The sequence below is a fragment of the Sminthopsis crassicaudata genome, chromosome 5 (genome assembly GCF_048593235.1).
Source record: "Sminthopsis crassicaudata isolate SCR6 chromosome 5, ASM4859323v1, whole genome shotgun sequence".
NCBI classification, from domain to species: domain Eukaryota; kingdom Metazoa; phylum Chordata; class Mammalia; order Dasyuromorphia; family Dasyuridae; genus Sminthopsis; species Sminthopsis crassicaudata.
Window position 1 is genome coordinate 253,944,426 of NC_133621.1, and position 1,082,901 is coordinate 255,027,326.

General features: G+C 34.1%; 2 protein-coding genes and 2 long non-coding RNA genes across 14 annotated transcripts; 1 reads left to right on the top strand and 3 right to left on the bottom strand.

Moving 5' to 3' along the window:
• The first annotated feature begins 108,040 nt into the window (after window positions 1-108,040).
• On the top strand, window positions 108,041-770,797 carry SYT1 (synaptotagmin 1). Of its 9 annotated transcripts, none has more exons than XM_074270840.1 (13): window positions 108,042-108,477; window positions 202,497-202,558; window positions 250,674-250,793; window positions 331,054-331,114; window positions 497,543-497,631; window positions 502,442-502,627; window positions 576,734-576,918; window positions 585,253-585,375; window positions 590,375-590,542; window positions 596,762-596,929; window positions 661,171-661,288; window positions 762,128-762,261; window positions 767,275-770,797. In XM_074270840.1, exons 6-13 carry the CDS (start codon window positions 502,459-502,461, stop codon window positions 767,479-767,481), a joined length of 1,272 nt encoding a protein of 423 aa, XP_074126941.1. In that variant the 5' UTR covers window positions 108,042-108,477; window positions 202,497-202,558; window positions 250,674-250,793; window positions 331,054-331,114; window positions 497,543-497,631; window positions 502,442-502,458; the 3' UTR covers window positions 767,482-770,797. The 9 variants fall into 9 exon arrangements, with proteins under 9 accessions (XP_074126947.1, XP_074126948.1, XP_074126941.1 ...); XM_074270839.1 differs by lacking the exon at window positions 497,543-497,631 and having other exon boundaries at window positions 108,042-108,241; window positions 108,359-108,477; XM_074270846.1 differs by lacking the exon at window positions 497,543-497,631 and having other exon boundaries at window positions 108,041-108,477; window positions 585,262-585,375.
• On the bottom strand, window positions 562,323-611,192 carry LOC141544539 (uncharacterized). Its single transcript, XR_012482644.1, has 3 exons — window positions 611,135-611,192; window positions 563,775-563,876; window positions 562,323-562,399 (listed from the first exon to the last, which is right to left on the bottom strand). It is a non-coding gene; the product is annotated as an uncharacterized LOC141544539 (long non-coding RNA).
• A 43,436-nt stretch (window positions 770,798-814,233) lies between the features above and the next one.
• Window positions 814,234-846,112, bottom strand: LOC141544538 (uncharacterized). The gene is made up of 2 exons (XR_012482643.1): window positions 845,597-846,112; window positions 814,234-815,502 (listed from the first exon to the last, which is right to left on the bottom strand). It is a non-coding gene; the product is annotated as an uncharacterized LOC141544538 (long non-coding RNA).
• Window positions 846,113-872,145: 26,033 nt separating this feature from the next.
• Window positions 872,146-1,001,377, bottom strand: PAWR (pro-apoptotic WT1 regulator). 3 transcript variants are annotated; one of them, XM_074270850.1, is made up of 9 exons: window positions 1,000,659-1,000,732; window positions 1,000,204-1,000,513; window positions 999,677-999,975; window positions 911,419-911,547; window positions 893,535-893,569; window positions 879,644-879,679; window positions 875,894-876,023; window positions 874,387-874,491; window positions 872,146-872,359 (listed from the first exon to the last, which is right to left on the bottom strand). In XM_074270850.1, exons 2-9 carry the CDS (start codon window positions 1,000,316-1,000,318, stop codon window positions 872,273-872,275), a joined length of 936 nt encoding a protein of 311 aa, XP_074126951.1. In that variant the 5' UTR covers window positions 1,000,319-1,000,513; window positions 1,000,659-1,000,732; the 3' UTR covers window positions 872,146-872,272. The 3 variants fall into 3 exon arrangements, with proteins under 3 accessions (XP_074126951.1, XP_074126950.1, XP_074126949.1); XM_074270849.1 differs by lacking the exon at window positions 1,000,659-1,000,732 and adding an exon at window positions 1,001,246-1,001,377 and having other exon boundaries at window positions 999,677-1,000,513; XM_074270848.1 differs by lacking the exons at window positions 879,644-879,679; window positions 1,000,659-1,000,732 and having other exon boundaries at window positions 999,677-1,000,459.
• Window positions 1,001,378-1,082,901: the final 81,524 nt, after the last annotated feature.

Below are 1,082,901 nucleotides of genomic sequence, written 5' to 3' on the forward strand. Positions count from 1 at the left end.
CAGCTCCATGCTTAAGTTGGCCCTGAGTTGAATCACAACAGCTGATTTTATGTAGTCACAAAAATACAGACATAACTTGGCTAGAAAGTGATGAAAGCTATTTCCTTACGTGCTTCCTAACCTGTGTTTAAAATTATTTTCAAGGAGGAACAAAAATGATCCCTTGTGTTACAGCAGAATTACTAGGACAAATGCACAACTTCCTGAAGTAAGTACTTCAAAGTACAAAGTACTACAAATTAACAAAGACCATCTGTGCTTGGCCAGGGTGCCAACATATTGATGAGTGATGGTTCTTTTTCCTTCCAAGGTAAAAAGTGAGTGTGTGTGTGTGTGTGTGTGTGTGTGTGTGTGTGTGTGTGCACGCGCACTTGTTGGGAGAGGTAGTACACATATAACATAAATGAGTAGACAACAAAATAAGGACATGTCTGTCCTCTGCATGATGCCTTCTTTCAGGGGAAAAAAGTAGACAATCTAAACCATCTTACAAGGTCCCATTACCAGAATGACAATACCATCTTCCTCCACTGCCAGGACAAAGCAAATGTATCTAACAAGAAAAGGTTTCTTGTATTGAGGATTCAAATCATGCATGATAGATAAAAATAAATGGTAGTAGCAGCACAAAACAGTCTTTGGTCATCCAAGAACTCTGCATACCTAACTCCCTTCAATGGAATTTGTCTTAGTTTAAAGTATTCCCTGGTTCTCTTCCAATTCTAGGGACATGTTTCTTAGATATAAAACTTCTGGGCGTATTTATTAAAAGAAATAGAAATTTAGCAATATATAATCACAATGAATATGTTGGAATTAGGCACTGCAAGTCTTTGAAAAGGACTATAGGATATAGTATTTGAATGTAATAGAAAATTATTGCATCATAAGAAACGATGAAAGAGATCCTGGGAAGCATGGGATAATTTATTTGAACTGATGAAGAGTGAAATGAATAGAACAAGAAGATTCAAAATAGTGACAATAGGAATAATGGAAAGAGATACAATGTTAAAACACATTCCATCTCTGAACAAAGGAGCCACAGATCATGCCTTCCAAAGGAGACATGATGAAACAAACATAACTCCCTAAAATAAGGAGAATCATATCCATGTTTCATTGGGTGATCTTACTGGAGAATTAAACACATGACTCACAAGTTTAAACTAAACAATTGTGGAATTCTGTTAGCATCACTGGGAAGCTGAGCATGCCATAAGGATCTCAGATTCAACAGACACAGCCATGCTGATTTCCCCAAACAACAGGATCAGCTCTCTAGGGACTGAAAGCTGCCAGTTCATCCTCCAATCTCTCTTGGTAGAAAGGAGGCGGTAGCAACAATCCACTTGTGAGGAAGCTGAGAAAATGGAATAATCAAATATAGGAGGCAGGGAAGGCAACCTGAGCACATGCACCTGTGGAATAAATGACACAGCCTGAATTCAGCTGTGCTTCTATTTCTGTTTTTGGAGCCATAATGTGTATGACTTTCTTGTTGCTTTTCTTTTTCTGAATTAGCAAACATAATTTTTGTGGAGTACCTGACTACTTTGTTCTTGGACTACAGAGGTTTCATTCTCCTTTCACATATCATTCTAGTACAATATAAATGCATTTTGAGAACCACATATGGAATTCTAGCAATGTTTTGCCAAAGACAAAAACACTTAAAAATACATTTCAAAGTCACAATATCTAGCATTGTAGTACTAAGAGACCAATGACAAGAATAACCAAGCATTTTAGAAAGGAAAAAACCTTGCATAACTTTCAAAAGGAAACATTTTTAAGAACCTGTTTTTTACATGAAGCCATCTTTTAAATACTACAGAGTTATGTTGTTTTGTGTTAAGTTGCATATCTTAATATAATATCTTCACATAACTTCATCTTATAGCCTAAAATAAATCTTTATTTTGAATGACTTGAAAACATCCCTTGCCTAAATCTTAGAACACAGAATTTTTTTTCTTACTTTGATTGTAAAGAAAAAAGAAACTAATTCAGCAAACATTTTAATTATATATACTTTTAGAGAGCTATAAAGAGATACCAAACCCCTTTGTTGTCCAATATATATCACCTGCCCTTTATATATCTATAATGAATAACATAAATGGTTTAATTCCCTTTGGGTCCTTATGTGACTTCAGTCCAACAACCTGAAGTTTTTTTTTGTTTGTTTTTGTTTTTGTTTTGTTTTGTTTTGTTTTTTTTTGCCTCATTTCTATTTGCTGTAAACATTCAATTCCCAGAGTAAATGGATTAACACTTTGAGAAAGGACAGTCCTCAGTATTGTTTAGACACTGGAAGATTAGGTTATGTTCAAACAGTGACCTAGCAAGCCCTTTCATAACTAAATGTACAAGGCATTTACAGTATAACTCTAGTTTTTCACATGAAATCTATATTCTTCGCAGGGTCATTTGCTCTCTTCCCTATCACTGTCTTTTGACCTAGGTATGACATTTAATGGATTGAATTTGTTGCTTCTTGCCCATGTTGCTATGTGAGTGGCAGGGGCTGCTAACTTCCAGTTTCCCTGATATTTGCAGAGCTTTATAGACAAAACACACTGAATCAGAATCATCTGTTCTTCACTTTCTCATATCCCCTCATCTAGCTAGTGTCTCTACTCTGAGTGAACATGAAGATACACAGAGTTAAGGAGCCACAATAGCAAGGCAGTATGTCAGTGGTAATACACAGAAGCAAATTTTTAACGTCTCCCTGGATCTCTTCACCTTTATTTTCATCTACCTAAGCAAAAGAGAGTAGGCAATTGTGAAAACTATTTAGCTGGGGAGGAAATACAGCATTTTTGCTTTGCTTTAATTACTAGATATTTCAAGGCAAAAGAAAAAAATAGGGTTTTATAGGAATTTGCTACTATAATTGTGTACATGATTGTGAGGGTGGCTTAATTTTAATTCTCTACTCCTGCTTCTATTATTAGGTATGCTTTCTATTGAAATTATTTGCAATGTTTGAAATTTATAATATCATTAATAAAATTAAATTCTCATTAATATTTTAAATGTGACGATGTGTGAAAGGGAAGGTTCTTGTCATTTGTGGGCGACAGAGAGAGAAAAAGAGAAACACATAGAGAGAAACAGAAACAGAGAGAAAGAAACAGAGAGAAACAGAGGGACAGAGATACAAACACACACACACACACACACAGAGAGAAACAGAGAGAGACACAAAGAAACACAGAGAGAGAGAAAGGAGAGAGACTGAGAGGAGAGAGAGACAAAGAGGAAAGAAATAGAGAGAGAGAAAGGAGAGAGAGAGGCAGAGGCAGAGACAAAATCATATAGACCAAGAGACAGAGACAGAAAAAAATAGTAAAAGACAGATATAGAGCTTTAAAGATAGGCACAGGCAGAGATGGAGACAGAGAGACAGAGACAGAGAAACAGAGAGGGGATAGAAAGAGTAGAGGGACAGAAAGAGAGAGGCAGAGATAGAGAAACAGATAGACAATAGAGAATCTTCTGAGAAAAAAAAAAAAAAAACAAATGTAAGTCAGACATCAAAACATCAGACCACTAAACATGGAGCCGGGAAGACTGGAATTTAAATCTAATATCATACACTTATTAGCTATGTGGCCCTGGACAAGTTACTTAATCTCTGTCTGCCTCAATTTCCTCATTTGTAAAATAAAATAACAACAGCATCTGGTTGATTGGTTGTTTTTTTTTGTTTGTTTGTTTTTGTTTTTGAAGAAGATCAAAATGATATCACTATGCTGGAATCAAGTTAATGTGTCCAACTGTAGCTGATCAGACCAATATGAGTTTGGAATACTTCACTACAGGTTGGACACAAGTCCATGTGAACTTTGGATTGGGTTCACTAAATTTGCACATCTCACATTTCTTTTGAGCTATTTCAACTCTGCTTTGCTCACAAAAGATGGTCTTTTCTTTGATGAGTACATGCCATATTGGCTGTGCTAGTATCTCCCATGTCATGCAATCAATTCCAAAGTTCCTCAGAGAGAAGTTCAAAGAGAAAATTCTTCAGAGAACAATAGCACCTATTATGAATGATGTTATTTTGTTGCTGTTACCAGCTGTTGTTGTTTTGGTCTGATTGTAACCCCATTTGCTATTTTCTTCCTCAGCTCATTTGACAGAAGAGGAAACTGAAGCAAAAAGCCTAAGTGTCCAGGTACTATATGATCTCACTTCCTTTTTGCTATAGTTTTCCTGATAGATGGATGACTTGATTGGTCTGATAAAAGAAAATATTATTTGTGTGGGGGATCAGGCTATTATTTGCATGATTAATTACTTTAAGTAATTACATTAAATCTGAGAAAAGTAATAAATACCTGCAAAAAAAGAAGTCTCAGGTTTTAGGAATCCTATTCTTACACATAATAATAAATAGAGGCTAGAATATGTGTGGAGTTAGACTATAAGGGCAATTCATAGGAAGCTTATGACAAAACTTCCCTGGAAACTTTCAGCATCTCCAGGATAACTGGATAACTCAGCAGTAAAGGACTTGGTGTTTTTAAATGATGAAGAAATTCTCTCATTGGTCACCTAACAAGAAGATTCAACTGATCTTTAAATACAGTGGCCTAATCTTAGTTGTTCTTTTCTTTTCTCAGCTATAGAGTATATAGAATCAGTTCTATCTCTGGAAGAGTGGAGGAAGAATGTTGCCCCTCTTCCTCTTCAGACAGAGGCAGAGTGACTCAACAAGGTTTAATATGGACCTCTTGTCTTCCTTTTTATATTTTGTGCTTGTTCTTTCTTGTGCGTTGTAGACTAAACAGTAATCTTAAAATGGACATTTATAACCTTGGAGACCACTTAGTGAGTCTCCATTGGGTGTTAAATTAATGTTCTTTATATTTTGGAAGGCATTCTGATAATTACTCTAGTGGTTTTGTAGAAGATGACTATCACGTGGAAGATATATCCAAGTGCTTACAACTTTCCAGAAACCCTATTGCAAGGAAGATACAAAAAACCCAATTTTGGAGTATAAAAGACAAATATCCTTCTCAAAGAATGCAAAATATTGTGCACTAAGTGTTTATTAACTCTCATCATTGGGAAACTCTCATGTATGACCCAGAACCTAAACTTTAATTAATGTTTTTCTCCAGATGACTAGAGCCAGGATGTAGAGAACTGTAGAATATGAGAACAAGACATCTATTACCTCTCATTAGAGGGCAGGCATAGGACTGAACCCAGTTTGTCTTTACTTCAGTCCAGAGATGAGATGGGGGCTCTTATAGAAAGAAATTCCTGCTTTTCGACCCCAGCATTATCTTTTATTAGTCATATATTTATGTCACAAATATTTTATACTTTCTATTTCCATGTTTAAGGAACAGTTTTCCCTCTAAAGATTGTAACATCTTTTGAGTTAAACTTCTGTTATAATAATATAATAAAATACAAACAGTGCTATATTACTACAAAATCTGAAACAGTTAAGTACTGAGGTCTTGGAATCAACACTTATTACTGAAATGACTTCTAAAAGACCTTCCTTCAATTCAATCTAGATAATTTTTAGTTTTCAAAATAGGAAGACCATTCAAAGACAGCATTCATACTTCCACAAAACTTCATCTAGACACAATGTATGCCTCTTATGAACTGTAAATAAAAATTAAAAGTTAAATTAGAAGAGATTAATTGCACTTCTCAGTTTAGAACATCAGAGCTCTAGGTTGGGGAATTAATATATGCCTCTTGGTAACAAATGCATGAAACTGATGATTATCCAAGAACCTCTGTGATTAAGTCTAGAGGGAATAGTTGTTTACTAAACCTATGTCTTCTGATTTATACCACTGCCACATGTAACTGGCCCAAAGGAGTAACCTGAAATATTTGATCTACAAAAAATTATATAAGACTAAGAGTTGGAGAAAAACAACCCAAAGTCCGGGAAATTATACAATCTATACGTGGTAGGGGGGAAATATCAAAAGGATTTGAGACTTTATTTATTCCATAGGAAAAAAGAAGTAATGAATGACTCAGCAAGTTTTTAATTAGAGTTTTTTTCATTATCATGTTAAATGGATGAAATATAATCTGAGACATCATTGAAAAGGTTCTAATTATGAAGTTGTTCCAGTTATGAAAAAGTCAGAAAGTGATTAAGTTCTCTCCCTACCTAGGCCTAGAAGAGACTTTCCTAAGGAAAGAGGAATCAGACACTGATCTGATTGGCTTAGCAAGATTGTGATTAAATAGCTGAGAGCCTTTGAACTCAGGGGAAGCCACTGCAACAATTCCCTTTGGTGTCTAAATTAACACAAATTCTGGGAGATATTCAGTGATTGCTGGGGATTTAAGAGAAGGTAACCTCAACTCCCATCTATGCTGGAATGATGCCAAGAATCTCTTTCTTTCCCCTCTAGAGTCTAGGTTGGAAGAGTATTTAACTAATCTGTTTTCACACATAGTTTAAATTTTCAAATATAAATTATTCACTTCACTTTAGAAGTTGACCATATAAGAGACAATCATCTGAATTAACCTACATTTAGAATAATTCAGGGTGGGGGAAGACTTGCTGGAAGACTCCACTCTCTTTTCTAAAATGACTATCTTCACATGAACACATTTTTTGTCCTTTAATCTGCATTTTAATTGGAGTAGAGAAGTCACAATAGAATAAGGTAAACTAGTATAGGGAAGGATGGGGGGAGCATTTATTAAGCACCTACTATGTGCCAAGTTATTCCAATTATTATAAAATATTATTGTTCTATAAGAAATTATGAACAGACTTATTTCAGAAATGCCTGGAAAGACTTATATGTACTGATGCTGAGTGGAGTGAGCAGAATTAGGAGAACATTGTACACATTGTACACAGCAAGATTATGTGATGATCAACTATGATTGGACTCTTCTCAACAGTACAACAATCAAAGATAATTCCAATAGACTTGGAATAGAAAATTCTATCCATGTCCAGAAAGAGAACTATGAAAACTGAATGTCATTTGAAGCATAATATTTTCACCTTTTTAATTTTTTGGTTGGTTTTTCTTTCTCATTACTTTTTTTTTTCCTTTTGGCTTATTTTTTTTTTTTTGCACAACATGATAAATTTTGAAAGTATTGTACTCCCTCCCTCCCTTCCCCTCTCTCTATCTCTTTCTGTGTCTCTCTCTGCCTGTCTCTGTCTTTCTATGTCTTTGTCTCTTTCTCTGTCTCTCTCTGTCTCTGCCTGTCTCAGTGTCTCTGTCTTTCTGTCTCTCTCTTTCTCTTTTCCTCCCTTCCCCTCCCAACGTAAGGCACTAAAAGATTATGCAAACTTTTTTCCCCCCAAGGAGCCCCTATTCTCTGAACCCAGGTATAACCTATATCAGATTGATCATTATCATGGGGAAGGTGGAAGAAAAAAAGGGAGGAGAGATAAAATAAATTGGAACACAAATTCTTTCAAAACGAATGTAAAAACTATCTTCCTTGTATTTGAAAAAAATAAAATACTATTGAAAAAAATTATCCCATTCAATCTTCAAAATAACTCTAGAAGATAAGTACTATTTGCATCCCAAGTTTATATCAGACAGGTAAAAATGACTTGCCAAGCTCATAAATGTCTGAGGTAGGATTTGAATGCAAGTCCTCTAACAGCAGGCCCAATACTCTATTCACTGTATCTGTAACTTTCTAAGTAGCTTCTCTATTTCAAGGGAAATTTTACATTTAATAAAGTGATAATTAAGGCATGGACACCTGCTCTCTACTTTCTGTGATTATATGAGTTTGCTTGGCCTGCAGGCATACTGGAAAAGACCTACATGTTTCTATACATTCCATGAGTTGCTTGGCAACTCTAGAAGGAAATTCCATACTAGCGGATTTCCCATACTTATAATAAGGCAGATCCAGAAAAAAGCAATTAGGGGGAGGAAAGGAAGGAATTAGTATTTATTAAGTGGCTGCTACTATGTGGCTTTACATATATTATTCTATTGCTCCTCAAAACAAAGTAAGTACTATTATTATATCCATTTTATAATTGAGGAAACTAAGGCAGATAGAGATTGAGTGAGTTGCCCAGGGTCATTCAACTGATAAATGAAGGCTAGATTTGAACTCTGGTCTTCCTGAATCCAGGTTCATAAATATTCACTGTCCCAACTAGATGCAAGCAAATTTAAGTATTTGTATTCTTTTCTTTTTGAGATGGTATGAGGAAGATGACAAGTCTTTCACATATCTCTAGGTTTCTTTATTATTTAAATATATAATGTACTTGTAAGTACTATTAGTTCTCCAACAGTTTCATGTGAATTACATTTCCTACTAACATTTGATCTCTTCAAGGTCAACAAATCTGTCTCATACTTTTCTTACATACTTCATTAGGCCTAAGTACATAGAAAACTCTCAAATGCAAATGATTTTTAGAAAACAAAAAAGTATCACCTAGCTTTAATAGCTATTAAATGTTCAGACTAAAAATCAGACTCTTATGTTTTTTACTTCCATAGAACTATACCTGATGCTAAAACAGGCTACCTTAAAGATAAGCTGTGAACGGCATTTTAGTAGAAAAGAGTGCTGTTATATTGGCTATCAAAACTTATTTTCCCCCTAAACTACAGTTGTATAAAATCCTTTTCCAAAACTGATCAAATACCCTAATGATCTTAAGACTCAAAAGACAACTTGGTACTCATTCAATCAAATTTCCAGTGAAACGCACTCCCTCTCGTCATTCAGCACAAATTAATTTCATTGCCTTCATGTTAAGCCTGAGCTGAAAATTATTTAAATAAGTTTGTGATTTTTAAATCAATTCCTTCAGTTTCTTTTGTTTGCCCTAATGGTGTTTAGGATAGTCAAGTCAGCTTATTTGCTAGAAAGAATGCAGGACTTAAAATTTTTTTTTTGCCTTTCTATAACAATTACAAAACAGGAGGGAACACAAGTTTTTGTCTAAATCACTTCCAATTGGATAGTATAATGTGGGAGTATTGCTAATTTGAGTTTTACCTCTGGAACATTACAAAGACTCATAACCAGATGGAATGTTTTTTCATGGAGAATTCCTCATAAATTGCAGCTCTGATATTTTGATTGCACAGTGTAATCTTAGCAAGTTACCTAGGTTTACACATTAATGCTACAAGAAAAATAAATATTCCTTTGAAATAACTAGAAAGATAAACTACTGCCATATTAATCACTTTGACTGAATCATCACGCAAATAAACCGTTCAAGTGTGGCACTGTTACACTTGAAAAAAATAAATAAACACACTCAGAGAAAGTCTGATGATTGGATAGATTTTATTTAGAACAATAAATAACTCTCAAGACAAAAAAAATAGAGTGAGGTATAATCTGCATCAGTGGAGGGAATGCCAACATCAACAAAGTCACATATACATTGAATTATCAAAGGAATTTAAGAATTTTGCTTTCTTCTTGCTTTCACATTAATGTAAAAAACTCAATTCCCTAAGCCTCAGTTTCTTCAGAGATATTATAATGCTCAAATAAGATATTATTTATAAAGCACTTTATAAATTTTCAAGTACTACATAAATGTTAGTATTGCTCATTTAATTTTCTTGACTATTATCATAATTATTTCTTTTATCAAAAAGAATAACTATTCAATGATTATGAATAGTGAAACATAAAATTAGAAGATGTAGGCTCATGTGCAGCAAAGAATTCAAGTTCAAGATGGATTTCAATTTGAATAACCAATTTGGTCTTCTAAATACTCCATTTGTGGAAAATATTGCTGATTCTTTTACCCTGCTCCCCTCCCCAAAATGAAATGTCTCCTAAATCAGATCCATAATCATTCAAAAGAGTATGACCTTACTATCAACAAAGAGGTAAAATGAGTGAATAAGGGGTAGTGGGGAAATGATGAGAAGGGGTATGAAATCCATTAGAGTATAGAAAATGGCTTACTTTTCACTTCACTATACTAGTCAACTATGGAGCTTCTTCTGTTTTGCAATTTTCCCCCTTCACAATATAAAAGAAAGGTGGGGGGGGGAGTAAGTGGAGCAGGGGAGAAGTAAGTGGAGGGAAATGGAGAGGAAAGAGAGAAAAGGAAAAAGAGAGAGGGAGAAGGAGAGAAGGAGGGAGAGAGGGAGAGAGACAGAGGGAGATAGAGAGAGACAGAGAGAGTGGGGGAGAGGGAAAAAAGGAGAGGGAGAGAAAGAAAAAATGGATAAAGAAAGAAAGAGGGAAAAAGAGAGAGATAGGGAGGGAGGGAGAAAAGGGGAAGGAGGGAGAGAGAAAGAGAAAGAAAGGGAGAGAAGAAGAGGGAGGAAGAGAGGGAGAGACAGGGAGGGAGAGAGAGGGGGAAGGAGGAAGGAAGAAAGGGAGAGAAATTTGTGTGGGGTGGCTGTGTATACACACACACACACACACACACACACACATAGATGCATAAATTGATAACTAACCTTTCTATGTTCTAGGCATTATGCTAGTTAATCTTTGGGAATATGAAATGCAAAAAATCAAGATAGTACCTGCCCTCAAAGAGATTACATTCTAAATGGGGATCACAACACATAAAAAAAGAGAGTTGGAGAACAAGGAGCATCTGGGAAGTGAAGCAGAGATCTGGTTTCAGGTAAGCTAAGATGAAAATTTATTAAGATTTCTGTGATGAGAACACTGGCTCAAATATCAGAGCCATCCAGGGGTAGTGACAGGAAGTCATTTGAAGGTAGTGGCAGAAAAAAAATAATAAAAAATTTAAAAATAAATGAAGGTAGTGGCAGGGAGTAACTGTGTCTCCTAGGTGTCCACTCCAACAAGTGCCTCCACTCCTTGCTCTCCATATCACCTTTGGGCAGCAGCAGATGTCCTTAGAAGATAAGCTCTGCACTGAGTATCTTTGGGCAGTAAGGAAGATACCCCTCCCCATCCCACACAAATACTTTTTTTTTTTTTTTTCATTTTAAATAAGTCAGAATAATGAATTGAAGGAGTAGGTAAAAATGGGTTGAGTTATGCATTGCAAATTTCTGCCAGATTGCTATCCTTCCAATAAAAGGTATTCATCCTCAACTTCATTTTTGATTTCTAACTCATATTGACCTATTGCCAACATTCAATCCTTCTCCATATCTTCTCATTTCTATCTCCACACCACTTAAGGCTTCTTCTTTCTCCTCATGAATGCATGTCTGTGTGTCACATTTTGATAATTCTTAAACTTTTTTTTTCATTATTATTATGTCTGTTATGTGTGATCTATGATTACTGATCTTTGAGGTTACTAATGTAATTGTTCTAGTGAGTTATAAACCTACCTAAATAAGATGGTGAACTTAATTATATGGTTAAGTTAATTTATAAATGTTTTTAGAGTTCTGACTTTCTGATAGTATCTTTGTGTATCCCTCCATTTTGTTTCTTCTCCTTGAACCTCCCTATTTCCTAAGATATAATTATATGAAGTAATAACACAAAATGGCCTCTAAATGTCCAAGGGAAAATAAGAGTCTACTGATGTTGCAAACATTGTTTTAGTATAAAACATTGTCACAATCACGTCATCTTTCAGCAACCACGACCTTGATCAGTCAACAGGTATCACCACTAAGGCAAAACCTTCCAGCAATATATATATATTACAACTTGCTAGAGTCTCAGATTATAATTATCATTTTTAAGACTAAATTATTTTTTCAATTAAGGCATGTACCTTGGAAATATAGAGTTGGTATCACATCACAATGTAAATGAGGTGAACTCTCCCATAAAATGGAAGCAAATAGCAGAGTGGATTTAAAAAAAAAAGAAGTCTACAATCTGTTGTTTACAAGAAACACATTTGAAACAGAGAGGCACATATAAAGTAAAGGTAAAAGACTGGGACAGAATTTATTATGCTTCAGCTGAAATTAAAAAAGCAGAGGTAGCAATCTCAAATAAAACAAAAGTGAAAAAGAGAAAAGGAGGGAAAGCTCATCTTGATAAAAGGTACTATAAATAATGAAGTAGTAAAGATATTTAATATGTATGCACTAAATAGTGGAGCTGCCAAATTCCTATAAGACAGCAAAACTATCCTAGTGAGGGACCTCAATCTTCCCCTTTCAGAATCAGATAAATCTAACAAGAAAATAAACAAGAAAGAAACTAGAGAGATTAATAGGCTTTTAGAAAACCTAGATATACTAGACCTCTGGAGAAAATTGAATAGGGACGGAAAGGAATACATCTTTTTGTTGGCAGTATATGGCACCTACACAAAAACTGACCATGTATTAAGGCATAAAAACCTCATAATCAAATGCAAAAAGACAGAAATAGTAAATGCTTCATTTTCAGACAACAATGCAACAAAAATTATATTCAATAAAAAGCCATGGGAAATAGACTTAAAACCAATTAGAAATTTAATAATCTAATGCTAAAGAATGAGTGGGTCAAACAACAAATCACAGAAACAATCTTGGATGTTGTCCAAGAAAATGACAATTTGAGACAACATACCAAAATCTATGGAATACAGCCAAAGCAATTCTTAGAGGAAATTGCATATCTCTAAATAGGCACATAAGTAAAATAAAAAGAGGAGATCATTGAATTGGGCCTGCAACTAAAAAAGCTAGAAAAAGAACAAATTAAAGATCTCCAATTAAATACAAATCTAGAAATTCTGAAATTCAAAGAGAGGTTAATAAAATAGAAAACAAGAAAACTATTGAACTCATAAACAAAACTAAGAATTGGTTTTACGAAAAAAGCTAATAAAATAGGTAAACCTTTGGTTAATATGATCAGAAAAAAAGAAAGACAAAAAATTGCCAGCATCAAAAATGAAAGGGTTGGGGGAGAGAGGACAGAGCCAAGATGGCGGAGAAGGTACAAGCGACTTTCTAACCTCCTCTCATACCCTCATGACCAATTATTAAACTCAGCCTCAAAAATAGCACTTGACTGGGAAAATTCATGAAGATTAGAAGTACAACAATTTACCAGCTAAAGATAATCTGGAAGTTCATCAGAAAAGGTTTTTCCTGAGGGGTGGGAAAAGACCAGCACAGGTAGGGATAGAACTGGAGGCTAGCATATTAAGAAGACCCGGCGGGGGTGGCCTCTGTGGTTAGAAAATCTACAGAGAAGACTCTGCCATAGGCTGACTGCTCTTCTCTGCTTGCAAAGCAGCAGAACAGCAAAGAAATCAATGCCAAAAGCAGAGGGTACTACAAAAAAACGCCAGAACCTAACAAGATCTGGCTACACCCATCCAAAACCAGAAGTTTTTAAAATCAGAAGGATTTAAACAAATTTATTCTAATAAATCTGAGAAACTTCACCTATCATACTTAAAGGAACATCATACACAGTAACAGCAATATTGTATGATCATCTACTGTGAATGACTTAGCTATTTTCAGCTATCCAATGATCCAAGACAACAGTGAAGGATTTAGGATTAAAATTGCTGTTTGCCTTTAAAGAATGAATTGATAGTCTGAATGAAGATCAAAGTATACTTTTTAAACTTTATGGTTTTTTTGGTATGTTTTATCATAAAGTACAGCATAGAGCACAGCATAGTTGTGCAGCTGCATTCTACAACACTGCCGGGTTAACCAAAAATCTGTATGACAGTGGGGCACAGCCCAGGGAGAGCCTCTAATCTGCAAAGTGGGGGGCTCAGCTCGGAGCAATAGAACTTCCACAGAACAACTGTGCTTCCCTGGGCAGAGACAGTTCTGGTCCCTGCGGATTCACTGGTCGGCTGCTAATACTCACAGCCCCACAGTGGGCTTTGGCTTGAAGCAGTGACACTTCCCTGCTCAGTCTCTAGCCCCAGGTCAGTAGCTAATTCGCACAGCTGGGTTCTTCACTGGGCACTTGACAGGCAGCCCAGGCAGTCCTGAGTCACTTCTGGTGGGGAACTTTTTCCCAGAGCACTCCCATGACTCTCTGGCCTTTGCAGCCCATTTGCAGGACAGCCACTGTCCATGCATCTATCTATTTTCTGCAAAGGAAGCTGGTAACATTTATGTCTAGGATATACTATCACACATTTAACATATATGGGATTGCCTGCCAACTAGTGGAGGGGGTAGACGGAAGGAGGGGAAAATTCAGAACAGAAGTGAGTACAAGGGATAGTGTTATAAAAAATTACCCATGCATATGTACTGTCAAAAATTATAATTATAAAATTAATAAAAATATTTAAAATATATATTTAAAGAACAATTAGCCCCAATGTTATATAAACTGTTTTTAAAAATAGAGAATTAAGGAGTCCCACCAAATTCCTTTTATGATACACACATGGTACTGATACCTAAACCAGTAGGCCGAAAACAGAGAAAGAAAATTATAGACCAATCTTTATAATGAATTTTGATGCTAAAATCTTAAATACAATATTAACAAAAAGACTACAGAAAATTATCCCCAGGATAATACACCATAATCAAGTAGTATTTATACCAGGAATGCAGGGCTGGTTCAATATTAGGAATACTATTAGTATAATTGACCATATTAATAACCAAATTAACAAAAAAAATTGATCATCTCAATAGATGCAGAAAAATCATTTGATAAAATCCAACATTCATTCCTTTTAAAAACACTTGAGAGTATAGGAATAAATAGACTTTTCCTTAAAATAATCAGTAGCATCTACTTAAACCCATCAGTAAGCATCATATGTAATGGGGATAAACTGAAACCATTCCCAATAAGATCAGGGATGAAACAACATTGTCCACTATCTCCATTACTATTCAATATTGTATTAGAAATGTTGGCTTTAGCAATAAAAGTTGAGACACAGATTAAAGGAATTAGAGTAGGTAATGATAAATCAAATTATCACTCTTTGCTGATGATATGATATACTTAGAGAACAGCAGAGATTCTACTAAAAAGCTATTAGAAATAATGCACACCGTTAGCAAAGTTTCAGGATACAAAATAAACCCACATAAGCATTCTTATATATCACTAACAAAATCCAACAGTTAGAGTTACAAAGAGAAATTCCATTTTAAGTAACTACCGACAGTATAAACTATTTGGGAATCTATCTGCCAAGGGAAAATCAGAAACTATATGAACAAAACTACAAAACACTTTCCACACAAAGTCAGATGTAACCAATTGGAAAAAATATTAAATGCTATTGGATAGGGTGAGCAAATATAATAAAGATGACAATACTACCTAAACTACTAATCTATTTATTTAGTGCTATACCAATCAGACTCCCAAAAATCTATTTTAATGACCAAGAAAAAATAACAACAAAGTTCAGATGGAAAAACAGAAGGTCAAGAATTTCAAGGGAATTAATGAAAAAAAAAAAAAAGAAAAAAAAAAAAAAAAAACAAATGAAAGTGGCCTAACTGAACCAGATCTAAAATCATTTTATAAAGCAGTGGTTACCAAAACTATTTGGTATTAGCTAAGAAATAAACTAGTCAATCAGTTGAATAGGTTAGGTTGAAAGGATAAAACAGTCAATAACTTTAATAATCTAGGCTTCGAGAAATCCAAAGGCCCCAGCTTTTGGGATAAGAACTCACTGTTTGAAAAAAAAATTGCTGGGAAAATTGGAAACTAATATGGCAGAAACAAGGTATTGACCCACTCTTAACACCATACACCAAGATAAGGTCAAAATGGGTTCATGACCTAGGCATAAAGAATGAGATTATAAATAAATTAAAAGAATATAGGATAGTTTACTTCTCAAACCTGTGGAAGAGGAAGGAATTTATGACCAAAGAAGAACTAGAAGGGGGCAGCTAGGTGGCACAGTGGATAGAACATCAACCTTGAATTCAGGAGGACCCAAGTTCAAATCTGGTCTCAGACACTTAACACTTCCTAGCTGTGTGACCCCAGGCAAGTCACTTAACCACAGCCTTAGGAAAAAAAGAAGAAAAAAAAAAGAAATAGAGATCATTATTGTTTACAAAATAGAAAATTTTGATTATATCAAATTACAAAGGTTTTATACAAACAAAACTAATGCAGACAAGTTTAGAAAGGAAGCAATAAACTGGGAAAACATTTTTACAGTCAAAGGCTCTGATAAAGGCCTCATTTCCACAGTATAAAGGGAATTGACTCTTATTTATAAGAAATCAAGCCATTCTCTAATTGATAAATGGTCAAAGGATATGAACAGTCAATTCTCAAACGAAGAAATTAAAACTATCTCTAGCCATATGAAAAAAAATGCTCCAAGTCATTATTAATCAGAGAAATGCAAATTAAGACAACTCTGAGATACCACTACATACCTGTCAGATTGACTAGATTAACAGGGAAAGATAATGCAGAATGTTGGAGGGGATGTGGGAAAACTGGGACACTGATACATGTTGGTGGAATTGTGAATACATCCAGCCATTCTGGAGAATGATTTGGAACTATGCTCAAAAAGTTATCAAAGTGTGCATACCCTTTAATCCAGCAGTGTTGCTACTGGGCTTATATCCCAAAGAGATCTTAAAGAAGGGAAAGAGACCTGTATGTGCAAGAATGTTTGTGGCAGCCCTCTTTGTAATGGTCAGAAACTGGAAACTGAGTGGATGGTCATCAATTGGAGAATGGCTGAATAAATTGTTGTATATGAATTCTATGGAATATTATTGTTCTGTAAGAAATGACCAGCAGGATGATTTCAGAAAGGCCTGAAAAGACTTACATGAACTGATGCTGAGTGAAATGAGTAGGACCAGGAGATCATTATATACTTCAACAACAATACTCTATGATGATCAGTTCTGATGGACATGGTCCATGAGATGAACCAAATCAATTCCTATAGAGCAGTAATGAACTGAACCAGCTACACCCAGGAAAGAACTGTGGTAGATGACTACGAACCACTACATAGAATTCCCAATCCCTCTATTATTTCTGCCTGCATTTCTGATTCCCTTCACAGGCTAATTGTATTTTTATTATTTTTGTAATTTCAAAATCTGATTCTTTTTGTACAGCAAAATAACTGTATGGATATGTATGCATGTATTGTATTTAACTTATACTTTAACATATTTAACACATATTAGTCAACCTCCCATCAGGGGGAAGGGGTAGGGAGAAGAAGAGAAAAAGTTGGAACAAAAGGCTTTGCAATTGTCAATACTGAAAAATTGCTTATGCATATATATTTAATAAAAAGGTATAATAAAAAAGTGCAAATAAAATAAAATTCATCACCTTAAAAAAGAAAAAGAAAAGAAAATCTATAGCAAGGGCATGTTTAGAACCTGGAGAAAATTTTTTGTGGCTTTTGGAGTATAATGAACTCTGTAGAATACAAGAGCAATGAAATAGGTAAAGTGGAATTAGTATAGAAATCACCTTTGATGAACTAGCAGGTGTAATGTCCTGTCGTCTCTCAATTGTAATACTTCTCTGGGAGGAGGTTTCTTTTCTGTTAATCCTTTTCTCTGTGAGCAGGTTTCTTGGGAAGCTTCTGGAGCCTCCAGCCAGAGCAAAGGTAGAATCTTGAATCCTCTTCTTCCTGAACCTTGGCTCTGAATCTCCTCGAGCTTCCCTGAAGTTCCCTCGGGAAGTCTTGTCCTTCCCTAATCCAGACTGCTCTCCAGGCTCAATGTTGCCTCTTTTTATCCTCCCAGAGAATGGGCGTGGGATAACGCAAGGGCTTCTGGGAAACATTACTTCAACCAATGAGCTTGTTCCTCTTAGAATTCCTAAGGTGTAAACTCCCTTTAAAGGCCTGAACTAAAGGTCTGAGCCAGAGAACTGTCAAGTCAACCTGAGTTCTCACCTTGTAATTGTCCAGACAACCTGAATTCTCACCTTGTCATTGTCCAGACAACCTGAGTTCCCACCTGGTTATCCTAACAAGCAGATATAGGTCATTTTGCAGACACTTTAGTGCAGATTAATTACCCTTTGACAGCATATAAGCAAATTGCTGCTGCTGCTGCTGCTATAAAAGTGTGGAACACCCTCCCAGGAAAACAAGATAAAGGGGAAGCCTTCACAAAAATAGGGCAAGGTTCAAATGAACCCTTTGCTGATTTCGTGGGACATGTGCAGACAGCCATCATATAAACTACTGGTGAAAATGCAGCAACAGGAATAATGATAAAAACAACTTACTACAGAAAAATGCTAATGAAGTCTGTAGAAGAATTATATTAGAACTACACAAAGATGCTCTGTTAGAAGAGATCATAACACCCCATGCCACAGTGGGCACAAATGCCTTTTATCCTCAGACTATGATGCAGAATTTGGGAAAACAGGGTCCCTCTTGACAAGAGACTTCCAGAGATACTCATCAATGTTTTCAATGTTGTAGAGTAGGGCATCTGATAGCTCAATGTTGGCATAGAGATAGAATGAGAAGACAGGGTGAGAGAATAAGACCCAGAATTCTATGTCCAAAATGTAACACAGGCTTCCATTGGGTCTCAGAATGTAGATTGACTCAGAGAAACGAAAAGTGAGATCCAGCTCCAGGGCCCTAGTGGATATCAGAATGTAGATTGACTCAGGGCTCCAGGAATAAAACAGGTGGGGGCATGATGGCAGTGATGTTATACCCAGAGTGTCTTTAAACATAATCAATTAGCCAAGAAGCAATCAGATGGAGAAAGAGATTACATTTGGAGAGAATACAGGTTTTATTACTTGACAGAAGGGCAATGTCCAGTGTGAGCAGCTTCAATATAATCACCAGGTGATGTAGAGGGATCCGGATAGTGATAAATGGAAAGGAGCAGATAGGTTAACTGCTTGGGGCAGAAGGTTTACTTGTATCTCTACAGAAGGAGAAGGAATCAGATGAGCCATATTCGCCTTGTCCATTTGAGAGAAACAGAAACAGAAAAGGGAAAAACCTTGAAAGAGGAGACAACTCAAGAAACATCAGGTGGCTCCATCTCTGACTACATGTACAACTGAAAAAGCATGACTTAATTCAATATGTATGAAAATTGACTCATGAACATCAAAAATTGTTGATAAGACTGTTGCAGAATTTCAAAACTAGCAGGAATCATTGGATTCCCTGAAACATAATGAGACTACAAGACTTCAAAACTTGCAGGAATTATTGGATTCCCTGACAAATGAAGTAATAGACAATAGATTGGTTTTTTACTATCTCTTAGCTGCTAAAGGAGGTATATTTGTGATTGTTATTTATATATTCTCTGGAGAAATGTACTTGAAACAAGGATTCTTACAACAAGGTGTTAACTCAGTGGAAATGATAAGACAATGATTATCTAGTTTAGCATGTGAGCTCTCTAATTCAGTATGATTGATTTAATCCCACAACAAGGTGCTAACTCAGTGGAATTGGTAAAACAATTGTTATCTAGTTTACATATACTTAGTACTCAATATGGTGCTGTAATAGTTCTATAGTTGATGTAATTGTAATAGAGTATTTAAACTAAGGACAAAGTCAGACACAGAGATTCCATCTTTAATCAGACTCTTAGTGACTCTTCTGTCTCCTGCACTATGAGAGAGACTGGTTCAGACTGGGACACTGAAAGACAATAAAGACTTTGGACTCTATACCTGACCATTCTTATGGTATTATTCTGCTGAGACCAAGGCTAGTCCCAAGACCTCTAGAAAGCTAACATTATAGTATTTTACTGACCTAGAAAAAATAACAACAAAATTCATCTAGAATAACAAAAGGTCAAGAATTTCAAAGGAATTAATAAAGAGAAAAGCAAATGGAGGTGGCCTAACTCTTCCAGATCTAAAAATATATTATAAAGCAGCAGTCATCAAAACCGTTTGGTACTGGCTAAGAAATAGACTGGTTGATCAGTGGAATAGATTATGTTCACAGAACAAAAGAGTCAATGACTATAGCAATCTAGTATTTGACAAACCCAAAGGTCCCAACTTTCATAAGAATTCACTATTTGACAAAAACTGCTGGGAAAATTAGAAACTAGTTTCGCAGAAAGTAGGCATAGACCCACACTTAACACTGTATACCAAGATAAGATTGAAATGTGTTCATGGTCTAGATATAAAGAATGGTATTATAAACAAATTAGAAGAACATAGCATAGTTTACTTCTCAGACTTGTGGAGAAGGAAGGAACTTGTGACCAAAGAAGAACTAGAGATCATTATTAATCACAAAATAGACTATTTTGATTACTTTAAGTTAAAAAGTTTATGTATAAACAAAACTAATGCAGACAAGATTAGAAGGGAAGCAAGAAACTGGGAAAACATTTTTGCATCCAAAGAATCTTATAAAGGCTTCATTTCTAAAATATATAGAGATTTGACTCAAATTTATAATAATTCAAGCCATTCTTCAATTGATAAATGGTGAAAAGTTGTGAACAATTTTTAGATGAAGAAATTGAAATTATTTGTAGCCACATGAAAAGGTTCTCCAAATCACTATTGAACAGAGAAATGAAAATTAAGACAACTATGAGATACCATTCCACACCTCTCAGATTGGCTAAAATGGCAGAAAAATATAATGACAAATGTTGGAAGGGATGTGGGAAAACTGGGAAACTCATATGTTGTTGGTGGAACTGTGAATGGACCCAACCATTCTGGAAAGCAATCTGGAACAATGTTTAAAAAGTTATCAAATTGTGCATACTCTTTGATCCAGCAGTGTTTCTGCTGGGATTATATCCCAAAGAGATCTTAAAGGACAGAAAGGGACCCACATGTGCAAAAATGTTTGTGTCATCCCTTTTTGTAGTGGCAAGAAACTGGAAACTGAATGGATGCCCATCAGTTAGAGAATGGCTGAATAACTTATGGTATATGAATGCTATGGAATACTATTGTTCTGTAAGAAATGATGAGCAGGATGATTTCAGAAAGGCTTGGAGAGACCTATATGAACTGATGCTGAGTAAAAAGAACAGAACCAGGAGAGCATTATACATGGTAATAACAAGATTGTGCAGTAATTAATTCTGATGAACTGGCTCTCTTCAACATTGAGAAGATCTTTGTTGCGATTTGCTTACATTTTGTTTTTCTTGCTCAGTTTTTCTTTTTCTTCCTTCTTGATCTTATTTTTTTGTGGAGCAAGATAACTGGATTTAACATATATTTCAACATATTTAACATGTCTTGGACTACTTGCCAACTAGGAGAGAGGGTGGGAGAAAGGAGGGGGAAATTTGGAACAAAAGGTTTTGCAAGGGTACATATTGGAAACATTACTCATGCATATGCTTTATGAATAAAAAGCTTTAATAAGAAAAATAGATTTCCTTATACACTTATAGATAGCTTTGATTTCTTTTATCTGTTCATATCATTTGACCATTCATCAACAAGGAAATGGCTTATGTTTTGTTTTTGTTTTTTTTTTTTTTTTTTTATAAATTTGACTCATTCTCTGAGAAATGAAGCCTTTATCAGAGGCACTTGCTATAAAAATTGTTCTTTCCAATCATGGGTCCATTGGCTTTGTTTGTGCAAAAGCTTTTTAATTTCATATAGTCAAAATGATCTATTTTGCATTTTGTAATGCTCTCTATCTCTTGTTTGGTCATGAATTATTCTTCTTACTATAGATCTGACAGCCTATTCTTTCCTTTTCTAATTTGCTTAAGGTGTCTAATATTCTCACCTCCTTAGTATCTTTATTCTTTATTTTTTGGTTGGATTATCTGAAAGGGGAGAGTTGAGGTCCCCCACTAATATAGTTTTACTATCTATTTCTATCTCTTTTGTTCCCTATATCTAGTCATTGACTTTATTAAAGTTTTTTATTCTTCAAAACATATGCATGAACAGTTCTTCAACATTAGCCCTTGCAAAACCTTGTGTTCAAATTTCCCCAATCTTTGCCCATGCCTTCCCTAGATGACAAGTAGTCCAATGTATGTTAAACATGGTAGAAAAATCTGTTAAATCCAATATATGCCTACATATTTATTCAATTATTGTGCTGCACAAGGGAAAAAGATAAGTAAAATAAGCAAGCAAACAACAACAAAAAGAGTGAAAATGCTATGTTGTGAACCACATTCAATTCCCACAGTCCTCTCTCTGGCTATAGGTGGTTCTCTTCATCACTGAACAATTGTAACTGGTTTGAATCATCTCATTGTTGAAGAGAGCCATGTCCATCAGAATTGTTCAATTGATCAGATATTGTTACCATGATCTCCTTGTTCTGGTCATTTCACTTAGCATCAGTTCATGTAAGTCTTTCCAGGCATTTCTAAAATCATCCTGCTGGTCATTTCTTACAGAATAATAATATTCCATAATATTCATATACCATAACTTATTCAGCCATTCTCTAACTGATGGGCATCCATTCAGTTTCCAGTTTCTTGCCACTGCAAAAAGGGCTGACACAAACATTTTTGCACATGTGGGTCCCTTTCCGTCCTTTAAGATCTCTTTGGGATATAATCCCAGCAGAAACACTGTTGGATCAAACAATTTGATAACTTTTTAAACATTGTTCCAGATTGCTCTCCAGAATGGTTGGGTCCATTCACAGTTCCACCAACAATGTATCTGTACCCCAGTTTTCCCACATCCCCTCTAACATTGGCCATTATCTTTTCCCATCATCTTAGCCAATCTGAGAGGTGTGTAGTGGTATATCAGAGTTTTCTTTGCATTTCTCTGATCAATAGTGACTTGGAACACCTTTTCAGGTGGCTACAAATAGTTTCAATTTATTCATCTGAAAATTGTTCATAACTTTTCACCATTTATCCATTGAAGAATGGCTTAAATTATTAAAAATTTGAGTCAAATCTCTATATATTTTAGAAATGAGGCCTTTATAAGATCCTTTGGATGCAAAAATGTTTTCCCAGTTTCTTGCTTCCCTTCTAATCTTCTCTTGCATTAGTTTTGTTTGTACAAAAACTTTTTTAAACTTAGTTTAATCAAAATTATCTATTTAGTGATCATTACTGATCTCTTATCCTTCTTTGGTCACAAATTCCTAACTCTTCCACAGATCTGAGAGGTAAACTATTCCATATTCTTCTAATTTTTCTATAATATCATTCTTTATGTCTAGATCATGAACCCATTTCAACTTTATCTTGGTGTTCAGTGTTAGGTGTAGATTACTGCCTAATTTCTGCCATACTAGTTTCCAATTTTCCCAGTTTTTGTCAAATAGTGAATTCTTATCCCAGATCTTTGGATTTGTCAAATACTAGATTGCTTTAGTCATTTGTCAAGGAATAGGTCAATATTCTGAAAGCCTCCACAACTGTGGATCATAGATAGCATCTGAGGGAGTTGCAGGGCAGCCTCTGCTGACACAGGTGTTGCAGACTGGGAATAAAATAAATTGGAGCCAGAAGGAAGAGGAGAGAGGTCAGACAATGCAAAGGCCTCTCAGTCAGAGAGGTTAGAGAACAACAACTGCCTCTCAGTTTCCTTGTATCATCCTCTCACAGGAAGAGATCCATTCTGCAGGTCTGAGTTGGAGCTCCAGCAGCCACTGCCAGGTGGCTCCCATGAAATCTACAGCGCCCATGAATTCCAACAGTCACTGACTATTTTGTACTATTCCACTGGTCAACTACTCTATTTCTTAGCCAGTACCAAATGGTTTTGGTGATCACTCTTTTATAATATAATTTTAAATCTGGTACAGTTAGGTCACCTTCGTTTGCATTTTTTTTCAATAATTCCCTTGAAATTCTTGACCTTTTGTTCTTCCAGACGAATTTTGTTGTCATTTTTTCTAGGTCAGTAAAACACTTTCTTGGATGTTTCATTGGTATAGCACTAACTATATTGATTAATTTAGGAAGTGTTGTCGTTATTATATTTACTCGATCTATACAAGAGCACTTGATATTTTTCCAATTGTTTAGATTTGACTTTATTTTTGTGAAAAGAGTTTTGTAATTTTGATCATATAGTTCCTGACTTTCCCTTGGAAGATAAATTCCCAAACATTACATACTACTGACAGTTATTTTAAGTGGAATATCTCTTTGTATCTCTTGATGTTGGATTTTGAAAGTGATGTATAAAAATGCTGATGATTTATATGGTTTTATTTTGTATCATGCAACTTTACTAAAATTGTGGATTATTTCTAATAGTTTTTTAATTGATTCTCTAGGGTTCTCTTAAATATACCATCATATCATATGCAAAAAGTGATAATTTGGTTTCCTCATTACCTAGTCTAATTCCTTTTATCTCTTTTTCTTTTCTTATTGTTAAAGCTAGCTTTTCTAATACAATTTGAATAGTAATGGTGATAGTGGGCAACCTTGCTTCACTCATGATCTTTTTGGGAATGGTTCATTTTATTCCCATTATATATGATGCTTGCTGATGGTTTTAAATAGATGCTACTGACTATTTTAAGAAAAAAGTCCATTTATTCCTATAATCTCTAGTGTTTTTAATAGGAATGTATGTTGGCTTTTACCAAATTCTTTTTCTGCATCTATTGAGATAATCATATGGTTTTGTTAGTTTGGTTATTGATCTAGTCAATTATGCTAATAGTATTCCTAATATTGAATGAGCCCTATAAATCCTACTTGGTCATGGTGTATTATCCTGGGGATGACTTTCGGTAATCTCTTTGCAATTTTTTTTAAAGATTTTTGCGTCAATATTCATTAGAAAAGTTGGTCTATAATTTTCTTTTTCTGTTTTCATCTTACCTGATTTAGGTATCACTACCACATCTGTGTCATAAAAGGAGTTTGGTAGGAGTTCTTCTTTCCCTATGTTTTCAAATATTTCATATAATATTGTTGTTAATTCTTAAATGTTTGGTAGAATTCACATTTAAATCTATCTGGCCCTAGAGAGTTTTTTCTTAGAGAGTTTATTAATAGCTTGTTCTATTTCTTTTTCTGAAATGGGACTATTTAAGTAATTTATTTCTTCTTCTGTCAATCTGAACAATCTATATTTGTATAAATATTCACCCATTTCATTTAAATTACCAGATTTATTTACATATAGAATGCAAAAACCTGCAAAAAACAATGCAAAAACAATCTACTGATATTTTGCTATGTATGTTTACAGAAATATACATAGATATCTATGTATAGGTGCACATATACAAGTATCTATGCAAATATCTCTATGTAGATACATATGTATATATACATATATATTTATATATTATAGTTATATGTGAGTGTCTGTGTGTGTACACACACAAATGTATATTGTTATTCATTCATTTCAATTGTTTCTGACTCTGTGTCCCCATCTGTTTTTCTCAGCAGAAGTACTGAAATGGTTTCCCTTTACCTTTTCCAGCTCAATTGAGGCAAATGTGGTTTAAATGACCTACACAGGGTCATCCAGCTGTTCCAAATTTGAACTCAGATCTTCCACATCAATTATCTCTAATTTGATTTTTTTTAAAAATAATGGTCATATCCTTGAAGTTTTTTATACTATATGTCTTACAATGTAATAATCAAGACAAGAAGTTTTTGCTTCATCTTTAAGCAGAGTTCTGTAAAATTCCTTTCTCTGTTTTCTCTATACAATACTACATCCAAAGGAGAAAAAAAGAATTTAGCAGGGCAGAAAAAGTCACCATCTTCTTCCAAATCTAAGAGAAAAGTAATAGAGGCCAAATGAAAGTATTGAGCATAATCATGCAGAAAAAATTATGGACTTTCTTACCCCTTAGTCACTCTAAAAAAGGAGGCTCTGCATCTTAAATACAGTTCAATGATACAAATTTATTTGGCATAATAGTCACTCTTTGCCCTACAGCCTGATTGATACTCAGAAGAGAGAACTTCACATATGCAAAGATGTCAGCTATATGCCCTTCATTCTTCTCTCATTCAGGTTAATTACTTCTTGGTTTTTTTCCCCCCAATAAATCTCTAGTATAAACTGGAGGACGTTCACAGTCTTTGTTTCTTGACATTTCTTGGTTTATCAAAGAATGAAAATCCACCTTTATGTACAATCATCTAGCTCAACTTTTCTCTAACTTTTCTTAAAAAAAAAAAAAAAAACCATGAGAGGTTTTGTACTATTTAGTTAAAAACTCACAGTACTAATCTGATATGCCAGCCCGGTAACCTTGTCCGAAAAGGAAAGAAGGTTTCACTGGTATGACCCATGCTGTGTGGCTTCTTTTTGGAAATTTTCATTAATTATTATGAATAACATGTCCTCAAATTTTGCCAGGCAATTAATTCAAATGTAATAATTTGTATTCTTGACTCATTCCTTTTTTTTGAAAACTGTGGCATCTGCCCTCCTCCAATTTACAGCACTTTGCCTATTTTCTATGATTGTTTAATGATTAGTGTCCTATAGTTAGTTTCAGGAAAATCTGGAATCAAAACCTGCCACAAAAACGTATTGTTATACTCAGGTCAATTTTTAAAATTATTCCAGGTTTCAGGTCACTCATTTGTAAAATGATAGTTGTACTTGGTGACTGCAATAGTCCTTTTAGCTCAAAATTTGTGTTCTTTTCTTCCTATAATCTTCCAGGGATCAACAAAATGTCTCAACAATAGCATTTGCCTTTAAGCACTCATGTGTGCTCTTTATAATCTGCTTATTTATCTTAATTTCAAACTCTATTTGTTATATTAATTCTGCCTTTCTTGTCTGGAGATTCTTTTTATTAATAGAGAAAAGAACTCCATATTTTGTCTGTAGTTAGTCATCATTTTTACAAGAAGGAATTCCTACACCTTTTTTGATAACCCTCTTTTCCTCAATAGAAATAAAACAAAACAAAGTAAGACAGCATTTTATACCCTTTCTTACTTTCTCTTAATAGCCTCAGCCCATTCAGAGCATTATCACTCCAGATATTATTGTTCTGGTCCTTTGCCAGGATTTACATTAATTCTGCATCCTAGTTCAGGCCCCTCCCACCTCTTATTTACCTCTCTCTCTTTGACTTTTTCAAGACTCACTTCTTTCCAGACCAGACCTTTATCCATATGTTTGCTAAAGTGATTCCGAAATAAAAATCTAATCACTTGCTTAGATAGTTCTACTAGATATTTTACTTGTAGAATAAAAGAAAACTCATCTGTTTGACTCTTCAAGCTTTTCACAATCTGGATCCTATCTACCTTTTCTGACTCATTAGATATTCTTCATGTGTGAACTCACCAAACCTACTTTCTACTATGCATACATAACATTGCATTTTTAATCTTGGTCCCTTTGCAGTTACTCTCAATTTCTAGAATATACTCCTTCTTGACTTTCACTTCCCAATATTCCTAATTCCCCCTAAAGTTAATTTCTTTTTTATAAATTTTTTATTAATCTTAAAATTATAACATTTTTGACAGTACATATGCATAGGTAATTTTTTACAACATTATCCCTTGTACTCCCTTCTGTTCCAAATTATTCCCCTCCTTCCCTCCACCCCCTCCCCTAGAGGGCAGGCATTCCCATACATATTAAATATCTTATAGTATATCCTAGGTACACTATATATGTGCAGAATCGAATTTTGTTGTTGTTCTTGCAAAGGAAGAATTGGATTCGGAAAGTAAAAATAATCTGGGGAGAAAAACAAAAAATACTCACAGTTTACACTCATTTCCCAGTGTTCCCTTTCTGGGTGTGCCTGATTCTGTCCATAATTGATCAATTGGAATTGGATTAGCTCTTCTCTATGTTGAAGATATCCATTTCCATCAGAATACATCCTCATTCAGTATCATTGTTGAAGTGTTTAATGATCTCCTAGTTCTGCTCATTTCACTCAGCATCAGTTGATGTAAGTCTCTCCAAGCCTCTCTGTATTCATCCTGTTGGTCATTTCTTACAGAACAATAATATTCCATAACATTCATATACCATAATTTACCCAACCATCCTCCAATTGATGAGCATCCATTCATTTTCCAGTTTCTAGCCACTACAAAAAGGGCTGCCACAAACATTTTGGCACATACAGGACACTTTCCCTTCTTTAGTATTTCCTTGGGATATAAGCCCAGTAGTAGCACTGCTGGATCAAAAGGTATGCACAGCTTGATAACATTTTCGGCATAATTCCAGATTGCTCTCCAGAATGGTTGGATTCTTTCACAACTCCACCAGCAATGTATTAGTGTCCCAACATTCATCATTATTTGTTCCTGTCATCTTAGCCAATCTGACAGGTGTGTAGTGGTATCTCAGTGTTGTCTTAATTTGCATTACTCTGATCAATAGTGATTTGGAACACTCTTTCATATGAGAGGAAATCGTTTCAATTTCATCATCTGAAAATTGTCTGTTCATATTCTTTGACCATTTATCAATTCGAGAATGGCATGATTTCTTATAAATTAGAGTTAATTCTCTATATATTTTGGAGATGAGGCCTTTATCAGAACCTTTAACTGTAAAAATGTTTTCCCAATTTGTTACTTCCCTTCTAATCTTGTTTGCATTAGTTTAATTTGTACAAAAGCTTTTTAATTTGATATAATCAAAATTTTCTATTTTGTGATCAATAATGATCTCTAGTTCTCCTTTGGTCACAAATTCCTTCCTACTCCACAAATCTAAGAGGTAAGCTATCCTATGTTCCTCTAATTTATTTATGATCTTGTTTTTTATACCTAAATCATGAACTAATTTTGATCTTATTTTAGTATGTGGTGTTAAGTGTGGGTCCATGCCTAGTTTCTGCCATATTAATTTCCAGTTTTCCCAGCAGTTTTTGTCAAATAATGAATTCTTATTCCAAAAATTGGGGTCTTTGGGTTTGTCAAACACTAGATTGTTATTTTTATTCACTATCTTGCTCTGTGAACCTAACCTATGCCACTGATCAACTAGTCTATTTCTTAGCCAATACCAAATGGTTTTGGTGACTGTTGCTTTATAATATAGGTCTAGATCAGGTACAGCTAGGCCACCTTCATTTGATTTTTTTTTTCATTACTTCCCTTGAAATTCTCGACCTTTTGTTCTTCCATATGAATTTTGTTGTTATTTTTTCTAGGTCATTAAAATAGTTTCTTGGGAGTCTGATTGGTATAGCACTAATTAAATAGATTAGTTTAGGGAGTATTGTCATCTTGATTATATTCGCTTGGCCTATCCAAGAGCAGTTAGTGTCTTTCCAATTATTTAAATCTGACTTTATTTTTGTGGCAAATGTTTTGTAGTTTTGCTCATATAATTGCTGACTTTCCTTTGGTAGATATATTCCCAAATATTTTATACTATCGACCGTTATTTTGAATGGAATTTCTCTTTGTATCTCTTGCTCTTGGATTGTGTTGGTAATGTATAAAAATGCTGAGGATTTATGTGGATTTATTTTGTATCCTGCAACTTTCTAAAATTCTGAATTATTTCTAATAGCTTTTTAGCAGAGTCTTTGGGGTTCTCTAAGTATACTATCATGTCATCTGCAAAGAATAATAGTTTGATTTCCTCATTACCTACTCTAATTCCTTGAATCTCTTTTTCGACTCTTATTGCGGAAGCTAGCCTTTCTAGTACAATATTGAATAGTAATGGTGATAGTGGGCAACTTGTTTCACTTCTGATCTTACTGGGAATGGTTCCAGTTTATCGTCATTACATATGATGTTTACTGATGGTTTTAAATATATGCTCCTTATTATTTTAAGGAATAGTCCAATTATTCCTGTACTCTCAAGTGTTTTTAGCAGGAATGGATGTTGGATTTTATCAAATGCTTTTTCTGCATCTATTGAGATGATCATATGGTTTTTGTTAATTTAGTTGTTGATATGTTTGATTATGCTAATAGTTTTCCTAATATTGAACCAGCCCTGCATTACTGGTATAAGTCCTACTTGGTCATAGTGTATTATCTTGGGGATGATTTTCTGTAGTCTTTTTGCTAATATTTTATTTAAGATTTTAGCATCAATATTCATTAGGGAGACTGGTCTATAATTTTCTTTCTCTGTTTTCAGCCTACCCGATTTAGGTATCAGTAACATGTTTGTGTCATAAAAGGAATTTGGTAGGACTCCTTCAATCCCTATTTTTTCAAATAGTTTATATAGCACTGGAAATAGTTGTTCTTTAAACGTTTGGTAGAATTCACATGTAAATCCATCTGGTCCTGGGGAGAAATGGGACTATTTAGACTATTTACTTCTTCCTCTGTTAATCTGGGCAAGCTATATTTTTGAAAGTATTCTTCCATTTAAGTTATCGAATTTATTGGCATAAAGTTGAGCAAAGTATTTCCTAACTATTGTTCTAATTTCCTCTTCATTAGTGGCGAGTTCTCCCATTTCATTGTTAAAACTAACAATTTGCTTTTTTCTCTTTCCTTTTTTTAATAAGATTTACTAAGGGTTTGTCTATTTTCTTGGTTTTTTTCATAGAATCAACTCTTAGTTTTATTAATTAGTTCAATAGTTTTTTTTTTTTTGTTTTGTTTTGTTTTTACACTTTCAATTTTATTAATCTCACCTTGTATTTTTAGAATTTCAAGTTTCACGTTAGTCTGGGGTTTTTTAATTTGTTCCTTTTCTAGCATTTTTAGTTTTAAGCCTAATTCATTGACCTTCTCTTTCTCTATTTTATGCAAGTAGGCCTCTAGAGATATAAAACTTCCCCTTATTACTGCTTTGGCTGTATCCCACACATTTTGGTATGATGTCTCATTATTGTCATTTTCTTGGTTGAAGTTATTAATTATGTCTATGAGTTGCTGTTTTACCCAATTATTCTTTAGTATAAGATTATTTAGTTTCCAATTATTTTGGGTCTATTTTCCCCTGGCTTTTTATTGAATGTAATTTTCATTGCATTGTGGTCTGAAAAGGATGCATTTATTTTTTCTGCCTTATTGCATTTGATTTTGTGGTTTTTATGTCCTAGTATATGATCAATTTTTGTATAGGTTCTATGAATTGCTGAGAAGAAAGTGTACTCCTTTCTGTCTCCATTTAGCTGTCGCCACAGATCTATCATATCAAACTTTTCTAGTATTCTATTTACTTATTTGACTTCATTCTTATTTACTTTGTGGTTTTATTTATCTAATTCTGATAGTGCAAGGTTGAGATCTTCCACTATTATAGTTTTGCTGTCTATTTCTTCTTGCAGCTCTCTTTATTTCTCTTTTTAAGAATTTAGATGCTGCACCACTTGGTGCATATATGTTTAATATTGATACTGCTTCATTATCTATGCTACCCTTTAGTAGGAAATACTGTCCTTCCTTATTTCTTTTAATTAGATCAATTTTTGTTTTTGCTTGATCTGAGATGAGGATGGCTACCCCTGCTTTTTTTACTTTGCCTGAAGCATCGTAGATTCTGCTCCACCCTTTTACTTTTAGTTTGAATGTATCACCCTGTTTCAGGTGTTTCCTGTAAACAACACATAGTAGGATTCTGGCTTTTAATCCAGTCTGCTAACTGCTTCCTCTTTATGGGGGAGTTTACCCCATTCACATTTATGGTTAGAATGACTAATTCTATATTGCTTGCCATCCTGTTAACCCCTGCTTATGCTTTTCTTCTTTCTTACCCCCCCTACCCAGGATTAAACTTGTGAACACCACTTGCTTTTCGCATCCCTCCCTTTTTAGTATCCTCCCCCACCTTAAAGTTCCTCCCCCTGTTTTACCCCTTTTGCTCACAATTTCTGTATTCCCTTCCCCTTAACTTACTCTTTCCATCTCACTTTTCAATGAAGTGGAAGAAGTTTCACCATAAATCAAATCTGTCTATTGATACACACTGTGTTCATCCCCCTCCTTTCTTTCTCTCAGATATACTAGGTTAGTACCACCACTTTTTTATGATATAATTTCCTTTCCACCTCTAGTTTCTAGGACAAATTATACCTGTGTTCTTTACATATCTTTATGGCAGAAATATAGTTGTCAACATTTCTTTTTACCTTTTTAGAAATCTCTTGAGTTCTGTGTTTGAAGATCAAACATTGTGTGTAGATCTGTTTTGTTTTTTTGTTTTTTTGTTTTTTCAACAAGAATAGATGGAATTCATTTATTTCGTTAAATGCCCATCTTCTTCCCTGGAAAACAATGCTCATTTTTGCTGGGGAAGTTATTCTTGGCTTCATATCAAGTTCCTTAGCCTTTTGGAATATCATATTCCAAGCCATTCGTTCCTTTAATGTGGACGCTGCTAGTTCCTGTGTTATCCTTATTGTGGCTCCTCCATATCTAAATTGCTTTTTTCTAGCAGCTTCCAATATTTTTTCCTTCATCTGATGGTTCTTAAACTTGTCCACTATATTTCTTGGTGTTTTGATTTTTAGGGTCCCTTTCAGTAGGTGATTGATGAATTTTTTCAATGTTTATTTTACCCTCTGTTTCCAAAACGTCTGGGCAGTTCTCTTTGATAATTTCCTGGAAAATAATGTCTAGGCTCTTTTTTTCCTCACATTTTTCAGGGAATCTGATTATTCTCAAATTGTCTCTCTCCTGGATCTGTTTTCCAGATCTGTTCTTCCCAATAAGGTACTTGACATTCTTTTCAGTTATTTTGTTTTTCTGGTTTTGCTTGACTACTTCTTGGTTTCTCCTTGAGTCATTCATTTCTACTTGTTCGAGTCTAATTTTCAATGATGTATTTTCTTCACTCACTTTTTTTATATCTTTTTGTAATTGTCCAATTGAGTTTTTATCTTCTATGGAATTTTTTCCCATTTCATCCATTTTATTTTTTAGAGAGCTGTTTTCTTTTTCCAACTCACTAATCCTTTTTTCCGTGGAGTTGTTTACTTTTTGCAATTCACTAATTTCGTTTTTCAGTTATTTTATTTCTTTATCCACTCTGTCTTTAAATGCGTGGGCTGACTTCTCCAGACTCTCTTTTTGTTCCCTTTCCTTTTCCCATTTCTTTTCTATCTCTCTTGTGAGAGCCTTTTTGATTTCCTCTATGAGAGTTTTGTTTATTGAGGAGCAGATCATATCCCCCTTAGGGGATTCCTCTGAGACAGTCTGCTTTTAGTTCCTCAGGGTTTGAAGTCTGCTAGCTGTCAATGGTTAGAGCTTTTTTAATTTTTTTTTTCATTTTGTCAGAGCGGGAATCGAAGAAAACAAATTGACAAGAAAAACAATTGGTCTGTTTAGGGCGGGCGGAATGGGGCTGGATGGTGTTACTGGGCTTTCTGTACAGACTTTGGGAGACAGCAGCGAGGCACTAACAGGACAGCGATGGCTGTGCTGCGTCTGTGCTCTGAGGCTCTAAGAACAGGCTGAGTCACTCCAGGTGGGGGTGCAGGTGGCCAGGTCCAAGAGAGGAGAGACACTAGTTTTCCAGGTTTTTATTCTAGGGTTTTATTCTTTACCTCCAGTGTTTACACCTTCTCTTCTGATCCTGGCTTGCTGCCAAGAGGGAATATCCACACTGAGTTAAAGGTCATTTCGCAGAAATAGCAGAGATAGCACCCTTCCCCCCTGAGGTCTGCACAGTATGAGCTGCCTTCCTCCCTCTTGCTGCTTGCTCTCAGTCTGCACCCAGTCTGTTTGTCCCCTCCCCTGAGCAAATACAGACTTTTTCTGGTGAATTTCAAGGATGTCTTCTGTTTGTGATTATTTATGGGTTTTTTTTCCCAGTCAAGCATTAATTCCAAGGCTTGTTATGATCTAAATTCTGAGAGAAAACGCGGAGCTCAAGCAGCTATCTGCCTCCACGCCACCATCTTGGCCAAAAGTCCTCTAAAGTTTATTTCAATGGCACTTTCTTCATGGAGCTTTTTCCTATTTTTCTCCTAGCTGTTTGTGTTCACTCCAAGGTTCACCACAAATTACTTTTCATTCAATGTCAGTCATTTTGTAATCACTTATTATGTGCCAGATAATTTGCTAATTAAGAAAAAAACACATAAAATCCAAAAATCAATTCCCTCCCTGAAGTAGATCACATTCTAGTAGAGGAGATGTGTATTACTCTGTGAATACTCTTTTAACTTATGTCTGTGTTGTTTCCTCTGGTAGACCACAGATCCCTTGATGGCAAAGACACCTTTATTTTTTATTTTTGAATTCTCAATGTCTTACCAATTGACTTTCATATGACTGGGGCTCCTTCCTAAAATTCTTTATATATATTTTATGTTTTGTATTTGTCTAATTCTATAATGTTCTGTATATCTCTTTATAAAATGTAAGCTACTTGAAGGCAGAAATTGTTTCTTTTTTGATTTTGTAATGCAAGAGGCAGTGTGGTATTGCGAATAGAAAAGTATCAAGATTTGGGTTCAAGTTCCACTTCTGACAAGTACTCACTATGTGATTCTTGTCAAATCATTTAACTTCTGAGTAACAACTAAGATTACAAGCTACAATGAATTAATGCAAGAAAAATTGATTGGTCATTCATTATGTGTCAGGCACTATGACATGGGGATCTACGTATACACACATTAATGGGCATGCATATGCATACACACACACACACACACACACACACTCACACACACACACTAACAACATGCAGGGATGAGTTTTCTCATCAGAAACTTCCCTGGATCAATGAAATCACAGGCCCAATTCCTATGGTCATCACTTAGCACAAGGTATGAGCACTTAAGAATTGACTGTTGAATGATTCTTGACTTATTGTTCCCTAGGATATAATTCTTCCTAAAATATCATTCTTTGTAGACTATAGGAAAATTAAAAATGTCTAGGGAAATCTGACTCAGCAGTGCCTTATCTCTTCTTCAATAGTGTCCTCCCAATATCTCAGTGGGAAGGTTTATAATGCCATGATACTTAAAAAAAAAAAAAAAAAGATATATTGTGTATACATGTACACATGAGTGTGTATATATGTATGTATATATATAGTTCTATAATATATTTTATATATTTATATCATATATTACATAGAATAATATTCTATAATATAGAATTTATTATGGTATATACAGATATAAATAACACACAAATATATGTGTGTATACACACATACATTAAATTGATAGGATCATAGATTTATAACTGGAAGTGAACTTAGAGGTCATCAAGTCTTATATTCAAATTTTATAAATGAAAAGACTGAGGTACAACTACTAAGGACCCCAGTTCCTCCAGACTCCTATTGTGATTATTTAGTCATTCAGTCGTGTTGGAGCTTCATGACCTTATGGACTTTTTGGCTTTCTTGACAAAGATACTGAAGTAGTTGGCCATTTTATTCTCCTGCGTGTCCCCTATTTTATAGATGGAGAACAGAAGCAAATAGGGATTAAGTGATATGCCCAGTGTCACACAGCTAGTAAGTACTTTAGACTGATTTTGAACTCAGATTTTCCTGACTCTAGGCCAGATCCTCCACCTATTGCTGTCCCATCCAGACTCCTAGACTTGTGCTTTATGTACCACATTTGTAGATGAGAAAATTGAAATACAATTTGTAAGTATCTGAGGTAAAATCTGAATCTAAGAAGTCTAGACTTCCAGTGTAGTATTCTCTTTACTACACTCTACTGCCTTATAAGCACTATGCTTTTTTCTGAGTATATTTCATGAGTGGAATATACCAATCAATTAGGCATTTTACAGTGAAATCAAATGTGTATAATAATTATCAATAACAATGAACCCTAGCCAAAATGACATACAGATTTTTCTGTTTTACATAAAGATTTTAAATTTACTCATTAAAGACTCCATTGTCTGGTTTTAATTAATACTACATAACTTTTTTTAATAACAACATTTTTCAGCTCTATGATTTTATTCTATCTAAGGCACTGGTTAGAATTCTCTAATATTAATTTAGTGGAAACTTCCAATGGCATTCGATTAGATTTTCCCAGTTAAATTAGCATGATGAACTTTTAATGGCTCTTTTAATAGACACTGCAATGAACCAGAATAATATAAAATTTAAATCAGTTTCTCAATGATTTCTTTAACTTTCCACAAAAATAATCTAAGAAATCATTGATACGGTTCCTGTGAGAAATCACCAGAAATGCATTATCCATTTAATTTAGCAATATTAACAAGGATGGTGACAAAATGAACATGAACATGCCTGTGTTGAACAAGACTGTTTAAAAAAATAATATTTTTTTTCATAGGATTCTAGTGTTATACCTGAAAGGGATGTTAGAGATCAGCTACCTAATCTGAAGTGCTCATTTTACTGAACACTCAGAGTGAGGCAGTGATATGTCTAAAATCCCCAAAGGTATTAGCTGAAAAAACTAATATTTTAACTTTGGGCCCACAACTCCAGATCCAACATTGTTGCCACAAAAATAGATAGTAGTCACCATAATCCTCTACACCCATTTTTCCTAATCAAAATACATATACAAGAGGAAGATTCCTAGAATTAGAAGATAATAATAAATAGACTACATGTTTCACATCCTGGAGTAGTGTGATCAGTGACTAGAATCCCTTACCTAGTCAGTCTTGGAGCCATTAATCTTGACAAAAAATCAGAAGGTATTTGATGGAAAGGTATATATATATATATATATATATATATATACATGGAGGGAGGGAGGCCATTCAAGGACTTCTTTTGCTGGGAACAAATCCCTTTAATGAGATTCACCATTCTCTGAATTAAATAAAGGAAGAACATGCTTGAAGTTAGCCTGTTTTTGTTTTTTGGGGGGGTTTTTGTTGGGTTTTTTTTTTTTTGTCTTGGGGAAAAAAATTGTAAAGATGTATTTGGGAATTCTCTTGGGATACATTTTAAAGAGATTTTTGCAGAAAGATGAGGTAGCTGTTACATAGAGTTGGTAATGGAATATAAATTACTCTGGGAATGAGAGCTGTAACACTGTTAAATTATTTGTATGCTGCTAAATCGTATTGCAGTGGGGATACAAAGGCCCAATACTATATTCCCTTTGCATCTCCTATTTGCCTCTAATAACTTGGAAAGAGTATTTCAAAATAATTATCTAAGATGCATAATGTTTATTTATTTACTCAACCACATTTATTGAACTCCTACTACGTGTCAGAAACACAGATTTACAAAGAATTCAAATCTATTTGAGAGTCCATTGTATGGAACTCAAAACAAAATTTTCCCTATGGAACCACATTATCAAGGACTTCAATGTTTTTGTGTGCTGTGTCTCCCTTTGCCAATCTGGAGTGAGGCCTATGGATCCCTTCTCAGACAAACCTTTCTAAATGTATTAAATAAAACTTAGAGGATTATAAATAAAGGCAATTATATGAAAATACACTTTTTTAAAAGTCTAAACACTTTACGTTAAGAATTTGTACAACATAGATATTTGGTTCCTCAGTGTTAATTACTATTAATCCATGATTATACAAACTTATAATATTACATTATTTATGATTTTTTTAAAAAAAAATGCATTCCAACTTCAAGTCATCAAAGCAAAAGTGTATCTCCAGCTTTCCCAACTTTATTCTACTTTCTCCAATTCCATGTAGCAGGAAAGCAAATTCTGCTTATTTTTAAATAAGCCCAAATAAAGTCACTGCCCAAATAAATTTTTAAAAAAAGAAAGAATATGAAAATTTATGATTCAAATCTGTAAGAACACAAGCCCTTTTCCAATTGATAAATGTTCATATTATGGGATATGAACAAACAATTTTCAAATGAAGAAATTAAAATCATTTCTAGTCATAAAAAATGCTCTAAATCATTATCAATGAGAGAAATGCAAATTAAGACAACTCTGAAGTACCACTACCTATCTCTCAGATTGGCTAAGAAGAGAAGAAAAGAATGATAAATGCTGGTGAGGATGTGAGAAAACAGGGACACTAATACATTGTTGGTGGATTTGTGAACTGATCCAACCATTCTGGAGAGCAATATGGAACTCTGCCCAAAGAGCTATCAAACCGTGCATACTCTTTGATCCACCAATGTCTCTATTAGATCTATATCCAAAAGAGATCATATAAAAAGGACAAGGATCATAAAAATGTTTGTGGAAGCCCTTTTTGTAGTGACAAGGAACTGGAAGTTGAATGGATGCCCATCAGTTGGGGAATGGCTGAATAAGTTGTGGTATATGAATGTTATGGAATATGAACTTAGGCTAAGTGAAGTGAGTAGAACAATATATATACAAGATTATGTGATAATCAATTCTGATGGACATGGCTCTTTTCGACAATGAGATGAATCAGGCCAACTCCAATAGTCTTGTGATGGATAAAGCTATTTGCATCCAGAAAGAGGACTGTGGGAACTTCATGTGGATCACAATATAGTATTTTCACCTTTTTGTTGTTGTTTATAGTTTCTTCATAATAATTCTATGAGTTAATAGGTAGAACCAAAATTATTGCCCTCTTTTTATAGAGAATAAAACTGAGACCCAAAATAATTTAATTATCATTTAGCCTACTAAGTGTTAGAATCCAAATCTGACTCCAAATCTCATGATTTCTAGTTCAGCCCTTTATCCACTACAACATGTTGCTACATGCTAAAAAGGAATTATGATTTGGCTATCATTTCCATGAAAATGGGATATCACTACAGCCGGATTTAATACACAGAAACATTCATATCATGGACTTGTCCACTTATTCGAGTACTTCTTTTTAAAAATGCTATGCTTCAGCAAATCCTCATTTTAACAGTTGCAGCTATTACAAACTAGTATTCTCAGATTAAAGGAAGCATCCTCTAAGCCTGTCAAATCTAATAACAAATAAAGTCACAGGTAGGAGACTTTGTCCCAGCTGTGTTCTAGAAATTTGTTCTCGTAGATTCTGTCAATGTGACTTAAGTACATTATTGGAACTAGAGAAAATTACATTTTAATCCTAATTATGATATTGACTTCTTTAGAGACAAAAAGAAAGTTACCAAACCTCTAGAACTCCTTTCTGCAAATGAAGAATGGTTATTATTTGTAGCAATGTTTGAAAGCAAGGTTTGTTTTTTTTTTTTAATCAGTAGTTCTAATTGTAACTGGAACTGAAGTCCTTTGAATATGTAGTATATTTCTTTCTGTATAAATTAAAATGCTTGGCCACATGAGGTAAATTAATTCTTTGAAGGTAGTAAACTGAAAATGTAATTAAGGTGGGTTTTTCTTCTTTCTCCCCAATAACTTTCATGATTTCTTACATTCTTAAATATTTCTTGTCAGAGTGCCTAAAGAGTTATAGTCAGTGTCTTGAAAAGCAAAACTAACTTTTTCCTAAAATAACAATATAGTAGACTAGAGGAGTGCCAGATAGAAAGTCAGGAAACTATGACACTTCTTACATCTGTGGCTCTGGCCTACCTAAATCTCTTAACCTCTCAGTAACCTTAGTTCAATCATTTGTAAAATGGAGATCAATAATATTTATATCACTTTTCAGAGAAGGAAACTGAGGCAAATACAGTTAAGTGATTTGCCTAGTCATGTAGCTAACAAACTTCTCTAGTATATCTGCAAAGAAAAAACAAATGGGTCATAAAGAGTTGAACATAAAAAAAAAGAGTTGAACATATCTGAAATAAACTCAATAGTAATAATTTTATCTTGCAGGCTATTACAAAGATCAAAATAGATAATTTATATAAAGTGTTTCACAAACCTTAAAGCACTATCAACATAAGTTACTATTATTATTGTTATTATTGATGTTATTGGTGTTACTACAATAGTAGCTATTCCATGGAGTTGCTGTGAAATTAAACTGTGCTAATAACTTACTTTGTGAACTCTAAGCTAGCTACATAAACATTATTTGTGATTATTAAGTATTTGTTTAATTTCTGTTTCCTGTTATTCCCATTCACCTCCTCTTTTCTCCACAGGAATTTCCTATGGTAAATTTCAAAGGGTAATGTGGCATAATAGATAGCATTTGGCCAATGAAAAATCTAGGATTTTATTTTAACTTATGCTTCTGTCTGTGGAGCCTTATTAAGTTATAAAGTCATATTTATATAAAATATTTTCTTTTCTTTAAAAAATCTTCAGAAGCTATTTCAAAATATCTACTATAGACATTTTCCCCTTTAGTTTAAAAATGACTTACAAAACTCAGTTATCTTTAAGCATTTTCTCTTGTTGGATAAATATTTTATTACATTGTTATGTCTGATGGATAGATTGTAAGTATATCACATTCATCTATATAAGATGTTTACAAAGAAGAGGGAATAGCTGTGTGCACTTTTAAATCTTAACAAAAATAATAGCATTTTAATGCTTATATATAATGTCATAATATTATTTGATAATAATTTATTATTACGTAATTCTTTAAGGTTTGCAAGACATGTTTATCAAAATTATGTCATTTTTATCCTCACAGCGATCCCAGGCGGTAGATGCTACTATTATTTATGTGTGTTTATGTGTGTATGGGCAGATATATTTATACATACATACACATACAATTATCCATATACATGTAGCTTAAAATAATTTTGAACAGGATTACACAGCTAGCAAATGTCAAAGATAGATTTTGAACTTAGATCTTCCTAATTCCAGATCTAGTACTCTACCCAGTGTACCACTAAGTTGCCTCTAGAATAGAGCATTAGATCAGGAGTTGAGAAGATTTGAGTTCAGCTTTATTCTTAGACACTATATGATCTTGTATAAATTATTTCACCTCTGTCTGACTCAGTCCCCCCATCTGTAATGTGGAAACAATAATAATACCTACCTCCTCAGGTTTTTTGAGAAGATAAAATGAGATAACATTGGTAAAATATTTTTCAAATTTCAAAATACTGTATAAATGATTATTTATTATCACTGTTTTATTGCTGGTGGAAAACCAGGTAGAAAAATGCATGGTAATAAGTAACTCATTCTTGAAGTATTATTTATTCTTTATTCTTTAGAAAATGGTGAAAGCCACTATACAGAAATGAAGTGTTGAATAAAAAAATGAAAACAAGAATAAAAGTCATCAGTGTGAATTAAGTGGGAAAAGCAGACAGCAGTCTGTGTTCTGACAACAAGAATTTTAATTGTATTTTAACATACACTTTTTAAAAAGCATATGTCTAAAGATTTCATAGGAGAAAATACTTTGATAATCATTCTGAAACTAAAGAAATTCCCACAATGCGCTGAAATATAAAAAGACATTAAACAAACATCACCATGTACTATAAGCAGAGAAGGTGAACTCCTACACTGTTCAGTATTTAAAAACTAAAAGAACTTTTCAGAAACCATTCTTGAAATAAATTTTGAATGAAAATAGTAAGTCCAGGAGAGCCATTAAAACTAATTTTTGAGAGCTATGTCTCTAATCCTGTTCATTTCTCTCTGAACCACCCAAAAAAACAAACTATCAAAACAACTTTCAAAGAAAATTTGGTAAATCTAAAACTTGTGAATCCTGAGATTTATATCTTTTTTTTAACTGAAAAAAATCTGTCCAACAAAACCAAAATTTTTAGCTTGCCTTTGAAAAAAGCCTAACAGTAGTCAAAGCTTCCAAAAGTCCTATTTAAGAAGCATATGGTCAATGAAGAGAGCTTTGAGATGATTGGAAAATACAGTTATTCCTTCCACATTGCCACTTTCCTCACTGCAGTTTCAATTTAATGGGAATTTAGGGGGAGTTTTGCAGAAGCCATAGGTAACATGTGAAGGCCAGGAGATGACATTAAAAAGTTTAGAAACTCAGAAATGCATAAAATATATCTTCAGTATTATGTAATTTCAACATATTTTATCTTTTAATACCATAATAATTTAGGCTTCTTCCCTGGTACAACAGGAAGGCCAAAAACTTTTTTGTTGATTTTCCAGATTGCAGGGACATTGCTAAATGAAATGAGCAGAACCAGGAGATCATTATACATGGCAACAACAAGATTATACAATGATCAATTCTGATGGATTTGACTCTTTCCAACAGTGAGATAATTGAGGCCAGTTCCAATGAAGAGAGCCATTTACACCCTGAAAGAGGACAGTGGGAATTGAGTGTGGACCACAACATAGCATTTTCACTCTTTTTGTTATTGTTTACTTGCATTTTATTTTCTTTCTCATTTTTTCCTTTTGATCTGATTTTTCTTGCGTAAGATAATTATATAAGTATATATACATATATTGGACTTAACATTTTAACATGTTTAACACATATTGGACTATTTGCCATCTAGGGGAAGAGGTTAAGAGGAAGGAGGGAGAAATTTGGAACACAAGATTTTGCAAGGGTCAATGCTGAAAAATTATCCATGCATATGTTTTGAAAAAAAAAAGCTAAAAAATAATAATAGCATTTATATAGGACTCTAAAGGTTGCAAAAGTTTTACATTTATCTCATTTTACATTGGGTGTAAAATGGTTTACAATGGGTGGCTAGGTGGCATAGTGGATAGTGCTGGGCTAGCAATCAGAAAAACTCATCTTCATGTGTTCAGATCTTCTTTATTGTATGACCCTGAGTATATCACTTAATCTTGTTTATCTACATTTCCTCATCTGTATAAAAAGATGGAGAAGGAAATTAATCACTTCAAAATCTTTGTCAAGAAAACCCCAAATGGGATTATGTACCTAAAAATCACCAAATATTTAAATAGTATAATTATATAATAATATGCAAATATTATCTCAATTTATCCTCACAATGACTCAGGGATGTAGGAGTTATTATAGATGAGGAAACTAAGACAAATTTTAATGGACTAGCCTAGAGTCATACAGCTAATATGTGTCTGAAGGAAAATTTCAACTCTATTCTTTCTGACCCTAGATTTAGTGCTCTATATATTTTGCCATCTAGCGCTCTCTCTCTCTCTCTCTCTCTCTCTCTCTCTCTCTCTCTCTCTCTCTCTCTCTCTCTCTCACTCTGTATATATATATATATATATATATATATATATATATATATATATATATATATATATATGTAGAAATTGTAGATGGGTAAGTTGACATCTAAGTGGTAATGATTAATGTTTTTGCAGGCATCTCTCTCGTTTTATATTAAAGGTCTGTGATGTTTTTAATGCCCAAATATGAGTTACAAACTTGGATTTGAACCCTATCTCTGTCACTACCTGTCAGCTTATTCAAGACCCTTAATTTCCTTGAGTTATTAATTATAAAGTAGAAGGAGGGTTAGATATCATCTGAGGTCTTTTTCATTGCTCAGTCCATGATCCTCTCCTCCTAAATTCCAAATGTCCCTTAAACCCCATGATGTAGAAGAACTGTAATACTAGTAGGTAAAGGCCAAAGGAACAAAGATAAAGAAATGTGGAAAAGATTTGACCTAGGAATGACTTAGGAATTCTATCATATTTCTCCATGTGTTTATGACTGAAAAACAAATAAGGATACTTTACAGGAAAGACAGATTCTCAGAAGTATAAATCTTTGAGCTTTGAATTAGTCCCATACCTTAATAAAGAAAAGGAAAAGGAATGATCATCACAATAGAACAGTGATTCTTCTTACCAGTCAGCATAGTACAACATTTGTAAAGAGGACAAATCTTGTTCTTTTATGCATTAGAGACTTTACCTCTTCAAAGTACTGTTTCTTTTTTTTTAATTTAGAATTTTTTTCACAGTATATATGCATGAGTAATTTTTTTATAATATTATCCCTTGTATTCATTTTTCCAAATTATCCCCCCTCCCTTCATTCCCTCCCCCCGATGACAGGCAATCCCATACATTTTACATGTGTTACAATAAAACCTAGATACAATATATGTGTGTAAATACCACTTTCTTGTTGTACATTAAGCATTAGATTCCGAAGGTATAAGTAACCTGGGTAGATAGACAGTAGTGCTAACAATTTACATTCACTTCCCAGTGTTCCATCTCTGGGTGTAGTTATTTCTGTCCATCATTGATCAACTGGAAGTGAGTTGGATCTTCTTTATATTGAAGATATCCACAAAGTACTGTTTCTTTCCACATGCATGCAACTTTAGATTAGTTTACCTTTGTTTGACTTTGAAGAGATTATATAGTTACTACCTTCTAATGGATAATGAGGAGAATCAGTTTAAACACATATGATTTCACTTGCACCCTCATTACTCTACTGAAATGATTTTCTTAAAGGTCATAAAATGCCTCCCATGGCATCTAAATGTCCAGCAATTGGAGAACAATTGAGTGTCAGTAAATGACTTTAATGCAATGTTATACTTTGATGATCTTTGAGTAACACAACAATGCAGGTAACAACACAACTTTGCTTTCCTGTCCTGTGCAACTCAACCCACATCCTCCCTCACATCCTTCATAGGAAGCACATCTGAAGTTTGTTGTTTTTGTTTGTTTGTTTGTTTGTTTTTTAACATCACATGGAAACCAGTGGAGCATGTGAACAGTCCCTCTATTATTCTTCATTCTCAAATCAATGGCCCATCTTCCTTTCTATTTATAAATCTCTTTGATGACAATCTTTATACCTTTATGCTATATCTCATACACAGCTCTTGATTGGTTATAGGATTATAGATAAAAGGTGAATGTCAGATGCAAAATTTTCTCCCCTCCTCTCCCCACACAGCAAGCAATCAAATATAGGTTAAACATGTTCAATTCATCTATAGATATTTTCATTTTCATCATGTTGCACAAGAAAAATAAGATCAAAAGGGGAAATGACAAAAAATAAACAATAGAATGTAATAGATTCCTCACTTTATAAATGAAGAAAATTATTTGACCAAAGTCACAGAAGCAATGTGAGAAGAGAAATTTGAATGAACATCTTACTTTCAATGAAATGCCCTGTGTATTGTACCATAATATGAATGTGTTATAGTTTACTGAATATACCATTTGTCTCTCCATTGCCTCTTGTAAAATTCACATTTGTAAATGTTTGAAGACTATAGTATTCAGTGGCTTCTAATCACATATTGAAATATATTTTTATATAGAGTCTGGACTTGAAATTTCATTAGGAAACTCGAACTTGAGAAAACTCCCTCTACCAGTGCATTTTCTCTATAGTTTATAATCTAAGAGAGTTGAATAGGGCCCAGCCTCTTAACTTGTGGGTTATATCCTATATGGGATCATGTAACTGAATATAAGGGTTGCAAAATTATGGTTTATTATAAGTAAATATTTTTATATACCTATATACCCAAAGTTAGGTAAAAATTTCTCAGGTAAAAAGGGGTTATAAATGGAAAAATATCTAAAGTCCTGAACTTGAGCACTAAGATGAAGTGACATGCCCAGAGTCACTGAGATATTCTATAAAGTTCTGTATTCTATGACTATTATATGAGGAATAGCTTTTATTGTTATAAATTTAAATAATTTTCTAATCTACTTTGCTTTCTATGAAATCATGAAAGAAAATTGCACACATATAAGAATTAAATGATTAAGTACTTTTTGTATGAACAGAAACAATCCACCAATGCAAGAACCAAGAGTAAAGAGAGAAGGGGTGGAATTATAGCAAAGAAATCATGGTCAACAAGATTTAGCAGCCACAATCATCAAGAAATAGAGGTTATCTAATATGATACACATAAGGGAAAATTTATTTGATTACAGATAAGAATAACTTACCCAGCAAAACTGAATATTACAGAAGAAAAAAAAATGAAACTTTAATGAAACAGGACATCTTTGAGTCCCACCATATTCCTTTCTGTGGCGTGAGACTTGAAGCCAGCAACAGTTAATGTCAAGTCAAATATCTGATATATACTAGTTATGTGAACATGAGAATATTATAACCTCTTCAGTGGTTTGGGAAACTTTCTAAGATTTTGAGATAACAGATTATTTTTACTGTGAATGAAAACAGTTTCCATAGCAGAAGCCCAATAAGATTACAGGTCTGGTCCCAAAACAAGAACAAAAACAGCAATAATAACAACAAAAATAACTCAAATACTCTTCTGTAGCATGGGTTCTTCACTTAGGTAGGTAGGTAGATGATAGATAGATAGATAAATAAGATATACAAACAGATAGATAGATAGATAGATAGATAGATAGATAGATAGATAGATAGATGATAGATATTTTAACATAATTTTACGTGTTTTATCTTTTACATTTAAAAACGTCATTCTGATAAGACTTCAATAGTCTTCACCAAGCTACCAAAGAGGTCTGTGGCATACAATCAAAAAGTTAAGAACCTATGTTCTTTTTTTAAAATGGTATTTTATTTTTCCAAATACATGCAAAGATAATTTTTTGAAAGGAAGGAAACAGCCATTTATTAAGTGCCCACTGTGTTCTAGGCACTGTGCTAAGCAGTTTATAATTACTCTCTTATTTGTTCTTCACAAAAGATATGGGAGGTAGAAACTATTATTATTTCCATTTTATAGTTGATTCTTTTACAGTTACTCTGAAGTAGGTAGAGGTAAAGTGACTTGTTCAGGCTAACATAGCTAGTAAGTGTATAAGGCTGGATTTGAATTTGGATCTTCCTGATTCCAGACCACCTCTTCTAGCCACTGAACTTCCCAGAGACATCTGTGCAGAGCACAGCAATGACAATATTGACTTTACAAACTTGGATTTGAACCCTGTCTCTGTCACTACCTGTCAGCTTATTCAAGACCCTTAATTTCCTTGAGTTATTAATTATAAAATAGGAGGGTTAGATATCATCTGAGGTCTTTTTCAGGGCTCAGTCCATGATCTTCTCCTCCTAAATTCCAGTTTTTCTCTACTTGCCTCCTTCAATTTGTATGTATTGTTGGCTTCCAAGCAAAACAGGCCATTTGCCTTGCTTTCAACAAGGTTTCTGTTCCTTGTTTTGGATGCTTCAGGAAGCAACAGAGAGCTTAGCCCTGGACCTGCCTTAAAGAGCAAGAGACAGCCTAATATCTAATGACAACTCATATTTGGGCATTAAAAACATCACAGACCTTTAATATAAAACCGAGAGAGATGCCTGCAAAAACATTAACCATTATCACGTAGATGTCAACTTACCAAACTACAATTTCTACAGAGAGAGAGAGAGAGAGAGAGAGAGAGAGAGAGAGAGAGAGAGAGAGAGAGAGAGAGAGAGCGCTAGATGGCAAAATATATAGAGCACTAAATCTAGGGTCCGAAAGAATAGAGTTGAAATTTTCCTTTAGACACATATTAGCTGTATGACTCTAGGCTAGTCCATTAAAATTTGTCTTAGTTTCCTCATCTATAAAATGGACATTAATAACTCCTATATCCCTGAGTCATTGTGAGGATAAATTGAGATAATATTTGCATATTATTATATAATTATACTATTTAAATATTTGGTGATTTTTAGGTACATAATCCCATTTGGGGTTTTCTTGACAAAGATTTTGAAGTGATTAATTTCCTTCTCCATCTTTTTATACAGATGAGGAAATGTAGATAAACAAGATTAAGTGATATACTCAGGGCCATACAATAAAGAAGATCTGAACACATGAAGATGAGTCTTTCTGATTGCTAGCCCAGCACTATCCACTATGCTACCTAGCCACCCATTGTAAACCATTTTACACCCAATGTAAAATGAGATAAATGTAAAACTTTTGCAACCTTTAGAGTCCTATATAAATGCTATTATTATTTTTTAGCTTTTTTTTTTCAAAACATATGCATGGATAATTTTTCAGCATTGACCCTTGCAAAATCTTGTGTTCCAAATTTCTCCCTCCTTCCTCTTAACCTCTTCCCCTAGATGGCAAATAGTCCAATATGTGTTAAACATGTTAAAATGTTAAGTCCAATATATGTATATATATATATATATATATATATATATATATATATATATATATATATATATACTTATATAATTATCTTATGCAAGAAAAATCAGATCAAAAGGAAAAAATGAGAAAGAAAATAAAATGCAAGTAAACAATAACAAAAAGAGTGAAAATGCTATGTTGTGGTCCACACTCAATTCCCACCGTCCTCTTTCAGGGTGTAAATGGCTCTTTTCATTGGAACTGGCCTCAATTATCTCACTGCTGGAAAGAGTCAAATCCATCAGAATTGATCATTGTATAATCTTGTTGTTGCCATGTATAATGATCTCCTGGTTCTGCTCATTTCATTTAGCATCAGTTCATGTCTCTCCAGGCTTCTCTAAAATCAACCTGTTGATTGTTTCTTACAGAACAATAATATTCCTGGATACCCATCAATTGGAGAATGGCTGAATAAATCGTGGTATATGAATATTCTGGAATATTATTGTTCTGTAAGAAATGACCAACAGGATGATTTCAAAAAGACCTGGAGATACTTACATGAACTGATGCCGAGTGAAATGAGCAGGACTAGGAGATCGTTGTATACTTCAACAACAATACTATATGATGATCAATTCTGACAGACGTGGCCATCTTTAACAATGAGATGAACCAAATCAGTTCCAATAGAGCAGTAATGAACTAAACCAGTTAAGCCCAGCAAAAGAACTCTGGGAGATGACTATGAACCACTACATAGAATTCCCAATAACCCTATTTTTGCCTGCCTGCATTTTTTATTTCCTTCACAAGCTAATGGTACACTGTTTCAAAGTTTGATTCTTTTTGTACAGCAAAATAATTGTTTGGACATGTATACATATATTGTATTTAATTTATACTTTAACATATGTAACATATATTGGTTAACCTGTCATCTGGGGGAGGTGGGGGAAGGAGGGGAAAAATTGGAACAAAAGGCTTGGCAATTATCAGTTCTGTGAAATTACCTATGCATATATCTTGTAAATTTCAACAAGACAACAAATTAGAAACAAGACAATTACCCATGCATATATCTTGTAAACAAACAAGACAACAAATTACAAACTCTCTTTCTTTTAGAAACTTCATTTCCTTTCTGATTCTTTCCTCTTTAGTTCTTATCTATGTTTTATTATTTTTAAAAGTTCTTGCTCTGAAAAATTGAAAATAAGTTGATAAATGACATGAACTGATACTGAGTGAAGTGAAAAGAATTGGGAAAGCTTTGTACACAGCAATAAGAAGATTGTAAAAAGATCAACTAGATTAGACTTGACTCTTCTCAGCGATTCAGTGATCCAAGTCAATTCCAAAACATTTTGAATGGAAAAATGCCATCCACATCCAGGGAGAGAACTATGGAAACTGAATGTGATTGAAGCATACTGTTTTCACTCTTTTTCTTCTTTTTTTTTTCTTTCTTGTGTTTTTTCCCCCTTAGTTCTGATTTTTCTCTCCTGAATATAACTTTATATGGAAATAGCTTTAAAAAATAATTTTTAAAAAAGCTCTTGGTCTATTCTTGTCAATCATATGTCAAATCCATGATTTGGGACTTTACTTTTTAGAAGATCTGGTGTTACTCTTTTCTTCTGAATTTGGAGACTAGAGTCCTGGCTCCATTCTATTTTAGCATCAATGATTTTTTTTTCTTTTATGTACCTGTTTTTCTTACTTTCCTACCTGAATTGGAACTTTTTATCAGAGACTGGCTCTGGGCATTTCTGGAGAGGTGAGGACTTTTGTCTTGCTTTCTCTTTTCAGAAGCTCTCCACTACTTTCAGGTATTGTGATTTGTTCTTTAAAGACCTCCAGGGTAGCTCAGGTCATCATGTTGTACCAAAATAATATGATCCAGGCTACTGCTGGCTTCTCACCCTTTTGGTCTAAGCCCTTGAGGACCATGAGCCTTGTAGAATCCCAATCTAGTATCTGTGATCAGAGTTAAGAAAGTAGATTTTGCTAGCTTGTTTTACTCTTAAAGTTAAAAGGCACTTCACTCCAGGGCTAAACTTTTATTGATAGAACCCATCTCTCATTCCTGCAGGATTCTGACTCTCTCTTTGTACCAAGCCAGAGAAGTAACATTTATTGAATATAGTTTCTCTTTGAATTTATTTAACATTATTTGCTCTGCTGCTCTTTATTCATCTTTGCTAAAGTAGGCATGAGAGAGCTTGGCTACTCTGTTTCTGTTTATTCTGTCATCTTGATAACCCCCCAAAAATATTAGTTTGCCAGTGGTATGAACCTGCAAGGCTTATTAGGAGGTTATTACAATAGGCCAGATGAACGATAATAAGAACGTCTTCTTTGAGAGTGACAGTAAAGATGGAGAGGAGGGGATGAATGTAAAGAGAAATTGCAGAGGAAAAATTCCCAGAATTTACTAATAGATTAGACATGAGAAGTAGAGATAAAGAAGTGTATTTTCCAAAAAACTCAGCTAGCAAATATTATAGAATTCTACTTAACTTGTATGGGACATAATGATCCCAGTTTCTCCCCTGTGCATATCCCTTTGATAATTTTGTATTCTTGGAATCATTTATTTATGTCACTGTTCTGTTGTTTTTCAGTCATGTCAGACTCTGATCCATTTAAGTTTTTTCTTGACAAATATACTGGAATAGTTTGCCATTTTCTTCCACAGATTATTTTGCAATTGAGGAAACTGTGACAGGGTTAATTTGACTTGCCCAGGATCATACAGCTACTAAACATCTGAGATCAAATTCAAACTCAAGAAGATGTCTTCTTGAATCTAGGCCCAGGACTCATCTATTGTGCCATTTAGTTGTACCATTTATTTACATATTGTTTAATTTTGTTGTTCCCTCTATTTTACTTAACAATAAAATTGAAGTCAATTTTCCTATTGTGGCTGGTTCATAAATCTATAATTTATCAAGTTGCAAAACTCCATTTGCATTGGGCCATTCCTCAGTTCTATGAAATTTTGTAGAATTTGTGCTAACTCACCATACCTACAGACCTGCATACCTGGCAGAGATTGGAGCAATTCATCTGTAGGAAAATTTGTGCAAGAATTTAATAGACTGAAAAACAATCAACAAAACTTTAATTAAGCATCTATTATGTTCCAAGTATTATTCTGTCCCAATTTTTCCCCTCCTTTGACAATATTAGTTTTTCCTAAATGGAAACAAAATTGATTGGTCCCTACTTCCCTGAAGCAACTTGCTAATGATCTAAAGGCATAAAAAAGTATTATCCACATATACTCTGGATCCTTTCAACCTGGAGGATTTTTGAAGAATATATGAGTTATCATGTCCAGTTGATCAAAATACACTTCTATGGGAGTAAAGGTAGGGCAGAGCCTTTGAAATGGAGTCCAAAGAGTTAAATACATACATAATTTTTAAAAAGTAAAAAAAAAAACTAAAGGCTTGTGATCCCTTTACATTTTTTCTTTAAGTAGAAGTACTTATTTGTACTTCACTGTCTTATAAAAGTAGTGACACTGTTGGATCAAAGGGTATGCACAATTTTATAACTTCTTTGGGCATAGTTCCAAATTGCTCTCCATAATGATTGGATGGGTTCACAACTGTGAAGTATAACACTCACATCTACCAGATTGGCTAAAATGTCAGGAAAAGATAATGATAAATGTTGGAAGAAATAGGGAAAATGGGGTAATATTCCACTATTTTCACATATTTATTCACTCTTTCAGCTTAGTCACAACTTATTCATCCATTCCTCAATTGATGGGCATCTATTCATTTTCCAATTTTTTGCTACCACAAAAAGAGTTGCTACAAACATTTTTGCACATGTGGGCCCTTTTCCCTTCTTTATGATTTCTTTGGGATACAGACCCAATCAAGGCACTGCTAAGTCAAGTGATATGTATGCACTGTTTTATAGCATAGTTCCAGATTGATCTCTAAAAATGGTTGGATCATTTCAGAAGTCCACCAAAAATGCATTAATGTTCCATTTTCCCCACATTTCCTCCAACATTATCATTATCTTTTCCTCTATCTTAACTAATCTGAAAGATCTGAGGTGGTACCTCAAAGTTGTTTTAATTTGCATTTTTCTAATCAATAGTGATTTAGAGCATTTTTTCATATGACTAGAAATGGCTTTAATTTCTTCATCTAAAATTGTCTGTTCCTATTTTTTGACAATTTGTCAATTGGGAATTGACTTATATTCTAATAAATTTGACACCGTTTTTAAATATATTTTAGAAATGAAAGCTTTATTAGAAACACTAGTTGTAAAGATTATTTTTTCCAAATTTGTACTCACATGTTTCTGCTGGATTTGTTTGTGTAAAAGCTTTTTAATTTATGTAATCAAAGTTGTCCAAAGGGACAAAGTATGTCCCTTTCATAATGCTCCATAGTTCTTTGGTTATAAAGATCTGATAGGCAAATTATCCCTTACTCTCTTAATTTGTTTATGATATCATACTTTATGCCTAAATTATGTACCATTTTGACTTTATTTTACTATGAGTTATGAGACTTAGGTATATGCAAGTTTCTGACATATAATTTTCCAGTTTTCTCAGTAACTTTGTCAAATAGTTACATCTATTTCAAAAGCTGGAGTTTGGGAGGTTTATCTAATACTAAATTACTATAGGCTTTGATTATTGCATCTAATCTCTTCCACTGATCTACCACTCTATTTCTTAGCCAGTACCAAATGGTTTTCTTGACTGCTGCTTTATAATATAGTTTTAGGTTTGGTACTGCTAAACCACTGTCCTTTGAATTTTTTTTTCATTAACTCCCTTGATATTCTTGACCTTTTGTTCTTCCAGATGAATTTTGTTATTACTTTTTCTAGTATTATAAAATATTTTTGATAGTTTGATTGATATGGCATTGAACAAGTAGATTAGGCAATGTTGCCATTTTTATTATAATATTTTGGCCTAGTCATGAGCAATTGATATTTTTCCAATTGTTTAGATCTGAGTTTATTTGTGTGAGTAGTGTTTTATAATTGGGTTCATCTAGTTCTCAGATTTATCTTGGCTGGTAGACATCCAAATATTTATTTTATTGATAGTTATATTAAATAGAATTTCTCTATCTCTTGCTAATGGACTTTATCAGTAATATATAGAAATGCTGATTATTTGTGTGGGTTTATTTTATATCCTGTAACTTAACTCAACTTGTTAATCATTTCCAGTAAGTTTTTGGATGATTTTCTCAGATTGCCTAAGTATATCATATCATTTGCAAAGAGTGATAGTTTTATTTCCTCATTGCTTATCCTAATTCCTTTAGTTTCTTTTTCTTTTCTTCTTATTAAAGCCAACATTTCTCTTACAATGTTGTAATTATAGTGATGATAATAGGCATAGTTGTTTCATCCCTGTTATTATTGGGAATGCATCCATCTTCTCTGCATTACAAATTATGCTGTTAGTTTTAAATAGATACTACTTACTATTTTTTAAGGAAGGAAACTACTATTTTTAAAAGAAAAGCTAAATTGATTACAGATGGAAATAGATAGAAAAAAGTATAATAATGGGACACTTCAATCATCCCCTCTCAGAACTAAATAAATCTAAAACAACAACAACAACAACAACAACAACAACCATGAAACAAGGCAAGGAAGTTAACAGATTCTAGAATAGGTTAGATATGATAGATATCTGGAGAGAACTGAACAGAAATAGAATAGAAAGAAATATATCTTTTCCTCAGTACTAGATGCTACCTTTATAAAAATTGACTGCTAGAGCATAAAAACTTTAGCGTTTTATGGAGAAAAAGAAGAAATATTTAATATATCCTTTAAATATTATCATGCAATAAAAATTATAGTTAATAAAGAACCATGGAAGCACAGATTAAAGATTAATTGAAGACTAAATAACCTAATCTCAAAGAATGAGAGGAGAATTAAAATCAAGTCATATAAATAATAAATAATTTTATTGAAGAGTATTGTAATAGAGACAACTTAACAAAGTCTATGGGATATAATAAAAGCAGTAATCAGAGAAAAAAATTCTCTAAATGTAAGTAAAATATCAGTAAAATAGAGCTTTCTCTATTTTATTTTTGCAGACCAATAAATTGATATGCAATTAAAAATAGAAAAAAGGGGGAAGTATAAAACCTCAGTTAAAAAACAAATTGAAAGTCCTAAAAATCAAAGTTAAGATTAATAAAATTAAATGTAAGAAACCATTGTATTAATGTATAACTCTGAAAAATTATAAATAGGTAAACCATTGATTAGTGATTTAAAAATAAAGAGAAGGAAAGCAAATCACTGCTATCAAAAAATTAGAAGGATAAATATACCACTAATAAAATGAAACCAAAGGAATTAGGAATTATTTGCCCAATTAGATATCAATGAATTTGACAGTTTAAGTGAAATAGAAAACCATTTACAAAAATATAAACTGCTTTGATTAACAGAAGAGGAAATAGAATATCTAAATAAATCTATTTTAGAAAGAGAAATTGAGCAGGCCATACATTAGCTTCCTAAGTAAAAAAAAAAAAAAAAAAAAAAAAAGAATGAGATGGATTTACTGGTAAATTCTGTGAAACACTTAAAGATCAACTAATTCTAATGTTAAATTTATTGCAATAGGCAAAAGGGAAGTCCAAGTCATCATAAAACAAATATAATAATGATATCTAAAATAGGAAGTTCAAAAATGAAGAAAGAAAATTATAGGACAATATGGATGCAAAAATCTTGAATAAAATGCTAGTCAGGAGACTGCAATAATATATCACAAAGATTATACATTGTAACCAAGTGGGCTTTATTCCAGGAATGCAAGGATGTTTTAGCATAAGGAAAAATACTAACATAATAGAGTATATTAAAATAACAAAAGAAACAAAAATAATTTGATTATATAACATATACAGAAAAGGGATTTTGACCTAATACAGTACTTATTCCTATTTAAAAAAGTAAAATAAAATTGAAGGCATTGGCACAAATTGATATTTCCTTAAAATAAGAACAAGCACTAATAAGCACATTATAATAAGAACAAGCACGAATAAGCACATCAGCAAGAATTATTTGCAATGAGAATAGGCTAAAAGTCTTCCCAATAAGTTTAGGAGTAAAAAAAGGATATCCATTTTCAATATTGTATTAGAAATTCTAGCACTAGCAATAAGAGGGGCAAAGGGAAATTGGAAAAAAAAAATCAGACTGAACAATAAAGTACTAAAAATGTCTTTGCAGATGACATACTTGGAAAGTGTCAGATATTCAATTAAAAAACCGGTTTAAAACAATAATTCTAGCATAATATAAAACAAGCCCACATAAATCATCAGCATTTCTATATTTCTATATAGTCTATATATTACCAATAAAATCCTGAAAGCTGGATAGTAAATGATAAGTGATTTAAACTGGTATATAACTGCCAAGAAAATCCAGGAATTACATGAATATAATTATATTTATCTTTGCATATAAATACAATATAATTATATTTATATTATATAACAATTTCTATGCAAATAAATATTTTAAAAATTGAAGAGATATTAATTGTTCATGGATTGGCAAAGTCAAGATAAAATGATAATTCTATCTTAATTAAACTATTTTTTCAATGCCATCCCAATTAAATTACATTTTTTTTTGGACTAGCAAAAAACCTAATACAATCCAGGAAAAGAAAGAAGGGGAAGAGTATTATCTAAAGCTTGACCTCATAAGTTTTGATTTTAGTAGGAAATAACTTAATCATTCAGTTGAGAATAGAAATTTATCTAACCTCATAAAAAGAGGAAGAGAAAGAGGAAATACAGAGGAGGGGCAGGATAAAGGGGATGGCAGAAACCACTAAGGGAAAAATTAGAGAAAGGGGTAAGGGTGATGCAAGATGAGATAGTAGATAGAGGATGTTAAAAAAAACACTACTAAGAGAAGAGCAGAAGGGAGATAGGAGATAAGTTAGGGGTAAGATGAGTAAAAAAGCACTAAGGACAGGGTTTAAAGAGAGAACAAAAGTACATATGGGGAGAATATAGGATGGAGGGAAAAGCAGAGCTGGTAATCATAACTATAAATGTTAATGGGATGAACTCTCCCATAAAACAGGAGCAATTAGAAGAGTGAATTAGAAAACAGAATCCTACAATATGTTGTTTACAAGAAACACATTTGACACAGAGAGATACACAGAGTAAAGATAAAAGACTGGAACAAAATGTATTATGCTTCAGCTGAAGATTGAGGAGTAGCAATTTTGATTTCAGATAAAACAAAAGCAAAAATAGATCATATTAAAAGAGATAAGGAAGGAAGGTATATCTTGATAAAGGGTAGAGTAAACAATGAAGTAGTAACAATATTACATGTATAGGTACCAAGTAGTAGAGTAGGTAGACTCCTAAAGATTTTAAGCAAGTTACAAGAAGAAATAGACAGCAAAAATATACTAGTGGGGAACTTCAATCTTCCCTTCTCAGAATCAAACAAATCTAATTTTAAAAATAAGAAAAAAGCTAGGGAGGCTAATAGAATTTTAGAAAATATGATATTATTTTGATATGATAGGCCTATGAAGAAAATTGAATACAGACAGAAAGGAATACACATTTTTCTAGGCAGTATATGGCACCTATATAAAAATTGACCATATATTAGGGCATAAAAACCTCACAATCAAATGCAGAAAGGCAGAAACAATAAATTATTCATATTCAGACTACAATGCATTAAAATTATATTCAATAAAAAACCAGGGAAAGATAGACTAAAAAATGAGTGGGTTAAATAATAAATCACAGAAAAAATACATCATTTTAATCTAAGAGAATGACAGTAAGGAGACAATATGGCAAAACTGTAGGCTATGGGCTATCTCCCTGGAGGGTCTTAGGGTCAGCCAGAGTAAGGATAAATTAAAATCATTGGTCTTTAGGGGGAGAAGTGAAAGAGGCAGGCAAGCAGAATCCTGGATTTGAGAGTCCAGAGTCACCAATTTCTCTCCTCCTGGTCCTGCCACCAAGTGCCTCTCTGGCCCCTCTCCTTCTGCCCCCAACCTTTGCCTATCATTATCTTAACACCAAACATTCAGCAAGCTTCAATGGTGAGAAGAGCCATTTATCCAAACATATGCTAATAGAGTCGCTGCCTCACATAGAATAGGCAATTAGCTTTAAGTGCTCTATTGTCTGATTCAAGGATACCTTTTTGGAGTTTCAGCCCTCTACACAAAACCTATTGGATACAGCCAAAGCAGTTGTTAGGGGAAATTTTATATCTCTAAATAGCTACATGTATACAATTTTATATCTCTAAATAGCTACATAAAGGAGAGATTGATGAATTGGGCATGCAACTAATAAAGCTAGAAAAAAGTTAAAAAACCCAATCAAATATCAAATTAGAAATGCTGAAATTCAAAGGAGAATTTAATAAAATTGAAACTAAGAAAACTATTGTACTAATAAATAAAACTAAGAGTGATTTTATAAAAAAAAAAATAAACCAACTAGATAAATCTTTAGTTAATTTGATTAAAAAAAGGAAAGGAAAAAAATGAAATCTCCAGCATCAAAAATGAAACAGGTAAATTTACCACCAATGAAAAAAACTAAACAATAATTAGAAGCCATTTTGTTCAACTGTATGGCAACAAATCTGACAATCTAGCCAAAATGAGTGAATGTTTACAAAAATATAAGTTGCCCAGATTAACAGAAAAGGATATAAATTACTAAAATAGTCCCATTTTTGAAAAGAAACTGAACAAGCCATTAATGAACTCCCTATTAAAAAGTCTCCAGGGTTAAATGGATTCAGATTTGAACTATACCAAACATTTAAAGATCATTTAATTCCAATATTATGTAAACTATTTGAAAAATTAGGTAAAGAAGGAATACTGTCAAATTCCTTTTATGACATAAAGATGATACTGATGTCTAAACCAGGAAGAGCCAAAATGGAGAAAGAAAATTACAGACCACTGTCCTTAATGAATATCAATGCAAAAATTAAAAAAAAATATATTACCAAATAGATTATAACTTAGCAACAGTATGATACACTATGACCAGTTAAGATTTATACCAGGAATGCAATACTGACTCAATATCAAAAAAAAAAAAAAAACTATTATCATAATCAATTATATCAATATAAAATTTAGATCTTTTTAAATCATATGACAATCTCAATAGATGCAGCAAAACCTTTTGACAAAATATAGTATCCATTCCTATTAAAAAAGCAACAGAGAGCATAGGTATAAATGGAGCTTTATTTAAAATAAAAAACCCAGTATTCATCTAAAGCCAAGAATTATTTGTAATGGAGAAAAGCTAGATAATATCAGGGAGAAACAAGAATGCCCATTATCACCAATATTATTCAACATGTTACTAGAAATGTTTGCTTTAGCAATAAGAGAAGAAAAAAAATTAAAGCAATTAGAATGGGCAATGAGGAAATAAAACTAATACTCTTTGCAGATGATATGATGATATACTTAGAACATCCTAGGAAAACCCACTGGAAATAATTAACAAGTTGAGCAAAAAATGCAGGATATAAAATAAACTCATGCAAATCATCAGTATTTATAGAAATTACTGCTTCAGCAAGACATGCAAAGATTAATTCCACTTAAAATTGCTGTTAACACAATAAGATATTTGGGAGTCTACCTACCAAGACAAACCCAAGAACTATATAAACACTGTTACAAAACATTTCTCACACAAATAAAGTAGAACTGAACAATTGGAAAAATGTCAATTGCTCATGGGTAGGCCAAACTAATATAAAAAAGTGTCAATTCTGCTGAAATTGATCAACTTATTTGCTGGCATATCAATCAAACTATCAAAACATTATTTTATAGAACTAGAAAAAATAATAACAAAATTTATCTGGAAGAACAAAAGGTCAAAAATATTAAGGGAATTAATGAAAAAAATACTAAGATGGTGGCTTAGAAGTATGAAATCTAAAACTACATTATAAAGCAACGGTAATCAAAACCATTTGGTACTAAGAAATAGAGTGGTGGCTCAGTGGGATAGATTAGCACATGACACAAAACTCCAGCTTCTAGAACAAGAAGTCTGTATTTGATAAAAATTTCTGGGAAAGTGTAAAATAATGTCAGAAACTCTGCATAGACCTTTATCTCATACCCCATTCCAAAACAAGTTCAAAATAGATACATGATTTGGATATAAAGGTTGATACCATGAATGAATTAGGAGAGCAATGGATAATTTACCTATAAAACCTTTGGAGAAGGGAGGAATTTATGACCAAAGAACTAGAGAATATTATGAACAGTAAAATAGACAACTCTGGTTACATTAAATTAGAAAGCTTTTGCACAAACAAATGCAACAGAAAAAATGGAGAGAACAAATCCAACAGAAACAATGGAGAGAACAAAAGGGAAGTACAATGATGGGGGAAATTTTTTACAGCCAGTGTTTCTGATAAAAGTCTCATTTCTAAAATCTATAAAAAACGATGTCAAATTTGTTACAAGTCATTCCCCAATTGATAAATGGTTAAAAGACAGGAATAGACAATTTTCAGATAAAGAAATTAAATCCATCTATAGTTATATGAAAAATGCTCTAAATCACTATTGATTGAATAAATATAAATTAAAACAACTCATACCTCTTAGATTGGTTAAGATGAGATCAAAAATTAATAATGTGTTGGACTGCATGTGGGAAAACTGGGATACTAATGCATTGTTGGTAGTGTTGTGAAATAACCCAGCCATTCTGGAGAACAATTTGTAACTATGATCAAAGGGCTATAAAACTGTGCATACCCTTTGACTCAGCAGTGCCATTACTTCTTCTGTATTAGAAGAAAATCTTAAAAGGAGGGAAAAGGATCCAAATGTGCAAAAATGTTTCTAGTAGCTCTTTTCTGGTAAGCAAGGAATTGGAAATGCCTATCAATAGGGGAATGGCTGAATAAGTTGTGGTATATGAAGATAATGGAATATTATTGTTGTATAAAAAAGATGGACAAGCTGATTTTAGAAAGTCCTACAAAGATTTATATAAACTGATGCTAAGCAAAATAAGAAGAACCAGGAATACATTGTACATAATAACAACAAGAATGCACAATGCTCAACTCTGAAAGACTTGGTTCTTCTCAGTGGTTCAGTGATCCAAAGTAATCCCATTAGACTTTGGACAGAAAATGTCATCTACATCCAGAAAAAAGCTAAGGATATTGAATGTAAATCAACACAAGCTACATTCACTTCAAATAAATAAATAACTCTTTAAAAAAAACAAAAACAAGAAAGAAAGAAAGAAAGAAAGAAAGAAAGAGAAAGAAAGAAAGAAGAAGAAAGAAAGAAAGAAAGAAAGAAAGAAGAAAGAAAGAAAGAAAGAAAGAAAGAGAGAAAGAAAGAAAGGAAGAAAGAAAGAAAGAAAGAAAGAAAGAAAGAAAGAAAGAAAGAAAGAAAGAAAGAAAGAAAGAAAGAAAGAAAGAAAGAAAGAAAGAAAGAAAGAAAGAAAGAAAGAAAGAAAGAGAGAAAGAAAGAAAGGAAGAAAGAAAGAAAGAAAGAAAGAAAGAGAAAGAAAGAAAGAAAGAAAGAAAGAAAGAAAGAAAAGAAAGAAAGAAAGAAAGAAAGAAAGAAAGAAAGAAAGAAAGAAAGAAAGAAAGAAAGAAAGAAAGAAAGAAAGAAAGAAAAAGAAAAACCCAGATATATGCTTTCTTGGATATAAAGAGAAATATTCTAAGTAAATTAGAAGAACATGGAATATATTCCTAATCATGGAGAAGAAGAGAGTTATACAAATGATACTAATGTACACAGGATTAGAAGAAAAGAAAAAATTGGTGGGTGGGTGGGCAGGATTTGATAGATTTTTTAAAATAAAAGGTCTCATATTTCAAATGTATAAAAATTTTGTCTAATTTATGAGTATATGAGGCATTCGTCTATTGATAAATGGTCAAAGGATGTGAATAGTCTGTTTTTCAATGAAGAAATAAAAAACTGATGGTCATATAAAAATGCTCTAGTCACTATTGGATAGAAAAATACAAATTAAAACAACTTGATCTCACACCTATTTGATTAGCTAGAATGATAGAAGGGGGAAATGATAAATGTAGGATATGGGAAAATGGGAAACTAATATAAGGTTGGTAGAACTATGAAAAGATGTAACTGCAGTGTTGTTGTTTGGTTTTCTGGAAGTCTTGGAGCAGCTTTCCTTTCAGTTGAGTAATCACCATAAGAATAGCCAGGTGTTAAAGTCCACATTCTTTATTGCATCCCTCCTTTCTTGGGGCCCTTTAGGAGTCTTAGTTTCAGTGGAGAAGAAAAGGAGGAGAGCCTGCCACCATGGTGGTGTGAGAGGGAGTGAATGAATCTAGCTCTGAGTCCAAGGGTTTATGCTTCAACCTCCAGCTATCATAAAGGTGGATGATGGAATGAAACTGTCTCACAGTCCCCCTTCCCCCCAATCCCGATGAGTTTGTCTTACCTTTATATGCTGTATTTTAATTACATAATAGGTATGAATCTTGTAGAACTATATTAAGTACTAAGTACATGTATTGAATTAGAGAACTATTAAGCACCATGCTAAACTAGATAACCACTGTTTTTTATCATTTCCACTTAGTTAGCACCTTGTAAGAATCCTTGTTTTAAGTACAAGAGTTCTAGCCCATACCATGTAACCATTTTGGAGAGTTATCTGGAATCATGTACAAAAATTGATATAACTGAGTATATTATTTGACTCCATGATACTATTATTAAAGGTAATCAGGGGGAAAAGAATAGAACTTATATGTTTTTAAATATTTGTAGCAGTTTCTTTGTAATATCCATGAACTGGAAATTTGAGATGATGTTCATAAATTGAGAAATGACTGAACAATTTATAGTATATAGAAAATGATGAACAGGATGATTTTTGGAGGGGGGAAAACTTGGGAAGATTTGCATGAAATAATGAATTGTGAAATGAACAGAACCAAGATAATGTTGTAAAAATAACAGCACTATTGTTTGAAGAATAACTGTAAATGACTAAATTATTCTGAATAGTATAAATTCTCAAATCAATTATAAAGGACCTGTGAAAGAAGATGCTATCCCCTTCCAGAGAAATAACTAGAGAGTGTGTGTGTGTGTGTGTGTGTGTGTGTGTGTGTGTGTGTGCAAGAAAGGGGAAGGGATTCAAAGAGTGTGGGAAGGATTCTAAAGAGGGAGAGCTGAAGCAAGTGCTGCTCATAAGTTTAATACTGGTGAAGGGGGGAAAAGGGGTAAGAAAAAGAAAAGCATAATCTGGGGGATAATAAGATGGCAGGAAATACAGAATCAATAATTTTAACAGTAAATGTCAATGGGATGAACTTTCCCATAAAATGGAGGCAGATAGCAGACTGGATCAAAAGCCAGAACCCTCAATATGTTGTTTACAGAAAACACATTTAAAGCAGGGAGATACATACAGGAAAAACGTAAAAGGCTGGACAGAATCTATTATGCTTGAGGTAAAGTCAAAAAAGCAGGGGTAGCCATCCTTATCTGAGATCAAACAAAAGCAAAACTTGATCTAATTAAAATAGATGAGGAAGGAAACTATATCTTGCTAAAGGGGAGCATAGGCAATGAAGCAATATCAATACTTAACATATATGCAGCAAGTGGTATAGCATCTAAATTCTTAAAAGAAAAATAAAGAGAGCTGCAAGAAAAAAATAAACAGCAAAACTATAATAGTGGGAGATCTCAAACTTGCACTCTCAAAATTAGATAAATCAAACCATAAAACAAATAAGAAAGAAATTAAAGAGGTAAATAGAATATTAGAAAATTAGATATGATAGATCTTTGGAGAAAACTGAATGGAGACAGAAAGGAGTACACTTTCTTCTCAGAAATTCATGGAACCGATACAAAAATTGACCATATATTAAGACATAAAGACTTCAAAATTACCTGCAAGAAGGCAGAAATAGTAAATGTATCTTTTTAAGATCACGATGCAATAAAATCTATATTCAAAAAAAGTCAGAGGTAAATAGACTACAAAGTAATTAGAAACTAAATAATCTTATCTTAAAGAATGATAGGGTGACTCAGCCCATTCTTAGAGACTCAGAATGCAGATGCAGCACAGCCATTGCTGTCCTGTTAGTGCCTCTCTGCTGTCTCTTGCTGTCTGTAGAGGAAGCCCAGTAACACCATCCAGCCCCATTCCACCCCCACCCACCCAAAGCAGAGCATTTGTTTTCCTTATTAATTTGTTTTCTCTGATTCTACTCTGACAAAATGAACAAAAAATCTAAAAGGGCTCTAACCATTGATAGCTTCAGTATGGATAGAGGGCAGACTTCAAACCCTGAGGACATTAAAAACAGACTGTCTCCAAAGGAATCCCCAAAGGGGGATATGATCTGCTCCTCAATACACAAAAATGTCTTAGAAAAAATCAAAAAAGCTTTCACAAGAGTTAGAAGAGACATTGGAAAAGGAAAGGGAAGCTTGGAAGAGAGTCTGATTAAGTCATTCCACGTATTTAAAGACAGAGTGGATAAAGAAATCAAATCACTGAAAAACAAAATTAGTGAATTGGAAAAGGTAAACAACTCCAAGGAAAACAGAATTAGTGAGTTGGAAAAAGAAAATAGCTCTCTAAAAAATAAAATTGGAAAAATGGAAAAAAATTCCATAGAACATACAACTCACTTAAAAACTCAATTGGACAATTACAAAAAAAATATTAAAAAATGAGTGAAAAAATACATCATTGAAAAATAGAATCAAACAAATAGAAGTGAATGACTCAAGGAGACAACAAGAATCAATCAAGCAAAACCCAAAAAATGAAACAATGGAAAATAATGTCAAATACCTTCTTGGAAAGACAACAGACCAGGAAAATAGATCCAGGAGAGACAATCTCCAAGTTCAAGAACCATCAGACAAAGGAAAAAATATTTCAAGCTGCTAAAAAAAGCAATTCAGATATGGAGGAGTCACAATAAGGATAACCCAGGATCTAGCAGCGTCCACATTAAAGGAACAAAGGGCCTGGAACATGATATTCTGAAAGGCTAAGGAACTTGGTATGAAGCCAAGAATAATTTACTCAGCAAAAATGAGCATCATTTTCCAGAGAAGAAGATAGACATTTAACAAAATAAGTGAATTCCATCTATTCTTGATGAAAAAAACGGATCTAAACAAAAAGTTTGATCTCCAAATACAGAACTCAAGAGATTTATAAAAAGATAAAAAGAAATCTTGAGAACTATATTTCTGCCATAAAGATATATAAAGAACACATGTATAATTTGTTCTAGAAACTAAAGGTAGAAAGGATATTATATCATAAAAAGGGTAAAGTGGTGGTACTACATCCCATGAAGAGACAAAGGTAACCTATTATATCTGAGAGAAAAAATGGAGGGGGATGAACATAGTGTGTATCATATTCTCATTAGCATTGGCTTAAAGAGAAAAATATAGACATATTCAAATTATGGTGAAATTCCTTCTACTTCATTGAAATTCTAAAGATAAAAGGAGAGATTAATAAAATTGAAAGTTAAAAAAAAACTATTTAATTAATTAATAAAACTTAGAGTTAGTTCTATGAAAAAACCAACAAAATAGACAAACCCTTAGTAAATCTGATTAAAAAAGGGAAGAGGAAAAGCAAATTGTTACTCTTAAAAATGAAAAGGGAGAACTTTCCACCAATGAAGAGGAAATTAGAATAATAATTAAGAGTTACTTTGCTCAACTTTATGCCAATAAATTCGATAACTTAAATGAAATGGAAGAATACCTTCAAAAATATAGCTTACCCAGATTAACAGAGGAAGAAGTAAATAGTCTAACTAGTCCCATTTCAGAAAAAGAAATAGAACAAGCTATTAACCAACTCCTTAAGAAAAAATCCCCAGGACCATGTGAATTCTACCAAACATTTAAAGAACAATTAACTCCAAAGCTATGTAAACTATTTGTACCAATTTCCTTTTATGACACAGACATGGTACTGATACCTAAACCAGGTAGGTTGAAAACACAGAAAGAAAATTATAGACCAGTCTCCCTAATGAATATTGATGCTAAAATCTTAAATAAAATATTAGCAAAAAGACTACAGAAAATCATCCCCAAGATAATACACTATGACCAAGTGGGATTTATATCAGGAATGCAGGGCTGGTTGAATATTAGGAAAACTATTAGAATAATCGACTATATCAATAATCAAATTAACAAAAAAACATATGATGATCTCAATAGATGCAGAAAAAGCATTTGACAAAATCCAACATCCATTCCTACTAAAAAGACTTGAGAGTATAGGAATAAATGGACTATTCCTTAAAATAATAACAAGTATATATTTAAAACCATCAGTAAACATCATATGTAATGGTGATAAATTGGGACCTTTCCCAGTCAGATCAGGAGTGATGCAAAATGGTGCCTACTATCACCATTACTATGCAATATTGTATTAGAAACACTAGCATATGCAATAAGAGCTGAGAAAGAGATTAAAGGAATTAGAGTAGGTAATGAGGAAACCAAACTATCACTCTTTGCAGATGATATGATGGTATACTTAGAGAACCTCAAAGATTCTGCTAAAACCTATTAGAAATAATTCATAACTTTAGCAAAGTTGCAGGATACAAAAGAAATCCACATAAATCCTCAGGATTTTTATACATTACCAACAAAATCCAAAAGCAAGAGATACAAAGAGAAATTCCATTCAAAATAACTGTCGATAGTATAAAATATTTGGGAATCTATCTACCAAAGGAAAGTCATGAATTATATCAGCAAAGTTACAAAACACTTGCCACAAAAATAAAGTCAGATTTAAATAATTGGAAAGATATTAACTGCTCTTGGATAGGCCAAGCAAATATAATAAAGATGACAATACTTCCTGAAGTAATCTATTTATTTAGTGTTATACCAATCAGACTTCCAAGAAACTATTTTAATGACCTAGAGAAAATAACAACTAGATCCATATGAAGAGCAAAAGTTTGAGAATTTCAAGGGAATTAATGAAAAAAAAATCAAATGAAGGTGGCCTAGCTGTAGCTGATAACTATATTATAAAGCAGGAATCACCAAAACCATTTGGTATTGGCTAAGAAATAGACTAGTTGATCAGTGGAATAGGTTGGATTCACAGGACGAAATAATGAATAAATATAGCAATCTGGTGTTTGACAAACCCAAAGATCCCAACTTTTGGGATAAGAATTCATTATTTGACAAAAGCTGCTGGGAAAACTGGAAATTAGTGTGGCAGAAACTAGGCATGGACCCACACTTAACACCAAATATTAATATCAAAATGGGTTCATGATTTAGGCATAAAGAATGAGATCATAAATAAATTAGAGGAATATAGAATAGTTTACCTCTCAGACTTGTGGAGGAGGAAGGAATTTGTGACCAAAGGAGAACTAGAAATCATTATTGATCACAAAATAGAAAATTTTAATTACTACATCAAATTAAAAAGCTTTTGTACAAACAAAACTAATGCAAACAAGATTAGAAGGGAAGTAACAAATTGGGAAAATATTTTTACAGTTAAAGGTTCTAATAAAGGCCTCATCTCCAAAATATACAGAGAATTGACTCTAAGTTATAAAAAAATCAAGCCATTCTCTAATTAACAAATGATCAAAGGATATGACCAGACAATTGAAACTATTTCCACTCACATGAAAGAGTGTTCCAAATCACTATTGATCAGAAAAATGCAAATTAAGACAACTCTGAGATACCACTACACACCTGTCAGATTGACTAAGATGACAGGAAAAAATTATGATGAATGTTTGGAGGGGATGTGGGAAAACTGAGACACTGATGCATTGTTAGTGGAGTTGTGAAAGAATCCAATCATTCTGGAGAACAATCTGGAATTATGTCCAAAAAGTTATCAAACTGTGTATACCCTTTAATCCAGCAGTGCTACTACTGGGCTTATATCCCAAAGAAATATTAAAGAAGGGAAAGGGACCTGTATGTGCCAAAATGTTTGTGGCAGTCCTTTTTGTAGTGGCTAGAAACTGGAAAATGAATGGATGCCCATCAATTGGAGAATGTTTGGGTAAATTAAGGTATATGACTGCTATGGAATATTATTGTTCTGTAAGAAATGACCAGCAAGATGAACACAAAGAGGCTTGGAGAGACTTACATCAACTGATGCTGAGTGAAATGAGCAGAACCAGGACATCATTATACACTTCAACAACAATACTGTATGAGGATGTATTCTGATGGACGTGGATATCTTCAATAAAGAGAAGATCTAGAGCAAAAACGAAGATGGTGGAGAAGATGCACATGACTCTGTGAACGTCCTTATTTCCTCACAACCAATTAGATAAATGAGCCTCAAAAATGGCACTGGACTGATAGATACCACAAGGACTGGAAGCACGACTTACCAGCTGAAGAGAATCTGGAGTTTCAACAGGAAAGGTCAGTTCCCAGGGGAGGAAGAAGAGAGGCCAGCACAGACAGTTGGGTGCTGGCACACTGTGCCGATTGCGCTGGGGAGGGCTCTGGGATCAGAGAAGCCACTGAGATAGAAGAATCTGGCACAGGCTGTTAGCTCTTCTCTGCTTATAAAACAGCAATTCAGAAGAGAAATCTAAGCCACTTTAAAAAAAAATTTAAAGCCAGAAACTTGATCTTCTCGATCCCGGAGGTGACTCAGCAGATCTGTGGGTGCGGGCCCTAGCTTTCACTTGTGAGTAGTTAAGAGATTGGGAAGTGGGCAGATACGGCCAAAGGCAACACATAGTGCCTGGCTCAGCTGGAGCCTGTGGAACACAGCCCCGGAAGTCCCAGAGAAGCGGAACCTTTGAACTAGGGACCGAGGTTTCTGGCAGACACTTCCAGTTTGAGCGCAGGGGCTTTTCACGTCACTTGCTGCTGACATCCACACCCCACCGGGATGCATAGGCTGGGCTTTGTGTCGCCTTTACTGTTCAATCTCAAACTTCAGGGAAGCCGCTAGGCCAAATAGTGCTGCCCTCAAAGCACAGCAGTGCTAATAACCTGTGAGGCACCTCCAGGGAGGGGGTGGGGAACTCTCTCCCAGAGCTCTCTCTTAACTCAGGCTCAGGGGCCACTGCATCCATCCAGTCTGGGAGGAAGCTGGTAAAGAATTAAATAAATAATTTCCTACCCCAGGGACAGACCCCAAAAGATTTTTTAATCATGAGCAAGAAGCCAAAAAGAACTATTAACTCATTCTACACAGAGAAAGAGTGGGTATCCAACCCCGAGGAAGTTAATAGCAGAGAGTCAGCAGATAACAACCTAAAGGGGAACGATACCTGCCCCCCCATCACATAACTCTCTCCTAGAAGAGACTATTAAAAAGTTAAGAGAGTTTGAAGAAAAATGGGGAAAGGAAAGGGAAGCTATGATAGAGAATAACAACGTTCTGAAATTGGAGTTGGAAAAAATAAAGGATTCACAGGAGATGCAGGGAAACAAAATTTGTGAATTAGAAAAGGTTAAAAAATCACAGGAAAGTAGGATTTCTGAATTGGAAAACATAAAAAAGTCTCAAGAAAATAAAATTTCTGGATTGGAAAAAGAAAATAATTCTCAAAAAAAATTAGGGAAATGGAAAAAAATTCAATAGAGCAAAATAATTCATTTAAAAATGAAATTGGGCATTTACAAAAAGAACTAAAAACTGTGAAAGAAGAAAATAACTCCTTAAAATTCAGGATGGAACAAATAGAAATGAATGATTCACAGAGAACCCAAGAATCAGTCAAACAAAACAAAAAAAAATGAAAAGCTGAAGAAAAATGTCATATACTTACTGGGAAAATCTATAGACCTGGAAAATAGATCTAGGAGAGATAATCTGAGGATCATTGGACTTCCCCAAAAACTATGAACAAAAAAAAAAAAAAAAAAACAGTCTAGACTCTATTTTACAGGAAATTATCCAGAGATAATAGAAACAGAAGGGAAAGTAGATGTGGAAAGAATTCATCGAACTCCTTCTGAAATAGACCCTAAAAAAAGAACACCACGGAATATTGTGGCTAAGCTGCAGAATTACCACACAAAGGAGAAAATCTTGCAAGCAGCTAGAAAAAAACAATTTAAATACCAAGGTGCCACAATAAGGGTCACACAAGATCTGGCTGCCTCCACATTAAAAGATAGAAGGGCCTGGAACCTGATATTCCATAAGGCAAAAGATCAAGGACTGCAACCAAGAATGAACTACCCAGCTAAGTTTAGCATCTTTTTCCATGGAAGAAGATGGTCATTCAATGAAATAGAGGAATTCTATATGTTTCTAAGAAAAAAACCAGACTTAAACCAAAAATTTGATCTACATCCACAAGACTGACGAGAAACAGAAAAAGGTACACAGAACCCTTGAGAACTGTAACTCTGTTGTGGGTATATAAAAAGTACTCATGGATAATTTGATTTTACTGATATAAAAGAAAAAAGGGGGGTTGTAGTAAAGGGAAGGGGGTAGTTTCAGAAAAAGGGGAAGGAGTGATAAAAAGAGGGAAACTACATCCCAGGAAGAGGCATAGAAAATACATCATATCTGAGGGAATTTAGTGAGGAGGAGAATCATTGTGCAAATCTTACTCTCATCAGAAGAGGCTCAAAGAGTAAATAATTGACATATTTGTTTTTCAGAGAATTTTCTCTCACCTCATTAAAAGGGGGGAGAGGAAAAGGGAAAAGGAAAAGGAGAATAAGGAAAGGGATTTGGAGGGAGGGGGGAGGGATACTAAAAAAAGGGAGGGCTGCGTGTCACAAGGGAGGTCTATAAATTAAATATCGGGGAAGGGGATCAGGGGTGTCAAGGGAAAAAGCATAATATGGGGATAATATGATGGCAGGAAATACAGAATTAGTAATTTTAACTGTAATTGTGAATGGGATGAACGATCCCATCAAACGAAGACGGATAGCAGATTGGATCAAAAAGCAGAACCCTACAATATGTTGTCTTCAGGAAACACACTTAAAGCAGGGAGATACATACAGAGTAAAGGTAAAAGGTTGGAACAGAGCCTATTATGCTTCAGGTAAAGCCAAAAAAGCAGGGGTAGCTATCCTTATCTCAGATCAAGCAAAAGCAGAAGTAGATCTAGTTAAAAAAGATAAGGAAGGAAACTATATCCTGCTGAAAGATAGCATAAATAATGAAGCCATATCAATACTAAACATATATGTACCAAGTGGTATAGCATCTAACTTTCTAAAGGAAAAGTTAAGAGAATTGCAAGAAGAAATAGACAGTAAAACTATAATAATGGGAGATCTCAACCTTGCACTCTCAGATTTAGACAAATCAAACCACAAAACAAACAAGAAAGAAATTAAAAAAGTAAATAGAACATTAGAAAAACTAGGTATGATAGACCTTTGGAGAAAACTGAATGGCAGTAGAAAGGAATATACTTTCTTCTCAGCAGTTCATGGATCCTATACAAAAATAGACCATATATTAGGACATAAAGATCTCAAAATTAAATGTAGGAAGGCAGAAATAATAAATGCCTTCTTCTCAGATCACAATGCTATAAAAGCTACATTCACTAAAAAGTTAGGGGTAAATAGACCAAAAAGTAATTGGAAACTGAATAATCTCATCTTAAAGAATGACTGGGTGAAAGAGCAAATTATAGAAACAATTAATAATTTCACCCAAGATAATGATAATGATGAGACATCATACCAAAATCTTTGGGATGCAGCTAAAGCAGTAATAAGGGGAAATTTTATATCTTTAGAGGCTTATTTGAAGAAAATAGAGAAAGAGAAGATTAACGAATTGGGCTTACAACTTAAAAGACTAGAAAAAGACCAAATTAAAAACCCCCAACCAAAAATTAAACTTGAAATACAAAAATTAAAAGGAGAAATCAATAATATTGAAAGTAAAAAAACTATTGAATTAATAAATAAAACCAAGAGTTGGTTTTATGAAAAAGCCAATAAAATAGATAAACCTTAGGTAAATTTGATCAGAAAAAAGAAAGAGGAAAATCAAATTGTTAGTCTTACAAATGAAAAGGGGGATCTTTCCACCAATGAAGAGGAAATTAGAGAAATAATGAGTTACTTTGCCCAACTTTATGCCAATAAATTTGATAACTTAAGTGAAATGGATGACTTCCTCCAAAAATATAGGCTCCCTAGATTAACAGAGGAGGAGATAAATTGCTTAAATAGTCCCATTTCAGAAAAAGAAATAGAACAAGCTATTAATCAACTCCCCAGGAAAAAATCCCCTGGACCAGATGGATTCACATGTGAATTCTACCAAACATTTAAAGAACAATTAGCCCCAATGCTATATAAACTATTTGAAAAAATAGGGGATAAAGGAGTCCTACCAAACTCCTTTTATGACACAGACATGGTACTGATACCTAAACCAGGTCGATCAAAAACTGAGAAAGAAAATTATAGACCAATCTCCTTAATGAATATTGATGCTAAAATCTTAAATAAGATATTAGCAAAAAGACTTCAGAAAATCATCTCCAAGATAATACACTATGATCAAGTAGGATTTATTCCAGGAATGCAGGGCTGGTTTAATATTAGGAAAACTATTAATATAATTGACCATATTAATAATCAAATTAATAAAAACCATATGATCATCTCAATAGATGCAGAAAAAGCATTTGACAAAATCCAACATCCATTCCTACTAAAAACTCTTGAGAGTATAGGAATAACTGGACTATTCCTTAGAATAATCAGGAGCATATATTTAAGACCGTCAGTAAGCATAATACGCAATAGAAATAAATTACAACCTTTCCCAGTAAGATCAGGAGTGAAACAAGGTTGCCCACTATCACCATTACTATTCAATATAGTACTAGAAATACTAGCCTCGGCAATAAGAGCCGAGAAAGAGATTCGAGGAATTAGAAGAGGAAATGAGGAAATCAAACTATCACTTTTTGCAGATGACATGATGGTATACTTAGAGAACCCCAAAGACTCTGCTAAAAAGCTACTAGAAATAATTCAAAATTTCAGCAAAGTGGCAGGATACAAAATAAATCCACATAAATCCTCAGCATTTTTATATATCACTAACAAAATGCAACAGCAAGAGATACAAAGAGAAATTCCATTCCAAACAAATGTTGAGAGTATAAAGTATTTGGGAATCCATCTACCAAAGAAAAGTCAGGAATTATATAGAAAAATTACAAAACACTTGCCACAAAAATAAAATCAGATTTAAATCATTGGAAAGACATTCAGTGCTCTTGGATAGGCCGAGCGAATATAATAAAGATGACAATACTCCCCAAACTAATCTATTTATTTAGTGCTATACCAATCAGACTCCCAAGAAACTATTTCAATGACCTAGAAAAAATAACAACAAAATTCATATGGAAGAATAAAAGGTCGAGAATTGCAAGGGAACTAATGAAAAAAAAACTCAGAGGAAGGTGGTCTAAGTGTACCTGATCTAAAGCTATATTATATAGAAGCAGTCACCAAAACCATTTGGTATTGGCTAAGAAATAGACCGGTAGATCAGTGGAACAGATTAGATACAAAGGACAAAAAAGGGTACATCTATAGCAATCTAATCTTTGACAAACCCAAAGATACCAACATTAGGGATAAAAATTCATTATTTGGAAAAAACTGTTGGGAAAACTGGAAATTAATATGGCAGAAATTAGATATGGATCCACACTTAACACCATATACCAAGATAAGATCAAAATGGGTCCATGATTTAGGCATTAAGAGGGAGATAATAAATAGATTAGAGGAACAGAGGATAGTCTACCTCTCAGACTTGTGGAGGAGGAAGGAATTTATGACCAGAGGAGAACTAGAGATCATTATTGATCACAAAATAGAAGATTTTGATTACATCAAACTAAAAAGTTTCTGTACAAATGATACTAATGCAAATAAGATTAGAAGGGAAGTAACAAATTGGGAAAATATTTTTAAAAGCAAAGGTTCTGACAAAGGTCTCATTTCCAAAATATATAGAGAACTGACCCTAATTTATAAGAAACCAAACCATTCTCCAACTGATAAATGGTCAAAGGATATGAACAGACAATTCTCAGATGAAGAAATTGAAACTATATCCACTCACATGAAAGAGTGTTCCAAATCACTACTGATCAGAGAAATGCAAATTAAGACAACTCTGAGATACCACTACACACCTGTCAGATTGGCTAAGATGACAGGAACAAATAATGATGAATGTTGGAGGGGATGTGGGAAAGCTGGGACACTAATACATTGCTGGTGGAGTTGCGAGAGAATCCAGCCATTCTGGAGAGCAATCTGGAATTATGCCCAAAAAGTTATCAAACTGTGCATACCCTTTGACCCAGCAGTGCTACTACTGGGCTTATATCCCAAAGAAATACTAAATAGCAGAAAGGGACCTGTATGTGCCAAAATGTTTGTGCCAGCTCTTTTTGTTGTAGCTAGAAACTGGAAGATGAATGGATGTCCATCAGTTGGAGAATGGTTGGGTAAATTATGGTATATGAAGGTTATGGAATATTATTGCTCTGTAAGAAATGACCAGCAGGAGGAATACAGAGAGGCCTGGAGAGACATCAACTGATGCTGAGTGAAATGAGCAGAACCAGAAGATCACTATATACTTCAACAACAATACTGTATGAGGATGTATTCTGATGGAAGTGGAAATCTTCAACATAAAGAAGAGCCAACTCACTTCCAGTTGATCAGTGATGGACAGAGGTAGCTACACCCAGAGAAGAAACACAGGGAAGTGAATGTAAATTGTTAGCACTAATATCTGTCTGCCCAGGTTACATGTACCTTCGGAATCTAATGCTTATTGTGCAACAAGAAAATGGTATTTACACACATGTATGGTATCTAAGTTATATTGTAACACATGTAAAATGTATGGGATTGCCTGTCATCGGGGAGAGGGAATAGAGGGAGGGGGGGATAATTTGGAAAAATGAATACAAGGGATATTATAAAATATATATACATATATATATAATAAAAAATTATTAATAAAAAAACTCTGTATGTGTGTCTCTCTGTCAAATTGTTTCTTCTATACAACATATTGTAAGATTCTGGTTTTTATGAGATAGTATATACCATTTACATTAATAGCTAACTTTAACACCTCTCTATTTCCCTTCATCTTATTTCTCCCCTGTATATACTTTTGTTCTCTTTCCACTCTCTCCTTATTATGTATGTTATTTTACCCACCCATCCCAATACCTTATGTTCTATCACTCCTCCCCTCTTCTTTTTCTAAAGTTTTTTTTACCCATGCCACCCATTCCCTTATCTTTTATCAACATTTCTCCCCTTCTCCTTTTCCCACTAGTGTTTTTGCCTTCCCTTCTATCCTGTCCTTCCCTTTTCTTTTTCTCTTTTTCCTTCCACTTCTTTATTTATAGGGTTAGATAAATATCTATCCCCAACTGAATGATTAAATTATTTCCTCTTAAAGCCAAAACTGATGAGATCAAGATTCAAACAATGCTCATACCTCTCTTTTTTTTTTTCCTTGAAGTAGCAATAGGTTTTTTGTGCCGCTTCATGTGAACTAATTATCCTATCATAACTCCCCTTTCCTCTTTTTTCAATACAGGCTTTCTCCCACCCCTTAATGTCTTTTTCTTTGATGTTATCACATCAGGAACCATTCACAACCACATCCTTAGTCCATGTGATGCCCCCTTCTGTTTAGCCCAGTGACAGAGTTCTGAGGAGTTACAGATACTGTTTGTCTCTCTAGGGATGTAAACTGTTACACCTTTGTAATAGAAATGATTGAAAGTTTCTTACTTCCTTAAAAACCCATCTCCTCTTCTGAAAGATGATACTGACTCTCCCTGAGTAGTCAATTCTTGGTTGTAACCCTAAATCCTTTGCCTTCCAGAATATGGTATTCCAGCTCCCCTCCCTGTGTAATCCTGATTTTTGTTCCTTGATATTTGAATTGTTTTTTGTTTTGTTTTGTTTTGTTTTCTGTCCACTTGCAGTATTTTCCCTTTGAAGTTTTGGAGTTTTGCAACAATCTTCCTTGGGATTTTCTTTGTGGGATCTCTTTCCAGAGGTGATCAGTGGATTCTTTTAATCAGTATTTCCCTCTTTGTTTCTAGAATATTGGGGCAAATTTCCTTAATGACCTCTTGTAGAATGCTATCCAGCCTCTTATTTTTAGTTATGACTTTCAGATACACCAATAATTGTCTCTTCTGTATCTATTTTCCAGGTAAGCTATTTTGCCAATAAGATATTTCACATTTTCTTCCATTTTTTCATTATTTTTATTTTTTTGAATATTCTTGCTGCCTCACAAAGTCATTAGCTTCCATTTGTCCTGTTCTAATTTTTAATGTGTGATTTTCTTCAGTTACCTTTTGTACCTTTTTTTCTCCTATTTCCATTTGGTTTATTCTAATGTATAAGGATTTGTTTTCTTCATACAATTTTTTTCCTTCCTTTTCTAAACTGTTGACTCTTTCATGCATACTTCTCATTTCTTTTCTCATTTTTTCTTCTACCTCTCTTATTTGCCTTTTGAAGTCTTTTATGAGCATTTCCAAGATGTCTCTTTGGGCTTGAGACCAATTTATCTCACTCTTTGAGATTTCATCTATCTGTTCCTAGATAAAGTTGGAGCTCTCCCAAGCTTCCTGTGCAGCTCTGAGCCTTAGCTTTGAGCACAGGGGCCCCTTGTAAAGGGATGGCTTTACCTGCTGTCTTCAAGAAACAGCCTGGTTTCCCAGCATTTGTCTTCTGAACTGGGACTCAAAGCTGTCCCACTGATTTGCTCCTCTACTGAACCAGAACTGAAGGTCTTAGTTGCTGTGTTGCTGTGGCTTTCACAGTCTATCTGACCTGGGCTGAACACCTTTTTTACTTCAGTGAGACTAATCTCTGTTGAAGTTTTTTCAATCTATCTTGAGCTGGAGTGTGGTTTCATTCCATCAGACTCAGATCAGAGGCTTGATTTCATGTGTTTTTTGAGAGAAATTGGGAGAACTTGAGCAGCTTCCCAACTTTACTGACTTTACTTCTTAGCTCCACCTCTACTACATTGACTACATTGACTCTCAGTAAATACTTACTGATTCAATTATTATTTAACTTCTTACCTAAAAGTTAATACTGTAGTGAGTGAAAAATAAAATGACTGAGGAAATAAAGATTTGAGTTTCTGAGTATTTAATTTTTTTTTTCTGAGACTGGGGTTAAGTGACTTGCCCAGGGTCACATAGCTAGGAAGTATTAAGTGTCTGAGACCACATTTGAACTCCGGTCCTCCTGAATTCAGGGCTGGTGCTCTATCCACTGCACCACCTAGTTTCCCCTCATTTTTTTAAGCAAAGTATGCCCATTGCCTAACAATTCAAAACTAGGCATCTTCCTCAGCTTGGGGATATAGAGACTTCAATACAAATGGAGAAACACTTGTATACACTAAGAACAATTAATCAAATAAAACTGATTAATCAATATGGAAATAATACAATATCATTCAATGTGATTTCTAATTAGATGAAAGATTCGAGACTTTCCAAGTTGGGAGAGGAAGAGTGAATAGGTACAATTCTCTGAACTCAGAAAAAGAAATACCCCACTCCCTAACCTGAAGTATCTCTAAACAATCAAAATAGCATGGGAACAATAACAGATGGATAAGTGCAGGGCTTGTTTCCAAATAAGACATATGAGTTGCTTGAAATGTATACTTGGGAGAAAATTCCTCATATTAGACTGGGTTTCTGGTTAGCATAATCTAGGTCCTTATTTAAGTGGATCTAAATATTCCTTTAAAAAATTCCCAACAACATAATACAATAGCTTCAAACAATACAATAAGGTTTTCTCCCAATTTTCACAATTACATAAGGTTTTCTTCTAAGACAGAAATTGGACTAGATCTGTAGTTAAATAAAAAGGAAACTCCAGAATAGAGTTATGAGATCCAATCAGTAAGGTTCATTCAATTCCCACATTTAGCCACTTGCTGCTCCAATTCCCTCAATTTCCTCAGTATTACTTTAGTTTCATTCTTACTTATTGTGATAATTTTGGCTCATGTCGCTATCAGTGTCCAGTGTAGCTTAGCATTAATTGTAAATTAACAGCATGTCTCTTTCTATGCAGTCCAAATCTAGGAACAGTTTTTTTCACTATGATGGCAAACTCCCACTGTAACAATCCTATTTAGAATTATCAGATATATAATAACATACAGAATGTTCTTCCAAATGCCGTAATTTTATTACTTGATTTAAGAATATTTTACTTTCTTTTTTAAATATTGGCATGATTTAAAGACAACTATTAAATTTCTTCTTGGCTATTTAAAAAGTGTAAAATGTTTTCAAATGGTTTCCTTCATTTTCTCCTTCCTCTACCCCACTTTGCTTTTTGTTGTTATAAATTTAACAGTGATGAAAAATCACAATTTTTAAATTAAAGGTTTTTTTTATTTTTCAAAACATATGCATGGACAACATTAGCCCTTGCAAAACTCTGTGTTCCAATTTCCCCACATCTCTCATACCCTACTCTAGATGGCAAATAGTAAAATATATTTTAAACATGGTAGAAGTATATGTTAAATCCAATATATGTATACATATTTATACAATTATCATGCTGCAAAATAAAAAAGAGAAGCAAAATAAAATGGAAGCAACAACAAAAAGAGTTGAAAATGCTATGTTGTGAACCATACTTAGTTTCCACAGTCCTCTCTCTGGGTGTAGATGACTCTCTTCATCACTGAACAGTTGGAGCTGGTTGAATCATCTTATTGTTGAAGAGAGCCATGTCCATCAGAATTGATCATCATTTAATCTTTTTTGCCATGTATAATGGTCTCCTGGTTCTGCTCATTTCACTTAGCACCAGTTCATGTGAATCTTTCCAGGCCTCTCTGAAATCATTTTGTTGGTCGTTTCTTACAGAACAATAATATTCCATAACATTAATATACCATAATTTATTCAGCCATTCTCCAACTGATGGGCATCCATTCAGTTTCCAGTTTCTTGCCACTATAAAAAGGGCTGCCACAAACATTTTTGCATGTATGGGTCCCTTTCCCTCCTTTAAGATCTTTTTGGGATATAATATAAGCCCAGTAGAAATACTGCTGAATCAAAGGGTATGCACAGTTTGATAACTTTTTGAGCATAGTTCCAAATTGCTCTCCAGAATGGTTGAAATCACAAACTTTCAATAAGGAAAAAAAGAAAAATGTTTTCTCCATTTTTAGTGTTTTGTGAAGTATCTATACAAATATTTCTTTGATTCTTTTAAAAATAAAATTTCTCATATGCAGGTCTTCTCATATACTAGAGAATTAGCAAAAAATTCTCTTCCTTTTCTTTATTTTGTGACTTTTCCACTGTAGGTGCTTTTTTTTTCTTCTGACATAGAGTATATATACAATGAACCATTTATTTTTTAGCCCTTTGATTAATATTAGCTTAAATTGATTTCATTTTGCCCTTGAGATAGATTCACCTAAATAATCTTTACCAAGTTAACCTTGACACAGTTTCTTCTCTTTTGGGTTGCTACCTTTCTTTTCATTTCCAATATTTTTTAGCTATAACTGTAAAAGGAGTTTCATAATGTCATAAAGTCATACTGAATATCACTTATTCCTTTCTTTCTTTACTCAGAAAATGTGAACGATTGGACTTTGAATAAAGAATCCTTGCCTCTGAACATCATTTCCCATCTCCACCTTTCTTCTCCCAATTCCAAGTTTACTATAGATATTCAAACAGAGAATTTGTATATGGCCAATTTCTCTTTATCTAATTCTCAGCAATAGAATTCTGATTCCCAGGGAACAAGGAGCCTTAGTTTTCATAACAGTCACTTGATATCCAAATTGGTAGCCATATTAAAAGTAGAAATGGTATTGAAAGTACTTTGATAGAATTAAAACTAAGGGTTTTTTCTAGGACTTTTCTAGGACAAATGAGCATGGATAGGGCTGATTTTTCTTCTGTCTGGTCTGCTGCAATGGTTTACATATCAATTTTCCTTAAGCCTTCACCAGTCTATTCTACATAACTGCCAAAATTTTAATCCTAAATCATAGGTCTGACCATATTACCCCCTCCTCAGTGAACATAGATGATTCCTTATTACCTCTAACAATAGAATTACCCTTCATTTCTGAAAACTATTTTCTCTTCACCGCTTAGATTCTGCAATTTCTTTCAAAAAGTTCACTAAAATGCTTACACTTTGCATTTACTTATTTAATATAGAAATACATGAACAGGATTCCCATATGTATGTGTCCTCTTATAGAATGTAAGCAACTTGAAGAAAAGAATTGTTTCATTATTGTTTTTGCCTCCTAAATACTTAGAATAGTAACAGTTATGTAACAGGTGCTTTAATTAGTAAGTGGCACTGTTGGTAAGATTCCCTTGGAATCAGGAAGACCTGAATTCAAATGCTGCCTTAAATACTGAGCAGCTGAGTGGTGAAATAGTAAAGAACAAATCCTTCCATCTTTCTCAGCCTCAGCAACTCTATAAAAGGGGAAATAATAATACCTACTTCATAGGGTTGTTATGAAGATCAAATGAGATTTTACGTGCACATTTGTTTATAAGTATGTATACATGTATGTACATGTATATGCAAATATACATGCATATGCATATACATAGTTCCTTAAAGAGCTTAAAGCTTAAAGAACTATAGAAATGTTCAGTATTAAGATGGATTCCATAATATATAATTCTCAGAAATAGTATTTATAAGTATCTAATGTATCTTCCCCCCCCAAAAAAAAAAAAAATCAAGAAAAAAATTTCCAAATAAACTAGCATTGGGTAAATGAAAAGAGATACCTTTCCAAACTTGATGTATAATGGAAAATGAAGAACTTAAGTTGGATCGTGGGATAAATGGCAGAGGATAATGCATTACAGAAAAGGTTGATGAAAAGTAGAGAATGCGATAATAGAAAAAGGAAAAAAAAAAGAGGGCACAGAGTTTAAAAATAATGGTTCTCTGAACCAGGCCTAATGTAAGCCACTCCAGGAAGTTCAAGTTGTGAACTGGAAGAAAATGAGCATCCATAGTTCATCTAAGATTTAATAGAAAAACTTTTCCTAAAGAATATGTTTCAGAAAGACTGTTCAGCAAAAATACAGCATTGATCCAATTTTTCTTCTGTCTGGTCTGCTGTTGTTGTGGTGATTAGAAGTATAACCTGAAGAGTTCTAGCTACTAATGTACTGGGCTTTTGTCCAGGAACCTATCTCAAAACTTCAAACCTAAGTCCCTTATACTAATAAAGTCTCAAGAACAGTTTCATTATTTTTAAGGAAAAAATATTAGCCTAGCCTACATGGCTTCCTTAAAAGATGTGCCTCCTATCACCCCTTTTTTCTTGCCAATATCCTAAAAGTCTTTATACAACACCTTCTTCACTTAAATGGTTTGGGGACTATTACAATTTTTTTTTTATTTTAAGGGATTGAATAAGGTGGACAATAGAGAAGGAAGGGATTAATTAGTATCTGCAGGTAAAAGGTTAAAAAATTATTGCAACAGCTTTCTACAGAAATTGTTAAATATGGAATATAATGAAATACAGTTATCTCAGGTCTTGTTGCCACAGAAAGACTAAATCCTTTAATTTAATGATCTTATTTCACCTATATTGATACCTATATTGAATAAAATATTCCGGGTTTCCAGCCTCTCTCCTTCTTATCCTGCCACCAAGTGTCTCTCAATTCTTTCTCTCCGCCCTCCAGTTCTTGCCTACGAATATCTTACTGCCAAACATTCAGCAAGCACCAATTGTGAGGAGAGTTATCATCTAAATAAATGCTAATAAAGCCATTGTCTCACATCGAATAGGTAATTAACCTGAAGTGCTCCACTGTCTGTTTCAAGCATACATTTTTGGAGTTTCAGCCCTCTACATATAGTTTTCTTTTTATTATTAAGCTTTTTATTTTCAAAAGATGTTTTCAACATTCACCTTTGAAAAACCTTGTGTTCCAAATATTTTTCCTCCCTTCCCTTTACTTCCTTCCCTAGATGGCAAGTGATCCAATATATGTTAAACATATGCAATACATATTTCCACAATTATCATGCTGCACAAGATAAATCTGATCAAAAGGGAAAAAATGAAAAAGAAAACAAAATGCTAGCAAACAATAACAAAAAGTGAAAATGCTATGTTGTGATCCATACCTCAGTCCCCACAGCCCTCTCTCTGGGTGCATTTGGCTCTCTTTATCATAAGACCATTGGAACTGACCTGAATCATCTAATTATTGGATAGAGCTACATCCATCAGAATTGGGCATTGTATAATCTTGCTGTTTCCATATAAAATGATATTCTAAGTTCTACTTACTTTACTTACCATCAGTTATTTAAGTCTCTCCAGACCATTCTAAAATCATCTTGCTGACCATTTCTTATACAACAATAATATTCCATAACATTCATATACCATAATTTATTGAGCCATTCTCTAACTGATGGGCATTCACTCACTTTCCAGTTTCTTTCCACTACAACACAGGCTGCCACAAACATTTTTGTACATGTGGCTCCCTTTTCCTTCTTTATAATGTCTTTGAGATAGGTCCAATAGAGATTCTGCTGGATCAAAGAGTATGCATAATTTGATAGCCCTTTCGGCATAGTTCCAAATTGATATTCAGAATTGTTGAATAAATTCACAACTCTACCAACAATGTATTAATGTCTCAGTTTTCTCACATCCCCTCCAACATTCATCATTATCTTTTCCTGTCATCTTAGCAGTGTGAGAGATATGTATTAATACTTCAGAGTTGTCTTAATTTGCATTTCTCTGATCAATAGTGATTTACAAAATGGTTTCAATTTCTCCTTCTGAAATTCTCTGTTCATATCCTTTGACCATTTATCAACTGGAGAATGACTTGAATTCTTTTTTTCCTTTTTTTTCTGAGGCAATTGGGGTAAAGTGGCTTCCCCAGGGTCACACTGTTAGGAAATGTTAAGTGTCTGAGACCAGATTTAAATTCAGATCCTTCTGACTACTATGTTCTATATGCCACCTAGCTGCCCCTTGAATTCTTATAAAACTGAGTTAATTCTCTATATATTTTAGAAATGAGGCCTTATCAGAAATCTTGCATGTACAAATTTTTTCCCACTTTATTGCCTCCCATCTAATTTTGTCTGCATTGGTTTTGTTTGTAGAAAAGTTTTTTAACATAATATAATCAAATTGTACATTTTGTATTCCATAATGTACTCCAGTTCTTTGGCCATAAATTCCTTCTCCACAGAACTAAGAGGTAGAGTATCTTTTGTTCTTCTAATTTGCTTATAATATCATTCTTTATGTCTAAATCATGAACCCACTTCAACCATATCTTGGTATAGGGTGTCAGGTGTGGGTCAATGCCTAGTTTCTGTCATACTAACTTCCTATTTTCCCAGCAGTTTTTGTCAAATAATTGAGTTCTTACCCCAAAAGCTCGGGTCTTTGAGTTTAAAATACACTATATTACTATAGTCATTGACTATTATATTTTGTGAACCTAACCTATTCCATTGATCAACTAAAACCAAATAGTTTTTGATGAGGTCTAGCCAAATGATGAGGTCTAGATAAGGGATACCTAAATAAAATTAGGATTAATTGAGGTCTAGTGCCAGGTTTGGGGTACAGGGAGTCAAATGGAGCTCCCCTAAAACCCCTTTGAATTCAGTGCAAGGATACAGAGTTAAATTGTTCTAATGGCAGCACGAGTCCCCTGTAAAGGAATTTACAGGCCCGAAAACCTAGATTGATAAAAATGAGGTTTATTGGAGGGTTTGGAAGCAAGGTTAAAGTCTGGTTAGTAAAAAGTATTAGATAGAGGAAGAAATACACCAAAAGTGGCATACAGAGGGTCTGTGATGGAAAGCTTGGTGCTTGTATGTTTCAACTCTCTTCAAAGAGAGGATTCCAGTTTGGCTCTTTTATTTGCTTGAAGGGGCCTATGGGTAGAGTCCCAGGTTGATTCCTGGAGAGCCAGAACCCACCAGGTGGGAGTTGGGAAACCTGAGCAGGTCATTAGATCTGGGGGCTGGATACAGCCCAAATTAGCTCAGATACGGATCTCTCTCTTTGGAATACAAAAGGGTAGTTTTGACCAGATCTTGTAAATCAAAGGTCAGTCCCAAAGGGGATTGAAGATCAGGAAGGAATCTTAAAGGAGGTTATGCCCTCATCATTTTGATGACTGCTGCTTTATAATATTGGCTTAGGTCTGGTACATGTAGGCTACCTTCAATTGCATTTTTTCACCCTTGAAATTCCTTTTTTATTTTTCCGGATGAATTTTGTTATTTTTTCTAGTTCTGTGAAATAATTTCTTGGGAGTTTGATTGGTATGGCACTGAATAATTAAATTAATTAAGGTAATATTGTCAAATTTTTCATATTAGCTCAGTCTACTCATGAGCATTTGATATTTTTCCAGTTGATTGGATCTGACTTTAATTATGTGAAAAATGTTTTATAATTGTGTTCATATACTTTCTGACTTTGTTTTGGCATATAGACACCCAAATATTTTGTATTATCTATAATCATTTTAAATGGAATTTCTCTTTGTATCTCTTGCTGCTGGACCTTTTTGGTAATTGTGTCTAGGATTCTCTAGGAACACCATCAAATTATCTGCAAAGAGTTATAATTTGGTTTATCTAATTCCTTTAATTTCTTTTTCTTTTCTTATTGCCAAAACTAACATTTCTAATACAATATTGAATAGTAATGATGATAATGGGTACCCTTGTTTCATCCCTGATCTTATTGGGAATGGTTCTAGTTTATACCCCATTATATATGATGCTTGCTGATGATTTTAAATAGATGCTACTGATAGTTTTAAGGAAAACTCCATTTATTCCTATACACTCTACTGTTTTTAATATATGTTGTATTTTGTCAAATGCTTTTTCTGCATCTATTGAAATAATCAGAGGATTTTTGATAATTTGGTTATTAATATAGTCAATTATGCTAATAGTTTTTTTTAAATATTGAATGAGCCCTATCTTTCTGGTATAAATCCTACTTGGTAATGGTGTATTAAGCTGGGGATAATTTGCTGTGATCTATTTGAGATTTTTTAAAGATTTTTGCATTAATATTTATTAAGAAAATTGGTCTATAATTTTCTTTCTCTGTTTTCATCCTACCTGGTTTAGGTATCAGCACCATATCCATGTCATAAAAGAAATTTGGTAAGTACTCCTTCTTTTGCTATTTTTTCAAATAGTTTGCATAATATTAGAATTAATTGTTCTTTAAATGTTTGACAAAATTGACATGTGAATCCATCTGGTCCTGGGGATTTTTTCTTAGAGAGTTGATTAATAGCTTGTTCAATTTCTTTTTTCTAAAATGGGATTATTTAAGTAATTTATTTCCTCTTCATTTAATCTAGGCAATTTATATTTGTGTAAATATTCATTCATTTTGTTTAAATTACCAGATTTATTGATGTATAGTTGGACAAAATGCCTCCTAATTATTGCTCTAATTTACTCTTCATTGATGGAAAGTTCTATCTTTTCATTTTTGATGCTGGTGATGTGGTTTTTTTCTTTCCTTTTTCTTTTCAAGTTAATCAAAGGTTTATCTATTTTGTTGGTTTTTCTACAAAATCAACTCTTAGTTTTGTTTATTAGTTCAATAGTTTTCTTAGTTTCTATTTTAAATTTATTTATTACTTTTATTTAATCCCCCCTTTTATTTTCAGAATTGAAAATTTGGTATTGTTTGAAGATTTTTGATTTGTTCTTTTTATAGCTATTTTTCGTTTCATGACCAATTCATTGATCTTCTCTTTCTCTATTTTGTGCAAGTAAATATCTAGAAATATACATTTTCCCTTAAAAACTTGCTTTGGCTGTATTCCAAAATTTTTGGTATATTGTCTCCAATTGTCATTCTCTTGGATGAAATTATCAATTGTATGTGTGATTTATTTCATCCACTTATTCTTCAGGATTAGATTATTTAGTTTCCAATTAATTTTTTAACATTTTAATTTATTATGTTGGACATTATTTTTTATGTTTTAAGTTCTAAATGATCTCTCCCTCCTTTCTACCCCTCACCTAATGAGAAGGCAAGCAATATATTAGGTATAAATGTGAAATCATATAAAACAAATTTTCCATATAAGGGATATTTTTTTTAAGGTAAGAGAAATATAGAAGGTGAGAAAATTATAAATTGACACTACGAGTTCATTGATTCTCTCTCTGGAAGGGGATAGCATTTCTTTCCCCAACCATTACCCTATTTGGCAGGTAATCCAGTACATGTTAAATATGTTGAAATACATATTAATGATCCAGTATGTGTATATATGTTTATACAGCTATCTTGTTGCAGAAGAAAAATCAGATCAAGAAGGAAGAAAAAGAAAAACTGAGAAAAAAATGCAAGCAAATAACAATAGAGAGAGTGAAGATGCTATGTTGTGTTCTACACTCTGTTCCCATGGATCTCTCTCTGGGTATAGATGATTCTCATAAAGAGACTTCATGACTACATATGTGAAACTGGTTTGAATCATCTCAATGTGGAAGAGAGCCATGTCTATCAGAAGTGATTGTCATATACTCTTGTAGTTGCCATATATAATGATCTCCTGGTTCTGTTCATTTCACTTTGCATCAGTTCATGTAGATTTCTCCAAGACTCTATGAAATCATCCTGATAATCTTTCCTTATAGAACAATAGTATTCCATAGCACTCATATACTATAATTTGTTCAGTCATTCTCCAATTGATGGGCATCCACTCAGTTTCCAGTTTCTTGCCACTACAAAGAGGGCTGCCACAAACATTTTTGCACATGTGGGTCCTTTTCCCTCCTTTAAGATCTCTTTGGGATATAAAACCAGTAGAAACATTGCTGGATCAAAGGGTATGCACAGTTTGATAACGTTTTGAGCATAGTTCCAAATCTGCTCTTCAGAATGTATGGATCCACAGTTCCACCAACAATGTATCAGTGTCCAAGTTTTCCCACATCCCCTCCAACATTTATCATTTTTTCTTGTCATCTTAACCAATCTGACAGGTATTTACATTTTTTTGATCAATAGTGATTTGGAGCACCTTTTCATGTGGCTACAAATAGTTTCAATTTTTTCATCTGAAAATTGTCTGTTCATATCCTTTCACCATTTATCAATTGGAAAATGGCTTCAACTATTATAAATTTGAGTCAATTATATATATATATATATATATATATATATATATATATATATATATTGGAAATGAGACCTTTATCAGATCCTTTGGATATAAAAATGTTTTCCCAGTTTATTGTTTCCTTTCTAATCTTGTCTGCATTAGTTTTGTATGTACAATAACTTTTAAACTTAATCAAAATTATCGATTTTATGATCAATAACAATCTCTAGTTCTTCTTTCCTTCCTCCTCCACAAATCTGAGAAGTAAACTATCCTATGTTCTTCTAATTTGTTTATAGTATCATTCTTTATATCTAGTTCATGAACCCATTTTGACCTTATCTTGGTATATGTTGTAAGGTGTGGGTCTATGCTTACTTTCTACTATACTAATTTCCAATTTTCCCAACAGTTTTGTCAAATAATGAATTCTCATCCCTGTGGAGCTTTTTGGTTTGTCAAATACTAGGTTGTTATAGTCATTGGCTATTTTGCTCTGTAAACCTAACCTATTCTACTGATCAATTTCTCTATTTTTAGCCAGTACCAAATGGTTTTGATGACCACTGCTTTATAATATAGTTTATCTGGTCCAGTTAGGCCACCTTCATTTGCATTTTTCCATTAATTCCCTTGACATTCTTGACATTTTATTCTTCCAGATGAATTTTCTTATTTTTTCTAGTTCTGTAAAATAATTTCTTGAAAGTTTGATTGGTATAGCACTAAATAAATAGATTAGTTTAGGTAGTATTGTCATCTTTATTATATTTGCTTGGCACTTGAGCACTTGATATTTTTCCAGTTGCTTAGATCTGACTATTTGTTTGGAAAGTGTTTTGTAGTTTTGCTTATATAGTTCTTGACTTTCTCTTGGCAGACAAATTCCCAAATATTTTATATTATCAACAGTTATTTTAAATGGAATTTCTCTTTCAGTCTCTTGCTGTTGGATTTTGTTAGTGATGTATAAGAATGCTGATGATCTATGTGGATTTATTTTGTGTCCTGCAACTTTGCTAAAGTTGTAGATTATTTCTAATAGCTTTTTAGGTGATTCTCTGGGGTTCTCTAAGTATACATTATATTATCTGCAAAGAGTGATAATTTGGTTTCCTTATTACCTACTCTAATTCCTTTAATCTCTTTTTCTTCTCTTATTGCCAAGGCTAGCATTTCTAATACAATATTGAATAGCAATATAGTGGATAATCTTGTTTCACCCCTGAGCTTAATGGGAATGCTTCTAGTTTATCCCCATTACATATGATGCTTGCTGATGGTTTTTAAATAGATACTACTTACTATTTTAAGGAAAAATCTATAATGTCCAGGCTAGCTCCCTGGAGGGCCTCAGGATCAGTTAGAGTCAGGATAACTCAAAGTTCTTGGTCTTTAGGGGGAGAAATGAAGGAGGCAGGCAAGCTGCCACACAGATTGCCAAAGGCGTATTCTGGATTCTGGATTCTGGAGTCTCCAGCCTCCCTCCTCCTCGTGCTGCAGCCAATCCTTGCCTACAATTACCTCACCACCAAACATTCAGCAAGCACCAATTGGGAAGAGAGCCATCATATCACCATCTCATCTAAATATATGTATATAGAGCCATTATCTCACATCAAATAGGTAATTAGTCTTATGTGCTCTGTTGTCTGATTCAAGCATACCTTTTCAGAGTTTCAGCCCTCTACAAAAGTCCATTTATTCCTATACTCTCTAATGTGCTTAATATGAATGGGTGTTGGATTTTACCAAATGCTTTTTCTGCATTTGTTTTGATAGTTATGTGGTTTTTCTTTATTTGGTTATTGATATGGCCAGTTATGCTAATAGTTTTCCTAATATTGGACCAGCCCTGCATTCCTAGTATAAATCCTACTTGGTCATGGTGTATTATCCTGGGGATGATTTTCTGTAATTTCTTTCCTAATATTTTATTTAAGCTTCTTGCATCAGTATTCATTAGGGAGATTGGTCTATAATTTTCTTTCTCTGTTTTCATCCTACCTAGTTTAGGTATTAGTACCATATCTGTGTCATAAAAGGAACTTGGTAGGAGTCCTTCATTCCCTATTTTTTCAATTAGTTTATATAGTATTGAAGTTAATTATTCTTTGAATGTTTAGTAGAATTCACATGTAAATCCATCTGGTTCTGGGGATTTTTTCTTAGGGGTTGATTAATAGCTTGTTCTATTTATTTTTCTAAAATAGAACTATTTAAATAATTTATTTCCTCTTCTATATTTTTGTAGGCAATCTATATTTTTGTAGGTATTCCTCCATTTCACTTAGGTTGTCAAATTTATTGGCATAAAGTTGGGCAAAGTAACTCTTGATAATTGCTCTAGTTTCCTCTTCATTGGCAAATAGTCCTCTCTTTTCATTTTTGAGACTAACAATTTGATTTTCATCTTTCCTTTTTCTAATCAAATTAACTAAAGGTTTATCTATTTTGTTGTTGTTTTTTTCATAAAATCAACTCTTAGTTTTATTTATTAATTCAATAGTTTTTAGTTTCAATTTTATTGATCTCCCCTTTTATTTTTAGAATTTCAAGTTTGGCATTTGATTGGGGATTTTTAATTTGTTCTTTTTCTAAAATTTTTAGTTGTAAGACCCATTTTTTGATCTTCTCTTTCACTATTTTTTTTGGCAAGTAAGCCTCTGGAAATATAAAATTTCCTTTTATTACCACTTTGGCCATATCCCACAAATTTTGGTATATTGTCTTGTTATTGTCATTCTCTTGGATGAAATTATTGATTGTGTCTATGATTTGCTGTTTTACCCATTCATTCTTTACGATGAGATTATTTAGTTCCCAATTTCTTTTTGGTCTATTTTCCCCTGCCTTTTTATTGAATGTAATTTTTATTGCATTGTGATCTGAAAAAAAATGCATTTACTATTTCTGTCTTTCTGCATTTGATTTTGAAGTCTTTATGTCCTAATATATGGTCAATTTTTGTATAGGTTCCATGAACTGCTGATAAGAAAGTGTACTCCTTTCTGCCTCCATTTAATTTCTCCAACATATCTTTTTTTTAGTATACTATTTACCTTTTTAACTTCTTTCTTACTTGTTTTGTGGTTTGATTTATATCGTTCTGAGAGAGTAAGATTGAGATCTCCCACTATTATAGTTTTGCTGTCTATTTATCTTCTGGCAATTCTCTTAGCTTCTCCATTAGGAATTAAGATGCTACACCAGTTAGTGTATATATGTTTAATATTGATATTGCTTCATTATTTATGGTATCCTTTAGCAAGATATAGTTTCCTTCCTTATCTCATTTAATTAGATCAATTTTTGCTTTTGTTTGATCTGAGATAAGGATGGCTTCACCTGAAGCATAATAGATTCTGCTCCAGGCTTTTACCTTTACTCTGTAGGTATCACTCTGCTTTAAATGTATTTCTTGTAAACAACATATTGTATGATTCTGGCTTTTAATCTAGTCTAACATCCACTTATGTTTTATGGGAGAGTTTACCCCATTCACATTTACAGTTAAACTTGATATCTTATTAACCCCAAATTTTACTTTTCTCTTTTCTTTCCCCTTTCCCTCCTCCCCAGTAAGTTACTGTGAGCATTATTTGCCTCAAGCAGTCCTCCCCTTTTAGAGCTCCTTCCCCTTTCTTATACCTTTCCCCCTACTATTTCTCTTTTCCCTTCTATTTAGCCTACCCCTTCCCTTTTCCCCTTTCCCTTCCCACTTTTTTATAAGATGAGAGATGTTTCTTAGTGAAACTAAACATATCTAATATTCTTTCTTGGGACAAATCTGATAAGAGTAAGATTCACACAATATTTGTCACCCTCCCTTCTTTCCCTCAATTATAATATGTTTTGTCTCTTCCTGAAATGCTATTTCCCTCATTTTCCTCCACTTTCCCATGTTTTTCTATAATAGTAAAATCAGATTATACATGTATTTTCAATACCCATAACAGAATTTCAAGAAGTTCAAGTTTTTTTTTCCTCTTTACCTTTTTATGCTTCTCTTGAGTTTTGTATTTGGAGGTCAAATTTTTGTTTAACTTTGGTCTTTTCATCAAAAATACATGGAATTCACCAGTTTCATTGAATGTCCATCTTCTTCCCTGAAAGAAAATGCTCAGTTTTGCAGAGTAATTTATTCTTGGCTGCATTCCAAGATCCTTTGCCTTTTGGAATATCAGGTTTCAGGTCCTTCAACTCTTTAAAGTAGAAATCTGTTAGGTCCTGAGTAATCCTTATTGTGGCCCTTCAGTATTTGAATATTTCTTTCTGGCTGGTTGTAATGTTTTTCCCTTGGTTTGATAGCTCTCAAATATAGCCACAATATTCCTTGGGGTTTTAATTTTGGGGTCTCTTTCAGGAGGCACTCGTTGAATTTTTTCAATGGCCATTTTACCTTTTGTTTCTATGATATCCCAGCAGTTCTCTTTGATGATTTCCTGAAAGATAAGTGTCTAGGCTCTTTTTTTCATCATGTATTTCAGGGAGTGCAATAATCCTTAGTTTTTCTCTCCTAGATCTATTTTCCAGATTGGTTGTTTTCCCAATTAGTTATTTTACATTTTTTTTCTATTTTTCATTTTTTTGGGGTTTTTTTGACTGATTCTTATTGCCTTATTGAGTCATTCATTTCCATTTGTTCAATTCTGAATTTTACTGTGTTATTTTCTTCATTTACTTTTTTTTTTAACTTCTTTTTGTATTTGTCCAATTAAATTTTTAACTGAGTTGTTCTGTTCTATGGAATTCTTTTCTGTTTCACAAATTCTGTTTTTTTAAGGAGTTATTTTCTTTTTCTGTTTCACAAATTCTGTTTTCCTGGGAGTTGCTTTCTTTTTCCATTTTATCTTTTAACCAGTTATATGTTTTTTCCATTTCATTAAGTTTATTTTGCAGTGAATTTTCTTCAGATAGCTTCTGTGTTACCTATTCCAAACACTCTTGCAAAATTTTCATTTCCTTTACCCATTTTTTCTTCTAGCTCTCTTTTAAGATCCTTTTTAATTTCTTCCAGGAGAGCCTTGTGTGACCAGGTTATATAGCCCCTTTTGTGGCTTCATTTGGAGACAAACTGCCTTCAGTCTCCTAAGTATTTGAAATCTATTCTTCTCTTTTACCATAAAAGCTGTCAATTGTTAGGGAAGGCTTTACTTTTTTACTTATTTTTTTTTACTCATTTTAGGATGGGGGAGATTTTCCAAATGGCACAGCTATGCTGGATCAGTGCTGATTCACTCCTAGTCCTGGATGTGCATGGCCAGGTCCCTTGAGATTCTGGTGATTATGGGTTCACTACTAATTTTTTGTGTTTGTGTGGGATGTTTTATAACTTCTCTGCTGATCTACTGGCTTAAAACCAGGGCAGAGTGACCAATACTGATGTATATTCCTGTAGTTTCCTCCCCATAGATTCTCTGCCATGCAGAGGCCATGGAGTCTGCAATGCTGGAAGGGTTGGCAACACCCTGCGACTCTAGACTGTCTGCACTGGTGTTTGTGGTCAGCTTTTTGTGTTAGGCTGCTTCCCTCCCATTTCAAATAGAAACAGACCTTTTCTGGTCTGCTTTCTCCCTTAAATTCTCTGCCAGGTGGAGTCTGCACTGCCCCTGGACTGTGTTATCTGCACTGGCGTTTGTATTCAGCTGGTTGGGCTGGCTGTCTCCTTCCTGTTTCAGATAGAAACAGACCTTTTCTTGTCTGTTTCCTCCCATAATTCTCTGTCAAGCAGAGTCTGCAGTGCCCTGTGATTCTGCACTATCTGCGCTGGTGTTTGTACTGAGCTGGTTGTGCTGACTACCTCCCTCCCGTTTCCAATTGAAAAAGACCTTTTCTGGCAATCTTCAAAATTATCTTCTACTGATAAGTTGTTGCACTCCCAATATTTGTGGATTTTGCCAGTCCAAAGCTATTTCAGAGGCTGGATTTCATAATTATTCTGAGGGCTGTAAAGTGGTCAGACAGAAACATGTGTTGTCTCCTCCATCTTGGCTCCGCCCCCAGGATCCCAATTAATTTTTTATCTATTTTTCCTGGTCTTTTATTGCATGTAATTTTCTATAATATCATGGTCTGAAAAAAATCACTATTTCTGCATTTCTGCATTTAGTTTTGAGGTTTTTATGCTCTAATACATAGTCATTTTTGGGTAGGTATCATGTACCATGTAGAAAAAAAGTATATTATTTTCTGTCTCCATTCAGTTTTCTCCAAAGGTCTATTATACCTAACTTTTCTAAAATTCTATTTATCTCTTTAGCTTCTTTCTTATTTATTTTATTGTTTGATTTATCTAGTTCTGAAAGAGCAAGTTTCTACTAACACCATTTTTAAAAATTACTAAACTAATAGTTGAGTGGAATGCTAAAAAAAGGGGGGGAGGGAAAGAGGAAGGGAGGGAAGGAGGGAGAATAAAGTATGAGTAGCATGTCTTTGTATCACTGCTTCACTTTCAAAAAAAATCATCAACCATCACTTTCATGATTCATACTATAATTTTCCAAGGAAATCAAGGAGTAGCCCTTTTAGCTTTTTCTTAAAGATGTGCCCATTTCCAATCTTGTTAATAATGTTCCCATTTCCCATGATCTTTCAAATATTACTAAAAATGGCTCATAAACAATAATGATCACAAAGAAATGGAATACCTTTTGACTCTGTGATCAGTTAGGCAAGCCATGTTAACAATTTCCTTTCCTTTTCTTTTTTTTTTTTTTTTTTTTTTTAATGGAGATAGTAGAATGGCAGAGTAGGGAATCTATAGATAAATATATTCTTAGATTTTTGCAAAGGGTTTGATAAAGTCTCTAAGGCTGCTCTTGGATACAAAATGGCATAGATAATAGAGATAAATAGATTAGGAAATGGTTAAAAGGAGAGAACCAAAGTAGAGTCATCAATGATTCAATGTCAGCTTAGAAGAAGTTTTTCAGTGGATTTTGTCAGGGATATATCTATACTTGGTTCTTTGCTATTTAATATTTTTATCAATTACTCAGATAAAGGCAGAGATGGTGTATTTATCAAATTTGATGATGACTCAAAGCAAGAAAGCGCAGCTAAGAAGCTATATGACACATTAGGGATTCAAAAGAGATTTTGACAGGCTTGTATGCTGAGCTAAATCTAATAAGATACAATTTAATTAGGATAAATTTAAATTTAGTTTTATACTTGAGCTCAAAAATTTCAGTTCGCAAGTTCACAATGAAGGAAGCATGGTTAGACTATAATTCACATTAAAAAAAATATCTAGGGTATTTAATGGACTTCAAGATTGGCAGTAGTCTATCTGGAAAAAAAAATAACAGCAATATGGTAGCTTTTTGGGTATTGTGGTTGAGGAATCTAGGGGCATCTGGGAGCTGTAAGCTTTTATAAACATATAACAACTCTAACTGGAGCAATTAATAGACAACATTATTAGAGCAGACCTCTTATTAGAATTAACCTTGTCCCTCTGAACAAGGAAGTTTTAAATTTGGTTTTGGGAGGAAGAGTTCCTAAGACTTTAGGGGAGTCTTTGCTTTTAATTTTCTTCCTGGTAACTTTTACCTTCTCAGGCTGCTTCTTATCATCCCTGAGGATTGTTTTTACCAGAGGTTTATGGAGCCATTTTTAATTTAAGAAATTGAATATCTTATCTTAGTTCTCAGGCTCTGAGTGAGCTATTAAAGCAAACATTGAATCACAATTTAGACTTTAGATATAGTTCCAATTTGTTTTCCAGAACAATTAAATCCCTCCCTAGTTCTACCAACTGTGCTTTAGTTTTCCTTTCTTCTTACAATTTCTATTTTCCTCTTTTGACATCTTTGTCAATCAGATAGGTGAGGGGGTGGAATGTCAGAACTGTTTAAGAATTATAATGTGTGTATATATATATAATTTATGCAAACAAGTGACACTCATATACACATATCCACTGTAGGGATACAAATCTGTGTTTGTGTATGTACTTTTCTTTCTCAAAAGGGGAGCATCAAACAATGTTTATAAAATTATTTAGTTTTATTAGCAACTTTTTCTGGCTCAAATTAGTAACACTAGGAGGTCCATATTTGCCCATCAGTTTACATTTATATAGCAATTGCTACTATATTATTAGTTTAAAATTTCAATTGGAATTTAAAATTGACTTAAAATAAAGACAGCCCAAGCTTATGACAAGAAAAATAAATGATTGTAAAATTCATTAATAGCTTCCTGAAATATTGCCCCCAAGAGTCTGTCTTATTTTTTCCTTCTATGTTATGTTAAATTCATGATAAAATACTTTTAAAGAAAGATAGGTTTTTTAAAAACCAAACAAGCTCAATTTAGCAGACTTCAGCTGTATTTAAAAAAAAAAAAAAAGCTTATCTAATTTCAATGGTCTTGTGATGGAAAGAGCCATCTGTACCCAGATAGAGGACTGTGGGATCTAAGTGTGAATCACAACATAGTATTCTCACTTTTTTTGTTGTTGTTATTTTCTTGCATTTTGTTTTTCTTCTCATTTTTTTCTTTTTGATTTGATTTTTCTTGTGCAGCATGATAATTGTGGAAATAAATATAAGAATTACACATGTTTAATATATATTGGATTGCTTGGTCTAAAGAAGGGGTGGGGAGAAGGGAAGGAGAAAAAAAATTGGAATACAAGGTTTTGCAATCTAATAATTAAAGGATCAAATTGTGGATGTGGCGTCAAATTTGTTTTACTTACTCTTAGGAAATGAAACTTGTAGGCATTTGGTGGAAGTTCTAAGGAATCAAATTAATTTTGAAGTATGGTAAGTACAATGTTGAAAACTATCTATGCATGTGTTTTGAAAATCAAAAAAAAACTTTTTAAAAAATAAAAAATAAGAAAGGCCTATGATCAAGCTGTTTTAAGAGGATCCATGACTAAGATGGTAGCCTTAGTTCACCTTTATGTTACAGATCATGTCTTAGATATTTGTGCTCAGTTTTGGTTCCCCATCATTCAAAGGATATTGATAAGTTGGAATGTATACAGAAGATGGTAAAGAGCCTTGAGATCATTTGAAGGAACTAGGTGGTTTAGCTTAAGGGAAAGAAGACTAAGGAAAGCCAAATCCAAAGTGGAGGAAGTGTTGGTACATGAATTTGTTGTTGTTTGCAAAAGATTGTGCATTCAGTACAGCCTCTGAAGCTGAGATGCAGCAAAGTATGGATCTTCTCTGCTGCTTGTGCTAATTTTGATCTAACAATTAACACCAAAAAAAAAACAAAAAAACAAACAAACAAAAAAAAAAAACAGGTCCTCCATCAGCTAGCACCACACTAACCATATATTAAACCATCAGTTACAGAAAATGGTGAAGTTTTGAATGCTGTGGATAATTTCACTTACCTTAGTAGTATACTCTTTAGGAATGTCCACCATAATAATGAAATTGACTCACATCTTGCCAGATCTAGCTCAGTGTTTGGGAGGCTCTGAAGAAAGTCTGGGAGAGGAAAGGTATTAGACTGACTAACAAACTAAAGCTCTACAGAGCCATCATGCTGACCTCATTGTTGTATATTTGTGAAACCTCCCAGTGCCATGCCAGGAAACTGTCAAGTAACTATAACAATAATCATCATAGTAATAATATTAGCACTTACATAGTATTTTAAAGTGTACAAAATGCTTTATAAATGTTATTCTATTTTATCCTCACAAAAATTACCTTCATTTTACAGATGGGGAAATTAAAGCAAAGAGGAATTAAATAACTTGCCCAGGGTCATTGCTCCTAAAATATCTAAATTCAAATTTGAACTTAGGTGTTCCTGGTTCTAAGTCTAGTGATCTAACCACCATGCCAGATAGCAAACTGTGGATGTGTCATCAAATTTGTTTTACTTACTTTTAGGAAACGAAACTTATCAGCATTTGGTGGAAGTTCTAAACAATCAAATTAATTTTGAAGTATGGTAAATATTTCTAACAATTAGAACTATCCAAAGGTAAAAGAGTCTTCCTTTAGAAGTTTACAACCTGGTTAGCTGCAAAAAATGAGCATTTAAAAATTCTTGCTGATTCAGTTTGTTTTGACTTGTTAGTTATGTAATAGAAAATATTCCTCTTTTTTCTACAGGTTGAAGTAAAATACCTCTGAGGTTTGTACTAATTCTGGGATTCTGTAAAGATATGCACTGTATCTTTTAGGGCCTCAACCCAACTTAATACTTCTCATCCTGTTGCCTGAAAAAGAAACTAAATCCCCAAAGAAAGCAGAAAAAACATTAAAGGCCTGAATTAAAAAAAAAAAAAATTAGGGAGTTATGAGTAAACAGAACTGTTGTTCAATTGCTACTGATTTTTTGTGATACTGATGGGGGTTGAGGTCCCTTTAAGAACTCCCCCCCCCACCATGATTTACAAATCTTGGTTACCAAGCTGTCCCAGCCCCCAACATGGTATACTTCCCGCCATGTAAGGGTTCCTGCTAGCCCAGCGACCACCTCTGACACTGGTGTCTTCCTACCTTTAACTTTATTTCCAAATCCCTACAATAAACCTTTTTATCAATCTAAGTTTTCAGGCCTATAAGTTCCTTTTATAGGGGACTCTTCACCATCATTCGACTATCTTTGTGCAGACCCCCTTCCCTAACTCTCATAAACTCTAATAGGGTTTTCTTGACAAAGATACTGGAATGGTTAATCATTTCTTTCTCCAGCCCATTTTGCAAATGAGAAACTAAAGCAAACAGGTTTAAAAGTGACCTGCCCAGGGTCATATAGTTGCTGAGTATCTGAGGCTAGATTTGAACTCATAAAAATGAGTCTTCCTGATTTCAGGCCCAGAATTCTATCTACTGTGCCACCTGAGGGCCAAAACAGAATTGAATACCATAAAATAATCTCAAGGGAAGGAGATTAGGGATAAAGAGATTTGGGAGTTTTAAAAGGAATTAAAAAGGACTTTGAAAATAAGGTATTGCTAACTAGAAAAATAAGAAGATCCACATTGTGACTATATCAGAGATAAAAGAAAAAAAAGGAAATTTTAAGGAGGTCATCTAGTTAAGTCAACAGACATTTATTAAGGGCTATCTCTGTTCCAGACAATGAGATAAATGCTGGGACTTCAGAGAAAGGTCAAATAAAGCAATCTAACAAAACAACCAGCTTTTGCTTTCAAGGACTTCACCTTTGATGGAGGAGTCAACTTGTAAACTACCATGAAAACAAAAAGCAAGCAAACTTTGTGTGTATATTCCATTCATCTATATCTAGATGTGGGTGAGTGTATGTATATAGGTAAGTAGGGCAGCTAAATGGTACAGTGATGTGGAAAAAAGAAGGCCTGAGTTCAATCTGGCCTCAGATTCTTACTAAGTATGTGATGTCTATCATTTAACCTTGTTTTTCTTAGTTTCCTCGTTTGTAAAATGAGTTGGAAAAGAAAATGGCAAAACATTGCAGTATCTTTACCAAGAAAACTCCAAATGGGATCACAAAGAATTGGACACAATTGAAATAACTAAACAAATATATACACATTATATATATGAGAGATAATCTCCAAATTATTCTGATATATATATATATATACATATATATATATATATATATATATGTATGTATGTGTATGTGTGTGTGTGTCTATATATACATCAAAAAAAATCTTCATTGTATATATGCTTATGTAGGTTCACAGTATATATGTAGGTATATATGTATGTCTGTACAATTTCAAAGAAACACAGATTGGACAACTGATGTATTTTATTGTATTTTAAAAGAGAAGAAGATCGCAAAAGAAAGAGAAAAGGTTTTATGTTTATACAATATAGATCAAGTTATCATATAACTATAAAATACTAGAGCTAAAAGGGAACATTAATATAGCAGGGTATAGTTCAATTAGTTCTATAATCATACAGATGAGGAAACAGGCCAAAAGAGCTTTCGTGATTTTCCAAGATCACTAAGTCTATAGCCATACTTCCCCTCAGTACTCTAAACCATGCTGCCTCCTTTCTCCTAACACTCAAATAATGTTCTAAGGAGTTCTCAAAGTGCACGGTGAGCAAGATTTACAGGAAAGCAGTCCTTCCCTTGAAAAGCTGAGAGAATGAGATGCTTCTTAGTTGTAAAAAATACTAGAAAGTCTATCAACCTCCCATTTGTAGATATATTATCCATAATCAGAAATCCTATTAATACTGCAACTAAATCTAATTTGTATAGACAGAATATTTGTTCAGTGCTGATGATGTAAACTTAGATCTTTTGGGGGAGGGAATGATCTTTTGGGTGAAACCTGAAACTGTCCCCCTTCTCAGGGGAAGTTGCTGAATCTCAAACTCTCCTCTGAAAGAGGCCCGCCCTCAGGGAGCCCAGTTGAGTGGTCTCATTCAGTTGGAGATCTTGGGCAGGGACACACCCTCTATTGGGTTAAAGATTAGTTAGGAACCACTCCCAGTAACTCAAATTCCTAAAATAAGTAATCTCTTTTAAATTGGAAATCTAAGCCTGGAGCATAATCAGCATTGAGTGAATCAAACTCCCAGTTAAGTAATTTCATTTAATTTTGAATTGAATTGAAGCCCCAAGCCTCAGAGAGCTAATAAAAGACAACTCTGAACCCCGACTTCCAAACAGGACCTTGCCCACTTTTGAAAATATCTTCTTCTCAGTGTAACCCACTTTTGCTTATTCTCTTTCCACTAAGAAGTCTGACTTCCTAGTAAACTGTCTTCTTGGAGGAAATAAAATTCCTTTTTGCCACACAGATTTCAGGTTTGTGAATTCTTTCACATAAGATCTGCGGCTCTGACCAGAGGGGATCTCACACCTCATCATTTGGTTTCCTGACCTCATCACTAAGAACATGAGAGAATACTCTTCATCATGCCTAGCAAGCCTCAAAATTAGGCAGCAATGGGACACAGGAACAATGAGATCCAATAGTGTATTATTGGTTTACCCTAAAGGTGTTTGCTTTTTTGAAACAATACTAACTGGCATGCATATGCAATCAACAATTTGCCTAAAATTATTTTTATTTGCATCTGTGAAATTGTTATGGATATTTGGGAAGACCATATATATTTCTAATTATTAGAGCCTAGTAAAATTCATGAACATTCTTTTCTTTTAACTGGCAAAGTAGTAACTGCCAATTATTTCATAATAATAATTCCAATGATCATAATAGCTAACATTTATATGACCCTTATTCCTTGCCAGGCACCATGCTGAGCTTTAGAATTATTACCTCATTTGATCCTCACATCAATCCTGAGATAAATGCTTCCATTTTACAGATAAAGAAGCTGAGGCATAGTACTGACTCTTTAATACCAGCTAACTCTCCACAAGCCATATGCAACTATACATAGTTTGAACTGCAAGGAACATGGTGTTCCTTGAGCCAAGTACCCATTGACGTTCCTCTCCTTTCCAGCTTCCTTTTGTGTTTTTTTCTGCCACCATGGAATTGTAAACTCCTTGAGGACAAATTTATTTATCCCATTTCTATTACCAACACTTAGTAAAGTGCCTGGCATATAGTAGGCACATAAAAATGTTTGTTGCATTAAACTGACTTGCCCAGGGAAGTAAATGTAATAAATGTCTGATGCCTCATTTGAAATCAGGTCTTCTGATTCCCAGAGATACCTGACAAATTCCTTTATATCATTTCGTCCCCCTATTTTCAGCATTACAATTACCATATGAAAAGTCTGAGTCTATTAAGGATTCAACACAACTTGAGCCTTGGGCAGATAACAATCTCTTAGAGTTTCCATTTCTCTTTTGTAAAATAAGGAGATCATCTGTATATGCAGTGGATAGAGCAGCAGCCCTGAATTCAGGAGGACCTGAATTCAAATCTGGTCTCAGACACTTAACACTTCCCAGCTGTGTGAACCCCAGCCTCAGAAAAAAGAAAAAAAAAAGTTTCAAATTATTCTCTAGAATAGTTGGATCATTTCACAACTCCACCAGCAATGCATTAGTGTCCCTGTTGTCCCACATTCCCTCCAATATTTATCATTATTTTTTCATGTCATTTTAGCTAATCTGAGAGGTGTGAGGTGGAATGCAGTCATGTCCTAGTTTTCCTATATCCCCTCCAATATGTATCATTATCTTTTCCTATCATCTTAGCTAATCTAAGTGGTATAAGGTGTACCTCAGAGTTATTTTAATTTTCATTTCTCTAATAAATAATGATTTAGAGCATTTTTATATGACTATAAATTACATTAATTTCATCATCTGAAAATTGTCCATTCATATCCTTTGACCATTTATCAACTATAGAAAGATCTGATCAAAGACATGTATAATGTAATGGCTTACATTTTATAACACTTAAAGTCCAAAAAGCAATTTACATACTTAATTTATTTCAATCATCACAACAACCTATAATGTAGTATTATCTGCATTTCTTGGAAAATAGAGTATGGGAGATTAAGTGACTTTACTTAGTTCACACAGCTAGTGTCTGAGTTAGGATTTGAACCTAGGTCTTCCTAGCTTCTTTTTTTAAATTAATTTTATAATTATAATTTTTTGACAGTATATATGCATGAGTAATTTTTTTAACAACATTATCCCTTGTATTCATTTTTCCAAATGTTCCCCTCCCTCCCTGTACTCCCTCCCCTAGATGACAGGTAATCCCATGCATATTAAATGTGTTACAGTTTAACCTAGATACAATATATGTGTGTAAATCCAATTTTCTTGTGGCACGGTAAGAGTTGGATTCCCAAGGTATAAGTAACCTGGGTAGAAAGACAGTAGTGCAAACAGTTTACATTCAATTCCCAGTGTTCCTTCTCTGGGTGTAGCTGTTTCTATCCATCATTGATCACCTGGAAATGAATTGGATCTTCTTTATGTTGAAGATATCCTCTTCAATCAGAATATATCTGTTGTTGTTGAAGTGTATAGTGATCTCCTGGTTCTGCTCATATCACTCAGCATCAGTTGATGTAAGTCTCTCCAAACCTCTCTGTATTCATCCTGCTGGTCATTTCTTACAGAACAATAATATTCCATAACATTCATATACCATAATTTACCCAACCACTCTCCAATTGATGGGCATCCATTCATTTTCCAGTTTCTAGCCACTACAAAAAGAGCTGCCACAAACATTTTGGCACATACAGGTTCCTTTCCCATCTTAAGTATTTCTTTGGGATATAAGCCCAATAGTAGCACTGCTGGATCAAAGGGTATGCACAGTTTGATAACTTTTTGGGCATAGTTCCAAATTGCTCTCTAGAATGGCTGGATTCTTTCACAACTCCACCAACAACGCATCAGTGTCCCAGTTTCCCCACAGCTCCTCCAACATTCCTCATTATTTTTTTCCTGTCATCTTAGCCAATCTGACAGGTGTGTAGTAGTATCTCAAAGTTGTCTTAATTTGCATTACTCTGATCAATAGTGATTTGAAACACTCTTTCATATGAGTGGAAATAGTTTCAATTTCATCCCCTGAAAATTGTTTGTTCATATCCTTTGACCATTTATCAATTGGAGAATGGTTTGATTTCTTTTAAATTAGAGTCAGTTTCCTATATATTTTGGAAATGAGGCCTTTATCAGAACCTTTAACTGTAAAAATATTTTCCCAATTTGTTACTTCCCTCCCTCTTGTTTGCATTAGTTTTGTTTGCACAAAAGTTTTTTTTTTAATTTGATTAAATCAAAATCTTCTATTTTGTGATCAATAATGATCTCTAGTTCTCCTTTGGTCACAAATTCCTTTCTCCTCCACAGGTCTGAGAGGTAGACTATCCTCTGTTCCTCTAGTCTATTTATGATCTCATTCTTTATGCCTAAATCATGGACCCATTTTGATCTTATCTTGGTATATGGTGTTAAGTGTAGGTCCATGCCTAATTTCTGTCATACTAATTTCCAGTTTTCCCAACAGTTTTTTCAAATAAGAATTCCTAAAAGTTGATATCTTTGGGTTTGTCAAACACTAGATTGCTGTGCCCTATTTTGTCTTGTGTACCTAATCTGTTCCCCTGATTGACTAGTCTATTTCTTAGCCAATACCAAATGGTTTTGGTGACTGCTGCTTTAGATCAGGTACAGCTAGACCATCTTCATCTGACTTTTTTTTTCATTAATTCCCTTGAAATTCTCATACGTCTTCCTATCTTCAAGTTCAACAATCTAGTAATTAATATGTGAATAGGCTTCTAATGTCTTTTTGCACAAAGATAAAAAGAAAATAGTCTGTAAAAAAAAAAACTTACATTGCACACTGAGTTTTAGACTTTTTTAATTGCTTTTTCAACTTTTCACCCCTTACCTAATATGCCTAAAGTGCTACACTAATCACCTTATTCTGCTGGTTTAGACACCTTTAATGGCTAATATTTCCTTTTTCCTTTTTTAAAAATTTGTATGTTTCCCAGTTACATGTAAAAAAAAAGGATTTTTTTATTATACATGCAAATTCATTTCTTCTTTTACATATTTCCTTTTGAATCATGTTGGGAGAGAAAAATCAAAACAAAAGGGAAAAACCATGGGAGAGGAAAAAGAAAAAAGAAAAAAAAAGTTAACATAGTATGTGCTGATTTATATTTAGTTTTCATATTTTTCTCTCTGGATGTGGATAGCATTTTCCATCCAAATTTTATTGGGACTGCCTTGGATCACTGAACCACTGAGTAGAACCAAGTCTGTCATATATGGTCATAGCACAATCTTGCTATTGCTGTATATAATGTTTTCCTGGTTCTGCTTGTTTCACTCAGCATCAATCCATATAAATCTGTCCAGGCTTTACTAAAATCAGCATGTTCATCATTTTTATAGAAAAATAATATTCCATTACTTCCATATATAACAACTTGTTCAGCCATTTACCAATTCGTTATGGGCCAGAACTTTTGTACTTAAAACAAGGATTCTTACAAGGTGCTAATTCAGTGGAATTGGTTGTTAGGATTCTTACAAGGTACTAAGTCACTGGAATGATAGAAGACAATAATTTTCTAGTTTAGCATGGTTCAGTATGATTGATCTGATCCTGCAAGGAGATGTTATGAGCCAGAACTTGAGACAAGGTAATGTACTTAGTTCACACCTTTAAAGGAGTTCATTCATTGAACTTCACAGCTTTAGAGAGCATACTTAAGGAGGAAAGGAAAAGCCTGCTCATGGATTTCCAGGAGATTCACAAGCCCACTCTCTGGGAGGAGGAGTTAAGAATCATTCCAATTTCTCTGGCTGGAGACATTCGGACAAGAGCTCTTGGGAACCAAGGAGAGAGATAGGACTCTACTAAAGCTAACTGGGCCCAAGGAAGGAGACAAGACTTCAGAAGAGACAATAAAGGATTTAGACTTTAACTCCTAGCTGCATTTCGGGTGATTTTTGAAACTGAACTGAAGCCAAGGCTGCTTCCAGAAGCTCCTCTAGAAACCTGCTCCCAGAGAATGATTTTAATTTAGAGAAAAGAACATTACAATTGATGAGACAATGGTTATCTAGTTTAGCATGGTGATTTATAGTTCTCTAAGTTCAGTATGATTGATTTAATCTTACAACAAATAATGATTTCCTAGTGTTATAATTATTGGTTTATACTCAGGGTAGAGCATAAACTGGGCCTCTGAGTCAGAGACAGACTCAGAAGGGCCAGAAACAGAATTCATTCCATCATCCACCTTTGTGGTGGCTGGAGGCTGAAAGAGCACAAGCTCTCCAACTCAGAGAGATTCATTTCATCTTCATCAGCCTCGTGGTGGCTGGCCTGTCCTCCTGCTCCCCCCACTGAGACCAAGGCCAATCTAAAAAGCTCTCAAAAAAGCTAGTTGGGCCCCAGGCAAGAAGACAATAAAGCAAAAAATAACTCTGGACTTTAACATCTGGCTATTCTCCTGGTGATTACTCTACTGAAAAGAAAGCTGCTCCCAAGACCTCCAGAAAACCCACAGAGAACATTACACCAATTGATGGGTAACTACTCATTTTCCAATTCTTTGCTACCACAAAAAGAGCTACTAAAAACATTTTTGTACATGTAGATGTTTTCCTCTCTTTTATGATTTCTTGGAGACAGAAGGCAGAATACTGGCCCTGATGAATCAAAAGGTATGCACAGTTTGCTATCCTTTTGAGCATAGTTCCAAATTGCATTCCAAAGTGGTCAGATCATTTCACAACCCCACCAACAATGCATTAATTTCCCAGTTTTCCCATATCTCCTTCAAATTTTACCATTATGTTTCTTTCCTTATCATCTTGGCCAATCTGAGAGGTATGTAGTGGTACCTCAGAGTTTTAATTTACATTTCTCTAATCAATAATGATTTCAAGTATTTTTTCACATGAGCATAGAGGACTTTACTTTCTTCATCTGAGAATTATCTAGTCATACATATCCTTTGACCATTTATCAATTGGAGAATCAGTGGTTCATCTTAATGTAACTTATTAGCTGCATGATCCAGCAAAGTCATTTTAACATTTAATGCCTCGGTTTCCTCAAATAAAAAACAGGGATAATTACAGCATCTACTTTTTAGAGTTGTAAAAATCAAATTCCATAATATTTATAAAGTTTTTAATACAGTGCCTGGAACATTATGCTATAGAAGTGTTATTTATTGTTATTATTATATAATGATCCCATTTTATATTTTGTAAAGCTCTTAGTACAAATGACCTAAATGACAAACATTTAGAATATTCTTGTTTCTTTTCTTTCTCCTGGAATATAAATTCTTAATCCTAATTTTTTTTTTTGCTCCTCAATCTCATTCCAATCTTCAAACTTTCTTTGTACAGCTTAAACTAATCTACTTTATGTTAAAATAATATTATCTATATAATTTAAACTAATCTAATTTGTTAAAAGAATATTTTTTCAAAATTTGATCACAGCTTTTATAATCATATAGACAAAATATTCTTTGTCCTGTCCTCTTCCTTTTTTTTTTTTCCTTTGCTTGTACTATTTGTCCCCCAGGCAGAACCCTCAGTCATTCCATATCTGTTTAAAAACAATACTTCCTGATTCACAGGATCATAAATTTAGATCCAGACTCAATCAACCAACAAGTATGGAACCAGAGAGGTCATCAATTCCAAGTCTCTTATGTTACAGTAGAGAAACTGAGGCATAGAGAGATTTGTCCAAGGTCACATGGATAATATATATATATATGTATATGTATATATATGTATATGCATATACATATATACATACACACACACATATATATATGTGTGTGTGTGTGTGTGTGTGTGTGTGTGTGTGTGTGTGTGTGTGTGTGTAAAATACTCCAGGAAGCCACCCAAATCATTTCTGTCTCATGAAGATATCTCCCTGTTGAAATATATAGACCTTCATCTGGAACTCTCCTTTGCAGTTACCACACACACATACACACACACACACACACACACACACACACACACACAACTTGTGTATATGTTGTAGCCTCAAATCCAAGAAAAACTGGGGATCAAGACCTGCTTCTAGAACATACTGGATGAGAGATTTTTTTTTCCATTTGATCTCAGTAACTCTTTTACCAATTCTCTAAAACTCTTAAGTTGTGGAGAAGTTGTAGATAGATAAAGGGAATTTCTTTAAATAAAAATGCCCAGGTCTCTCTCCCACTCACCCATCTCCTCTTCAAGAGAGAAAAAAAATTGTAAATTATTTGAAAGTATCTATTTTGAAAGCATCTTTGTGCTCCTCCCTATTCTTACATTTAAGTAAGAATAGCAAATTGTTTGTAAATTGAAATGAAAAAAAAAGTGAATACAAGTGTTTTGCTGTCTACCATTTTATTCAGAGGAGAAAGATCTGGGATTTACCAGATACTACAAGAGAAAGCTCTCTCTAGCTCCCAGCACACAGCAAATAATCTGTGTATTCAAATTAAATTTAGTTGTAGTGTTAATAGATTTGTGGATTATGGATTTTATGGATACAGATGGATGGTTTGAGAACCTCTAATGACAATGATGTGGCCATGTGGGAAACTCTTAACTCTGGTCTCAATTCTCTTAACTCTTAAATAGGAGTGATACTTTGAATAACCATTTCTCAAACGTTTTACAAGAATCAAAAGGAAAACTGAATGTAAAATTCTTTAGTAAACCTGAAAATCTTATGTACATGACACTATTGAATTGAATTGCTTCCTTCACATTTCACCGCACATCTAATAATAGATATTATTATTACTAATAAAAAGAAGACTTTTTAAAAAAAGTTTAAAAATCATTTAATTTGGAGTCTGAAATATATAAATCAAATCTGTACTTCTGTGTAGGTCTAATTGTAAGAGTAGGACAGTAGGGTACAAGGACCCATGCAAAACTAGGATGCTACAACTCTCTTTTAAAATGCCCAGAGATTTAGGAATTTGTTATTTAAAGGAACAAATAGAGTTGTCTTCTTTCCCCCTCAAAAATAGACCTGGGATCTTTATATTAAACATAGGCAAATAGGAGAAATGTAATTAAAAGTTGCAGAAATGTGTTACTGTTAATTGAATCCTTACTATAGTTACATTTTGCAAACCAATGTTAATAAAAGCTCCAGTTCAAAGTGGATGGGCTTGGGGAATTGGGATAGGTATTTATTGCCTTACCTGAATCACCAGGATAATCTTCTCCGGAAAATAAAGAAGCCAATTAGGAGGCTTCTCATTTGCAGGTATTGATCAGGTTTACATAAACTGCTGGGATTCCCGAGCATAACAAATAAGGCTTTCAGAAACCATTAGCCTAGGTCAGGCAGGGGAAGTAAGCCAAGTACCTTTTTGCATTTTGAAAGGTTTTCACCTGTAGAGGGAATTAAAGGGCTGTGTTTTTGTGCCCCCCCCCTTTTTTAAAATTTATGTAGTTCCTACTTTCCTCGCCGATCCCATCCCCCACTCTCTATACCTCCCTGCTTGATATTACCCAGTATTACTGTGCTATAAATTGCCTGAGAGCTTAGAAACAATCAGGTCACCACCCAATGCGAAAGACAAAAAAGCTTCTTACTTAATGACTGAGGAAGCATAGGAAGAAGCCACTGTCGGGCTTTGGTGCACTCAGAGTTGACAAACCCAAAGAGCAGGTTGACACAGATAGGGAAAGAAACAAGGGTTGGAAGAGAGGAGGAAGCTGTTAGGGAAGCATCCCCTACCCACCGCCACACTTTCACTGCATCCCTAAACTTGCCAGATTCTGTGTTGGAAACTCGTGATGCTCACAGAGCTCTTCTAAAACCCCGAGCTGGGAATGGGTGGAGCTCTGTTTCCTCAGCCCCACCTATGGGAGCTAGCTTCCTCAGCACCTACTGCACCCCTTACTAGCGGCGTGTAATCACCCCATTGTATAGAATTCGCCACCCCACTCCGTACCCCAGCAAGCTCAGATCGTTTGTATTCCCCTAGCTGTACACTCCTTATGGCACCTGCAGCCCAGGGGGACAGAAAGACAGTACCCCTTCCTCCCCTCTAGCTCAAAGCAGAGCCGGGAACACTTTGCTTTCATCTTCCCACCCACCCTCCTCTTCTTGTACTGTCTGGTTTCCCACTCTCAAGTAAAATGCCCAAGTATAACTTCTGCCTCGTCTTCCTTTCCACCTTCTTCTCTCCCCTCTTTCCAAAGCTCTGGAAGAGCGGAATGCACACAGAAACTTGGAAGGTATGGGGGATATAGCAGACTGGGCATGCTCAGTCACTGAGAAGGTTTCGATGGAAAGTATAAAAAAAGAGAGAAGGAGCTTTGTATTACGCTGTCTTCCTCCTGTGAGTGGAGCTTGTAGAACAGGTTGGGGGGTTTCCCTTCTGCCTTCCCAAAGGACTTATTTGATGTCCTTGATTGTCATTCCTAGGAAGCCTTTCTCCTCCCCCTCTTAATTCCAAATCTCCCCACCTCCCCTTCACCGCCCCCCTCTCATCTCTCTTTCTAGGTCCCCCGTCCGCTATAGGGATGGAGAGAGACTAACAGTACTGGGATGGGCAACGTTGGCTGAACGGATCCACCTATTATTGGTGCTGCTTGATTGGCTCTTTGGGGCAGCGTACCCACAAGCCAGCCAATCAAGCAGACGGGGCTGGGGGATGATGGGCTGCCTCCTCCTCACTGGAGGGATTCCTGGAGAAGCTGCAGTGTGGGGATGCTCTAGCCCGTGCACTGCCCCCAGTGTCTTTCCACCTTCTCCTGCAGCAGCAGCAGTAGGAACAGAAGCAGCAGCAGAAGCAGCGACAACTTGCAACTGAATCCCTGGGCGAGCCCCCTGGGCGTTGTTGCGCTGAGGGGGACTCAGACCCTATTGGGGTGTGAGTGTGTGTGTGTTTGTGTGTGTGTGTGAAGGGCGGGGGCGGCCAGCTGGGACCGCTGGTGGCCCTGGAAGACCTCCCACACACCCACACCCACACACCCCTTTTGTGTTGCAGGCTCTCCTCCAAAGAGCTGGAGGCAGGGGGAGAAAGCGCGTGTATTTCCTACTAGTCACCGAAGGGAGAACCCTGAAGGACAGAGACCCAGTACCATCTCCTCCAATTTCTCTTCTCAGGTAAGGCGAGAATGTTGATGTGGCTGCCACTGCTTGTTATTAGCTTAGATATCCATGCAATGTTTTCTTCCCTATACACTTGGGTTTGGGTAGTAGAAGATGAAGACACGGTGAGAAAGACCTGAGTGGCCTATTGTGAGGATGATAAGAACACATGTGCTGTTAAGGGAAAAGCACTTTGTACAGCGCCAGTCATTTAGAGCCTGGAGTTGATGTTGGGCACCCCCCCCCATCTTCTCTTTCTCTCTCTCTCTCTCTCTCTCTCTCTCTCTCTCTCTCTCTCTCTCTCTCTCTCTCTCTCTCTCTCTCTCTGTCTCTCTCTCTCTCAGTCTCTCTGTCTCTCTCTCTCTCTCTCTCTCTCTCTCTCTCTCTCTCTCTCTCTGTCTCTCTCTCTCTCAGTCTCTCTGTCTCTCTCTCTCTCTCTCTCTCTCTCTCTCTCTCTCTCTCTCTCTCTCTCTCTCTCTCTCCCTCCTCTCTCTGTCTTTCTCTCTCTGATCTGTCTCTGTCTCTGTCTCTGTCTCTGTCTCTCTCTCTCTCTCTCTCTCTCTCTCTCTCTCTCTCTCTCTCTCTCTCTCTCTCTCTCTCTCTCTCTCTCTCTCTCTCTCTCTCTCTCTCTCCTCCTCTCTCTCTCTCTCTCCTCTCTCCACCTCCGGCCCCTCTTCCTTCCCAATCCCTCTTTCTCTCTTTCTTCCTCTTTCGCTATGCCGGTGCAGGGTTTCTTTCTCATCCAGGAGAGGATTGCCTTCTGTTAAATGAAAAAATGCGGAGTAAAGGAAAGAAAAAGGATTTCGTTATACAATAAAAAGTATAACCTGTATTAAATGGAGAGTACTAGCTTTAGTAAAACGCTTGCAAGGGGAAATCCACAAATCTTTAAACTCCCAGTCAGTTAAGAAAAGCAACCCTTTGACATTCTTCCTCCCTCCCCCAAGTAGATCTTTCTCTCACTTGACTTGTTCAGATTGAACTGAAGTGTGTGGGTGGGGTGTACAGAAGGCTTTTGATTGCTTAATTGCTGTTGATTTTAAGTGTCAGCCATCTGACTTAACCCTGCTCCAGCTGCCCTGTATAGCTAACAGTTTGACACTACATAATAGTAGTAGTTCCTTATCAACTTTCAAGTAAAAACAGGAAAGACTACTTTCCTGGGGTTTATTGCTGTGACCTTTCCATGCGAGGGATAGGGATTCCCACACATAAAGTTTTATTACAGTATCATCAAGAAATCTTTATCATCAAGAGAATCAATCTTCAACTGTGCAAGACTCATCTTCTTTTGGTCAAGATGGAGATACCATACTTTCTGAAATTACAGACCTTTTAGAGCTATCCAATAAAAAAGAAGACGCTTTTTGCATAGTTCAGTCTACAAGTGATAGTTGATTTTTCTTAATTCTCTTCTGCCTTCGTAGTGTTTATTCTCACCTCTCCTATCTAGATAGCCTCTTCATTTTCTTTTAATAACTCAACAGAATTCTTAGGATCTGGATTCATTGTGTGTACTCAATTTCAGCACTTCCTTGAGGAGGCACATGTAGATTGCAGCTGGCTAAGGCTCTTGCTGTATTGGCACAAAGTTTAGGGAGTAATGTTTGAAAGTAGCCAAAATATAAATTCCACACAAGGAAAAATACATATTTTTTTCTTTTTTGCTACAAGAATGATAAAGATATCAAAACAACACCACTCCTTTGCTGAGTCTATAGTAGGGAAATTAAATATTCTTATTGGGAAAAGCCTCAATGGCTTTTCCATTGAAAATTACAGAATTAGAGTCTGTAATTCAATCATCACTGATACAAGCTGCCTTTAACCATTATTCATCAGACCCAGCTGAGTGATTTCTGTCAAATGGGAAATGGTAGAGAGAAGTCTCTAGGTAAATTTATCTGGAAAGCTTTCCAAGCAAAGTCCTAAATGAGCACAGAAAAGCAGGCAGATGTTCATTTCCAAATAAATCTTTTCCTTTGATTGTTTAGGGGGGTTTGTGGGGGAAGGGGAAACAGAAGCTGTCAACTTTCATTTTCTTTACCTAACTTCCATTTCTGAAATGACAATGGGAATTTACTTTCATTAGACACTTTTGACCTTATATTATTTAGTAGCTACTAAGAAGTATCTCTTAATTGTTATTTTTCCATTCAGATATCAGCCACTTTGGAAATCCATGTGTGATGACTTTATAACTGCCAAGACTCTAGTGCTCAGTACTGTAATGTTATGATTGGGGGATTAACTGATTTAATTTGCAATCACTGTCTTTCCTGTTGTTTTCTAACATGTTTGGCGATTCTTCTCCATTGGATAGTTTCCCGTCCTTTTCATGCAGAAATTACTTTTGTTTTAGGAGACCCAATTTCTTGTAATTTGGCATTTTAAAATACTTGGTTTTTCTATGCTACCTTCCTATTCAGAGCTTCCTCTAATCTTTCACAGTGCCACATTTTGGTTGCAAGGACAAAAGGACAATTCCTTAATTATCTCATGGATATAATTGAATTTTGAAGTTTGAGCTTAGATAAACTCTTCAGTTTATCTGGATAAGCAAACCAACAGCTTTTTATATGTGGGCAATATGAGATTCTCTTTTTGTTCATCACTTTCATAGAAAAACATGGAACTTTGGCTTTGAATCCAGGTATGTTTTGCCTGAGAATTTTCTTTTTTAAAGACATTGATTACAGTGATAGTATCTAAAGAAAATGATTGTGAAAACTTAGGTTTTCACTCAATTCTCAAAAATTAGGCACAGAGAGCATTTGTTTTTAAAGTTTAAATGGCTAGTTTAAATTTTGTGGATACCTTGATTTGGGAAAGGACTTTTTAAAAGCAACTATAGGACAGATGATAATGACATACTGATAGTGACATATTGTGCTGTTGCCCTTGCAAAAAGCAACAAATGTTTGAATGCTGCTATTTCATTTAAATGTCATTTTCTTTCCTTCTTAAAAAGATGTTAAAGGGGAGTCTCAATAATGTTTGATATCAAGGGTGTTAATTAGATTATATTTCTATGTAATAACAGACATTTCTATAAAATAAAAGATTGTTAAATCATCAAAAAGACTTAATTACAAATTTTCTAGATAAATTATATAGCTAGATACATGTATACATATATAATGTCTATATGACGAGTGATTGTTCACAATGTAATATCCTATCTTGGCTTGTAAATGGTACATGTAAGTTACCACATTTGACAAGACTATTGCTTTCTCTCAGCAGAAAGTATGTAATAGTACATTATGTTTATATTATAAAATTTGCACATGTTAGATTTCCTTTGAAAATTTGAGGAGCTAGAAATCAGCATTTTGTTTTTGGTTGTATTTGTAGGATTGCAAGTAAGATAAAGAAACTATTATTTATTAGAAGTATGGAAGATGATATGAATTTCCAACTAGCTAAATGATAACCATAAATATAAAATCAAATCTTCATAAACTCCCTTTCTCTCAATGTATTGAATTTAGAATGGAAATTCTTAAAGGAGATTTGAACAGTCTTCTAGTCCTAAGGAACTCATATATAATTTTATTATCCTTGTTTTTTTTCCCTACTAAAGCAAATATAAGAAACTGATATAATATTTTAGTTTATTTTAGGATAAGTTTCCCTGTTTGGTTCATTTTCTAGCTGAAAAATAATGAAATTATTTATGAAGGCATTAAAATGACAATATTACTTTAGAGAGGACTGGACATATTGTTTAATTTTATAGATGACTAGGATCAAAGTTAGACTTAATGTTTAGCATTAACATTAATGCACAACCATTAGGATTAAAGCCAAATATTTATGCAGTTGCACAGTGAAATGTTTTGCCTTCTAATTCATGTCTTCCAGTATTTCCAAAGTTTTTGTAGTTAAATTTCTTTACAGTTAACTGCGACATGAATTTCTATGAATCTAGAGATTTTACTTTTAATAATCATGCTTACATCAACAGCTTAACAAGAAATATACATGATTGATGCTTCCTAATCAACTTTAAGTCTTTATGTGCTAAAGGAAGAGGGTAGTAGAGAGAGGTAAATAGAAATAAAGAAATTTTGACTGAATAACCAAATCATTGCTTTAATTGTTATTTTAACTTTGATTTTGTAACATTTTTGTTGAAATGATGCATTTGAATAAAAGGATAAAACATTATTCACTTTTAATATTTTTTTAAAAATTAATGATATTCTGGGATTTGAGGACCATTTAATGTTTTTTAAAGGGGAGATGATATCTTCTACTGTTTATCATTCTTTGTTTGAAAGGCTAAGAATTTCAAGAGGCACAGTACTAATGTACTGTCTGTCCAAATCTTTCCCATTACTCTAGATTTATGAGGATTTGGGAAGATATAATCGTAAAAACCATTGGTGAAAAAGACTTTCAGTCCAACCAGATGCATATATATATATATATATATATATATATATAATATATATATATATATATATATATATATATATTATATATATATATATATTCATTTATTAAGTTGGAAGCATATTTTTGCATGTGAAACTTTGATTTAAAAGTAGTAACCACTGGAAAAGGCTAATTTTCAGCTTTTCTAATGCTTTTTGTGGCTGTTGAAATCAGTATTTATATATAGGAAAAGTTGTTCTTGATTTTTAAAATGATTTAATGACTTTAATGTCATCTGTTAGAGGGAATTAGGCCTTACAGTTTAATTCCTCAAGGGAGAGTTAGTATTTTTCTTGGTGGGTTTAGAAAACAAATAAAAAGATCAGAACTTATACCTATTTGAGGACTCTCTCTAAAATGTATCTCTTTATTAATAGAAGATTTATCTTCCTTACTAAAGAGAGGCTGACATTTTTTCTTTAGGCTCCCTGTTTGACATTCCAAGATACTTCCCTGAAGCTATACTTTATGCATTACCCAAAAGACAAATTAAGGTATATCATGGTCATCACATGGGCACTTATTATAGAAAATCTGAGTTATATAGATTTTGAAACTTAAATTCTTTATACTCATGGGAAAGAATGCTTGGTTTTCATTCTACTGTGAAGGATGCCTTGGTGCTTACTGGAAATAATTGATGAGGCTGTTTAACTCCATGTCTGATTAAATACTTTGGTTTATTGAAAAAAGTAATTCTTTTTAATGGACGGTAAGAAATATTGCCCTACTACAAAAAATGGTAAACTTTGATCAGTAAAACAGGATAAGAAATAATTTCCATATATATATATATATATATATATATGTGTGTGTGTGTGTGTGTGTGTGTGTGTGTGTGTATTAGTGCATAAGCACACAAATATATGAAAGGAAATGATAATCCATATTACAAACATGTATATACCATATATTAAAATATATGACAAACATATTTGTATAAACATTTACATACATAGTTTTATCAGAGGACTTTAAAGCATTTTCTAGAAACCCTTTGAGAACTCCAACCCTATTTCTAGTATTTTTAAAATTTAGATTAAATAAACTTTATTACTACTTAATTTAGGATGGATCAAGGAAATCATTTTAATTGTTTTGCATATTATATAATTTTAATCTCTGTTTACTTGATATGCATCTTCAAGTATGCCTAGTGGACCCAAGAACTGGAGATTGAATAATTCTCTAGCAATACTAATACATAAAATGAAGGAAACACTGGGAATTGACTTTCCCAGTTCAATAGTCCCACTATTCAGTTTGCTGTTATTGATCACTGTCAAGATAAAGAGAATTGATTATTTGCATTCCCATCATCTAACCATATCCCTCATCTTTATACCTTGAAAAAATAATTTTTCCCCATGGAAAAAGCTTTGTTTGTTTAAAGGAGCAGATGTGGCAAATTGGAAGAAAGATTTTTGAGAACTAAGTAGACTTTTTCTGTGCTAATATTTAGAAATCATGGTTAGAGAATTTGGGAAAAGACAATAAATAGCCTCTCAAGTCATTGTAGTCCTTTGGTAGGAGGTGGATTTGGGGCTGGAACCCTGAGTCATTTGAACAAATATATGCCCTCTGGTGCCAAATGAAGATAGCCATACATACAGTAAATAGAAAATATAGAGGGGGAAAAAGCTTTAAAATGATGCATTTTTTCTTGTTTTTCATTATCCAGTTAGACATCTTTAGCTATCCTTAGACATCCTTAGATGATTATTTCAAAACTGCTTAAAACCTATTTTAAACAAAATGTGCTCTAAACTAGTGGAACTATTTGTTACCTTTTTACATTCTTAGTGACCCAAATGATGGTACTCATTTTTCTTCTTTAAATGGCTTAGTTGATTAATCAAGGGGAAAAACTCATGAGAGCAAGTCATTTACAAGAGTCTTAAGAGATTGATTTTAGTGTGAAACATTATCCAAGTATTAGACAGCACATATGAGAATATTTCTCTTCCCCTTCCTGACCAAATCTATCTTTCTGAATTCAAATGGGAACATGGAAGTTTCAAACAAAAATGTACTATGAAACTTGCTCATGATCTAGGCCATTACCTAGCTTGCAAAGACGTTCTAATTATATCTCTAGGTCCATTTCTATTTCTATATTTTAGTGTCCTTATTATATGGAGAATATAGCCAATAATAAGCCCTTAATAAATATTTGCTGATAATAATATTTCAAGAGAAAACTTTAGACTTTTGGCATCATAGATCTTTAGTTTGAATATTAACTCTTCTATTTCATATTTCTGAGTCTTAGTTTCCTCATCTATAAGATGACATAGTTGGACCAGATGATCTCCAAGTTTCTTTCTAATTTGAAATCTAGTATATTACGATCCTAAGAATTAGTTTGAACTTTATAGGTTTCTGTTGATTCTTATGAAAGAAAGGATGGGGAAAAACACTAAAATTATCTATAGTTATGAATATATCTTGTATTACTTGGTTTTTCAGTACTTAGAAAAAGTATGTCTAGGGTAGGATATAAGAAAAATGAATCTTGGGTCAATGCCTGGTATATTTTCTTGTTCCTTGGGATATATATATGTGTGTGTGTGTGTGTGTGTGTATATATATATATATATATATATATATATATAGTATGTATATATGTATATGTATGTATATTTCATTTTATGATACATTAATAAGAGACAGAACAAGCCAATCATTTATCATACATTTTATTAAGTATCTCTTGTGTGCTACTTTCTTAATTAAGCTTCAAGAATACAAAGTTAAAAGTGAAAGACTCTGCCTTTTAAGAGGTTAGCCATTTGCCAAGAAATACAAAGAAAAGTATGTACAAAACGAATTCAGGACAAAATTTTTTTTTTTTTTTGAGAAGAAACACCAGCACTTAGGATATTAAGGAAAGGATCGTGTAGGAGGAGACAAAGAGCGTGCTTTGAAATAATTAGGGATTCTAAGAGTTAAAGGTAAGGAAGAGAGTCATTGTAGGTTTGAAGAACAGTCTCATTATAATACAAAGGCATAATGGTGTGACTATTCCAAAAGAATTTAGTTTAGAAATGCCATTTATTGACAAGATTTGTAAAATGTTATTAAAAGAGGAGCAAAAGTTTCTTCAGTAAATAAAAATTAGATATTTACCATTCTTTATTTTACTTTCCTCCATTGACTCTTCTGCTTCTCATAGAGATATTTTATTTCATGTTATAGTAAAACTCTTTAAATATTATGAAAAAACAATTATTTTGCTCATTATGAAATTTAATTATTTTATTATTTTCATGTTATGTTAATATTATTGAAGAGTTATTAATGTTATATCTACTTATATCACCAACTTTTCCTAGAAAACAAAATAATTTTAAAACTTTTATGAAAAAAAGGGGGAAAAATCAAGCCAAGTTTAAAGGAAGGAAGAGAATAGAGAAGCAAATAATTAATGGAAACAATAAAAATGTAGATGCATTTCTTCTGATGTGTCCATTTTTTAAAAAATCTAAGTTTTTATTTACTTACTCCATGCCCCAATTCAAAAACCTCCTTAGTCACTGCATTTTCTATGTTCTATATACCTTTCAATCATGGATGTCTTTCTTTATCTAGAAAAACTGAGTTTTTGTTCTTATAAGTGTTTATTCTCGATGAAAGACAGTGAACTTCATTTTTAATTAATGACCTCAGTGCCTCTTTTTGGAAGGGTAAGAGGCTTACCATTCATCATAAAGCCACTCTTTGTTTTAGTAAAATTATTAGAAAGAAAAACATCAACATGACTTCCTATAAATAAGACAATGTAAAGAGAAAAGACAAAGTAGCAGAACAATAGAATGAGCTTCTAACAAAATCTTTGGAAAATAATGCTCCCATGTCTGGCTCATTGGCAAAATCCCGATCTTTTCAGTAGATTTGAGAGATGATGAAATGAAATTGAGACATTAAAATTCATTGTCTAAAGAGTGAAACCTATTTCTGAAATGAAAAATAGTACAATTCAATGATAATCAATGATAATCTATATCAAAACTTATATAACCTAAGGCAAGAGTTTGTTTTCCATATATGCTGTACAATAAAATCCTCAATGATTGATGAGTTGCTAACATGAAATAATTGAAAAGCTATTGATGATCTTATTACCTCAGTGTTTCATGAGTTATTAATGTTAATTAATTGATAACTATTGTGGTTTCATTATTTTAATTCACTGAGTCCTAGATTTAGAATTTTAATCACAAGCCAGGGAGATCACTGGCTTTTAACTAAGAAAAGTGGCATGTTGACAAAAATAGCAATATATCTTTAGATGAATTGAAATTGATTGCTTCTGTGAATACTACTTTTATGTATAAATATGAGATATGAAATAAATACACAAAATTCATAAACTCCTAAAATACATTGTAATATCATAAATACATTTTGATTTTAGAAAGATTGCTCAAAGATTTATTTCCCTCCCCCCAAAGTTTCAGATTTCAATTATAATGGCTATATTATCTTTTTTTAAAATTTTTTTAAAAATTTTATTTTATAATTACAATTATTTTATAATTACAACTTTTTTTGACAGTACATATTTTACAACATTATCCCTTGCACTCACTTGTTTTTGATTTTTCCCTTCCTTCCCTCCACCTCTTCCCCTAGATGGCAGGCAGTCTTATACATGTTAAATATGTTATAGTATGTCCTAGGTACAATATATGTGTGCAGAACTGAATTCTTGTTGCACAGGAAGAAGTGGATTCAGAAGCCATGCATGTCTAAGTACACACGGCCGGTACAGTGAAACTGTGAACAAAAATGCAAACAATTTACACTCATTTCCCAGTGTTCCTTCTCTGGGTGTAGCTGATTCTGTCCATCATTGATCAATTGGAACTGAATTAGATCTTCTCTTTGTTGAAGTGTATCTTCTGATTCTGCTCATTTCACTTAGCTTCAGTTCATGTAAGTCTCTCCAAGCCTCTCTGTATTCATCCTGCTGGTCATTTCTTACAGAACAATAAAATTCCATAACATTCATATACCACAATTTATGCAACCATTCTCCAATTGATGGACATCCATTCATCCAGTTTGATAACTTTTGGGGCATAATCCCAGATTGCTCTCCAGAATGGTTAGATTCATTCACAACTCCACCAAGAATGCCTCAATGTCCCAGTTTTTCCACATCCAACATCCATTATTATTATTTTTTTCCTGTCATCTTAGCCAATCTGACAGGTGTGTAGTGGTATCTCACAGCTGTCTTAATTTGCATTTCTCTGATCAATAGTGATTTGGAACACTCTTTCATATGAGTGGATATAGTTTCAATTTCATCATCTGAAAATTGTCTGTTCATATCCTTTGACCATATAATGACTATATTATCTTAAAAGAGGTGGAGAGGCAGTCAAGGAGAAATTAGATTCTGTATATGACTCTCACCAACAAAGAAGTTGCTTACAGAGATGATTAGTAAAGGGACCTTCAAACGAAATTTAGAATTTGTGATAAATATGAAAGAATCAAATGTTACTTTATTAGTCACCTAGATTTGTGGAAGGAAGATTGCAAAGGAGGATTAAATTAGTTAAGATACCACAAAATTCTATGATGTTTCATCAGCTCTTTAAGGTAAGAGAGCTGTGAGAAATGTAATTCTTCTAAAAATATAAGAAGAATGATGAATTCTTTTTTTTTTATTATAGCTTTTTATTTACAAGATATGTGCATGGGTAATTTTATTGCATTGACAATTGCCAAGCCTTTTGTTCCAATTTTTCCCCTCCTTCCCCCCACCTCCCTCCCCTAGATGGCAGGTTGACCAATACATATTACATATGTTAAAGTATAAATTAAATACAATACATGCATACATGTCCAAATAGTTATTTTGCTGTACAAAAAGAATCAGACTTCGAAATAGTGTACAATTAGTCTGTGAAGGAAATTCAAAATGCAGGCAGACAAAAATAGGGGTATTGGGAATTCTATGTAGTCGTTCATAGTCATCTCCCAGAGTTCTTTCTCTGAGTGTAACTGGTTCAGTTCATTACTGCTCTATTGGAACTGATTTGGTTTATCTCATTGTTGGAGAGGGCCATGTCCATCAGAATTGATCATCATATAGTATTGTTGTTAAAGTATATAATGATCTCCTGGTCCTGTTCATTTCACTCAGCAGCAGTGGATGAGTAAATCTCTCCAGGCCTTGCTGAAATCATCCTGTTGATCATTTCTTACAGAACAATAATATTCCATAACATTCATATACCACAGTTTATTTAGCCATTCTCCAATTGATGGGCATCCGCTCAATTTCCAGTTTCTGGCCACTACAAAGAGGGCTGCCACAAATATTCTTGCACACACAGGTCCCTTTCCCTTCTTTAAGATCTTTTTTGGGATATAAGCCCAGTAGTAACACTGCTGGATCAAAGGGTATGCACAGTTTGATAAGAATGATGAATTCTTAAGATGTGGTTATGTAAGGAACTCTCCAAACAATTTACATTTTTATGGCACTTGTAAAGAAATGGAAACAAGTTCATGTTGTGGAGAATAAATACAAAGGTGAAGTCGAATAGTTCTTTTGCTTAATAATGGTCAGTCGTAGAAGTCAGAATTGGCTGAATTTATTTCAGTTTAGGAGGAGGTCTTCATGGTGTGCCCCAGAGATCTGTGTTTAACCTTATTTGGTTAAAATATTTTTATTAATGACTTCAGTTAAGGAATATATGTAATACTTATCAAATTTTTAGAAGAGGAAAAAACCTGGGAAAGATAGCCAGCAGATGAATTATCAAATCATGTTGATAGGCATGATCTTTGGACTAAATTAAAAGAAAGTCAATTACACTACATGCTAAGTATTGTACTTGCTTTTTAAAAATCGCCATAAGTATAATGTAGTATGCATAATTAGGCATTAGTTCTTCTGAATTTGTTCTGAATCCCACTTCTGGGATTTTTAATGAACTTCAAGTTCATTGTAATTTAAGGTTGATAAGATGTTTTAGATTCAGTTTGTGACAGCATTAAAAGAAATATAGTATCCTGGAATTGGGATGTAATAATCCTGCTTTATACTGCCCTTACACAACATCTGGTATATTGTGTTCAGTTTAAGGTATCATATTTTATTTTATGACGAGCCTGGAAAAGGCAACCAAGATGATAAAGATTCTTGAGGTCTTACCATATCAAGATCAATTGAAGTGCTTATGAATGGTTAGACTGAAAAAAAGAAAACTAAAAGTTTTGTTGAATACTGTACGAATTAACTGGAGTGAAGTAAACAAATTAATACTTTAATAAAACCTTCATAAAATTTTATATCTTCAGGATTTTCCAATATGTAATATTGTCACTTTTATTATAGTGACTTGTTTCACACAAATTCAATGAATTTTTTTCACTAGACTTTAATAAATGATCTTTAATAATTTATCCTGATACCTAATTATTTTATTTACTTTTGATAAACAATCTATTCTCTTAAGTCTAGTCTTGATTATGACTCACAGAATTTTTTAAATTATAATTTCTCTATTGAAGTATATATTCCCATATTTTGGATACATCTTTTAATCTTTCCTCATATATGACATAGTACAAAGTCATGTTGCAGGATTACATTTTTGGGGGTTAATATTTATAATTCTGAGCAAATTATGCTTCTCAGTGTATTAACATATTTATCTTGAATTCACCTTTCACTCAATTGGAATAAAATTTGTAACTTTGAAAGAATTAAAATACTCCCACCAAGGATTTTTTTTTAACTTTTTGACAAAGTTTTTAAGATATACTCTTATCTGACTTTTTCTGATAATGATTTTGGCACAGCCATAAATACAAAGTGAACTATATCTGTAATAACTGTATATATCTTTTACCAATCTTCAGTAGTCCATTAGTTCTTTTGTTTTTCCTTGGACAAAGATTGATTTTGTTCATAATAACACTTTTGTAGCTTCTTTTTTTTTTATGAGTCTTCTTGTTGATCTTTCAAATTCAAGAAACCTATAATACACTGTTAAAGAAGCAAAGACAGCTTCCACTACAGCCAGAATAGTATAAGAATATTTATTTGTTCTAAGGATTAATTAGGGAGTTTAGCAGAAAGATTATGCCAATCTTGGGGGGGGGAAGGGGGTTGGCTGTACTTTTCATTTGGTGAGACTGATCCTTTTAATTGTAGGCTGGAATAATCCTTGAACTATTTGACACCCTCACATCAATTATTGTTACAATTTCTCTAGTGCTCAGAAAACCTCTCTTTATAGTGAAAATACTAATTTATCTAGCTATCTAAATATAGGTAGATAAACACTTTATAAATACAAGGTGGTATTATGTGTACAAACTAAATATAAGAGGTATTTGACATCATTTTTTTTTCTTAGTACTTATGGCAATTTACTATTAAATTGAATTCATCATATATCAGTCTGCATTTCAGCCATCTCTTATAATAAAAGAATAAAAAGGACACAGGCCAGTAAAACTGATGAACACAAACACTTAATTTAATCATGAATGCAATAGTCTATACCTATAGTATATTTTCTCATCTTTTCTTCTCTGAGGTTTAACATAGTACTAAATAATATCATAATATTCCAGCATTGTTGCATTTTTATTTTCTGCTTATATTTTTGCAGTCATTTTGTATAATATTTTCCTAATATCTCCTTATATATAAGATCATGTAAATCTCCCTATGCTTCTCTGAATTTTTCCTTCTTTTTGACATTGTGATTGATCAAATATCTGTAAAGCACTATCTATAAAGCACTTCATTCAGTTCTTAGCACATTGTAGGCATTTAAACAATGATCCTTGCCCTCCCCTTTCCTTCTCTTCCATGTACCAATATTTGCTTAGCCATCTCTAATAAATGAGTATCTGCAATGTATTAAGGCTTTGCTACCCAAAAAGGGATTTCAAAACTCTCATTTTTAAATACAGAAACTTAGGTAGGTTTTAAATAAGGAGTTTAGGTGGTTTCTCTAAAATCATATAAATAGTACAGAGTAGAACACTAGGATTTGATTCCAGATTGCAGAATTTTTCATCTCATTCTTTTTCCGAGTACTCTACCAACTGCTCTCTCTAGTCCACTAGACCTCCTGAGACCATGCTCTGGGTTATTTAATGCATTTAGGATTGAAACCACAGTCAAGTCCACACATTCTTCTCTGTATCCAGCAGATCTCAGACAGAGCTTTAAATCCTATCTGACTATCCACTCCCTAGTATCTCCTAAGGACCCCCCATTTGCCCTACTGCTGTGTGAATGTTTTGCTCTAGGAATAGCAATCTTGTCAGTACTAATATTTCTTCTTAAAAAAACAAAAAAAAAAAAAAAAAAAAAAAAAACCACAGTTCATTTGATTCCCCAGTGATTCTACTCAACATTCTTACTACTTTCTAAACAAAATCCTGATTACTACTACCCATATATGTTGTATCTCTCTACTGGATAAGTATTTTGGTGACAGAGACTTTGGCTTTTGTGTTTTTATCTCTAGGACTTACAGTTCTTACACTTAAGTACTTAAGTAAGTTCTTGTACTAAGCACTTAATTAAATGCTTAATAAATGCTTTTCATTCATTTATACATATAATAAACTGCCTAATCAGAATTTATTGTTCTATCAAAAGCATTTTTCAAGATTTATGACAATCTTTATGATATGCATAACTTTTGTTCTCTTTACAGGGATAATTAGTTTTGAATAGTTAGCATTTTATGAAAGTAATTACTGTTATACTTATGCAAACTTCTTATTTCTGAGGTTAGCTAGAGATAAGAGGAAGAGGTTGCTGAAACTTCTCTTTAAATCCTAGTTCTATGACACAGGAGGATTTATGTGACCTTGCCATCTTGTATCTGTGGTTCCAGGAAATTGGAAATTTAGGGATTTCTCTTAGCTTTGCAACTAAGAGGATTGTGGATGATCTTAGTAATGGGAAGAACTGAGTCTCTAACAATGACAAATTTTGACTACTTTATTATTTTGTCCAGACCTGGATGGAGCTTGTTTTGATGGAAAGACCACAGAATCATAAAACTAGAAAGGACTTTAATGGTCAACAAATTAATCCATTCCTGAACTGGTATCCTTTCTTCAATTTCATTAATAGGGATTTTCTCTGGATTATTATATTAGTTCGAGGCATCCTAATTTAAGAAAGACATTGGCAAGTTGAGGAGTATCCAGAAGGAGGGAACTAAGACACCTCAAATTCACATCATATGAGATTTAGTAGAAGGAACTCAAAGAACTTTAGCCCCAAATTGAAGAAGAGTCAAGGGGGATGTAATTGCTGTGTTCATTCAAATATTTGAAAAACTGTCATGTCATTGTTCTGATTGGTCTTAAAGGTACCAGGAGACAGGAGCTACATAGAGGCAAGTTTAAATATGGTTGGTATCAGGCAAAATTTCCTAATGATTGTAGCTGTCCCAAAGTAGATGAACATGTATCAAGAAGTAGTGAGTTTCTTTGAGCTCTTGTGATGTCTTTAAGCAGAAACTGGATAACCACTTATTAGATATGTTAGAGGAGGTGAGAATCAGAGGAGAAATTGAGACAAATAGAGTTCAGTGACTTGCCCAGGATCACACAGCTAGTAAATGTCTAAGACTAAATTTAAACTGATGAAAAATAACTGCTTAATTCAAAGTCAAAATATGGACTAGACTAAATAATTACCAGCTCTAAATTTTTGTGATTTTATGACTTTTGGATCTAAAGACTGTACTGCTTTTCATTATATTCTTTGGCAACAAATTATGTGGCTACATGTTTCCTATCAGATGGGCAGCTATGTGGCAGTGACATCAGGAAGATTCAACTTCCTGAGTTCAAATCTAACCCTCAGACACTTAATAGTTGTGTGACCCTGGGCAAATCACTTAACCCCTATTTCTCTCAATTTCCCCACAAGTAAAATGAGGTGAAGAAGAAAATGACAAGGCATTCAGTGTTTTTGCCAAAAAATAAATAAAATTATGTTACAGAGTCAGACATGACTGAAAATAATTGGACAATGATAACATTTTCCTATAGGAAAAAAAAACTCCTCTACTATTTAATATTTAAACTACTTCAAAATCTAACTCTGGCTCACCTTTTCATCCTGATTTCACATTACTCTTTAGGTGGTCCTGTCAAATCAGGCTTATGACTGTTCCTGAGACTCAATGTTCATTTCTTCCCTCCATAAATTTTCATAAGCTATTCCCCCATGCCTATAAAATATTCCTTCTTTAGCCCAACCTTTCAGAATCCTTATCTTTATTTAAGGCTCAATTTAGGTGTGACATTTTCTAAAAATCTGTTCTTGAAGTTCTTTGCTACCCAGTTGGCAGTGTTCTGTTCCTCCTCACTTTATCTATGCATATATGTCATATCCCTTGAAGGGAAAGGTAAGCATCTTGAGCAAAAGGACTGATTTTTTTTTTTTTGTCTTTAAATTTTCATCACCTTCCAGAGTGTCATGTACATGGCATGTAAAAAATCATTCAATACACATCTTTCTCTCTTCTTAAATAGTAGTCCACATAGTTGTACTTCAATAGTAACATACAGGATGTACCAAAAATCCATCGTGCAGATTTGAGATTGCATTTTCCACTAATATTGAAGCTATTAAATTTGATTAATAGCTACTGTAAGTAATTAGACCTCAAAAAATGCATTGACTTCTGTACCACCCTATAGGTAGGTAGATCTGTAAGCATCATGGACTCAAGTAGAATCAACTTAAAGTCAGTTTGATAGTATTATTTGTTTCTCTTTTGTTGTTCTTGATGTGTTTGTCATACCTGGCTCTGTGACCCTATTTTGGAGTTTTCTTAGCAAAGATCGTGAAGTGGTTTGGTATTTTCTTTTCTGGATCACTTTACAGATGAGAAATTGAGATAAACAGGGCTAACTTGCCCACTGTCACATAGTTAGTAAATGTCTGAGGCTGGATTTGAACTCATGAAAATAAGTATTCTTGATCCAATGTATTCCAATGCTGTATCCATTGTGCCAACTACTTTGTTCCTTGCTTATCACCAAAATGAAGTTGAATTGGCAAAGATTTAAATGTCCAACACAATCTTTTGGATGACTCATTGGATGACTCGATGTTTAGTTATGTTATTTGCCAGGTAATAATAAATTTCAGGTAAAGGTTAATGAAAATAAAGATATAATTTTTTTTCCAAATCCACATCTATCCATGAGCCATGTAGGGGGTCAGTAGGTTCCAGGAAAAGAACTTATGCTAAAGTGAGTGCGTATTTAGAGATGCTTCAGTAAGAGATAATGAGGTTGTAGAGATAAAAAAGAAATGAGCCATCAAGACTCTCATGGTAGGAAATTGCAGAGTGGAGGGGAAAGAACAATGGATTTGTAAACAGAAGAACTGATTTAAATCATGGACCTACTATTCAATCCCATGATTATATTGTTATAAAACATTAATTTCACAATACTAATAACCAGTAGTATTATGAAATTCATATTTAAAGTTTTATTTAATACCTTTTAATATTTATTTTTAATATTTTAATTTTTTAATATTTATTTTAATATTAATATTTAATACATTGCTAAAGATATTTCATAGGAGTGGTAAGGATTTTGAAAGGGTAATGCAGTGAAGAAAATTCCTACAAAAAGTGGTTTAGAAGATTCATTTCCTCATTTTTAACTTCCTATCTAGATTTTTTTTCAAACTATAAAGTTTAATTAGTGTAGTGGGGAAGAGAAATGTTTATCTCTCAGAAATTGTTAATCCCTTTCCAAGACCCTACATCTGTTGAGAAACTAGTATGTAGTAAAGTGTTGCCCACCACAGGCCACATTGATCACTCCTGCTGGAGAAATGGGGATTTCTTACATTGTTATTTCAACTACAGATCTTAGGATCTTCAGAAAAGTTTCAAAGCACCTTTCTGCTCTGCTCTCTTCCTCCCAGATAAAAGAACAAAGTATTGTCTACTTGAAATTTTAACAAAAACTTATTTTCACTGTTTTTTTTTTCTTTCTAGAGGACAAAATCTTTGTCATTTAACACTTTCTCTCCCTAATCCCAATCACTGAATACCTGGACCTTGACTATAATATTATGTCAAATTAAAGATGTAGTTCATTAGCATCAGGCAGCTAATTTCATGTTTTCCTGGAAGAGAAATCATGCCCAATAAAGAGAAATGTACAGAAAGATATTATTTTATATCTCAGTGTACATAGAATGAAGAAACTGTGGTACTGAATATTTGGGAAAGTAGAAAGATACCAGATTTAAAAGAAATAAAAGATGAGGTGTAACTACTTATATGAACTCACTTTGCTATTGGCCCAATTTTAGAGGTGAAAAAATTGAGGTTCAAAGAGAGATTGAAGAGATATTTTGCCATTTCTGCACATTTTCATAGTTTGGTAAGTTGGATTTAAATCTACCTCTCTGGACTTCAAATCCAACATATTTTGAATGAAGGACTAAATGAATGAAAAATCATTTGTCAAGCATTTTGTACATATCAAGCATTTTGCCAAGTGTCGGGGAAACAAATACAAATAACAAAGAAAGCCCTTGTCCTCAAGAAGATTACATTCCAGTGTGGAAAATATATGATAAGGGAAGGTGACTAGGGAACATAGCTGGACAATAGAATTGAAATGTGGCTAGTTTTTCCTGGGGAAAAAAAAAAAATAGGTCAAAAAAGGTAGTCACTACTCAGGATTTCCTACTATACCTCACGGGAAGTAATTATAATTATCTAGGTGAGAAAAACAAAACAAAACAAAACAAAAGTCAGGAGTCTTTGTGATTAAATTTGCATTCAATAACACAAGGAGTAAGGTACTCCTGGAATTTGTGGACAGGTACCAGAATTGGCAATCTTAGCAATGTAAGGAATTGGACCAACTATTTTAAAAATAATCTACATTATTCAATCTTGCTCTATTATAGAAAATGTGATATGCCTATTTCCAAAATCCTTCAGACCTGTCAAAAATCAGGAAACTTTATGTACTTGAGAGATATTTTGATGGCAATTAAAACTTTCTTTGTTTTTAAGGAACTGTTAGAAAAATTAAAGTTGTTATAACTCTAAATGTTATCATAGACATTTTTAAAAAAAGCTTTTAAAGAAGATATTCATAAATATATATTTTACAAGTAAGGATATATTGATGGAGACTTTTACAACATTTAAGTTATAGAACATTTAGGTGGGTTCTAGCAACATTAAGTAAATTTTATATATTTAACTTTTACTTTGAGGATTTTTTTTCAGATGATGCCTCTAACATGTGATTTCTCAAAATCATGGCATCACAGTTTTGTTTTCTTTTTTAAAAAAATGGGAACAGACTGTGATCTTACAGCCTCTAGGTGTGAAAACACATTTTTAGAATAGTTTGGGGAAAAAATGCCGTGAAAGAGCTCTTCTCTCTAAAGATAAAACTGCGAGCAAAGACAAAAATGTGGAGACAGATTTTTGACTTTGCTTTTTCAATCTCAGAATCTGTATCTGATTATATCATAATAGTGTGCAGCACATACTGCAAAAGTATTGTGAAATTTCCATATTTTTCTCTCAAGCAATAAAGTATTGTTAGTACAATACAGAAAAGAACCCTAAGTTTCATGTGTGAAAATCAGAAGAAAATGGATATCAACTTTGTCCTCTTTACTTATGAAACAGTCTTACTCAATTTCCAGCTTCTTTCAGACCAATAGTTATAATATATGGGAAATTGGGAAATTAATAAAAAGTTTATAAATCAGAAAGTAGTAAGAGATAATTTTGTTTTCTATGTGGATTATCCAAGGTGATTTTGAAATTGTGGCTCAGTTTCTTTTTACCAATGCCATAACACCCTTGGGCAACGTCACCAAAATTCCCAGATGGTGTGTACTTAGCAAATGGGAGCTAATTTTAATATTAGCTAAGTGAGACATAATTAGGAGAGAAAATGTACTGCAACAATATTATGCTATATTTATATACCAAGTACATGTGACCAATCCTTTAGATTATCTGGGTCACTGCTACCAATTTGCCATCTAAATGAAAAAGCAAGAAAAAAATTGCTTGTTCTGAACCCTAGAATGTTAATGTAAAGGTAAAATGTAAATTAAGTATATTAGAACCCCAATTTAGGGATTATTTGTAATATCTCTAAATATTCTTGCTTCATGCTGCCCATATACAACACAACACACACACATACATCTTTTTTTTTTTTTTTAATAGTTTTAAATGAGAAGTATAAGCTCATTTGTATAGTAACTTCCTGACGGCAAACTTCCTCTATATAATACAAATTAGCAGCTGCTTTGAAATGTTTAAAATTTGTTCTTAAAAAAATGGAGGCATCTTACAAAACTGAATGTTGAAAACTATTTTTACATGTAATTGGAAAAAATAAAATATGATTAAATGGAAACCATGTAGACATTAAAGTGTCATGATTTGCAAGCCATTAAGCATCAGAGGTAGACTTTTAACCCTGATTTTTCTTTTATTCAAGGCAAGCTTTCTAGCTAGTGTTACTATCCTCCTTTCATGTTCTGTTCTCTATAATTTGAAATCTACCTTGTTCTCAAAGGGAGGATGGGTAATATAACTGGTCACTTTTCACTGGCCTTGTTAAAAACAAAATGAAAAGCAATTCTCTATATCATTGGAATTCAAATGATTTTACCTAAAATATTTTGTGAGGCTAGAAGGGCATTGAAAAAAGCACTAACCCTGGAGTTAGAGGACATGGATAAAAATTTCCTTTCAGACTCCTTGAGCTAATTTTTCTTGTCTGTAAAATAAGAGGGTAGGACCTGATGGTCTGTGGAACACCTTAAAACTTAATTTTTACTCATTAATAATGATGGCAATTAGACTTTTGCTTTAGGAGTACCAATTGAAGGTCTCCTATAAGAAAAAAAATTGGAGATGATAAAAACAAATTATATATTCAGATATTTTGACTTTTTCCTTTCTATCTAGGTGACTCAGTTTTATATTTTAAATGTGTTTTCAAAGAATAAGTCATTTCTTCTATGATCACATATACATTGGGGTTTTCAAGATTGTGGATTTCTTTAATTTTTCAACATGGAAAATTTCCCCTGGGACATACTAGCAGATATGGTGAATGTGACACACCTTATATATTAAATTGAATGGTATTTATATGAACTGTGAAAGGAAAATCTATTAGATAAATTAAAGGTTACAGTTACCCAGCAAATGTTCAATTCCTTGGTATGCTCAGCCAGCCACTATTACAAATCTGTTCTAGAAAACTGAACCTGAATTCTATTACTTTTTAATTTATGGCTTCAGCAATCTGGTTTTTTTATAGGTTTTTTTTGAGGGGGGGACTTTTCAAATAGTTAAATTCAATATATATTTTTAAAAGAATATGAAATAACATTTTAAAACATCTGAAGACTGTGAGATTTATAAAATTTGTATGTTCAATATTAAAGCAGTTAACTAACTTTAGAAAATACAAGAAGGTATTTAATATTTAAAGCCTTCATCTTTTTGATATCAATTGATCTTGAAGGTAGATTTTTGAGCTGGGAGTAGCATTATGACATTTGTTGTATACATAGCTTATTGTTTATGTTTTGACTTAATTTTTAATTTGTATTTGTCTTTGGCTGCTGCAGAAGTTCAATTAATAACAACTTAGTGGAATGAAATATTCCTAGCACCTGACCATGAAAAAAATATATAGTTTAAATGATTTTACTGGAAAATAAATTTTTAACAAAAGAGAAATACCTAATAGAAATTAATATGAAATTTGTAATAGTATCTGGAGATAAATTTATCTTCAGTATTTTCCCCTACATTCATTTATTTTCTAAAAAATGAATGCCAGATTATAATTATATTAGTTTGTCATATTATAAAAATGCTAAAAGTAAAAGTAGTTAGAACTCTTATGTTATGTGATTATTACTCTAGAATAATGAGGGGGATCTCATGTGAAAAAAGAGTATCCACTGTTATTTCTACATCCCATTACATCTCAATATTTGGGTAATCTATTCGGATGGCAATTTGACCTAATATTAAAAAAACAAGAAAAAACTGAGGAGGCAGCATGGAGTCACCAAAACTAATCTGAATTACAACATTGCTACTAACTTTGCTACTGCATGATATAATCTTAAATCTCTCTTCAGAATCATATTTACATTTTAATTTCATTTATATGTAAACAAACAAGAGAAAAAAATGACCTGTCATTTGTATTTTGAGTTCTCTATGATACTTTTCATTAAATCCAGACTCTTGTAATATACTCAGTTCATAACAGCATTGGAAAAGTAAGTCTGAAAAACCTGTCATTGTTGGCTGCTAGTCTTGCAAATCTTTTTTTCTTAAATTATCTAAATGGATCATTGTTAATCAGTTTTTGTTATGGCCAATCTCCCAGAATTTATTTGTGACATTCAAATCAATCCTAGAATTGACTTTATTTTCTAGGTCTAGTACATAGTAGATACATCTTAGTATTGTTTTGAATTAAGTTGATATTTGAATGGCAAACAACATCCCTTATAAAACAGTAAAACAGAAATGAAGGATGTTCAAATAAATAATGGAGTAATTCAATTCTACAAGCATTTAAATTCTTGTTAGGAAGAAAGTATTCTTCTAGGAGTTGTGATAAAAGATTCAAAAAATGCACAGGCTCTGTCTTGAAAAAGGTGTAGTTGGGGTGGTGGTGAAAGACATGTTTTTATACAAATAAACATAATTCAAAGGACAAACTGGAGGTGTGTGACACAAATCCAAGTAGCTAGAAAGACATCACTTTCACCTAGGAATCTCAATATGAGAGGGATGGGGTTAGGCAGAAATCATGCATAGCTTCACAAAGCAGGATGCATCTCTGTTGCAATAGGGAGGGGCCTATTCCAAACTTGGGCCACAACTTAAGTCAAAAATACATCAGCAAGAGAGGACAAAAGGAAACTGGATAACATAGAAAGTACCCTACTTTGGCAGGAATGAAAAAAAGTAATAAAATGATTATGAGTGGAAGGGATGGTCTACAATTTAAGCTAATTAGACTGGAGAGCCATTGAACATTTTTGAGAAAAGATGTGGTATGATCATCACTTAACATTTGGAAAATTCAGACAATATTATTATTGAATATTCTTCTGCTTACTTCATTCCAACAGCAAACTCAGACTATTTAACTATTTTTAACTAATAAGTTACATCAGGTACAACACAATAGTATTGCATTGAATTTTTAGACTATAATTTGTTCAGCTTCTTCCCAATTAACAGTTTGTAAGTTTTAAGAACTCTGCTCAAGAACCAATGAACAACCAAAATCTCAAAGGACCAATGATGGAGAATAATACGAACTTCCTGACGGAGAGAAGATAAACTCAGAGTGCAATTTTTTTTTTAACATGGACAATTTGGGAATTTGTTTAGCTTGACTGTGTGTATTTGTTTTGAGAGGTTGTTTTTTTTTCCTTTTTCATTGTGAAAAAGAAATAAAGAGGAAGAGAAATAAATACTTGTTAATTTAATTATACCAAAGGATTGGAGAGGGAATGGACTAAAAGTGAGAAGACCATTAAAGAGGCTGTTTATTATATTAGTCAAGGCAAAAAAGGATGAGGAGGACGTGAACTAAGCTAATTATGTAGAGAAGGTTTTCTGTTGTGAATACTGATTTCATCTAAAAAATTCATGATTTAAAAATTACTTCCACTAATTCAGACATGGCCAATGAGTTGACTTATTTTGCTTCATTTTTACATTCAAGTCCAGATCTTGACTTCACTAATCATTTATACCTTATGCAATATTGCCTCTCCTACAAAAAGTAGGACTGCTTGTCATATTAAAAAGAAAAATAACTTATTTTTCTCCAATGGCATTGAGAGGTCAGTTGACTTGCCAAGAAAACAATAGTAAAAGGCTTCAGAATTCTGACCAATGCAGCAACTAACTGTGAAGTTACAACTAACTTCCTGTCCCTTGGCAAAGAGATGATGGACTGTGGGTACAGTATAAGCAATATCTTTTTTTCATATCTAATAATTTTTATTTACCAGATATTTTCATGGGTAATTTTACAACAATGACAATTGCCAAACCATTTGTTTCAATTTTTCCCCCTCTTCCCCCCACCCATGGCAGGTTGACCAATACATGTTAAATATTTTAGAGTATAAATTAAATACAATATATGTATACATGACCAAACAGTTGTTTAAGCAATATCTTTTTAAACATGATGAATATAATAACATATATTTTATTTGATTGTATTTGTTCATTTAAAGGAAGAGTTTTGAAGTGAGGAAAACAGGGAAGAATTATTTTAAAAGATAAGACAAATAGAAAATTGACTTGCCCATAGTTGGTAAACTAGTACATATCAGTAAAGGATTGATTCTAAAACTTGATTTTAAAGCTTGCTTTCTATATACACTACACTCCCTCTCCTATGAAGGGCATGGATGCTAGTGCTATTTTCCCCCTTTTTTCTTTTTTTTCTTTTTCCTCTTTCACCCTTTCTCCTCCCCTCTCTCTCCTTTCCCTCCATGAAGGTTGCCTTAGCCTTTTTATGGGCTGATGAAAAATACACATGCCTTCCAAAGGTTAGAGGAATAAATCCAGTTAGTAATTTAATCTGAGATTCTTTAATCTTTTTAGGGAAAAACTGTGATTTTCTTTCCTATATAGCATCCAGCACAGTGTCTTGCTTACACTACTAGATGATCACACCTTTCTGGAAAAAAGATATATGCTTCACTTTATTATCCAGTGCTCTAACAGTTAGACTATTTCCTGAATACACACTTAAGAATATTATTTTGGCTAAAATGGGTGCATGCCTTAATAGATAATCTTCAGGAATTATTGTAGCCAGCAGTTCATCAACTGATGGTCAGCTTTCTGATCATGAGCCTCTTTGAACATAACTAAGCTGGAATTTTGTCAGAATAATCTGTGAAAAGATGGGATTGTGTCCATATAACAATGACTCATGCCAGTATAGTCGATATAACCATTAAAAATGACTGGCATGAGTCACTATTATATCATCAAAAATGAACAATGAACATACTTCAGTCTTTGTCTTTATCGATTATCATGTACAAGGGTTTTCTTTTGGTTTGAGTCAATCTTTTCAAAATAAATTTATTTAAATAATTTATGCAAAAAATATTACATTAAAAGTAATAGGACTTTAATAGAGTCTAGGAAGGTATTGTATTTTTCTTCAGAGAACGTGTCCATAAGAAAGAATTTGTTTATTTATTTATATTTTTAATTATGAAAATCATTTTTTCATGGTTCTTATACTTTTCAGTAGATGTATTTTAATAGGTTCTGGCTCCTATGGGATCAAGCTTAAGATATTCTTTGGCTGTATCTATCCTAATAAATGTCATGGCTGTTGTGAGGGTTTAAATTTTAGCAATATTTTGCAAGATTATTGAACCACAGGATGGTTTGAGTTTACCAGGGATATCAGATGAACTTTTTCCCACTATAAATGGGCTCAAAATTAGTAATCACAAATTCTACAAATCTATTCCCAGTATACGTTTTCAGGCTGATTTATTACTATTATAGATGCAGATACTAATGAGTTGTCTACTCACCACTGGTCCTGGACACTGATCTTTTTCCTCTATAAGATAATATCTCTCTCAACTCCTTATAACTTCACAGGGATTTCTCATCTAACCCAAGGATAATGGTCACTTGAATTCCTACATCCAGCAGATCCCTAGAGGTGTCTGACCCTTGTTTTCCACCATCATTTAGGCATGTGATCTTTCAACATCTTTTGATCAGAAGACAAGAACTGAATGAGTTTGGGGAATTTGGTGCCAGTTGTGATGGTTTTTAAATCCTCTGGGATTAAGTTACAAGGGAATTAGTACAATCTGAGAAAGTATTGAACTCTAATCCCTACTTCCTCTTTCTTATTTTTCTTATATGTCTTAATCAGGATGCTATTGATCTTTTCAATCCCATCTTTTAATGCCTAAATTTAATACCTAAACTTAAAGGAGACCTTTTTCTTTACATCCTTTTAGAGGAGGCTATCCAAAAGGGCAGAAGCACTCAAGTCAGTTTACCATTGAGGTCCATGCTTTGTTCAAGTTTCAAAAATGCATCTACTGAGTCCTGAAGTATAACTAATGATATTGAGCTATGGTGGCTCCCAGTTAAGAGGAATACTCTCCAGGCTATCAAGATAGAAACATATTTATATATATATATATATAAAGAGACTGCAAGTTATTCAGCTGCTCACTATTACATAGCAAATCTATAATTCCCTATTCTTTCTGATGGCTTTCCTCCTTTACCCATTTCCAGATTAAAACAGGGAAGGCAGAGAATTTATATCTAAAGACTAAACCTTCCAAGACCCACCTAAACAAAAATGTAGGACTTTTATCCCAACTACATAAGATTTCAAAATGCCCTTAAAACAGAGTTTTCAATTAATTTCTCCTTCTGAGTAAAGATCAATTAATATTAAACAGTTAAATTAGAGGCAGCTGGTAGATAGAGCAGTATTTGAGTTCAAAAGTGACCTCAGACATTATCTGTATAATCCTTTGTAAATCACTTAGCATCCATCTGCCTCAGTTTCCTCAAATATAAAGTGGAGGGGAAGTTCCCAGGAGATAATAGTAACATCTACTTCCCAGGCCTTTGAAAGGATATGTCTAGGTAACATTTATAAAAAGTGCTTAGCAGAATGCTGAGCATAGAAAGTACTATATTAATATTTTTCTAATACTTTCTAAAGTATTAATGATGGATCAATCATAAACAACCATAAAGGATTTTCATGATATGCATTGGGTAAATCAGGCAAATATAGAGTTCCTCCCCTCAAGGATCTTATATTTGAGTTGAAAAGAAAGAAAAAAGGGAAAGAACGATTTGACAAACATTAGGGTAAGAATTCCTATCAATAATAGGAAATCATGGAGTTGTCTTCTGAACTTAGTTTAGTGGCTAATTAAGATTTGGATTGATGAAGAGAATATTTATTCTGTGCTCTCAAATAAAAATATGAATTTTACTTAAATTTGGGGCAATGGATGTAATGAAGAAGATATAGAGATAATTTATAAAAATTTGAATTATTAAAATTGCTGTATATTTTAAATAGCATATACACTGATGAGATTCCTGTGCAGATAATCTTTTACCTTGAATCGTCAACTCAAGAGATAGATCCAGATCCATTCCAGAGTTTTGGATTGTTCTTTTTCTATTACTCTTTTTGCTAATTACACCTTTGTAGAAGCTCATTCTAACTTTCTCCCTTTTCTTTTTTTTCATATTTTAAGCTTATGTGACCTAAATCTTGACCACTCCTTCTGGAATCTATTTTCTATTCTGTGATAGCGTTTTTATAGAATAACTGCCTGTTAGAATATCGCATCTTGTAAAGCCTTGTTTTCACTGAGTTAATTGATAGCCCTACACACTACACAAATATATTTTCTTACATATTCAACACACTTGTATATGAAAATTTTCCCTTAAGAAATGACTGGATAATGAATATAAGGTTTGCATATCATTTGACTCTCTTAACACTGATTTTAAGATTAACTGAGTATGAGACTAGAAGTAATTGGTATGTACTGCAAATAGATAAGAAACGTTTTAGGTGACTTTTTAATTTTTAAAATTTACAAACACCTTTCTTCATGGGGGAAGAGGGAAAACATTGTCAAAAGTTTGTCCTGAAAGTCACAGACATTTAAATGTATTCAAGAGGAAGTAGAAGTTCACGAATCACCATCTTAAATGAGTTACTATTAAAAAAAAAAAAAAGAAAGAAAGAAAAGAAAAAAGAAAGGTTGTACAGTGTCTTCCTTTAAAAATCAAAATACCAAAATAAACTGGAATGAATGCACATCATCTCATGTGTATCTGACAAAGTTTGTCAAACCAGTACATTAGCCCTAAAGCTGAAGAGCTGAGTCTCCTACACATGATATATATTCTCATCACGTATATAGGACAAAAGAAATGGGAATACTCTTGCACTGTAAGAAATAATGGATGAGATAAATTCAAAGAAATGATAAAATGTGTGTATAAGATAATTCAGAGCAAAGAAAGCAGGGCCCAAAGAACCATATAGATACAGTTAAATTAGCAAAAACACATAAAAAAGAACATTAAGAGGTATCCGAAATACAACTGAATGCAAGAAAATACAGATTAAATATGCAGTCTTGCTTCCAAAGGATAAATGATGAGACATACCAGTTTTCTTTCCAGAAAGAGGTGAGGAATGCAGGTGAGGAATGAGGTATGAGGTGTCAGACAAAGCTACCCTATTGTTTGAGTTTATGTAACTTTTTCTCTGTAATGAGGGAGGATTAAATGGCAAAGGTATAATGATATATGACAGAAGTATAAAAAACAAAGGAATTGATTAAACTTATTAAAATTGAGGCAAGGTTCAGCAGAGAAATAAGATTATTTAATAATATTTCTGTGTCTTAGTATTTCTATAGTTCTTTTGACATATGTTGTGTCTTGTCTTGATGCCTGTGAGTTGAAAACTGAGGTGTCTGAATTTACTCTCACATCACTTATGAGGTACATGAACTCTGCAGATTTACTGAATCCCTCTGGAGCTTGAACTAGGATAAGCCTTTTAAATGGGATATAACTTTATGTGATATGATAAAATTGGGTCATGCCTTTTCAGTTTAACCTCTTCTGAGTACACTAGATTAAAAACGATGGTACATGAGTTCTGTGGAATAAAAACAACCCATCTACCATTACTTTTAAAAACTGAACTTTTCATATTAAAAAACTTATAAAAGGTAGAAATAGAATTAGAGGGACTATAGGAACATAGGTACACCATTGTACTATTGATAGCATTGTAATTTGGTCCATCCATTCTGGCTAACAATTTGGAGTCACATATAAGGGGGGAAAGTTACCAAAAATTTCCAGACCCCGTGACTTAGAAATCTTACTACTAGTCTTATAATCCATAGAGGTAAAGGATAAAAAAGAAAGATACTATCAATACCCAAATAATCATCACACTTCTTTTTATGGTAGAAAATAAAAATAGAAACAAAGTAAGTATGAGTTGATTAGAGAATGTATACATGAAAGTAATGGAACATCATTGTACTTTAATAAGTGGCACATATTTAAGATCTGGAGAAATGTGTGAGAATTTGTATTAATTGAGGCAAAGTAAAGGAAGTAAACGCAGGAAAACAACATACATGATGACTGCAAAAATGTAAAGAGAAACATCTCTAAAGCAAACCTGAATTCTTTAGAATTATAAATTCTTATATAGTATTATGCTAGATAATATATAACTATATTTTATAAATTATGTAATTTGTTATAGATCATTATGCATTTAATAATATATTATAAATAATTATATGTAATAAATTATACTTATGTGATTAGTGGTCTCCAAGAGACATGAGAAAAAGTATCTCCATCCATTCATAGGAAAACTAAATTGGATTATACCCATGGAATGTTGCATCAGATGTAGTCAGATATATTTAATCCCTTGATTCTATTTTATTTATTTATTTTTTGATCTGTATTACAAGAGAAACTGGATAGGAAAGAGGACAGTATTTAACATAAATTGACAAAAAAAAAAGACATGATTAAGTTTTTTTGAAAAAATCTCATCAGTTCTTTTATAGTGTATTGAATTAAATTTATATAGCTAGATAAGCCATAAGACTAGAAAGTGCATGCTAAAAATTCAAAAATAATTAAAGCTTTATTATATAAATAAAATCTTTTCTCAATGCATTATTTTAACAACACATAAAATCATAAAATTAAATTTAGTTTTTTCTTTAATGGTTGTATTGCAGTGGAAAAAGTGCTGCATTTTGAGTCAGAAAATATGACTTTGAATCCAAGTTCTGTCCTCATACCACATGTATGCTGGACTTTAAGAATGTCACTTTTGCCTTTGTGATCCACAATTTCTTCATCTCTAAAATTATGAAGTTGTGCTTGATGATCATATTTCCTTTTTATTTCTCTCTAGAATCCTATGCAGATCACCATCATTATTTAACCATGTATCCATAGAATTTTAGCTCCCTGTTTTATATTGCTTGTTATGTTGAAGTCATGGACCACTCTTGGGACATAGATTTTCAATCTATCAATCAAACCTGACTGCACGTGCAATGTTACACAACCATAATCTCTCAGCCTCTTCAAGAAAAGAAGGGAGGTACATTTTTCTCATTGTTTCTTTGACATAAAATTTAGCCTTTTCAGTAGAGTCTCACAATATCCTTTGAGATTATAGGAGCATCCTCTAACATAGAAAACAAAGTTGGAAAGGAGTCCTAGTTTTGGATGTTCAGGAGAATCATCATGAAGTTAATGACTTGGAATAAAAGAATTGTTCAGTTAATAACACAAACTGTATTTTTTATAGTTTGAACTCATTGGTGGTTGAATTGCATATTCCAATCTTCAGAAACTTCTGCATAAGCATATATGTGTATATGTATATACAGGCCTGCAATATGTACACATTCATATACACATATGAATCTTGATATATGTCAATGGATTATGATATGTGATTTTATATATACATATGGATTGTAATGGGCCAGAACTCTAGAGAATATACTTGAAACAAGGATTCTTACAACAAGGTGTTAACTAAGTGCAATTGATAAAACAATGGTTATTTAGTTTAGCATGTGAGTTCTCTATTTCAGTATGATTGATTTAATCTTATAACAAATAATGGTTCCCTAGTGATATAATGATTGGTTTATACTCAGTATGATGAACTGATTTAATTATTATAGAGTATATATATATATATATAAACTGGGGACAAACAGCCACAGAGAGAAGACCTATCCACCATCCTGGTGACCGGCTCTCTTGCCTCCTGCATTCCTTCACTAAAACCAAAACCCATCTGAAGGTCCCCCAGAAAGCTAGGCTGGCCCTAGGCAAAGGAAACAGACTGTGAAGGAGATAATAAAGACTTCAGACTTTATCCCTGACTATTCTCATGGGTATTATTCTGCTGAGACCAAGGCTAGTCTGAAGGCCCTCAAGAAAGGTAACCAGAACATTACAATGGATAATTGTATCATATTCCAATTCCAAGAAACTGAAAAATCCAAAGAATACTGCATCAGCAGCAAAAAAACCAAGTGCCTCTTACGAATGAACTTAGGGTAAAAACCCTTGACATAATGTATTTAAGTGAAGTTTGGAAGCTCAACTTCTCTGGATGGCAGCTTTCCCAATTTTTGATACATTCAGGAAAAAAAAAAAAAACAGGCAAGATTGTATGAACAAATGTGAAAAGAAACCCAGAGAAAAAGTTTATAGAATGGCTACAATATTATGAAGAAAAAACAAATTTGTCATACTTAAGAATTCTAATTAGGGCAATAGCCAAAAAAGATGATTCCTACCTCTTGAAGGAGAGATGATGTATTACAGTTGCTAAGAGAGACAGACTTTTTGGGTACAATCAATATATATAATTGCTGTGCTTAATTGTTTATATATATATATATATATATATATATATATATAATTGCTATGCTTGTTAGAGGAGCAGGCTTGGGGGTGAGGTGAGTATTGGAAGAGTATTGATAGTAACACCACACATCCAGAGAAGAAAAGAATAAAAAGTTTTCACAAAGTTTGATATTAACATATTCAATTTGTTATATATTGTATAAATTGTATGTTATAGAGATTTATACTTTCATATATAATCTTCTTTTGCTGTTCTTTGTATATGGAAACATTAGGTTTACAAATATTTATTAAATTCATCAAAGTAAAACATAAAAAATAAAATTGAACTCTGTTTTAAGAGATTAGGGTTGTCATTTTGCTTTTTATATTGTGTAGTAATAGTTTTGATAATATGTATGTTTGAATTACTTTCTCTTAAACTTTTATTTAGTATGCAAAATTCTAAACATTCCCACTAAAACCAATCCATCCTATGTATCCTAAACTCTGAAAAGGCCTAAGAAAATTTAAGTTTCTATGTTTTACAAATAACAGTTCATATTTATACCTTTCTCTATAGGCTAAAAATAAAGAAAAGAAAGTCAAGAGGGTTTGTAGACTTCTCATAAAATCTCAGCTAAAAAGAGAAACAGAGTGGTGAAATTGAGTTCGTTAAATTTCATTTGGCTTCCTGTCTTACTTCTCTTCAGTTTGGGCAAGTGAGCTGATCCTGATGTTATGTTGATACTCTGGTATTAACTTGAAGTTAATATGACTGATAAATAATTAAATTTACCTATTGTGCAGTAAGTGAGTTAAAGCCACAATTGCAGTAAGGTAGTTAAATCAAATCTGTGTGTGTGTGTGTGTGTGTGTGTGTGTGTGTGTGTGTGTGTGTGTGTGTGTGTGTGTAGACAATGTATAAAGAAAAATTGCATGCTGTTTCTTATTAGAAAGCTTGCCTTTTTAGTTTCAACCTTTTAAGGTTATGTCTAGTGATGAGATCATTTTGAATTAGCGCGTGAATAATGACCAAAAAAAAATCCCCTCAAAATTAATTCATGACATTCAGGATTACAAGATAAAGTAATCAAGAACATATTAAACAGAAAGATCAGAAATTCCTCAACTACAATGTTTATACTGTTAATCACTAAATGCAAAATAATATTTGTTTTGGAAATTATCGAGTGCCTGGCATTCATGCTTCCTCCCACATAATGAACAGACTTCAGAAAATCACATTTGGTAGGTTAAACTCTAGCATTTTCATTTGAAAAATAAAACAGAGAAACATTTGTAACATAGAAATAATAAATACAATTAATTCTAAATCATCTCTGCTTATCTGGGAGTTTCAATAAGACTATTGCCCCCCTTTTCCCCTGAATCTCTTTCACTGAGAAGACAACTCAGAGTCTCCATAATCAAAATCAATTTCTCTGTATAGCTTGTTGGTATTTAGCATGTCATCTTCTCCTTTAGCTCACAAGATCCTCAATGAGAATAACTATCTTTTACTTTTCTTTGTGTCCCCAGTACTCAAAATGCCTGATACTGGGTACCTAATAAATGTTTACTGACTTGACTACATAAAATTGTAATGCTATAGAAACCATCATATTGCTTGGCATGCAATTATTTTTTATCTTTTCATCAGTGAGAGGAATATAATAACAGCTGTAATGATAAAAAATAATGATAACTTATTTTTATATAGCTTTTTGAGATTTTGAATTTATATCTTCTCTTATTTAATCCTATTGAAACACTTAGCTTAATAGAGCCTGGACTTCGGGTCAGAGTTCAAATATTGTCTCTTTTACTTAACAAGCTGTGTGACAATGAAGAAGTCATTTTACTTACCTCTGCCTTGTTTTCTTTATTTGTAAAATGGGGATGATAATAGCAGCTATATCCCAGGATGGTTGAGAGGATCAATTAACTTTTTAGAAAATACCTCGAAAACATTAAAGTAGTATGTGAATATTATTCATTCTTAATCTTGTATAATGGGGAAACTGAGTCCAAGAGTCCTTAAATCACTTGACCAAGTCATATAATTAAGTATCTGAGGCAATAATAGAGCTCAGGACTTCTTGACTTTTGTGCTACGTCAATTAGAGTACTCATTGTACCAATCTGTCAAGGGGGAATTTTTTGGTTTTGTATTTATTGTTTATCGTTGTTGTGATGGTTCAAAGTCCTCTAGAACTACATTTAATGGGGAAAACTATATTGGTTCTTTTTTAGCCCTGTGCTAACTCTTCTGCTATTGCTTCAGGCAGGATACCTAACTGAAGCTTTCCTTTTTATATTTTCTAAGATCAAATTTTCTGTTGTTATTAGTAATAGAAGAAAATTAAATAATATTTACATGCCACTTTATAGTTTAAATAACCCTAGAGTAAGTGTGTATGTGTATATATAACTATAACTACATCTATCTACACGCATACACACATTAACATACACACATATTATATATATATATATATATATATAATTTACACATATACAATGTATGTGATCTATAAATGATATATGCTCTATATGCAATATAAGTTTATGTGTATAAACCTACACACACACATATATATATATATGTATGTATATATATACACATATATATACATATATATATATATAAAAATCTCTTGGTTATACATAATCATACATATCAAATCTATTATATGTATATAAATACGAATAGTGTATATACACATATGAGCTGCATAACTGTTGTCTTGGGGCAGTCTAAAAATGATCTGAGTCAAATTTGAAAGAGATAAAACTATCCTGAGAAGAAACATGGCAAAGACTGCTAGGGACAGTAGGGAGTTGTATTATAATTGAATTATGTAATGAAAAAGACTTAGGTTAAACAATAAAGGAAAGCAATATTTACACCCATTTCCTGGACAGAAAATAGTTGTGGTTTTTTTTTCAGCTTTCCAACTTGCCTCATAATCATTTATAGGAGAGGAGCTATGAGACTTAAAAGCAATAACAGACACATAATAGGAAAGCAAAGGTATTCTCTAACTCAGGAAAAGTCAAGATGCTGATTAAAAAAAAAAAAAAAAAAAAAAAAAAAAAAGGAAAGGAAAAAAGTTTCATCCCTATCCCCACAATGAAGTAGTATAATGGTTCCTATCCTGAATATAAATTAAATTATTTCTAATATAAAGTAGTGGTACATTTGAGAGACCTACAATTATGAAGAAAGAATCTGTAAAGGAAATAGCTATATTTGAGCTGCAATCCACTGTTAGAAAATTCTTGTTTTTCTTTACTTTTGGATTTGATTATTAGGGATGGGGAAATGTGTTCGTTTGTTTATCATTGTGTCTTTAACTCCATAAGAATATTCCCTGAATATTTACATACATGGATACTAATTTTTTTTAGTTCAGGCTCAATGTAAATTTACTATTCAAAATAAATGCACAGGTTTTCCTTTTTAAAAAAATTTTTTTTAATTAAAAGAGTTCCTCTAATGTCCTAAAACAGTGTTTTTGTAGAGAGACATTTGTCTGTTTTTTTAGTTCAGGCTTAGTGTAAATTTACTATTCAAAATACATATACAGGTTTTCCTTTTTGTGATTTTTTTTTAATTAAAAGGAGAGTTCCTCTAATGTTCTAAAACAGTTTTCTTGTAGAAACACATCTTATCAATTCTTTTTAATGAGTTTTATTTGAGACTATATTATTGCCATTTCCTCAGAAGTTCTGTCTAAATGTTTTAACAAAGGGGGTGAAAGGATTGTTTTCTAAAGGGACCAATGAGAAGAAGAGGGAACATTCATGGTTATTTTTCTTTCAACCTTTTTCTTTAGAAATTGAAATTACTTAAAACCCATCCTTTGTTTCAGGAAAGTAGTTTATAAGCTAGACATTAGATAGTATGGGGCCAAGAATTTGACTTCTAAGAAGATTCAATGTTCTTACATTTATTTTTTCATTTATTTTTTACATTTATTTATTAGTGCAACTGAGAAACCAAAGTGAAATACTATTTATGAAAACAATACAAAGTGTTTCTAACACACTTGCTCATTTGTTACCATTTTATTCTGCATTGTCTGGGTTAGTGCAGGAAACATAGGTTGCTTTTAATCAATGCTTGTTGATTAAAAGTTAGAATTATGTTGTAATGTATCTATTACCAGTTACGAAAGAGAAACAATTTTCTGGAATTTGCTCTTATTTTGTCATTTCAGTAATGTCTGACTCTTTGTGGCCCCATTTGGTTTTCTTAGCAAAGATACTAGAGTGGTTTGCCATTTCTTTCTCCAGCACATTTTTCAGATGAGAAAACTGAGATAAACAGAATCCTGTGACTTAACCAGGGTCACATAGCTAATGAATGTCTGAATGTCCAAAGTTAGATTAGAAAGTTAGGAAGAAGAATCTTCCAGAGCTCTATCCACAGAGCCACTTAGCAGCTTTTCTGAAATTACATTTCCAAATAACTGACATTAGGTATGAAGGCCGTAGGACTGAAAATATTTTGCAAGCAGTCATAATACACAGATTCTATTGTGAAGAAAAAAATATAGATGTTTACTAGGTGAGAGTTTTTTTTTTTAAGTGAACATTATTTTTTAGTAAAATATTGTATAATTTAATGTTTTGTGCTGTTATGGAAGACTGTGCTATTAATTTGAAAATTAAAGGTTTTACCTTGATACAGATTTTACAAATTAAATGTGATCCAGCAAAAAAAAAAAAAAAAAAAAAAAATAGCCTAGGTTGAGAATCCAGTGTCTTTTGAATTAAAAAGCCAGTTGACCAAAAACAAAGTGTTTCCTGTGTAAATTGAAAATTGATAAACTTCTAAAAAAAATCTATGATTTATGTTGCTTTGTTGAAAATTCTATTTAAGGGATGTTGTTATCTTAAGAAAAATTGAATTAAAACTATTTGGGAAAGGGGGAAATGACTACTTAACATTCAGGGATACTATAAATTTGTGTTACCAGATTAATTTTTGTATGTGTATGTATATCAGATGAATACAGAACAGAAAAAAAAATGTAAATAACTTCTATTAACCTCTTGGAATTGGTTTGTTCCACGAATTTATTTCACATATGTTTTAAAGTGCCCAGTAATGAATTTTAAATTTTTACTTGTTAAAAATTAAGTAAAACTTTTCCTACAGTATTATATCCTCTCTTCAGAAAAAAAAATGTGAATTAAGAAACTTTTCCCTTTAAACTCAGAACAGAAAAACTCTTAAGAGTGAATTCCAAAGTTGTTTTGTTGTTTGTTTGTTTTATTTTGGGGGGGGGCTCACTGAGATTTTCTTTGATTATGAAAAATTGCATCAGTTCATAGATGTAGAATTTTAAGGGAGGCCAGCAACAATCTAGTCTAATCCCCCTCATTTTTACAAATGGAAAAACTGAGATTTGTGGTGGTTAAATGGCATACCCATGGCATCAGAAACATTATTTGAGCTCAAGACCTTTAAACTATAGAACCAATCATCTTTCTAATGTTCCACACTTCTTCAATCCCATGATACATCTATTATAGAAAGGTCATTAGATGCAAATGACTCAAAAATAACAGATTTTAGGAAAAGATTACGCATATTTCTTGAGAAGTGAAAAGCACTTAGAACATGATAAGGATATAAAATTTTATCTATATATGTAATTAAAATAAAAATAAGAAATTAAAATGGATTATAAAATAACAAAAATGCATAATTGGCAAGATAGGGGATTGAATTCCCCTTCTATACTAGAAATTCTCTCTTTTCAGATTATTGCTTAGTTGTTATTTGTCCTTCATTTTCAAAAAAGACCAAGACATCAGGGAGGTGATACCATGACATGCAAGTGACTTGGATTTAAATGAGGGAGGACTGGGCAAGGTCCCATTCCTCATTTTCCTCTCCAGAGTCATCTGGGTTCAGTGGTCAAATGCAGATCAAGATGACTGGACATGGCCCTGGACAAAATAGGAGACCTTGGTCTTTTTAAGCTAAGACTAACAGGTCTCAGTTTGACTGAATCTGCTCCCATTAAGTGATTAAGGCTAGGTAACAATTGTGTCAAAGAACCTCTCTCCTCTTTCACCTAGTCAAGAAAATCACATATAAATGAATGAATGAATCTGAGAGGGGAAGACCCTCAGGATTTCTGGCCAAAACAAAAATGACTGCTATTTACATTCAATCTGAGTCAATGAGGACCCTAACAATGACCAAGTGGGGCTTGGCCTGGGATCTATTGGTGGCCTCAATACCCCCAATCCTAAATCTGATAGAATTGTAGCAGAACAGGTCTTCAGGAAGTTGAAGAGCATTCATACAGAAACCGATTAGATGCGTTTTGTTTGAACTGAGAGGGCAAAATTAGGAACTGTGGGTGGAAGCTATATTTAGACAAAATTAGGCTTTCTGCAGGAAAAGGGAAAAAAAAGAAAAAGAAAAATATACTTCTTACCAGGTCCTTTCCAGGCTTTCCTCCTAACATTTTCTATAATGCTACAGGAGCATTCTTACTTGAGGAGTTCAGTTTTTTCTTGGACTTATATTCTGCTGTTTGACCCTTTCCTCTGATTGAGAGAGCCCTCCAAGAACTTCTGTTTTTAAAGGAAAGAACTTCATTCCGCTGTGGACTGCACTTCTGACTTTTTGGACTTTTTCTACCAAACCCCAATATGTACCTTATCTTCCCTGCTGCTATTTTTTTCTCTTTTCTGCTATATTTTTCCCCTTCAATGGGTTATCTTTCACCATGAGAATATAAGCTCCTTGAGGGTAGAAATTGTATTTCTTTCTTCTTGTTTTTACATTCCTGGCACAAAGCACCTTGCCAAGTACATAGTAAGCATTTAAGAAATGATTGTTGATTTGACTTGACCAATTCAAAAGTGGAGGATTATTTCAGTAAAGGTCTTCAGCCTATGTTGTGTTTTCTTTTGATGGGGAATCACTGTCAGAATTGAATTGATCCTTTCAGAAGTTATCTGATTCTGACATCATTAGTTTCTAAGTGATAAGCAGAGACACACAGTGTAATAATTATGAGGATGAAATGCTTTTTGTCTGCTTTTAGCTTTATAATTAGGAAAACGAAGATAGTTGGAGTCTAGATTCTAATGTGTTCTGCTTCTTCTGAGGGAGGTGGGTGGGTAGAGTGTTTTTTATGGCTGACATAGCTTTTATTCTATCCACTATTATTTACTGCTGCTAAATACCCATCCAGGAATAAGTACCCTCAGCCTTTCAGGAGAAGGACCTCTAGATGCTCTTTGGAAGAAGAGGGTTGAACAAAAGAACTTATGAGGCTTTTTGTATATCAGAATGTATATAATGTACTTAATTTTCCTACTTGGGTGCCCTACTACATATTGGCATGGGCTATTCTTGTGATCAAGTGGACTAGATCTAAATATAAAGACAGGCACACAAGACTCATTTGCCAGTCCCATAAGCTTTCTTCTATCTTTATGTCTCTGAGTGTGAGATGGAAGAGCAGTGCATGCAAGTTAAAGAAATCTTGAAAAAAAAACTCCTTTTATATTTGAAGTTTTATATTTTAAGCTTCATGTTTGAAGCTCAACTTGATTTTTTCTTTTAAAAAAGGATATCATGTTTTTGTGTTCTATGCTTTTCTTGTCTTTTAAAAAATCATGCATTTTTTCACCATCCGTAGTAAAAACAACAAAAAATTAAAGTCTCTGTAATAAATATTGTCAAACAAAACTTGCTTTTCTTATTAAAAAAAAAAGAATGGCTCATTTTGCATCTTGAGTCTATCACCTCTTTTTTTAAAAATTCATCACTTCTCTATATTTATATCTTAATATATCCTGACCTCTTCTCTACCCAGTAAGCCTTTCACAAGAGATTTAAAAGTACAAACAGTTCTAATAACACATTAATTCTATTTAATAAATATAATTTCCATGTTTATATCTGTATCTCACTCTGTGTGTGTATATATTTATATATTCATATATGCATGTGTATATATATAGAGAGAAAGTATAACAGTTTAGTTTTTGATCTCTAATGAAGTGAAATATATTTTCTTATTTCTTCTCTGGGTCCAAACTTAACAATTATATTTGCATAACTTTCTTTTTTTAAAGGATATCTGACACTAATGCTGTTTCTTTTTGTTCTAATAAATTTGTTTATTTTTAATACAATTTTAATTGCTTTATAATCATGTTTGGAAAGAAAAATCAGAGTAAAAGTGAAGAAACTTGTGCAGATAGCATTTTCTGTCCAAAGTCTATTGGGATTGCTTTGGATTACTAAACTACTAAGAGGAACCAACTCTTTCTCAGTTTATACACATTCTTAAAACAGCACATTCTTGTTGGTATTGTGTAAAATGTATTCCTGGTTCTGATTTTTTGCTCAGCATCAGTTCATGTAAATATTTCCAGGCCTTTCTAAAATCAGCTTATTTGTAATTTTTATATAACAATAATGTACCATTACCTTCATATACCACAACTTGTTCATCCATTCCCCAATTGATAGGCATCTGCTCATTTTCCAATTTTTTGCTACCAAAAAAAGAGGTGCTACAAATATTTTTGTACCAGTGGGTCCTTTCCCCTTCTTTATGATTTCCTTGAGATTTAGATCCAGTACTGGCACTTCTGGGTCAAATGAAATGCACAGTTTGATAGTCCTTTGGGCATAGTTCCAAGTTGCTCTTCAAAATGGTTGGATCATATCATAAATCTACCAACAATGCATTAGTGTCTCAATTTTCTCATATCCCCTCCAACATTTATCATTATCTTTTCCTGTCATTTTAACCAATCTGAGAGGTGTGAGATGGTACTCAGAGTTGTTTTAATTTGTATTTCTTTAATAAATTGTGGTTTAAAGCATTTTTATGTAACTATACACAGTTTTAATTTCATCTGAAAATTGTCTGTTCATATCCTTTGATCATTTATCAATTGGGAAATGCTTGTAAAAAATTGACACAGTTCTTTATATATTTTAGAAATGAGACATTTATCAGAAATACAGGCTGTAAAGATTTTTTTCACTAGCTTTGTACTCCCCTTCTAATCTTGTTTCTGTTGGTTTTGTTTGTACAAAACTTTTTTTAACTTAATATAATCAAAATGGTCTATTTGGCCTTTCAAAATATTATCTAGTTCTTCTTTGGTCATAAATTCCTTCCTTTTCCAAAGATCTTATAGGTAAATTATTCCTTATTCTCCTAATTTGATTGTGGTATTATCCTTTATGCCCCAATCATGTATCCCTTTTGACCTTATTTTGGTATGGGGGTATAAGATGTAGGTTATTTGCATAAATTCCAATTTTGCTTTATTACTCTTTCCATTCTCATTGATGTAGTTATTGCTTATGTTATCATTCTGATTTTGTTTATTTTACTTTGCATGTTTCCCCATGCTGCTTTGAATTCTTCTTATTAGAACTTTTCCATAGCATAAGTTTCTTATATATTTCTTATCATTCTAAAAGGGGAGGAGACACAGGGGATAGACCTATAGCAATACATCCAAATTTATTATTTATTGTAAGTTTAGTTTAAACTTGATGAAAATTTGGTTCAAGATTTAGAAAGTAATTTAATAATGATATTTCTAAAAAAAAAAAAACTTACAAGAACAAAAATAATTTTTATACTTTCAGAGAGCCCTCAATTTGCTCTACTCAGAGTAGAATGCTTTTGAATGCTCACATGACCTAGTTTGTTGAAGTTTATTTCTAACAAGAAAACTTAGGTATTTGTTATATATGAAATCATTCTTTCATATTCCTATATTATTTGCTTGGAAGTAGAATCTCAGAATCAAAGAGTTTAGGCATTTCAGATACTTCTTTACTTAACTATAGTTAAAAATTTCTCTCCAGAAAAGTTTTATCATTTCATAATTTTGTAAACAATGTATCAGTAAGGCTATCTTCCTTTATGTTTTATAAGGTATATACTTTAAATTAGATCATAATGAAAATATTTTGACATATTGCTATAATATTTTTGATATAATTTTATTTTAAAATTTTTCATAAATGTAACTATGTGAATTAATATGTTTCTCATTCTTTGCTTCATTCTTTAATAAATTATTTTGCTTTAATAAATATTCTATTCCATTCTTTTGTCCATCTGATTTTGACTGCAGAGAAATTTTAGGTTATTGAATTAGAATTCTTTTGTAAGTGAAGGACTTTTTTTTCCTGTTTGCTAAAACTTTTCATTATGAAAATTGCAAAGTATATTTATTATTTTTTGTAATATAAATTTTTTTATAATTCAAAAACCTGTAAAATTAATATTAAATATTTTATATATTTTCTTATTATTTCCTGTCAAAGAATTAAGTATATTTCAGTTATCATGTTCATATACATTTGAAACATTATTTCAAAAATGTCTCTGCTGAATTTTCTTCTACTTATGTATTTTTATGTTCTACATTTGTCATTCTCTGTTTCAGATAGTCTACTTTTAAAAATGTATTCTTCATTGTTAATTTTTTAAAAATCCTGTTGTTTGTTTTCTTTAATTGTGCTTCAAAAGTTCTAATTCCTAATTTAATTTCTAATTTCTTTTTTTTTTTTTATTTCTCCTGAACTATTTTGGAGTTTCTATTATTTTGTATTTAGTGGGGGTATATAGAGCTCCCTTTCTTATTTGAGGCTTTTAGTTAATTTTCCTTCATGTAATACTTCTTTATTGTGCTCTAGTTGTTATTTTTAGTTATTTTTCTTCAGTTTGGGATATAGGCAAAGTTCTGGGGAAAGTGAAATCATACCAGCTACATTTCTAATCTTTTTTTTCCTTGGGAAAAAATGGTCAACATGACCTTTCCCAGTTAGAACTATAGTGTTTCTGTCAATGACTTTTTTTTTCTGTAGCTAACTTTTCATTATAGGGAAATATGTGCCACATCTTACATAACATGGGAGATATAAATTTGAATCATTACCATGGGATGTATTTAACAGAGACCCCAATAAATGAGCCCTAAAGCACAAACCTGCCAAGTTATTTGTGTTGGCTACACCACACAAGGTTGTGGTATGGACTGGAGGTTTAGCCTGCTTTAAAAAGGCATTACATATATTATTATTGCCAAAAAAAGAGGTTTATTTTTGAGGTTTTTCTACCTTCTTAACATATGAATTCAGTTTAGATAATCTTTATGTGACTCATTTCTTTTCCTAAAGCTCTGGAGTTGGAAAAAACAAACAAATAAAAAAAACAACTATACTCCTAATATGTCAATAAAATGGTCCTAGATGCTTGATTTTTATTAATGATTATTTATAAACCATTTAAACAATCACACATAGATAATCTTTAGAACATACCAAAATAGATCACTTACTTCATTGAAGAGAATTGATCAAATTGATACTTTGACTTATTGTACATTAGTTTTTTTTTTTAACCTGGGATTCACTAATTTGTGATTTTAAATATATATATATATGTAAATATTTTGATGTGTTTTTGTTATGTATTTAAAGTTATTAATCTAAGGAATCTATAGGCTTTACCAGATTGCCAAAGAAGTCCATGAAAGGGGAAAGGGATGCCTACTATATGTTAGGACACTATGTTAAGCACTTTACAAATATGATTTTATTTAATCCATGAAAGAAAAAATGATTAAGATCTTCTTGGGTAGGTAAAACAAGTATTTGGTCAGTTGACTATTTAGATGTTATTTGGTGCGGGGATTTTTGTTTTTCTTAATATCAAAGAATGACAAGCCACATAATCCCTAGTCTCAAAACTTCTGTGATACAGTGATCTTCCTAGAGGAACAGAAAGTTGAATTTCAAAGGCTTTGTTCCAGCCTCTGTCTCAGTAATAAAGCCACAAGTCCAGTGAGAAACAAATGTCATTCTGTGGCTTATGTTAAACAGAACTCATGATTGTTGTTTCCCCCAGGATTGAACTGCAACCCCAGATGAGAATGGCAGCCAGCCAGTGTATTCTGCCAGCTGGCTTCCCTCTGGACTCTGGATCTGAGAGAACAGAAGCATGGATGCTTTTGATGTTATAGGCCACTTTCAGATACATTTTCCAGAGGAGAAGAAGAGAACTGACAAAAGTCTGTTCACATGTAGTAATCTCTTCAATATTTTTTAAAATTGCATTTTTCTGTAGTTCCAATGTCCACCATAATTCTAGTAATCTTGGTCAAATGGATTGTAAAGTGTGAAGTTTATGAAAAATAAATGTACCTTTAAAATAAGTCATCAGCAATCTGTAATTTTCAAGACTATCTGCACACTTTACAGATTAAGTCACATGGCAGTGACCAAACAACCAGATGGTATCTGATTAAGGAATGGAATCCCAGGTCTTCCCAATTTCAGAAATGGCTCCTTTCTTCATTAAATCAAGTTGCCACTTAATAATTGTTAAGGATAAATTGGGAAATAATTTTATAGTGCAGGTTGGTATAAGTTTTTGATGGATAGTAGAAGTTTTGTCTTGTTTGTTTGTTTGTTTTTTTGGGGGTTTTTTTGTTTGTTTTTGTTTTTGTTTTTGTTTGAACAGGAAGATGGCATTTTAAAATTCTGCTGAATTACCTGACCAAAAGCTTTGATTTAATAAGAGCTGCTACATTCATGATAATATTTTGTTAAGTCGGATTCTAAAATTCCTTCTAGCTGAGCCCAACCTTTAGATCTCTGAAGATTTATATATATTTATATTGCTATCACTAACAGAAAAGTATAGTGCAGAAAAGCACTATAAAATTAGATGCTAATAAAGTCAACCATTAGGAAAACATACTACCTATGTTTCTATAAGCCAAGTCTTTTTAATCATCTTGTGTCATAGGACGTACTCTAAGAATATAAGTTAGAGTTGCTGAGCCAATTCTTGGGGCTATGTTTGTAACGATAAAATTGCAAATTTGGACCAATAGAATTGAAAGATAAATATGTATTTAACTCTGGTGTTCATATAGTTCTTATAAGCAATTTTTTCTGAGCAAGTATAAATAAGATTGATTTTTTAAAAATAGAAACTAAGAGGCAGCTAGATGATGCAGTGGATAGAGCACCAGCCCTGAAGTCAGGAGGACCTGAGTTCAAATCTGTTCTCAGACACCTAATACTTCATAGCTGTCTGACCCTGGGCAAGTCATTTAACCTCAATTGCCTCAGCAAAAAAGAAAAAAAAATAGAAACTCACTTGCAAAATGAATTAGCAGTTATCTAATAGACATATCTTAATTATGAATTTTTGTTTGGTGATTCAAAAATAATTTAAGAATGCACGTAGTTAATGATCTTTCAAATTTTTAATGATACTTTTAAAATGTGTGCTCTTGGAAATTCTATTTAATAAGAATCTCAATATGATTTTTAAAATGCAATCAGAAAACTATATTTACCTCAGATCTCTATTATGTAACTGATAATTTTTAGATACATATAAAATTATTAGGTAAATTGAGTAGTGATCAGTAGCTGTGGAATAGTGAAGAGAGAGAGAACCAATAAATCAGGAAGATTTAAGGTTGAGTCTCATCTCTTACACAAATTACCCTGATGAATATTTTTAATCTTCTCAATGTTCATACTCAACTCTCTGAGATTATAAATGGCAAAGCAAATGCTGATCTCTATTGGTAAAAAGGTCTTTCCTTACCTCAAAATTTCCTGGATCAATGAAATCACCTATTCATCTAAAATGTTTAATTTTGTACAGAATCAATTTTGATGAAAACTCTAAAAGTTTTATAATGTTATGTTTGTAATGTAAGATTTATGAAACCTTCTAATATGAAAGCCATTTGCCTGGAATTTTTTGGTATTATTTGGAATTATTTGGTATTTTTGTGTATAATTGAACTTAATTCTTCTTCTCTTTCCCTTATAATGTACTCTCTGTAAAGAGTTAACCAGGAAAATTGAATTCCCAGACTAAATACCATGATAAAAAGAGCATATATTGAACAGAAACACCTTACACACACATACACACACACACACACATTAAATCTATAGTTGTTGAGAAAACTAATTTCTTAATTGATACAAGGGCAAATTAAAAATGATCTATAAAGGAAAAATATTTCAGTTACTTAATACATTAAATCTACTGCAGAAAATTTAAATAACTCAACTTCTTATCCACAAAAGGCTAAATATGTCCCTTATTGATTATGTTAATTCAGATCATACATATGTCACACAAAATACAGTGTATTTCTAGAATTAAAGCATTTAGAAATATATTTAGAGGTAGGATGGACCTTGAAGATCATCTGGTCTAGCCTCCTTCCCCCCATTTTAAACTAAATATCCAATTCTCTATCAAGAGCAAAAATAAGTATCTCTCATTAGTTTAAATTTGATATTCAAATTTTACTACATCTTATCTTTTGAATTTTTAAAAATCAATTCATTGACTGAAGGAGGCAAGAGAGTACAATGTAAATTGTTGACTGGACAGAAAATCTGATTTCAAATCTTGACTGATACAGTTTTGTTGTTGATTGCTTAATTTCTCCAAGTCCAACCTTTTGTGATCCCATTTAGGGTTTTCTTGACAAAGATGCTGGAGTGGTTTGCCATATCCTTCTTCAGTTGTCCCCATTTTACAATTAAGGAAAATGAGGTAAAAAGAGGATTCTCTCCACTGTGTCACTTAGCTGCCCTGGATTAATACAAACTACCTGTTTAAATGCTGCCTATGATACATACTACATCATAATACTATCTTGGGCTAGTCATACAGCTCTCTGGATCTCATTTTTTCTCATCAACAAAATGAATGAGTTGGATTGCATGGCCTCTGAAGGGTCTCTGAGTTATTGACTTGCATCCAGCTCTTGCCATTCAAACACTAGTTAGGTGTGATCTTAAAACAGGTCAGCTTAACTTTTCTTGGTATCAGTGTCTTTACTGTAAACTGAGATGAACTAGTAACTTCTGCTTTTCTTCCACCCTATATCTATGAGACTATGATCTTAAATCCATAAATAGAAATATACTTTTTCCTAAAATCCTATATATAGGAATTGATATGCTTAAACACACATTTTTGGTTGACTATGTTTGAATCCCTTACCTTATATAATCTAATCGCAATAATTTTTTTATTAACCAGTTATGTTTGAGTATATTTATTTTATTAGAAACATAAAACTTAAATTTTATTTGATTCCATTTTTAGAAAAAAAAAGCTTTTCTTCTATTTGAGACATAAAACAACATGAATAATAAGGTTTGATGCTTTAGGAATATTAATGATTTTTTGCCATCATCCATTTTCACTGCCATCTCTTACTACCATTTAAAAAATATTATATAGGTCATAATCTGCCAAGCAAACTCTATATTTAAACAACTGAGATGTTGAAAAGGGATTGAAGATAGTAAATGGAGCTCTTTTATATTTCATTATTCTCTGTAATTAGCATTTATATATCAGCATTAATAAAACTAAGCTTTTGATGCTTTTGATTTTCACTTCAGTCATTAAGGCCATTATTATTTGTGTGAGAGGACAATCGAACTGTTAAAAGTAACACAAGTACAAATTGGAGGGTAGTTGGAAGAGATAATTTGCTGTTATGAAAACATGTCCAAATATTTGTTCACTTAGTTCTTACAAAATGATGACTGAGAGGTCATTTCAATGCTTCTTTTGGACCAATATGCCTTTAATTTTCTAGGAAACATGGCTACCATAACAAATCTTTATATGGCCAGACTCTATGGATGAATTGTAAAGTTAATCTTTAAAAATCTCTCAATGAAGTAAGTGATTGTCCTATCAATCTACTTTAAGTTTACAGGGAAAAAAGTAACTCTAGTCCAAGTTTTTCAATCTTAAATTGCTTATTGCTAGGAAGCAATAACTTTGGACAAGGCTTTTTAGATGACTTCAATGCAATGTATATAATCCTTTCATGGCACCTCTATCCTGCTTAGACTAACTAGACCTGACACCTAATACAGCTTCCAAAGGATAAAAGGAGAAGTTGAATTCTCATTTTTTGCTTATCTCTATAGAGATGTGAGCTAGTGAGCCTTAATCATTTAAGTCAAATATTTGATGTTAGAAAAAGTCCTCTCCCCTAAGTTCTGGTATATAGAATCAAAAGAAAACAAGGATATTTTATTTGCCTGTACTTTTTATTGATGAAATATTTCCAGATAGAAAATATCTCAATTGCCAATCCCTTTCACATTCAATGGATGAATAATTGCTTCTTTATGATCCACAAAGGAATACAATGTTCTACATTTCTGCCCAGATTAGGGCAAGGTCAGACGAGGAGAAAGATAGTTGCCTTGAAAAGAAGTGTCAACTTTGCCTTCTTACCTAAGGGAGAAGGCAACCTACAGATAGAAATTTAACTGTTCCTTGAATTCACCGAAAATGAAAACCAAAAATGCTTCTAAAAATCAACTCTAAGTCTCTATGATTTGGCCACACTCTTTATAGGACATTTATAGACATTTTTTTTTTTCAGAAATTGGATTAAAACAACTAAGCTATGCACTTCTCTTTGCTTGCGATGAATTATAGAGGCTTATGTTCAGTAGGATAATAGACTTAGATTTGGAAGGAATTTCAGAGTAACCTTTTACAGATGAAGAAACTAAGGCTCCTGGAGATTTAGCAATTAATTTGAACTTAGGTTTGCTGATTTAAGGGGCATCCATTCCACTGGACTTAGCTTTATTTTCAAGATATATTTGAAACTGAAGAACCCTTAGCACACAAGAACTTCTTACTCTTTAACTGCAGGCTAGGAATACAAATATAAGCACACACACACACACACACACACACACACACACACATATATATATATATATAATATATGACATATATATGCTTGTTCCCTCTCTACATATATATATATTCTTTGTTCTCTAGGAGCTTATATTCTAATAGGAGAGAGCATCACCTAAAAAGGAGCTGAAAAGTAGGGAGGGTGTAGGTGTTTCTGTGAAGATGTAGTTGCAAATAGAGAATGAAATGTTCTAGTCTAGATGCTTCTTCAAACTGGTACTTCAGGGTCAAATTCACCAGTAGGAGAAAGGGATTGCACAGATGGAGGAAGAAGACAGCTTTCTTTAAAGATGTTTGTATTATACAATTCCAGTCCTTAGGACAGTTTTTGGAATATCATAAGTGCTTATTAAATAAATAAATACTCATTCTTGACTTAATCTTGTGTTCATGAACTTAATTTTTTTTTTTGGTTAATTGTAATTTTTTTAGACAAGCAGAGTTAAGAGACTTGACCAGGGTCACACAGCTAGTGACTAATGCCAAGTAATATATTTTTATATAGTTGACTTCCTTTTAATCTCTTTTAATTACTTCATTTAAAACATTGTTCTGAAGAGGTCTGTTTTATCAGACAGCCTCAAGAGTGAGAGACAGATCAAAAAAATGTTAAGAACATCAGCAAATGTTTTCAAATGAGGATATTTGGATATCTGGGTGGTGCAGTGAATAAAGCACCAAGCATGGAGGCAGGAAAACCTAAGTTCAAATCTGGATTCAGACACTTATTAGCTATATGACCTGTTTATGTCAGTTTCCTCATCTGTAAAATGAGCTGGAGAATGAAATGGCAAATCATTCCAGTGGCAGAGACCTGCCAAATTGGAGTCACTAGGGATTGGACAGGACTGAAAAAAAAAAAAGACTGAAAGTCTCAGAAAAGTGAAAGTACTTGACCAAGATCACACAAATAATAAGTGGAAAAAAAAAACTTTTGTAAATTGAAGTTCTCTGGCTCCATCTTTATTGTTCCTTTCTCATACATTAAGGCTTTATTATTAGCCAAGAGAATTTTGCTCTTTTTTTTTTTTTTGCTTTATTTTTAAACCATTTATTTAAAAGTCTATTTCTTTTGTAGGATCTTAGAAAATCTTTAAAATCCTATTAATTTTTTTTACAAATCTTATTTATTATATACATTTTTCTTGTCCTTTAAAATTATTTTGTTTAAAGTGAGCCTTAGATAGGAAATGACATTCATATGTTCAAGTATATTTCAATATGCTAGAAAATCATTTTCAGCGACAGGCTGATTTTGGGAATCTGGGGCTCACTGATGCTACAATATTCTGAAAAAAAAGCTCAAATACAGAAAGTTTTAGGTTTAGATTTTCATTAAAATAATTCTCATGGCTCATAATGTTATTATAAGTATAGATCTGCAAGGACTTAGAGGTCATACAGTCAAATATCTTTATTTTAGAAATGGCAAAACAGATGCAAAAGAATGAAATGACTTGTCATCTCAGTTAAATGTCCTTTCCACTGTATCATACTGCCTCAGTAGGGCAGACATTTGGTCCTGGGTCCACAAAACCTATACCCATAGGCATTAATGCAAGAGCTCATAAATTAGAAAATGCATATATCTATATCTAAGGACCATGATAGGTAAGTTCAGAGAGGTCCATTGGCACAGGTTTAAACAAAAAGTGTTCAGATTTCTTGTAACTTTATTAGTTGAAGGATGGTCTTCAATTCAATTGGACAATTCAATTCAAATCATGAATCTCTGAAAAAATTCATGTAAGTAGATATTGCATATGTGATATTTAATTCACATATCTCATATAGAGACATATATCTTAAAACTTTATTGAGGAAAAACAAACAAATAATAAACACCTTGAATGAATATGCAATTGTAGGGAAATTTCCCTAAAAATAAACTGCTCTGCTACTGGAGTCGATGTTAATATTTTATTGATGTGTAATTATATTGCTTTAGAATTAACGAAACATTTAAAGCACTGAATCAAGTAAATGAAATGGAGAAATATATATTAAAACTAAACAATACATAAATTTGTTTAAATATTTTATTTGAATGTCTGAATTTTCTATATTGAGTCTCCTTGCAGGGTATCTAAAGATGAACTGATGAAACCAACAACACATAATCACATATATATATTGTGTTGAGTTTTTAGTCATATTTTTATCTGTCAATTTTTTAGTACCCCATTTATAGTAAGACTATGCTTTATATTAGTATAAAACTATATAAGCCATTTTTTAACTAGAATTCCCACAATATCTAATGTTGGGCCCTAAACATAAAATCAGGGAAATAAAGTTCTGATTCTAGATTTGGCAAGAATTTGGAATTAATCTTTGGTTTTTGTTGTTGTTGTTTGTTTGTGTTTTTTTTGGTGAGGCATTAGGGTTAAGTGGTTTGCCTAGGAAGTGATAAATGTCTGAAATTGCATTTGAACTCAGATCCTCCTGACTCCAGGGACAGTGTTCTGTCCATTGTGCCAATTAGCTACTCCAATCTGCTATTGATCTTGGGTAACACATTTTCTCTCTTTGCGCACAACTCTATTAAGAAATCATACTCAGAGATAGAGCCAAGATGGCAGAGAGGACACGCACATCTATCTAAGTTCTCTCTTGCCCTTAGACTACTTCTTTTATGAAACTACCTGGGAATTAATGCTTGACTGTCAAAACCAAGGAATATTGGGAGTACAACACATTTTCAAGAGAAGATAATCTCGAAAATTGCCAGAAAAGGTCTGTTTTTGCTTGTGGGTGGGGATGGTTAGGCCAGGTTCAGCATCAGGCAAATTGGCAGTGAAAGCATGGAAGGCAGCTTACACTAAGCAGAATTGGTGGGGGGGGGGGGGGGGGAGGTGGTCTCAGCTAGTGAAAAATTTGCTGGGTGAACTTTACCACAGTGTTGGCTACTTTGCTCTGGCAGCAAGACAGTAAGTAGATCAGTCTATAACCCCAAAACGCTAGAGTCTCTTGGGACCTGGCCACTCCCACTCAGCACCAGAGGGACTCAGCAAGATCTCAGCTCCCAACTACTGACTCAGTGCAAATGCTGATCCCAACACAGCCTTTGCAGTCCCACTACTGCATTACTGCTACTTTGTTGTCTGTAAAGGAAACTTGGTAATACCACACTACCCTAAAAGCAGACTGCAGGGGCAGCCAGGTGGTGCAGTGGATAGAGCACCAGCCCTGAAATCAGGAGGACCCAAGTTCAAATCTGGTTTCAGACACATAACACTTCCTGGCTGTGTGACCCTGGGCAAGTCACTTAACCCCAATTGCCTCAAAAAAACAAAAAAAAAAAAGGCAGACTGCAGTTGTTTTTTGTTTGTTTGTTTGTTTGCTTGTTTGCTTGTTTTTGTCAGCTTTTGATAGCTTCTATACTGAGAGAAGACTTCAAACTTTGAGGAGCCTAAAAACAGATCGCCTCTAAATGAAACCCCAAAGAGGGATATGTTCTGGTCACCACCAGACAAGAATCTCATAGAAGAAATTAAAAAGGCTTTTAAAAGAGTGCTAGAAGAAAACTGGGAAAAGGAAAGTGAAGCTTTGCAAGAGGGTCTGGATAAGTCATGTTACTCATTAAAAGAGTGGATAAAGAAATCAACCCCCTGAAAAACAGAATTAGTGAATTAGAAAAAGAAAGTAGCTCTCTTAAAAAATAAAATTGGCAAAATGGAAAAAAATAGCAAACTAATTTAAGTCCCATACATCATCATTTATAAAAATGAGTAAGCTATACTTCAGCTTTTTGTACTAACTATAGCATTTAATGAGGGAATTTCTTGAGTCTCTGAAAATGGCTATTTAATGAACTATTCAAGTTTACTTACTTTTTGATGGAAGGGCCTTTTGTAATGAAACATTACATATTATTTATCTTTTCCTCCTTTCTTTTAGATGTTTAAGAGTTTAATATTTTAATCTTTTAATTGCTGAAACTCAGTACTATTTTGAGTTGCTCAGTTATAGATTACCAAAAGATCTTTGGCCTTTCTCAGTGGGCAAGAAAAATTCTCTAAGGTAGTTATACATCTGTTTGAGATCCTGCAGAAGTAGAGATTACCTTTGATTAGGGAATTGCTCCTGTCTTAGATAATGTACAGTTTCGAGATTTTCACAGATTCTTAAGGCTGAAAAAGAAAGGTAGTACTTACTTGCTATATCCACTTAACCATTATATAAAAACCATTTTAGGAAAGCAACATCTAATCTTCTATAATTTAAGGCTGTCCTAAAATTTCACAATACTTCATTGGGTGGCAGAAGTTCCTTTAGCCTTTCTTTAAAAGTTCTCACTTTTTTATTTGTTCTTTTCATACATTAAGAAAAGTTTAATCACCATGGGATATTAAGAACAATAGCTCCTTGGTTGGAATATAATATCCATTTTTAGAGATTATGTGATATTTTATATAGCTTGTTTATAGTCACTTGTAGGAAATTATTAGCTAAAATGAATTATTTTTTATATTTTGATATTGTGCAATATTAGAACAATAATTCCTTAGACCTCAAAGAAAGAGAAGCAGAGGAAGAAAAAAGTATGTATTGCATCTTTCCATTACTATCAACCAGTTGGTTTTCCAAAATGCTTAATTTTTTCAGAAAGTCAGATTTTAAAAAAGGTTTGTAGAGAAAGCATCTATTAGGACTTCAATTGAGAACGAGATACACCTAGGAAAAATGTGTGTGTATAAGTATCCTTTTCTTAGTAAAATGAATCCATTCCTGAAGGTGACATTTTCATGGATGGCAGGACTCTGATGAAATGTAAAGTAAATGAACTTCAAAATAGAAATAGATAACAAAATTAATCTCTTTATTAAATGAACCAACTTAGCCATTTCCAAGGTACTATAAAATTTTTATTCAGTGAATGAAATATTATTCATTGGTACACTGTAGTCAGTAGAGAAGACCAGATTTAGAGTCAGGAATACCTAGATTTAAATCTTATCTTGGACACACATGTAGGAAAGTCAAGTTCAGGAGCAGGCTTTTCCTTTAGGCTTGTGAATCTACTGTACTTGCGAATCCAGTGAATCCTGGCTTTCTGAATCTCCTCAGGCTTCCCTGAAGTTCTCCTGGGAAGTCTACTCCTTAACCTAATCCAGACTGACTTCCCCACTCAGTGTTGGCTCCTTATATCCTCCCAAAGAATGGGCTTGTGGGCACTTCATGGGCTGTGGGAACTCCTTACAGAACCAATGAGCAAACTCCTTTAAAGGTGTGAACCAACTACATTACCTTGTAATCCTAACAGTTATTTTTGTGTGAATGTGTGTGTATAAGCATCCTTTTCTTAGTAAAATGAATCCATTCCTGCAAGTGACATTTTCATGGATGGCAGGACTCTGATAATGAACTTGTCTCTGGAGTTATTTCAATAATCCTTCCTTTGGGTCAAATTAGTTGATGCTTCTCCATTAGATTTTTGTGTTTCTAAAATTAGGTGTTGAGAAGCAAAATTTGCCTTATATTAATTAAAGGAGAAATTAAGTTATCTAGGAACTTGTTACTTTATTGCTCTTTATGGTAATATAACTGTGATTAATTTGACCTTCCCAAGTTATATTTCACCTTCTCCTAATTCTTTATTACTGAGAAAGGTTTAACATGAAAAATATGGGAAAATAGAATGCTATTCTGAAGAACTGTTTACATATTCCACATTACAAATTGATAAGGGCAGAGAAGGGAAGGCGACTAAGTATCTGTATTTCATTTGATCTTCACCATAACTCTTGATGTGAGAGAAGGTGCTATAATGATTTTCATTTTAAGTTGAGGAAACTGAGACAAATAGAATTTAAGTGGTTTATACAAGGGTACCAGATAAATATCAGAAGCCAAATTCTAACTCTGGCTTAGCATTCTTAACTGTAATACTCAACTGCTTACAATGAATTCATTATGATTACATAAAAGAATGCCACTATTTCTTTTGTTTCAAGATGCTTTATTTTAGGTATCCTATGTGGTAGGATATAGCATACATTCTGAAGTATCCTACATGGTACTTCAAAATAGAAAAAGGTAACAAAATTAATCTCTTTATAAAATGAACCAACTTAGCCATTTCCCAGGTACTATAAAATTTTTACTCAGTGAATGAAATATCTTTCACTGGTACACTGTAGTGAATAGAGAAGACCAGGTTTAGAGTCAGGAATACCTGGATTCAAATCTTATCTTGGACATATATGTAGGAATTACCAGTTCCCCTGGTAAGTCTTTAAAAATAAAAGTCTTATAGAGGTTGCTGAGTTGCATCTTAAAAGGTCAATCCCATACCAATGAAATCATGTCTGGTCCAATACTAATTGTAATAATAGTTTTAAGAACTTCAAAAAAAATCCTGTAGAAGAGAAGTCCCAAATAGCAAAAACAAGAACAATTCAGAAAAGAAAATACTACATTTCAATGTTGTTTAATGTTTCAATTTTTATATTTGTACATGCATTTGTATAACTACTAATGCATGGGGAAAATAACTGAAAAGAGCCCAGGAAACTATACACTCCTAGTGAATGTATTCCCCCAAGGAAAAAATACAGCTTTCAAAAGTGCCTATCTTTTCAAATTTCAGGATATGACTTAGTTCATATATAGATATGTGTTTTAATTTTGTGTAGACCAATGCTGAGTGACAAATGATTGACTAAGCAATTTTTGTGCTTGAAGGAATATGTATGTGATTGATTTGTGATCACATTATGAAACAGCAATACATAGATAAGAAAAGTGAATTAGAATTACAAATTTTCAAATCTGGCATCTCAGAGAATTTTCATTCAAGTGATTTACAGTGATCCTTTAGTTTTTGAAGATTTGTGAAAAGTGGAATTGTTACCCATGCTGTCTTTATTGAGTTTACATGGTATAATTTTAAAGTTAGGAATCAATTAGGTTTTAATATGTTTTGTAGAACTAGTTCTATTTATAAGCTTAATTATAGCCAGTAAAAATTCAATTATAATAATAACAATAACAATAGCTCAGCCTTAAATATTTGCAAAAAAAACCCTATTCTATTCTGAGCTTCATAGAAGGTTCTAAATAAAACATCAAATTTAGATAAGACATAGTTTTTGCTCCTTAGAGTTTACCCTTTGTCATATTAGTATTGCTAATAAGTGAATGAGCAAATAATAAACATTCCTCAGTACTCTAAAAGCTTTTTTAATGCTTTTCTGGATTGCAAGCATGATTTAATTCATATTTCATATTTATGTAGAGTTCTTTATTTTACAAAATTATTTAAATATATTTCCAATTGATTAATAAGATAATCAGCAACTAGATGATGTATTTTTATTTATGATAAAGAATTTCAATTTCTAAGAGGTTAAGTAAACTGCCCATGATGAAATACATAATAATTATCATACTAATGCCATATGGGTAATCAGCTTGTTTGCCATTGCAACTTACTGGCTCTTCTAGATTACCTTTTAAGTAGCTCTTATGCATTCTTATAGCCAAACTCAATAGATCTAATTCTAAAACACAAATTTCTAGCATGGCAATAAATGCAATTGTTTCAATCTTTGGACTAGTCCAAAGGGCAGTTTCATAGAGGCTTTAATATTATTGAGAAGAGAGGTATGATTTATGTCATTCAAACCTTAGACTATTTCTAGTCTATTCTGTTACCTCAATTCTCCCTTTCCATTCTAATTCATCTTTTACTGAGTTGGTAAAATATCTTTTTTCTAAATCATAGAAAAGATGCATGTCACTTATAAAATAAAATTCAGTGGTTACTTACTGCTGACATGATCAAATATAGAATCATGTTTGGTGTTTGAACCTTTTCAAAAATCAAGTCAATAAGATTTTATTAACAACCTGTCCTCCTCCTACTTTTCCAGTCTTCTTACACTTTACTCCTACTCCAACATCCAGTTGTTGTTCTTGCTCTCTCTTTCATAGAACTCTTCTCCTATCTTCATATTTTTTTTTTCTGGCAGTCATTCACACCTGAAATTCTCTGCCTCCTCATCTCTACCTCTTAATTCCTTTGGCTTCCTTAAAGATTCAGATGTTCCAATCCTGCTATCTACAAAAAGCCTTTTTTCTACTCTTCTCTCACCCCTAGTTATTAGTGCTATTATCTCTTATTCATCTGTGTGTATCATATATACCGATCATTTACCTGTTGTGGCCTTCATTAGAATGTAAGATCCTTGAGGACAGGGACCGTTTTTTCTTTCCTTTCATTCTGTCAAAAGCTCTTAGCAGCATGTCTGATATAGTAAATTCTTGATAAATGCTTGTTGACTTATTGATACAGCTTAATTTGAACAAGGGCAAAGAATCCTCTATGATTGTGTCTCAAGAAATGAGATTATTGATCTAGAAAAAGGAAATTTGAAGGGACCATATAATGGATATATTACATCTATTGAGTAATAGATGTTGATCTGATGTTTATGAACTTGTTTATTTTTTTTAAAAGAAATGCAGTTGCATTTCAGTATAATTAATATCTTTCGTAATATAATACATTTTATTTTATGCATTTTTCTTAGTGTTACAGGTCTTGTTGAATTTTTGTTTTTATTTTTATTTTTTTTTTATTTGAGCTCACTACTGTCTTTTTTTCTCATGACTGCCCATTCTCTCCAGAGAGATCAGTTCTTGAAGCAAATGGTGCTATGCCTAACTCTGGAATGCCTTTAGAGTTTTTGCCTGGATTGAGATAACGAATTTATTTATTACTCTGTGTGATGGTAATATTCATTAAGCATATTTATTTTGGTTTATGCATAATCTACTGAGAAATGTTTATAGAGACATCTCTGCCCAGATACAATAAAGGAGGTTTTAGCAAATGGATTCTGAATATGATGTAGGTAAAGGAGTCAATGTAGGGAAAATAGCTTCTGAGTTTCTACCATCCAATCCATTGTACAAAGTTAATAGTCTTTCTCATTGAAGAACAAAAAGAAAGTCTTAAGTTAGAGAATTTTGTAGCGCATGCAAGGACCAAATATGGACATGCTATTGGCTTCTCTGATTTTAATGAAGCAAGAGGATTCATATTAATTGAAAAGCCCTGCAGTCATTTTTTTGGCCTCTAGAAGTATTTTTAGGGGGATTCTAATAACGATAATTTCTGGAAAATGTTTTTTTTTTTTTTTTTTTTAATTTTTAAATTTTTTATTTTATTTTATAATTATAACATTTTTTGACAGTACATATGCATGGGTAATTTTTTACATTATTATCCCTTGCACTTACTTCTATTCAGATTTTTTCCCTTCCTCCCCCAACCCCCTCCCCCAGATGGCAAGCAGTCTTATATATGTTAAATATATTACAGTATAATTTAGATACAATATATGTGTGTAGAACCGAATTTTTTGTTGCACAGGAAGAATTGGATTCAGAAGGTAAAAATAACAGTTTACATTCATTTCCCAGTGTTCCTTTTCTGGATGTAGCTGGTTCTGTCCATCATTAATCAATTGGAATTGGATTAGTTCTTCTCTATGTTGAAGAAATCCACTTCCATCAGCATACATCCTCGTACAGTATCATTGTTGAAGTGTATAATGATCTTCTGGTTCTGCTCGTTTCACTCAGCATCAGTTGATGTAAGTCTCTCCAAAACACTCTGTATTCATCCTGCTGGTCATTTCTTACAGAGCAATAATATTCCATAACATTCATATACCATAGTTTACCCAACCATTCTCCAATTGATGGACATCCATTCATCTTCCAGCTTCTAGCCACTATGAAAAGGGTTGCCACAAACATTTTGGCACATACAGGACCCTTTCCCTTCTCTAGTAGTTCCTTGCTAAGCCCATTAGTAGTATGGCTGGGTCAAAGGGTATGCACATTTTGATAACTTTTTGGGCATAATTCCAGATTGCTCTCCAGAATGGTTGGATTCTTTCACAACTCCACCAACAATGCATCAGTGTCCCATTTTTCCCACAGCCCCTCTAACATTCATCGTTATTTGTTCCTGTCATCTTGGCCAATCTGACAGGTGTGTAATGATACCTCAGAGTTGTCTTAATTTGCATTTCTCTGATCAATAGTGATTTGGAACACTCTTTCATATGAGTGGAAATAGTTTTAATTTCATCATCTGAAAATTGTCTGTTCATATCCTTTGACCATTTATCAATTGGAGAATGGCTTGATTTCTTATAAATTAAAGTCAATTCTCTGTATATTTTGGAGATGAGGCCTTTATCAGAACCTTTAACTGTAAAAATTTTTTCCCAATTTGTTACTTCCCTTCTAATCTTGTTTGCATTAGTTTTGTTTGTGCAGAAACTTTTTAATTTGGTGTAATCAAAATGTTCTATTTTGTGATCAATAATGGTCTCTAGTTCTCCCTTGGACACAAACTCCTTCCTCCTCCACAAGTCTGAGAGGTAAACCATCCCATGTTCCTCCAATTTATTTATGATTTCGTTCTTTATGCCTAAATCTTGGACCCATTTTGATCTAATCTTAGTATGTGGTGTTAAATGTGGGTCCATGCCTAGTTTCTGCCATACTAATTTCCAGTTTTCCCAGCAGTTTTTGTCAAATAATGAATTCTTATCCCAAAATTTGGGATCTTTGGGTTTGTCAAAGATTAGATTGCTATTTTTATTCACTATCTTGTCCTGTGAACCTAACCTATGCCACTGATCAACTAGTCTATTTCTTAGCCAATACCAAATGGTTTTGGTGACTGTTGCTTTATAATATAGCTTTAAATCAGGTACACTTAGACCACCTTCCTCTGACTTTTTTTTCATTAGTTCCCTTGCAATTCTCGACCTTTTATTCTTCCATATGAATTTTGTTGTTATTTTTTCTAGGTCATTAAAATAGTTTCTTGGGAGTCTGATTGGTATAGCACTAAATAAATAGATTAGTTTGGGGAGTATTGCCATCTTTATTATATTCGCTCGGCCTATCCAAGAACATTGAATGTCTTTCCAATTATTTAAATCTGACTTTATTTTTGTGGCAAGTGTTTTGTAATTTTGCTCATATAATTCCTGACTCTCCTTTGGTAGATATATTCCCAAATATTTGATACTATCGACTGTTATTTTGAATGGAATTTCTCTTTGTATCTCTTGCTTTTGGATTGTGTTGGTAATGTATAAAAATCCTGAGGATTTATGTGGATTTATTTTGTATCCTGCAACTTTGCTAAAATTCTGAATTATTTCTAATAGCTTTTTAGCAGAGTCTTTGGGGTTCTCTAAGTATACCATCATGTCATCTGCGAAAAGTGACAATTTGATTTCTTCATTTCCTACTCTAATTCCTTGGATCTCTTTCTCGGCTCTTATTGCCAAGGCTAGAGTTTCTAGTACTATATTGAATAGTAATGGTGATAGTGGGCAACCTTGTTTCACTCCTGATCTTACAGGGAAAGGTTCTAGTTTATCACCATTACATATGATGTTTACTGAAGGTTTTAAATATATGCTCCTTATTATTTTAAGGAATAGTCCATTTATTCCTATACTCTCAAGCGTTTTTAGTAGGAATGGATGTTGGATTTTATCAAATGCCTTTTCTGCATCTATTGAGATGATCATATGGTTTTTATTAATTTGATTATTAATATGGTCAATTATACTAATAGTTTTCCTAATATTAAACCAGCCCTGCATTCCTGGTATAAATCCCACTTGGTCATAGTGTATTATCCTGGGGATGATTTTCTGAAGTCTATTTGCTCATATCTTATTTAAGATTTTAGCATCAATATTCATTAAGGAAATTGGTCTATAGTTTTCTTTCTTAGTTTTCGATCTACCTGGTTTAGGTATCAGTACCATGTCTGTGTCATAGAAGGAATTTGGTAGGACTCCTTCAATCCCTATTTTTTCAAATAGTTTACATAGCATTGGAGTTAGTTGTTCTTTAAATGTTTGGTAGAATTCACCTGTAAATCCATCTGGTCCTGGGGACTTTTTCTTAGGAAGTTGGTTAATAGCTTGGTCTATTTCTTTTTCTGAGATGGGACTATTTAGACTACTTACTTCTTCCTCTGTTAATCTGGGCAAGCTATATTTTTGAAGGTATTCTTCCATTTCATCTAAGTTATCGAATTTATCGGCATAAAGTTGAGCAAAGTAGCTCCTAACTATTGTTCTAATTTCCTCTTCATTAGTGGTGAGTTCACCCTTTTCATTTTCAAGACTATCAATTTGCTTTTTCTCTTTCCTTTTTTTAATCAGGTTTACTAAGGGTTTGTCTATTTTGTTGGTTTTTTCATAAAACCAACTCTTAGTTTTATTAATTAATTCAATAGTTTTTTTACTTTCAATTTTATTAATCTCACCTTTTATTTTTTGAATTTCAAGTTTTGTGTTTGTCTGGGGGTTTTTAATTTGTTCCTTTTCTAGCAATTTTAGTTGTAAACCCAATTCGTTGGCCCTCTCTTTCTCTATTTTATGCAGGTAGGCCTGTAGCGATATAAAACTTCCCCTAATTACTGCTTTGGCTGTATCCCACACATTTTGGTATGATGTCTCATTATTGTCATTTTCTTGGGTGAAGTTATTAATTATGTCTATGATTTGCTGTTTTACCCAATCATTCTTTAGTATAAGATTATTTAGTTTCCAATTATTTTTTGGTCTATTTTCCCCTGGCTTTTTATTAAATGTTATTTTGATTGCATTATGGTCTGAAAAGGATGCATTTACTATTTCTGCCTTACTGCATTTGATTTTGAGGTTTTTATGCCCTAGTATATGATCAATTTTTGTATAGGTTCCATGAACTGCTGAGAAGAAAGTATATTCCTTTCTGTCTCCCTTTAGCTTTCGCCAAAGATCTATCATATCAAACTTTTCTAGTATTCTATTTACCTCTTTGACTTCTTTCTTATTTATTTTGTGGTTTGATTTATCTAATTTTGAGAGTGCAAGGTTGAGATCTCCCACTATTATAGTTTTGCTATCTATTTCCTCTTGCAGCTCTCTTAATTTCTCTTTTAAGAATTTAGATGCTGCACCACTTGGTGCATACATGTTTAATATTGATACTGCTTCACTATTGATGCTTCCCTTTAGCAGGATATAATGCCCTTCCTTATCTCTTTTAATTAGATCAATTTTTGTTTTTGCTTGATCTGAGATGAGGATGGCTACTCCTGCTTTTTTGGTTTTGCCTGAAGCATAATAGATTCTGCTCCACCCTTTTACTTTTAGTTTGAATGTCTCATCCTGTTTCAGGTGTGTTTCCTGTAAACAACATATAGTAGGATTCTGACTTTTAATCCAGTCTGCTAACTGCTTCTTCTTTATGAGGCAGTTTGCCCCATTCACATTTATGGTTAGAAGGACTAATTCTATATTGCTTGCCATCCTATTAACCCCTGCTTATGCTTTTCCCCTTTCCTTCCCTCTTATCCCTCTACCCAGTATTAAACTTGTGAACATCACTTGCTTTTCACAGCCCTCCCTTTTTAGGATCCCTCCCCCACCTTAAAGTTCCTCCCCTTATTTTATCCCTTTTCCTCATTTTCCCATTTCAGAATAATAAAATCATAGGTCTTTCTGTATTTAAGCCAAGTGGGAATCTGTCTTTGATGTCTAGAAGACCTAAGTTCAATTCCATCTCTGATAGATACCAAATGAGTTTGTTTTTCTGAGCAAATAATTTAACCTCTCACTAACCCAGGAAAACTCTCCAAGAGTACTAATTTCAGAATAGGTGCAAATATGAGTTGATTAAGGCTCTTTCCTAAATGAAAATTCCCTAGTCAATTTTACTTCAAATCTTCCCCCACCAAAAAAAAAAAAAAAATCCAAACAAGTAAAACTAAACAAAAAACAAAACACATATGTGGCCACACCATTTCTTTTGATTATTCAAATCTTCATTAAGGACCAAAAAAAAAAAAATCACTTTTTCAAAGTAATTTTGGTGATACTTAGAAATTCATATCTACAAAGTGGTTATCTTTACCAGAATTTGTTAGAATATCTGCTGCTACTTTTTAAATGGAATGATGGATATCACAAAGGATGCACTAAATCTGAAATACATTAGGTCATGCATAGTTAGGTCAGACACAATGATGTGTGTCCTAGTTATTACTGTCATGAAACTATTGCTTATTTTAGACAAGAAATTCAGTTTTCCTGTTGTTGCAGTTAGGAAAATATTTTTTTTACTATCTATTTTATTGTTACCAAATAAGGCATTGTTGTACTTGTTATGGATTTATGTAAAAAAAAATAGAAATCATGTTCAGTTATTGAAGGCAGTATAGAAGGAAGAAAATATTCTTTCTCTTCTACATTTTTCAGCCTGAGTTTGTGTCAAAAATAAAATGTTTCTTATGAACAAAGGCAACAATAATTATTCTTAGGGTAGTCTTGTGTACAATAAAGTCATTAATATTGACTTAATTTTATTTTCCTTGATTAAAAATACCTACTATAACTGCTTCTCTTTGTTAGAGCCACAGAAGTGAAACAGGGCAATGTTTCTGACCTTAGGGAGCTTTAGTTGGAATTAAATTCAACAAACAGGTATTAAGCTGAAGTACTATACCATACTCTTTGAGTGCAAGTACAAAAAATCAAGACTATCTCTGCCAAATGGGGGCTTATATTCTATTTGGAAAAAATATACATGTGAAAGTAAATAAGTAGTTATATTTAGACATATTACATGCATACACACACATACACAAACTCACACATATATATTTATATACATGCATATTTAGTCACATGGATATGACCAAAGTGCCTTGGAGAATGAATGGAAAACAGACAGAAAATGAAACTAACTAACTCTCTCTCTCTTTCTTTTTCCCTCCTTCCTTCTCTCTCTCTCTCTCCCCCTCTTTCTCCTTCTTTTCCTTTCCCTCTCTCCCTCTTTCTCTCACTTTCTCATATGTAATATAATATATATGTATTATACATACATTTATATATATACACACATACATATATTTCTTTTCCCCTCCCTTCTTCCAGACAAGATTGTGGTGATGGGAAATTTTTAAATATCAAACATACAGTGTATGTGCAATATATATAACAATATAAATGATAGTGACCATTTATTTATCTCTGACAAGAACACAGGCAATCCACTTTAACTACTTGGGAAATAAAAATCAGAAGGTTTCCTGATGAAAGTAGAATTAAATTAACAGGAATTGAATAATTACTGGGAAATGCTTCATGTTGAACGATGATCCTTGGTCAACAATAGTGTGCATCCAAGGCACTAATAGCTTTAGTGATCCCTTTCATCTATACATCTGTGATCTAGTAATCCTACTCAAGTCTGTTGGATAGTGGAGAAATTTCCATCTCTTCTTAGTTCACTGATAGATTAAAATATGTCAAATTCTTAAATTCCCATTTATTTATTTTAATTCCAAAAAGATCACCATCTTTCCATTTGTGTATCATTATTATGGTATAATTTGTAAGATAATGGTACTGATGGTTAATATTCATGTGGAATTTTAAGATTGACAAATGCTCTATCTGTATTGTTTGATTTGGAGATTTCATTTCATCTTACAGTAGTTGGTACTGACTCGATTTACAAAGCTTTTTGCATCTATTATTCAATGTTGATCTTCATAACAATCTTGGGAGTTACAATTACATGCATTTTATAGATATAGAAATTGAGGCTCAAAGATTTTCAATGAGGAAGGCAGTTTGATATCATAGAAAGAGCTGATTTTAGTTACAGGATCTGCTTTCAATCCTAATCTCTTATGATTATTACCAGTGTGAAGTTGGCAGGTTGCTTAATCTTCATGAACCTCAGTTTTTTCATGAATAAAGACTAGATGGTCTCTTGAATTGACTAGACCTTGGCCCAGAGCAGTTATTAAGGGTCTGAGGCAAGATCTCAACTCAGCTCTTCCTTTTTTTTTCCCATTGCTTCTAGTCCCCCACATTCTAGCAGTGTCTATGCTAACTCCTGATTACCATGTAACCTTATTAGATTCTGTCTAAAGAAATTTTGTAGGACTTGAGGGTCTCAACCAACCATTTTATATAATTAAAAAATAGATAAGATAAGGAAAACTTCCTATAAAGATATGGAAGCTATCCTTTTTTTTTTTTTTTTTTTCTTTTTTCTTTACCTGGAGCAACAATTTCCTCATATGTAACTGTCTCATTAGAAGCCTATTTTTGCTTATTCTGTCCCCAGTGTAACTCAGAGATAATGACCATCATCTACATAATAACCACTTTTATCCCTGAAATTATTTGTCCCTATAACTCTACTCTGTAGTTCCTCAAACCTTTGGCCCATTTTGATTTTGCTGTATTTCCCAATTTTCTAATAATTTTCAGTATAGTTCTGTTTCATCAGGTGTAAGCTTTCATACCTAATATGTGATTTTAAATTTAATAAGACAGGTTTTAATTCAATTTTCACTAAAGACAGTAAATAATAAATTCCTCTAGAACATGATTTGCTTTGTCTGATTTCCCATTCCACCCACTTTGGACTTCTCCACGAACAAATTCAGGTACATAGCATCCCAATAACAACTAGTTTGAGGGAGTAGGTGTAGATTTGCTTATACTAAGGAACATTGCTTTATCCACAGGAATCAACATAAAAAATAAGTTCTTCTAGAAATCATTTACTGTCAAATATTTTTTATCAGAGAGACAGGGCTGAAACACTATGTCTATGATGGCCTGGACAAGTTTTTATGTTAGCCCATCTATAGGATAGAGAGCCTTGGGATTTTTGGTCATTTTGGGGAAGAAAGAAAAGAGGTTTTCAAACTGAAAATGTACGGCTTTTGATGACTGATTTGAGGAGGAGTCTGAGAGCTTGCTGGAACCCTTTTCAGGGCTGCTCATCCCAACTTTCACCTTTGGACAGATAAGAACAATTTATTCAAATGGCCATTCTCACCAGACACCTCAAGCTTGGTCAGACACCAGACTTCAAAGTCATCCACAAGCTATCTCCTGTCTGCTTGTTTTTTTTTCTTTCCCTTGGATTTCCATGATTTTGAAAAAGAGTGAAACTGAATTCTTTGTCTAACTCTGCATCTCTTAAATCCATTTATGTGTATTGGTCCTCCTTGAAAATTAAGGATAAACAATAATGATCTTTAAATTATCCACTCTCTGAGCAAAGACTTGGGGGCCCTTCCTTAGTTACTTAGGTTCTGGACCTTGAGGTCAAACCTGCTTTGAACTTCCTTCTCTAATCTACATCCATTTACTTCTTCATTCAATAAGAATTCACTGAATGTCTACTGAAGATACTATACTCTACACTAAGAGATACATAAGGAGTTTAATTAGTCTTGTTTTTTTAAAAAGACTTAAGTGTTTAAAATGGAGAAAAGCAAGCATGCTCTAATGTGGTGTGATCACAATGTACAAAGTTCCCTACAGGAACCCTAGGGACTAATTAGAGTAGGGTGAAATTAATCAACATAATCTTCATTGGAAGAAATGACAAACACAAATTGCTAGAGAAAAGGCATGAAGATCTTCCAGATAAAGAAAATAGGATAAGTGAAAATATACAGTAAGGAATGAAATATTTAAATAATCATAAGCACAATGAATAGGATAGAGCAGAAGAATTCTACTTTTCAAAAGAGATGATGTTAGATACCTTTAAACATTAGATTGAGATATTTAGATTTGATTTATTAGTCAATAGAAGAAAATTAGGATTTTGTGAACAAGGGATCATAGTTTTTAAAGTTTAAAGCCTAAAGAACAGAAGGTTCACTGACACAAAATAGAATTGATATTTGAACTTAAATCCTTTGATTATAAATCTGTTTTTCCTTCTATCACAGCAACATGATGAAATACTAAAGGACTGACATGAGAAAAAGTATTTGAAAACAATTCTCCTTTTTACAGGTTCAATTATTATAAGGATTCTTATAAGGAGCAGAGAAAAGCTTATTGTGGTATTTCCCTATTTAAGGTAGTGTCAGTGTCTTTACATAAGAAAAGAATTGATAAGATGTAATGAGTCATGTGCTTGGAGGGAGGAGGGTTCCCAGCTAAAAATGGAGATAGGAGGCAAAGATAAACCTATTTTAAATATGAAGGGTCTCATTAATACTCTTCCTATTCTGAAGAGGTTACCAGGTATATATCTATGTATCTATCATCAGGGGCTTCTTAATTATAACTAGACTGAACCAGGAATGGCTAAGACCTGAAGATTACATATACTATTCAAGTGACAGGAACCACTCAGGACAGTTATCAACATCAGAACACAGAAAAAGCTAAATTCAAAGGTATGGCTTTGAGTTTTGACCTTTAAAAGCCTATGTGTCTTTGGTTTAATGATTGGCCCACTAAATCTGGAGAGGTTTATGACACTGAAGACTAGCTATTCACTAATAGAAAGACTATACAATTGTTAGCGGATAAAATGCCCACGTGAATTAAATCATTGATCTTACAAAAAATGGATTGAATGAATTCATCCAATAGTATCAAACTAGTTATTTAATAAGGGCCTGTGGGGCAAAAAAAACAATAATATTATTTTGAGGAAAATGTTAAGACAAACCCAGCACAGGAATATGGGTCCTAGCTATCCAGGAAGCACCGGGAGGGAAATCCTATGGCAAAATTTAAGAATAGGGCACCAAAATGTGAGACATTGAAAAACACCAGATATATATATATATATATATATATATATATATATATATATATTTTTTTTTTTTTTTTTTTTTTTACTTCATAGAGTACTTGCATGTATGACTCTCTGTGTGTGTGTATGTGTGTGTGTGTGTATGTATTTGTAGGGTAGACCTAGATTTTGAGTTTGTCAAGAGACTATATATATATATATATATATATATATATATATACATAATCTTGTTGAATTTAACCAGCACATAGAATGATTAAGACTTTCTGTGACAGCTACAAATTATTAAATGAGTTTTAAAAATTGATATATGCAGTCTCCATGTCTCAGCTCTACTGTCTGTATTTACATAAGCCTAAATAGCCCAAAAGCTGATAGGTAGCTTATACTTTCTAATGTATATCTAAAGAAAACCTTCTCTTTGAACAAATATAGCCAAATATTTTATTTTGAAACATCTTCTGTTTATAAATTTTCTTGATATAAATTTTAACAAAGATGTTTTCTGTTTTCATAGTTTTTTTTTTTTTTAATACATTCATTCAACAACTATTTAGTAATTTAAAAACTATAACTTCAACAATTTGTTCAATTTGCCTGATTTTTTGTGATCCCATTTGGGATTTTCTTGGCAGATAGTGGAATGTTTTACTATTTCCTTCTCCAGTTCACTTTACAAATAAGAAAACTGAAGCAAAAAGAATTAAATGACTTTCCCAAAGTCACTTAATTAATGTGTCCGTGGTCAGATTTGAATTCAAATGTCTTTTTCTCTCTCAGCCTGGCACTGTATCCACTGCAGTACTACCTAACTGTCCACCACTTCAACAATAGTTATTGAAAACAAATTCATTGAGGAATCTCCCTTTATCCATGCAGGTTGGAGATTTCTCTGCAGTTAATCATCTTAGAGTTGTCTTGGGAGACCTGAGATGGGAAATATATTATCCAAAGCCAAACAGCTTGTACATGCCATAGCTGAAACTTAAAATTCTAATTTTGTGATGCCAAGGCAACCTCTTGATTCCTGACTATTGGAAATACAGGCAATTGGAAATGGAAGAAATTCTTTAAAATGATGGTTTTTTGATAAACTGATTAAAAATATACGCAGAACAAATATATTGCCAGATTTCATATCTTTGTTAATATGAGGTACTTTATAAGACTGTAGCTTAGAATATTTTCAATAGATGTTTGTATTTTGTAAGTATAACTTCATGCTTTTTATACAAAGTAACCACTTATTCTTTTAGCACAGATTAATAATCACATCAATTAAAAGATAAAAAATACCATAGGTGGAGAAATAAACAGAAAGGAGGGAAACACTTGGAGATTAAAATTATGTAAGTGGCTTTGGCAAATTTTATAGCTCAGTTATCTGGTGAGCTTACCTTACCTAAAAAAGAATTATTTTATTAGCAAGACCCCTGCATTGCAAGGTAGAAAGTCTGGATTTGAATATAAAGTATGCCTTTTAGCTGTACATTCAAAGGCTAAAAGTAATTTAATCCTTCTGAGCCTTGTTTTCTTTATCTGTACATTGATGAAAATAATACTTAGATTATCTCGGCTTCATGGAGATGTAATGAAAACATTTTGTTAAATATAAAGTGCCATACAAGCATGAATAGTTTAGTATTAAGTTTAAAGGATATAGTATGGTTATAGGCCTTGTTTTTGTTATCCATTTCATTGGGTTATGTAAAATCCTTTGATGTAAACATTTTGAGTCCTAGCAATAGAAACTGGATGGACAGACAGAAATATAGATAGAGAGATCGAGAGATCTTGATATACAGATATAAACACACACACATATGTATAATTACTCAGGGAAATTCTTTGAAATAAGCTCATGTCTACAGGCATTTTCAAATGTTCAGAAGATATTTGAGTAATCCACTACTGTATTAAAAGGAAAACTTTCTTTCTCTTTCTCTGTCTGTCTGTCTCTCTCTCCTTTTCTTCTTTCCTTCTTTTATCCTTCTCTTTTCTTCTTTCCCTGCTTCTCTCTTTTCTATTTGATTCTTGATTCCTTCCTCTCTCCTTCCCTCCCTCCCTTCCTTTCTTCCCTCCTTTCATTTTCTTTCTTCTGGTTAATTTGCCTTCCTATCTTATCCTTTTTGTGCAGTAAGCACAGTCATATATTTTTAGTTGATTACTCATTTATTGACCTTTTCTCTTGAATACACCAGTTTTATTTATTTTTCTCTTTTATTTACACACAAAAATGAACAGGATGTGCTTTGATTAGATAGAAACTTGATTAATCTTCCCCTGATAAAGCAATCAAGACCCCCTTTTAATTACTTCTAAAGTAGTAAGTACTCTTTAAGGAAGTCTGCATGTTTTGTTTAATCTCTGCTTGAGGGGAGTTTTTAATTGGCCTGTTTTGAGGAATGTCACTAATTTGAAGATTTAACCTTTTACAATTTACTTTTAAAAGCTTGAAAATATCCACAAAATTAAAAAAAAAAAAAAAAAAACACCTTTTTTCTTTGTTTTGCCTCTGTCCAGTTTTCAGTGTGACCTGACTGCTTTCTATTTTTCTTTTGCTGTTTTTTCACTACTATACAAATGCAATACTTTCATTACTCATACAGACCTGTGCTTCAGATAGTCAGTTAGCAAGCATTTATTAAGTATCTAAATAAGAGGTATCAGGCATTATGCTAAGTGCTAAGGACACAGAGAATGGCAAAAGACATTGGCAAAACTCATAGTCTCATATGGGGAAGATGACTTCCATATGACTGTACAAACATACAGAATAAATTTGACCTAATCTCTGAGGGAATGCAATAGTTTTGAAGGGGTTGAGGAAAGGCTTCGTGTAGAAGGTAGATATAACTACAGTTTGAAGGAACCTAGGAGGCAGAGATGAGGAGGGAGAGAATCCCATTATTTCTGGAACAGCAACTCAACCAATGTGAATGTTGGGGGTATAAGACTTTTAGATTTATGTAATCTTAGCATTTATATTCCTTAACGCTTGCCTTGGAAAAACTCTTCTTTTAGTTGAAATGAAATGTCAAAAAAAAAAAAAATACTATGTAATGTTAGGCAGTGAAAAGATAAAGATAGAAGAGAGAACATTCATAAAGACAGCGGGAGATGGAGCCAAGATGGCAGAGTGAAATCAGGAAACTAATAGAACTTTCCCAATTTCCCTTTAAAACCACAAAAAAAAAAAAAAAAAAAAAAAAAAAAAAAAAAAAAAAAAGCCTCTGAACTGAGTCTGCTGGAATGAAACCAGCTCTTGCTCAAGATAGATTGGAAAAACTTCAAGAAAGGTCAGCCTCACTAGGGTGAAAAGGGTGTTCCTCTCAGTTCAGCTCAGCTCAACTCAGCTCAGCTCGATTCTGGGCAAGCTGATGAGAGGGTTTTAACCACAACAAATTAGGAACTAAGACTGTCAGTGCTGCCTCAGTAGAGGAGCAAACCAGTGAGGCAGCTTCCAGTACCACAAGGGGCCCCTGTGCTCCAAGTCAAGGCTCAGAGCTGCACTGAAAGCCTGGAACAGTCCTCCTTTTACCCCAGGAGCAGAGCTGCAATTCAGTTATCAAGGAGCAACATTCGGGATTCCTCAGGATCTTGTTTCTAAAATAAAGCTTCTAAAATAAAGAATCAGAGGGCCTGGAATACCATATTCCAGAAGACAAAGGGCCTGGGATTTCAATCAAAAATTAACTACCTAGCCAGATTCAGAATCATCTTTCAGGGGAAACAATGGAGTTTCAGTGAAGTAAGAGACTTTCAATCATTTCTATTGAAAAAAACAGAATTAAAGAGAAAAACAAAAATCTCAAGAGAAGCATAGAAAGGTAAACAGGGATATATATATATATATATATATATATATATATATATATATATATATATATATATATATATTTAAAGGTTAAACTGTTAACATTCTTACATTGGAAAACAATATCTTACTCTTGAGAACTGTATTTGTTGCTGGGGCAGACAAAGGGATCCATAGCATGCACACAGGGTGTGGTTTGAATAGATTCTTATGTGATGACATCAAAGAAAAAGATATTAAGGAGTGGAATTCTTTAATGTGGAAAAAGTCTGTACTGGAAAAAAAGAGGAAAGGGAAGGTATAATGGGACAATTGGTTCACATGAAGAAGTCCAAAAGATCTATTACAATAGAGGGGGAAAAAGTGAGGGGGATGAGCATTGTCTGAAGTTGAGCACATCGGTTGATTCTAAGAGGGAATAACATAATCATTCAAGTGAGTATAGAAATTTAACCTTATAAAGATGTAAGAGAAGAAAGAGAAAAAGGAGAGACAGGATAGAAAGGAGAACAGAAATAGGAGGAAAAAAAGGTAAGAGAAGTGGGGAATGGGGTGATAGAAGATAAGGTAGTGGATGAAGTGGGTTAAAAAAATACTATTAAGGAAAGTGTAGAAAAAGAGAATCAAAGTCTATACAGAGGAAAAAAGGATGGAGGGAAATACAGAGCTGGTAATCATAACTGTGAATATGAATAGAATGAATTCTCCCATAAAATGGAAACGAATACCAGAGTGGATTAAAAAAACAGAATCCTACAATATGTTATTTACAAGAAACACATTTGCCACAGAAAAACACATACAGAGTATGTGCCATAGAAAAACACACATACAAGTAAAAGGCTAGAAGAGAATTTATTATATTTTGAGGTTAAAAAAAGAAAAAAAGCAGGAATAGCAATTCTGATCTCATATAAAGCAAAAGTAAAAATAGATCTTATTAAAAGAGATAAGGAAGTAAAGTATATTTTTTAAATAGTTTTTATTTACCAGATATATGCATGGGGAATTTTACAATATTGACAATTGCCAAACCTTTTGTTCTAATTTTTCCCCTCCTCCCCCCCCTATGGCAGGTTGACCAATACATGTTAAATATGTTAAAGTATAAATTAAATACAATATATGTATACATGTCCAAACAGTTGTTTTGCTGTACAAAAAGAATCAGACTTTGAAATAGTGTACAATTAGCCTGTGAAGGAAATCCAAAATGCAGGCAGACAAAATTAAGAGGGATTGGGAATTCTATGTAGTGGTTCAAAATCATCTCCTAGAGTTCTTTTGCTGTGTGTAGCTGATTCAGTTCATTACTGCTCTATTGGAACTGATTTGGTTCATCTCATTGTTGAAAATGGCCACGTCCATCAGAATTGATCTTCATATAGTATTGTTGTTGAAGCATGCAACGATCCTCATCTCTTCAGGCCTTTCTGAAATCATCCTTCTGGTCATTTCTTACAGAACAATAATATTCCATAACATTCATATACCACAACTTATTCAGCCATTCTCCAATTGATGGGCATCCACTCATTTTCCAGTTTCTGGCCACTACAAAGAGGGCTGCCACAAACATTCTTGCACGTCCCTTTCCCTTCTTTAAAAGCTCTTTGGGACAGTAGTAACACTGCTGGATCAAAGGATATGCACAGTTTGATAATTTTTTGAGCATACAGGATATCCTTTATAATACAAGATAACACCACAAGTGAATCTTGTGCTTTGATTGATGCTGGGTACTTAACACACTGAAGAGTTAAGTGGCATAGTAGAGAGAGCCCAGCCCTGAAGTCAGGAAGATTCATCATTGTGAGTTCAAATTTGTCCTCAGACATTTCAAATCTATACGATATGTCACAATCCCTGTTTATCTCAGTTTCCTTTTCTGTAAAGTAAGCTGGAGAAGAAAATGTCAAAGCTGCTCCAATATCTTTGCCAAAAAAAAAATTTAACTAAACAAAACAGAAACTTTAAATAATGTCATAAAGAGTCAGACACAACTGAAAAACAACTAAACAATGACATGGTTGCTATTTTATCGCAAAATCTTGTAGGCTTGATTGGGTGTCACCTTAAATACCTCTTTTTGCTTTATAGTGTTGCATCCTGTTTTGACATCAATCACTAATCATTTATTAAGTGCCCTCTATATCACATGCACTTTATATGATGCTGGAAATATAAAGAAAAAGTCAGTCCCTCACAGAATTTATATTCTAAGTGGTAAATCAACAGATAATTATCTAAGCATATACAAAACATACAAAACACCCTCTTAAAATGAATTTGCAACTGGGGAGACCAGGAAAAGTCCCATGCCGAAAGTGGCACTTTTAAGAAAACCAGAATTTTAAGAAAGACAAGTGAGAAAGGCATGTATTTCTGACATCATGTAGAGACAGGATAAAGGCAGGGAATTTGGAAGGTGCAATATTTTCCACTAAAGCCAATTTAACTGGATCATCAAGGAATAAAATATAATTTTGGAGAAGTAAATGAGAGCATGGTTTTTGAAGTCTTTTCAATGTTAAACAAAGAAGTTTATATTTAATCCTATAGGATATTTTATTAAGTAGAGGGATAAAGTGATATGAATACATCAAAATGAAAACTTTATATTCTTCTCAGTTATTATGAATATACAATATGTTCAAACATGGGTCAATTTAGTTAGCCATTCACTTAAATAATTATGTACTTTTGTGAAAGGCAATAAGCTGAGCATTGGAAACACAAAAATGATGAAAATAACAGAATCCCTAACTTTAAGGAATTTACAGCCTGTTAGGTTAAAAGAAAATGTAGAGGCAAAAATATGAAACTGAGAAGAATAATATCTAGGCAAAACCCACAATGTACAAGAAGAAAATTTAAGCAGAGGAGAGCAAGAGCTATCTTTAATCAGAGAGAATACAAGGGCATCTTTAAGGAAGAGGTGATTCTGGAATAGAATCTCTTCTGAATTTAACTCATGCCAAGGAATAATTACACCAATAATCCCAAGTGGGGGAATTGTTTAGTTTCTGGCACTAGCATATTCCCAGGGTTTTCCAGTCTGAAATCATGACCCTAAAGCAATTATTCAAGTCAGAAGTAAATCTTTCTTTACCTTAAATGTCTATTAAATGTAGTAACATCCTATTTTCTGGATATCCTGTTACTATTCAATCTTTTAATATCATTTGACATAGCAGCTTTTCCCTTAAGGCCGGAGAACCCTGAGAAGAGAAAGCCACTCTCCTTTCAAATCTTCCTACTTCAGAGCTACCAAAAGCTTCCCCACTACCAGTACTCTTCTGCATATAGCTGCCAAAGCAAGCCTATTATTGAATGTATTTAAGTGTGTGGAGCAAAGCTTCCTAAAAAAGCAGTTATGGACAGAGCTGATGGAGTGCCAATTGACAGTATGTCATGAGCCTATATAGAATAACATGGTCAGATGGAAATGTAGCCCATATAGGCTACTGTCCAGGCTAAAATATTTAGGAATTTGGCACTCTTGGTATGTTTAAGGGCTCTCATGTCAGGTTTTATTATATCATTATCATTATTATTTTTATTAGTTATTAACATGCCATATTGCAAAGTGGTGTGCCTTGGTTGAGAATAAGAATTTTTTTTATTATTCTTCACATTTGCACATAGACACACACATACGGAGAGAGAGTGAGTGAGTATAAATGTGTATTTATATCATTACATATATTGTTATCCTTAACCAAGATGTACCACCATTCTCTATGGTATAATAATAAAACTTAATATGTTATAAATAGATAATAGTTAGTACATAGTAAATACTATATAATATTATGTTAAATGCTTTACAAATATTGTCTCAGTTGATTGTCACAACAACTTTGGGAGGTAGGTGCTATTAGCATTCCCATTTTATAGATGAGGAAACTGAGAAAAACAGGTTAAATGACTTGCCCAAGATAGTAAGTATTAAGTGTCTGAGGTCAAATTTAAACTCAAGTCATCTGGATTTCTGGGCTGCTGCTCTATCCACTGTACTCCATCTACTCTATCCATCCAGCTACTCGAATTATATTCTTAAAGAGTCTACTTTTTAGAGCTTAGAACTAAAGAAAGTGATCACTAAGAGGTAGTGTGGATTTAAGTACAGGTGAAACCAAATTGAGCATTATTTTCTTTTATTTAATAGCATGTCAAAGTAATGTCACAGAAATATCACACTGTATCAGATTTTTTCTGGGTTTTGATAAAATGTCTTGGTAGATAGGTTTATAGGCAAAATTGAAAGATATCAGTTGAATGATGTATAATCAGATGTGTCTGGAGCTGGTTGAAAGACTCAAAAGAGTGGTAATAATGGACTATTGTTTCTCTCAATATTTTTAGTGTAGTATTCTAGGGATCAGCTTGTGAAGTTGTTCTGATCATTATGTCTATCAATAAAGATCTAGATGCAGATCTTTGCAGATATATGGAGATGTATGTCTATCGATAAATAGATATTTGGAAATATGTATATATAAACATATAATGCAGATAAAATAAAGGTAGAAAGGATAGATAATACATCAGATGATGAAATGTAAAGAAGAAAAAATTTTTCAGGCTAGAATCATGAGCTAAAACTTAGTAAAATGAAATTAAATAGGAATAAATATAAAATTTTATACTCAGATTCAATTATGGCTAAGGAATAGTTTATGTGAAAAAGTCCTTAGGGGTTCTAAGTACATGGTGAACTTAATATGAGTCAAACACATGATGTAGCAGTCAAAAGAATCAATGCAAAATTAGACTTAATTTTTAAAAAGTGAAAGACAAATCCCCAGAGGGAGGTAGGGGTGTGTGTGTGTGTGTGTGTGTGTGTGTGTGTGTGTGTGTTGTTTTTCATTTTCATTTATGCCTCATACTTCAAGTGGTTTGACATTTCCTTCTCCAGTGGATTAAGACAGATTTGCTCAGGGTCACATAGCTAATAAATGACTGAGGCCAGATTTTTAACTTAGGTCCTCCTAACTTAAGGCCCAGTGGCTGTCTTCTAGTATCTATATCTATCTAAATCTATACTAGATTTATACATATAGATTAATATTTTTTATTCTCTAGAAGTTCTTAGATTCTATTGTGGGAGCATGGAAACACTTGTGCTCAAGTCTGTGTTCCATATTTGGAAGAGACATTGAAAAGGTCCTTATGCAGATCTAGGAATTGTGCTATGAAAGGATCAGTGGAGAAAATAGATAAAAAGACTTAGGGAAAACAGGAGAATCATATTCAAATATCTAAAGAGCTGGCTTTTGAAAAAGAAATTTTAGTTGTACCAATGGGTAAGAGATAAAGGAAAGTATTAGTGATTAAGAGATACAAGGAAGGTACAATATTGTGAGAAACATTCCTAATAATAAAAGCTAGCTAAAATGGGAACATTCTGGTTTGGGGCATGGACTGGAGTATAATGGGAAAGAAACAGAGTTTGAATGTGTGAATTATCTTTAAGATGCTCTAAAAAAAAATCATGGTTTAACTAGAATTTGGTCTCAATAACTTCCAAGAGCCTTACATAAAATTCACCATTATTTCAATAAATAGCACTATTATATAGATGACAAACAGGATGATAGTTGGAATCCAAATAGATTTTGCCAGTATTGGAAGCTAGTCAAAAATATTGAGGCAATACTTAATATGAATAGTTAGACAGTCCTCCTTTTAGGTTTAAAAAAGAGGATTGTTAAAGTTCAGGTTGGAAAAGACCTGACTTATAAGCATTTCCCCTGACAAATCATTGAAATTGTCTTCATGGGTCAGCAGAATGACATCATTGCCAAAAAACTAATATAATCTTTAAATTGTACTAGTAGAAAAATAATGTCCAGAATATTGAAAGTAATGGCCTTGTTACACTCTACAAGCCTGCAGTTTCATTTTCAGTTGTGGACATCATGTTTTAAGAGAGACATTAATAATTTGGAGCTTGTCCAGAGGCACTTGGCTACTGTGATGAAGACAGCCACAAGGATGATTAATGGATGAAGGAAATGAGAATTGGTAAGTCTGAAAGATTTGGGAGTGAAACATGGTAGTTTAAAAAAAATCAGTTATAACACCTAGAAATGAAATTTTTTGGCATATATCCATAAGGGAAAATTAGTACCAATGAATACATGTTATAGATGGACAGATACTAGCATAATATAAGGAATGACTTTCAAAAAGTTAGAGATGGTCAGCCAAAGAAGTTGGGTTTGGTAACTTCATGATCCCCTGCCAACTCTGTTTCTATACTGAGATACTTCAGACAGGATCAAAATGTACTACATTAAGAAAGCAGGAATTAGCTGATTTATAGATGTACTGCTTTGGTTCCTGTGTCATATGTTGGGGTTAATATACAATTCAGCATTTCTTGGGATTTGTTGCAAGAATTACACTATTGATCAGTTTTCCAGTGCTGATACAGTCTGAAAGAATGGATTCTCAAACTGATTATAAAAGCCAAATGGAATAAACTTTAGACTTTATTTCCAGGATATAATGTAGAAAAACTATTTAGTTTATTAATAAACATTAAAGAAAGAAGTATTAGATTAAAATTAAAGTCACAGAAAATCATAATTAGGTTAATACTGTAGTGACAGTTCATCAGAATATTTAGATATTCATCAATTAAATAGTATTTATTAAGGTGTTCTATGCATTGCCTTGGAATGAGCTTTTGAGATTAAATCTGACTCATCTAACTACAAATGTTCAAATAAGTCACTTGAGCTCTTTAGGCTTCAGTTCTTAATCTGTAAAATGGGAATGTCAGAGTGGATAAACTATAAGGTCATTTAAAATAATATATAAATTATGACCACATGATTATATATAAAAAACAAAATAGTGTTGGAAGAATACTTGTATTAACCCCCAAAATTAATGAATTTAAAAGTTTGATCAAGATTAACCGATATCCCCCCACAAAAAATTTACCAAGTTAAATCTAATTAGGAATCATTCAGCACTGGGTCAGTCCCTTAATTAAAGAGTCTTATGGATACTTTTTCTTTCTGTTTTGGCTCTTCCTGGTTTAGGTATTGGTGCCATATTTATGTCATAGAAAGAATTTGGCAGTACTCTTTATCTATTTTTCCAAATAGTTTGCATAGTGTTGGAATTAATTTTTTTAAATGTTTGGCAGAATTCACTTGTGAATCCATCTGGCTCTGGATTTGTTTTTCTTAGGAAGTTCATTAATGACTTATCCAATTTTTTTTTCCAAAATGGTGTTATTGAAGTAATTTATTTGCTCTTCTGTTAATCTGAGGAATTTATATTTTTGTAAATATTCATCCATTTTGGAGACTTTTTAACATTAGGAAAATTATCCTTGAAATCAGGATTTCCCCCTTTGTAACTTCCACCTATTGCTCTTGGTTCTGCTCCTTGTGATAAAGAAAAGAAGAATAATTGCTTATCTACTTTTGGCAAATTAAACCTGTAGTAAGAAAGACCTTATTTGTTTTTTGTTTTTTTTCTTTTTTTATTTATATAGATTTTTATTTACAAGATGAATGCATTTTCAGCATTGACAATTGCCAAACCTTTTGTTCCAATTTTTCCCTCTTTCTCCCCACCTCCTCCCCCAGATGGCAGGTAGACCAATACATGTTAAATATGTTAAAGTATATGTTAAATACAATATATGTGCACATATCCATACAGTTATTTTGCTGAACAAGAAGAATCAGACTGTGAAGTAGTATACAATTAACCTGTGAAGGAAATAAAAAATGCAAGTGGATAAAAAACAGAGGGATTGGAAAAGCTATGTAGTGGTTCACACTCATTTCCCAGAGTTTTTTCACTTGGTATAGCTGGTTCTAATCATTATTGAACAAATGGAACTGATTTGGTTCATCTTATTGTTGAAGAGAGTCACATCCATCAGAATTGATCATCATGTAATGTTGTTGAAGTATATAATGATCTCCTGGTCCTGCTCATTTCACTCAGCATCAGTTCATGTAAGTCTCTCCAGGCCTTTCTGAAATCATCCTGCTGGTCATTTCTTACAGAACAATAATGTTCCATAATATTCTTATACCGCAATTTATTCAGCCATTCTCCAATTGAGGGGCATCCACTCAGTTTCCAGTTTTTGGCCACTATGAAGAGGGCTGCCACAAACATTCTTGCACATACAGATCCTTTTTTCTCCTTTAAGATCTCTTTGGGATATAAGCCCAGTAGTAACACTGATGGATCAAAGGGTATGCACAGTTTGATAGCTCTTTGATCATAGAGGAATACCTGATTTCAAATTTGTCTTCAATCAGCTACTAGGTCTAAGATTTTAGATAAATAATTTGATCTTTCTTATCTCAGTTTTCCTCAGTTTCTCCAATTTTTACAATGAGGATAGCACCTATCCAGCGATACTGTAGAGATAAAATAAAATAATAAAATAATAGTTTTTAAAAAATAAAACAATAGTTGTAAAGTGTCTAACACATTGTCTGACACTATATATATATATATATGTATATATATACATATATACGTATATATGTATATATACGTATATATATATACCTACACACACACGCACACATAAATGCACACACACACACACACACACACACACACACACACATATATATATATATATATGTATATATATATATATATATATGTATGTATATATATATATGTATGTATATATACTTAAGAAATAATTCCTTCCTTTTCCTGCTTCCATGTGACAGATCTTCAGATATTTGAAGACAAGTTATTGTGAATCACATAATAAGCCTTTGCTTCTCTATGCTCTTATTTTTCTACTTCTAATGCTTATTCATCATTAGTATGATTAGGACAAGTAACATTTCTGAACTTCAATTTCTTCATCTATAAAATTATAGAACAATAGCTTCACATGTTTGTTTCAAGAATGAAATAAAATAGTGATTACACATGCTTTGTAAACTCTAAAATATTATATAAAGGTAAAATGTCATTGATTATAAACTAATAAAGGTAGATTAATATATAGGTCCTGACCTAAATTTTTTATAATTAATAGAAAATATAGAATTACATATATGTATGCAGTGAAATATATGCACAGATAAATATATTTATACATGTGTATAAATACACATGTGTATATATGCATGCAATATGTGTATGAGTATTCATATATACATTATATATACATACATAAACATATACACACTGTTTTATGGGGGAAAACAGTTAATAATTTGGGTGTAAGTCAGAAAAGGTTTTACCTAGGAATATGTTGCTATGGAAATATTCAAAATGGAGAATTCCCCCTAATTGTGACCTTGAAAGTAGAGCTTGGCAACTGATTTCTTTTTATGATTGGTTGGGATATGACAGAAACAGTAAAATGTGCTTCTGTGATTGTACTCTTAAGATGAATAGCATAGAAGTGAACCCATATACAAAGTGACCCAAAACTTTTAGTTCTGTTTTAAGCTATTAAATTTATCCCATCCGTGAGATTTTTGGAACAACCTTTTTTAAAGAGTCAATGTGACTTGATCATTTTAGACTGGAATGAGGCTAGCCCAAGATGGAATCGTTTTTGCCAACCAAGATCTCTTTCTTTGATCTTCCATGCAAATTTCCTGTACATAAGGGCTAAGGAATGTTGGGATTACTGTTAACAGTTCTAGAATGAATTGACTGGAAAAGAGATATGAAATTTAGGATTGACACAATTTTATAGAGAAGCAAAATAGTAATACATTCAGGAAACTAAAGTTATGTAAATTGTGACAATCTACTCATTCCTGTAAGCTTGCTTATTATTAATAATAACATTTTTGTTATTATCATTTCAATCTTGGTCCACTGGCAAATCCTAAATTCTAAGAATTCCATTCATATGGCACTAAGGAGAGCATTTAAGACAGTTGCTGGATTTAAAGTCTGTTTATATATTTCTTCCTGCAGCTGCAGCTTGAACTATCCTGTCTTGATAGTGAATATAAGAAAAACATATGGATCATAAGAAGATGAAATGGGAGCTGGAGCTAAGCAGAGTTGCAATTCACTTGCTATTATCCTTCTTAGAGCAATGAAAAAAGAAGAGAAGCAAAGTTAGGGATAAGACAAAATTATTACATTTTCCAACGAAAATGTTTTTACCTCTTTGTGGTTATTTCATTATATTTTGTGTTTCTTAAAGTTCCTTCTTTACATTTCTTCATAAAAAGCCTCATTGAAGTTGCACAAATATCAGTTTCATGTACACTCTATTTGAAAGGTGTTTGAAGCTTCTGAAATAAATTGAACTCCTTGGCTTCTTTTGTTTGTATGTTTTTATCTTTTAGCTGTTGTTGTTATTGATGTTTTTTCCTTTCTGAACAAGGAAACTGGTGGCTGTGCCTTTTTTGTTCTGTGGTCAAGTAAGTCTTCTCTCAGTTTGTCCTATCACTTGTTCTTTCCTTTTCTGGCCATAGGGAGAAGAGATCTCTTTATTTTTTATATCTTTTTCTTCACAAAACTATAGAATGTTACAATGTTTCTTAAAGCTAACTTATATATCATCTGGGTTTTTTCTCAGTTTCCCAATCAAAGTTTTAAGGTGATTTGTTCAAAGTCATATAATTAATAATCACCAATGACAAAAAATGATGCAATTGACCCATTCTTGCAAGCAGAATATAATTTTTTCTAAAGTCTGAATGTTAGGAAACTGGCTATAGTCAGGTCATTTTTTGGTGCCACTTAAGAAATGTCTGTAATTCTCTGTGAAGCCTCTCGATCATTAGATTTGGAATTAAAGAAATGAGGAGATGTGAAGCATGTCAGAAAAAGGAGCACATTTCATGCTTAAATAATTTTAGAAGATACAGCCCTTCTATTAAGTCAGACTCCAATAGCTTTACACAAAATAGGGAACATTACATCATTTAAATCAAATCTGATTAGAATTCATTATTTTCAAGGCAGTTCACACTGTTTCAAGAGTCCTTTAAAATTGCTTCCTTATCTGTGTGAATTCTTATCACATCCAATTATGTCACTAGTGACATTATGTAAATGTTCCAAAAAAGAAACTGATTCTTTGGGTTACATACATATCACAAACAAAAATACATGTAAGCCCATGCACACACTTTCCCCCAACAAGATTCTATATCATTAAAGTTCATATGTTTGTTCAGATAGGTCTACTATATTTTTTTGTTGTTATTCATTTGTTTCAGTCATGTTTAGCTCTTTATAACCCCATTTAGGGTTTTCTTGGCAAAGATACTAGAGTGGTTTAATATTTTCTTCTCTAACTCATTTGATAGGTGAGGAAACTGAGGCAAAAAGGGTTAAGTAATATACTCAGGGTCACAAAACTAGTTAAGTTTCTGAGGCCAGATTTGAACTCAGGAAGATCACTCCAGGCTTATCAATCTATCCTGTCTAGATTCAGTATATAATCTTAGCCAAATATTCTAAGAGTTTCTTTGAATACTACATATAAGCCACATATTACCATATATAAAAATGCATTATTGAATTTTAAAACATAATTTCACAATAATCTCACATATACAAGAACTAAAAAGGAAAATAGATAATTCAAGACAAACTGCAATAATAATCATATTCTGTAAACTCTAAATATTCAGTTATAATATATTAGTCTAGGAAGTACAAATAAGTTTATTGCTCTAAAAAACAAATTTTCTTTTGGATGATAATATAGGTAATTATTTGGGCTAGTAGAGATAACAATTTTGGACTCCCTGGGGGGAAGTAAAAGTGATAGCAAAAGCTTTCAGGCATCAGTTTATGGTTGGCAAATTTTGGTTACTTATCAATTTGTTATTGTTAAATAGATAGATATATATGTAGTGTAATGAATAGAGTACTGGGCCTGGAATCAGGAACACTCACTCATCTCCCTGAGTTAAAGTCTGGCCTCAGACTTTTTTTCTATGTGACCCTGAATAAGTCACTTAACTCAGTTTGCCTCAGTTTTCTCATTGGCAAAGTGAGGTGGAAAAGGAAATGAAAAACCACTCCAGTATCTTTGGCAAGAAAACCCCAAATGGGGTCATAAACAGTCACATCCAACTAAAAAATGTTTGAACAACAGCAATAGCAAAGAATTTGACTGTCTTAAGTTTTTTATTCTGATTTATAATTTGACTTAAGTAATTGAAAGGGGATTGAGGAATGCTTATGGGAGATTCTGGACTTGGGAGAGACCAAAATATAAGAATGGGAAGAGTCATCTTCTGCTTTGAACATGTCACTTCAAAATCAGGGACTAATAAATTGTCTTGTTTTTTTCCTCCTCCATCTCATAAGTATTATTAAAATGCTCTTCTCCAATGACTTGCATCCTTTATTTCATTTAAGACATAATTGAAATTTCACCATCTAGTAGAAGCCTTCCCAAACTCTTCTTAATTTCTTTGTCTTCCCTTTCTTAATTATTTCCTATTTATCATGTATATAATTTGTTTTGTGTATGTTTGAATGTTGCCTCTATTATTAGAATGTGACGTTAGGGCAAAGATTGTCTTTTGCCTCATTTTATATCCCCAACCCTACCACAGTGCCTGGCACATAGTGCTTAATAAATGATTTTTGATTGATTAATTCCAAAAGATCTAAATCCTTTGCTGTTGTAGGGATACTATTATAATTTTAATTTTAACATGAAAGAAATTATCTAAACTGTGGTACTTATTTCATGAACACTTTTTGAGACTTTAGAATCTATTCACACTGTACATTTTTCAAAGTTAACATTTCCTGTGGGCTTTCCCCTTAACCTCCACCCCTAGCTTATACACATGCAGATACAAGTTGAAGCCTTGAAAGAGAAAGTGATTCCTATATTCTTCAATGTTCTAAAAGTAAGCCTGGACAACCTGGGAGTTTTAGCATTGTTGCTCAAGCACTGGTGTGCTTCATCTAAACAATATACCAAACAGACTCCATTTAGTTTTATTGGCAAAGGTATTTATCAAAGTGGTAAATGAAGAATAGCTGGCATATGACCCTTTCTTCCCTAGTTCAGACCTTCCATTATTTTTTGTCTGAATAGTTATAATAGTTTTCCATTTGTTAGTCTTTCCTCAAATCTCTTCTCATATGAATTCATCATCCATGTAACTGTCAAATTGATTTCCTGAAATATGTTTAGCCATATTACTTCCCTGTTCAGTAAAATTCTATACTTCTATTTTGCCTACAAGATTAACTATAAAGTAGTTTGTTTTATATTTAAATTTTCTTTACAACCTAACTCCTTACCTCTACAGTTTCTATTTCTTCCTACATATTGAATAATCCAGCTATACCGAATTGCTTGCTGTTCTCACACAACATACTCCCAGAATCACTCAATTCTGATTCTTAGCTTCCCTAGCTTCCATCAATACTCAGCCCAGATCTCATCTTCTGCAGCACCTTTCCTGGATGTCCATCTCTAAAACACACAACTGTAATGCCTTCCCTCTGAGATAGCCTCTCATTTGTATTCTACTATCCTATATGTACATAGTCACTAAACTGTGTGTAAATCTTTTGAGCCACTAATTACCATAATTAGGATTATCTCACCAAAAAACATTAAAGAAAGAAGGGTTCCTTCCTGCCTAATTGCTCTTTTCATAGTAACAAAAAAACTAGCAACTTAGAGGTTGCTCATCATTTGAGGAATAGCTGGACAAACTACAATGTATGAGTAGAGTGGGATAATGTTACAACAAGAATTTTTTTTTTTATTAATCAAGTATATAGGTTAGCAAGGATATATATTTTCCTTTCCCCTTGAGAATAGGCAGTTGAAGGGAAAGAAAGAAAAAATAGGATTCACCTTCCTCCAAAATGAAAAGAAAAAGAAAACCAAAAGGAATCAATAAAAAGAACAGCTTTGAAATTACACTAATTCATTAAGTAACTAAAAAAGAAAAACAACTTCATAATGGAGAGTCATAGTTTCATGTACATTTTTGTTTTATAATATATGTAGGACTATTCATTTTATTTAGTGGTTTTGTTAATTTTTTTAAATGGAGGAAAAATAAGTTTATAAACTAAAAATAAATAATAAGATAAGATAAAGGGTTGGACTCCATGACCACTGGAGTCCCTTTTGGCTTTAAATCTATAATCTTATCATCCTCCTATATTGAAATTATTGGACATTTGAAATCAGGCTGAATATATGAAGGTCTCACAGTGAATAAAGCTTTAGACTTGAAGTCAGGGAGATCTGAGTTCAAATGCAGCTTTATATCCTTTTCATATCCTTGTGTGACTCTGGGCAAGTTACTTAGCCTCAAAGACTCAAGTTATTCAGGTAGCAAATGAGAATAATAATAATATGATCTATTCCCTATAGTTGTTGTGAGGATAAAATAAAATAATATTTGTAAGCTCTTTATAAGTCTTATAGAATACCAGTTATTATGAAAATATGGGCCTGGTATAGATTTAAATAATTTTCTCTTGTGAAAATCATTTCTTTTTAAAATTTTTATCTTTAAGCTTTTTTGGTGTTTCATTTTGGGGAAATTTTTAGATTTTGAATAAGGAGATTACATGGATGATTATACCAATTTCTTCATCTTTGCCAACTTCTAATACTCTGCTCCCCCTGCTGGCAAACTCTTTTCTGCCAATCTGTAATGGCCCAATTTATTTGCTGACTGCCACTGGCGAAGAAAAAAGGTCTTCAGATTCAGGTGTGCTTGCCAAGCATATGATTTTCCCTTTGCCAAATGACCTGATGCAGGTAGACAACTGATTACCATCAAAAGGAGAAGTTTGGCAGATTCATCCATCCTCTCTACCTGCTCCCACCCCCAAACCCACACTCCCATTGTTCTAATATGAGCAAATCAAAGAATCATCTTCCTCTACTACCACAATTTGGCCTATTATCAAAGATGATACCACTGGCATCATGGTTATGAGCTATGTGACTGAGCATCACTTGCTCATATTTGCTCATAATTGCTAGCATGGACTGAAGTGTTTTTTCATTTTATGTTGCACACATTTCACGTGGTACAGTTTTGTGTGCCTGTCCATAAGCTGTAACTGGCAGAACCCCCTCTCAGTAATGACAGAGGAATAGGTCTCACTTTTTAGCTAGGCCTCTGAATCTACCAAAGTAGGGGAAGAATTATGTCCTGGGTACATAATGGTGGAAGGGTATGAAGAAGAAAATAAAGGAGGAACTAACACATAGTTTTGATATTTAATTATAGAAAATGAGATAGTAAAATGATTGGGTTAATTTAACTGTTTGCTAAACTTTAAAAATTATTTTATTTGCCATAGTTTCTTGCAAATACCAGAAATCCTGTCTTTATTTAATATCTTAAACTGTTTTTTCTAATTCAAAAGTTATATAGTCCCTGGAGACTATAACATATAGTTTTATGTTATAATATATAATCATGGAGAATGTATGAGGAAAATAGGCTTTTGAACCTACATATAACTTTAATCCACGGAAATGTTTGTCTTCAAAAACCCTATTTCCTCATTTTAAAACATCTCCATGGACAGCTAGGTGATGCAGCACTGGGCCTGGAGTCAGGAAGACTTGACACTCCTAACACATTTTAACTCATACGTGTACTAAGATGTGTGACCCTTGGCAAATCACTTAACTTCATTTGCCTCAGTTTCCTCATCTGTAAAATAAGCTGGAGAAGGAAATGGCAAACCACTCCAGTATCTTTGCCAAGAACCTCATACACAACTGAAAAATAGCTAAAAAGAAGAAAGAAAAACATCTCCATTTCCCTTTATTCCTTCCTAAGTTGGAGCCAACATGATTGTGTCTCAGTAAAAATGTCTAAATTATTCCTTTATTCCTTCAGAGAGAGAAAATGTGCATTAAAATATAAAAAAAAAGATTAATTCAATACAACTTCTATTATAATTAAATTTATACATTAAAACTGCTGAAGTCCTTAATCTTTTTTCTAAAAATTCTATTGAAGCCAAATATCCTGCAAATTAGGTTTGCTATATGAAGTTTTTGCATTTAGGTAAATATTAATCTCCTTAGGAATCATGGTTTGTTAAATTTTATAGCCATCATTTATTTTTTAATCTATATTTCCTTCTAATTTTCTTTTCCGTCTGCCTTCAGGGAACAATATGAGAGCTCTTCAAGAACTAATTTAACACCTATCAGTTTCTACCAATGAAAATCAAAGATTATACAATGTAATACAAACATTTTATTCATGAGGGTGAGAGTGTGGGGGAGGGACACAATTCATTTCTGTTGTCTGTTCTCTTATTTAAAAAGGAATTATTTCATGTGATCCTATCCATGCAATTGAAAGCTAATACTAGTCTCTCTAAAACATGAAAATATAGCCGATTTTATTCACAATGAGAAAAAAGGAGAAAGGGGATTACTTGGATTTATATTCTAACTGGGGATTTATTGCTTGATTTGTCTTTTAGGGACTATATAACCTTGTGCAAATTTACTTCGTTTCCTGTTTTCCTCATCTGTTGTAATGCCAGAGAAACTGAGGCAAGATAGAGATTAGAAAGTTTTAATAATTTATTTGAAAGGGAGAGATTGTGCTGGGGGCATGTTGCCCCCAGGGCTGATGTCCAAAGCATCCAGCAACCATTGTGAGTATTCAATGACATATATATTCTGATAAGTGGGGATAAAGAACAACAATGACAGAATGGGGGGTAGGACCATAAATTCTTGCTGACAGAAGTTAGGAACCAGGAAGCCTGAACTTCCCCTTATCTTGAGTTTACACATTGACTATTTATAACCTTAGAGCAAGTAGCCCTGAGTTATATCAGTCTTTTTTTTTTTTCCTTTTCCATTCTTTTTTTAAAAAATTATCATAGCTTTTTATTTACAAGATATATGGATGGGTAATTTTTCAGCACTGACAATTGCAAAACCTTTTGTTCCAATTTTTCCCCTCCTCCTCACCCCCTCCCCCAGATGGCAGGTAGACCAATACATGTTAAATATGTTAAAGTATATGTTAAATACAATATATGTATACATATCTGTACAGTTATTTAGCTGCACAAGAAGAATTGGATTTTGAAATAATGTATAATTAACCTGTGAAGGAAGTAAAAAGTGCAGGCAGACTACAATAGAGGGATTGGGAATTCTATGTAGTAGTTCACATTCATTTCCCAGAGTTCTTTCTCTGAATGTAGCTGGTTCTCTTCATTATTGAACAAATGGAACTGATTTGGTTCATCTCATTGTTGAAGAGTGCCAGGTCCATCAGAATTGATCATTATATAGTATTGTTGTTGAAGTATATAATGATCTCCTGGTTCTGCTCATTTCACTCAGCATCAGTTCATGTAAGACTCTCCAGGCCTTTCTGAAATCCTCCTGCTGGTCATTTCTTACAGAACAATAATATTCCATAATATTCTTATACCGCAATTTATTCAGCCATTCTCCAATTGATGGGCATCCACTCAGTTTCCAGTTTCTGGCCACTATAAAGAGGGCTGCCACAAACATTCTTGCCCTTCTTTAAGATCTCTTTGGGATATAAGCCCAGTAGTAGCACTGCTGGATCAAAGGATATGCACAATTTGATAACTTTTTGAGCATAATTCCAAATCGCTCTTCAGAATGGCTAGATGTATTCACAATTCCACCAATAATGTACCAGTGTCCCAGTTTTCCCCCATCTCCTCCAATATTTAGCATTATCTTTTGCTGTCATCCTAGCCAATCTGACAGGTGTATAGTGGTGTCTCAGAGTTGTCTTAATTTGCATTTTTCTGATTAATAACGACTTGGAGCATCTTTTCATATGGTTAGAAATACTTTCAATTTCTTTGTCTGAAAATTGTCTGTTCATATCCTTTGACCATTTACCAATTGGAGAATGGCTTGATTTCTTATAAATTAGTCAATTCTTTATATATTTTGGAAATGAGGCCTTTATCAGAACCTTAGATTGTAAAAATATTTTCCCAGTTTATTGCTTCCCTTCTAATCTTGTCTACATTAGTTTTGTTTGTACAAAAGCTTTTAAATTTGATATAATCAAAATTTCCAGTTATATCAGTCTTTAATGAACTGGAGGAGGAATTGCAACTAAGGGGATTGAGGCAGAACAATTAGAGAAACTGAGTCAGAACAATAAAAGGGAACTGTAGCACAATATGTTAAAAAGGGCAGTTGTGTTGAGAATTGTCCTGTATTTTGGATAAGATCCTATTTAGTGTCTAGCTTTCTATGATTCCATGACTTTATTGACATGTAAGAATTGGTGTTCTTAATCTTTTTTTTTTCAATCATGGACCCTTTTGGCAGTTTTGTGAAACTTATGGAATCTTTCTTAGAATATTTCTTTTTTTTATTAATAGTTTTTATTTACCAGATATATGCATGGGTAATTTTACAACATCGACAATTGCTAAACCTTTTGTTCTAATTTTTCCCCTCCTTCCCTCCTCCCCCAAATGGCAGGTTGACCAATACATGTTCAATATGTTAAAGTATAAATTAAATACTATGTGTATATATATATATATATATATATATATATATATATATATATATGTATATGTATATATATATATATATATACATATATATATATATATTCATGTGCAAACAGTTGTTTAAGAATCGGACTTTGAAATAGTGTACAATTAGCCTGTGAAGAAAATCCAAAATGCTGGTGGACAAAAATAGAGGGATATGTAGTGGTTCATAGTCATCTCCCAGAGTTCTTTTGCTGGGTGTATCTGATTCAGTTCATTACTGCTCTATTGAAACTGATTTGGTTCATCTCATTGTTGAAAATGGTCACATCCATCAGAATTGATCATCATATAGTATTGTTGCATCAGTTCATGCAAGTCTCTCCAGGCCTTTCTTAGAATATTTTTTGCCTAAATTCATAATTGAATGAAATGTTACATTTTAATTAGAGTATATGAAAATAAAGATGCAATCTCTCCACCATACGCTTGTATTCACAGACTTTCTAAAATCTATCTACTGAACATTTAAGGTTTCAAGGAATCCAGTTTAAGAACTCCTAAATTTAAAATTAAGGACTGAATTTATGATTTCCTTAATTTAGGGAGCTCCTAGGTAAATATTCTATCTCCCAATGCAAGTTAGTAGTGTCTTAGTTCTCCAGAGTATTGAGAAATTTTTGTTTTTATTTTTCTAGGCTTATTCAACTCATTATGTATCAGAGATGAGGCTTGAATTTAGATCTTCCTGGTTTCCTGAATTCAGTATTTCCTAGAGCTATCTATTAGATAGTACATTGAATAAAATGCTAGGATTGGAGTTAAGAAGGCTTATCTCCCTGTGTTCAAATCTGGCATTAACATTTACTTGTGCAAGTCACTTTTGCCTCAGTATCCTCATTTGTCAAATGAGTTAAAGAAGGAAATGGCAATCTACTTTAGTATCTTTGTCAAGAAAACCCAACAAAGGGGATTACAAAGTGTTGGACATGACTAGATGGCAACAACTCTATCTGCTTTGACATAGCAGCTTCTTCCATTGTTTTAATAAAATATCTAAAATATGAGGTTGTCAGGATGATCTCCTGATACTTTTAAAAATTATTGCTTTGTTTCTGAAGAGCCTTTCACGATTCCTAGTCCTGCATTGCTACTGTTTTCTAGACAGATGAGCCCTAAGCATGTGCTATAGACATCTCTAACTTGCCATGTCCCAAACATAATTCATTATATTTCTCCACAAATACTACCTGCCTTCAAAGTTCTGTAAGTCTGTTGAGTGTTTCATCACTCAAGTTTGTTACCACAGAATTATCCTTGATTCTTTCCTTTCCCTTCCTTAGTCTATACTTCTATCCCATCAATTGCCAATTCTCGTTGATTCAAATGCCTTTAAAAAATGTCAGGAGATATCTAGGTGGCTCGGTGGTTAGCATACTAGGCTTGGAATACAGACCTGATTCAAATCTAACCTCAGACACTCCTAGCTGTGTGAGACTGTGCAAGTCATTTAATTTTTGTTTGCCTTAATCCACTGGAGAAGAAAATGGCAAATTCCTCTAGTATCTTTGCCAAGAAAACCTCATGCAAAATCATGAAAAGATATGGTGAGGTGTGAGAAATGAGGGTTGAGAAATCCTCTGACAGCAATGGGATCCCCTGGTGGGTCCACAGACTTTGTGGAAGTATTCACAAACCCCAATGAAAACAGCCTCAAGGTTTGTCACAAGAATGGGTTTATTACACTAAGAGAACAACTCTTTTAGCAGGCAAAATCCTATTAGGACTTTTGCAAAGGTATGGACACACAGGTTTTATGCCTGGAGTTGGGGAACCTTTCAATAGAGAGTGGTGATTATGCCCCTGACCAAGATCTCCAATTGAATTGAATGAGATTACTTCTCTGGGAGTTTCCCCTGTAAACCGGAGGGGTTGAGATTCATGACCACTCTCCAAAGATTAAAGGGGATACAGTTAAGATCAGGGCCTTTCCAACCATTCCCCCTAAAAGATCAGGGCAACAATTTTCATCAGTTAGACATATCTGAATGGAACAACAAAAAAATCCTCTTACATTTATCTATTATTCTTTTCTGGGCTCAGCTCTACTCAAATTTAGATCCTCTCCCTTCTAAAAGATTCCTAAGTGGTTTTTCTGCTTCCAATCTTTTCCCTTTTCAATGATCTTTTTTCTTTGCTTTGTCCTCCACCAGAGTTTTGTTTGTTTTAACCCATTTGAAAGGGGACATTGGCCAAAGGCAGCCAGCCAGAAGTGGTAACCTAGTCCTAACAAATAGTTGTGCTGTTATGAGTTTTTTTCCAAATTTATTTTTATATTTATTTGCATGTATTTCTTTAACTTCAGGGCGAAAAAGGACAGAATCTATTTTGTCTTTACCATCTTTTGTGAATATATCCGTCAGTGAGATTCTCTTTATGGTTCATGATGCTTTAAGGGGAAGTCGGAAGAGGTGGTCCCGAGAGCTTTCTATCCCGGGAATTCAGACAAATCAGTCTCAAAAACTATACTATCTCTCTATCTTTCTCTCTCTGCCTCCCTTTCTCCCACTTTCTCTCATTTTCTCTCTCTGTTCTCCTTTCCCTCTTTTCTTTGGCCCCCTATCTCAATTTTCCCCTTTTCTTTTCCTCCCTCCTCCCTATATACATACATACACACTATATATGTGTATATATATATATATATACATATATATATATGTATATATATATACATATATTATCTATACACACAAACACACATGTATATGCATAAACATATTAGCCATTGTTCCTCCCTGATGAAACTCCACATTCACAGAAATGAAGCAATAAATCAAAACAGGCATAAATATATTTTTTGTTTTTGTTTTTGTCTTTTTTTAAGGCTAGCAACAGTATTATTTTAAACCAAGCTTATAAACTAACTTTAAGGGACAAGAAGCCTTTAAAATTGACATTTGATTTCTTATTCAGAGAGAAAGGCAAGCAAGACAGGTCCTTCACTGACTACATGAGTTGGTGGATCAAGAAGGGAAATTCACCATAATCAGATCTTCCTTTTCACTTGATCTTCAAATAGGTCTCAACTAAACATCTAGGACAGAGGTGGCTCTGGGATCTGGACTGTTAATTAAATCCTAACCATGCTCCAGTCTCTCTACCTGTTATTATTTGAGAAGGCAAAATGGAAATAAATCAATAAACATCAAGTATCCATTATGAATGCCAGATACTCTGCTAAGGGATAGGAATAAAGAAAAGGCAAAAGACAGTACCCTGCCCTCAGGGAATTTACAGTCTAATTAGCAGGAAAACAAGCAAATAAATATATATGAAGCAGGGAATGCATTTTAAGAAAACTAGAAAAGTAGGAGGGGTCTAGATTGTAAAGGACTTTGAATGTCAAACAGAACATTTTTCATTTGTTCCTGGAGGCAGCAGGGAGCCTGGGGAATCTATTGGGTTAGGAGTATGACTTGGTTGAATGTATGTTTTCAAAAAATCCAGTCAAATGGAGCATGGATTGGATTGGGAAGAGACTTGAGGTAGGCACACCCACCAGGAGAATATTTAAATAATCTAGCAGTTAGATGAGTTCTTGTACTGGAATGATTTTGGTTTAAAGCCAGCTTTGGATATTTATTAAATGTGACATCTTTCTGTCCCAGTTTTCTCAATTGTAAAAAACAGATGGTACTAGTTCCTATCTTACAGATTTTTGTGAGGATTAAATGAGATATTTATATTTATCACATTGCCTGGCACATAATAGGTACTTAATAAATACGGAGTTCCTTCCCTTCCCTGGATGGCTCTGAACTAAAAGTGAAAAGATCACATCTCTGACTGAAGTAGATGCACTCTATTAATTTTTTTTTCAATTCAAAACTTGTTCAGTTCTCTCATTCACCAAATTTAATCTCCAGTGCAAGAGGAAAAAAAAAAAAAAAAAAAAGAACAAAAGCATCTTTTTGAGACAGTATGATCCAGTAGATAGGGATATGAACTTGGACTCAATTTTCACTTCACTTCACAAATTTCTCTTCAAACGCTTATTAACTATGTAACTTTCGGCAAATTAGTTTTTTTTTTTTTCCTCATTTGTAAAAGAGGGAGGTTGGATCCCAATGCCTCTAAAGTTCATCCTAGCTCTAAATTATTGGATCACACTTCAGTCCATAGTTTCTTATAAAGCAAAGAATTCTATTCGAGACAGTAGAACATTATTCCCTGTATGAAATTTCCCCACATCAGAGAGGAGGTACCAAGAATAGTATTTGTCTTTAATTAATAAATATATAAAACCCAAGATGTTATGGTCCTCTAGAGGACAAGAAAGAATAAATCAGAGACCAGGAAAAGATACAGCCGAGCTATATAAAGAGCTGTGCTCTCCTGTCTTTAATTCCAAAGACTCAATGGTGGCTAGCTATATATTTTAAGTTCATGGTATTATTCAGAAGGATGCTATTATCCTTAGATTCTCTTTGCATTGGCTTTGGTTTCAGAGCCCTTCCAGTTCAGAATTCTAAGCACAATGAAAAGTAGATTTTTATTTTGGTAGCATTGTTGAATACAAAGATGGTAACAACCCCCATTTAGTGCCTATACAAAGAAAGAAAATATGGATAGTGAATGAAGAAATATAAATTAAAAAGGAAAACATTCTTACAAGAAGCTTATGTAAAACTAACCAAGTTCATCTCACAGATAGACTGAGAAAATAAAAACATGTCCATGTATTTTCTTTTGAGAAGACATTGTGTGGGGAACAAATGTTTTTCTTCCATTTTTGGAATTTATAATTTTTTTTAAAAAGGTGAGATCCTTTCTGTAAAATTTTGTATGAGCCAATAATCTTTTTCCTAAGAAGATAATACATTCAAAGAAAAATAGTGATAATTAACCAGAAGCCTTTCAGTCCTCTGAAAATATCCAGTGCCATTATTTTATCTCTGGGAAATCTAAATTTCATATTTTTCTCTGATTTTCCCATGATGTGTAGAATAATTCCTAAGGTGATAATTGGGCACTGAGTGTGGCACTGATCATGGGAAGAAAGATGAAGCTGGTATACCTTCTAGTAGATATAAAGCAATTGACAAGGGAGTTTCTTTAAGCCACCTCTGAACCAGAGAGAGCCAGGGCTAAAAGACAGATTTAGCTTTACATCCCTTTTTATTCCTTTCTCCTTAGTTCTTTTCACCTTTCCTATCCTGGCTCATCTCCTTGATGACCCTTTTTCCCATCCTTTTCACTCATTTTCTTTCTCTCTTTTTTCTTTTAAAGCATTCCTACAGTTGGGAGACAGAATACGGCCAGAACATCTAACTTCAGACAGCCATCAGGGAGTAAGTACTAATCATCCATCCTCACTAAGCCATTTCTGAAGACTCACTCCTTCTTCTGGACTTAATAGGATAAAGCTAGTAGTGAAAAAAATTGAGAAATGTGGTTCTACTGATAAGGGAAACCCACCATACAGTGTGAATTAGCTGCTGTGCACCAGATTAGCTTCTGGAGTGTTTCATTACTATTATAATACCTCTTTTACACTTTAGCTCTCTGCAGACATATCACCTGAGATAATGACCCTTCATCTATTTGAACAGGTGCAAGAAAGAAACTAGCTTTTAAAAATCCATTCATGTGTACAACACACATACACACACATACATATACATACATAACCATCTAAATTATAGAATAGAATATGTCATCTCTAAAGTAAATGTTATGAAGTTCCCTGCTTGACTCCATCATTCATGATTTACTCATATCACAAATTTAAAAAATAATTTTGAAATAAGATGACAGATTGGACCAGAGGCATAAATCTAGGCTATCTATCCAGGAAGTGTAACTGTGCATAATAACGTTATAGGAACAGCTGCTGTCTTTGTGTAGCTCACTACACAGGCTGCTTTTGTAGACCCTAACGAGGACAAAACCAATTAGCAGATTAGAAATTGCCAGAAATCAGAGATACTCAGCTAGAATAACAGTAAAAATGAATGGTGCTTTTTGCTTTATGTGGATATCCGATGCCAATCTGTGGACTGGAGAGAAGGAATGTCTCATACTTCACCATGCTCCACAAACAGCTGGCTCTTACGTATAATATGCTTAATGCAGTAGTCAAATTAAATAGGTAGAGGGTATGTTACACATTTGAAAATACTCTTAAGATGTATGGCATTAGTTCTTATCACTGATCAAAGCCAGCCATCAGAGGTTTTGGAAAATAAGTCTAGCTCCCCTTAGAACATTTTAATAGTTTCAAGTAACATGTAATGGATGTATTTCAAAGAAGATTCATTTAAATGTGAATGGGAAGTATGTATTATCAAAAGAAATGGTTTTTTTCAAATTCTCTTTTTTTTCTAGAGATTTAGGATCAAAGACACTTCTTTTGGAACTTGAAAAGTAAATATCCCCAATTTGAATCCTTTTTCCCCCTCAAATTGGAGCTCTTTGTTTTTTCCTTGGAAAACAAAAGCTATCTATTACATGGTAATTTCCCATTGAAGACTGGATTAACTGAATTAATGGGAGATGGGTTGTAAAACTCTAGGTAATGTAGACAGTTTCAATCAGTGTATAATTAAATAAAAGGGCAATAAAACATCCATTATTATTATTAATTATGGTCAATACACAGTAATTCTTAGGTCAGAAGAATCTATACACATTTCATTTTGTCTCTTACCATGAAGAAAGGCTTACCACTCTCTTTGGGGTGTTTTTATGAATTTTAGAACCTTCATTTGCTTATTTAAATTTATATAAAACTTTACTCAGCAGGAAATTCTACTTGAAATATGATTCATGTCTGATTTATATGATTATACATGCATAACCTATAGTGAATTGCTTGCTCTATTGGGGAGGAGAGAGGAGAGATACGGAACCAAAGTCTAATAAAACTGGGATGTTGAAAACTATTTTACATATAGTTGAAAAAATTAAATACTATTAAAGTATGTGTGGGGGAATAAATAGTCATCACCATTCTCTGCCTTTTTAAAACTCTCTTTTCCTTAAGGCCCAAATCAGATTCCTTTTAATGGAAACTGGGGCCATTGAACCATATATCAAGATTCCTATGGTCTGCATATTGACTTAAGAAACTATATATTAATGTTATCTGAGTTTTATTTCATTTGTTTAATTAAATATTTCCTAATTACATTTTATTCTTGTTCAGGCTATTCTTCTTTTTCATTGCTTCAACTCCCCTCCTCCCTCACCCTTAGTCCCCATATCCAATATTTGCCAAGTCTTGTCAAGCCTTTTTTCAAAGCTGTCAAAGGCTTGCATTAATGAATCACATTTCTTGCCTCTGTTTAAAATATCTATATGTGTATGTCTATGTGTACTTTACTTACGTCACAGGCATACAATCTCGTGTATCCTAAAAATCAAGTAAAACATAGTCTCAGTCTTAACAATGAAATCAAGTCTGATCTCCCAAATTCGTCTTAAAAACAATTACATGTTCTCATATATATATATATATATATATATATATATATATATATATATATATATATATATATATATATATATATATGCACACACATGTACATATATAGCAATATTCATATACAAATATCAATTAATGAAAATATGTATTGTTTCAGTCATGCCCAACTCTTTATGACCATATTTGAAGTTTTCTTGGCAAAGGTATTGTAGTGATTTGCCATTTCCTTCTATAGATCATTTTACAAATGAGGAATTGAAGCAAAAAGGGTTAAGTGAGTTGCCTAGAATCACATTTCTAATAAGTATCTGAGAGTGTGTTTGAACTCAGGGAGACATTTCAATCATATCCAGCTTTTGAAGACTACATTTTGGGTTTTCTTGACAAAAACATTGGAGTGATTTGCCATTTATCATTTTACAGTGAGGAACTAAGGCAGAGAGGGTTAAGTGAGTCGCCCAGGATCACACAGCTGATAAGTGTCTGAGACTGTATTTGAACTTAGGGAGATGTCAGCCTTACTGGAAGGTCTGACACTTTATCAGCTGCGCCACCTAGCTGCCCTTAATAAAAATATGTTGTTTTCAAATAATTTAGAAAAATATACTCTTGGATTTATGGTTAGTATGGGAATGATTCTGCAGCTATTAAAGAGATTAATTCAATTTGATTGTGCCCTGCAGATGGAGTCTGACTATAAGGTGGTAATATTTTTGATGAATGTTACAACAAACAAAACCATTTTCTTTTTAAGAGTAGGATAAAAGTACAAATTCAGCCTCAGGTTTTCAACATTATTGGCCATCATAGCATGGTGTGTTTAGATGGATCACGGATTTATACTGGAAGGCACTTTAGAGATCATCTAATCCAGCTATCTCATTTAATAGAAGAAACTATGGCCCAGAGAGATTTAATGGATCATCCATATAACACAGGTACTAAATGTCAGAGTTGAGACTAACAGAAATGCTCTGACTTCAAATTCATTCCATTGTTGGAGGCTTTGTGTTGTTCAACCATTGTTTGTTTTTAGAGGTAGAAGATATGTCTATAGGAAATTTAAGAACATGTTCTTTGGGGAATCTGATTGAATTGGAAAATTAAAAATAGTTGGTCCTTGAAAAGAGTTGGCCCAAATTGTCTCCAGTCTTTACATTTATATTTTTAAACTAAATCAAAACAGCCTGTATTTCTATATGAAAACAGAGAAAAATGTAGTTATATAATTTGTTATGATTATGGAGCAGATTGGCAAATTGAAGAATTTCATCTATTTTTGCTAAATATTTACACAAAGGCACCATGTATATATATATATATATATATATATATATATATATATATATATATATATATACACATACATATATACATATATATGCATATAAGCATCTATATTTTACATATATGATAAATAATATATATATAATCATCTTTATTTTAAAATTTGCTGACTTCTCGGTTATGGTAGAAAACATAATTATATTTATTTGCAAACAGCTGCAAAAAATTTTCATTAAGAGTATTTTCAATAACTTTTCTTTATCATGATAGCAATATTATTAAATCGATATTCTAATTATGTATTCTGTAATAAATAGCATAAAAGATGTCATGAGATATATAGTTGAAAAGATATGGCAAAAAGTAGGAATAATTGGAGGAGGAACAGCTTTATTAATACCAGTATCATGTCAGAAAATGTATGGCAAAATGGTCTCACTATGTTGATTGGACTTTCTGTGGAAAGGCTGTAGACAAGTATCACTTAGGATAAATGGTCATGCAGTGTTATCTAAATTGTAGGAATTCATATAAATAAGATCATAGATTTATTGGAGTGTGTTATTTAACTGATGATAGAACATTTTTGTCAGAATTCTTTCTGATTAACTTCAAGATATAATTACTTAGATGAAATTTATAATTGGGAAATTATATTCATAGTCTGATTTCTTATAAGACATTCTAAGCACAAAATAGTAGCACTGATATTTAGAACAATTCTAGCAAGGGTTTTAGAGTCCACCATTACATGTGTTGCCTTTTTTGAGAATTATCACCTCTTGCTGCTTGCTAAGGAATATTTTCTTTAATCATTCTCATCCAAGTTCTCAGGTAATTAAAGAGGTATTTTCTGATATTTTCATATTAATTAATACAATTACAACATTTTTCTAATTGATTAAACAATTAGCTCTGAATTCCCATACCAATTTATTATCATCTATTTTAATAAATAAATAAATAAATAAATTGGTTGATTGATTGATTATTTATTTTGCTGAGGCAATTGGGGTTAACTGACTTGCCCAGGGTCACACAGCCAGGAAGTATTAAGTGACTGTGGTCAAATTTAAACTCAGGTCCTCCTGACTTCAGGGCTGGTGCTCTATTCACTATAACAACTAGCTGCCTCCAAGTTTCCTTATCTTAAAGTTATTTCATCTCTCTTTTTGATTGTTATTTTCCTTTCCGAATAGATTTTTTTTCCCCTTAAGGTTAGGTATTTATGCAAATATCAGCCAGAACAGCCTTCTTTAATCTCACAACAAGATTAGTTGGACTAATATGAACCATTCCTGAAAGAATCCTTCTTTGGTCCTAATACATTTGCAAAAGTACATATTGCAAAAAGAATTCCTTAATATTGTAGGCTCTCTGAAAGTTCAACTCTAAAGATATTACACAAGAAGAGAGGGAGATGGAGAAAAAAATGAAAGGAGAGAAGAGAGAGAGAGGAGGGAAAGGGAGAAAGAGAGAAAGGAAGGGGAAATAGTGATGAGAGGGAGGGAGAGAGAGAGGAAAAGGAGAAATTCCCTAACACCTATAGCTATTCATACTGTAAGCTGAAAATATTCCTTGATTAGCTATTTTGGTCACCCACTCGGCTCTTCCCCCTCTACCCCTCAACATTATTTAATAGAAAACAAGTAAGGAGGGGGGGAGAACTCCAAGACCTACAAAAAAAAAAAATCATCACAATCTTGCCTACAGACAAAAGTCAAGAGAAGCATTTTCTTTTCCTAAGATTCAAAGTTCTGAGAAATGGCTGAAAATTCTTGCTACTTTGTTCATTTTAGTTACTAGTTTATTTATTTAGGATTTATAATCAAGCCATTTTGAAAATAGCCTGAAGCTGATTCCTGTCATAAGGATGGATTCCAGGTCTAACTAAGGAAAAACATCTTTAGTTGAAAGAGAAAGAAAAAAGGGCTGGTGAGAAAACCAAGACACCGACTTGCTTTTCTTTCTCTGTTTAGCTTCCCAAACCCCCTAACTCCCAACTACTTTGAACTAACGCTGTGTTGCATGTGTTATAAAACTGATTAAATAATTATGAAACTCAGCTCTTTGGGAAAATAACTTTTCTTTTCAGTTCCCCAGGCAGCTTTCTTAAGATTAAGTTACAGCTGAGTTGATATTTTGATTCAGCTGAAAACTCAGATGAAATTTCAATTTAGAGTTTTTACCCCTAAGGGCTCCTTACACTTGATAAAATAACAGATCTAGTCTAAATATGTATGAGATTGCAGGACAGAATCACTCTGCCTATCATGTTTGATCTATTTGTGCAAGTTCTAAGACCTACAAAAATGACACTGTCATAAGCAATGCCCTTTCAATATTTTAGGTTGTTGATCACCAAATATAGGAGTGGCATCAACTTTCAAAATTAGCTTTCCTTCGTAGGCTGGAAAAGCTATTGATCTCAGTGCAGTCATGTCCCAGAAGCCATTATGCCAAATGTCCATTGACTGCAGCTTCCTACTGATGGCCATTACTTTAAAACAATCTAATCTATAATGAGAATATAGTTCTGTGGTTTAGCTAAAATAGCTTTATTTTTGGTTCCCTCCCCCTCAAAGAGTTGAATTTGTCATCAATGAGTATTAACAATGGTTAATTTTTATTTTAGACAAATTTCAAACACTCTACCTCTTTAATAAACAATCCAGGAATAATCATTATTTCTACATTATATCAAACATCCAGAAAATGTAAATCTATAAACTAGTCTGGGCTCATTCCAGTCTAGAATAATATATTTTGTCCATTGACAAATAACATAACTGATGAGAATAGTCTATGAGCTTGCTCTTGCACATTCTCTCTCTCTATATCTCTCTCTTTCTCTCTCTCTCTCTCTCTCTCTCTCTCTCTCTCTCTCTCTCTCTCTCTCTGTCTCTCTTCTCTCTCTCCTCTCTTTCCTTTTTCTCTCTTTTCTCTGTCTCTCTCTTTTTCTGTCTGTCTTCTCTCCCTCTCTTCTTTGCTCGCTGTCTCTTCCTGTCCCTGTGTTTTTCCCTGTCTCTGTCTCTGTCTCTGTCTCTCTCTTTTCTGTCCCTTTCTCTCTGTTAGAAATTTTAAAAGTTCTCTATTCAAATTTAGAACATGAAGCTTGACAAACAACGAGGCAGGTTCTGCCTGCCTTTCTGTCTCTGTCTTTCTCTCTGTGTTTCTCTTTCTCTGTCTTTTTTTCCCTCCCTCTCCCTTCCTCCCACCCCCATCTCTGTCTCTCTATCTCTGTCTCTTTTGCTCTGTTAGAAACTTTAAAATTTCTAATCTAAAGGTAAAGTTTGACAGACAATGAGGCAGGATCCTGTTAGTTTGATGCTACTTTCCTTCACTCCCTTGATACCCCATGTACCTTTTCTGCCACAGTCTCTTTCTGCTCAAGTTGCAGGTGTATGAAGCAGGAAACTAAGAAATAGCTTCTGAAGAGCCATTTCATATGCTTCTGTGACCTGTGGCCTTACTAACCCCATGCCCATTTTTCACTTGGCAGAGCAGAACAAAGTGAAAACAACCTTGCTGCCTCTTTTAGTTGGAGTGAAAAGGAAAGAGAAGGATTTTTTTTTTCAAATTGAGATTTTTCACTGTTAAAAGCCATCTTATGAAAGGGGCATTACTTGTATTAATGGACAGAATTTTCAGCCTGGACTAGAATTAGATTCTACTGAATAGAGGCTGAAGAAAGACAAGTCATATGATTTTGGTTAAAATAATGGGGATTTTATACTATCCATCAACTGAAGACAGCAGAGTTTGCCAAGATTTGAACTGAATTTAAAAGAAACCAAGTTTTAAGATTTATTATTTTTTAAAATGTATTTATTGGCATAGTACTTGTTCAGGCTATAAATGCTCACTTCCATCAACAAATATCTGAAATGTCGAGCATAATGAACAATTTTTTTCTATTCAAGAGATTCCTTAGAAACTGCCATTTCCAAAATCATGTATGTTATTTGAGTTGTTTTGGAAAAATCTCAAGTTCCTCACTAAAGATTTATTATTGTTATTTAATTGGAAAATATATCAGACTGAATTTCTTTGTTCCTGACTAGGAAAGTTTAAGGTCATGTGTGTCTTTGATCTATTATTCATAAGTTGGAGTATTTCCCTTCAATTCGCTTCAATTAAACAAATATTTATTTTATATAAGATTTTAATTTTTCCCAATTACATGTTAAAAATTTTTAGTTCCAAATTTTATCCCTTTCTTCCTGCCCTCTGCCTTCCCGGAGATGGTAAACAATCTAATATAGCTTATACAATCATGTAAAACATTTCCACATTGTTCATTTTGGATAAGGAGACTTTGGGGAAAAAAAAGAAAGAAAGGAAAGAAGGGAGAAGGAAAGAAAGAGATAAAGGGGAAAATATCATGCATCAGTCTGAATCCTTTCAGCAGCATTTCTTTCTCTGGAGTATAGCTGAGTTATCATGAGTCCTTTGGGATTGCCTTGGATCACTAAATTGCTGAAAACAGCTAAATCATTCACAGTTCTTCATCTTACAATATTGTTCTTACTGCATACACAATTCTCCTGGTTCTACTCTCTTCACTTTGCATCAGTTCATCTAAGTCTTTACAATTTTTTTTTCTGAAATCATCTTACTTATCATGTCTTGTAGCACAATAATATTCCATCCCACTCCTATACTACAACTTGTTTAGCCATTCCTCAGTTGATGGGCATTCTCTTGATTTCCAATTTTTAGTCACCACAGAAAGAGCTGCTATAAATATTTTTAAATAAATATTTATTAAATTTCAATTTTATGACAGATAATTTTGCCTACTCTGAGAATACAGAAACAAAAGCTCACCTTACAGGAGTTTTTATTCTGTTGGAGGCGTAATAAATGTAAGATAATGAAATATAAGATTACATTCAAGAGAAAGACACAGCAGTTGACAAGAGGACACTAAAAAGTGGATTAGAACAGACCTAATTTAAGTGATGAAACTTGAATTTAGTTTTAAATAGAGGTAGGAATTCCAAGAGGGAAGAGTGGAACAAGGGAGCATTCAAAGGTCTAAAAAACATCTTACTCAAAGACATCAAAGCAGAAGATGAATTGTTCCATGACACAGATAGAACTTATATATTCCTTTAAGTGATCCTCGATTAAGAATTCATCCAATGCCCTGAAAGCTTTTCTCTGATTCCTTTTAATATTTCTCATTTACCAGTACAGCATTCATTCTATCCATTGGTTATCCTTGGCTCATGAAAAGATGGCACATGAGAATTTTTTTTTTTTCTATTCATGGCCATACTGATACATTTTGCAAAGTCAGCATTGGTAGTATATTACAATCTGTTGTTATTTTTTCCCCTACCAAGTCAAATCAGTTACTTTTCTTTATTTCTTTTCCTTCCTTTCTTTCTTCCTTTCTTCCTTCCTTCCTTTCTTCCTTCCTTCCTTCCTTCCTTCCTTCCTTCCTTCCTTCCTTCCTTCCTTCCTTCCTTCCTTCCTTCCTTCCTTCCTTTCTTTCTTTCTTTCTTTCTTTCTTTCTTTCTTTCTTTCTTTCTTTCTTTCTTTCTTTCTTTCTTTCTTTCTTTCTTTCTTTCTTTCTTTCTTTCTTTCTTTCTTTCTTTCTTTCTTTCTTTCTTTCTTTCTTTCTTTCTTTCTTTTCCTTTTTTTCTTTCTTTCTGTCTGTCTGCCTGTCTTTCTTTTCCCCTGAGGTAATTGGGGTTAAGTGACTTTCCAGGGTCACACCACTACAAAGTATCAAGTGTCTGCAGCCAGATTTTGACCTCAGGTCCTGATTTCAGGACTGGTGCTCTTTTCACTGAGCCACTTAGCTGACCCAAATCAATTACTTTTGAAATAGCACAATGGATTTTAAAAAGTCTTGTATTCTCTGCATCTCTCTATCTGTGACTGGTAGGTCGTATCACTTGTATTGAGATCTCCATGGAGCTAAAGATTCCAAAAAGCAGAGTGAGGAAAGAGAATCATTTTAGACTAGAAAATTTGGAAAGTAAGAAGAGATGCTTTTGCAAAAGAGACAAGAAGATGGAATGCTGGGTACCCATAATTACAGATTGACCAATGTGGCTATAACAAAATGAGAGAGAGTATGAAATAAATTTGAAAAATCATTGGAGGGGGCAGTTAGGTGGCGCAGTGGATAGAGCACCAGCCTTGAATTCAGGAGGACCCGAGTTCAAATGTGATCTCAGACACTTAACACTTTCTAGCTGTGTGACCCTGGGCAAGTCACTTAACCCCAGTCTCAAAAAAAAAAAAAAAAAAAAAAAAGAAAGAAAGAAAGAAAAGCCATTGAAGTCAAATAGATGCCAAACAGAGAATTTTTTTAAATTTATATTAGAAGCAATTGGGAGCCACTGTTTTTCATTGGGGAGTGGAATGGCAAATCCTTTGTGTGTGTAATTACAATTTCATAGTTGAGTATATAATGGATTAGGAAGGGGAAAACCTGAAGGCTTAAGAAAATATACATATATACATATGTTCATACACGCATACATATATACATATATATGCATATACACATTGTATGTGTGTATAAACTAATTAAGTTTAAAAAAAGATAAATGCTTTGCACAAAATTTTATCCAATTAACTTATTTTTTGAAAAGAGATTTTATAATTTTAGTTAAATTTAGCAGTACAATAAAAAAGCTATGGTTATATAGGTTTTATTTTTTTTCTCAGAAGACTAGCCTTTTTCTTCTTTATAATTACTGCCTTGTTAAGTGTTCTTTTTTAACTATCTTTATATCCTTACTCATAATTAATATGTGATTTAGAGAATATATTATTTAATCCAGAGATTACCAAATGCTGTGCAAGAAACAATTGAGTCAAATACTGTACATTATTTAAATCCTCTGTTTTGGTGGAAGGTTAATGCTGATAGAAGTATTTACCTTGATCTATAACTGAGACTTTTTTCCTGACAAAATGCTCATGCTATAAGAAGGTTTATGTAATTTATTGCTGATCATTCCATTTTGACTCTGTGTTATTTTGTAAGTATAGTCAGTAGCAGGCTTCATATTTCAGCTTTTATCAGAGGGAAATAATTTGCATTCAGTCTATGCATGTGTATACAGGGTTATGTGAATTTAATCAACAAAATATCTTTAAAATGCATGATAGTGAGATTTGACTGACGGTTTTTCAGGATTCTGATCTGGTCAAATAATTCATTTTCCTTTCCTCTTATCAAAGTAATATGAGTATCTTAAATTAGACTGAACATTTTAGCATTTTAAGTAGCATCCTTGCAAAAGGCTGCATCCTTTTATATGCACAGTGCCAAAAACCAGATAAATTTTTGCAGTGTCAGTGAAGGCATTTTTTTTAATGTGCAGTGATACCTATATGCCTGATCTTTATTTCTTCCAGGGCTAAAAATTGTTGTAGGGTGAAGTATTCTAAACCTCTAAGAAAAATAGGAGATGTTCTTGTTGAAAAGTATGCAGTTGATAAGAGGACCTCCCACTCCTTCTTCGGGCCTTATTGAGGTCATTTAAGCAAATAATCAGTCTAGCATTTGAAATACCACTATTTTAGAAAAGATATAGAATGTTTGTAGACGCTGAAACATCTTTTCTATCAAAAGCTTTCTTCTTCGGAGGATTTACAGAACTGGAGGGAGGGAGGAAGGGTGAGAAGGAAAGAAAAAGGGAAGCAAGAGAAGGAGAGAGGAAGAAAGAGAGGAGAGTAGGAAGGAGGGGAGGGAAGGAAAGGGAAGAAAGAAAGAAGGAAGGAAGGGAAGGAAGGAAAGAATGGAGGGAGGAAACATACATACATTTATCAGGCATGTACTGTATACCATGCACTGTGCTAAGAATGAAATATATTACAAATATCTCAGTTGATCCTCCCAACAACCCTGGGAAATAAATGTAATTTTCAACTCCATTTCAGAGGTGATGAACTGAGGCAGAGAGGATAAATTATTTGCCAAGGGTTACAAAGCTAGTAAGTGTCTGAGGTCATATCTGAACTTAGTTATCCCTGACTCTAGGATCAGTGATCTATTCATTGTGCCTCCAGCTGCATTGCTGCAATGCAATATCTGTTTCAAATTCTCAAATAACAGTGGTTCTATTAAGATTAAAATTTATAGATGAGTGTATGGAGTGTGCCAAGTTTTCCTCGGACTGTTTGAACATAATTTCAGTTCAGAGTCATTACAATTCCAAATAACATTTTTAATTTAAACTAAAGCTTATCATTGAGATGAATTGATTGGATATCTTATAATTAAATAGGTATTGAACAAATTACTCAATCCTATTCTTACTGAAAGAATGAATAAAAATGTTTATTCAAACATTGTGTTAAGTCCTGGCAATACATATATAAAAATTAAGATAGCCCCTGCCCTCAAGGAATGTATACTTTTTTATTTTTTTTATTTTTTTCTTTATTAAAGCTTTTTATTTTTCAAAACATATGTGTGGACAATTCTTTAACATTAGCTCTTACAAAACTGTGTATTCCAATTTTCTTCCCCTTCCCCCATGCCCTCCCCTAGATGGCAAGTACTATAATATATGCTAAACATGATAGAAATACATGTTAAATCCAATATATGCACACTTATTTATAGAATTATCTTGCCACACAAGAAAAATCAAAGCAAACCAGAAAAAAAGAGAAGCAAAATAAAATGCAAACAAACAACAAAAAGAGTGAAAATGCTCTCTCTCTGGGTGCAGATGGCTCTCTTCATCACTGAACAATTGGAACTGGTTTGAATCATGTCATTGTTGAAGAGAGCCACGTCCATCAGAATTTATCATCATATAATCTTGTTATTGCCATGTAAAATAATCTCCTGCTTCTGCTCATTTCACTCAGCATCATAAGTTTGTGTAAATCTCTCCAGGTCTCTCTGAAATAATCCCACTGGTTGTTTCTTATAGAACAGTAATATTCCACAATATTCATATGTTCATATGAATTCATATTATTCAGCCATTCTCCAAATGATGGGCATCCGTTCAATTTCCAGTTTCTTGCCACTACAAAAAAAGCTGCCACAAATGTTTTTGCACATGTGGGTCCCTTTCCCTCCTTTAAAATCTCTTTGGGATATATTCCCAGTAGAAAAACAACTGGGTTAAAGGTTATGCATAATTTGGTAACTTTTTGAGCATAGTTCCAAACTGCTCTCCAGAATGGTTGGATCCATTTACAATGCCACCAACAATGTATTAGTATCCAGGTTTTCCAACATCCCCTCCAACATTGGTCATTATCTTTAAGGAGTTAATATTCTAATAGGAGAAGACAACAACTCTATGGGAAGTCATATGAGTGGTAACTTGAGCCAAAAGTGATTAAGCTGACATCCAGCAGCACTGGAAGATTATAGTTCCAAAACTGGATAATGGGGAAGGGAGGAATTGTATTGCATGGTAGCAGAAAAAATATGGCAAAAACATAAAGCAAGGCATGACTGTGCCTAGTTAGGAATATTGGCCCACAGAAGGTGTTCATTTAACAGGAAAGCAGAAATCCCAGAACTGAAAGAGTTAAGACTTCCAAAACATAACATTGTATGATAAAATAATGAGAAAATTAAAAAATAAAGTGTTATATAAACACTAAAAAGAAGGGGTAAAAATCATGTTTACACCATACACATTTACACTTTTTCCTTGCAATAAGTTTGATTGATCTGAAGCTCAGAAAGTCATCTGATCACACAATTGGAATGAGTATACATGTTCTCAGCTTCCAACTCTGCTGCTAATATGTGACCTTTCCACTATGACACTCTTCTTTTGAATAATGATTTTGAGTATTGGAACATGGTCAATTTGGCTTAATAGAGTTTCCAACTAACAAAAAAACCCCATTAAGATAGGAGATATTATACTGCTAGAAATTACATCTGTTTCTCAGGTTTTTAAAAACTTACTAAATTTTTGGTTTGAAAACATTGTCTAAAATGTAATAGTTCAGTAGAGATAACAAGCCATTAAAGGTTAAGATGAAGTCTTATTATATTAAGCTATATTTATGGAACATGGTATAAAGGTTGATGGAACATAGACTTAAATAAAAGTATGCTCAATGAAAAAAATTTTTTTGTGGGGAGGAGGCAGATGAGGTTTAAGTGACTTATCTAAGATTACACAGCTAGTAAATGTTAAATGTCTGAGGCTGGATTTGAACATAGGTCCTCCTGATTCTAGGGTCAATGCTCATCCACTGTGCCATCTAGTTGCCCCTCAATGAAATGTTTCAGGCTTTATCTTCATTATGAAGAAAAAGATAAATGTTTGATTTTTATAGTATTTACTTTATAGAAAGTCAGTGTAGTGAAGAATAAACTAGCCTTAATGTCAGGATGACCTGGACTTATGGTTTACCTTTGACATATACTAAAACAAACAGTATAAAGTTTCCAAGTCATTTTAGCCTCTCAGTGGTGTAACTGGTCAGTTTTGTTTCTATCCCATTCCTATTCTCCCAATATAATGTAAGCTTTGAGATCAGAGGCACAGGTGTGATTTTGTTGTTCAGTCATTTCAATTGTGACCAACTTTTTGTGTTTCCTATTTGAGGTTTTCTTGACAAAGATACTAGAATAGTTTGCCATTTCCTTTTCCAGCTCATCTTACACATTAGTGAACTGAGGCAAATAGGACTAAGTGATTGGTTCAGGTACCAAGTTTCTGAAGCTGAATTTGAATTCAGAAAGATATCTTCCTGACTTCAGGTATAATTCTCTATCTAATGTTCTATCTAGCTGTCTCTAAAGAGTATATAATTGTTGTTGGTTTTGTCCTTGGTTCTACAAGAGGACCAATAACATCAGAATGACATTGTCTTGACTAACAAGTGAATTGAATTTCTTGGAATGAATTGAATTGCTCCACACAAAGGAGTTCATTGTTAGAGTAAGCAGATGATGAGTGTAGTGTCATGGACAGAAAAGCCAGCCTTTAAGTTGAATGGTAGAAGTTATTGCAAATCTGACTTAGTCAAGATTAAAACCACTGTGACAAATGATAAGCAATATCACTGTAAGTGAAGTCTTGTCATTTCTGCTTTCACCTTTTATAAATTCTCTCCATTCAATCAATTGCCATCCAACTGTGTCCTCTCTCATCTCACACTTGGACTTCTACCAAACTATTCTTGTTGTCCTTGGCTCAAATCTCTCCCTGTTCTGATCCATCTTCCACTCAGCTGCAAAAGTAATGTTACTAATGTGCAGATCTTATTGCATCACTCTCCTACTTAATAAAAACTTCAGTGGTTCTCATTACCTTCAGGATCATATATTCCTCTGAATTTAAAGCTTTCACAACATGGCTTCTTCCTATTTTTTCTCTCTTCTTATTCTTTACTCTCCTTTATAAACTCTGTGATTTAGGGACAGCAAACTGCTTTTTAAATTAAGTTAAAAGTTTTATTTTATTTTATTTTATTCTTCCTCCTCACTTTAGAATAAACTAAGAAAACCCATATAATAAATATGCATATAAAACATTAGCCTATTCTATCTCCTAACTATTTTATACATTCCTCTCAAATATAGAATATTGTCTCTCCTCATTTCTACCAAATGGCTCCTCTGACTTGCAGATGCAGCTCAAATCTCACTTTTGAAGGAGATATCAGCACTTCATTGCTAATGCCTTTCTCTTGCAATTTACCTTTTATATCTACTGAGTATAATTTGTATATAGTTTGTTGTTGTTCTTGGTTCTGCTATTACAATAAGAACTCCTTCAGACCAACTACCTTGTCCTTTTTTTGCCTTTTCTTTGCATCACTGGTATTGTAGATACTTTCCTTTTTATTGTAATAAATTTATTTATTTTTAACATATGTTAATTTATGAATCATATTAGGAGAGAAAAATTGGAGCAAAAGGGAAAAACCATAGAAGAGAGAAAAAACAGAAAAAAGAAGTGAACATAGCATATGTTAATTTACATTCAATTTCCATAGTTCTTTTTCTGGATGCAGATGGCATTTTCTGTCCAAAGTCTATTGGGATTGCCTTGATCACTGAACCACTAAGAAGAACTAAGCCTTTCATAGTTGGTCATCTCACATTCTTACTGTTATTGTGTACAATAAGCTCCTGGTTCTGTTTGTTTTGCTCAGCATCAGTTCATATAAATCTTTCCAGGCCTTTCTATAATCAGCTTGTTCATCATTTTTTATAGACAATAATATCCCATTACCTTCATATATCACACCTTATTCCAGCCATTCCCCAACTGATAGGCATTTACTCATTTCCAATTCTATTATACCACAAAAACAGCTGCTACAAACATTTTTGTACATATGGGTCCTTTTCCCTCCTTTATGGTTTCCTTGGAATACAGACCCAGTGATGGCATTGCTAGGTCAATGCTATCCTCTTGATAAATGTTTATTAAGACTATAGCAATCTAGTATTTGACAAATCCAAAGGCCTCAGATTTTGGGATAAGAATTCATTATTTGACAAAAACTGCTGGAAAAATTGGAAACTAGCATGGCAGAAACTAGGCATAGACCTACACCTAACATCATATACCAAGATAAGGTAGAAATGGGTTCGTGATCTAGACATAAAAAATATTATAAACAAATTAGAAGAACATAGGATAGTTCCATACAGTCAGTAGGGAAACTTTGGGTAAGGTATAAAACTCTTCAGCCCAGAAGGAACCTGCTAACATGACAACCTGTGTGGAGATTGAAGCATAGTGATAGCAGATGGAAGAGTGATACTAGTGGCAAACTACATACAATAGCATGCTCTTTATTTGGTCCCACATGCTCAGTGTTGTTTTTGTTACACTACAAAAAAAGGGAAAGCCCTTAAAATAAATGGACTCCCTTTTTCCACCATCCTCAGGAGTCCTACCTCATCACTTCTCCAATAGGAAGGGATATCTTAATCACCCTAGTGTGGGGGCTCTAGAAAGAAGGACACAACAGTTTATATCTCAGATTTGTAGAGGAAGAAATTTTGGACCAAAGAAGAACTAGAGATCATTATTGATTATAAAATAGATAATTTTGATTATATTAAGTTAAAAGGTTTTTGTACAAACAAAATTAATACAGATTAGAAGGGAAGCAGTAAACTGGGAAAACATTTTTACATCCAAAGATTCTGATAAAGGCTTAAAATATAGAGGTCTAAAATATAGAGATTGAATCAAATTTGTAATATTATGATAATAATTTATAATAGTTCAAGCCATTTTCCACTTGATAAATAGTTAAAGGATATGAAGACAGTTTCCAGATAAAAAAAATTGAAACTATTTTTAGTCACATGAAAAGGTGCTCCAAATCACTATTGATCAGAGAAATGCAAATTAAGACAACTCTGAGATACCACTATACACATGTAGATTGGCTAAGATGACAGGAAACAATAATGACCAATGTTAGAGGGGATGTGGGAAAACTGGGACACTGATACATTGTTGGTAGAGTTGTGAAAGAATCCAACCATTCTGGAAAGCAAATAGTTATCAAACTGTGCATACCTTTTGATCCAGTTGTTTTTCTACTGGGTTTATATCCCAAAGAGATCTTAAAGGAGGGAAAGGGACCTACACGTGAAAATATGTTTGTGACAGACCTCTTTGTAGTATCAAGAAACTGGACACTTAGTGGATGTCCATCAATTGGAGAATAGCTGAGTAAATTATGGTATATGAATGTTATGGAATATTATTGTTTTGTAAGAAATGTCCAACAGGATGATTTCAGGCTTGGAGAGACTTACATGAACTGATGCTGAGTGAAATGAGCAGAACCAGGAGATCATTATACACAGCAATAAGAAGACTATACAACAATCAATTCTGATGGATGTGACTCTCTTCAACATTGAGATGATTCAAATAAATTCCACTTGTTCAGTGATGAAGAGAGCCATCTACACCCAGAAAGGGAAAACCCGTGGGAACAGAGTGTAGACCACCACATAGTATTCTCACTCTTTCTGTTGTTATTTGCTTGTGTTTTGTTTTTTTTTTTTTCTCACTTTTTCTTTTTCTTCCTTCTTGATCTGATTTTTCTTGTGCAGCAAAATAACTGTATAAATATGTATACATGTATTGGACTTAACATGTATTTTAACATATTTAACATGTATTGGACTATCTGCCAGCTAGAGGAGGGGATGGGGGGAAGGAGGGGAAAATTTGGAACAAAAGGTTTTTGTAAAGGTCAATGTTGAAAAAATTACCCATGCATATGTTTTGTAAATAAAAAGCTTTAATAATAATAATAATAATAATAATAACTATTTATTGATTGACTGATTAAGATGAGGGACATGAGGAACTAGCCAGGATTGCGCTTAAAGTAGTTTGATACAATAGCAGAAAATTTGGGCCAAAACATGGCCTTTTAACTCAGCAGTTCTTTAAAAGGTCATGCCTGTCAAGGTAACTCTTCTTCCTAGTCTACAATTGCCTCTTTTTTGTCCATGAACTCTCAGCAGAGCCTCTGAATTCCTGTAGTCCTCCCTCCTGAATTCTCCCTTGCTGTTGACACTAAGGTCTCTTAAGCGGAGCTCTTGACAGGGCCCTGACAAAATGTGTTCACCAGCCTGTCCTTTCTTCAGCTTTTAGGAAAGCATTATAATACTTTGTGAAACTGCTTTAAACCTCAGTTTTTAAAAACTTTGTCAAGTTTTCTGTTTGAGAACTATGCCCTAAATCTAATTGTCTAGTAGAGCAGTGCAATATTTTCTCTTGAAAATCTTCTGACAATCTTGCTTCTAGAATTGTTTACCACACTTGTCCAGATCTCTGCCAGGAATAATTTCTTCTTCTAAGGAACAAATCTGTGAAGCTGCAAATAATTGCTGACATTTATATAGAACTTTAAAGTTTATTTAAAAAAAGAAAACAAAAGAAAGAAAGAAATAAAAAGAAAAGAAAAGAAAGAAAGAAAGAGAAAGGAAGGAAGGAAGGAAGGAAGGAAAGAAGGAAGGAAGGAAGGAAGGAAGGAAGGAAGGAAGGAAGGAAGGAAGGAAGGAAGGAAGGAAGGAAGGAAGGAAGGAAGGAAGGAAGGAAGGAAGGAAAGAAGGAAGGAAGGAAGGAAGGAAGGAAACAGTTTCATAAACATGAGTCCCTTCAATCCTCAGAAGAATCTTGTGGGGTAGATGGTACAGGCTAATAGTAGCTCATTTTCTGGATAAGGCAATTTAAGGTCAGGAGGATCATGCACCTTGACCACCATAAGTGTCAAAGACAAGAAGTTAGCTATATGATTAATATGTTTTCTTGTTTTGTTTTGTTTTTGGCTTCTACTGCTTTAGGAAAAAATATAGAAGAGGAGAGCATAAATTTATGAAAGAATGCTTTTGTAGCAATTTGAGGCCAAGTCTTCGTCTCCCAACTGTTGCCCTCACAGATGGATTATATCCTCCCAGAGCAGGCCTCTAATCTCCTTCCTCATGATGTATCCCTAAAGGTCTCTGGAGTGATTTCTTTAATGATATTGGCTCAAACCTTCAAGGCAGTATGTTTTATCTATTGTTAACTCTCATCACTTAGCATTTCAGTTTCATTTTATCCGTTAATATCAAATATCTTTTACAAAGTTAGTGATATTGCAAATAGATTATGAATCAATTTCAGTACCAGGTATTCCTAAAAATTTCCCAAGGTAATAGCAGAATTTTTGTTGCAGCTTGTTCACATCCACCTTATTCCTTTCAACTATCCATTATAGTGTTTCTCTTTAATTTTTTAGAGGTAGTGAATTCCCATATATTGCTATTACAAAGAAGGAAATCTTTGTATTATAGTTAGAAAACCAGGGTTCAAATCTTGACATCACCATATATTAATTTCATGATATTGAACTAATTCACTTTCCTACCTTGAAATTCACTTTTCTCTTTAGTATGCAGGATACTGGACCTAGCAATCAGAAAAATGCAGTTTCAAACTTTTCTTCTGATATTAGTTGTTTGTAAATGTTAAATCTCTTAGTCGCCTAATTTTTAAAAAACCAATAAAAAATACTTTTGTTCATATCACAGAATTGTTGTGAGGTTTAAATGGAATATAAAGCATGTTTTAAATTTAAAATGTTAGATAAACATGTGTTATTAGTATTAATAATAATTACAATATCCTTAGAAACATACAGTATAGGACTCACTATACCTAATCAGTAGGATTGTTAACAGTTTCAAAAGGGAGGATTCATATAAAGCATAAATGGGAGTGTTAATGGTAAAGGATTCTGTGCCTTTAGTGCTAAGTTAAATAATGAGAATTAACAGAGAATTCTTGATTTAAACAGAATGGAATTCACTTTTATGGACTTAGAAAACATCATATTTAACTATTTATTTGTTTTTCATTTGAATTTAGTTCCAACTTTTGGGGGATACTCTTCAAATCTATAGTTTGACATAGAATCACTTTCCATTCATATTGTTAAATATATTTCCCCCTATTTATTCTGTTTTTTCTCTCCTTTCACTTTGTCCTCCTCAAAAATGTTTTGTTACTGACCTCTCCTTCTCCCAATATTCCATTGTTTCTATCCCCTTCCCTTTTTCTGTATCTCCTTCCTCTCCTACTTTCCTTCAAGATAAGATAGGTTTCATAGAATCACTTTCTAGGAAATCAATATAATATCATCAGTCTCTGACTTTCTACTTTAAATAAATCCTCACAATTATTAGTAAATCTGGGTTTCAATGAGTTTTATTTGTCCACAAAAAAGATTTCCTTTTCCCATTGATTTTTCACTTTAAATATCTGAACCCCAAGTTTTTTATTGCATTTTCAAACCAAAATTTTTATTGAATGCTACACCTTTTTTCTAGTCAGCTGTGTTCACAACCTGAGTCAGCTTTTCATCCTCACTCCTCATTACCTCTATATCCAATGAACTAATTGTTGATTCCACCTCTGCACTATCTGGCCCCCTTTTACACACACCACAGCCACTGGAATCTCAGTACTCATCATCTCTCACCTCGACTATTGCAGTAAGCTCCTAATTGGTTGTCCAGCAACCAGTCTGATTCCCACACCACTCCATCCTCCATATAGTTGTGAAAATGATATTGCTAAGGCACAAGAATAATTCTGCCATATCCCTTCTCAAGAAACTTCAATGACTTCCCACTGGCTTTAGGATAAAAAAATAAACTCCTCTATTTGGCGTTTAAAGTACTTCACAATCTGGCTCCAGTCTGCCAGGCTGATTATTTATTACTCCTCCTCATGTACTCTGGACTCCAGTCAAAATGTCTCATTGTTCCCCATAGATTTCTTTTCATTTCCTGTCTCTATGATTTTGCCCAGGCTGGCCCCCAAGTCTGAAATACTCACCTTCACATCTTGGAAACCCTTGAACCCTTTAAAGCTCATTTCATGTCTTCCCTTGTTTCCCAAGTTGCTAATCTTCCCACCCCAATTATTACATATTTTTATTGTCTAGAATCTATATTTGCTTATCTGTGAATATGTTGTATCCTCCCAGTAGAATGTAAACTTCTTGAGAGCAGGGTTTATCTCACTTTTGTATTTGCATCCCAAGCAGCCACTGTGCTGCCTGCTTGCTTACATGGCAGGGGCTCAATAAATGCTTTTGACTGATGTGACATAGTTATTTATAGTCAAAATGTGCAGCAAACAGCTAGTTATACATACATATACATAGACACACACAAACACACATACACACATACATATATTTCTCATCTTGTTGGTATCTGGAAATTTTCACAGTACATCATGAGGGAAGGTAGTGTGCCTGCCAGAAAAAATGCTGGATTTGGAAAAGTGCCTTATGTTTGGTATTTCATATAATTTTCACATCGGCCCTATGAAGTGAGTGCCTTTGTTAGCTGTATTTTACAGATAAATAAACTGTTTGGAAGGAAAATTAAGTGACTTGCATAAGATAACAGAAAATATAAGCTCTCTGAAGACAGGCATTGTTCCACTTTGATCTTTGTAACTTTAATACCCAGCACAGTTCTTGACACATTGTTTTTTGTCTCAAAGGAGACATAAATTTATCTGAACAAGGAAATCCTGTTGAGACAATTTCCTGTAGCAGTAAAGATCAGCATTTGCTCAATAACTTATAGCAATATTAGGGAGTTGCCTAGTGATACCACTACATATGTGAACTTTTCTAGCATTAACCTTTGTATATTAAAGGCACAGATTAAACCCATTTTTTTCTGACCTCAAAGTTACTCTGTATCCAGTATGTCATGATACCTATTTTTTTGATTGAATGATTTATTGATTTATATATCTAAGGCATTTTTTGAACCAATTCAAGAGTTTATTCTTTTCTTTTTCATTATTATTCTAAGGATTTTTTTTCTCTTTTTAAAGTTTCCAGTGGGGGAAAGGTAGCAGAGAGAGAAAGTAGATTTTTGTTCATTGAAAAAAATTACCTTTAGTTTAAAAAAAACTATGAAATAATATTCATAAGTATTCAGTTTAATGCTGTAATTTCTCCAGACATGGTCTTAGAATCCCAAAGTAGTCTATGTGATTAAAACTATTTTCACAATAATACTGACTTTTTATTTCAGATGTAGTAAATATGAGTTGATATAACTCACAAACAAAAGTACTTTGGATAGGGTCCTTATAAATCTAATATTTGATATCTCATATATACAAAACAGATGAATAATTCACAATTTTGAGTGTAGGTTTTTTTGGGAAGTGGCAACTGACTGGATGCTTTGGTATCATGTGGCTGTGATCTCAATGCAATTCTTCCTTATTTGACTAAGAGATCACTTGCTGCTGCCTGTGTCCAGCAGTCCCTGGGCTCTTCCGCCTTGCTGTCTTCTCTAATGACTATGCTCAGCAAGCCCAACTTTGGAAAGGAGACTCCACTAATTAATTAGCTTTGCCCATCTAGCATTTGGTAACTAGTTGGTGGGTCCAACAACATCAACAACAACAATCAAAACATTCTTCAAGGAAAATACAGACAACTATATTCTCTAGGCCAGGAAGACCAAAATGAAATTACTTCCACATGACTTAAAGCCATTAGGAACTTGATAAATCCAGATTAGCAGTGTCTGTTTGCTGAATCCTTAGCCAGAAAGATAGATAATTGGAATTACACAATACTCAGCACTTTGGTTTGGCCTCTATTTTATAATATAATAAAACTTATCATCTGTAAGCTTGTCTGGTTTTTAGAACGAAAAAAAAAAGACCAAGGACAATTTGATCTGTTCTGCTTTTGCAGACACTGATGCAGGTGCTTTAAAAACAAAGCATTTAATCAGGCAGGTTTTTACTTAAACTACCTGATGATTCATCATCCAGCCCTTGCATATTGTCTATTGTACCCCTTAGGGCTATTATTTATTGAATATTTAAAGAACCTGAACTATATGTGCTACTGTCTTAAGTTCTATTGTGCTGTAAATTATAGCTCTAATTTCTTTCCTGTTCAGCTGAGATTGTCAAGACTCCAGTGAGTCATACATGGGTTGAGATGAATACTCCATGGCTGCTATACTGGAAAGCAGTCTTGCCCCATTAATTTATTGGTAATTCTAGAATGTTCCTAGACTGCAGTTTATGAGCTTTGTCATTACTCCCTGCCTTGACTCTTTGCTCTGCCTTTCACTACTCTCAATATACAACCAAAGGAAAAGAAAGGAGAAAAAAATGAAAGAAAGGAAAAAAAGAAAAAATGAAAGGAAGGGAAAAGAAAGAAAGAAAAAAAAAACCTTCTTTTCTTCTTATCTCTTTGCTTTACCTAAAAAGGATAACTCTTGTCTCCTAAACAAAACCTGTCAGATTAGTGCTTTGAAGCAAACTGTACATGGTTACTTAAATAGACATTTACCAAGTGCCTACTGTGTGCCAGGCATTATCCCGTTTTGGGGACAAAAAAAAAAAAGAGACAGCCCCTGACTGCCGTCTTACATTCCTGTTAACTTGGATTCTACAATAGGTATAGTTAGTAAATACAAAGTAATTTGGGAAAAGAGAGAGCAATGGCGATCAGAGAAAAATTGGTATATTGCTTTCAGTACTGAATGGATCATATAAAAGAGATGCTTCAATGATCATCAATTAAATACAGGCTATGTGCCAGACACCATTCTCTGGCTTAGAGATTCAAAAATAAGACTTTCCTTTTTCTTTAAGAAGTTTACTGTCTAAGAGAGACTATGCATATGTCTGTACATTATACACATATAATATATTATGTGTAGTAGTATATTTATGTTTATAATATTAACATAATGTTATATGTTATAATATGTATTTAAAAGGATTAGGAAATTGCTTAGAATACTGGGAGACTATGTGACTTGTCCATGGCTCAGAGCAAGTCTTTTGCCAGGGGTGGAATTTGAATCCAAGTCTTTCTTGTGTTCAAAGCCTGCCTTTTTCAAGATATTTCATTTGAAGTATCCCATTTGTTCTCAAGGGAAAACACACACACACACTAGATATAAATACATGTATATGCAAATATACATATAATATAAATAGAAACACGTACATATTATATGTATGCACATTAAATACATGTGAATTTTTTATATATATATGCATTTACATGTATATTTATATATATATATATATTTATGTATACATGTATTTTATGTAGGAAATATATAGACAATCAGATATTTACTAAATATTATGTGCCATTCTTAGGTTGCTATGAAAGGTAAGAATATAGTCCCTAATTTACAGAATTCATATTCCAATGGGGAAGACAATATGCAAGTATGCAAATAACTACTATAAGCAGTTCATATATGCAATGTACAACTAGGTACTAATAAAAAATTCCTAGGAGTAGTCAGATAATTTAAATTCACACTGTATATTACCATTGGGGTGGGACCAATAATCATATTTTACATAGCTATAATTCTAAATGGTGTGAATTTAAATGAATGTGACCAATTCAGTATAATTTATCGTTCATAGTAATCATTTTCTTATAGGATATAGTTCTATACTGTGTAAATGGAAGGTAACCTCAGAAGGTTGGTGTTAGTATGGAGAAGTGAGGGATAGATACTGGGAAAAGCTTCTTGAGAAAGGTTGAAGCCAAGGACAAAAAAATACAAAGTCATTTTGGAAGAGAGAATATTAGTATTAATTTGTGCCTAAATAGCTATATATAGAAGGAAAAGGGTAGATGGACTGGATTTATGACCATGCATCTGGAGATTTCCTCAATAAGCCAATTTCCTTGACCAGAAGAGATCAGTACTTTGCTACTTAAAAGCCTTAGAAAATTGCTTACAACATTGAGAGATTACATGAGTTGTTTAAGGTCTCAGGGTTAGTCTTTTGCCAGGACTGGGTCTTAAACCCAGTTCATTTTTGGTTTCAAAGTCAAGTAACTCTTTTGAAGTATCTTATGAGAAGTATCTTATTTGCCCTCAAAATGAGAGGATACCAATATTTAGTGTAGCCACAGTGAAATTTGTATCTTTGTAGGATTGATGCAAAGCTTCTGAGTTATTTTCATACTGAAGAACTTTCATTTTATGAGGGATAGAGGAAGCAAGTAAGGGAATCAGTGGTCCTTACTGTAATACGTGACACTTATATTTCATTGAAATGTCATCTAGTAACTATAAATATGTATACATATTTTGGATTTAATATGTATTTTAAATATTTAACATGTATTGAACTACCTGCTAGCTAGGGGAAGGGGTGGGAAGAAGAAGGGGAAAATTTGGAACAAAAGGTTTTGCAAGGGTCAATGTTGAAAAATTATTCATGCACATGTTTTATAAATAAAAAGCTTTAATTAAAAAAGAAGAAATGTCATCTAGATGGGTTAATAAATAAACATTTATTTAAAATGCTTACTTATAAAAAGTATTTATTTAAAATACATATGGCAGGCACTCTGCCAAGTGTTGTAAACACAAAGCAAGCTAAAAATTAGTCCCCACTTTCAAGAAGCTCACTGTGTAATGAGGCAGATAACAATAATAACTATATATTTAATAAGTTTGAAATAATCAGCAGAGAAAAGACTTAAGAAGATTTAAGATTAAGAAAATGACATGTGTAGATATGTATAGGTATACATATGCATACAAATAGGTGTACATACCCATATATACAGAGTTACACATGTAAAAACATGCAAATGTGTGTATATGTTTGTGTATATAGCTGAACTAGCCAGGAAATGGAGAAATTGGAATCCAGGCCAATGGGAAACATGGATGATCTTATATATATATATCAGCATAGTATGCATGTACAACTAGAACTACTTTAAAGTTACCATCTGCCAAAGAGTTATAATTGTGAATAATATGCCCATTATCTTTTTGCTAATATTTTATTTAAGATTTTAACATCAATATTCATTAGGGAGATTGGTCTATAATTTTTTTTCTCTGTTTTTAACATACCTGGTTTAGGTATCAGTACCATGTCTGTGTCATAAAAGGAATTTGGTAGGACTCTTTCAAACCCTATTTTTTTCAAATAGTTTATAAATATTGGAGTTAATTGTCCTTTAAATGTTTGGTAGAATTCACATATAAATCCATCTGGTCCTGGGGATTTTTTCTTAGGGAGTTGGTTAATAGCTTGTTCTATTTCTTTTTTAAAAACGGGACTGTTTAACCAATTTACTTCTTCCTCTGTTAATTTGGGCGAGCTATATTTTTGAAGGTATTCTTCCATTTCATTTAAGTTATTGAATTTATTGGCATAAAGTTGGGCAAAGTAACTCCTAATTATTTCTCTAATTTCCTCTTCATTAGTGGCAAGTTCACCCTTTGCATTTTTAAGACTAACAATTTGATTTTCATCAGATTTACTAAGGGTTTGTCTATTTTGTTGTTTTTTTCATAGAACCAACTCTTACTTTTATTAATTAATTCAATAGTTTTTTTTTTTACTTTCAATTTTATTAATCTCTCTTTTTATTTTTAGAATTTCAAGTTTAGTGTTTACACAGGAGTTTTTAAATTTGTTCCTTTTCTAGCATTTTTAGTTGCAAGCCCAATTCATTGACCTCTTTATTTTATGCAAGTAGGCCTCTAGAGATATAAAATTTCCCCTTATTACTGCTTTGGCTGCATCCCACACATTTTGGTATGATGTCTCATTATTGCCATTTTCTTGGGTTAATATGCCCATTATCAACAGAACTTATGCTAATGCCATAATATTTTATTTTTTTTTAGAAAAGAAGTGAACTATTTTGAGGAGTAATATGTTTAAGGATTCAGTTATTTTTTAAGTGCTTCCTATATGCCAGGCATTGTATTAAGTGTACAAAGAAAGGTAAAAATGAAAAGGAATTTATCTATTAAATTATGATTTTAACCCCAGTTGGGCACAAAAGCCAGAGATTAAAGCCAGAATTAAATACTTAAAATTATCTCATGATTGGAATTGTATGGGGAAAAAAAAATTAAGCCCCAGGCAGTGTCAGGAGAGTGGGTTTGAAAGAAGGCATCAAATAGGTTATTAAATGTTTCACTGAATCCTCAGCCTAGCTCTCATTAGGGTTAACATACTTTCATTTGGATACTAAGGTGACACAGTGAATAGAGTGCTGGGCCCAGAGAATTCAAATCTGATCTCAGTCACTTAACTGGCTGTATGACTTTGGGAAAATCACTTAAGGGAAATCCCACTTCAGCTCATTTTATAGATCAGATAACTGAGTTATCTGATCTATAAAATGAGCTGAAGTGGGATTTCACTCCAGTATCTTAGCTAAGAAAATCCCAAATGACATCACAGAGTCAGACACAAATGAACAAAGGTTCTTTTAGGTTCTGTACCAGAAATTATTTTTATAGTTTTGTACTAGACTGTGAGTTCCTTGAGAGCAGGTCTTGGTTTTTTTTAATTACTTTTTTTGTGTGCCTAAAACAGTACCTGGCATGTAATAGAAGCTTAATTTGTTGAGTTGCTGACTGGTTTGAACTTCATGGAACAGTTATTTATGTTCCAAAAGCCATTTATTTTTGAGAACGAATTGTATTTTATGCGTAATTATATGCAGATGAACTCCTCATCTACTTGGCAGATTAAAAGACTCAAGAGATTTCAATTCTTGGGTTACTTATAGACAATAAAGCAGGCCTGAAAATGTAGTTATTTGAGTTGCTTCAATTTGAGGCCTTAGAGAAATACTTAATCTACAATTAAATCACATCAGCTTTCAGGATGTTTAGCAAAGGTGAAATGTGTAATTAGACATTTTAAATTGCATGTCATCTGCACCCACAGTGTTGACATATGCTGTGTTTTTTCCCCCTTTGGTACGGTGCTGTGTAAGACTTCATTCAATATAATCTGAAGCCAATAGATCCACAAAAGTAAACTTGCCAGAAATTACAACTAGAACTTTAATTCTGATATTTTCTTATGAATTGTATACCCAAACTTCTTCAGTATGCAAATGATAAATCTTGTTCTCAAAAAAATAAAATAAAATAAAATTCACTGGTCCCTTTTCCTATTGTAATTATATCCTGTGCATGTTTCCCTCCACCCCCACACCCTGAAAATCCATTATCAAACATCTCCCCATCAACATACTGGAAATCTTCCTTTTGTTCTTTTAGCACCTCAGGGAGCCCATGTGTCACACATGCGATCCATCTGTCCCTTTCCCACTAGAGGATCATCACATCATCACTTTTTCCAGTTATAGCTTTTATTCATCATCCCTTTTTCTTCTACAATCTAAAAATGCTGTAGTCATGCTTACCATGTGTTTTATTTTTTAATATCTCACTTTAAAATTGCTTTGTTTTTAATTCTTGTTGGAATGACAAACATATAATGTCACTAATGATCACTTTTTTTTTCTTTTCTCCTTAATTCTTATTTATCAGTAATGTTTTCCAGGATATGCATAGTAATGAAGATACCTTACCATATGAATAATATAATAAAGGCAACACCTCTTTTTTCATCCATTTTACTTTTTTATGGTTGGAGCAATTGTTTTTATTTTTTCATTGGTATGGCTTTAGGAATTTCTCAGGCTTCACACAATTATTATAAAATACTTTGTGGAGTTGTTTAGATATTATATTGGATATCTTCCATAACGCTGGCAACCTGCCAAAACAATGGCATATTTTTTTTTATTTAAGGTCTTCCTTGATGTCATTTCAATTAATATTAAGAATCATCTCCATTGTTATATATATGAGAGCTTTATATTATAGCATACTTTGGGGAGATACCTTATCTAAGGAAGAATGATGTAGATAGAAAATATTCCATCTTCTCTGATGATTATATTTGTTTTTTAAATTTTTTCTAATCCAGTTTATTATAATATTTTATGTATGGATACATATTTCAATTATCTTCCAATATTCTTGTAGAGCTCCTCTGATCTCATTGATGTGAGCACTACTTTTAATAATTCAGATTGTAAAATATCTATGCTGTGATGTTCTTATCTATGTCCTCCCAGAAGTTTGCTGTAGGAAGTCCACTTAACATGTTAGAGTCCTTTCAATTCTTCTAACATTACAAAGGAGAATAATCAGTCACATGTGTTGTCCATCATTTTATTCATCCCTCTGACTATAAGACTAGCTCTCCTTTTGTTTTCCAGCCATGTAATATTCTAATCACATCCTTTATTTTATGATTGTACTACTTTTGATTATTTTCCTTAGTTTATTTGAAACTGCTATGTTTATTATTGAAAACTGCTTTTCACAAATTTTCATTAACTGATATGATTTTTGTTTCTGATTTAAGAAATGAATTATCTAATAGTAAATTAATATTTAGTAATTAATTATTTATACCTAGGCAACACAAACATTAAAGACTATGATCTACTTTTAATATAAAATGCAGCTAAAACAAGTGAAGGAAATGGCAAACATTTATCAAGATTCTACATTCTCTATTTTGATATGTTATTATCCCTAACACAGTGTGAAAATGGTGATGGAAATATGATTTTAGTGTAAACCACAGTTTTCAAGGGAGCTAATTAAAATCTTTACCTGAACCTTAGCTAGGTGTAAATGTGAGTGATAATTCTTCCCCTTTGGGGTTTACTTTTCAATGTACAATTTCATTTTTTTTTCTTCTTGCTGATATAAAAAACTATAGCTCTTAAAAAGAAAAATGCAATGGAAATATTAAGAAAATTTTATATGCATTATGTAAGATAAGGTGGGAAAATCTCATCTTTGCTAGCCTTACTGATAATTGAGTGATTATCTTAAATATTGCCTAGCATAGTGTGTAAATATATCAATATATCTACTGTGGAATATGAGTTCCTAGTGGGATCATGGGGGATGAAAAAAAGAATTTACTTATCAATTATGGAACACAAATTTATGTAGTTCTAAAATAGATGTAAGGTGGCAGTATATCATTTAACATAATCAGGAATCAGATGTTTATGCTGCTGCTTATAAAATGATGACTAGTCATTTTGGTTTGTTTTAGTATTTTGTAATCAAACTTCCATAGTGATCAAGAAAACCAAGCCATCATAAGCTGATTTCTCCCTCACAGTTTACTAGCCGTAAATATTGTATTTCTTAATCCAAAACCCTCCCCCCCAAACCCAACAATCTCAAATTCTTTATGTTTTGTTTTGTTTTTTGTTTCTTTCTACACTAGAGTGTTTTGCTAGCAGATTGATCATATTTCCTGAAACCTCTCATAAATCCAAGGTCAAACTTATAGTTTAAGCTTGAGACTTCTTTGACAGCAAAAAATTAGTTGATTGTTATGGAATTGGGTTGTAAGAGAAGTCAGAGTTCGTGCTTATGGACAAAATTTGTTATGATATGAGGAAATAATGGCAAAAATTAATGCATGAGTATAGTAAACCAGTGTTTTGCCTTGAGGTGGTTGCTGCTTGTTGCTTTTTGTAACCTTTGTAGAGCCCTAATATTAAATGGAATATCTCAGAAATTAAGTTTCTCTACAGATTCCTTCTTCTTCATGAGGGTCATAAAACTTTTAATTATAATATATAGCAATTTTGAGCTTGTCTATTATCTTTCTATACATGGGATATTTTCCTTTGTTTGCCAAATGCATTTCTTAAAAAGGGAATCTTACCACTATTATATAGATGATAAATAATTTAATTTAAAGTGCATATTGAAAGAAAGAATTTTTGATAAGTTAATAATTCCACAACTAAAGAGATAATGGGCTTGATGCCATAATTAATGTAAATTGGGAGTCACCAGATGAATTTATGGCAAATAGTACTTCCTATGTTTATAGCATACTGATTCCATAGAATCATAGAATTAGAACTGGAAGGGCTCATCATCTAGTCCATACCCCTTGTTTTATAAATGGGGAGATAGAAGCCCAAAGTAATGTGACATACCTGATCTCTGATAATAGTCCACAGCAAAGATAGTATTTGATCTTGCATCCTTAAGTTATAAAACATTGACCAATCTATTATGTCACAATTCCTTTATGGAAGGAAAAGGAATAAAATACCACAGATAGATATGTGGATAGACAGATAAGTAGATGAATTAGATTAACAAGTAGATGAATAGATAGTAGTTATTATAAACATATAAATAATCTGAGGGTAAATACTAGTAATCATCAGCTAAGCAAGTGATTTTAGAACCTTTCCTTTATAATTTAGTGATAATATTAAATAGAATATGTGAAAGTGATAACTTTTGTTAACATTATGATTGTTCAGCTAAATCTCATGATTAACATTTAAAAAAATAATATTTAACATTCATGTAGCACTTACTGTGCCAGCCACTATGCAAGGCAACTTACAATATTATCTCATTATCTTAATTTTATAGGGGAGGAAGTTGAAACAGGTTAAGTGATTTGCTGAGAGTCACACAGCCAGTAAGTATCTGACTGAATTGAACTCAGGTTTGCCAGAACCAATGTTCTATCCACCATACCACCTAGCTGCTCCTCCTTAAAAAAAAAAAAATCAAGTTCATTTGTTTGTGCCAGTAATTTGAATTTTTAATATCATGAGATTAATTCATTCGCACAATAGTATAGAACCTATGTGAACTGCCTAGTTTTATATAACACACACACACACACACACACACACACACACACACAAAACTTATTTCAGAGACTAGCTACCCCCATTCAAAGATGTGGTGAAAGCAGTAAGTTCAGTAAAGATAATTTGGAAATGTGTTTTGCATGATTGCACATACATAGCCTATATCAAATTGCTTATCCTTTCAGGGAGGGGGGGAAAGAAGGGAGGGTGAAAATTTGTAATTCAAAATTTTTTAAAGATCAATGTTAAAAGTTGTCTTTACATATAATTGGGGAGAATATTAAAATGTTGGCAAGCAATCCCATGGCTACAAGACCATTGAGAAAAGACTCTCAGTTAAGTATATCTCAAATCTGTGGTGATTGAAAGCTATTGCATGTAACTATATTATATTGACATTCTGTGACACATGTCAAATAAAGCTTCAAATTTCTAGTGATCCAAGCATCTAACTCAGTAGAACAACTGATGATTGACAGCCTCATCAGCAATCACTTCTGAAAGGTAAAAGAATAAATGAGAATAAAACTAAATTTATCTTTTCATTTCCCAAGACAGCTACAACTGGTTGGATTTAGAGTCCCATTAACTCAAAATTGCTATCAGTATTTTATATAACCTTGTATACTTAAAAAAGATGAAACCTTGATGGAGACCTAAATATGTGTTCTATAAGACTTTAGTGAATGAGTTGAAAAATGTCAGGACTCCATAGATTAACTTGACACTATATTTTCTACAAAGAACTCTGTGCTTTGCCTATATTTGGGCATTAATAAATATTTGTTGAATGAGGATTAATTAACTTATTCATGGACTTAACTGTATTATAGTGCAAAGAACATTCAGAAGATCTGCTCCTGGATTCCATCTCTAGACTCAATCACCTCTGTAATATCAAGCAAATCCCATAGCCTCCCTGACTTTTAGTTCCTTCTGTAAAAAGTGGGGACTATCCTTCTCCTATTTTTAGAGAATAATTCAACTTAATTTAAAAGTCGATAGGGACCTCAGTAGCCACCCAGCTCAACCCATATACAAAAAGAATCTCCACTATAACATACTGAGGATTGATTATTTTAAAGAGCTTTAAGAAGGCCCCACCTCTTGAAGCAACTCCCTGTTCTTAGGGATGGATCTAATTTTCAAGATCTTTTTTCTTGACATCAAGTTTAATTTGGTCTCTTCAATTTTTATCCATTGCTCTTGATTCTCCCTGAAGTAATATAAAATGAAAATAATCTGTCATTCTTCTTACAGCCCTTTAGATTTTTGAAGACAGCTGTCTTGTCATCCCTCACTCTTTGTTTTTATCAAAATAAACCTGTTCTTTTCATATAAATGAGCCTCACATGACTTGAACTCAAGATCATTCACTATCCCCGTCACCTTCCTTTGGACACTATCTTACAATTGCCCTTAAACTGAATCACCCAGATCTGTTCAGAGATCTGACAAGAAGCAACACACATACTATCACATCCTTACTGGAAGTTTTCTTTCACCTAAGGCAAACCAAGATGGCAGTAAATATCTGGCTGCCACAACAGATTACTGACTCACATTGACCTTATGGCCAATGAAATCACTTCCACCTTGAGCTCTATCTTTCAATGATACTTCTTCATCCAGGCTTTACTGTCTGTTGGGGAAAGGGCCTTTGAAAAAAAATCTTTTGTTATTTCTCATACTAGTGTGCATACCTTGTTCGAAATTATAATTGCTCCAACACTCAAAGCACAACTGACAGCCCATTTTGGCTCCAAAGCCTTTCCCAATTGGAAAAAAAAATTAATAAATATTAGCTCCAGATCTGTGATATATGAGTAAAAATACAACAGAGTGAACACTATAATCTTTGAATATGCCCCCTGGTTATTGCAGCTGCCAACTGAGGAGCTGCTCTAGAAAATGCTCTTTAGTAGAAATTGAACAAGAATGGAAAATATTTGGATAAATCCCTTTCTGCTTGGCATATGGGAAAAAATAACTGCTGTCTTTTGGTCTTAAAATATAAGGCATACACACACACACACACACACACACACACTTGTGTGTGCCCAGACTGAGAAGCCAGAATACTTGAAGGGCATCAGACCTCATTGCAAATACTTTTTTCTTTTTATGAGATAAAATGTAAATGGTTTCTAAAAACTCTCATAGCAAATGAGTTTTATTAGTCTTCTCTGAGAGTATAAATTCTCCAAAGAGACACAAACCATTTTTGGTTCTGTTGAATCAGAGATGGCCTTCTATTACTATCCAGACTTATATTGATATTAATATGTGATTTATGTCTATATAGTATGTAATATACATAGTATGTATATATATGTGCATGTATATATATATATATATAGTGTGTATATATGGATATATGTCTATATAGTATATAATATATATAGTATGTATTTATGTGTATTTCACACACATACACAATTTCCCCCAAAACCTTAATTTAAATTGTATAGATAGCTTCCAATGTTGGAAAAACTCTTTATCAACCTAGATTGGTTATTTTTCTATATTTGATAGTCAGTTAGATTTGCCTGGTACACTAAGGTTAAATAAAATATCTTGCTCAAAAACATATAACTTGCATTGGTAATACAAATGGTTATAGCTTGAACTTGGATCTTCCTGATATTCACAACCAGCTCTCAAACCATTCTGCTACTTTGCCTGTCATAAAAAGTATAATAATAATAAAGGTAAATTATTTTCAAAAAAAGATTTATGTAACACAAAATAAATGTCATAGAAGAGATACAAAAAGGATAATTCAGTAATGCTTTCTTACATTGTCTTAAGAAATCTAATAACCTCAAAATTCCAAAGAATTTACAATCTCATGAATTTGGAAGTCACTTTCAAATTGTATCCCAATGAAGTTTGAAGGACATAAAGCATAAAGAGATAGCCTTGACAAATAACTTCTACTTCTTCTTTCTGCTTCTTCTGCTTCTTCTGCTTCTTCTGCTTCTTCTGCTTCTTCTTCTTTTTTTTTGCTGAGGCAATTGGGGTTAAATGACTTGCCCAGAGTCACACAGCTAGAAAGTGTTAAGTGTCTGAAACCAGATTTGAACTCAGGTCCTCCTGACTTCAAGACTGGTGCTATATCCACTGTGCCACCTAGCTGCCTCATCGAAGCAACTTTCTAAGATTCTGAGACAATCAGGGCATTATATATCAAGGTGCAGGGATTAGAGGGCTGTGATAGCACAGTGTTTAGCACCAGTTTGTCCATATAAGTTAAAAAAGCTAGAAGATGGAATACCCATTATACCTGAGGTCAGCTTTTCCCCTCTCTTTCCTCTCTGCCCCTTTAGCAGCCTTCACTGTGTCCCTGGGTCTCTCTCCCATTACTATACTATTGGTATGCTATACTACTATTGCTATACTATATTACTATACTGCTGGTATACTATATCAGTACTATTACTCTTTCCTCTCTACCCTTCTAGGGTTAGCCTTCTAACTGAATTTGTCTTAAAAAGTTGATTTGAGGGCAGATTTAATAGAGAATTCCCCAAGAGCATTTATGAAACTTGCCCTGTATCTGAAAAATTGTTTATTATAGTTCAGGGTTTGCCCATCTGTTTCTTCCTTTAGCAAATTTCTCATCTGACAAATTCTTGACAGTTGCCTTATATACCTTTTAAAGGGATTGCCTAATTTCATGATTTACTATGTCTAAATAACTTTAAAGTTGTAATGTTCACGCTTTCTTGATCTCATTTGCTATGAACTATTCTAGGATCTATTATACACACACACACACAGGCACACACACACACACATACATATATATATATATATATATATATATATATATATATACATGCACATATGTCTATATAAATACAATACCTATACACATATGTATATATAAATGGATACATACATAGATACATAAATACATTTAATACCCATGTGCATATATATGTAAATGTCGCTCACACAACATTTATGCATAAATATATAAAATATATTTGGATACACATTTTACTCTTTATGTCTAATGTGTATTGCAAAAAGATAAACCTTTTTAGTTATTAATATTCTTTGTTTTTTTTAAACCTGATGCCCTCCCAGAAAGCCACCGTTAATTGCTAATTAAAAAAGAAAAAGAGGAAGAAGAAATCATACAAAATAATTCATCCAAAAAATTTTTGACATCTGCAATTTTCCACACCTATGTAGTACTTATATTAGGCAAAGGAATAGATAGAGCTGCTTCTCGTTTCTTTTTTTTTCTTTTTGGCAAAGTTGTCCTTTATAATTTTACATCTTTTAAAATTGTTTTTTTTTCTTTTCCCATTGTTGTGGTCATTGTACATGTTATTTTATTGGCCCTGCTCACATTAGTGGGAGACTTTTAAAGGTTTTTAACTAAAGCAACAAATGTTTTGACTTGCCATTTTAAAAACTGTATATATCAATGTCAAAAAATTCTGGATATACTGTAAAGTTAATTCCAAAACCTAAAGAGAGGATAAAGACCTAGGGATAATCTTTGTAAGTTACATGGCATATAAATGTTTATGTTCATAATGTGTTAATTTACAAGCATCTTCAGTAAATTAAAAAAAGAGAAAAAAAACCCATGCTACAAGCCTTTGCTAAAGAGGAGTGGCTAGGTTTTTGTTCAAGTTTAGGCTGATGTTCAAAGTATTAAATCACCTGGCAGGAAGGTGTTTTTTTTCTGAATAAATACAGAGAAGTTTCATATGTTATGTAATTTTCACTGTGTAAACCATGGTGTTAAAATACTTGAACATATTTAGCTAGTTTTTTATTTAAGATAAGAAACCCATTAAGATGAATAGTAATAAGAAAACTCAATCTCATAACACAAGTGGATTTCCTAGTGCAGTTGAATCTTCTTTAACCTTTCTTAGCCTATTCTGTCAGCATCATCCTATAAAATTAATTACCATCTGTTTGGAGGTAATTCTGCTATGATAATGTAGGGGGAAGTATCCATATTATTTGGCTGGGGTTTCTCAATACCAATCCACAAAGGACTTGGGAGGATGTGACAGCACCATGAGAAAGATACCTGAAGGCTAACCTACATTACATTTCTACTTATCACCTAACAAAGATAGTCAAATATAAAGGTCTTAGGATATAAGATAAATTTCTAGGCCCTGATTCAAAGACTTCCTTTGAAGAATGATACAGTTTTACCTAAATTCAAAGCCTTTCTTTTTTTCTTTTTGTAAAATGATACAGTTTTATCTAAATTCAGGTTACTAGAAATGTTGTTTCAAGGCTCCACACATAGACATAGAAGGAACTTAGTGGAAAAGTGAGATAACAGCTGGAGATACTTTGATGCCTTTTAGAATTGTAAGAGTATTTGAGTGTTAGTCCTTGATCAGCTGAGCTGCATGAAATGATTTCATTTCTAAAGAATATGCTTCTCAAGATCTCAAACCGTGGGCAGGAAACAAAGGAGTACAACTCGTGATTCTGGTATGAAAATAAAACCCAGCTTGAGAAAGGATGCCAGGCTAAAAAAGATTTTAAATGTTATAGAAATTTCAAATAGAATCAAGGATCTCTGGGACCATCTCACTATTTTACATTGACCTGATTATTTTAAGAAAATGTTCATCACCTTGGTGGAAATTTCCAATTGAAAATTGAGATTTCTAGATGCTTTGGTGAGAATTTCACAGGATCAAAAAGGAAATGTGTTTACTAATTCTTCAGTTTTTGCCTTTTATTATATCCTCTGTGCTTGGCACAATGCTAGGCACATGGCAAGGACATAACAAAAGCTTTTTGATTGACTTAAATTCAACATTGCTCAGATTTATTCTCTTTGAACAAGATTGGCTTGTAGGTTGATTTTCATCTTACAGGCTTTAGATTATGAATTCTTGCTTGTTTAGATATCTGATTGATAAAGGACTAGACCTGGAAGAGACTAAAAGTGATGCTTTGAAAAATCTTTTAAAATTATTCTAATCACTTCTCATTGAGCATCTGAATTTCATAATATGGTAAAATAGTAGGTGATCACTTGACTGGGTGAATTTTAGAGTATGAAAAATCTCAACAGCTCTAATCTCAGTTTTCCAGTTAGTTATTGGATCATTTTTGCCTTTATCTTTGAGGGCTTAACATTTCACAATAAAGCATTAAAATTTAACTCATTGGAAGTACTGAGGTAGTTAGGTTGTATAGTGGATAACATGTTGTACTTGGAATCAAAAGAATTCAAAGGGCATATTTCATATAGCAGCCATATACCTTTCTCCATATACCATAACCTCTCCCCTTTATTTTACTTATCTGTAAAATGGGGATAATGATAACACCTACATTACAGATTTGTTGTAGGAATTGAAAGATATAACATATGTAGACTGCTTTTCCAAATTTGAAATTTTTGTACATGTAAATGTTGTAAATTAAAAGCAACATTATAAACAAATCACTTTGAAAGTCTTAAGAATTTTAATCAATGCAATTATAAACCATGATTCTAGAGGCCTAAGGATGATGCATGATAGATTCTGCTATAGAAATGATCGACAAAAGGTGCAGAATGAGACATATATTGTTAGTATGGTCAGTACATAGAATTTTTTTTCAATTATGCATATTTGTCATAAGGTTGGCTTTTGTTTTTGTTTTTGTTTTTTTTTAATAATTTCCTTCCCTCCCCATTTAGTGGAAGGCGAGAGGGAGAAAAAATAAATCCTTTTTAATTGAAATAAAAACTTGGAAAAAAAGAGAAAAAAAGAACTTAGATTGATCCATAGATGATAAATCCATCATTGAATCCATTTTCAAATTCTTTATATGTTGATAGAACCTGCTGGAGTTTGTGCTCTGTTGGCATAGCCAATAGAGAATTTGGAGTCATTACCATGAGAAGTCAGACATCCATCAGAGCAGATCTTTAGTCAAAGAAACCAATTACCCTCATTGGAAAATTGGCTTGAATATGGCATGATAACTGGCTCTTCATCAATAGTGTCATCTTTGTAAATGCAGAGCAAATACTCATTTCCCTAGGCCAATTCTGAATAGAATCTTCAAAAAAAAATAAATTATATTTAAAACTAATATTTTCAATAATAAAATATATGGCTAGAAGGAACTATGAGACCAATCCATCAGGATTCATGAGCAACAATTATTTAAATGTGCCAAACAGTGTCATATGTCTTTCCTATTTCTACAGCTCCCTAGGGAAGGAATATGTGCAACTTCTCGCAATAATTTGTCCCTCTCTAGTTTTCACTAGAAAAACTTCCTATTTGGCTCAAGCATAATTCAGCTTTCTTTTTGTAATTTGTAATGTAACTGAATTTAAAAGTGATTGTTAGGAATTTAAGGGAGAGAATGACTGAATTACCTACAATAGTTTTGTCCTACATACCTGTAGTTAATAAATGAATCAACTAGGAAAATGTGTTGATTCCTTATGTGAAAGTATTTTGGAAGCTGTGGAACTAATAGCTAAATAAATTAATGGCCACATAAAGTAATGGGTTATCTGGCAATTCTAATCTTAAAGTGAATAATGCATGTCACACTTTTAAATAGATTCTGCTCTGAATGTGAAAAAAATAGAACTATTCTTATGATTTTAATATCAACAAGAGATATTGTACATATATGGACATTACAAGGGTAATAAAACATAATCAGAAGCTGTGGGGGTTTGTTTTATTTTTAATGTAGAAGCTTTCCAGTTTTACTATTTTTCTTTTCTCCCCTATTGCTCTCTTCCTTCTTTCCTCCAACCCATTCCCAACTCTTTTGATTTAATGTCTTTGATTTCTCTGAGAAATGAAATATAGAATGGAGAAGATTTCTTTAGAAAAGAGAGAATGGTTCAAAATATTCATTGAGTTTTTAATCATTATGTAGAGTAGCAAAAAGAGTAAATGTTGTTTGATTGGAGGGAAATTAATTCTAGGTTTTCCTTCCCCATTTGAGATTCAATGAATGAGAGAAAGGACATATGAGAGTCCGATACTAATTCTTCCTTTATCTAGTTGAAAATGATCTTTGAATCTTTATTTATTTCTAAACTCTACTAATTAGTGTTTAATACAACATCCATCTTATCTATCTTACCCACCATAAAAAAACTGTTGTGATTAGAAAATAATGTGTCAGAACCCTTTGAAAAAATTAGTATCACTTTCAAACAATAAAGTCAAATTATAATATCCTGTGGAATTGAGATTTCATCTTTCTGAACTAAAATAAGTTCTCTGTGTTCTTGTTTACATACGTTAAAAAGGAGAATAATCATAATATATGTATATTATATGATGTATATATATGTATATATACATATACTCATATATATGTATATATACATATACATATATATATCTTGTTCAGAATGTTGCATTTAAACCAGAGAGTATCCTTTTTCAGAATAAGATTATTATCTTTTTCATAGGTAATCTAATAAAACCTATGGACCCCTTCTCAGAATAAGGTTTTTGAATACATGATATATACAAAATTATCAAAAATTAAAAAAAAAATTAATGGATTCCACATTAGGAGTCTCAGTAATTTAAACAATATTCATTTTTGAAACAATTAAATTTGCTTGGGAGTTATCTCTCTACCATATTGTAAAAGTTGTGAGAGACTTCATTATGTACTTTGTGCTACATCAGACATTCAACATTCCTTTTCTTTGAAGACCATACCTTTAAATGAGTGTTTAAAGTCCATGTTTATTGACTGGCTTCTTGGAAAATTAAGGGAAAAGATGTGTTAGTTGCTGATTTTGTTTTGACAAAAAATAGCCCCGTGTTTGTATGTATGTGTGTGTGTACATAGATATGTGTGTGTATAAATATATAAAACAGCTATTTAGATCAGGAAAGTAATAAGAAAAAAGGTCAAAGTTCATGCCAGAAGAGCTGTAACTGCCATGTTCTACCAAACCGAATAACTTTGAGAAGATTATGTCAGCTTTTAAAACTGTCTAACTAACCATATGAAACACTGAATCCTTGGTCTGGGCAACCTCTAAAACAACAAAAAATGGAATTTAGATTTGTGACCTCTTTTTACTTCTTCCATTAAAAATGACAGGTTAGTAGGAAAGGAGAGGGTGCTAAAATTCACATAACTTTTAAACTTTCTCTAAATACCTTTGGACAAAATGAATCATATCAATATTAATATTCTCAAACCTTCTATATGATTTTAGTTTATTTGTAAAATGAATGAATTGGACATTCATATGCTTTAGCAATAAGAAAATCAACAACATTTATAAAGCACCTTAGCATTTGCAAAGTTATCTCATTTGTTCCTCACAAAAATCCTTTGAGATAGATGCTGGAAACTGATCTTTACAGAAATTAAGTGACTTGTCATACAACTAGTATTAAAGGCAGGGTTTGAACTAAAGTCTCCCTAATCCTTAACTCCTACTAGTTATAATTAAGAATTAAATCTATAATTTAGGCCAGTTAGTGATCTTAGAGATTATTCAGGCTGACCCTTTCATTCAATAGGTGGAAAAACTAAGAAAGATCTATATGATTATTTTGAGAAAAGTGCCTTTTCCTTACATAAACAGGCAAATAGAGACTTTCATATTAATGATGTTTATCAATTTACCAACACATGTACAAAATTACATTGGATTAAAAAGAAATAAGTCTCTAGAATGTTTCTGAGTGGAAATTATTTGGCTATTACCATACCATCATAGAACAGCTAGGTGGCCCAGTGTGTAGAGTGCCAAGCCTGAAGGGAGGAAGACTCATCTTCCTGAGTTCAAATGCAGCCTCAGACACTTAGTAGTTATGTAACTCTGGGCAAGTCATGTAACTCTGTTTGTCTCAGTTTCCTAATCTGTAAAATAAATTGGAGAAGGAAATGGCAGATCTTTCCAGTATCTCTGCCAAAAAAAAAAAAAAAAAAAACCCAACCCCAAATGGGGGTTGGATCACTACTATAAAAATGACACACTTAGAGTTCTACTGGTCTCTTGTCTTTTGTCCAAGGCAAATAACTTCCTCTTCTAGAATATTGTGAGCTTTTCAGAAGATGTATGTCAAACATTTCTTTTACATCCATTGTGTCAGAAAAGCCCAAATAAAAAACATGATAATTTAAGACATATTTATTTGTATACATTTATCTGTTTACAGTACCTGATTAGGAGGCAGTCTTCCTAGACTTACTATCTGAACAGACAGATGATTCAAACACTCCAAAGTAGAATTTTCTTTCCTTCAATGTCTTTTTGTTATGTATTTATATAAATAACTTGTCCTTTTCCTTTCTTTTTTCATGTGTAAGATAACATGTATAAAATTTGTCATTTCATTTTAGTCAATTATTAAAGTGATGGCAGTAAAATATTATTTTACTAATATAAAGACTAAAATCAACTTTCAGTGACGTCAAGATTAAACTATGAATTCCAAATTATTAACAATCATTTATTAAGTGTCTACTGTATATTACATATTGGGGAAACAGCCAAAAGTTATATGAGTAACCAATCTTGGGAAGCTTATATTTTCCTGATAGGGAAACAACACAAATCATAAAGCACAAAATATGTGCAAAGTAAATAAAATATAATTTTGTTGGAGGAGTGGGAAGTATAACAACTGGGGGAATCAGTAAAGGTATATTTTGGGAGGTAGCACTTTAATTTAATGTGTCTAAATAGTACATGTAGTTTAGTCTTAATGCAACTATCAAAATGGGAAGAATTTAGCTTTATCATTTTGTAAATTGATCATTCATAGAGGCTAGTTCCTTGCATTTTATTTATTGAACTTCTGTAACTCAATTTTATCTAAAATGAACCAATTAAGAAGCGTCCATAGTCTCTTAGTTTTTAGTCTTCATTTTTGTTTTCTTCCTGTTGCCCATATTCCCTTCCCAACAATCCCCCCAAGTCTATTTGCTTACTCCTCTCTCTCTCTCTCCTGAGATTATGCCTTTGTTAGGGAATGTTCTACAGAAGATTTCTAAATTTGGAGGGAGGTCAGTCTAGATGAATTCCAAGGTATCTTCCAACTCTGAGAGTTTCAGATTGTTAGCAATGTAAGCTACACATGCTGTGTGCCCTTGGAGAGGCTTATGAGCTGAAAGAAACAAAGATTGCGACATGGGAGTAGGATCTAGGCAGAGCTTTTTTGAAAAATAATAATTGTTAATAGGCATGAAGGAGAGAGGATACTCAGCATGAGAGAAGGAAGAAGAAGAAAAAGGAGGAGGAGGAGGAGAACAGGAAAGGTAGAGCTCTGATAGGACAGGAGAATTGTCTTGAGGAGTATTGGTAAGCCTGGATTAATAGATCAAGTCATCACTCAATCAGCAAGCATTTATTTGCACACCTGCTGTGTCCCATATATTATAATAGGTGCTGGTAATGTAAATACAAATACTAATAATGAAACAATATATCCTACCCAGGAGTTTACATTCTTGTGGGAGAGAGAAAAGGTTTATAAGTAAATATATGTAGCAGGTGGATAATATAGGAAGAATAAATATAAAAAGAATAAATACAGATAATGTGGCTAACTTACAAGGTAGTTAGATGAGGGAGGTATAAGCAATGGATAGGGGAAAAGAGTGGATCAGGACATGCTCCATATAAAAGCGTGTAGAAGAATAGGTCAGGGCATTCAACACTAACTACAGGAATATTTCTATAACTATAAATGTAGAATATTAGAGATTTTTGAAAATTAGTAGTTAAGAGAGATTAATCACATGAAACTTGGTTAAGAGGACATTTTCACAATTTAAATGTGAAATGTCAAAGGCGGAGCTTTAATACTAATATTGCCTCTTACTAGCTGTTTGACTTTGAATAAGTCTTTAAAAATGCCTCCATCCCCAAAGTGAAATTGAGCCATGACTATAAGTATTTAAAGATTTTGTTCACCCTAACAGTACTTTTCAATTGTTATAAGATCATTTATTACATAATTATAGTTTTGTTATATGTTGTAATTATATACTTTAAGTAATTATCAGCATTTTATTTATATTATCATGATTTAATTATAGTCATTTTCATTATTTCTGTTGTTATTTTGAAACTGGATCTCTGTATCCTATCCCAGTATCTTCCACAGTGGTAATTCATGACCTCTCTATTAACATTAATCAGCATGGAAGCTTTAACCTGCTGTTTTTATGACCCTATCTGGTTTTGCTGCTTGGGAATTCTGTTGGCCCTTTCACTGGTAAGGGCTCACTATATTGATGCTGCATTTAATGAGAACACCCAACTGCTGAACTCTAGAGATTTACCTATCACAGAACCTTCAGTAGCAATGACTATAGATGTGGCCATATGCAACTATAAACAATCTTCTCATTCTTCTTGTTCTTCTTGAGCTTGTTCTTCTCTTCTTCCTTCTCCTTTGCCATGCCCTTTTCCATCTCCCTCCTCCCCATTCTCTTCCCACTTCTTTCTTCTCCCTTTGCTTCTTCCTTCCTCCTCTCCTTTCTTTTTTCCTTCCCTCTTTTTTCTTTCTCCTCTCCTCCTCCCCTCTGCTTCTCTTTTCCATTCTTCTATTACCATTTCACATTAATTGTTTTAAAAATGTAAAAGGCAGTTAGCTATAGAGGATAAAGAAGCCATACCAAGTAGCCAAGAAGACTTAGTTTGAATCTTACCTTATCAGCTGTGGAATGCTGGCAAGTGAGCCTAGTACCCTAGGCATTTCTCGAAAGATAATTTACAGAGAAGTACCATCCTACATTGGTAGAAGAAATTTCCCTAACTTGAAGTTTGCTGTGACATCAAAATCACAGGTCCAGCCTTGAAGGGTTAAAAATCCCTTCTTCATAATAACACTTTAAGTTAGAGAGTAAAGGTATTGCCACTATATAATGAATGCAGAAATTGAAACTCACCCTGCATGCCTTGTTCTTAGCCACAAAGCATTAATTGTCAAATGGGACTTAAACCCAAATCTTCCCATTCTAAATTCAGTGAGTAAATCAAGGCCTTATCAAGAAGTAAGATTTCTCTTGTGTGACAGATAAGGATACCCATCACTCTACTCTTAGCACAGTTTAGTATTAATGATCATTGAACAATTTTTTTTCATTGACCTAATAATAAATTAGGATTCTACAAGGGTCATAGAATGATAAAATAAAGCTGGAAATCAGCTTAGGGGTCTCTGAATATAATGTTATTATTTTTATAGATTAGGAAACCAAAATACTAAAGGTAAAGTTACTTTCCTAGAGTCACATAATGACTAAGATTTCTTTGACAGAATTTAACCATGGCCTCTTGACCATAAGGCCAAATGACATATTTATTATACTATAACTGTTTTCTATGTGAAAACATTTGTGGGTTTGTGTATAGAGATTCAAATTTTCCCCTATTTATGGAAAGCAGACATGCCATATGTTTGATTTTCTGTATGAAAATACCTTTTTTAAAAAAAACCTTATTATAACATTCATCAACACTAGAGATAGTGTGCCATAGAGGAAGTATAGCCAGTGATACATTGATAAGTATTTAACAACTGACTTCTCTCTTCTTTGTTCTCCATCAAAATAGAAATAGGTAGGACATTTTATCATTTTCTTAAGTCTATGCAACCAACAAGACAATACCTCAAGCTATGATTTGTATCATTCCTGGTATATAGATGTTTGGATTGAAAATTTCTAATTGAAGAGTTGGTTGGAGCTAGCTAGCACATCTCTGAAAAAACAGAACCATCTCTGAAAAGTAAACAGGAGACTGGGAAAGAGTAAGGCATGAACCCAAGCACAAACTCCATCTTTTATCAGTTAGGGTATCTTAAAAATCTTTTTTTTTTTCTGAGTCTGTTCCTTTTTTTCCTAAATAAGGATAATGCTTGTAAAAAAAAATGTAAAATCATTATTTGTTTTATAAATAAGTTATCATTATTTAAATAAATGAATAAATAAAATTATTTAAATAAATGATAGATATTTCCTATTCATAGATGAATAATAACATATTCTTGAAAAATAAATATTCAATTAAAGATTAATTTAAAGCAAGAACTTTAAGAAATGAACTCTAGATGTAATTAAGGCCTCAATTCATGCTATATTTAGTAAAGTATTTCTAGATTTTACAAATTTATTTAGTAATCTCATTGATAGTAAAAATCAGGAGTCCTGTGTGAGCTTGGAATGTTCTTAGCCATTGTGAACTTTCATCTATGCTATTTACTAAATAATTCCTATGGTCACTTTTTTTTTTTTCCCTGAGGCTGGAGTTAAGTCACTTGCCCAGGGTCACACAGCTAGGAAGTGTTAAGTGTCTGAGACCAGATTTGAACTCGGGTCCTCCTGAATTCAAGGCTGGTGCTCTATCCACTGTGCCACCTGGCTGCCCCCTATGGTCACTTTCTATCATAATTATTTATATTTTGATCATATCCTATAATAGTCTTGGAGCTAGAAGTGGCTTCCACATTTGTTCAAATTCTTCAGCTTCCTCAGATGAAGAAACCAAGGGGCAGTCAGTTTAGGTCATTTGTCCCAAGTCAAAGACATAGTAAACAGCAGAACTGTAATATTAAAAAGTGCTGAAAATAGTTCACAAAATGTTAATTAACTTAAAAAGTAGAGTTAAATAGACTTACAATCTTCCTATTTTATCCCAAGCCCTCCAATCCTCATTACCTTCTTTCACTTCTTTAAAGTGCTTTTTAGACTCATTCACAGCTATATAAATGCCAGCCATTATTATTCACTTACATTCCCACTAGGCAACTAGAGCGAACATGCACTTTAATAATCCTTTTCTTTAATTCTCTGCTTTTAAAAATGGACATTAATTAGCCTTTCTTCTCATAGTAATTAGCTGGTGTTTAGTCTGCAATGTGATCATTTATAAAATCAGCTACCTAGATCATAAACCATCATAATCTCTATTTTCTTCTAATATCTTTGAGCCAAACAGCCTTCCCAGACAAATGGACTACAGGGATAGTAATGTATTGGTATTATTGGTAGAAGTTGCCTTCATCAGTATCACAGACCTGGGCCAAAACAAAAGCAAAAAAATGGCTATTAATTGAGCTGAATAAGATCATTGCTTCCGAATTTAGTATTCCTTCTACTATATAATATCCCATGTTCTTGTTATATCTCATTACAGTATGAAGGTGACTGAATGCTCAAAGGAAGGCATTGATGATTTATTGTTCAAAACAATATATTATTTCTCCTTTCCTTGATTCTTTCTCTACCTTTCCTCCTTTCTTTGTCTTGCAAAAGATAGAGCAACAGGACTGGAGTCAGAAAAATCTGAGTTCTAATACCATCTCAGACACTTAGTAATTATATGACTGTAGGCCTTTGTGCTTAAGTGCCCCCCTCTACAGATCTTGTATTGGCAGGGATATTTATTATTATTATTATTATTTTACTTTGTTTTGTTTTTTGCTGAGCCTTGATTTTTACCTTAGCTATGTGTCAAAATACATAATAATGCTATAACTTATACATTAAGTTAAGTAACTTAACCTCTGTCTAAGTATAACTCAGTTACAGAATGAGTGTAAAAAATAGCACCTACTTTTCCACAAATGTTATAAGGATCAAATGCAATAATATTTTTAACGTCTTAGTACAGTACCTAATGCACAGTAGACATTTAAATGCTTGTGAAGTTACCTACTTGGTTTTAGCCCTCCTGCAACTAAGAACTTTGAAATCTACCATAGTTATGCACTATTCTGTCTATCAAATGAGTTATCAGATTATTCAGCATGATAATTTATTATTTTAATAATTATTTTACTGAATATAAGAAATATCTGCTTCTAAATAAATTTACTGTATATTCTCTTTCACATAGTGGATAAACAAAGAGTTCAGAAAGGGATATCATTAAATATAGACCTTGTGTTAAAGCCATATGTATATATTTTGATCATTAATTTTGTGGTATTTAGCGCTTGACTTCAAGGAATTCTCCATTTTTGAAAAGATAATATGATTTTTATTGTGTTTTAACACATATATTTCATATTTAATATATTTGCATTTGTTATTTTTTAACAATTAAAAATTTTTACTTCCTGCATTTAATGAAAATTAAGAAAAAAATAGGAGTCCAAAGAAAATGATAGCCTTTTTAAGTATCTTTACCTCTCAATTAATTTCCTGCCTAGGTAAAATAGGCAGACATTTGCTATTGACAAAAATAAGAAAAGTTTCATAAATAATAGTGAGTTCAGTTGACTTTTCAACAATTATAAAAAGAAAGGCAAAACTGCCTGACACTGAGGTATCCTAACATGGAGACTTGTTAACAAAACAAAGTGGGAATTGCTTAGAGATAATTCCCCAGGGTTATTAATTCCCAGGGGTTGCAATCTATGACAAGGACTAGCTATTTTTCCTTTTAATACTTGTGCCAGTGCATAGGAAGATGTGTGTGTGTGTGTGTGTGTGTGTATGTGTTTGTGTGAATATGATTCATACCTAATAGCTCTTAGTCTGGAGCACCTAACACAACCAGGAACTGAGAAGCCTGTAAATAATAAATTAACATTTTAAACAACAGTCTTGTGTGTGTACAAGGAGTTAATAGTGAAAGCAGGTGGAGAGTAGCAAGCCAGCTTTTTCATGAGTTCTCTATCTTTCTGTCACTCTCTTTCTCTCTCAAGGGACAAAGAAAGAGGAAAAAAGAAGAGCTTGATTGGCAGACAGTCTAGACCCATATTGGAAGACTATTCATTTGGTGATCAAGCCTTCTAGTAAAATTACTCTGGTGCTGCCCACAAAAGGTATTTGAAACATATCAGAACTGTTTGTCACCTTTTGAAGTTGGTGGTGGTTGTGCTAAATTTTTAGTGTTCTTTCCACATTCTCTATCTGTGAAATGCAAAAGAAAGCAGGATGCTTTTGTGCAAGAAAAATGAAGATGATCTATTTATTTTCCATGGAAGAATATGTCTTTGATATTCAGGGATTTGTCAAATTACTTCAAGCATTGAAGCCATACCATTAATGGTTTTGAAGAGATGATTCATTTTACTGGTGAATTTTCTCATTATGTAGGAAATGTTTGCTTTTTCTTACTATTATTTTGTGCTTCATCAGATGCCAAGTTGTTTTGCTTCATTATCCATAGATGATCTTGAGCAGTCTTGCATCATTAAAAAAAATATGCTGTGGCATCTGCCTTTGTCCTTGAGTGCCCCCTCTACAGATCTCCCTTAGCACAAGTGTTTATTATTATTATTTTGTTTTGTTTTTGTTTTTGTGTTTTTCTGAGGCTTGATTTTTATTTTAGTTATGTGTCAAATGGATAGTAATGCTATCACTTGTGCATTAATCATTATTAGAGTTATATAAATATGAATGCAATCTACTATTATGTCTCTCTACTGACCTATCTTTTTCTATATCTAAATATACACACATATTTGTATAGAGGACTGATCTCAGAGTGAAGAAGGCTTAGATATATATCCTGTCTTTGCATATAGTGTCACTTACTATTCTGTAATATAGGAGATAAAAGTTTGTTCTCATATAACATGAACTATGAATTGACACATACTAAATATTTATTTATGGCAGGTGGGTGGCACGTAAGATAGAATACCACATGAAGTCAGGAAGATGAGTTTTCCTTAGTTCAAATTTGGCCTCAGACACTTACTAGCTATGTGATATCCTGGATAAGTCATTGAACCCTGTTTGCTTCAGTTTCTTCATCTGTAAAATGAACTGGAGAAGGAAATGGCAAACCATTCTAGTATCTTTGCCAAGAAAATGGAGTCAGAAAAAAAATTAGACAAGACTGAAAGAACTGAACAACAATAAAATTTTAGGAAAACAAAGCTCCTCTCCAAGATTTTCATTGCTTATTTGTAAAATAAGGCAATTTTCTTTTAAGTCCATCTATGATCTTATAGATATGGGCTAGAAATTCCTGAGTTACTATTTTTTGCAGGAATTCTTAAAATCCTTTGAATGTTAAAGGCTGCTGAACCCTATGAATCCTTCTTACAATCATGTTTTTAAATTTATAAAATAAAACAAAGGATTAAAAAGGAAACCAATTATATTGAAATGAAGTTAATCAAAAAAATAATAATTTTATAGATGAAGAAGCTGAGCCTCCAAGAGGCTCTTAATCTTATCATAGATAGCAAAAATAAGAGTCAGGATTTAGGTTTCCCAAAGTGTGCATGGCTAGTAAGCTTTAGTATTGGGAATCAAACAGACCTCATGGCTCCAAATCTATTAATCTTTCTATTTGATTTTTTTTGCCTCTAATAAATAATTGTATAGATGTGTGTGTGTGTTTAAAAGCCTCAACTATTCTGACAGACAAAATCAACTGAGCTTTATTTTTTTTTTTGTAAATAATTTCCATAATGATGATGTAGAATTGTTGAGGTTTTCAATCATTTGGTAATAAAGAGCTTCACTATAGGCCTTGACATTATTGAAATGAGTTGTGCTTTGTGTTATGCAGTTTTTGCAATATTTCTATTCTATTCCTTTCTGTTTGGATGCCAAATGGTGCTTTCTTCTATTAGGATTAGTCTCAGAAAGTTAGAATTAGAAATCAGGTGACAGGCAGATATTTATAAAAGAAGGACATGAATAGGATAGCAAATAATTGGTCAGAGAAAAGTCAAAGATAAAATATATTTTCATAAACAACCATATTCCCTAGGAAATTAAGCTGCTTATTCTGGATAACCTCCTTCACTCTCTTTCTTCATGAGATTATTCTTGTGTTCTGATGCCAAAATGGTAGTTTTATCAAGATGTGCAATATGAAGACAGCTCAGTGTGATTCATGAGAGCTAGTAGTTAAATTTAGGACATATTTAAACCCCAGAAATCAATAAATGCTACAAATCAGGACTTTGCTAATTGCTAATTGTTTTGCTAATTTTCACAACTTAAAGTTATAAAGAAAATGTTAATAATGCAGTTTAAACTTAAAAAATATCTTTTGTCTTTTTTTGATGAAGCAGTTGTTAAATATGTACAAGCATACTATTGATTGTGGTGTTTTCTAAATATATTGATATCATCTATCAATATCACTATCATAGAGCTAGAGCAAGTAGATGTCCCATGGATAAAGTACTGGGCTTAGAGTCAGCAAGAACTGAGTTCAATCCCTGCTTCAGACATTTACTAACTGTATGATCATGGACAAGTCATTTAACTAGGTTTGATTCGGTTTCATCAGTTTCTCATCTCTGTTTTTTTGTTTTGTTTTGTTTTGTTTGTTTGTTTTTTCCCAAAGCTGGATTAATGACCTAGTAAGGACTGAAAATTTTTTCTCCTAGGCTTTCCTATATCTATATCTATTTGTATGTATATGTATGTATATATGTATGTCTATGTAATATGTATATTGTGTGTCTGAAGACATATATGGAAGAAATTTTAAACAGAATATAAGCTTAGAGAATTAGTAGCCCTTGGTGTTTTTAGTTCAAATGAAATAGATGTTATCTGTTAGGTTTTGATAGGCCAATCTTAAATTAAATATGCATTTTCAAGAGACATATGGAACAAAGAAATGTCTTTTGAGCCATGCAAAGTCAGAATGCTATCACCTCGGGCACTAGGAAGGAGCAAACAGCAGCTTTCATTCTGCTTAGGATGGTAAGGAGGAAGGTGAGTGACCTATAAAATTAAATCTTGCTGCCTACATGGCAGATTCTGACATATCCAACAGCAGTTAAGAAAGTGAAAACTGTCAAAGAATTGCTTGTTTTGTTTTGTTTTGTTTTGTTTTATTTTTAGTGATGCAGGGTTACCTCATTCTAAGTAACCCATATTTTCAGGAAAGATAAATATAATTCAAAATCTATTTCAGACTTATAAGGCAATCTTTTACTTATGGGAACCCCATGGTGAATTATTTTTATAAAGCAAATGATATTTGTGTAGTATGGATAATTATTCCTGAATTATCTGATTTTTAATTTGATTTTCTTTGTTGTACTCAGCAACAAAAGTTTGTGTGTTTAGAATTCTGAATACATTTTTCAGGAGGAAAAATCTGTCTATATAAGAATTTCTTTTTTTCTGTTCTATGCTTAATTGTTATGAGGTCTCCTTTTCTAATGCATAGGGGAGAATTGGGGCAGTTAGGTGAGACAGTGGAAAGAGTCTAGGCAGAGAATCAGGAAACCTTATCTTCATGAGCTCAAATCTGACTTCAGACACTCATTAAGTATGTGGCCCTGGACAAGTCAGTTAATCCTATTTGCCTCAGTTCTTCACCTGTAAAATGAGCTGGAGAATAAAATGAAAACTACTCCAGTATTTCTGCCAAGATAAGTCTAAATGTGGTCATGAGAGTTGGACAAGACTGAAAAATAACAACAACCAAAAAAGGTACTTAAGAGGCAAATAGATATTTATTCGTTAAAAATGCATGCTTTTCAAAAAGTTTGTCAGGTTTGCCAATTAGGCCCACAAAATTCTATTTATTATATTTCTTACTTGGAGATTCTGTAATTTCATCAGTGTAGGTTCTCCCTCAAGCTCCTAATGGCACCTCTTCCATTCCTTAATAGACTGCTTTAATAAATTTCCATGGCTCAAACTTTTATCTGGCAGTTTGGTCTCTATCAATGAGCTTCCTTTAATTTAAATGAGCTAGTTGTCCAATAACAAACATAGAGCCCAGTAAACCAAATATTTCCTAGCTTATTTCAATTCATGTCTAGCATTAAGATCACTTGTTAACAAAAGACCAATGTCCAAGGAATTAGGCCTGTTTTTCATGTAGCTACCTGATAGAGGCAAAGGTGTCTTTCTCGGGCGTATAATTGGAGTGGAACAACTGGAGTTTTACTTACAAGAACAAAATTTTGAGGGTCGGATAATATAACTGCAAGGTGTTTTTTTTGCCCTCCTGTCTTTGATCATACTCTTTTTGTGTTCTTCTTCTGCCTTACTTCAGCCTGGCTTTCTCTTGAGTATATTTTCTCCTCTATGTGATCACATCTCCCTTTCTTCTTACAAATGGTAAACAAGAAATCTCATCTTAATCTAGGGTGGATATCTTCACTTTGGTGATCATATTTCAGGTAAGCCTTACATATCTTACCACATGTAAAAGAATTATTATGGCTCTGGATTAGCCAATCAGTGATTCATCTTATAGTAACAACAGGACTTAGCATCTCAGTGATGAAAATGAAAAATAATGGTTGTCATATTGCTGAAGGCATCAGAAAAAATTGGGTTGTGAGGACCTCTTTTTTTTATACACAAAATAAAGTTTACACCCAAAATAGATAGAGGAGAAATAGGTCATATGTTTATGAATTTTAAGCTCTATTTTGTGTAACTCTCTCATCTGTTAATCCCTTTATGGTATTGGAGATGGAAAGGATCTTTGAAGTCATTGACTCCAATCCTCTCATTTGACAAATGAGGAAACTGAGACTTCAGGAAATTATGTGACTTGCCTACAATAGGATGACAGAATTTAAATACAGTTCTTCATGGTTTCAACTCCAAATCCAGTGTCCTATCAACTCAAAGAATAACTTTCAAAATATTAAAACCTTTAGAGCTTTTTTGTTGTTATTTACTCATATATTTAGTTCAAACTCTTCATGACCCCATTTGGGATTTTCTTGAAAAAGATACTCAATTAATTTGCCATTTCCTTCTCCATTTTATAGTTGAGAAAACTGAGTTGAGTAAATTGACTTGCTCAAGGTCACAAGCTAGTAGTTGAGATCATTTTTGAATTTCATTCACTGTGCCACCTAACTGCCTTAGATAAGAAATAACTAGTATTCAGAAAACAACCCAGATTAGATATAATAAATGATAATTGCAGTAGAAGAAATCTGCCTTGAATAATTAAGATAATTTTCACATGTAGTGGTATTTATAGTTGTTTTTATTATGTATGATTTTTTTTAATGGGAATATAAAATACTTCTGATTCTAGTGAGGAAAAACAAATACGTCATCACTTTCAAGCTGCTTTATATACTTTAGATTTCTTTTCCATAAAATCTAAGTATGATTTTGCACAATTTGTGTTTGGATGTTGAAGTTTAAGCAGTTGCATTAGATCCTATATGCACATCTCATCCCACTCTAAACCCCAGGTAATTTATGACCAAGCAAACTTTACAAATATACACAGGATCTATTGTAAAGATCATTTGACCATAGATCAACAATTATTGTTTATAAGGGAAACAGATAATGAAAAGCAAAGAAAAAAGTATATTAAAAAGGATAGTGATATTTTTAAAAACCTGTGAGGGGAAAATGAGGATGTGAGACAATGCAGAGATGGGTTAAATGACAGAAATGTATTTCAGATGCTAGAACACTGAACTCTGGATAGCTGCCAGTTTCCAAACATCATATAAGTCTTGTCAATCTTCTTGTAATGGTGCCATTTCTAATTTTGTGCTAAGTATTTGAATTAAGTGTGGCTCAGTAATTCATTTTGCATCAACAATGTGGTTTTCATAATTTTTACTATTGTAGGGATTATTTTTGGCTGAAGCATTATACATTCCTGACCTTAAAAATGTTTGTGACATGGAATTTTGTGTCTAGTTGCCAGTAAACTGGACTTAAAGAAAGTTCCACCTACTCAGCTATAAAGGCTTTATCTACAACTGAGTGGAGTTAAAGATCAAATTTATTGCCAGCATATCTTTACACATCATTGAGGTGAACCATTTATGATTCCAGATTGATATTTGGAGATAGGTGATTACATGGCTTGAAAAATAGAGGCTATATTCATCATTTAATTATTTCTCTATCTAAACTATAACACTGCCTGAGTTTGGAAAGTAGCTTTAGAAGTTAAAGCATAGTTTTCTTCAGAGACCTTTTTTTGATTAGATTCTTTGTATTCCACTCAGTTACATATTCCGTATTACATAGAAGGTTATATATCTTTAAAGTGCAGCTTATTCTGTGATTATTCAAGGATATGAACAACAACCAACCTAAGATACTTCTTTGGGAGAAGCAATTTGATGTAGTGGGAAGTGCTGAATTTGGAGTGAGAAGACAGTTATCTCTGCTGATTCATACCTGTTTGATCTTGGATAAGTCCCTTATCTCTGGGACTCACTTTTTTTTTTTTTTTTTTTTTTTGTAAAATAAAGGAATTAGATTGAATGGCAAAGGAAATACTTTCAAGCCTTTTCTCTGTGATCTGGTGAAACTCATTTGCCGTGATGAATAACCAACTCAAACATTTATTAAGTACTTATTATGCATAAAATATTATGCTACACAATGGTGGTATGAAGATTAAAAAAAAAAGTCTCTATGCTCAAAAAGCTTGTTATTATTTAGTCCTTCCAGTTGTGTCTGACTTTTTATGATTGCATTGGAATTTCCTTGGTAAAAATACTGGAATCTCTTGTCATTACCTTCTCCAGTTTATTTTAAAGATGAAGAAACTGAGGCAAATAGGATTAAGTGAGTTGCTCAGGGGCAAAAGGCTACTTAATCTGAGACTTGATTTGAACTCAGGAAGATGAGTATACCTAACTCTAGGCCTGGCACTCAATCCATTGTACCACCTCACTGTCCTTTTCAGCTAATTTATGTGTGGAAAATACAATTTAAATGTGGTAGACAAATAAGTATTCCATAAAGCAGATTATAAAAAGTAGATAGCTAGGAAAATTTCCATCAAAAATTTGGGAGGCAGAGTTGGGGGTATGGAAGGGCTTCATGGTACTTAAATTGGACCTAAAAAGAAGAGAAAAGTTTCAATAAGCAGAGATAAAGAGGGAATGTATTCCAGGTGTGGGAAATGTCACATAAATATATACTGATAGAACAGGGTGAGTGAGATACAAGAACAAACAGTACAATTTGATTAGAGTAAAGCTTGTCTGATGGGACTAATATTTTAAGTTATGTTACTACTGTGAGGGATGTAGAAGACCCTTACCCAAAATGACTACTCAGAGATCACTCAGTAGAAGGCAGAAAAGTTGTTTATTGAAAAATCTCCAGAGGATGAGCCGCCCCATCACGAGATAAGAAAGAGAAAGCATAGGAGGGCTAAAGAAGTAGTAAAGATACATAGCTTTTATATAAGAAATTACATCACAAGTAAGAGAGAATTGAGAAGGGGAGGGGGAGGCATCTAATTGGTTGTTGCTATCTGGAGAGATTGGAATGGAAGGTTTCAAACTGTTTCCCCAAAATCACCTGATTTCTAGGAAATAGAAAATCAAGCCTTCAGGCTTATTCAAGCAGATAGTGGTCCAGCTAATAGACTAAATATGGATAAATGTCAAATACTGATAAATGTCATCAGCTCAGGTTAAATAAATATGGTTATAGCTGGCCAAGGCTCAAGTAAATACATATTATACAGGACATAGGGGAAACCCAGAAATAATGAAAATAAAAGACAGAAAAAGGATTCATATATTCTTGTAAGTTTTTCACCTTATCTCACTCTATTCCCCACACTACTAATGAGGAGAGGAAGCCTTTTCAGTATATTTTTTTAATATTGACCCAGTTTTCACAGGCCCATAAAGAGGTCCAGGATCATAGGTTATACATCTGGAGATGAAAAGGATTTCAGAGGTCATCTGATGATATAATCAATGTATTTTATACTAGGGGAAACTGAAACATGGCTGTTAAGTGACTTGCCTTAAGACACACACATTAATAAGCATCTGAGGTAAAATTTGATTCCAAGTCTAACTCTTGACCCAACTCTCTACTTACCTAAACCCTATAAATTGTTTCATTAAGAAGTATATCACTACTTAACCACAGTGTGGTCATTCTCTAGGGAAATCGATACATGTTATAGTTCATCTGAAGCTATTCAAGGGAGCTTCTTAATTCTTAGGCATAGCATGCTTGAAATGTGACCAAGGCAATTAATTAGACATTTATATGGATAATTACACCACACCAGAGATACCATGTCTCTCTGATTTTATACAAAAATATAGGTGTGTGTGTGTGTATATATGTAAATGTGTAAAATATGTATAACATTCCCAGGGCCTAACTACGTATAGTTCTACAGAGTAGATACAACTGTTCAATGATTAAAAGGAAAAGGTCTATCATAATTAAAAAGAAACAATTTTTTTTTTGTAAAAACCCCAGAATATCTGCCAACCTTTCTCATGTCCAAATAGCACTGTTAGAACTAAAGTATTTGTATATTAAAGTGATTATGTTCTGGAAAAGATTGAAAGATAGCATTCAATAGAAACAATTTAGAGAAAAATAGTTATGGAGAAAGCAAATGGGCCATAAAAAGATGAGATAACATTACTTAAAACAAAAATTTCTGTTCAAATTTTTTCTCACTCCCTTCCCCCCACCCTTGGACAGCAAGTAATCCAACATAGGTTAAACATGTTCAATTCTTAAACATATTTCCACATTTATCATGTTGTACAAGAAAAATCAGATCAAAAAGGGAAAAGAATAAGAAAGGTGTTATGGGCCAGAACTTGAAACAAGGTGCTAAGCAGAACTGAAGAGACAGTGGTTAAAATGAGTTTAGCTTTGATTTAATCCTACAACAACTAATGGTTTCCTAGTGATGTAATGGTTGGTGCATACTCAATGTGGAACATATAAGGAGGAGCTGTCAGGGCCAGAGAGGACAAGCCCACTAGAAGCTCTCTGAGTCTGAGACATATTCATTCCATCTTCAACTTTTGTTGTGGCTGGAGGCTGAAGCAGAAACCCTTGGAACTAAAGGACAACTAAGGAAGATAAAGAAGTCTTCCTTAGGCTGTCTTCCTTCACTTCTCCACTGAAACAAAGATCTGGAAGACCTCCAGAAAAACTAGCTGAGCCCTAAGTGAAAGAGACAAGACTTTGAAGGAGACAGTAAAGGATTTGGACTTTGACTCCTGGCTGCATTTGGGGTGATTGCCTTGAACTGAAAAGAAACCTGCTCCCAGAGAAGATTATATTTTTAGAGAAGAATATTGCAGAAAGGGAAAAAAGCAAGCAAACAACAACAAAAAAGGTGAAAATACTATGTTGTGATACACTTTCAGTCCCCATAGTGCTCTTTCTGTATGCAGATGACTCTCTCTGTCACAATTCTATTGGAATTGCTTTGAATCATCTTATTGTTTAAAAAAAAAAAAAAGCCAATTCCGGGGGCAGGTAGGTGGTGCCCTAAAGTCAGGAGGACCTGAATTCAAATTTGACCACAATTACTTAACACTTCCTAGCTGGGTGACCCTGGGCAAGTCACTTAACCCCAATTGTCTCAGGAAAAAAAAAAAAAAAAAAAAAAAAGTTCATCACACCTGCTAATCACATACTGTGTACAATGTTAGATTAAGTGATTTGTAAGCACTTTCCAACTATGATTCTAAAAATCTATTGAGTAAATTGTTCATAAAGTTTCACAAAAGATAATGGGTAATTTCCTTTAGGGATATTTTTTTTTCTTGTATAGCTACTATATTTGAATTTGACTCAATTTGAAAATTTGAATATGACTCAATCTCATTAAATCTTGAAGCTAGAAAGGATCTGAAGGGAAAGTTATTGAGTAAGACTATGATGAAGGGCAATGAAAAAGGCCTGAAGCTACAGGGAACATGAAGACAGAACTCAACAACAAGTCAACAAGTTTCTTTTCAACAAGTCAGGTTGAAAAGAAAAAAGGTATTATCTCTTTTAATTCTTTTTGTCTGGGTGTGATAAGGAACTTCTGAGACTTCCTATTGTCTCTAGGATGAAATACAAATTCCTTTAATTTGTGGAGGATTAACAATAGTATTCTTCTAGAGACCCAGTACAATCTTATTGTCTTTCCTATACCAACTGGGGCTCACAAAATCAAATATTAGTACAGCAAAGCAGAAAGAGGAAAGATACTTAAATTTGGATAGGAAGACCAAGGGTTAAGTACCACTTGAGCCTTTTTTAAGTTTTAATGTTTGTTTTCATAATAGCTTGCCTTTACTATATTACTATGATATGGAGCATAAATTGCATTTGAAATATCTCCGTCTAAATTCCAAATGACTAAAAATATTTTCAGCCTCCTGAGAAAGAATTGATAACATCTGAATACAGACCAAAGCTTATACTGTTTTTCTTTTTCTTTCCTTCCTTCCTTATTGCTTCCATTTCTCCTTTTTTTCTTCTCCCTTCATTCCTTCCTTCCTTCCTTCCTAGAGATATTTTTCTTCCTTTCCTTCCATTCTTCCTTCCTTTCTTTTTTTTGGTTCACAAAATGACTAATATGGAAATATATTTTACACAATTGTACATAGATAATCTATATCACATTCCTTAGCATCCCAGGGAGGAGATAGGAAGAGATAGAATTTAGAACTCAAAACTTAAAATAAAGAATGTTAAAATAGTTTTTATATGTCATTGTGGAGTAAAGAAGATATTATTAAAAAATAAAAGATAGAAGGTTAAAATGGTCCAGTCTAGTTCTTTCATTTACTCACCTGGTGACTTACTTGCCCAGGTTCATACACCTAAGTGTCTGAGAGCAGGTTTAAACTCAAGAAGATGCGTATTCTTGACTTCAGACCTGGTACTCCACTACAGTACCTAGCCACCCATTGATTTCAATAGATGGAGAGGATTCCCCATATGGATAAAATCTTATGAGATTAATAATAATAATAAAACTTGTACTACCTGTATGAGCAGGTTCTGAGAAAAGTACTATCAAAGCCTACATAAAAGTGATTAATTATTAGTAGTAATAATATAATGTTGTTATGCAGAGCCAATGAGATAATATATGAAAGGCATTTTGCAACAATGAAGTTCCATATAAATATGAATCATTTTCATTACTACTGGGGAGTGTCTTTTCCAAAAGGGGAAAAAATGTAATGGACTTTTTATGTCTTTGTATTCTAGCTTTTTGATTCTAAAATAGTGTTATAGTTTTAGCTAATTGATAATTTTTGAGTGAATAGCTAATGGAATTCTGTTAATTAATTTTGACCTTTTGTGACTGCTAGATGTTACTGTGTATAACAGTATATCAGTTTAGAACTTCACAGTGGATAAAAATTGTTTAGATTTGATATACTTCACAAGTCTAATAGTTTCTTTTAAAAATTTCATTTCTACTTTTTAAAAATCTCACATGAACATTTCTCCAAAAAACAGAAAAACAATATTGTATATGAAATCAGGAGTTTTATGTATAACTTTTAAAAATATTTTGTGACTTCTAATGAATTCAGAATGTTACTCTAATTCAATATTATACCTAGTGTGTGTGATATATTGTTAGGCACTAGATATGCAAGGTTTAAAAAATAATCTAATTTAAGGTTTCAGTCTAGTAAGCTTATAAAATGTATTTCTGATTAATAAAAATTTCATATTTATCAGATAATTTTTACAAAAATTGGTTTTGTAAAGTTTTTCCCCCCCAAATAAGACAGGATTCAGTAGGCCTATCCACTTCTCTAGTAGGATAAAAAACAAATTACTCAATTTGGTATTTGAAGCCTGTCTCCATCCTCTCTTTCAAGAGTGATAGTACATGATTCCCCCATCATACACTGTACATTCCTGCCAAGCTGTTCCCTTTTCCACCTATGTACACTTGCAAAGCTGTTTTTCCCCCATGCCTGTACTGTTCTTCCTATTTGCCTTTACAAATTCAATGTTCAGTTAAATTACCACATCCTGTTTATGATTTCCCAACTGGTGTCATTGCCTCCCCTCTCCAATCACTTCAATTACATTAGGGTGTGTGTATGTATATAGGCTTTAATAGATAAGAAGGGGGAGGCAAAGAGAAAGAGAGGGAGGTAAGAAGAGAGAATGAGAGAGGGACACACACACACACAGAGACAGAGAGAGACACACACACACACAGAGACAGAGAGAGACACACACACACACAGAGGGACAGAGAGAGAGAAAGAGAGAGAGAGACAGAGACAGAGACAGAGACAGAGACAGACAGAGAGAGGGGAGGGACAGAGACAGACAGATAGAAAGAGACATTTCTGGCACTCAGCAGACTGGCAGGCACAATGTAGGATGCTTGTGTTGAATTGAATTAATCCATGTGGAACTCAAGGACAAACCAGACTTTTCCATAAATTTAGAATAATAATAACCCTAGTTTGTACCTCACTAAATTGTTGTGAGGCTGAAAAGAAATAATGTCTGTAAACTGCTTTGCTAGCTTGAACAGGATATATAAAATGTCAGTTATTATTATATCTAAGTGGCAGCAGTGAATGGCATTGTCTAGTTTCTCTATGGAGGCCCTCTATAGGAATCACAGAGTTGTAAAGATTCTCCTCTCTCAAAACTATTCAGAACAACACTGATAGAATGCCTAACATGGATCTTGAAGAGGCAGAAGTGCTATAATGGAAAGAGTTCTAGATTTAGAATCATGCATTCTGGATTCAGCTGCCTGTTGTACCACTTAAAGGATTTCTCATTTGTCAAATGAGGATAGTGCTAATACTTTGTATTATCTATGTTCAACTGTTATTGTGAAGCTCAGATAACCTGACATTTGGCAAATACTTTATAAACTGCCCAGTCTTACGTTGAATTTTAGACTTAGAACACAAAAGAATCTTACAGGGCTTAGAATTCAACCTTCTCATTTTATAGGTGAGGAACAAGAAGATCAGAGAAATTAAGTGGTTTGCCCAAGATCACTTAGAAAATGCCAGTATTGTCATTTGAATCTTTGTCTGGAGCTATTATTATTATCCCTCCTCAAAATTCTTTATGGGTTCTTATGAAAAACTCATGTATTGCAGAAATAGAACAAGCTATTAATCAACTCCCCAGGAAAAAATCCCCAGGGCCAGATGGATTCACATGTGAATTCTACCAAACATTTAAAGAACAATTAGCCCCAATGTTATATAAATTATTTGAAAAAATAGGGGATGAAGGAGTCCTACCAAATTCCTTTTATGACACAGACATGGTACTGATACCTAAACCTGGTAGATCGAAAACTGAGAAAGAAAATTATAGACCAATCTCCTTAATGAATATTGATGCTAAAATCTTAAATAAGATATTAGCAAAAAGACTTCAGAAAATCATCTCCAAGATAATACACTATGATCAAGTAGGATTTATTCCAGGAATGCAGGGCTGGTTCAATATTAGGAAAACTATTAATATAATTGACCATATTAATAATCAAATTAATAAGAACCATATGATCATCTCAATAGATGCAGAAAAAGCATTTGACAAAATCCAACATCCATTCCTACTAAAAACTCTTGAGAGTATAGGAATAAATGGATTATTCCTTAGAATAATCAGGAGTATATATTTAAGACCGTCAGTAAGCATAATATGCAATAGAAATAAACTGCAACCTTTCCCAGTAAGATCAGGAGTGAAACAAGGTTGCCCACTATCACCATTACTATTCAATATAGTACTAGAAACGCTAGCCTCGGCAATAAGAGCCGAGAAAGAGATTCAAGGAATTAGAGTAGGAAATGAGGAAATTAAACTATCACTTTTTGCAGATGACATGATGGTATACTTAGAGAACCCCAAAGACTCTGCTAAAAAGCTACTAGAAATAATTCAAAATTTCAGCAAAGTGGCAGGATACAAAATAAATCCACATAAATCCTCGGCATTTTTATATATCACTAACAAAATGCAACAGCAAGAGATACAAAGAGAAATTCCATTCCAAACAAATGTTGATAGTATAAAATATTTGGGAATCCATCTACCAAAGAAAAGTCAGGAATTATATGAGAAAAATTACAAAACACTTGCCACAAAAATAAAATCAGATTTAAATAATTGGAAAGACATTCAGTGCTCTTGGATAGGCCGAGCGAATATAATAAAGATGACAATACTCCCCAAACTAATCTATTTATTTAGTGCTATACCAATCAGACTCCCAAGAAACTATTTTAATGACCTAGAAAAAATAGCAACAAAATTCATATGGAAGAATAAAAGGTCAAGAATTGCAAGGGAACTAATGAAAAAAAACTCAGAGGAAGGTGGTCTAAGTGTACCTGATCTAAAGCTATATTATATAGCAGCAGTCACCAAAACCATTTGGTATTGGCTAAGAAATAGACCGGTAGATCAGTGGAACAGATTAGATACAAAGGACAAAAAAGGGTACATCTATAGCAATCTAATCTTTGACAAACCCAAAGATTCCAACATTAGGGATAAAAATTCATTATTCGGAAAAAACTGTTGGGAAAACTGGAAATTAGTATGGCAGAAATTAGATATGGATCCACACTTAACACCATATACCAAGATAAGATCAAAATGGGTCCATGATTTAGACATAAAGAGGGAGATAATAAATAGATTAGAGGAACAGAGGATAATCTACCTCTCAGACTTGTGGAGGAGGAAGGAATTTATGACCAGAGGAGAACTAGAGATCATTATTGATCACAAAATAGAAGATTTTGATTACATCAAACTAAAAAGTTTCTGTACAAATAATACTAATGCAAACAAGATTAGAAGGGAAGTAACAAATTGGGAAAATATTTTTAAAAACAAAGGTTCTGACAAAGGTCTCATTTCCAAAATATATAGAGAACTGACCATAATTTATAAGAAACCAAACCATTCTCCAATTGATAAATGGTCAAAGGATATGAACAGACAATTCTCAGAGGAAGAAATTGAAACTATATCCACTCACATGAAAGAGTGTTCCAAATCACTACTGATCAGAGAAATGCAAATTAAGACCACTCTGAGATACCACTACACACCTGTCAGATTGGCTAAGATGACAGGAACAAATAATGACAAATGTTGGAGGGGATGTGGGGAAATTGGGACACTAATACATTGCTGGTGGAGTTGTGAAAGAATCCAGCCATTCTGGAGAGCAATCTGGAATTATGCCCAAAAAGTTATCAAACTGTGCATACCCTTTGACCCAGCAGCGCTACTACTGGGATTATATCCCAAAGAAATACTAAAGAGCGGAAAGAGACACATATGTGCCAAAATGTTTGTGGCAGCTCTTTTTGTTGTAGCTAGAAACTGGAAGATGAATGGATGTCCATCAGTTGGAGAATGGTTGGGTAAATTGTGGTATATGAAAGTTATGGAATATTATTGCTCAGTAAGAAATGACCAGCAGGAGGAATACAGAGAGGGTTGGAGAGACTTAAATCAACTGATGCTGAGTGAAATGAGCAGAACCAGAAGATCACTGTATACTTCAACAACGATACTGTATGAGGATGTATTCTGATGGAAGTGGAAATCTTCAACATAAAGAAGATCCAACTCACTTCCAGTTGATCAATGATGGACAGAGGTAGATACACCCAGAGAAGAAACACCGGGAGGGGAATGTAAATTGTTAGCACTAATATCTGTCTGCCCAGGTTGCATGTACCTTCGGATTCTAATGTTTATTGTGCAACAAGAAAATGATATTCACACACATGTATTGTACTTAGACTATATTGTAACACATGTAAAATGTATGGTATTGCCTGTCGTCGGGGGGAGGGAATAAGGGAGGGGGGGTAATTTGGAAAAATGAATACAAGGGATAATATTATAAAATATATATATATATATAATAAAAAAAAAAAAAAAAAAAAAAAAAAAAAGAAAAACTCATGTATTGTAAAGCTTTCCAACATCTGGTTCCAACCTACCTTTCCATTGTCATTTCAGCTTGGAAAAAAAATTAACATTTCTTTCTGCTCACTTTGACTTCATCTTGGCACATATTATCCCCCACAAAGATCCTGATGTTTTTATATCTATCTTCTTTCATCAAGGCCCAGTTCAGGGCCTTTTCCTCTTTAGGGGAATCAATAAGCCTTCCCTGATTTCTCTCTCTTCTAAGTATCAGTGATATCTCCTTCCTTTCACCTTCCAGATGGCTCTGTTTCTACCTCTCCTGAAAGTTAATGGCTATCAATGTACTATCTCATTTAACTGTTATTAAATGATAAGCTCCTTGAAAGTAGAGAATGGTTGTTTTTTTTTTTTTCATTTTTGTCTCATTATCAAGATAAAATGCATGGCACATCTAAAGTAGTGGTCATCGTGGTTTGTGAATCCACATGTGGAAAATCACTCCATCAATCTTTGTGAAATGTGTAGACTTAGTGTATTTTATGAAAACCTCAGAGATTGATGCACATGGTTACACAGCTGGTATTTAGAAGAGATTTGAACCTGTGTCCTTGAATCCAAGGATGGTTCTTTATCCTTGATGCTAATCTACCTCTCTTAATATTCATAGTAAGTGCTCAAGAAATAAGAACTTAAAGAAAGCTTGGTTGAGGATATATGAGACTGAATGATAGTGGACTTTGACAACAGAGTTAACTGGTAGAACAGAGTTCTGAAATTTTTATAAAACTGAGGAGATTACAGTGAAAAGATAATAAATCTGTAGAGTTAATAGATAAACAAACTGATAATTTTACCTGTATTTTCATATTTTTTATAAATGATAATCAAACAATTCATTGACTTTTTGTCATGATAAATGGACTTATACCAGTCCTCCCAGAAAATCAGATACTTTATTCTATTTGTTATAGAAAAGACAATATGCCTTGAAATCTGTGTACTTTTTAAAAGTACACATTCTTATCTGTGTCTGACATATCGCACCATATTGTGAGAGGTCCAAAATTTGCCATCCTTTCTTAGATTTAATTATCTAGCACTTCCCACCAGCAAGCTGTCTGCTATTGACATGCAGAATTTCATTTTGTTCAAATATCTTTTTGTGTGTGTCTCCTTGATATTGATAACAGCAGCTCCTGTTAGAGCTTATCTCCTTTTGATTCTAGAAATGTAATAAAGCAAGGAAATACAAAGTCACCACTGCATGTTCTGGTTTATTCAAACATCCATCAAATTTTGGGATCAAGCTAACATTAGGGGAAATGTGGTATGCATGTTGCAACTTGGCTGCTCTGATCAAATGATAACATAATTTCAAGGGATACCCATTCCCTTACAAATATAAGAAAGAATAAATTAGGAAAACAAAACTAGCAAGGGTAGTCTTAGGAGAGTCTGAATTTTCTTTTTCAGAGATTTTTTTTTCATTTCATTAGGCATAATATTATTTGTCCTTCATTCTCGAAGAGAAACATGACAGCAGGGAGATGATGCCATGACATGAAAGTGAATTGGATTTAAATGAGGGAGGGCTGTGTACTTTCTTCTCCACAGCCATCTGGGTCCAATGGCCAGATATAGATCAGGAAGACTGGAGACGGCTCATTAGGCATAATGATGTATTGAATGGTTGGTAGCCTTGTAGTAAGGAAAACCTGTATTTATATCCTGCCACTAATACTTTACAATTGTGAGACCATGAAAAAAATCATATAACCTCTTTGGATCTTAGTGTGACCATCAGTAAGTCATCCCTGGACCACATCTGTAAAATGAGGAGATTAGACTAAAATGTTTCCTGAAGTCCCTTTCATTTCTAAAACTCTGGTGTTCTGACTCCTACTAATATATACATTGTTTATATGGAAAATGTCCCCACCCAAGAAGTTTCCCATGATAATGAAATTGCAAAATTAGCCTGTATATTTAAATCTGTTTATTTTCTTTCCTCATTATAGTATTTTTATTCAAAAATGAATTTTGTAAATTGTAAATTAAATTCTCCAGAATGATGACAAATAGAAAAATGCTACGTTATATGTGGGCAGCTAGGTGATAATGTGGATAGTGTGTCAGGCCTGGAGTGAGGAAGACTCATCTTTCTGAGTTTAATCTAAGTTTAAACTCTGGGCAAAGCACTTAATTTCTGCCTTGGTTTCTTCATCTGTAAAATGGAAATAACAGCTCCCTGATTTCCAGAATTGTTGTGAAGATCAAGTTCTTTGTACTAAAACTTATATAAATACTAGCTATTGTAATTAGGGGCATTTTAAAGGGAGTGTCATAGTGCATAGAGCACCAGGCCTCCAGTCAGAAACAGGCATCTTTCTGAATTCAAATCTGTTATCAGACTCTATGACTCTGGGCAAGTCACTTAACCCTATTTATTCCTTATCTTAAAATAAAGTAAAGAAGGAAATAGCAAACTGCTGCTACTACTTTTGTCAAGAAAATCCCAAATGGGTTTACAAGTAGTCAGATACAAACAAAAAAATGACTAAACAATGTACTAAACAAATTGTATCTTCAGAAATGTTTTCAAGTGACCAATAAAATGAAAAATAATTATTTTGGGGACTGGAAGAAAATGATCTGAAGTTCTCTAATTTGATCCCTTGTGTTTAGGCAAAATTATAAAATTTTAAAGACACCCAAAAAGATGTCATATCTTCCTTACACTCTTGTGAAATTCTTTATTATATCTGACTTCAATCACTTAAACATTATCATAAACAAAATTATGATTTTTGTCTTTGATAAGGATAAATGATATTAAGCATAATTACTTCCTCAGGGGGAAAAAATACCCTAAAAATGAAATGTCTAAATCACTAATACAGGCATTTGTAAATTTATAGATCCATAAATACAGTGAAATTTTTGGCATGATGATGATGATAAGCCTAAGTGATATTTTTAATGAGGAAGCAATGAGTATTTGTATAAATCTCTCATAAAATGCAGAGCACAAAGATATTATATTTACTGCAACATACAGATAAGGTAGAAAGAGGAATTTTAGAGTTAATAATTTGGCAAAGATATTATAATGCTGATATTTTCAGTTGAGATTTTAGTTGGTTAACAAAACTATTGTGAAATGCCCCTAGTTTTAATATTAAAAATGATAATTAAAATGCAAATATATTAATCCAATGTTATTATTGCCTTTCATCCACATTATTCTTTATGGAACCAAGCCTTTTTTTGCCATTTTAAGTGAAAATAACATTCATTTACTTTTAAAAGATAAATGTGATCTGAAAATGATAAAGCTGAATGCTTACTTAAAAAGCCTTCAAAATTCAATATGAATAATTTGCATTTTTAAAAGCCAGTGAAATAAGATATAAAATTATATACCATCATTTCATCAGTGTTTGAAATCTGGAAGTGTTTATCACATTAAAAAGCTAATCAAGAAATACTCCTGGAAATATACCAAGTTGGGTATAGAATATATGATGATAACAGTAAGATGATGTGATAGCCTATCTTTATTATGCAGGTGTCCCAGGAAAATCTGAGCAAGGCTTTAGTCTAAAGTCAGGAGGACCCTGCATCCGGATGTAAATATTGGGAAGAAGTATAATATTCTCTGTAAATTACAATGTTAGTGTTTATGAATTTCTGGAAAAAACTTGTACCCCATCTAACCAGCATCACATGGTTAGAAAGAATTAACTCAAATATTCTCACCTAGATTCAAGCTGGCAAAATGTAAAAGGGCATATTTACAAATTATAGAGCACACAGAGAAGGAAGAGTCAAGAAGGTAAGATATTTATTTAGAACCCGCTATCATATGAGGAACTGATCAAGGAAATGGAGATATTTGATCTAGAAAGGAAAATACTTGGTGGAAAGAACATTCTTCAAATATTTGAAGGACTGTTATTTGAAAGGAACGCATTTTGTTATAGGATCTAGATTAGAACTGAAGGGAAAATTTAGAAATAATCTATTCCAAATCCTTCGTTTTACAGAAAAAAGAAATTTAAAGGAACAAAGATTTTTGGCTTTCATATTGGCAAAGAGTAATTGTGAGAACTCATGCTTAGTTTTAGTTATATCCAGAAGAGAATATCCAGAAACAATGGATGCTTACTACAGCATAGAAGGTTCAGGATGTAGTGTTCTTGTTGATTTTCTGGAGGTCTCTGGGGCAGCTTTTCTTTCAATAGAGTAATCACCACAAGAATAGCCAGGTGTTAAAATCCAAATTCCAAATTCTTTATTGCCTCCTTGTGTGGGGCCCGGCTAGCTTTCTTAGATGCCTTCCTGAGTCTTAGTTCCAGTGGAGAAGTGCAGGAGGCCAGGCCAACCACGGTGGTGTGAGATGAAGTGAATGAATCTGGCCCTTCTGAATCTGTCTCTGCCTCTGACAGGCCTTGGTCTCAGTGGGGGGAAGTGCCAGCCACTATGCTGATGAAGATGGAAATGAATCTCTCACTCCTTGGCACCGAGAGCTTGAGCTCCCACTTCCAGTCCGCTTGTCTTCTCTGGCTCTGAATTTGGCTAAGGCTGGCTCCCAGCTTATGTGCTCTCTTATAATTACATTATCATACTTGCAGAAGTATGTTAAATACTAAGTACATGTACTGAACTAGAGAACTATTAAGCACTATGCTAAACTAGATAACCATTCTCTTTATCAATTCCACTGACTTAACACCTTGTAAGAATCCTTGTTTCAGAGTTCTGGTCCATAACATCAGTATAAGGAAAAGAAATTTAACAATTAAACCTGACCAGAAATGAAATCATTGATTTAGTCCCCTAGGTGATGAGTACCTTGCCACTTCAAATGCTTTAAAAAAGAAACTATTGGGGATAATATTGAGAGAGGTTTTGAAATAGATGGTTTCTGAACTCCTTTCCGATTATGAGTCCATGATTCTATAATTTCTTGATTCAATTAGTTAAGAATTAATTTTAAAAAGGGAATTCACCAAATTATTTCCTTATTCATAGTCTCTATTTATAGGTCTACATCTATCCTATATATTTGCTCCATTCCATCCAAGTGTAATTGTATTGATTTATGTTTGTCTCTGAAATCATTGAGGGAAAGGAAGTGAGAATGAGATAAAGTCAGAAAGAAGAAAAGGAAAAGGAAGAGAAAGCCCTATTTGATATTAGGAATCTATTCCAGAGATGAATTTAGCACTCAATTGTGATATTGGTTCTGAAACACAAAGGTTTAAAAATGCCTTCCAAAATCCTCCAAAACAGTGAAAAGTGGAGATATGATTGGCAATCTAGTCTTCTGACATTGTTTTAAGCTATTGGTTTTTTCAGTGACATGAGGCTTTATGCACCATATTTGCTGTGAAATTTGACCATCAAGGACAAGGGTTTTTGTTGTTGCTTTTAAACTGAACTTGGCCTTCAGTCATACAGATAGAGAACTTTATGAAAAGCTGAAGGAATGAAAATAACACTGACATCTTGGATGTACATGACTTTTTTTTTGGCAGTTCCATTGCCTTCATATTACTGTATATGCTGTAAGGTAGTTGCAGTTAGCATTTATATATGACAGCTAGAAGCTCATCCATATCTATTTAGACGCATACAAATTGAAAGAAGATAGTAAGTGTAATGGGCAAATTGCCTTTCAGTAAATGTGAGGACACTCTGTTAGACTGTAGTAAAAACTGAATATGATTTATAGGTTGTTTCAACACTATCTTTTGGAAAAAAGGCATCCACATATGTTTTGTCTGAGCATAAGTGGTTCTGAATTATATTTCTTTGATTTATCTAGATGATAGTAATTGTTATAATTATTATATAAATATGCCATAATCATCATATATATTCTATAATTATTATCTATGTAATAACATTTAATAATAACATTTTAATACCTACATGTGCCAGATACTATACTAAGGGCTTCAAAATGATTATCTCATTTGAGCTTTACAATAATCCTGGAAAGTAGATGCTATTACTGTCCCTGTTTTTACAGGTGAGGAAACTGAAGCAGAAAGAGGATAAGTGATTTGCCTAGGTCACATACCTAAGAAGTGTCTAAAGCCTGGTTTGAATTTAGGTCTTTTTTTAAAAATTAAATTTAATTTAATTTAATTTAATTTTTAATAGTTTTTATTTACCATATATGCATGGGTAATTTTACAACATTGACAATTGCCAAACCTTTTGTTGAACTCAGGTCTTTTTGATTCCAATATTAATCATCAAAAATAGACAGCTACCTCCAGGCATTTGGTATTCCCTGTAGAAAAATGTAACCCTCTCCATCTTTTTTCCCTAACCTAGGATAGTGGAAAGACTATGGCTATGGAATCAGAAGAATGTGGTTTTAATCAATTTCGGATAATTACTACCTATGTGAGATGCCATAGTGTATCATCTCTTCATTTTACAGATTAAGAAGCCGAGACCCATTGAGGCTGCATTATTTGTCAAGAGTTACATAACTAATTCACATTCAGATCTTCTTGATACCAAATTTAATATTTTAGTACTGTGCCACTTGCTTCTTCAATTTTATAACCTTCTTGGGCCACAATTCCCTCATCTATAGAATGAGGACATTTAACTAGATTTGTTCTAACATCTCTTTCAGCTCCTGATATGTGATCCTATAATCATTTCCCCTTTTTATCTCTTCTTAATTCATTATCTCTTGTGGTTATACCTAGGCTCATTGTGGGAAGAAAAAAGGATAAATTCCAAAGTTATTCCTTCCTCAAGCTTCCTTGTCACTGTCCCATATCCAGCACAGGTGTTATCTTGGTTTCCTCAGCTAGGCAACCAACTCTACACTATGTCTTAATCCCTTATCTCTACTGCAGACCCAGTATATTTTATATCTAAAATCTTTGTACCATCACCATGTCCATGATGATTTAAATGACTTGTGTATTTCCCAGTGAAAATGTAGGTAAAATCTACTTAAATTACTAAAACTATTTAAGCCCTTACAAAAGTACAGAAGTATCTAAATACAATTTTCTTTTCCCCCTTGTTTATTTATTTTTGATATTGGCTTTTCATTTTCAAAATACATAAAAAATAGTTTTCAACATTTACCCTAGCAAAACCTTGTGTTTCAAAATTTTATTCCTCCCTTCCCTTTACTCTCCATCCTAGATAGTAAGTAATCCAATAAGGTTAAATATGTGCAGGTCATCTAAACATATAAACATGCATAAGAAAAATCAGATCAAAAAGGAAAAAATGAGAAATGAAAAAAAGCAAACAATAAGAAAGAAAGTGAAAATCCTATGTTGTTATCCACATTTAATCCCTGTAGACCTTTTTCTGGATGCAGATGGTGCTCTCCATCACAAGTCTATTAGAACTGGCCTGAATCACCTCATTGTTGAAAAGAGCCACCTCCATCTGAGTTGATCATCACATAATCTTCTTCTTGTTTTGTACAATGTTCTCTTGGTTCTACTTACTTCACTTAGCATTAGGTCATGTAATCATCACTTCCCATTCCATCATTTGTTAAATATGAAAAAGGTAAGTGGGTGATGGCCACTTCCTGGGACATAGCAAGAAAAAAAAAGATATGATTGCTGAACTAATCTAGGACAGAAGGGTCCCTGGACAGTTATACTGAGCAGATACCATGCTTTTGTTATTAACTGCCGTCTTGAGTTCCCATTCCATACCTTACCCCATTATCAACCCTTGAGGTTGTTCAGTTGTTCATTCAGATATGAGTTTTCGTGATAAAGATATTGGAGTGGTTTGCCATTTCCTTTTCCATTGGATTAAGGCAAACAAATTAAATGACTTGCTCAGAGACACAAAGCTAGTGTTTGAGGCTGAACTTAAGTCTTTCTGACTCCATTACCAGCTACCAGCTCTCTATCCACTGAGCCATCTAGCTAGCTGCCTCCTAGTCCTGAGTAAACTCCACAAAGTCTTTCCTCTCTTACATCCTTTCCAGTCCCCTTATAAATCTTTCCAGAATGCCTACCCCCATCCCTTCTCCATCCTACTCCCTGAGGCCCAAGCAAAATCCATAAATAATAGATTTGAACAAGAGGATTCCATGCTCACAGTACTAATGTAAAGTACATGGAATATGCCTTCTAGCATCCAACACAGAACTCTGCCTTTTCCCAGTGAAATGAAAGTTGGATTGTAGTTTATCTTTAGTGTGATGATAAACTTTGGTTATGTTATGGGTTTTATGAATCATCTATAAAACAATCTATCATATATAATATTGTTTAAATGCCAAAATTTAAGAAAACTTTTGGTTTACAATGTATTTGTAATTTGCAAAATTCCTGAATGGTTCTTTTTGAATAACACAGACAGTTATCATCTTCATTTCCAAATATATTCTTTTCTTTCTCTTTTATTCCCTTTTATACTTTAACTTCCCTATCTTTATAGAGTTATCCCTTGGAAAAAAGATTATAAAATTTTTAAAAAGTTGGGGAGTAGGGGGAAGATCAGGAAACCCAGCCAACATATCAAAAAGATCTAAAAATATATAGAATATTTCACATCCTTAGCCCCTACTTCTGAAAAGAAGTGGCTACTTTGATGCTAAAAACTCATCATGTGCACAGCTTGAACATTGCTATTCTTATTGCTCCATATCTATGACTTCCAACCTGTATTATGTTTTCCATTTATAAAGTAGAATATGATATATTCAACCTTAGAATGCCCTGAGCTCTAATTTATAAGTAGTAGTTCATATAGGAGAAAGATAGAGAAATGTATCGCTTATCTAAGTCAAAAAATCTCTTATGCTTATTGTGTCCAGTAGAGAAAGACAATACTAAAAATAAATATACCAATTTTATTCATTTATTTATGAATCTGTCCATTTGTGACTCCTTGATTTTCTTTGAGTTGGCTGCTTTCCATTCAAGGACTTTAAAAATTCAAAATGAAAACAAGTTCAGATGTTAAATTCCTATATATGATTTTTTTTTCAATCTCTCTGTATTTATTTTCTTTTCATACTGCTTGACATTTTACTTCCTGTTTGTGTGTGCTCGGTGAAAAACTCAGCCGTTCCATTGGGATGTGGCCCATTTTTTGGATCTTGGGGCATGTGCATTTTCCTTCTGGAAAAAGTTTTCAGAATCAAACTTCCTAATCTGAATAGATAAAAACATAAACCTATTCAGTCCATTTGTTAAGATAAAATAGTGTCACAAGTCCCAACATGACTCCTTTTAATTTGTCCCAAATGTCCTCAGATATGCCTGAAAGAAGAGACCCAGTTTTGTTTACCTGGGTAATGAGGACTTTTGGAAGGTTTATACAAGACCTATCTGCTCTGTACCTACAATGCACAAAAGTTTCATCCACATGTTATTATGAATGCTTATAAAAGCCTATTTGTCCTGTGGCCTCCAAAATTGAATATGTAGATATAGCTAATAACAATTTAATCATTAGTCTTCAGTTTTATAGTCCTAAGATTTCCTCCTATTGCTTTCAAATTTTTTCTAAATGGAATCTCTTTTAAAATAATTTTACATAGTTTTCAGATGATTGCCTGTATTTGCCTTTGTTTACATTCTTTTTCTTCTTTATGTACTAGTTAAATCACCATAGCTAGACAGAGTATTGATTGGCCATGAAGTACAGATGATAAAATTCTAAGATCAGGATTTAATCTTTTTTATGTGTGTAATAAAGACTTTTATATTATAGCGAAGCGTATGAACCCTTTCTCAGAATAATGTTTATACATACATAAAGTAGGATCAAAAAAAGGTGAAAGTTACTAAAAATAAAGATATATTGTATCTCCCACCACCATTCCCTGGAATCTATCCACAGGTCCCTGAGGACATCTGTGGAACACAGATTAAAAACTCTTGTTTTGAATGAAATTAGACCTTTAAAGTGAACAACTGAGATCTTTAATGTTAAGTTGCGAGTGAAATTATTTATTGTCATTCCTATCAAGAGACGAACAAGCATTGAAGTTGAAGTGTTGAACAATTTGTAAAATGCAATCCATTATGAGATATGTGTAGAAAGAAGCACATGAAAGAAAGAGTTTGAACTTATGTTTAAAAGAGCTAGGTAAAGTTTTTAGTCTCAGTTTCCTCATCTGTAAAATAGGGGTAATAATAGTGTTCCCACAGGGTTATTATAAAGATCAAACTGAATGCTTTGAAAACTTCAAAAAGCTATGAAAATGTTTGCTGTTATTATGTAATTCCTAGTTGCTGTCATAGTTACATTCCATCTCTGGCCTCCATATTTTTACAAAGTCTGAGTGCAAAATATACTTTCCACCCTACTTCCCTCCCTCACTCCTTATTTTCATAATCAAACTTTCTATTCTGTGCTATTCTACACAAATAAAAAACCAACCTATTCAGTTCATTTGTTAAGGTGACTCCTTTCAATTTTTCCAAGATGTCTTTGCCACTTCATCTATGAATACTTTTCTGATTTATCCCTCACACAGACACACTGCTAGGAGACCAGTGCCTCTCTTCCCCACCCAAAATCAACATATATTTATTTTGTTTATATTTATATTTATTTATTCAGGTATGTTTAATTTTTCAGTATGGAATATCAACTACTTGAGGGTATTTGTGTTCCTGATATTTGGCATATAGTACTGCTTTATAAAAGCTCTTAGTCAATTGATCCTTTAAAGGATCTGTTTCTGTTTGTACTAGCTCACCATGCACAGAAAGAGTTGGCCAAGTAGTTTAAAAAAATAGGGACAGGTGGCATTTGGACAACAATGTACCTATACTCTCATCAAAACATGGTATGAATCCTTGCAACTAAAAGGATCTATATGTCAGGAACCTTCAGTCCAGCAACACTAAGAACACATTTTCTTATTCCAGAATCCTTTTTAGTAACTCATTTCAGTATTTAACTGGCTTACTTACCAACATATTCTTCATACCTAACCTAAATCTTGAATTCTGCAATAATATTCTCTGATCTCAGCAGAGGTGGGAACATCTGGTAATACCTATATCATAAATAAATCTTCATAGTCCTAAATGCTGTCATTAAATCATTCTTTGGGAATGAATGAAATATTATTTGACTGGCCAATGATTTGGGCATTCTTCCACCAGAGAGTAATTAACATCTGTGTAAAGAGCTATATAAGCAAAAAAGAATCTCAAGAGTTTTCCTAATGGCAATGAAATTGTATTATAGTAGTATTGCATATCCATATTGTTTCAGGGCATCATTATAATCAGTATTAGGAGAATGAGGCACTGAGGGACTAAATAACAGAAATATTAATTTCTCTTCAATATCTACATCTGTTGGCTCTCTAAAGTAGATTAGCAAAGACAGTCTTATGCGTAGTTTGCCTGATTTGTTCATCGAAGTCTTTTTTTGCTTGTGTTTAATATTCAGCCACAAGAATACATAAAAAAGGGAGATGCTTCTGTGGCCATTATGTATATTTGAAAAAATATAATTAGGTCTATAAGAATTGACTGGAATAATGGTTATTTGGTATTTATTTTTAATATAAATGAAAAATATAATATTTCATTGAAAAATAGTTTCCCCCCTTAGGATCATTCACCTATAATTGGAAAGCTCCTTAGCAATGATCTACTGTAAACCCTTCATTCATTAGATTTTAAATTTTTTAAGAGCAAGGACTTTCTCTTGCCTGTTTTTAAGATTTAAATGGATGATAATATATAGAGGAAGAAATATGTGTTTTACTGAACAATTTTGCCATGGTTTTATCCTAGTGATAAATATTTGTATTTAGAACAATTGTCATTGTGCTATAGGTCAGTATTATGGCTAAAGTGTATAATGGAGTTACATGAAGGACAAGGGAGTTGAAGAGAGTGTTGTTCAGGGGAATCCAGAAAAGCTTTTTGTAAATCTGCCCAAGCGAAAATCCCTTTCCATTTCATCCCTGATCTTAGTTTTACGAATCTGATTCCCTTCTCTGCATCATTGTATATTTTTTTTCTCTGTCCTTCCCTTTCTCTGTTCCCTCAAAAATGCTTTGTTTAGATCCCAGTCTTCTTTCTTGATCTCTTCTTATAATCTTTCTAACTCCTGTCATTAATGGAAGATACCACATCTTATAACTTCTTCCTTTGAAGATAGTTCTTTCTTTCATGTTCCCCAGTTTATAGATAATTCACAAGAACTAGGTAGGAACCATCAGGTCACTTTTTAGTATTGTCAATAGAACACAAACCAGCTCTCTGCACTAATACTTTGGAGAATCCCCTATGTACTATCAAAGAAAAAGGTGTCCCAAGAAGATGGCGGTCCTCGCACCAAAAACTTGACCTTAATTGTGGAGTAAGCCACTTAGAAGCCCTTATCCCACCAGTGCAGAGGTTGTTTTATTGACCTCTGTTCCTCATTCAGTGGTCCTGAATGAGTGGGCCCTAGTAAAGTGGGCACTAAATTTAAGCTTTTCAAGGGTGGAATATGAAAATAAAGATTCAGTAATGAACCAGCTTCACTACTAAGTGTGTTTTCCCTATCTTTGGATCTCTAGTGTCTTAATTGCATAGGAAAAAGTACTTGCTCCAGAGTAAGAAGATTTGGGTTTAAGTTCAACCTGTGTACTTATAACTTGTATTTTCCTGGGTATTATTAACTTAATAATTAACATTATTATTATTATTATTATTATTCTCCATGAAACTCACTTTTCCTTAGTTGTAAAATGAGTTTAGACTTTATAATCTCGGAGGTCTTGTCATTTATAAATTTATAATCTTATGTATTGTTAAATTTCTTTGATAAGCATGAGTTTTTTTAATGGTAGGGATGATAAGCCATAGGGAAAAGAAGGATTTGATGGAAACTCATTATTTATCGAAAAATAAAAGAAACGGGTTTTGGGTAAGGGGAGAAAATGGTGGATGAACCATCTGCTTGTTCATGAATAAAACATTTAAATCCTGGAATGTTGTCACCTTGTGGTATATTAATAATACAATGTGCTTTACTTGGGTTAGCTTGTTCTATAAAAACTGGTAAATCTAGTAGGCTTGATTACAATATTACAACCCTGGCAAGCAACAGTAATCTTTAGCATGAGCAGCAGCAGTTGATAACTTTCACCTGCTTGTGGTTTGTCAATTATCAAGATTGCTGAAATCTCATTTGCAAATCCTAGAAAGAAAGACAGTGTATGATTTTAAGACAACATGATTGGGGATCATTAAAGGTAGGACTTTGTTTTTACAGCATTATTTTTGGAGGTCTAACAAAAAGGCAATGTCTGGAGCTTTGACATTTTTCATATTTGTTGTCCTGAAAGTGAGAAACTAATGGTGTTGATGAGGACTAGGATAACTGCTGTGCAAACTGCATCTGACAGCCCTTCCAAATGGGAGTTCAAGTTCAATTTGTGTTACCTTACCCTTGCTATTTTTGTCCTTCCCTGTCTCTCAGTCATTCTTTGCTCATCTTGCCTTCTGATGGGAACCTCTACCCATAAGCTAGAATGATGCAACTCTCCCATACTCAAAATGTTAAACTGGTTGCTTCTGAGGAAGTGTAGTGTATTGACTTTAGTATCCAGTAATGATTCTGTTTTCTAGCTTGCAAGAGATTACTTAGGGAGTAGCTCTTAAGGAATCAGTCACTTGTCAGCAATTAATGAACTCAGTGTTAGGAAGAGGAGATGAAGTAAAGAGGCTGGTCAATATTCTTACAAAGTAGTCATTTACTTCAACAAGAGGTGATTTGAGGCAAAGGGTTGTAATCACCACGTGTTTTAAATAAGCAATAGCAATGAACAGGTGCCAGGAATAGGAGAGCTAAAGGTTTCCATTAGTTAATTGAATATTTCATTCTTGGAAATGGGGTGGGGGTATATGTATATGTTTTTATATGAATGACCTCTAACCTAAATTCAGCGTGTTCCTGACAAGGAAAATTATGCCCTAATGGGGCACTCAAGTCCAGCTTTTCGGAGGGTGGTAAATGACAGAGAAATTTAAATAGTGAATTTGCCTCAGCTGAACAGAAGGAGCTGTAGTTAAATTAGGCCACTTTATCATTGAGTGGTACAAGATGTTGCTAATTCAATGAAACATAATTTTTTTTCAATTTTAGAATTTTTAAGTCTCTCCATGTTAAAGTCAACCCTCTAAAACTGTAAGGTGCCAGTTTTAATTGGAATAGTGACTTTTCTACATTGGGACTCCTCCATGCCAATGAAGTCATAGATCTTTTCGCTATTCCTGTCTCATAGACTGTCTCAACCAGCAATACATGCATATTTCTTGAACCAGAATCATAGAATTTACAACTGGAATATATCTTAGGGATTAGCTAATCCAACTCTCTCATGTTACAAATGAAGAAATTGATACTAAGGGATCAGTGACTTGTGCAATGTCTCATAGGGAGTCAGCTCAGATAAGGTTTTGTATCCAGGTCTTATTTCAAGTCCAACATTCTTCTCACTATACTATGATACCAGGGAAATTTCAGAAGCAGCAAACCACTCTTGTCCACCCAATAACGTGCATCCCCTTTTCAAATGCAAAAAGTATTTTATCATCATTACATAGGACCTGAGCTGATTTTCATTTAACATCTGGGGTAATTAAATCCTGATTTTTTTTCCTAACAAAGGGAGAACTAGATGGTACAATGGGAAGAGTATCTGAGAAATATGAGTTCAAATCCAGTCTCAGACACTTTTAAGTCATCTAAACTTCTTTTGCCTCAGTTATTCATCTACAAAATTATCTGGAAAAGCAAATGACAAATCACTTTTAAATTAAAAAATAAATTTAAAGTATTTTAAAAGTATTTCTGCCTCCCCCCCAAAAAAAATCAAAACCCGAATGGAGTCACAAGGAATTAGATATGTCTGAAATAACTCAGCAATAGCTTATTTAGCACTAAAAATTTTATATTAATGAGAGGAAAAATTCATACTAATTGATCATTGACAAAGTTGAGAGATCATTCTGGAGTGTGATTATTTAGGAAACTTTTGCCTGAAAATTTAAGGCAAATTCAATACAAAATGAAAGCTTATTCCCCTATAAGTGAAGATATCACTTTTATTTTGCCATATATAAGAAGCAAGTCGAAACAGGTTATTTTACAGAGACAGTGTACCTAGTGCTTAAAAGAACAGGATTCTTTCTTTTTATACTTTCTCTTTTGTTACACTGATGCCTGAGCTATTAGTGGCTACATAATGGCTACAAGACAGCTTTGGTAGTCAGCACACTACCATTATCCAACTAATTGCTTTGTGAAGTGCTTTCAGAAAAATTGGATCTGAAAGGCACTCTATACTAACAATTTGTAGTCTATTCTTAGGTTTCAGTGATGCTGGAAGAGCAATGAATTATAAAGTCTGTAAAAAAAAAGAATATTTTTGTCATAGTGACGCAAGTTTAGAATGTTGTTCATTGGCTGAAATGTGGAAAGTGATATCTTTTACTCTTAATATCAAATTCATCATCTGGAATGTTACTTGCATTTAATTACCTTCCTAAATATTCTTCTTTCCTTCCTTCCATTCTTCCTTCCTTCATTTTTCTTTTTCTTGATTTCTTTCCTTCTTTCTTCCTTTCATTCCTTTCTTTAGAACTCACTTCACATTTAAAGGATCAAGTAGAACTTAACACATGGATTAATTTCAGAGACTGAATTAATCGAGAGAGTCGTTGCTTTTGGTAATTTTCAAGGTTTTGTAATTCTGTTTTAAATATAAGCTCAACTTCAATCATTTGTATGGTGGAACAATTTAAATGCCAAAGACAGACTGCTGCAGAGTATATTATAAGACCAAACTACTATCTCACAGCATCTAAATGTGCTACTTGATCCTTCAGTTTACTCTCCAAGTTGACTAAAATAATTTCACAATCAAGATTCTCACCTCTGGAAGAGAAATTGTGTGGATGAAGGAAATTTAATGGAGGATGAAGTCTGTCAATGCCTTTTGCTGCTGTGTTGGAGAGAGTAGTAAATTAAAAGTCTTCATGGCATATGCTTTCTAGCTTATTCATTATAATTTACATTCATAAATAACATTCTATCTTATAGCTGTGATTTTTTTTGGCAGAAGAAGTAACAATACATTTCCAATCTCAGGTTGAAAGATTCAGCATGTTTGGGCTAATCCTTTCTACCAAGTGTTTCTGATTTGGAAAGGAAAAAAAATGTGTTTAGAATGATATTTCCAGATTATTTTTCTTGCCCCTCCTCTTCAGTTTTTGCGCTACTGAAAAAAAATTTGACTTCTGAACCATCAAGTTCATAATCCAGGTGGTTATACAGTAAATGCTCTGATGTGGTATTTATTGAGATGCTTGAACTCTTGCCTCTAGCTTCATTCAATTTATATTCCACATCTATTCCAACTGTCTATCTAGTTTAGCATTACTAAACACATAACATTTGCTTAATGACTATGTGCTTCTTGCATTTAAATTTCTCTGAGTCATCCTTTGGAAATTTCTCTATTATTATAAAAGTAGGAAAAGGGGTGAGGCAAAGCAGAATGGGGAAATCTGGGTAAAGTCATCCAATCTGGACCTAAATTGACTTTGCTAGGAAAACTGTTCTTCTGGTGCCAGTGTGACTATGTTTGCAGAAATCCATTCACATGGATATGTAGTTCCCTCTTAAAAGGAATAGCAGGAGTATGTATTTATCTAGCACCTTTCAACCCCTGTGGAGTGTGGCACAAACTAGAGATAGTATGGAAATTACTTTGCCCACTACTGGAGTGGAACAAAGCAGCTGTTTAACAGCATACAACAATGCTGCAAAACCATTTAGAAAAGGGATTGAATGAGGGGAGTACATCCAAAAAAGAACTACAGGGGGGAGCTAAGGGAAGAAGAATTTGGAATTTGTCCAGATGTTTGTTCAAGGCCAAATATCTAAATATCTCAATCATTTCTCACTTTCCCCCTTTCTCTCTCTCTCTCTCTCTCTCTCTCTCTCTCTCTCTCTCTCTCTCTCTCTCTCTCTCTCTCTCTCTCTCTCTCTCTCTCTCTCTCTCTTTCTCTCTCTCTCTCACCATTCCTCTCTTCCTACCCCTCCTCTTTTTCTTTCCTGCTCCCTCCTTCCCACATTTACCACTAGGATCCCAGTTCTAGACTTTCATTTTCTACGTCAGACACAAGACCCAGCTGGAATTCAACCCCACGTTAATTACTTACTTACTGTTTCAGGACTAACCCCAGGGAGGACAATTCCACCTGTTACATTACCAGAAACCTCATGTGTCAAGGGCTCAGATCCTTTCTGCCCATTAATGATCCAATGTGAAGTTTCCATTGCCCAGCCTATTCCAGAAATACAGACATTCAAGCTTCAGACTGTAAGATGGAGCTTCTAATTTAATGGATATGTTGTGGCATAGCTTCAGTATTAGAAGACTATATGTAAACAGGGAAATTATTTGTTAATAAAATATAAAAATTGTGTCAATGAGAAATTATTTTTTCACTCTTTCTGATTATAGTGGGGCTTCCTTTAATTTGTACCACATTGAAAAGCTTTACCACCTCCTAAGGGGAAGTATTCATCTGAAAGATGAATAGTGGAGATGTAGGGGAGAAAATTCTTAATTTATTTCATTATATTAATCTTATAAAGTAGTGGTATACATTTTCATAATTGTTTATGAACTACATCAGATCTGACTTTTCATAAAGCATTTTTATATGATATACTCTCTGTACATGTGGTATATGTATGTGTATTAAGCAGTTCTATTTCATACTATTCTGCAGCTACTATTCCTTTTTTTCCTTGACAAAAAAAGTATATTCTTTGAAGTTATATAAGTACTATATTTTTATCTGACAGGTTTTAATTATGACTAAAAGGATTAATTTTTCACCTTCTTTTAAGGTAGCAATTATTACTCTTTTAAAGCATTTGTTCTCCCAAATACTGTCATGACAAGAAATCATAATAAGATAGTTAACCTTGAAATTTAGAATGTTAGTGAATCTCGTTAGCCATTATGGTCTCTATCTTTCAGAAAGCTAATGGCATCAGACTCTCTCTACACTGCACTTTAATAAGGAATACTCTTTGTATTCCTTATTATCCCTATATTGTAGATACCACCTAACTGAATTCACCATAGTTAGTATAAAATTAAGGAATTGAAATCACCTCAATAATAATTACTTATTCTATCATTGTTTATTCTTCTTGTGAGTGGTCACATTTATTTTTTGAGTTTTTTTCATTTTTTTTCAAATTTTTTTATTAATTTTATAATTATAACATTTTTGACAGTACATATGCATAGGTAATTTTTTTACAACATTATCCCTTGTACTCCCTTCTGTTCTGAATTTTTCCCCTCCTTCCCTCCACTCCCTCCCCTAGATGGCAGGCATTCCCATACATATTAAATATCTTATAGTATATCCTAGGTACAATATATATGTGCAGAACCGAATTCTGTTGTTATTGTTGTTACAAAGGAAGAATTGTATTCGGAAGGTAAAAATAATCTGGGAAGAAAAACAAACAAAAAAAATGCTCACAGTTTACACTCATTTCCCAGTGTTCCTTTTCTGGGTGTAGCTGATTCTGTCCATCATTGATCAATTGGAATTGGATTAGCTCTTCTCTATATTGAAGATATCCACTTCTATCAGAATACATCCTCATACAGTATCATCGTTGAAGGGTATAATGATCTCCTGGTTCTGCTCTTTTCACTCAGCATGAGTTGATGTAAGCCTCTCCAAGCTTCTCTGTATTCATCCTGTTGGTCATTTCTTACAGAGCAATAATATTCCATAACATTCATATACCATAATTTATCCAACCATTCTCCAATTGATGGACATCCATTCATTTTCCAGTTTCTAGCCACTACAAAAAAGGCTGCCACAAACATTTTGGCACATATAGGTCCCTTTCCCTTCTTTAGTATTTCCTTGGGATATAAGCCCAGTAGTAGCACTGCTGGGTTAAAGAGTATGCACATTTTGATAACTTGTTGGGCATAATTCCAGATTGTTCTGCAGAATGGTTGGATTCTTTCACAACTCTACCAACAATGCATCAGTGTCCCAGTTTTCCCACAGCCCCTCCAACATTCATCATTATCTTTTCTTGTCATCTTAGCCAATCTGACAGGTGTGTAGTGGTATCTCAGAGTTGTCTTAATTTGCATTTCTCTGATCAATAGTGATTTGGAACACTTTCATATGAGTGGAAATAGTTTTAATTTCATCATCTGAAAATTGACTGTTCATATCCTTTGACCATTTATCAATTGGAGAATGGCTTGATTTCTTATAAATTAAAGCCAATTCTCTGTATATTTTGGAGATGAGGCCTTTATCAGAACCTTTAACTGTAAAAATGTTTTCCCAATTTGTTACTTCCCTTCTAATCTTGTTTGCATTAGTTTTGTTTGTGCAAAACTCTATAATCTCTAGTTCTCCTTTGGACACAAATTCCTTCCTCCTGAGTGGTCACATTTCAATGTAGAAAATTGGGTGAGATGAAGGACTTTGAACTTTCTGAAGTCATATAACCTATAAATGTATATTTCAAATCCATAATATTTATCAAAGAATAAAGTTTTAATTATTATATACAAAGGAAATTGTAGGGTTAAGTAAGGAATGGACTTGTGATTTCCTTGGTATAAGAAGTCTCTAGGTGAGTTCCTTCCTTTACCAGTATAGATTGATATCTTCCCTGCCACTTTTATTCTTAGGGAGTTACCCAGAAAACTGAGAGGTTAAGTGGCATTCAATGTCTTTGAAACTTGATTGATAATTAAAAACAGAAGTGTAAGTTAGAAAAAGAAAGAATAAGAAGAAACTGGATTTATAAATAATACAATCATGTATTTACATTAGAAGAATAATTATTAATTTCCTAGAGGCTAACTCTTCTTGGAAAATATTCCAGGAAACTATAGTATTCTAGGAAAATTTTTAAAACTATAGAGGAGAAAACTACTTAGGAAGATCACCATATCTAGGTGCTATTCTTTTCCATTAGACCCACTATGTGACTCAGCAGAGCTTCTTAATGGTTGTCAGTTCATTGAAATATTTCATACTGTTTGTGGGTAAAACTGTGCTATAGGCCTTTTTTATCTTTAGGCTTTTCAGCTACAAATGATAACTGACAACTTTTACATCTAAGGTTAAATAAGAGATACTACTGATTATCTGAAGATAGGTTCTTCTGAAGAAGGTTCTATCATAAAAAGGTCTGCTTGAAACAATGCAAAGATCGCTTGGGTAAAGCATTAGGATTTATTGTCTAAAATTTTGTGTTATTTTAGGTTTTTTTTTGTTATTTTAGAAGCAATGGAAAGTTCTTTCAGCATTTTTTGTGGTGTCATTCAGTGTTTTTTCAGTTGCATTTGACTTTATAACCCCATTTAGGGTTTTCTTGGAAAAAAAAAAAAAAGTAGTGGAATGGTTTGCCATTTCCTTCTCCAGCTCATTTTACAGATGAGGAAACTGAAGTAAATAGGATTAAGTGATTCACCAAAGGTCACTCAGTAAGTGCCTGAGACTAAATATGAATTCAAAAAGATGAGGCTTCCTGACTCCAGGCCTTGCCATCTACCCACTAACTGTCCTTAGCATTTGCTATGGTATAATCTGTGAACTAACATTTGTAGGATCAAAGCAGCTAGAGCCAAGTGGTACTTATATAAACATAAGTGATTCTCCAAACTACTCTCCTCTTCTAACTTTCCTACTTTTCCCCTATCTATCCTCTAGCCCCAGCCAAAGTGGACTACTCCTTGTCTCCAAATCTATTTTGAATTATTTTGCCTCCTTGCCTCTCTTGGATTCATCCGTTCATTGTCTAGAATGCCATTCTTTCCCCTTTGTTTTTTATCTCCTACCTAAAATAGAAAACACTTTTCATGAGCTGTGTTTATCCTTAAGCAAAATATTTTGTTTTCTTCTTTTCAGTGGTATATTTAGAGACTTCAGTTTCCCTACAAACATGCTTATCTACTGTTCTCAAGATGACTTAGACTATTAACTTTCTAGTGGGGTCCAGGCATGTGAGTCAAAGCTCATTTTGTTCAGTTTTATTGGCTTCTTGACTTGGTGTTTGAAATCGTGAATACAGCTCTCTTTGTTCCCATCTGTCAGCTTCTGTTGTGGGATTTGTGAAAGGCAAGGTCCTTCTAACAGCTGCCCAAGCTTTTAGTCCTTTTAATAAAAGTGATTATACTTCTATAAATATAGCAATAAACTCCAACAGCATGATAAACTCTGAATTAAGTGAATAAATTCTGAATACTCATTGTATATATTCTGTAAAGACTAATTATATGTATTCTATAAAGATGGCGATATTTATGATAATATAAATATATGATAATATTTAAGACAACTTTTCAATCGAGTTTAATGAATATTTTAAATAGTTATTTTTATATATTATACTTATACTTATTACTTATATATTATACTTATTAAAATACTTAATACACACAAGGGTTGCTATGATAGATAAAAAAGCTAAAAAGAATAAAGTTCATAAGCATATTATCAGTATGCTGATTGATTAGTAGAAGGGAGCATGTGAACTTAAGTACAGACTTGAAAATTTGAGGATGATCATATTAAATTTAAATTTAAAGATCTCAAAGGTTATCAAATCAAAATTTAGTCATTTTGCAGAAAAGAAAATTGAGTCCCAGAGAGGTTAAATGATTTACTCAGGATTCTACATATTGCAAACAATAGAATAAGGGATTCATATCCAGCACTGTTCCTTAGTATCCTGCAATTTGCTCTTCTGGGGCTTACAAAAATAAATCTAATTCATCTTCCTTGAGACAAATCTTCAAAGGAGTTAGAAAGCACTAGCCAACTATTACCCATGTGATCTCAGTAAAATTATTTCACCTGTCTGAACCTCAGTTTTCCCATCTGCAAAATGGGGAGGAAAGTATTAATGACTTCTAAAGTCTCTTCCAATTCTGGACCTCTAATCCTATGACTGCTCCCCAGTGGGATCATAAAAAATTTCAACCTTTAACTTAAGCAGGTTGGGAAGTTTTAATCATTTGATAAGAGAACATTCAATTTTCCATGTATATAAGTGTTCCCTCAAATCCTGAATGAGAGTCTACTTTTATTTGTCTACTCAAGGATATTTGATTTGTATCTTTGACACCATGTGATAATAATGGTTTAACTTCTTCGCCATCCAGAATGCTCCAGTACATATGTATGAGTATTTTTTTTACATTATCCCTTGTATTCATTTTTCCAAATTTTCCCCTCCCTCCCCTAGATGACAGGCAATCCCATACATATTAAATGTGTTACAATATAACCTAGATACAACATATGTGTGTAAATCCAATTTTCTTGTTGCACGGTAAGAATTGGATTGCGAAGGTATAAGTAACCTGGGTAGAAAGACAGTAGTGCAAACAGTTTACATTCAATTCGCAGTGTTCCTTCTCTGGGTGTAGTTGTTTCTGACCATCATTGATCAACTGGAAGTGAATTGGATCTTCTTTATGTTGAAGATATCCACTTCATTCAGAATATGTCTTCATACAGTATTGTTTTTGAAGTGTATAGTGATCTCCAGGTTCTGCTCTTTTCACTCAGCATCAGTTGATGTAAGCCTCTCCAAGCCTCTCTGTATTCATCATGCTGTTCATTTCTTGCAGAGCAATAATATTCCATAATGTTCATATACCATAATTTATCCAACCATTCTCCAATTGATGGACATCCATTCATTTTCCAGTTTCTAGCCACTACAAAAAGAGCTGCCACAAATATTTTGGCACATATAGGTCCCTTTCCCTTCTTTAGTATTTCTTTGGGATATAGTCCCAGTAGTAGCACTTTTGGATCAAAGGGTATGCACAGTTTGATAACTTTTTGGGCATGGTTCAAAATTGCTCTCCTGAATGGCTCGATTCTTTCACAACTCCACCAACAATGCATCAGTGTCCCTGTTTTCCCACATCCCCTCCAACATTCATCTTTATCTTTTCCTGTCATCTTAGCCAATCTGACAGGTGTATAGTGGTATCTCAGAGTTGTCTTAATTTGCATTTCTCTGATTAGTAGTGATTTGGAACACTCTTTGATATGAGTGGATATAGTTTCAATTGCATCATCTGAAAATTGTCCGTTCATATCTTTTGACCATTTATCAATTGGAGAATGGTTTGATTTCTTATAAATTAGAGTCAATTCTTTATATATTTTGGAAATGAGGCCTTTATCAGAACCTTTAATTGTAAAAATATTTTCCCAATTTGTTACTTCGCTTCTAATTTGTTTGCATTAGTTTTGTTTGTACAAAAGCTTTTAAAATTTGATGTAATCAAAATCTTCTATTTTGTGATCAATAATGATGTCCAGTTCTCCTTTGGTTATAAATTCCTTCCTCCTCCACAGGTCTGAGAGGGAGACTATCCTCTGTTCCTCTAGTCTATTTATGATCTCATTCTTTATGCCTAAATCATGGAGCCATTTTGATCTTATGTTGGTATATGGTGTTAAGTGTGGGTCCATATCTAATTTCTGCCATACTAATTTCCAGTTTTCCCAACAGTTTTTTTCAAATAATGAATTCTTATCCCAAAGTTGGTATCTCTGGGTTTGTCACACACTAGATTGCTATAGTTGTGTCCTATTTGTCCTGTGTACCTAATCTGTTCCACTGATAGACTAGTCTATTTCTTAACCAATACCAAATGGTTTTTGTGACTGCTGCTTTTTAATTTAGCTTTAAATCAGGTACAGCTAGACTACCTTCATCTGACTTTTTTTCATTAATTCCCTTTAAATTCTCGACCTCTTATTCTTCCATATGAATTTTGTTGTTTTTTTTCTAGGTCATTAAAATAGTTTCTTGGGAGTCTGATTGGTATAGCACTAAATAAATAGATTAGTTTGGGGAGTATTGTCATCTTTATTATGTTCGCTCAGCCTATCCAAGAGCAATTAATGTCTTTCCAATTATTTAAATCTGACTTTATTTTTGTAGCAAGTGTTTTGTAATTTTGCTTATATAATTCCTGACTTTTCTTTAGTAGATGGATTCCCAAATATTTTATACTCTCACCATTTGTTTTGAACGGGATTTCTCTTTGTATCTCTTGCTGTTGCATTTTGTTGGTGATGTATAAAAGTGCTAAGGATTTATGTGGGTTTATTTTGTATCCAGCAACTTTGCTAAAGTTGTGAATTATTTCTAATAACATTTTATTAGAATCTCTGGGGTTCTCTAAGTATACACCATCATATCATCTGCAACGAGTTATAGTTTGATTTCCTCATTACCTACTCTTATTCCTTTAATCTCTTTCTCGACTCTTATTGCCGAGGCTAGCATTTCTAATACAATATTGAATAGTAATGGTGATAGTGGGCAATCTTGTTTCACTCCTGATCTTACTGGAGAAGGTTCCAGTTTATCTCCATTACATATTATACTTTCTGATGGTCTTAAATATATGCTCCTGACTATTTTAAGGAATAGTCCATTTATACTCTCAAGTGTTTTTAATAGGAATGGATGTTGTATTTTATCAAATGCTTTTTCTGCATCTATTGAGATGATCATATTTTTTTAATTTGATTATTAATATGGTCAATTATACTAATAGTTTTCCTAATATTAAACCAGCCCTGGTATAAATGGTATAAATCCTACTTGATCATAATGTATTATCCAAGGGGTGATTTTCTGAAGTCTTTTTGCTAATATCTTATTTAAGATTTTGGCATCAATATTCATTAAGGAGATTGGTCTATAGTTTTCTTTCTCAATTTTCAACCTACCTGGTTTAGGTATCAGTACCATGTCTGTGTCATAAAAGAAGTTTGATAGGACTTCTTTATCCCCTATTTTTTCAAATTGTTTATATAACATTGGGGCTAATTGTTCTTTAAATGTTTGGTAGAATTTACATGTAAATCCATATGGTCCTGGGGATTTTTTCCTGGGGAGTTGATTAATAGCTTGTTCTATTTCTTTTTCTGAAATGGGACTATTTAAGCAATTTACCTCCTCCTTTGTTAATCTAGGAAGCCTATATTTTTGGAGGTAGTCATCCATTTCACTTAGGTTATCAAATTTATTGGCATAAAGTTGAGCAAAGTAATCCCTTATTATTTTTTCTAATTTCCTCTTCATTGGTAGAAAGATCCCCCTTTTCATTTTTAAGACTAACAATTTTATTTTCCTCTTTCCTTTTTCTGATCAGATTTATCAAAGGTTTATCTATTTTATTGACTTTTTCATAAAACCAACTCTTAGTTTTATTTATTAATTCAATAGTTTTTTTACTTTCATTATTATTTATTTCTCCTTTTAATTTTAGAATTTCAAGTTTAGTTTTTGGTTGGGGGTTTTTAATTTGGTCTTTTTCTAGCTTTTTAAGTTGTAGGCCCAATTCATTGATCTTCTCTTTCTCTGTTTTATTCAAGTAAGAATCTAAAGATATAAAATTTCCCCTAATTACTGCTTTAGCTACATCCCATAAATTTTGGTATGATGTCTCATCATTATCATTATCTTGGGTGAAATTATTAATTGTTTCTATAATTTGCTGTTTCATCCAGTCATTCTTTAAGATGAGATTATTTAGTTTCCAATTACTTTTTGGTCTATTTATCCCTAACTTCTTGTTGAATGTAGTTTTTATTACATTGTGATCTGAGAAGAAGGCATTTACTATTTCTGCCTTCCTGCATTTAATTTTGAGATCTTTATGTCCCAATATATGATCAATTTTTGTATAGGTTCCATGGACTACTGAGAGAAAAGTATACTCCTTTCTATCACCATTCAATTTTCTCCAAAGATCTATCATACCTAATTTTTCTTTTTCTTTTTCTTTTTTATTCATTTTTCCAAATTATTCCCTCCCTCCCTCCACTCCCTCCCCCCGATGGCAGGTAATCCCATACATTTTACATGTGTTACAATATAACCTAGATACAATATATGTTTGTAAATACCATTTTCTTGTTGCACCTTAATTATTAGCTTCCGAAGGTATAAGTAACCTGGGTAGATACACAGTTGTTCTAACAATTTACATTCGCTTCCCAGTGTTCCTTCTTTGGGTATAGTTATTTCTGTCCATCATTGATCAACTGGAAGTGAGTTGGATCTTCTTTATGTTGAAGATTTCCACTTCCATCAGAATACATCCTCATACAGTATTGTTGTTGAAGTGTATAGTGATCTTCTGGTTCTGCTCATTTCACTCAGCAACAGTTGATTTAAGTCTCTCTAAGCCTCTCTGTATTCCTCCTGCTGGTCATTTCTTACAAAGCAATAATATTCCATAACCTTCATATACCACAATTTACCCAAACATTCTCCAATTGATGGACATCCATTCAACTTCCAGTTTCTAGCTACAACAAAAAGAGCTGCCACAAACATTTTGGCACATACAGCATACCTAATTTTTCAATGATCTATTTACCTTTTTAATTTCTTTCTTATTTGTTTTGTGGTTTGATTTATCTAATTCTGAGAGTGCAAGGTTGAGATCTCCCACTATTATAGTTTTGCTGTCTATTTCTTCTTACAACTTTCTTAACTTTTCCTTTAGGAAGTTAGATGCTATACCACTTGGTGCATATATGTTTAGTATTGATATGGCTTCATTGTCTATGCTACCTTTTAGCAGGATATAGTTCCTTCCTTATCTTTTTTAATTAGATCAATTTCTGCTTTTGCTGGATCTGAGATAAGGATGGCAACCCCTGCTTTTTTGGCTTCACCTGAAGCATAATATATTCTGCTCCATCCTTTTACCTTTATTCTGTATGTATCTCCCTGCTTTAAATGTGTTTCCTGTAAACAACATATTGTAGGGTTTTGTCTTTTGATCTAGTCTGCTATCCACCTCTATCTAATGGGAGAGTTCATCCCATTCACATTTACAGTTAAATTTACTAATTCTGTATTTCCTGACATCATATTATCCCCTGATTATGTTTTTTTCCTTGTCTCCCCTGAACTCCGTCCCCAGTATTCAATTTATGGACCCCACTTGTGACACACAGCCCTCCCTTTTTAGTATCCCTCTCCGCATCTTATAAATCCCTTCCCCTTTCTTGTACCCTTCCCTTATTCCTCTTCCTTTTCCTTTTTCTTATCCCCCCTTATAATGAGGTGAGAGAGAATTCTCTGAAAAACAAATATGTCAATTATTTCCTCTTTGAGCCTACTCTGATGAGAGTAAGATTCACACAATGTTTCTCCCCCTTTCTAAATTCCCTCCGATGTGGTAAATTTTCTATGCTTCTTCCTGGGATGTAGTTTCTTTCTTTTTATCTCTCCTTTCCCTTTTTTTGATACTATCCCCTTCCCTTTACTATTCCCCCCCCCCTTTTTTAAAGTTATCAGTAAAATCAAATTACCCATGTGGACTTTCTGACAACAGAGATACAGTTCTCAAGAGTTCTTTTTACCTTTTTCTGCTTCTCTTGTGTCTTGTGGATGTAGATCAAATCTTTTGTTTAAGTCTGGTTTTTTTCTTAGAAACAAATGGAATTCCTCTGTTTCATTTCAGGACGTTTTTATTCTCTATCATAGCTTCTTTTTCCTGTCCCCATTTTTCTTCAAACTCTCTTAACTTTTTAATAGTCTCTCCTAAGAGAGAGTTATGTGATGGGGGGGGGGCAGGTATCATTCCCCTTTAGGGTGTTATCTGGAGACTGTCTACTGTTAGCCTCCTCGGGGTTGGATACCCATTCTTTCTCTGAATAGAAGTTGTCAATCATTCTCTTCAGTTTCTTACTCATTGTCAACACTCTGTGTGGGGTCTGCCCTTTGGGTAGGAAATTTATCAGCTTCCTCCTAGACTGGGATAGATTGCCGCTATCCTGTGTCTGAACTAAGAGAGAGCTCTGGGAAAGAGTTCCCTTCCCTGCCGGAAGTGACTTAGAGATGGTTAGCATGGCCACGTTGCAAGGTGTGCCCAGGGAAGGACCCTTGTTGTGTGGCCTAGCGACTGCCCTGAGACTAGAGGCTCTACAGTTAAAAAGTCACAAACCCTAGCCAAAGCCTCCTGTGGGGCTGTGGATATTAGCAGCTGAAGCGAAAAGCCCCTGTACTAAAACCAGAAGTGTCTACCTGGAAAGCATAGTCCCTGCTGGGAAAGTTCCACTATTATGAGAGTTCTTCTGCTACTGGAGTTTCACTACAGGGAGAATTCCACTGCCTCAGGCTGAGCCCCTCACTATGGATTAGAGGCTGCCCCAAGCTGTGTCCCCCTCTGTTCAGGTTCTTAATTGCCCCAAGGAAAAGCCCCGGACAGCAGCAGGCAGCTGCACAGCTGTGCTGTTATCTGTTAGGCCACTTCTGGTTTGGGGTGATTATATTTTCTGGCTATTGCTTTAACATGGCTTTGATTTCTCTTCTTATCTGCTATTTTATAAGCAGAGTAGAGTTATCAGCCTATGCCAGATTCTTCTATCTCAGTGGCTTCTCTGATCCCAGGGTTCTTTACAGCCCGTTTGGCATAGTGTGCTAGCCCCAATCCAACATTGTTTGTGCTGATCTTTTTTTTCCTCCCCTCAGAACTGACCTTTTCTGTTGAAATTCCAGAATCTCTTCAGCTGGTAAGTTGTTCTTCTAATCCTTGTGGTTTTTATCAGTCCAGCGTTATTTTTGAGGCTGATTTAACTCATTGGTATTGAGGGAAGAAAGGAGCTTAGAAATTTGCCTGTATCTTCTTCGCCATCTTGGCTCCGCCCCTACTCTTCTCTCTCTTGCCTTAATCTAATAACTTTCCCCAGAGCCAGCATATTTCTTCCTGCTTTTAACATTCATTTATCTATACTTCAACAAATATTCTATATTTTACTCTTAGAGTAATCCAGACAAGAAATAATGAATGCCTTTATTAGCCTTAGAATGGCAAAATTGGGAATGAAAGAGCAAGAATGAAGAGATATTACAGGGGTGTTACCATTAAGATTTGGTTATGCTGTAGGGACATGTATACATATATACCAAAACAGCTAACACCAGGGATTATTATTTTTTTTTACTTAAAGATTTTTAAAAATTAATTTTATAATTATAACATTTTTAACAGTACATATGCATAGGTAATTTTTTACAACATTATCCCTTGTACTCCCTTCTGTTCTGAATTTTTCCCCTCCTTCCCTCCACCCCCTCCCCTAGAGGGCAGGAATTCCCATACATATTAAATATGTTATAGTACACCAGGGATTATTTAAATGTTATTTTTTACCTACAATTCCCAGAAATTATTTTAAAATTGACAAGTGAATAAAAACTATGAGAAATTCAAATTTTAAAAAATTGGTTATGGAAGAAGTGAAAGAAAGAAGAGTCATATATGACAAGGATCATTACAAAAGTGAAATTTTCATGGACATAATCAGTTATGTTTGACATAGTGTATTTGAGATGCTTGTAGAATATTTAGATAGTCCAGCAGGGAATTGGAAACATGAGTCTGGAGAAACATCTACATTGGAGATATAGATTGAGTAATTATTTTACAGGTTCATAATCTGACCCAACATTATCTATCCAGCTTTGTTTCCCATCAATTTCTTTTACTTAAACTTAATAACTTAGTAAAATGAATGCTCCCTGCAGGGAGAGATTTTTTTGTTTGTTTATTTTAGTCTTTGGAGTCTCAACTCTTAAGATAATATCTGGCAGACAGTAGGCAGTTAATAAGTTTTTGTAAATCAAATTAGGCATGGGTTAAATCATAATACTTGTCAACATTTACAATGCATAGTGTTATATGTCTACAAAGTACTATTTCATACATCATCTCAATTTATCCTCACAATCACTCATCCAAGAAAGGCTTACAAGAATTTTAGTCCTCACTTTACTGGAGCCATGGGTTGAAGTGAATGGGGTGGGGAAGAAAAATCAATCACAGTATGACTGATTTTTCATATGTTTAAATAACTATAGAACTGGGATTGGATCTCAGTCTTTCAAGCTCTTTATTCCAATTAACTCAACCCACCCCTCTCCCTGCACTAGCATGATTATAAAGTAAGGAGCTTGTTATATTTCCATTGACTATTTTTTAAAAGTAGATTGTATTAAGAGATTGGGATTCAACATTAGGAGGAATTTTTAGACTAATGTTAACAGTAAGATATATAATAGAAATCAACTATAAGGAAGATAGTTTTTAGAGGCTTAGGAATAGATTAGAGAGATGACTTTTCATTTTACCTAAGTAGCTAGTTTCTATTCATGTATTCTAGATCCAGCCATCAAAGATGGCTTCCTAGGAATGGAGGTAATTGAGAAAGGAATAAATTCTCTAATGTGCTAAAGGAAATGTACTATCTTTGTTTTAAAAAAAAATAATTATAGATGCAAAACTTTTCAAGGTATATGTACAATATTAGACCTGTCAGGTATTCTATTTTCATACTATGCGATTCATACAGCATCACTGCCATTTCCTAGTCCTGTGCCAAATAGAGTAGGAAAAGATTACCTTGACTGATCCCATCTACCTTTTATGAGATGGTAGGAACATAAACATATATATGTATATGTGCGTATAAACATATACACACATATATATGCATATATATACATATATTATATATGCATACATATATATGTATGTATGTATGTGTATATATATGTATATATATATATATGTGTGGGTGGGTGTGTATATATATATATATATATATATATATATATATATATATATATATATATATATATAAAATGTTCCAGGATTTAGAGGACAAAGCAAAGGAAGGAGATGTTAAAGTAATCTCAAGATCAGAGTATTTATTTATTTTTCTAGCTACAGCTATAATACCTTTCAACTTGGCCAACTGGTATAAAGGCATAGAAGACTTAGAAGAAATTGGATTTGAATTCCAACTCTGATATTTACAAATGAAAAAAAAATCAATTAAATAAAAGGTTTGGGCTAGGTATCTGCCCTTCTTTTTAGTTCTTAAATTCAGTCTATGGCTATAGTCATAGAGAACCTATGGCTTTTCTGAACCTGTGTGTGTAGCATCCATCAACAATTGAATCAATCATTAAACACTTATTGAGTGCCTACTGTGCCAGACACAAATACCTAAAAAGCAACTTGAAGTAGGGATATAAAAAACCATCCTTGGAATCAGGAAGACTCTTATCTCAGATGTTCAATGGCTACATGCATGATCCTGAAAAACCAATTAATCTCTCAATATACACAGGCCATTCCTTCAGACAAATTTGAAGTTGCAAGTGGCAAACTACATTCCTAGTGGGAGATTCTTAACTGAAAATTCACTACATGAATGAAATTATACGTCTTTACCACTCCCTTTCCCTTTCAAAAAATGTCCAAAGCACTGTGTGAGGCCTTGTAGGTTTTCTTCTAATTTTTCTTCTCCTCTTAAGCCCTCTCCAAAATCTGCCTGACTTAAGTTTCAGGACCCAGAAATGAGTAGGGCACTCTGATAGAGGTCTATATTACACAGCAGATAAAAGAAACCTTATCTCACACAATACCAGACCAAAATCTTATTTATAAACTCTAATATTATACTTGTTTCTGAATGACAACTCTACCTCACTAGCTTGTTTTGTTTCTTCTTTCTTGTTTATGTCATGTACCTACATGCCTCCTTGTGTCCCCAACCCCTGCTTAGTAATGAGTATCAGCAATAGTTAAATGTGAATTGACTTACTAATAGAAGTGACCCTCCTGAAGCTGTCAAGGCCAATGCAATGAATGGTTCTGGTTGAACAGCTGTTTTGTTTACATTTTCCAAAATTTGATGCATCTGTCATGTCTATATAAAATTTACTAAGACAAACACCAAACCAGTAATTGGTCCCCAGTCTAAGAATATGCTGGTGAGAAGCAACCTGTGCCATATGATGGCAGGTTCCTGAATTGGGTGATCACATTAGTCTTCTGCCATCATGTTGACCCATTCTATCAATATTTAGCGGTCATATATTTTTAATGTATTCAACAATCCTTTATTGCTGCGCTATGAGGTAGGTCAGGATTAGCTTCATTTTACATATGAAAAATATAAGGCAGTGGTAGGGTTAAATGACTTTGCCAAGTCAAACAACGAGTTGATGGCAAATCTAAGATTAGACCAGTCTTCTGACTGAGAGTGAGGGCAATGAGCCATGAGATCTCCCTTTCTTTGAAATAATTTATCAAGCACTTATTGAAAATCAAGACAAATTAGGTTTGAGGCTATCTTTTCTTTTCAACTAAGCCTTTATAGGGAAAGTGGCCTAGAAATATTATTTTTCTGTTGTCAAGAGAGTGCATAATAAAACAAATAGCATGCATAATGAGGTCTTGTGCGTGAATAGATAAATGAATGTTGAATTAAGTTGAATGTTTTATGGAATTGCATTTAGAATTAAGAAGAGACTATTCTCTTATGAACCCAATTTTTATAATGGAAAACTATCTTCTTTGTATAGTTGACTACTTGAAGTCAATGTTATACAGTGGAAAGATGTCATAGTAAATTGACATTTTTTCAGGATTTGGGTATAATTTAACCTAAATTTATATTTTTCAGGTTTTTGGTATAACTTAACCTTTACCTTATCCATTTGTGACACACCCTGTATATAAGGTTCAGGACAGAGAGGTGCACTGTCATTTATCACAGTATCATACCTATATGAAATGGATAGGTTCATATTCTCAAAGTTCTGATCTCATGTTTGTATTCTGAAGCAATGACTTTATTTCACATTTTCCTAAGCATTTGTTCTGCCTTCAGCAGCTGTTTTGTTTACATTTTTCCAAATTTTATGCATCTGTTATGTCTATATAAAATTGACTAAGACAAATACCAAACCAATAATTGGTTCACAGGCCACATTGTCCATATTTAAACATGGTAAGCATTTTTAGGAGCCTACTGTAATTCAAGCATTTTGCTAAACCATAGGAATATAAGGAAATTCAAAAGAGTTCCTGCTCTTGAGATACATATGATCTGATGGGAGGTGTCCTTGATGATCCTGTTTTTGTGCTTGTTACAATTGTAGATCTGGGCAAATTTGGTATGTGGCATTAGAAGCAAAACTTTCAAAGAAAGGAAGATAGAATTTTGAGAGTTAATAGAAATCTTATAATTTAATATGAGTAGTTGGATCAGAAACAGTATCCTATAGCAGCTTCATATATAGTTGAAGTAAAAAATAAACTCCTTCACAAAAATCTACAAATACATGCATATGTATATCTACAAATATATATATATATATATATGCATTTATTTTCAAAACATATGTATGGATAATTTTCAATATACACAATTTGAGTTCCAAATTTTTCCCTTCCTTTCCCCATCTCCTCCTAATGCTGTGTTAAACATGCGCAATTCTTCTATACATATTTCCACAATTATCATGCTGCACAAGAAGAATCAGACCAAAAGAAAAAATGAGAAATAAAATAAAATGCAAGCAAACATCAAAAAGAGTGAAAATATTATGTTGTGATCCCCACTCAGTTCCCAAGTCTTCTCTCTAGATATAGATTGCTCTATTTATCAAAGATCATTGGAACTGGTCTGAATCATCCCATTGTTGAAAAGAGCCACTTCTATCAGAATTGATCATCAGATAATCTTGCTGTTGTCATGTACAAGATTTCTTGGTTATGCTCACTTCACTTAGCATCTGTTCAATAGATATATATTTTTTTTTTGAGGATTTTTATAAAGGATTTTATAAACACTGTTTAGTTCAGTAAGTATTCATTAAATAACTACCCTGTGCAAAGTAGCGGGTATAAAAGTAAAAAACAATAGTATTTTCTAGTTTTTCAGGGAGTTTACGTTCTACTATATATCTCTAACATTCACACAAATAACTAAATGCGAAGAAATTTCAGATAGGAGGAGAGACACTAAAAACTAAAGGAAACAGAAAAAGCTTGCTTGGGGTAGGAAGTAGTATTTAACTTAAGGCTTGGAAGGAGCTAGGGAATCTAAGAGGTGGAAATGGGCTGGAAATGCATTCTGAGAAACCAGGACAAGCTCTAAAAAAGGCAAAGAGGCAAGAGAGGAGCTTAGAAGAAAACATTCTTAAGTATAACTTCTTTGTATAATTAGACTTTGAATTAGGAATGCATAATTCAAGTAGATTGAACATTTTTTAAATGATAAATCATTTTCTTGGCGCAAAAATAATACTTTGGTTCAATATCCTGATGTCCCTGCGGATGCTTTGGATCTAATCTCAACACTCACAGCTTACAGGTGGCATTGTTTTCAGTTTATGATCCTTTAGTCAATAAACTTCTAAAGCAATGTTGAAAAAAGGGGGAAAAAATCTACTTTTATAATGGAAAACTATTTTGCTTGTATAGATATTTTATAGTGGAGAGAACTGTCTCTGGGTTCAGGAACACTGGGTTCAATTCTGCTTCTGATATTCACTACTAGTATGATTTGAGGGGGAAAAAATCACTTAATCTCATCCATCCTTAGTTTTTGCTATAGCATTAAAAAGTTGAACTAAATGTCTCTAGATCTATGATTTCAAACGTACATAATACACACATAAATATATGTATACAAGCCTGTGTATGTACACACATGCAGACAGACAATATAATGTGTGTATACTCACATATAAATATGTGTGTATATGTATACACATACATATGTATGTATTACACATTGGTAGATTTTCTTTGAATATCATAAATCCTCTTTTGGGTTTTTTTTCTATCTGGATGTTTATTTAATTATTAAATTTCTTATTTTCTAATAATAATTGACATTTTTTCAGAGTTTGGGTATAATTTAACCTATTAATGTTCCTTACTGCTAAAATCAAAGGTAGCTTTTGATTACTTTCACTTTGTTGGCCTCAAATATTCAGGTAAATTAAGGATAGATACATCATTGATCTTTCTGATTTTCTCTCAGTGATGACAAACAAGGTTTAATGTATTCATAGTGATTCCCTTAGATTCATTTCTTTGGGATGATTAAAGAAGGTAGTAGTCTTGGTTCACCTATTTCAAAAAAGACTATAAAAGGTGTTAATACAAGAAGTAACTTTCAAGAGCTTAGTTGAGGTTACAGATTCTTCTGCCACTGAATTGACTTAGGTGCTTATCTTTCCTTTAAATTGCTATCATGTGGTTCCTCATTTGTAACAGGGAGACAATAATAGTCCAAGTGGACTTCACCATTATGCTCTATCCCCTGTACCTTGGTTAGGCTAGCAAAGAGACTTCATGAGTCATTAGATACCCAGAAAAAGCAATTTTTAAAAACTGAAAGGTGTTTCAAGCAGGGTGCTTTTTAGACAAATGTTATTCATTTCCTAATTTAAAACACCTGAAAAAAAGTTTTGATTTTTTTTTTTTGTTGTTGTTGTTGTTGTTGTTGTTGTTGACTATAGTATATAAAGAACATTTAATGAAATGGGGCAACAGAGAAAATGAAAAAGGAAACAGGTATTTATTCTTCAATTTAGCCTTCATTAAGGCCAATTAATCTTTTTTTCTGATTTTTTTCATATATTCTGGTACAGCACTGGAGTCACCTGAATTATGGAAAGCTACTTGTTCATCTATTGATTAAATCTCTTGGGAATATACATAATTTAAAAAGCAATTTTATGGCATTTAAGAACTAATCCTTTTGTCTTAATTGTAAAGAAATCTCCAATGTGACCTTTTTAAAAACTTTTTTTTTTAGTTTGTATTTTAACTTCTTTTATTCTTTGTGTCAATCTGTAAAATGGGGATTAAAAACATCTGCAAAAATCTTTATGAAACAATGGCAATGTTTACATGCTAGCCTGTAGCTTTTTAAAATACAAAACAAAACAAAAACTCATTACTCAAGATATTAAAGAGTTAAGTTACTGATAGCTGACTTGACCTATTTTATGGAAACCCTTATTGCTGGAGAAGGCAATTAATTAGTCCATAAAGACTTATTAAATATCTAGTAAATTTCTGGCACTTGACTAGAATAGAAATATAATCATAAAATGACAGTTTCTGCCCTCAAGGAGCTTCCATTTGATTTAAATCCATTCCTATGTAAGTATCTGCAAAATATATACAATGTTAAGAAGATAAATTGTCAGAGTAAGGTTCTAATGGTTAGGAAAGATCAGCAAAAGTTTTATGTAGAGGATGGATTTTAAGTTAAGCTTTAAAAGAATTAAAGGATTCTAAAAGGTAGAGATGAGGCTGCTGGCCAAACATGAGAGAAAAGCTATATACAAGTTCAGCCATGGGAGATGAAGGAGTTAAACCCTAAAGAAGGAAGGAGAGTACAAAGAAACATGAGTAAATAGTACAGGAAAAACAGAAGAGTGAATGAAGAAACCACAAGAAGGATCTTAAATTTGTGAAATCATAGATCTAACCTCATTTCACAAAGACAGAAACCGAAGTCCAGGAAGATATTTGTCCTACTTTGATTGGGCAAAACTCGGGCAGAGGAAAAGCAGGAATAGCTAGCTTTGCCTTCCAACTGTTGTTCCAGCACTTTTCAATGAATACATTTGGATTTTTCTTGGCAAAGATACTGGAAGAGTTACCATTTTCATCACCACTGCCTTCAAATAGAGGTAGTAATGTTATAAGAGATTCATAGGATGTTGGTTTTTTGGGGGAAAGCATTTGAATTGCCTGTAAAGAGGCTATTTTAGATATAATAATTTTTATTGAGAATTGGAAGCAAGCAGAGATAGATACCTGGAGAATTTTTAGGTTTTCAATTTATTAATTTCTGTCTTAGCCTAAATTATTTTTTGAAAGGTAGTATGTTTCTGAAGAATAAAGAAATCCATATTTTAATTAAATAATTATTAAAAGCAGCAGAAATAAGCTAATTATAGTATTGATCAACATTTAAACTCAAGAAGTACTTACTGAATACCAACTCTGTCAGGTATTATGTTAGGTGCTAGAGATAAAAAACATAAGATGACACAGACCTTCAAGGAACTTAAATTCTACTGAATTGTCTATTTAAACTTTTTCTTCAAAATGTACTTTATATTATAATTTCTGCTACATACAAATCAAGTATGTTTTATTCATATATATATATATATATATATATATATATATATATATATATATATATATATATATATATATATATATATATATATATATAAAAGGGGGGGGGGGAAGTATTTTCTTAAAGGTACTTTGGGAGACCAAGTCAGTTGAAGAGACATGGGTCAGAGATTTCAACTACCTAGGAAACAAACATTGCCATCTAGTGACAGCTCATTGAAATTTCTGTCAGAAACTGGAAAAGTGCAATTATATGGAGGAGTGGGGGAGGGAAGGGAAGGAGAGAGAAAGAGCAGATTCCTAGAACCTTCCATCTTTCAGTTAAAATATCTGCCTGCCTTGTCTCTGTCTCAAAGAGATAACAGAATAACATCAAAGTTTTGTTTTAAGATGCTGAATTTGCGCTTAAGAAAATGAACAAGAAGCAAGCAGACCTTTTTTTTTTCCTCTTTTAAACATCTTTTTGTAAAAGTTAAGTGGGAAATCTATGGCTAAAAAATCCAATGTTACAAGTTATAAGGAAGATAATACCAATTGTTCATCAATTCATTTTATTTGTATAATTTATTTTATAATTCATTTTGCAAATAAGTGCTCCCATATAAAACAGAATATTTTTCTTTGCCAAATTCTTATGAATTGATTTTATATGATGCATTGCACCCATAACCTATTAATAACCATGAAGTGGATTTTAAAACTCATTTGGGGAAGCAAAATCAGCACTACTCTCTTAATCAGGTGGTTATAAGATTCTTAGAATATATAGGTCTGAAATTTAAGAACTAAAATATAAATTATTTGGAACTTTTTCTCTCCCCTTCCCTGATCTTTGTAGTAAATAACATTTCTCCTCCTGGATACAAATGAGTAAAATTTCAAAGACCTCTTGCTTCATCGAGGCAACTAGAAGGCGATTGGGCCTGAAAGTCCCAAATGTTAATTAAAATGTGATTTCAAATATTTGCTGACTGTGGATCCAATACTAGTCAGCTAAATAATATCACCCCTCCCTTCCAAGGTTGTTATGAGGATCAACTAAGATTATGTTTGTGAAATGCTTAGCACAATTCCTGGCTCATAGTAAGTGCTTAACAAAAGCTTGTTTCCTTGCTTCATCAGGATGAATTAGCAGTTTTTAATTTATGTAACTATGCCCTTCAGTTTATTTTCAAACATGGAACTTCTCTCCACCTAAATCAGTTTCCCCAGGAACAAGTGAAGAATATGAGTCATTTCATCTGTGCCTGTGGATCTCATTCTGTTACTGCCACCAGAAACACCTGACAGATTTCAGAGCCTAGGAAGCTGTCCATTCCAATTAACAGTAGGCCCAGGACATTCCTTTCTCAGAATGGCAAAAAGCAATGTGTTGATTTGCTTTTCTTTTGTTTAAGAAAGCTGTTAATATAAAGTTGATTTTTTTCATGGAAAAGAAAATCATAGCAGGAGACATATAAATAATAGGAAATTGGGGGAGATATTCCAGAGCCTAGAGTGATTTCTTTTTCTTTATGTATTATGTTTTATATGACTCTCATTCCTTTTCTGGCACTATTTCCCCAGTAACAGAATAGATGGACACATCCATGAATTTATATTGCAGCAATTGCCTGCTGTTACCTGTCCTAGGGGATAGATAGTTGTTTCATTTGCTCTTGAAGAGAAACACTTTAAAAGAAATGAATTATTCCTATGTTTAAGTATTGTTTACTCTGTGGACCTCCTGAAGAAACCTATAGTGTTTATTTCATAGAACACTGGGAAACATGGCTTCTTAATGGGCAACTAAGTAAAAACATGTTGCAAAGAGGACTCTAGATATTTTGATGAAGTAGTTTGGGGTTTTGATGCTTAAACCTAAGCACCATGAGCTGCAAGTACATATACCTATGCAAATGCATAGAACCAACATGCATACATGGGTTCTCATATTCAAATACACATTTGACATATAGCTTATTGTGTAAATATATATTCTGGAACTGGTATTAATTTCTTTTTGATTTATTCTCAACATGTTTTTCTTCCTTCATTAACAGATAGGATAGAAAATCCAAAACAGAAAAGGGGAAAAGAAGATAACACAAAATGAACAAAACAAAGTCCCTTTGATCTCTTTTTTTCCTAGTAAATTTATTTGTTTTTAATACACATTATTTTATGAATTATGTTGGGAGAGAAAAATCAGAGCAAAAAGGGAAATACATAGGAGAAATAAAAGAACAGAAAAAAGAAATGAACATAGCATATGTTGATTTATATTCAGTCTCTTTAGGTTTTTTTTTTTTTTTTTTTTTTTTTTTTTTTTTTTGGATGCAGATAGAATTTTCTGTCCAAAGTTTATTGGGATTGCTTTGGATCACTGAATCACTGAAACATCAAATATTTCATAATCTATCATTGCACATTATTGTGTATTACTGGTTCTGCTTGTTTCGCTCAGCATCAGTTCATGTAAATCTTTTCAGGCCTTTCTAAAATCAGATTGTTCATCATTTTTTATAGAACAATAATATTCCATTCCCTTCATATACCACAACTTGTTCAGCCATTCCCCAATGAGTCATTACTCATTTTCCAATTCTTTGCTACCACAAAATGAGCTGCTGCGAACATGTGCATCCTTTTCCCTCCTTTATGATTTCCTTGGGATACAGACCCAGCAATGGCACTGCTAGATGAAAGAATATGAACAGCCAGTGTTTCTGATAAAGATTTCATTTCTAAAATATATAAAGAACTCTCAAATTTATAAGAATACAAGTCATTCCTCAATTAGTAAATGGTCAAAGGATATGAACTGATAATTTTCAGATAATGAAATTAAAGCCATTTATATAGGTGAAAAAATGTTCTAAATCACTCTTGATTTCTCTAATTGATTAGAGAAATGTAAATTAAAACTCTAGGTACCACCTCACACCTCTGAGATTGACTAAAATGACAGGAAAAGATGATGATAGTGATAAGTGGACTTCAACTTATCATTCATTACATCCTTTTATGATTAATTCCTGACCAAAGAAAGAAAGAAAGAAAAATTCCTGTCCTCAAAAACCTTCAAATCAACAGAGGTAATAAGAAAAATAGATATGACTATGATCAAACAAATTAAATTTTTTAAATATTTCCCATTTGTCAGACACTGTATTAGTTGCTGAATATATAAAGGAAAGTTTAAAAAATAAACTCTGACACCTTGAGGAACACGCGTTCTAATGGGATAGAAAAAACATAAAAATAACTAGGTACATACAAGATATAAGCAGATTGGATGAAGATACTGAAAGCCTTCTTTCTTTTTTCTTTCTCATTCTTCCCTTCCTTCATCCTTCCTTCTTCCCTTACTTCTTTTCTTCCTCCCTCCAAAGCCTTTTCAGCTTGCAAACATCAACCAGAATTTATGCTCCATTTGAACAGATGTAGAGAATATAAGATCACTTCTGGACCAAAATGAGATATCAGAGTATGGTTTAAGTAGAGTACCTGATTACATGAATCCAAAATAAGTTTTAATGGAGAAAAATCTAATTTACAGTGAAATAAATTATGTCACTTTGAATTGAAATGGGAAGTTTTTAGTTGTTTTTTTTTTAGATGAATAAAAGAGTCACACTATGCTTTGATAATTTTAATAATATAAAACTTAGGAAATAAAATATATATTTTCCATTTCAGTTAATTTCTAGGAATATAAGCATTCTGTTTGACTGCAGTGATAAGAGAAAATGTATGAAGGTTTGGGAATGGTAAATTTGAGTTGCTTTGCAAAACATTGCTCTAAAATCTGTGGCTTTCATTTCAATCTCCATTTCAGAATTTTTAATGTGTTATTTTGTTTTTATTTCCAAATCCTTTAAGACCTTTTTGAATGTTTCTTTAACCATTAAAAGCATTTTCAGATTAGACTTGCTAGGGCTTATTTTCTACTAATATTGCCTTTATGAATGCAGGGTCACCTCCATACCAAAACAAGGCAATGGAGTATGACATGAATGAAGGCCTACAACTCAATGTACAAATCAATTCTATGCTGTGTAATTTTAAAAATGAAATAACTGAGTAAATGTAATGCCATTTCCAGTTATTTATAGATCTGCATTACATGTCTATTGATCGAAGAACTACTATTGGTGCTTCTTTAATAAGAAGAGTTGGTGTGGGGGGTTGGGGGTGTGTGTAGTATTTTATAGTCTGAAAAAATGCTTTGTTTACATTATCTCATTTGAACCTTAAAACAGTTCTGTTGTTGATTTTGGTCAATGGCAGAGCTTTGGGTATGGGGTTACAAAGACCTGCTGTACATTGTTGTCCTTTATTAATTTGTACTTTTCTTTGGAATTTTTAAAAGCACTTTGATATCATAAAGTAAAACACATTTTACATGAAACAAATGTTTAATACAAACAAACACTTTTAATGCCTGTATTTCAAAGCATAAGTTGTTTCTTTTTATTTAGAACTTTCTGTCTCAAGGAAGATGACAGTCCCTCCTCAGAAAACTTTCTAAGTTTTCATGAATAGATGTGGCCAAAAATATTTATTAATTGTTGATAGGCCAATCCAAATATTTGTGCATGATTTGAGTAGAGGTCCAAATCCAAAGGTATTCTGGAACCATATCCAACTGCCTTGAAAAAGTCCACTGGCAAATTTTCAGTGGAAATATTTATACCTCAAAAATCAACAAATAGTACAAATACAGACTTGATTTATTTATGTTGTTATTTATTATCTAGACTTAAAGTGATAATAAATAGTTAATAATAAATAAACAAATAAATGAAAATTCAAAAGGCACAAAAAAGTGCCTAATGGGCAGTTGTTTTTTTTTTTTTTGGTTTTTTTTTTTTTTCCAGAGAGCTGTTAAATATTTACCTGTATAACTCTTCCTATGTTTTTGTACAATTGATTCTATTATTTATGTGATATGCAATGTTATATCACTTCATAGACTGAATGTGATCCTTGATTCTTAAGTTCTAGAAGTTCTGAAGTTTCTCAGTGTGAGAAAACAGAAAATTATTGATATAATATAGAAATAAATTAAATATCTAGCTTTATAGAGAATGTTTTTACAGTTACAGTTGTAATTCACTCAGATTTCTTCATTCCATATCAACTGGCCTATTTGTATTGCAATTAAAGGGAGAGAAAGAGAGACAGAAAAACAGAGACACAGAGATAATAAGAGGAAAGAAATTTTTATTTCTCATAACTTAGCTTGCCTACTTTATTAGGGTAGCCACAATATGCAAGATCACTCTTCAGTGGCCTATTTATATCTGTCCTCTTTCCTTTTCCTGCTATTACCATCAACTAAAACTGACATTTTATTTTTACTAAACATCAAGTGGATTAAATTTAAGAACGCAAATCTAGTATAACGATACTCAACAAAATGACAGTACTTCAGGATTTTCTGTTTCTCTTCTAAAACTGTTTCAATGGAGATTGTGGCTGGGAGACCACTTGGGAAAAGAGGGTAGAGGTAAGGTTATCATACAAAATTTAAAATATATTTGTATTTTCATGTTTAAAAATGTTTGCATATATATTTTATATTTGAGCTTTTGATTATTTTGTATTTCAGAATAAAATACTGCTCTAGTTAAGAAAAATGGAAAATAATTATTAAGAATAAAAGATATTCAAATCATTAATGCTGTTGACATGATATCATAAAAAATTTAATTTTAAGAGCTTGATTTGTTAATTTTATGCATCATTTCCTTGGAAGTCTCATAGGTCTTAGTTTACTATCCATGCATTTTAAATAACATTTTTGTGGTACTCTTTTAAATTATACCTATAAAAATGTATAATCTAATTTTAATGTTCTTTAGCAAGGAGGGAAATCTTCTTCAAATTATCTGAAAGACAAAAATCATATTTTTCCCCTTATATCCTCTAATGTCTTATATATTGGATAATGGATCTAAAAGATATATGATAAAAATGTATAGAGAGACTAAAAATTATAATTAAATTCATATTGTCATTTTCTCTGGGGAAGGAGGTGTCAATAGACTACCACATTATTTTAATCACTATTTTTGTGACTGTCTCTATCAGCATTTTTTCCCTTCTCTACATTATCTTCCATCTTAGAATGTTAACTTTCAGAATCTCACTTTTGTATTTTAAGGCTCAGAGTGTTTAACACTCATTAAGTATTTAATAAATGCTTTTCATTCATTTATTCATTTATTTACCAGTTATAACTGGAAATTCTAGCACCACAGTTCTTCACATCCTACCCCAAGTAGTCTACATCCTAGGCATCCACTCTATTCTGAAGATGTCATCATTCCTAGTAGACATAAACTATTTTTCTTTGATGAAACTACTGGAATTTTTCCTCCTTTTTTAGAAAAAAAATTATTATAGCTTTTTATTTACAAGATATATGCATGGGTAATTTTTCAGCATTGACAATTGCAAAACCTTTTGTTCCAATTTTTCCCTCCCCCAGATGGCAGGTAGAACAATACATGTTAAATATCTTAAAGTATATGTTAAATACAATATATGTATACATATCCAAATAGTTATTTTGCTGCACAAGAAGAATCGGACTTTGAAATAATGTACAATTAACCTGTGAAGGAAATCAAAAATATAAGCGGACAAAAGCAGAGGGAAATGCTATGTACTGGTTCACACTCATTTCCCAGATTTCTTTCTCTGGGTGTAGCTTGTTCTATTCATTATTGAACAAATGGAGAAAAGTTAAGGAGGGACTATATTCCAGGGAGAGAAGAATGTTCAATGAGACTGGAAAAATAGAATAGACTCGTTTTGTATAGAATTTTACAATTGTCATTGATGGTAGAGGCCATAAGAAGCTCCTGGAGTTGGTTGAGGGATGGAATCACATGTTCAAACCTATGCTTAAGGAAAATCATTTTGGGAACATTACAAATGATATTATGGATGAGACACTCCTCATTGTGAGAGTGTTCTGGATTAGTCTCTTCTTCCACAAGTTATAGCAGTATATGAACTAAAGTAAAGATGTACAAATTTGACAATTTAAAAAATAATGAGAATTAGTGCTTTTATTATATTTTAACCTTTTAATGGTACTGTTTTTTTTACACATCAATTTGTATATACCTCCTATGATGTCAAGTACAATTCCTCTTTACCTTAGTTAGTAGTTTTCAGGTTTGGGTTTGGCTGAAAAAGAAATCCACCACTTGCCAGTAACCTGATACATTCTTTTTCTTGGTGGTGTAGCTGGGTCTGATACTAGTATAAGGATTTTGTCATTCATATTTGTGATTTCACTGGTGTAGGGCCCCTCTGTGGAGGGGATCTGTAAGTTATTATTATAGATAATTGCTCAGAACACTGAAAAGTGAAATTCCTTGTTCTGTATCTCACAACCAGTATATGTCAAATATGCCTACTGAAGGTAAAGTTGTTATTCACATTACTTCACTTCTACTCCATGCTGCTGACCTAATGAACTTCTCCAAATTTAGTTTAGCTGGTTCTCAGTCAACAAATATTCAACATACTAATAATCTAAGCATTTCCAAAGTGCTAAGACTTCACTAGAATTTGTACTCCATTAGCAGAGATTTGGGGAACCCAATATCACCTCCATGCCAGATTCAGATGAGAAACCTTAAAGGTCTCACTGAAAACAATCACATCTGTATTATCTTGCTTATATATTGTGACACATTTTGATGTGGTTCATTATATTTTTTTAAAGATATCCCCATGATAGTTCTTAGAATAGTATAATGTGACAGAAAACTTCATAAAGGTCATGGACTGTTTTATTTATAAGCTATTTCATATTTCCTTTTTCCAAAAATTAATATTCATGTTCTGCTATTTTTGTCAAGCTTTATTCAGATATTTTCTCTTTGGAATGAAAAAATACATTTTTAATGTATTTTTTATTCAGAATTATCCTTCTTTGACTTTTTTTCACTTCTGACTGCTATATAGTATAATATATATGATTATGAGCATAATAATATATTTCTCTGTGGTAAATACACACATATCCATTGTACCTATTAGGGAAGCAGTGACAAGGTCCAGGAAAACTGGGTCAGTAGTGATTGATATGACCTGACTGCTATAGAAATGAGTGTCCCAAAGAGGAAATTAGAAGAGATGGACCTTTGTGTGTGTGTGTGTGTGTGTGTGTGTGAAGTCTCAGGATGGGGTGTTTATTATATTTCATGTTTTCTGTCCTTGAAGGGGAGAAAGTATTTTTCCAAGTATAGAAAAGAATAAACATTCAAATATGTTTTATTATAACCATAAACAGAAATATAAATATTTATAAGGCAAAGGGCAAATCTTAAAAAAAAAAAACATTGTTTTTACAGAACCAAAAACAAATAAAAGAAAAAATACTTTTGTTTTATGTTCTTTTGTAAGCCTAACCGAAATCCTGATGTCTTTGATTGTCTCTTTCATGATTTATTTACCCTTCCTTTTCCCTTTTCCCCTTTAACTATATCTCTTCTATTTCACTCTTTTCTTCTCTCTTTTCCTCTCCTCTCCTCTCTTCCCCTTCCTTTCCCTACTCTCCTCTCTTCCCCCTCTTCTCTGCTCCCTTCTCCTCTCTTCCTTTTCTACTGCCATATGTACACAGTTCCAATTGTACCATTTTTTCTAAGTACATATAGGTCTTTCTATATTTCTTCATATGTTTTATATTGATCAGAATAACTGCAGTTTTAGAATACTTATTATCCTTAATAATAAACATTATGTGGTAGAAAGAACAGTAGATTAGAGAAAAGAAAGACAAAGTTAAATACCCCTTTAATACTCACTAGAAATGTGACCATGAATCACACATCTTTTCTGAACTTCAGTGTCCATACTTGTAAAATGGAGATAGTGATGGAGCCTATTGTCACTATGGACTGTTATGAAGATCAGTGACTGATGTGAGGATTAGATGACATAATGTATGGATAGCCCTTTGAAAGCCAAAAAGACAATATAACTGCCAATAATTACTATTTGCGATTTCCATTATTGTTTTTATATTTCTGTGGCATATGCAATGTTTTACTTTGAATGTCATATTATAGTAGAAAAAATTAACTAGATTAAAGATTGTTGGTGAAGCCTTCAGTGTTTCAGCTCACCTAATTCTTCATACTTATTTGCTTGCTTTTTTATGATAGGATTACCAAAAGACAAAATAGGACAAAAATTCTCTAATCAAAAAAAATTTCCTGATTCCTTCTTAATCAGAAGACTTGCATTTTAACTGATGACTATGACTAGAGAGCCACGAAGAAGCAGAAATTGGAATAAATGATAAAAAACATTTGCTGGTTTCCGTTCTATTCAAGTTGTGGTAACAACATAATTTGATTTTTTTCTAAGAGTATAATTTTAAAGAAGCCTTTCTTTCATTAAAAAAAAAAATCACATGATTTTTCTTTCTTTCATTTCCATGAATGAACATCATATTCTCTCTTTCAAGGAACGGAGCAAGATGTATTTGACTCTCTTATGCATGGGGATAGAATAAGTTTGAGTTCTTGGATGATTTGAACTAATATAGACATAAATTATGTTTTCAAACTTCTCAGCATCCTGCACTTCCACGTTATGGGTAGTGAAGATTGTTTTTGTTTTATAGCCTTTGTTAATGTGTTTGCAGATTGCATTGAAAGAGTCTGAGAAAATTACCCCATAAATCAGAATTGACAGTCTCAAGTAATTTTTTTCTTTTGATTGTTCTAGTCTGCTGCTTCACTCAATAAGAAGGGCATAGGTATGTATGTGCATGTGAGTGTGAGTGTGTGTGTGTGTGTGTGTGTGTGTGTGTGTGTGTGTGTGTGTATGTGTGTGTGTGTTTAGGTGTCTAAAGTAAGGCTAACCTTTTGCAGCTGATCTGATCCTCAGTTCATTGTTTCTAAAAGCTAAACAGAAATAGTGAATTAGACTGAGGGCTAGGTCAATGACATCACTCCATAAAGATTGAGAAACATTACTCCATTTCTAAATTGGTCATTCATTTGGCATCATTTACGAAATTAGAGAAATGGAGATATTTTCCATGTGACTTGATGCTGTTCTTAAAAATGTAGAACTTCAATAAATTTTGTTTTATAGAGATGTTTCATAGCATAATTAATTATAGATATAATAAATGTTCTTTTTAGATGCCCCATGGTAGCATGTAAAGTAAAAAAATACTTTTATAGCCAAACTCATTGTCTAGATAGTACATTTCTCTTTTACTCAGTCATATACAGAATAGTAACTATAACTGGACTTTATGATTCTAATCACCTGCAAAGAGGCAAATTAAAATATATAAAGCAATAAGTGGTGCTTTGAGTTGGGACGTCAGACTTGCCTTTATTTATTATTCCTTCTTGCAGATTATTTGGCCTTAAATTAGCTTTGTGAAATGCACTTTATAGGAAAAGAGATTTTTTTTTTATTCAAGAAATGGCTTCTTCCCAATTGGTGTGTCATAACTTTTAATGGAGGCAGCACCTTAAGGAAAAAAAATGAATTAAAGTTGATTCCCTTCCTAATCTTTTCCCCTTGGAACATGAGCTCATCAAGGGTAAGGACTATTTGGGATTTTTTTTTGTCTATTTTCCCACTGCATAATAACTGTTTAATATATGTTGGTTGGGTTGAAATGAATTATATATTCTGTTCTCTACCTAATACTGCCTTTTGGCAGTATTAATGGCTTCTCCTGAATATGTCTCCTCCCTCGGTTTTTTGGCTTATTTCTCTTGCTTCTCTTTCTACCTGTCTTGTGTCCTTCTCAATATCCCTTGTTGAATCTTCAGCCATGTCTCTCCCAGTTAATTGAAGGAGAAAGAAAGGATAAGAAGAAGAGGGAGGGAAGGGAAGCAAGGAGAGATGGGGAGTGACAGACAGAAGGATAAAGAGAGGGGGAGAGGGAGGGAGTGTGTGTGTGTGTGTGTGTGTGTGTGTGTGTGTGTGTGTGTGTGTGTTAGTTTCCATATGATAGATAAGGACTCATAATCTCAAAGAAGACAAATGTGCAAAAAAGTTAATTGCATAGGTTATCTAAGTCATAAGGTGTTTTTTCCAATATGAGTGCGGCAGGCAAAAGCAAAAACAAAAACAGAAAAGGCTATTTTTGTCAAAAATCCAAAAAAGTAAAATTTAACTTTAAAAAGTTAAGAGTATGAAATAATGAAAGATAACTGAGTAGAAACAAGAGAATATTTTATATAGTAACAACAATTTTTAAAGAATGACAGCTAGGTTGTGCAGTGCATAGAGCACCAGCCCTGAGGTCAGGAGGACCTGAGTTCAAATTTGATCTCAGACATTTAACACCTCCTAGCTGTGTGACCCTGGGCAAGTCACTTAACCCCAGTTCCCTCAGGGAAAGAAAGAAAGAAAGAAAGAAAGAAAGAAAGAAAGAAAGAAAGAAAGAAAGAAAGAAAGAAAGAAAGAAAGAAAGAAAGAAAGAAAGAAAGAAAGAAAGAAAGAAAGAAAGAAAGAAAGAAAGAAAGAAAGAAAGAAAGAAAGAAAGAAAGAAAGAAAGAAAGAAAGAAAGAAAGAAAGACTTTGAATAAATAACTTATTTTGACTATTATAAATACCCAAATTAACTATAAAGGACATATGCAGAAAGATACTATCTGCATCTAGATAAAGAACTGATAAATAGAAGTATTATATAGAATAATTTTACATATTTGTGTCTAATAGTATCCATCTTGGGGGAGAGGGCTAGAAGAGAAAGGGGGAAAAAGAAATAATTTCTTAGAAATTTACATGATAAAAAAGGAATGCAAGTTGTATAAAATAGATTTATAATTTACAATAGATTTATAATCATTTTTATCATATCTATTGTAAAAATACATGTTTTATTCCATAAATTAAAAATAAAATAAACAATTTTGCTGTGTGCAAAGTTTTCCCAATTCCTTATACTCTCTAGAATACTAACATTCTTAAGAAAAGATACCTTGTGTCAAGCTGCTACCTAGTCCCCAAAATATTCTAGGATAAGAACTCACCTATGACTTAATTGATGATACAGAATCATGGATTGTATATTGCTGACAGGGTTTGAACCTAGCTGGTTTGAACCTGGCTTTTGATTCCAGAACCATTGTTCTTCCCATTGTACTATTATACTTCATCCTCATGAATTTCTTGAACCATAAAAAATGTTAGGATTTTGCTTAGGAACAAACAACTAATTAGTAGCAGAGGTGGGACTTGAAGCCCAGCACATCATGTCCTCTAACTTTGCATCTACTATTCCATAAATATATTTTTAAAAAAAATTTCCAATACAGAGTAAACGATACTCTTACAAAGATAGATTTCTTGGCTTCATTGGAATGGAGTGTAAAGATGTTTAGTATCCTGTTCTAACTCTTGGTCATTTTGAAGATGAATGGAGACCACCTTTAAATACCTTGCTATGTAGACATCCATTTCTCCTCTGTGTAAATGTCAGTTTACTAAAACTGTTAACTAAAATGTCACTATTTATTGATAGTATTACTCAGATTCCATTAATATTTATTAAGGCAAAATCTTTGATGCATTTTCTTAATATATTTTCTCCAATTTCACACTCAGAAGCACAAATTTAGATTTCAAATCAATTTCAGTTATCCAATTTAAAGCCCTTATAATAGGGATGAGGAAATTGAAGTCTAGAAAAGTTAAATGACTTGGTTAAGGTCATCTACTTGTTAAATGACCAGAGTTGTTTCATTCCACATTCAACACTCTTTTAATTGAACCAGGATATCTATCACAAATATGATACAACAATTTTGAAGTCATAATAAAATTTTTAAAGAAAGTGAAATTGTTGTGATATATAGGTACATACATATATATAATTATACTGATTAGTATTCTGATATGTTCTTAGGCCTTAAATCAAAGAAGGATTAAATTTATTAATTCTCTGAACAATGAAAATTCAGACAGGAAAAGATAATTATAAATGTTGCAGGGTATATGGGAAAAACTGGGACACTAATACATTGTTGATGGAGTTGTGAAATGATCCAAGCATTCCAGAGGGCAATCTGGAAGTATGTCCAGAGGGCTATCAAACTGTGCATACTCTTTGAATCAGCAGTGCCATTACTGGATCTGTATCCCAAGGAAACCCTAAAGGAGGGAAAAGAACCCACATGTACAAAAATGTTTGTAACAGCTCTTTTTTGTGGTTGCAAAGAACTGGAAAATGAGTAGATGCCCAACAGTTGAGGAATGGCTGAATAAGCTGTAGTATGTGAAGGGATTTTTAAGTTTAGAAAATTCAACTTAGAAAGACCTGGAAAGATTTGCATGAATTGATGCTGAGTGAAACAAGCAGAACCAGGAATATGTTTTACACACTGATAGCAAGAATGTGTGCTGATCAACTATGAAATACTTGGTTCTACAGAGTAATTCAGAGATTCAAAGCAATCAGAAGGAAGGAAGGAAGGAAGGAAGGAAGGAAGGAAGGAAGGAAGGAAGGAAGGAAGGAAGGAAGGAAGGAAGGAAGGAAGGAAGGAAGGAAGGAAGGAAGGAAGGAAGGAAGGAAGGGAGGGAGGGAGGGAGGGAGGGAACAATGAGAATACAAAGCATCATAAAGAATAAGTCTACAACATGCCAAAGAATTGAAATAACATCCAATTTTCAAATGGAGAATTTCAGATATATCTCTTCAGATATATATAGAGAGAGATAGATCTAGATCTAGATCTAGATGTAGATGTAGATCTAGATCTAGATCTATCTCTATATCTATATATATGGATGGATATTCCAGGACCAGATTAGTTTAGAACCTTGATCTATGCCTATGAATTTAGTGATTTCTTGTATGGAAGACTGAGATGAGCAACTGATATGATACCAAAGATTTATATGATTGCCTGAAAACACTATGGTTAAAAATTTACCCATGTTTATATTGCTAGTATATGGGAAGCAAGATTTGGACTTACGCCTTCCTGGCTCTAAAACAAAGTTTTCTATCTGGTTTTACCACCCTGCCTTTTAAAAGTGATAGATAGTAAAATATGTGTTAAAGTTCCTGGCATTCTAGCATTCAAACCCACTGGTCTGCAACTAAGAAATTGCTCTAAACTTGAATGAGTAAAGATTTATTTGGGGGTTTTTTGTTGTTGTTTTTATTTGTTTGTTTGTTTTGAATGGGGATTGCAATGAACATTACTTAGCATTTTATTTTTAAAACTTAAAATCCCAGAATAGATTCTGAGAAAACAGCTCATCCATATGATTACTTCATTAATCAGGTGGTGTCCTTTCCACTCATTAGATTATTTGGTGGCTGAACTAACTGCTCATTTTGAGATTTCATTGTAACACAGTGTTAAATTTATTAAGAGAAAACTTTCTGAACCAATTAAAATATGCCTTTCAAATGTTTTATCAAGGTTTTCTTAACTTGGAGTCAATGATATTTATTTTCTTGACATTTTCACAATTATGCTGCATTATAATTAATTTCTTTTGTAATTCTATATAAATAAAATATGCATTTTTCTGAGAGGTCAATACACTAGACTGCCAAAAGATTTCTGACACATAAAAAGGCAAGAATTTCTGCTTTAAAATGCCTTAATATTTTCTGAAAAGAAAAAAAAAACCAGGATATAACTGCACTGTCCTATGATTAAAAATGATTATCTTTTGGACAACTTAAAGCTGTTATCAATTAGTATGAAAGAAACTGACTTTACTATAGAAAAGCAGATGTAGACTATCTTCCTTGAAAATATTAGGGAGGTGTTTCATGCTTTCCATTTCTGTCTTGAATAAATCATTGATTTGGAATCACATAAGGTCACATGTTATACTCACATTCTTCCCTAGGAGAATGTTTGTTTGGGTCAAAAATAGGTTGCAAGTAACTAAATAGCAGCTCTGTTCAGTTGACCTCACTTTCCTCAGCCTTTCTTCCCATCTTATACCATCCCCAATTCCAGTATCATCTAGTGAGGTAGTGGGCCAAACAGAAAACTGGCACTTTTCTGCCTTTGTATCATAATTGCTTCAGGGATTTGGGGACCAAGAGATTAATTGGCCTCTTATATTGAACTGGGGATATGTGAATGGTTCCTATTGCTTTCCCCAACTGCTAACCATGTCCAAAAGGGATGGGGACAGGAAGTTATTAATGCTGAGTGTAGGAAAAAATGTAGTTGTTCTTGTTCAATTGTTTCAGCTGTGTCCTCTTTCTTGGTAAAGATACTGGAATGGTTTGCCAATTTCTTCTACAGCTCATTTTACAGATGAAGAACTGAGACAAACAGGGTCAAGTGACTTACGCAGGGTGACACAGCTAATAAGTGTCAGATTTGAAATCAAGACGATGAGTCTTTTTGACTGAGGCTTGACATTCTATCTACTGTGTTACATGTTACATAGTGCTTAATAAAAGCTTTTAAGAAAAATTTTTTTAAATTTAACTTCATTTTTAAAATAATGATGCATATTTGATGAAATCAAGAGGCTACTATATCTACATGCCTCCATTCACTGATGCAGTTTCCAATTTTGTATATCTTCTCACCATGTGTGATTATTGCTATTTTTGTCCACACCTTTTTGCAAATTCTCTTGGTTAGACTTCTTACTGTTTTCATTGCATTTCATGGATCCCAGTGCATCACATGGGCTGATCATCTGCTGCCTCTTTTCATCATTAGATGACCAGAATGGACAAGGTCAAAGTCTGGACATCCGAATTTCCTTGTTTATAAGTAAATCATAAGTGAGAGAACTTCCCCTGACAGTGGAATTTCTTAAGTCTGGGTGAAGGGCATATGGTATAAAATTTGAAGGTTTAACCCACATAGGCAAAAATGTTTGTTGCAGCTCTTTTTGTGAGGAATTAGAAATCAACTGGATATCCATCAGTTGAGAAATGGTTGAATAAGTTATGATATATGAATGTAATGAAATATTATTGCTATATAAGAAATGAACAGACTGCAAAAAAGCATGGAAAGACTTACATGAATTGATACTGAGTCAAATAAGCAGAACCAAGAAAGCATTGTACACAGCAGCAGCAAGATTGTGTGACAATCAAATGTGAGAGACTTAACTCTTCTCAGCAATTCAGTGATAAAAGAGAATTCCAATAACTTAGGATGAAAAATGTCATCCACATCCAAAGAAAGAACTATTGACACTGCATGTGGATTGAAGCATATTATTTTCATCTTTTTTTCTTTCTTATGGTTTTTCACTTTTGTTCTGGTTTTTCAACATGAGTCATATGAAAAATATGTTAAAAATGAATGTACATATATGACCTGTATCAAAATGCTTGTTAACATGAAGAAGGGGGAGGAAGAAAAAAAATTTGGAACCCCAAATCTTACAAAAATGAACATCGAAAACCATCCTTGTATGTAATTAGAAAAATAATATAATCTTAAAATGGAAAAATGCATTGTAGTTAACCCTCCTCTCCAAAAATTTGAAGTTTTAACCCATGGAAGATAGGGAGTTGCAAAAGCTAATAAAAATCACTGAAGCCCAAAATTTGAGCATTGGAAGGGATTTCAGTGTTCATTTAATCTAGTCCATCCACCCCATTATATCATAAACAACAAGTGGTTATTCAGTCTTTACATGAAGACTTCAAAGAAAGGAAGACCCAGGAACAAATATACTCCAGTACTTAACCATCCCTCTGCCCTAATTTTTCCTAGATTGGAAACAAGTGTGTTACTTCTCAAGTCTTGACCTCAGGCATTTCTGATGTCAATACAATTCTTTTTAATAATATTTCATTTTCCAAATACATGTAAAATATTTTCCAACATTAATTTTTATAAAACTTTGTGTTCCAAATTTTTCTTCCTCTCTCCCTTAGCTCCCTTCTCCCCAAGATATCAAGCAATTTCATATAAGTTAAATATATGCAATTCTTTTAAACATATTTTCATATTTGTCATGTTGTACAAGAAAAATCGACTCAAAAGGGGAAAAACATGAGAAAGGAGAAATACAAGCAAAAAAACCCCCCCAAAAATCCAAGAACAACATAAAAGGTGAAAATACTATGCTTTGATCCACATTCAGTCTAGATAGTTTTCTTTTTCTGGGTGTGGATGGCATTTTCCATCCCAAGTCAATTGGAATTGCCCTTGAATCACTATATTGTTGAAAAAAGCCAAGATACAATTCTGTAAAGAAACTTCTTCCAAATATTGAACAATCAATTCCTTACTCTCAATCATACTAGATTTCATGTACTAGAAATGTTCTTCCAAGTTGATTGCAACAGAAAAGGCTTTGTAAGAGATGCTAAGCCTGGACTTGGCCCTAATCCCAATACTTGAGGAATCTTTTCTACAAACTAGGAAAGCTAAATTTCATATCTATCTTAATAAGTCTTTTTAAGCAGTTTGGAAATACCTGAGTTCAAATCCTGCTTGAGATATTTATTCATTGTGTAAGATAGCTGCTCAAGTTGCTTAACCTCTTTCAGTCTCAGTTTTCTCAGCAGCAAAATTAGGATAAAAATTGCACTTACTAATCAGGTTATATTGAAGATTAAATGAGATAAACAACAGAACATGTTTTGCAAGCCTTTAATGCCAGTTCTTTCTGTCAATTTTGCAATTACTTTGGACTTTTATTTTCCTGAACATGCTACCTTCCTGATAAAGTAGAATCTAGGACTGAAATAGTTAGGAGAGCTAACTCTTTTTTGACTATAGTGGAAGAATAAGCTTAAGGTTCCTCTAATCTCTTCTGCATAAACATCTTTATATTGATAATATATTTTAAAATAACTCTTCACATATGCAAAAATATTGTCACTTGTGGATGTTCTTTTATTTTTTTATCTTTCAATTTATACTCTATAGGTTTTTGATTTTTAATATGTCCTCTTTTAGTGTTTTCTATAAATTATTTTATAATATTCTAGATATTTTTGTTACTCTCTTAATGACACTTTCCATTTACCTCAGTTATCTCTTTCTGTGGAATTCACAAATAGTCATTGTACCTTAGGAGAATCAAAAATATTAATTATATTATTTACAGGACCATAGAATTTTAAAACTAAAAGAATTATAAAGACAGAGTAGCCATTCTAGCCCCTCTTCCCATCTTTTTTAGACATGGAAGTGAAAGTGATTTTTTTCCCTAATTTCATGGCACTAGTGTATCAAAGTCAGGAACAGAACCCCTGACTCCTCTATAGATATATCACAGTCTTATCAATGTGTGTTTTGTATCCACCTACTTTGTCCAGTATGAATGTTTTGTTTTGTTTTTACTCTGAAGTGATTTATTGAGGAGACTTTAATATGCTGGAGTTTGATACAAATACAACTATTTGGAAAACCTTCACACATCCTTAGGGAATTCTTCTATTTGATCTTTCCATAGAATATCTTCCATGACATTTAATGCGGTAGTCTGGGCTCAACTGAAGTACTAATTCTGTAGGTCTATCAGTCCTCAAACCACATTTTAGATGCTGAGCTTTTAGAGTCTACTGTGTGGTTCCAATTTTGACTGATGAAAGTAGATAATGTTATGGCACATTCATTGTGTTTTACATCTATTACAGACCTCCTTATGGTTTCATCTACAGTATAAATAGATTTTCTTTGAATGATCTGGCTTAGTTACTTCTTAAGTCAAGATCCCAGCTATAAACTTATTTCACTTCCATTCCTTCTCATTATTTTTAAGGCAATACTTTAATGTTTTATAAATTCACTCTAAACTTTTGTGGCCTTTGACTGCCATGTATTTTCAATTGGTTCAGAGATTAATTATTTTTTAGTTCGTTCTGCCTCATTGTGGTGGTGATTGTTTTTCCCTTGTTAAGACTTCACTTAGAAATGGCAATAAAATAAAAATCTTTCCTTTGTTGACAACTTGTCCAAATTTCTCTTTGTTTATAGCTGCTAAAAATACTGACAGGGTCATCTTTGTTCTCTTTTATGTGGTCGTTTACTTTGATTTTTGTGTCAACTGGTCTGTTTTAAGATGGGGTAAGATCATATCAATATGGAAACATTAAATAGCATGTAAAAATTGTGTCTTGTCACAGGTACAAAATGACTAGATGGTAAATAATTTAATATTTTACATTATAGAAGGCATGATTGTAAAATAGGAATGAATTCTTGTGCGCTCTCTCTCTCTCTCTCTCTCTCTCTCTCTCTCTCTCTCTCTCTCTCTCTCTCTCTCTCTCTCTCTCTCTCTCTTTTCATTTCAGTCTTTGTTAGTAAATATTTGCCTTGGCCTTATCAAGAAGATTTTCTGAGATGTAAGCCTCCTAATTGTTTTTCAATTTCAAAGAAGCTAACAGGACATTATAAGACAAAGAGTAAGATGCACTTTTAATGTATCTCACTACTTTTCTCAGAACTTTATGTTCCATTATTTTCACTAGGTTCCATTATTTCATTATTTACACACTTTTCAGTATAACTGGTGAGTATCACTTTCAGAATAACAGAAGTTTCTTCATAATTTTAATTCTTTGCTTTCTCTTCCTCTCTAATATTATCACTATTTATCTATCATTATTGTTCAGCAATTAAACTGGAAAATGTTTTGTACTCTTACTAATGTTCATAAGAAATAATGCAGACACATTTAATTGTAACCCCATTGTATAGCAGTGTAGAAATACAAGGTTTGTTTTGTGATTAAAGGCCTAAGTTCAGGAAGTAGTGACCTGAATAGGGCCAGCTTTTAATGTAATCTCTGTCTGCTGACTGCTGTTCCAAGAATAAGAATTTAAGCCAAAAGATTTAATGAAATCCCTATGGATTAATGCCACCTGGGCTGAGGAATTGGCTCACTTCATAGCTTTGCTAAAACCAAGAGGTTTCCAGTCTCAATCAAGGAGTATCCAAGAGAGGCAACTCTGAGTTCATCAATAATTTACATTTTTTGTTATTGTAACTGACAAACCTAATACTTATGATTCGGTTGTCCGTCTGGGTCTAAGGTAATCACTTAGGCACTCACAGTGTATGCTGGAAATCCAATGCTAAACAGATATTTAGCTCTGTGCTATGACTTAGTTAAAGCTTAGCTAAAATCAATAATTCAATTAAAATGAAATCATTGAAATGTTGGAAAGGAAAGTTTGGCTGTAAGCATCGGTTGTTATATCCCTTTAAAATTATTTATATTCTTTTGAAGAACAAAGTTTAGTTGTATTAAGTGTATTAATATGTTTTAAAATTTCAGAAAAAATGAAATTAAAAATATGTCTAAGCCTCCCATATTCTATTCTATTCCATGCTTAATTCTGTGAATAGAATTATGATTTGGAGTTCTAGTATCAGAGGTTTACATTTTAGCTTCTGTAGAAACATCAATAATCCCTGAGTCTCAGAGTAATTTTCTGTTATTTTTGTGTTGCGTCTGGTTCTAAGAATAGGTGTGGGAATTTTAAGGCTCCATCTGCATTATTGACAATGGATGCATATGATAGTTTATGAAAAATATGAATATCTGAGTAAATTAATAATAAAATATTTTTATGAAAAGACATAAAAAACATAGTGATCCTGATGGATATAATCTGTGCCCCACCAATACTATGGAATGAATGACTGCAAAGTCACCTGAATGTCAGAGGTATGAGATAAACCTAAGTATTGTCACAGATATCTTTTGAAAAAAAAAGTCATTATAAGTTTGAGAGATTCTGTGGCAAATGGGAAAAAACCCTGCATATTTATATTCAATAAACAAATGGAATAGCTATGTGTTCCCTATAGCAGAACAAGTCTACCTATCCATCCTTTTGATAGATGCCCATGTAAAAGAGAAATGAAATTAACTCCCAAAAGATGGCCTTGCAAGTCCTGAAAAATGTTTAATTATTTGACCTTATCCCTTCAGAAAACTGGTCCCTTGATAAGTTATAATAAATTAATTACAAGAGAATGATTGTTTTCTTCCTTTTTAAATGGAAACTTTAAAAATAAACTTTAGAGAGGGCTTTATAAAGATGAATTTTTTTTTGAGGAAGGGGTACAATCAATCAATAAAAATTGAAATATCTGTTATTTACCAGGCTCTGGGAAATATAAATATGGGGGAAAAAATTAAAGCCTCTGACTTTAAGGAGCTTATGTTCTGTTAATGAAGACAATATACATATATAGCAGTTAAATTGGCTTAATGCACAACCTGAGTTGAAATCCTATTTCGGATGCTAACTAGCAGCTATATGATCTTAAGCAAACTACTTAACCTTTTTTCATTCTCTTTGTCATCATGCATAAAATGGGAATAATCATGGCATCTAACACAGAGGGTTGTGTGAGGACTAAATGAAATAATACTTGTAAGGCATTTTGCAAACCTTAAAGGATTGTGCAAATTCTAATTATGCTTATTATTTACAAATCATGCAAAATGTATAAGGGATAACCTTCATGGAGAGGCAGTTGCAGCTGGGAGGACCAAGTAAAACCTCATGCTGAAACTTCAGTTAAGGTTTAAAGGAAACACAGCATTTCCAAAGTGAAAAGAGAGGGCGTTCCAGGAATGAGGAATAGTCATTTCAAAGATAAAAGGTAACAAATAGAATGACATATAAGAGAAACATTAAGAAGTCTAGGTTGACTGGAATAAAGCATGCTAGATATTAATTTAATATTGATGCCCAGAAACTGAGTAGTGTTTACTAGTAGGTGTCATTTATTAAAATGATGTATTAGTATTTTATAGGAAATTCAATGATAAAGATGAACATATACAAATATGTATATGTATATATGATGGTTAATAAAACTAAATAATTCTAGGAAGTAGTCTACTATGTAGTTGTTAGTGGGGTTTTCTAAAAATAATATTACAAGTTTTATTGATTTTACCAGAAAATTGTTGACTTTCAAGAAACACTGACATAAAGTCAGATCTTTCAAGTCCCGTCATGAATCAATTGAACCTTTGGAAATAAAGTTTTCATTTCATAGACATTCTACTAAGACACTTCAACATTTTAAAGCCCATATGGAAAATAATACTAAAACTTTGTAAGAATTTCTAAAAGCATCATGGTATGCCAATTGTCATCACATTATTAAAGGTTAGTATTTGTAATTCCGTTGATTTTTTTATTCTATTTTTACATCTTTCTGCCAACCTAAAAAGAAATTTAAGAATAATTACTTATTCAGTGCTTTATATCATGTGTGTGAACACAGTACATTTGTGTAATACATGATAAATATAATGTGTAATAAATGATAAATATAAAATATATGTAAGATATATACATAAATAATATATAAATAAATAGTATATGTGTATAATATTATTGTTAAATTTATAACTTGATGTCATGTCAAACAAGATCAGAAATTCTTGACCTCTAACAGTTTAGAAGAATTTAGTATGTGGATATTTGGGGAGGACTTAACTTTTATTGCTTTAAATGAAGATTTTGACTTGGTTCTTTTTAAGATGGTTATGTTGGTTATGTTCAAACCCTTAAGTAGCTAATGTTGAATATGGGGAAGTTAGGGAATAAGAATTTATAGCCCCAACTACTCTTTTACAGGGTGAAGAGGTACATTAGATGTCACAAATCCTTCTTATCTTGATACCTCATCTTGGTGAGATAACTCATTTCTAGTGTTGGCATCCATTTAAAAACAATGCCTGAATAGCTATGATATTAACTGTTGCATTACAATGAATTGCCCTTCCCCTTTAATGTCACATTAGACATGTATGATATATGATATGGAATAGTTAACTCTATTATTTTCACTCAGAATCAACTTTTCAACTGCAAGATGTGTTTGTTTAGAATTTTTTCTCCTTTTCCTCAATTTGTTTATTTAAGGTCAAAATGAACATTGTCTTATCCCAGTTTGAAATATAATTACAGCTTCTTTTCTCTATTTGGGAGTCATAGTTGAGGGAAAGAAGGAAATCAAATTATGGAGAATTTCCACAGGAGTTGAACATAGCGACACTCAAGAGATGTCATTATTTGTTTAGTAATGGTGGCACTCAGAATTATTCCAACTAACTCTTTTTGTGCCTGGATTTTAAAAGTTCCCTCTAGGAGGTGCTCACCTGGGGTAGAGGAAGGACATACCATCTGTTAGTTTCCTATTTGAACTAATTATTTTTGCTACCTGGGGGCTAAGTTCAGTTGTTTCTAAGCTACAGAAGGACATAAGGCATTATCAACCTCCACTAAATGTTAGGCTGGAACAAAGTTCTGATCATCCAACCTTGGTTACAACTCTAGTAGCCCAAGTAATAAAATATTTTTTCCAAGGGGTGAGCAAGACTCTTTTCTCTCTTTTTTGGTATTTTTCCATATGTTTTCCCTACCAAACTATTTTGTTCTAGAAAAAAAGTTAATCATTATTTGAAACTTCTTAGCTTGCTTTACAAATGGTCACTACTACTACTGCTATCACTCTCTCGCTACTGTTCCATTGTTTTACTTCTGCCAGGCAATTTCTTTTCCACCTTTTTATTTTTAATTTCTTGTAAATGTTTATTTCCTATTATTGTTCCAAATAAAACACTTCTCTTCCCTAACTTACAGTGAGATGCATATTTGGAAAAGAAAAAGATGAACAGTACATTTTAATGAAATAAGATTTACCCAATCACATGTTCTGTACATTTTAGGGTGAAGAAAATAAAGATCTAGAAAGATAACGGCATTTGCTTCATTATAATAAGTTGTAGAATTGAGATTTGAACTCAGGTCCTGTCACTCCAAGTTCAGAAATCTCTGAAGTCATTCCTCTTTTTTTTAAACTTTTCTCATTCTCCTATCACATCCAGTGTTTCTAAGCTAACTCCATTATGTCTTTTTACATAAGTTCCTCCATCTCTATCCTTACCATCAACACCACCCTGGTTGAGATACATTGATGTATTATGTAGAAAAGATTAACCATGATGATAAAGGATCTTGAGATCATCCTTGAGATGAGAACCCTTTGATGAAATAAGATATTTAGGCTGGAAAATGAGTCTACAATGTCTATCTTCAGTTAGATAAAATCATTTCATGTGAGAAAGACAAAAAGTTCGCTCTAATATAATTTAGAGCTAACCAAAAAAGGTAGTGGTGGTTCCTTTGAAAGTTATTGAGTACCCATCATAATGAGTCTTCAAGTCAAAAGCTAAAAGGAATAAGAAACTATATACTGTTGTTTTTGTTTTGTTTTGTTTTGGTTTGTTTTTTTGATGCTGATAGTCGGAAAGTGAGGTAAAGGCTGCATTCTTGTCTAGATGAAGTAAAAACTCACCTTAGGTCAGAATGATTTGGGCCAGAGTCCAGCTTTCCACAGGGAAGAGCAGATGGCTGTCCACTGGTTTTTTCTCCTTTTAGGACATTTACATTTTTTGCTCTTTTAGTTCTCTGATGATGCATAAGCCACAATTACATAATACTTAATAAATTCAAAAGCACTTTCCCAAACCTTCCCTATGAACTGTTTAGTCAGTTTTATAGTTGAGACAATTCAGAGAAGGAAGGTGGTGTAAATCTTGCTCATCTGACTTCCAACAATGTTATTTTCACTGTATACTCCAGAGAGCTAAATTTCTTTTTTTTTCCCATTGGGAGACAGTGGAAAAAGCATTGGTGATATGAGAAAACCTGGATTCAAATTCTGTTTCTGTTATTGTTTGTATTAGCTAGTAACCTAATCTTGCCTGTCAAAGAGCCTCCCTAGGCCTCACTTTACTTTATTTGTACAATAAATGGATGAGACTAGCTGTCCTCTGAGAAATCTTCCAGCTTTAGAATTAGGATCCTATGAATATATCCAGAACTTCTCCATGCCTTTGCTCAGGCTATCCAATGTCCTATGCTGCAACCACTACCATAAATTACAATCGTACTCCTTCATAGAACAGTGTAATTTCAGTCAATAAGAAAACAATTAAGTGCCTACATGTTCCAAATAGTCTATTAAACATTAAGGATTTAAAGAAAAGCAAAAAAATCCCTAATTTCAAGGAACTTGCATTCTATTGGGGGAGACAGCATTCAGACAATTATGTACAAACAAGATATATAAGGAAAATATTGGAGGTCATCGCACTAGCATCTTAATAAATAACTCCAGAGAGGACAATTAGTACTTATTTATGAAACCCCTAAAAGTATCACTTGTAAGTGGTTATCCAGACCCTGCTTGAAAACTTCCAGAAAGTAGAATCTACCATCTTGGGTCCATTCTACTTTTGGATAATTTCTAGGAAGGGATTTTTTCTCCTTTAGATGAAGTCTCATACTCCCTATCTGCAAATTCCATTTATTCCATTTCTGTTCCCTAACATAGAATACCTTGTATATAACTCTCCTTCAAAATCAAACATAATTTTCTTAACCTTTCTATGTCTTCTTTTCTCTTGTTTAAATATATCTAGCACCTTGTTGGACATATACTTCATTCCTTTAATCTTCTGATAACCATCCTCTAGAGGGATCCAGAATCTATGCTAAAATTTAGCAAAAACAAGAGAACATTCCACCGTAGATATTATCTGACCAGGACAGTGTACTGAAATATTAGCTACTCCCTGATACTTTTTCCCACAACTTACATTTTGAGGAAATTATGCAGGCCAGCCATGTTTTTCCCTTCTTACCTCTCTAGTTCTACTCCTGACTTGCTGAATTTCTTTCTCTATCATTATGCAGTAGCCCTCTTGCCCTGGAAAATCATTCTGCCTATGTAGTCCTTTCTTCTGATTGGTGAATTTTTCTTGGAAACTCCATTTTTAAGAAAAGTACCCAGACTAGCCAGGCTTAGTCCTTTATTCCTCTCTGTACTCCATTCCTGACTTTCTCCTGTCAGTTATGTTCCTCCCTTTCCTCCTTTTCAAATTCTTTATAATTGTTTAATCCTTTAGACTGTAAGCCCCTTAAAAGCTAAGGTTTTCTTTCTTTGGCTTAGATTTGGATTCCAATATTTGTCAGTTTGATTCATACCAAGTACCAGAGTAAAAGCTTGTTGATTTCATTTGACTTTTTCAGATTATTTTCACTAATGTACCTGAATATTATATGAGATTTTTGGTACCATATTGTCAGCTCATGATGAGCTCATACAAGCTCATGATGAGCTTGTAAATGCACTTGCAGTAAAGTTTTTGATCACATGACATATTTTCATATGCTGCCTCTCCTATCCTGTGATTTTATGGCTGGTTTTCTAAAATCAAAATTTGCATGTACCTATTTTATATTTTCTGTTTTTCTTAAAGATACATCTCAAACACCACCACTTCAAAGAACTGATCTCTATAGTTTTAACTAATTTGTCATTATTTAAAACTATTACATAATTTTGCACTTATGCTATATATTATACTTCCTTAGTATAGCTATTCATATATTTGTCTTTATAATGTTTTATGTATACATTTTGTTATTAGTTTTAATATATGCATATATGCATTTGTGCATATGTGTATATTTTAGTGTTATATATAAAAGAATGTTTCATAATGTTTTTGATGAATGAGTAGAAATTTCTGAAAGTTCAATATGGGGCTTTGTAGATTATCAATAGAACTATATATATATATATATATATATATGTGCATATATATACATATATATATATATATTACTCAATTGAATAAATCCTGGATTGAATAAATAGAATGGTTTTGCCACATTCATTATTAACTACATTTTAAAAGGCAATTTTTTATCTCTGTCTGAGTAGTTACTTTAGATATTTCTACAGAAAGGTCTAAATGTAATTTTAAAAGAAAATCTCCATGCTTCAGAATTTCTGTAGAGAATTAAGTTGTGTTCAAAATATCCAACTGGGAGAATTCACCTGCTTTGGGAAATGTACAAAGGATTATATATTTAGATACTCACCAGCTAAGTAAAAAAAAAAAATACCAAATTGCAAAATCTGTATGGGATGCAGAATAGGTTGATTTATGCAACTTAGTTATGCTCCATAATAACATACTTCACCTTGTGTTAACCAGTACTTTTATAATACCTTTCTTGAAAGGCTATAATTACTTGGAGATAATACTTAGTAATTGATCAAATATTAACTAAATTTAAAATAAGAAATATATAGACATATGTAATTTGAATCTATATTAATATGCACACACATATATGAACCTCAAATGTCTGTATAATGTACATAAAATATATGCATGTATGTGTATGTGCATATATATTTCCCATTTACAATATTCCCTTGGGGATGGGTGGAGGAATGGAACCTTACAGCTATAGATATACTTTTAAATAAAAAAACAAATTATACAAGGAAAATGGCATTTTGAAATTATTATTAAAAATGTTTTCTTCAGCTAACATCTTTAAATGATGTTTTTCTTTTTAGTAAAGTGCAACACTGAAGAAAGGATAAAGAACAAGAGATCTCAGGATTTGTAAAGTGAACAGTAAGTACTTTAATAGAAAAATAATGATGTATCACTGCCATAAAGTTCATCTCTTATATACACACTTCTATTAGACATATGCATTCCCCTTCCCTTTACCAAGATGAGAAGTTGATAATGTAAGCAATCACAGCCTTCTCTTAAAACTCAATTTCATTTTACTGGAGTGGATTGTGAATCATTTATCCCATAATCTTCTTAGATCAGAAGACAAGATAATCCTTGTGATATATCTTTATGGCACTGAATACTGAAAACTTTAATAATGAATTCAGAATTGTCTTTTTAAAAAAATTCATTATTTTGAATGTTAGAAATTCTGGCAGAAACAAAGTTATTAAATTTGGTCATCTCGATCTTAGTGAAAATGAATTGGGTTTTTTTTCCCTCATTCATACCATAAAAACACATTCAGTATAAATTGAATTTGTGGTTTTCTTATCTCTTTGTAATAATCTAAATGAAAAAAAAAAAGGGATAGAGTTAACTATATGCATCAGCCTCATATCTGTTGCTTGATTAGTCCTTGATTTCTGCTACTTTAAATTAAATTTAATTGATTAACATATCTATGAAATCAGATGACAACCATCTTTCATAATTCCTTATTTAGTAATCATGTAGTAGAAATAATTTACATCTTTTTCAGTTGAATTATAAAGAATACATAGATTCAGATTCAGTCATCTACATTCTGAAGATGTATCTGTTGTAAATAAAATGGCAGATGGCCAATGCAAATTCCATAATGCTGAGTCTTATTGAATCATTTTTTTCATATCATTGATAATTTAAAATTTTGTCATGTGTCTACAAATGCAATTCTTGAAAAATTGTGACCAACATCTTTTAAACACAAAGAACGTGGTATTGTAGAGTGGATCATCACAGAAGGATATACTGGAATTTTAAGATGAGATTAAAGAATTCAATTGAAAGAAAAGTCTGTGAGACTGATACAAAGGAAGCTTCATTCCTTTTTGTAGACCTCTATTAAATAAGTTCACAAAATGAAATTTCTTTATCCCAGAAAACCTCTATTCACCAAACCAACATGAAGCTATAAGTTATTATAAGTTAATATGATTGACAGCAGCTTATTCATTGAATTGTGGATCAGTCCTTATCTTTGTTGTTGCAAATGATTATTCATTTTCCATGCTCTCAATTTAATACTGGGGTAAATGTAAAAAGGTAGGGTTAAAGAACTTTTCTGTGTTACCCATGTGAAATAATGTTCTTGTCTAGTTTGGCAATATATTAAGAGTTTTTTTTTTTTTTTTCATTTACCCTATCTGAATCCATAAATAAGGCTTAACCTTTTTTACTTTTTTTTGGCCTCTTCATTTTTTTTTACCCTCTTCCACTTAATAAATGAGAATTTAAGGAATTGTTTTAAAACATAATTGCTAAACTCAAGTTTTAAACTAAGGAATTAGAAAATTTTAAGTGCAAGTTTCAATGTCCCAGCTGTACTTTGAAAAGGAATGTGGACAAATTTTTATTTTTAAAGGATCTGATTGAGCATATATTGGCCTTTTCCACAAAATGTTTGGCATCAATAGTTGAAAAACTTAAGAACTTTTTTTACATTTTATATTTCTATATAAGGGCAAAAAAAAATTTGTTTTTTAAGTGTGCCAAAAAGGTCTTAATTAGATTAGATTGTAAAGTCTAAGTAAGTAAAGATCTATTTCTTTTCTAGTTGTTTAGTCATCTTACTCTTGTGAGTGAATCAAATTTTAGTATCTATTTGCTATTATATCTTTGATATCATAACTAAGCAAATAACTTGCCAGCAGCTAGATTGATAAATTCTTTCTTTGTTGAGTTTATTAATTTCTTAGGAATCTTTTCAAGTACATTAGTATGACTATAAGCATAAATTACTTTTTAATGAACTGAGGTTGGGTGTTATTCCAAAAAATTATGTGTTGGATTAGGTTTCCTCTAAGATATTCATTATTCTGAGATTCTATGAAAATTATAATTTTATGTCATCTTATGTATTTGAAATAATCTCTTCTCAGTTCCAAGTTTGTGTTTACTAGAATCCTTCAATGGAATTTTAGAGCTAGAAGGAACATACAGATTATCTAATCCAACTTCCTCATTTTACACATGAGGTAACTGAGACACAGGGAGATTAACTGGAATGTGTCAAGTTGCACAATTAGCAAACAACCTTTACTATACACAAAGTTTTCTTTTAATAGAATCATCAAAATCAGTTTGGCTCATTGGGGGGAAAAATAGTATGGGACTTCTAATCCAAAGGAATAATCACAAAATCAGATTCTGCATTTTATTAACCAGGCAATTACAGCCAATTAATCTAGTCAAGTCATAAGTCAAATAGATAAACTATTTATACTCAAAGTTGTAACTTACATGGAGCAAATGGAACTTGACTTAAAATTACAACAGATTCTAGTAATAAATATCTCAGAGGCTACCTAATCTAATACCCAAGGTCCAAAGAACATAACTTGCTAAGTTACATGAGTAACTTGTAATTTGGGTAATTTAACTTGCTCAAGTCACAAACATTAATCCATATTTTACCAAGAACCCTTTCCAAAACAAATATGTCATCATTATCATCATCATTAACATTTACATAGAACTTTACATGTATTTCACATGTTCCCAGTAGTTGGGACTACATGACAACTAAAACAATGTTTGTATATGAAAGTTATTTAGATGTCTGTGTGTGGTGATATTGTGATATTTAAGTAATTATCAATAAATTGGGGCCTTGTCCAAGAAGAAGAAGAAAAAAAGAATCTTACATGTATTATTTTATTTGAATTCCCCTATAAATTTGAGGAAGATTTTGTTATATAATAATCAGAACTGAACACAGTACTTCAGATGGGCTCTGATCATTGATAAATTGACTAAAACTAAATACAGTTGTATTATTGCCTTCCTCATTATGAACACTATCCTGAAATTGATGCAGAGAAAAATGAAGATTGTGTTATCTTTTATGAGTATCATAATTTATATTTGATACAAATTAAACTTCTATTTTACTTTGAAAAACTCCATGTTTTGTTTCTTATTAACTCTAGTCTAACCACACCTTCTCCATTTCATTAGCAGCTAGCTCAGTGCTTAGATGCTTTAAGTCAGAAAGTCTTGGGTTCAAATCTTTCTAAATCATTTGTTAATTCTATAGTCCTGAGGAATTCACTTAACCTTCAGGGTTTCAGTCTGCATCTGAAAGATGGAGTTATTAATAATAGCAGTCACCTTACAGAGTTGTTCTGAAGATAAAATATGATAATATTTTTATTAGTCTTAAAGAATTTATAGGACCTTATAAAGAAACTGATAAAGTCTTAAAGAACAATACAGTTACTATTTATTATTCTCATTCTTATCTTTGCATACTTTTTCCTCCAATATTGGACCTTTTGCAAGTTCTTGTTACTAAGTTAAACCCTACTTATTCTTTTTTTGCTCTAAATGCTTTTAAATAGTTTAACATGCATTATCTTTACAACAACCCTTTGAAGTAGACAGGGAAGATATTTTTATAGCCATGTTACAGATTATAAAGAAGAAATAACAATATTTAAGTGATTTGATCAAGGTCACATAAAACATTAATGAAAAAGATAGAGAGATGGGATGGGGGGAGAGCAGGAGAAAGAAACAGACATAGGCAGAGAACATGAATATTAAGTGCTAGCAGTGTGCTAAGCACTTAGGATACAGATATAAACAAAAAATAAAAAGAGTTGAGATTGGAATCCAACTCCTAATTGCAAATCCCATTCTAAAAGACTATATGACTATTTTAATCTAACTAACCTCTCTCAAGAAAATAACCTTTGAAATTGGGAAACGACTTGCCTAATTATTCTACATAATAATTTATTCATGTTTTTATATAATTTTAGTGCCCCTTTGAGGTAGACAATTTACTGAAATCATTGGTATTAAAATTATTACCATGTCAAAGTATATTAAGTTAAATACTAAAATGATGGATGTTACTTAGGTATGTAAATAATTCTTATTTCAATCCAGGGAACACATTCATTTGTAAGCACTGAGTCATAAGTCTAATCGTTGATTTTTAGAAATACCTTTACATAGCTTCCCTAAATTTACCTTGAGTTATAACCATTTTTTAAATAGTCATTTAGACTTCTCGTTTTCTGTCTGTTTGATTTTTTCTTTTTTCTTTCCTTTTTTTGTTCAATGGGGTAAGAACAAATGAATTTGAAAATGTGTTACTTAAAAAAAAAAAATTCAAATCCAGCCTTTGTGTCTATATGTGTGACCACAAGTCATTATAAGCCTTAGTTTTTTTTCATGTATACAATAAGAGTAATATCCCTTGTGTTAACTTGAAGATTATATAGAAATGGCAGCAAGGTTGTTATTCACAAAGTATCCTTCCTTTTTGTTCAGATAGGGAACTAGAATAAAGATGATTCAGGTGTCTTCATCTTAGTCTACAAAGTCTTTGATAACCTTAATCAACTCCATCTGTCCTATTAATGAAGGATGTTGTGTTTATTAAGATCTCTTAAGGCAGCTAACTTGGTGTTTCTAAACAAAAGGGGAAGGGAAAGTTAATATTTTTATAGGTTTAGTGTTCTGAGGATAGGTACAAATTATATAGGAAAATCATTAATGAACTTCCTTCTCAAAAATGAAACTAGGGTATGGATGGAGGCAAAATGAAAATTCAAGGTGTATGTGTAAGAGAGAGGGAGAAGGGAGAAGAGAAGAGAGGAGAGAAATTCCAAATAAGTAGAATAAATCAATTTGAAGATATCTTGTGAAAAATGTTATGTGAGCACTATAATATACTGTCATGGACAAAAGTGAGGAAGAAAGTAAAGATTGGAAAAAAAATGGAAGCAAATATACCTAATAAAACTTTTGTAGTTTAGGAAAGTGGTCTATTTAGAGAGCAAGAAAAAATGCTTCAATGTTTCAGATGACTACAGCTGTAATCACTGGTTATTTTGAAGGGGTGCTGCTATTGTTACTGCTTTTATAGTTTTTTGGGGGAAGAGAAGATATATTTTTGTAAGAGGAAATAAGCATTGCTTATATGAGGGATTGATGCAGAGGGACTAGGGAAAAGATTTTTATCCCTGAAAAATAAGTGTACTTAAAGCAACAACAATCAACAACAAAAATGATCATAGCAACAATTTTAAGGTTGTTAAAGCATATCACATGTTTATCTCTTTTGATCTTCAAACAACCCTTTGATGTAAATTCTATCATTATCTCCAATGTTTTTCTAAGACAACTGGCTGAAAGAGAGAGTACCTGATTTGCCCAGGGTCACACAACTAGTGACTGCCTGAGGCAGAATTTGAATTCTAATCTTCCCTATTCCAGGTATGTTAAACATTATTATTGAAACCTAACACAAAATATATAAATCAGAGTACTCTATGTTTATGTTAGAAATTGTACTCTTTCCTTTAAACCTCTGCTAGTAAACATGTGCTGATTCCTAATCAAAGCAGCCAGCAGAAAGAACGAAGAAAATTGGGAAGTGGGAACAATACTCACATTTGATAATGAACTTATAAAGGAACACAAAGATGGAAGGTCAGGATCTGGAACCTATAACAGCTCAGGAGTCAATAAATAGATTTGCAGGTTCTAACATCATCTATAATTGATATTGCCATCTTTGAAGAACAATGAAATATGGAATTCAATTGTGATCAGGTTGCTTGGTATGACAAAGATATGCAAAAGATTAGTAAGCAAAAGGTTCATCTTTTTCTTAGCTTGTTTTTGCTCCTTGGATACTACTAAAACATAGCAGAGTGACTTAAGCAGATGGATTTGTTTAGCATGATCATCATTTGTCATGTGATTCATGATGTCATGATCCATAATCATACAACTCATGAGAAGATTTTTATCTAATTCTTCTCTGACCTGTTGGCTAATCTACCAAGTCCTACTAACCTCATCCAATGTTTTTTTCAGTTGCAGTAGTGAGGAAATTTCATAGTGTGGTCATGCTTTTGGTTATATAAAACCAGAGAAAGACAATTCTGATAGTGTCCTATTGATTCAGATGTTGGGTTTTTTTTTTTCTTTTTTGACAGGAGCTGCATAGCAGGTTTATCTTCATTGACTTTTCAATGTTCTGTTACAAATAACTTGCATGTACAATTTGATATTGAATGGTGCAGAAGGCTTCCCACTGTGCATGAAGTTAGAGCAGTCTTGAGCCATGGGGTGGTGAGTGTTTATTATTCTGAAAACCATCCAGGTATCTTGGGCAGTCTTCACAGAAAGGGCTGGAATTTTTTGTTTTGTTCTATTTTGTTTTCTGGCAGCTCTTATTTTCTTTGAAGCATTCTAGCATACATTTCATTATTTAAAGATTTAAATTTCATTCAGAGAAGTTCTTGTCTGTAAGAAACTTGAAATGTGATGTCTGATTTTAAAAAATACAAAATAGAAAGTACTTTGAATGCAGACTTTGTATTTAATAATTCAAGATGTTACATATAGAATGCCCCTTCACACACATGTACACACTCAGAGAGAGACACCCAAGGAGTAAGTATGTCATGGATTAGATCTGACACAAAAAACCAAGGTCTGAAAAGAGATTCTCTTTCTCACTTTATCCTTGCTCTCTCTAGAAGTTACTCCAGGAAAATCTTCAAAATATCTCCTATCATCTCTTTCTGCCTATCACATACCATCTTTTAAATGTCTATCATCTAGCTAGTCAGCCATCTAGTTATTCAAGAAGGTGGATTTTTAAGCCTCAAAGAATGCTTCATTTTAACCAAACAAATATTTATGAAATACCTACTTTATGAGAGCCAGTGTCCATGCTAGGCATTGCATATATAAAAGCAATAAAATAATATCACTGGACCTTTCATCTTACCGGGATGCAATACGCACTTAGATAAATGCAAAATAGACAATTCAGGCTACTGTCATGAGGAAGATAGCCAGAACAACTGAGGGAAATCAGAAAATCCCTTGTATTGAAAGATGATTTGTGAGCTGTATGTTGAAGGAAATCGGGCATTCTAAGAAGGTGAAGAGGAAATGTCTTCCAGCAAGGGGGGGATGCTCCATAGAAAGGCTGAGGATAAAATAGCATGTAGAGAGAACAGTAAACAAGTCAGTTTGACTGGAATGGAGAGTACAAGGAAAATTATGAGAAAAAAAAAGGTTTTCTCAATATATTTTCAAATCAGATGATAATTTTCCTGGAAGGTAGGCTTTCTCAGTGCACAAGACAAGGACGTCTGTATATTTATGTTCATTATGTAAAGAATATAGTACTTAAGGGAGATTAGTCTGCCTCTCATACATAAGTTGTATTGAAATAGGAAAGCCCATCCTTTATTATCTGGCAAATAATGATTCTAGTATTCTTTGTAATTTCCATGCTGTTCACAAATACTTTGGGGGAGCAGAGGGCATGTGATGTCCTTGTAGTATCTGATAATATTGCGCTTATCCATGCAATATCTGCCTGAAGGAAAAGAGTAATAATGCTTTTGAAACCTAACTTCAGAGCTCCACAAAGCTGTTATTTCCTGCAGGGCGACTTCATTTCCTGTGATGACCCACTATCCTGGGATCTCAGCCACAAGGCATCCTTGCCCTTTGCTGTCTTTCTCACCCCTAAAATCTATTCTCAAATCATCTGGTAGTTTTCCTAAAGCTCTGTCGGATATAGAACTGAAGGCATATGTACATCTGTTTATGTTCACTGCTCACAGGCCTCCAGTGAAGCTGAGGCAACATTGAAATGGGCAATCAGCTTCAATCTATCCTCTCTGACAATCTGCAGACTTAATGAAACTATTCAGTGGAAGGAAGGGACAATTGAGGAGAAAGAACAGGCATAAAGTTTGGGAGATTAAGTGGGAAAATATATACGCAGCATACATATGTACAACATAAAAGCAGAGAAAACTACATCTTTTGCTCTGTTTAGAGATGGAATAAGGATTAGGTCTATGATTTCATTGGTATAGAGAGCTCCCCACCCTATGAGAAATCCTTTATTGATGCAGATTGATCCCTTCTTGGCAAATTATAATTTTGGAAATTTATCTAGGACACTGAGAAGCTTAGTGATAGTCCAGGATCACACAGTCATGATCTGTTAGGCAGAACTTAGACTTAGATCTTCCTTGCTCCAAAGCCAACTCTATCCACTGTGCTGGCTCATGCTGGCCACTCATATAGTATAGTCTCTTTTAAAAAAAAGAAAATAGTACGGATAAACCATGTTTCAATGTTTCATCATTAAAAAGAAGAATTATTTTATGTGTATATCCATGTATATGTTTGCACAGTTGATGTTAAGGAATGATTCAGTTCAGCAAAAGAAAAGAATAAGGAACAAAATCTATTTCCATGACACCAGAGAAAAGATAGAAAATGTGTTGAAATAAGAGAGGTAATGGAAAATAGATCAATAACAAGGAAGGACTTGGTTGCTTATTTCTAAACAAAAGAGCTGCTGCTTTACATTTATATCATTAACTTTTCTACACACTAATGTATTGTAGAATAGATTATTAAGTGCTGGATTTGGAATAAGAGGGCTTGAGTTTGTATCCCATCCCTGTCATTTGTTACTTACATAATACTCCCTGGCTCTCAGATTCCCAATCTATAAAAGAAGTGGGGTTAAAGAAGATACCCTCTGAGGACCTCTTCTAGTTCTGGGGTCATAATATAGTGTTGCTTTTGTTATTGTGTTTTGATTTTTGTTTTAGCCTGTTTTTATTTATAGCATATAGCTTAATATAAATGATTGATATCCCAAATTTAATTTTTCCCAAAGATGTATCAGGGATTTTCTTGCATTCTGCAAATTATTACATTTAATTACTTGCAGGTAAGACCATAAAACCTAAATCTCCATAATGGTTTGTTGATACTTAAATGCCTGTGTGTGATGAAGTACATAAGAATAATAAGAGGGAATGGTCCTTTTTCTTCTCTAATCTTGTCCTCAGATGCTCTATGCTATATTTCCTCCCTTCAAGTTACCCTGGATCCTCTGCCCATCACTTCCCTCTCCCCTCTCACCCATCTTCACTAGCATTCTGGAGGAGACAGTGCTAGTCTGCTCTTCCATAGTCACTCCAATTAACATGAAGCAACCAGGACAAGCTGCTGAGCCTGGATCAGAGGAGATTTTCTTGTTCATCTTTAATGTATGCAATTTTTTCTTTGATTGGTGCTTGATTTCAAGCTCAGACATACCTTGCGGGTAGGACAAGTACCAAGCATGTTGATAACACAGGATAGATTTTTTTTAATGCATATCCCAGTACTAGTAGTGAGCAGGCACTGCAGGGTAGCTCTAGGCAAAGAAGAAAGAAAAATAAAGTTCTGAAAAGAAAAAGTAGAAACAAAATCCTGAATATTCAGTACAATACCTTAATACTCTTTCCTAATCTTTTCCCAGCCTCTGGCCAGAATTCTTTTCACTGACTTTCTTTGGGATTGTCAGGCAAATACATGCTTTCACAATGAGGGAGAAGACATATTTGCTCTCCTACCCCTAATATTTCTCTGGATAGCAAAATCTTTTTTTTTTTTCTTTTTTGTCATTTTGATCAGAGTTTGTTACTGGAGACTACTTTTTTGCCTGGTAGAAGACAGGAAAGATTTTAAAGAGATTAATAATAGAGCCTTGCCAATTTCAGAGGGCAAGATTAAGTCTTGCTGGAGAGAACACACTCAATTCTAGAGACCCATGGCACTATAGAGTAGATTTGAAGAGATAAAAAGGCACCTGCCACTCTGGATACTTAGATGCTTCTAATATGGGTGTTTGATTTTCTTTCTTTGACTTCATAGGGCCCACATAATTGAAAGACTGTGAAATGTTTGACCCAAGGAGAATTGTAAAGTTGATATCCTAACTTTTGATGCAAATGTACCAATATTCCTTTTAATTTCTTTCAGTCCTGGTTCTGATCACAAGCCAGTCTCCCCTTGGGTTTGTTTATCTTCAGTGACTATTGATAGCCTGGGAGAGTCTATCTGGCATAGTCAAGTCTTTTATCAGAGCCAGCTCTTGATTATATGAGCACAGATTGCAAATGATGTGGGATGAGACAATAATTCCCAAGGAGTAGAATCTCTGCCATTCTAGAATTCCAGTGCCAGCTATATTAGGATCAATGGACATGATGTACCACTACTTCCAAATCTGTGTGAAAAAATTATTGGTATTTAAACTATTATTTAAGTAGAACTAATCATCTTAATGATTATTCTGTTTTTGTGTATTTCTAGGTTGGCACCTAGTTTTAGGTGGTTATGGAAGCATATTTGCTAAAACATAATAAGATACATAATTATACACACACGTATAATAAGACATAACCTGTTAACTGATTTTTCAGGATTTTGAACCAGTGAATCATATAGGATAAGATAGGCCCATTGGACACCAATTATCGAAGTAATAACACCATATTGTTATTGACAAGGATCTGACACTTTACTTTTAAAATAAAAAAAAATCTTAGTTCATTTAGCATAATGAATATAATAAAAATAATTCATTTGTTAATTTGTAAGTGAATCTTAACATGACATTAATTTGTTATACATTTTGCTCTGAGTTTTATTTATCTTTCTTTTATTTACTCTTTTTTCCCTTTCTTGTTTAATTTGACTTTCTTCCTCTTGCCTCTCAATTTCCCTTTGCCAATTTTATGGTAGCCATTCTGTCCTATTATAAGGTAATTTTTTTTTTTTTTTTTTTTTGGTATCTCTTATCAATTAGTGGGTTAAGAGAAGATCAATACTCAAAGCATGATTTTATCCATCAGGCAATCTGAGATACTTATGGAAATTACTTGATTTTTTTTTTCTATTTATAATTTGTGTTGATGAGCATTAAATTGATAGAAAGCAGGAAAGAAAAAAGAGAGTCTCTCTCACTTCACAAATCAAATCCCTGTCTAAGACCAGGAAGTAAATTTGATTCACCAATAATTATTAACACCAAACAAAATAATGAGTTGCCCTCTTCTAATTTAAAAATGAAGATTTTGAAACTGAATTTGAAATAAAAAAGAAATACAAAATTCTTGAGTTCCCATGTCCAAGAAATGTTACTTCTATAAATCTTGTTGAAAGTTAGCTTGCTAATTTTTCCATCTATTCATGCAGATGTTATGCTCTCATCTATCTATTTCCCCCCAAAATATAGCTTTTTATCTGCCTTGAAATATGCCTAGCTGACTTACTATACTATAACATCCTGTAATATTCCTTTAAATGATGAATCACAAACTATAGAAGCGGGATTTGGAAGAATAGATTTGAGTGTAATTAAAAAATTAAGACTATGAAGTTATAAACATAAAAAGAAAATAAAATTCAAGCTATTTTGAATTCTACTTTCATAACTTTATCTACTCCATACTTCACTAAAGTTCCTTGGAGAAGACTTTGATACCCCAAGGGAGATGTGACCTCCAACAAAGCAGGTTGCAACGCATGCATACCTATACATCCTATTAAAATGAAATAGAATAGAAATATATATTTGAAATACTTACTATATTCCAAGCACAGAGATAAGCAATAGAGATAAAATGGACCCAAAAAAAGTTTTCATTCCAATTAGAAGGGAAGGCTAATATATATCATGATGTTCAGCTGCAAGTCAGTTGGAAAGACCATATGTCTCTTAGAATATAATTACAAAGGAAAAGATCTTCTTTTCCTTGGTAGAACAAGAAGGCAAATGGGAAGGCCTAGTGGATTTCAGAAACAATAGAAGGGTAGATGTTAAGACCAGGTAGTCAACCATCTTAAAAGGATTATAGTCATTTATAAAGGATTATTGTCATTTATACTCATTCAAATTTTATGAACATACTTGCACACAAGTAGATTATTAAGAAGGGACTAATGGGCAAGGATTAAGGGATAGAGTAAAATGAGAATAGGAATTGAAGGGTAAAGGAAAATCATTATCATATTCTTAATGGGCATACAGGGCATTATAAAGATAATGTATATATAGCACTTACTTCACGATATTGTTGACAGAATCACATAATTAGATGTGGAAAGTACCTCAGAGACCATCAAATTTAGATTTTCATGGAAGACATTTAGATTTAATGGAAGACATGAAAACTATATGTATTTTGGCATCATTTCACAGGTCATCCACTCAATATTCTAGGATCATCTTTATTTTCTCTCAACATCATGATCTCAATAACTGGCCTTTCATTATAACTCCAATCTTACTATTTGACCAATATCTTTTTTTTTTTTTTTTTTTTTTTTTTGCTAATATGGTCTTTTGAGTAGAGAATGATGTAAAAGCTTAAGAAATAATGTCATATGTATTATTAAGCTATCAGTTATTAATGACCCTAGAAGTTGAGAAAGATGCTTTGTGGGGATAAACTATATATTCAGAGTGGTCAAATTCTTCTAACCCTATTATTAAGGAGAAGAGAATTAGATGTGTTATATGTGACCCCTGAAGACAAAAGCTAGGAAGGAAAAATGAATGGAAGTTGTACTGCTTGCAAACAAACACTAAAATCTAAAAAGATTTTTAGAATTAATCAATTCAGCAAAGCTGAGAAAAATATGATTTCTTTTTGAATCTCTATTAAGAATTACATTATGTTGAGTTTAATCAATGATACAATCATATAAATTATTGTGTAGGTAGTTTGCTTTCGATGTATTTCAGCATATAAGTATGAACATTCAAGAAAAATGGGGTAAAGCCAAAACTCAAGCAAACTTTTTGGGAAATCTCAAAACCTGGATGAGTTTAAAACAAGCACTCTGGCTGTTTTTGAAGGCTTCTGAAGTCAGCATGACTTAAGTTTTCAGTTAGATAATTTTTATCTACATAAAGCTAGATTCAAACAATATTAATAAATAATAAACTATTTTTCCCATAGTTTTTAAGAGGCACATAAAGCTCAATTAATCAATCAATATACATTTTAAAGTGCAATCTATGTGTCAGGCACTGATTTTAGAGGAAATTTCCTAATGGTTTGAGCTATCCAATAATTTAAGAGATAATCAAAAGACGGATTATGTAATGTCCTGGTTAGCTTTTTGAAGATCTTGGGATCAGCCTTCATTTTAGCAGAGTAATCACCACAAGAATAGTCAGGAATAAAGTCCAAAGTTTTTATTATCTCCTTCACAGTCTGTCTTCTTCACTTAGGGCCGGGGCTAGCTTTCTGGAGGCCCACCAGAATGGGTCTTGGTTCCAGTGGAGGAAATGCAGGAGAGCCACCAGGACAGTCTCTATCTTGAAGTCTCTCTCTGGATGAATTTGTCCCAGTTTATGTACTACATAACAATTACATCATTACAGTATACTTAGTATAAACCAATCATTATATCACTAGGGAACCATTATTTGTTGTAAGATTAAATCAATCATACTGAAATACAGAACTCACATGCTAAACCAGATAACCATTGTCTTATCAATTCTACTGAGTTAATACCTTATTGTAGGATTAAATCAATCATACTGAGTTCCTGCTCTTTACAGGAGTATATCTTCTCTAATCAGAAAATGTCACACTAAAGTCAGATGATCACTGGAAGTATACTATGGAAAAACTTCTTAGTTAGGTTTTGCATGCACTAATTGATCTTTGGAATTTCAGTTCTAAGTTAATATGATATTAGTACACTGGAATAAATACAAAGCCGTATGTAAATTGGTCTAGCCAACATTAAAAGGAATTAAGAGCCATGCTCAAAATCTTACTAAAATAAACAGATCAGTAATATTACTACTAAACCTCTACCACAAAGAGATCAAAGAAAAAAAGGCCCCATATATACACGGATATATAGAACAGCTCTTTTTTTATGGTAGCAAAAAGTTAGAAACTAATGGTGGGGTGCCCATCAGGTTGGGAATGGACTAATTTTGCAGTGTGGATATATTATAATGATTTAATATATGTGCATGTTATAATTACATGTATGTATAATATTACCTAAATCAATGATATTATAATGATGAATATGATTATCTCTTAAGCAATTACAAAAGGGATAGCTTTAAAGAAACCTGATAAAAATTTGAATGAACTATTGCAGAATTAAGTGAGCAGAACCAGGAGGAAAAAATACATATACATTACTAAAAGTAGTGTAATGAAATTCAAGTTAAAACATTAAAGTTAAAAATTAAATTTTTAAAAGACTTAAGAATTCTTATCATTGTAATAGTGACTATATATTACTCCAGAGTATCTATAAGGATACCTCCTGAAAGAAAGATAATGGACTCAGGGTGCCTAATGAAATGTACATTTTTGGACGAAGGCCAAAGTTGTAATTGATTTTGCTTCACTATGAAAACTTGCTACAAAACTTTTGTTTCTCTTTTTAATTAAGAAATGTGGAAGTATAAGAAAGACTTCAGATAAGAAAATAGAAGGGTTACTAGAAGGAATAAGAAAAAAGAGGATATCATTGAAAGTTATATTTCAAATTTATTATATACTTAAAAGCAATCTGTCCATAATAAGATTTGTAGCTTCATGTGCTACTTCTTCACTTAGTCCTATATGTTTATGAAAATGATCCGTTTGTTTGATTTTTGTTAACTTCAGAAAAAAAATATATAAAACCAAATGATTTTTTAAAAGCTTTATCTGAATTTAGAGCCCCAAAGCTTCAAGATGAGAATTCAGAAGTTAAGTTTTGTTCCCTTCAACTAGCATTTCTTTGGGACATCACCATATAACAGAAAGTGGTGTTGAATGGTGGGATGGGTGTAATTAAAAAGTATAGTTACCAGGTTCTAAGCTTTAAGGAGGCTAATAAACTTTATTAAATTCTTCCAATTCCCTTTACACTAAGTGCTTTCAATTAACCCAGTACCATATATAAGTACACCAAGTAGGAGTAGACAATGGCTTGATCTACATCCTCCCATGTTTCTAGAATTGCTAATTATCTTAATATTGTAGGACTTAAGAGATGCATGAGATCTCAAATATTATTTAATACAGGAATTCTTAACCTAAAAAAAATAAATGAACATTTAAAGATATATATTCTGATAACTATATTTCACTCTAACTCATATTCTTTGTAATCCTTTGTCTTCTTTTTCATTTTTTTTATAATTCTTTGTCTTCTATGTCATTCATTATTCTGAAAAGGGGTATAAAGATTTTCTTAGATTCCTGAAAGGGTCCATGATGCAAAAAAAAAAAAAAAAAAAAATTCAGAACTCCTTATTTAATCCAATCTGCCCATTTTACAGAAAAAGTAGCAAAGCCTGCAGAAGTAACATCTTGCCCACACTCACACTCTGCAAAAATAGCAGGGCTGGGTTCCAAAGCCAGCTTCTCCAAATTCATTTCTTGTTTCATCACATTATAACACCTCCCAATCATCTGGCCATATGGAAATCAAGATCCAGTTTCAGGTTAATGTCCTAACAGCTCAAATTAAGTCCACTTGGATTTTGGTTGAATGCCAAATGGAAAGAAGCCTCAGGTGGGATGGACAGCTCTATCTCCTGCTCTCCAATTCAGAGAGCCCAATTAGTAAATCAAACTTTTAAAACTGCCTAAACCAATTAATTAGTCTGTAATTATTCAGAAGGAGATTTTATAGTGTATTATAATCTAGTATCTGATCTAAATGCTTGAGAAGGGTGTCAAACTTGTTATTAAAACATTAATTATAAGTGCCCTTAATCCTTTAGTGATGGAAGTTGAGATAGATGTTCTCTGGGGATAAACTATTCACATATTCAGAGTGATCAGATTTTTCTCAAAGAAATGGAACACTATTAATGAAGAATGCTTGAGGTTATTTGGTCCCAGAAGTCAAAGTAGGGGCAGGAGTGAGGAAGTAAAAACACTGTGATGTACTTGAAGCAACTGAAGCTTAAGCCTGCACTAAGACTTTTGGGACAGTCTATAGTAGACAGTGCTAGATCTAGAGTCAGATGTCTTGATTTTGTGTTCCTACTTTGAACTCATGAGCTCTTTGACCTTGACCAAGTCACTTAGTCTCTATAAGCCTTGGTATCCTTATTTCTAAAATGTATTGATTGGACTAGGTACCTTTCACCTTTAGATTTGTGATCCTATATTCACATGGAATGACAGGGAGGCATATAATCATAGTTGTCTGTCCTAAAAGAGTCATTTCTTAAATTAAAAAAAGAGATTGGGGTTGGCGTAGAAGATGAGTTTAAGTACTTGTGATAGTTTTGCAGTATTTAAAATGTCCTGAACTGAATGAAGCTATGACAGAAAATGGTAAAGGGGAGAGAGTAGGATTGTTATTAGTTCAGACTACCCAGCTTCATTTCCGCCATGTTGGCAGTGTTGTTTCTTAGAGGACTCTCAAACATAATGCCTGCCTGAACACAAGAAAAAGATTTAAGGGAAAGCACAGAGATTTATCTTTCTCAGAAGGAGAAGGGAAGGAGTGTATTAAGGCAGGAACAATTTGAATGTGATCAATCAGTAGATTTACCTTACCAGAAATTATAGCATTTCCAACAAGATGGCATCAGTTAAGAATTGAAGAACATTTTGATAACTTATAGGTAGCTAGGTAGTACAACTGATACTGGAGACAGGATGATCTAAGTTGAAATCTGCCCTCAGGTATAACTGGCTGTGTGACCTTGGCAAATCACTTAACCACTATCTGCCTCAGTTTTCTCTTCTGTAAAATGAAGATAATAATAGTACCTAGGTCCTAGGGTCACTGAAAAGATAAAATGTGATATTTCTAAAGTATTCTGCAAACCTTGCAACACTATAATTATTATAACTCTAATAATGAATTGTAATTTTATTTGATATAATTTGCAACCTATGTGAGTTTCTAAGAAGAGCAATGATGCAACCACATATAAGATTTAGAGAAGATGATTCTTGTTATTACATATTTTAATAGTTTAAAATTTTGTTTTAGTAGTGTTTATTTGCGTCAATTTTACATGCATTTTAAATAATTTTAAATAATCATGGAAAACATGATAATATCTATTCTCAGCTGGAGCAGTATGTCTTTTCTTGATAAATAGCTTTTCTCAGTTAACTTCAATGCCATATTCCCAGGAAAATTGCAGAAATACTAAATAAAGTTTATGTTATTAAGGAAAAAAAATTTTAAATGGTTTTCACTTGAATTAGAATGACTGAGATGTCAGAGATACTTATCTCATATCAAAAATCTCTCCAACAAAAGAAATTTAAATTATCACCAAAAAATTTATAAAATGTAAATGTATTCCATTTTTTTTTAATTTTTTATTTTATTTTATAATTATAACATTTTTTGACAGTACATATGCATGGGTAATTTTTTACAACATTATCCCTTGCACTTACTTCTATTCAGATTTTTTCCCTTCCTCCCCCAACCCCCTCCCCCAGATGGCAAGCAGTCTTATATATGTTAAATATATTACAGTATAATTTAGATACAATATATGTGTGTAGAACCGAATTTTTTGTTGCACAGGAAGAATTGGATTCAGAAGGTAAAAATAACAGTTTACATTCATTTCCCAGTGTTCCTTTTCTGGATGTAGCTGGTTCTGTCCATCATTAATCAATTGGAATTGGATTAGTTCTTCTCTATGTTGAAGAAATCCACTTCCATCAGCATACATCCTCATACAGTATCATTGTTGAAGTGTATAGTGATCTTCTGGTTCTGCTCGTTTCACTCAGCATCAGTTGATGTAAGTCTCTCTAAGCCTCTCTGTATTTCTCCTGTTGGTCATTTCTTATAGAACAATAATATTCCATAACATTCATATACCATAGTTTACCCAACCATTCTCCAATTGATGGACATCCATTCATCTTCCAGCTTCTAGCCACTATGAAAAGGGCTGCCACAAACATTTTGGCACATGTATTCCATTTTTTAAAAGATGTTATAGCACCATTGCTTCTAAAGCCATAGGAGCATTAGTCAGATTCCCTCATTTCAATGATGAGAAAACTTGGACCCTGAAAGATTAATATCTCTTATAAGAAAAACAAAATAGATCCAACTCCCTCCTCTTTAGCTTTGAAAAATTGAGTTTCAACAAGATTAAGTAATTCACCCAAGACCACAAAAGGCAGTAAGTGGTAGAATTTGCACTCAGATCTTTTAACTCCCAAATTCAGGCTTCCAAGTTTAGCACTCTTTTCCCTCTACCATACTTCTTCCTTGCAGTTTCAACCTCAAAGTCAATTTTCCTTCGGTATCATTTCCCTACCTGTCAGCAATCAACTCTGGTGCTTAACAATTTTGCCATTAAGAATTATTTATAACAGAAAACCCAGGAGACTTGGAATTTAGCATTCAAATCTTAGCTGACTAGCTAGCTCCATTATATTGGATGAGTGATTTCCCCATCTTTCCATCAAAGATCAATTATTGGTTCTTCAAGGTCGCTTGCATCTCTAAAAGCTATAATCTTGTAATATAATATAATACTTAGCTGAAAGAAGGTAGGATTATTCAACCTATAGGAGAAAATGCTCAGAGCTGCTTCAGGAATTTAAAAGGTATCCATTTGGAAGCAAAATTATAGTTGTTCTGTTCACCTTAGGCAGGGAAAGTTAGGAACAATCCATAAGAGTTACAAAGAGGCTGGTTAAGTCATTTCAGGGAAAAGTCTTTGATAACTAAAGCCATTCAGGGGAGAAGGGGCTATGTTGGAAGATCATGGGTTTCCAATACTAGAGACCTTCAGAGGCACATGTTCAATTTATTCCAATAAAGGTATTGCTTGTTTTCAAATATAAATTAGAATCTAAGGCTGTGGAGACTCTATGATTCTGTAAGTAGCTTACTTCTGAAAATCCCCCCCAGCTCTTATTTTTCTTCAGTAAGTTCTTCTTGATCATTACACACCCAAAAAAATAAATAAATAAATAGCTTCATATTGTAATTACAATGCCATTTTTTTTTTGTTTTCTCTTCTTAGTATTTACCATATTCTAGAATAGGGATCCTTGAAGTAGCTGCAGACCATTATGAAAATGACCTTCAGAATATTAAAAAGATGTCATTAAATCCAAGATTTTCCTTTGAACAATCAGCAAATACAGGCCCCTTTCTTTTTCTATTTTTCTATTCTATGCTCTTGTCATATGATTAAAAACCTCTAAAGTTAAATTTCTCATTAACATTACCTATAACTAGGGGTAGCCAGGTGGCGTAGTGGATAGAGCACCAGCCCTGATGTCAAGAGGACCCGAGTTCAAATGTGATCTCAGACACTTAACACTTCCTGGCTGTGTGACCCTGGTCAAGTCACTTAACTCCAGTTGCCTAAAAAACAAACAAACAAACAAAAAAAAAACCCATTACCTATAACTAAACCTTGTTGTGATCAATCAAAAACAGAGCCCAAGAAGTAAATATAGAATAGATCCAATAGATCCCATGTCTGTCTGTCTTGTAACTGAAGAAAAAAAGTAATCTTATTGAACTCTCTATAAAATTAATAAAGGAAGAATTATTAATAATGTATTTTTATTTATCATTAGTGAATAAATGTGTTGTCTAGGAGAAAATACAGATGACATAGCATCTGTAAACTTCTTTGAGTAATGAAAACCCCAGAAAACGATTAATATTGCTCATAAGAACTTTGTAACAGTATTAAATCAAAGCATCTACAAAGACTTAGTTTGAAAGTATACATTTTAATCAAGAATAGCTTTTTATGGATTTATTTTTCCATTGATTTTCTCAGCTTCAAATGACTTTTGGGCATCTTTAAATCTCTCCTGTTCATGAAATTATACATATTAGATGTTAGAGGATAAATGCTCTGAGCTTTTGAAAGGTACTAGGCCAATATGACTAGTGATTGAATATAATGTTTGAAGAAAATTGAATATAGTGTTGTTATTATTTTGGTGAAGTTGACTGAGATAATTCAGTCTTTTTGTCAACACCAAAGATGTTAATTGGAGGATTCTGCTTCATTCTTCATCTTTTCCAAAATCTCATGTGGCTTAGAGAACACAATAAAGAAAAGAAACAGATAATTGTCGATCTCCTTTTTATTCACATTTCTAAGTAGTAAATAAAAATAAGCAAATTCAAAAATTGTTTATGGAAAAGTGAATATTATGGATGTGTTGAAAGATTATAGATGTTCTCAACAGTGCTGAATTTTTAATTTTCTCATTTGGTTTTTCCAAAAATATCTAAGATACAATCCATTTTTGTCCATTTTTCTGGAGTCTGATATTTTGAAAGCTTTCACTTTCACATTAAGCATTTAGCCTATTTTAAAATGAACATTGAAGAAACATTTTGAGTGAGCCATGTACATATATTATGTATTCTATAAATGAAATATCACAACAGTGAGGAACAAAACCCATGATGCTGGAGAGGTATGATTAGCAACAGCAAGATTCTGTCTTTAAAGCCCTCTAGCTAGCTTGGTAGAAATTTCCCAGTGTGGTCCTTCTCAGGATGGTTCACATTGAAATGTTAATGTCACTGCTAACTTGTGGTTCTACAAATAGATTAAAAGTGAAGAAACTTCTCTTTTTATAGAAGTGTTTGTTTCCTTTCTTTTCAAAAGGAAGCTAGGAGAAAAAAAAGACAGAGAGGGAAAAGAGATAGAGGTGGGGGGAGGAGGGAGGGAAGGAAAAAGGAAAGAGGCAAGGAGACAGAAACAGAAAGTCAGTCAGAGACTAAGAAAGAGAATCCAAAAATGGCTCTAGCCAGACTTTTGCTGTGCCTTATTGGTTTCTTTAATTTGTCACTGGATTACTGATCCAGCTGACTTTAGAGGTCATTTAGTCTCTTCTTCTATAGTTGAAATAGATACTGCAACTCAGAGAATTGAAGTGACTTTTTCAAGGTCAAGTTATGAGAAACTAAGTCAATACTACTTGAATCTAAATCTTCTGTGTCTAAATGCAACACATCTCAGATAAATATGTGTGTAGTAAGTACTAGTATATCAAATGTTTTTCAGTATTACTGTTATTATTCTAGAGTTTCTGCAAAATAGTTATTGTCATCATTAATTAAACTGCATTGGATATTGGAAAGGTTCTCTATGTGCTCAGTAATGATTTTTTTAGCCAGGATTTTTTGAAGGAGCTGGGGTAGAAAAAGATTTATTCTGGTGATACATTCTATGTTTTCTTTAAATGGCATATTCTTGAAAGACAACTCATTAGAGAAATTCTAAATAACTCATACTTGTGAATGCAAAGTAATTAATAAATCTTAACCACCATAAATGTCCCTAAAATATGGCAAGAATTTTTGAGAATAAAAAACTTCAAAATATAATTTTACATATACACATACGTACAAACACACAAATTTCTTTGTGTCTAATGGTAGCCATCTCTAGGGAAGAGGTTAAAGGAGATAAGGGAAAAAAAGAAATTTGCATGATAGTTTTGTTATGTATTTGAAAAGAATAGTAAGTTGAGCCTAGTAAATTTGCAATTTCACTTATAATTACTTTTATTATTGTACTATTTTGGAAAGTCTTACTTTACTCCATAAATTTAAAATAAAATAAAAATTTAAAATACATTTTACCTTATGTTCTTGACCATGACACATGAAACTCAAGTCCTTCTTCAGACCCAAAGCACAAGTTCCTCTATAATTATTGCTGTGACCTGAGGTTATGGTACAAGGAAATAAGGGTTAGGTTTTAGTATTTCCAAATTCTTTTCAAAATTTACACTTTTCCAAAATTAAATTGCTTTGTTTGAGAGGAGACTCTGTTCCCTTCAATGAACAGAATCTAAAAGCTTTCTATGGGATCTATATTATAAAATATTTAGAAACTGATATGGAATAATTCTTAACAAAAATTATATATTTTAACAAAAAATATCTTAACACATATATATAACAAAACATATTACATATAAATATATTAACAATATATCTATAACAAAAATATATAACATAAGATTATATATTATATTACTATCTAAAGGTGCAAAAAGGGCCACTTTATGTTTTTGCTATCAAAGGAGTAAGGAATGAATAATTTCATATAATAGAATATGATTTTGTGACCACAAATTGCTCTTGAATAGCAAGGTCATCTTACATTTCTGGCCATTTTATTTTTTGTGTCATTTATTTCTGGCAGATAATTATTATGCTCCTTTGACAGAATAAAGAAAAATCAATTCACTTGCTCAAAAGCTCTAAGATAGTATTTGTGTATTAGCTGAAATTCTGCCTAAAGATGCTTCAGACTCCCCAATGAATGCTTTGTAATCTGAATAAACTTCATGGAAGAGGTGAAATCTCTGAGAGGATTTGGACCCAGATTAGTCTTATCTAGGGTGATTAATGTACCAGCCTACCATGAATGGCTCTGGTAAGTCCACATGCCACATCAGAGATGTGTAATGATTCAGAGAGTAGTAATGATTCTTACCTCAAGACTTTTGTCTTCAAAATGCTTTACAAGCATGCAGTAATTCTAATTCCCCGTGTGGTAATTACATATTACCCTCATTTTATGGTGAGGAAGTTGAAAGCTTACTGATCAGCCTTGCCAGAGTCCAGTTGTGAGTCCACTAGACTGGATCTTGCATTTCTAGAAGTGAGGTAAGGTTCTTTTCTTGAACAAACTGACATTACTTGTTATTTAAAATCAAACTTGTCTTTGAGATGGCATTTCCAATTTAAGCATTTATTTTCAGCCTCTAATGATTTTCTTCTAAAGCTTTCCCCCTCTGCATTTAATGGTTTTTAGAGGGGAGAAAGGTAGATATTTCCATGTTTGATTTCCTCCTAAAAATGAAAGTTAGAAGTTTCATTAAAATTTGTTTGGTCACTTATACGATAAAATTATGTAAGTTATAAATATCATGTAAAGAAATATTTATTTCAATTTTTAGAGAAATTCTTAAATTTAGCTTCTAAGCTAATTCAAAATTTATTTGCTTTTAAACTCTAAGCTGGACATAGTCCTGAAAATTGGTGAAGGATTTTGATTTTGAAAAAAAAATGTCAAGAATGTGACACCTCTTTTCCTAGCTTTCTTCATAATAATAATGAGAACAAACCCTTCCCTCCCCTCTGAATAAAACAATCACCTATTCCATGAAGCTTTTCCTAATTCCCTTAATTTTCAATGCTCTTCTTTTACCTCATCTTTCTAGACCTTAAAAAGAACCTGGTTTAGCACATCTCTAATGTACTTAAACTGTATTTATGTGTGTGCATGTGTGTATATTTTATACACATAAACATACACACACGCATGCGTGCACACACACATATAAGTATTGAGACAACATTTATCTTTTTCTAGTACTATGGATTCTGTTCTTGAAAATCTTTCAGACTATTACAGATTTTTAACATTAAGATATTGTACAATAAACTATAACAAATTTACAATATAGGACTTTAATAGTTTGTGTGTGAGAGAAATGAACATTGTTCCTGATGTTATTATTAGTTTAGAGGCCAATGATGTCTCTTGAAGGAAATGTTTCTTCTTGTGTTTTTAAATGATGAATACTCTTACGATAGTTTCAATGGCTTTCAACTGGTTAAATGGAGAGGATGCTGGATTTGAATTTTAACATTTTACTACCCAGATGACTTTGGTAGATCCCTACTATGTTATAGTCCTCCAATTTAAAAAGGAGTTAGTTTATAAAGTGTCTAAAACTGGGGGCAGCTAGGTGGCGCAGTGGATAGAGCACCAGCCTTGAATTCAGGGGGACCCAAGTTCAAATCTGGTCTCAGACACTTAACACTTCCTAGCTGTGTGACCCTGGGCAAGTCACTTAACCCCAGTCTCAGGGGGAAAAAAAAGTGTCTAAAGTCTTTTTCTGATCCAAATTCTATGATCCACCAACAGGATGTGTTAATGTAATAATCCAACAATTCAGATGCCTTCTTTTCTATAATTTTACATTTCAAAATACCAGGTAGATATTCCTCCACCCCATACTCCTCTGTCAACAGTGAGCTGATAGTATGTGTGTATATGTGTAAATATATATATATATATAATTTTCTTTCTTTAAATGAAAGGTTATTCTATGATAAGTAGCTGTTCTCTATCTCCACTGCAGAAGGAAAAATAGAAAACAGATTGAATTTGAAATGAGGGATTGAGGTTTGGAATGAAGAAGAAAATTTTAGCTGTAGGGATTTCAGATACTATAAGAGATATGGATAAAGAGGGCTATGGAATGGCTTTCCCAAAGGATGTTTTAAAATCACGCTGATAATAGATCATTTAAGAATAATCTTGCCTGTAGCCAGGGAGTTATATTAAATGACCTCTAGAGGTTCCTTCAAGATTTGTAAGTTTTAAATGTGATAAAATTTGGGATTTGTGAAAATAACATAAAGCACAAGCAGAAATTATTTGCATTAGCTTCAGGATATCTAAAATGTCCTATATAAAAATGTTTACATGTCCATCTGGATATGTTTTCTTGGGACAGGTTTTGCTGTGTTACATTTTCCCATTTTCCTTGAACTAGATATTTATTAATCTTGTTGATATGTTGCAACTAGTTCAATTGAATATGTCTGAATCAACTATATATATATGTAAGGATATTTATGTGAAATTTATTCATGTTTGCATCAATTTTTCCACTTTGAATATTACATAGGATTAAATAGTTAATATGAAATTTATTTCCACTCCCTCCCCCCAAAAAAATCTACCATTTATTTATGGTGTATCTACTGCAACAAAACACAATGTTAGGTGCTCAGAGTAATAGAATTTATATAATTCTTGCTAGCTAATATTTATAAAGAGTTGACTATATATCAGGCACTGTGCTAAGTGCTTTACAATTATTATCTCATTTGATCTTCATAACATCCCCATTTTATAATGAGAAAGCTGAATAAACTATATTGCTAGTAAGTGTCTGAGACCAGATTTGAACATAAATCTTCCTGAGAAGCTAAGTCATACAGTGGATATTCTGCTTGCTGGGCCAGGAATCAGGAAGACTTATTTTGTGAGTTCAAATCTGGTCTCAGATGTGTCTCTGAGTAGCCATGTGACCCTGGACCTTGTTTGACTCAGTTCCTCATCCTTATGAACTGAAGAAGGAAAAAGCAAAATTTTCCAATACCTTTGCCAAGAAAACTACAAAAGGGTCACACAGAGTCAGAAATGACTAACATGACATGAATATTTGTTTTCACTTATTTCTTTGTACTTGTTATTTGCTTTTTCTCTATCTCCTCAGTTTATTTCCTTATTCTATTTCTTTTATTTGGAATTTCTTCTATCAACTCTTAGTTCCAATCTCACTTCTTGAACTAGAACTTTGGCCAGGATCAGTATTTATCCACTCTCATACTTTTGGATGAGTTGGTGGGCATTATTTGGTCCTGTAACTTCTGAAGTGTGACTGTTGTTGTCACTGGTAATGTGACTGATACAAAGACCCAATCTCTGCCTTAATTCCTATTTCAGTCTTTTAAAGGTCTACTCTGAATGATAACTTCAATTCATCTCTTTTGTCTATAATCTCCAGCCCAGAATAAGAAAGGAATTCCTAGGATACCACAATTCTCGATAAATTAAATCTGTCTCCTTTTCCTTCCCTATTCCTCGTAGGATTTGACTCTTTTCTTAGTTGTGTAGTCATATTTAGGTACTTAAAATCACACAGGTCTCAGGACTCTTACAAGGCCCTTTTTCAAAGCTAGGTATCTAATTTTGTTTCTCTTCTGTCTCCTATAGCCCTGTCTCCCTGTGTAGCTAATAGTCCTCAGAACAGTGGACAAGCTTTCACTGATTCTTTTGTTGGGGCTGGTTCTCTCCTGGGCACTGTTCCCATAGGCTAAGGACAGGATTTGGCTTTATGCCCTGATTATCAGATTTCACAATGGCTTGCTACCCTGGAGAGAGAGTCCTCCATCAGTGCTCCTGCTGGTTTTAGGAGTGTTTATTGGAGCTTTCATTGACTTCCCTGGGGCTACTCTCCCCAGTGTTAGCAAGCTCCAAGCATATTTTCTTGGGTTTGTACTAGCATCCCTCATACAGTTCTTCTCCCAGCAATCACAGGTATCTGACTCATTTATGAAGCTCACTGTAGCTTCCCTGATGAGAACTCTTTTTTAACCTTCACAGATTCTAGCCATCCTTTTTTTTTTTTTTTCCATTTCTTATCTTTTTTTTCTTTACCTTTATTCTATTTCAGGGCCTTTTCCAATATTTTCCTCTCTGTATGTCTGTCTATCTGTTTCTCTTCCTGCCTTCCTCCTCTCTCCTCTCTCCTTCCCCTTCTTCCTTTCCTCTCCTCTATGTGTGTGTGTGTGTGTGTGTGTGTGTGTGTGTGTGTGTTATAAAACAGCACTTATATTCAAGAGCTTTGAGAATCAAACAACACCTACATTCAAGAGTTGTGAGAATCAAATGTGAAATACCTGTAACATATTTTGTAAATCTTAAAGTGATATATAAATGCAAGCTAGTACTTGCTAAACTGTAAATTTATATTTATTTATATTATTGATGTGGTTGCAATTGCTATTGTTTATGAGAGAGAAAGTTGGTTTCCTTTCTAACTTTTCATATTTTTATCTTAACTGGAAATTGCATTTTAATAAAACTCTAACATAGGATTCTACAAACTACAGCACATAGACCAAATCCAGCTTGCTGCCTGTTTTAATACATCCTGTGAGCTAAGAATGAGTCATACAGAAGTAGTTGGTGAGCTTCATTTGGCCCAAAAGTAATAGTTTGCTTACTCAGGCTCTAAAGAATTCTTAAAGAAGACCATTGTTATCTGGAGGATTACATTTTGACTTGTAAGTGAGTTGAATTTAAGTGAGGCACAGTTGTGCGGTCATCAGTCTCATTCCTCAGAATCATCCAGGTCTATTGACAAGACATTGGTCAAGATGACCAGCAATGATCCTGAATATGATGAGGTTTAGATTTGGAGAACCCGGATGAAATTAGGGTTTCTGGTGGTCAGATAGTTAAATGAGGTCTTAGTGGCAGGTTAGGGGTTCAGGGAATCAAATGGAGGGTTTTGGCTTCCCTGCAACCCCTCAGGATTTGGTGCAAGGGTAGGGAGTTTTGGGGAACTCCCTTCTGGCAGCACAGAGGCTCCCTGTAAAGGAATTTACAGACCTGAAAACCTAGATTGATAAAAGAGTTTTATTATGGGGACTGGAAGTAAGGTTAAAGTCTAGTTAGGAAATAGGTGAGAGTAAAGAAAGGTAGCACTGGAAACAGTATTTCAGTGAACAGAGGCCCTTGGCGTGCCAAGCATAGGGCTGGCATGTTTGGAACCTCTGCAAAGAGAGGGTTTTAGTTTGGCTCTTTTATAATAGGGGTCTTTGGCTACAAGCTGAAGGGGGCTCGTGGGTGGAGTCCCAAATTGGCTCCTCCCTGGGTTTCAGTTTCAAACTAGAATTTGAATTGAATTTCAGGGTTTCAGGACTGAACCAACCCACCCAGATAACAAAGATGAAAGTGATTGTCCTTGCAGCTGTATCCATCACTGAGGCAGAGTTGAAGGAGATTTTCTCTCTTAAGGATTTTCAGAGTTTCGGGGTCCTCTCTTCATCCCCCCCCTCAAGCAGTCAAAACTTAAATTCATTTAAGGGAAAAAAGACTTGGGGCCGTGTCCCTTATTGAGGCAGAGTTGAAGGAGATTTTCTCCTTCAAGGATTTTCAGAGTTCTGGGGTCTTCTCTTCAAATACAGTTGGAGACCTTGGCCTTTTTAAAATAAAACTTTTTAGTTTTGCTCTAAAAATGGGTTCACATGAAACATAGGAGGGAAAAGGAAGATACTCCAGGAATTGGTAATAGAATTTGCAAAATCATTAAGGTTTGGAAATGTCAGGCTATGTTTGGGGATAAAAAGTAAACTTTTGCCTTCATGGTAGAATACAAAGAGGGAAGATAGTTCAGTAAAGGATTAGAAAAGTATGGTGGCAAGTCTTGAGTGCTAGACAAGGGAAATTCAGTTTTTCTTAGCAAATAATTAAGAGCTACTGAATATATTTTAAAAGAAGAATGGCAACCATATTGTGCATACGATGTGTTTGTATAAAATCAGTATGGCTTCTGCCTGAAGGCTGTATTGAAGTGAAGACAGACTAGATGTGGGAAGGCCTCTTAGGATAGTGGTAATGAGGCCCTCTCTATAGTGCTAGAAAGGAGAAAACAGAACCCAAAAAGGAAGTCATTGAGAGAAAAGTAAGAGAAGGCAATGAGGAGAAAGCTAGGACAGTCAAGATAGTGTAGCATTTCAGAAGTTAGAGAAACAGAGTCTAAACAGAAGGAGGAGGAGTATTAAATGCTTCAGAAAAGTCAAGGAGGTTAAGGACTTAAAATGACTATTGGGTAAGCAGAAAGGCTAGTATAATTAAACTGAATGCCATTTACTTATAACACAAACCTGGCTGGAATAGAGTTGAAAAAATATACCTCCCTTCTTTTTTTTAAAGAGGTAGCAAAATATAGGTGAAGAATATCAAATATCAAGGGGAAATCACTGGGTAAAACAGAGGAGAGGAATAGTTTAAAGAATAATTTGTTACAAGACATTGATTTTTTAAAATTGAAGTAAAAGGAGTATTGGAAATTATGATTAAGAAGTCATTATTTGAGAGAAAAATTTTGGTAGATTAATAATTGTGGAAAGGAGATTGCAAGGAGTTAAAGAAAAGAGTCTAAAGGAAAAGAAATGGAGACATTGAGGATAGACAATGATTTTCCCCCCAGAATATTTGCAATGAATAGAAGAGAAATGCATAAAGGTTAAATGAATCAAGTTTTGTTTTTTTCTTTTTAAACTGAACATGTTTGCAGATGTTAAGTAATAATGGAAACAGGGATAATGGAGAGAGCATAGGAGAAAGGGGACTGCTGTTAAAACATGGTTCTGGAGAAGCCTGAAGGATGGAATCATCAAAGTGTCAACCTAATCTAAGCTATCTCTCCCTTTGAAAAGAGTGAGTGGATGACAGATGGATGATGGATCTGTGGAAGTAGGAAGCTAACACATATCTACTCTAAATATGTGTGGGAAGGGGAGTAGGAATTAAAGGGTAAGAGACAAAAGTTGAAACAATTTTGTTAATCATTATGATCTGAATTAGACAGATGTATTAATTTTGTCAGTACAAAATGGAACTCAAAACCTAAAGAATATTGCTTGGAGAATTTTATGTAATCCTATGTGAGAGGTACCAGGAAGTCTCCTTGGCTACCTTCATTCTGTTTTTCCTACCTCCCTGGACACCTCAAAAACTCTCCAAAGGACAAACCAGTAGGATGACCTCAAATTGTATCTATTCTAGCCAAAAAAAAAATTTCATTAAAATGAAAGAATGAATGAATTTGATCTGTTCTGCAAATTAATAATTTAAAATAATGCCTTCAAAGCTCAAATCATCTGCCACTTCTATGAAATTGTTTTCCTGATTCTGCCAGGTGTTCATTATTCTCTCCTTAAAATTACTTTGCATTTCTCTTGTCTGCGTATATTTTGTATTTATTTCTCAAATATAATCTACTTGTTGACACTATTAGGACCAGGAACCATGACTGCCTCTGGGGACACAATGTGGGTAGAGGTTGTTATAGTCCCAACCAACAGTGGTCATCATGGAGTAATTGGGTAAAATAGAGTAGATAAAGAATCTTGAGGCCAAGAATACCTGGATTTAAGTCCATGTCAGCTATATAACTTAGGACAAAGCACTCATCATTTAATGCTCTAAAAAATAACTCTTTAAAGATTATAAGTTACAGAGAAGGTGACAACTTGCATGGGATAAAGGAGTTTTCTCACTCTGGAGGTCACTATACAAATGAAATGAGAGTCCCAAGCTCCTAACCCAGATATTATATTCTCTTAGAATCTTTGGATCACAATTCTAGAAATCCCAGTAACCATTATTTCACCACTAACTTTTTGTAGATGAGCAATCTGAGACCATTGTTTATAAATGTTTTTTTTTTCCCTAGTAGAATATAAGGACAGGGCTTTATACTTAGTAGGTGATTAATAAATCCTCAAAGAGTTGAGTTAGATCTAATTGAATCCAATTGAATCTCATAACTCAATCTTCCCAAATATCATTTATATCAAATTACAACATCTTTGTTGTTCAGTCATTTTAGTCATGTTTGGTTGTTCATGACCTCATTTGAGGTTTTCTTGGCAAAGATACTGGAGTGTTTTACCATTTCTTTCTCCAGCTCATTTGACAGATGGAGAAATTAAAGAAAATATGATTAAGAGAAGTTCCAATATTAAGGGCTGTATTTTTTCTGCCTCCAATAAAGGGGGCTTTTTTAAACATTATATCAAAATATCCCAGAAGATCACTTCTCTGCTGTCCTTGCCTTTCCTTGACCAATAGGAGAACCCTGTTCCCTTTGAGTACACTTTGTGAGAGTACAGAGAATCTAGAAATTCCATTACTGCTTAGAAATTGTAGTTCACTCTTTCAGAGTTCATAAGTCTTAACAATTAAGTAAGACACTCCCTTTTAGACTAATTTCTACATAAGTACAGGACCAGAGCCTTTGGGACATACATCTAAAAATCCATCCTAGTTCAAAAACTATGACCTTTTGATATGTCAACTTTTAAGGAAGAGGGAAAATCAGAGGTGAAATTAAAAAAGTAAAAGTAAATCAGAGGTAAAAAAAAATTACATGCTACCCAAATCCAGAGAAAGAACTGATAAATAATAGTATGTATAGAAAAAATTTATGTATGTATATATATATATATATGTATATATATTTATTTGTGTCTAATTATCACCATCTCTAAGGTAGGAGGGGAAGGGAAAAAAGGAATTTGCTTGATAAATTTAATGATAAAAAGAATAGCATGTTATACATAGTAGATTTGCAGTTTCATGGGCAATCATCTTTTGTATTATTATGGAAGTGCTTTGATACAATAAAATTTTAAAATAATAGCTACCAACTATACAGTGTGCTTTTTTATTTGCTATCTCAGTTGTTCCTTGCAAAAATACTGTTGAGATAAATATTTTTATTATTTTTATTTTAATGATGAAGAAACTGAACCTGAGGTTAAGGGACATGCCCATGTATCTGAAACAGGATTTGAACTCAGTCCCTCAATTCCAAGTTTTATCAACTATTTCATGTAGTTGCATAGATAACTATACTGGGCCATATATGTATATAATTCCTGAAGAGAAGTGAGGCCTGGGAAAGGTATTTTTTTAACCTACATTGCTTGCTTACATCTTCTGCATAAGGATGTACCACTAGCACTGTATGGAGCCAGGGAAAGTCTTCAAACCATAGCATCCCCTCTTGGCTCAGCAGTAAACAACATGGAGCCAGAATGGGTAACCTTTTTGGGCCAGCAATGTAGTATAATAAAAGTACTGAATTTTGGAATCATAAGACCTGGGTTCAAGTCTCAACTTTGCCATATGGCAATCAGGGATATGCTGGTCCAAGATTGAAATAACTTACCTTGGAAATTGGCAGATGCTACCAAGGGTTTGATTTGTTGTTTTGGTGATTATCTAGACATAAGAAATTCATGGAAAAATGTTAATAATCCAAATTAAACTTAAATGTATGTCAGGCTTTATGGAAAGTCAGTTGTTAAATATTTATCAACAAACCATCACATCCAATCATACACCTAACAGGATCCCTATTACCACTTATCTAACAAATAGTCATAGAGACTTGAAGAATTTCACTGAAGGGGAGATCTCACTGCTTTCCAAAACAGCACATTCCCTTTTTGTTTGCCTCTAATTCTTAGGATTCTCCCCTTTATACCAAGCCTAAATTTGCCCCTTTTCATCTTCTCTTTATTTTTGTTTAGGCTTTCTGGGTCCAAAAAAAAAAAATTGAATCCCTTTAAAGTTCTTGGTGAATGCTACCTTCTCTCCTTTGAATCTTTTTTTCTCTAAGCTAGATAACTCAGGCTCTATAAGTTAGTTCTTGTATGGCACTGACTCAGTCCCTTAACTATTCTGAACTTTCTCCAACTTATTAATGCCTTTCTCTTACTGTGGAACTCAAAATCGAACAATACTACAGCTATGATGTAACAAGGATAGACAAGAGAAGTCATCTGACCAGCAGGACTCTTATTCCTAGATGCATTGATTTTCTCATTGGAGTCCATTAGTTTTTGGGTTGCCATAATCAATCAATCAATAAATATTTATTAAGTTCCTACTATGTTTCAGGCATCATGCTAAGTAACATATCCTACCATTTGTAGCCATAAATGTTTATTGTCAGACTACTATTTAACAGTGTTTTTTTCTGTTTTGTATTTCTGAAGCTTATTTTTTAACTCATTTAACTAATCCAAATACATTTAAGCATTTGGCTTCATCTAATAAGATTTTACCCAATAAACTAATATGTTATGATATTTTTGGATCCTGACTCTATCATCTCAGTGTATTACCCATTACTATCAGGTTTCTGTTAATTATAAAACTGTTAGCAATTCCTTACTGTTTCTGGACTTCAGCTTCCTCATTGGAAAAATGAAGGAGTTCATGCTAAATAACCTCTAAGATTTTAAGTACATGATCATATGATTTCTATCCATTCTAAGTCAAAGTTCTGTGATATTATGTGCTAAAGAATGTCACTTTTTAGCAGTATACAAATTCACTAGTCACCTATTACTCAACTAAAGTATCCTAATTATTTTTATCAAAGGGTATAAAAGATCATATTTCTATAACATGAACATAATACTGCTAAATCACTCCTGTCAAGATTTTAGTTTGGATTTTTTTTTATTGCTCTACTCAAGTCAAAATGAATAATCCAGTGGGACTGTATAGATATGGAATGATCTGTTAATATTCAAAATATAATTTATTCATCAAATACAGTATTCAAAAGTCAATATTCAAGTATCAAATGAGATAATACTTAGAAAACTCTTAGAATGGTGGATTGAAGTGATGTGGGAGATAGAGCACTGAGCCTGGAATTAAGACCCGTCTCCATCAGTTCAAATCCAGTTCCAAATACTTAATGTGTGCCCTGGGCAAGCCATCTATCCTTTTTACCTCAGTTTCCTCATCTATAAAATGAGCTGGAGAAGGAAATGGCAAACCACTCCAATATCTTTGTCAAGAAAACCCTAAACAAGGTCATAAAGAGTCAAATATGACCAAAACAACTAAATGACAACACCAGAACAATAATTGGAGTCATGGTAGTCACTTCATAAATGTTTGTTCACTTCCCATATTCTTATATCCTGTGATCATAACATTCTTAATTGGCCCTTGTAATAGGACCCTGAATGTATTCTTTCAAATCTTTTGTCCTACAGAAACATCCTTTAGCATTGGAAATATCTGTTGAAAGACATTACTGTATTATACTGTAGACCTTGCTATACCTGTAGTCAATAATCTAAAGTCAGATTTGTGCCATTTTCCATCATTAAATTAATTCTTGGTCCTGGAAATAAAAATATGATTAGTATAATCAAATACACCTACCATTCTGTACCTAAACTCATACCCTAAACTGAAATTTTAGTGTTAAATGTTAGTTTATTTCTGAGACAAGAAGATTCTTTAGTTCAAATCTCTCCTCCATACATACGTACTTTCTTCTTTTGACTATGGCTTTCATGTATAGATAATTGAATATAACAGTTCAGTGTTATTAAAATTGTTTTCCACTTTGTGTTGTCTTTCCATTTCAGAACTTGAGGAACAACATAGTCACAGTGGTCCTGTGATTTCAATATGATCATTATCCTAATTATCAAAATAAGGGCACAAGTTAAGCCCACTGCTTCAGGCTTCCTAAGCAACATCAGTATCAATAGTCACTTCTGGAGTTAAGCTTGCTATAAGGCAAAACCACATGGACCCTTCCGTAGAGATTAAATTTGTTTATCTTCTGACCGTCGGTTTCTGCTTACTGTGAAGGGAAAATAATAAATGCTACCCTTTCATGTCAACAGGACTGTCAAGACAAGATGGCAGGCTTTTCATTTAAAAAAAATTAAATACATAACTCATTTAGCCTAACAAAGGAAATCTTCCTAATAAACTTGTTTAGCAGGGCATTTCTAGACTTTAATGATGCCATCATTTACCAAAGCTGCTGTGTTCTCAATTCAATCTCTTTTCTCAGTAGGTAGAGACTTACTTACTCTGTCAACTTTTCTCATTGGCCCAGTAAGAGATAGATTTTCTTCATGAAGTATGCATAAAATTTTAAAGACATATTACAAATAAAAAATGTGGAATGAATGCAAATGAGTTGATTATATAATTAGAATAAGTTGTATTGAGATGAAGCAAGGATCACTCAGTGACAAGGACACCTAGCACATTGTCCGAGATGAGATTTAAATCCAGATGTTCCTGACTCAAGTACAGCACTAATCCAATTTACCATGCTGCCAAAATGTTGGAAGTTTTCCTTTCATTTTTACGTGTGTGTGTGTGTGTGTGTGTGTGTGTGTGTGTGTGTAAGCTATCAATATCACAATTCAGCTGTCCATCAACTATCTCATACTTTCACCACATTATCTCCTGGTTTTGATCATCAATTTCCAAAAAAACATGAACAATGTCCTTAATATTCCTTATTGCCACAATATTTTTAATGTTCCTATATCACTTCATAGATTGTCATTGAGTAAAAAGTAATGTTTTTCAAAAATGTTCTTGAATTACCATTTTATTAATGTGAATGCAAGTTAACAAAATCTATGGACTTTTTGGAATATATATATATAATTTAGTCATATACAAAAAAAATTATTCTGGTTTTTAAAGATTTGTTAAGCACATTGCTATTATGTATGTATTCCTATATTAAAGCTAAGGCTCATGCTTTGTTAATCTTTAGAAAAACATGGAGGGTCTACTTATTGTCTAAATTTTAAGAGGTATTGTTTACATATTTTAAATGGTAGTAATTGCAGTAAGTGTTGATTTTCTTGTAACCACGTTAGACATTTCTGTGTTCCTTTCAAGATTTGCCAATCCTCTCTCTATTGACATTACCTGAGTTCAGAATAAGATCTATCACATAGATAAGACATGTAACATTTAAAGACCAAACTGAAACTACCTCCATGAGGAAGGCAAGTCTGTTTCCTAATTACAATAGTTTTGCCATGTCTAGCAATTTACTTTGTTGAACTAAGATTCTCCATTTCCATAGATTGAAATTTCATATATTATACTTCCCAGATATTTCTAATCCATACTATGTTTTCTCATTTCATATATTTTCAATCCCCACCCAAAACCTTGGATTCTCATTAAGGACTTTGTACTCTGACAAGTGAACTTTTATCTTACCTTACTTCCTATCCATTTCCAAAATCTACCTCAGGATTTATTATCCTTCCCACTAACCTTTTATATTTCCCCTTCATTGTTCTTTATGGACAGCTTTGCTTGCTTCTATTTATATATCCAATTCTCAGCATTATTTCTAGCATACTGTAAGTACTTAGTGAATCTTTTTTTTTCATTCATTCATTCATCTTTGGGGAAAGGATTCAAACAACAGTTCCACCTACTGAAGGGCATGACATTGAAATTAAAGTAATTTGGTTTAAATCAGACACATTCTAACTGTAGTAATAACACAAAAATTTAATTCACAAATTTTGTAATAGTTCTTTCCTATTATGAACCTAATCTTCCTTTTATAATTAATATTAGCATATGTATATGTATATGTATTCATATATAGATTTATTTATAAGTACATATGCTTATCCTTTCTATCCAGAGTGAATGCTACTCAAGTTGCTGTCCATATGTTCAATTATGACAGAAAAAGACTTATGCTTCTTTCCATGATATTTGCATTTTGGCTTTCTTTTAGTTTTTAATCAATGAGAATTATTTTAATGACAATAAGGGAAGGTATATTTTACTTCTTTCATTTTTTTGAACTGTCAATTGTATATTAGAGTTGGATATTAACATTCATTAATTTTAGCAGTCTCATTTTAGAAAAATGGAGGCTTCTTCACATCTTAAATGTGATCTAGCCCTTGACATTCATTTTGTAAATAAAGAAATCAAGTCCCACAAAAAGGAAGGAAGGAAGCAAGGAAGGGAGGGAGAGAGAAAGAAAGAGAGAGAGAGGAGAGAGAGAGAGAGAGAGAGAGAGAGAGAGAGAGAGAGAGAGAGAGAGAGAGAGAGAGAGAGAGAGAGAGAGAGAGAGAGAGAAGAAAAGAAAAAGAAAGAGAAGAAAAAGATAAGAGGAAGGGGGGAAAAGAGGCAGAAGGAAGAAGGGAAGGAAGGAAGGAAAAGAAAAAGAAAAGAGGAAGAGAGAAATGAAAAAAGAGAAGAAAGAAAGAAAGGAAGCAATGGAAGGAAGAGAGGGAGATAGAAAGGGAGTCTTTGGGATTATAAACCACTATGCAATACTGTCTTTCATATCGTCAAAGTATAGCCTTTAAATCTTGTTGGAACATCTTAAAGCATTTGGAAATTGCATAGAAATGACCTGAGTCAGTGGCTACCAATAGCAAAGGATATTTTTATTAAGGTCATTCTAGAGCTAATTGTTGCATTTCTTTCATATTTTATTCACATCATAGATTATGTCTGCAAGACAGAACTGTGACACAAAATCATATACCAATTCTAATAGCATAATGGAGATAAAATATGGTCGCTGATGCAGAAAGATCATGACCCCAAGAAGAATGAGTTGCAATGGTGAATTCTCCTAAACTTATTATCCATAATGATGATCACTTCTTTAAAAACCAATACAATTACAGAATTTCTAGCCATCAGGATATTCCGACACTACCTAGTTCTATCTCTAACCGAAAAAAAGGAAACTTCTACAACATTATTGAGCAAAATCCAGTCTCTTCTTGGATATGTCCAGGAAATTTCTTTCTTAAGATAAATTCTGTATGCATTAGTTTACTTTTCAAACCATGTCATGGTTTGTCTCCAATCAAATATGAATGGCTTTATCAAATTAAATACAATCTAATAAACATTTTTTTAGGTTTCTATTGTGTTCAAGGTGTGGTAGCTGTTATTTATTTGTGTTCTCTCTCTATTGATTCTGTGTATATCTGTTATTATTGTCTTTCTAATGATTCTAACATATATATATATATGTTATTATTGTCTTTCCAATAAAAAGCTTTTGTTTTTGTTTTTTTCTTTGTATCTTCAGTACCAAGAAAGTGGTCCGTAGTAGGCACATTTCATAAATGGTTAATGTTTACTAGGTAATAGGGCCTATCCTATTTAAACCTGACTTTTTACTGTTCCTCAAACATTTTCTGTAATTCTGTAAAATTTCTTTTGGTCATATTTCTTTTGTCTGGAATACTTTCCCTCCCACTTTTTTTCTCATAATTTAAATCCTACTCATCCTTCAAGAGATAATTAAACACAATAATTCTTTAAGGAATTGTCTCAGAGCCCCTGAACTTAGCATTTTTTTTCTTTCTCATTAAACTCTATGTGCAAACACTTTTCTCCTCTAATATTCAATTCAATTCACTAGGGCAAAGCCCAGTTGGGAATAAAAAAATGAAATACAGATTTTGTTTTCATAAGGCTTCTAGTCTAATATTGAAGATTGTACTTGTGTTCAAATAATTATAATAGGCATACTTGAAAAGGGCAGTGAGAAGGGGAAAGTATTGTGTTATTTCAGAAGAGGACTGTCCCTTGGAATAGAGGAAGTCAAAGAAAGTTTCATTGGGGGGGAAACTATCTAAGCTAAACCATGATCATAGAAGGAAGATCATTCCAGATAAGGAACAGAAAATGAATGATGATATAATAGGAAAACATGAATTTTGTTTAGAGAACAGAAAGAAATCCAGAATGAATGAAGGGGAGCATTTAGGGAAAATATTGGCAAGGCACATTAGGGACAGATCACAGAAGGCTTCAAGTGGTAACCTACAATGATTTTTATTTTTTTTCAGTAGATAATGGATAGCAATTGGAGTTTCAAGTTTATCTCTACTAATGTGTATTGTATTGCAGACCTTGATCGAGATCATATAGAATCTGATTAGGGGTATTAATTATTAATTCTGAAATTTGAGGGAGAGTTGACCGTATTTATTGTCTTCTTCCCAAAATAACAAGTAACACTAACCAATGTGGAAATGAATACCCACCAACCACATTTTTGTTGTAGGGATGATAAAAGAATTAAATGGATAGAGCTAAATATAGAAAGACATATCATATATTCCCTGTCTCTCCAGATCCAGTTACTCTCCTTGCAAATGGGTAGCTGAAGGGGAAGATAAAAACTAATTGAAAACATGCCATGAAAATAAATGTTGAACCATTATGTATTATTCTCATGGTTACTGGTATTCAGAACATCCCACTGTGATAAGGAGCAAACACTAAGCCAATTTCGAAACATTGCAGGCTTTTTCTATGCTGCCTTTTGAATTTTTTTTTTCATTTAACATGTGCCAGTCCAAAAGATGGTATAGTTTAAAATCTTTCAAGTACATTTTCTACATTATATTTTTCATATATTTCCTCCTTAAGGATGTGAAGAGGAATTTAAAATTTTATTACATCTTTACATATATGTATATAGAAATATTTATATCTATATCTTTTTATCTTTATAACCCCTCCAGTTTTCACATGAAAGAATGAGTTTAAATGTTTCTTAGGCTAGATCATTTGGAGCAATTATTCTGTGCTAAGATTTCAGTTGGCTATCAGTAGAGCATCAAATTATGGTTGAAATCTTTCTTTTATTCATTGGTCATTGTGTAATTGTAATCCGACAAAATTTATAATTTAACTGCCTTGCCTATTAGATACTGGGAAGTAATGAGGTTTAATTACAGCTCTCTAAAAGCATGAAAAGAACCAAAATTAAAACAAATTACACTACCTCTTTTTCAGAATAATCTTACTGCAAGAAACCTTTTCTGGAAAAATTAAAGAATTTTGTCATCAAGACTGAGAGGCTTTGAGTGAAAGCAGCTTTCTTTTGAGATATTGTATCACTGTTTTCTGCCCCAAGGAAGACTTGAATTCAGATTCAGTCTTAAACACTTTGCCTCACTATATGTGAGAAGCTGTTTACCCTTTATCTAGTTCAATTTCTTTATCTGTAAAATGGGGACAAGTATAGCATCTACTGGCCAGGGTTGTTATGAGGGTATTTCAGAAATCAGGAACATTACAAATCATAGCTTGATTTGTTTTTCTTATTGTCTAAACTTTAAAACCTGATGGAAAAATAGTTAATAATGTTGATTAAACTTCAAAATATGCATACATATATATTTATACAGTGTATACATTTATACATCATACATGTACATATGTACCCATGCATGTACAATTATACACATATTTTATTTGCCCTGATATTATATAAGTTCCTTAAGAGTAAAAACTTAAGTTGGACAGAGATCTTACAAAGAACCTTCTTTTTCCTATAGCTAGATTTGTATATATATATGTGTGTGTGTGTGTGTGTGTGTGTGTGTGTGTGTGTGTGTGTGTGTGTATGTGTGTGTGTGTGTGTTTACCTATAAATTATACCTTAAACATCTTAGAAATTAAAAAGAGTTATTCAAAGTTTCATTTCCTCCTAGATCAAAGCTACAATTTACTCATTGTACTGTAGTTTACAATCCAAAATATCTCCTTCAGCCTCTGGTCAGATTATCTTTTTCAAAAAATTATTTCTTGGACATGTTGACACATTTTTTAAAATAATTGAGCCTTCTGTGCTTGGTAATCTAATTAAAGTTCCCACCTATTCAAATCCTGCCTCATTTTTGTATATTTGTTATAATCATTTTCCAAATCAAGTAGGTATGAATCCAGATTCAGACTAGATGGGTTTCTAAAAACAGTGACAAATCTGATACTGGAGGAGTACTTATCTTATGCAAATGGATGGATAGGTGAAGGCAGGAACATGGAATTCTCCTACCCAAAGGAATTTTTTACATCTATGGAAGTTGGCAAGGGTAAATTGACACATTAGTTGATTAATATTGCTCTGCTATGGAAAAATCTACAACCCTTTATTTAGAAAAATGAGAGTGGGGGATTTTTTTTAATTCATTAGAAAAATTGTTTTCAAACTCTTAAGCAACTTTAAAAGTTTATCATTTTTCACTCGATAAAAATATTCCTAGTTTGGAAATTTTAAAAGATCATAGTTTATTTTTAGCAATAAATTATTTTATGTTTTAGAAAAATTAATTTTGTGATTTTTGGAAGGAACTCAGAACAAAAATACATTGATCTCTTGGATAAAACTAGTTTGCTTGAACCAAGTTTACTAAATAATTTCTAAATTATGAGAGTCAATTCTGCCCTTAACCATTTGAGCTGAGCTTACTAAATACTTTCTAGATTTTGGAAGTTAATTCTACCCCTCTCATTGTTTGAACATGTGTTTTCTTGACTCCAAGGCAGGACAGATGTATGCTACTTCACACTGTTTCTTTTTCATTAATTTTTTTGTTTTTAATTTAGATATATAGACTGGCCCTGAGATTTCATTGCCATGGAGAACTTCCAGATGAGGAAATTCCTTCTACCAATGCTGAATACGATCTGTTATGCAGTTTTTAGACTTAGGGAGATGCTTGGTGAAATGAAAGGTGTTGTGGCTTGCCCAGAATCATAAAACCAAAATGTTAAATGTAGAATTTCAGTCTAACTCTCCCTTGGAATTGAGGCCATTCTCTGTACATTGTCTCACTCTTATTAAATTTTTCTTCGAATTTGGAAAGGAACAGCTTCTTGGTTGAGTATTATGATTTCAAATTTAACTTGGCTTGAAACAAAACTAACATTCTTTCTTTTTTATAATAATAGTTTTTATTTACCAGATATATACATGGGTAATTTTACAACATTGACAATTGCCAAATATTTTGTTCTAATTTTTCCCCTCCTTCCCCTCCCATGGCAGGTTGACTAATACATGTTAAATATGTTAAAGTACAAATTAAATACAATATATGTACACATGTCCAAACAGTTGTTTTGCTGTACAAAAAGAATTGGACTTTGAAACAGTGTACAATTAGCCTGTGAAGGAAATCCAAAATTCAGGCGTACAAAAACAGAGGGATTGGGAATTCTATGTTCATAGTCATCTTTCAGAGTTCTTTTGCTGTGTGTAGCTGGTTCAGGTCATTACTGCTCTATTGGAATTGATTTGGTTCATCTCATTGTTGAAAATGTTCACATCCATCAGAATTGATCATCATATAGTATTGTTGTTGAAGTGTATAATGCTCTCCTGGTCCTACTCATTTCACTCAGCATCAGTTCATGTAAGTCTCTCCAGGCCTTTCTGAAATCATCCTGTTGGTCATTTCTTACAGAACAATAATATTCCATAATATTCATATACTACAATTTATTCAGCCATTCTCCAATTGATGGGTATCCACATAGTTTCCAGTTTCTGGCCACTACGAAGAGGGCTGCCACAAACATTCTTGCACATACAAGTCCTTTTCCCTCCTTTAAGATCTCTTTAGGATATAAGCCTAGTAGTAACACTGCTGAATCAAAGGGTAGGCACAGTTTGATAACTTTTTGAGCATAGTTCCAAATTGCTCCCCAGAATGGCTGGATGTATTTACAATGCCACCAATAATGTATCGGTGTCCCTGTTTTCCCACATCCTCTCCAACATTGTGCATTATCTTTCCCTGTCATTCTAGCCAATCTGACAGGTGTGTAGTGGTATCTCAGAGCTGTCTTAATTTGCATTTCTCTGAATAATAATGACTTGGAGCATCTTTCCATATGGCTAGCAATAGTTTTAATTTCTTCATCTGAGAATTGTCTGTTCATATACTTTGACCATTTACCAATTGGAGAATGGCTTGATTTCTTATAGAGTCAATTCTCTATATATTTTGGAAATGAAACCTTTCTCAGAATCTTTGACTGTAAAATGTTTTCCCAGTTTATTATTTCCCTTCTAATCTTATCTGAAATAGTTTTGTTTGTACAAAAACTTTTCAATTTAATATAATCAAAGTTTTCTATTTTGTGATCAATAATGATCTCTAGTTCTTCTTTGGACATAAATTCATTCCTCTTCCACAGGTCTGAGATGTAAATTATCCTATGTTCCTCTAATTTATTTATAATCTCATTCTTTATGTCTGGGTCATGGACCCATTTTGACCTGACCTTGGTGTACAGTGTTAAGTGTGGGTCAATGCCTAGTTTCTGCCATATTCATTTCCAATTTTCCCAGCAATTTTTGTCAAACATTGAGTTCTTATCACAAAAGCTGGGGTCCTTGGGTTTGTCAAACACTAGGTTATTAAAGTTATTTATTATTTTGTCTTTTGGACCTAATCCACTGATCAACTAGTCTGTTTCTTAGCCAATACCAAATGGTTTTGGTGACTGTTGCTTTATAATATAATTTTAGATCTGGTACAGCTAGACCACCTTCATTTGATTTTTTCCCATTTTTCTTGAAATTCTTGACCTTTTGTTTTTCCATATGAACTTTGTTGTTATTGTTTCTAGGTCACTAAAATAATTTTTTGGAAATCTGATTGGTATAGCACTAAATAAGTAGATTAGATAATATTATCATCTTTATTATATTTGCTCGCCCTATCCAAGAGCATTTAATATTTTTCAAATTGGTTAGATCAGACTTAATTTGTGTGGAAAGTGTTTTGTAGTTTTGCTCATATAGTTTCTGATTTTCCCTTGGCATATAGATTCCTAAATATTTTATACTATCAGTAGTTATTTTAAATGGAATTTCTTCTTGTAACTCTAACTGTTGGATCTTGTTGGTGATATATAAGAATGCTGATGACTTATGTGGTTTTATTTTGTATCCTGCAACTTTGCTAAAGTTCTGAATTATTTCTAATAGCTTTTTAGTAGAATCTTTGGGGTTCTCTAAGTATGCCATTATATCATCAGCAAAGAGGGATAATTTGGTTTCCTCATTACCTACTCTAATTCCTTTAATCTCGTTTCCTACTCTTATTGCCAAAGCTTGTATTTCTAATACAATATTGAATAGTAATGGTGATAGTGGGCAACCTTGTTTCACTCCAGATCTTAATGGAAATGTTTGCAGTTTATCCCCATTACATATGATGCTTACTGATGGTTTTAAATAGATGCTACTGATTATTTTAAGGAAAAGTCCATTTATTCCTATACTCTCAAGTGTTTTTTATAGAAATGGACCCCAACATTCTTTTTTATTGGCTCTAACCTATGATCCCATTGGCATATGGATATCTCTGAAGTTTATCTTCTTAGACTGTTACTTGGATTATTGAGAAATTATAACTTCCATAAAACCTTACAATTTTTGTCTTGAAATGGCATGAAAATGCAGGCCTTTTTAATTCCCAGAAAGGCTCTCTCTATCCATTAGAAATCATGATATCAATATATTTAAATAAACTGTTTCTAAAGAACTCACATAATTATCTCTTTTTATTCTACATTATACCAAACATTTGTTGAGTTTGAAATATTTGGATTTGGGATTTCATAGACAAATCATTAAAATTATTAGCTGAAGTTTGACAATGGACTTCAAATTATTTTGACACTGCAGGGGGGGAAAGACATTAAATAAATAGACTGAGAAGATTTCAGTAGTCAGGATGATAAAGTCAAATTATTGAGTTCACTGAAAATTCACATGAATCTGTTTTTGATGGCAACTGGAATAGCTGCTAATGGAGAATAGAGAATCCCATTCAAAATGTGAGTTTTCTTTGTGAATATGTGAAATGCACTTCCATCTCTTAGGCCCATAGCAAAAAAAAAAAAAAATCAATGAATTATATTAGCTGGGGATTTTATTGACTCATTCATAGAAGTAAAAATTAGATGAGAAGTGTTAAATATTTAATTATAATCTAGCTTATAGAACACAAAGGCAAAAAAGCCATTCATTCCTTCTGTATTTTTCTGTAAAGTAAATAGGAAAAAAAAAAAAAAAACTGTGGCTAGCTATCCCAGGAGAGGACTGTATTATTGTCAAAGGGTCTATAAGAAACTTAGCAGTGATAGGATTGCTTTGGTGCTTTCATTTAATAGCTATTGGCAAAAAAAAAAAAAAAAAAAAAAAAAAGTTATTGAGGTAGAGATTAAAACTGATGAGTCCTAAGTCCCTTCTGATTCTGAAATTCTATGATTCTATAACATATAGCATACTATATTAGCAGCTAGCAAATTGGAGTTGAATGGAAAAAAACTGACATTATTTCATGTGCAAAGTCATAGTAGCTTCTCCTTTTCTGGATAGTTTAACTTCAGCAAACAGTCCCAGCCATACTGGCATATGAAATGTTCATTAGTGAAAATGTCATAGCGGTTGCCTTGCAATGCTGATGTTGACAGTGTCGTTCCTTATGAATTATTTGTGCATTGGTTTGCCTGGAATTTGGATAAGTTGGCCACTGGAGCAGAAAAAACATAGCCAGTGTTGTCAAATATTATTGGTGCACTGGGCCTTTCTGTGTGCCCGATTGAGTAGCTTCAAATGACATTTGACATAGTTCTTTCCCAAGGCTTTAGCTTGCTATGTGCAAAAAACTCCAAGTTGATTCACTCAGCTCCAGAGGATATATCCTTGGGAGTGCCTCAAGAAAGTTCCTATTCATTTGTGAAATGCCTTTTTTCCCTACTTCAAATTAATCCTTTATTCTTTCAAATCATTCCCATGATGCCTTTTTTACTTTACATTTTGATAAGCTTGAAACAGTTTGATAGAATTGAACAGGAAAAAAGCAAAAGCTCTTGTCACAACAGTAGGGAACAAATAAATGAACTCAGCAAACCAAATGGTGCCACCTTCACAGCTGTACCAATCTGCCTTGCCGAGCTTTTTCTGGTTTTCTCTCATTAAATTATGTCTTTGTTTGGAATTAAATTGTGGATATTGCATTTACAAAGCAGTTAATCTTTGTCTTAAATACATAATATTCCTGGTTGTTCTGATTTTCCTTGCAAATGGAACTTGAATCCCTTGATTGCAGCAATAATCCTAAAATAGCAGAAGGAGAGACTGAGTCCTTACCACAAATATCTTTATTGAAGTCATTAGGCAATAGAAACTAATCTGAATAAGACATTTACTTCTGTTCCAATAAAGGCACACTTTTGTTCTAACAATAAAACAAAACATTTAGGGATAAGAAAAAAGAAGAAAAAGATAATGAGTTTCTTTTGGACATATCTAGTTAGAAAGGCCACTATTTAATAGATGATGCTGGATTGATGCTCCAGGAAGAGACTGAGGCTTTTTGTATAGATCTAGCAGTCATTTGCATAGTTCAACCTGTCAGAGCTGATGAGTTCATTGAGAAAGTCTGTAAAGAGAGAGACAAAGAAAGAGGAGGGGGAGGGAGAAGAGAATAGAGACAGAAAATGTGGTAGGGTAGGAGGGAATGAATATCCAGGAGAGGATGATCAACAGTATCAAATGAAGCAGATAAGTCAAGATGGATCAGTAGTGAGACAAAGGCAACTAAGAGATCATTATTGACTCTGTAGAGAAATGTTTTACTTGAGTGATGAGATTAGAGCCAGACTATAAACTCCTTGCAAGTTGGAATTGTCTCAATTATTTTATTTGTATTCCCAGTTTCAGACATAGTGCTTGGAACAGAGTAGTTTCTTAATAAATCCGTGTTAGATGATTTAACTAATTCAACCAATTAATTAGTTTTATTGATTTAATTAATAAATATGACATTTTTCATGTATATGTTTATCAAATTACTGGTCACTATTCTATTTCTGTGTCATCATTATAGTTAGATAGAAGTTAACAAAACCAATGATAAATGGCAGTATTCTTTTGTAAATGTTGTATAACTGCAAGTCTTAGAACACTGCAGGCACTGAAATTTTAAAGTTGAAAATTACATAGAAGGAAATGGAGAGGTGTATGGTAGGTGTAAAAAGTAATAAAGGGATTATGAATGGGGAAATATGTAGGAAATTTGGTACAAATGATGTCATCAGGAATATGTGATTGGACAGATAAATGGGCTAATTGCAAAAAACAATAAATAGCTTGCATGCCCCATTAGTATGTACTAATGTCAAAATAACTCAAAGAAGACCTCATCCCTCTTTAATCTTCCCATTCTCATCCTATTCAATGGACTTTGGAATTTTTCCTGGAACATATGATTGTGGTTTGCATAGTTTGAATAATCATAGATCTATCACCATCTCATTAGAGAAAGAAATAATCACATATATGAAATCACAGATTTGTTGAATAATTGGAATCATAATGGCAAATTGTTAGAAAGAAATATTTTTATGTTAACTTAAACTTGATTAATTGATAAATACCTACATAATTGTTTAATCATTTTCCACTCATATACAAATCTTTGTGATGCCTTTTGGGATTTTCTTGGCAAAGACACTGAAATACTTTGCCATTTTCATATCAGTTTATTTTACCAATGAGGAAACTGAGGGAAACTGGGTTAAGTGGGTTAAGTTAAATTTGCCCCCGAAGGCTCACACAGTTTGTATATGTGTAAGACTGAATTTGAAGTCATGTCTTCCTACTCTAGATAGAGATGCACATGAATGAAATCTCACAATCAATACCCATTGTCAATGCAAAGTGTAACTCCAAAGGTTAGCATTTAATACTTTTAAAAACATTATCTCATAGGGTCTATTCTATCATTGACTGGAGAGACTTCTGATGGTATGATCCCTCATGGTGTTCTATCAGAGATCACTAATCCTTTATATGCCTAGGATTTCAAGCCCTTTAGAAAGAGAACTTGACTTAGAATTAAAAGACCCAGGATCTTTACTTGATAGGTTTGTGACATTGCATATATCCTTTTGCTTCTTTATGGCCTTCATTTCCTTATTTGTAAAATAATGGGGCTTAATTTAGAGATATCAATCAATCAATCAACAAGCATTTGTTAGTATGTGCTGCCAAGCATATTAATGTGATGTCTTTCTGCTCTGTAATTCTGTGCCTTCCCCACTTTGACAGGCAATACTCCCAAAAGACTATGGAAGTTGCCTAATGGTTGGCAATATTTCACTGCACTTGGCACTAGAATTGGAAAAGGCATTTGGATCCTTCTCTTTTCTCCTCTACTTTTTCCTAATTTGTTAAACTGTAAGTCAAATTGGATCCCAGTCATTCTGAAATGAAAATAAAGATGACTTTTTCACCTCCTATTTTATTTCATATCTGTACTGTACTTCACTCAAAACTCAGAGGGGGGAAAAACACATTTATATTGAAACAGTTGTGTTGCATTGATTCCTCCCTGTGTGATTATTCCAGTAATGACTGGGTAACAATTTGGGATGAAAATAGTCTCTGTTGCAAGTCTTGTATGAGGTAACTCCCTAGTGAGAAGGACAAATAGCCTAAGATTCTGTGTTACCTGTATCTGAGACATCACTTTCATTGTGAGTTTATTTACTATACCTCCTGCATGCTTTTAGGTATAGATGTATTTCTTGAAAGCAGTGCATATTCTTTTATTTTATTTTGAAAAAGTATTTTTTGCTCATTAAAGTAAAACTATCTATTAAAAACTCACTGAAAAGCCTAGTGAAGGGTGTTATTTCAGCTGGTACATTCAGTCTATGTTTTGATGAAAAACAACTTAGGCTGTAGTCAATTTTTTAATCTCCATTTGTTGCCAGGCTCTCTCATGCAAATATGATTGCCTGCTTCCTAACTCTTCATTTTATCAGGTTTTTTTTTTTTTTTTTTTGCTATCTTGTTCTCAATTATTCTGCCTCTCTACCACTCCTCATCACAAATCCTTACTGTTGTCCTTTCATTTAACTTCTGTCTCACTTTCAAAGAATCTAGGTACCTTTTAGATTGGCTCCCCAGTTAAACCCGCTTCATCCCAAAGCTGGAATGCTATAATTAGCTATACCCCTCACCCTTCACAGTTTTTCCCAATTTCCCAATTGCTCAAGCAATCAATAAATATTGATGGAATAAATAAATAAAAGTACAACACTTAGTGGAGGAGACATAGCCCTCCTCTCCACTACTCACAGGATACAGGGAAATCATTGGTTCCTCCAACAAGTTTTTATTCATCACTCTCGTAAGTATTTGGGATGATGAAGAAATAGTCTCTAATCTCATGTCAATTATAAGTCAAAGATTCAACTTAGTGTTTTAGAGGTACAGAATACTTTCACATACATTTGCTAGTTTTACCCTCATAATAACTTTTGAAATTGGTAGACCTGATATTGTCATTCCTGTTTTATAGATTTCAACTTCATTAAATGCTTTCTATGTGTAATATACAGTGCAAGGAATGGGAATACAGTGATAAAAAAATTAAATGATCTCCGCCAGTAGGGAAATTCTTTTTTTTTCTTTTTTATTATAGCTTTTTGTTTACAAAACATATGGATAAGTAATTTTTCAACTTGACCCTTGCAAAACCTTCTGTTCCAACTTTTCCCCTCCTTCCTCCCACCTAGATGGAAGGTAGTCCAATACATGTTAAATATGTTAAAGTATATGTTAAATACAATATATCGAGACATATTTACACAGTTTTCTTGCTGCACAAGAAAAATCGGATCTAGAAAAAAAGTAAAAACAAAAATGCAAGCAAACAATAATAGAAAGAGTGGAAATGATATTTTGGGTCCATACTCATTTCCTATAGTTCTCTCTCTGAGTATAGCTGATTCTCTTCATTACTGAACAATTGGAACTGGTTTGAATCATCATATAGTATTGTTGTTGAAGTGTATAATCTCCTGGTTCTGCTCATTTCACTTAGCATCGGTTTATGTAAGTCTCTCCAAGCCTCTCTGTATTCCTCCTGATGGTCATTTCTTACAGAACAATAATATTCTATAACATTCATATATCATAATTTATTCAGCTATTCTCCAATTGATGGGTATCCATTCAATTTCCACTTTCTAGCCACTACAAAAAGGGCTGCCACAAACATTTTTGCACATGTGGGTCCCTTTCCCTTCTTTGTGATCTCTTTGGAATATAAGCCCAGTAGTAGCACCGTTAGATCAAAAGGTATGCACACAGTTTGATAACTTTTTGAGCATGATTCCAAATTGCTCTCCAGAATAGTTGGATTTATTCACAACTCCACTAAAAATGTATCAGTGTCCCAGTTTTCCCACATCCCCTCCAACACTCATCATTATCTTGTCCTGTCATCTTAGCCAATCTGACAGGTGTGTAGTGGTATCTCAGAATTGTCTTAATGTGCATTTCTCTGATCAACAGTCATTTGAAACACCTTTTTTATATGAGTAGAAATAGTTTAAATTTCATCATCTCAAAATTGTCTGTTCATATCCTTTGACCATTTATTGGAGAATGGCTTGATTTCTTAGAAATTTGAGACAATTCTCTATATATTTTGGAAATGAGGCCTTTATCAGAACCTTTGACTATAAAAATGTTTTCCCCATTTATTGCTTCCCTTCTAATCTTGTCTGCATTAGTTTTGTTTGTACAAAAACTTTTTAACAATATAATCAAAATTTTCTACTTTGTGATCAATAATGATCTCTAGTTTTTCTTTGTTCACAAATTCTTTCCTCCTCCACAGGTCTGAAGGGTAAACTATCCTATGTTCTAATTTATTTATAATCTCATTCTTTATGCTTAGATCATAAGCCCATTTTGATCTTATCTTGGTGTATGGTATTAAGTTTCCAATTTTCCCAGCAGTTTTTGTTAAATAGTGAATTCTTTTCCCAAAAGCTGGAGTCTTTGGGTTTGTCAAACACTAGATTACTGTAGTTGTTGACTATTTTGTCCTGTGAACCTAACCTATTCCTCTGATCAACTAGTGTATTTCTTAGCCAGTACCAAATGGTTTATTGACCACTGCCTTATAATATAGTTTTAGATCTGGTACAGCTAGGCTATCTTCATTTGATTTTTTTTTTTCCATTAGTTCCCTTGAAAGTCTTGATCTTTTGTTCATCCATATCAATTTTGTTGTTATTTTTCTAGGTCAGTAAAATAGTTTCTTAGGAGTTTGATTGATATAGCACTAAATAAATAATTAGTTTAGATAGTATTGTCATCTTGATGATATTCACTTGACCTATCCAAGACCACTTAATATTTTTCCAATTGTTTAGATCTGAAGTGCTCATATAATTCCTGACTTTCCCCTTAGCAGATAGATAGGGTAATTATTTTCAACATATACACATGTACACAACATATATACCAAAAAATAAATAAAATGTTGCTTGAGGAGCAGAGCCCCAAGTCACTATTTTTGTTCCCAGAGGAAGCATACAAAAAGTTACTGTCGATAGAGAGACCTCAGAATATGCGTGACGCTCCTTCTAAGAAGTCTTCATAGATGTGAATTATGAGGGGAGACTGGGTTTTACTAGAGAGTAGCTCGCTTGACATATGGCATCTTAGGAGAGGAGATCAATTGTCATGATCATTCTTACTAAGTATTAAGCCTAGTTGACATTTTTCCCCCTCTAAATTTTGTCATCCAGGGATAAAACACTGTTCATCTTTCTATTGTTACAATTCTGTTAAAGTGCTAAAGATATTAATAATGAGATGGAGTGGGAACCAGAAAAGGCTTCACAGAAGAGTTTGTACCACATGTGAGCACTAGAAGAAAATGACGATTACAAGGTGAGGGGGAAATGAGGAGAGAATCTATTCTAGGAATAGGGGAACATTTGCACAAGTGCATAGAAGGAGATGAAATATTAAGTTTAGGGAAGATCTAGTTGTCCAATTTGTCTGGAAATTTGAGTGTGTTAAGATGAGTAACATGAAGTAGAGTTGGAGCCAAATTATTTTGATAGATTTAAATACTAGGTTGAAGAATTGAGCTTACTCTACTACTGGCATGAAGTACAAGGTAGTATTAGATTACATGGGGAAAAGATTATGGAAGACTGAGTCGATATTATATACATTTATAGAAAAGGGAGATCACTATGGCTTGGATTGGTTGGAAAGTCTAAGTCTTCATCAGTGAGATACAATTCAAGCTAATTCCTGAAGAATGGAGAAGATTTGGAAGAGCAGAAAGGAGAACCTTTCTAGGCTAATCAAGGCTGAAGAGCCCGTTTAGTTCAAGGAAAGAGAAGTCAATTTGGAATCATAAAAGCAATATCTTGTAGACTTAGAACTAAGAAGGATCTTAGATACAGTCACATCTCACCTCTCACTTTACAGATAGCAAAAATGAGATAGAGAATAATTAAGTAACTTGCCCATGATCACATATTAGGTTTCTGAGGTGGGATTTGAACTTAGGTCTCTTATTCCAGGTCTAGTATCCTATCTACTGTTGCCTGCTGTTGCTCTAAATCAAAAAATTTGACTTTAATCCTTGTTTCTATCTCTTACTATATAACTTGAAAAATATATCTCATCTCCCTGGGCCTCTATTCCCTTATTTGTTTAAATGAGAGAAGTTGAACTAGATGATTGTTGAAGTTCCTTCTCTCAATGACTTAGAAGAGAGATGAGGTAGAATATTTTAAAATATAGCATAATTTAAATTCAGAGTACTTGGTACTAATGTGTTTTTTGTTTTTATTTTAGTATAAAATCTCTCAAAGACATTTGTTCTCAATTTCCAAAGTAATTGAAGGAGATTTCTTTCCAATGGCAGTTTCATTATAATATATATATGATATACTTTAACACATACATTAGAATTCCAAGTAACATAGAACACATTCTCAATGAAAGATTTTCATGGAAACTTGAAAATGAAATTAATTTTGCACACTAAAAATCCATCTGTATGTAAAGTAAGACACTAGAATAAGTATAAGACACTAGAATAAGCATAAGATACTAGAAAGTAACACTGCCTGCTTCCTCCGAGTCCTTGGCTACCATGAAATTTTGACCATATTATCTTTTCAAGATAGCTTTATAGGAAACACACCATTTGCTAGTAGAGGTACCTGTCATGATCTGTTGATGTATTGAACTTCTCTGTCAACTTAGGCAGCTTCTGAGACAGATCTGATTTAATAAGAACATGATCCTAAAATTGTTCCCTCCACACATGTGATTTCCAAACATGTGAGCAGCACACTAAGTAGATTGAACAAAGAGAAACTTAAAGTGGGCCAATATAGGAGCATTGATTTTTTTTTTTTGTCCTTTGGGACCTACTAAAGCTCTGCAAAGGACAAGTGAAGAAATAGTTCCAGAAGGCATAGCCAATTATAATTTCCTACATTGCAGGAGGAAGAATAGGAGAATGAAAAACACAAACAACTGTGTTACATGATGAACTGTATTTTAAATAGCTCTGGCCCAGCACACTGTTGACATATTTCCGTGTACCTATCATTTAAAGGAAATCATATCTGACCTCTGTTACCTGACTTGATACCACTTATATTTCTCATGCCAAAAAAAATTTAAATAGATATTATTAAAATATCATCCATGAAAGTCATCTAAATGAACATTATTTTATAATTTTTCTTTTATTTTTTTTAATTTATGGAAGAAAACATTCCCATAAGATAGTATAATAAAAAAAGATAATTACACATGAGACTGGAAATCTATTAAGTACAACTTGCTCTTCTCTTAAATATATAGTAAAATTATCCTGTAATTTTTTTTTTGTTTTTTTTCCCCTTCCCTTCTCACCCTTTCTTAGATATGGCTACCATTAGACACAAATAGGTATATGTGCGTATGTATGTATATACATCCAACAGTCTGTATATACCCATACATATATATATATATGCAGATATATATATGTAAAATTATTCTATAAATATTTCTTTCTCTAAATACAGATAGTGTCTTTCTTCAGATGGTCTTTGTAATTCATTTGGGTATTTATAATAGTCAAAATTCACTCAAATATTCACTCAAAAATAGTTATTTTAAAAGCCAGATTCAATTACTCCTTCCCTTCCCCTCAAAGAAACAAAACTTGTGTATAGCACCCTCCATTTCTCATGACCATTGCATATTTATTGCAACCACTTTTACAGCAAGGTAATTTGAAGTAACCAGATGCACTGTTAATGTTATTCTTTGCAGAGTAATAAAAATTAATAATTTAAAGCAATACAGCTGGAAGGCAGCTGTTTGGTAGAAGACCACATCTCTTCATCTTTTTTCTAAATATCTGAAAACTAGGAATAATTATTTGCCTTAGTGAGTTAGAGGAAAATGATAATTTTATGTATCATGTACTAGCTACTTATCTGTAATTTAAGATTAGACATTGTTATTTCCGATGTAAGGATTGGAGTGGGTTTCTTAACTTTTATTTAGGACTGTCATCTTAATTGAACTGGAGAAAATTAATTGCCAAATAATCTTGTGAAGATTACTACAATAAAATGTTGTGTGTCCATGTCTGCATTCTATCATGCACAGTGATCTGCTTATGAGTATATTGTCAGTTATCTTCAATGTTCCCTTTATTAAAGAGGCATGTTCACCAGTTCTTGATTTGTGCCAATGACTTTCTTACTGAATTCAGTTGAAGTTAGTAAGCGTGTCTTTAACATGTCTCAAAGCATAAGATTACATTTGTTTTTGTAGCTATATCTCATGCAATGATTTAGAAAAATAAACACCACTGGGCACAGCTAGATAGTACAGTAGATGGAGCACAGACCCTGAAGTCAGGAGGACCTGAGTTCAAATCTGCTTCAAACACTTACCACTTATTAGCTGTGTGATCCTGGATAAGCCACTTAATCCCAATTGCCTCACAAAACAAAACACTAATAACAGCAGTATGATATAGTACGTGAATAAAGACACTTGGAATGAGAAATATCTGCTTCTACCTCTAATGCTCGTGTTGACCATAAGACTCTGGACTGATGTGTAGTATTAACTCTTCACTGATGGAAACTCCCTACACAATTAAGTCATGGGTCTGAGACTTTACTACCCTAAAGAGAGACAAAGAGACAGCAGACAGACAGGATGGAGGGAGACAGAGAGCAACTTTTGAGTAACATAATGAATGTATTTCTTCCTAAGAGACTATGGCCCCTTTATACTTTAGTAGATTATAAGGTACCATATTTAATTCCATTTTCTCTCAAAATCTGAAAAACAAATATCATATTAAAATTTTCCAATGGGGAAATCTGATTACTAAAAGAAATCTGCATGGTGGGTTTTTTATGTCTGTTAGTAACTAACAAGCTAAATTCATTTAAGTATTCCTTTTTATTTAAATATTCACACTCATTTTTATTTAGACATTCATATTAATTTTATTTGGATTTTGCGAGATTAATTCAACATCAGTTTGGAGAAATGTTTTTAGATAAAATGGAGATTAGATAAAAAGTCAATATTTTTCTTGTAAAAAAAATGATTTGCAAATGGCTAATAGGTCTGCAAGACTTACTCTGAAGCTTCTCTCATATGAAATAGTTGGGTTGAATTGGAATAAAAAGGATTTATGACATCTAATCAACCTGCCCCCCTTTTCAGGTAAAAGGCTTTTTTTTTTTTTTAACTAGCCCTTGAAGAACATAAAATAAAGTTTTCTAAAATATTTAAAGACCATGTATTAGAAACAAGGGTGTCAAATTCAAATTACTAAGACATACATAGAAATCCTTATGAACCACATATTGATTTAGAAAATAACATATTAACACTACCTATATTTGTGACTGTATTTTTATTTGTTTTGTTAGGTATTTTCCAATCATCTTAATATGATTCCAACAGTACCATGTGGAGATATTCTGCTTAATGTGCCTCTTTCCTAGAATATTTCACATTCAAAATTCTACGTCCAAGAACAAGGGCAGAATAAAATAGAAAAAGATAGAAAAGACCATATATTATAATTTAGGTGTTCTACAAGTATTAAAAGATTAAGAAAGATTTGGTACAATTTTGCCTCTGAAACTTACTGGCTTTGCAAACCTCTCAATGCCCAAGTAATCAAGACTACAAGTTTCCAGTAAAATCAATCTTCACTAGAAGAGGCCCTTCTTACTGTTGATGAAATCTCAGATCTAGATAAAAAGAAACATTCATAAAATAAAAATCTATATAGTAGCTATTCATATTCTTTGAAGAAATAAGTCTTACCTCTGAGAAACCAATTCTGTGTATTTTTTTCCATTTACCCTGTGAAAAAAGAAATTGGACCTAGGATGTTGAAAATGAATATGCAATGCAATGAACAATTTCATCAAATCTCTTGTAGCTTTTGTTCTCCGATTTTATTACACATATTAAAAAAAGAAAGCCAGCTGATGAGTTTTAGTAATGGCAACCAGAACTGTTGATTTGGTTAGTACTAAATTTCTAACTAACCAAATTGTACCTTAAATGCAAAGGTAAAATATTTCTGGATAATTTTTCAACTTGTCATATATTCATAAGGCCAAGGATATAGAGCTCAAAAGGACATAGGAAGTCAACTGGACCAACACTCTTACTTTCATGTCAGGAACCATAGAAATTTTCAGGTCAAGTTTACATAGATAGTGGAAATATCAAAAGCAGATTCTAACTTATTTCCTTGGATTTTACAACGCATTTTTCACAATGCTACTTTAAAGTGTTCTATGATTGATATTGAAATATATTTTGTATGATAGCACGTGTATAAACTGTACCAAACTGCATACCATCTTTGGGGAAAGGAAGGAGAGAAGGAGAGGAAAAAAATTGGAACTCAAAATCTTGTAAAAAAAAATGAATGCTGGGGCAGCTAGGTGGTGCAGTGGATAGAGCACCAGCCCTGAAGTGAGGAGAACCTGAGTTCAAATATGACCTCAGACATTTAACACTTCCTAGTTGTGGGACCCTGGACAAATCACCTGACCCTAATTGCCTCGGGAAAAAAAAAAAGCTAAATTTTTTTGACACATAACTAGAGGAAAAACAAAATATTATTTTAGAAAATAATAATGAAAATTTTAAAAATTATAAAATATTATATTATCTTTAAACCAATAATAATAATCTTATAAAAATCTTTGAAATTGCTCATTTTCATGATTTGGATTTTTAAAGACATTTTGTTGTTCTGGGATTCTCCTCTACTGATTTTGTGAATATTTACCATAACTAGCCCACCCAAACCTATCATTTTGCATGTTTCCTTATCTCCAATCTAACTCCCAGTTCTATGGTCTTATGTTCCCAATGGTAAAGTTCTCTGCAATGAGTCTATACTGAAACCTGTTGCTTCTTTTGCTTATCTTCGTAACTTAGAAATTGGCAAATGGCCAAAATCAGACTTGATTTATTTATTATTTTATTTGTTTATACTTAAGAACTGGGCAGCTAGTTGATGCAATGAATAGAGAGCCAAACCTAGGGCAAATTCATCTTCCTAAATTCAAATCTGGCTTCAGACATTTACCAGCTATGTGACCTAGATAAGGTCATTTAATCATGTGGCCTCAGGTTCCTCACCCATAAAATGAACTAGAAAAAAAATGAAAAAGCACTGTAGCATCTTTGCCAAGAAAACCCCAAATCCCAATAGAACACATTAAGAGTTAAGTATGACTAAAAATGACTGAACAAAAGATTTTTAAGAAAGTAACAGAAAAATATATTAATAATAAAAATAAAAGTTAAATAAAAGTTTTCCAATATCAAGATTCAAGTTTTGCCCTTTCCTTACTATAGAAGTTGACCTCTGTCCTGTTGCTGTTCCTCCTGCTAGCTCAGATTCCACTATCTTGTTGCTTTAGCAGCTGGTGCTGAGTTTAAATCTGGCTTTAAAGTTGGCATAGTAGCAGGACTTTAACCCTTTAGCAGTAGCTGCTGACAAACAGATAGTATGAGGATGGCTCACCTGCCAGTTTGTATCAGTTCTAATTCAGAGGACATTTTTAGCTTTAAAATCTAGGATAAAGTTAATTTATATACTGTGATATGATATTCTGTAAATAGACTTCATATCTATATATGAATAATTACTCTTCAGTAGACTATTTTGTTTCAGAAAAAAAAAAAGAAAGAAACACATTGGTGCAGTGAAAATAACAAATTATCTTACTTTCCTGGGACTCAGTTTCCCCAACTGTAGCCCTAGAAGGAACCTTGAAGGTTATTTAATCCAAGTACTTTGTTTACAGTTTGAATTTTACTTATTCCAGTCTTCTCATTTTACAGACAAGGATATGGAGTCCTTTCTAAGTCAAAGTTAAGTGACACACCCAAGGTCACACAGCTAGTTATTGAGGAAGACACCTGATTCCCAGTAAAATTCACTTTCCACTGAATGCTAGGAATTTTTAGAACTGTGGTTCCTCGAGGCACACCAGCAGACTAGCTTCTCTTTTCTTTGTTGGCATGGAATATCAGAATCGGAGAGCATACCAGAGTTTTAACAGCATGGTAGCATGCAGGGGAAAAAAATGGAACAATGGCCATAATAATAACAAACATATGTTCTCAAGGGATTCACATTCTATTGGGGGAAAACAACTCTTATAGTTTGTTTCATTCACCAAGACCCTGATTTGTTTTCTAGACTTTCATAGTATTTTTGGCATAGTACTAGTTCTAAAGCTCTGAATAACATAATGAAGGCATAAGATATTCAGATTTTAAAGAGTTTCCCAGAAAATATATTCTAATATTCTAACCACAACATTCTAACCACATTTCTTTTTAAGAGGTTATATGGGTGAACTTCAAATAATATTATACATGAGGGATTCTTAACCCAAGGTAGATAGATAGATAGATAGATAGATAGATAGATAGATAGATAGATAGATAGATGATAGATGGATGGATATATACATATATGATAGAGACATGGATGGATGGATAAATACATGGATGGATAATAAATAGATAGACTGATAATACCATTCCCCAATTGATAAATGGTCAAAGGATATGAACAGACAATTTTCAGATAATGAAATTGAAATCATCTATAGATTGGCTAACATAACAGGAAGAGATAATGATAAATGTTATAGGAGATGTGGGAAAATTGGGACACTAATACTTTGTTGGTGGAATTGTGAAATTATCCAAATCATTCTGGAGAGCAATTTGGAACTATGCCCAAAGAGATATAAAACTGCCCAGCGTGCCAGTATTGAGTCTGTATCCCAAGGAAATCTCAAAAGACAGAAAAGGACCCACATGTGCAAAATTGTTTGTAGTAGCTCTTTTTGGAATTGGAAAATGCAAAGATTTGGAAAATGCAAAGATTTTCATCAATTGGAGAATGGTTGAATAAGTTGTGGTATATGAAGTAAAAAGAGTGTTATTGTTCTATAAAAATGATGAACAAGCTAATTTTAGAAAGACCTGATGCTGAACATAATAACAAGCAAAATTAGGAATACATTGTACACAATAATAGCAAGAATGTGTGATTATCAATTAGGAAAGGCTTGGTTCTTTCTTCTCAGTGGTTTAGAGATCCAAAGCAATTCCAATAGACTTTGGACAGAAAATGCCATCTGCATCCAGAAAAAGTACTAAGGGGACTGAATGTAAATCAATATATGCTATGTTCACTTCTTTTTTTCTGTTTTTTTTTTTTTCATTTCTCCCAATATCTTTTCCCTTTTGCCCTGATTTTTCTTTCCCAACATGATTCATAAAGTAATATATATTAAAAATAAATTTACCAGAAAAAATTAAAATAATTAGCTTAAAATAATTATACTCCTGTGAGTTTCATTCATTTATGAATTTTTTCTGAGGAATCAATTTTATCCAATACCAAAGCAATTCAGAACACAAAAAAAGGATTTTAAACTCCTGCTCTAGAGAAAGAGGAAAGGATATCTGACTTTCCATTTCATCTGTCACTTACTGGCCATGAGAAATCTGATCTTGGACAATTTATTTCATTTCTTTTACCCTTATTTTTTAAAATGAGGCTAACTGTATCTGTCATGTCTATGTTAAAAGACTGTGAGGATCAAATGAGATAATTGGAATCATCATGTTCATAGAAGTTATTAATTTATTATTATACAGGAACTAATCATTCATCCAAGTAGCTAGATGACACAGTGAACTTAATGCTAGATAAGTTTTAGGGAAAATAAAGAAAGGTGTTACCTAAATTAAGACTAATCACCAAAATTTAATCTTACGACTTAGAAGACTGAGTCAGTCACATTTTATTGAACTGTATTATGTGCAAAGTATCATGCTATGCAGTATTGATTCAAAAATAAGTGAAAAACAGTTCTCTCCTTTAGAAATTTACATTCAACTGGTTTCCTCTCCTAATTTCACTTACCTTAGTTTTACCACTTAAAAAAACCAGAATTTAAAAAAAAGAAAAGGAATAAAAATTTAAAAAATTAAAAAAAACAGAACATTGTCATGTGCCCAACAGAACATCAAGGAGGATTCAAAATATGTAACAACAAATTACCAGTTCAAGAAAAAAAAATTAAAAAAATATATATATAGTAATATATAAAATATATAATATATAATAATAGAAGAAATTGTATTCATGAATATGAATTCTTTATTTCCTTGTGAATTGTTCTTTTATTCTCTGCTGTGTAGCTCTTGATTGTTTTTCTCCTTTTATTCTCCCACTACTCCCAAGCAAGCTCCAGTGAAGAAAAGATGTTTATGTGTATACATATGTCTATATATATATATATATATATATATATATATATATACACACACACATTCATATTTTTCCTATCCCTGCTGATTTTTTTTTTATTCTGTTCTTTAACTTTCTTTGATATTATGTAACTTCCCCCCCACCTAAGGATTCCTTCCTTTGTCTTCTTCCCTCACTCTTTGCTATCCCATCTGCCATCTCTCCCTCCTTACTTCTTTATAGATTTTGGAGGATGCTATATCCTTCGTGGTATATATGCAGTGTTGTATTCTAGGACCTGCAGTCTTTTATTATGGCTACTGATAAGTCCTGCAAAATTCTAATTATTGCTCCAGCATATTTGAATTTTTGGTTTCTTGCAGAATTTTCTCTTTGATTCTAGAAGTTTCAAAATTTGGCAATAATATTCCTATGTGTTTTCCACAAAGGATCATGTTGAAGTGGTGATCAGTGGATTTTTTCTATTTCTACTTTCCCCTCATGTTCCATCACTCAAAGATAATTTTCTTGGATTATTTCTGACATTATTGTATCAAGTCTCTCTCTCTCTCTTTTTTTTTGTTGATTACAACATTCAGGTATTCAATTATTCTTATATTTTCTCTTCTTGATCTGTTTTCCAAATCTGTCATATTTCTTATAAGATGTTTCATCTTCTGTTCTATTTTTTTTATTCTTTATAATCTGTTTTGTTATTTCTTGGTCTCTCATAGCTTCACTGACTTCCTCTTGCCCAATTCTAATTTTTAAAGAATCATCTTTGAGACTCTGTATGCCGTTTTCTAGTTGGTTAACTTTTTTTCATAATCTTGTTTTTCTGGGATGGTTTTTATTTTTAGATTTAAAAAATTTTTTATTTAGATTTAGATTTATTTCGATTTAGATTTTTTTAGATTTTCCTCAATGTCTCTCATTTGATTTCTAAATTCTTTTTTAAGTTCTTTAAATTTTCTCTGAGCAGAGAGCTATTTCATATTACTCTTTGGGGAGTATAAGCTATTTTACTTCAGTGTTCTCCAATGAAAATGAACCCTGTTATTCCCTGTTCCCATAGTAAGTTTCTGTGCTGGGGTTCTTCTTAGCCAATTTTTTTTTTTAGAAAAACTATTAGTGTAAGCATCTCTAATTGTGGTGCTTACACTACAATTACGTTTAGGGGGATGATGCCTCAAGCTTCATTTCAGCTCTCTCCTCTGACTTAGTACCCCAAACCAAGAGCTCCACCTTCCTGCAAGTGCCCACAGCCAGTAGCATCCCTGCCCCATGCCCTCTGGGTGCTGCTTCCTTCTCACCCAGTCATATCCCTGCAGCACAGCTGAGCCCTGACTTTCCTAAACAGCCAAGGTTCCCTCTTTCTTCCTGGATCCAGACCCATGACCTCTCAAGTTGCCCAGAGGTGAAAGTCTATGGTTTCTGCTAAGGCTCCAATCAAACCCAGATGGCCCCAGGGCTTCCTACTTGGTGTTTCTGCTGAGCTAGCTAGAGATGTTTGCATTTCACATGGGTTAATCCCCTAGTCTGGATCTTTCTTCAGATCTTCTGTTATACCAGGAGTATTCCTGTTCTACTCCAAATCTTCTTGACTTTTCACCAATTTATGTTTGTTCTGAGGTGCAAATTTGTTGAGGAGACTTGGAGAGCTTGAAACTTACCAACCTACACCACCATCTTCCTAGAATCCTCCCTATTACTTTTTTTTAAAACATCTAGTAGATGGTCCACACTTGATGCACAAAATTTTGCTTTGTCCTTTGAAACATTTTTAAATTCTGGTCCTTCTTCTCTAGGGATAAGGACTGGCCTGTGATTTCAGGAGAGGGATTTCCCAAATAAGAAAACACTCTTTACCACTGCAGATCCATAGAGTTGTCTAGAACCCTGAGGATTTAGTGATTTTGACAAGGTCATACAAACAGTATTTGTCAGAAGCAGGACTTGAACCCCCAACATTATTGATTTTGAGGCTTGTTCTTTATTCACTGTGACATATTTATGCTAGATTCTCCTACTCTATTGGCTAATGTTTGAGCAATTGTGTACCAGGTGTTAGAGATCTTCTTGGTATGGCAGGGTTTATATGCAATATAATTAAATTATGGTATCCACTGCAAAAGCAATTCACTATATTTCACTTCAACTAAAATATTCTTCATGAGGCTTAATAGAAGTTTTTAACTACTGGACCTTAAAAATGTAGTAAAGCATTTTGCAAATAGGTATCTTTAGCTTCTTTGCTAAATTTGTATTGAATTATTTCCTTCTACAAGCCCCCTCATATCTCCCTAAATTTAGTTACCCTAAGACATTTGTCATATTTCCCTCTGTCACTTTTTGTACCAGTTTATAAGAACAGTCCTCCAGATAAATAGGGTGCATTTTAGGAACCGATTTTTGCCTCTATAAACAAAATATTAAAAAAAGAGCTTGCCAGAAAAGCAGAATTGTACATGATGAATTGCCAGAAAGTGAAACAATTTATTTTAATGAAGAGGGTACATGTTAGCTCTTGATACCTATTCTGTGCTAATGTTAGGAAGCTCACAAAAGAAACAAGGCATCATTTTTTTTAATATATGCCCTTTGTTTGGACACATTCCAAATTATTGATTCAAATTACTAAATTCCACTTAGAGGTTAATGAAAATAATATGATTTTTCTTTTCCTATTCAAGTAAGCCTTTGGAATCTGTGTATAGGAACTTTGATGATCCAAGGTATCCAGATTAATAACTCTTGTACTAAAGGATTCACAGTCTTTTTGTAAATGCGGTAGAAAGTACTATAGTACTAGCTGCATAGTTTTAAAAAATTGGACATAAAGTTTAAAAAATGGCATTTTGTAGATGGTGAGGGCTTAATGTTAACCAAATTAAGCCATTACAAAATCAGGTCTCACATGTAACTTAACCCAGTTGGAAGACTTCAGAATGGACTACTGATATTCTAAATGCTTTTCCGAAAAAGATTTTGTTTCAATAAATTCCCATTGTATTACAGCATTTAAAGAATTTCAAAATAAGAATGGACTTTAAAAGTCAACTCATCTGTCCCAAATAATTATAATAACAAAGACAACAACAATTACCTCAAGTTTCAGATTACCATGACCCTTTCTCCAGCTCTAAAGTTTGTAAAGGGGTGTCATGACTTCAAAATATTACATAACCAGATGGCTCAAAATTTAAATTATAGAAGTTAGCAAAAAGTGATTTCCCCCACCTTCTACTTTCACCTCTTTTTTCTCTCTCTTTTTGATCTTCTCTTCTGCTTTTCAAATATTGAAGGACAATCTAACATGTTAAAAAGATATCTTCCATCTGTGAGACCAATCTATTGAAAGTGAAAACTCAAAAGGGAATTGTAACATGTGTGTGATCTTCTCATAGAATCACAGAGCAAGAAGGGACCTTTAAGGCCAGTTAGTCCAAATTTCATACAAAGTTAAAACCCCTCTATTCAATCCCAATAAATAGTGATCCAGTTTTTACATAGCTCTAGTGGTTAGGAATTTCTTACTTATATCAAATGTAAAATTGCTTCTTTGCAACCACTGATTTTGCTTCTCCTTTGTGTGCTAAGCAGTAAAGGCTTTGTTTGTCTTCCATAGGATGATCCTTCAAATGCCTGAAGACAAATATAGTGTCCCACTAGTCAATTGCTTTTTCATTTTTTTTAAAACTTAATTGAAATGAGAAAAATAAATTTCATCGGAAAATATGTAAAACCTGTTCCATTTTATTAATGATATTCCCTGATGGGTTTGGTCAAAATTGAGAGCCTTTGGTTCATTGTCCTAAAAGAGAAGGGATAGGGTTTTTGTTCTTGTTCTTGTTCTTGTTTTAAGAGAATCTCTGAGATCATACAAAACAAAATAGCTATTAGGACAAGAGATTGAGATTCAATATGGTTAAATTAGATTTGTTATTTCTTGATTCTGAAGTCCCTTTGGGACTTGGATGGCACTCCCACACCACAAATGAAAAAAAATAAAATAAAATGTGAAGTACACACCAATTTTTCAGATTATTGCAGGTGACATCTAAGCCTGTCAAAAGGAGACAAAGGAAGGGCATCTAAATTAGACAAATAAAAGAGTTTCTTTAGTTCTATTCAGAAACAACAACTGAAACACATAAAGAGAGGAATAAACATGCATAAGATTGCTTTGAAACAAACAATTTCATTTTGCCCTCCCAGAAATCATTTTTTAAAAAATTAGAAAAGTTAGATACCGTTTGATGGATATTCTAAATAAGTAAGTTTAAAGATACAAACTACTTAAATTTTAAATAGTAGATATTAAAAACACTTACATGATAGATATATATATTTTTTATTATAGATGTGAATAGTATTTTTCTTTCTACACAAAGAAAATCTAAATATAATGTTAATTAATATTTATCCAGCACTTTCAGATTAGCAAAGCACTTTAAAAATATTATTTCATTTTTATCATTATAAACAACCTCTGTGAGGCAGGTGCTATTTTTAATCCCATTTTATAGATGAGGAAACTGAGGCAGATAGAAGTGATTTGCCAAGCCTCACAGCTCTATGTCTAAGGCCAGATTTCAAGTCAGATCTCACTTTTTGGTCCAGCACTTTACCATCTATCTGGTACCATCTAGCTACCTACCTTACTTCCTCTGGGAAGTACTGTAAATATTGTTATTCACAATTTAAAATTCACATTTTTTAAAAAAATGGTAAAAAGTGAGAAAAGGGAAGTAACTTGCTTCACAGTATCAGAGCCAGGAAGTAAATTGCAGTCTTCAGATTCCAAATCCAACACTCTTTGTACCCTCCCCATCTTCTTCTCAACACACACGCAAAGAGAGAGCTTAAGCTTCTACCTTTTGTGCTTGGTAAAGTGAAACTTCTAGGATCCTAATTTTGATCCCACTCAAGAGAAGGTCAAAGTCAAGGCTAGTATCCTTAGAGTGATATTTTGCAAATATTGTACTCCCTTACTTCTTTATGTTCAAACATCTAGGCATAATGTCCAGGAAAAAGCCTCAATTCTTATATTTCGCTATCCTTATACTTACCTCTTGAAGAAAGGTCGTTGTTGGCATCTTCCAGAAGCCTTCATTTCCATTCTAAAACTTTTTCTTTAGATCAGTTCTATGGAAATTACTAATGAGAAGATTATATACCAATGCGGATCAGCCCCTATTTTGCAACTTAAAAAGTTGTCTGGGGCAATGAAAGGTTAAATAACTTCCCAAAATTATGAAACCATTATGAGTTGGAGGTGACCTTGTATATCAGCTACATTCTACTGCCATTCTAGGATAAGTAATTAGCATAGGGTTATCAATAGGTAGCTCCATAGATAAGAGTATAGTCAGCCAGGAAGACTTGAGTTCAAATTCGATTTTTTCAGACCTTTAGTATCTCTGTGATTAATTTCTATTTATCTTCTCAGAGGAGAATTCTTTGTAAAACCCTATTTTGCAGGGTTGTGATAGGGATCAAATGAGGTATTTATCTGTTTGTTTGTTTTACATTCACTTTTTTTATTTTTTAATTACATGAAACAAAAATTTTAACATTAATTTCTTAAAATTTTGTGTTCCAAATTCTCTCCTTTTCTCCCTTCCTTTTTTCTTCTCAGAGAAAGTAAGCAATTTAATATAGATTTTACATGTGCTGACATCGAAAATATTTCTATATCAGCTATGTTGTAAAAGAAAACACAGACAAAACAAAAACAAGAATAATAAGGTTTTTTAAAATATGCTTCAATCTGTATTCAGACTTCATCACTTCTTTCTCTAGAATAGATAGCATTTTTCATCATTAGAGTCCTTTGAAATTGTCTAGGAAAATTGTATTGCTGTGAATAGCTAAGTCATTCACAGTTGATCATACAATATGACTGTTACTGTGAACAGTATTCTCCTAATTCTTCCAGATGACATATTTATTTAAAAAAAAAAGAAAAAGGGAAACAAGCTCTGTTGCAGAGTACAAAGTATGAAATAATTGCTTGCTATTTTTATTGTATATATCCCTTTATAGTTTACAAAATGTTTCCCTTAAAACTACCTTATAATTTAGATGTGCAAGTATTATTGTCCCCACTTTAGAGATTAAAAAAAAAAAAAAACCTTAAAGATCCAGAAAACCTAAGTGATGTCAGCATTTAGGTAATGCATAGCCAAGCAAAGATCTGTGCTTTGCAAAAGCAAAATTTGTGACTCCCAAATTGTAGGATTCTCTTTTATTAATCCATCACCCTAAAAACCTGTTATAGGAAGTGTGCTGATTCTAAATCCAGGGATTTACAGGCTTTTCAAAAATGTTTCCATATTGCTTGCATCACTGTTATACGGAACCCCATTCAAACTAACCAACTATAGAGTGTTGAATACCCAAATCATTTTGATGTAACAAATATTTATTCAGTTGCTATTAAGTATAGGGCCCTATGCTAGGTATTGAGAATACAAAGACTTTAACTTCTTCTGAGAGATATAATTTGTACATAAATAATTAAATACAAAGCACATATAAAACAATTTTAGAGAAATTTTTGATAGGGAAAGAAAGAGATGGAAAGAGACAGAGACATAGAGAGCGAGAGAGTCACCTTGTTTTGGGAAATCAGGAAAGACTTTGTATAGGAGATAGCACCTGAACTGCTTATCCTAGTAGTCTTCAAGAGGCAGATAGAGGGGCAAGTACATTCCTGGAAGACGATACAATCAAATAAAGGTATATAGATAAGAGATGGAATATTGTATATAGCAAACAGCCAGTGGATCAGTTTGACTGAAATAGAGAGCAAGAGATAAGGGAACAAATAAAGATTTTTGAGTGGGAGGGGCATAGAGTCAGATATGCATTTTAGGAATATCAACTTACAGCTATGTGGAAAATGGATTTGAGAGGAAAGAGACAGGAATCAGGAAAATTAATTGGGTGGGTATTGGAATAAATTAAGTGTGAGGTGCTGAAGCCTGAACTAGAATGATAGTCATAAAAAATGCAGAGATGGGCAATTATGTGAATGTCCATCAGTTGAGGAATGGCTGAATAAGTTATAGTATATTAATATAGCAGAATATTATTATTCTATAAGAAATGATGAGCAGACTATTTTCAGAAAAGTCTAGAAAGGCTTACATGAAATAGTGCTAAGTGAAGTGAGCAGAACCAAGAGAACATTGTACATAGCAATAATAAGATTATGTGATGATCTCAACGATGAGCTGATTCAAAGCAATTCCAATAAACTTGTAAAAGAAAGTGCCATTTGCATCTAGAGAGAGAACTATGGAGACTGAATGTGGATCGAAACATAGTAGTATTTCATCTTTTGTTGTTATTGTTCTTAGCTGTTTGTTTTTTCTTTCTCATGTTTTTTTCCTCCTTTGATATGATTTTTGTATAGCATGATAAATATGGAAATATGTTTAAAATTATGTATGTTTAACTTATATTGGATTCCTTGCTATCCTGGGGAGGTGAAAAGATGGAGAAAAATAGAAACACAAGGTTTTGCAAAGGTAAATGTTGAAAACTATCTTTGTAAGTATTTGGAAAAATAAAATACTATTAAAAAAAAAAAAAAGAAAAGAAATGCAGAGATAGAGATGAGTCACCTTATGGGAGTAGAACCAACAAACCCAGAAAACTATAGTTTGACATGGGGGTGGGGTGGGATGACAGAGTAATAGGTGATGAGCTAGAGGGAAGAGTCAAAGATGACTTGATAACTGAAAACTTAGGTGAGTAGGAGTATAATAGTGTCTTCAAAAGGACTAGGAAAGTTTGGAGGAGAAAGATGACTTTGAAAGAAAATAGGAGCTCCATTTTGGGGTGTGAGTTGAAGTGCATATCCAGATAGAGTTGTCTGGCAACAATACTAGAATTTAAAAGAATGATCTGAGCCATGCAGAAAAGTTAAGTGAATCCTTGGGAGCTGTTGGGAGAGATGGTATCACCAAATGAGAAAGTCAAGTGTAAACTAGAAGAGAGCCCAAGACAGAGCTTTGGAAGATGCTTAGTGGGCAGAAACACGGTGATGAGCCAGCAAAGGTGATTGAAAGGGAGCAAGGAGACTGATCAAAAAAACTAGAGAAGGGCTTTATGAATGCCTAAGGAGGAGGAAGTCAAAAGAGTGGAGAGAGCCCAATAAGAGAGGGCTGCTTTAGTCATGCATTTGTTAACAAACAAATGTTGACTGCCAAGGCCCCAGCCTAGTGATCTTATCTAGCTGCCTGTAGGAGTTTTCCAAGCATTTTGTTATGGAAAGCTTGTTTCCATATTAGGAGACTGCAGCTGAGGCTCCAATACACTGCTACATTCCTTGTTTGCCTTCATGTAGACACATTTTTAATCTTGGATGTGGATTATATTTGTGCAACGTACACGGATAGGACTTAAAACAGGACAGTTTCTAATACTGCAAATACTAGCTGTGCTTGTATTAATTCAGAATTATCACCAATATGAGAATAGTCAAAGAGAATGAAAAATGAAGATTTGACTTGACAATATTGGAAAATAAAATTATAAAAGAAAGGAAATATAATTGTATGCAATGATTTTTCATGGCTTTAAAGAGGAAAAAAGGTGCACTGGAGTGTACAGATCATTTATCATGCTACACAGAATTTTGCTGTGCTATTTTTTTTAATTTAAGTCTAGAAATCATGCAATTATTCTGTTATGCCTCGTAAACACAGTAAACCATCTCCAATTACTGTAAATTCATAGTAGCAGTAAAATGCTTGTGTAGCCTAACATTTTCCCCATGGTCATCTTTGAATTTATCCAAAAATCATAAAATTCATAGCTCTGGAAAAGATCACAGCCTTTCATCTATTCTGTACATTTTATCTCTGGGTAAAACTGAGCTCAGACAGCATCTTTTTCTTTAGGATCGACAGAGAAATTTCACAATCCTTCCTGCTATTCATGGTCTATTACCATGAATTTTTTTCCTGCTGTCTAATATTTTCATTATATTTTTAGCTGGCCCTAGACTCAATCCTCATTCCTAACACATGTGCATTGACTATAGAGGTAAAAGTCTAGTTTGTGATCTTGTTCCAACAGTTAACATTTAAATTTGAAAAAATATTTCTATATCTTGGTTCCCTTATGTGCATCAAAATTTTCCCCTATCTTTAGTTGCAATATTACCAAATTCTTTAAGAATTTTTTAGAGGCACTTCCCCACTGTATCAGCATACAGAACACTTTTCACTCCCACAGAAAGTATAAAGGAGGTACAGTCCCATTTCCCACCTACTATGACAGAATATAAGGAATTAATAAAGTCTGTTACCTGTAAAATACTATTGTAAGAACTCTGGGAGATCCCTTTTGTCCTAGAGTTAATTTGATTCTCTTTTATCACCTAGAATTTCATCAATATGTCAAAGTAACCTCACTTTCCCCTCATGGGAAGCCACATCATGGTAACTTCTGAGGTCACCAGCTTTATTATAGACATTAGCCAATCCAAAAATATTTATTGAGTTCCTACTTTGTGCCAGACACTGAATTAAAAGGCAAGCTTGACCATATATCCCTATATTCATTAAACTCCAATGACTCCCTATTGCCTGCAGAATGAAATATAAAATTCTGTTTGGCTTTTAACATCTTTTAGACCCTAATCTCCTCCTTTTCCAGGCTTCTTACAACTTGCCCCCACAACATTCTCTTTATCCAGCAAAATCACCCTCCTTACTATTCCTGGCACATGCTATGCCATCTTCCAACTTCAAGCATTTGTACTTGCTGTAATCAGGCCTGGAACTCTTCCTTCTCATCTCACACTCCTAATTTCCCTGCCTTTCCTCAAGTCTTCCTTTCTGTAAAAAGTCTTTCCCTATCCTCTTTAATATTAATGTTTTCTTCTGGCATATTGTCTCCTCCATTAGCCTCTAAATGCCTTAAGAATGGGAACTATTTGAGGTGTGGGGGTTGGGAATGGAAGAGGGCTTTGTTTTTAACTTCAGCTCCTGGCATTAATAAATAATTTTAAAATTACTATCTTCCTTTAGCGCCCTAATGTAGAGCATTGTGTCACCATAAGGTGTAATGCTAAACAAACATTTATTAAGTGCCATTTATGTAACAAAAGGGACTTTGCAAGATGCCAAAAATACAAAGATGCTCTGTTATACAAATAAATAAAAGCATGAAATAGAAGTAGAGTATGTGAGATATGAGAGGGAAAAGACATACATAAATGATTAAGGGAGTCAGGGAGAGCTTTTTGGAGAAGGTGATATTTGAACTGCTCTTGAAAGTATGAGTGAGAAAAAAGGAAGGAAAAACATTTCAGGCAGAGAAAATAGGCCTAGAGCATCCCTTAAAAAGGCACAGAGGGTCCGAATGTAATCCAATTTAATTAGATTATAAAGAATATAGAGTGGAATCATATGAGACAAGGCCAGAATAGAAAGAAAAGTACCGTTTTCTGAATGGATTGGTTGACAGGCAAAGACATTTGACCTTTATTTATTTGACCTAAATTTAGGTAGTAGAGAGTGACTAAAATTTTTATGTAGAATTGTGAAGATTGAGTTAGCACCCTGGATGCCTTAGAATCAGCTGGAGTCAGGATAAGCAAAAGTCCGTGGTCTTTATTCTTGGTCTTTAGTGATAGAAGTGAAAGGAATGGACATAGGATCTCCACAACCTTCCTTCTCCTTGTCCACCACAAAAGTGACTCTGGCTTGTCCTACTCCACCCCCAATCTCTCCTACAATTCTCTGTATATACCAAAAGATGGAGCCAGCACAGAATAGTGGGAAGGGCCATTTTCCAAGCATATGTTAATAGAGTATTGTCCAATGGGTAATTAGCCTTAAGTGCTCGGTTGTCTGATTCCAGTGCATCTACTCAGAGTTTCAGCCCTTTACATAGAATAATATGGTAATATCTTCATTTAAGAATATTATTAATCTGGTTGGATTATAAAGGATGATTTGAGTGGAAATACCTGTCATGTTACGGATTTCATATGTAATTTTCACACTAGTACTCGTGCTATGATATTTTAACTCCAGGCATTAAATGGGGCCTGACAGTTCAGCATGGGGGAATGTCTTAACCAATTTATTTTCAACAATAATGAAATGAATGACCTGAGAACTGGGAGATTTAAATTGAGAAGTAGTAGAAAATGAATTTGGTTGGGTAGAATGAAATCAGATTGCAGGTAATTTAGATGTATTTATATATTGTATCCCCCATCAGAACGTAAGCAACTAAAAGTTAGACATTTTTAAATTTTTAATTTTTTAAAATTCTCTGCTTTTAGCTGAGTGCTGAGTACTTAGTGTCTATCCCATCACAAGCAATTAATTGATATTTGTTGATTGATTAATGTAGTTTATCCATACTTTCATTTTGAACCCATTATTAACTTGAAACCTTTCTATTATATAACTTAAATTTTAACTCTCCGTTTTGTGATCATTTTCTTGTTAGTTTTATCTAAGATAAGAATTTCCAAAGAGTTGAGTTATCCCTTTTTTTTCCTCAGTTACCTATTATGCTACATTTCCCAAGCAATAACCCTGGCCTTTCTTTGATCTTCACCTTTCCCCTAACAGGGCTTTGAACATCTATTCAAGCTTCATTTCATTGTAAACTTTTAGATCTGGCATCATTTTAATAGGACTGCGAGATTTTTTTTGGTCTTTTTCCTCAATTATGTGTCCTTGTTTCTATCATTTCTAGTTGTTAAAAAAAAAGCACAAGTTGACCAGTGAGTTACTTATGCATCTGTATGACTCTTCAAGCATTCCATATGACTCTTCTTTTTTTCCTCCTGATGGATGTACAAAGACAAAAGTGCGATCTATTCCAGGCTCATGGAACTTACATTCTAAAAGGGGAAGTATCACTCATCCTGAATGTACTCATATGGATGCATGATGTTTCACCTCTTAGAATGTAAGCTGCATGAGGTCACAAACTTTTCCACTTTCCTCTATATATTCCAAGTACTCATCATGCACAGGGTTTTGTGCATACTAAGTGATTAATAAATGCTTATTGACTGATTGATTAATGAGCATGTACAAATTAATACCTAATATCTCCAAGATAATCTTGGAGGGGAAAGTCATAGCAGATGATGGAATCAGGAAAGCTATCATGTAGAAAATGAAAATGAAACTGAATCCTGAAAGAAACTAGAGTTGCTAAAAGGTGAGGATGAAGAGGAAAGCATCACAGGAATGGGGGAATCCTTTGTAGAATCAGTATTTTATTCTTCAAAGCATTCCATCCTATTTGGCTCAACTTTTTTTCTATGCAGTTTTAGGACACAGAAGCCCCAAATCCTATCTGAACCTTCAAATCTAGATTTTTTTGCTGACTAAATGTCCTAATTCTACAACTATCAATTAGTTTCAAGCCTCTTCATCACTCCAAACACTGTTCTGTTTCATTTACCCTTAGGAGTGATGTTACTGTCAATGTCACTCCAAAAATTCATGGCATAATTTTCCAGGCATAGTGTGAAAAGGAAAAAATGTAGTAGGATGATCATTTCCTTTGTTCTGGCTGCAGTGTTCAGGTTAGGATGGAATTGGTTTTTAGAGAAGGCAAAGAACAGGAAGCATGAGATTGATGGGAAAAGAAATCATGGATGAGAGTTTGAACTTTACATTGAAAATAAGATTTAGAATTGGGAAAGAACATTCTAACTGGACAGTAACAGCATGAAATAAATAGAAGAGAAGATGGCTAAAATAGAGGACAGTAGAGTTAATGACAAATTGCTTCTACTGGGAGTTTTGGGAAACAGAAGTTAAGTCAGTAAAATGGGGCCAGATTGCAGAGGTCTTTAAATGTCAGGCTGGGGAGTTGGATGTGATCAGATAAACAGCAGGGAGCCACCATTGGTTCTAGAGCAGAGAAGTCACATGTTAAATAATATGTTTTAAGAAGATTAATCTGGTGAAGTAATGGCAACTGAGATAGACCCTAGGGAGGTATTAGAGATCTAGGCAATTAAACTTTTCTTATAGAATAATTTAGTCAATTAACACATTTCCTCTTCTGTCATTGTTTTCTACAATTAAAAATTGGGAAAAAAATTAACATCTTGCAATACCTTAATATGTACTTCAAAGTAAGTATTCTTTATTTTTTCCTTTTTACTTCTGTATATTTATTTTATTCTAATGCAATAATTCTCCTTGCAAGTCCACAGTGTACTGTGGTAAATTCACCCACTGCTGTTCTGCACATTCCCTCAGCCAATTTATTTCAATTTTAGTCGAAGCAGCCAGCTCCATAGCGGATGACTGCTGACTGCAGTTCCACACCATCTCTCTTCAGGAGTAAACTTGTATCAAGCACAAAGCTTCCATATGTGGGCATGGATGTGATCAATTGACTGTCAGCTGCAGAAATGCTTGGCTTGGGAGATGTCAGCTTCTGAAGCATGGAGGTACAAGGTGGCAGTGAGCACTCATCTGTCATAGAGCTCCCTGCTTCTAGAGAAGTTACCCAGCATGTCTGGTGTACTGAAAATGTTTTGAAACAAGTTCTTAGAATAATAGCCTGCATGTTTAGTTATTGGGTAGCCACATGTTGCCTTATCTTCTCTGATCCTCAGGTTTCTCATCTATAAAATGGGGATAATAATAGCACTTACCAACAAAAAGAGTTGGAATCAGTTGAGAAAATGTCTGTAAAGTACTTTGCAAACCTGAAAGTGCTTTTATAAGTGTCAACTAGTAGTAGTAATGGTACTCATATTAGTCACAGTAAGCATAGTCATTGTCATCATCGAAAGAGTAGGGCAAATAGGTGTCACAGTGGATAGAGGCCTGGGCTTGCAAATAGGAAGATTCATCTTCATGAGTTCAAATCTGACCTCAGTCATGTACTAGCTGTGTGACCCTGGTCAAATAACTTGACCCTGTTTGCCTCAGTTTCTTCAGCTGTAAAATGAGCTAAAGAAGGAAATGGCAAACAAATAACATAGTAGTGATGGTGGTGGTGATAGTAGTGGTCTTATTGATTGCCATAGTAGTAGCAGCAGAAGTAGTATAATAACAGAAATAAATAATAATAAAGCATAATATGGATAGTGTGATAGCACTAGCAGTAATATTTGTGGTGGTGGTTGTAGTAGCAGCTGCTGCTGCTGAAATCATAAAAATCTCAAATTGACAAATTGACTCAAAACTTTCAGAGGAACATGGCTTCACAAATCTATGGACCCCAGTTTATTTCAAATGGGTCACCCTTTATCTAAAATAACTATTTCAGATAAATAAGTGTATTGTCATGACTAATTGAACAGAAAATCTAGAGTGAGAAAAACTGGCATAGCCTGACCTTTTTTATCTTTTTCATCCCACTATTCTTGGATTATGTATCTCTATAAATATGCCAATTTTATCTAATAATTTAATTTTTATAAAAGTGACCTACTATACAACTTGACAAGACCCTTTATTCCTGAGTGACATTCCTGGTTACCTCATTACCTTGCATTTGTGAACATTACATTAGATTGCATGGCTTTCTTCACCCCCCCACTTCACATGCATACCTATGAATTATTGGGTAGGTGTTGTGTCCTGCTTGGACAAACCATTGGGGTGGTTAAAATATCCTGCTTTCTAGAGCTCCTAAGTTAGGGTGACAAACCATACTGTTGCTTTTTAGAGCCCCACATTGGGGTGATTAAAATATACCATCCTAGTAGAGAAGTGATGAGTCAGGATTCCTGAGGATGGTGGAAAAATGGAGTCTATTTATTTATTACAAGGTCTTTTCCCCTTTTATACTCTCATACCCTTTAACAAAAACACTGGGCATGTCTAAGTATATTCTGCCCACATGGGACCACATTAACAACTTGTTATTATATGTAGTTTGCTACCTGGTATCACTCTGCTTCAATCACAAAACAGGTTGTCACCACCCCCTTACTTCTCAGGAAGGTGGAAAGTCCTTAGGGGAGATGGAGAGATGAACCAGACATTGTTAGCAGGTTCCCTCTGGTCTGAAGAGTCTTATACCTCACCCAGAGTTTCCCCACTGTCTGTGACCATATACAGATAGGCATTATGGAGGGCAAGTCAAAACTGTCATTATAACCCAGAAACAGCCGCTGATGGATATGCATGTTCAGCACACTATTTGGGATAGGTTTTTTCAAAATGGATTTTGATATGGATACAAGGTTAAACACTTTTCAAGTGAAATATTAAGCAGAGCTCTACTTCATGGAATGAGAATAGACAGCCAGCTACATTCCTTTGATGTGTAATTTTCACATGTCAGAATGTGTAAAAAAAAAATTAAAGTATGGACTGCTAATGTCTACTTTTTAAAATAACTCTAACTAAGTTTAGAGAGGCCATGTTACATAAAGGGAAAAGTGAGATATTTAAATCAAGACCTATGATTAGCTTTTATCTGACACATACAAACAGCATTGTGCTGGAAAATGTTTCATCATCAGCTTTTTGAAGAAAAAAATACAAGTACACATACACATTTTAAAAGTTTAATTTGCAACATTAATATTTTTCATCACTTTCTTAAGCTATCAATAAATTATAATTATTGAAATCATGCAAATCTCAATAATAATAATTAATAAATCAATTCCTGATTCATGATATTTGTCCATTTATGAGATATAAATATTCATATTGAAAATTTTTTTATTCTAAGAGCTAGAATGAGATGTTTTAAGCACACCTCTGCTATAAGGCATGTGGGTTTAGGCAGGTTACTTAATTTCTCAGTGCTCCAGACTTGTTTTCCAGTTTCCATTTATTGATAGTTTCTTTACCCAAAGTTCCCTTTAGCAATGGACCAAAAATTATGACTACCACCAACTATAATAGCAGCTTCAATCTTTTTCTATAAATTATAGCCTAGAAGGTATCTCTTTACCTAGGTCATCCTCCCAGAGTTCTTTTTTTCTTTAATGGTCAACTCAGATGTCCTATATGACTTTCCCGACTTCCTAGCTATTATTGTTCTATCCCTTCTTAAATTGTCTTTTATTTACTATCTATAAATTTTCTCCCAACCACCTCCAAGAACATAAGATTTTGAACTCATGAACCATTTTCTCTAGTCCCTCTACAAGCAGTGGCCAGCATTGCACCTAGGAATTTGCAAAAATCATTGTAGAGTTCAGTCATTTATGTTGCTTTATAGGTTTATTGTTGAGTCCTTTCAGATGTAATCAACTCTTTGTGAGCCTGTTTGGAGTTTTATTGATCAAGAAACTAGAGTGGTTTTCCATTTCCTTCTCCAGCTTATTTTATATATGAGAAAACTGAGACAAACAGGATTAAGTGACTTGCCCAAGGTCACATAGCTTATAAGTGTGTGAAGCCAGATTTGAACTTGAGATCAACCTTCTTGACACCAGGACCAGTGCTCTATCCACTGTCACCTAGCTTCTTAGAATGTATATTAGTCCTGATTCTAGGTCCAATGCTCTATCATTGGAATATCTAGGTGTCCCTGTACTATAGGTAAGCCTTGCTTTAAATGAACCTAATCTATGAAAATCTGGAATTATGAGAAAAGTAAATTGACTAGATGCAATTTTACTTTAAAAAAAGACTCATCGAAGGTGTTTATTTGAAATTTTAAGAACATCTCTCTCATATAAGATTAAATATATCTGCCCTTGGGGCACTAATGAATTGTTGGTGGAGTTGTGAAATTATCCAATCATTCTGCAGAGCAATTTAAAACTATGCCCAAAGTGCTATAAAACCATGCATACCCTTTGACTCAGCAGTGCCTTTACTTGATTCCCAAGGAACTCATAAAAGAGGGAAAAGGACCCCCATGTGCGAAAATGTTTGTAGCAGCTCTTTTTGTGGTAGCAAAGAATTGGAAAACGAATAGATGTTCATCATTTGAAGAATGGCTGAACAAGGTGTGGTATATGAAAGTAATGGAATATTATTGTTCTATAAAAATGATGAACATGCTGATTTTAGAAAGACCTGAAAAGATTTACATGAACTGATGCTGACCAAAACAAGCAGAGCCAACATTGTACACAATAACAGCAAGAATGTGTTATGATAAACTTTGAAAGACTTGTTTCTTCTCAGTGATTCAGTGATCTAAAGCAATCCCAATAGACTTTGGACAGAAAATTCCATCTGCATCCAGAAAAAGAACTAAAGAGATTGAATGAAAATCAAAACATGCTATGTGCATTTCTTTTTTCTATTTTTTAATCTCTCCCACAGTTTTTCTCCTTTTGCTCTGATTTTTCTCTACGAACATAATTCAAAAAAGAAATGTGTGTTAAAAATAAATTTTAAAAAGTTTTAAGTATCTGCCTTCTGTCGTTCTAGTATAGGATAATACATTTTGCTCTAGAATGGACTTCCAAGGACATTGCTCATTTTACAGAAAAGAAAAATGAGGAGCAGAATGCAAGTAGCAGTACTGAGATTTAAACTTGCATCTCTAGACGCCAAATACAGTGATCTCTCTATGACACTACACTGTTCATCTGTTGTTATTATTGTTGTTGTCATTCAGCCCTTTCAGTTGTGTTTGTCTCTTCATGACCTATTTTGGGTTTTCTTGGCAAAGATACTGGAGTAGTTTGCCATTTCCTTTTCCAGTTCATTTTACAAATGAGGAAACTGAGGTAAATAGAATTAAGTAACTTGTCCAGGGTCATGATGAGTTTTCTGATCACTCCATTCACTGCTTCACCTAACTTCCCACTGTTCATCTAACTATGCCTTTATTTTCTGCTGAATTCAGAACTACAGCATTCCCCCTTCTTGTTTTCTAAGTTATGAGTTGATGTGTAAAGGTTTAGCATTACCCAATTACTTTAGAGATTGTTGAGCACAAACCTCTGCCTCCTCATGAACCTGAAACTTCTGTGACTATGCCAAAGGGAAAGAACTGCTACAGATTGTTTCGTGACACTAGTTTATTTCCTGAATTGGCTGGTTAAGTGAAAAAAAAGCCGAATGACTAAAATATCTTTATTCTCCCTTTGAGCCAGGAAGGAAGCTAATTAGGCATCCTCTAAGGCATAGATAAGAGCAAAATCTCCCTCCATCCCACTCTCTTGTTCTCCAGGGCACCCAGGCTTGGCAAATTACAGATGCCACTTTTAGCCATGTTCTTGTTGCATAGAGTCCAAGAGAATGAGCCAGATATTCAAGGTTAATATACAAAATTCTACCCAGGCTTATATAACTCTTAAAGGATTTGTGAGAGAGACAGAGACAGAGACAGAGAATGTGAGAAAGACAGAGGAGATAGAGATAGGCAGAGAGGGATGAATGGAAAGATGGATATAGATAGGATATATGATAGATGTTATATAGATATAGATCAATAGATTAATATCTATAGAGATATTAGATAACAGAGAGAGAAATGGATAGGTAGATAAATGTATAAAAAGACAGATTTAATGATCAATCAGTTGATCAGATAATAGAAAGATGTTATGTGAAATTTTCATAATATGCAATATCCAGTTCCTTTAAGACCATGGTATCATTTGTCTTTCATGAGTCCTCTGTACATCTGGATCAGTTATTTCTACTTTCATTGCCTTTCTTTCTCCTCAGTTCTATTCCTCTGGAAGATAATCTCTCTATCTCTTACTCCTTTTCCTCTTTCAGAAATTATTCTTCTTTTCTTAAATGAATGGAATCGAGTCTGGGAATCTATTTAGGAGAAACTGGTAAATCTCTCATCTAAGTTACCTCCATTGATTTGTAGTATTTTGGTATAAGGGCTTTCTAGCCCTTTAAATTTTGGCAGTTTATTGTGGTTACCAAATGAAGTTATATTTTTTAGTGTTGTCTAGTTTCTGCTTGACCTTTTGAAGACTTTTGAATGAAAAGTATTTTGTAAGCATAAGAAGTGGTGCCAAAAATAAGAAAAAAAATGCTTTCTCTTTTACATTACTATTTTAGTTAATTTAAATAGATTTTCTTTTCCTGTTATGTTGGTTGTAAGATTTCTGAGAAATGATTAAACCCTGTTCTTTCCCCTTCCTTACTTCGATCCCTCTTGAAAAGAGTGAAATTCAGTAGTCTCCCAAGAGAGATAGCCTCTTTATTCATAGGACCATAAATACAGAACTGGAAAATACTTAGTCTAAAGTCATTTTACAGATGAGGAAAATAAGGACAAGGAAGGTTAGGTAGCTTGCCAGAAATCATGCTGGTAGTATGTATTTTGAAATGGAATCCTCTAACTCAAAAATCAATGATTTTTTTCTTTGAACCATTCAGGTGGAGGAGAATCAAGCCTTCTTTCACAGATGAATAGAACATTGAGACTTTTACACCAGTCTTTACAAAGTTTTTTAATGGTGATCCATACACCATCTCACCCCCCTACACACACACACACACACACACACACACACACACACACACACACACACTCACACTAATTTTCTCTCTCTCTCTCTCTCTCTCTCTCTCTCTCTCTCTCTCTCTCTCTCTCTCTCTTTCTCTCTCTCTCTTTCTGTCTCTCTCTCCCCCCTCTCTCTCTCTCACACACACACAAAAAATCTTTAAGCATAAAATAGAATATAAAGAAATAATTTGATTCATTTCATCTGAATCTGAAAGGAAGAATAAAAACACTAATCTTTACTTGGTATGTATATTTAATATATAAGCTCCTTGAGGAAAGTAACTGATTTTATTTTTTTTCTTATATTTGTAGCTCAGTGCCTAAGAGTATATGCCAAAACTAAGTATGTAATAAGTATTTGTACAGTAGAGATGACATAGAGAACAGTGTAAACATTTGTGATCTTTCATCTCCTTCTACCCATTGTAATATTGTTTTCTAATCATAAGATCAGAACTAGAAGGGATGTTAAAGGTTAATGAGTCTTATAGAAGAGACCTAATTTGTTTAGGTGAATTACCCAGGATACTCAGCTAGTAATATCTGCAACAGGATTTGAACCCAGGTATGTTTTAATCCAATTAACATTCTACTAACTATAGAGATCGCTCTTGATGAGCAGCATTGGCTTAGATTTTCTTGTGCCTACAGGTGTAATTTGATAGAAAGGGTTGAAATCTGCCCCTTCTTTGCTATGAATTGAAGAGCACAAAAAGAGAAGTCAAAGCATTCCTTCTGTTCATGAGACATAAACACAGTATTCCTAAGAAAAAATGAATGAGGATTGTTCAAATGTGTAGATCAAGGGTTAGTTCTGCTTTTTCTGTAATCCTATTTCCTCCTACCCCCGAGTCCTTAGCAAAAAAAATTTTTTTTTTTTTTTTGCTAGGGCAATCAGGGTTAAGTGACCTACTCAAATCACACAGCTAGTAAGTGTCAAGTGTCTGGGACCAGATTTGAATTTCAGTCTGACTGACTCCAAGGCTGGTGCTTTATCTACTATGCAACCCAGCACACATGTTAAAGTAGCAAACATGTTAAAGAAAAATCTGGGGGGGGGGGAGAATGTTTGTTTACTGTAATGCTGGAGAAACTGAGTCAAGATAGAGATTAGAGAGTATTTAATATTTATTTAAAAGAGAGAGATTTACTGGAACCAAATGGATCCATGGTTTGCTCCCAGGGTTGAATGAGACAATTATCACCAAGAATCCAGCAAACAATGTGAGTTCTCAATGACTTATATACCCATGGCTCAGACTCCCGGGGTAGAGGAGGCAGGGGCAGAGTCAGGATGCTGAGAGTGGGAACAGGACTCTGACAGGGTGGGGTGAGCCACCAGAGATGGGATGACATAGGAGATGGGATGACCTAATTTGGGGGGGGTGAACCCCGGACATGGGGAGAGGCATCTTGATAAGACAGTATCTGACATTTGGATAGCTTGGGATGGGGAGAGGCATTCTGATGTTCTAAAACATAAGATCTTTTATCCTTATGAAATATTCTGATAAAGAGGGAGGGGAGGTTTTGTAGGACTGAGCAGACAATTATAAACTGAAGCAGAACAATTAGAGAAACCAAGGCAGGACTGCATCAGGATAATTAGGAAAACTGAGTCAGGACAATAAAAGAGACCTGTGGCATAACATTACCAAGATAGTGAACTATGAAACTTCAAAGGACAAAGTACTGATCATCCCTGCAACAACTGTGACAATCAACTGGGGAATGACAGCATAAAAGCTAATAGGAGAACCCCATGTACGGCCTAGTAATGAAATTTTGTGTTTCCAAAGCTGAGATCTATGATTAGGTATCACACATATTGTAAGTGAATTGCTTATATGTAATTGCTTGGTTTTATTATATAACACGTATAATCAAGTATTTGGAAACTGTGAAAAAAAATCTTTAATAATATGGTGCAGTTATCACTTGATAGAAATAGTTATTGAGTGCTAGCCTCCACATGGGATAATTCATTACTGCAGTGACAAATGAAATAGACACCTGAAGGTAAGAGGAATTTCCAGTTCTGGACAATGACAAACTTATTAGATTTTTTCCATGAACAAATTTAGTTTGGACCAAAATAATTAGTTATTTGGTACCTTTTGCCATTGCCAAGATTGACTATAGTATTCATTTGCACTACAGAACTTGTTTTAAAGTTCTTTTAATAATAATCCAGTGGTTACAAAACTAGTCAATTCTAGCATCCAGATTTGAATTCAATTCTCTTGACATTAAGCCTGATACTGTTTCCATTATTTCATACATTTATTTCTTTATTTGTTACAAATTTATGTGCTTATTTTTGGAGCTAGGAAGTGAGTAATATCTCTCCTGGGTGAAAGGAAAAATAATTATCATTGAACAAAATAAGGAAGGCAAGGTTTGAGCCATAGATTTGTGGAAAGTATAGCAAAATTCTGTAGAATTTGACAGTAGGATCATCAATTGAAAATATCCATTAGGCAGGCTGGAGCTTGGAAGAGAAGTCATGGTTAGAAATACAGTTTATGTTGTTGTCTATATTGGCAGATTGCAAGATTTAGCAAGCATAGATTGATTACTTGTTATTCCCAAAGACAGGTCAGGCTGCCTGTTTTAAATCCATTTACCTCTCTCTATATATAAATATATGTATATGTATATATATATGCAGTATCATATACATGAAAAGTCAACAGTTTTATCTTCCTTTGCTTGGACCAGAAAAAAAACAAAACCAAAAATGTCTATGATTCATTTTAAATACATTAAAAAAAAACAAGAAAATTGGACAGTTGTTTCATTATGGGATGAAGCATCAGCAAAATTACAGGGTAAACCTGTTGGTATTTAAAATGAGATCGTGAAGGCAAATTTTCTGAATTGCAGGATTGACTAAGATATTCAGTAGAAGTTAAATGAAAATGTCAGAGTAGTGATAAAGATTTGCTCTTTAACATATCCTGATGATTGGTATATAGCAAGATTTGATCATGACTTTGAAAAGAGGCAATCACAGTTTCAAACACATTGATTGTTCTCCTATCCTGGTACATTTCCTTTACATCAAAAATGTCTGAATAACGTGAGTAATCTTTAAATGCTATAACCTTTGGATAGTTGTTTTTGTGGGGTTTTTTGTTGTTTTTTTACATGTAACTCACATCTATTTTCTTTGTTGGATCACTTAGGAGTCTGGAGACTTCAGAAGTCCCACAAGCATTAATTAAGCTAGGCACTAGGCTAGATACGAAGGTTACAAACAACAGATGAAAAATATTCCTTATCTTTAGTAATGGGGGGAAGGGAGTGAACTGAATACATAAATGCATATGTATATATACATATATGTATATGTACATATACATATATGTGTGTGTGTGTGTATATATACACACACACACAATTTAAGGAGGAATTTGTACTGACTGTAGCAGAGTAGGGGCCCATCAGACTAGATCGCACTTGAGTTGAGTTTTGAAGGAAGCTAGGGATTCTAAAAAGCAAAAGTATGAAAGTACATTACAGAAAGGCCATTCTTAGACTTGGTGAGGATGAACAGGTGAGGCCAGAAATAGTTCTTAGACTGGAAGAAAGTACAGGGAATAAAAGACCAAAGTTGCCAGAGAACAAAAAACAAATTTGAGAGCAATGAAAAGACAGAAAGCATATTTCACTTTCTGGAATCTTAGACTTGGAAAAGTTACGAGTGATCACAACATCTAAAATGTAGTCCTGATGACTGAAAGTGAATGGAAATAAAAATCATAGTTAATGAGATCTAGAAATGATGAGGTCTGGGTTTTTTTTTTAAATCATGAATGTGGATTTTGGAATGAATGTGCTGTCAAAGATGATGACAAGGCAAAGTGGACAAAAAGATCAAAAACCAAATGCCAGCATCATAGACCAAAATGGAAAATAATTCTGGTTGTTGAGAAATGTCAGTGAAAGGCTTGAGAAAAGGATGGCATAGTTCGATGCAACAGGCTACAAAGAAGCATCAGGAAATAGTTTAAATAGTGTTGTACAGTATTAAGAAGATGGGAAAATCATAGCATTTTAGAGGAAAAAAGTTTTGTCCTTCATAATTTTAGATAGGAAAAAAGTTCAAAAAGTTTCAGAGATTAATAAATGCACTATTTATCAAAGGGAAGGAAAGAGAGGAGAGAGAGAGAGAAAGAGAGAGAGGAGGCAGAAGGAAAGGGAAAATCAGAGGGAGAAGAGAAGGAGACAGAGATAGAGAGGAAAAAGAAAAAAGAGACAGAGGAAAAAAAGAGAGGAGGGAGACAGAGAGGAAAAGGGAGGGGAAGGATGGAGTAAAAGAGATGAAAAAAAGATAAGAAAGAGAGAGAGATGAAGGACACAGAGAGAGAGAGTGAAAGAGGAAAGGAGAAAAGGGGAGGGAAAGAAAAAGAGACAAGACAGACAGACAGACAAAGATGGGGGAAGAAGGACAGAAAGAATATGAGAAAGAAAGGGGGAATGTGAGCATGAGAATCAAGCTAAGGTTATAGATAGTGAAGATAAGGAGGCATATACTTGACAAATTTGAGACATTATACTATTACTTTTGACAAATTGCCAAATATAATGACAACCAATTCAGCTTTCTGGGACCTCTAAGTATTTATGTTAAATACCAGTTAAGTATGTTAAATGACCAGTTAAGTTGCAGAGACTACAATGAAGACTAAAACTCTTTAGTAGGCAATAACAAGGCCAGGGATATATTTTAAATCCTTGCCTTTCCCTTTGCTTGACTCCTTTCTATTACTACACCCATACTCTTCTAGAAACTCACTACATCTAAGAAACCAAAAAACTATCAAAGATAAGAGAAGTAAATTGAAGGAAAGGTTCTTCTGTCAGAGAAGAGTGAGGACTGGGGATCTATGGGTTAGATGGACATGTGAACAAACATGACCTTAACTTGGGTACTTATGGCTAATTACTACTTTAGAGCTTTTAATGTTTGAAGTGGGAGAAGCAGATCAAATTGACAATCTTTCAAATGGAGTTGTATAGCATTTCTGAAGTATTTTCCAGGGAGAATGTAGCCAGGAAAGGAATTCAGGGAAAACTATAGACCCAGAGGCTGATCCAGAGATAGAATAAGTAGTCACTGGAAATAGGTGGAAGATTAGTGAAAGAGATAGCTCTCTTAGTATTTTTAAAAATTATGTTCATATATTTTATCTCTGAATTTATCTAACAATATTGAATTATTAATGGTTTTTATTGTTTTATACACAAATACATATATATATATTTATAAAAAAATAATATTTGCTACATATTTGCTTTAATTTCAGGGGGAAATCTTGTTACTATTTGTACTAAACTTCTTTAAGTTAAGGTAGAACCACTTACCTAGTGATTATTTTTTAAATTCCCAGCATAGTTCCTACAAGGAAATGACTACTTTGATGGGGCTGATTTTGCAAAATCAGAACTGCAAATGTCACATTGTGCAAAGATATTGCTATCAACTGTTAAAAAGAAACCATGTTACTAAACATTACTATAATTGTACTTTCCATATCATCCAGGAAAGGATCTCATCATAATGCCAATAGTTGTAAACTTCTGTGCTGAAAATTGTTTCTGTGTGTGTGTGTGTGTGTAATGACATATACATGATTAGAATTTAAATTCACTTTTCTTTTTTATTAAATTCAAGTATAAAATAAAATACTAATAAAAGAAATATACAATAGAAGTATAATAAAATCAAATCATAGCATCAGTATATAATATAAAAATTACAATTTATCTTTACACTTAATTTTAAGAAATACCAAAAAGCAAAATGATCAGTAAAACCTTAAATTTGAAATCATTTCTATTTTGCTACATGCATATATATATATATATATATATATATTTAGAAAAGTAATTATTTTGTTGTTTATGAAAAATTTTATTTTCTTTTTTCTCTTGACCCATATGACATTTTCTTCCTTATTGAATGTTTTAAAACCATAGTTTTAATCAATGTATTTGGTATGGTAATTCTACTTTTCTTTCTGTAATTTTTCATAGATTTTTATATGTCTTTATAGTCTTCATATTCATTGTTTCATAGAGTACAATGAAATTTCATTATATTAATATACCACAATTTTTTCAATGACATGCATTTTATATTCCTTGGGAATGGCAAGGGGATGCAGGGGGAATATTCTATTTTGTCCCACAGAGCTTTCTTTTTATTCATTATCCCACATCTTTGTAACCATAGCTTATAATCATTGATTAAGTAACCAGAATAATGAGATAGCTTTGGACGTGGAATTAGAAGTTGAGGATGCAAGGACCAGTTGTGCTATTTATCATTGAAACTTTCAACAGGTCAATGCTTCTGAACCTTTGTTTCCTCATCCATAAAATGGAACTAAAATAGATCATCTATAGAGTTGGAGTAAAGATTATATAAAATATTGAATGTGACAGCTATATGTATACTATTATATACTATACAGATATAAGATATCATCTAAATTTTTATAGTTAAAGTAATCTAAAACAGTTTTTCAAGTAATTATTTTGATTGGGAACTTATTAAGTTTGATAAATTTCATTAAATGAAAATATAAATGCAAAATGATTCTGAATTAGGAACATTCAGGAATAATTCAGAATCATTTAGGAACACTCACATTTTCATTATTTTTAATAGTACTGTATCTCTCTCATTTTTAATTTCTAGTTTTCCTGCATATTAAAATCAACTTTTCTTTTTCTTCAGTTACAACTTTTACAGCCCTGGTTTTAAATTTTAATATGCTTTAAAGGAAATTTAACAAGTAAAAAAGTATTTATGTCCTGAGAATTGTGTTAAATGATGAGAATAGAAAAGAAAAGTAAAGACAGCCCTGCCTTTCGGTAGTTGGTATTTGAGCAGAATAAGATAATATAGATAAAGTCAGAGGTGACCACAGAGAGAATTATTCTGGCTTAGAAAGTTGCAGGGATAATTAGTGGAGCAATGACAGAGTAGATTAGCAAGATCTTTCCAAGAACAATTGGAAAATGGGTAGGAAGGATAAAAGATGTGTACATAGAAGCATCTAGAAGCTGATAAAAACTTACCTTTGCCTCCCACAAACCTCAAATGTGTGTATTTATATGTATTTAAAATATTAAAGAACTTATTGTAAGTCCAAAAATAAGATCTCTATTATAAAAAACTTTGGGGCCATATTTATAAATAGTTCCAGGAAGATTCATTATTTCATATTTGGAAATAATCTGAAAGTAGGGGTAAGGGGGAAGTTCCTGATTTATTTTTCTACATTCTCAATAACATTTTAACCCTTACTTAGTCAATAGTCTCTACAAAATGGTGACTGACAGTGCTGCAAATGATCCTGATTTTATGTTGACAGTGTTTCTTTTCCATTCTCATATGAAAATGTACTTGTTATCATGTTGGTGACAGATATTTATTTCATGCCTGCAAGCAGTAATGCATAGAAATGTGATCACAGTCATGTCTTTTTTCTAGCACATTGATTTGACCATAATGTCATTTATAGATATTTGTTCATCAAAGCAAGAATGGCATAAAATATTAATGCTCATTTCTCTGATTTTCCCTCTGACCCATAACAATTTCACTAGCCCCAATTTATAGATAAATATTTTATCTCTGAAGCACTGACATTTGAATATTTAATTTCCATGTCATTATTCACTAAATATTTCTGTAAGTGCATTATGTTGCAATTCAGTATGACTCAGGATATCATTAGCTCCCATTGACAGGGGAATCCCATGATTCTCAATTGAGATTTGAAAAGGTACCATAAGAAACTTAGGTCATGAGCAATAAATATCCAGCTTATTATCTCATTCAAAAAGGAATAAGATACATTGCTCTATGAAGAAAACTTCTGAACATAATTTCTTAATTGCACTTCATATATATGGTAAAAGCTAGTAATAGTAATGGTAATAGTCATTCCATATATCTACAGCTGACAAGGTAGGGTCATCAGGGGTTGGCCCCAAAGAAGGTAATGCCAAAGTCTCCAGAAGCGTTATTTTGGGACTCATTAGATGACTAACGCTACTTATAATAGTAGTTGTGGTCTCATCCCAAGTTATACTACTTCATGCTCATACCTAATGTTAAGAGAGCATCCCTAAAAGAAAAAGAAAACAAAACAAAAAGTGAATGTGTGATTTAAGATCCTCATCTCCTGGATGAAGACATTCTACCTATCAAGTAAATTTGGTACATCATCTGTACTTTATAATCTTCAAGAGTCACCTAGAGCACTGAGAAGTTAAGTGACTTGTCTAGATTCCTACAATATATACATGTCTGAAGGAAGGCTTTAATCCAATTCTTTCAAGCTTTAAAGTAAACTTATCATTCATTATACCAAAATTTCAATACACTATTTTTAGTAGAAAGAAGAATAAAAGGGAGGAATAACTAATGTTTATACAATAGTTTGAGATTTGCACATTTGCTTTATTTATCTGTTTTGGTTCTCTTAACAAGCCCATAAAATAGGTAACATTAATATTCCCATTTTACAATGGCAGAAACTAGGCATGGACCCACATTTAACACCACATACTAAGATAAGATCAAAATGGGTCCAAGATTTAGGCATAAAGAACAAGATCATAAATATATTAGAGGAACATAGGATAGTTTACCTCTCAGACTTGTGGGGGAGAAAGGAATTTGTGTCCAAAGGAGAACTAGAGATCATTATTGATCACAAAATAGAAAATTTTGATTACATCAAATTAAAAAGTTTTTGCACAAATAAAATTAATGCAAACAAGATTAGAAGGGAAGTAACAAATTGGGAAAACACTTTTACAGTTAAAGGTTCTGATAAAATCCTCATCTCCAAAATATACAGAGAACTGACTTTATAAGAAATCAAGCCATTCTCCAGTTGATAAATGGTCAAAGGATATGAACAGATAATTTTCAGATGATGAAATTAAAACTATTTCCATTCATATGAAAGAGTGTTCCAAATCACCATTGATCAGAGAAATGCAAATTAAGACAACTCTGAGATACCACTACACACCTGTCAGATTGGCTAAGATGACAGGAACAAATAATGATGAATGTTGGAGGGGCTGTGGGAAACCTGGGGCACTGGTGCATTGTTGGTGGAGTTGTGAAAGAATCCAACCATTCTGGAGAGCAATCTGGAATTATGCCCCAAAAGTTATCAAAACGTGCATACCCTTTTACCCAGCATTGCTACTACTGGGCTTATATCCCAAGGAAATACTAAAGAAGGGAAAGGGACCTATATGTGCCAAAATGTTTGTGGCAGCCCTTTTTGCAGTGGCTAGAAACTGGAAAATGAATGGATGTCCATCAATTGGAGAATGGTTGGGTAAATTATTGTATATGAATGTTATGGAATATTATTGTTCTGTAAGAAATGACCAGCAGGAGGAATACAGAGAGGCTTGGAGAGACTTACATCAACTGATGCTGAGTGAAATGAGCAGAACTAGGAGATCATTATACACTTCAAAAATGATACTGTTTGAGGATGTATTCTGATGGAAGTGGATATCTTCAATATAGAGAAGAGCTAATCCAATTCCAATTGATCAATGATGGACAGAATCAGCTACACCCAGAGAAGTAACACTGGGAAATGAGTGTGAACTGTGAGCATTTTTTTTGTTTGTTTTTCTTCCCAGATTATTTTTACCCTCCGAATACAATTCTTCCTTTGCAACAACAACAACAACAACAAAATTTGGTTCTCCACATATATATTGTACCAAGCATATACTATAAGATATTTAATATGTATGGGAATGCCTGCCATCTAGGGGAGGGAGTGGAGGGAAGGAGGGGAAAAATTCGGAACAGAAGGGAGTACAAGGGATAATGTTGTAAAAAAACAATTATCTATGCATATATACTGTCAAATAATATTATAAATATAAAATAATAAAAAAATTTCCCATTTTACGGATGAGAAAATTAAGTAAAACAGAGGTTAGATGACTTGCTCAATATCATACAGCTACTAAATTTTCATGGGGAATTTGAATATGGGTCTTCCTGATACCATATTTAAGGTTCAATATAATCATGCCAAACCATTTCTCTAGTAACATTGTAGAAGAACAGAGCAATTTTTCTCATTTTTTTCTTTCTATACAATGAATACTTCACATTTAACATGAAAACATTTAATATGCCTTATAGCCATCATCTCATCTCATTTGAGCCTCACAACAATTTTATGAGATGGACACTTTTTCATCATTTTCCAGATGAGGAAATCTATGCTCAGAGATGGATAAATGCTTTGCCCATAATTATTCTGTGTACTCCAAATAATTCTGCATAAATTTCCTGACCATGCAGAAAAGATCTTGTAGGCAGAATCACAAAAATGTTAGGAGACATGGAAAATTCTTTTGCTCAGCTTTACATTTGTTTTGGCATGTTAATGGATCTGTGGTTTTATCAAAAGGAGGGTAATCCCCCACAATGATAAAAATCATCATACAGATTTGCCTTTTCTTTTGCTATAAGTCTTATCCTTGTTCTTTCATGATTTCTTCTTGTAAGACCCCATTTGATACACTGAATACTGTAAGTTTTTCAATACAGGGTGTATCATAATCATTACAAAGACTTGTGTTCAAAAATTCACCAACAATGATTAAGCACCTATTGTGTGAAAAACACATAGTGTGCTAAAAATAGCAGTAAATAATAACATAGAAGAAACTTATATTCTACTAGAGGAATCAATGTCATATAATATATAAAATTTGTGATTTCTTCATATTAAATTTTATGTGGTCTTTTCACAATGACTGTTTTGATAAATGTACAAAATTTTATTCTTTCATGAGATATAAAAGTCATATATTTTTTTCTATTCACTCAAAAAAATGCTTATATATAATCTCTTCATTCTTACCATCCCTCACTCCAATATATTTATATGATTAAAATAGTTCAACCAAACCTTTATTTTTTTATTTCCATAAGTAGAACATTTTTTCTTTTATCTTTTAATATGTTTATGGCTTTTGTGAATTTTTGGTCCATTATGTAACTTTTTTCTCACCAGTAAAAATGATTTGAATTGTGTTTCTTTTGAGAATACCACTTATTATACAGACCATACATTTGCAATTTATCTTAGGGCATTATTTACCACTGGGGAGGATGATATTGTACATGAATTTTGTTACTATGGAAATATGATAGAGTGGATGGCTTAAGCTAGGGTAAGCTATTTATTTTGCTATTTCATTAATGTTCTGATGCCTACACTGGTCTACTTATATAGCACATCAACATATATTTGGAAAATATGAAAAATAGATGTTCACTAGATTAATTTGCACTGACTGGTGACCCAAAACAGATCAAAGGAATGTTGTATGGTATGTTTATAGAGATAATAAGTAGGGGTTTATTATGTAACTGTTAGAAATATACCAATTAGTTGGTAATGGTTGTTTTAATAGTAGGGACCAGCTCAGCTACAATTATTTCTTTAGTAAAAATCCCAGGCAGCTACTAGAAATATTTCATTTGCCAATGTTAAGTGAAGTCTACTAAGTATAATTATTTATTGCCTTTGTTACCAGAATGACTTTTAATAGCTTATTGATCTCATATTATCTGTGGACTGTTAGGAGACCCTAAATACACACACACACACACACACACACACACACACACACACACACACACACACACATTGCATTAGGATGTATAATTCATTAGGTTAAACAGTCTATGTCATTGCCTTGGCTTTCTTTCTTCAGGGTACTCTGATGTGCATCAGGACCCAGTTTAGCTAGCAGCTACAGATAGAGAATTAGCATATTGTTTCTCGGGGAATGCCCTTGAATGTGCTTGAGTAGCTGTCTTGTGTGAGACGTGAACAGAATTGCTGAAATCCGGGGAGGAAATGTGTTTCAGGAACCATGCAGTAATCCTGTGTGGCTGTGCCTACTTTTGTATCTCAGGAAAGCTCCTCAGGAAATGTCAGGACCATTGTTCAGTGATTAAGGAACAGTCAGTGCTGGACTAGTGTCGCACCTGGGGAATCAGTGCTAGTTCACTTTACAGCACACTTGTGCAGAATTCCAAAGAGGGTCTATTTGGTGCCAGGTAAGATTCTAATCTTCACTTCTAATGCTCTGAAGAGATGACTGAGAAATTAGAATTAAGTTTAGACCCTTCTTTTTAACATGACTTGGAAAAATGACTTCACTGTGTACTGTTGTAAGGACAGCTTGTAAAATATGGCTATTATCTAGGAGATAGTTAAGATGTAAATAAAGTCACATCTGATGAGTTTAAATAAACTAAAAATGTCAAACAAGAAAATCAACCTTCGCATGCCAACCAGGAGATCCCAGGAACATGACTCTGTGGATATCACATGTCAGAAAGCATTCTGTCACCTATTAAGATAGATGCAATCGAATGTGTCCATTTGACAAAATGTTTTGAAATGGGAAAAAATGCAATCAGTTAAATGCTGGGGCAAGATAAAGTCTCTTCTGTTTCTTGTAGGCACTTGTACCAGAAATCCTTTTAGACTTCTTGCAAAACTTACAATTGAAAATACTTAATGCATAAGATTTAATTCTTAGAATATTAAGCTTATCTATTTATGATGACAATTTAACCTACAGAATAACAGAAGGAATATGGAGAAATCAAATTTTTCCTTTGGAAAAGGGAAGACAGGGTAAGAAATGTCAGCGTGCATCAGGTGCATTATAAAGGCAGAACTTAAAAATCCTAAATTATCCTTAGACATGTGAAAAGTAGAAATGTGTATAAAAATATAGACTCTAAATTGTCTTTATGCTACTCTGCTTATATGTGCTTTTGTCATTTTGAGAAATTCCCACCTTCTTAAAAGAGATGTCATTAGGTATGCAGAGATATGTACATTTCTCTCTGATGATACACTCAAAATGGAATCTTAAGAGCAGGTCCTGCTAGGATCATTTCATGTTGCCAGAAGCAATTGTTACCATAGGAACATTGCTACTAGTAAGGATCCCTTACATACACATAATTCTGAAAATTATTTAATTAAAAGACCTTTAAACATTATATTCTATTATCTTGTATAGCATTTGTTTTCTGCTATGTTTATTAAATCTGCCTTTCAGGCATCCGAATCTGAAATTAACCCATTAATAGTTTTCATTAGTTCTATTCCTCACTCATCTTGCTTCACTTAACTTTTATCCCTGAATGTAAGGGGAGAAGGAATTTTAATATTTAGAGTTCTACTGCCTTTTATATTAAGAATACTGAGTCATCACAGTTATAAGTGCTTTGCTTATAAAAGTGATGGTAAGGTTGCCATAATCAGATAGCTTTAAGATTTTTTTCAAAGGAATTGTTGATCCTTTTAATACCTTTTGGTTGTTTCACCCACAGCACTGTGCTTTTTACTTCAAATTTTATTTTGAAAACCTCACATCAAAAGAAGAAATCAGTTTTAATTTCCTTTTTTGATGTTTAAAAATAAAAGCTAAAATTATAAAGTTCTTGATGATAGTGACTAACATGATAAACTAATATTTATATGATACTTTAAAGTTTGCAAAGTGATGCATGCGCATTATTTGAACCTCTTCAGACACTATTGGTCTTATTTTTCCCATTTTATAGATGGGAAAATCTAAGTATACAGAAGTGATTGTATGACCTTACGTGAAAACCTTAAGTTTGGAGTACTTCAGTTTCTTCATCTGTAAAATAAAGGATTTAGAATAGAAAATTCAAAACTTCTATCCTATCATAATCTATAATTCAGTAAATAAAACTTGTCTAAGGGGACAAACCTATTAATTGTTAGAAGTAGGATTTGTATTTAAGTTTTCCTGATTCTAAGCTCATCGCTCCATAGATGTTACTCTATGCTCAAGTTAATTGAAACCAGAGAGAATTTGAGAGATCACTTATTCCAACTCCATCATGTTTCTGATAAAGAAATTGAGTGCCAAAAAAGATTAAATTAACTGACCAAAATCATGACGATAATACATTGACAAAGTAAGAGGGGAAGGAACCTGTATCTAACCTGACACTTAAATTCAGCATCTCTAATCCCAGTTTCAAAGCTTCATCATGCCTTGAATCAAGAATGAAAGAAGTTTTGACAGAGACTCTTGGATAGAGGATTATAAAATAAATATATTACCCTTTTTCTCTCAAAAGAATAAGAAATGTGAATATATTCTACAGGCTTCCAATTATCTCCCCCTCTTTATGCTAAAGTTACAGATCTTAAGAAAAATTCTAAGAGAAAAATATGAAGAATGTATTGATGCATTTGGTGGACAAAATTGAAGTGTTAACATATTGACAGAGGGCATCCGGACTCTAACCCTAAATGCCTCCCAACTTGATTGCCCCCTGTCCAATGGTAGTAAAATTTTGTGCCAAATGTTTAACTGGTGACCTACAGGGATACGTAAATCTTCTCTAGCATTTTATCTTTCATTAGTCTATATTAAAAAACATTAGAAAACACCGAATGCAAGCCTTTGACCCCACACTCTTCATATAACTCTCACCATCATTATCCTATTATCCTCTTGCTCATTCCATTTCTATTATATGAAGTTATCTTTTATATATATTTTCCTACATATTGAATGCCAATGTGATCTAGCACTAAAGTTCTCTGGAACAGCTGTGAACATCTTTGTACTCCCCTAAAATTCATGTAAGGAAATGACATCTCATTGTATTACTACTGATGAAGAAAGCATATGTTTTAATGGAATATATGATTGGCAGATATTTATTTCTGAGATAGAAATGATGTAGAATTAGAGGACAGATATTCTCTTTCATTCTTTCCATGTCTCTGTGGTTAGAGCTAAAGGCCTGTAGTCAGGAAGACCTAAATTTAATCTGGCCTTAGATGCTTACTAGCTGTGCGATCATTTGAACTATTTATCCAAATATACCAGAGAAGGAAATGGCAAGTCATACCAGTATCTTTGTCAAGAAAACCCCAAGGTTTATCTCTCTATTTGTCCTTCAAAGATACATCGATTCTTCCTTCCAGGTGATATAAACTGATGGTTTTTGGTGTCTTTAACCCAGAAAGGGAATCCTTACTCTTTTCTACTTAAAATCAAACCTAGTAACCTTGGTGTCTTATATAGTCATGAGCTTGAGTATGTAAACTAGTAATTTGTAAGCTGGGCAAGCTTTATAATGTAGGCATCTTTTCAGAAGTATTAACCATGCCCATGAGAGGCTTATACTTTAGCCAGTGTCACTTTTCTACCAGAGAACAAACTTTATGAGATCATTGCTCTCCTTCCCTCACTGCCATCACCAATGCCTTGTGCATCCAAGTCAACTTTAGCAAAAAAAAAAAAAATAGCATTTGTTTTGAACCTTAAAAGAAGCAAAGAGGCCTTAGATTCAGAACTAAGGAAGAAATTCATGCCAAGCATGAGGGACAGCCAGTACAAAGAGTTGTGAGATGGAATTTCACATTGGAGAGAAGAAATTTGGATGTGTTAAAGAGTTTTTGGCACGGGGTGGAGTATTGTGCAATGTTTATGGAAAGGGAGACAGGAGAAAACATGAAAAGATTTAAATTAAAAATAAATTCAATTTTGTGTGATCTAAGAGGCAATGAGGAGCCAGCAACTGGAACTTCTTGAGTAAATGCATTTGTTGTTAGGCAGTTAGGTAGTACAGTGAATAGAGTTAGGGAGAAATCAATCCTCCTTCAAAATCCAGCTTCAGACATCACTGGGCAAGTCACTTAACCCCATTTGCCTCAGTTTCTTAATCTGTAAAATAAACTGGAGAAGAAAATGGCAAGCTACTCCAGTTCCTTTGTCAGGAAAACCTCAAATAGGGTCATGAAGGGTTAGACATGATTGAAAACAATTTAACAATACTAGATGACATAACTGAACTTTTGTTTGAGAAATATCAGCCTTAAAACCTCCTGAAAGATCTATTGCAGAGAGAAGAGACTTGGGGCCAGAAGAACAATAAAGAGGGTATTGTGAGAGTTGTAAGAACATGAATTAGCTGGTGACCATGTGACTAAAGAGAAGGCAATTGATTTTAGTGGAATGTATCCTCCCCTTGAAATCTTCAAGTTATGAGGCAAATAAGTCTTCCAATGTGCCATCCAATGAATTCTGATTTGCCTGATATCATACTCTAGGCTATATAGAGTCACTATGATGGGAATCTCAATCATTTAAGATTTCAATAATTAAAGCATCTCTTGTTGCCTTTCCTTATATAAAGTACATAGGACAACTCACAAGTGAAGAGATATTTTTAAAAAGGATAATATTCTTGGATAATTCTTTTTCCAACTACATATTGGTGGTGAGTTGCTTCTTCCATGTGTTACTAAATATGATTATTTTTACTTGGATTCATTTTTAAAAATTTACTTCTTTTTTTATTTTTCTGATCCATGGATCTTTTCCTTAAAATAAAGAAATATTTCAAGATTGCAACTTGTATTCCTTCAACCTTCATAAAAGAAAATGTCCACAAGCCTGCAGAAATATTGCTAGGAAATATCATTGTAGGTGAAAACAAGAAAATCTCTTTGTCATAATTCAAGGAGTGCCATGGTGAGAAATCATAAAGTCATAGGAACCTGAAATAGAAAAATACTAACAAGTCATCAATCCTCACTCCTGGCTATGTACTCTCTAGTGTTCTGTTCAGTTTCAGTTTTTAACATCCCAAGTGTTAAAGCTTCCCCTATTTTTCTTGAAAAAGTATCCCATAATCAATAAATCTTATCATCTAATCTGTCTTGATTTTCAGCACAAATTTCCCATTTTCATTTATTTCATTCTGCTATTTTCAGATATGACCCATATTGTTCCCAAGGATTTATCTTTTGTAATTCTACTTCCTGAGCTTCCATATATTGCTTAGCCACCCCAGTTACTTTATTTTATAAATATTTCTGTTCTTTGCCTTTTTGTTTCCTCTTGGCTTCATTTATTTTATATGTTTCTGATCGAATAGTGCTTAATATTGTGTATGATATTGTATGTGACATTGTATAAATATGACTCAGAGTCTTGTTGTTTGGAGAGTACTGTTTTGATAAGTTGGTTCAATACAGTATTTAACTGTGTTCTTTTCAATGAGAGGACCTTTGCCTTGTTTCTTCTTTAGATTTGGAAAAACGTGTACAAGATTTGATGGGTAACATGGCATGATAGAAATGAAATTATGTTTGGAGTTTAAAAGCCTGCTTCATCTCCTTAGTATCTATGTGGGTTTGGAAAAATAACTTCATTCTCCTTTCTAAATGAAAAATAAGGTAATAGGGGCAGCTAGGTGGCTCAGTGGATAGAGCATTAGCCCTGAAGTCAGGAGGACCTGAGTTCAAATCTGGCCTTTACACTTCCTAGCTGAGTGACCCTGGGCTAGTCACTTAACCCCAACAGCCTCAGAAAAAAAAAAAAAGAAAGTAAGTAAGAAAAATAAGGTAATAATACTTTAATAGGCTTATTGTGATTTAAAATTGTGATAAAGGAACAAAATATATAAAACATGTATGTGTGGGCATCAAATATTATGCACATATATGTGTGTACATATATTAAAAAAATTTGTATAACAATAAGATGATATATAAATCCAACTACAGAGATAGTGATAAAGGAATGCCAGAACTTAGGAGGCAATCCACAATAGAATAATGTCACTGAAGCCAGAGGGGGACAAGTTCAAAAATATAAAATTCAAGTAAAATGAACACATAGTATAGGCTATCAGCTATGGCTATTGAAACTATTAGTACTCTTTAAGGAAGCAATTTCATCTGGATTGCAAGGGACTGGGAAATGAGTTTCTGGTGAAAAAGTAGCACCAGTAAATGCTTATCAATAGTCTGTTAGACAGAATAAAAGAAAATGAACTTAAGGAGGGGGGGGCAGGGACAAATCCCCAAAGAGTAGGGAATTTTTTGTGGGGGAAGGGGGAGATTTTTTTATTGATTTTTAAGTCTAGAGTAGATAAACAAATTTGTGAGCAATTTGAAGGAGCTAGTAACTAAGTAAATGATTAAATGTGGAGAGAGTGGTAATGAATGATCAATGGAGATAGAAAGGTTCTGACCGGAACAGGCAATAGCAAGGTCAATTTTACTGAAAGCATAGGGTAAAAGAAACAATGGGGGGGAAATGTGGAGGGTTTGAGATACAAAATAGAAGAAATAAAGAAGCTCATATTTAATGTTCTTGATTTTTCTCAGTAAATGAAGTAAGATGAAATCATTTGTTGAGAAAATGGAGGATGGGATTTAGATAAAAAAGAGGGGAATCCCTCTTTTGGAAATGTGATTGGGAATCGGTGAGGGAAGGAAATGAAGATTGCTTTGTAGTATGAATCTCAGTTAGGATTAGATATCATGAAGGCAGGGTGGATCCCTTGGCTATGATAAACTTAACAACACCACCACTGACTAGATGTAAAATGTGAAGGAAAGAAGAGAATTAGGGATGACTATAAGGTAATAAAATGGATGACCCACAGAATGGTGATACTCTTCATAGCGATATAGAACCAGAGCCATAAAGGACATCTTTGCTTTTGGGGGGGTGAAATTGGTGGTGATCCATTAATAAAAGCCCAAGAAGGAGGGTAGAAATATAACCAGAATTCAGGTGAGGGAAGAAAGGGTAAATATAATCCAAATCACTGAAGACATAGCAAATTAAACAAAAACATCACAAATAAGGCCTTAAATGTAACCAAAAGAATTTTGCTATGCTGGAAAGAATATAATGAACCCAACAGTAATTTTCTTTTTTTAAGAACTAGAATTTTTAATTTATTATTGTTATCACTTGTAGAAATAAGAAAAATTTCAAAAACTCCTTAAATTATTTAAAACAGATAAATAATCCTTGAATAAGTAGCCTCTAGGTTCAAGGAGACTTTCTATTCGGACAGATAGAAATGTTAAAGGTTAGATAAGGTTATAGGAATGCCATCTGCCCAGAGTCTTATAGATTGACTAATCAAAAATATTTAATTATTTCTATTGCCTTGCAAGTTATTATCCCCTCTTTTATCAGGCTATCTTTTCTCGTATTGTATTCTCTTTTTGTATTATTTGTAGCTTTTGCTTTTGTCTTCACACTCACCTTTCACTATAGTGTATTTTTTCATATCTCATTAGTAATTTACATTTGTCATCTTCCAAATTTTCATTAGATTTGTAACCCAGACTTCATCTGTGTATAAGGACGTACAAATATCATTTCCCAAAATATTCACATGAGGGGAATTCATTTATCAGAAAATTAAAGTGATTTTTTTGCCTTTGGAAACTTTATCCTAGGAAAGATAGGTAGATGATGTTATAAGGAGATAAGTGAATAGATAATCAGATAAGTGATATGATACAATGTATGATTCAATATATAGATATAAATATAATTATAGATATAGTTTGGGCCTATACAAAAAGCTGGAAAGAAAGGCAGCATACCACAGTCAATAGAGTATTGAACATGAAGTCACAAAGGCCTTGATTCAATAGTAGCTCTGAAATTGGATAGTTACTTATCTGACCAGGACAAGTAATTCAACCTCTCTGCTTTGAGCCTAAGATTATAAGTCCTAAACTGTTGCATCAGTAGAGGGAATTACCATATTAGTGAATTCATAGTTCATTAACATATGCATATGAAACTGGACAGGGTTGTAGGAATTAATTAATCCATCCCACTCATTTTCTAAATGAGGCAACTGAGGCCCAGAAAGATAATATGACTGCCCCAAATTTATGCAACAGGATAGTTGCAGAGACAGCATTTAAGCCTTATTCTGTTGAATACAAATGTTAAGTAGATATTTTTAACCCTGGATCAGAAATGGAATACATGCATGTTGGTATCAGTCATTGAAATTTGAGCAGTGATTGTAATAGAAAGGACAGTTCAACCATAAGTAGAATCAATAGATAGAACAGAGTGATGAGTCCTCAAGGACCTTACCTCAACAGTACCAGAAAGGAAGTAGTAGGAGAGATAGGCTTGAAAGAAGGACTGCCACAATGACAGAGCAATGAATTTGGCAGCTTGAAGAGGACACCAAATTATAACCCACAGCTCAAGGGAGGAGTACAAGATTCTCCATGAAATATCTTGACAAGCTCAGTAAAGGACAGAACCTTAGTTATTCTGCCCTAATTATGCCTTTTTTTCTTGAATCTCAGTTAAATGTTTGTTCAACAAAACCACTATTGCTCCTTTAATGCAGGACCCATCACCACAATAGATGCTGCTAAGGTAGGTAGAGTTATTCATTCAAATTTTTTCAAGCAAGTAGAAATGTAGAGTAATAAATTCCTACTGTCTTCTTAGGAAGACTGTTGCTGTTCTGATACCAAAATAGCCAGTCTCTGATCAAAAGTCAGTAAATATTACAAAATAAAAGTTCATCTGGTTGATGTTATAGAGATGAAATCCAATCCAATTAACACTTATCAAGTACCTACTAGCTCTAAGACATCAAATACTTAGGAGATACAAGGACAAAATAAGAAACAATATCTGCCTTTGTGGTGCTTATATTCTAAGAAAAATAAGTTGCTGGAAATTTTTAATTTCTCAAGGTTTTTGTTTGTTTTCCAGTGGATTTTTGATAGAGGCATAACAAAAAAAATTGCATTAGAAAAGAGAAAAGAGCTCTGGATTTAGTCAAAGGACATTGATTCACTTTTTGGCTCTTGTGTCATTTCATCTCTATGAGCCTCAATTTCTTTTTTCTACAGAATTAGAAGTGAGAGAGACTAGATAATATCTGGTCACTTTTAACTCTAAATTTATGCTCCTAGGTTCCAAAAAGTATCATGATCCTAATCATGTCAGTATAGTGTGTTGGTAACATTTTTATCTTCATTTTCACTCACTAATGCAAACTATTGTGAATTTTTTCTTACATAAATTTTAATGCCCAAGTAATTTATTAGATATGGTTTCACTGACCTTGGACGTTTTAAAACTTCTTTTCTCAACATTTGCTTTATCAATTTGCTAATCATTGATTTCAGACCTTTCAGAGCAACAATTTCCATGATGTTTAAAAAAATCAACATCTAATCTGTTCTTTTCCAAGTCTTCTCCAGTGTTTTAGACTTTTTGAACACAAGTTCTCTTAATATTCTAGAATTAGTACTATAAGGAGAGAAAAACATCAATTTTTAGATTTTTCAACACTGTACCTTCTTTCCCCCAATTTTAAGAGAGTATTTTTATAATATAATTTAAATAAAATTAATCATCTTCTCAGTAGGGGTAGTATGAATTTACATGTGAATATAAATTTTGTGAATCTATAGATACATTACATATGTAAACTGTCATCAATTTTACATATATGTGCATCTATGTCTCATATGTTTTATGTAACTTTATCACTTTATAGACTATCTTTTCATGTCAAACCAACATTTATAAAAAGTCTGATCTATCCAAGGTATTATGATAGATACTGGAATTATAAAAACAAAAGTAAATAACCCTGCCACCAAGCAGCTTATATTTATGAACTTAGAAAAGATTTCCTGAGTGATTACTATAGTTACTATTGAAATGATTACAAAAATAGACAATTTAATTTAATATTCTTACTATGATTATTTTCTGAGTCTTGAAGTGTTTCTTAGAGAAGAATATGTTGTCATTCTTCTACTCAAAAGTCTTCGGTGGTTCCCCATTAGCTACTCTGATACTTACATTCTAGGATGTCCAGAAATCTATTTTTTTCTATCTTTGCATATTACCTTCTATTTTCTAAGAAATTTCCTCACCTTCTTTGCCCATATCATTTCCCAGGCCTTAACTGGAATCCTTTCTTTCTATCCTCTACTTCTACTCAAGAATGATAGTTTCTGTCTTTTAACATTCTTCCTTTCCCTCAAGGTTGGTTTCAAATTCTCCTCAATAAGACCTTTCTTGAACCCTCCTTATAACTATAGGAGAAAAGTATCTTTGACTTCTCCAATTTCTCATAGTACTTTAAAGCCATTCTTGTTTCAAGGTGCTTTTGTGTACATTATTTCCACCTTTCAGATTATAAAATCCTTTAAAACAAGATCTCTTTTACATATGTTTTTATATCTCAGTCTCTTGTCCAAAGTTTTTAAATTCCCCCAACATAAATAACTCATTTCTAATTTATAATCTTGAAGACTTATTCAATTCATTGAGAGTAATTTATCCATAGTCCATAATTAATATGTCAAAAGCATGAAAATTGAACCCAGATCTTCCTGACATGAGAACTGGACCTCTATCTATTATAATGCTTCTTGCCTGGAATAGAATTATGGAATCATAGACTATAACTGAAAGAAGCCTTAGCAACTAGTTGAACCAAGTCCTCTTTTTACAGATAAGAAAGCTGAATATAAGAAAGTCTAAATGACATATAGAGGTAATAAGTAGTCTGAAACTCAAATCCTCTGACTGTGAACCTAATATTCTTCCCTCTATGACAGTGAAAAGAAATGTTACAGCATTGAACTAGCTTCACTGTCTCAGTTGCCTTTGAAAGCTTATTAATGTGCAATGTTATAAACTAAATGTCTATATATAATACAAAAAGTGATATACACCTTGGGACTTCAAGTTTAGCACACTGTCCACCCATGATTGTAAGAGAATCATTGAACCTACATGAAGAATTAGAACATAGTGCTTCCCAAGATCTTCTAGTTCTTAGCAATGTATCTACTTTTGAGCCAAGGGAAAAATCAAGAGCTGTTATGAACAGGTTCTACTGATCTATAATAATAGCAGGCAGATAAAAGAGATATGAAGTCTATATTTCATATATTCAAAGCAAAATACTACAGATTTAATATATTTACCAGTAGAACACATAATAGGATTTAATAAATTATTGTAGACTTGAGTTATGAAATTCAGCATCTGAATTTGTAGCCATAAGATGTGGAGTTTGAATCACAACTACCATTTACTAGTGGTAAGATCTTAGATAACTTATTCTACCATTCTGGTCTTCAGATTCCTTGTGTGTAAAATAGGGCACATAATAGCAGTACCTATCTCACAGAATTGTGATGCTGGAGATGACTTTTGAAAGTCCCTAAGACAGCAAGGAGATCAAATTAGTGAATACTTAAAGAAATTAATTCAGGTTATTCACAGGGCCAAAATTGAAGCATAAATGCTTTGGTCATATAAGGAAAAGCTGGGACTTATTTGGAAATACCCTGATACTGGGAAAGATTGAAGGCAAAGGAAAGAGCATGCCAAGGATGAGCTAGATAGATACTGTCATGAAAAACAAAGAATATGAACTTGAACAGTTTCAAAACATAGTGGAGAAGGGCCTGTAGGCTATAGTTCTTGAAGTCATAAAAAGATATGACTCAACAGCCACAAGAACAACAAAAACCTCACAAAACTAATAGGAGGAAAGTACTTTGCTAAGACAGAAGCTAACATTATCCCTGAAACATAGTAGGCACTAAATTCTTACTGTTTAGACCCTAAGGCAATTTCTATTTAGCCACAGAGGAAAGAACTAGAAACAATTGGTAAAAATTGCAAAAATGCAGACTTAGTATTATGAAAGAAGGAAAAACCTTGCTATCAATTAGAATTGATAATAGTTTACATAAAATGGGAGATCTGAGTCATGCTTTTATTTTGTTTTTTGTTTTTCATTTGTCTTTATAAATTGAACCACAACTATCACACTACAATTTTGGATAATTAGAGGAAAAAAGTATCAAAAACGAAAATAATATTTGGGTACTTAAGTCAAATTAACAAAGCTTAAATACTCTGTCAGCTAGTGAATAGAAAAGTAAAGAGGCTTTGCCATTCACTATGATTCATCAACATGTTCAATATTTAACTTGGATGGCTAAGTGATTATGACTCATAAAATGATAATTCGGTCTCAAGCAGTAGTTTTACCAAGTCACTTCAGGGGAGAAGCTTATAGGAGCTTGCCAAAATTTCATCAATAAGATTAAAAATAAAATCAGTTTTCCAAGGCAATAAGGAGTAGAAAATATTGATATTGGGATTTGAGGATTTTTTTAGAATATGAAAGGCAGAATAAGTTCAACTTGAAATCATTCAAGAGCATGTATGGGAATCCTTATTCAGTGCAAGAGGAATGAATACTAATATTAGCATGTAATTGGTTGGAAGTAGAACTTTTGATGCCACATCTGGAGGAGAGAATAATATAAACCACTACAGGTAGTAATTAGTAGAGGTAATTGTATTGCATCTTGACTGGTAAACATTAATGAGAAAGATTTCCAAGCAAATAAAATCTCAAGCATCAAAAAGACAAAAAGTTTGTGATAAATGGTTCATTTAGGCATGCAGAGCTGTGTGGGAAAAATTGGATTGCAATCATAGCCATTTCAAAAAAAAAATGAAAACATTAGGAGAAAAGGAAATTGGACAGAAATGGCATGGAAATTATAGTCTTTGATCCATTTTTGAAGAACCTTTTTTGAAGCATCATCATAAGTGGGCAGAAAATTCTTACAATCTCCTGCTAAAACTCCTTTAATAGCTTGGAGTCTATGGGTTAGAAATAATCATGTTGGAACAAACAATAGATTATTTCTCAGGGATGATTTTTTTTCTGCCTTTTCAAGTTCACTGTTTAAATTGACTCCTGATTTCCTAAGTTTAATCAGGAGTCAATTTAAATGACATAGTTTGATCTCTCTATGAATGAGATAATTAAAAAAAAAAAAATTCCTGGCCAAATGGAGGGGGAAATGAAGTAGAGGAAATATGGTGGAAGGGGGAAAATGGTCTTTGGACTAATACTATGATTTCATTGATATAGGGAACTTCCTTATCAGGAAATTTTCCGTATCTCAAAATTTGACTCCTCTCTACAACTGAGTCTTAGACAGTTGACTAAGGATTGAGAGTTGCATGTGTTATCCAGGAACTAGCAGCTAGAATGTTTCAGAGGCAGGAATGGAGCCTAAGTCTTTATTGAACTCAGATCTTTATTTATTATATCTTTTGAATTTTCTTCTCTTACTGATCTGTTGACAGTCATGTACCATATTGTATATATGGGTATTACTATTATGGGAAAGCAACATGGAATAAAGTAAGGGAGAGCCAGGTTCAAATAACTGTCTGTGGCCCTTAGTAGTTATGTGACTAGGAGCAAGTCACATGATCTCTCTGAGCCCCAGCTTCCTTATCTATAAGTGGAGATAATAATATCTATCATAGCTACCTCAAAAACTTGGGCCAAAAAGGCTCAAATGAAAGAATGTGTAAAGCTACTTTTAAAATTTTAAGTGCTTTATAAATATCTATTTTTAATTGCTTCAACTAGTGAAGTAACACATTCACACACACACACACACACACAGAGTATTTTAAGTTTCCTTATTTTGTTAGCTGAAACTATCATAAATCATGGGATGTGGGCATCCCTATGGGAATAACAGCATAGTTTGAATTAAAATTTTAAATGGACATTATGTGGTGGAAATAGGTTATTAGTTATTATAAATTATGCTGGTCAGTTGCCATTATTTCTAAGAATTAAGATTAAGTCCTCAGGCTAGAAAACAATCGCCATCTTCTCTTCATTCCTTTGCTATTAAAAGATCTGTAACTTGGTTGCACTACATTAATAGTTTAAAGTATCCTTTGGCTTTGTTTATTAAGTATCACTAATTAGTGACTTCTGTTTTGTTCAATCCAGTTTTTAAAATTAGTTTACAGGTAATCACTTAAATTGGTTCCTGTATATAAAAAGATTTGGGGTTATTGTCTTTGGAAGAAATATCACATCCTGATTTCAAGGATGAAAATTGCTGGCATACAGGACCATAAGCACATTATTTTACATGTCAGTAAATAGCAGTTGGATCTTTGGAGAGGGTTGCTTAAATCAGATTTGGAATGCCTGAAGCAAAATCTCTGTTTATTTTCTTATTTTATTTGACTTGACTGGGCTCTGTTTTCATTAACATTTTCTCTTTGACCTTTCAAATTGTAGACCCTTTCTAACCTAAAAAGATGCTGTTATAAAAGAAGAATGTGCTTATTTATTTCAAGTCTTTGAAAGATTGTGCCTTTTGGAAGAATTATTCTTTTTAAAGTAAAGTAATCTGAAATTTCAGGTAAAATGAATTGCTGACTCTTTAAAAATTTCACTTTTTTATTGGATTGTAGGTAAAATATTGCTTTATCTATGGAAATCTGATTACATACATATATACATGTATATATATATATATGTATATATATATATATATATATATATATATGTAAATTTGACAGATAAAACTACTGATTTGTAGGATTGCTTTGAGGCTTTAATAATATGCTTTTTTAATTTTAAAAAGTCTGGCTCAAAAAGATAAGACTAGAATTTTCTAACTAGTCATTTCATATATTTTAGGTCATTGAAGCTCATCTCTTCACTCTTAGAAAATGAATGCTAATTAAATAACATAGCATAAATTCTAAAGTCTAAATAAAGGGGCAAAAGTATAAAATACAATTTTTTCTGTTTAGAGTCTTAAATTCAGTAAATATTTTTAAGTAAAGAGGAATCTATTTTTTTTAACATAAAGGGGTGGATCTTAGTAATTCATCTGTTATTTGAAATATTCAAATACTCAAAAAGAATTGTGATCTCATAGGTATACAGAGGCAATGAAGTACAGTGGGAAAAGGTCAAGGGAACTGGGTTTCAATACATTCTCTTACACTACCAGTATTACTTTAAAAAGTCATTATATTTTTCTTTGCCTTGATTTCCTCATTTGTAAAATTGAGGTAGATGAAGTTGATATGGTTTAAGGTCCTACTACCATGTTACTGCCATATTTGTTCCCTCCAATAATAATGATGATGTAATAATCATAATAATAATATAATACTTTAAAATTTCTAAAGTATCCAAAGTTGAGTTTTGCTGCCTAAATCTACCTTGGTTCTGATTCTTGTTTCTTCATTTTGTATGGAGATGCCATCCCTCTAACACTGGGGTTTTTTATTGACTTTTTTCATTGCAAAATACTATGTGCTGCTACGGTAAGAAAAGAAAAAAATGAATTTTCAGCCTGTTGAAAGGCAAAGGGATATCTTTCCGAGTACTGTGAAGTTCCAAGATATTTACAGGCTTACAATTATTCAGATCAAGAGGAAAACAAATTGGAATTTAGATATTTCAATGTGGAATCCCAAATGAAGGTTAAATAAGTTTCTGGTAGGTAGTGAAGATTTTTTTTAAGTATTTTCACTCTGGGACAGTAGAATGGGAATCAAGGACAGAAGACACAGATTCAGATCCTACATCTATCATTTATATAACCTAGTGATGTGGGTTAAGATTCCTTTCTAATTCCCAGCCCCCATGAATTCCAGTGGGAGATATCCAGACTCTCCCAGCCCCCATCAGATCTGAGCTAACTTGGGCTGTCCCAGCCCCCATTCTAATGATCTGCTCAGGTTTCCCAACCCCATCCCCAAGCACAAACAGTTTCTTAGCTAAAACCCCATTGAATTCTATTCAAATTCTAACCCTGGCTGAAACAGGAGCCAATCTGGGACTCCACCCAAGAGCCCCTTCAAGATTACCAAAAGCCCCACCCATTACAAAAGGGGGAAACTGGAGTCCACTCTTTGCAGAAGTCCCAAACATGGCATCCTTGCACCGGCCATGTCAGGGATTTCTGTCCACCGGTACCAGCCTTGGCCCTGGTGTCTTTCTACCTTTCAACCTTTCTTCCAAACCCCACAATAAACTTCTTTTATCAATCTAGATTTCGGGTCTGTAAATTCCTTTATAGAGAACTCTTGTGCCGCTACTAGACCTCATTTAACTCTGTATCCTTGCGCTGAATCCAGAGGGGTTGCAGGGGAGCTCTATTTGACTTCCTGTACCCCGAACCTGTCACTAGACCTCAATTAACCCTAATTTCATTTAGATACTCCTTACCTAATTCTCATCACTAGCACATGTCATATCATTTCTCTGGGTCTCCTTTTTCTTATTTGAGAAATGAAAAAGTATTTCTCATCTGAGAAATGAAAAAAACCCTCCAAGATACCTTCCAATTCTAGCATTGCAATGAAAAATAGAATAGAAAGAAAACCATGATTCTCTTTTATGCTCCTTTATTATTAGAGAGACTTTATTGATTTATATTCCATATTTATTCCTTATATGTAGAGTTGTATAATAAAGTTAAAATGTTTAAGTGTTTTTAGATTCTTGGCTATGAATAAAGAAATTATAGAGAAGTGTTATGAAGACCTGATTCATAAACATTTTATATGTAAAAGTAGACAGGTGTAGACTTCCCCTCCTTCTCCCTTGTCACCTAAAGGCCACTCTCACTGGAAGCAAATGGATAATATCACCCTTTACAGATTTAGATAATTAAGCCATCTAGTCTAAAGAACTTTCTAACCAAACATCTCTTCCACAAAATCTCATTCATCTTCTCTCTGGAAAATTTTGCATGCCTGATTTTCTGTTTTTCATATATTCCAACTCAAAAAGAACATCATCTCTCTTCTCCTGCCACTCCAGGAAATGGGGTGAGAAAAGCTAAGTCCCAGGGATATAGCATTTCATTGATTTTTACCTAAGTGACCAGAATAAATTAATCTTTGCCAAGGTCATAAAGAATCCAAAAATCTCTAGGAACTCTGTTCAAAAAGATACCATCTGGGCATCATAGAACATAAGAGTTTGAAGAAACAGAAATCTAGCTCAACCCCTCTGTCATAGAATTGAGAGATGAAGTGAATGATTCAGGTTGTAAATATCAGGAATAAGATTCTAACGAGAGGTTTCTGGCTACTAATTCTCTTTCCATTGATGAGGCTAGTGGTCAAGAATTGGGGTGGGGAATCCCTTCTGGTTGGTGCAGGTCCAATGCAAAATAATTAATAACCCGAAATCTGTTTGTGGCAAAAGAGATTTATTGTTGGCACTGAGAAGGCAGCTTTGCTAGGAATCAGACTTCTTAGTGGGTAAGGTCCTGTCAGGGAAATAACAAGGGTTAACACTGAGAAGAGAATATCTTCACGGTCTGGACAGAATAGCTTTGCTAAGAAGAGAACTTCCATGGTAAACATAATCCTATTTCAGACTTCTGCAAAGATTTGAGGTTCAGAGTTTTCTTTTGTTAACAGTGAGACTTGGGTTTCATTCACAATTAAATGAGATTCCTTCAGTGTTGTCAATGCCCTCTAATAGAAAAGAGATCACTTATTTTAGGAGTTGAGCTTTTGGGCGTGGTCCCAGACTAATCTTCAACTGAATGAGATCACTTAACTGCCCTGAAAGTTGGGGCCTCTTTCAAAGGAGAGTTTGGACAGTCTCAGGATTCACCCCCATCACCTTTGTTCTCAAGTGTGTCCTAAATGGATTTCAGGACTTGTTTACAGGATTTTGAAGCATCCAACTAAAAACTAGATCCATTTCATTTAACAACCCATTTAAAATCTAGAATTCCCTTAGGGCTAGGGAAAAAATGGAAAGTCTGGATTTCCCTTAGGGGTTGGGAGGAAGAAATAAAACAAAAAGACAACAGATTAGTTTTCTTAAATGCACATTTGGAACTGTCCCTAGTACTGACTGTGATTCTGCCTTCTACTGTGGAGGCCCTAATTTCTCATGTTGTTGTTTTTTTCCCCCCCAAAAATGCCATTATCTTTATTTCCATTTGTGAACATAGTTCATTCTTGTATCTCAAACATTTGTGAGTCTGTATTTGAATTCAAACTCACACAGCTTTTTAAATAAAACTATGGCAAACACATCCTGCCTATAAACTCATCTGGTCTTGTTCCTACCTGTTTGTCCACTTTGCTCATTTAAGTCTAGTTAGTTGGCTCTCTCACCAGCCATCTCTGCTGGTCATGAGGTAAAAGAAGGTAATTATTTCCCTGAACATATTTTAAACATACTCTTCCAACTTTTTTTCAGTTACTTCAAGAAAATCTTTCCCTTCTTTTCCTTTCCCCTTCATTCCACTGGTGTGTCATAGAATAACTGAAATTATGCTAAGCCCATACTTATGTGAAACAAAAGGAAAAATAAATATTTTGAAGTGAAATTAGACAAGATTTTTTTAAGTAACCAGAAATTTTCTTTAGAATAGCCACAAAAGACTCTTATCTATTTCTTCCTCTAATTAAATCTGCTTCACTTCAAGAACCTCATTCAAAGGAGATAAACAAAAACTATTTCTTATTCAATTTAATTGCTTCCCTGTTTTGCTTAATTGTTAGTAATGTGACAGCATTATTTTATACTATTTGGGAGTAAGATCAGCTAGTCTAAGTGCTAGACTATCTGACCACTGCTTTCATTACTTTTTATTTCTCTGGTTCTGCTACATGATGTCCATGGGCTACGAAACAATATCGGCTGAATGCAAAAAAACAGAGCTTTTGTGGAATCTAAGATTTACCCATCTGCCCCATGACCATCATATATGCTTGAATGAGTTCAATTAGTACCTCCAAGAAGATCTCTTAATTCTCAATCTCCTAGCCCCTTTCTAGTTTCTAGTTCTTGTTTTTAACTGCCACATGGATGTCCTTCTAGCTTCTTGAACTCATTTCTTTCTAAAATTGACCCCTTCCTCCTATTCCCTCTTTTCATTGATATGATGCTCTCAATTGACAAGATTCAAAACTTATTTATGCCCTGCTCTTCTCATTCCCATATTTTTTCAGTTCTAATAAGTTTTCATGTCCTCTTAATGTTCTATAATATACTGATCCTAAGAGAATAAAAATAGAAAACCATTATCCTAGCATTCAAAGATATCTGTGATCTATATCTTACCTATTATTTCAGCAAAGTTTTCTCTAGTCCCTTTGCCTCTACTTTCTCTTTCTCTCTAATCTACTCTCCATACTTTTAACTACTAAGTTGATATTCCCAAAGCAAAAGTTTGACTTTTGTAACTCTCCTGCTTTGTAAACTCAAGTGACTTCTTACAACCTGTTTTGACCCAAGTTTCTATGATTCTATCTCAAACACTTACTATGTGATATTGGGAAAGTCATACAATCACTTTGTGCCTCAATTTGTTCAAAAATAAATTGAACTCAATCCCTTTTATATCTAGCTCTGTGATTCTGGTCTCATTTATTTTTCCCAACTTGTTTTTCATGCCTAAAATTCCTGTACTTCTCACATCAACCTCAATACTCAGTTTAACACTATCTCCAAAATGAGGTAATCCTTGATCTCCCATACTACTAGTGCTATCATTTAGAGTCATTTATTTTCTATACAGATACATGTTGTCTTTCCCTTTAAAAATTTAATCCTTTTGAGGGCAAGACAATTTCAATTTATTTTTGTAGGTTTTATACCTAACCCAGTGCCTGGCACAGAAAAGGTGTTTGATTTAATGTTTGTTGATATACCTTTTATACAGTATGGTTTCAAAGCCTTTGAAAGCTTCACATGCCAATCCTTCTCTTCCCTCTCTGCCTTACTGGCTTTGTTAGGACTGGTCCTGTACCTAATAAGGAAGGATAGATTAATAGTAAACTAAGGAAATAATGTTTTCAGTATTGCCCTTGTGACAACTGTTATAGGGGTTCTATAAAAATGTTACTATTGTTGTAGTCTTTTAGTCTTAGGAATGTCAGGGTATTTTCTATTTTAAACTCTCTGTTGAAAACATAAATTCAATCTATAGCATTTCATATGGTCATCTAGTTTCTTGATATCTGATAACATGGAATCTATTATTCCTTTAGACTGTACATTCCATTTTTAGAAGCTGTAATCATTAGGATGTTGTTTTTCCTCTTATCTGGAAGAATAATACATTAGTTAAGTAATATGGAGTTTCACATGACATGATTTATCTGATTAATTATTGCTACCTACCAGTAGACAGGAGAATCCAAAAATGCTAGATTTTCAAAGGAGTGTTAAGGTTTTTGAGGGCAGACTGCTTTGTTTTTATCCTTACATCCCCAGTATTTAGCCCAGTGCATTGCACATAGTAGGCACTTAAATCTACACTGAATAGAATTAAAGAAAAGAAAGTACATTTTGACAGCTCGATTATTTCTTCCAGTCTCTCAACAGCAAAACAAATTCTATTTATTCTGTTTTAATTAAGACTACAAAGCCCTTGAGCAGACTACTAATTAATTCAGCCACTCAGAAAAACATGTTCTTAAATATAGGGATTCCTTCTGTCAGGACAGTAGAAAATGGTATTTGCTCATTTTAATAATGTTGCAGTATAATCCTAGTACTGTGGGCAGGTGCATACTTATTTTTTGCATATTTATTTTGCTTATAGCAAAAACAAAAAACCAAAAATAAAAATGAAAAATACTGTTCCATCTTGACTAGATAATGAACAATAAATAAACATTTTTCCTAAGTTCTGAATCATGACCTGAATGGAGTTATGATGTGAAAAGCAAGTTGAAAACCATCCAGACAGAATTTCTAGGGAAGCCTCACTAAAGATAGAGTGAATAGATGTAGGCATAGGAATAATTTCTCAAATTCTCCTTCTGAAAGATTAACAAGATAATTTAACATAAGGTTAGAACTTTTCCATTTAGGAAAAAAAATTAATAAGCATGCATCTTCTCAAATAAGATGATAATATAATATACCAATATTAAAACCAGATTGGAGCTCAAGTGAATTTAATCTGTTTGATATTTGAGAATTTTGATGTATTAACCAGAATCAATTTCTGAACTACAGGTGGAAAAATACTGTCCTAATTGTTTCAAGTGACCTGTATTTTAGTCCTGACTGAATCATTAACCAACTATATGTTTTAAACATGGCATTATAATTCGCTGAAAAGTAATTCTGTATTAGTAACTAAATGAACTTGGATGGGGATTTTATTCACATTTCTAGTTATCAGTTTCAACAGCTATACAATTAAGAGAATTGAGTAGATTACTTTTTAAATCCTTTGAAAGGGAGGAGCTTGGATTTAAGATATCTTTAATTATGAAATTCTATTATGAAATCCAGACAAACATGTAGTTTTAGACAGCTGCAAAACTAAGTCTTAGAGTTGTTTTGTTGTTGTTGTCGTTGTTTGTTTTCAAAAATTGTTTGAACTCCTTTACATACTGTGAATCATATCAGCTTTTGGATCCTGTCTGTATCCATTTTTATTTTCTTTCACCAACTTCTTCTGTATAAGGAAGGAAAGATAAATATAACAGAACATGATGAAGAAAATATATAATTAGCAACTGTAACTTTAAATTTGAATAGTAAAAATCCACTTATAAAAATTATGTGGTTGGTATAATGTCTTAAAAAGTAATGATCAACATATCATTTATGAAACACACTTAAAAATTAAAGATTATCCATATTTAAAATCAGGAATAGGAGCAAAAATTATTATGCTTCAATAAATTATATTTAAGAATTATGATTATTAATGACCACATGACATTCCTAGGTTTTATCAATTTAAGATTTCTTTCAAAAGGTGAATTTTTTTGCTTTCCCTTATGGTTATAATAGATCAGGACAACTGAATGTTTGTTGAATGATTCCTTCCATCCCGAGGAATCCAAAAATTCTCAAATTCTCTTTTTTTTAATCTATTTTCAAAGAAAGTTATTTTGGGGGGGTTTTGAGGAAGTGTGGGGATTGTAGCATCCCAGACAAAAGAGAATGGAGGACCTCTTCCACTGGGAGTTAAAGAACTCAGCAAAAGTTGGGTGAGATGGGAGGGGAGGAAAATGATAGGGGTATAGAGAAAGAAGGATGGCAAGCAGACAGGAAGAAAAGAGTGAAAGAACAGAGGGAGACAATGACAGATCTAAATCTCACCCCAGGGGAAACTCCTTGTAGTCTCTAATATAGCAAGCTGAAAAAGAGACCTGATAAAGACTGCCAGATCCTGTTATGTTATGTTATCCTTTTATTAGAGTCCCTTCCTTTGGCCATTTGAAGGGAAATTGCCCTGTTCATTATTCTCTCTTGAATCTGGAAGCGAGATTGAACTCAAAAGTTTTGTTTTGAAGCAATTCAAAGTTTGCTAAGTCTCAAACTGGACTGGCCTTGAAGAGTCTGGAAAAGGATGAGAGCTTTCCATACATGAGAGCTTTGGGACAGGAGTTGCACACTGATTTTAGATCTTATTATTACTATCATTCTGATAAGTCTATTTTTTCCCTCAAGGCTCTGCTTTTTGTTGTTGAGAAGGTACTCTCTTCCTATGGAATTGTTTGGCATTTTTCTTCTGTTGACTCATAACTCTGCCTTTGCTTATTGATTGTGACTGTTGGAATCATCCTTCACTCTTAGGAGGTGGTAAGCAGGGCTTGCCTAAGCCTATATTATCTTTAGTCTGTTTACACCATCACTGCAGTTTTCAGTTTGATGACTACAGAGTCTTAGTTTTCCTGCCAGAATCCCTGGCTTAAAGTTTTTCTCTTGGTATCCCAAAAGTTTTGTCTATTCCCCTTCTCCATCTCGCTCTACTTATACAAAGTACAATTCCCAACGAGAAGTTACAGATTATAATTGTCAGAAGCTTTGGGCACCTTCATTGCCCTGCAGCTTCTAATCCAAGCTTCAGGCCTCTTTTGGAGTCCTGATGTATAGGCCTTGTACTGGTGTTATTTTTTTTTGATACTCCAAAGTAAGTTCAGAAGCCCTACTTTCTGTTCTAACAGCACCAGATATCACTTCAGTCTTCTTAGAAAAATCCAGCCAAATGCATGTTGCCTCTCCATATCTCCCTGGAAAGTGAATTGCTTCTGCCAACTTCTGCTCTACCGAATCTCTTTAGGCCCCAGCCCTGGAAGCCAGCTTCATCTTTTCTGGCCTTGTTCTGCTTCAAATTCCTGAGGGCTTCTGGCTATCTTTGCATGAACACTTGCATGGCAGGTTGTCTTCATAATTCTCTTTGGTTGTCTTCATAATTCTTCCTAATTGATCTTTTTTTTTTTACTTTGTTGGAGCGTTTTATTGGATGGCTAGTCTATTTTTGAACCTTTCATGCATCCATGTTAAACAAACGTCATTTCTTCACTATTATCACTATTATTGTTGTAAGATCCAAAAAACTGAACTTTCAGAACAATAATTATTCCCTGGTAATTGAAATTCCCCATATTGCACGTTGATTTTAATTTTTATGCCTCATGATTAGAATATTCTGTTAAAATGCTAACAATGTTCTAATTATTTCACTGATTTGCTTAAAAGTTAGTTTTATTTTGTTATGCTTTATAGGCTTCCCTAATACAAATTATCTTTTTTTATAAAATTATTTTGTTTTAAATCAAGTAATAAAAAACTACTGAAGAACAGTTATATTCCATGTCTTAACTGCCATACAGGAACATTAAAAGAATGTTATTTTTTTTAAATGTGGACTTTTAATTTAATGGAAAACATGGGGTCAGTAAAGGGGATTTATAGTTTTTCAAATGTAATTCAACTCTTTTCTCCTCCTCTGCTTCATCCCTAGACCCAACTCATATATCTATACTCTCTTTTCCATATGTAACCATAATACCTTTTCCCACAAATACCGTTCAATGATGACTACGTATCAAGATTAACAAAGAAACCTATTTATCTAAATCATAACAAAACAGTCATCAGAGAAGACATGAAAAAAATATATGCCAGACAACAGAGAATTAAATATCTCTCCCATTGGGAATGAGATAGCTCAACCAAGAGAGCCTGTGATCTCACCCAAGGGGAATAAATGAATAAACTCTATAGAATAAAAATGTATTAATAAATAAGTTTTCTTTAATTTATTAGTGATGTGAAAATTATCTCTAAATAGATTGTTTTTGTCCAGTCAGATCATAGACTTGAATAAGTTAAGATAATAATTCATTTTAAAAAATAAAGAAAGAGGAAATGGCATCCAACTGAAACAACTTACACCTGAACTTTTTAGACATGTAATTAAAACTCAAAAATAGGAGCTGGACAAGAGAATGTCATTAATATTAACTATAGGGGGCAGCTATGGGTGGCTCAGTGGATAGAGCATCAACCCTGAAGTCAGGAGGACCTGAGTTCAAATATGGCCTCAGACACTTAACACTTCTTAACTGTGTGACCCTGGGCAAGTCACTTACCTCAATTGCCTCAGCAAAAAATAATAATAATAATAATTATTATTATTATTATTATTATTTTACTAAAAAATTTAGCCAACATAAATTAAATGACATAATAAGAACATATAAGCACAAGAAGAAAAAAAGTGTAAAATAATTTTTGTATGGAATTAATTGTGGAACATTGTGTTCAGTTGTGGAAAAGCTATAATCCTCTCATGCCAGGATGAAAAAAGACCTCCAGATATTAATATACTTGTATATAATGGCTCATTGAAGCAAATGGAGATAAAAGATTTAGGAGAGAAACTTGAAGGGTCATTCTATGGAAGACTTGCTCTATTTGGACCTCAGAAAACAGAGCTAGGAGCAATGAGACAAATTTCAAAGAGGCAGATTTTTCCTTGATTTAAAGGAAAAACTTCCTAGTCCTTGGTGATTTCCAAATGTGAAATAGATTACTTTAGGAGGTAGTAGCTTCCACATCCCTAATATCTTCCGTATAAAATCTGGCTAACCCCATAAGACATATGTTACATAGAATAAGGAAAAAGAAGGAATTCAAAAAAGAGGAAGATAGAAAGGACATTGATGAAAATTACTATTATTTTACAGTTTTAGCTTTGAGTTCATTTTATAATAAGAACCTGCTATACAATACCTGTAGAAAGCCAAGGATTGAATGGAGAATCATATGGCATTGTACTCCCAAAGTGGAAAGAACTACCAAGACCAATCACAAAAGTCTCTGTGCCATTTGTTGAACGGTAGCAATTGATTCCTTAATTAGTAGGTGTCATTATCATTCCATAAGACTGTCAGGTTATCTTCTATCCTCAGAAATAAATGGGTAAGTAGGGGGCAGTTGGTGGCGCAGTGGATAGAGCACCAGCCCTGAATTCAGGAGGACCCGAGTTCAAATCTGGTCTCAGACACTTAACACTTCCTAGCTGTGTGACCCTGGGCAAGTCACTTAACCCCAGCCTCAGAAAAAGAAAAAGAAAAAAAAAAAGAAAGAAAGAAAGAAATGGGTAAGTAGTTTTACATATGCTTACAATAGCTAGTTCTACTCTACTCCTTCCTCACCTTATACCCTTCCTCCCCCCCCCCCAGAAAAAAAAAAGTATGTCAGGAATCTGGAAAATTACAAAATTTGAGGAAGAAAAAAGTTGGATCCAAACAATAACCCAATTTAAAGCAGATCCTTTTATTTCACTTTTTATATTTAATATTTTTATTTTCCCCCAGCAACATGTAAAACAATTTTTGCATGTTTTTAAAACTTTGGGTTCTATATAGTCTCCCTTCCTCTCTCCCCATTCCATTCCCATTAAGAAGGCACAAAGATCCTTTTATTTTAAAAAAGAATTAATAAAGTCTTCATAATTGAAATATGTTAATGTAGAAATTACATTGTTTTTCCCAAATATGTGAAGGATGTTGGTGTATATATATATATATATATATATATATATATATATATATATATATATATATATATATGTATATATACTACTGGATTTAGCCTGGAAGAAAAGTTAATGGATTAAAAAAATATAATAATGACTATTACATTAAATAGGACACAAGTATTCCAAGGCTTGAATTTTAATTTTTATGGGTACTATCTTGATAGGCTCATAAATTTAGAACTGGTAGATATCTAAGAGTGAAGAAACTAAAGTAAAATGACTCCATTAAAGTTTGAGACTTTCCTAAAGTCACATAGCTAATATCGGAAAAAAAAAAAATTCAAGCCAAGTTTTCTAGACTATAAGTAGAGTACCGTATCCACTTACCCACACTGCCTTTTGGCAATACTATATTTTAGTTGCATGAGACCCTAGATATTTAACAATTCACCAAGAATACACTAGTAAGACAGTATCAGAGATGGGATTACAACCCAAGTCTTCCTGAACAGAGGTCCAGCATTCCATATACTATAGCATACTGACTGCACATAAAAGTTAGTACAAAACAAAGATTCAAAATTTGGAAATTGATACAATGCACATCAATTGGGGAAGAGCTGAACAAATTATGGTATGTGAATGGAATAAAATAGAATAAAATACTATTTTGCTATAAGAAGTGATGAACACTTGTTCATTTCAGAAAAACCTGGAAAGACTTACATAAATTGATGCTGAGTAAACTGAGCAGGACCAAGAAAACATTGTACCCAGTAATAGCAACATTGGGCAATGATCAACCATGATCAACTTAGCTCTTTTTAGCAATAAAGTTCCAAAACATTCATCATGGGAAATGTTTATATGCATAGACAGAACCATGGAGTTTCAGTCCAGATCAAAGCATACTATTTTCAATTTGGGCGGTGGCGGGGGGGGGGGGGGGTATGGCTTTTCTCACTTGTTCTATTTCTTCTTTCACAATATGATTATATGGAAATGTTCTCATTATTGCACATGCATAACCAATATCAGTTATCATGCTTGGAAGTTATGAGGGAAGGGAGAAAGGGGAAAAAATTTGGAACTCAAAATCTTATAAAAATGAATATCAAAAACTATCTTTACATATTAATTGGAAGAAATAAAATATTACTTACCCAAAAAAAACTCACATGGAACTTTTATAGATCATAGACCATAAGATCATAAAATTATAGCAGGAAAGAACCACAAAGAAGAGAAAATCTAAGTTATATTATCTAACCAAACATGTGAATTAGTTGCTTTCTTTTAATCTAAGTGAAAATTATATATATTTGACTTTTTTTCACAGAATAAATGTAAAGGGCTAAAACTCTTGAGTTGATGAACTGAGGTTGGACAACCGAGCACTTAAGGCTAATTCCTGATTGGACAATACTCTATTAGCATATGCTTGAAAAATGGCTCTTCCCCCTATTCTGTGCTGGCTTGATAATTGGTGTATATAGAGAATTGTGGGAGAGACTAGTGGGAGGAATAAGACTAGCCGGAGTCACTTTTTGGCAGTAGATGAAGAGAAGAAGTCGTGGAGTTCTGTTTGTCCATCCAATTCACTTCTACCCCTAAAGACCAAGAATAAAAACCAAGGACTTTTGCTTATCCTGACTCCGGCGGATTCTAAGGTATCTAGGGTGCTAACTCGGTCTTCACAAATAAAGAGTATCAAAGAGTAGAATATGGTACATACCTAGGTGAAATAAAATAAGATGAATTAAAAAGTAATTCTATCTAGATGAATCAGGATCCACAGAGCAGATCCCCCTGAGTCAGTATATCTTTCATGTACCTAGTCTGGCATGAGTCAACATTGACTGGAACCAGATGATGAGTCTCTCATGGCTACTAAACTTATAAGAGAACTCTTACAAGAGCTCTATTAGTCAATGCTGATTGGGATGGGGAGAAAGTACCACTTTGTGTCAAAAGTTAGTAAAAGAAGGGAGGGAACTACTAGGGTGAAGAAACAATAGAAGTAGTCATTGAAAAGGGAAGAAAATGGGAGAAGAGTAAGGTGGACACTAATGATGGCTTCTGGGCAATGAGTTAGAAACAAGAATAGGCAGGCACATGAGTGCAATCTTGGGTATTGATTTCCTTTTCTTGCTACTGCTTTCTCTGCACCCTGCTGTGCTCAATCTTCTGTCCTTTTTTCTCTCAGGCAGGTTTATTCTTATCTTGCTAAGATACAAAGTAAATTTCATGCAGTTTATTGCAAGGGAACATTTTAGATGTGACCTTTAAAAGCAGAATAATCTATAGGAATGACTATCAAGGCACCTTTTACACTGATGTGGTTGGTCAGAGGTTGATGCCAAGTTGAGATCTTTAAGTAGTTAGAAACTTCAAAAAACTGAGTGACAAAAGAAACAGCAAAGTCAAGGCTGATTTTCAGTTCTGCCTTTGATTTAAGTCTAACTAGACTAATTAAAATAGAAGAATATTTCCCATTCTAAATAAAAATTCAACTCTCATCTCCCTTTTCATGCAACATACTGAAAAATAAATTTGCCTCTTTTAATAGTTTACTTGTATACTATGTATATAGATCAATATTTTCATGTATAGACATAATGTGTGTAAAATATAAAATTATATATTTATTATGTTAAAATATAGAACTATGTATATAGGTCTCAAATACATAATATTTGTGTATAGATATATACCTAAACATTTACATGTGTGTATTAAATATAGAACTATATAGCTATAGTTCTTTAGATTTGTTGTATTTTAACAGATAAACATATGTGTGAATATATATTTTTTCATATGTGCATATAGAGAGAGAGAAAGAATAGAAATACCTTTCAATGTGTGTTAAAAATCAGTGATGTATAGGTGTGTGTATATTTGTGTGTATATTTATATGTGTATAATAGAAGGTCAACCTGGGAGAACAAATCCTGGAGTATAAAGACAAATTCTGCCTTCATACATATTAAAAGGTGTGGGCTATTCACCTGATTTCTCAATGTCCCCCGGTAACTCACAGTTTTAGTGAGTTGCTGATTTGCATCAGGGTCTCTATGCCAGGAGCTCCCTATGATGATGAAATTATAGGTCTGTACAGTTCACATCCTCTAAAAAAAGAAAAAAAAATCACAATCTTCTATTATATAGAATAGTCTTAATATTTATTGAAGAAATGGGGGAGGGGGAAATTCCCATCATCAAAGTCCTGAATTAAATTTCATCATATTAAGCTGAAAGCTGAAGAATTTCTAGCCTCTTGAGATTTTTGTGAAGCCTATTTATTATACTTCTCAGCTTGTGATCCAGAAATATGGTAAACATGTTTTTAATCTTCACCAAAATCCTTGATAAAAACTGTAATGCAGTTAATTGTGGATTGAAAACCATGGCAAAAGGTTATTCTAGGGTAAATAGGTAAATACTGAAGAATTGTGTAAGAACCGATTAATTATTCAATAAATGACAAAATTATATTCTAAATACAACATGATTAGCCATTATAAATGAAATTTTCTATTTGGGTAGGCAATGGCCTAATTCAGATTTATAAAGTTGTTAGAATTGTAAACTTCTGATGGGCAGTATGACCTTGGGAAAAATTTACAAGTTTCCCTGGACCTCAAAGCCCTCAATAATAAATTGAAATGAGTGATTGGATGTCCTCTCAGATCCTTCTACTCTGGTTTTACTCATCTTTTAATCCATCCATTATCTAATAAAGTATATAAGAAGAAATGGATAAATATTTGCCAAAAATCTTAAAAAATTTTAGGCACTAGGGCAGCTAGATGGTGCAGTGGATAGAGCACCGGCCGAAATCAGGAGGACTTGAGTTCAAACCTGGGTTCAGTCACTTAATACTTCCTGTCTGTGTGACCCTGGGCAAGTCATTTAATCCTAATTGCCTCAAGGAAAAAACAATTTTAGGCATTAAACTTAACATTGAAGTTATGGATATTCCCTTCATCTAATTTATTTCAGGGAATAACAATAGCTTACATTTATAAGAGAGGCAGTAAGTAGAAAGAGAACTAGTCCCAGGCCTAGGTTCCAACTTTGGCACCCAATGGCTGTCTGACCTTGTAAAGCTCTAGACAAATCTCTAAATTTATAAATTCCCAAGGGGATACTAATCTGAATCAATAAAGGGTGTTTTCTCATCTAGAAATTCCTTCTGTCAATGAAATCACAACTCCTGTGAATATAAATTCTATATTTATATAGTGCTTTTATAAAAGATTATGAAGCACACATATTCTCATTTGTTTCTTACATTTTGAGGTCGACAATAAAAATAGTATTACCTCCATTTTACAGATTAGGAAACTGAGGCTCAGAAAAAGGGGGCAGAGATAGATTTATACTCAGGCCTCTGCTAACTTCAGTCCCAGTGTTTGTTTTTTTCCTAGTATATTATGCTTACTTCCAGACCAAGTGATCCACATTGAATGCAAAAAGTATTCTATTAAAATGTTTCACTGAAAATTCATCCTTCAAGCAGATGCTTGGAGATTTATCTTGATTGCAAGAGAAGATGACAATTTTGGACAATTATTTATTCTTATAATAGCTCAAGAGCTTTTATCATCAAGTACTTGCTATTTGTAGACATGCCGTCCATCTCTAAACAAGTGAATATTAATCGGCTTGTTTTTAATCCTCATAACATGACTTAATCTTTGCTGGTCTGTTCTATGAGCTAATAAGTAAATATTATATGGAAGTTGAGTTGTCATCTGTGTCCATTCTTCTTAAAAGAAATAAAAATAAATAACCAAAAGCACACACAGTTTTTTTAAAATAAATCTACTCAGTTTAACAACATTATCTTTGTCACTTCTTAGGGAAGATATCAGCCAGTAACAAAAGTTAAAGCTTTATTGTAGTTTTCTTGTATTTTTTGTTGCAGTTCTTAATATGTGATTTGTCTTTGATCTTTATTTGGTCTAATATATTTCTATCAATAAGAAGCCATATCTTTGTTTCTTTCTGTTTCTTTATACATAGGACAAGTAAGTATTAGATGGAATATTTTAAGATGATCATATCATCCAAGATAGGCTCTTCCATCAAATTCATTGATGTAATTATTTAGAAATTATATATCTAGATCAATGTTATACAACATAAAGAAATGAATCACTTTGGGTTCCACATTGACTTAGAAAATCTTAAATTAACATTGTTTTATTGAATTTTTATTTATTTTACATTTTAGCCTGGTTCCTGCCACACAAAAGTAGTAAGGGAATTGAGTTTGACCAAAAATCCATCCCTAAGTGTCACATGTGACTTAGAAGCCATGAATTATCCAGAAAATATCATGGAGTTTAAAATTCTCGAGACCAATAAAATGTCACTCCTGTGAAATTAAACTTTCATCCACTCAGGTCTTTTGTAAATCATGGAAAGTTGGAATTTTAATTGGTAGCAAATTAAAAAAAACAAAAAACAAAACTTTAACGTTCTGTGGGAGATAGGCAGGACTTAGGAGAAGGAGGTTTGGGGACAATATCATTTTACAGTTGGTGTGAAAAAAGTTCTGTGACTAGTCAAGCATGTATCATTACATGAGCACCTCTCTTATTGGAATAAAGTTCCATTCACATTCATCCAATAAGTGTTTATTAAGTATTTTCTATGAACCAGGCACTGTACTTAGTACTAGGAACAGAAAGACAACCAAACAGTCTCAGGGATCTTGTAGTCAAACAAATAAATACAGAAAGTCAATACAAAGTGATTTGGTGAGAAGAGAAATCCCCAGCCACTGGAATGAAGAAGACAATAGAGAAACCTTTTTATAGAAGACAGAACTTTAGCTGAGCCTTGATAGCTAAAAAAGTACATTTGAGATAGCAGGAAATTTTCAGTATTTAATGAGCTATTTAGCATAGTGGGTAAGATGCAAAAAATTTCAGATGCTTCATAACTATGATTAAATTGTGAGCCCCTCCAGGACAGGAATTATTTTTGCCTTTCTTTGTAGCCTCAGCACGTACCACAGTGCCTGGTACACAGTAAGTGCTTCATAAATGATTGTTGATGACCACAGACAAATCATTTAATCTTTCTGATCCTTGAAATCTTAATTTGGAAAATGGGAATAATGGTAACGCACCAGTTTACAAAATTATTTGAAATAAAATAAGATAACAGAAGCAAAATCGCGCTTTCTCAATTTCTCTTAGGAGGAAAAGTACAAGCCAGAAAGGTAATGCCAAAAACAATGGTAGTATTATCCAAAAGACTACATAAATATAAATTTGTGCTCCTAGAACTATTTATTGTAATACAACCATTCACTTTAAATGCAACTTCCATGTACCCCTCATAGTAAATTTTTTTGACTTAAAGAAAAAAAAACTGTTCTAACAGTATCAAATAATACAAGACTGTCTTTTTTTCAAATACCAATCTTTTATTTTATTTTTTCTACCAATAGTATTTTATTTTTCCAAATATATGTAAAAATAATTTTCAACATTAATTTTTATAAAACTTTGTGTTGCAAATTTTTCTCCCTCCCTTCCTTATCTTCCCTCTCCCCCAAACAGTAAGCAATCTGAAATAGGTTCAATATGTGCAATTCTTTTAAACATATTTCCATATTTGCCATGTTGTGCAAAAAAAAAAAATTAGATCAAAGGTAGGGAAAAACACAAAAAACAAATAAACAACAATCAAAAAAAAAAGTGAAAATACTCTGCTTCAATCCAGATTCAATCTCCATAATTCTCTCTAGATACAGATGACATTTTCCATTTTGAGTCTATTGGAATATGACTGGGTTTTTTAATCTTGTTTTTCATGTAAATATTATTCTTATCCTAACAATATTATGGATATCTAAATGATTGAGGGTCCTTTTTAGGCCTAAAGTCTATTATTCTGGGGTGAACATTCTCCCTTTTTTTATGCTTTGGGATTTAAATTTTAAATTAGCCTTTATTAGAATTTAAATGATTAAATTATGAAATATGAGTAGAATAAAGGGAAATGTTCAGGAGACTTATGAAACAATCACACAAGTTTGCAATGGTCTTTTCACAGAAGGAAATGTACACATTTTTAAAATCTAGCTGGGTCTGCCTAGGTATTTGGGCTAAGGTTTAATTATTCAAGTTTGAGGATGTGATCTCAAGGTCCCAACCTATTATTGTTCATTGAATATTTAAAATAAAGCAGGTGTCTTGTTCCCTGTGACTTTACTTTAATTAATAGATATTTTCTAATTTAAATGGTTCTCTAAGATAATAAGAGACAATCATGTTTTTAATAGTTTCCTTGCTTTTTTGGGTCATCAGTCAGGTATCTCATCTCAACACAAGTTGTGGTTATTCTTTGAAGGGCCTGTAGAAAAGTTGAGCAGTAATTTTCCTGGTCAGCAATAAAAACCAATTTGACTGCTTTTGTGAATATGAAATTAAAACAGGTTGGCTTTATCATAGATATCTCTAATTTAGAATCATAGTAGAATCAGGGACAAATCAAGGGGTAGTAAGTAGATTGTGCTTTTCAGTGTTTTGCAAATGTCTTATGAGACATTTTTGAAACACTTTTCAGCATTTTATATATGTCTTTTTTAAGAAAGCTAAGTTTCAAAAAGCCATTCACAAGTAATAACAAATCAATCCTGATACCCATTTTAATATATTTGTTGTCTTGTATATTCCTTAATTCCCCTAATAGATTGAATTGTGTAGACAGCCCTGTACTAAGTACTGCAGTGGGTACAAAAGAATAAAAGTGGAGTCTTGCCCTCAGGAGTGCTAAATATAATGACATATGTCTGTAGCACGATCACAGGGAAGATAAAGAGCTGAAATTTTATGTTGCTGTGTATTTATATAATTGCCAGAGAATGAAAGATTAGAGTAAAAATAGGAAAAGATAAGATAGGATAATAGAAAATATATAGAGATACTACACTACTCATATTACATTAATGGGTTGCTACACTCATGCTATACTATATTCATCACTATATTAATGGGTAGCATAAGCTTCAAAAAGGCCACTTCTGAAAGGAAGTGAGTGAAGCAGATTTGAAAGGCAAGGACTGTGTATGGGTGAGAGATATCAGAGATAATCATAATAATAATAACTAACATTTATACAGAATATTCAGGCCTATAGACACTTTCATAGATCAACCTATTTGATCCCTACAAAAACGTTGTAAAACACATAGTCTAGATATTATTGCCTCATTTTCTTCAGTTGAAAAAAACAAAGCTTAAAGACATCAACAATGGCTTGTCTAGAGTCACACAACTAATAAATAGCTGAAGAAGGATTGAAGCATTGGTCTTTCTTCCTAAATCTGAAACTCTTCTATTTCCTGCTTTCTTTTAGTCAGCAAAAATAGTTTGTGTATACATGCGTCTATAACTATATGTGCATATTTTTATACATACAAACATACAAGTGTATGTAGACATGTTTATATGCAAGATGATATATATCTATTTTCTATAATATGGGCATATTACATGGACATGCATAATTGCATTGTGTATATGTTATAGAAAAATACAATATACATATGGCATATATAACATTTTATATCTAAAGCTATACATACAATAGCATTATGCATCTACATGTATATAGTATTATCTCATTATATCTACTTGCCTACTTCTGTATCTATCTGTCTACCTATATAACTCCTTATTTCTTTCTCTCTCTTTTGTTCTTTCTCGGTCTCAATATCTCAGTTCTCAGAGACAGAAATCAGCTATTTACAGGGGAGAGAAAGCAAGCTGGCCTAGTTGATGACATCAGGTGACACTATTGATTTTTGACAAGAGACAATTTGTGTAGATTTTATAGTAGTACCTTGTTTAGTTTCTAAGCAAGAGGCTGATAGGATCAAAATGATGTTTAAGAAGGCAAATGCAAAGAAACATAATCAAATATATATTTATAGCATCTCTGAGTTAACTATCAACTACTACTTAGCCTTCAATAAATAACAGGCTAAGAACCAAAATCTTTTCAACAGATATATTGTTCAAAATATAAGACCATCCATCTAATTCAGTGTTAACCCACACGTAACTTATATCTTCTCCAGGATAAACTTTCAATTAAAAATGATTTTCTTATTTCACAAGTTCCCAGGATTTCTAATGAAATGAGTGAGTGGATGAAAAAGGAATGAATCTGGAATTTTAGGTAACTAGTTTAAATTACTAAAATAACCCAGTCTTAATGAGTTGTTCCCAAATGAGTTTGAGCTATTAAGGAAATCAAATTCCTTCAGTACTTCTGTTAGTGTTAAACATCCTGCTTTTGGGAAAAGAAAGGAGATTTGGAAAGGAAACATAGCATATTAATGCTAGAAGAGGGGATAGACAGAGATCATCTAGTCCAAAATCCTCATTGGATACATGAGGAAACCTAGATTTAGAAGTGGAGAAGTGACTTGCATGAAGTCATATGGCTAATTAGTAACAGATTGGAGTCCAGGTTTACTTATCGTCAAGGCAATGTGTATCCCTAGCACCTTCCACAGCAGCTGGCATATGGTAGGTTTTTAATAAATACTTATTCAATTGATTTCTCCTACACTGTGCTCAGGACTCAGTGTTTCTCTAGAAGACTGAAAGACAACTATGTCGTCTTCTCAACACATTTTTTAAAGTAATAACTCCATCCACTGGCTAGTTTAGTTGCTTTTTGGTGTTTTATTTTGTACCACTTAATAAGTAAATATGAGATATTAAATATTAGCTTGTGTTGTAGGCAACATCCTGCATAAATAAAAAAATCTTCATAAATAATTCTATTTGTCCCCACAGCAGAAATTTATACAGTAAGCAAACCATTCATGGTATAATGTTTAATGTGCTCAAATAAATATAGTTAAAATATATACAGAACCAGTTCCCATGGTTAACATTTTTAGAATAGGTGAGCTATTAAGATTGAATGTCTCGCTAGTTAAAAGTCCATTGGTAGCAACTGCTGATTAAAAATTTGCTTGAATAAGCAAGCTTTTAGAAATTTTCATTACTAACTAGACATAAAAGTAATCAAAGCTTTTAAAATTCAGTAAATTTGTTATAGTAATGGTGCTAATATTCCTTTCCATGTAGAAAAGAGTCAACAAGAATTCCTTTAACTATTACTATGTGCCAAGGATTGTGCTAAACAATAAGAATGCAAATAAAGACTATGCCCTCAAATGCTCATTTTCATGGAGTAAACAACATGTAAATACTAATTTCATACAAGATGTACACAAAGTAGATGGGAAATAATATCAGAGGGGAAGGTACAGTAGGTACAGGAGGATTGCAAATAGTGAGAAAAAATAGTTATTGAAGATAATGGGTAGGAGAATCTGGTCTGTGGTCATGGGGAGAAGTGGTTGTTCTACCATCAGGGGGACTAATTGATTGATTAAGCAAAGAAATTATCCTTTAGTTAGCTATAGGGGCAGCTAGGTGTTTCATTGGATAGAATGCCAGACCTGGAGTCAGAAAAAAAATCAACTTCATGAATTCAAATCTAGGCTCAGAAACTTCTAGGGTCCCACAGGACCCTAAGCAAGCTATTTTATCCTTTTTGCCTCAATTTCCTCATCTGTAAAATGATCTGGAAAAGAAAATATCAAATCACTCCAGTATTTTTGACTACCCCTCGAAAAAAAAGGTGGAGGAAATCATGAAGACTTGGACATGACTTAGTAGGGAGAGAGAAACTTAATGAAGTAAATGTCAAGCAACGCCACCTTTCTATTAGTACACTAACTACTCTGATTATTAACCGACAAATTTTTTTCATGCATAAACAACAACAAAGTTGTAAAAAGTTTCTCTACTTGCTGAAGCTTAGAAGTAGAGAATCTATGCATATATTCTGTGATATTTGCTATTCCAATATTTTTGGAAATCTCAAACTATCCCTAGAGAATTTTACAGTTTTTAGTTTCAATATCTCCTTTGTTTAATACAAATTCAATAGCTGCATCCAGGTGAATGCTGATGCCTCGGGTTTCAGTGTGTCAGTTTTGTCTGAAGGCTAACCTGAGGCATAACTAACTGAGAGCAAAACTATAATTGCAATGATAACAATCTAGTCTCTTGTTATTTTTTTGTCTATTAAAAAAAAAAAAAAAAAAGACTGTTAGCATTTTTTTAAAGTCAGAGTCTGCGTGGTTTCTTCTGTGCAGGGAATTCCCAGATAGAAAATTTTCTTCCTCAACACAGACTAACATCAACTTTTTAATTTATACTCTTAAATATTTCCCTCAGTTACAGAGTAGTTAATTGATTTAATAATCCAGGGCCACATTGACAGAATATGTCGTAGTGTAGAGTCTGAAGGCATTTCCTTTTTGCACTGAGCCATGACTGTTTTTTTGTTAATATTATTGAACTAAATATGAATCACTGATTATAGGAATATTAAAGACAAATTACAATATAAACTAATTTTAATGTAATTCAAATACCTAATTATCATAATAATTTAGAGTTTAAAAAACAATTGTTGGTCCTTGCAACAACTTTCTTAGTGATGAAAATATTATTATCTCCATTTCACAGAGAAGAAAACTGAGACTTATTAAGTGACTTAAAGTCACAGAGCTAATATGATAGGCCATAGAAGTTGTAAAGATTCTTATCCCAATTTCTACTTTCACAGATAAATCTTGATCAAATACAATTTTTCCTACCCAGAATTCCATAGGTGCCTCTGAGGAGTCAGAGATGATTGTCTAATTCCATAATATTTAGCTATAGAGAGCTAAATAGAGACCTTCCCTTTGAAGATTATCATCTGAAAATCATTTTAGTCAGCCTGTCACAAGTAACTTTTGGAAAGGAACATTTGCTAGAGTAGCACAGAAAAAAACAGTCAATAAAATACTAATCCCTCCCAAAAAGAGTCTCTGACACACTGTTTTATAAGCATTTATAATGCTTATAAATTTATTTATAAATTGTATTGTAATTTTTGTATGATATCATGCCAATTTGCACATAGATCTAAAATCTATGATTGACAAATTGATTAAGTAGCTCATCATTTGAATTAAGTACGGTGGGAGGGCTAAATGAAGTAAATGTCAATTAACTCCACTTTTCTATCAGTTCACTAACTACTCTGATTACTAAATGAACTATTTTTATGCATAAAATAAAGAGGTTAGTTTGAAATAATCTAGTCTATCAATGTAAATCTTTCTGCATTAAGAAGTTCTGTAATTATAAATCATATAAATCACCATTATAAATGCCCAAATTATTGGGTTATTATTAAATATATTTAACTTATAATTATAATTATAATATATGTATATAAAATTAAAGAATATATAAAGAAAGATGCTATCTGCATCCAGAGGATGAACTGTAAAATAGAAATATGTATAGAATGTATATACACATTTGTGTCTAATGGTAGCCCTTTCTAGGACTGGGAAATTGAGAGGGAAGAAAAAAATTACATGACAATTTTATTATAGGAATAGGAAGTTGTACGTATTAGATTTGTAGTTTCATGTGTGATCACCTTTTTTTTATTTTGTGTTATGGAAATACTTGTTTTCTTCTACAAATTAAAAGTAAAAATTTTTAAAACTTTTATGATTCTACAATTGTATCCTTCTTATAGTAAAGGAACTTTCACTTTCAACTCAGCAAGTGAACAAGTATTTATTAAGTGATTTCTCTGGAGGAGAAGGAGTCTGTGCTTTATCTTATCTATTACATTTCGGATCCTAGGAAAAATATCAGTTCCCATAGCCCTTCTTTCAATCCACATCAAGTAAATTTAAATTTGGCAATGAAGTACTCTTATATACTGTCTCTAACCTCTCACATTGAATGAGATTAGTCCATAGCACCTTGTCTTGTTCACAGGCCTAATTACATCATTTATTTGCAATTTTTTTGAACCTTTCTAGGGAAAGGATTCAAATCTTTGCTCTGCCACTGACTACTTATGTAACCTTAGTTCTGAGTTGGTTTTTGTTGTTGTTGTTGTTGTAACAATTATTACAAAAAACAATGATGATTATGATCATTTATATCATGATTTAAGATAAAGCTTTATATATTCTTTTATTTGTTCTTAATAACAGCTCTGGGAGATAGGTACAGGGATGGTGCCCATTTTACAAATGGGAACATTGGGGCTGAAAGAGATTTAGTGATTTGACCAAGGTCACACACTATCTGAATGAAACAAGTTTTAAACTCTCATCTTCCTGATTCTTAGTTTCACGTTCTAACAAATATGGTACCAAAGCTGCCAGGTGGAATATAATAAGATTGGAGCAGATTACTTCTAAGGTTCCTTGCAGTTTTATCCTTTGAGATCAGAGTAAGGCCTTATCTTTTTATTTCTTTCATAAATTACTTATCATATTTGTCTCCTAAATTTTAAATAATTGTGATAATTTCATTTTAATTGAATTCAATTGTAAAATAACTTTGGACCCAATATAACTGGAATAGACCCAGAATTTCTGCAACTAATAATTAGATCTCAAATCATATTATGTTGCTTTAGAAACATAATTAGGGATATATGAATATATATATATATATATGTGTGTGTGTGTACATATAAAACTATATGTATATATATATACATAGACATATATGTAACATTTGTATGCATATATAAATATCTTTTGTGACTCAAGAGTAACTAGACTGTTCATATGTATATATATATATATATACATATATATATATATATACATATATACATACATTTATATACACACAGCTATATATATATATTTTTTTTTTCCTGTCAAACCTGCACAATTAATTGCAGTGTGTTAGTCTCTTACCTCCCATCTTTTCCCAGGAAATCACATTTAGTTTCTATTTATGTTGGAGGTTTTTCTGTCCTTGGGTCAGTTAATCCCTGGAAAAGTTTTTGTTGTTGTTGTTGTTATTGTTTTGTTTTTGTTTTTTTGCACATCCTAAAGTACTTTTTGTACCTGCTGAGCCTAATTGCTGGGCACAGAGTTAGTTGCAAAACTCTGATAACAAGGCAAGTAATCACAACCCACAAATTACAGTTCTTTCCTTGAATGTTTGTGCCCTTAGTGACTCACAGTAAGGGCCAAAATTATAATCACCTTCTGCAGCCACTTTTCTGGCTGCCTTTCTGAAGTGTCAGGTCCAACAAAACTCCCAGGGTGAGAATCTGAGTTTGTGGCTTTACACATGAATAGCTGTTTGCCTGTACAGTAAAATGCAAACATCCTACATTTGATTCTTTACAGGAAGATGGGGACAAATTAGTGACTTCCATTTCTCTAAGCATGACTTTTTTTAATGAAGCTCTTTGTTTTTACCTCTTTTCACTTCTGAATATAGCCCGCCCCTTTCTACTTAGGGAGCCTTTCATTAGAGCAAAGATTTTAAAAGAAAAAGGGGGGAAATATAGTTGGAAAAAATCATCCAACCAGTTTATGTGATCTGATAATATAGGCAACATAGGTATATCTATAATTCTTCATCTCATTAATGAAAGGAAGTGAATGTTCTCAACTCTTTGAATCAGGCTTAGTCATTATATAATACAATTCCATTTGACTTTATTATGCTTTCCACTTACATTGACAAACATTCATTTTCATGAAGGAAGAAAATGTGCACTGAAGTTTATTTTTAGTTCAAAATTAAAATGTTTTCCCTCTAAAGGCTGGTAAAAGTTTTACTGACTATAAAGTGAAATGATCCCAATTGTTCAATTGCATTACTGACTACAGACAGAACTATTATCAACCATGAGATATCTTGTTTAGTTACCCATGAGTCTAGATCTGGTTCATGGCATGTTCATTAGAATTTCATATGTTATCTTATTACAAGTAAAATAGCTTTGTTCTCATTGGTGGCTAGGCAAATTTAGACCCAACAAGTAAGGTAGGAGGTTGGGAAAAGGAAGGATACAGTAAATACTTTCAATTATTCTTTTTTCTAAGGTCCATGCTTTATGTTGGAAAATTTTGTTCTCTATAGCATTCAGGTCTCCAAGACCAGTCTATTTCTCTAATGCATCGAATTTTAAGGTAACAAACATTTTGTCCTAATATAAGATAATGACCATTACTCACGAAAGCTGATTTGCAGCTCCAAAATAGATAGGGGTAGTGATAAAGAGAATTGTGTGCCTGGATTTGGATAACTAGATGCCAGATAAATGTGATTGTACTATTGCTTAATTATATATTCCACAAAATTCAGAGTGTTCCTTGGTAAGGGAGGGAGTTACTCAATAATTGTTATTGATTGAGTACTTGGGCACAGATGAGACAGCATTCACATAATCAGAAATTTATTGCCTGGATTCATTCCCTGGATGGAATCAGACCTGTCAACCGGCTGGCAATGGAACACTGTAATCATGCCCTTATTAGAGGTTGTCTGGCTTGAGTTGCCTTCTCACTGCTAGGGCAAATACTTGGTAGCTGCTATTCTGAATGCCAAGGAACTCAGACTTGTTGTTGTTATTGATGTTCTTAATAAGGAAAATTATGAAAGGAAAAAAAAGTTTTTTAAGGAACATTTTTTGCCATTTTTTATCTGGAAAGGAAACTTTCTGCTTTATCATAAACTTATAAGTGAATAGTGAGGAAAGTGATATTAGAAACCATTAGGACAAATTTCTTCTTACAACATCCCTAAAGATAATGGAAAAAATACTGAATTTGAATTCAAAAGTCCTGGATTCTAGTCACTTTGCTGTACTTTCTCCATAGACACTTCCTCAAAAACTCTACATTATTGTCTTTTATGAATGTATGGAGAGTGATATATCAAAATATAAAATTATGATTAACACACAACCATTGGATGATCCAAAGGAGTGTGTACATTATATCTGTGAAGAGTTTCTTTTTTATTCTCAATGCACAAAGAAAAGGTAGATAAATAGATATGGATATGTACACATATATGCATATATTATATTGCATATGAATACATGTGTTTAAGTTTATACATATATAATTTGGATATATATATATATATGTGAATATATACAGATATACACCTAGCAGGAAGTATGATAACCTAGAAAACACCCTAATCTGATATTTCAGTATTAGTAACTTAAACCATGATAATATTAACAGCTAAACCTCACATTTAATAACTTTTTCAGGCTCATATGGAAACTTAAACACAGCCATTTTCTCACTGCATTGGGCATTTAAACTCAAATTACTCTGATAATATTTATGAGAAATACTTAAGTATAATAATAATAATAATAAATATATATTAAATATCCCCAGATTTTCTAAGTAATATTTGGAATTAAATTGAATGATTTCATTTCAGATATGTCCTTTTGATAAATATAAACTACATGCAAATGATATTGTTTATTCATCATATTAATGTGCAGTTTAATATATGTACATATAAGTATGTGATAAATGAATAAATTATGATACCCAAATTTATATAGTATTGTATTGTTATTGAGCAACTTGTTCAAAGTCACACAGCTAGTGACAGCATTAGAGAAAATGATAACTGAAAACATTAGTATAATTTTTCATAGGGATACTGGATGACCATGACTATTTTGAGTAGCCAGAAAATATGAATGGATAAGAAAATATGTTATCTCCTGGCAAAATATGAGTACCCTCTAGAGAACAAGTAGACTTGGTAATCATGCCAAAGGGCATTTAGTCCAGTCTCTTTCCCTTTTACAAATGAAGAAACTTGAAGCCCCCTTAACCATTTTTCTTGGTTGTTCCCTTGGGGTCAAATAGAATGAGGATAATTTCTTTCATATACTTTCCTATCCAACTATAACATTCTTCCCACAACCATCCCAGCCTTTTCTTCTCTATCCTAAACATGCCTAACCTAACATGGCATGAACTCAAACCCTTTCTCAATTGCAATTGCTTTCCTTTGAACATGTCCTGGTTAAACTTTGAGAATGGTTTGGCTTTTGACTAAATGATATTAAATATGGACACTACAGGATTGATTGTATGTTCTAAATTAATTACATTTCTCCATTTCATCTGAAGACAAAACTGGGTATTCCTCACTATAATGAGCTACCTAGTTATATCAATTTGGATTTTCATATTTCCTGGAAACTGGGTCAGTCAAGAGTTATTAGATCACAAGTCCAGAGTCCTAACTCCAAGCTCTCGGTTTCTAATATTAATTATAGCTAAGTAGTAGGAGGGTATATAGAAAAATAAAAGCAACTTGTTAGATAAGTATAAATGGATTCAGACAGATAAATAGATAAATGGAGAGAGAGAGAAAGAGAAAGAAAGGGGGAGGGAAGAGGGAAGAGAGGGAGAAAAAGGAGGGAGATGGGGAGGGGGAGGGTCGGAGGGGAAGGGAGAAATAAGAAGCATAGCAGAATGAATAAAAAACTGGCCTTAGAATCAAGAAGACCTGGGGTTCAAGTCCCATTAAGATGCAGCTACGTGGTGTAGTGGATAGAGCACCATCCTATAGTCAGGAGGACCTGAGTTCAAATTTGCTCTCAGCACTGGCAAATCACGTAATCCCAATTGCCTCAGGAAAAAAAAAAAAAAAAAGTTGTACTGTTCTATTACCCTTAGCAAATCTCATCGCAGTATCCCTGGCAACTTTCAACATTGTAAATTGCAGAAATAGTAGCCATCTATCTTGGTAGAGGAAGTTCTTCTTTGGAGCTACTTTCACTGATGTAGAACCTCTTTGTGATGTGGTTTCAACCTTGAGTTTTCAAAGGTATAACAAACTTTGGCAGATTTACAAGCCAGAAAGACTTTGAATAAGGTTCCATAGTCAATTATGCATCTATTGTGCAAGCGTGGATTAGCTAAATCCACATTTAAGGACCACAAGTTTAAAGCTGTAAGAGATCTTGCCAACTCTTCTCATTTTCTAACACCTTCAGAAGTTAAGGAACTGACCCACGCTCACACAGGTAGAGGACCCTCAGAGAAAAGAATCCAAACCCAGTTTCCTCTGGCTCCAAATCTACTTTCTTATCCATAGTACCACAAAACCTCATCACTAGGTTGTTAAGGAATGACTAACTTTTCAATCAAAGCAAAGGATAAAAACAATCTACTAAGCAAGAGAGAATTTCTTTCTATTTTAACTCTGAATATTATTTTAATTTCTTTAACCTGTATAAGACCCTGAGGGTAGGGACTTGGGGGGCAGTTGGTGAGGGAGTATTTTTTTTAGTTGTGGTTGCTGTTGTTGTTTTATCTTTATACATCATAGGCTTGTGATTAACATATGTTGAATTTATCTGAGACCTGCAAAATGGAGACAGTTCTTACACTGATCAAATCATAGATTTTTTCAAAATATAGCCAAGATGCCAATTAGTAAGAATAATAAATTCCCTAAAGTGGTCACATTATTTGGATTTGCATGCACATTTCCACTGGGCTGGAAACATTTGCCTTATTTTATATACTTATAACTTTCATGTGGATTTCATGTGACCATTTCAGGGGATTCATTATTTATACTAATTGGGATTCTAGCTATATTGTAGTTTTAAAGTAGTGATATGGTATATCATAAAGTGATACCACATATAAATCTAGTCCCATAAGTGAAAGAAAACAAGTTAATACTCATAAACAGATAGTTGGAGAATTGTATTCTAGTAATAAGGTCATCTCTGTTTTTATTGCATTTTCAGTGACATGGCCTACCTCTGTATTCCATATAAATTAAAAGAAAGGGGTCCTGCCTACCTAAGCAAACAGACCTGTCCGACGAAAGACTAGAAGCAAACTAGAAGCTATGGATATTTCCTTTATAGTCAATTGTTGTGGGAGAAGAACCTGCCTGTATAAATGCTTACTTTCTATATATAGTAGTGAAGTGGGAGTGGGCACAGATGGAAGATTACATTAATAATTACATATTAACACTACCCCTACTCTTTCAATATTTCTCAAACACCTAAAATCACCCCAGATCCAAATGATTATTTTTTAAGTGATCCAACACATCCTTCTTTGATTCATCTAGAGGCAGCTTAGTATAGCTTGATATTATGGGAAGGAGTGCTGGGTCTCCATTCAACAGGGTCCAGGTTCAAATCCTGCTTTATAACATTGGGCAAATATTTCCACATCTGTAAAATGAAGAATTTGGAAAAGATGATGTTTCAGATTCCTTATAGCTCTAGACATGATTCTATGATCTCTACCCTACAAAAATTTGCTTTCTAGTTGGAGAGAGAAGATAGGAATGTGAATAAATATAAGACAAATTGGACAGACAGCAATAATAATTATTATTAAGAAGAAAATTTGCCAATGTTTACTGCTCATTTTAAGTGTTTTACATTAATTATCTCATTTGATCATCATAACAATTTTGTAAGACAACTACTATTACTATCTTCATTTAAAAGATGATCTAGAGCTCAGAGACATTAAATGATTTGTCCCAATTTGTCTAAATTAATAACAATAAGAAGTAGGGGGAAGAGAAAGAGAAGGAGAAAAAGAGAAAAGAAAGGGAAAGAGAAGTAGGGGACAGGGGGAATAGGAAGGAAAAAAAAGAAGAGAATTGGTATTTAAGACTTGCTCAAACTTTTATACATTCAACTTCATTTGATATCTCAAACAAACCTAGAAGGTAAATCCTATTATTTCCTGAATTTTGTTGACTGATTTTTTTGTGACCCCCATTTGGGATTTTCTTGGCCAAGATACCGTAGTGGTGTGTTGTGTCCTCCAGCTCATTTTACAGATCAGGAAGTTGAGGCAAACAGAATTAAGTGGCTTGCCCAGGGTCACACAACTAGCAAGTATCTGAGATTGGATTTGAACTCAGAAAGATGGGTCTTCCTGACCACAAGCCTGGCACTCTGTCTACTCTGTCCACCCTATCTTTAAGTGAGGAAACTGAGGCAGAGAGAGTTTAAGTGACTTATCCAATGATGCAGCTAGTGAGAATCTTACTCAGGATTCCAGCTCAGCACTCACCTTCCCCATGGTAGTAAAACTGGAAACAAAATAAGGTTGATTCAGCTTATAATGCATAGTCTAGCCCCTAGACAAAACCTCTGTCTCTTCCAAAGGCAGCATAGTGCACTGGAAAAGACAAAAACATTTGAAATCAGGTCCAAATTACAATTCAAATCCTAGCTCTGCCATTTGCTTGTTTGACCTTGAATAAGTCACTGTGTCTGTCTTAACCCCTAACCATTCTCTCTATTGCCACTGACAACCTTGGACTCAGTGACTTACAAATTCCATTCCATCTGTAAATATTTGACCTATGAGGTTGCTCCATTTAAAACAGCTAAATTCCCTTTTCTAAGCAGTAGACAATTAGCTCAGAGAATTCATTTTCTTATGCAAATGGATGAAAAAGGACACAGATTCACAATGAAATATTTTTAAAGCCCCTTTATTCTAGTTATGTGCCAATTCATCCAATCATGATAGGCAATTTTTTTTTTATTTTCAACTTTACAAGATCATTTTGGTCTGATTCCATCAAACATTCACTTAATACTTCTATTCCTCAGATGTATTTTAATGCAGCTAAAGCCAGATACATGAAATATAAGGTGATCCTTTAATATAAGGCACTATTAAAATTTACTTTTTTGTTTATTTTTTTTATTTTTTTCCTACCCTTCCTTATTCTCTATACTCATCAGGGCACAAGGTAAGCAGCTCCAGTCCTAAACAGATGTCCATCTGGCCTGTTTTGCATAACTATCCAAGTCCATTCAAATAGCAATATAGCAGTGAAGAGTAAAAAGTGTTGGATAAGGCCCAAAAATCTGAGCCTAAAATAGCTTTTTAAAAGTCATTGCGCTTAACAGTGCAAATAATAGACAGGCCCTAAGCAGCAGCTGCCCAGTGTATTCAGGTGTAATTCCCTCATCATCAAGCTAGAGAGTCCAAGTCAGATTAGAAATGCTCCAAGGATCTCCACTTTCTGAGTTTCTGAGTATGCTGTCACTCTTATTTCCATACCTGACAAGTACCTGGAATTAGATTCCTTGAGGATTTGATCAATTATCATTCATCTAGGTAATTTCACCTTCCTTCTTTCTTTCCCCCACCCCAATACCATAGTCAGCAATGTGGTTATAATACTTCACTCCATATTCATGTATCACCCATGTGATCTGTCTCTAATAAGGAGACATTTGTAGGAATACTGCAAATAGCTTTCCTCCTTGTCTAGGTTTCCTCCCCTTTTTTATCCTGTAAGAGGCAAGAATTCCCATCAGAGGTATAATCCTTATTTTTAAATGAAAGGGAAGCTGCTGGGGGCAGCTATCTTCAGATAGATGAGCATATCTAGTCTGTATTCCTTATAAGGAAGCATGCCACAATAGTACAGTTCAGCTATTTTATCAGATCGGCTCTTCTGTACAATTTGCTTCTTTTTCTTTTCTTATTATTTCTTTCTTTTTATTATAGAAATGCCTTGTCATGTTTCATTATTTCACCATTTTTTTTTGTTAGATGCACAGTCCTAACCATGAATGTAGGATACTTTAAAAAATCAGTCTTTTCAAATCCATATGAACTAGTCCTTTCCTTTAAGGGGAACTGCTATACTCTGTATTTTTAAAATGATCTAACCTCACATATTCATCCTAAGGTGTTTTCAAGTTGTACAGTATGTAATTCAGTAGAAAGTCCCATATATCAGATAATATTTTTAGAATGGAGACATTTTCCAAAAGATAGAATTTTTCCATTTTAGAACTTATGAAAAATGTATTTGGAACTTATAAAAAATGTATTAGGAACATCTGAATACATGATTTCAGATTGGATTTTGAGAATTAAGACCTATGATTTTTAGAGCAATTCTTTTCTTTCCATATTTAGTTAGACAGAATTACCTTTAAAAGAGGAAAAAGGTAAAAGTTAGTTACATGCCCTTTCCTCCCTAAAGAATTCAGCTTTCTTTTATATTGTAGATATAGTAGGATAATGGTTAAAGCACTAGGACTTGTCAGGAAGACCTGGGTTCAAATACTTTCTGAGATATTAATTAATAGGATTAAGCAGCCTCCATTTCCTCATCTAAACAACATAGTATAGGGCTTGATGAATTCCAAGATCTTCTCCAGTTTTAATCTGATGTTTTTATTATTCTATAATCACCTAGGTATGAAGTTTAGAAGGGAAAATATCGTTATCATTTTCTTAGGCTTAATAGCAAAGGACCACAATGGGCATCAGTATTCGTGGGCGTGTCTCTAATATATACTAACTATGTCATCAAGGGCAAATCATTCAGTATCTCAGTGTCCCAGGAAGCTTCCCCTTACTCCTGACATATAACCAAATCATTTTCTTTTCCTATAAATCAGCTCAGTAGCCCAGTGGATTAGACCTGGAATAAGGAAACCCTGAGATCAAATTTCACCTAGTCTTGTAACCCTGATCATTTAATCCCAGTTGCCTTCCCCTAAAAATTAAATAATTAATTATTTTTTAATTTAAAAATTAATTAAACTCTTTATTGTTAATCCAATGAAATATAAACTCTTTAAACTCAACATTTAAAACCTTTCATTTCACTTCACAACCTGGCTCTCACCTAATATGTTAGCCTCTTTTCCAATTGTTCTTCTTCAGGACAGTTAGGCAATGAAGTCGATAAAGAGTTTCATCTGGATTCAGAAAGACCTGAATTCAAATGTGATCTCATATTCCTTCTAGCTATGAGACTGTAGGCAAGTAACTTAATGTCTATGTGCCTCAATTTCCTCATCTATAAAATGGAATAATAATAGCACTGTCTTCAGGTTTTGTTTTTGTTTTGAATTTGTGTCTTAAGGTGAGTGCTGATAAAATGAGATATTTGCAAATTTTACAGGAGTGTATAACTTCTAGCACTAACCATGATCATCATTATCATTATTCCATGCCCTCTAAGTTCCAGCTACCCTGCAGTTACTGATTATTTGTTAAGACAAATATACAATAAATAACTCTGTTAAAATCTAATTTTTAAATGTTTGTATCTACTTGTTTTATATAGCTGATTCACAAGCACTAAAGGAGGGACTAATTGCCTCTGAAACTTTCCAGTATAACAGAGTTTAATTCTGATTCATATTTTATTTATATGTTTTTGGCAAAAGCTCAATACATCATGAAAAAGAAAGGGAATAATCATTAATATAGTAACTTATTATGTACCAGATATTGTGCTAAATGCTTTTTACACATATTTCATGTGATCCATTTTATAGTTGAAGCAAGTAGGTTATAACTTGCTTAGGATCACACAGTTAGTAAGACTCTGAGACTGAATTTGAACTTGACACTGAATTAGGCTTCTTGACTCCAGGCTAAATGCTCTTTTCACTGCCTCACTTAAATCCTATTCACTAGCAAGTCAAGACATCACTCTCCTGGTTTCATTGGTCCTCTTCAAAAATAAATTTAAAATAGCAACAGCAATAATAACAATAAGCTGCCTCTGGGGGGTATATCTAAATGTTGTCCATTTCTTCCTGTGTTTTAAAATTGTAAACAGATCTTCAAATGATACTTTCTGACCATGTGATTTATGCCTTCAACCATGTACAGAAACACAGAATTTTGCTTGGAATGTATCAAAGAAGCGCTTTTATCCAGTCTATTACATGTGAGGCATCAAGCTCCAAAGGGACAAACATTTGGAATGAAATTCCCCTTGAGGAAGCTGTCATGAGCTTATCTCTGTCCTTGTGAGAACACCAAAGATACAGTAACATCCAAATACAAATAAAAATTTTAGCTTCACATGTTCAAATAAATCACTTCAAAAAGAAGGGTCCCAGGTTCTGAATTTCCCCTTCTTTCCTTTCCATAAATAGTAGAAAATGATGATTTTTGTTTCAGGGTCTCTAATAGAGTTGACAGCGCTGGAAATAGATATTAATGTTTCCTTTTTCTATGAAAGTTTAAGGCTTTAATTTTTTTTTCAGAAAAACAAATTTCAGTCTTTTAGAATTTGTGCCCCTCGTTTCACATGTAAATTATATTCACTCCTACAGAGTTTTAATTTCCCAAGATCACCATAGATAGGTGGAATTTAAAGGCCAAGATTTTTATTAATTTTGTTTTGCTAGCCACTTTTTTTACGTATATAGTCATATTTTAGTTGAACTCTTACAAGGCTGTATCTCACAATTAGACTCTGATAGAATTAAAAGGTATAAGATTGGTTTTTGCTATAGTTTTGGTGCAGACATGATGATTTCAAAGGAATTCCCCATATGGAAGATCCAGACACTGACAATTATTGGCAACTTGGTTGTAACTTATGGTCAGTAATGGGTGTTCTGAGTGCTTAAGTGACTTTCTCAAAAATTTTCAGAACCAACATATGTCAGAGTCAATCAATCAGTCAGTAACCTTTGTTAAGTGCATTCTATGTCAGGCACTAACTATAGTGATTGCTAGAATTGCAAAAAAAAAAAAAAAAAAAAAAAAAAGTTAAAGAGCTCTGCTCTCAAGGAGCTAATAGAAACAGCATAAAAAAACTATGTATTTTTAAAAGCTATATATAGGATAAGTTGTAATTAAATGGGATTGGAAAAGACCTCTCATAGAATATGAGAGTCAGCATAGAGCACCAACCCTAGAGTCAGAAGGACCTGAGTTCAAATCTGGCCTCAAGACAGTCAATACTTCCTGGACAAGTCACTTAACTCCAACTGCTTCAGGAAAAAAAAAAAGATAACTACATACCAAAAAAAAAAATTTTATATATATATATATATATATATATATATATATATATATATATATATATATATATATATATATATATATATATATACATATATATATATATATATGTATATATATATATATATATATATATATATATATATATATATATACACAAGATAAATTGAAATTAAATGGGATTGGGAAATATCTTCTGTACAAGATGGGAATTTAGGCATGGCTTGAACCCAAATTTTCCTAAACCCATAACATTCTATCCAGAATGTTAGAGTGATTCTCATGAAGTTAATACTTCTTTTAGAACTGGGTCCTTTGAGTAGTGTTTAGATCACTGGACTTTGAGTTAAAAAGAGTTGGGTTCAAATGTAATCCCAGGCGTTTATTATTTGGGTGACCCTAAGCAAGACAATCTCTCTGTGCCTCAGTTTTCTCAACTATAAAACAAGGAGATTACACTTCAAAGTTCTCTTCCAATTATCATCTTGTGGCCCTATTATCATGTGATTCCTACTACAAAATGGAGACCTAGAATCATTTTAATTTTGAGCTGGGAGAATTAAGGTATCTATCATACATGTCTTCATCAGAAAGAGCCAGTAATATAGCTGACCTCATGACATGGACATTGTTGTGTCATTCATAAACTACCAACATGGAGAATTGCAAAAAGTCAGCAATTCATATTGAACATATTCAAACCCTTTGCTTTGTTTCTCTACTTTCCTATTATTGATTGCTTCATGGGTTGATATTTGGCTAAATAAAAAAATTAGTCATTCAAGTACTAATTTTTAATCATAGTTTCTTCTCCACAAAAACCACAAATGATAGTAAGGATTATTGAAGGGAGGAAAACAGCACATTGCTGATGAAAACTGACACACATCCCAGGTTTATCTCTCGTCATATTTTGTTAACCAAGATTTCACATAAAATGTGGCTAGTAATTTGCTGATCCCAAAACAAATATAGAGAGTACTTTTCTCTCAAAGTGGCAGACTACAAGAGTCTTTGGTGATTGAAAAGATGCAGTTCTTGGTAATCAGGATTCCAAGTTGGAATGAACCAAGGTGACATCCAATTTTCAGTTCATTTACTGTTTCACTCCATCTTCAGTTCTGTACAATTTGAGCTTGTTCTATCTTGTGCCTAACCCATCACACCTCTCATATATATCCATATACTATGTCTTACAATATCAGAGTCTTCAATGAAACCCTATCAATTCAAAAAAGCTAACCTGTTTTCCTATTTTGCTACCATGGGATTAATTAGACTCTTGAAAAATCTGAGCCCACATGTTTGTAAAGAATAGACCAGTATGGAATAAGGCTTTAAAATATATTTTCCTAAAGTTTCATTATGTCATATATTTCCTTCTCATCCATCCATTGCATCTCAATACTAGCCTCCCCCTGTGTATAGGCCAGATCATCTTGACTTTTAAAATCAATAATGCCAAAATTTGTATTTCTGAAAGTGTTTTTTGAACTCCCATATACCTTACCTACTGCCCAGAGATGTCTTAAATAGATGCTCTCAGATTTGATGAAAAGCAGTTTGATAGCACAAAGATTATTATTTTTCATTCAATGTAGCTGTTTTGTTGGATTGGTATTAAGGAGCAGGAAGAAGCAAAGGCTGAAATATAGCTTGCTTCATGCATAATAGTGAGCATGAAACAATCAATGATTAGCCATCTAATCCTGTTGCTTTTGAATTCCTTAATAAAATTCCTACAGCTGGGTTTTTTGGTTTGTTTTTCTAGGGGAGTCAGAAGGAATAGTTCTAAAGTAATTTAGATCAATTCTCAGCTGTTCTAGCAGAGAGACAGGAAACTGGATCTGTGAAAATATGGCATCCTGGGTGAGGAAAGAGATAGTTGTGGTATAGTGGAGAGACAGATGCCCTTGAAGTCAGGAAAACCACAATTCAAAATCTGCCTCTGATTGTTGTTTTTGTAACATTTACTTAATTACTTTTAAGTTAGAGAAGTTAATTACTTAATTTCTCAGGACTTTCTTGAAATCTGTAGAGAAGAACCTCCATTGGAGTGTTGTTTTGTTGCTGTTCGCTTGTGTCTAACTCTCTTTGACCCCATTTGGGATTTCTGTTGGCAAAGATCCTAGAATAGTTTGCCATTTCCTTCTCCAGTTCATTTTATAGATAAAGCAGCTGAGACAAACAGGGCTAAGTGACTTACTCAGGGAAACATATCTGAGGCCAAATTCGAGTCCAGGTTTTCCCAGTTCCAAGTCCAGTGCTCTATCCACTACACCAGAGTTAAATTTGAGTTTTCTAATCCAGGAATAAGCTATAGGAGGTATTTCTTCATCCAGAAATTCTCCTAAATAAATGAAATCATAAGTCCAGTTCTTTTCTTTCTCCAGGTGAGGAACTCCAAGAAAGATTTACACAATTAACTCTCCAAGGGAAAATAAAAAATGGGGCTAACATATTTTTAGTATAATTAGCATTTTTAACCTTTTCTTCATCATTAAAAAGTCTGAACAATCAACAAAATATTAAATCAATCAATGATTGGGAGCCTTTGCCATTTTCTGAGGTATAAATGCTCACACTGAAAATCCAGCATGCCTCTGGGAAACTTCCTCCCCCAATTCAAGTTGACACATTTTTCAGAGGTCAAACCCAGCATCAACCAGCAGCTGTCTATTCACTAACCTGTAATGGCCTTTCAAGGTGCTCAAATTATATAAAAGACCAGAGTAAAAGTGAATATTCATGCATGATGAAAATCACAGACCTTTTTCATTATCATAATAATTATCAAATTGAATTGAACATACTTTAATTCTCTGCCAAAACCTTTTAACTGTTTGCTTCAATTTTTTTTCATCTGTTAAGTGGGGATAATAATAGCAACTACCTCACAAAGTTGTTGTAAGAATTAACTTAAGATAATTTTAAAGTATTTAGCACTCTGCTTAGCCCATAGTAGGTGCTATGTAGTGTAGTAATAGTAGTAGTAGCAGCAGCAATGTTAGTAATCATTACAGATGGAAGAAAGGCAAGCAATATTAAAAATCATTTTGTAATTATAATTTATTATTTGTTTTTTTAAAAATCACATTTCTATTTAGTTCTGTTGTTGCATCTTACTATCCTAACACAAGACAGCCAACAAAGAGAATCCATTGTTCCAAAAGGTTAGATCTTTGAATCTTCCTGCAGAGTTTCTAAGGTCATTGTTGTACAGAATTATTGTAATCCTACACCTAAGATGAGCAGGCCATCTGATGATTGTCTTTCTTATTCCATGATCTACCTCTTTTCACATGGTATTACTTAAGAGTCTAAGGCAGCATTTCGTTGCAATACAATTGAAACAACATTGGCCCTAGAATCATGGAACTTGGGTTCATATGTCACACTTAGAGGGAAAAAAACATCTACAAAGATGTAGATCTTCTGATTTTATGAGGCTGAAAAATCTATGACATATGAAACCCTTAACTATTTGATAAAGCCTATGAAGTCTTTTTGGGGGCAGGTAGATGGCTAGGTGATAGAGCATTAGCCCTGGAGTCAGGAGGGTCTGAGTTTGAATTTAGTATCAGATACTGTAATGCTGGAGAAACTGAGGCAAGATAGAGATTAGAGAGTATTTAATAATTTATTTAAAGAGAGAGATTTGCTGGGACCAAATGGATCCATGGTTTGGTCCCAGGGCTCAATGAGACTATCATCTCTAAGAATCCAGCAAACCAGAGTTCTCAATGACCTATATATGCATGACCCAAGGGTAGACTGAGGTGGGGGTAGAGTCAGGGTGATGAGTGAGGGAATGGGACTCTGACAATCTGGTTCTGATAGGGTGAGGGGAGGCATGGGGGGAGGAACCCCAGAGATGGGGAGAGGCATTCTGCTATTCTAAAACATATCATCTTTTATCCTTATCAAATATTCTGATAAAGAGGGAGGGGAGGTTTTACAGGACTGAGCTTTGAGAAGCAGGGAAATTGAGTCAGGATAATTGAAAAAATTGAGTCAGGGCAATAAAAAAGAACTATGGCATAACAATACTTATTAGAAATCATTTGACCCTGTTTTTCTGTTTCTTCATCTGTAAAATAATCTGGAGAAGAAAATGGCAAACAACCTACTCTAGTATTTATGTCAAAGAGAATCCATGTTCATGGAATCATGAAGATTCAGACACAACTGAAACAACTCAGTATGTGGACTCCTTGGAGTATTTTTTTATTATTTTAATTGAAAATTTTAAAACTGATTTTTAATTTAAATAATCTTCTAAAAAATTTACAATTGTAGCAAATGCTGAATTTCCCTGAGAAGATAATAGAAAAAAGTGTAATTTTTTTTCCTGCTTTTCCTAATTTCCTAGTTTTTTTTTTCAAAGTTCACCCACCACCTGAAACTTATTCATGGACTCTCTGGGGATCTGAGGTTAAGACTCTCTAATCCATGGGATGATTAAATTCTTGTTAAGACATAGTACATGAAAAAGACAGCTTCTGAAATAAGCAATATATTTGCAGGTTTGTCTGGTTGGATTTTTTTTCAAGACACCTGTGCACTGATGTTCAGTTTACTACATATATATAGTACTGATGAATAGCCCTTTCTTAGTTATCCTTTGAGTTGATGATCATTGCTGCCCCTATGAGACCCCATTGATGTGCAAAGATGACAGAATCAATCCTCAGCTTCTGTGTAAGTTTTAAATGATGAGGTTAAGTTGCCAATGGAATCCAGCCTGGGTGGATTTACTGCTGTTGTGATAGAGGTGAAATTGGTATTTCAATAAGCTACTTTGCTCAACTTTAATCAAGCAAACTCAGTTAACCTTGGGGCCCTGTTTAAAACACAAAGAGGTGAGGCAATCCATCATTAAATAAGTCCATTTTGCATATTTATTGGGATCTTTTTTTTTCCCCTTTCGAAGGCACAGTCTTTGAAATAGAATGTTATTCTCAATAGATTCATTCATTGTTTTAGCCTCAAATCCTTGCCATTTCTTGGTGCTTCTTGTCTAATCTAATTTGAGCAGTAAATACAAATACAAATATTTGTGGAAATGAAAACTCTCACTAGGCAACTTGGAGAATCTGTCATTCTTTTTTCATTGTTATCTGTCCTTGTCTATAATTCTATTCTTTTGATATTCCAAAAAAAAATTGAAAATGAAAAAAATTTAAATGGAAAATGAAAAAATGAAAAAAATCTTACTAGATTCATTTTCAGAAATGAAAATATAAGCAAGTAAAAGTAAATTCACCACATATTCATCATGTATATCATTTACAAAAGTCAAAGTCTTTTCTTCATTCTAATCTTAGAAGATAAAGGCAGCATACAGTGTTTTAATACTAAGTCTGAGATTTCATTGGTTTAGGGAAGCCCTCTTGAGGAAAATCCCTCTAATGTTGCAAAAAAAAACCCTGCTAAATCTTAGAGCCTATACAAACTTGGCTGATCCACTGAGAAGATCACACAAGATGAGAAGATGCCCACGATCACACAAGCAGTATACGCTAAAGATGAGACTTGGCCACAGGTATTCCAAGACCTGCTATGTTTTCTATCCAGTATATGCAGTATGTAATTACTTATCTCCAATGCATAGATAATGAATTCTCTGGGAGTTCAAGAGATTTACCCAGTCATATAACTAACATACAACATCAAGGATAGTTCTCTTCCCATTCCTATTGTTTCCTGTTATGTGGATTTATAGATGTTTGACAGAAAAACAGAGTTGGAGAGAGAGACAGAGACAGAGACAGAAAAAGAGACACAGAAAGGCAGAGAGACAGAGATAAACAAAGATTCAGAGAAAGAGGTGTTTTATGTGTGTGTGTATGTGTGTTTATATATATATATATATATATATATATATATATATATATATATATATAGCCTGTTTGTGTATATTTCTGTTCTATAGTCATTATCATGCTACATTTTGGAGTGCAAAGAGCACACTGGCATTAACTAGCCTAAACTACTCTGTTTTCCAGAAGAAAAAACTGAGGCCCAGAGAGTTTAAATGATTGGTTTAAGATCACTAATTTATCAACTAGCCAAGAAAGAATTCAAACCCGTCTCCTTTTTTTATTGTAAGTTTATTTTTCACACACATTGCTTTATGAGTCATGTTGGGAGAGAAAAATCAGAACAAAAGGGAAAAACCATGGGAGAGAGAAAAGAACAGAAAAAAAAAAAAAGTGAGCATAGCATGCATTGATGTACATTCAGTCTCCTTAGATCTTTTTCTGGACGCAGATGGCATTTTCTGTCCAAAGTCTATTGGGACTGCTTTGGATCACTAAACCACTGAGAAGAACAAAGCTTTTCATCATGGAACATTCTTGCTGTTATTGTATACAGTGTATTCCTGATTCTGCTTGTGCTCAGCATCAGTTCATGTACAACTTTCCAGGCTTTTCTATAATAAGCTTGTTCATCATTTTTTATACAATAATAATATTCCACCACCTTCACGTACCACAACAGCCATTCCTTAATTGATGGGCATCCACTCCTTTTCCAATTCTTTGCTAGCACAAAAAGAGGTGTTGCAAACATTTTTGCACATGTGGGTCCCTTTCCCTCCTTTATGATTTCCTTGGGATATAGACCTAGGAATGGCACTTCTGGGTCAAAGGATATGCACAGTGTTATAGTGCTTTGGGCATAGTTCCAGATTACTCTTAGAATGTTTGGATTAATTCGCAACTCCACCAACAATGCATTAGTGTGTCCCAGTTTTCCTGCATTCCTTCCAACATTTATCATTATCTTTTCCTGTCATTTTAGCTAATCTGAGAGATGTGAGGTAGTGACTCAAAATTATTTTAATTTGTATTTCTCTAATCAATAGTGATTTCGAGCATTTTTTTCATATAATTAATGGCTTTAATTTCATTATATGAAAATTGTCTGTTCATATTCTTTGACCATTTACTAATCGGGGATTAACTTGTGTTTCTATAAATTTGACATAGTTCTTTGTATGTTTTAGAAATGAGACCTTTATCAGAAACAGTGGCTGTAAAGATTTTTCCCCTCTTTGTACTTCCCTTTTAATCTTGTTTCTGTTGGTTTTATCTGAGCAAAACCTTTTTAATTTAATATAATCAAAGTTATCCATTTTTCCTTTTATAATGTTCTCTAGTTCTTCTTTGGTCATAAATTCCTCCCTTCTCCAAAGATCTGATAGGTAAATTACCCCTTGTTCTCCTAATTTGTGTATGGTATCATCATTTATACCCAAATCATGTATCCAAAGTCAAACCCAAGTCTTCTAACTCCAAACTCCAAACCTAATGCACGCGGTTCATTCATTCAAAAAAAAATTAATTATTTATGAACAAAACACTCAGTGCCATGCTGGAGGAGATGTACAATGTGCCACTGGACGGGTTTAAGTTAGATATGATCTCTGGCATCATAAAAAGCAGTCTATTAAAGGCATAAAATACACAACCTTAATTTAATTCAGTTAGCAATTATCAAGTACCTACTGTGTGCTAGATATATACAATGTGTGCTGAATGTTCTTGACCCAAAGGATAAAAAAAAGAAAATCTTTGCCCTCCAGGAGTTTACATTCTACTGAGGTGAAAAGACATGTACAGAGATAGATAAAGATAAATAGATATGTATGTATTATATATTTGTATATATACATATGTGTATATAGTATGTGTATAAATACATTATATGTATGTATATGTATGAACAAAACTGAGTGTTTTGTTCATAAATAATTAATTTTTTTTGAATGAATGAACCGAGTGCATTAGGTTTGGAGTTAGAAGACTTGGGTTTGACTTTGGATACATGATTTGGGTATAAATGATGATATATGTATATATTAAAATATTGATTGAAGGGAAAGGAGATTCAAATAGAATTTGTGTAGAATATAGTGCAAAAGGTTGATCTTATAGGGAGATAAGGTTTCAAGAAATGGAAGAGAAGAAGGAGAAAATTTCAGATCAAACACACAGACAAAGAAATAAGAGGTAGAATGTCATATACAGAGACCTTCAAATGGGAAGTTAGCTGCAATATCTGTACAGTAAATGAAGGAGAGTAATGTATAATGAACTTGGAGAGATAGGTTGGAAGACAATTTAAAGGGCTTTAAATGGTTTTCACAGAAGAGTTTATTTTGTCCTACATGCAATACAGAATGTTTCTGCATCCTCTTATACAAGGGAAGGATTTAGTGAGATCTAAGAAAACTGAGATCCAGGTAGAATAAGGAATTTACTGTCTTGTGTTATTCATCAATAAAATGAAGGAATTGGGCTGGATGGATCTCAGAGGTCACTTCCAGTTCTAAACCTTATGATTTTGATATCTTCAGGTCTTAGGGAAAAAATGTGTAACTAACCAGAAAGCTTTGTTATGACCACCAAGTTCCTCTTTGACTTTCTCTCCTTCTTACCCTTAAAATCTTATAGTTTCTAACTATAAAATGCATAAAGGTAAAAAGCAACCATGTGAATTAAGATAAAGGTAGATTATAACTAATCTCTGGAGGGCAGTAGAGAACCATTGCCGACTTTTTGACAATGGTTTGTCCATGGGACCTGGCACCAAGGATATTATTCTGACAACTGTGTGAATGATGAATTGGAGAGGGGAAGAGATAAGAGGAAGGGATTCCAGGCAGGAGATAATTTCAATAGTCTTTGTGAGGAGTCTGAATGATCTGAACCAGAGAAGTGACAAAGTGAGTAGAGAAAAGGGGATGCAAAATGTGATGAGGTGGAATTGATAAAACTGGTTAGTCGGGAGGTAGAAGAGGAAAAGAACAAGATTAAAGGGAAATTTTTAAACCCCAAATTTCTTTTAATCATATAATTTTCTGCTGTATTTGGCTTCATTGACATTGCTGGAACAGTGATCAAAAAGTCATGAATCAAATTTTCTTCTTATTACCAGCTTTAGGAGAGAAACTTCAGTTGAACATTTCTATATTTAACTACACTTTGTGTGAATTTCATTCATCAAATCATACTAGTTTAAATGAAGACTGCACCTTAGATTCTATTATATTCATCATCTTTTGTGATCTTGACAACCACCCTGTGCCAATTCTTACCCCCAACTTATGAAGGAAGAAAGTGAGGCTCAAAGTATATGTTTATCATTATTTGAGACTCACAGTACATATAGCATCATCATTCTAAGATATAGGAGATAGGATGTCATATACAGAGACCTTCAAATGGGAAGTTTAGCTGGAATGTATGTACAGTAAATGAAGGGGAGTGATGTATAATGAGCCTGGAGAGATAGGTTGGAAGACAGACTCACAGTACATAGCACCAGAATTCTAATCACTAAATCCTAGAAATTGAGACCTGGTAAAGTTGGATGGTAAATAAATTAAGGTAAAGGTAAAGGTAAAGGTAAAAAACCAAGATATGCAGCTAGCTAAATGGTAAAGGATTCCTAATTTTTTTTTCTATTATACCACACTATCTTTCAGTCTAAGTGATTCTCTATTTGTATAGATAATATAGAGTTCACTAGATGTTTTCATAATAGAAATATAAAGCGTATTGTCAAATCATTCTGCCCCCAGGAAAGGAAATTTTTGTAGAATTTTCTTTAATTTGAAACAAAATCTACAAAGAGTGGATTTTTTTGCCTGGCAAAGACTTCAGAGTAGAATGTCATGCCCTTGAGGTTGAAAAGAGGTTGCAACATTTTTTTAAGAGCAAAGAATTGGCAATAAAGCGAATGCCTATCAATTGGAAAATTTCTTGGAAAATTATGGTATAAGAATGAAGTGGATTATAATTGCACCATGAGAAAATGTGAATATGAGGAATTGAGGTGAATTTGAGACTTATTTGAACTGATAAAAGGACCAAAGTAGAAATAGAAGTAGGAGAATATTAGAACTACATACATAGATGTAGAAATAGATATAGAGAAAGGGATATAGATAGATAGAAAAAGGAATGGAGAGAGAATGTAAATTGGTATGTGTCCATATACATTTGTGAGTGCATATATTCACATATACACACAGTGACCACAATTATTATGCAAAGAAAAACAGCATAATGAAACCAAATCAATAAAATGACCAATCTTGACAATAAAGAATTAAAAATAAACATGTTGCTGACTCCTTTTCCTTTTTTGGGTTTTGCTGAGTACATTTTTGTTGCAGAGGATAATTGAAGTGGAGGGATAAAGGGAAGGAGGGAGGGAAGGCACTAGATACTAGATAATTAAATAATGAAATCTAAATTTTTTAAGTGAGTGAATGAACAAAAGAATTATGGGTGGATTCTCGTTTGGAAGTCTTCAAATAGAAATTGCATGACAAATTATTTTTAGTAAGAATTTATTTTTAAAATAATATTTTGTTGTTCCCAATTACATGTAAAGACAATTTAAACCTTTTTTTAAAGTTTTGAGTTCCAAAATTTCTCCCTTACTCTCTCCCCTCCCCCTCCTTAAGACAATAAACAATTTGATATGTGATAAATGTGTGATTACATAAACATTGCCATTAAGAATTTATTTTTAATATGATTTGAAACTAGATGGCTACTGATATTGCTTCTGCCTCTGAAATTATGTAATTCTTTGACAAAAACCTTTTTCCATTTTATATAAAGCTATTTTCATTTCCATCAGAAAAAAAGTTACAGATCAGAACTAATTGTTCTTTGATTGATTGATATTCTTCTCTCCTGTCATGCATAGAATACTACATCCAGCCTAGATGACATGCATTGTATCCACAACAGGAGGTAGGGAAATCAATCAATTAAGGAGCAATTAGCTCTCATTTCCATTATTTATTTTTGCTTGTAGAAAGAAATTGCCTTCAAATGTTAAGAACACCATAAGAGCTGTGATTAAACTTAAAGAAATAACTTTGAATTCAAAAATCTAGAAGTTGATGTTTCGTGGATGCTCCCCCTTTTTGGAGAGGTGACATTAATGCAATAACAATTAGCGTTTGGCAGCAATTAATAAATAGGCTGTCACAACTAATCAAGTGGCATTCATTGTTTTTGGAAGGCTGCTGATTTCAGCTTTGACATGATGGGGTTCCTGCAAACCTCAATATTGCTCATTAAAATTAGCATGTGAAGCTCCTTGATTCCCCACTCTAAAACAAAAGACACAGTTCACACTTAGGAAATGAATTGGGGTCTCAACCATTTTGTGCAACCAGTTCATTTCCTTAAGGATCCAATAGATAATTTCAGGATGGTTAAGACAAACTCTCACATTCTCCCAAAAGAAATAGAGTGCCTTTATAGAATCATATGTTTGGAGACCTAAAATAAAATTTTTAAATCATCTAGTATAGACCCCTAATTTAGTTGAGGAAACTAAATCTCAGATGTAATAGCTGGACTGAATAATAATGAATAACTGTGGACAAATAACCACTACTTACTTTTGGTGTTTTATCTGTACCTTTAGCCTGAAAAAACTTCCTTAATAACCTCAACAACAACAAACAATAAAAAAAAAGAAAAAAAAAACTTGTTTTGTTCATGTGCACTAGGTTTAGAAGCAAAAAGCTTCTATATATACTACTTCTAAAACTAAACTAATTGCATAATCCTGGTGCAGCCATTTAACAGCTCTGTACCTCATTGAATTGTTCTAATGGTCAAATGAGAAGTTTTGCATAACCCTTTATAAATCTTCATAGGATATAAAAGTCAGTTATTGTTACTATTTTAGAGACTATTTTGGTTCTAACCTATTAACCAGCCCAGGATAAAGCAAGAGTAATCTTTTTATCCCTCCATGAACTCAGGGATCTTGGTTGCTGGTTATTCCCCAGGAAGGTGGGGATCAGCTACAGAAAATCAGCCTAGTTGGCCTATGGAAAGAAAAAGAGAAAGGAGAAAAGGAAAAAAAGCAAAGTCAGAAAAAAACAACTATGAATTATTTCTGAATTCTGTCAAGCTGAACTCTAGTCAGTACAAGGAGAATAATATGGATCAAATCTATGAAGTCATCGGCAATGGGAATTCTCAGGTGTGGAAACTCCCTCTATCCACATGTGTCAATATTCCCCTAATAACGCAATCATCTCCCTTAAAAATTAAAATCTATACCTTGTAAATAATAATAATGAGCATAGTAATATAATACAAATCTCCAAATTGGACATGTCTGAAAATATCTGTCTTACTCTGTACCTCAATTTCATCAAGGCTTTGCCAGCAAATAGAAAGCAATATTAATTGGTCATTGTTCATTGAGCATAGTTCTTAAGTCTTTGATCATGTTTTTCTTTACACTGCTATTGTAGTTATTGCATATATTGTACTCCTGGTTTTGTTTCCTTCACTTTACATCAATTCATATATGTTCTCCCAGGTTTCTCTTCAATATTCCATTAAATTATGAATACCATAATTTTTTCAGCTCTTTCCAAATTGATGGGCATCTACTTTTTCTCTCAATTCTTCACTACAACAACAACAAAATTCTATATTATGTTCTATATTATGATTCACTACCTTTGAGACAGAATTATTTCTTTTAAACAAATATCTTTATGATTGGTGCTCCATTGGTACCACTAAATTATATATAGCAAATATAAGAAATAAGGAATGTAAATGGTTCATAAGATCATAAATTTAGAAGTCATCTAGTTGTTGAGGGCGGTAGCCCTTTGGTATTCCTTGTTTGATCTACAACTTCTTTTGGGACTTGGACTTTGATGTGGTCAAACTAGTTTGGGCTATCTGAGCTGGCTGGGGTTTTACAGCCCCCCATTCTAATCTGCTCAGATAGACCAAATGGCATCAGGAAATTCCTTTTTGGGAAGAGACTTCTGTCTCTACTCAAAAGATAACAAGAGAATCCTTATCTTATTACATACTCTCAGGAACCTCCTTACATCACTGCATAGTTAAATCTCTTATTTAACAGATGAGGAAACTGAAGACTATTGAACCATTGAAGATCATGTCAGTAGCAATTAGGCAATTAGGCAAATTTAGGCAAAAAACAGTCCCTATATTCAAGGAGCTTACATTCTAATATTTTATCAGATCTGGTATTTGAAACCAGGTCCTGCAACTGTAACTGCTTCACTGTTTGGTCTTCAACTCTTTAGAACAGTCCTGATCACCATACTTCAGTTAAATCTGAAGTTCATTTCCAATTATTCAATTCCTATCTCAGATGAACCAAGGAAAATTCTTCAGATAGCCATAACCATAAGCTATATGCATAATTCTTACAAATATTTTTAAACTTCCATTTTGAAAATTATTTTGAAGAATTAACTTCAAATAAAATAAATTGTGATTCTTGGCTCTTAATCCTAGATGCTTAATTCAACCTCACCTTTCATGTTCTAATTAATTTTTATTATATTTTATTACTAAAATTTACATTATAGTTTATGAAACTTTAGAACCATGCCCCCCCAAAAATGTGTATCAATTACCAAAAAATAGGGGAAATGAGAATTGAAAAGTAACCCATAGCTAGCAAAATGAAAATGTCAGTACAATTTTTTTTCCTTTCTTGTTGATTTGTTTTATTGTCCTTCAGGAAGTATAATGTTTCACAGTTAATCTCCACAGGGTCTTTGTCTCCAGGCTCTCAGAAAGGCATTGACTTTGCAGTAGCCAAATATGTGAATATAAATTGATTTTATGCAATAAACATAAAATAAGGAATTTATTGATATAAATATTTTTAAGTTGTAGAATTACACTAAAATTATTTTGGAACAGCAAGAGTTCTCTTTGGAGTATAATAGAATTTCATGCCTAAATCTAGTTGAACATTAATTTTTATATGAGTTTATATTTGTAGGAATGTGTGTGTATGTGTGTGCATTGTCTACTAATCTATCTGTTGTCAGAAGTAAATATCAATGGAATATAAATGTAGGACATAAAGTTTTGATAAACAAGTTATTAGTGTGAATGAATGAATGACAACAGTGACCAAGAGAAGGTAACATAGTTTCTTTATCTCTTTCATGGCCATTCATAAAAGTGATTATAATGAGAAAGGAACTCAATTAGCTTACTGTGATATTGGTGGAAAAACAGTTAATAGAAATGGGTTTAAATCCACTTTTGATGCTGATCAACTTATGTGACCTTTGATTGATCATTTTCCACCTGGAAACCCTACTTCTTATGCTGTAAAATAAGAGAGTTGAATTAGGAGTCCCTCCCAGGTCTAAATCTATAATTACAATCTTAGGATCAATATGATTTATATCCTCAGTGACCTAGTGACTCTGTCCTCCCCCAAAAAAAGAAGTAAGGAAAATGGGATATACATAAAACTAAAGTTTTATTAAAGCCTTATTCAGAGTTCTACTCTTCTCTTCAAGTGGTCAAATTATTATGCAAGGGAGATAGTATGAGATGGTCAGCATCCAAAAAAATTCTTTTCATATAGAAAAAAGTTAAAGACACATGAATATTTAGTCTAGAAAAATTATGAGGATCTACGACAGCTATCTTCAAATATTTGAAGACCTATCATTTAAAGAAGGATTAAGCTCATTTTTCTGTGCAAATCAGGAAAGCAAAATTAGAACCTGTGGGTGGAAGTGAGATAGAGTTCAGTTCAATATAAAGAATAATTTTTTAACAATTATAACTCTTCAAAAGTGGGATGAACTAATGTTGTTAAGTCAGGCATTTCCAATAATTATTTTCAAATGAAAGCCAGATGCATGGGTTTTTGTTTAAAAGATTCCTAAATTGGTTGGGAAGCTTAACTATATGACCTCTGTGTTGTGCATTTTAAAGAATGTTGGATTTCTAATCAGAGAACCTGGTTTTGAATCCTGCCTTCTTTACCTGTGCAAGCTTAGGAAGTTCCCAATTCTCTGGGATTCTTTTTCTTTTTCTTTTCTTCAAGATGATACAGTTTAACTTAATGATCTCTTCAGTCCCTTCCAGCTTTAAATTTATGATACTGTGACCTTTAACATCCATTCCACTTCTAAGATTTTATGATTCTTTTTCTGTAACTCCAATAAAACAGAGACGAAATAAGAAATTGACATTAAAAACATGTATTTTTAATTTCTTTAAAATTTTTTCTTATCTTATTTTATTCCAATTTATAACTTAATTCAGACATAATGAGGGATCAGAATGCAGAAAAACAATAAAACATTTATTGCATGTCTTTAAAAATGAATTTTCAAGGAAAAAACAAGCTCAGATGTCTGCTTCAACTAATCTCAAATAGGACTTTATTCTCTTCGTGAAATGTCTTTATCATGGCAGTTGGGAATCATATAGACATACTTTAAAAAGACAAATATACAGCTTTATTCCTGCTTATCACTAGTATCTGCTTTTTAATGTATAAAAGTATTATCTGGTTTATTCTAGTAAGAATGCCTTACACTAGAACCTTTTGTTTTCTCTTTCTTTGTCTCTCTGTTTCTGTCTCTGTCTCTGTGTCTCTTTCTCATTCTTCTCTCACTCCTTCCTTTCTAACCGAAATTTATAGAACTGATTGAATTGAATCTTTTTCTTATGTATCTGAAGAAAGGGTTAATTAAAGAATCAAAAAGTTAAAAAAAAAAAAGGAAGACCTAAGAAGAACCTCCAAAATTTAAAAAGATTTAAATGGAAATAACAATAGAAAATGGGGTATCTTTTCTAGGCCCCAAACACTGTCTCTATTTGTCTAAGTTCTATTAGAAGAACAAGTAAAGTAGAACCAACTGATATTACTATAGCCAGATAACTTGCCTTCTGTTTATAATTTTCTTTTATATTTCAGCTCTATGAGGGGCAGATATGTAGAGAGATTGCTAGCTAGAGAAGTGAAAATAGCAACAAGAGCTAGAGTCAAGGACACTGAATTTAAATCTTTTACTAGCTCTGTGATTCTGCCTTAATCTGCCTTAGAGTGTGTGAGTCTGCCTCAGTTTCCTCATCTGTAAAATTGGAATAATAACCTTTCAGGATTGTTGTAAGCTAATGAGATAATTATAAGATAAGATAAAATGAGATAACCAATGTATGGGGTATGTTTATTACTATGATTTATAAGATCCCAAACCACTAGCATGTCTACTAATAGTTAATAAGATCTATTTCTTTATGCTAGTTATTGTAATTGTCATTGATAAGATCCAAGACCACTGGCATATTTGAGCATTCTAAACCAAATGATAACTTTATTAGGAAGCAGTTTAAAGAATATATTTCTTTAAGTGGCAGCTACTGCATTACTTTTCACAAGTACAGTTAATTTGAATGGAGTTTAATAAGATCAAACTTACCTTTACATTTTTAGTTGTAAAGAGACAGTTTTTTATTGTTCAGTCATTTACAATTATGTCTGACTCTTCCTGACCACTTCATATTTCTGCTATAGTAAATCACTTAGAAGTCCATTGTTTATAAGGAACTTCTCTATTATTTATTAAATTTTCTCACTTCTCTACAAGAACAGAATATTTCCAAAGCCAAAGAGCTACAATACTGAGGTTATGTGAATCTGAAAAACTAACCAATTTCTCACTCAAATCTGCAAACTCTTTTGATGACTGCTGACATTTTATTGGTGGGCACTTAATGTTTTAGGCTTTTATAAATGTTAGACAAGCCCTTTGAATTGTATAGAGAATGATGAATGGTTTCCATCACTTCCACAACCTTCAGCAGAAAAAGAAATAATTAAGTTTTGTGACTTTTACAAATTTACTTTTGAACTCAATATGTTTTAAAGGATTGCAAGAGTTTGACCCAACCTGACCATTTTTCTCTCTGCCAATAAATGACAAATGTATTTCATTAGAAAAATGGATAGATCCTCAGATAAGTGAATAGAATGTATTTGTTATAGATTCTGACATTTTCTCTACTTTCATATTCTCTGTACAGTTCTCTTTTGATTGATTGAAATCAACACTCATTATTTATTCAACTTATCAATCTTTCTCTTAATGAAATGGTGGTATATGATTTTCAAAACTGACTTTGTGTTAGCATGCCCTGACACAAACTAAGCCAATCAGATTTAATGAACTTAGATTTAGTCACTTCTGCTATTTCCATTAAAAGAAAAAGAAATTCATGTTAACAAAATGGTGAGGGTGCTGAGAGAAGTAAAAACAATTCATTTAAATTTAAACAGAATTTTTAAACAGGAAAACAACATAGTCCAGTGAGCTCATAACCCAGTGAGTTAATGGAATTCCTGTACTAACCTATGATGACCCTATATAATTGAACCATTTTTCTTCTTTGTCATTTTTCTTGCATAACTCAAAAGGATGAATGGGGTTATTGTAGAACTCTTTCACATGGAAGATCATTTGAATTAATATTATTCTATGTATTAGTGTCAACTAATAAGAGCTTTATAAATGTTTGTTGGATGGTGGTTAGATGAATGGATGGAATAAGACAGGATAATATAATGGCTAGAAATCACTAAACTCGAAGGCATGAAGACCTGGGCTCACGTCTCACCTCTGACATCCTGCCTGAGAACTCTGAGTCTCTTAATCTTTGAGTGTCTTAGTTAACTCTATAAACTTCTCCAAAACAAAAGATAAGTAACAGCATAACCTTCAGAACAGGTGTTGATTGATTTAGACAGATTTCTCATTCAAGAGTTTTCTATTTCAATAAAATCACAGATCCAGTCAGCATCCCTATCCCTGCTTCAGATGAACAAAAAAATACCCATGATGGTCCAGTTCAAGAAAAGCCACTTGACCAAGCTTAATGTTTTATTTTGAGAATTTTAATATCTCAAAAATTATCGAACACATATTTATTTGTAAAAATTGATTATTTTAATTATTATTTAAAAAACTTACCTGCCAGCTTTTTAAAAATACTAATGAATTAAATAATAGAATCCCAAATGCAACTATTATCAAGGAATCTATTATGTCCCTTCATCTTAAAACAAAACAAACAAAAAAGATGTCAAACTTCAGAAAGCAAAATATTAAAGTGAATGTTTATTTCAAAATAAAAATTACTTTTAAACTGCTGTCTTGTTATCGGCAATGAATTTTACCATTGAATGACATCTAGTCTAGTCAGGCATCATGAGAGGGATGGAAAATATCAGTCCATGAATGTGACCACTTTTATAATTTACTTCAACAATTCAATCAAGGTCTATTAAGGAACCTTGGTGCTTAAGGCATAGTGCTGGGATCTGAAGATATAAGGCAAAAATGAAAAAGTCCAATAGCAATTTATGTTGATCTGGGGCAGGGTTCTCAAAATGTTTTTGTTTTTGTTTTTTAAATTTCATATATCCCTTTATATTCTTAAAAACTGTTGAGGACTCAAAAGAAATTTGTTTATATGAATTACATCCATCAATATTTAGTATATTCAAAAAAAATTTTAAATCTTCATATTATTGTGAAGAAAAAAATTTTTTTATTTCCTAGACTTTCTAAAAATGTCTCAAGAATCCCCAAGGTACCTAGACCATCATGCCAAGGCATACAACATGGATACAAATTATTTAGTAGAGGATGATTTTAGATGGAAAAAGCCACTAACACCAGGAATGATTGGTGTAAGAACCATGAAGGCAAGAACATTTTGCCTCATTTTGGCATTACTGATAATAAGAGATTAATAAATGCTCACAGATTTGTTGGTTGATGGATTGATGATGATGGAGAAAACATAAAGGTGACAAACAAATTGAACCTTTATAGCTAGTTATCTAAGAAACTACTAGGTTGCTAGGGATTCTAAAAAGCAGAGAGGGCATGGATTCCAGTCTGTATAAAAGCACATAAGTAGGAGTATCATAGTGTATTGTTTGGTTATCTTTTTTAATGTTAGTGTTAAAATATTATATAGTGTTATAACCAAATTTCCTGGAAAAGATGCTTTAGCTATAGATTCCAGAGATATTTCTAAGGAGTATTTGCTAAAGTGCAAAGTAATCTAAGGAAACTTTTTTTTTCAATTTTCTTTTTTAATGTCCTGTGTGTGTATATGTGTGTATGCACGTGTGCTCATGTGCACATATACACACATATATAGTAGAACAGAAAAAGAGAAACTGTACATATATATTAGATACAGCTTAATTTTTCATAAGTTCAGCCAGTATCTTTCAAAGCTCTGGTGTGTTTTCAATATGTCATTCTAAATTCTGTCTTCTAAATTCTTTTTTTTTTTTATATCTCAATGACATTTTTCTTTTTAAAAAAAAAGACACTTCTTACCATGCAATATCCTTATTAGATCAAGATAGATTTTCATCAGCAAAGGGAATTTCATGTCAATATGAATCTCCAGAGTATAGACTTGAAAAGTTGACAAAGACACTAAGTTCAGTGATTTGTTCCTAGATACACAGCTACCATGTGTTAATGGTAAGACTTGAACTCACGTATTCTTAACAATCATTAATCTATAGTATTAGAGCTGTGAATGTTAGTGGTGATGTCTTCATATAATTCCTTTTGCTGCAAACTGGCATGAAAGTATTGAGAAAAGGTATAGAATCTGAGTCCTGTGAGTTCGGGAACATCTCCCCAGAAAGTTGACCTTGGAAGTCAAAGAACTGCAGCCTGCAAAAGTGCTGACTCTGTTTCAAAATGAAGGTCTCTACTCAGGTTCCACCTAGATATTCTAATGAAATTAACTAGGGACCAAATAACTTATCAAAATGGTCTAATAAGATTAACTAAAGAAAGCACCCCTACCAAAATCTGATTTGGGGCAATACCAGAGTTACTTCAAAGTTCTCCCTCTCTTCCAAGCCTGAAATCACCTGATTCATAAGCCCTCATCTTCCTCTGAAATTAGGAAAGTGAATCAACAGCCTCAGGTGATAATCTTCTTTTATTTTAAAATTGTATAATATTGTATTCACTTATGTATTTCCCTCTGTTCTCCAGTTGTTAGTCACCTGGCAATTTCCCATCAGCCTATGCTTAAAAAAAATTTTTTTTTTCAAAATCTAACTTTGCCTCCTGAATTCTTGTCAGAATTCAGTCAGAGACTGTCCAAATAGACCTAGGGAGAAGGAATTACTCTCCAGGAAGTGTCAGTGGGCTGCAGAATTCCTCCCCACAGGAGACAAGTAGAGATGATTTTACCCAAGAGATTGACTGTCAGGTATTCCTAGTTCTTTTCCATTGGAATTGTTCTTGAAGTCCTGGATGGATGACCTCGCTGACTCAGACTGGCTCAGCCTCACAGTTGGATTAATGAGGGGTACATTAGAAGGTGAAGCATCCAATTTGAATAAAATGTACAAAATTAGGAGGCTTACCTGTACCTTTCAAGTCCTTGGAAATTAGATGAAGACAATCACCAGAGCAATTTTCTTGTATTTTTAAAGCCCTTCTAAATCAGTTCAATTCATATTTATCAGACACCATGAGGTGCAGGGCATTGAACTAGACTATAATTTACAAGACTAGCAAGGATGCAGACACTGATGAGAAGCAGTGTACCTTTACTGAAAGTCTACTCTTAAAGTCAAGAAGAATCTGGGAGAGCACAGAAATAGCACCCAAAAAAATGGTTTCGGAAAAGACCAAGGAGCCACATTTAACAACAATAAAATTAAAAATAGCAATTCACGTTTAAAGTTTGCAAAGCACTTTGTATGCATTTTATCACCTGTATCTCATTTTCTACATAGTCCATAAAAAAGTCAGATGTGAATTGTGATCTTTCCTTTTCAGTCAGTTTTTCTCTCTTACAAATTGAATCATAAACTCTTGCCCGACATTATTCAAAAGTCTGTAGATCTTGCTAAATCACATTGTCGTATTCTAAGATGAAATCATTGGCACACGATGAAAAGTGGAAACAAGAAAAATATCATCAAAGCCCTTTTACACTTCTTGCCTGTTCTAAATTCTCTTTCAATATGTCCTATATCCTATATTCTCATATTAAAAATTCCCAATGGCTTTGGCCATGGAAGCATCTTATGTAGATAGCACTTCCACTATTTGGACACTGTATCCACCATCCCACCGACCACAATCCAAAGTGTCTGCAGAACAGTTTTATACCTTTGTTTATGACTGCTTGACAGTGGAGCTATGGCAATTTGAATACCGTTTGATGAAAGAAAATTTGGAGTTGCAAATTAACATTTTCTCTTGAATGCCTGCCGCTCAGAAGCAGCAAGATCTCAACTGAATAATGGCAAAGCACTGGAAAACAGGAGTTTTCAAATTATTTATCCACCGCTATTATAGGGGAAAGTTTGAGTCAATTCACTTGGTCGAGCTTAGCTGTACCTCTTGGAAAAATGCCAGAGGAATCTATTCTCTTTTTGCTGTACAAAGACAGGTAACTGCAATTAATATTATATATATATACAGTCTGTTCCCTGCATGCTGACTGGAATTGATCCCACAGAGATTTCAATTCCATCTCAACGTTTCATGTCTATTTTTTCTACCAACAAGAGGTTTGACCCTGACTGTGTCTCCTTTCAAATGCTTATCAGATACATCTGAAACCTTCATAATGTTGTTGAAAAGGCTATTTAGATACCACAACTTGAATCTGACCCTGTCATTCTTCTGAAATCTTAAGTTTCTCTTTGCAAAAAGCTTATAAAAGCTTCCTTTTAATATCCCTGCCTCTTAAAATAAATGGCAATATCTATAAATGGCTATTGCCCATTTCATTAATGGAAAGTTTCCATGACCAAAAAATTATTTCTTAAAGAAAATAATATTGAACTTAGGTGATTGCTATATATAACATTAGACACTGTCCTAACATAATATATTTATAAATCATTTCTTTCCTAATCTATTCTAAAAGCCCTCTCAGTTCCCAGTAAATAAGGCCATAATTCTTTTGTATGGAACTTAGACTTCTGAAAGTAGGAGGTTTTGTTTGTTTTATTTTACTTCCATACCCCACCCCAGAGGAAAAAGGACAAATGGAAAATCTCAGTTCAACCAATAGATATCTAGGGAGGCAATGTAATACAATCAATAATTAGTTACCATTTATTAAACATGTATTATATGTGGAATACTGTGCTTAGTGCCCTTCCCTCAAAGAGCTGAAATTCTAAAGGGGTGGGGGGTGACAATATGCATAACCATAAGAAATTTTGGAATAAGAACATCAATTTAAATCTGGGTATTACAAACTTTATCTTTAGATGACTTCTAAATTCCCATCTCTAAATATATTTTTAGTTTACTTTATATCTTCAGTTCTTTCATTGTTAAACAACTCATCTTTGGGTAACCAAAATTAGAAACAGATAACTTTAAGGATGCTGTCCTGGCTTTCATAGTTGATTGCAAAGGTAATCACATTCATCAATCATTCAGTTAACAAACTACTATAAGCCAGGGACTGTTAAATGCTGGAGATGCAAAAAAAAAATAAAAAATAAAAACAATTGCAATCTGGACTCAGATCTTTATAGCATCTTGTCACAAGTTGCAAAGACAACTGGAATTATTAAGTTAACTGCCCAGGTGCAACCTTAACCTTGTTAAGGAATATTCTCCTAGCTCATCTCTATCTGTAGGAAAACCTAGTTGTGGTTGGGTGGGGATGAGTAAATAAAATTTACAGGGATCTGTGTTTATACCGGAGAAAGGATTCCAGGTGCATGGGACTGGGGGAAGGAAGTGGGGTTTGGGGAGAACAGCGTGCCTGGGAAGCACTCAGGTGTTCTACCTGTACCAAGTTTTAGAAATTTGTTTTTTAAAAAATCATCTAAATAAACAGAAGCTAGCTCCTTCCCACAGTGACATAATCCTCTTGTTCCTTCCTAAATCCTTCAAGAGAAACTATGTCTCCTTCTACAGGGAACAGCTATAACCACAACTATACATTGGAAGGCCTGTTGGAGACTTTTGAGGTATTAAAACTTATTGATGCCTCAGAACCCTCAGGCCTTATAGTGTGTGTTGTTGTTTTAAATGTAGATTTTAATGTCGTCATTTTCTTTTAAGGAATTTTTCATTGTCCATTATGAAAAACTATAAGGGAACTGAATGAGATATCCTAATTCTAGCCTCAAATGTGCTAACACTCTTTTCAGACAACACCAGGAGTTTTGCATAGTGCTACTTATATATTTATTTGATAGTATTTCTGCTCTTCTTCCACAAGAGCATTTTCTTTATTAAGAGCTTTCAATATAATTTTTAACAGCCTCCATCTGTTTGATTCATTCTTTGCTCTTTAATTACAAATGTTAGCATGACAAAATAGCCTCCTAAAATGTAGAAATCATTCTGTTTATGTATTTTGTAGTAAATTATATCATCATATAATCTGACAATATTCTTTATAACACTGTCTTTGGAAATCTTTATCAATTTGCAGATCTAAGGACAGGATATATAATTTTAAAACTGCCACAAAACATAAAGGGAAAAGGATAAAGAGGTTACCATAGCAACTAAAATTCTGAATTTCCTGATTCTGAAAAAAAAGTCCTATGATGCTTTCATTTTTATCCCCTACACACATACACACACACCCTCTCTTTTTATTAGAACCTATGGCTATTTTTTCTATTAAACCAGTTAAATGTTTAGCCGAATTATACCTATTTATCATCTCTTCCCTCTCCTCCCTTTTTAGACTCTTTCTGTTACTCCATTGATGTATAAAGAACTATTGGTGTGATAATTCCCTCTGCTGATGCAGACCAGCACTTTTTTTCCCCTGCAATTTATGTTCTCAGGGAATGACCTGTTGTTTAGTTATTTTTCAGTTCTGTCTGATTCTTTGTGACCCCCTTTTTTGGGGGGGAGGGGTTGGCAAAAGATATTAGAATCAAGAGGAAACTGAGGCAAAATTAAGTGATTTGCCCAGGATTAGGAAGCTAATTAGTAAGTATCTAAGGCCATATTTAAACTCAGCTCTTCCAGATGACTGGCCTAGCACTCTATCCACTTAGCTGAGTTATATAGAAAATGATGACCAAAATTGCTAAAAGGAATTTCTTCTCCATGGAATTTCCTATACCACTGAAAACACAGGTCCAACCTGTCTCTTACTACTAAGCACTAAAAATACAAAAAAAATTAAGCAAAAAAACAAAAACAACAAAAACAAAAAAACACTCTCTTCCTCCTCACCAACAAATAGTCAACCTACCCTCTATTTGACAACCTCCAGTGAGAAAAAATTCACCATTTCTGAGATGGTCCATCCTAATTTTTGATAATTCTAATTGTAGGTTTTTTCCTTAGTTCAGGACTCCATCTTCCTCTTTGTAATTCTCATTCTGCTTTTTCTGCCCTTTAAGGTCAAGAAGAACAATATCAGCATCCCTTCCTTCAAATAGTTATCATGTTCTACCTAAATCTTCTCTGCTCCAGATAGAGTAAAATAAATAAAAAACACTGTCCTGGGTTATTCCCCAGCTCTTCATTGTCATTAAAATATAATACTTGGAACTGATCTCATTTTCCTAATCCTACACACACACCCCAATTTTACATTATATTATCAATCACTAAACATCTATTAATAATTTTTGTTCCAGATACTATGCTAAGTATTGAGAATACAAAGGCAGAAATCAAACAGTCCTTGCTTACAGGGGAATGATGATTCATTGAGGAAGATAGTCACGTTATTGACTCATATTGAGCTCTGGCTTCAGTGCCTGACTTTTCATGACCCCAGTTAGATTTTCTCGGCAGAGATATTGGAAGGATTTGTCATTTCCTTCTCGGGCTCATTTTACAGATGAGGAAACTGAGGTAAAGAGGGTTAAGTGACTTGCCCAAGGTAGTGGCTGAGGCCAGAGTTGAACTCAGAAAAATAAGTCTTGTCATAAGGCATTGAAGTAAAAATATTAGGACATCAATTGCCCTCCCTTTGTTACCTGTGTATTATGTATTAGATGATTAACTTCAAGTGGTATTGAAAATAGATGTGTAAACATATATAATATGTGTGTACATACATATATATTTGTATGGATGTATATGTATATAGATAGATTTCATGTCTTGCCAGGTGTGAATACAATTTGAACTTAGATTCTTTATTTATATAACTTTTTTTGGCTTATACAGATCTTTCCACTCATGAATTAAGTAGTATCATTATCAATACTTCCCTTTTACAGATCAGGAAACAGACACAGAGAAATTAGTGGCTTGTCCAAGGTTACCCAGCTAGAAAACAAGACTCAAACCCAGATCATCAGACTTCCAAGTGAGTCTCTCTCCCACAGCGCCAAGTTTGTCCGTAGGATTATTGCACCCATTCTGGATACTCTGATAATATTTGTTACAACCTTTATAGAACCTTTATAGCAGTCTTTGACATTTATAAAAAGACTTCTTTTTATTTACATTACAATAAAGTGTTTCACCATGTGAGTCTATACTTTTCTTCTCATATGGGAGAAAATGTCACAAATTTATCTTTGTCAAGCAAGGGTTAAAAGTTCATGGCAAGAGTTAGCATTTGATTAAGTGGAGTGACGATCCAATATTCCTTTTACCTGCGGAGGATTATATTTTTATATTAAAGAAATATGATTGGGACTGAATATGGATCACAACATAATATTTTCACCTTTTTTGCTTACTTTTTGTTTTCTTTCTCATTTTTTTTCCTTTTTTATCTGATTTTTCTTGTGCAGCAAGATAATTGTGGAAAGTATAGAAGAATTGTACATGTTTAACATGTACTTGATGTTTAAGAGAGGGTGGGGGGAAGGGAGAGAGAAAAAATTGGGAACATAAGATATTGAAAGAGTGAATGTTGAAAACTATGCATGTTTCATATGCTAAAAAACTTTTAAAAGAAATAAATATTTTTTAAAAGAAATTTTATTTTCCAAATGAAATTTCCCCAAATTTTGGTGAGGCATTTGGGATTAAGTGATCACCTAGAACTCACACGTCTAGGAAATGTAAAACATGTGAGATTAGATTTTAACTCTGCTCCTCCTGACTCTAGGACTGATACCCTTATCTGCTCTAGCTGCCCCATCCCCCCAAAATCAAGGATTCCATTTTATTGTTTTTGGTCACATTTTAGGAAACTCAATTTAATTCACCGAAATTGTTTATGTTATATCTCAACCAATAACATTCAACTCCCAGAACAAGACTCATTAGTAATACCACAGTTAAGCACTGTAGCTTTAATTTAATATCAGTGATACATTTTACTCTTGATTTGAATGTGATTTCCTTTTAAAATTCTACAAAATATTATTATTTTCAAAAAGTATATCATTAATGAAGCTAAGTATTGTATATATATATATATATATATATATATATATATATATATATATATATATATATATATATATATTTGAGAAAGCATCAAAGCAAATAAATAGGTTTCCCTTCAGTTTTTAGCTACATATCTCCTGGTATTTCATATAAGAAGAGGAAAACAACTGATAAAAAAAAACCCAGAAGATTATTTTGAAATGTCCCTTGTGGTCAACAGATAAAAACATAATTCTGCTGACTTGGAAATGATATGATTTTTAACCATAGCATTAAGTGATTCTGAAGCATAACAATATTTCTAAGCAGTGCAGAAAATCCCCCCAAAAGTTTTATTTAAATTAATCCAGGAGTAGGCATCTAGTGGTTAAATCCCCAAACTAGGGCAGAAAATTGGAGAAAGTCCTAACATAGGAGGAATCTATAATGGGTCGAAGTCTTTCTAGACCAGAGTCTTTCTGATCAAAACTTAAGAATGAGAGAGGGAAGAGAGAAGCCATGGTATGTAGGGAGATATTTCCAAAAGATTTGGCCATTCCATTTTTTACTTCTATGAAATATGTATTTTAAGCAGGATAAACATGCATCCTAGATGTTGGAAGCACGATTAACATTGAGTTAGGAGTCAGACTAGATGATTTCTAACTTTGTAATTCTTTGTTTTTGTGTTCAACTAGCGTGTGTGATTGCCTTGAGAAACATTATTAGTTGTAAACTTATCTCATAATGATTTTATATGACATGAGCCCAAAGAAAGAATCAATATGTATTATCCTAAATTCCCTGTGAATTCTCACTGATTTTTCTAGATCCTCTCAACTCCTAAAGCACTTAATGTTTAGTGCTTAATTATTTTCCATCTTGTATCATTTGCTACAAATAAATATTTCATGTGCCTCAATCATGTCTTTCTTAGTAAGACATAAACTCATTAAAACCAGTGTTTATATGTCTCTATAGTGTCTAACATGGTGCTGACCATGCAGTAGATCATTGTAAGTACTTGAATTTTGACTAGGAATATAGACACTGAAGCAGATTTCAAGGTAGTGATTGATCTAGTAGGAAACAAAATAGAAAAATTATAAGGAAGATTGACTGAGAATTGTATTTCTGCATGTAGCATCCTCAAAAAAAAAAAAAAAAGACAACTGAAGGTACATTGTGTATGCATTGGAACTTTGGCAGGAATCTGCTAAGTATGAGGGAAAAGTAATTGAGTAAGCTGAAACAATTAGCAGGGAGTCTGCTTCTTGCAGGTTTTGAAAACCAAGGGGAATCTTGTAATGACATCCACAGAATGTGCTATTTGTGTTTCTGCCAGTATTAAGGAATAGCTAAATAGGCACAGAACATAGAATTTTGCCCCTTCTAAAGGGGAAGGTAAAATAGATAGAGAAATTCCTCTCTGTTCACAAGATAAATAGGAGAGATGAAGTGTTCAAAGGATAAATGTAAAGAATGGTTTCCAAGGGATGACAAGAAGGAAAGGAAAATATGAGTCTGAAGGAAATCCTAATTCATCTGAGACAGAGAACAGATATGGGGACAGAGAGACAGAGAGAGGAAGAAGGAAAGGAAGGAAGAAAAAAAGGAAGAAAGATAGGAAAGAAGGAAGGAAGGTCAGAGCAAAGAAAACAATGGGGGGGGAGAAGAGGGAATGAAAGACTGGCAGAAGAAAAAATAAGAAGGAAAAAAAAAGATTTCTGCATGTCAAAAAAAGTAGCCTATGAAGAGAAATTGGGAGAAAAGAACAATGTTTGTAGAAAATTAGAGAATGATCCAAAAAGCTATTTTCAACCTCTGGTTAAAAGAAAATCACTCGAGAAAGAACTGTTTGAATCCCTGACTACTAAGATTGGTTCACAAGTTCCTAGTTATGTGCCTTCTTATTCCTTCATCTAAACCAAACTTCTGGTAAAAGTTAATTTTGAATTGAATTTGTCCTTGCTCCTATTGATGAACTAAATTCTATGGCCATAATACAGTATGGATGAGGTATCGAGAACCACAATTTTAAATCAGTTTTACCTCATTCAGGAAAGTAGAAAACCCTCTCTGTTCAGTGTACAACTTATTAGGGTCCACTTCAATATTGTGTGAGGCCAAGTAAGATGATATAGGCAGAAATTAAAAAGGAAAACTAATAAAAATATTTGTGATTTGTAAATAAATTAGCATAAATGTTGTGGAATTTTAAGACATATGTTAAAAGACGACATAAGTATTTTTAAATTTTCTTCAACCCCTCTAATGTTTGCCATATATATGGCACTTTTCTTCCCAAAGTGTCTTGATGAATAGAGGATAGAAACAAACAGGATAAAATCCAGTGATGATAAATACAATACTGAAAACATAAGAAAAAAATTACACACTTCCAGTATAGCAAACAACCAGTTATGTGCAAATAGAGTCATCTCTTTCTCCTAGAAAATAGTAGCTATGACATTTAATCACAGATTTCACTGATTTTGAAATTCTTTTATTTCTTAATTCTGTCAGAATACTGTTACATTTGAAACTTCTAACCTATAGAAATGTGAAATTTCAAAATTAAGAGATTGTTTGTACTTCTGTAAAATTCCCTTTTTCTTCCTTTGGTTCAAATGGTAGCTGTTTATATTTCTTGATGAGGCAGAGGTAATTTACATGCTAGATGCATCTCTTGTAGGAACTGTGGAGATACTGCTCAGGCTTGCCAGCACTAATTTTTTTTCCTGACTGAAAACATGTTCACCATTATAGCCCCACAGCTTGATTCATTTATAGTCACACAGTAAGACAATAAGCCATAAGAGTAGCTTCCACATCTCCTAACTGCCTGTTCAAACCCTGGACCATGTCTTACTCTTACACATAAAGATCAATTCTCATTTCCTGTCCCTTATCAAGAAGACTCTTTGAGAATTTCCAGGGTATATTTTTCTAAAATATTAATGGCATGTCTCCATTTCTACATCTGGGTGGGGGTGGGGAATCTTAATGATATAAATGAACTTCCATTTTGCAAGAACACCATTAGGATTAATTAATATTTCCTAATATCTTAAAAGAAAGCAAAATCTAAAACGACATTTAACAGATCTAGCTATTAGCAGTGTAGGTGCCTTAATATATAGTCAATTGCTACAGATATGGTGGCTTCACAGATGCATAGCTAAGACAAGTTAATAATTTAACAGAGTTTTGTCTATAGTAAATGTCAGAGGAAGTGACTGAAAGGAAAACTGCCATCAAAACCTAGTTTCTAAATAATGTACAAGTCTGCTTGGAGAACTGTTGCCTTAATATTATTACCCTGTTATGGTTTGAAAAGGCCTATGAGGCATTTTCAAATTTATGACATGGTTTATCATCATTTGTAATATAAATATCATGATGTCCTCTGAGCATAAGCAATATTTAAACACAAGAGTTTATTTTCTTCCCCTAATAGCAAATATGTGTGTGTTTGTTGTAGAAATGAGTTAGGAGGTAAATCTATATAATTCTTAAAGAGGTAGGAGAGTTGAAAATTCACACTCAGTATGGTTGGGGAGAAATGATAAGTAATAATTACATCTGATATTACTTTTTTGAAAAGACTTTCCTCTGTGGCTTAATAAATATTTCATGAACCAACATGAAGTAATATGCTAATGATACAATATTTATCCAGTAAGCAGGTGCACCTACTGATGTTTCTTTTCTTTAGTTTACCTTTGATATGAGACCACTTTAAAGCTTTCTGAATTTCTTTTCTTTCTTTGCTCTTTTCCCTGCCCCTACAGCTTTACTTGGAAGCAAAATGGTGAGCGAAAGTGAAAGTCACCATGAGGCTCTGGCAGCCCCTCCAGTGACAGCTACACCTGTGCTCTCACATAATGTCACCGAACCTGCCACCCCGGGAGAAGGGAAAGAAGATGCTTTTTCTAAGATTAAGGAGAAATTTATGAATGAGTTGAATAAAATTCCATGTGAGTATTACATTTTTTTAATATAATAAAATTAGATGGTCAAGATTCATGCCAATCAATTGCAAATAACATGGTTCTTTCTTTTGAACCTATCAAGACACTAGTAAGTTATAATTGGGGCCTCTTGTGCATTCTATCAAACCACTTAGAAAGGAACAAGAATCCCATTTACCATAATGTTTCTAGTTCATAAATGATCTGAGATCTATTCTATCAGTTTCTGAGAGAGTTTTGAGGGGTTGTACTTTTAGAATCATTCATGACTAATTATCTTGATCTCATTTTCAGAAATATGTCTCTAAAGTTCTGACTTTTTGATTGATGAACAAATGATCAAAAACTTTCAATGGCTCTCTGTTGTCTCTAGGATAATTATTTCTTATCATCATTAATGGCTAAAATTTGTTTTCTTAATAGTGGATTAGTTTTGCTTTTTCTCTCTGTTAACATTCTATTATCTCTTCTAAGCAGTGAGACTTAACTCTTTTGCTTAATCAGCTAGATCCAAAAATAGTTATTAAAAAAATACACATATCTCTTTCTTACATTATCTTTGAAGAAAAAAAAATGTTCCTTAGCTTATTTTTTTACATTTATGGCAATAATTCTAATGAATGTGGCTTAAATTAAATATTTGTCTTTTGTACTACATAGAAAATGTCATATACTTGGTTTTCCTTCTAGAGTTGCCTTAAAAATATAGGATCTGTGATTTTATTGGTATAGAATAGGGTCTATGAATTTTTTGGGTAGGGAAGCTCTACTTTGCAACTTAGAGTTTTTGTATTATCCAGAATTTTAAAAAGTAAAGAAAGTAAGTAAAAGAAAAAGTAAGTATATGTTAGAGGTGGGATTGAACCCAGACTTTACTGATTTGGGATCCAGCTTTCTATTCATTATACCATACTGACCATCTTAGATTTGGCATGTAATTTAAACATTTGATAATTTCAAAAGAATCCTGGTTGCCCTTCTTCTTCCCTTGAACCTCTAATGGTTAATGCTCAGGCTGGAAATCAAAGCCCTTTGGACATAGGAAAGTTACAAGGTCCTAATATATAAAGTATAATTTATGAAACATATAATGTGTAATTTGTGAATGATGAGACAAGACACCATTGTAGGTGATGGGAATCTAAAGACAAAACCAATCCTTGTAATCAAGGATCTTATATTCTACCATAGAGACATGAATACAGAGAGAAGTAAACATAAATCAATTTGATTAGGAAAAGATCACTAATAATCTAAGGATTCAAAGAAAGCTTGTATAGGAAGCACCTGAACTGAACCTCAAAGGGAGATTAAACTTCTGAGAAGTGATGATGAGAAAGAATTGCCTTCTAGGTATGGAAAATGAGTCATGCTTATGTATGTGTGGGAGACCAGATGAATAGCTGAGTTTGAGAACAGCTAGTAGTCAACTTTGGCTACAATGGAGAGTCTATGAGGGGAAAAAATGTATAGTATGTACATAAGACAGGAAAGATAAGTTGGAATTAACTTTTTTTAAGGTCTTGACTGTCAAACAGAGGAACTGTTATTTTATGCTACAATAGGCAGACATTGAAAGTTTTTGATCATTAGTGCATCAAGAAAAAAACTAGGGACATATTTCTGAGGTTGAAAGATCAAATTAAAATATCGAAATCTAGGTCGTTTCTTATGCCATCATTAGTTAGGAAATTGTTGATTTATCTTCTTTTTAAGAAAAAAAAAAATGAAGTTCATCTCAGAAAGTCCATCACCAGTCTGGGCACTAATTAAGATTCTCAGCAAGAAGATGAATAATTGAATAGAAATGTAGGGGTAGCTTGGTCTAGTGGATAGATCACTGAACTGAGACTCATGAGACCTCAGTGTCATCCTTGGCTCTGCTGCATTGCTGATTGGCAGCTTAACCTTGAGGAAATGTTTTTTGACATTCCTTTGTTTGATGCCATGTCTACATGACATGAAAGAAAACACTTTGGAGATGATTTTTACCATTGCATTCCAATTAGGTACAAGTTGTGTCCTATAAAAGTTTCACCAGTATGTATGCTTTTTGAAGCTATTTGATGTACAGTGGATGTGAAGACAATGGACAGTTAGGTAACATGGTGAAGAGATAGGGTACTTGGCCTTGTGATGTTCTGGTTAGCTTTCTGGAGGTCTCGGGACCAGCCTTGGTTTTAGCAGAATAATCACCACAAGAATAGTCAGAAATAAAGTCCAAAGTCTTTATTATCTCCTTTACAGTCTGTCTCTTTCATCTGGGGCTGGGCTAGCTTTTTGAGGAACCTTCAGACAGGCCGTGGTCTTAGTGGAGAAGTGAAGGACAGGCCAGCCACCACAAGGGTCTTTGTCTTCAAGTCTGTTCAAGTCCTCCTCTAGATCTGGCTCTGACCTCTTTTAAATACTCTATTCCATTCATCATAATGAGTATAAGCCAATCATTATATCACTGGGGAACCATTATTTTTTGTAAGATTAAATCAATCAAATTGAATTAGGGAACTATTAATCACCATGCTAAACTAGATAACCATTGTCTTATCAATGAGTTAACACCTTGTGGTAAGAATCCTTGCTTCAAGTATTTTTTTCCAGAGTTCTGACCCATTACATGGCCTGGAGACAAGACGACTTACATTTAAATGTGGTCTGTCACTTACAAAGTTATATAAACCCCAGGGAAGTAATTTAATCTTGTTTGCCTCAGTTTTCTCATCTGTAAAATAAATTGGAAAGAAAATGGCAAAACCAGTCCAAGAATCTTTGTTTAAAAAAAAAAAAAAACCTCAAAATAGGGTCACAAAAAATAAGACAAAGCTGAAACTACTGAACAAGAGGGGGTATCAGAGGCAATCTTCTTAGTAGAATGTAATTTCCCTGAAGGTATCTGACAAAGTGTTCATCTTAGCCATTTAGTAAATACTCATTTAACTAAAGTGAATTAAAAAGATAACCCAAATCAAATGAATAGTTTTCCACTTGAAGACTTATCATTTAATAAATCAGTCAAGATATCATTGATTCTTAATCAGAAATATTTCTTATAAGAAAAGGCAAAGGAAGAATAACTAAGACATAACATTGCAGCATACACCAGGGACACACTCTCCCTCCAATTCATGAGAAGTCCATGGAGGATTATCAACAGGCATTTATCAAATATTTAACACCTACTGGGTATTGTGGATACAAATTTACCAAATCAAAGAATAAAGATACATCAGTTAAGGAGTATATGTGCCATGGGCAAGTCAAAATTCTGGGACTGCTGGCCTTGCTGTTTTATTTATCCATTCCGGAACAATGTGCAAGACAATTCATTAAACAGTTCAGTACACTTTATTTTGTGCCTTCAGGCACTAATCACTGAAGGTACAAATAAGAAAACAACAATAGCAACAAAGATAAGTGTCTGCTCTAGAGGAGCTTACAATTTAGTGGGTAAAGACTACATACAAAAGTATTCTGGAAGGGAGTATGAGGAGAAGGGAAGGGGACAACACCAGAAACCAGCCTGTTTTGTGGAATTGGAAAGGGAGAGATTGTGCTAGGAGCATGTCGCCCCCAGGGCTGATGTCTCAAAGCATCCAGCAGCCAATGTGAGGTTCCACTGAAAAAAAAAATAAAATAAATATATATATATATACACGTGGCTTCCAGCAATGGGGATAGAGTGAGGTAGGGGCGGAGTCTGTCCTAATGACCAGGAGGGGGGTTGCAACAGGGGGATTAAGGCAGAATAATTCCAGGGAAACTGAGGCAGGAAAATTAGGGAAACTGAGTCAGGACAATAAAAAGGAACTGTGGCACAACATTCCACACTCTTTTCTGAATATTCAAATAACCTTCCTCTAGATACTTGGAAAGTCTTAGCATCATAATTTTGACCAACCCTATGTGAAGCAAATAAACCAAAATAAAACTAGAAAAATACAAGGACTTATGGCAAGGACAAGCCTCTCCCTGATAACCCCAGAGTTAACAGCAATACAAAGGCTCCCTGTTGCTAGAATCTCAGGTCCTCTGCAGGTGGAGCACCATCTCAGCCAGAGAATCCAGTTTGAAATGGAAAATTCACTGTGAGTTAGGTTGTCTGCAGTCATTTGTGCATTTAACTCAGTCTCTGCTTATAGAGGGAGTAGCAGTGCTCAAGACAGTCATGCTGCCCATCCTAAGAGGCATCCCAAGGCTGTCAAGGACTTCAAAGTGAGGAAAGACTGGAGCCTGGAGTAGCTCCTCCTGTCCTCACTCAGAAGAACAGGACTACTAGGATACAGAAAGGATTCAGATTTCTGAGCAAAGTTATCAGAGTATGCACAGTTAGACCATCAAGGCAGGCAAACCCTGAACTTTAGAAGCCTGATACTAAACTGCAATGTCCTTTGAGAATGCTAAAATACTAATTAAGGAATTGGGGTTACAGGACGGGAGAAACGGATCAGAGAGACTGCCAGTCTCAAGACAGGTGTTTATGCTAGGGCAATTCCAACAGAATAAGAGGTTCCAAAGCTAAAGCATAACAAGCAATCACAGTCCAGTAAGTTTAAAAAACGAAAAAGGACAGTTAGAAGGTTTTCAATTTAATCTGAACTAGTGAGATAGAGAGTGGGGCAGAAGTGCCTAAGGCAAAGTAAATAGGAATTAGAGGTTCCCAATTTTTCAGATATTTTTGAGAAAAATCCACTAGTTTCCCTAACTTCCTAAATCTCTTCCTCCCCTTTTTGTTTAGGCAAATGGAATCATCCAAAGAAAAGCAAATAAATTGTCATAACCATCCCACATATAAATCTGAGAGTGGAGTAAGCAGATCAGTACAGAAGGGTTTCCTAAAAATCCTGCAAACATAACAGCAATAGTTACACAATCTTTAACAATTTCCATCCCAAATTTTAAACATGCAGTAATAGATGACCCAATCAGGGTTTAACAATCATTCATCAATCATTTCCAAATTCCCCATATCAATCCAAAATACATTAAGAACAGGGGAATGCTCTATATGCCTAGTTGCTTCAGACTGAGAATGGGTGGAAACTCTCCGTCCAGGGAGAGGGATGGGTGTGGTGTGGTATGCTGACAATGATCAAAGCTTCCAATGGGCTGATCCCAGTTCCAGAAGCAGTTCAATATAGCTATAAAATCTAGAACAAAAAACAAATCTAACAAATAAAGGTTAGAACAGGCTGCTACAAAATGTGAAAAGGCCAGTATGGCCAGAAGCTTCCCATGTAAGGAGACATGCTTGTCTCACAGGACAGGCAAACAGCTGTCAGCTATAGTCCCAATAAATAAAACAGCAGTTAGGTTTCACAGACAACTGTGCTAATTGTCCTCTCATTATTTAGAAACGTTTAAAAACCTGAATATCTACAGACAAAAATATCCAATAACAGATAGATGACTGGGCTAAATACTTATTTGCCTAAGTATTTAGGATATAATGATTACATATCACCAGATTGGAAACAGCAAGATATGACATAATTGAATTGCATTAATAATTTCTTTTGACCCTTGTTCTGATCAGTCACAGGAGGAAAAAATGCAGGAACATGATTATAATATAATATAAGCAATCAAAACTCAGCTTTCAGCACATACAGGATAAAACAGCTTTAACTCAGTTTTACTCCAGTTAATTGTCCCAATGGAGCTTTAAAATAATATTATAATATATAAATATATTAACTAATATATTTACATATTATTATTTTATTTTATGATGTATTATATAATAAATAATATATTAATAAATATATGTAAATTATATATATATATATATATATAATATCCCAAATAATATTAACTACAAGCCCAAGAAATTTTACCTCCCATAACAAATCCCATTAACCAAAGTTTCAGATAAATCCCAAACAGGTATTTACCATGACCTTATATTGATAACTGTAAGAAATTTGTCCCAGTAAGTTCACAACTTATCTTACGTGCCCATGTAAATAGTGCCATAAGTCAAACATTATACAAATCATTTTGCTTTAAAATATCCAATAATAGAAAAAATTCCAAATTGCATATGGTCCATAACAAAAACATTTTCAAAAGGACAAAGGAAGAAAACTATTATTTTCAGAAGCCCTTTAAATGATGGGCATAACCTCAGGACACAATCAATTAAAACTTATACAGAATATCCTAATTCCACATAAAAGAATCCAAGAAGTTCTTAAAAATATTAACTATACTTTTAGAAATTACCCTACCAAATTATAGATCATATTTATCACCATATTACTAAACAAGGAGACTATTATGTATCTAAAGAAACAAATATTCAGTCATTTAACTTAAAAGTAGGTCTGTCTCTTAAAATCAGTTTGCTTTTTTCATCGAGGGCCAAGTGGCTACAACTTGATAAAAAAAAAAAAAAAAAAGACTGAAGGCAAACTTGGGGTAGGGGGAAGGGGATTCCAAGTGGCTGTCCCTCCCTCACTCCACCTCCATCGAGGCAGCCATTAGCAGCAAGATGGGGAAGGGAAAAGATTCCTTCCTGCTCTCCACTCAATTTTTCTCACAAAAATCCTTCCCAGGATTTAGCCAGCCAGCTTATTTACTTCCTCCCAATGGCAAGTTTCTTCCCAAATCCAACATGCTTCCTGACCTTCTCTGACATATCTTAAAACCTCCCAAACCAACAATCCTTCTAACTAAATGCTCCCTCACTAAAGTAGTAAAAGGCAGTGGGGGGAGAGAGGGATATATTTTCCCAATACTTTTCCTCCCCTTCTCTCTTAAATCACCTAAAATCATTCAATTCCACAGTTGCTCCTTCTTAAATCATTGTCATTCTCTTTTCTTTTCCCTTCAAAACTTTTAAGATTCACAATACAGTGAATAATTAAGTAACTCTATAAAAACCCACACATGTCCAGCAAAGCATAATTTATATTTACAAATTACCCAATTTATTTCAGAAAGTAACATAAACTGAACCAAACCAAATACAGTTTTTTTTTAAAGTTTTTTTCTTTCTTCTGCCTGAGTGTTCTTCTCACAGCAATTAGCATCTCTCTTATCTCTAGAGCTTTTATTGCCCAGCCCAGGCCAAACTTGAATTTTTTTTAAATTTTAAACTTTATTTTTTATTATAGCTTTTTATATACAAAACATATGCATGGGTAATGTTTCAACATTGACCCTTGCAAAACCTTCTGTTCTAACTTTTCCTCTCCTTCCCTAGATTCCAGGTAGTCCCTTCAACATATTAAATATGTTGAAGTATATGTTAAATACAATATATGTATACGTATTTATGCAGTTATCTTGTTGCACAGGAAAGATCAGATTTAGAAAGAAGGTAAAAATAACCTGAGAAGAAAAAAACAAAAATGCAAGCAAATTAACAGAAAGAGTGGAAAAGTTATGTTGTGGTCCATACTCATTTCCCAGTGTTCTTTCTCTGGGTGTAGCTGGTTCTGTTCATTACAGGTCAATTGTAACTGATTTGGATCCTCTCATTGTTCAAGAAAGCCACATCCATCAGAATTGATCATCATGTAGTATTGTTGTTGAAGTGTATAATGATCTCCTGGTTCTGCTCATTTCACTCAGCATCAGTTCATGTACGTCTCTCCTTTCTGTATTCATCTTGCTGGATAAATTTCTGGTCATTTCTTATAGAACAATAATATGCCATAACATTCATATACCACAGTTTATTCAGCCATTCTCCAATTGGTGAGCGTCCCTTCAATTTCCAATTAACCAGATAACCAGAACCAGAACCCGATGATACCCTATCTAGAAGTACTTCCCAGAATTTTACGATTCATCAATCTAATATCTGGGGACCCAAAGCTAGCACAGACAGAACAGACAGACAGAAAACCACTTACCCTGCAGGAACTTTAAAACAGATTCCTCTTTGACCAAATGGAAGGATGTGCAGTAAGTGTTGTCTCAGCTAAGAAACTGTTCTCTTCCCAGAAACTCTGGAGGAATCCAGAGGACTAGCCTCTCCCTAACAAAGAGCCCAGATCCTCAGCCAACCCGAGGCCCAAGGCTGAGACTCAAAGGTCTCTAATCTCTAATCTTGCTCTCATTTCTAATATCTTGCTGGGCAGCCTCTAAATGTAATTCTAGAGAAACTGAGGCAAGATAGAGATTAGAGAGTTTTTAATATTTTATTTGAGAGGGAGAGATGCATGTTGCCACAAAGCATTCAGTAGCCAATAAGGTTCCCCTGAAATTATATTTATCCAAGTGATTGGAGTAGACTGAGGCAGGAACAAGAATGGACTATCAATCCGGTTCTAGACAGGGTTGGGGGAGGCACTGACTTAGGAGGAGTTAGGAGCCAGGAAGTCTGAACTCCCCCTTATCTTGAGTTTACACATTTACAATTTATAAACTTAGAGTAACTAGCCCTAAATTATATCACTCCTAATGATCAGGAGGAGAGTTGCAATCAGGGAGATTAAGGCAGAACAATTCAGGGAAACTGAGGCAGGGCCATTAGGGAAACTGAGTCAGGACAATAAAAGGGAACTGTGGCACAACAGCTACCTATTGGATAGGGACTCCAAAGCTAGAGTGATGAGAAAGAAGCATATTTAATGGGTCTTTCCTAGAACTTTCAAAGACTATATACATAATACCAACAATCACCATTCCCAGAATACATAGTGCATGTATATATGTGTACTCCAAAATGTAATTGAGCTATAGTGGTCAACATCAGTGAGGCTGTGATAACTACTGATGAGAGAAATGAAAAGCCCAAGAGATAGAGTTTCTGGGTAGTTAATGATCAATTTTCTAGTTAGGCTAGCTGATAATCAAATTGATGGTCAGTCATTTCACCCCATAATTAAAGCAAAACCATGAATGCTTAAATACCTTTGGAAAAGAAGCTACTTCTGACAGATTGAAAGTCAGCCCTGATTGGTGAACAGTCAATTGAGATGGTGGACATATATAATGAGGCAATGGATTAGAAGTCTTTAGCTTCCCTACTCAAAATATGACTTAAGGAGACTCAGCTGCCTCTAGCAAATCTGGACAAAGTAATCTATTTCTACCCAGATTACTCTGGTTGATTTTCTCCTTCATAAGTTGGGTTCCCCTGAATTTCAATAGAAGGGTGCAAGGGCAGAGATTAAATGTTTTAGGACTAGGTTAGATTCTATAGATCAGGGATTGTTAAACTTCCCACCTGCACTTCTTTTCCCTCAAGAAATTTTTACTTGATCCCTGGTATGTAGGTATGTAAAATGGGTATACAAATCAAACATTTACTAATGATAAATCATAATTTCATGACTCCCATAATCATTTAGAAGATCCTATATGGGATTGCTGCAACCCACAATTTGAGAAGCTGGGCAGTGTAGATTTCTCTAAATAGAAGTTAGGTCTCCTAATTGGGTGTTCACAGAGTCTGCACCCTGAGGATTTGATCAATCTGATCTATATCAGCCTTGTCCTTTAGAGACTAGCTGAATAACCTATAGAGACTGCTCCCTGAATGAGGAAAAAGAAAGGAAAACCTTCAGCCCTAATTTAAAAATTGATTGTTAATATAATAGAAAAATAATCACATCTCTCAGAATGACTTCCTTATTTCATACTGTGCTCATTCAGAAGGTTCCAGATTCCTAGGGATAAATCACCCCAACCATTTTAGCACTTGACCTCCTACCCCCTCCTTTACATAGTCAGTCACACCATGGAATGACATTTCCACAACTAGCCACTCACAATGACACTTTTTAAATATTAACCATTTACTTGCCAAAAGGCAAAATAAACAAGAATGTTATCATAGAAATTCATAAATTAAAAGCAAATACATAAATAACAAAATACATCACAATACATATATAAAATTTGGTCACTCTTCAATCAGTAGTAGTCAGTATAGATGGTAGAAAGTGAATGAACACAGTAAAGTGGAAGGAAAGCACCTAATTTCATAGATAAAGAAAAAGTAGGTCAAATGACTTTCTTAAAGTCACCCATCAATCTAAAAACAGAATCAGGATTTGAATCCAAATGCCCTAATTCCTATTTCAGGGTTCTTTTCATTAGTATGGTGTTACTTCTCACCTACATGATAAAGGGAAGATGATGCTAAATATATACATTGTGATTTGGTCATTATTATAAATATTGATTGTAAATAAACATAGTGAATAATGCATACATTAATAATAGCAATAGTTAGATTTTATATAGTCTTTACTATTTTCAAAATACTCCATATGTTTTATCTCATTAGATTCTTACAACAAATCTGTGAATTAAAGGCCAGTTTACAAATATGGAAATTGAAGCCAAAAGATGACTTGTCCAAAATCACATGACAGTAAGAATGTGATGAATATATAAGAATGAACACAGATATTCTTTTTTTTTCTTTGATAAAACTTTTTTTATTTTCAAAACATATGCATAGATAATTTTCAACACTCACTTTAGCAAAACCTTGTGTTCCAATTTTTTTCCTTCCCTTCCCCCACCTCTCCTCTAGATTGCAAGTAATCCAAGATGTTAAACATGTGCAATTCTTCTATACATATTTCCACAATTTTCATGCTGCACAAGAAAATTCAGATCAAAAAGGGAGAAATTGAACCAACATTTGATTATATCAATATATGCAAAAAAAGCTTTTAAGAAAATATAGCACTCATTACTATTAAGAACACTAGAAAACAGAAAAATAAGTGGAGCTTTCCTTAAAAGGCTAATAATTTTCCAAAATCATCAGCAAGTATTGTCAGTAATAGGGATAAACTAGATATCTTTCCAATAAGTCTGGAGTGAAACAAGGATGGCCATTATCACCACTGTTATTCAATAGCATCTAAAAAAATGCTATCTATAGCAATTAGAAGGAAAAGATTTTGAAGGAACTGGAATACGCTAGGAGGGAAAAAAAACTGTCACTCTTTGCAGACAATATAATGGAATACTTGGAGAATACTAGGGAATCAACTATAAATACTAGTTGAAATAATTAATGATCTCAGTAAAGGTGCAGGATCAAATAATCCCACATAAATCATTGACATTTCTATGTTTTAGTAACAAAATTCAGCAGTGACTGATAGAAAGAGAAATTTCATAAAAATAATGTTAAATAATATAACTTACTTGAGATTTTATCTTTCAAGACATAGTCAAGAACCATATGAGCATAATTACAAAACAATGTTCACACAAAGTCAGATCTAAACAACTGAAGAAACATTAATTACATGTGGGTCGACTGAGCCAATATAATAGAAATGGCAATTCTGCCCAAATTAATTTAATTATTCAGTGTCATAGAAATTAGTTTATCCCAAAAATATCTTATAGACCTCCAAAAGCAATTACAAAGTTCATCTGGAAGAAAAAAAGGTCAAGAGTATTTTTTTCTCTTTTTTTTTTGATGCAATCCTGCTGTTTCCCCTCTAGGTTTTTTTTTTTTTTTAATAATATTATCCCTTGTATTCATTTTTCCAAATTATCCCCCCTCCCTCTACTCCTTCCCCCCCGATGACAGGCAATCCCATACATTTTACATGGAACACAGATATTCTTGACTCTGGGTCTAGGGCCTAGACTAAACTGTCTCTTTAAAACCTCAAGCAACTTTCACTGCCTATGTAATTGGAACCTTTCACACACAAAGAATAAGACGAAAGAAAAACAAAATGTACTTTCAAAATGAATCCCTTTCAGGAAATAAGTTCTATAAAATCGTTTTGATCTATATATAATTTAATGTTGATGCTAATTACAAGTAACAAATTAGAATATTAATCAATTTTGGTCTCTGAACTAAATCTTGGCTATCTGGCAGATGTTATTTTTGCAAAATTGATGGTCAGCAGCTTTAGTCTGTCACTTGAAATTCCCTCTTGCAAGAAGAGAGGTGTTACAATGGAAATAAATGTGCATATCATTAGTTGATGTCTGTACAGTCCAACATGGAACATATTCAGACCAAAATGCCTGATGGTATCATCCCCAATAGCACAAAGGTTAAAACAAATATTTTTTTAAAAGAGAAATGGTAAATACTGAAGGATTTTTATCTTCCAATTCATGTCTCATAGTATTTTTTATATGAAACAGACAAGGATTTTCATCATGGTTTTTTGTTTTGTTTTTGTTTTTTTTTTTTGCAAACTTTGATTTAAAAAAAAAATAGGACTGGGGTCATGGATGGTTTGCAAAGCATGAACCTGTGTTATTCAAGTTGCTGTGATTAAGGCCCGGGATATTCATGAGCTCTTTCAAGTAGAATGCCATTTCCCTTAAACACAACAGAAGGTCAGATAGCTGGAACCACTTTTCACTCAAAGAAAATGAGCGATTCTATCCAGGGAAGTTAGATCTAGGCATATACTATACTATTAAATTATGCTATCAACATATTAATTAGTTAATAAAAGAGTTTTTAATAATTAAGGCTATTAAAATATACCTATATATTTCCACTTAAGATTTGTCTATTTCAGAACAAATTGTTACTAGGTCTGGAAAAAAAAAAAAAAAAAACTCCAGACTTTGAAAGTTTGCTCTTCTCTCACATTGATCAATTCTATGTATGTATTATTCCATCTATCATTATTCCATGTCTTTATAATGGCTATCATCTATATTAAGAATGTACTTTGTCCTACTTCTGCCTAATAAAATAACCTCCTTTAAAAGTCAATTCAAGGGATGCTACCTACACACTCTCACCTGATTTCCACTCATACCAGTGCCCTTTCTAAATAATAGAGAGCCAGACCTGAAGTCATGAAGTTCTGAGTTCAAATCTTGCCTCAGACACTTTCAAGCTGTATAACCATAAATAAATCACTTAAAATCTCTGTGCTTCAGGTTTCCTCATCTATAAAATGAGGGTAATAATAGCATCTATCCCCTAGGATTTCTGGGAACATAAAACTAAATCATGTTTAAATTTCTTCATTCTTTTCTATGTTTTCCTTTAAATAGGATAACAAAACTAAATAACACTTCATTCAATTCAATTTAATAAGAAATTATTGAGCATCTATAATATACCAAGTACCATGATAAATGCTAGATATACAAAAAACAAAACAAAACCAAAAAAAAAAAAAACCACAATAAAAAAACAATCTCTTCCCAAAGAGTTCCATTATTTAGGAGGTGAGGAGGAGTCAGAGAGAGAGAGAGAGGGGAAAAAAAAACAGCATATACATGATGTCCCAAAAGTCTTGACTAATTAAATACAAAATATATCTTAAGTAGGAAGGTGGTTGAAAGACTAATAACTGAGGGAATCAGGGAAAGCCTCCGAGGAGAAGAAGTTCTTGAAACAGGTTTCCAATAAGAAAAGATGAGAGAGAACTTTGAGGGCATTGTGTGTACCTTGTATTTCTAGTAGTACATTTAAATTTGCTGACAATGTCTAACTCCTAGCTTATAATGTACTTTTTAAGACTCTGTAGGGAGGTTTGTTTTTTGTTTTTGTTTTTGTTTTTGTTTTTGCTTGGGTTTCAATTTGCTTTTCTTATGGTAGGAATATAATAAGTAATAATAATTGGGTAATAAGGACCAAATATCTTATTCCTTCATACCATAGTATTAGTCCCTTAATCATTTACCAGATGTCGGAAAGTCATGTGGACCAACATAAGATATTTGGATTTTAGCTCGAGAGCTGGAAATAAATTTAGAAGCCATTTATCCCAACTCTATAATTTTAAAGAAAAGGAAATAGAAGCCTGGAAAAGTTTCGTGATGAGCTCAATGTCTCAGGTGGCATTCAAACCTAGGTCCTTTGATCCAGAGACAGTGCCTTTTCCAATATAACATAATAAATCCCTAGTAAATGCCTCTAAGGGATGATGGTCTTGTAACATAATGGCCAAAAGCGCTAATCCAATCCTAAAATGTATTAATCTAAGCATAATATAAAGAATGAATATGGCACTAGTCTTGATGTAGTCTCTCTAGATTGGGCACTGTACCTCTGGCCACCAAGGACATATTGTGGTAAATATCAGTTACCACATTTTAGAGAGGCCACTGGCAATCTTGATCACATCTATAGTAAAATTCTGTTTTTGTTTTTTTTTTATTTTTCCCTCCAATCAATCAACAAACAAACAACATTTATTAAATACCTAGGATCCAGTTACAAAAACAAAATAGAATCAATCTCTGCCTTTAATAAGTTTTAGTGTCTTCACTGAATATCAGAAGTTGATTTTAACATAGGTCCTTCAATTCAACAGCTCCTTCCATTGGACCATGACCTATCTAAGCCTTTGGATAGATCTTTAGGTCAGCTTTTATATGTAGAGACAGAAATCAAGACAACTGTATGAATTTTTATGTTTTTAATAACTAGAATTAAAGGCTCAGAACTCAGCAGTCTGAAGTCAGCCAATGCTTGTCATATTTTTTTTTTCCTCTTTGCAACTGTAGGCAAGTCATTTAACCTCCTTAGGTCAGACTCTGTAATTTCCCCACTGACCTTCCCTACCCAGTATGAGACTATATTTTTGTCATTTTAATAACTGTCTTTTCTCCAGTGCTAAGCAATAATGGTTTGTTCCACTACCTAAGTTGGCTTTCATGTACACAGCCTTGATTCAGCAGCTGTCTCTGTGGAGAGTCTCAGTTCTGAAATGTGTACTCTGAAAATGACAAGTGGACTTCCTAATCTTTTCCTCCTGGTGTAATGAAATATCATTACTTGTAAGAAAAAAGAAAAAGGGGAGATGCTGACAAGCGTTAATAATGCAAAGCTCTTGCCCTGTGAATACATGACATCATTCTACAAAGCCTTCCTGATATTAAAGGAAGCTATTTAGGAGCAGTATAGTAAGTCGGTGGTGCAATCTGTCACCAAATTTCACGGAAGATCATGTCAGCTTGGATGACTCATGTTTATCTATTGAATATAGATTTACGGAACATCGATCGTGTTTCATTTCATCATAGTCTGCAATTCTAAATTCCTTATTTTTATTGTAAGGATAGTTGTTATGTTCAGCTGTCATTAAACAACAATGCTTAATTGAAAGAGGTTTATCTGATCAATCCAAAAAGGCGTCAGAGTTTTTTTGTCCTATCATGGAATCTGACAGAAAGAAATAAGGTACAAATTGGGTGGAAGCCTGCTCTCAAAGAATCTAGTAGGGATTTTATAAAAGATGTTATTTATATGCTACTGGGTTTTATTTTCCTTTTAAAAGCCTGTTGTTCAGTGAAATTCCCCCAGAAGATCATGCTATTAAAATGAACTGGAGGAGTGAGGTAATTATGAACTTACAGAATATTAAACTTACACTAAGGGACAACAAATACAACAATTTTCCCAATCAATCAACAAGCATTTATTAAACATCTGTACTTTGCTCAGGCAATGTGCTAAATGCTGGAGATTCAAAGACAAACACAAAACAGTCCCTTGTCCTCAAAGAGCTTACAGTCTATCTGGAAAAACAACATATACACAAATAAATAATGCAAAATGAATGTCAAGTGAACTACTATGGAAAAGAGAAAAGGCAGTGAATTATTACCACAGCTGAATTTTTAAAGCTCCCCCACTTTTTGTTCTGTTCTTTATCTTTTTACATGCTCGTGTTACTCAAATCTTTTCAGGATTCCCCAGGGATGGTTATAGATAATCTTATTTCAATCTCTAGAAATTAAAATTAGAATCATCTCCATGAACATATGTGAAGGTATAAAAAGGCTTTCACAAATGATATATAATCAATCAATAAACATGTTAAGAACCTACTATGGATAGTTTACCTCTCAAATTTGTGGAGGTGGAAGGAATTTGTGACCAAAGAAGAACTAGAGATCATTATTAATCACAAAATAGAAAATTTTGATTACATCAAATTAAAAAGCCTTTATATAAACAAAACTAATGCAAACAAAATTAGAAGGGAAGCAGCAAACTGGGAAAACATTTTTACAGTTAAAGGTTCTGATAAAGGCCTCATTTCCAATGGTCAAAGAACAGACAATTTTCAGATGATGAAATTGAAACTATATCTACTCATATGAAAGAGTGTTCCAAATCACTACTGATCAGAGAAATGCAAATTAAGACAACTCTGAGATACCACTACACACCTGTCAGATTGGCTAAGATGACAGGAAAAAAAATAATAGTGAATGTTGGATGTGCAAAAACTGGGACATTGAGGCATTCTTGGTGGAGTTGTGAATGAATCTAACCATTCTGGAGAGAAATCTGGAATTATGCCCAAAAAGTTATCAAACTGTGCAAACCCTTTGATCCATCAGTACAACTACTGGACTTATATCCTAAAGAAATACTAAAGAAGGGAAAGGGACCTGTGTGTGCCAAAATGTTTGTGGCAGCCCTTTTTGTAGTGGCTACAAACTGGAAAATGAATGGATGTCCATTATCTGCATAGATGAAATCATAAATCCATTTAGATATTGAAGCAATAAAAAAGGTCATAAGATCATAAGTGTCATGTTTGAAGAGACCATTGAGTCTAATTCTCCCTCATATTATGTATGGGGAAACTAAGACTCAACTTGACAAGTAGAAGAATTTGGATTTGAATTAATGTCTTCTAATTTCAAATACATCATTCATTTCACCATATTTCAGGGACTACTCAGTGCTAATCTACTATACAAACATCCCTCCACACATACTCATTTTCTAAAAAATAGTCTAAGAAATCCATTATTCACCATGTTGAAATGTAGATTGAATATTAAAAATACATTCTCATTAAATAAAACATTCTGCAAAGGCAATTAATTCTATAAAGAAAACTTTAATGTGAGAAGCAGTATGGATATTTTTTTCACTCATTCTGACTTTTTTAAAATTGTTCACCTGTTGAAGTCATGTCAGCTTATATTAAATAGAACCAAGAATATAAATGGAGGAATATTGGTCCATCTTATTTCTAGTGCTTAGAAATAGTCTCCTAATTTTGATTATTTATATGAGAAAAGCTATAATAAAAGAATTTAAACTTGATATATCTCTCCAGTACATTTTCTGAGTGAATCTCAAAAAAAATGGAGATTTTTTAATATTTTTAAAATAACACTATCTCATTAATAGGACATTCAGAGTTATCCCCACAAAACAATACCTTTCCCTGAAATTGCTGTTCTCATTAGATTTTAAACTCCAGTAAATGCTCTATCTTAATTGCTTAAGTTGTTTTTACATACAAAAAGGGAAAAACTGTTTTGAAAGGGTAGACCACCCAGTACAAAAGGGATATTTGACCAATTTGCCATTGGTTGAGAACAATGGATGCCTGACCCTAAACACATATAACAGCACAGTATAGGGTATCAGTGAAGCAAATAAATCATTCAACAAAGCCGTATTGCTCTTTGCCTTGAAAATGGAAGACAAATGCCAAATTTCTAATATTATATCACCTTAGGCCAGCTCCTTTGGCCTGAGTCAAATGGTGCTAGAAGTTAACTTTAAAAAGAAATCAAAGGTGCCTTAATTATTTGAGGTCTCATAGACCCCTTTCATCAAGCCTTCAAAAATTAAAAAATATTTGTTCCATGATTGAATTAACTCATCTCCCAATAGTGCCACGTATTTGATGGGACCTAGACTACCAATAGTATATTTTCGTTGTTCAGTCATTTTAGTCATGTCCAACTCTTCATGTCCCCATTTCTTGGCAAAGATATTAGAATGGTTTGCCAATTCCCTCTCCAGGTTATTTGACAGATGAGGAAACTGAGATTGACTGAATTAATGGAATAAATTAAGTGACTTGTCCAGGGTCATATACCTAGGAAGTGTCTGAGGCCAGATTTGATTTCCTATGGAGTAAAGGACAAAGCTAAAAAGCCAGCCACTAGATTCATGGCAGGAGTACACAATTCTCATCACCAAGATAGGAAAGGAAGATCTAGAATCAGTACTCCCTATCAAACTAAAAAGGCTATTTAAAAAAAAAAAGCTACCATCATCGAAAGGCTTGAACATATACAATAGACTGCTCTTCTGACTACCACCATCAACCCACAGTATAGATAAACTCCGATTTACAAAGTAAAAGAGATAGGCAATTTTAGTTCCCCTTCTTCACTTCCTATCCCTGAATACCAAAATCTAAATAATGTTTACAAGGCTGAGAAGGACTGATTGTGTTCAGAAGCAACCTCAGAAGAAAAAGAAAGAAAGAAATACTTGAGGTGAGTCTTGAAGTAAGATAACAGTACAGAGAGATAGAGGTAAAGAGGGAGAACATTCCAGCCCTAGCCAATGCCAGGGCAAAGATTTAAGATTCACTAGGTCTCTTTTGCCAAATTGTAGCGGGTGTGAGGATGAAATAACATGGAGTCAGTCTTAACCTTTTATTTGTGTAATGGACCCCTTTGACAGAACAATGTAATTATGTATCCCTTCTTAAAGTATTTTTAAATTCATAAAACAAAATGCAAATAATTTGATAACAAATGAAATAAATTATACTGAAATTATCTATCAAAATATTAAAACATATAATTCACTTACCCCCAAAATCTATCTCTAGGCCATTTAGGGGATGATTGACTCCAGCTGAAGAGTCCCTGCTGTAGATTATAGGGGTTTAAAATTTTTTTCCACTCATGATCCCTTTTTGCCCAAAAATTTTTTATATGACACCAGATATATAAAATAGGTATGCAAATCAAATATTTTCTAATAATAAATCATAAATTTTCAGTCCTCACATTTAGTTATGAGACTCCATATGGGGTCATGACCCATAGAAGCTGGGCTCTATAGGATGATTTCAGAAAAGCCTAGAAAGACTTACATGAACTAATGTTGAGTAAAGTGAGCAGAACCGAGAGAACATTTTACATAATAACAACATGATTATATGATGATCAACTAGAATGGACCCGGCTCTTTTCAATAATTAGGTGATTCAAAGTCATTCCAATAGACTTGAGATGGAAAGTAATATCCATATCCAGAGAGAAAACAATGGAGACTGAATGTGGTTCAAAGCATAGTATTTTCATTATATTATTGTTTATTTGTTTGTTTTGTTTTCCTTCTCATGCTTTTTCCCTTTTTGTTCTGATTTTTCTTGCACAGCATGATGAAATGGAAATATGTTTAGAAGAATTGCACATGTTTAAACTTGCTTGGTGTCTTGGGGAGGGGAGAAGGGAGAAAAATTTGGAACACAAGATTTTGCAAAGATGAATGTTAAAAAAACTATCTTTGCATGTAAAATAAAATACAATTGTGAGGGGAAGAAGAAGCTGAACTCTAAAAAAAATTAGATGTAGGCAGATGGTATCTAATAGGCAACTATTTGGGGTAGAAGTATATATTACATTTTTTTGATGGAAATCATTAGAAATTCAACATACAAAGATCCATACCTCTAAACATTATGTTAGGATATGTCAGATTTGTATACTGAAAGATTTCACCAGCAAAAACTATAAGAGTAGCCCCAGTGATTACTGGTACCATAAGTGGTCAGCAAAGGAATCATTATCACCCCAAAAGGTGGCAGTCACACTAGTCTCTAATTCATACTTCCTTCTTTTCTGGAAATCTAAGTGAGATAATAGGCCATTTAATCAGAGGAAAAGAAAAATACACGTTCATTTAGTTATGTGCAGAAAGGTTCCATGAGTAGACTTCCAAGGTCCATCATTCCTTTTTCTTATTAGTCACTTGCAATTATTCTGAACATTGATAGAGATGAGCATCCTTTTAGAGCTTTGTTGCCAATATTATAGTTCTTCATGAAAATGCAGGATTAGAGTTATTTTGCTATGCATTATGATGTTATTCTAAGTAAATAATTGGGTTTTCTTGAAGGATCTTTTCCTGCCAGCACATCAAGAGACACACCTGCCAATTCCTCTCCATGTCCCCAAAGCTAAATCTCAGCTTCATTAACAACTTCAGCAAGACTTTCCTAATTCTTTGTATACTGCTTGTCATCTGGGATCATATTCATTTGAATATGCTAGCAGGTATCCTTACCAAAATTAGATAGTGCCTAATTTAGGAGCTCGTTTATTCTTGCTGTCATTTATTCTTTGAAAAGAAAACTCTCCACCACCCCTACTCCACTAGACAGATTTAGGATTATTCAGTTTGGGCAAAGCACTTCCTTCATACTATAGTTCACTTTTCACTTCTATTGATTATATAGGTATATGTTATATGAATTTATGTATGTGTATATGATTGTATATATGTAAGTATTGTACATATGCATGGTTGTATAGGTGTGCATGTAACACAGATATAAATGCATATGTGCAAATTTGTGTACTGTATTTATAAGTAGATATACAGAAATGCCTAAATGCATCCATAAACTGTTACTTGCATACATGTATATATACTTGCACATACAGCTGTATATTGCATGCATTATGCATATGTATTTGCATACATATGTGTGCATCTGTATAGTGTATATATATATATACACATATATATAGGTATATTATAATCAATAGAAATACATATACGTTTGTATTTATTATGCCTTCATCAGTGTGGTAGGGAACTTCCATTGTTTAAATTTCCTCCATATTGACAAGTTTGTTATTGCAGGGGAAAGAATGGCATTAGAAGACTTGGATTCAAATACTAGCCCTGTCAGGATTATCAGGATTTCACATGATTGTTATGTCCAGATTATTGTCAAAGCAACTCTCTGGTGGCTTGTGTTTGAATTTGCAAGTCATTTAATCTCTTTGGGGCTTAGTTATTCATCTGTAAATTTAAATCTTTGTTTGGATGAGGCAATAAGCTTTTTCCAGCTTCAAATTATCATTTTATTAAACAGTACAAATTAATAAGTTATGTGTGACCTTAGTTTTAGGAAGAGAGGCACTTAGAGTAAAGGTGATTCAATGGTAGTGGGGCTGCTAGTATATATTAGAAGACAGATTTGAACTGTGATCTTCTTGAATCCAAGCCTGACCTTATATTCACTATGCTTTCATGGTTCTTTTGACTACATTTTAGAACTATGTGACAGTTTCCATTTCTAGAGATGTGTCTTGATTTCATGGATGAAGTATGTTGTCATGTTTGTTCATGTTCTGATTTGAGATTTTATTAATAAAGATAATAGAGTGTTTACCATTTCCTTCTCTAGCTCATTTTACAGATGAGAAAACTGAGGCAAACAGGAATAAGTGATTTGCTCAGGGTCACACAATTGGTATCTGAAGCCAAATTTAAACTGACTTTATTTGCAGTACTCCATATTCATTATACCACATGGCTGCTACCAACTGATATAACTTACACATATGAACACATATGTGTATACATGTGTGCATGAGTATGTATATACATGTAGACCTTCATGTATACGTACCCATGTGATATGCATGTGTAATATATATATATATGCATGCATAACCCAATTACCAGTGTTTCACATTATTATTGTGTGCAGATTACTGTTGAAAATGATGCCTCTGTTTTGATATTTTGGTTTCATGGAGGAATTAAAATCTTGAACAACATAATTCAATTTAGTGTAGCCATATATTAGTGCTTTTTTTTGCATTTGGTGATGACTTTGGTTGGTGCTTCTAACCATATGCTAGATATCTGTGTATATTTTTTTGTTAATTTATAGGGGAAAGAGTTGTCTATTTAAAGACTTCCATTCTGTTTCCCACACACACAACATTCTGCTTTACAGACACCGTGTTTTCACTTCATGAGCGACTCCTTTTATTTCATCCAAGACTAACTGTCCAACTCCTATTATTGTCTGTGAAGCTATAGCTTGAAGTGGTGTTTGAGAGTATCTTTATACATTGCTTAGTAAGCTTGGGATTTTCATACTTCACCTCATTTTGCATCACCTGTTGCTGCTACCTTTCCTTTCTAGTGTCATTGCTAGTGAGCTTGTTGAACTATTAATGTAAAATTGACTGAAAGAATTAGACTATGGGTCAGACATTATGCTAAGCACTGTTGCTAATGACTAGTTCTCTGATCTTGGGCAATACCTAGAAGTACTAGAGAACAGCTGGAGCTTATCAAGCAGGAGAATGACGTTGTCTCACATGGTCAGGCTTTTTAAGAAATCATTTTAGCAACTTAGTGAAGAATGGGATGGAGTAGGAAAAGATTTGAGGAAGGGAATTCAACCTGAAGGTTGAGTAGAGATGAGGTAATGAGAGCCTCAATTAAGATTATGGCTGCATGAGTAAAGAGAAGAGGGATGTTTATGAGACACCAAAAATACTTCCCAGGAAGACAACTACTCGAGCTGTTTTAAGACAGTTTCACAAACTCCAGACACTGTATATTCATAGAAGCACAGTGAAGCCGGGATAAATAAAAGTCTTCTTTCCATAGTCCATTTCCATGAATCTTTATTTTGGCTTGAAGATGCTGCATTGGGTGGGGGAGGTCTAGACTTTTTTGGAAAAGACTTTCTCATCTCTAGACATGACATCTCATTGTGCTCACCTCCTCTTCCATCTTGTTCTTTTTCTGGAACACACCAAAATTTGAACTCTTCCAAGTTCATAAACTTCCAGTTTCCCTGTAAATTGGTGTCCTTGTTCCTACGATGTCAGAAGTAGGACATCAAAGAGAAGTGCCCGCTTTAGACTCTTCCTTACCATGTAAAACCCCTGACCCTCTTTCTCATTCCCAAGGAGCCCTATAATATGTGAAATGGAACCCAGACTTCACTGCATCAACTAGAAAATATGAGGTTGGTAGAACTTAGAAACCAGATTGGAGTGGGCAGTGGACTGGCGATTCTATCACCCAAAGCTCAAAGGTGAATGTAGCTTGTCCCTTAAGGCACTCTGTGATATCCACAGCTTGTTATTAGTGGCTAGAAAGCTAGAAGCAAAGCCAAAATAAATCTGAGTTTATTCCACTTCTAACAATAACTTTATGACAATAGACAAATAATTTAACCTCCCAGTACTATAAGCAACTCTCTAAGACTATCAGTTGCAGAGAAGGTGTCTACCTCAGGTAGGGGGAATTTCCTTACCTAGAGATTACCTGTATCCCTGCACTTAGCTGTCTTTTCTTTGATGACAATGATCCAGAGGTATCCTTGCTGTGCCTCATTTAGCTTATATGTAAAATATAACAGGATTAGGCTAATCATCTCTGAAGACCCTTGTAGCTGTAATGTTCTTTGACCAACAACAAGAAGAGTGAGTCATGACCCTTTTCTGAAGCAGATCAAGCATGTATATAAATTATAGAAACATAAGACAGTACATAGCACATTTCATAAGAGAAATAAAATGAGTGATCTGGTATATTAGAACAAGGATCGGGGATAGAGACTGTTATTCCATTTATAAAAGAAATTTTCTCTTTTCCAATATAGATTGGCCTCTTTTCTACAATATGTGATCTTAAAGAATTTTTTAGAAGACTGAAAAGAAATGACTTGATTAAAGTGATATACCCAATAAATATCAGAGGCGGTGGTCTGAGGCCAAATATCTCTATCAATTATTCCAAGCTATCTCTCAATGGGAAACTAAAGGAAGAAAAATTAAGATAAAAATGTTCAGAGGAAAGACAGAAGTATAAATAAAATTTTTGAGATATGGATTAGAATAGTTACAGGAGCTACTATCAACCTCAATCTTTATTATTGATAATGTATACTTATTGTTAGTAATAATTAAATAATTTGGTGATATTTTCTAAAATATTGCTGTCACTTCCTAATGACAACCATTCCTCCCTTCCTCACCAGTCCCTACACTACTTTAGAACCATACCAAGGAAGTATATTTAAGCAAAAGAAACACATTTCATCCTCAACCTCTCAATAAATTAATCTGTAGGCAGAAATATTTTCTGAGAGTAAAGGGAGCAAGAAGAAATTGGGGGTTTAGGGAGAGAAGGAGAAGGACTGGGAACAGTTCATCATAGGAATGTGAAATGGAGACAGTAAGGAAATGGAAAAAGGAGTAGGCAGGTAACATTGAGGTTAAATAGCATGAATCTAGCAAGTACCATAGTTTTGTGACTTTCTATGACAAAGCTCAGCAGCCTAGAAGTGTAAAAGTAATAGTCATTACCCAAATGGGGTTAAGAATGTGAGTGAATCTAGTTCTGCCATACTGCAGTTCCCATGCTTTACCCATTTTTCTGATGCTGACTAACCCATCCCTATCCTAGCTCTTAAATGTTGGGGTTCTTGAAGGCTGTGGAATTACAATCCTACTAGGAGATTGCCTAGATATAGAATGTTTGATTTTCTTTTTCTTCCTCTTGAAAAAAACTATTTCTGATAGGAATAGAGTAAGACTCAAAATAATCATGCAGTAGAAAGTTTTTCCAAATATAAACCTAAAATTCTCTCAAGTGACTATAAGGAAACTGAGGTCCAGAGGAATTAAATGAATTGTACAAAGTCACACAGATAATAAGCATGAGTGTTTGAGGTGAGATTTGAAATCAAGTCATCTGATTTTGAAGCCAGAGGTAGAATTTTTTTTTGCTGTACTACTTATCCAAATAATACTTTGAACTCTAAATCACCTTTGTGACTTCTTTAATATTTCATCTTTGAGTTGACTAGAAAGTATTTCTAATTTAGAAAAATAGTATATTACATTACTATCTTATTGGAAATAGAAATGCAGCTGAGGAGGTAAAGTGAGGAAGAAAGCAGAGAGAGGTGAACTTTCCTTCCTGAGACTATATAGCAAGTTGTTTTTCTTTTTTCTTTCATTCCAATGCCCTTTAATTTTGCCATTTATAATTTGAACCTGGCTGAAATTTGAAAACACCTATCTACTGTGCTGGTTATTATTTTGTATTCCCACAGGACATTGGGCATAAGAAAACCCTATTTGGGTTGGTGTTGGTTTGTGACCAACAATACCAATCCCCTGTTAAAATTTTTATAATGTTTTATAAACTAACAATAGAGCATCAGACTTGGAGTCAGGAAGGCCTAGATTCAAATCCTGCTTCTGGTGCTACTTAACAAAGTCATTTCTTCTCCCTAAACATGAGTTTCCTCATTTCTAAAATAAGATGAATTGGACTAAATGACTTGAAATTCCCTCTTGGCTCTAAGTCTATGATGGCTCTTTTAAAAGCCAGGTAATTTATGGCTGTCCCATACAGGCAATGAAGTTTGAACTCTTCTATGTAATTTATCCTGCTCAATCCCTACTACCTTAAAAGACTATGAAAACTCATCCAAAGTGAAAAAGTATTGGATTTGGAGAAAGAAGAAACCTCTGATATTAGCTAAAATCATATAAATTATATAAAATCCTATAAAATGGCAGTGTTCCCATACAGATATGTCTATAGGCAAATAAAGTAGCCATGACATCCTTAAGAATATAGCTTAATTATCTATTGGCCAAATTATCATAGAATTCCTAGAGTAAGAGAAAGGTTGACTATCAGGGCTCCCAAAAGATCTGCACTGATGCAATGTGAAACAATAGAGAAAGTGCTGGATTTGGTTGCAAAGAACTTGGGTTCAAATCAAGTTTATATGACCTTTAATCCCAATCATTTAACCAGTTTCTTCTCTGATAATATGAGAAGGTTTAATTACCTTCTAGTCCTATATCATATGATCTTTGAGGTGCAATATGGAAGTGATACCCAAAATTGTCAATAGTCATTTGATCAAAGCAAATTACTTATCATAGTTTTTTATCTTCTGAGATTCCCTTTGATCAATACTCACTAAATATTGTATCTACTATGTGCCAGGAACTATGCTAAGTATTGGGCCCACTCAATTTACTGGAGGCCTCCCAGGATTCTAGTTCCTTTTTAAGTTCCCAATTCTCTCCTTGAGCATAATGTCGTCACTTTAAAAGATCTTCAACTTATAATTATATTACTATCTACATTTTTCCTTGAATCCTATGCTACCCCTATCTCTTTCAATTTTTATTTTCTAATTGAGGGGGGAGGATTATTGGAATTCTAGTTTAGATCTTCTCTTCTTTGGGTTATATTCCTTTCTCTCCAGTGAAACATTAGTTGCCTACCACCTTCCCAAATTTTCAGTGAACAAGGTTTTATTGGAGAGATAATGCCAATTCCTCTGGAGTATGAGCAGTGAAAGAGAGCCTGCTGATGATAAGGCAGCTTAGCTATTCATAACCTGCAACCTAGCATATCCGTTGTAGATTATTCTTTGATGGTAGTAATCAGTTCACATGAAATCATTCCAAAACGTCAGTTTCCATCTTCTCTGTGAAACAATTGTTGATGAGCTTGAGATGTGTTGCTGGTGAATGTTTCCAATTCACAGGAAAATGCACCTTTGTTTAAAATGAAGGATTTGCAGAAAAGTAAGAGTTCAATATTTAGTTTGAACTTAATGCTAAAAATTGAAATTACAAAACAGCATCCCTTCAACTGGCCTGAAGGATAGCAATTATGAGTAAGCCACACACATTTTAAGATGATTATATATTATAGCATCTTGCCATTCTCCTTAAGAAAAAATGTGCCTATAGAAAAAAAAAAAAAAAGCAAACCAACAACAACAGTGCTTTACTTTTTTCCAAAAAATCATTTTCTTTAACCAACTAAAGACAAATAGAGAAAATAGAAGTTTGAAAAACTTTAGCAATTTGACAGATTTGCAAGCTTCCAAATGTCCTTTTATTAAGCTGCTATTGTGACTCACTCTAAAAATCTGACATGTCTCAGTAATTGTAAATCAAAAAGAAGGTTTTTTTTTTTCAAAATTGCCATGGAATTTGAGTATGAGCAAAGAAGGGAAAGAAATCTTTCTTTAATTGTACCCTATTTTCATTTTTTTATTTTTAAAGCTTTTTTATTTTCAAAACATGTATAGTTTTCAACATTCACCTTTGTAAAACCTTGTGTTCCAATGTTTTTCTCCCTTCCTTCACTTCATCCCCTCCCCTAGACAGCAAGTAATCTAATCTCTGTCTCTCTCTGTCTCTGTCTCTGTCTCTCTCTTTCTCTCGCGCTCTCTCTCTCTCTCTCTCTCTCCACATATATGTGGGGGTGGGTGTGTGGGTGGGTGTATGTATTAAACATGGGTTATTTTTCCCTACATATTTCCACAATTATCATGCTGCACAAGAAAAATCAGATAGAAAATGAAAAAAAAGAGAAATAAAACAAAATGCAAGCAAACAACAAAAAAGTGAAAATGTTATGTTGTGATCTATACTCAGTCCCCACAGACCTTTCTCTGGGTGCAGATGCCTTTCTCCATTACAAGATTATTGAAACTGGCCTAAATTACCTTGCTCAGAATTGATCATCACATAATCTTGTTATTGTATAATGTTCTCCTGGGTTCTCCTCACTTCACTGTTCATCAGTTCAAATGAGTCTCTGCAGGTTTTTCTGAAATCATCCTGCTTATCGTTTCTTATACAACAATAATATTCCATAACATTCATATACCATGACAATATTTAGTCATTCTCCAACTGATAGGTATACACTCAGTTTCTAGTTCCTTGCCATTACAAAAAGGGTTGCTATAACCCTTTTTGTACGTGTATGTCTTTTTTCCTTTTTTATAATCTCTTTGGGATATAGGCCCAGTGGACACTGCTGAGTGTCAAAGAGCATGCACAGTTTGATAGCCTTTTGGGCATAGTTCCATATTGCTTTCCAATATGGTTGGATCATTTCACAAATTCACCAATAATGTATTAGTGTCCCAGTTTTTCCACATCCCCTCCAACATTCATCATTATCTTTTCTTGTCCTCTTAGCCAATCTGAGAGTTAAGTAGTGTGTACCCTATTTTCAAAAATAATCTTATCCTAAGATGTATTAGTTTCCCTGGAGTAAACAAATTAAGGACATTATTATGCAATAAATATAAATAATTGATGTTCCATGCTCCTATAAAATGATGATTTTTAAAGAATGACACTTACAAAAGGATATGTATTATTCAATCATTGAATATTTATTAAATAATCTACAAAGTGCCATACTCTATGCTAATTCAAGACGGGCTTATATTTTATCCTTGGCACACATTTTTTCCTATAATTTTCAAGACATAGGGTGCATAGAATAGCATTAGAAACTGAAAATTATACATACAAAAAATTAATGTGTTAGAAAATTAGAGTTGTTTGACTATATGAACAGTTGAACACAATTGAGCATTTCATGAACTCTTACTCCTGATCAAAACCATATGACTTCTGTTTAATGATTATTGTATGCAAGTTATACAACAGGCACTAAAATCCTGGTAGATACTAGAGGACACAGAAATGATCTGATAGAAAATGGAATAGGAGAAATGTATAAAAATAAGTGTTTTGAGAGAACTGCAGAAAGGGACTATTTGAAGGGATAAGGGAAGATTTCATGATGAAAGGACTTTGGGACTGGGCTTCTAAAGATGTTTAATTATAAAGAATTTAAACAAATAGAAGCTCTGAAGGCAGAGAAAATACTATAAGTGAATGCCAATAAGTGGGAAAAAAAGCAAGATGTATTTGGGAAATAGTGAGTTTGATAAGATCATAGAATAGATAAAGGACAGTCACGCAAGATCAGCTTGTAAATATAGATTGGAACTAAATTTAGGGAGGCCTTGGATGCTTGGAGTTTGGATTTTATTTAGTAGGCAGTATGGAATCATTTGAGACTTCAGGGAATATGACTAACATGAAAGAAAAAATTCTAGGAATTATGTGTGTGATAGGTTGGAGGTAGGAGGTAGGATAATAGGAAGGAATAAGGGAGTCCAGTTATAAGACTATGGAAATAGATAATGAGAAGTAATGAGGGCCTCAACAAGGGTAATGGCAGAGGAATGTCACAACAGAAATGGCTTTTATTAATAGAGGAGAATATTTCTCAGACAAATGTATAGAAAGTAATTTGACTATAAGCCAACTTATTTAGAGTATAATTCAACTGACTCAAAATGAGTCTAGGATTTCTTCCAGCTTTCAAAAGTATACATTGACAGACAGGGAACCTGTTTTTCCAGATGACAGATTATACCTGCCTTCAATTATTAGTATTCTGATATTTAATTTCTGTATTTCCTGTCTGGGGTTTTAATCATCACAAAGGAGATGAACTAAATGGTGATAAACTACAGGAGTGAAATATTCTACAGCACTGATACAATAAGAATTTTATTTCTAAGAATGTACTATATGCCTTAAAATAGCTAGGTACTAAGGAGCTTGCCAGAGGCTGTAAGTTTGGAGTCAGAAAAGCCTTAGTTTAAGTTATTTGACCCTAGATAAGTCACTTTATCTCTCTTTCAAGATCTCTTTTATTGCTAAATCTGTGATTCTCTGCCAAAAAACATAATAATAATAAAAATAAGAGGTTGCTGCTAATAGCCAGCAAATGTTGAGAAAATCATGCTGGCTCTGAAAATATATTCCTTTTTCTTCTTTGTTCTAGATTGTGAACCTGTCACTCTGGTTCCAAGGCCCTTAGTTAACAAAACTGCATTGGAGGGACTATGGGTTTACCTGCAGTGTGAAGCTGTCAAATCTCCTGAGATTCAGCTATGTTAAAGTTATATGCAATTATCTGCTCAAAAAATCTGTTGGTTAGGGGTTAGCTCTGGCAATAGAGACTTGGGGGTCAGGCTTATAAAGGTGACCAGTGAAATTGTGTGAGTACATGAGATAAAGTGAAAAGGAAAGAGAATTGGACATAAGCACTCTGCAATGCCTACAATTACAAGGAAGGGTAGTCAGTGAAAGAGCAAAAGTCAAGAGAAAACATAAGAGTTTACTGCCATGGAAACCAAGAGAAAGCAAGAGCATTAGGGCATTTCTTAATGGTGCCATTTGCTGAAAAAAGTTCACAGAGAAAAGGTCCCTAGGTTTGTCAATTAGGGACATCCTGAGAAAGCTGTTTCAGAAACCAGTGGCAATAGAAGTTAAATTGTAAGGGATAGAGAATTGAATGGCTAATATGGGAGCAAAAGTGGCAATTGTAAAGTATTTTAAATAGAAATCTGGCAATGAAAGGGCAGAGATAAGTTCATTTAAAAAATGGTATGTTCTTAATGACCACTAAAAACAAAAATCAAATAAATATATGAGTTAAGTGATAAAATTTTATGTAAATGTCTGGTATTCAATAAAACATAATCAATTAAATTAACAAAAAGGAAACAAGAAAAGAGAGTGCCTTTTTAAAAATATATACTGTTAAGAACCGATTAACAGGATGATTTCAGAAAGGCCTAGACAGACTTCCATGAAGTGATACTGAGTGAAATGAGTAGAAGCAAGAGAACATCATACACAGTAATAAGATTATATAATGATCAATTCTGGTAATCATGACTCTTTTCAACTGCAAGATGATTCAGTCTAGCTCCAATAGACTGGTGATGGAAAGAGCCATTTGTGCCCAAAGAGAGGACTGTGAGGACTGAGTGTGGATCACAACATAGTATTTTTACTTTTTTGATGATATTTGTTTGCATTTTGTTTTCTTTCTTGTTTTTTCCTTTTTGATCTGATTTTTCTTGTAGAGCATGATAATTATGGAAACATGCATAGAAGAATTGCACATGTTTAATATATATTGGATTACTTGCGATCTAATGGAGGGGATAGGGGAAAGGGAGCAAGAAAAAAAATTCGAACACAAAGTTTTGTAAGGGTGAATGTTGAAATTTTTATTTATGCATATATTTTGAAAATAAAAAGCTTTAAGAAAAATGTATCCTCTTTCAAGCATATAAAGTTCTATCACCTCTTTTTTTTATTCTTTTGAAAGTGATTTGATGTAATGTGAAGAGTATTAGGGAAAGAATTAGAAATGAGGACACAAAAATTAGTATATAGGTGAGGAAACTGGGAAGAGGAGTTAAATGACTTCTGCCCAAATCACACAGACAATATTTGAACCTAAAACTTGTGACTCCAAACTTAGTGTCCTTTCTACTATAACATGCAACATATCTTAGCTTCAACAAATAAAGGAACTGAGGGAAGTTCTTTTAGATCTTAGAATGACTTAAGTTTACTGAGAAACAAAGAGGAGTCAAAGAAGAGAGAGACAGAGAGAAATTGAATATAAAACAGCAGGTAGGGGGAAGGAAAGGAAGGGATAACAAAGCTAATTGTTGGAAAGTGCTAGAAGATATGTGATATTATGGAATCACAGGAACTGACTTTGGAAGGAGTGGCTATTGCATGGCCTGAAAACAAAGGGGAAGATGAGAAGATAAAGAAAGAGAAATGTTTTAAGTTATAGAAGAAGGAATTTAATCTTAATGGTTGGACATGGGAATGTTGTGGAGAAGAGTAATTCCTAACTAATCAGGAGATAAATGATCATAGAAGATAATCTTTTACAATATAAATTTTTTACAATATAAATTCTAATTTTTACAATATAAATATATGTATTTGAATATGACAAAATAAATATGAATTTGTATAAATAGTACTTACTATGGCCTAGGGACTGTGTTAAAAGGAGTAGGGAACAGGATGAATGAATCTTGGGAGGAGAGGAAAGAAGAAAAAGGAAGAAATTGGTTTTCGATGAAATAACAAGATGTTAGGTTTTTCAAACGTCATTTTAAACCATGAAATTTTCATTTTTAAAGGAAGCCACTTTATTGATGACATACCTCCTTTTAAAAAATATCCCTTTATAAGTCACAACTATATAAAAAACAGTCATTGTCTTGGTTTAGAAATTGCATCCAGGAAAAGTGAAGAAAATAAAATCCCCCTTCCAAAAAAAAAAAAGAAAAGAAAAGAAAAATCACATTGAAGAAGGAAAGAAATTGCAAAAGAAATAACTCTCAGAATTTCCTTGACCCATCAGATTCTTGCCTACGGAGCATGTTACTTTATCTTGGTCTTCACAGATTTCAGTTCAATTGAGTAAATGCTATCTAAGATGTTGCTTTGACTGAGCACTGGGAGAACTATTTTATAAGATGCAGAAGGAAGGCAGACCATGTTCTTAAATGTTCTTTATATCCCAAGGTGAAGGGAGATTAGAGATGGAAATGAGACATATATAAATAAAACTGGTAACAGTTCAAGGCAATATGTAATCCAAGGCTAAAGTGAGTAGGACAGACAATAAGTGCTCCAGGATTGCAGAAAAGAGAAAGCTTGGTGGAAGGGTCAGAGAAGTCAGGGAAGTTTTCATGGAAAAAAATAAATGTTTATTGAATTGAATTGAAGGGAATGGAGGAGGTGAGATTTGAGTTGTTCTTAGATGAATCAAGTTAGACAGGGTGGGCCACCCTAATCAGACCAGACACAATTTGGTAGAGAATGCTGAATTTGAAGTACAATGACCTGGTTTCAAATGCCAACTCTGTCACTTATTTCCTATTTAAACTTGGACAAGTCACTTTTGTTTGGGGCCCATTTTATTCATCTGCAAAATGAAAGGTTTGAACTGAAAGACCTTTAATTCTATAATCTTAAAACTGAGATCAAAATAGGCTGAGGAGTCTTTATTTCGTTATAGAGTTTTGAACATATAAACAAATGATAACTGGAGTCAAAGCGGGGAATACAGAAATAAAGGGATAGAATTGCTCTTCATAGGCATGTAGACATCTGAGAGCATGAATATTATTCCCAGTCTTCTGCCTAATAATTTCCTCCTGTGAATTTCTGGGCACCTCATCCACAGGTAGTGGCAGTTATTGTTTTTCTCCCATTCTCAAAGATAACAATGATCTCAGGGAGGTCAGTAGGAGAAAAAGGGTCAAGAAAAAAATGGAGCAAAAATAGGAGAATCAGAAAAAAAGATATTGTCTCAGGACACAAGGGAAGAAAGGTGTTCACCAATAAAGTAATCATCAATCAAATGCTACCAAGAATGAAAGAGAGTTTTGGATTCAGTAATTAAAACCTCATTGTAATTTCTGTGTAACAGAGGCAATGAAAACTAGATTAAAGAATACCTTAGGGAGTATAAAGGAAATAAGGATTTGTATGTTAAAAAAATATGGTTCAGAATGGCTGCCAGCCAACCATATCCACCTGGTTTGTCTTTGACACTTTTTTATCACTCCTTTTTCATTCCTCTTCTCGTTTTGTTTCCTCTCTTACACACCCTTCTCTGACCCCCAAATAATGTTCATCACCCAGTGCTCCCATGCATGAGACTTCGATAAAGTCCTATGCTGCTGAACTCATTTCCCTGTAAGAACCTCCCAAACAATACCTGGCAATATTCTTGCTAGCAAATTTGTGTTACCCTCTCAGAATGGCATATAGCTCTTAAATGAGAATAATACTGGGAATATCAAGTCCAACTAGAAAGGAGATTGTTAGTAGATGGGACCTTAAATGTCAATCAAATCATACTATATGTGGCATGGAAAGTAATAAACCATTATTTCAACCTGAAAATCTGATCATGATGGGGGACAAGAAGGCAAATGAAATGGGATATGTGCAAGAAATAGCAATACAACCAGAGACTACGTGATTTTCTCCTTCAGTCTGTGCCTACTCACTCTATGGATGTCTATTCCAGAATAACTTGCCTTCTCATTCTGAAATTCTGCTTCCAGGTGGATTTGCCTTTAGTTCCCCCATGTTGGCTGAAAAATACTCTCTGCAGCCTAAAGAGATTCAGTACCTCTTCCTTATCTTTGGGAGGTATCCATTTATCTCCCCATCTTAAACTCACAAGTCACCAAACACATTGAAATGGAATCTGAGTTGTGGTGAAATGAAATTATCAACATTCCTGAGTTTTATTTTTGAGACTTTTTTTATTAGTGTGATTTTATTGGCAATCTTTTGCACTTTCCTATTGTCAACTACACACATTAGTGGCTGTGCAGCATACAGAGGTGCTAGTGTCCTTTGCTGGTTCTGTGAAGCAGCAAGGTGCCTAACCTGCTATCCACCCCTTGGAAAGCACTGCTGGACTGGAGTTTTGAGGTTGGACTGGAGGATGGGGATTCACCCTGGTGGGCTTTTTAATGGGCTTTTTTATAAAAAGTATGATCTTTTCATCTGGGAACAGTTTGATCATGAGTCAAAAAGGGAGATTAGAGATGGGAAGTTGCTTTTTTCCATTTTCTGTCTGAGAGTCTCTGGTAGCTCTTGTCCTTCACATCCCATGGGAGTTATCTCTCCTCTCCCATGCATTTTAGGGGGTTATTTTATGGTTACTGTGTTAGGAAAAGTATGTATTATTAGAATTCATCATGTACTCTAAAAAATTATATGCAGAACAGTATATTTTCAGCAGTCTCTAGTGAACGATTATAGTTTTTAAATGTTAAGGGAACCTAATCCCAATTTCACATAAATTCAATGTATCAACATTTCCTTTTTTTTGGTTTTTTTCGTTTTTGTTTTTTTGTTTTTGTTTTTTTTTGCTTTTACACTGTTTTCTAGGAACATTACCCCCTCAGAAATTGAGGCTTGATTATAGATAGATTGATAGAGCAGTAGTCTGAAAGACCTATCTATGAGTCTTGCCTATGACATTTGCTAATTGTACAGCCATGGGAAATACACTTGCACTCCCTTAGCCTCCATTTCCTCACCTATAAACTGGAGATCATCGCACCTGTAGTATTTAAAATACAGCTTTCCTGTGAGGTTTTCATTAGATGATACATTTTTATTTGCAAACCTTAAATTATTGTATGTATTTGTTATTATATATTATGATAATATATGAATAGATGCTCTCTTCCTCTTTCTCTCTCTCTGTCTCTGTCTTTCTCTGTGTGTATCTCTCTCTGTCTTTGTGTGTGTCTCTCTATTTCTCTCTATTTCTTTGTCTCTCTGTCTGTTTCTCTCCTCCTCCTTCTTCTTCTCTCCCTTTCTCTCTCTCCTCCCACCTCCTTTTCCCCTTCTTCCTCTTCTCTCTCTGTCTCTGGCTGTGGGTGGGTGGGTGTATCTGTGTGTGTGTCTTGATTTGGCTCTGTTTGTCTATCTGTCTGTCTCTGTTTCTCTCTTATACACACATACGCACATATTTAGCAAGGTCATTTCATCATAATGACTTATCCTCTTTGCATTATTTGCCTAAGAAACTACATTGTAACTACAAATAGAGGTGAGTGTCAGACACCAGATTTCCAAAATTTCCAGAAATTTTTATGGAGATATCCAGAGAACCCAGGTGTTAAGTGATTAGCTCCAGAGCTACACAGCCAGTATGCTGTGTAGATATGCTCTCACAGTGTGTAACACATAGTAGGTATTTAACATGTTTATTGATTGGTGTGATTTGAATCCAGACCTCCCTAACTCCAAGGTGGGTTTTATGACCTGTGCTATTAGAGTCAGGCTAATTGATCAAGATAGGGATAAAAGTGGGAAGTCAGCCTCATTAGCAAGCTATGCTTTAATTCAAAGACAGAATAACTCTTTTTCATTTATTCATTGCCATACTGCCTTTCTGCACCTTAACTAAAATTTTCATTTCCCCCATACCTAGTGTGGTATAGAAAGTTTGTACTGGGTTAAGAGGTTGGGTTTACTCATCAAACAAACAAACCCAGTCATCTGATGTGATTTAAGAGGCCTTACTTATAATCTGTCTACCCTCGAATACATCCCTCACTGACCTTTCATAATGCCAGGTTTAACATAATGGGAAATAAATATCTGGAGCATAAAATCGTGTGGGTGGGGAATCCTTTGAATGTCTTTCTGTTCTGTTGATGTACAAGACAGTCATTTTTCAACAGGGCAGCTCAAGAAAAAGAATGTTCTATGATTAAAGCTGCCCTGTCACTCTTATGTCCCATAGAGCAAATAGATGCCTAGTATTTTCCATTTACCTTAAGTTTCCCCTTTGGCTTGTTGCCTTTTACAGAGGGCTAAAGATATAATATGAGCCAGTAAGGACAATCTGTCACTTAAGGATGGGCATAAGCATACTATTCCTTTACAACCACTGTCTCTTAAAGCATGGCACTGCTTCTTGGCATGGAATATTCATTCCCACGCTGAGTATATAATGATCTAATGTGTAGGAAGGCAAGAAAAAAAAAGTGATAATTCACAAAGTAGATGGATTAACTCCCCATCATGAAGTAAACAACTTTTGCAGGGCATTAGTAAGGACTGTGAGACTGTCTACAGGATACTACCAAATGCAAGTGAATCATGAGTTTCCGTCACAGCAGGATGCTATACAGCCACCTACACAGTGACAGTCAATCACTTGTTGTTTATTGAGTAATGTCCCTTCCAATTCTAATGATTTATGATTTTGTGATTCCATAAATGCATTCAAGGACTCTTTGTATAACATTCTACCAAATGTTATAAATATGAAGAGGAGGTGGGGCACAAAGAATTTTAAAGACAACTTTAATATAATAATATAATAAAAACCTTAATATATGAAGAGTGAGATTTTGAGGAGTGAGAAGAAGACTCTCCTTTAAGCTTGTAAAATGGAGAGTAAGAACCTGCATTGGGCAGAGAGGATGAAAAAGAGTTATTCTGTCTTTGAATTAAAGCATAGCTTGCTAATGAGGCCAACTTCCTACTTTTATCCCTATCTTGATCAATTAGCCTGATTCTAATAGCACAGGTCATAAAACCCACCCAGGAGCCTACAAAAGCATGCCATTGCTTACCAGGTAACAGTCAAGGAACAGAATTGTGTTAAAAAAGATCAGAGAATCACTGCTTGGATTGGGATGGTAGTTGAATAGGAAAGTGATCATTGATAATAGGGAAATAATAAATAGGGGGGAAAAATTGTGACTCATTTTCTCTCCTCTCAATCAGGAGCTGAACACCAGGATAAGGAAGGAGATAATAGGAGAGCACCTAGTTAGTCAGCTTTTATGTAATCAAGTTCCTTTGTCCAAAGTAAGCAATTGGAAATGTGATTACTTTGTCACCACCAGGGATATTTAAATGGTTATGGTGAGCAAGAGAATTATCACAGAACTGGAGAAAAGTATTCATCCCATTTGAAAAAGTTTGAAAAAAAAGGAAGAGAATGTAATTTGTAATCTACAGGCCAGTGAGTTTGACTTAAATTTCTAGCAAAACTATAGGAAGTATTATTAAAGAAAAGAACATTTAGATTATAAATTCTTCCATTAGATTGTAAGCTACTTGAGAACAAGAACTGTCATTTACCCCTTTTTGTAGCCCAATTCCTCATCACAGTGCCTGGCACTTAGTAGGCGCTTAATATATGTTTATTAATTAAACATTAAGAATAGGAAACAGTAATCACAAAATGGTTTCATCTAGAATAAATTATGCCAAACTAACTTTATTTCCTTTTTTGAAAAGATTACCTAAACTGGTAGATCAGGGTAAATAGACCTAGATTTTAGCAAAGCATTTAATAAATAATTTCAAACATATCCCTGTTAAAAAAACAAAAACAAAAACAAATGTGGATTAGATAATACAATCAGATTCAGAGCCCTAGACCCCAGAGCAGTTGTTAGATAGTTCAAATGTCATTTTAAGAAGAATTCTAAGGATTTGAGCTTGATCCTGTTTTGTTCAATATGCTTGGACAAAGCATGCTAATGAAATTTGCAGACAAGCCAAAACTGGGGAGGGATAACTAATATACTGGATGATTGAGTCAAAGAAATCAATATGCTAGAACACTGGATTGAATCTAATAAGACTGAATCTACTAGTGATAAATGTTATGACTTATACTTGGGTTTTAAAAATTGACTGTTATAGGTACAAGATTGGAGAAGCATGGTTAGTGAATAATTTGTCTGAAAAAATCTGGAGGTGTTGGTGGAAGGCAAGTTCATTATCATTCAACAGAGTGATATAGAAGCCAGCCAACTTTATGTAATCTTGAATTCCGCTGAATGACACAGCTTCCAAAAACACACACATAAAAAAGTGTCATTGTTCTCTGCCCTGGTCAGACTACAGCCAGAGTATTATATTCGGTTGTGAGCACTACATTTTAGAAATTATATTGACAGTCTTGATAATATCCATAGCAGGGCAATCATGTGGAAGGAACTTGAGTTCATTATGTTTAGGCTAAAGAAAAGAAGATGGGGGAGAAAAAAAATAAGGAAAGGAATAGTAGCTATCATTTAGCATCTGAAAGCTATCCTATAGAAGACAGATTACATTTGTTTGGTTTGCCCCACAGGGAAATAGAAACATAGTAGAAGAATTAAAGTAGCAAAGTTAGGTTTAATAAACAGATTTATCCAAAAGTGGAACAGACTACCTTGAAAGCTAGTGGCTCCCCTCTCAGAAGCCAGATTGTCATATATACTTGAACAATGCAACAATGATTTTTTTTTTGAAATTCTGGAATTCTGTAGTTCTTTGAATCCTCAACTCTAGCCAGAGCAGTGCAAATTCATCACATCTCTTTGGGGGAAAATTTTTCAAGATATGTTTCCTACTGATCAGGGAATACCTACTGATAGTGGAGAGGGAAGTTTACAATTATTAACATCATTCTCTTAGTCAAAGAAAAAAAAGATCAATTGTTTTTGGAAAAGGTACAATTTGTAACAACTTACTTTGTTAAGGGTCAAGAAGGAAAAAGAATGACAGAAGTGGAGAATAGTTTCATAGTTGCTGTTTATTGAGTAATGTCCCTTCCAACTCTAATGATTTACGAATTTGTGATTCCATAAATGCACTCAAGGAGTCTTTGTATAACATTCTATCAAATATTATAAGTTACCAAGTTCTATGCAGAAAGACAAGGTACTTGGTGGGGATGGGGGGGGGGGAGAAGAAGGCAAAGGGAATTACATGATGCTTCAGAAGAAATATTTTAGTAACTGTATAAAGATGGAAGCATAATTTGAAGGTCCTGAGACTAGCTAGAAAGTTACTATAATAATAGAATAATTTGCAAGGATTAAAGAAGAAACTTTTATTGCAGATTTTTAAAATAATACAAATTTTAGCTGTACAAATCCTTATGAAACATGAGGAAGAGAAGGATTTGATATATACTAGGGACTTAATAAATAAATTATCACTAGAGTGGTGATTCAAATATTGAGCAAAGGCTGTTAAGTCTAAGAAATATAAAAACAGTAGGACTTGGTAATCAATTGTCCTGGAGATAGAAAAGAATGTGAGAAGATGAAAGCAAGTTTTAAAATCTTTCCAAGAAAAATTTTTTTCCAAGATGCTAGCTTAAGAGATAAAAGATGTTGGAAATATTATCAGTAAGGTAAAAGTTAGGAAGATCCCCATTTGTGGGGAAGAAATTAAGAAGCTCTGTCTTGGCTATGTTAAGTTTTAAAGTAACACAGACATCTAAATGGGATTACCATATCAGAGAAGAACTAATTTAATACTGTATGGTACAGCAAGTACAAACTTATAATGACTACTCAAAGATTCCTCAAAGTGAAGGCCAGAAGCTTTATTAGAACCTTGTGAGAAGCAGACAAGTCTACTCACTGGAGTTCTCCAGAGAGAGGAGGTTAATTTCACAGAAATTAGGGTGATTATATAGTCATAAATCACAAAAATCCATGATTTTCCCTCCCCTTATCAGGTTAATTTTCTTTTTTTTTTTTTTAAATCAGATTAATTTTCACTGCTTGCTTAGATGGAAGTAGCTAAATTCTAGTCAGGCTGATATAGTTTGACTTATTGCAGATGTGTTTATCTAAGTTTATGGTGGTCACTTACAAATGCTTACAGGTGTGTTTGCCTAAGTTTATGGTGGTGGTCAGTTTTACAAAGTTTACAAATGCTTATTTGAGCTAGGATGAGCATTCTATTATAAAGTTTGTACAAAGAATTTCATATTCCAAATCCATCAGACCTTTATAAACTAAATTTAGGTTATAGGTTCAATCTACCTTAGTTAATAATTTTATGAGAAACCACATAATCCTTCACAATAAAGAGATTTATTTAGAGGCAAGTAATCCATTAAGCCAGAAGAGTTAGAAAGTTTCTAGAATAACCAAGGAGACTTAGTTTTCCTTCTTCAATCAACAAATAGAGATAATTAATTTGGAGACTTCTTGAATATCTCCAGGCCATTAAATAATTAGTCATGTTTAGAGAAAACTAAGCAGTTAAGTAAAGATCCAGGAGGTTATCTCAGATATTTCTGTTAGAAGAACAAGTCTTTTGCTCTTTTTTCCAGAGCCTTAATGACTAACAGATCCTTGGTGCTGAGTCTTGAATTTCCCATAGTTATTATTCTGAGAAGTCCTCAGTTTCCCATTAAACTCAATATTGAATGGTGACAATTCCTTGTGATGGAGCTATAAATTAACCAGAGTTCCACATACAAGTGGCATTTGGTTGCATCAATTAAAACAAATGATTGAATGATTGACTGCACCCCTTAGTATTTTCAGCTGATTAAGTGAATCAGGAAGCCCACTTCTGTTCTGCAACAACTGTAGTCCCTTGATCCCATGATCCCAAAGTCAGGTTGTAACTAAAAAAAATGAGAGCAGCTCAGATAAAATTCTAAAAAGCTTTGTTAAAGTAAAGGCAGTAGAAAAGGATGTACTTAAACTGAAACATTCTTCCCTTCAAGACTCTTCCTAAATTCACCATCCCATACATCTTTTCTCACTGACTCTCATCATATTCCAATTAATGCTCTACTTCAGGAATTCAGTCCAACAATCATTTAGTAAATATTTGCTGTCTTTTGTCTTTTTCTCTTCAACTTTTTAGCCTAACATGGAAGTAAGACACATAATAATATCATTAAGAATAAAAGGAAGGCACTATACTAAGCACTTTACAAATATTATCACATTTGATCTTCACAACCACTGGGGAGATTGCTGCTATTATTATTATTATACCCATTTTACAAATGAGAAAACTAAGGCAGACAGTTTAAGTGACTTGCCCAGAGTTACATTGCTAGTAAGTGTTGGAGGCTTGATTTGCATATAGATCTTCTTGATTTCAGGCTCCATTGTATGCTTGTTGATTGACTGATGTGAAAGGCACTGTGCTAAATTTGGGGAGGAAGAAGAATGGGAATGGAGAATAATCAGTTCCTACCTTCAGAGAGCTTCTGTTCTGCTGAAAGAGACTGGTTAGGATAAATTGAAATACTTTGTACTTGGTTTTTCTTTAGAACTCTTTTTAGCTTGCCATTTGAAGACTGAGGGTGACCTTTTTAGCCCATTAGGGTAAGTGTCCTAAAGGTTAAAGTTAATAGGCTATTTTAAAAAGTAATTCTCTTTTTATATGAGTAAAGGCCCTGGTGACCCAGCTAACTTGCCATTTCCCATTCAGTCAATTTAATTGAGCTCTATAGTCTTCTGGCAGGGGTTGTAATTTCTTGAAGAACTGAATCCTTTTCTAATCTTGTCTATTCTTCCCTTTCCCTTCATCCTCTAGGATAACTGAAATGATTACATAAAACCTTACCACATTTAATGTAACCTAAGGATCTCTAAACTTTGCCTTCCATGCTACCATTGAAATCTTAGAATCTTACCATGTACTTGCAGTTGAACATGCTTTTACAGTTCTATTTAATTCAACTTCCTGAGAGTAGTGTCTATCCATTTTTTGATTTGCATCCCTGGCACTTAGCACAATACAGGGTACACAGTATATGCTAGTGATATAGGCATTATATTATAAGAAAATGATTGTTATTTGGTTGAGAATAGATTGAGGAGAAATCTTTTCAGCTAGTGTTATGCAGTAGATAAAGTAGAATTCTGAATAGGCTTTCTGAGCCTCATTATTGGATGGGCACCTAGTAATTTAATGTACATTGAAGCACCTTAAGAGAGTGAAGGCTAGATTGGGGATTAATTATTCAGACTATAATTATCCCAACTTTATGCAGTTCCTAAGTAAAAGATGTATTCCTAGAATGCAGAATGAATAATTTTATATTGTTCCTTCAAGGTGTGGGAAGAGAATATGCTTACCAGAGATAATGATGGTTTCATTCTGGAGCCCCCAATACAATAGATTTAAGATAAAAGAAACAATTTGCAGGTTTGAAAGCCTGGAATGTGGATAAAAGCTAAAAGCAGATTGCTTTTCACAATGTAATCTTTTGAGAAGGACCGAAAAACAACAAAACAAATACACCATTGAGATGTAGGCTTTCATTTCTATTATTGGTCATTCTAATTTTGTAGAAGCACAAGCATATTGGATATTGGGATGTGAACTCTTTCTGTGTTTAGAGAGAAAAAAAGACTCAAATAAGGAAGCCATGGCTGGAGGAATCCTACAACTGCAGAAACTGGTTTTTAAATATATCTGGGGAAATTATAAAAAATTTTCTGCTATTGTGATTCCTCTAGAACAGCACTGTAGCCCTCTCAAGCACAAGTTTTCTGCTCCTGTCATTCTTTCTGGGTTCTTTATGCTGAATTTAGGAAAGTTCTACTGAATATGTCAAATAAGTGCATTAATGGGACAACACATTTTTCTCATGATATCCTTCTGAGGAGTTTTAAAAGGATCAGTAGCCTCAACAGCTCGTTCTGAATGAAATAGCTACTATGATTTGAATTAAGTCCCTGAAAGCATCATTTTACTTCCTATCCCTAATGTGAAAATTAAAATGCCACACCTCTAAATCTATAATTCACATTTAATGTAAGCTCATCATAAATCTGTCCCTCATCCTAAATATGTCCCTTCTTCATCTTTGTTGATCTTAAATCAATATTATTGATAGGGGTGAATCCTGAAACTGTGTCCCCTTTAATCTGTAAAAGAAGGGAGATTCAGGGTCTCAGGCTATCCCCTGAGAAAAACATACTTTTCCCAGACAAGCCCTTCCCAAGTTAAGTAGTTTCATTCAATTGGAGATCTTGGTCAAAATTCCCTCCTCTGAAACTGAGATCTTTTGAGGGTGGACTGGATCCCCTTCAGGGAATTTCCAGACTCTGGGAAGAAGCCTTCAAACTCCCAGTTAAGTGATTTTATTCAACTGGAGATCTCTGTCTTGTGGTCCTTTATTGAGTAACTCAGAGAGCTCTCAGGCCCAGGCCAATATTTGCCATATAACCACCTGTTAACTCACCTTTGCCAAATTCCTATTAAGGAGTTTTGCCCACTAAGAGAGTTTCTTCTTAGTGAACAATAAAAATCCCTTTTCTTGCCACAAACAGATTTCAGGTTTGTGAATTCTTTCCCATTGAATCTGTGTTGACCAGAGGGGATTTCCCCACCCCAATTCGCGTACCTCTTCACTACCACTAGACCTTACCATTATTACATCAATATAACAATAGCAAAAAATTTGTTAGGTACCAATCTTGAGGATCCTAAGGCAAAAATCAAACAATCTATGTCCTCAATAAACTTACATTCTACTAAAAATAATAAAGAAATATATTGATGTGTTTGAGGTTCAGCACCAAATTTAGGTGAACCTTAGGGGAGAGCACACCAAATGTTGGGGTTCAGTCATGTGATGAATTTATAATGACCCTTCCCTTTGCAAAAAAAAAAAAAAAAAAAAAAAAAAAGGACATTTCTTGAAGAAGTTACAGACAAAATGAAGCAATACAATAGATACCTGAAATAGTAAATGAAACAGGTTTAGGAGAGCATATAAAAATCAACAAGGAAAAAACAAGTTAACCCACTGGAACTCACAATTAACCAGGAAAAAAATAATACTCCATGGGGTAGGAATATGCCATTGACTGGCAAGCTCAATCTTTAGCGGAGTTTAGGATCCTTAAAGAGTTAATTAAAGGAAGGAAGAAAAATACCATCAAGCATGAGGAAGAATATGGGAATAATGACATCATTAGGCAGAACACAGTGACAGGCTAATTCAAAAGGATTCAGCAAAGATGGTATGGGTCGTGGACAGATTTGTAAGGGAAATTTAACCTCAGGGGTTTGACATTGGCTTTCCTTTGAATAAGGTAAGGTGGGGATACTCAAGACTTCCACAGGGGTGAGCTATTAGGTTGAGCTCCATCACTTCCCTTCCCTGCTTGCCTCCGGAAGTAATCTTATCAGTACTTCAGGCTTTCTCTGTCAACCCCACCTAGTGACCTAGGACTTCCTCAATATCATTCCTAAAGAATAACTATAATGACAGGAAAAGATAATGACAAATTTTGGAGGGGATATGGGAAAACTGGGACACTGATACATTGTTGGTGGAATTGTGAATTGGATCCATCATTCTGGAGAGCAATTTGGAACTATGCTCAAAAAGTTATCAAACTGTGCATACTTTTTGACCCCGCAGTGTTTCTACTGGGCCTAGATCTTAAAAAAGGGAAAGGGACCCACATGTACCAAAATGTCTTTGGCAGCCCTTTTTGTGGTGGCTAGAAAATGAAAACTAAATGGATGCCCATCAATTGGAGAATGACTAAATAAATTATGGTATAAGAATGTTATGGAATATTATTGTTCTGTAAGAAATGACCAATAAGATGATTTCAGAGAAGCCTAGAGAGACTTACATTAATTTATACAAAGTGAAATGAGCAAAACCAAGAGATCATTATATGCGACAACAACAAGACTATACAAAGATCAATTCTGATAGACATAGCTCTCTTCAACAATGAGATGATTCAAACCAGTTCCAATTGTCCAGTAATGAAGAGTCATCTCTACACCTAGAGAGAGGACTATGGGAACTGAGTGTGGACCACAACATGGCAATTTCACTCTTTCTGTTTTTTCTTCTCAGGTTTTTTTTTCTTTCTAGATAAGATTTTTCTTGTGCAACAAGATAATTGTATAAATATATGTGCATATATATATATATATATATGTATATATATATATATATAAAATTGGTTTTAACATATTTAACATGTATTGGACTACCTGCCATCTAGGGGAGGAGGTGGGGAAGGAGAGGAAAATTTGGAACAAAAGGTTTTGCAAGGGTCAATGTTGAAAAATTACCCAGGCATATGTTTTATAAATAAAAAGCTATAATAACTTTTTTTTTTAAAGGGATAACTATAGATAATTGGAAGTAGGAAAGACCTTAGACTTCATTTGGTCCAATTTCCTCATTTTACTAAATTTTTTTATTAGATTCACAGAGGACTAAGTGAAATTCTTACAACACACACACACACACACACACCCAGCCTCATTATTCCAAGGGTACCTAGTAATTTAATGGAGAGAGAACATGAGAAAAGAGAGAGTGCTGATTTAAAATGAGGAAACTGAGGCTCAAAAAATGAAGTGTTTTCCCATTGTCATAAAAGCTTTAAGTTAATAGATTTGGAATTCAAATTCTTTCCATTACTACTCAATCCCACCTAAGAAACAGTTAAAAAAACAAAACATATACACACAAAAGGAAAATCTGCTGCTCTAAAAATGCTTCACAACTAGAAACCCACATCAATAAAAATTAATTAATTAATTAAATCAGTCTCTAGCTGCTTATCTACTATATCTGTAGATATCACTATAAAAATACATATGCATACAAAGTATAAAAGGAATGAATATTTTGGTTGAATTGTGACTTAGATATTGAGATCTACCTATTAAAAAATTCTGTTTTAGCTGAAACTTGAGGAAATGTGTTGAAGCTTAAAAAAAACAGCAAGTCTTCTTTCATCCTCCTTTACCACCACCCCTGATAAAGGGTTGTTCAGTCATTTTTTAGTCATGTCTGATTCTTTGTAACCCTATTTGGGGTTTCTTGGCAAAGATTCTGAAGTGGTTTGTGATTTTCTTCTCCAATTCATTTTTCATGTGAGGAAACTGAGGCAAAGAAGATTAAAAGCTTGTCCAAGATCACACAGCTATTAAGTATCAGTGATTAGATTTGAACTCATGAAGATGAATCTTCCTGACTCCAGATATGATACTCCATCTACTATACCAATTAGTACTCTGTTACCTAAAAGAGACAGCAAGTCATCCTCCATCCCTTTATACCAGCACCCCTGTTAAAGCCTTTGGAAAGAGATCTTTGCAAATCACAGTCCTTAACTGAGTTTTTCAAAAAATGATCTACATCTTCCTTTAAGATTATTGACCAACTCCTTGGATAGCCATAAGCTTGAATTTGATGATTAGCAACTATTACTGAGGTCAAATGATGTTCTGGTCATGCAGCTAATACAAAGCAAATCTATTTATCACCTTCCCAGGGGTTATTGCACTGAGGTCATGTTTCTGGTGCAGAACAAACAAAAATCAGGATTCTATCATCATTATCCCTACAGTAGCAGTGCCGTTAAGTGAACCAAGAAAGAAAAGCATCTTAACTATTAACCTCAAATATCTTTTGGAAATAGATTTTTGTATCTGTATCCCCCTGATGCACTGGGTTATGCCTTGAAAGGTGAAAATCCTTTGCTTTGCACTGTAGATCAGAGGAGTGGGAAAGAAGCCAAGTTTAGTGTTTTAAGATACATCACAAAGACATCTGAATCTTTCCTTTTGATACTTGACATTTCGTTTCCCCAAGGACAGTGTTATATAACACAAGAAAGCCCTGACATCTTAAAAAAGGAACCAGAATTAAGCAGTTAATGTAATAGCAGCTTTAACCCTGAAAAACTGAAAAGATTTCTCACTCTCAGATACATGCCATCTCCGAGTATCTTTATTTCTAATTGCATGCCTATAGCATGCGCAGTCAAGAAATATTTGAAAGAGAACAATGATATTGATTACTTGCTTCTTATACCTGGTAGTCACAGAATTATAGGGCAAAATTGTTTTATTTGGCATCCCATCTTATCTATCTGAACAGAGATGCCTTGATTGGGAAATAAGATAGAGGATTCTGTGATTTCTTCTATGCCAAATAGCCATTCTTCTAATAGACATGTACTGTTGGTAATGAATTTTAAAAGGACACACACAAAGCTTGAATTTCTATTTATCTGAAATATTTCTTAGTAAGGCAGTATTATTTCCATAATGGTATAAGTTTGAAGCTGAAGACAAGCTGTTTTTATAATTTCACTTCAAAAATTGTGCTGGGATGTGTGCATAGGATCTCTTAAGAATTAGTAGGATGTCCCAACATACATGTGTGATAGATTCAGGATGTGTAATGGGACTGGTTTAGAAAGTGGCCAGTTGCTTTACTCTGCATATTTATTATAAGAATTTAATTTTCTTTTTTTCTTTGGGGAAGGAGGTGGTAAGAGAGAAAGAAAATAAATACTTGTTCATTGAAAACATTTTAACAACTTTCTCCTTTGTACCCATCTTCTAACACTACCAAATAATAACAATATTATTAATAATAATAATGAATTAACAGGGAAAATGGAAAGCACAGATTTGTTGATCTTTTTTATGATATAAGCTTTTCCTTTTCTTCTATCTCCTTATCATCACCAAACTGTTCCATTTCCTACCCATTAAAGCTTCCTGTTCTTTTATAATTCTTCTCAGTTTTCCAATTTATAAGTGCTCTATTTCTTTTAGGGAAATAAAATTCAAAGCTCAGGTTTTAAGACAACAAAATATTTGACCACTTTTTGAATGTCACAAAAAGTATGACTATTAGGTTCAAATTCTTTTTGAGCATTGAACTGAGGAAATATGTATGCTTGTAGGTTCGAAACTTATTCTAGACAGATGTACTTTTTAGACAGATATACTTCTGCTCCTATCAACAAACAATTATAGGATAATTTGAAGAGGGAGAAAACAATAACTAGTGAGGATTCAAGAAGGCTTCTTGTAGGAAGTGGCATCTGAGATAGAAAAGCCTTTAAAGAAATTAGAAGTGATGAAAAAAGGGAAAAGAAGGATCCAATATGCAGATAAGTAAATTAATAAATGATGAGGCAAAGAACACTAATAATTTGGAGGAATCCCAGGAATCATCCTGTAGGGGGAAAGCTACACATTCTAAAAGGGAGTAAAGAAGACTGTTTCTTTCTTGAACTTAATAGGGTAAACAAAAGCATTGTTATATTTATTCTGCATCAGAGAAAATATTAGCTTTGCAGTCAACTTCAAGCCTACTCAAAATACCAGAGCAGTCAAAGCTTGGAATTTATAATGAGTATGTTTCCTTTGTTATAAAGTTTTCAGTAAAAGCCACATGGGAAAAAACATCAAGTTTATGGAACAGAAGCTGACTCTGAAATTTCTATTTTCAAATGTACTAGAATATCCCAAAGATTGTAATAATTCTTAACTTCCTTTCAAGTCAAAAGGTACTTTAAAGTAAGGGGAGTTTGCACATATAGAATAGGTTTTCTATTAAAACCCCTCAAGTTCAGAGAAGTATGAGGAGACTTAAATGAACTGACAAGGATAAAGTAAACAGAACCCAGGGAAACAGTATAGATGAGAACTACAAAAACAAAACAAAAAATGGAAAGAACAAAATCAATCTAAATGGCTAAACTTGGCCCAAGATGAGTTGAGAAAATCTCTCTACCCTCCCTTTGTAGATATGTTGATCCTATGCCTAAAGGCAGCTTGCTGAAAAGATAGGAAACCACTAAGTGAGAAAAGTTCATCTACCAATATAAGTCAGCATCTTATCTTCAACGCATACTATAGAGATTTATCTAAAACACTGACAGGTTAAATGATTTACCCAATGTCATAAAGCCAGCATGCCTCATAATCAAGATATGAACTCAAGTTTTCCTGGATTAAAGGCTGATTCTCTATGCATGTTATGACTGGAAGGAATATATTTAAATATGAATATAATGAAGTAAAACAAAAATTCAAAAGAATGTGATTTTTCAAATTCTTCAACTTTTAGAAGTAGATTTGATAGTAGTTGGCAGCTAATTTGATGTGGAAAGGAGTGAAAGAAAATGAAGAATCAACAGTGATTCTGAAGTTAAGCCTAAATGACTTGGGGGAAAAAATTGATGTCCCCAAGATAAACAGGTACATTTAAAGATGTTTGGAGAGGATGATGGTATTTTTTGTTTTTGATATCTTGAGTTTTTTAATTATCTGGGTGAAATCTGGATCTAACAGTCAATTGATGTAGAACTGGAGCTTAGAGGAACAGTTGGGAATAATAAAGATTTCGGATTTTGCTGCATGAAAAGACATGGTAATTGAATAGAAGCAACAAGTCCACAGAAAATGGATAGAAAAAAGAGATTAAAAACAGAATATTAGGGAGCACACATCAAGTGAAAGGAAAGGAGAAAGTTGCATATGAGAGGAAAAGAGATTTAGAAAGAGTGGTCAGATTAGTAAAAGGAGTACCAACAGAGAACAATATCCCTGAAGTTAAGTGAGAGTATTTAAGGGAGGTGAGTGATTAATTATCCTGTCAAATGTTACAGAACATCCAAGGAGAATTGAATGGAAAAGGACTCATTTGTATGGAGAATTTAATTGAATTCATTTTCTAGAAATCCCTATTTTCATTTGTTCAAATTAGATAATTAATCAATTGATTCATGTATCAAATGCCACTATAATTTAAGTAAACAATCCTTTTGGATTAATAGCCTAAGCTATTTAGGTATCCTTCAAATGTTAATGAATCATTGTTTTCTGGGGTTGTCATCATTACAAGAATGGTGATTTTTTTCCACAAGAATATTAATGATTTTGGTTGGAGATATATATATATATATATATATATATATATATATATATATATATATTTGGTTGTCAATATACATGAACATATATATATTGGTTAGCTTTCTTTATTTCTTTTGCACTGATAACCCTGTTTTGTCTTATTTTGTTTTGTTTTTTTCCATAACTGGGTTTTTGCCAAGAAAATGCAAAATCTCTTTAACTGGCCAGAATGTATCCCATTTTTCCAAAAAAGCTTCTCATATCTAACAAATCCAGCTTCTTGACTTTTTGCTATTATTTGCTAACTGTAGGCGTAAGCATCTGCTAATACATGATTTATTTGAGATTGGTCGGTATTTGTGTTTGTGTATGTATATGTACAAGTATAACATTCACATACAAAGTTATAAAATCAGTTTATGTGCTCATGCCAGGGAACTGCTAGGTCTGAGAGGGGGGGAAAAAAGATATATATATATATATATATAAGTTTATTTTTTCCTAAGAAAAGTCTATAGATCTTTGACTTTGTATTAATATTATTGAAATAACTGTCATGCTGGTAACAACAAATATTGTATGCAAATGGCCATATTGATTGTTAATATAAGAAGACCCAGCTCTCTGAGTATGAGGCTATAAGAAGCTTTCTCTGTGATTACCCATATGTTGCCAAATTTTCCCAACCTCATGAAAAGATGATGTAGGTGGTATTACTGCCCCATCTCCACCATGGTTCCAATGGCACCAGAAACAGAAGTGAGTAAATATTCTGTAGTTTGCTGTATTTTGTCCATAGTTGGAGGCTCTTCTTGATGAGAACTAGATAAGGGGTACCTAAATGAAATTAGGTTTAATTGAGGTCTAGTGGCAGGTTTGGAGTACAGGGAGTCAAATAGAGCTCCCCTGCAACCTCTTTGGATTCAGCACAGAGTTAAATGAGGTCTAGTAGCGGTGCAAGAGTTCCCTGTAAAGGAATTTACAGACCCGAAAATCTAGATTGATAAAAGAGGTTTATTATGGGGTTTGGAAGTAAAGTTTAATTAGTAAAGTTGAGGGTAGAGATAAAAGGCACAGGAACCACAGGTCCAGTGGGCAGAGATCCTGACATGGCAGGCATAAGGATGCCGTGTTTGGGGCCTCTGCAAAGAGTGGACTCCAATTTGGCCCTTTTTATAATAGGGGGGCTTTGGATAATCTGAAGGGGCTCATGGGTAGAGTCCTAGGTGGGCTTCTAGCTTGAGTTCCAGACAGGATTAGAATTTGAATAGAATTCATTGGGGTTTTTAGATAAGAAGGAAACTTTGTGCTTGGGGTGGGGCAGAGTCCCTGAGGCAGAGTCCAAGGAGATTTTAAGAGTTTTGGGGTTTCCTCATCATTCTCTCCTACCATCCACATTGATAGTCTACAAGTATTCATTAATAATTCACCACGTGAGCATTTTGCTAAGTTCTGGAAATACAACTAGAAATAAAAACATAGTCCCTGCCTTCAAAGAGGTAACATTTTAATGGAGAAAGATAATGCATAATAGGAAGCTGTTTTAAAGGAGGGTAGAATACAATCTGGAATGGCAGAGGAAGCCAGAGAACAGTTTGAAGAAGAATGAGATAGAGCTAACATGGGCACCCTCCAAAAATGGAAATTCTAGGAAAAATCATGAAATCAGAGGAAGAGTCCATAGAGCGTAGAGAGTACTTTCAATGTGTAAATTCCAGAACTAGAGTGATGGACTGAGAATCTTGAAGATGGACTGAGAATCTTGAAATTGCAATATTAGTAGGTTATAAACCATATAAATAAATAGAATACACTGGTGGGAGGGGAGGGAAATGTTGAGTGGGATAGAAATATAGGGTTCAGAAAGAAAATGTATAGTTTGTGAGATTTTGTACAGAAAGACTCTCTAAAAATCATGTATTCAGCACATTTTCTTTTTTTTTTACAATTGAGGAAACCAGGGTCCAGAGATCTTTTGACTTGCCCAATGTTGGAATTAATTAGAGGAGTAAAAGTGAAGATGGGGAAAGCAGTCTTACCCTAATATATCTATTTTAGCTATTTTAATAGCTCAGAGAATATTGCTAATGAGAAAAAGAATATGTTGAATTAACTATATACTAAATATGCCTTCATTCTGATCCATGGAAACAGACTGCATGGTATTATAACCTATCTACCTTGCCAAGTAAAGGATGGTGATCTTAAGAAAGCCTGACCAAAGAATTTCCCTTGATTCTAGTTAAATATATTATTGCAACTTTGAAAATGACTCCACATATATGAAGATAGGTTAATCAGTCATCTTTCTACACAAAACTAGCTAGTTATTTCATTGAGTACAATGGAAAAAAAGCATTGGGTCTAGAATAAGGAAATTGTGTTTTACGGAATTATCAATGATCTTTCCTTGCTAAATCGACTATCTCCTTATCTTACCACAACCTCCTTGACCTCCCTCAAAGGTCCACTTTCAAACTCTTTCTAAGTTTCAAAACTATGGACAATTAATTCTTCCTGTATACTCTCTGACTTTAGATTGTTACTCACATTGTTATTGCCTAATTCATTACTTGATTCTTAACTCCTTAATTGTAGATGTATTCCAAGGCTCTGCCTTTGGCCTCTCCTCTCTCACTTTGATTTCATTAACTTTCATCAGTTAACTTAGCATCTCCTCTGCTGATGAATCTCAGATCTATATATCCAACTGTAGCCTCTTACTTGAGTTCCCATCCCACATCAATAACTTTCTATTAAATATTTCAAACTGAATCCCAGAGGCATCTTAAGATACTCAAAACAGAAATGATTTCCCCAACCCCCTCCCTCTATTCCCCTTCCAAACTTCTCTATTCTCCCCCTCCCCTTATTTTAATGGGTATCCACAATTTTTCAGTTACCTTATATAACCAATCAGATACCAAATATTGGCATTTTTATCTCTGAAACATTCCTTCATTCATTCCACTCTGCTCACACAGTTACCATCCCAATTCATCCTACCAAAATTATACTTCTTGAAGTAAATATTCTGGCTTACCTTTCTTTTTTCCCTTTTTGTTCCCATCTCTTCCCTCACCTCAATCTTTAACTTAAAAAAAAAGACAAGTTCATTTTTCAAATGGGCATGGATTGACTCCTGGCACTAAAGGATTAATGAACACCAGTCCATAATATTCTCTGTTTGATCTTCTTTCATTTCAAAAGCATTATTGAGATAAGCCTCAGTTATGAAATTGGAAGGATCTCAGAAATATTTACTAAAATATGGTAATTATCTATTATAATGTACGATGAATTTTAATCAGCATCAAGTAATAGTGAAAAAATACCTGTCATACTCCCTTCCAGACAATGTCTGGGCTTACTGACCCTAAAGGATTCTAAATAATATAATATTTTCATACTAACCATTTCACAGAAAATAAAGAAATGAAACAACCTTTTCAGCCGCTATTCTGCTTACATCAATCACATGAAAATTTCAGTTTATTTTCTATTTGTGTCATGATTCAAATGACGTGTTCAAAAACATGTCTCTTTCTAATCTTTATTTTGGAGAGTGATGAACTAACATAAATGAAAATAAAAAGATTTTGCCTAATGGGCTATGTAGACCATTTTGAGTTTAGTTAGAAATGAAAAAAGAATTGTGAAGTTTATTATTTATGTTACATAAGTTCATAAGTTGAGATTGTTGCTTTTGTTGTTTGTTTTCATTACCAAAGAGGACTATGACATCAGTTAGAAGGGAAATGTATGTGTGTATGTGTGTGCATGCATACATATATGTATGTGTGTGAGCTTATGTATATATCAATGATATACATGGACAGCTGAATATCACAGTAGATCTTAGTAAAACCTAAGTTCAAATCCAGCCTCATATACTTTCTAGCTGTATGATTCTAAGCAAGTCACTTAGCCCCTATTTTCCTCAGTTCCTCATCTATAAAATGATCTGTAGAAGGAAATAGAAAATCATTCCAATATATTTGCCAAGAAAATCCCAAGTGGGATCATCAAGAGACTGAAAAAATTGAAGAACATGATATGCAAAAATAGAGATAAATCTACATATTTACTTATTTATTTATTATTTATTGTACTTTTATTTGATCAGGACTTTTGATTTCTTAGGTATACGGCAGCAGTGTCAAATTCACATAGAAATTGTTCATTTGTTTCAGTCTTGTCCAATGCTTCATGTCCTCATTTGGGGTTTTCTTAGCAAAGAAATTTCAAATAGAAATAGGACCACTCAGGCATCTAGATAACACAGTAGATAGAACACCAGCCCTGAAGTTAGGATGACATTAGTTCAAATCCTGACTCAGACACTTAACACTTCCTAGCCCTGTGACCCTGGGCATGTCACTTAACCCCAATTGCCTCAGCAAAAAGAAAGAAAGAAGAAAGGAAAGGGAAAGGAAAGGAAAGGAAACCACTGGACATTACATAAGGATCTATGTAGTTAGCATATTAACTTTAAAACTACGTATTAATATTATCTGTTTTATTGTAGTCTATTTGTTTTTGTTAAATATTTTAGCTGTACTTGGGAGTATTATAGTCCACATGGGATAATAATTCTGGTATAAAGAACTCCCAGTGGAAGAACTTCCTCTACCAATGAATACCAGAAACTGCATCTTATAAGTCTAAAAAAAGCTTTCTAGGGGCACTGAGAGGTTGTATCTTGCCTAGGGTTACATAGCCTGAATTTATTTACTTGAACCCTATGTCATATTGAATTTCAGAATAATAATAACTTACATCTGTGTAGCTCTTGACATGTCTTATTTCATCTGATCCTCGCTTCCACCCTGATGTAGGTAAAATAGGCAAGCATCTTTTACCTTACTTGGAAGATAAGAAAATCTAAGCCTAGAGAAGAGGTCAAGTAATGAAGGTGACCCAGCTGATTATGTGACAAAGCTAGTATTAGGACCTAGACTTTCATGTAAATCTGATGAATCAAGGTATGTACCATAATAGTCTGATAAGTAACATACTGGACTAAAAGTCAGCTTACCCAAGTTACCTTGTTTTCACCATTAATTTCAGGTGACTTTGAATGTATCTCAGTTTATCCATTTATAATTAAGGATACTAGTAGTATTGGTCCAGTCAAAAAGTAATTGGAATTATTTGGAAGAAATAGGACCTAAAAACCTACTTTGTGGTTATTATTATTACTAAAGTAATTAATGAAAAAAAAAATCACATCATCATCTAAATTGATATTTAAATAGTAAATAACCATTCAGTATGGTTTGCACTTGAATAATTATTTTTCAAACTCTACATACAACCAGGAAAAAATCAGTCATATCCTTTTAAAACATGCTTGTTGTGATACGGGAGCCACCTGCCACTGGCTGTTGGAGGTCTAGCCCAGACCTGTAGAATGGATCTCTTCATGTGAGAGGAGGAGGATGATACAAGGAGACTGAGAGGCAGTTGTGTTCTCTGACCTCTCTCCTCTTCCCTCTTGCCTCCAATTTATTTCATTCCCAATCCATAAGGAATATCTGCTATGTAAAGGCTGCTTTGCAACTCCTTCAAGTGTTATGATTCACAGTTGTGGAGGCTCTGGGAGAATTGACCTGCCCCTTCACTTAGGCATGGTCCTTAACACATGCTATTCCTTTAGAATGTCTTATTCATAAACACTTTAGACTCTAGAGTATTTATAAGAAAAACATTTCCCTAGGTCAGTAGAGAAATTGTCAAAAATCTCAGCATGCCATTATCTTTATGACTGCTTAACAATGCTCAGCTTAGATTATAAGGAGTAGATTGACATCTTAATTATCCAAAATATAAGCAGGCTATTTTGTTATATTCATTTTCATCATTATCTCTATTTTAACATTCTAATGCTGACTCCATTGTTTGCTTAACATAAAGGTGAACAGTTGTGGGCTAGTCCAACTTCAAAGAGTTATTATTTAATGGAAAAGGGGAAAAAAGAATATGTTGGCTTAAATTTTTATTACATATGCAAGAATAGCTTGAGTTCAACTAAAACATCTTGCCTTTTGATTTCCAGACAGATTTCTTTATTTTCTAAGGTTAAACTGACATTTTGAAATGTTTTTAAGGAAAGTGCTTTTGAAAGGAGGGAAAGAATTTTTACATATAAAATACCTAGATTATTTTTTAATCAAAGATTTTTAAGAGACTTTTCAGACATTTTTCAGCATTTCAAGGTTAGGAAGTTTAAAGGGGGAGTTGCTGATAAATGGATGGTGCTCTGGAAAATAATGTATTTGTAGTGAAAGAATAGGAGTCATTTAAAAAAAAAAAAATTTAAACAACTCTAAGTAAGTTGACATATCTCTAAAGCTAGACTTCCCAGAAGAATAATAGGATTACTGTGAATTTGTTCCTCAAACCAGAGATTTTGAACTGGAAAAGAACCCTAGAGGTCATCTAATCCTACCTCTATATTTTACAATTGAAGAATCAGAGATCCAGAGATTAAGTGGTTTATCCATCCATGGTCATATGGCTATAATTGTCAGGGATCAGATTGGGACTCACATCTCTCTCATCACAGTACTTTCTCTTTTGAATGCAGTAAATTAGGGTCATCTTAACTTGTCATCCATGGCCCCAGGGGGAAAAGTCTGTGAACTTGGATAGTGAAAACAATTACATCTTTATTTTCATCAACCTCTTGTTAAAATTTAGTATTTTCATCATTAATGACTTTTTCCAGTGATTCTCACAATTAGTCTATCTTTCCCAGGAGACCAACTAACTAAAAAGACCATCAAACCTTACAATGAATGCTTTTAAAATGTCTTTTAAATCTTTTAAAGGCTTATTGAATGAATGAGAATATCAGTGAATAAAACTGAAATACCAAACAGACATCCATCTGTTGCCATCATAAACACTTGCCATCCTTAACACTTTATACATTTTTGACATCTTAACCAATGTCATAAAGGGGTTTGAAGAAACAGAAACACAAGAATATAATTTCATGGCCATTGACTAGGTACTTTACATGAAAGCACCTTTTTTATTCTGAGATCTTCAAATGTAAAACCAAGACAAGTAAATGAGTAAATTTTGCTTCTTTTTTTTAAAAAAAATAATAATAGTTTTTATTTACCAGATATTTGCGTGGGTAATTTTACAACGTTGACAATTGCCAAAACTTTTTTTTTCCAATTTCCTCTCCTTCCCCCCCTCCCCCAGATGGCAGGTCGACCAATATATGTTAAATATGTTAGAGTATAAATTAAATACGATATATGTATATATGACCAAACAGTTGTTTTTGCTTCTTTTTTCTAAAACTGCAAGAAAAAAGTAATGTATTTCTGCATTGTATTATGAGACCAAGAGAGAGACAGAGAAATCCACTGCCAATTGCATAGGATAAATGGATTTCCCTTTAACCTTGAAATTGCATTGTCCACAACATGATTGAAAATGCCTACAAACTTTCCATATGCTTTGGAAGCGATCAGTTCCTTGAATGTCCATCACCTCTGCCAACTCACCTGGCATTGCTTTATGCTGACAAATGCCCTTTTCCTGTAAGCCTGCACACATCTAAGCTTCTCAACTAACTCCATATATAGCCTTATCTAAATCCACGGAAAGTTGTCTTGCAGCTTATCTTTTACTAAAGCCCAAACATCATTTTTCTTGTCAAATTTCAGGCATTTCAGCTTCATGAAGATTTGGATGCTTTTGCCTTATCGTTTAAAACAGACTCTTAGTGTGGCCATATTTAGAACAATTACATTATTGTGTTAGTGTATATGCAGATAAGATAGTTTTCCGTTAAGAAGTTTTCTTATCCAAGAATGATCAGTTAATTCTCCTAAAAACATTAATAATCTTCTTCACAGACTCTTTTATAGAGGACTATGAATTTTAATAGCTTAGTGAGGACCCAAGCTATGTGAATAGATAAAGAAATTTGAATTCTTATTCAGAAAAGCATGAATATCACTACTTAATATTTTGTGATGAGTCATAGTTATATAATGGATCATACAGAAGTCTATTTGCCAGTTAGGCAAAATATTCAGGAATTAGAACAGTTTAATAAAATTCTTTTGGAATAAACTTTTGTAAGATACAAGAAAATATAAAGTCTTAAAGTTTTTTTGGTTTGTTGCAAGAGCCCCAGCACTGCACAGTGCTTGGAACACAGTAGGTGCTTAATTAAGCCTGTTAAATTGAATTAAATGGAATTTTTCCCTATTTTAGGTAGAATCTGTCTTTGCACGTCCAGCAACAAACACTGCAGAAAAAATTGTTGGAGTGAATTACATTGAATTGAATTATCATTGTCACCACTATAGGACAAGGAAGAAATCAAGGAGTTTGTTAGGGAGAAGCTTTTAAATAAATAGCTATGTTAAACTTTTGAGCAGCTAGGTGACAGTGGATAGAGTGCCAGGAGCCAGGAAGGCCTGACTTCAAATCTACCCCAGTTTCCTCATCTTTGATGGCCACTGACTTATATGGCTCTGGAGGGCAAAGTGATGCTGGTGACTTTGCATAGCCTTCTCTTACTCAAATCCCAATTCATCTGCATGTCCTGGCATGATGTAATAGTCCTCTTGAGAACAAAGGTCAATTTAAAAAAGAAAGTACCAAACTTGGAGTCAGAAGGACCTGAGTTCAAATTCTGTCTCAGAAATTTAACACTTCTTAGCTGTTAAGTCACTTAACCCCAATGACTCATCAAGAGACAGAGACAGAGACAGCGAGACACAGAGACAGAGACAGCGAGACACAGAGACAGAGACAGAGAGACAGACAGAGATACAGAGAGACATACAGATCTGGATTCAAATTCTAGCATTATTTATGGGCTGTGATCTCAAGAATTACCAAATTACTTAGTGATGCCTACTTTGATTACATGATGATTATGTGACATGATTTTCACACCTAGTCCTATAACCTTCCAATGTGCTTCAGTTTGTCAAAGTCCTTTCCAAAATATGGTACCCAGATCTGAACACAAATCTAATCATGCTTCTCCCATTTTGTTACTAAGCATTTTATTTTATTTTTACTTTTAATGTTGTCTTTTGATCTTATTTTTACAAATTACTGCCACTTCCTGAGGAGACAGCTAGGGAGTACCGTAGTGCATAGAATGCCAGGGCTGAAGTCAGAAAGATTCATCTTCCTGAAGTCAAATCTACCCTTGACGTGTATTAGTTATGTGGCTTTGGACAAGTCACTTACCCCTATTTGTCTCAATTTCCTCATCTGTAAAGATGAGCTAGAAAAGAAAATGCAAACCTCTCCTGTATCTTGGAAGGAAGGAAGGGAGGGAGGGAGGAAAGAAGACCCAAAACAAAGAATTAGGAAGAGTAGATCTGGAATAAAATTGACTAAAAACAACAACAAACCTACTTTCTAAGGCATTTCACACAAAAAATATAAATAAATAAATAAAGCTAATACTATAAATGATATTGTTTGAAAATATACACCTTTCACACATATTACTCTTTACCTCTCTATTTTTAAAACATTAAAAGAAATCTATTCTCTCTCCCTCGCACTTCCTATTCTGCATTAAAAGAAAAAAAAAAGCAAAGAAAAATTTCTTATAACAAATAATTAAAGTTAAGCAAAACAAATTCCTTCAACGGCTGTATGCAAAAATATATGTCTCAGTCTGTATTTTAATTCCGTCTCCTATAATGTAGGACATATTTCATCATCTATACTCTGGAATCATGAATGTTCATTACATTAATCATAGTTCTTACAACTTTCAAGTTGTGTTTTTCCAATGTTTTTGTAAAAATTGGTCTCCTGGTTCAACTCATTTTATTCATCACTTTATAAAAGTCCTCAAAATGGTTCATTTTTATGGTATTGTTGTCATTGTGTAAATTGTTCTTCTGTACTCCATCCTTTTTTTGAAATCATCTACTTCCTCCTTTCTCATAGTACAATAATTACAACATAAGAATTTATTTTTTTAAAATTCTATTAATGGTTTACATTAGCCTCTGAAATTCTTTTAGGTGCTGACCCCCACCAATCCAACATATTAACTGTCCATTTCAATTTTGTCATTCACATGTTTCTCAGATTTATCATCTCTGTTTTTATCCAAGTCACAATTAAAATTTCTGAACAGCACACAGGGATAGGTCCCAAGAATACTCCAGTAGAGTCCTGATTCCACATTGATATTCACCTCTTAATGACTTCTTTCAAAGTTAAGACATCAAAATAGTTTTGAATCTTCCAGCATTGTCTAGCCTTCTCCATGTTGTATGACAGGATTTTGTCCAATGCTTTGCTGAAATTCACTTGTATCATATTTCCAGCATGCTATAGCTATGAAAGGTGAAGTTGCTTCATCTTTATGAGACCCATCTGTAAAATGGGAGAGAAGAGATGAAATATGCACTACCTAACTTTCAGATTTTTTTCCTAAGGAAATGCTTAAACCACCACCTAAATGTGAATGTGTGCTTTTTTAAAAAAATTTTGTTTTATTTTTAATACATGAAGAGCTCTTTTTTAAGCATTTCAGTTCTAGGGAAAGGATGAAACACAGTCTCCTTACCCTCAGAAAGTTCTAAATCTACTATAAGCATTAAGGAATAGACAAAACAGAAAAAGTCACATGAAGCAAGATGAGAGTAATTGCCAAATAAGTAATATAGTCAGTAAAGTTTAGAAGGGTAGTCAGGAGAGGTTTCATATCAGAGTTAATCTCTGAAACAGATCTTGAAATGTAAACAAGATTCTCCTAGGCAAAGGAAATAGGAGAAACTCATGCATAGAAAATAATATGAAAAAAGTCCAAGAGCAAATAATTCATGAAAATTAAGTGTAAGGTAAACAGATTTATTTAGTGTACTGAATGGTAAATGATGAGATTGAGATTCAGCATACCAAATCATAAGATTGATGAAGGCACAAAATGATAAAACTGAGGAGAGCAATTGGCACCAAATATTGAGGTTTGGCACCAAATATTAGGGTTCTGTCATGTGAAGAATTCACAGTTGCTTTTCTCTTTAACAAAATTTATGAGAAGAGATTATAAATGAAGAGGGAAAGTAGATATCAGGAGTGGTAAATATGAAATAGAATTGGGAGAGCAAAGAAAGGGTTTTAACAATTAACAGTAAAAAAGACAAGTTTCCTAGTGGAATTAACAATAAACCAAGAGAAAGGGAATACTCCATGAGATGGGAGTATCCCAGATTAAATACTAAAAGGGAAAAAGCACCCCAAAAGAGTTAGTTAGCTATAACAAGGAGGAAGACACCATGAGGCATAGTGGGAGAAATGAGAGGAAAGACACCATAAAGCATGGTAGGGGGATGAGAGGAAAGATACCATGACATATGGGGGAGGGGGAAGGAGAAAGATACCATGAAGCAGAATGTTGTGGTAGGCTAACCCAAAAGGGATTCAACAAAGATGGTATGGGCTATGGGCAGATTTATAGGGGAAATTTAACTTCAGGAGGGTTGACATGTCTTGGCTTTTTGATTGGACACAATAAGATGGGGTTACCCAAGACCTCTAAAAGGGTAGGACTGTAAGATTGAGCTGATCCCCATCAGCTCCCCATTCTTTGCTTTGCTTAAGGAGTAATCTTATAAGCACTTCAGGCTTTCTTTGCCAATCCCATTTAGTTACCCAGGACCTCATCAATTAGGGATTTAACATGGTATATTTGAAAGAGTATTAGATTTGGAATTTGAAGTTCCAGGCTTTAAGCCCCTGTTCTTACCTTTATTAGGCTTGTGGTTCTGGTCCTTAATTTCCTTATCATTAGAAGGAGGGAATTGGACAATGTGATCTCCAAGATTCCTTCTGCTTCAAATCTTATGACCTTAAATAAAATGAATTGGTAGCAGACTAAGATTTGAATGAATTAGGTGTAAAAAATGAAGAGAAAAGAATATTAAATGTTAGGCTAAGAAGTTTGAATTTTGTTGATTGTCATTAGAAAGCTTTTGAATGGAAGAATGACACAAGTAGCATTTTAGGAAAATTAATTTGGCATATATTATAGGATAAGAGATTCTTCCAAATAGAAGGTGAGTTTCCTGAAGGAAAGGATGAGCCATTTCTATATTTATATCCTCAGCTTCTAGTCCAATGCTTTTGCACAAAATAAACACTTAGTATTTACTAAATTGAATTGAACTGAAAGAAAACTAGGGAATCTTCCAAAAACCTCTTTAACAATTTAGGTATGAGGTAAAAAAATATTTTAATGAGAAGAGTTGCATTGGAAATGAGGAGAGAATGATTGAATGGAAGATACATTACGAAAGAAGGATAGAACAAAAACTTAATTTCCCCCAACTCTAAACACTTAAAATATCTATAAATCATAACAAATAATTTATATCTTTACCATATAATTTGTATGTTTTACATTATGGAATCATAGAGTGCTAGAATTAGATGGAACCTTACAACATGGAAGTAACTGAGCTGGGGGGGAATTTCAGAACATAAAATGGTAGGACAAGGAATTCTTGGACATGAAACATTAGGATGTGGGAGTTAGAAAGGGGTTTAAAATGACAGAGCTAAAAAAGATCATTTGAGTTTAAATACCCTTCTTTAGCTAATAAGTAAACTGGGACTGGAGAGTAATTGCCTGAGGTAAAACCAAGGTTAAACTCCTAAGCCTCCATTTTCCAGGTACTGCTTTTTCCATATATACATTCATTCATTTTTCTTGTACTAGACATCTCCCTAGAGAAATTATAAGTTTCTTGAGGACACAGGCCATAGATGAACAAATTATCACACATTAGTTCACTAATGTAATGTAAAGATACTTTGCAAATATTTAAAGAACTTTGTAAATACTAGCTATTACTATTCTAAGTAGGGAGAATATCATCAAGAAATATCTGTTGAATGAATGAATAAGTGAATAAATAAAAGAATGAGTGAATGAATGAATGAGAATTTCCTTCCAGGGATTTATGCAATATATTCACTGTTACACCAGAGTTAGGGGAAACGCTAAGGCCCCCAAGAGCCAAGAATCCTAAGTAAAGCCTTTGCAGGCTATATAGGGAAATCTTTTATTTGGCCTAGTAACAAGTTAATTTAGTCTTTTAGTCTATTCTTTTGCATTTTACTTCAAATCCTGAATTTAGTACTATTTCACCCAAGATGGCTAATGAGGATATTACCTCACATATTTCCAGATTTGTTCCCATTTACATCTTGTCATTTGGCTATAGCTTTTAAAATGCAAGATCTGATTTTTTGAGGGGCCCATTTTTATTTTATTCCTAATCAGTCATAATCATTGCTGCTAAACACAAAATGTACCAAAATTCTCATGATAATTAATGTCAAAATAGTTCTTTATATATTGATAAGTTGCTCCTCCTCCTCTTACCCATCTGTGATCAATGTTCTGGAAATGGGTGCTTGTTATTCCCATAACAAGCAGATGTCAGTGAGACATACTATATACAAGAGAGAAGAAAAAATATTGATATTTCATTAAATGGATGAGATGCATCTTGCTCCAGTGCTGAGACACTAACTAAAATGTCAAAATACAGGCATGTTAGAGGTAAGAAATATTCTGTTATTGCTGGATTTCTATCCTGATTATATTGAACCTGTCACTTTGCCTACCTTTGAGATTTTCTCATGAAAGATCCCATGTAAACACAGAGAATTACAAACCTTCCTTTCCAGATCCAGATATAACTCATATTGGAAAAGTATTTTAGCTTTAAAGTTATTTGAAAGGAAATGTTTTTGATAGCTAATTTAGAAATATCCTTATAAAAGACAATGAAAGAAGAAACAAAAGTTAATCAAGCTTTTTCTGTATTAGAACCATGACATCACTTACAGTAGGTATACCCCTTATGGAGCCATTCCAGAAACCAGGGTACTGAAGCATCTGGATTAATTTAGCAGTTAAATTGGGAAAGGACAGAAGACACAACTGAGAGCTTGTTTCAGTAAGAATTTACTTGTCAATAGAGCATCATTTCTGAAGTCAGGAGGACCTGAGTTCAAATCCTGTCTCAGACACTTATAGCTGTGTGATCCAAATTGCCTCAAAAAAATAAATAAATAAACAAACAAAAAAAAAATTTATGTATCTAATCAATAAAAATCTACCTTTCTTCTTGCAAAGGTCTCATTCTTTACAAAACTTTCAGTAAAGTGACTCATCACTCTGAACATGTAAACTCATTTGTAAAAAATATTTGAAAAAATAAGAGATGTTATGAAGGTGGCAGTTTAGAGTTAGATTTTAGCATTACATTTGAACGGAAAGACCGAGTTTGAGAAGATGGGCACATCCCTACCAATAATAGGAAAGTTAGGATGAAGAGATAAAAAGTACAATTTTAGACATGAGTTTAAAGGGATAGTGGGTCATCTGATTCAAGATATCTACTACACAATCAGAGAGTTATGAAGACTTCAATCCTGCTTTAGATACTCACTAGCTATATGGCTCTGCTCAACGTTTTTCAGCAGCAAGATGGCACGTGAGCCTGAAATCAGAAAGACCTGAGTTTTAACCTAAACTTAGACACCGACTAGCTATGTGATCCCAGGGAAGCTGCCCCTGCCTCAGGTTCCTCAGATGTCAATTGGAGATAATAATAGCAACTACTTCCCAGAATTGCTATGAGATTCAGATAAGATAAAGCATTTAGCACAATGCCAGGCACATGGTAGACACTATATGATGCTTATTGCTTTCTCAGCTTTAGTTTCCTGGAGCAGGGATAGATGCTAAAGTATGTGCAGTAGAAGCAGAACGTCTTAAAAGCCAGGCAGAGGAAATTGAGAGCAATGGCTTTGAAAGGTTCTCTGGCAGTAAGTGGTTGGATTCATTGGACATTGTTAGAACCAAGGCTAGAAGTCAGGAAAATAAGCTCTGTGTCTATTGAAGTGATCAAAGCATGAAGTGATCAAAGCCTGGGTTGGAATTGGATGGATTGTACAGAGAATACAACATAGATGTTAATACTTGGAATTCAAGGAATGTACAAGTGATAAATGAATGAAAGAACTTCCAAGGTCCCTTCCACTTCTAAAACTGTGATCCTAGAATCAATACAGAAAAGAAAGGGAAAAGATTGTGAGAGCCATTTCAAAAGAAGAAATAGCAGAATATAGTTTAGATATAAGAGCCATAAGAAAGAAAACAGGGGGGAAATACTACAAACACACACAGACATAGTGCCTATTATGTACCAGACACTTTGCTAAATACATTACAAATATTATTTCATTTAATCTTCATAACAATGTGAAAAAGGAACTGTTATCTCCATTTTTAATGAGGAAAACTAAGGGACAGCTTAAGGTACTTGCCTAAAAGCACACAGCTAGAAAAGCTCTGAAGTTAAATTTGAATTCAGAACTTCCTGATTCCAAATCTCTATCCACTGTATCATCTGAAGCAAAACAAGTCCCACAAATTGAAAATATGAAAGTAGTATAAACAAAATTCCACATATCTAAAACTGAACTAATAATTATTTTCCTACAAAATCTGCCATATCTACCTCCTAGTGTAATGCCAGAAAAACTGAGGCAAGATAGAGATTAGAGCTTTTAATATTTTATTTGAAAGGGAGAGATTGTGCTAGGGGCATGCTGCCCCCAAGGCTGATGTCCAAAGCATCCAGCCACTAATGTGTGCTTCCCATGATGGACGTGGCTGGCTCTAAGCTACCAGGGAGTAGAGGGAGGCAAGGGTGGAGTCAGAGCACTGAGTGGGAACAGACTATCACTCATTTCTGACAGGGTGAGGGGAGGCGCTGGACATTCTGATAAGTAGGGAAGGGCGAGGGTCAAGAAGTCTAAGATGGAAGGTCTTTCTCCTTATCTGGATCATGATTAGGAGGCAGAGATGGTGTTGCAAAAATAAGCAGAACAATTAGGAACTGAGAGAGAACAATTCAGGGAAACTGAGTAAGGACAATAAAAGGGAACGGTGGCACAACACTAGCTTTTGTATTATAGTAAAAAATATGTTGTCATCCTGTGTAAGACAGGTGGGGTGCGAGTCCCCTTTCCCAATAAACTAATCAGAGACATCATCAGGTACAAAGAGAAAGCATTTATTTAATCCCTGCAGGAAGAAGCCCAGACACACTTGGGAGCCATCCCAACTCCGCCAACTGGAACCTGGCCAGCTTCCCGGCTAGTCAGGGTTTAAAAGCAAAACACTTGGGCCTTCTCATTGGATAGACTAAAAGTACGTAACTATCTCTGATCAATAGTCACCAATGCTGGCTGCCTCCCACAGCTCATGTCACTTCCTGCAACTTCCTGTATCTTAGGATTCAAAGTCCATTCCTCCAGAGATCAAATGACCTCCCCAAGGTCCCAATTCTGGGAACAGCAATCATGTGACTCAATACTGAGAAATCCTTCATCCAATCAGTCCTATTCACTCCTGCTCATCCAAAGCCTTGGAAGTCAACTTTGATTCTTCTTTCTCAAATAACTGCCAAGTCCTATTGATTTTACCTCCATGATATATTTTCACTCAATTCCCTTGATGTCTTAGGTTTGACCCTACATTGCTTCCCACTGGAACTATTGTAATTATATCCTCATTAGTCTACACACCTCTAGTCTTTATTCTCTCCAACATCTCCTCCTGATTAGCAAAAATTATTTTCTTAATACAATTTTCATTCATGATTATCATTCCCCTACTCAAAACCCCTTCAAAGGCTCTCTGCTCCCCCCACTATCTGTCTTTCATATTACTTCTTTTCTTGTCTTTATATTCTAGTCAGATTTTGCCCTGTCTTCTCTTTGTTCATACATTCAGGCAATTTCCTAATTCTAGAATATTCTCTCTTCCTTTCTACATGTTTAATCATCCTTCTCCTTCAAAATCCAGCTCAAATAGAAGTGATCTTTCATCAAATATTCCTAGAATATTTTGTTCCTATCACATTCTGCCATATAATATGATAAACTGAATATTCATAATTTTTCCCCATTTGGTTGTTTCTTCTTAAGGAAAGGTACCATATGGTTTTTCATTTTTATATCTGCCAGTTCCCTGCAAAGAATGTGTTGTTTTTATTCAATAATTAAAGTCATGTCCTACTCTTTGTGATTCCATTTGAGGTTTTCTTGGCAAAGCGTGACTTGCCACTTCCTTCTCCTGCTCATTTTACAATGAAGAAACAGAGGCAAACAGGGTTAAGGGATTTGCCCAGTCTCATAGCTAATGGTCTGACACTCTATCCACTTGGCCATGTAACCGCCTCCTGCAAAGAGTATATATGTATATACACACATACATACATATAAATACATACATATGTATATATACACATACATACATACATATATGTATATATATATCTATATATATTTTTTTTTTCAAAATTTATCACAATCAGTATTTATTAGATGCCTGCTATCTGCCATGTGAGATTTTGATTTTGGAATCACATAAAGGTGCTAGTTTAAACCATGGAAGTACAATAAAAGAGTTAAGTATAGATGAAAGTGAGCAGATCCTTGAAGGCCATGGCTAGGGGATCCAATCAGAAAGAATACTTGCAAAGGAGATATATACCATTAATGGTGAAAGGGATAGGAAAGGAACTGGGAAAATCCAGCAACATGAAAAAAAAAAAAAAAAAAAAAAGGAGAAAATTCTAAGGAGTAAACTGTTGAATACTCCAGAGAGGTGTTAAAGAAGAATCAGGAATGAGGAAAAAGTCATTGATTTATCAAGAACAACAATAATTATTATTGAGAAAAAGGCCTGAATAAAGCATTAGAGCATAAGTCAGATTGTGCATCAAGGAGTTAAGAAAGGAAAAGATGAAGAAAAAAGGAAAGAGCATGTATAGATATTTTACATAAAAATAGAATTTTTAAAAATCAGAACATTTTTCAGCCATGTATAATAAAAGATGATCATGTCTGATGAAGTCCCCTATAAGAAGCTGTACAATGTAATTTATATCATGGGGATTTTGCACGTTAAAGTCAACAGCCCATTGTTAAAAACATTACAAGGCAAATTCTACTTCTAAGTGTTTACTTTGAGGAAAGAAAAACAGCCACAGTTCTTAAGTACTTCACAATATTCAGTGAAATGCAGTTCAACAAGCACTTATTAAATCACTCTTTACATACCAGATACTGTGTTAGGGGCTAGGAGATTCTAACACCACCCTTGACCACAAGGAATTCAAAAATGAGGAGAGGTACATAAATTAGTAAATACAAAGTAATTTGGTTAGGGGGAGTAAGAAGGGAGGTAATCCAAGGGATTCATAAAGGAATGGAGGTAAGAAAAGAGAGTATTTTAGTCCTAGAGAACTGCTTATGCAAAGACAGAGAGGTGAGGGATGTTATGTACATGGAATTGTGAGTCATTTATTTTGTCTTACAGCAAGTAGTATATTGCCTGCATACTAATGCTTCTTTTTAATTCACAGTCAATTCTAAAATTGAAAATTAAATTTTTTAAAAATTTAAATTAATTGGTTTTATAAAATTCTTTTAAAAGCAGATTTGACCAATCACTGAAATCATAGCCATCAAACTGACTAAAAGAATAAAGATTTCATTGATTTTTTTTTTGTTTACATCAATCATTTCTGGATATATTCTCCTCCAGAATTTTAAAAAATGGAAGGCAGGGAAACCAGACTATTTCCTGGAAAGAGCAGCCCAGCTACCCCCTACAAACACTAAGGTCCCCGGTGTTCAAAGTCAAGGCTCATGTACAGAAAGCTTGGAACAATACCACCACTTTTATTCCAGGAGCAGAATTCCATCTTGAGAGAGAGAGAGAGAGAGAGAGAGAGAGAGAGAGAGAGAGAGAGAGAGAGAGAGAGAGGAAATACCAAAAGAAAAGAAAAGAAAATGAGCAAGAAAAAGAAAAAAAAACCTTGACCATAGAAAGCTACTATCATGACAGGGCAGACCAAAACACCAACTCAAACAAGGACAGAATGTGTACAGAAAAAATCTCAAAGAGGGAGATAAATTGGTCTCAAGCCCAAAGAGGCTTTTTGGAAATGCTCAAAAAAAGATTTCAAAAATAAGAGAAGTAGAAGAAAAAAATGAGAGAAGAAATGAGAGGTATGTATGAGAGAGTCAACGGTTTGGAAAAGGAAGGAAAAAAATTGTCTGAAGAAAATAACTCCTTAAGCAATAAAATAAACCAAATGGAAAAAAAGGTACAAAAGATATCTGAAGAAAATCACATATTAAAAACTAGGACAGGGCAAATGGAAGCTAATGACCCTGTGAGACAGCAAGAATCAGTCAAATAAATTTTTAAAAATTTAAAATGGAAGAAAATGTGAAATATTTCATTGGCAAAACAGCTGACCTGGAAAATAGATCCAGAAGAGAATTTTTAAATTATTGGCCTACCTAAAGGACATGATCAAAAAAAAAGTCATTAAGGAAAACTGTCTCAATATTCTAAAAACAGAGGGAGAAGTACTCATTGAAAAAATTCATCTATCTCCTCTACAAAGAGATCCCACAAGAAAACACCAAGGAACATTATTGCAAAACTCCAAAACTATTATCTCAAGTTAAAAATACTGCAAGCTGTCAGACAAAAACAATTCATATATCAAAGAGCAACCATCAGAATTACTCATGATCTGATAGCTTCTACAATAAAGGATTGAGGGCCTGGAATACCATATTTCAGAAGGCAAAGGACCTCAAGCAATATTTAGCATCATCTTTCAGGGGAGGAGATGAAGCTTCAATGACATAAGAGACTTTCAATCATTTCCTTTGAAAAAACCAGAACTAAACAGAAATGTTAATCTATGAACACTCAAGAGAACCATAAAAAGACAAACAGGAGAAAAATATATGTTTAAACATTAAACTGTTTACATTTGTAGGTAGGGATAACAAGTAGACATCTCTAAATAGATAGGAAAACAATATCTGTAACTCTTATGAATTGTAAATGTCACTAGGGCAGACAAAGGAGGGGCCACATGAATTGAGGGTGTGGTTGTAAATGGTCTCTGATGTGATTTACAAAGAAAAAGATATTAAGGGATGGAAAAAGACCTGTACAGGAAAAAGAGGAAAGGGGAGATATAGTGGGACATTAGTTCACAGCAAGAGCACAAAAAACCTTTTTCAATGGGGGGGAGGGAGGGAAGAAGGAGGATAATAAGTAATGTCTGAAGCTTGATCTCATCAGTTTTTGCTCTAAGAAGGAATTATTTAATCACTCAATTGGGTATAGAAATTTATCTAACGAGAAGGGTAGAAAGATTGATAGAAAATAAGGTAATGGGTAGAGTGAGTTAAAAAAAAAAAAACACTACTAAGAGAAGGAGAGAGGTGTGAAAGGAGATAAGGTAATGGGTGAGTGGGTAAAAAACACATGACTAAGGACAGGGTGGAAAGAAAAAACAAATGTATATACAGGGGAGAAAATAGAATGGAGGGAAATACAGAGCTGGTAATTATAACTGTTAATGTGAATGGGATGTATTCTCCCATAAAATGGAAGCAAATAGAATGGATTAAAAACCAGAATTCTATCTAAAAAAAAATTATATAAAACTAGTTATCTAAACAGCCAGGTGGTCCAGTGGACAGACCACCAGTCTTAGAATAAGGAGAACCTATCTTCATGAATTCAAATGTGGCCTCAGACACTTACTAGCTTTGTGACTTTGCAAAAACCCCAAATGAACAGAGTCCATTTTCCTCAACTTCAACAAGCTTTTCCTATTGTCCTATTTCTTAGGGATTTCAGTTGCTGCCACATTTCCAAGATTCTTAGGAAATTCAAAGATGAAGCATCTAGGTGATGCAGTGGATGAAGTCCTGGAGCCAAGAAAAAAACAGAGTTCAAATTCAGTTTAACCTCTGGTTGCCTCAGGCTCATCATCTGTAAAATGGTGATAGTAATAGCCCCTCTGTCCTAGAGTTGATATGAAAATAAAATAAGATATTTGCAAAGTAAACCTTGAAGCAACACATAAATACTACCTAAATGTTTTCCAAAATCTTCCTCTAGCACAAAATGTATAAGTGTTCAAGATCTGCTTGCTAAAATTTTTGTGACTAATGTTGATCAATAAACATTTATTCTTGTGATGGGCAAGGCACTATGGTAGGTTCTGTGAGGGGGAAAAAAGATGAATAAGAAATTATCTTTTCCCTTGAGAAGTTTAATAAAGGAAATAAAATGGGCATGGTGTTTACAGAAGATGAACAAGCAAAACCTGTTGGAGAGAACAATGCTTGGGAAAAAAATGGAAGTTGAGTTGGGCCTTAAAGGATGAAGAGGGTTTCAGTAGAAATTTGAAGGAAAGGACATTCTTCAAAACATCAAAAGACAGGCAGAAAAGCAGAAAGGATATTGTGTCTCAGCAGTGGCAACTTATCCAATTATTCTAGAGTGGGTATTGGCACTGTTGTGCCAACAAGGAGGTAAAACTGACTAGACTAGCTGAAAGAAAACTATCTGTTGAGGATGGCCCCAAGATTTTTAGCTAGGATTTTAGATTGTTTGTGGTGTCCCTGTTAGAGATAGGGAAATTCCAAAAAGGGGTGGATATTGAAAGGAAAAAGATATTGTTTGTATACTAGGCATATCGAGCAAAAGTGTAAGTGGATCTTAATAGGGTTTATCTTTGTGGTCTAAGTCTGGGCATACTGGCTTAGGACTTGCAAGATGAATGAAAAGCATAGTAGTCTTGATGGAGTTAAATCTTAGAGGGTCTTGAATGATCTAGAACTCCGCATCTATTTCCTAACTTGGAGCCAAGCTCTCCTAATTGTTGAGAGTTCCCCATGTTTAGGCAATCTCAGATGCTTCCACAATGAAACTTGTTTGCCATCCTGCCCTACTATATCACACATAAATTCCCTCTACTCCCTTCTACTTCTGACCCTGAGAATAATAATTTAGTGAGCACTGCCATTTCTGGGGAAAGGTGATTCACTGTCACTCTGTGACTGTGGTGATCACCATTCCTGTGATTTTCCCAAACCAAAGCATCACATTCTTGGTCATCATTCTTTTATCTGTGTTGCTTTCCATCAATGAGCACACTACCTAATAAAAAATTGACAATAAATGTTTGACTTGCTTTTAGAATGGGGGCTACTTGAGGTCAGACTCTTTCTGAACTTTTATATTTATATCCCAAGATTTAGTACAGGTACCTGTAAGTATTTAATAAATGCTTTTTAATTCATGTAAATGACACACTAATGAGTAAGAAAATTGTCTAAAGTCAGTGGGAGGCATTAAAGGGTTGAGGGCAGGAGAATGAAATGATCTGAGCTGTACTTTGGGAAATTTCCACTGCCATCAATGCCTAACATAGATCGGAGAGGTGAGAGAGTAGAAGCATGACAACTGGTTGGGAGGATAATCCAGGAGAGAAGTAATGAAGCTCTGAATTAGAGGCGGGGAAAATGCATCATTAAGAACTATAAATCTACATCCACACATGATTACTTCCCAAAAGAGCCACAGTCTGGATATTTTTCTACTCAAGATTTCATAACCTAACATCAAAAACAGTTAATTATACAGGAAATTCTCTTTGATTTTGAGTATTCATTAAACAAATTCAATAAAATTCAAAAACAAATTTGGGGGTCAACATCATTTTTTTTAAAAATGAAACTTTTAACAAAAGTCAGAAAATAACTTACAATATTATATCAAGCCCTTTAATTTCCCTTCAAGAAGCAATGGCTGGATTAACTCTTGGAGTGGTATAATCCTATCTCTCCAGCTCTTTTTAATAAATAATTTTCCTATGCTTCTACTGTCTATTTTCTTTTATGAACTTGTAAAATTGATTCATTTTTGTCCTGCATAATTTAAGTCTTTTATCTTGCTCTTTAGAAAACTCTTATATAGGTTTGATAAGGAGAATAAATAATATCATACAGAATGATAGTTCATCATTAAACTGCCATTGTCTCTAACAATACTATATGTTTTGGTCACATATTACAAGGCTGAGGGACAACGTGGCATGATAACTAGAGAGCTGACATCAAAACTAGGAAGGATTAGTTTTAAATTTCTTAATTCTGACATATGCTAGCTGTGTGACCCTAAGCAAATCATTTAACCTCTTTGTGCCCTAGACAATAATCTTCGCAGTAGAAAACAGACAGATTTGTTTTAGAAGAAAGATTCTTGTACTTCTTGATGATGCAGTGGATAGAGTACCAAGTCTGAAGTTAGGAAGATTCATCTTCCTGAGTTCAAGCTGTCTTCAGACATTCACTAGCCATGTGACTCTGGATAAGTCACTTAACATGGTTTGCCTCAGTTTCTTCATTTGGAAAATGATGTGAAGAAGAAAATGGCAAATCATTCCAATATCTTTGCGAAAAAGAAAATCCAAATGGGGTCAGAAAGAGTTAGACACAATTGAGACAACTAAAGTTCTACACTAATTCTTAAATAGCTTTTCAGGAAATCATTTTGTTTCAGTCTTCTGTTTCTTATCCTGGAAAAATCCAATTATTCTTTCTTATTATTTTTAATAACTGAAGCTTGCATAGTATGTTCACAATTACAAATGTTTCTCTTATTGATTTTAAAATAAATATTTCGCACAATTGTCTATGAGATCTAAAGAAATATAAATTTCTTGAAGATAAAAATTATTTCACTTTTATCCATGTTTATGTCTAGCACCCAGGACATAATAGGTATTTAATAAATATGATAAGTTGATGGATAAAAAAAATTATCCATTGAAATATAACAAAATGTAATCAAAATTAGGTGCTTTCATAATAATATATTTTATTTGAAAGATAACATGTTGTGATGGTAAGAGAGCTGATCTCCAAATTAGAAGGATCCAAGTTTAAATCTCCTATTTCTGACATATACTCCCTGTGTGACTCTGCGCAAGTCACTAAATCTCTCACTCAGTATAACTCTCTAATTTACAGTGGTAAAGGGAATCTCTCACCAGGAATTCCCTTTACCAGTTCAATCATAGGCCTTGTACATAAGAGAAAGAGGGAAAGGAGTAAGCATTTGTATAGCATCTAATGTGTGCCAAGCACTGTGTAAAGCACTTTAGTCATTTGAATTCTGTGATGTAGGCTATTATTATTCCCATTTTACAGATGAGGAAACTGAGGCAAACCGAGGTTAAGTGACTTGTCCGGGATCATATAACTAATATCTAAGACTGGGTTTGAGTTCAAATCTTCCTGATTCCAGGCCCAGAATTCTCTTCTTTGAGACATTTAGCTGTCTAGTACAAAAGTACGCATAGACACACACTTTTGTTGTTCAGTCCTTTCAATCATATGCAACTCTTCACGATCACATTTGGGATTTTCTTGGCAAAATACTTGTCATTTCTATCTTTAGCTCATTTTACAAATGAGGAAACTGAGGCAAAAAGGCATAAGTAGCTTGCCCAGAATCATATAACTGGTAAATATATTTGATACTGGATTTGATTTCAAGATAGTGTTCTATCCACTGAACCACATATCTGCCTCCTGTGCCACCTAGCTGCCTATAGACACAGAGGTGTTTGTGTTATAATTGTTATATAAAGAAATTATGCAATGTACATATTAACATATTAACACTTTAAAAATAAATTTTAATTATAAACTTTGTAGCTAAATGATTTCAAGGTTCCTGTGGATCTGATTAACTGTATCCCTTTCCTGTGCTTTTTTCTCTTTCAGTGCCACCGTGGGCCTTAATAGCCATAGCCATAGTGGCAGTTCTCTTAATCCTGACCTGCTGCTTTTGTATCTGTAAGAAATGTTTATTCAAGAAGAAGAACAAGAAGAAGGGAAAGGAAAAGGGTGGGAAAAATGCCATAAACATGAAAGATGTAAAAGACTTAGGGAAGACCATGAAAGATCAGGTAATGTGATCATTACATTGAGTGCCTTTCAATTTAGATTTTTAATGATTGATAGAAGTTGGGGGTGCCTATGGTGGGTTTTTGGGGAGTTTATATCTGCATGGTAGGGAAAAATATTTCATTATTCCTACTTAAGTAGTAACTTCCTAAGTAACTTTGGCTAAAACATATTTTAATTTGAACTCTTTTGTATCCTTTAATCAGCTTTTCTTTGTGTAATATTAATTTTTTAAATTTTATATTATAAATATAGAAGGACTATAACTAAGAGTGGGCAATCATGACTCTTCCCTGAGGCAGCTGGTTAGAGGCTAATAGATTTAGAGATGCTAATGGCTTTGATAGTCCCTTCATAGCAAAGAAACAGTAGGGCTTAACATTTTAATATCAGGAATAATTGTAATCAGAGCATACCAAAGGAGAGATTCAAATGAGTTCTTCAGTTCTCTCCCCTCCAGAACTATTAAATCACCCTTCTTCCCTCACCAGTACTATTCACCTGAGAAAGTACTCCATTTTATATGCCCGAGCATCTTTTGGTGCTTGCCCCCAATGCAAAAATTCCTACTTATATCTCTGTTTATTTCAGAGGAATAATAATATATAATATAAGTTTATATAATGTATTAGATGTAATATAGATGATATGTTGTTATATAATGATATTATTATAATCTAAGATTTCCCAAAGAGTATCTATCATAGCAAAGAAACATGTGAATACTGAGGGGAAGTCTCTGAATTAATCAGTTTAAATTTCCTAAACCATGTCCTTTCTAGACAAGAAACATATATTGATTACTTCAAAAACATTCCAAGAGAGGGGAGAAAATGAGAGAGGTAAAGAAAAAATGTTCTGATCCTCTATTCTCTTTGAACTCGTTTGTATTTAGAAGTCCTATATGGACACATGTTTGTTTTCATAAGCAATTTGGTCAAGTATAACATAACAAGAGCAAAATATTCACTCCTTCCAATTTGCTATATAGCCTTGTGATATAAGAAATTGGCACCCTTACTAGAGCCATCTGCAAGAAACGTCCACCATCTTATGGATAAAAACCCTCAAGGAGACTTTTTGTGATTAATTTCTGATTTACTTAACTACCTCTCTCTTTCACAGAATAATAGATATTTAATCTGCCTATACTCCTTTTAACATCATCACCCATCTATTCCTCCACACATTTACATACCCCATTTCTCTCCTTATACTTTTCTGTATAGCAAAATTTTTTTTCCCAGGTTCCTTTCCTGTTCCCTACCTCCCCTCACTTTTCCTAAGGGTTTTTACTTTAAGAAACCAGATGGAAACCAAGAAGTTAAAAATAACAAACTTGAGAAAATTACAAACATACAAGAAATACTTAAAAACTCCATCAAAGATCTAGATCTAAAGGAGACTTGGTTATGTAGCCCCAACCCACTCATTTTATAGAGGAGGAAAGTGAGTTCTAGAAGCTAAATCACTTATCTAAAGTTACACAAATAAGTAACTTATCAATACTTAAATTCTTATTAAGTTATTAATATTAATATTATTAAATACTTAAGTTCTTCTGACTCTAAATGCATTCTTTCCAATTAATCACAATTACCTTTCCTAATAGTTGTTCTGCCTTGGAATATCACCATTTTATATAATCTTTCCTAACTTCTCACCTTGTCCTCATTGTTAAGTGCTTTTATCAAATTTTTTATCTCTCCAACCTTCTCCCAATTCCTAGTCCACCCCTTTCTTTCTCCTTATCTGCACAGGAAATGGATCTGCTGGAAAAGAAATTAGATTTACTTATGTAATTTAAAAGGACTTTAGAGGTCATATAGCTCTCAGGCCTTCATTTCACAAAGGAGAAAACTCTTAGACCTGAAGAGGTGATTAATATAATCTGCTTAAGATCACAGAGGGTAATGGCAGATTTGGAATCTGAACTCAAGTCTCAAATCCAAAGATTTATCTAAAGATATTTTTTGTATTATATCATGCTGTTGCTTATATTAAGAAGAAAACTCCATCCTTGTAGTCTAAACTTTAATATCACCCTTCACCATCTTGATGGCTCATGCAAATTGGAAAGACTGAGATATTCTTTTGGTTTTGCTCCACAGCCCTTAATTATTAAAAATCATGTAAAACTAAATTAAAAACTAATATCTGAATTAGACAAACATGGAAAACAATTGATAGCCTTCTTCCTTCTATATTGGTCTCATTAGATTTTTCACCAGTAAGAATTAGTGATGACTTGAAAACTAGCTTATTAGACACATAATTCCTTTGCCAATGAGATACTACATTATTGATTCTATTATTAGGATAAGCCAGTCTTATCTAGAAGAGAGAGTGAGGCTGATAACTTTGTACAGTTCTGCCTCTTAAATCCAGTTCACTCATGACTAAAGATATTACCTATGACGTCATTAGTCTTCTTTAAAAAGATGGGACAAAACATTAAAATAAGCAATAAAAAATCATGTATTCAGTTAAAAGGGAAAGTTTCCGTTTCAGAAAAGGGATGAAAATTAAAGCCTAATTTCTGTAATGACTTTATTTGGGATCATTAGATTCTATAAAAGGCAAATTCAATCAATAAGTTTTGCCTAAATGACTACAGAGAACTAATGTGAATATTGTGTTTGAGTTTGGATTTGGTAGTTAATTGGAGTTAATTTGGAGTTAATTGAACATCATCTTAGCTTTGACCAAAGTCTAAAAAAATTAAGCATCAGTTTTTACTTCTCTTTTTAGGGTAGAATATTTTCAAAGAATTCAAAGAATCTAATTCAGATGAAATTTATTACTGAAAGATAAAAATACTTTTTGTCAACTATATGCTACTTTAAAAAGTTTCAAATACATCCAGAAAACAATGTAAAGTTCCTGATTTCATTTCCTATTAACTACCATCCTTATATATAGTTATCTAAGAATCTCTGCTGTAGTGATATTGACTAAATTCTTAAATTTTCAAATGTTTGTTTCCTTTTCAGAGAGCAGTTTATATATTATTAACCTTTCCATTTTGTTTGCCTTGTTACCAAGAAAGCCTTTGGCCCAGACCTCTTCTTTCCTTCTTTAAAAAAAAAAAAAAAAAAAATCCTTCTTTTGGAAATACTGTGGGAGTGTTTTTAGATAAAAGCTATTAAAAATGCAGTTATTTGCTCAGTTGCTCTTGCCACCTCTTCCTTCCCCCATGCCCTTTTGTCATGCTATTCTTTTAAATGTCTGAATATACTTCCAAGAGATTTATGTACATAAAAGGTTAAATTTCCTGGTAATTTTTAATCATGGCACCAGAGTCCAAGATCATGGATTCAGTTAAGTTTCAGGTCCACCTCTATTCAGGTAATGTGATGGGGAAAAGTGACATTTTAAATCACATCCTACTTTATTTAAATACTTTCTGTTGAAAACAGTATTTAGCATAGAATTTTTTAAAACTGTTTATAAGATTACATGTAAAATACTCTTACATGGATATGGACTGAAATATGCTTAGATTAATTTTTAACTGGGATTGAAAGGACATTAACAATGAAAATATGGTGTCTTGGATTCTCACTGACTAAAATATTCAAATGTGATCATCTCTCTGTATCCTGGAAATTATAATTAATCAAACTGAATGATACTAAATGATAGCAACTCAAACATTTATTCCTAGGACAAGTGATGTGTACTTTTGAGAGCAATCCTTGTGGACTTTGTTCTGTATTATGTTTCTAATAGTAGAGGAAGTGGTGTTTATTACCTTTATTATGACCTGGACAAATGACTATGATCTCAGTACACACAATCTTGGAAGCACCAATCCATAATCTCATACTTCTGGAGGGAATTGGGACTAACAATAATCATTGATCCTAATTATCCCATTTATTGCCATCTGAGGAATATTAAACAATAGAATGAAATCTTAGAAAAATAACTTTGAATCTCAGATATTCAGAATCATGTTTGTGTATTTTTGATGACATTGAATTTTAACTACAACTCATTTATAATTTATAGCCAATTGAATTACAGTATGGAAGACAGTATAGTAAATGAAAATAGGCCCTATTAAAAATCTTTTCTTTCTGCAGGTGCTTGCAATACTTTTGACAAGCAAAAATGACTGATAACAGATTCATTATGCATTTTGTAGGGAGGATGGCAATAGAAGACTGGAAAAAATGTGCAATCTTTGAGAAGGCATTATATAACACCAATTCCAGTGTGCAGAAACTTAAAAAAAAAAACAGGAGGAAAAAAGAACTAGCAGTAACTTTTACAACTTTGGTATATTTGGGGGGAGGCATATTTGAAAGGCAATATAAAGAGATAGAAATCAGCTTGTGGGACCAGGAACACCTAGATTCAAGTCCTATCTCTATAGCTTCTGGCTTTGTCAGCCTGGGAAAATCATTATAACTTCCATAATTGAAGAAAAGATGACAGTCTGCATTGGTGTATGGAGTTTCCTCATCCAGAAAACCCCTAATGCCAATGAAATCAAAGGTCCTATTCCTATGCTTTTTAAAACATAGAGTATTTTAATGTATTCAGTTACACAATTGTAACAATGATACAGCATGCCATGTGGCCTTCATACTTCTGAAATGACCCCAAAACAAGAGTCATTTAGATAAGCTACAATTCTCCAAGTTTATTAAAAGCATCATCAATCATATCATAATCTCTGAATTCGTTCCAACATCATTGCCTTTTTTCCCTCCCTAATAATTCAAGGAAATGGAATTTGCAAAGTTCAAGAATATGCATATGTTCTCTCTCTCCCTCCTTCCCCCCTCTCTCTTTCCACACATAAACACTCTCTCTCTCTCTCTCTCTCTCTCTCTCTCTCTCTCTCTGTCTCTCTCTGTCTCTCTCTCTCTCTCTCTCTCTGTCTCTCTCTCTCTCTGTCTCTCTCTCTCTCTCTCTCTCTCTCTCTCTGTCTCTCTCTCTGTCTCTCTCTCTCTGTCTCTCTGTCTCTCTCTCTCTCTCTCCTCTCTCTCATACAAAAGACCTCAAGAATACAAATACAAGTACCCAAATGATATTTATGGGAAAAAGTCATTTCTCTGTGGTTTTTTTCCTGATGTTTGTGTGTATATGTTTAAATTTTTTTTTTTTTTCCCTCCTTATGTCCTCCTTATCTGTGTTGTGTCTCATGACTGTTCTGGATTTTCACCTGCGGTAGGTTTATTTTGCTCTTTAGACACACCTAGTCAAAAGCTCTGATATATTTAGTTCCTTAGCAGCTGGGGCTCCTCAGATGAGATTTTAAAAGGGAGTTCTGACACATATCAAAAGGCTGAACTAAATTGATTTTTCCTCCCCAAGATAAAGGGTTCTTATTTTCATTACTAACATATCAAATTGAGAAGTACTAGGAAGCTCAAGTTTAAAACTGGCAAGCACAAACAGGAAATTTATTTGGTTTCACTTCCTTTGGTTAATCATGTCTCATCAGATCTATGTCCAAAGAATGGCATTTGAGAAGCAGCTTGTTAGGGGTTAGAGAGTTTACCTTGAGGCTCTCACACATACTGACTGTATGACCCTGGACAAATCACTTTACCTCTCAATGTCTTTGGCTATAAGATGTAGAATGAGAATTCACCATCGAAAGGGGGAGTTTCTTACTTGGTGCTCCCAATACTGATGAAATAATAAGTTTAGGTAAAAAAAAAAAAACCCAAAAACTCAATACCAATAATTGTGAACAAATGTTCTCTCTTAAGGTGATAAGATGATTGTTACGAGAATCATTTTGTGGTCATTCAACAAATGTACTCTGAACTGTACATTTTATATAGTCCCCATCACAATTTTTTTTCTGTAGTACTTTATCAAAATCTTAGCTGCTAGGTCTACAAGCTTTCTCTCCCATATTTTTTTCCCATGTCAGAAAAAAAGTGCCACTCTAGAGATACCACAATAACTGCTGGTTTAATGGATTTGAATTTAATGTATTGGTACAGAAAATTTCTTGCTTAAATGAATCTTTTGGGAAAGGACTAGACTTAATCACTTCAATGATGAACTGTGGCTCTGAAAAAAATTATCAAAAAAAATTTAGCTTTATTTCATGCAGAATAATTACAGAGATGATTCTGTACCTTTTATTGGGTCATAAGTCACTTAAGGAGAAGAAGATTTAATATCTCAGACCTTTTGAATTGGAATGGGCTAAAGCATGATATATAAATTGTCAATTGTTAAGAGGGATTTTTATAATTTATTTTAATCCATCAAAAAGTATGTGTATTTTTAAATTATATGGAGGGTAAAAAATGTACAGATTGCTTTTTACCCAGAAACAAGCATTGGATAGCTTGCTATTATTATTATAAAAAACAGAAATCTTTCAGAGAGGTAATTTCCCTCTCTGCAGTTTTCTAAGCACATCAAGTGTGACAAGTGTGATAGCCATCTGTAAAGTAAAGTCTTTAAGAAGTCCATGCAATTCCTGCTACATGTAATCCTCTGGCAAGACCCTGGGTCATTCTTTAGTCTAGGGTTAGTACCTGTATCCATTCATGACTCAAGAAGTTAATATTTGAAGGAAAACATCAAAATAATAGTGGTACTTTTTGCCTTTGGCTATTTTAAGCAAGTAAATCCCAGATATTAAAATTCTAGACATGTCCATCAGTCGACATTTCAATGGTTGAAGAAAAAGGCTGAATATACATTAGACTCTCAAATAGAATGCTGGAAAGCTAAGAAAAATTTAGCAATAGTTTTACTGTGAAATCAGCACTGGCTATTCTCAATAATAACTGAGAAAATAGAATCCTGTCTACTCTCCATAATAGTTCCTAAGAGTTTTCAAGAAGGAAGGCAGGAGGTGAGTCTTCAACATTCTGTCTCTAACTTATTCACAGGTCCTTATCTACTATGACCTGCGATTTAAAGCCTTAGGTCAAAATGACAGCTAAGCATTCGAGAAAGATTTACTTTTCTGTGTGCTTACTTATAAAGAAAGAGTGATTACTTTCCACTCTTCTATCACCCAAACTTTTTACTCACAGCTCCTAGAAGGTTACAGAAAGTTCTGAAGTATATTGTGAACAGTCTCCCAAACAAGAAAGGAACAAGAATATTCATCTCTGTTGAAAAAAATGACATTCATTAATTAGAAACATGGAAAAGCAATGATATATATGCATTTTATCCTTTAAGGAAAAGGGTGAAATGGTAGAAAGAGCACTGGTTTTGAGATCAGAGGAACGGGATTCTAATACTAACAGTGTTACTACTGATCTTCCAGAAGGCATTTCACCTCTGTGGCCTGTCTTTTTTTTCTGTAAAATAAAAGGATTGGATTAGAATGATCTCTAAGGTCTTTTCCAGTTCTAGAGCTATGATTCTCTGCATTCTTTTTATGCTGATTAGAAAAATTGATTAATTTGAATGCTCATCTTATCACTCTCTTGATATATTTTGATAAAACAAGGAAAAATACCTACAATAAGTTTCCAAGAAGAAAACTGCTTCCTAGTATCATGTTTTATGATATATCTCCATATCAAAAAATCTTCAATTCTACAGCATTGATTTTCTGAGAGTAGAGCCAAGTAACTTAATTCCTGCATTTTTACATACAATTTTAGTGAAGGTACAGCCATTTCCAATCCAGCCAAAATAACAAGTGTACTTCTCACATTTCTGAAATGGACAGACCCTTGAATCAATTTAATTCAACCAAGCTTTTGATAGAGCTGTTAGGAAAGCAATATGGAAGTGGTTTTCTGAGGACTTGCATTTGCCAATGGCATGGTTTTGCCTCTTTTTCTATTCCCATTACAGATATGTGTATGAAACTTCTAGAATCGTAATTTTCTAACAACTCAGCATCTATGACACTGCCTTTGCACAGAGAATAATATTGTAGAAGCCTCATGACTTTCTTATTATAGAAATGCCTTTACTGCATGAAGAATGACATTTGACTTTTTTTTTTTTAATTTCTTTAAGTGGAATGGGATGTGACTTGATCAAGCTAATAGCATGTTTATTCACATTTGATTGGATTAGAGCAGACTTTTCAGCATCAAGCTGACATTTTCTTTGTACTTCAACCTTTGCAACAGTGGAAAATTATTTGCTTGTGATAGTCTGAAGGTTTGCTTCCTTCTTGCTTGCTGATTAATAAGAAACTAAATTTGTGCACAGATGAAATATAAAATATCTGTAAGCAGTGTAGAGGAATGTGTGTCAGACCAATTGAGACTCCAGGCAGCTTTGCACTGACTTTTAATGGCTTGGGGGTAGAACATCAGGAATCATCACCTTACTTGTGTCTTCATGAAAAGCAAATTGATTTCCCATTTCCTTCCTTATAGGCCCTCAAGGATGATGATGCCGAAACTGGCTTGACTGATGGGGAAGAAAAAGAAGAACCAAAAGAAGAAGAAAAATTAGGAAAACTCCAATATTCTTTGGATTACGATTTCCAAAACAATCAGGTTTGAGGAAAAAAAAAAAAAAAAAATTTCTAATTCTTTCCCATTTTATAGGTAGATAAGTAAAAGTTGATATTGGCAAGTTGTTTATGGCAGAGAATAATAAAAACTAGATTTTGTAAAGGTTTTAAAGAGGCAGATTGGTGGCACATTTGGAGTTAGGAAAACTGGAGTTCAAATCTCAGCCTCAGATACTTCGCAGCTGTGTGATTTGGGCAAATCACTTAATATCTTTTGTTTCAATGTCCTTACCTATAAAAAATAAAGATTATAATAGTATACCCATTGGGGTTGTTATGAGGATCAAAAGAGAATAAAATGTAAAGTGCTTAACACAGTGACTGGCACATAATAAGTATTATATTAATACCTCCTCCCCTCCTACCTCTCTAAGTAACTTTCTAACTCTAGGCCCAGTTGCCCCAGAGAAATGATAGGAAAATAAAACATGATTTCCATTCACAAATCAAGTGTCCCTTCAACTCCTTAAATATCTCCCCTTCAGCAGCCCTTGTCAATTCTATAACCCCCATAAAAGTATTTTTTTCACTTTCTGACATAATAAAAATAAGAAAGAAATTTCATCAGATAGATTTTGATGTTCTATCAAAGTAAACAAAGATTAACTGAGTTCTTATTATAATGGAAAGAGCCACTGGCTTTAGAAACAGAAGAGTTGGATTTAAATTCAACCTCTGAAACTAACTCTCTCCATGATCTCAGGCAAATTATTTCAACTTTTGGGACCTCCCCCTCTGTAAAAGATCATAGTTGGATTCAGAGCCTCTGGGATTCCTTCCAGCTCTGGATCTATGAATCTATGAAACAATACGCAAGGCCTAACATTAGGTGTTATGAGAGACGATGATGAGCAAAACATGGTCCTTGCCTTTTAAAAACTCAAAAATCTAATTGCAACTATCAACCAATAATCACTAAACATTTATTAAGCACCTAGTATGTGCCAGACATTCTTCTGAGAGGTGGGTTATATATAGATAAGCAACAAGTTGATAAATAAGTAGAAGTAGAATGTGACTTAGAGATTTTTAAAAGTACTATAGGAGTTCAAAGGAGGGACAGCTCACATGGAGGCTAGTAGAAAAGAAATTCATCACCAAAATGAACAATATTACAAAATGGCTCACTATCCTACATACTCCCCTTTTGCTTCTATAATGTCAATGATAGAATGATAAGTTGTAGGGGTACTAAAAATCTCCCAATTCTTAGACTGGATGAAACTGTTGACCTTGTTACTGTGAAATCTCTTATTCCCCTAACCAAGTTGAGATACCAATTGGAGGAACTTTACCAAGGTTCTGAACTTTCTCCATCAGAGTCTGAGGGGAGAAAGTTACCAAGGTAGTAATGGTAGTTTTTTGATTTATCTGGAACTTGTTGCCCTTTGTCACTCCCTCAAAGTGTCTGGTTACTTCATCTAAGTTGGCTTACATGCCCTATGCATGGCAGTTAATTGGGCTAGAAGGATGACCAGGAGTCAGTTAAGGGTCAAAACTGTTAAAGTCCTTGAGGATCTTAGAGAGAGAAATATTGTAAAAGAATAAAAAAGCTAGAAGATTATGATTCTGCCAGGAAAAAAATGAAAACAACAAAACAGTTACTAAGAAGACATAAGCAACTACTACTATTATTTCTATTTAAAAATTATACATTATTTACATATTAAGGATCCTTGAGGTAAACATTAGATAAGATCATATTAGCATAGATTTAGAGATGTAATGAATCTTAGAAAAGACTAAAAGAAAACAGAAAATACTTCTCTAAATTGTACTTCTGGTTCTTGAAAGATAAAGAAGATTATATCCAACTTCACAGACTTAATAAGGCTTTTGCCAAATTTATAATAAATACTATTACCTTTTCTGAAAGGGGCATAAGATTGTTTCAGCTGAATGCATCACTAAATCTGAATCTGAAAAAGATGGATACTACAGCTACTCACAGGAATGAACTTAAAAGTGGACCATCAAGGAATTAGTTCAGCAGGTTAACTCATGCAGCTGAGACACTATGTCTAGTGAGGTGTTAATACAGCACAGCCTGTTTCGTTTCAGCTTAGCAAAAAAAAAAAAAAAAAAATCATATATTCAATATAAAAGTTATGCCCATCAAGAAACTTTCTGAGACAGAAAGAGGATTGTGAGTTTCACTGGCTATATTTCCTATACATGAGACTTAGTGTATGCCTACTTTGCCCATGGATTCTTTATGGAGAGTAACAGAATGTGATTCAAATGTATGGGCATAATACTAAGTAATTATTATTTGTTCGATATGCATCTTCAGTAAATGTTTTGATTAATGTTAATTGATCATCAGTAGCTGATTTATTAATGGGAAATATACCAATGTGGATTCAGGAAATAGAAGCAATAGTCATCCATAGTTATTATATCTAGAACCCTGTGAGCACTGATCCATCCTTTGGGTAAACTTCTCCCTTACAGTGTAAAGTCAGGTTGAGGGGAAATGAGCTATACTAGAAAAATCAAAAACTTTAAGATACCCATTTGATTCTAATTTTGCATTTTAGTGAAAATAAAAACTACTATTTCACATTAATTATTCACATTTTGGTTGCTTCTAGATAGATTTACATGAAGTTATAAATACCATATTAAAGAGCTATATTCATAGAGGATAAAGTTTTCTGATTTTTTTCTATGTTTGCACTCTAATGAAAGCACATTTCTTCATGGGAAAAAAATTGATGGATGGATGAGAAAGGAAGAGAGAGAGGGAGAAAGAGATGGAGAGAGAGAGGAGAAAAATGAAAATAGGATGGAGGAGAAAGGGAGAAAATGAAAATCAAAATAGGGACATGATCTGAAATTCTACCTGATGAAATATTTGGTGTTATATACAAAGCTTTCCACAATTTAATTTATCATTTAAATAATTGATATTCAGTAGGGAGAAAATAATGAAAAAAATTAAAAATCTAAAAATTGTATTCTAATTTTAAAATGTATATTCTTGCTTTAAAAAAATGATGGGCTTCATTAGAATGCCATTTGAGCTCACTATTTCACCAAGAAGAAAAATAGATTACACTTCTTTCTTGGACAGAAAGAAAAAAAGGATAACTTTACATTTTCAAAATTTTTGTAACTAGAAATAGTCAGTGCTTCCTTTACAGCAATGTTGTGGGTTTGATTTCTCAGGAGTTAAAAGTATTTGATTTGTGAAACAAATGACTTCCTGATTGTGCAGATTGCTAGTTAAATAGTCGATATAAAATACTGCATAACAATATGAAAAGAGATGGATGCTTTGTTGTTTTCCTGGTACACATTTTAAAACCTTGTCTGCTTGTATGCATTGCTTATTTATCCTCTAGCATCTCCTTTCCTATCTAAATCTTTATGCCCTTTTGACTAAAATGATATGCTGATGTTGCAAAAGGCAAAGAAAGCAATAAAAAAGAAAACCTATTATCTTTTATCCATTGGCTGCATCAGGTGGAATAGCAATTGAGTCACACTAACCTCATCCCACTCAAGAGCAGAGTGGTTCAGTTGTGTAAAAAACAATTGATCTAGGGTTTTGTTGTTTAGGAAGTGAATTATTTTGCTTTTTCTCAATAAACTAAAATTCATATATCCAGGGGTTTGGGGGGTTTGTTTTGTTTTTTGTTTTTTGCTTTTTACTCTTGAAAGAATAAAGCTCTGTGGTAGACTCAGATCCTATAGTTTTATTTTTGAACTTTTACACTCCTAGAATAACAGATGGGAGATGCTTTAGTTAGACTCTTTGATGGTAAGACAAATACAAGGGCCTATCCATGGCTGTTTTAGCTTTCTCTTCCATGACCAAAGTAAGTAGCCAGGAAAACATTCATCAGTGGAGAAACAAACTTGAAGATGACCAAAAAGATTATTTGTATATTTAGTTAAGAATAAAATCTTTGTCATTTTGACATTAGAAAACACATCAGTATTCATTTCACGATACAGAACTAAAATTACAGCACTGGGGTATGATGCATAAGTGAGAGAACAGGAAGAAATTTTAGAAATCATATTCAGGGTTGCTTATCTGTCTGTGAACTTCTTTTTAATATTTTTGATGATTACATTTCAATATAACCAGTTTTCTTAGCAATTCCATGCATCTTATTTTATATCCTTAAAAAAAATAGTATTCTGAGAAGACATCCAATAATTTTAAAAACTGCTCAAAAACTGCCTGATTTGGTACAGCTCTCTTTTTATAGGTGAAAAAGAAGTGCCTCTGATAAGTGATGTCCATCATTAATATACTTAATACACATTAATAAGCCCCAAAATTCAAGTTTACCTCTTTTGATTCCTTTCATAAAAACATGTTTCCTTTCTCATTTAGCTTCATCCATCAAAAAGATAATATTAATTATGCTATAGCTAATATGAATTACTGCCAGATGTTTGTACCAAAGTGAAGGTCAAATGTGAAGGACACTAGATCTAATTTTTCTCATTCAAAATGCTCCCCATTTTCTAAGAAATTTATATTTAACTGATTGAAGGGGGATGCTTTAGAATAGAAACTGCTAAGTTATAATTATAGATGTATGATTGTTTAACAATGTATTTCCATCTACAAATCATGCCCTTCAAAGAAAAATAATGCACAAGGGCTTTTAGCAAGTGGAAAGTTATTTGATTGCAATCCTTTTGCAAATATGAATTCCATATTTAACTGTAATCAGCAGCCCTTTAAAAGCCTCTTTTGTGCTCAAAACCAGGCTTCCTAGAGCCAGCATCTGCCATAATTGGTTTTCTGAAGCCTATAGCATCTCTTCATTTGCCTTCTCTGGTTCAGGTTCCTGCAGGGATGGAAGTTTATTAAAAGGGAGCAAAAAGCAAAAAATTTAAAAAGTGAAAGAGGAAGAAATAGTAGAAAATTGTGCATCTATAAATAAATTAACCCCTCCCCAAATGGCTACTTAATGAATTTATCTGATTTTTGGATTTTTTTCCCCTCTTTCTCTTAGCTCTTGGTAGGCATCATCCAAGCTGCTGAGCTTCCTGCCTTAGATATGGGTGGCACATCAGATCCCTATGTGAAAGTGTTCCTGTTGCCTGATAAAAAGAAGAAATTTGAGACAAAAGTCCACAGGAAGACCCTCAATCCTGTCTTCAATGAACAGTTTACTTTCAAGGTATTTTTTAAAATAATGTCTTTTTAAAGGTTGCTTGTGCATTTTAACAACTCATCTAACTTCCTCAAACTTCTGATATACAATCTATGACCCAAGGTCCCCATAGAATTTTTTAAATATAAAAATCATCACAAGTCTTTGTTTTGATCCAGTTATTTGTGTGTGCATATGTGTGTAATTCCTGCTAAGAATCAGATATTCAATTATTTTAATATGAATTTCATGTGTCTCAAATAATAGGTTTATGATCATTTACAAAAAGAAAAAGATTCATATTAAAATCACAAGAACATATAAAATTCAGTTTTTCTGAATTGTAAATAGAACAAACACCCATGTCCTTTGAAAGGCCTTTATGTGTGCAGGATATTGTGGAATACTCAAAAACCACATAATTTAACTCACTATCAAGAGTTATCTTAATATTTTAGATTTTTTCAAGTATCTAATTTCTTCCCATTACTTTTGGTCTTTCTTTTGGTATGTTCTATCTTAGCATGACAGTTTCCCTGCACAAAAAGAACAAGAGGAAATGTTGGGTTCTGTAATAATTCAACAAGAGTGTTCCTTCTAAAGGCCTAGACCATTACTGAATACATACATTTTGTGGTTTTCCATTTCCTTCATGTATGTATGTATACAATATATACATATGTATACATATATCATAACTACATGTACACAAATACATATACATGTGTGTAATAAAAATGTTTCAAAGTTTGCAAAACACTTTAACAGAGATTATTTTATTTGATCATCACTTACAATCTCATGAAGTAGTTGCTATTAATATTATCCAATTTATATATAAGGTAATTGAACTCAGTTGGCCAACTATGTCTTATCCTGTAACATGATAATGTAGGTAAACTGTGATCATCATTTTAAAGTTCAATTCAAAAGACACAGAATAATCAGTGTCCACACTGAAAATATAAAAATCAATTCAAGTCAATTCAAGTCAATTCAAGCTTTATCTAGTTCATCTTTAGATGCTATAGCATCCCAAAACCTAGATAGCAGCCTGAGACATTTTCTCCACAAACTTTAGAAGGATATTTGCATTTCAAACACAAAAGTTTTCTTCTAGTGTTTATGGAACTAAGAGAGTAATCAGAAATAATTAATTGGGGTGTTGTCCTTTCTGATAGCTGAAACAGGGGGAGCCAAACAAACATCTAGTTATTCCAAGAATGATTACAGCAATGGGAGTAATTGTCACCAATGACCACTGATCCTAGCAGTTTGACCAGATCAGTCTCCTTATTCCTTCTACAAGGAACAGATAAATACAGGTTGTGAATTCCTTAAAAGCAGGGACTGTCTTTTGCCTTTCTTCATGTTCCCATCTCTTAACACAATGCCTAGCACATTGTGGATATTTAATAAATAAGACATCCCAGTAGTCTCTAATCTCATAAGAACACAAGGCAAGGACAAGTTGCCCTAACTCTGAATTCAGGAAGGGAATGCCAAGCATTGGAGGCACAGAGCTCCCCCACATAATAAGTCTCATTTGTTTCTTGACTGTGGAATTATTCATAGTCCACATTCATACTCACATAATAACCTTTCTAATACAACTGAGAAATGAGGAGAGAAGGAGGTCAAAGTATCAGAATCAGAGGAATTATCAGTGCTGATGAACATCAATCCTAGACTCACTTTGTTTCTTCTTTCTTTTACTGGAAGTTGGGGTGTAAGGAATAAAGAAATGGGCAGCATGTGATAGGAATGCAGTTCCAGCTATATCATATGCTTAATTGCTCACCTCCTGCCATGCTCCTGTGTCTTTAATCCCCTTTAGTTCCTTTGCTATGACAGTAAGGTTGACTTAACTGTAGCTATGTGGTGAATAAAGCTCTCTCCAAATTTATTCCTCTTTTTCTGGTTACCTTTTTTAAAAAAGAAATTTCTTCTTACCTTTCAAGAATTTAAGCTGCTTAATAATTAGAGTTGATCAGGAAGGTGAGAATTTCAGGATTTCAGGATCTCACAAAATAATGAGAACTATATTTGGAGTCTGGTAAAGACTTTGTACTGCCTTGCAAAATTCATCATAGGTAATCACTAAATCCACATATATGTGGATTTGTCAGCCTTGCACCATACAATGCCTTAAGAACATTACTGATTTAATTTAATTCAGTTTTATTTTTAGTCAATCCAATGTAAGGGTTTTAAAGAATGCTAAAAATAACTTGTTGATTATCTAAATTTTGTACTGTTCAACCCATTTTTGGTATTATATAAAAAGAACAAAGGAAGGATAAATTCAGATAAGTTAAATCATTAGGCTTACCAATGTTAAAATATATTATATTTTATATATGTACAATAAAAGAGGTAGTATGATACAACAAATAGAGGGCTTCCCTTGAAGACTGGAAGAGCTAAATCCTCTCTTTGATATATGTGGCCCATGTGACTCTGGGCAAGGCAACTCTCTAAGGCTTGAATTTACCCACAGGCACCATATTCATTGATGTAGGGAGCTTCTGTAAAGCTGGAGAAACTAAGGCAAGATAGAGATTAGAGAGTTTTTATTTTATTTGGATTTCTGAGAGGGAGAGATTGTGTTGAAGACATGATGCCCCCAGGGCTGATGTCCAAAGCATCCAGCAGGGAATGTGAGCTCTTAATGACAAATTTATAGCTCCTAGCTCAGGTAGCTAAACAAAGGCAGGGGGTAGAGTCCAAATTCTGGTGATCGAGAATCTCCAGGCAGGGACCATCAAGCTGGTTCTGACAGGTTGAGGGGCAGGACCATAAATTCTTACTAACTAGGAGTTAAGTAGGTGTTCAGCTTAGAGCCAGGAAGTCTGAAACTTAAGAGTTATAAACAATGCCAATTAGGTATCTAGAGTTTTATCTTCTGGAATGTCAGATCTCCACAATTAGGATTGTTCTCAGTTCTAATGGGCAGAAAAGGATTGCAACCAGGGAAACTGAGGCAGGACAATTAAAGATACTGAGGCAGAACCAATTAGGGAAACTGAGGCAGGACAATAAAAGGGAACTGTAGCACAACGCTTCCTCTCCCTGGAGCTCATAAAAATCATTAAAATTTTCCTCATATATGTATTATTAACATTTTCAAGATAATCCATTAATTATACTTCTGAAATTAAAAAAAATATATATTAACATCTTAACATAAAATACTTAATCCCAGAGCTTCAAATTTAGCACAGTTTGTTAAGGGGTATAAGAAAGGGATGTAGGGAGTAGGAATAAAGAGGGTAAATGTTAATGGAGAGAAGGTGGGCAGTTACTGACAAATTGACCATTAACTAAGATGAACTAAATCTTTTTAAATGAGAGAAACAAATTACCTGCCAATTCTAAATTTATATTAGCATGCCTTCCCTGCTTATTCATCTCTAGGAAAAGCCTAGGGAAATTTTTCAAGGTTATAAAACAATCATGAAAATAAAAAGACAGAAAAACAGAAAGTGAAGTCAGATTTAAGGTTAAAATATTCTTAATTTTTTGAAAATATAATCTTTCTCATTGAAAAGATGTTAGATAATATAAATAAGTTGTTAGTTCCTCTATTCGATTGCAGGCTCCTTGAGGATAGGGACTATTTTTTACCCTTTTTTTGACCTCCAGTTCTTCCTACAGTGCCTGACCCACAGCAAGTACTTAATAAATGTTTATTATCAATTGATTGCTTCTCACAAGCTCTTTAAACACACATTCTAATCACCTAATGAACTTTCAAAGAGGTTATCCATCATCCCCTCTGGCTACTTCAGGATTAAATATAAGCTCTTCTACGTGGCATTTAAAGTCCTTGTTTGGCCCCTTCTACCTTTCCAGTCCTTCCCCACCCCCAGGTAATCTTCCCTATCCCCAGGTAATAGATGCAGTGGCACTAATTGCCTGGCCATTATACAAGAAACTTAATCTCCTTAAACTGACCATTCTTACAGTTGGTCCCTCATTTCTAGAATGTTCTTCCTCTTTATCTCTAACTCCTAGCTTCCCTGCCTTTCCTTTAAGCCTAAGCTAAATGATCTTCTAAAAGAAATCTTTTCTGATCCCTCTTAATGGCCATGCCTTCCCTCTATTGATTATCTCAAATTTATCTTAAATAATATGAACTGTTCATAAATGTTTGAATGTTTTCTTCCCCATTAAACTGTGAGCTTCTTGAACTGTCTTTTGTCTTACACATAATAAGCATGTAATAAAATGTTAATTAACTGACATGTCCAAATCAATCTATTTACTTATCTATCCATTCAATCATTCATCTATCTACCTACTTAATTTCCTTCCTTCTTCCCTCTCTCCCTCTCTCCCTCCATTCCTTCCTTCCTTCTTTCCTTCATTCCTTCCTCTTTCCTTTCCTTCCTTCTTTCTCACCCTCTTTCTCTCAGAATTATCTATTTTCTAATAGTTTTCAGAGCAGAAGTAAAGCATTTTTGACTCTTCCATCACCTTCATTCTTCATACCCAACTTGTCACTAAGCTTTAATGTTTCTCCATATTACATAGCTCACAACATCAATCAGTCCTCCATTCCTCTAATGCCTTCCCTTTATAAGTCCTCATCATTTCATCATGGATTATCTTGCTCTGTCCCAAAGAGTCTTAATTCTTAAGATACAAAAGTCTGATTTCTCTTTACTCTGCTCACACCACTTTTCTCCCCAGAATAAAATGATGTAAGCAGGGGCATTAGAAAGATTTCAGAAATAAAACAAAATGGTTCAAAGTTTCATATCCTAATTGGAAATGTGTTCATTCTTCCAAAAAAAATTCAGCTTACTTAATAGCCTTTTGTAGGTAGGTTATTTCTTTTCAAAACATATCTACATTAACTGCCATTTTTAACATTATTTTTATAATTTTCATTTGTGTTCATTTTGATGATGATTTCTTTAAATGTATGATTAATTTTTGAAATGTGTAATGAAAATTTGAAGTTCAAAGTAATAGCTTCTTCACATAATAAGCAATACTAGATAGATTTTTTAAAGTTATAATAATTTTAATGGATTGAAGTACTTACTTGATAATATAGCAAAATATCCTATCTCTTATTTCCCTTTTTCATACATAAATAATTGAGGAATATTAACTGGACCATATGATAACAATTTTTACCATAAATATAGTAGAAAGTATTTAAAAACAACTGAGCCTTCAACACAAATCTGAATAATTTCTTAAGCAACCATTCCTAGCAGCTACTCAAGTGTAACTTATCTGATTTATATTGCTTTTCCTAAATTCTAAAAATATGTTACCAATAAATATCCCAGTACATTTGTCCTTGGAACATTTGAACCGTTGCAGGCTTAATAGGATTTAGCATTCTTCTACTATGCATCTTTAAACATGTCATACCTGAGAAGGAACCTGAGCATAGACATTATCCTATAATAATGATAATATTGTAAATCCACATTTCTTAGTTAAAACCTTACCAATAAGTAAATGATTCAGAGAGAAGGAGACAGCTTAGGAGATTTATTTAAATCATCCACTGTCTAGAGCCCTGGTTATTAATTCAATTCACTTTAGTGTTTTTAAGTGTCCATTGGGTACTGACAACATAATAGATGCTAAAGATTCAAAAAACAAACAAAAATAAATATTCCTTCATTAAGGTAGGGGAAAGTAGTTATAATATATAAAAGAAGAATGAATACAAAGTTATTTTAGGAGGGAGAGAATACTAATGACTTGGTGAGTATTCCAGTTGTGTAAAAGAATTCATAGATCTTTCAAAATGTGTAAGCAGCTTATATGAGTTAGTTACTCATTTTAAGAAACTGACTCATTTTAGCAAGAAATCTTCACTACAAGAAAACTAATTTTATGCAGCCTATGCAACTGACCTGCTTTATGTGTTTTTCTTGAAGAGATACATGCATTTTTCAGTTTTGATTGCATAGCTATGCAGGAATTATTGTTCTTATTAAGATTGTTACAAGCTACTGAATCTCTGAGGCAAAGAGATAAATGAGTGTGTAGTAGCCTCATTTTCCTCTGAATAATTCAAGTCTCAGAAAGTAAAGTCAAGTGACTCAATTAAAAAAGAAAAAAAAAAAACCACCATGCTAATTTTCTTCCAGTGTTGCTTATTAAAAGCTTGGCTATTAAAAGCTAAGTACCATAAACTAATTTGCATCATAGCAGGTTATTTTTTTTTTTCTGAGAGACATTTCATTTTTTAACTTTTTTTTTTTTTAAACATAGGTACCCTACTCGGAATTAGGAGGGAAAACTCTGGTGATGGCAGTCTATGATTTTGACCGTTTCTCCAAACATGATATTATTGGGGAGTTTAAAGTGGCCATGAATACAGTGGATTTTGGCCATGTGACTGAAGAATGGAGAGATCTGCAAAGTGCTGAGAAGGAAGAGGTAAGAAAACGATTGTTATTTTAGTGGTTTATTCTGATTTCTCCTATTATCCTCTAGACTTATTAATTAGTTATATTGATGCAAGGCTCTTGGCTACTATTCAAATTCATTCAAATATAGAATCCAAGAAATTGTTGTCTTTCTCTCTGTCTCTCTGTCTCTCTCTTTTTCTGTATGTGTCTCTCTCTGCAGACAGACAGACAGATAGACAGATAGATATAGGCTTTGCAGGTATTACATAAAAGAAAATTATGAGAATGATACATAACATATATTAACAATTCCCACGTTCACTTTCATTTGACATAAAAATACAGGGTTACAAAAATGTTTTGTCCTACAAGGGACAATGAAAAATATTATGTTACCCTGCCTTTTCTATAGTCATTCTGGTATTTTCTATTCAGGATTACCCAGCTACTAACAAGGAAGAAAATGGCATGTTTTCCATAATGATTTCTCTTGCTAGGAGAGAATTCATTGTTCTTACTAAAGACAGGTTGAACATGATGGGTGAAACATTAGATGGAATTCACAAAGGCTGAGGCTTAAATCTATTTTTTTAAATGGCTCCTCTTTTTATAGTGCTTTTCATAGAGTTTCCCCCCTGGTTTTAATAAAATAACCCATTGGGTTTTTGTTTTTCGGTTTTGTTTTGTTTTTTTTTTAGCAATTTACAACAGGAAGTTCAATATTTTCATTGCATTTAAACTATACCAGAATCAATTTTATTTGATTATACTTTGCCTGCCTGTCATGGCACAGCACAGCATGGACATGTTGAAGTCTGTCTCAGCAGCCCAATGGGAGCAGTCTAAACAGCTGTTTAACTCACTGAATTACTGAAGCAGTCCCATTTCTAGCCAGACTGGGGTCCTGCCAAAGGTTCTGTTCTTGTCACCACAACACCAACATTCTCTAGTTACTTCTGGCTATTTCTGGTCTTCTAGATTGTAAACTAGTTTAATTTTGAATATTCAAAACTGAACTGAGAAATCTAGCTCACCATTGTAAGGAAAGGACCGAAGTGGCCTGACAGAAAAGTGATTCAGATCTTCCGTGGGATATCTGTAACCAACACATCTCAGGAGTTGTCTGAAAAATGGCACCTGTTCTTGTTGAGTACCTAATAATGCCTCCACTCAGCAGGGTCACTAACAAGATTTTCAATTGTGACAAGGATGAATATATTTCAGAGAAAAAGGTCAAGTTATTCAGAATTGTTATCATTTTGTAATCATATAACATCATTATATTGTTAGCATTTTGTTTCTAACATTCATCCTGGTAGGGTGTTTTTTTTTGCTTTGTCCAGAGTTACACAGCCAGTCTCATCAATAAAGAACTGAATTCAGGTCTTCTGATTTCTGAGACTGGTGCTCTGTCTACTAAGTCATGTTGCCTTTTTCTTACTTTTTGATGTCTAGATTAAATGGCATCAATCTAAATACCAAATCATTCTAAAACGTTTTTTAAACTAGCTTAACCAATCAGGTTAGTTAAGACTGATCAATTAATTAGTGCACACAGCTTTCTGTGTCTGCATCTCCAGGTGCAAGTCAACATATGTATATGTGTGTGTATAAATATATATATATATATATATATATATATATATATATATATATATATATATATATTTATGTGTGGGAGGGTTTGCATATGCATACTTATATATGTGAGTATACTATACATGCATACATACAAATATACACATGTAGGTAGTTGCATATATATGTATATATGTGTGTGTTTGCATATGCATACTTATATATGTGAGTATACTATACATGCATACATACAAATATACACATGTAGGTAGTTGTATATATGTGTGTGTTTGCATATATGCATACTTATATATGTGAGTGTACATACATGCATACATACAAATATACACATGTAGGTAGTTGTATATATGTGTGTGTCTGCATATATGCATACTTATATATGTGAGTGTACATACATGCATACATAAATATATACACATGTAGGTAGTTGTATATATGTGTGTTTGCATATATGCATACTTATATATGTGAGTGTATATACATGCATACATACAAATATACACATGTAGGTAGTTGTATATATGTGTGTTTGTATATATGCATACTTATATATGTGAGTGTACATACATGCATACATACAAATATACACATGTAGGTAGTTGTATATATGTGTGTGTTTGCATATGCATACTTATATGTGAGTATACATACATGCATACATACATACATATATATATATACACATGTAGGTAGTTGTATATATATATGCACACATCTATATATGTATACACACATGTGTATCCCTATACATGTGCACAACCTATAAGTGTGTATTGTATTGTGTACATATTGTGTAGACATAGATATGGTTTGTTACTTATATGAGTTTATACAGAACAGAAACTTTTTGATCTATATAAATTAATTGGATAATATAAATGTAGTTTTTTATTCACTCATTCAGGATGTTTCCAGATATCTAGATTTGAACAACATACAGAGAAACATTAAAATGTTTGAATTTTTGTTGCTCTTCACGTGTTTGATTGCATAATAATCTCTTCATGATTCTGTTTATAGTCTCTGGTCTCTAACCAGTGTAGTGCAAGCTCCTGGGTCAGGAGAGGTTAAGAATAGTTCAGCAAAATTGGGTCTATGTCTTGTAAAGATTTTTAGGGAAAGGAATATGATTTCATTTGAAAACTCTAGGTAAGGAAACTCCATTTATTTCTGCAGGCTGGCACCTTTTCTTCCACTTAGTCATAGAGAGTTGCTCAAAACATTGAGAAGCTAAATGAAATAACCAGGACCATACCTTTGGTATGTATCAAAGGTAGAACTGTAACCCAAAGCTTTCTGACTACCTAAAGCTAGATGGTACAATAGATAGAGCACCAGATCTGAGTCAGGAAGATCTGAGTTCAAATCCAACCAAATTACTAGCTATGTGACCCTGGACATATTACTTTACCCTGATTGCTTTAGTTTCATGATCTGGAGAAGGAAACAACAAAGCACTCTTTGCCAACAAAACCCAATGTGAAAAGTCAAATACAACCATAAAATGACTGAAAAAACCATAACTACCTCTGATTTTGGAGTCAATATTTTTACCCTCAGATAGCCTAGTAGTTAACCACTCCTTAGAGGCTCACCTTAGATACCAGATTTAGGGCAGTGTCCAAGTCCTAATAGAAGGCATAAAAGATACCAGGAGCTGGCAAACGAAAGGAGGCCAGCAGAAGAGTAATAGCAAGAATAATAGCAATTGTTATTGTTATTATTATTCCCATTTTACAAGAAACTAAGGCACAGAGGTTAAGACATGATTAATACATGTCACAGGTCACATTTAAACTCCAAATCTAGTATCTATCCACTGTCCTAGCCTGTCCTAGCTACTCTGCCCAGGTAGCTCTTTCAGTCCTTATGGCTTCTCATATCACCCCTTTCCACTCATGATCCCTTTTCTCCCCATCTTCTTCTATACATCTAGCCAGGAGCTGCCTTTTTCTAAAGAATCTGATTTCTAAATAGAAGGACATAATTGACTTCTAAAGGTCAATCCCCTGGCAGTGGTCCATCATTGTTCACCTTTAGCTCAGCTCCCTATTTAAATCACTCAAAGCACTTGTTCATACCTCATAATGGAATCATATGGCTCTCCTCATTTTTATAGTTAAGTAGCTCCTTATCAGCCTCTTTTCTGTCTGGATCTTTCAAGGACCAAGTCCATTACAGGCTCATTTAATCTTCCCTCCCTCCCAAGGAAGGAACTCCTTGAGGGCAAAGACTGTGTCTTGCCCATCTTTTATTCTTCAGTGACATTTAACATGAATCTTTTATTTGAAAGGTACACATTAAATGTTGGCTATATATAATTGAATTGCTTCTCTATCTCCTTTTGCTTTCTTATTCTCTTTCTTCTTCCTCTACCTTCAGTCTGGACACGTTCTTCATTGACATAGTCAAAAGAAATTGGTCTACTTTATAGAGTAGTTTCCTTTTCTTTCCCCCAATACTTCAGCATTTTCCTTTATTACTATGTGGGAAACATAGCAGGAAAAAAAATTTCCAGTTTATGAAACGTATCTTTGGAAGACTAAGCCTGTGCACAGACTTCTTCATAATAAATGGAATAAGTTTCCAATCACATTTTATATCTGAAGGATTACTTATTCTTGCTATTACATCCTATATCTATTCATGCTAGTGTCCATTAACTGCAGAACATTATAATTGGGTGAATAAATTAAAGTATTAGATTGTCTCTTTTTCTCTTGATTTTAGAAAAACTTTTTCCAGTTCAGTTGATTAATTTGATTCCTTATTTTGGTCATGGTTTCATCAGACAATTTGAAATGTTATTTTAGTGCCAGAACCAGCAAAAGCCAGATGACCTCTAAGGAAGTAAGGGAAATAAATTCAAAGCAATTCTTTCAGAACTCAGGTTTGTGCCACTGGACACAGGGTCTTTGTAGTTAGGAAAATAGGATGTGAAAATTGATTAAATCATGTGAAAATGGATTAAATCTATTCATTTTAGTCCAGTGTAATTTTAAAAGAAACAGGGTTGTAGGATATGTCAAGACAGTAAAAAAAAATATGAAAGTTGTAAAGATCAGAAAGCAATTACATGAGTGAGAATTTTATGTTACTCATGCCTGGGGAAATTATAATCTTATGACCTAGGAAAGGCAATTCACAATAAAAAGGATAGAATATTTGAAAATATGGAACACGGGTGTTAAGTTTTTTTGAACTAACCACCAAATAGTTTGGAAAAGATTTTGTCAGGGAGGTCTACAAGTTGATCCCACTGTTGGAATGATCCCTCTGACATAGATGTTGCCAATTTCTCCTTTCTGATTTGGTTATGGCCCACTTATTCATAAAATAAAAGACAGCACAGGAATATAATGGTCAAGAGCTCTGGTCAGAAGACTTGGGTTCAAATACAAAAGCCTTCCTATGAGGAATGATTCAACTGGCAAGGCAAGTCATTCCTCTGAAAGCCTAAGTTTCCTCATTAGTTGAATGAGCCATTGTAAGGTGCTAGGAAGATTCTGCAAACCTATGATAATGTCAGTTATTAATATTCCAACTGTCTGATGGACCTATTCTGCCTTTTAATAATAGTTTCAGACCTAAAATAAACTAACATCTCTATAGGCTTGATGATTCCTTCTCTTGTTTTTTTTTTGTTTGTTTGTTTGTTTGTTTTTAATCATAGGACTGTTTGGAGGCTAAAGTCAAAGAACAGAGGCAGAGTCATCTTTGTATTAGTTGGTTTCCTGGAATCTTATTTATTTCATTCCTAAACATTTGTTGGAGACTGGACTCTCAAATACCTTGATAGAGGTTTCACTGTCCTTATAGACCTGATATTAGGATAACAGTAATTTAGCATATTCTTGAGATTTCCCTCCTTTTACAACTTTTTCAATTGGATCCAATCCAATGAGAACCTCATATATGCAAAAATGGGTACTGTGCTAAGATCTCAGGAAAAACATATGAAATGGGGTGAGGGTACTGCCCTTCAGGATCTTACTTTTTCCCCCCCTTTTCCTTCTTTTTTGGAGGTAGAGATTGGAAGGAAGGATATTGGATCTCCCTGTCTCACCCAAGTTGGAAATTTAGAAGCTTCCTATAGTCTGACACCATTACTGATCAGCATAAAAGCATTAATATATAGCTAGCTTCCTTTTTCCAGTCTGGGTCACTTCAACCCAAGGTAACCTAGAGGCCAACCACTCCTTAGGGGCTTACCTTATTGGTACTAGATCTAGAGTAGACACCCAATCAGCTTTAATCCTCTGTAGTTCACATGTTTTAAAGTAATGCAGGTGACCAGCTTCAACCCTACTTAGGAGCAAGGATTATTGTATTATCCTGCCCATAGTAGTTCACAATGTACACAAGGGGAATAAGGGACAGAAATATAATTTTGTTGTTGTAATTTGATCTTCATTTCATACTTTTTTCAAATTCTGGAAATTCCTTAGCCCCTTTGAGACTCACTTCACATACCACTTCAAGAACTTTTTTTTTTTTAATTTCCCTAATTCTTGGTACCCAACCCTCAATTCCAGTGAAATTAATTTGGATTTATTTTTCACAATTTATATTTACTCATTTGTGTACATGTTATTTCCTCCCAGAATGGTATAATTTTCTTAATTCGGGTGATTCTTTCAATTTGTCTTTGCATCCATTGCACTGAATTTCATAGGCATAAATGCTTGAGTTGAATTGAACTGAATTCCAAAAAGTGAGCCATTAAAAAATGAAATACTCCTCGCTTAAGCTATTATAAACATGGTTTCTTTGGAACTTTAAAGTTGGGTGTTGATTTAGAACTTCTCATATTTTTAATAATTTTAGGAAGTATCTATCCTGACCACATGTAAATAATTTGAACTGACTGGAGGATTATAATTTTCCTTTTTCCTATTCATTATTTCTAATGCCTCACACCTATACCTTTTCTCCAAATGAAAATATTAAGGGACAAAAGTGTTTCTAGAAATAAACAAGACATTTCTATGAGCACTCAGGCAACACATGCAAATAACTGCATTCAACATTCCATTCCACAAGTATTTTTTAAGCACCTATATTGTGCAAAGCACTAGGCAAAGAACTGATCAAAGTTCCTACTAGTATTGTTGTCAATCTTTTTTTTCCTTTCTGTCTGACTCTTTGGGACCCCATTTGAAGTTTTCTTGGAAAAGATATTGAATTAGTTTGCCATTACCTTCTCCAGCTCATTTTATAAATGAGAAAACTGAAGCAAATAAAAATAAGTGACTTGATCAGTGTCACACAATCATACTGAATTTGAACTCAGGTCTCCCTGATACCAGGGCTAGCATTCTACCTCGTAAATCACTTAGCTGCATCTGGGTAACTTTCATTCATAGGGGACACACACACACACACACACACACACACACACGCACAAGCACACATGCACACAACTTAGATAAATGAATAAAAAATAAATTATAGAAAAAAGTTTTGATGTGGTTCTTTTTGTGTCCTCTTTGGAGAATAAATTTATTTTTATGGCCTTTGCTAAAAAGTGATTTCAAGATGAAATTCTGTGATATAGTGCAAATATAACAAATAAATTGATTGCTGAATTTCAAACAAGCTAGAATGTAATTTCATTAGTGCCAAAGAAGAAGAGAAGAGAGAGACTATTTTGTGGCTTAATAGAAAATCTGTTTTACAAAGGGGAAAAAATTGCTATTAAACCCTAATAAAAGTAAACATGTATTCCACAGGGGAAAAAATGGATAATGTACATAATCAAATATCAAGCATTTTTCGTTTTAGAAGGTTAAGGACCAGTTGCTTTCTTACAATAAGAGTAAGAAATGGAAAGTGGTTTACTGAACCATTAATACACCATTCTGAAAAAAATTAATGCTATTTCCAAGTTCCGGGGTATGGACAAAAAAACTCACTACTTTTTAAGAAATTCAATCGAATACACACACACACACTCACACACACACACATACACAACCTGCTAAATGCCCATCATTTGCAAGATACTGTTAGACACTAAAGAACATAAATCCACCCCACTCAAATAAAAAAGCAAGGGTTAATCTTTTCCTTCAGGGAACTTACAATCTGACTGAAAACACGAGAGACACATAAATAACTTTTGACACTTTAATGTTATGCCTATGTCTCTGATCTCATACATAAATGTGGGTACTCCTTCAAAGAACATTTGTGCTTGGTTCATATACTGATATTCTTGTGTTGTGGCTATAATCAGTCCAGAAGTAAAAGTAATAACAAATAGTGTTGCATTGTTATAAAATGCTTTACATGGTTTCTTTTGATCTTTGTAATAATCACCCTACATTTTAGGTATATATTAAACATGTCACGAAAAATTCTTTATGAATTCAGGAAGTAATTGTGACTTCTGGGCATTCTCTTTCCCAAATATTTTGTTGTTATATGTTTATTGTTCAGTTGTGTTCGAGTTTGGGTGACCTCATTTTTGGTTTTCTTGGCAAAGATATTAGAGTGGTTTGCCATTTCCTTTTTCAGTTCATTTGGCAGATGAGAAAACTTGAGGCAAACAGGCTTAAGTAACTTGCCCAGGGTCACACAGTTAAGTGTCTCTGGACAGATTTGAATTGACAAAAATAAGTTTCCTGAGTCCATGCCTAGTACTTCTGTCTACTGCCCCAACACTTTTGCTTCCCCATTTTAAAGATAAATCAAGACTGAAGGGGCAAAGAATTTGTCTGTGAAAAGGCAAAGCTAATATTGAAACCAAAACATTTCATTTAAAATTCAGGGCTCTCTTAGCTATAGGAGGCTGCCTCTCTGTACTTGTACTTGTAATCTATAGAAAGAAGAATACAGGAGATAGACTTTTAAATCAAGACTGTGTTCCAATATTTCTTCTGATCGTTGGCAGGCTTATTTTTCCCTTCATATCTGTTCTTCCTAGAAGAATTTACACTCAGTTGCTCTCCTCCTACACAGTTCCTTTGCTGTGAAGTTTAACTATTATATAAAAGTACTTGCCTCAAAGTGAGGTTGGCAGATGTTGATATAGCAGAAGGATTCTTAGCCATGTTTGTGTTATGGAATCTTCTCAGATAAGGTTTTTATATGCATAGAGTTAAACATAGAATCACAAAGAAAATCAATTCTGTTGAAATATAGTCAACAAACATAAAAATATTTTTAAAAATAAGTTAATCATATTTCAGTATAGTTGGATTTTGTTGTAATCCTATATACTTTTTATGAATTAAAAACATTTTTCTGAGAAGGGTCTATAGGCATCATTCAATTGCCAAAGGGGTCTATGATTCAAGAAAAAATGTAACAAAACTGCTACAAAGCTGATTTTGAGATGTTTTCTTTGAAAACAGAATAACTAGGGATAACTCATATTTCTACTCCAACTAGTATCCTCTCCACCTGTGTATGTCAGGTCAACATAACACCCAGATAGAAACTATTACTTTTGCTAGAGAGCAGCTAAATGATGCAGTAGATAGGACACAGGCTTGAAATGAGGAAGACTCATTTCAGACTTAGACTCTTGCCAGCTGTATGACCCTCAGCAAGTCACTTAACCATGTTTACCACAGTTTCTTCATCTGGCAAATGAGTTGGAGAAGGAAATGGCAAATCTATCCAGTATCTTTGGCAAGAAATCCCAAATAGGATCCAAATAGGATCACAGAAAGTCATATATGACTGAGAATAACTGAAAAAGAACAAAATTTCTGCTATAGGACCTTGACTCTTAGCCAAATGACTTGGCTATTCCTCATGACTATTTCAAACATTTTTGTTTTCCTCTTGAAACATCATAACACAACCAGAACTCAGATGGGAAGAGTAACTGTTGTTGTAGAGATAGAGAGCCTTCTTCACCAATAGCACCACTGAACAAGTGACAGTTATTTTCCTTCCTTGGCTTCCTGACAGGCGATGCAAGACTGAAATGCATCCTCAAAGACAATTGCTATTTGAAACGACCTTGGGGAACATTCTAATGCACTATACCACCCCAAGTAAGGATTCCCTCTGCAACCTTCCCACAGATTTTCATTCAGGCTATGCCCAATCAATCTTGGTGACCCAGAATCCACTGTTTCACAAGACAGTCTTTTGGGACAGAATGAATTGTTAGAAAGTTATTTTTATGTTAAGAGTCAGGCTCCATATACTTTTTATCTTTTGGAATTGCCCTGCCAACACTTTTCCATGTGATGATATTTCTTCCATTATTGGTTTCTGCTTTTCCCAGGGAAAGTAGTCTTAGTTTTGTTCTTGTCTGACAGTGCATAGAGTTCTGGAACTGGAGTTAGGAAATCCTGAGTTCATATAAAACTATCTGCCTCAGTTTTCTCACCTATAAAATGGGGATAATAATTATACTTTCTTACCAGGTTTGGTGTGAGAATCAAACAAGATAATATTTGTAAAGTTCTTTTTTGCAGAATTTAATATGCTGTATAAATACTAGTTATTTTATTGTTGTTATTAGTGGAATTCTTAAATATTTTGCATATGTTATCTCATTTAATCCTCACAGCAACTCTGTGAACTAGGTGTTATTATTATCCCCATTTTATAGGGGATAATAATTATGCTTCTGACACCCAGCAGTTATGTGACCTTAGACAAACCATTTAACCTCTGTATGAATTGAGCAATTTTCTAGAAATTACCTTCTAAATCTTACTAGGATTACACTGAGCCCTGGGGGAGGTAGTTCCTTCTTTGGGAGTTAAATGAATAAATAGAATATCTCTTATTCTAAAGGCAGCCAAAAGCAATTTAGAACCAAATAAGATGGGTAATCAAGCTGGGTCATCCTGCTTGGAGTTCAAAGAAGGGTGCGAATACAAGGTGATGAGGCTGGGTTTTTTTGTGTGTGTTTTTTTTCATGATTCATATACTGGTTCTAAAACCATTCCAAAAGAATCCCAAAGTCATGATCTTAAATATGTGAAAGTATAAAACTCAAATATTTCATGAATCATTCCAAAAACAATCATATTTTGTCTGTGATATATTCACATTCTACATTTTATTAGAAGTTGGTAGAATAGTTGTTTGGTTGGACTTTAAAGAGAGGATTATTTTAGATGAGGTTTTAAGTGAAGAGCCAGATGTGATTTGAATCTGCATGATTTGCAAGCATATTGGTTGGCACAGGGACAGATGCAGAGGTGGAAGTAGAAAGAGGGTACAAACAGAGCCCACAAAAGAGATTGAAGAAATAATAGAGAGGAGAGCAGTCTGGTAAAAGGCTTCTGTAATATGAACCTGAATTTGGTTTCTATTGAAAATAAATGGAATTGTGAGTAGGAGGTAATTTTATCAAAGCCTTCTGAAGAGGAGAAAAATGTCTACTTCAAAATTGCTTTTGGATATTTAATGATAGTTTCCAATTAAGCCAATTTTATGTTATGAACTGGTTTCTTCCTTTTCTTCTTGTTGTTTGATGAATTGTTTGAATTAAATGTTTTCACCTTCTGTCCTGCTCCTGAATAGCATAAAGCCTACCAAATGTTTCTATTGTGAAATCTTAATCCATTACTATCTGTTACCATGCAATTAAACAAAATGTCAGAAATGGAGTTATACTCATTTACTATAACATTGAGGTAGGAGGGAAATGAGCAAAAAAAAAGTTCATTTGCTAATTAAGAATGAGAAGAAAACAAAATAGAAAAAGAATTTCTTTTAAATGTTGCCGAATAGGATTGTGAGTTGGTTTGTTTGTACTCCCAAGTAAAATACTACAGATAAGAAGACTTATGTGGATTTCTAGCTTTGGAATCAGAAAGACCTGAGTTTGTTTTCTTTCCATGTGATGATGGGTACTCACAATATGGAGGATGTTTGGAGTCAAGGACAATTCTTATATGTACTAACCATGTGATTTTAGACACTTCATTTTACTTCTCTGTGACTCAGTTTCTTCATCTGCAAAAGGAGGAGGGATGAAATGGCTAAACTATAAGAGCTCTTCCACTAGACTCATAGGGTCACAAATTGAGAAGGGGAAGGCTATTCAGAGGTCACTTAAGCCAACCTTTCTGACAATATGCAAACCTTAGTCTTCTCTCTGTAATGCACAAGTTATAAGAGAAAGGATATCACCATGCAGAAGACTGGTTCCAGAAGATCTGAATTCAAATCCCACTTATAAAACCTCATGTATAAAATGAAAAAGTAGTTACATGGCCTCTGAGTAGCTTTCTCCCTTTTGATCCATCTCTACATCTTTCTGCTGTGTCATATCACCAGACTGAACACTCCTAATTTTTTTTTTAGCTTTTCTTCTTATGGCAACCTCTCAGATATACCCTCAAATTTTCCCCCCTTTCTGGACCTTCTATAACTGCCCTGTCTGTTGTGAGGCTCAGTGATGACAACTCTGCATACTATTTTTCTGGAGGAGGGATGAAAAAACAGATGAGGAGAAGGAGATATACCCTGTTTTTTCATATGAAAAAGGATTGTATTCCCTTGCCTATTTTCAGGCTCCTTCCTAATGAAATTCAGTGTTTCCTTGGCAATTTTGGCTTCAGCATTACTTTTTCAGCCCTCATTGTGGTTTTTCTTACTTATTGATCTATTTCCTTAGATTAAAAAAAAATTCCTCTGTACAATCTCTAAAAGAAATGTTATTTATATTTTATTTTCCTGTGCCTCTTATTGAACATACTTTGTAAAGTCAATGCTCATTCCCTATCTTATTTGATATATTGTTAGATTAGTGCAATTCAGTTTTTGACTTTTGCTGCTTATGTATTGTTTCATTCAGTCAATTAGCAAGCATTTATTAAGTGCTTATTATGTGCCAGAAAGATGAGTACACTAAAAAGGGATAATAGCCTCTGCCTTCAAGAAGCTTGAATTCTAATGGGGAGAAACCACCTCAATAAATAAGCACATATAAGATATATATGGTAAATGGAAGGTAATATGAAAGAGGAAGTCATTAGCAGCTAGAAAGATCAGGAAGCTGTTCTTGCAGAAGATGAGTTTTTGAGCTGTCCCTTAAGAGAAAACATGAAGAGGAGACAAAATATTCTAGGCATGGAAGATAGCCAGTTCAAAGCCTATCTCCGATGGATTGTACCTCACTGTGTCCAACACTGTGATATTACAGTAACAGAAACTTAACATTTGAAAGCCCTCCAGTCCAATCTATATCCATAAAAGAATCTCCATAGTCTATTCTCTAAAAGTAGTCATCTAGTTTCTTACAGAATATCTTCCACTAAAGTGGAATATACTCTTTCTCAAGGCAGCCTAATGTACTGTGGGATAATTAATTATTAGCAAGTTTTTCCTTATCACAGGACTGTTTGCCCCATTACAGTATTTCCTCCACCCATGGTTTTGAAGAGGAAACCCCAAAATTCTGAAAAATCCTTAAAGGAGAAAACCCCACCCCAAGCACAGTTTCATCTTTGTTATCTGGGTGGGGACGGCTCAGTCCTGAAACACATTGAATTCAATTCAAATTCTAACCCTGGCTGAAACCCAGCCAGGACCCAACCTGGGACTCCACCTATAAGCCCCCTGCAGCTTGTAGCCAAAGCCCCCTATTATAAAAGAGCTGGAGCCCTCTCTTTGCAGAGGGTCTAAACTATTTGGCAGCCTTACGCCTGGCACCAAGGATCTCTGCCCACTGGAACCCTGGTTCTGGTGCCCTCTTATCTCTACCTTCAACTTTACTAATAGACTTTACTTCCAAACCTCATAATAAACCTCTTTTATCAATCTAGGTTTTCGGGTCTGTAAATTCCTTTACAGGAAACTCTTGTGCTGCTACTAGACCTCATTTAACTCCGTATCCTTGCGCCGAATGCAAAGGGATTGCAGGGGAGCTCTATTTGACTCCCTGTACCCCAAACCTTCCACTAGACCTCAATTAAACCCTAATTTCATTTAGGTACCCCAATTCTAGACTTCATCAGTTTCTCGTCTGATATTTGGGGCTAGACAAATAAAAAACATTTTCAGCCTTTCACAAACTTGAAAACATCCAATCTTCCTTAAATTTTGTTTCTCTAAGATCCCCAGTTCCTTCAAGCAATCTTTGTATAGCATGGACTCATTTCCCTCAACCTTCTTGATTGTTCCCAGGACTTCTGTATATTTTCCCAATAACCAATATCCTTCCTAATCTGTGTAATGGAGAATTGAAGATAATATTCCAGTTAGGTGATCTGACTAGGATCATACCACACTCTATTAGCTCATAATGTTCATACTCTTGTCTTAGACCTGATCTATGATGTGTTCTAAAAAATCCCCATCAGGAAATCCTCTTTACTCTCTCTGCTCTGAAATTTAGTCTTAGAGAGCTGCCCAGAAAACCAAGAAGTTAAGAAATTTACCCAGTATCACAAGCGTGTGAGAGACAGAACAAGACCCCAGATCTTTTTGATTCTAAACTGTTCCTTGTCAATAAATTGTAATCTTTTTGAAAGAAAATACTGGATTGTTGCTTTTTTTTTTTTTTTTTGGTACCCCAGCACTTACCTGCCATGTGATAGGTGCATAAGGCTTTTAGATGCAGGGCTGTTTTGTTTAGTAATTGATATGTATACATCTGCCTCAACAGCCAATGTATGGACCCCATATTTCTTTGACTATGTATAAGGCTTACCTTTGCTGGACATACAGAATAGTCAGTCACACCTTTTGTTTAATAGATTGATCTTCAGAGAATAACTAACAGCAATTATCAAGTATAGTATCTCTCTTAGATCATGAATAACTCGAAGTCCAAAAGTCTTTCATTATAATTTGGATATTTTCCTTTAAATGCCTCCTAAATCCCAACCATCTTCTTTAACATCCAGGTTCTGAGCTTCAGAAAAAGTAATGAAAGGGGAGGAGCTAGACCCTGAGGGAAATTCTTCCTCATCTAAGAGGAAGCAGAGTTAACAAATGAAGGGGAAACAAGCTAAGTATATTTATAGACAATACTGCTTATGTTCTGTCACCTGTTATCTTTATATAACTAATATACTATCTTGACATACGCAGAAAAAGAAAAGGCTTAAATTTCTTTAGAATATTTATTATGAGTGGGCACAGTCTGTGCCCAATGAATTCATAAATTAATTTATTAAATTTATCAAGTAGTGATTCACTTCTGCTACTTTAACATATCCAATTTAGTCAAGAAATGAAAAGAATATGGATTATTTTTCTATGCCTTTGTTAGCAAATAGAATTCTCAGTATCTTCCCACTGCCACCGTCACCAGCTTTTCCCAGATTTAAAGTAAATTAGAATGCTAAATAGCAGTCCAGTGCCATAGGACAGTTAGAAAAATTTTATTCCATTTCACTCAAAAAAGCCAAAATGGTGAAATTAGCATCATGGACCTAGAGCTGTAAGAAGGCCAGAAGCTACCTTATTTAACTCTCTCATTTTACAGAGCAAGAAATTAAATTCCATTGGTAAAGTGACTTGCCCAGGGTCACATAGGTAAGATGCACATCAGACGCAGACTTTAAACTAGAATCTCTGAATCCAGACTCAATGTTCTTTCTACTTACATGCTTCTAATTCCTTTTTTCTTTCTTTTTTCTTTTTTTCCCTGAGGAAATTAGAGTTAAGTGACTTGCCCAGGGTCACACAGCCAGGAAGTATTAAGTGTCTGAGGCCAGATTTGAATTTAGGACCTCCTGACTTTAGGACTGATGCTCTATCTACTGCACCACCTGCCCCCATGCTTCTAATTCTTACTATCCTCCTTTTTAATTTCTTTTCTCATTCTCTCTTCTCCTCCCTTTCCAAGAGAGAAAGAAAAGAAGAAAGAAAACTATTCAATTTTCTTTTTCCTTCTTTCTTTCCTTTTTTTCCCCCTCCACTTTAAATCCTGACTAATTGACTGACAAAAGTAAGGATTTGGTCCATTGTCACTACTGAACTCTACACATGCTTGACTGGGCACAGCATAATTTCTATTTATCCACCCAGTACTGGAGGTAAACAGAAGCTGCCTAAGGCAAAACTGCCATTTGTCTTTGCAAATATTTGAGATAGCTTTTTTCTTATTCTATGATAACTCCTTATAGGTACTCAGTTGTATAACTTCCTCCACCTTCAAGTCAAAAAGCATTTTTTTTTAAATAGTGTCAATCAAAATGATGAGCAGAAAATAAAAACAAAACAAAGGAAAAAAATCAGTCCTCCCCTCAAAGAACTCTACAGGAGACACCAAAATAAATAAACAAACAAACAAACAAATAAATGACCGAATAAAAAAATAAATAAAATGAAAAAGCTATTTTTAGCTGTTGTTTAGATGGATTTAGAGGATTCTTAAGATGGATTAGTTTAGAGGATAAGTTGGAGATACTTAAAGAAAAGCCATCAAAGTTGAGGATCAAGAAATGCTTCTTAGAAAAGGTGGGATTTTAGAAAAAGATCTCTGCTATTAGTTGTTTTTATATTGATATGTGTTAGAAACTGTTGCATATAGGACGCACTTAATAAATGCTTATTCCCTTCTTTTTCCCCTTCTCAAATCAGACATGTTTCACAAGCAAACATTTATTAAATGCCTACTATATGCCAGACACTGGGATACAAAAAAAAAAAAAAAAAAAAAGCAAAAGACAGTCACTGCTTTTAAGGAGTTTATAATCTTATGGAAACAATGTGAAAATTATATTTATATATATTTAAACTATATATATATATATATATATATATATATGTAAAACATTGATTATTTTCTGTTTCACAACAAACTATAGAATAAATAGAAAATAATCCACAAAAGGAAGTCACTAAAATCAAGAAGGATTAAGAAAGACTTACAATAAAAGATGGAATTTAGTTGGCATTATAGGAATTTGGGTGGTCAGTAAGTAGAAAGAAAGAGGAAGAGAAAATGTCACGAGCTTCAAGATCTAACATTTCTTCAGAAACAACCAGGAGTTCTGTGTCACTAATGCAAGAGTACTTGTGCTGGAGTAAACTATAAGAAGACAACAAAAAAGGTAGAAGTTTTTTTTTTGTATTTGCATTCTATATTTGCTCCTGGAGACAATGGAAACCATTGGAGTTAATTGAATAGAGTAGTATTATGAGTGGACTTTTGCTTTAGGAAAATCATTTTTGTACCTAACTGGGGGATTGCAGAAAGGAGTGATTTGAGGCAGGCAGACCCACCAGCAGGATACTGCAATGACTCAGATATGAGATTGCCTTTCAACAATGAAATAACAAATTTCTTGATTTTATCAATGAGAAAAGTAAACAAGATTTCTCAGGAAATTAATTTTGGTGATGGTGGTGCTCCTGATGTTGTTGTTACTGTTACTGCTGCTACTGTTGATTTTTTTAAAAAGATATATGAATATATATGTATATATTATATATATAGTTATGTCATAAAGATGAAACAGAAAGCTATAACAGAAAAAGAATAAAGCAATAAGAAAAAAATTTTTTTTAAAGTTTGGCCACATCAATATGATCATTTGCCTATGAATAATTTATAGTACTGCTAATTACTATGGGGCAGAATACCAATTATGCATGTCACTAAATATGCATGACACCTTGGGGAAGTCATATAAACATTTCTGTCCTCAATTTCCCCATCAGTAAATAGAAGTTGGACTAAATGCCTTTTAAGATCTCTTCTAAACCATAATCTATTATCCTATGAACAACAGTATTGAAGGTATCATTATATACCTAGACTCAGTTTCCATAAGCAGTAAGATAACACAGTTTATAAAATGCTTGAGTCAAAAAGACCTGTTTCCATAGCCTCTGAGATGTTTATTAGCTGTGTAAACCCTGGGCAAGTCACATACTTCTTTATTTTCAGTCATCTGTAAAATGAGAATCGTAATAGCTCCTACCCACCCCTCAAGGATGTTGTGAGGATAATATGAAATAATATCTTTTAAAAGGCTTTGTCAATCTTAAAGCACTATATAAAAATGACATTTTTACTAGTGGTAACCTATAGTAATATCATCTTTATCCAATTTTACAAAATTAATGAGGTAGCACCCTTTTAAGAATAATATTCCACTTCTACTATACATTCTGGGCAGCTAGGTGACATCATAGTGCACAGAGTGCTGGGCGTGGAGTCAAAAAGACTCATCTTCCTGAGTTCAAATACAGCCTCAGACACTTACTGTCTGTGAAACTTTCAGCAAATCATCCAATGCTGTTTGCCTCAGTTTTCTCATCTGTAAAATGAACTGGAGAATGAAATGGCAAACTACTCCAGTATCTTTGCCAAAAAAGAAAAAAAAAAATTGGGTCATGACTGACATGATTAAACATTAAAATACCTAAATTATCATTTTTCTTTTCAAGTGAAACATAATTGGCTAACATTCAGGAGTAAATTTCAAATGGATCAAGGAAACTTAGCTGTGTGCATGGGGTGAGATTCTAAGAGAAGAAAAAAGTATTATATATAATTCTGGCCAATTCCATCAAAAGGATCCATCAAAATTTCTTTGCTAGAAGCCTGTAGACTATGGTCATAAGTCAGTGTTTACAGAAAGCTAATTAATTGCTCCAGGCTCAAATTTTATTGCTATTCAATAGGCTGACAAATTGCTTTCCTGGCTTTGTCTCTGATTCTAGTGTCAATATATATTTTAGTGTTTTTTAATATGCCTTGAGATAGCATAAACAATAATACTTCTTGAAAGACAAACAGAATATGTGCATATAAATACATATATATGTAGGCATATGTGTATATGTTGACACATACACATTCAGACATGTATATATAAATATATATACACACACAGATATGTGAGTGTGTATATACATATATATACATATGTATACAAATGTATGCATTATGTGTCTTACACATGAGAGTTGCAAATGCATGTGTGCATATATCTTATACACATGTGCTGTGTGTAAATGCATCATGCATGTATGTATGCATGATTACAAGTCTGTACACATGTACATGCAGACATGTATGTGTTGTATATTGCTGCCTTGTGGTTATGTTTCTATGCATTCGTGTGTGTTTGTTGCACATGCATATATGTGTGTTATATGCTAGGTACATTCATTGTGTGTATGCATCCTGTCGGATATGAGTCTCCTTAAGTCAAGGGCTGTCTTTTGCTTTTCCTTTTATTACTGCTTAGCATAGTACTTAGCATAGTAGGTACTTGATAAATATTAATTGATATAAATTAATTAATGATGATAAATATATTATGATATAAATTATAATGAAATAATAAATATTAATTTATGTAACCGGCATCTTATGTGTATGTATAGATATTATATGTGTGTACATATGAATATTCATTGTTTCTTTCAAAAGGTGACATATACAATGTCAGAGAAAAAACATTCATGATAATTCAGACAGAAGTTCAGCTAATGAATAAAAATAAGATACAATCAGTGGAATGTAAATTGTTTTGTTTTGTTGTCATTTTAAAACAGGATAGAGTATTTTTAGACAACTTAAATCATAAATAGTGGATGCAGAAAGCAGACTTTGAAATGCCAGCAGGAGAGTAAATCAATGTACATGTTTTAACTTGCAGTTTGAGAAGAGAAGGGCACTTCTTAAGATCATTGACTTTCTGTGCTGCCTCATCTTGTCATTTTGTTTACATTAAGGACTTATCTGAAAATAGTATCAGGACAATGGCTGTGTCAGCACCACCAAATAAACTGCTTAATTTTAGGATAATGTCTGCTTTCTTTTTTTTTTTTTTCTTTTTTTTTTTTTTTTTGGCTAGTATAGACATTGCTTTATAAACAGTATTGAAAATCAGTATTGGAGGTAGCTGTAATTATTTTATGGTGTGCTATAATTTTGAATGCTATAAGAAAACAGCTAGTAAAATGTAGGTAGGAAAGGTTCATGTACTTTTTGTTTTGTTTTTGTTTTGTATTTCATTTATGGAACAAATGTGGAACAAACAAGCAATTCCATAACATAGCATAATAAAAACAGATGATTGAACATGAAGCTGCAAATTTATTATATATGACTTGTTTTTAAATATATAATTTACATTTAATAAAATTTCTTTTTTTCTCTTCCCCCAGAAATGGCTATCATTAAACATAAATAAGTAAATTGTGTATTTATGTATAATATATATATATACATATATATATATATATATATATATATAATTATTCTATATACTTCTATTTATCAGTTCTTTCTCTGGATGCAGATAGCATCTTTCTTTATATGTCACTTAGAGTTGATTTGGGTATTTATAATAGTTGAAATGACTTATTCACTCAAAGTCATTCTTAAAACAATATTACTGTTAATGTATACACTATTCTCTTGGTTCTGCTCATTTTTTTCATAATTTCATGTAAGTCTTTCCATGTTTTCCTAATATCATTAAACTCATCATTTCTTATAGCACACCATATATATGTATGTACACATACACAGATATAGCACACATATAAACATGCAGGTATGTGCATGCACATGTATTGCAGTATATGCACATGTGTGGCATGTGTGTACAGGAGCGTATATTGTGTTGTATCATTACACATAAGAGTTGCAAGTGCACATGTTCATATATTTTATACACAAATACCAGTGAGCAAAATTACATATGCATATATGCATGATCATGTATATATATATATATATATATATATATATCTACATACATATGTGTACATGCATTGTACACCACAACTTGTTCCATCATTTCCCAAATGATGGACATCCCTGCAATTTGCTATACTTTATAAAACAAAGGCTAAGGGACCTGAAACATTCCTATAAAACCAACGTAAGTAATAGAAATGCTACATATATCTAGATGCCTAGAGACTAAAGTGTATCAGCCATTCTAGCCTAAGAATTTATAAAAATGAATAAGACTGAAGACATCCGATCAAAGTAGACTACCCCAACAACTTACCAATTTGATTGTTGATCCTTCAAAGCATTCCCAAGTAATCTGCTCAGGAGATAGTGACCACATAGCCTAGATTTTGAATTGAGCAACAATAAACAATCACTAAACACCCTTCTATATAGAACACTAAACCAAAGTGCTAGAGTAGAAATTATTTTATTTATATTTTGTCTGTGTGCCTATTGAATGTAAGCTTCTCAAAGGTTTTCTTTTTGCTTTTCTGTCTCCAATGCCTGTCCTGTGACCTATAGAGGCATTTAAGAAATAGTCTCTAAAGGGTTTTTCAGATCTATATATAAAGTATGGGAATTTATTATCTGTTCATCTCTAAAAGAGAATGAGTTTCTGATGGAGAAATAAGGTCACTAAGCTATTTCTTGCTAGATGGATAGGAATGACATTTTTGTAGTATGTGTTGATTCTCTGTACTGTTTTTACTCTTTCCTTACACAGTCTGCATTGATCCCTAATTATTTATGATGACATACTTGACACAGTCAAGTTCAGAGGGCAATAATGTCCTTGCTTCATTCTTCTGGGGAAAACGAGAATGTTGAATTCCTTAGGATTGGGGGGAGCAGCAAATTTCAAATCTGTTAAAAAACATGATGGTTTTTTTTCTGTAAAGCATGTCATATGTCACATTCATGGATTACCACATCATTTTAGAGCTCCATATGAAGTTCAGCATCTTATGAAACCAATTATAATTGCTGAATGCCAATCCATTCCTCACTTCTTTTCAGTTATCAAATCCTGGTTCTTATTATTTTTTTGAAAAGCAAAATCATTGCCTTCCAGTCTTTTGCTTTTCATAGTCTTTTTTACTTTAAATTTTGAAAAGAAAAAAAAATAAACCTTTGGATCAATTTTCCACAAACTTGTTTTTGAGGTCTCTGATTTAGTCTTTCTTTTACTGCATCAACCTTCATTCAGAATGTGGTAGGTTTCTATAATCTTATCCAGATTCCAGAATTCCCCCAAAAGAATCAAGCATATTTTTGTATTAGTTCTAACTCACATGAGATAGGACTTCCAACTATAGCATACAAATGGTCATCCTGCTTATGCTCAAAGTCTTCCAAGATAGGGAACATATCACCTCTCTAGGAAACCTGTTCTAAATTTGGCCAGCTCTAAGTGTTAGGCAGATTTTTCTGTCATCAAATCTAAAATGACCTTTTTACAGCTTCTACCCATTGTTCCATATTTTCCCCTTATGGAGCCAAATAGAACAAATATAATCCTTCTTCCACACACCAGCCCCTCAAAATATTTGAATACAGCTATTATCTATCCCCTGCCCAGTTTCTCTATTTTCATCCTTCCAACTTCAAGCTATTTAGTAGGGATAATTCTTTAAATTGCCACCACTCATTTATTCCTTACTATGAATCTGAAAGCAAGATCATTTAAGAAAAATCAGGCATATGGAAAGTCATGAAAGCATTCACTACTGGAACATTGATGGAACTATATGAGGAAAAGGTTATAAAAAGTAGGAGTTAGAAGCACTACAGATAAACACTATGATTTTACCCAGCATCTATTAGGTTTGTGAATTAACCAACTACTTCCTTCTTGTCCATATCATATTTCAGTCTTTTATACTATCAAGAAAACTTTCTTGCTATCTCTTCCTCAGAGGTGTATACATCTTTGTGCATCCTTTGTGTGTCTCTAAGGCTCTGGGTTTTATATGTATAGAACTATAAGAATCAACTGACAGCCTTTCTCAGGTTATGCCCCAAAGCAGAAATCCAGCAATTCAAAATATTCTTGCTCATGCCAACGGTTAGGTGGCACATTGGATAGAACACTGCCCCTGGAGTCAAGAGTTCCTGAGTTCAAATTTGACCTCATTTACTTAGTAGTTGTATATCCTGGACAAGTCACTTAACCTTTTTTCTTTCCGTTTCCTCATCTGTAAAATGAGCTGGAGAAGGAAATAGGAAACCACTGGTATTTTTACCAAGAAAATTCCAAATGACACCATGAAGTGTCAGACAAAATTAAAATGACTAAACAACAACAAAAATACAATTTTAAAGCATTTAATAATGATTTGAAAATTTATTAATAAATAATATATATATTATATGATGTATTATTTGTTAATTAATAATTAGAAATTAATAAGTTTAAAGCATTAAATAGTATCCTAAAGAGGCAATGCAGTGAGTAAATAGGGTGTTATGATTAAAATCTGTAAGACCTGGATATCTACTATATTTTCTGCTATGTATTAGCCATGTAAACCTAGCCAGGTCCCTTGAATTCCAATCCAACAAGATTTTACTCAGCACCTACTCAGCATACGGCATTTCAAGAAAATAAAGACAAAAATGAAGCACTCCTGCATGCCTCAGGCAAATTCCTGAGATTTATATCCATAAGATCATAGAAACATGATAATCTGTGTCACTGGAATAAGGGAGATTTCTCACAAAGATCCCTTGTGTCAAATCATATATGTGAGTTACCAAAGAGCAGGGATCCCTTAATTCACTGGATATGGAACATCAAAGCAAGAGAAAATGGCCCCCTTTCTTCCAGGATCATAATTAACAGAAATTATAAATTAGGATGCTGATCTCATTTCACAGTCATAAATGCATGCTATTTTATTCTGTATTATAAACAGATTTGGTAAGAATCTTCATATATATAGATAAGAATACAATTTTGATAGTGAATCACTTTCTTTTCTCACATTGGGGAAAAGGAAATTGTGCTTAGCCCAAAGCTTACTGCAGATGGAATTGGGATTACAGATAGATGGGAAGACATAAATGCATCGTAATGAAATTAACTTGGCCCAGAGCTGCTGTTGTTGAAATTCTATTTGAGTCTGAGATAAATATTTATTGGGGGAAGAGTAGAAGTCACTGGGGAATGCATTCATAGAATGACCTGTAAGATCAAGCTTCATGAACAATCTTCTCTCAGATCTCAGAGATGCTCTACATCTACTATACTTGGTACCCTGGGATTCTGTGAGCAGAACTTGGTATATCATCTCTGATTTCTCCTAAGAAGATAATGCTTGAGATCTTATTGATCATTTTTGAATGCCAATTGGCCAGTCATTACTCCTAGCCCTGAAATGGGAAATGGGAATAGGTCTAGAGGCAAAATATGGAGAAATATATAGAGAGAAGAACTTAGAATTCTTTTTTCTTTACCAATGCTGACATCCTGGCCCTTTAAGTATAAAATTCCATTTTACCCCTTTTCCCCCCTGACCAGTTTTCTCTAAGTAACAAAATCTTCTCGTGGGCATACACTTCCTTTTCAACCAAAACAATGTGTACTTGACTTCAGCACTTTTTCTTTTTTTTCCTTTCCTAATTGCTAACACTTAGATTATATAATCTTTATAAATTGTTATGTCCTTGGGAATTTCAAATATAATATAAAAGGCTCTTGATATCATGTATTTAAAGCTAGAAGAGACTTCAGAGGTTACCCCCTCTTTTTAGAGTAAGGAAAATGAGGCCGCAGACATCAAATGGTTGGTCTAAATATACTTATCTTGAAAGCATAAAGATAACAGAATGATCATGAATTTTGAATGGGAAAGGGATCTCAGAGGTCATCCAGGTCATTCCCCTCATTTTTCTGATGAGGGAAACAAGAACATATTTAATGATCAGATCAAAGTCACATTAATTGCCATTGATAGAGTTGGGTTTCAAAGAAATGTCCCTTTGATTGCAAATCCAGCATCCTTTCCACTGTAAATAAGTACCTGTGTCAAAAAAAAAAAAAAAATAGCTGGTCTTTTATGCTTGCTTTAAAAGAGAATTACAATCCCTAGGCCCTGAGGCACCAAGAATTGAGAAATCTTTCCTTCTGACGTGTGGTATTATAACAATAATAGCTGACAAGAACATTATGGGCTCATACTGAGAAACTTTAAAAAGCATGTAACTGTTTTTTAATGGAAAATAGGCCTACAGTTCTTTTCAAATGCTAACAGATACTTTTATAGATATTTAATATTTTTAAAGCATTTATTGATATTAGATGAGTTTCACAACAGTCTTGTGGTAGGTAGCTCCATTTTACAGATAAAAAAATTAACGCTTAGAGAATTTAAATGATCTATTCAAGATCACATAGCTGGCAAGTGTCCAAGTTGGGATTCACACTCAGATTTTCCTGACCTCAAGTTCAGCTATCAACCATTAAAAAAAATTGCCTGTTATTTTGCTTACAAGTAATTTGGAACATCTTATTTCAAATTCATCTATTGTCATCCCTTGAATATAGCAAACACTTAAAAAGCTATAAAAGAAAAGAAAAAATGAGATTCAGAAAACACATAAATTACATCCATTGTAAAATTGAATGAAACTTAACAAAGATGAAGTGAAAGAATTTTGAGAAAAAATGCTGACAGGCATTGAATAAAATAAAAAACCTTGACAAAATAATACATTCCTCACCTAATAACTTCAGAATAATAGCCTCACATAATAACTATAATAATATAACCCAAGAGAAAGGGGAGTCAGTGGTATTGTGGGGAGAGGAATATATTATATAAAGTCATTTTTTTCCCACTAGGCTATCAATGGATTTAGAAGCATCACATGTGACCCAGTTGATTTGTCACCAAAATTAATTACATCTACTAAATTCTGTGAAAACATAGTCTAGCTACACAAAAGCACTCTTTTCAAATCTGGAAATGCTTTTCAATGATTAAAATACATCCTTCTAGTCTTGTGAATTACTTGTGAGCTCTTTAATTGTCAGGACCCAAGTGGCAGAGTCCACAGTGATGAAGCCAAAATTTCAGTCCCAGTTTTCCAGTCATTTATAAGGAAGTGCCAACCAGATGATATGAGATGTAAAGGAGATCTCCAGGGAAGTTCCAGAAACAATGCCAGTGTCATCTCAGTGGTCTTAATGGAAAAGCTGAAAAATAGAGATATGGATTCCAGGTCAATATGCAGTTGAGAGGTTCAAGTGCTCTATTTAGCTCTTGCTGGTAACTGAATTAGTCCAAGCTTCAAAACACCATTATCTAGGATAACTACTGAACCTTAAGCTCAGGAAATATCAACAAGTGTTTTTTAGGTTTACTAAATCTTGTTTTTGTTTGAAACCCAAAAGTACAAGATTCATGGCTTTCTTTCCAAGAGTCAAAACAAGACTCCTGCTTGGTAATCACTTAACTTCCTTGAAGCATCTATTACCACATAAGTAAGATGAAATTGAATTAAAAATAAATTTGGTGAAAATAAATATAAAATATTATTCTTGGTTCAAACAAGCAAGCTGTTTTATATGTACAAGATGGGTTATTCCTGACTACTTAGACACCTTTTAGAAAAAAGATCTCCAAATTTTAGTGGTAAATTTGAATGTGAATCAACAGTGTAATACCAATAGAGAGTTTAGACATTAAAAGAGTTATTAGACTGCCCAAATTAGAGTTTCAAGGAATTCTTCCATGGTTAAACCACATTTGGATTATTGCATTCAGTTCTAGGCACCATGTTTTGAGAAGGAAGTTGATAAGGTGGGAGAATTCAAAAGGAGGATAACTAGGACAATAAAGGGCCTTAAGATCTTATAATATAAAGATCATTTGAAAGAAGAGACTAAAGAAGAGACTTCAGAGGAACATGGTATCCTTCTAATATTTGAAAAGTTTTCATATGGAAGAGAAATTTTGCAAAGTTACAAAGATACATTTTGGCTTACATTTAAAATAAAAATTTCAAAAAACAAATGCAAGCAAAATATAAAATGGATAGTCTCTGAAGAAGTGGATTCTCCTTCATTTGGGTCCTCAAGTGATGAAGGATGATTTTTTTTGTTGGGTAAATCATAAAGCAGAATGCTCTATTCATACATGAGCTAGAATGGGGTTCTCTGGGGTCCCTTCCTGCTCTGAGATTCTATATGAACATTTCTCTTTCTCTCTTTCTCTTTCTCTCCCTCCCTAACCTGCAAGGCAGCAGGGAATCCCTGAAATACTTCCACATTTTTCCTTTCTCTTTGTTTCACAGAGAACCCCCAAAAAAGTGTCATACAAATGTGATCTGAAGGACTTAAATTAAATATAAAGAAGAATTTCTTGGCAACGGATGTCATTAAATATTGACATCCATGTCTAAAATGGGCCAGTGAATCTCAGAAAACTTTTTAAAAATAAGATTGGGGGAATGTGTTATATGTGGTCTAACCTTAAGGTTAGATGGACTATTTAAATTCTTAAAACTGCAAGCCTATTTTTTTTTTTTTACCAAATAAGGCATTTTAAAAAGAAAACAATTTTTTTAAAAAAGATTCCGAGTGAGACTAATCCCAAACAAACATAGCTAATCTTTTTTTCTTTTTTAATCTTATCCATCTCTGCATTTCTGCAGTATCTATCATTGTAGGACATGCTGTAGGTTTTTTCACAAGCACTGATAAAGGTGCCTAAATTTCCTTTCCTCTTAAAAAGTAATTATTTTTTGCCAGTGAAAAATACAGGAAATAAATTTTGGAAGCTGTGGGCTTCAGGGATTAAATATTGAGGGTTATGATTAAACTAGGGTCTGTTTCTTTATGTTCAGCCCATGGGCTAACGTTCTAGGGAAACTTTTTATATGTCACCAACTCTCAGAAGTATATTAGGTGAAGGTAAGCAAAACAAAGTCATGTCACCCTTTCCCCTCAGGTACCTTGTTCACTCAGAAATCTTTCTGTACGAAACATGGTGAATTCCACAAGTAATGCTATTTACAACAGTTTGGTTTCACCCAGTGAAGAAATTTTACATATGGCCAATAGCACTCACAAACTACTACTGCCATTCCCATATCAAAAAGACTGAAGAGAACAGAGAGGACAGGTAGAATTTCAGCGTCCCAGAATGTTATACTTGAACATGGCCACCCAGTCCAACACATAGCTAGACAAAATGACCTTCTATCTCAAGCCTCACATGCTCCCTGTATTAACTAATTATTCTTGTTAATAAAAACTCAGTAAGCTTGGGTTAGTAAGCTTAAGTAAACTTAAGTGCTCTAGCCTATTGGATGGTGCCATCACTCTGCCTCTCTATCATCTTGATCTCTAGGTATGTGATCTTCTATTGAATCTTCTTGGAATATGAACTTCTCTTGGGTAGTGGCTATTTCACTTTTCTATTTGTGTCACCAGCCCTTAGTGTTGGAGTTGGATCCTTTGAACATAGGATGTTCTTTCATTCATTCTTTCATTGTTATCTAAATTTCAGTTCCCAGGGGCAAAATACCAGTTACGTTGATGCTTGCCCATAAGAAATCAGTTTCCAGAGAGCTCTAGGGTTTTTTTGAGTCCATTAGAAAATCTGGATTCATTCCTTTTAGTAATGACCTATTGTGGCCTTGGCAGGTAACTTACACTTTGTTGCCTGAGTCTCATTTGCAAAATCAAGAAGTCAGTCTAGATGATTTCTAAAGCTCTTTCTAGTTCTAAATTCTGAGAAGATAAAAATATTAATTAAAATTAAACATATGGCAAGTATGTACTACACACACACACACAACACACACACACACGCAAATGATACCTCTGGCAATTTTGCAGAAATAGTTGAGGTCTTCTAAAATATGTTTTTTATCCTAGAAAAGGAGGAAAAAAATATATCCATTTATTTTTTGAAGAGCTAGGGCCAACTTCTGACTGTCAAGATTTGACTATTTGGTTTACTTAACAGATTTTCAATTCATTGTGGTATAAACTTTCCTGTTTTAACTGTATCACTTTGTGAAACTGGGGCTGCTCAGTAGGATGTTATATACTCTCCAAGGCAGGAGAAGATTTTATTGTAGAAGGAAAAAACAAAAAGTCATTATGTGCTTTTGGTGATTGAAACATTGAAGTGGGAAAATAAGTATTATTTTCTCTCATTTCACAAAGAAATTACAGAACCCTTATCCTCTATCTTGCCTGTAATTTAAGAGAGCCAACTTCTGATCATTCACTGTAAGTGACCAACTGTTGGTTATATTTGACTTTGTACATCAACATTCCCCTGAAATTTGATGAGTATTCCTCAAAAAATCAAGATGAAATTTCTTCCTTTTATTTTATTGGGCAACTTACTGTCCAGCTGCTAAAATCAGACTTAGTCTGACTCTAGATATGCCCTGAAAATATCTTACCAATCTCTTTCATTCTGATCTCCAAATTCTTATTATATATACTCAAATTTTCAAATGGATTTGTGTTCTTCTTGAGATGGATTTTCTAAAGATTTAAAATATGGTCCATTAATTGTGGCTTATCCTCTGTGACTTTTGTCCATAGTTTATCCCCAAGGATAGGGAAGAAGATGGAGGGAGTTTCCTGGCAATTAGGTTATACAATAAAATAGAATTTTCAACTTCAAATCAGGAAAACTGTAATTCAAATATAACCTCAGATACTAGCTGTATGATCTTGTGTAAATCAATCTTTGTCTGACTCAATTTCCTTCTCTACAAAATGGGAATAATAATAATATTTCCCAGAATTAAATTATATGATATTTGCAAAGATTCTACAAACTTTAAGGTGCTATGTAAATAATAGCTATTTTTACTATGATGATTATTATTCCTCATTTTCTCTTAACATTTTGAGGACAAAATCAGTGGAACACAGAAATTATGTATGTTTCATGCATCACTTTCACTCTGTGACCAGTCCAATTTCTTTTTCAAACTTACATATCTTGGTGACCTCTTTTACTCCATTTTTTTTTTTTTTTTGCTGAGGCAATTGGGATTAAGTAATTTGCCCAGGGTCACACAACTAGGAAGTTTTAAGTGTGTAAATCCAGATTTGAACTCAGATCCTCCTGACTTCAGGGCCGGTGTGCCATCTAGCTTGCCCCTCTTTTTAATAATTTGATATATGTAAAGTGTGACATACTTCCCATGAGTCTCTTTACTGCCTTCTGAGTGATACTCAGTTTTAGCAGAGATTATATGAAATGTACCATGACTCAGCCATATGATCCAACAAAAGAATATTGAGTGTTAGAAAGATGAATCTTCAGTCAGGAAAAAGTTTAGGATCCATAAAGGAACTCCACAGTTTCTTTAAAGATAAAGCAGCCTTCTCATAGACACTTTTTAATCTGAAGGAAATTTTTCAGAGCTCAAAGAAAATACATCTTTTCCATCACTTATTAGGAAAGCATTGTTGAAGATTTCATTATTTCCTTCAAAGTAGAATCTTTAGAGTAAGATTGCATAATTATATAGTATTCTTATTCAAATCACAATAACCCTGTGAGGTAGTTGCTATTATTATCCGCATTTTACAGATGGGGAAGCTAAAGCTGAAAGAGTTTAAGTGATCAGAATTTGAACTCATTTTCCTGGCCAACTTCCCAGGCCAACACTGAAGCCACTGCACCACCTAGTTGCCTCCATAGACATAGAATCCTACCATGATTATCAAAGTCCTTTCTCTACTCCTTGATTTTTTTAACTCTCTGGAAATCCATGACATCCTGAGACCACATTACATTTCCTACCAACATTGGATGTGGGCTGTTTGCGCAGGGAACAGCCCCATGACAAGCGAGAGTTAATAAGTTTTCCATGCTGTCAAAAGTAATAATATTAATGTGCCATTCTGAGTTAAATTAATTTTGTTTTGTGCACCGGCCTGCATAAACGTGAGTGACATTTAGAAATATAACCAGGCAGGCATTGAGAAGAAGCCAAGAAAATAGTGCTGAATGAGATGCAATCATCAGAGCAGAGCCACCAGCTGCAAGCATTTGTAAGGCAAGGCTGAGAGAGAGGGTGTCATTACAGCAAACTTATGGCTTTGGGTTTTAGTTCATTTCCTCTTTTTCTTTTTTTTTTTTTAAGTTAGAAGAGATATTTCATTTTCAGGGGAAAAAAACTCAAGATGTTTGACATCTTGGCCCCCTGTTTGGAAATGAAAACATGTCTTTTTTTCAAATCTCTGATTCCAAGTGCCTTCAGACAGATTTTTTTTTCCTGTCTCTAAGAGACAGCTGATTGGTAATAGCTTTTAAAATGATGACCATAAAGTGACATTTTCAATCCATAATGGGGATGTTTATTTCATACATTACTGCAGGGTTTGCCTTCTCAAAGACAAATAGGAGTTAAAACAGTTAAAAGAAAGATGTTGAATACAGAAAGATAATAGCCAAGGATGACTCACTGTTCACATAGCCAAAATGATTGGCGAAAGTAGATTCTCCTGGAGCATGAATATTTTAAAAAATATATAGTCACAAATCAAATTATAGTTCAAATGCAGATTTCCCAGTTAATATGGACACTCCAAACAGGGAAGGGGTGATGTTTGGTTTTACCTCAATTCCATGACTCTAACAGGAAAACTCAGCCAATATCAGTTAGTCATAGAATCATAGTTGGTTAGGACCTTTCTAAGATCTCCCACTCCTTTTTAAAGATGACGCTGAGGATTAAAGAAAGAGATGATAAATGCAGTAGTCCCAATGGTCAAGGCAGTAAGCAAGAGAATCAGGATTAGAACTCAGATTTAGAACTCTCCAAGTTCAGCATTCCAGGTTCAGTTCTCTTTGTATCTCACTAGATCCTACCTTTTCCTTCTGTCGATGACTCCTTTTGAATTCAAATTCTAGTTCTTTCCTAAACATAAATTATAAGTAAAGTTTTCTCTCCTTATTGTGAAAGACCCAATACCAGCCTATCTTATTTTTTTTCCCTTTTCCAATAGATGAGCATACTGAACATCTAGTATGTGCAAGACATTTCAGCACTTCCATGACAACATGATAGGGGTACTCTCTCCATCTATACAAATCACAACCTATTGTTCTTTGATTCTTTACTTAATTCTTGGGGCAGGATCAGAGTGGGAAGGTCCATCCAGGATGTCTTAATCCTTAACTTTATTCCATTGATACAACATACAGGGAAAGCACTATTTACAATTAAAACTTTAAATCAAAAAAAGTACCATATGTATCTGGTAATGAATTCACTGACATATAAAAAATGAGTCATAATAACATTTTGGTTTGAGTTTTGTTGGTTTGCTTGCTTACTTTATTGTAGCAACACCAACAGTTTTCCTCTAAGCAAATAAGACTTTGAATCACACTCCTTGAATAATCTCACACTCAGGGTTAAGTCCTATCAAGTAAGATAATATTTGTAAAATAATAGCACAGTGCCTGGCAATTTGAAGATACTGTATAAATATATATTCCCTTTGCTTTAATTTTGATTTAAAAATCATAGATTATTCAGAGATTGAAAAAATCTCTAGGGTCATCCTGTACACATTTCTTGCTTAGTGGAACAAATGAAGATCCAAAAGAAGTAAATTGATTTGTTCCAGATGATTTTCTTTTGGTCCAGATCTGTAATTTTATCCAGGGGGGGGGGGATTTTCTGTAAGGAAACTTCCTCTACCAAAACATTTAAGTACCTGTTTGACAATTCACAATTTTAGACAGTTGAAGGGTTAAATAACTTGCTGAGGATCACTGTTGGAATGTGATCAAAACAAAATTTGTATCCAGCTAGGTCTTCTTGACTATGGGACCAAATGTCTAGCTGCTAAGACCTTCTCCATCTTGCCCCAATCCATCCATTTGCTTAAGAGCAGATATGGGGGGGCAGCTAGGTGGCGCAGTAGATAGAGCACCAGCCTTGAATTCAGGAGGACCTGAGTTCAAATCTGGTCTCAGACACTTAACACTTCCTAGCTGAGTGACCTTGGGCAAGTCACTTAACCCCAGCCTCCAAAAAAAAAAAAAAGATCAGATATGGAACCCAAAAAACCTAACCTGTGCTCATTTTTTCTACTCCATCCTGATTATCTCTGTTTTACCCATATGAGCTATTTATTGAAGAGCACAAGACAAAGTGGCATCACTTGTAAAAGTTTTCATTAAATGGAATTCATAAGAGTGTGAAAGGAGTTCATATCCTAGTCCTCATGGTACAGATATGAGCACTTCAAGCCTGACATACATATTGTTTCTGTATGCTAAGCTACCACTTTTGAAAACTCAATTCTCTGAGTCAGGAAATGAACAATCCATTATGTTCTTGTTCCACCTTAATTCTAAAATATAGATGCCTCAATCAAAAGGCAAAATCCTTCATTTCTAAACATTTGATGCCAGCTGCTTACATTTAAAGTGCTGAAATCAGTATCTCCATCAATACGTGAGAAGAGAAAGGATGGCGCTAGGGGAGAAAAAAGGAGATGAGTATCCTCCCCTTGGTTTAAAAAAAAACTTTGTCAAATTATTTGCTTTAGCAAGTGATACCATTAAAGATGACCAAGTATTCATCAGAGCATTTTTCAGCAAATGATTATGCTAGAGATATCATTTTCTCATACTCTCTTCCTTCAATCAACCATCTAACCTATTCCTTCTCCTTCTCCTCTACTTTGAAGTCCTCTTTTTGAAAACATTTCTCAAGATGTGCTATACTTTCTTATTTTTAAAAGTAGAATATAAGTTCCCCGAAGACCGGAGGTATTTCATTTTTGCTTTTATATTCTTAGTGTATAGCAAAGTACCAGCTTAGTAGTCGATATTTAATAAATGTTTCCTGATTGATTGATTGATTGGTTATAGCTTAGGACAATTTATTTTGAAGCCCTACTTCCCTATTGACTTACAACTGATCGAATAGTTACAACTCATTCCAATTTTTCTTTGCTTACATAGTGTCAGTGATGGCTGAGCCTGTAACTGTGCAATCATTCAATACACAAGAATTTATTAAGTTCCCACTGTGGATTAGGCCCTGTTCTGAGTGCTCCTGACTTCAAGTAGCTTACATTCTATCTTCCACACACCACTCACTTCCCTGCTTTCTTTGCTGACACAGAACTGCCTGGGATTGTTGGCTGGGATCTCTGTGACAACCAGTGCATACAGATAAAATGCACTATACCAAAGGGATTGAATTTGGAAGTTCTGAAGCTTTCCTATATAGAGTGTCAATTTGCAATTCCTTTTGGTCAACAAAATCTTGGCTTGAAGATTTATTTTGTTTGTTTTATATGAACTGAATCATTTTGTTGCTTTAGGCACTACAATTCAGTAATACTATTTCTATAGCCTAAACTATTCAGGGAATGACCTTCAAACTGTTTCCATTGATTTTTTTACTCGTTTTTTAAAATTAAAGCATCAAACAACTATTTTCAATAGGACATAAATGTAACCCTGAGGTTTGCATTGTAAAATATATATTTGAAATGTCTTCCCCAACCAATCCTTCCTGACATTTATCCTTTTCTCACCTTGAAAGTCACCCATCCAAAATAAGTTCATTCTCAGAATCACCTCTTCCTCTTATAGATTTCCTCCTCTAAAGCCTCTAAACACTTTGCCTCTGGAAGATAAGTTAGAGATTTGATGTAGTTGAACTTGTGTCTAGACAATCGAGTTTAAATGGTAATTTTAGAACTGTTGGTATTTTGTCCTAATTCATTGCTGATAACTAAGAATAATTACATCCCTAGATATATTTATCTTCTTTCTGCTGAAGAGCTTTTACTCTCATAAATATGATCTCATTTGACCTTCTCAAATCTCAAAGGGGTAAAGATGAGCAGATTGTAATCTCTTTATTGATAGAGGGGCAGTGTATACTGAATACTCTCAGTCGATATGTTTCACTCAACTCCAGGATGTGGAAAAAAAAAAAAAGAAAGAAAGAAATGTGGAAGCCTGTATTTGGATATTGTTCTGCTCCTCTGAGAAACTCTCTTACCTAAATGAACTGAACATTTTTATGGAAAGACCTTGAAAAGGCCATTTAGGAATTGTTACCCATGATTGCTCTATCCTGGAAGTGCATGCAGGAAAGCATGAGCATACTTTAATCTGTCCTACTGAGAATTCATAATGGCATAAGCAGCAGACTGAAGAAGATTGAGGCTGGGAAGCAGTTTACACCAGGGAAACTGTATCTTCCATTTTTTTCCTTCCTAATTCAGGACTTATTTCTCTGACATTCTCACAGTATTACACTTCTAATAATGATTTGGGTTACCAGTTGGTTGGATGAGCAGCTCTGAAAAAAGGCTTAGCAAGCCCTCACACCAGAGACCCTTAACATCTCTCCCCCATTGCTTCAAGAAACTGTAGTATGCTTAGCAGCCATATCCTAGTAAAATCATCTTGGCAGACCAGGTTGAGGGTTACCATTAGGTCTCCATCCATCATGAGTTAAGGTAATGTTGACCCCAAGAATATGAAGGCCTCCCCCACACTTGGCAGAATAGGCAGATGAGAACAGTTTGTTTCAAAGGCCATGAAGACAGCTGAAGCCGGCTTAAAAAAAGGCATATTTCATTTTTAAAGACTCTGAGGAAGAAGTCCCCTGTGACCTTGCCTCACTTCTAATTCTCTTTCTTTTAAGTACTTATATACCTTAACTATTATTTAAAAAATTAAAAAGATGTTTTTCATTTTTAAAGACTTCTAGAAAAATTTTTAATTTTAATTTTCAATTCCAGATCCTTTTCTTTCCTTCATTACCTCTCTCATATGGGAAGAAGGCAAGATATGGGAGATTATATGTACACATAGATATATAAACATATATCTATATATGTTTATAGTAAACCAAAATATATTTCCACATTAGTTGTGTTATTAAAAAAAAAGCAAGAAAAGTAAAACACAAAAAGTATGCTCCAATTTGCATTCAAAATTCATCAACTCTTTTTCCCTGGAGTTAAGCTTTTTTCATTATGAGTCCTTTGGAATTATCTTTATAATGTTAAGTGTTGTTAAGTTTTTCACAGTTGATCATATTACAATATTTCTGTTGTTGTTTCCTGATTATGTCCATTGCACTTTGCATTAATTTAAATAAATCTTAACCAACTTTTATAGACTATTCATATTAACCACCAATCAATAATGGGGAATTGTTTTTATGTAATAAAAGTAATGGCATTTTAATATTTGTAAAGTACTGTCTTTTCAATATCTTATTTGATCCTTATGAAAACCCCATAAGCTACATGATACTATTATCCCATTGTATAGATTTTAAAACCTGAGCCTTTAAGAAAAAGACTTACCCACAGTCAAATAAGTAGAAGTAGAAAGAATTAGAATCCAGATTTTCCTGACTCAAAACTTAACACTGTCCACTATGTTAATCTAATCCCCCCCCCCCCCTGTGGCTGGGGTTAAGTGACTTGCCCAGGGTCACATGGCTAGGAAGTGTTAAGTGTCTGAGATCAAATTTGAACTCGGATCCTCCTGAATTCAAGGCTGGTGCTCTATCCACTGCGCCACCTAGCTGCCCCTATGTTAATCTAATTTAATGGGGGGAAAAAAACTACCTCTTCAAGAATCTCATTTTTTTTTCAATTAATCCTTCCCCATTTGTCAACTACCAAGATCAATCATTGACCCTCTCCTTCACCTTGATACACCCTTGTGCCACAAACTTACCCAATGACTTGGTAGTGTCTTCAATACCGACAGTCATCTTGAATTCTACTTCACCTTGAATCTCACCAGTCTCCACTATTTATATCCTAGTGTTAATTAATGCACTGGCCTCATCTTCCCTTGGTGATTACCATTCTGTAGAAGCAGTTCTGTTTATGTTTGTGCTGTAATTCCTCGTCCTATCTAATTCTCATTTCCAACTTTAATATTTAGATGTCAGTCAGTTTAAAAGGCATTTTTAAGCAGCTTCTATGTGCCACACAGGGTGCTAAGGATACAGAGAAAGGCAAAGCCCAGTCCTTGATTTAAGAACTCATGATCTCACAGGAGAAACAACAACCCTATAATTATGAATAAGCCAATTATGTTCCTAATAGGAAATGATCAACAGAGAAAAGGTATTAAAATAAAGCAAGGGAAGCTAACAAGTAAAATGAGGAGGGAGAGCCCAGAGCTGAGCCAAGGAGTGTCTTAGTCAAGAAACAGCAAAGAAGCCAGAGCTACTCTACCAAAGAATACATGAGGTAAAGTGGGGACAGGGGGAAGGCCGTGGAAAATATAAGATGCCAGTATGCGATAGTGAATGGGAAAAAGATAGAAAGAACCACAGAAAGTAAATTGGACATTTTTTTGGGGGGGGGGGGTTTCTTTTTCTGAGGCTGGGTTAAGTGACTTGCCCAGGGTCACACAGCTAGGAAGTGTTAAGTGTCTGAGATCAGATTTGAACTCGGGTCCTCCTGAATTCAGGGCTGGTGCTCTATCCACTGCGCCACCTAGCTGCCCCCTAAAATGGACATTTATAATATGGAAATATTTTTTAAAGAATTGCACATATTTAAATATATCAGATTGCTTGCTGTCTTGGGAGATAAGGGAGGGAAGAAGAAAATTTTAGTACACAAAATTTTACAAAAATGTATGTTGAAAGCTATCTTTACATCTATTAAGAAAATTAAAATATTACTGAAAAAAGGCAAAAAAATGGACATTTTTTTTTTGTTGTTACATAACACCCAGCAATAGAACTATGAGAAATGAGTAAGGCCCACAATATAGGATTTCCACTCTTTCTGTTATTGTCTACTTGCATTCTTGTTTTCCTTCTCAGATTATTTTACCTTATTTCTAAATCTGATTTTTCTTGTGCAGCAAGACAACTGTATAAATGTGTATACATATATCATATTTAACATATACTTGAACATATTTAACATGACTACCTGCCATCTAGGGGAGAGGGTGGGGAAAAGGAGGGGAAAAGTTGGAACAGGTTTTGCAAGGGTCAATGTTGAAAATTACCCATGCATATGTTTTGTAAATAAAAAGCTATAATAATTAAAAAAAAAAAAAAGAAAAGAAAATCAGTTTGGTAACTTCGTGAAGGTTAGAGAGGGGAAAGGCATTGAGATCAATGAAGAAGCTATATCAGCAGGTCAGACAAAAAGTCAAGATACTAGACCAAGATGGTGGCTGTGAAATTTATTTCTATCCATATTTCTTGAATTGGTGTGTATTTTTGGAGCTTTGAAAATGAGAGTGATTTCTGGCTTTTTATTCTTTCCTGTGTTCTTTTAATGGCACTCAAATGAGAATAGCTATTCTTTTCAAATGGATTTGGATAGCTTTAAGATGCGGTATTAATAAATAGGAAAAGCATAATTTTATGCTTTTTATTGGCCCACAATTTGAGTGCAGACATTGGCTTTACTTTTTAAAAGTCTTTTATTGATGCTCTTATTTAGCATTATTCTCATGTGTCAATTCCTCTCTCATTTCTATATAATCAACCCTTTTTTCATTGTGCATGCAAAAAAAGATATATATATATATATACATATGTTGTGATGTTCTTTTCTCTTAATTATAATCGTTCTCTGAGAGCCGATCTCTTGGGGAGCTTCTGGAGGCAGTCTTAGTTTCAGTTCAGTTCAATCATCCCAAATCCAGCCAGTTAAAGTCCTTTACTGTCTCTTTCCAAATCTTATCTCCTTCACTTGGGGCTCAGCTAGTTTTCTGGAGGCCTTCCTCTCTCCTTGGTTCCCAAGAGCTTTTGTCCAAATGTCTCCAGTCAGCCACAACGGTGGAAATGGGAAATGAATCTTGAATCTTCCTCCCAGAGCATGGGCCTTGTTGGGTTTCTGCCTTGTGAATCTCCCAGAAGTCAATCCTAGTTGTGAATCTCCCCAAGTCCCCTGAAGTTCTCCCGGGGAAGTCCTCTCCTTGACTGAATCCTGACTCTGAATCTTCCCCCCAGTGAGCTTGTCCTTTTATATTCTCTCTAAAGGTGTGAAGCCTAATGTGTGAACTCCTTTAAAGGTTTGAACTAAAATTACTTAAGTACCTTGTTTCAAGTTATGACCCATGACATCTCCTTGTAGGATCAGATCAATCATACTGAATTAGATAATTATTATCTCTATTCATTCCAGTGACTTAGCATCTTGTAAGAATCCTAATAATATATAAACACATATATATTATATATATATATATATGTACACATATATATATTATACACATACATATCTATATGTACACACACACACACACACACACATATATATATATATATATATATATATATATATATATAGTGAAGTAAAACAAATCAAAATGCTGACCAAGCTGGAAAAGATATGCCTCATTCCTACCTATTATCTTCAGTTTTTTGCCTACAGGCAGGAGGAAGTTCACAATCAAATCCTCTAGAGTCCCAGTTGGTCACTGCTGAGCACTCTCCTTGGATTCTTCCTATTAGTCATTTCAATATTTCATTGTTTGCATATGCCATAAGTTGTTCAACTTTTTCCCAGATGTATGAGCTTCCTCTTTCATTCTAGTTCCTTACTTTTAGCAAAAGCTTTTAAATTAATCAGTATCACATATTACTCTTTAGATATTCAAAAGTGAAAAGTGGATAATAATAATAGCTTCTATTTATATAGTGCTTTAAAGTTTAAAAAAAGAACTCACATTATTTTACTTTATCTTCACCACAGCCCTGTGAGATAAGTATGCCAGCATCATTTCCTCTTTACAAATGGAGAAATTGAGGCCCAGAACCATCAAGTGATTATTAAGGCACCCAGAAAGAATCATAGGTTTGCAAATCACAGATTTAACTTATTATAAACTTTAAAAGGAGGCAGCTAGGTGGCACAGTGGATTGAACACTCTGGAGTCAGTGATGAGGTCTAGAATTGGGGTACCTAAATGAAATTTAGGTTTTAATTGAGGTTTAGTGGCAGGTTCGGGGTACAGGGAGTGAAATAGAGCTCCCCTGCAACCCTTTTGGATTTGGCGTAAGGATACGGAATTAGATGAGATCTAGTGGCGGCACAGAGTGCCCTGTAAAGGAATTTACAGACCCGAAAATCTAGACTGATAAAAGAGGTTTATTGTGGGGTTTGGAAGTAAAGTTAAAGTCTAGTTAGTAAAAGGTAAAGGTAGAGATAAAAGGGCACCGGAAATTGGATTCCAGTGGGCAGAGAGTCTTTGGTACCAGGCATGCATGCTGATGGCATGTTTAGACCCTCTGCAAAGAGAGGACTCCAGCTTGGCTCTTTTATAATGAGAGATTTAGCTAAAAGGTCCTGTGGGTACAGTCCCATATTGGCTCCTGGCTGGGTTTCAGGCAGGGTTAGAATTTGAATTGAATTCAATGGGTTTCAGGACTGAGCTGTTCCCACCAGATAACAAAGATGAAACTGTTTGTGCTTGGGGTGGAGTCCCCTCCCTGAGACAGAGTAGAAGGAGGTTTTCTCCTTTAAGGATTTTTTGGAGTTTTGGGGTTTCCTCTTCATTCCCCCCTCAAGAAGTCAAAACTTAAATTCATTTAAAGGAAAAAGACTGTTGAGGCAGAGTTGAAGGAGATTTTCTCCTATGTATATGAAAATGTCCATTTTATTTAGTGTTTGTTAAGTTCACAGCAATAATAAAATAATAAATAACGAAAATTACAAAGAAAAGGTGACTTACACAAAGTTATAGGATCAATTTGGGGATTTTTGAGCTGGAAAGGATTTCTGAGGCCTTTGATACAATCTTATCATTTTACAAATGGAGAAACTGAGGCACAGAGAAATGAAATGTCTAGGTCACTCAACCCATCTATAAGTATCTGAGATAGGATTTTAATCAATAAATATGAAGTCTAACTTCAAGTCCAATGCTCTATCCGCTTTGCTTCTCTTGACATATCCTAATGTCAGGGCACAATTATGGGCATCTCTGAATCAGAATAATAAGTAATTAGTGGCCCTGTAAGTTTCTCCATTGCTTTATCCAGAAACCTCCTTATTTGAACAGGATTTTACTGAAGAAACCCAAACCATCACAAAAAGGGTAAGACAGTAAATGTTTCATCAGTGTAGTAGTTGAAAATGCATTGAATTGCAATTGAGTATAATAAGCTTTAGGGGAATGAAAAGGGGAAAAAGGAAAGGGGAATTTTCTGGTAGTCATGTCTCATAAAAAATGTAATATACTTTGTAGAGCAAAAAAACCCCCAGACATCTCAACAGGGTCACTCTAGCTGTCAAGATGATTCCGTGAAAATGAGCCAAACAAGGCATTAAGTGTACCTGTGTTCAGACTTTGTATAATGAGAATGGCTATCATTCCAATTCACATCATACTCATTTGCAGATAGATGCATCATAGTATCCACTGGCATTCACATTCCTGTTTCAGGGACCTTTGTATTTCTTGACAATACGCTGATTTCCTTAACAATGAACACCAGTGAACTTCCCCCTAGGCAAACCAGATGGGATCCAAATTGTTTCTGCAAAATGAACAATTTGTGAAATCTTTACAAATTAAATTCCACATATATTTAGAAATGATCTGGACTTTCACTGGTAACCATGCTACAATATGAGCTGCTTTTAAACCTACATGAGAGATACACTAATTAGTGCTATAACCTTTAAGAAAAATGAATGAGAACACCAGATCACTGTGCTAGACAAAAAAAAAAAAAAAAAAAAAAAGAATTTGCACTTGGAGCATCTTTGGCAGGAAAGTATTAACAGTATTAGGATAGAGGCTGAGAGATTCAGTGAATAGAAGGCTGACAATAGTGTCAAAATTAAAGTACTATGCCTGATAAATTGTATCTGGATGATAATGGACAAGTCACTTTTAATTTGTCAATGTCTCAAGAAATCTTTTGAAAATTCTGAGTTGAGACAAATTCTCATTCATGGAAAATAATTAAATCCCACAACCCCAACAACTGAAATCATATGTCCAAATATCCTTCCAAAAATACTAGTAATGAGAGAAAGGAAAGGGGGAATCCCATTTCTCGGCCGCATAGATAGTAAGATAATTCCATGAGGCACGGTGTCTCCTGTAAATGAATGTACAGGCCTGAAAACCTAGATTGATAAATAAAAGATTTATTGTAGGAATTTGGAAGTAAAGTTCAGTTAGAAAGACACCAGGGCCAGAAGTGGCTGCTGGGCAGGCAGGAACCCTTACATGGCTGGAAGGATACCATGTGTTGGCTGGGAGGGCTCCTGCCAAGAGAGTGCTCCAGCTCGTTTCTTTTATACCTAGAAGAAGATGGGCAGTACCCCCAAGTTCTTGGCGGGCTTTTCAGTTAGCTCAGATCAGGTGAGGGCTGGGGGAAGCTGAGCTGATGGTGGGGCTGGGCCTGGATATTCAAAGGGTGCCTTTGACCAGGATTTGTGAATCAAGGTCAGCCATGGGTTGGGCAATTAGAAAGGAATCTTAAAGGGACCTCAACCCTCATCACTATAACAAATAATCCCTTATTCCATTAGAACATATTAATTCTGTTTCGTGAAGAAGATAAATGGGCTAATTATAAGTATGAGAAATCTGACAAATCCATCTGAAGCAGATAGAACACAGGACCTGAAATTAGGTCAAATCTAGTTAACCTGTCTCAGTTTCCTAAACTGTAAAATTGGGATAACAATACTTCCCTCTAAGAGTTTTTGTGAGGATCAAATGAGATAAGAATTGTAAGGTACTTAGCACTATGCCTAAAATATAGTAAGTGCTAAATAAACATTAGCTATTATTGTTGTTGTTGTTGTTGTTATTCATTTCAGTTGGCCAAGAATGGAACTCAGATTTCCAGCCTCCCTTGTCTGCACCCTGATAATTGCTTTTCTAGATATTCATGTGTGCAGGACAAAATTGCATTAAATGTGCTATGCATGAGAGGAGTTTTGTTTATTCTGTTTAGAACCTAACAGTATTTTGAAGCAGAGATAGAAGCTAAGATACATTATCAAGGCATTTTATATATATATAATTGAGCAAAAGATACATTATGTTTTTCTATTTGTAATAAAGGCCTTTTTCACATTTTCCATAACATTTGAACCATCAAAAACAGTATTTTTTCTGAATATGATTCAACCAATCATCTTCATAATTTGATGATACATCTATTTTAAAATATAAACATTCCATACCACCTAATGTACCATATTTAGACAGATTTTACAAGATCAAGACATACATTATCTGAAAAGATAACTTTTTATTATTCCAAACATAATACAATTGTTTTTTCTTCTATGAAAACAATGAGTGTATTGGTTAGAATCTCTGATGAATAAGGAAATTCTCTAGGTGTTTTAAGTATTTCCAGTGATATTGATTTTCCTGCTAATTATCCATATGGAAAGTGTTTATACTTCTTTAAGCACTTTCTTTTTTGTAAGATTTTTTTTTTACTATTCTTTTGTCTTATTGTTAGTTTTTTACAAAGTTATTGGCATACTATATACATTTATATGTTTAATTCTCTCACTACACATAGACACTGAATGGCTTTTTAATTTTTTTTTTGTCTACATGTTTTGCTTATTTTTCAATAATGTGATATACCACAATTATGTGATATACCACATAAAATGGAATTTTGTTATGGGCTGTCTGATTTGCCTATACTTTTTTTACTCTTCTAGAAACAAAAACTGTTCTATTATCTTCTCTACATTTTTAAATGCCTCAAAAACTCTTTCTTTCCTTTTATTGCCTTTTTTTCTTGTATGTTTCTTGCTTTGGTGATTTTCACTATCTTATCCTTTTCCCTATTCATACCCCATTTTTCACTGGAAAAAAAGGGAAATTGGAGTCCTTATAATAATAATATGCAAAACAAATTACCACACTGACCATTTCTAAAAATGTATATCTGTCAGCAAGTAGGAAGCATGAGTCTTTGGAATCATGATTGGTTATTATACCAATCAGAGTTAACTTTTCCAAAGTTGAAATTGTTCTCCTGGTTCCCTTAATTTCACTATGTGTCAGTTCATACAAATTTTTACAAGTTTCTTCAAAACCAGTTTCATCATTTCTTCTAATGAATAGAGAATATGCTATTCACTATTATCTTTCATAACTTAGACATTTCCTAGTAATTGGTGAAACATATTTCTTTTTCTAATTCTATATTTCCACATATTATTATAATTTTATTTATAATTTTAATTTATTTATAATGAAATATATTTGTTTACAATTTGTTTTTTATTATAATTCCATAATTCTTCTATAAAAAGAACTGCTAAAATTATTTTTGTATACATGAGTCTTTTTCTTCTTTGATTTCTTTGGGGTATGTATCTAATAATTTTATTATGTCAAGGAATATGCACAGATAAGTAATTTTTTAAAACATAGTTTCAAAGGGATTTCCAGAATCCAGAATTAGACCAGTTCACAGCTCCACCAACAATATGTTGCCATGACTATTCTTTACTACAACTCTTTGAACAAGTGTCATATTTTCATTTCTTGTCCTCTTTACCAATTTACATGAGATGAAATCTCAGAATTACTTTAATATACCTATTTGCAACTATTACTGATTTAGAGAATGCATTCATATATTTATTGATAGCTTAGTTTTCTTCCTTTGAAAATTGCCTATTCATATATTTTGACATTGATCTGTTAGGGGAATGGTTCTTGTTATAAAATTTTGAATATACTTCTAATATATCATGGATAAGAGACTATTATCAGAAGAATTTGATTCTTCCAGATTTTTCCAATTACTTGTTTCCCTCCTAATCTTAACTACATTAGCTTTGTTTTGGCAAAAACTTTTTTTAAATTTTATGTAATCAAAATAGTCCATTTTATCTTCTTTAATTTTCTCTATACCCTGTTTGAATGTGATCTCTTCTTTTCAGCTAGACACCAGATAAGTAATTTCTTCCTTACTCTGGTAATTTATTTATAATGTTGCCATTTATGTCTAAACCATATAACCATTTAGAATTTGTGTTATAATATAGTCTAATATTTTGGCCCATTTCTGCCAGACTGATTTCTTTTTTTGGTTTTATTATTTTTTTTATTATAGCTTTTTATTTACCAAATATATGCATGGATAATTTTACAGCATTGACAATTGCCAAATCTTTTGTTCCAATTTTTCCCCTTCTTCCAACCCCATCTCCTCCCCCTGATGGCAGGTTGACCAATACATGTTAAATATGTTAAAGTATAAATTAAATATAATATATGTATATATGTCCAAACAGTTATTTTTGCTGTACAAAAAGAGTCGGACTTTAAAATAGTGTACAATTAGCCTGTGAAGGAAATCAAAAATGCAGGTGGACAAAATTAGAGGGATTGGGAATTCTATGTAGTGGTTCATATAGACTGATTTCTTAACAGTTTTTGTCAAATATTGAGTCCTTACCTAATCATTACTTATTTCTAACTTTTTTATGCTTCTCCATTTCTACTGTTTATATATTTTAGAAATTTCTTTCTCTCCTTTACATTTCTTTTTCTTCCTAAGATAACCTAAGTTCTTTTTTACCAAGTATAACTTGCTCACTTTTTTGTCCCCATAATCTTGACCAACTGGTTATCAAACGCATTCTCTTCCTGCCTTACCCTATATTTTTAATTTAACTTACAATCTGTTACACATGATATTCTATATAATATCTCTGCTTAGTCCTTGTTTTATTCCCTATAGCCTCACAAAGATCCTTACAATGCTCTTCAATTTTCATTTTATAAGTATAGATCCCCTTTAATGAGTCTTTGTACATATTTCCTGAGTTTCCTTTCTATGTCCTCAACCTTTATCTTCTATTTCTTTTTCTTTCTTCTACTTTCTATTTTCATCATATTTTTTCCATAGATTGCCCTTTTATTGTTTCAAAAATCTTTTTAACAGAACTTCCTTTCCTTTTAGAAGGAATACAAATGCCCTGAAGTTCTGAGTTGTTAATATTCAAATGGAAATAAAGGAAATCATTTGTAGAAGGCCAAAAATAGTCGCCACAAAAGCATTCAGTGCAGTCTACTGGCCCTGTGAAAAACAAGAGTTCTGGTACACAGTAAAATAAGGATTCTTTATTTTTTTTTTTTTGTATCATGGATTATTGGTAGTCTCGTGAAGCTTTAAGTACTGTCTTTTGTTGCCTACATTCCTAAGTGAAGGAAATGCAAATTTTTAGTTAGAAGTAAGTGGAAAAAAAAGATGTATTTTTTTTCTCATCCAATTTTGTCTACCTCACAGACATAAGGAGAATAATTGTGTAGGCAGCCCAGCCAGAAGGAAAAGCTTCTCAGATGCTCTCCTGCTTTGGAGATAGTTATCCTTGACTGTATTCTCTATTATCATAGATTCTTCTAATGTGCTGTGATCTAGTTAGCTGCTTTTTCAGCTCTGATGCAGATTAAGGGCTATGTTTAACATATGGTCTAGTGCTAGAGAATTGATGTGAGAATCCCCTCTTAGGTACAATGTGAAAGAATTCATGAACCCGATAAGCCTAAATGGCAAAAGAAAAATTTTTATTGTTGGCACTGAGAAGCCAGCTTTGTTAAGAAGGCAAACTCCTCAGTGGCAAGTGGTCTAGGCAGAGAAATAATAAGAGGTTATCTCTGAGAAAAGGGTCTCTTCACAGCAGGCAAGAGTCCTGGTAGGCAGTTGTGCCAAGAAGAGAGGTCCCTTGGCAAAGCATAATCCTACTCTGGACTTCTGCCAAGATTTGGAGTTCAAAATAGTCTTTTTTATAAGAAGTCTGAAGGTTGGTTCCATTTGAAAAGAGAGTCAATGTCCCCAGGCCTAGATACTTATCTTGGAGTTTTAAGCCACTCAATAGGAATGTCTGGCCCAGATCTCCTAGAGCCTGGAATTTCTTGAAAGGGGATTCAGCTACCCCCAAAAGATCAATGGGGGGTGATTTGCTCAAGATCTCCAATTGAATGATGCCCCTTACTTAGAAAAGACCTGTCCGGAAGGTATGCCCCCTCCCAGACTCTCTAGAGTCTGAGATCCCAAATCACCCTTCTTTTACAGATCAAAGAAGACAGTTTCAGAGTGATTATTTTACAGATTAAAGAAAATAGTTTGAGTTCACCCCTGTCAACATCACAATCAAAATACTCATACAAGATGTGTCAACTAGAGAATCCCCTTTCTCAGTGTCTGAGATTATTTCTTCAAAAAGCCTTTGTGTGAGTTTGTTGGAAGTCAATCTATTTTGGAATTAGTATAACCAATATGGTCCTCTTTGACAAATTAGAATGAATAACAACAAAATCAACAAATTAACACGTAATTAGTAAATGTTTACTGTGTGTCAGAAAATGGGGGTCTATTTCCTCATATTCTTATCTGGTTTCTTCCTACTGCTGCTTTTAGATAAAAAAGGGGTAAACTTTTTAACTTTAAGTCATATCTTTGAGTCATTTCCCTTTTCCCCTCCCTTCCCTTTCCTTCCCTTCTCTTCTTTCCTCTTCTCTCTTCTCATGCTCCTCTCTCTCCCCTTTTCCCTTTTCTCTTGATCTCTACCTTTCCTCCTCTTTTCCCTTTCTTCTCTGACAATCCCTTTCTTTTATTATGTCTATTACAATTTAATAAACAAACAGTTTTGGTCTATAATTGAACAATATGAAGAAATTTCAAGGTACCAGCAATACAACTGAATTTCAGCGATGAAGTTTTTTGTTGTTTATACTGAACTTAGTGGAAGTTTAACTCACTCAATCATGCAACTGCTGCTCCCAGTGACAGTTCAAGTTTAAAAGTGTGGAACATCTCCTTCTGGGCATCATCTGTCATAGTCTTCCATTAGTGCTCAAGGTTCTTTCCAACTGAGCCCCACTAGTTTCTGATTGAAACCACAATTACCATCATCTTCCTCACCAATCCAGCAGATGTTTTGGGTTCTGACCCTAGGAGATCCAATCTTTCTAGTATCTCCTTTCTCTGAGTTATAGCATAGCTTCCTATTTCCACCCATTCTAACTTGTGATTTCTTAAGCTGTCATCTTGAAACTTACCATGCTATCCTTCCTATTCTTTTCTTTGATATGCTTTCTTCTACTCTATCCTAGCTCTTATTTCCTCAGCTGTACCTTCATTCTATTATCTTAGGTTTGATTTAGTATAATATACTATAATACAAATAAAAATATACATTATCATACCCATCATAATGTAATTTAATGTAACTATATAAATTATAATTTAATACAACATACTATAACATAAATCACAACATAACATAATATATTATATAACATAATACAACAAACACTTATTAAGTAAATCATTCATTCACCTCTGATGTTTTACTTCTTCTCCCTTAACCTGAATAGCTTACACATCTTCATTTTTTATAATAGTTCTCAGAGCTTGGTAGAATAAGATCCTAAAATTTAGAGCTTAGAAGAAACTCAGAGATCATCATAACAAAGGTCATATGCCCTATTGCACAGATGAGAAAAAAAAATTTCTGCTAAGTAACAAAGCCAAGAATCAAACTCTAAGTTTGCTCACTCCAAACTTAGTGCATTTTCCATTTATAGAAAATATCAAAACTCCACAAAAATATCAAAAAACCAACAAATCTGCATTCTCTCTAGTACATCTCCCCCAGATTTACAGTTGCCTTTTGAGGGGGAAAACTTTTGCCATAAATTTTCAAAATAAAGGATGCAGAAAGAAAATGAAACTAATCTTAGGGATATAATCTAGTGTTATAAATTCCATTTAGATCTGGAGGGGGCAAGGATTCAAATACCGACTTGCAGCTTATGTGACCAAGTGAAAGGCATTTAACCTTTATGCATTTCAGGTTCCTCACATAGAAATTAAGGGAGTAGAACAAAAGGATTTCTAAAATCCTTTCTGGCTCAAATCTATGGTCCTATGCCATTAAAGGCCATTTCCCCCAAACTATTTGTTTTACAAAGATTCAAAGTGCTCAAACGAGCACTATCATTCTTAAAACAGATAGCAAAAAAATGAGGCAAATAAAGTTAAGTGACTTGACCAGGGTCACAAAGCTAGTAAGTATCTGAAGTTTTATTTGAACTCAGGGCTTCTTTACTCCAAGTTCTGTATTTGGTTGTATCTGGTTGCATTATGCAACCTTATGCCCCATAGAAGGACTAGCTACTACTATTCTAAGTATAAATATCATAAAGATTCCCCCCAAAAGTGATCATATAGCTTCTAAATTTTTACAGATAGGATTTGAGTCCAGTTCTCCTGATTCTAGGCCCTGTATTCTATTATCTATATTATCTACCTTTTTAGTTTTCCTTTCTCCCTTCTTTTGACAGCTTCTCTCCAAACTTTTCCTCACAGTGGTTTTAGGCATGGTAGGCCTGTATTGTCTAGCATGTTTGATAATTATTTATTTGATAATAATTTAAAAAAAAAACAGACTATGCTTCTATTGCTAAAATAAACATCATTTTAAAATTTTTACAAATGCACAGTATTTCAGTTTTAATTAAAAGTTTATTAGATCAATGAGGTTATGCAGCATATAGAGTACTAAGCCTAGAGTGGAGAAGACCTAACTTCAAATCTAACCTTACTTTAGAAATCACAGGGTTACAAATCTAGACTTGGAAGGAACATTCCAGGTCATCTAGTTTTACATTTTCATTTTTCATATGGGAAAACAGAGGTCATAGATGCTTAATAATGTGGCCAAGATCATGCAGGGAGAAAGCATCCAGAACATATATCCTGGAGAGAGAAAATCTTTAATCAAAAGAAATGGAGCTTCAATGATAGAATTTCATTCACTGTTCATGAGTGAAATATTTTAGAACAGAGGGCTTTTCCAGAATCCCTTCCAACTATTCTATACATTCTTAACTTAGAATCAGAGTGATGGCACAGTTGACGAGCATTTAAATGCCTACTGTGTGTCAGACATGATACTAAGTGGTATCAATACACAGTTGTTGTTCTTCATTCTCAAAGAGGACCAAAATAACATCACTATGTCAAAGAGGGATACATAGTTCCTGCTTCCCAACAAGCTTGCATTCTAATATAAAAACATCCTAATACTTAAAGCCAGAGGTTCAAATCCTTCTTTTAACACCTTATTTATATAACTTTGGATAAATCTCTTAAATTCCCAGGATTTTATTTCTCTCAACTGAAAAAAAATGAGATAGATTATCTGATATCTATATTTTCTTCCACCTGTAACACTGTAATGTCCATGGAGCATTCATGAGCAAATTATACAAATTTTACATATGTATAACTGAGAAGTACAAATTTTTTATGAATTTTTATGGATCTTTTGCTTTTCCATTCTTATTAGCCTTTCATTGAACAAATTAGCAGAATTTGTTTTTATATATTTTTATAAACAATAAAGGAAGAGAAGTACATATTAAAACAAATTACAATATATAATAAAGATACTAGTGGGGAAAATTCACCAAAGTCTAGCTCATAAAATTTGAAATGCATCTCCTTATCAATATCATTCATTTTACTTTCATGTACCAGGGATATGGTTTTAAGCTCACACTTCAAATGTTTGTTGAATTCAATTCAACTCAGGTTTATTGGATTTCATACTATCTTTATAAAATGAGTTCTATTATACAACGTAAAGCCCATTTGCCTGATAGTTGCTATATCTCCACATTCACATGAAAGAGCATTTCTATCACTGTTCAATTCAAGTTCCATATTTTTTTATATTTGAGAATGTTTCACAGGTAATTGAAACGTTTTATTGTGCCCATCTAGTCTAATAGATGTAAATATAAATAGAGCTGATAGATCAAAAAAGGAAAATTGTATAAGTGGGTATCAAGTGGTCTTGAAATATACCTTTTACCAAAAAAAAAAAAACAGACTATGCTGCTATTGCTAAAATAAACATCATTTTTAAAAATTTTACAAATGGACAGTATTTCAGTTTTAATTAAAAGTTTATTAGATCAATGAGGTTATGCAGCATATAGAGTACTAGGCCTAGAGTGGAGAAGACCTAACTTCAAATCTAACCTCAGACACTTATTAGTTGTTTAATCCTGAGAAAGTCACCTGCCTTCCTTTCTTCCCCTCTAAAAATGGGGATAACAGCAGCTACCTCCTACAGTTGTAATAAGAATCAAATGAAATGATAATTGTAAAGTGCTTAGCCTATAGAGGGTGCTTAATAAATGCTAGCTATCATGATCATTGTCAACATCATAATTATTATTATTCCTTAGAATGTTCTGAATATCTAGATGACTTTAATATGCTCACAATTGTTTAATTTGTGTCAGCAGTACTTAAAATTTCTGTCAGATCCCAGGGTTACTTATCTTAAATTTGGAGAGAATTCTTTGCTTCCACTTTCTCCTTATAGCAAAACAAACCTGTTATGCTCTAATCTCTCAAAGCAGACTCCCTATGAAAAAAATAGGCTGCTAAAACTATATTGTCCAGCATGTTTGATTGACAATTGCTTAATGTAATTTCTTTTATTAAAATAAGTTGAATCCATCAGAAAAATTCAAATTCAAAAGTTACTTGCAAAGAACTTTTTTCCTAGGTTTAATTATAAAAACCCTTCTAAAATACATTTGAATTCAGTCCACTTTTCAAAGGGCATTGAAGTGAACCCCTTCTCCATATAGTCAGAGAAGATCACCTGATAGATGTCCATCAAAGAATATCATTTTGTAGAATTATAATTTAGATCTAGAAGTGATTTTAGAAGTCATATATTTTATGTGGGAATGTTCAGTGTGGGAACTGAGGTCCAAAAAGATAATGACATTCATGGTAACACAGGAAGTATCAAATTTGGGATCTGAACCTAGGTCCTCTGGCTCTGATTCTGGAACTTTTTTCACTTTATTTAGATGCTTTTAAAAATAGTTCATTTTACTAGGTCTGGCCAACATTCCAATTTCCCATGCTGGTTTTCAAAAGGGAACGGAAAAAGTAGTATTATTAAGTAATTAATTCATTTCACATCATTCAATTGTTACTTTTAAAAAAAAATACTTTGAAATTAGTAAGCTATTCAGTGCTACTACTGGGCTTATATCCCAAAGAAATACTAAAGAAGGGAAAGGGACCTGTATGTGCCAGAATGTTTGTGGCAGCTCTTTTCATAGTGGCTAGAAACTGGAAAATGAATGGATGTCCATCAATTGGAGAATGGCTGGGTAAATTATGGTACATGAATGTTATGGAATATTATTGTTCTGTAAGAAATGACCAATTGGAGGAATACAGAGAGGCTTGGAGAGACTCACATGAACTGATGCTGAGTGAAACGAGCAGAACTAGAAGATCATTATACACTTCAACAATGATACTGTATGAGGTTGTATGCTGATGGAAGTGGATATCTTCAACAAAGAAAAGATCTAATTCAGTCCCAATTGATCAATAATGGACAGAATCAGCTACACCCAGAGAAGGAACACTGGGAAATGAGTGTAAACTGTTTGCATTTTTGTTTTTTCCTCCCAGGTTATTCAGAAGGTTACCTTCTGAACCCAATTCTTCCTGTGCAACAAGAAATTTAATTCTGCACACATATATTGTATCTAGGATATACTATAACACATTTAACATATATAAGACTGCCTGCCATCTAGGGGAAGGGGTAGAGGAAAGGAAGGGAAAAATTGGAACAGAAGTGAGTGCAAGTGATAATGTAAAAAATTACCCATGCATATGTACTGTCAAAAAAAAGTTATAAATATAAAATTAAATTAAATTTTAAAAAAAAGAAATTAGTTAGCTATTTAGAACAAAAGACATTTTTGATTGACAATTCTCCATTCTAAAGGAACAGATTAATGTTTCTGAATCACAGTAGGAACTTTCTAACGCTAAGTGGCAGCCTCTATGTAGCCGTCAAAGTAATTTATTAAAATAAATTATACATAAAGCTGGGAGACATCTCTAATAGCAATAAGGCCACCTCCATGAGATAATCACACCAGCAGAAGCATTCATGTGTAACATATAACCCCAGAGAACCTTGAAATTATAGCAACCATGCCTCCAGAAATGCCTTAGTTTCCTGGAAGCCCTGACACCATCATGGTAGTTTTGGTAAATATATAATAAAAACTCAGCAGATGCATAATGATTAATTAAATGAATGGGAAATTTTGCCAGTAGAAAAGTGGGCTTATAATGTTCCAGGGACTGTGTAAAGTGTTGTAGATGCAAAGAAAAGCAAAAGCAATGTCTTTGTTTTCAAGAAGCTCATAATGTGATTGATAAGAAAGAAATTTGAAACATAGTTATAGGACTACAGATTAAAAGCAAGAAGGGGCTTTGGAGAATGCCTGGTCTGATCCCATCATTTGACATGACAAAACTGAATCCCAGAGAAGTTAAGTGTTTGTCCATGAGTCAGTATTCAAACCCAGTTCCTTCTACTCAAAATTCAGTGCTTATTCTGTTATTCTCCCCTCAGTAAGAAAAATGAATAGAATAACTGAGAAGACTGCATTATACCTCAAAAGTTCTGCACAAACTCTATAAGACTAAAATTAGAGAGAAAACAAGAAACTGATTTAAAAAAAAAAACATTTCACTGATAAAAAATCATATATCTCAATTGATAAAATGGTTACATAAAATATGCAAATAGGCAATTTTCAGAAGAATTCAAAGGTATCAGTAACCATATGACAAAATATTCTAAATTACTTATATAGAGACATGCAAAGTAAAGCAACTTTGAGATTTGACTCATACCATCAAATTGGTAGAATTAACCCAAAAAGGAGGAGAATGATAAATTCTGGAGGGACTGGGGGAAAACAGGCACACTAATGCATTAATGGTGGAACTAGGAATTGACCCAGCTATTCTGGAAAGCTGTTTAGAACTATACCCAAAAAGTCATTAAACTCTACATAACTACTAATCCTAACAACTAAGTATTGTAGTGAATAGCGTTCCAATCTGGAGACAGGAAGACTTTGAGTTCAAATGCAGTCTTCAGACATTATCCTAGGCAAGTCATTTGTATGCCTCAGATTGCTTATCTGTAAAATTAATTGGAGATACAAATGGCAAACCCTTCCACTGTTTTTGCCGAGAAAACTCCAAATGGGGTCACAGAGTCAGACACAATTGAACAAACAAAACAACCATCGTTTGACCCAGCAGTACCACCATCAAGCCTGTAACTAAAGTGATTTTTTTTTTTCAATGAGGAAAAACTCATACATATTGTCATTGTTAAGCAAAACCAGGTTGTGAGTATTGCCCTAGCATCAAAAAAAGAATGTCTTCAAAACTGGGACTGGCTTAAGGAGGCAGATTTCTATAGCCAACAAAACTTGATTCAAAATTGACTTTTCACTTCAAATACGTCAGTGTCCCCAATGACCCTGAGAACCACCACAGATTTTGAAAAAGAGATGGTATGCTTTTGTTTCTAATATTGGAAGGGATCTAAGATCTCTGGAAAGAAGAAAGGAAATTGCACTTAACCTGCCAAGATGAAATATGGTGAAAAGGATACAAGAATGTAGATTTTTTTTTGTCCTCTTGTCTGGTGAATAAAGCAACAAAGAGTCATTCCATCTTCTGGAGAGCTTTTCCTGTCTCTCTTCCTTGGTGGGCATAACCTAAATTAACCCTTCTCTCTGGCACCATACCACAGACCAGAGCTCTTTGTGAAGTGCTGATTTCTTTTATGATGATCAGAACAGCAACTGGCAGCTGAAGAGATCATTTCATTCCATATTTTTTTATTCCAGAAATCTTATGTATATTTTTATTTTTTAGATTCTTATTAAGAATTCTCTCTTCACTTTCCAGAAGGTGTTTCTATAAATTCATATTTGTCTTTGAGCTAGAAATTTCCCAGAAAGTACTTGCAAGTTATGTTTTATAAAATTCTACTAACCCAGCATCTTATAGACCACAAGAGCCCTAAATTTAGTTTCCTTGAGTCCAGTCTCACCTCTCTTCAATCCATTCTCCACAGAGCTGCCAAACCAATATTCCTGGAACACAAATATAACCTCTACTCAGAAATCTGCAATAATTCCCTCTTGTCACTTGGATAAAGTTCAAAATCCTTTATCTGACATTTAAAGCCCTCACACAAAGGCACACCACTTAATTCATCAATGTTCTAGGCAGCTAAAATTCCATGCTGTAGAGAAGGTGTTAATCTGTGTGGGAAGAGGAGCTTATTCAAACTAGGATTTCTCTCAAATTCAAGTTCAGTTTTATCTGCCTCTTGGTGACCTCATTTGGGATTTTCTTGGCAAAAAAAAAAAAATGGAATGGTTTGCTATTTCCTTGTCCATATCATTTTATAGTTGAGGAAACTGAGGCAAAGAGGTTTAATGGTTTGCCCCCAGTCTGAGGCAGTATCTGAAGCAGATGTGAACTCATAAAGATGATAAAGCATGATTCTAAGCTTTGTGCTTTATCCACTGTACCATTTAGGTTTTAGTCTTTATCCCTGACAGCTGTCCATATAACACAATTTATTCAGACATATCCCAACTGATGGGCAACCATTTTTCCTATAGTTCCTTGCTATTCTACTTTGTTATACTCACTACTATTATTTACCAAAAAAATTGCTAAAAATATTTGTAATATATATTATATGTGTATGTTTGTGTGTATATTTAATACACATATACATATATACATTGTGTACATATATGCATACTCACATATATGAATGACCTTTCTTTCTGACTTCAACATTGATTGGAAGTGTGATTATTGGTGGTATTGCTGGGTTAAAGAGTATGTACAACAGTAATAACAACATTATACAGTGATCAATTCTGATGGACATGGCTCTTTTCAATAATGAGATGATTCAGGCCAGTTCCAATGGTCTTATGATGAAGAAAGCCATCTGCACCCAGAGAAGGGACTATAGAAACTGAGTGTGGATCACAACATAGTATTTTCACTCTTTTTCTTATTGTCTGCTTGCATTTTTTTCCTTCTAATTTTTTTTCCTTTTTGATCTGATTTTTCCTGTGAAGCATGATAATTGTAGAAATATTTATAGAAGAATTGCACATGTTTAACATATATTGGATTACTTGCCATCTAGGGAAGGGGATGGGGGGAAGGAAGGGAAAAAATTTGGAACACAAGGTTTTGTAAAGATGAATATTAAAAATTATCCTTGCATATATTTTGAAAATAAAAAGCTTTTTTTATTTAGAATTTTTTTCCACAGTATATATGCATGAGTAATTTTTTTATAATATTATCCCTTGTATTCATTTTTCCAAATTATACCCTCCCTCCACTCCCTCCCCCTGATGACAGGCAATCCCATACATTTTACATGTGTTACAATATAACCTAGATACAATATATGTGTGTAAATACCATTTTCTTGTTGCACATTAAGTATTAGATTCCGAAGGTATAAGTAACCTGGGTATATAGACCGTACTGCTAACAATTTACATTCACTTCCCAGTGTTCCTTCTCTGGGTGTAGTTATTTCTGTCCATCATTGATAAACTGGAAGTGAGTTGGATCTTCTTTATGTTGAAGATATCCACTTCCATCAGAATACATCTTCATACAGCATTGAAGTGTACAGAGATCTTCTGGTTCTATTCATTTCACTCAGCATCAGTTGATGTAAGTCTCTCCAAGCCTCTCTGTATTCCTCCTGTTGGTCATTTCTTACAGAGCAATAGTATTCCATAACCTTCATATACCATAATTTACCCAACCATTCTCCAATTGATGGACATCCCATTCAACTTCCAGTTTCTAGCTACAACAAAAAGAGCTGCCACAAACATTTTGGCACATACAGGTCCCTTTCCCCTCTTTAGTATTTCTTTGGGATATAAGCCCAATAACAGCAATGCTGGGTCAAAGGGTATGCACAGTTTGATAACTTTTTGGGCATAGTTCCAAATTGCTCTCCAGAATGGCTGGATTCTTTCACAACTCCACCAACAATGTATCAGTGTCCCAGTTTTCCCACATCCCCTCCAACATTCATCAGAAAATAAAAAAGCTTTAATGAAAAAAGAGTATATAGTATTTAGTGATCTTAAATAGTGTAGATCCAAATCATCTAAAATGAGATCGATCCATATCTCTATAGTTTATTGATGTGCTTGTGTTCTCCTAGTCATTCTAATATTTATCATTTTCATTTTTAGTCACTGAATAGATTTTCAAAAGTCACTTGTAAATTATCAATCTAAATACAGTCTATGGATTCAATTTCTTTCTCTGTTTTGGAAAAGCCATTCTTTTTTTTTTTTTTAACTATCATTCTTTTTTTTTTTTAATTAAAGCTTTTTAGTTTAAAAACATATGCATGGGTAATTTTTCAACACTGACCCTTGTAGTCCAATACATGTTAAATATGTTAAAATATGTTAAATCATATATATATATATATACACATATACATATTTATATAGCTATCTTGACACACAAGAAAAATCTGATCTAGAAAGAAAAAAAAATCTGAGAAGGAAAACAAAATGCAAACAAACATCAACAGAAAGCGTGACAATGTTATGTTGTGGTCCACATTCAGTTCCTACAAGCCTCTCTCTGGGTGTATATGGCTTTCTTCATCACTGAACAATTGGAACTGGTTTGAATCATCTCATTGTTGAAGAGAGTCAAGTTCATCAGAATTAATCATCGTATAGTCTTCTTGCCATGTACAATGATCATCCTGGTTCTGCTCACTTCACTTAGCATCAGTTCATATAAGTCTCTCCAGGCCTCTCTGTATTCATCCTACTGGTTATTTCTTACAGAATAATAATATTCCATAACATTCATATACCATAATTTATTCAGCCATTCTCCAATTGATGGGCATCCACTCAGTTTCCATTAATCGTCATTCTTATCTTTGTCTTTGCTCTAAGGATTGTGAATTTAAAATTTAAAAGGATATTAAAGGTAATCTGATACACCTCACTCATTTTGTAGTTAAGAAAAGGCCAAAAGAGATTGTCATTTGCCCAGGGTTCACAGGCAGAACTGGGGCCCTGAATCTAGGATTAGGACTTAAAGTCTAGAACTCTGGCCATTGAATCACACTTCCTCCTTCCTTTGCTGTGCATCTGTTATGTTTCAGGAAAATATGACCAACTCCTCTTTCTAGCCAGTAATTTTCAATTGAATAAACATTTACTAAATATGTGAAAAGGACCTACTTTTGAATCCTAATCCTGACACATAAAAAATGAATAACCCTGGGCATATCACAACCTCTCACTATTTCAGACTGTTCATCTATAAAACAAACGATTTAGACAAGATGAACTGAAGTCTCTTCCAAATCTAAATAGAAGATCCTGTAATTCCAGCTATCATCATTTCAGAAGATTCATGCCTTTTAGCAAAGAAGGTAGCAAACTGCAGATACAAAATGAGGCATATATTTTCCAACCTGACTACTGTGTTGATTTATTTTATTTATCTGTTTTTATTTATTTCAATGGAGGATTCTATTTGGGGTTAATGAAATCATTAGAAAGTATCAATGACTTTTTTTAAGAAGCCTATCTAAGGATTCAGGACTTGCAGCAGTCTCTTGTAGGTTCTTAAAAAGATTGTAATGTGATGCTATTTTATAATTATTACCTGGTCTTGTTATGTCAAAGAGAGTTAATATATTTAGGGAAAGTAGGCCAGCAAGGAGGCTGCTATAATAGTTGAAGTCATAAAATCATTGATCTAGAGTGTCAAATGTTACAAAGAAATTACACAAGAAAGCTTTGAAAAGGGCACTAGGTTTTGCAAAAGGTTAGTACATTATTGGTCATCGGTAAAGCTAAAGGGAGGTGAAGTTTTACAAAGAGATTCATCCAATATATTTCAGAAATGAAGACTCATAAAGAATTTATTATTTAGCCTTGTATCAGTTTTCAAAAGCAGCCTTGAAACAGATTTTAATGGGCATTCAAAAAGGTTAAATCTTTTGAGTATGTTGTATTTGCAAAATATGTGGAGGACTCACCCTGTACCAAGAAATAAAATGGATTATTTTGTGAGTTTCATTTGAGTCAAATGAAGCCTGTCAAGATTGCACAAAGGACAACAGGCCTATGATCTTTACCTATATGTAAGAACATGATTGGAAAGATCAAATATTACTAACAATTCTTTCCACATTGTGCAAATATAAAAAAAAGTCCTTTGATTTTTTTTTTTATTGGCAGCCAGCCTTTCACTATTTGCCCTTCTGCTCTTTAAACCTGCAATTCAATCAAGGCTTTATTAACAAGAGCTGGACATCTTAGAGAGAGAAAGGAGAATTTGAAAAATTATTCATGATGATTTTTTAGAATGATGAATAAACTGTTTCAAATGAGGTTTATTAGCCAATCAGTACTTCTAACCAATTACTTAATTGGTACCAATCTGTAGTGGTAGAAGGAGTTTCCCATGCAGCCCTCTCTACCCAGATGAAATTAGAGTGAGACAGACAGAGAGAAAGGATGGATAAATAGATATGGAGAGAGGGATAGATAGATGGAAGAAAGGAAAGGAAAGGAGAGGAGAGAGGAAAAGAGAAGAGAGGGGGAGAGAGGAGAGAGGAGGGAAAGAAAGAGAGTAGGAGAGAGGAGAGTAGGAAGGCAGGGAGAGAAGAAAGGAAAGGAGAGGAGAAGAAAAGAGAGGAAAAAGTGCATAAAAAGCATTTATTTTCACAAAATTATCCTCACAAGAAATTAATAGATAGATATTTGTGTTCAACTATCATGCAGTCAGTCACATCATTATAATTCCTGTATTCTAAGGATAAACACACAGTAAACCTGAAATTGAAAAACAAGTTATGTTTCTGTCCGAAGGAACAGAGGTATACCTTCACTTAGAAGTAAATCCAAAGAAAATTAAAGTAAAAAACTTCATTAAGAAACAGGAAGAATAAAGGATCATCAGATGATTCATACTGCTGCTAACTTCTTGGATCCTAGACTCAAAAGAAGAAAAATAAATGAGTTCATCCTCTGCCATATTTGACTTGGTTATAAAACAAGCAGAATGCTTGTGATTCAATGTTGGAAAGGTACTTTCAGATGTTAGAGAATACAAAACAATTTCCAGTGTCTGTTCCAGGATCTTAAGCTGGGCAGCTGCCAAGCAGAGCCTTCCTGCAACATGATGACAAAGGCTTTGTTTGGAACAAAATAAGCCTCTCTTTTTGTTCTTAGGCTGCTTCAAATTCTTCCATTTTCTTCATTCAGCATGAGAAAGAAACTAGCCTCGGTTTGAAAACACAGCAGATCTCAAGGAAGGACATAGAAAAGGGTGGAGACTTCAATATGGGGAAACCTAAATTTTCACAAGTGTGTCAGTGACTAAAATGAAGAAAAGCCAAAAGTATTTACTATAATGGAGAATTCTTACTGCCTCTTTCAGTTTCAAAAATTGGATCATGGGATCTCATTTTGTGTAGCTGCCAAAAAAATAGATGCAGTCTTGCAGAACTTAATGAGGGGCAAGTCTGGCTCTACTCAGTCCTTTTCCATCTTGTGTTCTGTTCTGAACCTCCCATTACAGGATGGAGAACATGTAGAGCAGGACTTTAAAGTAGGGCCTATTGTAGGAATGGAAATTTGGGACCTGGAGAAGAGAAGACATGGGGGGAATATGATGACTTATCAAATATTAGTAAGGTAATCATGTTGATTGGTTTTTAAAACTGTTTACTTTCTTTTTTTATTATAGCTTTTTGTTTACAAGATATATGCATGGGTAATTTTTCAGCATTGACAATTGCAAAACTTTTTGTTCCAACTTTTCTTCTCCTTCCTCCCACTCCTTCCCCCAGATGGCAGGTTGACCAATACATAAAACTGTTTTCCACCCATCACCCATCGAGAAGGCAAAAAATATATTACCCATTATACATGTGAAATATGTATACACATTATCCATTTACCTAGTATATACATGGGTATGCTATGTATACCCATAGAAATACATATTTGCCATTGTTCACTCATTTCAATTGTGTCTAATTCTTGAGTTTCTTTGGAGTTTTCTTGGCTAGAATACAGAAATTATTTATCATTTCCAGCTCATTTTATATATATATATATATATATATATATATAAATTTGCCCAGGTTCAATCAGCTAGGAAGTATCTAAGGCTGGATTTGAACTCAAGATGAGTCTTCCTGAGTCCTAGCCCATTGTTTTATCCACTGAATTACCTGCCTTCTCTAGAAATACATGAGAGGGAAGCAAGAAAAATTAAGTGACAAACATAGGCTTCAATCTTCACTCAGAGTCCATTAGTTCTCTCCCTAGAGGGAGATCACATTTTTCATCATGACTCCCTTGGAGCAGTGGATGTAGGTCATGGTATTAAGGCAATCTTGTTGAAGAAGGATCAGATTGTTCTGCTTGACCCTGGGGGTAGAAAGGGAAGGAATAGGAATCATAAAAAGGCCAATTTATACTTAAAAAAGACATTCATCAGTTAGTACTGTCCAAAAGTATACTGGATTTCATATCATTGAAGGTCTTCAAGTTAATTAAACAGGGCATTGATTTTAGTCCTGGATTGAACATGGTGCAGTGGTTATAGAGCTGATTTCAGAGTCAGGAAGTTCAGATCCTATCTCTGACCCATACTGGCTTTATGGTCTTGGGCAAATCATTTGACCTCTCACTGCCACAAATATCTAAGACCACGAGTTACAGAGAAGATGCTGACCTGAAGTGGTAGCAAGAATTTCCTCCCCTGGGAGTTCCCTATACCAATGAAATTATGGATTTCTTCCCTATCTCTGTCTCATTCATCAAGTTAGCAGGACAACTTTTAAATGTTATAATTATTTTATGAATGATTCTCAGACAGTCCCAGTCTGTTATTTGACATGTTGTTTACATGGTCTTGGGGCAAGAGAAAAACTTTTTGGCAAAATCTCTTTTCTTAACTCCATCCCACTTGCCTAGGATCACTGAGGCCTCTCTTGCCATCCTCCTTTTTAGGAGACTTGAACCCTGGAGCCATAGGAGAATACAACAGATTCATTCAGCCTCATCCTTCATATTTCATCTTAAATTATCTTAGGGGCACATAAATATAGATGGATGGATGGATGGATGGATGAATAAATGAATAGCATTTATTAAGCACTTCTATTTGCACACAAATAGAAAAACCAGATAGTCTCTGATCTCAAGAATCAGCATATATAAGCAATTTCAGCTGTAAATTAAATAGAAAAAGCCGTTGATCCTCAGGGCAGCAAAGCATTTTTTCCTAATGTTCTTTGCAATTAAAAAAAAAACCCATCACTATATCTCTTTCTGATATTGGCATCCGAATGAGGTCAAAGGTTATCTTCTAAGCCTTTTCTCTTCAAGATGCATTAAGTGCTACCAAGAAAGGGGGAAAAAGCAGTACCTGTGCCATTCTCTTCAGAAATCACAAGAGGATGGCCCCTAACTTAGTCATCTTGCTTCTTCTGAAACCATGGCTGGAGCTATTATTCTACAATAAGAGAGAAAATACCAGGAAACAGACCTCTAAAGAGCCTTCTAAAAAAATGAGCTCCATTTTCTTCCTTTGTTTAAAAAAATTGTGATCCCCCAAATTACTGTAGAATTAGATTATGGTCCATAAGAAGAACTGTCATCTGAGAGAACAGGAGTGCCTGAAATGCCTAATTGAAATGGTTAGTGTAACCTGATTCCACTGTGTGAAAGCAGCATAGGGAGGTCCCCAGAGGGGCTATTGTGGAAAGGAGATAAAAGACGGCCAAGATAACCCTCTTCCTAATGAGCATTTTTGAACAGCAATTTTGTTCATTTACATTTCTCTTGTCTCTGAAAGTTCAGATGTATTTGTCTGTGCTTTGTATTAATTTTCTGTTATATTGATTATAATGCTATTATTTTTGTAGACAGTGAAAAGTAATTTATTCCACTTAGATTCTCTTGATTTGAACATTAATTCCCCAGGAGTAAGTAGACACTTAAAGGAAAATTTAGCAAATTATACTGAGTGTTCCATCCTTCTTGTGCAAGGGAGCATAGAACTGGAAAGACCAAAAATAAGACATTTACCCAAAATTAATTTATATTTGGATAAATCGCTGTATTCCTTTAGAACTCAATTTTATGTCTGTATAGGATTGGTTTGTATAGCTTCTAAGGAACACTTCCAAATAAAAGTCCATAGGAGAGTTCCATTAATAACTAAGCTTCTTAAAGGTAGGCAACTAATTTCAAGATTTAGAGAAAGATGGAAAAGGGAATATAGAGGAGGATTAAATATATATATATATATATATATATATATATATATATATATATATATATATATATATATATATATATATATAATTATTTTAACTTCACAATCAACTATTCAAAAATGCCTAAGTACCATCAGATTTAGAAGCAGGGAGGAACCTTAGAGTTCACAGTGTCAGGACCATTTCAAAATATCCTTTTTAGTTTGGAAATAAGGCTGGCTAAGTGAATTAATTTGAGATGGTAAGAAATTTTTTTGTGTAACATTTTGATAAATTTTTTTGAGATTTAACTGGGATTCTCACATTCATTTTTAAAAATGTTTAACAGTGAAAATAAATAATGATGTTTGGGAAGGGGGGAGGGGATGAAGAGACTGTTGAGAGCAGGGGTCAAAAATAATTGGTCTACTCTGTCATTTAATTAAAAAAAAATGGAAAAAACAAAATTGACTTCTTTATCCACATTTTTTTGCATTCCAACTAGAGTTCTCTTCGTCAATAAATACAATATTAAATGATAGCCATCTCTGGAGGGAGGGGAAAGAAGAAAGAAATTAAAAAGAAATTTACATGATAACTATTATATATCTAAAAGGAATAGCAAGTTATGCATAATAGATTTGCAGTTTCATATGGAATTGTCTTTTTTATTATACAATGTCTTGGAAATGCTTATTTTATTCTGTTAATTAAAAATAAAATTAATTTTAAAAATAAATGCAATTTAATACCTTTATTAAATGCATATTGGCCTTTTTCTATAAGTTACAAACCCAGAGGGCAATGAAAAGGATAGATTTAATGAGAGTAAAACTGAATTCAAATCACAGCTCTCCCAATTCATCTGTGTTTATGAAGGTCATTTCTCTTTATGGAGTTCCAGTTTCCTCATCTGTAAAATGAATGTTACTATATAACATCTGAGAATATCATCCAGAATTGGTGAAATCAAAGGTGTGCTAGTAAATGTTTAACAACAAATTTATTTTTTGGGGGGGAGGGAGGAAATGGGTACATATGTACAGTGTACATTTAGATTTAATCTGCATTATTCACAATTTTCTCTATCACTTTCTTAAGTGTAGACAAACAACAAAACAATAAAGTCCTGATTTGTAGCATTTGACAGTTTCAAGATGCAAATGTTCACATTCAAAATTTAACAATTGTATAAGCTCAATCCACTTTTACCCTAACTAAAGCCCAAACCTTAGCAAGTTGATCCTATTACAAAATAAAAGGCTATTTATTTGGTTTTCTTTTTTGAGCTAGAATAATGGCAAGATCATCCAAAGAATTCTGTGATACTTTTCATTCTTTAAATGCCATCATGGTTTCATTTTTTTACACTGTTGACTTCAAAATTTGTATTCATGGTTTAACTTCAAAATTTTTATTAATGGTTTCTTCCAGTATGGGAGGAGTGTAAGAGCTCCCTCTACTGAGGTAGATAGTATTCAGTCTTCCCACATAAAAGAATTACCTGAGGCTTAGAATGGTTAAATGAGTTACTAATAAAGAAAAGATCATAAAACTAGGAGTCTCCCAGATCCAAATATAGCCTTAATATCCATCATATTGATAAATGTTAGAAATAAAAAATAATTGGATATAAAAACTATTTGAAATGAACTGAAAGTAGCATCAGATTTAACTCCCTAAGATTTTATAGATTTTGACATGATTCTTATTCTCACAATGCTTATAAATTATATTTTTAAAACATGTTTCTGCTCATTTGTTTAAAAAATAACAAATAGGCTTTTATTTGTTTTTATAGCAAGAGAAGCTGGGTGATATCTGTTTCTCCCTCCGCTATGTACCCACTGCTGGCAAGCTGACTGTTGTCATCCTTGAGGCAAAGAATCTGAAGAAGATGGACGTGGGTGGCTTATCTGGTGAGTGTACAAGTGATGCTGTAAGTGAGAATCCCTTCTGGTGGGCGCAGGTTCAATGTGAAAGAATTCCTGAACCTGAAATATTAGTGGCAAAAAAGGATGTTTTATTATTGGCACCATAGAAGCCAGCTTTGTTAGAAAGACTGACTTCCTCAGTGACAAAGTCCTGGCAGAGAAATAAAGGTCCTAGCAGAGAAATCCTGATAGAGAAATAAAACGCGTTATTGCTGAGAAGAGAATGTCTTCACGGTGGGCAGGAGTCCGGGCAGGCAACTGTGCCAAGGAGAGAGATATTCCTTGACAAGGCATAATCCTGCTCTGGGCATTCTGCAAGAAATGAGTTTAAAATTGCCTTTTAAGAGACTGAAGTTTCAATTGAATGAGATTCCTTCAATGTTGTCACTGCCCCCAGGCCTAAATTTCCAGTTGAAGGAGACCACTTAACTTCCAGCTACTAGGAGTGGTCCTGGACTAATTTTCAGCTCAAAAGAAGGTGCAGCTACTCAACAGAAATATCAGGTCCAGATCTCCAGCTAAATGAGACCATTTAAGTTCTAGTTAAGTAGGGAGTGGTCCTGGGCTAATCTTAAGGAAGCCACTTAACTACCCCTAAGGGTCAGAAGAGAGTTTCTCAGAGTTCATGGCTTCCCCCCCAAAGTCAGAGAGGACAGTTTCAGGGTTCCCCTATCACAAGGTCAATAGCCAATATGTTGCCAATGACTTCAACACATGCTATTCATTGCCCAGTGTGTATTACTGTAAGCCTCTCATTTTGGGGGGTCTTTGGAAGTGAAAGAAAGAAGCAGAGGGGAAAGTTCTCCCACTCATGCTGAATACATTATCTTTTATTTAAGATTTTTTGCATAAGCATATGCCCATACATAGTTAAAATTACCTCCTGAATGATTTAGGACTTAGAACATGGACTAGAAAACTCCTGCTAGTTAAACTTATATGTTTTACTGTTGCTTAAAGATCAATTCATGAAAGGAAAGGGGGGCTAATGGAGTACATTTTCTGCACAAATCAATCTGTTATTGCTGAGGCAAAGCATGTTGCTGCATAGGTCTTTGTCTCTCCATGGAAATATGACTTTCACAAGCAAACTCCATTCCATTTTCCCCATCCCTCATCCTTTCCCATATAATTTGAGTTAGAGAATCAACATGGTATATAGTGACTAGAAAACTAACCACAGAGTCAAGAAGATATGTGTTCAAATCCTGTTCCTTTTATTTACTGGATAAGTCACTAAGCCATTATTTTTGTTTGTTTGTTTGTTTAGTCATTTTCAGTCATATCCAACTCCTAGTAAGCCCTTTTGGGATTTTCTTGGCTCAGATAATGGAGTACTTTGCCATTTTTTTCTCCAGTTCATTTTATAGATGAGGAAACTGAAGCAAACAGGATTAAGTAAGTTTCCCAGGTTTCATATAGCTATTAAGTTCCGGACGCCTCATTTTTCATCTGACTGTGTGTATGTGTTTGTATGTATGTGTGTATATGCCTGGCATATAATAAATGCTTAATAAAGACTTTTTGATTGATTACCACCACATTTCAGAAGGATTGCCATTTGCATTCATTGGAAAGGTACTTCTACTATTGGCATATTGGTATGACCAGATTAATTATATTTCAAACTTTCTAGAAAATCATGAGGGAAAAGATAACTGATTTTTTTGACCTAATTCTTGTCCTTTGTGTCACATGTACCTACTATGGAACATTTATTATTATTACTATACATATTATTTATTAATGAACATTATTCATTATTATATATATTAATAGCACTTGGTATTATTAATAATCTGATTAAGGTTACAGTTCTTTGTAAGGAAGCAGGTTGGTCCTTTTAGGCTAATTGTTAATAGGCTATGAGAACACAACTTGAAAAGCGTGCATTCTGAGATACAGCTACTGAGACATGCTGACACAGAGCTTCATTTATTGGTTCATTAACTTGCCAACTAATGTGTCATTTCTCCCCTGAGCTCATGTTACTTCCCAGTTATGTCGCAGGCACCTTTGAGGACTACATGAATTCCTTCAAGTTACCACAACTTGTTTAGGATCTTACTGTTTCAGTGTGCCTAAGAGTAATTTAGAAGCAGAAGATACAGCTCCCTCTAAGAATATAAAAGAGTATTTAATGAACCCAGATGTGAGCGACGCAGAGATGTTTGTCTTCACAAGAGAAATTAATTCCCAGGGCACTATTCAGTATTCAGAAGTAGTATCTTTAGAATGCTTTTTGACGCCTTTCTCTTCCTCCCACTTCTCACCAGCTGTCAGGTCCTGCCAATTGGTTTGTTGCTGTTATTGTTCAATCATTTCAGTCATGTCCAATTTTTCGTGACCCCATTTAGGTTTTCTTGGTAAAGATACTGGAGTGGTTTGTCATTCCTGCTCTAACTCATTTCACAGATGAGGAAAGTGAGGAAAAAAGACTTATGCAGTTTGTCCAGGGTCACATAGTTAATGAGTATCTGACCCTTCTATGAAGTTAGGAAGGGGAGTCTTCCTCATTCTAAGCCCAGTGTTCTATTCTGGTTGGCTTGATTATTGTTGTTGTTGATCCTTTCTAACCCTCAGCACAATCCAAGCTTACTTACAGCAGTAAGTAAGACCACCTAATAATTCTTCCAATCGGTCTGTATAATATCAACATTTTGATTTCTGATTGAACTGTAATTTCTTTGGAATAAAACAGTCTTAGGTTAGAAAGCTCCCACCACCAATTTAGTTAGAAACCTTCTCTGCAACTTAGGGTCTAGGAATCTCAATTTATCTCACCTAGTCTGCATTGAGGCACTCAGGAACCCGAGTTCAAATCCAGCCTCAGTGACTGTGAACACTTTGTATCTGTTTCAGTTTCCTCAATTGTAAAATGACACTCATACTAGAACTTACCTCTCAGAATTATGTGAGAATCAAACAAGGCAATATTTATAAGTGATAAACTTTTTAGCACGGCCTGACATATAGAAAGCACTCAGTAAATGCTTGTGTCCTTTCTTCCTTCCTCTTGAATTCAGTCCTTTATAGATAATCCACCCAAAATATAAGGGCCCTTCCTCTACATCCCTCAATATTATTTCAATATTGACCCCTTACTCTCATTCTCTTGTTGGCCCATCTTGTTTTCCAGCCATATATTTCTCTGATGACATTCCTAAAAAAGCTTAAGATTTCCAACTTCTGAAAGCAGATGAGGGGAAGCACTCATTGGTTATATGAATGCCAGGAAGGAAGATTTGCTAAATGCTTCACAAACATTATTATATTAATGCCAAGGCTTTTCTGTTATTTTTTTCATTTAAACTTTCATGTTATTGACTTCTAAATGGATATTGAATTTTCGTTCTTTATAGATCCACATTAATATAATTATAATATACATACTTCCATGCCTCTCACATGTTCTTCCCTTAACAAACTTCTCTGGGCCTCTCACATCTATATTCACTTAATTCTCACTTTCCTATCAATAAATAGCCTTTTTGCAAGGCAAATGTATACATTTATTTATTCCAAACATGGGGTTTCTAAACAAGAATAGCTACCCTCTTTCTCAAATATCATACTGTTTTAAAAACTTAGAAATCTGGGTTTTCTAATTGGATTCTACTTTGTCCCTACATTTCAAAATTAGAAGTCCAACTGTGTTTTCAACTGCAAATTAGATAAAAAACAGTTATTTCAAACTGTAAAAAAAATCACATTATCTTAGTTTGTAAATGACTGGAGAGCTTTTACCACAATATTTTCCTTTCAACTTCAATTTACCACATTAAGTGTAATATTAGCAAATTGAAAGCTAATGTTTTAGGGAGAAGCTCTGTTTAGTCATGAGTTGCTATATGCTAATAATCACATGGGGATTTTTTGCAATGTTTATAATACTAACTTAGCTTTTAGTACAAAAAATAGTGCTATTACACAAGGGTTTTCTTCTTTTTTTAATAGTAGTTTTTCCAATTACATGTAAAGAAAAATTTTAATATTTATTTCCTAATTTTTTTGAATTCCAAATTTCCTCCCTCCCTCTTTAAGATAGTAAGACATTTAATATAGATTATATACGTGTAATCATGTAAAACCCATTTCCATATTAGTCATGTTGTGAAGGAAAAAACAGATCAAAACAAAAAAAAAGTTAAAATAGTATACTTCAATCTCCATTCAGACTTCATCAGTTCTTTCTCTGGATATATATAGTACCATTTTTTATCATGAGTCTTTTGGATATATCTTGGATCATTGTATTTTTTAAAATTAATTTTATAATTATAATTTTTTTGACAGTACATATACATGAGTAATTTTTCCAAATTTTCCCCTCCCTCCCTCTACTCCCTCCCTAAATAACAGGTAATCCCACACATATTAAATGTGTTACAGTATAACCTAGATACAATATACATGTGTAAATCCAATTTTCTTGTTGCACGGTAAGTAACCTGGGTAGAAAGACAAGTAGTGCAAATAGTTTACATTCAATTCCCAGTGTTCCTTCTCTGGGTGTAGCTGTTTCTGTCCATCATTGATCAACTGGAAGTAAGTTGGATCTTCTTTATGTTGAAGATTTCCACTTCCATCAGAATGCATCCTCATACAGTATTGTTGTTGAAGTGGTTCTGCTCATTTCAATCAGCATCAGTTCATGTGAGTCTCTCCAAACCTCTCTGTATTCATCCTGCTGGTCATTTCTTACAGAGCAATAATATTCCATAACATTCATATACCATAATTTACCCAACCATTCTCCAATTGATGGACATCCATTCATTTTCCAGATTCTAGCCATTACAAAAAGAGCTGCCACAAACATTTTGGCACATTCAGGTCCCTTTCCCTTCTTTAGTATTTCTTTGGGATATAAGCCCAGTAGTAGCACTGCTGGATCAAAGGGTAGGATCATTGTATTTTTGAGAAAAACTAAGTTAAACATAATTGACCATGACACAGTGTTGCTGTTATTATGTATAGTATTCTCCTATTTTACTCACTTCACATCAATTCATGTGTTTTCAAGTTTTTCTGAAATCTGCCTACTTGTCATTTCTTATAGCACAATAGTATTCCAATATACCACAACTTTTTCAGCCATTCTCAATTGATGGGCATCCCCTCAATTTCCAGTTCTTTGTCACTCCAAAAAGAAGTGCTATAAACATTTTTATACATGTGGGTCCTTTCCCCGTTTTTATGATCTTTTTGGAATAACAGACCTAGTAGTGCTATTGCTGTATCAAAGGGTGTGAATAGTTTGATTGCCCTTTGGATGGGTTTTATTTTTCTTTCCTTTTTTCTAGTGATAGAAGGAGGAAAGGGAGAGAAAAATGATTTGGTTTTTTTTTCTTAAATAAAAGGAATACATTTTTAAGTTCTATGGCTTAACAGAAAGAATATTATTATTGGTTTTATAAATGTAGGACATGGATTCAAATCCTGCTTCTATCATTTGTTAATTGTGTGATTTTTTTTTAACAATCACTTAACTTCAAGCAACTTTAATTTCCTCATCTACAAAATTAGGAAGGTTGAATTTTTCTGTTTTTAATATCCCTTACAATTCTAAATCTGATTCCATTATCTTACTCTTATAATAGGATACAGTTGAGATTCACTTTGGATAGTTACACTGGAGAGAATAATTACACTTCTGCAATCACAAATCTATTTAAGCTCTTCTTCAGTGGTTTAAAGAAAATGGAAGAGTAGATTCAACATGACTGAATATTGTTGCTAGAGATCTGTTCTGGAAATTATTACATTGTCAACTTTGGAGCTCCAAAGGTACAAAGCACTAAAGTTCTCAACTTACTGCATTGTTATGACATAGCACTACATTCCTAATAGGAGATTTAGTACCATGTGCTATCTTCTTGGAAATATTTCAGCATTACATGGGATATAAGATAGGCAGATTATTTTAACAAAGATTGTCCTTAAGGTGAAGAAATTCAAATAGCTTTATAAGCAGCAAGGCTGATTGTAATTAAAATAACTCTTTATGGGAAGTATTTGGTCCATGAAATACTTGATCTGACTGGCTGTGAGAAATACTAAAGAAGGTATTTTTTACATAGAAAAGAAAAAAAGAAGTTAGACAAAGTAAACTCTCATGTTTCCTTCAACAATAAGATTTCATGGTACTAAATCAAGAATAAGACAACCCAGATACTCAGTGAGAAAGAAACGTCTCTGTCTTCTCTTATTGTCACAGTTTTCCTTGAGTACTCATTGACTGAGTAAACTAGAGAGAGTGTTTGGATGTAATTATCATTACTTATAAATAAATGGTTTACAGAATTATGCAAGGGAAATGGTTATCTCTTCAAACAAGTGTTCAGAATTTACAACTTGTCTAGGAGTCCAGAATAATAGAATTTAGAGTATGTAGGATCTTGGGTTATTCATTCTCAGAACCCAGTATCTTTTCAAGAAAATTTTATTCAGCAAAAAATGAAGATATTAACTGTGCCCTTTCTAAGAAATCATGCTAAATGTTGGGAAAATGCTGTCTCTTTTGAAATCTAGACTATTTAATGGATTGTGAGGGAAAGATTTGGTAACAGGGAACTAGAAACATCAATAATCGATCTGTTTATATTTAGAGAATTCTGATTTAGATACAATCTAGTCCAATCCCTTCCATTCACTTTACAGATGAGAAAATTGAGACCCTGGGAGAGAAAATAATTTGCCCAGGGTCCCAAAGGTAATTAGTTTTAGAGCTGGTATCTGAATCCAGACCTTCTGCCTCCCTAATGGATTCTCTTTTTCATTGAATTTCATTGAATACAAGCTTAGTACTGAAACCCTTTATTTCTCTCTGCCCTTTTGTCTTCTCTATCCTCACGCATCCTATTATACCATGATTGCATCATTTCAACCATTCTTGTAACTACTCTGTCACATTTTTATACTCTCCAGATTAAAAATTAAAACTTTGATAATTTAGAAACATAGTTGATGTTATTAATTATTAGTATTATTTTCCCTTAGATATTCAAAATTTTATTATGGGTAAGCTGTGCTATCCACTGGGAAAAAAGAAAGATTGATATAATATTGCATTAGTCCTAACAATAACACTTTTATTGGCCAGGTAAGAAATATGTACAAATAAATAATAGAAAATAGAATTTGATCACTATTGATCAGAGAAATGCAAATTAAAACAATTTCTTCAACAACAAATCCTTCAATTCCAACAATTGTTGATGAATGTTGGAGGGAAGGTGGGAAAACTGGGACACTGATACATTGTTGGTGGAGTTGTGAAAGAATCCAGCCATTCTGGAGAGCAATTTGGAACTATGCTCAAAAAGTTATCAACTGTACATACCCTTTGATCCAGCAGTGTTTCTACTGAGTTTGTATCCCAAAGAGGTTGTGGAGCAGCTAGGTGGCACAGTGGATAGAATACCAGCCCTGATGTCAGGAGGACCTGAGTTCAAATCTGGTCTCAGACAATTAACACTTCCTAGCTGTGTGACCCTGAGCAAGTCACTTAACCCCAATTGCCTCAGAGGAAAAAAAAAAAAAAAGCTCTTAATGAGGGGAAGGGACCCACAAATGCAAAAATGTTTGTGCCAGCTCTTTTGTAGTGGCAAGAAACTAGAAATTGAGTGGATGTCTGTAATGTTCTCAGTGGTTTTCTGGTGGTCTCTGGGATAGCCTTCTTTTCAGTTCAATAATCACCATAAGAATAGCCCGGTATTAAAGTCCAAATCCTTTATTGTCTCCTTGGCCTGGTACTCTGCTAGCTTTCTCATGGCCTTCAGAGGGGATTTGGTTTCAGTGGAGAAATGAAAGAGGAGAGCTTGTCACCAAGGTGATGTGAGATGAGATGAATGAATTTGAGTCCAAGGGCTTGTGCTTCAGCCTCCAAGTCCGCTTATCTTCTCTATCTCTCACTCTGGCTAAGGCTCCCAGCTTATATGCTCTACACTGAGTATAAACCAATCATTATATCACTAGGAAACCATTATTTGTTGTAAGATTAAATCAATCACACTGAACTTAGAGAACTATTAATCACCGTGCTGAACTAGATAACCATTGACTCATCAATTCCACTGACTTAACATCTTGTAAGAATCTTTGTTTCAGAATTATGGCCCATAACAGATGCCCATTAGTTGGGGAATGGCTTAGTAAGTTATAGTATATGAGTGTCATGGAATATTATTGTTCTTTAAGAGACAATCAGCAAGATGATTTCAGAGAGGCCTGAGGAGACTTACATGAACTGATGCTAAGTGAAATGAGTAGAACAGGAGATCACTGTAAATGGCAACAACAAAATTACATGATGATCAATTCTGATGGACATGGCTCTTACCAATGAGATGACCGATACCAGTTTCAGTGATCTAGTGATGAAGAGAGCCGTTCTACACCCAGAGAGAGGACTGTGGGAACTGAGTGTGGACCACAACATAGCATTTTCACTCTTTCTGTTGTTGTTTATTTGCATTTTGTTTTCTTTTTCAGTTTTTTCCCCTTCTTGATCCAATTTTTCTTGTGCAGCAAGTTAACTGTATAAATATGGATTTATTAGATTTAACACATATTTTAACATATTTAACATGTATTGGATTACCTGACATCTAGGGGAACAGGTGGCGGGAAGGAAGGGAAAATTTAGAACACAAGGTTTTGCAAAGGTCAATGTTGAAAAATTACTCCTTCATATGTTTTGTAAATAAAAAGCTTTAATAAAATATATAAACATAAAATTGATTTTTTAAAAAAGAAAATAGAATTTGAAAGGTACATTTAAAAGGTACAAATAGAATTTTGAGAGTTAATTTTAAAAATGGAAATTATTTCTAGCTGAGAGAATCAGTGAAGGTTTCCTGTAAAGGAGATACTGTGTTAAGTTGAGATTTTAAGGATACATAGATATTCTTTCTCCTGCCTTATGTCCATTCTATACACGTAATGGCAGAAGTAGGCCCAGTACCTCTTTTGGAATCTTTTCCAGAAAACTGTTCTTGGCCGCTGCTTTTGTACACCCACCATTGGAACAGAAAGCATAGCAAGCAACACCACACAGTTTTTTGCTGTTATATGAACAAAAAACCAAGTAGCCAAAAGTGGGGCCAACAAATGAAATGGCAAAGACTTCTCTGAGCCAATTGGATGGCAGGATGCAAATCAATTTGGCTCCAGTTCCCAGATCAGGCAGGAGTATGCAAATGAAATGGCAGAGTATTTGAGTTAATGAACCATCAATATGCAAATAACCTGGCAGTGATGTAAGAAGGCTTCATCATAATTTTAGTCTTGGAGATTATAATGTAAAATTAATTCTGGGATATTTTAGAGTATTTAATTAATTGTTGATCTAGTTCTTAGATGTGAACTCATTGATTTAGAAAAAAAAATTCCTTCATTCATGAAACTTGAAATGAGATCACCATAAAGATACATAATAGTTAACCTAGAAGGACTCCCTAGGCAAATCATTTCTCTGGGACTCAATTTCCTCATCTGTAAAACAGGGATAATATTAGTACTTCTCTCACAAGATTGTTTTAAGGATCAATTGAGATATCATAAAGTACTTTACAAACCTTCAAGAACAATATAAAAACTTATTATTATTTTTATTCTTTCACAATGTTTCCAGAAAAATATTCCTTTATGCATAGATCTCATCATGTCATTTCTCTGTTCAAAAATCTCTAGTGTTTTTAATCTTCCAAGTAAAACTCATATTTCTTTATCTGGCAGCCTTTCTTTGTAGGTTTTTTTTGGTTTGTTTGTTTTTTGTTTGTTTGTTTTTTACTGCTCTCCAGACACTTTATTTTCCTAGCCTCTTTTTTCTGGATATACTCTATATTTCTTCACTATTTTATTTGCCTAGAATATCATTCTTGCACATTTTCAGCTACCAGATTCTCATCTATCCTTTAATGAAAATTAAATATTATTTCTTCCCTTAAAGTCTCTTACTGGCAATAGAGAGAACTCAGCATGTAATTTTGTTGTTACCTGGTTTGGGGTCCTATTCCACAACCCAACTACTTATTCTTGAAAACCCTTGTATAAACCAGCATCTTTTATGTGAAAAGTCTTATCACCATCTCCTAGATTAGCACATATTTGTCTGTCATTTTATCTTCCATCTTAGCCTATATAGAAATGAAATGCAGAACAGGTCATTTTCAATGGAAAAGTCAGGAATAAGGGCAAAGGTGAAACAATCAAATCAGTGCCTCTTAAAAGATGGGGGACAGTGGAGAGTAAGTGAAGAGAGTTGGACCAAGAAGCACAGGGAGTCATGAATTTGGAGTCTGAAGTCATTTCAAAGGCTTCTTTCCCAATCCCCTGGGAAGTGAGACCCAGAGAACTCTCACAACTTGCCTAAAGTCACCCACATAATAAATGGCAGAAAAAACATTTGAAATCAAATCTTCTGCTCAGTAGACAAGCACATGTTCTACTGAGCCAGGTTAAGCCCTAGTGTGCCAAAGGTGATCATGGCACCTGGCATAGAGGGGGCTGAAGGTAAATTTTACCTTTTTGTCTACAATTAGCTCTAGAAAGGAATGTACCACAAAATGTGTAGTAATAATGTTAAATCTTCCTGGACATACAAAATATCACTGAAACATTTTAGCTGGAAATGCCACACTTAATTTTTTTTTTTTTTAATTTATGGAAGAAAAAAAGCATTTCCATAACATAGTACAATAAAAGGTTATTTGCATGTGGAATTTCAAATCTACTATTAAATATACAACAAAATTACAATCTAAATTTCTTTTTTCCCTTCCTTTCTACCTTCCCCAGAGAAAACTAGTATTACACATGTATACACATACATATATACACACATACGTGCATGTATGTATATGTATATATTTGCAAGTATAGGTAATTATCATATATACTTTTATTTACCAGTTCTTCCTCTGGATATAGTGTTTTTCTTCATATGTCCTTTTTTAGGGTTTCTTTCCCCCATAATATTACAACAAAAAAAGATGATTGAAATATTGAACTGGAAGTCTGCTATGAACAACTTGCTATTCCTTTCAAATATACAACAAAATTATCATGTGAATTTATTTTTTTCTCCTTTCTTTCTACTTTCCCCAGAGAAGGCTGCCATTAGACATAAATAGGTATGTGAGGTGTGTGTGTGTGTGTGTGTGTGTGTGTGTGTGTGTGTGTGTGTGTGTAATATAAAATTATTCTAGACATATTTCTGTTTATCATTTCTTTCTCTGGATACAGATAGTGTCTTTCGTTGTTGTCAGGCTATACAAACAAAGCAGCAAGAGTGAAAACCAGATAGTTTCTATTTCATAGGTGTGGGAACTACCTCTACAAATAAATTTAGCAATTGGTTTTTAGTTGAGTAGATATTTTAAAATATTTGCCCAAGGCTCAGAGAAATTGTGCTTTGAATATGGTCACCTAGCTAGCAAGTGTCAGATAGGATCAGAGTTTAATATAGGAAAAAAATCAATAAAAATTGGTAAATGGTGAGGTGATCCAAAAATAATTTCTGAGACTCAACTAACCTATCTATTGAGGAATCTATTGTACCTGGTAAAATTTTATGGTTTGCAGGAATAGTGATAATAACTAGCCCTGTGATTTTATTGGTATACTCAACTTGTGGATGAAATTTCCCTGGAAGTTAGTCTTAGAGAACTGTCTAGATCACTGCGACTTTGTGACCTTGCTTAGCCTCAGAGAGCCATTATGTGTCAGAAGCAGGATAAGAACCCAGATTTTCATGGCTTCAGTGCCAAGAGGGGGGAGGAGAAAAGAAGGAGAGAATATGAGGGCAAAAGAGAGGAGAGAAAAAAGTCAGGAAAGGGAAGATAAGAATAAATGAGAGAAGACAGGAGAGAAGAAGAAAGGAGAAGGGAGAAAAAAGAGGAGAAAATGTTAGGGAAGAAGATAAGAGATGAGGGGAAAGAAGGGAGGGTAGGGGAAGGAAAGAGAAAAAAAGAAAGAGGAGGGGAAGGGAGAAAAGAAAGTCTCCCATCACTTGTTCTTGGAGCCATCTTTCTGGCCCAAAATTTCCACTGCTTCCTTTTCTAAGAATTAATCAACAAATTTTTAGTAATGCATTTCAAAATTTGGCCAGGAATCAAACTGAAGCTCCCTTGTGGATGATCAATATTTAAAAGGAAACTAGTCTGTTTCAGGAAATACATTCCTAACCTTTGGAGGTAGAACAAAAAACATTGCCCTCTCATAATATGTCTTTTGATACCACTTTCAGAGAAAAAAATATATTAGCTGTATGTCTATCTCAGGATGTCAATTTTTATATCTTTATTTGTCCATCTCTATCCTCCACTCTTAACCTCTGTAGCAGAAAAACAAACAAAAAATAATTTCTAGAATTTCCTAGTTATGCAATTGTATTGGAAGAGCCAACAACAATGTGCCTGTGGATTTAAATTATACGTAGCACAATCTTACTAAATAAATTCTATTTTGCCACATTCAATACTGAAGAAATTTTCCCAGTAATAATTTACATTTACATAGTGCTTGGAATTTGGGAAATATTTCCCTCACAAAAACTCTGTGAGACAGAGTGCTACCGCACAAGTATAATCCCCAAGGCACACAGAAATTAAATGACTTGCTCATGGTCTCCAAGCCAATGAATCTGTGAGGTGGGATTCAAAGCCTGTTCATTGCACCATGCTTGTTCCCAGAGAAGCAAGAAAACAAGTAAAAAAAGAAAAATAGGTACTTTTAAAAAGATTCTTCTTTTTGTTTCATCTAAAAACAAGAATATATTCTCAGGCTCATAGACTTAGAAATAGAATAAGCCATTGAGTCCAATTCTCTTATTTTGCACTTGAAGAAATCAGGGCATAAAGAGGTTAAATGATATATCCACGCATACAGCTAATGAGAGTATAGGGTAAAATTCAAACTCAAGTCTTTCTAACCTATCTCAAGCATTCTATGTGTTATACCACCTAGCTGCCTCTGTATATACACAAGGACATAAAGTCCACACAGCTACATGATGTATTGAAAATTACTCTACTTGAGAAATGACTCCATAGACAAATCAATATCAATTTTTATCCTTATTTTGACTTAGGAAACTGCTCTCTTTCCTAAAAACCACATCAAATCAACCAGAAGAAATGTTAAAATTCTGTCCATCACTAGAAGGATTTTGCTAGCTCACTGATCTGAGAGGTAGTATGCTATAATGTCATGAGCATTGAATCTGGAAACCAAAAAAAAATGGTTAAAAATCCTGACTCTGCTCCTTCCACCCTGTATGATCTTGGATAAATTGTTTCTCCTCTCTGTGCCTCAGTTTCCTCATCAATAAAATGAGATCATGTTAGAGAATCACTAAATCTACAAAACTATGATAGCTAGTTATTTCTCACAATTTGAGTATTGTTGCCTTGAATCTGGGGCAGCTAAGTGGTGCCATAGTGCACACAGTGCCAGGCCTGGAGTCAGGAAGACACTTCCCAGTTGTATGACCCTAGGCAGATCACTTAACTCTGTTTGCCTCAGTTTCTTCATCTATAAAATGATCTGGAGAACCAGACTACTCCAGGATCTTTGCCAAGAAAATCCCAAATGGGATCATGAAAAGTTGTGCACAGATGGAATGACTGAATAACAACCTTGAATCTAAACTCAACTTCCAGAAGCAATGTTTTATAGTGGAACAAAAGCCAGATTTAGAGTCAGAAAAATTTGGGTCTTGAATCTCACTTCTTGCACATTCTGGCTATGTGACCAGGGATTCTCTAGATCAGAACTTCTTAAACTTTTTCCCACTTATGGCCTCTTTTTACCCAAGAACTTTTGTAGGTATATAAAATAAGTATACAAATTGAACATTTACTGACAATAAATCACAAAGAAATCACATTTATTAAAAAACAAAAGCACATTTGCATATTAATAAGATTAATGTGCTTGTTTATTTTTACATGAAGAATTAAATCTTGACAGAATATGATACCTTTTACTACTGCCAAATTTTTCACAACCCTAAATTCAGTTACGTAACTGCATAACTGATAGTTTAAGAAGCTTTGATATAAAGTATAAATTGTAGAACAGTTGTTGATAAGTATTGGTAGGACTTTCCTTGGTAAATTCCCCCCATCAACAAAACCGTAGATCTGGACCCTCCAGCCCCCCCCCCCCAAAAAAAAAGAAACTCAAACTTGTAAAAATAAAACAAATTTTAAAAAATAATTTGGGATAAATAAATATATATTTTTAATTTTACCAATATTATAAATAAGTCCAGTCAAACCTAATTTAATGGCCATCATTAGTAATATTATGGAATTATATTTATACTTTTATCTTCTTTTTCCTCTATTTGACTTTTAATAAAAAATAGAAGAGAATGGGATAAAGTCCCCAAAATGGAAATGAAACAAAAGTTAGCCATAAATGCATATAATAATGGAACTTTAGCTCGATATCAATCACAAACTAGGTGGAAGTACCTCCATTTTCTGTGACAGAAAAGAAGGGTAGAATGCAGAGAATGACAATCTAGTAGTTTCTCTTTGCCCAGCAGGAAGAGATAAGGAAATGGCTAAGCATCTTATAATCCATTTGATCTTTTGTTGAAGCCACTGACTAATACTTTGGAAGTGGAAATAGAAGGAAGACAACTAGAATAGCAGATAATCCCTATCATGTTTCTTCAAACCTTACTATTGGCCATTTTAAGTAGAATATGAGATCTTTGGTGGGTTTATCACCTCATTCCAACATGGTTTGGAAAAAAATGGATAATTTTATATATTTTATTTTATATAGTTCATATATTTTGTTTTATATATATTTCCTTCATATTTAAATTTTATGGACATTTTCTTTATTCGTTTCAATGAGAGAAAACTTTTTTTAAAATGAAAGAAATATACAGCATAATCTTTATATTTCACTAGTTCTGAGACTGCTTATCCTGTAACAGCGTTTACTTATAGTAGAGCAGTGGTTATCAAAAGATTCATCTTCATGAGTTCAAATAAGTCCTCAGGCACCTACAAGCTATTACTCTGGACAAGTCACTTAATTCTGCGTGCCTCAGCTTCTTCATTTGTAAAAATGAGCTGGCGAAAGAAATAGCAAATCACTATAGTATCCTTGCCAAGAAAATACCAAATGGAAACACAGGGTCAGGTGCAAGTGAAAAACAATTCAGTAACAATCGTAGAGCAATGATAACATGTAAGCGGTGTGAGGTTAGGGACAACTTTTTCTTTTTGTATCCATAGTGGTCTAGTTTAATAGTTACTTGATAACTATTAAATTGAATACATGAGTTGCAATGATGATGAGTCTTGATAACAGACATTATTCAGCCAGTGTGATAATACAACAAATAGTTCCTTAAGGATCTCTAACTAAAAGGGACCTAGAGGCCATATAGTCCAATGCCGTCATTATACAAACAAAGAAATGGAAGTCAAAGAGGTTAAATGGTTTGTTCAAAGTCATTAGGGTAATAAAGCATTAGAAATAGGCTTTGAACCTAAGTCCTCTGACTTCAGAGTTATCACTCATTTCATTGTCCCACACTACCACCATCCCTTTCCAACTCTGAGATTCTGTGATTCTAGTATATTAATTAGAACTAAAGCTGAGCTGGAAGTGATGAGACTGGAAATAGAGTTCTTAGCTTTGTACTCAAGTGGGGAAGTAGGGTTATAGTTATACTTCACAGAGAGAGGCTCTTTATATCCTGACTCCAGAGCATTGGGACACTAACTTAAAATTTAAATTGTTCCATGCCCAGTAGAAAAGTATAGAGTGTGTGATGTAGAACAGGTATAGGACAGCTATTTATTTACTTCACATAAAAGAAATTGTTAACACATATAAGATCCAAAAATGTTCAAACAAGAAAGTTATTTATAATTACTTTAAACATCAGAATGAAGCAGGTTTTGGTCCCTTTAAGAAACTGTATTTCTGGGGCGGCTAGTTGGCGCAGTGGATAGCGCACCAGCCCTGAAGTCAGGAGGACCTGAGTTCAAATCTGGTCTCAGACACAACTGTATTTCCTATTGATCTGTGATCCCTTTCAGATTCTCAGCCCCTCCTAGCTAAGGGATATCCTCCCTACATGGTACTGGAAGGTAATGGCTTTACATCCCTCAATATACTTGCTGGGATCCTCAGATCATCTGCCCAGTTTCTCCTTAATTTGGGAGAGATCCAACATGGAGAAGGGCATCTGCACTCTAGGAGTGCCCCCCACTCCCCAAGATCGGCCACTTCCCCTTGAGGGCAGAGTTTAGAGGAGGTAACCATATCAAGGTCCTGAGCAGCAGCTGTGGCTGAATCAGGCTCCAAAGGAGCTTGGGCAGGACGGCCTCAGAAAAAGGCAGGAGGGAGTGGGATGAAGAGAAGGAAGGTCTGCTTCTCCTCGGAGAAGGACTAGGCAGTTGGGTTGTCCCAGAGTCTGGCTATGGGGGAGAGGGGAGTTGGATAGTGTAGGATCCGAGGTCCCCTTTCTGATAAGGGGTGGCTCTGGAGGTGATTTGGGAGCGCCCTGCTGGGGGGCAGGGGGAGGCGGGGCAGATGCTCCTTGTACCCCCAAAGGAGTAGAAAACAGGAGGTCATTCAGGGGATCAGTGTCTATCTCCATTTCCCCTGCAGTAAACTTAACTAGAAACATTCTGCAATTTAACCTTAATTTAGAATCCTGAGAAGGACCCATGAAGGCCTGAACATGGGGAACTTCAGTCCATTTACTTTGTCTCCTGCAAAATAAGTCCAGTTCCCTAATAGTAGTGAAATTGATCAAGCCATTAATTGGCCGTGCCTCCTGGTTGTCTAACTTGTATTGTGTCTAGACAATATTACAAAAATGGATGAGCTTTTTTCGATTTTAAATCTCTCAAACCAAATTTGTCCCTATTTTATAAGAGACAGCCTGAGGGAGAATCTCTAGGAATGGAGGAAGGAAGCTGACCCATCCTGCCACAAGCCCCAGCGACCTTTCTCCTTGTGGCTACCTCCTGATCATTAGAGACCCCAGGAGCTGTATGTAACAGTGGAGTGAGAGAAGGGCTCAAGCATGGATTCTCTTAAGTTTCTCTGTTTATCTCCCCAGAACAGATCAAAGAGAAGTGCTAGCCTTGGACCCCTGAGGGGGGGTGTCCCCAGAATAGCCATGTGTCTCCTTGGTGGGGGGGGGGGCTGTGTTCAGCTTTCTTAAAGACACTTTCTCATGAGAGAAAAAGGAATTTAGGAGTACTTTGAGATGCAAAGGAAGGTCCTTTGTCTCTGGAGGAGCTGGACTGAGGGAGTTTGATTCCCTTCCAGCAAAACCTAAGCATCTTAAGCTTTCCAGTAAGGGGATTTTCCTCAAGCCAAGTATCTCTGCTCAAGGTAGGATTTTTAGAGGCAGAGGTGTTTCTTCTCATTGTGGACAGGTAAAAATTTTCCCAAATTCTTGCAGCATCTCTCATATCTAAGCATATCTCGTTTCTCGTCTCTAGAGACAAAGAATGAGCCTACTTGGGTGGCTTGGGTGTCCTCTACAGAATAGGGGGAGGGGGGAAGAGTATTTTTACCTTGTCCAGAGTTCTGGGATTTCCTGGTCCCACTATCTCTAGAAATAGAGTTAGACAAAAGGAGGTCTTTTGCCAGAAAATACAGATATTCTCCCCAGGAGAATACTGCCCACAGACCAGACTTGGTCTGGGTGTCCACTATCTTTAGAGATAGAGAAAATGCATGTATTTTTCCTGGGAGAATACTGCTCCAACAGCTCAAAACCCAAATTGGTTCTGAATGTCCAGATATTCAGGATTCCAGGCCAGGGAACCATAAATGTGATGCTTTTTGAGTGGTCTAGATTCCTGGTGGTCTAGAGAGGTTAGTAACTATAAGCGAGTTATTAAGAATCCCCTTTAAATCAGCCTCAGGTTTTAGGAGTGAAAAAATTAACTTATTCCCGAATATTAGTTGCAAAATGAAAGTTTATTAATAGATAGAAATCAGTTTACCAAGAGACTGACTTCTATAATGGCAGATCTGTGGAAAATGGAGTTTTGCACTGAGAATACAATTCTCAGTGTTCAGAAAGTTCTGGCAGCAAAGGGAGCTGCCAAGGCCCATCTGCAAAAGACCTTTGTTGATGGAAGCTATATATTGAGTGTCTTGGTGGGAGCTGGGACAGCCCCAGCAGGTCAGACCTAGTTGGGGCTGAGACAGCCCTGATCTCCTATTAGAATTCAAAGGGATGCTTTTTGACCAGGATTTGTAATTGAATCAAGGCTCTGGCATCCTGGACTAGGGAAGATATGCCTTAGCCAGGAGGGGCTGAGAATCTGAAAGGGATCACAGATCAATAGGAAATACAGTTTCTTAAAGGGACCACAACCCGCTTCAAGAACAGGAAGCAGTTTGCAGGACTAATGAATAGGCATTATATAATTCCCCTTAGCTATATACACTGTCCAAATAATTCACTTTCTAACCATATGTTCTGACAAGGTCAGGGCTTGGGCTCATCCTTCTGTAAATAGTCATCCTCTCCAATATCTATTCCAGTCACCTTATATTCAGAAGATCCTACATCTGGAATTCATGAGGCTATCTTAAAGGCTAGAAATGTCAATATCAGTAATCACTTATGATTAGGTTAGAAACACCAAGCAAAAGAGTTCTCCCAGACCCTGCTTAGCTGCTTCTTCTGCCATGAACTTGTAAGACCTCAAAGGGAGAGTTCACTCCCTTCTCCATCCCCTCCCAGAAAGCCTGGCAAAGGAGGGCTCTGAGTTACATGAATGAGATGGTCAAAACTAGATGCTTTCTCTCCTTTTAATTAATGCTTCATACTGCCCACTATTACCCCTCTCTTAACACTGGCTGGCAAATTCAAGGGTAGTACCCAAAGTTTGTTGCATACGAAAGGCAGGACCAAAGTCCTTTTAGCATTGGAAGGGTTGAATATTTGAGATCAGCCTTAGGATTCTGCAGAGTGTGAAATGACCAGAACAGATAGTGTTTTTCTTCCTACTCCTGTCTGGCCACTGAGAAACAAGCCTGTACTATATGGTATTGACATTGATTCCAATGTTGGAGGTGATCCATTTAGAAAACCAAAGGCAGTTTACACACTAATTATAAATATGACAGATTTCATCTGTTGATTTGACATAGACACATCCATATGCTAATTAACAAAATAAATGTTTTCTCAGAACTTATGGTTTTTTTAATTAGCATTTTTAGATCATGCTAACATTCTTAACTCCCCAGTCTCTATTGTTGAGTAGTACACTAGGACATTTACAGCTTCTCCTCTTTTTTCTAAATAAGAAAAGATTTTAAAGTATGATGCAATTACTACATGTTCAAACCTTTAAAAATTGCTTTAAAAACCAACTTGTATTGATTGCAAAGTGTGCATCAGGTCATTAGCTCAGAGATTTTCATCAGCTATTTTTGCAGGCATATGAATACATTTAAAGGAATCAATCCAGCTACATTGTTCCACCAGTAAGTGGATGGTTTCTATGGCAATCACCTGAAGTCCAAGTGCCAATCCCATCCCCCCAAAACACCATTCTGAAACTTTGAAACATTTTAAACATAATGGAAGTTGACAAAATTCTCAAATTATACTTTTAGAAACAGTTCAAAATACAGGTTGCCAATTTGAGTTTTTCTCGATAGAGAAAGCATTCTAGAGTCTTCATTGTATGCAGGAAAAAGGGTATAAATGTAAACTGTCCCAGGGAATTATACTGTTTTACAGGGGACCTTCAGTTTGCTGTAATTAGAAATCTATTTTCAACCCCCCAAAAAAGTGTCCTGTGTTTTATAAAAGGATTTAGGGGAGTTGAAGTTTAGAGGTAGGTTTTTAAAAGAGCTGGGGAATGCTTATGAATTATGCAAGCCTGAACTTTCATTTTAATACCTTCATTAAAATATAAAAACCTTAAAAGCTTCCCAACAGGAATTTAACTCTATAGAAATACTTTATAAGTGCTCTGACCTTGCCCTGAGGCACACCTAAGGCATGATTTAATAATTATTATGAAGGAAAGCATAATAATAAACCTCTATTTGGAAAGGCCAACATATGTCCTTGGTTCCTAAGCCTCCAATAGAGCCCTGATCAAGCACAATCAGGCCCTCTCTCTGTACATGAGGCACTGTTTCATTTCATTTCATCTGAGATGCAAAATACCTTGTGTTTTTATCTGGGTAACAGCAGTGATGTACCTGTGGTACCTATGCAGTGAGTCACAAAATTGATCTTCCATTTCAACCCAGAGATTCTATTATTAGGGTTTCATCCCAAAATCATCATAAAAAGCATCTCTACAAAGAAAAATAAACAGAATTGTTCTTTTTGTGATAGCCAAAAAAAATGGGAAAGAAGTGACCACCTAAATAAATCATAGGTGAAATATGACTTTGTGGCTTATCAATGAAATTTATAATATAGAATCAGAGATAATAATAAGTAGGAAAAGTGAATATGTGAAGTGATGCAAAAGAAATTCGACAGAGCCAAAACTTTGTACACCTCAACTAAAACAGTATGAAACAGAAAGGAAGAGGAAGGAGAAATGGAACACAGAAGAAGTTACATAAAGAAAGGGGCAGAGAGAGGGAGGAAAGTCAGAGAACAAGGAGGAAAGAAGATAATGAGACAGAGGGAGAAAAGGAAGAAAGGAGAATAAGAAACAATGAGATAAAGCAGAAGAGAAAAGGGAAAGAAGGGGAAAGGCAGTAGAAAAAGAAAGGAAGAGGAGGAGGAAAGAAAGAGAGAGAGGAAAATAGTGCTGGTTGGATGTGGGTTTAAATCCTGAGCTCTGCAGGAACTTACTATGTGCTGGTCACTGCATAAGTTCTTAGGATACAAAGAAAGACGAAAGAGTCCCTACTCTGAAATAGTTTACAATGTAACCGTGGACAAGTTATGGCATATCTCTGTACCTCAGTTTCCTCATCCATAATATTAAAATTGACTGTTAGATAATCTCTACGTTTCCTCTCAACTCTAGAGGATGATTCTATTATTCCGTTTTAAATCTGTGATGCTATGTGAATGGGAGGGAGGGAGAGAGGGAGAGAGAGAGAGAGAGATCAAAATATTATTTTACTTAATGATTGTTAGCTCGTTCGGTTTTGCCTTATTCAATGCTAATTTGTGTAAGGTTGTACTCTTTATTTTGTATATTTTTTGATTATTTGTTTTTGTTGATGATTATTAATTTTATGTGAAAAAAATTCTGGCTATATGACCATATCTAAACACCAGACATGCAACGCCCAACATCCTTGAAGGGACAGTCATCTGGTCACAACTGCAGAGTAAGGATCTGTCAGTAATCAGCACTTCCCACCCCCATGTTTCTATTCTATTCTTCTATTAGAATTCAACTTAAAAAAAAAAAAGAATTTAACCTCTTCTCTTTTGTACATTTTTAACTACTTTAAAAACACTATGGACCATGCGATTTAGTTTTTAAGATACCAAATTTGCTTTCCTGTGATGGTATTGTCTTTTATGGTAATGGGGTATGGACTCCATACCCCATTGTGGGTCCATACCACTTAGATAGTTGGTTCAGGCTAATTGGATAACCAAATAGATATGGATGGAAAGAAAGGAGCCTATGTCATCCTAATTATCAGGCTAATGCCTAGTTACAGGACACTCTCTTCTTCTCTCTTTCAAATAAAAGATCCCAAAAAATGGAATCTGCTGTTGCTATGTCAATTTAAATAGAAGTGGCAGCAATTGGTCCCAAAGCAACCCCCGCATGTCTTTCCAAATAACTGTGCCCCAGCTAATGAATACCTAATTGGATACAGTATGAGTCAGCATTCATTGCTCATGCTGGCGCATAATTGAGTGGTCAAAAATCCAAATTTCATTTAGGGCTGCCAATTTTCAAGTCTCCCCTAACAAAGCTACCACAATCAAGTCAAGAGGAGTAGTATGCAAACTCCCAAATCCTTGAAGGTAGGGACCCTTTGCAGCTTATGTACTTAACTGACACTTTTTCCTAAAAATAAAATCAACCCTGAGGATGTGACCACCCTGGAACAAAGAGCCTGCTGAGTCTCATGGGGAAAAACAGGTTGTACTACATTCTGCCTCCAACCAAATGTATTACCCTATTTACTGAAATGTTACTGACTGGCAGAAAAATCAGATCAGCGAAAATACAAGCTTTCCTCCTAGGTGACAAAAGGGACTATTTACATTCTTTTGCCTTGATGGCAAGTTTATCTTTGTTCCATGCTAAAAACAAAACAAAAAAAAAAAAAACAAACGATTCAATAATCATTCAATCAACAAGTATTTAAATAGCCATCATGTGTCAGGAATTGTAATAAACATTTGGAAAGACAAAGATAAATTCCAACAGTCCCTGACCACATATATATTATCAAGGAATAGTTGGTATCAATAACCATGAAACAGAAAAGGCTTCACGTAGTAGGCTTAAAATTAAGCAGAATTTTAAAAATATACATATCTCTATCTAGATATAGATATAGGATTCTCATAGGTCTTATTAAGAAATAGATTCCAAGCATGTGGAATAGCCAGCACAAAAATGAAGAAATGGGAAATGGAGTAAGGAACAGTAAGAAAGCCATTTTGGTTAGACCATAGAAACTGTGTGTATAATAAGGCTAGAAAGGTAGGGTAGGGCTAGGTTTTGAAGCTTTTTAAAAGCCAGAGGAGCTTATATCTGATTCTACAGGCAATAGGAAGCCATTGAATTTTATTGAATAGAAAGGTGGCATGGTCAGACTACTTGATTTTAAGAAAATTACTTTGCCAATTGTAAATAGGATGGAATGGGGAGGAAAGAGATTTGAAGCAGGAAAACCAATTAGATTCTTACCTATAGAACAACAAAGATATTATTATTATTAACAATACAAATTATTATGAATGACTTGTCCTAGGGCCATTTCTATCTGAATTCCATTTACCATAAAAATGAGAACAAAATAATAATAATAATAACAATAATAGTAATGAAGAAGAAGAAGAGAAGGAAATTATAGTGCATAAATGGAGGAAGACAGGACATACAAATATTTTGGTCTTCTCCATGCAAGATACATCAAACATAAAAGCATCAAGGAGGAGGCTGTTATTGAAAACAGTAAGAGACTTCATAGTATCTTGTAGTCAAAATTGAATGAGAGGGCAGCTAGGTGGCTCAGTGGATAGAGCACCAACCTTGAATTCATGAGGACTCGAGTTCAAATGTGGTCTTAGACACTTAACACTTCCTAGCTGTGTGACCCTGGGCAAGTCACTTAACCCCAGCCTCAGGGGGGGAAAAACATTGAATGAGAAGACACATTTACAGCAATTAACACCTATTCATATATACTATTCATATATAAACCTGTGCAATTGTGTGTGTGTATGAGAGAGAGATATAAAGTGATTATAGAAAGATGAACATTTCCTTGCCAAAAAGGTGGAAGACAATTGAAAGACATTCCTAGTACTTTCTGAATGCTTAACAAGGCCTGACCTTGAGACTAAAATCATGATCAAAAGTTTGCTATGTTTCAGTGGATTGACAAATACTAAATCCCCATGCAACAAATGCAAATAGCTTGCAAAATTTGAACAAGATCGGTATCTCAGATAAGACTTTATCCACAATTGTCCAGATGTAGCATTAATTCACATGTTTTTAATAGCTATTGCTATATCAAATATTCATTAGCTCCAAGCTATATAGAATGAAAAGCTTTCAAAATATATAAATCAGGACAAGATCAAAATCATTGGGAAATGAGATGAGGTCTGTGTCATCCCTGTTGCTTTGTTTACTGCTGGATATATATTGTACCAAGGATAATTTCTGTAAGCCTGCAACTTCCCCTAAAATCTTATTCTACAACTACAAAGAGCAGTCATATTATCCACCTATGCAATATGTAGTCCATGGAACAGTGACTATAAAATATAAATAGGATAGCAGGGTAACTCAGGATAGCATCTCTCTGAAAACCATAATGATGATGATGATGATGACAACAATAATAACAAATAACATTTTTATAACCTTTTAAGACTTGTGAAGGGTTTATATTCATATTCTGTTGTATACATACTGCCTTGGTAAGAGTTTGTATTTTTTATTATTATAACTTTTTATTGACAAAACATATGCATGGATAATTTTTTTTACAACATTATCCCTTGCACTCCCTTCTGTTCCAAATTTTCCCCTCCTTCCCTCCATCCCTTCCCCTAGATGGTAGGCAATCTTCTACATGTTAAATATGTTATAGTATATCCTATATATAATATATGTGTGCAGAACCGTACAGTTCTCTTGTTGCACAAGAAAAATTGAATTCAGAAGGTTAAAAATAATCTGGGAAGAAAAACAAGAATGCAAACAGTTCACACTCATTTCCCAGTGTTCCTTCTCTGGGTGTAGCTGATTCTGTCCATCATTGATCAATTGGAACTGAATTAGATCTTCTCTTTGTCAAAGATATCCACTTCCATCAGAATACATCCTCATACAGTTTTGTTGCTGAAGTGTATAATGATCTCATTATTTCTGCTCATTTCACTCAGCATCAGTTGATGTAAGTCTCTCCAAACCTCTCTGTATTTCTCCTGTTAGTCATTTCTTACAGAACGATAATATTCTATAACATTCATAGACCACAATTTATCCAACCATTCTCCAGTTGATGGGCATCCATTCATTTTCCAGTTTCTAGCCATAACAAAAAGGGCTGCCAAAGAGTTTGTATTCTGAAGATTCCAGTAGTCCTTATCCACAGTTGGACATAGTGGCTGATGTGCTGAACTTGGATTCAGGAAAATCTACCTGACATTCATAGTGTGGCCACAAAATAGAGGCTTAATATCTCTATGATTAAATTTCATCTAAAAATGAGAAAAATGCCGACAAAACCTACCTATCAGGATCTCATTCAAGATGATGAGCATAAATTACTTTATAATCTTTTTTAAGCATTATGTCAATGTTACTTATTAATATTAGGTCCCAGAAGCAGCCCCTGATGTAGAAACTTTCTCCCCTTATGTACCTTCTCCAGAAATTATAACGTTAGAGAGTTGTTTGGGATGCCGAGAGGTTAAAGGAATGCTCCTGATCACATAGACAGTATATGTCAGAGGAACTTAAATCCAGGTCTTTCTGATTCTAAGGCTGCTACATTATGCTGCATCTCATTCTTCCCATTATCATTTTCCTCCTCATCCTGTTTCATCTTTCTCATCCCCACAACCTCAGAGATAAATTGTTAAAACAAAATGGTAAGCTCTTTGAAGACAGGCACTGTATTACTGTTGACCTTTCAACTCAATACATTTTAACTTTATGAAAGGTACTGAGTAGTAGGTACTGAAGATGCAAAAAAAAAAAAAAAAAAAAAGATTAAAAGCCCTGCTTTTCAGGATTATGTTCAGTTGGAAGGATGCAACAGTTGAACAGATAAATACAAAGATAAAAATCTCAACTGTCCCTGACAAGATGCCTACATTCTATTAGTGGAGAAAATCAGTACCAGCAGCTGGGGAAGACAATAACTCAGTCAGAAGATGGGAAAGGCACCATGTAGGAGGTGCTGGTACCTGAACTGAACTTCTGTATCCTTCATCTCTCTGCACATAAACTTTTCTTTCCAAATAAGCAGACAAGGTTGTTGTCGTTATTTTTTGGATTTTTTTTAATGATTCCATTTCTTTTCTTTTTTTTTTTACCATTTCATAAGATTCAATTAAATGATTAGGTGAAATTTTAGTCTAAAGCATTTAATCAAGGAGAAAAGTTGCAATCCCTAAGCAACCAAAAATTGAGGGTTTTTTTTAATTACCCTGCCTACATTATAGCCTATCAAGATGTTTCTTCTGATAACTTCCACTTGAAATAAAATAAATCTAATTATTCTGGCACATTAGCTGGAGAAAAAAATAACCTAATAGAAGGTATTCAATAAGCCAATCGAATGCTTACCTGAGAGTTGGTAATTAGGGGGTAGAATTTCTTTGCATTTCAGGTGATGGAATGACCAACAGGAAGATTTCTTCTGCTTTTGGAGATAGAAATTCTTCTATCATTTATCACTTCATGACATCTTTTCATGTGACTTATGGAATGTCCTAAAATAAACATCAGTATCTTTATAGTCCCTGCTGGGATATAATTCTAAGATGAGACATGGAAAGAACATGGTAGCTTTGAATCCTGGATTTAAATTCCTTCTTTCATACTGAATACCTATCTGTGTGACTTCAGGCAAGTCTTGAACCTCCCTGAGCCTGAGCTTCCACTTCCATCAAATGAAAATTGAAATCAAGGGAAATAACTTGTCCAAGATCACACAGGCAATGAGTGTAAGAGATGGACTAGCTGCCTTCTAGAATACCTTCCAGCTCTAGATATATGATGCTAAGACCAAGACAATGACTTTTAAAAGCCCTTTTGATTGCATTTTGGAGCCCTTCCCAAACTGGCCTCTTCCTACCTTCCCAGTTTTCTGATTCTTACTCCTCTTCACATAGTCTGTGATCCAATACTGATCTTTTCATTGGTTGTCACCATGCCTCATCTCTCTTTCCTGACTTCCCTAGATTCCTTCAAAACTCAGGTCAAATCCTAACTTCAATAATTGGTCCTCCTTCCATTAACGGTCCCTTTTCTCTGACATGACTTTTCATTTACACTGTATATGACATGTATTAACATAGTTATTTGCACATTGTCTCCCCCATTAGATGTGAGCTGCTTGAGAGCAATAAAAATATTTTTACCTTTTTTTTTTTTGTATCTTCAGTCTTTCAGTCTTCTAGTAAGCAGTTATTAAATAATTGTTAACCAACTAGATGACTGAACAAGATGACAAATTATTGCTCAGTCATCACCATTTGGAGTTTTATTGGCAGAGGTACTGGAATGATTTGCTTTTTCCTTCTCTAGGCTCATTTAACAGATGAAGAAACTGAGGCAAACAGGTTTAACTATCATGTCCAGAGTCACATTGCTAGTGTCTGAAGTTCAATTTGAATCCAGTTTTTTCTGATTCCTGACAGTCTGGTACTTTCCACTGTGCTGCTTACCTGCCCCCAACAAAGTTTAGCCTTGTAGCTATCATTGTGTGACCATGGGAAAGACATTTAAACTCTCATTACCCAGAGGGCAGCTCTCTGAGTTGCTGGTCTGCATGTCTAAAAGGAATATCTATACTAGGAGATCTCTCCTACTTATGAAATCACAGGATTCTAAAAAATAACTCCCCAAAAGATCACTCTTCAACCAAATCTTAATTTTTTCTTAAGGATGGGAATGATTATGAAGCTTGTTACCTCAGTGTTCATTTCTCTAAATTTCCAGTGGAAAAAAGACTAGGTTGTATGCAATGTCTTCCAACTGATGGTGATTGTTCAAACAGCAGAATTCAAACAAGGGTTTGATAGCAGAGGCTTGCTTGCTTTTTATGGTGGTGGTGATGGTGGTTTTCCACCAGATAGGGTATTTTCATTAGCATAAGAATCAAGAAAGAAACTTAATTCCCCAATCTAGATTAGCACCTACTCATCAATTTAATGTTTTAGTGAATTGTCTGAGGGGGGAGAGAGTAGGAAAGGGATTACATGATTTGCTTAAGTGTCACAGCCAGAATGTGGCTTGAACCTAGGTCTTTCTGACACTGAGGCCCATTCTCTCTCCATACTGCTGCCATTTTGTCTCCACTCTAAGTTCAGTATATGTTTTAATTCCAAAAATGCCTCAACTCATTCAAAATTAATATCTCCCATGGGTTCTATATAATGGATATTATTGCATCAGCAAATGGGGTAACCAGATTCAAGCTCCAGCTCTTTCATTAACTTAATGAGTGATCAAGGGTAAGTCATTGAATTTCTCTGGCCCTTGTTCAATGAGTGAAATGGATTCCATGATCACGTCAAATCAACAAGTATTTCTTAAGAACTATGTGCCAGACACTGTGCTAAGTGAGGAAGATAGTCACAAAAATTCTGAGTCCATTAGTGTTTTAACAGTGTGATGATTTCCATTTGGACACAAAAGCCCATATGCATGCAAAAAGGCAGGTTTAATAGAGGAACAGAAAGTGCTCTTATGGAAGGGAGGTAGGAAACCTCTGCTTTATTCATTCCTTTAATGTGTTTATTTTTGTCTAAAAATAATGTCCAGAAGGACTTTCTGTGCTTTTCAGGGTCCAAAAAGTGACAAGGTTAATGCACAGAAGTTTATATAATCCTAATAACTTCACACAAAGATGAGCAGCCAGGAACCAGCAAGCTCTGGATTCCCCGTGGGCAGACAATCATATACCACTAGTAAATTCCTGGGCAGTTTTAATTTATTTTTAATCATTTCCAAAGCTATGCCTTAAAGATGTTAGCTGAAAAAACTTCCTGACATTCCCTCTCCATTTTTGGACTTAGTTTAGAAAGACATGTAAATAGGAAGTTGAAAAAAATATTTAAGGATTTGAAAGCTGAGTGAATCTGGTTCATAGTGATCTTTTTTTGTCTTCAGTTTTCTATTGCACAGTGAATAAACTATTAGATTTGGAGTTAGAAAGACCCAAGTTAAAATTCAGCCTCAGACATTAGTTTGTGACCCTATCATTACTGCTATTGGCAGTTTTAGATTTGCCTCTAATTATTTCATGCCTTTTTTTGTAGGAGAGATCATAAATGTTTTAGAAGGCAAGGAGCATGCCTGGACTTCTTTTTGACCAGCTCCTGGGCTAACACATCATTATCCACCTATGTAACCCTTTAAGCTATATAAAGCATTTTCTTCATAAATACTCTGATATTTGCACACTCAGAATGCAAAATTAATTTTACCCATTTTATAGTTGAGCAAACTGAAGCTCAGAAAGGTAACAATTTAATCAATGAATATACTGCCATTAAGCATTAGAGGCAAGATTTGAAGCCAAATCTTCTGACACTTAAGACGAGGGTTCCTGGGGCAGCTAAATAGTGTAGTTGTTAGAGCACCAGCCCTGAAGTCAGGAGGACTTGAGTTCAAATCTGGCCTCAGACACTTAACACTTCCTAGCTGGGTGACCCTGGACAAGTCATTTAACCCCAATTGCCTTAGCAAAAAAGAAAAAAAAAGACTAGTGTTCCTTCTGTTCTATATCATTTTTATTCATTTAAATGGAGCAAAAGTCAGCAATCTATGAGTTCAAGACTTGCTACTGATATTCACTGACTTTAAGACCCTTGTTATCATCCAGTTATCCTCAAGCAATTCTCCAAGATTATTAATCTGCAATGGAAAAGAATTTCCCCAAACTGATTAAATTACATGCCTAGACCTCCAAAGTTGACTTTTAGTCCAGTATGTTACTTATATTAGATGATTTTGGTATACACTTTGATTCAAAGAAAATTAATATGAATCCAAATTAATATGAAAGTCTAGGTCCCAATACTAGCTTTGTCACATAATCAGCTAGGTCACCTTCAGTATGTTTGTGATATGGGAGCTATCTGCCAGTGGCTGCTGGAGATCTAACTCAAAGTTGTAGAATGGATCTCTTTATGTGAGAGGATGATGATGATACAAGGAAACTGAGAGACAGTTGTGTTCTCTGACCTCTCTCCTCTTTCCTCCAATTTATTTCATTCCCAATCCACAAGGAACATCTGCGTTAGTAAAGGCTACTTTGCAACTCCTTCAAGTTTATGATTCACAGCTGTGGAGGCTCTCAGAGAATTCACCTGCCCTTTCACCCAGGCGTGGTCCTTCACTTTATATATGAAGGAATCAAAGTTTGGCAAATTCAAGTGATTTGGCAAAGATTACATAGCATGTTAGCTGTAGAACCAGAATGAAACCCAGGTTCTTTCCCTCTTAGACCCTGACTATTCATTCCATACTACTGCTACCATTTACCTAGTCCCCAGCTTTTTAAATTGTGGGTTGTGATCCCAAAGGGGTCCTATTATGGAGGTCACAAAATTATGATTTATTATAAATGAATATTTGATTTGCACATCTTTTTATATACCTATATACTCAGAATCATGTAAATTTTTCTTGGGCAAGAAGGAATTATGAGTAGAAAACATTTAAGTAGCCCTGACCTAGTCTGACCCCTTCCCAAGTTCCCTTCTAGAGTTTTCTCTTAGAAGGATATCCTAATAAAATTTTAAAACAATTGACAATTTGTTATTAAACACTCCTTTCTTGTCCCATCTTCCCTTGAGATTTCCTGAGATTCCTAGTAGTAAAGAGACTATAGCATTGGTTTCACATCTCTACATCCCATCTTTCACCAAGCCCACACACTCAAAGAAATCCTCATATTACTGAGATATAAAAGTCTACACCCAATTAAAAAGTTTCCTTACAAAAAATTAGATGCCCCAATCTCAAAGAGAAAATCAGCATTTATGTAGTTACGTTTGTTATTGTTGTTCAATCATTTTTCAGTCACATCTGATTCTTTGTGAACCCATTTGGGGTTTTCTTGGCAAAGATAGTGGAGTGGTTAACCATTTTCATTCCTGATAGATGAGGAAACTTAGGCAGAAGTTAAGTGACTTGCCTGAGGCTCACACAGCCAGTAAGTTTCTGATGGCAGATTTGAATTCATTAAGATGAGGCTTCCTGGTTCTAAGCCCAATTTTCTATCCACTGTACTGCCTAGCTTTCAATGTTTTTAGAAAACCTTACATTTTTATTTATACATACATACATATATATATATATATATATATATACACACATGGTTTTTTATTTACAAGATATATGCATGGGTAATTTTACAGCATTGACAATTGCCAAACCTTTTGTTCCAATTTTACCCCTTTTTCCCCCCCAACCCCTCCCCCAGATGGCAGGTTGACCAATACATGTTAAATATGTTAAAGTATAAATTAAATACAATATATGTACAAAAAGAATCAGACTTTGAGATAGTGTACAATTAGCCTGTGAAGGAAATCAAAAATGCAGACAGACAAAAACAGAGGAACTGGGAATTCTATGTCGTGGTTCATAGTCATCTCCCAGAGTTCTTTCGCTAGGTGTAGCTGGTTCAGTTCATTACTGCTCTATTGAAACTGATTTGGTTCATCTCATTGTTGAAGAGGGCCACTTCCATCAGAATTGATCATCATATAGTATTGTTGTTGAAGTGTATAATGAACTCCAGGTTCTGCTCATTTCACTCAGCATCAGTTCATGTAAGTCTCCGGGCCTTTCTGAAATCCTCCTGCTGGTCATTTCTTACAGAACAATAACATTCCATAATATTCATATACTACAATTTATTCAGCCATTCTCCAATTGATGGGCATCCACTCAGTTTCCAGTTTCTGGCCACTACAAAGAGGGCTGCCACAAATATTTTTGCACATACAGATCCCTTTCCCTTTTTTAAGATCTCTTTGGGATATAAGCCCAGTAGTAACACTGCTGGACCAAAGGGTATGCACATTTTAAACCTGACATTTTATAAAGGCTTTTCTCTATAATGGCCCTGTTGAATAGAAAGCATAGATATTATTGTCCCCATTTTGCCAAACCTGTGAGAAATTAAGAGACTTGAGTCATGGTCATATGAGTCAGTGGCAAAACTAAGAATCAAATAATGGATTTCTAAATCCATGTGTCATCTTCTTGAGTCCATGTAGTATAAAGTAACTGGGGATCTTTAACCTAGGGAGGATGATCTCTAACATACTTTGTAGCCCCAAATCCATGATTTATAATCCTAGAGAATACAGGGCAGATGTAGGAGAGAGGGAGCTGGAGATACATAATAACTTGTTGAAATATTTGAAAGGTTACCATATAGAACATGGCAAATGAATGAGGCAAATTTAGGTTCAGTGTTAGGAGAAAAAAATAAAACTGTTTCAAAGTGGATGGGCCTGCTTTTGAAGGGGGGGAGGTTCTTCTGTTTGATTCCTCCCCCCCTTCCTATAGGAGGTCTTCATGCAGAAACTGGATATGTTACTATATGTTACATATGCTACAATACAAATTCCTTCCAAATATGGTTAGAGTAGATGAAGGCTAAGATCCCTTACATCTCTTAAATTCTGGTTTTTTACTACCTTACGCAGCCTCAAACTAGTACTTTCTTCTAATCATTATAAATTGTAAAAAGATAAAACCACGGCTGAGTTTCTTCAAGTTGTGTCTTTCCCAATCATAGATAAAGTAATTAATGAAATTTGATTTTCATTTTGTTAAGGAGCTTATTTTTTGGACAACAACATGAGTTTTTCCTCCAGCTAAATGAGAAAATGTAACTTATAGAATCAAAGTCTGGTGGATTTAGCAACTCATTTTTTTTAAACAAGAAGGGGAAAAATCCTACAAAACAATTTAAATTTTGTGCATATTTTGTGGTACACTTTCTGCAGGATCTTTTGGCCCTCTTTTATTTTAGAAGCAAACACCAAATCTCTCAGTACCTTGAATTCTCAGATAATTTATGTGAAAATTGCTTACGGAAATTTCAACTGTGGCCATGTTAACTTGTTTATTTATAAGAGCCAATTTCTTCTTTTCCCTTTTTCTTTCTTAAGACCAAGCATCATGAAATGTTCATTATAAAACAGAAAAATGCAGAGTTCCAAATGATGCACAATTCACCCAGTATACATAATCTTACATGATGACATGACAACCATTTTTTCAAGGAAAGCAATATGACTATATTTAAATGTATGTGTGTGTGTGTGTGTGTGTGTGTGTATGTACATTTTGGCTTTTCTCCAAAATGTCTTGAATAAAATTAAGTAGAAATTGATTAAGTTTCTAAAGTTATGTTATATTTCTACGAAAAACACCTTCTAAACTAGAAAAGATGCTTAAGGATTTTTAAAATATTGGTGTCATTATTATTTTTGGCATATATTTAAAAGGAAACAAGATACAAAAATGCATACATAAATATATAGACATATTTTAGGGGAATGGAACTCAACCACTGAGTACCAAAATGTTTTAAACAAAGATGTTTAATATTTCAGAGTGCACATAGCAAGAACTTAATAAATATTTAACTAAATAATTAATTAAAAGTGTCACCAAATCTAATATTAGAATCCCCTCTCTCTCCTGGCATACATCTTTCTTTGTATACTTACTTCTTTTTTTTTTTCTTCCATGATAGATTCCTTACCATTTTCTTTTCATATCAACTAAAACAAACTTCTCTCGAGTCTTGTTTTTCCTTTGCTATTCATCTGATAACCTTTGTCAAAGGACTTTCTCCTCTTTGAATTATTGCATTCTTGTCAAATGACTCAGCTATATCCAATTTACTTGCTGTTGGTTATACATTCAATTTTAAGACCCAAGAGAGGACCAAAATCATCACTTTTTTTTTGTTCCATCCCCATCTATTTATTCATATCTATTCCTTCCAATTCCATTTTGTCTCAATTCTTCCATCTTCTTCCAAATATCATGTACCAATATAATGCCAATATATATATTATAATATAATAATTATAGTTAACAATTATAAGGTATTTTGCAGTTTGGAAAGTCCTTTACCATATATTATCTCATTTGAGCTTTACAATAGCTCTGAGAGAAGTTGATATTATTATCCCCATTTTTCAGATAATGAAGAAACAGAGAGATTGTAACTTGCTCAGTGTCACACAGCTAATAATTGTCTAAGTCAAGATGTGAACCTAAGGTTTCCTTTCAAGTCCAGTAATGGATCCACTATGCCACCAAACTGCAACACTTTATATAGCCTATTGTATTCTTCCAATTGGTCTTGCCTCAACTTTATTCCCTTTCTAATCTCTTTCATATTGCTGCCTCTGTGATCTCCTTAACATGAAGTGATGGTATTAATAATAGCAAGTATCAGTATGATACCTAAAGATTTGCAAAATGTTTTCCATGTATTGCATCATTTGATCCTCAGAGGAAGCCCTATCATTGTCCCCATTTTACAGATGAAGAGACTGAGAGAAATTGAGTGACTTGTTCAGTGTTGATCTGAAGCAAGATTAGAACTCTCAATTTCAAAGTGTGGTACCCTATTCACTAGATCACTTCACTCTATAAAAAATAAAGTGACTTCCCATCATCTACCCTCTTCAATTTGGCATTTAAAGTCTTCCACAAAATAGAGAAAGCTAAAGGAGACTCAGAAGAAGTATGGTGATGGGCAAGTTGTTATATGGTTAATATGTTAGAAATCTTTTTTAAAATAATAATAGCTGTAATGTATGTTTAGTTGGCTTTATTGGTGTTTAAAGTTTCAGCTAATTCCTGACTCATGTGGGCCTGGGGATCACAGAACAGATGTGTTCTCAAGGAAAAAAAGTTGAACATTTAAATTAAATTTAAATTAGCATGGAGTAGAGGAGGAAGGAGAGGAAAAAAGAAGAAAATTTTCAATCTGGCTCCAATTTAATTTATCTAACCTGTGTCATGTTAAAATTTAAAAAAAAAAAAAAAAACATGGCATAGTGGGTAAAATGTTACAGGAAGACCTGGGTTTCTGACACATGGTGACTCTGAGACATTATATAAATCATTTCACCTTTTAGAGCACCCACGGACAAGGGGAAACTTGAATGTCATGTCTGAGAAATAGCAAGAAAGACAATGTGGTTGGACCAAAGAGTGGATTTGAACCAGGTTGAGTAGGAATTTACATGCAAAACTAGGGATATTATAAGTGATCCTAGAGATTATAGGGAACCACTGGATTCATTGAACAAAGGAGCAACTTGATTAGATTAGGGCTTTAGGAATTCCACTTTGTCTTCTAGTTGAAAATCTTGAGATAGCTCACTAGTATACTCTTAAGTAGCTTCTTTTTTGAATTAAAATCTATAACAAGACTTAGACATGCTAAAAAAAGGGGGGGGAGGGGGAACTGCTCCATTGAATCAATTCCATTATCTAAATAGAACCAACTATATAACTTATTATAGGAGCATAGATCTAGAAGTGGAAGAAATTCCAAAGACCATCTGATTCAATCTCTTCATATTTTGGATGAGAAAATGAGACTCACAAAGTTTATGCCTTGTCCAAGATCATACAGATCAGGAGGATCAGAGTTGGGATTGGGAACTAGGTTCTTTGATTCTAGTTTTAGTATATTTTCACTGTATTGTGGTCTAATAAGTGTCTGAAACTAAATTTGAATTCCACTGCACATATCCCCTAGCTGCTCTCTTCTCAGTGTAGACACTTAATAAGGACTTCTTTACTTAACTGACCTATGTCATTTTGCCATATTCACTGTGCCTTGGTATACAAGACTTAATGACGTAGAATCATAGAATATCAGAGATGTAAGCCAACTCAGAGACTATCTTTTTAAAATTATTCATGGCTAAAAATTTTTCACTACAATATCCCTGAAAAGTCTTTGCTTAATGATTTCCAATGAGAAAGAATCTATCTCTGCTTGACAAAACCCATGCCACTTTTAGAAAATTCTAGTTGTGTCTTAGGAAGTTATTTCCCTACCAATTTAGTTGGCTTAACCATTAAATAAGTAGTATCCAACATGCAGCCTTCCATTAATACTAAATTTTTGATAGACAGACACACTGTCTGTCCCTGATCATGTATACAAACCCTTGGTAGGACCTGCAAGTGAATCATTAGAAAAGTACAATAAATCACTGGCTTCTGCCAAGAAGAAAATCATAGAGATTATCATACTATAAGCAGTTCCAAGACCTCAAGTGGTTTATGAACCACACTCCAGGATGGACTGAAACATGTCATAACTGAGAAGTATCATTAGGGAAAAGAAATCCTGGCACTCAAGTGGTAATTGAAGTCATTTGGTTGCTGAGGCTTGTTAAAAACCCACTTCATCTGGGGTTGGGTTTTTGTCTTTTTTTAATTTTTTGTGCCCACTGGATGTTTTTTCTTCCTGTGTCTAAACATGGAGAGAATCAAAATGGGAAAATTCTTCCATTGCTAACTTGGACAAAACTCCTAGTAACTTTGTGGAGGTTTGGGCTACCATATAAATCACTACTGTCAGCATTACTGGAAACAGGGTTGGAGCCAGTTAACTTTGTATAGTGAGAGGGGAACACAGAAGGAATAAAAGAGGAAATCAATCCTCTTCTCCCCAGTCTCTGCAGATTCTCATGGTAATGAATTTAGGAGAAAGGAAACATTTTTAATTCAAGTGCTCCTGTCATATTTCTGACAATTTACATACTAATTTTCAGGTTTGAGAATATGGTGTTAGGAAATGGCACTTGGACCAAATAAGCATATCAGCAGAGAATTTTTAAGCAAGTTAATCAGAATGCAGGCAAGACAATAGGATATGCTTGAAATAACAAATCACTTGATTACTTAATTAGGTTAGCAAGACCTCTGCAAAATGAAAGGGCTGTAGTTTTTAAAACCACAGTTCAAAACATTTCAGGGTAATGGCATGCACATTGTTGACTAAAGAATGAAATTGGCCTTTTTTGGAGTCTCCCCAAAGGTTCCAACGATGGGCCACGTGGAATCCTCTCAGGGTTCTTAGATCACATATGGGTTTTGTTTAATCATCATAAAAACACAAAGACCAGGACAAGCTGCATCATAATTCCACTCAATCCACATGAAGCTTCCTAGGGTTTTATGTAAAGCCATGGTGGGTGCCAGCATTTGGATGGGTTCAGATGTTTGTTTCCAAGCTTAACAGCAGCATGCTGGACAGCTTTGTTATTCCAAAGCCTATTCTGCTATATCTTTTACCTTTTAACATAGTAATCATATACATTTATCTATGGAAGCATTATCTACTTATAAGTGGTCATGTGGCAAAGATGCTTATTGGTTTAATAGAGTGCTGTTGTAAAACATCTAATTTTACACAAATCGAGATCCAAGAAGTGAGTAGGGATCTGATAGAATGTCAAAAGCAACACTAGTTATATCATTAACCATTTTTGTCCTCAATTGTGGTTGTAAAACCTTTTCCAGAAACAAATCCACATTTCTGAATGGCTTGAGGGGAAGCAGTGAATGTAATATACTGCACTTTATGTAAATTGACCAAAAGGTTTAGGATCAAATTGTGCCCATCTTTGCAACTTGATCTCTCTTCTTGTTCCTTCCCCTCATCTCCAGAGAGGATACCTTGGTTCAATTCAAGGTTTAATATCCCAAGTTTAAGCCTAATCTAGCACGTAGAGTTAGAGTTCCCTCATTTGTAAAGTGACAGAGTTTACCAGACTCTCTCTGAATTTATAACTCCTGCTATAAATCCTTAAACCTATTATTTTCTCTGGTAATGATAATACCTGTCATTGAGAAGCCAGGAAAAGATCTTTAGAGCTAAAGTACCTAAATTTGAATCCTCCCTTTGTTATTTTCAGTCTTTGAGATTTTAGAAAGAGTTCTCTGGGACTCTGTTATCCTTAAAATTTTGAGCTTTGGAGTAGATAATTCCTAACATCTCTTCTGTCTTTAAATCAATAAACATTAAATAAATTTATGATATAGGATATCATTATCACCATAATAACGGCCATTCATAGGACACTTGGTGTTTACTCTTTACATAGTTCTTTAATCTCATCTGATCCTCACCAGAATCAAGTAAATAAAAACTAGGGTTATTATCCCCATTTGACAGATGAAGAAACTGAGGATCAAAGTTGTCAAAGATCGAAGATAACAAATTTAGAATCAAAATTCTAACTCTGTTTCTTTTTCCCCCCAAAATGATGCTATTTTCCCTATACTGAAAGCTGCAACTACAGGTATTTTCCAGGCATTGTGCTAATAAACTTTGATGATACCAATACAAGCATAAAAACAATTCTTGCCATCAAAGAACTTATATTGTAAAAGGAAAGAAAACACAAAAAGGGAACTGAGAAGAGAGATGGGGATTATTCAACAAAGTTTGAGTATTTCTGTCTTTGAAAAAAGATAGTAATGGACTGCCTAAATAACTTACAGTTATGTTTCTACTTTAAAGATTCTTCACAACAACCCAGTAAGTTGAGTAATATGATTATCTATCAATATTGGCATTTTTATTGATTAGAAAGCAGCAGAGATGGAACTTGGATCAAGGTCTTGTGATTCTCAATGAACTAATCTTTCCATTCTACCCAGTCCCAAATTTCTTAAATTTTTTTCAGTTTACAATGCACATTCATCAGGCTAACCATGGAAGTTACACTGTATCATGTCATGATCATCTTCATTATCAGCAGAAGGAGATGCCCAGAGAAGTTGTTTCTTACCCAATATCATCCAGCCAACAAGTGATAAAATCAGAACTTGATGCCAGTTCTTGACTCTCAAAATCCAATGGGCTTTCCACTATCAGACTGGGAGCTTATTCACAGAATGCTTATTAGCACAAATATACCTTAAAATGTTTCCAGGTCTCAGAAACATTAGGTCTCAGAAGTAATTTAATTGGTTAAATTAATCAGTCAACAAAAATTTACTGAACATCTATTATGGATTCAGCAATATTCTCATTTTTATTGTAATGGTATAATACTCTTATTTGGAAAGAATGGCACAAATTTCAGGCTCTGGGTCTCCAAATACAATTTTTTTTTCATTTTATTACACCAAGAAACACTCGGCTACGCTCTCTGGTAAACCTTCTCTGACCCTAAACTCTTTTAGATTAGATTGGGCTATGCATCCATATATCCATCCTGAGGGCCTACAGTTAAATCTAGAATCTAATTTAATCTGATCTCAAAAACATAACAAAAAGACCTGAACACACATTCCAAATGAGGTCTGGCTAGAACACCAAGGTATCTCAGTTACACAATAAATAAATGCTGACTTTGGAGTCAGACCAGATTTTAAATCATCCTTTGGGCATTTCTTAAGTGTCATGAATGTATGAATGTTGGCAAGAAATTTCTCTTTCGCTTACCTCAGTTTCCTTATTTGTAAAAATGAGTAGACTAATAACTTCTGTCTCTCAAGGTTTTTGTGAAAATCAAATGAGTTGATATTTTTTAAACCATTAAATCTTTGCAAACTTTGAAATCCTACATAAATTCTAGCTATTATTATTGTGAAAAAATGCCAAGTCATTTTAGTATCTTTGCCAAGACAATACCAAATGAGATCACGAAGAGTCAGACACAATTGAAAAATGATTGAACAACAAGAAAAAAAAATGTTATAATACAGAGAGGGGAAAAGAAAAAATTGACCTCATCTTTAAAGAGCTGGATTGAAGGTAGGGGATTTAAAGGATAAGTAAAAGCATGATCTTCTGTAGAAAATGGGGGTACTAATAATTATGGAGATAAGGAAAGAATGCATAAAAGGAATCTGTGGACTCAGGCTTGAGGAAACTAGGGACCGAATCTAAGAATTAAAGGTAGGGAAGGAAAGTAAGCCAGGCATGTAGGCAGAAGATAGAATCTGAAATTAGAAAATGGAATCTCAAATAGCTAGTAGGTCATTTGGACTAAGAAATAGAAAACTGATGATGTTATAAATTTGACCAGAATGACTAATATGAAGGGCAGCTGAAGGGTCTATCTCAAATAAAAATAACCACTATATATGAGATAGATTGGGAGTGGACCTATGATTTCAATGATGTTGGAAACACCTAGGGAAGAACTACAGATTAGCACCTGCTCCATGACTCAGTATTAGAGATTTATCTGGGTCACTAAGAGATTAAGTAACTTGTCCAGGTTCAAATCACCAGAATGTGTCAAAGATAGGATTTGAATCTGAATTGAATCTTCCTGACCTTTAGGTTGGCTTTCATTCTGGTGTACTTGTTGTCTTCTAATATAATGTAGAAAAAATTCTTTCTTTATTAAAAAATGGACAAAAGATACACTTTACATTAGGATATGATTATCCTAAATAAGTTTTCCTGCAGTACTGACTGGCTGATGCCCACTAAAAATCTAATGAATCATCCAGCTTTTTCCAAGATAAATGTTGCTTTCTTTTCACCTACTCAATGGGATTGCAGCTACAAAATAAACTGGTATACCTGAACTTTGTTCAGCTTTATAGATGAAACTGTCTTCAGTTTCCTCCGAAATCAGATCATTCTTATCAGATCTCCTTAAAAAAGATAAAGGGATCATCACTTTCACAAAATACAAAGAATTAAAAAAAATCAAATAACAAGACCCAGTCCAGTTAAGAACTGCTTCATTAAATGCATGGAGCATCTGTCCCAAGCACCCATCCTGGCACACAGCATGGCAAATCTTTTCAAGGATTTGAATATTGAATTTCTGTTAAGATAACATCTGCCAGGAACAAGTCCTGAATGTACAACTTGTCCTCATGAGTAAAATGAGGAGCTTATCATGCAGGTCTTTGTCTAGATAATGCCTACACCTGTTGTTCAGAAGAAGATTAAGATGCTTGTGGTTGAAATGGCAGGTCTACAGTGTAAGGGTGAGGAAGGATAGTTGAGCTACAAATTGCTTTGAAGCAGCTGATTTTAAGTTGCCATGGCAAAGACAAATGCAGACAAAGGGAAGCTTTTACATTAATATTTTTGTAAGCCGTGTTGTGATCAAATTGTCCTGCTGGAGGGCAAGTTCTCTTTTGCTTTTACTGACATGCATTGATCAAATCATAAGCACTAATTATGGTGTATTATAATGACTTCTGGACCTCTCCTCCAAGGAGCATATTTCTCATGGGGTAATTATTACTCTGATAGATAGATCTCCATAGAACAGGTTACCAGGAGCCCTGTTTATATCTGTTCATGAGACCATTGGGGAGGAAGGTTAGCAAGGGTATTTATTAGGATCATTTTATAACTTTTCAATCAGTTGTCAAGGTATCCACTTCTAATTAAAATAAATCTTGCTTAGGAAAATGCCAAAGTGATTTTTCAGAGAGCCTGCTACTGGAAGAAAATGATCAAATGAAGAGACATTTTCAGATTGAAATAGAAGGCATTTTCTTGAAACACATAGTTTTAGCCTATAGTTTTTTTAAATTAATCCCAGATGTGGCATAGAAGTATTCTGCTGTGACATTGTGCTTATTATATTCCCTGATGATTGATTTTGCTTCTTACTTTTATGTCAGTATAATTTATATTTAACGCCCTCACTATTTTGGTTATATATATTTTTAAATACCTTTTTTGAAGGAATTGCTACATTAAATGACTTGAACAAAAATATTGATTTGTAATAAACATTCTGGTAAACATTTCTAGAGCAAACCACATAAAATATATTCTGGGGTAAATTTCCCTCAAGCAAATCATCAATCTATAAACATTGAAATGAAAATACTTGTTAACTACCTACTATTTATTAGGTAGTCTACTAAGTGGGGATGCAAATGCAAACAAGGAAGATTGTCTTTGCCTTTACGAGCTCATATTCTAATGTGAAAATATAACATAAAAAAGAGCCAAAATGGCAGAGTGGAAAGTGCTATGGAAACTTGGTTTCTGCATATTTAAAAAGAGTATTTTGAAAAGGGGTCCAGAGGCTTCACCAGACTACCAGAAGAATCTATGACACACGAAAAAAACAAAAACAAACAAACAAAAAAAAAAAAACCAGAATTCTTTTCTTGTGTATGCACACTAAAACTATTTTAAATATTTTTTCTGGCTGTGTGGGATGGGTAAAAGACCACCTTTCCCATAATCAGAGGCATCTTCAGATACAAATAGAAAGCATTTATTTAGTCCCTGCAAGGGAGAGGCTCAGACACACCTGGGAGCCATATCAACATTGCCATGTGCTCCTGAAAGCTGGGCAGGTTCCAGGAGCACATACATGGCAATGGATGGGTAGATATTCTCTCAATTTAGATAGGTAGTGATATAATAGTCTAAAGAGAGAAAGGGAGAATTAGGAAGAAAAGAAAGAAAAGGTGAACGATAAAACCTTTCTGAAAATGGACTTTACTTTGTATATGTTAAAGTGCACTAAACTCCTGAAGTGAACCATTATGTTTAATCTGCACCATCTAAGAATATATATTAGTCATTTATATCTTGGAAAGGCTATAGTAACTATAAGCTGATAAACATTTATCAACCTAGAAGTTTGATTTAAAAAATACCTGTCTCAAGTTCCCCTAAAAAAAAAAAAAAAAAAAAACTCTGAAAAATACTAAAGATAAAAAACTGAGCTAAAACTTTACAATTACATGTAACTGAATTATTCCATAAATGCAAAAGATAACTAGCCCTAGCCTAGATTTTTAAATTACAAACTCAAAAAGAGAAAAAACTGCAATCACAGCTCCTCAGACTGTAAGATATAATAGTTTCCCCCAGTAACATGTGTGGTTGCTCAGATTATAAATAATAAATCCTGAGTGAGTTGCCATTTTTACTGTGATTGCTCTAGGGGAAAATATTCAGGCCCAAATGTAGCTGACGAAATGTCCATGACATTATAATGGAAACCTTTAAAATAGTCTTAGAATAATGATGTCCATTATATCTGCCTAAAGACTTTTATGTCATATTTGATATGGTAAGAAGGTAAACAAATTGCATAGTAATTTTTTAAAAAGCTCCTTCTGCTTCTATTCCTACGCTTTATGTACATTTTGTTGTCCCTCACAGAAGTTACAGTGCAGACAAAACACACAGTGGAAGGATCAGAATTTAATTAGGCTTATTTATTGTTGCAACAGCGTTTACATTCTTTTATTTTTTTCTTAGAAAGGAATGAATCCCCAGCTTATTCATATGTATGAAAATGGAAAATTTAACTACATGAAAGAATTTTTGTACTTCTCAATTCCTAATCATGTAATGCACCTGTAATTTTCTGAAAGATGCAAATCCCTTCCCCCACCCTCTTATCGCTACCACTCTGATGAGCTGACAACATGCACTCATCTCGGAAACCAAATTGTGATTCATAGCCTCGGGGCCTACGGCCTTTCCTTGATCATACATTCCATGTGGACAAATCCCATTGTGAATTAGTTCAGTTTTATCCCTCTGGGGACTAGGGGTAGATAGGTCTATGAAGGATAATTTCCATCTGGAAGATCTTCCCTAAGTAATAGGAAAAGCAGCTTAGTAACTACAGCAAATTCTCTGTCAAAATACAAGTCAAATGTGTGCATTTCCAAAAGCCTTGAAATCGGATACAAGTCAGTAGTCATATTGCTTGGAAAAAACTGCAATTAAAGAAATACATTGAAAGTCAAAATATCCATTGTTTTAAGAATTTAAGAATTACTTTCTCCTATGTCTGTATGTCTATCTGCTCTCTCTCTCTCTCTCTCTCTCTCTCTCTCTCTCTCTCTCTCTCTCTCTCTCTCTCTCTCTCTCTCTCTCTCTCTCTCTCTCTATATATATATATATATATATATATATATATATATATATATGTATTTTTACTGTAACAGTAAAGAATATTTTGGCATGAGATGATTGTTGTTCTTCATTCTCACTATGATATCACCATGTTAGAGTCAAGTTAGTGTGGCCAGCTGTGGTTGATCAGACCAATACAAGCTCAGAATGCTCTATCACAGATCAGACACAAATAGTTCCTATGAACCCCATTTGGGGTGCATTCTCTAACTTTGTGCATCTCATGTTTCTTCTGAGCTACTTCAATTCTGCTTTGCTCATAGAGCACATCACCTTCTCTGCCGAGGTTATGCCATGCTGGGCAGTCCTGTGCCAATGTCTCCCATGTCACATAATCAATTCTAAAGTTCTTAAGAGAGATCTTAATAATGGCCCTTGTATTGCTTAATCTTTATAATTTGGAGGAAGGGAGTGAAGGAATGTCAGAACCTAAGATCACTTTAGTGAACTGCCAATATGAAAACTCCTTACATCAATTATAGTCTTATACCTGAAGGATTTTTCTTGTGCAGCATGACAAATATGGAAATAAGTTTAGAAGGATTGTATATGTTTAATCCATGTTAGATTGTTTACTGTCTTGGAGAGGGAAAAGAGAAGAAAATGGGCTAAAAATTTGGAACACAAGGTTTTGCAAAAGTGAAAATTGAAAACTATCTTTGCATGTATTTGGAAAAATAAAATACTTTAAAAAAAAAAAAAAAGAAAGAAAGAAAAGAAAGAAAGAAATTGCCTGAAACACCGAGGGTTCACATGACTTGTCTGTAGCAATACAGCAACTTTGTATTAGAAGTAAGACTTGAACCCAAGCTTTCTTAACTTGCAAAACCATTTCTTATTCCATTATACCTTATTGCCTCCTTTATATAACATATATATATTTTATACATAAAATATAATAAGCCAAATTCTTAAATAATTCAATTTTCCTAATTAAAAAAACCCTTGAAAGACTCAGTATTTCTTTCACCTTTATATTCCCTTAGTTCCTAAATATCAAGGACAAGCTGAACAATTTAATACTGAAATAAAAAGTAATTTTCCCCACAAAATTAAACAATAGGAACCTAAAAGTAATCATGAAAGAAGTGCTCAAAACTCAACTACAAAACAAAAGATCAACAGATCTACATCTGACATTTCCATGGTCCAGAAAATGAAACTAACATAAATTAGTCACATTTCCTGACTATACAAATTATAATTCAAAGGCTGTAATTATATTCTTGAATTATAATTCAAGATTTAAGATTCTGTTTTGATACAAGTCTAAATTGATACTATATAATGGAAGACATGGAGCATTCTATAACTATATATTCTATATCATGATAGTTGACAATCTTAATTTATAGTTTTATATTTCAAGTTGCAAATAGTTGCACATCAGTTGATAAGAGAAAAAAAAAGTTGAAAATGGCTTGTTGGCAGCTGTGAGGGAACATCATTGCTCATTGTGTGATAGGTTTAATTAGCTTTCTGCTAAATTACATAGACATTTTGTTTTTAATCTGTTTATATATATAGGTGTTTAATATACAAATCCTTGATTTATTGTTGAATTGTTTACTCTTTTCTGATGGTGATTATATCCAGAAAGCAATTTATTGTAATCAGGTTATTTGTGGGTATTGGGTTTCAGTGTGGAACAAGATACTAATAAAAAAAAAGTTGTATTCTTCAAATCTATGTAGAAACACAATATATAAATCAGTTATTGATAATGAACTCATGGGATTGTTGTGGACAATTTTTGTTTTCTCTGTCTCATGTTTAATCAAGGTTTATGTATATTCATTGATTTTCTGGTTTAATTAACATTAAAACATAACTTTCATCTTTATGCTTATCCAATGAAAATGTCAACTTAGATTTAAATTAAAGTCATGATAAAACAGAAAATGAGCACTGGCAGAGCTCCAGGATGTACAATCTAACAATGACATCAGGGGGAAATCTTAGATGAGACATACTTTGTATGCAATTCATTATGGATTTTCAAATTGCTAGACAATTTTGGCTTGCTGTACCAATTTGTATTTTGACTCAATCAATTCTTAGCAAAAAAATTGATTAGTTTTTCCTAGAAGAAAAAATGTATATAAGAATAAGCTGAAATGTGACATTTCGACTCCTTGTTTTACAGGTAAAATGTATTAGCCATACATGGCATGGGTTGAGGGAATTATGTGTATAAAAATATGGTGAGCTTTATAACTTGCAAGCATTTTTAAAAATAAAAATAGAATCTCAGACTTGGAAGGGACCTGAGAAGTCTAGTTTAACCTATACCCAAATCAAGAATATCCTGTCAAAAATATCCTCAACAATCTGAACTTGGGCAAATCATTTCAAATAATTTCTATGGGTCTCAGTTTTTTCACCTCTAAAATGAGGAGTTGAGTTAATGTCTTGTCCAACTCTAAATCTGTTATTCTAAGACCTCCAGACACTAAGAAATATATACCTATTATTAAGGAAATCAATTTCAATTTTGACTGAAGACAATTGTTAGGAAGCATTTTCTTAAATTAAGCCAAAATCTTCCTCTTTTCAATTTCCTTCCACTATTTCTCTTTCATTTCTCTGGAGCCATGCAAAATAAACCTAATCTATCTTGCACATGAAGGTCTTTCCAAAATTTGAAGACCTATTTTTTTTTCCTTTCTTTGACTTCTACTGGGACTAAACATTCCCAATTCCTTCCTTCAACTAATAATAGCAGTAGGTAAGGCTGTTATAGCTGTACTGGAAAGCAACTTCTAGATACTCTTCCAACTCATTAAAGACCTAGCTAAAATGTCGCTCTCCAAGATGAACACAATTTTCAAACTAGGAGATGATGGATTCATAAAAATGATCACATCTCTTGTTTTTTAGTAAACCTGATTAAGTTTAGCTGCCTCCATGCTCTTCACATATAAGCTATTATCTGGACATGTGAAACTAAGTGTAAACTCTTTATATTTAGCCATATTGTGTTTCATCATATATACTCATTCTAATATCTCAAGATGTTTCAATACAAATTCTGTCTTCCTTGGTAAACCAGAACAATGAATCACATGGTTATTTTATATGGTAATATTTTAATTTTCCTGCTCTCTTCCCTAGTTAAGTCCTTGAAGAACATGGATGATATTTAGGTATCACCTTAGTTAGCCTGAGTTGCCAGCCAACTCATGTGTCTAGAAGATAATGGAAGGGATGGGAGTTCATTTCCTTTTCCTCTAGGCTCAAGTTATAGTGTTTTATGTGTGTGTCTAGGTGTGTGTGTGTGTGTGTGTGTGTGTATTTATACACACACAGAGTCTCTATTTTTCTCTCATACAATTTAATAGCTTTAATACTCAACAGAAAAGCTAAAAACTCACTTATGACACATAGTCTTTAGCAATTTCTTGAATATAATAGAATGCACAAACAAATAAAAGGTCCTAACAGTTGTTGTTCTAGCTGTTGAATGATAAAAACTAGAAAATCTTATGACAAAAGATAGATTTAGAAAGGTAATCTGGTCTTGGCAGAGAGAAGTAAATGCTTCTGCTGAGAAAGATTTAGACTCAAGGGCTACTTGAGATTGGAAAAGACCAAAAATGTCTAAACAAACATTGTGAAATGTGGTAAAGAAATGAAAAGATAAGCAGGAGTCTAAATAATTCATGATCCTATCTTTAGTTAGCACTATGCTAAATCATATTTTCATGCTGACACCATGATGGAGCCATGATTTCATTGATTTGGATACTCTCTCTATCTTGTGGATTATAACCATCCATACTTTTTAATCTAGAAGTTTCTTATGCTTGATCCTCATATAGGATCCACTCAATGCCTTCTGCTAAATTTTTGAAAACATTTCATAGTTATCAATGTAGCACTTGAGTCATCCATCTCTTATGCTTCATTGTTTTTAAATTTTTTATATTTTCCCAATTGCATGTAAAAATAATTTTTAAAAATTTTCTTGAGTTTCAACCTCTCACTTCTCCCTTTAAGAAGACAATTTGATATATATTTATTTATAAAATTAGGCAAATCATATTTTCATATTAGCCATATTGAGAGAGAGAAAGAGAGAAGGAGGAAGATAGGGAGGGAAGAAGAATGAACATATGCCTCAATCTGTGTTCAAACTTCCTCAGTTTTTTCTCTGAAGATGGATAGCATTTTTTTTCCACCTTAAGTCATTTGGAATTATGTTGGATCATTTTATTGTTAAGAATAACTAAGATATATATATATATATATAACTGATCATAGTACAATATTACTATTACTGTGTACAATGTTGTCTTGGCTCTGCTCACTTTCTTCTGCATCAGATCATAAAAGTCTTTCCAGTTTTTTCTGAAAGTATCCTTCTTGTCATTTCTTATAGCTCAGTAGTGTTCCATCACCATTATATATAACAACTTGTTCAGCCATTCCATAATTAATAGCCATCCCTTTAGTTTCCAATTCTTTACCATCACTTTTTGTGATGTTTGAGCTGTTATAAATAGGTTTGTATATATAGATCCATTTCCTTTTTTATTCTTTGAAATATAAACCTAGTAGTGGCACTACTAGGTCAAATGGTAAACACAGATTTATAGCCTTTTGGGCATAGTTCCAAATTGCTCTCCAGAACCACTGGATCAATTCCCAACTTCATAAATAGTACATTAGTGTCCCTATTTTCCCACATCCTCTTCAGTATTTGTAATGTTATTTTTTAGTCATATTATCCAACCAGATAGGTATAAAAACATACCTCAGATATGTTTTAATTTGCATTTCTATAATCAATAGTGATATAAAGCATTTTTCATATGACCACACATAACTTTAATTTTTTTCTTCTGAAAATTTCTTGTTCATATCCTTTGATCATTTATCAACTAGGGAATAAATGACTCACATTCTTATATATTTTACTTAGTTCTCTATATGTTTGAGAAATAAGGCCTTTATCAGAGAAACTTAGTATAATTTTTTCAATTCTCTATTTTCCTTCTAATTTTGGTTACATTGAATGTGAGCAAAAACTTTTAAATTTAATATAATCAAAATTATGTCTTATTTCCTGTTATATTCTATCACTCTTATTATGTTATAAATTCTTCCCTTATCCATAGATCTGACACATAAGATATTCCTTGTTCCCTTGCCCCACCCCCAATTTTCTTAAATTATATATATTTTATCTTACCTTGGTACATAGTATGAGATGTTGGTCTATCTAATTGCTGCCAAACCATTTTCTAGTTTTCCCAGCAATTTTTATCAGATGGTCAATTCTTATTCCCAAATCTTGGACTTGGGGATTTATCAAACACTTCATTACTATAGTTATTTACTTCTGTGTATTGTGTTCCTAATCTATTCCACCATACTATTTCTTAGCCAGTAGAAGATATGTTTGATGATTACCATTTCGTAATGCAATTTGAGATCTGATACCACTAAGCTAACTTCCTTTTTTCATTTATTCCCTTGATATTCTTGACCTTTGTTCTTCATTCTTCACAGATAATGGGCTGCTTCCTTTTTTATCATATAATTTTTTGTAATACGGTACAGCTTACTCAGATCTACCAAGTGCATTTCTTTTGCCATTTGGATCCATTTACTATCTTGAGTCTATCAAACCGATCCAACTTTATGCCAAGCACTGTGCTAGGCTTTGGAAATATAAAGACAAAAACAAAACTGCCACTGATGAGCTTACATGCTACTTTAAGGAAGATATATATATAGAGAGAGAGAGAGAGATAGAGATAGATAGATAGATAGATAGATAGATAGATAGATAGATAGATAGATAGATAGATAGATAGATAGATATAGATAGATATAGATATAGATAGATATATACACAAAATCTATACAGAGCAAATGTAAACTAAAATAAGAGGAAGATTAAAATCTGGAGTCATTAGGACACAGCTTTTATAGGGACAATAATCTGAATCATGCTGTAAAGAAATCTAATAATTCTACAATGTAGTGGTGACGAAGAAGAGCATTTTGGGCATGGAGAAAAAACTATACAAAAGCACAGAGGTGTGAATTGAATGTCATATATGGGAAAGAGTAGGTAATATAGTTTGGCTCAGAAATATAGTGTATGAAGGAGAGTAATCCTTATGGAAGAACAAATTAGAAATAGACTTTGAAACTTTGGCTCTTCAAAGATCATGTTATTCTATAATTCCAAGCCATGTAGCATCACTGACAGAATATCAGTGTTAAAAGAAAAAAAAAAGACTTTATGTTAAAGAACAAATTAAAATAATTGAAAATAGGTCAAAATTTCCCAAATAAAATTTTTTTTTTCCCTAAGCAAGGTTTCCTAATCTAGGCTTTATAATTTGTTAAATATTTTAATAAACTTTTAAAATAAATAAATTTATATGAATAGACAAATTCTTTGTACATTATATTATATATTTTAGTTATATATTTATATATAATTATATATTTTAGAATAAATTAAATGAAAATAAATTTAAAATTAAAATTTTAATATTTTAATAATTTTTCTTTGTAAATCTTGTATACTTTATTTTTTACATTAAGAATATTATTCTTAATATGTGTGTATAGGCTTTACCAGACTGCCAAAGGGCTACATGACTCAAAATAAGGTTAATATCACTGAGCTAAATCAAACAAGGGAAAAAATATTCTAAAAGCTTAATTAGAATTGATTCTATAATGCTAATTTTCAGTTTGGTTCTCTTTCTTCAGTGCTTCATTTTCCTAGCAAGCACTAAATTCCTTTGAGATCCATGTAAACACTGTTCTATAAATTCAACTTTTACCTCTTTTTACTTTTTTTCAGTATTGTCCTGAGAATCCCTTCCTTCACTGATATTTATGCTTTCATATATCTGCACCATACTATTCCCTAGAACTTTATGTCCCTTATAAATTTAATTGGTATTTCTTCACTTTTACTTCCTTTGAAGAAAGGCTAAACATCTTTTCCTTTTAGATATACTTTTGTCAGCCCTTACAAGCTGTGTCACTGCCTTTGCCTAGGTCCCATATATAGTCCTCCTCAGCTTTCCCCCTGTTTATTATGTTCTATTTATCCTACATACAACTTGTTTGTACAGAGATGTTTGCCTGTTGTTTTCCCCCTTAGACTGTGAATTCTTTGAAGGCAGGAGCTGTCTTTTACCTTTCTTTTTATCCTCAGTATTTAGCACAGTGCCTAGCATACAGTTAGTATTTAACAAAATTTTTAACAGACTGACATAGATACATAAACATAATATATTTATTTTACATATCAGGCACTTTGAAATTTTAAGTCTTGTATAAATGTCAGATACTATTATTTATTTTTATATGTCTTTTTATAATGCTTAGGGAAATTCAAATCCAGGATCCAAATATATCACTCTTTCTACTATACTATGCTACCTTAAATTCCTGAGGACAGGACTGATATATAAAATTTGTGTCTGTCATTCTATACATATATATATATACATATATATATATATATATATATATATATATATATACATATATATATATATATATATATATATATATGTATATATATATATATATATATATATGTATATGTATATATATATATCAACCACAACTTGGTTTTGCCACTACTTACCAGGATCTTGGGTGAATATATATTCTTGAATTATCTAATTTGGTCTACATTATCTAAAGCAAAGTCTTTGTGCTCAATTGGGGAATCACTAAACAAATTATGAAATATGAATGTGATGAAATAACATGATACCATAAAAAAAATGATGAAGAAAACAGTTCAGATAAACTTGAAAAGTATTCCATGAACTGACCCAGAATGAAAATAATACAACCAAAAGAACAGTTTACTCACTAATAAAAACACTATAAAGACAAACAGTTTTGAAAGACTTCAAACAAGTTTAAAAGACTAATTGATACAATAATACAATACAACTCCACAGGACTCATAATGAAACATGATTCCTGTCTCTTGACAGATAGGTGATGAACTTAGCAAACAGAATGAAATATTTTTATATACCCAATGTGGAATTTTATTTGGTTTTATCATTCAGGGTGAGGGGAGGTAAAGGAGAGAAGGAAAGAAGATTGATTTTTCCTTTCTTAATTAAAAAAAAAACTTAAATTGAAAATAAAAAATGAAAGTACACCATCATCATTGGCAAAGTGGTAATCACAAGTCTTCAAGATCCAGCTATAAATCTATCTTAGGCACCTTCCACCTATAGAATGATTTAGCTAACAAACAAAACATTATTTTTTATAAAAAACTAACTCAAAAGAAAAAGCATTTTCTCAAAAAAAAAAAAAAAGTTCTTCCAGAGATCAAAATGTAAGCAATAAATACCATACCACAAATCCTAGTCTTAGAATTTGAAAACCTTCTTGAAAATAAGGGAATGGAAAACCCTAATTTTATAGAAAAAGACATAAGTCATTATCAACAAAATCTGTATCGGGAAAATGGCCAAAAGTTAAAATGGTCCATTCGATATTATTTTTTAAATGTAGAAGAGATGCTTCCAAGGGCAAAGAAAGAAAGGCATTATCTTTTGTAATCATTAAAACAGAATCTTTAGTTGATTTCCCCAATGGTGTTGAATAGACAGCAAGAATTATGCATGATTATACCACTTGGGGAAATATTTTTTTTTTAATTCACACTGGTTGATTTGTTGTGATCAGAAACCACAAAATTCTAAAATAATGGGGAGTACTAAATCCATCCACAAGAAAAATGTCAGAAAATAAAAAAGAACATAGCTGTCACAACTCATAATAAGACCCTAAACTTAGCAATTTTCACACAAGTTATAGGACAATGCCTATTGAGGAATTCCATTTCTGATAATTCCCCAATTTGTGAATATTTTTTAACACTTATCAAAGTATGCATCATTCTCTTTAACCAAACAACCCAGATTTTATAGAAATGAGTGACATTCTTTATTTTAAAAAGGTACTCAAAAATTAGACACATAAATAGAACTTCTTTCCATGAGTTATTTTTCTCTTTTTAAGGAAAGCCTGCAAAAATCTTATGAAAGTGACCTGACTTAACTAGCAACATATGTTGATATAAACAAGCTTTCTTTTCCTTTTAAAAATAATTTAATTATACTAATCAGACAAATGATTTTGCAAGAATTTACTTTGGAGGCAGCTAGATGGTCTGGTCTCAGACACTTAACACTTTTTAGCTGTGTGAGCTGGGGCAATTCACTTAACCCCAATTGCGAAGGAAGGAAAGAGATAGAGAGAGAGAAAAATAGAGAAAGAGAAAGGAAAGAGTGAAAGAGAGAGAGAGAGAATTATAAAAGATAAAAGATAGTACTTGCTCTCAAGGAACTTACAATCTAACAACATGGAAACAATATATACAGGATAGATAGAAGATAATCAAGAGAAAGAAAACACTAGCATTAAAGGAAACCAGGAAAGGCTTCTGGTAAATGGGATTTTATGTGGGACTTGAAAAAGCCCATGAAATTCAGAAAGTAGAGAGAAGGAATAGAATTGAAAGCATGGGATTCCATATTAGTGAAAATACATGGATTGGGGATTTAGGGAGGAGGTAATGTATTTTGGGGAAGGGACAGAGAAAAAAAACCTATGCTACTGGAAAAAATTTTTTGGTGGTGGTGGGGGAATTAGTAAGGTGAAATATGAATGGAAATATAAAAGGGAGCCAGGTTATGAAGGACTTTGAGTGCCACAGTATTTTATTTTATGTTGGAGGTAATAGGGCGGCACTAAAATTTATTAAATCGGGTCAAGAGTTGGGATAAGTGACATGATGGGCAGGAAAACTGCTCAAAAAGAACCAAAAGGAAATTGTAATACTCCAGGTGATACAGGCCTATACCAAAGTGGTAGAAGTGTCAGAGGAGATAAAGGGCCATATATAAAATATGTTATGAAGGTAAAAAGTCAATCAAACTTGACAATACATCAGTGAGTAATGTCCATTGGACATGGGAGCTGATATAACAGGGAGTCAAGGATAACACCTAGGTTGTTAGTCCAGCTAACTGGGAGGTTCTGAATTCCCTCTAATAGAAGGTTAGAAAGTTAGGAAGAGAATTAGGGGGCAGGGGGATAATATGTATTCATTTATGGACTTGTTGAGTTTAAAATGCTCTGTGGGACATTGAGTTCAAGATAATATGGTGAGAGAAGAGATATTGGATTGAGGGAAACGGGAGTAAGTTAAGACATAAAGGACAAGATTTGAGTGATGGCAACTGGAACTTGTCTAGCCTACAAACCATAACTGTGAATGAGAAATAAGACACTAATGACAAAATCAAGTTCAGGCTGATCCTGGACTGAAGGATGATGTTATTAAGGTTTTTGTTGTTTTGTTTTTCCTTTTACCAGATCTTTGATTTTGTTGGTATAAGGAGCTCCCAGCAAGGAATTTCCTCCCACCAATACAATAAGCACTTTCCCTGCAATTTAGAGCTTCTGGAAGTTACTGAATCACTGATTTGAAGTGATTTGCCAAGGGTCACTCAAATAGCACATGATAGAAGTCTTATGGACTCTAAAAATCAGCTTTCTTTCTATCATGCTGTGCTGCCCCTCTACAAGATGATGTTTAATATGTTATAAAAAAATCAGAAGTGCAAGTATAGAATGACAGTAGAATTATTCACCAGTCAGAGAGTGGAGAGAGAGATCACATATCCTATCCTCCTCATGACTGATAGCTGTGGGATTTTTCTCCATTCACCCATCCCTATTTTATCCCTCTCTATCTTTCCATTTCCACCCTCCCCATTTCTTAGTCTTGCCTCATCCCCTCAGGGCAATTATAACAGACTCATGTCAAAGATTACATTAGGGAAATTCTTTCTCCCCATTCCCCTGTCAATTATACTTACTTTCTATATGCTCCCTCCCAACTCCTTAGATTAGCCAAGCACTTCAGCAACAATGATGGCTGAGTAAAACCTCCCCATCATCCTTACTAACCTTTCCTTTTTGTTTTAGGTAGCACCAAATTATACAGGATTTACAGAAATGGTTAAGTTAAAATTTGTATTACATACATTTCTCTATTATCTTTTCTTCCAAACCCATTCTTCTACTGAACTTCCTTTTCAAGTATATCACTGTCCTTCCAGTTCACTAAGTTTTTACCTTGGTATCATTCCTACTTAACTCTTCCTTATTCCATATATCCAATCAGATGTCCCAACTTTTCATTTCTATCTCTAAACATCTCTTTCATTTATCTCCGTCTTTCTACTTGATCAATTATCACCTTACCTTCAGAACTTATAAACCTCTTTTCTGGACAAATTCAGAGTATCCTCTCAATTAGGTCCCCTCCCTCCCTCTAATCCATTCTCCCATCAAAACATCCTCCAAAGTCAATTTCCTGAAGCCCAGATCTGGCCATATCACTACCTTACCCAATAAACTCAAGTTATTCACTGTTGTCTCTAAGATCAAATATTATTCATCTTTATCTCAATTTTTATATTTATTTGGGTTTTATAATGTGCCTGTTATGAAAAATAATAATGGCTAGCATTTATAGTGTTTTAAGGTTCACAAAGACTCTTACTCCTCATTTGATTTTCACAACTGTGTGTGAAAACTGTTTTTATAATCACAATTTTACAATGAGGAAACAGGCTGGCAGAGGTTAAATGACTCAGCCAGAATAACAGCCAATAAGAAGACAGGATTCTCATTTTACTCTTCTTGACACTAAATCTAACATTTACTCACCTTTTGTAATATGTATATGTATATGTGTGTACATATATACATTATATAAATATATATATATACATAAATATAAATATATAATATACATATATACATACATTATTATGGAAAGCCAGTATTCATAAGTAAAAATGCACATATTGGGGGTTTATGCATAAATATTTTTAATAAAAAGTGATAAAAAATTTGGAAAACACTACCCCAGACCAAGATCATGTGGAAAAGGTTTAAATGACGTTCTTCAACAGGCTTTATTGAATGTCTACTATGTGAGGAAACTTTGCTAGGAACAAGGATTAAAAAGAAAACAAAAACTATAATTTTAGGCTGAATTAATGGAAGAATTGTGTTCATAAAATAGGAAATAGCTCCAAAGTGTCATGTTCAGGTCACTCAGTGTTTGGAGTACTATATGCATTTCTGGGCATTATCTTTTAAAAAGAGTATTAACACACTAGAGTAAATCTAAGGGACAATGATCAGGATGAGAGGAAGGGAGAGAATTTGGAATTCAAGGTTTTAAAAACAAATGTTAAAATCGTTTCTACATATAACTGAGGGAAAATAAAATACTAAGTAAATTTTAAAATATCAATAAAGTAAACCAAGTGAATTGGTTTTAATAGGGATCAGAAACATCATTCCTAATTGCACCTCTCTAGATTTCTCCATCAGTCTTTCTCAACCATAACATGAAATTTTCTGGCTTTTGGAGAAGGAACAGAACCACACTGAAGCTCCTATTTTTCATCACTGACTATCCTCCCCATTCCTGAGGTTTTCTAGTAAGGGAGGGTAAATGCCAGAGGCAGCAATTATTTGTAACTGGAAGTTTCCAGTATCTTCAAGGTTTATTCTGGAAGGATTACAATCATGATTTAAAAAAAAAAAAAGAATTGCTTCTGACTATTCTAGAATTTATAGCAGATAGGTGCAAATGGGAAAAGAAATATATGTTGCAGTAAACTACACTAACTCCTCAGCATATGGTCTTATGCATTACTTAAAATCAGGCAAACACATAAAGCATCTGTATAGCCCAGATATCCTACTGATAAACATCTGGCAAATGAAAAGAAAGCTAGGATATTAATTTGAATTGTAGTGGGCAGATTAATATTAATATGATTTGATATGTCACTGAAGCAGTTGTCAAAATGGAAATAGTATTGCTTTTTCAAGGAAAGAAAAATTGAAAGCCGAGAAAATAAAGCTGGGGGGGAATTACAGGCAGGAGTTTAAACTATATATCAAAATTATCATAGGTGGGCAATTGATAAACCCTGATAAAGATGGATGACTGTGACAGTATGTGAAATAGGGCAACCAACATGATTCAGTCTCCAAACATGAACTCATTTGAACTTTATGAAGATCAATCCCAATCAGAGGATGATTTTACATCACTTGTGCTTGATTCTTGTACCTAATCATGGAGCTGACACATTTTGGAAATTGCACATTTAAAGACATCTGAGTATTGTATGACAAGCAATCTTTTTGGTTTATTTTATGTTAAATAAAATCATTCCATTCCACATCAGCCTTGTAATATATATAGCACCTAGCCTGTGCTCATGAAAATGAATTTCCACAACATCAGATTACAATGTTTGGAAATAAGTTTTCACCACTATTAGTCATTCTCCATCACATCCATAGATATTTGATATCTATGTGAATCTTCTTCCCAGTGATACGGATCACATTCTTCCATGTCTGCCCATTCTGTGTGCCCATCCAAGTCCTCCCTTATATTCACTTCAGGGAGGTCAGTCAGTCAGTCAATATATATTTATTAGGTCTTTACCATATGTCATGCACATTGCTAAGTGCTAGAGATATAAAGAAAAAGAAATTTTTTTAAATCTAGTCACTGCCCTCAAGTAATATATTCTAACTGAAAAGATAATAGCCACGTTGATGAAGGTAATCTCAAAGAAAAAGGAATTAGTATCTGGGAAAGGGGAAGGGAGAAAAAGTCTTCCTGGGGTAGTAGGGATTTGAGCTGAGTCTTGTAATACAGAAACCTTCAGAGTAAAAAGGGTGAGGGGTCAGAGTTTTACAAACATAGAAGACAGACAGTGCAAAGCCATTGCTTTGTACATCACAATCAAACCCAGTATTCCCATTCCTTGATCTTATCCTCTCCTCTTCTGCCTCCATGTCTATGTTTGTATCATGCCCATCCTCAGAAAAATCTCCTGGATGTTTGTTTAATAAAATACTGCCCTTCCTTCAAATATTAGCATAAATGTCAATACCTGGTACGAAGTGTTCCTTAATTATCCCAGCTAGAAGTGACCTTTTCTGTGTTTTTCTGTTATTTTGTACAGACCTCTCAAATATGTTTATTATATTTATCTGTGGACTAATTAGATGGCACAGTGGATAGAGTGCCAGATCTCAAGTCAGGAAGAATCTGACCTCAGATACCTACTAACTGAGTAACTCTGGGCAAATCACTTAATCCTGTTTACCTCAGTTTCCTCTTCTGTCAAATGAGCTGGAGATGGAAATGTTAAACCACTCTGGTATCTTTACCAAGAAAACCCCAAATAGAGTCACAAAGAGTTAGATGCACCTAAAACAATTGAACTACAAATTATCTGTAAACAAGTCAAATGCCCCTGCATTGCTGCATATCTAGAACCTAAGAGAACATTACTTCCCATCTTTAATGACAATAAATGTTTATTAGCTAAAAAGAAAGAGCATTTACTATGTTCCAGAACCTGTACTAAGGCAGTGGGAATACAAATACAAACAAACAAGATGGTCCCTGCTTTCAGGAAGCTTATAATTTAATGCAGGAAGACAATGCATAAAGAAAGAAGCTTTTGACAGGACAGGGTACAAGCCTATAAAATGAAAAGGAAGTTGCTAAGAATTAAAAAGGAGGCCTACTTTGAAGGAAGAGATGGTGAAAGTTCATATATCAGAGCCCTGCATCCCAGAGGCAGAGTCCAAGGTTCTTGGAGAAGGTGGTGTGAAAAGAGTAAGAATGTTGGTCAGAGTACAAATGGCCAGGAATTGATAGGGAGACAAAATAATGCCCAGCATTACAAGGGTAGCATCCGAGATCTGATAAGAAAATCATGAGGAGGATAAGAATGATAGTTAAAATACACATGGAAATAACCAGAAAGTAACTTGGAGACTTGATTGCAGGCAAGACAAGCAAAACCTCAGACCCTAGAATCCCAAAGGCAGAGTCCAATGTTCCAAGTGGAAGATGGCTACCTTATATTGAACTTAATCTCTAACTACATAACTTATAAAAATCAATGGATATTATAATCAAGGGGTAGTCTATGATGAGTAAGAAATATAAAATTATAGAGCCTCTAGGAATACATAAAGTGGATGCTCAGTTGGATAGCCTGCTTTTAAAGCCTATTCTAATGGAGTATGTGAATAGATTTCCAGAGACCTCCTGTCTTCACAGTGAAGGTAATTAGTTGGAAGGGTCAGTAGTCATTATGTATAAAAGTCCATACCCCAAATAAGGAGCTTACTAGCAAGTTGGTCACCTATAATTCCTTCCCAGCATTGATTTTTCCGCCACCTGAAAATTTTGTGAGTTGAGACACTTGATAACTTTGCTGTGTATTTAAACCCAATATTGATTCAACCAAGGTTATTCTTCAAATTAAGACAGATTCTTCAAAGAATGGAGGAACTTTAATTACAAAAATTGCAGTCAGAGTCCCAGTACATCAGTACTGGCTAATTATAGGAAATTATGGGTGCTGATAGTTTTATTCAATTGGATTTAAAGGATTGTACTTATCCATGGCAGAAAAGTTCCCGATGGTTTCCAAGATAAACAAGCAATGCTTTTCTTTTACATTCTCTTTGGACAAAGTATGTACTCATGTTACACTTTGCTTTCTTGAATATCAAGAAGAAGAATGGATAGAGCATGAAGATGAAATTGCAACTTAAAATTCTAAGATGACGATGACATCTTCAAAGTCACGTAGATCAACCTCTCCCTGAATCCCTCCTACAACATTCCCATTCACCGTGGATAGAGGTTGCACAGTGGATAGAGCATTGGACTTTGATACAAGAAAATTCAAGTTCAAATCCTGTCTCAGATATTTACTAGTGTTAGGGCCTGAACAAGTTACTTAATTCTCTCAGCCTCAGTTCCTCATTTTTAAAATAAGAATAACAATAGTATTTACTTAACAGAGTTGTTGTGAGAACCAAATGAAATATTCTTCAAAAAGCATTTTGCAAACTTTAAAGTGATACATAAATAATTGATATTGTTATTATTATTAACTTAAGCAACCTAATTATAAGAAACTCACTCTTTTTCAATGAGGTCCTTCCTATTTTTGGACACATCTAATTGTCAATAAGTCATTGCTCATTTGGGATCAAAATCTGCCTCCCAATTCAATGCAGTAATAATTTATTAAGCACCAGAAATAGGTTCAGGTTAGGATTATTTTCAAGGCACTGTACAAAGTCCACTTGATTTAAAATAAAAATGAAAAACAGTCCCTGTCCTCAAAAGGGCTTACAGTCTATTGAATAAAGAATATAATTATAATCCATTAGTCCTATTCCTGCACTCCAAGGCTAAATAGGATAAAGCTAGCCCCTTCTATTTACCAAACCTTGCCCCATTGGGGACAATTGTAACCTTTACTAGCACCTGGTCTCCTGAACCAGTAGCTACACAGATGCTGTTAGGAAAGTATCTAAGCAATCCTACATTCTTCCCTCAAAACTGGTTTAAGACTTCAGCAGGCAACTTTACCTTCCCAGTTTTCAGCAAATGCTATACCACAGGATAGTAGCCAGCCACTGAAAAAGAATCCTTACCTGCCTCTCTTTTCATTCTCAGTATCCTCCAAATTCTCTTATTTCTGTATTGAGGCAGCCACCTCCCTTCCGTTCATCAACAATTGTAATCCTAGTATAATCCCCAGCTCCTTCCTTTGTTATGTCACAAAACTAATCAAATTAGCAAAATTTGTTGTTTTAACCTCCTTGTCATTTTAGCAACTTTTACATCTGTCTTCTCTTTACTCATTGGTCTCTATACTGCAAGTATCTCTTCTGTCCAACAATACATTTTTCACACAGCTGCCCGAATGATTTGCTTAACAGCTATGTCTCTTCATGTCATTGCCCTGTTCAATAAATTCACATGACTATTTGTTGATTATAGGACAGGAGTCTTTTATCTGGGGTCTGCAGACTTAATTTTTAAAAAACATTTTAATAACTATTTCCAAAATCATTTGTTTTCTTGGAAATCCTATATATTTTATTTTATGCATTTAAAAAACTTTATTCTGAGGTTCCATAAGGCTTCACCAGAATACTAAAGAGGGAATCATGGCACAGAAAGGAAAATCATCCTTGATTTAGGATCAAATATAATTTTCTCTTTGTCTTATGCTATTTAATCACTTTTTATATAATAAAATTATTAATATAATAATATACTTATGTAATTTATAACAAGTAGATATATTCAATGAGACTATCAAAAATTTTTTCTGCAAATGTTATCAAAACATTTTTGCAGAAGCTAAGTTATAGTCACACAATTTTAGTAAAGACACAGAGAAATAATGAGGACCATAGCCTTCAAGAGCCCCAAGATTTTCTTCTGTAGAGAAGAGTCCTTTTATTCTTTGATTCTATGTGTAACTTTTCTACCAGACCATCTTCCTGCATATTCTCTTCCCAACCCTCACCTCAGGCCTCTGGCCTGACCAGGATAGATCAAAAGGAAACACAAATCTCCCAGAAGCCATTTCTGTAACTTCGTTTCCTTGATAAGTCACTGCAGTCGGTACTGGGCATGTATCTGCCGATTGTCCAGTTTTACCTCTTCCAATTTTTTTTTCTTTTGATAAAAATAAAACATCATTTGCTATTTTCTCAGAATTTTAAAAGGCTTTTTATTATTACTTCATGGAATGTATATGGCATATATATATACACATATATATGCTGAAATTTTTCCTCTAGGACACATTTTGATTCATTTCTTTGCCTTTTAAAATATTAATCCACATCTTAGGCAGGTAGTTTCAAAAACAATGATGTTGTGATAAAACAAACTAAAACTCAGCTCTAAACCTGTCATTGTGGGAAAGTTTTATTGATTATTCTCCAGAAATAGTATTAAGAGATTTAAACCGCATTGAAGGAGGGAGAAAAACAGTTCTTCACTATATTTGCAGTTGAAGTTGTCTACATTATTAAATTTATATTTTCTTCTGCAACTTGTCAGGGGAAGAAAAAAAACAGACAAGGATCTCTCAATTGAATATGCTATGTGCTGAAAGAATTGTTTCAAAAGGATCTTTTTCACATATGACTTAATAAAGTTTTTAAAAGGCAGATCTTAAAGAATAAAGGGTTTTCTGTACTTTTTGAGTAGTAGTATCTAGGATCAATCAATTAACAATGCTATTTCAGCATTAGTAAAAACGGCAGCAATCTGTTACATTCAGTTACAAGAAGTTTTTATAATCATACTACTAGCAAACAAAATGGATGAGAAAAGCAAATAGTATATATTTTAAACTCCTCCTTAGCTAACACAATTACCTATCAACTCTGCCTCTAAATCAGGACTTCGAGCTAAAAGGAACCTTATAGATCATTTAGTTTTGTCCTCTTTACAGAAGAAGAATTCTAAGTCCAGAGAGGCAGAAAAGAGTTTTCCAAAAGTCAAGTAACACCCCACCAAAAGCTCAAAATGGATAGAAAATCTGAATTTTGGAGGTATAGAGGTAGCATAGTGGTTAAAGTGCTAGACTTGGAATCAGTAAGACTTGATGTCCAGTCCAGCATCACGTACTTACTTTCTCTCAGAATTACTGTTTTCATTTGTAAAATAGAGACAATATTAGCACTTATTTTACAAGGCTGTTATTAAATCAAATGAATGAATGTATGTACTTCGAAAACAATGAAATGCTATCTAAATGTTAGTTATTTTTTCAGGAAATAAAAGCTCACATCATTAAAGATAAAAACTATGGCCAGAGGAAATTCTTAACAGAGGATAAAAGATGCCTTAAGAAACAAAATAGACAATATTAGTATGAAATTTTAGATTTTTTTCCCACAAAAAAATCAATTGAAAATTAGAAGAGAAACAATAGATTGGGGGAAATGTAATGTTTGCCTCAAATATCACCAATAAAAAAGTCTTATCCAAAATATACATGGAAATGAAAGAAACATATACACCAACAATTATTGTGTAATAAATCAGGAGTTAATAGGAATGGATTTTTCAAAAGAAAAATTGCAAACATAAATGACCATATAAAAACATGTTCTAAACCACAATGGGAAAAGATCCCAAATTTTTCTTAGGTTTTCACTCCTAATTATTTTACTTGCAAGTTAGCAACAGTGACCACCCTCCCCCCCAAAAAAAGAAATGATCAGTGTTGGAAAGGGAAGATACATGTACTTTTAATATACTGCTGTTGTTGCTGTGAATCAGTTGAATCATCCTGGGAATTAATTTGGGATCATGCAAGGAAAGTGACCAAACTGTTTAGTTTCCTTAATCCAATAATCCTCATCCTAGATATTGAGTCTAAAATGGAGCTCCTTATAATGTATACTCACTCTTTAAATAGCTTCACAAGAGCACAATTGTAGAACTAGGAGGAATCTTAAAGACCATCTGCTCCCTAGAGATAAAAAAGAGATATTAAGTGGTTTTTACATGATCACACAGGTAGTGAATGATACAAATAAAGACAGCAGGATTTGAATCCAGGTCCTCTGACTCCAAAGCCAATGTTCTTTTGAGATATATTCTGATAAAATTGGCCATTCTGTATATTTCTACAAAAGGAATTCTATTCTCCCTTTCGCTTCCATCCCAAAATAGTTTTTTTAATTATAGTTTTTTTTATTAACAAAACATATGCATGGGTAATTTTTAACATTGACCCTTGCAAAAACTTTTATTCCAACTTTTCCCCTCCTTCCCTCCATCCCCTCCCCCAGATAGCAGGTAGTCCCATACATGTTAAATATGTTAAAGTATATGTTAAATACAATATATTTATACAGTTGTCTTGCTGCACAAGAAAAATTGGATTTAGAAAGAAGGTAAAAATAACCTGGAAAGAAAAACAAAAATGCAAGCAAATAATAACAGAAAGAGTGTAAATGCTATATTGTGGTTCACATTCATTTCCCAGTGTTCTTTTGCTGCATGTAGCTGGTTCTGTTCATTACTTACTGCTCTATTGGAACTAATTTAGATCCTCTCATTGTTGAAGAGAGCCACTTCCATCAGAATACATCCTCATACAGTATTGTTGTTGAAGTGTATAATGATCTCCTGGTTCTGCTCATTTCACTCAGCATCATCACTAAGTCTTTCCAAGCCTCTGTGTATTCATCTTTCTGGTCATTTCTTACAGAAAAATAATATTCCATAAGATTCATGTAGCACAATTTACTCAGCCATTCTCCAACTGATGGGCATCCATTCAATTTCCAAACAAAATAGTTTTTTAAAAGAAAAAAACTCCCATAAATTCAAAAATTATAAGAAAGAAATGATCATTGAACGTGGCCAACAAAATAGCATTTGGATTATTCAATGTTTTAAAAAAATTCTCAGGACTTTTCTAGTTTATTGAAACTTACTTCAAATTTTGGGATTATGCACATACACACAAACACACTCAAGCCACACACACTATTACTTCATAAGGATTTCTTCCAACTTCTGGAGATCCTAGAGAAGCTTAAAAAAAAAAGAAGAAAGAAGAAGAAGAAGAAGAAGAAGAAGAAGAAGAAGAAGAAGAAGAGGAGGAGGAGGAGGAGGAGGAGGAGGAGGAGGAGGAGGAGGAGGAGGAGGAGGAGGAGGAGGAGGAGGAGGAGGAGGAGGAGGAGGAGGAGGAGGAGGAAGAAGAAGAAGAAGAAGAAGAAGAAGAAGAAGAAGAAGAAGAAGAAGAAGAAGAAGAAGAAGAAGAAGAAGAAGAAGAAGAAGAAGAAGAAGAAGAAGAAGAAGAAGAAGAAGAAGAAGAAGAAGAAGAAGAAGAAGAAGAAGAAGAAGAAGAAGAAGAAGAAGAAGAAGAAAGGAGAAAAACATTTTTCCCCTTTTTCTTAGGAAAGCTGTAATATCCTGCTTGGCCAGTAGATGCTGCTGTTCAACACATGTTACGTCTCAAAGGTCTTGAGTTCAAAGCCTCAACATTTGAAAAAACATATGCAGAACTTCAGGTTTTATAAATGAATAGCTTTTGCTACCTGTATTATTGATCCTGTAAATTCTAACTTGTATTCGTCTTTTTAAAACAAGACAGAGTCGTAATAAGAATTTAGCTACAACCAGATTTCTACAAGTATTTCTCTATGTTCAACAGACTGAAATAGCTCTTTAAATTCCATCACATACACAGCAGAGAAGAAAAAAAAAAAAAAAAAAAAGACAGCAACAAAAGATGAAAAGACAGACAGCTCGGAGAGACCTTTGGCTCCCAACAAGCTGTCTTGATGTAGAGGTCTCTCAGCAAATTCATTAAATCCTCAGTGTATACTTACAAGGCAAGATTTAGGAGAAAGTCAAACTGAAGCTAATCAGAAATCATTTCTTCCCATCTAAACTCTTCCAGAGTACTAAACTTTGTTCTCTGTCTTATTAAGATACCTAAAATTAGTTTAAAGTGTTTTTTGTGGATTTTTTGTGGAGATCAAATGAAATAAATAGCAATTATGAATATTATTATTATATAAAGAATAATTTACTATATAAATATCCTCAGAGAATAAACTGATGTCAAACACAGATATAGATAATTGAAAAGGAAGGAAGGCAAGGAGGACTGGTTATGGGTAGTTTTCCTCTCTGACATTCATTCTGCAGGCTCCAGCCAAAACACAAATAGAAATAAGACAGAAGGAGTCTTTGTGGTCCAAGTCTCCCAGAATATACATGTAAAATGTTGGCAAGGACTCACTTTTAACAGGGGGTGTTTGATTCTAAGGACACTGTCACATCCTACCTTTTTTAACAAAGATAAATATAACTATGATAAAATTAAATTGTTCTTTAAAAGTGCTCAAAAATTTATTCATGTTTTGTAAATGGGCAATGGGCATACTCTTTTATACAACAGCCAAGCAATAGCAAGGCTCTAAGGACAAATGCCACTATATTAGAGGAGAAATATTTAGCCATTGAGACTGGATTTTACAGTACAAAAGCAAGATTGGAGGTGCCTCTACTTTACAAGTCCCAAATCAATCTAATCTTTGCTAGGCTCATTCATTGCCCCTGAAGGATAGACAAGATACATTATAAGGATTAAAGATAGTTAAATCTCCCAACCCTCCTTCAGAACTTTTAAGTGATACTCTCTAAACATAAGTATTATATGACACCTTTGCAACAAAAATCAGATTTATATTGTACTTTGTTTTCTTTCTAGTATCATTTTTGTCATCTTCTGTAGTGCCACAATATGTCTTTTCAAATCCAGTAATGATGTAGCTGTCCAAGGTAATAAATGGTACAAGGATTCCTATATGTGCCCTAAGAAAACACACATATAACAACCACAGCACTTTTCATCATATACCTTTTAAAATATAGTAAGATTAAATTTTGTCAAGAATCATTTCCACACATTAGTATTTTAATTTGATTTTTTAAAATTCATTTTCAGCCATTCAAGACTTCTCCATGCTTCCCCACTTCCAGTCCCTGATTCCAAGGCAGATCTTCGTGGCCAATTTAATGAATTAGAATAGTCAAAAAAATTTTAATCAGCTGTTGCCTAACCTTTTGATGCTGAGCCTCTGCAAATTTAGCTGTGTTATTTCTAAAAATGCAGATGTACTGTTCTTCAACAAGCTGGTATCACCAGACTTAAATGTGGAAGGCTTTTAACTGAGTAGCATCTGTCAGAATTTGCTAGTATAGTTTTATACAAGTTAGGTCTTTTCCATGTCATGATTAGACCCCTAGAAATACATATAAGCTTTGTAAATATATGTAGTAGACAACTTCTTTTGTCAAAAAGAGTAGATTTATGATTTATATGTAAATGTATGTATATCTGTGCATATATACATACTACTTAATAATCCATGTTAGAAAAGAAAATTTAGAAGGATCACTAAATTAAAACCAATTTAAAGTTAGGTGACAGAAATGAATGTGTTCTGCAAGAATTAGAATCAACTGATAAGTGGAAAAGTAAAGGATAGGTGTTTGGTCCTATGAGATATGAAGTTTGTATCAACGGATTAGATAGGAGTATGTTATTTATGGGAAAAAGATGAGTTCAAATCTGATCTCAGACACAAGTCTTCCTAGCTGTGTGACCCTGGGCAAGCCATTTAACCCCAATTGCCTCAGCAAAAACACAAACAAATAATACTTTATCTCTCTAATAAGTATTTAATAAATTCTTTTCTCATTCATTAATAAATTTAATGTAATAAAATATAATTTTTATATAAGGTCTTTGAGTTCATGAAATCAGCTTTACAAGTAGAAATTGGCTAAATATATAAATATAAGTTTCTAAAGCATTTTACAAAAATATTATCTCATTTTATCCTCATGCAGAGGTTAAGTATCTTGCTCAGGATCATTTAACTACAAAGTAGCTGAAGCTATATCTGAACTCAGGACTTGCTGACTAGATCTAGCACTTCAACCACTGGGCTATCTAAGCACTTGAGAGAACCAAGAAAAACATCAGATAGGAGAGAGTGCATGAGCTGCACTCTGAAGAAAGAAAAGGACACCAAGGATGCCTTGTGCACTTAATGTCTGCCTAGATACAACTCATCTTGATTTTCCCCTGGGATTTCCATCATCTTCCTGGAAGCACTGTTCCACAGCTGACAAGTTTCCTAGTCTTTGCTGTGCTTTCAAACTTTGAAAAAATTCAGAAATATTTAAAAATTTGAAGATTAAATAAGGAGCAGTTTTGGATGGTGGTAGGAGATTTATTATTCATTCAACCACATATAAATCTGGATATAATTAGACATAAGGAGAGACAGAGACAGAAAGAGAGGAGGGAGACAGAGAAAAGAGAAAGGAAGAAGATGAAGGAGAAGAGGGAGAAAGAGGATGAGAAAGAAAAAAGTAGAAAAGAGAGGTAAAGGAGAAAAGAAGGGAGAAGGAGAAGAAGAAGAAAAGGGAAAGAGAAGAAGAGGGAGAGAGGAAAAGAGAAGAGAAAGGAGGAGGGACAGAGAGAAGAACCAGTAGAAGAGAATGAAAGAGGAAGAAGATAGGAAGAGAAGCAGAAGAAAGGAAGAAGGAAAGAGAGAAGAGAAAAGGGGAAAGGAAAAGAGAGAGGAAGAAGAGAAAGAAGGAGAAATTAAAGCTTAGTAATAATACTTGGACCTCTTTGTGAAATGAAATCTAAGCAGCAATGTGTATCTGAATGGCCAGGAGCTATGGAAATTCCCAGCAAAGCATTATTAGAAAGAAGCTGTAACCAAACCATAATCTAAAGCCCAGTCCTTGGTTTTATTATTTATTTTGTTGCCTTGATCATCTTTCTCTACTCATTTGGCTTGAAGGCCCAGACATTCCCTGTTGATTATCTCAGCTTGGCAGTGGGCTTTTGCTACACATTTTGATTCCTAATATGGTAGCAGAAGAGGGTTTTGTACAAGTTCCAGAGAGTTCCTCTCAGCTTGTGGAATGTGGCAAGGAAAGAATCCCACCGAGATGAAAAATGTGTGTATTTGGATAGATAACGAACAGAAAATGGGGGTAGGTTTTTAAAAGGAGCTTTTTAGAAGAATTAGTGCTTTGTTTCTCTCTTGCACAGACTTTCATGGACATTTTCTTGGATTACTTGCTTTGGTTTTTTTTTTTGTTTATTTGTTTGTTTGTTTGTTTTATTTTGTTTTGTTATTATAAAATCTCTGTTATAGAAATGAAGTTCTCACTACTAGCTAACAGCCTGCAAGCAGGCTGTAATGGTGCCTGGGAAATTAGTTAGCTTTCATCTCCCCCAAAAATGGGTAAAAAAAGTTGTTCATAAAATGTGCAAACACCTGTTGAGCAATGGTGATGGATCTGTGGAGTTATTTCTGATAGCTAAAAAAATTGAGTTGAACTAAAGTGAATGTCATTTCAAAAATAGATAAGATCCTTTATGGTAAACATATGTTGATATATAGGTATAATACATATATATATATATATATATTATACATATTACACATGATAATGATAATATATCACAAATATAGTATACAGTTATGTTTACCATATGACATATTGCTTACATGATTATGTATTATACATACAATTATATATTACATACCCTTATATCAATATATGTGCCCCAATCCATTATCCATTCCATCACCAAAGTGTTTTTCCTAAAGCACCCCATGCTACTCAATAAATTCCAGTAATTTCCTATTGCCTTTAGAAACAAATACAAAATATTCTATTTGACATTCACACCCTAGCTACTCTCCTACCTTTCAAATCTTCTTACATCTTATTCCCCAAAACATACTCTTGGATCTAGTAACACTGGCTTCCTGATTATTCCAGGAATAAGACACTCCAGAGCTGTCACCAGTTCCTGGAAAATATTCTCTCTCCTCCACTCCAAACACTAACTTTCCTGGCTTCTCTTAAGTCCTAACTAAAAGTCCACCTTCTAGACAAAATTCTCCCCAATACCTCTTAATTCCAATGCCTTCCCCAGCTTAATCATTTCTTATTTATCCCATACATGGTTACTTTGTAATATTTATTTGCACATCATCTAGTCTATTAGAATGTAAGCTACTTGAAGACTTGAATCTGTCTTTTGCCTCTTTTTGAACCCCTAGTATTTACTGAATATTTACAGAAATGTTAAAAGAGTGGCTCTTTGCATTAGCAGCTAGGCAATGTATGGTGTTGAGCTTTGGAGGCAGAAAACTTGAATTCAAATTCTGTTTCAGCCACTTCCTAACTGTGTTATCTTGGATTTTTAACCTCAGTCAGCCTTAGGATTTATTATTGTTGTTATTTCCCTCTGAACGTCAGTGATACAAATAGCATCCACATAGCATACTGCTATGAGGTTCAGATAAGATGATATATGCCCTGTGCTATGTAGGGCTCTAAGTGCTATATAAATGTAGCTATCTATATTGTTATCTATTTACCTTTGGGATAGTTTGCTGTTTCAGCTGTAGACTTAAGATGGTATTTAAATTGCTGACCCCTAAATAGTTGGAGATGCAAAGCACAGTTAGTTTGGGGAGCATTCCAGAGAATAGCCTCCCTTAGCTTGATTGGTTACCAAGAAGCTTCAAGCAGGTTGATAAGCCAAAGCCTGTTTCAGGTCAGTCAGTTCACTTATTCACATTATCAGTGGTTCAGGTGTCCAAAGTAGCTAGAAGCCATCTTACAACCTTCTATTTTAGGTTGAGAAACAGAAATTCAGGAAGGTGACTTGGCCCAGATCTCCAAGGTACAAAGGGACAGGTGGGATTTGATTCTATTCTATTCTTTCAAGAGAAGGCTTGTTTCCTCTCTAGCTTCATGAAAGTAAAAGATTTACCAAGCCAGATGTGGAATTTACTTCATGAGAAGACATAACAGCAGAAGCAGCAGCCTGTAACTTAATTTTCTATAATTTTAAGTGGTATGCCAGCCTAAAACAAATCCTTTCCCAATTCCCCAAAGCTCTGGTGAAGGCTCCATAAGTCCATGTCAAGCAGGGTGTCCCATAGTTTATAATCCTTTGTCAAGAAGAGCAGCCATCATTCTAACAAGCATTGTTTCCAGCCACCTTGTTTTTCTTATGTGATTTATGGGTTTTCTTCCATGGCAGATGTTCTCTTGAGTAGATGCTGTCAGGATTCTGTCTCAGGCAGAATGGCAAGTAGAAATATTCTGAGCTATTCAGATTTAATTCGGGTAGTCAGTGAACCACAAGATCTGTCTACTCTCAACGACTTATATACCAAACAGAGTATCAGCTGCCTAAATTCACTGCAGAAATCTAACTGAAAAACCTCCTCATGCCCTTAAATTTCTGATGATATGTCACATTATACTGTATTAGAAGCCTTGGCAATGTACAGTAAGTGGCCAAGTCACAACATGTCAATCAAGCATCTATGTGCACTGCTACCTAGTATTTGCTAAATGGAGAATTTGAAATCACCCCAGGCATAGAATCTGTAATCTGTAAGTTTAGTAGGACTGCATCTAGCAATTTTAGTAGGACATGTTCCTCTTTCTGTAGTAAAGACATTACCTATTGAAGTGATCAGTTTATCTTTGATAGGGTTAACTCTTGCTTTATGCCAAGGAGCATATAATAAATTATTGAGTATAACTAATACTTTTCAAGGAAAAAGATTTACTTATAAAATATAGTTTGTTCACTAAAGGATCAATTTCAGTTAGTATCCACTTGGATACTAAAGTAAAAATAAGGATAAAGATAAAATTTAAATGTAAAGATAAAATAAGGATAAAGACAATATTTATCCTTAATAATCAAAACCAATGAGGCAAAGGATATAGATTCTCTAACATGTTACTGTTGGAGTACACTGTTGGAAAGCAATATGGCAATATGCAGTAAGAGTCTTAAAATTTATCAAGACTTTTTGGCCAATGATTCCATTGCTAATTCTTATTTTTTTAAAATGGATCTTTATGATGAACCAAATCAGTTCCAATGGAGCAGTAAAGAACTGAACCACCTATACCCAGCGAAAGAACTCTGGGACATGACTATGAACCACTATGTAGAATTCTCAATCCCTCTATTTTTGTCTGCTTGCATTTTGGATGAGATCAGCCAGACTCGGATACAACTGAACACAAATAGGGTCATTAAAACAATAAATATTAAGCATTCAAGAATATATGGAAATATCTATACAAAGGAAGTACTATAAAAGTTGTCAGAACTTTTTATTCTTTATAGTATAGATACATAAAAATGGAAGGAAGGAGAAGAGGGGAGGTGAGGAAAAGGAGAGGGAGATGAAGAAGAAAGGAAGAGGGAGAGAAGGAAGAGGGAAAAGGATGGAGGAAGAGAACACTTAGGATAGTAGTATCTTTTTTTGTGACTTTCAATAACTCATTACTTGTATGGACGTCAGTTTCCTCATCTGTAAAACTGAGTAAATGTATTAGATGAACTCCAAAGTCTTTTTAATCTCAAACCTGAAAATATTCAAGATTCCTTCAGACTTTCAAGCTTTGATCCAAATGAGAGAGATATTTTGCAAATCCTCAAATGCTATATATATATATATATATATATATATATATATATATATATATATATATATATATATATATATATATATATATATATATATCATTGAGCTTTTTCATAAAGATTTTTGTCAAATACATAGTACCATATAAATTGACAGGGAATGATCATTTATGAGGATCCTACTTTATGCAAAATGTAATTCATTTGATCCTCACCATAGCCCTTCAAAGTAGGTGCTGTAATTATGCCCATTTTGCAATTGAGGAAATGTGAGATGGTTTTCTATTTAGAACAATAGATATCTACAGCCGCCAGGATTTATATCTATATTATTTAACTAAACCCTCTCAGCTCATGGATCAGGAAACTGAGTCCCAGAGAACTTTTTAACTTTAAAAGTAAGAGGAAAAGAGTGAAAAAAGAGAAGGAGAAGGGAAAGGGAGACTAGAAGGAGAGGGAGAACAGGAGAAAGAGAGAAATGGCATTTTGTCTTTGTAGTTTAACTTGAAATTTTGTCAAATAACTTTAAGAACTCCAGTTTAAAAACTACTAAATATTCATAAATAATTACTCTTATTGATTTTAGTCTCAAGAAATTCAGAAATGATTCTAATATTTATTCCTAAGGAAAAAAAACAGGGAAGAAAAATATCCAGTTACATAAACATTTGAGGTAGCAACATATCAAAATTTTTTTCAGTTTTAAAGAAAAGCTAAAATTAATATATTTTTGATGTATGAGTCATCAATGAAAGAAATTTGATATAAAAGATGAGATATGTTCTTGAAAAGGAAAATACACTTCCATATAATATAATTAGGAATGGGGCTCCCTTCTCAACTGAGCAGTAAAAAAATCAAGTCTATTTGAGTCTTACTTTTGTCAGATATTATTTGAAAGCACAGATATCAAAATGTATTTTTATTCTTTCTATTCTTCATAGATCCTACAGTTTTACCTGACAATGGTGTGATATTTTTAACTAAATTCTATAAATTGTGAAACATGTCTCTATCAAATTGTCAGGTGTCCAAAGCTTCCAAATTTACTATATCTGAGAAAAGTGTAGTATGCCAGCAATGAGCAGGGAACACTTTTGATATTTGTCACTAGTGACTTTGGAGCTGTTGAGGTATTTTTCCCCCTTCATTCAAGTTTATTGAATTTTATTTAAATTTAAGATTGATTTCAATGCATTATAATTAAATCTTCATTTTCTTCTTGTACCAGGTAACCTGTTTTTATTTTAAGAATGCCATAGATTGATTCTCTTTAAGCCTTTCCCCTGTGTGGGGGAGGAGACGGAAAAGAAACAGAAACAGTGGCAGAGATGGGGGGAAGAAGTGGGGAAAGGAAGGGAGAGGTAAACAAAGAGGAAAGGGAGGGAGAGGGAAGAGAGATAGAGATTGAGACAGAAAGAAGAACCTTGAATTACATAAACAACTGATTCCCTTTTCCATGATTTCAGGTCTTTCTTGTGGAACTAGTCTTAGTTTCAGGAAAACCTGAAATCAAACCATTCCTCGGACATATATTATTACTGTGTGAGATTGGGCAGGCTATTTAACCTCTGTTAGCTTCAATTTGCTCTTCTCTAAAAGAGAGATAATAATAATGAAGTCTACCTCACAAGTCTATTGTGAGGATCAAATAAGATATTATATGTGAATTTGTGTGAAAACCTTCAAGTGTTATGTAAACATGACTTTAGCTATTTTATTATTATTATTATTATTATTATTAATTATTCTTCTCTCTGCCATTCCCTACCATTGTGCTTCCATCATCTGTAGCAGTTAGAGAATCAGGAGTTCAGATCTGGCAGATCATCTGGAAATCAGTCTTCTTGGGGTCTGCTAGGATTCCTAACTAATTCAGATGTTTTAGCTTCAAAGAATATTTAATTGGGTTACAAGAATGTCAGAAAAGTCATTTCAAGCAGTGACAAAAGTGTATTTCCTGAACTCTTCCTCAGGTAGCTTTAGCTCCAAAAACCTCAAAAAAAAAAAAAAAAAACACCTCAAAAGAGCTATACAATAGCAAGGATCCAGGGAGGAAGAAAATACACATGACTATCTGCCTGGTATACTTTGTACCATTGTCTGCTTGCCTACCTTGGAATGTCTCTTACTTTGACAGTTTACTTTATTAACAACTCCCTTTCCCCTTGTTCTGCATCTTGAACTCCTGTAACCCTCTTCTAAATGATTTCCTCCTCCATCTATCTCTCTGCTACTGGAGTTGGTGGTATCTCAGAGTAACAAATGTCCCACTGCCTAGAGCTGCCTCTGCACTCCCCATCCCTTCCTTTGTCTCCCTTCTGGAGAGAAGCAGGGACTTGGCACTGCAGAATTCAATCCTAGTTTAGAAAGATGGGATTTTGGTTTTGTTTTTTAAATGCAGGAATAGACCTGATTGCCTGTGCAGCCTCTTAGGTTCTTTCGAAATTGTAGATAATCTCATTAGAAAAGCATAGTATATGATAATAAATGGTGTTTTATAAATTGCAAAAAATGCCAAGAAGAAGGAAAGGAAAGGAAGGAAACAGGAAAAAAAAAGAAGGAGGCAAGGAAGAAAAGGAAGTGAAAAGGAGATGGGAAGGAAAGAAGGAAGGAGGGAGAGAGGGAAGAAAGGAAGGAATGAAAAAAGAATAGAAAGAGAGAAGAAAAGAAAGAAGGAAGGGAAAAAGGGAGCAAGAGAAGGAAAGAATGAAAGGGGAGGGAGGAAGGAAAAAATAGGAGTGGTATAATTTTTTTCTTACTAGAAAGATACATATTTAATTCCCCTGCATTTTGGTATTGTTCCTATTGCTATTAAGGAATAAAAACTATTAAGAATATAGTGTCTTGTCCAGTCCTCTTCCTGTTTTGCCCTGTGCCACTTATTGAAGGCCAATTAAATCAGAATTGTTTGGGGCAAAGGTTAGATAAAAAAGGAGGACTTTTTAAGCCCTGCATAGATACCCAGTAGCTATTATCTTGATAAAGTTCCTTAATATCTTTTCATTTCAGTTTGTTGATCTGGGAGTAATAATAGTACTTACTTCACAGGGTTGTTGTAAATAAGGATCAAACATGATAAAATATGTAAAGAGCTTTAGCAAACCTCAAAATAAAAATAAAAATAAAATGTTAGTTATTATTATTTAACAGCAACTCAATAAGCTTTTAATTTATAGTATTGTTCCCATATAGAAGTAAAATGGAGAAGATTTGATCATGTATTATCTCATTGTTTTCTAAGTTTTCTTAGTTAACTTTTCATTCTTTTACCATAAAGCCATTGCTTTGACCTCCAGGCCTAAATTATAGGGTTTCCTTAAAAAAACTTTCCCTCTCTCCTCTGCAATCACTACCATGGCCAAAAGAAACTTTCTATATGTTGTCTTCATGCACTTTACTTTAAGTATATGTGGTACAGTGTACTTGAGATCAGATGTCCCATTTCAGATATCAATTCAGCCAATTACTTTCTTCTAATTAATCCTTATGGACTCTATTGACAGGCATCCTGCTAAGCACTGAAGATTCATAGAAAAAGTCAAATAATTCCTGTTCTCAAGGAGCTTACATTCTAATAAGGCAGACAATTGAAATTGATAAATACTGCATTGAAATTCATACAGAATGAATCATTGTGTACTTCTGGCAGAAAGGGCACCTTGAGTTATCAGGAAAAGCTTCCTATAAAAGCTAGCTTTTGAAGTGAGTTTTAAAAGAAGTCAGAGATTTCCAGAGGCAGATAATGTAGAGGGCATCTTCCATTGAGTTTCATTTTCTTTCTTTGAAAGACAAAAGGATTAAACCAAACTAAGATTCTCCCTTGTCCCAGCTCTGATGATCTGTTTTTGACTATAAATCTCAGCCTCTTGTATCCAAATAGTAACTATTTTTTTAAGCTTTTAAACATTTCATTTAGGTTGAAGCTTCCTCCACCACTATCCTTATGGATTACTCTTAGCAGATGACATTTTTTATTCTATTAGAAATATCCTAATTCCTTTCTTCCCATCTTTCCTTAAAAAGGGTTAGACATACACCATCTATTTAGAGCTAGAAAGATACTTAGATGGCATCTAATTCAACCTTCTCCTAATTTTTCAAATGGGGAAACTGAAATCCTGAAAAGTTGAATGAGTTCCCTAACATTACTCAAGGAAATAAATCTTAAAGCAGGATTAGCACTTGGAATCTAGTGCTCTTTCATTGCATAACATTACCTTCCTGAATACATTTAAATGACTCAATTAAATTTGATAATCAATAATAAAGTACCAACTAACTATGCCCCATATATAAGCACAGGGCTGCAATGGTAAAATGGAGCTATCTGTTTCCTCAAGAAGCTTATTTAGTGGCAAGTTGATATTAAAGAGGAACAATCAAGAAAGGACTCTTATTAGCCTGTGTAACCCTGGATAAGTCACTTAACCCTGTTTGCCTCAGTTTCCTCTTCTGTAGAATAAATTGGAGGAATAAATGACAAAACACTCTTGGATCTTTGCAAAGAAAACCTCAAATAGGATCAGGAAATGACTGAAATTACTGAACAAAAACAAAAACAGGAAGGAGATGGAGATGTTTTCTTTTACCTCTCAGCATCTCCTGAGGCATGATCATCCAAAAAGATATGGCAGCTTACAGTAACCTAGGTAAGCAAAAGAACTCAATATGAGTGTCTTTTCTAATAGGTTGCAAAAATTTAGGCAATCAACTATGGCCACTCCTAAATAAACCACATTAAACTGGGATTATGTTTATTGAAAAATTATTTTTGCAAAAGAATTTGAAGGGCACAGACTTGGGTTTTATAGTGTGAATCTGGTGCTACCATTATTATTCCCTACCCAAAGATAAAATCTTTACTTGGTTATCTTGAGGGTTGGTTACCTTGGAGACGGTTATCCTTATTCTGATGACCTACTTAAAGAAGTTTTTTAACATTCCTGAAGAGCCTATAACCACAGCTAAATACTTACTAATTGCAGGCTGCTCTTTCTTTTTCTCTTTCTTTTTTTTTTTTGTTTTAAATGTCCTTACTGCCATCTTAGTTCCCAATTCAGAAAGCATGCTTCATGTGTCTAGCATTGTTCATAATTAGGGTGTTTTTCAAAGGTTTCTGTGCAATACAAAATGACCTTAAGAGAAGCATTCCATAAGTAAAGAAAGGCAACACAAACAACTCCATGAGTTACTGGAGCACAGAGAAAAATCTTTTTCTCTGTCCTCTGAAATACCCCCACCATGGTTGTATTGATTTCTTAACAATGTGAACATATTTTCCATCTCCACTGGATAGCTGCTTCTTTCTTTCTATGTCTTTACCTACCTAAGGTTTTTCTCATCAGGGGGAGAGAGAGAGAGAGGAGGGTGGTGATATTGATTGGGATAAACCAATTGAATGGCTATGGAACACTCTCCAAATGAAACTGAGACAGCTTTTAGATTCCTTCTTTGTTAAACTAAAAGAAGTCTATTTTTTTGTCCTCACGTATTTCAATGAAGTTTGTCTTTTAGGTTGTATTTTGATCAGACTTCTCCATTGAGTCACTCATCAATGGGAAAGTTCTTGGTTCTGACAAGATAGCTTTCAGAATGGGGCAAGAGAGATGATGAGGCCCTTCAAAATCACAACAAATGAATATCCATTGAAGAAAATGACAATGTTTAATATGGATAAGAAATATCGGAGAGAATATGAGTTCAAATATTTGAATGTAGAAGAGGAAAGGGCCTTATTAAGAGCTAGAAACCAAAATGAAATTAGTGTGAAAGTTGCAAAAAAATACTTTAGGCCTGTTATAAGGAAAGAATTCCAAACTTAGATGTGACCAAAATGGAATGGGCTTCATTGCTTCTAACCTCATTGTACATTTCCAAGCAAAGGTTGGATGACCAAGCAGGAGAGATCCAAAGCCAAAAGGGACCATTCACACCATTAAGCCCAATCCTCTTATTTGATAGGGTGAGAATCTGAAGTTCAGAGAAGTTGAAAATCTTGCTCAAGTTTTTACAGGGAGTAAGTTGCCAAGCTGATTCCATATACGGCATAGTGAGCTGAGACTTAAGAGACAGGGGTTCTGATTCCCATTCTACCACTAACTTCCTAAAAGACCATGCACAAGTCATTCAAGCTTTCTGAAACTCAGTTTTTTTATCTACAAAATGAAAACGTTAGAGTACGTGACCTTTGGGTCACCTTCCAACTCTGATAGTCCTATCAGAGTGACTACAGCCATAGTCTTAGAATCCTCAGTTTCCTACTATTTAAAATGGGGATGATAATACTTGAACTACTTGTCTTTCAAGGTTATTGGAAAGCTGATGTTTTGCAAGCTCTAAAGTAACAGGTAAATGTCAATTGTGTACTTTTCTGCTCTCTTCATAAGTATCATACTGACCTTTCCAGGTTAGACTGGAAAAGAAGGGATGAGGTCATCTATCTCTTTCTTTTCTATCTTCCCAAGCAAAAAACATTGTCTACACTGGGTACATAGTTTGGTGTTGGATTTTCAGGCATATTTTTAATTTTTAGTGGTAGTGGTGGTTGAATTATTTCAGTTGTGTCTGTGACCCCATTTGGAGTTTTCTTGGCAGAGATACTGGAATGATTTTTTTTATTATTAATTTTATAATTATAATTTTTTGACAGTATATATGCATGAGTAATTTTTTTTACAACATTATCCCTTGTATTCATTTTTCCAAATTTCCCCCTCCCTCCCTTTATTCCCTCCCCTAGATGACAGGCAATCCCATACATATTAAATGTGTTACAGTATAACCTAGATGCAATATATTTGTGTAAAACCAATTTTCTTGTTGCATGGTAAGAATTGGATTCCGAAGGTATAAGTAACCTGGGTATAAAGACAGTAGTGCTAACAATTTACATTCACTTCCCAGTGTTCCTTCTCTGAGTGTAGTTGTTTCTGTCCATCATTGATCAGCTGGAAGTGAGTTGGATCTTCTTTATGTTGAAGATTTCCACTTCCATCAGAATACATCCTCATACAGTATCATTGTTGAAGTGTATAGTGATCTTCTGGTTCTGCTCATTTCACTCAGCATCAGTTGATATAAGTCTCTCCAAGCCTCTCTGTATTCCTCCTGCTGGTCATTTCTTACAGAGCAATAATATTCCATAACCTTCATATACCATAATTTACCCAACCATTCTCCAACTGATGGACATCCATTCATCTTCCAGTTTATAGCCACTACGAAAAGAGCTGCCTCAAACATTTTGGCACATACAGGTCCCTTTCCCTTCTTTAGTATTTCTTTGAGATATAAGCCGATACTGGAATGATTTGATATTCTTTCTTCAATGTTTCCAATAATATAGCCCCTTTTCCAAATTTTCTTTTTTATGATCATTTCTCTGATAAAATACAAGTTCTTTGAGGCCAGTAAATGTTTCATTTTTGTCAGCTAGATAAGAACACTAGACATGTAGTTCGGAAGTCCTGAGTTCAAATTCAGCCTCAAATTTTTTTTGTAAGCTGTGTGATTCTGGGCAAATCACTTAACCTTTATTTATTTGTCGATGTTTCTGCATTTGTTAAATGAGATTAATAAAAATACCTAACTTCTAGAGTTGTGAAGATTAAGTGAGATAATATTTGCAAACCTTAAAACACTTTAAAAATGCTATTATTGTTGTTGTTGGCTCTGTATCTCAAACATTTAACACAGTACCTGAGATGTAATAATCTCTTAATAAATCCTATTGGATTATTTGGTTAGTCATTCCAATTTACCCAAAAGTATCTTTTACAAATACTTAATTTTATTCAATTTTTTTCTATTAATAATCCTAATAAATTTACTGTTCTTGTTTAATCAAAAACAATTCCACTAGGAAATTAGCCCAAACAGCCAGCTTCTTTCTTCTTAGATTTCCTTTTCTTTAAAAACAAACAAACAAACAAACAAAAAACACCTTTCTGCTGTGTCACCTTCTCTAGTTCTAGTATCTCACAATTTTTTTTAAAAAATCAAACTTGTGATTACATCAAGCATAGAGTGCTCCCAATAAGAGACTTAATCTAAAAAGGCAGATTTATCTATATCTGCTCTAAAATATATAGTCCTAGTGAGCTGTCTGGAGCACTTAGAGTACAAGTGACTTCCCTAAGATCATTGAGCCCATAAATGTCAGGAGCTCAACCAAGGACTTCAGCACTCCCAGCCAAGTTCATTATCCCCTAGACCAAACTGCCTCTCATTCTACACTTATATTAGATAGCAATAGAAGATAAAGGCTACAGGCATTTTTTCCAAAGATAAGTATTATCTTTATAGTCATATTTTCAGCTCAGCTAAGGACTTTAGTATTCCCAAGCAATTCTGTCCATCTTTTCTGAGGTAGGAACAGTAATGATTTTTAATTAACTATTGATGAGCTATAATGTAGCTGTAATTTGAAGTGCATTACTCCTAAAGTTCCACTCCTTGATTGTAACAAAAATGTCATTTCTGTGTTCAATTGTTTTCAATATTGTCTGACTCTTCATGACCCCATTTGAGGTTTTTTGGACAAAGATACTGAAGTGGTTTGCCATTTCTTCTCCAGCTAATTGTATAGATGAGGAAACTGAAACAAACAGGATTAAGTGACTTGCCCAGAATCACTTGGCAAGTGTCTCATTTATTTGACCCTTGTGACAAACCCAAAAGATAGGTGCTACCATTACCTCCTATTGCATTTAAGGAAAAATGAGGCAGGTAGAAGTTAAATGACTTGTTCACAGTCCCACAACTAGGAAGTATCTGAGGCTGGATTTGAACTCTGGTCCTCGGATTTCATGACAGGTGCTCTACCCACTGCACCATCTAGCTGCCCCAAGTGAACTCTATTTGGCCATTAATGAACATAAAGAAATGTCTCTGTAGAAGCATAAGAAAAATAATAATTTAAATAAAGAAAGTAGATAACCATCAGGGCATTTTGAGTTTTTACAAAAAATGTAATCATTCAAATTTATAAAATTCCAAAAATGATGGGGAAGATAGGAAGGATAAGAAATATTTCAAGGCTTAACAAAACAACATGGTTTTGGTTTTTCAAAGAAAAAACAGTGATTCTTTGCAAATTTATGATACATGAAAAAAAGAAAACTTACATTATTCAAATTTATAAAATTACCAAAAGATAAGAAGGGTAAGGAGATATTTTGAGGCTTAATGGAATAATATGGTTTTGATTTTTTCAAAGAAGAAAACAGTAATCTTTTGCCAGTCTGTAGCATATGATGACAATACCCACAAGGAGGAAAACTTTCATCTACTGTCTGTTTGAAATGAATAAATTGGACTTTGTTGTTTTGTTTTGTTTTTATATTTTTCACACAAGAGGAGTTGCTGGCTCAGATCCACTTCCAGCTCTGACTGTGATCATCATACTTTTACTCTGCCATCTTTTGTGACCATCAATTCTAGTACTCTCTTCCCATTTATGTTATATTATCCCTAAACAGATCCTAAGAGGAGAGAAATGTTAATAAATAAACAGCTACTCCTCTCCACAGAGAAAGCTTCTTATTCTCTCCTCCTGAGGTGGGGAAGGAAAGATTTGGAGGAGGAGGCTCATTGTTTTTGATCTTCAAGCTAAATCTCCAATCTAATCTAGAAAGGAATACTTCAAGGGCTTTCCAATTCCATTTACCCTCTTTATTTTACAGATGAGGAAACTGAGGCACACAAAGGTTAAGTGAGTTGCCCAGGATCACACAACTAACACACATCAGAGGCAAAATTTGGACTCAAGATTTTCTGACTTCACTCAGTACAGACTGAGGGATGAAAAGGATCAAATGAGACCAGATGGCATTGTATTTCATAAGCCTGTATTTCAGAAAGAATATTAAAAAATTTAAATTAGACTTTTTCATCCATGTGGAAGAAACATCCTATTACACATTAAATAAACTGAAGTCACATAGATAAAACTAGATTAAATAAATGGAGAAAATTCTGGGGCTATGCAAGAGAAAATTTAGGTTCCAGAATTTGTAGGGGGAAAAAATTAAACCAACTCTCTGGAAGTTCAGGCAGACAATGGAACTCTGAAATATCAATTCTCAAGGGCAAGATGAGGAACTAGGAACCGGAGGACAAAACAAAAATTATAGTCAGTAGAAGATGAAAACTCCAAGGGCAAATAGAAATTAAGTCCAACATACCAGTTAAAGTGCAGAGAATCTGAGGGGAACAGTTGCCAGAAATAAAGTGAATATCTGAGAATCAGAATGTTGACGCATAAAAAGAAATGTACGTTTTACTAATTAAGAAAGACAAAGATCTGGATTCCAGGAGATTGGAGTCTCTTTGCAAACTGATGCACATATGAGCCCATACTCAAAATAATGGGACAAGTCATCAGAATTCAAGAAATGAACCTGATTCTGGGCAAAGGTGACTCATTCTCTCCTCTCTGTTATGCTTCTTGCAAAATCTAAGCAGCTGCTGGGCTTGTGGGTGTATGTAATCAGTAATTGCAGCTCTCTTAAACCCTTGACTACAGGTATATCCTGATTATAGTGAAGAGGAGGAAGAGGAAGGGGAGGAGGAGGAGGAGGGGGAGGAAGAGAAAGCTAGTGCTCCAGGGGATTCCTACAGATTCAAATCAAGTTAGACAGATTTTTATAATATTAACAGAAGATGTGATGTAGCATAATAGGGGGGAAGGAGAGAGACATCTTGAGATAAAGAGAATGAAAGACAGAGGGAGCAAGAGAGAAGAGGAATAGAAAGAAGAGAAGAAAGAAGTAACAGACAGATAAGAGAACTACCTTCTGAATCAGGAAAATCTGGTTTGCAATCCTACCTATGACACATTCTCGCTGTGTAAAACTGAACAAATCCCTTATCTTCTCACTGCACCAGGCCACTCATTAAAGCAGGAATGCTTAATCTTTTTTATGTGTCTCAGCATCTCCTTTTGGGTCTGAATCCATTCTCAGGAATCCTAACTAAGCTGTGTGACCATTTAATCTCCCTCAACCTCAGTTTCCTCATCTGTAAAATGAGGCTAATAACAGCACCCTGGGTTATGTGGGAGAGTAATGAGATAACAGAGACAAAGAGCTTCACAAACCTTAAAGTCATACCAAAACATTATTATTCACACTGTTCCCAAATAAGCTTCCTTATACATAGGTTTACTTGTGAGGATAAAGTGAGGTAATATATATATAAAGTAGTTTGCAAACTTTAAAAAACTATATCAATACTTATTATTACCTACCTTGTGATATTGTAAAAAGTAATTTACGTCCTTAGACTTCAGTCTCCTCATCTGTAAAAAGAGAGTTAGGAAAGTTTGGAATTTGAGTTGATCTTGTTATACCTATTGTGATGAGATCATAGAACCAATGAGCTTTTATCATCACATGAATTATTATGTAGTGTTCCAGCCCCCAGATGAGTTTGCTCAGATAAATTTGATGCGATCTTTAAAAAAAAAAAACACACACAAAAGAATTGAATCAAACCATTTTCTGTTTGTAAATGCAACACAACTTTCTCTAGTAGACCCTAATGACTTGAACAATCTGTTTAGCACAATTTTGCCAAAATGCCTATTTCTCCAACTCATGCTGTGTTCTTTAGTTACCAAGTGCAGGAGACAGAAGACTGGGTGCTGTGATAGCTTTAGAATTTCATCACATTCAGTTAACAACAAAAAAAAAAAAAAAAAAAAAAGATTTTGATTCTAAGAAAACAAAATGCATTCCTTCAGCTGTGGAAGGCAGCCTCCAAAATGGCTATTTCTTCTGCATATAAACATCTCCTGCCTGCAAGACATGTTTACATTCTGTATCATTCTCACCCTTTGTTCATGCATTCCTACCTAGTTAGACAAACAGCAAAGAAAAAAATTATGCCATTCTCTGAGACCTGGCACTTACGTTGAATACAATTTAGAAAGGCTAGTACCTATTTCCAAGACCCATGTTCATTATCACTGTAAAAAAATTATGCATTTAATTTATAATAACCATTCATTTTGTATTTGTGTTTTCATCTCTTCAAAGCTATTTGCCAGAATTAATTAATTAATTCTGCCTTTGCTATTTTATGATCTGTCTCATTATAATGGGGATGGTCTTCTCTGTGGTAGTCACTTATGTAAAGATGTGTTTTTTTTTTCTTAGCAAATACAGCATTAAATTAATGCAAATTCATTTTTAAGTTGTGCTCTCACATGGAAAATTTGCCCAGATATAAAAATATATTTTTAATGCTTTGTCCTCACTCATGCATCAAGGGGAGCATTACCCCCTAAAATACATTTCCAACTATAAACATATAAGCTATTTAGTACAGCTTTTCTTTCTAAGTATTTGTCAATTATTTATAAGAATCCCCTTAAGTAAATGTGTGACAACAGTCAGTGATGGAAATGGGAATTGTTTACTCCATGAAGCCGATTACTATTTAATTATTTGTATAACATTAAACAATTGGATTGGGTTACTGATGGATCTAGCAGCTTGTACCAAGAGTACAAATAAAGTTTGCAGGGGTGAAAGTAAGAGAGCTCTTAGCCCTGAAACCACCAGCCACATTCTATTTTAACCACTTCATTTTACAAAATATTTCATCTCTGAATTTTAGTTACCTTATCCATAAAATGAGAAGAAAAAAAAATCAGCTGTTGTAACCATTTCTGACAAATAATGTATTCCCCATAACTGGATATTTGGGGGAAAAGTATTGAAATGATTAGGAAACATCTGCCCATGCGCACACATACACATGCACATGCCATCTCCAGTTCTAGAGCCAAGACCCATCATCGAGCCAATTAAGCCATTGATCCTCACAGGGGTTCTCAAACTACGGCCGGCGGGCCAGATGCGGCCTGCTGAGGACGTTTATGCGGCCTGCCAAGTTATGGCAAATGGGCTGAAGGGCGGAGACAGAGTGTGAGGTTTTGTTTTTACTATAGTCTGGCCCTCCAACAGTCTGAGGGACAGTGAACTGGCCCCTTATTTAAAAAGTTTGAGGACCACTGTCAGTCTAATCTCCTGTTTCTCCACTTCCTATCCTTGTAACTTTCTTGGACAAGCCCATTCTCTCACCACTATTTCTGCAAGTGTGTTATTTCCTTTTTCAAAATGGAATTTCCTTGAGTGCAAACACTGTATTTGTACTCAAAGTGCTTCACATAATAAGCAACAAATGATTTTTATCCATTGATTCATTTTTTCCTTTCCAACATGGGTTACAAAAAAATGCTAGAAATTGGAATTTAGAGTGAAATTATCATCACAGGTAATAATAAAGAGAAATGAATCCTGAATCTTATCTTCTATCATGTATTACATTGAATACCAATCAGATGATATTCTTGAAATCCTAAAAAAAAAAAAAAATGGAAGAAAAGGGAATAATACTCTATAGAGATCTATCTTCTGTTCTTTTAACATTTCATTGACGCCAATAGAACTCTAGCTGTTCATCATTCTCAGTATACGACCTTTTCCAATCATACAGAACACTGATGGTGGCCTTCAAGCTATTTCCTGTATACTACTATGTCACAGTATGTTTGAAGCCTTTGTGTATATTTCCATTGTACTTTGGGACACTTGAAATTTTCATTTTTCTGATATTGTAGCTCTAGGTATCACCAAAAGAATGCTAGTGTGAAAAAGACAAGCTTTTGTTGCAGAGAATTGTTTGAAGTTATTAAAAGTGCTACTCAGATTCTCTAGTGAAATCCAGCACAATCCCTTCTTCCTTTTCAATTCTAAACCTTTTGTGTTCATTTGAAATGTCTTCAGAAAGAGAAACAGAAAAATCATCAAGAAATAGAATTATAAGTTATATGTATTGATATCAATATAGATGATACACATAAAGACAGATTTCCTCATTTGTATTTGATAACATGAAAATTATATGTTTGGAGTTTTTTCTTTAATCTACTTTATTTTTCCAGAGTAGAAGACTAAGCTGCTTTCATTCAAATAACAAAGAATTTCAATGAGAAGGCTTTGAAGAGGGATCAATACCTTTAGTACAATGGCAGCTGTGAATAGTGAAATTTGGAGACATGTTGATAGGGAATCCCTCTTTTATTTGGTTTATGTTTAGAACATCTTCCATTATACTAGCAAACACCATAGGGTCCCTATAACATGTTTTCTTCAATGTTGACATTTTACAAATCACTGCATCTGTAACACAAATTTATGCATTTCTACCATTCACATGATTTATTAGTTTTGTGACCCTAGGCAAGTCAGTTAAAAGAAAAATGGGGATAATAATAAACATATCTGAATCTTAAATTCCCTTATATCTCTAAGCAGTTGTCTGACTCCTTATATCTCTAAGCAGTTGTCTGACTCTAAAGATATAGTCCCCTACATAAAATCATGTATAAAACTGACTATTCTTTTCTGTTATTTTCATCATGGACATCTTTGTTGAGCATTTCTACCATTCACATGATTTTTAAAGATGAAAGAATAGCTATGAGAAAGTCAATGATGGCTTTCTTAGTCAGCTTCTTTTGAGAGTAATAACAGCAATGATATTTTTATCTCTGTTGGAATTTGCCATTGTGGGTGACATCTTACAAGTCATTCCCTTAAAATCTGTCACCATCAGCACAAATTTATCCTGAATACATTTGGTCAGGTTTTGCTTCTCTCCTTAATTTAATTTTTTTTAATACCTTTGAGTTCTGAGACATTAGTCTAGCTGTACTGAATTGTATTTGATCAAAAATGAGAAATGAATGCCATGGAAGCACCAAGATATTTCCTATATTTTGCTTCTATTTGTTGCCTTTGAGTTTCATCTAAAGATGTTAGCTGGATAATCTGGCTTACTTTTGTCTAATGCCATATAAACTCATTTCCCTTTCAACTGCTTTTTATTTAATTTTGAGGTACTACTACTACTAAAAGCTTACATTTATTTTTTTTTTAGTAAAGAAGCATGTCTTCTAAAATAGTGTTATCATTGGCTATCATGTCCCTACAAATTGACAAAGGTAGCAGATATTTTTGAATATAATTTCTTAGCTTCCTCTTAGAGAAACTGTATTGTATTAGCCAAATTTCTCTAAAAACTAGTAGTCAATATCCATTTCTGTTCATTTTATAAAGTTGTCTGACATGACCTCCAAAATCTATAAGGTACTGATAAAAACATAATATGCATTTTCCCAGAATCAGAAAAAGAACATGAAAAGACATCTTTCAAAGTAGGAAACATATATTTTAAAATAATGATTGGAAAAGTTATTCAAATTCCATAATAACCAGGTAAATTCAAATTAAAGCAATTTTTAAGTTTCTATCTTACACCCATTAATTAAAATGTCAAACTGTCTTCAAAAATAAAATTCACTGTTAATAGGACTGAGAGAAAACAAGGAATTATGGCATTTTCATGATACTAAAAATTGGTACAAGCATTTTGAAGAGTTATCAGGCAACATCTACTAAAAGTTACATTACTTATAATTCCTACTGACAGAGCTATCTCATTGGTAATCAATATTCTTAAAAATTATTTATTAGTTTGAAAATTGGAAATTTCTGAGAGACAGTTTCTAAGTAAATTATAATCAATTTTTATTAAGTACATCTAGAAAGCAGTCAACAAAATAAGTTCATTATTCTCCAATGAGAGTCTGAGCCTGTACAATGTTTGATATTTATAAAGTCTTTTGATAATGATGGAAATCAACTCTGGTTTACAAGTAATGAGAAAACGAATATTATAGTAAAAGATAGGACTTATTGCAGTGAGGGTCTTGAGGAGACATTGAACACCGCATAATAGACTGATCGATGTCTACATCACCCATTTGACAAAAGGGAAAATTCACATTTTCCCCAATTTGTCTGAGTAAAAACACTAAGAAGAAGTCTACCAAATCCCTGAAACTTAGAATTCCTTTACTGTCTTTGATTAGCTCAGAGCCTTCCTGGCTGGGTAGATTTTGCCCAAGACTGCACATACTGGTTGATTTCTAGATGAGGAAGTGGACAATTTGATTCTGATTCAATATTTGGTTATTAATATGTGAAAGAAATAATCATTTCTTTTGTTGAATTTGTTGAATACATAATTTCTAGTAAAAGGAATTTTCTTTGTCAATGCAAGGTAAGAGGGATTTCTTTGTGGCACCAAGAAGTTGTGACTGACTTACCCAAGATCACAGAAGCAGAATTTGAAGTCATGTCTTTCCAAATCTAAGGCTGATTTTCTATTTACTATGCCATGCTAACTTTCAAGAATATTGTTAAATATAAAGCACATATTTATTTGAATGTTTACATAAGCATATATATATTTCTACAAAAATATTTGTAGCTACTTTATGGAGACAACCCTAGAAACAACTTCTAGATTCAAAATTTGAAAAACAGCTAAATAAACTATGGTATACTGCTATAAACTAATATTATTATACCATAAAAATAACAAATATGAAATGTAAAAAGAAATACAGAAAGACTTCTGCAAATTTGTATGAGGCAAAGATGGCAGAATTAGAAGTACCACAAACTCAAACACCATAATTACATTAATATAAAAAGTAAAGGTGACATTTTCATATACACAAAAAGAAATCTATTGAAATGGGACACTGAGAAAATACATTTTTTTGCTTTATTAAAATTCGTGTTGTAGGATTATTTCTTTTTAAAATGTTAAATCTGAATAGTTTTCATTAGATTAATTTATTTAGGCAGCTAGGTGGTGCAGGGGACAAAGTACTTGCTACAACTGTCTCTGAAAGACACCCTCAAATAATTGCTAGTGGTTTGACCCTAGACAAATTACTCAGTTTCTCACAGCCTCAATTTCCTTATCAGTAAAATGCAGATCATAAAAGCAAACCCTCCTGGGCTTCCTGTAAGCATAAAATGAGGTAACACTTATAAAGCATATGCAAATCTTAATGTAGTATATATGAACTATCTGTATATATAAAGTTTTATATAAATGCTACCTATGATTTATTATTAAAATTATTGCTATTATTTAGGGTTCCAGTTTTAATTCATCTTTATTGAGAGCATAAATGAGTTTATAATAAAAAAAAAATTTGTATTTTTCCTTTAGAGTATTATATAAAATGTATAGGGCAGCTAAGTGTACAGTGGATAGAGTGCCCTGCCTGGATTCAGGAAGACTCGAGTTCAAATTCAGGCTCAGACACTTACTAGCAATATGATCCTGGGCAAGTCATTTTACCCTATTTGCCTCAGTATCCTCATCAGTAAAATAAGCCACAGAAGAAAATGGCAAATCAATCCAGTATTTTTTTTTTTACTTTTTGGTGAGATGATCAGAATTAAGTGACTTGCCCAGGGTCACACAGCTAGTAAGAGTCAAGTGTCTGAGGCTAGACTAAACCAGAATTTTACCAAGAAGACCCCAAATGGGGTCACAAAGAGTTGGATACAACTAAAATAACTGAATAACATAATTATTAAGAACTAGATTTGGAATTAAAGGACCTTTGTTTTAAATGGCCCTCTGTTACTTACTAAATAAATACTTTGTCCCTCAGCATCCTCATCTGTAAAACTTGGAGTTATACTATTATGAATCATTACAATCCCTTCTAAGATCACTCTCATTTTTTTTAAAAAGATTGCTACTTGATAGTTTTTCTTTTGTGTATGTGTGCATATGTATAGGCATTTATTCAGTTAAGTATTTGTTTCTTTAGTTAGTTCAGTCATTGCAGCTATAAACAACTTTTCATGATCCCATTTAGAGTTTTCTTGACAAGGATACTAGGGTGATTTGCCATTTTCTTCTCCAGATCACTTTCCAGCTGAGGAAACTGAGGCAAACAGAGTTAAGTAACTTGCCTGCAGTCATATGTATCTGAGGCAGGATTTGAATTATAGGCAGAAGAGTGAGCCTTCCTGATTCCAAGCCTAATATTCTATTCACTGTGCCACCTAGATGCTCCCTTTCAATTATGGAATGCTCATAACCAGAGAAGTTCTGGTTAGAATATTCCTAATTAGTAAAGTCCTTTGTTAAAATTTAAAGACAAGGGTTATAAGGTCTCCACGCCCCTGATGCAATTTTCGAGGGAAGAAAAAAAAAAACAGAAGAGGAGGAAGAAAAGATGAAGAATGAAGGTGTCTTTGTGCCAAGTTGTCAGAAAGACCACTGCAGGGATCTGGCGTTGGGAAGCTTTAGCCTGGCACTTTCTACTTCTCTGTGTAAATACAAAAAAGCTTTTCGTGCTTCCTTTATTTTTTATACAAAGGAATCATTGCTTACAGCCAGCTGCTTTGCAATTATAACCCTGCCAAGAAAGCATAATTTAACATTGGAAGTGCCTAAGGGAAATAGGGCTGTTACAGCATTATAGAGCATTAAAAGAGTTCTATGACATATTATTACATTCAGTCCCCAACTTAGAAATAGGTTGTATAGAAAAAGTTCTGTTGAGTCAGTTGTTTGAAATTCAGAATGAGTTTTTACCTAGGTTTAAATCCTGTTTGGTACTTGCCATCTGTGTAATTTTGCCTCAGTTTTCTTATTTTCTTATTTTAAAATGAAGGGTGGTTGGACTACATGATCTTTGAAGGCCTTCTCCATGATTGAATGTTTCTCTAAAAATATTGCTATATAATGCCATGTAGGTCCATAAACTAGCCAATGAAATCCCATAATTAATGTACTTAAAAAATAGAAAAGCATCCACTATGTTCTGAAGGAGACACATTCCACTACTGGATAGTTCTAATCTGTTTAAGGAGAAAACAGAGCTTAATTTTGCCCATTTGAAACTTCCTCCTATTTCTCCTAGATCTCTTGGGCCATGTAGAACAAATGTTTTCCACATCATAGCTGTTTAAGCTCTCCTGTCCTCCCTAAAATGTCTCTGTTCCAGGAAAACTATCCTCAGATATGTATCCCTATGCCCCTACAGAAAAAGAAGGGAGATGGTGGGGAAGAGACATTGGGTTAAGCATTCTTTTCCCTATAACCCAGAACGACTTGGTTGATAGCAGAGGGTAAAGGGTTAGAGGGGGGGAGGGAGGTACAAGTGTCTCAGGGCAAGATAAAGCTTATACAGTATATAAGCAAAACTTCATATTATATAAAATCTCTAAGTTGAAGGTTTATAACTGAGAGAGTCCCTATATGTAGTCTCCAAAAATGCTATGGTGAAATATTCTGTGAAATACAGAATAAATTAAAAAAATTTCCCTAAAGGTGTTCATCTGTGATACCAAAGTACTACTATAATTTTACTATAAAAATATGAGTTTCAATGACAAACTACATCACCAGAACCCCCCCCAAGAAATAGAAAAACAATTTAGGAGACCCTGAGCTATATCATAAGTAAAGTGTGCTTTCAGGAATCACAGAGAGGAGAGACAGGAGAAGGAAGAGGAACATGTCTGGGAAGAAGAAGACAGAGGAAGGGATTGCTTCTAGAATCCCCTGGAAATTAACCAGGCCAGGTTCCCTACTCATTCCCTCTAAGGCTGTAGAGGGACATTTGACTTTTGCCCCAAAGCAAAAGTTCAGTCTTTGAGGGTGGTCTCACAAAGAGATACCATATTATTGTTTCAGAGGGAAAATTGAATCATTCTATTGTCACCCTAAATAAGGAATCCTTTACCTACTTGCTTATGTAAGACATTGTTTTAATAGGATGAGAATTTAATAGCATGAAAATAAGGGGGAAAGAATCCTTTAGGTAATCCAGTGTCTAAAATTCTTTTATATTAGTGGTTAGAGAGCAGGTCTGGGAGTTAGGAGGACCAGAGTTCTCTTAATCCTGTTTTTCTCAATTTCCTCACCCATAAAATGAACTGGAGAAGAAAAGTGGCAAATCACTACTTTGGCAAGAAAATCCCAATGGGGTCACAAAGGATCATACATGACTAAAAAGATAAACAACAATACATTGAAGAGCAATTTTTCTGATATCGTAGATGAACTATAAAGGGACCTTAAGAAACCATCTAGACCAACTCTCAGATTTTAAAGTTGAGGAAATAAGATTCAGAGAGAGGTGACAGCTCCATACTGCTAAAACATGGAAATGTCAAGGTTTTTTTTTCCTTCCAGAATCACAATTCTGAATATAAATCAATGCCATCACAACATATATAAGTTAATTGCAAATTTCAGTTGCCTAGAATTTTTCCCCCACTCCCATAAGGTCTGGGATAATCCTTTTCTTCATTCTTAAGAAGCTACACACTTTGGGATCCTTCATATATACTAGCCAACTTTTGAAATGCTCTCCCAATCTGTAGATCTTTATTAACTGGACTTTTGGTTTCAAAAACTTGATAAATCATAGCTTTGACTCACACAGTATCCAAAAATATCTTATTCATAAGATTCACCTCAGTAGTCCTGATATCACTTTATAGCTGTGTATAATCTGATCTGTTGATTTCAAGAGTAAGAGGAAATTGAGGGGGCATAAAGGGAATGGGGAATGGAGATCTTGAATTACTTTAGAGATTCCCACACCAATATTATATCACATAAAAGGCACTGAAAGAGCTATTTCTGTTCTGGTCCCTATCATGCACCATTAAATTCTTTACATTATGAACAAGATGTTAGGTATGGAAATATGAACCTCTTAAATCCATACTCATTCTTTAACTCCTTAGGGAGCTTATATTCTATCAAGGGAAACATTTACACTTATAAGTAAATACAAAAACATATACAGATCAATACAAGGTAGTTTAGGGGTGGGAGATAAAGAATAAACAGCTAGTGAAGGGGTTGAAGGGTCCAAAAAGGTCTTGGGTACTAAGTACTAAGATGGTACTTGAGCTGCTACATAGATTATTATTATCTAACCCACAGGTTCTCATCCTTTTGAGACCCCTTTGACAATGACACATAAAACTATGGGCCCCTTCTCAGAATAATGCTTTTAAATACATAAGATAAAATGTAGAGAATTATAAAGGAAACACATAATATTGAAAGCTGCTTATCAAAAAAAAATTTAATAGTTCAAATAATCCATGGTTAAGAATCCCAGATCAAAGTTTCAGCTCTTGAATTCTATTTCTGATTGAAGTTAATCAGTTGCCATAGAAACAAATAGGCCTCTTGCTAATGGTTTAATCCAGTTTAACCCAACTGAAATAGAATAAATTCATATGCTTCTTTAGATATGAACCATTTCAAAACCTTAAGAATTCTAAGATTAGATCTTGCATCAAAATTTTTGCCCAATTTTTGTTTTTATTTTATTATATCATGAAAGCTAAAACAACATGTATGTGTATATATTATTCATTCATATTTTTAGTTGTTTTCTGCTCTAGAATATTAGTATTTAGAGGGTAATTTGTTAAATCTTCATAAAGATCATTGCCTTGTAGACTAGAAGAATCATTTTATAAGAAAGGAAAGTATCAATTTTTATCAAAAAATTTCCAGACCTGTTTAACTTGATTCAAGGCCTTTTTACCTTAATATTTTATAAATACTACATTCCTTATCCTTACCTACAGCTTTTAGAGTAGAATCTCAAATATAAGTTTTCTCAACTGGAGCAAAAAAAAAAGTTGAGATAATTGTGGAAAAGTATATACCTAGAGACACAAAGGACATCCCAAGCCAGAGTACAATCATCCTGAGAAAAGGGTTGTTTGACCTGCACCACCACCTTCAAGTATTGAAGGAAGATGGACTCTAAGAGAGGGGCACCAAAGGTATGGAACTATGGTGGCAAACTCCAATTCCAGAAAGAGTTGAATTATGTAGCCATCGGAAGATCATAATATGGTAATATGCAGAGATAGCATTTGTCCCATGGAAAAATTGTTGTTTCCCATCCCCATCCCAGTTATTGACAGCCTGAGACAAAACCTTATTTCTCCTAGTTATAGCCGTGTAAGAGTAAAGATACCTACAACAACCTAGTCCATTGAAAAGGCTTAGATGAAAGTTTGGAATGATTTGGTCATGGTATCGTAAGAAACTAAAACTACTATCCCTCTTACAAAAGAAAGGAAACCTTTAAGTCAGACTAGCTTGGAGGGGAGAGGAAGAAGCTACATGATGAATGAGAGATGAGAGTCCAGAATTTACAAAAATATAAACAAAGTTGACAGGCTCAAGATATATCTTGTATCTGAACACATTGTACTTTAGCTGCTCTGTATTATTATTATAAAGGAAAATTCTTTCCAATATTGTTTCCTGGAAGGGAAAAGTTAATGTAGTACAAAGTAAGAGATAAGCAGACATTATAAAAGAGATTGAACTTTCTTACAGAGTTATATATTTTCCTTTAAGAGAAAAAAAAAGATAAATGAATCCAGGGAAAGAAAGCAAAATGCCCTAAGTCCTACACAGCTTCAGAGTAGAGAGAGTGAATTTACAATGAAGATTTGTGTCCCTAAAGGAGCAAGTCTTGGGAAGGCAAAGATTTGGGGGGGTTTTTGTTTTTTATTTTTTGTCTTTTTTCCCCCATGAACTTGGCAAAGACAATTCTAGAGCACAGCTGCAATTACACAGCTCTGAATTTTGCATCTTTCCCCACGCTGTTTACAAGCTTCAAAAAAGCCAATCAGTTCCTGGCTGTTTGGAGTGAGGACTGATCTGCTGCAGTTGCCAATAATGGGACATTAATGGGTCTCATTAAATTCTATTTTGTCATTTCAACTAAACTTTCTCCTCTTAAGCAGTCAACAGGACTTCCAAGGCACCAGGAAATTTTGAACTGCTGAGATTGAATATAATTTGTTTTCTAGGAAAAGTAGTTTGTAGACACCAAAAACAGAGGAAACTACTCATTTTTACTTATTTAAAATACACAAGCTTGTTTTGCAATGCAGGTATTCCTGACTTTACGCCATAAATAATATATACATATATATATGGAAGGATAGATTTAGAACTGGAACTTAGAACTCAGAGGTCATCTGGTTCAACCCTCTCTATTTACAAAAGAGGGAATCCAAGCCATGAGAACTTAATTGAGTAGTCCAAAGTCATATAGGTAATAAGAGACAGAACTGAAGATTTGAACCTATGACCCCTGGCTTGGTTTGGTCTAACCTTTTTTTCCATTACACAATATATCCTACTGTTCCTAAAAAAGTTAAGTGGAAATCAAAATTTTATGAATCTAATAACAAAATGTGCTATGAGAGGTCACTGTTTAATAGAATCCTGTGATTAATCCTTTGGGGAAGCAACATATCCAAGGCTTATTTATATGTAAAATATTAGCCAGTCCATCATGACCATTTGTTAAGTACTCACTATAAGTCAAATACTGTACTAAATACTTGGAAATATAAAGAAAAAAGTAAAATATTGGCCCTGCCCTCACAAAACTCACATTCTAATGGGGAATACCAACATGAAAATCACCAAACATATATAAGATATACACAGAATAGAGGAAAGGTACATTCAAGAAGGAACACCACTAGCAGCTGGTGGGACTCAGAAAGGTCTCTTGCAGAGGGTAAAATTTGAGTTAAGTAAGGATGAGCGCAATATGGAGATGGGAGATGTAATGTTATGGAGGAATGTTGTGATAGTGGTGGCCATTCTAGTCCAGTCCAATTCTTCATGACTCTAATTCAGTGTTTTTTTTTTGGTTAAAGATATTGAAGTAGTTTGCCATTTCCTTCTCCAGCTCATTTTACAAATGAAAAAACTGAGACAAATAGGGAAAACGACTTGACCAGGTTCCCACAGCTGATGCTGAATTTCAAGTCAGGTCTTCCTGACTCCAACTCTAGGGGTGTCTACTGAGACAGCTAGCTGCGTATGGGGAGGTTATCTCACATAAAAACTATAAAGAAGAAACTCTCCAGTAATATATCTTCCCTAACACTTTTACAGCCTCTTTATCTGGCTGTTCTGTTCCAAAAGAAAGCATCTCAAACTTTCATTCTGTGCCTCAAGAATGAACACAGAAACAACCCACATAAAGCCCAAGAGTCAGGCTCAGTTTTTATCAGAATTATACTCAAGGACATTCTGTTGAATCCAGATAGGAGAGATTTTATTTTAAGATAGATCACCCACAGATATGGGCATTGTTCCAAAGCAACCTTAACCTGAGCCCCTGCCACAACCCCATAGGGCTTCTTTTTCCAGCCCTCAACTTTTTTCTACATTTCTTTTCAAATGACTCCAAGCTGGGTTTTGTTTTGTTTTGTTTTTTTTCTAAGCCCTGAGTTTAGGATTGGGCAGGGCCGGGCAAAACAAATCACCTTTTTGTTTCATGAAACTTTGACAGAGTCCTCATGGATCCCAGCGATTCTAATGGACATGATTTTAAGAACAATACCATACTCTAGTCCATGAACTGTGAGTAGTTTTGTGGGAGTCCTTGAACTTGGGTGAGAGATGGGGTGGGAATTATATATTTATTTCAATATAATTGCTTTTCTTTATGCATTTAAAAATATTATTTCAAGTGCTCCATAGGCCCTCTTGACTGCCAGGATACCAAAAAAGTTAAAATTCTTAGACTATTCCAATCCAATGCAATAAACATTTTTTAAGTGCTTCCTGTGACAGGCGCTGCACTAAACACTGAAGATACAGCTGATAAAATTCATCCTCTCTTTTATCTCAGTGATCAGTTTATGTGGACCTCTGCAATAAACTTGTGGGAGAACATGTTCAAGAATCATGTAGGATGTACAGGCATAGATGGGTCTCAACCAGTTTCACTAGAGGCAAAATCCCTTTCAATGGGATCACAGATTGACTTCTCATTCCTTGTGATTTTTAAAAAAGATGTCTAGGAATGAAGGGCAAGTAGCAAAGGATTGTGGGGACCCTGTTACCACCTTCTGTAAGGAGCCTCTTCCAATTCTCCAAGTTGCTGGATTAAATCAATCTTATTCAGATCAATGCTATAGGCTGCCAAGATGTATTTGGAGCCTAACTCCATCATCTATTACACTAGCTATTGTTCCCTGTTTTGTGTTATCTGAAAACGTGATAAGCTTGCCTTCTATGCCACTATCCAAATCATTAATAAAAATGTTAAGCAGCACGGGGCCAAACTTAGATCCCTAGGAGACTGTACTAAGGACCATGTTGACATTGAATCATCAACAATTTTGTCATTGAGTTTGGTCATCTCCCAGGTCTGAATCCATCCAACTGAATTATCATTTAATCCATATGCTTCCATTTTTACCTCAGAAATAGTAGGACACGCTTCATCAAAAGCTTTGATAAAATCTATGTAAATTATTTCCATAGCATTCTTTTTTTCTTCTAGATTAATAATATTGCCATAAAAATAAGGGAAATGAGTCTGGCTTGACTTGTTGATGAAATCATACTGACTTTTTATCATCAGTTTCTCTTTTAAAATGTTCACTCTCCTAAGTTATCTCTTTAATTCCATTTTAGATTATTCCCAAGAATCCAAGTCAAGTGATTGGCCTAGAGTTGGTAGAAAAATCTCTTCCTTTTTTGAAAATTCACATAACTTATTTTTCTCATCATGTTTTGCACTTTCCATAATATTTAAAATATTACTAAAAATGATTCAGCAGTCACATCTGCCAGTTCTTTCAATATCCAAGTACAGCCTCCATGGGGTCTATTACCTTGAACTAGACAAGGCAACTCTCTAATTTTTTTCTTTATTTATCTTTAACATCAATGGCATTAGTCATTTTGTTCTGTTTTTTGAAATGCAAATGTAATTCTTGTCAGAGAAAAGAGAAGCAAAATCATAAACAAGTGACTCTGCTTAGTATCATCACCCCACCTACCTCCAAGAAAAGGTGTTCTTTTTTCTTCTAATTTAACTGTTTTTAATTATCTTTTTTCTTTTTGTTGGGTTTAGCTTCCTTATCAGGCTCACCTTCTCATATTTCTGACACTCTTTTTATAAAACTACACTACCAGCCTCTTAAATTCATCTTTTGTTATCTAATTTTGCATCTGTCTTCTATACATTTCTCCTTTTTTTTTTTAACAATACTTAAGATTTAATTGGTAAAGAAAACTCTTTTATAAAGAAACCCTTTATACCAGCAATTCTCAAACATTTTGATCTTAGAATCTCTTTATAGTCTAAAAGATTGAGAACCCTTCCACAAGTTCCCTGTACCATACTTTGAGCACCACTGGACTTTGCCAATGCAGGTCAGCACTATTGCTTATACTCTCAACTACAGCACTGAAAATACCTTGACTAGGATCCCACAGTTAGGATGTGTCAAGAGTGAAACTTGAATTCAGGGTATCCCAACTCCAAAGTCAGCTGCTATGTTTTATAATTTTATGTTATCATCTATGGAATGTGGTAGAATGGCTCAACCAGTCTGCCATGCCACCAGAAAGGTGAAGAAACTATGTTCTAAATCATTTGTAAGATTCCTTCTAACTATATCTCTTATAAAAATGAATTCTACAGATGAAAAATTCAAGACCAGAGAATTCCCAACTTGTTCTCAGGGTCTCCTCCCCTGATCCCACCCAGATAGCTAGCTATTAGGCTCTTGTTCTTTTTCCAAGTACTAGTTTTGAATTCAGTTTGGACTCACAGGAAATAGTTGAGCTACTTCATTTGTGAAAGGGAAGCTTTGACATAGATGACTTTTAAGGTCCCCACCAACTTTAGGTCTGTGATTCTATATTCTATGACCTTTCAGATGATATATTCATATTTAAATAGGATTGATTAATATATAAGAAGGATGGGGCAGCTAGTTGGTGCAGTGGTTAGAGAACCAACCCTGAAGTCAGGAGGACCTGAGTTCAAATTTGGCATCAGACACTTAACACTCCTAGATGTGTAATCCTGGGCAAGTCACTTAACCCCAAATGTCATATATATATATATATATGGAAAGGATCATTGATTCCATCTCTTCCCACTCATTTTACAGATGAGGAAACTGAGAAAGTCAAATTTAACTGACTTGCCAGGGGTCACATAGCTAGTAAGTGTCTGAGGCCAGATTTGAACTCAGGAAAATGAATCTTCTTGACTCCAAGCCAGGCCATCTATCCCCACTTAATTAGCTCTTGCGTCAAAGGCCCTGCGTTCAAATTCTGCCCCTGCCATTTACTACCTTTGAGATCTTAGGCAAATCACTTATCACCTCTAAACCTCAATATCTTCATCTATAAAATTAGGTGGTTGGACTTGATATATCCTGGAATCCCTTCCAGATGAAAGTCTGTGATGTTTTGATGTTAATGTTCTAAGATTGTTTATTGTCTGAATCTCATTAAGCTACTCTGACTTGTTTTCAGTTCTGGGATATGGACCAGTGCTTGTTCTCATGGATGATTTCACAGAAAACAAAGGATCACTCAGTGACACTGTTGGGATTATACAGCAATCAATCCCTTTTCCCCTAGTGCCAACCATTTAGCTCTTTCCATGGCACCTTTGCCTAAATGAACCCAAGTGGAAAGAGTAGAGTATTTAAACTTGAGAACACAAATGCCATCACTGGCTTCAGACCCTGTGCCAATGCAAAAACACAGTCATTGTTGCTGTCATTGTGTTTATTTGTAAAGGTGCCAGCTAGTGGAGCAAGGGGAAGGCTTTACCAAACAAAGTCTCTTGCCATCAAGATATATTCATAGTGAAAAGGCCAAATTCCTTTACATTCCAGGATAGGGCTGCAGATGTATCTGTTTACACTGGGATTTCTAGTCATTAAGCAGCTCTTTTGTTGAAGGAGCTGATTATTGCTGGCTCACCAGCTTTGGTCTGTGTACATGTAAAAGTTTTTTGTTTTGATTTGGGGTTATTTTGAGAGGGGGAACAGTAATGATGGATTGCTTTCTCCTTTAGAAACCAGAAGACTTGAGCTCTATAGAAAAAATTAGCATGCATCATTCCAGAAGCAAATTTGTTCATATAGAAAAAAAATTAAGGCAACCCCAGGAAAAGCCTTGTTTCTCAAAAGGTATTTAGACTGGTATTTGTCCCAGTGATCTTTTGGAGATGCTAAGGGAACTCAGGGTTGATCATTAGAGGAGAGAAGTCCATCTCACCCCTGACTTTTGCTTCCTTTTAAAATTTTATTTTTAATTTATGGAATAAAACAAGCATTTCAATAATATACTACAAGAAAAAAAGATTTTATCATTTAAGCCTCCCAACAACCCTGTGAGAGAGAACTAGATCTATTAGTATCCATATTTGCAGATGAAGAAAATGAGGCTCAGGGAGGGATAATTATTTATATATAATATATATAAAATATGTATATATATATATATATATATATTATAGGACCATAAATACTGATTTGGAAAGTACCTTGGAAATATTTATGTTCAATTCCCTCATTTTACAGATGAGGAAACTGAGGCTCAGAGAAATGATTTAAAGAAATGATGAGCAGGATGATTTCAGAAAAGCCTTGAAAGACTTACATGAACTGAGGCTAAGTGAAGTAAGCAGAACCAAGAGAACATTGTATAGTAATAGTAATATTGTGTGATTATCCACTGATGAACTTGGCTCTTTCCAACAAAAAGGGAATTCAAGGCAATTCCAAAAAACTTGGGATGGAGAGAGGCATCTGCATCCAGAAAGAGGACTATGGGGTCTAAATGTGGAACACAACATAGTATTTTCATCTTTTTGTTGTTGTTGTTTGTTTGTCTGCTTTTTTTCCTTCCCATGGTTTTTCCTTTTTGATCTATTTTTTCTTTCACAGCATGACAAAAATGGAAATATGTTTAGAGGAATTGCACCTATATAGGATTACTTGCTGTCTTGAGGAGATGAAGGGTAGGGAGATAGAGAAAAATTTGGAACACAAGGTTTTGCAGAGGGAAGTGTTGGAAACTCTCTTTGCATGTATTTTGAAAAAACATTAAAATTGGGAAAGAAAAAAAAGAAATTTTTTACCTAGGACCATAGACTTAGAGTTGGAAAGGACTTTAAAGGTCTTCAAGGCCAACTTCCTTGTATAACAAATGTAGACACTGAAGCAGAGGTTAAGCAAATTAGTCAGGATCACATAGCCAGTATCAAAGACTAGATTTGAACTCAGGTCCTCCTGACTCCAATTCCAAAGGCAGAGGCAGAGCAGAGTGCTGGGCCTGGAGTCAGGAAGACCTAAATTCAAATCCAGCCTCAGACACTTACTAGGTATGTGATCAAGTCACTTAATCTTTGTCTGCCTCAGTTTCCTGAAATGTTAAAAAGAGATAGTAAAACCATCTACCTCCCAGAACTATTGTGAGAATCAAATAAGCATACATTCAGTGCTTATTTTCTTTTCTTTTCCTGAGATACTTTTACAAAAGTCTTTGAAACTAAATTTTAGCGCATAGCATTATACATAATAAGTGGCTAATAAATGCTTGTTTTCTTCCTTCCTCTTACTAGATTAAAAAATCCATTACAGAGTTGTTTCCCTATAAGGAGGTATCTGTCTCATTTATAAGTTTCCATCAGGAAGCAGAAAAATGTGTCCCTGAATTCCTAACTCTACTTCTCATTTGCTTTTCTCAGATCCCTATGTGAAGATTCATTTGATGCAGAATGGCAAGAGATTGAAGAAGAAAAAGACCACCATTAAGAAGAACACACTGAATCCCTACTATAATGAGTCATTCAGCTTTGAAGTACCCTTTGAGCAAATCCAGGTAATATCAAGCTCAATAATGTCTCTCCTATTTCAGTTCACTCCTCCAAACCTCCAAAATATCCAACACAGACCTCTTTAATTAGCAAGGGAAGTGTGCCTTCATTAACACCTGTGTTTCCATTTCCTTCCCATGATGCTTAGAAGATGATAAAGAACTGCAAAAGAGAGTCAATTTGTCAACCAGATCCACCCTTTCCTTGACTCCCCCTTTTACCTCTGCCCCAAAACACAGGGTGGGGAAAACCCAGGTATGAGTCATTTTGCCCTGAGTAGAAATGAATTAGAAAAAAAAGAATTGCATTCTGCAGTATCTTTCATCTTTAATTAGTATAAAAATTCATTAAGAGTCACAAGAGGAAAAAAAGAATAATTGATTAAAATTTGACCAATTGGAAATGGATATGTCAGTAGTTAAATAACAAGCCTACTTTCACCTTTCAGCAATAAGAGGAGAGGGAGGGGGAGAGGGAGAGGAAAAGAGTTCCTGTCTGGAAACCTTTAGAATGAGAAGTTGCAGCCATACTGATCATTTGTGGTCTTTTTCATTGGAGGCCTTTTCATGTTTGAAATACCATGTTTTGTAATGATAGGATGCAAATTCCAGCTTCCGACAGGCTCTCTATAGATAGGAGCCTTCTCCTGCTGCTTCTCAGTGGGTACCAGGGTCGATTGTTGTACTTGGAACAATATTATTCCTCTCTTTTAATGAAATAATTGATATAGGCAATCCCTTCAATACCAAAATAATTAGACCATGAACAGGAAGGGATGTCTGAAATAAAGGGGAGTTAATAAAGCTGCAGGGTGGATTTTTTAAACAATAGAGGTTGATTTTCTTATTCCTAAAATTGTTTTTGGACATAGTGTCTAATCAGTACATCATACCTTCATTCCCTTCAGAAGGCTTTTTTTCTTCTAGTGGGGAACAGGAGACTTATAAAGAGCAGAACAAGAAACAATAATTTTGATTACCCTGAGCCATAATAATTTCTAGGCAACTAGGGATTGTAGTGATTGGAGTGCTAGACCTTGAGTCAGGAAAATCATCCTCATGCAAACTACTGCAGTATCTTTGCCAAGAAAACTCCAAAATGGAGTCATGAAAATGGGGACATGACTTTAAAAAAAAAACTGATCAAGGGGCAGCTAGGTAGTACAGTGGAAAGAGCACCAGCCCTGAGGACCTGAGTTCAAATTTGGCCTCAGACACTTAACATGTCCTAGTTGTGTGACCCTTGGCAAGTCATTTAACCTCCAATCGCCTCGGGGGGAAAAAACTGAGCAAGAACAATAACAATTTCTAAGTTGGACTATATGTCCCCCACACTCAGTCAATAAGCATTTATAAGTACCTATTATTTGTCAGGTAAGTGGGTGTACAAATATGAATTAAAAGGATAATAGTTCCTGATCTCAAAGAGCTATATTCTAATAGAAGACAACACATAAAATGGAGTTGAAAAGTTGGGGGAAAGTTATTTACAACAGATAGTAAAGTCTAGAGAGACAGAAACTGAATCAGGAAATGGATGATTATTCTAAGCATTTTCTCAAATTGAGAGTCTCTGAAGAACTTCACCATTGGAAGAAGGTATCTTCAAGGGTGGAGAAATATTCCAGGGTGAAAAAATTAGTTGAGGCACAGGGGAAAAGTCCAAAAAGTGAGACTAAAGGAAATCATGTTGGAAGAATCAGCTAAATGGTGCAGTAGACAGAGTACTGGGCTTAGAATCAGCAACACCTGAATTCACATCCAATTCCCATTTGTCTTCGTTTCTTCACCTATAAAATGAAAATAAGAAGAGCAGTTACTTCCAGGATTGTTGAAAAGATCAAATGAGATAATATTTATAAAGAACTTAGCACATAGTAAGTGCTATGTAAATGCTATCTTTATTGTTGTAATTATTAGCTCTGTTAATTAGTATTATTACTTATACGGGCTTATTCTCACTCTACATGAACATCACCTCTAGACTTTCAACCTCTGAGTTAAAAAGATGGTGACCTTGCTCATTCACACTAGCTCACCTGCTTGTCAGTTTCAGTCCAGTCTAGGCATCCACATGGTCAACATAACATGTACTTTACATTTCTGTCCCATCATGTGCTAGAATTTCAGATGACGATGACTCCCACCTTCATCACAACCAACTTGAGTCAATGAACTCAGATGAAAAAATTACCTAAGATAGCCATTTCCTCTACCAATTTTTTTCAGTGTATATTATTTTGCACTTTGGGGTTTTAAGATCTTATTCCTCTGGTAACTAACACTGACATTTTTTTAATTCTGCAAAACCAAATAACAAAAGAGCAGCCACTGAGATTAAAAAAGACTACTACAATAAAGCTTCTCCTTGCAGCTACAATTCTACACCACCCTTAATTTAAAAATCCCCTTTTTTAAAGCCATCAATAGGAGGCAAAGCAAATCCGTGTGATCTGAAACATACACACATTAAATATAAAATATTTTTCTAGGGAAAGGTTGTGGAAAAGATAGTATTTTGTCAAGTCACAGAGATGTTGCAAAGTATGGGCTAGCTCTCTGGAGGGCTTCAGGGTCAGCCAGAGTCAGGATAAATCAAAGTCCTTGGTGTTTAGGGGGAGAAGTTAAAGAGGCAGCCAAGAATAATCCTGCATTCTTGAGTCCAGAGCCATTAGGCTCCCTCCTCCTCATCCTGCCTGGCCTCTCTCTCTTTGTGCTCTCCAATTCTTGTCAACAATTATCTTAACACCAAACATTCAGTAAGCACCAAACAATGAGAAGAGCCATTTTTCCAAACGTAAGCTAATAGAGTCATTATGTCACATCAAATAGGTAATTAACCTTAAGTGCTCGGTTGTCTGATTCAAGCATACCTTTTTTCAGAGTTTCAGCCCTCTACAAGATATAAAATATATTAAGCATAAAAATAATGTTTATCATGTTCTCCTTCCCTTTGCATAGATACATATTCTTTCTTTTAGGGATGGCTATCCATGTATTTCTTCACCCCTTTTATAATAAAATGCAGAAAAGAAGGGAGTAGAGTTTCCTCTACTTTGAGTTCCTAAGACCATCACAGAGTTCAGGATACATCTGAAATGGTTACCAAGTAGAGTTAGAGTTTTTAAAAACTAGGAACAACTTCTGTGAAGAAAATCTATGGAGCCCTTCTTCCCTTAGAGGTCACATCTTGAGTGTTCCTGGAAAAGCATATCCCTTCACAGGACTTGGGCTTCCAATAAATACTCCTTCTCTACTTCTGCAAATATGGAAATTTCATTTTAGCATTTGAGGAAATAAAGGTGATTCCCTTTAACTATGATTGAAATGCAATAGATTGCTTTAGAAAAAGTAGCCTAAAAGGTTCTATTAAAGAGGGTGGACAAGTGACATGTCTTTTAAAAGAATTTTTTCAAATGTAGCCCAAAATGAAATTTCTGTACTTGCTTTTCATCTGTAAAATAAGGTGCTTGCGTTAGATAATCACTAAAGTCCCTTGGAGTTCTGAATCCTGTGATCTGAACATCACATGACCAATATTGTCTTTTTTTGCTGTCTTCCCCAGTGTAGATAGAAAATACTATACTCTCCACACATATAGAGCTAGATTAAGTCAGCTAAGAAGGGAATTTATAAGATGCACTATGTTAGCTTTACTGCCACTGTGGGATAGTTTGCATTTTAATTCTAAAGTAACTCTTGATACACCATTCATAGCAGGACAGTCCACAGAATATAAACTTAGTAAGAGTTTATTAAGTGCCTATCATGTAGCAGGCGTTGTACTAACTCTAAGAATACAAATACAGACAAAAACAATCCCTGCCCTCAAAAAACTTAAATCTTGAAAGGGAAAATAACATATATATAAATAGATATATAGACAGTATTTTCTTGCTTGAGTGCTTCCAAAATGGCTGAAATTGCAACTACAGCTGAATGCCTTTTGTAATTACTTTTTTCATTCCTTCTTAACTTCCTTCTTAACCTAGCTATTTCTAGTCCTAAGAGCTATCACATGCAATGCTAATCAAGAAAATATTCTACTGAAGAACATGTGGTCAATATGTGCCCAAAGAAAATATGCCAGAGTGTAAGAAAAAAATCCATTAAAAAATAAGGTGGATTAAACAATATAAGAACATAAAAACCATTTTTAAATATACGAAATCTGGATTTATAATAATACCTGAGTTCAAATTTCCCCTCAGATACCTACTAGCTATGACCCTAAGTACCTCATGTAACCTGTTTGCCTCAGTGTTATCATCTGTAAAATGGGAGAGATAATAGCATGCATCTCTCAAGATTTTTTTGAGGTTAAAATCAGATAATAATTGTAAAGTACTTACCATAGTCCTTGCACATAAAAAGAACTATATAAATGTTAGTTATTATTATATAAGGGAAGGAAATATATACTCTATTCAAATAAGTTCATATAAGAGATATTATCAAATAATTTCTGATGAACTTGAGGCAAATTCAAAACGTAAGTAATTGATATCACCAAAATTAGTCTTCTATTTTGAAGAAAGGAATACCTTTAGGTAATAATAAAGTCATTACAGATCAGTACTTTGTACTTGGTGAAGTACTTAATGAATGTTTGATGACTGATAACTTTTTAAAAATTAGAATAATTTTTAAAAATATATTTAATTGATGACTTTTGTCTTTGCATGGATTATTTCCCATTGCAGCCCAGACTGAGGCCTCCCTTGTGACAATGAAAAACAAATAAAAACTTGTGAACCAAACTCCCCCTAATAAAATGTTCATGGAGCATATTTTCTACTTGAGGAAGACAAGAATAAAAGAAAGTTCAACTATAGGGCAGATGGAAAGACACAGGGGACTGAGGGAACAACGGTGGTTGGATAGGCAAGGCCATTGACCATTCTGTATTCATTTTGTTTGATTTCCAGCCCCTTTGAACATAGAATGCTTTTATCAGGAAGAATTGGCTCCAATCTCTTTGTGACCTCTTTGTTCTTTTTTTCTTTTCTCCCTTTTTAGAAAGTGCAAGTTGTGGTAACTGTTTTGGACTATGACAAGATTGGCAAGAACGATGCCATCGGCAAGGTCTTTGTGGGCTACAACAGCACCGGCGCAGAGCTGCGACATTGGTCAGACATGTTGGCCAATCCCAGGCGACCCATTGCACAGTGGCACACCTTACAGGTAGAGGAGGAGGTGGACGCCATGCTTGCTGTCAAGAAATAAAGGGAACAAAAGAAGCCTTTCTGCATTTGCCCACATAGTGCTCTTTAGCCAGTATCTGTAAATACCTCAGTAATATAGGTCCTTTCATTTCCAGCCATGCATTCCTAACCCAAATTAGTACTCCTTCAAATCCTATTTTAATTTGCACAACTTTAAATGTAGAGAGCCCCCTAAGACCTTTATCACCCCACTGCCCCCCAGATCTACTCTTCTTTTAAGCAATATGATGTGTAGATAGAGCATGACAGAAATTATTTATTGTATCACACTGTTGTATATAGCAGTATGCTAAAAATTTATTTCTAGTTTGTGTATTTGTATGTTGTAAGAGTTTCCTAATCTGTGTATATCTAGATGTTTTTAATAAGATGTTCTATTTTAAATTATGTAAATTGACTGAGATATAGGAGAGCTGATAATATATATTAGGGTTAAATATTGTATCGTCTGCATTCCAGCAAAAATTCCAACTTGTAAGGCACTAGTACAGTTACAGTGACATCTTAAAGGACAACAAATCTGAGCTTTCAACTGAACCATTCAAATAACTGGATATTCTTAAAACTGCACACTTGGAGGGGGTAAATCCCATTTTGTAGAATTCTTTTACAGGCAACTTAGCATGATCTGAGCAGCTCCATAGCTGACCTCAAGGAATCGTAGCCACAAGTCAATAGAGTCCAGTTATCCCTTCCACATCTCGATTTTCCCCATCTTGGTTTCAATATATTATGTGTCAGCATAAGAAATTAAATGGGAATTTTTTGGGCATTTTACAAAAAGCTGAAAATGACACAAGAATGCCAGCAGATGACATAGAATAAGTTTAGAAATGCAGAATTGTTATTAAAAGAAAAAGGTATTCTAGTAGACTCTGGCATCAAATGAGAAAAGGCTAAGTCCTCATATGATTTCCTAAAGCCAAATGAAGGTGAAGGATTTAGCCCTACAGATTTTACATGAGATTTTCCATCAAAATAGGAGGGTTAGGGGAACTGTGCCCCTATCCTCCTTAATGTGGAAGGGATAACTGTATCATTTGTCTGTCTGTATATACTTTAAAAAGCTGAAATTCTGGCTTTACACGTAATAGTCAAGGAAGCAGTTGAATGGAAGGAATTATTTCTTATTATTGCACCTAGAGTAAATAATATGATGGTGTTTGGTGGGGTGTGTGTGTGTGTATGTGTGTACATGTATTTCACTGGGGAGGGAAAGACTGGGGGGGAGAAATCAGCATTTATGAAATACCACCTGACCATTCAAGAAGAAGCTCTCCGTGCTTACCTTTATATAAAATGTGCATCCTGGGAATTCTATTGGAGATTTCCCATTCTGGATGAATTCTTAATGGGTTTGCACATTAGACTTTATAACAAAATATTTTATTATATAAAATCAGATTAGAAGGAATGCAGAATATTTTTAAACACAGCAACCTGTGCTTATTACACAAAATGACTTTGTGGTCAACAGTATTGTAATCCCATTGAGACAAAAAAAAAAAAAAAAAAAAAAAAAAAAAGGACAAAATTTAGCCATAGTTCTGAATGCACTTCAATAAAGCCAAAACAAACAGCTAGTGATCTTTTTATATGCTCTTTATACTGAAATGAGTTTTAATTTGTCCTTTAAAAAAAAGATGAAACTAAACAAAGAACAAGTTCTAGAAAACTGAAGCAACCTCTTATGTATACTAGATGCTCGTTTCAGGAAGAGTTTTTAAATGTTTTCAATGTTATTATGTAGTAATGGCACTATTATGAAGCTATTCGTCATTCCATAAGAGTCTTAAAAGACTGCTCTGTGTATCACTGTGACTGCCTTGTGTGCTTAGAAATCTAGTTTTCTCAGTGGATAGCAATCAATTTATTCCTTAGTGATATTGTTATAATACTGCCGTTCCCTTCTATACTGCACTGCCGGAGGCCCACGTAGCACCAACAGTTCTAGTTACAAATGGACCAATCCAGAACTGAAGAGCTACGCACTGGACAGGGAAATTTCAGAGAATGGGTGGACCACACAGCATATTGTTGAACACTGTGCAATATTCCATACCTTAACCCACCCTGGTAGGTCATTGCCTTATTAAATTAAGGGCAATCTACCATCTCATTCTGCATCAAACTCCTTTTCCACATCACTTCAGATTTTCTCTTTCTATCTCCCAAGACCAAATTTTGGGTTGACCAGGCTAGAGACAGCAACAATTCTCTGAAGTGAAAGTTCATTTTCCTGACAAATAAGAAACATATTACCTTGGCCTTGTGTTCCAAATTTATTATACTTATCTTCTTACCAGCATGCCATGTTCCTCATTGATTCCAAGGAAAATCAGCTAGGGCTGCCAGACAAAAGTCTTGAGGCATTCCAAGCTATCTCCTAATGAATAGAGATCCTTTCTTTATATTTTCTCAATAAAGGATCAGGTGCGTCCTTTGGTTGTTCAGCCCAGTCAAGGCAAACGCCACCAAACTCTTTGGAACTGGGACAAGCACAGAATGAAGAATCAAGATTGCAGAGAGAGGGAGGACAATTCTCTCTCCTGACTTTATTGTCCCTAAGCCATAATTTCCTTTTCATTCATTTCCCATGGAGGAGGCATTCTAGGAGAATAAATGCCTCTGTGTAGGGAGGAAAAAGTCAAACAGGACTTCTTTTCATCCATTTTAAGGGACCAAACCCTACCAAAGAGAGGGGCAAGGTTGACTTTTAGATTGTTGTTTGTGCATAACAGAATTTAACTTCATCATATCCAGCTTTGAGTTGTTCACATAGAACCCAGAAGCAAGCAGGTTCTAGCTGCCAGATAAATACACATTCTCTATCGCATTAAGTACTCTTAATGTATTCTCTTCCAACACTGCCAGACACACTGTTGCCGTAGTAGAATTGGTTGGTACTCTCTGCCATCATTCCCATGACAGTGACTGAACCTGCTTTTTTGACCACGATGACCATCCATCCTCAGATAAGCCACATATACCTTTCTGACAAAGCTGTGTAAAGTATTAGAAATCTGATGCTGTAGAGAGATCCTAGTTGCCTTTGTGTATATTTACTGCCTGCTTGAGTGTTCCTATATGTGGGTTTTCTCTGTATCTTGTAGAAACGTTGGGGTGTTCTATCCTGCCATAACGGCCCGTGGCCCACGAGCCGACAACTTTAGCTGTATTTTACCTTCATTTTTTGATGAGGTGGTTAAAATTTTGTTTCACTTTGTGTAGTGAATCCCACAGTAGTTTTCTGATTGTTGTTACCAATGACTTGACCTATTCCACAGATATTCAATAAAAATGTTTTATTTCCTGTTGATGTCGCTGTGTTTTCATTCTTTTCTTGCCCCTTTCCCCACCTTGAGCTGTGGAATAAGTAACTCTATCTCTTTTCCTAAGTCAATGGCCTGTTATTTTGGGGTTTTGGTGGAAGCAGTTGGGGAGCCAAATAAAAGCCTGCAGCTGAATGCCAGCTTTTGTCTCACATCAATGGATATGGAGTTGACTGAGGGGAAAACAAAGCCTGATGAGAATTTGGCCTCAACTTCCTAGCATTCTCAGGCAGTGTCATTCTCAACATGTGTTTCTCTGTTTGTATTTATGGGCAATTCATTTGGCCCATCTTCAGGCTGTCTAGTGTGCCCACAATATGTCCTCTGGGGCTCTCTCCTGCCTGAGTTACATACGCATATCTCTTAGCACAGAATGGGGTTGAAACAAGTCTCTTTTTTAAAATTCCATTTTCAGAAGGAATGATAAAACATTGTTTCCCACTTAGTAGTAATAAGGGGTGAGAGAGTGAACAACAATTCAAAAATCACAGTGTGCAAAGAGACTTCTTTGGAGGAATAAAATACTGCAAATTAAATAAATAAAATACTTTGATTTGAAAATAAATAAATAAAATACTTTGATTAAAAGTGTGAGAATTAAAAAAATTTTTTCATAGACTCCAATCACCACTGACCACATATTCTAGAATCAGTTTCATCAGTTTCCTAAGTTTCATGCCACCCATCACCAAACTTGTTAGTTAAGTTAAAATTATTGTATAACCCAGAGATGGGGCAAATGGCCATACCATGCAATGAGAAAGCATTTGTCAAAATGACATTTACCATGCAGGCAAAGAAAAAGCAACGTAAGGTTTTGTAAAATTGTTTTAAAAAATAAATTACTGTAATGAAAAACTGGCTTACAAATAGGCAATTAAAGTGTTTTAGTTGGTTTTTTTTAAAAAACCAGGTGAATATGGTCAAAAATATTCTATATATATAGAGAGAGAAAAAAGCTAACAGGGGCAGCTGGATAGAGTGGATAGAGCACAAGCCTTGAACTCAGGAGGACCTGAATTCAAATCTGGTCTCAGACACTTAACACTTCCTAGCTGTGTGACCCTAGGCAAGTCACTTAACTCCAATTGCCTCAAGCAAAAAAATTAACATACATTGGGACTACAGTCAACTTATTTTCTAAAATAGGTTTATGTGGTACACTCTAAGTGTGTGGTAGGAAGTCATTCATTAAAGGCAGATATCTAGATTCCTGCCTATCCTCAGTAAGCACAGCATCTAAGAACTGGAAGTGATCTCAGAAGGCCATCTTGGTGAATAAATAGCTGGCTAATAATTCTCTCTGCAATATACCTAACAAGTATTTTCTTCTGCTTACCAATCTGTCTGGGAACCCCAAAACTCACTCCTTCCAGAGGAGGTTTAGGCACTTTCAAATAACTTTCATTTTAGGAAGTTTGGGTATTAGGGTTTGGTTTTTACACAATTTGTTTTTTTCTGTTTCTTTACATTAGCATTCATACTGGGGAGCTAGTGGACTCCTCACAAATTCACATACACAAATCAAAATCATGTCTATATTTTAATTTATGCCCACAGTTTCTCTGATTTGGAAATTCCAAATATGGTTGCTGCTATCTTTCCCCCCACCTCCTCTTTATTACATATTCACCACGAAAAAAAGGCTTCTGATACTCAGTCACTTCACCTAAAACTAGAAAGAAAGACAATGGAAAGGGGACTTTTGAAGAAGGGATCAAGGTAAAGAAGGTGAGAAACAAACACTAAAATACAAAGAAAGTAAGACACTTTCCAAAACATGAAATTCTTTGGCAGGATGAACCATTGAATTCAGCAATCAATACATAATACCCATTTTCTTTTTTTTTTAATTAATTTATTTATTTTAATACACATTATATATCACAGTAGGAGAGAAAAATCAGAACAAAAGGGAGAAATCAAGGGAGAAGGAAAAAAACAGAAAAAAAGAAGTGAATATAGCATGTATTGATTTACAATCTCTATAGTTCTTTTTCTGGATGCAGATGGCATTTCTGTCCAAAGCCTATTGCGATTGCTTTAGATTACTGAACCACTAAGAATCAAGTCTTTCATAGTTGATCATTGCACATTCTTGTTATTATAGTATACAATGTATTCCTGCTTGTTTCACTCAGCTCAGTTCATGCAGGCTTTTTTAAAGTTAGCTTGTTCATCATTTTTTATAGAACAATAATATTCCATTCCCTTCGTATACCATAACTTGTTCAGCCATTACCCAATTGTTGGTCATCTATTCATTTTCCAATTCTTTGTAACCGCAAAAAGAGCTGCTACATTTTTGCACATGTCCTTTTCCTTCCTTTACAATTTCCTTGGGATACAGACTCAGTAGTGTCCCTGCTGGATCAAAGGATATGCACAGTTTTATAGCCCTCTGAGCGTAATTCCAAATTGCTCTCCAGAATGGCTGGAGTTTCACAACTCCACCAACAATGCATTAGTGTCCCAGTTTTCACATCCCTTCCAACATTTATCATTAACTTTTCTTATCATCTTAGCCAACCTGAGAGGTATGAGGTAGTACTTCAGAATTTTAATTTGCTTTTCTCTGATCAATAGTGATGTAGAGCATTATTTCATATGACTATAGATGGCTTCAGTTTCATCATCTGAAAATTGTTCATATTGTTTGATCATTTATCAATTAGGGAATGACTTGTATTTTTATACATTTGACACAGTTTTTTACATATTTTAGAAATTAGACCTTTATCAGAAACTCTGACTGTAAAGATTTTTTCCCAGTTTTGTACTCCCTTTTTAATTTTATTTCTGTTGGTTTTGTTTGTGCAAAACCTTTTTAATTTAATATAATCAGTTGTCCATTTTGCCTTTCATAATATTCTCTAGTTCTTTTTTGATCACAAATTCTTCCCTTCTCCAAAGATCTGATAAGTAAATTATCCCTTGTTCTCCTGATTTGTTTATGTTATCATCCTTTATGCTCAAATCATGCACCCATGTACATGAGTACCCATTTTGACACATTTTTGTATGGGATGTGAGATGTAGGTCTATGCTGATTTTCTGACATATTATTTTTCAGTTTTCCCAACAATTTTTGTCAAATAGTGAGTACTTATTCCAGAAGCTGGAGTTTGGGGGTTTATCAAATATTAGATTATTATAGGCCTTGATTATTGTATCATGTGTATCTATTCTACTGATCCAGCACTCTATTTCCTAGCCAGTACCAAATGGTTTTAATGACTGCTGCTTTTTAATATAGTTTTAAGTTTAGTACTGCTAAGCCACCATCCATTGCATTTTTAAATTAATTCCCTTGATATTCTTGCCCTTTTGTTCTTCCAGATGAATTTTTTTATTATTTGTTCTAATATTATAAAATAAATTTTTGTCAGTTTGATTTATGGCACTGAACAAATAGATCAATTTAGGCATAATTGTCATTTTTATTATATTAGTTTTGTCTACCCATGAGCAACTGATATTTTTCTAGTTGTTTAGATCTGACTTTATTTGTGTGAGAAGTGTTTTGTAATTGTATTAATATAGTTCTTTGGTTTCTCTTGATAGGTAGACACACTTAAATATTTTATTTTGTCCATAGTTGTTTTAAATGGAATTTCTCTTTCTATTTCTTTTTGATGGGCTTTTTCAGTAATATATAGAAATGCTGATGATTTGGGTGGGTTTATTTTATATCCTGCAACTTTGCTAAAGCTGTTGTTTCCAGTAGATTTTTGGGTGATTTTTTAGGATTTTCTAAGTATATCATCATAGCATCTGCAAAGAGTGAGTTTTATTTTCTTAATTCCCTCTTATAATTCCTTTAATTTCTTTTTCTTTTCCTATTGCTAAAGCCAACAATTCCAGTACAATATTGACTAGTAGTGGTGATAATGGGCATCCTTGTTTCATCACTGATCTTATTGGGAATACATCCAGCTTCTTTCCATTACAAATAATGCTTGCTATTGGTTTTAAATAGATACTGCTTATTATTTTAAGGAAAATTCCCTTAATCCTTATGCTCTCTAGTGTTTTTAAAAGAAATGGGTGCTATATTTTGTCAAAAGATTTTTCTGTATCTATTGAGATTATCATATGATTTCTGTTGATTTTCTTATTGATATGGTCAATTATAATAATAGTTTTTTCTGATATTGAACCAGCCCTGCATTCCTGGTATAAATCTCACTTGGTCATAATGTATTATCCTGCTGATAAATTGCTGTAACTTTTTTGCTAATATTTTATTTAAAATTGTTGCCTCAATATTCGTTAGGGAGATTGATCTTTAATTTTCTTTCTCTGTTTTGGCTCTTCCTGGTTTAGGTATCAGTAGCATATTTGTCATAGAAGGAATTTGGCAGGACTCCTTTACCCATTTTTTCCAAATAGTTTACATAGTATTGGAATTAGTTTAAATGTTTGGTAGAATTCACTTGTGAACTCATCTGGCTGTAGATATTTTTCTTAGGCATTAATGGCTTATTCAATTTCTTTTTCTAAAATGGAACTATTTACTTAAATTACTTACTTTATTTAGTAAGTTAAATTACTTAATTTATTTTTTCTTCTGTTAATCTGGGAAGTTTATATTTTTATAAATATTCATCCATCCATACCCATTTTCAATGATGTGTTTAGAATCTCTGTGATTATTTTCTTGTGTTCCCATGAGCTACAGCTATTTGAATATTCTACCTATGACCTTTACTAGGCCCTTATTTCCCAACATAGATATTTTCTAAAAGAAAACCAAGGAAAGCATGCTGTCTTCTATTCAATCTTCATAAATCAACACACATACCTGTACACTTCTCTAAAATAAAAAAGATCCTTCGCTCAATAAAGAAAATTGCTTTATTCCCTCTAAAACTAAGTATTAGATTAACTGGTGGGCTTTATCACTGAACCATTCAGTACTCATTCCTTTAACCTATTGTTATCCCCTTACTGGCTCAGTTCTACCTTCCTTTTCTACTGGAGTTGGGGTGAAGGATTGTTAGCATCCCCAGTGAACTGAGACAGTGAATTGCGGTTGCAATATCTACCTGGTCCTTCCCTTCCTCTCTAGAGAAGCTTGGTGGTATAGTGGACAGAACACTGGGCTTCAAATCAGGAAGACTCATCTTCATGAGTCTGACATTTCCTAGCTGTCTCTTAATTCTGTTTGCCTCAGTTTCTTCATCTATAAAATGAGTTGGAGAAGGGAATAGCAAGTTACTCTAGTATCTTTGCCAAGAAAATCTGACTAAAAAGTCTGCAACCCTCACATTTCATAGAGGAGAAAACTGAAGCCCAGGAAGGTAAGGAAAGGACAAACAAACAATAGAAAAAGTAAGCGGCAGAGGCAGGTTTTAAAATCTAAGTGCTATAACTCTAGAATGAGGGTAGTTTTCTTTCTTTTTTTTTTTTTTTAATTTTTTTATTATATATATATATATATATATTTTAATAATATTATCCCTTGTATTCATTTTTCCAAATTACCCCCCCTCCCTCTATTTCCCTCCCCCCGATGACAGGCAATCCCATACATTTTACATGTGTTACAATATAGTCTAGGTACAATACATGTGTGTGAATATCATTTTCTTGTTGCACAATAAACATTAGAATCCGAAGGTACATGCAACCTGGGCAGATGAGGGTAGTTTTCACTGAAACAGCCAAGAGATAGATCATTGGGCTTGGAGTCAGAAAGAGTTGAATTCATATTCAGCCTCAGACATTTAGTTGTATGACTGAGCATTTTTTTAGAGTTACTTAGTTTATAAATGGAAGCAATCTTTCCCATGATCTTGCCTCCCCCATTTATAGTAACTTTTCAATGCATTATTTCTGTTATTTTCTTGAGATTTTGTGCTTAACTCTAATTAAAACTTTAATCTGAAATATTTTTCCCAACTCATGTCATTTTTGAAAAATAATTGACTGTGAAAAGCACAGCAAGGAAGTATCTGAGGCTGAATTTGAACTCAGTTCCAGACCTGACACTCTAATCACTATACCACCATAAGGGGTTGGAGACTAGATGACCTCTAAGATCTTTTTCAGTTTTAGTCCTATTCTCTAATAGGAGAGAGAGTCTGGACTTGTGATTTTATTGATGAAAGGAAATTCTCCACTGAAAACATTCCCTCTACCAATGCTTATCTGTGCCTTCTCCATAACATGTTCTCAGAGAGCTGTCCATAGGAAAAGGAGTTGAGTGACTTTGCCAGAATCACATCACTAGTATGTGTTAGAAGTAAGACTTGGAAACCAGGTTATCCTAGTTGGCTTCCAAGCCTCACTGCCTCTCTGTGTCATTGGGACAGTTTATAAATCTTGCCCTATGTGTCAAGGTTGCCCAATTTCTTTTGCAGTTTCCAAGACTCTGTGGTCACAAGCCAAATTAATTAAACTACAGAGGAAGTGAAGAGCAATTTAAAGCCTTCAGGATGACAAATCATGGCTGCATCATTAAATTGGTTGCTCACTGACCTGTTCAAAATGTCAGGAAGAAAATTTTATAGCTAGGCACCTATCTGTCCTCCTCTACTTTCCCACTCTCTAAAGGTAGTCGATTATCCATAGACTCTCCCACAGCTGTACATCTCACTTGGGAAGATCTTGATGAGTTTTTTTCAGGGTAGCCCTAAGTCATTCAATAATCCAGAAATCCTACTCTAGTTCACAACTAAGCAGCAGCAGCAAATCTTTAGTGAATTCTTCCTCTGTACCAGGTATTAATCCAAGGGCTGGGCATGTTTTCAAAGCAGGTCTAGTGTACTGATTCAGAGCCAGGACACTTGCAAATAGCCACCTCAAAACATGGCTCAAGAACACAGGTGTCTATGATAGCTGCCTTGTGAATGCTTTTCTATGAGCAAAAACAAAATAAAACAAACTCTGCTTGATTAGGGGGTCCAGCAAGGGATCGGGGAAACCATTAAGCTCAAATCAAGTCCTTCAGTTGATATAGAACCTGACAAAGTCAGATTTACCAGACTGACCTACATTATTCTCTTTCCTAAAATGAAACACTATCCAAAGAGAAGGACAGTGTTTCTCTTAGGATTATAGCATTTTTAAAATTTTAATTTATTTTATTCTGAATTTAAGAAATAAAACAAGCATTTCTATAACACAGTAGATATAATTATATTTAATGATAGTCATCTCTAGGATTATATGTTTGCAAATTTAGAGGTGGAAGGGAACTCAGAGAGATTATGGTTGAATTTTTAAAAACACACAATCCAGGAATATTAAATGACTTATCTCATGTCTATCTAGCATAAGAAACAATATTTGAACCCATATCTTCTGGCTCCAGTATTATTTCTACAGTACCATGCGGTTACTCTTGGCCAAGAGGCTTTCTCCTTCTCCTTCCCTCAGTCACTGGCTTAGTTTACATTCAGATTTTGAATAGTAGGGAGTGAAATATGTGAAGATGGTTTTTCTTTCATAAAAAATATTCAGTGCTCACCCTGTCTCCTTCACCCTAATGCCAAGGCTGACTCCATTATAACATTGTACTCGTTTGTCCTATTCATGTATCCTGAGAAAATGGAATTACTTCCTCCCATCTGGATTGAACTCTCCTTTTTAGACTCTGAAACTGCTCTCACTCAATTTTTCTCTTCCCTATCTGTTCTCTCCATCTCAGTTTTCTGAGCTGCATCATCATTTATCAGACAAGTAATCTGAAAGGTAGAGGGGAGGAAGGATTCTGTTGCTGCCATGATCGGGGTGGGAAAGTGGGAATGAGACGTATAAAGATATAGAAATTGAAAATGATAGGTGAAAGGTCAAGGTCAGGACCCTGGTAATAATTTTGACTACGGTATACAAAGAACAAAAGGGAATTATGTGAAATAAAGCTGGAAAGTAGGAACCACATTGTAGAAAATTTTAAGTGCCATATGTAGAAAAGAATAACAACAACAAAAAAATGACATAAGGATATGCAAATAAGGAGAGCACTTCTATTACCACCTTATTAGTAGGGAATAAGTAGTCAGGGTATTCTATCAGGGTCTCTATTTTTTCTGCACAATTCCCTTGCTGATGTCCTAAAACATTCAAGGATTCAATTATCCCTTGTAAATAAGGTCCAAATCCATTTATCCAGTCCACATTTCTCTTCCTCTCTCTCAAATTCCATTCCTTAAATATACTTGAATATACTCCCCAAAATTTAAACTCAATATATTCAGACCAGAATTCATTATCTTCTCTCTTAAGCCCACTCCCCCTCCAAATTTGCTATTTCTGGCCAGGGTTATCCCCATCCTCCTAGTTACCCAAATTCAAGATTCAGAAGTCATTTTGGATTTTTTTCCTCATCTTCCATATCTAGTCAATGGCTAAGTCTTATAGAGTCTGCATTGTATCTTTTTCTCTACTCCTACATCACCATCTATCAAAGATCATCTCCTCTTATAATAACCTATCATAATAGCCTCCTAACTAGTGTTTTAATTCTAAGGTCTCCCCTTTCTATGCTAACTATTAAACTATCAATCTTTCCAATATACAGGTCTGACCACACATCTGCAAGGATTCCTCCTTGCTTCTACAATAAAATGCAAACCTCTTAGTCTATCATTTTTTGATATTATGAACTTAACAATAATCAGTAAACATTGCGAGAAGAATATGAAATGCATGAAGAACAAGCAAGATGATTATATAAGAAAATGTAAATTCACTTATGTAGTTTGCTATCTATAATATGTATTATACTATATATATATATATATATATATATATATATATGGCAATAGGGATATCTATAGCTCAGTATCTATAGACTGACACAGAAGGATATGGGATGAGAGGAGGAGGGAAGAGGGACGGGAAGGAAAAGAGAGAAGAGAGAAAAGGGGTAAGGCGGGGAGGGAGACAGGGAGGAAAGAAGGGAGAGACAGACAGAAAATGAATCTCTGTTTTTATTGGTATCAAGAACTCCCAAATGAAGAAATTCCCTCGATCAATACAAAGTATAGGCATCTTTTTGCAATTTATAGTCCTTATAATCCAAAAAAGTTGCCTATCACACTAAGAGATTAATTGACCTCACCAAAATAAAGCCTGTATTTGTGTGAATTGAAATAAGTGCATCTTTTTATTGCACGATCACTTTGAAAACTTTTGTTTGCCTCTACTTTATTGTAGTACTTTGGACTCTTGACTTTGGGACAGACTTTCACTAGCATATATCTTTATGTTTGCACAATGATTTGAGTGTACAAATGCATTTGTTGCATTAATGTCAATGCCTGTAGGGTAGAATCAGTAGTATTTGCACTCTCGGAACCCAGCTTGTCCTGTAACTTGATGGTGAGGAAATTTCTTTCATTTGGCTTTGAAGTCCTGTATGGGACATTGATTTAATGAAACCTTTTCTTATTTTCCTAAATAAGTATAGTATCATGGTATTGTCAAACTGTGTCTTAGTTCTGCCAGATCACTGAATGATTATTGAGCATATTATCTGACACATACATTAGTATGTGTCAGAGGCAGGGTATTATCTAGGTCTTCCTGGCTCAAAGACCAACTGTTTGTCCTCTCCACCGCTACCAACAAGATGATAACAGCATTGTTCTCTACATTTACATTCCCTTCAGTACTTCTTATGGCTCTCTTCTGTGCATGGTATTCAAGTCTCTCCACTATCTGACTCTAAAATGTCTTTCCAGACTTATTTAATATCACTCACATTCCTAGAGTACTTTTTCTGACTTCTCCCTTGGCCCTTTCTTCCTTACCTCCTATGTATGTCACATATGCCAAACAAAATATGATGTCAATAAGTTTCTTTCTCCCTCATAATCTTCTTCCTCACTTTCTCTTTCCTTATTCCTTTTCTCTCTCTCTCTTCTATAGTTTCAATGCAGAGTACAAAATCATGCCCACAGTAATGCCAATAATATATATTAAATATCATACATAATCATGTGACATGCTTTATATATGTGTAATATATTGTGTTCATTTGCCATCAGCTGCTCTCCTTGGTTTCATCTCCACCACCTTAATGTCAGCATTATGCCCTATCTAGGATAAGCTTATAGACAGAAACTCATCATTCTAGAGATTTGTTCAGCTTCAGAACACATACCCCTGTGACTGGAGAGTTTGAAATAGAAGCAAAAAATTCTCCCTTTACCTCTGTTTATAATTAGGCTCAAAATGCCAGCCATCTCTTCATTTGTCACCAGCTGCTTTGCTTCATTTTGATTCCATCATCATTGCCATTATCATCATCATTATCATCATCATGCTTTCTCATCAGGTATTTTCTGTCACATCCCTTCCCCTTTTCAGCTCTCTTTTGTATATTGTCTTTCCCTAATTGGATTATAAACTCCTTGAGGGTGAGGACTGTCTTTTTCTTATTTAAATCTCAAGAATTTAGCACAATGCATATAATGAGTACTTCATGTATTATTATCATATGGTGATATATATAATGCACATAATAAAAGCTTAGGGCATTGAATTGATCTGAACTGAATTGATCTGAACTAACTGATTTATCCATGGTCACTCACTTTCAGTACTAGAACTAATAATAGAAATCTCATCTCCTCACTCCAGATTTATTTCTATGCATTCCTGTAAGTTCACTTTCTATAAGTGCTTTCCCACTTATGGCTAATCTTTTACCCCAGCAGAGATGATGGATTTGCATTGAGTCATCCATATTCTCTATCCAGTTGTACTTGAGCCCACTGGAATGCACTTGGCAAATTAGCTGGTTGGGATAGAGGTACAATCTGTGGCCAAAGCTAATTGATTTAGACTGGGAATTTAACCCATAAATTTGGCTGTCTTAATGCTGTGCTCTCCCCAATTGAGAGAATAGAAGCTATTTATAATATTCTGCTGAATAATTAAACAAAAGATGAGACACTCATGTATGTAATATAATTTTTTTCCGGAAAATGTTGTAACATCCAGATCTTGAACATTTTAAAGACATCTTTCAAGATTTATCACTGCTTTTGTGAATTTTGAATTTCAAAGAACCCAAAGCTTCAAATCCCAATTGCCCTTTTGACATTCCAAATCAGTTTTACTTACACAGATAATTGTTTAAACCTAGTCTTTTGAACTGACAGTAAGGGGAAAATGCAGATAATTGCTGTTACAATAAATGGGAAAGCATCAAAAATTACCAATTTTATTCAGTTCATTTAACCCCTAATCAACTGTCAAGCAAAACATTCTTCCCATCTGACAACTACAGTTAGCACTGATGGGATGTATTTCTCAGGCTCCCCTCACATCAGGCTTCTCAGAAAGTCAACTAATTACTTATCATTTATGCAGCCTGGGAACTGGGACATTATATTTTCTTATTACTGTACAAGTCTGTTTTCCTATTTGTTTATATTTTGGTATTATTCATCTCAACTTCTAAATTGCAATATCTCTCAATCTGCATAGATTCCAGAAGTTCATTACTTTAAAACACATTCAGGGTCTTCTCTTTGCTTGGCTTCTTGTCCTTAAAAATCACATTAAGCATGACTTTCTTGTCAATATGTTGCACAGTCATTTTTTAAGGGAAGTTCAATTTGCTTGAAAAAGCAGCCTTTGCTTTCATCAATAAAGCCCTTAGGTATTTCACACATTTTAAAGTGTCTCTTAGTGTTCCCCAGAAAGATAGATGGTAGCAAAAGAAGATTCAGAGTTGCAAGGAATCCAGTTATCAACAAATCCAACCTGATAATTTTACATATAAGGAAAAACAAAGGGCCAGAAAATTCAAGTGATTTGCCCCAGAAGTGTTTAAAAGCCTCATAATAAAAAAAAGTTATTATAAAATTTAAAAATATGGCTGAACCTAACAAAAATGTGTGTGACCAGAAAAGAGCAATATTATAATCTTTAAATCTGAAATTTCTGCAGTGTTCTAACCATCTGACTTCAACCTGACAACAATCCAGGGAAATCTACCCATCATCATATTAGCTGTAGGGTGACAAATTATCAGCCACAGTAGCTCTTAATAACGATCTGTAATAGATGAATTGAAATCTGGGTCCATGGAGGGAGTATCCACACTCATCCTTCAAGTATAATTAAAGTTCTGAAATGAGCTCCAGCTGAAAGTTATACAAAACAAGCTTCAGGGATACAAGTAGCCCATGCAGTCCAACTTTCTGCATGTAAAACTCAAGTCAAATTCCACTTTTTCCCCTACTTGCATGACATTCTCAAGAACTGCTTCTTCCTTGCCCATTCCAAACATCTATCATAAATCATTCTTACATATACTTAGCCCCCAGCCAGGCTTCCTAATTAATTCAAGACTTCCCCTCTCTAATCCATCCTCCATAAAATTACCAAAGTGATTTCCTAAAGTGAGCATTTGAACATGATGTCATAGATTATAAGCTTCTTGAAATACTATTTTATACCTTTTTTCCATATCACCCTGCTTAGCACAATGTTTGGCTCTCTATTTTACTGTCCAGTGGTTAATTTGGCCTAGGATTATTGGTTTTATTCCTGAAATTTTTCCATATTTCTCTCTTCTTCCTATTGTTATCTAGTGATATTTTTTGTATCAGTGCTCACAAAATAAAATCTCCAATTCCTTCCATTTATTCTGTCTCCCCCTTGAGATAATATACTTGAAATATAATATTCTAAAGATGCAATTAACAAGATTATTGCAAATACCACTGAGGAACTTTCTACCAACCTCTAAGCCGATTGTAACTGCACTTATAAGTTAAATTACTAAATGTTGTATAAGTCATTCTGTTAATGCACTTTGTGAATTTTGAATTTCAAAGAACCCAAAGATTTCTACATAGCTATTTCTGTGTATCTGTTAAGTATATAGATATACAGAGTAAGGTAGATATCTGCCTAGGGGAAGTTAGGTGGCACAGTGGAAAGAACACTAACTCTGAAGTCAGGAAGACCTGAGTTCAAATCTGGTCTCAGACACTTAACACTTCCTAGCTGTGTGACCCTGGGCAAGTCACTTAACCCCAATTGCCTCAGGAAGAAAAAAAGAATGAAAAAAAACAACCCAGAGACCTGTACAGATATAGGTCCAGATATTGATATCTGTAAAGATAGATATTTCAATATATATATAGAGAGAGAGAGAGAGACAGAAAGATGGAAAGATATACATAGATATATGAATATATAGATATATACAGATCTCTATAAATATACATCTGTATATATCTACATTATAGATATCTGTGTATAAATATATTTCTATATGTGTTCGTATATGGCAACATTTTAATATATGTGTATGTATTGTGTATGCATGTGTGTAAGTTTACTTTTTGTTATAAAATAGATTAAAGGCATCATGAAGTAAGAAATCCATACCTGGGTCTTGTGAATGCTGGGAAACTGACAGTCCAGGGGAGGCGGGGGGAAGGTGATGGAATGAAAAGCATTCAAATTGCTGAAGAACTATTAGTTCTCTGTTGGCCCTGTGGTATCTGACTGGGTTACCCATATGTGAGTTTCCCGACTGAGTTGAGAGCTACAATTGAACTCTAGGAGCCAGCAGAAGAAACCATTTTCCTAGTCCTATTTGAGACAATGTCGCTTTTGCAGTCGTTACAAATTGCCCTGCCATTTTCAAAGATAACTATAGAGACAGGAATCTTATTTTTTTCTGTGTGAAAAGTGATGAGATAGAATCCTAGGATAATTTAGGAAGCTTACACCTGATTGGAAAGGTTCAAGAAGGTCACAGCCAATTGAGGAGGACCTATTAGGGTTTCATGATTACTAAATGGAATGAAGAGGACTGCTGAGACTATCACTCATACATCCTTCCAAGTAGGGAGAAAAATCAGAGGGAGGCTCCTGAAGAGTTAAACTGTGGATGCACAGCAAAAAGTAGATGTGAAATAATGCAAGAGAGAGAAAGCAGGACTCACAATGAAGAGAAGGGAACATTTATTAATTACCTTCTACATGCCAGTAGCTATGCTGAAGACTTTACAAACATCTAACTTGCTCCTCAAAACAAATCTTTGAGGCAAATGCTATTATTAAATCCAATTTACAGTTGAGGAAACTGAAACAGAGATTAATTAAAAATTAGATCTCCAGCCACTGGTCAACTAGGTGCCTTTAATAAAGAAGATTCAGAAGGAGCCACATTCAAAGTAGCAGCTGCAGGACAAAGGAGGAGCTGTCCAGCTTGTTCTATTTCCTCCTGACTACCCACCTCTCCTCATACATAGTCCCTTCTTTCTAAATGTTTTGTAATTTTTTTTTTAGAATATAAGATTCCCTAAGGATAAGACATCATCTTATCTCTCTGGCTTTTTGTATCCTCAGCATTTAGCAATGGACCTTTGCCCAAATGCAGTTTTCTATAATTCTTATCCACATCCTCCTCAAAATCTTTCTTAATGAATCTAAAAGTTGGTTTATTCAAAATTACCAAATGCAGAATAGAATGAAAGCTTGGATTCAGAAAGATCTTAATTCAATGCCTGTCTCTGAAATATATGACCAGTGTAAGTAACCATAGGCAAAGATTAACCTCTTAGTCCTTCCGGGCAAATCTCAAAGATTATAATTGAACAGATAAGTAAAATCACAAATACATCCAAATAAGAACAAGTATATAGAGGTTGCAATATATAAAAAATAGCTCCAACTTCAATGGGAAGAATGAAACAGGAGGCAACATAGATGCCAACAATGGACCTGGTTCTCATGACTACGTCATGGACAACCTTAAGCTAGTCACAACTTCTCATCTAGTTTCCTCTTCTAGAAAATGCATATGTTCTACTGCTATAAATATATGGTACTAAACGTGAATATTCTCTGATCTGCAAAGTTGAGGAAACAATTCCCAACTCTCACTTGTAATGTTCTGTTCTCTAAAGTGTAATCATTCTCTGGGAGCAGGTTTCTTGGGGAGATTCTGGAAGCGGCCTTAGTTTCAGTTCAGTTTCAATAATCACCTCAAATGCATCCAGGAGTTAAAGTCCAGATCCTTTATTTTCTCCTTCAAGTCTTGTGTCCTTCCTTGAGCCCGGTTAGCTTTCTTAGAGGCCAATCTCTCTCCTTGGTTCCCGAGAGCTTTTGTCTCCAACCAGCACGAATGTGGAAGTTGGAATGACTCTTGACTCCTCCTCCCAGAGAGTGGGCTTGTGGGTGGGCTTGTGAATCTCCTGGAAGTCAATCCTAGTTGTCAATCTCCTGGAAGTCCCTGAGCAGGTTTTTCTTTTCCTCCTTATAAATGCTCTCTAAAGGTGTGAAGTCTAATGTGTGAACCAATGAGTGAACTCCTATAAAGGTATGAACATCTTTAAAGATGTGAAATAAGTACTTGTGTGAACTTGTCTCTAGTTCTGGCCCATAACATCTCCTTGTAGGACAAGATCAATCATACTGAACCATGCTAAGTTAAATAATTATAGTCTTCTGGAATTGTCAATTCCAGTGACTTAGCATCTTGTAAGAATCCTAACACTCACTTATGGCCATCAGGACTGGTTCTGAACATTATATACAGTAACAGCAATCCTGCAAATTGATCAACTATGATTGACTTTGTTCTTCTCAGCAATATAATGATCCAAGGAAAATCCAAAAAGCCCATGATGAAAAATGCTATTTATGTCAAAAGAAAGAAAATGGAGTCTGAATGCAGATTGAAACATACTATTTCCATTTTCTTTATCTTTTTGTGTAATTTTTTTTCCTTTTGGTCTATTTCTTCTTTTAAAAGATGACTAATACAGGATTATGTTTTAAACCATTGTGCATATATAAACCATATCAAATTGCTTGTCATCTTAAGGAGGTGTGGAAGGGAAAGAGAAAATTGAGAATTCAAAATTTTATTTTAAAATAAATGTTTAAAAATGTGTTTATATGTACTTTGAAAAAATGAAATACTATTTAAATAAGAATATTGACTATAATAAAGACTTGAATAAACTACAAATGAATAAATAATAAATAAATACAAATAAATACTTGAATTAACTACAAAAGACACATGAAGGATGATGCTATCTACATCTAAAGAAAGAACTAATAAATAAAATATGCACAGAATGATTTTGTTTGCACACATATGTTTGCGAATATTTATATGTGTCTAATAGCCATCTCTAGGACAGGAGAAATACAATAAAAAGAAAGAAATAGCAAGTTGTATTTAACAAATTTGCTATTTCATATGCAATCATCTTATTTTAAATTCTACTGTGGTATGAAAATACCTGTTTTATTTCATAAATTTTTTTAAAAGAAACAAAACTAGTTCTGGATAAGTAATCCTTAAAGATTTGTCCATAATCTTCAAATGCTAAGGTTAATGAAAACAGGCAATATACTTTCATGAGATATTTTATTAACATGACAACAGAGAATCCCAGAATCTTTGTCCCATGAATCTGTTGCTTTAGTTTGGCACCATTAAATTTCCCTCTTCTTTTCCCTACTTGACATGTAAAGCCAAGAAAATGGTCCACTAGTTACTCATGTGGACAATCTAATTAGAATCACTGTAGCCCAGACTTCTCCCAAAAGATATGTTCAATCATTTGAGCATTATGAATAGAAGAAAAGAGTAGCAACTTAGTTTCCCACTATGCTTTCTAAATTTTATTTTTATTCCCTTCTAATTAGAATTTATAAGCATCTCTTATGTGAGATCTTATATGAGACCTCTTATTCATACACTAATCATCTGTTATTGATCCACCCTCATTATATCCTAGTTCCAACTTCTTCCAGGGACACTCATTCCTGTCTGTTTTTTTTTTTTCTTTCTGAAACATAATCCATCTCATCTGATCAATAAGGTTAGAAAGCAAGAATACACTCAGAATTTTTGCTCAATCTTGGGCTTCATTTATCTTTCTCTGTCATTCATTTATCACAGAGAGGTGGTCTATTATGGTAAATCCTGATTGAAAACTTGTATGTTCTTTTGTGTACATCTCAGAATTGAACACTGAAGAAAGGAAATTGCTATCATCTCAAGTATTGGAAGAAAGCCATGTGGACAATGATCACTCATACTGCCTTTGTCATGTTCCTTGTTTGGAATAAAGATAGTGTGATAGCGTCTGCTAATCCAATATTTGGTAATACAATCTACACTCTATATAGAAAGAGTTGAAATTTTATATTTATATTTAAATTTTTTTACCCTCTGCAGAAGTTTTTATTATTAAATAATTACATATGTAATTATCATTTTGTTGATAGCTTTAGTAATCAAAAAAAGAAAACACCTTGCATTTTTGTTTATTCTCTTTATATTTATTCTGTATAACTGTATTTTTTGTAAAGGTGCTAATAAAAGTTTAATAGCTCTCCAGGGGGAAAAAAGCACATAGGACATACTTCTATTAACATTTTCTCCATCATTTTTTCATTTCAAAACAATACAGACAGCCCTGAATTGTAGCACTTGCCAATTTCTGAGGTACAAATATATTGGAAAATAACCAAGTGAGTCTGAGCTGACTATTGCACACCTTTAATTTGTTGTCTCCCAATTGAGAGTAAAGAGTAATTCATGCCTTGTAGTAGAATCTCCAATACTAGCACTGGCTAGTATATATCAAGTATTTAATAAATGACTTAATTGATAGATTCTATGATCAACTTTTCTTGGCAATAGCAACCTGCTTTTTATCTTTATTGATATTTTTATTGATTGATTATTGATTTTTGATTGATTGATGTGACAATGCTATTTTATTTTTTGTTTTTTGATAATATTCCTTTCTTAATGCATCCTTTTTTCCTCCCTATTGAACTATCCATTGTATCAAAGAAGGAAATGGCAAATCATTACAGTGTCTTTACAAGAGAAATTCAAATGGGGTCACAAAAGAGTCAAACACAACTGAACAAAAATACAGCTATTTAATTGTCTGAGGCCAGATTTGAATAGATAATCAAATTAAAATACATGAGATTACAAAGAAAGACAAATTATATGGAGATATGGTTTAAAACATATTTTTAAACAAGTTCACTACTTGGCAAAAGTGAATGTTGAAAATTATCTTTGCATGGTATTTGGAAAAATAAAAAGCTATTTTAAAATGTTTTATCTAAAAAAAAACCCCCAAAACAAAAATAAACTCAAGTTCACACATCCCAGATAAAGAACCCCTGGGCTAGCTGTGACTCTCCATGGCTTTACAAAAATGGAAATGATTATACTTCAGTTCAGCTCTCCTTTTCCTGCAATGATGCAAACAAAGGGCACATAATCTTTAATTCCATTCTGTGAAAGCCATTAATATTTACATAAGATGAATACTGAAGAACCTCAAACCTCTCACTCTATAAAGAAAATATCTAATTTTCTCCAAGTTGATTTCAGGCTTGAATGTACAAGAGAGAATTACCGGGGATATCCTGACAGTCCTCAGGGACTTTTGCACTTATTTTCATACAAGGAACTAATGATCCACTTCCAGAAATTTGTATGACTCAGAACCAGCTTAAGACATTCTTTTCAATGACTCTTCCAACTTCAATTGTGTTCCCCATGGGTAACTGTAGCTGAGATAAATTCTAAGAGAACAAGCTGATAACACCTAGTATTCAAAAAAACAAAAACAAAAAAGAACACTTCTTTCAAACTTTATTAATTTAAGGGTGGATATGCTGTCTGTCCCTGAAGGAGACACAACTGACCTGTCAATAAAAAGACCTGCTGTACTTTTGGGTTGCTTTTTTTCTCCAAAAGTGCAGATGGAAGAATTATGTTGATCCATACATTTGTCATAAAGTCAACTAAGATAAAGCCAAGGGGCCATTCAAATCCTTGCTCTGAAAAGAACCTCAAAAGGTCATCAAAACCCACTTCCCCAGAGCATAGTTAATATTACAATAAATGAGAGTCAATCTTATGTGTAAATGCTATCAAGAAGGAAAGATTTCCCAACTGGCTTTGATAACTTTAGAGAGACCAGCATATCTGTGCTGATCAGAATGCAGAATCCTCCTTTATTTAGAATGGAAAGCTGGTCACAGTTTGGACTCTTTTCAATCTTTTTTTGCATTTTATTCCTTTCCTCATACTCTGCTCTACATACTTTTACAATCAGACCACATTCTATTTTCAGTACACATTCCTTTGTACTGGTTTTTATCTCTTAATTTCTCTGGCTTTCTTCAAGACTGGTTTAGGGGAAGGGAATTTGTATAATGCTTAGTATATACTACATATTATGCTAAGCACTTTTTACCAATATCTCATTTGATCTTCACACAACCCTGCAAGGTAAATACTATTATCATCATCCTCATTTTTACGACTGAAGAAACTGAGGCAAACAGGATAACCTCTGTGGCTTGCTTAGGATCAAGTAGCTAGCATCTAAAGTCAAATTTGAATTCAGATCTTCCTGACTCTAGTAATTCCGGCACCGCCCTTTTAGACTATTAAACTCTTCACCTACAAATCAGACATCTGACATTATTTGCAAGATGATTTAAGTCTCTATTTTTATGCCACTGTTCATTTTCTGACCTAAACTGCTCAAATCCTATTTGAAAAATGTATTTCTATATTCACATATTTTAGCAGTTTTTATTAAACCAAACTTATTTTTCTATTCCTTTAAAGCATCAAAATATTTGTCTAAAAAAAAAAGCAATATCTTATATCTTATATCTCTTACTAATCAATTCTTATACAAAAGTTCTTTCAGCTTTAAATTGCTCCATATGTCTTAAAGGAATAATATATTAGTGTATTCTTCAATCTTGCTGTGACCTCTGGTCCCTCAATCCCTCAATGCTCTTCTTTAGCTATCACCACTCCATTTATCTTCATTCCCAACCTTTACCTCAGATGCCCATTAGCTGTATGACCCTGGGCAAATCACTTTATCTTTCTGGACCACATTTCTCTCATCTGTAAAATGAGGTAAGAATTAATAGTCTCTAAGGTGCCTTCCACTTCTAAATCTATGAATATTCTTAATTATTTCAAAGTTAAATTACCTCCTAATATTAGTTCTATGGGAAATGATAAGAAGAATGCTCTCAGAAAAACAAAAACAAAAACAAAACCTGATAATCCTCCATGAACTAGTAAATGTCTGAGTCTAGATTTGAATTCATGAAGATGAGTCTTCCTCAAGATTAGAAGGGAAGCAATAAACTAGGAAAACATTTTTACAGCCAAAGGTTCTGATAAAGGCCTCATTTCCAGAATATATAGAGAATTGACTCTAATTTATAAGAAATCAAGCTATTCTCCAATTGATAAATGGTCAAAGGATATGAAAAGACAATTTTTAGATGAAGAAATGGAAACTATTTCTAGTCATATGAAAAGATGTTCCAAATCATTATTAATTAGAGAAATGAAAATTAAGACAACTCTGAGATACCACTACACACTTCTCAGATTGGTTAGGATAACAGGAAAAGATAATGCTGAATGTTGGAGGGGGTGTGGGAAAACTGGGACATTGATACATTGTTGGTGGAGTTGTGAAAGAATCCAACCATTCTGGAGAGCAATCTGGAACTATGCCCAAAAAGTTATCAAACTGTGCACACCCTTTGATCCAGCAGTGTTACTACTGTAAAAGAGATCTTTAAAAAAGAGAAAAGGACCTTTATGTGCAAAAATGTTTGTGGTAGCCCTTTTTGTAGTGTCTAGAAACTGCAGATTGAATAGATGCCCATCAATTGGAGAATGGCTAAATAAGTTGTGGTATATGAATGTTATAGAATATTATTGTTCTGTAAGAAATGACCAATAGGATGATTTTTAGACAAGCCTGGAGAGACTTACATGAACTAATACTAAGTGAAATGAGCAGAACAGGAGATCATTATATACGGCAACAACAGGATTATATGATGATCAATTCTGATGGATGTGACTCTCTTCAACAACGAGATGAACCAAATCAGTGCCATTTGTTCAATATTGAAGAGAACCAGCTATACCCAATGAAAGAACTATGGGAAATGAGTGTGCACCACAAGATAGCATTTCCACTCCTTCTGTTTTGTCTGCTTGCATTTTTTATTTCCTTCTCAGGTTATTTTTACCTTATTTCTAAGTCCAATTTTTCTTGTACAACAAAATAACTGTATGGATATGTATACATATATTGTGTTTAACATGTACTTTAACATATTTAACATGTATTGGTCCACCTGCCATCTAGGGGGAGGGATGGGGGAAAGGAGGGGAAAAGTTGGAACAGAAGGTTTTGCAAGGGTCAATGCTGAAAAATTACTAATGCATATATCTTGTAAATAAAAAGCTATAATAAATTTTTTTTAAAAAAAGATGAGTCTTCCTGATTCCAAGCCCAATGTTTTATCCACTGCACTACCTGCCCCTAAATAATCATCACTTTTCACCTGAAGAATAAGTCTTTTTGTCTCCGATTTCTCCCTTCTTCAATCTCTCCTCCACAAAGAAGTATATCTTTAAAGCATAACTCTGACAGTGTTCATTCCCCACATAAGAAGATCTAGTTTACCCTAGAGATAAAATATAAGTTATTCTGCTTGACACATGAAGCATTTCATAATTTTGTTCCAGTCTACCTTTCCTTACACATCACTTCCCTACACACACTAAGCAATCCAACATAGCTTGACCAACCTTCTATTCTTTACCTGCAATATTCTATCTTCTATCACCATGCCTTTGCAAAGACTTTCTTCCAGACCTAGAATTCTCCTCACCTCTGCTGCTTATATATTGCATTGTTTTGAAATGGAAAGTTTGTGACAATCCTGTAACAAGCAAGTCAAGTGAAAAGAAAAGTTAATCAATGAGGCAAACTTTATTGTCTATTTTAGGAAATTGCCACAGTTACCCCATCCTTCAGCAACCCTCACTCTAAACAGTCAGCAGCCATCAACATCAAGGTGAAGAGCTGAAGGTTTAGATGATGTCTAGTACTTTTTTTTTTAGCAAAAAGTATTTTTAACTAAGGTATGTGTGTGTGTGTATATATATATATATATATAGTTTTTAGACACAATTCTTTTGCACAATAAATAGAATATGGTAGAGTGCAAATGTAACTTATTTATATATGCACTAGGAAACAAAAAATATATGATTCACTTTATTGCAATGTTCTGGAAATAAAGTGCAATATCTCTGAGGTCTACCTTTACATGACTTCTGAGGTATGGTTTGAATGAATATTAACCTTTACTTCAAACCTGGGGTAACTTTCTAGGGACTCATGAATGGCACCTGAATGCTACATAACTCAGTCAAGAAAAAAAGTATCACATTCTTCCATACCTTAACTAAATTTTATACTACATAAAGCATTCATTTATTCAGTTCTCGGTGGAGGTAATAAACAATTTATTATCTTCTCACATAGTCAAGAAAAGTAAATCAGTCTTCAACCTTCACCCAGATCAAAAAGAAATCCTAATTTCTTTATCCTTTACCCCCAAATTACATTTTCTCCCTTTTAATCTGCTTTTTTATTTATTTTCCCCTAAAATCCTGCCAATTTTTACAGGTCCTGAATTGTACCCACCTTCTGAATTAGAAGTGAAGAATGAAATAACATTTTCAAACACACTGTAGAGATTAAACATAAGTATGCATATATAAATAGATGTATAATATGTATGTATATAAAATCATCTTTCACATGCTTCTATTTATCACTTCTTTCTCTGGATGCAGATATCATCTTCCTTCATATGTCCTTTGTAGTTAATTTGGGTATTTATAATAGTTGAAATGACTAAATCATTCAAAATTGTTCTTAAAACAATTTTGTTGTTACTATATACAACATTCTCTGGGTTCTGTTCATTTTGCTCTTCATTATTTCATGCAAATCTTATATTTTTCTAAAATCCTCTTCTTTTCTAAAAAAGCTATGTTATAGAAATGTGCAGTTTCATGTAAAATCTTCTTTTCTTTGTATATGGAAGTATTCACATTTGCCAGTGTTTGTCAAGTTCAGAATAAAAATTTTTAATTTATTTTTTAAAATGCCTCATCCATTCTTTGTGGAGTCTTCAGTTCTGAAGCTTACTTTAATATTTCTATTTATCTTATTTAGAATTTGCTCTATTCTTTAATATATAAGTGTGGGGTTAAAACAATTTGATAATAAAGGAGATTATTTACATCTTAGTCTAGAAGGTAAATAACAAGGGCTTGGGGACAGTAAAATATGGTTGTCTATAGTATGATAGAATCAAACTATAGTTCTATTTCTCTCCTCAAAATAAGGAGAGATAAGCTAAACCAAAATACATTTTTAAAAAGATATAAGGATCAGTGTGTGTATACATATACATAAACAGAGAGGCAGAAAGACAGAGAGGAGACACACACAGAGACAGAGGGGAGATACACACAGAGAGGAGACAGAAAAAGACAGAGGGAAGAGAGAAAGAAAGAGAGAGGGGGAGAAGAGACATAAAGAGGAGACAGAGAGAGAGAGAGAGAGAGGAGACATAGAGGAGACACACACAGAGGAGACAGAGAAGGGGAGAAAGAGAGAAAGGAGGGATGGAGAGAGACAGAGAGAGAGAGATTAAGAGAGACAGTGAGAGAGACAAAGAGAGGCAGAGAGAGAGAGAGAGAGAGAGAGAGAGAGAGAGAGAGAGAGAGAGAGAGAGAGAGAGAGAGAGAGAAAGAGAGAGAGAGAGAAAGAGAGAGAGAGAGAGAGAAAGAGAGAGAGAGAGAAAGAGAGAGAGAGAGAGAGAAAGAGAGAGAGAGAGAAAGAGAGAGAGAGAGAGAGAAAGAGAGAGAGAGAGAGAGAGAGAGAGAAAGAGAGAGAGAGAGAGAGAGAGAGAGAGAGAGAGAGAGAGAGAGAGAGAGAGAGAGAGAAGACACAGAGAGGAGACACAGAGTATTTAGAAGAGGGTAAAAGCATAATATCAACCTAAGAGCAAAGGATTTTGACATTTTAAAGTAATCCAAGATGTACCTTAACCTTTTATTAGGTGTATTACTAATATACTTTCCCCAGATGTTTTCAAGTCAGAAATGTCTTTTATCCCTCTCTGGACTAATCATACTATATGATCTTGAGAGATCTAAAAGCACCATTATTTCTAGCCCATGGTATCTTAAATGAGTATCTAAAATTCTTGCTGCTATCCAGCTGAATCTATCTCTGATACCTTTAACCTGATAATGACTCTCACTCCAAACTAGTTTTCCATGCCTTGTTTTTAATGTTTTTAAAGCATTGGGAATATGAGAGGCTGGAGACATTCGGATAAGAGCTCTCAGGAACCAAAGAGAGAGGAAGGCCTCTATTAAAGCTAGCTGAGCCCCAAGTGAAGGAGACAAGACTTGAAGGAGAAAATAAAGGATCTGAAGATAAATTTGGAAAGAGATAGCAAAGGACTTTAACTCCTGGCTGCGTTTTGGGATTTTTGAACTGAAACTAAAGCCAAGGCTGCCTCCAAAAACTCCCCAAGGTATCTGCTCCCAGAGAATGATTACGATTTAGAGAAACAGAACATTACAATAAATGACATTTATCAAATGTAGAGGCTCACAATGTTAAAACATGAAAAATGAACAGAAATAATTAAATAATTATTAAATTGTAATTAAAATGAAAATAATTATTAAATAATAATTAAAATGAACAGAAATAATTGACAATCCTTAGGGAAAAGAAATAGAGGAAAGACTACCAAGTATTAAGTGGGAATGGGTGGGTCTTTGGAAGGCTTATAGAAAAGACATTTACAAGAAATGTATATAATAAAAGGATATGGAGAGACTGCTTTTTATTTCAATCCTTGTATTAAATGCCTACTTTGATAATAACACAGACTGTTCAAAGGTGTGCCAAGCCAATGTGATGGTTTTAAGCTCACAGATTCTTTCTGTTCTCTTTGCACTTGAGTTCCAATCTCCAGCACTTATCAGGGTGTCTGGCATAAAGCAGATATTTAATAAATACTCGTTGAGTGTTATTAAAAAAAAAAAAACTAACTTTATTCATTACTGCTACTTTCTCTGCTTTAATACCTCAAATTTCTCACTCTATGGACTTCCAACTTCACTCTCTCCCAAGTTACCAGTGACATCTCAATTGCCAAATCCAGTGACCTTTTTCATTCTGCTGATCTATGCAGCATGTGACACTGTTAACTACCTTTTCCACTTAGATAACCTCTATTCTCAGGATTTTTGTCAGATTGTTCTTCTTTGTTTCTTTTCCATCTGGCTATTCTTTTTCAGTCTTCTTTTTAGCTTGTCTTGCTGATTCCTGATCCCCTCATCACCCTTCCAACAACTGTGGGGGCCTCAAAGGCTCTATTCTCCAAATACTTCTCTCTCCCTCTCATTCTTTTCTTCTCTCTCCCTATCTCCTAATTTGTGTGTATATCATTTTTCTTACTAGATGGCAAATTTCTTTGGGGATATGTAATATTTTGCAAAGTAAGCTTTCTTCTTCCTTTCTTCTTCTTCTTCCTTTTTTTTTTTTTTTTTTTTTTGCTGAGGCAATTGGGATTAAGTGATTTGCCCAAGGTCACACAGTTAGGAAGTGTTTAGTGTCTAAGGTCATATTTGAACTCAGGTCCACCTGATTTCAGGGCTGCTGCTCTATCCATTGAACCACCTAGTTGCCCCAAAGTAGGCTTTCAAATGTTTTTTAGAGAATGAATAAAATTTTTGATGGAACTACAGAAATTATTGTAGTAGAAGCCATTTTTTTTACAAATCTAGAAATTAATAGAATAAGAAGAGTATGCAGATAAAGGAGACTAAGATGAAAGATCTCCTGATCACCATCATAACTTGCTCCCCTCTTTTATCTTAATGGATATGCTTGGGATAGTAGATGCATGTTTTATATTCTTTTTCAGTCCTCCTCAATTTTTCACCCCTGAGGCAAATGCCTCATTTTTCTGGTCCTTATTGGAAGGCTCTGCTAGTCACCACCACTAAGTTTACCAATCCCAGTAAATTAGTAGTCACTAGATTTTCAGTGTCAATTAAGTAAAAGCATCTTTATCTAAGAGATATCTTAGATTAGTTCCAAGGTTCACTATAATAGAAGCTTTAGAGAATTGGCAGAGGAAAAATGCCATATCAGATAATAACAATGATAGTGGATTTTTATCAGTATCAAGCTTGATTTGTTAGAAAAACAAATTATCCAATCCATTCAGACTCCTCAATTCATACAAAGATGTGATCTGGATGTGATATAGAAGTTGGGGCCCTAAAGAAGAGAGAATGACAGTGAGGAAGGACATGACCACTCAGAAACTTTCAGAAGATCCTGGCCAAGAAAAAAAAAAGCAGAGAGATATGCTTGCTTATTTTGTAGATTTTTTCAAAGGCAGAAATAATTTGTAGGGGAACTATTCTGCACTGGATTCTGTCTTGTAAAGAAAGAGTGTGGCTGAAAGAGAAAAAAAAATGAAAACTTTGGGAAGAAGTGAGTACTGCCATCTTAGAGGACATGGCAGATAAAGAAGGACAAGCTGGATGTCTGGTAGGCACTTACATTTTTCACCAAGATAATTGCAATGGGCATATCTGAAATAAATAAAATAATTTATTAAGATTTTTCAATGCTATATGAAGATGTATTCTGATGGAAGTGGATATCTTCAACATAAAGAAGATCCAACTCACTTCCAGTTGATCAATGATGGACAGAAACAACTACACCCAGAGAAGGAACACTGGGAATTGAATGTAAACTGTTAGCACTATTGTCTATCTGCCCAGGTTACTTATACCTTCGGAATCTAATACTTAATGTGCAACAAGAAAATGGTATTTACACACATATATTGTATCTAGGTTATATTGTAACATATGTAAAATGTATGGGATTGCCTGTCATCAAGGGGAGGGAGTAGAGGGAGGGGGGGATAATTTGGAAAAATGAATACAAGGGATAATATTATTTTAAAAAATTACTCATGCATATATACTGTGAGAAAAAATTCTAAATAAAAAAATAAAAAAAATTAAAAAAAAAAGATTTTTCATTTTATTCATTCATTCAGGAATGAATTTAAATTTTAAAAATTTCAAAAGAGTTATAAATGGTCAACAACCATATAGAAGACAGCACCAAGTCCTTCATAATAAAGAAAAATTAAAGCAGCTCTGAGTTTTTATCATATATCTATCATTTTGATTAAGAAATTTTAATAGAATTAATAAGTATTACAGGAATTGTAGGAAAACAGATACAATAATATAATATTAGAGTTACAATTTAACATATCTGAAAACCAATTTGGAATTATATGAAAAACATGTATAATTTGTTCATATTCTATGACCTAGAGATCTACTACTAAGTACATATCTGAAAGAAGTCAATGAGAAAAAAAAAAAAAAGATCTCATGTAATAACAAATAATCATGGAGACACGTTTTATGATTGCAACAAAAACAAAAATTTAAGTAAACTCATCTGTTAGGAAATTATTGAACAGATCACAGTTAAGAAACACAATAAAGTATCATTGTGGTCATAAAAAATGTTGAATTCAGAGAATTCTGAGGAATCTGGTAAAAATTTTATGAATTGATGCCAAATAAGCTAAACCAATAGAACAACATATAAAATCATCACAATAACATAAAGAAAAGAAATATTGAAAATCATCAGAACTCAGATAAATTCAGTGATCCTATGCTTTTGACAATGATTGATTTTTTTAATCCTTTCCTGTTTGTAGAGGGGTTAGGCAATACAGATGTGGAATGAGATATATACAGCCAGAAGTGGTCAAGGTATCGATTTGCTTTGCTTAGCTGTACTTCTTCTCTACAAGAAGATTCTGTTTGGGTGATATTATAAAATAGAATCACTTTTTAAAAAGTCAATAAAACATTTTTGAAAGCTAAATTAAAATTATATATTATAATTATAAATGTAAAAAGTACAATAAAGAATTTTAGTAACATTTATTCCTATAAACTATAGCAAATTTTCTTAATTCATCATCCTTAAGGTTTCTACTAGTTTTATCTTCAAGGAAAATTATAGATTTTAGCCAAATTTGAACCAAAATTTTAAAATGTCCCTTCAGTCTTGTGTTGGATGTGGCCAACTGATCAACTGACTTTTATTCATTTTTTTGTCCCCAAAGCTAATTTTAAACATTTATTGAACAAGCTAATAGCCCCTAATGAAAAATTTAATTAAATAAACCATTTGGTTGAAAACAAAAATAACTACACAGCCGTGGAGGGATCTAGGAACTACTGATGGACATTAGCCAGGAATGAAACATGCCATAAATGACATGAGCACTGAGCCCCACAACATGTTAATCTTAGAAATTTCCATTTAAGAAGTCAGATGATCCCAGTGCCAAAAATACTTCCAGATTGTAAATTCCAGCCTTAGGGCTCTACAGAAAATTCTTTTGGTCTTTCCAATGGAAGAGATTAACAAATCTTAAGATCACAGATATGGAACTTGGAGAGACCATTTATTTCACTGAATTTGACTTCCTCACTTTACGATTAAGTAAACTGAAACCTAAGGAAATTAAATGATTTGCCCAATATTTCATAGTAGCAGTCAAAATTTGAGAATTAGATGTCTTGATTCCAAATTCAGTATCCTTTTCCCTAAAACCAAAGTGTTGAGCCATTACTTAACTCAATTGCTATAGTCCATACTAAGGCAAATTGGAGAATACTTTTTTTTATTATTATAGCTTTTTATTGGCAGAACATATGCATCGGTAATTTTTCAACATTGTCCCTCACAATCACTTCTGTTCCAGCTTTTCCCTTCTCTCCCTCCACTCCCTCCCCTAGATGGCAGGCAGTCCCATACATGTTAAACATGTTAAAGTATATCTTACATATAATATATGTGTACACATCCATACAGTTCTCTTGTTGCACAAGAAAAATCAGATTCAAAAAGGTAAAAATAACTGGGAAGAAAAACAAAAATGCAAGTAGTCCACATTCATGTCCCAATGTTCTTTTTCTGGGTATAGCTGGTTCTGTCCATCATTGATCTATTGGAATTGAATTGGATCTTCTCATTGTCGAAGATATCCACTTTCATCAGAATATGGTTCTGCTCATTTCATTTAGCATCAGTCCATGTAAGTCTCTCCAAGCCTCTCTGTATTCATCCTGCTGGTCATTTCTTACAGAACAATAATATTCCATAACATTCATGTACCACAATTTACCCAACCATTCTGCAATTGATGGGCATCCATTCAATTTCCAGTTTCTAGCTACTACAAAAAGGGCTGCCACAAGCATTTTGGCACATACAGGTCTCTTTCCCTTCTTTAATATCTCTTTGGGAGTTAAGCCTGAATCAAAAGGTATGCACAGTTTGATAACTTTTTGAGTGTAATTCCAAATTGTTCTCCAGAATGGTTGGAAGAGGATACTTATTTTAAGAGAAACAAGAAAAGTTCACTTCTTTGAAAGAATTAACAACCTTAAGGTAAGATTTATATTCTAAGTTAAAAAAAACCAAACTGCTTTGTCATGAGACATAGACAGGTCATCTCTCATTTGGGCTGTTATTAAAATCTGAAGCCAGATTTCAGTATCCTTTGATTTCCAAGGTGGATCTCATGAACTGATTTGTCATTTCTTGTCCATCTACAAGCAGCAACTTCTATTTGTTCTTACCATCCGGCCTTTACTCAAGCTTCCATCTTTAAATATCTGTCTGCTCCAACACGATGCAGTAATAGCTCCACATTGTGGAAAACAGGAGCATACAATAGGTATGTTACCTGCCTGATCTCTGCGAGCATCTTTGAGATTCCTGTCTTAAAGACTGCAAAAGTAGGGAGTGGTAGGGGATGAGAAATAAAGAACTCATCATTATTGTTAGAAGGATCAGACAGGGAGATATTGTTTTGAATGCAGGAAGAAAGGAAGAATTGAAAGAAAATAAATGTTAGTTTTTCTCTTTTTTTGGTAACTCTTTTCTATATATAATTTATATCAGACATAACTATACATTCTGCTTTTAATCCTTTTAGCAAAAAATCCTATGGCAAAATCACAAATATACAATACACAGTTCCTTTTTGCTATATACAGAAATGAGAAAAACAAAAGTAAATGATTTCCTATATCTAGATACCTACAAGTGCAGCCATAGAAACTACTCAGGGTCCCACATTGCCTTCTCTGAAAAGGGAAAGAATATTTATCATTAACTAGAGTCCCTTGACCCTTGTTCAGGGGGAAAGATCTTTGGCAGAGCTGCCAATAGCTATCTGTAACACACCATCAAAAGCTAATCAACATCCCTTGGCCTCAGCTTCTAGGGGACCAGGTGGATGATGTAGAAATGAGTTAATGATCTCTCTCAGAGACAGACAATAAATATTTTCATAGTTATTAATATATCTGTTGCATTGGGATTCTGAATCTTCAAGACTCAGAAGAAAAGGTTAGAAGCAGAATAGCATTAGTTGTTTTTCTATCTACAGGGTAAAAAAGCAAATAGCAATGAGCCATACTTTTTAGTTTAAAAACATTTTAGATTTAACCACAATCTCAGATCAATAAACAGTCACTGCTATAAAGAAGCTTGCTATCTCAGTTCACGACATGAGACATAAACATAAAGCAGGTCAAATGGCAATAGGATATCTGAATGACAAAACTAAACTAAAATCCATGAGGTTAGGGACCAAAGCATACCTAAATTTTATATTCTCTTCAGCTTCTGGTTGAGTTCAGCCATTGAGTTTGATATTGTTCTTTGGGTTTCCTATGTTTAGAACAGTTCTTGGAACATAAAAGACAGAATAAGTATTTCTTGACTCATGGATGGTGATTGGAACACAGCAGATGCTTAATAAGTAATTCTTAAATTAAGTACTATGATGTCATTAATGGTAATACAAACTTCCCTTCATGGTGGATCTCTTCTTCATAATCTTTTGGAGCTCACTGGGACATACATATCTGACTATCCTTTCTAGTACTGATTGTACTTTGTATCATGTCTCCCAACTTTCTGGTCCCAGACCAAAAGCCAGAATAGTCCTTGATTCTCATCACTCCTTCCAGACTTTCCCTCTCTGGTCCTCACTCTGCAGTTCCTCCTCCTTCACTCTGTTCATTAATCATCCAATCCAGATCTTATTGGCTGTTACCCACCAAACCCTGTCCAGGATATTTCCTTTCCTATTTTAATGAATTTAATTCCTGATTCTTTCTTCCTCTTTCCCCCAAGTTCTAATTTCTTAATAGATTTCAATGTAAATGTTCAAACCCTTTTTCTGACATTTATTTTCTGTATAATCTTGGACAAAGCAGTCTCCCTAGCTTTCAGAGGCTGTACTAGATAACCTCAGCAGTACCTTCCTTTTTTCCAGGGGAAAATGGAGAAATATATATACATATATATATATTTTTTTAATAATAAAATAATAATTTTCAGGATGACTTCAAAGAGGCTTGGAGTGACTTACATGAACTAATGCTAAATGAAATGAGCAGAACCAGGAGATCATTATATATGGCAACAATAAGATTATATAATGATCATTTCTGATGGATATGACTCTCATCAACAATGAGGTGATTCAGACCAGTTCCAATGGTCTTGTGATGAAGAAAACCATTTGCACCCAGAGAGGGAACAGTGGGAACTGAATGTGGACCACAACATAGTATTTTCACTCTCTTTGTTGTTGTTTGCTTGCATTTTGTTTCCTTTCTCATTTTTTCCCTTTTGAATCTAATTTTTCTTGTGCAGCATGATATTTGTGGAACTATGTATAGAGGAATAGTACATGTCTAACATATATTGAATCACTTGCTGACTGGGGTAAGGGGGGAAAGGAGGGGGAAAATTAGAATACAGAGTTTTGTAGGGGTGAATGTCAAAAATTATCCATGTATATATTTTAAAAATAAAAAGCTATGATTAAAATAAATAAATATTTTTTATTTTCAAAATATCTGCAAAGATAGTTCTCAATATTCACCTTTACAAAACCTTGTATTCCAAATTTCTCTCTTCCTTCTCACCACCCCCTCCCCTAAGTAGCAAGTAATCCAATATATGTTAAACATGTACAATTCTTCTATACATATTTCCACATTTATCATGCTGCATAAGAAAAATCATATCTAAAAGGAAAACAAAATTCAAGCAACAACCAAAAAAAGTGAAAACATCATGTTGTGATCCATATCCAATCCCCATAGTCCTGTTTTTAGATGGCTCTCTCCATCACAAGTCTATTGAAATTGCCTTGAATCACCACATTGTTGAAAAGAGCCAAGCCCATCACAACTGAGAGTCATACAATCTTGTTGTTCCTGTGTACAATATTATCTTGGTTATACTCACTTCACTCAGCATCAGCTCATGTAAGTATCTCCAAGCCTCTCTGAAATCATCCTGCTGATCGTTTTGTATAAAACAATAGTATTCCATAATATTCATATACCATAACTTATTCAGCCATTTCCTACTTTATGGGTATCTACTCAGTTTCCAGTTCTTTGACACTAAGATATGATATGGGTGTTGCCTCAATCAAACTATTAAAGACATTAAGTTTAAAAAGTGAAGCTTCAAGGCCATCTTCAGTTGATCCATGTCTTGCCACTGGACCCAGATGGCTTCCCAGGAAAAAGTGAGACAGGTGACTTTGCACATCCCTGCCTCAGTTAAATCCAATTCACTTGTACATCACAGAATCACTTCCATGATATCATGGTCACCTTTGAGAACCAAGGATAAATTTCTGTAATGTCTACAAATATGTTCAGTCTTTAAAAAACTCAGCAAATTCTATCATTTGAAAGATATTGACTTATTTTTAATCTCAGCCAAACTCCTAAGGAAAAAACTCTCATCACTTCCTCTCTTGGCTTTCTGCAACATGGCTTCTTAGCTCATTCTTCACTTGAAACTGTTCTCTCCAAAGGCACAAATGGTCTTTTGCTTGCCAAATTAATGTTTTTATTTTTTTCATTTTTATCCTTTATTATTTCTCTGCAGCATCTGATCAAACTGATCATTTCTCTGGATATTCATTGTTCTCTAAATTTTTTTTCTTCTGATACTACTCTTATTTCTCCCTCCTCCTATTCGACTACTCTTTCTTTCTCTTTTGCAGAATCTTTGTTTATATCTGACCACTAATTATGAAGTCCCAAAGGGCTCTCTCTCTGTCCTTGATCCTTCGTTGCTGTTCATTCATTTCAGTCATGTTTGATTCTCTGTGCCCCCATTTAGGATTTTCTTGGCAGAGATATTAGAATAGTTTGCTATTTCCTTCTGCAGTTCATTTTATAGAAGAGGAAACTAAGGAAAATGGGGTTAAATGACTTGCCCAGTGACACAGCTAGGAAGTGTCTGAGGCCAGATTTGAATGCAGAAAGGTGAGTCTGAGCATTGCACCATGTGCACTATGGCGCTACCTAGCCGTCCTTAGCCCCTCCTGAATCCTCACTCCTGAATTTCCCTCCTGAGAGTCCCTCACTCCTGAATTTACTATTATTATACACTTAATTATGGTAGCCTTTCTCCTGAGTCCAAATACAACTGCCTATTAGATGTTTCAAATTTTATGTCACCTCTCAAATCAAACTTCAATGGTTTCCTGTTACCTCTTGGATAAAATACAAACTCTGTCTTCATAATGTTTCCAACCTACATTTCCAGTCTACTTATGCATAATTCCCCTCCTTCTGCAATCCAGCAGAAGAGCCAACATTTATTTAGAACTTTAAGGTTTGTAAAATCTGTTACATGTCATCCTATTTGATTCTCACAACAACCCTATGAGGTAGGTACTATTATTCTCTCCGTTTTACAAATGGGGAAACTGAGCCCAAGAGTAATTAAATAAGCTTCCCAGGGTCACACTGACCTACTCAGTTCTTTATATATCATGTTGCATTCCCGGCCTGCATTCCTTTGTACCGACTATTCATGTTTCATGCCTGGAATGCTCTCTCACAATTTCTGATATCTGGAATCTCAGAATCTGGATTCAGCTCAAGCAGCTTCTTCCACATGAGGCTTTTTCTCGTCCCCACATGTACAAATGTCTTCCCTTTCAAGGTTACCTTGTATATACATGGTATCTCCCCCAATGGAATGTAAGTTTCTTGAGGACTGAGAATGCTTCCCTCATATTCCCAGTGCTTGACCCCTGCACAAATTTAGAGAATCCATCCCAAATGGTCACATAGACTACTTGTAAATGACCTGTGATAGAGCCTTAGAGTTTGCATTGATCTAATCAGCCACAGTCATACTATAACTTCACTAATATAGTGGTATCATTTTTGATCCTCTTCAAGAATAAAGGACACCAATTATACTATGCTTGAATCATAATAGGTGTTTAATAATTGCTTGTGGATTGAATGATCATTTTAAATACTACGTCATCAAAACAGTGTGCACAATCCATAGTGGGGAAAGGGAATCAACAGCAGCAGAATGTGAAAACATTTACCTCATTGAAGACATGACCACTATGTTCCACTTACTGTATGTAACTTGTATGTAGCTAAACTATCTAGAGAACAATTCATTAAAATACTCTGCACTTGTAACATAGAAAAAAACATACAAAAAAGATCCTTTAGGCAAAAGATAGACTTGTAATTATCAAAAAACCTATTGAAAAAACATTTATAAAACCCCTCTGATGTGATAGTCCCTGGGAATATGAAGATAAAAAATGAAATAATTTCTTGCTCTCAAGAAGCTAAGTGGATGCTCATCAGTTGGCAATAGCTAAATAAGTCATGGCACATGAATGTAATGGAATATTACTATTCTATAAGAAATGATGAATTGACTGATTTCAAGACTTCCATGATCTGATGCTGTATGAAGTGAGGGGAACCAGGAAAACATTGTCCACAGTAGCCAGTGACTATTAGTTGCGATGGACTTGGCTCTTCTCAACAATGTGATCATTCAAGACAATTCCAAAAGACCTAGTTTGGAAAATGACATCTGCACCCAGAAAGCTAGAACTATGGAGACTGAATGCTAATGGAAGCATTGCATTGTCACCTTTTTTGGTTGATTGGTTGGTTTTTTCTTTCTTGTGGTTTTTTTCCCTTTTGATCTGATTTTTCTTACACAACATGAAAATTATGGAAATGTGATTAAAAGATTGCACATATTTAATCTATACCAGATTGCTTGCTCTCTTGGAAAGGGAAAGGATATAAGGGAAGAAGGGAGAAAAACTTGGAACACAAAATCATACAAAATGAATATTGAAGATCATCTTTGCATGTATTTGGAAAAAATAAAATGCCATTGAGAAAAAAAAAATTAAAGCAGTTTACATTCTAATGTGGGAGGAGGAAGTCTACAGTGACATATACAAAATAATTATAGACAAAATGAATACAAGGTAATTTTGAGGGAGAGGCAATAGCTGCTGGAGAGAATCAGTAAAGATTTCATAGAGAAGATGATGGTTTTGAGCTTTGATGAAAAGGAGAGATTCTAAAAGAAATAGGAATGAAGGGACAATTTCCCAGCCTTTGTATTGAGTTAGTGCAAAGGAAGCAAGATATGACATAAGAAAAGCAAATGGCCCAGTTTGACAAGATATTTTAGTATCTGAGGGGGAATTTAAAAGCTTCTAAATTAGAATGAAGCTGTGAAGGGTGTGAAATACTAAAGGAGTTTGCATTTGCGCCTGCTGAGTAGAGTATAAGAAGTCACTAGAATTTATTATAGGTCTTAGAGCTGGCAGGAACCTTAGAAATGATCTAGTTCATCCCTTTCATTAGAGCAATGAAGAAACAGAGGTCTAAAAATGGAAATAATTGCCAAAGCCAGGATTCAAAACTCAGTTTCTCTGACTCCACACCTAGCATTTCTTTTACCATAAACTTTCCCTTCATAACATTTTGTTTCTTCAACCTTCTAGGCAACTAATAAGATTATAGGGTCATAAATTTAGGGCAGAAAGGGACTTTAGAAGCCATCAAGCCCAACCTAGTCATTTTACAAATGAAGGAAACTGAGGCACAGAAAGATTAGATAATTCTCCCACAGTCACATAGTGTCAGAAGCAGTATTCAAACCCAAATCTTCCTACTCCATGTCCATTGAATTGTCCACTACACCATACTATTTGACAATCATGGCAGCTGAACACTGTTGGTAGTCATGTTTTTGGCTACATCTGAACCTCTGTAGCAAAGTGATTTGGGGCAGCTAGGTGACGCCATGGTGGCTAGAGTGTCAGGCCTAGAGTCAGAAACTTATTTTCCTGAGTTCTAATCCTGTCTCAGACACTTCTTAGTTATAGGAGCCTGGATAAGTCACTTAAACCTATTGTCAAACCACCCCAGCATTTTTGCTTGAAAACTCCAAATGGGGTCACAGAAAGTCAGACACAACTGAACAACAATATAGTACAATAATCCTTGTAGTCTTTATGCAAGAATTTAGAAGCTTTAAAATAAAAGTCAAGAATTTAACAGCTTCCAGAAATGTATAGCAAAGAAATTCACAAGCTCAAATCATGTCAGAGGGATTTGAATAAAATGGTTGCCTTTTTTATCTTTCTACAGATGAAACTTTCAACACCCTTAATGGAATCTCAAAATCTTCCCTGGTTGTTGAAGGCCATCTCCCTAACATATGGTTGTCTTAGAGATATCACATCAATTCTTGATGTAAGACCTTCTTGATATAAGACCCCATCTAAAGATGTCTATATATAAGACCACATCTAAAGCAGGAAATGCTGCAGCCTGGGCACAGCTCTCCAAATGTCTGCCAAGAAGCCTCCTTGCTCAAACCAGCCTTCATTTGGCCAATAGATATGTCAAGTCAATTAGATATACAAGCAGTTTTGCTGCTCTTGCAAATGATTGAAAAACACCCTTTCACCTATGGCAGCATCAGAATTCCCTTGACCTGCATGGTGAAATGCTACAATCACTGAAAAATCTCTATGCTCCTTTCAGTAGCTATCCAGCAGACAATCTTCCCAATTATGAGTTAGATAAACATTTTCATTAAGTTGGAAACTTTCTAATAATCTGGAGAACTTTTCAATTCATTAAGGTCAGAAATTGATAGTCTTTTACTAGAGAGATACAATGAGTAGAACAAATCTAGAATAGATTCAGATACTTAAGAGCACAGATGTTGAACAAAGCAGTTAACTTCCTGGATTCCAGGTTTCTCACTGTCTTGGGATCTTAATAAATAAATTATTTTTAAATTAATGTTTTTATATTATATATTTATATAATTTAAATTATATTTAAATAAATAAATAGCTAACATTTATATATCATCTACTATATACCAGGTTCAGTAAGCTCTTTACAGATATTGTCACATTTGTCTTCACAACAACTCTGAAATGTAGGTGCTGTTATTTTTTAAATATTTCATTTTAAAGATGAGAAAACTGAGGCAAGCACGGGTTGAATTACTTACCAATGGTCACACAGCTAGGATCAGAGTTCTTCTTTAGACCCTTATTTTCTCATTAAGTGAACTGAGGTTTTCCTAATTTCAGGGTTTTTTCTACTGCACCATCTAGCTTGCCCCAAAAGGCTTTAAGAAATCAATGTCTTACTCTAGTGAGAGATCTTCCTTTTTTATTACTGGTGGCAGCAGCCACCACTATCACTACTTGTTGTTACTATTGCTCCTGCTATGACTACTACAACTATTATTTTTTTCTACTACCATTATGTCTACCACTTTTACTACTACTAAAACTACAACTTCTACCATTATAACTATTATGGCTACTACTTCTGCCACTATTACTATTACTATTGTCATTATTACTACCACTACTATCACCACAACTATGACCACCACCACCATAACTGCTACCATTATTACTATTGTCATTACCAATCAAGGAGAGTCAAGAGTGATTTAGGCTTAAGTTATAGTCTAATAGTTCCATTTGAATTCCAATGGGCTTTATCAAACCCTGGCTTTCCAGTATTTCAAAATACCGTACTGGGGGCAAAAGAGCTAATTGTCCCAGTTTTTTTTTAAGTACAGAATAAATAAGTAATGAAAAGAAAAAAATCTAGCCCATAAACTCCAAGATATCTTGCAAGATTATCTTAGGTTTTATGGGCTAGATTTTTTTCCCAACAACTAACATTTATATTCCTTTGGGTAAGGATATGATTACTCACTACTACAACTCATCCTCATCTTACTACCACTACCATTACTACCACTCCTACTATTACAATTACTGTTATTCCTATCACTATTACTACTATCACCACCATGAATTAAAATAATAACAATAATACCCAATATATACACCCCATTAAAATATAAGCTAGAATAAAAACAGAAATGGCTTCATTCATTATATTTGTATCCACAACATTTTGCAAAGTGCCTGGCTCAAGTGCTTAATAAATACTTGTCGATTAGTGGGTTGATATAGATTCAAAGTTTAGAAAGCATTGCACATTCATTATCTCATTTAATTCTTAAATATTTCTAGAAGGCAGGTGCTAGGCATAGATACTATTTGTGTTCCTTTTTCACAGGTGGGGAAAATGAAGTTGAGACTTTCCCATGATCACAGACAAAGAAAATAAAACTTGAAAGGTGGAGAGAAAATTTCAGAGAAAATAAAAGAGAAAAGGGGATTGATAGTGGAAACAATTTGCTGGAGAAATCAGAAGGGCACGGGGATCAAGGATACATGAAGAGGGGCATCATGTTAAACACTGAGGTTATAACAGTAAGTTAATACTTGTCTGCATTAAAAGAAAGAACTGATAAACAGAAGTATGTATCGAATGATTTTACATTTGTGTTTGTGTGTGGGGAGATGTGGGTGGATGTGGGTGTATAAATATCTATATCTATATCTATATCTATATCTATCTATCTATCTATATATATATATATATATCATGTGGGTGGGTGGTGGGTGGGGGTGGGTATGTGTGTATATGGGTGGGTGTCTAATTATAGCCATTTCTAGGTAGGGAGGAAGAAGAAAAAAGAAAGTTATAGCTTTATTATATATTTAAAAGAAATAGCAAGTTGTACATAATAGATTTGCAGTTACATGTGCAATCACATTTTTTTTCGATTCTGCTATGTTAACGGAAGTGTTCTATTTTATTTCTTAAGTTCAGAATAAAATAAAAACAACAACAACAAAAAAGACTACCTACTCTCAAAGAATTCTCCTTCTATTAAGGGGAGATAACACGCCTAGGAGGTTTCAACTCCAAGGCCAAATTTCTTTTGCCTAATGTAATCATTTGGATAACAGGCCCCAAAATGCTACACAAAAGTCTTATTTTCTGATATTCAGGAGAAACAATAGCTTTAAGAGAATTCAAGATGAGGCCACAATAAAATAAAGCAGGGAAGAAATAGAGTGGGGATAAGATAAGGCCATTAATGAGATCTGACAGGCCCTAAGAAAAAATATCTTCCTAAAAAATACCAGAAATTTTCAGCCTTCACACCACATCTTAAGTGGTCCTAGAAATGACAAAATGATCAGAAAAGAGCTAATAAGTAAATTTGTCACCTAGCCAAGAACAAGTTCCCATAGAGCATTATGTGGGAGGTAAGGAAGGATTTGGAAACATGAAAACATCTCCAGGACCAGTGGGGCTTCACAGTGGCAGTCAAGGAGCAGAAAGGGCCATAAAAGGATTGAATGTGGATACTTAAAAGGTAGAGAGGAAGGAAGAAGCTGCAAAGTTCTGAAGCTGAATCTTGCCTACATCCAAATGCTGCCTACAACCAGTCCCCGCAGGCAGATACACTGCACAAGCTGCGGCAGTGACCCAGCCTGCCTAGACTGGTGAGCTACATGGGAATGGAATGTGGGAAGGAACTGAGACTATGGCCTGCAGGGTCACTGAGGTGACAGGATCCAGACCTGGCAGGAGCCACACACTCGGGTGCTAGTTCTACAGAGGCTGATGCTACCCTTTTCTCCCCGTTTGCCCACTTCCCTCTTCCCCATTATCCTTTCTTTCTCCTCTTCTTATTCTATCCTCCCATGTTTTTTCTCTCCATTCTCCCCCCTTTCTCTACTGTTCCTTCCCTTCCCTCCTTTTTCTCACTTTGTTTTCTCCTTCCTCTTTTCTATATCTCTGTCTTTTTCCCTCTTCCTTCTTGCCTTCCTTTTATTTCCTCTCTTTCTTTCTCCCATGTCTATCTCCTTTTCTTCCTCCTTTTTTTCTCTTTTCTCCTTTCTATCTATATCTTTGTTTCTCCCTCTCCTTTCTAAATTCTTATCTCCTCTTTCTTATTCCTGTCTCTCTCTACTTTTTCTTTTCTTCCTCTCTACCCCACTCCCATTTTGTTATTTAAGTATCTAGATTACCAACACTAGCTGTGTATGTAAAACAGATAAAATAAATAAATTTCTAGCTATTTGATAATTCTGACTCACCTTTCAGAAGAGCCACAAGAGGGCAGTATAACCCTAGTTACTTGAGAGAGTCAAACTCCATTTTTGGCACAAAAATAAAACCTGGGCAGAGGCACCTGGACATATCCTGGAACAGGATGTTTCTGGACAAACTATTTCAATGTGAATGTAAATACAGACAATCAGGCTGAATAAACCAGGGTGCTTGCTGCAGAAACACACCAGCTAAGAATGTGATATTGACTGGCCAAAGTCTTCATTTTGAAATTGATGAACCATATAAAATCATAGGGTCCCAAAATCATAGATGTAAGAGCTGCAAAAGACTTTTAGAGGCTCTCAGATCCAATTCCCATATCTTTAAAAAATCTGAAAGCTTTCAAGGTGAAGTGACTTGCTCACAGTTACATGTCAGTAAATATCGATCAGAAGCAAGATTTAAATTCGGGTCTCCGAATAACTAGTTTTTATGTAGTGTTTAAAAGATTTGCAAAATGCTTTACAAATATTTTCCCAGTTTATCCTCATAACAACTCTCCCTCCTTGTAAAGTAAATGCTATTATCATCCCCATTTTGTTAATGGGGAAATTGAGGCACTTAGCAGTCACTTATTCAGGATCATACAAGCTAGAGACCAAGGCCAGTTTCAAGTTGTGGTCTTTGTGATTCCTGACCCAGAGTTCTATCCACTGTGCCCTGTGCCTCTTTTCCCTATACAAACATAAGACAAACATGAACAAATTAGTTATATACGGAGATGTAGTTTATTTTTATCCTTAGTAGTCTTGGATAAAGCATATATTGTTGTTCTATTAACTAAATACTATTCAGTAATTGACACACAAAAAACATTGCAGTTCTTTTGGTGATATTCTGAATGCTTCTAAGTAAATGCAATTTTATTTTTTAAAAAGTCTGGGCAGTTATTTGGCATAGAGCACTAGTCCTGAGTTCAAATCCAGCCTCAGACTATCTGTGTGACCATGAGACAGTAAATTAATCCCAATTGCCCAATTAAAAAAAAAATTAGAACTGGAAAAAATTTCAGAAATCATCCTAGTCCAACCCCCTTCATTTTGTAGAACAGCAAATATCAAAAAAGAAAAGTTTATCTCTGCACATTGTCCATGTGATTTCAAAGGGGGTCTTAAGGTCTTTTTTAAGACATACTATCCAAAGGGGATAGGAAAACAGTAAATCTAAACGAAAACGGAAAGCATACAATCTGTACCATCACTGATTTCCATTCATTTCATTATAATGACCTAAATCAATAAGGATTGATGAACTTTAACAATGAAAATGAAACTTTCCCTATCCTTACAAAGATTATAGTCTACTAGAAGAGTGTGCTCACTCTCCAAATATAGATAAACGATAGATACACAGCCCATTTTTAGATTTAGTTTGGAGCAGTTAGGTGGCACAAATGGATGCATCACCACTAGGCCTGGAGTCAGGAGAACCTGAGTTCAAAGCCAGTCTCAGACACTTAACACTTAGTGGTTTGTGATCTTGGGCAAGTCATTTTACCCCAGTTGTCTCACTGCCCCATCCCCCCAATGGCATTCAAACCTCAAGTCTCTGACTCCAGAGCCAGAAAGCTCTTTCCATTGGGCCATCAGTACACTTCAGTACATCATCATGTCATCACATGCAAGGTTCCCTTTGTTACCAGTTTTTTTTTAAACATGAATGTACACATAGTTGAACATGCTTGCACATGCAGCAGACATACAAAGAGGTATAAAGAATATGCTTTCTGTACTCGAGGACCTATATTCAAATCCTACTAATTACATAATGAAAAAAAAAATTTCTAATAGTTAACTAAAAGTCTTAATCCTTGGGACCTGAAGAATTAGGGAATGACTACTGGAAGAGTCAGAGAAGAGGAAAGTAGAAAAATCAGATGGTTTGGAGACAGAGTCATAATAGTAGGAAAAAACACTGGATTGTTAGTAGGCCTGGATTTGAATTCTGCCTTTGCTACTCACTATTTGGCCAAATTAATTCCTTTTGGGACCTTGTTTCTCCAACTGTGAAATGAGTAGGGAAGGACCATCTAATCTTTAAAGAGCTTTCCTGCCCTAATTTAATAATCTACCACCCCAGTTCCCTTCAAGCATTCAATAGAGACTGGTTTTAAGTTTGGCAAGAGGAGTTTGTTGTTTTGGTCTCCTGCTTTTTGCCTTCCTCTATATACTTCCAATTACATAATGGATGCTTAATAAATATTAGCAGACTGACTGTAGTCCAGCCAAACAGACCTACTTGCTACATCTCACATATTTCAATCCTTTTCCTAGTGTTTGCAACAGACTGTTCTCTGCCCACTCCACCCTCCATGGACAGAAGGCAAGGCTCCTTCCTCCTCTTACCTTAGAAACCTTCAAAGCTTAGTTCCTGCGTCTCCTTCTAGAGGAAGGATTTTTTGTTCTCTCTCATTATCCTCGCTTCTGCCCGCTGATCATATTAATCTATGTATGTGCTATATCTCTCCCTGTAAAATATAGGCTTCCTGAGGGCAAAGAATCATTTTTGTTTGTTTGTTTTGGGGTTATGCATTCACATAGTTCTTATTGTTGTTCAATTGTTTCCGATTCTTCAGGATCCCATATGAGGTTTTCTTGGCAAAGATAATGGAATAGTTTGTCATTTTCCTCTACAATTCATTTTCCAAGAGACAAAACTGAGGGAAACAGCCTTAAGTAGTCACTTAAGCTTAGGATCACATAGCTAAGTATCTGGGGCCTGGATTTGAAATCATGAATTTGAGTTTTCCTGACTCCAAGTCCAGTCAGTGCTCTATCCACTGAGCAGCCTAGTTGTCCTATAGCTCCTATTACCAAGGAGATATAAAAACTTGAGATAAAGTCTAGTAAAAGAGGTTTCATTTGTATCCCCAGCATTTGAATTACTCAAATAAGTATTAAGTAGCAAAGAAAGGATTCAAATCCATATCATAGGATCATAGATTTGTAGCCAGAAAGAACCTTATGTTGGGATAGGTGAGTGATTTGTGGTATTGTCTGAAAGAATTCAGGCCATCTCCAAATCAAGTAAAGGAATTTATTGAGATTTATAAAATAAGCAGGCAAGCTCCATTGGGGAATCTAGCAAAGTTAGACAAAGATGTTTATAGATAAAATAGAGTTAGTTATATCACAAGATATGTAAATGTTGAGGTTATAGAAGGGTTTTGCTATCATGAGGAGGTCCTATAGCCTTGGTGAAATTGCACCCACCCAGAACACATTCTAAAAAAGCCCACCAGGGCAAGTGGGGGCTGGGAGGAGGACAATATATTAATGTATGATAATGATTGATAGTATAACTAGCATAGGTTCACCCAAAGACAGCAAAGAAGGAGCCACATTGGGGAAAGTCCCTTCTGTGGTCTGTGGTCCAACATCCTGCTCTGTGTTCTGTATTATGTCTAAACCAAATGATATGGAAACTATCACAGAGTAACCTGGTAGTGTGGTTATGGAACATGTGGACCTGCTTATTGTTCTAGTAAGACCCATGACTGAGAATTTCTCTGGGGTTTGGAGCTGGGAGCTATGACCCGAATTCCATCAGAGTCCAATCCCACTACATGCATTTTCTGATTATATAATAGAGAATGGTCAAACTACCACATGTCTTAGAAGGGACTTCTTTCTAAGTGCAGTGCCCTACCCATTATACCCCACTGTCTTTGGGAAAGGAATTTCCCTTCTTTGCCCATGTAGCAAACATGATTGTTCTTCTCCTTCAAGTATTGCTGCCATTCTTAAAACCCAGAATTTCCTGGCACCTTTCTTCTAGACATTGTGTCTTGTCCGTCTAATGATTCTGTAGTCCTAATTTCTGAATGTTTAAAAAACAGCACCTCAAACAAGCCATAACAATTAGTATTAAGTAATTTGGCTGATATCTCAACTGAAATTGGACCAGAAACCAAAGAAACCAGGCTGTGCACAAAGAAGAATTTCTGCAAAGATCAAAATTACCGATTTTAACCACTACTACTTTCACACTAGGGATGTCAGCAGATAGATTCCTTATTGATATGTTGTGATTCATGATAGGGCCGGACAAGAGGCTTTTTGGACTCTCTCTGCAGCACTGAAATATCAAACAGAGGGCTATCTACATGCAGGTCACAGGAAACTTATTTGAACAATGATTGCTGTTACAGATTTCAGTACTTTCACAGGGATAGAATAACATTCACACCCATCTCACAGGGTCATTGCTACTGACGTAAGATCATCCCAAAGGTCTCTCCTGTTCCTCTTTCCTGCATTCTCTCCACAAGGGTCAGGAGCCAGCTCTGTGTTTTGAGGAGGAGAAAAAAGAAAAACATATCAGAAAGCCTTCTCCTAAAACATCAGATGGGGGCCTCATGACTGATTCTGAAAGTCAGATTTGGGCATTTTGATGTGGGGGCAGAGGGAGACACAGCAGAGACAGTCTTGGGGATGAAAGGTTATATTTGAACAAAATGATCTGAGGGATGGGCCAACATGCGGTATTTGGTATTTCCCAGCAGGTAAAGAAAGAAAAAAGTCAGAAAAACAACTAAGAGTGAAGGGTAGGATGGCAGGGAGAAGTATAGATAGAAGGATAATTTTTTTTTCTTCCAAAATTAAATTGTTTGCTATTGACTAAAAAATAACCTGACTAGGGGGAGTGAGCTACAGCTGCTGGAGGTGATAAAGCAAGGTCTTACCAGCCAAGCAGTGTCTCTGGCCAGTCATCAAGATTCATTTCTTGCTCATTGGACTTTGGTTTCTTCTGAACCCACAATCCTGATACCATTCTTACACAAGGTATTATATGGTCTGCAGCCTCTAGGGTCACAGGATTTTGGTTGAGTCCTACCACTAACTTATTCTATGACTCTTGAGTAAATCATTTTGTCTCTCTAGGTTTGTTTCCTTATCTTCCACATAAATACCAAAATGAACTTTAAAAAAATTACTTTTCAATTTCATTTTTAATATATATTTCATTTTTCTCTAATTATGTTAAAAATAATTTTTTTTAAGTTTTGAGTTCTAAATTCTTTCCCTTTCTCCTTCCTCTCTCCATTCCATGAGATGGCAAGCAATCAGATATAGGTATATATATATATATATATATCTGTGTGTGTGTGTGTGTGTGTGTGTACACACACATACATAATCATATAAAATATTTCTATTAGTCAATGAATGAATTTTTATTAAAGTGTAATTGACCTTGTTGCTACCCCACTTAATAATACCCAAAAACCATTGTTTGGGCTTTTAAAATCCTATCTAACCTTATTTGAACATCATTCTCCCTTCCTTCATTCATTTATCCCTCCAGACTGACCTGATCTCTGTTTCTCACACTTGACACTTCATCTCCCATCTCTGTCTTTGCTGTGACCATCACCCATGCCTGGGATGAATGTCCTCCTCTGCTCCCCCTTCATCTTCCTTCTTCCTTTCAAGACAAACCTGAAGCATTACCTTCTAGAAGTCTTTCCTAATATTTCCTAAAAAAACACTTGCTAGTGTCCACTCTCCCAAATTACTTTAACCAATAATGGAATAAGATTATGAAGGAACTTAAGAAGTTACTAAAATAGGAAATTTTATTTTGTATGCATTTATATTTATTTTTATAAAACTACAAAATCCTTATCTATCTCTCCCCCCGAAATGTAATATGTAAGCTCCTTGATAAGAGATTTTTTTCATTCTTTTCATTTGTATCCTCAGCACCTAACATACTATTATAGTTACTTAATAAATGCTTGGTAATTAATTAGTTGAGCTGAAAATAGAAGGGATTGGACAATAAGATCCTAAAAAACCCTTTCTAGCTCTTAATTCATTGTCCTTTGATTTTGCCTATCCCAAAAAAAAAATAAATTTGCACTTTCTGATGCTATTAATTTATAATTCAACCTAGATTTTCATAATTGAGATTTTTGGAAGAGAGGAGAATAGGATGAGAAGAAAATAGGGAGACAGCAAGAGAGGAAAAAGAAAGTGGGGGGGAAAGAGGGGAGACAGAAAGAGGTGAAAGGGAAGAATGAAAGGAGAGATAAAGGAAGGAAGAAATGATAGTAGCTTCTTGTTGCTATTTTTGAATTAAGTTGTTTTCTAATATGGCAGGTTGCCTTCAATCAGAGTTCTTGCGAATGCATAATTGATGTGGTCTTACTGTTTTCAGGGAAGGGAGCTTTTTTTCTTTTTCTTGAAAGGCTTTCTCATTAGGCAATGTTCACATGCCCTCTGAAAATGTGTTTGGAATACAGAGACTCCCTGGGATCACAGATTAAAACGCCAGCAGAGCTGAGGATGTGCACTACTATTCTGAGTTAGCTAAATGAGGTCTCATGCAGTTGTCAAAGCAGGGAATTTCTCAGGTAAGAGCATTTAAAAGCATGGTGCCATCTATTTAGTGTATATATTTAAAAACTGCAACAAGCTATTGACTGAAACACAAGGCCAGCAGCCAGGAGACACAAGATCTTTTCCCATTTCCCCAGCTGGCACTAAAGGGTAGGAATTTACAAAAGTCACCACAACCATGGAAACCTCTGGGGTTTGCTACTGTCCCAATGAGGTAATTTAAAAGTCTGAAAGATAGGCTTCCTTGCTGATCACCGCTTCTCTGGGCTAGAAAAACTGGATTTTAGCCAGTGTTTTACTGACCACAAAGTCAACAAATTCTGAAATACAGAGCCTCGCTTAGGAAAGGGAACAAGTTTCTTTCAATTCAATAAATATTAGCTATCTCCTGTAGTCATCCTTTAGTACTAAGGATTTAGACACAAAATAAGCAGTCATTATCCTAAAGGAATATATAGTCTACTGGGGAATGGGGATGGGAAGGAAAATTTTACATATACATAGATAAATAAAACAAAACTAGAGCCTGAATTTCATTGAAATAGAGACAACACAGGTGAGGAAATTCCCTTTACCAATGGAGTTCAGTCCTTTTTTTTTTTCCTTTTCCTTCTTCCCTTATTCTCACAAAAATGTTATTCTTAGATCCTTAAAGCATTGAAAATGTAAGTGACTGCTCAGTGTAACACAGGAAAAATATAAACCAGAAAGATGACTTGAACCTTGGCTTTGGGTTCAGATCTCCATTCACAATACCATTCATCTAAATACATGTAGGATGGAGAAGACATTTTTGTGCTGGGTGATTGCTTAGATACTGGAGATAAAGGAATCCAGGAGAGCTTGCCACTTAGGCAAGCCCCTTAGACTGGAGCTAACTCAGGCCAGTGCTCTAATAGTTTAGGTCTGAAACTGGAGTGAAATAAGATGCTTGAAATCTGAGAAAAAGAGGTTTACTTGTCTTAGAAAGGAATTGCTGTTTAGAGAAGAAAAAAATTAAGCATTGATTCAGTGGAACACAACTTCCAAGTCTAGTTTATGCTGCTGATCTTTGGTCTGAAACCATTAGCTTTTCATGTTCTGACCATTTTGTGTTCAGGTAACCAGGAGACGATATCATTGACCTGATATAGGAGACTAGGGTTCCTCTGAGTCAGTCAAAACTCAGACTGTTCCAATGCCATATAAGGGAAACTAGCCTAACTTGCCTGTGGGAAGGAGGGTGAAGAAAGGGTGGTGTTTAGGATATTGCTATCACCACATCCCATTTCTTATTGGTGAGGTCCTTAAGGTCATCTAAAACAGTGGTTCTCAAACTTTTGATCTCGGTATCTTTATACTATTAAAAATTATTGAGGATCTGTCCAAAGAGTTTTTGTTTATGTGAATTATATTTATAGGTACTTACAAAATTAGAAATAAAAACTAATTTTGAATTTGGAAACTTTCTTAAAGGATTTCAGAGACCTCCAGGATTCTGTGGTCCACATGTTAAGAATCATTGTTCTAGATAGAGGACCTTCAATGGAATTAATAACTTAAATGATGTTAAGACTAATATTAGACCAAGGAGAAGCCAAACTCTCCCCAACATCTCCCTCCAAAAATTTTAAAGTAGCACCACAAATTGAATTCTAGAGAAGTAGAGTCCACAAAAGGTAGAGGAAAGACATTTTTCTAGCCTAAGACAACTTAGGAGGCTGACAGAAGTCTTTTATACATTAGTAGGATATACAGCTTGAACAGGGTTGCTTCACCAGTAGTGGGTCTTGGAGGCAGCTGTGATAGTAACGGCAAACAGTTTCAGAGGCTCACATCCTCCAGACAGCAAGGGGATCAGACAACTGGTCAAAAATAATTACAGGGTTCCCTTTACAGGAACTGGGTACAGTTGGCATTGATTAACTATTACCCTGAGATCTGAGTCACAGTTCCAGAGTGGAGAGAAATGCTTGTAGTTGATGACAAGAGAGTAGGCCCCAGGACACAATTCTAGGGCCAGAAGGAATATTAGCACTTGTGCCTACAGGGAAACAGGGCCCTTTCTGAGTAAAGACCAGAGCTCAGACCAGGAGAGGAGCGACAATATCTCTCCCCAAATAATACTTCCTTGAAAGCATCAAAAACTTTCAAACCCCCAGAACTACCTCTGGAAATAGCAACACAAAAAAAGCCTGAAATTTGGCGATGCTTTCCCACCTCCAGATGAGCAGAGTCCAATTTTAATATTAATTTCAAAGTCAAGAAAGACGGGAAAAAATAAAGTAATAAGAAAAAATAAGAAAACCAAAAAAAATAAGAAAACAAAAAAATTTGATCATAAAATGCTACTATTATGGTAAGAAAGACTAAGACACAATCTCAGAAGATGACAACAATATGAAGCAACAACAAGCAAAACTTAAAGAAAAATTGCAAATTAAACACAAACCCAAGAAAAATTCCTGGAAAAGTTAAAGAAAGAGATAGCAAAGGTAAAGAAAAAATTAAGAGAAAAAAATGAGCATGCAGAAAATTCTGAAAAGAAAATTAACAGCTTAGTAATAGACCAAAAATACTAAAGAAAATAATTTAAAAACCAAAATTGGCATAGTAAAAAAAAAAAGCACAGGAATTCACTTAAGAACTCCTTAAAAAGCAGAATTAGCCAAATGGAAAAAGAGGTACAAAACCTCAGTGAAGAAAATAATTGCTTTAAAAATTAGAACTCAAAATTGTGGTTATGAATGTTATGGAATATTATTGTTCTATAAGAAATGACCAGCAGGATGAATACAGAGAGGTTTGGAGAGACTTTCATGAACTGATGCTGAGTGAAATGAGCAGAACCAGAAGATCATTATACACTGCAATAGTACTATATGATGATCAATTCTGATGGATGTGACTCTCTTTAACAATGAGAGGATCCTGGGGCAGCTAGGTGGCGCAGTGGATAGAGCACCGGCCTTGAATTCAGGAGGACCCTAATTCAAATCTGGTCTCAGACACTTAACACTTCCTAGCTGTGTGACCCTGGGCAAGTCACTTAACCCCAGCCTCAGGGGGAAAACAAAACAAAACAAAACAAAACAAAAAAAAAACATAACAATGAGAGGATCCAAATCAATTCCAACTGATCTGTAATGAACAGAACCAGCTATACCCAGAGAAAGAATACTGGGAAATGAGTATGGACCACAACATAACATTTCTACCCTTTCTATTATTGTTTGCTTGCATTTTTATTTTTTCTCCTCAGGTTATTTTTACTCTCTTTCTAAATTCGATCTTTCTTGTGTAACAAGATAACTACAAATATATATCTTATATTGTATTTGACATATACTTTAACATATTTAACATGTATGGGACTACCTGCCAGCTAGGGAAGGGGGTGGAGGGAAGGAGGGGAAAAATTGAAACATAAGTTTTTGTAAGGGTCAGTGTTGAAAAATTACCCATGCATATGTTTTGTAATTAAAAATGTATAATAAAAATGGGAAAAAATTAGAATTCAGCAAGTAGAAGCTAATGACTACATATGACATCAAGAATCAAAAGAAAAAGTCAAAAGCATGAAAAAAATACAATATCCGGGCTCTTGTTTTTAATCATGGGCTTTCAGATAGTCTAGTTATTCTTAAATTATCTCTCATTAATCTGTTTTTCTAGGGTTTATATCTCAAGGAAATCATAAAGGAGGGAAAAGGACCCACATGTGCAAAAATGTTTGTAGCAGCTCTTTTTGTGGTAACAATTGGGAAATGAGGATTACTGTTACTGTTCTATAAAATTACTATATATATATATATATATATATATATATATATATATATATATATATATATATATATATATATATATAAAATTACTGTTCTATAAAACATGATAAACAAACTGATTTTAGAAAAATCTGGAAAAATTTACATGAACTGATGCTGAGTGAAATAAGCAAAACCAGGAATCCTTTGTGCACAATAACAGCAAAAATGAGTGATGATCAACTATGAAAGACTTGGTTCTTCTCTGTAGTTCAGTAATCCAAAGCAATCACAATAGACTTTGGACAGAAGATGGCATGTGCATCCAGAAAAGGAACTAAGGTAACTGAATGTAAATCAACATGTGCTATGTTTACTTCCTTTTTCTAGTTTTTTTATCTCTCCCATAATTTTTTCCCATTTGCTCTAATTTGTCTCTTCCAACATGATTCATAAAGCAATGTGTATTAAAAATAATTTAAAATAGAATATAAACTACTCATAGGAAGGAATTGTCTTTCTTTTCTATTTGTATTTTTATTGTCTTTGCTTGGTACATAATAGATGCTCAATAAATACATATTGCCTTGGCTTCAGAATAAAAATCTGTTTTTAAGTTAGCTGGTTTTCCAGTGTGATATCTACCTATTGTCCATTGCTACAGACACTAGGACCTGTGCTGTTCCCCACTCCACTGACTGATGCAAGGGGGCATCTGTCCCACTGACCACTCTATCAGAATCAAGTGCTATGGACCTATGCCAGAGCCTGAACAATGTCACAGGTACTGTTATCTCCCCCAGTGATGAAAAAAAAAATCTGCCATTATGGGGCCTGACTCCTATACTGAGGTAAGATCTTCACTCCTAACTCATGCTGAAACCATACTCTTCCTCTCTTGGGACAAGAAAGGACACATCCTCACCGCACCCCCTTCCTGGTTGGGTGATACGGGTCATATATCACTGTCCTTGTCTAGTCCATACAACTATTCTGGGGAGGAATTGCTACATAGAACAGCTCATGAACCTCCTGATTATTCTTGCCAACTGACACAGAAAATGGGGGAAGGAGAATAGCAGATAGGAAGAAAGACAGAAGCAAGAAGATGTAGGGAAAGAGAGAGAAGGGCAAAGAGAAGATAAAGAAGAACAGAGAATGAGCTCACAGTTCTAGAAGGTGAGATCTGTCTTTTTCAACTGATGCAAGAACCCCTGACCTCAGCAAGTCAATTGAAGGAACAAGTGATCTTTTCCCCCATATCCCCAGTTTCAGAAAGGTCTTTGGATTCTTGGGTAGAACCTGGTGTTGCCCTTTCAAGTGCTTTAATGCCTAAAAAAAATCAATGCCTATATATAATATAATAATAAAATATAATAATATAATGCCTAAAGAAAAGTCAATGTGGCACACCATTCTTTCTAGTCTCTCAAATGACAAATTTTAAAAATCTCCAATACTTCTTCAACACAATTGTTTAGGCAATCCTAAAATTCCAGAGTTCTGTCTTGGTTTGCATTCCTTCACTTTTAGGATTCCCTTATTATACTCTCTCAACTGGCTAGTTATGGCCTTATTTTTGTTTCCGAAAAAGCCATTTGAAATCCAAGAGTTCTTCCTCCATTCACATGCAAGTATCACAAAACTGTGCAAAATGTAAAAATATTCCCCTTTAATTTACCAAGATATAAGGTAGCATATTTGCGTTGAAGCTAGGACTATGTTGACTAGACACAGCATTGCCAATAATAGTTCTTTACTCTGAGGCTCCCCATGCACACACAAAATTCTTTCAGTAGAATTTTCCCAAGGCAATTAAATTAAGATTAGTTTAAAAAAAAAAAAAAAAAGCAAAAGCATCACAAAGGCATCAGGGTCTCCACAAGTTTCTTCTGAAACTGTCTTTTTTTTCTACTGGGGAACAATAACTATCTTTTTTGTTTGTTTTTTTTTTGTTTTTGCTGAGGCAGTTGGAGTTAAGTGAATTGCCCAAGGTCATATAGCTAGGAAATTTTAAGTGACTGAAATCAGATTTGAACTCAGGTCCTCCTGACTTCAGGACTAGTGGTTCATCCATTGCACCACCTAGCTGCCCTAGAACAAATAACTTTTTTTTAAATACTTTTTATTTACCAGATATATGCATGGGCAATTTTACAACATTGACAATTGCCAAACCTTTTGTTCTAATTTTTCCCTCCTTCCCTCACCCTTCAGATGGCAGGTTGACCAATACATGTTAAATATGTTAAAGTATAAATTAAATACAATATATGTATACATGTCCAAACAATGAACAAATAACTTTCAATTCCTCTATGATGCTTGAAGATAAAACATACCAGGCTAGAGATAGAATAGGAACAACACAGTTTACTACATTCATCTTCAAGGTATAGTTCTTTTTTTAAATAATTTTTCCCAAATACATGCAAAAATAATTTTCAGTATTCACCTTTGCAAAACCTTAAGTTCCCTCCCATTCCCCAAGACAGCAAGCAATTGGACATAGGATAAGTATATGCAATTCTTCTAAATATATTTCCATAGTCATCATGCTGTGCAAGAAAAATCAGATTAAGGGGAAAAAGGGTGGAAAAACCATGAGAAAGGAAAAAACAAAAAAACAAGCAAACAAACAACAAAAAATGTGAAAACAGTATACATTCTTTCTGGTGCTATCCATCATAAGTCTATTGGAATTGCCTTAAATCATTGTTAAATGATTGTTTATTATTGTTAAAAAATTTTTTTAATTTTAAAAGAGCCATTCAAGGTACAGTTCTTTAGGACCTAGAGTATATATGAAGTAGCTTTGTGGTAAGTGGGAGCTTACTCATTAATCCCATAGGAAGAATGGGGGAAGTCACAAAGTAAGCAGCCACTATAGCCAGCATGATGGCTACATAGGGTTCATCTTCCTCTGTTCCTCTGCTCCAGCCATCTATGTGAGCCTGGAAGGCTTTGGATCACACTAGGTAATAAGATTCTTATTTTGTTATTGTTTGTTTCTATTTATTTTATTTTTAATTTATGGAATAAAATAAACATTTCCATAACATAATATAATAAAAAAGATTGCATATGAAACTGCAAATCTATGTACAATTTACTGTTACTTTACAATTACTCAAGGAAATAAATGCCTATCAGATATAAGATAGCTTTCATTCACCCCACAAAAAATGTAAAAGAAACAGAGCTTTCATGGGAGTCCATACATACATAACAAAATACATAAGGAAATTATAACAGCCTATAAGAAATCAACAGCAATTTGATTTTATTTAGTAGGCTCCAGTTTTCTAGAGGGACATGGAATGCTTCAAAATCAGTAAAAACCTATGGTCTGGACCCCTTTCTTTCAGAAGGGAACTAAATTCAAGATTGCCAGTCTGTCAAAAAGACTTTATGGTGATTTCTCAGTTCTCCCACAGATTATTACATACTTCTTTTTAGAGATAAACAGCTCTACCCTATAGTTAGGACTATCCTCAAAAATCAAACAAATATGGGGCATGAAATCCCTTTCTATTTGATGAGCACTCTCCTAACAATTCAGAATAATAACAAAGATACTTTCCCATACTCCCATGTCATAGCTTTAGCCTCTTCTTAATCCTCTAAAGGCTGATACAGACTCTTCTTCCCTCTCCAGGAAGCTTCTCTATTAAAGAATTCCATCTATCTCTCTGGAGAGCCAGATTTCCAGGCTTCTGAACTTGGGCTTACTTAACAACTCTTGAGACATCTCCTTCCTAAGACATCCCCCTTGTTAGGAGGTCAATTCTGTCACCGTGCTGGTAATGGCACCTACCTTCTTCTGAGAGAAAAGGATTTTGGAATGACATTGCTATTCTCTTCTCCCTTAACTCTGTGCTTCTTTAAGAATTCTTGATATTCAACCATAGTCTAGCTTGATGCCACATCTTAGCTCAGGAAAGTCCCTTCTTAGGTAAGTCCAGGACACATATGATTTTCTACTGGGGAACAAATCATCTTTAATCCTTCTATGGTACTTTGAAGATACCAGTCTAGATACTTCTAAAATGATCCCAGGCTAGTTACTACCTCATGAGTACTGTTATAATTCTCATGTTTGCTGGCTGATACCAACTCACTACAGAGGAAGTGGGAAGGAGGAACTAAAGGGAAAGGATGGAAAAGTTTCCCTCTCTAGGGCTGGTGGAGGCAAGAGGTTGGGAAGGAATAAGCATACTTTTATAGGCTAGCAGTTCATTCTCCCAAAATTACAGGTCAATGGAAAAATCTGAAGAACAGCCTGAGTCTCTAAGATACACTCCCCTGTGTATCCCACTGCCCCAATGTGGCTCATTTTCCTAATTGAGGGCTTAAAGTGAGTGTAATTAAGCTCAAAAGCAAAAGAAGAGGAACCAAATAAACTTAGGAGACATTATATTGGTCCCATGGTTAAAATAAGTCATTTATAGTGACAAGATGTTAATCTCCGTGTATGTACATATAAGGTTATTAATTTTATATTTATTTTATTATGTACTTGTCTTCTATGATCTCCCCCATTAGAAAGATAGAACACAAGTTCATTGGGACTAAGGATTATTTCTTTCTTTTTATTGGTATCCCCAGCACAGGCACATTGTGAAGGCTTAACAACTACTTGTTGATTAATTGTTTGATTTTTATGGGGAGAGGATAGAATGCAAACTCCTTTTCAAGTTCTGGGATTCTCACTTGCTTGTGTGGATACCAAGAAATTAGCACCACGCCTGGAGAATAAAAAGCACTTTTTATCTGTCTATGTCTTTCTATCCATTCTTGTGCACAAAAGGCCACTGGCCATGTCTCACTCCACTAGCATTCTGCATATCATCAAGAGCAGAACAGTTATATGTTCCTAATCCTCCTAAGAGAAGGCTAACAAATGAAATCAGTTGCATTCACGGTGTCTTAGGCATCATTTAAAAGTCAAATTATTTAAATGAAATCCCAAACTTCAGAATCTGAATCATTCCCCAGACAACTCATCAAATCTCATTGTTGAGGTTCAGTGACTGAGTCCAAAGTTCCAGGTAAAATATTTCTTTTCTAGAGTTCAGCATAACTCCCAGGCAGCAGACCATGTAAACAATTTGAGACTCTGAATGAATGGAATGTTGTCTGGAATGATAATGTGGAAATGGAATACACTTCACATAAACACAGCAGGACCATTTAATTTAAAGAAACACATTTAGATAGCCACCTAGTGGTTTCTAGACACGGGCATCTGGTTCAAGTTGCTTGGGGAAAGAACACAACTAAGTTTTTAAAAGGGTTGGGGGCAGGGAGGGAAGACTGGAAAATTGTGGAATTGACACTAAACCTTACTTAAGGAGATGATCCTTGTCAGCTATTGGCCATGAGAATCATCCTTTACCAAGATATGTCTCAGGCTAAAAGTGAGTTCTGACAAAGATTACTTTAGACCTCCTGAGAAATCATAAAATCATATAATCATAGATTTTAGACCTTGAAGGGACCTTAAAGGTTATCTAGTCCAGCCCCCTCATTGTATAAAGGGGGAAGCAAAGGTCCAGCGGTGCTCAAGGTCACACTGCTGCTAGTGAAAATACATCTTCTTTATGTTTTACACATGGAGTGGGGGGCAAGGAAGAAAATTCCTTCCATACCTCAAATACAGTGAAAAATACTAGGTAAGGATACTTACTCCAAAAGATTTCATGGCAACAAATTTCAGAAAAATTCAGCAATTAGTGACCAACCTGTTTGTAATGAGGGATTCAGAATTCACTCAACCTGGTCCTACAATCTTAGATACCCGGTCCCATTCCATTTTCATCAGCCTTTAAACTCTTTCCAAAGCCTTCCTTTGTAGAGGGCTCACAGCTTTTTGCGTGACTCCTTTTTCCATTAGCAGCGCTGGTTGGTTTTGATTTCACCTGGAAATCATGCCCCTTGCCTAGTACTTGCTCTCCCAAATCTCTTCACTAAGCAGATTGTCTCAGGTTTTGATACTCTCTCTCCCTCTCAGTTGCCTCTCTCCCTCTGAAGGTTGTTGGGTAGAGCTCTAAGTCCCTCCCCAAAAGTTTTCTGTGTAGAGGACTCACTCACCTTTCGATTAACTCCTTTTTTCCCCTCTCCTGCAGCCCCACTTGGCTTCATCTCCAGGGCTGGGCTATTGGCCCTCCCACACCCTTTTCAGCTTACTTTTTTGTTGACTATGTTCAATTATAAACTTCTTGAAGGCAGGAGTTGTCTCTTTAATATTTGTTTCTGCTTAGCACAGTTTCTGGCACATAAATGCTTAATGAATTGAATTAAAATCCATGGTTAATACATGAAGCCTTTCCAGTTTGGCAGGATCCGCCAAAACTGAGTGGAGATGAGACATTCTCAATCCCTCCCCCCTCTGAGTCAGCTCTTACCATGGTGTTTTCCAGAGGCTCATAAAATCCTAGATTTTTGAATTACAGAGGACTTTAAAGGGAATCTGGTCCAACTGCCCTCCCTTTGAAGGTGAGAAAGCTGAGGTCCAGAAGGGCTGAGGCTCTCCTAAGTTTCTATGAGCAGTAAGGGATGGAAATGCAATTTGAATGTGGGCCCTCTGATTTCAGATCAGTTTCCACAGTATCACACTGCCTTATTAAGGCAACAATATTCCACAGCATGGTCACTGACTGCACACATTTAGGATTCTCATGGAATTTCACTCCCCTTATCTGATGGTTTGGTGCATGTTGATGCAGTCATGTTTCCCACTAACGAAAAAGCTACAATAAACATTCTTCCTGCAAATATCCCCCTCCAGGGCAAAACTATCCTGGTAGCTGTAGAACGGAGTGCAGATAAGACAGACCTGCAATAGGATTGAGCCTTCACAAGGTGGCAGAAACAGACTATAAATTTACCTCTAATCAATTTCTCCAGCAAAGGGAATTTCATAGAGTACAGAGGAGTAAGTTCAGCCATTGAGTCCCATTAGGAGCTGTCCTAGGCAATTTGACTTAGCTGTTTCTCCAAAACTAAGGCTTGTGTGCAAAAAGAAGCTCTTTTATGGGTGAGAGCTTGGAAGTGATTAGCTATTCTTTTTTTTTTTTTAATCTTTCTATTTATAAAATATATGCATGGGTAATTTTTCAACACTGACTCTTGCAAAAGCTTCTGTTCCAAATTTTCCTCTCCTTCCCCCTAGAAGGCAGGTAGTCCAATACATGTTAAATATGTTAGATTTTATGTTAAATTCAATATATTTATACATATTTGTACAGTTATCCTGCTGCACAAGAAAAATCTTATCTAGAAAGAAAGAAAAAAAAAACCTGAGAAGAAAAACAAAAATGCAAGGAAACAATAACAGAAAGAGTGAAAATGCCATGTTGTGATCCACACTCAGTTCCCACAGTCCTCTCTCTGGGTGTAGATGGCTCTCTTCATTACTGGAGAGCTGGAACTGGTTTGAATCATCTCATTGTTGAAGAGAGCCACATCTATCTGAATTGATCATCATATAATCTTGTGGTTGCCGCATATAATGATCTCCTGTTCTGCTCATTTCACTCAGCATCGGTTCATGTAAGTCTTTCTAGGCTTCTCTGAAATCATCCTATTGGTCATTTTTTACAGAACAATAATATTCCATAACATTCATGTACCACAATTTATTCAGCCATTGTCCAATTGATGGGCATCCACTCAGTTTCCAGTTTCTGGCCACTACAAAGAGGGCTGCCACAAACATTCTTATACATACAGGTCCCTTTCCCATCTTTAGTATCTCTTTGGGAAATAAGCCCAGTAGTAACACTCCTGGATCAAAGGGTATGCACAGTTTGATAACTTTTTGAGCATAGTTCCAAATTGCTCTGCAGAATGGCTGGATTCATTCACAACTCCACCAACAATGCATCAGAGTCCCAGTTTTCCCACATCCCCTCCAACATTCATCATCATCTTTTCCTTTCATCTTAGCCAATGATTGGCAATTCTTCAAGGAAGACTGAAACAACAGGACCTTGCCAATCACTGTAATCCTTTTGCATGCCTTTATCCTTTTGATGAAAAAGGGTATCAATTGTTTAAGGACTAGGTCTTTTTTTACTTTCATAAGATTGCCAGTAATTATATTACACAAATACAGTGTACAGTATTAAGAGCATTGGCCTTCAAATTCAAATCCAGCCTAAGAGTAGCTGTGTGAACTTGGATACTTCAGTTAACTTCAGCCTTTCCCAGTTTCCTCAGCCGTAAAATGGGAATTATAATAGTATTTACCTCATGGGATTGTTGTGAGGACCATTGCTTTGTAAACTTTAAGGTGCTAAATACATGTTAACTATTATTATATATCTTGTTTTATAATAACAAAGTGTTTTTATATATTACTTCTCTGATATTCACAGAATCCTATAAGGAGAATACAAATTAGTCAATTAATATTCATTTATTAAGTGCTTTATTTGTGCCAGGCAGTGAGCTGGACATTCAGGATCCAAAGAAAGGCCAAAATATGGCTCTCAAGGAGTTCATATTTTGGTAGTAGAGCCATTGTATAAATAACATACAAGATTTATAAGATGCTTGTTGACTTATTGATTATTATACCAAACTATTGCGGGCAATTGGATGGAAGGCCAATCAGTGAACACATATTGGGCAAATGTTGGGAATGAGTAATGATCAAGTACCAAAACTGAAGAGGAGAGAGGTAGGACTGACTTGGCTTAAATGGTGCAGCATTTTCAATGGTACAATGCTTCCATTATATGCACTAGAGTCATAGAATGCAATTTTAAATGTTATCTCTGTTACTTACTACCTATGAACTTAGTTTGTTCACTTAATTTCTTTGAATCTCCATTTACTGATCTGGAAAATAAGGGGATGGGAAAATAAGATGACCTTTGATGGCTTCCAAGACATTTTTTAAAATTTTAATTTCATTTTTTATAATTTTTTTATTTTCAAAACGTATGAATAGTTTTCCACATTCACCCTTACAAAACCTTGTGTTCCAATTTTTTTCTTCCTCCTTTCCCCCTTCCCCTCTCCCCTAGATGTCAAGCAATTCAATATATGTCAAACATGTGCAACTTCTCTAAATATATTTTCACAACTATCATGCTGCACAAGAAAAATCAGACCAAAAAGGAAATGAGAAAAAAATGCAAGCAAACAAAACAAAAAAGTGAAAACACTGTGTTGTGATCTACCCTCAGTCTTCATAGTCCTCTCTCTGAACTCAGATGGTTCTCTCCATCACAAAATCTTTGGAACTTGCTTGTTGAAAAGAGCCATGTCCATCAGAATTTATTATCATATAATCTTGTTGCTGTGTACAATATTCTCTTGGTCATCCTATTGGTCATTTTTTACAGAACAATAATATTCCATAACATTCATGTACCACAATTTATTCAGCCATTTTCCAATTGATGGGCATCCACTCAGTTTCCAGTTTCTAGCCACTACAAAGAGGGCTGCCACAAACATTCTTATACATACAGGTCCCTTTCCCATCTTTAGTATCTCTTTGGGAAATAAGCCCAGTAGTAGCACTGCTGAATCAAAGGGTATGCACAGTTTGATAACTTTTTGAGCATAGTTCCAAATTGCTCTGCAGAATGGCTGGATTCATTCACAACTCCACCAACAATGCATCAGTGTCCCAGTTTTCCCACATCCCCTCCAACATTCATCATCATCTTTTCCTTTCATCTTAGCCAATGATTGGCAATTCTTCAAGGAAGACTGAAACAACAGGACCTTGCCAATCACTGTAATCCTTTTGCATGCCTTTATCCTTTTGATGAAAAAGGGTATCAATTGTTTAAGGACTAGGTCAATAGGATGACACATCATTTAGTATCAGTTCATGTAATTCATGTCTCTCCAGCCCTTTATGAAATCATCCTTGCTGATCATTTCTTACAGAACAATAATATTCCATAACATTCATATACCATGACTTATTCAGCCATTTCCCAACTGATGGGCATCCACTTAGTTTCTAGTTTTAAAGTCTTTTTTAATCAATGATTCTATTTAAACTATTTTAAATAATGACTTCCACTGATTCTGTATTACTGAGAATCTTGGAAAATTATAATCTTTCAAGGTTTAAAGTTGAGAGTCACCAAAAAACCTTGGGAAAGGTATATGATGAGTAAGAATAGGCAGCAATCCAAAAAGAATTACTCAGGAGAAGCCATGAAAAGACATATGACTCCCCAAAAATGGTAGAAAAGTTTATATGGCATAAGATTGGTGGGAAAATCTACGGTTATCCCTCATGCTTCACATTATAGAAAGCAGAAAAAAAACTTGAACAGGGGGCTTTAAGCCTCAGATCTATAATCTTGTTGTTTTAGTGTTTTGATAATGGTATTTCAATATAATTGATTTCCTTATTCAGTAAAAATATTAGGATAAATAAAAAACATTATTCCAGGAATTGGTCCAGACATTTCACCAGACTGTCAAAGAGATCCATGAAATAGAAAAAGACTAAAAATCTCTGATCTGGTTGGCTTCTGGTATGCTAGGAAGACAAATACCCTGGAAAGGATTTCTAGGAAGACATGAATAAGAGCTACACAGAATTAGGAGTAGGCACAAACTACCCTTTGGGCATTTTTAACTAAATATTCCCATGGGCATCTCAAACATAACATTATCAGAAGAGAATTCATTGTCTTTCCCCCTCCCCAAATCCTCCTTTCTTCCAAACTTCCTTCCAAACTGAGGGCTCCACCATCTTTAAAGTCAACAAAGTTTGCAATCACAAAAGCATCCTCAACAATGCCACCCATCTTCCTCAGATCCAATCAGTTAGAACATAAGGAAGAGAGATGCAGAATTGACACAGAGTGAAAGTTGTAGAATTTTTGTTCCGGAGGTCTTGTGTTCATGTTTCAGTCATGTCCAACTCTTCATTACCCTGTTTGGGGTTTTCTTAGCAAACATGCTAGAATAATTTGTCTTTTCCTTTTCCAGATCATTTTGTAGGCTGAGACAAATAGGGTAAAGTGATTTGCCCAGAGTCACATATCTTGTAAGTGTCTGAGGCCAGATTTAAACTCAGGAACATGAATCTTTAGGACTCCCGGTCTGGCACTCAATTCACTGTGTCACCTAGCTGTATAGACACAATTAATGAGAATAATTCACATTTAAATTATACTTAAGAAGGACCTTAGACATTATCTAGTCTAATCTTACTTCTTTAATTTATGTAAGAAAGAAAAGATCATGGTTTCCTTCTATATTACCACCCTTCCAATCCCAACCCACTACTATTTACTAGAGAGACAGTAAGATAGTTCTACTGGACTGGTAGTTTGGAAATCTTGAGTTCAAATCCTACTTCAGATACCTACTAGTTGTGTGATCTTGGACAAGTCATTTAACACTATCTGCCAATTTTCTGTTTTACAAAATGGGAATACTCATAGCATCTACTTCCCAGAGTTGTGAGAATCAAGTGAAATGTTATTTGTAAGAAACTTTGCAAACCTTTAAGTACTATTATTACTATATTTTCATATATACATAACTTTTATATATATAAAACTATATATACATATATAGAGAATGTAAGTTCTATATATTTCACACACACATACATATATATACATATATGTATGAAATATATAGAACTTATGTTACTTAAGAGTTGTATATATGTAAATATATATAATGTATTCTATTTAGGGAGGTTTTCCATACATATATAACATATTTTATATAGTGTGTATGTATCTATAATCTTCCTAAATCAAATATAAGTTCCTTGAAGTCAGAAGTTCTTTCACTTTCAAAGTCTTTTCCAGTTCCTAGCATGGTACCTGACCCATAGTAGCTGGATAAAAAATGTGTGTATAATAAATAAATATTTGTGTGCAAAAATGTTTGTAGCAGCTCTTTTTATAGTGGCAAAACACTGGAAATTGATGGATATCTATCAGTTAGAGAATAGTGAATAAGTTATGGTATATGAAGGTAATGGAATATTATTGTTCTATAAGAAATGATGAGCAGGCTGATTTCAAAAAAAACCTGGAAAAACTTGCATGAGTTGATGCTGATTGTAATGAGCAAGACCAAGAGAACATTGTACTCAGTAACAACAAGATTATGTGATGATCAACTGTGATGGCCTTAGCTCTTCTCAATAATTAAAATAATAATAAAAATAATTCAAGGCGATTCCAATAGACGGGATGGAAAATGACATTAGCATCCTGAGAGAGAACTGTGGAGATTGAATATGGATTGAAGGATAGTATTTTCACCCTTTTAAAAAAAATTTTATTTGTTCATTTTTTTCTTTCTTATGTTTTTTTTCCTTTTTGATCTGATTTTTCTTGCACTACATGATAAATATGGAAATATATTTAAAAGGATTGTACATATTTCACTTATGTCGTAGTGCTTGTTCTCTTGGGGGGGGAAGAAGGGATGTAAGGGAGGAAGTGAGAGAAATTTAGAATACAAAGTCTTATGAAAATGAATGTTGAAAACTATCTTTACATGTATTTGGGGGAAAAAATACCATTTAAAAAAAAATTACATGTTGGTTAATTGGTTGAAAAGATACTAAGTTATTAACCTAGGAATTCAAAGCCAGTGTGTCTGATGCATCAACCAGGGCTCTGATTACTACACCAATATAATTCTTAAACACAATCATAGGATAACAGATTCAGAATTAGAATAGACCTAGAGAAGTCATGGAGTCCTATCCTCTCATTTAACAGATGAGACTTCAAGAGTCTAGGGCCCTGCCCAAGATCATATAGATAGGAAGTGCTGCAGAAGGGATTCAGACCCACTATTTTCCTGACTCCAGAATCCAGCACTCTCTCTACTAAAGCAAGCTGTCTCTTATAGAATGGGTTTTGTTTTCTTTTGTTTTTCCATTTCCTATGAAAGCTCATTTGGCTACATCCAAAGAGCAAATAGTGACTGCCCAAAAGGAAGTGAATTCAATTTATTAGACACAAGTGCCCTTACATTCCAGAAATTCATGCATGGTTAGTCTTATGTCTTTCTTCTTTATAGAATGTTCTTAGTTAATAATCTTTGCTCCTGTTTTCCAGTTCCTCTGACTCCATGAAAACGCTTCTTCAGAAATCTCCTGATCTCTGATTGAGCTCTAAATCAAAGGGAGGCTAAATCCAAAAACACACTTTAGTGGTTTTGCCTGCCCCTCATGGGCTTCATTCATCAGAAGCTAGCGTGCTCAGAACTCCTCCTCATTGCCTTTGATAAAATTTTCCATTTGCCCAAATGCTTTCAGCTAGTTTTCAGAAAGGGGATTTCCAGGGTTCTGTAAACCAAGGTTAAATCCCTAGCTGTCCAACAGGTTCAGAGTTGCTGTTATGCATAGAGAAACAGCTTAAATATATCAGTGGAATGTCTTTATGAAAGACAGTTTCCAGGAGGTACAGTGAACTTAGCATCTGGAGACTTGGATTTGAATCTTAGTTCAGAGATGAAATAGCTGTGTGAAAAGTCTCCATGAGATTCCATTTTGTTTTGTTTTAAATGGGCTTGATAACCCTAAATCTACTTATTTCACAGGACTGCCATGGCAGGGGCTCTTTAAAGTTTAATGCTCATCATAGGATCAGGAACCTATCCCATTAAACCTAACTCATTTTACAGACAAGGAAACTGATGCCATTTGCAATTGAAGGGACTTCTCCAAAGCTACACAGGTAAAGTCACACATTAGAGACATAAATTAAATCCATGTCATCTAATTCAAGCATATGGTGGCGTCATTCAAGCATCATTCTCCTCAGTACTTTAAAAAAAATATATTTATTTTGGAGGCAATTGGGGTTAAGTGACTTGTCCAGATAAGTGTCTGAGGGTGGATTTGATTCAGATTCTTTTAACTCTAGGACTTAAAAAAATATATTTTATTTAAATAAATAAGCATTAATCTTCTCTTTCTCCTCTCTGAAAAAGAAAGAAAAACCAAACTCTTGGAACAAACATGCATAGTCAAATAGTACAAATTCCCACATGGGCCATGTCCAAGAATTTTGTATCTTGAATCTTTCCCCTTTATTTCATATCAGTGTATCTAGTTTTCACAATCCAACTGAAACACAGAACTAGACTCAATAATCTAAATATAGAATGCAAAGGATCTAGTGCCGACTGCAACCTATGACTTACTAGGTAAGTCCTACAGAATTCCATAAGACCAAGAGAAGTGATGTTCCTTGCCTAAGGTCACACAAGTAGTATCAAGTGTGATATTTGAATGCAGTCTCTAAAGTCACAGGAACATTACTTTAGAGATAGACAGAATCTTCAGGATCATCCAGTACAACCCTATAATTTTATTATTAAGGAAGCTGTGGTCCAGGAAGGATAAATTATTAAATCACACAAGCATTAAGCAGCAGTCAGGATTTGAATCCAGGGTCTCTGATACCAAATCCAACATTCTTTGCACTATCCCTGATTCCTAATCTGACACTTTACACCACCATCTTAACTCTACTTACCATGATAATTCTACACTGATTTTATATATATATATATATATATATATATGTATATATACATACATATGTATATGTATATATACATATATATATACACACACACATACATACACACACACATATATATATGTGTGTGTATATATATATATGTAATATTAATTTAGAACAAAGATGGACTAAGTGATTGCTAAATGTCAAGGGACTTTGGCATAGCTGCCTGCTTGGTCTCCTGCTCACTGTGAAGACATTCTCTTCTCAACATTAACCTCTTTATCTCTCTGCCAGAATCTCTTTGCTAGGACCTTTATCTCTCTGTCAGGATCTTGCCATTGAAGAAGTCAATCTCCTTGCAAAAGCTGACTTCTCAGTGCCAATAAAATTCTTTTTGCCAGTTTAATAACATTGGACCTAGGCAAACCAAAGAGGGGTTCCCACAACTCTCTGCACTGCCACTAACCTCATCACTATGGAATATATATTATTCCTACAGAATTTTGTCCTCATTCAAACATAACCGGGGGAGAGAAGTTGATTTAGTTAGTGCCTTTTGTACTTCCATCATGTTTCTGTTCAGCTGCCAATCAAAAGCCCTTTAAGGTAAGTTGACAGAAAATCAAGAATACCTGAGAATGTATTATGATGAAGCAAATGCTCATAAAGACTAGGCTCTTATTGGCCAATCTTCTGCCATAAACCAGTAGAAGAGAAAACTTTCTATGGATTTAAAGTATCTAGTTTCAGAGCCAAAGGGATTAACTCACCTTGCTTCTAGAATGTCTAAATTGAAAAAAATCAACCATTGTAAACCTCTCTTGAGATCAGCTAAAACTCTTGTGCTAAAAGACAAAAAAAAATCATGGTCAAGTATTCTAAAGGCCATTTTTGCCCCAAATTCTAATAAAACAAATTAGTGTACATTTTGGCACTGAACCCCATTCCTCATAGAAGTTGTATGATATTAAGATATTTCCTTTTCTTGTTTTTTCCTCCTTCTCTTCTTTTTTTTTCACATGGTTGGAGCCAAAATGGGATTATTCCAAACCAATTTGATTCTAATCCAAGCCACACAACCTCTCTGTTCCATGCCAAATCAGCTTTAAGTTACTAATATCCATGAGCTTCAAATGAAGTATCTACTAGAATTTATGGAAAGGGTCAGAGAAGACGCCTGTAGGCCAAAAAAAAGAATGTCAAAGTATAAAAACAGATCAGCCCAGAGACAGATACTTTGGGGAATAACTATGTTTCATGTGGAATTTGGCTGCCAAAAGATCACATCCCCCAATTGGGAAAAACAGCAAAGGGAAAAGTACATGACATCCACATTCACAGAAGCACCCCAGCCCTTCACCTGATTTTCCTTGAAAATGACTTGAGGTGGCCTAGCTGTACCAGATCTAAAATTATATTATAAAGCAATAGTTACCAAAATCACTTGGTATTGGCTAAGAAATAGACTAGTTGATCAGTGGAATAGGTTAAGTTCAAAGGACAAAATAATCAATAACTTTAATAATCTAGTGTTTGACAAACCCCAAAACCCCAGCTTTTGGGATAAGAATTCAATGTTTGACAAAAATTGCTGGGAAAATTGAAAATTTGTATGGCAGAAACTAGACATTGACCCACACTTAACACCGTACACCAAGATAAAGTCAAAATGGGTTCATGACCTAGGCATAAAGCATGAGATGATAAATAAATTAGAGGAACCTAATTTACCTCTAAGACTTGTGGAAGAGGAATGAATTTATGTCCAAAGAAGAACTAGAGATCATTATTGATCACAAAATAGAAAATTTTGATTATATCAAATTGAAAAGTTTTTGTACAAACAAAACTAACAGACAAGATTAGAAGGGAAGCAATAAAGTGGGAAAACATTTTTACAGTCAAAGGTTCTGATAAAGGCCTCATTTCCAAAATATATAGAGAATTGACTCTAATTTATAAGAAATCAAGCCATTCTCCAATTGATAAATGGTCAAAGGATATGAACAGACAATTCTCAGATGAAGAAATTGAAACTATTTCTAGCCATATGAAAAGATGCTCCAAGTCATTATTAATCAGAGAAATGCAAATTAAGACAATTCTGAGATACCACCACACACCTGTCAGATTGGTTAGAATGTGCAATGTTGGAGGGGATGTGGGAAAACAAGGACACTGATACATTGTTGGTGGAATTGTGAATACATCCAGATATTCTGGAGATCAATTTGGAACTATGCTCAAAAAGTTATCAAACTGTGCATATATTTTGACCCAGCAGTGTTGCTACTGGGCTTATATCCCAAAGAGATTTTAAAGAAGGGAAAGAGACCTGTATGTGCAAGAATGTTTGTGGCAGCCCTCTTTGTAGTGGCCAGAAACTGGAAAATGAGTGGATGCCCATCAATTGGAGAATGGCTCAATAAATTGGGGTATATGAATATTATGGAATATTATTGTTCTGTAAGAAATGACCAGATGATTTCAGAAAGGTCTGGAGAAACTTACATGAATTGATGCTGAGTGAAATGAGCAGGACCAGGAGATCATTATATACTTCAACAACAATACTATATGATCTGATGGACGTGGCCCTCTTCAATAATGAAATAAACTAAATCAGTTCCAATAGAGCAGTAATGAACTGAACCAGTTACATCCAGCGAAAGAATTCTGGGAGATGACCATGAACCACTACATAGAATTCCCAATCCCTCTATTTTTGTCCGCCTGCATTTTTTATTTCCTTCACAGGCTAAGTGTACACTATTTCAAAGTCTGATTCTTTTTGTATACCAAAATAACTGTATACTTATATTGTATTTAGTTCATATTTTAACATATTTAACATGTATTTGTCAACATACCATTTGGGGGAAGAGGGTGGGGAGGAGGGGAAAAATTGGAACAAAAGATTTGGCAATTGTCAATGCTGTAAAATTACCCATGCATATATGTGGTAAATAAAAACTAGAATTTAAAAAAAAAATTAAAAAAAGAAAATGACTTGAGTCCTTTCTTGAAGTTTGGAATTCAGTGAACAAAAACAAAACAAAACAAAACAAAACAAAACAAAACACTGGGAGAGAAGTCTTGAGCCTTTTTTTTTTTCTTTTTTCTTTTTTTTTTCTTAGCTGTTAGTTGATTGAAAAACTTTTGCTGTGGGCAAATGATTTTTTTTTTTAGCTCTAGAAATCAAAAGAATTTTGTTGTTGTTCATCCTTCTAAGAGGACTAAGGCTATCAGGAGGGTGATATTTTGATCAATGAGTGAATAGGTTTTAAGTGATGCAGGACTATACACAGTCACCAGCCTCATTCTTTCTTCCAAAACTCACTGGGGTCCAGTGGCAAGATAAAAAGTCAAAGATGACTGGCAATAGCTCCCAAAAGGATTTTAGAATTTATTTGTAAGCCATAATATATCAAAGTAAGTTTGTAAAATAAAATATTTATTTCTAGTTTCAAATTCAATTTCATTTAATTCCTCAATAGTATGTGCCTACTCCAGACAAAATAATAAAAAAGCAATTATTGCGCTTAAGAAATTTATATTCTACAATGTATTATGTACACAAAATGTGTAAAATGCAAGATGTGTGATAAGGAGGAAACTTTACACAAAAGTTCAAAGGACTATTGATTTAGAGCTGCCTTCTGGGGTAGTTATAAAGGATTAAATAATATATTTATAAAAGGCTTAGCACAGTGCCTGGCACATAGTAGGCCATCTGTAAATATGTGTTCACTTCTCTTCTTTCCCTTCTTTGTCATAATGTTTTGTGATCATCTTTTTAATGTTTTGTGATCATCTCTTCCATTTACATCACGGTAGTAACTGTCTTTTTTTCCCCTTGGCTCTACTAACTTTATTCTGTCTGCAGCAGACAATGTAAATCTTTCCACTAGAAATTACTTTTTATCTAGGGGATGCTACAGGAAAGCTTTAGGAAAGAGAGAGTTCTGAAACTAGACCCTCAGTCAATCAACAAGCCCTTACTATGTGACAGGCACTGTACTAGGTAGTAGAAAAGAAGGAAGAGGAGTTTCTCAGCAGAAGGAAATTTAAAAAAAAAAAAGTATTCTAGGACCTAGAGAATAGTCACACAAATTCATAAAGGTGGAGAGGGTAAGGACAAAATTGGTACTAATACAGTACAATTTGGCTGAATTGTGGAGTGGGTGAAGAATAATGTGAACCACAGATTTAATGATAAGTAGGAGGCAGGCTGCAGATGTCCATTAAAGTGTGTTCTATTTTATCCTCTAATTAAGAAGGAGACAATGAAGGTTTCTGAGCAGAGGCACATTCTCACCTGAACATGTGTGGTAATTTGCATGTATCTTGCATAGGCTAGGCTGGTTTCACTTCAAAAGGAAAGATGGTTTAGGATTTGACTGGTCCAGGGATCTGAGATAATCTCCTCATTACCTAAAGTATAAAAATCCCAGTTTATGATCCTCAAGCCTCATGGAATTCCCACTGCCATGAAAGTCAATTTATGTCTCTGATTGGGCTTTGCCTCCCTAACAGATGCAGAAGCACTTCACCTGAATCAATGTTATATCTTAATTGATCTTCTTTATGATCAAATAAATTTATCTTTGTTAAATATTTTATGGCCTGTGAATATCTCTTCTCATCTAATGTGAACCTTGAATCACCAAACCTGCCTGACAACCAGAATAGTTATAAAAAGATTGTTTTAGCAGCTATGTAAAGGATGAACTGGAGAAGGGGAAAAAAGGAAAAATTGGAGAAGTCAATAAAACTGATTTGTCCATCAATAAGCATTTACAAAACACCAATTATGCACCACGCACTGTGCCAAGCACAAATGATACAAAGAGAAACAAAATATAGTTCCTACCCTCAAGGAATTTACAGTCTAATTGGGGTGGGAAAAGCATGCAAACAACTACACACAAAATATACAAGATTAATTGAAAATAATCAACAGAACTCTGGAAGAATTGAGAGATAGTGAAAGACTTCTTGTAGAAGAAAGGATTTTAGTTGTAACTTGAAGAAAGCCAGAATGAGAAGATGAGGAGAGAGAGCATTCCAAGCACAGGTAGACCATGTAGAGATGGGAAAGTTTGGTTCAAGGAATAGACAATGATACCATGTGGTGCTGGATCAAGAGTATATGGGGATCTGGCTTCCAAAAACAGTAAAGAGTTGAATTAGGTAATAACAATTCAAGAAGAGAAATAAGCAAAGATGAGAAATATTGTAGGAAGCCAATCTACAGAGGTCTACCAAAGAGCAAAGAAATAATCATATTGTCTATTTATGGGATCAAGAATGACTTTTAGATTTTTGTCATGTCAGACAAAAATTGCCCTATATAAAAAAGAAAGAAAAAGAGAAAAAAAAGAAAGGAAGGAAAGAGAGAAATAAAGATAAAAACAGAGAGAGAGAGAGAGAGAGAGAGAGAGAAGAGAGAGAGAGAGAGAGAGAGAGAGAGAGAGAGAGAGAGAGAGAGAAGGAAGGAAGGAAAAGGAAGGGAGGGAAGGAGGAAAGAAGGAAAAAGAAGAAAGAAAAAAAGGAAAGAAAGAAAGGGAAGGAGAAAAAGAAGGAAGGAGAAATATTATACAGGTAGAATCCATAGAAAAATAGGAGGACAATATAATGGAGCAGAACTAGAAATTTGGATTGAGAGATTCTGGTTTTGAATCTTCGTTCTGTGATCTATATGACTTAGAGCTTTAATAATCCTCAACTCACCTATAAAAGGAGAGCTTGTCTCTAAAGCTTTTTCCATCTACAAATTCTGGGATCAGATATTAGACACAAGAAAAAAAGGAGTCAAATGTGACTGAAGATTAAGCCTGATCATCTTTGAAAAATGCTGGTGCTATCAAGAGAAACAAGATAGTTTGGGGAAAGGGGTTGGTTTAGAGAAGGAAGGAAGAGTTAAATTTTATACCTGTGTGAGATGCCAGCCAGACAAGATGTCCAGGTAGAGATATTGAGCAGGCAGTTGGAGAGGCAGAACTAGAGCTCTGGGAAGAGACCAATTCTGGATTGGATTTGGAAATGTGAAAATATCTCCAAATTATTTAATGGATGAATTAAAATCATTGAATTCCTTCTGGCCAAATACCCAGATCTTTTTTATTTTTTTGCATCCTCATTCCCATCACAGTTCTATTAATGGTCCCTAGATGGTACAGTGGATAGAACACCAAACCTAGAGTTAGGAAGATTCATCTTCATAAATTCAAATCCCACCTCAGACACTGATTATGTGTCTACTAGGGCAACTCATTTAACGCTCTTTGTTTTAGTTTCCTCATCTGTAAAATAAGCTAGAGAAGGAAATGGCAAATTACTCCAGCATCTTTGTCAAAAAAACCCCAAAAAGCCAGACATGACTGTAAAAAGACTGAACAACAATTTGTATACCACTTTTAAGGTTTGGAAAGTAGTTTACAAATATTATCTCATTTTGTCCTCAAAAGAACCCTGAGAGTTTGGTTCTATTATTATCCCCACTTTACAGATAAGAAAATGGAGACTGGGAGAAATTACATGGTTTGCCCAGGGTCATGTAATTAGTAAGTGCCTAAAGATGTATTTGAGCTATTTTTTTCCAAAATAGCACTCTATTGACTGTACCCAAAATATCAGCAGAGGAGGTGCTCAAGAAATGTTTGAAAAATTAAATATCCATTTTGGTGCTGTCTGTAACTCCATGGAAAGAGTCCTGGATATGAAGTCAGGATGACCTGAGTTCAAATCCAGCCTCAAACACTTCCTAGCTATGTGAATCTCTGTTTTCCTGATAAAATGGATTTACTGGCTCCTCTGGAGAAGGAAATTATCTTTGCCAAAAAAAGGGGGGGAGGGGACACATAAAGGATTTGACATTATGAAAGTCACTGAATGAATGTTAGATTGAGCTGTGTGACTTTGAAGAAGGTAACTAAATTCTCTGAGTCTCATTTTCCTCATCTATGCAATGAGAGCACTCCATTAAATAGTCTCCAAGGCCACGATCCATTCATGATCCATAAATTTAAACTTTTAACCTCCTCTTTTTTTTTTTTTAACCAATAAAAGTAACTTAAGACATCCTCCCTATCATCTCTTTTATGCCCTGGAATAGCCTTGGATAGTGGGATGTTGCTTTTTTTAATCCATATGATTCCAAATATTTCTAGCTAGTCCTGTGTTGCTTCAGCAACATGCATGCCATCTATCCTGGACAATTTGAAGGGAAGAGTCCAAAAAATGAATAACAAGACAAGGAGCTATAAGAGGCTTCTGTAAAAAGACCAAAAATAAATCTTGCTTAATCTAAATAGAATATTTCTTTTGGCTGAACAGGAAGTGGGGAGACCTGCTTTTTCCCCATTCTGCCAAAACAGAGGTTAACTTGCTCAGTTTTCAACCTCCTTGAATAAGTACAGAAATTGGAATTTTTACTAGCAGAAAAGATTAATGAAACAATATAACATGTCTTACATACTAGCTAAAGAATTCAGCCCTATGGTATAAGAATTCTGAAAGGTGAGATAACAGTGAGTTTCAGGTTTCTTCTTATGCAATAGCTTAGCAGACCAGGCCCATTCTTCTAGAGGGTCTTGTTCAACACCTAGCATGCAGAGTTCACATTCAATAAATTCCTTGGATTCCTTCTGCTCAGTCATCCCTTTAGGCCAAGGATCCCAAGTGATAGAGGACTTTTCCTATCCAAGACACAGATGGGGTGACTTTGCTAAAGTGACCCAGCAAGTCCAGCCAGAAGGTCAAGGGTCAAGTCCTCCAATATCCTAAAGATTCCTGAACCATTAGATCATTCACTAGATAATTACTTTCCTCTTGCCCAAATATAACTAATAAACCCCTATGCAAAAATGGCAAGATATGAATAAGAAATGGAGATTGGTACAGTTTGGCTGGAATGTAAACCAAGTGAAAAGTAAGTCACAAAATAATCCTGGAAAGGGTGGATTAGAAGGAGATTCTACATTGCATTGTATTAAGTGCACTAAGTGTTATGAGGTCGTTGGGTCAGAGCTGAGAAGAGCCTCTTAGGTTTTCAAGTCTAGCCACTTCAGTTTTCAGATGAGAAAACTGGGCCTCAAGAATGTGAAGTGGCTTGCCTAAGATGCCATAAAGGAAAAATAGTCAGATAGGTGTGTGTGTGCGTGTGTGTATGTATGTGTGAGAGAGAAGAGAGAGAGAGAGAGAGAGAGAGAGAGAGAGAGAGAGAGAGAGAGAGAGAGAGAGAAGAGAGAGAGAGAAAAAAAGTGAGAGAGAGAGAGAGAGAAGAGAGAGAGAGAAAAAAAGTAAGAGAGAGAGAGAGAGAGAGAGAGAGAAGAGAGAGAGAGAAAAAAAGTAGAGAGAGAGAGAGAGAGAGAGAGAGAGAGAGAGAGACAGAGACAGAGAGACAGAGAGAGAGAGAAAGAGAATACTTGGACAAATTAAAAGATTGGATAATCTGTTAAAAGGGGATGGCCTCATTGCGGCAATCTATAGAGGAATTTTTAATGAATTTAGTTTAATACTTTTTTGTTCTTAAGGAAATCTAGTTCCTGCTGAAATCCATATCACATTAAGTAATTGCCACCTTTTAGAAATTAATCTCCCAAATATCCCCTTAGCTAATTATCATCTTTTCTCTTAGTTTATTTCATTAACCCTTAGAGGTTAAAAGGAGAAAATAAACATACAAATCATGACGATCATTCAACCCTAACAAACTTTTGCCTACTTATTTTCCACGTACACATGGACATCATCCACATGCTTGAAGATCTGGTTAAACAACATGTAGATGTAGATAAAGAGTGCCATTTTCAAGAACGGTCAATAAGCCATTGTTCCATGGATTTGGAACCAGGCAAAGAAGCAGATGCAAAGTAGAATGAGTGGAGAATCTAGTCTGTGCTCTCTATGTTTAGAAAGATATTTTTAAGTTGTGTACAACTCTTCATGACCCATTTATGGAGTTTTGGCAAAGATGCTAGAGTGGTTTACCATTTTCTTCTCATTTTCACATGAGGAAACCAAGACAAAGAGAGTTTAGTGACTTATCCAGGATCACGCACCTAGAAAGTGAGAGCCATTTTTATGATTTAAATTCAGATTTTACTGGCTCTAGGCCCATCTACTGTGTCACCTGGCTGTCCTCTAGAAAGACAGATATATGGAGGAGTTTGATACTCAACCCTCCAGCTCCCTAGAGAAAGTAGAATAAGGGAGATGTTGTCAATTAAGCCTCAAGTTAGCAACAGGGTGATAAGTTTAGAATTAATAAGTTTATTCTAGGAGAGAAACATCTTGTTCCATTAAATTATAACCAGAGCTATTACTAAGATGTAAACATAGGACTTTATTCCAGGGAAGAAATGGAAGGAAGGAAGGAAGGAAGGAAGGAAGGAAGGAAGGAAGGAAGGAAGGAAGGAAGGAAGGAAGGAAGGAAGGAAGGAAGGAAGGAAGGAAGGAAGGAAGGAAGGAAGGAAGGAAGGAAGGAAGGAAGGAGGGAGGGAGGGAGAACTTATTAAACATTTATGTGCCAAGTATTATGCTAAATGCTGGGAAAACAAACACAAGCAAAAGGAAATTGAGTCTTTGCTCTTGAGGAATTCACATTCTAGTGGATCACATAAAATGGAACTGAAAAGCAGTAGCAGATGGGAAGGCTAGATCCAGGAGGATGAAAGTTCCCAGAATGGGAGCATAATTTTGAAGTCCAGAAAGTAAGGAACAGGGTTAGGAGGAGAACAAAGGCAAGCCAGCCTGGGTCCTTCCACAAAATGAAAGCTCCAGGAGAAACTCACCAAAGAAATGGGGGGAAGACTTTGTGGAAGAATATACCACAGTGATCAGGGCAGCATAGGAGACTCTTCTAAGGTAAGGAGGACCCAGGCACTAGGGAAATTCCAGGATGATCCATCAGAAGAAGCATCATGATTTTGAAGGCCAGAGGTCACATCAGTCTTAGGCAAAAGAAGCAAGATCCAAACTTTCCAAGCCCAGTATGCTGTGCACATTCTGGACAATGTTTTAAAGATTACAGAACAATTTCTTAGCTTCATACCTGTGTAATTCAGGAAGAAAAACATTCTGTTCTGGATCCCTTCAAATGGTATAATAGTCTTCTGCCATTATGGGTGAGAGAAAAAAAAATCATCTCTCCTGAGTGCCATCACCTCTGGACTGCATCCTGTGCCCTCTGGCTTTCTACTGTACAAGAACAAGGCATCAGAGAGCCGCCAGGCCCTCTACATGGGAGCAGGCCAAGAGACAAACAGCTACTTGCTACGATAAGCTTCCTGTTCTCTGATATCAGGACACACGGTTGCTCACAATCAAGTATCCTGGAAAAACAAGCTGAGAAATTAGAGAAAGAAAAGGAGAAGCTGCCAAGAAGCATGAATCGGAGCTGATTCACCCTGTTTGTTTAGTTCCCATATCAGGTTGGTTAATGATATTGCCCTAGAATATATTTGGTCAGGAGTCTGCTCAGAACAACTGTTCAAGAGAAGAACAAGCCTTCTATTGATTCTGGGAATGGAAGTGAAAGGAACACAAGCCTGCTTTTTCTTTTATTCCATTTTTGTTAGGAATTTAATCATCAAATAAAAACATTTCCATATACAAAAGAACAAAAAATAATATTGCACATGAACTTGTGACCTTGATATATATAGGTGTTTGGGTTTTTTTAAGTATATTAAATTTTAGGCAGCAGGTGGTGCAGTGGAAAGCACTGAACTTGGAACCAGGAAGATTTATCTTCATGAGTTTAATCTGGCCTCAGGCACTTACTAGCTTTGAAAACCCTAGGTACTCATTTCATTCTGTTTGCATCAGTTTCTTGTCTATAAAATGGGCTGGAAAAGGAAATGACAAATCATTCCAGTATCTTTGCCAAGAAATCCCAGATAGGTCACAAAGAGTCAAACATGATTAAAATGACTGAACAAAATGATATATTAAATTTAACATGGTAGTTTAAAAAAATTGTCTATTCATGTCTCCTTCTGAATTTATTTTTTATTAATATATCATTTTTGGCCATGCCCACAGGAAGCAGTGACTCTGGTACTTCTGGAAGAAAGGAAATTATCTGCTAACCAGCCAGTTGATCAAGTATTTCCAAGGTTCCACTCAATCTTCAACCAATTTATTCTTCAAAGAAGTTGTGCTTCACACAAGAAAATTGGCACCTACATGATTTAGTAGATAAAATGCTCAAGTTAGAATTAGCAAGACCTGAGTTCAAATACTACCCATATTCTTACTGACCTTGATGAGGTTTAGATTTAGGGAACCAAAATGAAATTAGGGTTTCTGGTGGTCAGGGAGTTAAATGATAAGGTCTAGTGGCATGTTTGGGGTTCAGGGAACCAAATGGAGAGGTTTGGCTCCCCTGCAACCCCTTGGGATTTGGCGCAAGAGTAGGGGATTTGGGGAACTTACTTCTGGCGGTGCAGATATTTTTTATAAAGGAATTTACAAACCCAGAAACCTAGATTGATAAAAGAGGCTTATTATGGGGATTGGAAGTAAGGTTAGAAATCCTGATAGAAAGGCATAAAGTCTGGTTAGGGAAATAGGTGAGGGTAAAGAGAGGATGGCACTGGAAAGAGTATTCCAGTGGACAGAAGCTCCTTGGTGTGCTGGCATGTTTGGAACTTCTGCAAAGAGAGGATTTTAGTTTGGCTCTTTTTATAATACGAGATTTAGGTAAAGGGGGCCCATGGGTAAAGTCCCAAGTTGGCTCCTCCACTGGGTTTCAGCTTGAGCTAGAATCTGAATTGAATTCAATGAGTTTCAGTTCTGAGCCAACCCCACCAGATAACAAGGATGAAACTGTTTGTCCTTGGGGAGGAGTCCCTCATGGAGGCAGAGTTAAAGGAGATTTTCTCCTTTAAGGATTTTCAGAGTTTCAGGGTCTCCTCTTCAACCTTAATACCTTCTCATCCTCAGTGTCTTTACCTGTGACATGAAAGTAATAGCACCTACCTTACAAATCTTCTGATTTGAAGATCAAATAAAAATATTTGTAATTTCAAATTTATAAAAATTTATATTCAAAATAAAATTTATAAGTATAATTACAATTCAAATGATCAATTTATTAAAATTATAATTCAAATTATAAATTTATAATTTATAATTATTAATAGTTCACTTTTTTAAAAATTATTTTTCTTAACATTTTAAGTTTTAAACTATCTCCCTCTCCCCCCTTCCTCCCCACTCTGCACCAGAGAAGGTCATCATTTGATACAGATTTATAAATAAATTTAAAACTATACTCAGCATATTTCTATTTATCAGTTATTTTTCTGGAGATGCATCTTTCTCTGGAGGACAACATCTTCCTTCATAAGTCTTTTGTAGCTGATTTGAGTATAATACTTAACTTGGTTGTTGACAATCATTCTTAAAATATTTTTAAAAATAGGTCACTTTTATTATTAAGCTCAATAATAATGATTATTGTTGTTGTTATGAAAAGATCATGAGATTTTTTTGTTTCGTGGTTTTCTTACTGAGGCAATTGGGGTTAAAGTGACTTGCCCAGAGTCACACAAGCAAGGAAGTATTAAATGTCTAAGGCCAGATTTGAACTTGTCTTCCTCATTTCAGAGCCAGGGCTCTATCCACTGTGCCCTAAATTCAGGCTTTTTTTCCCTTAACCTATACCATCCCCTCTGTGTTGATGCACATTTAGTTTGGGTTTTAGCATCTATAATGGACCAGGTACCACACAGGACACCCAATATGGTTCCTGCCTCCAAATTACATTTTACTTTAGAATCTAAAATATATCATCAACTTACACCCAAATATATTACTCAGCTACATGCAATGGAATATTGCCAGAACTCTGACTTATTTCATTTGGACATCTTTAAAAAAAAAAAAAAAAAAAAGCTTCCAGAACAAGTAAAGGGAGATGACAACATGGAGGTTTTGTCACTGAGCCAGACATTTCCTGGTAGCTAAAACAGACTCATTACAAAGCCAGACACTTCCTGGTAATTGCTTTCCCTAACTTTAGGGAAGATGATTGTTACTGTCCTCTGAAGCTTCCTGTCAAGAAAAACAGACTAAAGTAGGAAGCCTTCATTTCCCAAGAAGGGATGTATACAGCATCCCCCAAAACAGCAAACAGATATAAGAAATATGACTCACTGAACTTGAGAGAGTTTACATTTTCTCATAAAATAGTCTAGATTTGGTTTTCAAAGGTTTTTTTTTAACTTTTTCATTACAATCCATATCTAAAAGTAGAAAAGAAAAATGAAGCAAAAAAAAAAAAGAGAAAACGATAATTTAATATTTGTCTTGTCTTCTGTGAAAAGATATAGAAAGAAAAGAGTAGGAAAAAAATCTTATTTTCTGACTCTCAAGTGATTATTATTTAGAACAATCTGTTATCTAGAGAAGCAGTGTGTTACACCTACCCAGCAGTGTAGCCTGTAGCCTCTGATATATATTGGATGTGAGACTGAGGAAATCCCTTAATCTTTCAGTACTTTGGCCACTTTTTTCCCCAACTACGTTAGTAAAGGAGGGGTGGGAGGAGGGGTTTCCATATCTCAAAGTTCTCCATACCATTATATTAAAAGATCCAGTCCTTTTCCCTGTTTTTCAGTCATGTTCAGCATTTCATAACCCCATCTGGGGTTTTCTTGGCAGAGATAATGGAATAGTTTGCCATTTTTTTTCCAGATCATTTTTGCAGATAAGGAAATTAAGGCAAATAGGGTTAAGTGACTTGCTAAAAAGTATCTGAGGCCAGATTTGAACTGAGGAAGATGAATCTTCCTGACTTGCATTCTATCCTCTGGGCCACCTCTTTGTATCTAACATTTCTGATGTATTTTACAAGCCCAAACTTTACCCAAGAACATTCTACTGGTTAAGAGTAATCTTATTACCAACTTTCAGGATCTTGACGTGAGAGGAAAGATAACAGGACCCAGCCCTGCCAGGAAGGGAAAAAACCTTCCATCTGATTTCCCTATCTCTTAATTATAATCGCTAGTTAGGATTTATTTATATATGTTAACTCACTTGATCCTCACAAAAATCTCATCTAACAAATGAGGAGACCGAGTCTGGGCTCATACAGTAGGTATTTGAGTCAGAATTCAAACTTTTTCTTGACTCCAAGACTCATATTCTTTCAAAGGCAGAGAGAACACTTACCCTTCAAGTATATAAAGGAGTCAAGATTTAGCATTAAAAGAAACCAAATATGGAATCATTTGAAAGCAATTAATGGGAAGGAGAAAAATGATTTTTTGGTTATATGATAGAGCAACAACTAGGACAAGATGACAAGGAATTTTTCCCAAGGTGCCAAAATTTAGAGGCAATTGTATTTCTTCATTAAGTAGAAAGAGCTGCACATAGCCTCTATCTAGCAAGACTAAATAGTTAGAACTGCTTAAACAAGAAGGTAAAGTTAGTTAATAATTAGGCAAAATAGGAATGTGTGCTTCTATCTTCCTACCCCAGTGGCTACACCTCCAGACAAACTCCTCCTTGACCTAGTTACTATGCCCAGGAGCAGCCTCTTGGGTGTTCCAAGGTTTCCTACTCACAAGTCCCATACAGAGCAGAAAATCCCATGTTCTCTCCCTACAAAGAAGTTTTGGGTCCTAAGGGACTAGATCTCCCCTTCACATTTAGCAGCTAATTACAATCTGTTAATAGCTAGTATTTATATTCCAGATTCTCAAAATACTTTATAGTCTAGGTCACTGGAACCTCACAATAGTCTATTGAGGAAGGTACTAGAATTATTATGGACCCCATTTTGCAGATGAGTAAACTGAGGCTTAAATAGATAATGCAAATTGTTCATGGTCACGTAGTAGTATATGTCAGAGGTGGGATTCAGTCTCAGCTTTCTCCTGACTTCAAATGCAGCACTCTAAATCAGGTTTAGAAGTTCTTAAGTTTCCAGTTTAGGTTTGTTTCTCTAACTAGTATTTACTTCTTCAACAAATTCTTATTATTCCTCAACAATGAATAATGAATGTCACTCAAAAAGGAAATGAATAATTAGAAGAAGAAAAAAGAGACAGAGAGAGAGAAAGAGGGAGGAAGAAAAAGGAAGGAAGGAAAAAAAGAAAGAAAAATAGCAAAGAAGGGAAGGGTAAGGAAGGGACAGAAAAAAAGATGGGTGATTGATTTCAGCAGAAGTAAATCAATTTTAGGCAAAACTATGAGCTTGGCTTGCATGCACACATCTTATTGAGTAACGCATTCCCCCTTATTTGTAGACTGAGAAGAAAAGCATTCAGTAGATGATTTCATAGGGTACAATTCATCCCAGAATTTGTGAACAAATTGTGCTTCATAGCAGTCACCAAAACCACTTGGTATTGGCTAAGAAATAGACTAGTTGATCAGTGGAATAGGTTAAGTTCAAAGGACAAAATAATCAATAACTTTAATAATCTAGTGTTTGACAAACCCAAAGACCCCAGCTTTTGGAATAAGAACTCAATGTTTGACAAAAATTGCTGGGAAAATTGGAATTATTATGGCAGAAACTAGGCATTGACCCACACTTAACACCGTACACCAAGATCAAGTCAAAATGTGTTCATGACCTAGGCATAAAAAATGAGATTATAACTAAATTAGAGGAACCTATGTTTACCTCTCAGACCTGTGGAAGAGGAATGAATTTATGTCCAAAGAAGAACTAGACATCATTATTGATCACAAAATAGAAAATTTTGATTATATCAAATTGAAAAGTTTTTGTACAGGCAAAACTAATGCAGACAAGATTAGAAGGGAAGCAATAAAGTGGGAAAACATTTTTACAGTCAAAGGTTCTGATAAAGGCCTCATTTCCAAAACATATAGAGAATTGACTCTAATCAAGCCATTTTCCAATTGATAAATGGTCAAAGGATATGAACAGACAATTCTCAGACGAAGAAATTGAAACTCTTTCTAGCCATATGAAAAGCTGCTCCAAGTCATTATTAATCAGAGAAATGCAAATTAAGACAATTCTGAGATACCACCACACACCTGTCCGAATGATAGGGAAAGATAATGCAGAGTGTTGGAGGGGATGTGGGAAAATTTGGACACTGATACATTGTTGGTGGAATTGTGGATATGTTCAGCCATTCTGGAGAGCAATTTGGAACTATGATCAAAGAGTTATCAAACTGTGCATACCCTTTGACCCAACAGTGTTGCTACTGGGCTTATATCCCAAAGAGATCTTAAAGAAGGGAAAGGGACCTGTATGTGCAAGAATGTTTGTGGCAGCCCTCTTTGTAGTGGCTAGAAACTGGAAAATGAGTGGATGCCCATCAATTGGAGAATGGCTGAATAAATTGTGGTATATGAATATTATGGAATATTATTGTTCTCTAAGAAATGACCAGATAATGTCAGAAAGGCCTGGAGAAACTTACATGAACTGATTCTGAGTGAAGTGAGCAGGACCAGAACAACAACAATACTATATGATGATCAATTCTGATGGACGTGACCATCTTCAACAATGAGATGAACCAAATCAGTTCCAATAGTGCAGTAATGAACTGAACCAGCTACACCCAGCCAAAGAACTCTGGGAAATGACTATGAACCACTACATAGAATTCCCAATTCCTCTGTTTTTGTCTGTCTGCATTTCTGATTTCCTTCACAGGCTAATTGTACACTATTTCAAAGTCCGATTCTTTTTGTACAGCAAAATAACTGTTTGGACATGTATACATATATTGTACTTAACTTATACTTTAATATATTTAACATGTATTGGTCAACCTGCCATTTGGGGGAAGAGGTGGGGAGGAGGGGAAAAAATTGGAACAAAAGGCTTGGCAATTAATTGTCAATGCTGTAAAATTATCCATGCATATATCTTGTAAATAAAAAGCTATAATAATTTTTAAAAAAGAAAGAAATTATGCTTTAGATGATCAGAACGTACATAAAAATGTGTAATATCATCAGGAAACAAATGCTGAGGATCAAAGCCTGATAAAGATTTTGAGAAACAGAATGGGGTTGGGGGCCAAGAGTAAGGCATTAGTAGCCACATAACTCCTCAAGAGAAAAGGGAACAAATATATAAGCTAAGCCTTAAATAAAATGCTTAGGTTGACATTTAGTTCAATGAGAAAGGATATTTCTTAAATAACTAAATTGAATTCCCTTTGAACACAAAAATCATCCAGCCTTAACCCTATTTCCGGTCCTGGTAGAGGGAATGTTGATGGATTACTCAGCAGGTGGAAAAGTGGGAAGTCATTTGCCCTGTGATCTTAGATAATTTCTTTAACCTTCTTGGCATCTATAAAGTGGGAAGGATAATATTGAAACTACATACCTTTTAAAGTTGCTCTGAGAAAATGATTTTTGAACTGCCAAAATAAGAAAATGAGCCGTTTGGCAGCAAGAGGCAGATACTGAACTGACATACACACACTGCTTGATCCAGGTCCAGCTCCTACGTCCACTTTTCAAATGTTTCTCTCACCAACAATCAGGGGCAGATGGGAACACCCACCCAAAGCTGGTTCAGGCCCATGGTAAAGCTGAGCCTGGCTGGAGGTGAACAAGGGAATGGAGGAGGAAGAGAGATAGAGGAATGTAAACATGTATGGTTAAAACAAACAAAATCCATGTGCTGAAAAGCCTAGAGTAACCTACAATATGTAAGCTTACTTTACTTCTACAATGAATAGTCCCCATCCCTATGAATTTTACATAAACTTTCTTCATTATATTAAGAGTCAGAGAGGAATTATAAGTATATAACAGGAGTCAGGAGGACTTGGGGTCAAGTCTTGCTTCTGATATATCATGGCTGTATGACCCTGTTCTGCCTGATTAATCTGTGTCATAGGCAATTTATACATTCTGTCTGTCTCTGTATCTGTCTGTCTGTCTGTATCTCTCTCTCACACATACACACATTCATTTCCTCCCCCCACTTTTAAGTAAAGAGAACTTTTAACACTCATTTTTAAAAAAATATGAATTTCAAATTTTCTTTCTCCCGCACTACCACTTCTCCCCTCTGAGATAGTAAGTCATGTTGTGAATATAGACCCAGTTCCAAAGGAGGAGGAAAAAAACACACAAAAAACCAGAAAGTTACGAAAACATATGCTTTGATCTGTAATCAGATTCATAACTATTCTTTCTTTGGAAATGGACAGCATTTTTCCATCATGAGTCCTTTGGAATTGTATTGGATCACTGTATTGCTGAGAACAGCTAAGTCATTCATGGTTGATCATCACCCAATGTTGATGTTACTGTATACAATATTCTCCTAGTTCTGCTTATTTCACTTTGTATTAGTTCATGTAAATTTTTCCTGGATAATTTTTCCCCCTTTCTTGATTATTTATTGATTATTTTTTTCAGCATTGACAGTTGCAAACTTTTTGTTCCAACTTTTCCCCTCCTTCCCCCACCCCCTCCCCCAGATGGCAGGTTGACCAATACATGTTAAATATGCTAATGTATAAGTTAAGTACAAAATATGTATACATGTCCAGTTATTTTGCTGTACAAAAAGAATCAGACTTTGAAATAGTGTACAATTAGCCTGTGAAGGAAATCTAAAATGCAGGCAGACAAAAATAGGGATATTGGGAATTCTATGTAGTGGTTCATAGTCATCTCCCGGAGTTCTTTCGCTGGGTGTAGCTTGTTCAGTTCATTACTGCACTATTGGAACTGATTTGGTTCATCTCATTGTTGAAGAGAGCCAGGTCCATCAGAATTGATCATCATATATAGGTATTGTTTGTTGAAGTATATAATGATCTCCTGCTGGTCCTGCTCATTTCACTCAGCATCAGTTCATGTAAACCCGGACAACTTTCTTAAAATTCTAATTTTAAGGGAAGTTATTGTCCCACCGTGGTGGATGCACTTTCTTCACCTGAAGTACCTTTTTTTGATTGTTTTAGTTATAAATTCATTTTTTGAAAAGTGAACTTTAAAGTCTAAGTTGCCTCTATCCCTCCAGTGGAATGGAATCTTGAGGTATTCATTATTTTCATTTTTTTCTTTGTATCTTCAGCACCTAGTACCTTGACCTTTTTAAGCTAAGGTGAGACCACACCCATTCAGTAATTTAAAGGCTAAGTAGCAGCAAAAAAATCTCTTCTTTCACCAACCAAGTCACACGCACAAAAAATTGAAGAAGATCCTTAGAGTTTCTGGTCAAAGCAAAAATAATTGTTATTTGCATTCAATTCAGGATCATTTCTAGTTATCTTGATTTATATCTGCCTCCTGGACCCAAATGGTTCTGGAGAGGAAAGTGAGGCTGGGGACCTTGCACAGCCCTCCCTCATTTAAATCCAATTTGCTTGCATGTCATGGTATCCCCTTCCTGATATTATGGTCCTCATAACATATATTATATACATAAACTCATAACATATATTATGCACATAAACTATAACAATTAACGGCACTTGGCATTAATTAGTGCTTGAATCAAACCAAATGCACCATTTCTGGTCTAATCCTTCTTGGTGACATATACATATAACTATTAGCACTGTACTATAATCAGTGTATGTAATATTTTGCACGTGCCAATTTTTAATGCACATTTGGAGGCAGCCTTGCTGAGTCTATTGACTCAGTGCCTGACCCTGGTGTTAAGGAAAACCTGTCTTCCAATCCCTCCTTTGACACCTACTAACTGTGTGATCTTTGGTAAGGCAGTTAACACCCTTTACTTTAGGCAACTTCCCAGAATTTATCTACTAAGATATTAAAAAGTAACTGATCTGCTCTTGTGAATGAAATTCTTAGTTAGGCTGGGGACATTGTGGTTCCCTCAGGTATTTAGAATACTTGAATCTATTAACTTTTGAATACCTTAGCAAGTCTTGGCCTTCATAGTCTACTCAAAAGGTTCTCCCTTTTGGACAGAAAGCAGGATGTAAACAATAACAGAAAATTAAAACTACACCAATATGATGTCTACAATTGGAACAGCAAAGCTTCCACTAAAGTCTTAAATCAGATGCGATGTTATATGACACACAGGCTTTGCCAGCAGAGAAAGAACCTGCTCTCAAGTTTCTACAGAACCAGAAAAATAACATGGTTCTACTGGCAGCAGAGCTGAATACTGTGCCTGAGGTCCAAAGTCCAGCTTGGCTAAATTCAGAGTTTATTACCAGAAGACAGGTCATCCAATGATGAAATTCCTTGGCCACAGCTGCTGGAAGACATCTTCTGAGGAACTGAAGGGTTTCAGTGTCTCTGAAAATTTTATTACACACACACACACACACACACACACACACACACACACACACACACACACACAGCATAACAATGCTTTTTACTCTAGGAACAATAATCAAATCAAAACTCTTCCTTCACAGAGTATGAACTTCAATGATTTTACTTACCATTTCTATGACTGTCTAGAACAAAACTCCCTTCCCTGGTCACAACTCCTGCACACATACAATCACATACAATCACATATATAAAGACTATATATGTAGATGTATATAAACTTTATATACAATACACATGTATATAATACAAACCAGACTTGTGTGTATGTACATGTTTATAAAGCATATGTATATGTAAATATATTGTACATATACACATATATAAATCATATGTATGTGTTAAGGGCCAGAATTACTTAAAACAAGGATTCTTACAAGGTGTTAAGTCAGTGGAATTGATAAAGACAATGGTTATCTAATTTAGTATGATGCTTAATAGTTCTCTAAGTTCAGTATGATTGATTTAATCTTTTTTTTTAATTTTTAAAAATTATTTAATTTTTTTATTATTAGTTTTTATTTACCAGATATATGCATGGGTAATTTTATAACATTGACAATTGCCAAACCTTTTGTTCTAATTTTTCCCCTCCTTCCCCCCCCCAGATGGCAGGTTGACCAATACATGTTAAATAAGTTAAAGTATAAATTAAATACAAAATATATATACATGTCCAAACAGTTGTTTTGCTGTACAAAAAGAATTGGACTTTGAAATAGTGTACAATTAGCCTGTGAAGGAAATCCAGACTGCAGGTGAACAAAAATAGAGGGACTGGGAATTCTATGTAATGGTTCATAGTCATCTCCTAGAGTTCTTTTGCTGGGTGTAGCTTGATTGATTTAATCTTATAACAAATAATGGTTTCCTAGTGATGTAATGATTGCTTTATACTCAGTGTAGAGCATATAAGTTGAGACAAATTCAGCCAAGGGAGGCAGAGACAGATTCATTCCATGGTCCACCTTTTTGGTGGCTGGAGGCTGGAGGCTGAAGCAGAAACCTTGGACTTAGATTCATCCCATCTCACACCACCAGAGAGGTTCTCCTCTTTCATTTTCTCCATTGAAACCAAGTCCTGTCTGAAGGCCACAGGAAGTTAATTGAGCACCAGGCTAAGTAGACAATAAAGACTTTTGGACTTTAACACCTGGCTATTCTTGTGATGATAACTGAAACAAAGGCTGCTCCAGAGACCTCAAGAAAATCCCACCAAGAACATTATATATATATATATATATATATATATATGTAACTATGTATACATACACATGCATTTATGTGCTCCTTGTGGGCAGGGACTATTCTCAGTTTTTCTTTGTATCTCCACTCTCTAGGAAAGTATTTGGTATATAGTAGGCACTTGCTAAATGCCTCCAGATGGAGAGAATATAGCACACAGTGGAATGAACTTTGGCTTTGCAGTCAGAGGACCTCTTTATCTATGTGATCTTGGATAAGCTTCTTAAATTCCTCACTTGCAAAATGAAGGGCTAGGTAGTTTAAATGACTTTTAAAGGTCTTTTCCAACTCTGGATCTATGATATAATTTCAGAGCACCAAACTAGATTCAAAAGCAGATGTGATTAGGGAAATAAACTAGTCTTCTAACATTTTCTTAATATGCCAAGGAAATATAAATAAAAAATTTTCATTTCATTGTCCTTCTGCCCCTAAGAAGTTAGCAAGCCCTTGATCATAGGAAGTTATAAAGTTTTTGGCATATTGTCCTTATTAAGAATGATAATTCATATTAACTCTCTCATATTAAAAACAAATGAATCTCAAATTAAGAAGTCCCTCATTAGAATATAAGATTGTGCTTTTCAATCTCAAGAAGTTCCCCATTGGAATACCAGATTGTGCTTTTTTTTCTCATTTATGGAATTGCTTGAGAATGGTCCCAGTTAACTAGAGATCACGTGTGGTGAACTTGGTGAACTCAGGCTTTTCTTTTTTTCCCCTCCCCCCAGTGCTTTTTTTTGAAAGGAGTACAGTTATATATTGCATACACTTGGTTGGTTCCACTTAAGTTTGAAGCACTGACTAGAATGCATTATTGTTTACCAAGAGCCTTTAGGCAAGAACAGAGATAAACTTTCTTAATGCAGAAAAACAAATTCCACCAACTCTTGGACCACAAATCCCAGCTGAGTTCCAGAGATAATAAATACTAAACTAATGGGGCCATGTCAGGCTGCCAATATACATGCTAAGACATTTTCAGATACAATCTTGTACAATTTAAGCAAGAAATGAAAAGGTCAAATTTTCTAAAATTTTCGTTTTGCTTCTTAGATACTGTTTAATAAGGGAAAAAAACATGAGAATTGTGGTTAAAGGCATAAATGGAAGATACCAATTATACTTACTGAATTTTTTTTATTACACTTTAAGTTAGGATTAAAAATAAGCCCCAAATATTACATATTATAAATATTTTTGTAGCCCACCCTTTAGGCTCATGTCCTCCCCATTTATATTTGAAGGAGCTAACTGGGTCCCCAGAAGGCAGATGACTATTATGATTCTCACAGTGAGGGAATGGTGTGTCTACTACTTTCAATCATGAGCCCCCCTGGGTCAGCTTTCCTTTATCAACCAGTAGAGAACCACATTAGTTTTTAGAGAAGAGATTTATTGAGAAGTTATACCAAAACAGTTGTCAATATACTCTTCTCTCTCCCACCAAACTGATGGGCTCATGTCCTTTTGCACACATGAGGTCCCTGGGGAAGGTAGATTCAAATTTAAGAGTAAAGTGGTAGAAGTAGGTCATTAACTTCTATGCACCTCAGTTTCCTCCTTTGTAAAATGGGGATGATAATAACACCCACCTCCTAAAGTTGTTGTGAGAATGAAACAAGATCATTTTTGTAAAACCCTTTGCACAGTACCTGCTACCCAGGTGCAATATAAATGCTAGTTGTTATTCACTAACTACTAAGGTGTAATGAAATATTGTTGAACCTTATAGTGTACAAAATATTCCCCTCAAAGTGGGACAATTCTTCTCTTGCATAGTTTCTGTAGAAGTAAGTTTAAACTTAAAATACAAAGGTAATGAGACACATGTGCAGAGAACGTGTATAAGCTATGGGTATCTCCTGACTCCTGTTTTTGGAAGTTCTTTCCCTCTTAGCAGTAACATACTCTTGTCATTGACTGCTACTGCTTCAGTTTGTTGATGTTACTACCTCTTTGTACTGTACGACCAAATCTGGCTGCTGAGGGAACTTTTTATGGAACCTTAGCATCTGCTGAAATTAAAAGATTACTACTTGGACCATTGGTACTGTCCCATCTTGGGACATTCACTTCCTCAAGATCAGGAAAGAAGAAACAGAAGAAACACAAGATGCTACATGTCATGGACATACTGACTGGGTGGAACATAGAAGAGCTGCCCTTCCTCTCACCCAGAAGCACATGTCAGCTCTTGTCTCATCACCAGAAAGTATAAGGAACTGAAAATTGTAGGCTCTTCCTCTTTACATTCCAATTTAGTTAAAATGAGCAATTCGGATTACATAAAATTAATTAATTTTTACACAAACAAAACCAATACAAGTAGAGAAACAATTGGGATAAATAATATCTTTGTCCCAAGTTTCTCTAATAAAACTAATTTCCAACCTACATAAGGGTATCTTTGAAAAGATACTTTGATAAACCTTCATATAAAAGATAGTGCCCGAGCTGCATGTTAAATAAAGAAAGGGTTTGATTCCCAGGTTTAAAAGATGGTCAGTACAAAGGTATGGAGAGATAGACAATGGAGTAGCCAATTTGGTTCCATCACAGAATACAGGAGTGGGAGTAATGTCCAATGTGACTGAAAACAGAGGTTTACTGGAAATATTTACATGGATTGATGCTGAATGAAGTGAGCAGAGCCAAGAGAACATTGAGCACAGTAACAAGAAGATTATGTGATGATTAACTGTGATGGACTTGGCTCTTTCCATTAATGTGGAGATTTAAGACAATTCCAATAGATTTGCAATGGAAAGTACCATCTGCATCCAGAGACAGAACTATAGAGATTGAATGTGGATTAAAGCATAGTATTTTCACTTTTTTGTTGTTGCTATTGTTCTTTCTCTTGGTTTTTCCCCTTTGGTCTAATTTTTCTTGCACAGCAATACAAATGAAATACGTTTAAAAGAATTGTGCATATTTAACCTACATCAGATTACTTGCTGCTTTGAGACAGGGGAGGTTAAGGAAAGGAGTGAGAAAAATTCAGATCACGAAGTCTTGCAGAAATGAATGTTGAAAACTAGCTTTTCATGTGTTTGAGGAAAAGAAAACCAGTCAAAATGAAAATCGAGGCTTGGGCCAAGCTATATAGATAAAATTATATTTTATTTTGGAGGCAATAGGAACCCCTGAATTTGGTGGAGAAGAGGAGCTGTATGCTTGGATATTCACTTAGGTAAAGTTACATGGACAACAATGTACAGAATGGATTGAAATTGTGAATGAGACTTTAGGTAGAAGACCAGTTAAATGGGCTGTTGCAATAAACTAGACAAGTGATGATAAGGACCTAAATGAACCTAAAAGCAGTATTGGCAAGGATTGGCATCTGATTATACATGTGGAATGAGGGGAAGTGAAGAGTCCATAATAATACCAGGATCATAAGAATATAGTAACAATAATATTATAAAGACAAACAACTTTTAAAATTTTTTCTAATTACACGAAAAAAGTTTTCAACATTGACTTATTTTAAGATTTTGAATTCCAATTTTTTTCTCTTTCCTTCTCTCCTGTCCTCCTCCCTAAGATAGTAAACACTTTGACATAGGTTATATGTGTGTATATGTCATATTAAATATATTTCCACATTAGTCATGTTGTGAAAGAACAATCAGAATAAAAGAGAAAAACCACAAAAAGAAAAAAAAAAGTGAAAGTAATAAATATACTTTGATCTGAAGTTAGACTCCATAGTACTTTCTCTGGATCCGGATAGCATTTCCCATCATGAATCTTTAGGAATTTTAAAGGAATTTCAAAGATGAACAACTAAGAATTCTAATGAATACAACAATGTCTAAGGATGATTCTAGAAGGCCATGCAACCCATCTCCTGAGATAGAAGTGATGGATTTAAGATATAAACAGATCTATTTTTGGATGACACCAACGGAGAAATTTAAGGTAGAGGTTGGAGGGAGAAAAAAAATGCTTGATCAATCAAAAAAATAAAAGTTATATTTAATAAGTTTTAAAAGAGAGGAAGAATGCACATATTCAGATAAGTAAAAACAAAAATTTCCAAGTAATTTGGGGAAATAGAGAGAACTCCAACTCTATCAACTGGCAAGTAAGTAGAACAAGCCATCTGAACTAATTTTTGAAGGGCAGCTAAGAATTTCAAGAGTTTGAAGTGAGAGGATTCCAGGATTCTAGGAATGGGCAGAAGCAGCCTAGGAAAAATAATAGTTGTATCACCTACTTCATGAGGTTGCAAAGAGGAGCTTCAATATTTATTAAAGATTAACTATGCTGGAAAGTTAAAGCACTATATAAATGTAAGTTTCATTTAGTTATATTGCAAAGGATGAAATCAAAAAGTTTATTTTGTTTCTCCTTTATTCAGTAATTTATTCATAACGTTTTAAAGTTTTTATATTTAAGTTAGCAACTTAAATATTAGGCATTAATGCTAAATAAAATTATTTTATATTAAATTTAGATAGTAAGACCTTGCCTTTGTACATAGCATTGTGTCTAGTTTGACATCATTTTGCTGAGATTTAGAGTTGGATTCTGAGTAGTCCCTACTCCTTCACTTTATATCTGACAAAACAAGCTCCAAGAAGTGAATTTAAATCACAGGGTGGTGGATGTTGGATTTATTCACATTTCCAAATTAATTTAAGTTTGGCATTCTATCAATTACCCCTTGCTCCCTTCTGGAAGATCTGTTCTTAGTATCATTCTTAAAGGTCAAAGTCAGCCAAGATAGAAATACATTATAAAAATATAAAGATAGGAACACGAATGAGTAGCAGAGAACAGCCCCTCAACAAAGCATTTATTAATTAAGTGCTTTACTGTATGCCCAGATAATGAAACACTTTTCACTTACTATGTGGTATACCAAGTGTTTTATAATTATCATTTTTTGAGTTGGTTTTCACAATAACCTTGGGAGGTAAGTGCTATATTCCCATTTTGCAGATGATGAAACTGAGGCAAACACAGGTTGTATGACTTAATTAGGGCCCCACAACTAATAAGTATACTAGGGTGTATTCGAACTCAGGTTTTCCTGACTGGTGCTCTATCCTCTATGTGACCTAGAATCCATCCCCTGCCTTGTAAAAAAGAAAAGTAAGTTAGCAAAAACAACTAAATACAGCTTCAAGATGATGAAAGATATGATTCATTATTTCTATAGCTCCTTCATTTAATAAAGTAAGGAAACTAAGGCTTTGGATAAGTAAAGAGATCTGCCTGGAATCACACAAGTTTCAAGTGGTTGAGCTGGAAAATGTCCCTTCATTGTCATCAGAAAGTTCATCTCTATCTTGTCTAGCCTTTGTTAAAAGCAATCAAAGCTTTTACTCATTACAGACCAATGAATGGAATCTTCTTAACAAAAAAAACAAAAATGTACAGAAACACAGCCAATGGCTTTGATGAATGGTTCTGTCTATCCCAATAATAATAACGAACACTGATTCCTTTTAAGGACTTTGGTTACAGCAAGTTTAGGGGTCTAATAAATATTTGTTTCATTAAAGGCTAACGTACTCATTGTTGACAGGTCACCACTGTTTAATGTCAGTCAAGTTTACAGTTTTGCAGGAATGTGAACATTTATCTGAACCAAGAAAAATCTGACAGTACACTTGGTAAAGTTGTGAACTTCAAGTTCCATTAGACTACTTAAGAGTCTTCTTCCTTGTATTTACAAAGTTCAAATAGTGAAGAGGCATAGATGATAATGTAAAAATATGAAAAAAAAATATAAGAAAAAAATGAAAAAAATTCAGGTTGCATAATGTCAACTTCAATGTTAATTTTGTGATGTTTTTATTTATATTTACACTTCATCTCCCCAATTAGATTGTAAGCTCTTGACAACATAGATTGTCTTTCAAGCTTTCTTTCTTTGTATTCCCAGTGCTTAGCTCAGTGCCTGGTGTCTTACTCTTTTAGTTTTTATCCAATGTTTTAAGGGTGCTTTTTCAGATGCACAAAGTAGAACTGAAATTATCTTTATAATTTGGCTAAAATTTCCATAGGATCATAGGTTCAAGCACTGGAGAGTACTTTCATTATTACCAAGTTTAACCTCCCTGCCAACACTTCTCTCCCTCTTCCCCCTGCACCTCATTTTACAAGTAAAGGAAGTGAGGAGACTGATTCCAGCTCAACTACTCGGAATTTATGTGGTTCTGGACATATCTTTTAACTTTTCTAAATCTCAGTTTTCTCACCTTATCAAATAAAGGGGCTACAGAGATAATGAATCATATCTTTCAACTTTTTGCAGATAAGGGTATTGTATTTGGTTGATTTTGCCAATCTACTTTTATTTGTTACAAGGCAGGGAATCGATTCTGGGCCACACAGAGGATACAGCATGAGTCAGTTAGGAAGACCAGAGTTCAAATACAGCCTCAGACACTTACTAGTTGTGTGGCCCTTGGCAAACAACATATAACCTCTTTTTGCCTCAGTTTCATCATCTATAAAATAGGAACTATAGGACCTACTTCCCAGGGTTGTTGGGAGAACCAACCAAAACACTTAGCCAACCACATAGTAAACCTTATTTATAATCACCTTGCCATCATCATTAATACTACTTCTGGCTGAGGAGTGGGTATATCAGTAAAACAAACAAACCAAGAAAAGGCATAAATACAATGAGAGGTGAAACAAGAAATCTCTAAGGTCCATTCCAATTTTAAACTGATCTCCAGAAAACCCTCCTATTCTGAATCCATGGACCTGAAAGTCTTTTGATTTGTTTAAGATCACACAGATAGAAATATCAAAGTCTGGATTTGAACCCAAATATTCTAAAATTCAATTCTATAGAAGCTAGTAAACCATTTTTCAGGATCATATATTCTCTGGATGAGAAGTAAGAAGTCATTCCAAGTGGTCATCCAGTTTTAAGATCTGAAGACTTCCAATAATGGCAGTACCCTGCCCATCAGGACAAACTATTCCTTTTTATATCACCTTTAATTATTGGGAAGGTTTTTTTTTTCCTTCTATGAGTAAAAAATCTTCTCTTTGTATCTGTAGATACTCAGCGGGAGGCACCATACATATATACAAACAAGCTATATCCGCAGGGTAATTTGGAAATAATCAAAAGAGTTTAATATGTTCTCAGCTAGTTTTGCTCTGAGGCCAAGCAGATCCCATTCTATGTAGCAACCTTTAAAGACAGTTATTGAAACTTTAAATCTTCTTTTGATATTGTAAAAAAAGAGATTTGGAAGGAGAGTGGAATAAAATTTGAAAGATAGGCTTTTTCTTAATTCTTCACTTCAGTTGCTCAAAAAAAGGGCAATAGAACTCCTTTTATTCAATCACATTACTCCCCTATTCAAAAAATAAATTCAGTAGTTCTTTATTACATACTTGGAACCAAATATAAAATCCTGTTTGATATTCAAAGCCCTTTGTAACCTGTCCCCCTCTTCCTCAATCCCGCAGATAGGAGGCTTTCTTACACATCTTGGTGTTCCCCTTTTCCCATCACGCATCTTCTTTGCCATTTCTTAAAAAGATACTATCATCTCCCAACTCTAGGCATTTTCAGAATGCTCTCCTCCTCATATCCACCTCCTGGCTTCCTTCAAGTCTCACTTAAAAGCTTACTTTTTAAAGGAACCCTATTTTGATCCCCCATTGCTAATGTCTTACTTTGTTGGTTATTTGTAATTTATCCTGTAAAGAATACATTGTTATTCTTTTTCAGTTTTGAGTCTGACTTCATCCTATTTGGAATTTTCTTGGCAAAGATACTAGGGTGATTTGCCATTCCTTCTCCAACTCAATTTACAAAAAAATATACATTTTATACATTGCAGGAATTATAGGAAAGGGAAAAAAAGGAACAAAGATTTGATGGAAGCCCAAGATAAGGGGTTGGGTTACAAAGAATGTAGGCTCTTGCAAGAATGTCTTAAGGGAGTGTGCTCTTATATAAGAGATTTAGGCATTATCTCAACAGATAGACTGAAGGATGCTTGTTGCCTTGTTAGACATGTATGGCATTACTGAGAAGATTAATTTGAGTTCTGCCAAGTGAGGAAGGCTGATTAGCCCATGCAGGTGTATGAAAGGAACTGACATAATTAGATAAAAGTTTATATAAACTAGTAACTTCAGAAACAAAGAATGGATTTTTACAATCCCAGACCTCTACTTGTTTCTTCCAAAATATGACAGTGAAGGATTTTCTTCCTGGTATGTCTGTTTGAATTTTAAGAACTTATTCAGACAGTCTTAATAAGTAAACAAGGCAATCCCTAGAATTCCAGTGTGTATACTGAACCGTTTGTTAGATTTCCTGGTTTATTCAAGAAGCCCTGCTGTGAATGTAATCAGCTTTTATCAACTGGAAGTTTTTGGTTAAAAAAAAAAAAAAATTCCTCAAGCATAACATGCTCCATACAAATAAAAAAGCAAGCTACACACCCCAGTTTCAGTACAAGAGATAAAATTTTATTATATTAGCATTATCCTTTTATTTCACAAGTAGCCTCTTGTTGGAGTTTAGAAGCTGAACCCCAAAAATGGTAACGATTTTCATTATTTTACTAGAAGAAATGAAATTAACTAGTGTTCAAAATGAAAATTTAATTCTTGAATGACAACTTTTTACATGCATAAAATTATGCATAAAGATTTAAATGAATTCTGATACAATTAATGAATCTGTAGTGATGAATGGATTTATGTAATAAGAATGACAAAGGGGAAATGTCTACAGAACACCAGCACATCCAGATAATTATCCAGATGTTTTTACACAACAGCAACCATCTGGACTCATTGAATAGATTGATTTTTTTTTTCCCATGAAGGATGCTTTTGGCTTCATGTAGACATAACCAGCAGCAGAAGCCTCTGGCTCAAATTTTGTAGAATAATATAATTACCAGAACCCTGAATAGAGCAGCCAAATTTTTCAAGAAAAAAAATTACTTAAAAAAATCCATTGAGTATTCAGAACAGCAGTTATGTAATTTTTGTGGAACTTCAAGCAATAATTTTAATATCATATAATACCTGATTATATTTCCTATGTGTTTCTAGCATACTATGGATAGCAGATCTATATAAATGCCTGAGTGCAGAATTAATACTGATAGGGGAGTAAATTCATTATAGAAAGATATTTCAAGTTTGAAGTACATTTGTAAATTCATTTATTTTCCCCTCAAGAATCGTGGCATATATCGGAGAGGGGGTGGGGGGGAAGGAGGGGAAAAATGGGAACAAAAGGTTTTGCAATTATCAATGCTGAAAAATTACCCATGCATATATCTTGTAAACAAAAAAAGGAAGGAAGGAAGGAAGGAAGGAAGGAAGGAAGGAAGGAAGGAAGGAAGGAAGGAAGGAAGGAAGGAAGGAAGGAAGGAAGGAAGGAAGGAAGGAAGGAAGGAAGGAAGGAAGGAAGGAAGGAAGGAAGGAAGGAAGGAAGGAAGGAAGGAAGGGAGGAAGGAAGGGAAGGAGGGAGGGAGGGAGGAAGGAATTGTGGCACAATGGAATGAGTGGCCACCTGGGAATTAGTAATACTTGAATTCAAATCTCACTTCAGACACAACCAATTGTGCAATTTTGGGCAAGTCACTAACCCTTGATTTGCCTCAGTTTCCTCATCTGTAAGATGGAAATAACAAAAGCACCATCCAGGCTTCTGGTGAGGAACAAATAAAATAATTTTTAAGTGCTTAGCACAATGTCTGATAAATAGTAAGCACTATAGAAATGTTAGTTACAATATTATGACTCTTCTCCCAACACAGTAGCTCTACCTTAACATAATTTAAATTCATTAAGCCTCCTTCAACTAGTAAAATCCTAAAACTCTACGTATTTTCTATGATTAATTTAGACACTTTTGAATGTTCTTGGGAACATGTAGACAAGAGTTGAAGTAAATAATACCTGCATGTTTATCATATGACCTGAATTATTTAGGTAACCTAGATTCCAAAAGGTTTTGATTAGGCAATGCAAACAGCCAGATTGGCCAAATGGCTGCAACATTTTCAGTTTGGAGATGATATCTATGACCAAGTAAATTTTTGTCCCTCGTAGGCAGTGCTATTGTCACTTGTTTTTTTAATCTGTCATTAACAACCAATCAATCACTCAATCCCTATTGGACACCCAATGCAAGATTGCTTAATTTATTATAGGGGCAGTAATCTACATGCTGGAAGAAATTGGCCAAATATTTTCTAAAAGACAAAGAGAATATTTCATAATTTTCCACAATTTATAGGATTCAAATGTTTTAATTCCAGTCTCCAAATCCAGGTACAATTAAAGAAAATTCAATAGAATATACATACATAGTGGGAAGATTTGGAAAGAGAAATGTGGGTCTTTGTCCATTTGGCTCTTTCTATCCCTGAAGTATATCTTAGTCATTGACTATTGGGGAAGTATGTGGCTTCCAGCTTAATGGAAAAGAGCAAGTCAAATAATTGACTAGTTTTTGCCTGAGTGTTATGAGGCTATTTCCTCAACCTTGGGGAGAAAATTCCAATGGTAACCCCCTAAGAAGGGATAAATATTATTCCTACTAAAGAATAAATCAAATTTTAAATATAGGCAAAAATAATAAACCAGAGCAGTAACTTTTATGGTTATAAAAGAATTAATTTTTTTAGTTATAAATCCATTTTCAGTACATAAAAATAATTTTTTGGGAAATAAGATCCCATTTTAACCTAAAAATTTTATCGTAAAATTTTCTTATACAATTAAAATAATTTTAGCATATCTGAATTTTTTTTCAAAACATCCCAGTAAATTCTGTAAACATGTGTTCATCAAATATATGATTAAAAACTTTAACCAATATTAAAACAAAAAGATGAGGATTATTGAAGATAGACATATTAAGTTTAATCATTATTGGAATATTCAAAAGCAACCTGGGATAGAGCCTACTTCTGATACATACTATATAGTATAATACTTGCTAAGTAAATCAGCCTATCCTTACCCCTAAACAGCTTTAAGCTTAACAGCTGTTGATCCTCCTTAGTTAAGGATTCCTAACCAAAGACTTTCTGTGCTATTGAAATCACTGACCTAGGATATATTATTATCTTTTCAAGTATGCTTTTACATTTTGCATGATGGATCCTGGCTTTACGGGATTTTATATTCTAGTTTGAATTCCACTATTAATAAATTCTATTTTTCTTTAAATTGACTAACTAGAATAAGTATTACCGTATAGCACTTTCAAATTTAGTTCTCTTCTGCTTTCACTAGAAAATTGGTTCTGTTGGATAATACTACTAATAGTATAAGAAGGTACATTTCATCCCTTGATGAAACTGATGTGCTATCAAACAAGACCACAAACTTTAAAAAAAACTTTAAAAAAAGACTTTAAAAAGCTGTGTCAAATACATACAGGAGGACTATGATCACCAACAGCTTATGCTTCATTCTATGTTATGGAAATGCTTGTTTTATTCCATAAATTAAGAATAAAATACATTTTTTAAAAATAGCCCAAATGATCTGGTCCATTATACCTGCAGGGTTTTTGCATACAGATCTATTTCAAAGTAGTGAATATGGATGATCCCACAATATTTAATTGCATTGTTTACAGTGAAACATTAGTGAAAATCCAAATGACTTCATCTCAAAATCAGATTAATCTGGAAAACAAAATCTTGCCTCCACTGCCCCCAAATTAGGTTTTCACCTTAAAGGTGAATATTTTGCTTGAGTTTTCCTTGAACATACTTTTTCAACAACTTTGGAATATGGCTCTTTGACAGCATTGGTACTGAAGTAAATGTTAATAGATTTATTCAGGTTAATTTAAAAAATGTTAACAAGAGAGCCAACATTTAATAACCAATTAGTCTTTTAAAAGAAAATTATGGTTCCGCTAGATGGTATAGTGGATTGAACACCGACCCTGGAGTCAGAAGAAACTGAGTTCAAATCTGTTCTCCATCACCTAATATTTACTACCTGTGTCACCCTGAGCAAGTCACAATCCTAATTGTTTTGTAAAAAACAACCTCTCCCCACACCACAAAAATGCAAAAAAGAATTAGAAATTAAAATTATATACTATAAGCCACCCCTATGAAGATAATACCAAGGCAACAAAATCCTTAAGGGTCTCAAAAAATTAAAAGACATCATGATGTAGTAGATGGAGAACTGGTCTTTAAGTTTGATAGACCTGGGACTTTCACATTCTATTTCCGGCACACACTAGGCAACTCTCGGACTCTGTCCAAGTTAATCAATCTCTCTTCCTCACCAACTCTTTCATATAAATTAAAGATGATGATTTACTGGGGAAGGGATAAGAAAATCAAGTAGTCCAATCCTTTTATCATATAATTATGATATGATGCTTCCCCCCCCCCTCCTGAGGCAATTGGGGTTAAATGACTTGCCCAGGGTCACACAGTTAGGAAGTATTAAGTGTCTGAGGCCAGATTTGAACTCAGATCCTCCTGACTTCATGGCTGGTGCTCTAACCACTGCACCTGATACCGGATATGATGCTTTTTAAATGAAAATGGAGGCCATACTTAGAACATTAGGTTGAAGGTAATGTGAAAGAATGCTAAGTTAGCAATCAAAGCAGTCCTAAAAAAATATGTGAAAGTAGCTGCTATGAATCCTGTTGAAAACAGTGCACTTGGAAGAATGAATCAATGTTCTTGAGAAGCAGTCATTTTTTACTATGGAGCTAATTTTTTTTTTTTTTTTAAACATTGGTGCTATGAACAATACTTCTAGGAATCAGTGTATATATTTGATTGAAGCAGATATTTCAGTTCTACAAAAAAGTTAAAGAAAACCTTAATATAAAATATTCATTGAGAGGAATCTCTCAGATGCTAAAATCTAAACGCTTTACTCAAAATGGACCATTGAACTTCTTAGTCCTCTCTTTCCTACTTCCTCCTCAGTGCCATCCTTTCCTGAACTAATAAAAGATGATAGTTCAATTTTTTATTTACCATTATGATCATGATTATTTCTAAAAAGCAATACCTATGTGGAGGTAAAAAGTGGAAAAAATGATAGCTTAGTTTGTGAAAATAGGTGGATCTTGTCTCTTTCCAATACTTACTATCAATCCTATTGCCTAGTCAATGGTCTAAAATATTTAACCTTGAATCTATTAATTATCTAGCATTCATTTACTAGCCAATAGAATATAACTTGAGGGGAGGAACAATTTCACTTTTGTGTTTGCACATCAAGTTTTTAGGCATAATGCTTAGAAATAAAAGATTCAAGGAGAACTAAAAATTAGATAAAAAGAAAACTAGTTCAATCAGCATAACATTTCCTTTCTCAATTCCTTCTTCTATTCCCAGAACAAAGTTCAGGCATGGTGGGAGATAATGAAATGGAGATGTTGGTTAAATGAGGTAACCAAAATGGCTTTCTCTTGGTCTAGACCTGTAATATGTTCTCTGGGACATATCTATATAGAAAGTATAAATGTTGAGAAAAATCGGGAGGGAATTTCTGTATCAGTGGTAAAGTTCAAACAGATCAAAATGCTAAGCTACTAGTAAAGAGTATTAGAACACATCCATCCCCAAACTATTCAAAATATATATTTGGAGTAAAAGAGCATTTATAAATCTTTAAGAGAAAAAAAAATCTTATTTGCTCTTAAAATAATAAATACAACCACTTCAAATCAGGGTAAGAAATCCCTAGTTCTCTTATAGAAGGACAAATTACACCACATAGGACTTTATCTCGATTATAAGTAACAAGAATAGAATAAAATCAACATTGGTCTTAGTGACAATTATGCTCATGTGAATACCATAACTGTTTAAGTCAGATAAATATTTTTCATTTTTATTAGGCAAAAAGATGTTAAGAATATGTATTTTATTATAAATTGAAATTGTGTATAGACAAAGAACTTCCTTTTTTTCCTTTTTACAAACATGTTGTTTTTATCATTCTTTTTACAAACATGTTCTAATAAACTTTCTGCAAACAATAAAAAATAGTAACTACAAACTTCATAAGAACATTTACATAAACATTACATTTGTACGTTTTTGCAGAAATTAAAGCGCTTTAAATTCTCAATATACAGACCCAAGATGGTAAATTTGTATATACTATGGAACACACAATTCAAGTACTTTTCTAAAAAAAAAAAAATATATATATATATATGTGTATATATATATATATACATATATATATATATATATATATATATATATATATGTATATATATATATATATATACATACACACACACATATCTAACTGAACTCAACTATGTGAGATTGACTGCTATGAAATTAAAATTAGCTTTCCTTTAAAAAGATGATTGCAATACAGAACAGAGCTAGCCTACTATTCTAATCTCTTAGAATAAGTAAAAATAATCCCCCAAGAACAAGATTTTGTCAGAATGAGTCCTCAATATGCAAAAATGTTACACATCACTAATAAAGAATCTGTACTTTACAGCTATTCAAACAACAAGAAACTCCCAAAATATATTCAGATCCATGTAAACAAAACTTTATGCTCTATTTCTTTTCTTTCTTTTTTTTTTTTTTTTGAAGGAAGGAGATAACAATCTGAGAGGTGAAGACATAATCTGAGCCATTTTGGGCCACATATATTATCTGAACACATAAACTAGAGAATTTATAGCCCCTTATCAACTAATCCAAAAACTGAAAAATGTTGCTTATTCATGAAATGAGGTGGATACCTTAATTTTATTGATATTGAAAAAGAAAAATATTATGAAAATAAACATCCATCAGTTTCCAAGAAATAAATACACACAGTTATTTTAATGAATTGCAGCACGGAAAATATTGCCCTAGCATTGACCTCAACATTCAATCAGTAGTTTTACAAATCATTCTCCTCACTGAGGCTAGGTTCTTCTACCTTGTCAGCTGTCCAACCACTTTTAAAAGGGTTTTGTTTTCCTGTTTTAGTTGTTCGTTTTCATCTTCTGTGTCATCTAGGTCCTTTAGGGAAAAAAGGAAAACATAAGTAAATAAACTCCAAGAAAGAGGTGATGATATATTATTAAAGTAGGACAAACTCATTTTATATTATGGGAGAAGGAAAGGTTTCCCAGCATCACTAAACCCCCCCCAAAATTTATACCACATATAATTTCATTTCTTCTCCCCCACTCTCCATCTGGTTTAAGAAAATAATGTTTTATAGTTAAAAGAGCACTCACTACTTTTTGAGACATAGGATCTGAGTTCAGATTCTGTCTCTGAAGTGACTATCTGTAAGACTTTGGGCAATTCATTTAATATAAGTTCAGGGAGACTGAAATTTTCTTATCTATAATTATAAGAGAATTGGATGATCCTAAATATACAAGGTTCAGATTCTTGGCCCTGATACTTACTGCTATTTGACCTTGATCAAGTCACAAAGTTTTTATGACTTAAGTTTCCTCTTTTGTAAAATGGAAATTATAATACTTGTATTATCTCACAGTGCTTTTTGTGAATAAAGTATTTTGTAAACCTTGGATTACTTTATAAATAAGATTATGAGTAGGATTAGAAAAACCTACCAGTCTCTTCAGTTGAGCATTTCAGATTGAAACCTCACTTTCAAATACTAGAAAATCCAATGGAGACACCACCAGAAATTAACAATTTAAATAATGGTTCAAAGAAGAGCATAGATTTAATCTGTCAATTTAAATCAGTGAGAATGGAAGTACAATGATCTTTGAGTTACACATGAGTTATGACAGCAGCATTTAAAAAAAAAATTGGACTATCTTAAGATAGTACAAAAGAATTGTAAAAAATTTACACAGACTTTCATTCATTCATTAAAACTAAGTAAAGTAGACTTTGGTAGGTGGAAGGAAGGAAGGAAGGGAGGAAGGGAGGGAGGGAGGGAGGGAGGGAGGGAGGAAGGAAGGAAAACCCAGTAAAATTTCAACTGCTATTGGCTATTTTCCCAAGATTCAAATTTTTAAATAAATAAGTTACTTCACTGATAAGTTAACCAAATCATGAAATTATACCTTTCACTAATCATCTTGAATGGATTGGAGACAAGTGTTTAATAATTTTACCATCAGCCTACCACATTAAACATGAGGCTACCACAGAAGAGGTCCCCTAAAAATGCCAAATAATTTTAATCTTGTGTACAAATGAAAGATACAGATGTACTCAAGAAAGGTAAAGGTAGGCAGGTTAGGTCAAACAGCTAGTATAGAGTTGGTGAGCAAATCATTTGGAAGTGTGAAAAGAAAACTAAAATGGTATGATCAGGGGATATGAGAAAGGAGTATACAGAGTAATAGTGGCTGCAGGATGGCATAAGAAGAGATCTGAAAGGTCATCTACCATGGACCTCATTTTAGTTGAACAAACTGAGGTCCAAACTAAAGTGGAATGATTTGTTCAAGGCCCCAATGAATGGAACTTGTGAACTCTGTTTTCCAAAGAAACTGATGGGAGGAGGGAAAGGTAGGGCACAATCCTAATATCCAATACAGCACCAAAATGTCCAAATAGTCATTTGGATCAAAAATTTAGAATAAAAAGGATAGCATGACTCAACCTAGTTGTTGTCGTTCAGTTGTGGCAGACTCTTTGTGACTATTTGGCATTTTCTTGTCAAAGATACAGGAGTGGTTTGCCAATTCCTTCTCCAGCTCATCTTATAAATGAAGAAACAGGGTCAAATGACTTGCCTAGGCTCATGTAGCTTAAATAAATAAAGATCACATAAATAGATAGCTGCAGAACCTGAGACTCCAAATTCAGGGCACTTTCTGCTACACTACATTACCATCTTATAAATCACAATCAAGCAGCAAATTAAATTAAATATATTGTCACATGGCAATCATCAAGGGTATGATTTCTATTATCAGTCATCTATGAGATGTCAAAATCTGTAAGCAAAGCATAAACTCATTAATATAATGGAGCCAAATCTATGTGTTTATGTATTTTCCCATAATTAGAAGGACACATCATACAACTAAGACATCTACAGAACTTACCCTATTTAATAAATCAATTTCTTCTCTGAGTTTTCCAATTACATCTTCTTTATCCTGAATCATTTTCTGGAGTTTTTGATTTTCTTGTTTCTCTCTAATTACCTCCTAATAGAAACAGTTATAAAAACCGAGTCTTATTTTTTTTTCTTTTCTTTTCTTTATTATTAAAACTTTTTATTTTCAAAATATATCAAAAAGGAAAAAAAATGATAAAGAAAACAAAATGCAAGTAAACAACAACAAAAAAGTGAAACTGATATGTTATGATCCCACTCAGTCCCCACAAAACCAAGTATTATTTGAACAAAAATGGATTTACAGTCTTCTAAAAATCAAAAACAAAACCCCCAAAACACTTAGAAATATTCAGCATTCCAATTTAGAAATCCCCCAAGGTAGCTTGCTTAAAATTGCCTTTTGTAAGTTAGGTATATGAGAGAATTCACACACAGGAGGAAAAAGAGAATGAGGGGAATGCAAAAGCTAAAAGGAATCTGGCAGATTAAATCAAGGCTTAGCCAAGTCTCTAACAAATGCTAATCAATTTCTCAATGGTGTACTTGCTCCCTTTATCCTTGTAGCCTACAAATCTCTACTATTAATTGTGCGGAAAATATTTCACTCACTCTCTAGTGGTTTTATAAGTTTACAATATAATTTCCACTTTGGGGATAATCATTATTTAGGAAAAACTGAAACCCTAAGAAACTTTGAAAATAATTTCAAGAACATGCTGTTGTTGAAGCTTGAGAATTTACTTTCACATTAATCACAATCCTCTAACATGAAAATAGCTAAAATTAGATTTCTATTTGGGCAAATCCTTTGGTATCATAGGGAATAATTTAGTTTCAGTTGAGTCATTTGATGTGAAAACAGATTTCACATGTTTGTCCATTAGTTGAAAAGTTATTTTCAAGAACATAGGTAACAATATTAATACTGGGATCAATTTGAATGTGCACAGGCACTCAACTCTTTAGGTAATAAAAGGAATAATCTTTGAACTGTTTTTGGAGACCCTTCAAGCCCAGCCATAATTTTCTATTCTATTTTGAAGACAGAAACCCAAAATCTGCTTAAGCTCTGGATGCAAATACTACAATTTTAGGTACTATGTATGTTTATTAAATATACAACCCTTTTGACCTATCCCAGGGAAAGCTCTAGGGCATTGTATAAGCAGAACCTACTCTAAAACTAATGAATTTCTAAAGTTTCCTCAGCAACAGGAAGGGTGACAGGGGAAGGAAACAGGAAAATACAAATCTAGTGACTACAGGGACCTAGATATCAAATTAATAAAATGGCAGTACAACACCGTGACTCAACTACACTGGCTAAGCTAGTTCAAATGTTGATCTTTCTCTCTCAGGTTTAGTTCTACACCTCTTTTCAAGGACAAAAACCCCTAAAGTATTTATTTGAGTCTGTCTTCTACTTTTCTGAGCAGAGAATAAGGTCATATTAAGATATTAGACTAGCTAAAATAATCTTAAGGACATACCCTTTCAAGTTCTTCAATTTTCTTTTCCAACAAATTTGGAGATGTCCGTAAGTCCCTGCTGTGTCTAGATCCTTTCTTGTCTGTTCGAGAGTGTCGACTTGAGAAATCATCTTCAGGAGTAACAGTTGCACTATGGGGTGAATAAATAATGAATTTTATGAAGACTTTCAAAACAAAGAACCAGAACAATTTTTAACCAGAGTAAACAATCAAACATAAACATACATACACACACATACACTCAGCTACCAGTAAAATAAACATTCACCTTTTATAATATATTTTTTAAGATGGCATGATTGTTCAGAAATAGGGATCAAAAAAGGATAATAATGATAGGGTAATAAACAAAGAGAGCCTAGATAATAAGCATAAAAAGCTCATTCAATAACATAATTCAACATTTTTTCAAAGTCCTGAATGTGTATATTATAGCAGATTGAAAGAGGTAAGTTCATATAAACCACTATCCTTGCCCTCACTAGGCAGCACGTGTGTGTGTATGTGTGTCCCCTTCCCTTCTTTCCCTCTCTCCCTCATTGAGCTTAGTCTAGTAAGATTATATATATATATATATATGCATATATATATGAAACATAACTGTAGGAATTTTTTATTAATAGTATATTAAAGAGATTCAAAACAAAATGTTAAGTGAATAGAGGGGAGTAGTTTTTAAAGACAAGAGAAGCTAGAGTTGGGCAAGGATACAAAGAAATCGATAGGAAGGGAGCTAAATATTTAAGGTCTCTGGATCTAGGTTTTCTCATCTGTAAAACAAAAATTGCACTAGATTATTTCTAGAATCCTTTTAGTTTCAACATTTACTCTATGATAACTTTCCTCCTCTGTCTCCTCTAAGATTCAGTCTAGATAACATTACTATTTCCCCCTCCCCCCAAGATGAATATTTCTCCTTTGAAGGTACCATTATAGTCTTTCACTTTTAATTTTTTTCCCTGAAACTACTGATTAAAATAAATGTCAGTAGTTTGGATGTATAACAAGAAAAATATAAAATGCTACTTAACCATTTCTTAGATTCTCTATATTCCTTGAAGCACCTCCCATACTGTCTTGAAGATAGTAATAAAATATATTCAATTTTAAAAAGCACCAGCAATAGCTATTATTTGATTAAAATTTTATCACTTTCAATTTTCCTTTCTTTGAACCAACAATAAAATGAAAATGAAATTATAAAAATTCAGCTTCCTAAGGTGACTATATTAATTTTTTAAATAATCAAAATATCCAATAAAGTAAATCTGAGTCACCCAGAAAAGCAGCAAAGATTACAAAAGATGGGGTGGGGGGAAAAAAATCAGTGCTGGAGAGGCTGCTGGAAGATAGGTACAGTGATACAATGTTGGGAGAGCTAAGAATCAGCCTGCTACTTCTGGAAAACAATTTGGAATTACATGAAAAAAGTAACTAAGTTGTTCATAAACTTTGACCCAGCAATATGACTACTAGGCATTTACCAAAGAGGTCAAAGGAGGGAAAGATACCCTGCATACCAGACTATTTATATCTATCCCGTGACAGCAAAAACAAAACAAAACAAAAAACTGGAGGGGGAAAAAAAAAAAGAGCCCCTCAATTGGTCAATGACTGGACCAAAGACCATATATTAATAGTAACTGAATGGTATTGCTATGTTGTAAGAAATGATAACTATGAAATCAGAAATTTTGGGAATTTATGCAAACAGATACAGAACAAAGTAGAGAAAACACATAAAAATAACCACAAAAAAAGGTAAAAGAAAAAAATTTTAAAGACATCAGAACTTATATCAATGCAATGACCAATCTCAACTATAGAGGATGATGAAACAAACCTCAATCTTCTGTTTAAGATGTCAAAATGTTTTTCTCTTAAATTCTTTAATATGAGAGGAGATTGTTAAATGAAAATAAATTTTTTTTAATCAATGAAACTTTTTTGGGGGGGAAGGGAAGGGTGTCATTATATATAGGTAAGGACCAAATATCCAAGCATTTCCATGGCAGAACATTAGGAATCACATTAAACTTTTCAGTTGTACTTATGCTTAGTATGCCACAAAAAATGTATAAATTATAACACAATGTTCAAAAATAATACAAATAATAGATACAATGGTAATCCACATTCTTTATTTGTAGAAGCAAAGACTGTTGCTACTTTATTGCTGGAGCTTAGATTTCTTTGCTAAATTACAACTTGCATGGTGTAAATAATATAAATCTGTCTAGTAGTGTTTCCTTTCATGCCATTTGGATGAACCACAAAAATGAATTCAATCATTTCAGAATTTTATCAGCTGAAAGGGGCCCTAAAGATCTTTTAGTTCAACTCTTATTTTTTTCAAAGGTGAGCAAACTGAGGCCCAGAGAGGTTCAGTGACTTGGCTCACATTACAGAGCCCAATCATGAGGTCTAAGGAAGTGACCCAGATTCTAACCTCGGGTCCTTTGCCAACATGTCACATTCTTCTAAAACAGTGTCAATGCAAAACACATTTTGAAATATCCCAGTCAGAGATGGCAAAATCAGTTCTGATTGATCTATCTATGCAATGAGAATAGATATATCTATATGATATCTCATGCAATTTTCAACATTTTTACACAAAAATGCTCTACTTATCCTCCACAAAACCATAAAATACTCATATTAAATCTCAGAACAAAATAAACCACTCCCATCCATTAGACAATTAATGCACTTAGGCTATGATTCATTAATGAAAGATTCTGATATTCAATAAATCAGTAACACTCCTATGTTTATTACTCATATACTCTATTTTAAAATAATTTTAATATGCAAAAACAATTTTTGAACATTCGGTTTTTAACTTTTGGTTCCAAATTCTTTCCCTCCCTCCTCTCACCCATCCCTGATATGGTAACCAAATAAAAACACCATCTACACAGTTTTGACATTTGATTTGTATGTAGTTAGCATTTTCACTAAAACTCCTATCATGTACACAAAAGATTATATATAGAATGCCAGTAGGAAATCAAGAGTCTATCATATATTTACTATTATTCTAACTTCAATGACCTTAGTGTCATCCTGGTCTATCAAGAGAACAGGTTCTGAGATACTATTAATTGAGTTTAAGAATGGATCTTATTTAAACAAAAGAAACTGCAACTAGAGCCACCCAATTATAACAAGATACTGAAAGACTCTTCTACAAAGTGTCTCCAAAGTTCTTTGTGCCACATTAATCTACTAAACCTTAAAATTTTAGTACCAAAACACCCTGTAATAAATTAATGCCATTCAGAAAAGTGCTGTTGATTTTTTTAAAACTCCTTTTGCTTGCCTTTATTTGCTCAATCACAGATATTTAATGTGACCCTACCTCTTTTCTCTCATTTCCATACTTCTTTTAGACAAAAGTAAGATTCTCCAGAGCAAACAACAGACAAAAATTCAAAGGAGCTAATAAGAAAGGAATCAAGAAAAGCTTATACCTGAAGTAACTTTCCCCTCCCATGACTTCATTCAATAAGCAAACTTTTTTTTAAAAGGAATAAAGGGCCAAGAAGATAGTCATTTGAATGTAAGCTCTTTGTTGGCAAGATATGTCTCATTTCTGTGTAGGATCCTAGTGAGCACAAAGCAAGTGCTTAATAAAATTTGTTGAACTGAATAGAAATGTTTTCTCTCTTTCTCCCTCCCCCCTCCACTCTCTCTCTCTCTCTCCATTCTCTCTCTTTCTCTCCACTTTCTCTCACCACCCCTCACCATCTCTTCTCTTCTAGACTGAAGTACCACGATAACCTGAGAGAGGAAGAAACAAGATGTAGCATGTGTTAAGAAAGTTGAACTGTTACCATCACCTCTACCCACCTACCAAATAAGAATAACAAATAATAATAACTAGCTTTTATATAGTGCTTAAAAATATCTCATCCTCACAACAAAACTTGAACATTAGCCCCATTGTAAAGATGAAGAAACTGAAGAAGAGAGAGGTCAAGTAACTTGGCCAATTAGTATCACTGGATATGAAATTCAAAAAGATGCTACTGTACCTAAGAACCAATGGGTCTTTCCATATATGACTTACATAATTAAAGCCTCCCCTATATGCCCTATTAAAATGTTCATTTTTGTTAGCAAAGCATTTAATTTCTTAAACGCCTGCTTTGACCACAACAAGCATTTAATAAATGCCCTTTTCCTTCATTTCTTCAAGAGCCTGACTAGTAAATAATAGATATGTAGAACTGGAATTTTCAAGGATATTCTTCTATTTCTAAAAAGTCCATTTTTCACATTTCCCTCCAAGAGTATGCAGGGAAATGTGCAACAACTGACTCTTTGTGAAAACAAAAACACAGGTGTGACACACTTTTTAAGTTTGAACAGCATTATTAGCATATTCTCTATCACTTTCTTGAGACAAGGAACAAAATAATATATCAAGTTCCAATGGTAGGATCTGCCAGTTTCTAAGATATAAATGCTCACATAGAAAATTTAACAATCAATGATCAGCTTCTAGCACACATCCCTTTTTTGTTTGTGTCAACTAACAGTGTAAAATATCACAAATGCTGTCAAAAAGCAAATGTGTTTTCACATACACACACACACACACACACACACACACACACACACTCACTCACTCTCTCTCTCAGGTAACTCCTCTTAGTAGAAGAATATATTTGAAAATTAAGGTGATATTAAAAAAAAGATTTTTTAAAATGAAAAAGTCAATTTTTCTTTAATACTCACAGGTTAAAAAAAAAGTACCATATTATATTTAAAACAGACTTTAAAAACCAGCTCTCCCTGAATGGCACTATGATTTGCTAAAAGATTTTAAAGCAATTAGTTAGAAACTAAAAACTTTACAGAAAGTCCTACCAGTACTAAAGTGTTGATAAAACAGAAAGGCTTAATGAGGGCTGAGGAATAAAGTTCCTCTGAAGAGGAACTTCAGAGCTTGCTACAGTTAGGAGACATACTATTGACATAATTGCAGAAATGTTGTACTTTGATCTCATTAACATGTTTAGCACTGTTTGTTCTACAAATAGCAGTGTTTTTGAGCTAATTTCTCTAACAAAAGGAGAGAATAAAAAAAAAAAAAAACTAGTACATTCACTCTAAAACAATTTGTAATGTTTTGATTAAGAGGACTTTATTGCCTATGTCCATAAGACTAAAAGGAAACTCCCCTCCCCCCCCTTAAGCCATTAGCTAAGAAGTTAAAAAGAAGGAAAAAAAAAAAAGAATTAAGGGCATCAGAGAAAAAAAACATCTTTGCTGGAAATTTTCTCACTATAGGAACTTTTAACATGTTTTGTGCAAAGATATAAGCAGTTTGGGAGAAGAATTATTTTAGGGACAGAGGAATAATGTTATCTTTAAAATATCAAGTTTGGAAGAAAGCAAGCTAAGATGCCTCAAATGAGGACATAGAGAGAGGAATTTTCCACTACAGAGAACACAGGAAATATTAGCACTTCAGAGACACACTGGAGCTTCGGACTTGAGAGCTGGGGCAGTTCAGTTCAAAACCCAAATGTTAACTGGGATCATGGAGAAGTCACTTTGTCCCTTGGAACTTTGAGTGTTTTCACTTATAAAATGGAGATAAGAATATTTGTACCTACTTACTTCATAGAATTATAGTAAGAAAAGTCCTTCCCAGATGGTAAAGCAAGTATGTATGTAAATTTGGTATGGTGATTATTATTACAAACAACAACAGCTTATGGGCATAATCCTTGCTTATGAAAGTGGTAGATGAAAACTAAAAGAAAGTGGGTAAAAAGTGAAATGCCTGGGTAAGTTATCACTGATCATAATACCAATAGAACTTAAATCTCCCACCTCACTCCTCACAAGTGACATTTCATCTCATGTAGTTGTGTCTTTAAGTAGGAGTTGCAGTGTGCTCTATTTGTTATTTGCTGGTCAGTTGTATCTGACTCTTCATGAGCTCATTTGGGGTTTTCTTGGCAAAAATAGGAGTGGTTTGCCATTTCCTTCTTTAGTTTATTATACAAATGAAGAAACTGAGACAAGCAGGATTAAGTGACTTGCCCAAAGACCCACAGCTAGTAAATGACGGAGGCCAGAGTTGAACTCAGGAAGATGTTTTTTCTGACTCCAGGCTCAGTGCTCTATCCACCTAGCTGCCTTCCTCCTTTCCCTTCAACCTGTATTACTTCTTAAACCTCCCAGCTTCCTTCAAGGATCAGAGTAAACACATTTCCTACATGAGACTTTTCCTGTTCTTTCCAGTTGGTAGTGTCTCCATTTTGGAGTTACTTTGTATGTTCTTATTTATGTATACATTGTTTCCTCCAATAAGGTATAAACTTCTTGAGGATAGTGGACTGTTTCATTATTGTCTTTTATTCCTTCCTCACCCCAAACATATATTAAATTCCTCATAAATATTGTGCTGGATTGATTCTCTCCCCTGTCTCTCTGTTTCATAGATTAGATCTAGAAGGAACCCTGGAGTCCAATTTTATTTTACAGATAAGGAAAATTAGACACAGAGTGACTTGCCCAGAATCACACAAATAGTAAGTGACTGAGAAAGGATTAGAAACTCATCTTCTGACTCCAAATCCAGCACTCTTTCCATTCATTAAGTCATGTAGCTGCCTCATATCACCTCTCTAGCTGAGGTTACTTATACCATATAAATAAACCAATTAGTTATTTCTTTGAGTATACCTAGTTGAAGTAGAAATGCCAGTTTAAAGAACTAGAAAGCTGTAATTCAAAAAAGAAAATCACCTAAGTATTAATTAAATAGCTTAAATAGCACATCTTTTTATCCAGTAAGGCTATTCTATACTTTGCTTAAAGCAATGAAAACTACAGGTGCAGAACAGATAAATGTTGAATGGAATATGCCCGGTTTATCTGCATATTCTGGTAAATTAAAAGACACAGAAATGTAATAAGTCTGTCCTTCCAAAAGATTATTCCCAATGGTGCTATCCCTATTTGTTGGGGAACAATCTTTCTAGAAATGTAGCAAGAAAAATCTTGCTACATAATCAATCCATCTCCTTTCTTCCAATGATGTTTATTAGAATGCTTCTTGTATGCATCATCTTTAGTAATTCTCTGCTGCCTACTTTCTTTTTATTGCCTATTGGATAACCTACAGTTGTAAATCCTTAGAGACTACAATATCCAAATGCTAGGGATGTAAGCAAGAGTTTCTGTTTTAGGGAAAATGTTGTTCAATTTCCCAAACATTCTTTGTCCTACTCAATTCTAGTCACAATTCACTCCCTCTAGCTGCAGTTTCTAAGATTACACACACACACACACACACACACACACACACACACACACACACACACACTTTTCTGCAGTACATTTTCAAGGGTTCATTTTCTCCTGTGCCCATTTTTCCACTGCAACCATTAAACACTGAAACACACATCTTGATTTCACTTGTAAGTTCTCATTAACATATTCTTCCTACAAATTGGTCCTAAATCATCATCCTCTGCAAAAGATGCTGGGGCATAGGCTGCAATTATCTCCCTGGTAATCTTTTTGTTTATTGTCAATCTAAATAATGCAAAATAAGATGACTAAGTATTGCATAAAAGGTATCCAGTTGCCTTTGAATATAAAACAAAACCAATTTCTTTATCTGCCTTTTCAAAAACTGTGGGCCAGTCTTCTCCCATCTAATAGCATTTTCTTGTTTCCTAATTTTATTATAAAAATAGAATTCGTTGTGGTTAAATAAAGATCTCAAATTAGAGTACCAACAGTTATATTCATGCTTACATGGGCTAAAAAATTGTATAATTGCTAGCACCCCTTTTACCCTTACTGCCTCCAATGAGAAATTTTACAATTTAACTGGAAAAAATAAGCAACATATATGTACATACATGCACACACATGCGCACACATAAATACATCTCCATAATTGCCAATGTAGAATTGCAAGACACAATGCAAAAGATCATTTGTTATTTTTCTTTGTTTTCCTGGTTGTTACCACCAAAGAATTCATCATCTCCTAATAATGAGTTTCCCCATCCTTAGCTAAGCTAGTCCTTGGAAAGTAGCCACAAACTGTCCCAAGGATTACATTCTAAGTCCTTCCAGCATGATAGAACCTGACGAGACTTGTAGTCTGCTGGCACAGATTCTTAGAACAAAGGGTCAATGGTAAACTTATAGTGAACATAATTACATAATACAAGCAATTATATTTACTTTGAGCTGTCATAAGCCCCTTAGTATTCTGTAGTCATTCTTATGATTACTGCTTATTTTCAAGTACTAGAGTCAATAATTTATTTAGTGTTCAATAGTTATTAATCAGTTACTGTGTGCAGAGACCATGTGCTAGATTCCAGAAAAGATTTAAAGTTTAAAGATCCTCACACTCATGAAAATTATGATCTAAAAGTTGGGTATAATATACATAAAGCTACAATACAAAAAGCAAAACAAACAAACAAAAAAAAAAACACACAAGTATTAAGAGACAAAGAGCTATGGGATCTAATATTTAAAAGGGTAAGTGCTAAGAGATCCAAATGGAGAAAAGTCATTGGAAGGACAGCTAGATGGCAGTGAAACAGAGCACAGACCCTGAAGTCAGGAGGACTTCATCTAGCCTCACACACTAACACTTATTAGCTGTGTGACCCTGAACAAGTCACTTAACTGTTCCTCCTCAAAAAAAAAAAAAAACAAAAACAAAAACAAAAAAACACCAATGCTTTTTGGAGCAAGCAGTACATGAAGTACAATCTGTACAGATCCTATAAGATATGCTCAAAAATTGCTCTTAAACAAACTACATTAGCTTATTTATTTCTCCATATTTCCCACTCAGTAAAAACTATTTTTTCAGGGGGAAAATAAATAAATAAATAATCCTTCAGGGGGAAAAAAGTTTTCTGGTTGTTTGGATAAAGATGAAAAGACTCACTATATTTCATTTGCATTAAAGCCTCTAAATTAAACAGTATATTTAGCTTTCCAAATGATAAAGTATAGACTTAATTTCTAAATTCTCCATTTAGTTATTTCTATTGATATCATCTTATACTTTCTTGTCTATTACCAAAGGAAAAAGACGTGAGTGTCATTACTAATTCTTAATCATTTTATTAAGTACCTACTATTTGATATAAAAATCCATACCACACTACTTATCTAGAGACTATACTATTTATTAAGTATTTGTTAGTATTGGATATAGATACCTGTAAACACATATGTATAAGTGTATAAACACCTCCCCCCTCCCCCACACCCATCAGGTACTTCAGTAAGCAACAGTAAGGATTCAAAAACAAGATGAAAACAGTCCTTCCAGAGCTCACAGTTTAGCTGGAGGAAACCAAAAGGGGTCATAAATAGTCAAACATGCCTGAAAAACTGACTCAAGGGGGAAGATATTAACAGCTATGTAGGGATAGATGATAAAAACTCATATAGTATAGAGTAAGTAAGGTGATCCTTGAAAGAAACTAGGGAATGCAGACATGGAAGTATAGAGTGCCAAATGTGAGAAGCACCAAGATAATAGAACAGCTCAAGCTGAGTTCCAGAAGGGATCTCCTTTTCTTCTACTCTACCTTTAAAAAAAAAATAAACTGTCAAATCCTATAAATTCTAATTTTCTAATACCTCACCCACATCTCATCCTCCCCACTTCTGTTGCTACAACTCTAATTTAGTTCTTTATCTCTTCTAACTTAAATTCCTCTCAGAGGCTCCCAGGGGGTGGGGGGTGTCTCTCATTCTACTGCTTTACCCTACTCCAATCTATACTTTACATAAGCAGTTTTTAGTCAAAACTGACAATGTTATTCCTTCACTCAAAAATAGTCATTAACTTGACCATAAAATAGCTACAAAGGGCTCAAAAAGCATGGTCTTGAGAATATTTGATTACATTGTTTCACCCACTGGCAGAGACCTTTGGACCTGTTTTGACTTGGGCTTATCATTTCTAAAGAATTCTGGTAATTTCCAAGGCTTGGTTCTGATTGACAAAACCCAAAAGATTCTTGAGTGATTCCAAAACACAACATCTAACCCAACAAGTATGACTGGTTTTTAAAACAATAGTTGTAAAGATATTTCCCCCCCCCCCAGGGGTAAAGAAAAAAAAATTATAGTAGTGAAGCAATGTTTTAATCTTTACATTTAAAACAAACAAGCAAACAAATAGACTAGTTCTCATCTTCAAGGCAATTGTACAAATGGGATTCTCTTCCTTTCCAAATGCTAACAAACAAAACTTAGGAGAATGTATTGCCTAATGTTCAAAATTCTCAATTGACCTCTTGTTACACACACACACACACACACACACACACACACACAGAGTTGAGCTCACCAATTGATGATGATATCTTCAAAAGCAAACAAACTTCATCGTTGCCAATCAAGACCACATATATTTTTCAAAGTTTTTCTACATTGAAAAGTTGTATTCCTCAGAGAGAGTTGGAGAGACTTACATCAACTGATGTTGAGTGAAACGAGCAGAACTAGGGGATCATTATACACTTCAACAATGATACTGTATGAGGATGTATTCTGATGGAAGTGGGTATCTTCAACATAGAGAAGAGCTAATCCAATTCCAATTGATCAATGATGGACAGAATCAGCTACATCCAGAAAAGGAACACTGGGAAATGAGTGTAAACTGTGAGCATTGGTTTTTTTTGTTTTGTTTTTCTTCCCAGATTATTTTTACCTTGCGAATACAATCCTTCCTTTGCAACAACAACAACAAAAATTCGGTTCTGCACATATATATTGTACCTAGGATATACTATAAGATATTTAATATGTATGGGAATGCCTGACATCTAGGGGAGAAGGTGGAGGGAAGGAGGGGAAAAATTTGGAACAGAAGGGAGTACAAGGGAAAATGTTGTAAAAAAAAAAAAAAAGAAAAGAAAAATTACCTATGCATATGTACTGTTCAAAGAAAATGTTATAATTATAAAAAAATTTAAAAAAAAAAGTTGTATTCCTTAAATCAACCTTTACCTAATTATTATTCCCTAGCTATTAATTAGAATCTATTTCTAGTTAACTCATTTTTCAAGTTTTTTTTTTTTGTTTTGTTTTTGTTTTGTCCTCTGACAGAATGGACGACTAGACATTAAATAAATTCTTCAACTTTAAAAAAATGTTAGCTCAAATGAGCTAAGCCTATACATATTCCATCCCATAATATGAGGGAATAGGGCTCACAAGAAGCAGCAGAATATAATACTCTCTTAGTCAGGAACTTGCCAGATTTTCTCACTTATGCCTACCATTTCAATGATTTTGCTTGACCAAATTTCATGCAGATCACTCCCATCATAGTCCACTCCCCCTGCATTATCTCTTTCTGATTATAATAATCCCACTTTCAAGCTTCTGGATTTATCAACAGATCCCGTTTTGACACACTAATGAAACCTAATTGACTTTAAAAGCTGACCATATCCAGCAAAAATGGGTGCGCTATAACCTCAGTTTGAGGTTATAGAGATTATATTAGGGAAGGTTTTTGCCTTCCCTAATGATAGCTATTACCTTTTGATTAGGAATTCAATTGGAATTGTTTGGGACAAAAAGACCCATCCAAATTGAGTACTACAGAAATCACTCATAGAAAGCAGAATTATTTATTAGAATCACGAGAATTGGACCCCATCCTGGTCTACTTTCAAATTTCACAGAACCTTGAAAATGCTTACAACTTTTATACATTTCAAAGAACCTCCAAAATCACGCCCTCTATATGTTGTGATTGGTCACATAAGTCTACTGTTCCCCTGGTTTGTCAGTGGAATATAGTAGGACAATGTGATATTCTTTGGCCACATTGGACAATGGCCTTATCTAAAATCACGTGACTCCAGAGAAAGCTAAACTGAGGCCTATAGGCTTGATCTACTTTAGCTAACAGTCTTTGATCAATATGTGCTGTAAGTTCTTCACATTTTCCCATATAGAATCAATATTCATTTATTATGGGCCTGAAATATTCAATGCCCTGTTCTAGCCACTATTCTATTATAAAGAACTGCTAAGATCTAAACCTTATTAAAATCAATTCTCCTACCTCTTCTTACTGATGACAGGACCTGTTGGCTGGCAATACATAATCTAGTCATTGTGTGATGTTCAAGGAAGGCCACATAATACTCCTATCACTCCAGAACCCCAATTTTAGACAGTCTACTAATAAAACAGATTAAAACCAACAATATTTATAGGAATTATGGAAAAGAGCTAAGAAAAAAGGATTAACATGGGCCTCTAGGTCTACATAGGGAAGTCAGAATTATACTACATCTACAGCTAAAATTGTCTGAATAGAACATAACCTTTAAGTATTAGGACTTATGTCTTTGACATCCTACCTGCTAGATCAACTAACTGGAGAACTCAAGTAACCTGAAACTTGAGCCAAATCCAGAAACGTAATAAAGGATATGGTAGGAGGACTACCTATTCCTGGGCAAGTAGACTCAGGTAGTTCTTTAAAAGATAATGAAATTATCATCAAGACAATAAGCTCACAGACTGAAAGTTAGAGTCTAACTGACTTAAGCATTAAGTGAGTGAGAACAAAATCAAAGCACTGGTCGTTTCCTCCTTGAGTAGTGTGACTCAACACGGACATCATAGAGACAAGAAAGCTATACTCAATTGAATCATACCTGGATCCTTGTTGAATACCCATTCCCTGTTATGGCCAAGTAAATCTCCTTTTGTTAATGCTTTGGTCTTCTACAAATGTGTCCTTTCCAATTTTGAACTTGAGATAACAGACCAGGCTGGTACAAATACAACCTTCCAGGAGGGAACAGTCTGTATGATTATCAGATAAAATTCTGTGTGTGTGTGTGTGTGTGTGTGTGTGTGTGTGTGTGTGTGTGTGTGTGTGTGTGGTGTGTATGTGTTTTAATACTCTAGTAGGTTCTTCTTTCCTCTTTTAATTATAAACTTATTAGAGCAAATATTTCTATATACAAACAAAAAAGAATATTATGAAATTGTGGAACTTCTATTATGTCTAATTCTTTTTTTCAAATGTGTGTTAAACAAGATAGTAACAAAATTACCCTGTTTGTACCTACCTTTCTGAATTTTTCTTCTACTTTTAAATGTTTTATTGCTGCTCTTTTCTTTCATTAAGCAGATTTTTTCTATCTTTAGCACTAGTTATCAAGGAAAAACAAATGAAAGCTCCACAAAGCTACATCTATAAAAGTGCTATTTTGCATATTCCTAATCCATCACCTACCAGGAGTTAGGAAGCTTGCTTCATCTTCAGTCTTTGAAAGTCAAGACTAGTAATTTTCTAGAAATTTAAAAGATTTTTTTTTTCTCCCTTAAAGATCTATAAGGTCTGGGGGACAAGAGGCTGATATCAAGGATGACCTAGTAAAGAAGACAAAGTATAGCCAGACAGGTAAAAAGCAGGGTTACAAAATCTGCAAGTGGGAGGAGATAGTCTTGAAATAATGCCTAGAGGCCAGAGAATTTTGTGATGGTGGTGGTAGTAGAAACCTCAAAAGTCAGTAAATCCAATCCACACTGTTACAGATAAGGATGTGGGGCCTAAAGGAGACATCACACATGTAGTAAACTGCACGGGGAAGCTTCAAATCCTGGTCCCAAGATTCCAAATACAATAAGTTACCAGAGTAAGTTCCCTCTGGTATCATTTTTACTTCACAAATGGAAAAACTTTTAAGATACTTGCTGTTATTTACTGCATTGTACTTGCCACACATTTCTAAAAAATTCTTTTTACATATCTGAATTAAGGAAAACTAAATTAAAGAAAAAGAAGAAACTTACTAATGATATAAAGCAAATCTGGATGTCTGACTTAACCTGTTATTTATTTGCTTTGGGGGGAGAAGGGAGTATTTATTTGCTATTTATTCCATCTGTGCTGAGCCAGATTTAGAACTAGGTACTTAGATCACAAAAATAAATTATAAGCTCAATTCAAAATTCAAATATTGAGAAAAACTTTTTTTTATCCTAAAAATTATAAACATAGTTAAGTAACCATTCAGTTAGGAAAATTACACACATTTTAAAAAATTCATTGTATCAAATATTGTTGAATGGTTTTTTTCCCCCTTTTATCTTGAAAACTATGTATATGAGAAGAATGTCTGATGACTTAAGCTTGTATCAATCTGAATCACATACCCCAATTATGAATATTTACAGCTTAACATTCACAAAGCACTTTTTTCCCAAATCCTGTGATATCAGCAGCCAAGTATGATTACTGACCTTTTACTGAGGTTTAAGTACTTAACATAGCAGTCAAGTTCCTTGTACAGGGTCAAACAACTAGCATATTTTGGCCAGAGCTAATGTCCACTGATCCCAAGAACAATTCCTATATCACTGAAGTAGAGTGGGATTTCTTTGTCATAGAATCAGAATGTGACACCTCCATGAAATGATAGCCAACTCCTAGTAATCATCTTCCCAGATTACTTAAGTGACTGCCATGAAGTCAAGCCACCAGACCTTTGTTGACTGGCATGTTCTGCCAGGCCGGGTGGCACAATGGATAAAAGCACCAAGCCTGGGATCAGGAAGACGAGTCTTCATCTTTACGAGTTCAAATCCGGCCTTAGACACTTATTAGTAGAGTGACCCTGGACAAGTCACTTAACTCTGCCTCAGTTTATTCATCTATAAAATGAGCTGGAGAAATAAAAGGCCAACTACTCCACTATCTTTGCCAAGAAAACCTGAGATGGGGTTACAGGGAGTCAGACATGACAAAAGGACTGAACAACAACAAAGAGGAGGATCAAAGACTGAAAAAATGACTGATAGAACTGATCTGCCAGATCACATGTGCCTATATCACATTAAAAAAACACTTGATTTGGGGGCAAATAAGAAAAAACTCATAGGCTTGCATCCCTCTTTTACAAAAGTTATTTTGTCACAAAAGCCTCGATTTTCTGTAGCAATTTTCAACTATGTAGTTTTTAATCCGCCTTTTACCCTTTATCTTATTCCCTGGGTCTTATCTGATATCTTTTTCAAAAAACATCTCTTCCCAAGTCAATTTTATAACTTGCTAACATAACATATAGCAGAGTAAGAATTTTCAATAGGTTAACCATTTCTTTAATTAAAAGTTAGATAATCATTAAAACTAGAAAATCATAACATTTCCCTCCCCACATTGTTATCATTAGGACTAAGATAACTGCTATTCAATTCATTCATACATCAGTAGGAGAAAAACAATCTTTTAAATTAATAAAAGAATAAAAATGAGAGGGAAAAATTGAAGGTGGAGAAAACAGAAAATGAATATGACAATTAACTTTATAATCTAGGTCACAAAATGACAAGAATTTTTTTTTTAATTCACAGATAAAAACTGCTCAGAAAATATAAAATACAAAAAGTGGCAGAATTAAAACATTTTCTCAATTTGAGAAACATTAAGGTTAAAAATTGTTTCAGGAGAGAAAAATAAAGAAGTCAATCATAAATTGCATTTATAACATTTGAAAAGGTTATAATTGAGTGATATCCTGCTATAGAACATATAAGTTGGCAGATTCAATAACTGAAGTTTATATCCACCCAATAATAACTGATATGAATAGAGAATAATGCAAAGATAATTTATTTTACTATTTGATTAAAAAAAAAACCCCAACATGTTCACCCCCTCCCTTATCCCCTCACCCTCCCTCCCTCCCTCCCTCTCCTCTCTCTCTCTCTCTCTCTCTCTCTCTCTTTCTCTCTCAGCTAAAACTCACTAATGTCAATATCATGAACTCTCAATTATTTTGAGATAATTAATTCACAGTTGTGTGTGCCAGATCTCAATACTAGAGTATAAGTTCCATGAGGACAAGGATTTTGCCTTAAGCCTAGTACTTTTAGCAAATGTCTGTTGCCTTGAATGATTAAGTATCTGTAGTATTTTTGTTTACTTGTCTCAGTATTTATTGAATCTATATACTGATTGTAATACCCTGGGCAAAACACTTAATTTTTCTGAGTATCTAGAACTATAAAATAGGTAAAAACAAGATTATTATTAGAAGGGCCAAATAAGATAATGTATATAAAAATATTTGTACATCCTAAAGCACTATATGACTGTGATCATTATGATTCGAGCATTATAGGAGGAATTTTAAAAATGTAAACACAGAGTTTTAAACTAGTCTATTGAAATCATTTTATGCCAAGTACTTTATAAGCCTTAAAGCATTATATGAATGGGAACCAGTATTTTATATCATGGCAGTTGCCTTCTTTCTTTTTTAAAAATTTTAACTTCAGGGGCGGCTAGGATAGAGCACCAGCCCTGAAGTCAGGAGGATTTGAGTTCAAATTTGACCTCAGACACTTAACCCATTTTTTAAACTGTGTGACCCTGAGCAAGTCACTTAACCCCAATTGCCCCAGGAAAAAAAATTAACCTCAGTTTTGAATTTCTACTCAGGTCCTATTCATAAGCCTCATCATGGCTTGGAAGTGACGGTGGTGAATAACAAAGGTTGTATGTGTTATGAAGGTGCAAGCTATGGCAAGTTCTACTATGCTGGAAAGACCCTGACACTAGCCTGGTAAACAGACTGACTTAGTTTTGAAAGGACTAGTCCAGATAAATTTAGAGAGGCTAGTAGTAACCATTCTGGTTGCAGGATGGTGAATTTTAAGGAACTCTCAATGACCATCTAAATAATGGAGGGGTTATTGTTTGCACCTGCAAAGAGAGCCCACAAGAAAGGGAAAAACAGATCCTCAACATATGGAAATTTTAAAGTTACCTATTTGTATGTCTTATCTTTCCCATTACACTACAAGCTGATAAAAGGCAGAAATTATCTTGGTAAATTCTCCCCCACTCCCTGCTCTAACTTAGCACTAAGACTTTCAAATGTAGATACTTGGTAAATGTTTGTTGTATTTAATACTTTTGGCTCTCTTTTACTGCTAGGAATCTTAACAATTCACACTTTATGTAGAACTTGCTAGTTCTAAAATGCTTTCACATTCATTCTCAGTAAGCACAACAATCCTGTGGGTCAAAAGCAAAAATGATAATTTTGTTCTCTTCTTCCTCATAGCACAAAGAATCTATTTTTTGAAGGATACGATTAGCTATAAGGACCAAATATAGGGATATAATTTTACTCAAAGACATGCAAAGTGAATCCATATGTCCCAGGACCTTCAGCTACTTTGGTCTTGAGTAGGAAACATATTGGTCATCCAACTAGATATCTCCTCTGAAAGATGGCTATTGTCCATCCTGAGAATGACTAGCTTTGATTCCCCTCTTCACTTTGAAAGTTGCTGGCTGAAGAAAAGGTTATTACATAGTAGTACATCTAGAAACCTTAAACTATTATTTTTTATAAATGTGAGTTGTTGTTCACATGCAAATATATTTTATCTCAATATACATCCAGGAATGAGATTTAGGAGGGAGAGAAGAGTTAGTAAGAAAAGCAGACATGTTAACACAAGAAAACATAGTAGAGACAGTCAAATAAGTAAAACACAGTATTGAAGCCAATATTGTACATATATGACATAGATTTGTATATATGTGCATTACATAATACAAAAAACTTACCTTTTGTGTCTACTTGAAGGAGACTTAGATGTTTCCTATTATAAACAAAAAAAGAGTAATACGTTTTAGGAAATTTTGCTCAAGTATACAATTTGCAAACATCAATACAATAAGATTGAAAAAATAAAATTGGGGAAGAGATGTAATATTGAAATGAATATCTGGTCAATCATTACTTTTGTTTTATTTACTTATTTTGAGATTGGGTCTCCTTATTTCACTAGGCTAGAAGTACTAGGACCATTCATAGATCTGATTTCACTAGGAGATCAGTATAGAAGTTTTGATTTGTTCTGATTATGCTCTGGGCTAGTGGGACCCTCCAGAAAGGTGAACCCTTTCCCCAGCCCCAACACATTTGTGATAAGACTTAAGGAGGATAGCTTAGTAGGGCTGAAGTAATTCTCCCCAATTTCAGCTTTCCAAGAGAAGAAATTACATACAGGTATGTACCATCACAGCTGACCAATCAATAAAGTTAGAAATATAAATGAGACAAGTAAATTTTGGAAAACCCTATTATATATCTCCAAGCAATGAGAAGACCAAAAATGAAAAAAATCCAAATCCAAAACACACAATGCCATTTGTAAATATGCGAGGATTTCTTTAATTGAAGAAAATTTTTCGCACAAATGATAACTCAATTTTGTAACTAAAAATGAAAACTAGATAATGTGGGCAGATTTTTTATATTTATATTTGCAAATATTTCCAAATCTTTTTTTTTAATTGGATTTTTTTGGTGTAGCAAATTCCTGGGGAGCGAATTCCTACTAATAGAGAGGCACATACTTTGCAACTAAAGAGCCTCATAGTGCTGCAGGGCATACTTGGAAATTAGATGACTTGTCTCAAGTCACCTAGCTCAGTACCTCACCAGCTTTTCTATATCCACACCTGTCAATTCCATAACACAGGTAAGAAACAACTTCCTGGAATCATAACTACACTGTGCTAATCTTAAATTTGATCCACCTCACCAGAACAGCTTCAACAAACAGAAATTAGTCAACTTTCTTGATAGCACATTTAGCACCTAAGTTATTTTACTCGGATTTAGTCCTGGCTCTCACACTTACTACTATTTTTGCTTAACATAGGGCAGAATTAAATGAAAAAACTTCAGTTTTTTTCCAATTTTACTCTAAAATGTCTATATTCTAGTTCATCTCTAAAATTTTAGAAGGGATAGCCCACAGCTCTACTAAGATTTTCATTCAGGTTAATAAATAAACAAATAAATAGATGGACAATCCTGTTTTGTGTTTAAAAAAAAAGTCAACAGATCATTATGGAGCACAAAATTACCATTATCATTATTATTTCTGTTTTAACAATAATATTTATTTATCATTTTGTGTACAATGTATATGTACACACACATACATACAATTATATAGAAAGCTCTAGCCAATATATGCAAAGTTATAGAAAAGTTTAATAGAAGAAAGTAGTCCCACAATAAAGTCAAGTTGACTGACAGAAATGTTATCAAGCTTGCATAAAAATATGCCTGCAGAGCTGAATAAATGTGACCAACTACACAGGTGGGTAACAAAGTCTCGACCACAAGGTGAAGTCCTTTGGGAGGAAAAAATGAGCTTTGACAACTGGAACTGAGCTATTTTAAGACTGAATGAGTGATCAGTAGGTTCTTGTATCCAGGAAAGCTAAGGAAACTCAGTATTTCAACATTTAACAAACTCTTATCTGTGTCCATTACTTAACGATGGCAGATAAGAGATTCCAGAATGTTTCATTGAACCTTTCTAAGGCAGAAACCATTCCAATTGGATAGGGGGACAGGTTCTCCCAGCCTGGGAAAATTTGGAACAGTGTGACAGATAACCCAAGATCCCAAGGCAGAAATCATTAAGGGTGGGACCCTTTTCTAAAGAGCAAGTGATATTATCTCTAAGTATTTATTTCCTAATAGGTTAGAATTTATACATGTATATATGTATAAATATATATATAGGTTTTAATATAATAAAATACATATATATATATATGTATAAATATATATAGGTTTTAATCTTGGGCATCACAAAGCTGTAATGATAAAAACAAAAAAACCCAAACCAAAACAAAACACACACACACACACACACACACACACACACACACACACAAAAACCACCCTAAGAATATATTAACTTTTAGTTCTGAGTTCTAAAGATACTTGGAAAGTCAGGAGGACCTGAATTCAAATTTGACCTGACACTTTATACTTCCTAGCTGTGTGACTGGAGAAGTCACTTTACTCCAACTTGCCTCAGCAACAAAAAGATGCTGAGAGCTAGGCCTCAACAATTAAATTTTTCCCAAACTCTTCTATAGTTAATCTTTGGAAGGGAATGAAAAACTACTAAACCAAACCTGGTCCTGTCCAACTTTGGGAGGGAGGGAGGAAAGGAAGAATGAAGGGAGGAAGAAAAGGAAAGAGAATAATGAATATATAGTATGTACAGCTATGTGTATATATACACATTTGTGCATGTGTATGTTTATACACACACACATAGCTATATATATATATTTATCATTTGATCTCCTGAAGTTTAAAGTGTTCAAGTGACTTGCTCACAGTCAACAAAGCAAACAGCAGAATCTATTCCCGCCCAAAGGTTTTCCACTACTGCAAACTGTCTCTGTACTGTGTACTCACTGCTCTGGAATGTTTAAAAAAAAAAAAAAAAAAAAAAAAAAAAAAGATAAGGAACTGGTTATTACTGGTTATTTTTCATTTGTAAAAAAGGAAAGAATGAATCTTATCTACAGAAAAACAACAGGCACAAGTATGGCAAGACCTTGTACAGACAAGTCAGAATACCAGGAAAAAACATTCAAATTGGAAATGTTGGCTATTAAAGAATATCAGAATATTGAAATTTAAGAAAATCTCAAAGGACTGAGCTTTGATATAATAAAATTTTCTTTATCCATATAGTAAAGAAAATAAATAGGATGAAAATGTTTACTTCAAAGTAAAATTATAATAAAATTTTTGCATCAGTTAACATGCCTTGTTTCTCTAGAGCTAAAAAAAAATCCAAATATTTCAGTGGTTAGTCCATTTTTTACAGTTTATCTGTCTTTTGAAAAACTAATAATTATTCCTTTAATTTACACTTTAGTTAATCACAACACTACCAAGATCTCTAAAAATCTCTATTTTAAAGAAGCACAAAACCAAACAGAGAAAATATTTTAAAATCTTATTAGTACATACTAAAACACAAAAGAATTTTGTTCATGAGATCTTCTAAATCCACAGCTAAAATAAGAGTTATTGTGACTTTAAAAATAAACAAAATAACAAATCAAAACCATAATTGTTTTGAGTTTGGAACATCAATAGCTAAATCTGAGAAACAATGTATTGGGCAGCTTCATGTCTTCCCTCTACCCAGAGCTCCACCAAAGCTTCCCCTTCTTCTCAATATCTCCCCATTAACAGAATATAAGTTTCTTATGAGCAAGGACTATTTCTTTTGGTCTTTCTATTCACTAAAGCCTACCATTTTTCCTGAAATACTGATGTGTTTACCAAATATTTATTATTATAAATTTGAGAGTACAAATTAAATACCAACTATAGCAAAAATGAAGCATTATCTCAACCAATATTTATTATTTATTTTGATGGCAGGACTTTCATTAAGGTTACTTTATTGAAATAAGCTTCAGATAATCTTTAGCTGGTAATTTGACTGAAGGCTTGAGCTTTCATGGTGCCCTTAGAAAATACTACTTCTGCAGGTTTCACTCCCATATTTAATTTGCACAAAAAAAAAAATTCTAAATCAAAAAATTCTTAAACTCATGGGCAAACTGGTGGCAAGTCCATTTAGTCAAATTGATCCTAGTGACAATAGGCAGCTAAATCTGTCATCAAATTCATATGTAATATGTAACTGTAGCCTGATATGCACTGCTGACGCTTATATTCTATTGGGATAGCCTCAGCTCACCTCTTTGCCACAGAGAGGCATGGGAGAGGAGGACTTTTAGTGAACCATAAAGAAATAAGCAAGGAAAAAAGCCACTCAGAACTGAAATGTGATTCTGCTAGAATTTTAGGTCCTCACAAAAGGGCCTAGAAGGAATAGGGCAAAGTGTTTCTCAAACCAATATTTACTGGTTTAGGAAAAGAGAAGTTTCTGTGACTTCGGCTAGTATGTTTTTGGGAAAGGGTGGTTTTGGTAATAATTATTATCTTGGAAGATGGGGTATCTTTCCCCCTTTGAATTCCCATAATGCCTTAAAGCTTTTAGACTTCCTAAAATGCTTCTATAAACTCCAAACATCCCATCAATAACTGTCAACTACCAGATTCTTTGCTAACAAAGGCAGAGTATGATACCTGACTTCCTGATTTTTATTTTCTAGTCTTTCCAACTCTTAAAAACTGGGCTATGAAAAACAACTCATTATTTACACTATAATTATCTGCATAGCATTTAAACCTTGATGCCATGAACAAAAGATGATTTTGAGGAAAGAAATAAGCGGCCAAAGAAAACTTGAAGAGTACTTAGTCCTTTGAGTTTAGAACAAAATAAAAATCAAAGAAGAAATAATACACCAGAAATCTTTTTTAAAGTGCTTGCAGGCTCTCTGACCCTCACAAGATCTTTCCTTTTTACTTCATGTTTTGTTATCCTTTATTAGAAATGAAAGGACCGGGGCAGCTAGGTGGCGCAGTGGATAGAGCACCAGCTCTGAATTCAGGAGGATTTGAGTTAAAATCAGGTCTCAGACACTTAACATTTCCTAGCTGTGTGACCCTGGGCAAGTCACTTAACCCCAGCCTCAAAAAAAAAAAGAAAGAAAGAAAGAAAGAAAGAAATGAAAGGACCTTACTGTTCACATAGCACAGTTCCTAGAACACAGTAAGCATTTAATAAATGTTCTCTCTCAACTTAAACTCCTATTGGAGCTTATGAGTATACTCTTAAAAGAAAATCTGGAATTAAAAGGCAAAGAAAAAAAATTCAAGACTGTTTTTTCCAAAATCAAATGTAAACTGTGCAGTTTTAAAAGTGCACTTTATTTTAAACATATAATTCTAAAGGAGTGGTCATGAAAGTTGGATGTCTCATTTTTCTCCTAAGCCAGTTCCAAAATGCTAAATCTAAACATCATAAGGATCAGAGTCAGAGCTAAAAAGAAAACTGGAAGTCATTTAAGTCCAACCTGAGAAACAGAGGCCCAGAAAGGTTAGTTGTCTTTCTAAGGAGTCATAAAAGTAATAATGTGGAAGATCCTAGATTTGAATGCAGATTATACTCTAAATTTAACTATTTCTAATGCAACAAACCCAAATTTCAGTGCCTGCATTTACTGGTTATTTCATTTATGTCACCCAAAAAAGAGATGACATTGGACCTGGAGATATAACTAGAAAAGCTTCAAAAAACAGGAAGAGTTTTCTAGCTTATGGACAGAATTATCAGGGCTTTCATAGTCCACTTTGGCCTGACCCTTCCATATTTTCATTTGGATGGAGAAAACATCAGTAATCTAGAAAGAGAAGAGGCAATAACTTTTCATATATTCCAACAATGGCCAGAGCTTGTATTTCATATCTTTTTCTTGTGGAGAAGAAGAATCACACTGGGTATTATTGTTAGACTTAAGGCAAGTAGGGAAGGGTTGGCCTACCTGTATAGATTCCTATGTTCCAGATCACCAAACATTTTGCACAAGAAGCAAGCTACTGCTTGTCACCCATTTGGGCAATGTAGTGTAAAGTTAACAGCCTTGGTCTTCAAGTCAGAAGACTGAGTTCACAAATCTCTATGATACTTTTTTTTTTTTTTTAATTATTATAGCTTTTTCTTGACAGAACATATGCATGAGTAATTTTTCAACACTCTCCCTTGTAAACACTTCTGATTCAACTTTTTCCTTCCTTCCCTCCACTCCCTCTCCCCTAGATGGCAGGCAGTCTATGATAGCCAATTCAGTTTTCTAGTTTTCCTCAGTTTTTAAAAATAGATTTTTGTACCCCACAAGTTGTTGCAAGGTAGGATGCTTTATAAATAAGAAAGTGCTGAATTAAGTGAAGGTTGTTCTCCACAAATTCTAAAAGCACAGAATATTCAGGATACTTTCCAAAACCCATTGGGTTAAATGGCAGACATCCCTTGGGGTGATCCAACTCAAAGCTAGGGATTGACCTTTCTCTACCCTGTTATGCATCACTCAAATCCTTGCTACTGGAGAACTGGGCTCATACTTTGAATTTAAGTTGCACTGAGTTTCAATGAGAAATAAGAAGCCATGAAATTGAACAAAGCCTTGGACTCTAGAAATAGTTAAGCTAAAGATGAAAGAGAATGAACATCTTGCATACCAAATGTTTCAAACATATCATGTTATCCAAATGTCATTTTTGTGGTAAACCACTACCAAAAAGCTTCCACATACACAGAAAAGCTAGTTTTCAATTATATTTTTTAAAAAGCTTAATGAGTAAATGAAAATGTTTAGCTAGTGGTATTTAGATGCAAGCCTGAAAAGAAAACTGAAGTTTAGTGTTTATATGCTAAAAGTACATTTTATTGAATACAGATGATGAAACTGTGTGATATTTTTCACGTGTTATTTCCTATAAATGTTTTCTCCCCTCCTGAAGTGTACTTATCAAACATACAAAAAATCCTTAGTTTATAAATTGATATTCTTATATCTGTATGAACTGGTCCTTTAAAACAAGGGTTCTTAAATTGGAAGAAGGGTCCTGTTTACTTGAGAATACATAACACATATGCTTATAAACATATGCCATATATAATACATCCATGTAAACATATACATCATATGTAGTGATAACTATTTTTCAATATACTTGATTTCCTTTGCAAGCCTAATCAAATGTAAGACATTTACATCACCCAGAAAAGAGATGAAAATAGACCTGGAGATATGACTAGAAAAATTTTAAAAACAGGAAGAGTTTTCTAGCTTTAATTTATATATTTAAAAACATTATTCTGAGAAAGGGGTCCATAGGTTGCTCAAGGAGAACCCAATACAAAATAGGTTAAAAATTTCTACCAATTATATTCTTAAAATGGCATACCAGTGCACAATACCAGTGTCAGACTCCCTTACTATAAAGTTCTAAAATCCTTTGTCTTTTTCATATCTGGGGTGGCTAGGTAGAGTGGATGTTAGATATTAAATCAGATACAACCAAGTTCAAATTCTGCTTCTAACATCAGTGACTCAGGGCAAATCATTTTCAGTTATCAATTTCCTCATCTCTAAAATGGGGATAATGATAGTACCTAATTTTAAAGGGTTGTGAGAAAGTGTAAAGCACTTTCTTAAAGCATTACATAAATGTAAATATTATTATATATCTAAACTGACTATTTTATATCCCTACTACAATGGCAGATATTTTCATCATTTTAAAACTTTTATAGCACTAGACCTTTTTAATCATCTTTCAAAATCCCTACACAATGTGAATTGATTTATCTTTTCTGGTCTTAACACAATAAATCCCTTTCACATAGTTTCAGTATCTCTTTCTTCTTTGCATTTGCCTAAATCAACCTCCATTCCTAGAATACATACTCTCTCCTGGGACATTACCAGTCACTTTGACTTATGTCTTGCCACTGAACTCCAGTGACTCTAGAGGAAAGAATAAGGCTCATGACTTTGCCTAACTCTGCCTCATTTAAATCCAATTCACTGGCAAGTCAGGACACCAACCGTCACTCATATCAATGGTTCTCTTAGAGAATAAAGGAAAATCCCCTCATCTTTTCAAAAATTCTTTTATTCCTTTTAAGTTCATCTCAGATATCATCTCCTTGTATCTCTTTTTTTACATCTTTTGTTGGTTCTTGTTCATCTCTTTGTCTCTCTACTCCCCCAGTTAACTTGTTTATTGCATTTCCTACTCCCACTTATCATACATCTTCCAGTAAATTATAAACTCCACGAGGGCAAGAAGTGTTATTTTTTTTCTTTGCATACCAAAAGTCTTACAGTGCTTTGTACGTACACACACACACACACACACACACACACACACACACACACACACACACACACACACAGAGGTGCTTAATAAATGTGTGGAAGTGCAGCTAGTTCACCATTATCTCATTAACTATAGGATAAATAAGATGCAATAAAGCCAAATACCAATAGCCCATGCTGGGATCAAGTGGTACCATGAATTAATAAATGGGTAATTAGCGGGTCGAGAATGAAGACCATGGCCATGGAGAAATTTCTGAGGCTGTACTAAACTAGAAGTAGAATATCTCTCTAATGAAACTTCCTAACTTGGTAAAGCCTTTGCTAATAGAGATTTACCACTTTTAACAAATAAACTGGATCCTGATGTAGTTTTTCATCATCCTGATGTAGGGAGGTATACTCATTTTAAAAAATTAAACTAACATCACATTCTTGAGGTCAGTATTGGGAAGGTCTTCTGTAAGTTTGTTAATGGGAAGCCATGTAATACATCAATTTCCTGCATTCCTAGCAATTTTGGGGATAATTAGTCATTTGAAACTTTAATACAAGAAAGTCTTGAATATTTCTACATAACTTCCTTGGCATATCTGATACATTCAAGAATTCTGTTAGTGATATTGTTTCTGAGAAAAACTGACATACTAAAATACGAAATTATAATATGTTTATGCTCCATAATGTTTAAGCAATTAGGATGAAAACAATGGTGCTACTATTTCTAGTCCTGAATTACTGACTTATCCTAATAGTTTAGGTTCTAATTTGAATACTCAAAGGCTTATTCTTTGTTTATGTATTAGGATACATTCTTTTCTTACATAATAAAATTCTGTGAATAAATGCTACACTATTTCACTGTAATTCTAGTAAATCAAATTACATATTGAACAGTTAAAGGCTCTAAAAATTGAGACAATGGAACCACTCTGAATAAAGTTCAGGATTAAACAAACTCTGTGGGACATTTTATATTTACTCATTATATTGTTGGATTAATTTAAAAAAACAGCTTAAATATTTTGATTATGTTGAATTTGGTGTATTTTAGAGCACATAATAAAGGCAAGAAATAATTATATGCCCATAAAATTATTTTACATAAGAAGAGTTCTAGATTTTCTAGTGGCATCTTCTTTAGATGATCCTTAATTATGAGGAGATTACTTTGGTTTAGCAGAACATAGTGCAGATGTGTCCTATATCAAAATTGGAGAGAATTCAGCCACAGACTTGGCTAAGGACCAGGCCAGTTGGTTTCCACCAGAAGGCTAGCCCTCAGGTGATAATTTTGAGAGGATAGGAGGGAAGAAGGAGCACAGCACATTTATTTATTTATTTTAGTTAGCTCGAAGTCTCAAAGGTCCTCCCCAATCTGGCACCAAACCACCTCTCTAGCTTTACCTCTCCCTATGACTTCCTTTTGCCAAAGTGGACGTTATTATCTTACTTCTGAACCTGCACTATATTTACCTGCTTTGGTGCCCTTGCTGAAAGTGTTCTCTAATGTCATGAATTGCTTCCTTTCCCCTTTCTACCTGCAGCATTCCTATCAATTCTTCAAGTGGTTCCATATTACTAAGTCAAAATACACACTCCTCATTTTGTCTTCTAAAATGCCCCAAAATCTAGCCACAGCTCATGTTTTCAGGCTCCCTGCTATATTATTATCCTCCATGCATTCCTCAATCTAGCAAAGCTGATCTACCTTCAGCTTCCCATATAACACATCCCATTTCCTATTTCCATGATCTTGCAGAAATTTCCTCACATGTTCATCTCTTAATCTGATTTCCTTCAAGACCTGATTTAAATACCACTTCCTACAGAAAGCCTGGCTTGATGCCATCAATTACTAGTGTCCCCTTCCTCAAAATTATTACTTAATTTTAATTAATTTATATTTATCTACCAATTTCATTACCTGACTTCTGGTGAGCACTTACTGCGAAGAGTGAAGTTTACCCTTCAATGAGACAGATGAAAATGTGCTTCAAAGTCATTCCTGCTAAGTTACACTGATCAGATTCTGGGTTCCCTTAGTTGAACCCCTCCCCAAGGAACAGAAATCTCTCTACCTCCAAATAATGCATTTGAGGAAAATTTTAGTAGTGGTGGACTTTTAAGTTCCAGCAAATAATGATTCTTATACAGAGTTATCCTGTGTTTTTTACATGGTGTCATCATATGCAGTCAGAATTCATTGTAAATGTTGAGAAAGAATGAAAAATAGAAAGATATTGCCAAACATTTTGTAGAATTTCACTTTCTTTCAAATTAGAGGCTACAAATACTCAATAAGGATCTGGAAAACCATAAAACAAAGCATACTTTCTACACCTCAGGGCAACAAGGGGGGAGAACAACTAAGATTGAATATTGAATCCATTGTTACCCAATGTTTCCCTATTGGATCACAAAATCAGAAGTACAACTTGGAGAACCTTTAAAATAATCTAGTCCTCCTTCTTTATTTTATAGATAAGGTTCTGAGGCCAGTAGATGATTAATACTTATTGAATTACCTTGATTGTTTTTAATGATCACAAGGAAGGGATTCAATCTTGGACAGGGGAATGAGGTGAAAAAGGACTAATGTAATACTTTAAAAAAAAAAAAAAGCATCACTGAAACTTTTTTAAACAAAGATTCAGGAAAAAAATGAAATAAAACCTTTCAACACAATAAGTCAAGGTGTTACACAATTGGTTTAAGATATACTTTTCCTTAATGAGAGCTTCTTTACAATGAATAGGATTGGTTTATGTTTCAGAGCAGGGATACAGGAAGGGAGAGACAAGGTATGGTGAGCTGAGAAAATGCTCTTAAAGCCCATTTTGCTTTGTATCCATGTAAAATAATTCTACATCATATCTTAAAAATGGTCAGGGAGGAAAATCCTGCAGACATTGTCTTTACAGGTGCATTGGCAGCTCATGGTCTATAAAGAACAAAAAAATATAAAACCACACCTGTAATGGGATCAGACGAAACTAAATCCAGTTGAATGCAATGAGAAATGATACAGAATTTTGCCAAATAAACTCAATGCAAACAGTTCCATGCAAATCATAGTAACATCACTAAAATTTTATGGATCCCAGATATATGAACATTGAGGGATGGAAAACAAGGCTAATGAAAAATTCTCATCTTCCCCAAACATTTACAAATACATAACTCTTTTCTACCTGGTGTTCAAGTATATCTTGGTCTTGGATTGTACTTATGATACCCTATCTCTCCAGCTTAAATCTTCAACGTGCTCTATGTTCCAGCCAGCTAGAAAACTTTTATTTCGCCACCCTCCCCAATAGACATTCTCATACATCCATGCCTTTGTTCAAAATTCCCTTTCTCCTCATCTATCCTATCATCTACATCTATCCTATATTCCATATTGTTCTTTCCTAATCAACTCAAATGCCCCTTCCAACTCCCCAGACCTCAGTCCCATTATAACAGTTTTGACCATGTAATATTTTAAATGTAGCTACATGTGTTGCTGTTTTACTTCTTTCTCCATTTAACTTAAGTTTTTGAAAAACAGGGTTCTGTGCTAGTTAATTTTGCCTGCTTCAGCTTTCCCTATTCTGGCATAAGTGCTCAGCAAACAGCTGTCCCTTCAAATAATATCTGTTGTATTATATTGCATTGGGTTAAAGTGGCCTATAATACAAAGTTCCATATCAGTGACTCTTTATGTTCCACTGACTCCATTTTAAATCATTTTATAAAATAGCTATTTATGCCACAAATTGGATCCCACTGTAGATCCACTACCCTTCCTTTGGTAGCCTCCATTTTTAAATATAACAATTCAACCAGGAATGATGTGTTTTGGTAAAAGAATTAAGGATATTATTTCTTAATAATTACTATAAATAAATTTAATAATTTTAATAATTAATATAACATACCTGGTCTGTAGCAGGCACAGTGCAAGGTCTTAGGGACATAAAGAATTATGATTCAAGGAGCTTATATCAATAGGCAATGTGGCATGGTAGAGAAAATGCTAGACTTAGGATTCACATCTTACCTCTGAACTGTTTCATTTCAGTCTTTTACTTCAAGTATTTTACTTGATCATCTCACTTCCAGCTCTAATTTGTCATCCTACGATCCTACTGGTGGAAACTAAATAACCACAAGAAGGTCACAGGCATAAATACAAAGTAAATTGGAGATGGAGCATTAACCACTGAGTGAAGGATTCTGAGATTCTAAGGAGATAAGGGGTTTATATTACAGGGACTGTATTCCAGAGATGGGAGACAGTTTGTACAAAGGCACAGGGGCTGAAGATAAATTTCACATAGTAGGAATTGCAAGCATGGAGCTCTTGAGGACAGAACAGGAGGGGAAGGGAGTATAAACACACAAATCTGAACAAGTAGGCTAGAGGTAGACTGCGAGTTTAAATGCTAGTTTTTACTTTGTTCTGCCCTGCAAAGAGTAAAATCTCAAAATGAATTTAGGAAAAGAAAAAACTTCCCTCTCACAAGGAATTAAATAATTATCCTTGTTACTCAATATTCTTTTAAAAGTTGTGAGAAAAGAACTATGGTGCCATAGTAGCCAACATAGACATATGACTGACAATGATTAGAAATTAAGTACATGTTAAACAGAAATTAATAGTATCTTAAAGAAGGGATAGTGCCTGTAATCCTATCACTATTTACAAATGCAGCATCCACTTTAGCCAATGACTAAAAGAAGTAGGGAATGGGGGTCAGATGGATGGAATGGATGGAACAGGAAGACATAGCTGACCACATGCTGGAATTAGTAATCAACAGATTTGGATTTGAATTCTATTGGTATATTTTCTATACATGGGGCCATAGAAAAATCACTTAGTTTCTCAGAGCCTCATTTTTCTCATCTATGATACAGGAATATGACACTATCCATATCATTATATTTATCTTAAAGGTTTGTGCTAATGCTGGATAAATGCTTTGAAAACTTTTTTTTCCCTAAAGTAATATGAAGGAAACCAGATGGGACTTCTGTAGAAATAGCCAGGAGTTTGGTCAAATTCCCTAGAGTTCTCTCAATGAGTTCCTTTTACTAATAGGTAAAGGATATTTCAGTTCGATGAATTAAGATTTGAATCCCAATTCTCCTACTTACTACTTTTGAGTTCCTTGACATCTCCAGTCTCCATTTTCTCATCTTTTCAATGAGGATATTAGACTAGGTGATCTTTACATATAATGCTAGATTTAAATGCTAAGATTCTCCCACAAAGATGGTGAAAGATCAGGAAACTAGGCAATATAAGTCAACAAGAATTTATTAAATATCTGCTATGGGTAAGGCACTTGGCTAAGCCATGCAACCATGGTTAAATAAGGGGAGGGAGGGGAAGAATTGCATGCTTATTTGGCACAGGATTATAGCCATTCATAAACACTTGAGGACCAATGAGTAAAACTCATAGGGAGACATTTCTCTGTTTAATAAAAAACTGCAGACAAATCAATAGCTTTTCTCCATTGGTTCTGAGTTCCCTGTCCACAGAAATATAACAGCAGAGGTTAAATGAATACAAGACTGTTCTGAAGAGGATTAATTTAGAAATCCTTTTCAGCTATAAGATCCTATGACTTCCTGAAATTCTACAAGTAATTATATAATCTTGCAGGCTAATATAGTCTTTTAGAATATAAATACAATCAAGAAAGTAGAGGAAAAGAGACAGAGAAAGAAGTTAAACTTTATTCATAGCTGTGTTAGTTTAATTGAAGTCTTTTGTTTTTTTAAAATCATCTAGATGATTTATTTTTACAAATCAGATCACTTTTCTAGAAGTACTAGAGAAACAGAGTTTTTATGGAAGTAATATAAGGAGAAAATACAGAGAAGTTTAGTAAAAAATGTTAGTCACGTATGATTAATCATATTTTCATATTTTGGTATGATCACTAATTACACTTGTCAAGGATATATATTGCGGTATTCTCTTGATTACAATGCTATGGCAATGAAAAGTACCAGATTTTCACACTGCTTTAAGTCTTGGGTTCCAATAATTACCAGGCGCTAAGGTATGCCTTTGGGAAGTCCATAACCTCCCAAACTTCTCATTTTCTTTTTGTGAAATGAAGGTGTTAAATTAAGAAGAGGTGGAGGGGTATAGATGGCCCCAACTCATTTCCTCTTTTATATCTATAATTAAACCAGAATCCAACAAAACACCAACTCCAAAAGTTCCTAGTAATTTTGATTTCCTCAACCCCTTTACATAAATCAGTGTATTGTGAACCCCCATGGAAATCTAATATTTTACTCATAACATTCTTCAATTATATACTCCTTAAGGCACTATTAAAGAACTGTGAGCACTACCCTCTTGGATCATTATGCAAAACTAATTAACTACAAAACAGGAACCACTGGTATATTTTAACCCATCCATTTTGCTGAACAGCAAACTGAGGCCAAGAGACCAAGAGCCTTGGCTGAGTGACTTCCTCCTTTACATCTCATATGTAAAGTGAGTATAATATTTGTACTAGCTTACATGTACAGACCTTCAGCTGTTGTAAGAAAAGGTCTTTGTAAATTAAAAAAGCTTTATCTAAATATGACTTTTTTATGTTTACTCCTATCTTTTTTAAAAATAAGAATGGAAAGTAAGATTTTGTAAACCAAATTATTGTAAACAGAAACCAGGATTATTCTGAATTATGCTAATTGGAGGAAATAACAACACTCAACAGCTAAAGCAAGCCCAGAGTGAGAATCACAGACATGAGTTGGTCAGAGCAGGGTAGATTATTTAACTGATCATTGCAAGTACAAAATTCCCTTAATCAAATATAAATGAATTCAAATGTAAAAACAAAACATTCTAAAAATCAGATAGAGTGATCCATTCATTAATCACCAATAAAAATGAAAATCCTTCAACAAAAGGGCAATCTCCCTCCTCCATAACAAAATCACCCACAAATTCCATCCTCATTCCCACCTCTGTGCTGGAACACTGCCCCTTTCATTCTCTCAATTGGTTATTTTAACATTGAAAATAAGCTTTTCCTTCAGCTAGCTCTTTCTTTCATTCTAAGCCATGGTGATCTCTACTTTCTCTGAGTTCTTGTCACAATTGAGTGTGTAAACTAAACAACTTATTATCACAGTTTTTGCACAGAAGGCCCCATACTTCAAATCCTAGAATCCCATTCCCCCATGTTTGGGAATAAAGTTAAGAAAATATATCGTCCTCTAAAACTGAAGTTGGTAATAATTAAGAAAACATGAGTAAAACTAGGCAGCATCTACATTAGTAATCCAGAATAAGAGAGTTTATAAACATAGTGTTAATAACATTTGAGTGGCTATTAAACTATCAAGATGAAGAAGTTACGCAGGAAATCAGCTTCCCCCCTTGCCATATAATCATCTACACAGGGATATAGCCTCTATACGATTTCTTGAACAAGATGCTCCATCTCTAGATTCCAGGCATTTTTCATCTGTCCCCCATGCTTGGAATGTTCTCCCTTCTCATCTCCAATCTTCTTTCCAAGTTCCACTTCCCTCTTTGCATTCTTTTCTTTTTTTTTTTTTTTTTCCTGTATGTGGCATAATTACCCATATTTGTTTGTCATTTTCTCCCCTAGATTGTAAGCTCCTGGAAAGTAGGGACTGCTTTTTGTCTCTTTTTATATCCTCACTGCTTAACAAGGTGCCTATGACACAGTAGGCACTTAAATTCTTATTGACTGCAAGAAACCAAGGATATAAGCTTAAGAAAGATGTAGATTTAAATTGTAATATTAGCTTTACCTTATTCTTAGAAATTGTATGTTTGTGTAGAGGTAATTTTATGACAGGTTCATATTAAGATCTAAGAATTCAATTATGCACAGTGCTAGTTATAGAGCCAGGAGATAAAAACAAGACTGTGTCAGCCCTCAAGGAAACTTTCTCCTTCCACAGGAAAGAATACAAAATGTTGGCAAATAAGTTAAGTACAATGTATTTACAAAGCAATTTCCTGGGGGGAAAACCCTATCAAGTAGAGGGATCAGGCATGGTCTTAGGGAAGAGATGGTCCCTGGGATAGGCTCCAAGGAAGCTAGGGATTCTGTAAAGCAGAAGTAGAGCTTCACATATAAGGTAGGAGTTTTATTTATTTCCTGACCCAAGGGTCAGGAAATGAAATGCCAGGTTCAGAAAAGAAAGAAGGATAAAATGATAGCAGGGACATCAAAGAGGGGCATAGGTGGCATAGTGGATAGAGTACCAGCCTTAGAATCAGGATGGCCTGAGTTCAAATCAGACCTCAGCTACTTGTCTGTGTGACTAGCTGTGTGACCCTCAATAAGTCTTTTAACCCCAACTGCCTTACAAAAAGCAAAACCCAGAAAAAGATACTGAAGAGAAAAGGTCCTATGTGTACAAAATTATTTGGAGTAGCTCTTTATATATGGCAAAAAACTGGAAAGTGAGGAAATGCCCGTCAATTGGAAAACAGCTGAACAAATTATGGCATATGAATGTAATGTAATATTACAGTACTGTAAGAAATTATAAAGGGAAAGATTTCAGAGGAACCTTGGAAGACTTGTATAAATTGATTCAATGCTCCCTAAGCAATGCTTTCCAAACTGAGAATTATATGGTTGTCAATTCTATTTTTATTTATTTATTTAGCAGCAACAAAGTGAACAATGTGACTATATATATATATATATATACATATATATACACATATATATGTATATATATACACACACAAAAAATATCTCTGGCACATATTTATTATTTTTCAAATATATGTGGATAAAAGTGGTGATAAAGTGAAAATCCCATCTAATTAAAAAAAAAGTGATGCCAATGAAATATAGCTCCTCTCTTAAGTGGGAGATGACTAAAATGGACGAATTTAGGTATATATCATCAGACAAGGCATCATGATCAATTTTTTTTTTGGCTTAATTCTTTTTCACAACAGATGTTTCAATGGAAAAGACCCACATAAAGACAAATAATGACCAAAAAAATTGTTGTTGTAATTTAAAAGAAGTTATTTTAGACTGATCTCATTTACTCTCCTGAAATAGAGGCAAGGCAAAAAGATAAAAGAAATGATACAGCATCTTTGAAATTAAATAACTTACTGCACAATTCTCATGCAAACTTAATGGCTAAGGTGGAAAATTCTAACTTGGATGATAATATGATTAAGATAGATTCAGAACTGGCTAAATATCCAGAAATCAGTGTCATGGGATAATGGGACAACCTGATTGGAAGATTCAAGGGTCCACTGCTGGCCCTGATTTCTCCAGCTTTTATTAACCACTTAGATGCAAATTAGATGCAAAACATATTTTGTTTTCTTAAATCAGGAAATTTTGATGAACTGTGCACTGGAATGAATTTAAGAAAATATAATACCCATCACCCCAATTTTCTTCATAAAACAAAAGCATATCTGCTTACTTTAAAAAAAAAATCAATAATCTTCTGGAAGAATACTAATCATCAAAGATTCGAGGTTGTAGGTCCCAATCAGAAAAGGGTATGGTAGGCATGAGTTGGAACTACTAAGTATAAAACAGTGATATAAGTAGGGAAGTAGAAAAAGAGATGGGTGGTCATATATTAGAACCAAAGGATAGCCAACAGACAGCTTCCCCAAAGGTATCTCATTAATGTCAAGAGACCTAGCAGAAGGGTCTTCAACACACTTAATGTTTCCCTCATAAACAAAGAATCATTAAAGATAAAATAAGTAGGTGATATTAGATGAAATCTGACAGCAAAATTCACTAAAAACCTTTGGAAATTTGGAAGATGACTATATTTAGATGATCTGTTGATGTGCTTATAATTTTAAAATCTTTACCGCTAATAGGGATGAACCCCCAGGGTCTGAGGCTGCAGCTTCGTTCTGTTTTGTATTCTGTTGTGTGATAGCATCTTCTCTTTTCCTCTCTTTTTGGCCCTCTTCATCATCTTCATATTCATCTAGACCCTAAAAAAAGAAAGGGAAAAAAAATAGACTCATTGATATATGCAACTAATGATTCTCATGATAGATTAAAATATTTGCATGCAATTATTAGTAATATTTGCCCCATTATTACTTTGAAAGCCTATCAGGTGTGTTCTTTAAAAATTGAATTTAAAAATAATTTTAATAAACTGAGCCACATTTTAAATGCATCAAGATTGCAGACGGTTCTGAATAGAGAATTTTTCCATCATCAAAGACAAAAACAAAAATCCTTGGGCAGGTAAGTTAAACCTTCCTAAGCCTAAGTTTCTTCCCCTAAATTGAAGAGGCTGATCTAAATGATCTAATTACCACTGTAATTCTAAATCTTCCGATTGTTTTGTAATGCTAAAAGAAATTGGCTTACTTTCAACTCCTCCTCCAGGACATTCTATCTCCTCTCCTAAGGCACAAGAAATCCATCCCCCATGCTTGAAGAGCATTCCCTCCACAAAGCCTCTTGTAATGCTCAGCTTTCTTTAAAGTTTCACTCAACTGAGGTCTTCAAAGAAGTCTCCCAATTACAAGTGCTATCCTACCCTGAAGCTAAAATGAATTTGTATATAATATATATTTTTATATCACAACCCCTCCCACTTCAAATAAGAATGAGTTCCCTAATATAAGTTATAAGCGACCTTAACAGTGAGATTGAAATAATTCTCCACAGGCCCGGATCGGAGTTCTAAAGTCAACATTTACCAGTTATATATGATAAATGGAGGCTTACAATTTATAAAATGGGGATAACATTTACACTATTTGAGGACATAATGTTGTACAGAGTGAAGAATATAGGGGGGGGGGGTTCAGCTAGTTGCTGTGTGACTGTAGCCAAGTCACCTATTGAATCAGGTCTTGGAACAAATGACTTTGAAGGTCTCCCTTCATAGGACTGCAGAGAAAATATAACTTTTCTTCTTTTCCTGTTACTGTTTTTCACTATTTTCAGAGTCTAAAGTGATTTATTTATTATAGTAAATCATTTATAATAAATTAGTTACTTTATTCCTCTGATCACCATCCAAATTTACTCTCTCATTCTTGCACTTTTATAACCAACTACTTTTTAACTCCAAACATTTCCCACTGGCCTCAGTCTAATTGGACTAGAGAGACCAGAGCTTTACTCCAGGATCTTATAATCTCATTAGCTGACTCCAGAAATGTGCACTTTCTGTCTCTCCAGATTCTACATTCACAGCAGATTCCATATCGTAACCTTAGGCTACTACCCCAATAATATCCTTCTCCCTGAATACATCACCAGTTTACTATTCTTATAATTTGTTCGTTTCTGGCACATTTTTTCCCCTAATAAAAAGTAGTTAAAACAAGCTTTATCCAAAATGCCTTCATTCACAAAATTATAAATAAAAAAATTTCCTTCACTCTTGATTTTGATTTTCTTTAATAATTAAATTGTTAAAAGAAAAGTGGAATGTAATTTTGTCTTCCTTCCTCTTTTTTCCAATTATCCATCTAGCCATTTCTTGGTACTTGGCCTCAGTTTCTTCAGCTGTACAAGGAGGTTGAACTAGATGAGCTATACGATACTTGTTGACTCTAACATTAAAAGATTTATCAATCAGAGTTAAAAGGTCCTATGCTATTTCTATGGGGGAGTGAAGAGGTAGTATGACAAAGAAAAATTAGGGGAAAAAAAACTTTTTGGATTAGATAAAAGTCTGAAACTCAAACAGAAGAAGTGAATGACACAAAATAAACTAAAGACTCCTTTCCAAAAATGAGAATACTTGAAAGAATAGTGATGGTCCTCAACAGGAACTATATATAAGGAAAGGTGTTTTTGTTTTTTGTTTTTTTTTTTAAATTTGCCTGACCAACATTCCTTACTTTCAACTTCATGGACTAGAAATATGGGAAAGAGGTACCAACCAACTCAAGTCCAAATTGTTCTCAATCCAATTAGAAAGCAAGTCAGCTTTTTATATAGCATACAATCACAGAATGTGCAGAAGTCCACCCTCCATTAAATCAAATATACTCATGACGTACTTTGCCTCAGAAGCATGGCCTGTATCATGTATCTCAGATGAAGTCTGGAAGGATGATAAATAATATTTTGGAAACTAAAGTAACTGAACCAAAAAGGAAGTTTAAAAAGAAACCAGTGGTTTTCAATGCTAACAAAATAAAAATTCCCACTAATAGAACTACTGACCTCCAAAGTTTCTCAAATAAGGGAATCCATGCTGTTCAAAAATATGAAAACATTACAATTTAGACTCCTGTTATAGATGTGACCCAGTTTAAAAAAAAAAAACTAATAAAATAAAAACTATGTGTAACTTCAAACAAATGCCAATTTAATCAAGACAAAAGAAAACTGCCCTGAATGAATTTGTTCATTAGAGTCCAAAATGCTGAAACAAAATAAGATAAAACAAGAGACTACATTAATCAAATAACATATATTTATGAAGTTCCTACCAGACATCAAGTACTGCACAAGATCTGGGGAAATGAACATAAATTAAAAAAAAAACAATGACTTCTACCTACTCAGAAGAAGCACACAGTCAAATGAAGTAAATCTAAGTGTATCACAAATAGTGAATAAGTATAAATATGTAAAAGTTGTTAAATGTAGCAATGGTGCCAAAGAATTTCTAACTGTCACTAAATTTAAACGATAAACTGGGTGAATTAGAAATGGCCAAAGCAAAGATGAGGCTTGTTTAATCAATCTACAAGTATTTTAGAAAGCCTTTGGTATGTACCCAGGGCAGGTAGGAAGCACAATGGAAAGAATGCCAAGTGGGTTTAGAATGAGAAAGACTCATCTTTTTGAGTTCAAATCTAGCCTCAGATATTTACTAACTCTGTGACTTTAGGTAAGACACTTAACCTTGTTTGTTTCACTTTTCTCATCTGTAAAATGAGAAGCAATTTTCAAACCATTCTAGTTGTCTTTGCCCAGAAAAACCCAAATGGCATCATGAAGAGTTGGACACAACTGAAGAACAATAAAGTATGTACCTGTCACTATGCTAAACACTGTGGGAGAGAAAACTCTGAGCAACTTAGGAGGCAACTCATAACCTCTCACTTTGAGAACACCTTGGTGAAATGCCTCACTTCTAAACTTGATAGGCTGATCTTTGGACATGCACCCCTTCTCAATATTCATTAATTGTTAATTATCCTCTAACAGATGATAACAAGGCTTAGATCATTTCAATCAGTTATGCTGATGCTCTGTATTCCATTTGTTTCATTAGTCTGGTTTGGTATCCTTCAAAAAATTCTTTAAATGATGGAGACATAATAGACACAATTCAATCCCTTCCTAATGACACTATTCTGCTAACCTCATATAACTAAGGAAGTGATACTGATTCCATACAATTCTTGTTCTAATTTTGTTCCCAAATGTGTGGCAATTCAGAAATCTCAAATATTTTCCATCTAAACCACTTTTATCCAAATATGGAAGATATTCTGTGTGACATTTGCACATCTGATCTTAATATAAGGAATCCACAGAAATTCCTTAGGTTTTCTAGCTTCTCAAACATTTGAGGCTGAAAAATGAACTGTTCCTATAGCCCTCCACCCCTCTATGGAAAATAGGGCATTTTTTTTGTTTGTTTTTTAAACATGAATCATAATGATGGGGAATGCTTAGAACACCATCTGTCTTACCACTACTAATTATAATGAATGGGACCAAAAAAAAAAAAAAAAAAAAAGGTCAGAGAAGATGAAAACTGCTAGAAAGGAAAAAAAAAAACTAATTAATGACCCATTTTAATTTGGCAGAATCTTATGAAAGATATATAAGTAAAAATTATGTGGCATGTGGTAAAACAATTGGCAATTGTGATTCTGAGTTAGTAAATCAATGGTCACCATGCCTTTCAAACTAGAGATTATAGTCACCATGAAGAGCACTGTAGACATTCTGAGATATCTCCCTCCTTGATAGGATTCATTTCATTTTCCTCTTTAAACTACCAATATTTTATCTTTTTTTTCCAACTTAAAAAAATCACTCTTAAAAATTAAAAAAAAAAAAAAAATATATATATATATATATATATATATATATATATATATATATATATTTTTTTTTTTTTTTTTTTGGGGGGGGGAAAGAAGAAAGCAGCAGTGTTTTGTGTGGGACAGGTGCTACACCACCTTTCCGAAATTAACTGATCAGAGACATCTCAGGTACAAAAAGAAAGCATTTATTTAGTCCCTGCTGCAGGGAAAAGCCCAAGCATACCTAGGAGACATCCCAGCTCCCACCATATGCCCCTCGAGCTTGTCAAGAGTAAAATAGCAAAAGACCCACACCTTTTCATTGGATAGACTAAAAGGAAGTAACTATCCTTGACCAATTGTCACCAAAGTTGTCTGCTTCCTGTGGGTCAGGCCCAGAGATCACGTGAACTTCCTGCAACCTGAGGTCCAAGGCCTGATCTTCCAACTCTGGGAATAGGGATCATGTGAATTAAGGCCTAAAATCTGACCTACTCTACTCTATCTAAGACTTTGAGAAATCTCCACTGGTCCCATTCAACCTGAAACTTTTCATGCTTGGCCTGATACCTGGTCTATCAAAGTATATCAACAATTTATCTGCAAGTTAAAATTCTTAAATGTTGCTGAGGATGCTAAGAAGTACAAGTGATTTTTATCCATGGTCCTATAGTTACAAGATTGGCTGAAACATAACTTCCATTCTACTCTTTACTCACTACTAATAACACTATAGCTGAAGTTCACCAATACATTATTGGCTGTTCACAATTAATAATTCCCATTATGATCCATGTACTCATCTTCACTAGCCAGGAATATCATTCTGAAGTTTAGTGGATTGAACAAGGTACCAATTTACTAAAATAATCTTTATAGAGGGAATGATGAATCTAATCTGCAAATCTTGCCTACAATTGCCAGGTGCTGGTCTAGGCTCATTAATTCAGTTCAAGAAGCATTTATCAAATCCTACTATGTACAAATGACTAAAGAGCACTTTTTGTCCTCAAGAGATTTATATTCCTCTGGTGGCAAATGGAAGGAGGGAGAAATGCACTAATCTTGAACAGGGAGGGGAAAGTAACTTCCAATTGGATAATACAGAAGACTCAATTATATTGCAATAAAGGAAGACATTTCAGGAACAAGTACTTTGTGGCCTATGGCTTATTCAAAATCAGGAATGAAATATGACACAACAGAGGGGGAAGAAAACGCTCATAAATAAATTTTGGAATTACTTCCTTTCTTGCTTATTCAATACAAATGTTATAAGTATCTCCTATAAACTAGGTCAATGTTTTGTGTTGAGGATATAAAGGAAAATGAGACAATTCCTACTATGAAGGAGCTAGCATTCTATTGGATTAATACAGAAAAGTAAGAATGTGTGCCCACAAAATAAATAGAAAGCACTGGGGTAGAGGGACAGGGAGGGAGAAGTGGAAAGTGCCAACTAGAGAGAGTGATTCCTCAGCTAAAAACTAGGAAGTGGGGAGCGGGGGTGGATCTCTAAGTGGGCAGTCAGGTGAAGAGAGGAGAGAGCAGTTTAGGCATAGTAGTGAAAAAGGAAATGAAATTTGATCAGTTTGACTATAGCTAGGGAATAATGGATAATAATGCTTGGGAAAAAATAGGTTGGACCCAATGATGAAACAGAAGACTTTGCAGTTTATCCTAGGGTCAATAGGAAGCAAGCCAGAGCCAGAATCAGAATTGTTTCATTCTTTTAGTGAAATTCATATTTTCTATCTATTTCACCAAACTGACCAGAAATAACTTATTTTTTTCAGCACTAGCTACATTCACCTCACCATCTTCCTCACAGGACTGTGCACTAGCATTCTCAAAAGGGAAGATCCTACTACTTAAATGAAAAAGTGATATTTATCATTCAATTCATTTTGCATATAGATCAAAGATCAAAAGTAGTTAATTAAGGCCAAAGAGTTTATCATCAGATCAACTGAAGAATAATGAATTTTCAGTCACAGAAAATCCTGAAAACCATCTATCAAGATGTATATATATCAAAGTACATACCCCAACTTCATCAAGAACCAAATAGGTCAAACTAATCTTATTTCCTTTAGTAGGCTAAGAACAACAGATGAAAGTCACACCTATAATATATTTAGCTTTCAGCAAGATATATAGTCTTGTTATCCTGTTAGATAAAACTGAGAGCTACAGACCAGGTGGAAAAAGTGACCACTTCAACTAAACCAGTATATTTAAGGTATATTTTAAATTTCCAACTTCTTGAAGGACAAGAATAAGCACTACTAATGAGCCTACCTCCTCATCTATGTGCAAAAAGCTTAGCCAAAATATAATTTAACCATAGAAATCTGTGGAAAATTCACCTTTAACTTATGAACTAGCCCCCTTCAAGCAAGGTAGCTTTTATTCTTTACAGAAGGTATATAATCTGAGGACAACTTAACTTCAATTTCAGTCATCTAATCTTCATATTAAAATTTCATGGGCAATTATGTCTTTGTGTTCAGAAACTTGTTCAGCTATGATTAGGGGTATGAGTTACAAACAATTTTTCTCTATATTATTGTGGTTCTTTGATGATTATTTGGATTAATTTTTAAATTAGTTTCAGATTTTTATACACACACACACACACACACAAACATATATATATTTCAAACTCATTACAATCAACTATAACTCACATCTTGGGTTCTATAATGTGAATTAAAGCCATAATATGAATAACATCTGAATAACAAAACCAAATTATTAGATTCTAGAGTCAAATGATATAATGAAAACTTGGGGGAAATTCTTATTCTTTGCCTCAGGTGGCTGGGATAATAAATCTAACAAGAATCATTTTGTTCTAAGCAAGGGGATACAGACAAAAGTTAGAATCTCTTGAGGACTTTAGAATTTTGATAAGACAGCTCAGAGAACTGTCCATTATTTTGCTTCTGTTTTATTTTCTAAAGAAAATAAAATTTGAATTCTGAAGGACAAAAATAATTAGAAAGAACTGAAAACCAAAGGTGATAAAGGAGAAAGCTCAAGCTGTTGTTCTCAAATTCAAATTTCTGGATTTCAAATTTGAGGATACCAGAATGAACAAACAGTTGGAATTTTCTCAGCTGCTCTCTTGATCTTTGAAACCTCTAGGTTTTCATTAAGGAGAAAAAAGGAGGCATTTGTAAATGGAAACTTAATGAGTTTGACTTTACACTAATTATGAGATGGTTTGTTAGCAATTAGAATGGGAAATGATCATTTAAAAACCAATGTGGTCTCCTCAATAACATGTCGAACTAACTTCATTTCATTTGACAGGGTAATCTCAGTGGTAGAATAGGTGAATATTATAACTATCTTTATTTAGATTCTAGCAAGGTACCTGAAAGAGTCTTATTTTTAATGATATTATTATGGACAAAATTGAGAGCTATAATAGGCTAGATGAGATAGTTCCATTATTTAATATCCTAATATACGTCTCCTCCTTGGGCTTTAGAATATTAAACCAAGATCTAAAAAGATCTTGACAGGCCCAAAAGAAAAGTCAAAATAATTATAACAAAAATTCATAAAGGTAATTAAAATTTTATATATTTAGAGATTGATCAATTAACTTCACAAATACAGTGTACACATAATAGATATCAACAAATAAGAACAACTTTTATATATGGCATTTATATAACTCATACAATGTTTCAGGAATTGGTTTGTGCTTTATGTAGATCACCTCAACATTATTTCATTTAATCTTCACAATAACTCTGGGAGGTTTTACAGATAAGGAAACTGACACAGATAGAGATTAAGCAACTTGCTCAGCAATAAATACTAAGTATCTGAGGTAGGTCCAGTGCTCTATCAACTGTATCAACATATTCTCAAGAAAATGATCTAGGAATTTAGTAGACTACAAACTCAATAAGGCAATAGTGCGACATTGCAGTAAAAACAAAACAAAAAATAAAACCTCCAAAATCTTGCTAATATCCAAAACTATTGTTCTTCTACACTCTTCCTTAGACTAATGTACATCATGAGTTCTAAATTTTAGGATTAAACTAGGATGGTTCTATAAGAGAGTGACTGGGAGGTGAGAGACTTCAGGATGTTCTTAAAAATGATTGGCTTCTATGTTGTAGAAGAAGAGGGAAAAAAAATGAGGGAAGGACAATAGCAATCTTCAAGTATTTGAAGAGTTATAATTTGGATAGATTAGTCTTGTTAGAAACAATTCTGAACCTCAAATAAGGGCACACTAAATGAACAAATTCAGGAGAATGAAGCAGTATAAACTTTTAATATATTCCTGCAGGAAGTGGATATGAAACTTGAGATGAGTTCACACACTTTTCAGAAGGAAAAGTCTTTTATCCCTTATCTTCACCACAAAGTTGTTCTTCTACCTCTCTAATGGTTGAGGTGATGAGGTTAATATTCTTTTCTGATGTTCCTACAATATACAGCTACATACATACATTGTATAATCATTAAAATGAGTATTAATTCCTTCTGGGGATAAATTAATATCTATGAAGTACTTAAACATGACATAATGGAGCCAAGCTAAGACCTTTGTAATTCAGCTTTTACTTTTTTTAAAACTACTAAACTAGTTTTGTCCAGTTCTACCCAGTTTCAATTGGTTTCAGGAACTTCCATGCTCCCCTCCCTCAGGTCTACTTCCAATTTCAAACTTGTAGATTATCTTCACTATGTGAACATAACTATTGCTTCCCATAGTCTTACTCTAATTTAGCTTCCAAAGGCCAAAAAAAAAAAAAAAAAAAAAAAAAGAAGCCCAGGGAAATGTTTAGGATTGAATGGAAAAGCTTCTTAATGTAGACTTCCAGAGATGGTGCTTCATATCCTAGTTGTAGTAACTAGACTATGGCCAAGAAATAATAAAACAAAATATAAAAATTTTGGGACTACCTGAACTGGACTACCTGAAATCCATGGTCAAAGGAAAAAAAAAAAACTGACACAATAATATACTATATAGGCTAGTGTCTTTGCCTTCACTGGGCTTTATGGAAGAAAAGCAATGATTGCTTGGGGATCTTTTGATTAGTTTTAGGTTCAAGTATTTGTTCTTTTGGGGTCAGTGACTCTGTTCAGTCTCGGAAATATCAGAGCAGTAGAAAAATGTTTGGTAGAGTGTTAAAGGAGTCACCGGCTAGTGACTGCTGGGGATCTAATTCTATCCAGCAGAATAGATCCCTTCATGTGAGAGGATGATAATGATACAAGGAAACTGAGAGGCAAGTTCCCTCTTGCCTGCAATTTATTTCATTCTCAATTCACAAGCAACATCTGCATCAGTAAAGACTGATGTGTAATTCCTTCGTGTGTTATGATTCATAGCTAGGGGGGCTTTCAGAGAATCAACTTGCCCCTCACACTTAGGCATGGTACTTAACAATTCCCATTTTTTGTTTGATGGGAACATTATTTTCCCCAACAGCACTGTCAGTTTGTCTGATATTGTTAAGTGGCCATTACCTGAGTCTGAATGTTGAGAAATGCAAATAGCACAATAAAAATCTTTTCCGTCCTATTATTCTAGATGGTTGGAGGATGAGAGGCTACAGCAGATGTTGAATCTTGTGAGATGTAATTTACTCTGACATCATCTGACATCATAATAGTCTATCATGGAGGCAAACTTTCTGACAAATGAACAAATAGGTTTGTAGTCAAAGTAAGCATTTTTCCTAAGTCCCCTCATCAATCTCCTGGCTCAGTCCTGTGATGTGCTGGCCTCTTTTAATTACCCCAACTGATAAAGTCTTATCAAGGTCTCTTCTTCCTTTTCTTCCCTATGGGTTACCAAAGGTTCCTTTAGCTCTCAAGTGATGCTGCTGCTTCTTTATTTCTTATGCCCCTTATTGGGCGCCATTTGTTATGGGAGCCACCTGCTCATGGCTGCTGGAGAATCTAATTCTGTCCAGGAGAATAGATCCCTTCATGTGAGAGGATGATAATGATACAAGGAGACTGAGAGGCAGTTGTATTCTCTGACCTCTCTACTCCTCTCTCTTGCCTGTAATTTATTTCATTCCCAATTCACAAGCAATATCTGCGTCAGTAAAGGCTGTTTTGCAATTCCTTCAAGGTTTTTATGATTCACAGCTATAGGGGCTTTCAGAGAATCAACCTGTCCCTTCACACCTAGGCATGGTCCTTAATAGTAGAGTTATTTTAATCACTTTTGAAAAATACAGAAGAGTGTGCTACCCATCTCTCATTCATCTGTTGGTCATCTATCTGCATGACAAACAGCTTTATAAATAACAATAAAACCTAAGTTGAAAATGGGTCAAGAACTTGCCTTTCTTTGTGTCCTCTTGGCATAAAATAATGCTATGTTTGGCACACAGTAGGAGCTTAATTAATGATTGTTGACTGAGTGACTGAACTATTAGTGAAAAAGGAGCATCACTTATATACCCAAATAGAGTAATTACATTTCTTTTTCATAAATATTGAATGAAAATTTTAAGAAACTCTCAGGAGACCATTGCTCTCAACTCCCATGTATCAATACTGCCTGCCAACATATCAATCCTATCTGCTCAACACTGTCAAAAGACATCAAGTCCACTATATACTCATATAAAGCTAATTTCTTTTATGTCACTAGAGGATAACAGCAGCCACAAAAACAATAGCAATAATTAGAATTTAAATAGAATTTTAGATTTGCCAAGTAATTTACAAATATTTCATTTGATTCTTACAAGAATCATGTGGCAGGTGCTATTATTATTTCCACTTTATAGATGGGGAAACTCAAGTTACAGAAGTTAAATGACTTGGCCAGAGTCACATCAATAATAAATGATTATACTCAGGCCTTCCTACCTCAAGGTTTGGTGTTCTATCCGTTATCCCACCCAAGATTCATCAATAAATGTCACTTTTTCCCCATCATTTCAGTCTTGTTTGACCCTCTGTGACCCCATTTGGAGTTTTCTTGGTCAAACTACTAAAGTAGTTTGCCATTTCCTTCTCTAGTTCATTTGATAGCTGAGGAAACTGAGGCAAAGAGGGTAAAGTGGTTTGCCACACAATGTCTGAACTTAGGAAGAAGAGTCTTTCTGACTCCAGATCCAGCATTCTATCCATTGAGTCACCTGGCTGCCCCAATAAACATCAAGGATCTTAATGTGCTAGTATGGAAAGTCCTTCTACTAATGAAAATCATTTAATAAGTCAAATACATTGGAAGACATTGCACTGGGAATTCATCTTTGTATTTTAGTGACTAGTTAACAAGCCAATTGTATGATTTTTATAAGGAAAAAAAACCATATATGGTAATCTATGTCATTAGTTAACCCTTTTAATAATCTGTACAATGGTACATTATCTTCAGTTTACAAAATTTATTTTTAAAGAACTTGTGATAGCACAAAACCCAAGCATTTCAAGATTAAAAAGAAAAGATCCTATCTTGAGTTTTAAAGATCTGAAATATAATCTCCATTTGGATAATGATCCTCCAAACCTAGAGGGTAAGAACAGTTAAAGGATCTCAACTTTTAAAAATGCAGAAAGTCCTCACACCACTATTACCCCATTCCTATCTGATAGGAGTTTTATCATGCATTATATCCACCACACCACCTTCCTCGGAGATCCCATCAGACCTCTTGTCTTAAGTAGTGTCAGATTCCCTAAACAGCAATATACGTGATGAAGAAGAGGCAGTCTTTTCATGTATTCAGCAGATATTCCAAAAACTCCTGAGAATTCCTTAACTCCAGAAATTAGGTCAAAATTCATAGCCATTAAAAAGAGACAGCTTCCCTTTTTGAGGAGACCCAAACTACCCAAACTAAAATGTAATATTACCACTAAATTCTTCCTGAATTTTTATCTCTACTTAGTTTAAGACAGATATTGGTAGGGTGAGGCCAAGAAAATAATAAAACAAAATACAAAAAATGAGAATATAGAAGAAAATGTGAAAGAACTTATAAGAAAAAACAATAGATCTGGAGAATTGGTCAGGGAAAAAAAAATCTTTTGGACTACCTGAAATCCATGATCAAAAGGAAAAAAAAAAGAAATGGCACAATAATATACTATGTGACTTTGCTTTCACTGGGTTTTAGTGGAGGATTAGAGGAAGCAAAATACCATAATGTGAAAGAGCTAGACAAATTCCACAACCCAGTGACAAAAGTTTTCTGCATGATTTTAAAACAAGCACATAAGAAGTGTTAATTTATTTACTCTTTAAATATTTATTAGCTTTAATATATGACAAATCCCTTATTGTTATCCCTCTAATGTTACTTCTATTATACTTGTAATTATGGTATTTGTGGGCCAATTTAATCTTTCCCACTACCTTCGGTGGTACAGTGGATGGAATGTTGGACCTAGAGGCTCAGCTCAAATCTCACATCACACTTTTAGCTGTTAGATACCGGGCAGCAAGTCACAAGCCTTGTAGGCCTCAGTTTCCTCATCTGTAAAATGAGTTGAAGAAGGAAATAGCAAACCACTCAGTCAGTATCAATGCCATGAAAACCCCAAATGGAATGATGAAGAATCAGACTGGACAACAAATTAGGTAGATTATAAACTCCTTGAGGGTTAAAGCCACTTTCACATTTAGATCCCTTGTATTAAGCTTATAAGCAAAAATGGGATTATGAGAATAAGATAATTTAGAACTGGGAAGGGACCTTGAGGATCTTCTATATAGGGATTCTTAACCTTTGGAGTGTCATAAACCCCTTTGCAGTCTGCTGAACCCAATGGAGCCCCTATAAAAGTAATATTTTAAAATATATGAACAAAAACAATTATATATGTCAAAATACAATTGTCATTTATTTTTTAAAGTTCAAAGATCCCAGATTAATAATTCCTGATCTGGTTAAATTCTTTTATTTGAGAGATGAAAAAAAAAAAAAAATGAAGCTCAGAACTCACAAAATAATTAGCAAAGCTGTTATTGGAATCTAGATCCAAATGCAGTTCTCCTTCCAGTGTATCAACATTTGAAAGCTAATCTAACATAGTAAATAATTATTTCTCAAATGCTCATTTTAATTAACATTGAGATTAGCTAATTTTCAGCTTTTAACCAGCAGATCAAATCCTTATGGCACAGAAACAACAGAACTTGCTTCTTGGTTGACATCACTGCCAATGTGTAAAATCATAACTTTGGAACAAATCCATTTGTATATTTAGCTATTCATCTTTATCAAGCTATAAGTTTAACATTGAGTCACAGTGGTGGTACTAGTGTTTTGTTTTGTTTTTTTCTCTCTCTCATTCTTTGGCTTTTCTCCCTAGATGATGATTCAGATAGGCATATGCTGCTTTTTTAAAATTTATTTAGGCAAATTTGAAATGAATAAACACTATATCTTCTCATCTAATATTAAATCTCCCTTCAAAGGCTAAAAAGATTTTAAGCTTACAATATAACCCTAGATCCAACTCCATTAAAAAAAAACTTAATAAGTAACATTTTTACCAAGCTATTCCATTACATTTGGAATGAATGGCAGAAGAATCATTCCAGATGCTTGTTAAAAACCAAATCCACAAACTTGACTCACAAGCAAGTCCTGACAAGCCACAACATCTAATGGGCAAGCAGAAGTACAAATGTTGCAGCAAACTTTTTATAATGTTATGATTCAAAATAAAGCATCACTGTCTCACTAATATTAGAGCTCCCTTCTCTCCCAGGAATACTTTTCTTTTGGGTATTCTAAAGCTGATTTTCTTAGGTGGCAAGATGTAGGGTAGGATGTATTCCAATAATATCTACCTTTATCTAACTAATCTTCATTAGTAAGCTCTTCTATTCCTCACTAATAAATAATGCATTCAGAATGCATTCACTTTTCCTTTATGGTATCCCAAAATCTTGCCTCCTTCAAGTCCCAGCTAAAGAGCCACCTCCTTCAAAACATCTTCTTTGACAACTGGAAAATGCAGGAAATAGCCTTATATTCCCTTTTTCTTTCCAGTCTGTACTTTAACACCTGACCAGTTCCTATCACACGCTTTAGGACTCTGAAATAGGGTATGGGATTATTAATGTACCACACCTTGTTCTTTACTAGCTCCAGGTCTATAGTATTAACTTAATATTCACACACTTGATACAACTATACCTACAAATTAATTCAATGATTTAAAAATCTCACTCTGGTTTCCAAAGTAATTCACATTTTATTACAGCAAAGTCCCCACTTATTCAACTAACATTTAGAACCCCCAATGATAAAGCCCAATCTTCAGATACAAGTCAATTTGCTTATTACTTACTTGTGGAATCTTGGTTAAGTGAGGACTTCTTTGAATATCAATTTCCTGAAATATCCCCAGATAGTAATCTTGCCTTTTTCTGCACACTGCCTAATCTTCACCTGCTTTTTCTTGCTAGTATAAAAGTTCTTTGCTTATCTTTCTCCCACAGAGTACACTTAAAAAAATATTTGTTGAAATCACAAAGGATCTTCAGCAGCTATCCAGCTTAAAGAACTTTCTATAACATTCAATACATGGTCTACCATCTAATTGACCAATCAAAACCCTCTTTCTCTCAATTCCCCCCTCCTACCCACCCAGTAGAAAAAAAATACTGGGTGGTGGCCCACCCCCACTTTTACCTACCAATACTGCTACTTCCTCAAGACATTCTACCTCTGATGCATTTTCACTTAACTTTCCTCCAATTCCTGGCTTCCTTTAAGATTCAACTAAGTAACATTCCTCAGAAAGTCTTTCCCAATTTTTATTCCTAGTAGTTTCCCTCTGTTGATTATTTCCAATTTATGCTATATGTATCTTATTTGTACATAGTGAGTTACATTGTTTCTCTTATTAGACTGGAAGCTCTTAGGCACAGTGCCTGACACAAAGTAATGTGCCTAGCACATGAACAAACTGGAGACCTCCATTCTTGAAGGAAAAGCCAAGGCCTTTATTACTCTAAAATAGCTCTAATAATTAGGACATTTTCCTCTACAGCTCACTTTTTTTTTTCTCTTAGTAAGTACTACCTATTTTTCTACTGATTTATCAAGAATTCATACCTATCAATACTTGGGGAAGCCTAATAATACTCATCTTTGGAGTTCTCCCCCTAAAGCTGGATGACAGAATGAACTAGAAAACTCACTTTATCTTTAGCAAGCTGATCTTAGACACCAAACTATTCTTCCTCTTTACATGCCATCTATAATACACCTTACTGCCTTTGCTGTTGTGTCCCACCACCTCTTATTCCTAGAAAAGTTTATTTCTTGAAAGGAAATGTGAAATGACTTCTATATATAACTGCGAACCAACACGTTTTTTTCTCATAGCTCTATTCCCTGAGCACCACCACTGAATATATGCCATCTTCCCCTCTTCAGAAGAAATCTCCATAAGTGTAAGGGCTATTTTACACTTATGTCAGTAGAATTTTAGCTAAGTGCCTGATACATAGCTTTTTCACTCATCCTCTTTCCCAGACCTGACTTCTGGGGTTAAAGTTCCTGTTTTGACATATTCAAAGACCCTGTCTAATCATGGTCTAATAATTTGAAGATAGGAAGAACTGGGGGTTCATATGTTACCTCCTCAGTCACTAGCTGCATGATCTCAGGCATGTCACTTAACCACTTAATCTCAGCTCTTAATCTATAAAATGAGAATTCTGGATTAGATGTTTGAACTCTAAGGTGCCTACAAAGTCTAAATCCTATGAACATGAACTATATATGATATATAAAGAAAAATCCCTTTTAGAGAAACAGTCCTCCGGGACAACAGACTCACTCAGAATGGTTCCTGTAATACTAAACTAGGAGAACTTTTCCATTTCTATCATTTGAAATGTTTTACCTCCAAACAAAAAAGGAATAATTTTTAAAAGTCATTAACTAATATATGCAAAAGATCTGAAAAAAAACCAAATTAGATGTGAAGTATAAGCAGCAGGATTTCTGAAAAGTACAGTACTAAAATCTAGCTCTCTCTTGCTTGGTTTTTCTAAGCCTCATATTTAGGGAATACTTGTTATTATTTTCTATAAACAGATATCTGATGACTGGGAGCTGGAGCTAGGAATATTATTAAGACAATAATGGGCCAGACTTAAAAGCTGGCTTTTTGAAATTCATACATATTTTAAAAGGAAAAACGACAGACTGATTTATATTCATATTTGACCAGTTAATATGGTAACATGTCATTAGGAGTTGAGCAATTATCACCCTTTTCTCCTTACCTCCCCCCAAAAAACAACCCACAACTCTTATGAACTCTCAAAGACAGCTGAAATCTGTGCTTGGGATTCTCCATGCTTATCACAATCATGAGAAGCAGCATAGCACTCACTATAGGGCTAGCCTCAGGAAGACCACGTTTCAAAAGTCCTGCTCTGACACATACTGGTTAGTGTTAACCTGTACAATTCAATTAACTATACCTTTTTCCTTCTCTATGTTTTCCCAGGAAACATTCTAAAGACAAGAAACTGAAGAACAGTGTTGAGAATGCTTCCTCTGGAAGTTCCCCTTCATTAGTGAGATCACAAGTCTATCAAGGAGATTGAAACAGGGGCATCAAGGAATTTTAGGAAGGGCATTGAATGAAAGCATCTAAGAAATCAACCAGCTTAGTTAGGAGTTCAAGGTTTTATATCACATAAAAGCAGGTGTAGGAACTTAAAATGTTCAGCAGGGAGAAGACAAGACTTGGAGGAAAAGGGATAACTACTTCCAAGTATCTAAAATACAATAAAAGAAGTAGCAAAGAGGCAAAATTTAGCTTCATGTAAATGTTTCCTAACATAACTGCAATACACCAGAGTGGAATGGGCTACTTCCAGAGATGAAGAGCTACCCTTCATGAGAGTTTTTAAACCAAGGCTAGAGGGCTGATTATAATATACCCTAGATTCCTGGTCAGGTAAATGCTGGACTGTAGATTCTACTTATGCACATATTTTCTTTGTCCAAGGATGAAAATAACTCCAAAATTTTAAAGATGTAGCTGTTTTATCTTGTCTGAACCCCCTAACCTCACTTTCTTTCTCAGTGGGATCCCCTCTTATCACGGGAAGTCAGGTTTCCTGATTTCTAGCTCTCCAAACACAGAAAGACCATAATACTAATAACAGAATGAATCACTGGGATGTTACTTCTCCCATACTTTTAAGGATTTGGAATGACAGATTTTATTTCTCTTAAAAACATTTCAGTCCTCTTAAGTAGAAGAATGTTTTTTTTGGGAGGAGGGAAGAGACTTAAGAAGGTGACATTTATTGCTACTAGAAATCAAACAATATGCCTAAAGGCAGGCATAGAATGTCAATGTGCTTTTATGGGCACAAGGAGGGAAGCTAGTGTCAGACCTGAGTTCCAGAAGGATCATTTTGGTGGAATGATATTTAAATGAATTTGAGATAAAGAAAGCCTATATCAGGGTGATGGGTCTAGGAGATATTGTGAAAAGAGAAAGGGTAACATGTTTTTATTTAATATATAGGGTCACTGTGAGTGAGGAGTGGAAGATCACACCTTGATTGTGAGATTATGTGACTGAATTGTATTTTCTTTCAGAGTAACCAGGAATTTGGGATGAGGGGCTGGAGTTTGTGGGGAAAGATAAAAAGTTCTATAATAAACATGTTATATTCAAGATACATAAGAGACATCTAGTTTGAGGCACTAACAGGCAGCTGGATATGCAAGATGAGATGTCAGGATAGGAGTTAGGACTATATAAACAGAACTGAGAATCATCTCCAAGCCCGTATCATGAAGTGCCATACAAATCGAGAATCTACAGACCCAATAATCTCCTTTCAGCTGTATTTCTCATTACCCTATTTCCCCAAAATCGATAAGGTAGAAAAATAAAGAGCCCAAAACACAATCTCATCTGTACCCTGTTTACCTCCCTACCCAGCTTCTATTCCCAGCATAAGTAGACTTGATTATTAAGAACCTACAATTCTTACTTTACCACTGAAAAATTTTGCTTGACCCAACAACAGCCTTGATAGCTAAACTATAAGTTTAGTCAGAGAAAGACTCTGACAGGTTGGTGAAAAGAAAGGAAGGTAAGGAATCTTTTATCTCTGTGGAAAATAGGGGAAGAGAAAAGGGAGGAAGGAAGGAGGCAATAGTGGTAAGATGGGGATCATCTAATAATAATATATAATATTTATGATATATAATAACAAAACAAAATAATATAAAATAATAAAACATGATCTCAGAAGAAACTGTTGACACTGGCCTGATTGCAGATGTTGGAGAAGTAAAAGTAAAGAGAAAAACTAAAAGTTGGTTAGGCTGTGTCAAAGTTATGCTACTTAGAGTCATTCATGGGAACTGCTTCTCATTTATGCCTCATTACCATATAAGCACAATAATGGTTATGTGTACTATTAAGTATTTATCAGATTAACTTTCTTTCAAATTTTATTGGATTACACCAGTAAAAACTCTATGTGTGTCCTGTATCTGCTCAGTCTTCTTAAATTGTTGATTATGAATTATTGTTATCTGCTCATAAAGTGTGATCAACTTGATGAAAATTAAAAAAAAAAAAAAAAAAAAAAAAAAAAAGGAAAGCCTCAAATGCAGGGAGAAATGCATTAGTAATCTTTAAAGAAGTCTTATCCTCCTAAGAACAGGAAGAATTATCCTTCTAAATACAGTGATTACTTATTTGCCACTTTTCCTGACATAAAAGGGAAGGCAGCTGACCACATACTGGGGAGGACCTCAGATGCCTAAATGTAGTCCAGGGATTCTTAAGCTGAGCCTGTGAATTTGAGTTGTTGTTGCTGTTTTTTAATAGTTTGATAACTATCGCAATACAATTGGTTTCCTTTTTAATCCTGTCATTTTATTTTATGCAATTTTAAAAAATAATATGAAAGGATTTCCTTTCCTAGACCACCAGAGGAGTCATAACACAAAAAAGATTAAGCATCCTAGGTTCTAGGCTAAGTTCTTCATTTGACAGATAAGGAATTGCAACCCAGAGAAGTTAATCAACAAGACAATCAGAAGAGGACTCAAACTCCAGGACTCTTTCTACTACATCACTGAGATAACAGACAATTCACCAAAAGAGACTACCTAACCTCTTTCCCTAAAGATATTTAGGAATACCAGAAACATATTTAGGGGAAGTCGCACAACTGGAATTTTGAAAGGAATTAGTTGGTAATGGGTGAAATGAACTACTCCAAATAATTGATGAGCCTTCAGATCACTAATGTATACAACACATCATGATAATATTTCTAAGAATATTTTAAAGAAAGACCCAGGAGCAATGATTTGGGTCCAATATCAGATGCACTGATAACTAATTTGGGAGAACAACTAACTGAACTGTAAGCTCTATTAAGTGCAAGGATCCTATTTGAATTAAACTCAACTCTGTAAATAAATCTTCCCTCTTACTGATCTAATAAATATGTTATTGAACAGACTTCAAGAAATAGAATTAGTGTTAATGAGAATCCTGCCTTCATGAGGCCAGATGACACGGTTCCTGGATCAACCAATTGAAGTATTTAGAAACTGGATTATCAGCAAGGACTGGGATTTCAAAAACGCAGAATTCATTTTGTTTGACTGCATATCAGTTTCAAAAGCATTCCCAATAGAGAGAAAAGTAACAGGACAGAAGACAGATTTTTGCTAATTAAAAAAATAAGAGTTCTCATTCATCAAGATTGTGATAAACTAACTAATCAATTAATGCCTCTAATCCAGAAAATATCCTCAAATAAATTAAGGAAGCTTATTGTAGTCATTCTTAAGTGGATTTTTAAAAATCTAATTTAAGACTGTTAATTGGAAGGCAGGGGAAAATTCTGAGAAAAAGGAGGGAGAACAACTTTCTGGATACTTGTGAGCACTGTCTCAAATATTGCTTTGAATGTGAACCTATTCAATGTCTAAACACAATTCTTTTTAAGGTTCAGCAATCCATAAAGAAAACCCAGTGATTTCAAAAAAGTCTGGAGAGACTTACATGAACTGATATTAAGTGAAGTGAATAGAGCAAGAGAATATTGTACACAACAAGAACATGATCAATTCTGATGGATGTGGCTCTTTTCAACATCCGGGTAATTCAGACTAGTTCCAATGGTCTTGTGATTGAGAGAGCTATCTGTATCCAGAGAGAGAACTGTGAGGACTGAGTGTGGATCACAATATTTTCACCTTTTTTTTTGTTGTTGTTGTTGCTGTGTTTTCTTACTCATTTTTTTTCTTCTTGATCTTTTTTTTTTCTTGTGCAGCATGATAATTGTAGAAATAAATGCACTTAAAAAAAAAACATATTGCATTATCTGCTATATAGGGAAAAGAAATTTGGAACACAAGGTTTTGCAAGGTGAATGCTGAAAACTATGTTTTGAAAATTAAAAAGCCTTTAAAAAAATTCAGATATCACAGAAGCCAGCTGTTGCAATCAGCTGAAAATTCAATAAGGGATAATTACAAAAAATTATTAAACTGCCTGTTCATTACCTTTGTCAACTTATAGGGAATGCACCTGATTCATAAAGTAAGTCCTTTATAAGACTTTGGATGTTAGACTTATCAGAAATATTTTTGGTAAAGATTTTTTTCTCCCCAATCTATTTCTTTCCTTTTTGATCCAAATGAATTTATGTTTGTTGTATAAAAGCTTTTTATTTCTACTTAATACAAAACTAATTTCTGACATAAATCTGACATTTAGCATCTCTAAGTAATGACACAAATATATGAATGAGTCATTCTACAGAAGTTAAGTGATTGAGAGATTACAAATAGCTAAATCTTGAAACATGTGATAATGTGAAAAGGTGTCCAAACTGCCCCTAAATAAGAAAAACACAAATTAAATGCCATTCTGTACTTCTTAAATTGGCACCAAAAGAACCAATGACAAAAAAAAAGACTGCATATATACCAAGATATTTATAGTGGAACTTTCTTTGGTAGAGTACATCCCACTTACTAGGGAGTAACTAAACAAACTGTGGTATGTAATAGAATATTATTGTGAAATAGTGAATGCAATGAATATAGATAGTAGCGTCAAGAAAACAATATATACAATAACAACAATTGTTAATGGAACGAACCACTCAACATTTAAAACTGAACTTGAGAAATTATAAGGAACAAATATAGCTTCAAAGAAAAAATAATGAGAAGAAAATTAATCCTGAGCCTTCCAAGGGCAAGGGCCTACAGGTGAACATGACTGTACTAAACATCAGGGTTGTTTTTTTTTAATTTTAATCAATTCCAAGGGTATCTTTTAAAACTATTTTGTTTTGAGTGAGGAGGAAGAAGAATGAAGAGATCAAGAGGCAATATCAACAAAATTAATAGACAGTAAAAAAGGATCAGAGTACAAAGTAGAACATGGTATGCATGTGTGTGCATGTATGCATGCATGTGTGTGCTCACATTTCAGTGTGGCTGAAGAAGACTGGACTGTGTTAATGAGAGGGAGGAAGAACAAGATATTTACTGGGTATGATGAATTCTTTCTCCTGTAATTCTGACATTTATTGAGAAATGTTTTTATAGGACATGTTTTACCATTTAGGATCAGAGTCTTCCAAAGAATGTACACACACACACACACACACACACACACAATTACATATTAATTTAATATAATCATTTGTATATATGTAATGTGTATGTATCTATCTCTATGGACACACATATTGCTAAGTGCAACTGAATAAATTTGTGGCAGGAAAGAGAAAAATTCACAAAGATATAAATCCTTTTTCTGGCTCCAAAGGTGGAGAAAAAATAACAAGTACAATATATATACATATATTTTACACTTGAAACACTTTCTCGTGTATTTGCTTGGAGACCTAAACATTCTCGGTGGCATTTCAAGGGCATCAGATTACAAAGACAAACAGAAGTCATCTTTTAAAATGTTTTACTATTTCAATGGGTCCCGTTGATGAACCTAGCCTTCCAAATGTGAAAATATATTTATTGTTTAACCTCTATTGCATTGCTTGCTGTCTTGGGGAAGGGAAAGGAGAGAAGGGAGAAACATTTGGAACACAAAGTTTTTCAAAGGTCAATGTCGAAAACTGTTTTTGCACATATTTGGAAAAATAAAATAAAATCCTATTTTAAAAAATGAACTTAGTCTTCTCTCAAACTGACCATAAATAAAAGCAAATCTACAATCTTGACCCCTTCTTCACAAGTTTAAAACCCCCTACTCAGAAACAGCCTAACATGTCAGAATTAAGATGCAGAGCTATTTAGGTAAGAAAACTCCCATTGATACAAATCTGTGAGTTCGAAGTAAATGACAAATTCTGCACTACATTTCAGATATAAGGCCTAACTTTAAAGAGGGTTCAGAGCTTTTGACGCCATATTTCAGTGTGGCTGAAGAGGACTTTGTTAATGAGAGGGAGGAAGAACAAGATATTTACTGGGTATGATGAGTTCTTTCTGCTGTAATTCTGACATTTATTGAGAAATGTTTTTATAGGACATGTTTTACCATTTAGGATTAGAGTCTTCCAAAGAATGATAATAATATGTTTTCCCCATTACACAGTTGAGATCAAATTATATGCCTCCCAATTACAACCATGAAGTATCCATTTACATACCTTCCCCTCAACCCATAGTCCCTCAATAATGTTGTTAACTGTCACTAAAGTGAGAGATTTAAGTAGGACACTTTTCTCCATACCTAAGTGCTTTTCTTTTATCCACTCTGCAAATAATTTCTCATTCCACTACAATTAGGGAATTCCTTTCTTCCTTTTGAACAGTTTAAAGCAATTATTTTACCAAAAGCACCTTATTTCCCAACTCCAAAATAAAAGCAATCTCCAACAATATGACCAAAAAGAACACACAAAAAGTTGCATATTTAATGAATGACTAACCCTGACCCTGGAGAAAGATGAAGGAAAACACATCTCCCTCCCTTTAAGGTAGAGTAGGAGGTTGACCAGAGAGTGAAATGCTATCTCCAAGACTAAGGTCACCATATGGATTGGTTTTGCTTAACTGATTCTTTTTGTTATAATGGAACGCTCAACACATTAATGGGGAAATAAACAGCTGAACAAATTCTCTTTTATGAATTAAAGGAATAAATACTATTCTGTGGTAAGACACCACAAGAGGAATGGTTTCAAAGAAACCTGGGAAGTTGTGTATAAATGGGACACAGAATCAAGTGAACAGAGCCAGAACAATTACCAACTAAAAACAAGCAACTTTGATGAACTAACCCACAATTCTAGAAGAATGGTATTGAAGCAAATCATCCAATTTCTGATATGGGAGTAATTGACTAAAGATGCAGAATGAGACATAATTTTTAATAGGGCCAATGTGAGAAATCTATTTTACTTTGCTAGGCATATTTTTTCAAGGATTTTGTTTTTCTTTTTTCTTTCCAATTAGGAAAGTAGGAGAAAAAATAATAATTAGTAATTGGATTAAATAAATTTTTAAAGGAAATGCTCACTGGCTGATATTGAAGGAAGAATATGAAATTTTCATAAGTACCGTTTCAACCGATCACATTATCTATTATATTTTCTGTTGTTTAAGGCAAAGAGCAATGAGCTTAAGATTTTAAAGACTTGGAGGCAGGGGGAAATGATTTAGTTAGAAATCCTAGTCCTGATTCATCTTGACTAAATATCCCCAGATAACCATCATATCTCTTCATAATCTCAAGTTTCTTTATCTAAAAAGGTTAGGATTCCCATTTTATGTCAATATCCTCCAAAGGAGGAGATATGGTCCTTTTGGATGTCATGGCATGATCCCATTGAGTATGCTATCAACCAATGAAAGGGATATAAAAAGAGGACTAACTAGAGCCTCTCACCACTCATATCACACCCTCCATAGAGTTCCCAAAATATTTTTTTTCTAAAAGGCACACACTATTCAATAAACTCCGGAGGCTCCCTATTGATTCTTAGTTCAAACATTACTTCTTCCATCTCACTTTCTGAGTTTCTGTTTTATGTAAATTTTTAAATATGTATAATTATTAGTAGCTGAATATATACATATATATATTTACATTTAAGTAAGTAAACACAAGAGGGAGTGTGATATTGCATTGGTAAGACCCATTGAGATGAGTATTTTTATTGATGTAGAAACAGCTGGTTCTATATAGAAAATATTCTAGTAGGATAAAATACCCTCATATCTAGTATCCAAAATAGTCACTGTTACAAAGACATCAATTATGGATTGTGTGCTTTTTTTTAAAAAAATAGGTACTTGACTCTCAAATTTCATTTCTCATCACATCAAGTAAGAAACATTGATATCCCCTTAACTCCCCCCTCCCATCCTTCCCCACCAAAATATACTCTCAACTAAAAACCTGAGGAGAGAATGTAGCATCTAGGTAACACTTGGGTACTTTTTCATATGAATTTTTAAAATACTATATTTGTAAAGCCAGAAACCCAAATCTTCAAAGTTGAAGAGTATTTATTTTGTGATGAGTCACGTGGAATTGTCTTTCAGGGCCCCAAGAGGCCCTTAGGCAGGAACACATAAGGGAAATTTTTCAATCCCTGCCCAAAGACCAGAGATGCCTTTCTTTGTTCAAACTCAGCTCCTAAATCACCTACCAATGCTCTATACAAAAGGATAAAAAAGCTGCTAAGAGTTAAAAAATAGGAAGGGTGGAGGGGGCTACAAAATAGCATGAAGCCTCCTTAGATCCCCAGCAATACAAAGCCACCTATTTCCCCCTGCTGGCTAAATAAATACACCAGTGGCAGGCTACTTCATTTCCAGATTCAGCTGCTTGGTGATTATAATTTTTACATGACAATGTTCTCATTATACAAGCAACCAAATTTGCTGACAGTAAAGCCACATGAATGATCCATTGGTAGTTCTATATATTTAGTTAAATACAGTAAAAAATGTTAATGTATTAATGACATTTATGAGAAATTAGCATGGTTTGAGCCTGAGGTTCAAGACTGAACTAGTTAAGAGAACCAATCTTCACAGCATTGGAGCCTGAACACACCCATTTTAAGAGTTCTACAAGGGGCTAAGAATGAAGAAAAAAGAAAAAGGAGCATAAAAAAGGGATTAAAGAAGAAAAGTACTATCAAAATAAGAGGCTACTAAAGAAAAAAAAGTGTGACATGATGTAAAATATTTGAAAAAATTGATTAGATAATATCACACACCAATCACCAGGTGCTTTTAGATTTTTAAATGTACTTTTCACATTTAAACCTCATAAGCAGCAGAAGAGCAAACAGGAATTATTATCCCCCTTTTCAAATAAGTAAATGGAGTTTCAGATGGGGCAGTTTATCATATGAGTACAGAGCTAGAAGGAATTTAAGTCAATCTAACTCAATCTCATTATTTGACAGATAAAATGGGTTAAGAGAGTTTATGTGACTTGCTCAAGATCGTTAAGTCTATTAAGATGGGTTTCATTCTTAGATCTCAAATGACCGAGACAAGAATTTTTCCATTACACTTAAAAGCTTCTTTCCCAACACATTCACCATAAGTCTATTAAATGAGATCAGCAGCCTATGGCATACAAGTTGGCTCTAGCCTGATTAAATTATATCAGCATCATGCTTAGGGTAACCTTCAATTTGCTGGTCACATTCTTTCTTCCATTCATTCCAAAAGGCATTTATTAGTACCTGGCCCTGCTTGGAGAATGACCTGTGCTCAAGAGAGACTTTGGCTCTTCATCATTACCCAATTCAAGGAGCACACTATTTACTGATCACTTAACTCTACATCAAGAGAGACCTAGGGCTCAGATCCAGAAGACCTGTTGAAACATAATGACTGGGTGACTCTAAGCAAATCTCTTATCAGATCTGTATTCTAGAAGAGAGATTTCAAACTCAAGTCAATCCTGAATCCCACACCAGATTAAAATGTCACTGGGAAATGTTTTAACAACATACAGTAAAGCACAATAGTGTTAATTTGTGGTCTTCTAAGTGAACATGCAGGATCAGGGATCCATTTTTGAGTCTGACAATATGGCTTGGGGAGTTAACTTTTATTAGGAATGAAATTCTCCTTACCAGGAATTCCCTACACACTAAGCAAATCACATATCAAGGCCCTATTCTTATCCTATTACATAGCAACAATGTCCTAAACACTGAATTCAGTTTATCATTTTCTCTCCTTTAAGGAACTAAAACAGATCAACCGCTTTTCTGACAAAAAATTGTCATGATAATGGCAAAAATTTATACAGATTGTCCTAAAAGTGTTAGTGTAGTTTTAAGCCTTAATAAGCTTTAAAACTCTACTAAAAATTTTAAAACACCATGTATAATACTTTTAAAGTTCATAAAATGCTTTTTATGTGTAGTCCTTATTTGATCCTTGCTTTATATGTCTATAATTTAGATCTTGAAGATGCCATGCTATTTAGCAGTTAAAATAAAATTCTCCAAACTTTCATAAATCTTCCCACAACTGCATCTATCATAAAAAATAATCCATGTGCAACTAAAGGAAGGTTCTGCTACTCATGCTTTTAAAATGTGCTTTTAATTTCTCAGACTACTGCTAAAGCCTATAATAATGTCACTTGGAAAACAGAAGGCTGAGTGAGCATCTGAGGGTGAAAAGGAATGTTTTCACAGGCGCAGTTAGTAAATACCACTGGCTCTAGCAGAACATTCTTCCTTAAATGGAAACTAATCATGATTTAACCAAAAAAAGAAAAAAGAAAAAAAAGTCCCTTGTTACACAGGGTGAAGAGGGCATCTATTGATCTCAATTACACCTGCACATAAAAAGAAAGGGTAGCAAACAATACTTTCAACACTTACCAAACATGAATAAGAATGTCTTAGTGTGCTTCTTCCCCTTTTTAATCACTATTTTGAACTACATAATAAATGTAAGAATCAGCTGAGCCAGCCTGCAGGCTCAGACATCTACCCTCCAGTTCACCTTCTCTGAACAACAAATTTAAAAACCATATTTCTTCATTTAGAGATTGCTGATTGGGCATCCAGAATTGAGAGCAACATTAGTATTAAAGGAGATCCATGAATAGATCATACCTAGCATTTGTGTTAAAATAGGCCTTCAAATGGATCATATATAGCACAGCAATGTGAACAGGGCCAACCAACCTGGTGAGTAGGATAAACACCAACAGAAGCTATCAATCTACAACTAGAAATCACTGTCAATATAGAATGAAGTTTTATTTTTTAATATTTTTATTAAAGCTTTTTATTTACAAAACATATGCGTGGTAATTTTTCAACACTTACTCTTGCAAAATCTTATGTTCCAAATTTACTCCCCCCACCCCAGATGGCAGGTAATTCAATACATTAAATATATTAAAGCATATGTTAAATCTAACATATGTATACATATATAGAGTTATCTTGTTGCACAAGAAAAATCAAATCAAGAAGGGAAAAAAAACCTCAAAAGACAAAATGCAAACAAACAACAGAAATAGTGAAAATGCTATGTTGTAGTCCACATTCTCTCTGGCTCTTTTCATCACAAGATTATTGGAATGGATGTGAATCATCTCATTGTTGAAGAGAGCCACGTCCATCAGAACTGATCATCATATAATCTTGTTGTTGCCATGTATAATGATCTCCTGATTCTGCTCATTTCACTTAGCATCAGTTCATGTAAGTCTCTCCAAACCTCTCTGAAATCATCCTGCTGATCGTTTCTTACAGAACAATAATATTCCATAACATTCATATACCACAACTTATTCAACCATTCTCTGATGGGCAGCCACTCAGTTTCCAGTTTCTAGCCACTACAAAGAGAGCTGTCACAAACATTCTTCCACATACAAGTCCCTTTCCCTTCTTTAATATCTCTTTGGGATATAAGCCCAATAGAAATACTGCTGATAACTTTTTGAGCATAGTTCCAAAGTGCTCTCCAGAATGGTGGTATCCGGTCACAACTCCACCAAAAATGTATCACTGTCCCAGTTTTCCCACAGCCCGTCCAACATTTGTCATTATCATTTCCTGTCATCTTAGCCAATCTGAGAGGTGTGTGTAGTGGTATCTCAGTACTCTCTTAATTTCAATTTCTCTCAATAGTGATTTAGAGCCCCTTTTCATATGACTAGAAATAGTTTTAATTTCTTCATCTGAAAATAGTTCATATCCTTTAACCATTTATTTATTTGTTTGTTTGTTTATTTGTTTGTTTGTTTGTTTATGTAGGCTGGGGTTAAGTGACTTGCCCAGGGTCACACAGCTAGGAAGTGTTAAGTGTCTGAGACCAGATTTGAACTTAGGTCCTCCTGAATTCAAGGCTGGTGTTCTATCCACTGTGCCACCTAGCTGCCCCCCTTTTAACCATTTATTAATTGGAGAATAGCTTGAATTCTTGTAAGTTTGAGTCGTTTCTCTATATATTTTATATTTATTTATCTTCCTATATTTTAGGAATTTATCAGAACAATTAAATTTAAAGATGTTTTCCCAATTTATTGCTTCCCTGAAATGAAGTTTTCATGCTTAAAGTGATATTCCAGTTGGGAATAAAGTTGTAAGACTAGAAGCTGCTAAGTAGCAGCCAATTTTTATCCCTGGGACTTTATGAAGATAACTCAGTTGGAAAATCTATGACAATTACTCAAAGCCAATACTCAAAACTAAACTCAATGACAAAGGAAACGGAATGATATTTCTTATAATAAAATTAATATTTATCACAGGTTAATGAACATAAAATATACCATAAACTATAATTTGCTTCAAGATGGGAAGGAGATATGATATAATGAAAGATCTCTCAATCTAAAGACAGAAGTCTTTAAGGTTCAAGTTTCAGTTCTATTAATAGCTCTATGCCTCTAGGTAAGTTCATTTCAGGGTCTCAAGAGTTAGACAAGATAACTTCAAAGTATGTTTCCAGTTCTATGTTTTAAAAAAAAGAAATACATATTACAATGTTTGAATTCCTACATTGTCATTTCATATTAATTTTCTTCATTGTAAAGATAAAATGAGATAACATTTGGAAGGTACTTATCTATCTCACAATTAATCAGATCAGTAAAAATGACAATTGTGGGAAGAGCTGTGGAAAGAAGACAAGGAACATCAGTATATACTATAAATATACAATAGTACCTTAGTACTCATCATTAATTGGTTCCAGAAGGCAAGACAAGTATCCAAACCAAGTGCCAAATAATTTTTTCCCTTAAGTAGTACACCTCCAGTCCGAAGGCTAATCACCCCTCCCCATCCAATCCTCCAAAGGGGCAAGTGGGGCTTCCAGCAGTAGAAAAATAAGGCAAGCCCATTCCAGTCCAGCCAAGATAGGATCCTTCCTTCTTGATTCAACTCACTTTCTGAGAAGAGCTGAGCTTTTATACTCTTTCCCTCCCCAATACTGTCTAAGCTTCATTGCAGGGGAGATGTGGATGCAGAAGCTACACCAGGACCTCTACTGCCTAGGGCTCTGGCCACCACCAAGGATTAGGGTTTGCCAGGAGTCTTGGGTCCTCCACCATAGCCACAGCCCCTACTTCTGCCTGGGTTACTACTCTAGTCACCTGTTCAAGCCACTCTTGTTCTTGCAGCTTCTCCTCCTGCTGAGTGCATCAGGCACTCTGTGTCCCTTCCACTATAACTGTTTTGGGAACTGGGAAAATATATGCTGTATCCATATCATCCTGTAGGAATTGCTCCATGACCTGCCCATCAACACTCACAATTTTAGGATCGTGGGCTACAACTTGACAGTCCTGCTCACCATTGCCTTTCCTGTGGGGGAAACTGCAATGGCCAAGAGCAATAACAGTGAAGGGGGCAGGGCAATATATCCCTACTGCTCAGCCAAAACAACAACTAAATGCAAGGAATGCTGAGCAAGAGAGTAAATATTAATTGCTGAAGCATTTTTTTTCTTACTGAAAAGTGCTGAGCACTGAATTTGATAAGTGAGTGCCAAGGTACCACTGTACAGCTATAAATTGGTCAAGCTACTTTAGAAATTAGTTTGCAACTATGACCAAAATGTCACTAAACCGCATTTGCTTTGGCCCAGAAATATTAGCAATTAGCATCACAGGAATTTAAAACTAGATGGGAATTTCATCTACTCTCCAAGGCAAATCATTTAATCTCTGTTTGCCCCAGTTTCCCCAAATGCAAATTGGAATAACAGCAATGAACCTACAGAGTTGCTGTAAGGATCAAATGAAATATTTCTACAGTGTGTGGCACAGGATAGGTCTCATATTCCCTTTTACCTACCACCTCCATCTAATAAAAATGTATTTAGAGCAGGTAGTAAAATTATTTGCCTACATGATTGTATAGGGAAAGAGAATAAGTAAATAAAGAAAAAGGCATTAGCCCCTAAGCCTAACCCTAACTATTGCTCAGGAAAGGACCTGGCCCAGTTCTTCCTTTGAACTTTGGTATAACACTGCTCTGTAACCATATTAGAAATCATAGATAGACAAGAGTAAAAGTTAGACACAAAGCTGCAATTAAAGTTATAAATAATAATAAATAGCATTTACACAGTATTTAAGGCTTTGCAAAGTGCTTTAAAAATATTATTCCATTTGATCCTTAAGACAGCCATTTAAAGTAGGTACTAAATAATTAATACTCTCATTTTACAAATGAGGAAATTGATGCAGAATTTCAGTCTGACTTTGGTCAGACAACTATGTAAATGTCTGAGACCACATCTGAACTCAAGCTTTCCAAACTCCAGGTCTAGATCTTGTAATGTGATTGCTTATTGACAATCTAAAAGCTGTCATGAAGAGAGCACAAAACACACTTTCCAGTTTATGTCCAGAAATGAAATTTTAGTATTCACCAAGCAAAGCTTGTGTTTTCACTATCCCATGATCTAACTGTATGTAAGAATTTGAAATGATTAAAAAAAAAAGTCAGAAAGGTAGATTTTTCTTTTTTTCATTACTTTATGTTCCTCTGATGAAGGGCCACACACTAATTGTAGCCTTAAATAAAGATTGTGCAGGCCAGGATGGAATGTTTCATTTTAGAGGAGGTTTGTAAATAATATTAGTCAAAAGGAAGAAAATAATATTGGGCCTCTACAGCTTAAAGACAAACCTTTCACTGTCATGAATTTGCAAAGAATGTATATTCTCAAGCAAATCTTTTCACCAATCACCATGTGCAAACCTTTGGCAAGGGGACACTATGCACATTCCTGGGAAGATTTAAATGAATTTGTGGAGGACTGAAACCTGGTTCATGTGCAAAGAAGTAGATTTAGATTCCTTACAAAGACTTACTTTTCAGAAAAACTTAAACTTCCTGAGTTTTCCACTCATATACCACGCCCATCATGATCAAGAATCGCAGCTGACAGAAATTTCAATTTCAGCAATATCAACAACCAAGTGGTTTTCTTTTTATATTAACTGTTTTGTTTTTTAAAAGTCCATTTTCATTCTCTGCCTAACGGTTATGAATTTAAAATTCCAACTGTAGCTGAACCTTTGGTTAACTTAAATAATTTTAAAAGCAAATAAGAGACTGAATTTTTATAGTTTTTTTTTTAATATATATAAAGTGGGGATCCACTTTAATTATACAAGTTTCTCAAAGCATTTTTTATTTCAAACTTTTTAATGCTTACTTAACACATCTTTCCTGTTTTAAGTTTTAGGGTTCATTTCAAAATATATGATTTCTTAAATTTTTATTTTACATAAATTGGTACCAGAAAGACACAACGGATAGAGTACTAGATTAAGAATCATTAAAACCTGACTTTTAAGGCTTGCCATGGCCAAGTCCTTTGACCTTCAAAAATCTCCATTTTTTCATCTCTAAAATGAAGGGATTTGGGCTCAGAGATGTCCAAGATTTCCTCTAGTTTTAATCTATGCTCCTATGAGAAGCAAATTGTTAATAATAATTAATAGTATTAATGTAATATATATATAAATATTCATGCTGTTGTTTAATCATTTCAGTCATGTCCAATTCTTCATGATTCTATTTGGGGTTTTCTTGGCAAAGAAAACGGTTAGAAATTTCCTATTCTAACTCATTTACAGATAAGGAACTGAGGCAATCAGGGTTAAGTGATCTGCCCAGTCACACAGCTAGTAAGTATATGAAGCCACATTTGAACACATGAAAATAAATAGTCAAAAGACTCCAGGCCTGGCGTTTTACCCACTGTACTACCTAGCTGCCTATTATACATGTATAATGTTATAATGCAGCACATAAAATGTAAATCTATAGCACTTTTTATTAATAGCACTTATTTAAGATTTACAAAGAGCTTGACTAACAACAATCCTGGTAGTTCGGTGCTATTGATATCAACTTAGGGGAGCATCTAGGTGATGCAATGGATGGAGCACCGGCCCTGGAGTCAGGAAGAATTCAAATACGGGTTTAGGTACTTGATACTTAATAGCTGTGTGATCCTGAGCAAGTCACTTAATCCCAATTCTCACTGGTATTCTCCCAATTCCAAGTCTAGCACTCAATTTACTGGGTCAATTCCCTTAATTAGGTTTAAGATAACCTGTATGTTTTCAGTCACCTAAATAACTGACATAGTCAAGCAACAGAGTGCTGACTTCATTGAAGGATGCCATAATGGAAACTGCTTGACCAGATCACAATCAATGACCATCCTCTCCCAATGATACATAAAAGAGTCTCCTTTACAAATAACAAATAACAAATAACTAAAGTTTAAACTAAACAGTATAGGCTAAAATACACGTGCCACAAAAACTGGAAAAAACATGATGAAAGAATATCCACAGTAAAACAAGGAATCAATTTGAGGAAGAACAGGTGGGAGCGGTAAAGGGGTAGCCCAACCATCCAGGTAATCACACTAAGTGCAATGTTTTCTGTAGGTATATAATAGACTATATTCTTTTGGAGCATACATGCAACTATTAGGATAATGGACGAAAGTCTATCCAGAATAACCTGACTGTACTTTTGATTCACTTAACAAAAATAATGTTTTGTTGAAGGTGATAAACCCTAAGATTTACCTTAATTAAAAATGACATTCAAATAAAGAGTCAATAAAAGGGGAAGGGAGATGAAGGAGCAAAAGAGGAACAGATCAGCAGGTCACAATAAAAAGGTCCATAAATACCTATTGTCATGAATTCAAGGATCTGAAAGGATACCTCCTTGTCCCAGTGCAGATCACAAGTGGCCTCTCCACACTTGTTTCATGTTTAAGTGATTAAGAGGATAAAGCAAAAAACTTGAAACAAAAGGACCCCAATTCAAATCAGATCCTAGAGACTTAGCTATGAACCTGTTTGCCTCAGTTTCCTCATTTAAAAAAAATGTTAGTAAATAGTACCTACCTTCCCAAATTATTGTGGGGGCAAAATAAGTTAATATTTATAAAGCACTGTATAAGCATTAAAGTGCCTTATAAATGCTACCAATAATGATAGTGATGAAGAATTGCAATAGTATCTTCCAAAATCAACTTATTACTAACCCACCATTGAAAAACTCATCCTACTAGTTTGATGTTTATTTCATTGGGGAAGGAGGGAGAAAGGGGGTAGATACAGAGGGAAAGCAAAAAGCACACACAGTTATTATATCTCCGAGATATTGCAGGTTCAGTTCATGACCACCACAATAAAATGAGCACGAAGTATGCCTATAGTTTGTTTTTAAACGTGGGGCATAGAGCTTCTTGGAAAGGACATTAGGCTTTCTAACTTTGCCCTCAGAATTCCATTGGAAGTGCATCCCTGTAGAGATCTCCCAATCTTCCTTCCTTATATACTTCACTGTGAAGCTCTTTAAAAGGATAGATCATGTCTTCTTTCATCTTAGTAGTCATAATTCCAGGACTCAGTAGATTTGACTGCTACATCTGGCATTTGTACCTTCCTGTTCTATTAGACATATTTATTTATCAATAGGAGTTATTCATATTTTTAAAGGGGGGGGAAGTCCAGAAAAAGGTCACTGAAGAAAAGTCATTACTTGTGAAAAAAAAGTCCAACTTGGAAGGCTATCTTCTCATCTAAATTTAATAAAGAATTAAAAAGTTGAAAATGCTCCAGTTTCTGTGAGAACTGAACTCATTTATGTAGAAATACTCTTCCTAATGAAAAATCTTTTTAGCCAAGGAGGTGTGCAGAATCCACATTTCTCAGGAAGTGGTGGACCCACAACACTGATTTGGAAGGAATGTGATAAAGGATTTTAGACCTAGCTCTGCTATTAACCAATTGTATACTCTTTAGAAAATCTCTTCAACTCTCTTAACCTCAATTTCCTCATATGTTAAATGAAAAGGTTGGAATGAATGACTGAAGAGATATAACTGTAACTATAAAATTCTGTGATTATTTTTTTAAGAGGGGAGGAAAGAATGAATGGGACAACATAAGGAATGAGAAAGGAAATAAAAAGAATGTAGAAAAAAACTCACTTTGCTTCACTACTGTGTTCTGGTGATAGAAATGAGATTGGAAAAAAAAAAGTGAGTAGAGAATCTTTCACTTTCTTCCCCTCCCCCCTCTATGTCCAAAGCCCAACACAATCATTAGGAAGACAATAGCTAAGAAAAAATGTTTTAAAAGGGGTGACTAGGAAGGGAATATGGATTAGATTTTGTATAAATGAAAAGTTAAAAATAAAAGAGAATGATCTTTCCCAAACATATATAAAAAAAACTTTCCCCTTCATGTGAAAATTAAGATTTATTAAATCTCCCAAGATCTCCCACATTTCATTAGATCACTAAATGTTAGCAATATAACAATTTTTAACCACATGAAAAGAATGAATGTTTGCAGTGTTGCTTTCATAAGGAGTCATCCAGCTTCCACTGAAAGGCACACTACACTGGAAAGCTCACTGCCAGCTTATTGTTACTTTTTGACAACTATAATTTTTAATAAATTTAATTTTTCATATAGGCTGTGGAAATCAGTCCTTTTATGATTTCCGCCCATTATTCCAAGTTGTAGCTTTTGTTTATGGGAAACAAAACAAAAGTGGATGAAAGTTTTGGTCAATGTATTTTATACAGATCCTTTGTACCAATCCATTTTCAGAATCTAGCAAAAGATAAGATAGACTCTTCAGCTATAGGTACAGTGACTAACCAAGGATTATCATTATTATATTTTATCATTTTATTATATTCTTCCCATTAGGACAGGAGAAACCATTTCATTTCTGTTTTTCTCTGTATCTCAAGAATTTTAGGACAAGGCCTGGTATATAGTAGGATATAAGTAATGCAATGAATAGAGTGCTGGACCTGAAGCCAGGAAGACATTCATCTTCCTGATTTCAAATGTGGTTCCAGACAGTTCTTACCTCTGTGAATCTCAAAGTCACTTCACCTTGTGTGCCTCAGTTTCCTCATCTGTCAAATAAGCTGGAGAAAGAAATGGCAAACCACTCCAGTTTCTTTGCCAAGAAAACCAAATGGGTCACAAAGAACAAAAACAACTGGCATAAAATAGGTGCTTAATAAATGCTTGCTGACTTGACCTGAACACATGTCACCTCTCCTTCACAAACTATTCACTAACAATATATTACATTAAAAAGAATCAATTTGTGACTTTACTTCTCTTTCAAATTTCCCTTTCTTTATATATTAAATGGAGGTCTGAAAACCATCTCTAACCATCTAGAAATAGATCTTGCCACTGGAATCAAATGGTTCCAGACAGGAAGGTGAGGTAGTTAGCCCAGCGTTTGCTCACTTAAATCCAATTCACTTGCATGTCATGGCATCACCTCCCTGATATCATGGTCCTCTTCAAGAAGGAAGGACAAACAACAAATAAAGATCTACACTTTAGTATATGTCCACTTAAATCAAGAAAAACAGTTCAGAGGTGGTCACCTTAATCTTTCCCTCCTCTTTAATTCAATCATAACAGACAAACAAACACAAAAACAGAGATGGAAGCAAGCCTAATGAATGTGCATCTTCAGCAACAGGAAGAAAATTGTTCTTTAGGAGAGAGCACTTTGAGAAGGCAGATAAGATGCTATCTCCATTTTCTAAATAAGGCTATGAAAATTATAAAAGTGACAGCAAGGGTTCTTAATTTGGGATCTGTGAGCTTATTTTTTTTTTTAAATTCAGTAAACCTGTTTTGATGTAATTGTTATCTTTTACAATTTAAAACCATTAAGTTTCCCTGGACTACCAAATTTTTCTTGGTATTTATTTTAAAAGATCATAGTTTAGTGCTGGCAAGGGACCTAAGGGATTTCCTGATCTAAATTACTCATTTTACAGATGAAGAAACCGAGGCCCAGATTAGCTCAGTGATTTATCTAAGATCACACAAGTAGGGAACTGATTGCAAAGGCAGCGACTGATGTTTCTACTCCACAACCTACTGTCTATGCTCTCTGTATTTAACCAAAAGCAATAAATATGTTCCATGATTTGCCCATCTAAAAGTAGCCTATCTTCTTGGAAAATACTAATATAGTATGATCAATTCTTTGACAGATGAAATGCCCTGTCCAGACTACTTAATGATCCCTATGACATAGATGTCTTAATAATCTTGTTAATGAGATGTGTTAGATGCATGAATTGATAAAACATGAATATTGTGGGACATTCATGTAGTACTGTAATGAACTGAACCGCTACATCCAGCAAAAGAACTCTGGGAGTTGACTATGAACCACTACATAGAATTCCCAATCCCTGTATTTTTGTCTGCCTGCATTTTGGATTTCCTTCACAGGCTAATTGTACACTATTTCAAAGTCTGATTCTTTTTGTACAGCAAAATAACTGTTTGGACATGTATATATATATATTGTATTTAACTTATACTTTAACATATTTAACAACCTGCCATCTGGGGGAAGGAGGAGAAAAGCTGAAACAAAAAGTTTTGCAATTGTCAATGCTGGAAAATTACCTATGCATAAAATTTTTGTAAAAATTAAATTAATTAATTAATTTTTTAAAAAAGCAAAGATAAATGCTGAAAAATTACCCATGCATATGTTTTATAAATAAAAAGCTTAAAAAAAAAAAAAAAACAAGTAAGCAGTTGGATAGTGGTTACTAACATTGCAAGCTTAGTTGAGTGGTGAAAAAATTAGGAAAATGTTCTGGAACTTATAAGGAGGATGGTTAAGGCATCTTCAGATATGTTGGTCTTTTTATGGCATTGCTAAAAAAAGATGTTGGACATAAAGTCAGAAGACCTAGTAGGTTTAATTCTCGGTTCTGTCATTGATACCAACATGTTAAAAAAAAATTAAATTTTTATTTTCAAAAACAAAACAAAACAAATTTGGAATTGGAAGGGACACTTGAAGGTCATCCATCCAGTCCAACACTTTCATTTTACAGATAAAGAAATTGAGGCCCACTAGCTTGTCCAGGAATACACAGCTACTAAGCCTCTGCTCTGGGATTTAGACACAGGCAAATCCAGTATTCTGATCCACTAATCCATTCTTAATCATGACCCAGAGTAAGTAATTATCCAAAGTCATAGGTATAATAAACAGCAGACAGGATTCATACATAAACTAACTACAAATTTAGCTTTTTCCTCTGTACTATAATGCCTTCCATTCATGCTCATTAGCAATGACAAGAGGTGGGGGGTGGGGAATGGGGGGGGGGGGAAGAGAGCACAAGGATCATAAAATTAAGCATTTCTTTTTTTATTTGGTGAAATGATTAGTGATCACTTTCACACAATTTCAGACCTGTGAAAGAAATGTTATTTCTCTCCCATATTAATAGCCAATTATTAAAACTGAGGAGACCTCAGCTTTTTTTCCCTCTATCCTATTTCCTTATCCACTCTCTCAAGGGCAGTGCTAGTGAAAAATAAGATTAACATTCTCCTCATTATGAGTATTGCTACTCTATCTAACTGGGTTAAACTTGAATGGGGGATGTAGATTCTTTGTCTAGATTGTCCAAGGCTGGGAGTGGTTTAAGTATAGGGACAGAGATAAGACTTCACTCTCAGTCCCTCATTGGAGTAAGCATTTCTCTTTGAAAAGCACTTCTCTCATCTCTCATTAACTGTTAAAAATCAAAGTTGATTGCCACCCTTGGTAACACCCCCTCTTCCAAGGGCATATATGTCATAAATGGCATTCGAGAGTGCCACTGACCTCTTTTTATTAAAATCCTGGCATTATTAATAAAATTACTACTTGCCCAGAAATTATGCCTCTTGAACTTTTTAAATATCACACTTGAAAAGAACTATTAATTATGCACCAAGAATAAGAATCACAAAGAAATATATCATTCTAATAGTCATCTTTCTAATCTGCTACATAATGATGTAATGAATTCCATGTTGCACATTTCTAACAGCTAAAAGTTTACAGAACACTTCCAACTCTATACTCTATGATAATATGACTTTTAATGTACCTCATTTTATTTTACTGACCTATGGCATTTTTGTTAAATCTATCAATTATTATTTCATATAAAGTTCATTTAAATGTCACAATATCAAAAATAAACACCTTTATTAAAATAAACCCAAAATGTGAAACTGATTTATTTAAATAAAATTAAAATAAGGTCTATATAAAGAAGCTGATATCAAAATGGCAGATAGTAATTCATTAATACTAAAGAAATAAAGCCATTTTCAAATATACACTTAAGTTTAATTTAAATTATTCCCTTCATATGACACCTTTGATGTGCCTAAGTTGGAGAATGGCTGAATAAATTATGGTATATGAATGCTATGACACACATGTGCAAAAATGTTTGTGGCAGCCCTTTTCATAGTGGCTAGAAACTGGAAAATGAATGGATGTCCATCAATTGGAGAATGGTTGGGTAAATTATGGTATATGAATATTATGGAATATTATTGTTCTATAAGAAATGACCAGCAGGATGAATACAGAGAGGCTTGGATATACATGAACTGATGCTGAGTGAAATGAGCAGAACCAGATCATCATACACTTCAACAACATGGCTCTCTTCAACAATGAGAGGATCCAAATCAGTTCCAACTGATCTGTAATGAACAGAACTAGCTACACCAAGAGAAAGAACAGTGGGAAATAACAACATAACATTCCCAATGTTTCTGTTATTTTTTGCTTGCATTTTTTTTTCTTCTCAGGTTATTTTTACCTTCTTTCTAAATTCAGTCCTCTTTGTGCAACAAGATAATTGTATAAATATGTATACATGTATTGTATTTAATATACTTAACATGTAGGGGACAACCTGAAATCTAGAGGAGGGGGTGGAGGGAAGAATGGGAAAAGTTGAAACAAAATTTTTGCAAGAGTCAATATTGAAAAATTACCATGTGTATGTTTTGTATATAAAAAACTATAATAAAATTTTTAAAAAAAGAAATAGAAAAAGCTTTATAAATAAACAAAATAATTAATCATTCATCATTTTCCCTGGTTTAAAAAAAAAAAGATCTAAGGCAAGATAGAGTCTTGACTCAGTGGCCAGAAAACAAATATTTAAGATTCCACTATATGTAAAATGGGGCCCATGAAGGGCTATTGAATTGGAGAAAATTAAACCTCTATCAAGATAACCTACTCTGGAAGTCAATCATTTGTAATATTAACAAGAAGAGACAAAATTACTCTTGTACCTGTACAGTAATTTGCTGAACTCTAAACATAAGATTTTTTTAAAAGTAATAGCAAGATAGTGATTTGCCCCAGTATGAAATCAGCATGAAAAATGGGAATGTATATTACATAAATGTGAATATAAATAAACAATTATAGTAACCCATTCAAATTTTAAGACTGTTACTAGGTATCACCATATGGATTGATACTCATAACTTCCAAACTATAGAAAATGTAAAGATACCAAAATATTAAAATTAAATTCAAGGAAGAAATCATAATAATTAGGGAAGAAGATGAAGAATGATTTCTATTATTCAATTTGTTATTGCAGTTGTCATGACATACCTTTAGGAAGGCTACAAAAGATGAGCTAACAACCCAACACTTTTGGTAAATTACCAAAACAAAACAAAACCTGGTGAATTAAAAGAAAAGTAGGATACAAACTTTTCCTAGCACCATTTCTACTTGAATTCCATCAAAAAGAAGATGACAATGAAAGCAATAACACATATTTATACAGCACTTTAGTACTTAATACAGATATTATTCCCATTTTAAAGATAAAGAAATTAAAGTTTAGAGGTGTGATTTACTCCTGATTACAAAACTAGGTGTGCAAAGATGGTTGAACTCATGTTTCTTGATACCAATTCTAGGATGCTCAGCACTATACCAAGCAGGGCAGTGCCAATCCATAAAAATGATACCCTTCTGGATCAGGATTCCAGAGTGAATATCTACTATAACAGATAATGTATAAAGTACAATAAATAGTTTAAGATATGATATCTGGTCTTTAGGCTATTAAAAATCTTGTTGAGCAAAATTGTTCTTGTTTCTTAAGAATAAGATAGAGAAGTGGATACAACAGAAGACTTGGAGTAAGGAAGAAGTGAGATCAAACTCCTCAGATACTTCAGGTGTGTGACACTGAACAAGCCTACTCAAATTCTATATACTGAGTTTCCTCCATAAAATCAGGGAACTGGAATCAATGACCTCTCAGATGCTTTACAGATATAAATCTAGATCTCATGCTGTTTTTACAAAAGAGGACCCAGTTATATCTGGAATACTATATGCAATCCCAGGTGGCAAACCACACTGAGAAGGAATCAGTTCAAAGAAATACAACCATTAAGTGAATAGAGAGGCTGCCATGTGAGGACCCAGAATTTCCATTGGAAAATAAAGCCCAAAGGAGATGAGGGTGAAAGTATGAATAGTTTTTAAACCACTTTAAATATAAATGTGAAAAATATATAACTTATTGACACGTTACTAGGAGAAACTAAAAATGTTGAGGGGAGGGGGATCTTTGATTAGTGAAGGATAAGAGCTAAAAAAAGATCGTTCAGTAGAAGGAAGGCTAGCTCTAGAATGTTCTGTGTGGCATTAAACTCTTCCCAACCAGACCTAACTTTCTATTCTTTTTACACCTGACTCCCTTGCACATGTTCTAGGCTCTAGTTCCACTGACTTACTTCCTGTTCTTCTCATAAGACCCTCTGTCCATCATCCATTTCTAATCCTCTATACCTATGCCTGAAGAATTATTCTTTTTTCACTTCTATCTTTTATTTTCCTGGGCTTCCTTCAAAACTCAACTCAAATCTCACCTTTCATGGGTTCTTTCTAATCTGTGTCCCTTTATGCCATTCCCTCTGGGGTCACCTTCTATTTACTCTGTATATATTGTGTAGAAAGATTTTTAACATGTTATTTTCCATTGATGAGCTCCTCCAGGGCAGGAACAATGAGTTTGCCTTTCCCAGGAATTACCAGCATTTGGCACATAAAGAAATACTGAGTAAATGTTTACTGACTCATAGCAAAGATAAGAATCCAAGTCTCTTCAGTCCTAGAAGAAAGATCCTCCTACTATATGGAAGCATAACAGTCCAAAAGAGAAAGACTTAAATATGAAACTGGGACTTACAGCGGGACTTCAAGTCAAAAATTTAAGTGAACCCCATTTTCCTACATTATTACATTAGTATTACATGAAAGAGTCAGTGAGAGGAGAAAATTATTTGTAAACCTAAAGTCCTATATAGATAATGGGAACTTAGAATTCAGATCTCTTTTTATTTAACAGATAAGGGAAACTGAAGCCCCAAGACTTGAAGTAATTCACTAAGGATTCATGTCCAATAGCTGATAAAGTTCTTTCTACAACACCGAGCTGTCTCCCTTGAACACAATAATTCCAGCACTGTTTTTGATGTGAGAATTGACATCAAATGAAACAAACAACTTTTCAATGATTATCTACTTGGAATGAGCCATAACATAATACCATGTTGGATAGACAAACTCCAAGTAGAGATTAAGAACATTAATTTTCTTTCATCCTATTATTTTCCTTACTTGAGCAAAAAGTCACACAATGTTTTTTGAAGAAGAAGAAGAAAGGAATACTACAAAACAAACTGTTAGAGAGAAAAAGAGAGAGGGGGGAAGTAAGGGGAGAGAAAGAGAGAGAGGGAGAGGGAGAAAGAAAGGGAATGCACTGCCATATTAATTAAACATATGCTTGCTTGATAAGACCAAGAAGCAATGTAACTTCATATCAGAACGTCCATAAAACGTATCATCCTTTAGAGTTTTTACCACTAATTCAGAAATGAATAAGAAGGAATGGTTAGGAGAGACAGAAGTACAGCAATGTGAATACAATGAAATATTATTGTGCAATAAAAAAATGACAAGAGGCTATGGCATTAAGGACAGAATGTTGAAATTCTGAGTAAGAGAAACTTGGGTTCAAATCCATCCTCTGAGCTGGTACACTAGGCAACACTGAAACTACTTTTGAGAAAGTAGTTGAGCTTTATTGGTACAAATGCTTTCTTCCTCAAAAGTAGCTGCCAACCAGAGTGAAATCACAGATGCCAACTTTCTATCTCTCTCTCCCACGATAAAATGAGGAAGCAAGATCAGAAGATTTATATGAACAAAGAAAGGCAGAGAGAAATAAGAACAAAAGTTTGGTCAATTACTCTAACAAATTAAATAAAAACAGTGAAATGAATTCCAACTTTCTAATCAGTATCCTAATTTACAATGTTGACAAAGGAAAAAATGTATTTTTTTAAAATTAATAACAATTTAAGGAATCTAGGAAATAAACCCAAATTAGAGGTTTTTAAGATTTGTCAGCTTGAGTCACCAAAACCATTTGATATTGGCTAAGAAATAGATTAGTAGATCAGTGGAATAGGTTAGGTTTACAAGACAAAATACTCAACTATAGCAATCTAGTGTTTGACAAACCCAAAGATCCCAACTTTTGGGATAAGAATTCATTATTTGACAAAAACTGTTGGGAAAACTGGATATTAGTATGGCAGAAATTAGGCCTGGACCCATACTTAACACCACATACCAAGATAAGATCAAAATGATTCCATGATTTAGGCATAAAGAACGAGATCATAAATAAATTAGAGGACATAGGATAGTTTATCTCTCAGACTTGTGGAGGAGGAAGGAATTTGTGACCAAAGAAGAACTAGAGATCATTATTGATCACAAAATAGAACATTTTGATTACATCAAATTAAAAAGCTTTTGTACAAACAAAACTAATGCAAACAAGATCAGAAGGGAAGTAATAAACTGGGAAAACATTCTTACAGTTAAAAGTTCTGATAAAGGCCTAATTTCCAAAATATATAGAGAATTGACTCTAATTTATATGAAATCAAGCCATCTCTAATTGATAAATGGTCAAAGGATATGAACAGACAATTCTCAGATGATGAAATTGAAACTAGTTCTACTCATATAAAAGAGTGTTCCAAATCACTATTGATCAGAGAAATGAAAATTAAGACAACTCTGAGATACCACTACACACCTGTCAGATTGGCTAAGATGACAGGAAAAAATGATGAATGTTGGAGGGGATGTGGGAAAACTGGGACACTCATGCATTGTTGGTGGAGTTGTGAAAGAATCCAACCATTCTGGAGAGCAATCTGGAATTATGCCCATAAAGTTATCAAACTCTGCATACCCTTTGATCCAGCAGTGCTACTACTGGGCTTTTATCCCAAAGAAATACTAAAGAAGGGAAAGGGACCTGAATGTGCCAAAATGTTTGTGGCAGCCCTTTTGTAGTGGCTAGAAATTGGAAAATGAATGGATGCCCATCAATTGGAGAATGGTTGGGTAAATTATGGCATATGAATGTTATGTAATATTATTGTTCTGAAAGAAATGACCAGCAGGATGAATACGGAGGCTTGTAGAGACTTACATGAACTAATGCTGAGTGAAATGAGCAGAACCAGGAGATCATTATACACTTCAACAACAATATTGTATGAGGATGTATTCTGATGGAAGTGGATATCTTCGACAAAGCGAAGATCTAATTCAGTTCCAATTGCTCAATGATGGATAGAATCAGCTACACCCAGAGAAGGAACACTGGGAAATAAGTGTAAACTGTTTGCATTTTTGTATTTCTTCCCAGGTTATTTTTACCTTCTGAATCCAATTCTTCCTGTGCAATAAGAAATTCAGTTCTGCACACATATATTGTATCTAGGATATACTATAACATATCTAACATGTATAAGATTGCCTGCCATCTATGGAAAGGGATGGAAGGAAGGAAGGGAAAAATTGGAACAGAAATGAGTGCAAGGGATAGTGTTGTAAAAAACCACCCATGCATATGTACTGTCAAAAAAAAGTTATAATTAATTTTTTTTAATTTTAAAAAAGAAAAAAAAGAAAAGAAAAAGGTTTAATTAAAAAAAAATTGTCAGCTTGTGATGAGTTTTTTGGGGGAGAGATTCATCTTCTATACCACGCTAAATAAATTACTATGATCGATTCAATCATGTAGTAAAAAACTTAATTTTTCCATGTAAGATTATATAATAAATAAATCATCCGTTTACCATGAATTAAGTAAGGGTATAAATAAGTAAAGAAAATCTTACCCTTCTGGCCATTTGCAAATTTTAAAAGGTCATACAGATACTGGTTGTTGTTATTCCCACAAAGGAAGAAGCAAGATCTAGTATGATTACTTAATATTCATTAATTTAGCTTATTTGGGTCAACAATTAGTAAATGCTGATAGTGAACAGAATTCTGATGGGTATTGTATCACAAAGTAAATTGAATCAGGAGTTTATTCAGTTGGATTTGTAAAATCTTTATAAGAATATTAGTATATACCTGTAGCCTCCAATTTATAAGTACCTGAGCCAACTACAAACTCAATATAAACATACTTAACAACACAACAAACATGTTACCAAAGAGTCGGATTATAATCTCCTTGTAAAGAGTAACACTCTTTCCCAACTCAAAATACATTGCAAATACAGAAATACAGAGACATGATTTTTTTCCCCAATTAAAAGATTTCTTTTTAATGTTAAAAATTTTAGTCACTTTTCACCCTCCACTCCCATAATAGCAGATTTTTTTCTTAATTTTTAAAGCTTTTTATTTTCAAAACATGCATGAATAATTTTTCAACACTGACTCTTGCATAACCTTGTGTTTCAGATTTTCCTCTCCTTCCCCCCACCTCTTCCTTTAGATGGCAAGCAATTTAATATGTTATACATGTTTAAATATATGTTAAATCCAATATGTGTAAACATATTTATTTATACAATTCTCTTGCTGCACAAGAAAAATCATAACAAAAAGGAAAGAAAATGAGTAAGAAAACAAAATGCAAGTGAACAACAAAAAGAGTGAAAATGTTATATTGTGATCCATACTCAGTTCCCACAGTCCTCTCTCTGGGTGTAGATGGCTCTCTTTATCACAAAATCATTGGAACTGGCATCAATCATCTCATTGTTGGAGTGAGTCACGTTCATTAGAATTGATCGTCCTATAATAGGCTATCAAACTGTACATACTCTTTGATCCAGCAGTGCCACTACTGGGTCCATATCCCAAAGAGATCATAAGAGGGAAAATGACCCACATGTGCAAAAATATTTGTAGCAGCTCTTTGTGTAGTAACAAGAAACTGGAAATTGAGTGGACCTCCATCAGTTGCAGAATGGCTAGATAAGTTATGGTATATAAATGTAATGGGATATTGTAACTGGGAAATGATAAGCAGGCTGATTTCAGAAAAGTCTTTAAAGATTTGATAAACTGATGGAAGCAAGCAGAACCAAAAGAACATCGTAACAATAATGTTATGTATGATTAATTCTGTTAGACTTGGCTTTTCTCAATAATGCAGTGATTCAAGGCAATTCCAGTATTTAAGATGGAAAATGCCATCTACATACAGAGACAGAACTATGGAGACTGAATATGGGTTGAAGCATAATATTTTCACCTTTTTTTGGGGGGGGGGAGTTTTTTCTTCTTCATTTTTTGCTTTTAATCTGATTTTTCTTGCACAATGTGACAACATACATGCTACTTGTCTAATCTCTGCTTCAATACTTTTAGTAATGAGCAGCTTTCTTAGAAAGAACACACAGTCCAATTTAACTTCATACACCCTAGAATTTTCCTATCTACACAACATACATGCTACTTATCTAATCTTTGCTTCAATACTTTTAGTAGTGAGCAGCTTTCTTCTTTACAACGAGATCCCATTGCATTATGAAACAGCTATGTTAAGAAGCAATGCATTTATATCTTTTTTGACATAAACTCTCTAACTTTGACTACTATCTTTAACTATGTTCACCAATTTACTATGATGCCAAAAAACCCCAAAAAACTAAGTTTTTTTTAAAATTTGCATTTCTTTTATCATTTGTGACTGGGTCAATTTTTTTTTTCATATGCTTATCAACAATTTGTAGTTCTTCTGAGAAATATTTCATCAATTATTGTTCTACTACTTAGCTATTGGGGAATAGATCTATCATGTTTTTGTTATTTGCTTTTATAACTTAGCTATCAAATATCTATTTAACATTTTTTTCCCAGTTGACTACTGCTATTCTTAGCCTACTTGCATTAATTTTGTTGTTGCAAAAACTTTTCAATCTCACATAATAGCCACAGTAAATTTCATTGTTAATTTTGGCCATCCTCTTGAGATTTTTTAAAATCTTGATTCTATTCTCAGAATATTAGCTATCATTCCTAAAGCTGTGTCATAGACAAGCTGATAAATACGCTTCTTATAATTCATCCAACTAGTTGTTTTTTTTTTTGTTTTTGTTTTTGTTTTTTGAGGCAATTGGAGTTAAGTGTCTTGCCCAGTGTCACATAGCTAGGAAGAATTAAGTATCTGAGGCTGAATTTGAATTCAGGTCCTCCTGACTTCAGAGCCAGCACTCTATCCATTGGGCCAATAGCTGACCCTTAATAATTTTTTTTTAAACAACAAGTACAAAGTCCCAAGGCATGCCATAGATTCAGACAGTACAATGCTCAAAAGACAAAAGGAAATCAGAAATATTTTACTCTTGTTTTGCTTCTACGTTCTCTACACAAGAAAATAAATTTCCCAACCAGAAAGAGTTAGGGAAAGTGGGTAAGGAGGGATAAAATGAAAAATTCATAAGAGAGGAAAAAAGAGATATCTAACCAGACTCATAATTATACATTAATCAGCATTCTTTCTGTGCAAATAAGAATTTTAGCTATCTACAAATCTCCTAACTTGACAATTTTGTGTGACTTTCTCCATCTTGATTACAAGAGAATCATGAGAATATCTTTTTCCCCGAGTATAGTATTATAAAGAATCAAGAAACTCCAATTTCAAAGGCACTGTTATTTTTATCCTAGCATAAATAGAAATGAGTAATTTTGGCATGGCAACTAACTATACCTAGACTGTCTCCTCTTACCAATTATTAAATAATGCATTTTAGAATTTTGCCAAAATCAACATCAAGCTTATATGTTTTAGTTTCCAGAAATCACCTTCCATTTATTTGCCCAACTCATTCTTCTGGCATGTCTCCAACTTAAGAATTACTAACAATGGTTTTAGTAATATCTCTGCAAAGCCCTTTTAGAACTCTAAGAATGAAATTCTTTTGGATCTGAAGACATGAAATCAAATAATAGCTGGCCTTTCTTTTGCCATATATATTCACTCTTTATCATGTTTGTGATAAACTCTTCAATTTGAAGATCCTTTTCCATAAAGGAAAGCAAAACAGTACACTTAATAAGAATTAGGCAACTGAGTTAAGGACTAGGTGGTGAGGAAATTCCATGTTTTTTAAGCACTTCAGAGAATTGCAAACTCTATGAGGATGCCAAAGGTGTAATATTATGCAGTGACTGGAATGCTGGACTAAGAAATATTAATATCTTGGCTCATATCCTACCCTCAAATATTAGCTGGATGACCCAAGCCCAGTCAATTAACTTCTTTGTATTTTCACTTCCTCATAAAAAAAAAAAAGGGGGGGGGGGAGGAAGGGGAGATTAGACTTAATGACTTATAAGGTCCCCTCTGAGCTCAAAAGCAATGATCCTAATCTCCTATCAAATATCTACAATTTTTGCTGGCTGATAATGTGGGCATATCATCATCAGATCCAAACAACCAATTTACAACTTCTGAAAAAAACCATTTGTGTGGACTTTCTGTACATTTCAAATTATGGTCTAGAATATAATGCTGGAATGCATTTTATTTCTTTGCAATTTTTATGGTACCCAGCTGTTCTCAATATATGAGTCAATTTTAGCTCATGCCAACAAATTCAATTAAGCAAATATAAAGCATCTGCTATGTATGAGACATTAGGGACACTAAGATGAATGTGACAAGTTCTACTTCTGCGGAATTTACAATCTAATTGGGGAGAGAGGAGGAAAAGTACACAAAAAAACTATGATACAACTCTTAAAGTCAAAGGAGGGATATCCCAGGGAAATGCTATGCAAAATTTGAGAAGGAAGAAATTTCCCTCCTCCTCCTGTTTTTTTTTTTTTTTTTTTTTTTTTTTTGTGGGTGAAGGTTGCAGGGCCAGTGAAGTCAGCTTCTGAGTTGGGCTTTGACAAAATGGAGAAACTTCAATTAAAGATATTTACATTTAATTTGGGAAGTGGTGTATGAGCAAAGGCACTGAAATAGAGGAGGAGAAAATGAGAAAACCAACATAAACTCCTGAATGCCAGGGATTATTTTTTTCTTATTTATATTCCTAGCTCCTAGGCACCAAATACTTCAAGTGTGCTTGATGAATTGAACAAAATAGTCCAGTTTGGTTAGAACATATAATAGCTCCAGGAAAATGGTATGACACAAGACTGGACAAGTAAATCAAATCCAAGATATAAAGCATTTTGAATGCCAGAAGATATATTATTAATAAGGAGCCATAAAACTCTAACGTACTGGAATAACAAGATCATAGAGATGTGTAGTGAAAAAGATTATTTGGCCTACAGAATGATAAATTGATTTACCAGGGATAGGCTGAGGCAGGAAGATATAGAGCCTGAACTCTTCCAAAGATTCAGAAGAAACTAAGTATAACTCTAATATTCTTCTTTGGGTAATGAAACATATGACATTTCATTTAATTTGCCAGGGTTATTTGGTTTAATAAAAAGCATAGTTTATTTCTTTAAAAAAGTAATTACTCTTCAGAGTGACCATTCTCACAGTCCTCAACTACTGCTACTATAATTTTAATTGTTAGTTCAAATTCAAAATTCATCATATTCTTTTAAAACATAAGCAAAAGTATCCCAAAGGATGTTGAGTAAATTATAGGCGGATAACTGAACAAGTGTCACCAATCACTTAGCCATTTATCAACAAGTGTGTTTTTATTGGAAATTCAACTATTCATATATATAACATTAGAGAATGTAGAAGTAAGCAAGAGAGATCTCCAAAATAGAGGAAATTTCTATCCACTGAAGTTCATAGATTTATCTCACGAATTATTCTTTTAGTCATAATCCTAACTATTATGCTCTTTAGTTATTTCAGTCATGTCCAACTCTTTATGACCCCATTTAGGGTTTTCTTAGTAAAGATACTAAAATAATTTACATTTTCCTCTCCAGCTTATTTTACAGATGAGGAAACCCAAGGCAAACAAGGTTAAGTCACAAAGCTAATAAGAGTATGAGGTTGGATTTGAACTCAGAAACATAAGACTTTCTGATTCCAAGTCCAGTGCTGTATCCACTGCATCACCTAGCTGTTCCCTAACAAATAGTCTTTTTTTTTTTTTTTTTTTTGCTGAGGCATTTGGGGTTAAGTGACTTGCCCAGGGTCACACAGATAGGAAGTATTAAGTGCCTGAGGCCAAATTTGAATTCAGGTCTTCCTGTACAGTCATCTATTTTTAGACTACAGTAGATTTAAGACAACAAATTAGAAGTGTAAAGTGTAAGAAGGTGTAAGAGAATGCTAGAGAAGAAACACCAAGAGAACAAGAACAAGAAGTCACAGCCAAGAGCCTAATAATGAAGACAAAGAAAAAGTTAAATTTAATTGAGACTACTCAGAACACATGCATACATGTATACACACATACATGTGCACAGTTCCAAAAAACTTCGTTCTATCTTAAGCTATTAAACATTAAAATAGAAGAAATCTGAAATACTGTATGTATATATGTATGCATAAGTTTATGCACACATATTCATTATACACAAGCTTTAATAACTTAAAATGAAACTAAGACATACTTTGTATATATATGGACATAAATCTAGATAAGATGATATGGATACACAGACAGATAAAAAGACACACTTCAATACCTCCTATAAGAGCATAGTATAAAGTGTATAATGCCAGCTTTTTGCTTTAAGTTTCTCACAGAAATTAAAATCTTACTTTCCTACCAATATCCTCCTGTGAGGAGGTATGTTGTAAATCATGATATACAATGTCTACATAACTACAGCAAATAATCAACTACAGCAGGGCTTTTCAAACTTTTTCCACTTGTGACACTTTTTTATCCAAGAAATGTTTATATAATCCCAGGTATACAGGTATATGAAAAAGATATACAAATCAAACATTTAATTGGTAATAAATCACAATTTCATGATCCCTACATTCAGTTACAAAAGACCACAAATCATAGTTTATGAAACACATTCCTTCTGATGAATACATTGTAGAAGGCCATGAAGAAGATGGACAGACATGTTAGCAATCTACATCTTGGAAGGAATAATAATATCAGTTAGAGATCAGAACATACAAAAGTAAAAGCTGTAATTAACTAAGAAAGAAAGGGTTGAATTGCAATCATACACCTTTTTAAAAGGCAAATGACATTTTAAAAATATCTTTTCCAAAATTTCCACTAAAGTTGTTCTCCTTCAACCCTGAAGGAGACTCTTTCATTTCACATTGCAAATTGGCAAAGATAACAAAAGAAATAAATATAGTTGCTGGATCATTATAGGAAGTAAGAAACAATAAGATTACTGGTGATGATGTGAATCCTTTTCTCTTTGAGATTTTTTCCTCAATATTCCCACCACTGATATCTCTCCAAGTTCTCCTCCTGTCTGTCTGACCAATCTTCAGTCTCTTTGCTGGATCTTCAGCTAAGTCACATCTGCTAACAGTGGCTATACCCCCCAGGGTTTTGCCTGAGCCCTCTTCTTTTCTTCTTTTAAACTACTATTGTGCTTGATGATTTCCTCAGCTTCCATAGACTCAATTATCAGGTCTATACGATGATCTTAAATCTATATTTATCAAACCCTATTAGGTTCTTACTAAGTGCTAATGAGACTGACCCAGTTTTACATCTCTAACTGTCCTTTATACATCTTGAATTGATTGTCCTATACACAGCTTAAATTTAACATGTCCAAAATTTAGCTCCTAATATTTCCTAATTCCCCCTTTCCTAATTTTCCTATTATTGTCAAGAATACCACCATAATAGAGCACCAGCCTTGAATGTAGGAGGACCCGAGTTCAAATCTGGTCTCAGACACTTAACACTTCCTAGCTGTGTGACCCTGGGCAAGTCACTTAACCCCAGCCTCAGGGAAAAAAAAAAAAAAAAAGAATACCACCATACTCCTAGTCCCCAAGGCTTGCAAGGTGGTATTCTCCACTCATCATTCTCTTAACTCTCCCCATGTCAAATATTGTTGATTTTACCCTCTTAATATTTCTTGTATATTCTTCCTTCTCTCCTCTGGCACTGCCATCTTGCTGTTTCAGCCCCTCATCACCTCACACACGGAGTAGTACAATAGCTTTTTGTTTGGTTTCCCTGCTCCGTGTCATACTCCACTCCAGGTTACCCTATACTCAGATGTCAAAATGAACTTCCTAACGTGTCTAGCCATATCCCTCCCTCCACCCGCAATAAAACTCCAAAGATTTCCTATTATTTCCAGAATCAACTAGGAAATCTTTATCTTATAAAGTCTTCACAATTTGGCCTCTTCTATACCTTGTTTCCCTCCAAGGACTATACTACAGTAACATATGCCTGAAATCCTCTCCCTCTTCATATCCATCATCTGGCTTCCTTTAAGACTTAAAATATTCTGCAAGAAGTCTTTTCCAATCCTCTTTAATGCCAATGACTTCTCTCTGGGATTATTTCTAATTTATTCTGTGTGTGTGTGTGTGTGTGTGTAAATATAGGTATATGTATATACATGTTGCATGTAGCTGTTTGTATGTTGAACCTCCGATTAGATTATGTATGAGTTCCTTAACAGAGGAGATTGTGACTGTCTAGTAGAGTACTTGGCATGTACAGGCTGCCTAATCACTACTTATATCTTGACTTAAATTGGTCTGCCCCACTATGGAAAGCAATTTTTAATTATACTTTTACAAGAAAAAGAGAAATAAGAATTTCATGCCCTTCCAGCCTGAGATTGCATTCTCATACACATACCTAAAGAAAAAATAAGATCCCATGTTTACCAAAAATATTCATCACAGACCTTTTTGTAGCAGCAAAGAACTATAAATGAATTAGAGATGCCTATTGATTGAGAATGGCTGAACAAATAGCTAAACAAAATATTGTGATACAATATTTTGGAATATTTTTTCGCTGTATAGAACAGCAACTATGAGGAATTTTAAAGAACCATGAGAAGCCTTGTAGGAATAGAGTGAAATAGATAGAATCAGACAAATAATATAAACAGTGACCAGACAATGTCAATGGAAAGAATGTAAAATAAAATTTAAGACTGATCAGACTGATTCAAAGAGCTTTTAAAAAATATATTCATGGTAGACATAGAGGGACCATCAATAGAAAATAAGAGTTCTGAATCTGAGATCCATGCCTTGATTCCAGGAGTCTATGAATTTCAATAGGAAAAAAAAAATCTTTATTTTCATTGATCTCCAAATAAAACTTATTATATCTTTCTCTTATGAATAATATTACTAGCAGTTATCTGTGACTTGGTCACCAAGACACATTACAGATATGTTCATATCAAATTACAGTTTTAAAAACTGATTGGTTATCTAACATATCAAGACTACTCTTCTGTTAAGAAATGCCCCCTACCACTGGAATGTTTGTCAAGCTAAGACCCAGCTTCCAGAATGATATGAAATTGAACTTTAACGTGCCTCTATTTTTAAAAATGTGTTGTTTTGTTATTTAATGTGTTGATAATAAAGTTGATACATCACAAATTTGAGGTTTTAAAGGTTCTCACAAGTATTTCAAAATAGCTGGTTTCTTTTGTAATTACATGTATTTTATTTGACACACTTTTAAAAACATTACTCCAAGATCCATCACTTATACCAGCCTGCCCAAGATTTCTTAAAGAAAAAAAAATAGGTAAAGTACTCTTGGCTTTGAATATTACATATATGATGAGATGTGGTTCATATGCTATCTGATTTTGATGAATTTTGTTGATTTCCCTTTTTAAATCTTTTATTATAAGACAGGACTTCTCAGGCAGAGAAAGGGATATATTCAGAAACTAATGTGATGTAACAGATGGCATTAATAGTTTGGTTTTTTTTAAATCAATAATAACTATAAAATAAATTTGTTCTTTAAACCTTCAATGTAGCATGGTACTGTGCTCCAAAGGTTATTTATGGTAGCAGATCTCAAGCTTCACCAAGACCCTCCAAGCTCCAAAGGTAATAGATATCATGCCTATTGTCAAGGACTAGCCTAGCTAAGTTCCAAAAGAGTTATCTCCTTATTAGGATCAGGAAGTACACTTACCAATATTACAAACAGGAATTATATCCAAAGAACTACAAAGACAGATAACTGGAAAAATATTTTGCCCTGTGGGCCCCACTACCATAATAAAAGTGACAATATTATCTAAATTGATTTACAAATTCAGCACATAACAAAGACCAAGTCATTTGGAAGAATGAAAGCTCAAGAATACAAGGAAGTTATAAGAAAAGAAAAATCAGAAAGTAAGGAGACCTAATAGCACCAGCGCTCAAGTTATGTTACAAAGCAACAATTATGAAAAGAATTTAGTCTTGCTTAAAAGGTATATAAAGTTCAGCAAGTATACAAAGGCTCAGAAACAATGTAAGTATATTAGCATAGTGTTCAGTAAAGAAGGCTACCAATTACTTTGATTAAAACTATTTGATTTTTTAAAAAATTTTATAAGAAAACTGAAAAGCAGTCTTTCATAGTATTGATAAACCCACATCTCATACCATGTACCATAATAAGATCCAAATGAATATGTGGCCAGAACAAAAAAGTCCTATCATAAGCAAAGTAGAGAAGGCAAGAATACCCTTTCCAAACATGGATGGGAAAGAATGTGCTCAACATGGGGAGAGGTGTATCACAAGAGACATAATGGAAAAATTTGAAATTAAGAAAGAGCACAACTTTTATCAACATAGTTAAATAAGGAATACCGTAAAAATAATTTATATAATGACTACAATATTGTTACAGAAACCTCCAATTAATACAACTGCTTGTAACTCCAAATAATTCCTACCCCTGAAGTTATAAGTATAGAATAAAACATAACCAACATGTGAATTTGTTTTGCTTGCCTATGTTTATTTTTTATGAAGAAAGGCCTTAATTTAGGAAAAGGAAGATGTTACAGGATGGTGTGAGAGGGTAGTGATGGTAATGCAAAAGAAAAAAAGAAAGAAAGAAAAAAGAAATATGTCAATGAAGCATTTTTCCCCTTTTTCTGAGGCTCCGGTTAAGTGACTTGCCCAGGGTCACACAGCTAGAAAGTGTTAAGTGTCTGAGGCCACATTTGAACTCTGGTTCTCCTGAATTCAGGGCTGGTGCTCTATCCACTCAATGAAGCATTTAAAATACATAAAAATAGAAAGACGAGTAAAGGAAAGGAATGCTTTTTAATATTTTAATTTTAAAAATACATGAAATACATAAAGAATTCAAAAGGAATGGAAGAGTACCATGTTAAATTTAATGTATACAGAAAACAAATTCTTGATTTTATATACAAGCTTCTCTTTTGGTTTTCCTCTATAGAAATATTTGTCAAGTGCATAATGAAAAGAAAACATTTTTTAAAGAGACAAACCTAGATAATTTTAGAGAGCAAGGAAAATTCAACACACAAGGCAAATTAATTCATTATATAGATGAGCGCTTGCATCCCTGTTAAATTCTGAGCTTCTATATTCCAGGAAATTATCTTTTCTTTTAAAAAGTATTTGCTATAGAGCAGCTAGGTGGCGCAGTGGATAGAGCACCAGCCTTGAATTCAGGAGGACCCGAGTTCAAATGTGGTCTCAGACACTTAACTCTTCCTAGCTGTGTGACCCTGGGCAAGGCACTTAACCCCAGCCTCAGGGGGGAAAAAAAAAAGTATTTGCTACTTATGCACTAATCTATTAATTTGTTTCACAAGCTATAGAGGACCTAAAGTCAGATTATTAAGTGACAATCACATGATTAATCAAAATCATGGATATATTCCTCCCCCCAAAAAATTATATTTTATCATGTTTTATAATAGAAAACAAGAGTTTTCCTATCTTGATAACAGCAAGAGTGGATTCATAATGCTAATTCAGACCAACTTTGGCTAGCATTTATTTATTTATTTTTATTATGGCTTTTTATTTACAAGAAATATGCATGGGTAATTTTTCAGCATTGACCCTTGCAAAACCTTCTGTTTCAACTTTTCCCCTCCCCTAGGTGGCAGGTAGACCAATACATGTTAAATATGTTAAAGTATATATTAAATGCAATATATGTATTCATATTTATACAATTATCTTGCTTTGGCTGGCATTTAAATGAGTGTGCATTCCTTACACACTGCTGAACTAGACAAATGAAGCAGTGGACCAAATGCTAGAGCAGAATATGGAATTAAAATAAAATTGGACTTTAAAGCTAAAATATGGAAGTAAACATTTGTTTCATATAACCCACAAAGTATAAACATACATGAACAATTAAATGTTGCTGTCTTAGAAAAACAAGTCATCTGAAATTCAATTCCCAAGAGTATAAAAAAAGGAGGACTGGATATGTGATTTCACTGATGCAGAGATATCCTGGTGAGGAACTTCCTTAACCAATCAATGCAAAGCAGCACCTGTTGGCCCCTGGAGAAGTCTTAGAGACTTTAAGAATTGCCTGGAGTAGCGAAAGAACTCTGGGAGATGACTATGAACCACTACATAGAATTCCCAATCCCTCTATTTTTGTCTACCTGCATTTTTTATTTCCTTCACAGGCAAATTGTACACTATTTCAAAGTCTGATTCTTTTTGTACAGCAAAATAATTGTCTGGACATGTATACATAAATTGTATTTAATTTATACTTTAACATACTTAACATGTACTGGTCAACCTGCCATGGGGGGAGGAGGGGAAAAATTGGAACAAAAGGTTTAGCAATTGTCAATGTTGTAAAATTACCCATGCATATATATATATATATATATATATATATATCTGGTAAATAAAAACTATAATTAAAAAAAAAAAAAAGAATTGCCTGGAGTGCCAAAAAGTTAAATGATTTGCTTTGGGTCACACAATCTATGTATGTCAAAATAATGCATCTTCTTGGAGCTAAGGCCATCATTGTTCTAACTACGATACCAGTCTCTTCTCTTTATCTTTACCATTGTTTATCCTAAGGCAAAATTAAAACTCTACAGAGAAATGTCGCTATTTACTTTATTAGGATGCTACATCTTCATAAGAGGAAATAAAGCTTTGAAAGGAAAGGGAGGTAGGAAAACAGCCTAATACCAAGGAATCATGAGTCATTTGAAATTTAAGGGCATAACACAGAGTCACTGAGCTTTTCTCAACATTACTAACATAGAACGGTCTAGTTACTGTGCTGCATATTTTCAGACACAATGAATGTCTAACAAATACCATCATAATTTCCTGGACAATTTTATATTCTATGTGCACTTTATAAAGTATTCATAATGCAGCAATCTAGATTGCATGTTTACCACTTGGTTTTCCCTGATCAACATCTGCCTTCTCAAACACTCCCCACCTTAGAAATAACTACAACAGCAATTTAGTTACCTCAAAATGTCATTGATACTCTAAACTTTTTACACTGTTTAATAAAATTACATTAAAAATGAAGACTTCAGTTTTCTCATGGTATAAGTTGACATCTAAGAGCTCATTAAATATTATGTAACGCTGGGAAACTCCAAGTAGAACATCAAAAATATCAAACATTTTCCTCACCCGGTTGGGCATAATCCCAAATCTCCTATTCCCTTGTAAATATATGGAAGGCTTTGAATCATAGGATTAGAAATCCTTGTCCTGTAATTCACAGGCAAGAAATCAGACTATTTATTGGTATTTATTAAATGGGATAAACCACAAAACATCAAATAAGTGTATAATCAATTCTGAAAAAGTAACCAGCCCCTAGACTTTATGAGAAGAGTTCTATGTTATTATGTAACGATCTAGTTGTTTTTGAAAGTGTTATAATTTGGGGCAGCTAGATAGTGCAGTGGATAGAGTGCACTGAAGTCAGGACTTGAGTTCAAATTTGAACTCAGACACTTAACACTTCCTTGCTGTGTGACCCTGGGCAAGTCACTTAACCCCATTGTCTCGGCTTTAAAAAAAAAAAAAAAAAGATGTAATTTTAAAATGTAATATGGAAATTATGTATACAGGCAGATAAATTACAAAATACATAAAGACACACATCTGATAGTATAAATTCCACTGTAACTGACTTTATTTTCTTAACAATGATTAATGACCTACATTTCTAAAAACATTTTCATGAGAGCTTATTTTTTAAATAATCTATCTTCATATTCAACATACCTAATCAGTTTACAATAATAACTCTGAGACATCTGGACAAAAGTGGGATATTTTTAAAGGCGGTCTCAAATAATAACAAACAAGAGATAAGTTTAATCAGCTTGAGTCAGTTAGGATGTAGCCACTGGTAAACCTTCTAAATGGTATAATCTGAACACAGATTATGGCATTTCCAAGTCTCTAATACTATGAGATGTAGTGCTAAGGATGAGGAACTAGTAGTGTACATGAAGGGGAAGAAGATAAGACTGGAAAGGCAAGTTAGGAAGGATCTCTCATGCCAAATAAAGGAATTTACAGTTTGATCCTAGAGGGAATAAAGAGCCCTGGTGTTTAATGAGAAAAAGAATAACATGGTCAGATCTGTTATTTAGGCAAATGACTTTGGCAGTTGAATATAAAAAAGATTGGAACAGTGAGTGACTTAAGACAGGGAAACCAATTAGTAGAATTATTGAAACCTTTTTAGGCAAAATGTTATGGGAGGCCTGAATTAGAATATTGGCTGTGTTAAGTGAAGAAAAAGACAAAATGAAGAACTGATATGGAACTAGGAACAATAGGACTGGTTATATGGGGTGGATGAGAAGGAGGAGTAAAGTTGGACACTAAGATTGCAAACTCAGGATATTGGAAGCAGGAAATTAGAGGGTTAAATAAAAATTACTTTGTCAGGCTGACATAGTAGGAGACAGTTATCAATTCTAAAGCCAAGTCTAATGCCACATTTTTTTGTTCAGTTGCTTCAGTCTTGCTGGATTCTTTGTGATCCCGTTTTGAGTTTCCTTGAAAAAGATACTAGAATGATTTGCCATTTCCTTCTCCAGTTCATTTGACAGATGGAGCAAACTGAGGCAAACAGGATTAAATGAGTTGCTCAGGATCCCGGAGTTAGTAAGACCTGAGGCCAAATTTGAATTCATAAACATGAGTCTTCCTGATTCTGTACCATATATAGTTGCCCTTTTAATGACACACACATAAATCCAATGCTTTTTCCACCATATCATAACTGTGTTAGAGAAAATGGTCTTCTATAAACTTTTCTCCAAAAGCCTCTTCTTAGTAAATAGAAACAAGTAACTTGGGGTGTGCTAAACTCTCACTTTGGGGAAAAAAGACAAAACAGCAAAACCTCAGCAATGAAAGCCTAAATTAACTAGAATCTTTTCTATGTTTCTCTAGGAGCTATCTAAAATATAACTCTACTTTTCAGGTACTTAGGTTCATCAATATAAGTATGAATTAATATCATATTGAAAATTGAGCTATTAACTGTATAAACAACAAAACCTATCATAAAAGTTCTTTTACAAATATATCTACTCTTTTGCCTTTTCCTCCTCTCCAAAATGGGAAATGACTTAGGTTAGAAATTTAAAATTCTAATTTTTAAATGACAAAAACAGTATACATAAATTTATATTTCAAGAAAATTTCTTTCAGAAAACATGAAGATAAACTGCATTGAATTGAGAGAAAAGTATACATTCTACTTACAGAAGTTCATCATTTGTAAATCTACTTTGTATATTACAGGAGTTTGAAGGAGATTTTTAAAAATTTCATCATATATTCAACAATATATGTAAGTGTTAGGATTTTGGTTAGCTAAGAAGATAAATGATTACTTATATGTTTGATGTACTTTGAATGAGAAAAAGTAAAGAACTACTAGAAAAAAAAAATTGGCAATTTAAAGAGATTTTTAAGAAACAACTATGAAATAAAGACAAAATGAGGAATTAAGAACAGAAAAGAACTATGTAAATATAAACTAATATTCTTATACTTAACTAATATAAGGCTAAAACTATTACAGTATGTTTTTAATCTACAAAACCATTTTCATGAAGTCCAAAAAAACCAAGAGATTATATGTAATTGGGTAAAGATTTATTCTTCTCACTATTTACTCTAATTGGACAGCTTCCTTCCATCCTTCAGCTCATATCTTTCCCACTTCTAACTCCCATTAACTAACTATTAAAACTGCCAAATATTTTAAGATCCATAGATAGCTGACTCAAACTTGTCTCAACATATTTTCATTTTATTGTATAAATGCCAAGAAGCAATTTTTTTAAAACTGGAAAGTATAGGAAAATTAATTTTGCATTTTATCTCAAGTATATACAAGTTAAAAGACTTAAAAGGGCCTCCCCACTTCATTTGTCTTTCTGAACAGGAATTGAGATTTTATTATGTCCAATTAATCTACCGTATAAAGTACCCATCATGGAACTCCTTCTTCACACTCCACTCCAAGTCTCAACTTCTGGGTTTTATCACTTATGACAGGTTCCAACTCCCTGTTCTGTTTCAAGGGCACTCAAATTTTGGAAGCAATGTTGAAAGGAGAGGAGACAAGTGAGTCATCTAAACCTAACCTTGGCACACCTTACCGTCTGTGACAGAAGATCCCAGTGTTTGCCTTATATAGAGTTAAGAGTCATTTATCTCACAAGTTTGATCAAAGAAACCCAAAGTATTTACAGACATTATCTTGTTAAAGTTCACAGCATTCCTAAGAGAAGGAAACAGGTAGGTGATAGCATTACAGCAATGGGAAAGTCTCCAAACTCTTCTGAGTCAACCTAAGCCATTTGGGTATGGGTGATATTATGCCACTTGACATGCACTTCCCTTTTTTAAAATAATCAACTTGTCTGTGTTACAGCTAACACAAATGTATTACCACCCACTCTTCTTTGAAGAGGTGATTCTGATTAGTGCCCACACCTGGAAATCTGGTCATCTAGCATATTTCACTATGGCAAACTTGGAAATCTCAAACTGCACCAACTTATTTAAACAAAGGAAAACCTCCCTAGGGGCTTTAAGAAATTCTAATTATTTTACTTGGAATTACTTCACAATTTTTTCAAAATTATTCAACATAAGTAACAATGAAAGAATTATACTTGAGAAATGGAGGGGAAAAGGAGGGGAAGGATGAAAGTTAGCAGGAAATCTTTAATAGATTTTGAAAGGGCTTATCTAGCAACTTTTTCTTGGAAGCTAAGGCTCACAAAAAATCCCATATGTAAAGACCTCAAGTTTTAAGGCTAAAAACTGAACCCAACTCAGACCTCTGCTTTCAATATTCTTTCCATATTACCACACTACAACCCCCAGAATATTGAGTTTACATTTGTAAAATTAAGTATTTAATCTAAAAATATTTGATTAATAGAATTTAGAGGAAGGGAGGGAAGGGAAGAGAAATCTAGATACAAAGAATAAGATTGGAAAGTAGAGCCACACTGATGCAAGTCTAGGTACAACTAAAAGGGGATACGTGAGAAAATTAAAAAGGAAGTAACTTTTTCTTGGGTCTTTTCATTTAGAGATTTTCCCTGGACTTCTCTCCCAAAGATGGGAAGTATCTTTTCAGGCACCCCAATTCCTGCTAGATTTTCTTCCTGGGAAAATATGAAGATCTAAGAGCTGGACACCGACAGATATAAGGTATGGGAAGTTCCTCTGGCCAACTCCAGGGAAACCTTAGAGGGAAAATGGGTCTTTTGGAGACAGGATGACAGTCAAAGGAAAAAGCACTGCACTCATGGTCAGATAATTTGGGTGGTTTAAATTTGAACTCAGTGCTGACTCAATTGTACAAAACTGGGAGAATTTGTTTCATCTTTCTGGGTCTCAGTTTTCTTAGATGTAATATATTTGGGAAAGGATAGGTTAAGATTATTTCTTAATTATAGCAAGGCTTCTTAAGCTTTTTTCCACTTACAACCTCTTTTTGCCTGAGTAATTTTTACATGACCTTGGGTATATAAAATAGGTATATACAAATCAAAAGTTTACTGTTAATAAATCATAGTTATATGATCCCATAGTGAGTCACAACCCAGAATTTAAGGAACTTTGCTTTATAGGAGACAACTAGGTAGTGCAGTGTAGTTAGGAAAACCTGAGTTTAAATTTGGCCTCAGATACTAGCTGTGTGACCCTGGAAAAGTCACCTAACCACAGTTTACCTTAAGCCATTGGAGAAAGAAATAATAAGCTATTCTATTATCTTTGCCAAATAAATCCCATGGATAGTATGATTCACAGGATCACAAAGTATCAGACACAAATGACCATCAACAAAGTCCTTTATAGGGCTAAATACAAGAGTCTCTGAGGATCAGTGGTGCAGGTTCAGAAAATTTAATTAGTTAAGAAGCTACCTTCTCACCAGTGTTATCTTCATTGATCTCTTATTAAGATTGCTTTGAAGAATCATTGAGTAAGGTCCTCATATACCTCCCTCTCTCAATACTTTCTGACTAGAGTCTGCAATAACATGTGGACAGCCTTAAAGTGGAATAGAATAAGATTAGGGACAGTGATTTAGCAATACTATTATTCTGATGGGGAAAACTGTTAAGAGACTTTCTCTCCTATACTTCCTAGTAATCAGTTTCCTTTGATGCTTTCATGCCAGTATCTGTACCCATGAGATCAAAGACTAACGGGTCATTTTACACTTTAGTGTGAATACATTTCATATCCTGGACTGCCAAGAACTTCTAGGAACAAAGGCCCTTGAGTCTAGTAGTCACCAGGTCATTTTTTTTTTTTTTTTGAGCCATAGCCCAAGGCCAGATTCACGTGCACAGTCTATGTGTACAGTGCTATGCTATGTCTCTATTCCAGTCTCAGACAAGGAAGGGAAGATTTTTTCTTTCTCAAAAACTCCAGCCTCTTCTCAAGCCTTTCAGTGCCCAAGATGAGGCCCTTACTGGGTAGAGAAAAGTGAGACTAAAAGCAAGGAATAAGAAGAAATGGAAGAGATAAGAAACTCTAGGAGCCTCAAAGCCTGATATAAAACTTTTACCTTTTAATAACCATGAGATATGTCTGTATAGTGAGGATAAAACTGAACAAAGAGTGAAATAATTTATCAAAAGATGTGAAGAGATTTTCTTGCCTATATGAAATGAATATTAGTTACAATCATAATCGATCACTATACTTTGTTACTTCATTTAAAATAATTGATAGTTATTTCAGTATCTCTCAGATTGATTTTGACATAGGTTTTAATCACTTGCAATTTAAAACCTGCTCCTACAGTAGCTACAACTACAACTACAACAACTACAGGAGCTCCTACAGCTCCCACAACAATAAAAGGCTTAAAACTTTAAAAGATCCGAGGAAACACTTTGTTTGGGGGCAGCTAAGTGATGGAATGATTAGAATGCCAACCCTAGAGGCAGAAATATCTGAGTTCAAATGTAACCTCAGACAAGCTATGTGACCCTGGACAAGTCACTTAACCCTACTTGACTCAGGTATCTCATCTGCAAAATAAGTTGGAAAAGGAAATGGCAAATCATTTCAATATCCAATAAAACTTCAAATGGAATCATGAATAGTCAGATACAAATGAAATAAATGAAAAGCAACAAAAAAAAGAGTAATTAACAATAAAAAGAATAATGATAATAAAAAGAGTAATGACAATAAAGAGTAACAACAAAAACACAGTTGTATTTGTATTTGTCTTCTAGTTTTTGAAGTGTTACAATAAAATTACACCTTGATAGCTTTATAAAAGAAATATTTTACTTTCTATCAATAGGGTTAGAGCTACACATTTTTATGCCTTTATTATTTTGGGGATGGCTCCAATACAGACAGACTCTCTAGCAGAGCCCAGAGTTCTACAATGTCCACTGGGGCTTGGTTCAAAAAATTAGGATAGCTAACATTTCTATTCAGAGACAGAACTATTCCTCCATACTGAGGAATTAAGTCTATGTGAAAGCATTTTTTCCAAGAAAGAGTTATGAACAGTAGGTAGTTTATCCAGTGGCATAAAAAAAACTTTATTAACAGAACCTCAAATAAGGTTCTTCTGGTGATGGGATCTATAACCTGTACAGAAAATCCCCTCCACAATAGAAATATATGGTATATTATCAAGTACTAGACTTCAGGTCAGTAGACACCTAGAAATCCAAATCCCACCCGACAGATTCTCCTTTAACTCTATAGCCACAAGAAAGTCACTTAATCCTTTTTTACTCTGTACAACAGGGACCATAAAAACAAATGTAATTCCTGTATCACATGGCTGCTACTGAGGATTAAATGAGATAAATGTTTATAAATTACTTTGCTAACTTTAGATAGATAGCTAAATGTCACCTATTGTTACTAATCCTAAAAAATGGTCATTGCACTCAAAGACCTCAAGGGATGAGGAACTCCCTACCTACACCAAGATATTTTACTTCTAGACTGCTCTATGAAGTTTAAGCAATTTTTCTCCCTTTTTATTTGGAAGAATCTGACTCTCTTCCACCCACTGAGGTCAAGAAAAATAAGTATAGGCCCTCTTCTGCAAGACTGCCCAGCAAATGCTTCAAGACAGTTACCAAATGTATTCTCCCCTCCCCCACCCAACCAAGCCACTCTCTTCCAAGTGAAACATTCCTAGTTCTTTCAAGCAATCACTCCCACCCATCAAGCCCAGTTCCACAAATTGTAGGCATAGTTTCAAAAGCATCCTCAGGACTGCAGAAAGGGAGTACTGATTAGAACTTTCTTTCTCTCTCAACACCACCTTTTCCCCCAGCTTCCCTGTATCTTTCTTTACAGAGCAACTTGAACAAACCCGGAGTTCATTTGCCAAAACATGATTCATTTTATTATAGGACACTCCCATATTATATAACTGAAGTATCAATATTATTTTTTTATAATTACCAAAATCATTTTTACAGCATTTACTAAATAGGAAAATGAATTAGGGAGAGTCAGGGGCAGATCCTTGTAGGTACCCAGCAAATTGTAACTAACTCTTTCTCTCTCCCCCTCTCTCCTTCCCTCTCTTCCTCTCCCCCACCTTTTTCTGTCCTCTGTCTCTTTTCTCTCTCCTCTTTTCCTCACCTATGTCACGCTACATCCAACAACCTGTGTTTAAAAAATATTACTTTTTTAAAAATACCACATGAGTTCCAAGAAATTTAGGCAGTGTATACATTGAGTAGGCTCCATTTCATTACCAAGAAGCAGATTAAAGAGTGTCATCAAAGACATATGGGGCCAACCAAGGAGATGGATGGGTTCTAAAATGAGAATAAGGCATAGGAGATTACAGTTTAAGAAGTTTTTAGTATTTTTATATAAAGAGATACATAAGACTTCCAGTACATTGAAGAGATTCCCTATAAAGAATTTATAGGAGGAAAAACACCCCAAGTTGCACAGGATAGATGAGAAAGCCATGATGAGAAAGCAAAATGCATTTGGCTCTGGTATTATCCAGATTCATTTCCAGGAGTTAATTACATAAAATTAACTCCATTTTACATTTAAAAAAAAAAAAAAAAAAAAAACACTGCAAAAGAAGTATACAGCCCAACTTCACAAAGGGAAGCCACACCTAGTAAAGGAATGAGCAAGGGAACAAGATTTACAAGACGTGGCTCTGCCACTAATGAGGCACATGACCACTGACAAGTTACCTCTAAGGCTCCGATTTCCTAAGTAAAGTGAAAGATGGGGATGATTATGATAGACCCCCCCCTTTCCGGGTATGGAACATTCTATAAATGTAAGTGATTTGAAGTATCATGATAAACACCAATTAACACTTTCTTGTCCTTCATATATAATTTTAGGCACCAGTCTTCCTTTTGTATTTTTAATGTCTGAAAACTGACTAGAAGATTATAGGGAATAATTAAATGTTTATCACTTTAAAGATAACTACAGTTAGTACCACTTAAAGTACTATACTTGGACTTTTAATCTTACTTCAAGATTTAACTATTTTTAAGCAAGCATATAGAGAGAAAATGCTATCTCTTTAAAATAAATCCACATTTTCCCATCTAACGAATCTGGGAACAGTTTTCCCATTCTTTTCAGGCAAGTTATGAGAAAAATACAAAATTCCCTATATTAAAAGGAAGGTATAGCAATTTGTGTCAGAATCTGACAGTTTGTTTTTGACTCATTTCAGTCCTCTACAACTCTCCATCCCTCTTTGTTTACTTGGTCATTTTAGTCCCGTCAAATTCTTTAAGACCCCATTTGGTTTTTGTTTGTTTGTTTGTTTCCTTTTGTTTTGTTTTGCAAAAGTACTGGAACAGGGGCAGCTAGGTGGCACAGTGGATAGAGCACCAGCCTTGAAGTCAGGAGGACCAGAGTTCAAATTTAGCCTCAGACACTTAATACTTCCTGGCTGTGTGACCCTGGGCAAGTTACTTAACCCCAATTGCCTTGGGGGGTGTGGGGGTGGAGAAGTACTGAAATAGTAGGCATTAGTGAGGAAACAAAAGCAGGTCTCTCTCAATAAAATGTGCCACCAAAATACTTCAGCACCCTCAACCAGACTTAAGCTCTTCTCTATAGGAATCATCTTTCTAAATAATAAACCAATGTGACCCATTTTATTTTTATCAAGACACTAAAACAACATCTAGTACAAACACAAAAGTCTTGATTTCTTTGTATCTAAGGTGGAAATAGCTTTTCTGAAATCACTATCACACTCAGCCAAACCCAGTGAAAGCACCTTGGCTTTTTTAAAATTTACTTTTCTGCTACTTCACTAAGTGATGAAAAAGAAATATACAAGCTAAAAAGATCTCTTGGAAGTCAAGGAAATATTTTGATAAAAATCAACAGAATTTTTATTTCTTTGGAAAGATAGAAAACTACAAACAAGATGTTTCAGCAAAGAGGGGTCATGACATTTACTAATTATGCCATGGGGCAAATTTTATTAAATAAGTATTCATTATTTATACATGCAAATGCTCCTTCCAAGTACTCACCTTGGGAGGCTCCTATTAAGGAACTGTTAGTGTTCAAAACATTCCTGAAACATCTACTTTGTGACTTCCTCACTTTTTGAAGCTACCAAAAAAGTCACTTGAATTGAAAAGAGAAGTGATTAATCTGAGCAATACCATTTCTGGTCAAAAAATGAGATGTGGTCATATAAAGTAACAAAACTGAGCTTCTGGTGTGGCTCATCATTTAAGCTTGAAATAAATTCCAAAAGAGGAGTTCCAAAAATATCTTGAGCAATAGCAACATCATTAAAACAAGTGTTGAGCCGCCCAAGGTAACTACTTGAAACTTCATTTAAATGAATAAATTGTGTTGTATGTGTTTCATCATTTTAGTTGTCTCCTACTCTTTGTGATCCTTTTTGGAGTTTTCTTGGCAAAAATTCTGGAATGGTTTTCCATTTCTTTTCCAAGTTCATTTTACAGATGAGGAAACTGAGGCAAACACAGTTACATGACTTGACCAGACTGACATAGCTGGCATCTAAGGCCAAAGAAAATAAATCTTCCTAATTCCAAGCCTAATTACACACTATCCACTTCATCCAAAAAAAAAAAAAAAAAATTAATTACTTCATAATCATTATCCATAAACAGTAATAAGGATGGATCTGCAATTCCACAAATATAAGAAACTCCCAGTTGAGGAATTTCCACTATCAATAGAACTTGGTATCATGTTTCCTTTATAATTTAAGAATCTTCGTGCACTGAATTGAAGTCTTGCCTAGATGTGTGTGTGTGGCACAGATCTGAATGCACAATCTTTCTATCTTCATTCAAGGCTATATTTGACTTCCTGTACTTTCTCTACAAGTTCTTACAGCAAAGAAAGAACTTATCATGGCCTATTCTCCTCCTTCAAAGAATTTTAGAAGCTTTGCAAACTCATTTTCTGTCCCAATTCAGAAAATGAAGGAATATCCTGCTTCACTTTATTTTTAGGAACCTTAACTTTCATTTAGATACAAGTGACTCAAATTAAATATATAACAACCCTCGAAGGACAACCAAGTGCTTTCATTAGTCCCTTCCCTCAATTACATTTTTTCCACACAACAGAAGTTATAGCTTGTTGAGCATATTCAATTTTAATGAAAGATTTCCGGTGACGTTGTAAAACATAGGAAATAATTATCCACCTACACTTTTCCCACTTAAATTGTAACAACCTTGGGTAAAAAATATTGCTTGTAAACTTTAAAAGTAAGGCTTTGAAGAATTTTGTTTTGCGCATTATTTTCTTTCCAGATAAGCCAAGACATTTCAGATAGTATTCATCAAAATAATAACAAAAATAAATTTTTTTTTTAGAAGACAGCATTATTCTTAAACAAGTGAAAGAAACAAGGTTAGAAACATGGAGGCATATGCTAGGTGGAATTACCTCACATCCTACATTTCTCAGATACCTCACATGGAACTTAGGGAAAATCCATGGAAGACATAGGTGTCACAAGTCTGAAGTTCTACTATTTACAATAACATGAATACAACTCAAAAGAGAGAAGCAACAATATTCTGGTCAAATACATTATTATGATAGTGCCAAAGCTAAAAAAAAATATTCTGTGTCCTTGCAGTTAATAACAGAATATACAACTATGTCCTAGAAAAATGCACTTTAGAAAACAATTTGTTTTGATTATTTGTTGGAAACTTTCTAACTCTCTCATATTATATAATAAAATGTATTTGTCCTTTTTTTTTTTTTTTTTTTTTTTTTTTTTTTGAGTTAGGTTTTATCCTTTTAGCCTGTTATTTTTGGCCAAAGAATTATGGAAAGAATCATAACAGAAGAGACTCAGATTCACTATTTTTCCTGGGACAGAAGAACCCAAATTAAAACAGGTAATTGTATCTGTGACTGTATGTCTATGAGCATATTAATAAAGAAAGCTCACCCCAGTACGTGGAAGCCAGGGGAAAAAATGCCCCCAATGTAATCTAAGTTTTATGAAAGTTGGAATCAGTAAGTGAAGAGCAGTTTTTAATTTTTATCTTACAAATCCGATTACGCTACATATTAAACATTCAAGAGTCTATTGTAAAGTATCTATAGCTACAACTCTAACCTGACCAACACTCTGGAAAGACCAAATGGATGAAAAATATCTGCCAGTTCAACTAGATAGATAATACATTAAGTTAACTAATCAGTAAGTATATCAATTAATAAATATATAACGACAGAGAGTAAATGTACAATGAATTGGGCCCAGAATTAAGTAGGAGGAGACTAAGCTGGACTGACTTCAAGAAATTATAAAATTTCTCCCAGAAATAAAGGATGAAATTTTCTAATAATGATATTCTATTGGTATTGTTGTAGGTTTTCAAAATATGAGACAGCAATCCAAATTTTAACGAATTTCATACAAATGTCATTGGAAATATATGCTAAATGTGAGTAGGCTACAATAAACAACCAACAAGGAACTTCTTGAAAAAACAGGAGTAAGAGATATCATACAATGGGAAGTAAAAGATGGGCTAGTTTAGTGCAAAGCATATTAGGTAGTCAGGCTGAATTCTCTACTATTTCTCTAATTATATTAAGAGATAGTGAAAAGGGCTTGCAAAACCTTGGGTGGACTCCTCATAACAAACTTATAGGAAGACATGAATAAGTCACAAAATGAGAAACTATACAAATGAATGTAATCACAGGATTAAAAAAAAAAGCATTCTCTTAGGCAAAGTAATAATATGATGTTTTAAAAGGTGTTAAACAGAGAAGAAATTATAAATGATCTCTTTCAATATAGGTAATATGATGCAAGAGAAGGACAACATATACCAAAAACTACAATAATGTAGATAAAACAATTCCAAAAGGCCTTAATTCAGGAGAACTGAAGATGACATAGACATCTCTCCTGTTGGTAGAGTTAGGGGGACCATGGATACAGGATGTCACAGAGATGCTGCAAGAAATTGTACTTTTGTCCATTGATTTTCCTTACCTCTTTCTCTGTTATAAGAGGAGGCAAGATGAGTGTAGGGGAAGCATACTGTGAAGTAACATATTAAAAATGAAACAGCATTATTTAAAAAGAGAAAAACACAATAAGAAACAATGTAGGAAGGCATTTGTATTGCATGAAAAAAATAAAGATAGATTTCCAAGTTTTCAAAGACAGAAGATAAATCATTTGACCTTTCCTGACTACTGATATTTCCTAGGCAAATTTTTTAGTTCTTGTGGATGACTATCAAATTATTTTCTTTTTAATTTTAAAATTCTGAGCTTTTAATTTCCTAATTAGAAAGTTAACATTTGGTATAAACACATTTTTAATTGCCTCAAACTTCAATGACATAATAAAAGCCTTCATCATGACACTGGTGTCTGATATCACAACAAAATCAAGAAGCTAATGAAAGTGAAGCAGATCCAATATTCCTATATATAGATGCAAATGTAACATGGCTTTAAAGAGTATTTAATATCAATGTTCTAATCTCTGTCTTGGGCCTTATAGGCAGATCCATTAGTTTCTTTGAGACTCAATTTACAAATCTATAAGGATCCAATATTCTCCTAGTCTGTTATAATGCCCAGGAGACTGACTATAAATTCTATAGTCCACCTTAAAAATTAACAAATAAATAAATTAAAAAACAGAGGCAAATGAAAAGTTACTTAGATTAAAATGGTACTTTGAGATGCAACTATTTTTCCTTCAAGAAAAGAGTCAAAAAATAAAGGCCTGTTCAATTTTTGGGTCTACCCATTGTGATTATTTTATCCTAAAAGTAATTATGACCAAACTTCCGTTTTCTCCTACTCCCTGCCTAACATACATCTATCTACTCTTTAAAATAAATTTAATTTTTTTCAATTAGATCCTCTTACTTTCTCATCCCCAAATCTACTTTCAGGCTAACTATAATTAGAAAGGAGATAATAGATCAATGATTCCAAAACTAGTCAAAATCTAAATTAAGGGTGAATAATGTCAACAGGCACATCCTGAAGGACCTTCCAAAAATATATAGTATTTAACCTCCCCTTTCCCCCCCCCCACAAAAAAAGGGTGCAGTGGGTGAGGGGAAATAATGGCTGAAGAGAAGAAATTTTGGGAAAAGAATAACTGGGAAGTAAGGCCTCCTCAGAGACAAAAGCTTTTTTCAGCTCCAGCAGTAAGAGTAGCTGTGGCACCTTATTCAATGAGAAATAATGGATGAACCTATTATTTTTATTTTCTGAAAAAGTTCTCTGTAACTGTGGAACTAAGCTCAGTGGGGGGGAAAAATCAGTAAATGTTGATTAAGCAGTTGCTAGAAGATAGACTAAAGACTTGGGCTAGTTTCTGGCCTCAAGTACCTTATATTCTCTACAGAGAGAGAAATACAAAATCCATATAAGAGAATGTTAATCACTACACTGATTTCTGAAAGCTATTTGGAATTATGTAAATAAAATGACTAAAATATTCATACTCTTTGACCTATAGATTACACTACAAGCCTTATACCCCAAGAAGACATGTTCATAAGAAAAAAAAATCATCATTATGACAAAATAGTTATAACAACACTTTTTGTAACACCAAAGAATTAGAAGCAAGTCAGTCCATTGCTTGAATAAACTATGACACATAAATATAATGTAATATTTCTGGGCTCTAAGAAACTACAAACATAATAAATCCAAAGAAGTATGGAAAGAGTGCCATACAAAGTAAACAAAACAAATAAAATAACATACATGACTACAAGAATGTAAATAGAAGCAATAACCACCAAATAATCAGAAGCCAATGTTGAAAAATTACAAAGAATAAGCATTGCTTCAAGGAGGAAATGAAATGATAACCCCATTCCTGCTTCTTTACAGAGTTGGAAAGTATGGTACAGTACATATCACTTTAAAACTTTTTGGATGTATTAATCAATTGTGCCAGGTTTTTTTTATTCTTTGTACTTCTTTGAAAATACTATTGAAGTTGAAGTCGATAGAGCACCAGCCCTGAAGTCAGGAGGACCTGAGTTCAAATCTTCCCTCATACACTTAATACTTCCTAGCTGGAAGTCACTTAACCCTAATTGTCTCAGCAAAAAAGAAAGAAAAAATACCATTTATTGCATGAGCTGGTTTCTCTGGGAGAGGTGTGAAGAGGAATAATGGGAGAAAAATTAGTGAATTACACAAGGTATCAATGAAACTTTATTTAAAAAAAAAAATTAGTGAATTACACAAGGTATCAATGAAACTTTATTTTAAAAAAATTAGTGAATTACACAAGGTATCAATGAAACTTTATTTTAAAAAAGATTAGTGAATTACACAAGGTATCAATGAAACTTTATTTTTTTAAAAAGAAGAGAGACAGCTGGATGGTATCGTGAAGAGAGCACTGGTCCTGGAGTAAGGAAGACCTTCAAATTTGGCTTCAAATATTTAACACTTACTAGTTGTGTGACTAATTGTGTAACCAATTAATCTCAAATGACTCATACAAAAAAAAAAAAATTAAAAGGGAGGAGGGAAGAATTACTAATAACTGGGAAGAACCAGAAAGTCTCTTGAAAGAGAAAAAGGCCCTTGAAGGGAGCTAGAGATATGGAGAGGAAAAAAATGAGGAGGGAGAACATCCCAAACATGGGAGAAAGGTAGGCTGTGTTAAGGCACATAAAAGGGAAAGATCACCCATAGTTGGGGAAGAGGCAAATAAGCCACTTTGGCTAACAGGTTATGTAAGGAGAAGCAACGTAAAAACTCTGTGGAAAGCTAGATTGGAGGTTGATTACATGTTAGAGAGCAATCACATTTGGTCTTAGAAACAAGAGGATGACTATGAAGCTTCTTAAGCAAGGTAAAGAGATGGTCAGACTTGGGCTTTTAGATTTTGGCAGTTCTGTGGAAGACATTGCAGAGGGAAAGTTTAACAGGAAGAACAACTAGGAGGTTACTGTAATAGGCAGGGTCAGAACTAAGTACCTGAATCGAGGTGGTTATGGTGGGGGTAGGGGAAAGGAAGTAGATGCAAGAAACTTTGTGCTTGGAGATAGACTCTAAAAGCCTAGGCAATTGATTGGCTATAGGAGGATGGAGACAGGGGTGGGGGTAGCCAGGAGATCATAGGATGCCTTGTTTACAAGGAGTATATTTAGCTGGGCAGGCAGATAGTTAGGGTTTGGAACATGCTAATTTTGCCATGCTCATGGAAAATCAAATGAAAGATAAAGGCTCTAACAATGTGTTACCCTTTTTCAGGCACTATGAAAGCATTTAATAAATGCTTCATGAAACAAAATTTAACATTTTTATACACTGTATCAATGCTTAGATAACACAAACAGTATCTTGACAACCCATATAAAAGCAGGGCCACAGGTGAGTTATCTTTTCTATGACGATTTATAGAAAGAAACTGAGAATTGTCCAGAATGAGGAATTGTCATCTATATGGATTTAAGGTAAAAAATGTACAAAACCTCCTTGATGTCTCATTTAGAGTCACAAAATTAAAAAGGTCAAGAATAATTCTTAATTTTACAGGATGGTTCTCTTAAAGGAGTAAAGGAAAAGGGAAAATCTTGGCAATATAAAACAAAAAGATTATCATAAATCCATTTTTTAAAAATAGATTATCTTTGGTAGATTCATCCAGCCTCTGCTCATCTCTCAAGATAAGCCTTCATCCTTCACACAAATAATACAAACTAACCTCATGAATTTCAAACTAAGGAATCATTGAAGCTAACTTCATGCTATAGGAATCAGCTCTCTCTGAAGAAGTAGATCTGAAACTCCCTCATCAATAACTTGGAACCTTTGGCTGCTGCCAAATGAAGTGTTCATTTTACCTAACTTAATGTGGTTTACTACAAACTGCCTTTCTCCTGCCCCAATTTTATTGTAACTGCATATGTGACTACACTTAGTACCCCTCCAAGCCAAATTAATTTATTCTAACATAGAATAAAAGTTTAAGTTATCAGTTCTGACTTAAGTGTATGAGTTAGGGAAGGCTGCTAATAGAGACAGTGTAGTCCATGGGATCATATATCTGAGGATCAAATTTTAAAACTGGAAGGTACCTGAGAGGCCAGCTAATTCAGCTAATTCAGGACACTGAGGCATGCAAAGGGATTGAGTGACTTGCCTATGATCCCACAGCCTACAAGGGATGATTTTAACACAAGTCTAGACATTCCACTTGTGGGTTTCAAACTTTTTGGTCTCAGAATTTTATACTCTTAAAAACTGAGGACATTCCTTTTCAAGGGTTTTCATTTAAATGGCTTATAACCATCAATATTGCTACTACTATAAAAATAGCTTTGACCTCAAAGATCATCTGAAAGAATCTAAGGGATCCCCAGATGACACTTTGATAATCTTTGATCAGCTGAAAACAAACTGAAGTCAGCCCAGTTCTCTGGGTAATTGGCCAAAATCCAAATCTCTCAGTCTCAGTTTCCCTATTTGTAAAATGAGGGTTAGGGAAACTATAAACTCTACAATGTCTTCCAGATCTAAATTCTATAATATAGAATTATGAAGCTGGTCCCTCTGTAGTACACACAAATATTTTAGAAAGACAAACTAAATTGGGCTCATTTTTCAATAGCATCTTGGGGAAAAAACATTAAAAGGAGACTCTGTGGCTTAGTTATAAAGATCTGTTTGGGTTCCACTAGTTACATGTAAATTAATTATCAGGTGAAGGTCAGAATAAATGAAGGTTCTCTGATGCACCTGGATAGAATTGCTTGTTGCTCTGTAGTGTTGTGCTTCCAGGTGTGTACACCATCAGCCACTGAGTGGAAAGGATATAATTCCAACCCCCTTTGGTTGATAAATAATCAAAAGGGGTTACTGACAGTCATCAAGGTTATTATTGCAATGAAGCAAGTACTTAGACAATCAATCAATATTGGGGTCTACATATGTCTATATTACAAAAAATTTATATATATGTACATATACACACACAACAACATATATATATGTATGTATCTATCATACTGAGAATTTTATGATAAACTAAGTACAAGTGGAGAATAAGGTCTCTGCAAGCAGCTATTATACTTTAATCCATTCTCTATTTGCACTATTTTTCTCATCTGTATAATAAGGAAACTAGATGGCCTCTGAGGTTCCTGTGAACTTTCTGAGTCTATAAAATGAGGAGATTAGGCTTCTAAGGTTCCTCTTAGTGTTACAACTATGATTTTTTTACATCTTATGAAATTTCCAAACTTCAATTTCATGTCTCTGGCAAGGGGGTGGAACCAGATGGCCCTAGAATCCAAGTCCATCACTTGGCAGCTAGATGTGAATAGATACAATACTGGAACTATAGTTAAGAAAATGGAGTTCAAATCCAGCCTCTAGCATTTAATAACTTTGTGACTCTAGGCAACTCAACATCTTTCTACCTCAGTTTGATTGGTAAAATGCGGATAATAAGAGCATTTACTTCAAAGGATTCTAATAAAGATAAAATGAAGTTGTAGAGGAAGATCTATTAAACCATGCGGGTTTTGTATGCCTCAGAGTAAAACTAATGTTGTTATTACCTTACAATAAATATTAAGAATCTATCATGTTCTTAGTACAGTATGAAAGTAGAACACTTATTCCTGACCTAAAAAGGCTGAATCTAACTAAGGAGATAGGTCCAGAATGCAATAAACCACTAGAAAGCAATAAAAGTCAGTGTGTGATTACTAGTTTATTGCCCCGAAAAAATAGTTCAAAGTTTAAGAGTCTTCTTGCTGACTGAGTTTAAAGGCAAAATTATTTGATGGAGGAAGGTGGAGGAGGGGGGAGGAGGGAGGGGAGGAGCAGAAGGAAACTATGAATCCAAGTTCAGCTTCAGATATTAGATTCTTTTTTTATCAGTTTGCCAGTTCATGCAAGCTAAACAAATTCACAAGAGACTGATTTTTAAAACAGAATGTGCTTATTTTATTTATTTAATATGAGAGAAAGAACTGGCCTAAGAATCAGGCTTACAAAGCAGATTACCAGTGCAGGACACTGCCTCATGGTGGATAAAGCTTGCTCAGGAGGCCAAAACATCAAAATAAGATATCTTTGTAAGCTCAGAATTAGAGAACAAAAGGAATTGGATGTCTTTAAGGGATATTTCTATTAAGCTCTAGTAAATTAATGATTTAATTTTTGCACTCTAGAAGTTTCTGTTTAAAAAAAACATTTTTAATTATTGAAAAATAATACCATATTTCTCTTTTCTCTCTCTCCTGGACTGTACTAGGAAACACTGACTAATTCTGAATCATCAACTCCTCTTTTTTAAAATTATTTTTTAACAGTGGTAAAACACCTAGCATTTTACTTTCCCTTAACATGTAACAACTTCCAATACAGTATATAAATAAACATTTATAATATTACATATTATCAGGACACTTTTTATTCCAAGTTCTTCACTTCTGGATGTGTTCTGGTCACATAAGTACCATTCATTATAAATTATCTCTTATAAGGGTCACTTCTAGATTTGGGCCTATTCTTAGCTCCTCTGTTTGAGAAAAATAAAGGTTTCATGAAAGTATTAATAACAATAACTAACATTTATCATTTAAAGTTTTGCAAAGTGCTCTGTAAATATCTCTTTTTATCTTAAAAATTTAACAATCATTTTACAGATGAGCAAACTGAGGCAGATACTGGTTAAATGACTAGACCAGGGTCACACTAATGTCTGAGGTAGAATTCAAATGCAGGTCTTACCTGACTTCAGGTCCAATATTCTAGCTACTATACCATCTAATTTTGTAGTAAGCACCACCGGAACCTCAGAGTATATCTACACTATTCCCTCCCTTTCATTTTACAACTAAGGATAAGTGAGACCCAAAGAGTTTCAATGATTTGCCAAAGATCACATGGGCAATGAAACAAATGATTTGAATTATTTGCCAAAGATCACATGGGCAATGAAATAAATGATTTGAATCTAAGTTTCCAAAGCCTCTCTTTCTTGTCTCTCTTTCTTGGTAGATCATGAGAATGTTGATTAATAAATCAATTAATCTGTTGAGTATCTTAGATAGAATTTAGTTGCCAGACTAGTGTTATCCCAAGCCTCCAATGATCAGCAAAGATTGGATAATTCGCTCCTTAACTTTACATGTTCCCCATTCAATATGAACATATTAACAAATTATATAGTCAAGTTTTATGAAGTAAAAATGGGAAAGAAAAAGTTTAGAACATACAAAATCAGAAGAACTAGGAAAAAAAATTTTGCATTCAATTTGTAAGAACTTAGAAAAGAAAGTATGGTATAATGAATAAAAGAAAGGCCCTGTAGTTAGGAAGATCTGAATTCAATCATCCTCCTTACAAGACACAGCCTCTCAGTGCCCCAGGCAAATGTCTAACACTGTAAGTCATTTCCAAGGAGCCAGTTTTCTTTTAGGATTAAAAAAGAAGAGAACATTTACTTATAAAATTTTTGTTTAGAAAATATTTACTAAAACAAGAGATGCTGAATATTTGCCTCTCTTTTTGATCAGATTCATTTAGAAAGTAATCATTGTATGTGGATTGATAATGAAGTGATAATAATCACTATGGAAGACAGTGAGGAAACAGATACCATCTATCAGGGAAACCCCCAATATAACACATAAAATGCTAGGAGTAAGAAGATCCATCTGTTGATTTTGCTTTTGTCACTTACTAGGTGACCTTCCTGGTTTTTTTTTTCCTTTCTGGGCTAAAGTTTCTTCATCTATAAAATATGGACTAAATCTCTAAGGAACTCTTCTAAAGTAGAATAATCAAGTTGTAAATTTCTGTGATTCTAACATGGGTATGTTCCTCATAGCCATCATTTCCCTTCTAGAATTAATTATCTCATGTGTAATCTATTAGTCATCTAAGATCTCTCCTTACCAGGTACACCATTCTACTACTAGCATCTGATTAACATTCAAAAGACTGCAAGAATCACCTCCCATTGCCCTCCCAGAATCCTTAATATAAAATTGAAAACTACTTGGTTTGACATTCCAAATCCTCCAACATTTAATCTTTAACCTATCTATTCCAACTTTTCTCCCACTACTTCCTTAAGGGGACTTTTAATTTTCTGTGGTCAACTCAAGTCATCACTGATCCATCTCTATATCCTTTACTTAGACCCTAATACCATTCCCTCACTTCTTTTCTCTTTGTAGACAAATTCTGGCTCTTTGGAAAACTCATAGGGCTTTAGTCCCTTCATCTAATCCAGTAGGACCATTTTGCTACTTGAGAAGTGTCTGAGTCACAAGCTCACATAAATGTACGTGATATTATAGAAGGAAAGCTGGAATTCAAACCCCACCTGTGCTACTTAGTGATTTATCACTTATGAGATTTGAGGGGGCTCAAAGTCTTGGATCTCATTTTCCTTATTATAATGAAGATGTTCTCCAAAGCTTTTTCTGACTCTACAATCCCAAAGATCAGACCCTGGGACTCTGAACTTTGAAAATGCATCCTTAGCCCCTAAAAATTTATAGAGTCCACTAAGTAGGTGATTCAGCTACTGTACAACCTCAATTCAATTATCAATTTCTATTGTTCTTAGGATATAAATCAAACAAAACTCTCAAAGTTCTATCAAGCAAAACCTAAAAATGAGACAAAGACAGTTCAATTGTTACTAATATACCTTCAAGATGGATTATAAACAAAGAAACAAACTTATCTAATACTTGGGAACTTTAAAGGACTTTCTTGGAATACTTTGAATCACCAATTTCTAGTCTTTTTTCCCACTGTTTTGGCTTGTTTTATTTTATTCTATGCCAAAGGGATAGGGAGGGAATTTCAGCAATGATTATGATCTAAAAACAAAAGGGATCAATATTTTTAAATCAAAGATATTTGCTGAATGACTACAAAATGTAGAATCTTATCAGTTCTGTTGTTAATACATAATTTGTTATATATTTGTGATTCTTTCCATCCAGATTCAAGGATGAAAATAATGATGAGCAGCCTGAGGAGGCCTGAAAAGGCAGAGGAAAATAAATAGGCGTAATCTGTAGTGGGAATGGTTTAATGGCTGAAAACAATCCATAAAGCCAGAGAATAAATTCTTTTTGTAGACTGTCCTGAAAGAGCAAAAAGGGAACTAACATCTACTTGTACATTCATCGGTATCACTGTTGTCTTTCCTGATATGTAGTCCTGGACAGAGATCAGAGCTTAAACATTCACCAAAATGAACAGAGGTCATATTACAGTTCTCAAAAGTTCAATATGCTGGAACAATTTAAGAATTTATATCAGAAGTTCCACTAAAGTGGATGGGAGTGTGGAGGCTGGGAAGATTACTTTTTAGTAAATGTTCTCATTTAAACTGGCTTCAAACTGTGGCTAGGTACATGGCTTAGACACATGAAGTTACATGAAGGCAAAGGCGATTTTGATTAATTTTTTTAACGTCATCCCTTTTGCACATAGTAGGAACTTAATAAATGCTTGATGAATTGAAATTTAAATGCTAGCTTTCCTAAAGTAGCATTTCCTAAAACATAAGATATCTATATACAAAAGAAGAATACTTAGAAAATCATAGGTTCCCCCCCATGCTGGAGGGCTCAAGAAAAAGAAAGAAGGAAACAAGCATGTATTATGTGCTTACTATGTACCAGCACTGTGTTCAGTGCTTCACAAAAATCATTATAGGCAAAGAATGCTTATAACAACTATGGGAAGAAGGCTACTATTTTTCCCATTTCAGTGTTAGAGAAACTGAGGTAGAAAGAGGTTAAGTGATGAGTTCCTGAGATTACATATGAACTCAGATCTAACTCCAGGCCTTAGACCCACTGAGCCATCTCTCTGTGACCAGATGGGAAGACTACTTATGCAGTTTATTGTAATTAGGATTTTGGTGAAGGTATCATCTGGACTAAGTGGGAGTCATCTCCAAATCTGAAATTCCATTATTCTGCCCTTGGCAAAGAGTTCATGGAATCATAGATTTAAAAGGAGAAATCCATTTCATACAACTCATTTTACAGATGATGAAACCAATTTTAGCTAAGTAACATACCCACAGTCATATACAGAAGCAAAGGCTCTGACTCCAAAACCAACATTTTTTTCTAAGTATCATTTTATCAACATTATAATTGTGTGCTAATTAAAGTAAGCTTATTATACTTAATATATGCCAACAAAACAATTTTAAGACTATAGAAAGACCAAGGTTTGATCAATGTTTTTTTTTTCTTTTTCTTTTCAATATATTTATCACTAGCTTCCTCCTTTGAAATGAGGTCATTTGGATCTGTAGTCTGTTTGTTTTTCCTCTCATGAAAAGAAACTAGTAAATCATCTAAATGCTCCTGTAAAAATATGCAAAATGGTTTGTGCTTAGAGGAATGGTAGCTATAAAGATGAGACACCAAGGTCACAACAATGGGGGTGGAGAGAAGAGGGAATAGATGAAGTTGGCAATACAATTACATAAGTGCTTTGTGACTTCGAGTGCCCTTACTGAACTGGCCAGTCCAAACTGTAAGCGGCATGTGACAAGTTTGTTTATATACCCTTCTCTTCTCTGAAAAGAACACCTTGACAAGACATTCAATTTAAGTTTTTTTCATCCATCAAAAGAGAATGACTAAGTTAGGACTATTGAAGTTCCCAGGCACCATTTGTAAAAATAACCCAGCAAAAATAACCCAACTATTTACAAACTGCTTGCCTCAACCACAGATTCTAACATTATCAATTAAATATTGGCCTATGTGGTTCATATTTATGATAAATGAGAGGTGAAAGGATTGAGGTGTAGGGGGAGAAAAATCTCCAACTTTCATTTTTACCAATAATACCAAACTTCCTTCCCCAAAAAAATCATTTCATAAGTAGCACAAATGTTTCATCTCTATTTCCTGGCCCACTTTAGACCTACTGATAATAAGCAGTGTAATATCTCCATAAAGAGATGGAGAAAGTATAGAGTATGATTAATTCATTGAAGGAATGAAATTTATCTGATCAAGAATGACTATATAGCTCAGCTTGGTCCATTTATTCAATGTCCCAACCAATTCAGTTTTTATCTTCTTAATTCTAGTAATATTGTAGCAGTAAGATTAAATGTATATGGCCAGGAAAATAGCCTTTATTCTCTTGGCACTTTGTACACTTTTTTATATAGTCTCTCTATACTTTTATGGAGTAAAGTACTAAGACAATCTATTGAAAATGAATCTGTAACATCAAAAGAAAAAACTGCGGGTCTCAAGACTGGTTTCATTCTTATAGTACAGTAACCTTACTAAGTCTGTATTTTAACTATGCTATTCACAGGTTCATTTTTCTCCAGCTCTGAGTCATTAATAGTTTCTCTCCTGACTCATCACATAGAAAGGTAGACAGTCTGGAAAATAATGGCCATTCCAAAAGGTGTTGTGGGTGTTGGGTTGTTTTTTTTTTTTGTTTGTTTGTTTTTTAATCTATATAGAGTTATCTGGCCTACTAAGTAGTGCTGAGGCTACAGTTACTTGAGAATTACCAAATGAATTATTACCATCTCTAAATGCTGTGGGCAACTAGGTGGCACAGTGGATAGAGTGCCAGGTTTGGAGTCAAGAAAATTCATTTTCTTCCCGAGTTCAAGCTTAACCTCAAATACTGTTTGACCCTGGGCAAATCACTTTACCCTGATTGCCTCAATTTCTTCATCTGTAAAAGGAGCTTGAGAAGAAAATAGCAAATCTCTTTAGTATGTTTTCCAAGAAAACCCTAAATGGAGTCATGAAGAGTCGAACATGATTGAACTACAAAATATATATTAGAAACTAAAAGCATTAAGTTTTTATAACATTTGTTTAATATTCAAGTAAAAATATACCCATTATAATTCACCATAAATAACATTTTTATGAAAAAAATTTTTCCAAAAGGAAAATTAGTGAGAAGAATGACATTGTTTGAAGGGTTTGGGGGACTTCCAGGGATTCAAGGACCATATTTTAAAAAGTGAATCTATAGAGAAAAAGAACTCCCAAGTGAGGAAACTTCTTTTATTAATAAAAGTAGACACCTCTCTACAATTATAATCTGTGACACACTGCTAGATTACATAAGTATCACTGTGCTATTCTACAGCTTCACTGCTCTTTTTTTTTTTCCTCATTCAGCTATTTATAATCAATAAACAAGCATTTATTTAAAAACTACAGAATATCAGGTACTGTGTTAAGCTCTTAAGATACAAGAATAAAGAATAGGATTTAAGTACAAAAAATGAAACTACTCTTGCTCACCAAAAAAACTTACATTCTAATAGGGGAGATAACAAATACATAGAAAATATATATACATAATAAATTATCACATTGCTTGCCTTCTCAAGGAGGTTGAGAATGATCAAGAAAGAAGGAAAGAATTTAGAACTCAAACATTTAAAAAAGATGAATGTTTACAATTTTTTAAAATGTAACTGAGAAATATTTAATAAAATAAATAACATACTTAAAAGAAAAAACAAAACCACATACATAAAAATAAAGTTAATACATATATATACATATATACATACATATATACATACATATACATATATATATATACATACATATACATATATATACATATATACATATATATATACATATATACATATATATATGTATATATGTATATTATATATATATATATATATATGTATAGTGATCACAGACTAGAAAGTCTGTGAAGGAGAGTAATAACAATTGCGGGAGGTGGGGGGAGAGGGAGTGAAAGAAGTTAGGAAAGGCTTTATGCAGAAGATAATCCAAAACTACATCTTAAAGAGAGAGATTCTAAGAGGCAGAGGTTAAGGTAGGAGTGCATTCCAGACATGGGGAGGAAGGGAATGGCTAGTACAAAGCACAGAAACAGAATTCAGAAATGCCCTGTGTGAGAAAAAGAAAAAACACCAGGGTCTTGGCTGAATCACAGAGTGAAAGAAGGGGAGGAATATTCGATGAGGCTAGAAAAATAAATGGAGGCCAACCTGTAAAAAGCTTTGAAAGTGAAACATGGGAGTTTATATTTTATTTAGGCAATAGTAGGAAGCCACTGAAATTGGATAAGGAGGGACACATAAGGCAAAATCTCTGCTTAAGGAAAATTGTTTTGGCAGAAGAATGTAAAATGGACTCAAGATGAGACCAATTAGGAAACATAAAAATCAGGGTTAAAGTGATGAAGGATTGACCTAAGGAGTGTGTGAGTGTGTGTGTGAGTGTGTGTGTGTGTGTGTGTGTGTGTGTGAAGATGAGATTGAGTGGGAGAAGTGCTGTGATGGTAAAAATAACAAGATTTGGCAACTGATTGGATATGTGGGGGAGAATTCGATTTTAAACATTAGAGTTTAAGCTATTTAATTAATGAGGAAGCAATTGAGACTGGAGTGAGACAAGAGCTCTGGGAAGAAACTGGATCTGGATACATAGATTTAGATCTAGCAATCATTAGAATAGTGATAATAAACCAAAGGAGCTGTTGAGGTTACAGAGAAAAAGTCCCAAGACTTTGAGGAACCCCTACATGTAAGGAGAATATAATGGGGACACCAAAGTGGAGTGGAAAGGAACAGTCAGAGAACAAGAAAATTAAGAAAGGTTAATGTCACTAAAACCCAGGGAGGAGGATAAACATCGATCAATGTCAAATGGAGCTGAAAGGGGAAAAGGATTAGAACTGGGGAGTTTGACAAATGAGAGATCACTGGAAAAGCAATTTTTATTAAGTGATGAGGTAAAAAATATTACAAAAGAGTAGAGAGTGAGAAGAAATGAAATGGAGATGGTGAATTTAAACAGTTTTTTCCAAGGTATTTGACTGAAATAAAGCAGGAAAGATACAGAATCATGGGTTGAGGAAAGGATAGGATCTAGTGAGGGTTTTTTGTTTTGTTTTGTTTTGTTTTTTAAAGGGTGGGAAAGATATGCATTTTTGTAAGAAACTCTGAAGGAACTAGTTGGAGAGATTCAAGATTCCAAGTATGAAGGATGTGATCTATGGCTGATATTGAGAGGGGGTGATGATCAAGTCTGCATTGATAAGAGCAAACCCTTTTGTTAAATTGACAGAAAGAAAAAGTAGCAGTTGATTTTAAGGGATTTTGAAATAAAAACAAGAAAAAAAAATCACATCAAATACCTTTTTCAAAATTAAAGTAAGAGACATTGATAGGGGAGGTATGTAGAACTTAAGGGGGGAAAAGAATATCCGGAATAGCTTCTGTGGGCAATGAAATATAGATTTGCCTAATTGGTCTATACCCAAAGATCATTTCTGATCAAAACCTTAAGAAAGTCACAAGGATGCTTAACAATGAAAAAGAAGACAGGATTCACAGGAAGTCTAATCTCATTTCTCTTCATACCTGTGAGCTGGCTTTCTGTTCCCCACAAATGCCTTGAGAGATTTGAGAGAATTGGGTTCTAGTCTCTGTTCTGTCACTATCAAAGTGACACCTGATAAGGCAAAATCTCTTTGGAATTCAGCATCTTCATCTATGAAATGAGGTAGTTCAACTCAGGTAACCTCTAAAACTGACTTAAAACTCTAAGGACCAAAATCCTAGAACACCTTAGACTCTGTAACATAATTACAAAAAAAAAAAAAAAAAAAAAAAAAAAAAAAAAAAATCATATTAGAGGTTACATGGTTAAATCAAGAACCAGCTCAAATACCAGCTTTGCTACTTAATATAGGTGACACATATTCCCCCAACCTTTAGGTTTCATAATCAGTAATATGAGGGGTGTTGGGTCACTTTTAAACAAAGACCCTATGAACTTGTCTTTCTCCTCTTCAGATGCCTAACATGGCAACAGCCATATTTCAAAGAGCTATTAAGCAATTTTTCTGTCTTTTTTAATCTTTTTTTTTCTTTGAAATATAAAAAAAGATTCCTCCATAAATCCTTCAAGACTCAATATAATCTCTCCCACCTCAAAACTCACAGCATATATAATTTCTACCATTCATTTGGCAAAAAAAAAAAAGTTGTATGTAGTATACCATGATACCTCTTTGTATTAATATCCAGCTTTTTGATGTTTATTTGCTGTCTACCACCTCCCTCAACCCCAAAAGTTAGGACCCTGGAGAGTCCACAGCTCCTCAGAGTTCTCCTATCATCTAAATCACTTAGCTTCCAAAACTATATAGTATGATTAAAGGGAGGGAATGATTAAAGAATGATTTAATAAGGAAGCATTAAGAAACATTTCAATATTGTAATGTATAAGCAGAAGAAAGAGAGATACAGAAAATATGGAGAGTATTTTTCTAGGCCAATTCAGGAAAAAATGAAGAAGAGGAAGAGAGGGGAGGAAAGAAAAAAAGAGGGGAGGAGAGAGGGAAAGAGAGAGAAGAGGGAGGGAGGGAAGAAAAAAGGAAGGGAAGGAAGAAAGGAAGGAAAGAAGGAATGAAGGAGGGAGGGAGAGAAGGGAAGAAAGAAGGGGAGGAAAAGAGGAGAGGGAGGAAGTAAGGGAGGCAGAAAGAAAGAAAATTCCTTCCACCGAAGCACAACAGTTTTGAAACTTGTCTGGAGAATTGCCTGGGGGCACTGAGAGGTTAAGTGACTTTAGTCACAGAACCAGTGTGTCAAGAGACAGGATTATTTTCCTAAGTCTTCTTGACACTTCTGGCAATTCTCTCCAGCCATTGCCACAATTCCTCTTTTCAGGGTACCTTCTTACATATATACATACATAAGCATGTACATACATATATACATGTATAAATATACACATACATACACGCTCAAGAACACACTTGATTCATAAACAGTTAGAAGGTAATCAATTTCACATTATCAAAAACGGAATGAACAGCACAGAGTTGCTTTCAATTCTACAGACTTTTGTCCTAGTCACCAGGCAATACTGCTTTCCAGTTCATCAATTTAACATAATTTTTCCCATAAAAGATGCTTAAAAGTCTGCTCAATTAACTATCTTTACTTGCCTACAATCATACAATTACATTCAAATATCTTGCAGATATCTAGAAGCAGAGGGAATTTCTACCCAGTAAACAGTAGGAGAAATCATAATAAATGTCGCCCTAACTATATGTTGATTTAGTCAAGTACTCATGAAAAGCTGGTCTTAGCCTGATATACATATCTAATAACTAATTCTATTTTTCATTCTTAACCAAAGTAACTGATTTTTGAGATTTATGAGGTTTCAACTTTAAAGGCAAAGTATGGGCATAGGTATTTTAGTGCCTAAAGAACAAAACTCAAAACTCTCTTTACAAGTCCAGTGGAACCCTCATTACTTAACTTATAACTTAGTTAAGACAGACTTCTCTAAGGAAAAAAAGGAACACATCTTCCAAGGACAACAACCCAAAACTATCCAAACACCTCACCTTATCTGGCTTTTATTTCTGAACTTTCAATGATTTAACAGGAAAAAAAAGTTTTTTCTAAAAAGCAAACCACAACAAATCTTGGGAGTGCTCAAGCCCTGACTGAGCCTGCTAATAATTAGGCACTGTTGAAAAACATTACAGTGTTGTAGTTGGGTCATACTATATGTAAAAGACAGGGCCCATGGTTACCACTGAAAGAAGGCAGCCTTCAATTCCTTATTCAATAAAACAGGATCAAATTCCACAGACAAAAATGGTACCCTGGGTTGTTTGTTTTTAGAGGAAGATTAAATTTGGGAGTTAGCAACACCCAAACAGAAAACATTCCACAGTATTTAGACTCAATTGTACTTGGGAGTCATCTACATTCCCAGCACTACATTCTCTAACTAAGGGCATGAGTATTAACAAAAGATGTTTCTCAAGATCTCACGTGATACACCCTATTTATTTCCCCCACCAAACGTAGCTCTTCTTATAAAAAGAATGGTGCTTGAGGAAATTATTTCACAAGAAACAAATACCAAATAACAAAAAGCAACATTAAAATTAGCCAAGATACTGTAGTTTGACTCAACTCTCAGAAAGATGAAAAATGAGAAACATTTGAAACTGAAGCAGGCCATTGTCAATTGAATCATCAACTCTCCTTTTTAAAAATAAAGTTGAGGAATGTAGTTTTCCTCAAGTCCTTTGTCTTCAGTTTCCCAACAATCTTTATATTTTTAACTAAAAAAAAAAAAAATCCTTAGAAATTTGATTACCATTCTTATGAATTCCTTTTAAAGTAATTTAATGAATACCAGATCTTTTTGTGCAAGTAGCAAACCACAGAGGACAGTTTTGTTGACTGATAAAAATATCTTTCTCCCTCTTAAACACAGAGAACTGCTGCATGCTTCTAACTTCAGGAATTCCTATGAGATTCAAAACTGAGGTCTGATCAAACATATACCTTAATTTATCACAAATGGTTTGAATAAAGTACAATTTAAAAAGCACTAAATCCTTAACTTAGCTGTATATTGAATTTTCCAAGTAAGTGAACCAAATGCCAAAAAGGGGCAGGAGTAAACAATGGAAAATATGATCAGAGATAATGATAGAAAGGATGAGGCAGCATGAATTTTAGACCCAAGAGCTTTAAATTCACCTCTGTGGTGCCAAAAGGGAGAGCCAAGGGTAGAGAATGGTTAGAGATACAAGATAAAACTTTTTCTACTACTTCTTTGATAGGAAGGTGCCTTGATGCTGCCTCCTGTGCGTTTGAGTTGTCCCTGAAAATTATTTGGTTAGAAAACAAAATATCTACATATATTTGCTCTGATCTCAATATTTAGGTTTTCCAAGTAGTCCACTAAACACACTTTTAATTATTGTATTTTTAAAAGCCACCTTAATTAACAAACTGAGTGCTTATTCATGCCTTAAACATTTTACTTAAAAAAAAAAAAAAAAGAGAGAAGTTCTGAGAAGACATTTCTATATGTATGTAAAAGATGGGACAGTTAAATCCCCCTTTCCTCAGACTTCAAAGCAAAATGATTATCTTCAATTCTACTAAAGTCACAGATTTGCTTACAGATGGATGGTCTCAGCGAATGGGGAGGAGGAAGAAGAAAGAGACCAAAAAAAAAAAATTCAAACAAAACTTCAAAAACTTCTCTTAACTGCAGCAAGCAAAACAGCCAAGGCCAATGTGTAGAAAGATCCTGAATCGGATCGATTATCTGGTGAATGCCCCCAAACACGTGTTTCAAAGTTTTTGAAAACTTAAAAAATTCAAAGAAGCCATTTACTCCGGGTGGATTTCCCTCCACGCCCTCCCCCCCCCCCCCCATCTTACTCGATTCTCCCCCACAGAGGTGGAGAGGGAAGAGGGAGGAAGAAGACTCCCGGGAGGGAGAAAGAAAGAGAGCTAGAGGGAGGGATCGAAGGAGCCCGCTGAAACCTGAGGAAGACCCTTCCTTTTCACCCGGGCTCACCTCAGTCGCCGGAATATTCACAACTCCCGTAGATCGCCTCTTCTCCCGAAGCTTCCTCTTCTCGATCTGCCCCTTGCCTTTTCTGGCACTGGGGCCGGAACTCTTCCCTTTCTCTTTGGCATTGTCCCGGTCCTCCCTGTCCCCCGAAGAGGGCTGTGCCCCCAAATCTGGGCTGGCTCGGCTACCCGACGGGAGAGTCTGTGACATGGGAGGTGCCCCGGGAGCAGCCCCCGCCACGGAGGTGGTGGGGAGCTGCTCCTCCTCGGTCCTCCGGGGTTCCGGGGAGACTCGGGCCGGAGCTGGGACAGAAGAGGAGGTGAGGGTGTAATTTGCGCCCCCGGGGGCTAGGTTAGCAGGTGCCGGCGCTCTGGGGGGATGGTTGTTGTTAAACTCGTTAGCCAGGGTGGCAGGCGAAGCAGAGGGGGAGGGAGCCCCAAGAGCTCCGGCCAGCAGCTTGCTGACCCCCTCGTTACCCACACCTCCTCCTCCTCCTCCTCCCCCCACGCCAGAGGGGACCATCATCTGACCCTGGGGATTGTGTTTGGCTCGCATCTTCTCCCTCTTTGCTTTCCATTCCTCCAAGAAGTCTGTAGTGGTGGTACTAGTGCCGCCGCTGCTGGTCCGGTAGCCACCAGTCGCCATATTCCCAGAGGGGATGGGTAAGCCCCTCTCCCCCCAGAGCCCACCCTCAGTACCCGGCACAGCACCACCTCCTCCTCGTCCTCTTCTCAGAAGCAGCGCTCCTCTCCTTCCCGCGGCAGAGGCTCGGAGCGCCAACCAGGTCCGAGGAGAACTTGAGAGAACGACCCCCGAGAGGGGGGGACCACACCACACCCCCTGCAGGAAGAAACACAAAAGGGGAAGGGGCGAGAAGGGGGACGAGAGGTGAGAGAAAGGGGAGCCGGGCCCCTCAGCATTCCCCCGCCCTCCAGACCCACCCCCTCCCCATCCAGGACACACCACCCCCAAGGCTGACACACACATCAAAAGGAATAACCACCCCTTCCCCAAATACAGCTGGAGCCCCTCTCTACTTCCCACAACTTTCTGGGATCATCTCCGTAAGGGGCGCTTTCTAAAAAGTGGGGAGGGGACGTACTCTAGAGGGCGTCATAATTAAGATTTTACTGGGAGTTGGACATGGGGGGAATAGGGCAAAGAGGCAGCTTAGCTTCCCTTCCAGAGGGGTTAAAACCCCCCGAGAGTCCCCAGGCCCTGGACTATTCCACCTCTACTGAATTGTGCAAACCCCCGAGGTGACGGGGGAGGTAGGAGCGAGAAGAATACACCTCCACCTGCCCGCCAAGCACACTGCCCCTTTAACCACACTGCCCCGCTCTTCCGAAACCCCCCAAATAAATAAGGAACAATCACAGCGACAGCGCCGTCCCACCCGAGCCAGGCAGGGAGGCTCGGAACCCGGTGCACGCCCTGCCCGGCGGGAAGCGCGAACCTGTCCGGACACAGGAACGCGCCCTGGTCCGCCGCGGGAAGCGACGGACAGCGCACCCCCACTCCCACTGCCACCGGGCTGGAAAGCTACAGGGTCAGGAACCCGAGCCTACTTACCCGCAGGAGTGTGGAGCTGCGCTGGCTCCGAACCTCAGCCCAGGTGAGCGCAGCGGCCCGACAGCGGCGTGCAGCAACGGCTAGCTGGACCCCAAGCAGCCCGCCCGCTGGCCTCCCAGTCCCGGAAGGAGTGGCGACAAACTCTTTTTCCCTGAGTTCCCAGTTCTCTCCAGGGAGAGAGCCGAAAGAAGCCGAAAGGCAGGCGGAAAAGACCGAGGCGGATCTCGTTGCTGAGAGGGGGAGGAAGGGGTGAGGTGGGGTGGGGGCCGGAGTCGGAGGGAAGACGCCCGGGCTGAGATGATTGGTTTGTGGCTCAGGCCCCGCCCCCTTCCCGGCCCACCTCGGTTCCTCCTGGGCCAGTGAGGCTCAGGTGCGAGGCACTCGGAACCTAGGTGTTTCCCTCCTGCTTCGCTTCGCGTCACCTCCCTGCACTCTCCTCGGCCCTTTTCTCTTAGCTCCACAAGCCTGGGGAGAGTGACGGAGACGCAGCTGCCGCGGGTAGGGGGCACACGTCGCTCACTGTCAGAAGTGTGACAAGCCAACCTCCCTATCCCCTTCCCTGATGGATCTGCACCTCTTTTGAGAGTAAATGTGGAGTCCTTTGCCTTAACCCACGAGCACTTCTCTGAGGCAAACACTATTGCTACAGAGAAAAGCAAACTCTTCTAGAACTCCGAGTGTCCACTCCCTCCACCTCCTTCCTGCACGCGTGTCTGAAGCCTCCTGGGATCATCTCTCACCAGCACTCCCTTCACCTCACCCCAGCCTCACGGACGCGGCGGCACCTTGCAACCCCTTGCACCTGTCCCTTTAATGCCTCAGATTCTTTCCTTCCTGTAATGGAATTTCTCTCTCCTCCCCGGCTGGATCACCAATGTCTATTTACATACCCTTGTCTATTTACATACACCCTTCAAATGGATGGATGGAAGAACTGAGTCAGAAAATAATATAATTAATCCAAAATTCCTAATTCCTAGTATTCATAAGATCCTCACTCATTCCTCTCTTTAAAAAAAAAAAAAAAAACCATTTTTACTTGTATTTCTAATCTGTCCTTTCCACTATCTCACCATAGACCCTCCAAAAAAAATAAACGAATATGGAGAAAATCTTAGCATAATCCTACATAGTCCAGAAAAACACATTACCACATTGGCCAAAATTATCTTCATTTTTATAGATGTGGGAACTGAATAGAAGGGAAAGGAAAAGTCTTGGCCAATACCACAGGTTTTCAGATTGTAAATGTAGCAGTTCTCTCATTATTCCTAATTATACACTGATAATGCTGGTAGAAGACGTGGAAAGGGAAAAGAAAAGTAGAATGAAAAGGTTTCAAAGAAAGGCTTTGAAATGTGTCTTGGGTAGAGAGACAGAGACTGAGATACACACAGAGAGATATAAAAAAGAGAATGGTAAATATTTAGGGCAAGAGTAAGGCAAAGCTATCCCAGTCTAGAATTAATATCTTAACTAAACAGAACTTTTTTTTTAATGGAATCAAATGATTAGAAGACAAAAAAAGGTTTGTATACAACATTTTAAAACAATTTACATAAAAGAAAGAAGCTATCTCTGAACCATTAAGGTAAGATTATGCACAAATAGATTGGAGAGAAATCTTGGTATCTCCAGCCCACCTTTGAAGAGCAAAGGAAAGATATAATTGTTTCAAAGAAGGGAGATTTTGATGAGTCATGGGCTCTTTAGGCTTCTCCGAGCAGAGATCGCAGGCTTAAGGGAAATCCTAAGGAAAGGTCAACTCTTTCCTCAACTTTCTCTTTTATTCTATCCTCAGACACTAAAATCTAGTTCAGTTGGTCAAGCCTGTCCAACTCTTCATGATCCCACTGTAGGTTTTCTTGTCAAATATACTGGCAGTGGTTTGCCATTTCTTTCTTTGGCTCATTTGACAGAAAAGGAGAGTGAGACAAACAGGGTTAAGTAATTTTTCCAGGGCCAAATCGCTAGTAAGTGTCTGAGGTCAGATTTGAACTCAGGAAGAAGAATCTTCCTGACTCCAAGTCTAGTGTTCTTCCACTGCACGACTAAGCTGTCCTATGTATTTTTTAAAAATCTATAATACAGTAAACTGGATTTTGATTCAAACACAAGAGGGCCAGGGATTAACTATTAGATAGATAGATAGATAGATAGATAGATAGATAGATAGATAGATAGATAGATAGATAGATAGATGGATGAATGGATGGATAGATGGAGATAGATATCAAAGTTTCCATCTGTCTAGGAATAAAAAATTTTCTTAGCTGGGGGCTCAGAGTTCTGTTGTAACAGAACTCTGAATTTTTCATCTAAAATAAACTTCCTAAAGCTGAAAAGGAGGGAATCATTTGGACTTTAGTATACCTTATATTGACTCCAAGTCTTAAAATGAGCTAATTATTATGATCAATACAACTAAACAGCACCAAAAATATTTCTATCATGGGAGGGAATAAGGGACCTTGGAATTCTTCATAAGAAGAACAGATTGATGGGAGAAAAAAAAAGTCACATATATACTTGGACTTATAGGTTTCATTTATTTCATTGTCCTTGAAAACTTCCTGATTAACTTTTTGGGCACACTGGGAATAGAGATTGTAAGTCAGTCCATACCGCCATCTGTAGTGATCTAGACCAGTATATAAAAGCAAGCCAAGACAAGAGAATGAGATGATTGGTATTAATTAGGTCTAGACCTGATTCCAGTTTTCTAATGTTGGGAAAAAATAATGCACTTGTAAGTCATTGAACATTTAACAAAAGGAGGTTTACTTAGCCCTTACAGTAAGCTTATGCAACATGATATAATAGCTTCTATATATACTATCCTTTTTCACATGGAAACAAGTCTGGTCATCAATACAGGGTTGGTCACTTTAGTGACTAATTATGATAATGACATGCTGCCTTTCTGTGACCCTAAGCTAGCTAGCACATTAGCTAGTAAAAGGTTCTTAGACTACAATGTCGAAAGTGTCATATCCACTATGTTAGAGGGGCACCAACCCAAGGAAGTGGGGCTATACATACTCCTAGTTGACCAGGAAGCTACATCAATATAGACAACAAGAAGCTGTATCAAGGGAAGTACATCTTGAGTCTTGCCATACCCCCAAGACAATCAAGTTCTGATCTTTTAGCCTTCTTGGGAAAATCTAGCTAACCCAAGCTATAAGGATAGTGGAGAGAACTCTAGTAAATATTGGTCTCATTAAAATTGTGGACGGGTGAATATGGGAAGAAGATTATCAGTCTGCAATACCAGGCTGTATTAAAATCAAACCAGAAATGGAAGTTTTAAAGATTCCTATCAAGTAATAAAATGAAGGAAAGGAAAATTTGCCTTCTTATTGAATTTCTCCTGATTTTTCTTTCTTTCTCAATTGAGTCTCTCACACACATACTTTTAAAGATTACTCTCTCCCTTTACTCACTTTCTAAGACCTGAAGGCACTAGAAAAAGTTCAGGAGATGAATGACTAGATGTTCCAGACAAGAGACCTTGGTCCATTCCTTTTCCATTTTCATTTTTGTGCGATAAACTTGTAAGTCCTGGTAATTTGGTGACTGTATTCTATGAATGTAAGGATTATCTGTACTGAAACAAGACATTTGGAGTAGACATGACCAAAATCATATACCTTAAATTTTAACATTTTTGGTGATTTTTTTTTTTTAATGTCCTAACTTAAATTTAACTCCTTATGGATACAATCTTTAGAAATTCCTCATCCAGTGGGTGCACTAAAGGGAGTCATTGGAGTTTGCTGCCTGTGGTCCCCCTGGTGGCCAATAAGAATACTACAATTTCTAAGAAAGGCTCTCCCACCCAGGAGGCCAAGTTCCTCTGAAAGGACTACTTGATGAGTAACTTGAGTATAGTTCCATCTGATGGATACATAAAATATTGCACTCCCTCTTTGGATGATTATTATAGTGACATACTGTCTTTCTCTGGTTTTACCTTAGGCAGCACATAACAGCCAAAAAGAGTTGCTTGTGCTACCTGCAGTGCCTTGTCACATGAAGTACCTATGACATGTCATATGCAACCCATAAGTGTCACATTTAAATTGAGTGCTTTTCAAAATGCTGCTTCCATTCAGATACCATGGTATTTGAAATTTCAACATTAGAGATTTATCATATTTTAATATAATAAATAAGGTCTCCTTTTAAAATCTAATAATCTAAATGAGGTAATTCATTACATTAATTCACAATAAAGTGTTACTGATTCATCAGACTATTTCTCTCTTCAACATGGGAATATGGAGCTGGTGGCAAAGTGTGGAGGGGGGAAGTGAATGGGGCACCCAACAATTTACAAATTTGAAAGAAAAAAAATATATAAAATAAAGCATCCTTTCCTTTTCTTACATTTTTCCCGGGAACACTTTAATCTAACTGTTAGAGACTCTGAGTCAGGAGTGGTGGAAACTACTACTCGTGTAGCCTGGGGCAAATTGCTTAATTATGCCTCAACTTACTTGTATGTAAAATAGGGATAATAATACTATCTAGTATTAGAGTGGATGAGATCCTTAGATAATAGGTATTATAAAAATATATTAAAGTAGCTATTATCATTCCATAAAGTGTCCCAGGAATCTTGGATGAAAAGAATTGCTGACACACAAAGCATTATTTATATTATTATTTATTATAATAATGTTGCCTATAATTTACTATTACTTCCAAAGATAAATTTTATATTATGATTCCTTTTGGTTTTGTACTTGGTTATTTTGGCAAGTAAATTTAAAATAGTAAGATGTTCACATATCCTAAAACTTTAAATTATAACACCTGAATATCAGATTCAGGATTATAATGTATTAAGGCAGAGTTTTCTCTTTGATCCTTTCCATCATCATCATCTGCAGAGCCATGTATGACCAGAAAAGTTAGGTTGCTAAGTTGTGGAGCAAGATTGTAGAATACACAAATTGTTTTGCATCACTATGCATGAATTATTAAAAAGAACCAGATTTCTATCATTTGGGGTGGTTCTTGAACTCTGGAGAATTTATGGAATGACATGGACAATTAATTACACATGATGAAAAAGCATTGGTGAATTTCAGTCTCATGGAAAAAGTGCCTTTATCAAAAAGGTCTGATGGATCCATCTGTTTTTGAAGTTACTTTAAAATGCAGTATAATTAATATATTATATATGAAATGTATAATGAATAATATATATAATATAAAATACCTAAATAAAGTAAACTTTGTTAATTCGGAGATTAGATTATTATGATTAATTAATCTCTAATGGCCTAATTATAAGGAAGAGAGTTGATATGTCTATTGTATGAAGTTTAAGAAACAATAAATTTTATGAATGCACATAATATTTTTCTTCAGGGAAATACTAAAAATTAATCATTATTTTATACACATAAAATAATGATTAATTTTTAGTATTTCCCTGAATATTTCTGATAAAGGAACTAACTATAATGTAAAATAGAATTTTGCATAATTCAAAATGATTGCAATGATTGTTTTGAGAAATACCATTGTATCTGCAGTAAATTATTTTTTATTTTATTTTTAGTATTATTAAAATATTATATTTAAATGAAATGCCTGGCACAAATATTTTAATGACCACTTATTATAAAATTAGAAGATCCTTCAAGAAAACCATCACAAATAAACTGCCAAGATATGCAATCTTTTTAAAATGATCTTCATTTTTTAGCATAGTATGATCATTCCTAAAGAATTTCATGTTCATTTTATTTAGCTATAATAAAACAAAACATAAATCTTAATAGAATATTAGAATATTTTAAAGCAAACTGATAAACATTTTATCTTTCTGTAGAAGGATATTGCTTAAAAATACTCTTATATTGACATCATCATAGGGTATATCAACAATGTGGTCACTGAATAACAAAGACAGTTAATTTTAAAATTGAGTAAAATGGGATTAACTAGCAAAAAAGATACCCTGAAGTTTTTTGTTTCTAGGGAAAATTATTTGTTAAGTTGCCAACACCAAAAGGAAAAACATTCCACAGTATTTAGAAGAAATTTTACTTAGGAGTCATTTACATTCTCCATTATCGTTTCTTCTAACTAAAAATAGCACTAAAAAAAGAATGTATCATAAAAAGTCATCCATTTCATTAACTCTCCATGAGTAGTTGCTTTGGATTTTAAAATGGTGACTTTGTAAGCTCAGAGGGGCAAAGATGCAGTTCTTATTCATCTTCATATTCCCCCTAGTGCCAAACACATTACCTTTCTCGGAGGAAATATTAAAGAAATATTTGTGCAATGAATGAATAAGTGAATGAAACAGAAAACTGAACATAGTTTTTTAAAGTATGTCTTCAATTCTCAAAATGGATCTGAAAAAGAGATGTTGCTATTCTAAGTAAATAATATTAAAATTGTATTATATTTTTATTATTTCTTATATCAGCTTACATTAGAATTTTTATAAAAACAAAAATTGTTTGTGCACTTAAAAATGAGAATGGTGAGTCCAGGGAGGTCTGGACACTGTAGTGTACAGATGGGCACATAGGGAAAAGAACACTGGCCTAGGAGTCAAAATGTGGGTTTGAATTAGGAGAATCAATTATTACATTTTATTTTTTCTTTCTTTCTTTCTATCTTTCTTTTGGCAAGGCAATCAGGATTAAGTGACTTATCCAGGATTGGTCAAGTGTTTTAAGATAAGATTTGAACTCCGGACTCCTGTCCTCTGACTACAGGACCTATGCTCTATCCATTGTATCCTGGCTACTTCCTGTTTGATGATTTCTGAAGAACATTCATTGGCAGCATTCTTATCTCTGTCCAGGCTGCTTTAGTTGTCCCTTGAGGTCTTTTCCAACTCAGAGATACTGTGAAAGTAGAATATTATCGGAATCTCAAACTACTTTTCTCTACTTCATGGTGTATCTCAAATCATTTTTTGTGACCACCTCAAATGAGATTCTGTCTAGTGAATAAATATTTATTAAGTCCCTACTATGTATGTGTATCTTAGATCCAACACCATTTTATGTATGTTTCATACTGCAAATATACCTATCATCTTTAATCTAAGGCAGGATTTTTAACTTTTTTGTTAGTCATGAACTCCTTTGGTGGTCTGGTGAAACCTATGGACCCTTCCCAGAAAAAATTTTTTAAATGTATAAAAGAAAAAAATACATAGGATCACAAAGGAAACCTATTTTTATTGAAATATAGCTATTAAAATATTTTGACCTATCCAAGTTCACAAACTCCATGAAAATTATTTGTAGACTTGAGCTGAGAACTTTTGATCTAAAGGATCTTTTTTGAGAAAATAATGTTTTTTTTTATTATTGTTCTGCCATATAGCAGTCAAGCGTTGGAATGTAGGATCATAGATTCAAAGCTGGAAGAAAATATCAAGAATTTCATCTAGTTCAAAGTCTCAGGTAACTTTCCTAGCTTTCCTCCTTCCTCCATCTTCTCTGCTATTTACAGTAGATTGGAATCTTCCAACTTTGCCCCTTCCCCTCTGTTCCCTTGGAAATGATGACTCAGCTGCCTCCTGAAACTGATCATCCAGCTGCTTCTGACTGATACAGGTGGCAGGTTTGTCTGTGTCAAACTTGTTATTACAGTCTAGTGGAGCCTATAATGAAAATCTTATCTTCAAGCTTGAAGTTAAGGGACCTGCTCCCTTGAGAGGTAGAGACATCAGGATCACCCACATCAAGTGAAAGGATCAGAAGATGCGCACCTTTTTGGTGTTAGTTATCATAGGTCAAGAGGAGAATTTCCTTCTCTCCTCTTGTTTGTAGAAAAGGAACGTAGGATCAAAGAATTACAATTTGGAAGGAGTCAGATGGCATCTGGTCTAGCCGTTTGATTTTGTAGATGAATAAACAGGCCTGGGGAGTTTAAATGACTTTGCCCTAGGTATTAAGTGTATAACTTGAGTATCTCAAGTACTCAGATGTGACAGCTGAAGTTGTACCAGATGGAACAGAATCCTCTTGGATTGTCTAGTATGTGACACTATATCTGGACCCTAGAAAGGCTAGACCTACCTGGTCCCCTCTCTCTTTTCTGAAACCTTTCATACTAGGAGCTTCTATGTAGGCTCCACTCTATATTTAGCCAGGTCTCCCTAGTTCATTCCTGACATCTCCTCTATCTATATCATTAGAGGTAGGGGGAAAAGTCAGGTGCAACTGAGTCCCTATCCCATGCTCTATAAAACGCTCACCTGTATCATTAAGTTACTCCAGTATGAAGGAGAGACTGCAAACATTGCCATATTGCTAAGAAGGAGTGATTGAGAACTTGAGCTAATAAGTGTGCTATGGCTAAAGAGCAGTCTCTTGAAGGACCCTCCCTTTCCTGATGATCATTGTATCCAAGATCCAATAAGGTCCCTCTCATAACTGAATTCTGGTTGCATTTTTCCTTTATCCTGCTCTTTCATTGCTAAATTTAGATCTTATATCTTCCTAAAGTTTATCATTTTTCACACCATTAACCAGTCTTTTGTAAAATTCTCTAATTTTCAAAAAGATGCAATCAAGTGGGATAAATGGTATGATCCATTATGGTTTTATCTTCTAATAATTCTCTGGAAAGGAGTTTTGAGTGTCCAGCCTAACGTAGCATATGCTTTGGAGTTACTATATCAACTTCCACTAGAATGGGAAGTTTGGATTACAGAGAACAGTTTTTATATCTTCTCAGGGCCAAAAAGGTAGTCCAGAGGGCCAGAGAGGTGTTTCTAATGCTATATAATCCATGAATCCACACTGAAGTATTCACCCTCATGATTATCAATTATCAAAAAACAATTAGTTTTGAGAAAGTGGTATTACTAAAGTAGTATAGTAAGAAAAGTTGTCACAAAACAATCCTTTAAAAGTCTGTGACAAATTCATCCATCAGGTCATATGGAGTTCAGGGAAAGTGGACTCAAGCTTAGAGAATACATTTGGCAAAAGGCTTACTTACAAATCCTTCTTAAGTTCTCAAGTTCTATTAGTACAGTATAGCTTTTCTACTGGTCTTCTGAAGCCTTGAATCTGCCTTTTATCACTGAGTCCAGTCTTTTCTTAGCTCTCTCTGCAGACATTGGATCAGCTGTCCCAGGGATGGTGCTAGGATACCAATGAAAAATTCCAATTCCTTCAGTCCTTTGAAATTCACATAGTCCTTCTCTGGCCAAGAGGTAGGAGGAGAGAGTAGACCAAAATCAATACCAGTAATGATTTCTTCTCTTTCCCTTCCCTTTAATCCCCAATAAGCAATCTTTTCTCAGAGGGTTGCTTGGGATGATTCTACCTCTTAAGCTTACTGATTCTAGACTCTCCACCAAATTTGTAAAGCACTTATCATAGTACTTGACACATGGTAGTCTTACTGTTATATACTCTTGTCCTGTCCTTTTCCTCACATCTTATGAAGCTGTCTTTAAGAAACAGTAACAATTCTATTGAATTTCATCTTGATAATCTTGATGCAATATTTTAATCTATTAAAATCTTTTTAGATCCTGACTCTAGCAACCATTATATTATTCATCCTCCATTTTTGTGTCATTATAAAATTTACTAAATATGCCATCTAATCTTTTATCTAAGTATTTGACTAGATTCAAGCCAAGATTTTGGAAGCAATACACTGGAGACTTCCTTCCAACATTCTTCTGAAACATGAATGATGATTTTTTGCATCAGCAAGTTTGTTGCAAAAGAGCCATTTTACTAGTTGCAAATATGCTTACCTGAACTATTGTTTTTTATCACATCATTTCAGCAAGAATACCCTGAGAAGCTTTGTCAAAGGCTTTGCTCAAATTAAGGTGAATAGAAGTATGTGTACAATAATTTCACACACACACACACATACACACACACACGCAAACTTATTTGTGTCTAAATAGCTATCTCTATGGGAGGGGAAGGAAAAAAAAGAAACATGATAAATTTATCATATATTTAAAAGCAAGTTGGACATAATGGTTTTACAGTTTCATGTGCAATCTTTTTTTAAAAATTAAAATATGTTACAGAAATGCTTGTTTTATTCCATAAATTATGATAAAATAATTTTTAAAAAATCCAGATGAATTCCATTTCAGAATTTCATCATTAGCTAGCCCAATGACCTTATCAAAATAGGAAAGCTTAGACTTAATATGAATTCGAGCTGACTATCTGTATTTACTAATTCCTTTTCTAAATGTTCACACATCAATAATACATTCAAGAATATTATTAGTTAAGATTATTGGCTTAAGGTTTGTAGATTCCATTCTCTATTCTTTTTTCCCCTTCTTTTTGGCAATCAGATCAATATCTTCCCTTTCTTAATTTGACAATCCCTCTTCCATTCTCCATTATCTTTCAAAGTTCACTAACAACAGCTCAGCAAACACATCTGCCCTTTCTTTCATAGCATTGTATAATGTAGTTCATCTGGGTCTGGTGACTCATCAAACCTGCCAAGACTCATCAGATTTGATGGCTGCTTCCTATTTCTGCTGATTCACATAGAAACAAATGAACTAACAGAAGATAATTAGAAAGAATATAAAATCATTGAAGACCCAGTCTTGAGGAACTCTGACCCATGTTTTCTTCATCTAGATGAAGATATGAAAAATGAATAGTTATCTATGAGGGTAGTGTCCAAGAATGCAATTTTATTTTTTGTACCATATTAGAGATAATTTTTTATGAGCTCTTTGCTAGAGATGGCACATATCTCATGAGAACTGAATGCTTTTGTCAAGAGATGTGTTGATTTGATGAAAGCTTTAAATTGAAAATATACAACAAGAAAGAAAAAGACCTAGATAAAATTATAGATTTAGATGATTTTAAGAATGTCAATTATGGCATAGAAAGAAAAAGAATCAAGGAATTACCTAGCAATTCATAAAAGAAAATAATTGGGGGCAGCTAGGTAGCAAAGTGGATAGAGCACCAGCCCTGAGAGGACCTGAGTTCAAATCTGGCCTCAGACACTTAACACTTCTTAGCTGTGTGACCCTGGGCAAGTCACATAACCCCAATTGCCTCAGGGGGAAAAAGAAGAAGAAGAAGAAAAGAAAATAACTGGAAGAGGTTCAGAAACAATATTCATGGCTTCAGATTTTCTTATAGAAATGTACATAATGTAGATAATGAACAAAAAAAATACTTGAGATTTTAATATAAGATTGACATAGTTTCATAGCTATCCCTAAGAGTTGGTGAGATAGATTCACAAATGGAATATTACAAAAAACACGGCTGATAGAAATAGCATCAAATAGTATTATACCATTGCAAGATGTTCTTCCTGAAAATCTATTAACCTGAGAGTTAAATAACAATGGATAAAATTTGGGTGTATAATTTTGTACATTGTACATTTTGTACATTTGTACAAAATGCAAAATGTACATATGCATTTTATATATGCATAAAAGGAGAGGTGCATTCTCTCCTTTTATGCAAGGAAAGAACAACAAATATTATATTATCATAGAAGAACACTATAAACTTCCTGGCTCATTGGAAAAAAAGGAAGGATGACAGTTATACAGATCACAAAACTGATACCAATACAAGAGAGAAATGATGGAGTACTTCAAGTGTCCAGACATTTAATCTCTATTTAATTCACCAAACACTTAAGTGACTATTTGATACAAGACATTGTATAGAAAGCATAACTTCTGATGGATAACCTTGACCTGCTTTTTCAGTAATATTACTTCTAGATAAGATAAAGAAAAAATCCAGAGCTGCTCCTCTGGATTTAAATTTTGCATTGTTGAAATGAAAGGGATATGAGTCTTTAAATCACTGAATTATATATTTAGAGCAGGAAGGGACTTGGTGATTATTATTCAGTTGGGTTCTATTTTTTTATAGCATGCCAGGCCTTTTCATGGGATTGCCTTGGCAAAGACACTGGAATGGTTCACCATTTCCTTCTCCAGTGGATCACTTTTTTTCAGAACTCTGCACTATGACTTATCCAGCATAGTTCATAAATGTCATTGAGTTATGCAAACCCCTTGGCCCAACAAGGCAGGAGAAAGAAGGGACTATAGAATTCCACTTATTTTACAAATGATGAATCTGTAATCCAGAAAAGTTCAGTTGAAGTCACTCAAAGTGACAAAGAGTAAGAATAAATAGATCCTCCAACTCCAAATTGAGTATAATGGCTATTTGAAATGGCTTTATAGTTCACTGAGAAAAACTGAGACCATTAAACGATAAATCTCCTCCCCTCCTTGTCACACATCATTCAGATATGTTCCCTGATAATGTCTTACTTCATCCTCATCTCACTTGAAAAGGTGGCCACTTCTCTCTGCCAGGGTGACACTTTACATGCCTTATGGATCCTATTCCATCCATCCTTCTCTGACATATTGTGTCCTATATTATTCCTATTCTCTCGTTAATCATCATTCTCTTCCTTTCTCTTGAAGCTTTACTACTGCTTACAGACATGCTCAAGGTGCCCTGATTTTTGAAAAATCCTCACTTTATTCAGTTGTCCCACTAGCTATTATCATCTTTCTCCTCCCTTTTGTGACTAACCTTGAGAAAAATTTAACAATCATCTCTCACTAGACCAGTTCAACTTGTGCCTCCACTTTCTCTCCTTTCCCTGCTCTAAACCTTCTGTAATATGCTTCTGCCTTCATCATTCAACTCAAATTGCTGTCTTCAAAGTTACTAATAGCTTCTTAGTTGTCAAATGTAATGACTTTTTCTTGATCCTCATTCTCTTGCCTTGCTATTGCTTTTGATAGTCTCTTAGTGGTCATATCTAATGGGTTTTCCTTGATCCTCATTACCATACTTTGCTTTTGCTTTTGGTGCAGTGGATAGAGTGCCAGGTCTGAAGACAAAGAACTTTGTAACCATGGACAAGTCACTTAGCTCTGCTTGCCTCTAATTATTCATCTGTAAAATCAACTGGAAAAAATGATGAACCATTTTAGTATCTCTGCCAAGAAAAGCCCAAAAAGTGTCAGGTCAGCTAGGTAGCACAATGGATAGAGCACTGGGTTCAGAATCAGGAAGGTGATTCATCTTGAGTTCAAATCTAACCTCTGACATTTACTAGCAAGTCACTTAAATCCTGTTTGCATCCATCTCCTGGATACAAATAAAATTATCTGGAGAAGGAACTGACAAAACTCTAGTATCTTTGAAAAGGAAACCCCAAATGGGGTCACAAAGAATCTGACATTACTAAAAAAATAATACATATCTTTGACATTGCTTCTGCAATACTTTCTCCTCTCTAGTTTTACATGATCTTTCTTCTTCTACTATCAGCCTTTTGTCACTCTCCTTTGCTAAATCCTCCTCCAAATTATCCACACTAATTGTGAATGTCCTCCATGCTCTTCCATTTTTTCTTTTCCCTCCATAATATTTCACTTGATGAATTCACAATATCCCACAGGTTCAATGATCATCTCCACACAGATGATTCCCAGATTAATATATCCAGTCCTACACTCTCTCCTGCATTCCTTTTCTGCATCATTGATTAATTATTGGACAATTCATATTAACAAATCCAAAACTTTCCTTTTAAGCTCTCCTCTCTTCCCAGTTTCCCTATTATCATTCAGTGTTCCACTATTCTCCCAGTTATCCTGACTCAAACACCTGGAAGACAGAGAACTCTTTTATTTATATGTAATTATTATTGTCATTGTATTCTCCATGTTGAACATAATTCCAGGCACATAATAAATGCTGTTGAACACAATTCCTGGCACCTAATAGGTGCTTAAACAAATCCTTGTCAACAGATGAAATTCTTCATTTTCTTCTGTCTGCTCTAAAAGAATAATCTCCAGGCCAGGAAAAAAAAAGGTACATAACTAAAGAAGTTGAAAATCAAGATATAAGGATACCAATACAAGAAACTAGAATAATCATAGTAACAATAATAGTAATTATCATTTACATATGTTAACTCATCTTATCCTCATATCTGATTCTGTAAAGTAAATACTATTATTAATCCCCATTTTACAAATAAGAAAACTGAGACATGGAGATTTTAGGTAACTTGCTTAGGACCACTGGTATTAAGTGACTGAGGTAGGACTAAAATTCAGTCCTTCTTGACTCCAGGACTCAATATCTATCCACTATCTCTTTCTATCTGAGCTACTCTTCTGAGGATAAATTACATTTACATCCAGGGATGTAATAGTAAATATTTAACAATTTGCTCCCAGGAAAGCATAGCATACTTTTAATCTGATCTTCATCATTAAGCTTTTCTCCATCACTTTCCTAAGTCTAGACAATCAACAAAAAAATACTTTCCATATCACGGAAGCCCTGTGAGGAATGCTCCTGTTATCTGGAAAATCCACAATACCAGAGAAGAAGCCTGAATTTTTTATGTTTACTGTATCTTGTTATAAAATTTGGATTAAATATTTGGTCGTAGGCTCTGTCATCTACTGGCCTTCATACATTATCTGCAGCTTCCACAAAACTTCCCTCTCAATTCCCATTTCATTTTTTATGCTGATCTGTAGTATATTGAAACCATGATAGGGAAATCTGTGATGTGGAAGAAATAACTGTAAATCAAACCCTAATTTGTAGAATTTTGTAGATTTTATCAGACTGAAAATTTAATAATCATATCTTATTAAACCTATTTATGGCTTTAATACATTTTTCCACTATTATAATTTATTTTAAATTTAAGGACATGGAATCTCTGAGAAGAATCTAGATCAAAAGATCTACTGGCATCAAGGGGAAAATAAGGTCTGAGAGATGAACATTAAAATCATTAGATTATAAGCTCCTTGAGGGCAGGTACTATCTTTTTTCCTTTTCTTTGTTTCTGCAGTGCTTAGTATAGTGCCCTGGCACATAGTAAGCACTTAATAAATGTTGATTGACTAATTCAAATAAATAAACTTAAGAACAGAAGAAAGAAAAGAGCATGTTATATATACAACAGATCATAAGAGAGAATTCAATATAAAGCAAAGATTTCCATTTCAAAAAAAACCTATATAATAAATACTACACATTATTTTCATAGCTGCCCAGGTTTTCTTTGCTTCTTTATAGGTATTCTTTTGTTCTTTACTGTGCATATTTTATATTCCCCCCCTTCCACTCCACAACTCCTTAAAAAAGGCTACAATGTGTGTATGTATGTGTATATATACACACATATAATCACACATTTACATATATGCATGTATATACATATCTATACACATACATATACATTGATATCAATAAACATAGATGTCATACTATTCTTCCCTACATATATAGAAATAGATACACTCATATCCATATATATATATATATATATATATATATATATATATATATATGAGACTATACTGAATGTAAATAGCAATTATTTCTGCTTTGATCAGAAATCCTGGGGGTTTTCCCCTCTCAGATTTATTTATTTATTTATTTATTTATTTATTATTTGTATTTTTATATATTTAAATTTTTAAGATTTTTTTTTGACTAGGCAAAAGAGAAGATTCGTTCCCTCAATTATTATGTAGCTTTAATCACTGAATGGGTGAGGTCTTAGTCAAACTGAGACTTGTTGAACACCTTAGCTTAAAAAGATCAAGATCTTCCACTGCTTCCAGGGCCATCACCAGTAGTCCTGATCTATATCTGGCTACTGGACCCAGATGGCTCCAGGGAGAAAAGTGAGGGGAGTGCACAGCCCTCCCTCACTTATATCCAATTCACCTGAATGTCATAGCATCACCTCACTGGTTTCATGGTCTTCTTTAAAAACAAAGGACAAACAACAACAAGACATATTACATTTGTTACTTGTCATCTATTTCTCTGGAGTTGGATAGCACCTTCCTTCATGAGTCCTAGTTTTTTCAAGGTTTTCTAAATCAACTAGCTCATCATTTCCTACGGCAATATTCCAACCCAATGTATCTAAGAGATTCTATCTAAGAGATTGTCTTAAAAAGTTTATTTTCCCATTTTTCTGCATCTCTTCTATTCTTGGCTGCAGTACATTTTTTGCTTATAACTCCAAGCTTAGAAAGAATTTAGAGATCATAAAGACATAGATGACCTGAAAGAGAACTCAGAGGTTATCTAGTCTAATCTCCTTGTTTTATAAATGAGGACCAGGAAGATTACATAACTTGCCCAAAATCACATAGGTAGTATATGTTGGAGGCAGAATCCCACAGAATTTAAATGCTGAGAGGGACTTGAGCAACCAACCAGTCCAACCATAACAAGTGGTCTTCTAGCCTCTGCTTAAATGCCGCAGGGAGAGGGAAGCCACCACTTTTCTGGGTAGTTCATTCTACTCTTGGGTAACTCTTCCTGTTAGTGTAATGGTAGGGGTGTCCTCAGGGAGGGCCTAAACCTCAAAGCATACTTAGACTTTCCCCTTCTTGGTGGTTGATATGGAACATAAAATTCTATTTCTTGACTGACTTCATCTAAGTAACTATACAGAAAGTTGAGGGAGTCTCTTTTCAGCCATAAATGGCAGAATCTGATACTATGATGACCAAATGTCTTTTCATTGCCTGAGGTACTGGGGGTGCAAAGCAAGGAATGATCCTTTGATCTCTCACTCCTTTTCCTTCCTGAGGCAAGAACTGCTTATTTGCCAGGCTGGGCAGAAGAACAGCTATGATTTCTTACACCTGATCTCATCTGGGTCCAAGAACATATGACTTCTCTATTTCTTTTGTGTTTAATACTAGTTAACTGATTAACTATCTAGTCTTTCCTGATTCAAGATGAATGAGTATTCTGATAGGAGAGTACCCAAGTGACCATGTGAGTTGGAGGAGCCATAGGGATTGCACTGGCAACAAGGATTTGACCTCTCTCTAGCAGAGACCACCAGTTGCCAATATGACAGTGGCCAGCAAAAGCAGTGACTGCAGACAGATGTAGAAAGGTAGTGGCTTCAAAGATCATGTACCCTCAGGATAAAAAAAAAAATGCTGGCTGTAGACCATGGCACTCATGGATGCCAATAGAGAACTACTTCTAAAGAAATAATTCTTCTAGTTCTCTCCAGTCTTCAGGAAGACTATACTTGGAGACAAAAAAGACTTCCCCAGCCAAGAGTCAGTTACTTTGTACCTTTGTTTTTCATACATATTGCTTGCTATCATTGTAGTTTGAACTCATTTTCCCCAGGTACCCTAGGTGTGTTAAAGAAAAGTATGCCCCTTTCCCCCAATAATGGGGAGAGTTTTTATTTAACAAGTTTAAATAAGTTTAATATAGCTTAGCAAGAACTTGTTATACTTTCTCAGCAAATCATTTTTATAAAACTTATTACTGTTCAGATAACTGTATAAATATGTATGTATATATTGTATTTAACATATACTTTAACATATTTAACATGTATTGGACTACCTGCCATCCAGAGGAGAGAGTGGGGGGAAGGAGGAGAAAAGTTGGAACAGAAGGTTTTGCAAGGGTGAATGTTGAAAAACAACCCAGGCATATGTTTTGTAAATAAAAAGCTATAATAATAATAATTTTTAAAAAGTTATTGCTGTCCAACTGGTTGACTGATAATTGGGAAGACACCAGTGAGGATTCAGGAACTATAAACCCCAACTTTCCTTAGGGAAATTCCTAGAATATTAAGGAGAAGTGATCATCCATCCTTTGGGTTTGCAATGTTTGAGTGCTAGGGAGGAAAGGCTGGTTACATTTCCTATTATAAAGCCAAAATTAATACTACTGTTCCTCCTTCTGTTTCCTGGGACCAAAAATGAACAAACAAACAAACAAAAAACCCAACACTTCATAGCTAATCTCTGTTCTATATTGTTCATTTTCAGTCATGTCTGACTCTTTGTGACCCCATTTGGGGTTTTCTTGACAAAGATATTGTAGTGGTTTGCCATTTCTTTTTCCTGCTCATTTTATAAATGAGCAACTGAGACAAACAGGGTCAGGTGACTTGCCCAAGTAAGTATCTGAGGCCAATTTGAACTCAGAAAGATGAGTCTTCCTGACTCCAGACTCAGTGCAACATTTAAGTTCCCCATATTATAATCCTATTATTTGGAGACAACTATCATATTCCTTCTAAGTATATTCTTCTCCAGATCAAATATGACCAGCTTCCTCAACTGATTCTCATATATCATGACTCAAAACTTTTCATCACTCTACTTGCCTTCCTCTGGAAGTTTTCTAGTTTATCAAAGAATTTGTAGAATGTGGGATGGGGTCCTCTAATTCCAGAGCCTCTATTCTGTAAGTAAGCCCAATTTTGACTCTAGAATAAACTATCTAGTAAATGGTTTGTGAGAACCTAAAAAAAAGAAATTAGTGATTACTAGAATTTAGCACAAATTCCCTAAAAATTACATCCTGGAAGGTAGTCAAATACAATGATTATGAGCTTAACTTTTTCTTTTTGAAGGTACTAGACCACCAAGTGGTGCAGTGAATAGAATGATGATCCTGAAATCAAGAAAATTAATCTTCTTGAATTTAAAATGGGGCCTCAGATATTTACTGGCTATGTGACCCCATATAAGTCAATTAACCCTGTTTGCCTCAGTTCTTCACTTGTAAAATGAACTTGGAGAAGGAAATGGCAAACCTCTCCACCATCTTTGCCAAGAAAGCTCCAAATGATTTTATGAAAAAGAGTGGGACATGACTGAAAGGATACAACAATAACAATAACAAGATCACAGAAATACCATACTAAGTCAGCAAGGCATGTAACAAAATTTCACATAGTAGCCCTGACAAGATGGAAAATGTGGTTTAGAAGGTGATACAGTTATGTGCCAAAATGTTTGTGGCAGCCCTTTTTGTAGTGGCTAGAAACTGGAAAATGAATGGATGCCCATCAATTGGAGAATGGTTGGGTATATAATGGTATATGAATGTTATGGAATATTATTGTTCTGTAAGAAATGACCAACAGGCCCACTATCACTATTACTATTCAATATTTTATTAGAAAGGTTAGCCTCAGCAATAAGAGTTGAGAAAGAGATTAAAGGAATAAAAATAGGTAATGAGGAAATCAAACGGTCTCTCTTTGCAGATAATATGATGGTATACTTAGAAAACCCCAGATATTCTAATAAAAAGTTATTAGAAATAATTCACAACTTTAGCAAAGTTGCTGGATGCAAAATAAATCCACATAAATCCTCAGCATTTTTATACATCACCAACAAAATGCAACAGCAAGAGATACAAAGAGAAATTCCATTCCAAACAAATGTTGAGAGTATAAAATATTTGGGAATCCATCTAACAAAGAAAACTCAGGAATTATATGAGCAAAATTATGAAACATTTGCCACAAAAATAAAGCCAGATTTAAATAATTGGAAAGACATCCAGTGCTCATGGATAGGCCGAGCAAATATAATAAAGATGACAATACTCCCCAAACTAATCTATTTATTTAGTGCTATACCAATCAGACTCCCAAGAAACTATTTTAATGACCTAGAAAAAATAACAACAAAGTTCATTTGGAAGAATAAAAGGTCGAGAATTTCAAGGGAATTAATGAAAAAAAAGTCAGATGAAGGTGGTCTAGGTATACCTGATCTAAATATATTATATAGCAGCAGTCACCAAAACCATTTGGTATTGACCGAGAAATAGACCAGTCGATCAGTGGAACAGATTAGATACAAAGGACAAAAAAGGGTACAACTATAGCAATCTAGTGTTTGATAAACCCAAAGATACCAACATTTGGGATAAAAATTCATTATTTGAAAAAAACTGTTGGGAAAACTGGAAATTAGTATGCCAGAAATTAGATATGGACCCACACTTACTTAACACCATATACCAAGATAAGATCAAAATGGGTCCATGATTTAGGCATAAAGAATGAGATCATAAATAGATTAGAGGAACAGAGAATAGTCTACCTCTCAGACCAAACTAAAAAGTTTCTGTACAAACAAAACTAATTCAAACAAGATTAGAAGGGAAGTAACAAATTGGGAAAATATCTTTATAGTTAAAGGTTCTGATAAAGGTCTCATTTCCAAAATATATAGAGAATTGATCCTAATTTATAAGAAATCAAACCATCTCCAATTGATAAATGGTCAAAGGATATGACAATTCTCAGATAATGAAATTGAAATTATATCCACTCATATGAAAGTGTTCCAAATCATTACTGATCAGAGAAATGCAAATTAAGACAACTCTGAGATATCACTACGCACCTGTCAGATTGGCTAAGATGACAGGAACAAATAATGATGAATGTTGGAGGGAATATGGGAAAACTGGGACACTAATACATTGTTGGTGGAGTTGTGAAAGGATCCGGCCATTTTGGAGAGCAATCTGGAACTATGCCCAAAAAGTTATCAAACTGTGCATACCCTTTGATCCAGCAGTGCTACTACTGGGCTTATATCCCAAAAAAATACTGAGGAGGGGAAAGGGACCTGTATGTGCCAAAATGTTTGTAGCAGCTCTTTTCGTAGTGGCTAGAAACTGGAAGATGAATTGATGTCCATCAATTGGAGAATGGTTGGGTAAATTATGGTATATGAAGGCTATGGAATATTATTGCTCTGTAAGAAATGACCAGCAGGATGAATTCAGAAAGGCTTGGAGAGACTTGCATGAACTGATGCTGAGTGAAATGAGCAGAACTAGGAGATCATTATATACTTCAACAACAATACTGTATTCTGATGGAAGTGGATATCTTCAATATAAAGAAGATCCAACTCACTTCCAGCTGATCAATGATGGACAGAAACAACTACACCCAGAGAAGGAACACTAGGAAGTGAATGTAAAATATAAGCACTACTGTCTATCTACCCAGGTTACTTATACCTTCAGAATCCAATACTTAAAGTGCAACAAGAAAATTGGATTTACACACATATATTATATCTGGGTTATACTGTAACACATGTAAAATGTATGAGATTGCCTGCCATCTAGGGGAGGGAGTAGAGGGAGGGAGGGGAAAATCTGGAGAAATGAATACAAGGGATAATGTTATTAAAAAAAATTACTCATGCATATATACTGTCAAAAATGTATAATTATAAAATTAATTTAAAAAAAAGAAATGACCAACAGCATGAATACAGAGAGGCTTGGAGAGACTTACATCAACTGATGCTGAGTGAAACGAGCAGAACTAGGAGATCATTATATACTTCAACAATGATATTGTATAAGGATGTATTCTGATGGAAGTGGATATCTTCAACATAGAGAAGAGCTAATCCAATTCCAAATGATCAATGATGGACAGAATCAGCTACATCCAGAAAAGGAACACTGGGAAATGAGTATAAACTGTGAGCACTTTTTTGTTTTTCTTCCCAGATTATTTTTATCTTCCGAATACAATTCTTCCTTTGCAACAACAACAACAACAACAAAATTCGGTTCTGCACATATATATTGTACCTAGGATATACTATAAGATATTTAATATGTATGGGAATGCCTGCCATCTAGGGGAGGGAGTGGAGGGAAGGAGGGGAAAAATTCGGAACAGAAAGGAGTACAAGGGATAATGTTGTAAAAAAAAATTACCTATGCATATGTACTGTCAAAAAAAAAGTTATAATTATAAAATTAATTTTAAAAAAAGAAGGTGATACAGTTAATAGAATTCATGAATAAATAACCATATCAGTCAACCAACAAGTATTTATTTAGCACTATTATATGCCAACCACATTTTGGGGCACTAGAAATAAAAATTTAAAAATGAAAGAATTCTGGCCCTCAGGGAACTAACATTCTACTAAAATGATACAACATTTTCAGAGATAAGGTACAAAAGTACAACAAAAATTTTAAAATAAAAACATGGGGTTCAGTAATGTCTTATTTAATACTTTTATAAAAAATTTGGTGATACATCTGGCACACTTAGTTTTAGAGCTGAAAGGAACTTAATCCTTATCACAGAAAATTTAAAAAATTACAAAAAAAAAAAAAAAAAACACCCAAAAAACCCCTAAAGGTACGAGCATATGTCATGAGGAAACAAATCTATCACCTTTTTTTGCAGATGATGTGATGATTTACTTAGAGAATTCTATTGAGCCAAATAAAAAAACTACTCAAAAGAATAACTTCTGCAAAGTTGGAGGATATGAAATAACCCACATAAATCATAAACATTTTTGCATGTTACCAACAAAACCCAGCAGGAATAAATAGAAAGAGAAATTCCATTTAAAAAAACAAACAAATAAACAAAATCTATAGACAGTTTAGAATGCTTGGGAATCTACCTCCCAAAACATATATAGAAATATTTTTATAAAACACTCCATACCAAAAAAAAGACAGTTCTAAGTAACTGGGGAAATCTTATTTGTTCACAAGTAGGTCAAACCAATAAAATAAAAATGACAATAGTATATAAAGTAATTCACTTATTACTGCTATGCCAATCAAATGACCAAAGAATTAGTTTATAGAGATGGGAAAAAAATTAAACTCATATGGAAGAAGAAAGGGTCAAGAATATCAAGTGAATAAATGAAAAAACAACAGGAAGGAAAGTAGTTTAGCAATACCAGATCTCAAACTATACAACAAAGCAATAATTAGCAAAACAAACTGGTACAGAATAAGAAATAGAAAAGTTGTTCAGTGGAATATTTTAGATATGCAATCAACAGATGTAAATGAATACAGTAGTGGTTGATAAACCCAAAGATTCCAGCTTTTAGAGCAAGAATTCATTATCTGACAAAAATTGAAGGGAAACTTGGAAAGGAGTCTGGCAGAAACTAGGCATCTCATACCAAATACCACCAAATTTGCTCAAAATGGATACACAATTTAGATATACAGAGTAATATCATGAATAAATAAGTGGATCTTAGAAGAAATTAACTTTTTAGATTAACTTTTCAGGGTAAGTGAGGAGCTCATGACCAAACAATAAGATAATTCTAATTATATAAAGCTAAAATATTCTGTATAAATAAAATCAATGAAATTAAATTAGAAGAAAAGCAGAAAATGGGGTGGAGCTTTGTTGAAGATTTCTCTGATAAACAGCTCATTTCCAAAAAACTTAGGGAACGGAGTCAAATTTACAAGAATTAGAGTCATTTCCCAGATGACAAATGTACAAAATGAACACTCATTTTTGAAAGGAAGATATCAAAGTTATCATTAGCCATATGAAAAAGTGCTCTAAATCACTAATAATTATAGAAATGCAAATTAAAATAATTCCAAGGTACTGCCTCCTACTCCTAGATTGGCTAAGATGACAGAAAAGGAAAATGACAAATTTATGGGAAACAAGTAACCAAAGTATTTTTAGTGGAGCTATGAACTAATCCAACCACCTAGGAAAGCAATTTGGGACTATTCTCAAAGAGCTATTAAACTACATACTAATACTGCTAATAGGTCTATACCACAAAGAGATCAAGTAAAGAGAAACAGGACCTCTATGTATAAGATATATTTATAGCAGCTTCTAAGAATCAACTAGGAATACTTACTATGATATAATATATCATATTATTACTATATTATACTATTATGCTATAAGAAATAATGAAGAAGGTGGTTTCAGAATTGTATGAATTGATATAATATAAAGTGATTTTTGTCAGATAGTGACAAGAGCGTGGAATGCACAACCTGTGAAAATGCCAGAAATCAGGCCAGCTGTTCTGGTTCTCACAGAGACCATGAAAAGCGAGACAAAAGAAAGACAATCAGACACTGGTGTTCTTTCAAAGTGAAGTCATCACAAGAATAAAGTAGAGCCCTTTATTATCATTAATTGTACCCTTAAATGCTTTCTAACCACAATGTTGCTAAGGAAACATAAATGAAAACAAAAAATAGATAAATCAGTCAATGTATGAAGGGTCTATGAGAAAGTTGGGTTCAAGGAGAAACTTTAGCACTCAGACAAACTGTCTCTCTTCCTATCTGGGCAGGTGGCTTATCATTCCTGCAAATTCTGTTCTCATAACATCTCAATACTCCTGAAGCTTCCTGGCCTCTGCTGGCCAGTGAGCAAACTGAAATGGGGATTTCAGAATGACAAGAATTACTGCAAACTGAGTGCAGATTGAGCAGGCCAGAGATACCTCGGAAAGTACAGCTTGGAAATAGCAAGCTATGCACAAGCTAGGCAGGTGTGATTACATCACTAAGGCAGGTATGATTACCTAGGAAGTCACACAAGAGCACTATGCAGTAACCATAATATTATATTGACAAACAACTTTTAAAAACTTAGAAACGCTGATCAACACAATGAGCAACCACAATTCCAAAAGTATAAAAAAGAGGGGAAAGATATTTTCAGAGAATCCTGGGAATTAAAACTGATACATAGTGATATAAGGAACGATGCTATCCACTTCCAGATAGAATCAATTGACTCAGAGTGCAGACTGAAGCATATTTTTTTCTTTATTTTTTTTCTTCTTGCTTTTTTTGGGTGACAGAAAGGTGGAGAACATGGTCAATGCAGAAATTTGTTTTGCACTTCTATACATATTTGTAATAGATTTTAGTCTTCTTGTCTTGTCAATAGGTGGGGAAGGAAAGGAAGAATGATAAGATTTTAGAACTGAAAATAAAATAGAATTTAATTTTTAAAAAAGGGGTAAGAAGAGCAAACAAATATGGATAAGGAGATGAGAGGACTTTGAACCATCTTACTCCTATCTAAACCTGACATAGAAGAATGGAAAACATACACATGGACAGAGTTTTGTTTAGAAATGCATCAAACTTAGTAGAAAAAACAATTGAAGATATGGAGAGAAAATGCTAATAGTAAATATGTTACCAGGGAGAGAATGATCACAATTAAAATTTCTTGAATTTGGAAAAGAGATTAAGAAGAAAGAAAAGAGGGAAAAAACTGGAGTGTAAAAGGAATGGCTGAAAAAGTGGTTATTAATGAATGTAATGGAACATTATTATAGTATGAGAAATTAGGGGAAAATATTTTCAGAAAATCCTGGATATTCTGAACAATTCATAGTGAAATAAAGAGAATCAGGAGAACAATTTATATGACAACATTGTAATAGTAAAAAGAAAAGAAAACAAAACAAACCCTAAAAGCAATGACTCATCATGGTTTCCAAGAGCCTGTGATGAAGTCACCCATCTTCTCACGGGAAGAGGCAGAGAGAGAGATTTTTTTAAACATGATCTGTTTCACTTGACTGTGCTAATTTTTTCTCCTCTCTCCACCACTGCTACCCTGTTCCTAAAGGGAGGAGGAAATTTGGGGAGAGGGAAATGCTTGTGACAGCAAATAACAGGAAACTGAAGGGGTGCCTGTAAGTTGGAGTATACCTGAACAATGAGTAAAAAGTGAGTAAAAATAACAGAAGAAAGCCATTAAATGGCTCAGTGAATAGAGCACTGAACTTGGAATTAGGAAGACCTGAGTTCAAATTTGACCTCAGACATTTACTAGCTTGTGATCTTAGGCAACTCTCTTAACTTCTATTTATCTAGGAGGTAGCTAGGTGCTCACTGGATAAAGTACTGCGCCTGGAGTCAAATCCAACTTTAGATATTTACCAACTGTGTTACCCTAAGCAAGACAATTAATCTGATTTCCTTAACGCTTTACTTCCAAGAAAGAAATGGTAAACTACTCCAATATCTTTGTCAAGGAAACTCCATGGATAGTATGATCCACAAAGTCATAAACAATCAGACATGACTGAAAAATGGAAAATTAATAACAAAATATAATAGAATAATTATGTATAAAATATGATGCAGTAGTTATGGAGAAGCCTAGGAAAACTATATATGAACATTTAATGTGGAATAAAATGAACAGAACCAGAACAATAGCACATACAATAACATTGTAAAAAATGAACAATTTTTAAATCTTTAAAAACTCTAATCAATGCAAAGATCATCCAGAGGATGGATGAGGAAGCATGCCATCTACCTCTTGATAGAAAAGTAGTGGACTACATATGCAAAATGAGACATTTTTTGACATAGTCACAGGAGGACTTTTTTTGTACTTCATTCTATATATTTGTTAACAGGATTTTTTTTCCATACTAGGCGAGGGAAGCAGGAGAGAAAAATGAATGTTTGGTAATTAAAAACAACATTAATTTTAAAAATTAAGTGATAAGAATGGAGACTTATAACTTCATATACAACTCTCTTTTTGTATCCTGCTGTGTATTTAGAAATGTTCCTTTTATGATTTTTAAGTTCAGAATTAAAAAAAATTTTTAATTAAAAAAAAGTCATCCATATAATCATAATCAAATCAATTAACCTCTCAGAGTTTGTTTCCTTAACTATAAAAGCAGTACAATAATACTGTACTACTTACATCCTAGAATTGTAAGACAAGCTCTTTATAAAATAGAAATATCATGTAAATATGAGTTATTGAATTTATCAATAGACTGGGAAAGACTAATCACTGAAGATGTGAGTGATCCTCGGGCTGATTCAGGAATAAGACAAATGTCACACTGATAGGGGCTCAGCCACAAAAGATGAGCTTGGTGGTACCTTTGCCTAAGCATAATGAACTAAAAGTTAGCTAGTGTAGGAAGCCATAGGCATGCCCATCAGCAATCCCAAAACTGCCTTGAAAATAAAGGATCCTAAGGATAGCAAGGGAAACAAAGTTTTACATGCCTGCATCAGAATGTGCAGTATCCCTGATGATTCTAATTAGACTGATCATTTTATTCAGAAGCAGCCAAAGTAAGCTAGTAAATTGTTGAGGTCACATTTTAAAAGAGAAATTGGTAAATTTGGATATGAAATATGGACAATATGGATAGCGAGAGGATTTGAAGTCCCCACATAGGAAGAATGGCTGAAGAAACTGGAGCTTTTTAGTTCAAATTTGAAAGACTTTACAAAGATGTGATAGCTCTTTTTAAACATTCAAACATAGATTTAGAGCTGAAAGTAACTTTAGATACCAGCTAGTCCAATCCCTTCATTTTACAGATAAGAAAATCAAAGATTCAGAAAGATCAAAATATTTGCCCAAGGTTATACAGGTAGTACCTGAACAGAGTTGAGATTCATACCCTGTTCCTCTGATATCAACCTTAGTCCTTTTCCCACTATATCGTTTACTACAATGGGCAAAAATAAGAGCAATGGATTTTGGCACCATATTCTTTACATATCATTCCTAATCATGACCACCCAAGTCCAGCTTCAGAAGGTTTTTTTAACTCCTTAAAACATCAATTGCTGTGAATTCTGGAATTGTTTTGCTTAGGAAAGAGGGATTGCCTACTGAAAGAATTCCTAAAACTTAAAACTGTTGAAATGGGTTACATGCATTGTCTTCTGTAAGAAGGAGTTCCTGTTACTGTAAGTGTTTAAGCAGAAGTTTGATAAGGGAGAAAAATTTGGAACACAAAGTTGAATAGAGCTTATTGGATGAAGTATTTCTTAGTATTGAGAGTAAGTCACATGATCCCTGTTCTCAGATCCGGGAGATGTGGCTTTGGATTCTGGCCTGAGAGGGCTCTGGGGAATCACATGATCTTTAGAGGATCAGGCTCTGGGTTGCAGGAAGTGACAGAAGGCAGTAAATGACATGACCTGTGGAAGGCAGACAACATTGATGATCACTGGTCAAGGATGGTTACTTCCTTTTAGTCTATCCAGTGAAAAGACTTGGGTCTTTTGTTATTTAAACCTGAGAAGACAGAAGCTGGTTAGGTTCTGGAGCACTTGGCAGGAGTTAGGATGGTTTCCAGTGTGTGTCTGGGCCTCTCCCTGTAGAGATTAAATAAATGCTTTCTCTTTGTATCTGAAGATACCTTTGATTAGTTAATTTGGGAAAGGGGGGTCAAGCACCCATCTCACACAAGGTTTTGCAAGAATTACAGTTGAAAATTATCTTTGTATATGTTTTGAAAAATAAAAGCCTAAATAAAAAAAATTAAAAATAAAAAATTGTTAAAAATATTTTATTGATCCAAATACATGTAAAGGTAATTTTCAATATTCCTTTTTTTAATTTTGTGACTATTTTATTTTTCCAATTACATGTAAAGATAGTTTTCAACATTCATTTTTGTAAAACTAAGTTTCCAAATTTTTCTCCTTCCCTCCTTTTTTTACTCCTTCCCCTAGACAGCAAACAATCCAATATAAGTTAAGCATGTGCAATTCTTCTAAACATAATTCCACATTTGTCATGCTATGCAAGAAAAATCAGATCAAAAGGGGAAAACAGAAAAAAAAAAACAAGCTAACAAACAATAACAACAACAATTGAAAAATGAAAATATTATGCTTTGATCTACATTCAGTCTCCACAGTTCTCTCTCTCTTTCCATCACAAGTCTATTGGAATTGCCTTGAGTCACCTCATTGTTGAAAAGAGCCAGATCAATCACAGTTGATTATCACATAATCTTTTTGTTGTGTACAATGTTCTCTTAGTTTTATTTACTTCACTTAGCATCATTTCATGTATGTCAAATAAAATACTATTAAGAGTGAAAAGTGGTCCCTACACCAAAAACTCAGACAATCATTGATATAGGGAAATGCCAGGTTAAAAAAAAAAACTTCTTTTTACTAAAAACAAATTTGCACCTTTTCTGCAATTTATAGTCTTAAAGTGGTTAAATTTTTCATTCTACTTCCCCATCTGTTTTGTAAAAGTAAATAAATAAATAAAAGTTTAAAAATCAAATGTCAAAAAAGGCATTGAAATCTTATTAACTAACTGATGGGAAGACTATTTCAAGTACCCAGTGCAAAAACACTGGCATTCAGCTATTTGCATTCCAATGGGAACACTATTTATTCTAGATTCAATTTCAGAAATAAAGTACCAAATAAGTTATAGTAAGTATCATTTTACATAAATTGAGAGAAACATAATAACCTTGGAAATGTTTTTAACATACCTTTTCTGATTTACTGAACTTCTTAAAAGCCAAATACTTTCTAGATTGGAAGATGCATTGCTTTAAGTAAGAATCCTTGCCAACAAAGGCTAAACATTATAGAATTCTGGAGTTTGGTGAGTTCTTAGACATCCTGGGTCTGGTGCTTCTTAGCCCCCCTTTTTTGGGGGGTGTGGGAGATATTACAAACTCTTTGGCAATCTGGAGAAATCTATGAAACCTTTCTCAGAATAATATTTTTAAATGATTGAAGGAAAGGTTGAAATTTCAGTGAGAAGTTAATGAAAATAAATTTTTCCTTTTTTTTTCCCCTTGCAATTTTATGGATTCTTTGAAATCTATTGACAATTTTCTTAGAGGGGATGTCCCTGGATATAATCTCCCCCCTAATTTCAGATGAGGTAACAGGCAAAAATGGTTGAGTCACCTGTTCAATGGCAAGGACTCCTAGATTGGGGTCCTAGATTAGCTCAGTGCCCCTTCCATCATTTCTCCAATCCTTAAAACATGAATTATGTGTAATTCATTATTATTTCAATTTGTAAAGTCATAGAATAGGATTTTAATGATTTTTTTGAATGAATGATTGAATTAATGTGAAGATCAATTAACCTGACATACTTTTAGCTAGAAAATTTTTTCCTACTTCATTATAGAACTCAAACTCAGTAGCTTCTTTTTTTTTTTTGTTATGCATGAGCAATTTTTAAAAATAACATTATCCCTTGTATTCATTTCTCCAGATTTTCCCCTCCCTCCCTCTACTCCCTCCCCTAGATGGCAGGCAATCCCATACATTTTACATGTGTTACAGTATAACCTAGATACAATATATGTGTGTAAATCCTATTTTCTTGTTGCACGTTAAGTATTAGATTCCAAAGGTATAAGTAACCTGGGTAGATAGACAATTTACATTCACTTCCCAATGTTCCTTCTCTGGGTGTAGTTGTTTCTGTTCATCATTGATCAACTGGAAGTGAGTTGGATCTTCTTTATGTTGAAGATATCCACTTCCATCAGAATGCATCCTCATACAATATCATTGTTGAAGTGTACAGCGATCTTCTGGTTCTGTTCATTTCACTCAGCATCAGTTCATGTAAGTCTCTCCAAGCCTTTCTGAATTCATCCTGCTGGTCATTTCTTACAGAGCAATAATATTCCATAACCTTCATATACCATAGTTTACCCAACCATTCTCCAATGGATGGACATCCATTCATCTTCCAGTTTCTAGCCACTACAAAAAAGGGCTGCCACAAACATTTTGGCACATACAGGTCCCTTTCCCCTCTTTAGCATTTCTTTGGGATATAAGCCCAATAGCAGCAATGCTGGATCAAAGGGTATGCACAGTATGATAACTTTTTGGGCATAGTTCCAGATTGCTTTCCAGAATGGCCGGATTCTTTCACAGCTCCATCAACAATGTATTAGTGTCCTGGTTTTCCCACATTCCCTCCAACATTCATCATTATTTGTTCCTATCATCTTAGCCAATCTGACAGGTGTGTAGTGGTATCTCAGAGTTGTCTTAATTTGCATTTCTCTGATCAGTAGTGATTTGGAACACTCTTTCATATGAATGGATATAATTTCAATTTCATCATCTGAGAATTGTCTGTTCATATCCTTTGACCATTTATTAATTGGAGAATGGTTTGATTTCTTATAAATTAGGGTCAGTTCTCTATATATTTTGGAAATGAAACCTTTATCAGAACCTTTAACTGTAAAAATATTTTTCCAATTTGTTATTTCCCTTCTAATCTTGTTTGCATTAGTATTGTTTGTACAGAAACTTTTTAGTTTGACATAATCAAAATCTTCTATTTTGTGATCGATAATGATCTCTAGTTCTCCTCTGGTCATAAATTCCTTCCTCCTCTACAGGTCTGCGAGGTAGACTATTCTCTGTTCCTCTAATCTATTTATGATCTCATTCTTTATGCCTAAATCATGGACCCATTTTGATCTTATCTTGGTATATAGTGTTAAGTGTGGATCCATATCTAATTTCTGCCATACTAATTTCCAGTTTTCCCAACAGTTTTTTTCAAATAATGAATTTTTATCCCAAATGTTGGTATCTTGGGTTTATCAAACACTAGATTGCTATAGATGTACCCTTTTTTGTCCTTTGTATCTAATCTGTTCCACTGATTGACTGGTCTATTTCTCGGTCAATACCAAATGGTTTTGGTGACTGCTACTATATAGTATAGCTTTAGATCAGGTACACCTAGACCACCTTCATCTGACTTTTTTTTCATTAATTCCCTTGAAATTCTCGACCTTGTATTCTTCCATATGAATTTTGTGGTTATTTTTTCTAGGTCATTAAAATAGTTTCTTGGGAGTCTGATTGGTATAGCACTAAATAAATAGATTAGTTTGGGAAGTATTGTCATCTTTATTATATTTGCTCGGCCTATCCACAAGCACTGGATGTCTTTCCAATTATTTAAATCTGGCTTTATTTTTGTGGCAAGTGTTTTGTAATTTTGCTAATTTCTTTGGTAGATGGATTCCCAAATATTTTATACTCTCAACATTTGTTTGGAATGGAATTTCTCTTTGTATCTCTTGCTGTTGCATTTTGTTGGTGATGTATAAAAATGCTGAGGATTTATGTGGATTTTGTGAACTTTGCTAAAGTTGTGAATTATTTCTAATAACTTTTTATTAGAATCTCTGGGGTTTTCTAAGTATACCATCATATTATCTGCAAAGAGTGACTGTTTGATTTCCTCATTACCTATTTTTATTCCTTTAATCTCTTTCTGGACTCTTATTGCTGAGGCTAGCATTTCTAATGCAATATTGAATAGTAATGGTGATAGTGGACAACCTTGTTTCACTCCTGATCTTACTGGGAATGATTCCAGTTTATCTCCATTACATATTATGCTTTCAGTAGCTTCTCCTAATCTGATTTGATAATTTAATACAACTGGCAATGTAGGTACTGCAACTCATCTTATCTCATAGTTACCATTTAGGGTTTGCACAGTCCTTTATATCTGTTATCTCCTCCTGCCTTTCCTAGGGCAGTTCTTTTAGCTTAAATTCTCCAGAATGGGACCACCCCCTGTGCTGAGAACCTGCCTACGTTGATAACCTATGTATACCAGTGGAACAGACAAGATAATCATTGGTTATCCCTTTATTTCACCACAGGACTGGTCCACCTTCTTTTTGATTTACTAATGTCTTTGATGACCTCTTTGATTTCATTTGCTCTTATCTTCATTGATAATATTCTGCAACTTATTTAATGTCAGCTTAGTGGTATAGTAATAATGTTTGGGCTTGGATATAGGCAGTCAACTTCAAATCCTGCTTCAGTAAGTGGTAAGAACTAGCTATTTGATGCTAACAAGTCACTTGGCATCTGTCTCTCTTAGTTTCCTCAGTTGTAAAATGAAGATGACAATAATAGCACCCACCACTTAAAGTTGTTTTCAGGATCAAATGAATTAGAATTTTTAAAGCATTTAACAGAGTGGTTCCTGCATAATAGGCATTCAATAAATGCTTGTACGAAAAAAATCTGCATCACCTTTCTTTAACCTAGCAACTGTAATTCTTCCAAGATTATAGCATTCTATTTGCAGTCGTGCAACATGTTATGAAAATAATATTGTTAAAAATATAAATCCTTGTTTCAGGGAGGAGCTGGGAAAGAACCTTGCAGAGTCTCCTAAATCCCAGCTTTTTAAACTGTGGATTGTGATCTCATTTGAGATCTCCTAACTGAATATGGTGCTTGCTAAATCATGATTTATTATCAATAAATGTTTTATTTGCATACCTATTTTATTACCTATATACCTAGAATCATGTAAAAAATTTCTAAGATAATAGAGTTACTAGTGAAAAAGTTTAGAAAGATCTGTCCTAAATGACAATTTAAATTGCCAACAAGTCTTTTCTTATTTATTCTTATCTCTAGTTTACTTCCTGATTTAAGATTTTGTCATGGGGCCAGGAGCTCTGGCACTTTTAGATGGAAGTAGTCTGTTTGGTCTGACCTTACTTTCCTGAGTTCCCAAACATTAGCTTCCAATTCTGCTATATTTGGTTTCAGAATACTGGTAGACTTCAATATTCCCAATCAGCTCTAGAGTTGACTGTTTATGGTCAAGATTTTCACTCCAGCTAGAAATTCCTGTATAAGGTGCTGGCTGATTTGTTGCCCCTGGGCAACTCAATCTGTGTGCTGGGTAATGTTCTGTCATCCCTGGGACTTACTTTTTCAGAATATTTCCAGATCTTCTTTGTTGTTGTTGTTGTTATTGTCTCTTCTTCTTCCTTCTCCTCCTCCTCCTTCTCCTTTTTCTCCTTCTCCTTCTCCTTCTCCTTCTCCTTCTCTTCTTCTTTCTTCTTTCTGTTTACTACTCTTTGTCCTTAGATTTCTTGATCATTATTAAATTTCAGTCAGTCACTATTTATTAATATGTGCACTGAGATACATTTAGTGCTCTTTTTGGATCATCAGGGATAGACACTGGACCCCTGGTTTTATTGCTATAGAGAATTCTAAGGTAAGGAAACTCCTTCTACCATTGCAGATTGGTATCTTCTCTGCAACATTTGAGAGTTACTTAGTGCAGATAGGGTGTAAAGTCACACAGCAAGTATGAATTAGAGATAGACTCAAGCTGTCTTCCTGATATACTGTATACTGTATACATATATATGTATGTATATATATATGCTATCCTTGTGCACACATTATATATAGATACATATACTTCACATATATGTAAATGTGTGCACATGTATGTGTTATATATGACATGTAAGCATGTATAAATATATATATATATACTCTGAGTTCATGCTGTATATACCATATTTTCTCTCTACACATACTCTATATATGCTCTATATATGTATACTTTGCACGTGTGTATATATGTTTTTATGTATGTTTACATATATACATGTTTGTATATGTATATAGTACACACATTTATGAATATACATACATATATACTGTAATCATTAGTATGTCTTTTAGATTACTGATGGAATAAAAGTGGGAATGTTGAATTTATCTATGATTTTTCACACTGCCATCTTACTAGAAGCCTACCTCACTCAAAAGATTTTGAGCTAACTACATACACAGGAAAAACAAAGTGGATGAAGAATACCTATGATTCAAACAATGATATGCAGCTGAATGAATGATCCATAGAATTGATTCATTTGTACATCTCTTCAACAGAATTTGAAGATGGTCAATGAACTGAGCTCAGAAACAAGGAGAGAGAGTAGAGTAGATTGAAATGGGGTAATAAGCCTCACTTTTTTAATAACCTGATTCTAACTCAGTTAAATTCACAATAAGCATGTATATTAAATGTCTCCTGTCACAAAAGCAACATCTGTCTCACTCAGGCTGGACTGAATTTTCCAGAAAAGTATTGAAACCATATTTGAAATTTAATTAGTGCAGGGAGTTAAGGCTAAAGCCACTGAAGTGACTTTTCAGTCTTAAGTAAAAGTAGTCAGTGCCCGATGAGTCAGAAAAGCAAAAACAAAAGAAGGGCAGCTATGTCAGGCTGAATCGATGTATGCCTGATGAATATCTTTTCTATACTATTATAGCTAAATATCCTTTGGTTGAATATTAGATAGTTGATGAGAATTTCATTTCCTCCCAGTACCAAGACCAAAACCATAAGATCAGCCTGAGTCAGGTCTGTCCATCACATTTATGTGTCAGGGACTGTGCTAGGTGCCAGATAGACAAATAGATATAAATTACCATGCACACCTTAAGTGTGATATATAAGCCAATATAAATATGAGCTGCTGATGGGTTGTTAGATCCACTAGGTGGCATAATGGAGTAAGTATTCCATGTGGGGTCAGAGCTAATTTTGAATTGTTGTCCAGTGTAACCCTGGGCAAGTTATTTAAACTTTCTCGGCCTCAGTTTTCTCATATTTAAAATGGGGATAAGTCACAGGGCTGTTGTGAGGATCAAATAAGTTGACATGTAGAAAACACTTTGCAAACCTTAAAGAACAATATAAATACTAGGTATTGTTATTATCATTATTAATATCATATGAAACATTTGTCAAGCATTTAGCACAGTGCTTGGCCCTTAATAAATAATTGTTTCTATTATTATTATTTTTACAAAGTATCAAAGTTAAATAGTCTATTCCCTCAAGGAACTTAGACTGTATTTAGTGGTAGAGAAACATTTACAATAAAGTTTTATTTAAAATAATACACATATGTGTGTACATAGTTATCTAGGTAGATATTAGATAGATAGATAGATAGATAGATAGATAGATAGATAGATAGATGGCTAAATGGATGGCTAGATGAATAGATAGATGGATAGTGGACAAATAGATAGATTTGGACCTGTGATTTCATCATCGTACATTACTCCTAACAAGGAAATGCCTTTTACTAAAATGAAGTGGCAATGACCCTACAAGTAATAATCCTGGAAAGTTGCCTAGGGCAATCTTGAAAGACAGGGTTATATAATTAATATGTACCAGAAGCAGGATTTAAATTCTAGTCATTTGAATTTGGAGGGAAATTCTCTTTGCACTATACCAATCTGCTTGTCCTTTTATATAGTACAATTTATTATTGTTCAGTAGAGCCCAGGTCTTTACAACTTCATGGACTATATTGTCCAGTAGGTTTCCTTGATAATGATATTAGAGTGATTTTGTCCTTTCTTCTCCATTATAATAATACAGCAAATAACATACAAATAAGTAATAATGTTGAGTTTCTGAGTTATCTTAAGAAAGATAAATTCTAATTTGAACTATATCAAAGGACAATCAAATTGTGATTCAAAAAAGCCACTACTAGAACTGTATCCCAAAGAGAGTCTTTAAAAACCAGGGAAGGGGAGATGAAAATTGAAGGACTATGCATACAAAAACATTTAAAGTGACTCTTTTTGTGGTGGCAAAGAATTAGAAATTGAGAGGATGCTCATCAACTGGAAAAAGGCTGAACAAGTTGTAGTATATGATTGTGATATGTTATTGTCCTTTAAGAAATAATGAGCAGAATGATTTCAGGAAAAAAACATGGAAAGACTTATATGAATCAATGCAAAATGAAATGAGAACCAGGAGAACGTCGTACACTATAACAGCGATGCTGTACAATGATCAACTGTGAATGACTTGGCTATTCTGAGTAATACAATGCTCAAAGAGAATTCCAAAGTACTCATGATGAAAATAACTATTCACATCCAGCGAAAGTATTGATGGAATCTGAATGCAGATTGAAGCATGCTATTTTTCACTTTTCCCCAATTTTTTTTGTTTTGTGTTTTCTTAAACATCATGACTAAATGTTTCACATGACTGCATATGCATAATCTATATCAAATTCCTTACTGTTGTAGGGAAAGGGCATATGACAGAGGGAGAAAGAAAATCTATAATTAATTTTTTTAAATGAATGTTAAAAATTGTCTTTACATGTAATTGGGAAAATATATATACACACAGATTTTAAAAGGAAAGATAAGCTCTACAACACTGTATATAGCAAAATACTAGAAATAATAGATGCCTCTCAATTGGGCAATGGATAAATAAGTTTTGATATATTAATATAATGAAATATTGCTATCTTACAAAATGGATAAAAAATTCAGAGATGCATTGGAAGATATATAGGAAATGATGAAGATTAAAGAAAGCAGAATTATGAGAACAATATTTCCATAGGAAGACATAGCTTCAACTTCTGCCTCAGTTACTTATTAGCTAGGTAATCCATTATATGTTAAACATGGCAAAAATATATGTTAAATCCAATATAAGCATACATATTTATAAAATAATGTGCATACATATTTATACAATTATTTTGCTGCACAATAAAAATCAAATCAAAAGAAAAAAATTAGAAGAAAAAAAAAGCAAGCAAACAACAACAAAAAGAGTGAAAATACTATTTTGTGATCCATATTCAGTTCCCATAGTCCTCTCTCTGCATGTAGATGGCTTTCTTCATCAAAAGATCACTGGAACTGGACTAAGTCATCTCATTGTTGAAAAGAGCCATATTCATCAGAATTGATCATTGTGTAATCTTGTTTTTTGTACAATTATCTCTTGATTCTGCTCATTTCACTTAGCATCAGTTCATGTAAAACTCTCCAGGCCTCTCCAAAATCATCCTGCTGATTGTTTCTTATGAAGCAATAATATTCCATAACATTCATATACCATAACTTATTCAGCCATTCTCCAACTGATGGGCATCCACTCAGTTTCTAGTTTCTTATCACTACAAAAAGGCCTGCCACACACATAAAATTAATAGTTTAAAAACATGGAATTATTAACAATTATTCTTTGAATTTGGCCATCTAACCAATTATGAATCTATTTATTAGTATTATAACCTAATTTGCATCTCTACATATTCTTTTCAAGGAGAGCATGAAATTATTTGTTAAAAACTGTGCTAAAAATTCAAGCAAATTGTATGTAAAGTTATATTCCTCCTTACCTTCTTAAGTGATCCTGTCCAAAAAAAATTTTTTTAAAGGATGTGAAATTAATCTGATATGACCTGTTCTTGATAGCTCTTTATAACTACCATAGCTCTTACTTGATGTAGACTAATGATCTCTTAAGTGGAGTGTTCTAGAATTTTCCCAGGAAATTCAAGAACCCCAAAGTTTGATCATTTCCTCTTTTCATAATTTTTCTATTTGGAATTTAGTAATTCTTAAAGATTAGGCATTTAACTAAGTATTTCACCAGCCTGAAAAGTGCCTTTAACATTTCTGAGAATGTAATTTTACCTTTTTTTCCTTTCCTTCCTTTCTTTCTTCACAATTATTTGAATTTACTGTCATGTTTCCTGATATCTTTGCCAGGTGGTACCTTGCCAACTTCTTGAATTGTCCTTGGGCTAAGGAGTCAGTAGAGCTGAAGTCTGAAATGTTACATCCTTACACAACAAAGGAAGCTCATCCAAATGTCTGTTGAACCACATGCAGAACATTAGCTTAGGAGTTCCCTCTTTCTTCAGAATAATGGTTTATTTTTGCTGATAACTACTATACTTATTATTTGAACTTAGCAATAATAATAGCATTTAATTTAGCTGATAAAAATGATGATTTTTTTTAATAGGACCTATCTGTTATCAAGGTTTGAAGAGAGAAATCTGAAGGCAGGGACTGCCCTGGTCTCTATTCCCTTTATAATTACAGCCCTTTCAAATTTCCTGTAACAGTTTGTTTCATAAACCATTAATGCATTTCTCATGCAATATCCTAATACCTATATTATAGTTATACACAGCTAGGTCACACAGCTAGGAAGTGTTTAGGGTCTGAGACCAGATTTGAACTCAGGTCCTCCTGACTTCAGGGCTGGTGCTCTATCCACTGTGCCACCGAGCTGCCCCTTTTTTCCATTCCAAAACTGTGACCAGGTACCTGTGTTCCCTTGTACCTACAAGCTCTAATGTGCTGGTTCTCTTCCTTGTCCTTAGACTGCAACCCAGAATGGGCAATGCAATTGAAATTTTCCCCCAATGCCAGCAAGATGACTTCCGTAACCTAATGACCACTTGTCTTTTGTCATTTACCATTTGTGAGCTGAGAGTTTTGGAAGATACCACTGCCAATTCAGTCATTTTCTAAGCTTGCTGGGATCAACCTGAGCTGCCTTGCATTTCATTCTCATCCCAGTGAGGCAGATCTTTCTTGTCAACTTCTAAGTTGTCTTAGGCTGGAAAATTACTTTAGTCTATCTTTTTGTTAGTTCCACCACACCAGAATTTATTTTGAGGAATTATTTTAAAGTTGTTTGGAGGGGAATTTGGGGGAGCTCAGGTATGTCCCTGCCTTTACTCTGCCATTTTGTTACTTGAGGCTTTTTAAAAACACTATCCTCTACTTCCCACTTCTGATTAAAAAATTACATCCAAAGAGGCTGCCATTCACTACATTGTTAGCAGAACAGAACCAATCATAGACTGTTTGTTTCTGATAGCTTTCCAAGATACCATATTACACAGTCGTCATGAGTTTCCCAGAAGAAGACTCCCATCCTTTTCCATGTGAGGATGGCTATTACTCCTTGTTAAAAAAGATCCTGCTGGAATATTGGAGGGGATGTGGGAAAACAGGGACATTGATACATTGTTGATGGAACTGTAAATACATCCAGCCATTCTGGAGAGTAATTTGGAACTATGCTCAAAAAGTTATCAAACTGTGCCTTGCTACTGGGTTTGTATCCCAAAGAAATCTTAAAGGAGGGGAAGGGACCTGTATGTGCAAGAATGTTTGTGGCAGCCCTCTTTGTCATAGCTAGAAACTGGAAACTGGGTGGATGCTCATCAATTGGAGAATGGCTGAATAAATTGTGGTATATGAATATTATGGAATATTATTGTTCTGTAAGAAATGACCAACAGGATGATTTCAGAAAGGCCCGCAGAGACTTACATCTACTGATGCTGAGTGAAATGAGCAGGACCAGGAGATCATTATATACTTCAACAACAATACTATATGATGAATAATTCTGATGGACGTGGCCCTCTTCAACAATGAGATGGACCAAATCAGTTCCAATAGAGCAGTAGTGAACTGAACCAGCTACATCCAGCGAAAGAACTCTGGGAGATGGCCATGAACCACTACATGGAATTCCCAATTCCTCTAATTTTGTCTGCCTACATTTTGGATTTCCTTCACAGGCTAATTGTACAGTATTTCAAAGTCTGATTCTTTTTGTACAGCACAACAAATGTTTGGTCATGTATACATATATTGTATTTAATTTATACTTTAACATATTTAACATGTATTGGTCGACCTGCCATCTGGGGGGGGGGGAGGAAAGAGGGGAAAAATTAGAACAAAAGCTTTGGCAATTGTCAATGTTGTAAAATTACCCATGCAAATATCTGGTAAATAAAAACTATTTTAAAAAATCCTGCTGGTAATTAATGTGTCAGAAGGTGAATTTGAACTCACATCTCTTAATTCCAAAGCCAATACTTTTTTCACTGTATCTACCATATCATCAACTTAAAATGAATAAACAAAAAAAAACTTGGCTATGGTTCTTCATTTGACAACCTACACCACCAAGTTTATCCATCAATAGCACCTACCCTAAAACTGGTAGAGTTCCCTAGACTTGTCCACATGTAGTAAAGGAAAACAAAATAGAATAGGTATGGCCAAGTCTTCTAAACAGGTTACATTGCAAGCGGTGCATGAGCAAGGAGATATTTTTCTTTGTTTTGTAAATTTGTGCCACACCACACACAGCCAGGTACCCCATGGGCATCAAATACATTTTTAATTGAATAATGTTGAAAGGACAAAACCACTTTGAAAAAATTCCCAAACTTCAACTTTGCCTTGGGCTGATTTCTTTCAAAAGTTGAATAAATAACAGAGGGGGAAATACTCATTAGTTTCTGAAGAAGTCAGATCATGACTGGGTTCTCTGTTGCTCAATATTATTATTGCATTATTAATGCAAAAGTGCCACTCAACATGTAAGGCTGCAGATTACAGCAGGTTCATGGGATGGAAGGTGAGACTAAAAATCTAGACATTGCATACAAAACAATGATTTCTACTGAGTTAGAGACTGAGGTCTAGATATAGGTGAAGGAAGCTTGAATTTCAAAGACCAGAGCAGAAAGAAATTAAGACAGCATGTTTCCATCACTCAGAAAACTGAGGAGATTCCTAACTGCCAAGATTTTGAAAAGAACATGTAGGATAAATATGCACTTAGAACTTATTTGTATATTATTATATTATATATTATAAGTTATATATTTATAGCTAACTACTTCTTAATCACCTGAGGCATTTTGGATACTACCCTATTTTTTTTTTTTTTTTTTTTTTTTTTTTTTTAGTATTGTCATAATTGCTCAAGTCCCAGAATAGTGACAATGCTGTTTGTTTCAAGTACTTATTCCTGTTCCTACAGGTAAGAAACTAACATAGTATCTTGTTGTGTGTTAGGTTGGTTAGTTTGGCTAAATTAATTTTTTTTTTTTTTTTTTAGTGTTTTTGTTATAAGAGAGGGCTTCTTGGGAGAGAGTGAGGAAAGGAATTGCCTGAAGATAAAGGTGATATATCTGGAGGCAGAATTATGGAAACTGAATGCAGATTGCATTATATTATTTTCACTTCTGTTGTTTTTTGCTTTAGTTTTGATTTTTTCCCCACAACATGCCTAATATGGAAATGTGTTTAAAATGATTGTACATAAATAGTTTATATCACATTGATTAACAGTCTTAGGGAGGGGGAAGAGAAGGGCAGGAAAGAAAAGAAAACTTGGAACTCTAAATTTCACAAAACTTTATATTGAAAACTATTATTTTTATGTGTAATTGAAAAAAATAAAATACTGTTAAAAGAAAAAATAAAAATAAAATTAAAATGATATAAAAAGAAAAGATGGTAATAAAAATTTTCAAAGAAAATATTTTTGAATATTTAGATATAAAATATATAGAATTTTTTGAAATGGAACTTTTCAGAGAATTTTTGCCCATTTATTATGACTTTACAATTAGATAATCTGACTTTGAACCCTGATTGCCATTTTTAATCTGTGGAACCTTAAACAAGCTACATCTTCTTTGTGGGTCTCAGTCTTTCTATTTGTAAAATGAACACATTGGATTAGATAAACTCTAAAGTTTCTTTCCGTCTATGCATTCTATAATCCAGGTACCCTGAATGATTTGCTGTTCCTTATACAAGACACTATCTCCTGACTCCATGCATAGATATTGTGTGGCTTTGTCCCCTATTCCTTGAAAATTCTCATTTCCCCCCTACAACTTCTAGCTTCCCGGAATTCCTTCAAGATTCAGCTTAAACTGATTAAATTTTTCATCCTATATAAATTAATTTTTTTTGATACAAAAGAGGCACCCACAGCAGTCCTTCATCAAGGACATAGTGTGATAGAGTGGGTGAACTTCCCAGCACAATCAGAACAAAGTTTTACTCCTTACCTAGTACTTGTGGCTAGAATCTTATTAAAGGCCATTAAGTTTGGAAATAAATGCAAGTTTGGATGAGGGCTTGGGTTAGGGGAAAGATGAGTTCTCATACTCAGTTTGAGATGCCTACTGGATATCCAATTCAAAATGTCCAGTAGGGAATTCATGATTAAGGACTTTATCTCAGGTAAAAAACGAGGGCTGTATATATCAGACTGGGAATCATTTTCACAGAGATTATAATTGAACTCATGAGAGGTTGTTGACTTGTTTTTCAGTTATGTCAGTCATGTCCATGTATCAAATGTCTACCTCCTGACTTTCTTCAAATGCCAGCTAAAAATTTACCTTTTACAAGAAACCTTTTATGACAAAGTTAGTGCCTTCCCTCTGTTGATTATTTACAATTTATCCTGTATACAGTTTGTTTCTACATTGTTGTCCAAGATTGCACAATTAGAGTGTTTCTGAAGCTTGTGAATTTACCAAGTGAGATAATGTAGGGAAGAAGATTCAGGATTGAGCACAGGAGATACCCACAATTAATAGGCATGACAGGGATGGAGATCAAGAGAAGGACAGGAAGGAAGCTTCTGTTATATAAGAGAGAGCAGGGTCATGAAAACCTATAAAGCAGAGTATCCAAAGAGGAGAAAGTGACTAAACATGTCAAATACTTGCAGACAAATTGGTAAGGATGACAAATGAAGAATGAGAAAAACTATTAAATTTAGTGATTAAAAAATTGTCAGTTGAACTGATACTAAGTGAAATGAGCAGAACCAGGAGATCATTATACATGACATCAATATTACATGATGATCAATTCTGATGAACATGACTCTTTCCAACAATGAGATGACTGATGCTAGTTTGTGATGAAGAGAGCCATCTATACCCTGAACTGGATGTGGATCTCAACATAACAATCTCACTCTTTTTGTTATTGTTCACTTGCATTTTGTTTTCTTACTCATTTATTTTCTTTTTTTGTTCTGATTTCTCTTGTGCAGCAAGAGAATTGTATAAATATGTTTATCCATGTTGGATTTAACATATATTTTTTAACATCTTTAAGATATATTGAATTGCTTGCCATCTAGGAGAGAGGGTGGGGGGAAGGAGGAGGAAATCTGGAACATAAGGCTATGCAAGGTTAATGTTGTTAAATTATTTATGCATATGTTTTGAAAATAAAAAGCTTTATAAAAATTGTTTGTAATATTGGAGAAAACAGTTCCACTATAATGATGAATTCAGAAGTTGTATTGCAAAAGGTTTAGAGTAGGAGAGAAAGTATTGGCACCTACCATATATAACTTCTCTTAGAATTTAGTGGAGAAGAGGAAGAAACATGTAGGATGAGAGCTATCAGGGATGATGGGATCCAGTGAAAGTTTTGCTTATACTTAGAGGGAAAGGAGCCAGCAAGTAGCAAAAGACTGAAGATTTAAGGAATAGTGTGGACAATAATGAAAACACCTCATGAAGAAGGAAGTAGGGGATAGAATCATTGGTATGTGACCAGCTGGTTTTGGAAAAACTGTGTTTGTTGTTGATCATCCTTCATTCTCAAAGAGGACCTGTCTTGACTTGTAAGTGAATTGGATTTAAGTGAGGCAAAGCAGAATCACTCTCTCCTCCACAGTCATCAGAGTCTATCATTGGCCAATCTTTGAGAGCAAGAGTGATTTGGGTTTAAGTCAAGTAGCTCCAATTGAATAATGGAATTTCACAAAACCTGGTTTTTCAGAACTATATTTCAAGAATCATAAAACCACAGCTTTAAACCACAGTTAAAACAGTTAAAACCACAGAAGATTAAAAAAATTAATTATCCCAATTTTGAACCCCCCCAGTTGAATAAATAAATAGGGAATAAAAAATATCTAAGTCCAAAGTACCTTGAGAAATAAAAGAGATCAAAATTTGGTTGTTGTCCTTAATTTTTGAAGAGGACCAAAATGGCATCACTATGTTAGAATTGACTTAAGAATGTCTGGCTGATCAGATTAATATGAGCTTGGAATTCTCTGTCACCGTTCAGACATAAATTGGGGGTAGTCTCTCTAATTTTGCATACTTTGTTTCTTTTGGACTAATTCAATTCTATGTTGCTTAAAGAATACAGCATCTTCTCTGATGTGGGCATATCATGTTGGGTGGTCCTGTGTCAGTGTCTCCCATATCATATAATCGATTCTAAAGTTCTTAAGAGATACCTTGAGAGTGTCTTTGTATTGCTTTTTCTGACCATGTTGTGAGTGTATGCCCTGTGTGAATTCTCCATAACATAATTTTTTTGGCAAGCATATATTTGGCACTCAAATAATGTGGTTAACTCCACAGAGTTGTGCTCTCTATAGTAGAGTTAGAGTACTTTGCAGCTTAGTTCGAGAAAGGATCTCAATGTCTGCTATCTTATCCTGCCAGGATATTTCTCCATTCTCCAGAATGTTTCTAGGATCAAAATGTATATTCCTTTGGACAGAAAAGCCATATATAAAAGCATGACTCTTCACATGGACAGAGGGAAAGGAGGAGGCAGAGAAGGAAGAGCTAGAAAAGAGCTATCTCTCTTCATTAGACACTAGAATTAAGAAGAAAGCAGTAGAGTATTATATAAGAAGGATTTGAGATGAGGAGAGAGAAGGAACAGTTGGTTTATTTTTGTGCAGAATAGGGCAAAATGCTCAGATAAAGGGTGTGTGTGTGTGTGTGTGTGTGTGTGTGTGTGTGTGTGTGTGTGTGTAAGATGAAAAGAAGAGAGAAAGTTTGAAATAGCTTCTATGGTCAGTGAGATGGTGAATTCATTAGGCAGGAATAAAAAGATTGTCTTGCTGTGCTGATGGTCCTGATAAAATTAGATAATATAAATTTGTAGTGGACTCAGTTAATATAGTTTTGAAATTTTCTCCAATTCCATTCAGCAGCCCATGTATAGAAATGAATTAAACAGATGTTAGGAGTAATCAAGGTTTGGAATTTAGTAAAGCATTATCAACCATAGAATAAGGGAACGAAGGATTTAAATGTAAAGCTTAGTGTAGAGTTGAACTGGTTTACCATGGAGTTGAGATTAGGAAAGTAGACAGAGGAGGGAAAAGTAGATTACTTGGAGGCTATTATGAGAATAAATAGTAGGCTTAGGAGACAGAAGAATTGAGAGATGGAAAGATAAAAGATGATCAGATTAAAGAATTTCAGAATTCTTTATTGTGGAAATAGAATATTTATGTGACAGCAAGATCAAGTGTATGACTATCCCCTATATATAGTTGAGATGGAGTGAAGATTAACTCATAGAATCTGATTACATTAAAGAACTTGGAAGTATATGAAGGAATATCAGCCTGTATGAAGTATACTAATATGAGCCTAAGAGTTGTGTAGAGAAAAAAACTGAGCCATGACACTGAACTTACTGGGAAAGAAAGAACATTATGGGAGAAGGGAAGAAGTCAATAGGAACAACTAGTAGTCAGACTATGGATTGGTTGATAAGTTTGGATTTCATGAATCTCAAATGGGGAAAGATTACTGAATGGTGTCAGTATAGGAAAAATTTGCAAGTGGGAAGAAAGCAAGGAATAGATTAATAGCTCTACCACTAATACATGTGTAGTGATGGTGAAAGTTGTAGTGGTAAAGGAGCAAGAGGAAGATTAAAGAAAGTATAGCCATTACCAAAAAGGTTGGTCAGCCATACAGTCTTATATAGAAGAAATCAGATTGCAGTAGATGCCACAAATGAGATGAACAAGAAAAGTGATTTAGATGAAAGTTTGTTAATAATGGAGTAGAAGATCTGAAACAGGACACAGGATAGGGGGAAAGTTGACATGAGATGGAAAGGGAACAGACAGCTGGAGTTAGAGAAAGTAGTTCTTCAGTAGTTGTGGTTTTTGTAACACTGACCTGAGAAGAGTAAGAATAGGTGACAATATACTAGCCACTAATGAATGAGTATAGGAAGACTACCAATGAAGTCCATTGAGGGAGTTAGAAGATTAGCAAGGTCAAGGCAGAGACCATGGGTAAGAATTGGATAAGCATTTAGTTTCCACAGAGTTAACAAATCAGAGAAATGATAAAACCTAAAGGTTACAAAACTTATAGAGGGAAGCTATAAATCAGAATTAGAAACATGCTATGAGATATAATCAGAATGGGAACTCATAGCCATGTGAGAGAATTGGGCGTTCTTGATAGGTTGTAACCTCTATAGTATATAATCAATGGGGAATCAAGGAAAGGATTTGCATTTGAGGACAGGGCATAGAAAGATATATTTTATTGATTTCAAGTGTTTCCATTTCCAGATACCCAGTGTTGGTAGCTATCCTTTCTTGCCTTCATCACTGGGTCTGTAGAGTTCTTGTCTCTTACAGTGTTATAATTCAAAAAAAGAACAAGTCTTCTGGCAAAAATCCAATAGGTCAAGGCATAATGAGGCACGAGTTTTTGTTTTTGTTTTTTCCTTCTAATTTCTTTATCACGCAATCTATCAACAAACATTTTTAAGTTCCTACTTTTACCAGGCACCGTGATAGGTTCTGGGGGGGTATAAAAATGAAACAGTCCCTATCCTCAAGAAATTATACTTTATTAAGGCTATTACTGATTAGGCCTTCTTTCAGCCAGTCTAATGACTCCCAACTTTTTAAACTGTATTTCTCAATCCCATAATCCAGTTACATAACTGAATGTGAAGGTCACAAAATTATGATTTATTACTGGAAGTGTTTGATTTGTATATCTATTTTATATATCTATTGACCCTGGGTGACATAAAAATTTCTCAGGTGAAAAGCAGTTGTGAATGAAAAAAATTTAAGAAGCCTGACAATGAATTCATATTGAAATTATAATTCAGGGAAATACTCCTAGGTCATAAAATTCAATTAAATAAAAGATTAGAAGGGAATAATTAATAACAACTAATTCTCATCACTAACCCCTTCATTGTGCCAACTTCTTCTGGGGTGAGCTTTTGTAATTCAGGAGACAAAGAAATCATACTAATGGCTCACCCAAGTTTCCTGAACCAACTAAATCATGAGGACAACCCAGAAAGAGAAACCAACCCAGCCAAATCTTTCAGAATTGTAATGTTCTCTCTAAAATGTAATGTGTTCTGTTGCGATTTTCTTGGCGTCTCTGGAGCAGCTTTCGTTTCAGTTCAGTAATCACCACAAAAATAGCCAGGTGTTAAAATCCAAATCCTTTATTGTCTCTTTCCTGGGGCTCAGTTAGATTTCTTATAGATCTATCTCTCTCCTTGGTTTCGACAGCTTGAGCTCCTGCCCCCAGTCTTTTGTGTTCTCTGCCTCTGCCAGCTTCTTGAGATCCTTCTTAATGTGTCTTGGTTTCTGTGGGGGAGGCAGGAGGACTGCCACCACAGTCTCTGTCTTCCAGTTCTGATTCTGGCTGAGTTTGTCTGAGTTTATATGCTCTTTTATCATAGGTGTGAATCTTGTGGAACTATAGTGAGTATTAAGTACATGTAGTGAACTAGAGAACTGTTAAGCACCAGGCTAAACAACTATTTTCTCTATCAATTCCACTGACTTAGCACCTTGTTTCAAGTTCTGGCCCAAAACACAAAATCAATCTCAAAACTTAGTTGCAAGATTCTTTATTCTTTAAATCAACTTTGGAGTACAATAATAGAGCTTTAGAGTCAGAAAGAACTTTTTTGGATTTCTGTGTCAGACACTTACTAGCTCCCTCACCCTCAGTTTCCTCATTTGTAAAAAAAAAGTAATCAGGTAAATCATGTATGATGTATGATCAAATGACATAACATATCTAAAGCACTTTTTCAAACTTAAAGTGATATCTAAATGCCAGCTATAACTAAAGTTTTGCTTTGGGGATACTATTTTGTTACTTTCTTTTAAAGAAGGACCCCAAAGATGAAAAATGAGTCAGGAAAAAGAGCGTTTTCCCCGCCCCCTTCTTATATTTAGTGAATGGAGGGAAATTTGACTTAGATCCAGGTGTAATTAGGTTTAGTATAGCTGGATGAGTGGGAGGAAATCTTGGCAAAAGAAGATTCCCTATCCTGGTGGGTGGAGCAGAAGGCAAAGAGGAACACAGCTGGGCTAATTTCTATTTAACTCACTTTCCTCCTTCTCTTTTGACTGCTCTGTTATCTTCCAAGTTTCTGTAGCAAGTCTTTTCTGGGACATAAGACCGGGGCATTCATGTGACCAAAATGCCTCAGGCCAGGAAGGACACAATGCTTTGATGAAATCAAACAGGAAGATTTGCCATGGGGGTAGTAACTAGGAAAAAGAGGCACAAAATAGTGAGAATGAGAAATGATTAACTTGTTCATAAGAGCAAGGGCATGAGAGAAAGAGAAAGAAAACTTCTGGACTTAGATTGCATAGTCAAAGAGAAAAAAATGAATTCAAAAACGATATCATCAGTATGCATTTGATTAATGGAAAGGACAATGGCTTTGGTTATGGAGAAAGCACTTCTTTGTAACTTGAAAAGTAAAAATTAATGCAAAACTTCAGAACATCTCACGGACTAAGAATGTGTTTTCCCTGAAGTCTTAGAATATTAAAGCCACATAAAATATTTTGTCTGGTGATTCATAGTGTTGGAATACCATAAATGATATTCAATTAAAGAATAGCTCTTGCCTCCACATATCCCCCTTCCCACAGAGAAACTGAGGCAAGTTTCTGTTAAAAGATTAACAAAGTTTCAAAGATAATTAGTGACAGATTGGAATCAAGTCAGAATTTCTGAATGATGCACCTTTATTCCTGATTTATCAAGTCCAATCCTACCCGATTTTTCATTTCCATCTCCATAGTTACCATATGCTCCCACTTTCTAGATACTTATCAGTCTGGAATAGTTTGATTTGGACTAGGCAGATGTAACCTAGAGGCCCCTTCCAGCTGTATCCTGTTGTGATCCCCCCCCCCCAAAAAAAGAGATATAATTAGCCCCGATGGCTTGCAGGATGCCTAATTTTCTGAAAGAGCTCCACTGTATTTTTATGATGGTGTTCCCTTTGAGAGTGAAGGACAAACAACAGCAACAACTTAATTGGGAGGGAATGTTTTCTTAAATGGCTTCCCTCTATCATGGAGACTTCCCAACACACAGAGCTTATATTTCTTCCTTTGACTTGGTATTCAGTCAGATACTACTTTGTGGGATCTTTTTGTTATCTTATGGTAGCAACAGCAATAGGGACTGGACTTGAAATTTCAGTTGACATATGGCACTCTCAAAATATAAAAGTTAGCACAAATTAGCACACTTCTGCTACCTTAAGAGTGTTAGAGAATTGCCTTGATCACTGAAATGTTGTAATTTGTCTAGGTAATACACCTAGTGAAGACTAATTAGTAGCTCAGTGGAGTCAGGAAGACGAGTTCAAATGTGACTTCAAATGCTTATTGGCTATTCGACCCTGGACAAGTCATTAATTCTGTTTGCTTTGATTTCGTCATTTGTCAAATGAGTCGGAGAAGGAAATGGCAAACTACTGTAGTATCTTTGCCAAGAAAATCTCATGGGCAGGATTGACATGATATGGTACACAAGGTTAAGAAGAATTGGGCATGATTGAACAATACAACTATTATGTGTCAAAGGTGGAATTAGAATCCATATTTTCCTTATCATCCCATGTGATGATATAGTCAGTGAATATTTGACTTCCTGTGTATTTGTAACTTGTCTGTCCAACTAGAATGTAACTCTATAAAACTTACAACTATTATTTCTCTGTTCATATCCTCCAACATGGCTGGGTACTCAAGAAAAAAATGCATGCTTAATAAACATGTGTTGCTTCATTGAAATAATATTTGGAAAATATTATTATTAAATGAGTCATTGTGATGTAGTGGATATATAGATATCCTTTGATTCAGAAAGCCCTGGATTTATGTTTTGCTTCTAAAGAACACTAGCTGTTCTTCAGGATACTTAATCTCTTAGTGATCCCAGACAATTCTCTACAACTGTAAATTACAGACAAATTGTCATTAATGCACTAGTGTAGAGAGTTTCCATTTTGGAAGCTAAGCCAGTGAAATCAAAGATCCAAACATGCCTTCCCCCCAACTGATTTATAGTCATATCACAATAAAATAGCCCGTTCTATGGATGGAAAAACCATGTCAATACATTTAAAAGAGAAAAAGTATTGTGTTAGATTTTTCTGGCTTACATTGGATAAGAGAGATATTGAGGTTCCTTTCATGTCTGCAATTTTGTGACCTTGAAATCAGAAATAAAGGTCCAATCATTAAACAGACAATATAGGCTAGAAGAATGTTCATTTTAAAGTCAGTTGAGAAATGATTTTTTTTTTTTTTATGAATCAAGACCCAAAAGATGTAAATAGAGATTGAATGAAATGTTCATATATTTGTTTCAGTTGAATTCAACAAATATTTCACAGAATCAGGCAGAATGGAAGAGTTGGTCAGTTTGTCTAACCCATATCCTTAAAGAATCCTCATTATTACATACCAGACAAGCCTCTGCTAGCAAACTGCCAGCAAGGGGGTTTCCACTATCTCCTGAGGCAGTCCATTCCACTTGTGAAGGAGTTCTAGGTGTCAGGTTACTTCCTGACACTGATTCTACATTGGTTGGGTTATACTGGCAGGCAGACTATTCAGCAATCCTATATCTTTCTGTTTGTTTCCCTGACCATACTGTAAAGAAGCTTTTGATGTGACTTGAAGAACCTTATCCTGTTAACCTTTGGTTTCAAGATAAAAGTGAAGTGCTCCAAGAAACAACAGCAGTGATGGGATTTACTAGATGCTGAGCATTGGGGAAGCATTGTTCCATATCATTTTATATAAGCAGTGACAAATACCATAGCAAGTTTTTTTGGGCCCTAACTAGAAGGAAAACTTATTTTAATTTGTTCATCAAGAATGGCAATTCTTTGAATTCCTCTTAAAATCCTTGGGGATTCTATGGGTTTGGGGCCCACGTTGTTTTTAAATATTTGCCTGAGACTTCATAGTTTTTAAATAGCTATAGACTCAAGGGGGTGCATGAAAACAATCACATTTAATATACTCTTGTTGGAGCTGTGGATTGTTCCAACTATTTTGGAAAACAATTTGAAACTTTTCTCCAAAGTAACAAAACTGTGCATACCCTTTGACCCAAGGGTACTGCTACTAGGCCTGAGAAAAAAAGGAAAGGACATATATACAGATAAAGTTATTTATAGAAGCTCTTTTTGTGGTGATAAAGAGTTGAATACTAAGAATGTGGCTGAAAAAATTACAATATATGAATGTAAAAGAAAATCATCATTCCAAACAAAATAACAAAGAGGATTGGAGAGGCCATAGACAGTAGGGGAACTCAGGGTGAGGTATAAGACCCTTTAGCTCAGAGGGAACCTGCTAACAATGTTTTGGTTCGCCCCTCCCCCCATTCCCCTAAGGGCTCTTAGCCTTCCTGAGAAGTCTGGGGGATGGTGACAATCTGTGTTGGGATTGAAGCAGAGTGATACCAGGTGGCAAAGAGTGATACCAGGTGGCAAAGAGTGATACCAGGTGGCATGGGGCTCTAGAAAACATGGCATGTCTTGTCACCCCAACTTGGGGGTTCTAGAAAGCAGGACACAACAGAGGATTATTTTAATTTTCCAGTTATGAGCAGATTTGGCTGAGTCTAGAATGAAGGGAGAAGTGATAGTTCAATTTATACTATAACTGCAGTATTGTAAAAATGAAAAACTTTGAAAGACTGAAGACCATCCAATACAATGATCAACAATGATTCCAGAGGCCTTATGATAAAGAACATTACTCTCCTCCTGATAGACTCCTGATTGGCTCAACTTACAGAAAAAGACATATTTTTGAACCTGGTCAATGAGAGAATTTGTTTTGCTTGTTCATGTATATTTATCATAAATGCTTTTTATTCTTTTATTTTCAGTAGTGGGGGAATAGGTAGAGAGGTAGAAGAAAGGGAAAATAAGTTTTCATTCATCGAAAAAAGTTTCAAAAATAGAAAAAATAGCTATAGGACTCTTTGTATATGAAAATTAATTTTCACCCTTTGTCCATTTCAAGTATTTCTTTGATGCTTTCTTCAAGATCCAACACAAATCCCATCTACCACAGATTTTTTTTTTAATCTCTCTCCACAACCACCCCCCTCAATTTGGATTGTACTTACGAAAGACAAAAAAACCCCCACTCCAAAACAAAAACAAAAACAAACAAACAAAAAAAACCTAGGCATTTGAGAAACTGAAAAATGTACTCAGAGAAAGTAGTCCAAAGTGTGCCTTAATTTAAAAGCAGGGGCTGTAATACAATAACAGCAATATTGTAAATATAATCAACTTTGAAAGACCTAGTAATTCTGATCAACACAATTCCAAAAGAATTATGATGAAACATATTATTAACTTCCAGATAGAGAACTGATAGACTCATCATGGAAACATTTTTTTCCTCTTTCTTTTTCTTGCTTTTTTGGGAATAGAAAGCCAGGGGGAGAGGAGAAACATGCATAATGCAGACATCATTTTTTTTGCATGACTATAAATATTTGTAAAGGATTTTGTTTTTCTTCCCTTTTCACTGGGTGGAAAAAGAAGAGAGAGAAAGGAAAGAATTTGGAACTGAAAATAAGACAAAATTGAATTAATAAGAAAAAAATAAAGAAAAGGGCTGGGACACTGTTCAATGAAGAGTAGTCAGAGACCATAATGCTCTCTGAGGAGAGGGCCAGAAAAAGGTGGCAGAAAGAAGGACAAAAGAGGAGCTCACATCAGTTTAGCACTTGGTAACTTCTTAGTTTAATTAAAATTTTAAAGAAAATATTTTATTATTTCTCCAATTACATATATAAACAATTAACATTCATTTTAAAAATTTCTGATTTCTCTTCCTCCTTCCCTCTCATCCCCCTTATTGATAATGCAAGCAATTTGATTTAGGAATAAATGTGTAGTCATACAAAATATTTCCATATTAGTCACATTGTGAAAGAAAACAAATGGAAAAATGAAGAAAAAAATTTTTTTAAAATATTCTTTGATTGCATTTAGACTTCAGTTCTTTCTCTGAAGATGGATAGCATTTTTCATCATGTCCTTTAAAATTGCCTTGGATTATTGTATTCCTGAGAAAAGCTGATCATTGTGCAATATTATCATTGCTGTGTACAATGCTCTCTGGTTATGCTTATTTTACTTTGCATCAGTTCTTGTAAGTCTTTCCAGATTTTTCTGAGAGAATCCTGCTCAGCATTTCTGATAGCACAAAAATATTCCATCACAATGATATACCACAATAGCTCAGCCATTCCCCAATTGATAGGCATCCACTCAATTCTCAATTTCCAATTCTTTGCCACCACAAAAAGAGCTTCTAAGAATATTTTTGTGCACCGAAGTCCTTTTTTTCCCCTTTCTCTCTCTTTTTTTTTTCTTTTAATCTTTTTGGGATAAAGACCTAGTATACTGTGTATGGTTTTAGAGCTCTTTGGGGGTGTAATTCAAAACTGCTTATCCCTATTTGTGAGGTCCACAAGCTAACACTGAAGATGTTGCTTTAACCCCAAATCTTGAAGTAGGTTACTGGGGTATAGCCTGCACTGACACAGCTTGCACTGAGTTGAACTGTATTCTACTCCTATACTACTGAGACAGACTTTCCCTGCCTTCCTTCTAAGTTGCTGTGGGCTGGAAAATTGTTTCACCCCAACCTTTTGCAGGTTCTGCTGCTCCAGAATTTGCTTTGAGGTGAATTCAAGAGAGCTCTGGTGAATCCCCTTTTTTATTGGCTCTACCATGCCAGCCCTACCCCCTTTCATTTAATTGTTTAAAAACTGAAGTTTTATTGACGTCTTTTTGCTTTAGAATAATTATATAATTATGTAATTCAGATAGACCTACTTCTCTCTACCTTCCCTTATACCGGTTAAACACAAGCTAATTATTACTGATAACTAGGAGCTAAACTATTTAGAATGTAAACATATTTAGAAGGTAAATTCTATCAGTACCTTTTAAATGTGAGACTAGGAAAAAAAGATCTTGCCACCCTTTTACAATTCTTACTTTAGAACTCTTAGTTATAAAGGTAAGAATAAACCTTATGTTTGGTCTAGTTCAACTCCTTTTTACATTTTTCTATATTTAAAATGTTTCTCTTTAGAAATGATGAGCAGGCTTTCAGAAAAGCCTGGAAAGACTTATATGAATCAATGCTGAGTGAAGTGAGCAGAACCAGAAGAACAGTGTATGCAGTAACAGCAAGTTTATGTGATTATCAATTATGATGGACTTAGTTCTTCTCAGCAATACAATGATCCAAGACTATTCCAATAAACTTGGAATGGAAAATGCCATCTGCATCCAGAGAGAACTATGGAAACTGAATGCAGATGTATTTTTACCTTTCTTTGGTTTAGTTTTTTTTTTTTTTCCATGATTTTTCCCTTTTGTTCAGAGTCTTGTTCCAGTCTGCAAATGTGTTTAGAATGATTGTAGATACATAATCTATATGAGATTGGTTGCTGAATGGGGAGTGGGGAGGTAAAGGAGAGTAAAAGAAAGGGGAAAAAATTTGGAACTCAAAATCTTTTAAAAATGAACGTTGAAAACTATCTTTACATGTATTTGGAAGAACAAAATACTATTAATTTAAAAAATATTTCTTTTTACATATAATTATAAGCAATTTTATAATAATCAGTACATATATAATATGTATTTATATGATATATACATTATATTACATATTATGTACATAATATATTACATATTTATAAAAATATAACAAAACTATAAATATATATGATATACTCATTATATAGATTTACTATATATAAAGTATATAAGAAATGTGCATGCATAGGTGGGAGATAGCAAGATAAGTTGGGAAGTGTCCTGAACTTGGTGTCAAAGGAACTCGTTTTGACCATTAGCTTTGTTCTTTATTCCTTGCATGACACCGGGCAAGGGACAATTTCTGGGTCTCAAAATTCCTCATTTGTAAAATAAAAGGTCTAGACTAAAGATGACATCCAAGATCACTTCAAGCTCTAAATCTATAATGTGAAAAAAAGAGAATTGCTCATGGAACCGAAGCTCTATGTTCATCTGCCAGCTATTTATACCATAGAATTTCTAGAAATAAGGACCAATGAATCATCTAGCTGCCTCATATTTTAATTTTTAAAAATTATTGATGTATTTGTGGTTTTGACAATAGGTGTTTTGCACTTTTGTAGGCTTAATGCTAAAAGGGATTTTAGAGATTATCTAATCCAAACCCTTCATTTATAGATGAAGAAATAGAGAGGTTGAGTCACGAGACCAAATTTTTACCCAAGTTCTCTTAACTCCAAAACTAATACTTTTCCCCCCTTTACAAAGAATTTTCCCCTAAAAAGTCAATATATAACTCCTGATCTCTCCTCTGCTAGTTCTTTCAGCAAATCCCACCCCCTTTCTCAGATTCAGTCTATTTCTACCTACAGACTTACTCCCAACTGTCTACACCCCAGTTCAATTTTTTTCCTGCCCATAATTCTCACTTGACCATATCATATATTCACATCATTATCCTTTTCTCTTCCTTTTACCCTAAACTCCTAGGAAAGATTAGTCATATTTGTTTCAAGTATGAAAATTTATCACACAATTGAACCTCCTCAAAAGATTTCTTATCCAAGTGCCATAGCTAACTAATCACATTTTCTCCACCTTCATCTTTGCTGAACTTTAAGCAGCACTTGATACTGTTAATCATCTTCCTGTTAATTCTCTTAAATCTGGATTTTCATGACATCATGACACAATTTTCTTTGTTCTCATCCCACCTGACTGACCTCAGTCAGCTTTCTTCACTAGATTATTCTCCATATCCTGCCTCATAAATATAGTTTACTCCAAAACTCTCTCCTGGACCCCATTCCTTTTCCTTCTTACATATTTTCTTGGTGGCTTTACCAGCCCTGATTGGTTCAATGATCATCTCTACAATTTCATCATTAACTGCCTATTGGACATTTCTAGCTGGACAATCCATACTTGTCACAAACTTTTTGTGTCCAAAAGGGAACTCATTTTTTCTATCAAATTTACTTCTCTCAGAACTTTTACTGTCAAAAACATCATCATCCTTACAGTTACCCAGATTTATAGCCCTGGAATCATTATTAATTCCTTACCCTTCCACATTGCATATATGCAATCAGTTGCTGATGCTATCTCTGTAAGAGTTCTCACATTCATCCTCTTGTCTTTACTCATACAAATGCTATAGGCTCTTTTTATTAGAAATTTAGAACAAGGCTTCTTAAACTTTTTCCACTCAAGTCCCTTTTTCACCTGAAAAAATTTTACATGACCCTGAGTATATAGATATATGTAATATATATATATGCAAATCAAACATTTACTGATAATAAGCTATATTTTTGCAATCCCCATATTCAGTTATGAGGCCTCATATAAGATTGACTCAGTTTAAGAAGCTTTAGTTTAGACTATTGCCAGTCTCCTAGTCTCCCTGCCTCAAGTCCTTCACCTTTCCTGTCACACAGCTACTAAAATATATTTTTAGCTTATTTTATTTTTAATGAAAGGAACAAAAGCAAACATTTCCAAACACAATACAATAAAAAAAGATGATTGTACAGTTCTAACCATATCACTTCAACTTACTACCATGTATCATATGATCCACTGTGCCACTAGCCATCTTGGCCTTTCTCACACAATTTCATCTCAACTTCTAGTTTTTCTCAATAGTTAGAATGTTTATCCTTCTCATCTATATTTCCTAGCTTTCAAGTTTCAGCTAAAATACAACCTTCTGCAAAAAGTCTTTCTCAGACATCTTAACCTTAGTACCTTTTCTCTGAGATTATCCTCAAGTAAAATGTCTCTAGGTGCCCCTGGAGAATGGATACTACTTTTTGGTCCTTCTTTTTTATCTCTCGTGTTTTAACACTGCCTAGCATATAGTAGGTGCTTAAAAAATTCTAGTGAACTGATTGCTCAAATAGTCCTAAGAACTCAGTGTTATCTCTAGAATCAAAAGCAAACTTTGGAATTAAAAACCCTTCAACAAGTATCAGCCCAATTTCCTTCCTTCCTTCCTTCCTTCCTTCCTTCCTTCCTTCCTTCCTTCCTTCCTTCCTTCCTTCCTTCCTTCCTTCCTTCCTTCCTTCCTTCCTTCCTTCCTTCCTTCCTTCCTTCCTTCCTTCCTTCCTTCCTCTTTCTTCCTTTCTTCCTTTCTTCCTTCCTTCCTTCCTTCCTTCTTCCTTCCTTCTTTCTTTTTTTCTTCCTTTCTTCCTTTCTTCCTTCCTTCCTTCCTTCTTCCTTCCTTCTTTCTTTTTTTCTCTCTCCACTTCCCTCCCTTTATTTCCTTCCTTCTTTCTTTCCTTCCTTTTTCTCCCTCCCTTCCTTTTTTTCTTTCTTTCTTTCTCCATTTTCCTCCCTTTATTTCCTTTCTTCTTTCTTTCTTTTTCCTTCCTTTCTTTTTCTTCCTTCTTTCCTTTTTCTCCCCCATTCCTTTTTCTTTCTTTCTCTTTCTTTTTAAAAAATATCATCAATAAATATTTATTTTATTTTAATAGTATTTTATTTTTCCAAATACATGTAAAGATAGTTCTCAACATTTGCTTCTGCAAGACTTTATGTTCCAAAATTTTCTCCCTCTTTCTTTTACCTTCCTTCCCTCAGACAGCAAGTAATCTGACATATATTAAATATGTACAATTCTTTTAAGCATATTTCCGTATTTGTCATGTTGTGCAAAAACAAAAACAAAACAACTAAGATCAAAAGGGAGAAAAACCATGATAAAGAAAAAACAAGTAAACAAACAACAACAAAACATGAAAATACTATCCTTTGATCCATATAAAGACTCCATACTTCTATCTTTGGATGCACATGGCATCTATTGGATTTGCCCTGAATCACCTCATTGTTGAAGAACCAAGTCTATTACAGTTGATCATCACATAATCTTGCTGTTACTGTGAAAAATGCTCTCTTAATTCTGCTTACTTCACTCAGCATCAATTCATGTAAGTCTTTCCAGGCTTTTCTGAAATCAGCCTGCTCATCATTTCTTATACAACAATAATACTCTATTACCTTAACTGATGGGTATCCACTCAACTTCCAGTTCCTTGCCACTATAAAAAGACTTAGTATATGTTAGTTTTCTCTGTGCACAGTGTGATATATTCAAAGTTGTCTGCTAGATATTCCTCACATATAACATCCCCTCATGCTTTTGCTGTTCAAGTGATGCCAAACCACCATGTCTTTGTTTATACACACTCAACTTAAACATCATGAGATGTCTAAATGTGGTTTGAGCCTTAGATATCTCTTTTAGGAAGACTGAGAGAAAATAAAAAAGAGCTTACTTGCTCCTTACTTCTCCTCTCTCCAAGAGAAATATTAGTATAGAATTGTCTATCTTCTCCTCCCTGATCCCTATCCCTAAATATTTCTGGCCCAGGGGCAGAATAAGTCCAGAATTCCCCAGCTGATCTTTTTGGTGAGAATAGATCCAAGTTCATAACTTCAGGCTTGGTTCTTTCCCACAAAATGTTGGTTATACAAAGATCATCACAAACAGCAAAAAGATTAGAATATAAAAATAGAATTAGATTGCATACATTAGCTACAATAGGCACAGTGGATAGAGTGCTGAATCTGATGTGAGAAGATCTGACTTCAAAGCTGTCTCAGACACTATGTGATCTTAGGCAAGTCACTTAATTGCTACTATATATATATGCTATTATTATTGATTAGAGATTAAGTCATTTATTAAGTGCTTACTATGTACCAGGAATTATGCTAAGCAAAACAAATCTAAGAAATTAATAAATATAAAAATATGCAAGATGAATGAATTAATTAGAGGGAGCAAGGGCCTGATCTCAGTCACAGGATTCTCTCCAAAGTCTTTAGGAAGGCAAGTTGGAAATCAAAGATATGCAGAGGAGGTGGTTTCTCCTGAATATCTTCAGTATCCAAAGCATTTCTCCATTTTTTTCTTAAGAGTTTCTCTCTTCCAAGAATTTCTTGCTCCTACCTATCCCTTATGCAGATGCTCAACATCATGCTGTGCTCAAGATTCTCTCTACCAATCTGCCACCCTTCTGCATAGATAGCAGCCTATAAAAACACCCCAATCCAGGATAAAAGCTGGGAGAGGAGGCTGATAGCAATGGTGATAATAAAACGTTTAGTGATTGCTGGAACTCTGTCTTCCCAAAATCAGCCAGAGTCAGGATCATTAAACATCTTTATTCTTGATCTTTTACAGCCAAGTTCAGGGGGTTAGGCCTAGCTACCTCACACACACCTTACTCCCTCAAATGCCAGGAGAGACTGAGTCAGTTTCTGTCTCACTTCCTCTTCCTCCTCCTCCTCCTCCCACACATGTCACTTCCCCCTCTTTGTCCCACCAATCAAGTCAGTACAGAACAGCTGGGGAGGGTCAACCTTCAAACAAGTTAATAGGGATCTGTCCCTAATTAGTCTCACGTGCTTCATTATCCAAGTGCATAGCTCAGTTCTAGCCCTTTACAAGTGATGAGTTTAGAAGTGGGAATTTATCCTGGGAAAGACATTTTGTTTTATGGAGTTGAAATCAGGCAAAGGAGCAGATGCAAAGTCGAGTGATTATGGATGAAGAAACAGAAAAATAAAGTTATGCTGAGGCTTTTACAAGGTCCCACAAATAGTATGAGTTGAAGCTGGATCTAGATTTTAGAAATTTCTCTTTCCAAGATGAGCCTTCCTTCCAGAAGATCAAGATCACTTTCTTGGATACCGTTTGTGGTCTAGAGAAGCCTATAGACCCTCTTCCTTTGCAGAATCATGTTTTTAAATGCACAAAAGAATTCACATAGGATTACTGCTTATGCTGCAAGATAGTCACGAAAATATAAATGTGGAATTTTAAACATTTAAATTAACTTACTTTTTTTTTTTTTTTTTGGCAAAGTAATTGCAGTTAAATTACTTGCCCAGGGTCACACAGCTAGTAAGCATTGTGTCCAGTCTGGATTTGAACTCAGGGCTTCTCTAATTCTAGGGCTGGTGCTCTATCCACTGTACTATCTAGCTGCCCCTAAAATTTAATTTTAAGTAAATATAACATTAATCTAAATTAAATTTATATTAATTAAATGTAATTTTGAAAGTAAGCTAATTTAATTTTAAATTAGTTAAATTATAAACTAAATAAATAAATTTTCCCCTCCTTTCTTCCACCCTCCCCTAGATGACAGGCAGTATCATACATGTTAAATGGGTTATAGTATATCCTAGATACAATATATGTGTGCAGAACTAAATTTCTTGTTGCACAGGAAGAATTAGATTCAGAAGGTAAAAATAACCTGGGGAGAAAGACAAAAGTGCAAATAGTTTACACTCATATTAGATCTCTTTGTTGAAGATAGCCACTTCCATCAGAATATATCCTCATACAGTATCGTTGTTGAAGTGTATAATGATCTCCTGGTTCTGCTCATTTCACTCAGCATCAGTTCATGAAAATCTCTCCAACCCTCTCTGTATTCATTCTGCTGGTCATTTCTTACAGAACAAGAATATTCGATAACATTCATATACCATAATAAACCCAACCATTTTCCAATTGATGGGCATCCATTCATTTTCCAGTTTCTAGCCACACAAAAAGGGCTGCCACAAACATTTTGGCACATACAGGTCCCTTTCCCCTTCTCAGTATTTCTTTGGGATATAAGCCCAATAGCAGCAATGCTGGATCAAAGGGTATGCACAGTTTGATAACTTTTTGGGCATAGTTCCAGATTGCTCTCCAGAATGGCCGGATTCTTTCACAGCTCCACCAACAATGTTATCAGTGTCCCAGTTTTCCCACAGCCCCTCCAATATTCATCATTATTTTTTCCTGTCATCTTAGCCAATCTGACAGGTGTGTAGTGGTATCTCAGAGTTGTCTTAATTTGCATTTCTCTGATCAATAGTGATTTGGAACACTCTTTCATATCAGTGGAAATAATTTCAATTTCATCATCTGAAAATTGTCTGTTCATATCCTTTGACCATTTATCAATTGGAGAATGGCTTGATTTCTTATAAATTACAGTCAGTTCTCTATATATTTGGGAAATGAGGCCTTTATCAGAACCTTTAACTGTAAAAATATTTTCCCAATTTGTTACTTCCCTTCTAATCTTGTTTGCATTAGTTTTGTTTGTACAAAAGCTTTTTAATTTGATGTAATCAAAATTTTCTATTTTGTGATCAATGATGATCTCTAGTTCTCCTTTGGTCACAAATTCCTTCCTCCTCCACAAGTCTGAGAGGTAAATGATCCTATGTTCCTCTAATCTATTTATGATCTCATTGGTTTTTTTTTTTTTTTTTTTTTTTTTGCTAAGGCAATTGGGGTTAAGTGACTTGCCCAGGGTCACACAGCCAAGAAGTGTTAAGTATCTGAGGCTAGACTTGAACTCAGGTCCTCCTGACTTCAGGGCTGGTGCTCTACCCACTGCATCACCTGGCTGCCCATGATCTCATTTTTTATGCCTAAATCATGGACCCATTTTGATCTTATCTTGGTATATGGTGTTAAGTGTGGGTCCATATCTAATTTCTGCCAAACTAATTTCCAGTTTTCCCAGCAGTTTTTGTCAAATAATGAATTCTTATTCCAAAAGTTGGGATCTTTGGGTTTGTCAAACACTAGATTGGTATAGTTGTACACTATTTTGTCCTGTGAATCTAACCTATTCCATTGATCAATTAGCCTATTTTTGGTGACTGCTGCTTTATAATATAGTTTTAAATCAGGTACAGCTAGGCCACCTTCATTTGATTTTTTTTTTCATTAATTCCCTTGAAATTCTCGACCTTTTGTTCTTCAAAATATGAATTTTGTTATTTTTTCTAGGTCATTAAAATAGTTTCTTGAGAATCTGATTGATATAGCACTAAATAAAAAGATTAGTTTAGAGAGTGTTGTCATCTTTATTATATTTGCTAGGCCTATCCAAGAGCACTTAATGTCTTTCCAATTATTTAAATCTGACTTCATTTTTGTGGTAAGTGTTTTGTAATTTTGCTCATATAATTCCTGACTTTCCTTTAGTAGATAGATTCCCAAATATTTTATACTCACAAGAGTTGTTTTGAATGGAATTTCTCTTTGTATCTCTTGCTGTTAGATTTTGTTGCTGATGTATAAAAATATTGAGAATTTATGTGGATTTATTTTGTATCCTGCAACTTTGCTAAAAGTTGTTCTAATAACTTTTTATTAGAATCTCTGGGGTTCTCTAAGTATACCATCGTATCATCTGCAAAGAGTGATAGTTTGATTTCCTCATTACCTACTCTAATTCCTTTAATCTCCTTCTCAATTCTTATTGCCGAGGCTAGCATTTCTAATACAATATTGAATAGTAATGGTGATAATGGGCAACCTTATTTCACTCCTGATCTTACTGGGAAAGGTTCCAGTTTATCCCCATTACATATGATGCTTACTGATGGTTTTAAATATATCCTCCTGACTATTTTAAGGAAAAATACATTTATTCCTATCCTCTGTAGTGTTATTAGGAATGGATGTTGGATTTTATCAAATGCTTTTTCTGCATCCATTGAGATGATCATATGGTTTTTGTTAATTTGATTATTAAAATGGTCAATTATACTAATAGTTTTCCTAATATTAAACCAGCCCTGCATTCCTGGTATAAATCCTCCTTGATCATGGTGTATTATCCTGGGCATGATTTTCTGTAGTCTTTTTGCTAATATATTATTTAAGATTTTAGCATCCATATTCATTAAGGAGATTGGTCTATAGTTTTCTTTCTCAGTTTTCAATCGACCTAGTTTAGGTATCAGTACCATGTCTGTGTCATAAAAGGAATTTGGTAGGACTCCTTCACTCCCTATTTTTTCAAATAGTTTATATAATATTGGGGCTAATTGTTCTTTAAATGTTTGGTAGAATTCACATGTAAATCCATCTGGTCCTGGGGATTTTTTCTCAGGGAGTTGATTAATAGCTTGTTCTATTTCTTTTTCTGAAATGGGACTATTTAAGCAATTTATTTCCTCCTCTGTTAATCTGGGAAGCCTATATTTTTAGAAGTAGTCATCCATTTCACTTAGGTTATCAAATTTATTGGCATAAAGTTGGGCAAAGTAACTCCTTATTATTGTTCTAATTTCCTCTTCATTGGTGGAAAGTTCCCCCTTTTCATTTTTAAGACTAACAATTTGATTTTTCTCTTTCCTTTTTCTGATCAGATTTACCAAAGGTTTATCTATTTTATTGGTTTTTTCATAAAACCAACTCTTAGTTTTATTTATTAATTAAATAGTTATTTTACTTTCAATATTATTAATTTCTCCTTTTGATTTTGTAATTTCAAGTTTAGTATTTGACTGGGGGTTTTTTATTTGGTTTTTTTCTAGCTTTTTAAATTGCAAGCCCAATTCATTGGTCTTCTCTTTCTCTTATATAAAATTTCCCCTTATTACTGCTTTAACTGCATCCCACAAATTTTGGTATGATGTCTCATCATTGTCATCATCTTAAGTGAAATTATTCATTGTTTCTATAATTTGCTGTTTCATCCAATCATTCTTTAAGATGAGATTATTTCGTTTCCAATTACTTTTGGTCTATTTACTCCTAACTTTTTGTTGAATGTAGTTTCTATTGCACCATGATCTGAAAAAAAAACATTTACTATTTCTGCTTTTCTGCATTTAATTTTGATTTAATTTAATTTTGAGATCTTTATGTCCTAATATATGTCCTAATATAATTTTTGTATAGGTTCCATGAACTGCTGAGAAGAAAGTATACTCCTTTCTATCACCTTAAGTTTTCTCCAAAGATCTATCATACTTAAATTTTTTTAATATTATATTTACCTCTTTAATTTCTTTCTTATTTGTTTTGTGGTTTGATTTATCTAATTCTGAGAGTGCAGGGTTGAGATCTCCCACTATTATAGTTTTGCTATCTATTTCTTCTTGCAACTCTCTTAACTTCTCCTTTAGGAAGTTAGATCGTATACCATTTGGTGCATATATGTTTAGTATTGATAAGGCTTCATTGTCAATGCTACCCTTTAGCAAGATATAGTTTCCTTCCTTATCTCTTTTAATTAGATCAAATTTTGCTTTTGCTTGATCTGAGATAAGGATGGCTACACCTGCTTTTTTGACTTCACTTGAAGCATAATAGATTTTCCTCCTTTACTCTGTATGTATGTCCCTGATTTACTCTTTTCCTTTTCCCTTTTCCTCTCCCCCTTTTTAATGAGGTGAGAGAGAATTCTCTGTAAAACAAATATGTCAGTTATTTTCTCTTTGAGCCAATTCTGATGATGAGAGTACAATTCACACAATGTTCCTCCCCCTCTCTAAATTCCCTCAGATATGTTAAGTTTTGTTTGCCTCTTCATGGGATTTAGTTTCCCTCTTTTTATCTCTCCTTTTCCCATTTTCTGACACTATCCTCTTTCCATTTCTACTTCCCTTTTTATGTTATATCAGTAAAATCAAATTATACACGTGGACTTTCTGTATATCTTCAAAAGAAAGACAGTTCTCAAGAGTTTCTTTTACCTTTTTCTGCTTCTCTTGAGTCCTGTGGTTGGAGATCAAATTTTTTGTTTAGATCTGGCTTTTTCCTTAAAAACAAATGAAATTCATTTGTTTCATTAAATGTCCATCTTCTTCCATGGGAGAAAATGCTCAACTTAGCTGGGTAGTTTATTCTTGGCTGTATTCCAAGTTCTTTTGTCTTTCAGAATATCAGATTCCAGGCCCTTCAATCCTTTAATGTGGAGGCAGTCTTGAGTGACACTTGAGTGTGGCACCTCTGTATTTGAATTATTTTTTCCTGGCTGCTTGCAATATTTTTTTCCTTAGTCTGATAGTTCTGAAGTTTGGCCACAATATTCCGTGGAGTTTTTTTTTGTTTTTTTTTTAGTGTCTTTTTTCAGAAGGTGTTCGATGAATTCTTTCAATGGTTATTTTACCTTCTGGTTCTATTACCTCTGGGCAGTTCTCTTTGATAATTTCCTATAAAATAGAATCTATGCTCTTTTTTTATCATAATTTTTGGGAAGTCCAATAATTATTATCTCTCCTAGATCTCTTTTCCAGGTCTGTTGATTTTCCACGTAAATATTTGATGTTTTTCTCCAGCTTTTCTTTCTTCTTTTTTTTTTTTTTTGTTTTGTTTTGTTTTGTTTTGTTTTGTTTTGCTTGACTGATTCATGGTGTCTCAATGAATCATTCATTTCTATTTGTTCAGTACTGATTTTTAATGAATTATTTTCTTCATTCGCCTTTTTTTTTTTTTTTTTTATTTTACTTTTTGTATATGTCCAATTGAATTTTTAAATGAGTTTTGCTCTATGGACTTTTTTTTTTTCCCATTTCACTATTTTTTTTTTAAAGAGTTATTTTCTTTTTCCAATTCACAGATCCTACTTTCCAGGTATTTTTTAACTTTTTCCAATTCACAAATTCTGTTTCCCTGCACTTCCTGTGAATTCTTTATCTTTTCCAATTCACATTTCACTCTCTTGCATAGCTTCTCTTTCCTTTTCCCATTTTTCTTCTAACTCTCTTTTGAGGTTTTTAATAGTCTCCTCTAGGAGAGAGTTATGTGATGGGGGCCAGATAACATTCCCCTTCAGCATATTATCTGGAGACTGTCTGCTATTAGTCTCCTCAGGGTTGCAAACCTGCTCTCTTTCTGTATAGAAACTATTGATTGTTCTTTTCATTTTTTTACTCATTTTAAAAAACCTATGGGGTCTGCCTTCAAGGCAAGGAGATTACCAGCTTCCTCTGCAGAACAGGGATAGGTACACGGACAGCAGTTCACTTGTGAACAGGTTGCAAAGGTATGAGGGTGCTCTTGGGAGAGAGTTCCCCACCCCTCTACTGATAGTGATTCAGAGCTGGTTAGCATGGGCTGGGCTGCAGAAGTACCCAGTGAAGAACCTCCACTGTGTGGCCTAGCAACTGCCCTGAGGTTAGAGGCTGAACAGTGAAAGTGTCACAATCCCAGGCCAAAGCCCCAGGGGCTGTGGATATTAGCAGCTGACCAGAGAATAGCCCTGGTGCACAGACCGGAAGTGTCACTGCTCTGAGAAGCACAGTCGCTGCTGTGGAAGTTTCGCTGCTGTGGAAGTTTCGCTGCCTCAGGCCGAGCCCCTCACCATGCAGATTAGAGGCTGCCCTGAGCTGTATTCCCCTGCCATGCAGGTTCTTAACTGCCCCAAGGAAAAGCCCAATACAGGAGAATGGGGTGCTGTGATCTGTGCTGAGTCACTTCCAGTTTTGGGTAGCTATAGGCAGAATATCATTTCTGATGTTTTTAAAAGTGGCTTTGCTTTCTCTGATGACCTGCTGTTTTGCAAGCAGAGTAGAACAATCAGACTACGCCAGAGTCATCTGTCTCTGTAGCTTTTCTAACCCCAGAGGCCTCCTCAGCCCGATCTACACAATATGTTAGCCTAGTTCTATCACTGTCCACGTCGGTCTTTTCCTGACCCTCAGGACAGACCTTTTCTGATGAAATTCCAGATTATCTTAGGCTGGTAAGTTGTTGTACTTCTAATCTTCATGGGTTTTACCAGTCTAGCACTATTTTTGAGGCTGAATTAAATAGTTGGTATTGAACTATTAGAAAGAGCTTAGAAAGTCATGTGTGGCTTCTCCACCATCTTGGCTCAGCCCCTAGCTATTCTTTTAAAAACATGTTTTTTTTCCTTATGTTTTTTTCCCTTTTGATCTGATTTTTTTTTTTTTTTTTTGGGTGCAGCATGATCAGTTTGGAAATATGTTTAGAAGAATTGTACATGTTTAACCTATATTGGATTGTTTGCTGTTTTGGAGAGAGAGAAGGAGGAAGGAGAGGGAGAAAAATTTGGAACACAAGGTTTTGCAAAGATAAATGTTGAAAACTATCTTTGCAAGTATTTGAAAAAATAAAATACTATTAAAAACTAAAAGTATGTTTTAAATTTAAGATGTTTGCAACAGACATGCCTTATTTGTGTGCCCATATATGTGTACACATAGAACATGTTCATATATGCATGTATGCATATATGTTATTTATGTCCATAGCATATTGTGCACCCATGTGTATGAACATTCATACATTCATAATGAAATGAGCTTACTTGCATCTTAGAAACTTGTTCTCACTAAAAGTGTAAAAGTACAGGCTGGAATATTAACAAAGGGGATTCTTACATTTTGTGGGCTGCTGATTTGAAAGTCCTTTCTAAATCAAAGAATGTTAAGGTAACGCTATGTCCTGCAACTTATACTGTCTTCCTAAGCAGATCTGTAGATTTTAGGGCTGTCATATATGTTTTTCTGTCTGGGATTTCAGGTGAACGTATCCTCAGGAAAAATCATGAGCCACTACATGTATACTGTCTTGAATTTCTGAAAATGGTTGCCACCTGGTGCCATCTAGTGACTTTAGCAGAGCTGCCAGTTTCTTAATTGTGCAGCTATAGTATCCTAAAAACCAACAAACAAAAAAACCTCAAACGAAACCCATAACTTGAATACACACATTCCTTTCTTCAAAACAGTCATCTCAATAACATTATTTTAAATCACATACCTGAATTTCTTGACCATTTTTTCAGGATAGGAATATAGGCAAAAATTATTTTCTATATAGCAGTTTTTATTTAAGGTATTTGAAAACATAAAAAACAGTACCATTTTAATGATAGACTTCTCTAATTTATTTATCTGAAATTTACTTTTGTTTACTAGTTGAAACTTAAAAGATAAATCAAAATTAGAGAAAAAATTATTTTCAAACACTTTCAACAGGGATTCTAAATCTGAACTTAAAAAAAAACTTTGATAATTGAATTTCAAATTAATTGGTCTTCATTGTAATCCTATGTATTTGATGCATTTAAAACTTTCAATTTAAATTAAAACTTAAACTTAAAAACTTCTTCTGAAAAGCGGCAAAGGGGAACATTCATGACATAAAAGAGTCAAAACTCTTTATAAGTACTCAATTACACAAGACATTGGTAGAGAAACCATAATATTATATGTGAACATATCAATATTTCACATTTCACCTTCCAAAAGTGTACTTTTATCTAGAGTAAGTAAAACATGTGGTAAGATAGGAAATGGTCCTTCTTTAAGACTTAAGATATAAATGCCATAAATAAAAATGGAACACAATTTTGATTTTTAAATCATAAAAGATTCTTATCTATTCATTTAGCAGAACAGATTCTCCATAATTATTTGCCAATCTAACATGTATTATGACATATCTAAAATAATATGGCCATTTATTATCTATTGAAACTCTGAAACTCTTAAAAATCCTTGAAGGAGAAAATCTCCTTCAATTCTGCCTCAGTGAGGGATCCTGCCCCGATGGACAAATATGTTTCCTCGAGAGGTGGAAGCTGTGGCTCCTTTAAGAGCCAGGCAAAGTTTCTGGGAAGGGCGTGGCTCACTTGTCCAGAATGCTTTGTTAGTTTAAAAGTTGGTGGATGGGAAATGAATGTAAGCTGTTTGCATTTTTGTTTTTCTTCCCAGGTTATTTTTACCTTCTGAATCCAATTCTTCCTTTGCAAAAAAAAAAAAAAAAAAAAAAAAAAAAATTCAGTTCTGCACACATATATTGTATCTAGGATATACTATAACATATTTAATATGTATGAGAATGCCTGCCACCTAGGGGAGGGGGGAGGGAAGGAGGGCAAAATTTGGAACAGAAGAGAGTACAAGAGATAATGTTGTAAAAAATTACCCATGCATATGTACTGTCAAAAAAAAAAATGGTATAATTATAAAATCAATAAAAATAAATAAATAAAAGTTGGTGGAAAACTTTTCCAGAGATTTGAGATGGTAAGATTGAGTCCCCAATCTCCCCACTGTATAGTACCCCAATAAGAAGACAGGATAGGAGCATGTAAATGACAGGCTGCTAAACCATATGGAAGAGGTCTGAAAAAGGCCTTGAGTTCCTCTGTGATCCCCATTCTGGGGGGAGGGGGGGAAAGACCAGAGGTGCTGAGCGAGGGTAGAGGAGAGATGCCATCTTATCCAACTTCCCGAATAGCGAGTGCTCCTCTGGCGATTCCACGTTGGAACTTGAGGGAGGGGTAGCCGATCAAACCCCCAAATCTTGCTGGGAGAGCAAGACATGAAGGAGATTCCTCCCTTCTCCCCCCCCCCCCCCCCCCATCCAGGGAGTAGCAGCCACAATAGAGGGATGTTCTCCAAGTTCCTCGCGGCTACAGCCTATTAGAGACTCCACTATGTTTAACAGTGGAATGGGAGAAGGGCTCAAATAGGTAACTCCTTAAGTTTCTCCGGTTATCTCAGCAGAACAGATCAAAGAGAGTGCTGGCCTGGGACCTCTGAGAGGGGTCCCCAGAACGGCCATATGTCTCCTTAGTCTGAGGGGAGAGGTGGTTAAAAACACACTTCCTCTCGTGTCTCCTGCCTGAGGGCAGGGCTTTCTGGGGAGAGAAAAAGGAGTTAAGGGTTGCCTTAAGATACAAAAGAAGGTCCTTTGTCCCTGGAAGGGCTGGGCAGAGGGAGTTTTCTCAAGCCAAGTATCTCTGCTCAAGGAAAGATTTTTAGAGGCAGAGGTGTTTCTAGATTGTGGAAAGGTAAAAGCTTTTAGTTTTCCCAAATTCTTACAGTTATCTCTTGGATCTCTAGAGACCGAGAGTGAGACAAAAGGAGGCTTTTTGTCAATCCACAGCAATTCACAAAGAATTGTGCACGAGCTTAGAGGTCTAACAAAGGCCCAAGCCTACAGAATAGGGAAAGAAAAAAGGCATTTTACCTTGTCCAGAGTTCCAGATTCCCTGGTCACACTATCTCTAAAAATAGAGTGTAACAAAACGGAGGCCTTTTTGCCAGAAAATGCAAATATTCTCCCCCGAAGAATATTGTCCACAGCCCAGATCTGGTCTGGGTGCCCAGACCTTTAGAGATAGGGTGAGACAAAAGAAGGAATGCAGGTATTCTTCCTGGAAGAATACTGTACCAACAGTTCAAAACCCAAATTGGTTCTGAGTGTCTAGAGTTTTGGGGTTCTGTTCGGTCGCCAAATGATGTCTATTTTTTGGGTTTCTGGTAAGGGAACCAAATGATGAGGTTTAGATTTAGGGTACCAAAATGAAATTAGGGTTTCTGGTGGTCAGGGAGTTAAAGTCTAGTAGCAGTTTAGGGGTTCAGGGATCCAAATGGAGAGGTTTAGCTCCCCTGTAACTCCTTGAGATTCGGCACAAGGAGAGGGAGTTTTGGGGACTCCCTTCTGGCAGTGCAGATTCTCTGTAAAAGAATTTACAGATCTGAAAACCTAGATTGATAAAAGAGGTTTATTATGGGGATTGGAAGTAAGGTAAGAAATCCCGATAGAGAGGCTGGTTAGGAAATAGGGTGAGGATAAAGAGAGGATGGAAAGAGTATTCCAGTGGACAGAAGTTCCTTGGCATAGCATGGCGTAGCATAGCTGGCATATTTGGGACCTTTGCAAAGAGAGGGTTTTAGTTTGGCTCTTTTATAATGAGGGCTTTGGCTAAAAGCTGAAGGGGGCTATAGAGTGGAGTCCCAATTTGGTTTATCTCTGGGTTTCAGCTTGAGCTGGAATTTGAATAGAATTCAGCGAGTTTCAGGACTGAGCCAACCCCACCAGATAACAAGGATGAAACTGTTTGTCCCTTGGGGAAGGGTCACTCATTGAGGCAGAGTTGAAAGAGATTTTCTCCTTCAAAGATTTTCAGAGTTTTGGGGTCCCCTCTTCACTATGACATAGTAAATATAAAATGATTTTCTTTGAAAAAGTTCTTTAACTCAAAGCTGTTAGATAATTATTGCAAAGCTCAGAAAAATACGATTTCCAAGTTAGATGCAACTATAGTGATCAGTTAGCTAATTCTAGAACATAAAATATGTATATGTACACTGTGAAAAGGACCTACACAAAGGTTGTAGCAGAAGAAAGAAGTGGAAACAAATGTGAGAGATGTTATAGGGATAGAATCAACAGAAGTTATCCATTGATCGGATTTCACAAAATTAGAACTGAAAGGGGCTTCCAAGGCTATTTATCCCTAGCCTTTGAGTGAATAAAAGTTCCTGTATGACAGAAAGATACATCTCCCTTCATTCACTGACAGATTATCAGTCAGCAATAAATTGAGGAATGATCTATTCAGAATCAGACAGATTGTTCTTAGATTGGGAGTGTGGGAAGTTCCTGAGGATTACTGACTTACTGTTAGAACAGAAGCCCTCCCTAAAACCAGGGGACCTCAAATGCTATATTACATTATTATTGCCTATTTAACCCATTTCCAATGTGAGTAGGTTTTTCAGAATTATGAGTCCTCCTCCCCTCTGTAATTCCTCTAAATCTATTTTTCCTCTTACATCATTTGCATGATATAATTATATGTTTAACTCTGCCAATATTTCTTTTGAGCCATCTATTATTGATATGAATCTTAAACATAAAGTATATATTTCTCATGTTAAAAAAAAATTTGTCCATGTTGAGGTTTCTTGAAATTGATGTTTGATATAGGCTCTTAATATATTAAATTCTCTTTTAAGTTCAGGTTTGATTGATAGAAAGGCCTGAAAATCTGCAAATTATTGAATTTCCATTTTTCTCAGTCAATATTATGAATGATTTTGCTGGATATGATATTTTTGGCCACAGGCCTAGTTCTTCTGATTGTTGGTAGATATGATTCTAGGACATGCAGTCTTTTATTGTCGCTGCTGATAAAATTCTATACAATTCTAATTGTAGCTCCAGTGTATTTGAATTGTTTTTATGTTTCTTGCAAAATTTTCTCTCTGATCTGGGAGTTTCAAAATTTGGTAATAATATTCCTGTGTGTTTTCCACAAAGGATATCTTTAAGGTGATGATCAGTGAATTTTTTTCTTTTTCTACTTTCTCCTCATTTTCTATCACTCCGGGATAATTTTCTTGGATTATATCCTACATTATTGTGGCAAGATTTTTTTGGTCACAACTTTCACACAGTTTAATTATTCTTTTATTTTCTCTTCTTGATCTGTTCTCCAGATCTGTCATTTTTCTTATGTTTCTTATGTTTCACATTCTGTTCTATTTTCTCATTCTTTATCATGTGTTTTGTTATTTCTTGGTCTCTCACAGCTTCTCCAGCTTCCCCTTGTCCAACTTTTAAAGAATTAGTTTCATCTTTGAGACTCTGTATCTCCTTTTTTAGTTGATTACCTTTTTTTTTTCATAATTTTATTTTTCTTGAAAGGTTTTTAGTTTTTCCTTAATATTTCTTATTTTATTTATAAATTCTTTTTTAAGTTCTTCTGTAAATTCTCTCTGGGCAGGGAGACATTTCACAATATTTTTTGGGGTAGAAATTTTTTTACTTCAGTGTCCTGTTCTGAAGATGAGTCCCAGTTCCCTGTTCCCATAGTAAGTTTCAGTGATGGGGTCCTTTCTTTGCCAGTTTTTATTTTATTTATTTATTTTTTAAATAAGAGGTATTAGTGTAAGTGAAATGGGTTGTGGTCCCTTTAAGAAACTGTATTTCCTATTGATTTGTGATTCCTTTCATATTACTCCCAGCCCCTCCTGACTGATGCATTATTAATCTAGGACCTTTGCTTCACAAATCCTAATCAAAAGCAATAGGAGATGCAGGCTTATCCCAGCTCCATTGGATCTGAGCCAACTTGGGCTCTTCCAGCCCCCATTCTGATGATCCGCTCAGGTTTCCCAACCCCCACCAAGCCAAGTAATATAATGACCTTCCATCAACTAAGGCAGTGATCCTCAAAACTTTTTAATTAAGGGGCCAGTTCACTGTCTCTCAGACTGTTGGAGGACAGTTCTATAGTTAAAAACAAAAACTCACACCTCAGCCCATTTGCCATAACCCTGCGGCTACATAAAGGTCCTCAGTGGGCTGCATCTGGCCTGAGGGCTGTATTTGAAAACCCCTGAACTAAGGTCTTTGCAGAAGGACCTTGGCAGTGCCCTTTACTACCAAGTCTTTCTGCCCACTGGAATACTCTTTTCAGTGCCATCTTCTCTTTACCCTCCCCTATTTCCTTAACCAGACTTTAAATTTACTTCCAATCCCCATCATAAACCTCTTTTATCAATCTAGGTTTTTGATCTATCTGTAAATTCCTTTACAGAGGATCTCTGAGCCACCAGAAGGGAGTTCCCCAAAACTCCCTACCCTTGCACTGAAACCTATCCTAAACCCCAAATTCTAATCACTAGACTTCATTTAACTCTCTGACCACCAGAAACCCTAATTTCATTTGGGTCCCTCATCATAAGCACCTCTAATTCTTGGATGGAGAGAATGGTGTCTCAAGCTTCCCCTTCAGCTCTCCACTCTGACCAGGAATCTGAAACCAAGAGCTCCACCCTCCTGCAAGCACCCACAGCTTGCAGCATCCCTTCCCCAGTGCCTTTGCACTAACTCACTGAGTGCTGGTTTCTTCTCACCCATGGCTAGAGCTCTGCAACACACCTGAACCTGGAGTTTCTAATCAGGTGAGGCTCCCTCAGTCTTCCCAGACTCAGACCCTGACTCCACAAACAATAGAGGTAAAAGTCTCTGTGGTTCCTGCCGAAGCTCCAATCACACCGTTAGTCTGAGGGCTCCCCACTTGGTATTTCTGCAGGGCTAGTTGACAGTTGTTTGCACTTCGCAGGAGTTAATCTCGGCTTTGGGCCTTTCTTCAGATTTTGTTGGGTTGTACCTGGAGGACCTTTGTTCTGCAAATCTTGATTTTTTCACCAGTCTACGTTTCCTCTGAGGCTCTAATTTGTTCTATTTGTGGGGAAAATCTGGAGATCTTGAAATTTACCAATCTATTCCACCAATTTCCTAGAATCCTCAGAATATAAATTTTAATCATTGAAGCATTGCAAAATATCTTTGCATTTGGGGGAGATTTTTTTCCTCTTCTTTAATTATTCCACTATTAAAAAAAGAAAAAAAACCCAAACAAACCTTAGACAATTAACTCTTTTGTCTGTTTCATTTGATGTCTTACTAGACATCACCTTCCTGATATAATCGATCCTTTTTGAGAAAAGACAACAATGTTGTTTCTAGATCTGCCTTCTGCAAATAAGTACACCTTTTTCAACACTTATATTCCTTCTGAGTCTTTTATTTTCTTTGCTAAATATTTCCAATTGATCTTAATATGACATGTAAGTCTTTTCATGTTTCTGAATTTCTCATATATATCTTTTAGGAAATAGTTTACATTTTGTCATATGTTTTACATGTGATAACAATGTAAGATCATATTACATAAAGGGTATATTTATATATTATAAAAATATCATTTTATATAGAATAATAATTTATTCCATTTTATAGAACATTTCCTTACATTCATGTTCCATAATTTGTTTGGCCATTCTATTATTGAGGAACATCCTCTGTTCCCAGGTTTTTTTTTTTTTTTTTGGTGGGGGGTTGGTATTCAAAATAATTGTTATTAATATTTTGAAAAATATTAATATTAGTGAATTGAATTAATAAATTACATAAGTGTAATTTTCTACTCAGGGTATATTTTAAGACTGGTAAGGGACAAAGAGTATGAACTTTTCTTGCATAATAACAAATTTATTTCCAGAATACTTCGTGTCAACTCATAGCTCTTAAAACAGCAGATTAGCATGCTTGGCTTCCCAAAACCCTCCAGAGTTGGAAATTTATGATTTTTATCACCTTGGAAAAAAATTTTTTTATCATAGTTTTCATTCTATACTTGTAGAATTAATTGATATGTAAAGAAGAGAGAAAAGCCATGAGTCAAAAAATTGAGAATGTCAGACAGTTAATAGAAATGTCATAATAAAAGGAGCAAAATGTGGAGGAGGAAGAGAAAAGATTTAAATCGGTTTGGGAGTCAGCATGGTATGGTGGAAAGAGCACTGGTTCATGTCTACTTGAGTTCAAATTCTACTTATGATTACCAGCTTACCACTTGAGAGACCAGAAGTTACTTAACTTCTCTGGATCTCAGTTTCCTCATGTGTAAAATGAAGGGACTTGAAGGCCTGTAAGCTATGCCTTTCAGTTCAAGATCTATGACCTTCTTATCTTAACCCCTATTCCTGTCAGGATTAAGTTATGATCCCTTCCTGGTATTATAGCTTGTCCACCCATCCAGTGTCCTAGACTCTTATCTGCCTTTGTTTCCCCATAAGATTGTATTCTGCTTGTAAACCCTAGTTAGCTAAAACCCTATATAAATTCCCTGCTCAGTTCCTCCAGGCTGGAAAGATTAGCCTAAACTTTACACATTAAAAGGTTAAAAACCAATCTCTGTCTTGCCTCAGTTTCTCTAGTATTACATCTTGTAAAGTTTTAATACATGAAAATGATTGATAATTTGAATTTAAAGGGGGAGTTTAGCAAATTTTTCATAGACAATATATGCACATTTGAATATATTCTCATGATTATATCTGAATGAGTATAAATTCTTATAAAATAGAGCAAGAAACATTTATCTATTTTCATGTTCCTTTCTTTTGAAAATAAGATTAAATTTAGTTTAATTTTTGTACTTTAAACCAGTTAGAAGGGGGATTAAATATAAATATGCCTATGAAAGCTATTTGGGACAGAAGAAAAGGGAAGTTGTTACAAGACAATGATGAAATTTAAGAATGACAGTATACAATAAGAGCTATTGAGAATGGGATGAATGGTATGCAAAAGAAGGAAATGAGAGTTCAAAGTACAAGGTGTGCATCCTTGTACCTACAGTGTAAAAGGGAATTGTTTAGATTAAGGGAAGTGATCAGGGAAATTAGCATGATAACAGCAAAAAGACAGGGAAAAAAAAAAAACAACAACAACAACAACAAACCATACTAGCACCAGTAATGGAGGGTTTAGGTTAGAAGTGAGCAATTTAACTGGCACAATAGCACCAAGAAAACAAATGAAAAACCCTAGCAGACTTGGAAAAGTTTACTGGTTGTTAAAGTTTTTGTTATTATTGAGTCATTTTTACTTATGTTTGACTCTTCATGAATTGGTTGGGATTTTCTTGGGAAAAATACTGGACTGATTAACCATTTCCTTCTCTAGCTTCTTTTGCAAATGAGGAAACTAAAGTAAAACAGGGTTAAGTGACTTGCCCTGGATCACAAAAAGTTAATAAGGGGTCCAAGCCAGATTGAAGTCATGATAAGTCTTCCTGACTTTAGGCCCAGCATTGGGCAGTTGCTCACCATCTTAGATATTCTCTGGCAAACTGAAGAATATTTCTTCTTTATTAAAACTGTAAACTGTAGATTAGTCATTAAGTTTCTACAGTTCAGTCTATCTAAAAGTTTATAGTATGATTAAATATGGATTTAGCCCATATTTAATGGATTGTTTTGAAATGCAGATAATATAGGAAGAACTTTGACACAATCTTCTTAATAATACTAACAATGTTAGACAAAATTTGGAGCAGCAGCCAACTAAATGTTCAGAAGTTCTTTTATGTAGCCCTTTCATTTCACTGAAAGAAATTGCAAGGAAAAAAGATAACATGAGTTGGTTATAAAAGTTTTGCACATAATTCTTGATGACTAACAAATATTAACAAGTGATAACAAATATACTGTATTTTATGACATGCAGTTACACATTTTCCTTGCATTGTTTGTGGTGGCAAAATTAGGAAAACACAATTTATGCAGGACAAAAGAATGCATGAAGATGGAGTATATGAAGAAGCCAATTCTATTATAATCACTGTCTTGGGAAAGAAGAAAATGGGTTCTATCACCTTGAGTTTCTGGTTTGAGAAATAAGGTTAATGGGCTTTTTGAAAATCTGCAATAAAATGTCAAATAGGTATAATGGATGGTTCTTTGAAAGGATAGATTGATTCAAAGCTTCTTCCTATTTAATTACAATTGGTGTAATTAAGGAAACTGCATTATTGACTTTAGCTACTCCATGGAACATTCTTAGAAATAACCCTCTTTCAAGGCTATGCTGTTATCTTTTTAGCTGATCTCTACCAATTCCATATTTGCCTTGTAAAAGCAAAAGAAACAACTTTTCTGTGAGTTATTACCGAAAGACTTAGTGTTTCAGGATGAATCAGTAATTCCTAAGCAGTCATAAGCAGGAAGAAGGGGTTATGTCCAGGATTGGCCACTGTAGCAGGAAGAACTGCCTATGCAGAAAAGCTCAAAACAGGAGTCCCTAATCAGGGGATCATGAATTTGTTTTTGTAGTTATTTTGAAAACTCTATTTCAACATAATAGATGTTATATGCAATTCTAAGAATTTTGTATTCAAAACCATGAGTAGGAATCCATAGAATCTTCTAGATTATCAAGGACACTGACGGAAAATAGTACTGCTAAGTGATTATGCACTCAAGCACTTATTGGGACTTCAAACATGATATTCTAGGAAAGCTTGTACTTCCAGCTTCCTCCTTAATTTTGTTTCTTTCTCTGATTACAGATGGCTGAACTGAGATACTAAAATGGATGTTTCTAGTTTTGAAGGTGATCTTGCTAGTTTTAAGAATTGAGGCCCTCTGGGTCCTTATATTGGGAGATATCTTCCCTGTGTGATTACAGTACTTCTTGGAGAAGACCATGACCAACAGGAAGATCTCAGTGGCTTGGCCTATAAGAAGACATGGATCACAGCAGATTTAATGTAGTCATATCAAAGGAGAAACACAATCAACTCTACAGCAAAATACTTCTTGTCTTATTGTTCAAGTAACTGATTTTTCAGGAGTATATAATTGCAGTTTTAAGTTACTGTTCTACATTTAAATCTTTGTTAGTACATACTCGTGAATCTTTTGTGCAGATCTCTTTCATATTGTATCCCTAATTCTGGTTCACAAGGAACCTTTCCCACCTTCAAGGGACAGAGACATCAATTTCTTTCTGCTATTCTAGTTTGGCCTTACTGAAGTGGTAGAAGAGAAATACTATTCCGTCAGCTACCCTCAGGACCCAATACCATAAAAGAACATAATCAAGGTCATACTTGTATATTTGGATTTTCATAAAGTCATTAGCCTTTACTTGATTCATCTCAACTTGCTGCTTGGTTTTGTACCTCATATATCAAGCAGTTAACTTTCAATGCTTTTTTCATAGTTTTCATTTCTTTTCATATTTATTTCTCTTCCAGTGTTCTTAATTTATAAAAATAATTTTAAAATTGTTTCCTTTCTTTCAGGAATTTTAGCTAAACTTGTCTCTGCTGATTTTTCTATGTGTTTAAAGGCTTAGTTTATAGATGTTTCAGAGCCTTTTTTTCTGGGTTTATGTCTTGACATAAACCAAAACAACTCTTTATGGTGGGATTGTTTGCTCATTCTTCCAGTCTTATTTCTGCTCTCTTGGGTCCTTCTGCTCCTTTCTTAAGGATTTGATTGCTGTTTATCAAAGATTCACAGATAACTCAGAGGCTAGAGACATGTAAGATTTTGGTGAGCCTAAATCAGTCTGATACAGGGCAAAGTTTGAACATTGTCAATTTCGATCTTAGGTTTGTAAATTAACAACACTCTTCAATGATCACCCCTGGTTGGAACTCAAATAAACCACTAGACTCAACTATTGCCAGCCAGTTGGAAAGTTCCTTAGGTTTAAAGTGACTGATCTTTGGTCTAGTCTTCCTGTCCTAGTTATTCTTTTGCGTGCTTCAGAATTAGACTAGGAACTGGATCTGAGACTTTATTCTGCTACTGGGGTCAATCACCTAACTGCTCCCTGTTTCAGTACTTGCTTCTTGCTCAGTTCACAGATGATCCTGTCTTCCACTCCTACTTTCAGTCCACACTGAATACTAGTACGTTTTGCTAGGTCCAGGCTCTGTGCTTTTCTGAAATACCAGAACACCACTAAGTCTAAACTTTTACCTGCAGCATTAAAATTGTTTCCAGTAAATCTTGAAAAAAGGGTCACTCCTTACCTATTTAAAGTGTGACAGAACTGTCAATTGAAATTTGTTCCTTTTTCTTATACAAGGTTAGGGCCCTTTGTGATAAACATTCTCCTTTTGTCCTGGTAAAGACATGGGCATACCATGCAACTAACTAGGCCAGGTTCCACATATTTCTTTTTCTCTATGGCAATTAGACTGGGAAAGTGATTTATTTTTTCCTTGGATTTCTGACCACAACTTGCTCTGATGAATTCTATTTCTGTGGAAAGCTGATTCATTATCTATCATCTTGGCTATCCTCCTCTTCAGAAAATGTGGATTCCAAAATGCTAGTTCTACTCACTGTGTGACCTTTGGATAAATCACCTAATCTTTCAAGGACTCAATTTTCTTATCTTATTTTACAAGATTTAAACTAAATTTCTAAGGAAATTCTTGCAAGCCAGACATAAATTAGGATATTTTCCAATATTTCTTTTGATAATTAATCTTAAGCCTCTATCTAGCAAGAAACTATAAATTAATCTTTCTTTTAAAAGTGAATAGAGAAACAGAAAACTGGACTCAGTTATGTGTAGATGTATTTTAAAAACCATGTAGAAAAAGCAATAAATATTTGCTAGATTACAGTGAAAAGAGGACTGGATTTGGAGTCAGAAGACAGTTAAGATCCTGTATCTTCATTACTGGTTTATCCTCGAGTAAAGCACTTCATCTTCATTTCCACTTCTCTAAAATTAAGGGGGTTTGAACTAGATGACCTCTAGAGATCCATACAGTGCTGAATTTATAATTTAATTGTATTGTATGGAAATAGAATTGATTTTGGCTAGGTCAAGGTGAGAGCTTCTTTTTAATAATGAATTGTTTGACACTGAGAAAGTGGAGAGAGGATTCTGGGAAGATGATTTCAAGCTCTAGATTTCCTGAACAAATAGAACAAATTTGGGCTTCAGGGTAAAAACACAAACTGGAGAAAAATCAAGATTTGCAGCAGATCCTTCAGGTTACAATCCAACAAAATCTGAAGACAGACTCAAAGCTGGGATTAACCCTTGTGAAGTGCAAGCAACTCTCAGCCAGCTCAGAAACATCACTTAGGGAGCCCTAGGGCTAGCTGTGTGTGGCTGGAGCTTCAGCAGGAACCATAGGACTTTCACCTCTTTGACTTTTTTGGAGTCAGGATCTGAGTCTGGGAAGACTTGAGGGAACCTCACCCCATTAGGAACACCAGGTCCAGGTGTGTTGCAGAGCCCCAGCCATGGGTGAGTGCAGAGGCACTAGGGTAGGGATGCTGAAGGCTGTGGGCAATTGCAGGAGGGTGGAGCTCTTGGTTTGGGATTCCAGATCAGAGTAGAGAGCTGAAGGAAAGCTTGAGACACCATTTCCTCCACATCCCAGGATTAGAGTTGCTTACACTAATACCTCTCATTTAAAAAAACAAAACAAAACAAAAAAGGGTGGCAAATTAAGAACCCCACTGAAACCTACTATGGGAACAAGGGAAGACTGGGATTCACCTTCAGAGCAGGACACTGAAGTAAAAAAAAAAAAAATTCTACCCCAAACTAAAGTGTAATGTGAAGTGGCTCTGCCCAGAGAATTTATAGAAGTCAAGAGAATTTTAAACTCAAATGAGACACATTGAGGAAAAAAAATAAAACAAGTATGAAAAAAAAAGTTAACCAACTAGAAAAGAAGATAGAATCTCAAAGATGAAAACAATTCTTTGAAAATTATAATTGGGCAAGGGGAAGCCAGTGAAGCTATGAGACTAAGAAACAGCAAAACAGATTATCAAGAATGAAAAACGAACAAAATGTGAAACAAAAGAAAAATGACAGATCTGGAGAACAGATCAAGAAAGAGAAAATAAAAGAATAATTGAATTGTATGAGAGTTGTGACCAAAAAAAAATACTTTGACACAATAATGCAGGAAATAATCCAAGAAAATTGTCCTGAAGGGATAGAACATGAGGGGAAAATAGAAATTTAAAAAAAAAATAAAAATCCACTGATCATCACCTCAAAGAGATTCTTTGTGGAAAACACACAAGGATATTATTACCAAAATCTGAAATTACCAGATTAAGGAGAAAATTTTGCAAGGGAAAAACCAATTCAAATATACTGGAGCTACAATTGCAATTGTATAGGACTTATCAGCAGCTATAATAAAAGACCACAGGTCCTGGAATTGTATCTACTGACAATCAGAAGAACTATAGGGATGGGTGAAATCAAAGGTGGTGGAGAACTATAGAATTCCCAACATGTGTTGTATTTGGTATGAATAGAATGTCTTATATAAATTTTTAAAATTCTGTGTTATGACAAACAAACCTATTAAAAATTTATAAAACAGTTATAGTTTCTCATCTTCTAAAGTAGCTATTAAGGGAACTCATTCCTGTATCCTTATTAGAAAACCCCCATCCTTGTTTTCATATTTTGCAGACTGATATACATAAAACACACAAAAATTTCCCCAAATTGGTATGTGGATTGTAAAAATGTAACACTACTATTATAACTTACACATGCGTGTAGAATGCGATTTACCAAAATATTACCATTTTTGAAAATTTTATCCTGGCAAACATGAGATAATTATA

What these genes read in the sequence shown, in the direction of transcription:
- PAWR (XM_074270849.1), bottom strand. Translation starts at nt 1,000,318, where the DNA reads ATGGCGACTGGTGGCTACCGGACCAGCAGCGGCGGCACTAGTACCACC. An exon ending in GGGGTTCATCCCTATTAGCG is followed by an intron (nt 893,570 to 911,418) that starts GTAAAGATTTTA and finishes TGTTTATAATAG; the next exon opens with GAAACATCTAAGTCTCCTTC. An exon ending in AAATTGAAGAACTTGAAAGG is followed by an intron (nt 874,492 to 875,893) that starts GTATGTCCTTAA and finishes TGTTTCTATTAG; the next exon opens with GAGGTAATTAGAGAGAAACA.
- SYT1 (XM_074270840.1), top strand. Translation starts at nt 502,459, where the DNA reads ATGGTGAGCGAAAGTGAAAGTCACCATGAGGCTCTGGCAGCCCCTCCA. An exon ending in TGAGTTGAATAAAATTCCAT is followed by an intron (nt 502,628 to 576,733) that starts GTGAGTATTACA and finishes TTTCTCTTTCAG; the next exon opens with TGCCACCGTGGGCCTTAATA. An exon ending in GGAAGACCATGAAAGATCAG is followed by an intron (nt 576,919 to 585,252) that starts GTAATGTGATCA and finishes CCTTCCTTATAG; the next exon opens with GCCCTCAAGGATGATGATGC.